The 1,153,433-nt window shown below is 44.0% G+C and overlaps 1 protein-coding gene across 1 annotated transcript; it reads left to right on the forward strand.

The window, feature by feature from the left end:
- Nucleotides 1-70,269: 70,269 nt before the first annotated feature.
- WDR72 (WD repeat domain 72) lies at nt 70,270-657,905 on the forward strand. Its single transcript, XM_073568404.1, has 20 exons — nt 70,270-70,365; nt 194,669-194,833; nt 196,267-196,373; nt 209,456-209,534; nt 218,578-218,749; nt 253,321-253,397; nt 281,743-281,862; nt 284,667-284,812; nt 285,173-285,266; nt 287,016-287,157; nt 293,854-294,099; nt 296,045-296,265; nt 300,672-300,867; nt 410,565-410,770; nt 501,713-502,530; nt 505,059-505,147; nt 509,023-509,105; nt 524,179-524,359; nt 627,647-627,742; nt 657,262-657,905. Exons 2-20 carry the CDS (start codon nt 194,678-194,680, stop codon nt 657,315-657,317), a joined length of 3,285 nt encoding a protein of 1,094 aa, XP_073424505.1. The 5' UTR covers nt 70,270-70,365; nt 194,669-194,677; the 3' UTR covers nt 657,318-657,905.
- The last annotated feature ends 495,528 nt before the right edge of the window (nt 657,906-1,153,433 follow it).

Genomic DNA, 1,153,433 nt, shown 5'->3' on the forward strand with positions numbered 1-1,153,433 from the left:
GCTGCAAGGCTGCTAATATTTTTGTGTTAACGCCTCAACATTTCCGGAGTTGGAAGCCTATCACTGCGATGCGCACTGTGTGCCTCACTGCTGTCTTGGGGAAAACTACTGTCAAGGTTGTCTTCAAGCATGTTTTGATACTGCAGCATGGGCTCATCCCTTTCCAGGGGGGAAAGCAAATCACAAAATTTACTTTTCTATCCTTGATTGAACAGACTGGCAACCCAGTAGTTAGCATCATTTTGAATTCTAATAATATGGGAAACAATCCTCTTTGTCCTTTTCCATTTGTTCCTCCCATGGCAACCGCCTGTGAGACGACAGACAGGAACTTAGCGATATTGGTAACCCTTCTGCATCCTCCTCTGCTTCATCCTCTTTGCCTGGGACCACCACCATCTCCTCCCGCAGTCTATTCAAAGTGTTCTCCATCATGTAGATGACGGAATAGTGATGCTGATGATGGCATCATCAGCGCTAACCATCTTAGTAGCAATTTCAAAAACGTGAAGGAAGGTGCAGAGGTCCTTCATCTGTGTCCACTCCGCAAGTGTGAATTGCACCATGTCCGTACTGCATTGGGTCAGGCTATGCAAAATGTTATACTGCACCAGATCTTGGCACTACTGTCACAGTCACTGAAAATTAAAATAGTTGAATGTCACGGTATTGTCACAACCTGTAGGCCAAAAGATCTCTATACCAACTTAAGTGGAATGATGGAAGTGAGCACACAACACTGGTTTCTGCTTCAGCGCATCCAGGCTGGAACAGTGGCAGAGGAATTGCTGTACATCAAGTTGAGGATGTGAGCCATACAAAGTGAGGTTGCCCGGCGTAGGGCCGCCAACAAGTTTACATAGTTATCATGCACGGCCTTCCCTGGCTCCAGGTTCTGTGGAGACAGCCATTGCCATTTCCAACGCAACCTATTTACTAGTTTAGTTCTCAAGCCCTGTTGTCTACTAGTTGAGTTCTCCATGTTCTGGTGTGTACTTGTTTTGTTCTTTTGTTCTCCAACCCTAGATGCTTAGTAGTTTAGTTCTCTAACCCCTGTTGTGTATTAGTTTAGTTATCCATCTTATGGTGTGTAGTGCTTTAGTTCTCCATCCCCAAGTGCCCTGCAAGCCTTGGAGATTCCAAGACATGTGGAGCAGCCCCTTCCCCAACTGCCCCCACAGCCAACAGAGTCACCCAGTGCCCAGTCAACGAGATATAACACCCCTGTCCATGCTTGCTTGTTCAGATGTCAGTGTTGAAATGTACCCTGACAGACATAAAAATTTTCAGGGAACAGGTGATGTTGTCTGCGACATGCTGGTGTAGCGCATTCACATATTTCTTAGAGAAGTAATGGTGACTGGGGCAACTGGTACTGGGGGACTGTGACGGCCAACAGCTTTCAGAAACCAACTATATCCATAAGGCGGAAAGGCTGTATTTCCTTTGCCAACAGATTGGCTTGGCCATCCAAAAATCACAGAGATCATAGACCGTGAGTCATGCAGAACCACCCGCTGTGATCTTTGGAGTGAAGAGCTCTCAATTGGCTACCTATCGTCCAGACAATTACACGATAGGGCGACAATCAACCGAGGAAACCACTGGCTGTTCACAATAATTAGTTATCTGAAAACTAATAGTGAGCTTATGGCATATCCACCTCCAGATTACAACGCATGGAATATGTGCATATACTGCCGCACAATCACTGCTAACTCTAGGATAACCCCATTCTCCTCGCTGCCACCACCAATCCTGTTTTTAAAAAAATTAAATACAGGCCTCTTACTCTTTCTCACCCATGAAATTAGAAGTATAGCCACAACTTACACTTTTTTTAGGAGCTCCCTAAACGCACATCTGTTCAGGGTGGCCTATAACATTACCTAATCAAAGTCCTTTTTATATATAGCCTATTCTCTACTTTTCTGAACATAATTTGCCATCAAACTCAACTGTACACAAAAGCCCCATGCAGCCTTTATCTACCTCCATTTCCTCAAGATAGTTGGAATGTCATTGTAAACAAGCACCTGTATGTTTTTATCACCCTCACCTCATTGTAGATTGTAAGCTCTTAAGTGCAGGAACATCATTATTTTGGCTTTAATTGTTTGATTATTGTAATCTTAGCAACTTTTGACTGTTTTATATGAACTGCTGACTTATAAATCTCTGCGGAATATGTTTGAGCTATATAAATTAAAGGTTCTTATTATTAGTAGATTGAAGATGGTGACATTCAAGCTCTTAGCTTCGATATGTGTAGGAGGAAACAATCTTTTACATGAGCACAACTGCACAAATGAGGGCTGTCTGCTGTGCTGACAGAGAGTGGAGTGGGGTTAACACGACAAGCTGCAGGACTGTGAGAGAGGCACAAGCAAAGATATTACGGTGGATTGAGAAAGATGGGGTGTGTTTGGCATCTAAGATCAGTCAAAACAGCGGACACATCCACTTCCATATCAGCTCACTCACCCTGTCTGTAGAGAGTAAACAAGTGGAGGTTCTGCGGCCAGAAACTTGTGTGACGACATTTGTCACCGTGAGGGAGTAATAAAAATGCCTTTGACAAATATCTGCATTTTAAATATTAGGAAATCAACATAATAATTCAATAGCAGACACAAATAGATGGACAATAAGGACAATCACAATCTACCAAGGCTGACTGCTGGAACCTTTGCCCGCCATTTCATTAGGTAATTCATGCTTCTTCTCTTGCTACTTTGCTTCATAGGCGTCATATACCTGTCTAACCATGGTGAATGATCACCTGCTATCTGATAATGATCTGTGTATTTAGCTGCCTACTTGGTGGATGAAGCTTGAATAAGACTTTTTTTCGGCGGTGCGCTCTTATTTGCCATACGTTGCTATGCACTATATACACTTTGTGATAATTTAGTAACTATGTATTTATTCCTTGTTATTGCATAGGTTCTGATTGTACAGCAACCCCTTGTTATCCATGCGGTGTGCGGTTTCTGCACTTCATTGTCCACTACCTCCCACTTGTATCTGTATTTGTCTTAATAAAAATTTTTGATTTTACTTTGAACTTATAGTCGCCTTTTTGGAGCTTTGTTCAGTTTGTTCCCTTTACCTTGAGGGAGGAGGAAGAATCCATGAATGCGGTTGATGGGGTGGACGGTTATTGGTGAGGCCCTCTACTCATCGAATGGAAGAGGATGAGGACTGAAGAAGTGATGGGAGCGCAACAGTCAACAGATGAAGAGGATAATGATCCCCTCTCTGTTGTCCATGGCTAGTGGGAGGGGGATGAAGGAATCAAGCTTCATTGTTACCTCGCCACCAACACACCATGGACTTTGACCTCATGGAAGCACCTGACACATGATCGCCATCATGCTGCACTATCTGCATCATGATGTAAGTATTCTTAGGGTTAGAAATAGTGTTGACTACTGGGTTGCCACTCTGTTAGATCCATGGTACAGGAGTAAATTTTGCCAGATTCTTTCCCCCTGCAAAGGGATGCATGCATGCTGGAGTATTGAAATTCTCTTGTAGACAATCTAAAGAGTGGTTTTCCCCAAGGCCGCAGTTGTGAATGACTGGTGAGGATGTTGCCAGAGTATCTCAAGCTAAATAGCAATGCCATCAGGGAAGGTTTGGACCCTTTTGCATTTTGGTCCTCAAAAATGGAAGAGTGGCCTGAGTTCGCCTGTCATGCTTTGGAGGTTTTGTCATGCCTGGCAGCCAGCATTCTGTTATGAATGAGTCACTGAGGAGGATGGCAGGAACAGGCTAAGCCACCAGAAGACCAGAGAGGTTGGTAACTAAGCAGATTGCAGACCCCTGATCCTATCTGCACAACTAGCAGTAGCCGTGGAGCATTCCTACGATGCCCTAGATGCTTCGTCACAGCCGGAGGACTAACTAAGCCTAGAGACAGAAAGATGAAATCTAAACTGCCCTGGAGCAGAACCCCAAAGGAAAAGACAGCCCCCAAACATATTGTCGGTGAGACAAGATGAGACACAAACACAGGCAGAGAACAGACTGAGCTATCTAGACAGGACAGGACAGAAAAAGATACTGGCTTCAATCGCGCACAAAACCCTGAAAAAGTCCAACACTTCTGATATACAAAAATCCTGAGATCACACGATCTCACCCCCACTAGATCAGCACTCTGGTATAAACTGGCAGCAAGCAAAAAGATACTAACATAACAGGGGACTGAACAAGCTGCAACATATGAAGCAGGGCCCGGCACTGGCCCCAGCAGGGAGCATGCCAAACACTAGCAGCAAAACAGAAAGTGAAAAAAGACACAACCAGATAAGATGCAAAGGATTAGCAAAAGAATCACTTAGCTTAACATGCATATCAGGCAGGGACAAAAGAGCTCCAAATGCACACTGAGGAAAAAATCACCAGCAACCTTCAAGAGCAGCCAGCTCCATCATATGCTCCCAGCCAGCAATCCCAGATTCCCAATCATCATCAGGTGGAGGACCTCCATCCACCTGGTCAGCTCCACTACTTTCAATAACCACCAGAGGGAGCAGAGGGAGCTTTGGCTCAGAAATCCGAGCAAGGGAGTTCACAACAACCATCACTGCTTGTGGTGTCCTGACGAATAAGCACATCCGGCTGACCCTTGAAAGTTTAGACCGCCCAACTTTTATCATGATAAACAAGTCATGGATCTCCAATTACTTTTTCACCCAATTTGCAGAATGGGCAGACTAGGCAATGGGGTAGTCATTAGTGTCCTGCATGATCTTGCATTATTGAAGTCTTTGGCACCTTTGTAGTGGCTTCTGTGTTTGCTGTTGCTGCTGATGTTACAATTGTTTTGAAATGTGGAGACTCCAAGTTGTATCTCCATTTGGTGTGTTGCCTGTCATGGAAAGGTTGTCAGAGTACCATTATACTATTTCTACTCTGGGGAAATTGATGCCAATTTAGTGGTGTGTGGCAAGATTTTTTTAGGAAATTGTACAAACTACTACATTCTGTTGGCCAGTTATGTAGAGTATGCGTAGCTGAACTGTATCCCCTTATGATAATCCTCCTATGGTCCTAATAACCATGTATATATTTATGCAGAGTTATCCCCTCTATTACATCTTTTTACAGTTGTGTAACTGTGGGCATATCTATAAATCAGGATGAGCCAAAGTGGTGATACTAGTACTTGGATACAGAAAAGCATTCAATGATCAGTCAAGTCATCCGCGGTTTGAATGTATGCACTGGTAATCACTGCTCAAAAATGCCCAATCTCATAGATTAAGACCTTGCACATCAAACTGTTTATCCCTGGAAGAAGTACAGATTCATAAAGACAAATATATCATCATGAGCACCTTAAAAACAATGGCATTTGACATAAAACCAGTTTGATATGGGTATCATATAATGGACTAGAGATGAGCGAATATGTTTGAAAAACAATTGCCAAACATAAATTCGAAACCAATACAGCACATTCGGATTCGTGATTGGAAACACAAGGAATTTTTATAAAATGGATAAAAATCAATTACATTCGGTGAAAGTTGTGGGAAAATATTTGCTTTGCCACTAAAGTATTTTGAGCACTTTGGCTAGGATAGTGGTGGTGTATGATGAGGTTGGGGCACGTGTTTATGAGGGTAGGGAGTGGGGAGAGCTCAGAGGAGCGGCGTATTTGTAAATTTGTATTTTTTTTCTAACTTTGGCTAGCCGCAATGTGCACACATAATCAGGGCACAGGAAACATCCACAATGTCCAAACACAACGGCCTGTGTAATTGGCTGCTGAAATCACATGTCTCTCTCTCTATAAAGAGTGCACATCTTGTTTTAGCACCATTTTGTCAGTATAACATCGCAGAGAGGCTGCTCGTCATGCTGGGCCTGGGTGCTGATAGATTTTAGCTAGTTAGCTAGGTTGTTGTTTCAAAGTCAAATAGTTTAGATAGGTAGTGTCCTGTGTGGCTGTGAAATCGAATTTCCAGAAGGTTTTATTTTTCTTGTGCCTTTAATGAGGGCACAGACAAAGACAGCAGGGCACATTTCATAGAAGTGTGCTGTGTACTGCTTCTATTGTGCTCCATGCATGAGTAGACCTTTCAAAATTGTATTTTTTCAGTTGCTAAACATGATACAGCACGCTATTTACCAACTTGTCATTTAGTGGAGATAAAGTTGTTCGGAGTGCAGAGGTGTTGCACAGTAAAATAAAAAATGTTTGCAGTTCCTAACTTGATTCAGCACATCATATCCCACCATTTAGTGGCGGTGAAATTCTTTGGGCACAGCTATTGAAAAGCAAAAAAAAAATATTTTTCTAACAAACGTACAGTAGGGGGTGATCTCAGTTTGAAATTGTTTGGAGCATAACTTCCTTGTTATACAGGCCTCATCCACAATGAAACAATTCTTTCTTCTGTTACTAATGTGATACAATAGGGGAGATCTATTTTTTTTTTTAATTGTTTGAAGCATATCTTCTTTGTTATACATGCCTCATCCACACTCAAACAATTCTCTCTTCTGCTATTAATGCAATTCAGCATGCCATATTTCACCTTGTCATTTAGTTCCGCTAAAAATCAGCTGTATGCAGAGCTAGTGCAGAGAAAAAATTCTAATTTTTTGTTGCTAATTGTGTGTTACTACCACAATATCTGAGCAACATGACTGGGAAAAAGTGAGATCGTGCTGGAAGGGGGAATAAGCTTCGTGTTCAAGGTATACGTGGGGTAGTTGGTAATGTTAGTGAAAGCATTAGTGAACCAACAACGTCATGTCCTATGCAAACACAACTGACAACTTCTGTTACTGGACGGGCTACTCCACTACCTTTCTTTGGCAGACAAACAGTGGTAAGTCTTGTTGATGAGGGCCAGGAAGAGCATGTGCTTGAATAAATAGCAAGCGCAGTTTCAGCTCTTCCTCCACCTCAACATCACACACAATACAGATCACAGAGTTAGCACCCCAATTACCCTTGCTTCCCCTTGCATCCCAACTCTCCAACCTTACAACTGACTGTAGGGAAGCACAGATCAGTGAGTCCGCAGTTCACAAATTCTATGCCATAAACATCAAAAGTGTACTCCAAAGATTCACAGAGTCAAGAGGAGAAAATCATCTGCAGGGATGCCCAAAATTTAGGTTTTACACAACCTTAAGAGAGGTTTTCCCCTAGACAGCAGTGAGGCACACAGTATGCACACAGTATGCATCACAGCTGTATACTTCCAACCACTGGCACATCAATTCATCAACGCCAAAACATTAGCCGCAGCAGCAGTAATGGCAGTAGTTGGCAGAAGCAATTTCTATGAGTCTTTTGACACATTTTTTAGACCAGCTAATGGTGTCTGCCACTAATTTTTGAAAATGTATAGTCTCCTGGTAGGTCTCGTTCATGTACGTTGCCAGTAGCAGTAGGCCTCCTAGACTGGCAGGTCTCCACTACCTTTGAGTCAACTACCCGTGTTACTATCCTTAGATTTTCCTGACAATAGTAGTCTACCAAACTAATATTTGTGCCACCTTAGTGTGGCTGAGCATCAAAGCAGGTTGAACTGTTGCATGTGGTATCAGGGCTCCTACTACAGCAGGCCTGCACTGATCCCTCAACCACCCTGTCTTAATTGGAAGTTCAATTCAAAGCTGTAAATGCTGGCCCAGACCCTGATACCTCATGCATGGCTGATTGCTGCTGTGCCATTCTAAAATTTGTACTCTGGGTGAATTGGGCCCACTTTTCTCTTGTCTGACCCCTAATTTGATGTGTTTTGGCCACTTTTGTGCCCGCTTGAAGGTGTTGTACTGTATATGCGTTTGTTTTTGCCTCCCATTGAATCCAATTACTTTCAGCTATGTTCGGCAAATATTCGACTAATAAATCGACAAATATTGCAATCATTGGCAATCTTAATCTGAACCGAACATTGAAATATTTGCTCATCTCTAATAATGACCTCTTTGTAGAAATTGTGCTATATAGTATAAATGTATGCTGTAGACAATAGTGTTTTTGATCATTTACAAGCATGATAGGTCTTTGAGTTATGGAACTTTTTGATTTCCCTCATGAATCAACATATTTTAGGAAACCTAAATTTTAGGAAGATTGCATTATGATGTTACCCCCCTTTCCTTTGTGGACAAAGGTTCATATACAGTGGGGAAAATAAGTATTTTGAATATCTTGTATTTTTTGCAAGATTTTCCACATACAAAGAATGGAGAGGTCTATAGGTACACCTCAACTGTGAGACACAGAATTTAAAAAAATCCAGAAAATCACATTGCATGATTTTTACATAAGTAATTTGCATTTTATTGCATGACATATTATTTTATACAATAGAAAAACAGCTTAACATTTTGTGCAGAAACCTTGGCTAGGCCACTCCAGGTTGTTGAAATGCTTCTTACTGAGCCACTCCTTAGTTGCCGTGGCTCCACCCCCAAAAAAACAATGAGATAAGGCATCCACTTTAACCCCTTAATGACCAGTGGTATTTTTGGTTTTGCATTTTCATTTTTCCCTCTCCTTCTTTCCAGAGCCATAACTTTTTTATTTTTCAGTCAATATGGCCATGTGAGGGCTTGTTTTTTGCGGGACGAGTTGTATTTCTAAATGACACCATTGGTTTTACCATGTTGTGTACTACAAAATGGGAAAAAAATTCCAAGTGCGGAGAAATTGCAAAAAAAGTGCAGTCCCACACTTGTTTTTTGCTTGGATTTTTTGTTAGGTTTACTAAATGTTAAAAGTGACCTGCCATTATGATTCTCCAGGTCATTATGAGTTCATAGACATCAAACATGTCTAGGTTCTTTTTTATCTAAGTGGTGAAAAAAAATTCCCAATTTTGTAAAAAAAAAAAATTGTGCCATCTTCCAAGACCTGCAACGTCTCCATTTTTTATGATCTGGGTTGGGTGAGGGCTTATTTTTTGTCCATCGAGCTTACATTTTTAATTACACCACTTTTGTGCAGATTCGTTCTTTTGATCACCCGTTATTGGATTTTAATTCAATGTCACAGCGACCAAAAAAACTTAATGGCTTTTTGATTTTTTTTCTCCCTAGACCGTTTAGCAATCGGGTTAATCATTTTTTTATTAATAGATCAGGCAATTCTGAATGCCGCAATACCTAATATGTGTATGTGTGATTTTTTTTTAATTGTTTGTTTTATTTTGAATGGGGCAAAAGGGGGTGATTTAAACTTTTATATTTTTTTGTTCATGTCTTTTAAAACATTTTTTTTAATTTTGGCATGCTTCAATAGCCTCCATGGGAGGCTAGAAGCTCCCATGCTTGATTGGCTCTGCTACATATAGGCGATGAGCAGATTGCCTATATGTAGCTGAGTTACTGCATTGCTATGAGCGCCGACCACCGGGTGGCGCTCATAGCAATGTGGCATCAACAACCATAGAGGTCTCCAGGAGACCTATGGTTGTTATGCCAATGCATCGCTGACCCCCGATCATGTCACGGGGTCGGCGATGCGCGTATTTCCGACCCAGCGGCCAGAAGCGCCGATTAAATGCCGCTGTCAGCGTTTGACAGCGGCGTTTAACTAGTTAACAGGCGCAGGTGGTTCGTGATTCCACCTGCGCCTATTTCAGGCAGATTTCAGCTGTTCAAAACAGCTGACATGTCCCAGCTTTGATGCGGGCTCACCGCCGGAGCCCACATCAAAGCGGGGGAGACGACCAATGATGGGCTATGCCTGTCATTGGACGTTAAGGAGTTAATGTTCTTGTTCCCCATCCTACATATAACAATAAAGTTAATCCTGTGAAGAACAATACCCATCTTGACTTTCTAGGCATTTTGCAAACTCCAGATATACGAGATTCTTATGATTACCATAACCAGATGAACTACTCTCTCCAGAAAATCATGCTACTCTTCAAAGGCCCACTTGATTGCTAAGAGTTCCCTGTTACCAATGTCATAATTTCTCTCTGTAGATGACACTTTTCTAAAAAACTTTGCACATGCACGCCATTTAGCAGAAGACGCACTGTTGTGAGTTCATTTTCCCCTCCACCACTGAGGCCCGATGAACTCCCTCTTCTGGTAAAGAAAGGTAGTGAGCCTGATTATCAAGCACCTGAGACTAATGATGATGACTGGCTGAGTGGAGTTACTGACTGGATATAAGGCCGCCGACGCCCTTCTGCCCTGCGGGTGATTTCTCTGAGGGATTCTTGGAGACAAGTCTAAATTCCTGCTCTTCTAAAGCTAAGTTTTCTGCTCAGCTTTTTGCATTTGTGCTTTGTCTTTGTTTTGCTTTGTTTTTCTGGATTTCTGCCATTCCCTGCTGGGGTGAGCTGAATTCCTTTAGCTCTGTCTTCAGAAAATACCTGAGTGCTGATATAGTTTTTGAAGCCTAGCTGCTTCAGGGTCTTTTTCCATATCAGCCTGTTGGCTTATGTCTTTGATAGGGTTTTGGCAGATTGCAGACAGCAACCTTCCTGTCCTGTTTAGTTTGCTTGGGCCCCATCGTTTGCTCAGCCTATCTTTCTATCTGTATGAGTGTTTTTTCATCTTGCTTCACTGTCATTATATGTTGGGGGCTGCCTTTTACTTTGGGGTCTGCTCTGGGGCAGTTTACATTTCCTTTTCTGTCTTTAGGCTATTTAGCTCTCCGGCTGTGATCGAGGGGTCTAGGGCACCGTAGGAACCCCCCACGGCTACTGCTAGTTGTGTTGATAGGTTCAGGGGTCTGCAATCTGATAGTTGCCAACCTCTCTGGTTTTCTGGACGTAGCTTCTATTTTTGTGTCTGCCTCCTACGGTCACTCTATCATAACAGAATCACCCGCCATACCGCAGATCCTAGGGTACTCAATAGCAGGAAAGAATTGTAAAAAAAAAAAAGTGTGTATATTTTTTCCTCTATATCTCTGAGGCCGTAGGGGGAATTTTTTTTTCTCTCAATGGAGATAAAGCAATTGTCTGATCGTGTGGAGCAGCTCGCTGCGGAAGTGCGGGGAATTTCCGCCTACCTTGCTCATTCACATGCTGCTGAACCAAAGATTCCTACACCTGATGTATTTTTTGGGGATCGGTCTAAATTTTTGAATTTCAAAATTAATTGTAAATTATTTTTTGCCTTGAAGCCTAACTCGTCAGGGAGCTCCGCGCAGCAGGTTAAAATTGTCATCTCTTTGCTGCGTGGCGATCCCCAGGATTGGGCGTTTTCTTTGAAACCAGATGATTCTATTCTGACTAATGTGAACGCATTTTTTCAAGCCTTGGGGTTGTTGTATGACGAACCTAATGCTATTGATCAGGCTGAAAAGACCCTGCTGGCATTGAACCAGGGTCGAGATTCTGCAGAATTGTACTGTCAAAAATTCCGAAAGTGGGCGGTACTTACTACCTGGAATGATAACGCCTTGGCTGCTCTCTTTCGGAAGGGTTTGTCAGAAGCCGTAAAAGATACTATGGTGGGATTTCCTGTTCCCTCTGGTCTGGACGATTCTATGTCATTAGCCATTCAGGTTGATCGGCGTTTGCGTGAACGCAGGATTGCACGAGAGGTGTTGCCACCAGTTGAACAGGTGTCTGAACCTATGCAATGTGATAGAGTTTTGTCCAGAGAGCAGCGTCAGGAGTTCAGAAGGCGTAATAAGTAGTGTTGAGCATTCCGATACCCTAAGTATCGGGTATCGGCCGATACTTGCTGTATCGGAATTCCGATACCGACTTCCGATATTTTTTCAATATCGGAAGTCGGCATCGGAATCGGAAGTTCAAAGTTGATTGACAGCCTGACGTCATCATGATGCGCGTTGTGTGCGCATCATGATGCACCGTCATTTCGGGCCTTCTGGGGGTCTCTGCCGGCCTGCCGGGGGGCTGTGTGGACTGCCCGGGGTCTGTACCGGCCTGCCGGGGGGCTGTGCCGGCCTGCCGGGGGGCTGTGTGGACTGCCCGGGGTCTGTACCGGCCTGCCGGTGGTCTGTGCACCCTGTGGGGGTCTGTACCGGCCTGCCGGGGGGCTGTGCCGGCCTGCCGGGGGGCTGTGCTGATGTCCGGGGGTCTGTGCAAGCATCGTCTGATGGGACTATAAGTCCCATCTGGCGATGCCTGCTACCATGGCAGTGATTGACACATTAGCCAATGATGGGACAATAGTAGTCCCATCATCCGGCTAATGTGTTAAATGTTAAAAAAAAAAAAAAAAAAATAATACTACATACATACTACATACATACTACATGCATGCTACATACATACTACATGCTACATACATACTACATATATACTACATGCATGCTACATACATACTACATACATACTACATATATACTACATGCATGCTACATACATACTGCATGCTACATACATACTACATACATACCACATATATACTACATACATACATGCATGCTACATACATACTACATACATAGTACATGCATGCTACATACATAACACATATATACTACATGCATACTACATGCTACATACATACTACATACATACTACATACATACTACATACATACTACATACATACTACATACATACTACATGCATGCTACATACATACTACATACATAGTACATGCATGCTAAATACATAACACATATATACTACATGCATTCTACATACATGCTACATACATACTATATACATACTACATGCATGCTACATACTACATGCATGCTACATACTACATATATACTACATGCATGCTACATACTACATATATACTACATGCATGCTACATACATACTACATGCTACATACATACTACATATATACTACATACATACTACATACATACTACATGCATGCTACATACATACTACATGCTACATACATACTACATATATACTACATGCATGCTACATACATACTACATGCTACATACATACTACATGCTACATACATACTACATATATACATGCATGCTACATACATACTGCATGCTACATACATACTACATACATACCACATATATACTACATACATACTACATACATACTACATACATACTACATACATAACACATATATGCTACATACATAACACATATATACTACATGCATGCTACATACATACCACATACATACTACATACATACTACATACATACTACATACATACTACATACATACTACATACATACTACATACATGCTACATACATGCTACATGCATGCTACATACATAACACATATATACTACATGCATGCTACATACATACCACATACATACTACATACATACCACATACATACTACATACATACCACATACATACTACATACATACTACATGCATGCTACATACATACCACATACATACCACATACATACTACATGCATGCTACATACATACTACATGCTACATACATACTACATATATACTACATGCATGCTGCATGCTACATGCATGCTACATGCATGCTACATACATACTACATACATACTACATACATACTACATACATACTATACATACATAGACATACAGTACATATAACATAGAGTAACATACTTACCAATACTTGTCACATTGTTCCCCGAAGCCATTGTCTTTTACGGAATAAATATTAACATAACAAACCACAAAAATACTCACCCACGATCCGAAGCAGTCCACGTGTGTGTCCCACGACGATCTTGGGTAGAGAACGGCAGCATCAGCTGATGCTGCCGTTCTCTACGGGCTGCAGGAATCCAATGACGGAAGGTAGGTATCCTTCCGCACTGTATTCCTCCGCCACTTAAAAAAAAAAGTCCCTAGTCTCACTTTATGCCATTGCTGCATGGGAAATTCCCACACAGCAATGGCATAAAGTGAGACTAGGGACTTTTTTTTAAGTGGCGGAGGAATACAGTGCGGAAGGATACCTACCTTCCGTCATTGGATTCCTGCAGCCCGTAGAGAACGGCAGCAACAGCTGATGCTGCAGTTCTCTACCCAAGATCGTCGTGGGACACACTCGTGGACTGCTTCGGATCGTGGGTGAGTATTTTTGTGGTTTGTTATGTTAATATTTATTCCGTAAAAGACAATGGCTTCGGGGAACAATGTGACAAGTATTGGTAAGTATGTTACTCTATGTTATATGTACTGTATGTCTATGTATGTATTGTATGAATGTATTGTATGTAGTATGTATGTAGTATATATGTGGTATGTATGTAGCATGTAGTATGTATGTAGTATGTATGTAGCATGCATGTAGCATGCAGTATGTATGTAGCATGCATGTAGTATATATGTAGTATGTATGTAGCATGTAGTATGTATGTAGCATGTATGTAGTATGTATGTAGTATGTATGTGGTATGTATGTAGCATGTAGCATGCATGTAGTATGTATGTAGTATATATGTGGTATGTATGTAGCATGTAGTATGTATGTAGCATGCAGTATGTATGTAGCATGCATGTAGTATATATGTAGTATGTATGTAGCATATATGTAGTATGCATGTAGCATGTAGTATGTATGTAGCATGCAGTATGTATGTAGCATGCATGTAGTATATACGTAGCATATATGTAGTATATATGTAGTATGCATGTTGCATGCATGTAGTATATATGTAGTATGTATGTTGCATGTAGTATATATGTAGTATGAATGTAGCATGCATGTAGTATGTAGCATGTATGTAGCACGTAATTTTTTTTTTTTTTTACATTCAACACATTAGCCGGATGATGGGACTACTACTGTCCCATCATTGGCTAATGTGTCAATCACTGTCATGCCTGCACAGACCCCCGAAGCCTGAACAGACCCCCGGCAGGCCGGCACAGCCCCCCGGCAGGCCGGCACAGCCCACCGGAGCCTGCACAGACCACCGGCAGGCCGGCACAGCCCCCCGGCAGGCCAGCACAGCCCCCCGGAGCCGGCACAGCCCCCCCGGCAGGCCGGCACAGCCCCCCGGCAGGCCGGCACAGACCACCGGAGCCTGCACAGACCCCCTGGCAGGCCGGCACAGCCCCCCGAAAGGCCGTACAGACCCCAGAGAGGCTGTACAAGGCAAAAACAGGGTTTTTCTTATTCCGATACCGGAAGTCCCATAGACTTGAATGGGACTTCCGGTATCGGAATCGGCGATACCGATACTTTTTTTTAAGATCGGCCGATCCATTCCGATCCGATACTTTGAAGTATCGGACGGTATCGCTCAACTCTAGTAATAAGTTGTGTTTTTTCTGTGGAGATGCCTCGCATATTATTTCTGTCTGTCCTAAACGAGAGAAACGCTTTGCACACACGTTTTCTGTTGGTGGTGTTCAACCTAAGCTTCTTCTGGCTATTACTCTGATCTGCTCCCTGTCCACATTTTCCGCCAAGGCTTTTGTGGATTCGGGAGCAGCCCTAAACCTAATGGACTTGGATTTTGCTAAACGATGTGGATTTCCGATGACACCTCTGCAGACGCCTATCCCTTTGAGGGGGATTGATGCTACTCCTTTGGCGAAAAATAAACCTCAGTTTTGGACCCAGGTGGTAATGCGGGTCGCCCCAGACCATCAAGAAAATTGAAGATTTTTGGTGTTGCATAATCTGCATGATACCATTGTTCTGGGGTTTCCCTGGTTACAAATTCATAATCCAGTTTTGGATTGGAAATCTGTGTCTGTGGTGAGTTGGGGTTGTCGGTGTGCCTTTAGTGAGGCTCCGGTGTTTTCCACCTCTCCTCAGTCGCATGATGTTCCTGACTATTTGGCGGACTTTTATGATGTATTTAGTGAGAATGAGTCTGCGTCTCTGCCTCCTCATAGGAGTTATGACTGTGCAATTGAACTGAGCCCGGGGTGTAAATTTCACAAGGGTCGGCTCTTCAATTTATCTGTACCCGAGCACGAGGCTATGCAATCCTATATTAAGGAGGCGTTGGAGAAGGGTCATATTAGACCATCCTCGTCACCCTTAGGTGCCGGTTTTTTTTTTGTAGCCAAAAAGGATGGATCATTAAGACTTTGTATTGATTATCGTGCCCTCAACAAAATTCCTGTTAAATATCAGTATCCGTTACCCCTGATTTCGGATCTATTCTCTAGAGTTAAAGTTGCTTGCTGGTTTACCAAGCTTGACCTCAGGGGGGCCTATAATCTTATTCGCATTAAGCATGGGGATGAATGGAAGATGGCGTTTAATACTCTGGAGGAACATTTTGAGTACCTGGTGATGCCTTTTGGGCTCACTAATGCCCCTTCTGTCTTCCAATGCTTCATGAACGATATTTTCCGAGATTTTGTAAATAAATTTTTGATTATCTATCTGGATGATATTTTGATCTTCTCCAAGGATTGGGATTCTCATGTGGAACATATTCGGACTGTGTTCCGGATCTTGAGGGAGAATTCCCTGTATGTCAAAGGATCTAAATGCCTTTTTGGGGTACAGAGGATTTCTTTGTTGGGATTTATTTTGTCTCCGTCAACTATTGAAATTGACCCAGCCAAGGTACAGGCCATTTACGATTGGGTTCAGCCCACTTCTTTGAAGGCCCTCCAGAAGTTTTTGGGTTTTGCTAATTTTTATCGGAAATTTATAGCAAAATTTTCTAGTATTGCCAAGCCATTGACTGATTTGACTAAGAAGGTGCTGATGTGTTAAATTGGTCTCGGGAGGCTGTTTCTTCCTTTCAGGAGCTGAAGCGAAGATTCACCTCCGCCCCGGTTTTGCGGCAACCTGATGTCTCACTTCCGTTCCAGGTAGAGGTGGATGCTTCTGAGATTGGTGCAGGAGCTGTTTTGTCCCAAAGGGATCCTGTAACATCTAAAATGAATCCCTGTGCTTTCTTTTCCCGAATGTTCTCTCCATCTTAACGTAACTATGATGTGGGGAATCGGGAACTGTTGGCCATGAAATGGGCATTTGAGGAGTGGAGACATTGGTTGGAGGGAGCTAAACATCAAGTCGTGGTCCTCACTGACCACAAGAATTTGATTTACCTAGAGTCGGCTAAGCGCTTGAACCCTAGACAGGCTAGGTGGGCCTTGTTTTTTACACGTTTTGATTTTGTGGTTTCTTTTCTTCCTGGAACTAAGAATGTCAAGGCAGACGCCCTCTCTAGGAGCTTCTTTGCTGATTCTCCTGTGGTGACCAAGCCTGCTACCATCTTAGGTGAAGGGGTAGTTCTTTCTGCCATCTCGCCCGATTTGAGACATGCTCTGGAAGAGTTCCAGGAGGACAAACCTGAGCATTGTCCTAGTGGAAAGTTGTATGTTCCTGACCAGTGGAAGAAGAGAGTGATGTCTGAAGTTCATTGCTCTGCTTTGGCTGGTCATCCAGGTATTTTTGGTACTAGAGATCTGGTGAGTCGGTCTTTTTGGTGGCCCTCCTTGTCTCGTGATGTCAGGAATTTTGTGTAGTTCTGTGGGACTTTCTCCCGGTCTAAATCGTGTTCTCGCTCTAGTGGGTTGTTGATGCCTTTGCCTGTCCCCAAGAGGCCATGGACCCATATTTCAATGGATTTCATCTCTGATATGCCTGTCTCTCAAAGGATGACTGTTATTTGGGTGATTTGTGATAGGTTCTCTAAGATGGTTCATCTTGTACCACTCCCTAAGTTGCCGTCTTCCTCTGAGTTGGTGCCCCTGTTTTTGCAACAGGTGGTTCGCTTGCACGGGATTCCTGAGAACATTGTATCTGACAGAGGAGTTCAGTTTGTGTCTAGATTTTGGAGAACTTTCTGTTCCAAGCTGGGAATTCAGTTGTCCTTCTCCTCTGCTTTTCACCCTCAGACCAATGGGCAGACAGAGAGAACAAACCAGACCTTGGAGTCGTATTTGAGATGTTTTATTTCCGCTGATCAGGATGATTGGGTTTCATTTTTGCCCTTGCCCGAATTTGCTTTAAATAATAGAGCTAGTTCTGCCACTTTGATGTCACCTTTTTTTTGTAACTTTGGGTTTCATCCTCGATTTTCTTCAGGGCAGGTGGAGCCCTCTGCCTGCCCAGGTGTTGACACTGTGGTGGAGAGAATGCACCAGATCTGGGACCAAGTGGTGGATAAGTTATCTCTCTCCCAGGAAAAGGCCCATCGGTTTTCCAACCGACATAGGACTATTGGTCCCCAGTTTAAGGTTGGTGATATGGTGTGGTTATCATCAAAAAATATTGCTCTGAAGGTGGCTTCTCCTAAGTTTAAGCCTAGATTTATTGGACCTTACAAGATTTTGGAGATTATTAATCCGGTCTCTTTTCGTTTGGCTCTTCCTGTCACATTTAAAATCCATAATGTGTTCAATAAGTCTTTGTTGAAGAGGTTTGTTGAACCTGTTGTTCCGGGGGTGGCACCTCCAGACCCTGTATTGGTTGAAGGTAACATGGAATATGAGGTAGAGAAAATACTGGATTCCTGTCTGGCTAGACAGAGACTCCAGTATTTGGTTAAGTGGAAGGGTTATGGTCAGGAGGATAATTCCTGGGTCTCTGCCTCTGATATTCATGCCAAACGATTGGTGCGTGCCTTTCATCGGGCTCACCCTGATCGCCCTGGTGGCATGGTTGAGGGTTCGGTGACCCCTCCTCAAGGGGGAGGTACTGTTGTGAGTTCATTTTCCCCTCCACCACTGAGGCCCGATGAACTCCCTCTTCTGGTAAAGAAAGGTAGTGAGCCTGATTATCAAGCACCTGTGACTAATGATGATGACTGGCTGAGTGGAGTTACTGACTGGATATAAGGCTGCCGACGCCCTTCTGCCCTGCGGGTGTTTTCTCTGAGGGATTCTTGGAGACAAGTCTGAATTCCTGCTCTTCTAAAGCTAAGTTTTCTGCTCAGCTATTTGCATTTGTGCTTTGTCTTTGTTTTGCTTTGTTTTTCTGATTTCTGCCATTCCCTGCTGGGGTGAGCTGAATTCCTTTTGATATAGTTTTTGAAGCCTAGCTGCTTCAGGGTCTTTTTCCATATCAGCCTGTTGGCTTATGTCTTTGATAGGGTTTTGGCAGATTGCAGACAGCAACCTTCCTTTCCTGTCCTGTTTAGTTAGCTTGGGCCCCATCGTTTGCTCAGCCTATCTTTCTATCTGTGTGAGTGTTTTTTCATCTTGCTTCACCATCATTATATGTTGGGGGACTGCCTTTTACTTTGGGGTCTGCTCTGGGGCAGTTTAGATTTCCTTTTCTGTCTTTAGGCTATTTAGCTCTCCGGCTGTGATCGAGGGGTCTAGGGCACCGTAGGAACCCCCCACGGCTACTGCTAGTTGTGTTGACAGGTTCAGGGGTCTACAATCTGATAGTTGCCAACTTCTCTGGTTTACTGGACATAGGTTCTATTTTTGTGTCTGCCTCCTACGGTCACTCTATCATAACAACGCACCCTGCGACAATACAGACCCTGCCTCCTCTTCAGAGGGTTAATGTACTTGTTCCCCATCCTACATTTAACAATAAAGTTAATCCTGTGAAGAACAATGCCCATCTTGACTTTCTAGGCATTTTGCAAACTCCAGATATACGAGATTCTTATGATTACCATAACCGGATGAACTACCCTTTCCAGAAAATCATGCTACTCTTCAAAGGCCCACCTGATTGCTAAGAGTTCCCTGTTACCAATGTCATAATTTCTCTCTGTAGATGACGCTTTTCTAAAACAACTTTGCACATGCACGCCATTTAGCAGAAGACGCACCCTGCGACAATACAGACTCCGCCTCCTCTTCAGACGTGTCAATTTCTACAGTAAAAGGCAGAGTATGAGAATCGGTGGAGATGCAAAACACTCCTTCAAGGTATCGAATCCCTCCCTGGCTGGACTGGACCAGTTTGGAAAAGTCTGTCCCTTGTCTGTTCATATCCATCAGTGGTTTGGCCACTAGCCTTTAAGTTTTTGATGAACTTATGGTAATAGTTAGCAAAACCCCAAAAATCTACAAATCCTTAGGATGTGGTAGTCCAGAAATATGCAAACAGTGAGGCCGGCACGTTTCATGAAAGTCCTGAAATACACAGATGGTGAGTTACAAGGAGAAGGTTTTCCAGTGTACTTCTTTAAGGGCAGAAAAAGTCCCGCTAAAGTTGAGCACCACAACCCGCACAGACTCAGCAGAACTATCATCATGGGAGAGGGAGAAACATAAATATTGGACCAGTTCATAGATAAGAAGTCTGGATGTTTTATTGTCCTCTGATTGGGGTGAAAGGTAACTTCACATCTCAGAGAGAGAGAAGAATCTGGGAGAACATGATGACCTTTGACATGTTCTGTGCAGGAATGAATGTGTCCCATGGATTTATGTCCTTTTACATCAATTAAGAAATTTGCTCCTAAGACCTTATGGAGGCATCACAACACATTATCAGACCCCAATCAGAGGACAATAAAACTTCCACTCCTTATCTATGAACTGGTCCAATATTAATTGCCATAACTGTCTATCCCTCTCCCATAATGATAGTTCTGCTTCACGTCACTTGCCTTATCTATTGCATTTTTTCTGTGCTGTGTTGTGCATAAATATTTCTCTTCAGATTTTGTATTAGTCAATGCCTGATGAAGAGACCTGAGTAGTCTCGAAAGCTTGCAATGTGTTACCATCTTTTCAGTTAGCCATTAAATGGTATCAACCACTGAGGACTCTCAATTCTGAATATTTTGCACCTGCACTACCATCCAGCATGGAGCCAAATCGATAACATCGAATAGCACAGGAGAAAATAATTTTAGGATAAAGCAATATTTAACCTGTGAAACTGCCTTTTTGACCTATGTGGTCACCTATTCGTGCGGCCTACAATTTGACGGCTGCAAAACCCAAACGCTACGTGCTAGAATGAATGGACATCGCCATAATATTAAAGTCAGCTTTGTGCAGCATAGTTTATCTAGACATATGTTAACTAAACATCAAAAAAAGTCTAATTTTACGGTGATTCCTGTAGAACGTGTTCCTGAAAATATATTGAATCGGAACCAAGTGTTAAACAGGAAAGAAACCTTGTTTCCTAATGGTCTGATATTGTTGCTGAATATATTTTTATGGTGATTATTCTGATTATTTATCATTTTTATTCATTATTATTCTTTTTAATAGGATTATTTCTTTTATTTATCATTTATTTTTTGTTTTAGAAAATTTCCTATTCTGGGTGGTGCTGCAGAGCTCCCCCAGTACTCCACCCTATTTGATCCTTTGGGAGTTGAATGTACATAAAGTGAGTGTGGTTGAACTTCTTTTATATTATACATATTTTTAATGACCTGAGGAAGACTGCAAGGTGTTGGATTCGAAACGTTTTGTCCTGGTATTCTTTATTAAACATCCAATAAAATTAATATATCATTTATTGAAATACAGAAAAATCACTAAGAAAAAAAGGGGGTGGGAACAAATACCAAAAGAAGTGCAACACTGGGGATCACATATCACAGCACATAAGATGACTTTATATAATATGATATAAGCACTGAAAAAATGCTTTAGACTAAGCAAAGGATAATTAGTTTACTGGTAAGCATTTACATATAATGTGCAAACATGTATAAAGTGCTTGTGCAAAAAATAGGAAAAAATTCCATTACGTGCAAAGAAGCAATATTTATACAAAGTGGAAAAATTGCAAAAATAAAAGAAAATGGAAACAAAAAGGAAATAGGTTTTTTAAGCAAGGCTGCAAGTGCTAATGTAAACTGTGCTCAGAAAAGTAACACAGAAGTGCAATCATGTGTAACTAATATATGTTATTGCCAGAAAAAAATGCAGTATATGCTGAATAGCAAATAGTATAATAGAAATCCGACATGCCCAGTAAATAGAAATATGTGCACAATGGCGAATAAGACAAAAAAGCATGTCCAGCAATATGCTTAGTTACGCTTTGCAGCAGCACGTGTAGCAAGGGTTCACATAATCATAAACGGACATGTCTAATACTATAGATATTGACTCAATGATAGATATAGCATATATTAGTGTTTCAGACCATAAATAAGCATGTCCAGTAATGTGCTCAATACCTTGTGCCTTGTAAGAGCGGGATCCGCAGGATGCGCCCGACCCCGATGCACGTTTCAGCATCTGTCTTCGTCCATTTCTGATTATGTGAACAGATCAAGCAACTGACAGAATCTATGGAAGGAAGGCTTTTGAGTGTCATCGTAAAGAAAGGTGGCTATATTGGTCACTGATTTTTTTTTTTGGTTTTTGAATGTCAGAAATGTTTATTTCTAAACTTTGTGCTGTCATATTGGTTTACCTGGTGAAAATAAACAAGTGAGATAGGTATATATTTGGTTTTTATTAAGTTGCCTAATAATTCTGCACTGTAATAATTGCCTGCACAAACAGATATCCTCCTAAAATAGCCAAATCTAAAAAAAAACCCACTCAACTTCCAAAAATATTAAGCTTTGATATCTATGAGTCTTTTGGGTTTATTGAGAACATAGTTATTCAATAATAAAAAGAATCCTCTCAAATACAACTTGCCTAATAATTCTGCACGCAGTGTATATATATATATATATATATATATATATATATATATATATATATATATATATATATATATATATATACATATATACACACACACATTTTATGCAGGGGGCATTTATGCACACTCTATCGAAGTACAGTTTATCATAGTACTGGCAGTTATAACATGGATGAAATGTGACACGCATCTCTATTCTCTTCATACAGGAAACCACCTCTTTCAATCTCTGCTCTGAATCAACTCCTCCATTCAATGTCAGCAAGCAGTTAATCCTGAATGCTCTATATGTCTTTTCAACTCTGCAAGTTTATATCTGGTATATAGTTATTTCAACTTACTCTGCTTGTCCCCTTTTGCTCTGAGGTCAAGAAACTTTTCAAAGTGGTTTATGATGCATGTAGGCCTGGACATTGGTTTGTCTGATAACGACCTTTATTGTGCCCTGCTGTCTTAGTTTAGTTTGATTGATTAACGAGAAGAGAGAGAGAAAAAAAAATCTAGGCCTTAGATTCCTATATATTCAGACATAGTTTGGGGAAAGCATTTATGCAGGGGGCATTTATGCACACTTTATCGAAGTACTGGCAGTTATAACATGGCAGTTAGACAGGTAAGACATTTATATACATCTACTCCCTGTACATTTGGAGTACAAAAAATATATACCATATGCATTTGTGTAATTTTTATCCTGGCCGCTGCATTCACGCACATCCACCGCCCTGGCATTGACTCTCTACACTCCATCCATATCGGCCCCTCACTCCTTTCCTCTCCTATGTATAGCACTCACGCTCTTTTCACATTGTTAAATTGCAAAGATCCAGTCAGTCCCCCATTCAACATAAGAGACGCTCTCACAAATCACTTAACCATCTGCTCACTCTTTCTATCCTCCTTCTCCTAGTCGCAGGAGACATTGCTCCCAACCCTGGTCCCCCATGTTATAGAACGTCAAACCCCCCAACTGCTACACTCAGAAACCCCTCTAATCTTATTAATATTCCCTGCATGCCTTCTGTCTTTCTTAATTGTGCCCTTTGGAATTCTCGCTCAGTGTGTAATAAACTCTCCTTCATCCATGACTTCTTCCTTTCTAATTCTCTTAATCTCCTGGCTCTTACTGAAACCTGGATCCAGCAGTCAGACATGACCGCTGCTGCTGCTCTTTCATATGGGGGATTACACTTCTCTCATACCCCAAGATCAGACAAAAGAGCAGGTGGAGGTGTTGGTCTGCTTCTATCACCAAACTGTACCTTTCAGGTTATCCCTCAAGTATCCTCACTAGTCTTCCCTTCTTTTGATGTCCATGCTGTCAGACTCTACGTCAGACTCTACACCCCCTTCTCCATGCGAGTGGCGGTAGTGTATCGTACTCCCGGCCCCCTCATCAGTTCCTGGATCATTTTGCCACTTGGCTTCCACATTTTCTCTTGTGTGACATCCCTACCCCCATCATGGGCGATTTCAACATCCCATTGCTCTTCCCCTCTCCCCATCTGCAACTCACCTTTTATCTCTAACCTCCTTGTTTGGCCTTTCACAGCTTACTAATTCTCCACCGCATGAAGATGGAAACTCCCTCAACTTGGTCTTCTCTCGGCTTTGTGCAGTGGATGATTTCACAAACTCCCCTCTCCCGCTCTCTGGTCACAACCTTCTTTCATTCTCTATCAAGAACTGCCGTCTGATCCGCTATCTCTCTGATAACTCTCTTCTCGACCCTCTCCAATACGGTTTCCGCTCTCTACACTCTACTGAAACTGCCCTTACTAAAGTCTCTAATGATCTACTTACAGCTAAATCTAACGGTCACTACTCCATGCTAATTCTCTTGGATCTCTCTGCAGCATTCAAAACTGTGGATCATCCGCTACTCCTCACTATGCTCCGCTCCATTGGCATCAAGGACACCGTTCTCTCCTGGTTTTCCTCCTATCTCTCTGACCGCTCCTTTACTGTATCTTTTGTCGGCTCCTCCTCCTCTCATCTTCCCCTTACTGTTGGGGTTCCTCAAGGATCGGTTCTAGGCCCCCTCCTCTTCTCCTTGTATACCGCCCCTCTTGGTAAAACAATCAATAGATTTGGTTTCCAGTACCATCTCTATGCTGATGACACCCAATTATACGCTTCTTCTCCTGACATCACGCCAGCCTTTCTAGAAAACACCGGCGATTGTCTAAACGCTGTGTCTAACATCATGTCCTCACTATATCTGAAACTGAGCCTGTCAAAGACTGAACTCCTTGTGTTTCCTGCCTTTACTAATGCACCTATACCCGACACTGCCATTTCCGTGTGTGGTTCCACTATTGCTCCCCAGCAACATGCCCGCTGTCTTGGGGTCAAACTTGACTCCGAGCTTTCATTCGCCCCCCACATCCAATCACTGGCTCGCTCTTGTTATCTGCATCTCAAAAACATTTCTAGAATTCGACCTTTTCTTACTTTTGACTCTGCAAAAACTCTTACTGTTTCTCTTATTCATTCTCATCTGGACTATTGTAACTCTCTTCTAATCGGTCTCCCTCTTACCAAACTTTCCCCCCTCCAATCTGTCTTGAATGCTGCAGCCAGGATCATATTCCTTGCCATTCGTTAGACCGATGCCTCTACCATGTGCCAGTCCTTACACTGGCTACCCATCCACTCCAGAATCCAGTACAAACTTATTGCCCTCACCCACAAAGCACTCCATGGCTCAGCACCACCCTACATCTCCTCCCTTTTTTCAGTCTACCACCCTACCCATGCCCTCTGTTCTGCTGATGACCTGAGGTTAGCATCCTCGATAATCAGAACCTCCCACTCCTGTCTCCAAGACTATACACATGCTGCGCCAATTCTTTGGAATGCACTTCCTAGGTCAATACGAGTAGTCCCCAATCCCTACAATTTTAAGTGTGCCCTGAAAACTCATTTATTCAGACTGGCCTACCGCCTCAACACATTAACCTAACTGTCCCTGTGTGGCACAGTCAAAAGTTTTACCATAACCAGGTTCCCCGTATCATGTTCCCACATGCTTTATGCATCTATTAGCTGTCATGATACCAGTGCTGGGTGACCGGCACTTCTGGGGTTAATGTTCTGATCGCAGTGCAGACTCTCACCTGCACACCTGGGACCTATTATGGTGGCCTCTCATTGGTTCTGGGGAGGCTTCTTATAGCCTCAGGAAGCTCCCATCCCCATCAGTTATACTTTCGCCCTTGGCATTGTGTGGTGACCCCTGAGTGTGTTAGTGCTGTGTTCTGGTTGCTTGATTCTCTGTGTATGACTCGGTCTGTTCTCTGGATATCACTTTGGATTCTGCTTGGTACCTTCTATGTCCGTTTGGTTTTTGATCTCTGCTTGGCCCTGACTGTCCGTTCTGTCTCATCCCTGGTACTGTATTGATATCATGTGCATGACCTTTGGCTTTGTCTGACCTCCCGTCTGTTTATCCCTCCTGTACCTCGCATGCCTGTATTGTGCTTGACCTCTGCTTTGCCCGACTCTGAGTTTTCTTCCTCCTCTGAAAGCAGGATGCTAAGCCCCGTCCCCTTGCAGTCACATGACCGTACACATGGCCGTAGGTCCTGTGCCTGCTTTCTAAACTTCTACATTCAGGTCCCATGCATCTTTATTGTCTGGCTCTTCTTGTCCTCAGGGGTCCCTATGGTGCGGGTGAGTCCCTGCTTAGCGGAGGCTGTACGCCGGCGCTGTCAGGACCCTGACATTAGCCCTCTGTGTCCGTACTGTTACACACTTAACATTATGGCTGTTCCAAACAATCAGGGCAATTGTTACCACCCACCTTTCATGTCTCCCCTTTTTCTCTCATAGACTGTAAGCTTGTGAGCAGGGCCCTCATTCCTCTTGGTATCTGTTATGATCTATGTGATTATTGATATGCTGTAATGTCTATCGTCTATACAAGTCCCCTCTGAAATGTAAAGTGCTGCGGAATATGTCGGCGCTATAGAAATAAAATGTATTATTATTATTTGCTAATATTATATACAAAGCAAGATAAAAATATTAGCAGTGATGATATTTTACCACTAATGGAAAGACTTCTTCTGCTCTTTCGAAATGTATAGAGGCTGAAGCCTGGATGTCGGTATTATCAGATTAGTAGAGTTTAAAGGGGTAACATCTCTCCTTGTGGAGAATGACATACCAGTGTAAGGAGACATATTCCATGAAATTATCCTCTGGGAAATTAAATATGCAAATTACCTCCTCAATGAGATAGAGGACCTGAACTTTTATGCCATGTATTAGAATTAGCAATACTAGAAATTAATATTGACCTTTTAACTGGCATGTCAGGAATCTCACTCTCCACATGGAAAGACATTTCCCCTTAGACCCCAGTCAGATGCTTCTCATACAGCCAAATCAGAGCTCTTGCTTTGCACTGAGGAGGGACAACACCCTGAAATACGTGTCTGCAAATAGAGATTCTGGTTTGGCTTTTATCCTAAGTCAGGTGGCAAGGCTCGTTGAAGAGTTAATATTGATTTTTAGAATATCTTATTCCAGGAGGTGGTGCTACAGTTCAAGTCCCCTTCCTCTCAGAAGAGACAATTTGCATATCAGATAATTGGTGATTGTCAAAAATGCTATCAGGGGTATGTGGTCCTTCAAATATTTTTAAGATCATGCTCTCCCAAGTCCCATAATTTCCAATCACTAATGATCTATAAAACCAACAAGGCAAATTTACAAATAATCTTATTTTTACAACAATTCTATGTATTCTAATTCTGCCACTACTAAAATTATCTTTTATCCAAAAGCTAAGGATTTTAAAGCAAATGTTACAAAATTCGTTGCAGCATTGCATTGTTTTTCTACCACTAAACTTTCATTTTGAACACTTGATCCATTAATTTAGTAATTACTTTAAGAAGACATATTTAAATAAGTTAGCTAATCAGTGTTATGTCCAATTTCTTAATGTTCCTCTACCTATAAATTTTATGGCTTTTTTATGACTTCAGCCTTCCCTGTCCTGAAGCACACCCATATTTCACCCTGACAGCTACGCTTAGTTTAGTGTAATCTCGGGAAGTTATTTACTGGTTGTGCCACTCTAGCGTTTCAAAATGGGCCATAAATAAATAGTTCTTCGGTATTACCTAAATACAAGCACGCAGGACATCCCTCATTCTGTTTGTCCTTAACTAATTTGGTATATGACACCTGCACTAATCAAATTAATGATTTAATCTGCCAAATTTCCCAATATCTGTAAGCCTGTGTGAAGGTGTTACAAGTATGTAGTTTATCTTTAGAAAATAATAGCTTGTCTGACATGAAATGTAGCGTTGTATGCTCAATATTTTACTGAACGATACATAAGATAATACAATAAATTCTCTCTACCTGACACGCCGGGGTTGAGGTAATCTGAGTTAATGTTGCTTCATTTCTCAATGTGCTGACATCTGTCAAGCATGATTTTAGCAACTAATTGTAGTGCGTAAGGTCGACAGCTGCCCATGGTTTCAAAAGAATACATGACAGCACAAAAAAGGGATAGGAGTGTATAACATTGGCCATCGACGTGTTCACTGCAAACATATCTGACTATATTCTGATGTTTCTGTGGAAAATACAAAGAGTTAATTGCTAGGATTTAAGTTATTTACCAAAGTTAATAGTATACTACTATGATTTGCATTATTTACCCGATAATATGTTAAAAAAGCTAAAAAAAAAAAGAACAGAAAGCAAGATCACTGGTTGCTAGAAGCTATAATAATGCCCAGCATGAGACGGAATGTGTTTTGCTCCTGGTTCTCATTTGACATGGGAGTGTCAGTGATCTACTTGATAAACTGGAATTGCCAACTACATAACTTAACCCCTTAACGACTGCCGATACGCCTTGTAACAATGGTAGTTAATGGTGCTTAAGGATGAACTAAGTGTAAAGCGGCCCCCCCAGCAATGTAAATTCTCTGGGGTCCCGAGAGTCTGGAGAACATTATTCGGGATAGTTTTTACCGACCCCAGTGTTGCGATCGCTGTTATTCCCAGAATAATGGCTGTACAGAACCACTCAGCACCCAGAATATGTTGTGCAGTTATATGTATATATAATAGGTTCCATGTGAGATGCATGTCCCTAATGTATCAGCAGTGTCCGCCCTCCCCCCACCTTTGTAATTCCCACAGTAAACATCTGCAGGCTCCGGCCACCTGCGGCTTTTGTAATGCATGTCTGGCCTGACGCCTGTCTATTGGCCGGCCCTCTGTATCTGTGTGATATATTCTGTGTCATGTGAGTAAAGTGTTGTCAGACTGGAAATACATGGAGAAGCAGTGATCTTTTATATGCGCCCATGCACTCAGTGGAATTCCAGCCAGCATCCTTCATTCAGACTCCAGCCAACACAGAGCGGCCCTCCGAAAACACGGGGTGGTACTGAAAGAGGTACCCCAGCTAGGAAGATCCCGTTACACTGGTGGCAGCCAGCGGGATTTAATACCCCTTCTACAGGAGGAAAGGAATGAATGGAAAATAACTACCAGAAGTTAAAGAGGACTACATTAAAAGATCTGGTGGAAGCCCCAGGGTTGATCACCAGCAACAAAACAAAAGCGGATTTGATAGCAGCCATCATGGAACACGACAGAGCAGCGCCCCCCAATGTGAATGTGGAGGAGACCGAATTCCAGAGGGAGATAAAGAGCAGACTGGCGTTCTATGGCCTAAACCCTGCAGTAGAGATCATACGAGAGGTGATGGCGGATGTGCGTACTGATTCGAAGGAAAAGATGGCCGAGCGGACCAGGATAGAGCTAGCCAAGATGGAAATGGCAGAGCGGACCAAAGTGGAGCTGGCCAAGATGGAGATGGCAGAGCGGAGAGAGGAGAGCCAGCGAGCAGGGGGAGCTCTGGCCTTCGACCAGGTACCTTCAACAGTAAGCCACAAAAAGATCCAGTACAATGCCTTCCGACAGTTGGGGGAGGCAGAGGAAGACATTGATGGCTTTCTGCAGGACTTTGAGTGGCAGTGTGCCCTTCATCAAGTAAAGCCAGAGGAACGGATTCAGATTCTGGCCAGCAAGCTGACAGGCCGGGCAGCGGATGCCTATTGCACGGTACCTGATGAGCACTGTATGGACTATGAGCGGATCAAAGAAGTGATCTTGGCCCGGTATGCGTTGACACCAGAGGCCTACCGCCAAAAGTTCCGCGGACTTATAAAACGCGTAACCGATACCCACGCTGAATGGGCCTGTAAATTACGGCGGTCACTGCTACAGTGGGTACAAGGGAGCCAAGCAACCACTAAGGAGGACGTCCTCCAGCTCTTCCTGTTAGAACGATTCTTTAATAGACTAAACCCCGAGACACAGGAATGAATTCGGGACAGGCGGCCAACGACTCTTGAGGAAGCCGCTCATCTCTCCGATGAACATCATGATGCCAGGAGGCTGCAGTTGTCCGGATCAAAGGTGGTCACTAGGGGCCCGCCCATGGACCTGGAGGGCCCCAAACCACCGAAGATTTTAGGGGGACCAGCTAGAAACCCGGCCTACCACAGCCCCCCTGGGGCGCGATGCCACACCTCCTGTCAGCTGGGCCACCTGCAAAGACAATGTCCCAACCGGACTCAGCATACTCAGTGGCCAAAGGCGGGGCGGGAACAGCTACCTTCAGCCGGGCTGCTGTACACTGCTACCAAGGCGAAGCTGACCCGGCATTGGGGGCTACGATTAACCAAGGGGTGGAAGAGATGGAGGAAGTGCTGCATGAAGTAGACCCCGTGCAGGGAGCCCGGGCAGATAATCGACAACAGCATCGACAGGTTGTGTGGGTTAATGGGAAACGTATGCAGGGACTAAGAGATTCCGGGGCAACTTTGACCCTTGTGAAGCCTCATCTCGTCCGGGACCAAGAGAAGACGGACCGGACAGTGGCCGTCCGTGTAGCAGGGGGAGCCATACATCCACTGCCCACTGCCAGGATTCACCTGAACTGGGGAGTCGGGGATGGCCTTGTTGAGGTCGGCTTGATGGAGGATTTGCCTGCAGATGTCTTGCTGGGAAATGACTTGGGGCTCATGTTGTCTGGATTCTCGGTGGCCCCTCTGGCTGAGACCTATCCTGTGACCACCCGGAGACAAGCTCGAGCTGTGGAGGCGGAATCATACTCAGAGGAGGCCCAGGTAAGACATCCCAGCCCTGCATGTATTCCCATAGCCAGACACATGTCTTGGGCCACCCCAGATGAATTTAAGAGGGAGTTACTTGAGGATCCTTCATTAGAGGGATATCGTGGGAAGGCACAGGAGGGGAGAGGAGTACTGGAAGGGAAACAGTTTGTATGGAAGCAGGGACTCCTCTACTGGATCACAGAGCAGCACCACACAGGGACGAGCCCCACTATAAAATGACAGCTGGTAGTTCCCAAGAAGTATAGGCAGGAGTTACTGCGAATCTCTCGTGATATACCCTTGGCCGGGCACTTCGGCGTCAGTTGCACCAGGCATCGTCTGACACAAAACTTCTTTTGGCCGGGGGTAACCTATGATGTTCTTCAGTACTGCCAGACCTGTGACAGTTGTCAGTGCATTGGCAAGAGGGGAGATCGATGCAAGGCCAAATTACACCCCGTCCCCATTGTGGAAGAACCATTTAGCCGAGTAGCGGCCGATCTGATAGGGCCGTTAGCCAAACCCAGTCCGTCCGGGAAAAAGTATATATTGACAGTGGTAGATTATGCCACATAGTATCCAGAGGCGGTTGCGTTACCTAACATACTGGCAGAGACGGTGGCGGCTGCCCTGCTCCAGGTTTTCTCACGGGTTGGATTACCCCGGGAGATTATCTCGGACCAGGGTACCCAGTTTACAGCAGAGGTGACCAACCAACTGTGGAAGCTGTGCGGCGTAAAGTCCATTAGAAGCGCCCCATACCACCTGCAAACCAATGGGTTATGTGAACGCTTTAACGGGACATTAAAACAGCTCATTGGGACTTTTACCAGGACCTACAGGGACTGGGAGAAATTCTTGCCACACCTCCTGTTTGCCTATCGGGAGGTGCCCCAAGAATCCACGGGGTTCTCCCCATTCGAGCTGGTATACGTGAGACGGGTAAGGGGACCCCTAGACTTAGTGCTGGAACACTGGGAAGGCGAGGGCCTCATAGAAGGGGTACCTATTGTACCCTATGTGCTGGAATTCTGGGACCGCCTACAGGAGCTGACCCAGGTTGTATGTGAAAACCTGCAGGCAACCCAGCGGCGCCAGCGCGTACGGTATGATCGGAGGGCCAGAGAGCGCACCTTGGAAATAGGACAGAAGGTCCTGGTGTTAGAGCCCACTAAGCAGAACAAGTTCAAAGCTGCATGGCAGGGGCCCTACCAGGTAGTGGGGAAAATAGCCGACACAACCTGTAATGTCGCCGATTGTGACGACCCCAGGATTATCCGCATGTTCCACGTGAATATGCTGAAGCCCTACCAGGAGCGCCCTGAAGAGGTAGTGGCCATCTGTGCACCTGAGGCAGAGGATTTAGCTGGACTTCCCTTGCCGGATGTCTTAGGGGAAAGGACTCAGTCTAAAACTTGGGACCAGGTACACTTGGGTGAAAACCTAGGCCCCCGGGAGAGACAGCAGGCGGAGGCGTTGTTGAGGCTGTGACAGAGGATGTTTTCAGAGAGACTGGGGTACACTCGCCTGGCACAACACAAGGTTGAGACCCAGGATCAGACCCCCCTGCGACAAACCCCCTTCCGCGTCCCTGAGTCTGTTCGAGAGGGGATGCGTCAAGAGATGTTGCGTTTAGGGGTCATTGAAGAGTCAGATAGTCCCTGGGCATCCCCCGTAGTGTTAGTGCCCAAGAAGGATGGGACTACACGGTTTTGTGTAGACTATCGTAAGTTCAATGAGAAAACAGTGACGGATGCATATCCCATGCCGCGTGTGGATGAGTTGTTAGACCGGCTGGCGGGGGCAAAGTATTTGACCACCATCGATCTATGCAAAGGCTACTGGCAGATTCCCCTTAGTCCTGACGCTATTCCCGAGTCGGCATTTGTCACCCGGTTCGGCTTATTCCAGTTTTGAGTTATGCCATTCGGGATGAAGAATGCCCCGGCGACCTTCCAGAGGCTTGCTTACCGGCTTCTGGATGGTCTCCAGGACTATGCTTGTGCCTACCTGGATGACATCGCCATCTACAGTGCGACATGGGAAGAGCATCTAAATCACCTAGAGACAGTATTGGACAGGATCCACCAGGTCGGAATCACCCTGAACCCAAACAAGTGTCACGTGGGCAAAGCAGAGGTTCAGTATTTAGGGCATTGGGTGGGAAGTGGGAAACAGCGACCAGAACCAGCCAAGATTGAGGCCATAGCCAAATGGCCCATCCCACGCACTAAAACCCTGATCATGGCGTTTCTAGGGACAGCGGGGTATTACAGGAAATTCGTTCCCAATTACAGCAGCGTAGCCAAGCCCCTCACTGATTTGACCCTTAAGAACCAACCCCGCCAGGTAACCTGGACCTCAGAGTGTGAGGAAGCCTTCCGCCAACTAAAGGACGCCCTCACCAATACCCCTGTATTGGCTGCACCCGATCCAACTAAACGTTTCCTGGTTCACACAGACGCTTCTATGTTTGGATTGGGGGCAGTACTGAGCCAAGTCGGGCCGGACGGCCAAGAACACCCGGTAGCTTACCTGAGTCGGAAACTACTGCCCCGTGAAGTAAGCTATGCGGCCATCGAGAAGGAGTGCCTGGCGGTAGTATGGGCACTCAAAAAGTTGCAACCATATTTGTATGGACGACAGTTTTCCCTCCTAACAGACCATAATCCCCTAGTCTGGCTTAATCAGGTCTCCGGAGACAACGCCAGATTGCTGCGGTGGAGTTTAGCTCTACAACCTCTGGACTTCACCATCCACCACAGACCCGGCAAACAAAACGGTAACGCCGATGGACTAAGTCGACAAACGGAACTTGTACCAACCCCATAAACTTCGGTCATCCCCAAACCAATCCATTGAGGATCAGACTGTGTATGCCGATCGCGTCGCTGAAAAGGGGGAGACGTGTTACAGAACCACTCAGCACCCAGAATATGTTGTGCAGTTATATGTATATATAATAGGTTCCATGTGAGATGCATGTCCCTAATGTATCAGCAGTGTCCGCCCTCCCCCCACCTTTGTAATTCCCACAGTAAACATCTGCAGGCTCCGGCCACCTGCGGCTTTTGTAATGCATGTCTGGCCTGACGCCTGTCTATTGGCCGGCCCTCTGTATCTGTGTGATATATTCTGTGTCATGTGAGTAAAGTGTTGTCAGACTGGAAATACATGGAGAAGCAGTGATCTTTTATATGCGCCCATGCACTCAGAGGAATTCCAGCCAGCATCCTTCATTCAGACTCAAGCCAACGCAGAGCGGACCTCCGAAAACACGGGGTGGTACTGAAAGAGGTACCCCAGCTTGGAAGACCCCGTTACAATGGCAACCACAAAAAAAGGCTGATTTCCCATTTAATTTCTCTCTCCTCTGATGTAATCTAGCACATCAGAGGAAATAGAAATGGGTTCCCCCATGCCCATCTGGTACCTTTGGCATCCCTGGACCATCCTGCATCCCCCGGTGTTGTCCCCTGGCCGTCTGCATCTTCTTCCGGGAAGAAAATGGCAGGCACATGTGCAGTGTGCCCGCCGAGATTTGTTTGCCGGCACCTGGCAACAATAAGAAATTTTTCCTCTTGGTTAATTTTTATCACTGTGATAGTCCCTATCACAGTGATCAAAATAAAAAAAAATAGTAAATCAACCCCCCTTTATCACCACCTTAGTTAGGGAAAAATAATAAAATTAAAAAAAATGTATTTATTTCTATTTTCCATTAGGATTAGAGTTGGGGCTATTGTTAGGGTTGGGGTTATAGCTAGTGCTAGGGTTGGGGTTATGGTTAGGGTTGGGGCTATGGTTAGGGTTGGGGATATAGTTGGAGTTATAGCTAGGGTTAGGGTTGGGCTAGGGTTAGGGTTGGGGCTAGGGTTAGACATAGGGTCAGGGTTGGGTTAAGGTTAGGGTTAGTGTTGGGGCTAGAGTTGTGTTGGGGTTAGGGTTCTGCTGTTGTGGTTAGGGTTGTGGCTTTTCTCCTGACACCCTTGTGAAAATAAAAAAGTTTGGTTCCAAAGTAATGTGAGTGTTATGCGTTTTTCATGCGAGCACAATCATATTTTTCACACCTAGCATCTGATTTACATCTGACTGCTATGTGATTTTAACATGAGCTTTCACATTGAGAAATTCTCATTTGCACATCATTTTCAAGGGAAATATTCTTCAAAACACATTATATATATATATATATATATATATATATATATATATATATATATATATATATATATAGAGAGAGATTACTATTACTAACAAGGGCATTGGGGAATGGGAGAGGTCATAAGTATGGTTTAATTGAGATTATTAAAGGAGTCTGTGCCATTCTTTCAATTAAAGGACTTTTTTCTGGGTGTCTGTGTTTTCTTACAATGTGACTATTGGGTTAGTAATGGGGGCGTATTATTGACGCCTCTCCATTACTAACCTTGGGGCTTGATATCACCTGACAAAACAAAGGTGACATCAACCCCTATAACTATTACCCCACTTGCCACTGCTACAGGGCAAGAGCGTGGCTAAGTGCCAGAATTGGCACATCTTAGAGATGTACCTTTTCTGGGGCTGCTGGGAGCTGATATTTTTAGCCTGGGGGTAGCAGTGTCCATTCCTAGGCTATTACTATCAACCCGCAGCAATCTGCATAGCCTTTGCTGGTTATTAATTTTAGAGTGACCCCACGTCATTTTTTCGGCATCCCCCATTTTAGTAGCCAGTAAAGGCTAATTATATAGCTGTAAGCCTGTGAAGCTCCATGGGTTTTACCCCCTTCCCAGGCTATAAACATCTGCCCCCAGCCGTTGGCTTTCCTTCTGCTGGTTAACAAAATTGCACGGGAGCCTGCTCCATTTTTTTTTCAGAAAAATTATCTTTTATTAATTAAATACATATACAGTAAGCTGCACACACTGTGCTAATTGTATTTGTCACCGACATCCACATATCTATCTATTCTATTTATATTTACTCTATGTAATCCATCTCTTCTATCCTGTCGGCTCCTGCAATGATTTCACACTATGCGACTGGTGAATTGCTGGCTTTTCTTAGACAGATAGATCTATGTAATATACAGTATATATATATATATATATATATATATATATATATATTTATATATGTGTCACTGACATCCATACATCTATGTATTCTATGTGTATATACAGTATATTTTCTATTTTAACCTGTCGGTGTGATTCTACTGTATGCGGCACATGAATTACCAGCTTTTCAAATGCGATCGGTGTGTAATAATCGGACAGCATTCGAGTGCTGTGTGTTTTTTTTTTTTTCTCTTGCACCCATTGACTTCTATTGCAGGATGCGATCCGATTTCCAATTACAATCGCATCATGCAGCGAGTTTTTTCCAGTCTGATCGTGTTCTGATCCGAGCTGGAAAAAAACCACATATGAACACACAATCATAGAATACATTGGTCCGAATGTATTCTGCTATTTTATCGGACTGCTTTTGCCCGATTTCATGGCAAGTGCGAATGAGCCCTTGCATTGTAAGTCTATGGAGCAGCAGAATGGAATGGTGCTGTATAGAATTAGGCTTTATTCACAAATCTGTATTTGATCAGTATTAGTATGCCTAAACCAGCATTGTCTCCAAAACACAGAGCAGGAGTCAATCTTTCAATTATTGTTTTTGTCAGTACGTTCCACTCCTGTTTTTGGCATACAAATATTGATGCAAATATACTGAAATGAGTAATGTATTACATTGTAAAAACAACTGATGGTTTTATAAAGACAGCATGGGGTTAAGGCCACATTCACACATTCAGTTCTTGCTCAGTATCTTACTGCAGTATTTATAAGCCAAAATCAGGAGTGAAACAGAGGAAAAATAAAATAGAAACACTCATCACTTCTGCATTTATCACCCACTCCTGGTTTTGGCTTACAAATACTTACAGCAGACATGGATTACAGTGTGAGACAAATCAACAAAGAGGTGAGGGATATTGTTGTTTTTCCATTTTTTATTTTATTACAGGAAATGAGGGAGTTTGCTATTTTTAACCCCTTAGTGACAGAGCCAATTTGTTAGAATCATAGAATCGTAGAGTTGGAAGGGACCTCCTGGGCCATCTGGTCCAACCCCCTGCTCAAAGCAGGATTCGCTAAATCATCCCAGTCAGATGTCTGTCCAGCCTCTGTTTGAAGACTTCCATTGAAGGAGAACTCACCACTTCTCGTGGCAGCCTGTTCCACTCATTGATCACTCTAACTGTCAAAAAGTTTTTTCTAATATCTAATCTGTGTCTCCTCCCATTCAGTTTCATCCCATTGCTTCTAGTCTTTCCTTGTGCAAATGAGAATAAAGTTGATCCTTCTACAATGTGACAGCCCTTTAGATATTTGTAGACAGCTATTAAGTCTCCTCTCAGTCTTCTCTTTTGCAAACTAAACATTCCCAAATCCTGCAACCTTTCCTCATAAGACAGGGTTTGCAGACCGGTCACCATTCTGGTCGCTCTTTTCTGAACTTGCTCCAGTTTGTTGATGTCTTTTTTAAAATGTGGTGCACAAAACTGGACACAATATTCCAGATGAGGTCTGACCAAAGAGGAGTAGAGGGAAATAATGACTTCACGTGATCTAGACTGTATGCTTCTGTTAATACATCCTAGAATTGCATTTGCCTTTTTTGCTGCTGCATCACACTGTTGACTCATATTCAGTCTGTGATCTATTAGTATACCCAAGTCTTTTTCACATGTGCTGCCACTTAGCCCTATTCCTCCCATTCTATTTTTGCTTTTTTCATTTTTATTGCCCAGATGTAGTACTTTGCATTTCTCCCTGTTAAAAACCATTCTGTTAGTTGCTGCCCACTTCTCCAGTTTATTTAAATCTTTTTGAATCCTCTCTCTCTTCTCTAGTATTAGCTATCCCTCCTAGCTTTGTGTCATCAGCAAATTTAATCAGTTTACCCTCAATTCCTTCATCTAAATCGTTGATAAAGATGTTGAACAATACAGGGCCCAGGACAGAGCCCTGTGTTACCCCACTTGAGACATTCTTCCAACTGGATGTGCAGCCATTTACGACCACTCTTTGGGTCCGATCACTAAGCCAGTTATGAATCCACCTAACAGTTGCCTTGTCCATTCCATACTTAGTCATTTTTTCAGTAAGGATTGTATGAGAGACTTTGTCAAATGCTTTGCTGAAGTCAAGATATACTATATCTACAGCATTTCCTTGATCCACCCAATCAGTGATACCGTCATAGAAGGAAATTAAGTTAGTCTGACATGACTTATTAGTTACAAACCCATGCTGACTCTGTTTAATCACTTCATTCTTATCCAGGTATTGACATACATGTTGTTTAACAATTTGTTCAAAGATCTTTCCTGGTATAGAAGTCAGACTCACCGGCCTATAGTTGCCTGGGTTCACCTTCTTCCCCTTTTTGAAGATAGGAACAACATTTGCTCTTCTCCAGTCTCTGGCACTTCTCCTGTTCTCCAAGAATTTTCAAAGATTATAGAGAGGGGTTCAAAAATTTCTTCTGCTATCTCCTTCAGTACTCTGGGGTGTAATTCATCTGGACCTGGAGACTTGAATTCATTTAGGTTAGCTAAGCGTTTCCTCACTGTCTTTCTGTTTATAGATATCCTGGATTCTTCTATTCGCTTAATAGGACAGTGAATAACAGTTGATGTTACATTTCCTTTCTGAGAGAAAACAGATGCAAAATAGGAATTTAAAAGTTCAGCCTTCTCAACATCCTGTCTTACCATTTCATCATTTTCATCCTGTAAAAATCCTATAGCATCTTTGACTTTTCTTTTACTTTTGACATATCCCCAAAATCCTTTATTATTTCTTTTGACATCTCTTGCAAGCCTCAATTCATTTTCAGCTTTAGATAATCTGATTTGTGCCCTGCAGGTTCTGCAGACAGCATTATATTCTTCTTTAGATATGCCTCCCTCTTTCCATTTTATAAACATTTTTTTCTTCCTTTTTAGCATGTGCTTAAGTTCTGTGTTCATCCATCCTGGTTTCCTTAAATGATTCCTGTTCTTCCCTCTTTTCGGAATTGTTAACAACTGTGCTTTGAGAATTTCATTTTTCAAGATTTCCCATCCTTCCTGGACATTTTTGTCTTTAAGGATATCCAGCCATTGGATCCCTCCAATTCTCTTTCTGAATCCCTTAAAATCTGCCTTTCTGAAATCTAACCTTGACGTCTGAGTCTTCACAGGTCTTCCGCCTCTAGTTATCCAAAATTCTAAAATAGCATGGTCGCTACCTCCTAGGGTCCCAGCCACTTTTACCTCCTCAACCATTTCCTCCCTGTTTATAAGGATTAGATCCAAGGTAGCAGTTCCCCTTGTTTTCTCCCTTACCTTTTGGAAGATAAAGTTGTCAGCAAGAGAGGATAAGAATTTCCTTGACCTTTTAGTTTTGCCTGAGAGAGATTCCCAACAAATGTCTGGATAGTTGAAATCTCCCATGACAACTATGTCATATTTTTTGGAGAACTTGGCCATTTGATGCATAAAGAGTTCATCCATATCTTCAGCTTGCACAGGCGGCCTGTAGTAAATGCCTACAATGGTGTCCTTTCCATTGTTCTGTCCTTGTATTCTTACCCAAACAGTTTCCACAGAACTCCCTGTCTCTGAAGCTTCAATCTCTGTGCAGATATACGCGTTTCTAACATACAATGCGACACCCCCTCCTCGTTTATCAAGTCTGTTTCTTGCAAATAAGTTGTATCCTTCTAGCCTTGTATTCCAATCATGTGTATTGTCCCACCAAGTTTCAGTGATTCCAATGACATCATATTTCTTTTCCTGTGTTAGTACTAATTCTCCTTGTTTGTTGCCCATGCTTTGTGCATTAGTATAGAAACATTTTAGTTTGTGATTGGTTTCTCTTTCTCCAATATTTTTATTAATTAGATTCTTTCATCTTTTTTCTTCCTTTCCAATTCTAATAGCAGAGTTCTCAATAGCATTTGTCAGGTGTATGGCTTTTTCTGGTCTTTTGCTTCCCTTCCCATGTTGTTCTAGTTTAAAGCTCTCCTTACAAGTGTAGCAAGGCGACTTCCAAATACATGCTTTCCAGTCTTCGTAAGGTGCACCCCATCTCTAGCAAGTAGTCCATCGTATAAGTAGTTCACTCCGTGATCCAGAAATCCAAATCGTTGCTGACGGCACCATCGACGTAGCCAGTTGTTCACCTGCAGAATCTTATTCCACCTCCTTGTTCCATGGCCATCCACTGGGAGGATGGAAGAGAAGACCACCTGCGCTCCCAGTTCTTTCACTTTCTTGCCTAAGTCTTCAAAGTCTCTGCAGATGGTTTCCAGGTCGTTTCTTGCGGTGTCATTTGTCCCCACATGTAGTAGCAGGAATGGGTAGTCATCTGTAGGTCTGAAGAGTCCTGATATCCTGTCAGACACATCTTTAATTTTTGCACCTGGAAGACAGCACATTTTTCTTGAAGTTATATCCGGTCTGCAGATAGCGGCCTCTGTTCCTCTCAACAGGGAATCCCCCATGACCACCACTCTCCGTTTCTTCTTCACAACATTTTTCTTTCTCCATCCAGGAGGACTCTGAAGGCGTACAAGGTTGCTGTTTGTTGGCAAAGTCTTATCCTGATGTATTTCTTCATCGTTTTCCTGCGTGAGAGCCTGGTACTGGTTTCTGAGCAGTATGGGTGCTGACTGCCTCCTGATCCTCCTGCTTCTCTGGGTCACATGTCTCCATTCCTCTGTTTCTTCAGGTGCACTTCGAATTTCTTCTCTTTCTGTAACATGAAGAGATAATTCTGCTCTGTCCAAGAACTCTTCACCTTCCTTAATGATCTTCAATGTAGCTAACCTCTCTTCGAGATTTTGCAACTTTTCCTCCAACAGGGACACAAGCTTGCATTTGTGGCATGTGAAGTTTGGCTTTTCCACTGGTAAATCTGTGAACATGTAGCAAGAAATGCAGCTCACCAAAAGGCTCCTGGCCTCTTCCATCTTGAGATTTCTTAAAAACGATGAAAGATGAGCCAAAACCCAGTGATCGTTGAGCTCGCGGAGACTCTTCACTTATCCCAGAAGGCACTGGGAATATGCAAATGATCTCCTCAAGACTCTTCCCCTGGTTTTCCAATTTCCTCTTTTCAGCTGCAACGGCCAAAACCCAGTGATCGTTGAGCTCGCGGAGACTCTTCACTTATCCCAGAAGGCACTGGGAATATGCAAATGATCTCCTCAAGACTCTTCCCCTGGTTACTTAATTACCAAGCCAATTTTTACAATTCTGACCACTGTCAGTTTATGAGGTTATAGCTCTGGAACACTTCATCGGATCCTGAGATTATTTTTTCATGACATATTGTACTTCATGATAGTGGCAAAATTTCTTAGATATAACTTGCGTTTATGAAAAAAAATGGAAATTTGGCAAAAAAATTGAAAATTTTACAATTTTCAAACTTTTAATTTTTGAACACTTAAATCAGAGTGATGTCATACAAAATAGTTAATAAATAACATTTCCCAAATTTCTACTTTACATCAGCACAATTTTGGAGACATAATTTTTTTGTTAGGATGTAATAAGGGTTAAAATTTGACCAGCGATTTCTTATTTTTTTCAACAAAATTACAAAACCATTTTTTTTTAGGGACCACCTCACATTTGAAGTGAGTTTGGGGGGGTGAATATAACAGAAAATACCCAAAGTGACACCATTCTAAAAACTGTACCCCTCAAGATGTGCAAAACTGCATTCAAGAAGTTTATTAACCCTTCAGGTGCTTCATGGGAACTAAAGCAATGTGGAAGGTAAAAATGAACATTTTACTTTTTTCACAGAAAATTTACTTTGGAACCAATTTTTTTATTTTCACAAGGGTATCACGAGAAAATGGACTGCAAAATTTGTTGTGCAATTTCTCCTGAGTACGCTGATACCCTATATGCGGGGAAAAGCCACTGTTTTGGTGCATAGCAGGGCTCAGAAGGGAGGGAGCACCATTTGACTTTTTGAACGCAAAATTGGCTGGAATCAATGGTGGCGCCATGTCTAACAGCTGCTTGCGGTGATTTGGACATTCCCATAATGATCGATTTGAAAAAACTTTTTGAGAAAGGAATATGTCTTCAATATCGGGATTAACCACCATGGGATCTTGTTCATATTTATCCAAGATGACCAGAAGATGACCTATTCATTTTGTCTTCGCTTTTGTTTCCAGTTCTTAGGATTTCATATATAATGATTATCTATAAATGTATGTTTTCCACCATCATGTATCATATATCATGTTGATATCATTTTTGTGAAACCCTTATAATTGCTCTATATTTTATTCATATCATTGTTTATCAATGATCAACAATGATTAATAACATGAACTATAAAAACTATGAATTTAATGACTCATAAATTACACTGGTCATTATATATATATATATATATATATATATATATATATATATATATATATAAATTTATTCAGAATAAATATCAATTGAGCTTTTTGTTATATATAATCTGAAAGAGCATTATATGTGGTTTAGTAGATATTTTCTATTTTATTTTCATGGTTTTGTTTTTTCACTCATTCACTCTTGTATAACCCAGCATTATCTGCTGACACACATGTTTCCACTTGCACTTAATTTCCCCTACTAAAGAGGGGGTATATAGTGGAACTGGCAACATTCACTAGTTGTTATGATTAAGGGCGTCTAGCCAGAAACGCGTAAACAACGTTCTATTGTCTGAACAGCACTCAATAAATCACCAGAGCGCTCAGCTGGATCACTTCTTTTTTTATTATTGGCACCATGTCATGTTTGGAGATCCTCTGACAGTGGAACCCCCCAATTCTAACTCCAACCCTAGCCCCAACACACCCCTCACCCTAATCCCAACCCTAACCTTAACCCTAACACACCCCTTACCCTATTTCAAACCCTAACTGTAATCCCAACCATAACCACAACCCTAACCCTAGCAAAACACTAACCCTAACCCAACCCTAACTTTAGCCCAACTGTTATGAATGGGTCACCGAGGAGGAAAACTAAACAAGCTAAGTCACAGAAAACCAGAGAGGTTGGTAACTATGCAGATTGCAGACCCCTGATCCTAACCACACAACTAGCAGCAGCTGTGGAGCGTTCCTACGATGAATCTAGACGCCTCGTCACAGCGGCGGACTAAATAAGCCTAAAGCAAGAAAAGGGGAAAACTAACTGCCCCAGAGCAGACCCCAAAGGAATAGACAGCCCCCACACATGTATTGACGGTGAAACAAGATGAAAACACAAACACAGGCAGGAAAATAGGCTGAGCAAACGATGGGGCCCAAACTAACTAGAAAGGACAGGAAAGGAAAGACACTGTCTGCAATCTGCCCAAAAAACCCTACAAAAATAATGTCCAACACTTCTGATAACAAAATTAACCCTGAAGTCACTAGATTTCTCCCACTATATCAGCACTCTGAAATATTCTGAGACAGAGCAAAAAAGAGGCCAATCTAATAAGGGACAAAAAGCAAATTAGCAAATACAGATAAATAAGAGTGGAAATTCAGCACAGCCCCAGCCGGGGCAGGCTGACCACACAAAAAACTGAATAGACCAACAAAATCAAGTGTGAACATTAGCAGAAAGACTTAGCTTGAGATGACTGGAACAGAGCTGAAAACCAAGACCTGAAAAGCCAGAAGGAATCACCAGCACCAGAATAGGGCGTCGGCTGTCTTACATCCAGTCTGAGATTCCAGAGATCCAATCGTTATCCTCATCATCAGGTGGCAGATCTCTACTAATTAAATCAACCTCACTACCTCCTGTTACCACCAGAGGGAGCCCGGAAGGAGAACTCACAACTGGTAGACCAGAAAATGAGTTCACAACACCCAACCCTAAACTTAACTTTAGCCCAAACCTAACCCTAACTTTAGCCCAACCCTCCAACATTAGCCCAACTCACTTTAGCCCAATTCACTTTAGCCCAACTCTAACCTTTATGGAAAAAAGGAAATAAAAGTTTTTTATTTTATTATTTTTAACTAACTAAGGCAGTGATAAAGGGGGATTTGAGTTACTAATTTTCTTGTTTTGATCACTGTGATAGTCTATCACAGTTATCAAAATGAACCAATAGGAAAAATGTCCTATTGTTGCTGGGTGCCGGCCTGCAGATCTTGGCAGGCGCACTGCGCATGCTCCTGCCATTTTCTCCCGGAAGAAGATGCCGGCAGCCCGGGGGACTACACGGGGGGTTGCAGGGACAGCGGAGGTACCATGGGGGGGATCGGGGACCCTATTTCTCTCTCCTCTGATGTGCGATCACTTCCGAGGAGATGAAAATTATATGGAAAATCTGACTTTTTTTGCGGTTGCCAATATACTGTTAATAACGGCGGTTACAACATCGGGGTCAGTAAAAAATGACTCAAATCATGTTCTCTGGGGTCTCAGCTACACTCAGTAGCTGAGTCCCTGGAGAAATTCCGACTCTGGGGGGCGTTATACCCTTATTCTTCAGTGCCACTAAAAAGCAGTATTATGGTTTAAGTACCCATAACTGCCACCGTTAAAAGGCGTATCGACGATCGTTAAAGGGTTAAATAAAAATGGAAAAGTGTGTTTTGTTTTATTTCAAATAAAGTGCTTTATACTTGCTTTGTCTTCATTTACCATTTAGCTATAGGATTAGTAATGAATAAGTGTCTTATAGATGCCTCTCCATTACTAATCTGTGGGATTGATGTCACTAGGATGCACCTTTTCTGGGCATCTGCGGACTGCTATTTTTAGGCTGGGGAGGACAATATTCATGGCCCCATACCAGCCTGAGAATACCAGCCCCCAGCTGTCAGTTTTAACTTGACTGGTTGTCAAAAATGGGTTGACCCCACACCATTTTTTTAAATTATTTATTTAAATAATGTAAAAAATCGGAGTGGGGACTCTCTATTATTGATAACCAGCCTTGCTAATGCTGATAGTTGATGGTTGACACCACCAGCTATGAAGTTTGCCTGGATGGTTAACAAAAATCTTTAGGAACCCATGTTGGATTATTTATTTATAGTGCAAGCTGATGAATACTCTCATCAGCAGCTCCTTCTCTTTCTTGTAATAGTGGCAGGAGGTGTATGCTCAGCACGGTGGCTCAGTGGTTAGCCACTTAGTGGGGTCCTGGGTTCGAATCCCACCAAGGACAACATCTGCAAGGAGTTTGTATGTTCTCCCCGTGTTTGCGTGGGTTTCCTCCGGGTACTCCGGTTTCCTCCCACACTTCAAAGACATACTGATAGGGAATTTAGATTGTGAGCCCCCATCGGGGACAGTGATGAAAATGTGTGCAAACTGTAAAGCGCTGCGGAATATGTTAGCGCTATATAAAAATAAAAAAAAAATAAAAAAAAATAAAAAAAAATATGCTGATGAGAGTAAAAGTCCCATCAGCCCCCGCCTGCTGTTGTTGTTATAAGTTGAACACAACGCTCATCATTCTCCCCTGCTCTCGCTGATTGCCGGGTGAGCAGGGAAGAATGATGATAGCCATGTTCAGCACCCAGCGCCTGGGAAAAGTGCTAACTGTACAGCTGATTCTCAGATGCTGGTCTGTGTCACACGGATGATATCCCTGTCTATCATCTGTGTGCGGGATGTTTTGCAGCCCATGCTACCAGTAAGAAACGGCATGTCAGCATGTTTTGTCTATGGACACACGGTCCATGGAAACACACTGACATGTGCACAGACCCATTCACATGAATGGCTCTACATGTGTAAGCGTCTCCGATACGTGTGAAAACTGTCACCACACATACTGGACACACTGACTTCTGAAAGAGGCCTTAAGCAGTGCTCCTTCTAAAAAAAAAGCCACACCTCTTTAGGCCACGCCCTCTTGTTTGTCAAATCATGAAGAGTGTCCAAAACACATTAATATGATGCAAGTCATGAAAAACTTTTTTTGCTCAAATTATGTCAGGATTGTGGCACATGTGACTTGATAAATATGTCAAATTATTTTTGTTTTATGAATAAATTATTTTTTTAAATTAAATAACTAAACAGCAAAACAAGTAATGTGATATTTCCACTGGTAATATACAAACCAAAGTTTGACTAATAAATGGTTTTAGAAAATGTGTAGATAATGTAATGCAGTCACTCCCTATAAGAAAGTCACAGACATTAGCTACTGATTAAGAGGACATTATATCTGCTAAAATATACTTTTCCAACAATCAAAAAGGCCTGGAACAGCCACATAATCGTGAAATACAATAGTTATGATTGCCATATGCTGGTGAAAAGGAAACATTATGTGTGATACGCCCACTTTCCAGCAGATAGCAGCGTTTAAAAGAGAACGCATTCAGCCCTTACAAAATCCTGCACCCAGGTCTCAGCAGACATTTTTTGTCATTGTTTAGTTATTTGTAGAGTTGAGCAAAACGGGTCGAACAATTTCAAAAGTCGCCGACTTTTGGCAAAGTCGGGTTTCATGAAACGAAACCCGACCCTAGGATGAGGTCGGCCACGAGGTCGGCGACTTACGTGCCAAAGTCGCGTTTCAAAAGTTTGTTTGGCTGAAAAAGAGCGCTAATCAGGATCCACGGACACTGTGGGCAACGTGATGACATAGGCAGGGGTCGCCACCATCTTTCAGAAGGGCATGCAAGTGATTGGCTTGCTTTGCTGGGCTTCACAGGGGTTATAAAAGGGCGTGCACGCCGACCGCCATCTTACTTCTGCCGATCTTAGCAAAGGGAGAGGTTGCTGATTCTGTAGGGAGAGCGTTAGGCAGGGAAGAAGACAAAAAAACTGCTTCTGCTGCTAGCGATTTTGCCTGTGCAACACACCAGTCACTGTGTGTGGAGTGCAAGGGGAGGCTATATTGTGGTGGATCAGCGGTGTTGGTTGTTAGGCTGCCATCTAAGGCTTCCTGACAGCTGCATTGCTGTTTCCCCACTGCTCTGCAAACTGCTTTTTTAAAAGCAATCCCAATTTTTTTTTTGTCCTGCTAAGGTACTGAGCGTGCATTTATTCACACCATACAGCGGTGTACGCTCCTCACACAGTACTGTGTAACGGCTGTTATCACAGCCACAGTGAAGCTGTGTGTCACTGTGGAAGGATAAGTGGAGGACTTGTTCCGTTCTTACAGACCTACACTCTAGGGAGATTCCTATTCTGCCCAATTCTACAATTCACTTTTTTCACACCTGTGCCATCGAGCCTGTGACATAGCGCTCTGATATTCAGTGGGCCTCACACAATCCAAAAGTGTCCAGTGTCCTCAAGTGTCTGCAGAAATTCAAAATCTCCTTTATCCTGTAGTCACTTTTTTCACACCTGCTGCATCGAGCCTGTGACATAGCGCTGTGATATTCAGTGGGCCTCACACAATCCAAAAGTGTCCAGTGTCTGCAGAAATTCAAAATCTCCCTTATCCTGTAGTCACTGTTTTCACACCTGCTGCATCGAGCCTGTGACATAGCGCTGTGATATTCAGTGGGCCTCACACAATCCAAGTGTCCAGTGTCCACAAGTGTCTGCAGAAATTTAAAATCTCCCTTATCCTGTAGTCACTTTTTTCACACCTGTGCCATCGAGCCTGTGACATAGCACTGTGATATTCAGTGGGCCTCACACAATCCAAGTGTCCAGTGTCCACAAGTGTCTGCAGAAATTCAAAATCTCCCTTATCCTGTAGTCACTTTTTTCATACCTGCTGCATCGAGCCTGTGACATAGCGCTGTGATATTCAGTGGGCCTCACACAATCCAAGTGTCCAGTGTCCACAAGTGTCTGCAGAAAATCTAAATCTCCCTTATCCTGTAGTCACTTTTTTCACACCTGTGCCATCGAGCCTGTGACATAGAGCTGTGATATTCAGTGGGCCTCACACAATCCAAGTGTCCAGTGTCCACAAGTGTCTGCAGAAATTCAAAATCTCCCAGAAATTCAAAATCTCCCTTATCCTGTAGTCACTTTTTTCACACCTGTGCCATCGAGCCTGTGACATAGTGCTGTGATATTCAGTGGGCCTCACACAATCCAAGTGTCCAGTGTCCACAAGTGTCTGCAGAAATTCAAAATCTCCCAGAAATTCAAAATCTCCCTTATCCTGTAGTCACTTTTTTCACACTTGTGCCATCGAGCCTGTGACATAGCGCTGTGATATTCAGTGGGCCTCACACAATCCAAGTGTCCAGTGTCCACAAGTGTCTGCAGAAAATCTAAATCTCCCCTGTCCTATAGACACCTTGTACCTTGTTTTACATTACTATATAGTTTGTAGGATTTTGTCTACATTTCTACCAAAAATGAGGAAGGCTGGTGGAAGAGGCCGTGGAATTGGGCGGGGGTTGGCAGCTGGTAATGATGGTGTTGGTGGTGGATCTGATGGTAGTGGCAAAAGCAAAATAGGACCGAATGCAGGAGGTGTTGAGCCTGCGTCATCGTCTGGCTCCATAAGGCTTCGAAGGCTTAGTTTTCTAGGAGTTGGCAAACCGCTTTTAACGCCAGAGCATCAGGAAAAAGTTTTGTCTTACATTGCTGACTCAGCCTCCAGCTCTATCGCCTCCTCTTCTTCAGTTGTAAAAAGTAAAAGCACTGAGTCGTCATTGGAGGCTCATGTTCATGAACCACACCTTTCCTTGTGTCCTTCACCACAACCAAGGTTGAAGGATGACGCAGGCCATACTACTGATTACTCCATGGAGCTGTTTTCACATACCATGCCTGGATTATCAAGTGAAATGGTGAATTACCCAGGCCAAGATGAATCTGACATGGAGTGCACTGATGCACAGCCGCTGATAGATGATTCTGCTGGTACATTCACTCAGAGCACTACATTGTCCTCGCAGTGTACAGAGCCAGATTCTGACCCTGATGAGACTCAGGTGCCCCTTCCCGCACACTATACCACCATACACGGTGACACAGAGGAAGGTGCACATGACATTGAAGAGGAGGTGATGGATGACCCAGTTGTTGACCCAGATTGGCATCCATTGGGGGAAGAGGGTGCTGCTTCCAATAGCTCAGATGAGGAGCATCCACAGCAGACATCAACATCGCAACAGCTGTTATCTAGCACGCCCGGAGCACTCCAAAGACCGGTTCCAAAAATCAAAATAGTTGCTGGACAGCTTGTCCAGAGGGTTAAAACATCACAGCGTGCTAGGCCGCAAAATGTCTGCCAAAGTAGGAAGAGTGCAGTGTGGCAGTTTTTTGAACAAAATCCTCATGATCAGGCCAAGGTTATCTGTAAGAAGTGCGCAAAGACCTTTAGCCGAGGGAAAAATCTGAAAAATTTGAATACCAGTTGCATGCTTAGACATTTAACCAGCATGCACTTGCAAGCGTGGACACAACACCAAACCTCAAGTGCCACATGTGCAACTGATCACAAAGAAGGTAGTCAGCAATGCTACATTGTTTCCCCCACTGTAAGCCTACCGGTTAGCACAGCAGCAAATGTTGAGGTGTCGTTGCAAGGCCACAGCAGTCAGGGAATCCCACTGTTATATCAACGAAATACTGAATCTAGGCCATCAGAAAGAACACCAACTCCATCACCATCATCAACCCTCTCTCAGTCCGCCCTGTCCACCGCTACTTCCACCATATGCAGCTCTCAAGTCCAGCTCACCCTCCCAGACACTATGAGTAGGTCAAGAAAGTACTCAGTCTCTCATCCGCGTACACTGGGTTTGAACGCCCACATTGCCAAACTAATCTCGTTTGAGATGATGCCCTGTCGGTTGGTGGAAAGCGCAGCTTTCCGCGAACTCAGGGCCTATGCAGTACCACGCTATGACCTACCCAGTCGCCACTTCTCTCGCAAAGCCATCCCAGCCCTCCACCATCATGTGAAAGACCGCATTGTCCATGCACTCAAGCAGTCAGTGAGTGGAAAGGTGCACCTCACAACTGATGCATGGTCCAGTCGGCATGGCCAGGGCCATTACGTGTCCATCACTGCGCACTGGGTTAATGTGGTGGATGCAGGGTCCACAGGGGACAGCGGTGGTGGGACAGTGCTGCCTAGTCCACGGTATAGGAAACAGTTGGCTGTAGGCGTTCCACCCTCCTCCTCCTCCTCCAGAAGCTAAAGCTTGTCCACAGAGCGCAGTCGTACGAGCACTCCATCTGCAGCTGCCACTGTTGCACACGAGGTGTCCCCCTATCGAGCAGCTAGTGGAAAGCATCAGCAGGCTGTGTTGCAGATGATGTGTTTGGGCGACAGACACACTGCCGAGGTGCTGGCCGAGTACTTGAAGCGACAAACTGAGTCATGGCTGGGCAGTGTACATCTTGAGGCAGGCAAGGTAGCTACTGATAACGGCCGTAATTTTGTGGCAGCCATAGCCCTTTCAAAACTCAGCCACATACCTTGCTTGGCTCACACCTTGAACCTGGTGGTGCAGTGCTTCCTCAAAAATTATCCGGAGTTAACAGCCCTGCTCCAGAAGGTGCGAAGACTGTGCGCGCACATCCGCCGGTCGCCTGTACACTCCGTTCGTATGCAGAAGCTGCAGCGATTGCTCCACCTTCCCAACCACCGCCTCATTATCGACATTGCAACAAGGTGGAACTCCACCCTGTACATGGTGGAGCGGCTGTGCGAGCAGAGGCAGGCCATAATGCATTTGTGGGAGGATACACGGCCAGGCACTTTGAGAGCAGACATGGAGTTGACAGGTGTGCAGTGGTCGAAGCTGAAAGACCTCTGTAAAGTCCTTCAGTGTTTTGAGGAATGCACACGGCTGGTAAGTGCAGACGACGCCATCCTAAGCATGAGCATCCCACTTATGCGTCTGCTCATGCAAACTTTGATGCACCTTAAGGAGCAGGCGTCTGCAGCCAATGTTGACGAGGAGGAAGAGGTGGAGGGAATCCTTGAGGACATTCAGCCATTGTCTGCTCAGGGACCTCTCCTGGACGAGTTGGAGGAAGAAGAGGAGGAGGAGGATGATGATGGGGATGATTACTTAGGGGAGGAGGATGCATCTCGTGGGGCAAGTGAAAATGTTGGCGTGGCAAGGTCTGGTACAGGGTTTGTGCGTGACTGGAGGGATGTGGATTTGCCAGAAAGTGCTCCTCCAACCAGCACTCGCAGTGCATCATTGACACCGGGAACATTGGCCCACATGTCAGATTAAGCCTTGCGGATCCTAAAAAGGGACCCCCGCATTGCCAAAATGATGAACGATGATGACTACTGGTTGGCCAGCATCCTGGATCCACGCTATAAAGGCAAATTACAAAACATCATGCCACAGGAGAACCTTGACCTAATATTGGCTAATAAACAAGCAACTCTGGTAAATCGGTTGCTTGAGGCATTCCCAGCACACAGCAGCGGTGATGGTTCTCACACGAGCCGTACCGGCCGGGGGCAGCTTGGCAGAGGTGTTCATGGTGCACACAGCAGAAGTGGCGTTGGAGACAGGGGTTTCATGACAATGTTGTGGACTGATTTTTCAAGTACCGCTCACACAACTGGTAATACAGCATCGATGGAAAGTGACAGGAGACAGCAGTTGTCAACTATGGTTACAAACTACTTTTCCTCCCATATCGATGTTCTCCCACACAGGTCATTCCCCTTTGACTATTGGGCTGCTAAACTGGACACCTGGCCTGAATTGGCACAATATGCCTTACAGGAGCTCGCTTGCCCAGCTGCAAGTGTGCTATCGGAAAGAGTCTTCAGTGCAGCTGGATCAATCCTGACAGAAAAAAGGACCCGTCAGTCAACCCAAAATGTGGATGATCTAACCTTCATTAAAATGAACCATGCATGGGTTTCCAAGGATTTTGTCCCACCTTCCCCTGATGACACATAGGGTGACAGAAAAATGGCTTGCTTTGGTCCACCTCTTCCTGGGACTTGACCTATTTCGCCTTTTGCATCAGCTGAATGTCCAACATCAACATATGACACTTTCTAAAACTCCCTAACTGTGCTGCCTCCCCCCCATGGCCGGGGTCACCACCTAGCGCACGACACCGTGCGAGTGCCGTTGCCCTGGACAGGTGGGTAGGTCGACTCTTGGGCGCGGGCACTGGCACAGGGTCCCTCATAGTGCAATCAAGTGTCTCTGACGGTGGTGATGCACACCCCCGTCAGACACACCGCCGTACTATGAGGGGCCCAGTGCCAGTACCGACGCCCACAAGTGGGCCACCCTTGCTTGGGCAGGGCCCCAGCATTTGCAATCTTTACCTCTCCCTGCTCCTCCGCTGTGTAGTCTGGGCCGTCAAATCCATACTGTGCCTGACACCGTCTGAGCCTGCCTCCTGATGTATAGACATATCTTTTGAATGTGTACGCTATCCATACATGTTATCTGGGGATACTGTACCCTTTCTCACCTTTGTGCCATCACGTGCAAGCCATACTGGGCCTAACACTGTCTGAGCCTGCCTCCTGATGTATAGACATATCTTTTGAATGTGTACGCTATCCATACATGTTATCCGGGGATACGGTACCCTTTCTCACCTTTGTGCAATCACTTGCAAGCCATACTGGGCCTTACACCATCTGAGCCTGCCTCCTGATGTATAGACATATCTTTTGAATGTGTACGCTATCCATACATGTTATCCGGGGATACGGTACCCTTTCTCACCTTTGTGCAATCACGTGCAAGCCATACTGGGCCTAACACCGTCTGAGCCTGCCTCCTGATGTATAGACATATCTTTAGAATGTGTACACTCTCCATACATGTTATCCGGGGATACTGTACCCTTTCTCACCTTTGTGCAATCACTTGCAAGCCATACTGGGCCTTACACCGTCTGAGCCTGCCTCCTGATGTATAGACATATCTTTTGAATGTGTACGCTATCCATACATGTTATCCGGGGATACTGTACCCTTTCTCACCTTTGTGCAATCACTTGCAAGCCATACTGGGCCTTACACCATCTGAGCCTGCCTCCTGATGTATAGACATATCTTTTGAATGTGTACGCTATCCATACATGTTATCCGGGGATACGGTACCCTTTCTCACCTTTGTGCAATCACGTGCAAGCCATACTGGGCCTAACACTTCTGAGCCTGCCTCCTGATGTATAGACATATCTTTTGAATGTGTACGCTATCCATACATGTTATCCGGGGATACGGTACCCTTTCTCACCTTTGTGCAATCACGTGTAACCCATACGGGGCGTGAGAACGGCTGGCGAGCTGTTAAGCAAGCTACAGCACCTGTGGTTTGCACACGTAAGTTTTTCATTTTTTTCAGGAATGACGGTTAGGCCTAATTCCGGAATTGCGGTTGACCTGCACTTACTGGGAAATCATCGTTCGCGAGTAATAATTGTAATCAGTGATCCCCATCACTAACATTGTTCAGCGGGTTATCTGCACCTGTAAGCGACAAACGCTGGCCTTTTCAGTGTAGCGCACATGCAGCCACGGACATGTAAGGGCATGACACACCAGTTATTGGCCAATCTCATGTGCCAGAGCCTCACGTGTCCCTCTAGTAAGCCGGACTCGGACCGCGGGGCATGACGGAGTCTCGTTCGTTAACGGAATTAAGCTTGCAATGTGTGCATCTGTTCTGTAGCTGGCATGGTTGAGGTTGCCCGTGTTGAGTCAAATTACGCCGTAGGCTCCACTCCTGATGGTGCCCTTCTGGACATTCCTTTAAGGTTCAGCTTTGCAACCATACTGCCCACGTAAAACAAACACTTTGCCTTCATGAACGCTGTTTGGAGGGTCATGACTCGTGGGAATAACGCCGCCCAATCAGTTAACCTGCTAGAGAGATCCTTCGTTGCTCCCAAGCATGACATCACACTCCCTAGGAGGAAGGTAATGCCACTGTGGTGACCGTACTCCTGGGGGCGACACAAGTGCACTGATGCCCAGCCACTGCTCAATGAATCTGCTGGTACATTGACCCAGACCACTACATTCCCCTCGCACGCTACCCGGCCTGAATCTGACCCTGATGAAACTCAGGTTACCCTTCCCATATACAGTTCCATCTTACACGGTGACAAAGAGGAAGCTGCAGATGAAAGTGCAGGTTCGGCCCACCCGCCATCAGACACACCACCGTACTATCAGGGGCCCTGTGCCAGTGCTGTCGCCAACGAGTGGGCCCCCACTAATTGCTCAGGATCACAGCACTTGCAAGGTTGAAATACTGTGCAGTGAGATGGAAGATGGGGACGACGAGGAGTCCAGACTAGTACAGGGATTCCCTAGCGAGGAGACTTATTTCATTGTTTTCAATGTTGGGACAGCAATTTTTGGGGAGCACTATACTCTGGAGAATGATAGATGGGGCCCACCATACACTGGAACATTCCAAAGGTGGACATCAGACACTGGAGCAGCATTTACAGGGCCCATTATACACTAGAGCATTAGAAATGGGGCCCATTATGTTTGGAGCATTATTTGGGCCCATAAGACAGTGGAGCTTCATCCATGGGGACCAACATATACTGTAGCATTATGTGGAGCTCATCATATACTGTTTCAAACATTATATGGGACCAATGATTCTGTATGGAGAAATAGATGGGCCTCGTCATGAGATGTAAAAAGTGAAGTATTTTTCATTGTACTATACCACTATTTCTCTGCCGTATCGGAGCATGATGAGTTGTGGTATTATGTGTTAAAGGGGCGCTCTTTCGCTCAGGGCACATGAAAACCTGGAGCCAGCCCTACCCCCCCCACAACTTTAGCCAAATAACCCCCATTTTTCAGTGCGTAACTTGTATTATGAAGTTAATTAAGGTTGACCAGCTTAAGTAAGAAGAATTGATGCTTTTGGCATTCAAATGAACACTGTAGGTGTGTTTCCTGTCCTCCTCTCACTGCCGACTTTTATTCCCCATTGACTTACATTGGGTTTCGTGTTTCGGGACGACCCCGACTTTTCCCTATAATCGGCCGATCTTGCTCGACCCGACTTTTGGAAAAGTCGGGTTTCACGAAACGAAACTCGACCATAAAAAACCAAAAGTCGCTCAACTCTAGTTATTTGCATTAACACCATACAAAACAAAATATAATATATATAATAAAAAATAGTAAGTACTACATATAGACTGGAGAAAGAACTATGAAATTACATGAAACAGACCCATCACACATTGTAATAATTAGACTCCTATTTATGTCAGAATTTGATCTAAATGAACAACCAAAAAACCTGCTCAAGCAACAAAGCATAAACCTATAAGAATAAAGGTGCAGACAAAGACTGCTGTGTGAGAATGGATTGTGTAACATTTGGCCTACAAGCATGGGACAGATTAATAATGTCTGCCCTGTTTACAGCAAATACACTTCTTTCTCACTGTCTGTTTGCAGTGCACGCATACCTCCAGGTTCAAAATCTACAGTGACAAGGATATATATAAACACAGAGGAGAGTGTAAGCCCAAAAGAAATGTATCCAGTGTGTATGGGCCACGAAAAGGTCCCAATGTCCAGAGAGTCATATCAAAGCATTAATGAAATTCCAAAGATTCTGTCAAATTGTGGATAAATTGGAAATGTGCCAATATATACAGCTCTGGCAAAAATTAAGGGGACCACTTTCAAATGTTCAGTTTGTCTGATTTTGTCTTTATAGGTATATTTTTGAGTAAAATGTTAATTGTTCTTTTAGTCTATAAACTTCTGACAACGTCTCTGAATTTCCAAACAATAAAGTTTGCTTTTTTTTTGACAAAGAAAAATAGTCAAAATTAAAAAAAAACAAAACAGTACTATCAGACCTCAAATAATGCAAAGAAAACAAGTTCATAATCATTTAGAAACAACAATACTAATGTTTTAACTCAGGAAGAGTTCAGATATCAATATTTTGTGGAATAGCCATGATTTTTAAAAACAGCTTTCTTGCGTCTTGGCATGCTTTCCACCAGTCTATCACACTGCTTCTGACGCAAAAAGTTAAACAGTTCTTTTTTGTTTGATGGCTTGTGACTATCCATCATCCTCTTGATTACATTCCAGAGGTTTTCAATGGGGTTCAGGTCTGGAGAATGGGCTGCCCATGACAGGGTTGTGATGTGGTGGTCTCATAATTTTTTCCAGAGCTGTATTAGTCTCTTATAGGGGTTGTCCCATTTCAGAAAACCTTGGTCACTGGCTGTAATTTGTTATAAAGCAAACAAACCCCACTTTACTCACTGTTTCTGCCACTGCTCCCGGGGTCTGGTATTACCTGCAATGCTGGCATCACATGAACAGTGCGGCAGTCAATCTCTAAACCCAGTGGCTCTGATTTTTTTATGAAAACCAAGATTTTCTGAAAGGGATAACCCATTTAATGACGCTGCCTAGTTTCAGCCTTCAGGGTGCCCACATTGTTCTCATTCCTGGATTTCAAAAGCCATAACATTTTTTTTCCCCATCTCCTTCAAAAACTTTTTTTTCACAGAATTATGATTAGCTGGGTGTACTTAACACATATTAAAAAGCGTTAGTTAATTTTAGGAGGAGAAATGAGGAAATAATGCCTCTTGTAGGGATTTTCTTTCACAGTTTTTCACGTGTAATATAAACATGTTAACTTCATTCTGCTGATTATCACAATTTTGACCACACCAGATTTGATATTTTTTTACATGTGTTAGTTTATGTGTTCTCACAATCTAAGGCTGGGATCACATTTGTGAGAAACTCGCATGAGTCTTGCACCTCAATATCTGGCACTGCCGCCGGCACTTGGGACCGGAGCGTGCGGCTGCTTAGAAATACATGCAGCCGCGCGCTCCGGTCCCGAGTGCCGGTGGCAGTGCCGGATATTGAGGTGCAAGACTCATGCGAGTTTCTCACAAGTGTAATCTGGGCCTGAAAAGTATAATGCCTTTATTTTTTCTGTCTACATTGCTTTGTCAGAGTCTGTTTTTCATAGATTTCATTGACATAACTTTGGGGAGCAAAGCACTTTTTGCTCTTGTTTTTATGAAGTTGGATAAACCGAAGTATAGCAATTCTGACATCAGAGCAGATTTATTAATACCATCTAAAGGCTCATTCAGACGTCTGTGTGATGGTCTATGTGGCAATTCAGGTATTCGTGATTTTTTTCTGTCCGTGGAGACATGTCTGATATTGATCCAAACCTCAGATAAAAAAATGTTAATGCAAATCTATGGGTCGATGAAACAATCAGACCGCACTCGGATGACATCCGAATGCCATCCGATTTTCACAGACTGTCAAAATGAAGAAGGTGGAGAAACTTTTTTTTTTAACATTTCTATTCTATCCCGTTTTGCTTGATACATTTTTCCCAATGTTTTTTTTTACATTTTTGAACATTGGTCACCATATAGCAGAATAAAAAAAGTGTTCTCTTTCTAATACAGGTTATACAGAAGCCAAGAGACATATTATGTTGAGATGTCAATTAGATTTTAAATAAAAATGGAAAAACTGGGGAGCAAATAATAGCAAGTTAGGGGTCTTATCTGGTGGCAAAAGGGTGTAGGATGTTAAGAAATCTGCTCACCTGATAGGGTTGTGACATTCACCACTCCTGTATAAAGCATGTGAAGGCTGCTGCAGGATCACCAATGGGGTTTGATGAAATAGAATGAGGAATCTGGTGATTAAAAATCCGAGCTGCCAAGTATCCAAAGTACGATCATAGTCAGAGATGTGGTATAATGCGGTTTATTGTATCAACCGGTTTTCAAGGTTCAAAAACCTCTTCATCAGGACAAAAGTCAGGTGGTTTTGTCCAGATGAAGAGGTTTGTAAAGCTTGATATGCGTTGATGCAATAAATCACAATTATACCACATCTCTATCTATGATCGTATTTTGGATACTTGGCAGCTTAGATTTTGAGTCAATTAGCCGTTTACTCATTGATACTGACAGAGTCAAAGCTTTAAACATCGCTGTGTCACTAAATGACAAAGGGCAGTGAAAATTAGTAGGCCATCTGAACAAGCTGCGTCCTCCAATCCATAGAGAGGGTATGATTTTTGCAATGACAGGTGGTAATCTATAAAATGGAGAAACTATAGCTGTTTGTAAAACAGCCAGAAAGGCAGAGAAAGCAGAGGGAATGGGAATTCTCACAGAGCTCCGGTGCGCTACTCTTCTTCAATTAACCTCTTCACAACCTTGCAATTTTCTGTGTTAGGCCGGGGTCACACTAAGGCTGGTTTCACACTTGCGTTTTTTTTCGCGGTATTTTAGCGCTAAATAGCGCATGCGTTTTTTTTTCCTATACTTTGCATGGGATGCGCTTATGTGTGCATACACATGCGTTTGTACGCGTTTTTCCGCGCATGCGTTTTTTTGCGGTATGCGCTCGGGCGCACAAAATGCATCCTGTTGCATTTTTTGGGCGTCCGACTTGCCTCAAAAAAACGCATGCGCGCGCAATGCGTTTTTTTACAGCAAGACACCCATTATAAGTCTATGGGTGCGCATATGTGCGCATTGGCATGCTTATGTATGCGTTTTTTTGCACATGCGTTTTTTTTGTTAACCATGGAATTTAGGGGTTTGGGTTAGAGTTAGGGTTAGTTAAGTGGGTTTAGGGTTAGGGTTAGGGTCAGGGTCAGGGTCAGTTAGGGTTTAGGGTTTGGGTTAGGGTTAAGTATGGTTTGGTTAAGGGTTAGGGTCAGGGTCAGGGTTAGTTAGGGTTTAGGGTTTGGGTTAGGGTTAAGTATGGTTTGGTTAAGGGTTAGGGTCAGGGTTAGGGTCAGGGTCAGGGTTAGTAAAGTCATGGTTTGGGTTAGTGTGAGGGGCCACCTAATGTTTGGAAAAAACGCAAACGCGGTAAAAACGCACTAAAAACGCATACAAACGCATAAAAACGCTGCGTTTTTTTCATGCATGCTCATAAAAATGCTTGAAAAAAACGCAGCAGTTGTATGCTTTTGTATGCGTTTTTTCAATGCGTTTTTTTGCGGGAAAAACGCGCTGCAAAAAAAAGCAAGTGTGAAATTAGCCTAACCGACGCAAAATACGGTCAGTATTTTACATGTGTAATACGGATGAATGGCCCCTAAACAGTGCTCCGTATGTCATCCGTAAGCAAGGTGTGGTCGCGTATTTTGCGCATGTAAGCATCCGTATGTAATCCGTATGGCATCCGCATGGCGAGATTTTCTCGCAGGCTTGCAAAATGGACATATAATGGAGCCCTATGACAGGTTTTATAACACAAACCAAAGAATAGATATAGACACATAGAATGCATATATATATATATACACTCACTGGCCACTTTATTAGGTACACCTGTCCAACTGTGTGTTAAGACTTAATTTCTAATCAGCCAATCACATGGCGGCAACTCAGTGCATTTAGGCATGTAGACATGGTCAAGACAATCTCCTGCAGTTCAAACCGAGCATCAGTATGGGGAAGAAAGGTGATTTGAGTGCCTTTGAACGTGGCATGATTGTTGGTGCCAGAAGGGCTGGTCTGAGTATTTCAGAAACTGCTGATCTACTGGGATTTTCATGCACAACCATCTCTAGGGTTTACAGAGAATGGTCCGAAAAAGAAAAAAAATCCAGTGAGCGGCAGTTCTGTGGCCGGAAATGCCTTGTTGATGCCAGAGGTCAGAGGAGAATGGGCATACTGGTTCGAGCTGATAGAAAGGCAACAGTGACTCAAATTGCCACCCGTTACAACCAAGGTAGGCAGAAGAGCATCTCTGAACGCACAGTGCGTCGAACTTTGAGGCAGATGGGCTACAGCAGCAGAAGACCACACTGGGTACCACTCCTCTCAGCTAAGAACAGGAAACTGAGGCTACAATTTGCACAAGCTCATCGAAATTGGACAGTAGAAGATTGGAAAAACGTTGCCTGGTCTGATGAGTCTCGATTTCTGCTGCGACATTCGGATGGTAGGGTCAGAATTTGGCGTAAACATGAAAGCATGGATCCATCCAGCCTTGTATCAACGGTTCAGGCTGGTGGTGGTGGTGTCATGGTGTGGGGAATTTTTTCTGGGCACTCTTTGGGCCCCTTGGTACCAATTGAGCATCGTTGCAACGCCACAGCCTACCTGAGTATTGTTGCTGACCATGTCCATCCCTTTATGACCACAATGTACCCAACATCTGATGGCTACTTTCAGCAGGATAATGCGCCATGTCATAAAGCTCGAATCATCTCAGATTGTCATGTTCAAGAAACCAATGAGTTTACTGTACTCAAATGGCCTCCTCAGTCACCAGATCTCAATCCAATAGAGCATCTTTGGGATGTGGTGGAACGGGAGATTCGCATCAGGGATGTGCAGCCGACAAATCTGCGCCAACTGTGTGATGCCATCATGTCAATATGGTCCAAAATCTCTGAGGAATGCTTCCAGCACCTTGTTGAATCTCTGCCACGAAGAATTGAGGCAGTTCTGAAGGCAAAAGGGGGTCCAACCCGTTACTAGCATGGTGTACCTAATAAAGTGGCCAGTGAGTGTATATATGTATTCTATGTGTATATATCTATTCTTTCGTTTCTTTATTAAAACTGTCAGGGTGAGTTTATTGTATAGCGCACTGAATTGCCGCCTTTGCTAAAAGACACCGGGTGCGTATTTCTCGCAAGTCAAATGCGTGGTCCGTGTGTAATCCGTATTTTTTGCGCACCCATAGACTTGCATTGGCGTACTACGGGCGTAGTACGCTGACAATCGCAGCATGCTGCGATTGGCACGGAGCGTAGAATACGGATGAGAAATATACGGCTGGTGCGAGGGACCCCATAGAGAATCATTGGTCCGTCTCTAATGCGTGCTTTTAGCGCCTCTCACTCGGCCGTATTCCTCGCCAGTGTGACCCCGGCCTTAAAGTTTTTTCCTCTCCTTATTCCAAAAGCCATGACTTTTTTATTCTTCTGTCCTCATAACAATAAGAGGGTTTTTTTGGTGGAACAAGTTGTACATTTAAATTACATACGGTAAATCATTTTATCATATGATGCACTGGAAAGCGGAAAATAATTCTAAGTGCATTAAAATTGCAAAAAAATTGCAATTCCACAATTTTTTTTTTTTTGTTCATTTTCCTTGTTCACTGTATGGTAAAACTGATCTGGCAATATGGTTTTCTAGGTCAGTATAAGTATGCAAATACCAAACATAAAGGGTTTTTATTTAAGTGGTGAGAGCGAATTGGGAAATTTGAAAGAAAAGAAATTGTCTTGTTTCCCTATTTTCCCCAAGACCCATAACATTTCCATTTTTCGGGATCTGGAGCTGTATGATGGCTTAATTTTTGTGCCATGAGATGATGTTTTTACTGATACTATTTTAGGATAGATACAATGTTTTGATGGCCTATTATTGCATTTTGTTTCAATGTTGAGTTCGTCAAAAAAATTTAGTTCCGGCATTTTGATTTTTTGCTTTTCGTTACGTTGTTTACCAATTTGATTAATTTATAATATATTTTGATAGATCTGACTTTTATGAACACAGTGATATCAATTATGTATATTTTTATTTTGTTTTAATTGTTTTATTTTTATTGGGGAAAAACAGGGATGATTTGAACTTTTGAGCGTTTTTAATTTTTTTCATATTTGTAAAAAAAATTTTTTACTGTTATATTAGGACATTGCTGTCAGTTTTCTACTGTTAGGGCAGAGACTCACTGGCAAATTTTTCGTCCGAGAATCGTATCGTAAAATTTGCCCTGGCCGGCACCTCTCCTGACCTGAGCATGACAGCGTGATGAAATACTATGCAGCTGTCAAGTTCAGGTCAGGAGAGGTGCCGGCCAGGGCAAGATTTACGATTAGTGTTGAGCATTCCGATACCGCAAGTATCGGGTATCGGCCGATACTTGCTGTATCGGAATTCCGATACCGACTTCCGATATTTTTTCAATATCGGAATTCGGCATCGGAATCGGAAGTTCAGTTGATTGACGGCCTGACGTCATCATGATGCGCGGTGTGTGCGCATCATGATGCGCCGTCATTTCGGGCCTTCCGGGGGGCTGTGCCGGCCTGCCGGGGGGCTGTGCCGGCCTGCCCGGGGTCTGTACCCCCTGTGGGGGTCTGTACCGGCCTGCCGGGGGGCTGTGCCGGCCTGCCGGGGGGCTGTGCTGATGTCCGGGGGGCTGTGCAAGCATCGTCCGATGGGACTACAAGTCCCATCGGGCGATGCCTGCTACCATGACAGTGATTGACACATTAGCCAATGATGGGACAGTAGTAGTCCCATCATCCGGCTAATGTGTTAAATGTAAAAAAAAAAAAAAAAATACTACATGCATGCTACATACATACTACATGCATGCTACATACATACTACATATATACTACATACATACTACATACATACTGCATGCTACATACATACTACATACATACTACATACATACTACATACATACTACATACATACATACTACATACATACTACATACATACTACATACATACATACTACATGCTACATGCATGCTACATACATACTACATACATACTACATACATACTACATACATACTACATACATACTACATACATACTACATACATACAATACATTCATACAATACATACATAGACATACAGTACATATAACATAGAGTAACATACTTACCAATACTTGTCACATTGTTCCCCGAAGCCATTGTCTATTCCGGGATAAATATTAACATAACAAACCACAAAAATACTCACCCACGATCCGAAGCAGTCCACGAGTGTGTCCCACGACGATCTTGGGTAGAGAACTGCAGCATCAGATGATGCTGACGTTCTCTACGGGCTGCAGGAATCCAATGACGGAAGGTAGGTATCCTTCCGCACTGTATTCCTCCGCCACTTAAAAAAAAAAAAGTCCCTAGTCTCACTTTATGCCATAGTTGTGTGGGAATTTCCCACACAGCAATGGCATAAAGTGAGACTAGGGACTTTTTTTTTTTAAGTGGCGGAGGAATACAGTGCGGAAGGATACCTACCTTCCGTCATTGGATTCCTGCAGCCCGTAGAGAACGGCAGCAACAGCTGATGCTGCAGTTCTCTACCCAAGATCGTCGTGGGACACACTCGTGGACTGCTTCGGATCGTGGGTGAGTATTTTTGTGGTTTGTTATGTTAATATTTATCCCGGAAAAGACAATGGCTTCGGGGAACAATGTGACAAGTATTGGTAAGTATGTTACTCTATGTTATATGTACTGTATGTCTATGTATGTATTGTATGAATGTATTGTATGTATGTAGTATATATGTGGTATGCATGTAGTATGTATGTAGTATGTATGTAGCATGCATGTAGTATGTATGTAGCATGCATGTAGCATGCATGTAGTATGTATGTAGTATATATGTAGTATGAATGTAGTATATATGTAGTATGTATGTAGCATGTAGTATGTAGCATGCATGTAGTATATATGTAGTATGTATGTAGCATGTAGTATGTATGTAGCATGCATGTAGTATATATGTAGTATGTATGTAGCATGTAGTATGTATGTAGCATGCATGTAGTATATATGTAGTATGTAGCATGTAGTATGTATGTAGCATACATGTAGTATGTAGCATGTATGTAGCATGCATGTAGTATATATGTAGTATGTATGTAGTATGTATGTAGCATGCATGTAGTATATATGTAGTATGTAGCATGTAGTATGTATGTAGCATGCATGTAGTATATATGTGTTATGTATGTAGCATGTAGCATGCATGTAGCATGCATGTAGTATGTATGTAGTATATATGTGGTATGTATGTAGCATGCAGTATGTATGTAGCATGCATGTAGTATATATGTAGTATGTATGTTGCATGTAGTATTTATGTAGTATGAATGTAGCATGTATGTAGTATGTAGTATGAATGTAGCATGTATGTAGTATGCATGTAATTTTTTTTTTTTTTTTTTTTTTTTTACATTTAACACATTAGCCGGATGATGGGACTACTACTGTCCCATCATTGGCTAATGTGTCAATCACTGTCATGGTAGCAGGCATCGCCCGATGGGACTTGTAGTCCCATCGGACGATGCCTGCACAGACCCCCGGAGCCTGCACAGCCCCCCGGCAGGCCGGCACAGCCCCCCGGAGCCTGCACAGCCCCCCGGCAGGCCGGCACAGCCCCCCGGCAGGCCGGCACAGACCACCGGCAGGCCGGCACAGACCACCGGAGCCTGCACAGACCCCCTGGCAGGCCGGCACAGCCCCCCGAAAGGCCCGTACAGACCCCAGAGAGGCTGTACAAGGGCAGGAAAGGGTTTTTCTTATTCCGATACCGGAAGTCCCATAGACTTGAATGGGACTTCCGGTATCGGAATCGGCGATACCGATACTTTTTTTAAAGATCGGCCGATACCATCCGATCCGATACTTTGAAGTATCGGACGGTATCGCTCAACTCTATTTACGATCCGATTCTCGGATGAAAAATTCGCCAGCGTGTCTCTGCCCTTAGGCTGGAGTCACACTGCCGAATTTCTCATGCGATAATCGCATCACATAGCACGGACTGGCCGGCACCTCTCCTGACCTGAGCATGACAGCATGATGGATTACTATGCAGCTGTCAAGCTCAGGTCAGGAGAGGTGCCGGCCAGGACAAGTTTTACGATCCGATTCTCGGACAAAAAATACGCCAGTGTGTCTTTGCCCTTAGAGTCGAAGTAATGGAAGGATGAATCATTGAATGTTGTACGACAAATGAACTGTCCATCATGAACACCTTCTTTCAAAATCACAAGTGGATACTCTACACTCTAAAATTGGGCCTATAAGAATCAAATTGACTATACGGTATATGTGTTGGCGAAAGATGGAGATCATTACTGTAAAAATAAGGTGAGGAGCTTATTGTGGAACTGATCATGAACTTTTGACAGCAAATATTTGAGTGAAGTTGCGCAAACGAACTAGGCAAGAGATCGTTTGCAACTTCCATTTGACCAAATAACTTGAAGATTTTTGGAACAGTCTGCACAACCCATTTATATCACTTGACAAGGATGAAAGAAAGCCTGAAGAAATATCTACACTTATAGAGACTATGCTCCCAACTGTGGACTCTCTGACTTTTTCGCTCATACCTCATGTCAGCAAAATACTACTGAAGATCCTACAAAGACTTCTACAGCCTTACCTTGAAAAAGGTCTTCTAGAGGAACAAGCAGGATTCATAAAAGGCAAAGGAAATAAGAGATGACTTCAAGATACAACTTGCTTACTTTGGACACATCATACGAAAAGAGCAATCACTGGAGTAGTACATCATGGTCAGAAGAATAGAAGTTTTACAAGGTGAAGAAGAAGACCATTAACCCGATGGCTTCATACAATCAAGGTAACTGCAGAAAAAACTCTGGTGGACCTACCTAGACATGGAGAAGATTGATCTTTCTACAGAGCCTTCATCCATCAAGTCACCGTGACTCAAGGTCAAGCTGAAGGCCGTTAAGTAATAATAATAATTGCAGGTTAAAAATGTACTGTTCATCTTAGTACTACAATTTTAGTAGTAGAAAGTACATGCAAGTGTTAAAAAAAGATTAATTTGAAATATGCTTTTTTATGCAGGCTCCGGCTACATGGTTACATGTTGTTCGACAGTAGTTCTCTGAAATGTAAAGCTCGTAGAGCTCTGATTCTGCTGTAAGTAAAACAGCCAAGTTGCAGACAAGTTGCATGTTATGTGCAACTTGCATTGACGTTTATAGCAAGAGAGTCATTTCTGACTTTTGCAAGCAGTGACAGAAAATTTAACACTTTGTGTCAAAGGCGCCATCAGTCGCAGGTCGCAAGGTAACACTACAGGAAATCATTAGATGCAATGTGAGACTGCGATTTTAATGTCGCACGCCACATGTCATTGTGCAGCCCTGGCCTTATTATTGCAGCTAGATATAGTAATAAGAGATGACTTAGCTCTATAATTATGTAATTATTAAAAATCCTCACTTATTTGTTAATGTAACTCTTCCCTTTGTTGCCACTGTATGGATGTTATGGGGATGAAAATCAATATGTATATTATCTCTTCACTTCTATAAAGTGAAATACATTCAAAGCTTTCCAAGAGAATGACAGTCAGGCCATAGTGCCCGCTAACTTTGCCACCGGCTGCCAGTAAACAGGGAGGAAAAATATCAATCTAAAGGCTCCCTTAGGCCTCTTTCACACATCAGGTTTTCGCCGTCAGGTGCGATCCGGCGCTTTTGACAGAAACCGGATCCGGCGAAATGCAATGCCGGATCCGGTTTCCCCCCCATTGACTTGCATTTGCGCCGGATCGCGCCGGATGGCCATGCGTTTCATCCGGTTTTCGCCGGATCCGGCAATGTGTCTCGATCCGGCGTCTGGAAAAAACGGCTACTGTAACGTTTTTTGTCTCCGGCGAAAAAGCCGGACACGCCGGATCCGGCGCGTCCGGCTTTTTCACACAATGAAAGCCTATGAGCGCCGCAATGCGCCTGATCCGGCGAAAGCCGGATCCGGTGGCCGGATCCGTTTTTTTTGGTCTGAGCATGCTCAGTAGCTCTGCCCACAAGACATATATAAAAGCAAGACAGTGGGACCCACAGCCACACCCAACATGCCACCCAAGAAAGCAACCAAGCGCAGCAGGAGAAGGCAGGAGACCACTGCAGCACCATCAGCACCACCACCACCCCAAATGGAGCAGCAAATGGAACATGCTGAGGAGGGGAGGCCAGCAGCAGATGAGAGACGGTAATTATCAAATCCCCCATTCCTCCAAACTAGGGCTATTGAATATCAAGATATTCATTGGCCCTTTGTTTCTCTTTATTCAACAGCCGCCCAATAGATGCAGCAGCAGCAGCAGCAATGGCAGCAGCTGGAACACCACCCACAGGCATGGAGTGTGGCCACCAGGAAGACAGCACATCATCTTCTGGGAGCCCTCCCTCGCATCGTCAACATTTGACGGTAAGTTTTTATTTCCAAAATCCATCATCTCTGTAATATATGTCTATTCATTGCCTTTTATTTCAAAACAGGATTCACAAGATGAAGAGGAGCTCCCAGAAGAAGAAGGAAGGGGTGGACAGACACTTGGAGTGGGCTCACAATTGGTAAGTTTTTTGCATCAAACGCAGAAACACAACATCACACTACACACAACACATAGAAAACAATGTTCTGCAGACCACACACAGCAAACAAATGCCTACATCCAAAGACATAACATTTTTTGTTTTCTTCTCTAGTCTTCCCAATCTGGTGCTCGGCCAAGAGGTCCTCGCAGTGCCTCCCAGGGTCGTCGGCGACAGCAACGCGGCGGTCACCAGCGTGTAAGTATAAATATTTTTGCTTTGTTTTTTTGCACTTTTTATTTCATTTCTTTTGTGGAGGCTAATTATGTTATTTTTGTCTTTTTCTTTAACAGCCTTCACAGCGTGCTGCCAACTCTGACGGTGAGGATGGAGGACTCGATGTGGACCACCTCATCGATCTCGTCAGAGAAAGGGAGCCGCTCTGGAATATGGCTGACCGCCTCTACGCTGACCTTATCGTTACCCGACGACTCTGGGAGGAAATCTGTTCGCTCCTTGTGGGCCGCTGGGAGGACCTCGATGTTCGGGCCCAGATTAAAGAGCGTAAGTATATACAGTACCGGTTGTTTGATGTAAACCAGTGTTTCCCGAACTCCAGTCCTCGTGGTCCCCACGGATCATGTGTTCAGGATTTCTATTTACTATGGAAATCCTGAAAACATGACCCCTGGGGACCATGAGGACTGGAGTTTGTGAAACACTGATGTTGTATACTAACCACTCCTTTCTCGTTTCAGGGAACAGAATTGTGAATCGGTGGCGGTCTGTGAGGGATCGCTTCAAGAAGGAGTTCAATAAAGAGATGCGGGCCCCGAGTGGATCTGGAGGATGCAGGAGCAAGTACAAGTACGCACAAGCCCTGTCGTTCCTCCGGGAAACAATGGTCACTAGAAGGTAAATATTACACACCACATGTGAAAAAAAATGTTAGATGTAACTTTTTTTTCAGCCAGGGCCATACCATGTCAGTATTTTAATTGTTTTTTTTTCTCTTTATTCCACAGCATGGTGAGCAGCACTCGGGAGCCTGCACGATTGGACCCTTCTGAGGCGATCCCTGAGGAGACCGGCACCGAGGGACACTTCGACCGCCCCGGTACATCTGCACCTTCCCAGCCTTCCCACACATTCGACCCATCTGTCCCATCCACCAGCACAGGAGCATCGTGGCCGCCTACATTACATGAAGCTGCTGGTGAGGAGATCGCTTTCCCTTTACCCCACCCTTCTGCCACTGCTACCTCTAGTACACCTGCGGGTACTGGGCGGCAGCGGCAGAGGGGTCAGGAAAAGAGTTATGCGCCAGAGTTCTTGCATCTGAATGCATCTTTCCAGAACTGTCTAAAAGTCTTGTCAGAGCAAATCTCCGCAGGCTTTCAGCAGATCAACTCCAGCATTCTGGAGGTGAAGACACTTCTGCAAACCATGCATTCAGAAGCAAGATCTTCGCCAAACCACACCTTTTTCAGGTCTGTTGTGGAGCGCATGGCAACACTATCTCCTACCCAGCAGATGCATGTAATGCATTCGTGCCACGGTGCTCTACAGCAGGTTACCTCCCAACCTCCACCTCCCACCACTGTAGTTCCTCCACCTGCACCCCCTCCAGCCACTTTCCATCCTCCCCCTCCTATTACATCTGCACCCCCTCCAGCCACTTTCCATCCTCCCCCTCCTATTACATCTGCACCCCCTCCAGCCACTTTCCATCCTCCCCCTCCTATTACATACCAGCAACCTCACCAGTACCAGCAACCTTCCCAGTACCAGCAACCTCCCCAGTACCAGACATCTCCCCACTTCCAGCAACCTGCCCCGTACCAAACTCCTTCCCCGTACCAAACTCCTTCCCCATACAACTTTCCATCAACATCATCTGCTCCTACAGTCCCTGCCCAACCCTCCACTCCACCGCCCACCACCTCTTCTGCCTCCCACATGTCCACCCATTCTGTAGCTTTTTCCACACCATCACCTCTAACTGTTCCTTCCCCACCATGATCCCAGTCCTCTCTCCACACTCCCATTGTCGAAGTGTCCCGCAGCCCCTCCAGCAGTATTTCCACCCCACACTACACCGAGTTATAATGTTTTTTTTGTAATAAAAATGCCCATTTGGTTGGTTTCAAACCTTTATTAAAAAAGTTTTTTTAACTTTAAAAACAGTTTACACAAAAAAAAATATTTTAAATAAAAGTTAAATTATTGTTTACACTGGTTGTCTGTCATTTCTTTCTGCGGCGAAATATGTTTAAAAAAAAAGGTTAAATACAGGGTATTTAAAAGGTAAAAAGGTATTCAAAACCAGGTATATAACTGTGGGTAAATTTTAGCTTTTTGCCACAGTTGTGTTCCTGGTTGTGTTTGAAGCAAATTATTTCACCTGAAAAGTTGTGTTTATTGTTGGTGATTTCCTAACAATGTACACAACTTTTGTTAAAAGGTGAAATACTTTGCATAAAACACAACCAGGTACACACCTGTGGCCTAAAGCTAAAAATAGTAAGACCATGACAAGATAGCCAACTTTGGTTGGCAAAGGTATATACTGTTGGTCCAGAAGGTACACAAGTTTGGTTAGGGCACAAATCTTTCACACTCTGTCATCCTGCCAGTGTACTCTGCCTTGAGGTGACATAAAGTATAGTGCAAAATTGTCCCTCATTACTGAAACCGTCACAGAACTTCTAGTGGTAATATTTCCAATGACAACATCCATCTTCGCCAGTAACTTGCTCTTCTCTCCAACCTGCACTTTCTCCTCTACAACCTGTCAAAGAAGGGCTGTAGGAACATGCTATATATAGTTTTCCAGTAGCCAATCCCGTTCGGAAGGCCACAAGGGTCAATTTTAAAAACCAGATCCGGCGTAATCCGTCGAAAAACGGATAGAAAAACGGATGAACCGGATGAGACGGATCCGGTTTTGTCTGTCAAGAACAAGACGGATCCGGCAGAAAACCGGATCCGGCACATCAGGTTTTACAAAACATTTGCCGGATCCGGCATTCCGGCACGACGCCGGATCGCGCCTGACGCCGAAAACCTGATGTGTGAAAGTAGCCTTATACTGATGTATATTCTCGCATGTGAAAAAATCCGGCTGATTATGCTAATGACACTTGGCTCAAAGTCTGTCAGAGTTTGACACCTGAGTGGCATGTTAGTGTGAGAATAGCATTACAGATGCGGAGAAGGAGAACTTCATTTCTCCATCTTCTCTATCGTCTTTGTCCCAGTACATGGGACTGCAGTCAGATAACATCTAATCATACTGTGACTGTTCTTTCTTGTCGAATCGGCATAAGAAAAAAAATCGCAGATCTGCACTGCCCCACAGTATAACATTGTGACAAGTACTATCTATCAGATTAAACATGGGATAGCACTCGGCCTTGTTAAATGCCACTGTGGGCGAGGGAGGCCTTTGGGTTTCCTAAAGGCATATGTGATTCTAATGCAAATAACTGTTATGAATTCTCTCTTAGGTCAGCGAATATCATAAATGAAGAGTTAATGTTGGATGTCTCTTTGTCTCTGTTGTGTATCTGATGAGGTGTGTGTTTAGCCTGACAACATGACTGCTCTTATTCTAGTGTAGCCCAAAACACTGCAAGCTAGAATATCAGGTTTTACTCTTTGGGGACATCCATACAGCTACAGTAAGCACGGATGATGAGGGCAGAACACTGATACATCTCATAAGGTACGATCAGTACACAAGTTTTGGGTTAGAAGTATATTCTTTTAATTAGATGTATATATAAGTGGTTCTCTTTTGGTTTGAGGTCTATATTAATTTTGTCCTCTGGACTGAAGTCTGAATTTTTGATAGGACTTATCTGGAACCAATTTATAGATTTGTTCTGGGGTCAATGCTAATTCTGGAGTCTAGTCTAGGATGTGATCTGAGTTTTGGTCTAATATCTGAGTGTATAAAGGGATCTGGGGATTTTAGCTTTTTAGGGGTCTGGTCTATGGTTTGAATTTATTTACCGCTGTTTTCTGGTCCTGGGATTTAATTAATATAAGAATCTGGTGTATTTATGTAGGGCAGGGGTGCCCAACCTTTATTTTGGTCCAAGGGCCACATTGTCCTGCTAAACTAATCCGGGGCCCACACTAAAATTAAAGGCATATTACTTTCTGTGACATTTATGGCATATCAAAATTATGCACAATAAATGTCTGATAGGAGCAAATTATACTTATAGTACTATGAACTCCCCAACTCAGCCCTCTCATGGTACATTCAGAGTTTTTTGATGAGAATTGCAAAATAGATTGTGCTGATTAATCCACATCAAAAACCACATCAAATACTCTTTGAATACATCTCCAACTAATTATAATGGGAAAAGCTCCTCTACTGCACATAGTGCAGTGTTTTCATGTTAATTTGAACATTTTCCAGTAAAACCAATAGGATACATATTCAGAGTACTCAGATCAATTTTTAGGTGGATTTTGCAGTAAAATCTGCATCAAAATCCTTGTAAAAAGCTGTCGCAATTTACCCTAAAGAAGAAGAGGTCGTGCATGCACATGACTCTACAGATCGACTGCCCAATGTTTCACAACTCCCATAAACTACAGTGGAGTGAGTCACAGACACGGAAGGCCACTAGCTTAATTCACATACTCCATTGTGATGTGCGAAAAGGGTGATGAGACCCCATTCTCCTGATGCATAGGGCACCATTAGTACTTCCCAGTCCTGCCCCTCAGCTGCTGCCACTACTCTTCAGTTTCAGACTGCTCACATGTAGTTAACCTGTCAGTCAAGCATTTTTCTGTCCATATGATGGGGGGGCCACGCAGAATGACATCATGTGCCCTGCTTATGTAGGATGTGGCCTGGGGTCTTAAATTTATGAATGTTTTTGGTCAGAATCTAAATTTATGTTTAGTCTGTCTGTTGGGTTTTTGTTTTAGCATAGGAGTTTATTTTATTTTGGGGTATGGCCTAAACTCCTGATTATTTTGGAAGATAATTGGGGATCTATTTTGATGTCTGGTGTTTGAATTTAGGATGAAGTCTAGTCTTTGGTCTGAATTCACTTAAACAGTGTAGTAGTGTGGAGTCTGAATTTATTTACCGTAGTCTGGTTTGGGGTCTAGATTTATTTTTGGGTCTTTTTCTGTTGTCCAAATTTATTTAGCAGTTTGGTCTAGGATCTATATTTTATTTAGTGCTACAGTAATTTTATTTCCGATTTGTCTGGTTTCACTGGTTTCATTTAGGAGACGTGTCTGGTGATTTAGGGGCCTGGTTTCAGATCTGAATTTGAGGTGGGTCTAGCAAAATCTTCAGTCATTATAAGTCATCATAGCAGTGTTGGCTGGATGTAGAAGATAAGGTAAGACAATGCAAATCAGGAAAAACATCACCAATTCAAATCTATGTGTCTTCGCACATGTCAGTGTGTTCACACGGAACATGTGTCCGTGTGCAAAACACATAGACACGTCTGTTCTTTTCCGGCAGCAGGGGCCGTAGAACATCCTGCACACGTACACATTGGTGACACACCGATGACATCCTTGTGCCATCTGTGTGACATGTATCATTGGCTTGGAAAAGCAGTACAGTTCCCAGGTGCCGAGTACAGCTCTCATCATCCTTGCTTGGTCTTCCTGAGATCAAAGAGACCAGGTGATGTTGATGACAGTTGTAGTTGGCACCCGGCGCCTGGGAATCGCACTAATTACAACTGTCATCATCCTTGCCTGGTCTCCCTGCAATCAGCGAGACCAGGCAACTCTGATGAAAGTTGTAGTCAACGTATGAAATAAATAATTAAACAAAAGAAATGATGTGGGGTCCCCCCTATATTTTAAAACGAGGCCAGATAAAGCAGGCAACACCAGGCTTCAATTATCAGGCTGGGACGATGCATCGCTAGCCAAAAATAGAAGCCTGCAATTGCCTCAGAATTGGCACATCATATCACATTACCCGGCTCATCCCGAAGCAGTGACAATCAGAGTAAATATATGGGATGACAACTGTAGTATGTCAAAAATCATAGCTGCCATCAAGCCCAGGGGTTAGTTATGGAGAGGTGTCAGTCAGATACCCCCATTACTAACCCCACAGTCAAAAGTAATAAACTAACACACAGAGAAAAGTCCTTTAATTCTAAAAATCATACCCCAACAATTATACTCATTTACCCATTTATTACCATACAAATAAAAGTAATCCAAAGGGGTCTACTGTAAATCCTTCCCATGTCCCATGACTATTCCCGACTCTGCTACATCTGGTTGCTGTGGTGAGCTGTGACGTCAGCAACGTTACCGCTCACCACGGCAGCCAGAACACAATGAAAGTAGCGTGAACTTGAGTAGCCTTTTACTGGTTAGTAAAAAAAAAAGCTGGTTAGTAAAAATAAGGGGGGGGACCCATTTAATTTTTTTAATTAATTTTCTTATTTAATGCGTGCTATTCCTAGACTGCAGTGCTGACTACAGCTGTCATCGGATGAGGATGATGATAGTTCTATTCAGCAGCAACTGGCGGATGGGAAAAGTGGCAACTGTACTGTTTTCTCCAGCCGCCAGAGAATTTTGAGGACATATCACACAGATGTTACACTGATGTCATCCCTGTGTTATCAGTGTGCTAGTGTATGGCAAGGATTTCCATCATAGTGCTCGAAAAAAGGACATGTCTACAAGTTTTTCACATGGACACATGTGGAAAATCTGACATGTGCGCACCACCACTGAATATAATGGATGTGCGTGTGTCTGTGTCCACGGTCCTTAAAAAAAAATAGATCACATGGGGAGATAAAAAAATGGACGTGTGAAGGCCTTAATAGTAGCTCTTCTTGTGACTCATATATCCAGATTAAATCATTAGACAAACCATACATAATATTAGCAATTCTGTGCTTGGGTGATATTTTTGTGCGTTTTCCAAACTACCGTTCTCTACAAATGAAGTCTCATGTTTGTGTATTCCATAGGCATAGTGTTTTCAAGCTTTTTGTCAGGCCATGTGACAGATTTTACACTAGAGATTCCTTTAAAATTCGCTTCACTGATGAAAAACACTTTTCGTTGAGAATCTTGGACCTGATAAATTGATTTTACTGATCACCTTCCTGGGGATATCTAATATTTCCTTTTTTCTGTGTCATTCAGATAACGGGCCTCTTGTATAAAAAATAATGCAGGCAAAAGATGGAAAAATAAGTAGTAGCAATAAATCAGGACTATTTTTGTAGCATTTACTGGAAAATTATAAAACTTTTAACCTGGGTCTACAGGGAAACTTAAATGAGTTTTCCCTTTATCATACTTATTACCTATCTCTACCTAACTCTTTGGATCCATAGGTTTGGTATTCATCTGTTGAAGGCCAAAAGAATATCCTTTTGGCCACCCTAAGTCTTATAAACATGAGTGCACCTTGTTTTCTGCTGTATGGAATAGCACAGTCTGCTGGTTGTTTAAGAGACCAATAATCGGTTCCATCATTGATAAGGAATGATATGTTAATGAAGAAGAACTCGGTTCTATGAGGTGTGCTCTTTCCACTGTGAACATACATTTCGGCTGTCTATGTAGCTTTGTTGAGCATTCAATATACTCGATCCGCATCTGAAGATGGAAGTAACCGACCAAAATGTCATGCACAGTGATACACTGTGTCCAGACCTTACAGCAACACAACGGGGCCACATACAGAAATAAAAGTTACTTATCCTGAAAGGGCTGTCCAAGCCCTATTTCAGGACACTATTAGTATACTACACAAAAATTACCTGACAGATTCCCTTTAATGCACGTTCAGATGCCAGTTTTTCACATACAAATGCTATATGTTTTTTCACAGATATCGTTTGTACCTCTGATATGCTATGGGTCTGTTCCCATGTCCGATTTTTTTCATCTGATTGAGGGGCCCATGCTAAATCATGGAGGCATCTCAAATATTGATCAGAGTGTTGGATCAAAATCGGCAATTAAAGTCTATGGGCCAGTGAAAACATCTGACAGCATTCGGATGGCATCAGTGCTGTCACTGACTTATAGATAGGAGAAGGTGGAGAAACTTTAATTTTCTCATCAGAGTCCACAAGTTGGCTCATCCTGAAGAAGCTAAAACTCTGACCAAACTCTGATAAAAGTCCGATGAAACTTGGTCTGTTTTTCTCTTAGATGTAGGCTCTATTCATACACCATAATCTGGGATGCTGTGGTCTACTATGGATGATATGCTAATGGCACATAAGGACATGAACAGGCTCTTGCAAACCCTTTGTGGTATAATATTTCAATGAATATTTTCTTTTTCAATATAATTGCACCCCTTCCTGCTGTGAGATGGTCGCCTACATTCACCTGCACTCTGTCCTGATCCTGCCTGTTCGCACCTGTGGTATGACTGCTAATGGTCCTAAATCAGAGATCCATTGATTGATGTATGTTCATTTTGGAGCAATGTATGGCGAGAAAGCAACAGTAAATCAACTTCTGCAGAGATGAGTTGATTTATTGTGGGCAGAAAGACCATTGGTGGGATGATTAGGAAATTGCTGGCATTAGTTCTGTGTGCTGGATGAAGTCTGACAAGCTCTTTAGAAGCCAATTAGCCACATGTGCCTGTGAAGAGATCTTGTAGAGTTTGTGCTCGTATGAAGTGATTGTGTGCTCCACTACCCAATTTCCCCCTTTAGATTCAACATAAACCATTTTAATTAATATTGTGTCACCAAAAGGGATTGGAATGGCCAAGTGAATTTTGCCAAGATAGAGTCTTTTGATGAAAACATATCTTTATTGATTGCAGAAGAAGAAAATCATTCTTAAAATGAAATCCCAAGAAAAATCATATCCCTGAGAGAAAATTTCTGAGTGGCAGGCTAAGATTAACATCATAAAATTGAATTTTTGCTGCAAAGCTTTGATGTAATCAGCAGCTGGGAGATGGCATTGCCCTTGCAGTGCTCTCTTTGATTGTGGTGAATTATTGCGTGGAATGAAATAAATGTTTCTTGTGTCATTCTTTTCTTGAAACACAAAGCCGGGGGCTCTAAGACAGTTGTTTTTCTAAAACATGAAATTGGTTGTATTGCGTTTATCATTTGTGATGATTGCTCTTCTCTCTAAACTTGTGTAATGCTTGCAGTTGAATACAACTTACTTTTCACTATCTAATGGGCATGAAGAGAGAATACGCTGGTGTGGAGTTTTGTAGTGGGCAATAAGGGTCATTTACATGATGGGGAAAGGGCAACAGGAGTTGCCAAAAAACCCACCTAGCTAGAACAAGCACACATTACACAGGGTTAAAATTGGAAAGGTATGGTTACTACAGACAAATTGTATTTAGGTTTTTTTTTCTTGAACATGTTAAAACATCATGTGTCAAAAATTTACAGTGAGGTCACCACAGGTATGATATCGGTCGACTCCATGCCTCACTTCCCCGATTCTGTCACTTAGAAAAGTTAAAATTCAATATATCATAAATTATAAAATTCCAATGATAAAAACAACAAATATATTGTGTCTAAGACATACCAGTTAAAGATACCATCAAATATTCCCAATATTCATGATTAAGGGTGCACAGTCACCTGAAACACGTTGATGGCGCTGTGACGGCCGTCTGCGAATCTGGGCTGCAGTGGGGACAGCACCCCGAGTAACCCCGAGACCCTTAACCCCTATACAGGGATCTGGAATTGTAGCAAGGCCCAGGAGGTAGCTGTCTAGATTAGCAGTGGACCAGAGCAGGACGGCCACCAAGGGGTCAAAACTAAAACCCGTAATCAAGGTCAGGATGCAGGAGTCTGAGACCAGGGCGCCGCAGAGGCACAAAATCAGCAGACAGAGGGAGAGTCAAAAGTCCAGGCCAGGGTCAGTAAAACCAGGAGGGCAGCGAGGTACAGAATCAGCAGGCAGAAGGAGAGTCAGGAATCCAAGCAAAGGTCAGCGTCAAAAAGTCGGAAGAGAGGCAGAGGTACAAAAACGGCAGGCAATAGAATGGTCAAGAATCCAGGCTGAGGTCAGAGTATACACTATAGAAATTCACACAGTAACACGCAGGGGAACCAAGAATATATCCGGCGGCTTGCAAGACCAGTCCCCAGGTATTTGAGGGATCAGGTCCTCCCTCACAGGTTCCCGGCCCGATGATGTAACCAGGACCGCCCCCGGACCAGGCCAGATGGACATGCAGTAAGCCCTACATGACTGAGAGGGGCGGAGCCTGCGCCCACCAGATGCCTGTGCAGGAGCCCCCTCTCTGCCACCACCCTCACCCTGGAGCGAACCACGGCGCCTCCCAGTGGCTGAGGCAGGAATAGCCGTCCCCGAGTCCGACGGCGATGTGACGGTCCGGCGCCCCCGAGTGGCCGAGACCGGAACTGCAGGCCCTGAGTCTGGCAGTGACGTCCGGCGCCTCCTAGTGGCAGACGCTGGAACAGCAGGCCCCGAGTCCGACGGCGACGTGACGGTCCGGCGCCCCCGAGTGGCCGAGACCGGAACTGCAGGCCCTGAGTCTGGCAGTGACGTCCGGCGCCTCCTAGTGGCTGACGCCGGAACAGCAGGCCCCGAGTCTGGCTGCGACATGACAGTACCCCCCCTTCTAAGAGGGGCCTCAAGACCCTCAAAACCCGGTTTGTCCGGGTGAAGGAGGTGAAATCTTCTAATTAACCCCTTGGCATGGATGTCACCAGCGGGGACCCAGGACCTCTCCTCTGGGCCGTAGCCCTTCCAATGCACTAAGTATTGCACGGACCCTCTCACTAATCGGGAATCAAGGATACCTTGGACTTCGTACTCCAAGGTACCCTTGACCAAAACTGGAGGAGGAGGGGACTGGACAGGTTGAATTGGGGAGCGGTACGTTTTTAGGAGGGATTTGTGGAAAACGTTGGGTATTTTGAAGGACTGAGGGAGCTTTAAGCGAAAGGCTACCGGGTTAATTACCTCCAAAATCTCATAGGGACCAATAAATCTGGGGCCTAGTTTGGCAGACGGTACCTTAAGTTTAATGTTCTTGGTAGACAGCCAAACTTTGTCCACAACTCCCAGGTGCGGCCCCTTGGACCGCCGTTTATTTGCCGCCGAAGCCTGTCTGACTTGGGAGCCTTTCAAGTTTGAGTTCACCTCTGACCAGATGGTCCTTAAGTGATGTATGGATTTCTCTACCCCCGGGAGGTCCGACATCTTAGCCGAAAATGAACCAAAACGTGGGTGTAAACCAAGATTACAGAAGAACGGGGTGGTTTTGATGGATTCTTGGTATTGGTTATTTAGGGCGAATTCGGCTAACGGGAGATGTTCCACCCAATCAGATTGATGTTCCGAAACATAACAGCGGAGATACTGCTCTAGGCCCTGGTTAGTGCGCTCAGTTTGACCATTGGTCTCAGGGTGGTAAGCGGAGGAGAAGGATAATTCAACGCCAATCCGTTTGCAGAACGCCCTCCAGAATTTAGAAACGAACTGGGTTCCTCGGTCGGACACGATATTCACCAGGGCGCCATGCAGTCGTATTACATGAATAACGAACAATTTACTCAGCGTTTCTGCATTAGGTAGTCCAGACAGGGGAACAAAATGGCACTGCTTACTGAACCTGTCTACCACCACCCAGATGCATGTCTTCCCTTCTGAGGGTGGCAGGTCAGTAATGAAGTCCATGGAGATGTGGGTCCATGGACTCTCTGGGGCAGGCAAGGACTGGAGCCAGCCGGCAGGCCGATTATGGGGGGACTTAGCACGAGCACAAGTTTCGCAAGCCAGTACGTAATCCTTGCAGTCCTTAACCACCGTCGGCCACCAAAAATTCCTGGTCACTAGTCTGGCTGTATTATTAACACCAGGATGGCCTGCCAGGACAGAGTCATGCAACTCTTTCATAACTTGTAGACGCAACGGGGCCGGAACGAACAATTTCTGGGGGGGCGTCGTGTCCGGGACTTGTTCTGAGGATCTACGGATCTCCTCCAGAAGGTCCAGAGACACGGCCGACACGACGATCCCATTGGCCAGTATTGGGACTGGTTCCGAGTCCTCAGCCTGTGAGGGGCAGAAACTTCGAGAGAGGGCGTCAGCCCTTACATTTTTCGTCCCTGGACGAAACGTGATCACAAAGTTAAACCTTGAGAAAAATAAGGCCCACCTGGCCTGCCTAGGATTCAGTCTTTTAGCAGACTCCAAGTAGGTCAGGTTCTTGTGATCTGTGATCACGGTAACCTTGTGTTTAGCACCTTCGAGAAAGTGGCGCCATTCTTCGAAGGCCCACTTTATGGCCAACAATTCCCGATTCCCTATATCATAATTTTTCTCAGTAGGGGAGAATTTTCGGGAAAAGAAGGCACATGGGCGGAGTTGAGTGAGAGAGGCAGTGCCTTGGGAAAGCACTGCACCTACCCCAACCTCAGAGGCATCAACCTCTACCACAAAGGGGCGATCTAGATCAGGCTGAATTAATATTGGGTTGGCAGAAAAACACTCCTTTAAAACAGAAAATGCCTGAAGTGCCTCTGGCTTCCAAATAACCACGTCAGCCCCCTTCCGGGTCAGATCCGTGAGCGGTTTGGCGATCTCAGAGAAGCCTTTGATGAATTTACGGTAGTAATTAGTAAATCCCAAGAATCGCTGCAGCGCTTTTAGAGTTTTAGGTTGTACCCATTCTCTAATGGGTCGGATCTTGGCAGGATCCATGCGAAACCCCTTAGCAGAAATCATGTACCCCAAAAATTGTACCTCCTCAGCCATAAAAACACATTTCTCCAACTTGGCGTATAGAGAATGTTCTCTAAGTCTCTGGAGTACAGCACGGACATGTTGCACGTGTGTAAGAACATCAGCGGAGTAAATCAGGATGTCATCCAAATAAACCACTACATATACCCCACAAATATCCCTGAATATATCATTCACAAAGTGTTGGAACACGGCGGGCGCGTTACTCAATCCAAACGGCATCACAAGGTACTCAAAATGACCAAGAGGTGTGTTAAAGGCTGTTTTCCACTCATCCCCATTTCTTATGCGAACCAGATTGTAAGCCCCCCGCAGATCAAGCTTAGTGAACCAACGGGCTCCTAGTAGCTGATTAAACAGATCAGGGATGAGTGGAAGCGGATACTGATTTTTCACAGTAATCGCGTTCAGCTCACGATAATCAATACACGGTCTGAGTCCACCATCTTTTTTTTTCTACAAAGAAAAACCCAGCCCCTACAGGTGAAGTGGAGGGTCTAATAAAACCTTTTTGCAAGCTGTCCGCTATGTAGTCCTTCATGGCTACACGCTCAGGACCAGAGAGGTTAAATATTCTCCCCTTAGGGAGACGAGCACTTGGAACCAAGTCTATAGGACAGTCATACTCTCTATGAGGCGGTAATTTCTCAGACTCCACTATGGAAAAGACATCCTCATAGTCCCTTAATGCGTAAGGTATAAAGGGTGTTTTAATTTTAATTTGGTTCACTGACAGCGACATACAGTGATTCTGACACTGTGGACTCCAGCGCACGATATCCCCTTGGTGCCAGTCAATAATAGGATTATGCTGGCGCAACCATGGCATACCTAACACAACTGCATGTGATATATTGGAAATAACAAAAAATGACATATGTTCTGTGTGTAATGCCCCCACTGACATAACAATCTCTGTAGTAACAAATTCCACTCCACCCTGGATAATGGATGTACCATTAATCGCCGTGGTTTGAATAGGAGCATTAAGCCTTAAAAGAGGTACACCAAGTTTCCTTGCAAGCAAAAAATCTATGAAGTTGCCTGCGGAACCACAATCCACATAGGCCTTCACACACAAAGATTTCTTTGAAAATAAGAGAGAAACGGGTAACAAAAGTTTAGCCGCATTTGCGGGCAATACCTGAGCCTCTGGGACAGCACGACCAGAGCTGCCCAGAGGCAGACGTCCCAGGAATGTGGATTTCTGACGCTCAGCATTTCCCTTGAAGCCTCCAGGCTGCAGCATGATGGTATAGGAAGATGGGAGTATTCCTTCAGACTGTGCACTGGAGCAGGTGTAGGCCAGGTAATCAGCTCAGGGGGAAAAAAAAAAATCAGGAGACTGCTTTTATATATGATGGAAATATACACAAAAAGCAGTTCTTTTTTGGGCCGGATATAATGTGACGGCCGTCTGCGAATCTGGGCTGCAGTGGGGACAGCACGCCGAGTAACCCCGAGACCCTTAACCCCTATACAGGGATCTGGAATTGTAGCAAGGCCCAGGAGGTAGCTGTCTAGATTAGCAGTGGACCAGAGCAGGACGGCCACCAAGGGGTCAAAACTAAAACCCATAATCAAGGTCAGGATGCAGGAGTCTGAGACCAGGGCGCCGCAGAGGCACAAAATCAGCAGACAGAGGGAGAGTCAAAAGTCCAGGCCAGGGTCAGTAAAACCAGGAGGGCAGCGAGGTACAGAATCAGCAGGCAGAAGGAGAGTCAGGAATCCAAGCAAAGGTCAGCATCAAAAAGTCGGAAGAGAGGCAGAGGTACAAAAACGGCAGGCAATAGAATGGTCAAGAATCCAGGCTGAGGTCAGAGTATACACTATAGAAATTCACACAGTAACACACAGGGGAACCAAGAATATATCCAGCGGCTTGCAAGACCAGTCCCCAGGTATTTGAGGGATCAGGTCCTCCCTCACAGGTTCCCGGCCCGATGATGTAACCAGGACCGCCCCCGGACCAGGCCAGATGGACATGCAGTAAGCCCTACATGACTGACAGAGGGGCGGAGCCTGCGCCCACCAGATGCCTGTGCAGGAGCCCCCTCTCTGCCACCACCCTCACCCTGGAGCGAACCACGGAGCCTCCCAGTGGCTGAGGCAGGAATAGCCGTCCCCGAGTCCGACGGCGATGTGACGGTCCGGCGCCCCCGAGTGGCCGAGACCGGAACTGCAGGCCCTGAGTCTGGCAGTGACGTCCGGCGCCTCCTAGTGGCAGACGCTGGAACAGCAGGCCCCGAGTCCGACGGCGACGTGACGGTCCGGCGCCCCCGAGTGGCCGAGACCGGAACTGCAGGCCCTGAGTCTGGCAGTGACGTCCGGTGCCTCCTAGTGGCCGACGCCGGAACAGCAGGCCCTGAGTCTGGCTGCGACGTGACAGGCGCATGTTCTGTGATCGGTACTGCTGACTGTGAATCCTGTGTTGAGCACTTGATGTGAATAAAGCATATCCACAGGTCGCTGAGCTGGACTCTTCTACTTTGCGACTAGTTCATGCCTTGATGCAGTGTTCCCGAGCTAAGAGCAATTCCAAGATGTCTCGTATGGATTTAACTTTTTCTATGATAGGTCATCAACATCAGATTAGTGGCGGTCCAAACCAGGCACCCCCACCAATCAGCTGTCATAAGCTCTGGTGGTGGCTGTATTTTAAGTAGATTGAATGAAGTTGCAATGTGCAGCTTTATTCAATGTGTTGGGGATGCTGTAAGAACGTATAAAAGCTGATCCTTAGGATATTTTGTGACAACCCCATTAATAAAAAACAAACTAACATTTTTTAAAGCAATAATATAATTGCATAGCAAATGACTAATTGTACAATTCTTCCAGACAAATTGTGAGAACCTTCCCTAACACAAGCAATAACAAATGGGAGGGTGGAGGGGAGGTATAGCTTTGTATAAGGCTAGGGTCACACCAGCATATTTTCTCTCATCTGAGAGAATAGGGCTGATTATGCTAATCACACTCCGATCACAGTGAGATTCAATTTTCTTGGATAAGGTGGAAAAGAAAAATGAATTTCTCCATCTTATCCAATGTGTCAGTCTGTGAAAATAAGACTGCACTTAGATATCGTTCGAGTGCACTCCAATTTTTCCCACGCACTGACTGACTTACATAGCGGAGTGCAATCCGATATCGGATGCAAATGAAGTGCTATATGTAAAAAATGGACATGCGCACGGCCCCATAAAATAACATTGGTCCAAGTGCGATCCGATGTTTTGTTGGATCGCACTCAGACCGAAAATATGATCGTCTGCATGATCCCTAACAATGTGTTTGCAAAGACGTGTTAACTTGCAGATTATTTTGTTTTTAAAGCGTACAAACCCTTTAAATGTTTATATGAATGTAATTGCCTTAATGACTCATCTGCAGAAACAGTCCTAAATCAAACAGACGATTGCAATAACTTTTAAAGTTTATGTTGTAATTCTTAGCAGAAATTTTAATTTTAAATTCAGTTCATCCAATCTGAAAGACATGTGATGTAAGAGTTGACTGTACGGTGTGTGCATGTGACAGCTGAACACATGACAAAGTAAGGCTAGGTTCACATTTGTATGTCTGCAGATGCTTGATATGTGGAAGACATGAATGTAAAAAATATATGCAACACGTGCCTTTAATTACATCTGTCTGAATTTTTTCCATATACATCCATTTACATCTATATACAGGTGCTTATCACTAAATTAGAATATCATCAAAAAGTTAATTTATTTCAGTTATTCAATACAAAAAGTGAAACTCGTATATTATATAGAGTCATTACAAACAAAGGGATCTATTTCACATGTTTATTTCTGTAATATTGATAATAAATAAATAATCTTTATATAGCACTAACATATTCCGCAGTGCTTTACAGTTTGCACACACTGTCCCCGATGGGGCTCACAATCTAAATTCCCTATCAGTATGTCTTTAGATTGTGGGAGGAAACCCACATAAACACAGGGAGAGAACATACAAACTCCTTGCAAATGTTGTGTTTGGTGGGATTCGAACCCAAGACCCCAGCGCTGCAAGGCTCCAGCGCTAACCACTGAGCCACCGTGCCACCCTTGATGATTGATGATTATTATGGCTTACAGCCAATGACAACCCAAAAGTCATTATCTCGGTATGTTAGAATAATTAACAAAAAACAACTACAAAGGCTTCATAAGCGCTTAAGAAGGTCCCTTAGTCTGTTTCAGTAGGCTCCACAATCATGGGGAAGACTGCTGACTTGATGGATGTCCAGATGTTTTGCATATTTCCCATAAGGGATGGGGGCAGTGCTCTAGAATCACTGCGTTGAGAAACACGTGATGGTGTCTCCGCAGTGTTGGATGTTGATCTCCATGAGTTCATTCATCCTCATTTTCACAGTCTTTTACTAGGCATTGCTCCTACCAGCCAGTTTCCTACTCCACACTGATGAGGGGCAATACCCCGAAACAGCTGTCTGTGGACGGATACCATGTTTTGGCATAGGTGGTTTCCTTCATTGGAGACTGCCCTTCCCGTGGTTGTTCCTTCCTGGGGAAAGACCTGTCTGGTCATTGCTTGCGTTGAGAAACATGTGATAGTGTCTCCGCGGCTTCTGTTTTGCATGTTTTGCATATTTCCCATAAGGGATGGGGGCAGTGCTCTAGAATCACTGCGTTGAGAAACACGTGATGGTGTCTCCGCAGTGTTGGATGTTGATCTCCAGGAGTTCACTCATCCTCATTTTCACAGAAGGCAGTCATTGACACACTCCACAAGGAGGGCAAGCCACAAAGGGTCATTGCTAAAGAAGCTGGCTGTTCACAGAGTGCTGTATCCAAGCATATTAATCCAAACTTATTAATCTCTTACACCTATTCGCAAAAAACCAAACCCCTGTCATGGCCGATTAACCACTCATCACATAACATGCTGGAGAGAAGCTTCTGGGTTTCACATCACGGAAGATAGCAATCTTGGTGACACATATCTCCTCTCAGATACGCGTGTGATGCTGTCACACTTTCAATAGTTTCCACTGAGAATAAGGAAGAAAGAAAACATATAAAATGTATTTCATATGTTTTTTGGAACAACTAATGCATGGTCAGCTACATTATGATTTACATCCAAGTAGTTGACATCCAGTGTATTGCATTCTAACAAAATGTACTCAAAAGGACATTTTTTTTTTACTATGCCTTGCTCATTTTGCTGCCATAAATCAGAATACAGGTTTTTAAAATTCAGGCATAAGCATCAAGTGGACTGCACTGTATATATGTGTATCTAACCTATAAAATATTCACAAAAATTACCATTTTTCTGTTATAGTTGCTTTAAACTCGCACTGACAATGTTCCTTTTTTTCTGTCTTTCATGTGTGACTGTGTGAACACGTTTTTAGCCCTGTGTCTCATTCTCTGTCTGTGTGGACTACGTTCTGTTGTTTAGGGGTGTTTTCTGTGTATAATTAAGTGTTCAGTTAAGGACTATAGGGCTCAGCTGACGTTGAGTGGGGGGCGCCGTAGCCTAATTTTAGGGTGCCAATCTGATAGTGACCAATCAGGTTCAAGTTAAGGATTTGTTTAGTCTGTATAACTACCTGTTGTGTGCAGGTAAAACATCTCCCCTGGTTTGTTCATCCCCGTGTGAGTGTTACGTTCCAGTCATAGCACTTAGTAAGCTGTAAAATTACCGATAAATGGTGTTTGGGACTGGTACATAATGTAAGCTGTTTGACCACTAGATGTCAGCACTGCAATATTTTATCACTTATCCTGTACTTTCTAAAAGAAAAATGACAAGGTGAAAAAAAGATCATTGTATGTTTATTGTAAGGTGACTGCCGAACACATAGAGGATGAGAGATATGCATCCTGTATCACAGAGGTGCACGTTCTGTGTACTAAGTGGAGTAAATTGGCTATTTTAGGTAACACTCTAATGCTAAGCAGCTGAAGAGTTAGGGCAGGTAGGCTGTTCACCATATCTCCACCCAGGGTGTGGTTCACAAAATAAAAGGGAGTCTGTTTGTTTGGCACGTGGCATGTGGGTTATGAAGTAAGAATGCCTCCAGTGTGATGTCTCCAGACTGATCCAGTATGCTGGATTCTATCCAGCCTGTGTGTCCTGGACTGTCTCTAAAGTGACTTTGTTGGAACTCTTTACTTTGTTTTGCCTGCACTGAAAGGATCTTTATTTTCCTTTACTTGTGATATGGTCTATGAAGGTTCAATAAAACTGTCTGGACATTTAACTGGAAATTGTTCCCATGTTACCTTACCACGCACGTAAGTGAGCAGGGTTTTGAACTTTTGACTTTCAGTCTCCATATCTCATTATCCACTTCTGCTTTGAAATTGAGACTATCATTTTATAGACAATTATGTTGGATATCTCATACCTAAATTTGACTTGCAAATATTTAGCATATGATTAGTTATGCAGATTCTTGTCATGTCACTGCATTGTTATTGTTTTGATCCTGGTGGTGGAAAATTATTTTTCTCCCTGAATACTACAAAATACAACCTGCTCTTACAATCTCTAGTGGCTCAGTGTATTACTAGGTTGATTCCCAAGTGAAAGGTCATTGATTTGAATCAAGGAGCAGCCATGAAGATAATTTCCCAAGAAAAGAGAACCAGCTCATACACCTCAAAGAGCAGTCTCTTTTGTGCAAGAAAACTGCCAAACTGCATCATGTGAGTGCCATGACAGTGAGAGAATATGAAATGAAGTTTGTCCATCCATTCAGAAGTCAAAAGGTGAACATCCAGGCTAAAATGTCAGAGTCAACAAGTTGGCTCATCCCAAAGTCCATCAGTTTTGGCGCAACAAACATGGAAAAGAAGGTGGCTCGTATGCTTCATAATAGAGATCACAGACATCAATGCAAGCACTTTGCGACACACATTACACAAGTTACACAAGGAATGGAGTCACAAATAAAGGTGAAGAAGTTTCAACTTTAATATTGTCGTAAGAAGAGTTGGTTCGAGTTTGCAAACAAGAATGAAAAGTGGACATTTAAAGATTTGAAATGGTTGATTTGGAGCGATGACTCGAAAGTCAATAGACTAGGCTCTGATACGTGCAAATGGGTCTGAAAGAAATAATCGAAAAAGGGCTAATTGATTGAGAAATTAAAACAAATGTCAAGTTCGGTGGAGCAAGCCTGATGATATGGGGTTGTTTCACAGCCAAAGGCATTGGATACTTGACTAGGATCGATAGTGGTCTCAGTGCTGAGCTATATGTAAGTATCCTACAAGATTAATTATGTTGTACACTCAAGTACTATAGGTATGAAAATGACGACAAAGTGTTCCAACAGGACAACAATACGAAGCATATGTCTGGATTGGTGAAGAAATGGTTCAATGAGAATGAAGTAGTGGAGCTAAAATAGCCCCCATAGACCCCCAGACCTCAAGTCAAACAAACACTTGTGGGTAGAATTAACAAAAAAACTGTATACATACTCAAGTGAGTCGACTAGTATGCACCAACTTTGGGAACATGGAGAAGAGACCTGAGATCAGATTTTGGACGACACATGCTTGAATCTGACTGCCCAGAAGGATTTAGGGAGTGTTCAAAGCCAAAGGTGGATTTACAAAATATTAACAAAATAATAAAAATAAATTTTAGATCTTTAGGAGCAAGACAGTAACATGACAAGAATCTGCATAACTAATCATATGATAAATAGTTGCCGGTCAAATTTAAGTATGAGATATCCAACGTAATTGTCTATAAAATGATAGCAGTCTCAATTTCAAAGCCAAAGTGGATAGTGAGAGATGGAGCCTGAAAATGGCACTTCCCCGGTTCCATGTGCGAAGGTCTCTGGGAATATGGCGGCCGCCGGGGGAGGCGCATGCGCAGATGGTGATCTCGGGACCAAGACACTTTCCTGGAGCTCTCAATGAAACAGATTAACCCCTGCACTGCTAAAAGAAACTTACACCGTTTAATATTAAAGTTAGCTTCTGCCTCCTGTCAGGATCCTGTCAGCGCCGGCGTGCAGCCTCCACTGAGCAGGGACTCACCCGCACTGTAGGGGGGCCCGGGGTCAGGTACAGCCGGAAAGTACAGATACACAGGACCTGTGGACGCTGATGTTTAGCAAGCAGTCACGGGACCTACGGTCATGTGACTGCAAGGGGGGCTTATCATCCTGCTTTCAGAGATGGCAGGACACTATACAGAAATACTCACAGTCAGGCAAAACGGAGGTCATACACAGAGAAATCAGTAAAGTACCAGGGATGAGACAGGACGGATAGTCAGGGTCAAGCAGAAGTCAAAACCAAACAGAAATAGAAGGTACCAAGCAGAATCCAAAGCAGTATCCAGAGAACAGACCGAGTTGTATGCAGAGAATCAAGCAACCAGAACACAGCACAAACACACTCAGGGGTCACCACACAATGCCAAGGGCGAAAGTATAACTGACGGGGGATGGGAGCTTCCTGAGGCTATAAGAAACTTTCCCAGAACCAATGAGAGACCACCATAATAGGTCCCAGGTGTGCAGGTGAGTCTGTACTGAGATCAAAACATTAACCCCTGAAGTGCCGGTCACCCAGCACTGGAATCATGACACCTCTTTTCTGTCATGGCACACCTGTGACAGTACCACCCTTCTATGAGGGACCTCTGGAACCTCAAAATCTGGTTTATCAGGGTATGCCACATGAAAGGACCAGATCAGCCTGGCCGCATGGATGTCAGATACTGGTTCCCACATCCTCTCTTCAGGACCGTATCCCTTCCAGTGTACTAGATACTGCAGCGACCAACGAACTAAGTGAGAATCAACAAATCTTAGCTATCTGAAATTCCAAATTTCCATCCACAGTTACCAGAGATGGCGGTAGCAGTGATGGTACAGAGAACACAAGGTATTTTTTGAGTAGAGATCTGTGAATCACCTTATGGATCCTAACAGTGGGCGGCAAAGCAATGCGGAATGCTACAGGATTGACGACGGTCACAATCTTATAAGGATTGATGAACCTGGGACCCAGTTTCCAAGAGGGAACCTTCACATATAGCCTGGAGGGGTCCCCATATATTAAAACATAACCTTTAATCAATTATTAAAAAGACAACTATCACAAACAAACCAAATAAAGTTGACGGACAAGCAAGGGAAAGGGGAATATATATGGGGAGAGAGACATAAGCGGTATGTAATAATTTCCTAGACTCCCTGTTGTGCCCCAGTATTGCTCCTGTCCTAACAAGGACAGGCCCCAAATGGACCTTGTAGTGCTACCTCCAATGATATGGGGCTGAACACTCCCTACTCATTTCTTCCCCAATGGAGGGGATTCATCAGGGGAGTTTATATAAAGGAAAAAAAGTGGCAAAATGGCACTCACCATCCTTTAATATCCTTTATTGGTTAACACATGCACATGAACATGGAGTGGAATCAATCAGAGATATGATATACCATATTCTCCAGTATAAGCCGACCCGAGTATAAGCCGAGGCACCTAATTTTGCCAAGGAAAACTGGGTAAGCTTATTGACTCAAGTATAAGCTGGGTATGCATTGTCCCCTCATCCCTGTCCTGCAATGTGTGGCTCCACCGTCTTGTCCTGCTATGTGTGGCTCCCCTCGTCCTGTCCTGCTATGTTTGGCTCCCCCTGTTATATGCACGGCTCACACCCCCCTGCATGGCTCACACACCCCCAGCATGGCCCCCAACCCCTCAGCATGGCTCACACCCCCGCATGGCTCACAACCTCCCAGCATGGTTCACAACCCCCTCATAGCTCACAACCCCCTGCATGGCTCACAACCCCCCAGCATGGCTCACAACCCCCCAGCCAGTCACACACCCCATCCTACTCACCCTCCTTGCACTTCCCTGCAATGTCAAGTGGTACTGCTCATTAAGGTAATGAATATGCGCTCCACACCTATGGGAGTGGAGACGTGTGCATATTCATTACCTTAATGAGCGGTACCATGTGACCACTGAACACAGGAAGTAGCTGCCAGCACTGGGACAGAGAAGCAGGGATGGAGATGCATCGACGGAGGGTGAGTATAGATGTCTTCTGGAAGCCCCCTCTCTCGACGGCTTTCTGGACAAAATGTGCTGAAAATCTCGACTTATGCACAAATATATATGGTAGTCTGCTCTTTGGCAGCTTTGGCCCAGGTACAAGATTAAAGGCGCAGTCATAAGGATGATGGGGAGAAAGTTCTTGGCACCCATGCTCCGAAAACACATCCACAAAGTCAAACTGCTATTTAGGAACAGACTGGGTATCCACCCTTGAAAGTTTGGTGCCCAATCAGTGTCCTTGACAATATTGACTTCACTTTATGACCTCCTGAGTTGGCCAATCTACCACAAGGTTATGTAGAGTGAGTCAAGGAAGTCCAAAAACCACAGGAGAGGGCAGACCCTCTAGCACATAACAGTAAATACCTTCTGAGTGCATGGCCCTTACATGTATATGTAACCCTCAGACAATTGAGTAAAATACCCCTGCCGATAATGGATATAGGTCTGGACAGTGTATGTGGTTTGAGGCCCTGGACCTGGACAATCATAGCGTCGATCAAGTTAAACCCCACCCCACTGTCCAGAAAGGAAGAAATAACCACCTTATTTTTGCCCAGATGGATTTCAGCAGGCAAAAAAAATTATGTCCTACCCTCAGAGGAGATATGTTGCTAATTGCCTCGCAACACGGGCTCCTTAACTTTCCGGTGACTGTTTACAATGAGATAGGGAAGGACATCCACCTCCAAAAGGGCCCTTTCTTTTATAGTAAAAACATACTCTCATTTACGCTGAACAAGACTACTTTCCAGAACAAATTGCCCCACCCAACTGCATAGATTCTTCAGATGACTCAGACCAGGTTTCCCTTGGCTCTGGACCTCCTGAACATTGGGGTGTCTCTTCATGTCTCCGGTGAAGATGATGATCCACCGAGATAGCCAGAGTCATGGCTGCCTCAAGGGTAAGAGGAGTACTATTCAGTTTTAAGACATCCTTCACCCTTAGTGATAGCATTTGACAAAACTTGCTATGGAGCATAGGGTCATTCCACTTAGTGTCAGCGGACCACATCCGAAACTTGGAGCAAAACTCCTCTGCCAGCTGGTTTTCCTGCCAAAGTTGATGCAGTCTGGACTCAGCCAGGGAGACGCGGTCGGGGCATCATATATATGACCCAGCACCAGAAAAAATTTCTCTACCATCTGGAGTGGCAGGGAGTCAGACAGGAGAGAGAATGTCCATGCTTGGGGTCTCCCTGAAGGAGATAGATTATTATCCTCACCTGTTGCTCCTTGGTTCCTGAGGAACAAAGACGTAACCTGAAGTATAGCTTACAGGCCTTCCTGAAAATAACAAAATTGTCACGCCCCCCCAGAGAACCTGTCAGGCAAAGAGATCTTGTGCTCCACCAGGAGTTGCCAGTGAGTCATGGTCCCCAAACCTAACGTGTTCGGCAAGCTTTAGCATTTACTGAACAAGCTGCTACAGGAACCTGGATACCTGGATCGCTCCTGCTGATCAGCTGTTCAGCGCTGCAACTGAATTTGTCACGGCTGTGTGACACTCAACACATGCACAAAGAGCCCAACAAAGAGGCTCATCTCTTACTCACCACACAACACAAAAACAATTTTCTCTGATTATTGCATGTTAGCTGTGTTTCTGTCACAAATGTGTCACACCAACCTGGGAGATCTGGGGGTAGAAGATCACACTGCATATTGTGAATCGCAGATTTTCCATTTAGCCTGTGTATTCGGATCCCATATTAAATGAATTTGGTTTCCTTTAGTGCTAAAGATGTTTAACAACCCTTTCTATGCTGGTCAGAAACATGCAGCTCCATGCATGTGCTGTGACTGTCACACAGCCGCGACACAAGCAACTGCGGCACAGGGCACCAGATTATCAGGAGTGATCCAGGTATCCGTGTTTTATTAGCGAGCTGAATAAGGAGGGAGCCGACGATGTTCACTCATGTCTAGTGGTGAACAGTGATAACAGATGCAATTTGATAGGGCCAAACACATACAAGAAGATTTTTCCCAACAATCTACCAGTAAGGCTAGATTCACATATCCATGGTTTCATGTTCTGAGTGTGAACTGCTGTGCACAGACAGATTTCACATCTCTTGACACAAACTTTATAGCTTATATATAAGTCTGTTAAGTTTGAGTTATGAGTCCCATGGCTAGTCAGTGCATAGCGATCCATACTTGCACTGTGAACCACAGATGTATGAATCCAGACTAAATTTGAGACATGCCTAATATGCAGTGCTGTCCTTTTTTATCATCTCTTTGTAGTTTTTTTTTCTAGAAAACACAACAGAAAAATTGTGGAATCCTCTATCAGATGATTAGTAGAAGCTTTCCTCTGGAGAGGATATTTCTATATGTAATGTGTACACCAGCACATGGGAGTAGCAAAGTATATTCTCTATTAGTGATGGGCCAACTTGAACGGTAGAAATTGGGGTCCGTCCCAAACACCAAGTGTCAATGCCCGGACCCCAAACACTGACTTCTCTTGGAAGTCTGAGTTACTGTTCGGATTTGGAAACCTGAACAAAATTTGTTGAAAGGCTGCAGCGCAGCCAATCAACAACTTTTTTCCAATGTGGACACTTCTGGCTTAATCACAGCCATGTCAAGTATTGGCATAGCTGTGATTGTCCAGTGCAGTATGTAAAAATAAATATAACATATATTAAAAAAAAAAAGGACTTGGGGTCTCCCCTATTATTGATAACAAGAGCAGGAAAAGCTGACAGCTGCAGGCTGTAGTCCTCAGCTGTTCAGCTTTATCTTGACTGGTTATTAAAAATAGAGGTGTCCCCATGACATTGTTTTTAATTATTTAATTAAAAAAAAAATGGCATGGGGTCCTCCCCATTTTTGACAACCAGCCAATCTAAAGCAGACAGCTGGGGGCTGCTATTCTCAGGCTTGAAAAGGGCCATGGACATTGACCGTCCCGAGCCTAAAAATAGCAGCCCGCAGCTGGCCCATAACAGACTCATCCTTTAGATGTACTAATTCTTTGTCCAGCTCTTCTCATTTGCCCTGGTGCATTGGCAAGTGGGGTAAAAAATTTGAGGTTGATGTCAGCTGTTTTATGTCTGCTGATTCCAAGCCCAGGGTCTAGTAATGGAGAGGCATCTGTCAGTCACCCTCTTACTAACCCTGTAATTAAAAGTACATAAGATGCACAGAAAAAAAGTGGTTTAGTTGAAAAAAATTCTCCCACAATAACACTCTTTTACCTATTTATTCATGTAAAAATAAATAAAATCCAAAATGTTGACATCACACTATGATCACTAACACTGCTACATCTGGTTGCATTGCTGAGCGATGACAAATGTTACCACTTGGTCTGGAAACCAGCACAACCTGAGCCTGAGAACGCAGCATATGACCAGTGGTAACGTCATTAAGGTTACCGCCAGTCACGCATCTGCATTCTCACACTCAGCTCAGTGTGTCCTGAATGCAGGCAGCTGAGGGCTGGTGTTTTTAGGCTGGGAGGGAGCCAATATCTATGACCCATTCCCAGCTTATTAATATCACATCATTAAATATACGGTGTACTCCGTCATTTTTTTTGCTGAGGTCCCTTCATTTTAATAACCAGTAAAAGCTACGCAGAAAACTGTGAGCTGATATTAATATCTTGGAAAGCTTCATGGATATTGACTCCTTCCAAGAATAATAACAACAGCCCCCAGCTGTATGCTTTCCTTCAGCAAGTTGTTAAAATAACATTTTTTAGTTTATTAACAAGCTCAGTAAAATACACAACCAAGGTAACCTTAGTTCACAGCGTCCAGGTGTTCCAGCAGCTGAAAACTCCAGTAACCTTAAAGTTCCCTTAAAGTCTCCCTTAAGGTTTCCAGGCCTCACAGCAGCTGGGAAACCCAGTGGCTGTGAATTTTGGTAAGTTCACCTGAGTTCAGAGCAACTGGATCTCGTGGTAGCTCTGTGCCGGACTGATGAGTGCCGGACTCACTGTCATTCATCAGTCTAGCACTGGTGCTGCACATCAAGAGAACTAGCTTCTATGAACTCAGGTGACCTTGCAGTAAGCTTATCTTTGAGAGAACCTTTCTAATATCATCTTAGTTCCCAGTAGCCGGGTCTCGTGGAGCGCAGCGTGACACCCAGCAGTTGTTGCTGTTCCAGTGTATGGAGCTGCATTCTTTTAATGGAGCTTCATGCACTGGATATAGCAGAGTTGGGTTTCATTGTCAAACCTCAATATTATTGGATTATCTGTGGACAGGTGAGGATTACTTTTATTTTTTTGTTAATTAATAGTAAAGGGTGGATTTGTTTGAGAGTATTTTGCTCAAGTAAAGGACTTATTTCTCTGTGTGTTTTTCTTACTTTTGACTACAGGGTTATATTGGGGGTGTCTTATAAATGCCTCGTCATTACTTACCCCTGGGCTTGATGTCAGCATATATAAAATAGCCAACATCAACCCCAAAACCATTAGCCCACTTGTCAATGCACCAGGGTAAGTGGGAGGAACCAAGGCTAAGCACTAGTATTGGTGCATCAAATGGATGTGCCATCTCTGGGGTGGCTCAGGACTGATGTTATTAATCTTGGCGGGGGCCAATATCCATTACCCCTTTCCAGCCTATTAATATCATCCCTCGGCTGACTGATTAGCCTTTGCTGGTTAGTAAAAACATGGGGGACCCCACGGCATTTATTATTTAAATAAATAATTTAAAAAATTGTGTGGTGTCCTCCCCATTTTTGATTACCAGACAATCTAAAGCTGATAACTGGGGGCTGGTATACTTAGGCGGGCAAGGCCCATGGATTTTTGGTCCTCCCCTTCCTAAAAATAGCAGCCAGTAGCACCCCAGAAATAGTGCATCCATTAGTTATGTAAATTCTGGTCTTTTCCTGGCTCCTCCCACTTGCCCTGGTGTGATGGCAAGATGGGTAATATTAAAGAAATAAAGACTCATGCAGAAAAAGTCTTTTAACAGAACAAAACACTCCCACACAAAACCCTTTTTGACCCATAAATTAATGTAAAAATAAAAAGTTATGCTCACCTGTCCAGCGATAATTCATAATGCTGATGTCCCACAACCAGTGTACAAAGAAAGTTGTCAATCGGTGGTGTGGGCGGGATTACACAGTGCACAGCATTCAGAGAACTGATAGATTTGCAGCATATAAAACAGAAAATAGGTTAGTAAGTGACACATCACAGGAAACAGGGTCTCTGCCCCTAAATTATGCTACCCTCAGATGTGGCAATTAAGAAATGATGCTCCAGATTGGTTATCTTATGAGAAATTCAAGTGCTTGCTAAAATAGCTTTTAAGATATTATTGTTTATACTGTAGCCCTAGCTACAGGTTCAGGACACTTTCTCACCATTATAGTTTTCTTCTATTCTTTTATAGAGAAATATTTTACATAAAAATATTGGCAAAACATTAATTTCTATAAGGGATGTTTTTTTTTTCATTTTTTTCTTGCAAAGCTACTTGCGTAGGATAGGTTATTCTAGAAAACAAAACAAAAAATCACAAAGCTTGCCAAACACATCCTTGATCGGGTGTTTTTTTTTTTTTACAAACCAATGATTGCTGAAATGTGATCAGTTTTCCTAATAAATATACCGGTTTATACAAATTTAACTGGTTTCCTTCTTAGCTAATTTGCTGCCTCTAATCATAGAAAATATCTAAAATGTTAAATACATAATAGCAATGCTTCTCTTTGGTTTTGCATCTTCCACACTATCCAGTAAGTACAATATATAAATATTTGTATGAATGTATGAGTATTTAAAAGATTTGTATGCAGATATGTGAGTTGATTCTGCTGCAGTGAAATATCAATTATGATATTTCTTAAGCAACAGAAGGAGGGACACAATCCTAACTGTAGAGGCATAAATCTTTTTTTTTTCACTGTCATCCAGTCTGTTGCTTTGGAGTCAGTCGTCCACACTATATAATCTAGAATATACTACAGATGTAGTGGATCCTTATCTGATTTGTATCCATTCTCTCTTCATGCCTTGTTGTAGTGCGTCCACCCTGCGCTCTGCTGGGCTCATGCTGCTTTGTCACATTCTCCACAATGTGGCGCTGCTGCTCTTTCCATATAACACTCCTTGCTTTGTACCAGTGCGTAGTGTCTTTCTATACATCATGTAAGAAATTATTTCTATATCCGTATGAAGAGTTTAGATTTTTTTTTTAATTAATTCTCACCACTATGTACTATGGTTTTACACAGGACAAGATTAATTGAAATGTTCAAGAATATTCTGGATTAATAAGTGCCTCCTGGTTCTCCTTTTTCATAATATACTTTTGCCCATATTCAGTCTTCAGGCTCAAGGGGAATTTTTCTTTACTTATAGAGTAAATGTCCTTAGTATGTAACATGTAGCATATACGCATATGTAAAAGCCAGAGTAAAAATGGCCATCCCCCAACATTATGCTGAAGGATTTTGTCACACTGCATTAGTTTCCCTCTCCATGATCTTCCCATTATTCTATGGACAATTCCTCACAATGAATTTCCCCTGGAGAGGGAAGTTCTGTAAGGCCGGGGTCACACTGGCGAGGAATACGGAAGAGTGCGAGGCGTTAAAAGCACGCATTACACACAGACAAATTATTCTCTATGGGTTTGCTCCCAACAGCCGTATATTCCTCGTCTGTATTCTATGGTCCGTGCCAATCGCAGCATGCTGCGATTGTCAGCGTACTACGCCCATAGTACGCCAATGCAAGTCTATGGGTGCGCTAAAAACAAGTATTACACACGGACCAGATGTGTGACTTGCGAGAAATACGCACCCAGTGTCCTTTAGCAAAGCCGGCAATTCAGTGCGCTATACAGTAAACTCACACTGACAGGTTTAATAACACAAACAAAAGAACAGATATAGACACATAGAATACATATATATATACATGTCATTGAGACACACAGATATATATATATATATATATATATATATATGTAAAAGAAAAAAACAAAGACGGGTCACCGTTGAAACGTTGCCACCTGAGGATCAGTAAAGTATCCACTGTTTTCACATTTAATTTGAGTGCTGCCTATTTTTTTTCCTTTTGTTAATTTGGCTGTTTGGACACTGCTGAATAGGTTTTGCACCTACTATATTATTTTCGTAGTGCTGCCCTTTTTTCTTGATTTATATATATATATTTATATTTCACAGAGTTCTTCATAGCAGAATAGCTGCTAATTCAATTGCCGGCTTTTGTCAAATCATTCCCCAACCCGACATGAAATGACACATGGTTTACATACAGTAAACCATTTCATTTCATGTTTTTTTTTGTATGTCTTTCATTAGTAATTAGATGAGGGTTGTTGTATAAAATTTGGGAGGTGTAGGTGTTAATTTAAGAGGTTAATTCATTGTTAAAAAATGTGTGGGCTCCCGCATTTACAAATTACCGCGGGAGCCCACACATTTTTTTACAACAAATTAACCCCTTAAATTAACACCTACACCTCCCAAATTTTACACATCAACCCTCATCTAATTACTAATGAAAGACATACAAAAAAAAACATGAAATGAAATGGTTTACTGTATGTAAACCATGTGTCATTTCATGTCGGGTTGGGGAATGATTTGACAAAAGCCGGCAATTGAATTAACGGCTATTCTACTATAAAGAACTCTGTGAAATATAAATATATATATATATGTGTCTCAATGACATGTATATATATATATATATATATATATATATATATATATGCATTCTATGTGTCTATATCTATTAATTCGTTTCTGTTATAAACCCTGTCATAGGGCTCCATTATATGTAAATTTTGCAAGCCGTCGAGAAAATCTCAGCATGTGGATGGCATATGGATTACATATGGATGCTTACATGCGCAAAATACGCGACCACACCTTGCTTATGGATGACATACGGATCACTATTTAGGGGTCATTCATCCGTATTACGCCTGTAAACTACGGACCGTATTTTGCGTCGGTTAGTGTGACCCCGGCCTTTCATTCAGTAGCAGGGATAGGCGCCACTGCATGATGGTTCTAGGCTATAGACCACCATGTCATCATGAGAAAAAAAATACTAATCTACAGGTTATTGCAAATCATGCATGAAATATTATTCCTCATACCATTCCTTTTTGAATGTAAGTTATTGCAGATTGTTACGCTTAAGAATGTTAGATCATAACGTAATATCTGGTTGCAGAGTTTTTGAACGTAAAAAAAAATGCTGCAACAAATGCCTCTGAAAATGCTCCAATATAAATATAAATCTTAGATCAAGGAAAAATAAACACAGAAACTGAATATAAGAAAATCGTACCAATACTCTGTGTGAAATGAGCCTAAGGCCGGGATCACACTTGCAAGTGTGATGCCAGAAACTCGCGCGAGTCTCTCGCATCAATACCCGGCACTGTCACCGGCACTCGGACAGGAGTGTGCCCCTGCATAGAAATGCATGCAACTCCGGTCCTGAGTGTAGGGTATTGATGCGAGAGACTCACGTGAGTTTCTCGCATCACACTCACAAGTGTGACCCCGGCCTAAGGGTTCGTTTACACAGACCAACAGATGGCACGATACGACCACTGATTGGTAAACTTTTACCAATCTGCTGTCCTTTGCCTGTGTGCACAGGCAGACCACAGAAAATGATGTGCATTGGGCGATCTATTCTACACTGCATACTACTCGGCACTGCAAGGCTTGTTTACACCAGGATGATGCACTACCCAGAATAATGATCTTTTATAGTGCATAAGAGAGAATTTCACGCAATGCATGGGCGTTTTTCTCCTTTATTAGGTGATCAGCGGCCTGTTTACACTGTAAGATAATCATGAAATGCACAACACTATGTCAAGGTTATCTTGCAGGATAAATGCCCCTTAAGGGTATGTGCACACATTGCAGAGTCTACTGCGGATCCCCAGTGGATTTGTCCCTGCGGATCCACAGCAGATTCTGCTTCGTTGTACAGTACCATTAAAGTAAATGGAAAGTTAAAAACGCTGTGCACATGCTGCGTATTTTTCCGCACAGATTAGCTGCGGATTGAAATCCGCAGCATGTCATTTCTTTGTGAGGAATCCACAGCGGTTTGACACCTGCTCCAATATAGAAATCCGCAGGTGTCAAAATGTGGAGGAAAACCACACAAATTCTGCACTTAAACTGCAGCTAAATCCGCATGTATAACGCAGGTCATTTTACCTGAGGATTTAGCCAAATCCGCGCAGAAAAATCCGCAGGACAATCCACACCGTGTGCACATAGCCTGAGCCTCCATTTTAGGCCTTTATTATGGAAGAAACAAAACGACATTGTATAGGGTTTCATAATCTTCTATTGATACTGCAAACCTCCTACTGCTGTCTTTTTAGCAACTGAAAATTGCAGGGAAAAAGCAAAAAAGTGTGCAAGAGGGTTCATCATGCTAATCACATTGATCAATGTCAGATCAGTGGGTCTGTGACTTCAGGCAACACCAACGGTCAGCTGCTTTCAATACCTGTGAGTAGAGATGAGCGAATTTGTAAGTTTTTTGTGCCGAATCTGATTTTGACATATTTGAGCCATATTCGAACACTATTCGTGCTGAATGTATGTTTAATGATCGGTTCCGAATATATTCGGTAATCTCTGCTCCCATTTACTCTAATGACATTCAGCTGTGTTCCACGAATATTGCAAATACAATATTCGATGACGATCATATTCGGAACCGAATCTGAACAATTCGCTCATCTCTACCTGTGAGAGACCACTACATAGTGAAATGAGCTGTGCTGTTTGGCTTTTTCACTGCTTTCACCCGGCCGCTGATCAGTGTTGCACCCCTACCCATCTGATACTGATGACCTATCCTAATAGGTCATATATATGATAAACCTAGAAAACTCCTTTAAATGTAACTTCACTAAAGCGTAAAAGTGATGTCCAGTCTGCCTGCTCAAAATGAAAAAAAATATACACAAAAAATACTAATCTGGAAAATAATTGGATGAAGACAACATTGTGCAATCATTAGACTCTGATGACATGTATTGACAGACAAAGATGAAGTAAAGCCAATGGGGAATAGCCCAGACTACAGCTGAAGCAGTGGTATAAAGTAATGGTGCCATCAAAGGTTACCATGACTACCCATGTAATTAGGTAGTATCTACCAAAACAGTTATTTTACAAAAAAAAAATTCCATGTATTAGACATAGATGTAAATACTTATGTCCCCCCAAAAATTGAAAAAAGCATTGAAGGTGTGATGCCTTTATTGGCTAACCAGAGAAATTATATTTCTTGGGGTAGAGTTCTGTGGCCATACATTATTTATTATTATCTGTGGCCATACACTGTGCGCTCTATTGGCCGGGCTCTGTGAGCTAAACAGGCACCGGCATTTACGTTCAGCGGTTGTGCGACTCTGTGCATTAATAGAATTCGCACCTGTTCACATTGGGTGACGTAACCCACGTGTAACTGTTTTTACGCCGCTCTATTCTTCCGCCATTACTTAGCAGCAGTGTACCACCTCTGCACGGTGGACCCCGGGCTGCGAACGCACCTACTATTATTTTAAATTTGGTGCGTTCCACCAGCTCTAACATTATCCTAGTGCCAGGGTCTGGCTAGTAATGGCGGACGAACAGCGACTGCTGCAGTACATCTGGCAGCTGCAGGGCAGGTGGGCGGCTCTCGAGCGTCCAGCCTCAGCTGCGGATGTTACTGCGGTCGCTGTTCAGGCAGCCACAGAGACTGTCTCCCGTGTGACCACTGCCATCCCTGCCCCGACTTTGTCCTGCCTCCCACTGCCCGAGAAGTTCTCGGGTGATAGTGCCTCTTATAGGGGTTTCGTGAGCCAGTGCTCGATACAGCTGGAGCTGCTGGCAGCAAGATTCCCCTCCGAGCGGGCCAAAGTGGGATTTATTATTTCCCTCTTGTCGGGCAGGGCTTTGGAGTGGACCACACCGCTGTGGGAGCATGGTGATCATGTGGTGCAGAGTGCCTCTCGGTTCCTGGACACTCTGAAGCATGTCTTCCTGGGACTGCGAGTCACCCATGACACCGCTTTCCGGCTGCTGGCATTGTCACAGGGTTGGTCCGTGGTCAGCCACTTTGCCATCCAGTTCCGGATGCTGGCCTCAGAATTAGAGTGGCCAGATAAGGTCCTCATTCCGGCATTCAGGAGAGGTTTGGCTGGCCATGTGAAGGACGTTCTGGCCACCAGGGAGATTCCTGCTACACTGGAGGAGCTTATCACCGTCTCCACCCGTATAGACCTTCGCTTTGCCGAGCGAAGGTTGGAGCGGACATAGTGTAGGCAGAGGTTTAGGTTGACACCCAGTTTTGCTAAACCTCTGGAATCTCCCGATCGGGCGTCCGAGCGTCAGGGGGCTTCCCGCGAGGGATCCAGGCCCCGGCCCGCTCGAGCCCCTGTGATCTGTCATGGTTGCCGGCAGTCCAGTCACTTTGCCAACCAGTGCCCACAGCGGATGGGAAGTCGCTCGCCCCTAGTGGCCGTAGGAGGTGGCTCACTCGAATCCGCTGCGTTTTCCTCCAAGTTGTCCTTTAAGGGGACACTTGGGTTTGGTTCTTCCACTCTGGTGGTGGAGGTTTGCGTGGATTCCGGAGCGGAGGGCAATTTTATGTCATCTGCCTTCGCTCAATGGCACGCTATACCCCTGGTTATGATGTCTACACCAGTCACCATCAGAGTAGTGAATGGCGCGACTCTGCCCTCACAGATTACCTACCAAACTGCTCCACTGTTACTCTCGGTGTCTCCATCTCATCAGGAGATGATATCCCTTCTCGTCATGCCCGAGGGTATCGACCAGGTCCTTCTAGGGGTCCCCTGGTTGCGGTATCACTCTCCCCATATAGAGTGGACCTCGGGGAGAATTCTTGGTTGGAGTAAGTCATGTGAGGGTAGATGTCTGAGGGAATGCGTCCAGGTTGCCTCCACCGAGGTCCCCGCAGATCTTTCCTCGCTTCCCAAACACTATTGACAGTATGCGGACGTGTTCTCCAAAAAGGCGGCGGAGACACTTCCACCGCATCGCCCCTATGACTGTCCTATTGACCTCTTGCACGGTGCTGAGCCTCCTTGGGATCGAGTCTATCCCCTATCTCTCCTGGAGACAGAGGCCATGTCTCAATACATCAGGGAGAATCTGGCAAGAGGATTCAATAGGAAGTCAGTGTCACCAGCGGGGCGGGATTCTTCTTCGTCCAAAAGAAGAGTGGGGAACTACATCCTTGCATCGATTACACGGGTCTTAACACCATCACCGTTAAGAATAAGCATCCTCTACCCCTGACATCGGAGCTGTTTGATAGGCTACGGGGAGCGAGAGTGTTTACCAAACTTGATCTGCAGGGGGGGCTTACAACCTGATTCGCATCCGTGAAGGAGACGAATGGAAGACGGCATTTAACACCAGAGACGGGCACTATGAATATCTGGTGATGCCCTTCGAGCTCTGTAATGCCCCAGCCGTCTTCCAAGACTTTTTGAACGATATCATCCGGGATATGCTTACCACCTTGGTAGTAGTCTATCTGGATGATATTCTCATCTACTCTCCAGATATTGACTCCCACCGGAGAGATGTTTGCAAAGTTTTCGACCTCCTGTGGGCAAACTCCCTCTGTGCCAAGTTGGAGAAGTGTGTGTTTGAGCAGGAGTCCTTGCCTTTCTTCGGCTATATCATCTCAGCCCAGGGTTTGGCCATGGATCCTGCCAAGCTACAGGCGGTGATGGATTGGCAGGAACCCCATTCTCTCAAAGCGGTGCAGCGCTTTATGGGGTTCATAAATTACTATTGCCAATTCATTCCCCACTTCTCAACTTTGGTAGCGCCCTTGGTAGCCCTCACCAAGAAGGGTGCAAGCCCCAAGTTGTGGTCAGAACCTGTCTCCAGGGCCTTCTCCTCTATTAAATCCCATTTCGCTAGTGCTCCCATTCTACATCACCCCAATGTGGATAAATCCTTCATTCTGGAGGTGGATGCATCTTCTGTAGGTGCTGGAGCCGTCCTGTTCCAGAAGGACTCGCAAGGTCGGAAGTACCCATGCTTCTTCTTCTCAAAGACCTTCACACCGGCGGAGAGGAATTATTCCATCGGGGACCGGGAGTTGCTAGCAATGAAGTTGGCCTTTTCAGATTGGAGACACCTCCTGGAGGGGGCTCGCCACCCTTTCCAGGTGTTCACCGACCTCAAGAATTTGTAAATAGACCAAACAGCCCAGCGGCTGAATTCTCACCAGGCCAGTTGGTCCTTGTTCTTCTCCTTTTTCCATTTCACCCTGCATTTTCTCTCCGGGGAGAAGACCGTCCGGGCCAATGCTCTCTCCCGCTCCGTGGTGTCATCCGAGGAGGAGCCTCGGCTGATAGTCCCATCTGAGAGCCTGATGACCGTGGCTCCGGTCACCCTCGAGTCTGTACCTCAGGGAAAGACTTTTGTCCCTGCCCATCTGCGACCGGAGGTCCTCTCTTGGGCTCATTCGTCCAGGCTGGTTGGACATTTTGGGACCAAACGGACCTCTGAGCTTCTGGCGAGGATGTACTGGTAGCCGCATATGGCCCGTGATGTCTGGGACTATATACGGGTGTGCGTCTCTTGTGCCCAGAATCGGCCCTCTCGGCAGCAGCCCGCTGGGTTACTCTACCCTCTGCCAGTTGCTGACAGGCCCTGGGAAATGGTCGGTATGGACTTTGTGGTGGGTCTGCCCAAGTCCAGTGGCTGCACCGTCATTTGGGTGGTCACCGATCATTTCTGCAAGATGGTGCATCTGGTACCACTCTCTCGGCTACCTTCGGCACGGGGCCTGGCAGCGTTGTTTATTAAACATGTTTTCCGCCTGCACAGCATGTCGGATAAGATTGTCAGCGACCGAGGTCCTCCGTCTGCATCTCGGTTCTGGAGAGAGCTCTGTTCTCTGCTCAGCATAGAGCTAAATCTCTCCTCGGCCTATCATCCTGAGATGAACGGGTTGGTTGAGAGAGCCAATCAGACCCTGGTGACATATCTGCAACATTTTTTCTCGGCCAGGCAGGATGATTGGGCACCCTTGCTGCCGTGGGTGGAGTTTGCTATCCGAGCATCCAAGGAGAGAATGAAGACCTCCGCTGATGCACACTGGCGCCCTGCTCCAACTTTTGCACCTGGCGACTTGGTGTGGCTCTCTGCCTTAAACTTCAGGCTGCAGGTAGAGTCCACTAAGTTCGCACCATGCTACATTGGCCCCTTCAAGGTCCTCGAGCAGATCAGCTCTGTGGTCTACCGTCTGGCCCTTCCACCACACTTGGCTATCTCTGATACATTCCAAGTGTCCCTCCTTAAGCCTGTTCACTGGTCCCGGTTCTCCGAGTCATCTGCCGGGACATCAGACTTGTCTTCGGACGAGTTTGAGGTCAATGCCATCATGGGATGCAAGGTGATGCGGGGCAAAAAGTTTTATTTGGTGGATTGGAAGGGTCATGGTCCAGAGGGTCAGACCTGGGAGCCAGTGGAGAACATCCACGCTCCTCTTCTCATTGCGGAGTTTGAGCGCAGCGAGGCTCAGAGGGGAGGGGGCCAATGATAGGCGTTGGATTTCTGTCGCTGCACAGTGAGAATCCCAAGCCTTACTTCAAGCGGTCTCCCATTTCTCTCCAGCTGCAGAGGAGCTTGCTCAGCAAACTCGTCGGTCCAGGCGCTCTGCCCAGACCAGCTCCGTGGGTTTGCTTGCTGCTGCCACCTTTGGCGCAGCTATGACAATACATGCTGCTCAGCAGCGAGATTCTCCAGGGACTAAGTCCCCATGTTGGGCCACTGAGCATGCCCGTGGAGTGATCTCCCATTGGAGATCGAAGGTCACATGCTCAGGTCCTGCTCATGTTCGGATTGGCCCATCCGAGAAGCCAGGAAGGTCCCGGACGCTCGCAGCTATAAAAGGTTCACATGGCCGCTCAGCCATGCGCTAGGATAAGACTGTATTTACAGACTATGTGGAGTGAGTGATGTATGCACGTATGAATGTCTCTGGTGAATGACTCATTAAGAAACACCTACCCTTGGTACTCATGTGTTGTACAGCCTAGCCTGCTAGCGCCCAGGCTTAGGTGTAGGTAGGACAGAGGTTGAGTCAGGCATCAGTCCTCACCAGGGACTCGGCACGCCTCAGTGCACGTGCTCCACTTCATAGCCAGCATCTATAGCGGCGCTCGTGGTAGGGACGCCGCGCGTTCAGTCGGCCTAGAAGGACTCTAACCCCATGTCCTTGGGGTAGAGTTCTGTGGCCGTACACTGTGCGCTCTATTGGCCGGGCTCTGTGAGCTAAACAGGCTCCGGCATTTACGTTCAGCGGTTGTGCGACTCTGTGCATTAACAGAGTTCGCACCTGTTCACATTGGGTGATGTAACCCACGTGTAACTGTTTTTACGCCGCTCTATTCTTCCGCCATTACTTAGCAGCAGTATACCACCTCTGCACAGTGGACCCTGGGCTGCGAACGCACCTACTATTATTTTATAATTTGGTGCATTCCGCCAGCCCTAACAAATCTCATGTATTCTTTGATTTATACTTAAATCTATTGATCAGTTATTGGATCATATAGAAGTTTGAGCCACCCTTGTAGTGTTTACTATTCTTCATCTGACCACTGTATACAAGAACCATTGATACTGCCTAATAAAACAAAATCTAAATCTATATTATGGTATTTCCAAAATGCTCATATAATTTATTTTTTTCAATCACATAATCAGTTAAGTTTCTTTCTGAAAATATAACATTTTTACATGAATATTCGAATTTTAAACAAATGATAGGTTTTCTATTGTTTAAACTAGGCTTGCTTTTTAAAAGTATCCCCCAAAGACCACTTCTGTAAAATGGTGAGATTAAAAAAAATCTATTCTCAAAATTACAATCCTAGTATGAATGATGGATTAACTGGGCTGTTATTTGCTCTAATTCCACAGTTAGAGACTGGAGGACCACATGCTTAGTATGTACATCACTACTGTGATGTGAAGCTGAGGTTGAAGACATTTATGCTGCAACTGGAGAGGACAGAGAGATGACTTCAAGTACCTTGATTGCTAATCCATAAAACATAACGTTCTGGTCAAATAAAAAGTAAGCCTACTAGAAAATGACACAGCGTGTGCCATGTTTCTTTGCAACCCCCTCCAGCTGGTCTGTGACCCACGGCAAGGTGGAGTCAAAGGGCACATTTTGTCTTTTTTTCTTTGTCTTGGAGTGAACTGTAGAGCAGCTGCTCACAGATACAAGAAGAGGCTTCCTACCTCTCCATACATGGCTTCTCCTCTAATTAGAAAGGAGCAGCAAAATGAGACATTTCTCTCATCTTCGAGCAGAGTCATTTAATCTTTGAAGGCAACTTCCATTTTTCAGTGAGCTATCTGAATACCCAACCTCTCCAAGTGCTGACAAGTGATGTAAACTTTGCTTAATGGTATGGTTATGTGAATTATGAACACATACTTTATTTTGTCACAAGTGGTAACATCTCCTGGAAACTGTTAAAGCTCATAATATTGTGCAGTAAATTCTGATATTTTTGTAGGTGGGTGGATGGGATGTCGAGGTCATCTCTATGGTTGCTCATCAGTTATTTTTTATTGTAGCATTTAGATTCCATCTCTGTAATGTCGGTATATCTCACATACTAATAGATTTATAGTAAAATCTATGGAGCAGCCATCAAGTGGTAAAAGAGTCTGAAGTATATTTCTCTCCAACATGTTGTACACCCCTCTGATTCCACAGGAATAAAGCCTCATACTTTATTACACGCACCACAATGAAGCAGCAGATCCAGGCTGTAAATTAAGATGACAACTCAAGTCTATACAGAAAAACTATGTAAAATCAGACATAACATATCATTTCCAATGTTTGAATTCAAACACAGAACAGGACTTAATTAAATAATACATCACAGAAATCTCAGAAGGACATGCTGCATAAGAATAGTTATCTAAGTGCCCGTCTTACCTGTTTAATCAGTGTACCTTAAAGGATGCGGACAACTTTGACATGGAAAAAATATTGCGTCTTATGTTAGCTAACTTAAGTTAATAAAGCTGCACTGAGTCTCACTTTGCAATGTTTATTCGTATCATGACCCCCAATCTGCAGTTTGCAGCCTCATTCTGCTTTCAGATTCTTCTTTTCTTAGTGGGTGTCATAGGCCGGCGACACACTAATGTGTCACATCTGATGTGAGAGATACAGACACTCGGCTCCTGCTCTGCTGCGATCGTAAGCCAAATGTCGGCGTGCTCTGCTCCAATCCTTTCACATTAGAGGATCGTAGCACAACTGTGGAGGAGATGGAGAAAGTAATTTCTACATTTCCTCTTTTGCTGGCGTCCACAGGAATCACACTGGACTCCGGTGATATCCGAGTGCAGTGCGATGCTTCATATGCACCCATAGACTTGTATGGGTGCATGTGTTTTTTTTTTGTTCGATCCAGTCAGAGCAAAAAAAAAAAAAGTGCCACTGAGAACACAAGCATCTTAGGGGGGAGAAGGAGAAACCCCAGGATTGTGGCCCTTCACGTAACAGGGAAATAACTATCCCCACCCTTTGACTCTCATCACCCGAGGAGCGAGGACGCAGGGACAAAAGTAATTTACAGCTCTCCCTAAACACCCGTAATTTTCTCTTATCCCCAGAAAAGGAATCCGGAGGTTTGACAGAGGGTTCAGGACGGGATAGGGAGACATCAGACACAGTACCTCCACATTGCCAGGTGAAGAAAAGGCACCCCGAACAGTATTAACTGTATCTGACAACTCTCTCTGTACCTGTTGTTGAGAAGCCACTAACACTCTTTGCTCTACCGATAGGTTCTGCATCATTTTGGTTAGGTTAGATACCTGATCTGACAGAGCATGCAGCGGGTCCATAACACACAAAACCCCCTGAAAAAAAAATGAAGAAACAAGGCACGCAGTGCGTAAGGACCTGAGACTAAGCCATAAGCACAGGACCTGGAACTAAGCAGTCACGTGATAACAGGGGGTGGAGTCACCGCACAAGCGGCCAGGGAAGGCAGCTGAGAGCGCGGAGTACAGGGCACAAGACGTAAACATAGTCAAAGGAGAGCCAAGGGTCGAAAGCCAGACAAGAGAGTGGTGCCAAAGGATAAGACAGGGAGTAAACCAAGACGAGCCAAGGGGTCATATAACCAGGAAGGACAGGGCAGTACAACGCAGGATACAGATGCAAAAGTCAAGGGACAAACCGGGTCATACACAGCAAAGCTCAGACACACAGAGGCACAACAATTATGGATGAGTAACCTGGGTCAGCAACCACAAACCAAGTATATGGGAGTATCACCTTCAACAAACCCAGGAACTACAAACATTAAATAGCCACCCCAGAACCAAAGAGAGGTGAACTAGAATTAACCCAGACCTTACCAGGATGGAGGCGGAACCATCCTGTCCAGAGTCATGACACAAATATTCTTAATTATATAATGTCTACAGACACAAAACTATTAGTAGCTTAGAGTTCAGCTAGAATTATATGTGGTTCAGACACTGATTTCTTAGCAAGCAGTCCTAAACTGGCACATACTAGGAAATAATAGAATGATCATTAACCAGGGCTAGAAAATACTGTGCCACATGCCAAACATTTAAATGCCCCATCCCAAACATGGTTTTCTCTGGTCATGCTCCTCATCAATCAGATTCTAGACAGTATCAGGATCTTTTATGTTTGGTTCTGATGTGGCAGAGGGTCCTGTGGACCCCTTGGACTAACAGGCTTGTCACATTTGCGACGACTATGATTTCTATAATTTCATCATTGTTTGATCATCAGACCATTGCAATTGCTAAGTCATAAGTCTTACAAAGCAACTAAAAAAAATCCCTCTCCAGTGACTCGTCATGTGCCCGCCCATTGATTTAATTGTGATATGATTTCCACTTCCTCTGCCATGCTTTCCTGTTAATTGCAGCTGTTGGCCCCATTGATAGGACACTCAGCTATCAACATTATTCTATTTTAAGAAATTGGGTTTAATCAAAGCAGCCCAAACAATAGGTTCGGTTAAACTCTTTGATTCTGACAGGATCTTTTAGTACTTTATGATATCATTCCATCCCAAAATATCACTAGATACATTGTGTATTAAAGTTACTGTGTATTGATTAATAAGGCAGAAAACATGTAATTTGAACCTTCTCTAATTGCAGCACCAACTATCTTTACAGTATAGTTAGATCTACTTTTTTTTGTAACCTGACCTTTTTTTTGCCTATTAAACATTAACTATCATGGAAGAGAAATCTACAAAAATGAAACATTAATGGAACAAATAGCATGCCTTCCAACCATGTTTCGATGTAGTGCTGGGTATTAATTCCTCCTCTCTAATAGCTGTCCATCTAATTGACATGAGGTGCAGTGCAGAAATGTCAGTAGACGCCGTCATGCTGACCTTTATGCATTGTGCTTGTGCTTGATATAAGCAAGGTATGATTGTTTTCCACAAATAAGGAGTGGTAAGAGAAGCCAGCCTGGGGTTAGCCAGAACAATAGAGAATGAGGATCCTGTTGTGTATATAACACTGGGATATTGTGAACCTCATATTTGATCAACACAGCAAAACCAATATTTATGAAAAGAAAAAAGGAACAAAAACAGCGTGGCCCATCGTGTATATAAAATAGAAAACAGACTGAAATGAAAGCCAGTCTTACTGAACAAAAATGAATTTTATTATAACAAGTTTAGTCAAAATGACAGGCATGTATGGTATGACCATCTTCTTATATGGTATGTAAAGAAAGACATGGGGAAAATATGTACGACTGTTTTTTTATATATTTGTCTTTAATGCAAGTCTCCTAATACATTCTGAACATTCTTGGCTGAACTTGTGCTAGAAATTTCAATCTAAGCCTTCAATGAGACAATTTGTGTTGTGTTTATGTTTATTTACTATGCTTTGCTTATGTAGGCCATTAATTCCACAGCGCTTTACAACCATTATTTTCACTGTCCCCATTGGAGCTCACATTGTAAATTCCCTATCAATATGTCTATAGAGTGTGGAAGGAAACCGGAGAACCTGGAGGAAACCCACGCAAACACAGGGAGAACATACAGACTCCTTACACATATTAACTTGGTTTGATTTGAACCTAGGACTCCAGCGCTGCAAAGTTACAGTGCTAACCACTGAGCCACCATGGTGTAAGTGAAGTTAAATCTGTAGGTCTTTGCCCCCCCTGCTAAACACTTTTTTGTGAAAAGTCTCCTCTTAGATGTTGAGTTTTCTCCAATAGTACCTATATACTGTAGGTTGTTAACATCCATGGATGCTTGGAGAAACCTGTTTTAATGAGAAAGATAACTCAATTTGTACACTAGGAATTTATTTAGGATATCATAATAGACAAAGATTACTTAACCATGGTAGGAGATTGGTGACAAGATCTACTAACCATCTTTCTGGTTTGCTTTATAAATCAATGGTAGCTTGTGTCCTCCGCTTGAACCCAATAAAGTCAATATGACGTCCTAATCATGGAAGGCAATATCTAATTTTTCATAAATAGATAAATCAATAGAAAATATTTTACCTTGACCCTGTTTTGAAGGAAAAGGACTATGATATATTTCTGGAACACAATGATCTGGTCACCATAGTTATAGAACACTTTAACACAACAGAGCAGACTTAGAAATGTAATTACATCCGATTTCTGGCTTTTAAATGCCCAACAATATGTCATACAATCCTAACATTTCCTATATATAAATGCCCTTTGTAACTTTTTCTCCCATGTTCTGATGTTTAAACAAAATCGAATGCAATGTATGATTGATTTGACAATAACCCATTTATTCAGATTAGAAATATGGTGCAAAACAATGCCAGTTCTGAAATACAGGCTTTAATATAATTTATTGTATGGGTCGAAATTCTATTGAAACTGGCGTTCTTTTGCCCAGCCATGGTTCTGGAGATATGCTTCTGTATTTTGTATTGACTGTCTCATTTCACTATCTAAGCAGTTGGCTGTGTCTTAATAGCGATAATGATTTATGAGTTTTACAACTGTATTGTACTTACTATGTAATGACTCTGTAATCTAGTGAGGTTATGGACCTCCTCCTTGGCCATGAACTTGATCTGTACTTCTTTTAATAACAAACATGCTGAAGGTGAGACCTCTGTAAACAGAATTGGCCACAAATACTGCAAGAGCCCATTTTATTTCATGTAGGTCAAGATGCTGTGTTTTAAAAGAGTGATTTGAGGCATCAAACAAGCCAGCATTTTACCTACTGTGAGATACATGGTGAATTGTGCCAAGAGACTGTTCTTATTTCTATATTTCTATTGTGTAACCACCAAGCTGTGTGTCTCAAAACTGTGTGTATGTCATGGTGTGACTCGACCCCAATGGGTGGTCGGTCAACGGACGGCGCAACTCACACATATCGGGATGGAAAAGTCAAAAGGAAGGCCCTAGCGATAGGCGTCGGATTTCTGTCGCTGCACAGCGAGAATCCCGAGCCTTACTTACGGCGGTCTCCCATTCCTCCCCAGCCGCAGAGGAGCCTGCTCAGTAAACTCATCGGTCCCAGCGCTCTGCCCAGACCAGCTCCGTGGGTTTGCTGGCTGCTGCCACCTCTGGCACAGCTATGGCAATGCACGCTGCTCAGCAGCAAGATTCTCCAGGGACTATGTCCTCATGTCGGGCCACTGAGCATGCCCGTTGTGTGATCTCCCATTGGAGATCGAAGGTCACGTGCTCAGGTCCTGCTCGTGTTCAGATTGGCCCATCCGAGAAGCCAGGAAGGTCCCAGACGCTCGCGGCTATAAAAGGTTCGCATGGCTGCTAGGATAGCCAGTATTTTTCTGACTATAAGGAGTGAGTGATGGATGCACATATGAATGTCTCTGGTGACTGACTCATTATGAAACCCCTACCCTTGGTACGCATGTGTTGTGCAGCCTAGCCTGCTAGCGCCCAGGCTTAGGCGTAGGTTGGAAAGAGTTGAGTCAGTGACTCGGCATGCCTCAGAGCAAGTGCTCCACACTCCTTAGCCAGCGTCTATAGCGGCGTTCGTGGCAGCGACGCCGCGCGCTCAGTGGCCTAGAAGGACTCCAACTCCGTGCCTTGGGGTGGAGTTCTGTGGCTGTTTGCTGTGCGCTCTGTGGCCAGGCTCTGTGAGCTATACAGGCTCCGGCATTCACTTTCAAGCGGCTGTGCGGTTCTGTGAAGTAACAGATTCCGCTCCTGTTCACACTGGGTGATGTAACCCACGTGTGACTGTTTTCACGCCGCTCTTCCCTTCCGCCATTACCTAGCAGCAGTGTACCACCTCTGAACGGTGGACCCCGGGCTGCGAACGCACTCTCTACTATTTTATAATCTGGTGCATTCCGCCAGCCCTAACAGGGAATGAGGGATGGTCACCACCTGAGCTCAGCCTGAGCCTGTCCCTGTACTCCCCTAACACCCTATGCAGGTCCTCCCCCCTGCCACCATCAGGAACCTAAACACTAGTGTCACCTGTCTCTGCCCTGGCTAATGCACTGGCCGGCAAGGAGCACTAGCCTTTGCCACTGCAGATAGTACACACAGGGGAAAGTGACAAATACCAAAAGTGATTAGGAGAAAAAAAAACACACTTAGCTTCTATGCACCGCTGCAAAAGCTCCACACCACAGATAACAACAGCAACAGGACTCGACACTAAATGTGGCAGGCTGACCAGAGAGCTGCTTCTGCTAGGCTGGTCTCCAGAAAAGCTGATGCATCAGGTGACCTTTTAAAGGATGTAGGGAGTGGTCAACACCCACATACGCTGACCCACCAGCACTGCAGTAACACCAGGTTGCCAGCAGGGAAAAACTGACATTGACCCCTAAAGGCCTGAAAGGAAAAAAGTTTTAATTTAGTGGAGCCAGAACTGCCACAAATCCAAAAATGGATTGTGCCAGTGTAACTGCCAAGATTCTGTCCTTTATTAGAAATTGTAATTGATATTCTAGTTGTCTCTTACTAATTATTAGTGACAAGCGAACGTGCCCAATTAAGGTTTTATCGTAGCATGCTCAGGTGCTAACCGAGTGTCTTCGGCATTCTTGGAAAATATGTTCGAGTCCATGCCGGTTGCATGTTTCACAGCTGTTCAACAGCCGCAACACATGCAGGGAATACTTAACAAACAGGCAATTCTTTCATTTGTTGCTGCTGTTGTACAGCCGTGAGACATGGAGCCGTGGGGACTCGAACATATAGGGTTAGCAAACAAGAACGGATAACATCTTTTATGAGCATACTCGCTTATCACTAGAGATAAGTGAACATCATCGGCTCCCTCCTTATTCGGCAAGCTGTAGCGCATACTGAAGAAGCTGCATCAGGAACCTGGTTGCCTGGAGCACTCTCGATGATCAACTGTTTGGCACCGCAGCTGCATGTGTTGCAGCGGTGTGACAGTCACAACAAACAGGATCTCCATGGTGTGTGTTATGACTAGAGTTGAGCGACTTTTGGTTTTTTAGGGTCGAGTTTCGTTTCGTGAAACCCGACTTTTCCAAAAGCAAGATCGGCCGATTACAGGGAAAAGTCGGGGTCGTCCCGAAACACGAAACCCAATGTAAGTCAATGGGGAATAAAAGTCGGCAGTGAGAGGAGGACAGGAAACACACCTACAGTGCCCATTTGAATGCCAAAAGCATCAATTCTTCTTACTTAAGCTTGTCAACCTTAATTAACTTCATAATGCAAGTAACGCACTGAAAAATGGGGGTTATTTGGCTAAAGTTGTGGGGGGGTAGGGCTGGCTCCAGGTTTTCATGTGCCCTGGGCGAAAGAGCGCCCCTTTAACACATACCACAACTCATCATGCTCCGATACGGCAGAGAAATAGCGGTATAGTACAATGAAAAATACTTCACTTTTTACATCTCATGACGAGGCCCATCTATTTCTCCATACAGAATCATTGGTCCCATATAATGTTTGAAACAGTATATGATGAGCTCCACATAATGCTACAGTATATGTTGGTCCCCATGGATGAAGCTCCACTGTCTTATGGGCCCAAATAATGCTCCAAACATAATGGGCCCCATTTCTAATGCTCTAGTGTATAATGGGCCCTGTAAATGCTGCTCCAGTGTCTGATGTCCACCTTTGGAATGTTCCAGTGTATGGTGGGCCCCATCTATCATTCTCCAGAGTATAGTGCTCCCCAAAGATTGCTGTCCCAACATTGAAAACAATCAAATAAGTCTCCTCGCTAGGGAATCCCTGTACTAGTCTGAACTCCTCGTCGTCCCCATCTTCCATCTCACTGCACAGTATTTCAACCTTGCAAGTGCTGTGATCCTGAGCAAGCAGGGGGGGCCCACTCGTTGGCGACGGCACTGGCACAGGGCCCCTGATAGTACGGTGGTGTGTCTGATGGCGGGTGGGCCGAACCTGCACTTTCATCTGCGGCTTCCTCTTTGTCACCGTGTAAGATGGAACTGTATATGGGAAGGGTAACCTGAGTTTCATCAGGGTCAGATTCAGGCCGTGTAGCGTGCGAGGGGAATGTAGTGGTCTGGGTCAATGTACCAGCAGATTCATCGAGCAGTGGCTGGGCATCAGTGCACTTGTGTCGCCCCCAGGAGTACGGTCGCCACAGTGGCATTACCTTCCTCCTAGGGAGTGTGATGTCATGCTTGGGAGCAACGAAGGATCTCTCTAGCAGGTTAACTGATTGGGCGGCGTTATTCCCACGAGTCATGACCCTCCAAACAGCGTTCATGAAGGCAAAGTGTTTGTTTTACGTGGGCAGTATGGTTGCAAAGCTGAACCTTAAAGGAATGTCCAGAAGGGCACCACCAGGAGTGGAGCCTACGGTTAAATTCGACTCCACCTGGGAAACCTCAACCATGCCAGCTACAGAACAGATGCACACATTGCAAGCTTAATTCCGTTAACGAACGAGACTCCGTCATGCCCCGCGGTCCGAGTCCGGCTTACTAGAGGGACACGTGAGGCTCTGGCACATGAGATTGTCCAATAACTGGTATGTCAAGCCCTTACATGTCCGTGGCTGCATGTGCGCTACACTGAAAAGGCCAGCGTTTGTCGCTTACAGGTGCAGATAACCCGCTGAACAACGTTAGTGATGGGGATCACTGATTACAATTATTACCCGCGAACGATGATTTCCCAGTAAGTGCAGGTCAACCGCAGTTCCGGAATTAGGCCTAACCGTCATTCCTGAAAAAATGAAAAAAACTTACGTGTGCAAACCACAGGTGCTGTAGCTTGCTTAACAGCTCGCCAGCCGTTCTCACGCCCAGTATGGATTACACGTGATTGCACAAAGGTGAGAAAGGGTACTGTATCCCAGGATAACATGTATGGATAGCTTTCACATTCAAAATATATGTCTATACATCAGGAGGCAGGCTCAGACGGTGTCAGGCACAGTATGGCTTGCACGTGATTGGACAAAGGTGAGAAAGGGTACCGTATCCCCGGATAACATGTATGGATAGCGTACACATTCAAAATGTATGTCTATACATCAGGAGGCAGGCTCAGATGGTGTTAGGCCCAGTATGGCTTGCACGTGATTGCACAAAGGTGAGAAAGGGTACCGTATCCCCGGATAACATGTATGGATAGCGTACACATTCAAAATATATGTCTATACATCAGGAGGCAGGCTCAGACGGTGTCAGGCACAGTATGGCTTGCACGTGATTGCACAAAGGTGAGAAAGGGTACCGTATCCCAGGATATCATGTATGGATAGCGTACACATTCAAAATATATGTCTATACATCAGGAGGCAGGCTCAGACGGTGTTAGGCCCAGTATGGCTTGCACGTGATTGCACAAAGGTGAGAAAGGGTACCGTATCCCCGGATAACATGTATGGATAGCGTACACATTCAAAATATATGTCTATACATCAGGAGGCAGGCTCAGACGGTGTTAGGCCCAGTATGGCTTGCACGTGATTGCACAAAGGTGAGAAAGGGTACCGTATCCCCGGATAACATGTATGGATAGTGCACACATTCAAAATATATGTCTATACATCAGGAGGCAGGCTCAGATGGTGTTAGGCCCAGTATGGCTTGCACGTGATTGCACAAAGGTGAGAAAGGGTACCGTATCCCCGGATAACATGTATGGATAGCGTACACATTCAAAATATATGTCTATACATCAGGAGGCAGGCTCAGACGGTGTCAGGCACAGTATGGATTTGACGGCCCAGACTACACAGCGGAGGAGCAGGGAGAGGTAAAGATTACAAATGCTGGGGCCCTGCCCAAGCAAGGGGGGCCCACTCGTGGGCGTCGGTACTGGCACTGGGCCCCTCATAGTACGGCGGTGTGTCTGACGGCGGGTGTGCACCACCACCGTCAGAGACACTTGATTGCACTATGAGGGACCCTGTGCCAGTGCCCGTGCCCAAGAGTCGGCCTACCCACCTGTCCAGAGCAACAGCACTCGCACGGTGTCGTGCGCTAGGTGGTGACCCCGGCCATGGGGGGGAGGCAGCACAGTTAGGGAGTTTTAGAAAGTGGCATATATTGATGTTGGACATTCAGCTGATGCAAAAGGCAAAATAGGTCAAGTCCCAGGAAGAGGTGGACCAAAGCAAGCCATTTTTATGTCACCCTATGTGTCATCAGTGGAAGGTGGGACAAAATCCTTGGAAACCCATGCATGGTTCATTTTAATGAAGGTTATATCATCCACATTTTGGGTTGACAGACGGGTCCTTTTTTCTGTCAGGATTGATCCAGCTGCACTGAAGACTCTTTCCAATAGCACACTTGCAGCTGGGCAAGCGAGCTCCTGTAAGGCATATTGTGCCAATTCAGGCCAGGTGTCCAGTTTAGCGGCCCAATAGTCAAAGGGGAATGACCTGTGTGGGAGAACATCGATATGGGAGGAAAAGTAGTTTGTAACCATAGTTGACAACTGCTGTCTCCTGTCACTTTCCATCGATGCTGTATTACCAGTTGTGTGAGCGGTACTTGAAAAATCAGTCCACAACATTGTCATGAAACCCCTGTCTCCAACGCCACTTCTGCCGTGTGCACCATGAACACCTCTGCCAAGCTGCCCCCGGCCCGTACGGCTCGTGTGAGAACCATCACCGCTGCTGTGTGCTGGGAATGACTCAAGCAACCGATTTACCAGAGTTGCTTGTTTATTAGCCAATATTAGGTCAAGGTTCTCCTGTGGCATGATGTTTTGTAATTTGCCTTTATAGCGTGGATCCAGGAGGCTGGCCAACCAGTAGTTGTCATAGTTCATCATTTTGGTAATGCGGGGTTCCCTTTTTAGGATCTGCAAGGCATAATCTGACATGTGGGCCAATGTTCCCGGTGTCAATGATGCACTGCGAGTGCTGGTTGGAGGAGCACTTTCTGGCAAATCCACATCCCTCCAGTTACCCACAAACCCTGTACCAGACCTTGCCACGCCAACATTTTCACTTGCACCACGAGATGCATCCTCCTTCCCTAAGTAATCATCCCCATCATCATCCTCCTCCTCCTCTTCTTCCTCCACCTCGTCCAGGAGAGGTCCCTGAGCAGACAATGGCTGAATGTCATCAAGGATTCCCTCCTCCTCTTCCTCCTCATCAACATTGGCTGCAGACGCCTGCTCCTTAAGGTGCGTCAAAGTTTGCATGAGCAGACACATAAGTGGGATGCTCATGCTTAGGATGGCGTCGTCTGGGCTTACCAGCCGTGTGCATTCCTCAAAACACTGAAGGACTTTACAGAGGTCTTTCAGCTTCGACCACTGCACACCTGTCAACTCCATGTCTGCTCTCAAAGTGCCTGGCCGTGCATCCTCCCACAAATGCATTATGGCCTGCCTCTGCTCGCACAGCCGCTCCACCATGTGCAGGGTGGAGTTCCACCTTGTTGCAATGTCGATAATGAGGCGGTGGTTGGGAAGGTGGAGCAATCACTGCAGCTTCTGCATACGAACGGAGTGTACAGGCGACCGGCGGATGTGCGCGCACAGTCTTCGCACCTTCTGGAGCAGGGCTGTTAACTCCGGATAATTTTTGAGGAAGCACTGCACCACCAGGTTCAAGGTGTGAGCCAAGCAAGGTATGTGGCTGAGTTTTGAAAGGGCTATGGCTGCCACAAAATTACGGCCATTATCACTAACTACCTTGCCTGCCTCAAGATGTACACTGCCCAGCCATGACTCAGTTTGTCGCTTCAAGTACTCGGCCAGCACCTCGGCGGTGTGTCTGTCGCCCAAACACATCATCTGCAACACAGCCTGCTGACGCTTTCCACAAGCTGCTCAATAGGGGGACACCTCGTGTGCAACAGTGGCAGCTGCAGATGGAGTGCTCGTACGACTGCGCTCTGTGGACGAGCTTTCGCTTCTGGAGGAGGATGAGGAGGGTCGAACGCCTACAGCCAACTGTTTCCTATACCATGGGCTAGGCAGCACTGTCCCACCACCGCTGTCCCCTGTGGACCCTGCATCCACCACATTAACCCAGTGCGCAGTGATGGACATGTAACGGCCCTGGCCATGCCGACTGGACCATGCATCAGTTGTGAGGTGCACCTTTCCACTCACTGACTGCTTGAGTGCATGGACAATGCGGTCTTTTACATGATGGTGGAGGGCTGGGATGGCTTTGCGAGAGAAGAAGTGGCGACTGGGTAGGTCATAGCGTGGTACTGCATAGGCCATGAGTTCGCGGAATGCTGCCCTTTCCACCAACCGATAGGGAATCATCTCAAACGAGATTAGTTTGGCAATGTGGGCGTTCAAACCCAGTGTACGCGGATGAGAGACTGAGTACTTTCTTGACCTACTCATAGTGTCTGGGAGGGTGAGCTGGACTTGAGAGCTGCATATGGTGGAAGTAGCGGTGGACAGGGCGGACTGAGAGAGGGTTGATGATGGCGATGGAGTTGGTGTTCTTTCTGATGGCCTAGAATCAGTCTTTCGTTGATATAACAGTGGGATTCCCTGACTGCTGTGGTCTTGCAACGACACCTCAACATTTGCTGCTGTGCTAACCGGTGGGCTTACAGTGGGGGAAACAATGTAGCGTTGCTGACTACCTTCGTTGTGATCAGTTGCACATGTGGCACTTGAGGTTTGGTGTTGTGAGGATTTTGTTCAAAAAAGTGCCACACTGCACTCTTCCTACTTTGGCAGACATTTTGCGGCCTTGCACGCTGTGATCTTTTGACCGTCTGGACAAGCTGTCCAGCAACTCTTTTGATTTTTGGAACCTGTCTTTGGAGTGCTCCAGGCCTGCCAGATAACAGTTGTTGCGATGTCGATGTCTGCTGTGGATGCTCCTCCTCATCTGAGCTATTGGAAGCAGCACCCTCTTCCCCCAATGGATGCCAATCTGGGTCAACAACTGGGTCATCCATCACCTCCTCTTCAATGTCATGTGCACCTTCCTCTGTGTCACCGTGTATGGTGGTATAGTGTGCGGGAAGGGGCACCTGAGTCTCATCAGGATCAGAATCTGGCTCTGTACACTGCGAGGACAATGTAGTGCTCTGAGTGAATGTACCAGCAGAATCATCTATCAGCGGCTGTGCATCAGTGCACTCCATGTCAGATTCATCTTGGCCTGGGTAATTCACCATTTCACTTGAAAATCCAGGCATGGTATGTGAAAACAGCTCCATGGAGTAATCAGTAGTATGGCCTGCGTCATCCTTCAATCTTGGTTGGGGTGAAGGACACAAGGAAAGGTGTGGTTCATGAACATGAGCCTCCAATGACGACTCAGTGCTTTTATTTTTTACAACTTCAGAAGAGGAGGCGATAGAGCTGGAGGCTGAGTCAGCAATGTAAGACAAAACTTTTTCCTGAAGCTCTGGCTTTAATAGCGGTTTGCCAACTCCTAGAAAACTAAGCCTTCGAGGCCTTGTGGAGCCAGACGATGACGCAGGCTCAACACCTCCTGCATTCGGTCCTATTTTGCTTTTGCCACTACCATCAGATCCACCACCAACACCATCATTACCAGCTGCCAACCCCCGCCCAATTCCACGGCCTCTTCCACCAGCCTTCCTCATTTTTGGTAGAAATGTAGACAAAATCCAACAAACTATATAGTAATGTAAAACAAGGTACAAGGTGTCTATAGGACAGGGGAGATTTTGAATTTCTGCAGACACTTGTGGACACTGGACACTTTTGGATTGTGTGAGGCCCACTGAATATCAGAGCGCTATGTCACAGGCTCAATGGCACAGGTGTGAAAAAAGTGACTACAGGATAAGGGAGATTTTGAATTTCTGCACACACTAGTGGACACTGGACACTTTTGGATTGTGTGAGGCCCACTGAATATCAGAGCGCTATGTCACAGGCTCGATGGCACAGGTGTGAAAAAAGTGACTACAGGATAAGGGAGATTTTGAATTTATGCACACACTAGTGGACACTGGACACTTTTGGATTGTGTGAGGCCCACTGAATATCAGAGCACTATGTCACAGGCTCGATGGCACAGGTGTGAAAAAAGTGACTAGAGGATAAGGGAGATTTTGAATTTCTGCAGACACTAGTGGACACTGGACACTTTTGGATTGTGTGAGGCCCACTGAATATCAGAGCGCTATGTCACAGGCTCGATGGCACAGGTGTGAAAAAAGTGACTACAGGATAAGGGAGATTTTGAATTTCTGCAGACACTAGTGGACACTGGACACTTTTGGATTGTGTGAGGCCCACTGACGCTGTATGGTGTGAAAAAATGCACGCTCAGTACCTCAGCAGGACAAAAAAAAAAATTGGGATTGCTTTTAAAAAAGCAGTTTGCAGAGCAGTGGGTAAACAGCAATGCAGCTGTCAGGAAGCCTTAGAAGGCAGCCTAACAACCAACACCGCTGATCCACCACAATATAGCCTCCCCTTGCACTGCACACACAGTGACTGGTGTGTTGTACAGGCAAAATCGCTAGCAGCAGAAGCAGTTTTTTTTTCTTCTTCCCTGCCTAACGCTCTCCCTACAGAATCAGCAACCTCTCCCTATGCTAAGATCGGCAGAAGTAAGATGGCGGTCGGCGTGCACGCCCTTTTATAACCCCTGTGACTCCCACCAAAGCAAGCCAATCACTTGCATGCCCTTCTGAAAGATGGTGGTGACCCCTGTCTATGTCATCACGTTGCCCACAGTGTCCGTGGATCCCGATTGGCTGAAAAAGAGCGCAAAACAAACTTTTGAAACGCGACTTTGGCGTGTAAGTCGCCGACCTCGTGGCCGACCTCATCCTAGTGTCGAGTTTTGTTTCATGAAACCCGACTATGCCAAAAGTCGGCGGCTTTTGAAATTTTTCGACCCGTTTCGCTCAACTCTAATTATGACTGTCACATAGCCGCGACACATAAAGCTGCGGTACCGAACAGCTGATCTGGGTTACCAATGCAGCTTCTTCGGTAGGTGCTATTGCTCGTCGATTAAAGAAGGAGCCGAGCATGTGCACTCATAGCTACTTATCACTACTGATTAAATATTTATTCCAGTTGAAACTTTCCGCATCCATGTAAGTCACTTTGCCACGATCAAATGCACACTGATTTAACCCTTTAATATAACCACTGAGACCACCACCGATCATGAAAGTGAGGGGGGGTGCAATGGTGGGTAAAGTTTTTCCTGCACTGTGGCAATCTTGGTTCTGGGAAGTGCAGCGAGACCATTTCACCTGCAAAAAAACATTGAAGAAGACTCAACTCTATAACATTGCTGCATCCCTGTTACTCACAGGAATGGTGTCCCAGATTTCAGACACCCACCTATCATGGAATGATGGCATATCCTATGTATATGCAGGAACACCCCTATAGGAATACTTACAGGTGGTTGCTTACGCACATAAGAACATTTTGTTTTTTTTTTGTAATGGAAAACTTAAAGCTGCCATCTCATTTAGATTCTTTACTAATTAACTGCCTGTGAATAAAGTGTCACAATCAGTCAATTAGTTTGAGTAGGAAATTCTTCTCAAGCCAAAAGCTTTCTCATACAAATGTATTCTTCACAATAAGGCACCTTTACTAAAGCAGCGAGCTTGGAAGTAATCCATGGACCATTTATTTTTAGACTGCAGATATAAATGGGTTAAAGCTGGGGAATATTTATGCCTGAGCAGGCAGACCTGGCTCTGTAAAACACGTCATGATTAGCTCCAGTGCATTAGTCACAATTATGCCTCTGGCACTCTTTGACTTTGCAAAGACACATTTTATATATATATTTTTTTTAACAGCAGGGTGATGGAACCAGTTGCTAGAATTTGTGCACTTTATTATTGTGCGGTACGTGTTATTATTACTGCAGGCTTTTGGATGTATTGTAATAAAGTAAATTTACGGAGACAGATATAGACTAAGAGTTCTAGAAGAATCAAGTTTTCAAGAATTGCGGTATTGTTTTACCTATTGCCATGGAAGATATGAACTGGACCTTAAAGAAGTATGTGAGTAATGGTTCTGACATTTTCATTGATTTCATAGTTACTTTTACTTCAAATTATAATTGCTCAATTGCATAAGACGCACGGTGCAGTGTGAATGCTGCTCTGGAGTAACCTGCTCCTCTCTGTCTGATTTCCCTGTTTCACACCACTTCATGCTCATGTATCCCAGGCTCAAAAGTACGTAACAACAGTAAGGCGAACACATTAGGACAAATATATATAACAAAAAATGAACAGACAATACGGGTGCAAGCCTTCCAGGCATATACCAGACCTCAAAAATAGTCCTCAAGATGAAAGCAGCACACCAAAAGAATTCCAGTCAAAGTGCTATTTATTAGCCCATTGGTGTGCTGCTTTCATCTTGAGGACTATATATATATATATATATATATATATATGTGTGTATGTATACACACACACATTCACTGTACTTGCTGTGCTGCATCTATATTACCTTATTACTTTAAGTATTCTCAATGCCTTATACTCTTATATATCGTAGCTTTACTATTATTTTATAATAGCTTGGAACGTGCAAAATTAAATACATTTTAAAAAGACCATATATTCATGATTTTATCAGAACATACCCCCATAAAGGGGACAGCAGCAGAATGGTATAAATTTATTGAGATAATAACACAGAGGTATTACAATTTAAAAATCTTATATGTCCAAAAAATTATATCATTGTACTATGTGCAAATAAAGCGTCAATTATATTTAGAAATCTTATAGGAACAGAGATGTTAAACCGGTGCAATCAATAAAACTTCCAAAATACAAGGCTCAATATTATAATACACCTCAGCACTTATTTAGTAGCCAAAAGATGGCTCAAGAATCAAGAAAAAAATAAAAAATAACTGATCCAAAAAAAAAAAAACAGTGCTTTAGTTTGCAAAATGATCAACCATAAATTAAACTAAGTGTATGATATGAAAATCAAATCCAGGTAATCAAGCCACAATATTCAATACATATAACATGCCCCACACAGGAGCTAATACAAAGTATCAGTGGTATTTACCCAATAAAGTGCTGCTAGTGCATGCATCTCAATATTCAATACATATAGCATGCCCCACATGGGAGCTAACCCAAAATATAAATGATATTTACCCAATAAAGTGCTGATGGTGCTTGCTCCGCTGTTTTCCTCTGCACCCCGGTGCGCGTTTTGTCCTACTGCTTCTTCCGGGGGCGTGGCTATGTGGAGCTAGTGACTGATACTCGTATATGTGAAGCGAACCAACCAATATCCATATATGAAACATGTGACCCAAACGGAATGCCAGCAGTATATCGGCAGAAAGACGACAATCTCCATAGTTACATGGGAATGTTTATTACAAGAGGTGCGACACTCACATTCAGATCAGGCTCTATTGACGCATGCGCCCATCATAAAACTCCAGAGAGGTAAGCGTACTTCCAGACCTGTGCCCAGTGAACCGCATGGTGGAACGCATGCTGTTCAAAAAGATGGCACGCACGGAAATACCCAGAGTATTGACAAACCACGCATGCGTGCCACCCAACAGAATGGATTGAGAGAATATCTAAAGACATCCACTATAATAAAACCCGATGTAGGATAAAATTACCAAATCTAAAGCGTTTTATTCCATATACTGTGCGCGTGTTGCAATGCAATAAGTGACTGCCGGTAACAACTTAGTAAATATATATAAATCATAAAAAATGACCTAAAAAATTATAATGAAAGTGACTAGTGCATGAAAAAGTAATATAATGTAAAATAGTAGAGGATACCAAAAATAGTTTCCTGATAATAAATTACACATAACAAACGGCTTACTGTAGTAAGAGTGACTAGTGCATAAAAAAAGTGACTAGTGCATAAAAAATGTAAAATTAATATTACAGGGACATCAATACCAGTGTCTTAATAATAAATAAATAGCAAACAACATGTTTACATGAATACCATGACTAGTGCACAAATAAAGTGAATATATATACCAAATATAAAAAACATACAAAATATACCAAAATATCACATAAATTAAAAAAAAAAAATAAATAAAATAAAGTAAATAAATATAGTCTTTTATTGTAAACATTCCCATATTCTCTTGTGCTTGTTTCTTCATGCTTCTTCGTCCATACGGCAACATGGGATATAATGGCATTTCAAATAGGGCACATAAAGGACAAGCCAGAAGGTCCAACAAACAGCTATAAGCTGACTAAAATAAAATAGAATAATTTTATTAAATATATTAAAAATTAAAAACAGCCTAAAAAATAAATTGAATCCACCCCAACCCATAAAAATACCTGTCATGACATGCAAAATTAGAGAAATGCTGAAAAAACAAATGTTTCATTAAGACCATTAGGACTCAATGTCCCCAAATGAAAAATCCACCTGCTCTCCATTTGAGCAAGGATTCTGCCCAAATCTCCTCCTCTGGGCCCTTAACAGACCTGATCAATGGCGCTGATTGTTAACACTAGAACTACTGATGGAGTCATTTTGACTCCTTTCGTTTTTTATTTCTCTTCTGTGACTACATTTTTCAGAATTCCGGCTTGAAACTCGGTGACTTTTCCTCAAATATGATGTGAAAAAAGATTTTGTGAGAATAAATAATTTTGGTGAAAAATTTGCGCGTTTTTTTCAAAATTTACCAAGAACTACTGAAGGGAGTCATTTTGACTCCCTACTATATTTTGAGGTCCTTTTGTCACTAAATGTTGCTATAAAGTTTTGTGCATAATTTTTTCACTATGTCTTATTTACCCTGATGTTCATATAGATGTAGTTCAATTTACATGTCAACTTTTCACATTTTCCTTGTGTTTTACCTGCTTGTATTACTGTGTAATACTGAACAAAATAGCTTGTTTACTCTAGGCTCTTATCTTATCAGATTTGATGAGAAATCTACTCGATCGGAGAGACTGCAAGCGGACAAGTTTGCTCTATTTTCTACTGTGTGGGACAGGTTTATTGAAAATTGTATTGCGTGTTACAAACCTGGCCCATACATAACGGTGGATGAGCAACTTTTCCCAAGCAAAACTAGGTGTTCATTCACGCAGTACATGCCTTCCAAACCAGATAAATATGGCCACAAATATTGGCTAGCTGTTGATAAGGAGAGCAAATATCTGGCAAATGGCTTCCCTTATCTAGGCAAAAGATGACACACGCCGTGCTGAGGACCGTTTAGCTGACCATGTGGTAATGAAGTTATTGGACCCGTTTTTGAAAAAAGGTCGCAATGTTACAACCGATAATTATTTTACTTCAGTAAAATTAGCTAAACAGCTAAAAAGCAAAGGAACAACCATCGTGGGAACACTGAACAAGATAAGGTGAGAAGTGCCTAAAGAAATAAAATCCATGAAAGAGGAATTGTACAACACTAAAGTGTTTAGAAATGAAGACAATTTTACACTTACAGTATATCAAGGAAAGCCCAACAAAAATGTTGTCATTTTGAGTTCCGTCCATCCAGATGTTGTTGTTGCGTCTGATTCCGCTAAAAAAACTCCAGAAACGGTAAAGTTTTACAATGAAACAAAATATGGAGTAGATGTAGTGGATCAGATGGCACGAAAATATACCACACGAACATGCACAAGGAGATGGCCTGTTCATGCATTTGAAAATGCCTTAGACTTTGCGGGTATAAATGCATGGATAATATTCAAGGAGATTACCCACCAAAAAATGTCACGCAAGGCATTTTTGCAAACGCTTGTGAGAGAGTTGAGTGGTCCTTATGTCACAGATAGGGAAAAGGGTTCCAAGTCCCAAGTTTCTACATGCTCAGAAGTGATGGTTCAAACAAAATTTTGCCAGATCAAAGAAAAGTGCAAGAAAAATAGATCTGTCGGCAATTGTAAGACTTGTGGTAAGTCTTTGTGTGGGCAATGTACTGCCATAAATCAAAGGCAATGCCTAAAATGCGAAACACCAAATGTTTAGAAGGTGAATTCTGCGCCATATTTTCATTTTTATGCTCCTCCACCTACATTTTCTCTGCTTTTTGTTCTTCAGTTGTTGTTTATATGAGTGCACTTGAATAAAAAAAAATGTTTGAAAAACGTCTATTATAATTATTGTTATTTTCTGTAGAAAAATAAGAAAAGCAGAAAAAAAACAATCAAAAGCATTACTGTTGGATCTCACAATAATAATACATTACAAAAAATATAATTATTAATAAATAACCACAAATGAAACTCTAAAAATAAACGAAAACAAGCAAGGAGTCAAAATGACTCCTTTCAGTAGTTCTAGGCGGGGTCACGAGTCCAGTAGTCCTAGTGTTAAGCCTCTGGCATTACAATTATGAAAAGTTTTAAAATGCCTAGGAAGAGGCTTCAAGGAGGAAACCTCCTCACTGTTCTTGGCCTTTTCAATGTCCCTGACATGTTCACGCATTCTTACCTTTAATTCTCTGGTGGTTAGGCCGATATATATTTTTCCACAATGGCATTTGGCGTGACAAATGACACTTTGGGAATTACAACTAGGGTGCTTCTGTATTTCAAATTGACATGATCCATCAAAATTAGAGAAAGTTTAGACTTGATGTGATTCAGGCAGCCTTTACAGAGACCACAGGGGAAAAAGCCAGGCGTTCCAAGACGAGATCCATTCCTATTAGGTTCAAAATGACTGTGAACCAGGGTGTCCTTCAAATTTGATGATCTCCTAGCCACAAAGGAAGGTTGATTAGGTAAGATTTGGCACAATGTTGAATCAACCAATAAAACATTACAATATTTACGTATGATTGCCTTAAGATCACTTCATATATTGTTGTAGGTGGATATAAATTGTACTTGATCAGTAGGCGCTGTTTTTTTCATAGAAGAGGGACCATATAGAAGTTTATTTCGTAAAACCTTTGAGGCTTTAAGATAACCCCTTTTAATCACCCTCTTACTATAGGCAGCACGGTGGCTCAGTGGATAGCACTGCAGCCTTGCAGCACTGGAGTCCTGGGTTTGAATCCCACCAAGGACAACATCTTCAACGAGTTTGTATGTTCTCCCCGTGTTTGCGTGGGTTTCCTCCGAGTACTCCAGTTTCCTCCCACATTCCAAAGACATACTGATAGGGAATTTAGATTGTGAGCCCCATCGGGGACAGTGATAATGTGTGCAAACTGTAAAGCACTGCGGAATATGTTAGCGTTATATAAAAAAAATATTACTATTAAGATTATTATAGGCCCTTTCCATAAACCTTCTAGAAAGGTCAACAGCTTGTTGCTGAAAGTTTTCATTATTCGAGCAAATTATTTTTGCGCACAAAAACTGTCCTACAGGAATACCACGTATGGTAGAAATGGTATGGGAAGAGACAGCTGACAAAACGGAATTTGTGGCAGTGGCCTTTCCGAACATATTGGTAGTCAAAAGACCATCAGCGTCAATAGCCATTTTGATATCTTGAAAGTCTATCTCTCTACCGTATTTGAATGTGAGTTTAATGTTTCGGTCATTCCTATTAAGGCATTCAATCAAATTGTGTAGACCCTGTATAGGCCCATCCCAGAAGAAAAGGATGTCCCCGATGAACCTCATCCAGTTATGAACATGGTTCATTTCCTGGATGAGGTCACAGTGGAAGACATTCATTATAATTTATTAGGTAATTTTTTATGATTTATATATATTTACTAAGTTGTCACTGGCAGTCACTTATTGCATTGCAACATGCGCACAGTATATGGAATAAAACGCTTTAGATTCGGTAATTTTATCCTGCATCGGGTTTTATTATAGTGGATGTCTTTAGATATTCTCTCAATCCATTCTGTTTGGCGGCACGCATGCATGGCTTGTCAATACCCTGGGTACACAGTCAGAAATCTACAAGCCTTTAACCCTCAGACACTTTCAGACTCCCTACACTCATCACTGTCCCCAATCTCCTCTTTTTCCTGTACTAATCTGGCTGTTCATCACTACAATGACACTCTTAGAAGCACCCTTGACCAAGTAGCTCCCCTCACCCTCAGAACCTTCAAGCACAGAGTAAAACAGCCCTGGCTCACATCGCAAACTCAACTTCTCCAGCGATGCTCTAGGAGTGCTGAACGCCTATGGAGAAAAACCCGCACACCGGAAGACTTCATCCACTTCAAATTTATGTTTAGAACCTATAATGCTGCCCTTCACCTCGCCAAACACACCTACTTCACCACCCTGATCTACTCACTAGCCAACAACCCCAAGAAACTTTTTGACACTTTTCACTCCCTCCTCAGGCCAAAAGCTCTGTCCTGGTTCTCTTCCTATCTCTCTGACCGCTCCTTCAGTGTTTTGTTCTCTGGCTCCACTTCATCTCCTCTTCCTCTTGCTGTCGGGGTACCTCAGGGCTCAGTCCTTGGCCACCTTCTCTTCTCTCTCTACACAGCCCCAATTGGACAAACCATCAGCAGATTTGGCTTTTGGTACCATCTTTATGCTGATGACACACAACTATATACGTCTTCCCCCAACCTTACCCCCTCTGTACTACAGAACGCCAGTGACTGTCTGTCCGAAGTCTCCAATATCATGTCCACTCTCTATCTGAAACTCAACCTCTCCAAAACTGAACTTCTTCTGCTCCCGCCGTCTACTAACCTCCCTAAATCTGACATTTCCCTCTCCGTGGGTGGTACCACAATAACTCCCCGGCAGCAGGCGCGCTGTCTGGGTGTTATGTTTGACACCAATCTCTCCTTCACATCCCATATACAATCTCTTGCCCGCTCTTGCTGCTTACACCTAAAGAACATCTCTAGAATCCACCCTTTTCTCACCATGGAAACAACAAAAACCCTCATTGTAGCATTGATCCACTCCCACCTGGATTACTGCAACGCTCTACTAATTGGCCTCCCCGGCACTCGATTATCCCCTCTCCAGTCCATACATAATGCAGCAGCCAGGGTCGTCCATCTGGCTAAACGGTACTTGGACGTGTCCGCTCTTCGTCAGTCATTACACTAGCTGCCCATTCAATATAGGATCCAATTCAAAGTACTTGCTCTCACCCACAAAGCTCTCCACGGTGCGGCACCCCCCTACATCTCCTCCCTCATTCCTGTCTATCGGCCTAGCCGATCGCTGCGCTCTGCAAATGACTTTCGATTAACCTCTGCACTAATCCGTACCTCCCACTCCCGACTCCAAGACTTCTCCCGTGCTGCTCCTATCCTCTGGAATGCTCTACCCCAAGAAATTAGGACTAACCACAATTTGCATAGTTTTAGGCGCTCCCTCAAAACACATTTGTTCAGAGTGGCTTATCACGTTCACTAATCAAAGTCATTCTATGTGTAAGTGTGCGTGTATAGCCCATTCACTATCTCCATCCATCCTTCACTCCCTCAAGATGGCTGGACCTTCATTGTAAATATACAATTGTAAATATACACCTGTACTTTGTATCTCCCTCACCTCATGGTAGGTTTTAAGCTCTTACGAGCAGGGTCGTCTTATTTTGTCTTATTTTGCTTTAATTATTGTATTATTAACGTTGTTACTTATGGCTTCTGTTTTGAAACTGTAAAGCGCTGTGGAATATGTTGGCGCTATATAAATAAAGATTATTATTATTATTTCCGTCCATCTTTTTGAACAGCATACATTCCACCACGCAGTTCACTGAGCACAGGTCCGGAAGTACGCTTACCTCACCGGAGTTTTATGATGGGCACATGCATCAATAGAGCCCAATCTGAATTTGAGTGTCGCACCTCTTGTAATAAACATTCCCTCGTAACTATGGAGATTGTCGTCTTTCTGCCAATATACTGCTGGCATTCCGTTTGGGTCACATGTTTACTATATGAATATTGGTTGGTACGCTTCACATATAATTATCCGTCACTAGCTCCACATAGCCACGCCCTCAGAAGAAGCAGTAGGGCTAAACGCACGTTGGGGCGCAGAGAAAAACAGCGGAGCATGCACCATCAGCACTTTATTGGGTAAATATCATTTATATTTTGGGTTAGCTCCCGTGTGGGGCATGCTATATGTATTGAATTTTGAAATGCACCCATGAGCAGCTCTTTATTGGGTAAATAACACTGATACTTTGTATTAGCTCCTGTGTGGGGCATGTTATATGTATTGAATATTGTGGCTTGATTACCTGGATTTGATTTTCATATCATACACTTGGTTTGATTTATGGTTGATCATTTTGCAAACTAAAGCACTGGTTTCTTATTTTGGATTAGTCATTTTTTATTTTTTTCTTGATTCTTGAGCCATCTTTTGGCTACTAATTAAGTGCTGAGGTGTATTATAATATTGATCCTTGTTTTTTGGAGATTTTACTGATTGCACTGGTTTAATATCTTTGTTCCTATAAGATTTTTAAATATACCGTATATACTCGTGTATAAGCCGAGATTTTTGGCCCATTTTTTGGGGCTGAAAGTCCCCCTCTCGGCTTATACATGAGTCATATACCAGGAGGTCAGCGGTGGAGTGGGGGCGGGGGTGTCACACATCATACTCACCCGTCCTGGCACTCTTTGCAGCCCCCTCGCTTCTCCACTGTCTCCCTTCGTGCCTTCAACGGTCACGTGGTACTGCTCATTAAACTCATGAATATGCACATTTTCATGAGTGGCAATGAGTGGTATCACGTGACCGCTGAAGGCAGGAAGGGAGACAACAGAGAAGCGAGGCTGCAGAGACGTTCCAGGACAGGTGAGTATAGCGATTTTCATCTGTCCTCGTTCCCATGCTGCTCACTACCGTCTGCTGCTTCCTGTGTCCGTGATTTTTAGCCAGCAGGGGGCGCGGTGGCATGGTTAGTGTGCGCCGTGCCCTCTGCTGGCTGAACAGTCACTGACAGAGGAGGCGCAGACAGTGGTGAGCAGCGATGGACCCCGGACAGTTGAATATCACAGGTGCCGGGTCCTATCTTCAAAAAGGGGAAGAAGGTGGACCCAGGCAACTATAGGCCGGTGAGTCTGACTTCTATACCAGGAAAGATCTTTGAACAAATTATTAAACAACATGTATGTCAGTACCTGGATAAGAATGAAGTGATTAAACAGAGTCAGCATAGGTTTGTAACTAATAAGTCATGTCAGACTAACTTAATTTCCTTCTATGACGGAATCACTGAATGGGTGGATCAAGGAAATGCTGTAGATATAGTATATCTTGACTTCAGCAAAGCATTTGACAAAGTATCTCATACAATCTTTATTGAAAAAATGACTAAGTATGGAATGGACAAGGCAACTGTTAGGTGGATTCATAACTGGCTTAGTGATCGGACCCAAAGAGTGGTCATAAATGGCTGCACATCCAGTTGGAAAAATGTCTCAAGTGGGGTACCACAGGGCTCTGTCCTTGGCCCTGTATTGTTCAACTTCTTTATCAACGATTTAGATGAAGGAATTGAGGGTAAACTGATTAAATTTGCTGATGACACAAAGCTAGGAGGGATAGCTAATACTAGAGAAGAGAGAGAGAGGATTCAAAAAGATATAAATAAACTGGAGAAGTGGGCAGCAACTAACAGAATGGTTTTTAACAGGGAAAAATGCAAAGTACTACATCTGGGCAATAAAAATGAAAAAAGCATATACAGAATGAGAGGAATAGGCCTAAGCAACAGCACATGTGAAAAAGACTTGGGTATACTAATAGATCACAGACTGAATATGAGTCAACAGTGTGATGCAGCAGCAAAAAAAGCAAATGCAATTCTAGGATGTATTAACAGAAGCATACAGTCTAGATCACGTGAAGTCATTATTTCCCTCTACTCCTCTTTGGTCAGACCTCATCTGGAATATTGTGTCCAGTTTTGGGCACCACATTTTAAAAAAGACATCAACAAACTGGAGCAAGTTCAGAAAAGAGCAACCAGAATGGTGACCGGTCTGCAAACCCTGTCTTATGAGGAAAGGTTGCAGGATTTGGGATTGTTTAGTCTGCAAAAGAGAAGACTGAGAGGAGACTTAATAGCTGTCTACAAATATCTTAAGGGCTGTCACATTGTAGAAGGATCATCTTTATTCTCATTTGCACAAGGAAAGACTAGAAGCAATGGGATGAAACTGAATGGGAGGAGACACAGATTAGATATTAGAAAAAACTTTTTGACAGTTAAAGTGATCAATGAGTGGAACAAGTTGCCACGAGAAGTGGTGAGTTCTCCTTCAATGGATGTCTTCAAACAGAGGCTGGACAGACATCTGACTGGGATGATTTAGCGAATCCTGCTTTGAGCAGGGGGTTGGACCAGATGGCCCAGGAGGTCCCTTCCAACATTACGATTCTATGATTCTATGAGCAGGAGAGGTGAGTATGGCATTTTTTTTTGCAGCAGCATATGGGGGCATAATATATCGGGTAGCATATGGGGCATATTCTATGGAGCAGCATATAGGGGCATAATATATGGAGCAGCATATGGGGCATATACTATGGAGCAGCATATGGGGGCATAATCTATGGGGCAGCATATGGGGCATATTCCATGGAGCAGCATATGGGGGCATATTCTATGGGGCAGCATATGGGGGGCATAGTCTATGAGGCAGCATATGGGGGCATAGTCTATGGGGCAGCATATGGGGGCATAGTCTATGGGGCAGCATATGGGGGCATAGTCTATGGGGCAGCATATGGAGGCATACTGTATGTAGCAGCATATGGGGGCATAATCTATGGAGCAGCATATAGGGGAAATATTCTATGGAGCAGTGTATGGGGGCATATTCTATGGAGCAGCATATGGGGGCATAGTCTATGGGGCAGCATATGGGGGCATAGCCTATTGAGCAGCATATGGGGGCATAATCTATGTAGCAGCATATGGGGGCATAATCTATGGAGCAGCATATGGGGGCATATTCTATGGAGCAGCATATGGGGGCATAATCTATGGGGCAGCATATGGGGCATATTCCATGGAACAGCATATGGGGGCATATTCTATGGGGCAGCATATGGGGGCATATTCTATGGGGCAGCATATGGGGACATAGTCTATTGGGCAGTATATGGGGGCATAATCTATGGAGCAGCATATGAGGGCATATTCTATGGAGCAGCATATGGGGGCATTTTATGGGGGCATAATCTATGGACCATCTTATGGGGGCATAATCTATGGAGCATCTTATGGGGCCATTATTAACCTTTGTGCAGCATTATGTGGGGTGTATTTTGTATGGAGCATCTTATGGGGCCATCAAGAACTGTATGGAGCATTATATGGGGCTCCTGATTCAATATGGATATTCACAAATATTTACCCTACTGATGTCTCAATTAATTTTACTTTTATTGGTATCTATTTTTATTTTTGGAATTTACCAGTAGCTGCTGCATTTTCCACCCTAGGCTTATACACGAGTCAATAAGTTTTCCCAGTTTTTTGTGGCAAAATTAGGGGGGTCAGCTTATACACGGGTTGGCTTATACACGAGTATATACGGTAATTGATTCATTATTAACACATAGTACATTGATATAATTTTTTGGACATATGAGATTTTTAAATTTTAATACCTCTGTGTGATTATTATTATTATTATTATTATTATTAATTTATATAGCACCATTGATTCCATGGTGCTGTCCATGAGAAGGGATTACATGCAAATTACAGATATCACTTACAGTAAACAAACTAACAATGACAGACTGATACAGAGTGGAGAGAAGACCCTGCCCTTTCGGGCTTACATGCTACAGGATGGTGGGGAAGGAGACAGTAGGTTGGTGGGTTGCAGCAGTTCCGGTGTTGGTTGAGGTGATATCACCGGTAGTGGTGAGAGAGAAGGAGGTAGCGGGGTCATTGCAGGCTGTAGGCTTTCTTGAAGAGGTGGGTTTTCAGGTTCTGTTTGAAGGATGCAAATGTGGTTGATAGTCGGACTTGTTGGGGCAAAGAATTCCAGAGAATAGGGGCTATTCGGGAGAAGTCTTGGAGGCAGTTGGGTGAGGAGCGAATAAGTGTGGAGGAGAGAATGAGGTCTTGGGAGAACCGGAGATTAAGTGAGGGAAGGTATCGGGAGATTAGTTCAGAGACATATGGGGGAGACAGGTTATAGATGGCCTTGTAGGTCAGTATTAGTAATTTGAACTGGATACGCTGAGGGAATGGGAGCCAGTGAAGAGATTTGCATAGGGGAGAAGTGGAGGAGTAGCGAGGAGAGAGCTGAATTAGTCGGGCGGCAGAGTTAAGGATGGACTGGAGAGGTGTGAGGGTGTTAGCAGGGAGACCACAGAAAAGGATGTTGCAGTAGTCGAGGCGGGAGATGATGAGGGCATGCAGAAGCATTTTAGTAGATTGAGGGTTGAGGAAAGGATGGATTCTGGAAATATTTTTGAGCTGGAGGCGACAGGAGGTAGAAAGAGCTTGGATGTGCGGTTTGAAGGACAGGGCAGAGTCAAAGGTTACTTCGAGGCAGTGGACTTCTGGTACTGGGGAAAGTTTGATGTCATTAATTGTTATAGCTAGGTCGGGTAAAGAAGATCTGTGAGATGGAGGAAAGATGATGAGTTCAGATTTGTCTACATTGAGTTTGAGGAAGCGAGAGGATAAGAAGGAGGATATGGCTGATAGACACTCTGAGATTCTGGACAGCAGAGAGATGACGTCTGGGCAAGAGAGGTAGATCTGAGTGTCATCAGCATAAAGGTGGTAGTGGAATTCGTGGGACTTTATGAGTTGCCCAGACCAAGTGTATAGATTGAGAAGAGTAGGGGTCTTAAAACAAAGCCTTGGGGGACTCCAACAGAGAGAGGGTGGGATGAGGAGGTGGTGTGGGAGTGGGAGACGATGAATGTGCGATTGGAAAGGTATGAGGAGATCCAGGATAGGGCAAGGCCTTTGATGCCAAAGGAGGAGAAGATCTTTAGTAGGAGGCAGTGGTCAACTGTGTCAAATGCAGAGGACAGGTCTAGAAGCAGGAGTATAGAGTATTGTCCATTTGATTAGGCTGTAAGTAGGTCTTTAGTAATTTTGGTCAGGGCTGTCTCAGTGAAGTGATGGGGGCGGAAACCAGATTGTAGATTGTTAAAGAGCAAGTTAGATGATAGGTGGGAGGAAAGTTCAGCGTGGACGTGCTGTTCCAGGAGTTTGGAAGCGAATGGAAGCAATGATATTGGGCGATAGCTGGACATAGAAGTTGGGTCAAGGGTTGGCTTTTTAAGGATAGGCGTGATTGTGGCATGCTTGAAAGCAGAAGGGAAGGTACCGGACATTAGTGATAGGTTGAAGAGGTGGGTTAGGGATGGGATAAGGGGAGGTTGGGGAGGAGGTGGGATGGGATCGGGTCAATTGCACAGGTTGTGAGGTGCGATTTGGAGAAGAGGCGATTAAGCTCCCCTTCAGTGATGTTGGAGAGTGAGGTTATGGGGTTTGGGCATTGGTCTGGTATACAAAGGGGTTGTGGTGGTTGAGTGATGAAGACTTGCCTTGTTTGGTCAATCTTGTTTTTGAAGTGTGTGGCAAAGTCCTCGGCAGAGATGAGGGAGGTTGGAGGAGGCAGTGGTGGGCGGAGGAGGGAGTTAAAAGTTTTCAATAACTGTTTTGGGTTGTAAGATAGGGAAGATACAAGGGTTGTGAAGTAGGCCTGTTTAGCAGAGGTGAGGGCAGATTTGAAATCGAGTGTTGCCTGTTTGAATGTGGTGAAGTCATCTTGCGAATTTGTTTTCTTCCAGCTCAGCTCTGCAATCCTGGACACTTGCCGAAGCTTTTTAGTGGTGCTATTGTGCCAGGGTTGTCTGTTGATACGTCGCAGTTGATACGTCGCTTTCTGCCATAAACGAAAGGGGCAACCGTGTCAATAGCTGATGCGAGAGTGGCATTGTAGAAAGCAGTGGCACTGTCTGTGTCATGGAGTGAGGATAAGGATGCCAGTGGTAGAATAGAGTCAGAGAGCGCGTGGGTGCCTAGGTGTGCAAGGTTTCTGCGGGGGTGTGCGTGTTGCTGGACATGGGTGCCAGGTGAGGAGGACAGGGATGAGAAAGTGAGTAGATGATGGTCAGATAGAGGAAGAGGGGAGTTGGTGAAGTTAGAAAGAGAGCAGAGACGAGTGAAGACCAGGTCTAATGTGTGTCCATCTGTGTGGGTGGCTGAGGAGGACCACTGAGTATGTCCAAAGGATGAAGTAAGGGACAGGAGTTTGGAGGCTGCTGACTGAAGGGTATCAGTGGGGATGTTGAAGTCACCCATGATGATAGTGGGGGTGTCAGTTGAAAGAAAATGAAGAAGCCAGGTAGAGAATTGGTCAATGAAGGCAGTGGTCGGGCCTGGAGGTCGGTATATGACGGACACTTGGAGGTTGGAGGGAGAGTAGATGTGGACAGAGTGGACTTCAAAAGGGGAGAATTAGGGACGGAAGAGGTGTGATTGGGTTGAAGGTGCAGTTGGAAGAAAGGAGAAGACCCACTCCTCCACCGTGTCTGTTGCCAGGGCGAGGAGTGTGGGTAAAGTGGAGGCCGCCGTAACACAGTGCAGCAGGGGAGGCAGTGTCAGAGGGTGTCAGCCATGTTTCTGTGAGGCCGAGGAAGGCAAGTTTGTGTGAGAGAAAGAGGTCAGGAATCACATGGAGCTTATTGCAAATGGAGCGGGCATTCCAAAGTGCACCCGAGAGAGGGAGCTGGGGGTTGGGTGTCAATGGCACAGGTTTTAAGTTGGAAAGATTGTGGTAGTTCTTATTAGACAGGAAGTGGTAGGAAGGGGAAGTAGTGGGGGGTGAGAGCTGTGGGGGTCCAGGATTGGGAGATATGTCGCCAGCAGTGAGTAGAAGCAGAGAAAGGGAGAGCAGATGGGAGAAGGAGAGTGGGCAGCTTGTTTTATGTTTCATTCAGACAGATTTGAGGTTGAGGAGCAGTTCAGCAGAGGAGGCCAGGTGGGGAGGGAAGAGGGAAGGGGAGATGATTATTTGGTTAGAGGGTGCTGGGGTTTGGCGATAGCGAAGGAGAGTGAGGACTAAAGGAGCAAACACTGTGAGGGCATATGCAAACATGGTGAAGAAAAGCTAGGTCTAAGTAATAAGAATGGCTTACTCAGCAGACATACCCAGAAGAGACAGGGAGATTATCTCAATAAATTTATACCATTCTGCTGCTATCCGCTTTATGGGGTATGTTCTGATAAAATTATGAATATGTGGTCTTTTTAATATGTATTTAATTTTCCAAATCAAAAAATCTTTTTAAATGTATGGCTTGGTTCGCTTCTTTGTGGTATGCACAAAAAAATTGTTGCCACCCTATGTGTTTAAGATTTATATTGAAGTGCCATTTAACAGTTTTTGGATGCATTGTTCAATTACCAGGTATTTATATATGTAGATTGGTAATACAATAAATTGATTTGATAAGTAGAGGCCAAAAAATGTCTTCCGGTTGTGGTGCACCTGCAGGTCATTGTGTCTTTCTGCAGGTTTATGAAAAGTAATGTTTAAACTGTATTTAGTGATAAAATCGTGAATGTGTGGTTTGTTTGGCTCTTTTTTACTGAAGGGAGCAAGTTTACCATTCAAATTGTGTATCTTTTGTGTGTGTGGGGCGTAGTAATCATCGAAAAAGCAGTGCATGTTTACAAATGTGTTTGCATATGTGACTCACCTGCAGTGAAGCATGCAATCCTCCGATGTGCCTGAAATAGGCTGGGCAAGCACTTGAACAAGCTGGAAAGACCCCAAGGCAAATGTTTGTATTTGTTTGTGATGTCTGCAAGCAGCTTTGTGGTAGTGTGCTTTGGGGGTAGTGTGCTGCCACCTGCAGGTAATTTCACCTTTCAAATGGCGTATCATTTGTTTGTGTGGGTGGAGTATGAACAGAGCAAGTGTGCAATTCAATAGGCAGGGCATGTTTACAAATGTGTTTGCATATGTGCCTCACCTGCAGTGAAGTGTGCAATCCTCCAATTTGGCTAAAATACACTGGGGAAGCTGGAAATCCCCCAAAGGCAAATATTTGGATTTGTCTGCGATGTCTGTAAGCAGCTTTTTGGTAGTGTGCTTTGGGGTACTGTGGTGCCACCTGCAGGTCATTGTTCCTTACTGCAGGTTTATGGAAATTAATGTTTAAACTGTATTTTGTGATCAAATCGTGGATGTGTGGTTTGTTTGGCTATATTCTTGCTGAAGAGGGCAAGTTTAAATTTCAAATAGTGTATAATTTGTGTGTATGGTTGCAGTATGAACGGAGATACAAAGTAATCACCGAAAAACAGTGTTTAGAAATAATAGAATAGATTATTACCATTGTAATATTAATACAACATAGACACAGACAGCACAATATGGCAGAGCTTCTCATTCCCCCTATTGCACCAGTTTTTTTTTCTAATTTTGAGTTTTTTTCCTTCTACTACTCCCTCCAAAAGTGAGCGTTGCTTAGTAATTTATTAAAGGAACTTGGTCAGGAGGTTTTTTTGCTATGTAATTTGAGGACAGCAGGAGAAAGAGACTGAAACCAGTGACACTAATTTGGCTGTTTCCTTATGTTTACTTAAAACAAAGGTTTTATCGCCAGGACATTATCACCGCCAAGGCTAGTGCTCCAGTGAGCAGTTATTCAAGTCCGCCTCTCCTCTGATAAGCAGTTCACTGTCAATAGACAGTGTACATGGAGACCATGGTGTGGGTGGGGTTAGCTTTCTGAGCTGCACCCAGTAAATTATGTGTTTCATCATTGGAGTCAGGGTCTCTTTTCCAACAATATGCAGCTCTATGCTGCTCTCGGGTGGGGCAGCAAAAATCTGCTGACAGATTCCCTTTAACCCCTTTCCTACATTAGACGTACTATTCCGTCCATGTTACCTAGGACCTAAGTCCCAAGGACGGAATAGTACGTCTAGCGCTATCAGCGGCGCTCATGGGTCTGGCCCCGCGGTCACGAGCCGCCCCCGACACATTAACCCCCGCCACACTGCGATCAAACATGATCTCAGTGTACCGGCGGCATAGGAGAGAAGCGCGCAAGGAGGGGGCTCCCTCCGTGCTTCCCTGAGACCCCCAGAGCAGAGCGACGTGCTGCGCTGCTCCGGGGATCTCCTTCCCTGCAGGTCCACGGAACCAAAATGGCAGCGGGGACCTTCAGAGGCCTGCAGGGAGCCGGCTTCCTCACTGCCTGCAGAGCGCATGCATGAGGAAGCTTGTGTAGCGCCTGTGTCAGATCACTGATCTGTCACAGCGATCTGTGATGTGATAGATCAGCGATGTGTCACATGACAGTTATGTCCCCCCTGGGACAATGTAATAAAGTTAAAAAAAAGTGTAAAAATAATTTATAAAAAATGGCTAAATTAAAAAAAAAATATTCCCTAATATATTCATTTTTTTTAAATAAAGAAAACCAAAACAATAAAAGTGAACATATTTGGTATTGCCGCATCCGTAACGACCCGCCCTATAAAACTGTCCCACTAGTTAACCCCTTTATTGAACCCCTAAAAAAATAGAAATAAAAAACAAAGCAAAAAATAATGCTTTATTATCATACCGCCGAACAAAAAGTGCAATAACGCGCGATCAAAAAGATGGATATAAATAACCATGGTCCTGCTTTAAACGTCATGTTGTCCTGCAAAAAAAGAGCTGCCACACAGCATCATCAGTGAAAAAATAAAAAAGTTATAGCTCACAGATAGAGTTGAGCGATACCGTCCGATACTTCAAAGTATCGGATCGGAATGGATCGGCCGATCTTTAAAAAAAGTATCGGTATCGCCGATTCCGATACCGGAAGTCCCATTCAAGTCTATGGGACTTCCAGTATCGGAATAAGAAAAACCCTGTTTTTGCCTTGTACAGCCTCTCTGGGGTCTGTACGGGCCTTTCGGGGGGCTGTGCCGGCCTGCCAGGGGGTCTGTGCAGGCTCCGGTGGTCTGTGCCGGCCTGCCAGGGGGCTGTGCCGGCCTGCCGGTGGTCTGTGCAGGCTCCGGTGGGCTGTGCCGGCCTGCCGGGGGGCTGTGCCGGCCTGCCGGGGGGCTGTGCAGGCTCCGGGGGGCTGTGCCGGCCTGCCGGTGGTCTGTGCAGGCTCCGGGGGGCTGTGCCGGCCTGCCGGTGGTCTGTGCAGGCTTCGGGGGTCTGTGCAGGCATCGTCCGATGGGACTACAAGTCCCATCGGGCGATGCCTGCTACCATGACAGTGATTGACACATTAGCCAATGATGAGACAGTAGTAGTCCCATCATCCGGCTAATGTGTTGAATGTAAAAAAAAAAAATTAAAAAAAAAAAATTACATGCTACATACATGCTACATATATACTACATACTACATACATGCATTCCCACACAGCAATGGCATAAAGTGAGACTAGGGACTTTTTTTTTTTTAAGTGGCGGAGGAATACAGTGCGGATGGATACCTACCTTCCGTCATTGGATTCCTGCAGCCCGTAGAGAACGGCAGCATCATCTGATGCTGCAGTTCTCTACCCAAGATCGTCGTGGGACACACTCGTGGACTGCTTCAGATCGTGGGTGAGTATTTTTGTGGTTTGTTATGTTAATATTTATTCCGGAAAAGACAATGGCTTCGGGGGACAATGTGACAAGTATTGGTAAGTATGTTACTCTATGTTATATGTACTGTATGTCTATGTATGTATTGTATGAATGTATTGTATGTATGTAGTATATATGTGGTATGTATGTAGCATGTAGTATGTATGTAGTATGTATGTAGCATGCATGTAGCATGCAGTATGTATATAGCATGCATGTAGTATATATGTAGTATGTATGTAGCATGCATGTAGTATATATGTAGTATGTATGTAGCATGTAGCATGTATGTAGTATGTATGTAGTATGTATGTAGCATGTAGCATGTATGTAGTATATATGTGGTATGTATGTAGCATGTAGTATGTATGTAGTATGTATGTAGCATGCATGTAGCATGCAGTATGTATGTAGCATGCATGTAGTATATATGTAGTATGTATGTAGCATGCATGTAGTATATATGTAGTATGTATGTAGCATGTAGCATGTATGTAGTATGTATGTAGTATGTATGTAGCATGTAGCATGTATGTAGTATATATGTGGTATGTATGTAGCATGTAGTATGTATGTAGTATGTATGTAGTATGCATGTAGCATGCAGTATGTATGTAGCATGCATGTAGTATATATGTAGTATGTATGTAGCATGCATGTAGTATATATGTAGTATGTATGTAGCATGTAGCATGTATGTAGTATATATGTAGTATGTAGCATGTAGCATGTATGTAGTATGTATGTAGTATGTATGTAGCATGCATGTAGCATGCATGTAGTATGTATGTAGTATGTATGTAGTATGTATGTAGCATGCAGTATGTAGCATGTATGTAGCATGTATGTAGTATATATGTAGTATGTATGTAGCATGTAGTATGTATGTAGCATGTAGTATGTATGTAGCATGTAGTATGTATGTAGCATGTAGTATGTATGTAGCATGCATGTAGTATATATGTAGTATGTATGTAGCATGAAGTATGTATGTAGCATGCATGTAGTATATATGTAGTATGTATGTAGCATGTAGTATGTATGTAGCATGCATGTAGTATGTATGTAGTATGTATGTAGTATTTTTTTTTTTTTTTTTTTTTTTTAACATTTAACACATTAGCCGGATGATGGGACTACTACTGTCCCATCATTGGCTAATGTGTCAATCACTGTCATGGTAGCAGGCATCGCCAGATGGGACTTGTAGTCCCATCGGACGATGCTTGCACAGACCCCCGGACATCAGCACAGCCCCCCGGCAGGCCGGCACAGCCCCCCGGCAGGCCGGTACAGACCCCCACAGGGTGCACAGACCACCGGCAGGCCGGCACAGCCCCCCGGCAGGCCGGTACAGACCCCCACATGGTGCACAGACCACCGGCAGGCCGGCACAGCCCCCCGGCAGGCCGGTACAGACCCCGGGCAGTCCACACAGCCCCCGGCAGGCCGGCAGAGACCCCCGGAAGGCCAGAAATGATGGCGCATCATGATGCGCACACACCGCGCATCATGATGAAGTCAGGCTGTCAATCAACTTTGAACTTCCGATTCCGATGCCGAATTCCGATATTGAAAAAATATCGGAAGTCGGTATCGGAATTCCGATACAGCAAGTATCGGCCGATACCCGATACTTGCGGTATCGGAATGCTCAACACTACTCACAGAATAAAGCGATGCAAAAATAATTTTTTATATAAAATTTTCATTGCATAAAAGCGCCAAAACATAAAAACATGACATAAATGAGGTATCGCTGTAACCGTACTGACCCGAACAATAAAGCCGCTTTATCAATTTTACCACACGCAGATCAGTGCAAACGCACCCCCCAAAAGAAATTTATGAAACGCTGGTTTTTGTTCATTCTGCCTCCCAAATATTGGAATAAAAAGCGATCAAAAAAAGGCACATGCCCCAAAATGGTACCAATAAAAACGTCAACTCGTCCCGCAAAACTAAGACCTCACATGACTCGGTGGGTCAAAATATGGAAAAATTATAGCTCTCAAAATGTGGTGATGCATAAACTATTTTTACAATAAAAAGCATCTTTTAGCGTGTGACAGCCGTCAAACATAAAAACTCGCTATAAATAGTAAATCAAACCCCCCTTTACAACCCCTTTAGTTAGGGAAAAATAATAAAATAAAAAAATGTATTTATTTCCATTTTCCCATTAGGGTTAGGGCTAAGGTTTGGGTTAGGGCTAGGGTTAGGGGTGTGCTGGGGTTAGGGTTGGAGTTAGAATTGGGGGGTTTCCACTGTTTTGGCACATCAGGGGCTTTCCAAACGTGACATGGCGTCCGATCTCAATTCCAGCCAAAAATGTCAAATGGTGCTGCTTCCCTTCTGAGCTCTGCCATGCGCCCAAATAGTGGTTTACCCCCACAAATGGGGTATCAGCATACTCAGGACAAATCGCACAATAACTTTTGGGGTCCTGTTACCCTTGGGAAAATAAAACTTAGGGGTGAAAAGATCATTTTTTTGGAAAAAAATATGATTTTTAAATTGTACGGCTGTATTCTGCATTGAAAAAGTCAAATGGTGCTCCTTCCATACCAAGCTCTGCCATGTGCCCAAACAGTGTATTAACCCCTTATATGGGGTATCAGCCTACTCAAGACAAATTGGACAGCAACTTTTGGGGTCCATTTTCTCCTGTTACCCTTGGGAAAATACAAAAATCGGGGACTAAAAGATCATGTTTGTGGAAATTATATGATTTTTTTTATTTTCACGCCCGGGCGTTATAAACTTCTGTGAAGCCCTTGGGGGTTAAAAGTGCTCACCATATATCTAGATAAGTTCCTTGGGGGGGTCTAGTTTACAAAATGGGGTCACTTGTGGGGGATTTCCACTGTTTAGGCACATCAGGAGCTCTCCAATCTTGACATGGCATCCGAACTGAATTCCAGCCAATTTTGCACTGAAAAAGTCAAACGGCGCTCCTTCCCTTCCGAGCTCTGCCATGCGCCCAAACAGTGGTTCCCCCCCACATATCGGGTATCAGTGTACTCAGGACAAATTGCACAATAACTTCTCCAGTTCAATTTCTCCTGTTACCCTTGGTAAAATAAAAAAATTGAGTAATTTATTTTGTGAAAAAAAGTTAAATGTTCATTTTCTTAAACATTCAAAAAATTCCTGTGAATCACCTGAAGGGTTAATAAACTTCTTGAATGTGGTTTTGAGCACCTTGAGGGGTGCAGTTTTCAGAATGGTGTCACTTTTGGGTATTTTCTATCATATAGACCCCTCAAAGTGACTTCAGATGTGATGTGGTCTGTAAAAATAAAATGGTGTTGTAAAAATGAGAAATCGCTGGTCAACGTTTAACCCTTATAACTTCCTAACAAAAAAAAATTTTGGCTCCCAAATTGTGCTGATGTAAAGTAATCATGTGGAAAATGTTACTTATTAAGTTTTTTTGTGCCATATCTCTGTGATTTAAAAGCATAAAAATTTGGAAAATTGCAAAATTTTCAAAATTTTCGCCAAATTTCTGTTTTTTTCACAAATAAACGCAAGTTATATGAATAAAATTTTACCACTAGCATGAAGTACAATATGTCTCGAGAAAAGATTGTCAGAATCACCAGGATCCATGGAAGCGTTCCAGATTTATTACCTCATAAAGGGACAGTGGTAAGAATTGAAAAATTGGCCCGGACATTAACATGCAAACCACCCTTTGGAGTAAAGGGTTTAAGCACGTTACCCCACAATCTTTACTAAAAAAGCTTGTAAAACTCTGATCCTACTAAATATCTCTGTAAGTTTTATAAGTTTAATTCTGTAATCTCGAAGTCTTTACTTGACGTTAAAGCACACTATCATCTTTGCCAATTTTGGCTGTAAAGTCATTTTTCCTCTAAAATCATGGGTTATGGACTAGAAACTGAAAAAGTTGTCAGCAACGGATCTTTTATTCCAATTTAGTAATTCTATTTAGATTGTATTCACATGCATTATTTTTGTAAGAATTAATGCAGCATTTTTTTCATATATTTAAAAAAAAGACAAAAAATCTCAATGTTTCTTGAAAGTTAAAGGGGTTGTACATTCTTGAGTTACAAGTCTGTAGTCACTTCATGTGACTGCAAACTTGTGAATTACTCACATCACGCGCACTGCACTCTGTGAGGATACTTGATACTCAGGAGCTGGAGGTCATGTAACACCAAGTATACGACATACATCGAGTGACTGTAGACTTTTAGCTTAAGACCGGACAATACTTTAAGGCTATGTTCACAGACATACAGTGAAGGAAATAATTAATTGATCCCTTGCTGATTTTGTAAGTTTGCCCACTGACAAAGACATGAACAGTCTATAATTTTAAGGGTAGGTTAATTTTAACATTGAGAGATAGAATATCAAAAATACAATCCAGAAAATCACATTGTATAAATTATAAAAATGTATTTGCATTTTGCTGTGAGAAATAAGTATTTAATCCCTATGGCAAACAAGACTTAATACTTGGTGGCAAAACCCTTGTTGGCAAGCACAGCAGTCAGACTTTTTTGTAGTTGATGATGAGGTTTGCGCACATGTGAGGAGGAATTTTGGTCCACTCCTCTTTGCAGATCATCACTAAATCCTTAAGATTGTGAGGCTGTCCTTTGGCATCTCAGAGCTTCAACTCCCTCCATAAGTTTTCTATGGAATTAAGTTCTGGAGACTGGCTAGGCCACTACATAACCTTAATGTGCTTCTTTTTGAGCCACTTCTTTGTTGCCTTGGCTGTATGTTTTGGGTCATTGTCTTGCTGGAAGACCCAGACATAACCCATTTTTAATGTCCCGGCGGAGGGAAGATGGTTGTCACTCAGGATTTTACGGTACAAGGCTGAATCCATTCGACCACTGATGAGGTAAAGTAGTCCTTAGCAGAGAAACACCCCCAAAACATAATGTTGACACCTTCATGCTTGATAGTGGAGATGGTTCTTTTGGTCATAGGCAGCATTTCTCTTCCTCCAAACAGAGCAAGTTGAGTTAATGCCCAGGACCTCAATTTTTGTCTCATCTGACCACGGCACCTTCTCCCAATCACTCACAGAATCATCCAGGTGTTCATTGGCAAACTTAAGATGGGCCTGCACATGTGCCTTCATGAGCAGGGGAACCTTGCAGGCACTGCAGGATTTTAAACCTTTACAGCGTAATGTGTTACCAATGGTTTTCTTGGTGACTTTGGTCCCAGCTGCCTTGAGATCATTAACAAGTTCCCCCCATGTAGTTTTAGGCTGATCTCTCACCTTCCTCATGATCAAGGATACCCAACGAGGTGAGATTTTGCATGACGCCCCAGATCGATGTTGATTGACAGTCAATTTGTATTTCTTCTATTTTCTTACTATTGCACCAATAGTTGTCTCCTTTTCACCCAGCATCATACTTACGGTTTTGTAGCCCATTCCAGCTTTGGGAAGGTCTATGATCTTGTCCCTGATATCCTTGTAAAGCTCTTTGGTCTTGCCCATGTTGTAGAGGTTAGAATCTGACTGATTAATTGAGACTGTGTAAAAATAAAAGAATGAATGACTTGCACTCCGTTGAAAAATCAGGTGATGGCTGAACCTGGACTCAGTCCAGAAATCATGATAAGAGAGAGAAACAGCCGCACTCAAAATAAGTCTCGTTTGGTCTTGCAAATAGTGCTAGAGTTTATTCAAAATTCACCACAGGGTAATACAAATAGAATGATAATGAGGTACGAGGTTAATGAGGTACGAGGTAACGTTTTGACCCTGTTCGGGGTCTTTATGAAACCTCACCTAAATGGTAGGAAAAAGGACCAAGAAGCTGAATATAGAAAGCAGAAGTCCCAGCTGGGGCTTAAGGTTCTGTAGAGATGGCACCTGCTGTGGTGGTTTTAATTGAGTCTGTGGACAGGAGTCTTTTATAAAGGTGACTATGTAAGACAGCTGTCTTTAATGCAGGTAACGAGTTGATTAGGAGCGTCTAACTGTTGGTAGGGGATCAGATACTTATTTCTCACTGCAAAATGCAAATAAGTTTATATAATTTATCCAATATGATTTTTTGGATTTTATTTCTGATATTCTATCTCTCAATGTTAAAATTAACCTATCCTTAAAATTATAGACTGTTCATGTCTTTGTCAGTTGCACACTTACAAAATCAGCAAGGGATCAAATAATTATTTCCTTCACTGTATTAAAGCTATGTTCACACGCAGTGTTTTTTCTGCATTTTTTTCAGCAGCCAAAACCTGCTCCTTTGGCAGTAAATACACTACATTCAAAAGCCTCTTTTTTCAGCATTTTTATGGCGCTGTTTGTCTCATTTTTTTGCATCTTTTTTTAATTGAGATTAGATATGTACTTTGTCTACAGTACATGTTTAACTCCTTCACGCCTTCGCTGTACTAGTACTGCTTTGCGAGAGGTACCTTTTTTGCCCTGAGCAGTATTAGTACGGTGGCACGATTGTGCGGCACTCATTCTGAGTGCCGTGGCGATCACGTGTGGGTGTCAGCTGTATGTGACAGCTGACACCCCACAGCAATGCCCACGAATGGTGCTAACATGGATCGTTGACATTTAACCCCTCTGATGCCGCTGTCAGTAGTGACAGCGGCATAGAGAAGCATCGCACAGGGACAGGGAGTGGGCTCCCTGCGCGCTCCCACCAAGACATCGCAATGTGATCGCGTTGTTCTGGTGGTCTCCATGGAGACTCCCGGCTCGAAGATGGCTGCGGGGTCCTCACATGCCTGCTTCCCTGCCTATCAGATCGCTGATCTGATATTCTGCAGTGCAGTGTCAGATCAGCGATCTGACATTATATAGTGATGTCCCATACTGCGACAATGTAAAAAAGTTGAAAAAAATTATAAAGTGTAAAAATATTTTTTTAAAAATCCCTAAATTAAGAAAAAAATAAATGTTTTTCCAATAAATAAATATATGTAAATAACAAAACAATAAAAGAACACATATTTGGCATTACCACGTCCGTAACAAACTGCTCTATAAAACTGTACCACTAGTAAACCCCTTCAGTGAATACTGTTAAAAAAATTAAAAAAACAAGATAAAAAACAATGCTTTCTCATCATACTGCAGAACAAAAAGTGCAATAAAATGAGATAAAAAATATGGATGTAAATAAAAATGGTACCGCTGAAAACATCATCTTGTCGCGCAAAAAATAAGCCACCACACCCTCAATCAGCAGAAAAAATAAAAAGTTATAGCTCTCAGAATAAAGTGATGCAAAAATATTTTTTTCTATAAAATAGTTTATATTGTGTAAAAGCGCCAAAACATAAAAAAGATATAAATGAGGTATCATTGTAATCGTACTGACCCAAAGAATAAAGCTGCCATACCAATTTTACCACATGTGAAACGGTATAAAAGAAGCAATTCCTGAATTGCTGTTTTTTGTTTTTACTGCTTCCCAAAAATCGGAATAGAAAGCATCAAAAAATGTCATGTGGCCAAAAATGGTGCCAAAAGAAACATCAGCTCATCCCGCAAAAATAAGTCTTCACATGACTGAGTCAGCTGAAATATAAAAATATTATAGCTCTCACAATATGGTGATGCAAAGACTAGTTTTTGCAAAAAAAGTGTCTTTAAACATGCGAGAAACTCGGACGAGTCTCGCACATCAATACCTGGCACTGTCTCCGGCACTCGGATCAGAGCATTCACCTGCATGTACTTCTATGTAGCTGAACGCTCTGATTCGAGTGCCAGTGGCAGTGTCAGATATTAACGTGTGAGACTCGTCCGAGTTTCTCGCATGTGAGTATGAGCCCTTAGTGTGTGACAGTAACCAAAAATAAAAACCCAACATAAATCTGGTATCGCTGCAATCGCACCGACCTGAAGAATAAAGTCGCCTAATCACTTATACCGCACGAGGAATTGCATAGAAAATAAATGAAACCAATTTTTCACATGCTGTTGATTTTTTCTTCTGCCTGCCAAAGATCGCAGTAATTCTCGGCGCACATTTCACATTTATCCTGCACTCTGCTCTGAGCGCTTACACTGGGATTTCCATGTAAATCTCTGAAAATACGTGATTCAGACTGAACCTCTGGCTGAAGATTCCCTATAATGAGGCAAATGGAGGCACTGTGGACACCGTCTGACCTGCGATCCGGCGGCATCCGTCTTTTAAGGATTGCAGAAAAGTGCCGTCGGCCACAGTTTTTTGAACTTCTGAAAAGAAGGACACTGCTAAACAGAGGCCAGACGGAGTCCTCTGCTGCCTCACTATAGTGAATGGCTCCTTCTGGGGTTTCATCAGAATCATGTCACTCAGAAATTTTGCTGGAAACCACAAAGTAAGTGGTCAGCGTAGAGCGCTGGATAACTGTGATCCCAAACATTATGTAAAATGTTCCCAATAAAAGCTTCCACTCAATCCAAAAAAAGCAAGCCCTCACTCAGATGTTTCATTTGTTATCGGAAATATAGGGGGCTTCCACGTTACTGATAGCACAAAGACTCTGGAAAAGCGAAGTGGCTTCTCACCCTCCAAAAGAAATTCAGCAAATTCTCCGCTCCCAAATCCAACATATACCGCACACATGTTTGGCATTTCTGTATGGATGAAAGCCCATCTAATTTAGAGGTGTGTGTCTTCAGAAGCATGAGCTGGGCATAACGTACTGGTCCTTACAGCGTGCTGGTCACTACAACTGCAATTAGCAATTTTCACTCAGCAACATCCACTGCTGTCTGTTTCTGGAAAACACCTATGGAGTCAAAATCATCACTACATTTATAGATAAATTCCCAAAGGGTTATAATTACCAAAATGGGTTCACTTGAGGGGGATTCTGCTTTTCTAGCACTTAGAGGCTCTTTATATGGAATCCACAAACTAGTCTAGGAAAATTTGCACTTCAGGAGGCAAATAGCGCTCCATCCCTCCCAGTCACTCTGTATGGCTAAGGAGTACAGTACAGCCACATATGGGGTATTTCTACATTCAGCAGAAATTGGACAAATTCGGCTGCCATTTTTACCCATTTCCCAGAGTGAAAATGTAAATCTTGTGGCTAACGCACAATCTTGGTGGTATAAATGTAAATTATTTTTTCTTCACTGACCAGTGGTAGTTTGTGACACACTTGTGGTGTCAATATAATCACTGCACCCCTTGATGAAGTCAGTGAGAGGTTTAATTGGTAAAATGGGGTCACTTATGAGGGTTCTGCTGTTCTGGCACCTCAGGGGCTCTGCCAATGTGACATGGCCCCCTCAATCACTGTAATATAGCGCTACTTCCATTCTGAGCTTTGCACTGTGCCTCAAAAGTATTTTTTGACCACATATGGGGTATCGATGAACTCAGGAGAAATTGAACAACAAAATTTAGGGTCTGTTTTCTCCTTTTTCCCTTGTGAAAATACAAAATTCGTAGCTAAAAAAGATTTTGTTTCATAAACTTCTGTGAAAAACCTAGGTTTTCAAGGTGCTCAATACACATCTAGATAGGGTCCCAGAGGGGTCTAGTTTCCAAAATGGTGTCACTTGTGGGGATTTCCACTGTTTAGGCACATCAGGAGCACTTCAAAGCGACATGGCGTCCGCTAATTATTCCATCAAATTTTTCATTCCAAAAGTCAAATGGCGCTCTTTCGCTTCCAAGCACTGCTGTGTGCCCAAACAGTTGTTTTCCTCTACATAATGGCTATCGTTGTACTCAGGAGAAATGGCCAAAAAAGTAAATGGCGCAATATCTCCTTTTACCATTATGCAAATGCAAAATTTGAAGCTAAAAAGATTTATTTGGGAAAAATGTGAATTTTTTTGGTTCCACGGCTCTACATTCTAAACTTCTATGAAGCACCTGTGGATTGAAGGTCCTCCATACACATCTAGATAAGTTCCCTATGGGGGTCTAGTTTCCAGAATAGTGTCACCTGTTGGGGGTTTCCACTGTTTAGGCACATCAGGGGCTCTCCAAATGCAACATGGCAACCGCTAATTTTTCCAGCATATTTTACATTCAAAAAGTCAAATGGCGCTCCTTCCCTTCCAAGCACTGCTTTTTTCACAAACGCAAGTCATATTGAAGACTTTTTACTACTATCATAAAGTACAATATTTAATGAGAAAACATTTTCAAAATCACCAGGATCCACTGAAGCGTTCCAGAGTTATTACCTCATAAAGTGACACTGGTCAGTATTGTAAAGCTTGGCCTGGTCATTAACCCCTTCATGACATTTGACATATTATACCATCCATGTGCCCTAGGCCTTAATGTCCGTGGACGGTATAGTACATCATGTGTGATCAGCCGTGCTCATGGGGGGAGCGCGGCTGACCACAGCCGGGTGTCAGCTGATTCTCACAGCTGACACCTGGCACTGAGCGCCAGGAGCGATCTCGGACTGCTCCCTGCACTTTAACCCCTGGAACACTGCAATCAAACATGATCGCAGTGTTCCAGGGCAGGCAGAGGGGCTGTCAGCTCTGACAGCCCCTCTGCCTTTGGATCGGAGACCCTGCGTCATGACGGGGGGTCCCGATTGCTGCCATGAAGACCAGATGTCCTCATGATGACATCCGGGTCTCCAGAGCTGAGAGACTTCCTGTCATGCACAGTGCAAGTCAGCAAGTCTATCAGGTCAGTGTGCAGAAAGTGCAGCGCTGACAGATTCTATGGCATGCAGATCTGCACGTTGTAGAAGCGATCAGCCTGCCCAAAATGCGTGTCCCACAGTGGGACACTGTAAAAGTAAGAATTAAATTAAAAAATTTTTTAAAATAATTGTAAAAATATTTAAATAATAATAAAAAATAATACAAAAATCAATACAGTATTTATTCCAGCAATAAATATTTTAATAAAAAAATCTAAAGAATAAAAGTACACATATTTAGTATCGCCGCGTCCGTAACGATCCAACCTATAAAACTGTCCCACTAGTTAACCCCTTTAGTGAACACCATTAAAAAAAACAAGGCAAAGAAAATGCTTTATCATAAAAAAAGGGATATAAATAAACGTGGTGCTGCTGAAAACTTCTTGTCTCGCAAAAAAAAAGCTGTCATATAGCTCCATCACCGGAAAAATAAAAAAGTTATAGCTCTTAGAATAAAGGGATGCAAAAATAATTATTTTTTACATGAAATAGTTTTTATTGTATAAAAGCGCCAAAACTTAAAAAAAGATATAAACGAGGTATCGCTGTCATCGTACTAACCCGAAGAATAAAACTGCTTTATCAGTTTTACCACACACGGAACGGTATAAACGCTCCCCCAAAAGAAATTCATGTATTGCTGGTTTTTTTCATTCTGCCTCCCAAAAATCGGAATGAAAAGCGATCGCATAATATCATGTGCCCGAAAATGGTACCAACAAAAACATCAACTCCAACTCGTCTCGCAAAACACAAGACCTAACATGACTCAGTGGGCCAAAATATGGAAAAATTATAGCTCTCAAAATGTGCTGATGCAAAAACTATTTTTTGCAATAAAAAGTGTCTTTTAGTGTGTGACAGCGGACAAACATGAAAACCCACTATAAATAGTAAATCAAACCCTCCTTTATCACCCGCTTAGTTAGAGAAAAATAATAAAATTAAAAAGAGTATCTATTTTCATTTTCCCATTAGGGTTAGGGTTGGGGCTAAATTTAGGGTTAGGGTTGGGACTAAAGTTAGGATTACAGTTACGGTTGGGATTAGGGTTAGGGTTAGAATTAGGATTAGGGTTAGGATTAGGGTTAGGCTCCTTTCCTCTCCTATGTATAGCACTCACACTCTTTTCACATTGTTAAATTGCACAGATCCAGTCAGTACCACCATTCAACATCAGAGACGCTCTTACAAATCACTTAACCATCTGCTCACTCTTTCTATCCTCTTTCTGCTAGTCGCAGGAGACATTGCTCCTAACCCTGGTCCCCCATGTTATAGAAAGTCAAACCCCCCAACTGCAACACTCAGAAACCCCTCTAATATTATTAATATTCCCTGCATGCCATCTATTTCTCTTAATTGTGCACTTTGGAATTTCTCGCTCAGTGTGTAACAAACTCTCCTTCACTCATGACTTTTTCCTTTCTAATTCTCTTAACTTCCTGGCTCTTACTGGACACCTGGATCCAGCAGTCAGATACTACCACTGCTGCTACTCTTTCATCGGGGAACTGCACTTCTCTCATACCCCAAGATCAGACAATAGAGCAGGTGGAGGCGTTGGTCTTTCTCCTTCAATGGAAGTCTTCAAACAGAGGCTGGACAGACATCTAACTGGGATGATTTAGCGAATCCTGCTTTGAGCAGGGGGTTGGACCAGATGGCCCAGGAGGTCCCTTCCAACTCTACGATTCTATGATTCTATGATTCTATGATTCTATCACCAAAATGTACCTTTCAGGTTATCCCTCAAGTACCCTCACTAGTCTTCCCTTCTTTAGAGGTCCATGCCGTCAGACTCTACACCCCCTTCTCCATGCGAGTGGCGGTGGTATATCATCCTCCCGGACCCTCCCATCAGTTCCTGGATCATTTTGCCACTTGGCTTCCACATTTTCTCTCCTGTGACATCCCTACCCTCATCATGGGAGATTTCAGCATCCCCATAGCTCTTCCCCTCTCCCCATCTGCTACTCACCTTTTATCTCTAACCTCCTCATTTGGCCTTTCACAGCTTACTAATTCTCCAACGCATGAAGATGGAACCTCCCTCGACTTGGTCTTCTCTCAGCTTTGTGCAGTGGATGATTTTGCAAACTCCCCTCTCCCGCTCTCTGACCACAATCTTCTTTCATTCTCTATCAAGAACTACCAGGCTGCTCAGGTCACGCCCACTGTCCATACTTATAGAAACATACAGGCCATTAACAGCCAGAAACTTATGAAGAACTTGCAGTCTTCATTGACCCCTATCTCCTCCCTCTCATGTCCTGATTCTGCATTGAAGCATTACAATGAAACACTTCAAAGTACCCTGGATGAATTTGCACCCCCTATAAATAGAACACCACAACACAAACAGCGACAACCCTGGCACATCCTGCAAACACGTTTCCTGTAGCGGTGCTCCAGGTGCACCGAACGTCTGTGGAGAAAATCCAATCTACACGAAGATTTCATCCATTATAAGTTTATGCTTAGAACAAACAACACTGCCCTTCACCATGCCAAACAAACCTATTTCAACACCCTCATCACCTCACTGTCCAATAACCCTAAACGTCTCTTTGACACTTTTCATTCTCTACTCAACCCAAGAGTACAAGCCCCAACCATGGAGCTCCGAGCTGACGATCTGGCCAATTACTTCAAAGAAAAAATTGACCAGATTCAACAAGAAATTATCTACCAATCACCTCATACCATGCACTGTCCTCCCTCCCCCACTGCATCTAGCTCACTCTCTGATTTTGAACCAGTCACAGAAGAAGAAGTATGCAGGCTCCTTGCATCTTCTCGCCCAACCACTTGCACCAGTGACCCATTTCCGTCACATCTCCTCCAGTCCCTTTCCCCTGCTGTCACCCCTCACCGAACTAAAATATTTAACCTCTCTCTCTCTTCTGGTATCTTTCCCTCCTCATTTAAGCATGCCATCATACATCCAGTACTTAAAAAACCATTCTTTGACCAAAATTGTGCCGCTAACTATAGACCTGTCTCTAATCTTCCCTTCATCTCTAAACTCCTGGAATGCCTGGTCCACTCCCATCTTATCCGCTATCTCTTTGATAACTCTCTTCTCGACCCTCTCCAATCCGGTTTCTGCTCTTTACACTCTACTGAAACTGCCCTCACTAGAGTCTCTAATGATCTACTAACAGCTAAATCAAATGGTCATTACTTCATGCTAATTCTCTTGGATCTCTCTGTAGCATTTGGCACTGTGGATCATCAGCTCCTCCTCACTATGCTCCATTCCATTGGCCTGAAGGACACCGTTCTCTCCTGGTTCTCCTCCTATCTCTCTGACCTCTCCTTTACTGTATCTTTTGCCGGTTCCTCCTCCTCTCACCTTCCCCTTACTGTTGGGGTTCCTCAAAGATCGGTTCTTGGCCCCCTCCTCTTCTCCTTGTACACTGCCCCTATTGGTCAAACAATCAGTAGATTTGGTTTCCAGTACCATCTCTTTGCTGATGACACCCAATTATACGCTTCTTCTCCTGACATCACGCCAGCCTTTCTAGAAAACACCGGCGATTGTCTAAATGCTGTGTCTAACATCATGTCCTCACTGTATCTGAAACTGAACCTGTCAAAGACTGAACTACTTGTGTTTCCTCCCTCTACTAATGTACCTATACCCGACATTGCCATTTCTGTGTGTGGTTCCACTATTACTCCCCAGCAACATGCCCGCTGTCTTGGGGTCATACTTGACTCTGAGCTTTCCTTTGCCCCCCACATTCGATCACTGGCTCGATCTTGTCATCTACACCTCAAAAACATTTCTAGAATTCGACCTTTTCTTACTTTTGACTCTGCAAAAACTCTTACTGTTTCTCTTATTCATTCTCATCTCAACTATTGTAACTCTCTTCTAATTGGTCTCCCTCTTACCAAACTCTCCCTTCTCCAATCTGTTTTGAATGCTGCAGCCAGGATCATATTCCTCACCAATTGTTACACCGATGCCTCTACCTTGTGCCAGTCATTACACTGGCTACCCATTCACTGCAGAATTCAGTATAAACTTATTACCCTCACCCATAAATCCCTCCATGGCACAGCACCACCCTACATCTCCTCCCTTGTTTCAGTATACCACACTACCCACGCCCTCAGTTCTGCTGATGACTTGAGGCTAGCATCCTCAATAATCAGAACCTCCCACTCCCGTCTCCAAGACTTAACACGTGCTGCGCCAATTCTTTGGAATGCACTTCCCTGGTCAATACGATTAGTCCCCAATCCCCACAATTTTAAGCGTGCCCTGAAAATGCATTTATTCAGACTGGCCTATCGCCTCAACTCATTAACATAATCTATCCCTGTGTGGCACAGCCAAAAGTTTTACTATAACCAGATTCCCCGCATCATGTTCCCACATGCTTTATGCATCCATTAGCCCTCTGTGTCTGTACTGTTAGACACTTAACATTATTGCTGGTCCATACAATCAGGGCAACTTTTACCACCCACATTTCGTGTCTACCTCTTTCCTCATAGACTGTAAGCTTGCGAGCAGGGCCCTCATTCCTCTTGGTATCTGTTATTATCTATGTGATTATTGTTATGCTGTAATGTCTATTGTCTGTACAAATTCCCTCTGAAATGTAAAGTGCTGCGGAATATGTCGGCGCTATAGAAATAAAATTTATTATTATTATTATTATTATAGGGTTGGGGTGTGTTAGGGTTAGGTTTGTGGTTAGTGTTATGGTTAGGATTGGGCTTAGGGGTGTGTTGAGGTTAGGGTTGGAGTTAGAATTGTGAGGTTTCCACTGTTTAGTCACATTAGGAGCTTTCCATATGCGACATGGCGTCCGATCTCAATTCCAGCCAATTTTGCATTGAAAAGTCAAACGGTGCTCCTTCCCTTCCAAGCTCTGCCATGTGCCCAAACAGTGGTTTATGTGCATATATGGGGTGTCAGCCTACTCAGGACAAATTGTACAAAAACTTTTGGGGTCCAATTTCTCCTGTTACCCTTGCCTCTTATCCTCTGAGGTATCCCCCAAACACTTCTCACTGACCCTGGTCAGTATCACTCACGGTTGTCAGACTGTCCACTCCGGAGGTATCTCGCAGACCTCCTTTCTCTGGCTCAGGCTAGCCAGCACTGCTTCCCAGGCTGTGCAATGTCCAGCAAGCAGGTTTGGTCTGGAGCCACACACGAAGGGAGACATCTTCTTCTCTGCACACAGACCACTCTGTATTGTCCATCCTGGACACATGGAAATCTGTCCACACTGACAGACTCCCAACACTCTCTCCCATGTGCCAAACACACCTCCATTACATAGCTGTAACCACACCAAGATACCTATCACATGGCTAGTCACATGATCGTGACATCACCGCAGGTCCTCAAACACACAACCAGACAGGCTTCTGCAGGGAAAAAGGGTACAGTCAGCACCCTCACCTCGGGGTGAGGCATATGGGTAGCCACCCCTATAGGTGGAAGGCACATGTGTGGCTAGTCATTCCTGCCCAGCTCTCTGACTAACCCTATAAGCCCCCCTGTTATAAATAAGCAAAAACTCCTGGAACTACAAGTCTGAGCATAACAATATTATTTTGGGCTTACAGCGCAGAGGCCCTATACAACACATACCAGCCGTTTACAATCCTGCCGGACACTATACGCCTCCGTGCATATTCTGAGGAGCACATATATCGCCCCCTAGCTGTAACAGGGGTCACTGCCTTACATGCCCCCCCTCTGTTCAAACTTGTGGGGTTGAACATTTGTCACACACCTGGAGTTTCAAAACAGGTCACGCTCGTTACTTAGCCCCACCCATCGAGAGAACGATCTCAGTCGGTTTTGGGCGTCATTCTATGTCATACCCTTGTTAGGTCTCTCCTGCCCCCAGTGGTCAGTATGTCGGTCTTTGGCTTCAGCACTTGAGTCACCATCTGTCTGTGTCACCACACTCTTTTTAGTCACCACACTTTACAAGGGTGCCCCTTCACGGGACCATTCTCTCCATATCCGCCTCCCACGGTTGTTGCGGTCATGACCAGTCAAGCTAACTGGCTGATCTGAGTCTGACCCTTTGTCACTACATCTGCGACTGGGTCTCCTGCCTATGCTACTCAGCCCTGAGTTAACAGAGGAGTCACCAACTCTAACCCTCTTTGCTTCAAACCGTGTACTGCCAGTCTCCAGAGAAGCCCCTCGTTTCTCCACATCTTGGGCTGGAAGCTGTCGCCATCTTTTTTCCAACTCCTGTAGCTGTACCTTAATCAGGTGGAATCCTTACCCTCACCACACCAGATTTATTCACAAGCTCTTGCATCGCTTTTCCAAGTCTCCCAATGACTTTCCCCACCTGATTTCTGGGTACCAGAACAATGTCTTCCACAAAGCCCACCCGATTTTGAGCTTTCCTCGCAAGCTCCAGACGTCGAGCAGCTCCCTTATTCCACAACATGATCATCAGTTTCGTGCAGAGGCATTGTAGATGCATATCCCACAGGACAGCCACCTGCTTCACTGTGACTTCCCTAGTCGACAGTATGACCAGTTGCTGAGTCTCAGGCGCCCACTGCACACTATGGGCTTCGACCGCCTTTTTAAAGGCCTCATGCACATCCTCACTGGTACATGCTTCTCGCACCTCTTCGGGTACCTTTATCATGCACTTGAAGAGCAAAGTCTCATTCTTTCCATGGATGGACAGCTCCCATTTTGCCATGGACCTTTCCATCAAGACCTCTGCCACGACCTGGTGATTGTCTTGCTCTGCTGTTAGCGCACACTCTTCCTCAACTTTACACTCTTCAAGATCCCTGGCTAAGGTGGGCATTAGCAGCTCTGCCTTGCTACCACTCGAGCATGGCCACTGTAAGTCTTCTACCACAAACTTCTCCTCTTGCAGAAGACCTCTTATTGCTTCTCTGAGCACTTCCACATCTTCCCTTAAGGCCTTATTCCTGTTTTGCCATTTTGACAGGTGACCTCTGAGCTCAGAGACTTCCTTCTCCAGCTCATCCAGTCTGTGCTCTGCCACTTGTCTCAGGGCCTTTTCATGTTTGACATGCTCTTTTATTGCCCCTTTAAGCATCTCTTAAGAGTCACTGTTCTTGTTCCTAGACTCCAAAGCCGTGTTTTCCTCAGATTTCTGGTCTCTCAGATGCTTTAATTCGGCTTGTAATTCTGTCACCTTTTGCTTCTCATGAGACAACTCTTTAGGTCCTGGAACTCCTGTGCTTCCTTTTCTCCAAGCTGAGCCTTGATTGCCAAGAGCTCGGACTCCAGGTGACACACCTGATCTACAGTTAGGTCCATATATATTTGGACATAGACAACATTTTTCCAATTTTGGTTCTAGACATTACCACAATGAATTTTAAACAAAACAATTCAGATGCAGTTGAAGTTCAGACTTTCAGCTTTCATTTGAGGGTATCCACATTAAAATTGGATGAAGGGTTTAACCCCTTCATGACCCATGATGCCTACGTAGGCGTCATGAAAAGTCGTGCCCAAACGACCTTTGACTCCTACGTAGGCGTCATGCTATAAATAGCCCCCCTGCAGGTCGGGTGACCGGGGTCACTAAAAGGTCACCCGACCCGCACACAAAGGACCCTTCAGAGTTAACACCTGGGGGTGTGGCTTAGCTCCCACGTGCCTACGATTGCTCTGATTGGCTGTTAAAGTGAAACTGCCAATCAGAGTGATTGTAATATTTCACCAATTTCACCAATGAAAATTGGTGAAATATTACAATCCAGCCATGGCCGATGCTGAAATAGCATCGGACATGGCTGGACACTGAGACCCGACCCCCCCCACACCGACTGACGGCACCGATGGGCTGCCGCCACCATCTGATGGCACCGATCGGCAGCCGCCGTCATAATCTGCCCCCCCGCCTTCCCTCCACCCCCAGCCCTCCGATCACCCCTCCGATCACCCCCTCTCACCCTCCTTTGTGCCTCCGACCTCCCGCTATCCGTCCCGGTGTCCCGCCGTCCAGCGTCATGGGCGCCGCCATCTTGGAAGATGGCGGGCGCATGCGCAGTGCGCCGAATCGAATCTGCAACGCTGCAAATTCATTCATTTATTTTGAACACTATGATAAACTTTCATAGTGATCAAAATAAAAAAAAGTAAATCACCGCCCCCTTATCACCCCCATAGGTAGGGACAAATAATAAAATAAAAAATATATATATTTTTTTATTTTTCCATTAGGGCTAGGGTTAGGGTTAGGGCTAGGGTTAGGGCTAGGGTTAGGGCTAGAGCTAGGGTTAGGGCTAGGGTTAGGGCTAGGGTTAGGGCTAGGGTTAGGGTTAGGGCTAGGGCTAGGGTTAGGGTTAGGGCTAGGGTTGGAATTAGGGTTAGGGTTAGAAATAGGGTTAGGGTTGGACTAGGGGTTAGGGTTGGACTAGGGGTTAGGGTTGGACTTAGGGTTAGGGTTGGAATTAGGGTTAGGGTTGGAATTAGGGTTAGGGTTGGAATTGGGATTAGGGTTGGGTTGGGGTTGGGATTACGGTTAGGCTTGTGGTTAGGGTTAGAGTTGGGATTTCGTTAGGGGTGTGTTGGGATTAGTGTTGTGGTTAGGGTTATGATTAGGGTTGGGATTAGGGTTAGGGGTGTGTTGGGGTTAGGGTTGGAGATAGAATTGAGGGGTTTCCACTGTTTAGGCACATCACGGGGTCTCCAAACGCGACATGGAGCCACCATTTTATTCCAGCCAATTTTGTGTTCAAAAAGTCAAACGGTGCTCCCTCCATTTCGAACACCGACGTGTGCCCATTCCATCAAGTCTTCATTTCAAAGCGTCACTACTTCCCTTCCGAGCCCCAAAGTGTGTCCAAACAGTGGTCCCCCCACTTATGGGGTACCAGCATACTCAGGACACACTGGACAACAACTTTTGGTGTCGAATTTATCCTGTTACCCTTGTGAAAATAAAAAATAGTGGACTAAAAATCATTTTTTGAGGAAAAAAAATTTTTTTTTATTTTCACGGCTCTGTGTTATAAACTTCTGTGAAGCACTTGGGGGTTCAAAGTGCTCACCACACATCTAGATAAGTTCCTTGGGGGGTCTAGTTTCCAAAATGGGGTCATTTGTGGGGGGTTTGCACTGTTTAGGTACATCAGGGGCTCTGCAAACGTAACATGACGCCCACAGACCATTCCATCAAGTCGGCATTTCAAAACATCACTACTTCCCTTCCGAGCCCGAACGTGTGCCCAAACAGTGGTCCCCCCACATATGGGGTACCAGCGTACTCAGGACAAACTGGACAACAACTTTTGGGGTCCAATTTATCCTGTTATCCTTGTGACAATAAAAAATAGCAGGCTAAAAATTTATTTTTTGAGGAAAAAAAAATATTTTTATTTTAACAGCTGTGCGTTATAAACTTCTGTGTAGCATCTGGGGGTTCAAAGTGCTCACTATGCATCTCGATAAGTTCCTTAGGGGATCTAGTCTCCAAAATGGGGTCATTTGTGGGGGAGCTCCAAAGTTTACGCACACAGGGGCTCTGCAAACAGGACATGGTGTCCGCTAACGATTGGAGCTAATTTTCCATTCAAAAAGTCAAATGACGCTCCTTCCCTTCTGAGCCATGCCGTGCACTCAAACAGTGGTTTCCCCCCACATATAGGGTACCAGTGTACTCAGGACAAACTGGACAACAACTTTTGGGGTCCAATTTATCCTGTTACCCTTGGGAAAATAAAAAATAGCAGGCTAAAAAATCATTTTTGAGGAAAAAAAATATTTTTTTATTTTCATGGCTCTGCATTTATAAACTTCTGTGAAGCACTTTGGGATTCAGAGTGCTCACTACACATCTAGATAAGCTCCTTGGGGGTTCTAGTTTCCAAAATGGGGTCACTTGTGGGGGTTTCTACTGTTTAGACACATCAGGGGCTCTGCAAACGCAACATGACGCCGGCAGAACATTCCATCAAAGTCTGCATTCCAAAATGGCACTCCTTCCCTTCTGAGCTCTCCCGTGCTCCCAAACAGTGGTTCCCCCCCACATATGGGGTATCAGTGTACTCAGGACAAATTGCACAACAACTTTTGTGGTTCAATTTCTCCTGTTAGCCTTGTGAAAATCAAAAATAGCGGGCTAAAAAATCATTTTTGAGCAAAAAAAAAAATTATTTTTTATTTTCACTGCTCTGCGCTATAAACTTCTGTGAAGCACTTGGGAGTTCAAAGTGCTCACCACACATCTAGATAAGTTCCTTCGGGGGTCTAGTTTCCAAAATGGGGTCACTTGTGGGGGAGCGCCAATGTTTAGGCACACAGGGGCTCTCCAAATGCGACATGGTGTCCGCTAACGATTGGAGCTAATTTTCCAATCAAAAAGTCACATGGCGCTCCTTCCCTTCCGGGCCCTGCCGTGTGCCCAAACAGTGGTTTATGACCACATATGAGATATTGATGTACTCAGGAGAAATTGCCCAACAAATTTTAGGATCCATTTTATCCTGTTGCCCATGTGAAAATGAAAAAACTAAGGCTAAATAAAATTTTTGTGAAAAAAAAGTACTTTTTTTATGGATCAATTTGTGAAGCACCTGGGGGTTCAAAGTGCTCACTATGCATCTAGATAAGTTCCTTGGAGAGTCTAGTTTCCAAAATGGGGTCACTTGTGGGGGAGCTCCAATGTTTAGGCACACAGGTGCTCTCCAAACGCGACATGGCAACCGCTAAATATTCAAGCATATTTTCCATTCAAAAAGTAAAATGGCGCTCCTTGCCTTCTGAGCCCTGCCGTGCGCCCAAACAGTGGTTTATGACCACATATGAGGTATCGGTGTACTCAGGAGAAATTGCCCAACAAATTTTAGGATACATTTTATCCTGTTACCCATGTCAAAATGAAAAAACTGATGCTAAAAGAAAATTATGGTTGGAAAAATTAAAATGTCCATTTTTTCATTCCATGTTGCTTTAGTTCCTGTGAAGCACCTGAAGGGTTAATAATCTTCTTGAATGTAGTTTTGAGTAGCTTGAGGGGTGCAGTTTTTAGAATGGTGTCACTTTTGGGTATTTTCTGCCATATAGATCCCTCAAAGTGACTTCAAATGTGAAGTGGTCCCTAAAAAAAATGGTTTTGTAAATTTTGTTGTAAAAATGAGAAATTGCTGGTCAACTTTTAACCCTTAGAACTTCCTAATGAAAAAAAATGTTGTTTCCAAAATTGTGCTGATGTAAAGTAGACATGTGGGAAATGTAATTTATTAACTATTTTGTGTCACATAACTCTCTGGTTTAACAGAATAAAAATTCAAAATTTGAAAATTGCAAAATGTTCAAAATTTTCGCCAAATTTCCATTTTTTTCACAAATAAACGCAAAAATTATCGACCTAAATTTACCACTAACATAAAGCCCAATATGTGACGAAAAAACAATCTCGGAATCGCTAGGATGCGTTGAAGCGTTCCTGAGTTATTACCTCATAAAGGGACATTTGTCAGAATTGCAAAAAAATGGCCAGGTCATTAATGTCAAAATAGGCTGGGTCATGAAGGGGTTAAGAGTTTTAGCTCCTTAACATGTACCACCCTGTTTTTAAAGGGACCAAAAGTAATTGGACAGATTAAATAATTGTAAATAAAATGTTCATTTCTAGTACTTGGTTGAAAACCCTTTGTTGGCAATGACTGCCTGAAGTCTTGAACTCATGGACATCACCAGACACTGTGTTTCCTTCTTTTTGATGCTCTGCCAGGCCTTCACTGCAGTGGTTTTCAGTTGCTGTTTGTTTGTGGGCCTTTCTGTCTGAAGTTTAGTCTTTAACAAGTGAAATGCATGCTCAATTAGGTTAAGATGAGGTGACTGACTTGACCATTCAAGAATATTCCACTTCTTTGCTTTAATAAACTCCTGGGTTGCTTTGGCTTTATCTTTTGGGTCATTGTCCATCTGTAGTATGAAACGACGACCAATCAGTTTGGCTGCATTTGGCTGGATCTGAGCACATAGTATGACTCTGAATACCTTAGAATTCATTTGGCTGCTTCTGTCCTGTGTCACATTATCAATAAACACTATTGACCGAGTGCCACTGGCAGCCATGCATGCCCAAGCCATCACACTGCCTCCGCCGTGTTTTACAGATGATGTGGTATGCTTTGGATCATGAGCTGTACCACGCCTTTGCCATACTTTTCTCTTTCAAACATTCTAGTACAGGTTGATCTTGGTTTCATCTGTCCAAAGAATGTTCTTCCAGAACTGTGCTGGCTTTTTTAGATGTTTTTTTAGCAAAGTCCATTCTAGCCTTTTTATTCTTGATGCTTATGAGTGGCTTGCACTGTGCAGTGAACCCTCTGTATTTACTTTCATGCAGTCTTCTCTTTATGGTAGATTTGGATATTGATACGCCTACCCCCTGGAGAGAGTTGTTCACTTGGTTGGCTGTTGTGAAGGGGTTTCTCTTCACCATGGAGACTATTCTGCGATCATCCACCACTGTTGTCTTTCGTGGGTGCCCAGGTCTTTTTGCATTGATGAGTTCACCAGTGCTTTCTTTCTTTCTCAGGATGTACCAAACTGTAGATTTTGCCACTTCTAATGTTGTAGCAATTTCTCGGATGGGTTTTTTCTGTTTTTGCAGCTTAAGGATGGCTTGTTTCACCTGCATGGAGAGCTCCTTTGACCACATGTTTCCTTCACAGCAAAACCTTCCAAATGCAAGCACCACACCTCAAATCAACTCCAGGCCTTTTATCTGCTTAATTGAGAATGACATAACGAAGGGATTGCCCACACCTGTCCAGGAAACAGCCTTGGAGTCAATTGTCCAATTACTTTTGGTCCCTTTAAAATCAGGGTGGCACATGTTAAGGAGCTGAAACTCCTAAACCCTTCATCCAATTTTAATGTGGATACCCTCAAATGAAAGCTGAAAGTCTGAACTTCAACTGCATCTGAATTGTTTTGTTTAAAATTCATTGTGGTAATGTCTAGAACCAAAATTAGAAAAAAGTCTCTGTCCAAATATATATGGACCTAACTGTATATAATAGGGTCCTATAGACTTCTATGGGGGCCCTATAGAGATGATGTTACCTCTCAAAATGTATTTCCTGCAGATTCACTAGATTTGGCTGACAGAATTGATTTAGTTGGAATAAAAGTGACTGAATTGCTGTGAAAAGATGTTTATTAAGCTATGAGTACTCTCCAGAAACCTAATAAATTTAGAAGATGAAAGATGTTAAAAATACTCAAATACACTTTACTCACCTCACCTGTCCTAAACCCACACCTTTCCTTAACCCTCTGCTGCATCCTCCTAGATCTCCATTTTGGCCTTCAATTCTTTTTGCACTGAGGCCAGTGATTGGTCTCACTTGGTCATGTGACAGTGCAAAAATGTAGAACCGGTGTGTATAATGTTCTGTGACTTAATCCAGGCCTGGGCAAACTGCGGGCCCGCAGGCCACATCCGGCCCCCTGAGTGCTCATGTGTGGCCCGCTGACAGTCACAGCCAGAGGTCTGGAGTCCTCACCTTTGAATGTGAGAGTTAACCATTACCTCCCTTTTCACTCCCAGCTTGTACTGTTGTATGTCCTGTGCAGGACAGGTAAGGGTTAAGTTCCCCATAGTGCTCCCCCTGTGATCTGTGGCTTATCACATCCACTCCATAGACTGCAGTAAGGATTCCCACCCTTTCCTGTCAGCTCCTGCCCATATGTGATGTGGATCTCTGCATATGGAGTAGAGGTGGGAGAAAACTTTTTTCCAATGTTCCCAATATATTGCTTGATCAACTTCTATTATGTGTTACAATAAGCTTTATTGCAACAAGTATTGTCAGACTTTGTTCACACAACTGTAATATTTGTCCATGTGCTGTCCTTGAAAAAAAAAATAAACCCGACTTCAGATAGAGCAAAAGGAGCAATGTTATGGAATTGTGCTATTTAGATTACAGTCAGAAAATGTTTGTGTGAGAAATGTCACAGCACCCACCAATCTGTTTTGTATTTCGGATCAGACTCGCCTGTTGAAGTCTATGGGTGTGCAAAAATAAAAAAATTGGATCCCATATGAATCATCCATATAGCATCCGATTTTTACGAATACATTTCCATTACTAACACAGGACACTATTTCTTCTTTAACCCCTTTACCCCCAAGGGTGGTTTGCACGCTAATGCCCAGGCCAATTTTTACAATTCTGACCACTGTCCCTTTATGAGGTAATATCTCTGGAACGCTTCCATGGATCCCAGTGATTCTGACATTGTTGTCTCTTGACATATTGTACTTCATGTTATTGGTAAAATTTCATTGATATGACTTGAGTTTATTTTTGAAAAAAATGGAAATTTGGCAAAAATTTTTAACATTTTGCATATTTCCAACTTTGAATTTTTATGCCCTTAAATCACAGAGATATGGCACACAAAAAACTTAATAAGTAACATTTCCCACATGTTTAATTTGCATCAGCACAATTTTGGAACCAAAATTTGTTTTTCTTAGGAAGTTATAAGGGATAAAATTTGACCAGCGATTTCTCCTTTTTACAACACCATTTTATTTTTAGGGACCACATCACATTTGAAGTCAATTTGAGGCGTCTATATGATAGAAAATACTTGATATATGGGGGAACGACTGTTTCGGCGAATGGCAGAGCTCGGAAGGGAATGAGCGCCGTTTGACTTTTTGCAAAATTGGCTGGAATTGATATCAGGCGCCATGTCACGTTTGGAGAGCCCCTGATGTGCCTAAACAGTTTAAACCCCCCACAAGTTTCCACTGTTTAGGTACATGAGGGTCTCTCCAAACGTGACATGGCGTCCGATCTGAATTCCAGCCAATTTTGCATTGAAAAAGTCAAATGACGCTCCTTCCCTTCTGAGCTCTGCCATGCGCTAAAACAGTGGTCCCCCCCCATATATCAGGTATCAGCGTACTCAGGATATATTGCACAATAACTTTTGGGGTCCAATTTCTCCTGTTACCCTTGGTAAAATAAAAAAAATTGGACCTGAAGTAATTTTTTTGTTAAAAAGGTTAGATGTTCATTTTTTTTTTTAAACATTCAAAATATTCCTGTGAAGCACCTGAAGGGTTAATAAACTTCTTGAATATGGTTTTGAGCACCTTGAGGGGTGCAGTTTTTAGAATGGTGTCACTTTTGGGTATTTTCTATCATATATACCCCTCAAATTGACTTCAAATGTGATGTGGTCCTTAAAAATAAAATGGTGTTGCAAAAAGGAGAAATCGCTGGTCAACTTTTAACCCTTATAACTTCCTAACAAAAAAAATGTTGCTTCCAAAATTGTGCTGATGTAAAGTAGACATATGTGAAATGTAAGTTTTTTGTGCCATATCTCTGTGATTTAAGGGCATAAAAATTCAAAGTTGAAAAATTGCGAAATTATCAAAATTTTTGCCAAATTTCTGTTTTTTTCACAAATAAGCGCAAGTTATTTGAATAAAATTTTACCACTAACATGAAGTATAATATGTCATGAGAAAACTTTGTCAGAATCACCAGGATCCATGGAAGCGTTTCAGAGTTATCACCTCATAAAGGGACAGTGGTCAGAATTGTAAAAATTGGCCCGATCATGAACGTGCAAACCACCCTTGGGGATTAAGTGGTTAATATTATGCAGAATTAAGGGTGATCCGAAACCAAAGGTGACTTTCTTACTAAATTTAATTCATAATCTAATCACTTTTCTAATATATTTCAGTTAAAAATTTTCTAACATTCCCTCTCTACCCTAACTTCCTGTTTGCTTGTGGTTTTTTTTTTACCTGTTTGAGAATCCCAGTGCATTTTGGGATACTCACACAGGACATTATCAGGGGGCAGAGGATGCGGTCACTGCCACAGCGGCTTTCTCCACCATAAAAAGAAGTGTCATCTGTTTCAGAGACTGGACTAGTCCCTGCCGGGCATCTCTTCTCCTTAGAGCCAGCAAGGGAGTGCACTGTCACTGTGCATTCAAAGGAATATAGCACAGACTGACTGAGCAGGACTAGCCGAGCCTCCAAAACAGACATCACTGATGGCGCCCAATTTCAGAGAGGGCGCAGAGTCTGTGGCAGTGACCGCAGCTTCTGCCCCTGATGACAGCTCATTCGAGTATCCCAGCATGCACTGGTGAATCTCAAACAAAATGTCATGGGGCGTTTAAAAAAAAAAGACAGGAAGTCAGAATGTAAAGGGTATGTTAGGAAATTTTTCATTGAAGCATATTAGAAAAAAAGATTAGACCCTTACCTGACCATCAAAAGAAGTATGGTATTCATGTTAGTCAAACCAAAAAATTAACAGATTATCTAGCATCTGAAAGCTTAGGGAACTCTGTAATGACTTGATGCTCTCATCTCTAGTGCCTTAATAATAGTGTTTATCGGACTAGTTGACCCAGCAGCTTGAGGTCCAACACACACCCGTAAACATATGGCTGGCATAAAGGGAATCAGTCAGCACGTTTTTCTATTTAATCTGAGGCCAGCATGAGGTAAGGGTTAAAACACAGAATTTAGCGATGTGTCACTTATTAGGCTGTGCGCTGTTGTTTACTTATAATGAAGGTGTTATAACTAGGACATTATCATTGCCCAGACTAGCTGCCTCATGTCAAATCATCCTACTCCGCCCTCTCCTGTGTTAAGAAGCTTGCTGTTATTAAACTATGTAGATAGAGCCTGGTGTAGGCGGGGTTAGCTTTCTCAGCTCTGCTTCATGTGCTTCATGCTACATCTAAGAACTCTGATAATGTCACCACTGCTACACTAAACTAAGTGCTACATCGCTGGAAAAAGGGGCTCTTTTTCTATTATGTTGCTCTCAGAAGAGGTAGCAAAACCTGCTGACATATTCCCATAAAGGGAACCTGTCACTAGGTTTGGCTGCTATAAGATGCGGCCACTGCCTTTCAGGGCTTATCTACAGCATCCTATAATGCTGTAGATAAGCCCCTGGTCTGACCCCCAAGATAAGAAAAATAACTTTTATTATACTCACCCAGGGGGGTGGTCTGGTCTAATGAGTGTCACAGGTCCAGGTCTTGCACCTCCCATCTTCTTGCGACGCCGCCCTCCTACTTGCTTCACAGGTTCCCCGGTATCACGCTACTGTGCAGGCATAATTCTCTGCCCTGTTGAGGGCAGAGCAAATTCCTGCAGTGCGCAGGCGCTGGGCCTCTCTGACCTTTCTAGGCGCTTTGCGCACTGCAGTACTTTGCTCTGCCCTCAACAGGGCAGAGAAGTGCGACTGCGCAGGTGCGCGATGCCTGGGAGGCATGAAGCTAGCAGGAGAGCGGTGTCCCAAGATGATAGGAGGCACCGGACCTGGACCTGTGACACCCATCAGACCTGGACCTGCGACACCCATCGGACCGGACTGCACCGGACCGCCCCCCCCCCCCCGGGTGAGTATGAAAAAAACGTATTTTTCTTATCTTCCAGGTCTGATCGGGCGCTTATTTACAGCATTATAGAATGCTGTAGATAAGCCCTGAAAAGGCAGCGGCCGCATCTTATAGCGGCCAAAACTGCTGACAGGTTCGCTTTAAGAGCATCAATGGAGCCATTGAACCCTTATTGTCCACACCGATAGCTTTGTAGTATGAAGAGCTGTGATCTCTAAATCCCATCTGAAAATGCTTGAAATATCAAATGTAACCAAAGACAATTTATTTTTAATTAAATGACAGTGCTAACTATCTACAATTCTGTAAACCTTATAGAAAAGCCACCGCTGCCATTTTCCTCATTGTTACGGTCAATACAGTCAGTCACGCAGCTTACGAGTCTGCCCCTTATCATACAGTTTTTCCTTTTTTTATTAGATAAAGCTGTGAATGCAAAGAAATGTAATTGTTTTTGACTGTGTACAACCAGAATAGATAGAGCTCATGGCTGGAATTATGTAGTGATGCTATAAAACTTTATTTTTAAAGGAAGTAAACTACCATTTTATAGTAGGTCAAATATTCTATGGAACAATTGTATGGATTTCTGCATTAGCGCTGATAGGAATATATTTAGGAAATCAAAGGCACCTAGTACCGTGAGTAAGCAATTTGTTATCCTCTTTAAAAGCTGTACACGATAGGGGAGCAGAGAGCCATTAATACAGTAAATTGAATAGCTGTAGAATGGACTCGTTTGTAGGCATAGAGTGTGCTCTGGGAAGATAGAGTGTTCACTCTCATCCCTGGCAATAAATTGTAATGGTACAGTGGCAGATAGCATCCACAGCAAAATTGTGTTTTTGTTTTCTTTAGATTTCAGCATCTTTATATTTTCCCCTGTCATATGGCGCTTTTTGTCATTGTGGCTAAAAGTGACAAGATGGAACACCGGGCTCATCAAGATGCTATTGTGATGTTTTATGTGCTAAATAGTATAATAAAACAAGAAATGTGTTAGCACTGTGTAGGTTGTTTTATTTCTATGGATGTTGACCCTTGCATTGCAGGATCGGTGTCAAAGCTGCCGACAGACTGTAAATACCAGATGTGGAACTTTTACATATGTATATTGAAATGTGCATCATATTTAAAGGGGCAAATATTTAAGCTTGATCGCAGCGTCTTACAGTTCCAGCAAAGTACATGGAATTTAAAGAAATCTCTTGCACACTATGATTTTTTTTTTAAATGCAGTTTAAAGTGACCTGCGGTGCATGTTTTAAATCCTCAGCATGTCAATTTCTTTTATGTGCAGATTTTACTCATAGAATTGCATTAGGTACAAAAAATTTGCAAACAAAAACTCATATGTGTTTTTATTGCATTTCTGCTGTGAAATTCCACAAAAAAACATATTGATACAGGAAAGATATATCTTTGTACCGTGTTATTCAGTCAAAAACCATATGCAATCCACACATCCCTGTATCAATACATTTTTGTTGAAGCAACATACTAGGAAGTATAAAAAAACAAAGCAGCCTAAGTTAAAACATGACATAATAAAAAGAGACTAAATCTGCAGTATCAAAAACGTAATAAAAATGCAAAATTAAAAACATCAGTAATCTAGTTAAGATAAAAGGTGCAGAAATGGTGCAGAAAATCTGCCACATCAAAATACTAAATACTCATTGTGGGAACGTAGAAGCCTTAGGCCGGGATTACACTACAGTGTGTGATTTGAGAAACTTGCACAAGTCTCTCGCATCAACACCCGCCGCTGCCTCCAGCACTCAGGACCAAAGCTGCGGCTGCATAGAAATACATGCAGCTGCAGCTCCGGTCCTGAGTGCCGGCGGCAGCGCCGGGTGTTGATGCGAGAGACTCGTGCGGGTTTCTTGCATCACACACGGTAGTGTGATCCTGGCCGTAAATTTATAGTAAGAAATTGATGACCTAACCGGGACTGGTCATCAATATCAGTTGTAGGGATGTGACTCGCTCAGGTGCAGCGGGAGACAATTATGAGGCAGGTTTTCCCAAAGTCCATGTGGTTTATTAACTTCATAAACCCACAAGGCAGCATAACACTGAAATGTAACCTTCAGCTCAGGCAAAGGAACAGAAATGTCCGTGGCTTCAGACTCGGACTGAGAGTCTCAGCACATGCTGGGAGCTGTAGTCCTCCCCATATATACTCTCTGTAGTGTCCCACCTGGACACATGGAAGTCTGTCCACCCTCAGACAGACTCCCTCCACACTCTCTCACATATGCCAAACACCTCCATTACATAGCCCTGTAACCACACCCACAGGTGATCACATGGCTATGACATCACTAAAGGTTGTATAGACACACACAGGCTTCCCTGACATAGTGTAACAGAAAGATCAGCAGTACCTCTGCTGATCAATACACCCTGGAGCCTGCATCCCAAGGCCACCCACCTTGAGACTCATAATGGTCATTTAGGACCCTGCTTCTGTTACCACACTGAATGTGCCTGTACACCCATCCTGGGACACCCACACAGCGCCCCCTAGCTGACATAGTGGTAACTACACCACACAGTTCAGAGAGGCATACCTACCAATCAGCCGTTGGCAGCTTTGGTGGCAGTCAGATATAAATAGTGTACAGAGGAACAGCGCAGTTCTTTCACTGTTTAGTGGCCATTCTCAGATTTCATTAAATTGTATAGTTAAGGTGCTGTAGTACTCAAGAAAAGACATGGAGTACTCAAGAATTGTAGCTACAATAAAATAAAACTGATTTGTGGGTGTGCCTTGTGCTTGACTCCAATTCTAAGGATATGCAATCAAAATCTAAGTAATGAACAAACCCTTTGATTAAATCATTGTCTATTTGACTAAGTGTTGCTATCCATTCTTGGAATGTGCCACACATACAATAGAGTTTTTATTGCAGTTTTTTCTGCAATTAATGTTTATAGGGGGAATATTCCCATAAACACCACCACACCAAATCCTCCTTTTCAAGAAAAACGCCATCAAGATCAAAAATGCAACCTCTTTCATAAAGGAGCCAAAAAAGCTAATAAAGAGGATATAATGTATATTATTATGTGCAGAAGTGTCCACTGAATGGTGTCCATTTTTACCATCCACAACCACAAAGACATCGTAACAGGACAAAATTAGGACATATTTGTATGTTTATTTGAGGGAAAAGGTTAAATGCTGTTGTTACATAGACAAGCCATGAGACAGGGTATTCAGGAAGTCCAAGGTGAACACTTGCTGAATCACCGTGCGTACAAAAGTCGTCAGCTCTTTGGACTGAGCAGGAATCTGCTGCGTTCAAAGCTCTGCTATAACGGAATATGGAAACATACTCTCACAGAGCAAAGTTACAGCTGACAATGATCTGCTCATAGCCAGCTAAATAGATAGTAAATAATCAAGGATGGGAAGCAACTGGAAGAATGCCTGCAGACTAGGCCAGATTGAGCAGCAGAGTTGTGTTATGATGGTGTAGCACAACACATAATCTCAATCCACCATAACAACTCCACCTGCACCCCACTCACAGTCCAGCAGTTTATCTTGTTCACCCTACTCTCCCTCTCTCAGCACAGAAACCAGCCCTCGTTCCCGCAATTGTGGTCACGTAAAAAAATGTTTCCTCCTCCAAAGTTAAGTGCTTGACCTCCACCATCTCCAATCCTTTGGCCATGGAAATGCTGCCTTTCCACCTGGTGTATACAGATGGTTTCAGAAAGTTGTTGGCTGTTGCAGTCCCCCAGTACCAGTTGCCCAGTCACCATTACTTTTCTCAGAAAGCTGTGCCTGCACTACACCAGCATGTCGCAGACAACATCAAATGTTCCCTTAAAAAATCTATGTCTGCCAGGGTGTATTTCATCACTGACACCTGGATGATCAAACATGGGCAGGGGCATTACATCTCACTGACTGGGCACTGGGTGACTCTGGTGGCTGTGGGGGCAGGTGGCCAAGGGACTGCTCCACAATTCTTTGAATCTCCAAGGCTTGCGGGACAAATCTCTGTATGTAACTGTAAGGATCTGAACTGTGTACCTGTTTTGCCCTTAGTTCTGCTGGATTTTGCCCTTACTTGAGATGGAGTTAATGGCTTCACGGGGGCCATATTGCTTCCTGTTTGCTTGGTCTTACCCTTAGTTCTGCTGGACTTTGCCCTTACCTAAGATGGAGTCAATGGCTTCACGGGGGCCATCTTGCTTCCTGTTTGAGACGCTTTGCTTCCTGTCTGCTGCATATGTAAAGGGTCTCTGCACACCATACAGTGCTTGAGTATCTTGTACATCACCTGCTACCAAGCTAGAAGGACTAGTATCTTGCTTGTCTCTTCTGCTCCTCGGGTTACCCCGCTTGTTTCTGGATTCACGTTCAATCTGAAAGACTCTGCTACTTCGGACCTGCTCTGCACCCACCTCTGCTGCAACTGGCTCTCTGCTTGGAGCTTGGTCCGGGTTCCAGACCTCTGGATCCTGCATTCCCGAACTTGATCTCGCACCATTGGTCTGTACTGACAACCCCTCATATTCCTGACTCTGCCTGATGCTTTAAACCACTGTTGTTTCCATCTGTTACCTGAAGCTTGTTTCTCTATAATATATATATTACATTGAATTCTAAAATATGTCCTTGCCTTCACTCTGACCCAAATCATCGGTCTCCATAGAACAATGTAATAATCGCATGACACTAACACTTCCTCCATTGTCTCTGGCTCTACCTCCAACTGTGCCCTCAACCTCTCCCTTAATCAGACGTGCATTCCAACAGTGCAGATAAAATCTCCCCTACCTTCGTATTGTGCAATGGCTGTTTACACTGAACCTGGAGCCAGGGATGGCCGTGTGTGATAATGGTGCAAACCTGGTGGCTGCCCTATGCTGGGGCATCCTTACACACAGGCATGGCATGACTCACATCCTCAACCAGGTGGTACAGCTATTTCTTTTCCACTATCCTTGACTGAATGCGATGCAGCAGAAAGCACGGTTTCTGTGTGCTCACTTCCGAAGATCGCATCCCACTTGTCATCAACTTGCGTAGCTCCAGAAGTCTTTCTCTTGCGATGTTCCTACATGGCAGAATTCCACTGTGCAAATATTGCAGCGACTTTGGCAACAGCGACGATCACTGGTGCAGTATGTCCTTTTGCATAGCCTGTGCCAATGCAGTACGGATCTGGTGCAAATCACGATTCCAGAGTGGGCACAGATGAAGAACCTCTGCACCCTTCTGCACAGTTCAGTTTTGAAATGACTTCTAAGATGGTTAGTGTGGCGCCCCCAGGAGTATGGTCGCCACAGTGGCATTGCCTTCCTCCAGGGAGGGTGATGTCAGGCTTGGAAGCAATGAAGGGTCTCTCTAGCAGTTAACCATAACATGCAACACAGTTCCCACTCCGGGCCAGCAGAGGGAGCTCTGAACCAGAATTGGGGGAGGAGTGCTCTCTGAGGGCCAGGAAGGGAAGTGAGGAGTTCTGTGAGGAGGGCGAAGTGTGTAGACGTGGAGAGAGAAGCTGGGGGACTGAGCAGAGTTGAGAGCTCGTTCCCAGCTGGAGCGCATGATCTGGAGCCTGGTCTCCAAGGTTGTATGGATACTGACGTTCCTGCAACAGAAACCAGAGGAATAGGAAGCTATAAATGTTCTATTCCCACATAATACTCAGAGGCACAACAGTGACGGGTGAGCCAAAAGAAGAGATAGAAGGCTAAAGCTGTCTGCCATACGAGGTAGATCTAAAAGGAAACAAGAAGGAGGAACTTCAGTGTAACACAGTACTGCATGTCCCTCAAGTAAGCGCTAGGAAGGAGACTACACAACCCATCTGCACAGAGAGATTCCTGAGTTGCTTCCAGGCTAACCAGCTCCTGTACCATCTGTAATCTGGACCCTGGACTGCATTTACCAAGCAAAGTAAAGAAGCTGCACCCTGTTGTGTCCTTGCCTCCTTCCTGCAACATATTCAGCACTGCTACATCCCGGTGCCTAACCCTGCACCCTCTTCCCCAACACCTATCTACACTGCCCTGGGACTACAGCCCTGCCTGTGGTGGGCTACAACATCATTGCTGCAACACACCATCTGTCCCAGAGGATCTGTTTGCAGCGTTGGCTTAACACCTTCCTTGCCGAACACCACAGGTGGCGTCACGAATCTTTCACTCAAAAATTTTATTCCCATCTCTCAGCTCCCTTTTACATGGGCGCCCAGGGCCACGGACCAGGTCACTGCTGCTGTGACACCTCCCTCTGAGAGACCGGCCCGGTACCGAGTACCCCACAGCCCTGGGAGGGCAACCCATTTTGGCATCACAAACAGTATTTACGGAGCCCGGTGTCCCCGGGTCCTGTGTGCCAGAGACTGTGTTGTGTGCTATAGACTGTTTGTGAAAGTGCCGCCATTATCCCGCTGCTTGGCGCGCACGGGAACTCAAAGAGGCGGGCCGTCGTGGGCGGAGCCAGCCGAAGAGCACAAAGGATTGAAGTGCTGCGCGGGAAGAGGCCAGCGCGCGAGAGGTGGGAGGAGCAGTGTCCTGCAGCCCCAATCATCCAGCCTGCAAAGCTGCCGCCGGTAAGCCTGATCAACCCCAGGGCCTGGCTAACGTTAACTAGGGGGAAGAGAATGTCGGAGGCACGCACCGATGCAGCGGCGGACGCCCCCGCCAACCCCTCAGTGCCACCAGATGCAGGGCCCAACACAGCTGCTGCTCCAATAGCACCCACCACAGTGGTCTCCATAATGCCGCTGTCTATGCCTTACATACCGGGAGCAGCATGGCTACCACAGTATTCAGGGGAGTCACATACACTGATTGACTTCAAAGAGAGACTGTGCAGTTTGTTTGAAGTGTATCCTCTGTCTGAAAGCCAGAAGGTGAACATCCTTATTGGGCAGCTAACAGGTGCAGCACAGAGAGAAGTAAAAGCCTGGCAGGACACTGATAAGGAGACTGTTAAAAAGATCCTGGCTAAGCTAAGAAGCACCTTTGACATCTGCACTGCAGCTGAAATCAAGATGAAATTCTTTGGGTGTAAGCAGAAAGCGCAGGACAGTATATGGGACTATGCTCTTAACCTGCAGGAGGCGCTGTGAGCCGCCAAGCAAATTGACCCAGACAGTGTGAAAGATGGAGACGGACTGTTAAAGGAGCAATTCATTGAGGGACTCCTATCCAGTACCCTCAGAGCACAGCTGCGCATCATAGCCCTACAAAACCCTGACCTAGACTTTGCTGATTTCAAAGACAGGGCTATCCGGGTGCTGCGTGAACCAAATGTCAGCCATCCAGCGCCCCCTAGGCGCCCAGCGATTACATACCACCAGGAAGCAGCATCTTTCCCTTCCATCCCTGTGGAGGCTGATGCACAGGCTCTGGACAAAGATCCATCTGCAGAACTGAGTCTTCAGGTCCAGAAGTTGATCCAGGGTATGGCTGCACTTGCTAAAACCGTGCAGTGCCTGCAGGTATCCTCCAAGGAGAAGATCCAGCTCGCCTCCAGTCCAGAGGATGTCCCGTGGCTAAAGAAGAAGAGGATCCCACCCCTCCGAGGAAGGAACAACGATCGCTATGACCCGGACGGACATCCCATCTGTCGTCACTGCCACAAGGCAGGCCATATCGCAAGATTCTGTTATTTAAACGAGCAACCCCTGGGGCAGAGGGTCAACCCCCAGGAGTAGGACCGCAAGGCCCAAAGAATTGGTGAGCCAGGTATGTTGGAGGGAGACCGGTCCTCCCAGTGGTGATTGACAGTATCCCCATGAACGCTTTGCTGGACACTGGCATTCAGGTGACATCTATGCCATATATCCTTTACAAGCGGTTTTGGGCTGACTCTGAACTTACTGGCGGCCCAAGTGATGAACTCACAGTAGATGCCAGTAATGGTCAGTCTTTACCGCAAGTGGGATGTAAAGAAATTACTGTTAAAGTGGGTCGAGTAGAGTTAAAATCTCAAGGTCTGATAGTTGTGGATATTGATCGACGAGAATGTAACCCAATGATGATTCTTGGTACCAATGTGATTGAAAATTGTCTTTCCGAGGTTATTGTCTGGTTGCAACAGGTGGCTGAGACTGCTGGTTCCAGTGAACAATGAGTCCTGCAGAAGGAGATCAGAGCCCTGATTCATAGACAGCAGGTAGAACTCTCTGGCGGAGAAATTGGCAGCATCAGAGTGAGTGATTCTTTCCCAATTGCAATACCCCCCAGATGTGAAATGTTGATTTGGTGTCGGGCAGCCATAGGCCTCAGAGGAAAAGATTACCAGGCAATGGTAGAACCAGTGTACTCTGATAGCAGGCCCACTGTACTGACAGCCAGAGGGGTAGTTGATGTCCGTAAAGGGAGGGTATCTGTACGCCTCTTGAATTGTGGGGAGGAGGAGGCCGCAATACCTCGGTATGCCACAGTTGCTTAGCTGCTTACTGTCAGTAACAATACAATGCAGGCAGCAGAGTCCTTGGTCTCATCCGACCAGGTGCAGGACAATGGCTCTGTAAAGCAGCTGGAGGAATGATGCCAGCAACTGCAGGTGGGAACTGACTCCACCCCTTCATACCAAAAGAATGGGGTTTACCGAGTGGCTCAGGAGTATGAGCGGGTATTCTGTAAACACCCTCTAGATTTTGGGAAGGCAAAAGGGGTTCAACACCATATCCCCACTGGAGATCATCCACCCATAAAAGAAAGGTACCGGCCTATACCCCCAACACAATATCAATGTGCCAAAAGTATGTTGCGGGAAATGAAGGAGGCTGGGGTGATCAGAGACAGTTGTAGCCCGTGGGCAGCCCCAAAAGCCTTTGTGAAAAAGAAGGATGGTATCATGAGAATGTGTGCTGATTACAGAAAAATTAACAGCATTACACGTAAAGATGCCTACCCATTACCCAGAATTGAGCACTTAAAACTGCTAACTATTTTTCCACCTTAGATCTCACTAGTGGGTATTGGCAGGTTCCCGTGGCAGAGGCAGACAAGGAGAAAACAGCATTTACCACCCCAATGGGTCTCTGTGAGTTCAACTACATGCCATTCGGGCTCTGCACCGCTCTAGGGACATTCCAACGGCTAATGGAATGCTGTCTTGGGCACAAGAACTTCGAGACAGTCCTGTTGTACCTTGATGATGTCATTGTTTTCTCCAAGACTTATGAAGACCATCTGAAGCACCTGGCTGGGGTGTTTGAAGCCTTGTCCAACTTTGGCCTGAAGGTGAAGCCTTCCAAATGCCACCTCCTGAAGCCCAAGGTTCAGTACCTCAGTCATGTAGTGAGTGCAGAAGGTGTGGCACCGGATCCTGACAAAGTCAGAGTCATCTGGCACTGGCAGAAGCCCAGCAACCTCCATGAAGTACGTCAATTCCTCGGGCTGGTAGGCTACTACCGAAGGTTCATCAAAGGCTTCACTGAGATAGCCACTCCTATGCAAAATCTTCTGGTGGGTCAGCTAAAGAAGGCCAGAAAGCAGAGTCCTACATTTGAATGGAATGAGGAGCTGGAGAGGTCCTTCACTCGACTGAAGATGGCTCTCATAGGAGAAGAAGTTCTGGCCTACCCAGATTATGACCAACCATTTGTGTTGTATACTGATGCGAGCAACGTGGGACTTGGAGCAGTACTGTCACAGGTACAGAATGGCAAAGAAAGAGTGATCTCCTACGCCAGCAGGAAGCTTCGTCCCACTGAAAGGAACCCTGACAACTACAGTTCCTTCAGGCTGGAGTTCTTTCCATAGTCTGGGCTGTGACTGAATGATTCAAGCATTACCTAGCTTCAGCCAAGTTTACCATCTTCACGGACAACAACCCATTGACTCACTTGGAAACTGCCAAGCTAGGTGCACTGGAGCAGCGATGGATGGCTCGGCTGTCTAACTATGAATTCACCATCAAGTACCGAGCAGGGCACAAGAATGCCAATGCTGATGCACTGTCCAGAAAGCCTAATCTGCCAGATGCAGGTGAAGACTGAGGCACTTGAAGAAATAGAGTTACCTGCCTTCCACCGGCCAATTGTGGCCCAACGTGCTCAAGGAGTGAGAAACGGACGGTCTATCATGAAAGAGGCCACCCTAAATCCATTGCCTCATCATGACTGGGCAGAAACCCAGGATAGCGACCCCGCAGTCCGCCTGGTGAAGGAGCTACTGTCACAAGCTGACTCACGCCCAGAGCCAGATGCTCCTGAAGAAACCCAGCAGTTGTGGAAGAAAAGAGGCCGGCTGTTCATCTATGAAGGAAAGCTGTGTCGGAGGAGTATCAATGCACGCACTCATGAGTTGGTTTGGCAAGTGGTAGTCCCAAAGAGGGAAGCATCAGTGGTCTTGGAAGCATACCACAATGGAGCTGGACACTTCAGATGGAAGTTGGAGGCCTTGCTCCGAGAGAGATTCTACTGGGCTGGTATGAGGAAAGCCATTGAAAATTGGTGCCGGGAGTGTGGACAATGTAACCTGCGCAGAAAGGACCGCAACAGCCAGCGAGCTCCTTTGCAGCCAATAGTAACCAAACAGCCACTCAAGTTGGTCGCCCTGGACCATGTGAAGCTGGTCCCAAGCCGTTCAGGCTACATTTATGCTCTTACCATCATTGACCACTACTCAAGATTCTTGGTAGTTGTGCCTGTCAAGGATCAAACAGCCAGGACAGCAGCCAGAGCTTCCAACAGCACTTTTGTCGACCACACGGACATCCCGAGCGAGTGCTTACAGATCAAGGTCCAGCTTTTGAGGCAGAAGTGTTCCAGGAATTCTGTAACTTGTACGGTTGCAAGAAGATCAGGACAACACCGTACCATCCACAGACCAATGGCATGTGTGAAAAGATGAACCAGGTAGTGATTGACCTACTGAAGACTTTGCCTTTGGAGGAGAGGAATCTGTGGCCAGAAAAGTTCCCAGATCTTGTAGACCTCTACAACCACATTCCTGTGAATTCCACCAACTGCACTCCAGCCTGCCTAATGAGAGCGAGGCCTGTAAGTTGCCTATTGATTTGGATATGGGAGTCCTTACACCTGAGGTAACATCACCAGATGCTGACTGGGACACAGAGCTGCAGCAACAGTATCGAAGAGTAAAAAAGTGTGTAGAAAAGAGTCTAGCTCAGGCAAGACAAAAGCAAAAGAGGCACTACAATCACCATGCACCTGCAGTTCCCTTGTCACCAGGAGAACAAGTCCTAAAAAGGAAGAGGAGGATGCATAAATTAGATGACCAATGGGAAGCTGAACCCTACACCATCTTACCATCAAACTTCGATAACACCAACGTGTGCCTTATCAGTAAGGATGGGGGAGAAACCTCAACAGCAGTATCAAGGGATCATTTGAAATTGTGCCCTGACCAGCTAAAAGAAAGAATGGAAGAGCAAAACAACATCCAACCCATAGAGGAAGAAGAAAAGGTCAGCACTGTACTTGGAGAATTCCCTGCCAATTGGACTCGAGCAAATAATGCCATAGTGGTGCCAGTTTTGACCTTTCCCCAACTGGTAGTACAAGAAGAAGTGACTTAAGAGAACTCTGAAAATCAGGAAGTTCAGGTAGCAGATGCCACACCAGCAGTGGAGCCAGAGAATCCTCGCCTTGCCAGTGGTGAATCTGTCATGCCCATGGTGAGTCTAAGAGTTTGCAGACAGCTACTACCCAGTTTGCCCACAGTGAGTAGAAGTGGTCCTAGGAAGTCTAGTATCCCTGTGCTACGCAGAACCACCAGTATCGTAGCCAGTACAATACACACTACACCAGTAGTTAGCACCAGGAATTCAGTAATGTCCCCAACAACACCAGTGCTACGTAGGTCTGCCCGTAGTACCCAAGGTATTCCACCTCTCAGGTTTCATGTATAAATAAGTAATGTAAGTGTTAAAATGTATATATGTAACTGTTCAAGTTTTGTGCCTACAGAGACTCTGTAAGATCCTTCTTTTTGAATTTTCCAGTTTGTTTTGATGGACAATTGGACCACAGGACTATGTGTGGTCAAAACTCTGTCTTGTACATAGTTTACCATTTGCCCAGGAATGGACCATGGACATTGACGCATGGACTAAACGTCAAAGGACTATTTTTGGAGCTTTTAGTTTTTGTATTTATCATTTTTTTCTCAAAATCTTGCACATTTATAATTATTTATTTGTTTCTATGTTCATATGTTTTTTCATCAGTCCAGGAGTACTGAATTGCACTAGGGGGGAATGTGGCGCCCGCAGGAGTATGGTCGAACAGTGGAATTGCCTTCCTCCAGGGAGGGTGATGTCAGGCTTGGAAGCAATGAAGGGTCTCTCTAGCAGTTAACCATAACATGCAACACAGTTCCCACTCCGGGCCAGCAGAGGGAGCTCTGAACCAGAATTGGGGGAGGAGTGCTCTCTGAGGGCCAGGAAGGGAAGTGAGGAGTTCTGTGAGGAGGGCGAAGTGTGTAGATGTGGAGAGAGAAGCTGGAGGACTGAGCAGAGTTGAGAGCTCGTTCCCAGCTGGAGTGCATGATCTGGAGCCTGGTCTCCAAGGTTGTATGGATACTGACGTTCCTGCAACAGAAACCAGAGGAATAGGAAGCTATAAATGTTCTATTCCCACATAATACTCAGAGGCACAACAGTGATGGGTGAGCCAAAAGAAGAGATAGAAGGCTAAAGCTGTCTGCCATACGAGGTAGATCTAAAAGGAAACAAGAAGGAGGAACTTCAGTGTAACACAGTACTGCATGTCCCTCAAGTAAGCGCTAGGAAGGAGACTACACAACCCATCTGCACAGAGAGATTCCTGAGTTGCTTCCAGGCTAACCAGCTCCTGTACCATCTGTAATCTGGACCCTGGACTGCATTTACCAAGCAAAGTAAAGAAGCTGCACCCTGTTGTGTCCTTGCCTCCTTCCTGCAACATATTCAGCACTGCTACATCCCGGTGCCTAACCCTGCACCCTCTTCCCCAACACCTATCTACACTGCCCTGGGACTACAGCCCGGCCTGTGGAGGGCTACAGCATCATTTTTGCACCACACCATCTGTCCCAGAGGATCTGTTTGCAGCGTCGGCTTAACACCTTCCTTGCCGAACACCACAGATGGCGTCACGAATCATTCACTCATAAACTTTATTCCCATCTCTCAGCTCCCTTCTACATGGGCACCCAGGGCCACGGACAGGGTCACCGCTGCTGTGACACCTCCCTCTGAGAGACCGGCCTGGTACCAAGTTCCCCACAGCCCTGGGAGGGCAACCCAGTTAGCACTGATGATGCTGTTATCAGCTTCACTATTCTGGTCATCTACAGGCTGGAACACACTTTGACTAGTCTGCATGAGGAGGTGGTAGCTAGTTCCAGAGGAAGAGGTGGAAGCAGAGGAGGATACGGAACAAAAACAATATTTAAAATTTCCGGACTGTCGTCTCAAAGGTGGGTGTCATGGAAGGGTGGCTTACAGCAATCGAGGGGGCTCATGGTACCAGACAAACTGTTAGTGAAGGTGCAGGAGCTGAGGAATAAATGGAGGAGGATGACAAGGAAGAGGTGAAGGATGCACAACAGTCAGGAGATGAAGAGGATAATGATTCCCTCTCTTTGTCCAAGGTTGGTGGGGGGATGGAGGAAGCAACCTTGAGTTCTACCCCACCACCAACACACCAAGAACTTGGACCTTATGGAAGCGCCCTACACATGAGTGCCTTCTTGTTGCACTATCTTTAACATAATGCCTGTATTTTTAGGGTTAGAAATGCTGAATGCTGGGTTGCCACTCTGATAGATCAATGGTAAAAGAGTAAATTTAGCCAGATGCTGCTCCCTCCGGAAAAGGACATGTGCACGCTGAAGTATAGAAACATGCTTGTAGACAATCTTAAGGGTGGTTTTCCCAAAGACAGCAGTGAGGCACACAGTGTGCATCACAGTTCTCGACTTCCAACCCTGGTAACGTCAAGGTATCATCGCAAAACCATTAGCAGCAGCAGTATAAGTGGCATAACCAATTTCTGTGAGTCGTTTCACACATTTTTAAACCAGCCTGTGCACCAGCAGAACAGTGCACAAGTCTGACACATTGTGAATGACTGGAGAGAATTGTGCATGAGTATCTGGAGATTATCAATGCCATCATGGGGGGTTGGACCCTTTTGCATTTTGGTCTTCAAAAATCAAAGAATAGCCTGAGCTCGCCTGTCATGCATTGGAGGTTTTGTCATGCCAGCGGTCTCTTAGAACGTGTCTTCAGTGCTGCTGGTGGTGTCCTGATGGATAAGCGCATCCGGTGTCCACTGAAATTGTAGACTGACTAACTTTCATCAAAATGAAATAGTATCTCCAAAGACTTTTGCTCCCCAGTCTCAGACTGGGCAGACTAGGCGATGGTGTGGCTTTTAGTGTCATGCATTGATCTTGCATTATTGCAGTCTGACAGCTTTGTCGTGACTTTTGTGCCTGCTGTGGCTACTGCTGCTGATGTTGCAAACAATTTTTTGATATGTGGAGACTCAAATTTGGGTCTCCATCTGGGGGGTTGCCTGTAGTATAAGGTGTGTCAGAGCTTGGCATGGCTGTGATGGTGCTGGAAGTGCCAAAATCCTTAAAGAATTTCAATAAGCTTTACTAGTATGCTTAACCTGAACAGTAACACAGATGTATTTTTTTTCAAATAGAGATTTTTTGTGTGTGTTTACACTCACTGGCCACTTTATTAGGTACACCATGCTAGTAACGGGTTGGACCCCCTTTTGCCTTCAGAACTGCCTCAATTCTTCGTGGCAGAGATTCAACAAGGTGCTGGAAGCATTCCTCAGAGATTTTGGACCATATTGACATGATGGCATCACACAGTTGGCGCAGATTTGTCGGCTGCACATCCCTGATGCGAATCTCCCGTTCCACCACATCCCAAAGATGCTCTATTGGATTGAGATCTGGTGACTGAGGAGGCCATTTGAGTACAGTGAACTCATTGTCATGTTCAAGAAACCAATCTGAGATGATTCGAGCTTTATGACATGGCGCATTATCCTGCTGAAAGTAGCCATCAGATGCCTGTTCTTAGCTGAGAGGAGTGGTACCCAGTGTGGTCTTCTGCTGCTGTAGCCCATCTGCCTCAAAGTTCGACGCACTGTGCGTTCAGAGATGCTCTTCTGCCTACCTTGGTTGTAACGGGTGGCAATTTGAGTCACTGTTGCCTTTCTATCAGCTCGAACCAGTATGCCCATTCTCCTCTGACCTCTGGCATCAACAAGGCATTTCCGCCCACAGAACTGCCGCTCACTGGATTTTTTTTCTTTTTCGGACCATTCTCTGTAAACCCTAGAGATGGTTGTGCGTGAAAATCCCAGTAGATCAGCAGTTTCTGAAATACTCAGACCAGCCCTTCTGGCACCAACAATCATGCCACGTTCAAAGGCACTCAAATCACCTTTCTTCCCCATACTGATGCTCGGTTTGAACTGCAGGAGATTGTCTTGACCATGTCTACATGCCTAAATGCACTGAGTTGCCGCCATGTGATTGGCTGATTAGAAATTAAGTCTTAACACACAGTTGGACAGGTGTACCTAATAAAGTGGCCAGTGAGTGTATTTCTCTGGACTACTGGGTTAGTAATGGGGATGTCTGACAGATGCTTCTCCATTAACAACCTGTGGCCTCGATGTCAGTGCCAGCTGCTGACATCAATCCCACAATCTTATTTTCCCAATTGCACTGCACCAGGGCAAAAGGGAAAAGCCAAGGCTAAGTGCCAGAATTGGCGCATATAATGGATGCACCATTTCTAGGGTGGCTGAAGACTCGTTTTATTAGGCTGGGAAGAGGCCAATATTCATGGCCTTACTAGCCTATTAATATCATCCCCTAGCTGTCTGCTTTGCCTTAACTGGATATTAAAAATAGGGGGACCTCACATCACGTTTTTAGGTCCCTCTATTTTTAGTAAGGCGAAACAGACAGCTGGAGGCTGATATTAATAAGCTGGAAAGGTCCATGGATATTGGCCCCTTGCCAGCATAATAAGACCAGCTCACAGCTGTCTGATTTCCTTTTGGCTTTGCTGCAGCCTTTCAACAAGCTTTATTAGGCTGTTGAGCCAGAGCAGTGAAACGGACGTACAGTAAGAAGTTTGTGGTCGGGATTCAGCTCCAGACACTAGTTGTTGTAAAAAGTGCATTCTGAGCCCAACCTACACTTGTGCTCAAAAGTTTACATAAATATTTAAAAGTGAAGCAAAAAAAGAAGAAATATGCAGCACTCACCAATGTAGCTGAAAAACTGTGAGTCTTTATTTCACATAATTTCCATCAAATGTGTGGACATGCAGGACGTGGAGGAATGCTAGGGGAGGGAGGTGCCGGACAACGACCGTTTCGTGATTACTCGCTTCTACGGGTCCAGGACCACCTGGAGCCGTAGAAGCGAGTAATCGCGAAACGGCCGTTGTCCGGCACCTCCCTCCCCTAGCATTCCTCCACGTCCTGCATGTCCACACATTTGATGGAAATTATGTGAAATAAAGACTCACAGTTTTTCAGCTACATTGGTGAGTGCTGCGTATTTCTTCTTTTTTTGCTTCACATTGAAATATTCATGTTTTTTCATGCAAGCACCTCCATTTTTTGACTGAATCATATGCCGCAATACTTCAGATAAAGAGCTCCGTCTGGTAATTTGGTGATTTGTGTGCCCTAGTATGCCGTTCATCTGTTTGCTCTTTGCTGGGATGAAAAGTTTACATACCCCGGCAGAATTTTTGCTTTCTTGGCATTTTTCAGAGAATATGAATGATAACGCCTAACCTTTTTCTCCACTCATGGTTAGTGGTTGAGTGAAGCCATTTATTGTCAAACTACTGTGTTTTCTCTTTTTAACTCATAGTGACAACCCAAAACATCCGAATGACCCTGATCAAAAGTTCACATACCCTGGTGATTTTGTTTTGATAACATGCACAGAAGTTGGCACAAATGGGTCTGAATGGCTACTAAAGGTAACATCCTCACCTGTGACCTGTTTGCTTGTAATCAGTGTGTGCTTAAAAGTTGATTGAGTTTCTGGGATCTAGACAGACCTTGCATCCTTCATCCAGCCACTGACATTTCAGGATTGTGAGTCATGGGGAAAGCAAAATAATTGTCAGTGAATGTACGGGAAAAGGTAGCTGAACTGTATAAAATAGGAAAGGGATACAAAAAGAAATCCAAGGAATTGATAATACCAGTCAGCAGTGTACAAACTGTGTTTAACAAATGAAAAATCAGGGGCTCTGTAAAAATAAAAACCACAGTCAGGGAGACCAACAAAAATTTCATCCACAACTGCCAGGAAAATTGTTCGGGATGCAAAGAAAAACCCACAAATAACATCAGCTGAAATACTGGACTCTCTGAAAGCTTGGCAGTGTGGCTGTTCCAAGATGCCCAATAACGAGGCACCTGAAGAAAAATAGGCTAAGGAAAAATAGATATTTCAGCTCACCCAAATCACAGATTCCAAAATATTCTGAGGATCCCGAGCAACGGGTTCAACAAAGAAAAAGGGAAGAAGAATCCAGCTCCGAGGCACAGTAAAAAAATTTTCAAAAGACTTTATTGATATTCAGTAAAAAATATGGCTACAAGATAAAATTCAATACAAAGGAGGGAGAGCACCTGAGTAGCTCTGTTAAGAAAAATAGGCTGCATGGTCGAGTTGCCAGAAAAAAGCCAATACTGTGTAAATGCCACAAAGTATCTTGCCTATAATAAGCAAAACAGCACAGAGACAAGCCTCAAAACTTCTGGAACAAGGTAATTTGGAGTGATGAGATCAAAATTGAACTTTTTGGCCACAACCATAAATGTTGCATTTGGAGAGAGGTCAGCAAGGCCTATGATGAAAGGAATACCATTCCTATTCTAAAGCATGGAGGTGAATCGCTGATGTTTAGGGAATTTGTGAACTACAATGGCACAGGAAACTTGGTCAAAGTTGAAGGAAAGATGAATGCAGCACGTTATCAGTATATAAAGTGCTCTCATTGAGAGAAACAAAATAGGAATCTTGTGGGTATGATACCTTTTAATGGCTAACAAATAATAGTGAATGTTGTTACAAAGCAAGCTTTCGGGACTTCTTACGTCCCGTCATCAGGCTGATATCAGCCTGATGAAGGGACTTAAGCAGTCCCGAAAGCTTGCTGTGTTACAACATTCACTATTATTTTTTAGCCATTAAAAGGTATCATACCCACAAGATTCCTATGTTGTTTCTCTCAATGAGAGCACTTTATATATTTTTTTCTACTGGCTAACACGGTACCAAACCACTTTGCACGTTATCAGCAAACACTGGATGCAAATTTGCAATCTTCAGCCCGGAAATTGCGAATGGGACGTACTTGGACTTTCCAACATGACAACGATCCAAAACACAAGGCCAAGTTGACCTGTCATTGGCTACAGCAGAACAAAGTGAAGGTTCTGGAGTGGCCATCTGTCTCCAGGCCTCAATATCATTGAGCTGTCCCAGTGTGACAAGACTCACCAATCGGTCGGTCACTAAACGCCAAACAAAAACACACCAGGGAAAACTTTAACAATGGTGGGCCCTGCGATAGGGAAGGGGGAAATGGACACCTCCTGCACTCACCTGAGGATGTGCCCTGCTCTTACTATTGTCCCTATATGGGTTTTTTCAACCCGTCGCCGAGCAGGATACCTAAACCCTCACTTGCCCTGCTCCTATCCCTAAGTAGGAAATTGGCACGTGAAAACACTGGTAAGGTAAGACAAACACCACAGGGAATAGGAAACACAAAAACAACACTTAGCTTTCTCAGCTGCAATGCACCACACAGCAAAGTAAGGCACCAGATCACAGCATTCAGCTGAAGCACCACTGCACCAGCAACCTCCTGTCTTCAGCATGGTTGATATCCAAAAGGACCTGTATCACCAACCATCAGCTGATGCATCAAGTGACCTTTTAAAGGATGGTGGGAGTGGTCACCACCTGCATCAGCAAACTTAGCAGCAATGTAATTACACCAGCGGCCACCTGGGGGAAAAACTGAAATTAACCCCCGATGGCCTGAAAGGAAAAAAGTTTTCATATGAAATGCCAAATCTGCCATAGATCCAAAAATGGATCCTGACAGCTACTCTGGGGAGAGCTCAAGAGTGCAGTTCACGCTAAACAGCCCAGGAATTTACAATAACTGGAGGCTTTTTGCCAGGAAGAGTGGGCAGCTTTACCATCTTAGAAAATGAAGAACCTCATCCACAACCACCACAAAAGACTTCAAGCTGTCATTGATGTTAGAGGGGGCAATACACGGTATTAAGAAATGAGGTTTGTGAACTTTTGATCAGGGTCATTTGGATGTTTTGGGTTGTCATTATGATTTAAAAAGCGAAAACACAGTAATTTGACAATAAATGGCTTTACCCAACCACTAGCCATGAGTGGAGAAAAAGTGTTGGTGTAATCATTCATATTTTCTGAAAAAAGGCCAAGAAAGCAAAAATTGTGTGGGGGTATGTAAACTTTTGAGCACAACTGTAAATATGTATATATATAGAAAATTATATACATATAGTTTTACATATATTTAGTTAGCTAAAATGTGTTTATGGAGATTCTGCAGCCATCTTTGAGATTCCTGATGATGATGATATGTTTTGCCACAATGTTGTCATTGGTGACCTAATTTGCCTGATCAAGGAGTTTGTAAGGCAATATAGAAAGCGGATTTTAGCTCTCCCCTTGCATGTAGATAATTACTAGATTATTTCATAGTTCAATTTATGGGTGAGATTCTGTTTTTGGGTACAATATCAAATTAAAAAATTTGGTTTCAATTGAATTGTAAATTAAATTATGCAGTCCTGACGCATACATGTAATAATGAACATTGGCTAATATATAAGGGAATTACAATGTGAGCCTCTGCTATCAGAATCACATCCTTTATGAGTGAGAGTGATTTTGTTAATAGGGGAGAGAAGCCGTGGGGAAATTCAAGTCTTTTCTGTACAATATTGTATAATGTAGTTGTCAGGGGTATTGGTGTGACTTGTTTGTAAGTGAATGACAGACAGCTCGCAGAGCAAAAGCTGGGAGGGATGAGTCAGGTACTGCTGGAGTACTGACCAGGGAGTAAGTCTAAATCTTCTTTTCCTCATCGTAATTGGCATTGGAGCCCTGCCACGAATCAATATTGTGCATAGCAAATCACCGCTTGAGTTTGAATCCATTTGACAGAAAACTGTTCATGTTTAACAAACTACTTTATAACAGAGCAGCTCACGGACTGTGTTAAGCCAGAGGCACAAGTTAAAAAAGGGCCACAGAGCTGTAAAATGCAGATAACTGGTTCATGGGAATACTGCTAGTTTAGATCACCCACAAAGGCCAGTGCTATGGCAATACTTGAATATATTCTCTCCACCCCCAAAGTCAATGAGTTTCTAGGTTGAAAAAATATATATACCAGTTTTTAAAGGCAGGAACCAGACAAACTTAATAACGTTTTGTTTTGCTCAAGGCTCTGTTAATACCTGTCTAGTTTCACTATTCTGTTCTAGGAACAGAGATATTATTGTGGTGTAAGGATCTGTTATCTGTTACATTATGGATGCAGATAGAAATGTGAGGACCCTAAGTGAATATAAAGGGCCTGTCTTATTTTAATAGTATACACCAAAAAACAGATACCATATGATAAATTATAGTTTAAAAGTAATTTTATTAAATAGTTTCACAAGAAGCTGAAGAAAGCAAACACGTATAAATCTGCGAAAATTCTGAGACAAGAAACAGAGGGCCCAGGGATCAGATTTTATGGAACAAAGTACATATAATAAAGAACTGTTAAAGTACTAAATTGTGCTATGAATGAGTCACCGAAGGAGGAAAAAACAAAAATACAAGCTAAGTCCAGAAAACCGGAGAGGTTGGTAGCTATCGGATTGCAGACCCCTGATCCTATTCACACAACTAACATTAGCCGTGGGGGGTTCCCACGATGCCCTAGACCCCTCGATCACAGCCGGAGAACTAAATAGGCCTAAAGAAAGAAAGGGGAAATCTAAACTGCCCCAGAGCAGACCCCAAAGCAATAGACAGCCCCCAACATGTATTGTCGGTGAAAAGCAGATGAAAACACAAACACAGACAGAAAGACAGGTTGAGCAAACGATGGGGCCCAACTAACTAAATAGGAAAGGACAGAAAAGATGCTGGCTGCAATCCGCAAAAATTCTGCCAAAATAATGTCCAACACGTCTGATAGAAAAAAGGCCCTGAAGTCACTAGACTTCAAAATCACTATATCAGCACTCAGGTATATTCTGAAGACTGAGCAAAAGATCAGCTTGACCAGAGACAAAAATGGAGCTCAGCCTGAACCGACAAGGGCAGGCAGAACACAAACACTAAGTAAGCAGACACAATCTCATGGAAAAATAAGAGAGCAAAAACTTAGCTTTCAGAAGACAGGTACTGAACTGATTTGCAAGAGCTCAGAGCAGAAAGGATCACCAGCAACCCTGCAGGGCATCAGCTGCCTTATTTCCACTCAGTGATTCCGGGTGACCAATCACGCTCCGCCTGTTCAGATGACAGGTTTTTCCCATCCCAATCAATTTCACTACCTCTCTTCACCAGCAGAGGGAGTTCATCAGACATCAACGGTGAAGGGGAAAATGAACTCACAACAACATTGGTTGCATATAACACCCAAACATTGACCAAATGCATAGATCATAGAATGTAGAACCAACAAAGTACTAAACAACAAAGTCGCAACTGCATATATCTAACAGGCTGTCTCCATACTGATATACGTTTCGCTTGTGCTTCTTCAGGATGCACCCCAGGAAGACGTGCAAGCAAAGTGTACGCTGCATAGAGTGTGTTGGGATGATGCTTTATAATTACTATTATATGCATGTGTCACTGTGTTGTGTAGTACTTTATTGGTTCTATGATCTATAAATTTGACCAATGTCTGAACTGTTTTATTTGACCCCTGGCTCTCTGTTTTTTTCCTGTGAGTTTTCCCACCTGCAAACATAGGTTTTCTAGCACTCTTCGACAGGCCAATTTCAGTGCACCACTGAGGTGGAACTGTGCATACACAAAAACACAATATATCACACTAAATGACAAATTCAACTTGCAACATCATTTTTTTATGATCACCTCACTTGTCTTAAAAGAGAAAAACAAATCTCTCAAGGAGTAGACAATACCTAAGTACAGTGTATTGAACTTCTATTAAAAGTAGCATCAAGGACTTAAAATGGAATGGTGGCTCAGTGGTTAGCATTGTTGCTTTATAGCGCTTGAATTCCATGTTCAAGGACAACATGGGCAAGGAGTTTGTATGTTCTCCCTGTGTTTGCATGGGTTTCCTACAGTTCCTCCATTTTCCTCCTATACTACAAAAACATACTGATAGTGAATTTAGATTGTGAGCCCCAATGAGTACGTCTGTACTGCACTGCAGAATATGATGCTGCTATGTCCATAAAATAACTCATATAAGGTTAAAAATGTTATATCATAATATGGCCTTGTAGGGTTCGGGCAGATTCTCAGGATGCAGTGACGAGACACAAGACAGGGTATGACTTGTGTAATCAACATTTATAAACTGGCGCCACTTAGGCTATGCTGAACAGGCAAAAGAAGGGATAACACCAATCTGTCCTCGCAGCAACTCAATAAAATAAACAATACTTTTCTAAGTAGCGGGAAGTACCCGGCTAGTCCGGGTGACAAAGACCGAAATATGGCCAAACTATGGTACTTATTGCTATAGAGTCCACTTATCCTTCCTTGCATCACTCGGGATCGCCGATGCGGCCTCTTTGAGATCGTTGATGCGGCTGTCTTGACGACTCGATATTCCGGGAAGACTTGGGCGCAACAGGCTCTGAAGAAGCGGTGCTGGTGGGGCGCAACAGGCCCTGAAGAAGCAATGCCGGTGGGGCGCAACAGGCTCTGAAGAAACAATGCCAGTGAGGCGTAACAGGCCCTGAAGAAACGATGCCGATGTGGCGCAACAGTGTCATGATCTCAGTGCGGGTTTGACTCGCACACGTGGGGTTAATGTCTGGAACCAGTGCTGATGACTGGCATTTCTGAGCTTAAAGGTTGTGATCCCAGTGCAGGCTTACCTCCACCCCTGGGGCTATGATTGTGGCCTCTCCCTGGTTCGGGGAGAGGCTTCTTATAGCCTCAGGACGCTCCCATCCCCGTGAGTTATACTTTCGCCCTTGGCATTGTGTGGTGACCCCTGAGTGTGTTTGTGCTGTGTTCTGGTTGCTTGATTCTCTGTGTACGACTCAGTCTGTTCTCTGGATATTGCTTTGGATTCTGCTTGGTACCTTCTATGTCTGTTTGGTTTTGACTTCTGCTTGACCCTGACTATCCGTCCTGTGTCATCCCTTGTACTTTAATGATTTCTCTGTGTATGACCTCCATTTTGCCTGACTCTGAGTATTTCTGCATAGTGTCCTGCCATCTCTGGATGCTAAGCCCCGCCCCCTTGCAGTCACATGACCGTAGGTCCTGTGACTGCTTGCTAAACTTCAGCGTCCACAGGTCCTGTGTATCTGTACTTTCCGGCTGTACCTGACCTCGGGCCCCCCTACAGTGCGGGTGAGTCCCTGCTCAGCGGAGGCTGCACACCGGCGCTGACAGGATCCTGACAAACAGGCCCTGAAGAAACGATGCCGGTGGGGCGCAACAGACCCTGAAGAAACGATGCCGGTGGGGCGCGGTAATGACGCAGTTCCCCTAAATGTCCAGCGGCCGTCCTCCGCTAAGGGTCCCTCCGTAGCCGGGACAAGGGCCTCTAATGTCGCCTATGGCGAGGTGGCGTCTCCTGAGGCTAGTAATGACAGAGTCGCCGCGGTGGAAGAAGGCCGGGGGGCAGTGTCCAAGCCTCTGTGGCCGTTTTATGCGTAGCCGCAGCCGCGACCTGAGGTAAGGGATCTGTCTCACAAGGGCGGGGGACGGCGGGCGTGGCTCTCTGTGAACGTGGGCGGGAAGTGGCCTTCGGTAAAAGTCTCTCATGTCTCACTTGTCGGTGAGTGCGCAGTATCCTCCTCACAGGCCCCTGTCCGTGTCCCCTCAAATCACCTGGCTTCCTGCCTCCTGTCACACTCTCTCCCAACTGCCACTTGAGCGCTTCCCCTGCTCCTTTTGTCCTCACCCCGCCCCCTGTTGCCCTGACAACTCCAGTCATGTCTCTCCCTTTACTGTTCTCCCTGTATTGTTCCCTCAGGAACCCTGATGGCGGTCCCCTGGGTACCGGCCCAGTCACTGTCTCGGAGTCCTCCTCCCCACAGCCTCTTAATTCTTACTAAACTATTTTGGCCTTTTGTATTTTATATCACTACAGAAATACAGATTTGTATTGTAGTTATATATTCATCAATATTTCTGTCTTTTGCTATTAGTCACATATTCGCTCAGAGAATTATTGCAAAATATCATTTAATATGACTCACACTCGGCAGGAATGCCAGTGCATCTGTCAGTATTTGCCAAAGGTGGTGATTTTTTTTCCTACTGGATCATTCATAAATATAAAATTATGTGTCAGATCACTATACTTTAGAAGCACAAATAAATCTCTCCTGGGGCAGACATCAGTAACTTTAGAATGACAATAGCAATTTAAAACTACAGTATTTCACTGTAGATAATTTTACCAGTTCAGCTTTTGGAGACGTTGTGGTTCAGCTTAATAATGGGCAGAACATGGAAACAGAATGCAAGTATTTACGGTACTCAAAGAAACATGTCTGAACAGCTGGCAGGTCCACTTTAAAAGGGTTTTATGGTTTCATGAAAAAATGGGCAAAGCTAAAAAAATTAGAATTACTTTCCTAATGAAGCCCAGACCAGTGTAGCACAACTTCTGCATTGGTCTTTGCTTTTAACGCTGCAATAGTGGGGTCAGCCGAATACTGGGCTCAATTGGAATGCTGAGGTAGAAGCAAGTGAACACTGAACAAAAGTCTTTTTTGTGTCTACTATGCAGGGAGACTTCTGCTTTTCATGATACAGCATATATTAGCTATTAAGGGCACATTTTGTCTTTGTAGAGGTCCCAACATGGCAAAGGGAGACTTATAGGTTGTGCAATACTCCGCTAGGAATTGAAATATACAAATAGCCTCTTCTGAGAGGAAGAGAACAGGGTATGTAGTTCAACCTATAGGAGGTAGCAAATCTAAAAGTCAATATTCACCCTTTAAAGGGCCTTTCCACAAGACTTAAAGCAGGATGCCAAATCAGAAACCCTATTTGATACGTTTTGGTATTTTGTGTCCTCAACAATGTAGAGCAGGAGAACTGTTTGGTTGAATGAAAGGCCTCTGACAAGTGGTATAAGGGGTTAAGTTTCTCCTTGTGGAGAGCAACATAGGGAGACTTATACAAACAGGACTTTTAGGATTGCTACATCCAATTCCTCTTTGAAGAGCCTATTTTATATTAAATCTAATGGCCTATGAGTCTCCCAAAACTAGGCAATTTTAGTGTTTATGCCACCTGTCAAAGATTTCTCCCCCCTCCAGGTAGTTCTACTTTGTACTGGTGAGGGACAAATGCCTTGAAACATTGAAACATGTGTATGCAACTGGAGCTTCTGGTTTGGATTCCTATTCCAGATCACACAGCATATGTTGAATCTAAAGGGCCTTTTACACATAGCGAGATTGCTAGCAATATGAAGAGTAATTTACATTCTACATACATTTTCACAAATGTTTTGGGCCAAAAACTTTGGTGCATTTGTAAGCTACTTTTAGAATTAACCCTTTTATTGGACACAAAGTATTGAAGTGGAATTAAAAATTATTTAAAATAGTTATAAAATTTGGTGTACATTGTTGACTCCATCTTTTTTCTTTATAACTTTTTACTCTTGGAGGAGAGGTGGACAATTTCAGCAGTAGACGAAAATCGACAGTCCTGAGTTAAATGACTGTATCTCTTAATGGCACCACAATTTCACTCTAGTTTAAATTCTCTTTTGTAATATTACTATTGCTGTAGCATTTGTAGCTGTTTTATAGAAATTTTCTCATTAATTGTAGGTCAAGCTCATGATGAAGAGTACTACCCAGGCGGTGGCATTATGGGGAAATCGGGCTCCTGCTCACAGTGTAACCACCATGATGATAACAGATGATCAGAAAACAATTGTCACTGGAAGCCTCGAGGGACAGATATGTCTTTGGCATTTGTCAATGGAAATGGAGGTTTGTAAATTAAAGTTTTTTAAGTGGTTCATGTCTAAATATAGTATAGTAACAAACCCAAAATGTATAAGATTCTTATCATAGGGAAAATCTTCTGACTACTGGTGATCGACCACTGGGATCCCCAGTGATCTCGAGAATAGGGCTCTAGATCCAAAGAACAATACTTTCCAGAGCCTCCACTCAAATGGAGTGGATGTATACATGCTCAGCCTATACATCATTCTTTGTGAGAAAGAATTGAGGAACACACTCAGCTTTCACCAGCAGTTTCATAGACAATAAATGGAGCAGAGGCTGAGTATACACAATATTCAAGATGGGGCTATGCAGATCCCTGTTTTTGGAGTTCTAGAATCCCACTGTTGGATCGCTAGTGGTCTGAAAGCACAATTATATTGGATTAATAAATGTTTTTATGGAAATGCCATGAAAAATCTAGCCTTTTAGGTTGATGTTAACCTATAGTAAAAATGTAGCCATGCATGACAAATCTATAGTCAACATGTCAGGTGTTCACCATAAACCTGCCACTATTTGTGCATTGTGGGCTGCAGGAAAAGTTATTTGGAGACACTGGATATGTTGACTGTACATTTGCCTTGTATTAGTCACACTTTCAATTTTGACAGTGAGCAGCTTGAACTGCTAAAACTACAGTGCACACATGCGGATGGTACCGTATTAAAAATCAAAACCACTTTGCATTATATCCTCAGCAAAAATGCCCCACTCTTCATCACTCAATGCTTTACTATTCAGTATATTTTGTTAAAACTTACATCAATACATGCATATGGTTAATAATATGCACAAAGACATAAAACCTGATCATAGTATATTACATAATGCTGAGCCTGGTAGGAATATGTACAAGTTGAAACTGAAGCAAAAAGTAATGTACTCTTTTTTATCAATATCCTAAAAACATACAGTTGTTTAAATATCTTACATTGGTAAGTCATAAAGCAGTGACCTATATACTCGTTTGTCATAGAGATATTTGCTGCATAGTTTACTTATTGATTAGTCCGAATACATAGAAATACTAGTTTTTTGATTTGGACACTGTTTGCAATTTTGGAAACCTCATATTAATAAATAATAGTTTCCTATTAGAATTCTGTCTGGCATCAGTGATCTGGAATTCTTTGCTATTAATGCCTTGGTTTGACCAGCAGAATTATAATTATTTGAGAGTACTGACTGACTCCGGCTGATATGAGAGAATCAGCCATTGAGGAGTATAATTTTATGGTTCACATCTCTTAAATCAGGAGTATCTGGCCCAATGGACCTCGAAGGCTGAAAGTTTGTCTTATTGTAGATGAGGGTAACACTGGTAATATTATACAGAGCGACCAACCAATCAGTTCTGCACCCTAAATGTGCACAGTTCTGTCGTGTTGTATAATTTTTCTTAATTTTTTTAGGTTACATCTAAAGCAATTCTGTTTGGCCATACTGCTGCTGTTACATGCTTAGCGAGAGCTCGAGATTTTGAAAAACAACCTTATGTGGTTAGTGGTTCAGAAAATGGGTAAGTACAGGGCTATTTTATGCCCCCCAAAATTATGTTAGTTAAATGTAGAAAAGTAGAGAAATAATATTTTAAGCACTAAAGTGATTTACAGTATAAGTGATTATTCAAGTTTACCAAAAAATATTAAATTGAAAAAACAAGATTTTTTGCTGCATTTTCAAAAATATTTATGGCTTTATATTATGTATTCAAGTAGAGCTTTAGTAAATTCAGGGTGAGTGGCAACTGAGAGGTACCACTTTCATAAAATCTTGGTTCCTGGCTGCAGTTTGTTTTTAAAAATAAACGGTTCTTTTCTCACCGTGTCTGGGTCCAGTACTGAGTCTTTGGTGTTGCTCCCGATTTTGCATACTGGCTGTGGCGCTAACATCATGTCAGTGAGCTCAGTAGCTTTGAGGAACATGTTCTGTTTAGATGGAAAGAGCAGCTGAGCTCATGATTAAGGGTGCTGAGTGCACCAGAAATGTATAAATGTCCCAGTCTATGGACCAATGATGGATGTGGAGATATTTTAATCATTTGTTGAGTTGGACTTCTATCACATTCTGATCATCATTGTTGGTGGCAGTGATGTTCGTTCCATGCGCCAGAGGGACTAGGCAACTGCGGTGAGCTGGCTTTTTTCCTTTATACAGTTAGGCCTGGAGCCAATACCGGATGCTGGGAGCCAGATAACAAACTGAAGCCAGGGACCAAGATTTTCTGAAATGGGGCAAACCTTTTAAATTTTTAAAGACAATGTAGGAAATTCAAAATGTGGCAAAGCGAAGAACATGGTGTGCATTGTACCAAAATTATTAGCTGTACAAACGAATGTAATTTTAAAAGCTCAGGAACCTGAACTGGAAATACAATATATCTCAACTTAACCTTATAGAAACTTACAATAACATTTTAGGCTGTAACTTTAATTGAAATTTCCAGAATATCTATTAACCTGCCAGGAAGGATTAGTAAGGAGCAACATTCTTTACTTTACATATATTTCAAATATACCATGAATCTTAAATGTAGCATATCTATTCTACCAGTGCTATCTGTAGCCTGGCATGCACTCATGACTGAAAGTGATAGCAGCCTTGAAATTATTCCAGAAAATTAACTCTTTTCCATAGAAAATTATTGCAATTACACGTTTTGCTATACACATGCTTATTTCCTTTGTGTGTATTGGAACAACACAAAAGAATGTAAAATTGTACAAAATTTCACACCAAACCTCAAAAATGGTCCAGACAAAATTGTTGTCACCCTCAACTTAACATTTGGTCATAAACCATTGGAATAAATAACTGCAATCAATCGCTTCCTCCAGTCCCTTTCCCCTGCTGTCACAACTCACCTAACAAAAATATTCAAACTCTCTCTCTCTTCTACGGTAGTATCTTTCCCTCCTCATTTATCAGATAACTTTCTTCTCGACCCTCTACAATCTGGTTTCTGCACTTTACATTCTACTGAAACTGCCCTTACTAAAGTCTCTAATGATCTACTATCAGCTAAATCTAATGGTTACTACTCCATGCTAATTCTATTGGTTCTCTCTGCAGCATTCGACACTGTGGATCATCAGCTCCTCCTCTCTATGCTCTACTCCATCGGCCTCAAGGACACCATTTTCTCCGGGTTCTCCTCCTATCTCACTGACCGCTCTTTCACTGTATACTTTGCTGGCTCCTCCTTCTCTCGTCTTCCACTTACTGTTAAGGTTCCTCAAGGATCGGTTCTAGGCCCACTTCTCTTCTCTTTGTATACTGCCCCTATTGGCCAAACAATCAGTAAATTTGGTTTCCGGTACCATCTCTATGCTGATGACACCCAATTATACACTTCTTCTCCTGACATCATGCCTGCCTTGTTAGAAAACACCAGTGATTGTCTTACCGCTGTCTCTAACATCATGTCCTCCCTCTATCTGAAACTGAACCTGTCAAAAACTGAACTCCTTGTGTTTCCTCCCTCTACTAACGTACCTATGCCTGATATTGCCATTTCTGCGTGTAGTTCCACCATTACTCTCCAGCAACATGCCCGCTGTCTTTGGGTCATACTTGATTCCGAGCTTTCATTCACCCCCCACATCCGATCACTGGCCCACTCTTGTTATCTGCACCTCAAAAATATTTCTAGAGTTCGTCCCTTTCTTACTTTCTACTCTGCAAAAACTTACTGCTTCTCTTATTCATTCTTGTCTGGACTATTGTACCTCTCTACTAATCGGTCTCCTTCTTACCAAACTCTTCCCTCTCCAATCTGTCTTGAATGCTGCAGCCAGGATCATATTCCTCACCAATCGTTACACTGATGCCTCTACCTTGTGCCAGTCGTTATACTGGTTACCCATCCACTCCAGAATCCAGTACAAACTTATTACCCTCATCCACAAAGCACTCCATGGCTCAGCACCACTATACATCTCCTCCCTCATCTTAGTCTAGCACTCTACCCATGCCCTCCATTCTGCTGATGACCTGAGGTTAACATCCTCAATAATCAGAACCTCCCACTCCCCTCTCCAAGACTTTTCATGTGCTGCGACAATTCTTTGTAATGCACTACCCAGGTTAATATGATTAATCCCCAGTCCCCACAGTTTTAAGCGTGCCTCAAAAACGCATATGTTGAGTCTGGCCTACCGCCTCAACGCATTAACCTAACTACCCCTGTGTTGCCAATTCAAAATTTTTACCATAACCAGATTCCTCACATCATGTTCTCACATGCTTTATACATTTAATAGCCCTCTGTGTCTGTATTGTTACATACTTAGGCTGATAACCAGTTCATGCAGCATTACGCAAACACCCAATTCTTACAATTTGGCTGGTCCGAAGAATGAAAACAATTGTTACCATCTACCTTTTTTGTCTCCCCTTTTCTGCATAGATTGTAAGCTTGCGAGCAAAGCCCTCATTCCTCTTGGTATCTGTTTTGATCTATGTGTTTATTGTTATGCTGTAATGTCTATTGTCTGTACAAGACCCCTCTAAAATGTAAAGTGCTGCGGAATATCTCGGTGCTATAGAAATAAAATTATTATTATTATAACCATCAACAAGCATCATACACCTCTCAACTGAAATTTTGGGCCACTCTTCTTTGGCAAACTGCTCTAGGGTGCCTTCTCCCAACAGCAATTTTAAAATCTCTCCACAGGTGTTCAATCAGGTTTAGATCTGGACTCATTACTTTCCACCTCTGAGCTGCCCAGAGCTTTATTTCCATCCATTTCTGGGTGCTTCCTGAAGTGTGTTTGGGGTCATTGTCATGCTTTAAGACCCATGACATAGGATGCAAACCCAGCTTTCTGACACTGGGCATGACATTGCGACCCAAAATCCTTTGGTAATCTTCAGACTTCCTGATGCCTTGCACATAGTCAAGGCACGCAGTGCCAGAGGCAGCAAAGCAACCCTAAAACATCTTTGAACCTGTACCATATTTGACTATAAGTACTGTATTCTCATTCCCGTTTTTGGTAAACAGTTAAATGATGTGCTTTACCAAAAAGCAGCAGTGGAGTCCTCCTGGGTCTCCTGCCATAGCATTTCCGTTCATTCAAATGTCAATGTATAGTTTGAGCTGACACTGATGCACCAGAGCCTGGATGGCAGCTTAAATTTCTTTGGAATTTCACTGGGGCTGCTTATCCACTATACAGACTATCATTCGCTGCAACTAGTGATGGGTGAGCCTGCTCACTACTGCTCGATACTCGATCAAGCATTTAGGTGCTCGGTCGAGTATTGTGCAGTGCCAAGTACCTCATTTTAATTTGAGCTGCAGCACTGAAACCTGGAAAATATTCTTTCTCTTTCTATCTATACATCTCTCTCTTTCACTTCATCTCTCTTTCAGGCTAAGTGCACACGTACCGGAACTCTCGCGGAAATTACCGCGAGAATTCCGGAATTCCATTCCGCGGGAAAATCGCATTTTAAATTCCTGCGATTTTCCCGCGGAAAAACTAGCATTTTGCAAGCGTATTTAGTTTGCAAAATGCTAGCGTTTTCCAAGTGATCTGTAGCATCGCTTGGAGAACTGATTGACAGGTTGGTCACACTCGTCAAACATAGTGTTTGACGAGTGTGACCAACTTTTTACTACTGAGGCTGCCTATGCGGCATCAGTAGTAAAAGATAGAATGTAAAAAAAAATAAAAAATAGTGTTATTCTCACCTTCCGGCATCCCACGCATCCGTTCCCAGTAATCCTTTGCGAAAATGCTCACGATGACGTCAGTTCTCGCGGGATCGCAATGTCTCGCGGTGATTCGCGATGACGTGGCGCGAATGACCGCGAGACTTCACGATCCCGCGAGAATGGACGCCATCGCGGGCATTTTCGCAAAGGCTTACTGGGACCGGGAGCGTGGAGAGAGGCGGGAATGCTGGGCGGGACGCCGGAAGGTGAGAATAACAATATTTTTTATTTTAAATTCTATTTTTTACAGGGATATGGTACCCAAAGCCCGGAGGACAGTCTCCTCTCCTCCGGACCGTGGGTACCATCCGCAAATGTTCTGCTTACTTTCCGCATGGTGTGCACAGCCACATGCGGGAAGTAAGCGGAACAATGCATTCCTATGGGTGCGGGATCGCCGCGATTCCGCAAATTAATGAGCATGCTGCGTTTTTTACCGCGAAGCGATTCCGCCGCGGTAAAAACCGCAGCATTAGCACAGCATTGCGGAATCCCATAGGAATGCATGGGATGCTTATTTTTCGCGTTTTCGTGGCAAAATCGCGCTGTTAAAACCGCCGCGGAAACGCGAAAAAAACGCAACGTGTGAACTCAGCCTTACTCTATCGCTTCATCTCTTACTTGCGCGTTGCGCGCTTCATCTCTCTCGCTTCATCTCTTTCTGTCTCTCTCACTTCATCTCTCTCCTGCCCCTTTGAGTACAGTTTTCTCAGAAAAATACTCGACTGCTTTATTGACGTACATTATGCTTTGTACTCAAGTTGAGTACCCATGCAGTCTGAAATACTTGATTCAAGTACAGAGCACAAGAGCAGTTTACTACTCGCTCATCACTAGTTGCAACCTTTAATTTTTCTCTGCCATCCATGTCAAGGGAGATTAGCTTTAGTGCCATGAGTTGTAGAATTCTTGATTATGTTGTGCACCATGGACAAAGGCATATCAAGATCTCTGGAGATGGATTTGTAACCCTGAGATTGTTGATATTTTTCAACAATTTTGGTTCTCAATTCTTCAGGCGGTTCTCTTCTTCTCTTTCTGTTTTCCATGCTTATTGTGGCGCAGACAGGCACAATGCAAAGATGGAGTCAAGTTCTCTCCTTTTTATCTGGTTTCAGATGTAATTTTCATATTGCCACAGGTGAGTTTGAACAAGCATCACATACTTGAAACTAAATTGTTTAATTTTATCCACATTTTTGGAACGGTGCCAACAATTTTGTACAGTCCATTTTTGGGGTTTTGTGTGAAACTGTGTCCAATTTGCTTTTTTCTCCTTTGTTTTTCTGGGTTGTTCCAATACACACAAAGGAAATAAGCATGTGTCTAACAAGACGTGTAATTGCAATAATTTTCTGGGAGAAATACTTTGTTTTCTGGAACAATGTCAAGGGTGTCAACACTTTGGGCCATGACTGTATATCATAGATTCCAAATAAGGCCAGGTTCACACGTTCAGTATTTGGTTAGTATTTTGCATCAGTATTTGTAAGCCAAAACCAGGAGTGGATGAAAACTACAGAAGTGGTGACATGTTCCTCTTATACTTTTCCTCTGATTGTTCCTCTCCTGGTTTTGACTTAGAATTACGGATTTAAAATGCTGACTAAATACTGAACATAAGAACATGGCCTTAAAGTGAAATTTGTCAACGGTTTCATGGTGCCAGAAACCTGAGGAGCATGAATTAGAGACGTCTCCATTATTGAAACCATGCATATTTCACTCTCAAAAATGCTGTGGTGTTTTAGGTAAAACATAATTTAAAATGGTGGTTGAGGATGATGCAGCTACAATAATTAGTCTAAGAAACAGGTCTCTTGACTTACCCGTACATTTTCACATACGGATAAACCTTTGCTTTTTTTGCTTTTCTTTTTATTACCAAAGGTGTCTAAGGGCTCATACAGAAAACCATATTTTTAGTCTGAATGCGATCCAACAAAACATCAGATCGCACTCAGACCAATGTTATTCTATGGGGCTGTGCACATATCAGATTTTTGGCTTGGACCACGCCAGTCGAAGGAAAAAAATGCTGCATGCCCGAGTTGGATCCAATATTTGGTTCACACTTGGCTATACAAGTTAATGAGTTGGTGGAAGCCATCAGACTGCACTCTGATGACAACTCCACGATTTCCACGGACTGATAGCACGGATAAGATGGAGAATTTATTCTTCTCATCTGAGAGAATCGGATCTCACTTTGCTGACACTCTGATCAGAGTGTGATCAGAATGTCATTAGCGTAATCGTCTGGATTCTCTCGGATGAGCGTATACACTGTCGTTTGCATCAGACTTAATGAGTGTATTGTAGAGAAGCTGCCAGGGATCTGCCTCTGGGACTAGTCATCTTAACTACATCAAAGATCAGGAAAGATCTTTGAACAAATTATTAAACAACATGTATGTCAGTACCTGGATAAGAATGAAGTGATTAAACAGAGTCAGCATGGGTTTGTAACTAATAAGTCATGTCAGACTAACTTAATTTCCTTCTATGACGGAATCACTGAATGGGTGGATCAAGGAAATGCTGTAGATATAGTATATCTTGACTTCAGCAAAGCATTTGACAAAGTATCTCATACAATCCTTATTGAAAAAATGACTAAGTATGGAATGGACAAGGCAACTGTAAGGATTCATAGCTGGCTTAGTGATTGGACCCAAAGTGTGGTCGTAAATGGCTGCACATCCAGTTGGAAGAATGTCTCAAGTGGGGTACCACAGGGCTCTGTCCTGGGCCCTGTATTGTTCCACATCTTTATCAACGATTTAGATGAAGGAATTGAGGGTAAACTGATTAAATTTGCTGATGACACAAAGCTAGGAGGGATAGCTAATACTAGAGAAGAGAGAGAGAGGATTCAAAAAGATATAAATAAACTGGAGCAGTGGGCAGCAACTAACAGAATGGTTTTTAACAGGGAAAAATGCAAAGTACTACATCTGGGCAATACAAATGAAAAAAGCATATACAGAATGGGAGGAATAGGGCTAAGCAACAGCACATGTGAAAAAGACTTGGGTATACTAATAGATCACAGACTGAATATGAGTCAACAGTGTGATGCAGCAGCAAAAAAGGCAAATGCAATTCTAGGATGTATTAACAGAAGCATACAGTCTAGATCACGTGAAGTCATTATTGCCCTCTACTCCTCTTTGGTCAGACCTAGTGTTGAGCATTCCGATACCGCAAGTATTGGGTATCGGCCGATACTTGCTGTATCGGAATTCCGATACCGACTTCCGATATTTTTTCAATATCGGAAGTCGGCATCGGAATCAGAAGTTCAAAGTTGATTGACAGCCTGACGTCATCATGATGCGCGGTGTGTGCGCATCATGATGCGCCGTCATTTCGGGCCTTCCGGGGGTCTCTGCCGGCCTGCCGGGGGGCTGTGCCGGCCTGCCGGGGGGCTGTGTGGACTGCCCGGGGTCTGTACCGGCCTGCCGGGGGGCTGTGCCGGCCTGCCGGTGGTCTGTGCACCCTGTGGGGGTCTGTACCGGCCTGCCGGGGGGCTCTGCCGGCCTGCCGGGGGGCTGTGACTACAAGTCCCATCGGGTGATGCCTGCTACCATGACAGTGATTGACACATTAGCCAATGATGGGACAGTAGTAGTCCCATCATCCGGCTAATGTGTTAAATGTTAAAAAAAAAAAAAAAAAAAAAAAATACTACATACATACTACATGCATGCTACATACATACTACATGCTACATACATACTACATACATACTACATGCATGCTACATACATACTACATGCTACATACATACTACATATATACTACATGCATGCAACATACATACTACATGCTACATACTTACTACATACAGTGGGGAAAAAAAGTATTTAGTCATTCAGCAATAGTGCAAGTTCCACCACTTAAAAAGATGAGAGGCGTCTGTAATTTACATCATAGGTAGACCTCAACTATGGGAGACAAACTGAGAAAAAAAAAATCCAGAAAATCACATTGTCTGTTTTTTTTTCATTTTATTTGCATATTATGGTGGAAAATAAGTATTTGGTCAGAAACAAAATTTCATCTCAATACTTTGTGATATATCCTTTGTTGGCAATGACAGAGGTCAAACGTTTTCTGTAAGTCTTCACAAGGTTGCCACACACTGTTGTTGGTATGTTGGCCCATTCCTCCATGCAGATCTCCTCTAGAGCAGTGATGTTTTTGGCTTTTCGCTTGGCAACACGGACTTTCAACTCCCTCCAAAGGTTTTCTATAGGGTTGAGATCTGGAGACTGGCTAGGCCACTCCAGGACCTTGAAATGCTTCTTACGAAGCCACTCCTTCGTTGCCCTGGCGGTGTGCTTTGGATCATTGTCATGTTGAAAGACCCAGCCACGTTTCATCTTCAATGCCCTTGCTGATGGAAGGAGGTTTGCACTCAAAATCTCACGATACGTGGCCCCATTCATTCTTTCATGTACCCGGATCAGTCGTCCTGGCCCCTTTGCAGAGAAACAGCCCCAAAGCATGATGTTTCCACCACCATGCTTTACAGTAGGTATGGTGTTTGATGGATGCAACTCAGTATTCTTTTTCCTCCAAACACGACAAGTTGTGTTTCTACCAAACAGTTCCAGTTTGGTTTCATCAGACCATAGGACATTCTCCCAAAACTCCTCTGGATCATCCAAATGCTCTCTAGCAAACTTCAGACGGGCCCGGACATGTACAGGCTTAAGCAGTGGGACACGTCTGGCACTGCAGGATCTGAGTCCATGGTGGCGTAGTGTGTTACTTATGGTAGGCCTTGTTACATTGGTCCCAGCTCTCTGCAGTTCATTCACTAGGTCCCCCAGCGTGGTTCTGGGATTTTTGCTCACCGTTCTTGTGATCATTCTGACCCCACGGGGTGGGATTTTGCGTGGAGCACCAGATCGAGGGAGATTATCAGTGGTCTTGTATGTCTTCCATTTTCTAATTATTGCTCCCACAGTTGATTTCTTCACTTCAAGCTGGTTGGCTATTGCAGATTCAGTCTTCCCAGCCTGGTGCAGGGCTACAATTTTGTTTCTGGTGTCCTTTGACAGCTCTTTGGTCTTCACCATTGTGGAGTTTGGAGTCAGACTGTTTGAGGGTGTGCACAGGTGTCTCTTTATACTGATAACAAGTTTAAACAGGTGCCATTACTACAGGTAATGAGTGGAGGAAAGAGGAGACTCTTAAAGAAGAAGTTACAGGTCTGTGAGAGCCAGAAATCTTGATTGCTTGTTTCTGACCAAATACTTATTTTCCACCATAATATGCAAATAAATGAAAAAAAAACAGACAATGTGATTTTCTGGATTTTTTTTTCTCAGTTTGTCTCCCATAGTTGAGGTCTACCTATGATGTAAATTACAGACGCCTCTCATCTTTTTAAGTGGTGGAACTTGCACTATTGCTGACTGACTAAATACTTTTTTTCCCCACTGTATATACTACATACATACTACATACATACTACATGCATGCTACATACATACTACATGCTACATACATACTACATATATACTACATGCATGCTACATACATACTACATGCTACATACATACTACATATATACTACATACATACTACATACGTACTACATGCATGCTACATACATACTACATGCTACATACATACTACATATATACTACATGCATGCTACATACATACTACATGCTACATACATACTACATATATACTACATACATACTACATACATACTACATGCATGCTACATACATACTACATGCTACATACATACTACATATATACTACATGCATGCTACATACATGCTACATACATACTACATATATACTACATGCATGCTACATACATACTGCATGCTACATGCATGCTACATACATACTACATACATACTACATGCTACATACATACCACATATATACTACATACATACTACATACAATACATTCATACAATACATACATAGACATACAGTACATATAACATAGAGTAACATACTTACCAATACTTGTCACATTGTTCCCCGAAGCCATTGTCTTTTACGGAATAAATATTAACATAACAAACCACAAAAATACTCACCCACGATCCGAAGCAGTCCACGAGTGTGTCCCACGACGATCTTGGGTAGAGAACTGCAGCATCAGCTGTTGCTGCCGTTCTCTACGGGCTGCAGGAATCCAATGACGGAAGGTAGGTATCCTTCCGCACTGTATTCCTCCGCCACTTAAAAAAAAAAAAAGTCCCTAGTCTCACTTTATGCCATTGCTGTGTGGGAAATTCCCACGCAGCAATGGCATAAAGTGAGACTAGGGACTTTTTTTTTTTTTAAGTGGCGGAGGAATACAGTGCGGAAGGATACCTACCTTCCGTCATTGGATTCCTGCAGCCCGTAGAGAACGGCAGCAACAGCTGATGCTGCAGTTCTCTACCCAAGATCGTCATGGGACACACTCGTGGACTGCTTCGGATCGTGGGTGAGTATTTTTGTGGTTTGTTATGTTAATATTTATTCCGTAAAAGACAATGGCTTCGGGGAACAATGTGACAAGTATTGGTAAGTATGTTACTCTATGTTATATGTACTGTATGTCTATGTATGTATTGTATGAATGTATTGTATGTAGTATGTATGTAGTATATATGTGGTATGTATGTAGCATGTAGTATGTATGTAGCATGCATGTAGCATGCAGTATGTATGTAGCATGCATGTAGTATATATGTAGTATGTATGTAGCATGTAGTATGTATGTAGCATGCATGTAGTATGTATGTAGTATGTATGTAGTATGTATGTAGTATGTATGTAGTATATATGTGTTATGTATGTAGTATGTATGTAGTATATATGTGGTATGTATGTAGTATGTATGTAGTATGTATGTAGTATGTATGTAGCATGTAGTATGTATGTAGCATGCATGTAGTATGTATGTAGTATTTTTTTTTTTTTTTTTTAACATTTAACACATTAGCCGGATGATGGGACTACTACTGTCCCATCATTGGCTAATGTGTCAATCACTGTCATGGTAGCAGGCATCGCCAGATGGGACTTGTAGTCCCATCAGACGATGCTTGCACAGACCCCCGGACATCAGCACAGCCCCCCGGCAGGCCGGCACAGCCCCCCGGCAGGCCGGTACAGACCCCCACAGGGTGCACAGACCACCGGCAGGCCGGCACAGCCCCCCGGCAGGCCGGTACAGACCCCCACAGGGTGCACAGCCCCCCGGCAGGCCGGCACAGCCCCCCGGCAGGCCGGCACAGCCCACTGGAGCCTGCACAGCCCCCCTGGCAGGCCGGCACAGCCCCCCGGCAGGCCGGCACAGACCACCGGAGCCTGCACAGACCCCCTGGCAGGCCGGCACAGCCCCCGAAAGGCCCGTACAGACCCCAGAGAGGCTGTACAAGGGAAAAACAGGATTTTTCTTATTCCGATACCGGAAGTCCCATAGACTTGAATGGGACTTCCGGTATCGGAATCGGCGATACCGATACTTTTTTTTAAGATCGGCCGATCCATTCCGATCCGATACTTTGAAGTATCGGACGGTATCGCTCAACTCTAGTCAGACCTCATCTGGAATATTGTGTCCAGTTTTGGACACCACATTTTAAAAAAGACATCAACAAACTAGAGCAAGTTCAGAAAAGTGCGACCAGAATGGTGACCGGTCTGCAAACCCTGTCTTATGAGGAAAGGTTGCAGGATTTGGGAATGTTTAGTTTGCAAAAGAGAAGACTGAGAGGAGACTTAATAGCTGTCTACAAATATCTAAAGGGCTGTCACATTGTAGAAGGATCATCTTTATTCTCATTTGCACAAGGAAAGACTAGAAGCAATGGGATGAAACTGAATGGGAGGAGACACAGATTAGATATTAGAAAAAACTTTTTGGCAGTTAGAGTGATCAATGAGTGGAACAGGCTGCCACGAGAGGTGATGAGTTCTCCTTCAATAGAAGTCTTCAAACAGAGGCTGGACAGACATCTGACTGGGATGATTTAGCGAATCCTGCTTTGAGCAGGGGGTTGGACCAGATGGCCCAGGTCCCTTCCAACTCTACGATTCTATGATTCCATGATACCCTGCCGATGTTTTAAAGCATATTTAATTTAAACATACATGTAATCAATAATGTAGCTTGTCTATTTATGCCACCCTTGTTTCAGGCAGCATGAATCAGCTAATAGGTTCATAATAATTGTATACATTTTTTTTTATTAGAAATAGTATTAGAAAGCATTTATCCTAAGAAGATCTGGAACATCAGCCTTTGAGTCATTGGTAATTTTCTAATCAAAATCATAATGAAAACATAAATTATTATAAGCATTTTCTAAGGTCAACCACTTTTTTAGCCTTAAAAGCTACAGTTATACGGTAATCTCCAATCTGTAAAGTCCTAAAGCTAACACAAAATAATCCTCATGGTGGCGCTGTTTCATCTTGGGAGTAAATAATAGTCTTGGAAAATAACATAGTCACGGCATAAAACGTGTATTGTGGAGGTTCTGTGAAATAAACCAATTTCGGCAGGATGTAGTTCTGAGGAATGATACTTCTAGTGACACATTGATGAGACATAATGGCAGTATACCTACAATTCATTTTATTCCAGGCATGGCCTTAAAGTTAGTTTGATGCAAGGCAGCAGGGTGTAATTACCTAAACAAAAGGGAATATGTTCTTTATGCCATCTATTCTTAATGACCGCAACATTTTCTTCTCCAGTAATCGGTGACAAAAACGCTACGTAAATGATAAATGTTCTCTTAAATACAGTTTTTAAACTTAAAAATCTGTGTCACAGAATCGTCCCAACCAACTAAGTAGAAATGACAATGGATAACCTGAGGTTATGTCTTACAGGGAAATGTGTGTGTGGAATGTCAACACCGGCCACTGCATGGAGAATGCAAAGCTGCCATATAGGCACACGGCAATCTGCGTAAGTATTATAGATTTGTCACAAAACTGTGCTATGGAAAAAGCTTACTGATGAACTTTAACCCTTATTTCAAAAGCTGCTATTACTATCCTGAACTATTCAGATTAGAAGTCTTCAGTGATGCAGAATCCGAGCTATGTTACATTCTCTACAATATTACGTGTGGATTACTACGTAAATGCTATATACTATCTATTCATAAGCCCGATAAGCGACCTGGAGTCAAAAAAGTCCAGAACACATTCATATAAAAAAAAAGTAACAAAATTTATTACACAGAAAAATTCACAAAAACATAATAGAACAAATGTAGAAAATAGAAGGTAAAACAGAAAAAGGTGATAGCACAGGATGTCCCGAAAGTGCAATCCCACACAAGACAGTGTAGGGCATGGGTGAGTCAAAATAACCTTATAACCCTATGGACAGGACAGGGTATACCAGGAACCTAATGTCCACTATATAAGTAAATAGCCCTAGGAATAATAGATGGCATCACTCAATAGTGAGTGACCTATTAAGATGTCTCATTATTATATTAGGTACACTCTGCACAATATTAAGTGGTCTCCACAAAGTATATAAATGATACAATTTGTATTAACCCAGTGCAAAAAATATATATAAAAAAGCAAGAGAGAAACACATGAAGGAAAATGGTAATTAGGAGATTAGGTCATGGCGCGGTCATCTTACCCGTAGTGAACATAAGGATGAGTGACCTCATGGAGATCAACATCCAACACTGCGGAGACACCATCACATGTTTCTCAACGCAGTGATCTAGAGCAATGCCCCCATCCCTTATGGGAAATATGCAAAAGCATGTAAATCAACAGCCGCGGAGACACCATCACATGTTTCTCAACGCAAGCAATGACTAGCCAGGTCTTTCCCCGGGAAGGAACAACCACGGGAAGGGCAGTCTCCAATGAAGGAAACCACCTATGCCAAAACATGGTATCCATCCACAGACAGCTGTTTCGGGGTATTGCCCCTCATCAGTGTGGAGTAGGAAACTGGCTAGTAGGAGCAATGCCTAGTGAAAGGCTATGAACATAAGGATGAGTGACCTCATGGAGATCAACATCCAACACTGCGGAGACACCATCACATGTTTCTCAACGCAGTGATCTAGAGCAATGCCCCCATCCCTTATGGGAAATATGCAAAAGCATGTAAATCAACAGCCGCGGAGACACCATCACATTGCCCCTCATCAGTGTGGAGTAGGAAACTGGCTGCCCTTCCCGTGGTTGTTCCTTCCCGGGGAAAGACCTGGCTAGTCATTGCTTGCGTTGAGAAACATGTGATGGTGTCTCCGCGGCTGTTGATTTACATGCTTTTGCATATTTCCCATAAGGGATGGGGGCATTGCTCTAGATCACTGCGTTGAGAAACATGTGATGGTGTCTCCGCAGTGTTGGATGTTGATCTCCATGAGGTCACTCATCCTTATGTTCATAGCCTTTCACTAGGCATTGCTCCTACTAGCCAGTTTCCTACTCCACACTGATGAGGGGCAATACCCCGAAACAGCTGTCTGTGGATGGATACCATGTTTTGGCATAGGTGGTTTCCTTCATTGGAGACTGCCCTTCCCGTGGTTGTTCCTTCCCGGGGAAAGACCTGGCTAGTCATTGCTTGCGTTGAGAAACATGTGATGGTGTCTCCGCGGCTGTTGATTTACATGCTTTTGCATATTTCCCATAAGGGATGGGGGCATTGCTCTAGATCACTGCGTTGAGAAACATGTGATGGTGTCTCCGCAGTGTTGGATGTTGATCTCCATGAGGTCACTCATCCTTATGTTCATAGCCTTTCACTAGGCATTGCTCCTACTAGCCAGTTTCCTACTCCACACTGATGAGGGGCAATACCCCGAAACAGCTGTCTGTGGATGGATACCATGTTTTGGCATAGGTGGTTTCCTTCATTGGAGACTGCCCTTCCCGTGGTTGTTCCTTCCCGGGGAAAGACCTGGCTAGTCATTGCTTGCGTTGAGAAACATGTGATGGTGTCTCCGCGGCTGTTGATTTACATGCTTTTGCATATTTCCCATAAGGGATGGGGGCATTGCTCTAGATCACTGCGTTGAGAAACATGTGATGGTGTCTCCGCAGTGTTGGATGTTGATCTCCATGAGGTCACTCATCCTTATGTTCATAGCCTTTCACTAGGCATTGCTCCTACTAGCCAGTTTCCTACTCCACACTGATGAGGGGCAATACCCCGAAACAGCTGTCTGTGGATGGATACCATGTTTTGGCATAGGTGGTTTCCTTCATTGGAGACTGCCCTTCCCGTGGTTGTTCCTTCCCGGGGAAAGACCTGGCTAGTCATTGCTTGCGTTGAGAAACATGTGATGGTGTCTCCGCGGCTGTTGATTTACATGCTTTTGCATATTTCCCATAAGGGATGGGGGCATTGCTCTAGATCACTGCGTTGAGAAACATGTGATGGTGTCTCCGCAGTGTTGGATGTTGATCTCCATGAGGTCACTCATCCTTATGTTCATAGCCTTTCACTAGGCATTGCTCCTACTAGCCAGTTTCCTACTCCACACTGATGAGGGGCAATACCCCGAAACAGCTGTCTGTGGATGGATACCATGTTTTGGCATAGGTGGTTTCCTTCATTGGAGACTGCCCTTCCCGTGGTTGTTCCTTCCCGGGGAAAGACCTGGCTAGTCATTGCTTGCGTTGAGAAACATGTGATGGTGTCTCCGCGGCTGTTGATTTACATGCTTTTGCATATTTCCCATAAGGGATGGGGGCATTGCTCTAGATCACTGCGTTGAGAAACATGTGATGGTGTCTCCGCAGTGTTGGATGTTGATCTCCATGAGGTCACTCATCCTTATGTTCATAGCCTTTCACTAGGCATTGCTCCTACTAGCCAGTTTCCTACTCCACACTGATGAGGGGCAATACCCCGAAACAGCTGTCTGTGGATGGATACCATGTTTTGGCATAGGTGGTTTCCTTCATTGGAGACTGCCCTTCCCGTGGTTGTTCCTTCCCGGGGAAAGACCTGGCTAGTCATTGCTTGCGTTGAGAAACATGTGATGGTGTCTCCGCGGCTGTTGATTTACATGCTTTTGCATATTTCCCATAAGGGATGGGGGCATTGCTCTAGATCACTGCGTTGAGAAACATGTGATGGTGTCTCCGCAGTGTTGGATGTTGATCTCCATGAGGTCACTCATCCTTATGTTCATAGCCTTTCACTAGGCATTGCTCCTACTAGCCAGTTTCCTACTCCACACTGATGAGGGGCAATACCCCGAAACAGCTGTCTGTGGATGGATACCATGTTTTGGCATAGGTGGTTTCCTTCATTGGAGACTGCCCTTCCCGTGGTTGTTCCTTCCCGGGGAAAGACCTGGCTAGTCATTGCTTGCGTTGAGAAACATGTGATGGTGTCTCCGCGGCTGTTGATCTTACCCGTAGTGACCCTTGTGAGAGAGCACAGCAGAAGGGCAGCCCCAACTCGTGCTTCGCGTGGGCTTCCTCGGGAGGGCTATACTATCTATTCATCACTGAATCTGTTTTGAATGATACATAGATAGATAGGGAGATAGATAGGAAGATGTTCACAAAGAAAGCAACACTAAACAAAACAGATTTAGCTAACTGTGCAAGCCTCAGGGTACTGACCCCATACATTCTACATCAATGGTAGACACGGATAAGAGAGCCCCTGTGAAAGAGCAACAAATGGGCCCATTCCAATCCAATATTGTGTCTGTGACAGAAGCTGATTGCTATTTTTCCACTCCTGTGTCTCCATTCAATGTCAGCAAGCAGTTAATCCTGAATGCTATCTATGTGTTTTCAACTATGCAAGCTTATATCTGGTATATAGTTTATTTTTTCAACTTACTCTGCTTGTCCCCTTATGTTGTGAGGTCAAGAAACTTTTCAAAGTGCTTTATGATCCATGTAGTGCTGGACATGTGTTTATTTGACCACAACACTTTATTGGGTCCTGGTGTCTCAATTTAGTGTGATTGATTAACGAGAAGAGAGAGAGCAAAAAAAAAAAAAATGTTAGCCTTAACCTCCTATATATTCAGACCTAGCTAGGGGGAGCATTTATGCATATGTAATCGAAGTACATGTATCAAAGTACTACTGGCAGTTATAACATGGCAGTTAGACAGGGCAGGAGACAGGTAAGACATTTATATACATCTACTCCCTGTACATTAGGAGTACAACAAATGTATGCTATATGCATTTGTCTAATTTTTATTCTGGCCGCTGCATTCACACACATCCACCGCCCTGGCATTAACTCTCTACACTCCATCCATCTCGGCCCCTCGCTCCTTTCCTCTCCTATGTATAGCACTCATGCTCTTTTGACATTGTTAAATTGCACAGATCCAGTCAGTCCCACCATTCAACATCAGAGATGCTCTCACAAATCACTTAACCATCTGCTCACTCTTTCTATCCTCCTTCTCTTAGTCGCAGGAGACATTGCTCCCAACCCTATTCCCCCATGTTATAGAAAGTCAAACCCCCCAACTGCTACACTCAGAAACCCCTCTAATCTTATTAATATTCCCTGCATGCCATCTGTCTCTCTTAGGCTGGTTTCACATTAGCGCTTTTTAAGCGCACGCACGGCCGGGGTAGCTCCGCCCCCGAGCTGGCTCTCTGCCCGGCGTGCCCGCCCCTTGCTTGTAGCACCGCCTCCTAGCGCACAGCGGCACCTGCGATCGGCGCACCCTATCTTTAGCATAGGGTGCGCAGATCGTGCGCAGGCCGTGCGCTAGTTGCACTTTGACCTTCGCTGCGCACTTTTGACGGTGCGCCGTGCGCGCCAAAATCCGAAAAGTTTGATTTTGGCGCGCACGGCACATCTTTGACACATTCTCTACTCAATCCAAGAGTACAGGCCCCAACCACGGAGCTCCAAGCTGACGATCTGGCCAATTACTTCAAAGAAAAAATTGACCAGATTCGACAGGAAATTATCTCCCAATCACCTCATACCATGCACTGTCCTCCCTCCCCCACTGCATCTAGCTCACTCTCTGATTTTGAACCAGTCACAGAAGAAGAAGTAAGCAGGCTCCTTGCATCTTCTCGCCCAACTACTTGCACCAGTGACCCATTTCCGTCACATCTCCTCCAGTCCCTTTCCCCTGCTGTCACCCCTCACCTAACTAAAATATTTAACCTCTCTCTCTCTTCTGGTATTTTTCCCTCCTCATTTAAGCATGCCATCATACATCCACTACTAAAAAAAACATCCCTCAACCAAAACTGTGCCGCTAACTATAGACCTGTCTCTAATCTTCCCTTCATCTCTAAACTCCTGGAACGCCTGGTCCACTCCCGTCTTATCCGCTATCTCTCAGAAAACTCTGTTCTCGACCCTCTCCAATCCGGTTTCCGCTCTTTACACTCCACTGAAACTGCCCTCACTAAAGTCTCTAATGATCTGCTAACAGCTAAATCAAATGGTCATTACTCCATGCTAATTCTCTTGGATCTCTCTGCAGCATTCGACACTGTGGATCATCAGCTCCTCCTCACTATGCTCCGTTCCATTGGCCTCAAGGACACCGTTCTCTCCTGGTTCTCCTCCTATCTCTCTGACCGCTCCTTTACTGTATCTTTTGCCAGTTCCTCCTCCTCTCACCTTCCCCTTACTGTTGGGGTCCCCCCAAGGATCGGTTCTAGGCCCCCCTCCTCTTCTCCTTGTACACTGCCCCTATTGGTCAAACAATCAGTAGATTTGGTTTCCAGTACCATCTCTATGCTGATGACACCCAATTATACGCTTCTTCTCCTGACATCACACCAGCCTTTCTAGAAAACACCAGCAATTGTCTAAACGCTGTGTCTAATATCATGTCCTCACTATATCTGAAACTGAACCTGTCAATGACTGAACTCCTGGTGTTTCCTCCCTCTACTAATGTACCTATACCCGACATTGCTTTTTCTGTGTGTGGTTCCACTATTACTCCCCAGCAACAGGCCCGCTGTCTTGGGGTCATACTTGATTCCGAGCTTTCCTTTGCCCCCCACATTCGATCACTGGCTCGCTCTTGTCATCTGCACCTCAAAAACATTTCTAGAATTCAACCTTTTCTTACTTTTGACTCTGCAAAAACTCTTACTGTTTCTCTTATTCATTCTCGTCTCGACTATTGTAACTCTCTTCTAATCGGTCTCCCTCTTACCAAACTCTCCCCTCTCCAATCTGTCTTGAATGCTGCAGCCAGGATCATATTCCTCACCAATCGTTACACCGATGCCTCTACCTTGTGCCAGTCATTACACTGGCTACCCATCCACTCCAGAATTCAGTATAAACTTATTACCCTCACCCACAAAGCCCTCCATGGCTCAGCACCACCCTACATCTCCTCCCTTGTTTCAGTATACCACCCTACCCGCGCCCTCCGTTCTGCTGATGACCTGAGGTTAGCATCCTCAATAGTCAGAAACTCCCACTCCCGTCTCCAAGACTTTACACGTGCCGCGCCAATTCTTTGGAATGCACTTCCCAGGTCAATACGATTAGTCCCCAATCCTCACAATTTTAAGCGTGCCCTGAAAACACATTTATTCAGACTGGCCTATCGCCTCAACACATTAACCTAATCTATCCCTGTGTGGCACAGCCAAAAGTTTTACCATAACCAGATTTCCTGCATCATGTTCCCACATGCTTTATGCATCCATTAGCCCTCTGTGTCTGTACTGTTACACACTTAACATTATGGCTGGTCCATACAATCAGGGCAACTGTTACCACCCACCTTTCGTGTCTACCTCTTTCCTCATAGACTGTAAGCTTGCGAGCAGGGCCCTCTTTCTTCTTGGTATTTGTTATAATCTACTGTATGTGATTATTGTTATGCTGTAATGTCTATTGTCTGTACAAATCCCCTCTGAAATGTAAAGTGCTGCGGAATATGTCGGCGCTATAAAAATAAAATTTATTATTATTATTACTTTTGAGGTGAAAATAGGCCCCTTACCACTTGGTCCCCCAAAGCGGCTACTCATGGTACACCAATGGTATATCGTGTCCTACCCTGTTCCATATACATACAGCAATAAAAAACAGCACTCCAGATGTGGGATAGTGAAAAAACCTGTCTTTTTCCCATCCTTGTACAATATGTTTAGTTTGGCTCTTTAAACTGTGAGAAAAGCTCATAGCTTGAAGAGCTGAAAAGTTATACACACATAGGTGAATATAAGCCATTGTATCTATACAATCATACATCTGGAGTGCTGCCCCTTTTTGCTGTACAGATATAGGGGTGGACAGGGACACAGACAGAACAGGGCCCCTGTGTAAGAACACTATACTGTATGGGTCCTTAAGGGTAAGTTCATACTGGGTGTTTTTGCTGCTTTTTTATGCTAATTTTCAGCTGCATTTAACAGTACTATGTCTATAAGATTTCTGAACTCTCATGCACACAGCTTGGTTGTTTTGTCATCAGTATTTTGTGCTTTGCATGTTTTTTTGGACATAGCGCATGTCACTTCTTTCAGGGTTTTTTCAGCGTTTTTCAGCCATTGAATTAAATGGAAAAAAAGGATGAAAAACTGCAGCAAAACCGCACCCAAAATGCCGCAAAAACGCAGCAAAACCTGCATTTTTGCAGCAGATTCTTTCCTGCCAAGTGCTCAGGTTTTGTTGCAGGAAAAAAAGGCAAAAAATCCCAGTGTGAACTTAGCCTTACTGTGTCTCTTTGGAAGTGTTTGGGCTACTTTACTTGAAGAGTTGGGCAAAAAAAAAATTTGAAGGACCCTGGAACAGAGCCTTGCAAAACTCCTTCTATATGTCGGCATCCCCAGCATCTCTTTTGATTAGCTGGCTCATCATTATTGTGGTGTGACACATGCATGACATTGAGCCAGGCCAGTAAAAGGAAATTTTCAGGGCTCTGGTCCGGCAACCACGGACTACTAACATGGCTGTTCAATCAGGCTCCTGAAAATCTGTTTGCTCACCATAACTAGGTAGACAGGTATTGTAGGACACAGACAGAAATATTATATATATTGTGGTGTAGTGACCACTGTGTCCACTAGGGGGCGCTGTATGCATGTCCCAGTAGAGTGGATGAATGGCAAGATACTGAATGACCGTTATGTATCTTAAGGTGGGTGGCCTTGAGATGGAGATTTATGTGTGTGTTAATCAGCAGTGATACTGCTGAGGTGCTGGTTCAATGTGTCAGGGACTAGTTACCTACAAACCCACCCAGGGGGTGTGTTTAATAAAGCTATTGTATAGTGTATGCGTGTGTGAAGGACTTGTGATGAGGTCAGAGTCATGTGACCCGGTGGGCGTGGCTATGAACCATATAATGTGGCCAGGGTAGGTCACAGGGGGTGAATGCTTGGACCCGGTTGGTCCAGTGTGGAAGGTCCCGCTGAGATGGGGCTTCCTGCCTGACAGCACGTGTGGACGCTGTGAGTAATGTCTGCAAGTGCCTGAGAGTTCCCTGGAGGGAATGAATGTTTGCAGCATGGAGAAGCAGCCATGAGAGAACCCTGACGGGGTGAGATATAACTGTGAGGCTGAAAAGCCTGTGTATTGGACATTTCTAACAGAGTGAATCTCTGTCATGGACGCTATGCCGTTTATATGATCCTTATGTTGCTGGTCATGGTTTATGATGCCTAATAAACTGCATGGACTGCTATGATTTTATGGAAAATCTGTGCCGGATCAGATTTTGTGGCTGCTGAGCGAGTATCCCCTACTTAAATGACAGTGCTACCTCACAATATCTATATGTATATACATATATATACATATAGTTACATGAGACCACCTTTATAGCTGCAGCTGTAATTTTACCCCAGTTAACAAAGGAAAATCTACACTGAATCATTAAACCCATTCCAACCAATTTACTAGTCACAATAGATAGAAGAGAGTTATCCATCTTTCACTTGATTGTTATTCTAGCAAAGACTATCAGTCTAACTGTATAACTTTAATATTAGTATTGCATTCAATAATATACTTATTTTCTTATATCTGGCAGTACTACCATTGCTCATTCCGAATGACAGGGGAAGGCTGGCTGCTCTGCTGTGGTCACTATCAAGACATCCTCATTATTGATGCAAAGACCTTGCAAGTTCTTCATACTTTTAAGTCTCAGTGTTCAGACTGGATTAGCTGCATGTGCATTGTGCACTCTTCTAGAATTCAAGGTACTGACAAGATACAGTATAAGAATTACCAACATCACCTAAGTCTTAGAGTTTAGGTATTATGTCTTTATGGGGCTGTAGTATCATGGAATAAGCAGATACTGTATATATCAAAGGAATCCAATATATAATGGATGAATATTTTTTCTTGAAAAAAAGTTTTCGCTTGCCATCTCTTACAGTTGACATAAATTAGTACAACAGTTTAAAATTCCAATATTTTCCAAATTTTAGATTTGAAATGAAGGAATATACTGTTAGCCAGATGTGTACTGCAATTAGTGGCAGACTACATGACCATTATTTGGCCCGTAAGTTGGGAGGGCAGTGCCAGCACCAGCAGTGGGACCTGGCATCACACCTTCAGAAACATTTGAAAGCAATGATGGTTCATCTTCTCCCTCCTCCTTAATTTTCCCTGTGCATCTGAGCTCTGATGTCTTAGTGCAGAGGGTGCAATGATGTCACTACATCCCACCCACTGATCACAGCCTGCATAGACCTGAGCAGTGGGGCACTGGGGGTCGTTATGCTGTCTGTAGGGCTATAGGTGGGCTATTATACTGTGCGTGGGACATTACACAGTCTAAAGTTTTGTGTGGGGGCCTCCAAACTGTGTGGAGAGTTGTGAGGACCATTATACTGAATGCAAAGGCATTACACTATTTAGAGAGCTGTGAGGGAGCCATGTAATTGTGTCAAGGGCAGTGGGGGTCATCATACTGGGTTGAGGTTACTGTGTGGGTATCATACTTTGCGGGGGAAGATATTATAGGGTCGTGATGCTGTGTGTGTGGAGGGTACTATGTTAAAATTCACTGTGGAACTATCATATGGTGTTTAGGGGTCACTTTCATTGGCATCATATTTTTTAAGGGCCATGAAAGGGGTATCTTAATGTGGGGAAACACTAAAGGGCTTCAATAGGGGCAAAATTACTCTGTAGAGACTGCAAAGTTGTGAGATATTTTTTTCTGTGACCTCGCCAAATATACATATATATTATTTGAGGGGCGGACTCAATTAGGTCTTCTGCTATGGGGCCTCATGATTTCTATGTATGCCTCTGCTAGGTAAGTAGGTACAAGCACAGAAAGCAAAATGTGGCAGCAAGTCTCAGTATCAGTGTGGAATGTAGAGATGTCAAATTGGACTACTAAAACAGTTGTGCAAAAATAGACATGCACACTTAAAAAAGACATTTGACCAAATTTTTCATTATGAACTAGACACAGGATTTAATATTGGCTGCAGAGCGGAATAAAATGTTTTACTAGCAATCAAAGTCTTTGGCATGTAATAATTTAACTTATTTATGTCCAAGTGAGCATCATCAGACAGTTTTCACGGGGAGGGGTTGTACTTATTCTCCCTTTATAATGCTGACCAGCCATAAGCAGATGCTCAAAGCTAAGAAGATGCCCCAAGTATAGCTCAGAACAGGTTTTTCATTTTGTGAGATGTAAAAATACAGCCCTGATGTCCTCTTCTAACCTCTTACATAAGTCAGCACAGGTTGTAGGGACAGCACATCTGAGTGTTATTATGTCAAATTACAAACCCTTCTATCAGCTCTCCTTGCTTGGTCTCCTTTGTTGTACTTCCCCTCACCTCACATGTCTGCAGCAGTGTCACCTAATCACACTTATGTCTGGGGACACTTATTATTAACCCAACTATTATTGACACTTCGGCATATCAAATTGCACCTATAGAGAAAGGAAGCTTAAGCCATTTCAAATCAATACATCTTCATTATTATTGAAAAGCAATACACAAACATTTAAAAAAAAGGCAGATAATAGGCAGAGAAAGCCATACTCACTAGTTATACAAGTACAACCTTTCCTAGGTGGGGAGGGGTGGAGTGAGCTAAAACAAGGATGCTTGGAATTTCTCATTAATATGCATCAAAATCAAGAAGAACCTTATCATAGACAGTATGGATACCAATTATCAAAATGTCTGTAAAATATTATTGATACCACATGGCCAGAAATGCACCTAAGTAAAAATAGATAAGGCCTGATGTATCCTAAAGCACAATATGAAGGGCTTTATAACGTGTTGTAGTATAAACAGTAAAGCAGTGCGAGAGGGCACTAAATATGTCCATCAAACAAGGTGCAGAAAGAGCCTGAGAGTATAGCAACGGGCCCCAAGCCAAGTTTCGTGTCTAGCTTCTTTTTGGGGAATTAGTGTAATAGATGGATGAATGTACTGTCTATTTATACAAGAAAGATGACAATGGGACAGCAGTTTGAAAGCGGTGCTCCCATTGGTGGACCGGAAATCAAACAGGCACCGATCAGTATCACACATTCTCACCCCCATCCGACATGTCAGGATGGGGGCGTGGAACATGAGGTGCTACAGACACGTCACGGATATCCGATACCTGAAGCCCGGATGAGCGCTCACCGCATAGGATACATCACTAGAGGCATGAACTCTAGGCAAATGCCTCAGCAGTTGTCAATGGGATTCACACTTGCATTACCAATAGAATATCCCAAGAGGAACAGACAGAAATCTACTGTACGTAACAAAGGAATAACAATAGTGCCAACACGAAGTGGACATAGTGTAGCAATAATATGAGCACCAAAGACAATTCAATAAGTGACGTACAAATGTATGTACTGTAATTAGCTTAAAATGTATGAAACTCTATAATAAATATATACAATAAATGTCCTAAAATGAATATATGTGTGTGTGTGTGCGTGAGTGTGTGTGCAGATTAGTGAACACCAATGATATTAGAAACCCAGTGAAACAGAGTGAAAGGAATGTGATAGGTGCATGTGATAGCATTTCAGTTTATCAGAGAAAAAATTGTTTGAATGAATTATAAACTAGTGCTGAATACTAAGAATATAGAAAGTGTAAAGTAAAAAAAACATTTCTTTATGGTTCCAAAGAAACCATTATCAAATGTTTTTATAGAAAATGCTTTGCAGTTAAAAATTTGAAAGCATACTAAAGTTTTTAATGAATGAACAACAAAAGAATACATATACATTATTCTACAAAGCTCATTATTGAAAATTCTTGTAAAGTGCTAATGTAAATGAAGTATTTGGATGAGAAATTGTACATAAATTATTAATGGATGAAAGCTCAAAGGAGATGCATATACACACACACCTACCTGTATATGTCAGTATGTAATACATATATTCACCCACATAAGAATATGAAGAAATATAAAGTGAAAATCATCACAAATATAAAAAATATGTGTATAGAAAAATTCTTATCACACAAAGTTCAAAAATGGGAGTGAGGGGTGAATGGGACACTGAAAAAGGTAAAGTGACCATCATGTGCCAGAAAGTGACAAATGAACATCGCAAGTAAAATATATGTATGTATGTATGTTTAAAAATAAGCCCATAATATTAGTGAATAATGATAATGAATAGTGTTATCACTTATTTCACTTATTGAATTGTGTTTGGTGCTCAAATTATTGGTACACCATGGTTACTTGGTGATGACACTATAGTTATCCATTTGTTACTTAAATTTCTGTCTGTTCCCCTTGTGATAATCTTGGCAATTCAAGTGCGAGTTCCATTAACAACTGCTGAAGCATTTGCCTGGAGTACACACTCCTAGTGTGGTGAGTGCTCCTCATGGCTTCTGGTATAGGGTATCCATGAGGACACATCTGTAGCGCAGCATGTTTCAGGCCCCCATCCTGACACGTCGGAATGGGGGTGGGAACGTGTGGCATGTGACGTTGATCAGCAACTGTCTGAATCCTGGTCCACCAATGGGAGAGCATCTTTCAAACAGCTGCCATTGTCATCCCTCCTGTATAAATAGACCATACCTTCATCCATCCATTACCCCAGGAAGAAGCTAGATGCGAAATGCGCGTTGCGTTGTGGCCTATTGCTATTTCTATTCTCAGGTTGAACTCATTGACACCTTGGTTTTTATGTATATTTTATGGGTGCTTGATTTATCAGTGTGCTAGTGTATTGAATATTGTGTTGCCATTCCACTTTGTACGCTTACTGCACTATGTCATGCACTTTGCTTTGCACAATACTCTCTATCATTGGACTTGAGCTAAATATGTGTCATGGGGCAGTAAGGGGAAAACAGGTGATGTGGAACCAGGGCCCCTGGACTGCCCCTAAGGCTACAGGGGTGTCTTGACTTTCCTTAACTTGGGGGTACACTTAATGGTAGTGAGGTCCAAGTCCCCAACCTGTCCCTATCTCCTGTTTAGCCCTGAGCTAAACCCCCAACCCCCTCCCCAGGAGGTGAGACAGGGAAAAAGTGCACTGCACAAATAACAAAGGAAAGATCCAACAGACAGGGTAAAACAAAACAACACTTAGCTTGCTCTGCTGCAATGCTCTCCAGGACTGCAGAGTTTGCCACTTGAATACAGCATACAACTGAAGAACCACAGAACTCTGCCAGCTTCTGAATTCCAGCTTGGTTGGTCTCCAAAGAGGAATTATATCACCAATAGCTAGCTGGTGCACCTGGTGAGCTTATATAGGAAGGCGAGAGTGGTTTCCACCTGCCTCAACAGATAGACCAGCCATGCAATTACACCAGTGGCCACCGGGGGTAAAAACACGCCAGCAGACTAAGTAAACTTGTAGGAACACCAGCGGCAAAAACTGATATTAACCCCTGATGGCCTGAAAGGAAAAAAGGTTAAATATGAGGATCCAGATCAGACATCGATCCAAAAATGGATTGTGACAATATGACTACCCACTACCCACTGGAGATATTTAGTGCCCTCCAACACTGCTTTACTGTTTAAATTACATTCTACATGCATTTTAGCCATGTGGCATATAAACTACATTTGCATTTTTCAGATATGTGGTATGTGTTATAAAGCCCTCCATATTGCTTTAGGGTATCAAGCTTTATCTATTTTTTTAGTTAGGTGCATTTCTGGCCATGTGGTATAATTTAATATATTACAGTTATTTTGATAATTGGTATCCATACTGTTTATGATAATGTTTTTCTTGATTTTGATGCATATTAATTACAAATTCCAAGGATCCTTTTATTAGCTCAGTTGTCCCCCTATCGGAAAGTTTGTGTTCGTATAACAAGTGAGTATAGCTTTCTCTGCCTGCTATCTGCCCTCTTTTTAATTTTTTTGTGCATTGCTTTTGAATAGAGTTGAGCGAAACGGGTGGAAAAAATTCAAAAGTCGCCGACTTTTGGCAAAGTCGGGTTTCATGAAACGAAACCCGACCCTAGGATGAGGTCGGCCACGAGGTCGGCGACTTACGCGCCAAAGTCGCGTTTCAAAAGTTTGTTTTGCGCTCTTTTTCAGCCAATCAGGATCCACGGACACTGTGGGCAACGTGATGACATAGGCACGGGTCACCACCATCTTTCAGAAGGGCATGCAAGTGATTGGCTTGCTTTGGTGGGCGTCACAGGGGGTATAAAAGGGCGTGCACGCCGACCGCCATCTTACTTCTGCCGATCTTAGTATAGGGAGAGGTTGCTGCTGATTCTGTTGGGAGAGCGTTAGGCAGGGAAGAAGACAAAAAAACTGCTTCTGCTGCTAGCGATTTGGCCTGCACAACACACCAGTCACTGTGTGTGCAGTGCAAGGGGAGGCTATATAGTGGTGTATCAGTGGTGTTGGTTGTTGGGCTGCCTTCTAAGGCTTCCTGACATTCCTGCATTGCTGTTTACCCACTGCTCCACAAACTGCTTTTTTAAAAGCAATCCCAATTTTTTTTTTTTGTCCTGCTGAGAAGAAAAAAAAACTGCTTCTCCTGCTAGCAATTTGGCCTGCACAACACACCAGTCACTGTGTGTGCAGTGCAAGGGGAGGCTATATAGTGGTGTATCAGTGGTGTTGGTTGTTGGGCTGCCTTCTAAGGCTTCCTGACATTCCTGCATTGCTGTTTACCCACTGCTCCGCAAACTGCTTTTTTAAAAGCAATCCAATCTCCCTTATCCTCTAGTCACTTTTGTCACAGCTGTGCCATCGAGCCTGTCACATAGCGCTCAGATATTCATTGGGCCTCACACAATCCAAAAGTGTCCATCCAGTGTCCAAAAGTGTGTGCAGAGATTCAAAATCTCCCTTATCCTCTAGTCACTTTGGTCACAGCTGTGCCATCGAGCCTGTCACATAGCGCTCAGATATCAGTGGGCCTCACACAATCCAAAAGTGTCCATCCAGTGTCCAAAAGTGTGTGCAGAGATTCAAAATCTCCCTTATCCTCTAGTCACTTTGGTCACAGCTGTGCCATCGAGCCTGTCACATAGCGCTCAGATATCAGTGGGCCTCACACAATCCAAAAGTGTCCATCCAGTGTCCAAAAGTGTGTGCAGAGATTCAAAATCTCCCTTATTCTCTAGTCACTTTGGTCACAGCTGTGCCATCGAGCCTGTCACATAGCGCTCAGATATCAGTGGGCCTCACACAATCCAAAAGTGTCCATCCAGTGTCCAAAAGTGTGTGCAGAGATTCAAAATCTCCCTTATCCTCTAGTCACTTTGGTCACAGCTGTGCCATCGAGCCTGTCACATAGCGCTCAGATATCAGTGGGCCTCACACAATCCAAAAGTGTCCATCCAGTGTCCAAAAGTGTGTGCAGAGATTCAAAATCTCCCTTATCCTCTAGTCACTTTGGTCACAGCTGTGCCATCGAGCCTGTCACACAGTGCTCAGATATCAGTGGGCCTCACACAATCCAAAAGTGTCCAGTGTCCAAAAGTGTGTGCAGAGATTCAAAATCTCCCTTATCCTCTAGTCACTTTGGTCACAGCTGTGCCATCGAGCGTGTCACATAGCGCTCAGATATCAGTGGGCCTCACACAATCCAAAAGTGTCCAGTGTCCAAAAGTGTGTGCAGAGATTCCAAATCTCCCTTATCCTCTAGTCACTTTGGTCACAGCTGTGCCATCGAGCCTGTCACATAGCGCTCAGATATCAGTGGGCCTCACACAATCCAAAAGTGTCCAGTGTCCACAAGTGTCTGCAGAAATTCAAAATCTCCCCTGTCCTATAGACACCTTGTACCTTGTTTTACATTACTATATAGTTTGTTGGATTTTGTCTACATTTCTACCAAAAATGAGGAAGGCTGGTGGAAGAGGCCGTGAAATTGGGCGGGGGTTGGCAGCTGGTAATGATGGTGTTGGTGGTGGATCTGATGGTAGTGGCAAGAGCAAAATAGGACCGAATGCAGGAGGTGCTGACCCTGCGTCATCGTCTGGCTACATAAGGCCTCGAACGCTTAGTTTTCTAGGAGTTGGCAAACCGCTTTTAAAGCCAGAGCATCAGGAAAAAGTTTTGTCTTACATTGCTGACACAGCCTCCAGCTCTATCGCCTCCTCTTCTTCAGTTGTAAAAAGTAAAAGCACTGAGTCGTCATTGGAGGCTCATGTTCATGAACCACACCTTTCCTTGTGTCCTTCACCCCAACCAAGATTGAAGGATGACGCAGGCCATACTACTGATTACTCCATGGAGCTGTTTTCACATACCATGCCTGGATTATCAAGTGAAATGGTGAATTACCCAGGCCAAGATGAATCTGACATGGAGTGCACTGATGCACAGCCGCTGATGGATGATTCTGCTGGTACATTCAATCAGAGCACTACATTGTCCTCGCAGTGTACAGAGCCAGATTCTGACCCTGATGAGACTCAGGTGCCCCTTCCCGCACACTATACCACCATACACGGTGACACAGAGGAAGGTGCACATGACATAGAAGATGAGGTGATGGATGACCCAGTTGTTGACCCAGATTGGCATCCATTGGGGGAAGAGGGTGCTGCTTCCAATAGCTCAGATGAGGAGCATCCACAGCAGACATCGACATCGCAACAGCTGTTATCTGGCAGGCCCGGAGCACTCCAAAGACAGGTTCCAAACATCAAAAGAGTTGCTGGACAGCTTGTCCAGAGGGTCAAAAGATCACAGCGTGCTAGGCCGCAAAATGTCTGCCAAAGTAGGAAGAGTGCAGTGTGGCACTTTTTTGAACAAAATCCTCATGATCAGGCCAAGGTTATCTGTAAGAAGTGCGCAAAGACCTTTAGCCGAGGGAAAAATCTGAAAAATTTGAATACCAGTTGCATGCTTAGACATTTAACCAGCATGCACTTGCAAGCGTGGACACAACACCAAACCTCAAGTGCCACATGTGCAACTGATCACAACGAAGGTAGTCAGCAACGCTACATTGTTTCCCCCACTGTAAGCCCACCGGTTAGCACAGCAGCAAATGTTGAGGTGTCGTTGCAAGACCACAGCAGTCAGGGAATCCCACTGTTATATCAACGAAAGACTGATTCTAGGCCATCAGAAAGAACACCAACTCCATCACCATCATCAACCCTCTCTCAGTCTGCCCTGTCCACCGCTACTTCCACCATATGCAGCTCTCAAGTCCAGCTCACCCTCCCAGACACTATGAGTAGGTCAAGAAAGTACTCAGTCTCTCATCCGCGTACACTGGGTTTGAACGCCCACATTGCCAAACTAATCTCGTTTGAGATGATGCCCTTTCGGTTGGTGGAAAGCACAGCTTTCCGCGAACTCATGGCCTATGCAGTACCACGCTATGACCTACCCAGTCGCCACTTCTTCTCTCGCAAAGCCATCCCAGCCCTCCACCATCATGTGAAAGACCGCATTGTCCATGCACTCAAGCAGTCAGTGAGCGGAAAGGTGCACCTCACAACTGATGCATGGTCCAGTCGGCATGGCCAGGGCCGTTACGTGTCCATCACTGCGCACTGGGTTAATGTGGTGGATGCAGGGTCCACAGGGGACAGCGGTGGTGGGACAGTGCTGCCTAGCCCACGGTATAGGAAACAGTTGGCTGTAGGCGTTCGACCCTCCTCCTCTTCCTCCTCCTCCTCCAGAAGTGAAAGCTCGTCCACAGAGCGCAGTCGTACGAGCACTCCATCTGCAGCTGCCACTGTTGCACACGATGTGTCCCCCTATCGAGCAGCTAGTGGAAAGCGTCAGCAGGCTGTGTTGCAGATGATGTGTTTGGGCGACAGACACACCGCCGAGGTGCTGGCCGAGTACTTGAAGCGACAAACTGAGTCATGGCTGGGCAGTGTACATCTTGAGGCAGGCAAGGTAGTTAGTGATAACGGCCATAATTTTGTGGCAGCCATAGCCCTTTCAAAACTCAGCCACATACCTTGCTTGGCTCACACCTTGAACCTGGTGGTGCAGTGCTTCCTCAAAAATTATCCGGAGCTAACAGCCCAGCTCCAGAAGGTGCGAAGACTGTGCGCGCACATCCGCCGGTCGCCTGTACACTCCGTTCGTACGCAGAAGCTGCAGCGATTGCTCCACCTTCCCAACCACCGCCTCATTATCGACATTGCAACAAGGTGGAACTCCACCCTGCACATGGTGGAGCGGCTGTGCGAGCAGAGGCAGGCCATAATGCATTTGTGGGAGGATGCACGGCCAGGCACTTTGAGAGCAGACATGGAGTTGACAGGTGTGCAGTGGTCGAAGCTGAAAGACCTTTGTAAAGTCCTTCAGTGTTTTGAGGAATGCACACGGCTGGTAAGCGCAGACGACGCCATCCTAAGCATGAGCATCCCACTTATGCGTCTGCTCATGCAAACTTTGACGCACCTTAAGGAGCAGGCGTCTGCAGCCAATGTTGATGAGGAGGACAAGGAGGAGGGAATCCTTGATGACATTCAGCCATTGTCTGCTCAGGGACCTCTCCTGGACGAGGTGGAGGAAGAAGAGGAGGAGGAGGATGATGATGGGGATGATTACTTAAGGGAGGAGGATGCATCTCGTGGGGCAAGTGAAAATGTTGGCGTGGCAAGGTCTGGTACAGGGTTTGTGCGTGACTGGAGGGATGTGGATTTGCCAGAAAGTGCTCCTCCACCCAGCACTCGCAGTGCATCATTGACACCGGGAACATTGGCCCACATGTCAGATTATGCCTTGCGGATCCTAAAAAGGGACCCCCGTATTGCCAAAATGATGAACGATGACGACTACTGGTTGGCCAGCATCCTGGATCCACGCTATAAAGGCAAATTACAAAACATCATGCCACAGGAGAACCTTGACCTAATATTGGCTAATAAACAAGCAACTCTGGTAAATCGGTTGCTTGAGGCATTCCCAGCACACAGCAGCGGTGATGGTTCTCACACGAGCCGTACGGGCCGGGGGCAGCTTGGCAGAGGTGTTCGTGGTGCACACAGCAGAAGTGGCGTTGGAGACAGGGGTTTCATGACAATGTTGTGGACTGATTTTTCAAATACCGCTCACACAACTGATAATACTGCATCGATGGAAAGTGACAGGAGACAGCAGTTGTCAACTATGGTTACAAACTACTTTTCCTCCCATATCGATGTTCTCCCACACAGGTCATTCCCCTTTGACTATCGGGCCGCTAAACTGGACACCTGGCCTGAATTGGCCCAATATGCCTTACAGGAGCTCGCTTGCCCAGCTGCAAGTGTGCTATCGGAAAGAGTCTTCAGTGCAGCTGGATCAATCCTGACAGAAAAAAGGACCCGTCTGTCAACCCAAAATGTGGATGATCTAACCTTCATTAAAATGAATCACGCATGGGTTTCCAAGGATTTTGTCCCACCTTCCCCTGATGACACATAGGGTGACAGAAAAATGGCTTGCTTTGGTCCACCTCTTCCTGGTACTTCACCTATTTCGCCTTTTGCATCAGCTGAATGTCCAACATCAACATATGCCACTTTCTAAAACTCCCTAACTGTGCTGCCTCCCCCCCCATGGCCGGGGTCACCACCTAGCGCACGACACCGTGCGAGTGCCGTTGCCCTGGACAGGTGGGTAGGCCGACTCTTGGGCGCGGGCACTGGCACAGGGTCCCTCATAGTACAATCAAGTGTCTCTGATGGTGGTGGTGCACACCCGCCGTCAGACACACCGCTGTACTATGAGGGGCCCAGTGCCAGTACCGACGCCCACGAGTGGGCCCCCCTTGCTTGGGCAGGGCCCCAGCATTTGCAATCTTTACCTCTCCCTGCTCCTCCGCTGTGTAATCTGGGCCATCAAATCCATACTGTGCCTGACACCGTCTGAGCCTGCCTCCTGATGTATAGACATATATTTTGAATGTGTACGCTATCCATACATGTTATCCGGGGAAATGGTACCCTTTCTAACCTTTGTGCAATCACGTGCAATCCATACTGGGCCTAACACCGTCTGAGCCTGCATCCTGAGACATATATTTTGAATGTGTACGCTATCCATACATGTTATCTGGGGATACGGTACCCTTTCTAACCTTTGTGCAATCACGTGCAATCCATACTGGGCCTAACACCATCTGAGCCTGCCTCCTGAGACATATATTTTGAATGTGTACGCTATCCATACATGTTATCCGGGGAAACGGTACCCTTTCTAACCTTTGTGCAATCACGTGCAATCCATACTGGGCCTAACACCGTCTGAGCCTGCCTCCTGATGTATAGACATATATTTTGAATGTGTACGCTATCCATACATGTTATCTGGGGATACGGTACCCTTTCTAACCTTTGTGCAATCACGTGCAATCCATACTGGGCCTAACACCGTCTGAGCCTGCCTCCTGAGACATATATTTTGAATGTGTACGCTATCCATACATGTTATCTGGGGATACGGTACCCTTTCTAACCTTTGTGCAATCACGTGCAATCCATACTGGGCCTAACACCGTCTGAGCCTGCCTCCTGAGACATATATTTTGAATGTGTATGCTATCCATGCATGTTATCCGGGGAAACGGTACCCTTTCTAACCTTTGTGCAATCACGTGCAATCCATACTGGGCCTAACACCGTCTGAGCCTGCCTCCTGAGACATATATTTTGAATGTGTACGCTATCCATACATGTTATCCGGGGAAACGGTACCCTTTCTAACCTTTGTGCAATCACGTGCAATTCATACTGGGCCTAACACCGTCTGAGCCTGCCTCCTGAGACATATATTTTGAATGTGTACGCTATCCATACATGTTTTCTGGGGATACGGTACCCTTTCTAACCTTTGTGCAATCACGTGCAATCCATACTGGGCCTAACACCGTCTGAGCCTGCCTCCTGAGACATATATTTTGAATGTGTACGCTATCCATACATGTTATCTGGGGATACGGTACCCTTTCTAACCTTTGTGCAATCACGTGCAATCCATACTGGGCCTAACACCGTCTGAGCTTGCCTCCTGAGACATACATTTTGAATGTGTACGCTATCCTTACATGTTATCTGGGGATACGGTACCCTTTCTAACCTTTGTGCAATCACGTGCAATCCATACTGGGCCTAACACCGTCTGAGCCTGCCTTCTGATGTATAGACATATATTTTGAATGTGTACGCTTTCCATACATGTTATCTGGGGATACGGTACCCTTTCTAACCTTTGTGCAATCACGTGCAATCCATACTGGGCCTAACACCGTCTGAGCCTGCCTCCTGAGACATATATTTTGAATGTGTACGCTCTCCATACATGTTATCTGGGGATACGGTACCCTTTCTGACCTTTGTGCAATCACGTGCAATCCATACAGGGCCTAACACCGTCTGAGCCTGCCTCCTGAGACATATATTTTGAATGTGTACGCTATCCATACATGTTATCTGGGGATACGGTACCCTTTCAAACCTTTGTGCAATCACGTGCAATCCATACTGGGCCTAACACCGTCTGAGCCTGCCTCCTGAGACATATATTTTGAATGTGTACGCTATCCATACATGTTATCCGGGGAAACGGTACCCTTTCTAACCTTTGTGCAATCACGTGCAATCCATACTGGGCCTAACACCGTCTGAGCCTGCCTCCTGAGACATATATTTTGAATGCGTACGCTATCCATACATGTTATCCGGGGAAACGGTACCCTTTCTAACCTTTGTGCAATCACGTGCAATCCATACTGGGCCTAACACCGTCTGAGCCTGCCTCCTGAGACATATATTTTGAATGTGTACGCTATCCATACATGTTATCTGGGGATACGGTACCCTTTCTAACCTTTGTGCAATCACGTGCAATCCATACTGGGCCTAACACCATCTGAGAATGATAGATGGGGCCCACCATACACTGGAACATTCCAAAGGTGGACATCAGACACTGGAGCAGCATTTACAGGGCCCATTATACACTAGAGCATTAGAAATGGGGCCCATTATGTTTGGAGCATTATTTGGGCCCATAAGACAGTAGAGCTTCATCCATGGGGACCAACATATACTGTAGCATTATGTGGAGCTCATCATATACTGTTTCAAACATTATATGGGACCAATGATTCTGTATGGAGAAATAGATAGGCCTCGTCATGAGATGTAAAAAGTGAGGTATTTTTCATTGTACTATACCGCTATTTCTCTGCCGTATCGGAGCATGATGAGTTGTGGTATGTGTTAAAGGGGTGCTCTTTCGCCCAGGGCACATGAAAACCTGCAGCCAGCCCTCCCTCCCCACAACTTTAGCCAAATAACCCCCATTTTTCAGTGCGTAACTTGTATTATGAAGTTAATTAAGGTTGACAAGCTTAAGTAAGAAGAATTGATGCTTTTGGCATTCAAATGGGCACTGTAGGTGTGTTTCCTGTCCTCCTCTCACTGCCGACTTTTATTCCCCATTGACTTACATTGGGTTTCGTGTTTCGGGACGACCCCGACTTTTCCCTATAATCGGACGATCTTGCTCGACCCGACTTTTGGAAAAGTCGGGTTTCACGAAACGAAACGCGACCCTAAAAAAAACAAAAGTCGCTCAACTCTACTTTTGAATAATAATTATAAAAATGTATTTGATTTGAAGTGGCTTAAGCTTCCTTTCTCTATAGGTTTAATTTCAAACATATGTCTGCTGTGCTCAAGCAACTTGTAATCACTCTTCAGTGATATCAGGCTGTCATTATGGCTCATACAGGAGTTGCCTATTTTTGACTACTCCTGTGTGAGATGTAATGAATCCCTGTGATCTGCTCTCACTGCAGAGCAAATACAAGTTGAGCACAAAAGGTATACTGTAAGTGTAATTACTGATACACCTTTGGACAGACAGTGTGGGGGGAGGAGTATTACAACAGAGCTGACAGTGCTATGAGATGAGGAGTGCTGATACAGTAGGGTTTGTGATGTGACACAGCTAAACTCAGCTATGCTGATTGTCCCCTTACAGGGACCTTATCTGAAAGGTATTAGTCATCTGCACTTTTTAATGATGTGGCGGTAAGGCCAGGAGATCTTACTGTTTGTCATACATCTCATATACTGAGGAACCTGCGCTAACCTATTGTTGGACGTGCTCTTCTATCCTTTGAGTGTTGCTTCCTGCTTATGGTTGGTCAGCATCATGCAGGGCGAAGAAGTTGGACTTAAAAAAAAATCTCATTACGTGCTAAATACTTTGGTAATATATCCACAACTGGCAAAATAAAATAAAAAAAGTTTTATTCTGCTCTGCAGTCTCTATTGCATGGTTTTTCTGCTTCAACATGAAAGAATTGGCGAAAGGTCCTCTATAAATGTCTACATTAATTTTTATTTATTTTTCAAAGTTCAAACCCTTTCCTAAAAATTACAAAAAGCAAACGCTGTATTAGTGTGGCATGTACTGATGTAAAATTTGACTAGCAAAAAGAGATGTACAAAAAATACATTGTTTATATCATGCACACTTTGTAAGGGCTCTTTCACACATCTGTATCTCTGGCACGTGTGGTGACAGTTTTCACATGTACTGGAAACACTGACACACGTAGACACATTGAAATCTACATTGCTGTGCACATCTCCGTGTGTCTCTATGGACCATGTGTCCGTGTGACCCACACGTAGACATGTCCATTTTCTACTGGCAGCACAGGCCGCAAAACATCCTGCACACGTGCACATAGGTGACACACTGGGAAGTCATTCATGTGACACATCCCAGTACCTGAGAAGCAGCGTTACAGTAAGCGCTGTTCTCCAGTGCCGAGTGCTGAAGACGGCTCTAATCATTCTTGTCTGCTTTGAATTTCTCAGCTCCCAGCTGTCAGCTTTAGCAAGGCTGGTTGTCAAAAATTGTGAGGACTTTTATTTAAATAATTAAATAAACAGCGTGAGGACCCCTGTATTCTTGATAACCAAGCTTGCTGAAGCTGACAGCTGAGGGTTGCAGCCCCAGCTGTTAGTTTTGCCTGGCTGGTCATAGAAAATAAAGGTTAACCCACGCCATTTTTTTCATTTATTTATTTTTAGCGCTGGCAGGGGGTGATGAATACTCCCATCAACCGCTCCTTCTGTCACTGCTATTAGTGGCAGTTGTATGCTGATGGGAGTAATAGTCCCATCAGCCGCTGCCTGCTGTCATTGTTCTCACTTGAATACAACTCTCATCATTCTCTTCTGCTCGCAAATATCACCAGCAGAGCAGGAGAGAATGATGAGAGCCATCTTCAGCACCCGGCGCCGAGGAACAGCACTTACCGCACCTTCACTGGTGCCTGTTAATGTGGTACTGATGCAGCACACAGGCGGCACACAGTTGCCATACATATGCTGCAAATATTACACACACGGACACGGTAATCTCCAACACCATTTTTTTCTGTTATCAGAGATATCAGGATGTGTGAAACCAGCCTAAGGCAGACTGTCACATTGGAATGTCTCGGATTGGTGGAATTTTCTTTTGCATGTTCCTTTCACAAATCGGATGCACAAGAAATGTAAAAACTCCGAACAGTGACATGTTACAAATAAGCAAACCTTCTCAGACTGACACTGAGTAAGGTTTTTTTGTCTTCAAAAATTATTGCTGTCTCCAATGCCCTGGCCCTTTTTAACCCATCACTGCTCCTTTTCCTTTTTAAGTTACACCTTGCAGTATCAACAGAAACAGTTAGGAAATGGGTGAGGGATCCCATAATGTTTCCTGTGCCAAAGTAAACCCCCAAAACATTTTGAGAAGTGAACTGAGCAAGGCCGAGCACGTCTAGTTGGAATGAGGCCGGAAGTACGCAAATTGTATACTTGCAATCACATGAAAACATTCTCTGGGCAGAAATACCGTAGTGCGGTGCATGTGCCGTAAGGATTTAGAAGTCTGCAGTCACAAAAAGTGAATAGAAAATCGTTTAAGAACTATCTTCAATAGAGTTGAGCGACTTTTGGTTTTTTAGGGTCGCGTTTCGTTTCGTGAAACCTGACTTTTCCAAAAGTCGGGTCGAGCAAGATCGTCCGATTATAGGGAAAAGTCGGGGTCGTCCCGAAACACGAAACCCAATGTAAGTCAATGGGGAATAAAAGTTGGCAGTGAGAGGAGGACAGGAAACACACCTACAGTGCCCATTTGAATGCCAAAAGCATCAATTCTTCTTACTTAAGCTTGTCAACCTTAATTAACTTCATAATACAAGTTACGCACTGAAAAATGGGGGTTATTTGGCTAAATTTGTGGGGGGGGAGGGCTGGCTGCAGGTTTTCATGTGCCCTGGGCGAAAGAGCGCCCCTTTAACACATACCACAACTCATCATGCTCCGATACGGCAGAGAAATAGCGGTATAGTACAATGAAAAATACCTCACTTTTTACATCTCATGACGAGGCCCATCTATTTCTCCATACAAAATCATTGGTCCCATATAATGTTTGAAACAGTATATGATGAGCTCCACATAATGCTACAGTATATGTTGGTCCCCATGGATGAAGCTCCACTGTCTTATGGGCCCAAATAATGCTCCAAACATAATGGGCCCCATTTCTAATGCTCTAGTGTATAATGGGCCCTGTAAATGCTGCTCCAGAGTCTGATGTCCACCTTTGGAATGTTCCAGTGTATGGTGGGCCCCATCTATCATTCTCCAGAGTATAGTGCTCCCCAAAAATTGCTGTCCCAACATTGAAAACAATCAAATAAGTCTCCTCGCTAGGGAATCCCTGTACTTGTCTGGACAGGTGCTGTAGCTTGCTTAACAGCTCGCCAGCCGTTCTCACGCCCAGTATGGATTGCACGTGATTGCACAAAGGTTAGAAAGGGTACCGTATCCCTGGATAACATGTATGGATAGCGTACACATTCAAAATATATGTCTATAAAACATGAGGCAGGCTCAGACGGTGTTAGGCCCAGTATGGATTGCACGTCATTGCACAAAGGTTAGAAAGGGTACCGTATCCCCGGATAACATGTATGGATAGCGTACACATTCAAAATATATGTCTATACAGCATGAGGCAGGCTCAGACGGTGTTAGGCCCAGTATGGATTGCACGTCATTGCACAAAGGTTAGAAAGGGTACCGTATCCCCGGATAACATGTATGGATAGCGTACACATTCAAAATATATGTCTATACAGCATGAGGCAGGCTCAGACGGTGTTAGGCCCAGTATGGATTGCACGTCATTGCACAAAGGTTAGAAAGGGTACCGTATCCCCGGATAACATGTATGGATAGCGTACACATTCAAAATATATGTCTATACAGCATGAGGCAGGCTCAGACGGTGTTAGGCCCAGTATGGATTGCACGTCATTGCACAAAGGTTAGAAGGGGTACCGTATCCCCGGATAACATGTATGGATAGCGTACACATTCAAAATATATGTCTATACAGCATGAGGCAGGCTCAGACGGTGTTAGGCCCAGTATGGATTGCACGTCATTGCACAAAGGTTAGAAAGGGTACCGTATCCCCGGATAACATGTATGGATAGCGTAAACATTCAAAATATATGTCTATACAGCATGAGGCAGGCTCAGACGGTGTTAGGCCCAGTATGGATTGCACGTCATTGCACAAAGGTTAGAAAGGGTACCGTATCCCCGGATAACATGTATGGATAGCCTACACATTCAAAATATATGTCTATACAGCATGAGGCAGGCTCAGACGGTGTTAGGCCCAGTATGGATTGCACGTCATTGCACAAAGGTTAGAAAGGGTACCGTATCCCCGGATAACATGTATGGATAGCGTACATATTCAAAATATATGTCTATACAGCATGAGGCAGGCTCAGACGGTGTTAGGCCCAGTATGGATTGCACGTCATTGCACAAAGGTTAGAAAGGGTACCGTATCCCCGGATAACATGTATGGATAGCGTACACATTCAAAATATATGTCTATACAGCATGAGGCAGGCTCAGACGGTGTTAGGCCCAGTATGGATTGCACGTCATTGCACAAAGGTTAGAAAGGGTACCGTATCCCCGGATAACATGTATGGATAGCGTAAACATTCAAAATATATGTCTATACAGCATGAGGCAGGCTCAGACGGTGTTAGGCCCAGTATGGATTGCACGTCATTGCACAAAGGTTAGAAGGGGTACCGTATCCCCGGATAACATGTATGGATAGCGTACACATTCAAAATATATGTCTATACAGCATGAGGCAGGCTCAGACGGTGTTAGGCCCAGTATGGATTGCACGTCATTGCACAAAGGTTAGAAAGGGTACCGTATCCCCGGATAACATGTATGGATAGCGTACACATTCAAAATATATGTCTATACAGCATTAGGCAGGCTCAGACGGTGTTAGGCCCAGTATGGATTGCACGTCATTGCACAAAGGTTAGAAGGGGTACCGTATCCCCGGATAACATGTATGGATAGCGTACACATTCAAAATATATGTCTATACAGCATGAGGCAGGCTCAGACGGTGTTAGGCCCAGTATGGATTGCACGTCATTGCACAAAGGTTAGAAAGGGTACCGTATCCCCGGATAACATGTATGGATAGCGTAAACATTCAAAATATATGTCTATACAGCATGAGGCAGGCTCAGACGGTGTTAGGCCCAGTATGGATTGCACGTCATTGCACAAAGGTTAGAAGGGGTACCGTATCCCCGGATAACATGTATAGATAGCGTACACATTCAAAATATATGTCTATACAGCATGAGGCAGGCTCAGACGGTGTTAGGCCCAGTATGGATTGCACGTCATTGCACAAAAGTTAGAAAGGGTACCGTATCCCCGGATAACATGTATGGATAGCGTACACATTCAAAATATATGTCTATACAGCATGAGGCAGGCTCAGACAGTGTTAGGCCCAGTATGGATTGCACGTCATTGCACAAAGGTTAGAAGGGGTACCGTATCCCCGGATAACATGTATGGATAGCGTACACATTCAAAATATATGTCTATACAGCATGAGGCAGGCTCAGACGGTGTTAGGCCCAGTATGGATTGCACGTCATTGCACAAAGGTTAGAAGGGGTACCGTATCCCCGGATAACATGTATGGATAGCGTACACATTCAAAATATATGTCTATACAGCATGAGGCAGGCTCAGACGGTGTTAGGCCCAGTATGGATTGCACGTCATTGCACAAAGGTTAGAAAGGGTACCGTATCCCTGGATAATATGTATGGATAGCGTACACATTCAAAATATATGTCTATACAGCATGAGGCAGACTCAGACGGTGTTAGGCCCAGTATGGATTGCACGTCATTGCACAAAGGTTAGAAAGGGTACCGTATCCCCGGATAACATGTATGGATAGCGTAAACATTCAAAATATATGTCTATACAGCATGAGGCAGGCTCAGACGGTGTTAGGCCCAGTATGGATTGCACGTCATTGCACAAAGGTTAGAAGGGGTTCCGTATCCCCGGATAACATGTATGGATAGTGTACACATTCAAAATATATGTCTATACAGCATGAGGCAGGCTCAGACGGTGTTAGGCCCAGTATGGATTGCACGTCATTGCACAAAGGTTAGAAAGGGTACCGTATCCCCGGATAACATGTATGGATAGCGTACACATTCAAAATATATGTCTATACAGCATGAGGCAGGCTCAGACCATGTTAGGCCCAGTATGGATTGCACGTCATTGCACAAAGGTTAGAAGGGGTACCGTATCCCCGGATAACATGTATGGATAGCGTACACATTCAAAATATATGTCTATACAGCATGAGGCAGGCTCAGACGGTGTTAGGCCCAGTATGGATTGCACGTCATTGCACAAAGGTTAGAAAGGGTACCGTATCCCCGGATAACATGTATGGATAGCGTACACATTCAAAATATATGTCTATACAGCATGAGGCAGGCTCAGACGGTGTTAGGCCCAGTATGGATTGCACGTCATTGCACAAAGGTTAGAAGGGGTACCGTATCCCCGGATAACATGTATGGATAGCGTACACATTCAAAATATATGTCTATACAGCATGAGGCAGGCTCAGACGGTGTTAGGCCCAGTATGGATTGCACGTCATTGCACAAAGGTTAGAAAGGGTACCGTATCCCCGGATAACATGTATGGATAGCGTACACATTCAAAATATATGTCTATACAGCATGAGGCAGGCTCAGACGGTGTTAGGCCCAGTATGGATTGCACGTCATTGCACAAAGGTTAGAAGGGGTACCGTATCCCCGGATAACATGTATGGATAGCGTACACATTCAAAATATATGTCTATACAGCATGAGGCAGGCTCAGACGGTGTTAGGCCCAGTATGGATTGCACGTCATTGCACAAAGGTTAGAAAGGGTACCGTATCCCCGGATAACATGTATGGATAGCGTACACATTCAAAATATATGTCTATACAGCATGAGGCAGGCTCAGACGGTGTTAGGCCCAGTATGGATTGCACGTCATTGCACAAAGGTTAGAAAGGGTACCGTATCCCCGGATAACATGTATGGATAGCGTACACATTCAAAATATATGTCTATACAGCATGAGGCAGGCTCAGACGGTGTTAGGCCCAGTATGGATTGCACGTCATTGCACAAAGGTTAGAAAGGGTACCGTATCCACGGATAACATGTATGGATAGCGTACACATTCAAAATATATGTCTATACAGCATGAGGCAGGCTCAGACGGTGTTAGGCCCAGTATGGATTGCACGTCATTGCACAAAGGTTAGAAAGGGTACCGTATCCCTGGATAACATGTATGGATAGCGTACACATTCAAAATATATGTCTATACAGCATGAGGCAGGCTCAGACGGTGTTAGGCCCAGTATGGATTGCACGTCATTGCACAAAGGTTAGAAAGGGTACCGTATCCCCGGATAACATGTATGGATAGCGTAAACATTGAAAATATATGTCTATACAGCATGAGGCAGGCTCAGACGGTGTTAGGCCCAGTATGGATTGCACGTCATTGCACAAAGGTTAGAAGGGGTACCGTATCCCTGGATAACATGTATGGATAGCGTACACATTCAAAATATATGTCTATACAGCATGAGGCAGGCTCAGACGGTGTTAGGCCCAGTATGGATTGCACGTCATTGCACAAAGGTTAGAAAGGGTACCGTATCCCCGGATAACATGTATGGATAGCGTACACATTCAAAATTTATGTCTATACAGCATGAGGCAGGCTCAGACGGTGTTAGGCCCAGTATGGATTGCACGTCATTGCACAAAGGTTAGAAAGGGTAACGTATCCCCGGATAACATGTATGGATAGCGTACACATTCAAAATATGTGTCTATACAGCATGAGGCAGGCTCAGACGGTGTTAGGCCCAGTATGGATTGCATGTCATTGCACAAAGGTTAGAAAGGGTACCGTATCCCCGGATAACATGTATGGATAGCGTACACATTCAAAATATATGTCTATACAGCATGAGGCAGGCTCAGACGGTGTTAGGCCCAGTATGGATTGCACGTCATTGCACAAAGGTTAGAAGGGGTACCGTATCCCCGGATAACATGTATGGATAGCGTACACATTCAAAATATATGTCTATACAGCATGAGGCAGGCTCAGACGGTGTTAGGCCCAGTATGGATTGCACGTCATTGCACAAAGGTTAGAAGGGGTACCGTATCCCCGGATAACATGTATGGATAGCGTACACATTCAAAATATATGTCTATACAGCATGAGGCAGGTTCAGACGGTGTTAGGCCCAGTATGGATTGCACGTCATTGCACAATGGTTAGAAAGGGTACCGTATCCCCGGATAACATGTATGGATAGCGTACACATTCAAAATATATGTCTATACAGCATGAGGCAGGCTCAGATGGTGTTAGGCCCAGTATGGATTGCACGTCATTGCACAAAGGTTAGAAAGGTTACCGTATCCCCGGATAACATGTATGGATAGCGTACACATTCAAAATATATGTCTATACAGCATGAGGCAGGCTCAGACGGTGTTAGGCCCAGTATGGATTGCACGTCATTGCACAAAGGTTAGAAGGGGTACCGTATCCCCGGATAACATGTATGGATAGCGTACACATTCAAAATATATGTCTATACAGCATGAGGCAGGCTCAGACGGTGTTAGGCCCAGTATGGATTGCACGTCATTGCACAAAGGTTAGAAAGGGTACCGTATCCCCGGATAACATGTATGGATAGCGTACACATTCAAAATATATGTCTATACAGCATGAGGCAGGCTCAGACGGTGTTAGGCCCAGTATGGATTGCACGTCATTGCACAAAGGTTAGAAGGGGTACCGTATCCCCGGATAACATGTATGGATAGCGTACACATTCAAAATATATGTCTATACAGCATGAGGCAGGCTCAGACGGTGTTAGGCCCAGTATGGATTGCACGTCATTGCACAAAGGTTAGAAAGGGTACCGTATCCCCGGATAACATGTATGGATAGCGTACACATTCAAAATATATGTCTATACAGCATGAGGCAGGCTCAGACGGTGTTAGGCCCAGTATGGATTGCACGTCATTGCACAAAGGTTAGAAAGGGTACCGTATCCCCGGATAACATGTATGGATAGCGTACACATTCAAAATATATGTCTATACAGCATGAGGCAGGCTCAGACGGTGTTAGGCCCAGTATGGATTGCACGTCATTGCACAAAGGTTAGAAAGGGTACCGTATCCACGGATAACATGTATGGATAGCGTACACATTCAAAATATATGTCTATACAGCATGAGGCAGGCTCAGACGGTGTTAGGCCCAGTATGGATTGCACGTCATTGCACAAAGGTTAGAAAGGGTACCCTATCCCTGGATAACATGTATGGATAGCGTACACATTCAAAATATATGTCTATACAGCATGAGGCAGGCTCAGACGGTGTTAGGCCCAGTATGGATTGCACGTCATTGCACAAAGGTTAGAAAGGGTACCGTATCCCCGGATAACATGTATGGATAGCGTAAACATTGAAAATATATGTCTATACAGCATGAGGCAGGCTCAGACGGTGTTAGGCCCAGTATGGATTGCACGTCATTGCACAAAGGTTAGAAGGGGTACCGTATCCCCGGATAACATGTATGGATAGCGTACACATTCAAAATATGTGTCTATACAGCATGAGGCAGGCTCAGACGGTGTTAGGCCCAGTATGGATTGCATGTCATTGCACAAAGGTTAGAAAGGGTACCGTATCCCCGGATAACATGTATGGATAGCGTACACATTCAAAATATATGTCTATACAGCATGAGGCAGGCTCAGACGGTGTTAGGCCCAGTATGGATTGCACGTCATTGCACAAAGGTTAGAAGGGGTACCGTATCCCCGGATAACATGTATGGATAGCGTACACATTCAAAATATATGTCTATACAGCATGAGGCAGGCTCAGACGGTGTTAGGCCCAGTATGGATTGCACGTCATTGCACAAAGGTTAGAAGGGGTACCGTATCCCCGGATAACATGTATGGATAGCGTACACATTCAAAATATATGTCTATACAGCATGAGGCAGGTTCAGACGGTGTTAGGCCCAGTATGGATTGCACGTCATTGCACAATGGTTAGAAAGGGTACCGTATCCCCGGATAACATGTATGGATAGCGTACACATTCAAAATATATGTCTATACAGCATGAGGCAGGCTCAGATGGTGTTAGGCCCAGTATGGATTGCACGTCATTGCACAAAGGTTAGAAAGGGTACCGTATCCCCGGATAACATGTATGGATAGCGTACACATTCAAAATATATGTCTATACAGCATGAGGCAGGCTCAGACGGTGTTAGGCCCAGTATGGATTGCACGTCATTGCACAAAGGTTAGAAGGGGTACCGTATCCCCGGATAACATGTATGGATAGCGTACACATTCAAAATATATGTCTATACAGCATGAGGCAGGCTCAGACGGTGTTAGGCCCAGTATGGATTGCACGTCATTGCACAAAGGTTAGAAAGGGTACCGTATCCCCGGATAACATGTATGGATAGCGTACACATTCAAAATATATGTCTATACAGCATGAGGCAGGCTCAGACGGTGTTAGGCCCAGTATGGATTGCACGTCATTGCACAAAGGTTAGAAGGGGTACCGTATCCCCGGATAACATGTATGGATAGCGTACACATTCAAAATATATGTCTATACAGCATGAGGCAGGCTCAGACGGTGTTAGGCCCAGTATGGATTGCACGTCATTGCACAAAGGTTAGAAAGGGTACCGTATCCCCGGATAACATGTATGGATAGCGTACACATTCAAAATATATGTCTATACAGCATGAGGCAGGCTCAGACGGTGTTAGGCCCAGTATGGATTGCACGTCATTGCACAAAGGTTAGAAAGGGTACCGTATCCCCGGATAACATGTATGGATAGCGTACACATTCAAAATATATGTCTATACAGCATGAGGCAGGCTCAGACGGTGTTAGGCCCAGTATGGATTGCACGTCATTGCACAAAGGTTAGAAAGGGTACCGTATCCACGGATAACATGTATGGATAGCGTACACATTCAAAATATATGTCTATACAGCATGAGGCAGGCTCAGACGGTGTTAGGCCCAGTATGGATTGCACGTCATTGCACAAAGGTTAGAAAGGGTACCCTATCCCTGGATAACATGTATGGATAGCGTACACATTCAAAATATATGTCTATACAGCATGAGGCAGGCTCAGACGGTGTTAGGCCCAGTATGGATTGCACGTCATTGCACAAAGGTTAGAAAGGGTACCGTATCCCCGGATAACATGTATGGATAGCGTAAACATTGAAAATATATGTCTATACAGCATGAGGCAGGCTCAGACGGTGTTAGGCCCAGTATGGATTGCACGTCATTGCACAAAGGTTAGAAGGGGTACCGTATCCCCGGATAACATGTATGGATAGCGTACACATTCAAAATATGTGTCTATACAGCATGAGGCAGGCTCAGACGGTGTTAGGCCCAGTATGGATTGCATGTCATTGCACAAAGGTTAGAAAGGGTACCGTATCCCCGGATAACATGTATGGATAGCGTACACATTCAAAATATATGTCTATACAGCATGAGGCAGGCTCAGACGGTGTTATGCCCAGTATGGATTGCACGTCATTGCACAAAGGTTAGAAGGGGTACCGTATCCCTGGATAACATGTATGGATAGCGTACACATTCAAAATATATGTCTATACAGCATGAGGCAGGCTCAGACGGTGTTAGGCCCAGTATGGATTGCACGTCATTGCACAAAGGTTAGAAAGGGTACCGTATCCCCGGATAACATGTATGGATAGCGTACTCATTCAAAATTTATGTCTATACAGCATGAGGCAGGCTCAGACGGTGTTAGGCCCAGTATGGATTGCACGTCATTGCACAAAGGTTAGAAAGGGTAACGTATCCCCGGATAACATGTATGGATAGCGTACACATTCAAAATATGTGTCTATACAGCATGAGGCAGGCTCAGACGGTGTTAGGCCCAGTATGGATTGCATGTCATTGCACAAAGGTTAGAAAGGGTACCGTATCCCCGGATAACATGTATGGATAGCGTACACATTCAAAATATATGTCTATACAGCATGAGGCAGGCTCAGACGGTGTTAGGCCCAGTATGGATTGCACGTCATTGCACAAAGGTTAGAAGGGGTACCGTATCCCCGGATAACATGTATGGATAGCGTACACATTCAAAATATATGTCTATACAGCATGAGGCAGGCTCAGACGGTGTTAGGCCCAGTATGGATTGCACGTCATTGCACAAAGGTTAGAAGGGGTACCGTATCCCCGGATAACATGTATGGATAGCGTACACATTCAAAATATATGTCTATACAGCATGAGGCAGGTTCAGACGGTGTTAGGCCCAGTATGGATTGCACGTCATTGCACAATGGTTAGAAAGGGTACCGTATCCCCGGATAACATGTATGGATAGCGTACACATTCAAAATATATGTCTATACAGCATGAGGCAGGCTCAGATGGTGTTAGGCCCAGTATGGATTGCACGTCATTGCACAAAGGTTAGAAAGGGTACCGTATCCCCGGATAACATGTATGGATAGCGTACACATTCAAAATATATGTCTATACAGCATGAGGCAGGCTCAGACGGTGTTAGGCCCAGTATGGATTGCACGTCATTGCACAAAGGTTAGAAAGGGTACCGTATCCCCGGATAACATGTATGGATAGCGTACACATTCAAAATATATGGCTATACAGCATGAGGCAGGCTCAGACGGTGTTAGGCCCAGTATGGATTGCACGTCATTGCACAAAGGTTAGAAAGGGTACCGTATCCCCGGATAACATGTATGGATAGCGTACACATTCAAAATATATGTCTATACAGCATGAGGCAGGCTCAGACGGTGTTAGGCCCAGTATGGATTGCACGTCATTGCACAAAGGTTAGAAAGGGTACCGTATCCCCGGATAACATGCATGGATAGCGTACACATTCAAAATATATGTCTATACAGCATGAGGCAGGCTCAGACGGTGTTAGGCCCAGTATGGATTGCACGTCATTGCACAAAGGTTAGAAAGGGTACCGTATCCCCGGATAACATGTATGGATAGCGTACACATTCAAAATATATGTCTATACAGCATGAGGCTGGCTCAGACGGTGTTAGGCCCAGTATGGATTGCACGTCATTGCACAAAGGTTAGAAAGGGTACCGTATCCCCGGATAACATGTATGGATAGCGTACACATTCAAAATATATGTCTATACAGCATGAGGCAGGCTCAGACGGTGTTAGGCCCAGTATGGTTTGCACGTCATTGCACAAAGGTTAGAAGGGGTACCGTATCCCCGGATAACATGTATGGATAGCGTACACATTCAAAATATATGTCTATACAGCATGAGGCAGGCTCAGACGGTGTTAGGCCCAGTATGGATTGCACGTCATTGCACAAAGGTTAGAAAGGGTACCGTATCCCCGGATAACATGTATGGATAGCGTACACATTCAAAATATATGTCTATACAGCATGAGGCAGGCTCAGATGGTGTTAGGCCCAGTATGGATTGCACGTCATTGCACAAAGGTTAGAAAGGGTACCGTATCCCCGGATAACATGTATGGATAGCGTACACATTCAAAATATGTGTCTATACAGCATGAGGCAGGCTCAGACGGTGTTAGGCCCAGTATGGATTGCACGTCATTGCACAAAGGTTAGAAAGGGTACCGTATCCCCGGATAACATGTATGGATAGCGTACACATTCAAAATATATGTCTATACAGCATGAGGCAGGCTCAGACGGTGTTAGGCCCAGTATGGATTGCACGTCATTGCACAAAGGTTAGAAGGGGTACCGTATCCCCGGATAACATGTAAGGATAGCGTACACATTCAAAATATATGTCTCAGGAGGCAGGCTCAGACGGTGTCAGGCACAGTATGGATTTGACGGCCCAGATTACACAGCGGAGGAGCAGGGAGAGGTAAAGATTGCAAATGCTGGGGCCCTGGCCAAGCAAGGGGGGCCCACTCGGGGGCGTCGGTACTGGCACTGGGCCCCTCATAATACAGCCGTGTGTCTGACGGCGGGTGTGCACCACCACCGTCAGAGACACTTGATTGCACTATGAGGGACCCTGTGCCAGTGCCCGCGCCCAAGAGTCGGCCTACCCACCTGTCCAGGGCAACGGCACTCGCACGGTGTCGTGCGCTAGGTGGTGACCCCGGCCATGGGGGGGGAGGCAGCACAGTTAGGGAGTTTTAGAAAGTGGCATATGTTGATGTTGGACATTCAGCTGATGCAAAAGGCGAAATAGGTGAAGTACCAGGAAGAGGTGGACCAAAGCAAGCCATTTTTCTGTCACCCTATGTGTCATCAGGGGAAGGTGGGACAAAATCCTTGGAAACCCATGCGTGGTTCATTTTAATGAAGGTTAGATCATCCACATTTTGGGTTGACAGACGGGTCCTTTTTTCTGTCAGGATTGATCCAGCTGCACTGAAGACTCTTTCCGATAGCACACTTGCAGCTGGGCAAGCGAGCTCCTGTAAGGCATATTGGGCCAATTCAGGCCAGGTGTCCAGTTTAGCGGCCCAATAGTCAAAGGGGAATGACCTGTGTGGGAGAACATCGATATGGGAGGAAAAGTAGTTTGTAACCATAGTTGACAACTGCTGTCTCCTGTCACTTTCCATCGATGCAGTATTACCAGTTGTGTGAGCGGTATTTGAAAAATCAGTCCACAACATTGTCATGAAACCCCTGTCTCCAACGCCACTTCTGCTGTGTGCACCACGAACACCTCTGCCAAGCTGCCCCCGGCCCGTACGGCTCTTGTGAGAACCATCACCGCTGCTGTGTGCTGGGAATGCCTCAAGCAACCGATTTACCAGAGTTGCTTGTTTATTAGCCAATATTAGGTCAAGGTTCTCCTGTGGCATGATGTTTTGTAATTTGCCTTTATAGCGTGGATCCAGGATGCTGGCCAACCAGTAGTCGTCATCGTTCATCATTTTGGCAATGCGGGGGTCCCTTTTTAGGATCCGCAAGGCATAATCTGACATGTGGGCCAATGTTCCCGGTGTCAATGATGCACTGCGAGTGATGGGTGGAGGAGCACTTTCTGGCAAATCCACATCCCTCCAGTCACGCACAAACCCTGTACCAGACCTTGCCACGCCAACATTTTCACTTGCCCCACGAGATGCATCCTCCTCCCCTAAGTAATCATCACCATCATCCTCCTCCTCCTCCTCCTCTTCTTCCTCCACCTCGTCCAGGAGAGGTCCCTGAGCAGACAATGGCTGAATGTCATCAAGGATTCCTTTCTCCTCTTCCTCCTCATCAACATTGGCTGCAGACGCCTGCTCCTTAAGGTGCGTCAAAGTTTGCATGAGCAGACGCATAAGTGGGATGCTCATGCTTAGGATGGCGTCGTCTGCGCTTACCAGCCGTGTGCATTCCTCAAAACACTGAAGGACTTTACAAAGGTCTTTCAGCTTCGACCACTGCACGCCTGTCAACTCCATGTCTGCTCTCAAAGTGCCTGGCCGTGTATCCTCCCACAAATGCATTATGGCCTGCCTCTGCTCGCACAGCCGCTCCACCATGTGCAGGGTGGAGTTCCACCTTGTTGCAATGTCGATAATGAGGCGGTGGTTGAGAAGGTGGAGCAATCGCTGCAGCTTCTGCATACGAACGGAGTGTACAGGCGACCGGCGGATGTGCGCGCACAGTCTTCGCACCTTCTGGAGCAGGGCTGTTAACTCCGGATAATTTTTGAGGAAGCACTGCACCACCAGGTTCAAGGTGTGAGACAAGCAAGGTATGTGGCTGAGTTTTGAAAGGGCTATGGCTGCCACAAAATTACGCCCGTTATCACTAACTACCTTGCCTGCCTCAAGATGTACACTGCCCAGCCATGACTCAGTTTGTCGCTTCAAGTACTCGGCCAGCACCTCGGCGGTGTGTCTGTCGCCCAAACAGATCATCTGCAACACAGCCTGCTGACGCTTTCCACTAGCTGCTCGATAGGGGGACACATCGTGTGCAACAGTGGCAGCTGCAGATGGAGTGCTCGTACGACTGCGCTCTGTGGACGAGCTTTCGCTTCTGGAGGAGGAGGAGGAGGAGGGTCGAACGCCTACAGCCAACTGTTTCCTATACCGTGGGCTAGGCAGCACTGTCCCACCACCGATGTCCCCTGTGGACCCTGCATCCACGACATTAACCCAGTGCGCAGTGATGGACACGTAACGGCCCTGGCCATGCCGACTGGACCATGCATCAGTTGTGAGGTGCACCTTTCCGCTCACTGACTGCTTGAGTGCATGGACAATGCGGTCTTTCACATGATGGTGGAGGGCTGGGATGGCTTTGCGAGAGAAGAAGTGGCGACTGGGTAGGTCATAGCGTGGTACTGCATAGACCATGAGTTCGCGGAAAGCTGTGCGTTCCACCAACCGAAAGGGCATCATCTCAAACGAGATTAGTTTGGCAATGTGGGCGTTCAAACCCAGTGTACGCGGATGAGAGACTGAGTACTTTCTTGACCTACTCATAGTGTCTGGGAGGGTGAGCTGGACTTGAGAGCTGCATATGGTGGAAGTAGCGGTGGACAGGGCGGACTGAGAGAGGGTTGATGATGGCGATGGAGTTGGTGTTCTTTCTGATGGCCTAGAATCAGTCTTTCGTTGATATAACAGTGGGATTCCCTGACTGCTGTGGCCTTGCAACGACACCTCAACATTTGCTGCTGTGCTAACCGGTGGGCTTACAGTGGGGGAAACAATGTAGCGTTGCTGACTACCTTCGTTGTGATCAGTTGCACATGTGGCACTTGAGGTTTGGTGTTGTGTCCACGCTTGCAAGTGCATGCTGGTTAAATGTCTAAGCATGCAACTGGTATTCAAATTTTTCAGATTTTTCCCTCGGCTAAAGGTCTTTGCGCACTTCTTACAGATAACCTTGGCCTGATCATGAGGATTTTGTTCAAAAAAGTGCCACACTGCACTCTTCCTACTTTGGCAGACATTTTGCGGCCTAGCACGCTGTGATCTTTTGACCCTCTGGACAAGCTGTCCAGCAACTCTTTTGATGTTTGGAACCTGTCTTTGGAGTGCTCCGGGCCTGCCAGATAACAGCTGTTGCGATGTCGATGTCTGCTGTGGATGCTCCTCATCTGAGCTATTGGAAGCAGCACCCTCTTCCCCCAATGGATGCCAATCTGGGTCAACAACTGGGTCATCCATCACCTCCTCTTCTATGTCATGTGCACCTTCCTCTGTGTCACCGTGTATGGTGGTATAGTGTGCGGGAAGGGGCACCTGAGTCTCATCAGGGTCAGAATCTGGCTCTGTACACTGCGAGGACAATGTAGTGCTCTGAGTGAATGTACCAGCAGAATCATCCATCAGCGGCTGTGCATCAGTGCACTCCATGTCAGATTCATCTTGGCCTGGGTAATTCACCATTTCACTTGATAATCCAGGCATGGTATGTGAAAACAGCTCCATGGAGTAATCAGTAGTATGGCCTGCGTCATCCTTCAATCTTGGTTGGGGTGAAGGACACAAGGAAAGGTGTGGTTCATGAACATGAGCCTCCAATGACGACTCAGTGCTTTTACTTTTTACAACTGAAGAAGAGGAGGCGATAGAGCTGGAGGCTGAGTCAGCAATGTAAGACAAAACTTTTTCCTGATGCTCTGCCTTTAAAAGCGGTTTGCCAACTCCTAGAAAACTAAGCGTTCAAAGCCTTATGTAGCCAGACGATGACGCAGGGTCAGCACCTCCTGCATTCGGTCCTATTTTGCTCTTGCCACTACCATCAGATCCACCACCAACACCATCATTACCAGCTGCCAACCCCCGCCCAATTCCACGGCCTCTTCCACCAGCCTTCCTCATTTTTGGTAGAAATGTAGACAAAATCCAACAAACTATATAGTAATGTAAAACAAGGTACAAGGTGTCTATAGGACAGGGGAGTTTTAGAATTTCTGCACACACTTGTGGACAGTGGACACTTGTTGATTGTGTGAGGCCCACTGATATCTGAGCGCTATGTGACACGCTCGATGGCACAGCTGCCTGTGACCAAAGTGACGAGAGGATAATGGAGATTTTGAATCTCTGCGTACACTTTTGGACACTGGACACTTGTGGATTGTGTGAGGCCCACTGATATCTGAGCGCTATGTGACACACTCGATGGCACAGCTGCCTGTGACCAAAGTGACGAAAGGATAATGGAGATTTTGAATCTCTGCGTACACTTTTGGACACTGGACACTTGTGGATGGTGTGAGGCCCACTGATATCTGAGCGCTATGTGACACGCTCGATGGCACAGCTGCCTGTGACCAAAGTGACGAGAGGATAATGGAGATTTTGAATCTCTGCGTACACTTTTGGACACTGGACACTTGTGGATAGTGTGAGGCCCACTGATATCTGAGCGCTATGTGACACGCTCGATGGCACAGCTGCCTGTGACCAAAGTGACGAGAGGATAATGGAGATTTTGAATCTCTGCGTACACTTTTGGACACTGGACACTTGTGGATGGTGTGAGGCCCACTGATATCTGAGCGCTATGTGACACGCTCGATGGCACAGCTGCCTGTGACCAAAGTGACGAGAGGATAATGGAGGAGATTTTGAATCTCTGCGTACACTTTTGGACACTGGACACTTGTGGATGGTGTGAGGCCCACTGATATCTGAGCGCTATGTGACACGCTCGATGGCACAGCTGCCTGTGACCAAAGTGACGAGAGGATAATGGAGATTTTGAATCTCTGCGTACACTTTTGGACACTGGACACTTGTGGATGGTGTGAGGCCCACTGATATCTGAGCGCTATGTGACACGCTCGATGGCACAGCTGCCTGTGACCAAAGTGACGAGAGGATAATGGAGATTTTGAATCTCTGCGTACACTTTTGGACACTGGACACTTGTGGATGGTGTGAGGCCCACTGATATCTGAGCGCTATGTGACACGCTCGATGGCACAGCTGCCTGTGACTAAAGTGACGAGAGGATAATGGAGATTTTGAATCTCTGCGTACACTTTTGGACACTGGACACTTGTGGATGGTGTGAGGCCCACTGATATCTGAGCGCTATGTGACACGCTCGATGGCACAGCTGCCTGTGACCAAAGTGACGAGAGGATAATGGAGATTTTGAATCTCTGCGTACACTTTTGGACACTGGACACTTGTAGATTGTGTGAGGCCCACTGATATCTGAGCGCTATGTGACACGCTCGATGGCACAGCTGCCTGTGACCAAAGTGACGAGAGGATAATGGAGATTTTGAATCTCTGCGTTCACTTTTGGACACTGTACACTTGTGGATGGTGTGAGGCCCACTGATATCTGAGCGCTATGTTACACGCTCGATGGCACAGCTGCCTGTGACCAAAGTGACGAGAGGATAATGGAGATTTTGAATCTCTGCGTACACTTTTGGACACTGGACACTTGTGGATGGTGTGAGGCCCACTGATATCTGAGCGCTATGTGACACGCTCGATGGCACAGCTGCCTGTGACCAAAGTGACGAGAGGATAATGGAGGAGATTTTGAATCTCTGCGTACACTTTTGGACACTGGACACTTGTGGATGGTGTGAGGCCCACTGATATCTGAGCGCTATGTGACACGCTCGATGGCACAGCTGCCTGTGACCAAAGTGACGAGAGGATAATGGAGATTTTGAATCTCTGCGTACACTTTTGGACACTGGACACTTGTGGATGGTGTGAGGCCCACTGATATCTGAGCGCTATGTGACACGCTCGATGGCACAGCTGCCTGTGACCAAAGTGACGAGAGGATAAGGGAGATTGGATTGCTTTTAAAAAAGCAGTTTGCGGAGCAGTGGGTAAACAGCAATGCCAGCGTGTCAGGAAGCCTTAAAAGGCAGCCCAACAACCAACACCACTGATACACCACAATATAGCCTCCCCTTGCACTGCACACACAGTGACTTGTGTGTTGTGCAGGCCAAATCGCTAACAGCAGAAGCAGTTTTTTTGTCTTCTTCCCTGCCTAACGCTCTCCCTACAGAATCAGCTGCAACCTCTCCCTATACTAAGATCGGCAGAAGTAAGATGGCGGTCGGCGTGCACGCCCTTTTATACCCCCTGTGACGCCCACCAAAGCAAGCCAATCACTTGCATGCCCTTCTGAAAGATGGTGGTGACCCGTGCCTATGTCATCACGTTGCCCACAGTGTCCGTGGATCCTGATTGGCTGAAAAAGAGCGCAAAACAAACTTTTGAAACGCGACTTTGGCGCGTAAGTCGCCGACCTCGTGGCCGACCTCATCCTAGGGTCGGGTTTCGTTTCATGAAACCCGACTTTGCCAAAAGTCGGCGACTTTTGAATTTTTTCGACCCGTTTCGCTCATCTCTAATCTTCAACATAAAAAACAAGAGTCCTAAAATTAGTGGTATTTTGCCACAGAGCCTTGATCTCAACATCAAGTCTGTGTAGGATTGCATAAAGAGATGAGGATTTGCACAAGCTCGCATCCGTAGAGAATCTGTGGTTAGTTCTCCAAGATGTTTTGAACAACCTCTCTGCCTTTAAATACTGTGTACTGTACATGTGAACCTAGAAGCATTAAAGCTGCTTTGCATTTTTTTATTTGATAGAAATAAACTATTAAATCCTCTAAAGCATTCTTACTTTTGCACAGTACTGTAGCTTGTTTTACACCTTTAATGATAACATACATTTACTGTGTCCAAACCTTGTCATTTAGTTTGAGGTACTGTTTTTACATATTCTCATACATCTGTAAATAAAATATTCCTTTTTGCAGAAGATTCATTGGTTGCAATATCTACTGCCGGAGACCTAAAAGTGTGGGACCTCTCATCATCTGTGAATAGCATACAGGTCAGTAGTATTGTCAACTGCACATTCATGAATATGAATACATCAACAGATTTGATATCTCCGGAGATTGGGGCCGGTGCGCACAGCCGTCAATTCACTCATCCAAGAAAGTCGGGCCAATTATGAAAATGACACTCTGATTAAACTCTTATCAGAGTGTTAGCATACTGCAATGTGATACAATTTCTCCATCTTCATAAAAGAAGTCTGAGGGCACCTCAGAATAATACTAGGGATCACCAGCCCCACACTCAAAACAAGACCATGTAAATACTCAAGAAAAAAGAAGTGTGTACAAAAAATGGCCAGGATCACCATGAATAAATTTCAAATATTAGAATCAATACATTTTATTAAAGCATGATTACACAGGATCACATAAGCAAGGTACAGACCACATGTTAAAAACAATTAAAAAACCATTGAAGGTATAAACCATAACACCTGAAGGACCGGTTAGGTACCTTGCAGCTATCTCCACTGTGTGCACCAGACGTATCAAAAATAACGCAACATTGAACAAATGACAATCAGCCAATAGTCTAAATGAAGTAAATTACATCAAAAACAGACAAAATATTCAAGTCCAGTGGATAAAGCTGCACTGAGAGAACCCCAATAAAGCAAATGCAAAAAACCCTAAACAATGGGGTCAGTTGAGCTATAGGTTTAAATATAAGGACCATAGCATATGGTAAAAGCCATTTAGGGGTAAAAGAAGAAGGCAGCAAAAAAGCCTCTAGGTGGATGCGGAGATAGAAATATGTGGTCACAGCATGGCGTGTGGAAAGAGGAATGCCACGCGTATCGTCACTAAGCTTGGCTTCCTCAGGAAGAGAGGAAATACATTCTCTTGCCTAGTGTGTTTTTTAGTAGTCTGTGAAATAAACAATTGGCATAAGCTGACTCATTGCCATTTCTAGGCCATACCAATTTTACTGTACTGATATGTCTATACATGTAGTGTGTGTATAAGATTAGTGCACTCTGCAGCAGTTTTGGAGTGTGTCTAAAAATCTGTGTACTCTGCCTCATGTTTTTTGCGAGTAGTGTGCAGTCTCATTCTTTACCATTTGTGAGCCTATAAAATAATTTTGATCTATCCCTGTGTCTATACAATCAGTGTTTCAAAAAAGATACTCTACTCTGCAGTCATCTTTTTGTATGTAGTGTGTCTAAATAAAAATTTTACTCTACCGCTGTTTCTGTACGAGTGGTAGCTGTGCCTAAAAAAAAAAAACACTTTGCCTCTGGGAGTACTGTGCCGGAAAGTCTCTGTGCGTGCTGTGGCAAAAAACCTCTGGGAGTACTGTGCCAAAAAGCCTATCTGTGTTCTCTGCAACTGTGTGTGTGACTGTAGTTTGCCTAAAAATAATTATCCTCTGCATCCGGGTCTGTGGGAATAGTGTACATAAAAACAAAGATTTCTACTATGCAACCACATCTGTGGGAATACTGTGCCAGAAAAACCTGTGTGTATGCTCTGCATGCAACTCTGTGTGGGTGTACTCTGCAAAACACCCTCTTTTTTATTTGGCAAGGCCTCAAAACATTGTGACTGAATAGAATAGAACAAACTGTGGTGCACTCTAACAATGACTGTGTGCAGCTGGTACAGACGAGTCCTGTGGGATCCACATCTGGTTAATTTTAAAGTGGGCTTTAACTTTACACTTAACATAGGGCTGGCCAGCACCTACAATGCATAAAGGGCAAGCTCAGGCTATGTGGCCAATTTGGAGTCCCAAAAGTTAAATGTGACAGACTCCTCAATCAGTATGTGGACATTCATGGACACATACACTTTCACCAAGTTGTTGAAACTGCCATGCTCTTGGATTTGTAATAGGATAAACCACAGTCACAACTGAGTGCACAGAACACAGATTAAAGGTGGTAAATTAAACCCTGGTTTATTTCTTGACCCAAGAAATAAACCAGGATTGAATTTACCACCTTTAATCTGTGTCCTTGTATGGTCGGGCTGAGGGAGGCGATTAGGTGGTGCTGATCCAACAGGACTGGGGGGGTGACCCACTTCTTGGTGCCAACAGACTGGAGACTGAGACAGAAATTGAGTTCAACAGGTCCGTGTTTATTCACCGCCTTTTTGATGACTTCCACACTTTACTACAGGAATTTCGCTTTTCCTTTTTTACACAGACCCGGGTACCTTCACTTCTTATTCTGTACGTCGTGGCGTCCTTTGTGACACTTTCCACTATGGCTGCCCTAGGCACATCCACCACAGTGCTTCACCATTCAAAGTACACCGTACTTGATGCTCTCAGACCATCTCCATCTGCCGTTACTGTGCTTTGGGTCACCCCCCGTAACTGTATTGACTGTCAGTTACTCACTGAGGATCTTCTACCGTCTTCTTTGCTACGGCAGTCTCTCCTATCTAGTGAGCTCCCCTGGCTGACTGGAACTTCTAGAACCTTCCCTCAGCCTTTATACTACCAGCCCTGGTAGCTCCGCCCACTATCACCTGACAGTTATTCTTAACCAATGGCAGTGACCTTGACCCCTGGCAGTTACATAACCACTCTCTCCTATGCTCCCCACTGCCATCTAATGGTCACACTACAGCACGGCACCTTTTCTTTTCATCTCAGCACTTTCATTCCTACACTGAGCCATCCCTCTGCCCCTCACTACGGGCAAATCCATCCATCAGGTCAACCTCCCCACATCCTGCGCTCTCCGTTGTGACTGTGGTTTGTCATATTACAGCTTTTTTTCCTCCATTGGAGGCACCCGGCTGGAGCTGCAGTGGACTCTCTCCACATCTATTTCCCATGGCAGCAACCTCAGCGCTTCCTTGTGACCGTTTATTCTGAGCCTTTCAATGCTCTTGTATTTAATCCCTTGAGATTGTGTTTTATGGTCAACTTCTATTTCTTCCAAGCCTGTTCTGAGTGTTTGGGTTGTGTTTTCAGCCTTCAGTCTGTCTAGCTTAACAGGTGTTTTCCTTTGTCCACCTATCACCTTTTGGATGCTGCTTTATATTCTGTCCCTCAGCTGGTGTTTCCTGCTAGTGATAGGTTCATTTAGATGTTCTGACATTGTATTGATGTTTGGTGCCAGTCTTTGAGCTAAGGATTTTCACCTTGCTATACTTTGCACCTCTCTTCTGTTTAACTTTAGTAAGTAGGCTGTATAGTTGTTAAGAGTAATTGTTTTATTATTTTCTTGGTATTTCATTATTTATCTTACTCACTGCAACATATTTCCTTTGTTCAGCACGCTTCTCTTCTTGTAATTAGGTCACATTCTACTGTGCTCTTGGTTCCTTAGGAGGAACTTGAAGATACTCAACGGCTTTTTAGGGAGTTTAGGTCTGAGTTGCCATCTAATAGTTCTTTGGTTAGGGCTATCTCTGTACCCACAGGCACCAGTAGGGACTGCATGTGTCAGGATATCTAGTCTGTACAGGAACCGGCAGGCTCAGTTGTTTTTTTTAGTGTCTAACCTATTAATCCCAAGTGAGTTGCTACACAGGCATAACCTAAATGCTGCCTCCTGCTAATACAGACCATATCAAATGGTGGTGCTGGCTGTTGTGACGTGCTGAGTAAGGTTTTCCACATGTTAACTTTTTGCTATGCTAACTCTCCCTTGCCAGCTGTGTTGGCGACTTCCTCCTCCTCTGTTAATCCCTTGATTGTCTCCCAGTTCAACAGCATATCTGTTATGGGTAGCAAGATTGATGGTACTGGGATCCCTGGGGCGTCCTGGCCAGGTGGTGCCGACCCCTATACAAGGACCGTTAGGAGCAGGCTCGAAGGAGTCGAATATCGTGACATCTGGTACCAAGAGGGGCGGCTCAAGAACAGAAGAGACAGGCAAGGCAGAGGGTCAGGAGTGACTGGAGTCAGGAGTGACCGGAGTCAGAGGTGACCGGAGTCAGGACTGACATGAGTCAGGAGTGACTGGAGTCAGATGTGACCGGAGTCAGGAGCGACTGGAGACAGGTGTGACCAGACGGGGCCAGAGTACCGTAATGAAAGGCACACGATAATCAGGCGCCTCCATGAGGGAGGAGCCACCTGATATACCCTGTGCAGGAGCTAGATTGGTGCTTGCTGCACAGGGGTGGTACAGAAGGGGTTAAGAGGAGGGAAGGGCGCGCGACCCGTGGCCTAAGGCGCATACCTGAAGCAGGAGCAGGACAGGAAGAGGACCCCACGTGCTGAATCCCCCAGGCTTCAGGACGGGAGGCTGAAGGTGGAGCGCGGCGGCCAGAGCGGTTAGCAGGGATCTGAGGGGGGACCCAGGGAGCAGCAGCGGGACCCGGTGAGACAGGCGGCGCCGGTAATGGCGGCGCCGGCACCGGTAATGGTGGTGACAGTACCCTCCCTTTACGTCCCCTCCTTCTGAGATTGGCCAACAATCGATCCATGATGTGAGGAGCATCAACATTCTCTCGTGGTTCCCAAGACCTCTCCTCAGGCCCGAACCCTCTCCAATCGATAAGGAAAAAGGTCTTTCCCCTAACCATTTTCATGGCCAAAATATCCCTCACCTCAAAGACGTCATCGGCCCCTACTGGCTGGGGAACAACGGGAGGCGCAGGACAGAACTGATTGAGGATGACCGGTTTCAGGAGCGAGACATGGAAGTCGTTATGGACCCGGAGCGAAGCAGGCAGGCTCAATCTATAGGCTGTATTGTTGATGCGTCCCAGAATCTCGAAGGGGCCGATGTACCGGGGACCCAGCTTATAAGAAGGGATTTTCAAGTGGATGTGCTTGGTTGACAGCCAGATTTTGTCACATGGATGGTATGGTGGGGGATCCCTCCATCTCTTGTCGGCATGTCTCTTCATCTGGGCCACGGCTTTTACAAGAGCCTCTTCGGTCTTCCTCCAGACCTGGGAAAACTCTTGGGAGAGGGCATCGGCAGCGGGTACGCTGGAGGATGAAGATACTGGAAGAGGCACACCTGGATTCTGACCGGAAACCACAAAAAACGGAGACTTGGTGGTGGATTCATTGGAGTGATTGTTATGGGTGAACTCTGCCCATGAAAGAAGATCGACCCAGTTGTCATGGTGGGCGTTAGAGAAGTGTCGCAGGTAGGAGGTCAAGACTTGATTGACCCGTTCGACTTGCCTGTTGGTCTGCAGATGATAAGCAGAAGAGAAATCCAGAGATATGCCCAAGAGTTTACAGGGTGCTCTCCAGAAGCGGGAGGTAAACTGTACCCCACGGTCAGACACGATTCGCTGAGGAAGCCCGTGTAGTCTGAAAACCTGTTGAATGAAGGCTTTAGCCAATTCAGAGGCCGTGAGCAAGCCGGGTAACGGGACAAAATGTGCCATTTTGGAAAACCGATCGACTACCACTAGGATCGTCGTGCATCCGGAAGAGCGGGGTAAGTCGGTAACAAAATCCATGGCGATGTGTTGCCAAGGAGCTTCGGGAACAGGCAACGGCTGAAGGAGACTGGGGGACAAGCTTCTAAGTACCTTGTTCCTGGCGCAAATTGAGCAGGAAGCCACGAAGTCTGACACATCTTGGCGTAGAGAAGGCCACCAGTAATAAAGGGAAACCAACGCAAGGGTCCTCTTGATGCCAACATGTCCAGCAATCAAGGAAGAGTGGCCCCAGCCTAGTACTTCTGCCCTTTTGTCTTGCTGGACGAGGGTCTTACCTGGTGGCACGGAAAGAAGATTCACGGGAGCTACCGTGATAACTCGGACGGGATCGATAACATGCGACGGAGCCTCTTCCACTTCGGGTGACTGCAGGGACCGGGAGAAAGCATCTGCCTTGGTATTTTTGTCACCGGGTCAGAAGTGGAGCTCAAAGTCGAAGCAAGAGAAAAACAATGACCACCTGGCTTGTCTGGAGTTGAGTCTTTGAGCCGACTGGAGGTAGGCCAAGTTTTTGTGGTCGGCGAATATGGTGAAGGGATGGACTGCCCCTTCCAGGAGATAACGCCACTCCACTAGCGCCATCTTTATGGCCAGCAACTCTCAATCCCCAATCGTGTAGTTACATTCTGCGGGTGAAAATGACTTGGAGAAGAACCTGCACGGAGCCAAGCGCCCAGTGGACGTCTTTTGGGAAAGAATCGCCCCAGCACCAGTAGAAGATACGTCTACCTCCAAGACGAAGGGCTTGCCCACCTCTGGCCGATGCAAAACCGGAGCTGTGGCAAAGGCCTGCTTCAAGGCGAGGAATGCGTCTTCAGCTTCCGAGGACCAGATGTTTGGCCTTGCTCCCTTCTGGGTAAGGGCAACAATAGGCTTGGTTAAAGCAGAGAAGTGCGGGACGAATTGCCTATAGTAATTCGTGAAGCCCAAGAATCGTTGCATGGCCTTCACTCCAACAGGTCGAGGCCATTTGAGCACCACGGACAATTTGTCTTGGTCCATTCGCAACCCCGAGTCCATGATGATATACCCCATGAACGGTAGGGAGGTCTGCTCGAACAAGCATTTTTCCAACTTGGCATAAAGTTGATTCTCTTGCAGATGTTGCAAGACCAGGCGAACACTTCTCCTGTGAGAGGAAAGGTCTGGTGAAAAGATCAGGATTTCATCTAAGTACACCACGAGGCACGAGTAGATAAGGTCCCAGAAGACGTCGTTAACAAATTCTTGGAAGACCGCTGGTGCATTACAAAGACCAAAGGGCATGACCAAATATTCATAATGGCCATCTCGCGTTTTAAAGGCGGTCTTCCACTCATCTCCGGCATGTGTTCGGACCAAATTGTAGACCCCCGGTAGATCCAGTTTGGTAAAGATCTGGGCACCACGCAGGCGGTCAAACAGTTCGGGGATAAGTGGTAAAAGATACCTATTCTTGACCGTGATGTTATTTAAGCCTCGGTAGTCAATGCAAGGTCGAAGGGACCCATCCTTCTTACAAACAAAGAAAAACCCGGCTCCTGCTGGAGAAGACGACTTCCGGATAAAGACCCTAGCCAAATTTTCCTGGATGTACTCCGTCATGGCTGAGGTCTCTGCAGGCGACAACGGGTATATTCTTCCCCTGGGAGGAGTAGCTCTAGGAACTAGCTCGATTGGGCAATCGTAGGCCCGATGCGGAGGAAGGGTCTCAGCTTCCTTCTTGTTGAAGATATCTGCAAATGAATGGTAGGCCACTGGAAGCCCCAGAAGATCTGCGTGCACTTGGTGCAGACTGGAATGGGTAACAGGCAGCAGACAACGTTCTTGGCAAGAATGACCCCAGCGAAGGAGTTCCCCAGAGCACCAAGCAAGGACTGGCTCGTGCGACCTGAGCCAGGGCAGGCCAAGGAGCAGAGCGTGAGACAAATTAGTCAAGACATAAAAAGCAATTCTCTCCCGGTGGAGAGCTCCGATCTGCATTTCCAGCTCGAGAGTGACCGTGGTGGCGGGAACAGGTAACGGCTTGCCATCCACCGAGGGGATCACACGCGGTTCTTCAAGGGTGACGGCAAGAATTCGAAACTTGTCCACCTCTTCCATCTGAATGAAGTTGCCTGCCGCACCCGAATCCACATACGCCTCCACAGATATACGCTCCTGACCTACGAGAATTAAAGTTGAGATAGTAAGGGGTAGAGAGGGCACAGAGTCACCTAGGAAGGCTTCTCTTACTTGGCCTAGGCGGAGGAGTTTCCTGGCCTCTCAGGACAGAAACGCAGGAAGTGGTTGGTTCCACCACAATAGAGGCATAACCCTTGCTCTAACCTCTCCCTGCGCCGCAGCTCCGATAACTTAACGCGATCCACCTGCATGGTCTCCAGGGCAGAACTACTGGCCGGTTTGAACGAGCGAGGGCTGGGGGCAGGGTTGAACCTAGACAGGCCTCTCTCCCTGACAGTCTCGAGGGAACGTTCCTGGAACCGCAAGTCAATACGAGTAGCCAGGGATATAAGGTCCTCTAGAGAGGTGGGGGTGTCCCGACCAGCAAGCTCGTCCTTGATCTTCCCCGAAAGCCCCCTCCAAAAGGCCCCTACCAACGCCTCATTATTCCACCCCAGCTCTGAGGCCAGGGTCCGGAAGTGGATAGCGTACTGTCCCACGGTAAGAGTTCCCTGTCGGAGGTTGAAAAGGGACTCTGTGGTGAAGGCCAAACGCCCAGGCTTGTCAAAGACCCGGCAGAAAGTGTCCAAGAAGTCGTATAGGCGAGATACCACTGGCTCATCCTGCTCCCACAGGGGATTCACCCATGCCAAGGCCTCCCCTTCGAGATGGGACACGATAAATGCCACCTTAACCCTATTAGACAGGTATTGCTGGGGCAGCAGCTCAAAATATAGGCGGCACTGATTAAGAAACCCCCGGCATAATTTCGGATCCCCGCCATACCAAGGAGGCTTCCCCAAGCGTGGCAGTGGGTGAGGTGCAGGGTCGTGGGATGGGGCAGAAGCGGATAACTGCAGGGACTGCAAGCGGTCATCAACAGATGTCATGTAATTAAGGCTATGGGACTGAGTATCACGCTGCTGCGCGAGCTCCTGCTGGAGTCCCGCCAGCAGAGGGGCGCTCCCTGGATCGGAGGTGTGAATGGCGGATAACCGAGTGTCCATGGACTTCATAAAAGTCATAATCCGGGTCTGGTTCTCCCGCAAAAAGAGTAGTTCCTTTTGGGTGACCGCTGAGGCACCAGCGGGGTCCATGGCCTGATTATACTGTTATGGGACCCTCTTGGTCACGGTACCGGGATCCCTGGGGCGAGCTGGCCAGGTGGTGCCGACCCCTATACAGGGACCGTTAGGAGCAGGCCCGAAGGAGTCAAATACCGTGACAGCTGGTACCAAGAGGGGCGGCTCAAGAACAGAAGAGACAGGCAAGGCAGAGGGTCAAGAGTGACCGGAGTCAGGAGTGACCGGAGTCAGAGGTGACCGGAGTCAGGAGCGACTGAAGTCAGGGGGTGACCGGAGTCAGGAGCAACAGGATTCAGGAGCGACTGGAGACAGGTGTGACCAGACGGGGCCAGAGTACCATAATGAAAGGCACACGATAATCAGGCGCCTCCATGAGGGAGGAGCCACATGATATATCATGTGCAGGAGCTAGATTGGTGCTCGCTTCACAGGGGTGGTACAGAAGGGGTTAAGAGGAGGGAAGGGCACTCGCCCGCGGCCTAAGACGCATACCTGAAGCAGGAGCAGGACAAGAAGAGGACCCCACGTGCTGAATTCCCCGGGCTGCAGGACGGGAGGCTGAAGGTGGAGCGCGGCGGCCAGAGTGGTAAGCAGGGATCTGAGGGGGGGACCCAGGGAGCACCAACGGGACCTGGTGAGACACGCGCCGCTGGTAATGGCGGCGCCGATAATGGTGGCGCCGGCGTGACAATATCCACTTCAAGCTACTAACACTGATCTACAAAGCCGTCCATAATCTGTCTCCTACACATAACTCTGAACTACTTGCATGATATCTCCCACCACGTAAACTCTGTTCCTTCCAAGACCTTCTTCTCTCCTCCACAATCATACATTCCTCATCCAATGCATACAATATCTGAGTATCCCCCATCCTGTAGAATTCTGTGGCCCAATACATCCAATTATCTCCTACATTCTAACATTTCAAGCGGATCTGGAAAACCCATGTCTTCAGAACATCTTACTGCTTGTAATGACCACACTGCCATCTCACCAACCTCACAGCTGCTGCAGCCCCCAAAACCTACTGTTGCCTTCCCGATTATCCTGTAGAAAATAAAGCCACATGGGTAGGGTCCTCTCCCCTCTACACCTGTCTGTCACTATTAGTTTGTTCATTGTAATTTTTATTTGTGTTTTATAAGGTAACTTCTCCTCATGTACAGCACCATAGAACCAATGATGCTCCAAAAAAATACTACTAATAATAATACTGAGCATAATGTTCCACCCAATTCTCACCCCTGCCCTTCTTGCCAGACTACAAACAGCAGAAAGCTGCAGCAGTTAGCACCTGCATTTCATCAGAGATGTACTGCGGTAGTCAACTGACCATTTGCATTACCTCTCCTCAGTGGCGGATTATAATGAGGTCAATATGGGCGATAGCCCAGGGCCCAGTGGTGTGGGGGGGCTCACCAGCCCAAGGAAAATTGCCCCATTATAATCTGCCACTATAGCGCCACGCCCCCCATGTACCGACCCCTTCCTCCCCCTCCCAGACCCACCGGCCACCGCAGCGCCAGCCCCTCACTGATAAATCCCTGCTCTGTATGCACAGGACCTGTGATGTGGTCACAGAAGGGGAGGAGTCAGGGGTTACATGATCAGGGGCTTCAGTCGGAGGCCCACAGTCGGAAATTCCCACACAGCTTTTACCATAAAGTGAGACTAGGGATTTTTTTTTTTAAGTGGCGGAGGAATACAGTGCGGAAGGATACCTACCTTCCGTCATTGGATTCCTGCAGCCTGTAGAGAGCGGCAGCATCAGCTGATGCTGCAGTTCTCTACCCAAGATCGTCGTGGGACACGCTCGTGGACTGCTTCGGATCATGGGTGAGTATTTTTGTGGTTTGTTATGTTAATATTTATTCCGTAGACGACAATGGCTTCGGGGAATGTGACAAGTATTGGTAAGTATGTTACTCTATGTTATATGTACTGTATGTCTATTTATGTATTGTATGAATGTATTGTATGTAGCATGCATGTAGTATGTATGTAGCATGTATGTAGTATGTATGTAGTATATATGTGGTATGTATGTAGCATGTAGTATGTATGTAGCATGCATGTAGTATGTATGTAGTATGTTTGTATGTAGCATGTATGTAGTATGTATGTAGTATATATGTGGTATGTATGTAGCATGTAGTATGTAGCATGCATGTAGTATATATTTAGTATGTATGTAGCATGTAGTATGTATGTAGCATGCATGTAGTATGTATGTAGTATATATGTGGTATGTATGTAGCATGCATGTAGTATGTATGTAGCATGCATGTAGCATGTAGTATGTATGTATGTAGTATGTATGTAGCATGTAGTATGTATGTAGCATGCATGTAGTATATATGTAGTATGTATGTAGCATGCATGTAGTATGTATGTAGTATGTATGTAGCATGTAGTATGTATGTAGCATGCATGTAGTATATATGTAGTATGTATGTAGCATGTAGTATGTATGTAGCATGCATGTAGTATATATGTGGTATGTATGTAGCATGCATGTAGTATGTATGTAGTATTTTTTTTTTTAACATTTAACACATTAGCCGGATGATGGGACTACTACTGTCCCATCATTGGCTAATGTGTCAATCACTGTCATGGTAGCAGGCATCGCCAGATGGGATTTGTAGTCCCATCGGACGATGCCTGCACAGACCCCCGGACATCAGCACAGACCCCCGTCAGGCCGGTACAGACCCCCACAGGGTGCACAGACCACCGGCAGGCCGGCACACCCCCCGGCAGGCCGGTACAGACCCCCACAGGGTGCACAGACCACCGGCAGGCCGGCACAGCCCCCCGGCAGGCCGGTACAGACCCCGGGCAGTCCACACAGCCCCCCGGGCAGTCCACACAACCCCCCGGCAGGCCGGCACAGCCCCCCGGCAGGCCGGCAGAGACCCCCGGAAGGCCCGAAATGACGGCGCATCATGATGCGCACACACCGCGCATCATGATGACGTTATTTCGGCTGTCAATCAACTTTGAACTTCCGATTCCGATGCCCGATATTGAAAAAATATCGGCTGTCGGTATCGGAATTCCGATACAGCAAGTATCAGCCGATACCTGATACTTGCGGTATCGGAATGCTCAACACTAATTATGACGGAACCATGGAGGCACTTCAGGGAATGCTTCAGATCATCACCATGTCCTATGTCCCCCTCCGACAGAGCAGACAGCGGGATTGCCTTGGACTCGGGGATGTCGGCCATGTGAGTGGATCATGATATGTCCTGCACCAGGAGGCTCAGGTGGACACTACAATATGAGCCTGTCTGGTATAGTATCTTTATAGAATCTTTCTTTCTTTCCCCTCTTTCCTTGTCTTTCTTTCTTTCTTTCTTTCTTTCTCTTTCTGTTCTTTCTTTCACCTTCTGTTCTTTATTTCCCCTATTTCTTTCTCTTTCCCCTTTCTTTCTCTTTTTTTCTCTGTTTGTTCTTTCTTTCACCTCTTTCTTTCTTTCTTTCTTTCTTTCTTTCTTTCTCTCTTTGTTCCTTCTTTCCCCTCTTTCTTTCTCTCTCTTTCTTTCTTTCACCTTTCTTTCTTTCTTTTTTCTCTCTCTGTTCTTTCTTTCCCCTCTTTCTTTCTTTCTTTCTCTCTGTTCTTTCTTTCTCTCTGTTCTTTCTTTCTCTCTCCCTCTCTGCTCTTTCATTCCCCTCTTCTTTTTTTTCTCTCTTTTTTTCTGTCTCCTCTTTCTTTCTCTCTGTTCTTTCTTCCTTTCTCTTTTTTCTCTCTCTCTCTCTGTTCTTTCTTTCTTTTCCTCACTACCAGTCAGTGTGCCCACAGTACCAGCCACTGTGCCCTAAGTACCAGTCAGTGTGATCAGCAGTGCTAAATGGGTGTGGTTGGGGCATGGACATTGGGTGTGACTAGTTGTGAAATGGGTGTGGTTGCGCGTCCAGTAGCCAATCATCATAGTGGTGTCATGGTTTGAACAGGGTTCTTGCCCTGCACTCACAGGGTTAAGTGTCTGTGGCCTCTTTCTGGATCTGGGTGGGGTATTTATACTCACTCTTTACCAGGGTTCTCTGTCAGCTATACTGTTGTTCTGGTGTGTCTGACCCCTGGTGTGCGTGTATTCTTCGTTGCTTGTTTGCTTCCTATGTATGACCCAGTCTGTTCCCTCACTCTGTACTCCGTCTCTCATTTTGGTACTATTGTCTTTTCTGGTTCTGACCTCCTGGCTTGGCTATCGTTACTCCATTACAGTTTGTCCCTATTGTACCATTGCCCATTCTGGTTTTCTGATCTATTGCTACGCCCTGACTATCCATTCTGTCTAACCCTTTGGTACTGTATTGCTATCTTGTGCATTGACCCTGGCTTCATCTGGCTTCTGTCTCTGTCTATGCCCCTTGGTAACATTGTCCTGTGATTACCTTTCTAGGAGTTTCCCTGCAGCTCCTAGCTCTGTGAAGCTTAGGCCACGCCCCCAGCAGTCATGTGCTTCAGGTGCTGATACTCTGAAGCACGCATCATCACCGCTGCTGCCCTGCTCCACAGGTATCTTTGAGCACTGTTTTTGTACTCAATACACACGCACTGGCTCAGTGAGCAAGTGCAGTGCGGGGTTCCTGACAAGTGGAAGTCATCTCTTTCCATCAACTTTGTTATATGTGGGCAGTGGGCACCTCTAGTAAGGTGGGCACGAGATGGCGGGTCTTGTCACCTCTGCCTCACACATAAGTTACTATGAGGTGTACTTTATTCCTGCCACATTTCTTTCTTGGCCTACTGAGAGAAATGCTTTGACCAGTTGAAAGTTATACAACCGGAGGATTGTGCATGTGTGGGCTGCCCGCATATATATATATATATATTTACTTACTCCAACCCCTATATAAACCCTGCCCCTCCGACAGCTGTCCACTTTCCCATGCTCCTGTTCCAATCCTGGGGTCTTTTTTCGTCCCCCCTTGGTCCTCCACAACATCTGGGACATGACTAACATTGCGCAATGTACGCTTGTTCGTTGCCAGATGCAGCGTCGTGTTCAGTGTGTGAGGAGATGGCGACTTGTCTGTGGCGTTAACCCCTCTGCTTACATGTTGGGCACAGCCTGTGACGAGGAGCGTCTCTTCCTGTGTATCCGGCCACAGGCTGCACATCGGAGGCTGCTTCTTCTATCTGGGGAAGTTCATGTAGCAGAAGCCTCTGTGTGACTCATGTGAAGTAACTTGTCTGACAGGTCATGGGTCCAGGTCAGCAGGTGATTGCAGACTTTTAGCTGGTTTTGATGTTAGGTACAGGTGACTCAGGACTAGATGTTGAGTGGAAGCCTTCCAGCATTTGTAAGGCACACACTGAGTATTTGGTGAGTTTTTAACTCAGTATTTATAAGGCCGCATGCACATGCTGAATATTTGGTGAGTTTTTCACTCAGTATTTGTAAGGCCTCATGGAGACGCTGAGAATTTGGTGTTTTTTTACCTCAGTATTTGTGAGGCCTTGTGCACACGTTGCGTATTTGCAGAGTTTTTTTACCTCAGTATTTAACCCCTTCCCTCCCCTTGATGCACAGTATGCGTCATGAAAACTAGTGACTTCCCGACCCCGTCACATGACCGGGAGGCCCACAGAGTCTGAACAGCCCGGGGCCCTGGGTACCCTTAATCCACCCCTGCCTCTCCCATATACTCATACTCCAACAGAACAAGTGGTTAGTAGAGTTGAGCGATACCGTCCGATACTTCAAAGTATCGTATCGGATGGTATCGGCCGATCTTTAAAAAAAGTATCGGTATCGCCGATTCCGATACCGGAAGTCCCATTCAAGTCTATGGGACTTCCGGTATCGGAATAAGAAAAACCCTTTCCTGCCCTTGTACAGCCTCTCTGGGGTCTGTACGGGCCTTTCGGGGGGCTGTGCCGGCCTGCCAGGGGGTCTGTGCAGGCTCCGGTGGTCTGTGCCGGCCTGCCGGTGGTCTGTGCAGGCTCCGGGGGGCTGTGCCGGCCTGCCGGGGGGCTGTGCCGGCCTGCCGGGGGGCTGTGCCGGCCTGCCGGGGGGCTGTGCAGGCTCCGGGGGGCTGTGCCGGCCTGCCGGGGGGCTGTGCCGGCCTGCCGGGGGGCTGTGCCGGCCTGCCGGTGGTCTGTGCAGGCTCCGGGGGTCTGTGCAGGCATCGTCCGATGGGACTACAAGTCCCATCGGGCGATGCCTGCTACCATGACAGTGATTGACACATTAGCCAATGATGGGACAGTAGTAGTCCCATCATCCGGCTAATGTGTTAAATGTAAAAAAAAAAAAAAAAAAATTACATGCTACATACATACAACATGCATACTACATACATGCTACATTCATACTACATACTACATACATGCTACATTCATACTACATAAATACTACATGCAACATACATACTACATATATACTACATGCATGCTACATACATACTGCATGCTACATACATACCACATATATACTACATACATACTACATGCATGCTACATGCATGCTACATGCTACATACATAACACATATATACTACATGCATGCTACATACATACTACATGCTACATACTACATATATACTACATGCATGCTACATACTACATGCTACATACATACTACATATATACTACATGCATGCTACATACATACTGCATGCTACATGCATGCTACATACATACTACATACATACTACATGCTACATACATACTACATATATACTACATACATACTACATACATACTACATGCATGCTACATGCATGCTACATACATACCACATACATAACACATATATACTACATGCATGCTACATACATACTACATGCTACATACATACCATATACATACTACATGCATGCTACATACATACTACATGCATGCTACATACATACTACATGCTACATACATACTACATATACACTCACTGGCCACTTTATTAGGTACACCATGCTAGTAAGGGGTTGGACCCCCTTTTGCCTTCAGAACTGCCTCAATTCTTCGTGGCAGAGATTCAACAAGGTGCTGGAAGCATTCCTCAGAGATTTTGGACCATATTGACATGATGGCATCACACAGTTGGCGCAGATTTGTCGGCTGCACATCCCTGATGCGAATCTCCCGTTCCACCACATCCCAAAGATGCTCTATTGGATTGAGATCTGGTGACTGAGGAGGCCATTTGAGTACAGTAAACTCATTGTCATGTTCAAGAAACCAATCTGAGATGATTCGAGCTTTATGACATGGCGCATTATCCTGCTGAAAGTAGCCATCATATGTTGGGTACATTGTGGTCATAAAGGGATGGACATGGTCAGCAACAATACTCAGGTAGGCTGTGGCGTTGCAACGATGCTCAATTGGTACCAAGGGGCCCAAAGAGTGCCCAGAAAAAATTCCCCACACCATGACACCACCACCACCAGCCTGAACCGTTGATACAAGGCTGGATGGATCCATGCTTTCATGTTGTTTACGCCAAATTCTGACCCTACCATCCGAATGTCGCAGCAGAAATCGAGACTCATCAGACCAGGCAACGTTTTTCCAATCTTCTACTGTCCAATTTCGATGAGCTTGTGCAAATTGTAGCCTCAGTTTCCTGTTCTTAGCTGAGAGGAGTGGTACCCAGTGTGGTCTTCTGCTGCTGTAGCCCATCTGCCTCAAAGTTCGACGCACTGTGCGTTCAGAGATGCTCTTCTGCCTACCTTGGTTGTAACGGGTGGCAATTTGAGTCACTGTTGCCTTTCTATCAGCTCGAACCAGTCTGCCCATTCTCCTCTGACCTCTGGCATCAACATGGCATTTCCGGCCACAGAACTGCCGCTCACTGGATTTTTTTTCTTTTTCGGACCATTCTCTGTAAACCCTAGAGATGGTTGTGCGTGAAAATCCCAGTAGATCAGCAGTTTCTGAAATTCTCAGACCAGCCCTTCTGGCACCAACAATCATGCCACGTTCAAAGGCACTCAAATCACCTTTCTTCCCCATACTGATGCTCGGTTTGAACTGCAGGAGATTGTCTTGACCATGTCTACATGCCTAAATGCACTGAGTTGCCGCCATGTGATTGGCTGATTAGAAATTAAGTCTTAACACACAGTTGGACAGGTGTACCTAATAAAGTGGCCAGTGAGTGTATACTACATGCATGCTACATACATACTACATGCATGCTACATACATACTACATGCTACATACATACCACATACATACTACATATATACTACATGCATGCTACATACATACTGCATGCTACATGCATGCTACATACATACTACATACATACTACATGCTACATACATACCACATATATACTACATACATACAATACATTCATACAATACATACATAGACATACAGTACATATAACATAGAGTAACATACTTACCAATACTTGTCACATTGTTCCCCGAAGCCATTGTCTTTTCCGGAATAAATATTAACATAACAAACCACAAAAATACTCACCCACGATCCGAAGCAGTCCACGAGTGTGTCCCATGACGATCTTGGGTAGAGAACTGCAGCATCAGATGATGCTGCCGTTCTCTACGGGCTGCAGGAATCCAATGACGGAAGGTAGGTATCCTTCCGCACTGTATTCCTCCGCCACTTAAAAAAAAAAAAAAGTCCCTAGTCTCACTTTATGCCATTGCTGTGTGGGAAATTTCCACGCAGCAATGGCATAAAGTGAGACTAGGGACTTTTTTTTTTTTAAGTGGCGGAGGAATACAGTGCGGAAGGATACCTACCTTCCGTCATTGGATTCCTGCAGCCCGTAGAGAACGGCAGCATCATCTGATGCTGCAGTTCTCTACCCAAGATCGTCGTGGGACACACTCGTGGACTGCTTCGGATCGTGGGTGAGTATTTTTGTGGTTTGTTATGTTAATATTTATTCCGTAAAAGACAATGGCTTCGGGGAACAATGTGACAAGTATTGGTAAGTATGTTACTCTATGTTATATGTACTGTATGTCTATGTATGTATTGTATGAATGTATTGTATGTATGTAGTATATATGTGGTATGTATGTAGCATGTAGTATGTATGTAGTATGTATGTAGCATGCATGTAGCATGTAGTATGTATGTAGCATGCATGTAGTATATATGTAGTATGTATGTAGCATGCATGTAGTATATATGTAGCATGTATGTAGTATGTATGTGGTATGTATGTAGCATGTAGTATGTATGTAGCATGCATGTAGTATATATGTAGTATGTATGTAGCATGTAGTATGTATGGAGTATGTATGTAGTATGTATGTGGTATGTATGTAGCATGTAGTATGTATGTAGCATGCATGTAGTATATATGTAGTATGTATGTAGCATGTAGTATGTAGTATGTATGTAGTATGTATGTGGTATGTATGTAGCATGTAGTATGTATGTAGCATGCATGTAGTATATATGTAGTATGTAGTATGTATGTAGTATATATGTGGTATGTATGTAGCATGTAGTATGTATGTAGCATGCATGTAGCATGCATGTAGTATGTATGTAGCATGCATGTAGTATGTATGTAGCATGCATGTAGTATGCATGTAGTATGTATGTAGTATTTATGTAGCATGCAGTATGTATGTAGCATGTATGTAGTATGTATGTAGTATATATGTAGTATGTATGTAGCATGTAGTATGTATGTAGCATGCATGTAGTATATATGTAGTATGTATGTAGCATGCATGTAGTATGTATGTAGTATGTATGTAGTATGTATGTAGCATGCAGTATGTATGTAGCATGTATGTAGTATATATGTAGTATGTATGTAGCATGCATGTAGTATGTATGTAGCATGTAGTATGTATGTAGCATGCATGTAGTATGTATGTAGCATGTATGTAGTATGTATGTAGTATATATGTAGTATGTATGTAGCATGTAGTATGTATGTAGCATGCATGTAGTATGTATGTAGTATTTTTTTTTTTTTAACATTTAACACATTAGCCGGATGATGGTACTACTACTGTCCCATCATTGGCTAATGTGTCAATCACTGTCATGGTAGCAGGCATCGCCCGATGGGACTTGTAGTCCCATCGGACGATGCTTGCACAGACCCCCGGACATCAGCACAGCCCCCCGGCAGGCCGGCACAGCCCCCCGGCAGGCCGGTACAGACCCCCACAGGGTGCACAGACCACCGGCAGGCCGGCACAGCCCCCCGGCAGGCCGGTACAGACCCCGGGCAGTCCACACAGCCCCCCGGCAGGCCGGCACAGCCTCCCGGCAGGCCGGCAGAGACCCCCGGAAGGCCCGAAATGACGGCGCATCATGATGCGCACACACCGCGCATCATGATGACGTCAGGCCGTCAATCAACTGAACTTCCGATTCCGATGCCGAATTCCGATATTGAAAAAATATCGGAAGTCGGTATCGGAATTCCGATACAGCAAGTATCGGCCGATACCCGATACTTGCGGTATCGGAATGCTCAACACTAGTGGTTAGGCATCAGTGCACTAAATTTCTTCCAATTATTGGCCAGATTCAGATGGATGGGCCACAGACAACAGAGTCATCAAAAAGCAGAAGTGACTGCTGCATGACTTGGGGCTCAGACTGCTTGCCTGATTTGCAAGGGGAGTTAGGTGGAAGATAGATGCCCATTGGCTGCAGGTGCAAAATCTGTGCTTTCAGCAGAGTACTGGGTGGAAGACCAAGCAAAGGAACGGAAGGCATTCTCAGCCAACCAATATAAAACTACCGCTACTTGTTCTGGTCTTACTTTTTGTCTAGCGGTACTTGTGCCTACGAAATTATGCACACTTCTGCGTACAACAGAAGAAGGTGTTTAATTTGGGCACATAACAGGCAGGACTGTGGAGCTGGTAAGACAAACCTACAGCTTCTAATTTCCCTGATTGCCACCTACATAACTCCAACTCCACAGCACTGCCTCACTACTGATCATGTACTTAAAGTGCAGCACAGATTCATCTCAACTAAAAGACTACATCTTTACATCAGGAATAGAACAGACATTTGTAGTACATTTCAGAACTTTCCCAAAATTTTATTAAAATAATTAACAGCACATACTGCATTGAACTACTGTTCCCAATTTGTTAGATATATTAGGAGTCGGACTGAGCCCATTTTAAACTGACTCCAACTCCACCAAAAGGGACACTGACTGACTCCAGAGCCATGATAGCAGGCACAGATCAACCACATCCTCTCTCTCCATGCAGCAGCTACACAACCACCAGCAATACAGTCATGTCCTCTATTTGATGCTCTCCTTATTGTTTTCAACCCAAAAAAGTGCAGAGTACTACACTGCCTGTAAGCACACAGACAGTGGACAGCAGATTATTACACTGCCTGTTTTTAGACTACCTGCCTAAAAAAATAAACAAACAAAACCAGTATTAGAAATCTCCTTCTCCTACACCACGTCCACCCACATCTCAACCTCCTCCTCCACTTGGACCTCCGCCTCCTGGTTCAAGATTATTATTTTTTCCATTTTTTATTCTGTGCTATTTTAAATCATTTCCCTATCCACATTTGTTTGCAGGGCAAATGTCCTGCTATTTCCCCAGTATACAGATGCTTCTCACAAAATTAGAATATCATCAAAAAGTTAATTTATTTCAGTTCTTCAATACAAAAGTGAAACTCATATATTATCCCTAGAACGCATACCAGGGGCCTCACAGGCCCGCCCTGTTAATTGTTTTCTATTTTCTGCAAGATTACTTTAGTTAGAATTTTGAAACTCTAGGTATTCCTCAGATATATAGTTGTTTGTCATTTCCAGTTGTTCATTTATTTTTATGTTACAGGCATTTCAGTATAACAACTCTTTTTTTGTGAATACCCCATATTCACATACCTGGGGCCTTTTAGGCCCGTACTAGGTTTACATGTGATCCTAAGTCTTTTGTCTTCACTGTTGCTGGGGAAGACTTTGACTCAGTCTTTTTTGACTCTGCTGTTGCTATGAAGAGTGTGAATTCTGCCTGACTACATGGTCATGTGATCTTGGGAAGGAGGCTCCCTCACAACGTCATGCGTCTCTGACATCATCATAGGTCCTGAACACTGTTCATTGTGTGCTACTTGCTGAAGAGACTTTGGAGGAAGGAATCAGCTTTCTTGTTTCTTGAAAAAGAAACTTTCTGAGTTCCAAAAATCCAAAAGCTTCTACTGCACCTAAAAGAAAGTGGTGACCTGCTGAAGGTGAGAGGAGGGGTCTGCACTTTACCCTTAGCACACACACTAACAAAGAGTGTACAACCCTGATTGTAATCTTTTTTTTTTTCATTTTAGTTTACTGACTTCTAAGGTTACAATGGCACAGTCTACATCCAGGGGTTTGACTGACCAAGAAATCGAAGCAATCATTTTTGATAGTGATGAAGACAGTGAACTTTCTTTGTCTGATGAAGAGTACATGCCACCAGCTAATGTCTCTACTTCATCGTCCAGTGATTCTTCAAATGATGAAGAAGTAATGGATCCAGCAGATCATACAAATAGAACATCCAAAACTAATGTTTTTTGGAACAGTACTGCTGAGGTTCTTGGATGAACCCCATCACGTAATATTGCAAGAGTTGCTCAAGGAACTGTAGGAATTCCACAATTCTTGTCCAAAAGAGATATGTTCTGTAAATTTTTTTCAGATGTTATTGTAGATGAGGTAGTTTTGTGTACTAACTTAGAAGGAAAACGTATCGCTTCAGGAAGAAAAAAAACATGGAAAAATATAACAAAAGAGGAACTGTATACTTATATTGGCCTTACTCTTCTGGCAGGAAGTACAAAATCATACAATGTTCCTATCAGAGAACTGTTTATGAACCCTTTTTCAGATCCACATTACAAAGCTACAATGTCAGTCAATAGTTTTGAGAATATTCGGAGAAGCCTTCGTTTTGATGACAAGAGAACTCATCCTGTCAGGTTGGAAACAGATAAATTAGCCCCCATTAGCTACATCTGGAATCTTTTTATGAAGAACTGTACTAAGCAATACCATTCTAGTGACAATGTGAGAGTGGATGAGCAACTTCTTGCATTTAGGGGACGTTGCAATTTCATTCAGTATATGCCCAGCAAACCTGCTAAATATGGTATTAAAATTTTCTGGATGTCTGATTCTACAAGCTATTATGGAATGAATGGTCTGATTTACTGTGGCAAAGATGTTGACGCTCCAGTCCAGAAAGACCTATGTTCTGACGTAGTAAAAACACTTTTGAAACCAATTTTCTATTCTGGAGAAAATATAACAATGGACAACTACTTCAACAATCTTGAACTGGGCAATTTTTTGCTTCAGAAACAACTTACACTTGTTGGTACAATGAAGCAAAACCGCAGAGAAATTCCTCCTATCATGAAGCACAATCAACGTTGACAACTTTATGATAGTGTATTTGGTTTCTGCAATCAAGCGACAATGGTGTCTTATAAAGCTAAGAAAGAAAAATCTGTGATATTACTGAGTACAATGCACCGTGATGGAAGTATAGACACCAATAACAGGAAACAGAAACCTGAAATCATCTTACATTATAATAAAACCAAAGGAGGAGTGGACAAGATGGACGAAATGATTGGAGAGTATACGTGCAAAAGGCAGACAAAACGTTGGCCTGTAATTCTTTTTTATAATATGCTAGATGTGTCAGCCCTCAATACCTATATTGTTTATAGTGAGACTCATCCAGAATTCCATGCCAACAGAAAGGACAAGAGACGTCTATGCTTGACAGAACTTTGCTATGAACTTTTAATGCCTAACATGATGGAGAGAAGCAGAACAAAATACTTACAAAGGCAAACAACAGAAGCTATGATCCGATGTGGTATACGTTTTCAGGAACATCCAGAGCCAAGAGATAAAAAAAAGAAAGCGATGTTATATTTGTCCAGCAAAGAAGGACAGGAAATCCGATCGTGTCTGTACTACTTGTGGACAAAATGTCTGCAAGGAGCATTCTTCCGAACAGATAACGTGTGAAAGTTGTTGCAGTCATTAGTAAAGTAGAAAAGGAACCTTTGAAAAGAGATATTCCTGCAGCATGTTTACTGCAACTTTTATATAAAAAACTTTTAGACAAAAAAACATTATTATAAAGAGTTATATCGAATGCGTATATTGGGCGTTTTAAGCCCGTTCAGTTACTCTTTTATTTTTTTTTGCACATAGTAATGTTTTGAATTATTCACATCTTAGGCTGTGTTCCCACTGGCGCTGGGGTCTGCCAGGAGGTGATCCATAATGGATCTGATCTCTTGGTAACTCCAGTTAAGGCTGCTGGAATGCCGGGATTCTGCCAGTCTTAGCTGGGGTCACCAGGAGGTCAGATCCATTACAGATCTCCTCCTGGCAGACACCAGCGCTAGTGGGAATGCATCCTTACTTTGCAATTTTCAAATAAACTTTGAAAATTATTGTTGTTTGAGTTATTCCATGTTATTTGCACACGGGCCTAAAAGGCCCCAGGTATGTGAAAGTGTAGATTTTTATGGTCATGCGTTCTAGTTATACATATATGGGTATTGTCAAGAGGAAAATGAGAGACACCAAACCCAACAATGCAGACAAGCTGGCGGCTGCTATCAAAGCAACCTGGGCTTCCATAACAACTCAGCAGTGCCACAGGCTGATCGCCACTGTGCAACGCTGTATTGATGCAGTAATTGATGCGAAAGGAGCCCCGACCAAGTATTGAGTGCATTTACTGAATATTCATTTCAGTAGGCCAACATTTCGGATTTTAAAATCATTTTTCAAACTGGTGTTATAAAGTATTTTAATTTACTGAGATAAAGACTTGTGGGTCTTCATTGGCTGTAAGCCATAATCATCAACATTAACAGAAATAAACACTTGAAATAGATCACTCTGTTATGACTCTATATAACTTTTTGAATTCAAGAATTGAAATAAATTAACTTTTTGATGATGATCTAATTTTATGTGAACCACCTGTAGCTACCTTTTGGAGCCCTCTAGCACTAACTATGACCATTTTCAAGCAATTTTAAATCATTGAAGTACTGTTCCCCATTGACTTTTATTGGCTTTGGGTCCATGGTCAAGTTTAACTTTTTCACTGTGTGTTCGTCGAACTCGGCGAACCCGGACATCCACGGGGTCGCTCATCTCTAGTGATGTGCTTAGTGAAAGGAAGTCCACCTGTATCACATGGTCTGACAGTATATGCACAACTTTCTTGAAAGGCCACAGAGGTGTCAGGAACACCGCACTGCACTTGCTCACTGAGCCAGTGCGCGTGTTCTGAGTAAAGCGAACTGTGCTCAAAGATACCTGTGGAGCGGGCAGCAGCCGAGTAGGTGCGTAATTCAAAACAGCAGGACCTGAAGCACGTGACTGCTGGGGGGCGTGGCCTAAACTCCAGAGAGCTAGGAGCTGCACAAGAACTCCTAGCAGGGTAACTGCGAGACAAAGTTACCAAGGGGCATAGACAGGGAGGATAGTCAGGACGTAGCCAATGAGTCACACACAGAGATAGCTGCGAGGTACAAAAGGGGCGAGCAGAGAGTAGTCAGATCACAGGCAATGAGTCATACACAGGGAGGGTAGCGAAGTACAGAATCAACAGGCAAACTCACAACGGGGAACAGAACAGGGTCAGAACCATATAAACAAGCTATAACAACGAACAGGCACACAGAGGTCACCACACTCGGCCAAAGGCAAAAGTATAACTGACAGGGATTGGAGCTTCCCAGGGGTTTAAGAAGCTCTCCCAGAACCAACGAGAGGCCACTATCATGAACCCCAGGTGTGCAGGTCAAAGCCTGCACTGAGCTCCAGACATTAACCCCTGATGTGCAGCTCAAAAACCTGCACTGGGATCATGACAAGAGGCTGCTGCACCATTAAGCAAGAGGCACCGCTTACAAAACAATACCATAAAGATGAAGGATATCTCCAAAAAAGTCAGGGACAAAGTTGCTAAACAGTACAAGTCAGGGTTAGATTTAAAAAAAATATCCCAATCAAATGGAAAGAACATGGTACCACAGCAAAAAAGAGGGCTGCCTACCAAAATTCTCAGCTTCTCAGTCTTTCAGCCCTGGTAAAGAGGGCATTAAATCAGAGAGGCAGCCAATGATCAAAGGTAACCCTGAAGAAGACTGCAGCATTCCCAAGCAGAGACTGGAGCATCATCTGTCTATACGACCACAATAAGCCGTGTACTCCATAGAGGTGACCATTATGGAAGAGTGGGTAGAAAAGGGCCTTTACTTCCGCACAAAAATTGTAAAGATCATTTTGCGTTTGCCAAAAAGACTTGTCTGCAACTGCCACCAAATTAAACTCTACGTCTGGCACTAAACTAACCCAGCTCATTACCCCAAGAACACAAGAACACCATCTCCACAGTGAAACATGTTGGTGACAGCATCATGATGTGCAGATACTTTTCAGCAGCAGGGACAGGGAAAATGGTCCAATTCGAAGGGAAGATGGATGACGCAAAATTCTGGTATATTCTTGAGCAAAATCTCTTAGTTATTTGAGACTGGAATGGAGGTTCACCTTCCATGAAGACAATGACCCAAAGCAAAAGCTAAAGCAACACTCAAGTTGCTTAAGGAGAAACGTGTAAATGGTTTGGAGTGGCTTAGTCAGAGCCCAGACCTAATCCAATTCAGAATCCGTTGTAAGACTTGAAGATTGCTGTTCACAAGAGAAAACCATCTAAGGCCCCCTTTACACATTCTGATGATTCCTGTACCGGAAAAACTAGTAGCAGTGTGATCTGTGGTCCATGTTCCATCTGTGGGGCCATGTGCTGCATCCATTTTTTCTTTTGTCCATGTGACATCCATATGTCTGTGTGCAATGTCCATGTGCTGTCAATGTCCATATGTCAGTGTTCTGTTAGTGAGGAATGAAATGCAGCATAGAAATTAAAGAATATTATGTATTAGAGATGTTCAAAGATAGAGATAGTAATGAGGAACATGATGGATAAATAGGTAGATATAAATATTTAAGCTTGCTTTGTGTTTTTTTTTTTTTTTATTTTTAAGTACCACAAATTAATTAAAAAAAATATGGTGTTGGCTTCCGTGCAATTTTCATAACTGGATAGATGCAAAAGGTAGCACACATCAGAACGAATGTCATATGGGAATAAATGAAAGGTCCAAAAGTATATAGAAGTATTATCCCATAAATAAATTTATTAACCGTGGACTGTAAAGAGACCAGTTGTCAAAATTAACATAGAAAGGGAGGGAAGAAAGATACTTACAAGACAACAATAAAGGTCATGATATAAAATTGCTTTATTAGATACAGGGCAAGGAACAATAAAACATGCTAAAATGCTGGTAACTTGTCACATAGACATAAGGACACTCAGTGTATTCTATATATCGATCCATGTAGTTGGTCAGTAACATGGTACTTCAGCTACTGTGTCTGTTTTGAGGCATTTCTAAGCAGAAACTATGGTTCATGGTGTCCTTATGTCTATGTGACAAGTTACCAGCATTTTAGCATGTTTTATTGTTCCTTGCCCTGTATCTAATAAAGCAATTTTATATCATGACCTTTATTGTTGTCTTGGAAGCATCTTTCTTCCCTCCCTTCAATTTTCATAACTGGCAAAGGGGAAGCTGACTGCTTAGGGCTGACATTAAAAATCTGAGAAAGGGACCGTTAGCCCTAAATGTTCCCAGACTATTAAGAGCTCACAGCTGTTTGCCTATCCTTTACTGGCTAGTTTACAGGGGGACCCAAGAAAAAAAAATGAAGCAGGTTCCTCCTATAAATTCTAATCAGCAAAGGCACACACAAACACACGATGCAAATGATACTAGCACACCTGCGTGTGCCTCTGAAAACCTTTTATATGTTAGGCTCATGTCCAGACAAACAGGACCTTGCCTGTGGACCAATCTGAAGCTGCAACATCACCCGAGCAGCTGACGTCCGAACACCAATGAGAAGGTGCCACATCACGGACATGTTGGGAAGGGTGAAATCTGGACTTAGGCTCCAGAGTACAATGCTGCACAGGTAAACCAATAGTCACCATAGGCTTAGCTGGAGAGCCAGCAGCAACTACACATGCAGCACAAGCCTGGGCAAGGTGCTGGAGCCGGAGTCTGTGCTGAGCAGTCATCCCAGCACCCTGAATGGGAGACCACAGCACCAGACAAGGCCTGGGATCCATCCTGTGCAGTGGGAGAATCCCGGCGCTGAGCACCTTATATTTGCGATAATGGCGCCCCCGCTCCTCAGTGGCTGTCCCTTCTTGCCCTAATGTGCCCTATTAAATAAAGTGCATTACACAAAAGCAATGGAACCCATGTCACATTGTACAATGAATCCATTAAAGCCTACAATAACATATTGATCAACATAATTCAATAAAGATTAACTCTATGAATCAGGCTTATACAGTATATTGGAGCAATAAGAAGCAGCCAATTCATTGTAGGATTGGACATTGGTTCCGTTGCTGTTGTGTAATGCACTTTATTTTATAGGGTACATCAGGGCAAGAAGGGATAGCCGCCGAGGAGCGGGGATGCCATTATCCTATATATAGGGTGCCAACCTCTGCTGGCAGGCAAGAACACAGGTGAGAAATTTTACTGGGTTGGTCTAGGATGATCCCTAACTAGATTGTATTGTTTGACTTACTTGTTGTTAGTACTTTTGATATGTTTTAATCATATTCATTAAAAGATATATTCTATATAAGGTTTTTGGGGTCTTTCCATGTGAGTCATCAACAGCGCCACACAGAATGAAGACCCCACAGATCCCCACAAAAATGAGGTCCCCCACAGCCCCCCACTCATTATGGGAGTCCCTACATTCCCTGAATCAGCATGAGGGCCCCACAGCTCCTCACAGTGTAATGGCCCCCACAGTCCATCACACAGTATAATGGCCTGGAAGCCCATCACTCAGCATAAGATCCCCTACCAAACCCCCACTCTGTATAATAGCCTCCACCAGGCCCCCACTCAGCATAAGAGCCAGCACAAAACTCAGTATAATGGGCTCCACCAGCCGTCCACTTATTGTGATGCCATGACCATTTAAAAAAAAAAAAAAAAAAAAGCAACACACTATTCACTTTACACCATTCCCCTGGTGCACGGCTTGAATCTTTTTAGTGTGAGTGAGGAGGCTTCACACTACAGGCACGATGTAGTGACGTCATTGTGCCTGCACTAAATAGAGTCTCAGATTCACTGGCATATGCTGAATGGTGAATCATGGAGCTTGTGGTTTCCATGTATCATTCGCTTCAATGGTATCTGCATCTTGGGGCTGTGGATACCACTGTGATTGTGATGATGGGGTAAGAGAAGACCCGGAGCCAAGCTGTATCGGGTCCGCTCAACTCACAAACTCCCTAGCGCTCGCGAGGGCTGGTGTATGCATGGTTCCCTTGAAGGAAAGATATCATTATCTGGACATCTAAACAAATCCATTGGGAAATATTTTTCTTGCTTTAAAGATGTATTGCATGTTGCATTCCTACATTTCATATGAATTTGGCAGACACTATAACAGCTTTTACAAAAGGGCTGGACGATTTCCTTGATACACATAACATTGCGGGTTATAGCTAAATTAGTGACGAAATGTACAATTGGTGGAGAAAGGTTGAACTTGATGGACCTAGGTATTTTTTCAACTTACCTAACTATGTAAGAACAAACTATCATTTTTGAGGTGTATATCAATATTTTCTTCAACACAGGAAAAGCTAAATGTCTATGAAACCGAATCAAAACGTTTGGAGATGGCGAATTACTGCGCAGTGCGATTCTGCATGTACACGGAGAGGTTACTGCTGGTGATTTGCTCCAGTTCCTGGAAGGTGCTGATCTTATTATATTGTATGTTTGTCTCACTGTATCAGCATGAGCAGCTTCTAAAATAACTGCTTGAGTTGATATCCATCTTTTTCTCACTGTATGATGATGTTAAATGTATAAAGTGTCACTTCTGATCTTCATGAAATTATATGGTGAGATAAAATGTTTTATTCTCTCTAAAGGTTGTTAACAAAGGGTATTCCTCTGTTTTGCACATTGGCTGGAAAGTAATTTTTTCCTTTGTACCTAAAAGTAGTGCTGATAGATGCTATTAAAATGCAGATATGGGGTTAATTTGCACGCGAATAGTGCTATGACTCTGTGCTGACGCAGCACTGGACTCCCTTGTGCCAGGAGGAAATTGACCTTGTTTCTCTTGGCAGCCTTGGGCTTTCAGTCATAGAGGTGTGGCGAGCATGGCTTCAGTACATTGTGAGCACTGGTTGTAACCACATTCCCAGCACTAACTGACAGCCAGCTCAGCTGTGCATTAGTACAGAGGTATTTGTCAATCAGTGCTGGGGTGTGGTTACAGCCATTTCACACCTATAGCACCTGTCAGCTGAATCTTAGATGATGACGATAATTCTGTGTTGAATAAATTAAATCCTGGGAACCAGACAGAAGCTGAGGTCATCAGAAGAGGAGGCAGCTTGCTTTGGCAATATCCATTGCTGGCGACATGTATCAAAAACATCTTGTAGGGTCTAATCAGCTTTTTTTTGTGGCCAGCTCTGAAGCTGGTAATGACACATGTGCTGTTGGTAGAGGACCAATCTATTGCTTTTGCTGGTTGCGCTGCTGGAAAATAAACCTGGTACATTCTGGCACACATCACAAGTTGTCATTCTGTATGCCCAAGAAACATGTATTCAATTATCCAAGTACATGGAAATTGTACTCCTATATGTTCAAGTTGGCCACAACTGATGCCAGACCACCGAAATTCTGTTGTCGATTGCAAAATAATTGCATATGCTCAGACTCAATTGAATATAGCCATCAATATTTTTTGCACCAAAAAGGCATTCCTGCATGGTTTGTACACAAAATACCACATTTTTCAACCATAATTTATTGTATTAAGTGCATTAATTTTTCGATACGACAAACTCTCCTTTCTAATTATGGGTAAAATTAAATATTATAGTTACTGCGTCTGGGCTGATTTTTTTCAGCATCACCTTGATCAGGACTGTGAGAATTGTTGAAAATTATCCAACCAACCTTTTTAAATCACATAAATGAACGTTAAAAAAAATTATACATTTTTTCCAAAATTGTTCAGAAATTTTTGGAGTGGTGGAATAAGCATATTAGCAGGAAAATCTGTGTTCCCTTATCAGTGTAACTTTTGCAGAGGGGATGGTTGCCAACTGCATGCAAGAATCAGGTGACCACTATGTGCTTCGTGCAGAGTAAACTCTTCTCCGTGTGTGTGCATCCTGCGCACAGAAGGTCTGAGTGAGAAAATTTTGTTTTTAAAATTATTAAACCAAAATTCTTTGAGTTACTTAAATGAAATTTTCTGGAGAGATCATTGTGTCCTCAAATTTAGATTTTTTATTAGTCTGGGAATTTAAGCAGGAAAATAGGAGTCCCGAAATTGGTTAAGCTTTTGCATAGTGGACACTTGCCACTTGCTGACCACAGGTGACCACTATATGCTTCTTGCAAGGTCAACACTTCCTCGATAATTTGTCACCAGCACAAAATGGGTCAGAAAGGGAAAAATGTCAAACTGTTTAGAATGTTCAAAACCACATTTTTTTACTTAAAGGGAACCTGTCACCAGGTTTGGCCACTATAAGATATGGCCACCATCTTTCAGGGCATTCTATAATACTGTAGGTAAGCCCCCTATCGGACCTGAAGGATAAGAAAAATAAGTTTTATTATACTCACCCTTGGGGCAGTCCGGTCCGATGGGTGTCGCAGGTCCGGGTTCAGCTCCTCCCATCTTCTTATGATCGCCGCCCTCCTGCTTGCTTCATGGCTCTCCGGCATCGCACTCCTGTGCAGGGGTACATATCTGCTCTGTTCACGTCAGAGAAAAGTACTGCAGTGCGCAGGCGCTGGGCCTTGCTGACCTTTCCACATATCGGCCAAACCTGGTGACAGGTTCGCTTTAAATAAGAACAATTTTGTTTCACAAATTAACAATTTTAGAAACACATCTGTGTTGTCTCCCTAGTAAAAGAATAATTTTTGGACAGCTTATAAAATAGCTATCACTTCTTCATCTAGCAAAGAGGAAAGCTGTTTATACACTCAACACAGGAATAATTGCTGCACTCAATTATGTGAAAATACCACTGTTTTCTACCATGTACACTATCTGTCAATAAACAACAGCAATGGATGCATTTGTTCCCCCAATAGAGAAAATTTTTAGGCCGTTTCTACAATATTAGTAGCTTAAAAAGTTTGCCACTGCAGTGTGTTGTTAAATAAGCTTTTGGTTACCATCTGTTTCCCGTAACCTGATGCAAGTTATTTAGACATTAAAAAGTCTGTGTTTGTATTGCGGAGCTCAAAACATATTCAACTTCCTCCACGGGGAATGGACAGTGGTCTTCACATATCTTTCAGAAAATTAGAGGTTTTTTTAATAATGTAATTCATGTGAATTTATTTGTTGCGAATCTAATTTTTTGGGGGAAATTTGTTGAAGTCGGCAAATTCGAATTTCAAAAGATCTGCTCATCTTTAGTATTAATGCATACTGTAACTTAAAGCTTTCTGCTATATCTTATGTTGTCCCTAACTTAATAACCCTCGGAATTACCATTTCCTTTGTTTCCAGGTTTATGATTACTGTGATTTTTCACTCTTCTGCACTGATGTTTGTAAAAATGGTCAGGTTTTTGCTGGGGGTGAGTTCCTAGCTGCTAATCGACTTATCATCTGGACACAGGATGGGCACAGCTATATCTACCAGCTGCTGAACAGGTGGGCTCACACAAAAATGGAGTATGATAAGTCCAGGTACAAAGTAAGCAGTCTGCAAGTGCATTGTACAAAATCCCTTCTTGTCACACTTGATCAAAACCCATAACAAAACCCCTTTGACAGTAGAACATTTGGCTTGAGTTTGGCACTCATCACTCTTTATGTGAAGCAGCAGGAGATGAAGAAATAAGATTACCCATGTAGAACTTGATTGGGCAGATGGTGCAATGATTTCCAAGAACACAAAAGTAATTAGTTACAATCTTTGCAACTTTTCTTTTGGTGCTAAGAATTTTAACCCTGTCGGTCACCTTTATGATTGATGTCATTTTAAAGCCTTATGTTGCTTTCTTTCTGCAGTGGCCTTTCTAAGAGTGTATATCCGGTGGATGGAGGATTACTAAAAGAAACAATCACCCCTCACTTGCTGTGCTCCACAAGGGTGATAGAGGAGGTATTCTATTTTCTCTTCAAAAAGTCCTCTAAATATTTTACTTCCATTAGGCTAATCTTTGTATACTAGAGTTAAGATCCTAGGTATTATGCTGATTTTGTAGAATGATTGTTTAAAGGTGGATATAACAGAAGGCTGGCTTTCATAACACATAGCAGATGACCTATAGCAACATGCAGTAGAACCCCCCCACCATAGGATGTAAAGAAGAAAACTAGTGGATTATACACAAAGAAAACTGAATGGGTAGAAAATGCGATCACTGTGACAAAGTAATCACAAGCTCTCATTATGTAACTGTTCGGGGAGATCACAAGTAGGAAGAAGATTGGGGGTTTCATATCTGAATGGCATGAACATTTTTAGTGATAAAGTGCAGCCTTTATACCTGTTGTGCTGTATATGTGGTGCACCCTTTATAACTAAGCCAGACATGAAGGCCCTCATATAGCACCATCCTACTTTATAATGGTCAACTTTAATGCCAGCCAACATATATCTATAAAAGAAGGTAGATCAATAAATCTCTTAAAACCAATTGGTAGGGTATAGTAATGGTGTTTCCACATGTGGTTTTGCTCACATCTGTGTTCATAGATCAGTTCTTAGCCTCTTTCAGCAGTTCTATGACTTATGGCAGCAAAAATAGGAGTATAGAACCGCTATGAACCCCAATGTAAGTTTCCACAGAATCAACACAATTCTAAGTCTATGGGTATAAACTGAGACCAAACTTGGTATAGCCATTGAAAGAGGTGTTAGTTTGACCATTGTGTACTGTATAAGGAGCAATATGGCTGTGACATCACTGATATACTGTATTACTGTAGCACTGTGACACCAGACATTAGTGAATCGGTTCTGTGCATGTGTAGTGGTGTTGGGTAGAGAAACATCGCACTCAGGTCACCTCATCCCAGATTACTCAGGGACCCCAGATGAAGATTGTAGACAAGGAAGAAAACAGTTCATTTTACAACAGTTGGAGCTGGTATAACACAAAGAGTAGATAGCAGGTTTGAAAGCTTATTGTTAACATCTTCTGCATACTCTTGATGGTTGCAGAAAATGGCTTGAATTTAACAAATTACATTACCATAATATGGCCTACGATTCTTGATCTTTCTATCTTTCACTCTTCCTACGCCCTTGTTCTTTTCACTGCCCACTTCCTATGGTAGCACACATTGCCACTTCAGCCCTCTCTTCTCTAGCTGTCCGAGGTCCATAAACAGCTCTGTAATCTAGCCCTTGGCTATACGCCCCTTAAATGAATGGATTCCCTCTTATCCATCTTGCCCCTCAAGCAGCCAAGTTGTCCTGGCCGTATTCGGATGTCTCTATGTGATTTTTTTTCTTTTTATTGGACTTGCTATCCCTCTCTCTCTTCCTTGCTGAACACACTCCTGTATAGGCAACCTTTTCATTCTAGTGCAACTAACTACAGACTGTCCATAACTAACTCTACCCATGTACTTAATTCCTCCTGGTTTTCACACAACACCTCCCACCATTGGAACTGGTCAATTCTTAACACTTTTTTCCCACCTGCCTTAGCTCCATAGCCCAGAACAGTGTTATAGTACTAAACCATATATCAGGATTGCGCAAACACCAACACATCAAAGGTAAATTAATCCCTATGAAACTGCACAATATAAATGAAGAATAAAATAATGTCTGCTGAAGGTACAGGTTTTGCACTGTAAAAGGATTATTGCTTGTTAACTTGCTGCTGTATTTGAACAGAGCTCTTCATGTACTATGGGTTTTGTGAATGAAAGAAAGGAGCCATTTTTAAAAATATTGTATTCTGGTGATTCGACTGGGCAGCTCCGCTTCTGGCATATCCCTGATGTTCCAGTAACACAGTTTGATGGCTCTCCATTAGGTAAGATATATATTTTGCTACTTCAAAATGAAACATATGTATTGAAAATTTTTATTGCAATACTTGTAATTTTTTTTATTTTAGCAAAATTGCTTCCACCATGCCAGTATCAGTATCATGCCTCGTATCATGTTTTAAATGTGTCGGAGCAATGATACTACTGATCAAAGTACTGTTGCTCAATATTCACCCATAGATTATCTGGTTGTTTTATTTTATTTATTTTTAGTACAAACAGGATGTGCTTTACTTATATCTTATTTTTATTGAGCATATAGCATTTCTTTGAATAAATTAATGACTAATTATCACCATTTAAAGTAGCACTCGCAATTACACAACATTAAATATACATTTACACAGGTTTTGGGAATAAACAGTTTCATGGGAAGACGTCTTCATCCCCAAATTGCACACTTTGAACTGAAGGCAGCAAATCAGTTTTAAAGTTTATGCACAGTATAAACTGTGAGCAAAACTGTGATTTTTATTTGCTTCCTTGTGGGGAAAATAAATGAAAATTTTAACTGCATAGTATCATTTATATACTGTAACTAAACAGATCTTGTTACTAACTACAGAACCAAAAACTTTTAAAACGGATACTTGCAAAGTGTTCAATAAAGTGTCTGGTTATACATGCTTCCCAATGTGTGGACAGCATGTATCAGCCACTGGCTCTATGATCACAGCCATGTATGTGCTGCACCCCGCAGGGCCATGAAGTACTCAGTACAAGGCCGGTTCTGTTACTTCAGGGGATATTACGGCAGCAGCGATCTGGTCCGTGGCCCTGGGCGAGCAATAACATGATGAAGGGAATAGTTATTATTGGGGAATAATTTGTGACCTCACCCGTGGTACTCGGCAATGAGAAGATGGCCGATGCTGCTGTACAGGTCCACTAGGGAAGTTGGTGATGCAGCATAGATGTTACAGCTCTCCACGGGTAGAGCTAGGACCCAGGACAATTGTATGTTTTATTTAAACATGGTGGTCATGGTTGTAATGCAGAGTAGATGAGGTAGTAATAAAGCTGAGGACACAGCAGGGTTGCAATTTCCTTTTAACTTTACTTGTTAGTCTGGGGTGCAGACCAGGGGATCAGAGATGGTGAGGGAGATCCGGTTAGCCTGGAAGCAGTTCAGGATCCACTGAGCCAGATGGATATGGAAGCCTCCCTACTGCGCTATCCGCTGAGGTCCTTGCTGCCTAATACTGTGCTTGGGCCTCTATTCCTGCTTTTCTTTAAGCACTTGCCTGTATCGCAGGCAGCTTGAGCCTTTTTTACAGATGTCGCTCCTTCGTGGTGGCTCCAGGCTCTCTTATTCTACTGTGTTTCCAAGTGTTTTATGGGGCCAGGAGGTCTGCAGTCCCCTGCCCTCCAGATTTAGCTGTTGGGCTCTCTTTACCAGCACAGCCACGGACTCCGGCGTCCTCTTTCCAGCGCTCAGCTTTGGGTGAGCTTTCTCTCAGCTCCACTCCCCAGATTCCCCAAATTTCTCCTTTCCTCCCCAACTCTCCTCAGACTCTGTCAGCCCTCACTTCTTCTCTCACTCTCCTCTGACTGACTGACTGACTACTTCCAGAACAATCTCCTTAATTCAGCACTAACTCCTCCCACCAACTGTCACTCCCTTAAGCTCTGCCCCTTTTCATCTGGAGTTAGAACAAGTGTTGGATGCTGGTTCTACCTGGTCAGGGGACCTCTCATTGCTTCCAGGCATGACATTACCCCCTGTGAGGGAGGCAATGCCACTGTGGCAACTGGACTCCTGGGGTGCCACATGTGCTTGCTTCTGAAATGCTTTCAGAAAAAAACAAACATTCTTTTAGTTGTCACCGGGGACAGAGCAGCATGGGTGACTAGTCACACAGATGGGTCCCCGGTGGTTTCTCACGTCCGCTGACAGTGACTGTCAAGCCTTTACCTACAGTATATGCGCACAGAGGCAGAAGCTTGTCAGTCACTACCAGCAAGCAGGGGTAAGCCTTTACGACTAGTCACCCATGCAGCTTGGCCCCCGGCAATAATTAGTAGTGCTGTAGTATTTCAGAGACAAACATTCATCGCTGTTATCATACAGCCAGTGGCCGATATGTGCTGGCCACAGTTTGGTCAGCATGTACAGTATAACCTGACAAGTCAAATTTTATGGGAAATTCAAGTATTTACTAAAAATACATGTAAAAAAGGTGACAAATAGTCTATAAAGGGCTCCTCTCCGCTGGTCTTTTATGTTTTATTTACTTTTTATATTGAATATCATGGCTTGCTTATAAAAAGAATGAATTTTCTTTGGAGAAAGCAATCAAGATGTTAGCATCTTGGTCTCATTCAGGCAGCTAGCCAGTTTGCTGGCAGAAATATTCAGAGAAGTTGCTACCTGTGATTGAGCGTAACTAATAAGGGGAAGCCACTGCTTGCCCAGAAGAAAGCAATATGCTCAAGGCATATTGATTACTTTCTTGGAACCTTCTTTTTTGCCTGGTATACAGGATATAATTAATCCATACCAAAAATGTTATAGGGCCAGATGTCATGACCTCTTTTATAGCAGTAGTTAAAACTGAAAAACATTTTCACATGTTACTAAACAATAGATTAGTAGAGACTAGAAATAATCAAACTGATTCTATGTAAATCGACTTCAAGTCGAAATTCATGAAATTTGCAGATCTTAGTGATTTAAAATAATATGTAATTTAATTCAAAAACAATATCAGTGTTATCTCGAAAATTGCCAAAGACAGAGGGGGCTCACATGAAGTCATGCTTAGCTGTGCTGGCCTCTCCACAAGGCATTATAGCTTTCACTTCATATGGTCTAGTGCAGCCAATCAGGGGGACTATAACAGACATTATAAATGTGGACAGGGAAAGCGTCAGAAGGAAGACGTGGTTGGGGTACAAAAAGCCAGACAGAGAACATAGCAGCAGAGATGAATACCACGATACGGAGTCATACACGTGGATAAAAGTCAAAGGCAGGAGGAGCACCAAGGTACAAGGGTCAGAGGCTCTGAACTGGAAGCTAGAGCTATCACTAACACTGGTCAGCAGGCTTTGACGGACTGAAATAGCCCAGCTACCTCCAGAACGAGGCCAAGGAAATTAACCCCCACATGACCAGTCCAGACAGAGGACAGCAGAAAATAATCCCTGGACAGGACCATGACACTACTTTTACTGCACAGCCACTACTGCCACTCATCTCCTAGCTATACACTGTGTTTTATAATGCTATACTGTATTGATGCTGCTGGGACTTCAGTAGCTGGTCCTTAACTGCCAGACATCTTTATACCTTACCCGTCATATTTTTATGCTCTCTGGCTATTATTACTGATGCTAAACATCCCCACACAGCTCCTGCTCTTGTTCAGTGTTTACATAGTTACACTGCACTGATGCTGGGAAGCTTATACTCTTCAGGATTCACAAACATGAAAAAGATAACAAAATAAGGATAATTTTTTTACTTTGAAAACATTTATCTTGTTACTGCATTCTAAAAAGAGATCATTTTTAAGCAGCTTAGTAAAAAGAATATGCAATTGTTTAATCAACTGATAATCGCAAACATGTTGTCAATCCCTAAAAAAGGGATAAGTTTTGGACCGTTTTTACAATTTAAGTAGCCTAAAAAGTTTGTAGCTTAGTTTGTTGTTAAAGGACACCTTTTGTCACCATTGGTTACGATCTATTTTCCCTTAGATAGATAGATTGAGGTGACTTTGACATTTCTAAAGCTGTATTTGCGTTAAGGTGCTAGTAAAGTGTTAGAAGACCACAAAGTGTTACATATCTTTTCTGGGGAATTAGGCTGTGTGCACACTAGGGTGACCGCAAAAAATCGATGTCGGAATTTTGTCCGTCTGGACCCCACAAAACGATTCCCCTTTCCAGATATTGAGATAGCCAAAATTTGAGCTCGATCAAACGACGTTAACCCGTGCCGCTCGTCGCTCAAAGTTTGAAAAAATCCAAATTGAGGTATTTTAAGATTTAGGTATTTTGCATAGTCTGTTAGACTATAAAGAATGTGACAACAACATTGCAGAAATAGCCCTGACCAAATTTTCGAACCATTTGTGGTATTTGAATGCAGAGTTGGTGGGATTATCGTTTTTTGATCCCACCATTACAGACAATGAAAAGTTGTTAATGGCTAATAAATTGCTCAGTAGCACAGGTGAACCATCAGAGCACGCTAGGGTTGTAAATCCAAAAGTTAGGAAAGAAAAATTAAAAGAGGTAGGAAGTAACCGACTTTAACGACCTTCTGACAAAAGATGAAGAACAAAAGCAATATGTCCTGCAAGTTGTAAGCAAATGCCGAGCATTATATTCTGACGTTTCAAAAACTACTTTAACAAAAGCTCTAGAATAGATTAGATAACTATGTAAAATTATCAACTCATGTAGGTTAGCGTGCTCTGATGGTTCATCTGTGCTACTGAGCAATTTATTAGCCATTAACAACTTTTCATTGTCTGTAATGGTGGGATCAAAAAACGATAATCCCACCAACTCTGCATTCAAATACCACAAATGGTTCGAAAATTTGGTCAGGGCTATTTCTGCAATGTTGTTGTCACATTCTTTATAGTCTAACAGACTATGCAAAATACCTAAATCTTAAAATACCTCAATTTGGATTTTTTTCAAACTTTGAGCGACGAGCGGCACGAGTTAACGTCGTTTGATCGAGCTCAAATTTTGGCTCTCTCAATATCTGGAAAGGGGAATTGTTTTGTGGGGTCCAGATGAACAAGATTCTGACATTTTTTCCCCCCCATATGAGATCCGGTCACCCTAGTGCACACGCTGCGGATTTGGTGCGGATTTTGTAAAATCCGCAGGTGAAACCGCAGGTCAAAATACCTGCAGTTTTACCTGCGGATTGCTCTGCGGTTTTGCCCTGCGGTTTTTCATCTCCTCAATGGAGGAGATGGCAAACAGCAGCAGAATCCGCAGAAAGAATTGACATGTCAATTCTTTCTGCGGATTGAAAACCGCAGATAATCCGCGCGGAAAATTCCTCACCGTCTGCATTGCGGTTTTTGATTCCCATAGGGAATCATGGTACTGTACACCGCAGCAAAAACTACTGCGGGTCTGCAGCGGCCAAAGCCGCTGCGGAACCGCACCAAAATCCGCAGCGTGTGCACACAGCCTTATAGGATTAGCAGCACTTGAGAAATTTTGGGGAAAAAAATAATCAAAGCTGGTGATTTGGAATTTCAAAAGATTTAAAAATATTCAGGATTGAGAGTCCTCAGTAGTTGATACCTTTTAATGGCTAACTGAAAAGATGGTAATACATTGCAAGCTTTCGAGACTACTCAGGTCTCTTCATCAGGCTAGACTAATACAAAATCTGAAGTCACATATTTATGCACAATACAGCCTAGAAAAAATGCAATAGATAAGACAAGTGACGTGAAGCAGAACTATCAATATGGGAGAGGGAGAAACATAAATATAAACATTGGACCAGTTCATAGATAAGGAGTCTGGATGTTTTATGGTCCTCTGATTGGGGTCTAGTTCTGTGTTGCCCCGCAAGGTTTTAAAAGGAAATTCCTTAATTGATGTAAAAAGACATAAATCCATGCGACACATTCATTCCAGCACTGAGAGTGTCAAAGTTCGTCATAAATTTGTACTCCCAAACTCGTCTCTCTCTCTGAGATGTGAAGTTACCTTTCAATACCTGTAATTTCATATCCATGCTGCTGTGATCAGGGATACAGAAATGTTTTGCCACAGGTAGATCCATTCTTTTTTCTCTTATTGTGTGACGATGAGCATTCATCCTTGTTCTAAGCTTTTGCCCTGTCTCCCCCACATACAGACCCCCAGTTGGACATTTAGTACAAATAATTAAGTACACCACATTAGATGTAATGCAGGTGAAAGTACCTGGGATCTTGTAGTCCTGATGTGAGTTGGGGATCTTTATCTTGTCCGTGGTCATTATAAATGGACAGGTTTTACATTTTTTCTGGTTGCAAGGAAAGGTTCCTGCAGCTGTTGGAGAGGACAGGGAGCTTCTGACAATGATACTTCTTAAATTTGGGGGCTGCCTAAAACACAGCAGTGGGGGGTCTGGAAAAATGGATTTTAATCGGGCATCTTTTTGTAGTAAAGGTTGTAATTTCCGTGCAGCTCCCCTTAGCAAAAGATTTAATGATCTCTAGTTAGAGACTGTGCCCTCTTCTTGACTCTGCAGTAAATCAGAGCGAACATAAACTAGTTTTGTAAGCCTAGCAGTTCTAGTTAGTCTTTTGAGAAGCCTTGAAAAATATCTGCTCATTCCTTTCTTTTACGGAAATTTTGATGGTGCCATTATTTGTCATTGATAATGGTGGCAGTCAGATGTTATCACAAGTTTATCTGGAATGGTCTGGGGTTTTGGCAGTACACGTTAGATGACTTTATGTGACCGAATAACAATAGAGTCTTGTCTAAGAACTTCTTGTGTAACTAATAACATATTGCATTGATAGTTCTGTTTGAGAAAGTGACTGAGTTTGGCAAATATTGGCCTGACATCTCTTCTGTAGATAAGAAGTTTCATAGATAAGAACTACAATTCGTTATTTTGTTCTAGATAGAATGATTTAATGTCTTTACAATAGCTACACTTTCATTTTTGTGATATTATTGATATGCTCTGTCTTTTTTAGAGATACCACTGAAGGTAAACTTGACACTTCAGAAAATGTTTGACAAACATAAATCAATGTCTGAAGGAATCATAGATCACTTATGTAGTCCCAACAATGGTGTGGCATTTGCCATGGTAACAGCATCCCTCTACATTCCCAGCCTTGATAAACTGGTGTGTGGCTGTGAAGATGGTAACATTGTCATTACATTTGCACTGCATGCTGCCAGAGCAAGGCTTCTCCAAGACCATCCACTATTGAGAGGTAATAATGATGAAACCATGCACATGTAAAATACCAGTTATACAGTATCTCTGCATAGGATCATGATAAACACTTTAAAGGAAACCTGTCTAAGACCCCTTTCACACATCAGTTTTTTGCCATCAGTCACAATCCATTGGCTAGTGGATCCGGCGAAAAAATGGACCCGTGGCATCATTTTTTCTATCTGTTTCTTCCGCTTTTCGACGGATCCGTTTTTTAAAAGCTGGCAATTCAGTGCGCTGTACAGTAAAATCACACTGACATGTTAGAAAATGAAAGAATAGATATATACACATAGAATACATATATATATATATATATATATACATACATACATGTCATTGCATTGAGACACACATATGTGTATATATTTATAGTTCATAGAGTTCCACATAGCATAATAGCAGCTAAATCAATTGCTGGCTTCTGTAAAATAATTCCCGAAACCGACATATGACACATGGTTTACATATAGTCAACCATGTCATATCAAAATGATTTATATATGTCAGTGTTTAATCAATTTAGTAGTTTGTGTTAGGAAAAATTTGGAACTTTAGGGGTTAAATTTAAGGATATAATCGCAGAAAAACATTGTGTGGGCTCTTGCGCAATTTTCTCTGCCAGAGAGGGAAAGCCAATGAGTGAGGGCAGATTTTAATAGCCTAGAGAGGGACCATTGTTTTTGGCCCCCATGGCTTAAAAAAATCTGCCCCCAGCCACCCCAGAAAAGGCGCATTTATAAGATGTGCCTTTTCTGGCACTTAGCCTCTCTATTCCCATGGCCTTTAGCAGTGGCTCATGGGTTAATAATAATGGGTTAATGTCACCTTGCTATTGAAAGGTAACATTAAGCCTGATTAATAATGGAGAGGTGTCAATAAGACACCTCTCCATTATTAACCCTAGAATAGGAAAGGGTTAAAAAAGACACACACATATTAATTAAAAATTATTTTGATGAAATAAATACACAAAGTTTTTGACCAAATTTATTATTCTGCCAATGCAAAAAAAGCCCTTGTTCTGTAAAAAATAAAATAAAAAACAACAATATACATACCTCTCCGACGTTCAGTCAGCTCCCCCACTGCAATCCATCACGAGGGGTTAACTAGTTTACAACAGGGACCAGTGCTAATGTCTTTTTGACACCTCTCCATTATTAACCTGGCTTAATGTCACTTTTCAATAGCAAGGTGACAATAACCCATTATTATTAACCCATGAGCCACCGCTAAAGGCCATGGGAATAGAGATGCGCCTTTTCTGGGGTGGCTGAGGGCAGATTTTTTTTAGCCAGGGGGGCCAAAAACAATCGACACTCTCTTGGTTATTAATATCTGCCCTCACTCACTGGCTTACCTCCTTCTGTAATATGCTTTATAACTGATCCTGATGCGTCCTTTTGACAGTTGCATTTGGCGCAGGTTGCCGCACTGTCAAAAGGACGCATGCGGTGGCAAAAGCATACCTGTGCATGGCCTGCGTACCCAATGCTAACGATAGGATACCCAGGCCACATGCAGCGTCATGTGCCCATACGCAGAGCTGACCGGAGGAGGCACGGCAGGGGGCGGAGCTTCACAGCGAATGTCCTCTGCGCCTCCAAACGCAAATGTGAAACCAGCCTTATTTCACTCAGTTTACCATATCCCAACCTTCAATTAAGCTTAAAGAGGTTGTCCACTACTTAGACAACCACTTTTTTAATGCCCTAGTAAAATAAGGAAAACTTAATCTCTCTGGTGCCGTTCCAGCAATGTCTGCACAGGTGAATGAGTTGAGTATAAGTTTTTCTAATTGTACTTGATATTTAAGAAGGGGCTGTCCAAGTAGTGGAGAACCCCTTTAACATGTATTTGTACACTGTTTTCTCTGTACTTTAACAAACTGAGTATTTTTTAATAATAATTTGCTTCACATTTTTCATTGTATATAGGTTCCCTGCCACATAAGATATTTGAAGGCCATGACAGCAGTGTGACAAGTCTACTTTACCCTCATGGGCGATCAGAAAAATATGATCCAAGTTGGCTTATTTCTGGGGATAAGAATTCATCTATAATTTGGAGAGATGTGTTCACGGGAGAAATATTTCACAAGTTTGTGCTGCAGTCTGGTGCAATCCTGAAGTTACTAGTCTCACCAAATGATTGCAAAGTAAGGAGAAGGTTTTAGTTTAAGCTTCTATGCTATATATGTGGTAAAATTTGCCATTATAGAGATTGTCTTATAAAGAACATTTATCACCTTTCCACAGAAAAGGTGATAACATTATAGTCTACCCAACAGGATTCCCACCGTTCACAAGAATAGGGATCCAAAATGCGCCTGTGAGAATCAAATGCACCTAGCTTGTGTCCACTGATCCATTCAGTTATAATGGAATATTGACCACACATGTACACTGTTGTTTCAGTATACTCAAAGTGGTGAATAAAGTGTGGTGTATATACAATGACTAAATATTGCTTATGGGACAATCCTTCAATTAAAGGGACTGTCCAGGACTACAATATTGAAGACGTATATTTTGGAAAGGTCATCAATATCTGATCTTTTAGAATTTGACGCTTGGCACCAGTGTCAGACAGGAGTGGCTAGGGCCTACCAGTAGCATTGACTCTAGGGACCACTGTTCTGCTATAAGTGGGGGTAATTCTGCATAGGAACCCACTGGGGGATTCCCTTGTTCCCCCGTGGGCCAGTCCAAGTCTGCTTGGTACCCCTGAATGTGCACTGGAAGTAAATGAGAGCTGAGCTGGGTGTTAGATACCAATGATCTGATATTGATGACCTGTTCTACAAATAACTTATCCATAAAGTATTTCTCGGCACCCTTTTAAGACAATCTATTATGATTTTGTGATAACTCATCAGTAATTTTAAACCTATCCACAAGATTGTATAATTTCTGGAGATCACAAGGATCGTCATTGACAAGAATGTGGATCCTGTCTTCTCCATTTAAGAGTGCTAATCAAACTAACTTTATGGTTTATGCGACTAACGGAGATAGTTAAGTGTGGTAATAAGCTATCTGTGTCACCCCAGAGTTAGACACTTAAGGCCCATTTAAACTGGCTAATAATTCTTCAGATTAATGAATCTTCGCTCATGATAATTTTGTAAATTGAATGAATAGAGCGACTGAAAAATGTGTCCAAAAATGTGTTTGAAATCGATTAGGTGAGTGAAAACATTCAAATTAATCTTTTAAAAATTGTGCTATGTAAATGGAGATTTTTAACTTGTTCAACAATTAGATGTGCAAAAAAGAGAAGTGGAAATTCAAGTTGTAAATAGGTGCGGCTTTCAATGACTGGTTGATTGTATTACTGGGTAATTGATCTATAGCTGTTAGATCATTAAAACGAGCACCTAATTGTGTCATATAGTTCATCACTGTTATTGCAAATGCTACTGTTGATCTAAAACCGTGAAATTGATTTTCGAATATTTTATCGGTAATTCAATTAATTTTGTTTTGTACAGTATTGATGGAAATGTTTTTACATGAAAAGTATCACTTATGGGATTTGAACGTTGCACACACCTACATTTCAGATTATGTCTGTGTGATCACAGCGCACGACGTTTGATGGTACAATGTAACAATCACTTATCAATTATTTCATTCATGATTCTCCTCTTATGTAAAAACTTGTCTGACATTGGTCATTAGTCGTGAGTTATGATTGCATCATTCATCATTTAAAGGGCACCTATCAGCTTCCCCTGGCCCACAAAACTGCCACTATGATGTTTCGTGATTCCTTTATATACTTTCTAATAAGCCCATTTTTATTCCTTATAGACTTTTAAATATACCTGAGGAAGACATTTTATACTGTCGAAACGCATTGCATTTGCTTTTTCTTGAGAAATATTAAAAACCTTTTTTGGATAATAAGACGCCTTGGATCCTACACCTATGGGAGCGCAAATAGCCTGGTATAAAATTTATTGGATAAAATCAGATTTTTAACTGTCGTTACAATATGCTAAATAGTGGGTGACGAGTTGCAGGGGCATTGTTTCCCCAGAACTAATCTGCTCACTAATCATGTTACATACAGGGTTCAATAAACACATTTTAGGGGTTTTGGAAAGACTGGGAAAGCTGACAGATTGCCTTTCAAAGATTATCTCTTCTTATAAATGAATCATATTGTGTGGATAGATGTTACATTATGTTTCTGGTTACACCCCCTAAGTCCGTTTACACAGGCAGATGATAGGGTAGGCTATCATTGCTGACCATTGGTTTGTGTACACATGTTGGCCGATCATAGAACAAATGACCAAGTGCTCATTTTTTATTGCATCTTTTATACAGACACTTTTGTGTTTAAAAGGTGAATGCAATACTTTGACCACGGTGGCTCAGTGGATAGCACTGCAGCCTTGCAGCGCTGAAGTCCCACATCTGCAAGGAGTTTGCATGTTCTCCCCGTGTTTGCGTGGGTTTCCTCCGGGTACTCCGGTTTCCTCCCACATTCCAAAAACATACTGATAGGGAGTAGATCGTGAGCTCCATTGGGGACAGTGATGATAATGTGTGCAAACTGCAAAGCGCTGCGGAATATGTTAGCGCTATATAAAAATAAAGATTATTATTAGACCAAAAGCATGGCCAGTATTTAAAGGGAAGTATTCATCAGAAAATGTGGTGATGTGTCTGTATTAACAGTCCTGCAGACTTTGTACTGTACTTACAGGGTATTCCTTATGGATGCCAAAGAACTACCTAATCATTAACTATGATGAAAAAAAGGTTAGAATAATTTTTTAACATTTCCTTCAATTCTCATTTAACTGAGAGCACTACTACATCATATAAATAAAACCCCAAAGAGTTAAACTGGAAATTAAGCTCTGCTTCATCTGTTTCTATATTTCAGACACGTGTCAGCTTCAGTAAAGCGATATTCTGTTTTAATTATTGATTGATGCACTTTTGTTTTGGTGCAGTTAAAAATAATTTAAAAAGACAGCTTTAGGTCAGCTAAACTTGACATTTAAAAAAATGCCTGACCTTTTGAATAAAATACATAGAACTTTGACAGACAGTCAGCACACAACACAAAAGTCTCCATCCAGCAGTGGGAAAAAAAAAATCTACAATACGCACCTTTATGTCAGAGGAAACTGTGCTGGTGCCTTCAACCCAATCAACTAAATACATACCGTAATTGTGATATTAATACATGTGCGCAATGTAATAAAATTGGCATACGACATTGTGCATGTGTAGACAAATGGGTGTTGTAGTTTGGAAATAAATTTTAGTTTTAATGTGTAATAAGTAAAAACATCAACTCACAGACATGACGTTAGTCTAGGAAGAGATTTTTATTAGTATTGTTATGGTATATACCAAAATGACAAGGTAGATGAGGATTTTCCAGTTCTTACATTTCAATGATCCTGGTGTCATATTGCCCATAGTTAACACATAACCAATGTTCTAATGCTAATTTAATAAAGAATTTTATATTTGGAAACTTTGTTATAAATCATAAGAATTGCGGTTAATAAGCCCTTCCATGAAGGTTTTTTTTTTAACTAAACTTGTGTATATGTATGTAATGTATTGTCAGTGTATTACTATACTTACGAACAGCTGCTTTCTCTGGTATCCAGCGTCCCTCTGGTCCTCTTCTCGGGGACATCACCACTCTTCAGACTACTTGGGTCTCTCTATGCTTTATTCGTGAGCCCGGAGTCTTTTTTACAATGAAAGCCTATATAGCCTTGTTCTGACATTCCATAGATTTACAATGTAAAAGCCGTTTCTGAGTCACACAGAGCACAGCATGGCCCGGAGAATCTGAAGATAGGTGACATCACTTGGAAAAGAAGAAGAATGACATTGGATACCGGAAAAGGTAGTTGAGTATCTACACATACACCGACTACAATTCACACATATACGCAGGTTTAGTAGAAAAAAAACAGATTAGATATTAGATAAAGTCAGAGAAGCCTGTATACAATAGAACAGAGGGTGTACATTGGTGCTTGAAGCTTTGTAAATGCTTCAGAATTTTCCGTATTTCTGCATAAATTTGTAGTAAAACTATTTCAGATTTTCAAATATGTCCTAAAAGTAGATAAAGTGAACCAAATCAAACAAATGAGTTGAAAATATTCTACTTTGTCATTTTTAAATGAGTAAAATGATCCAGTATCACATGTCTGTGAGTGGCAAAAGTATGTGAACCTTTGCTTTCAGTACCTGGTGTATACATCTAATGTTTCTTGTAATTGCTTATTAGTCCTGCACATTGGTTCAGAAGACGTTTCGCTCAACCATCCCTTGTCCCGGACTGCTTTTCAAGCTACATTTTCTCTGAAATACAGCAAGGTTCTGATTCATGCTGTCCGTGGATTGAGCAGCACGAATCTAATGACAGGTTCCTTTAAAGCCCAATAAGTCAACATTTTATCTAAGTAATTCAGTTAATTACTCTGAAAAGCTCGCACCAACTGAAATGAAGTCTTCTAGATAACTAATGGTGAGATGCTTACACTCTTTCATTTTTTCTCTTTTCCGTTGACAGGTAAAATTGTTCCAGAGCATATACTGTATATGTAGTGATAACTCAGTGGCACTTCTAAACCTTCAGGACAGAGCTTGCTTTTTCCATGCTAGGAAACATCTATTTCCAGTAAAGTCTCTGAAATGGCATTCGGTGGAAGAAGTCTTAGTGGTTGGCTGTGAAGATGACTCCATATATGTATGGGAGATTGAATCAGGTAGTGTTCTACTTTAATGGTATACCCTAAGGGTAATAGAATAAACAAAAATGTTGCACTCAGAGCACAGATTTTGAACGCAAACTCCATTATTACCATGTTGTCTAGTTAGTTCTACAGCAGTTTAGGATCACTTTTTCAGTGTAGAATAAATTATTATTTAGTGGTATCCTGTTAGCCAGAAATATACATGGAAATACTTGAATGACGAAAGTATTGTAGGAGTGATACCGTTAATAAGCCAGAAAATTATATAGAACCTTTATGATGAAAGTTTACAAATGAATGTTCGACAAGAGAACAACATTTTCTGAGACATACAAGGCATTTGTACATGGATGGATGGTACGATGCATCCTAAAGATGATCCAAAAGTAGATTACATTATTTTATTTTTTGTCTTACATTATTTGTTTTATTATTTTGTCTTTACTTTCGGATGCATCATCCCATCCATGTGTTGGACGATTGTCTTGTTATGATATCTTTTAAAATGTTCTGCTCTCGTCTGAGTCATTCATTTCTAAACTTGTCTGAGGAAAGGACCTCTGAGCTTGTAAATACAAATTTTCTGGTTAGCTGAAAAAGGTATCACTCCTGAAACAATTCTTTTTTGGCATAAAAATATTAACATATGTTAGAAATAAAGCTTTTTCTCAGACAAAGTAAGCTAAAAAAGGCATAAAAGAGCACATATAACATTTTATTGCTTTTATAACTTAGCTAGAAGTACTGCATGTGCAAATATTTTAACTGCCGTAATGCTGAGGCTGTCTCCTACAATATGTATGTCGTCCCAATAATACCATGCGATACAAAGTACCTAAAATTTGTATTTTATTTTTCTGTTTAAATTATTCTGCCTCTGCTGCTGCGTTCTCTAAGTATTGGCTGCATCAGTGACACCACAGCACAAACAGATAACACAGCAAGAGCTGCTGAGCTCAGTGATTGGCTGCAGTGATGATGTGCACTGTGGTTATGACATCACGGCTACAGCCAGTACATAGTTGACTGCAGCGGCATCAGAGAGGAAACCCTGGATCTGGAAAAAGTGGGGGACAGGTTTTGTGATAGTGGAAAACCTATTTATGATAGAAGCATATTGATGTTGAGCAAATGATTCCCTTGTGAACAATTATTTTGTTGATGCAGCCATAGACATTTTAGTACATATTAGTAGTTCAAACTCACCATGCATGTTTACAGTGATATGTAAAAGTTTGTGCACCCAAGGTCAAAATTATTGTTAAGCCGGGGTCCCACTAGCAAATCACATCCAATGCGATAGGATCAGATGCAATACGCTAATGACACTCGGCTCCTCCCCTGCTGCAAGCGGGAGCTGAGTGTTAGTGCTCAGTGCTCTGATCCTCTCACATGAGAAGATTGCAGCACAGCTGCAGAGGAGATGGAGAAATCAAATTTTTTTTTAATTTTCTCCTCTAAAACCTAGGTGCGTCTTATGGTCTGGTGCATCTTATAGTCTGAAAAATATGGTAAATACAATTGTACTTTGTAGGTGAGAAGAATAATTTTAAGAAGAGTTCTAAGGTGACTAGGTAACAAGTGCAGTGACTGGCACAGCATACAATCATTAGTGTAATGGCTGCACATACTTGTGACTCTGGAAGATGCATTCAGGGTGGACTAGAATGGAGAGTGTATGTTGAAAGGAGACCGATTAGTTGGAATAATCCAGACAAGAATGAATAAGAGAAACAATTTTGGCTGTTTTCACAGTAAGAAAAGGGCGGATTCTGCAAATGATTTTGAGGTGCTGGGGACTGGAGTGTGCAATGGAAATGAGCAAAATATCAGAATAATAAGCAACTCATACATTATGTATATTTACCCATTTTGTCAAAAATAAAAACACCAAAAAGAATGAACATATGCACTGCATTGTAAAAAACTACTTGCTGTGCATATCTTTTTGAACTTCTTTTAACCGCTTCAGGCTTTCAAAGCCAGAAAACAATTAAAAGACGTGAGCTGATCATTCTTAAGTCAACTTAATATTAACACATACATTTTAAAAACTAATATAAGGATGGCAAAATACATGAGAAAAAATGCGAAAAAGAAGTATCAGGCACACATGCACATAGCCTAGACTGATAATCTGAGTTCTGATCTGGAAAATCCGGTTGCTAGGACAATTTTACTTCACAATGAATTCTGATTGTCCAAGTCAATATGATTACGGTACTAGCAAACATGCATACTTAGTTTTTTTCTTACCATTTTAATAAAAAAAAAACAAGAAACAAACTGAAATTTAATATATATATATATTGTGGTGTGACAGGTGATCGCGTGGTTAATGGGAGATATGTCACATGGAGGGATGCTCCCTGCGATGCAACCCGGAGTATTTTGCCTATAGTGTACATGAGCACTAAAGATGTCATTTAGTGCACTGGGTGCGGAATGTACTCCGTTTTGCCTGAAGATATGTGTATGTTCAGGACCTGTGGTGAAGTCCTGACCATGTGACCAGCTCATGTGATCCATACCTCACCTATGGGTGTGGTTACAGGGCTATGTAATTAAGGTGTTTGGCACATGTGAGGGAGACTGTGAGGAAGTCTGGCAGAGTGTGGACAGACTTCCATGTGTCCAGGTGGGACCCTACAGAAAGTCGTCTGTGTTCCAAGGAAGGAGAAGCCTTCCTGTGTCTGCGGCTGCAGATAGAGCGCTGCTCTGGACATTGCCCTGGCCTGTGTGCACAGGATCTGAGGGAACACAGCCCAGCTAAGGACTGTTTATGTTCTGTCTCTGGTTTATGGAGTAATAAACCCTGTGAAATTTTAAAGGAACGTGCCTCATGTTTGTCTCCCGCTGCACCTAAGCGAGTCGAATCCTTACAATTGGTGACAGACTGCGGGCAGCGATTCCCAGGAGCACAGACGGTATGGAAAATCGTGAGTAATACTGACCGAGGTCAGAGGAAATGACTGTATGGAGATTTGTGGGATGCCTATGAGGAGAAAAGGTACCCGAGAACCTGTGTGGCTGACACCAGCAGGTAACGGACAGGAATCCGTGTTGCACTGACCAGAGTCAGTGAGAGACTGTGCTTGTGTTTTTTTTTCCCTTTTCCTCGCTTCTCTGCAAAAAAAAAAAAAAATCCTGAAAGTGCTTGCTGTGGCTCAGTACGCTCACGAAGGTCTCGCAGCGCGGGGACCTGATGTTTTTTCTTTTTGGGATCTCCTATTTGAGCATTGGTAGCAGACGCTGTCTGTCTACGCCATCCTGCTGCAGCTTTATTGCATATGACTAAGCGGACACAGTAGTTGTGGCTTTACACAACTATTAAGGGTGAGTACCCTGTATTATGTCCTTATACCCATTATACCTGCACTGGTAAGGCCCTTTGGGCGCGCTTTTGTGTTTTTTTTTTTTTTCTTTTGAGGGCGACAAGTGGCTTCCGGTTGATCGGCGGGTCCATGAAGACGACGCAGCAGGAGCTGCAGAGACACCAGCAGCTGCTTGTGAGCGACGGCAGGAGCTGAGGCAGTGCCAGAAAGAAGTGGTGTCGTGCTTAAAGGGCCAGTACCAGCCTGAAGAAAAAAAAAAAAAAACTGTACTGTGTGAACTGTGGCCTAAGAGGTTCTGCAGGACAGACATGGGGAGATCCCGAAAAGGGGTGGAGTCCCAAAAGGGGGCGGTGGCCCAAATCGGGGAGGTAGCCCGTAAAGGGGTGGAGTCCCAAAAGGGGGCGATGACCCAAATCGGGGTGGTAGCCCGTAAAGGGGTGGAGTCCCCAAAGGGGGCGGTGGCCCAAATTGGGGTGGTAACCCAAAATGGGGTGGAGTCCCGGGAGGGGGCAGCAACCCAAAGCGGGGTGGTGGTCCAGAAAGGGGCCAAGTTTGAAGAAGTGACAGCCCTGGGTGACTCAGTAGGTACGTCTGGAGTACCGCAGTGTATGTGCAGGTCTTTTTCAGAATGTGGAATATCCTTTCCAGGTAGTAATGACGGGCCACAGATGTGTACAGTGATGCTGCACCGGGAAGGAGCCTTTGGTCGGCTGGAATCAGAGAATCAGGTGACTCTGACAGGAACTCCTCTCACTTTCTCTCTGTCCGAGAAAAACGTCAGGGTTCGCTGTAAACACGGGGTCACGGTGAACTATGCAGTAGACAGAGTAGTGTTTGAGGGGACCAAAGGTGGTGAGTGCCAAGGGGGAGGGATACCACGGGACTTAGTCTATGCCTGGGAGAGGGGCCGGGACTTTGTTCTGTTTGATGACGTTTTGTCGGACGATGGAGATGCTTCGACTGTGGGGCCAGCCGACACTGAGATAGTGATGGCTCCTGACATGGACAGGTCAGAGGTAGAACTGACCAGAAGAAAAAGTACAACTGCCCAACTTAAGGACCTGACGTCTCGTGATATGACGGATGGTGGGCTGGGAGATGAGACGATTGTGAGTAGCTCGGTCAGTGAACCGACACTACAGTGCCCCTTCTGGCTGGATGGAGAACGGGTGATGGGATTGTTAGACCCTGGGAGTCAGGTATCTGTGCTAAAAACCACTCCTGGACGTTCTGTGTCGCCTGGGACGGTGACGAGAGTGAATGGCTTTGGTGGGGACGATAAAGAACTTTTGACAGCATACCTCTACATTGCCATGACTGAGAGTTCCACGTACCATGTAGTGACAGTAGACCCAGACTTACAGTATACTATGGTAATAGGGCGGGACTTAGAAGCCCTGTGGGACTGGTGGACAAAAGGAGAAGTGTCTGTTGATATAATGTGTATGGGAGGTAATGGTGTGAAAAGTCCGCCTCCTAAAGTTGACAGGCCTAAGTTAAACATGACCAGAGAGAACAGTGCGTCGGCCCCACTTACGGACATGATGTCACCTGACGGGTACCAGAGAGAGACTGATAGTGGTGTGGTAATTAAAAAGAGTGGACCTGACACCCGAACAGAGAGCAACATGAACATTTCCCATGCGGTGGGGTGTGACACAGGTACCAGGCGTGACTGTAATATGTTATTGCCAGTAGCAACCACTAGGGCTGAAGACAGTGTTTGTCAGACAGAAGCACGAATCCAGTGTAATGACAGTTTGCATCAGGTAGAAGCGCACCTACGAGACTTGGAGCAAGGGCACGAAGAGATGTGTCAGCAGCTGGCGAGGGAGTGTCTGAAGGTGGCGAGTCTGGAAGTCGCCAACTCCGCGCAGGTGGAGCGGTTGCACCACCTAGAGTCCGAGCTCTTGGCAGGCAAAGCACTGAGACAAGTGACTGAGCACAGAGTGGATGAGCTGGAGAAGGAAGTCTCTGAGCTCAGAGGTCACCTGTCAGCGTGTAAAACCATGAACAAGACCCTGTTGGAAGATATGGAGGTGCTCAGAGAGGCCCAAGAGAAGTATCAACAGGAGATTCTCAGGAGAGAGGATGAGCGTCGCTACCTGGCAGAGGAGCGAGATAAAGTTCTGCAAGAACTCAGTGGAGTAGGAAAAGATCTTCTACGGGAGAAGTGGATGGGTGAAGACGTACAGCAGCCGTGCCCGCCTGATAGCAAGGCAGAACTGCCAAAGCCCATCTTGGAAAAGGGTCCTGAAGACTGTAAATCTCAGGAAGATGGTGAGCCAAGGGCTGCACAAGACAGTCATCCAATCGTGACAGATATCTTGAGGGAAGTGTCCGTAGGGAACCCAGAGCCATCTGTTCAGGATGAGAGCAAGTCCACGACCTTCAAGGTTGTAATTGATGTACCAGAAGACATGCAGGAAGCCTGTGCTGAGGAAGGTGTGCATGAGGCCTTTAGGAAGGCTATAGAAGCATGTAGTGTGATCTGGGCACCAGAGACGAAGCAGCTGGTCATACTGTCATCTAAGGAAGTCTCAAGGAAGCGGGTTACTATCCTGAGGGATATGCATCTACAATGCCTCTGCACAAGGCAGATGATCCTGTTGGGAAAAAAAGAAGCCGCTCGATGTCTAGAGTGTGCGAGGAAAGTTCAAAGTCAGCAGGGCATTGCAGAAGACATCATTCAAGTGCCCGGAGGTCTGGTGAGGAAAGTCATCGGAAGGTTTGGGAAAGTGATGCAGGACATGGTGAACAGGTCTGGCGTGATGAGAGTGAGGATTCCGGCTAATGACGAAACCCAGGACAAGGGTGAAGATGGGATGGTTCCATTCCTCGTTGTCTGGTCCATGGAGAGCCTTGGGAATATCCGGATGCTCCTGGAGTATCGCGTGTCATACCTGAAAGAAGTAGAGCAGCTAAGACTTGAGAGGAAGCAGATCAGTAGAGAGCTGGAGGAAATGGAAAGAAGATGGCCGCCTCCTTCAACTCGCGGTATAGAAAGGCAAAGAGGTTCACTTAAGACTGGAAGTCCTAAAGATGGAGATAAGAGAGTACATAGAGATAAATGGAAGGGCTGCTCTCGGGACCTTATAGACCTTAGGAGAAATGGCCAGCAGAGAGAGGACAGTAGGTGGCCTGATGGAAGAGGAAGTAGTGATGCCTCAGTTAGCTCAGAGCTGAGTGACCTAGGCAGGAGACCCTGTAGAAGACGTGGTGACAAAGAGTCAGTCCAGACAAGAGGTATGGGGGCAAGGGAGTCGCAACACCATACTGACCGCCAGGGATGCGGGTGGTCTGACGTGGGCCCATCTTTATCAAAGAACAAGACAGAGTCGGATAAGGGACGCCTACTGAAGAGTTCACTAGCAGGGCCTGACTTTGATAGACGATTTGACTGGCAGAGACGACCGAGAAGGATCTCTGGTCGAGTAATAGAAAGTGCCAAGCCCCACGGCTTTAGGCAGAGGAGGGGGATATGTGGTGTGACAGGTGATCGCGTGGTTAATGGGAGATATGTCACATGGAGGGATGCTCCCTGAGATGCAACCCGGAGTATTTTGCCTATAGTGTACATGAGCACTAAAGATGTCATATAGTGCACTGGGTGCGGAATGTACTCCGTTTTGCCTGAAGATATGTGTATGTTCAGGACCTGTGGTGAAGTCCTGACCATGTGACCAGCTCATGTGATCCATACCTCACCTATGGGTGTGGTTACAGGGCTATGTAATTAAGGTGTTTGGCACATGTGAGGGAGATTGTGAGGAAGTCTGGCAGAGTGTGGACAGACTTCCATGTGTCCAGGTGGGACCCTACAGAAAGTCGTCTGTGTTCCAAGGAAGGAGAAGCCTTCCTGTGTCTGCGGCTGCAGATAGAGCGCTGCTCTGGACATTGCCCTGGCCTGTGTGCACAGGATCTGAGGGAACACAGCCCAGCTAAGGACTGTTTATGTTCTGTCTCTGGTTTATGGAGTAATAAACCCTGTGAAATTTTAAAGGAACGTGCCTCATGTTTGTCTCCCGCTGCACCTAAGCGAGTCGAATCCTTACAATATATATATATATATATATATATATATATATATATATATATTATTTATTTATTTTTTTTTTTTATTTTTTTTTTTTTCTTGTGTTGCTATTTTCCAAGACCCATTTTGTTTTAAAATTTCAGTGGATGGAGCTGTAGAAGAGCTTATTTTTTCACAACTAAGCTGACATTTTTATTGATCCTATTTCATGGTAGGTAGGATGCTTGACCACTGCTTATTGGATTTTTTACAGTGCAGTTTTATAATTTTCTTTTGTTTTCTCATTACAGTGATTACAGATTAGGTGAATTAATTTTAGATTTTGATAGGTTGGACTTTTATAGACATACTACATATATTTCCTTGAAAAATTATTCATAGCCTGTGAACTTTTCCATATTTTTAACGTTACACAAACAAATGGAACTTCTTATGACTTGCTTTCAGAAATGGCTTTCTTCTTGCCACTTCTCCAGGATTCCGAGATTTGTGGAGTATATGACTAAGTGCTCATACTCACTTGCGAGAGACTCGCACGGTTCTTGTGCAAGTCTCTCACATGAAAACCTGGCACTGCCGCCGGCACTTGGACCAGAGCGTGCGGATACATGCATTTCTATGTAGCCTCATGCTCCGGTCGCAGTGCCGGCAGCAGCACTGGGATTTCATGCGAGAGACTTGCAAGTGAGTATGAGCCCTAATAGTTGTCCTGTGCACCTTTTCAGCATCTCCAGAGTGACCATGGACTCCTTGGCTGTTTCTCTAATTAGTGCTCTCCTAAGCCCATGTCTTAGTAGGTTTGCAGTTGTACCATACTCCTTCCATTTTTCGATGATGAAATGAACAGTGCTCCATGAGAAATTCAGAGCTTGGGTTATTTTTTTATAACCTGACTCTTCTATACTCTTCTCCACAACTTTATCGCTGACCTGTCTCGTGTGTTTTTTAGAAGTAATGATGCTATTTGAATACCTAATGTTTTTAAACAAACCTCTGAGACCTTCACAGAACAGCTATATTTATACTGAGAATAAATTACACACACGTAGACTCAATTTACTAATTACGTGAGTTCTAGAGTCAATTGTTCGCTTAGAAAATTATTTTAGTTACAGACTATAAAGGGCTAAATACAATCTGACCTATCACAGCATGATCGCGCAGGAGATGCTAAAATATCAGCACTTCCTGCCCAATCAGTGCAGCAGCTCAGCTCTGCCAGTGGCTAAGCATCTGCCAAGAACAGTGTCTGTGCCACCCCTGGCTCTTAGCCCCCTAGCTGCGATTGAGTGCCATCACATTGCTCAGGAGGGAGGCAGAGGGACGGGAGCTCCCTTTGCATTCAGATCGGTGTCCCCACGATGTCATCACAGGGCCCAATCATTGTCATGACGAACCCAGGGTCATCAAGCTACGGAAAGCCTTTGAGACCATGCTCACTGCATGGTGTCAGAAGCTTTAAGTATAGGTATAATGCACCTCAATGCTAGTGCATTGCAATGCAGTATACCTGCAATCCCGTCCATGTGCTCTGGCCTGTATGCCCATGGATGGGATAGTGCGTCATAGTGATCAGCTTCACTCACAGGGGGAGCACAGCTGATCGCGGCCGGCTGTCAGCTGATTATCACAGCTGACACCCGGCACTATGTGCCAGGAGCGGTCATGGACCGCTCCCAGGGCATTAACCCCTGGCACACTGCGCTCAAACATGAAGCATTTCACAGGGCGGGGGCTCCCTGTGTGCTTCACTGAGCCCCTCGGAACAAAGTGATGTGCTTGCGTTGTTCCGAGGGCCTCCTTCCTGCAGGTCCCCGGATACAAGATGGCCGCAGGGCCTTCCGGGTCCTGCAGGGAGGTGGCTTTCTTGATGCTTGCTGACAGCAGGTCCTGAGAGAGCCTCCTGCACTGCCTGTCAGATCGCTGATCTGACACAGTGCTATGCAAAATGTCAGATCAGGGATGTGACACAATATAGTAATTCCCCCCCCGAGACAAAGTAATAAATTTAAAAAAATAAATAAAAATTCCTAAATAAATAAAATAAATTCCCTAATTATTTTTTTGTAAATAAAAAACAATAAAAGTACACATATTTAGTATTGCCGCATCCCTATCGACCCTCCCTATAAAACTGTCCCACTAGTTAACCCCTTTAGTGAACTCCTTCAAAAAAAGGCAAAAAACAAAGCTTTATCATCCTACCTTCCATTAAAAAAGTGCAATAACGCGCGATCAAAAAGACCGATATAAATAAACATGGTACCGCTGAAAACGTCATCTTGTCCCGCAAAAAACAAGCTGCCACACAGCGTCATCAGCAAAAAAATAAAAAAGTGTTAGCTCTCAGAATAAAGTGATGCAAAAATAATTATTTTTTATATAAAATTGTTTAAATTGTATAAAAGCGCCAAAACATAAAAAAATTACATAAATGAGGTATCGCTGTGATCGTATTGACCCGAAAAATAAAACTGCTTTATCAATTGTACCACACATGGAACGGTGTAAATGCCCCCCAAAATAATTCATTAAATGCTGGTTTTTGTTCATTATGCATCCCAAAAATCAGAATAAAAAGCGATCAAAAAAGTCACATGCCCAAAAATGATACCAATAAAAACGTCAACTCGTCCCGCAAAAAATAAGACTTCACATGACACTGTGGGTCAAAATATGGAAAAATTATAGCTCTCAAAATGTGGTGATGCAAAAACTATTTTTTGCAATAAATAGCGTCTTTTAGCGTGTGACAGCTGCCAAACATAAAAACCCACTATGAATAGTAAATCAAACCCCCCTTTATCACACCCTTAGTTAGGGAAAAATAATAAAATTAAAAAAAAGTATTTTTTTCCATTTTCCCATTAGGGTTAGGGTTAGGACTAGAGTTAGCGCTAGGGTTAGGGTTGAGATTACGGTTAGGGGTGTGTTGGGGTTAGGGTTGGAGTTAGAATTGGGGGGTTTCCACTGTTCAGGCACATCAGGGGCTCTACAAATGCATCTGATCTCAATTCCAGCCAATTCTGCGTTGAAAAAGTCAGACAGTGCTCCTTCCCTTCCAAGCTTTACCATGCGCCCAAACAGTGGTTTACCTCGTATTTTGTGTGACATAATGTTCTAATTTAGGGGCATAAAAATTAAAAGTTTGAAAATTGTTAAAATTTCAAATTTTTTGTCAAATTTAATTTTTTCACAAGCAAACACAAGAAATTATGAAGAAATTTTACCACTATCATAAAGTACAATATGTCACGAAAAAACATTCTCAACATCAGTGAGAGCCGTTGAAGTGTTTCTAAGTTATAACCGCATAAAGTGACAGTGGTCAGATTTCAAAATTAAGGCCTGGTCATTAACCTACAAAGTGGCTTCATCCTTAAGGGGTTAACAGCAGCTGGCAGAGCTACGTTCCACTCACAGTTGTAGAAGGATCACAGCCTTCATCTGCCAGCAAACATGTAGGCTCAGCTCTTGAGACCTCTTTAAAGAAAGAGGCCTGACATATGACGTACCATTATGTCATATGGCGGTAAGGGGCTGAATGACCACCTGCTCAAATAGGTAAATATTTACCAATCAGCAGTTGATTTAAACCTGTTTACAGACACAGATTGGACTTCAGATGCAAGCTAAACAAACAACAGTTATGCACCCATTGATCTCAGCAGCACATATCCTGTTTACACAGAAAAATGTGTTGCTGAAAACAATAATCTTGTGGGCAAAACAAAAGATCATTTAACTCATAAATGACTGCCGATATGCCTTTTAACGGTGGCAGTTAAGGGGCTTTATTGCTCAGCACCGCTTTTTTAATTTCGCAGAGAAATAAGGGTATAGTGCCCCCCAGAATCAGAAAATCTCCAGGGTCTTGGCTACCGGGGGTAGCAGAGACCCCAGAGATCATGATTCGCATTGGTTTTTACCGTTCCCAGTCTTATTATCGCCGTTATTCACCGAACAACGGCAATAGCAAAAAAAGTCAGATTTCCCATTAATTTCTCTCTCCTCTTATATGATCTAGCATACCAGAGGAGAGAGAAATGGGGTCCTTTGAGCCCCCCAGTACCTCTGGCATCCCCGGATGCTCCTGCTCCATCCCCCAGCCCTCCGCATCTTCTTCCTGGAAGAATATGGAGGGAGCATGTGCAATGCACCTGCCAAGATTTGTCAGTATTATTTTGATTACTGTGATCAAAATAAAAAAATAGTAAATCAAACCCCCCCCTTGTCACACCCTTAGTTAGGTAAAAATAATGAAATAAAAATATATATTTTTTCGATTCTTAGCAGTTAGGGTTGGGGCTAGGGATAGGGTTGGGGTTAGAGCTAGGGTTAGGGTTGGGTTATAGTTGGGACTAATGTTAGGGTTGGGGTTGGGCTAGGGTTGGGGTTAGAGTTGGGGTTAGGGTTGGGGGATACAGTTGTGGTGTTGGGGTTTGGGTTGTGGTTAGGGTTATGATTGTTGTCAGGGTTGGGATTATGGTTAGGGTTGAGATTAGTGTTAGGGGTGTGTTGGAGTTAGGGCTGTGTTAAGGTTGGAGTTAGAATTGGGGGGTTAGTTTAGTTACATCAGGGGGTCTCCAAACACGACATGGCACCCACCATTGATTCCAGCCAAGTTTGCATCCAAAAAGGCAAATGGTGCTCCCTCCATTCTGAGCCTTGCCATGTGCCCAAACAGTGGCTTTCCCCCACATATGGTGTATCGGCATACTCAGGAGAAATTGCAAAAAAATTTTATTGCCCATTTTATCCTGATACCCTTATGAAAATAAAAAAAGTTTGGGTCTAAAGTATTTTTTATGAAAAAAGGAAAATGTTCAGTTTTTCCTTCCACATTGCTATAGTTCTTGTAAAGCACCTGAATCATAAAATCATAGAATTGTAGAGTTGGAAGGGACCTTCTGGGCCATCTGGTCTAACCCCTGCTCAAAAGCAGGATTCGCTAAATCATCCCAGACAGATGTCTGTCCAGCCTCTGTTTGAAGACTTCTATTGAAGGACAACTCACCACCTCTCGTGGCAGCCTGTTCCAATCATTGATCATTCTAACTGTCAAAAAGTTTTTTCTAATATCTAATCTGTGTTTCCTCCCATTCAGTTTCATCCCATTGCTTCAAGTCTTTCCTTGTGAAAATGACAATAAAGATGATCCTGAAGGGCTAATAAACTTCTAGAATGTGGTTTTGAGCACCTTGAGGAGTGCAGTTTTTAGAATGGTGTTACTTTTGGATATTTTCTGTCATATTGACCCCTCCCCCAAACTCACTTCAAATGTGAGGTGGACCCTAAAAAAATGGTTTTGTAAATTTTGTTGGGAAAATGAGAAAATTGCTGGTCAACTTTTAACCCTTATAACGTCCTAACAAAAAAATTATGTTTCCAAAATTGTGCTGATGTACAGTTGACATGTGGGAAATGTTAACTATTTTGTGTGATACGACTCTGATTTAAGGACACAAAAATTAAATATTGCTAAATTTTTGCCAAATTTCCATTTTTTTCATAAATAAACGCTAGTCATTCTGAAGAACTTTTACCGCTAACATGAAGTACAATATGTCAATCTTAGAATCAGTGGAATCCATTTAAGCGTTCCAGAGCTATAACCTCATAAAGTGTCAATGGTCAGAATTGTTAAAATTGGCTTGGTCAAAATTGCCTCCGTCACTAAGGCCTCTTTCACACTTCAGTTTTTTGTGTCAGTTAAAATCTGCCAAAAAGGCGGAAAAGCGGAACCGTTCCTAACTGATGTGAATGGATGCCACAGGAACCGTTTTTTTTACGGATCCGCAGAACGAAGAATTTTAAAGGAACCGCTGGCCGGGAAGAGGAGAGAGAGAGAGAATATTTTTTTCGTCCGCCAGAAAGGACTTCAGGGTTAATTTTCTCCCTGACTTCCTTTCTCTGGGCATGCGCACTGGAAAATGCGGATCCAACAACAAAAAAAACGTTGCAAGGTCCGTCCAGGCATGCCGGCGGGCGCAAAAAATTTGGCGGATCCTCACAAAAACAGATCCAACGGATGGCCATCCGTCAAGATCCGCCAGTAATGCAACTCAATGGGGAAAAAAAAAAGGATCCGCAAAAAAAAATGGCGGATCCGTTTTTTTCAAAACCTGGCGGATTTTGACTGATGGTCAAAAATGGAAGTGTGAAAGAGGCCTAAGGGGTTAAGCCTACGAATGAACAATTTTCAGCCTGTTTAGACTGCATGATTTCAGGAAACAAGCAATCTGGGAATGCACATTCAAGACAGTTTTAGGTATATTTACAACGCACAATTAAGTGTTCCACAATTTTAGAGATGAAAATGAAGTTAACCCCTTAATGACAGCCAATACGTCTTTTTAGTGACCTGAGATATAAGAGAATAGCATCCTCATACAGGTGACAATCCAGCAGCTGTCAACTTTACACTAGAGCTGACAACTTGCTGTATCACAAACGATCAGTGTTGTCACCATCCAGATCTGTTTAACCCATTATTTGCTGCTGTCAAAAGTGACTACATCAAATAAATGGTTAATAGATTGTGGGGGCTTCTGCTTTAATCTAATTGACACACTGAGACTATGATTGTGTGGCCCTGATGTTTGCCATAGCAGTTCATGGCCAAATAGCGGCCTTAGAGTCTCCCTGCTACAGCGGTCAGTTCAGAAGTTAGTGACATTTAGGTGGCAAACAAACACTTTTTCATTCCTGCCTTACCACTTTGCATTAATTCCTGAAAATCACCTGAAGGGTTAATAAGCTATCTGACAGAAGTTTTCAATATGTCAGGGGATGCTTTGTTTAAAATGGTATCACATTTTGGGTTTTCCAATATATAGGACCCCCAAAGTCACTTCAATCCTGGATAGATCTCTCAAGAAAATACATTTTGTAAATTTCCTTGAAAAAATGAAAAATTACTGCTACATTTTTAAACATCCTAATTGGCTAACAAAATAAATTAGCATTTTACAAATGGTGCTGATGTAAAGCAGACATGTGGGAAATGTTATTTATTAATATTTTTGTGTGGAATGACTATCTGGATTAAAGGAATAATCATTCAAAGTATGAAAATTGAAACTTTTGTACATTTTTGTCAAGTTTCTGATATTTTTTATAAATAAACACAAAACATATCTACATAAATTTACCATTATCTTAAATTATAATATGCTACGAAAAAACAATCTCAAAATCAATGGGATTTGTTGAAGAGTTCCAGAGTTATCACCACATAAAGTAACATTGGTCAGAATTTAAAAAATTGGCCCAGTCACTAAGGGGTTAAAGTCAGCAATTTACAGCTGAGGAAGTAAGCCAGTGTATCCCACAGTTAAACATGTCCTCTAAGTAATGTAGTAAATAGAAATGCTACTAGCCAGTTTACATAGTGGAAACCAATGGCAGTAAGGGCAATGACCACACGCAGATAGCACCCATGATTTATAATGGATGTTTGAAGATGAAGGTAATTTACTATGATTTGTATGCATGTGGAATAGACATGGATCTGACAGAACCTTGGTTTTATATCTTCTCGATGTATCTCAAAACTAATTAATTTTAATCCCTACTGTGTAATGAAATAGAAGCTGATCTTATCTCATTCTTGAAAATACAGTACTCATCCTAACTGACTCCATCTGCCACTCATTGTCACTGAACAAACAAACAATTACGCTAAGAGTAGGTACAGTAGAGAGCATGAGAACGAAAGACAGACACAATCACTAACTACAAAGGTCATACAGAGGAACTGACAGATACTGTTTATGACAAGCGGTAAAACTACAAGCCCGTGTGCTCCAAGATCCAAAGAAAATGTACAAATTATTAAAATATTTTTTATGCATTTTCATATAATCCTATCACAGATACTTTTAATTCATTGATGATTTCAGGACTCATTAGCTGTGAAAATGAAAGTTCAACTAAAGTGCAATTAATCTATCAATTTGAATACACAATACAGATCAATATTTAACTAGCTGAAGAAGTACCATGTTCTCTTTGTGTCCTGAGACACCATTCATTAGGATATCTATAATATTACGTGCTGTAATATGAAAACAGATTTTGCTACGTGCCATCCCCTGCATCATTATGTCAGTTTGTTCTTGAAATGCTAACGGTTTATAAAAAGAAGCACTAGAAGACACTACAAACAAGAAAATATAGATTTGTCTAAAAGATGATGAGTGTCTAATATGCATTACATACTCAATAGTAAGTGCAGAGAAGTCACTTAGAATGTAGACATTTTCTAATCAATACATATAATAAGTCCAACATATGAAATCAATCTCTATATGTCAATCTGTCTTTTCAACTATTATATATCAATGTTATTTCATTCATGGTTATAACAATAATTACAGTTACATATGTAGTTATTATATTATAAGACACATAGGTTAGAGACCGTATTCTTCCTCTGATTGACATAATGGGAACAGAGCCACAAACTGCAGTTCTGACTCCAGTTTATTATTTATGTAGATATAAGAAAGGAAAATAAAGATACATAATTAGCCATGGCCAAAAGTCTTGGCACCCTTGAAATTGTTCCAGAAAATTAATCATTTTTCTCAGAAAATTATTGCAATTACACGTTTTGTTAAACATGTTTACTTCTTTTATGTGTATTGGAACAACACAAAAAAACTGAGAAAAAAAGACAAACTGGACAACTTAATTTCACACAAAACCCCAAAACTGAGCCGGACAAAATTATTAGCACCTTTCCAAAATTGTGGGTAAAAGTCTTTGTTTCAAGCATGTGATGCTCATTCAAACCCTCCTATGGCAAGTAACAGGTGTGGGGAATGTGCAAATCACACCAAAAACCAGATAAAAAGGTGAAAAAATTACTCAATCTTTACATTGTGGGTCTGTGTCTGCCACACTAAGCATGGAGAACAGAAAGAGGAGAAAAGAACTGCCTGAGGACTTGAGAACAAAAATTGTAACAAAATTACAATAATCTCAAGGCTATAAGTCCATCTCCAAAGATTTTGATGCTCCTTTGTCCATGGTGTGCAACATAATCAAGAAGTTTACAACCCATGGTACTGTAGCTAATCTCCCTGGATGTTAACGGCAGAGAAAAATTGATGAAAGGTTGCAATGCAGGATAGTCCAGATGGTGTATAAGCAGACCTAATTGAGTTCCAAAGACATTCAAGCTGTTTTGCAGGTTCAGGGTGTATCAGTGTCAGTGCAAAATATCCATCGACATTTGAATGAAATTAAACACCATAGCTGAAGATTCAGGAGGACCTCACTGTTGACACAGAGACATAAAAAGAGCTAGACTGCCGTTTGCCAAAATGTATGTGAGTAAGCAAAAATCCTTCTGGGAAAGTGTCTTATTGACAGATGAGGCCAATATAGATCTTTTTGGTAAAGCACATAATTCTACTGTTTACAGAAAATGGAAAGAGGCCTGCAAAGGAAAGAACACAGTACCTTCCATCAGATATGGTGGAGGTTAAACATTTTTTGGCTGCCTTACTGCCTCTGGCACTGAGTGCCTTGTCTCTGTGCAAGGCATTATGAAATCTGAAAATTACCAAAGGAATTTGGGTCTCATTGTAGTGCCCAGTGTCAGATAGCTGGGTTTGCATTCTAGGTCATGGGTATTCCATCAGAACAATGACCCCAAACATACTTCAAGAAGCACGCAGAAATGGATGGAAACAATGCGCTGGAAATCAATGAGTCTGGATCAAAATCCCATTGAACACCCAAGGAAAGATCTTAAAATTCCTGTTGGGAGAAGGTACTCTTCAAATATGAGAGCTGGAACAGTTTGCCAAAGAAGAGTATTCCAAAATTCCAGGTGAGAGGTGTAATAATCTTATTGATGGTTATTGGAAGTCATTGCAGTAATATATTTCAAAGTATATGCAACCAAATATTAAGCCTGGGATGTCAACAATACTGTCCAGCTCATTTTTGGACTTTTGTGTGAAATTGTGTGTCCAATTTCCCTTTTTTTCTTGTTTTGCAGGTGCCAGATTCCCAGCCCAGCAGTGTGAATACATCATAACACACTGCGAGGCTGGAAATCTGGCGCCTGCAAAACATGCAGGCACGATAGCCTGATGTCAGTTCCCGGGCAGTGCGCACTATGCATGCCTGAGAACTGTTGGCTGTCATGATCCAGGCTGGATTATGACAGATTTTGCACTAGTAACCTTTTTTTTCCTTAAGCTGTGTGCTTAAAGATAGTTTTGCCCCCGGTGGCCATTAGGGTCATTGCACTGTGGTGGTTTCAGTTCTAGTTTTGCCCCCGGTGGCCGCTAGGGTCATTGCACTTTGGTTACTATAGTTTAGTGCATGTGATTATAAAGCAGGTGTGATTGCTCTGACTCTGCTATAAAAGAGTGTCAGGTGTTGCAATCACTGTTGGTGATATTGCTCTTTTCCAACCAAGTCTGGTGGAGGAAGGAACTACAGAGGGAGTTCCTTGCAGCTCAGGCAGAGCTCTGGTGTGGTAGCTTCAGGTGGAAGCTGAATTCTGGTGGTGGACTCTGTTGCTGGGAGCAAGAGCAACAGAGCAAAGCTAAGTGGTGTTACCCCTGTTTTGTAACTTTCCTTTTGTGTGCTTCAGTGCAGTGGTGGGATTAGTTTCTGCACCGTCCATTTCACTAGAAGGGGCTAGGTGCAGGGCGAGCTAGGGTTTTTAGGTTCCTGATCGGCGCCCGGTGCAGAACTGGCCTAGGGATCACTAGGAGTGTAGAGACACTGACTCAGGGAAGTGCAGGAGGTCTCCACGTCCCCGTTCCCTATCGCAGGGCCCTCCATTGTATCAGTTTCCCTGGTGTTTCCCTTTATCATTTAAATTCGCCCTGCTGGAGGTGGTGTATCCAGTTATATGTGTAATTCTGAAATTCGCCTGCTGGAGGCGGTGTATCCGGCTGCATGTTACATTATTTAAATTCGCCCTGCTGGAGGTGGTGTATCCAGGGTCACGTGTGCCATAGAAATTCGCCCTGCTGGAGGCAGTGTGTCCAGTCATATGTTGACCATCACATTGGCACAGCGCAGGCGCCTGCCGGCATGTAACGCCAACAGCAACACAGGAGGAGGCGGTGCAGGGATGCAACAGGGGGATGATGGACGGCTGGGAGGCGGAGCACAGACACAACAGGGGCATGATGGACGGCTGGGAGGCGGCTGATACAGGGGGACACAATATACCTATGGGACTCAATACAGGTATGGGGACCTATTTATAAAAGTCTATATTTCGGCGTTGGTGGGGATCAGAAACAGAAGAGCCATCATCACAGAATGCAGCCTTAGTGCTGCTGTAGGTGGCTCTTTTAGTTAAAAATGCCCTGAGGGGGTGACAGGTTCCCTTTAACAATATATTTATTTGGAGTAGGAGTGAGTAAATCAGGTCAACTTTTGTTAGAAACTATATTGAATGCTCTACTCATTGCCAGTCTGGATATTTGTGCTTTTTCAACTTCTGTGAAGAATGAGCCAAGTCAGATTGCAAACTATTATCATCACTACAGTTGAATTTAATTCTAATAAATTCACCCACGGGTATAGACCTGATGGTGTGCTTGGGATGACTACTCGCCACGTGAAGTATACTATTGACTGCAAAAGGTTTGGAAAATGTTTTAGTAAAAATTATTTCGCCATGAACAACTTGGAGATAAAGATCAAGAAACAAAATACACACGTGGTCAAAATTGTTGGTATACCTCGTTTAATGACAGAAAAACCCACAATGGTCACAGAAATAACTTGAATCTCACAAAAGTAAAAATAAATAAAAAATCTATGAAACTGAACAAATGAAAATCAAACATTACTTTTCAACCATGCTTCCACAGAATTAAAAAAAATAAAAATCATGAAATAGCCCTGGACAGAAATGATGGTATCCTTGAAAATTATGTGACAAAATGGGACATGTTAAATCAAGGTGTGTCCACTAATTAGCACCACAGGTGTCTACAATCTTGGAATCAGTGAGTGGGCCTTTATAGAGGGCTACAGATACTCACTGTGGTGTTTGGTGACATGGTGTGTATCACACTCAACATGGACCAGAGGAAGTGAAGGAAAGAGTTGTCTCAGGAGATTAGAAAGAAAATTCTAGACAAACATGTTAAAGGTAAAAGTTATAAGACCATCTCCAAGCAGCTTGATGTTCCTGTGACTACAGTTGCACATATTATTCAGAAATTTAAGCTCCATGGGACTGTAGCCAACCTCCCTGGACGTGGCTGCAGGAGGAAAATTGATGACAAATCAAAGAGATGGATAATACGAATGGTAGCAAAAGAGCCCATAAAAACTTCTAAGCTGATTAAAGGTGAACTTCAAGCTCAAGGAACATCAGTGTCAGATCGCACCATCCGTCGTTGTATGAGCCAATGTGGACTTCATGGGAGACGACCAAGGAGGACACCATTGTTGAAAAAAAATTCTAAAAAAGTCAGACTGGAATTTGCGAAACTAAATGCTGACAAGCCACAAAGCTTTTTTGGAGAATGTCCTATGGACAGATGAGACAAAAATGGAACTTTTTGGCAAGGCACATCAGCTCTATGTTCACAGATGGAAAAATGAAGCATATCAAGAAAAGAACACTGTCCCTGCTGTGAAACATGGAGGAGACTCTGTTATGTTCTAGGGCTGCTTTGTTGCATCTGGCACAGGGTGTCTAGAATCTTTGCAGGGTACAATGAAATCTCAAGACTATCAAGGGATTCTAGAGAGAAATGTGCTGCCCAGTGTCAGAAAGCTTGGTCTCAGTAACAGGTCATGGGTCTTGCAACAGGATAATGACCCAAAACGCACAGCTACAAACACTCAAGAATGGCTAATAGGAAAACATTGGACTATTCTGAAGTGACCTTCTATGAGCCCTGACCTAAATCCTAATTAGCATCTTTGGAAAGAGCTGAAACATGCCATCTGGAAAAGGCAACCTCCAAACATGAGACAACTGGAGCAGTTTGCTCTTGAGAAGTGGGCCAAAATACCTGTCGAGAGGTGCAGAAGTCTCATTGACAGTTACAGGAATCGTTTGATTGCAGTGATTGCCTCAAAAGGTTGTGCAACATAATATTAAGTTAAGGGTACCATCATTTCTGTCCAAGCCTAATTCATGAGTTTTATTTTAAAAAAAAAAATGTTTGGAAGCATGGCGGAAAAGCAAAGTCTGACTTTCATTTGTTCATTTTCATAGATTTTTTATTTAGTATTACTTTTGTCAGAGTCAAGTTATTTCTGTCACAATTGTGGGTTTTTCTGTCATTAAACAAGGGGTACCAACAATTTTGACCACATGTTTTCATGTAGGATCACTGTTATATGTAAATTTTAAAAAGTAATTGTTGATACTAATTTATCGCACAAAGTCAGGCATAAGTCACAGTGAACCCACACCTGTTTATAAAGATCTTACATGCTCAATAAAACTTTTAAACATAGGATGAATCTTTTTCTAATATAATAAAAACCACAGCAGAGAGAAAACTTGGCACTCCCAAAAATTTTTTTTTGCAGTTACTAACATTCAGGTGACAATTATGTTAAATGTTTTCGGTCCCAGATTGGACTTTCATCAGAACTGGTTCAGAGGACGGTTCTATATTCCGCCTTGTGTAATGACACCTCAAGGAGACAAGATGCATGAATGTTGTCCTGGGATTTGTGTGCAGCATATGTGGAGTGCGACCTCTGCCGCTGTGGATGAACGCTATATTAATAAAAACCACAGTCAAAATGACCTCAATGGCAAAATAATTGGTTTTCCAAGTCATTAATTATGTAACAGTAATTGGTGAGCCTCCCAATTTGAGATATTCCCCACAAATCAACTACTTACAAAATCTACATTTGCCACATTTATGATTCCCTTTCCAAATGGAAAAGCTCTAACTTTTTCATAGTACTGAGGATGTTCTGTTTTTATTCAGTCGTGCTAATAAAAGGTTTTTGAATTTTTTTTCTAAAAAAAAGGCTGGATATCCCTACCTTTTCCTATTTCTACTACTGAGTAGCAGTGGATTTCATTCATCCGAGCCAAGGACTCACTGGCTACTTCAATGTGAGTGAGCTGAATCATACTGTCTTATTTATTGAATGAATAAGGGTAATGTAAATCAAAACAATATTTCAGGTGACCTGACCACCTTTGTACCTTCAAATCAACAATTTTTCTATGTGCACTTGAAGAAAACAAGAGAATTTGTAGGATTATATTCAAATACATAAGTAACCAATCAAACCAATCAAGTGATAATCATCATTAGAGAGGAGAAGATCTGTGGAAGGTAGCTTTGGAGTCACATTTCCTGAAATTTGCAGTTCCAATGGAATTTGAACAGTTTGAGATTACATCCATGAGGATCACAAAAAAACTGTCACCATTTCCCACATTGTTGAAGTATTAGAGAATGGAAAGTTGCACATTCAGATTCATGCTCGGATTCCAGAGCATTTTCCTTAAAATCGGCAAAATTCGGCCAAAGTTCAATAAATAATCAAGCAATACTAATGCTTTTGTTAGTAGTTTTGCTAGTGTAGTGGTGCTGTATGATGAGTGGGGGGATGTGTTTAATGAGGGGAGGGGGTAGGTAGAGGTCAGAGGAGCAGCGGACTGTTAAGGTAGTCACATTAAGCGATATCGCTATCAATATCGCTATAACTTGTGATGTTATAGCGATATTGCTAGTGACATCGCTGTGTCTGATACTTACCTACGACCCGCTCCCACGCTGGTTATCGCTGATTGCGCGAGAACGTTCAGGACTGTTTCTCGTTGTCAGCTTCCTGCTGGGCTTTCTGTGGAGAGACGAGCGATGAGCGTGGAGCCGGGCGGGAGGACGCAGGATCGCCTAGTGTGACAGGTAAGTAGCGACCCCCATCCCCAGCGATGTCGCTGGTGAGATCTGCCTGTGTGGCAGCTCACTAGCGACCACTTAGCGATGTACCAGCGATCCTGACCGTGCCATATCGCTGGTCGGGATCGCTGGTACATCGCTAAGTGTGACAGTACCTTTATTCTTTTTTTTTAATTAGCTTAATGTGTGGAGATTCTGGCAGTCAATCAGAGAGCAGAAACCATCCACAATGTCCAGACACAAGGATTTCTGCCATTGGCTGCCAAAGTCACATGTTGCTTTCCATATAAAAAGTGGACATGTTGTTTTTGTGCCATTTTATCAGTGTAACAGCGCAGAGAGAATGCTCCTCCTGCTGAAAGTAGTCAGATAGTTAGCTAAGCGGTTTATTGTCAGCTATTCCAGCTAGATAAGATCCTGTGTCAAATCGACTTTCCAGCATCTAAATCATTAGTGTTAAGGCTAAGTTCACTCGTAGCAGAAAATTTCTGCTCAAAAACCTGACTCCCTTCCCAGAAACCGCGCCTTTTTTGTCTTTGCGTTTTCCGCGCATTTTCGTTGCGTTTTTTGCACGGTTTTGATGCGTTTTTTCCTCGCGTTTTCAAAACGCATTGAACAAGCCAGAAACGTGGAAAAATCCGCGAAATTAATGAGCATGCTGCGTTTTTTACCGCGATGCTTTTTTTTCCGCGGTAAAAAACTCATCAATGTGCACAAAAAGTGCAAAATGCCTAGAAATTAATGGGAAGCTTCTTTTTCACGTTTTTCCCGTGGATTTTTTGGCAAATCCACGGGAAAAAACGCGGAAAAAAACGCTGTGTGTCAACACAGCCTAATAGTGTGGTGCAGCAAGGTGTCCACATTTCAGAATCTAAATAGTTTGTGGTAGTCGTGTGGTCCAACCAAGAGTCCACATTTCAGAATGTAAATAGTTTGTGCTAATAGTGTGGTTCAGACACCAGGCCACATTTCTGAATCTAAATATTTTCTGCTAATAGTGTGGTCCAGCTAGGAGTCCACATTTCAGAAACTAAACCCTTTCTGCAAATTGTTGGTCCAGCCAGCAGTATACATTCCAGCATCTAAATCCTTTGTGCTAATTGTGTGGTCCAGACATCTGTCCACATTTCAACATCTAAATCTCTTGTGCTAATTCTGTGCTTCAGCCACACTATCTCGGCATATAAATACAGATTGTTATTTTACTGACAGGTCTGGGCCTTTGATTGTGAAACAGTTGGTTAAAAGAGGGAAAGGGCATATCCAACATGAGTGGGGAAAAAGCAAGATCGTGGTGGAATCATAGAATCATACAATCATAGAATGTAAAAGTTGAAAGGGGCCTCAAGGGTTATTGTGTCTTTCCAGCCTCTGTTTAAAGACTTCTATGGGAAATATTCATTTCTCTTAAGTATCGGCACATGTGACCACCGGTTGCAGCAGGAACCGCCGGTTGCAGCATCCCTGCCATGTGCTGCTTACAAGCATAAAGCAGTTGCTGGCACCGGAGCAGGACACTGCAAGAGAATGCCAGGTAGGTAGGTGTAATGGTTTGTTTTTTTACTGCTTTCTGATGGGGCCATGCATACCAGGATGGGGGTGGGGGTGGGGGCCAATAATAACGATGGGGACAGGCATACCAGGACCGGGGTTGGGGGCCAATCTTACCAAGATACTATTAAAGAGAAATGAATATTCATTGCCCTCCACACCCATGGGCGTGGAATGCAGTGAATATTCATTTCTCTTCAGCAGCGGGAACAGGAGTTTGCCGAAGCCGCGGGCTCCAACCTCCTGTGACCTGCTGCTCCGCCGATGCCGCTCTCCCACTGTCCCACCACAGTCAGAGCTGGTTCATCTGGACTATACGACACTCCCCCCATTTTCTTCCACATTTTTTGGGGAAAAAAGTGCGTCTTATAGTCCAAAAAATACGGTAAATGATATGCAGCAAATATCACATTTTGTGAACTGAGCATTTCAGATTAAATACTCACATTTCAGATTAAATACTCTCCACCATAGTGAGATCCATTTATCTAAAATTGAACAACCTTTAAAAAAAATACAAAAATTGATATTACTCCTAAAATGGATCCTGTCACAATTAGCCATTTCACATTAGACCAGCCTCTACTGAAATGCAGCCAGTTATTAGAGCTTCATACTAGTAATGAACCTACTTACCTTAGGCATGGCATACCCTACACTAATTAATCAGTATATGTATCACGCCAAGCATTAGTATATGAGAAACCTGATCTTGTTGCCAGTAATAAACAATAAGAATTTAGCTTATCTGGATTACATTAGCTAAGAAAGAATGGTATCCACTTGGAGAAATATTTTTCTGTAATGTGCTTATCATACTGGAAAAAAAGAATAAATGTAGAAGTTTACTTTAGGTACTGTGTACTGTATGTGAGATAATATCTACATTCTATATAACACCAGCAATAGTTAAACATGCAGGTGTGCAAAAAATTCTTTTTTTTAAGTTGATCACAGAAGTTGAAGTTTAGTCTCAGTTATAATCTCTAAACATCACAGGTCCTTTATTAGTAAGTTGTAACTTTTCATATACCAATAGTGATCACGTTGACCAGGCTTTTGTGTGAAGGCTATGTCTGGCTATCCCTTTGTTTTCATCAGCCTTTGTCTTTCAGACAGCAATAGTCATCAGTCAGAATTATATCTGAGTGGGGATGTAGCCCTCAACTGATATATTCTGCAGGGGTTTTTCAGCTGCTGGAGGCTGGGACATTGCTGGGGTCGGGGTCACTGTGGTCAGTAGTATGTATTTGAAATACACTGTGTTTACCCTTAAGGCTCATATGTGCGCAAAGCTTTCTTACCAGCTTGTGAATGTGGCCTGTAACTTTAACCCTTGCTATTCGGCTAAATTTACTGCACCATCCTTTGTTGAATGCGTAATTGAATTTTGCGCTTAGTACATCTGTGCTGGAATAGCAGAAGGAAATATATTTGCTTTGATATGCTGTTGTCAATAGTGACACAAATAATACAATACAATAAATTAGCTACAATTCATTAATTTAATGATTCTTTAATTAAAATGCATTGATTTATTTTGTAGCATTTTCTTTTTAAATGTCTTGTTATGGAATGATCAAATTGTACATAATAAGTCCTCCAAGGTTTTTCAAATATATCCTTTGAATGGTACAAAAATAATCAGTTCATAGATGTAAATAGAATGAGGAGCAAAGCTCCCGAATAAAGCGCTGATAATTAGGCCAATTAATGTATAACCGTTATCAAAGAATCTCATTGTAAATTAAATCAATTTTATAAAAAAAAAAATCAGCAGATTCTTTGTCCTGCTCAGCCTAACAAACTTATCTTCGTTGTTTTGGCTCTGTATGGATCTAGCTTTTTTTATTTAAAATGAAGCAACTGAGATGCAATTGAAGGGTAGACATTCAGGTGTAATTAAGGGGGTTCAACAAAAATGTCATGTTATTAATTTAAGAGATGCAAACAGCCACTTGATTTCAAGGACTCAAAAGCAATTGGACAAATTAATTTTATCACAAATAAAATGTTAATGTTTATTACTTTGTAGAGAATTCTTTGTAGGCAATGACTGCCCTGAAGTCTGTAAGCCATGAACGTCACCAAACGCTGGGTTTCCTCCTTTGTAATGTTTTTCCAGGCCTTTACTGCAGCAGACATCAGTTGTTGCTTGTTTGTGGGTTTTTCTGCCTTAAAGGGGGTATTCTCATCTCCAAGATCCTGTCCCAATATATAGTAGGTGTAATAATAATATTAGCAAATACCTCCAATTAGAAGTGTAGTTTTTCTGATTCACTATGTCTCTTTCCACATGTGCAGGGCATTGCAGGACCTAAGGTATCCATGGTTACCACCACTGATATAGTGACAGTTAGTTAGCTAGTTTCTAGTGGTCGTAACCATGGATACCTGAGGTTCTGCAATTTGCAATGCCTGCACATGAGGAAAGAGACATAGCGAATCAGAATAATTATACTACATCTCTAATTGGAGGTATTTGGTATTATTATTATTATTATTATTATTATTATTATTAATAAAAAAAACTCCTGGATTGCTATCACAGTATGTTTTGGCCATTGTGCATCTGTGGTGTGAAGTGCTGCATTTGTTTGAATCTGTGCAAAAAGTATGGCCCTGTACACTTCAGAATTTATCCAGCTGTTTCTGTCTTCAGTCACATCGTAAATAAACACTAGTGACCCAGTGCCATTGGAAACCTTACATGCCCAAGCCATCACCCTGCCTCCAGCATGTTTTACACTTTCTTTTTCCTATCATTCTGGTACGGATTGATCATAGTTTCATCTGTCCAAAGAATGCTTTTCCATAATTAGGCTGTTTTCTTTAGATTTTTCTTAGCAAAGTCTAATCTAGACTTTCTATTTTTTAAGGTTAAATAATGGTTTGCAACTTGTGATGAAATAGAGGATTGCATTTTCTCTCATGAAGTGTTCTCTTTATGGTAGACTTTTCTACTGAAATACCCACTTCCTGGAGAGTGTACTTCACTTGGGTGGATATTGTGAAGGGGCTTCACCACAGAAAGGATTCTGCAATAATCCACTATTGTTGTCTTCCCAAGCTTACCAGTGCTTTACTACTTTTCAGAATTTACCAAACTTTTGAATTGGTCACGCCTACCACTTCTGTTATGTCCCTTATGGAGTTTTGAGAGATCCTGTGACCGTATGTTGTAGGTTCACAGCAATCGTTTCCAAATGCAAATGCCACATCTGGAATCAGCTCCAGACCTTTTACATGCTTAAAGAGATAGTCCCACCCTAAAATCCATTTTTTAATCTAATCTGTGCTGTATTGTAATATACAACAGCCTTATAAATTTAGTTTTTTTGTGCCTTTTGTTCCTCCTGAATGTCACTTCACACCCTGCACCCACTTTGTTTACCTGCGGCTCTATCAACTTGACAGCTCCCTGTGCTTCATTATCTAACCTCACAGCCAGAGCTCACAGTGCCTGACTTCAGTGTCCAGCTCTCTACTCTCTGCATACTTATTGGCTATCAATAATCTACCCCTGTGATGTCCCAACATCACATCCGCAGTGATGATGGAGCTTCACATGTGCCCACATCACATCCATAGTGTTGACAGAGCTTCATGTCTCCACATCACATCCACCGTGGTGATAGAATGTCACATGTCTCCACATCACATCGACAGTGATGATAGAGCTTCATATGTCTCCACACCACATCCACAGTTGTGCTAGAGCTTCATATCATATGTCTCCACATCACATCTACAGTGGGGATTCAGTGTCACATGTCCTCACATCACATCTACAGTGGTGATAGAGCTTCATATGTCCCACACCACATCCACAGTGGTGATAGAGCATAAGTCTCCACATCATATCCACAGTGGTGATAGCGCTTCATATGTCTCCACATCACATCCAGAGTGGTGATAATGCTTCATATGTTCCCACATCACATCCATAGTGGTGATAGAGCTTCACATGTCCCCACACCACATCCATAGTGTTGATAGAGCTTCATGTCTCCACATCACATCCACAGTGGTGATAGAGCTTCATATGTCTCCACACCACATCCACAGTGGTGCTAAAGCTTAACATGTCTCCACATCACATCCACAGTTGTGATAGAGCTTCATATGTCTCCACATCACATCTACAGTGGGGATTCAGTGTCACATGTCCTCACATCACATCTACAGTGGTGATAGAGCTTCATATGTCTCCACACCACATCCACAATGGTGATAGAGCTTCATATGTCTCCACATCACATCCATAGTAGTGAGAAAGCTTCATATGTCTCCACATCACATCCACAGTGGTGATAAGGCTTCACATGTCCCCACATCACATCCATAGTGTTGATAGAGTTTAATGTCTCCACATCACATCCACAGTGGTGATTGAGCTTCATATGTCTCCACATCACATCCATAGTGGTGATAAAGCTTCATATGTTCCCATATCACATCCACTGTTGTGATAGAGCTTCACATGTCTCCACATCACATCCATAGTGTTGATAGAGCTTCATGTCTCCACATCACATCCACAGTTATGATAGAGCTTCATATGTCTCCACACCACATCCACAGTGGTGCTAGAGCTTAACATGTCTCCACATCACATCCACAGTTACGATAGAGCTTCATATCATATGTCTCCACATCACATCTACAGTGGGGATTCAGTGTCACATGTCCTCATAACACATCTACAATGGTGATAGAGCTTCATATGTCTCCACACCACATCCACAGTGGTGTTAGAGCATCATATGTCTCCACATCAAATCCACAATGGTGATAGAGTTTCATATGTCTCCACATCAAGTGTTGATAGAGCTTCATGTCTCCACATCACATCTACAGTGGTGATAGAGCTTCATATGTCTCCACACCACATCCACAATGGTGATAGAGCTTCATATGTCTCCACATCACATCCATAGTAGTGATAAAGCTTCATATGTCTCCACATCACATCCACAGTGGTGATAGAACTTCACATGTCCCCACATCACATCCATAGTGTTGATAGAGTTTAATGTCTCCACATCACATCCACAGTGGTGATTGAGCTTCATATGTCTCCACATCACATCCATAGTGGTGATAAAGCTTCATATGTTCCCACATCACATCCACTGTTGTGATAGAGCTTCACATGTCTCCACATCACATCCATAGTGTTGATAGAGCTTCATGTCTCCACATCACATCCACAGTGATGATAGAGCTTCATATGTCTCCACACCACATCCACAGTGGTGCTAGAGCTTAACATGTCTCCACATCACATCCACAGTTTCGATAGAGCTTCATATCATATGTCTCCACATCACATCTACAGTGGGGATTCAGTGTCACATGTCCTCATAACACATCTACAATGGTGATAGAGCTTCATATGTCTCCACACCACATCCACAGTGGTGTTAGAGCATCATATGTCTCCACATCAAATCCACAATGGTGATAGAGTTTCATATGTCTCCACATCACATCCATAGTGTTGATAGAGCTTCATGTCTCCACATCACATCTACAGTGGTGATAGAGCTTCATATGTCTCCACATCACATCCATAGTGTTGATAGAGCTTCATGTCTCCACATCACATCTACTGTGGTGATAGAGCTTCATATGTCTCCACACCACATCCAGTGGTGATAGAGCTTCACGTATCCCCACGTTACATCCACAGTGGTGAAAGAGCTTCACATATCCCTACATTTACCCCTGTCACATGAGTACTGTAAAGAGTCTATAGTGATGTGTGTGGGTACATCTACATATATACCACATAATACACTGCAGCTGCTGCAGAACCTCAGTCTATATTGATGTATATCAACATATATACCTCATAATAAACCTTAGCAGCTGCATAAATATAGTCTACAGTGATGTGTGGATGGATGTGTGTGTGGATGGATGAGGGATGGATTAGGGAGGGAGAGGTGGATGCACACTACATATTATACTCACCTATGTAAAAGCCTTTTCCTCCCTGGTTCGCCCAATCAGCTGAGTAATTTCCCTGCTGCCTCCAACTGTGTGCTGCACCTGCACAGGAGGCTGGAGCAGGAGGCAGGAGGGGAGTGTCTGGCAGAAACTGGGGCGGTTATGAACAGTCTCTGACTGACTGGAAAACTGTAGTTTGGGAGTGAGCAGCTCCTCCAGAATCATGAGACAGTTGCTCACCAGACTAAGTGTGATACCTAGGAAACCATGCAGAATGCTAACAGGGAGTATATTAAATACTGTCAGCATTCTGTGTCTTAGGTACATACACAAATTATACAGAAAACCCAGACAACCCTTTTTAATTGATGATGGATTACTGAGGGAACAGCCCATGCTTTTGGTCCCCTTATAAAGAGGCAACTACATATTAACAAGATGTAATAACTCCATTCCATTTTATTCTAAAGAGATCTACATAATTTTACAAACCTAGCTGATTTTTCTAGGAGCAGTGAGAAATTTATCAGTGGCCCGCTCACAGGTTTTGCAATTCACAGGTAAGATGTGTCAGTGCTCTGAAACAGGGACACGAACAGATACTGTAAATCCTTCTTTAAAAAGCATGTTTGAAATTAATAATAAATTTTATTTCTATAGCGCCGACATATTCCGCAGCACTTTAGATTTCAGAGGGGATATGTACAGACAATAGACATTATAGCATAACAATAATCACATAGATCATAACAGATACCAAGAGGAATGGGGACCCTGCTCGCAAGCTTACAATCTATGAGGAAAAAGGGGAGACACGAAAGGTGGGTGGTAACAGTTGCCTTCATTGTTTGGACCAGCCATAATGTTAAGTGTGTAACAGTACAGACACAAAGGGCTAATGGATGCATAAAGCATGTGGGAACATGATGCGGGGAACCTGGTTATGGTAAAACCTTTGGCTGTGCCACACAGGGATGTATTAGGTTAATGTGCTGAGGCGGTAGGCCAGTCTGAATAAATGCGTTTTAAGGGCACGCTTAAAATTGTGGGGATTGGGGACTAATCGTATTGACCTGTGAAGTGCATTCTAAAGAATTGGCTCAGCACGTGTATAGTCTTGGAGACGGGAGTGGGAGGTTCGGATTATTGAGGATTCTAACCTCAGGTCATCAGCAGAATGGAGGGCGCGGGTAGGATGGTATACTGAAACAAGGGAGGAGATGTAGGGTGATGCTGAGCCATGAAGAGCTTTGTGGGTGAGGGTAATAAGTTTGTACTGGATTCTGGAGTGGATGGGTAGCCAGTGTAATTACTGGCACAAGGTAGAGGCATCGGTGTAGCGACTGGCGAGGAATATGATCCTGGCTGCAGCATTCAAGACAGATTGGAGGGGGAGAGTTTGGTAAGAGGGAGTCCGATTAGAAGAGAGTTACAATAGTCGAGCCGAGAATGAATAAGAGAAACAGTAAGAGTTTTAACATATTTAACATATTAATGACCAATCCTCAGAATAGGTTATCAATATGAGATGGGTGGATGTCCAACACCCAGCACCCCAACTGACCAGGTAATATCAGCACAGCAGAACACTGCAATTATGTCCAGAATCTGTTCCTGAGTACTGTAGTTAATCTCCCATTCACTTAAAATTAGAAATAAACCTAATAAGAAATAAGGAATCAAAATAAGAAAAAAACATGTTGATTTTAACATTTATGATGAAAGCAATGACAAGAAAAGAACTTTAAAAAGCAAATGTGTTTCTGACATTATAAAAACAGTATGCCTAATGGCAGTAGCTTAGATATGTACATTGATGTGAATTGTGATATTGATCTAATATGTCCTGTGGCAATCCCCTGACTAGCTGGGACCTTGCATTGGAAGATTTGCTTTTTGATCCAGTAGAGGTTTGCGTCGTGAGTGTGGTAATATGGGTCATGTGTAAAGATGTGCTCTATAGTGATGAGCGAGCATGCTCGCCACTACTAGGTACTTGCCCAAGTATCGCTGTACTCGTGGTACTCACTGAGCACCAAGCATTTCCGGGATTATTCGGCAGGAGCTCTGGTCTCCACCCTGCAAGCTTGGCGCTCTTTAGAGTGCCAATCAACATGCAGGGATTGTCTGCCACACGCTTTAATGCCACAGCCATATTTGTTGTGGTATTAAAGTGATTGGCTGGCCGCACAGCGTCATCAGGTCTATATCAGACCTGGCACCGCCCTGCTCTGACAGTTGCCTCCATAATCAGACAATGTAGGTAGAGCTGCTGCTGAGATAGGGAGAGATTTGTGCTTTTATTAGTTAGTGTGTGTATACCATCATTGAATCCATATATCCAGCTAAACCAACAGTAATTCTAAGGACTAATTATAGGGCATATAGATTGCAGTACTAGGAAGGCAGGGGAGTTGTTTGTGGCTATGTACACATCAGTGCAAGGCATGCAGGCACTGTATATGGGTATATAGATATCATTGCATACACCAAGAGGGTCCATTGGTCCATTCCATTACTGTCTGCTTCTGCTGCCTATTGCATATATTGACCATATATATATATATATATATATATACACTCACTGGCCACTTTATTAGGTACACCATGCTAGTAAGGGGTTGGACCCCCTTTTGCCTTCAGAACTGCCTCAATTCTTCGTGGCAGAGATTCAACAAGGTGCTGGAAGCATTCCTCAGAGATTTTGGACCATATTGACATGATGGCATCACACAGTTGGCGCAGATTTGTCGGCTGCACATCCCTGATGCGAATCTCCCGTTCCACCACATCCCAAAGATGCTCTATTGGATTGAGATCTGGTGACTGAGGAGGCCATTTGAGTACAGTAAACTCATTGTCATGTTCAAGAAACCAATCTGAGATGATTCGAGCTTTATGACATGGCGCATTATCCTGCTGAAAGTAGCCATCAGATGTTGGGTACATTGTGGTCATAAAGGGATGGACATGGTCAGCAACAATACTCAGGTAGGCTGTGGCGTTGCAACGATGCTCAATTGGTACCAAGGGGCCCAAAGAGTGCCCAGAAAAAATTCCCCACACCATGACACCACCACCACCAGCCTGAACCGTTGATACAAGGCAGGATGGATCCATGCTTTCATGTTGTTTACGCCAAATTCTGACCCTACCATCCGAATGTCGCAGCAGAAATCGAGACTCATCAGACCAGGCAACGTTTTTCCAATCTTCTACTGTCCAATTTCGATGAGCTTGTGCAAATTTTAGCCTCAGTTTCCTGTTCTTAGCTGAGAGGAGTGGTACCCAGTGTGGTCTTCTGCTGCTGTAGCCCATCTGCCTCAAAGTTCGACGCACTGTGCGTTCAGAGATGCTCTTCTGCCTACCTTGGTTGTAACGGGTGGCAATTTGAGTCACTGTTGCCTTTCTATCAGCTCGAACCAGTCTGCCCATTCTCCTCTGACCTCTGGCATCAACATGGCATTTCCGGCCACAGAACTGCCGCTCACTGGATTTTTTTTCTTTTTCGGACCATTCTCTGTAAACCCTAGAGATGGTTGTGCGTGAAAATCCCAGTAGATCAGCAGTTTCTGAAATTCTCAGACCAGCCCTTCTGGCACCAACAATCATGCCACGTTCAAAGGCACTCAAATCACCTTTCTTCCCCATACTGATGCTCGGTTTGAACTGCAGGAGATTGTCTTGACCATGTCTACATGCCTAAATGCACTGAGTTGCCGCCATGTGATTGGCTGATTAGAAATTAAGTCTTAACACACAGTTGGACAGGTGTACCTAATAAAGTGGCCAGTGAGTGTATATATATATATATACTAGTTGAAATTTTCGCACATTGGTCGTCGGGGGCGCAAGCAATTTCAGAAAAAGCAAGCTGGTCAAATTTAAATGTATTTCATGAGATGATGAACACAGACAGGTATTTATATATGTAGATTGGTAATACAATAAATTGGTTTGATAAATAGAGGCCAAAAAATGTCTTCCGGTTGAGGTGCCACCTGCAGTTCATTGTTTCTTTCTGCAGGTTTATGAAAATGAATGTTTAAACTGTGTTTGTTTGGCTCTTTTCTTGCTGAAGGGGACAAGTTTACTTTTCAAATGGTGTATCATTTGTGTGTGTGGTGTGTGGCGAAGTAATCAGCGATAAAGCAGTGCATGCTTACAAATGTGTTTGCATATGTGACTCCCCATTTGTGTTTGTGGGGTGAAGTAATCACCGAAAAAGCTGTGCATGTTTACAAATGTGTTTGCATACAGTATGTGACTTACCTGCAGTGAAGTGTGCAATCCTCCAATGTGCCTGAAATAGGCTGGGCAAGCACTTGTGCAAGCTGGATAGACCCCAAGGCAAATGTTTGAATTTGTTTGTGATGTCTGTAAGCAGCTTTGTGGTAGTATGCTTTGGGGTAGTGTGCTGCCACCTGCAGGTCATTTGACCTTTCAAATGGTGTATCATTTGTTTGTGTGGGTGGAGTATGAACGGAGCAAGTGTGCCATTCAATAGGCAGTGCATGTTTACATATGTGTTTGCATATGTGACTCACCTGCAGTGAAGTGTGCAATCCTCCAATGTGGCTGAAATAGGCTGGGCAAGCAGTTCGGCAAGCTGGAAAGCCCCCAAGGCAAATGTTTGGATTTGTTTGTGATGTCTGTAAGCAGCTTTGTGGTAGAGAGCTTTGAGGTAGTGTGGTGCCACCTGCAGGTCATTTTTCCTTACTGCAGATTTTTGAAAATTAATGTTTAAACTGTATTTTGTGATCAAATTGTGGATGTGTGGTTTGTTTGGCTATTTTCTTACTGAAGGGGGCAAGTTTACCTTTCAAATGTTGTATCTTTTGTGTGTGTTGATGCAGTATGAACGGAGATACAAGGTAATCACTGAAAAACAGTGTTTAGAAATAATAGAATAGATAGCCCCAGGTATCAGTGTGCAGATATAATTTTTTGGGCATTTTAATCCTGATTATTTTATTCCAAGGAAATCCAGAGCTCCTTTTTTTTTCTCCATTTGCTTGCTGACACAGCATAATACAGTCAGAGCCTGTTCATAGTACAGCGTGAAAATCCGCCTACCGTATTTTTCAGATGATAACACGCACCGGACCATAAGACACACCCCAAATTTTCAGAAGGAAAATAGGGAAAAAAAAAATGTGTCAAATGGGGGTCTCTCTTACAGTCCGAATTCAGCTTACCAGTGAAGGGATCGGCACAGGTGGTTGGTTGGTTGTGTCTTACTGTAATTCTATATAGTATTTTTCTGTAAAAAAGCAAACATACAGGCCACATATTGAACAGTGTGGCATTACACAAGCACGTGTCCTTCAACATTACCTGTGCCCTGAATAATGCTGTTACTGGGAAAGTCCACCTAACCATGAACACGTGGACAAGTGCTTGTGGACAGGGACACTACATCTCACTGACAGCACACTGGGTTAACATAGTGGAAGCCGGGACCCAGACAGACCTTGGAATGGAACACGTCCTCCCAATGCTGAGGACTGCAGTCCCTATGTCAATCAGGGTTGCCCTGACAGTCTACAGCTCCTGCACCTCATTCTCCTCCTCTTCAGCCTCCATCTCCGAAATGGTCATATCAGTCACAAGCTGGAAGCTCAGCAGCACTGCGTCAGCCAAGTGTTAACAGACTGTACTGAAGCTAATATGCTTAGGTGACAAATTGCACAATGTTGAAGAGTTGTGGACAGCTCTGAAAGAGCAGGCAGATGTGTGGCTGACACCAATGAACCAACAGCCAGGAATGGTCAAGTGTGACAATGGCCGGAACCTGGTGGCGGCTCTGAGACAAGGCAAGATCACACACGTACCCTCTCTGGCCCATGTGCTTAACCTAGTCAACAGTTTCTCAAAAGCTACCCAGAGCTGCCGGATCTGCTTATCAAAGTACGCCGCCTGTGTGCTCATTTTAGAAAATCAGCTCCAGCTTGGCAACTTCTGGCTCACAGACTGGTGTGTGATGTCCCAATATGTTGGAACTCAACACCGCACATGTTGGAGAGTATTTGTGAGCAGATCAGGGTAGTTGTTGACTATCAGGATCAACAAGGCCGTCGGTATTCAGTTCAAAATCCACACCTAAGACCTCAGGAGTGGATATGGATGTCAGACCTATGTACCATCCTACAAAACATTGAGGAGTCCACCAAGATGGTGAGCTGCGATGACACCATAACTAGCATCACCATCCAATTTCTCTGTCTTCTGAAACACTCTCTGCTCACAAGCAAAGAGGTGGCAATGCAGGCTGAGCATGATGAGATGGAGCAAGGAAGCATACAGATGGATTACACACAGCCCAGCCTCATGTCATCCAAATGTGGATTGGTTGACAATGAGGAAGAGGAGGAGGAAGGAGAGGAGCTACTTTCATGCACTATAGACAGTACTACAAGCACAACTGTCATACCTTCTGTTCAGGGTGGATGGCCTAAGGATAGGGAGGAGGAGAAGGAGGAGAGCATGGTCAGTCATCCTCTTGGTGAGGACACAGAAGTCTTGCCTTTTAGCAGTTTGCCAGGCATGGCTGCCTTTATGTTGTGTTGCCTTTCCCGTGACCCTCGTATTGTCAAAATTTTGGGTGTCAGACATTACTGGTTGGTGAAACTTCTAGATCCAAGCTACAAGGAGAGCTTTTCAATCTCTTCTTCCAGAGGCAGACAAGGGTACTAAAGTAATGCAGTTCCAGAAGGCTCTTGTTGTGGAGTTATTAAAAAAATTACCATCTGAAAACGCTGTTGGCACAGGTCACAGTTCGTTGGACAACTAAGAAGTACAGGTGAGAGACACACAACTCCAATCCAACAGAGGCAGGGGAAGGGTAACACTGGCAACATTCTGGGAGACTTTTCTCAGACCCCCCATCGCAATGGCCATGATGCGTGGCATACTCTCACAAGGAGTGCAAAGCTTTGGAAGATAGTGAGGGAGTACCTTACTGACCGTACGAACGTCCTCCAAGATTCCTCTGTGCCTTTTCATTATTGGGTCTCAAAGCTGTATACGTGGCATGAACTGGCTCAGACGTTTTTAGACTTTAGAAGGACCCCCGGGGGATCGCAGTAAAAATACTCGGTTTTCCCATAGACTTACATTGGGCTCATTGCTCAGGTCGAGTACCTAAATATTCTAATGTGCTCGACCCGAGCATCGAGCATGTGAGCATTTTAGTGCTCGTTCATCACTAGTGCTCTACAACAGCTCCAGTGCCCCACCAACTCAAATTACTTTTCTTTAACACTTTGCCATGCTCAAGTCATGAAAATCAACTAGATAAGGCTCCTGGATTCCAGACATATATTAGGTTACCTGGAGGTTTCTTTGATAGATATTTGACCCATGTTACCATGTATAAGCAATGTAATGGCAGGCAACAGCTAACTGGGGTTAATTTATTTCTTTTTCCCCTATCTGAAATGATGCTCTAAAGATGGACTTTTTATAGCTAGCCAAGCATACATTGAAATTAAAATAGATGATTTAAAACTTTTGTCAAGATTATGGAACACATTCATATTCTGTTTTATTGTGTGTGCATCTTTCAATGCTGCTAACCTATACACGGCTACATTGTCAAATGAACTCTACATTTGATGTAACGCAGGCATAAACTATTCCATTGCCTCTGCTTTCCCCTTCCCTACAAACATTAAAATATTTTCAATAGTGAAAAGATCTATATAAAAAAATATGATTTTCACACTGGCACTAGACCTAGTTTTAAGGCCCAGTTACACACAAGGATATTGTGAACAATATTGTTGCAATGTCACCAGTTTGGTGATGTTGCAGCGATGTCGAAATGACATTGTTGCGTGTGACATGTAGCAACGATCAACGGTTAGTTGGCTGATCGTTAATCGTTGCCTAATGGTCTGGGCCATAAATCTATCGTTGGTCTCCCGCTGGGCAGCACACATCACTGCGTGTGACAGCGAGAGACCAACGATCAGCGATCTCCCAGCGCCATACAGCAGATGCTGGGAGCTGCTATTCAGGGTAAACAGCGGGTAACTAAGTGCCGCACGGCACTTAGATACCCGCTGTTTACCCTGGATACCAGCGTGCTCACTGGTCCTGATCCGGTATCCAGGGTAAACAGCGGGTTACTAAGCGCCATGCGGTGCTTAGATACCCACTGTTTACCCTGGATACCAGCGTTCTCGCTGGTCCTGATCGCTGGTGAGTCTGCCTATGTGACAGCTCACCAGTGATCAGCTAACTATGTCCCAGCGATCCCATCCACGTCGGATCGTTGGTGGGATCGCTGGGACATTGAAATGTGTATCGGGGCCCTTAGACTCCTACTTCCTGAGGCCACATGGACATTATCAGTAATAGACTGACTAAGACCCTGCTGAATTGAAGTATTAAAACACCATGTTCTCATAAGAACAAATGTCATTGTGAAGGTAGGGGAAAGAGTTGAGCTGTTATATCACCTATTGTGAATGGTGCAACCTGTGTTACCTACTTAATCTATAAAATCTTACAATCTTCATTGTAATCCTGTCATTGATGAAACTGTTTAAAACTCATCTGAATAGGACAGGAAGTACGAGTTTAGCATTAGACTTAGTGCCTAGCATAAAAATGCAAGTTTTCAGATATTTTTAATATTACTGGACTACCATAGACTTTAAAAATCACGGTGGTCTGTGTTCTACTCTGAAATGATGATCTGAAACATTATTCATAGTAGTGCATCTGTAAGTGATCATACATTTTTCGTGGGATAAGGGAGACTGCTGTAAGACACAGCTGAACTCCCCATGGCGAAGGAACAAAGGGGTTATTACTATCTGTGCCTTTTCTATTGCTATATACAGGTGCTTCTCACTAAATTAGAATATCATCAAAAAGTCAATTTATTTCAGCTCTTCAATCCAAAAAGTGAAACTCATATATTATATAGAGTCATTACAACCAGAGTGATCTATTTCAAGTGTTATTTCTGTTAATGTTGATGATTATGGCTTACAGCCAATGACCAGACCAAGTACTGAGTGCATTTGCTGAACATACATTTCTGTAGGCCAACAATTCTGAATTTAAAATCATTTTACAAGCTGGTGTTATGAAGTATTCTAATTTACAGAGATAATGACTATTGGGTTTTCATTGGCTGTAAGTAGAGTTGAGCGATACCAGCCGATACTTGAAAATATCGGATCGGAATGGATCGGCCGATCTTAAAAAAAAGTATCGGTATCGCCGATTCCGATACCGGGAACCAATGCAAGTCAATGGGGCCAAAATATCGGAATTAAAAAAAACCCTTTCTTTCCTTGTAGGTTAATTCTACATGAAGAAAAACAACTAAGAATAATGTAGAATGTATTGTGGGAGGTGGAGGAGACATTAAAGCCATAGAGGTTTAGCCCAATCAAATGGAATAGCAGGAATTAAACTTTTTTTTTTAAAGATGTTAGGAGTTACAAAGATATTGACTATGTTAGCCTCATTTATATTTTGCCAGACATGTATGTCTTCTTCTTCTACTTCCTTTTTTTACATTCTTCTTCTTCTTCTTCTACTTCCTTTTTTTACATTCTTCTTCTTCTTCTACTACTTCCTTTTTTTACATTCTTCTTCTTATTCCTTTTTTTACATTCTTCTTCTTCTTCTTCTACTTCCTTTTTTTACATTCTTCTTCTTCTTCTTCTTCTTCTTCTTCTTCTTCTTCCTTTTCTTACATTCTTCATATTCTTCTTATTCAACAATTATTATTCTACATATTCAGCTTCTTCATCTTCTTCCTATTCTTCTTCATCATATTCTTGTTTGTGTCAGGCATTCCTGTAGTTGTTATCTAGAAAAGTTAGAAGTTTACACCTTCCGTTCTGCCTGTCACAAAAGATTTACAACAGGATTTGTCCGCGTTCAGTTTGGCCTGCAGAAGCAGGCCTTTTCCAGGGGCACCACGAGGAGGAACGGACTCACCCCCATACACTGCTTAGTCTTCTTCTGCTTATAAATAAGATAATATCATTTGCTCAGAGTATTAGTCTTATGCTTAATGTTCTTCTGCTTTGTTTTTTTTATGCTTCTTTGTCTTCTCTCTCTTGTTGTTCTGCATCTTGGTGGTTGTCTTCCTGTTCTTTGTCCTCTTGAACCAGCTGACGGTACTGGCACCCGGAGGGGCAGCAGAAGGAACAAGAGCCAATGGCACTACCGAGGACCAGCTGACGGTGCTGGAACCCGGTTACTAAGCAGGAGGTACCTGTGCTACAAAGCACTACCAAGGACCAGCAGACGTTGCCGGAACTCGGATACCGAGATGGAGGCACCTAGGCCAAAGGCTCTGACGAGAACCAGCTGACGGTGCTGGAACCCGGAGGGGTAGCATAAGCTGCAAGAGCAAATGGAAATAGCGAGGACCAGCTGACAGTGCTGGCACCCGGAGGGGCAGCAGAAGGAATAAGAGCCAATGGCACAACCGAGGACCAGCTGACGGTGCTGGAACCCGGTTACTAAGCAGGAGGTACCTGTGCTACAAAGCACTACTAAGGACCAGCAGACGTTGCCGGAACTCGGATACCGAGATGGAGGCACCTAGGCCAAAGGCTCTGACGAGAACCAGCTGACGGTGCTGGAACCCGGAGGGGTAGCATAAGCTGCAAGAGCAAATGGAAATAGCGAGGACCAGCTGACAGTGCTGGCACCCGGAGGGGCAGCAGAAGGAATAAGAGCCAATGGCACAACCGAGGACCAGCTGACGGTGCTGGAACCCGGTTACTAAGCAGGAGGTACCTGTGCTACAAAGCACTACCAAGGACCAGCAGATGTTGCCGGAACTCGGATACCGAGATGGAGGCACCTAGGCCAAAGGCTCTGACGAGAACCAGCTGACGGTGCTGGAACCCGGAGGGGTAGCATAAGCTGCAAGAGCAAATGGAAATAGCGAGGACCAGCTGACAGTGCTGGCACCCGGAGGGGCAGCAGAAGGAATAAGAGCCAATGGCACAACCGAGGACCAGCTGACGGTGCTGGAACCCGGTTACTAAGCAGGAGGTACCTGTGCTACAAAGCACTACCAAGGACCAGCAGACGTTGCCGGAACTCGGATACCGAGATGGAGGCACCTAGGCCAAAGGCTCTGACGAGAACCAGCTGACGGTGCTGGAACCCGGAGGGGTAGCATAAGCTGCAAGAGCAAATGGAAATAGCGAGGACCAGCTGACAGTGCTGGCACCCGGAGGGGCAGCAGAAGGAATAAGAGCCAATGGCACAACCGAGGACCAGCTGACGGTGCTGGAACCCGGTTACTAAGCAGGAGGTACCTGTGCTACAAAGCACTACCAAGGACCAGCAGACGTTGCCGGAACTCGGATACCGAGATGGAGGCACCTAGGCCAAAGGCTCTGACGAGAACCAGCTGACGGTGCTGGAACCTGGAGGGGCAGCTGAAGTTACCCCTGAAAAGCAAAGTTGGCATGCCGCAAGCTGGCCGCAGTTACCGAATCACACAGTCCTACAGGGGGTGCTTGTCCTACTGGCACTATGGAACAAACCTTTCTTACCAGAACCCGCAGTCCACATAGGAAGCACCTAAACTGCTGGCACCCTAGCCTCGGCTAACCCAACCGCAACACGACATGGCAACTTGGGGTGGCAAACTGACATTGACACTTCCCGGAAACAGCAGGCAGGGCTGGAACCAAGCTGGGCAGGAGGGAGTACCCGTGCCAAAGTCAGTTATGAGCAGCAACTGGCGATGTTGGAGCCCAGGACAAGCACTTAGCAGGCTGAGGCCTGATGTGCTGTCAATTGGGAGGCAGCAGGACAGATTGCCATCAAAACAGCAGGGGAACAGCTGACGTTACTGAACCCCACAAACACAGGAGCTAGTGTTTTACTCTGTGAAGACGGCACTTCCGAGCAACAACTGGCTGTGTTGAAGCCCAGGGACAAGCACGGAGCAGGCTTAGGCTGCATTGAAGAAATTTTAAGATCGGTTGTAGACTACTAATTTGAACCAAGCTCCACTTAGGCCTGTGGATTCACTGATTTTCGTATTTCCCCTGTCCTCCAACCCCGCCAGTTACAGCTCCGAAGTGGCGTCTGCACAATCCACACTTGTTCCTGTGTTACAGGTGTTCAGTCCGGTCAGTTAATCCCCTGATGTGTGTCCGGCAATGTCGCCTGCTCTGTCCACATTCCGATAATGGGAATGTGGACAGAGCAGGCGACATTGCCGGACACACATCAGGGGATTAACTGATCGGACTGAACACCTGTAACACAGGAACAAGTGTGGATTGTGCAGACGCCACTTCGGAGCTGTAACTGGCAGGGTTGGAGGACAGGGGAAATACGAGAGACAGTGGAGCCACAGGCCTAATTGGAGCACGGTTAAAAATCAGTAGTGGTACGACTGTGTAGGCAGCAGGAGACTTTGCCATCCACACAGCAGGGGATCAGCTGACATTACTGAACCCCACTGAGACACGGGAGCAAGTATCTCTTTCCGTGTGGACGGCACTTCCGAACTACAACTGGCTGTGTTGAAGCCCAGGAAATAGGAGGGTGTAGGCAGAGGCCTACTGAATTTTGAATGAGGTGACAGCAGGAGAGACTGCCATCCACACAGCAGGGGATCAGCTGACGTTACTGAACCCCACTGAGACACGGGAGCAAGTATCTCTTTCCGTGTGGACGGCACTTCCGAACTACAACTGGCTGTGTTGAAGCCCAGGAAATAGGAGGGTGTAGGCAGAGGCCTACTGTATTTTGAATGAGTTTACAGCAGGAGAGACTGCCATCCACACAGCAGGGGATCAGCTGACGTTACTGAACCCCACTGAGACACGGGAGCAAGTGTCTCTTTCCGTGTGGACGGCACTTCCGAACTACAACTGGCTGTGTTGAAGCCCAGGAAATAGGAGGGTGTAGGCAGAGGCCTACTGTATTTTGAATGAGTTTACAGCAGGAGAGACTGCCATCCACACAGCAGGGGATCAGCTGACGTTACTGAACCCCACTGAGACACGGGAGCAAGTGTCTCTTTCCGTGTGGACGGCACTTCCGAACTACAACTGGCTGTGTTGAAGCCCAGGAAATAGGAGGGTGTAGGCAGAGGCCTACTGTATTTTGAATGAGTTTACAGCAGGAGAGACTGCCATCCACACAGCAGGGGATCAGCTGACGTTACTGAACCCCACTGAGACACGGGAGCAAGTATCTCTTTCCGTGTGGACGGCACTTCCGAACTACAACTGGCTGTGTTGAAGCCCAGGAAATAGGAGGGTGTAGGCAGAGGCCTACTGAATTTTGAATGAGGTGACAGCAGGAGAGACTGCCATCCACACAGCAGGGGATCAGCTGACGTTACTGAACCCCACTGAGACACGGGAGCAAGTATCTCTTTCCGTGTGGACGGCACTTCCGAACTACAACTGGCTGTGTTGAAGCCCAGGAAATAGGAGGGTGTAGGCAGAGGCCTACTGTATTTTGAATGAGTTTACAGCAGGAGAGACTGCCATCCACACAGCAGGGGATCAGCTGACGTTACTGAACCCCACTGAGACACGGGAGCAAGTATCTCTTTCCGTGTGGACGGCACTTCCGAACTACAACTGGCTGTGTTGAAGCCCAGGAAATAGGAGGGTGTAGGCAGAGGCCTACTGTATTTTGAATGAGTTTACAGCAGGAGAGACTGCCATCCACACAGCAGGGGATCAGCTGACGTTACTGAACCCCACTGAGACACGGGAGCAAGTATCTCTTTCCGTGTGGACGGCACTTCCGAACTACAACTGGCTGTGTTGAAGCCCAGGAAATAGGAGGGTGTAGGCAGAGGCCTACTGTATTTTGAATGAGTTTACAGCAGGAGAGACTGCCATCCACACAGCAGGGGATCAGCTGACGTTACTGAACCCCACTGAGACACGGGAGCAAGTGTCTCTTTCCGTGTGGACGGCACTTCCGAACTACAACTGGCTGTGTTGAAGCCCAGGAAATAGGAGGGTGTAGGCAGAGGCCTACTGTATTTTGAATGAGTTTACAGCAGGAGAGACTGCCATCCACACAGCAGGGGATCAGCTGACGTTACTGAACCCCACTGAGACACGGGAGCAAGTATCTCTTTCCGTGTGGACGGCACTTCCGAACTACAACTGGCTGTGTTGAAGCCCAGGAAATAGGAGGGTGTAGGCAGAGGCCTACTGTATTTTGAATGAGTTTACAGCAGGAGAGACTGCCATCCACACAGCAGGGGATCAGCTGACGTTACTGAACCCCACTGAGACACGGGAGCAAGTATCTCTTTCCGTGTGGACGGCACTTCCGAACTACAACTGGCTGTGTTGAAGCCCAGGAAATAGGAGGGTGTAGGCAGAGGCCTACTGTATTTTGAATGAGTTTACAGCAGGAGAGACTGCCATCCACACAGCAGGGGATCAGCTGACGTTACTGAACCCCACTGAGACACGGGAGCAAGTGTCTCTTTCCGTGTGGACGGCACTTCCGAACTACAACTGGCTGTGTTGAAGCCCAGGAAATAGGAGGGTGTAGGCAGAGGCCTACTGTATTTTGAATGAGTTTACAGCAGGAGAGACTGCCATCCACACAGCAGGGGATCAGCTGACGTTACTGAACCCCACTGAGACACGGGAGCAAGTGTCTCTTTCCGTGTGGACGGCACTTCCGAACTACAACTGGCTGTGTTGAAGCCCAGGAAATAGGAGGGTGTAGGCAGAGGCCTACTGTATTTTGAATGAGTTTACAGCAGGAGAGACTGCCATCCACACAGCAGGGGATCAGCTGACGTTACTGAACCCCACTGAGACACGGGAGCAAGTGTCTCTTTCCGTGTGGACGGCACTTCCGAACTACAACTGGCTGTGTTGAAGCCCAGGAAATAGGAGGGTGTAGGCAGAGGCCTACTGTATTTTGAATGAGTTTACAGCAGGAGAGACTGCCATCCACACAGCAGGGGATCAGCTGACGTTACTGAACCCCACTGAGACACGGGAGCAAGTATCTCTTTCCGTGTGGACGGCACTTCCGAACTACAACTGGCTGTGTTGAAGCCCAGGAAATAGGAGGGTGTAGGCAGAGGCCTACTGTCTTTGTAATGCGGAGACAGCAGGAGAGACTGCCATCTCCACAGCAGGGGAACAGCTGGCAGTGCTGAACCCCACTAACACTTGAACGAATGTGTTTGGCTCTGTGGAGACGACACTTCTGAACACCAACGACGCTGTTGGAGCCCAGGATTAGGCGAGGAGCAGGCTGGGGCCTACTGGATTTTGGCAGGTGAATGCAGCAGGAGACTTGCCATCTCCACAGCAGGGGAACAGCTGGCAGTGCTGAACCCCACTAACACTTGAACGAATGTGTTTGGTTCTGTGGAGACGACACTTCTGAACACCAACTGACGCTGTTGGAGCCCAGGATTAGGCGAGGAGCAGGCTGGGGCCTACTGGATTTTGGCAGGTGAATGCAGCAGGAGACTTGCCATCTCCACAGCAGGGGAACAGCTGGCAGTGCTGAACCCCACTAACACTTGAACGAATGTGTTTGGCTCTGTGGAGACGACACTTCTGAACACCAACTGACGCTGTTGGAGCCCAGGATTAGGCGAGGAGCAGGCTGGGGCCTACTGGATTTTGGCAGGTGAAGGCAGCAGGAGACTTGCCATCTCCACAGCAGGGGAACAGCTGGCAGTGCTGAACCCCACTAACACTTGAACGAATGTGTTTGGCTCTGTGGAGACGACACTTCTGAACACCAACTGACGCTGTTGGAGCCCAGGATTAGGCGAGGAGCAGGCTGGGGCCTACTGGATTTTGGCAGGTGAATGCAGCAGGAGACTTGCCATCTCCACAGCAGGGGAACAGCTGGCAGTGCTGAACCCCACTAACACTTGAACGAATGTGTTTGGCTCTGTGGAGACGACACTTCTGAACACCAACTGACGCTGTTGGAGCCCAGGATTAGGCGAGGAGCAGGCTGGGGCCTACTGGATTTTGGCAGGTGAATGCAGCAGGAGACTTGCCATCTCCACAGCAGGGGAACAGCTGGCAGTGCTGAACCCCACTAACACTTGAACGAATGTGTTTGGCTCTGTGGAGACGACACTTCTGAACACCAACTGACGCTGTTGGAGCCCAGGATTAGGCGAGGAGCAGGCTGGGGCCTACTGGATTTTGGCAGGTGAAGGCAGCAGGAGACTTGCCATCTCCACAGCAGGGGAACAGCTGGCAGTGCTGAACCCCACTAACACTTGAACGAATGTGTTTGGCTCTGTGGAGACGACACTTCTGAACACCAACTGACGCTGTTGGAGCCCAGGATTAGGCGAGGAGCAGGCTGGGGCCTACTGGATTTTGGCAGGTGAATGCAGCAGGAGACTTGCCATCTCCACAGCAGGGGAACAGCTGGCAGTGCTGAACCCCACTAACACTTGAACGAATGTGTTTGGCTCTGTGGAGACGACACTTCTGAACACCAACTGACGCTGTTGGAGCCCAGGATTAGGCGAGGAGCAGGCTGGGGCCTACTGGATTTTGGCAGGTGAATGCAGCAGGAGACTTGCCATCTCCACAGCAGGGGAACAGCTGGCAGTGCTGAACCCCACTAACACTTGAACGAATGTGTTTGGCTCTGTGGAGACGACACTTCTGAACACCAACTGACGCTGTTGGAGCCCAGGATTAGGCGAGGAGCAGGCTGGGGCCTACTGGATTTTGGCAGGTGAAGGCAGCAGGAGACTTGCCATCTCCACAGCAGGGGAACAGCTGGCAGTGCTGAACCCCACTAACACTTGAACGAATGTGTTTGGCTCTGTGGAGACGACACTTCTGAACACCAACTGACGCTGTTGGTGCCCAGGATTACGCATGCCGCATGCAGAGGCCAATGGGCAGCGGTTTTTATGGAGGTTGTGGACTACTACTGATTCTAACCATGCTCCACTTAGGCCTCTGGCTCCACTGTCTCTACTATTTACCCTGGCCTCCAACCCCGCCAGCTACATCTCTGAAGTGGCGTCAGCACAATCTACACTTGTTCCTGTGTTACTGGTGCTCAGTCCCATCAGTTGATCCCCTGATGTTTGTCCGGCAAGTTCGCCAGCTCTGTCCTCATTCCCACTACTGGTTATGGGAATGTGGACAGAGCAGGAGACCTTGCCGGACACACATCAGGGGATAAACTGATGGGACTGAGCCACAGGAACACAGGAACAAGTGTAGATTGTGCTGACGCCACTTCAGAGATGTAGATGGCGGGGTTGGAGGTCAGGGGAAATAGTAGAGACAGTGGAGCCAGAGACCTAAGTTGGGCACGGTTAAAAATCAGTAGTGGTTTGAATGTTGATGGAGCTGGTGACTCTGCCGTCCACACAGCAGGGGATCAGCTGGCATTACTGAACCCCAGTAACACAGGAGCTAGTGTGTTTCTCTGTGCAGATGACACATCTGAGCGACAACTGGCTGTGTTGAAGCACAGGGATTATAGTTCAGGTGGTAGAAAAATGAACACACCAGCAGACCTGGATACAGTTGCCAACCACTAATTTAGTCTGTAAGAGGAATGGCAAAGTCTTTGGAGATCCAGGCCTTGTTCATTTTCAGAAAAGTCAGCCGGTCAACATTATCGGAAGATAGTCGCGTGCGACGGTCTGTTAGTACACCACCTGCGGCACTAAAGACACGTTCCGATAATACACTGGCAGCAGGGCAAGCCAGCACCTCCAATGCATACTGGCTAAGCTCTGGCCATGTATCCAGCTTAGAGACCCAAAACTTGAAGGGGGAAGAGCCATCTGGGAGTACAGCGACAGGGCAAGACATGTAGTCTGACACCATCTGACGGAAGCGTTGCCTCCTGCTGACTCGAGGCGTCGCTGATGGTGTAGACAATTGTGGTGGACACACAAAACTTTGCCACATTTGGGCCATAGTGGTCTTGCCTTGTGCTGCGGCACTGCCTCTGCTCCCTCTTTGTGCAGAGTTTCCTCCACTGCCTCGACGCACAGAGCTGCTTTGTAAAGCACTTGCAACAATGCTGTCGGGTGGAATGGAAAACATTATGGACTGCACCAGTGACTCTTCGTACTCCCGCATTTTACGCTCCCGGTTCAACGTTGGTATGAGCCTTTGTACGCTGTCCCGGTAGCGAGGATCTAGGAGGGTGTACACCCAATAATCAGCCGAGACGAGAATGTGGGCGATGCGGCGGTCGTTTCTCAGGCACTGCAGCATGAAATCAACCATGTGCTGCAGACTCCCAACTGCCAAAGAACCGCTGTCCCCTGTTTGAGGCGTGACCTCGACCTGCTCTGCATCACCCCACCCTCGCTGTACATACTGAGTAGAGGTTTGTGTACCTCCCTCCTCTGGAGAGATGTCTTCCTCCTCCATCGACTCCTCCTCATCCTCCTCACAAAGTGTCCCCTGCCTAGGCCTTTGTGAGGAAACACGTAGCGCAGACTGTCCAGAAGCAGATGGCATTTGGGACTCCTCATCCTCCACCTCTTCTGAAACCTCATCCCTTAGTGCTTGCAGTGTTTGTTGAAGCAGGCAGATAAGGGGGACAGTCATGCTGACTAGTGCATCATCTGCACTCGCCATCCGCGTGGATTCATCGAAGGCACGCAAAACGAGGCAGATGTCCTTCATAGAGGCCCACTCAATGGTGCTGAAGTGTGAACGGCGCACAGTGCGACTTGTTTGCGCCTGATGCAGCTGGTACTCCATGACTGCTGCCTGCTGCTCACACAACCGCTCCAACATATGTAACGTTGAATTCCACTGGGTGGGTAGGTCACATATGATGCGATGTTCTGGAAGGCCAAATCGTCGCTGCAGAGCAGCGAGGCGCGATCTTGCCGTGCTGGAACGTCGCAAGTGAGCGCACTCTATGCGGACCTTGTGCAACAGTGCATCAAGATCCGGATAGTCCCTCAGAAAGCTCTGCACGACCAAGTTAAGAACATGTGCCAGACATGGGATGTGTGTGAGGTTGCCTAGGCCAAGAGCTGCCACCAGATTTCGGCCATTGTCACACACTACCAAGCCCGGCTGGAGATTCGCTGGCCCAAACCACACATCGCTCTCCAGCTTGATAGCATTCCAGAGCTCCTGCGCTGTGTGGCTTCGATTCCCCAAAGAAATTAATTTGAGTACAGCCTGTTGACGTTTGGCCACGGCTGTGCTCATATCGGTCGTAACAGGCTCCTGCTCTGCTGTTTCTGAGGAACTTGAGTAGGAGGAGGAGTCTATGTGTACAGACTGGAGTCCTGCAATCCGTGGCGTTGGAAGAACACGTACAGCGCCACTCTCCAGATCCGTACCCGGCTCCACAACATTGACCCAGTGGGCAGTGAGGGAAAGGTATCGTCCCTGTCCATGGTTACTGGTCCACGCATCGGTGGTCAGGTGGACCTTGCTACTAACGGCGTTTAGTAGCGCATGTTTTATTTTGCCCTCAACATGTTTCTGCAGGGCAGGGACGGCTCGCCTGCTGAAATAAAAGCGGCTGGGCACGTTGTATTGGGGGACTGCCAATGCCATTAAGTCCCGGAAGGTGTCAGTGTCCACCAGCCTGAATGACAGCATTTCAACTGCCAGAAGTTTGGCAATGCCAGCATTCAGAGACTGTGCTCGGGGATGGTTTGCCGAGTAAGGGCGCCTTTTATCCCATGCCTGTGCTACCGATGGCTGTGATGGATGGGAACGTGCTGTTATGGGTGGAATCTGACAGGGTCTCCGGACAACAGTGGCAGAGGTTCTTCCTTGGCGATCCTGTGAGGAAGCCGAACCAGCAGTGTGTGAGCTGGAGGAAGAGGGCCCAACACGAACTGAAGAGGTGGTAGGTGGTGCTGTACGTTGGCCTACGTCTTGAGGGTGTCTCTGCAACTCCAACTCGTGCTTGGTGCGCACATGTTTCCACATATTTGTGGTATTGAGGTTGCTGACATTTCTCCCTCTTTTGACTCTCTGATGACACAGCTTGCATTTGACAAAGCAAATGTCATCTGCAACTGTGTCAAAAAAGGACCACGCACTGCAACTCTTGTGAGCGCCCGGTTTGCCTTTGGAAGGAGGAATGCTCCTAACGGGTGCCGAAGTGGAGGGTACAGGCAACCAAGTCTTCCCCCTCCCTCTGCCTCCTGTTTTGGCCGGTAGGGGAATCTCTTCCTCCGAGCTGCTCCCACCACCTTCCTGTTGCTCACGCCATGATGGGTCAAGGACCTCATCATCTTCCCTCCCCTCTTCAAACAGCTGCTTCTCCGGGGTTGTCTCGCCAGCACCGTACGCACCAGAAAGTGGCAACTGAGTCTCGTCATCATCTGATGCGTACTGAGGTGTGCTGACCATAGGCACTGGCCCACTCGCCTCTTCAGATTCAGAGGGACAAAGAAGTTGCGCATCACTGCATACTCCCTCTTCTTCACATTCAGGAATGCTGCTTGGCTGGCCCCCTCTTTCCAAGCCAACAGATTCCGAGAACAGAAGTAGAGATTGTGATGGCTCCTGTCCATGTCTCTCTGACTGCCTGGGCACTTTGGCAGGTGGTGAAGAGACAGATGGTTGCTCTTCGGTGCTCTGACCCTGAGAGGATGCGGAAGTAATTGAAGTCGATGCGTTAGCTGCCATCCATCCGACAACGGCTTCAATTTGTTCCTCCCGCAGCAGTGGGGTACGTTGAGGTCCTACAAAGCTGCGCATAAAGGACTGTTGCCTGCTAAAACTGGGGGATGCTGATCCACTGGTGCCCGCAGCAGGCCCAGAATCCCCACGTCCTCTACCTGTAGAATCCCCACGTCCTCTCCCTGCAGAATCCCCACGTCCTCTCCCTGCTGAAACTCCACGCCCACGCCCACGCCCCCGCGCCTTACTCCCTGCCTTCTTCATCTTGCAAGACTGCTTAAGATAGGCAAAAAAGGACAAAGGGGGGCCTTAGTGTGCTTATTCCTGAACAGCTGGTTACAGGTACAAGAAACACTAATTTTATGAAGTGTGTGTGTGTGGACTAGACTTTAATAGGAGCTGATGTGGCCTACACAAGTTCAAAATGTAGTGTTTGGTGAACTTTTTATGTGGTTTCTTTGTTTGAAACAAACTCAAAGTATGAGAACAAAGAATTGAAACTGATAGTATCACCAACTTTTTGGAGCTATTACAATGCAGGCAGGTAACCTACAATGCAAAAGATGAGGCTCCAAAAAAATTGGGAAATACTAATCTGGCTGCGCCGGCAGGGCACAAGCCAGAAAAAAAGGCTCCTCTATCTACTCCTATATAGTGTTTGCAACCAACCAATGTTGATGGATACGGATGGATGCACACTAATAGGAGAAGAAAAAATGAGCTGCACTCAGAGACAAATATGTGTGAGGCAGTGACGCACGTTGAGCGTCCTACAACCAGACGTAGCTGCAGGACACTCTACTCAGCGTGAGCTGCACTCACACACAGTCAGAGACCTCTCAGACAGCCGTCAACAGTGCAGCTAAGTGGGCACTGGCACTGACAGGCTGCAGAAAGGCTCCGCTGTGTACTCCTATATAGTGTTTGCAACCACCGTAGATGGAGACGGATGGATGCACACTAATAGAAGAAAAAATGAGCTGCACTCAAATAAAAATATGTGTGAGGCAGTGACGCACGCTGAGCGTCCTACAGCCAGACGTAGCTGCAGGACACACTACTCAGCGTGAGCTGCACTCACACACAGTCAGAGACCTCTCAGACAGCCGTGAACAGTGCAGCAAAGTGGACACTAGCACTGAAAGGCTGCAGAAAGGCTCCGCTGTCTACTACTAGTGTTTGCAACCAACGTATATGGATACGGATGGAAGCACACTAGATTGAAATTATTTAAAAAATGCAGCTCAAAAAATAAAAGATGTATGAGGCAGCAGTGATCACACTGGGTGGCCTACAGCCTGACGTGGCTGCAGGACCCACTCCACAGCGTGAGCTGCACTCACACAGCCCTTGCAGACAGCTGTGAAAACAGCGCTGCTAGGGAAAAGCAAGCTACAGTGGTGGTTTATGTAGCCTGGATAAAGCACAATATTGTTTTTAGAATCGCTATTTCTAACTGTCCCTCACAGTCTTCTACAGCAGCCTGTCCCTAACTGAATTCACAGCAGAGTGACCAGAAATGGCGGCTGCGGTGGCTTTTATAGTGCATCATGACATCATTTCGGCAGCCAATCACAGCCATGCCAATAGTTAACATGCCTACATGCCTAACAGGATGTGCCCACACTTCGGAGGATTCCCATTGGCTTAATCAAAGCAAGCAGGCTCATAGCATGATGGGAACTTCCTATTCCGATTCCGATCCCGGAATCCGATATGAAAAAAGTATCGGAATTAAGTATCGGAATTCCGATACCGCTAATATCGGCCGATACCCGATACTTGCGGTATCGGAATGCTCAACACTAGCTGTAAGCCATAATCATCAACATTAACAGAAATAAACACTTGAAATAAATCACTCTGTTTGTAATGACTCTATCTAATATATGAGTTTCACTTTTTGTATTGAAGAACTGACAAATTAACTTTTCGATGATATTATAATTTTGTGAGAAGCCCCTGTGCACAGCGCTCTTGAAGTGCTATGTACATATTAATAGGAAGCGCTAATGCCACTTCACCTTCTAGATCCAGCGGCCATGTGATTGTGGGGAGTAGGGGGAGCAGGAGCTGCTTAGAAGACCCAGTTGGCTCTGTTATGCACCTAGGAGGTAGCATTTCCACTGTAACTGGGGTTAATATCCAAAGGACAATAACAGAGGAACTAAGATTAAAAAAGACTTTTTTGACTTTATTGGGGGTACAATATGTGAAATAAATGAAAAATAAATGAATGAATAAAAAGCAGGTAAAAATAAATAATTAAAAAGCCACTGTCAATCCAAGTCATTGCTACTAACCCTGTCTCTGTAAATAAAATGTCTAATTTATAAAAATAATTAACGAAAGAAAGTGAACAAATTTTAAAATTTGTTTTAGTCGTCTTAGTGGTCATAAAAAAAATGAGAAAGACTCACATATTAATTTTTTATTCCCATGAATATCTCACAATATCAACAAAAATATAAAAAAGGAAATATGAAATAACATAAAAAATAAGATTGGAGGTAAATGGCACAATCTTCAACTGGTTAAAAAAATACATTTAGCATAGAAGCCTGATTTAATAAATAGACTTTTTTAATGAATTATGACACATTCCTTTTAAAACAACCTGCAAAGGGGTTTGCATTTTTATGAAAGTCTAGCTGTAGACTTTTAAATGTATTTTTGCCTTTAACACGTCAGTTTTAGATAATTTTATATACTGTATTCACTCCATTCCTTGTTATACATTTTCTCAAATATGTGTCTGACAGTTAACACAGCAAAAAGCCTCTGCCCATTCATGTATTCCTGCTCTCAAATGCAGTTAGTGTGAAATAGCTTTGCTAGAAAGGGGCACGAGGTTGATCTTTATGCCGTTCATGTGAGCGAGGCAATGAACTTCATCTGTAAGTGATGAGAAATGATACATCTTCAATTGCTCAAAGTTCCATGATAGATACTGCATGATTCAGCTGTCACTCACTGGCTTCTTGAACTCTGACAGAAGGCTTAAAATAATAAGCAACCCTGTCAATGAAACACATTTTATTGTTTGACAAAAAGAAACCTTAGTTTGTCAAAGCAAAACACAAGGCTTTCCACTAATGAAGTAATATCACTATCGATCGTGTTCTTCTACAGAAAAGAACATTTTACAGGAATGTCATGTATGCATGCAGAACATATATATATATATATATATATATATATATACATACATATGTATATAGTGTATATATGTACTTTATTAGGAATATTGTCAATTGTGAAATCAGTGAAATATCTGATTTAGTACAAGCGTCAACGACTTTTGTGACGTAGCAGCGATAATGCTAGCGATATCGCTATATGTGACACTTTCCTCCGATCGGCTCCCCCGCTGTCTATCGCTGATCATGCAAGAACGTCCTGGGCCGTTTCTCATCGGTGGCTTCCTGCTGGGCTTCCTGCTGGCGCCGACAAGCGACGCATGGATGCGGGCGGGAGGACGTCTTCATCACCGCGTCTGACAGGTAAGTAACGACCGCCGCTACATCGCTGGTGAGATCTGCCTGTTTGGCAGCTCTCTAGCGACCATTTAGCGATGCACCAGTGATCCTGACCGGGTCATATCGTGGTCGGGATCGCTGGTGCATCGCTAAATGTGACTGGACCCTAACACAACAAAAGCTATTGAATTTGTATAGTTAGGTGTCAAGTTACATTTTTCTACATCTTTATATCTTTGTACGTAAGGATATAGTTATCATTTTAAGAAAGGGTACATCTGTAGTTATCCAAAAGTCCAAAATGATTACGATTGTCCTTATGATAGCAAAGTAAAGCACTGATTTATTACTTTCCAATCACAAAGGTGCCCTAATTAACCACATGGAGGAGCAATCACGTGATCCTAGAAGTTTAGCAGTTTTTCGGAAAGCTGTGATGTCACAGGAAGCAGATCCCTCCTCCCGATAGTGTTAGCACGTCATTGGTTCTTAGCTAGATTTACACTGGTTAATTATCGTGAACACATGTATTTAAGAATAATCATTCCTGGTAATTGGTCAGGCATAAACAGGCAGCTAATCACCTGTGAACAAGAAAGGACTTATTTGTTGAGTGAAATGATTTTTAAGCAAGCTTAAAAATCTTTAATCACTGCAGCATACCATCCTATGTAAACACGATATATGGCCATGTGCGTAGATCAATCTACTTCTGATTGTTCTACGCTCATAATTAATGCTGTCTGGCTATTAAACAACCTCCAACCAGCAAACAGATCTTTTAACATCACAAGTAGGATTTACTCTGGTCTATTAATTTTGAACAAGTGTTCCTAGGAATGCTCATCTACCAACAATTGGTCACTGTAAATATACTGCCAATCACCCATAACACAAGCAAATTGATAAAATTATTAAATTAAATATTATTAGAAATGTTCACTCTCAACAGCACAAACAGCACAGCGCAATGGCAGTCTATTGTAGGACATTATTTGCACATAGAAAACAGGCTTTTAAACTACCACTAATCAAAACTATGACCAGTAGCATGTCTTCACAAACATCCCTTATTCACACTTAAAGGGAACCTGACAGCTGATACAAGCTGCACAACCCACAGGCAACATGTATCAGACTGAATGGTTTCAGTCATCTATGCTTAAAGGAGGTACCGAGAGGGCTCGGGCAACCCTATTTTGTTCTTCTCTGATAAGCTAGATCTTATCAGAGGAGAGAGAAATTAAAGGCCCCATCACACACAGCGATCTCGCTAGCGAGATCGCTGATTTTGTGACGCCACAGCGATCTCACGAGCGAGATCGCTGTGTGTGACGGGGATCAGCGACCGGCCCCCCCGCCGGGTATCGCTGATTGTGCACTATCGTCCTGGGCCATTTTTTGATCGCTGGTCTCCCGCTGGCCAGTGCGCATTGCTGCGTGTGGCAGCGAAAGACCAGCAATGCTGGTTTCCAATGTAAACATCGGGTATCTAAGACCCGCGCGGCTCTTAGTTACCAGTTGTTTACCTTAGATACCAGCATACACGCTGGTTTCCAAGGTAAACAGCGGGTATCCAAGAGCCACGTGGCTCTTAGATACCTGATGTTTACATTGGAAACCAGCTTGCTCGCAGGTCCTGATCGCTGGAGGGGCTGGCTATGTGACAGCTCACCAGCGATCAGCCTAACGATTTCCCAGCGATTCCATCCATGTCGGATCGTTGGTGGGACATCGTTATGTGTAACGGGGCCTTAACTCTGAAGTTCATTTGTAATAACATCCCAGGCCTAATTACAGCTGGAAGTGTTGGTCTAGCGTGAATAGGGGATTTAGCACTCGCTCTCGTGATAAGAAGATGCGACACAGACCAATTGGGTGATGGTGAGCAGCAGCGTCCAACTTACTGAATCCATGCAGAAGCTAATTATGGAAAACAGCATTTGGATAAATGCAATATTTTGCAATATTGAAGTAGAATTCAATTCCACTTGAATATATTTGCTCATCTCTACGGATAGCATGGTGGCTCAATTATTAGCATTGTAGCGCTAGTTCAAATCCCACAAAGGACAACATATGCAAGGAGTTTGGATGTTCTCCCTACATTTATGTAGGCTTCCTGCAAGTACTCTGGTTTCCTTCCATTCTCCAAAAACATTCTGATAGGGAAATTAGATTGTGAATCCTAATGGAGACTGTGATCATGATGTCTGTAAAGCACCATGATAATTAATGGGGCTATGTAAGCAAGTAAAATAATCAGTCTCTTGCAAACAAATTTATTTGGCTTCCTGTTGGTCAAAAAATGTATGTTTAATTTGGGAAGTGAAACAATGGTGATATTTTGAAAGTGAAGAAACAAAAAGTTCTCTACTATCAGTGAGAAACATATTCCTTTTTTGGCATCCTCAACAAGTTTGTTATTCTCAAAATGACTGAACAATTATTCTGACTTTCTATCAAGTAGTCCAAAAATTATCCCTTTATTAATGGAACAGGAATAAGTTATCTCTTTTCAAGAAGATGCAACAATATCTTGTCAACAAGCTGTAAAAACATTATTCCTCTTTTTATTTCATTTCATTTCATTTTCATGTTTGACCATCCTACAGGATTGACTTAACAAATGCAGTATAGTATTCTTATTAAAGACACTGAACAAATACTGGAAATTTTTGTGCGCACCAATATGATATGATGGGGTAGGCAAAGAGATATCTGTCAGAGTAGAGCCAACAACATCAAGCTGGCAGCAGCAATATCGCATAGCACTATAAACCATAGTGTGCATCTATAAGGTGTGGGCTGGCATGGCTCTGCAGTGGCAGTAGCAGCCTCTGAAGTTGCACAGTATAAAAATGTGATGTAGGCAAGGAGATGTTTGGCAATGTAAGACCAGCAAAGGAAGCCCTGGAGGAAATATTATAGTACATATGACATAATGGACATGGAGTAGATGCCTGGCTGGATGAGGGTCATCCAAACTTGCAGCACAGTGTAAAAAAACTATAAATAGATAGGCAAGCTGATGGTATGGCTGATCAAATCATTGGCCACAGTCATAGGTTAAAGTGGGCACTGATTTATGCCTGATTCAGTATGACAAATCTAACATTTTCCATGCTTGCTGAGGATAACTCATCCGCTCTGAAAGATCACTGGAGGCTAGACAGGACAGTACGCCTATAGCACACTTTGTCTTTTCTCACCGCTGATCCAGTCTGCTGAGCCAAAAGTCAATGAGAGTGAGTCTTAAGGCCCTTTTACATTTAGCGATGCACCAGCAATCCGACCAGCGATACGACCCGGTCAGGATCGCTGGTGCATCGCTAAATGATCGCTAGTGAGCTTTCACACAGGAAGATCTCACAGCGACGCAGCAGCGACGCAGCGCACGATACTCACCTTTCACACACAGCGATCCTGACGTCCTCCCGCCCGCCTCCACGCGTCGCTCGTCGGCGCCAGCAGGAAGCCCAGCAGGAAGCTGATGACGAGAAATGGAGCCGCCCAATCTCGCGCGATCAGTGATGGACAGCGGGGGAGCCGGTCGGAGATAAGTATCACACATAGCGATATCGCTAGCGATATTGCTATAACATCACAAAATCAGTGACGTTTTAGCGATATTGCTAGTGATATCGCTTAGTGTAAAACCCCCTTTAGGTTATCTGCTAAAAAAGGACATAGTACACTGTTCAGCCAGTGCATCTTTATTGCTCAAGGGCATCAGATTTGTGCAGTAGCAGATAAAAGATCTGGTTCTTTATGTTAAATATACTGTTTCTGCAGCCTTCAACATTGGCACAGACAGAGAAATGTAATGTTGGCTCTGCAGGGAGTTGAGAAGGGTCTTCTAGTCATCAAAATCTTTGCTATCAGTGAATACAGTTAAGGCTGGGAATATGAAACTTTGAACTACTTTTTGAAGGCTGTAAAAAATTATGTACAAGTTGCTCTTCTTTATTCCTCATCGTATTTTTGTGAGTGTTTTTTTCCAGGATAAATATGAAGGGAATTGACCTTGTTGATGCAACAGTTTCAAGGGGCTTAAAAGAAGTACATCCATCAAAATGGAAATATATTACAATCATCGTATTATATAGCAATGTATACTAACAATTGCACATTTTGTCCTTCTACCCAGCTAATTATTTTGTTTTCCATTAGGTCTATGACATCACATGATTAAAAACTGACTAGATGAATTCTTCTAATCTCTATGTAGAAACAGGAAGTCTGTTTTCCCTGCATGAGTCACAAGACTGCAAAAGTCCCTGGCAGTGGGAGAAGTGGAGCACCTGGGTCAGGACAAGAGACTTCCTGTTTTTACATAGAGCAGAGAAAGAGAAGAATTAGCTGGGTAGAAAAGCAAAATAAGCAATTGCAAGTACACAATTATATATCATATGATGATTGCAATAAATTAGGAAGATAAAAAGTTTAATAGGAGTTTTTCTTTAAGTTAGCAACACCCAACCCTCAACAGAATACAGGTAACCACCTGGTAGTTGAAATAGACATAAGTTTGTAGTCTCAGAGACTTCAGCAAAACATTGACATAGTAAGATGTGAAACTCATATTGGCTGTTCAAATTAATTAGTAAAAGTTAAGCAAAACGTTTAACTTTTTTGCATGTATTTTTTTAAATTCTTCCTTCAATAACAAAAATTCTGAAATCTTAGAAACCCAAGTTGCAAGGTAGTTCTACACCAAAAAGGGAACATGCAGCAACAGTCAGCAGCATTGTTATGACGTGTATGATTGTTAAATCTGGCTAGTAAATTGGTTCTGCAAAACAATAAACTTTTTTAATAAATATACAGTCATATGTAAAAGTTTGGGCACCCCTATTAATGTTAACCTTTTTTCTTTATAACAATTTTGGTTTTTGCAACAGCTATTTCAGTTTCATATATCTAATAACTGATGGACTCAGTTATATTTCTGGATTCAAATGAGGTTTATTGTACTAACAGAAAATGTGCAATCTGCATTTAAGCAAAATTTGACTGGTGCAAAAGTATGGGCACCCTTATCATTTTCTTGATTTGAACACTCCTAACTACTTTTTACTGACTTCCTGAAGCACTAAATTGGTTTTGTAACCTCATTGAGCTTTGAACTTCATAGCCAGGTGTATCAAATCATGAGAAAAGGTATTTAAGGTGGCCACTTGCAAGTAGTTCTCCTATTTGATTCTCCTATGAAGAGTGGCATCATGGGCTCCTCAAAACAACTCTCAAATGATCTGAAAACAAAGATTATTCAACATAACTTTTCAGGAGAAGGACAAAAAAAAATTGTCTCAGAGATTTAACCTGTCAGTTTACATTGTGAGGAACATAGTAAGGAAATGGAAGAACACAGGTACAGTTCTTGTTAAGCCCAGAAGTGGCAGGCCAAGAAAAATATCAGAAAGGCAAAGAAGAAGAATGGTGAGAACAGTCAAGGACAATCCACAGACCACCTCCAAAGACCTGCAGCATCATCTTACTGCAGATGGTGTCACTGTGCATCGGTCAACAATACAGCGCACTTTGCACAAGGAGAAGCTGTATGGGAGAGAGATGCGAAAGAAGCCGTTTCTGCAAGCACGCCACAAACAGAGTCGCCTGAGGTATGCAAAAGCACATTTGGGCAAGCCAGTTACATTTTATAAGACGGTCCCGTGGACTGATGAAACAAAGATTGAGTTGTTTGGTCATACAAAAAGGCGTTTTGCATGTTTTGCTAAAAAACACAGCATTCCAAGAAAAACACTTGCTACCCACAGTAAAATTTGGTGGAGGTTCCATCATGCTTTGGGGCTGTGTGGCCAATGCCGGCTTCGGGAATCTTGTTAAAGTTGAGGGTCGCATGGATGCAACTCAGTATCAGCAGATTCTTGACAATAATGTGCAAGAATCAGTGACGAAGTTGAAGTTACGCAGGGGATGGATATTTCAGCAAGACAATGATCCAAAACACCGCTCCAAATCTACTCAGACATTCATGCAGAGGAACAATTACAATGTTCTGGAATGGCCATCCCAGTCCCCAGACCTGAATATCATTGAATATCTGTAGGATGATTTGAAGCGGGCTGTCCATGCTCGGAGACCATCAAACTTAACTGAACTGGAATTGTTTTGTAAACAGGAATGGTCACAAATACCTTCATCCAGGATCCAGGAACTCATTAATAGCTACAGGAAGCGACTAGAGGCTGTTATTTTTGCAAATGGAGGATCTACGAAATATTAATGTCACTTTTATGTTGAGGTGCCCATACTTTTGCACCGGTCAAATTTTGTTTAAATGCAGATTGCACATTTTCTGTTACTACAATAAACCTCATTTGAATCCAGAAATATAACTGAGGCCATCAGTTATTAGATATATGAAACTGAAATAGCTGTTGCAGAAACCAAAATTGTTATAAAGAAAAAAGGTTAACATTAATAGGGGTGCCCAAACTTTAACATATGGCTATATATATATATATATATATATATATATATATATATATATATATATATAAGGAAAAAAGGGAGAAAAAAAAAGGAAAAAAAAATAGGCAGCACTCAAATTAAATGTAAAAAAAGTGGAAACTTTACTGATCCTCAAATGGCAACGTTTCAACAGTGACCCGTCTTTGTCAAGCTTGACAAAGACGGGTCACCGTTGAAACGTTGCCATCTGAGGATCAGTAAAGTATCCACTTTTTTACATTTAATTTGAGTGCTGCCTATTTTTTTTTTCCTTTTGTCATTTTGGCTGTTTGGACACTGCTGAATAGGTTTTGCACCTGCTGTATTATCTTGGTAGTGCTGCCCTTTTTTCTTGATTTATATATTTATATATATATATATATATATATATACTGCTCAAAGAAATAAAGTGAACAAAAACAGCCTGTTGCAAATGGAATAGTGTTCCTTCCATTTTTTTTGAGCAGTGTGTATATATATATATATATATATATATATATATATATATAATATATTTTTTTGCTTTAAATAACCTCATTTTACAAAAATATGTTGTAGCCAAAAATTCTACATTGTTAGGTAGGTACATGTAGGTTTGTGCTCGGAAAGGAATATACAGCAACTGCATGCATTACTGTCGTGAGATGTACTTTTGATAATTTTGCAAGGTATGCAAAAGTTTAAATGTGTCTTTTTTAATAAAGACAATTATATTTGGTTGTGCAAATAGAGGTATAAAAATATTTTAAAGCAAGCTTATTTTGTGAGTTAGACAGTTGCATTTAAATTTTGTCAATGTTGAAATTTTTCTTGCTTAAAAAAAATCTTTTACCAATAAATGCAAAAGATAGAGCTTATGGTTTGTTTGTCTCACAAGCCAAGAAGCAAACTTTATCAATATTTTTTTCTGTGAGAAAATTAAGACTGAGGGGACTTAACCTGCCCTCCTTGTGTGTTAAGCATAAAAAAAATCATGTTAAAGTGCTGTACTGAAGTTTGTCAGGGATCAGTCAATTTATAGTCAAACAAAATCTGTCCTGCACCTCTTATCACTTCAAGCTGGGTGTTATTATTCACATGCTGAGACAACCAATCCCATATTTTATGTTCTTCAGCGTTGCACTCTGATTTAGGCCTTTCCTTCCCTATGATGAGCTGTAGGCCCTATACTCCTATCCCTAGGCTGTAAAATCCTAAAATTTCCATTGCTTTTCCAGCATAATTTTTAATAGTGGCTGTGATAATTCAACCTGATTGGCTGAGCTAAATTATATGATGTGATTACTGCAAGGCATTGAGGAGAAGTTTGCTTGCTCTATGTGTAAGGGGATGAAGTACAGGAAGAGCCGAGGGAGAGTTGCCTCCTCTGCTCCGTGCCCGGAACCATTGAGCAGGGCAGCAGGTTCCCCGGGGAAGTCAAAAGTAACCTGTTCAGCAGTCAGGAACAGGAAGGGAGGTGAGCAGAGAGCGGGAAAACAGCGCACGCTTTCCTCAGAGCTGTGCAGACAGCAGAGAGGGGAGGATGCTGACACAGACCAGGACAGACAGAGATCTCCGGTGCAACAGCCAGAGTCAGAGGGACCTTGTGCAAAGACTGCGGACCGTGAGTACATGAAGCCGGGTACTGCAGTGACAGGAAGGTTGAGCACTCATCTCAGTGACAAGACGCTCCCCTGCAAAGAGACTGTGTGCAGTGATAAGACATTTCCCTGCAAAGAGACTGTGTACTGCGCTAAGACTTTTCCCTGCAAAGAGACTGCGCCCAGTGACAGGGCTGTGACCAGCTTAGAGAGACTATACCACGTACAAAGTTCCTGTGACCCTTGTGTTAATGCAGAGCCCCTGATTCCAATGGGAAAGCACCGCTGTGGAGTTGGAAAGAAGGACTTGGAGCATAGGGGATATCGTTTTTCTCATGCCCCTTTGGCTCCCGCAGTAATCCCACATATTTCTGCTGGACATTGTTAAAGGCACAGAATACAGAGTACTTCAGACTACAAGCGTTGCTGGTGATTCGGCACCAACGTTGGAGAAGAGTGACCCCTTCAATCAAGACTCTTGCAGACTGGTAAGTTCCCCATAGGAAAATTACCTTTATTGCTGTCCAATACTGTTCATGCTTTTTGGCTGCTTGCCTAACTTGTTTTCATATTATATTCATATCTACACTGTTAATTCTGCCAGTGTTATTCTCTGTAAATAAACCTCCCTTTAACTGTTGGTCTGTCTGTTCCGTGGTGACATACTCTTCTCCTGCACTTTATTACATATGGATAATAAAATCTTTGGCAATGTCTGAAATGGCATTGGGCAGAGATGGATCTAATCTATTAGAGTGGGCTTGTATTCCTCTATTGTGCTCATCTTCTTTGGCTTGCTTTACTTTATGTCATGGCTTCTGTCCTGACTAGGCCTCTAACATTTCTGCATCCCATGCGTCTGATGACGCATGTTACAACATCATGATATGTGTCACAACAGCATGTCTTGCAGGGAATTATGAGTCTTATTTGGCTAGAAGCCACAACATAAAGTGAATCAGGCCAAAGAAAATGTAAATGCAGAGAGAAGGTGGCAGAAAGAGGCGCAGGCAAACAGACAATGGGCTTTGGAGGCAGCAGGATAGTCGAGCGAAGAGGTGAGTATTAATTCATTTTTGTTCATATCCTACGTTTGTTTTTCTTTAGGATCTGGAGAGACTGCATAGCATTATAAAGAACATTCAATTCACATTGAATAACTTCAATTTGAATTAAATTTCCCTGAAATTCACATGATTTGCTGAATTTGAATTTCTACAAATTCGAAAATTTCTAGCTTCGGGCAATTTTTGTTTTGCGATTTTCGCAAATTAATTTGGAGATTGTTGGAATTGGCTAAGACCTCTGAATTTCATGTTATTCGACTCAAAGTTGATTTGCAGCGGATCAATTATCTCTAGGACTGATCATTTTATGTGTGTGGTAGCAGCAATTCGCATTTTTGAATTCTTTATGCTTTACTACATACTGTACCCTCAAGTATAATTATTGTTAGTGTTGGAGGAATGTTAAATTTGCTTTAAAATATCAATGTATCCCACACTATCCTACTGTATATTGACAGTTGAATATAACGAAAAAAAAATTTCACTGGTGTCTCATGAATAGATTATTTCCTACTGTTTGCTGCCAAAAAATTACATAGGCTGAAATTCTCTAATATGGATCTATTTTTACTCCTCCATTGTTTTTTAAGAGTCAAACACTGCTCAATTTTAGGAAATGTGCCTTTTGGATAAATGGAGCTAACACAAATTTTCCAAGTTTCTATTAGCTATCTACAGTTTGTACATATGCAGACTTACATATATCAGTGGCACAATATTTTTTTTTTTGCTCAATGCTGTTTGAGTGTGAAGAGCTCAGAAGTAAAAAGACTTGTGAAGTAGGATTGATGGTCTATAAGGGATTAAGAAGAATGTCCCATTGGGGAACAGATCATTGTGCAATGAAGGCCTGACTAACGATAGTGGGGGATTTTTCCTTTAAATTATAAATGCTAATCCTTAGATGTAAGGTCCAGAACAAGCTGGAGATCTATCAATTCTGCTTCACCTACACAAAAAAACAAATATTGTTATAAGAATAACAACAGAAGCTGGTTCATTGAAATCAAAGAACCCCGTTCTTGTGAATTTGATATGTTTAGGTCAGCAAAAAAGATTTTTTAATAAATGGATGAGCTTATAGAATGCTAACTGTGAGATCAAGAAATGAAAGGAGGTAGCATTTGAAATCAATGAGTGAAGAATATCTATTTGTATTATTTGATAATGTTTGTAAAAAAACAACTTTATATTGACGAGAGATGAACTTGGCGATACCTAGCAGGAGCAAATAGCATGGATAAACTCTAATAAATATTGTATAGCTGAACTTTCAAGAACACAAAGGTCCCTTCTGCAGGGTTAACAGGGAGGTTTTTCTTTTCAAGAGCCTGTTTTATCTACCATAGTTGGAAACATATTAGAAAAATACACCAATTTTGTGATGTTTTTAAGAACACTTAACTATCTTTTTTATCTAGCTGCTGATTTAATTCATTGACTTTAAATATTATATTTTTGGCCATTTTGTTTCTATTTGGCCAAAACATTTTAAATATTGTATAGGCTGTATTGTACCATTGATCTTTTTGCAGTGTCTAACTGTAATATTTGAAGGGTACCTTTATGTTAAAAGATCAAAGCAATTGATCAGTCTAGCCTGAGAACAAATTCTCCTCCACAGGGGTGATCAGTAGCAGGGGATTGAGTATGATTCAAGCAAAGGGTTCTCCTTATTTCTAAAACCACAACTGGATTGATAAATATCAACATTAATTTCAGAAAAGAGAAGAAGAATAAATAATGCAGGATGTTTGGGAGATAGTGATAATATAACAGCGGGCAATTGTGCTGTTTGTGTGTAGATAATCTGTAGGTGTAAGGTTTACATGTCATAATAAACTATACAAAATTATCTTTGGTGAAAATTTGTTCTGGACACCGGGGCCTTCATGACCCTTTTGAGAACTGCATGTGGCCTCCAGGCTGCTTGATGCCCATTACTTTTTTTTTTTAAGAAAGGCCAAAATCAATAATCTGTCCTCCCTCCTTCTTATGCCAGCTGGGACATGAGACAGAAAAGCTGTTTTAAACCTGTGGAAAAAAAGCTAACAGAAGTCGCATGATTCTTCTAACCCTTAGATACATTAAAAGAACTCTTATAGAAATATTTTCTAGTTGTGTTCCAGAGCCATCATGGAGGAAAACCTCAATTTTAAATCAACATTTTGCCAAATGACAAATTTATTTCTGATATTTTCTCAAAATTCTCATTCAGACATCGGTGGTTTTTGAAAAAAAACGGTCCTAGCTTTGTCAGTGTTTACATCCGATTTTCAGTATTTGGTCAATGTTTTGCATCAGTATTTGGTCAGTGTTTTGCATCAGTATCTGTAAGCCAAAACCAGGAGTGGTTGAGAAATGCAGAAGTGGTGCACATATTTCTATTATACTTTTCCTCTAATTGTTCCACTCATATAAATTGAAACACTTCTGTCTACTGAATTGTTAATCACTGACTGCACATGCATTGCACATGGATGCCATCTGTGTGTTGTCCACGATTTTCACAGATCCATAGATTTTTATGGTTAATTTTGGTCCATGATTCCAATCAATAACAGACACTCCTCAGTAATTTTTTTTTCAGACATCATAGACTTTCAGGGGTTAGTGATTCTAAATGTGGACATTACGGATACAACATGCCAGTTCTATCCAATTACAGTACATTTGTTCAGTTTTTGACTATTCACGGTTTTCTTCTCAATGAAGAAGTATTGTAGATAAATAGATTTAGTAAAAAATGCTGAAAATGCAACTTGTTTCAAGTTGGATATTGAAATACAACAAAATATTTTCACTATCCAAACATCAACACTTAATTGGGTTTGTCTAATTGATATTAGTCCCATTTTTAAAGAAGTTGTTGAAAAATAATATTTATAAAATGCATCTTCAAATTCATTACATAGAATGGCCTTCTGAACTCTGTCCTGAACTCTAGAGGTGAGCACTGAGCAGATTAATCTATGAAGGACAGGGTTCAAGTCGAGTATCCTGAAATACACGGTTTCATGTGATTTTGAACAATTTGCAATTTGATTTCATACGCAACTAAAAAAAACAAACAAATGTACAGACACCATTTTGTTGAACCATTTCAGAGTGGCACAAGGTAAAGAAAATAACATTCATCTCATCACTCACCTCTCTGTCTACCACGCAACTCTCTGCCCAGTTTTTTCCTTTTCTTTTCACAATTGTGCACTGTATCTCCGCTCTTCTCTATGGGCAAAGATTTCTGGCCGCAATCAGATCTAGCTGGTCACAATATATTATAAGTTTGTCGTGAGGTCATGACATGCGCCATGACCTTAAAACGCGCACACTGGCCGGTTCAGAAATCCTGGCCTATACTGAAGAGAATGGAGATGGGGCATGCGATGGCCGAAAGATGACCAGTTGGCTAAAAGCAAGCAGCAAGGCAGCTGGAGAGGTGAGCATGGGAATTTTAGTTGTTTTTTATTTTTACATCTTACATTTATTTTGCTTTCGGTTCTGAAAACATTCCAAAGCGTTATAAAGAACACTGAATTCACAGTGAATTTATATTTACATTGTAATCAAAATTTTGGAAAAAATTTGGCCATGTTGACAAATTTGAATCTTAAACCATCCGCTCATCAGCATAATATCAAATTACATGTTGTATGCAAGTTAAATATGCCTTTTAGACTGATTGGCTTTGAGGCTGCAGTGATCACAAGTATAGTTGGTACTGAAGAGCCATGGGGTCATCTCTACAATGCCGAAATCTAAAATAAGAAAATTCAGAGCAAAGAACTCCAAAATGTACAATGTGAGTTTCAAATAAAATTTTAAAAGGTGATGTATTCACCTGGAGGAATTGTGCAGTGCATACAGCACTTGATATCATTGGCCTATGCAACCGTATCACCTGCTCACCCGAACTGGAAGACTTCTAAATCTGTTAAACTGATAGCAGAGGGAAACAAAAATGCAAGTCAAATAGGTGCTTGTGTAGAATATTCATGAGCCAAAACTATCAATTCAAATCCGCTATTGCACGCAAAGCCTTTCAGCCTTACCAGCCACCAGTTAGGTGCTGAAACTGGTTGTGAACAATAGAGGATCATTTTTGATAGCGCTATATCTCCATCAGGGACCATTTGACCTGCACATTTGTTTCATCATACTACAGTCTGGTCAAGACGAATTTTATTTGAATACACCCGTCCTTTGAATTGTAGTATGCAAAAGCACTGGCAGGTGTTAACTATTTTTTTCCTTTGTGATTATTACATTTTAGACAATTAATAGCCACTACTAGATTTTACTTTAGCTCTTTAGCGTTCTTTCCTTATATGAAATAATAGGAGTTGAAATTTGTGAAATAAGCATTTAAGTGGCCGCATGTATTGTATCTACATTCTCTTACACAGAGCAAAGAGGTTAAACAGCTCAATAGTTATAGTGGTCATGCTTTAAAACAGTGTTTCTCAACTCCTGTTCTCAAGACCCACCAACAGGTCAAGTTTTCAGGATATCCTTAGTATTGCAGTATTCATCACCTGCTCAAGCATTAATTCCATCACCTATGCCATACTAAGGAAATGCTGAAAGCATGACCTGTTGGTGGGTCTTGAGGATTGGAGTTGAGAAACACTGCTTTAAAGATACATACCCTTAATTTAGTTTTCGAATGTACTGCTCTGTCCATCTGTGGGAGGGGGAATCTGACATTAACGCATGACATTATTCACATTATGCATTTTTGACATTATTGATATCTTCAGGGGTAGGAACACAGCAGGAAAGTCCACCACTCTTACACATGTATTGCCCATAGAGTATGAGCTCAAATTAACTTCTATTAGCCTATACACAGCATGTGCATACTCATGCAGGAGCAAAGCACTCCTACCTCCCAAACAGTGCACATAGGATAAGTGTTTTTAGCGACTAGTGGGGGCCTCAAGACCTTGATGTCCAATGATCTACAGGGCATTTAACATAATAAATATACAAAAAAAAGTCTAGGTACCCTCTAAATTCTTCAGATCTCCTTAAAAAATATGTAATTTCAAGTCTGATTAAAATCCTAAGCATACACTGTCATAGAGCATAACTACAGTAGAAGGAAGAGGTGATCAAATATTTTGATATTCAAACTTGCCTGGTTTGACAAAAGTATTCACAGATTCAAAATATTTGTATAATACTTAATGTGTCCTAGGACTCTATCCAATCCCTTTCAAACTCTTTAATGCACAGTCTTAGTAATGGCAAACTAATGTCAAAATAGAATTGAATGGTATCTCTGCAGTAAGCAGCACATTTAAGAACACAATCCACTGACAGACTTTTTTTTAATTAAAAAACATTTCAACATTTGTGCTCTGGGATGTCCTTTGTTGCCCCTCCTCTTAGAAACTCATGAAGGAACCACTGGCATGTTTCATTAGATTGTCCTCATATGTAATGGGTTTCTGGTATGGCTCACTAGACAAACATGTCTCACTTTATGCTGATGATCAGCTGCTTTATATACAGTGGGGAAAAAAAGTATTTAGTCAGTCAGCAATAGTGCAAGTTCCACCACTTAAAAAGATGAGAGGCGTCTGTAATTTACATCATAGGTAGACCTCAACTATGGGAGACAAACTGAGAAAAAAAATTCCAGAAAATCACATTGTCTGTTTTTTTTTTCATTTTATTTGCATATTATGGTGGAAAATAAGTATTTGGTCAGAAACAAAATTTCATCTCAATACTTTGTGATATATCCTTTGTTGGCAATGACAGAGGTCAAACGTTTTCTGTAAGTCTTCACAAGGTTGCCACACACTGTTGTTGGTATGTTGGCCCATTCCTCCATGCAGATCTCCTCTAGAGCAGTAATGTTTTTGGCTTTTCGCTTGGCAACACGGACTTTCAACTCCCTCCAAAGGTTTTCTATAGGGTTGAGATCTGGAGACTGGCTAGGCCACTCCAGGACCTTGAAATGCTTCTTACGAAGCCACTCCTTCGTTGCCCTGGCGGTGTGCTTTGGATCATTGTCATGTTGAAAGACCCAGCCACGTTTCATCTTCAATGCCCTTGCTGATGGAAGGAGGTTTGCACTCAAAATCTCACGATACATGGCCCCATTCATTCTTTCATGTACCCGGATCAGTTGTCCTGGCCCCTTTGCAGAGAAACAGCCCCAAAGCATGATGTTTCCACCACCATGCTTTACAGTAGGTATGGTGTTTGATGGATGCAACTCAGTATTCTTTTTCCTCCAAACACGATAAGTTGTGTTTCTACCAAACAGTTCCAGTTTGGTTTCATCAGCCAATAGGACATTCTCCCAAAACTCCTCTGGATCATCCAAATGCTCTCTAGCAAACTTCAGACGGGCCCGGACATGTGCAGGCTTAAGCAGTGGGACACGTCTGGCACTGCAGGATCTGAGTCCATGGTGGCGTAGTGTGTTACTTATGGTAGGCCTTGTTACATTGGTCCCAGCTCTCTGCAGTTCATTCACTAGGTCCCGCCGCGTGGTTCTGGGATTTTTGCTCACCGTTCTTGTGATCATTCTGACCCCACGGGGTGGGATTTTGCGTGGAGCACCAGATCGAGGGAGATTATCAGTGGTCTTGTATGTCTTCCATTTTCTAATTATTGCTCCCACAGTTGATTTCTTCACTCCAAGCTGGTTGGCTATTGCAGATTCAGTCTTCCCAGCCTGGTGCAGGGCTACAATTTTGTTTCTGGTGTCCTTTGACAGCTCTTTGGTCTTCACCATAGTGGAGTTTGGAGTCAGCCTGTTTGAGGGTGTGCACAGGTGTCTTTTTATACTGATAACAAGTTTAAACAGGTGCCATTACTACAGGTAATGAGTAGAGGAAAGAGGAGACTCTTAAAGAAGAAGTTACAGGTCTGTGAGAGCCAGAAATCTTGATTGCTTGTTTCTTACCAAATACTTGTTTTCCACCATAATATGCAAATAAAATGAAAAAAAAACAGACAATGTGATTTTCTGGATTTTTTTTTCTCAGTTTGTCTCCCATAGTTGAGGTCTACCTATGATGTAAATTACAGACGCCTCTCATCTTTTTAAGTGGTGGAACTTGCACTATTGCTGACTAACTAAATACTTTTTTTCCCCACTGTAGGGGATCTGGTAATGTCTCTAAATACCAGTAATGTTTGCTAGAATTTAGTCTAGCTTCTGGTTGGGTCTACTTATATACTGGTACAAGAGTGTTCTTTTACCATTTGATCCATTATCTCCATCTAAGTTTCATATTGTTATAACTGAAATATTAAGGCATTATATCTGGTACTAAACCTCAGGACTAAATATCTTTGAATGTGGGTCCACTGGTGTAGCCAGGTTTAGGACAAAAATAGATACATGGTGCCGCCTCAATGCATCTGTTGTTCTCAGGTAGAATCTTATAAATTTGATCCTCATATTGCAACTTTACTTTTATATGTATTACACAGTACCCTAATTTGGATTATGTCCTCCTTTTTCTATATGATGCAAGCTGAGTTGCCAACCATCCAAAAATTCAAGTTCGCACTACTTTGCCGTGTCCGTAAAAAAAAAAATTAGGCATCCGGGATTTTTTTGAGCTGAAAAACTTATTTTGACTGTAATTATCATCATTTGCAGTGAATGCAGCTGATGTCTGCATATCAGAATTATGGACTGTAGACTTGCATCACTAATAATCATAAATTTATTATAGTTTTCCAATGTGTCTGTAAAAAATATTTTCTGTCTGTGATTTTTTTAGTGAGCTTTCAAGAAAAAGTCCAGTCCAGTGTGCAGACCTGATTGTAAGGATCATTCCAACACCTGATTTGGTGCAGGAAACAAGCCCGAAACAATGGAAACTTTATAGAGAGACAAACATTCCGGCAGGCTTGCCATGTCTAACCCATAGGTGTAATACCTAGCTTGCACAGTTACACCATTTTCATGGTTGGATGCAAATGGAGCAAGTAAGAATAACTGGGCATCTAATTATGAAAGGTGCTCAGTGGCATTTCCCAATGTACGTGATAAAGGCAGGTTGGTGCCCATGAACAAAGCCTCACTGAAAACACTTGCTATGATCTATAAAGTATGGGATAGGAGAATGGGGTTAATAGGAATCAATGGTTGTACCAAATTTACACCAACTTGGCACAATCGCATTTTACCATAAACTCTCAGTCTTCAATAGTTGGGAAGGGCACAATTTTTTCATAACAATATGTTTAACCCCTTTCCTACATTAGACGTACTATTCCGACCATGCGACCTGGGACCTACAGTAAGTCCCAAGGATGGAATAGTACGTTTAGCGCGATCAGCTGCGCTCACGGGGGGAGCGCAGCTGATCGCAGCCGGGTGTCAGCTGATTATCACAGCTGACACCCGACACTATGTGTCAGGGGCGGTCACGGACCACGCCCGACACATTAACCCCTGGCACACTGCGATCAAACACGATCGCAGTGTACCGGGGGTTTAGGGAAGCATCGGGAGGGAGGGGGCTCCCTCCTTGCTTCCCTGAGACCCCCACAGCAGCGCGATGTGCAGCGCTGCTGCGGGGGTCTCCTTCCCTGCAGATCCCCGAATCCAAAATGGTGGCGGGGATATTCGGGGGCCTGCAGGGAGGCAGCTTCCTCATGCCTGCAAAGCGTTGGCATGAGGAAGCCTGCAGCGCTGCCTGTGACAGATCGCTGATCTGTCACAGCGATCTGTGATGTGACAGATCAGCAATCTGTCACATGACCGTTATGTTCCCCCTGGGACATTGTAATAAAGTAAAAAAAAAGTGTAAAAATAATTTATAAAAAAATCGCTAAATAAATAAAAAAAAATCCCTAGTACATAAAATAAAAAAAACAATAAAAGTACACATATTTGGTATCGCTGCATCCATAATGACCCGCCCTATAAAACTGTCCCACTAGTTAACCCCTTTATTGGACCCCTTAAAAAATAAAAAACAAAGCAAAAAATAAAGCTTTATGATCATACCGCCGAACAAAAAGTGCAATAACGCACGATCAAAAAGACAGATATAAATAACCATGGTACTGCTGAAAACGTCATCTTGTCCCGCAAAAAACGAGCTGCCACACAGTGTCATCAGCAAAAAAATAAAAAAGTTATAGGTCGCAGAATAAAGCAATGCAAAAATATTTTTTTTTATATAAATTTGTTTTCATTGCATAAAAGCGCCAAAACATAAAAAAGACATAAATGAGGTATCGCTGTAGCCATACTGACCCGAAGAATAAAACTGCTTTATCATTTTTACCACACCTGGAACGGTGTAAACGCACCCCCCAAAAGAAATTCATGAAACGCTGGTTTTTGTTCATTCTTAGTCCCAAAAATCGGAATAAAAAGCGATCAAAAAATGTCACGTGCCTGAAAATGGTACCAATAAAAACGTCAGCTCGTCCTGCAAACAATAAGACCTCACATGACTCGGTGGGTCAAAATATGGAAAAATTATAGCTCTCAAAATATGGTGATGCATAAACTATTTTTACAATAAAAAGTGTCTTTTAGCGTGCGACAGCTGCCAAAAATAAAATCCCATCATCAATAGTAAGTCAAACCCCCCCGTTATCACCCCCTTAGTTAGGGAAAAATAATAAAATAAAAAAAAATGCATTTATTTCCATTTTCCCATTAGGGCTAGGGTTAGGGCTAAGGGTGTGTTGGGGTTAGGGTTGGAGTTAGAATTGGGGGGTTTCCACTGTTTTGGCACATCAGGGGCTTTCCAAATGCGACGTCGTCCGATCTCAATTCCAGCCAAAAAAGTCAAATGGCGCTGCTTCCCTTCCGAGCTCTGCCATGTGCCCAAATAGTGGTTTACCCCAACATATGGGGTAACAGCGTTCTCAGGACAAATTGCACAATAGCTTTTCCAGTCCAATTTCTCCTATTACCCTTGGTAAAGTAAAAAAAATTGAACCTGAAGTAATTTTTTTTGTGAAAAAAAGTTAAATGTTCATTTTTTTTTTAAACATTCAAAAAATTCCTGTGAAGCACCTGAAGGGTTAATAAACTTCTTGAATCTGGTTTTGAGCACCTTGAGGGGTGCAGTTTTTAGAATGGTATCACTTTTGGGTATTTTCTATCATGTAGACCCCTCAAGTGACTTCAAATATGATGTGGTCCGTAAAAATAAAATGGTGTTGCAAAAATGAGAAATCGCTGGTCAACTTTTAACCCTTATAACTTCCTAACAAAAAAAAATTTTGATTCCAAAATTGTGCTGATGTAAAGTAAACATGTGGGAAATGTTACTTATTAAGTTTTTTGAGTGCCATATCTCTGTGATTTAAGAGCAGAAAAATTCAAAGCTGAAAAATTACGAAATTTTAAAAATTTTCGCCAAATTTCCATTTTTTTTGCAAATAAACGCAAGTTATATGATTGAAATTTTACCACTGACATGAAGTACAATATGTCATGAGAAAACAATGTCAGAATAGCCTAGATCCCCTGAAGCGTTCCTGAGTTATGACCTCATAAAGGGACAGTGGTCAGAATTGTAAAAATTGGCCCGGGAGTTAACTAGCAAACCACCCTTGGTAGTAAAGGGGTTAAAAGTTTTGAACAACTCTAGATGGAGTTTAATTTGCCACCTAAGACATTCTATTAATATGTACAGCTTAGACATGCTTGCTCTGAACAAATAAAACAGACTAGAAACTAGATGATCATTTTATGGTGGAAATAATATCTGATAAATTTGTGAAACGACTAATATCCTAGTAATACTAGTATTTACAACAAACTATCATTGAATAAGCATTTATTCGGATAGAAGTGAAATCCGAATGGGAGGCAGATATAGGGGCTATATTTGATGAAGAATGGAATTACATTCTTAAATTAAAGGGGCAGACAGACAGCTGTATTTCTAGTGTGAGGATCACATTGCAATCCTAGGACGGACTGTCGGCTCTCCTAACCTGAGCGTGAAAGCTGCATAGAAATACATAATGCGAGTCCCTGCACTGTGATGCGATTCTCACACTCAAAATATGGCTATCTGTCTGCACCCTAACTCCAAGACTCTTACTCTGTAAGTCTCAATGGCTTTCTCATTTATATCTGCTTCGCAGGGTGTATACAACACCTAGCTGGATTCATAAATGAGTCCGCACAAGCTTTGCTTTTCCTAGGTGCTAAAGCTCAGATGCATATCTTCGGCATATGTTGTGGGAATGTACTGTTGGTACATTATTCACAGATTCTATGCTATTAAGTTATGAGCTTTTTCAAGGCCATATATCTTAAATGTCCCTGGGGAAGCTGAATTCCCTGCTTCAATCTGTATTTCTTGTATCCTATTTTAGGCTTGTAAACTACTGGTATCTCACTTGTTGGATCCACGGCCTACATTTACTGAATTTCTAAACAAATTGAAAAATGTAATTAGTTTGCAAAAGGAGTGCATCAAGAGCAGAATGCAGTACAAAAGTGTATTGAATCTGGGAACTGAGGCTTCCCTACTTAAGAATTCCAATGTCAATGGTATATAATGGCCCTGGCATTCCTGGCCCTAACTGTTTTGTAATTTACCTGGCAATCTCCAGGTTAGTGTGTCAATGTAATATTTGATTAATGGCTGTCTTTACAACCACTATTTCTTCATTTGACTGTGGTGGAACTGAGACTCAAAAAGGTGCTCCCTGTTCTGTAGTACAATTTATTTTCTCATTCTCCACTTCATATGCATTTATTATATGATTAAGTCTTTTTGTTTTTTTGGCGGTTATTTTTGTTTAGTTTTTCTTGTACTGTAAATCTGAATTAAAAATGTATCTGATTAACAAAAAAAGTTAGAAAATGTTCCCTCTTAATCATTTGTGATCACTCACTCAAATTGATAGTGTTGCTACTAGACGTAACATGACCTTGCTATGACTGAGTTCAGTGATTGATGTGCCATATATTCTATTGCACCCTCCACTTCCTTCCTACTAATACGCTTGCCAGAGGCAAAGGAAGCTAATTGTGGATTGCATTTGCTTCATTTACATGTACAGAAAGCAAAATGTAGCAGCAGGCCGCAGTATTAGTGTGACTTTTATGGTTGTCAAATTTGACAAGAAAAATACAGTACATAGTAAAAGTCACACACACACACCTACAGTGCCTTAAAAAGCTCTTCATTTTCACATTACACTCACAAACTTAAATGTATTTTTATTAGGGTTTAACACTATATACCAACACAAAAGAGCAAGTATTTGTGAAGTGTAAAGCTAATGATACATGTTTTTTAAATATTTTAAAACTATGAATCTGAAGATGATTTGGGCCAACTCCTCCTCAGTAGCTAAACAAGATACACTGGGGGTATTACCAAGAGTACCCTCCAACTTCCCCTTCCCACAGACATCAGACTGATGAGGGAGCTCACATTCAACATCAGCAAGTTCCAAAACTGCCACCTCTGGGCTGGGAGACTCCGTTTGGGGCAGGGCCTGCTCATGTGCATCTGTTGTGAATTCGCTTTCTTGCCTACCTCTGGTTACTAGTGAAGGTAGTGGAGCTGGTTATATTGATAGAGGAGTCTTGAGTTCTCTTTCCGGGCTCCCTCAGTTGGTTACTGGAGGTAATGGAGCTGATCTAATTAACAGAGGCCTGCCACCTGATAATGAGGAGGATGACTGGAGATCTGGAGTTTCTGACTGGATTTAAAACAGCCGACTCCCTCTATCCCTGCTGGTGATTTTTTCCTGCCTCCTGTCTAGTCTAGTGACTTCAGTATTTTTCTATCAGACATGTTGGGCATTTTTTGCAGGGTTTTTTGCGTGATTGCAGACAGAGTCTTTCCTTTCCTGTCCTGTCTAGTTAGTGTGGGCCCCATCGTTTGCTCAGTCTATTTTCCTACCTGCATTTGTGTTTTCATCTTGTCTCACCGACAATATATGTTTGGGGGCTATCTATTCCTTTGGGGTCTGCTCTGGGGCAGTTTAGATTTCCCCTTTCTTGCTTTAGGCTTATTTAGTTCTCCGGCTGTGTTGAGGTGTCTAGGATCATCGTAGGTATGCTCCACGGCTACTGCTAGTTGTGTGGCTAGGATCAGGGGTCTGCAATCTGCTTAGATACCAACCTCTATGGTTTTCTGTGGCTTACCTTGGTCTTGCTTTCTTCCTCGGTGACCCAATCACAACATGCATCCATGATTTCAGGTTCCTCAATAAGATCCGGGTCTGAAACCGGTGGAATGTCAACAACAGCAGCAGGGGGCGCAGCTGCCCCACCTGAGACCTCAGTGTAAAGGTACTGTCACACTTAGCAATGCACCAGCGATCCCGACCAGCGATATGACGCGGTCAGGATCACTGGTGCATCGCTAAGTGGTCGCTAGTGAGCTGCAACACAGGAAGATCTCACCAGCGACATCGCTGGGGCCGGGAGTCGCTACTTACCTGTCAGACAAGGCGATCCTGACATCCTCCGCCCGTGTCCACGCGTCGCTCGTCGGCGCTGCAGGAAGCCCAGCAGGAAGCTTACGACGAGAAACGGCCCAGGACGTTCTTGCGCGATCAGCGATAACCAGCGGGGGAGCGGTCGGAGGTAAGTATCAGACATAGCAATATCGCTAGCAATTTCGCTGTTACGTCACAAAACCAGTGACGTTACAGCGATATTGCTAGCGATATCGCTTAGTGTGACAGGGCCTTAAGACCTAGGACTGATCCTGGCCTTACAGTCCTGATACTTATTGCCCTCCTCACCACAAGCATTACACATAACAGGATTTATGCATGCTTTTGCCATATGGCCAGAAGCATTGCAATTCCTGCAAGTTGGCATCTCCTTTCAACTATCCTGGGCATGCCCGAAATTTTTACACCTTCTGCAATACATCGGGGCATCTGGAAAGAACAAAAACCCAGTATTTTTCCCAATTGAAAAATTAAGAGGGGGTAATGGATGCCTCCCGGACCTTGGGGATCCATCCCAAATCTCACAAAAAATTTGTACTTCCCAGTCCAGAGCTCTTCTTCATTCAGGACCCTGTGGGAGTACTGAGCATAAATGCAATGTCTTTTCAAAAATAAAGTAATGTCCTCCAGGGAAACAAAAGGGTTGTGCATGAAAACTACAAGAGGGACATCTACCTAAGAGTACAACACAGTAAAGGTAAGACCTTCCAGCAAAGGATTTGCAACTCTATTTTTCGGGGCAGTAAACAAATTCTGGCAAGCCGCCATAGAAGATAGCACCAGTACATACCTGCCTTCCCCCCTAAACTCCTGCAGGCTTATTATATCAGACTTCCGAATATTCAGGATATCATAAAACACCATGTTGACCAAATATCCCAGAGAAAAATGCAACTTCAGCAATGTCAATCCTGAATCCATTTTTGACCCGGCTATCACCGGTCCCAGAGAATTGAAGTCGGACTCCCATCGTCCATAGCTCCAAGGATCTCCTCCCCGAATCCTCCTGGCTATCTCCCAAAAACAATGACTGGCTTAAGCCACCGAAGTGACGATGCCGGAAGGCCAAGAGACAGCACTCAAGGTATTCAGGAAACTTTGCCCCTCATCAGTGCAAAGTGTGAGATCTGGTTTGGCTGTGAGAGAGGCGTCTGACCGATATCCAAGAAGTATCATTTATCCTTGTGGAGAATGACATGCTAAGCATGTTGAGATGAGGAGACTTAAAGCCGCAATGCTCCTCTGGGAAATATGCTAATTATGCAAATTGTCTCTTCAGGGAGGAAGAGGACTAGAACTCTAGTGCCACCTATTGGAAGTAGCAATCCTAAAAGTCTCCTCATCTCGACATGCTTAGCATGTCATTCTCTACAAGGAGAAATGATACTTCTTGGCTATCGGTCAGACGCTTCTCTCACAGCCAAACCAGTTCTCACACTTTGCACTGATGAGGGGCAGTACCCCGAAACACAGTGTCTGCAAATTGAGATTCTGGCTTGGCTTTTATCCTTAGTCAAGTAACAAGGCTGGTTAAAGGGTTGACATTGACTTTTAGGATTGCTACTTCCAATAGGTGGCACTAGAGTTCTAGTCCTCTTCCTCTCAGAACAGACAATTTGCAATATTAGCATATTTTCCAGAGGAGCTTGCGGCTTTAAGTTTCCTCATCTCGACATGCTTAGCATGTCATTCTCCGCAAGGAGAAATGATACTTCTTGGATGGAGGCTAAAAGGCACTGCATATCACACCAAAAACATAGTTACATAGGTTGAAAAAAGACCCAGGTCCATCAAGTTCAACTTTTCTCCACCAACGTTTTTTTTGCCACTAAATTACCTATAACCCGCAATTGTTATGTGTATTGAGGTAATCGTCCAGCCCTTTTTTAAAAGCTAATATAGTGTCTGCTATTGCTACCTCTTGTGGTAGGGTATTCCATATTCTGACTGTTCTAACTGTAAGGTTGGAGTCACACATAGCGACTCACCAGCGATCCTGACAACGATATCAATGTGTCAGGATCGCTGGTGAATCGCTATGTGATCGCTGGTGAGCTGTCAAACAGACAGCATCACCAGCGATCAGCACAGCGACACCCAATGTCCGGCATTGCTGTGCATGTTAGTAACCAGCGCGCTGATGCAGGGAGCTGGTAACTAACGTACACATCGGGTATCTAAGGGACGCCCGTCCCTTGGATACCCGATGTGTACATTAGTTACCAGCAGATCGCTGGTCTCCCGCCTGTCACACGCAGCGATGCGTGCTGGCCAGCGGGAGACCAGCGACCAAAAAAAGTCCTGGTCTTCCCTGCAGCGATCAGCGATATCGGCAGGGGGGCAGGTTGCTGATCGCTGTCACACACAGTGATCTCGCTGGTGAGATCGCTGTTGTGTCACAAAAATTGTGACTCAGCAGCGATCTCGCTAGCGAGATCACTATGTGTGACGGAGCCTTAAAGAACCCTTTCCTATTTAGCTGTCAGAATTGCCTTTCTTCCACCCATAAGACGTGTCCCCTGGTCCGTAGTATGGTTGTTGGAAGGAATAAGTCATGCACCAGTCCTGACTATATCAACAGTGAAGTTTGGACGTAGGAACATCATGGTGTGGGGCTGTTTTTCAGCAAACAACAAAGGCAAATGACACGTAATTGAAGGAAGTTAATGGACAATTGTACCAAGACATTCTTGATAAATTTTTTCTGCCATCTACCAGGATGATAAAGCTGAAATGAGGGTGCACATTTCAGCAAGACAATGATCCCAAACACACTGCCAAGAAAACTCTCAATTGGTCTCAGAGAAGGAAAGTAAAGCTGCTAGAATGGCCCAGCCAATCACCTGAACTGGACCCAATAGAAAATTTAGGAAAGGATACAAAGCTCAGAGTTCATAGAAGGAGCCAACAGAAGACTCAGGATTTGGAGAGTGTTTGTGTGGAAAAATGGGCCAAAATCACACCTGAGCAATTAATGTGACTAGTTTCTCCTTACAGGAGGTTGTTGTGAGTTCATTTTTCCCTTCACCGTTGAGGTCTGATGAACTCCCTCCTCTGGTGAAGGAAGGTAGTGAGGCTGATTACCAAACACCTGGGCAGCTAGATGACTGGGTGGCTGGAATTGAGGACTGGATATAAGGCAGCCGACGCCCTTCTGCCTTGCTGGTGATCCTGCTGGATTCTTGGAGACCAGTCTGATTCCTGCGTCTCAAAGCTACGTTTTTCTGCTCTGCTTTGTACACTTCAGTTTTGTTTTTGTTTTGCCTTGTTTTTTGGGAGTTCTGCCATCCCCGGCCGGGGGTGAGCTGAATTCCATTTTTGTCTCTGATCTGTTGATCTTTTTCTCTGTCTTCAGAATATACCTGTGTGCTGATTTAGTCTTTTGAAGCCTAGCGACTTCAGGGCCTGTTTTTCCTATCAGTCAGTTGGCACATTCTGGATAGGGTTTTTGCGGATGGCAGACAGCAGCTTTCCTATCCTGTCCTATTTTAGTTAGCTTGGGCCCCATCATTTGCTCAACCTATCTTTCTATCTGTGTTAGTGTTTTCATCTTGCTTCACCGTCATTATATGTTGGGGGCTGCCTATTGCTTTGGGGTCTGCTCTGGGGCAGTTTAGTTTTTCCCATTTCTGTCTTTAGGCTATGTAGTTCTCCGGCTGTGATCGAGGGGTCTAGGGCACCGTAGGAACCCCCCACTGTTGTGAGTTCATTTTCCCCTTCACTACTGAGGCCCGAGGAACTCCCTCTTCTGGTGAAGAAAGGTAGTGAGCCTGATTGTCAAACACCTGGGGTCGATGATGATGACTGGCTGAGTGGAGTTAATGACTGGATATAAGGCTGCCGACGCCCTTCTGGCCTGCGGGTGATTTCTCTGTGGACTTCTAGGAAACCAGTCTGATTCCTGCTCATCTAAAGCTAAGATTTCTGCTTTGCCTTTTTGCATTAGTGTTTTGTTTTCCTTGCTTTTCTGGATTCTGCCATTCCCTGCTGGGGTTAGCTGAATCTCCTTTTGCCTGTTGCTCTGTCTTCAGAATATTCCTGAGAACTGACATAGCATTTTTGAAACCTAGCGTCTTCAGGGCCTTTTTTACTGTCAGTTTGTTGGCTCTTATTTTCATAGGGTTTTTCACGGATTGCAGACAGCAGCCTTCCTGTCCTTTCCTATCTAAGCTAGCATGGGCCCCATCTTTGCTCAGTCTATCTTTCTGTCTGTGTTTTGTTCTTTCTTCTTGCTTCACCGTCATTATATGTGGGGGGCTGCCTTTTACTTTGGGGTCTGCTCTGGGGCAGTTTAGATTTCCCTTTCTGTCTTTAGGCTATGTAGTCCTCCGGCTGTGATCGAGGGGCCTAGGGCATCGTAGGAGCCCCCCACGGCTACTGCTAGTTGTGTTGATAGGTTCAGGGGTCTGCAATCCGATAGCTGCCAACTTCTCTGGTTTTCTGGACTTAGCTAGCATTTCTATTTTTGCCTCCTACGGTGACTCAATCATAACAGAATCACCCGCCATACCGCAGATTCTAGGGTACTCAATAGCAGGAAAGAATTGTATAAAAAAAAAAAAAAAAAAGTGTATATTTTTTCCTCTATATCTCTGAGGCCGTAGGGGGAATTTTTTTTTCTCTCAATGGAGATAAAGCAATTGTCTGATCGTGTGGAGCAGCTCGCTGCGGAAATGCGTGGAATTTCTGCCTACCTTGCTCATTCACATGCTGCTGAACCAAAGATTCCTACACCTGATGTATTTTTTGGGGATCGGTCTAAATTTTTGAATTTCAAAAGTAATTGTAAATTATTTTTTGCCTTGAAGCCTAACTCGTCAGGGAGCTCCGCGCAGCAGGTTAAAATTGTCATCTCTTTGCTGCATGGCGATCCCCAGGATTGGGCGTTTTCTTTGAAACCAGATGATCCTATTCTGACTAATGTGAATGCATTTTTTCAGGCCTTGGGGTTGTTGTATGACGAACCTAATGCCATTGATCAGGCTGAAAAGACCCTGCTGGCATTGAACCAGGGTCGTGATTCTGCAGAATTGTACTGTCAAAAATTCCGAAAGTGGGCAGTACTTACTACCTGGAATGATAATGCCTTGGCTGCTCTCTTTCGGAAGGGGTTGTCAGAAGCCGTAAAAGATACTATGGTGGGATTTCCTGTTCCCTCTGGTCTTGGCGATTCTATGTCTTTAGCCATTCAGGTTGATCGGCGTTTACGCGAACGCAGAGCTGCACGAGAGGTGTTGCCACCTGTTGAACAGATGTCTGAACCTGTGCAATGTGATAGAGTTTTTTCCAGAGAGCAGCGTCAGGAGTTCAGAAGGCGTAATAAGTTGTGTTTTTTCTGTGGAGATGCCTCGCATATTATTTCTGTCTGTCCTAAACGTGAGAAACGCTTTGCACACACGTTTTCTGTTGGTGGTGTTCAACCTAAGTTTCTTCTGGCTATTACTCTGATCTGCTCCCTGTCCACATTTTCCGCCAAGGCTTTTGTGGATTCAGGAGCAGCTCTAAACCTAATGGACTTGGATTTTGCTAAACGTTGTGGATTTCCGATGACACCTCTGCAGACGCCTATCCCTTTGAGGGGGATTGATGCTACTCCTTTGGCTAAAAATAAACCTCAGTTTTGGACCCAGGTGGTAATGCGGGTCGCCCCAGACCATCAAGAAAATTGCAGGTTTTTGGTGTTACATAATCTGCATGATACTATTGTTCTGGGGTTTCCCTGGTTACAAATTCATAATCCAGTTTTGGATTGGAAATCTGTGTCTGTGGTGAGTTGGGGTTGTCGGTGTGCCTTTAGTGAGGCTCCGGTGTTTTCCACCTCTCCTCAGTCGCATGATGTTCCTGATTATTTGGCGGACTTTTATGATGTATTTAGTGAGAATGAGTCTGCGTCTCTGCCTCCTCATAGGAGTTATGACTGTGCTATTGAACTGAGCCCGGGGTGTTTTCCCAAGGGTCGGCTCTTCAATTTATCTGTACCCGAGCACGAGTCTATGCGATCCTATATTAAGGAGGCGTTGGAGAAGGGTTATATTAGACCATCCTCGTCACCCTTAGGTGCCGGGGTTTTTTTTGTAGCCAAAAAGGATGGATCATTAAGACCTTGTATTGATTATCGTGCTCTCAACAAAATTACTGTTAAATATCAGTATCCGTTACCCCTGATTTCTGATCTATTCTCCAGAGTTAAAGGTGCTTGCTGGTTTACCAAGCTTGACCTCAGGGGGGCGTATAATCTTATTCGCATTAAGCATGGGGATGAATGGAAGACGGCGTTTAATACTCTGGAGGGACATTTTGAGTACCTGGTGATGCCTTTTGGGCTCACTAATGCCCCTTCTTTCTTCCAGTGCTTCATGAACGATATTTTCCGAGATTTTGTCTATAAATTTTTGATTATCTATCTGGATGATATTTTGATCTTCTCCAAGGATTGGGATTCTCATGTGGAACATATTCAGACTGTGTTCCGGATCTTGAGGGAGAATTCCCTGTATGTCAAAGGATCTAAATGCCTTTTTGGAGTACAGAGGATTTCTTTTTTGGGATTTATTTTGTCCCCGTCAACTATTGAAATGGACCCGGCCAAGGTACAGGCCATTTACGATTGGGTTCAGCCCACTTCTTTGAAGGCCCTCCAGAAGTTTTTGGGTTTTGCTAATTTTTATCAGAAATTTATAGCAAAATTTTCTAGTATTGCCAAGCCATTGACTGATTTGACTAAGAAGGGTGCTGATGTGTTAAATTGGTCTCCGGAGGCTGTTTCTTCCTTTCAGGAGCTGAAGTGAAGATTCACCTCCGCCCAGGTTTTGCGGCAACCTGATGCCTCACTTCCGTTCCAGGTAGAGGTGGATGCTTCTGAGATTGGTGCAGGAGCTGTTTTGTCCCAAAAGGATCCTGTAACATCTAAAATGAATCCCTGTGCTTTCTTTTCCCGAAAGTTCTCTCCATCTGAACGTAACTATGATGTGGGGAATCGGGAACTGTTAGCCATGAAATCGGCATTTGAGGAGTGGAGACATTGGTTGGAGGGAGCTAAGCATCAAGTCGTGGTCCTCACTGACCACAAGAATTTGATTTACCTAGCTTGAACCCTAGACAGGCTAGGTGGGCATTGTTTTTTACACGTTTTGATTTTGTGCTTTCTTTTCTTCCTGGAACTAAGAATGTCAAGGCTGACGCCCTCTCTAGGAGCTTCTTTGCTGATTCTCCTGTGGTGACCAAGCCTGCTACCATCTTAGGTGAGGGGGTAGTTCTTTCTGCCATCTCGCCCGATTTGAGACGTGCTCTGGAAGAGTTCCAGGAGGACAAACCTGAGCGTTGTCCCAGTGGAAAGTTGTATGTTCCTGACCAGTGGAAGAAGAGAGTGATGTCTGAAGTTCATTGCTCTGCTTTGGCTGGTCATCCAGGTATTTTTGGTACTAGAGATCTGGTGAGTCGGTCTTTTTGGTGGCCCTCCTTGTCTCGTGATGTCAGGAATTTTGTGCAGTCCTGTGGGACGTGCTCCCGGTCTAAATCGTGTTCTCGCTCTATTGGGTAGTTGATGCCTTTGCCTGTCCCCAAGAGGCCATGGACCCATATTTCAATGGATTTCATCTCTGATATGCCTGTCTCTCAAAGGATGACTGTTATTTGGGTGATTTGTGATAGGTTCTCTAAGATGGTTCATCTTGTACCACTCCCTAAGTTGCCGTCTTCCTCTGAATTGGTGCCCCTGTTTTTACAACAGGTGGTTCGCTTGCACGGGATTCCTAAGAACATTGTATCTGACAGAGGAGTCCAGTATGTGTCTAGATTTTGGAGAACTTTCTGTTCCAAGCTGGGAATTCAGTTGTCCTTCTCTTCTGCTTTTCACCCTCAGACCAATGGGCAGACAGAGAGAACAAACCAGACCTTGGAGTCATATTTGAGATGTTTTATTTCTGCTGATCAGGATGATTGGGTTTCATTTTTGCCCTTGGCCGAATTTGCTTTAAATAATAGAGCTAGTTCTGCCACTTTGATGTCTCCTTTTTTTTGTAACTTTGGGTTTCATCCTCGATTTTCTTCAGGGCAGGTGGAGCCTTCTGCCTGCCCAGGGGTTGACACTGTGGTGGAGAGAATGCACCAGATCTGGGACCAAGTGGTGGATAAGTTATCTCTTTCCCAGGAAAAGGCTCAGCGGTTTTCCAACCGACATAGGACCATTGGTCCCCAATTTAAGGTTGGTGATATGGTGTGGTTATCATCAAAAAATATTGCTATGAAGGTGGCTTCTCCTAAGTTTAAGCCTAGATTTATTGGACCTTACAAGATTTTGGAGATTATTAATCCGGTCTCTTTTCGTTTGGCTCTTCCTGTCACATTTAAAATCCATAATGTGTTCCATAAATCTTTGTTGAAGAGGTTTGTTGAACCTGTTGTTCCGGGGGTTGCACCTCCAGACCCTGTATTGGTTGAAGGTAACATGGAATATGAGGTAGCGAAAGTACTGGATTCCCGTCTGGCTAGACGGAGACTCCAGTATTTGGTTAAGTGGAAGGGTTATGGTCAGGAGGATAATTCCTGGGTCTCTGCCTCTGATATTCATGCCAAAAGATTGGTGCGTGCCTTTCATCGAGCTCACCCTGATCGCCCTGGTGGCGTGGTTGAGGGTTCGGTGACCCCTCCTCAAGGGGGAGGTACTGTTGTGAGTTCATTTTCCCCTTCACTACTGAGGCCCAAGGAACTCCCTCTTCTGGTGAAGAAAGGTAGTGAGCCTGATTGTCAAACACCTGGGGTCGATGATGATGACTGGCTGAGTGGAGTTAATGACTGGATATAAGGCTGCCGACGCCCTTCTGGCCTGCGGGTGATTTCTCTGTGGACTTCTAGGAAACCAGTCTGATTCCTGCTCATCTAAAGCTAAGATTTCTGCTTTGCCTTTTTGCATTAGTGTTTTGTTTTCCTTGCTTTTCTGGATTCTGCCATTCCCTGCTGGGGTTAGCTGAATCTCCTTTTGCCTGTTGCTCTGTCTTCAGAATATTCCTGAGTACTGACATAGCTTTTTTGAAGCCTAGCGTCTTCAGGGCCTTTTTTACTGTCAGTTTGTTGGCTCTTATTTTCATAGGGTTTTTCACAGATTGCAGACAGCAGCCTTCCTGTCCTTTCCTATCTAAGCTAGCGTGGGCCCCATCCTTGCTCAGTCTATCTTTCTGTCTGTGTTTTGTTCTTTCTTCTTGCTTCACTGTCATATGTGGGGGGCTGCCTTTTACTTTGGGGTCTGCTCTGGGGCAGTTTAGATTTCCCTCTCTGTCTTTAGGCTATGTAGTCCTCCGGCTGTGATCGAGGGGCCTAGGGCATCGTAGGAGCCCCCCACGGCTACTGCTAGTTGTGTTGATAGGTTCAGGGGTCTGCAATCCGATAGCTGCCAACTTCTCTGGTTTTCTGGACTTAGCTAGCATTTCTATTTTTGCCTCCTACGGTGACTCAATCATAACACCCCACGGCTACTGCTAGTTGTTGTTGATAGGTTCAGGGGTCTGCAATCCGATAGCTGTCAACCTTTCTGGTTTTTCTGGACTTAGCTAGTATTTTGTTTTTTCCTCCTTCGGTGACTCATCATAACAGGAGGTGTCTTGAAGCTATCATCACCAACAAAGGCTTTTTTGTATGAAGTATTAAATAAATTTCAGTAAGCGTGTTCAATACTTTTTCCTTGTGTCATTTTCATGTCAAGAACACCTCTAGAAATAGATTTGCTTAAAAAATTGGTGATGTGTTTAATACTTATTTCACCCTCTGTGTATTTTTCCATTTTCTTTTTCTTTTTTTTTTGGAGGTGGTGTTTTAGATCGTTCCCATTTATGGCTTGGTAAATAAAATATGCAAACCTCCTATATGAAAATATATTTTTCTTATAAATGTGCTAGGTATTTTGACTTTTGAGTCTGGGTTAGAAACTTATTCTGTTTTTACAGCATGTTGATGTGTGGAAAAACACAATATCCTTAATTAGACCACAGGGGGATTGTTGCCTTTGAGAGTGGAGACTAGAGTCAGACTTCAAATAATTTTCAACTATTTAGGTGAGCTTGTGAAACATGGTGGCTGCTTTGCTATACTCTCCTGACATTTTTGACAGAGTGGTCAAGAATATCTATAGTTCAAGCCAGGGGGTTACCATTTATTTTCAATCTAAATTAACCAAAATGTACTACTTGGTTCTTATTATTATCACTGATTTCTGTAGCTACAATTTTGGCTTAAGCTTGACACGAACAGTGTGGGGTTAAAATATAGATATATGTATAGTAGCTTTATCCTGCAGTAGCAGCTGTCTCAGGCTTACAATATCACACTAGCTACTCTCCACTACTAAAACTCAAATGTTTGGAAAAAATATAATTTTTCTCCAAAAATACTACAAATATTGTAAGTCATTCAATGTTTTAGAACCAGCATGGAAATTACTGGTTCAGTTGTATTTGACCACTTTATCTCTGCATAGAGATAGGTATCCTGCTGGGAGAATGAGTGCTATCTACAGTGGAGACTGTAAATGCTTTCGAGCAGTACATATTGCCCTATAAAAATGTCTCTATTCATTGCAAGCTTTTTGTTATTTATCTTTTTGAACACAGGAGGGCAGTGCTTATGCTCCATAATGGATATTTTGACAAGAGCAAGACGTGTCTTCTGCTGTGAAAATGACATTTAGACATTTACACTTAAATATATCTAGGTTAATTCAGTGTGCATATACTTGAAATTGATAATGTGCATTAGGGCATATGTTTTCTTCTTTAAAATGCAAGGTACAGTTGGTTCAGCAATGCGTCTGAATGTGCAAAAGCTGTAGCTAAAGTTGATTCCAAGGTTTTACTTTTCAGGATGATGGGAACAGTATGTTCTCTTTTAGTGCAAATGAATACTAGTACATATTTTATATATTTTTATTTCCTTTAAAATGTATTGGTCCAGGTGATAACAATAGGTTAAAATCCTATTGAGATGGATTTAAATATTGTGCAAAAATATCAATAACTACACAAACTTCAATATGGTATTATTTAGAAATAAAAGGCTATTTAGAAATAGGAGAATCAAACATAGACAGAATAGGACTCAAGATTAAAAACAAATAAACAATAGGGTCAGGTTTGTTACAAATAACTACACTACATATCCTGCAGTCCATAAGAGATATGAACATCAGATTGCACTCGGACAAATGTTAAGGCCCCGTTACACATACAGATGCACCAGCGATCCCAACAACGATATGACCTTGTCAGGATCGCTGGTGCATCGCTACATGATCGCTGGTGAGCTGCTAAACAGGCAGCTTCACCAGTGATCAGCACCAGCGAGGACGCTGGTCTCTAAGGTAAATATCGGGTTACTAAGCGGCGCGCGTCACTTAGTTACCCGATGTGTACCTTAGAAACCTGCGTGCTTGCACAGGGAGCTGCCAGCACGCAGGTTTCTAAGGTACACATCGGGAAACTAAAGTGATGCGCGCCACTTAGTAACCCGATATTTACCTTAGAGACCAGCTCCCAGCACCTGCTTAGAGCGCTGGGAGCCTCACTGATTGTTGGCTCCCGCTGCCACACGCAGCGATGTGCACTGGCCAGCAGGAGACCAGAGATCAAAAAATGGCCCAGGCCGATCGAGCACGATCAGCGATACCCGGCAGGGGGGCCGGTCGCTGATCCCCGTCACACACAGTGATCTCGCTGGCGAGATCGCTGTGGCGTCACAAAATCAGCGATCTCACTAGCGAAATCGCTGTGTGTGACGGGGCCTTTAGTCTACAGGCCTATGCACGTGTCCAATTGTTTTCTTGGACATTGTCTGTCCAAGGAAAAAAAAATTGCTGCATACTTAAGTTTGATTCGATATTTGGATCGCACTCGGCCTTGCAAATAAATGAGTCTGTGGGAAACATCAGACTGGTGACATCTGAGTGCAGTCTGATTTCCAAGGCCTCACAATATGGAGAGGATGGACTGGATGAATTTTTCTCCATATTCTCCTTATCCAAGAGAATCAGATCAAAATATGTTCACACTGATCAAAATCTGATCAGAGTCAGATCAGAGTATGACTAGCATAATTAATCTGATTTTGCTGGTATGACAATAAAATATGTTCGTCTGCACCTAACCTCATGGTGAATTCACATGTACCAAATCAATCCATTCATTTTAATTGGACAGCAGCAAACCATACAGAGGTATGTGACAGCCGTAGGAAAGTTTGGCAAACTTGATGATGACAACCAGTGGGTCACGTTTCCATATCTGGATATATACTCGTATACTCGTTGAATATTCCTATTACACCATATGTGCTAATACCCATTATTATGATGATTAATTACTCTGATAAAACTACTATACCATCACTCTGGAACATATGCTTTAAAAATACCCCTAAATGACTGTCAATTTGATCCTTATGAATTTTGTGAAACCATAGGGGCAACCTGCTACTCAAAGAAAGCAAAGAAAAGGTAACAAGCATTTAACCTCTTCAAGACCGCCCACAGTAGATAAACGTTGGCGCTTGCTGGGCTTTGTGCAGCGCCGACGTTTATCTACTGTCGGCGGTTTTGTGCCCCCCGGGACCCCCACATACCTTACAATGCGGGGATCCCGGTGCGCAATGCATGCTGGGACCCCCGACGTCATCGAGACCTGATTGGTTCAGGTCCCGATGACGTCAGAGTCACAGCAGCCAATGGGAGCGATCGCTGGGAAAGCTGCTTGTTTCCCGGCGATCTCCCTCATTGTAACGCGGCTTCTCCCTCTGATCTAACACTGACAGCTGATCAGAGGTGAAGCAGCGTTATTGTGTGACTAGATCGCTGCCTGGCACAGCTGATCGCTGCCTGGCACAGCTGTGCCAGGCAGCGATCTTGTCACACAGTAACGCTGCTTCACCTCTGATCATCTGTCATTGTGAGATCAGAGGAGAAGTCGCGTTATTATGTGCCAGGCAGCGATCTTGTCACATAGTAACGCTACTTCTCCTCTGATCTCACACTGACAGATGATCAGAGGTGAAGTGGCGTTACTATGAGTCAGATCGCAGGGCAGCGATCTTGTGACAAAAATAAAAAAAAAAGTAAAAAAAAAAATGCTAGGGCTAGGGCTAGGGTTAGGGTTAGGGTTAGGGCTAGGGTTAGGGCTAGGGCTAGGGCTAGGGCTAGGGTTAGGGTTAGGGTTAGGGTTAGGGCTAGGGTTAGGGTTAGGGCTAGGGCTGGGATTAAGGTTATGGGTGTGTTGGTGTTAGGTTTGTGGTTAGGGTTATGGTTAGGGCTGAGATTAGGGTTAGGGGTGTGTTGGGGTTAGGGTTGGAATTAGAATTGGGGGTTTCCACTGTTTAGGTACATCAGGGGCTCTGTAAATGCAATATGACGCCCGCAGACCATTCCATCAAAGTCTGCATTTCAGAACGTCACTACTTCCCTTCCGAGCCCCACCGTGTGCCCAAACAGTAGTTTTCTCCCACATATGGGGTACCAGCGTACTCAGGACTCAGGACAAATTGGACAACAACTCTTAGAGTCCAATTTCTCCCGTTACCCTTGTGAAAATAAAAATTGGGGGCTAAAAGATCATTTTTGTGGAAAAAAAAAATGATTTTTTTATTTTCACGCCTCTGCATTATAAACTTTACTGAAACACTTGGGGGTTCAAAGTGCTCACCACACATCTATATAAGTTCCTTGGGGGGTCTAGTTTCCAAAATGGGGTCACTTGTGTGGGGTTTCCACTGTTTAGGTACATCAGGGGCTCTGCAAACGCGACATGACACCCACAGACCATTCCATCAAAGTCTGCATTTCAGAACATCACTACTTCCCTTCCGAGCCCCACCGTGTGCCCAAACAGTAGTTTTCTCCAACATATGGCGTACCAGCATACTCAGGACATATTGGACAACAACTCTTAGGGTCCAATTTCTCCTGTTACCCTTGTGAAAATAAAAATTGGGGGCTAAAAGATCATTTTTGTGGAAAAAAAATGATTTTTTTATTTTCACGCCTCTACATTATAAACTTTACTGAAACACTTGGGGGTTCAAAGTGCTCACCACACATCTATATAAGTTCCTTGGGGGGTCTAGTTTCCAAAATGGGGTCACTTGTGGGGGGTTGCCACTGTTTAGGTACATCAGGGGCTCTGCAAACGCGACATGACACCCGCAGACCATTCCATCAAAGTCTGCATTTCAGAACGTCACTACTTCCCTTCCGAGCCCCACCGTGTGCCCAAACAGTAGTTTTCTCCAACATATGGCGTACCAGCGTACTCAGGACAAATTCGACAACAACTCTTAGGGTCCAATTTCTCCTGTTACCCTTGTGAAAATAAAAATTGGGGGCTAAAAGATCATTTTTGTGGAAAAAAAATGATTTTTTTTTATTTTCACAGCTCTACATTATAAACTTTAGTGAAACACTTGGGGGTTCAAAGTGCTCACCACACATCCCTTGGGGGGGTCTAATTTCCAAAATGGGGTCACTTGTGGGGGGTTTCCACTGTTTATGTACATCAGGGGCTCTCCAAATGCGACATGGCATCCGATCTCAATTCCAGCCAATTCTGCATTGAAAAAGTCAAACGGCACTCCTTCCGTTCTGAGCTCTGCCGTGTGCTCAAACAGTGGTTTAGCCCCACATACGGGGTATTGGCGTATTCGGGAGAAATTGCACAAAAAATTTAGTGGTTCATTTTCTCTTTTTACACTTGTGAAAATAAATAAAAATGGTTTTGAAGTAAAATGTTTGTGAAAAAAAGTTAAATGTTTATTTTTTCCTTCCATATTCCATTCATTCATGTGAAGCACCTGAAGGGTTAATAAACTTCTTGAATGTGGTTTTGAGTACATTGAGAGGTGCAGTTTTTAGAATGGTGTCAATTTTGGGTATTTTCTGTCATATTGACCCCCCAAACTCACTTCAAATGTGAGGTGGTCCCTAAAAAAAATGGTGTTGCAAATTTTGTTGTAAAAATGAGAAATCGCTGGTCAACTTTTAACCCTTATAACTTCCTAAAAAAAAAAAATTATGTTTCCAAAATTGTGCAGATGTAAAGTAGACATGTGGGAAATGTTATTTATTAACTATTTTGTGCGATATCACTCTCTGATTTAAGGGCATAAAAATTAAAAGTTTGAAAATTGCAAAATTTTCTAAATTTTTTCCAAATTTTGATTTTTTTTAACAAATAAGTGCAGATCATATCTAAAAATTTTTACCACCATCATGAAGTACAATATGTCATGAGAAAACAATGTCAGAATCAGTAGGATCCGTTGAAGCGTTCTAGAGTTATGACCTCATAAAGTGACACTGGTCAGAATTGAAAAAATTGGCCCGGTCACGAAGGCAAAAACAGGCTCGGGTGCGAAGGGGTTAAAAGAAAGTGCTACATAATATATCTGTAGTGTTTAGGCATTTGGCTACCTACAGGAACAACTTTAACCCCTTAGGCCTCTTTCACACATCCGTTTATTTCCGGTGCTGGAAAAACCGATACTGGAGATATCAGTGTGCATGTATCCGTGTGTCCATGTGTGTACTACATGTGGCACACGTGTGGCAACAGTGTGCCACATCAGTACCACATGGACAGCCGCCAGGGAAGAAGCGCTACAGTAAGCGCTGTTCCCCGTCGGCATGTGCTGAAGTCGGCTGTCATCATTCTCCCCTACTCTGCCAGCGAGCAGAGAAGAGTGATAAGCGTTATATTAAAGTCCGAACGACAGCAGGTGGAGGCTGTAGAATACCCCGATAATCCGCACCAACTGTCAGTTATTAGCGGCATCAGGTGTAGGACGACGGGGATAAGAGTCCCAAAAGCCCCCACTTGCTGTCATTTGGACTTTAAGATAACGCTCATCATTCTCCTCTGCTCGCTGGAAGAGCATGGGAGAATGATGACAGCCAGCTTCAGCACCTGCCACCTCAGAACAGCGCTTACTGTAGCGCTTCTTCCCCTGTGTCGATGCGTGTCACATGGAGGACATCAATGGACATGTCAGCGTGTTTTGCTCACGGTCACATGGTCCATGGAAGCACACACTGACATGTGCACAGACCCATTCATTTGAATGGGTCTACATGAGTACTTGTCTCCGGTACGTGTGAAAACTGTCACCACACATACCGGAGACACAAACGTGTGAAAGAGGCCTTAGTGACAGAGCCAATTTACTACTTAATGACCAAGCTAAGTTTTACAATTCTGACCACTGTCACTTTATGAGGTTATAACTCTGGAACGATTTAATGGATCCCACTGATTCTGAGATTATTTTTTCATGACGTATTGTACTTCAAGTTAATGGTAAAATTGATATGACTTGCGTTTATTTATGAAAAAAACGTAAATATGGCAAAAATGTTTAAATTTAGCAATTTTCAAACTTTTGATCTCTGTGCTCTTAAATCAAAGAGATCTGTCAAACAAAATACTTAATAAGTAACATTTCCCACATTTTGGAAACAAACTATTTTTTTTTGTTAGGAAGTTATAAGGGTTAAAAGCTGACCAGCAATTTCTCATTTTTACAACATTTTAGGGACCACCTCATATTTGAAGTCACTTTGAGGGGTGTACATGCCTGAGCATGCCGATACCGCATATGTGGGGGAAAACCACTGTTTGGGTGCACGGAAGAGCTGGGAAGGGAAGGAGCACGGTTTGACTTTTTCAGCGCAGAATTGGCTGGAATTGAGATCAGATGCCATGTCACATTTGAAGAACCCCTGATGTGCCTAAACAGTGGAAACCCAATTCTAACTCCAACCCTAACCCCAGCACACCCCTAAACCTAATCCCAACCCTAACTCCAACCCTATCCCCAACACACCCCTAACCCAGTCCCAACCCTAACCATACCCTTAACCACAAACTTAACCCTAATACACCCCTAACCCTAATCCCAACACTGACTATAATACCAACCTTAACCATAGCCCCAACCCTATCCCTAACCCTAACATTAATGCCAACCCTAATCCTAACTTTAGCCCCAACCCTAACCCTAACTTTAGCACAACTCACGTTAGCCCAACTCTAACCGTAATGGAAAAATGGAAATAAATTTATTTTTATATTTTATTATTTTTCCCTATCTAAGGGGGTGATAAAGGGGGGTTGATTTTATTTTTTTAATTTTGATCACTGTGATAGGGTCTATGACAGTGACCAAAATGAACTATCTCCTGTTGTTGCCAGGTGGCGGCCGGTAGATCTCTGCAGGCTAACTGTGCATGCACCCACCATTTTCTTCCCGAAAGAAGACTCCGGTGGCTGTGGGTGGAAGCAGGAGGGCCCAGGGACACAGAGGCACTGGGAGGTACTGAGGGGGATTGAGGATTATACCGTTAATAACGGTGATTGCAACACAAGAGTGGGTAAAAAACAACCCAAATCATATCCTCTGGGGTCTTGGCTACCAGAGAAATTCTGACTCTGGGGGATGCTATTCCCTTATTCCTCAGCGCCGTTAACGGCACTGTGGTGTAAGTATCCTTATCTGCCGCCATTAAAAGGCATATTGGCGGCTGTTAAGGGGTTAAACCTCTGAGGTTTACCAATTATGTTCAACCTGGAGTTGATCCATTTCATTACAAGACAACAAATGCTAAACTGAACCACAAGAAAAGGATTTTTTGAACATAATGATTTAAATATATTTTTTGACCATCTATAATACTGTTTGAGAAAGCTACCTTCATTCAGCTCTTGTAATTATTGTACAGTGAACTCATAAGATAGGGGCAAAAGTCTACAGATTAAATTGAGACATAAATTGAGAGCTTATGACTGTTACCTCTGACTTCTGGTCAGTCAGGAGTTGTGGTCACAAGATGGTGAAATGGGAGCAAAGCGGTGCCAGGAAAAGCTGAAAATCATGAGTGGTGAGCATAATACCAGGCAGTGCTGGGACAAGGTATTTTGGTGTCTTAGGGAGATGAAGCCGATGCCTCCCCACCACTCCCTTCTCGATAAACCCTCAGCCTCCAAGGAAAGGAATGTTTCGGAGACTAAAGCAAAAAGAACCTTAACACGCACCCCTTCCCCTCCAATGGATTAAAAAGCTCTGACAACTTCTACTAGTATTGTTACATTTTTCACCAAATAATACCATCAAGAGTTAAAAAACGAGTGTACTTTAGGGATGAGGCACAGAGAGTGCATTTTTAAAGGTAGATATAGAATGATTCATTGTTTGGGAATTATTTACACAATACCATGGACAAATAGTGATATTTATCTCTGAGATCCTATATTTTATGCATCAGACAAAAGGACAGTAAACTAATATAACGTAACTATAATAGTGGCTAATGGGTTTCAGATAATGTGTCCATCATTTGGTGGACACTCAAATGGAAACTACACAGACCCTATGAGACATAAAGGGATACTTATAATGGTTTTTAAGTCTGTCATGCAACAAATACATTTTGTAACAGAAATGATGGTTCTGGTGCCCTCTTCCTGTACTGATAATGGTTCTGGGGCTTATTCATATACTGATGGTGGTTCTTGTGTTGTATTCCTGTTCTAATGGTGATTCTGGTGATGTACTTGTGTAGTCATGGTTGTTTTGGTGCTGTATTCACATACTACTGATGGCTCTAATGATGTAAAATGTTATCCACAGCCACATACGATATGATGTCCCCCACAGCCCCTCTTGTAACGTCCCCACAGCCAGCCTCTTTTGTAATGACCCAACAGGAAGCTCCTTTCATCTCCTCACAGCCAGTCCCTCATATGTCCCCACAGCAAGTCCCTTATATGGCTTCACAGTCAGCCCCTCTTGTAATTTCCCCACAGCCATCCCTACATATGTCCACAACAGCCAGCCCCACATAAATGGTCCCACAGCCAGCTCCTCATATGTCCCCCACAGCCAGCCCCAGTTATATAGCCACACAGCCAGCCCCATTTTCATGACCCAACACCCAGCCATAAATAAAAAAAGATTAAAAAAAGCTTAAACTCACCTATTCAAGGATCCCTATCAAGTGCAGCTCTGTCTCCCCTTCTATTCTGTAGAGCAGTGGGTGCTGGATGGTGCAATGCACCGATGTCTGTTGTGAGTTAATTTTCCCCTTCACTACTGAGGCCCGAGGAACTCCCTCTTCTGGTGAAGAAAGGTAGTGAGCCTGATTGTCAAACACCTGGGGCTGATGATGATGACTGGCTGAGTGGAGTTAATGACTGGATATAAGGCTGCCGACGCCCTTCTGGCCTGCGGGTGATTTCTCTTGGACTTCTAGGAAACCAGTCTGATTCCTGCTCATCTAAAGCTAAGATTTCTGCTTTGCCTTTTTGCATTAGTGTTTTGTTTTCCTTGCTTTTCTGGATTCTGCCATTCCCTGCTGGGGTGAGCTGAATCTCCTTTTGCCTGTTGCTCTGTCTTCAGAATATTCCTGAGTACTGACATAGCTTTTTGAAGCCTAGCGTCTTCAGGGCCTTTTTTACTGTCAGTTTGTTGGCTCTTATTTTCATAGGGTTTTTCACGGATCGCAGACAGCAGCCTTCCTGTCCTTTCCTATCTAAGCTAGCATGGGCCCCATCTTTGCTCAGTCTATCTTTCTGTCTGTGTTTTGTTCTTTCTTCTTGCTTCACCGTCATTATATGTTGGGGGCTGCCTTTTGCTTTGGGGTCTGCTCTGGGGCTGTTTAGATTTCCCTTTCTGTCTTTAGGCTATGTAGTCCTCCGGCTGTGATCGAGGGGCCTAGGGCATCGTAGGAGCCCCCCACGGCTACTGCTAGTTGTGTTGATAGGTTCAGGGGTCTGCAATCCGATAGCTGCCAACTTCTCTGGTTTTCTGGACTTAGCTAGCATTTCTATTTTTGCCTCCTACGGTGACTCAATCATAACAGATGTCCCTTGCTTGTAAGGCCATCATCAAGCATAGTACCAAGGGGAATGCCTAACACAGAGTCAGAGGAGTGCCAAAAGGTCAGTACCTGTCCGTAGCTGAAGTATCAGAAGGAAGAGACAGAATCAGGTCACAGCCAAAGCAGAGTTGAGAACCGGGTAATCCAAACACACATGGACACACAGAGTCAGGATGGGTAGGAGAGGAGCGCAGAGACTTAGGTAAAGTTAGCTAAATGCAGCAGGACAAATCAGGGTTTCCCCAGAGCCAGCTACATGCGCCGTAGGCAGGAAATATAACTGGTACTGCCTGCAGGATGCAGCGCAGAGAAATAGCAGACCCGACACCACAACAAGGCAGAGAAAGTTCACCCCTGACATGACATGGTCTGGATCATGACACCTTGCTGTCGTGCAGATTTATTGAATATTGCCCAATTTGTGCACATTGTGCACGGGGAAAATGGTCTGGTGCGTGCTTGGTAGCAGGCAGTAGGAATTGTTTGCACTACTGCTTTGCATAGGGCACTTAACACCTTTTAAGTGGGCTATTGTGGACAACAGAAGCAAGACTCTGACCCCAAAAACAGTGGGGAAAATGGCGTGGTGCGTGATTGGTAGTAGATAGTAGGAAATGTTTGGACCAGTGCTTTGCATAGGGGACTTACTGCTTTTTTAATTGCACTATTGTGGACAGCAGAAACTAGGCTCTAACCCCAAAAACAGCTGGGAAAATGGCCTGGTGCATACTTGGTAGCAGGCAGTAGGAATTGTTTGGACTACTGCTTTGCATAGGGCACTTAATACCTTTTTAAGTGGACTAAGGTGGACAGTAGGAAAAAGGCTCTGACCCCAAAAACAGCGGGGAAAATGGCCTGGTACATGCATGGTAGCAGGCAGTAGGAAATGTTTGGACTACTGCTTTGCATAGGGCACTTAACGACTTTTTAAGTGGACTAATGAGGACAGCAGAAGCCGGGCTCTGAGCCCAAAAACAGCAGGGAAAATGGACAGGTGCTTTAAAAAAAAAAAGCAGCACTAAATGCTAGTACTCTGTGTGCTGTAAAAATATTGCTTTGCCTCTAACAAAAGCTGTTTTAAGATGGACACTGGAAGAACACTTTCACCTCTCCCTACCTATTACACAATCTCTCCCTCCTTGTACTTTGAATTTGTTGTGTGTCTTCAGCTCTGAAAAAAGCTATTTTTGGTGGTGTTATGGAGCTAGTGACCAGCTCCTTTAAACTGTCCCTGCTCAAGTATCTCTCTCTCCCTACTCTACACTGATCTATTATACACTGTAGGTAGCCCTGAAAATGGCTTTTGTGTTATCAACAGGCCTAAAGACACTCCCTAGCAGCTGAGCGATCTCTCCCTATGCTGGCTCTGGATGTAATGTGCTCAAAATGGTGGCGGCAGGGCTTAAATAGACCCTACGACGCTGGGCGGCCAGCCCATCACAGTAATGCCACAACCATGATGTCTGCGGCATTACTGTGATTGGTAAAGAAGCCCAGCATATTTACTGGCTGCAAAAGAGGCACTAAAACTGCACAGTGGGACATCCAAATATAGCGGGGCGAGTACACAAATACTTGCAATGTAGCGAGAAACCCGAATACCCACTATCCATGCAAATAGTGAATAGCAACGAATACACTCGCTCATGAATAATTATCTCAGCATGGATTTTGGTTCCATAAGGGGTGGAGTAGACTGCTCTCCAGACACTTGTCAACCCATATTGTCAATGATGTACCCAAAGAAATGGAATGATTGGATGCCATATGTCTATGGAAGAAGAAATGATTGAATCCCTTGAAATTTAAATTTGCCAGGATCGACAATTTTGTTTATTTGCATTTGCACTTTGTTGCATCCAAAATTAATTCCTTTGTCACAAATTGCAATACAGCAAAGCCTCCAATTACCCTAAAAATGTGTGTGACACTCTGAGGTCTTCAAGCTCTTTAACCCCTTCACCTCCGAGACTGTTTTCACCTTCATGACCAGGGCAAATTTTACAAATCTGACCAGTGTCACTCTATGTAGTAACAACTCTGGAATGCTGCAACAGATCCCACTAATTCTGAGAACTTTTTTTCATGACATATTGTACTTCATAACAGTAGTAAAATTTGCTTGACATGATTTACTTTTATTTGTGAAAAAATTGGAAATATGGAGAATATTTAGAAAATTTCGCAGCTTTCAAACTTTTCATTTGTATGCCCTTAAATCACAGAGATGTCACAAAAAATAGTTAATGAATAACAATTCCCATTTATCAACTTTAAATCAGCACAAAGTTTAAAACATATTTTTTCTTTTGTTAGGAAGTTAGAATGGTTAAAAGTTTACCGGTGAGTTCTTATCTCTACAAAAAAATTTAGAAAACATTTTTTTTAGAGACTACATGACATTTTAACTGACTTTGAAAAGTCTATATGACAAAAGATACCCAAAGTGACACCATTCTAAAAACTGTACCCCTTAAGGTGCTGAAAACCACAAGAAGACATTTATTATCCGTTCATGTGCATAACAGGAATTAAAAGAAAGTGGAAGGAAAAAAATCAACATTTAACTTTTTTTTCACTAAAATTTTACTTTAGACCCAATTTTTTTTATTTTTACAAGAGTAACAAGAGAAAATGGACCTCAAAATTAGTTGTGCAATTTCTCCTGAGCATGGTGATACCCCGTTTGTGGGGAAAAACTACTGTTTAGGCGCACGGCAGGGAAGGAGTTCCATTTGACTTTTTGAATGCAAAATTTGCTGGAATAATTAGCGGACATCATGTCTTGTTTGGAGAGCCTCTGATGTGGCTAAACAGTGTAAATCCCCCACAAGTTACCCCATTTTGGAAACTAGACCTCTCAAGGAATGTACAAAAATCTGTGGTGTGCACCTTGAACACCTAAATACTTCAAAGAAGTTTATAATGTAGATGCAAAAAAAAAAAAATTCCCACAAAAATGTTTTTAGCTCCATTTGTTTATTTTAACAAGAGTAAAAGGATAAAATTGACACCAATATCTGAAATGCAATTTCTACTGAGTATGCAGATTCCCCATATGTGGAGGAAAACTACTGTTTGGGTGCACGGCAGGGCTCAGAATGGAAGGAGTAACGTGTTGGAACCCGGACTTGGAATGGTCTGCAGGTGTAATGTTGAATTTGGAGAGCTCTTGATGTGCCTAAACAGTGGAAACCCCCAAAAGTGACCCCATTTGGAAACTAGACTACTTAAGGAATTTATCTAGATGTGTGGTGAGCACCTTTAACCCACATGTGCTTCACAGAATTTGACATCGTTGATCTGAGAAAATGAGAAAAAAATATTTTACCTACAAAAATGTTGTTTCAGCCCCAATTCTTTTTAACCCCTTCACGACCCATGACGCCTACGTAGGCGTCATGAAAAGCAGTGCCCAAACGACCTATGACGCCTACGTAGGCGTCATGCTATAAATAGCCCCCCTGCGGGTCGGGTGACCGGGGTCACTGAAAGGTCACCCGACCTGCACACAAAGGACCCTTCAGAGTTAACACCTGGGGGTGTGGCTTAGCCCCCACGTGCCTACGATCGCTCTGATTGGCTGTTAAAAGTGAAACTGCCAATCAGAGCGATTGTAATATTTCACCAATGAAAATTGGTGAAATATTACAATCCAGCCATGGCCGATGCTGAAATAGCATCGGACATGGCTGGACACCGAGACCCGACCCCCCCCACACCGACTGACGGCACCGATCGGCTGCCGCCACCGTCTGACGGCACCGATCGGCAGCCGCCGTCATGATCTGCCCCTCCGTCTTCCCTCCGCCCCCCCAGCCCTCCGATCGCCCCTCCGATCACCCACTCTCACCCTCCTTTGTGCCTCCGACCTCCCGCTATCCGTCCCGGTGTCCTGCCGTCCAGCATCATGGGCACCGCCATCTTGCAAGATGGCGGGCGCATGCGCAGTGCGCCGAATCGAATCTGCAATGCTGCAGATTCATTCATTTATTTTGATCACTATGATAAACTTTCATAGTGATCAAAATAAATAAAAAGTAAATCACCGCCCCCTTATCACCCCCATAGGTAGGGACAAATAATAAAATATATATATTTTTTTTTCCATTAGGGTTAGGTCCAGGGCTAGGGTTAGGGTTAGGGTTAGGGCCAGGGTTAGGGTTAGGGTTGGACTAAGGGTTAGGGTTGGACTAAGGGTTAGGGTTGGACTAAGGGTTAGGGTTGAACTTACGGTTAGGGTTGAACTTAGGGTTAGGGTTGGAATTGGGGTTAGGGTTGGGTTGGGGTTGGGATTACGGTTAGGCTTGTGGTTAGGGTTAGAGTTGTGATTTCGTTAGGGGTGTGTTGGGATTAGGGTTGTGGTTAGGGTTATGATTAGGGTTAGGGGTGTGTTGGGGTTAGGGTTGGAGATAGAATTGAGGGGTTTCCACTGTTTAGGCACATCAGGGGCTCTCCAAACGCGACATGGAGCCACCATTTATTCCAGCCAATTTTGCGTTCAAAAAGTCAAACGGTGCTCCCTCCATTTCGAGCCCCGACGTGTGCCCAAACAGTGGTGTACCCCCACTTATGGGGTATCAGGGTACTCAGGAAAAATTGCACAACAACTTTGGGGGTCTAATTTCTCCTGTTACCCTTGGGAAAATAAAAAAATGGGGGCTAAAATAATTATTTTGTGGAAAAAAAAGATTTTTTATTTTCACGGTTCTGCGTTATAAACTTCTGTGAAGCACTTGGGGGTTCAATGTGCTCACCACACATCTAGATAAGTTCCTTGGGGGGGTCTAGTTTCCAAAATTGGGTCACTTGTGGGGGGTTTCCACTGTTTAGGTACATCAGGGGCTCTGCAAACGTAACATGACGCCCACAGACCATTCCATCAAGTCAGCATTTCAAAACGTCACTACTTCCCTTCTGAGCCCCAACGTGTCCCTGAACAGTGGTCCCCCCCATATATGGGGTATCAACGTACTCAGGACAAACTGGACAACAACTTTTGGGGTCCAATTTATCCTGTTACCCTTGTGAAAATAAAAAATAGTGGGCTAAAAATCACTTTTTGAGGAAAAAAAAATATTTTTTTATTTTCACAGCTCTGCGTTATAAACTTCTGTGAAGCACTTGGGGGTTCAAAGTGCTGACCTCACATCTAGATTAGTTCCTTAGGTGATATAGTTTCCAAAATGGGGTCACTTGTGGGGGGTTTCCACTGTTTAGGTACATCAGGGGCTCTGCAAATGTAGCATGACGCCCACAGACCATTCCATCAAGTCTTCATTTCAAAGCGTCACTACTTCCCTTCCGAGCCCCAACGTGTGCCCAAACAGTGGTCCCCCCCCCTTATGGGGTACCAGCGTACTCAGGACACACTGGACAACAACTTTTGGGGTCCAATTTATCCTGTTACCCTTGTGAAAATAAAAAATAGTGGACTAAAAATAATTTTTTGAGGAAAAAAAATATTTTTTTATTTTCACGGCTCTGCGTTATAAACTTCTGTGAAGCACTTGGGGGTTCAAAGTGCTCACCACACATCTATATTAGTTTCTTGGGTGATCTAGTTTCCAAAATGGGGTCATTTGTGGGGGGGTTTCCACTGTTTAGGTACATCAGGGGCTCTGCAAACATAACATGACGCCCACAGACCATTCCATCAAGTCGGCATTTCAAAATGTCACTACTTCCCTTCTGAGCCCCAACGTGTGCCCAAACAGTGGTCCCCCCACATATGTGGTACCAGCATACTCAGGACAAGCTGGACAACAACATTTGGGGTCCAATTTATCCTGTTTCCTTTGTGAAAATAAAAAATAGCAGGCTAAAAATTTATTTTTTGAGGAAAAAAAATATTTTTATTTTAACGGCTCTGCGTTATAAACTTCTGCGTAGCACCTGGGGGTTCAAAGTGCTCACTATGCATCTAGATAAGTTCCTTAGGGGGTCTAGTTTCCAAAATGGGGTCATTTGTGGGGGAGCTCCAAAGTTTACGCACACAGGGGCTCTGCAAACACAACATAGTGTCCGCTAACGATTGGAGCTAATTTTCCATTCAAAAAGTCAAATGACGCTCCTTCCCTTCTGAGCCATGCCGTGCGCTCAAACAGTGGTTTTCCCCCACATATGGGGTACCAGTGTACTCAGGACAAACTGGACAACAACTTTTGGGGTCCAATTTATCCTGTTACCCTTGGGAAAATAAAAAATAGCGGGCTAAATAATCATTTTTGAGGAAAAAAAATTATTTTTTTATTTTCACTGCTCTGCGTTATAAACTTCTGTGAAGCACTTGGGGGTTCAAAGTGCTCACCACACATCTAGATAAGTTCCTTCGGGGGGTCTAGTTTCCAAAATGGGGTCACTTGTGGGGGAGCTCCAATGTTTAGGCACACAGGGGCTCTCCAAATGCGACATGGTGTCCGCTAACGATTGGAGCTAATTTTCCAATCAAAAAGTCACAAGGCGCTCCTTCCCTTCCGGGCCTTGCGGTGCGCCCAAACAGTGGTTTATGACCACATATGAGATATTGATGTACTCAGGAGAAATTGCCCAACAAATTTTAGGATCCATTTTATCCTGTTGCCCATGTGAAAATGAAAAAACTGAGGCCAAATAAAATTTTTGTGAAAAAAAAAGTACTTTTTTTTTTACAGATCAATTTGTGAAGCACCTGGGGGTTCAAAGTGCATACTATGCATCTAGATAAGTTCCTTGGAGGGTCTAGTTTCCAAAATGGGCTCACTTGTGGGGGAGCTCCAATGTTTAGGCACACAGGTACTCTTAAAACAAGACATGGCAACCGCTAAACATTCAAGCATATTTTACATTCAAAAAGTAAAATGGCGCTCCTTGCCTTCTGAGCCCTGCCGTGCGCCCAAACAGTGGTTTATGACCACATATGAGGTATCAGTGTACTCAGGAGAAATTGCCCAACAAATTTTAGGATACATTTTATCCTGTTACCCATGTGAAAATGAAAAAACTGATGCTAAAATAAAATTTTGGTTGGAAAAATTAAAATGTCCATTTTTTCATTCCATGTTGCTTTAGTTCCAGTGAAGCACCTGAAGGGTTAATAATCTTCTTGAATGTAGTTTTGAGTAGCTTGAGGGGTGCAGTTTTTAGAATGGTGACACTTTTGGGTATTTTCTGCCATTTAGACCCCTCAAAGTGACTTCAAATGTAAGGTGGTCCCTAAAAAAAATGGTTTTGTAAATTTTGTTGTAAAAATGAGAAATTGCTGGTCAACTTTTAACCCTTATAACTTCCTAGCGAAAAAAAATATTCCTTCCAAAATTGTGCTGATGTAAAGTAGACATGTGGGAAATGTTATTTATTAACTATTTTGTGTCACATAACTCTCTGGTTTAACAGAATAAAAATTCAAAATTTGAAAATTGCAAAATTTTCAAAATTTTCGCCAAATTTCCATTTTTTTCACAAATAAACGCAAAAATTATCGACCTAAATTTACCACTATCATGAAGCCCAATATGTCACGAAAAAACAATCTCGGAATCGCTAGGATACGTTGAAGCGTTCCTGAGTTATTACCTCATAAAGGGACACTGGTCAGAATTGCAAAAAATGGCCAGGTCATTAAGGTCAAAATAGGCTGGGTCATGAAGGGGTTAATTTACACAAGGATAGCATGAGACAGGAGAAAAAGGACCCCAAAGTTTGTTGGGAAATTTCTCCCAATTACCCCAACATCCAATATGTGGTCAAAAACTACTTTTGAGGCTCAGTGCAAAGCTCAGAAGGGAATATGCTCCATATTGAAGTTCACATTTTGCTGGGCTGGTTTGAGGGTGCCATGTCACATTGGCAGAGCCCTGAGGTACCAGAATAGCAGAACCACCCCCATAAGTGACCCCATATTACAAACTACACATCTCATGGAACTCCTCTAGGGGTGATCTGATCATATTCACAAGACAGGTGTGTCACAAAAATTTAGTGAGCGAAGCATATCAGATATAATATTAGTTGACCACCCGGCTACGATTGCAGGCACAGCTTCTGTGCATGCAAAGCTGACAGGATGTACTCAGTGCATACAAGGTCGGGAAGCACTTCCCACCCATGGCGTACTGGGTACATCCAAGTTCGTAAAGGGATTCAAGGAGTTGTCTGGTCTAAATTGATGTCTGCAATCAATTTGCACTGTGCACTGCAAGGATTTGCTAGTTTCTGAGCTGGGAACTACAGTGATGCATGCGTTATGTATACTCCCAGCCAAAGCCCATCTAGTGGGCTCAGACTTACTCCATACACTTGTATACAACCCTACTGTCAAGATCTAGGCTGAGTTTTATATCCTGTTTCTCTTTCCTGGTCTGATCATGTCAAGGGTTAACTTTTCTCTGCCTCATTCTGGAGCCAGGCAGGCTATTTCTCTCCACTGAATCCTGCAGGTGGTGTCAGTTATAGTTTTCTTCCTAGAGCGTGAGTAGCTGCCTCCATTTATACCCTGATTTATCCTCCTGCTGTTGCTGACTTTGCCCTTGTCTGTTTGTTCCCTACTCCCCGTCCCGACTCAGTGTTTCCCTTTTCATGTTTAGGACACTCTGGTTTCTGACTCGGCTTGGACCCTAACCTGCTGTTAGTCTCTTGTCTTGGCATATCTGGTCCTGACCGGTACTGACCCATTTGTCTTGCTTCTAACTCTGTGTTTGTTTATTTCTTTGGTAGTGTGCTACAGACTAACATTGAACCATCTTATTTGACTACTCTGCTGCCACCTGGTGGTAGCCTCGCTGCTGCGCTGCAAGTCTGCTCTTGCTGTGTGCAGTCCTCCCTCCACTCTATTGCCATCTAGTGGAGATTGCATCCACCTGCATCTGGCCACGAGTATCAATACTGCACACGTACCCACCAGTCCTGATTCAGAAATTGTTGAATGCTCGCAGTGCCAAGTGTGTGCACCTGGTGATTCATAAGTCTGCTGTCACACAGAGTAACTGCAGACATCAATTTAGACAAGACAACCCCTTTAATACAAACACAGACTTGTCATAAAATTAGATATTAATCCGGTAGTAACCACCAGTCCAATTTAAAACACAGCACACTGACAGACTTTTTTTGATTTTTAAAAAAGATCCCCAAATTATCTGACAGTTATCTATTAGCTATTTGTGATCAAGCAGACTGTTCTTTGCAGAACACTGACTCAGGCTGAAGGTGTTGCTGTTTCAGAGGTAACATCATTCTGCTGTGACTGAGACCAGTGATGTGTAATATATTCCATAATGCACTCTGCTTTCTCCCCACCAATAAACTTGCTGGAAGCAAAGAAGTAGGCCAATTGACTCTTGCATTTGTTATTACTAATGCCCTGTCTGCTGCAGCTAGTAGTGGTGGTAGTGGTGATGCTTCTTATTAGAGATGAAGAAATTTGATTGAGTCAAGACTTATTCAGCAAGCTTTAGTGCTTGCTGAATAAGCTGCAGAGGGATCCCGGATTTCTGGATCTCTCCAGCTGATCAGCTGTTCGGCTCCGCAGCTGCACGTGTTGCCGCTGTGTGTGCATTTGTTGTGACTGTCATGACTCGCCCCCAGAGGCCGTGGGGTACTCGGTGCCGGGCCCGTTGATTCCAATGGGAGATCTCACAGTGGCAGTGACCCGGTCCGTGGCCTCAGGTGGTCAATGTAAAAGGGGTAGAGTGATGGGTTAAAGTTGTTGAGATGATTTGTGACGCCACCTGTGGTTTCTGGTCAGTTTTACCAGCGCTGTAGGGTTGCTTCTCTGGGACAGATGGTGTGGTGCAGCAATGATGTTGAAGCTCCCCACAGGTGGAGCTGTAGTCTCAGGGCAGTGTAGATGAGGTTGGTAAATGGGGAGATGGTGCAAAGAAGTAGATGTAGAAGAGCCGGGTGTAAGGCGCTGGAATAAGTGGAGGACACAAAGGCATGTAGTTTCAAGGCTTTACTCACAGTCTGGTGCACACAGATGCCCGCTTCGGTGCCGTGTCCTCCAGGTCATGGGCTCAGCCAACTCCCAGGCAAGGTAAAGTACACCTTTCCAGCACTCCTCCAACATGTGCCTTCTCTGAATGTCTCCACACTAGCGCCTAATCTGAAGTACTTGTAGTTGCGTATTAAACTCAAGTTCCTCCTTCTTGATGTTACTTAGAACTCTACTTGTACGGCAGACAGCTGTAGCCTGCTTTGGGGACTCCTTGCTATCAAGTCCCGGCTCACTCACATTGCTGTTGTGCCCCCAAGTCTTAGGTGGGAATAAAGTGGTGACAACTTCTATTCCTCCGGTGTCTTCTGCAGGAACATCAGTACATCCTCGGGGACCAGACCCCGGCCATGCGCTTCAAACTTGAGGAAGGGCTCTGCTCTGACCCTAGCCCTTTGTTCTCTTCTTCTCCTTACATTCCGTACTAAACTATCTTCCTTCTGAAGAATCAGGCTTTCTATGGCTCTTTCCTGTGCCAGCAGCTCCAGGTCACAGGAGTATGCTGTAGCACTTCCTTCATGCCATCCCTCTCTCGGGATCTTCTCTCACAGACAGACCTTTTCCTAATATTCTCCCGCTCTCTTGTGCAGTCTAAGCTCCACCCACCTCCCAGCACTCTTCGTGTTCCAAGCAGGGAGCCATGAAGGTCGCTCTGCTACACTGTGTTTCTGTGGGATGTTAGTGTTGGAGTGTGGTCAGGCGTCTCCACCTTACCTGGATAGTGGGGTACCACACCTCAGGAGGAGGTGTAGTACCTCTGTGGTGACTGAACCCTCAGGGGCAACACAGTCACACAGCCTCGACACATGCAGCTCCTGAGCTGAACACTTGATCTGCTGGAGTGATACAAAAAGCCAGGTTCCCTCTGCAGCTTATTCGGCAAGCGCTACAGCTTGCCGAATAAGCCCTGACCCAATCAAATTCGCTCAATTCTACTTCAGATGTTGCTAGTGGTTCCCATATTCCTAGCTGTGGTATGACTTTTTTTTTCTTTTACCCTGTTCCATCCATTTCCAGTATCACTTTTTCTTTGATTATCCATATTGTACAGCACTAAAATGAACTTTTGACAATTAACTCCTATTTATCAACTATTGTCAAAAAAGGAAGTAGTAAGAAATGCTAGGTAGAATCATAGAATCATAGAATGGTAGTGTTGGAAGGGACCTCCTGGGCCATCTGGTCCAACCCCTTGCTCAAAGCAGGATTCACTAAATTATCCCAGACAGATTGTCCACCCTCTGTTTGAAGACTTCTATTGAAGGAGAACTCACCACCTTGGTATGTAAATGCAAGTGGTACAGAAAGCCTTATAACACAAATGTGCAAAACCAGATATGTATATTTAAATGGCAATTCTTTTTAACACTTTTTTCCAAAATTCAGTCTTTTTCCAAAAAATTTCTTGTTCAGAAATGCTAGAAATGCACATCCAAAAAGACAGCAGATATAACAAGGTGCTGTATTAGTTTGTGGTGAATATACATAATATTTGACTAGTAAAACAGATGAGCAGAAAAAAGAAAACTTTGTTTGAGTCAGCATGTGATGACAATCACAGTTAAACACTGTAGAATTTTGGGAAATTTTATCGTGTGTATATACAAATTAAATATACAGTGATTCCTCCCTTTACAAAAGTGCTGCACAAGAAATGCAAAAACTCACTACAGCCACTTGTGACAAGCAGGCACAACATCTATAACACTGTTACAAGATTATTTTTTTTATGTAGAAATATTGTGCTGCTTTCTAGTGCATTATGAATGAAGAAAAATTTGTGTAATTGCAAATTCAATGCAGCAGGACAGATGCCAGCTCCAACATGTTACTGATTAATAACACTCTTTCACTACTGCTGGCACCTCTCCTACCTCTCTCACCCTATCAATTGAATGACTGTATTATTCACATATTGCTACTGTTAGGGTTGGCAGATCGCACTAAATAAAAATAACTAATAAAGTGCGATCGCAACCCAAGGTCCATCGTGCAGAGATGATTACCTACTGCTAGTGACCAATGACGGAACCGGAACAGCGAGCGTTTGCTTGAACACACTGTGTTAGCACCACACAGTGTGAACTGAACACTGAGAACCCCGCTCCGTTACTTCACGGAGTAATACTTAATAAAAGAACACTAAGTGCAGTACCCTGTTAACCGTCACAGGAATAAAGCAAATGTGACGCTAAGTGTGGGACCCTGTCACTCTTCCATGGAAATCTAGGCTGGTGGTTGAGCTTGCTCTGTAACTCAGCTGTGCTAACCGCACACATGACTGGAGACAGATGCTAAGCCAAGCGGGAGTTTCCCATCCTACACTGCCTGCCTTGACACATAGTCATCGTTATAAGAGCAGCACACACGTGCAAACAGAGTGGTAGTGTATCCACACACACACACAATCTCAAATGATACTAACACACCGGCATGAGCCTCTGAGAGCCCTTTGTACACTAGGCTCATGTCCAGTCAGACAGGACCTTGCCCGTGGACCAATCCGGAGCTGCCACATAACCAGAGCGGCTGACATCCGACCACCAATGAGAAGGCGTTACCTCACGGACATTCTCAGTATGGAGATCGCCAGACTTAGACCCCAGAATGCAATGTGGAACGTGCAATACACTGGTTACCATAGACTTGACTGGAGATCCAGCAGTAATCAATCGGGTGGCACGAGCCTGAGCAAGATGCTGGGAGAGACGTCCATGCTGAGCAGCAGTCCCAGCGGCCGAGACTGAATGGGAGACCACAGCACCTGACAAGGCCTGGGATCTATCCCGCACACCGGGAAAACCCTGGCGCCTAACAGCTACACTGAAATTTCTCACTGCTGCAGTCATACAACACATTACATGTCTGCAGTATTGTTTAATGTTTTAGGACTTTCACTTCCAATCTCTATTGTTGAGCTGTGAGTTCTGATGTCCTCTCACTATCTTAAATCACTCTAAGGCTGGGGCCACACGTGCGAGAAACTTGCACGAGTCTCGCATCTTAATACCCGGCACTCGGGACCTGACGCGACTGCATGTACTTCTATGCAGCTGAGTGCTACGGTCCCGAGTTCCGGGTATTAAGATGCGAGACTCGTGCGAGTTTCTCGCATGTATGACCCCGGCCTAAAATGGTCACTGCATTTTCTGCTAAGACTTTTATACAGGCTGTGGTATTCCTTCCTGTCTGGTTGTGCTATACTTTGCAACAAGATAACTGTAAGAAATTCTTTAGAAGCTTGTGTAGCGGTAATCCTTCTGTGGCTAATGCATTTTTCTGCAATATTTAAAAAGGTGTCAGGCATATTTTATGCAAATTTTATGAAACTTGACTTGAATTAGATTTGCATTGAATCAATATTCTCATCTCTAATAGGCATTGGTATGAATTATTGGTTTTATTTTTTTTTACAGGCACTTTAGAACGTCATGAAACAGGTGAGATGGCAAAAGCAATCCTTACTGCTTGTGATGATCTTTCCATTGATATGAATGACTCCATGGTAACCAATTCTCAAGAGACACGGCGTCACAATAGAACAACCTTCAAATCATCAAGCTCTCACAAACTTGGAGCCCTGACCCATAATCTAATGCATCATGAGAAGTCATCAAACAAAGTAAGAAAACTGTAAATTGTGCGCTATTAATGAAATTATAAGCCTAGAAGGAATTACAGTTAAATGGAAATTCCAACCTTTGAAAAATTAAATCCAAGATAAACTTGCATCTTTTTTTGCCTCTGTACATGGTTTCATAGTTCTTCGACAGTCTTTGTGTACTTGCACATATAGGTAACCATAGCAACTAATCTTGACCGCATTCATGATGTCAGTATGGATAGTATGTTTTAAATTCAACCTGTCATCACTAAGGCCAAATGAACAAAAATAATGGGGGGGACATAGAATCAATGAGGTAGAAGTAACAGAAAAATTGAAAAGTAAATACACAGAGATTATAATGAAGTTGTTAAGGTTAACTAGTAACTTAAGCACCAGTAAGATGGTCAAGAATGGCTAATATATATATATATATATATATATACCGGGTGAGTCATAAAGGACGGATGTATTTGAAGTGGCTATAACTCACCACCAGGTGGAGGTAGAGATGTGCGGGAGGCGGGGTTATGTTTGTGAGGTGAAAGCATTGTTTTTATTTTAGTTTCAGTTTAAGCTATGGTGCCGTGGACGATAGAACATCGCGTTTTTGCGTACGACAGTTTTGTCAAGAATAATGAGTGTATCACAGCCGTTCAGCGTGAGTTTCGGCGTCATTTCAATATTCACAGAAATCAAGCTGTTCCCGCTCGTAACACTATCCTACGTTGGGTTGAAGCACTCCGTACACGAGGTACACTAATGAACAAACGACCACCGGGGGCTCCACGAACGGCACGTACCCCTGAAAATATGGAACGCGTCAGGCAAGCCATGCTGCGTAGTCCGAGTCGATCTGCTCGGAAACATTCTTTAGAACTTGCCCTCAGTAATCGTACAGTAAGGCGTATTTTGCATTTAGACCTGCATTTCCACCCCTATAAATTGGCCATTGTGCAACAGTTGGAGCGCGGGGATTACGCAGCGCGACTGAAGTTCGCACATGAGATGGAAGCAATTATTGAGCAAAACGACAACCTTATTTTATTCATGAGTGATGAAGCTCATTTCCATGTCAATGGCATGGTTAATCAGCAGAACTGCCGTTATTGGGCCTATGAAAATCCGAAAGAATTACATGAACGACCGCTGCACAGCCCTAAGGTAACGGTGTGGTGCGCTATGGGCAAATATGGCGTGATCGGTCCGTACTTTTTCGAAGGCGATAATGGCAATACTGTTACCGTGAACTCACAACGTTATATCGCCATGATAAATAACTTCTTTGTTCCTGAGTTACGACGGCAACATATCCCCATCTCTAGTGTGTGGTTTCAACAAGATGGGGCAACGACCCACACAGCCGGAGCAACAATGAACGTTCTTCGCCCTCTCTTCCCTGGTCACATCATTTCCAGGTTTGGCGATATTAATTGGCCTCCTAGGTCCCCAGACCTGTCCATGTGCGATTATTACTTATGGGGTCACCTCAAATCACGTGTATACAAGCTTAAGCCTCGATCATTACAAGAACTGAAGGAAGCTATTCGAGTGGAAGTTGCCCAAATCGACAGAGTTGTGTTGGAACGTGTTGATGCCAACTTCCAAGAACGCCTTTGGAAATGCATCACTGATAATGGCCACCACATGGCAGATGTTGTTTTCCACACTTGAATTTGTCAAATATTTGTCAGTATACGTAACCAAATCTGTGAATACATTTATATTTAATAAATATTTAACGATTTTATGATTAGTTTAAAAACGTCCGTCCTTTATGACTCACCCGGTATATATATATATATATATATATATATATATATATAATTTTTTTTTTTTTTTTTCTTTTTTTTGTAGAGATTTGTTCTCACTCAGCTGCAGTTGAGGTAGGCACAGAAATGTCCAGGCAAGTTTATTTAAAACTTCATAAATCTCTCAGGATAGAAAAACAAAAGAGCAGCCTTTTCCAGCAAAAAGTGAAAACATAAAGTAAAAAGTCCGTACAATATAGCGGGTCTGCCCACTCAGGATAGTGTCCAGTTCTTTAGGCCTTAGCACAGAACAACATACAGGAGATACACAGATCTCCAGCTCCAGACACTGAATGAGATACTCGGTCTCCATTTTATCTGCCAAACCACGCTCTTGGTGTTGGGATATGTGAGCAGTCATTCCCGCCTATCTCTTATGACCGCTCGTAAAACCAGGCCTTGGAATGGCCTAATAGCTCTCTCAGCAGAATATGTGCTGGAGCATGCTCCGAGCTCACATCACCGCAGCTAATAACCACGATGACACATATCTCCCCTCAAGGATCATATATATTAAATACAGTATAAGGAGGTGTGCTCCATTACCTTATCCTGGATTCATACAATGTTTTTAATGGTCCCAGGATGGTCCAAAAATAAAAACACTACTCACCCAATGAATTGGCACCTCTCCTGAGTTATACTTCCACCATCACTCATTGGGATCATTGGTTTCCTTATGGTAGCTAGAAGAAGTATTTCTTCCAGCTTGGATGGAATGTTAAGGCTGCGTCCATCACATAATGTCCCGCCAGAGCTAAGAGAGGAAATAGGCAGCGCTGCAGGATTGGCTGGCAGCACATCGGATGAGGATCACCACTGATCTGGTAGATGAGTTTTTACTTATTTTTAATTACTTATTATGAAAAGCTTTTGCTTTTTTTAGTTTTTTTTTTAAAGAATGAAGATAAAAGTGATCATATATAGCTGTGTAGTGTTATATTATGGTACTGAATGCGTGTATTGTCTGCTATCCTGGGGAAATACTTATATTCCACAGGTAATCACATTTCAGGAGGATCTGTTTTAGAGCCTTATGCTATGCTATTCTTCTTTAATTCCTACTAGAAAATACTGAATAAATTGACATTTGACTGTTACCATTACGGGATTCAGTGTTCCTACAAACTTTGATACTGTCCATTCAGTGATGCCAGTGTAAGAATGTGTAAAGACAAGCCCATTTGCTGGAAGAATGTTAGCACCGGCTTGTCAATTTATTCATAAATATTTAGAAATAGCAATAGAACAGAAAAATACTTTGTTCTGTGGAAAATAACTTTCAGACTTCTCATATTATATGAGTAATATAATAATATACTAAAAGAGAGATATCTATAACCCAATATAAACAAAAATGATAATATTTGAATTAGTCTGGAGTTCAATTTTAGGCAACAATCTCCTTTTATTTTTACAGTTTCAATGAATAGATATTTTATGAACCTGTTCAGAAGGTGATCCAGATTGCACAGTACATACTCCAACCTTGAGCCCTTAGCACTCTAGACATTTTCAATTACATCAACTTTACAACTTAGGGACTGGATTCTGGAAATGATTGTTGAGCTCAGCAAACCTGTGTCCTTTTGTTTACGTCCAGGATACAGAATTCTCTAGTGGAAAAAAGTATAGACATAGTAGATTATATTAGTATCTTGCCAAAATCTGTGTCACTATGTGTCTTAATACTGCGATTTGTCACGCCACAAATGAGTAACAACTGATATTGAAGTGACTCTAATTATCTCTAATTATTATCAAGGGCAAAATAAATGGCCATCTGTGCCAACTGATATCACCAGACTTGTGAGTTGTAACAGATGATAGCATGGCATTAGTTAGAATAGTTTTACTTCACCCAGTAGCACAAGAGAGTCAACGTCAGCCCAGTAAATGATTGTTCTATCAGTACACATTTTAACCCCGTAGCGACAGAGCCAGTTTGCAGCTTAATGACCAGGCCAATTTTTACAATTCTGACCACTGTCTCTTTATGAGGTTATAACTCTGGAACGCTTTAATGGATCCCGCTGATTCTGAGATTGTTTTTTCGTGACATATTGTACTTCATGTTAGTGGTAACATTTCTTCGATAAGTCTTGTGTTTATTTATGAAAAAAACAGAAATATGGTGAAAATTTTAAAAATTTAGCAATTTTAAAACTTTAAATTTTTATCAGAGACATGTGTCACAAAAATTTCTTAATAAATAACATTTCACACAAGTCTACTTTACATCACCAAAATTTTGGAAGCAAAATTTTTTTTTGTTAGGAAGTTATAAGGGTTAAAAGTTGACCAGCGATTTCTCATTTTTACAACAAAATTTACAAAACCATTTTTTTAGGGACCACATCATATTTAAAGTCATTTTGAGGGGTGTACATGACAGAAAATACCCAAAAGTGGCACCATTCTAAAAACTAGACCCATCAAGGTGCTCAAAACCACATTCAAGAAGTTTAATAACCCTGTGTGCTTCACAGGAACTAAAGCAATGTGGAAGGAAAAAATTAACATTTAACTTTTTTTTGCAAAAAATTTACTTCAGAACCTTTTTTTTTATTTTCACAAGTGTTAAAAGAGAAAATCAACAAATTTGTTGTACAATTTTGCCTGAATACGCCGATACCCCATATGTGGGGGTAAACCACTTTTTCAGCACACGGCAGAGCTCGCAAGGGATGAAGCGATGTTTGACTTTTTCAACGCCGAATTGGCTGGAATGGAGATCGGATGCCATGTTGCGTTCTGAGAGCCCCTTAATGTGCCTAAACAGTGGAAACCTCCAACAAGTGACCCCATTTTGGAAACTAGACCCCCCCAAGGAACTTATCTAGATGTGTGGTGAGCACTTTGAACCTTCAAGTGCTTCACAGAAGTTTATAACTTAGAGCCGAGAAAATAATAAATCAATTTTTTTCCACAAAAATGATTTTTTCGCCCCCAAATTTTTATTTTTACAAGGGTAACAGGAGAAATCATACCCCCACAGTTATTGTACAATTTGTCCTGAGTACGCTGATACCCCTTATGTGGGGGGGAACCACTGTTTGGGCATATGGGAGAGCTTGGAAGGGAAGGAGTGCCATTTTGGAATGCAGACTTTGATGGAATGGTCTGTGGGCGTCATGTTGCGCTTGCAGAGCCCCTGATGGGTGTAAACAGTGGAAACCCCCAACAAGTGACCCCATTTTGGAAATTAGACCCCCTAAGAAACTTATCTAGATGTGTGGTGAGCACTTTGAACCCCCAAGCGCTTCACAGAAGTTTATAAACGCAGAGTCGTGAAAATAAAAAGTCTTTTTTATTTCCACAAAAGTGATTTTTTAGACCAAATTTTTAGACCCCCAAAGTTGGTAAACAGTGGAAACCCCTCAATTCTTGCTCCAATCCTAACCCCAGCACAACCCTAACCCTAATCCCAACCCTAACCTTAATCCCAACCCTAAATCCTAATCCTAATTCTAACCCTAATCCTAGTTCGCCCTAACCCTAATTCTAACCCTAGCTCTAACCCGAGCCCTTACCCTAACCCTAACCCTAGCCCAACCCTAACCCTAACCCTAGCCCAACCCTAACCCTAACCTTAGCCCAACTTTAACCCTAACCCTAGCCCAACCCTAACCTTAGCCCAACCCTAACCCTAGCCTAACTCTAACCCTAGCCCAACCCTAACCCAACCCTAACCCTAGCCCTAACCCTAACCCTAATAGAAAACTGAAAAAAAATATTTTCTTTATTTTGATATGTTGGCCTAACTAAGGGGGTGATAAACAGGGGGGTTATGTACTATTTTGTTTATTTTGATCACGATGATAGTTTATCATCGTGATCAAGATGAATGAATGGAATCTGCCGGCTGCAGCCGGCAGATTCCCAGCGGGCGCACTGCGCATGCGCCCGCCATTTTCCCCAGATCCAAGATGGCGGCGCCCACCGGAGGACGTCGGCGGGATGCAGGACCACCGGGAGGGGACAGAGGACCAACAGGAGGTACAGAGGGGGATCGGGGACCCTCTTTCTCTCTCCTCTGATGTGCGATCACATCAGAGGAAAGAGAAATTAAATGTAAAATTGCAGCTTTTTTTTTGCGGTCGCCGTTATAGGGTTAATAACGGCGATCGCAAAAGCGGGGTCGGTAAAAACTGACCGATTCATGTTCTCTGGGGTCTCGGCTACCCCCGGCAGCCGAGACCCCGGAGAAAATCCGACACTGGGGGGCGCTATTCACTTTCTCCACAGCGCCGTGAATTAGCGGCGCTGTGGTTTTAATACAGATAAATACCGCTGTTAAAAGGCGTATCGGTGGTCGCTAAGGGGTTAATTTTCAATAATCTTCTTGTTTAGGCTTCATCCAAAACCATGTTGGATATTCAAATTACAAATGCCAACAGTACTTCCCTAATAATATTTTTAACTTAGCAGCCTGACCAGTGTTGGAGCTTTAAAATTAGATGCAAAGACAGGATTAGATCCTGACATTGTCACAAAATATACAACTCGTTGGTGAAGCTATAATATAGCCTTGTGCAATTGGGCCCAAGATACCGTGCCCAATATGGAAACTGCTTTGCGCATAATATTTTAGGGTGACACGTCCCATATACTGAATCTATATTTACTGACCAGTGTTCAAGAAGGTATGCTGCTTTTTATTTAAATGTGAAGTGATAAAAAATACATAAATAATTTGCATCCTACCATATGTTTTATGTAGTGGTATGCATGATTCCTCTAAAATGCTGTTAGGCGCTGGATTCCTGCAGCTATACAACAGGAATCCAGAGCCTCACATGCTGCTCTGCAGCAAGTCATTCCTGAGGCGAAGTTCCTCTGCCGCTCCACTGAGCATGCTCACGAGACGATCTCCCATTGAAGGTGGGGAGTCACGTTCTCAGGTCCTTTTCCAGATCTGATTGGTCCATTTCATAGATCTGGAAGGTCCCGCCAGTGCACGGCTATAAAAGGCCCGCATGGCCGCTCAGCCATGCGCTAGTATAGACTCTTCTTGCTAGATGTGTGAATGGTGATGGATGTGTGATTCTGGTGACTGACTTATTGAGATTCCCCTCCCTCTGATATAACGCATGCGGATAGGGAACTATAGAAAGAGTGAGCACCAGTCAGTGGCAAGCCATTGGCCACTGTGCACACCGCACCTCTACACTAGTGTCCGGTGGTGTCTCGTCTCTCACAGCACTATCGCATAGCGGCTGTGTCTGCCGCCGCGCTGCATTCAGCAGCACTTACCGGCGTCCACAGTAGTGACACCGAACGCATGGTAGGTCTAGACGGACACCGTCCCCTGTCTTGGACCCGTGTCCTGTGACCTGATGCTGTGCGTGCAATTTTGCTGAGACCTGTGAGTCTAACAGGCTCGGTGTTTATGTTTATGTTACAGCGCCTCTGTGAGTTAACAGAGTCCGCTGTGTGCACATCGGGTGACGTTGAACCTGTGCGCATTAAACCGCCATATAGCGCATCTGCCATTAATTAGCAGCAGTGTTAACACCTTCTGCACGGTGGACCCCGAGCGGAAAACGCACTTTATTATTTATTTATTTAGTGCGTTCTGCCATTCCTAACAAACGCATGACCTCCATATTCAGACTCTCCGTAATGCAGGTCCAATGTATGGTTATGTACATGAGGTCTTAGAGAAGATTTTAGGTCACTTGAAAAAAAGTCTAAATTATAAAGTGTGAGCACAATATATGCACAGTATAAAGGCAAAACTCTGTTATTATTGATATCAATTTAATTTATGCTATGACTGCCAAGCACATTCACACGGGTAACATAGAAACCAGGAAGACAAATACCTGAACCTGACATATCCCTGTTCAGTCTAGGAAAAGCACTTCTCTGTCTCTGCCTGAATGGGGAGTTTGGCACCCTAAGGTAGCACAATGATGCCCCCACTCTATGGCGACTTACCTCGAATGTCCTTAGCAGATTCTAGTATCCCTATAGCTCATTAAGGAAAAAAGGAATTACACTCAAATCAACTGCAACCAACACAAGCTATAGCGCAGTGAATGAATCCAGCAAAGTCTATCACCAGCAGGAAACACCAGTAGGGCAAGGTATTTAAAGCTGCACCTAAAAGTTGATAGTGCAGACAAAAAAAGTAAATGAAAAACACCTATTATCCAAAATCGACAGAAACAAAGATAACAGAACTAAATCACCCAAAGGAAAGATGCTGTCTCAGTGGAAAGAGACGCTGACCACAGAACCAAAGGTTCAAATCCAGAAGCATGACAATTTAGGGTCCTAGATTACTTGAACATGATTTTGTGTATTCTTTTACCATTGTACAATCAATACATCTTTTTATATTAGTTATCAGACTCCATTGACTTCAGTGAAGAAAATCATTAAAGAAAGCATTTGTTTTTTATAGATACATTTTTTGTCCTTGTTTTTTTTTTCATCAAGGTCAATGGAGTACAGTATGGACAAATGATGAAAATAAATCAATTGTACCATCCCATTTTCATACTTATCATTAGAATGTCAATACATGCTTACAAAATCGTTTACCCTCTTGGAAGATGTACCTGCAAAATAATAATAATTAAAAAAAAGCCATAGTGGGACTATTGGCTCCTGAAAATAGCAATGTATACATTTATAGCATACAGAACATAGTTAGGTCACTACGTAGAAGCCTCACATATATATTGCATGGATGTTTAGTCCTAATACAATGCTATATCATTTTCCAGATGGTAGCAATGACCGTTTACCATTTTTATTGTGCACGCTCGTGTAAGTTCTACGATGCCGCATGGCGTTAAATGCACTGCTGCAGAGGACAATGCGGGGGAAATGTGCTTCCTCTGGTTATATCTCACTTACTGCTGTTGTCATGCTCTCGAAGAGACCTGCAGGTTAATCTATTCAGATTTGCGTCTCAATGCCGGAAGAGGCTTGTTCAGCACAGCTACACTTCAAAGACTTTGCTGTGTCACAGTATTTTTGCTCATGTAAATCTGGGTTACAAAAGAAGAATGCCTCAATTTCATGGCCCCCTGTCCTTTCTTTTTTTTGTCATTGTAGTGCACGTGCCAAGTGAACTCCCCGTAACAGAAGGCCACTGCTTGGCCTTGTGTGACAAATGCAGTTGACACAAGATCCATATTAATGTTGTCAAGCATCTTTGATGTATCTAAGCAGATTTTAATTAATTTTAACAGCACAATCTCTACTGTAATCGCCCTTTTAAAGAACAATTTTAACCCATTCACCGCCTGACTAGGCTGCCTACAACACAAGCAGGGGCTTTAGACTCTTTTCTATGTAAAGCATTTTCATAAGAAAAATAGAAATAAAACTTTGCTATTTGCTTCCTCTTCTCCATTTTTTTTCCCCGACAAAGGGCATTCATCAAGTCAGCGATTTGTGTGGCAAAGTGCCATTTGAATAGTGTATTGTTAGAATACTTATGGTCCGCTTGACAAGGACTCTTGCTGTAAATAGTGCAATTTGACTCCAGCTGTTAAAGAGTGTCTCTGACAGGAGCCAAATAGAATGGAGATGCTTTACTGCACCGCAGAAAAATCAATATTGGGTTCTTGTCCACAGTAACCTGCTCTTTTCTGCAGATTTATACAATCATATACGGACCTTACAAAAGGAGATGGGAAAAAAGAAATCCTGACTATAAATAATGGTATTGCAATTTTGCATAAAGAACCAAAAATTAATCATTATTGTAAATAATTACTACTATTTTTATATTATTTTTATTCTGTTTCTCTAGAGGTAGGTTTTATTTTTGGACTAAATAGTAAAAATCACTGGAAAGCATCCATAAAATGTTAAATGTGTTTTTTGTTATATAGCGCACGCGGAGCTGGCTTCCTAACAGCTATTTTATGGCGCATACAGCGATACCTATTAGAAAGGCAGAACTAATGGTAAGTTAGTTACATCTGAAGCGACAAGTCACGGGAAACTATCAATACAATGAAAAAAATTAATTCAATGAAGAATAAAACTCGTGCAAAATTCAATCTTTATTGGATTTTGATATTTTAGATTGGTACACAATTCCACGTTTATAAATTTTGGCATTAACCTACAATACAGAACAGCTAAAGATCGTTATTTCCGTGCTAGCTTAAAATCTCACAGATAAGAAATTGTAATACAGATGAGATCTTTTTTTTCATTTTTAATATGCTTTTTTTTTAATCTAAAGATAATAACATTTGTGGTGATAATAATTATTGATAACGTAGGGCACGGAAAAATGAAACAGATTACAATTAAAAATATGACACCTGAAGCAAAAAATGAGATAAAGAACAACGCGTCGTCTAATATAATTATCAATGTCACCGTTTATTCAGCTTTGCGTTTCGGTTGAATTGGTGAAGAAGAAGTTTAAGTTATTATGAGAAAAAATTATGACAGTAAGTTTTAAAAGTAGGAATAAGGTAAAGCGAAATATTAACATTATGGGGAAACCAATAATGATCTACTTTCAATAACTATATATACATGTATAAATTCCACTTCTCTCATACCCCAAGATCAGACAAAAGAGCAGGTGGAGGTGTTGGTCTGCTTCTATCACCAAAATGTACCTTTCAGGTTATCCCTCAAGTATCCTCACTAGTCTTCCCTTCTTTAGAGGTCCATGCTGTCAGACTCTACACCCCCTTCTCCATGCGAGTGGCGGTAGTGTATCGTCCCCCCAGCCCCTCCCATCAGTTGCTGGATAATTTTGCCACTTGGCTTCCACATTTTCTCTCCTGTGACATCCCTACCCTCATCATGGGCGATTTCAACATCCCCATTGCTCTTCCCCCTCCCCATCTGCTACTCACCTTTTATCTCTAACCTCCTCATTAGGCCTTTCACAGCTTACTAATTCTCCAACGCATACAGTGGATGATTTCACAAACTCCCCTCTCCCGCTCTCTGATCACAACCTTCTTTCATTCTCTATCAAGAACTGCCAGGCCGCTCAGGTCACCCCCACTGTCCATACTTATAGAAACATACAGGCCATTAACACCCCGATACTTAGGATGAATTTGCAGTCTTCATTGGCCCCTATCTCCTCCCTCTCATGTCCTGATTCTGCACTGAAGCATTACAATGAAACACTTCAAACTGCCCTGGATGATTTTGCACCTCCTATACATAGAACAACACGACAAAGACAGCAACAACCCAGGCACACCCTGCAATCACGTTTCCTGCAGCGGTGCTCCAGGTGTGCTGAATGTCTATGGAGAAAATCCAATCTACACGAAGATTTCATCCATTATAAGTTCATGCTTAGAACATACAACACTGCCCTTCACCTCTCCAAACAAACCTATTTCAACACCCTCATCACCTCACTGTCCAATAACCTGAAATGTCTCTGATACTTTTCATTCCCTGCACAACCCAAGAGTGCAGGCGCCAACCACAGAGCTTCGAGCTGACGATCTGGCCAATTACTTCAAAGAAAAAATTGATCATATCCGACAGGAAATTATCTCCCAATCATCTCATGCCATGCACTGTCCTCCCTCCCCCACTTCATCTAGCTCACTCTCTGAGTTTGAACCAGTCACAGAAGAAGAAGTAAGCAGGCTCCTTGCATCTTCTCGCCCAACCACTTGCACCAGTGACCCATTTCCGTAACATCTGCTCCAGTCCCTTTCCCCTGCTGTCACCCCTCACCTAACTAAAATATTTAACCTCTCTCTCTCTTCTGGTATCTTTCCCTCATTATTTAAGCATGTCATCATACATCCACTACTTAAAAAACCATCCCTTTACCAAAACTGTGCCACCAACTATAGACCTGTCTCTAATCTTCCCTTCATCTCTAAACTCCTGGAACGCCTGGTCCACTCCCGTCTGATCCGCTATCTCTCTGATAACTCTCTTCTCGACCCTCTCCAATCTGGTTTCCGCTCTCTACACTCTACTGAAACTGCCCTCACTAAAGTCTCTAATGATCTACTAACAGCTAAATCTAATGGTCACTACTACATGCTAATTCTCTTGGATCTCTCTGCAGCATTCGACACGGTGGATATCAGCTCCTCCTCACTATGCTCCGCTCCATCGGCATCAAGGACACCGTTCTCTCCTGGTTTTCCTCCTATCTCTCTGACTGCTCCTTTACTGTATCTTTTGCTGGCTCCTCCTCCTCTCATCTTCCCCTTACTGTTTGGGTTCCTCAAGGATCGGTTCTAGGCCCCCTCCTCTTCTCCTTGTACACTGCCCCTATTGGTAAAACAATCAGTAGATTTGGTTTCCAGTACCATCTCTATGCTGATGACACCCAATTATACGCTTCTTCTCCTGACATCACGCCAGCCTTTCTAGAAAACACCGGCGATTGTCTAAACGCTGTGTCTAACATCATGTCCTCACTATATTTGAAACTGAACCTGTCAAAGACTGAACTCCTTGTGTTTTCTCCCTCAACTAATGCACCTATACCCGACACTGCCATTTCCGTATGTGGTTCCACTATTACTCCCCAGCAACATGCCCGCTGTCTTGGGGTCATACTTGACTCCGAGCTTTCATTTACCCCCCACATCCAATCACTGGCTCGCTCTTGTTATCTGCATCTCAAAAACATTTCTAGAATTCAACCTTTTCTTACCTTTGACTCTGCAAAAATTCTTACTGTTTCTCTTATTCATTCTCGTCTGGACTACTGTAACTCTTCTAATCAGTCTCCCTCTTACCAAACTTTCCCCCCTCCAATCTGTCTTGAATGCTGCAGCCAGGATCATATTCCTCGCCAATCGTTACACCGATGCCTCTACCTTGTGCCAGTCCTTACACTGGCCACCCATCCACGCCAGAATCCAGTACAAACTTATTGCCCTCACCCACAAAGCACTCCATGGCTCAGCACCACCCTACATCTCCTCCCTTGTTTCAGTCTACCACCCTACCCGTGCCCTCCGTTCTGCTGATGACCTGAGGTTAGCATCCTCGATAATCAGAACCTCCTACTCCCATCTCCAAGACAATACACGTGCTGCACCAATTCTTTGGAATGCACTTCCCAGGTCAACACGAGTAGTCCCCAATCCCTACAATTTTAAGCGTGCCCTGAAAACTCATTTATTCAGACTGGCCTACCACCTCAACACATTAACCTAACTATCCCTGTGTGGCACAGTCAAAAGTTTTACCATAACCAGGTTCCCCGTATCATGTTCCCACATGCTTTATTCATCTATTAGCCCTCTGTGTCCGTACTGTTACACACTTAACATTATGGCTGGTTCAAACGATCAGGGCAATTGTTACCACCCACCTTTCGTGTCTCCCCTTTTTCCCTCATAGATTGTAAGCTTGCGAGCAGGGCCCACATTCCTCTTGGTATCTGTTATGATCTATGTGATTATTGTTATGCTGTAATGTCTATCGTCTGTACAAGTCCCCTCTGAAATTTAAAGTGCTGCTGAATATGTCAGCGCTATAGAAATAAAATTTATTATTATTATTATTATCTATCCACTATGAATGAGATCTGATAGATGCAGAGTTAATAGTTACTCAGATGTCATAAAAATATACAGTATGAAAAGAGTAGAGGACTGATTGATTCACCCTTCTCCGAGTCTTGCAAAATTCCTCTTTGTATTGCAGTTTTGTGCCTGAAACCAGATTTTTTTTTAGGTTGCCAATTGCCAATTTTACTCGATATGGTCACCATCTGAGCTGCAAGAAAACTCAATACTTAGAGGATTTGTGTCCCTTTTTTTCAATTTCATCTTCTTTGAAACTTTAGTTCAATATTGAAACATTGATATTTTCCATTTTTTAGATACAATATGAATACATTACCCTTATCACATCAACTGCTAAATGCACAAAAGAAAACATAATGATTCTGATTTTTAATTCTACTGACGCCCAAATTACATCCATTTACACTTGCATCAGGAATCTGACATTCTGAAATAGGATAAGTAAATTACATTGACCAGAAATTCAATGTTTTCTGAAAGTATATTGATGATTATTTATGTTAATGTATAAATTATGTATGCTTTATTACACTTTATAACTATATCTAAACAGATTAGAAAATAAGCTTTAGCAGAGAATAATTTCTTGTAAATGTATAAATAATGTGTTAAAGGGAACCTGACATCAGATACACCCTGCCCAAACCACACGCCCTGGCAGTTTGATTTCAGCCATGTGTATCTCTCCCTTTACAAGCATGCAGAGAGAGACCTGTCACTCAAGGTGAGTGGGTGGATAGAACCCACTGAGGACCTGCTTTTCTGGCTAGTCACCCATTTGGCTTTGTCCCCCTCACCTTTTATAGTAAATTTTTCTATGAAACAATGCAGCATTTCAGATTCAAACAAACTTGGCCGAAATCATGCAGCCAGTACCTGATAAAAAAAGAAACGCGTCAATATCATCACTTGTCTGCCACTGTGATGAAGACTTTTATCCTCTATGTATGAAGTTTTGATGAATAAAATTCACTTTTGACTAAATTGGTTGAGCTGGACGCTTTTTCTTGGATGGTTTACACCCTGACACAGCGGGTCCGTGCTCCCGAGGTTACCAAGATGCACTGACAGGTGAGCTGGAATCTTTCTCTCTAGTCAGTACCTGATACATTCTGCCTGATCATTTGTCAGATGTCAGGATCCGTTCAACATACATGTGAATTAAAGGTGCACTCAAAAATTAGCCTATTATAACTGTTAAAGCAAGGGAGATCTGACATCTGAGATTTCTGACTATGAGATTTGTTTGAATTTGTTGGACTTTCGGAAAGGCACTATACTGATGACAAATGGGTCTCTTTTTATGAAGGCCACATGGATCCTCTTGCTCTATTTGAGATGTAGAAGGGCTAACTGTTTCTCAGGAGTTTTAAATCTTTTATAATTGAGTGGGTCAAATGAGATAATACCCATGAGATCTATATGTGAAAGAGAAAAAATAGCTTGAAAGGGTGACAAAAAAGCTACATATAAGAAGGAGAGGAAAAAGGTTAGGAAGTATGCAAAGACATAACAAAATGTGTCAGATTGCTAGTCAAACCACAGATAGGCAAAAACTTTACATAGAGCTCTTTAAAGCAAAGGAGATATACATCCTTGAGTGGTAACCGGTTGGTAACCTGTCATTTCAGTAATAGACATCCAATATTATAAGGGTATTAAAAAAGAAGTTCAATATAATGTGATAATTAACGGCGGCACGGTGGTTCAGTGATTAGCACTGCAGCCTCGCAGGGCAGGGGTCCTGGGTTCAAATCTCACCAAGGACAAAAACTGCAAGGAGTTTGTATGTTCTCCCAGTGACTGCGTGGATTTCCTCCGGGTACTCCGGTTTCCTCCCACACTCCAAAAACAAACTGATAGGGAATTTAGATTGTGAGCCCCATCAGGGACTGTGCCAATAATGTTTGTAAAGCCCTGTGGAATTAATGGTGCTATATATGAGTAAGTTAAGGGTACTTATTCCTCAGCAACGCTTTTTATCGGCACTGAGAAATAAAGGTATAGCACCCCCCAAATTCGTAAAATGGTTTTTACGGTCCCCTGTCACATGATCGCCATTATTCACCGAATAACAGAGATCACAAGAAAAAAAAGCCTGATTTACAATTAAGCTAGATCTTATCAGAGGAGAGAGAAATTATCAGAGATGAACAAAATGGGGTTGCCAGAGCCCTCCCGGTACTTCTGCCTTCCCTAGACCCTCTTGCTCCATCCTCTGGCCGTCCGCGTCATCTTTTTGTAAGAAAGTGGTAGGCACATGCGTAGTGTGCCTGCCGAAATCTGCAGGTCGGTACCAAGCAACAATAGTACATTTTTCCTATTGGTCCCTTTTGATCACTGTAGTGGACCATATCACAGTGATGAAAATAAAAAAATAGTAAATCAGATTCCTCTTTGTCACCTCCTTGGATAGATAAAAAAATTATTATTTTTTTTAATTTTTCCACTTTTTGCAGCTCGAGTTGGGGTTAGGGTTGGGATTACGGATGTGGTTAGGGTTAAGTTTGGGGTTAGGGTTGTATTAAGGTTAGGGTTGTTTTAGCATAAGTGTTAGGGTTGGAGTTAGAATTGGGTGTTTTTCAAAAGTAAAAAAAAAGATGACTATGACGACTACTGTTAAGCGCAAATGTTCACTACTAGAGTTTGCATCAGGTGTTCTGGTACACACTGAGTATCACAGATCCCCTCATGTTTTATTTGTGGTGTCTAACAGCCAAGAAACATTCGGGGCAGAGACTCGAGCATGTCACTCAAGCACCCACGATATCTGGTGCATACTCGAAAGCCCAATGCAAACTAGAGTAGCAAGCACTTGCGCTCAACACTAATGACAACATATTCAATATGACGACCTAATGTTATCAAATTATGTGTCATACCTGTGGGTTCAAAATGCTCACTACACCACTGGATAAAATCCTTGAGGGGTGTGGTTTTCAAAATGGGGTCACTTTGGTAGGGGTTTCCACTGTTTAGACACATCAGGGGGTCGCCAAACGTGACATGGTGCCCGGCATTGATTCCAGACAATTTTATGTTCGAAAAGTCAAATAGTGCTCCTCCCTTCTAAGCCCTGCTGTGCACACAAACAGTGGATTTCACTCGCATATAGGGTATCGGTGTACTCAAGAGAAATTGCACAACAAATTTTGTGGTCCATTTTCTCTTGTTACCCTTTTGAAAATAAAAAAGTTTGCATCTAAAGTAATTTTTTGTGGAAAAAAAGGATAAATGTTAATTTTTTCCTTCAACATGGCTTCAGTTCTCATGAAGCACCTAAAGCTTAATAAACTCCTTGAATGTGGCTTTGAGCACCTTGAGGGGTGCAGTTTTTAGAATGGTGTCATTTATGGGCACTTTCTGTAATATTGACCCCTCAAACTCACTTCAAATGTGAGGTGGTCCCTAAAAAATGGTTTTGTAAATTTTGCTGGAAAAATGAGAAATTGCTGGTCAAATTTTAACCCTTATAACTTTGTAACAACAAAAAAAGTTTTAAAAATTGTGCTGCTGTAAAGTAGACATGTGGGAAATGTTATTTCTGCACTATTTTGTGTCTCATAACTCTTTGATTTAAGGACCCAAAAATTAAAAGCATGAAAATTGCAAAATTTTCAAATTTTTTGCCAAATTTCTGTTTTTTTTTAAATTTTTATAAATAAATGCACGTCATATAGAAGAAATGTTACCATTATCATGAAGTACAATATGTCAAGAAAAAAAAATTCTCAGAATCACTGGGTTCCATTGAAGCATTCCAGAGTTATTACCTCATAAATAGTGTTGAGCATTCCGATACTGCAAATATCGGGTATTGGCCGATATTCGCGGTATCGGAATTCCGATACTGAGTTCCGATACTTTTTGCATATCGAATACCGGAATCGGAAGTTCCCATAATGCTATGAGCCAGTTTGATTTGATTCAGCCAATGAGGAATCCTTAGAAGTGTGGGCACATCCTGTTAGGCATGTAGGCATGTTAATTAATGGCATGGCTGTGATTAGTTGCGAGCAGACCACCCAGCTGCTCCTCCCCCAGACACATGCTGAACAGTGATCTATGGAAAGTGTAACTAGTGAGGGAGGAGGAAACTACCAGTTCTCATTTCAATGCCAGAACACACCCCCTCTGGACGTTTATCTTAGAAGCAAGAGATGATATCTTGGAAACCGTGCAGACTAGCCACATAAGGTAAATTACTTATTGTCAGCATTCTGCAGCCTAGATATGCACTGAGATTATGTGAAAAGCCCGGACAACCTGTTCTTTAATGTATTTCCGCCAATTTGGATCGCCCGCCAGGACTGGTGGGGTACTCGGTACCAGGCCCGTTGGTTTCAATGGGAGATGTCACGGTAGCTGTGACCGGGTCCGTGGCCCTGGGCGTCCATTGTAAAAGGGAAATGTTGAACGTGTGGATGATGATTAAAGTTTATGAGTGAATGAATCGTAACGCCACCTGTGGTGTTCGGCATTGAAGATGTTAAGCCGACGCTGCAGACAGATCCTCTGGGACAGATGGTGTGGTGCAGCTTTGATGTTGTGGCCCTCCACAGGTAGGGCTGTAGTCCCAGGGCATTGTAGATGGAGAGGTAGTGAAGAGACGTAGATGGTGCAGTGCCAGGCACAGAGATGTAGCAGTGCTGAGTGTGTTGGCACAGGAATAACTGGATGACACCAGGGCATGTAGTTCCAAAGCTTTACTCAGTCTGTTGTGCATACAGGTGCCTGCATCCGTGCTGTGTCCTCCGGGTCAGGGGCTCAGTCAACCTCCAAGCTAGATGAAGCACTCCGTTCCAACACTCCGCTAACATGTGCCTTTTCTAAATGTCTCCCTCTATTGCTACACAACCCCTTTAACATAGTCAATATCTTTGTAACTCCGAACGTCTTAAAAAAAAATTAATTCCATTTGATTGGGCTAAACCTCTATGCCTTTAATGTCTCCTCCACCTCCCCCAATACATTCTACATTATTCTTAGTTTTCCTTCATGTAGAATTAACCTACAAGGAAAGAAAGGGTTTATTTTAATTCCGATATTTCTGTCCCATTAACTTGCATTGGTTTCCGGTATCGGAATCGGCGATACCCGATACTTTTTGGGTATCGGTCCGATCCGATATTTCCCGATATCGGAATGTATCGCTCAACACTACTCATAAAGTGACAGTGGTCAGAATTGTAAAAATTGACCTGTTCATTAATGTCACAATTGGCTCCATCACTAAGGGTTTTTATCAAGCAGTTAAGCCATTGTGATGCATTTGGTGCATCTAGGCTAATTCTAATCTTTCAAAATTTTTGACACTAAGTAAAACTGCCCTAATGTGTTTTAATTTCCTGTCATATGGTGAAATGTGATGGCAATGAGGCATTTAATTAGAAGGCAATGCACTTACTTTTATAAATTATGGTAATTTGTATTGTTTTCATTTGCTACAGATTTTTTTTTTTACATTTTAGATAGCCAATTAAATAACAAACCATGAAATAGTTAATATGAAAAATTTTAATTGCAATTTCCAGCAATATATTGTTCTACCTACCAACACATTTGCGCATATACCATAAAAATTGCTTTGACACTAAAACAAACAGAGGTCCATACATGTATGTGTGCTCTTACCAACGTAAGAATGTTTGCACATTGATATTTTGCAATATAAGGGTCTCATATCTGTATTTATCTACTAAAACATATATGTGCTACCATTTATGCGAGTCTCTGCATTTGTGCTCTTTTGTTATTTTAATTGTTTCAATAAATTCAATTTTATGGGTTAATATACTCCCTGGGTTATTCTTGCCCTCTCCTTGTGATTTCTACTATTTGAGTTTTACCAGCTTATTTATACCTATGGGTGTTTTGCTATAGATTTGGCTGGCTATAGTCTCTTCTAGTGTGGAACTTTCATTCTGGATGATCGCCTTGTTTTCTTAAGACAGCCATACACCTTAGATAACATTCTGCCAAATCATTTCTCATTCAATGGCATACTCAACTTGGCCTAAAGTGGAAGTGTTGTAAATGAGAAATAAGTAAATTGCTGCTAGACTCGTCTGTCCGTGATATATCCTGGGATAAAAAAAATGTATTTGACTTTGAAATTCAAAATACCCAATTCTTCCCCCCTGTTATCTTCTGTCAAGTTGAGAGGCCCCCATACATATTAGATGGCTGTCTGCTCCTGTGAATGTGTATGGTATGGGGACTAGAGAGGAGTGAACCTTTTAAGGTTCAGTTCAGCTCGGCTTGGCAAACTTCCCGATTTTCACCAAACAGTTTGCCAAACCCAACTGAATTCAGGGAAAACACATAGACAACACCTTCAAGGGACCCAAAAGCTGCCAAAACAGCTCAATTAGCTGCTGACACCAGAAAAAGTGGCATCCATTGACCCAGAGTACAGATAGTATAATTCCGCAGCATGGCTGCATGGGACAGGGCCTGGGAAAGGGCTTGGACCAGCATTTCTAGCTTAACCCCTTCCTGACATGAGACATACTATCCCGTCCACGGTACCCGGGCCCGTATGACCGGGGACGGGATAGTACGTCTACCGCGATCAGCGGCGCCCACGTAGTGAGCGCCGCTGATCGCGGCCGGGTGTCAGCTGATTATCACAGCTGACACCCGGCACAATGTGTCAGGGGCGGTCACGGACCGCCCCCGACACGTTAACCCCTTGCACACCGCGATCAAACATGATTGCGGTGTACCGGGGGTTAAAGGGAAGCATCAGCAGGGAGGGGGCTCCCTCCGTGCTTCCCTGAGCCCCCCACGGCAGCGCAATGTGCAGCGCTGCTGCGGGGGGGCTCCTTTCCTCCAGGCCCCCGAATCCAAGATGGCGACGGAGGCCTTCGGGGGCCTGGGGAAGCTGGCTTCCTCAGTGCCTGCAAAGCGCAGGCATGAGGAAGCCTTGTGCACTGCCTGTGACAGATTGCTGATCTGTCACAGTGATCTGTGATGTGACAGATCAGCGATCTGTCACAGGACAGTGATGTCCCACCTGGGACTATGTAATAAAGTAAAAAAAAAATTAAAAAAAAGTGTAAAAATAAATTAAAAAAAATCGCCAAATAAATTAGTAAAAAAAAAAAAAATATTCCCCAATAAATTCATTTTTTGAAAATAATAAAAAAAAAAAAACAATAAAAGTGCACATATTAGGTATCGCCGCGTCCGTAACGACCTGCCCTATAAAACTATCCCAATAGTTAACCCCTTTAGCGAACCCCTTAAAAAACAAAAATAAAAAACGAAGCAAAAAATAATGATTTATTATCATACCGCCAAACAAAAAGTGCAATAACGCGCGATCAAAAAGACGCATATAAATATCCATGGTACCGCTGAAAACGTCATCTTGTCCCGCAAAAAACAAGCCACCATACAGCATCATCAGTGAAAAAATAAAAAAGTTATAACTCGCAGAATAAAGCGATGCAAAAATAATTATTTTTTATATAAAATAGTTTTCATTGCATAAAACCGACAAAAACATAAAAAAACGACCTAAATGAGGTATCGCTGTAACCGTACTGACCCGAAGAATAAAACCGCTTTATCAATTTTACCGCACGCGGAACGGTGTAAACGCACCCCCCCCAAAAGAAATTCATGAAACGCTGGTTTTTGTTCATTCTGCGTCACAAAAATCGGAATAAAAAGCGATCAAAAAATTTCACGTGCCCGAAAATGGTACCAATAAAAACGACAACTCGTCCCGCAAAAAATAAGACCTCACATGACTCGGTGGGTCAAAATACGGAAAAATTATAGCTCTCAATATGTGGTGATGCAAAAACTATTTTTACAATAAAAAGCGTCTTTTAGCGTGCGACAGCCGCCAAACATAAAAACCGCCATAAATAGTAAATCAAACCCCCCGTTATCACCCCCTTAGTTAGGGAAAAATAATAAAATAAAAAAAATGTATTTATTTCCATTTTTCCATTAGGGTTAGGGCTAGGGTTAGGGCTAGGGGTGTGTTGGGGTAGGGTTAGGGTAGGGTTAGGGTTAGGGCTAGGGCTAGGGTTAGGGCTAGGGTTAGGGCTAGGGTTAGGGCTAGGGCTAGGGTTAGGGCTAGGGTTAGGGGCGTGTTGGGGTTCGGGTTGGAGTTAGAATTGGAGGTTTCCACTGTTTGGGCACATCAGGGGCTCTCCAAATGCAACATGGCGTCTGATCTCAATTCCAGCCAATTCTGAGTTGAAAAAGTCAAATGGTGCTCCTTCCCTTCCAAGCTCTGCTATGCGCCCAAACAGTGTTTTACCCCCACATGTAGGGTATCAGCCTACTCAGGACAAATTGCAAAACAATTTTTGGGGTCCAATTTCTCCTGTTACCCTTAGGAAAATAAAAAATTGGGGGCAAAAATATCATTTTTGTGGAAAAAAATGATTTTTTTATTTTCACGTCCGAGCGTTATAAACTTCTGTGAAGCACTTGGGGGTTCAAAGTGCTCACCACACATCTAGAAAAGTTCCGTGGGGGGTCTAGTGTCCAAAATGGGGTCACTTGTGGGGAGTTTCAATAGTTTAGGTACATCAGGGGCTCTCCAAACGCACATGACACCCGCAGACCATTCCATCAAAGTTTGCATTCCAAAATGTCACTGCTTCCCTTCCGAGCCCCGACGTGTGTCCATACAGTAGTTTTCTCCCACATATGGGAAATCAGCGTACTCAGGACAAATTGGACAACAACTTTTGGGGTCCAATTTCTCCTGGTACCCTTGGGAAAATAAAAAAAATGGTGACTAAAAGATCATGTTTGTGGAAAAAATACGAATTTTTTATTTTCACGCCCGGGCGTTGTAAACTTCTGTGAAGCACTGGGGGGGTCAAAGTGCTCACCACACATCTAGATAAGTTCCTTGGGGGGTCTAGTTTACAAAATGGTGTCATTTGTGGGGGGTTTCCACTGTTTAGGTACATTAGGGGCTCTCCAAAGGCAACATGACACCCGCAGACCATTCCATCAAAGTCTGCATTCCAAAACGTCACTACTTCCCTTCCGAGCCCCGACGTGTGCCCATACAGTAGTTTTCTCCCACATATGGGGTATCAGCATACTCAGGACAAATTGGACAACAACTTTTGGGGTCCAATTTCTCCTGGTACCCTTGGGAAAATAAAAAAATGGTGACTAAAAGATCATGTTTGTGGAAAAAATACGAATTTTTTATTTTCACGCCCGGGCGTTGTAAACTTCTGTGAAGCACTGGGGGGGTCAAAGTGCTCACCACACATCTAGATAAGTTCCTTGGGGGGTCTAGTTTACAAAATGGTGTCATTTGTGGGGGGGTTTCCACTGTTTAGGTACATTAGGGGCTCTCCAAAGGCAACATGACACCCGCAGACCATTCCATCAAAGTCTGCATTCCAAAACGTCACTACTTCCCTTCCGAGCCCCGACGTGTGCCCATACAGTAGTTTTCTCCCACATATGGGGTATTGATACTCAGGACAAATTGGACAACAACTTTTGGGGTCCAATTTCTCCTGGTACCCTTGGGAAAATAAAAAAATGGTGACTAAAAGATCATGTTTGTGGAAAAAATACGAATTTTTTATTTTCACGCCCGGGCGTTGTAAACTTCTGTGAAGCACTGGGGGGGTCAAAGTGCTCACCACACATCTAGATAAGTTCCTTGGGGGGTCTAGTTTCCAAAATGGTGTCATTTGTGGGGGGTTTCCACTGTTTTGGTACATCAGGGGTTTTCCAAACGCGACATGGTGTCCAATCTCAATTCCAGCCAAAAATGTCAAGTGGCGCTGCTTCCCTTCCGAGCTCTGCCATGCGCCCAAATAGTGGTTTACCCCCACATGTGGGGTATCAGCGTACTCAGGACAAATTGCACAATAACTTTTAGGGTCCTGTTACCCTTGGGAAAATAAAAATTGGGGTGAAAAGATCATTTTTGTGGAAAAAATATGATTTTTTAATTGTACCACTGTACGTTATAAACTTCTGTAAAGCCCTTGTGGGTTCAAAGTTCTCACCACATATCTAGATAAGTTCCTTGGGGGGTCTAGTTTCCAAAATGGGGTCACTTGTAGGGGGTTTCCACTGTTTAGGTACATCAGGGACTCTCCAAACGTGACATGGCGTCCAATCTGAATTCCAGCCAATTTTGCATTGAAAAAGTCAAACTGCGCTCCTTCCATTCTGAGCTCTGCCATGCGCCGAAACAGTCGTTCCCCCCCACATATCAGGTATCTGCGTACTCAGGACAAATTGCACAATAACTTTTGCAGTTCAATTTCTCCTGTTACCCTTGGTAAAATAAAAAAAATTGAACCTGAAGTATTTTTTTATGAAAAAAAGTTAGATGTTCATTTTTTTTTTAAATATTCAAAAAATTTCATGTGACGCACCTAAAGGGTTAATAAACTTATTGAATGTGGTTTTGAGCACCTTAAGGGGTGCAGTTTTTAGAATGGTGTCACTTTTGGGTATTTTCTATCATATAGACCCCTCAAAGTGGCTTCAAATGTGATGTGGTCCTAAAAATAAAATGGTGTTGTAAAAATGAGAAATCGCTGGTCAACTTTTAACCCTTATAACTTCCTAACAAAAAAAAATTTTGGTTCCAAAATTGTGCTGATGTAAAGTAATCATGTGGGAAATGTTAGTTATCAAGTTTTTTGTGTGCCGTATCTCTGTGATTTAAGGGCATAAAAATTCAAAGTTGGAAAATTGCGAAATTTTCAAAATTTTCGCCAAATTTCCATTTTTCTCACAAATAAACGCAAGTTATTTGAATGAAATTTTACCACTAACATGAAGTACAATATGTCACGAGAAAACAATGTCAGAATCACCGGGATCCATGGAAGCGTTCGAGAGTTATGACCTCATAAAGGTACAGTGGTCAGAATTGTAAAAATTGGCCCGGTCATGAACGTGCAAACCACACTTGGGGGTGAAGGGGTTAAACATTGATCAGTAACAGGTGGATGAATGACAGGTGTAGGCCTGGTGTTCTGAGATCCCTAAGAAAAAGGAAATTCCAGCTCACCCGTGATTGCATTGCGATGTCTTCCGGAGCACGGAGCCGCTGTGTCCAAGCGCAGACAATCCAAAAAAAAAGAAATGTCCAGCTCTACTGATTCCGTGAGGATCAAGTTTTATTCACACAAATTATTACATAGAGGATAAAATCTTCAGTACAAAGGGTGACAGAAGTTGCTGCCGGAATCTCCACACATTAAATTAATAAAAGAATAAATAAATAACAGTCTGCCGCTCCTCTGACCTCTTTTCACCTCATCCTCTCAAACATGTTGCCCCCTCTCATCATACAGCACCACTATCCTAGCCAAAGTCCTAACGAAAGCATCAGTGGAAGGTCCATCATTTACCGAACTTTGGCCAAATTTTGCTGACTTCGAGGAAAATGCTTGGGAATCCGAATATACAATGTTCTTGGTTCATGACAAATTTGAGATTAGTGAATGTTTTCTGAACAAGTTTGTTCATCTCTAATGGGGACCTAAGTATTTTGAAAACAGATTACAATTAGATTCAGTGGCTTATGTGTTTACTTCTAAGGCCAGCGTCACAATAGAGAGGAATACGGACGAGTGAGAGGCGTTAAAAAAACGCATTGCACACGGACCAATAATTCTCTGTGGGGCAGCTCCCATCAGCCGTATTTTTCTCGCGTATATTTAATGGTCCGTGCCATGTCATAGAGACACATATATATGTATATATATATATATATATATATGATAGCTGAAGAGCCCGGGGTTGCCTGGGCATAGTAACCAACTGTAGTTAGTTATAACAAATTATAATGATTATATTGCACATAAAAACTTATCACATCATATATTCAACACTACAGATTTGCAACACAAATTAACTAGACGATTACCCAAGTATTGACAGTATTTTATTTTCAACTAATTCAAGAGCCTTTTGATGAACAACATGTGTATCTGTGTATCTAACCCTATCCTGTGTGATAATGTCTGCTGAGCTGTGTACCTAATCCTCTCCTGTGTGATACTTTCTGCTGAGCTGTGTATCTAATCCTATCATGTGTGTTACTGACTGCTCAGCCATGTATCTAATCCTATCCTGTGTGATACTGACTGCTGAGCAGTGTATCTAATCTTATCCTGTGTGATACTGTCTGCTGAGCCGTGTATCTAACCCTATCCTGTGTGATACTGACTGCTGAGTCGTGTACCTAATCCTATCATGTGTGTTACTGACTGCTCATCCGTGTATCTAATCCTATCCTGTGTGAAACTGTCTGCTGAGCCGTGTATCTATTCCTATCCTGTGTGATACTGACTGCTGAGCTGTGTATCTAATCCTATCCTGTGTGATACTGACTGCTGAGCTGTGTATCTAATCCTAACCTGTGTGATACTGACTGCTGAGCCGTGTGTCTAATCCTCTCCTGTGTGATACTGACTGCTAAGCTGTGTTTCTAATCCTATTCTGTGTGATACTGACTCCTGAGCTGTGTATCTAATCCTATCCTGTGTGATACTGACTGCTGAGCAGTGTATCTAATCCTATCCTGGGTGATACCATCTGCTGAGCCGTGTATCTAACCCTATCATGTGTGATACTGACTGCTTAGCCGTGTATCTAATCCTATCCTGTGTGATACTGACTGCTAAGCCGTGTATCTAATCCTATCCTGTGTGATACTGACTGCTGAGCCGTGTATCTAATCCTATCCTGTGTGATACTCACTGCTGAGCCGTGTATCTAATCCTATTCTGTGTGATACTGACTGCTGAGCTGTGTATCTAACCCTATCCTGTGTGATACTGACTGCTGAGCCGTGTACCTAATCCTATCATGTGTGTTACTGACTGCTCATCCGTGTATCTAATCCTATCCTGTGTGATACTGTCTGCTGAGCCATGTATCTTTTCCTATCCTGTGTGATACTGACTGCTGAGCTGTGTATCTAATCCTATCCTGTGTGATACTGACTGCTGAGCTGTGTATCTAATCCTATCCTGTGTGATACTGACTGCTGAGCCGTGTGTCTAATCCTCTCCTGTGTGATACTGACTGCTAAGCTGTGTATCTAATCCTATTCTGTGTGATACTGACTCCAGAGCTGTGTATCTAATCCTATCCTGTGTGATACTGACTGCTGAGCAGTGTATCTAATCCTATTCTGGGTGATACCGTCTGCTGAGCCGTGTATCTAACCCTATCATGTGTGATACTGACTGCTTAGCCTTGTATCTAATCCTATTGTAGTGAAACCTCCACCAGGGGGAGCTGGTGAGGGAAGAGAGGTTATACACTAAGAGCAGCAACCCTGAGCAACAGCACAGGTGCCACAGGTAACAAGAGAGAATAGTCAGACGAACCGAGTCAGAAACTAACAGGAGCAGACGTACCAGAAGGAGCAGCAATACACGTAGTCAAAATACCAAAGCCGAGAGTCAGAAAGCCAGAATATGAGCACGGGGTCCAAAACGTGAGACGAAATATGTGGTCGGGGTACAAGCCAGGGAGTCAGATGCCAGAGAGGGAACGTAACAGCAGAGACAAATACCAAGAGACGGGGTCAGAAATCAGTCCGGGTCATACACGTGAATATCAGTCAAAGGCAGGAGGATCACCAGGGTACAAGGGTCAGCGGCTCTAAACTGCAAGCTTGAGCTATCACTAACACTGGTCATCAGGCTGTGAGGGATTTAAATAGCCCAGCTAGCTCCAGAACGAGGCTGAGGAGATTAACCCCTGCATGACCAGTCCGGAGTGAAGACAGCAGAAGATAAACTCCGGACTGGACCATGACAATACCCCCCTCTCAATGGGGGGCCACTGGACCCCCAGGCTTCCCTGGATGACGAGCGTGAAAGGCCCGGACCAACCGATCCGCATGGACCGAACGCGCCGGCACCCATGACCGATCCTCAGGACCGTATCCTTTCCAATGGACCAAGTACTGAAGTGAACGACGGAGCATACGAAAATCCACCACCTGTTCCACCTCGTACTCGGTCTGCCCATCTACCATAACAGGCGGCGGGTGCGAGGGAGACTCGTCAGAGGAAGGCACCGAGGGCTTCAGAAGCGCTTTGTGGAGCACATTAGGAATCCGTAATGACGGAGGCAACCGCAGGCGAAAGACCACAGGATTAATCACCCCTAAAATCTCATACGGACCAATAAACTTGGGACCCAACTTAGCAGAGGGAATTCTCAGCCTTATGTTTTTGGTGGATAACCATACCTTATCCCCCACCTGATAAGCCGGCCCCACCGAGCGTCGTTTATCTGCAAAAAACTTATATTTGCCCTGAGCCTCCCCAATGTTTCTCTGAACTTCCCTCCAAATCTCCTCCAACCGCAAAAAGGCTGAATCAGCCCCTGGACACTCCGAATCTAGTCTGGAGAATTCACCAAAATGAGGGTGAAACCCGTAGTTGCAGAAGAAAGGAGAAGTACCAGTAGACTGATTGACACGATTATTGAAGGCGAATTCCGCCATAGGTATCATAGAGCACCAATCATCCTGTCTGGATGTGACAAGACACCGCAGGATCTGCTCTAAAGACTGATTGGTCCTTTCAGTCTGACCATTGGTCTCAGGATGGTAGGCCGATGAAAAGGTCAGACTGATGCCCAGCCTTTTACAAAAAGCTCTCCAGAATTTTGACACGAATTGCACCCCTCTATCAGACACCACACTGACAGGCACACCATGCAACCGAATCACATGCTCAATGAACAGCCCAGATAGAGTCTCAGCATTAGGAAGGCCCGTTAAGGGTACAAAATGTGCTTGTTTGCTGAACCTATCCACAACTACCCAGATCATGGTTTTGCCATTAGAGGGTGGGAGAGCGGTGATAAAATCCATGGACAAGTGAGTCCACGGTCTATCCGGAATTGGCAGTGGCACCAATTCCCCGGCCGGCCGGTTGTGGGAGGCTTTAGCGCGGGCACAAGTTTCACAGGAGGATACAAAACCAGTGACATCAGAAGTCAACGAGGGCCACCAGAACAGCCTAGTGATGGCTTTACGAGTGGCCAAGATTCCTGGATGCCCACTCAGAGCTGAGTCGTGGAACTCCCGAAGCACTCTTAACCGATACTGGACAGGCACAAAGAGCTTATTTTCAGGTATGGACGGGGGAGCAAGAGATTGGGCCTCACGAATCTCCTGCTCCAATCTCTGGGACACCAAAGCCACCACCACCCCGCGCTGAAGAATGGAGGAAGGAGGCTCCGGAGGCGATACCGGATCTAGGCTGCGAGACAAGGCATCCGCCTTCACATTCTTGGAACCTGGTCTGAAAGTGATGGAAAACTGAAATCGGGAAAAAAAAAGTGACCACCTTGCCTGTCTCGGAGTCAGACGTTTGACGGATTCGATGTAAGACAGATTCTTGTGATATGTAATGACAGTGATACGATGGACAGCCCCCTCCAAAAAATGCCTCCATTCTTCAAAAGCCAATTTAATGGCCAACAACTCTCGGTTACCCACATCATAATTCCTTTCAGCAGAGGAAAATTTTTTTAGAAAAGAAGGCACAGGGTCTTAAGTTAGTTAATGTGGTGGGCCCCTGGGACAACACAGCCCCCACTCCCACCTCAGAGGCATCCACTTCTACGATGAATGGTTTGGACAAGTCAGGTTGCACCAGTACCGGAGCAGTCATGAAACGTTCTTTTAACAAAGAAAACGCCGCCACAGCTGGAGCTGACCAGTTTTTAAGATCCGCTCCCTTTTGGGTGAGATCAGTGAGGGGTTTGACCACTTGAGAGAAACCCTTGATGAATTTTCTATAATAATTGGCGAAACCCAGAAATCGCTGAAGACCCTTGAGATCTCTGGGTTGCACCCAATCCACAATGGCCTGTACCTTCCTAGGGTCCATACGAAACCCCTCAGCAGACAGGATGACCCCTAGAAAGGACAGTTCTTGAGTAAAAAATGAACACTTCTCCAATTTGGCAAAGAGTCAGTTCTCCCTGAGCCTCTGGAGAACCGCATGAAGATGACCCATATGACTTTGTCTATCAGAAGAATATATAAGTATATAGTCAAGATAAACAACTACAAAACGTCCAATAAAATCAGAAAAAACATGGTTAATGAAATTCTGGAATACCGCTGGTGCGGTAGTCAAACCGAAGGGCATAACCAAATTTTCAAACAGACCCTCAGAGGTGAGAAACGCAGTTTTCCATTCATCCCCCTCCCACATACGGATGAGATTGTATGCTCCCCTGAGGTCCAACTTAGAGAACCACCTGGCCCCCGACAATTGATTGTACAAATCAGGTATCAGTGGGAGAGGGTAGGCGTTTCTTATGGTTATTTTATTCAGTTCTCGAAAATCGAGGCATGGGCGTAAACCACCATCCTTCTTTTTTACAAAAATGAACCCCACTGCCACGGGAGAGACAGATGGCCGTATATGCCCTTTACGGAGGCTTTCAGAGATATACTCCTTCATAGCAGCCCGCTCAGGGCCTGAGAGATTGTACAGCCGGGCTTTGGCCAATTTGGCACCGGGAACAAGATCCACGGCACAATCGAATGGGCGGTGTGGTGGTAGAACCTCAGTCTCCTTTTCGGAGAACACATCCTTAAAACCCTTTAGGTACTCCGGAATACCCTCCAGGTTGACGGATGACATAGACACAGTAGCTAGACAATTTTCAGAACACCCAGGTCCCCATTTAACAATATCCAGGGACCCCCAGTCAATAACTGGGTTATGCCGTTGCAACCAGGGAAACCCTAACACCAGGCCAGCAGGGAGGTTATCCAAAACAAAGCATGACATGCGCTCCTGGTGTAGGGCCCCCACCCTGAGGGTAAATTCTTTAGAACTGAAATGGAGACCATCCTTAGTGAATGGTGTAGAATCAATAGCCACAATTTTTAAGGGAGTCCCCAACCTAACTGTCCCTAATCTACAGCGAGCCACCAGCTTAGAGTCAATCAGGTTCAGGGATGACCCACAGTCTACAAAAGCCGAAGTATGGAAAAAGCCGTTCTCAACACCAAGTTCCACCTTTAACAGTACTCTTGAAAAGGAAGAAAAAGGTACCTGAGAGTCTGGGTGACCTCCACGATTATCACCCAGACTCAGCCGCTTGTTAGTCGGAGGACAGGAGGGGCAGTCTTTTTTCCAATGTCCAGGATCTCCTCAGTAAAAACACAATTTTCCATCACGTCGCCGTCTCCTCTCTTTCTCCTGGGGGTTGGTGGCTCCCACCTCCATAGGTTCAGATGGAAGCAAAACATCAGGGTTAGCAGGGAAAAACGGAACCCCTCGCTGAGTAACACCTCTCTCCCGCAGTCTCCGATCCATACGGATAGCCTGAGTCATAGCCTCCTCCAATGAGCTGGGAGGTGGATGGAGAGCCAGAGCGTCCTTCAAGCAATCCGACAGTCCCTTCCTGAACAGACATCTCAGTGCAGAGTCGTCCCAGGACACCTCAGTGGACCATCGACGAAATTCGGAGCTGTACCATTCGGCTGAGTGCTTCCCTTGCCCCAGACCCAAAATAGTGTCCTCTGCCACCCTAACACGGTCCGGTTCGTCATAGATAAGTCCTAGGGCCTCAAAGAACCTATCTACCGACATCCGTTCAGGGGCAGTAGGGGGCAACGAAAAAGCCCAGGATTGAGGACCCTCCCTAAGTAAGGAGATAACAATCCCCACCCGCTGAGTCTCATCCCCAGACGATCGGGGTCTAAGAGAAAACCATAATTTACAACTCTCCTTGAATATATGAAATTTATCTTTTTCGCCAGAAAATGTGTCAGGAAGTTTAACTGAGGGTTCAGGAGAGTGCAAAATAACATCTACAGAGTCACCTGGTGGACAAACAATATGAGAGGTGTTTCCCTGCATGGTCTTAATAGTCTCAGTCAGTTCTTTCTGTAAGAGGGTCTGAGACATGACAAGGGACTGATGATTCACAGAAAAGTCCTGCGCCATCTGCGTCAAACTGGACACTTGATCTGCCAAGTTATGCAGCAGATCCATGGCCAAAGGAAAAAAAAAGGCAAAATCCCGTTTAAATGTGAGGTTAGTGATAATGTAGTGAAACCTCCACCAGGGGGAGCTGGTGAGGGAAGAGAGGTTATACACTAAGAGCAGCAACCCTGAGCAACAGCACAGGTGCCACAGGTAACAAGAGAGAATAGTCAGACGAACCGAGTCAGAAACTAACAGGAGCAGACGTACCAGAAGGAGCAGCAATACACGTAGTCAAAATACCAAAGCCGAGAGTCAGAAAGCCAGAATATGAGCACGGGGTCCAAAACGTGAGACGAAATACGTGGTCGCGGTACAAGCCAGGGAGTCAGATGCCAGAGAGGGAACGTAACAGCAGAGACGAATACCAAGAGACGGGGTCAGAAATCAGTCCAGGTCATACACGTGAATATCAGTCAAAGGCAGGAGGATCACCAGGGTACAAGGGTCAGCGGCTCTAAACTGCAAGCTTGAGCTATCACTAACACTGGTCAGCAGGCTGTGAGGGATTTAAATAGCCCAGCTAGCTCCAGAACGAGGCTGAGGAGATTAACCCCCCGCATGACCAGTCCGGAGTGAAGACAGCAGAAGATAAACTCTGGACTGGACCATGACACCTATCCTGTGTGATACTGACTGCTGAGCCGTGTATCTAATCCTATCCTGTGTGATACTGACTGATGAGCCGTGTATCTAATCCTATCCTGTGTGATACTCACTGCTGAGCCGTGTATCTAATCCTATTCTGTGTGATACTGTGTGCTGAGCAGTGTATCTAACCCTATCCTGTGTGATACTGTCTGCTGAGCCGTGTATCTAATCCTATCCTGTGTGATACTGGGCTCCCCCTGCAGTCTGTGTCAGAGGATGGTCTGTGTTGGCATGGTAATAAATTGTGTTATTTCCAGCTTTACAGAAGGACGATAACACCATAGAAATGATAAGAATAATAGACAAAATTGTTTGGTGAACTGGAATGCACGGGGTTAAAATTTCACCTCACAACATAGCCTATGACGCTCTCGGAATTCAGACGTGTGACTGTGCAAAATTTTGTGGCTTTAGCTGCGACGGTGCAATTGCCAATCCTGGACATACACACATACATACATACATACATACATACACTTTTTCCCCATTATGTACATAGGGGCAAAATTGTTTGGTGAAGTGGAACGCGCGGGGTTAAAATTTCTCCTCACAGCATAGCCTATGACGCTCTCGGGGTCCAGACGTGTGACTGTGCAAAATTTTGTGGCTGTAGCTACGACGGTGCAGATGCCAATCCCGGACATACACACATACATACATACATACATACATACAAACATACACACACACATTGAGCTTTATATATTAGACTAGCTGAAGAGCCTGGCGTTGCCTGGGCATAGTAACCAACTGTGGTTAGTTATAACAAATTATAATGATTATATTGCACATAAAAACATTTCACATCATATATTCAACACTACAGATTTGCAACACAAATTAACTAAATGATTACCCAAGTATTGATAGTATTTTATTTTCAACTCATTCAAGAGCCTTTTGAGAAACATGTGTATCTGTGTCTCTAACCCTATCATGTGTGATAATGTCTGCTGAGCTGTGTACCTAATCCTCTCCTGTGTGATACTTTCTGCTGAGCTGTGTATCTAATCATATCGTGTGTTACTAACTGCTCAGCCGTGTATCTAATCCTATCCTGTGTGATACTGACTGCTGAGCAGTGTATCTAATCCTATCCTGTGTGATACTGACTGCTGAGCCGTGTATCTAATCCTATCCTGTGTGATACTGGGTCCCCCTGCAGTCTGTGTCAGAGGATGGTCTGTGTTGGCATGGTAATAAATTGTGTTATTTCCAGCTTTACAGAAGGACGATAACACCATAGAAATGATAAGAATAATAGACAAAATTGTTTGGTGAACTGGAACGCACGGGGTTAAAATTTCACCTCACAACATAGCCTATGACGCTCTCGGGATCCAGACGTGTGACTGTGCAAAATTTTGTGGCTTTAGCTGCGACGGTGCAATTGCCAATCCTGGACATACACACATACATACATACATACATACATACACTTTTTCCCCATTATGTACATAGGGGCAAAATTGTTTGGTGAAGTGGAACGCGCGGGGTTAAAATTTCTCCTCACAGCATAGCCTATGATGCTCTCGGGGTCCAGACGTGTGACTGTGCAAAATTTTGTGGCTGTAGCTACGACGGTGCAGATGCCAATCCCGGACATACACACATACATACATACATACAAACATACACACACACATTGAGCTTTATATATTAGACTAGCTGAAGAGCCTGGCGTTGCCTGGGCATAGTAACCAACTGTGGTTAGTTATAACAAATTATAATTATATTGCACATAAAAACATTTCACATCATATATTCAACACTACAGATTTGCAACACAAATTAACTAAACGATTACCCAAGTATTGATAGTATTTTATTTTCAACTCATTCAAGAACCTTTTGAGAAACATGTGTATCTGTGTCTCTAACTCTATCATGTGTGATAATGTCTGCTGAGCTGTGTACCTAATCCTCTCCTGTGTGATACTTTCTGCTGAGCTGTGTATCTAATCATATCGTGTGTTACTAACTGCTCAGCCGTGTATCTAATCTTATCCTGTGTGATACTGACTGCTGAGCAGTGTATCTTATCCTATCCTGTGTGATACTGACTGCTGAGCCATGTATCTAACCCTATCCTGTGGGATACTGACTGCTGAGCTGTGTACCTAATCCTATCATGTGTGTTTCTGACTGCTCAGCCGTTTATCTAATCCTATCATGTGTGATACTGCCTGCTGAGCCGTGTATCTAATCCTATCCTGTGTGATACTGACTGCAGAGCCGTGTATCTAATCCTATTCTGTGTGATACTGTCTGCTGAGCCCTGTATCTAATACTATTCTGTGTGATACTGTGTGCTGAGCTGTGTATCTAATCCTATCCTGTGTGATGCTGTCTGCTGAGCCGTGTATCTATTCCTATCCTGTGTGATACTGACTGCTGAGCTGTGTATCTAATCCTATCCTTTGTGATACTGACTGCTGAGCTGTGTATCTAATCCTATCCTGTGTGATACTGACTGCTGAGTAGTGTATCTAATCCTATCCTGTGTGATACTGGGCTCCCCTGCAGTCTGTGTCAGAGGGTGGTCTGTGTTGACACGGTAATTAATTGTGTTATTTCCAGCTTTACAGAAGGATGATAACACCATAGAAATGACAAGAATAATAGGCAAAATTGTTTGGTGAATTGGAGCACACGGGGTTAAAATTTCGCCTCACAACATAGCCTATGATGCTCTCGGGGTCCAGACGTGTGACTACGCCAAATTTTGCGGCTGTAGCTGCGACGGTGCGGATGACAATCCCGGACATACACACATACACACACACATTGAGCTTTATATACAGGGCAATGGGACTAGAGAGGATAAGTGCCAGAATAGGCACATCTTATAGATGTGCCTTTTCTGGAGTGTCTGGGGGAAGATTTTTGTAGCCGGGGGGGCCAAAAAAATGGTGCCTCTCAAGGCTATTTAAATCTGCCCTCACTCACCTGCTTTACCTCTCTGGTTGTCAAATTACCGTGGGAGCCCACGCAATTTTTTACAACGAATTAACGCCTTAAATTAACACCTACACCTCCCAAATTTTACACACAAACCCTCATCTAATTACTAGTGAAAGACATTTAAAAAAAACATGAAATGAAATGGTTTACTGTATGTAAAGCATGTGTCATTTCATGTCGGGTTTGGGATTGATTTTACAAAAGCCGGCAATTGATTTTGCGGCTATTCTGCTATGTAGAACACTAGGAAATATAAATATAGATATATATATATATATATGTGTCTCAATGACATGTGTGTATATATATATATATATATAAAAATAATATACATGCATTCTATGTGTCTATAACTATTCTTTCGTTTGGATTTGAAAACCTGTCATTGGGCTCCATTATATGTACGTTTTGCAAGCCTGCGAGAAAAAACGGTATACGGGTGCCATACAGATTACATACGGATGCTTACATGAGAAAAATACGCGGCCACACCCTGACAACGGATGACATACGGAGCACTATTTAGGGACCATTTATGCGTATTACGGCCGTACAATACGGTCCGTATTTTTCTACGTTGTGTGTGACTTCAGCCTCATTGCTTTATCAGACCCAATGTTGAATATTTCCATGTAGAGATAAAAGTATTAACTTATTAGGCATGTCAGGAGATCAGACAGATCTTCTTTAATCACTTAATTACAGCAGTGAGTTATCAGCCACACAATTATTCAACAGCGTCAAACCCAAAGATGAATGCATATAAGAGGGACATGTGCATGCTGGAGGTGTCAAGCTCAGTCTTAAGACTTCTGCCGGTAATTATGAATATATGATATTATTTGATATTGTAAAGAGTCTTTCAAATGAGTTTTCAAGGAAGGAAAAGCTCTCAGAATAACACACTGAGCTGCACCGAAAATCATTTTTATTTATTTTTATCCTCTTTATTGTCTTTAATGCTTTCAAGCGCCTTCAAAAGGGTCATTGGTGTTTGTTATATATTTCATCTTTTTTTTTCTGTGTGACTGTATTCATTTTCTAGGTTTATGCCAGTGACAGGCATTCATTAATGTAGGTTCTTGTGCTCTGTATGGAGCATGATCTATGATGGTTTCTTCCTATCTGCCAGGCTGATAAAGAGGTCTGTCATACACCAAGAGCTGATAAAGCTGTGCAGCCCAAAAAAGGCTCATGAGGAAAGACAAACATTTGCATTGTACAGCTGAGACATCTGCAGCACATCTCGCACTAGAATACTGGAGAGACCTTTCTGGTGCCGAAAATTCTAGCCAGAAAGCCAGAAATGGAGAGCAGATCATTTGTATCCCTATACAGCAGTTGTTGGTTAGTGCTCATGTAAACAGAAAATCCTACACAATAAAATGCAATGAACAAGTAACAATGAATTACAGTATATATAGCAGTAATGAAATAAAAAAGCAACGTATTTGACTCTGCAAAACATCTTTGGTCATAGAATCATAGAAACATAGTATTTGTGACCAGTAACTTTTATACTTCTGGATATATAGATAAAGTAAAATTTGGTTTGTCATTTATGACTGATATTGTATACTTTCTGCATTGAGACAGCAATCGAAAATACCACAAAAGTGTTTGTTGCTTTATGTAAAGCTACAATAATTCTATTACATTAGATTTGTAGTTATGATGGAACACCAGGGCCGATTCTAGCTTCCCACTTGCCTGGGGCAAGAAATTGAGCAGCACAATTCTACCCTCCCCCTTTCACCATCCCAAACCTCAGCACAAGAAGAAAATTTTTTTTAAAAACATGAAAACAAAAATGAAATCTAAAACATCTTTCTCCATATTGAATTAAACATTCCTTTAAACATCCCTTTGGACTGTACTGTCTCATGATTCATGATCCAACTTAATTTATTATCAAGGTACCTATGATTTTGAGAAATCGGCCATTATATTCTACTAGATTATGGCCCGATGCTATCGCATCGGGAGGATGCGATAGCATCACACCTCTTGCCATCTTAACCCTCAACACACACACTCCTCAACACACACTCCTCTCACCTTTCACCATCTCCACTCACTCTTTCACTCCACATACGACCCCTTCTCTCACTCCGTCTCTCATACTCATGCCGTCATCGCCGCTGCTCCACGATCCCCGACATCTTCTTCCGCCGGCGCCATCCTGGATCCAGACGTTGTCCACGCCGGCGACATGTTCTTGCGGCGACGCCATCTTGAGTATCGTGAAATCTCGCGAGATTTCGCCGACGCCATCTTTTTGGATCCCGATGTCGTCCACGCCAGCGACATGTTGTTGCGGCGACGCCATCTTAAATATCGCGTGAGAGGAGTGTGTGTTGAGGTGGTGTGGTGTGTTGAGGGTTAACGTGCGTGTGTGTTTGTGGTGACGTCATCGGTTACAACTGGACGGAAGTTGTTACAACCGGAAGCTGGTTAGGGCATTTATTATTATAGATTGTCTTTCCCAAACCATTACCCAATATATTATGATAGCTATCATCCATGTTGTGCCATTCCCATTCCAACACCTTATAAATTATAATAGTAAAGGCTTGTGCAGACAATCATAGGACCACTGTTATTTAATGAGGAAGTACACTTGTCCAATTTTGCAAAAGGTGCAGCATGCAGGATTTTCTTCTGATCGGTTGGCACTTGCCCATTCGTGTCTATAGGTCCATGAAGAGCATCAGGCTGCATGCGATAATATCCATGTGGTCTGATTTTCATGGCCAGACTCAATGCAGAAGATGGAGAAACTTTTTTTCTTTATTTTCCACATCCAAGAAAAACCGATCATCTTTTGGTCTGTCTCATCAAATTCTGATCAGAGAGTGATTAGCATAATCAGACCATTTTTCTCAGATGCAGGAGCTATGGTCGTCTGCACCTGCCCTAACCATGATTTCCTGGAATCATTAACTACTCAGCTCCCCACTCAACTCTAATTATGACAGCCTTCATGATTCCTGGACTAAAATTATCTATCATTTTCAATATCCCTTTTATGTATAGTAATGGATAACTTAGCTCTGCTTATCGCATATAATTTGCAGACATTAGTACCACATAACTAAGTTGGCAATGGTGTCAACATATCCACAGACTCCTTTCCAGAATGCAGTGATGAGCATACATAGTTTGTGTCACGCCGCTGCCTGTCACGCCGCTGCACGCACCGCCATCCCCCATGTCCCATCATACTCACCGGTCCTCGGCATCCCCGTCCTCTCTCCAGCTCCAGCAGCAGCATCTGCTCCCTGTCGGGTGCGCGCACACAGCAGGCCTTACCGCGCATGCGCACACCACTTTCTGTGAGACCGGCCGCTCCTCCCGACTCACTCTATGCTCTGGAGGACCCTGACCCGGAAGTACCACTGCATATTCCTTTATCAGGCCGCCTCTTCCTCCTGGCGGTGCCTGATTGTCACTTGTGTTATACTAGTGATCCTGGCCCCATGCCTGCCTGTGACTTCCGCCCTCCCTGCCACCATCTCCTGCTCCCTATTTCCTCCGTCCTGATTGTCGTTCTCCATTTGTCTCTCCTAGTGCTCGCCTGCCCGTGCCTCCCTCTAATCTGAGTTCCCGTGTCTCTCCATGTCTTCCAGCCTGTGTCTCCATCCGGCCCATGTTCCCGTGTTCCAGCCATGCCAGCCTTTATCTCCATCCTCTCCGTATTCCGTGGTCCTTGTCTTGCCTGTCCCTCCACCTGCCTTTCCAGTCTCCTGCTGTGTCTCCTGTGTTTGCCAGCTGCCACGGTAATAGTTTCCCCTGGGCCTGCTCCTAAAGCTCCCTGTATATGGGGTGGTCCACCTGGTCCACTCGTCCGGGGGAGGTTTGTTGCAGCGGTCCAGTGAGTTCACTCTAGGGGATCCTAACAGCACCCTTAGGGATCCTAACAGCACGATCAGGCCATGGTCCCCGCTGGTACCTCAGCCGCCACCCAAAAGGAACTAGCATTCCTACAAGAAAATCAGACCCAGATCATGGCCTTTCTAAAGACCATGGTGTCCTGGCTCTCAGCATTACAGCCCTCTGATCCTGGGAATGCGTCCCAGCTGGCCAGTCTCCAGCAGGAGCTCGCCCAGCAACACGATACTCAGGCCCATATCTTAAATTATATGGCCTCGGTGGATAACCGACTCCTCTCTCTCCAGTCTGCCGCTGCTGCCCCAGTTCAGACCTCCATTCCAAATCCACTGCCCCATTTAGCTAAACCTCTGCGGTATGGCGGAGACCCCAAATTGTGGCAGGGGGTTCCTAAACCAGTGCCAGTTGCATTTTGAATTGCTGCCTCAACAATACCCCAGCAACCAAGCTAAAGTGGCCTTTGTGGTATCTCACTTGGAGGGCGAAGCATTGGCCTGGGTGAACCCTCTCTGGGAGCGAGACGATCCTTTGGTCTCCCAGCTCTCCACTTTTCTAGAGAATTTTCGCAAGGTTTTCGACTAACCTGGCCTCCTGGCCTCTACTACCGAGACCCTTTTAAATCTCTGCCAGGGTACTCTTTCAGTGGGCCAGTATGCTATTCAGTTCAGCACCTTGTCCTCCAAGCTGGGATGGAACAATGAGGCCCTTGTGGGAGCATTTTGGTGGGGTTTGTCTGCAGCATTAAGGATAAGCTGGTGGGCCGTGACACACCGACATCCCTGGAGGATCTCATTTCCCTGGCGATTCGCATTGACTTGTGCTTCCAGGAGTGCTCCCACGATTCCGCCAGGGAGAGAAGGATTCCCCACATATCTCCAGCAACATGCAGTCCCCCCGCTCGCAATTCACCTCTACCTCTGTGGCTTCGGCATCAGAACCTATGCAGGTGGATTGTCTCAAAATAGCAGAGCAGCGCGTGAAGAGAGGCTCGCTCAGGGTCTTTATCTCTACTGTGGCAGCTCCTCCTATCTTCTGCGATCTTGTCCGGTGAGGCCGGGAAACACCTCCACCTAGGACAGGTAAGAGAGGCCTCCCTAGGTGTTAGCGATACCTCTCTACCCTTGACCCTCTCTGTCTTATTGAATCTAGGTTCCAGTCACTCCTCTGAGGTGGCCTATATAGATTCTGGAGCAGCCAGGAACTTCATCCAGCTCGAGGCGGTCAAAAAGCTGCGAATACCTGTCAGGTCCTTGGAGACTCCTCAGCGGCTAGCTTCGGTCGACGGCGCTCCCCTGTGGGAGACCATTACCTTGGTCACCGAAGAGTTGGAGTTACAGATCGGAGCCCTGCATCGGGAGAAGATAGCCTTCTCCATACTGCCCTCGTTATCCCATGTGCTTCTCTTAGGTCTTCCTTGGTTAAGGACTCACGAACCCGTCCTCGATTGGCGATTTGGTGACATCTTATGAAGGGGCCAATCCTGCCAGTCTAAGTGCCTGCTTCCCATTCAGCCAGTCAAATCTTCTCGGTGCCTGTGGACTTGCCTTCGGCCTACTGGTCCTTCGCGGACGTTTTCAACAAGAAGGAGGCAGAGAGCCTTCCTGCTCATCACCCCTATGATTGCCCAATCAATCTCGTTCTGGGCTCTACTCCACCCCGGGGTCGAATTTATCCTCTGAATCCTCTTGAGTCCCAAGCCATGACCGAGTACATCCAGGAAAATTTGGCCAGAGGCTTTATTCAGAAGTCTTCTTCACCCACAGGCGCCGGCTTCTTCTTCGTGAAGAAGAAGGACGGATCTCTTCGTCCCTGCATCGACTACCAGGGTCTCAATTATATCAAAATCAAGAGCAAGTATCCGCTCTCTCTCATTCCAGAGTTGTTCGATCGGCTGCGGAGGGCATGAATCTTCACCAAACTAGATCTCCGTGGGGCCTACAATCTCATCCGTATTCACTCTGGAGATGAGTGGAAGACCGCTTTTAACAACAGGGACGGTCACTATGAATATTTGGTCATGCCACTTGGTTTGTGCAATGCCCCCGCAGTATTCCAGGAATTCATGAAGGATATTTTCCGAGACCTTCTGTACTTCTGTGTGGTGGTGTATCTGGACGATATTCTTGTCTTTTCCACAGATTTGTCTACCCATAGAAAGAACGTCTGTCAAGTTTTGTTGCATCTGAGGTAGAATCGCCTGCATGCTAAGCTTGAGAAGTGCGCCTTTGAACAGATGTCTCTTCCGTTCCAGGGGTATATCTTCTCTGATTCTGGCTTATGCATGGACCCGGAGAAGGTGTCCGCCATGCTCAACTGGCCGCAACCTCATGGAGTTAAGGCAATTCAGCGATTTCTTGGCTTTGCAAATTATTACCGGCAGTTCATCCCTCACTTTTCTTCTTTGACTGCTCCAATCTCCTCTCTGATTCATAAGGGGGCCAACCCTCACGTCTGGTCCTCAGAGGCTGAAAAACCCTTCCTTACCCTGAAACAAGCCTTTGCCCCAGCCCCTGTCCTCCATCGCCCAGAGACTAACAAACCTTTTATTTTGGAAGTGGATGCCTCTGCCTTCGGGGCCGGAGCCGTACTCTCGCAGAGATCCCCCTCTGGGGGGCTTATCACTTGCGGCTTCTTCTCAAAGACATTCTCCACCTCGGAATGGAATTATGCCATTGGTGACAGGGAGCTGTTGGCCATCAAACTGGCGTTAGAGGAATGGCGGTACTTATTGGAGGGAGCTGTACATCCTTTTACACGGACATCTACACGGATATCTACTGTACATCTACATGGACACTAAAAATTTGTCATACTGCAATTTCTGCACCAGCATAGAAGATGGTTCTTCATGGTAAGAGCAGTGAGACTCTGGAATTCTCTTCCTGAGGAAGTGGTGATGGCCAACTCACTGAATGAATTTAAGAAAGGAATGGATGCTTTTCTTCTGAGTAACTGTATAGAAGGTTACGAATAACATAATATTATAGGTAGATGGTTGACCCAGCTTAGGGGAAGGAACTTTTTTCCCTATGGAGAAAATTGGTTGCTACTCTGTGGGTTTTTTGCCTTCCCCAGGATCAACAATGCAGAACAGCTGCACTAAAAATAGGCTGAACAAGATGGACATGAGGTCTTCCTTCAGCCTTCAAAACTATGTAACTATGTAACATCCGATCTGTACAGTGGCTTAACCCCTGGCAAGCTAGATGGTCCCTATTTTTCTCCCATTTCAATTTTGAACTTCACTTCCATCCGGGTAGTAGGAACCTCAAGGCTGATACGTTGTCCAGATCCTTTTTTGCTGTCGATAGAGAGGAAGAGCCCACACACATCATGAACCCTTCCAAGATCATCACGGTGGCACTCCTCAGTCTGTCTACTCTACCTCCGGGTAAGACCTTCGTCCCTGAGAACAACAGTAGGCAAGTCTGGCGCTGGGGACATGCCTCCAAAATTGCAGGTCATGTTGGGTTCAAAAAGACTCTCCTTCTCGTGTACTGCTACTACTGGTGGCCTACTCTTCCTCAAGATGTTCCAAGTTTTTTAGCTTCTTGTCCATCCTGTGCCAAGAACAAGGTTCCTAGGCAGTTACTTTATGGCCTCTTGCATCCGCTCTCAGTCCCTTCGGCTCTCTGGCAGCACATTGCTATGGACTTTATTATTGATCTGCCTCACTCTTCTGGCTGCACCGTCATCTTCGTTGTTGTGGATAGATTCTCCAAGATGACTCATTTCATCTCTCTTGCCGGTTTACCCTCGGCACCTGAATTGGCAAAGGTTTTCATCCATCATATTTTTCATCTCCATGGTCTCCCTCAACATATCGTCTCGGACAGGGGAGTCCAGTTCACGTCCCGGTTCTGGAGAGCGCTCTGCAGATCTATGAACATCACACTGGATCTCTCCTCCACCTATCACCCACAGACCAACGGCCAAGCAGAGCATACTAACCAAATTTTGGTGAATTATCTCAGTCACTTCTCCAACGCTCACCAGAGCGACTCGTCAGACTTACTCCCATGGGCTGAATTCGCATATAACAATCACACCAGCGAATCTTCTTCCAAGTCTCCCTTCTTTATTGTCTATGGGCAACATCCAGGCGTACCTCTACCGGTCCCTCCTGTTTCGAGTGTGCCGGCTGCCGATCTTCTGTCTGGGGAGTTCTCCAGGATCTGGCAGGAGACCAAGACCGCTCTCGAACAAGCACGTGTAAGGATGAAAAAGCACGCAGAGGAGATGCGCTTGGACCCACCTCTCTATCATCCTTGCGATAGAGTGTGGTTATCTTCCAAATTCATCCGCCTGAAGATCCCTTCACACAAATTGGGTCCCCGGTATATTGGACCCTTCGAGGTCTTGACTCGCATCAACGACGTCTCTTACAAGTTGAAGCTCCCCGCCTCACTCCGTATCCCCAATTCATCCCATGTTTCTCTTCTGAAACCAGTGGTTCTCAACCAATTCCATGCCTCTACTACTCATTCTCCACAGCCTATTTCTGCCGATGATGTCTTTGAGGTTAAAGACATTCTCACCATGAAAAGGCTGAGGGAAGACCGTTTTTCTGGTGGATTGAAAGGGTTTTGGTCTAGAGGAGAGATCTTGGGAGCCTCGGGAGAACATCCAAGCTCCTCGGGTTTGGCAAGATTTCTTTCCAGTCTTGGGAAGGGGAAGCATAAGGAGGGGGGTACTGTCACGACGCCGCCTGTCACGACGCTGTGCGTGCCGCTGCCCCCCATGTCCTATCATACTCACCATCCTCGGGGTCCCGGCGCGTCCCCATCCTCTTTCCAGCTCCAGCAGTGTCTGCTCCCTGTTGGGTGCGCGCACACAGCAGGCTTTACCGCGCACACCGCTCTCTGTGAGACCGGCCGCTCCTCCCGGCTCACTCTATGCTCTGGAGGACCCTGACCCAGAAGTACCACTGCACATTCCCTTATCAGGTCTCCTCTTCCTCCTGGCGGTGCCTGATTGTCACTAGTGCTATACTAGTGATCCTGGCCCCACGCCTGCCTGTGATCTCCGTCCTCCCTGCCGCCATCTCCTGCTCCCTATTTCCTCCGTCCTGATTGTCGTTCTCCATTTGTGTCTCCTAGTGCTCGCCTGCCCGTGCCTCCCTCCATTCTGAGTTCCCATGTCTCTCCATGTCTTCCAGCCTGTGTCTCCATCCGGCCCATGTTCCCATGTTCCAGCCATGCCAGCCTTTATCTCCGTCCTCTCCGTATTCCATGGTCCTTGTCTTGCCTGTCCCCCCACCTGACTTTCCAGTCTCCTGCTGTGTCTCCTGTGTTCGCCCCGGGTACCAGCTGCCACGGTAATAGTTTCCTCTGGGCCTGCCCCTAACGCTCCCTGTATAGGGGGTGGTCCACCTGGTCCACTCGTCCGGAGGAGGTTCGTTGCCGTGGTCCAGTGGGTTCACACTTGGGAATTCTAACAGCACCTTAGAGATCTTAACAGTTTGGCAGTTAGGGCATGTCGTGTACAATGTTACATGGGCACCTGCATCCATCAGACTGCCAGCACAAGCGGAGCCAACAGCTTTGCAAAGGCAGGGACACTGTCAAAGTTAGCTTTCGTGACTCAGACAGTTTCCGCCCACACAGAACAACAGAATAAAGTGATGCCGCAGCTGCCAAACACAATGATTATTGCAATGTCATTACATACTGAAAGGCCTGAGTGGTATATATTTAAGGCAATATAATCCTCGTGCTGCAGTAGGATTGTGCGACCATGTCTGTGGGTCTGTGGTTAGCTGGCTAGAGTCAAGAGCAGGAACATTGTGCCCCCCATGAAAGATATCTCAGATCAACACCTGATGTGGGATGCTTAACTTACTTCATGGCAGATGTGGCCATGTGGTCCACAGAAAATGCCAAAATAAAGGGATATCTCCAAAGTAGTAAATTTTTCTCTATCCACAGGATACTGGATAATTTACTAATTGCTGATCCTTGTCTTTCACATGCTCAAACTATGCTTCATAAATTCTCTATTGGATTGCCAGAGAAAGCTGGCCTACTCTGAACTATGGATAAGAAATAACTTACTGAATTCCAGATTAACCCAGTATATGAGAAGGTCTCATATACTACTATATATCTAAATGAGTAAATATAACTACATATGGCTGAACTAGAGAGGTTGCCAAGAAGAGCAACCAGGGTAATTAATGGAATTTGTTGACTTTAGTAAAAAGACATGAAATCAAACTTGGGGCTATTTAATTTGGAAAATCGAAGACTTAAAGACTTAAAGATGATCTTATTACAACATACAAATATATGAAGAGACATTAAAGAGAGCTGCATAATGCTCTTTTCACTCTGAGACCAGAAAAAAATGACAATGTGCCATCCTTTACTATTAGATGAAGTGTTAATCATAATCACAGATGTCGATCCTTTACTGTAAGAGCAGTGAGATTATGGATCTCTCTCCCACATGACACTGTCATGGTTGTTTCACTAAAAGAAAGTTCAAGGGGGGCCTGGATACATGTCTTGCAAAATATATACTTTTATTTAGATTGCTGGAATATACCATTTAGGTTAGGGTAGGACCTCAGCCAAATAAAATTGGTGGGGACTCAGGCACATTCACTACTTAACTTTTTTTTCAGAGTGAAGAGGAAAGTTAAGGTATATAATGGAACTGTTGCATACTACAGCAAAGAGAGATTGTTCTCCTTATTTCCCACTCTAGCACCAATAGTCTTTGATTTCATATACACATGCATATACACACATACAGTCCATCAGCTAAGCAACCACTTTCTGGACCCTGCCTCTTACAAGATCTCTAAGTAGGCTACCCCTCACACTTTTCCTACCACACAGCCTAATATTTTATATGATTTCATCTCCTGGCCAAATATTTTAAAATCACAAGAAGCCTCATCTCATGTGGTTTAATTTGTAGCCCATGACATGAAAGTAATCCGAGATCTAGGGAGTATGGTGAGCATACTGCCAACTAGATAGACATTCCTAATAAAGCCGGATATACTAGAGTAGTTGCTAGCTCCCAATGCTTATATGTGTACTAGAAGGAGGCCCGATGCTATCGCATCGGGAGGGCGGTAATGTCATGATGGGGGCAGGCTTTGCAGCATTGAGATTCTCTCCCCCCCATGTGCTCACCCACCTATCCACTCTCTCTTTCCCCATGTGCTGACTTCTCCCATCTGTTCTCTCTCTTTTGACCTGTCTACCCCATGTGCTATCCCCCTTGTCTGCTGTCTCTCTCCTTCCTGTGCTGTGTGCCGGGATCAGCCGAATGATTCACTGAGCCTGCGTGGAATTCGCACAGGCACACTAAATCAGACCGCTGCCATCTTTGTGCAGACAGCGTGTTACGCTGGTGGTACCATGCAAGAGGCTGGTACGACCAACAGTTTCCATATTGAGACACCCATCACTTGGGTGTCCCAATATGGCGGTCGGTGAACTTCTGCCGCTTGGAATTCTGGGATCTGGACACATCTGGACAGAACAAGATGTGAAGACATTACAAGGTACAGTAAGTATATATTAGATACGAGCAGATTAGGAGATGCTAGCATATAAACTACACCACAATGTCTTAGGTTAGACTATTGATATCCTGGTCAAGCACATTAAATCTCCCTCTTATCTACCTATCTATCTATCTATCGTTGAATTTTTGCACTTAAAGTATCTTAGTTTTATAATTATAATCTACATTTAAGTTTATTCTACATAGAAAGTTTAAATTTGATATACTTTTCCCACCTTTATAGTCACCTACTGTATAATCTGTACAAAAAAGGTGAAATCATCTTGAGGGGGGAAATATTCATAATAAAACTAAAATAATGTAGTTGCATAAGTGTGAGCACTCTCATATAATTGGGGATGTGGTTGTGTTCAGAATTAGCATATCACATTTAATCTTATGTTAAATAGTAGTCCGTGCACAGCTGCCATCATTTACTGTGATTCTGACTAACACCGTATAAGGCTTAGCTTTTCTACTTGGATCTTCCTGACATTTTCTTATTTCCATTTTACAACTAAATGGTCTGTAAATAGCTTTCAACACAGCAAAGGGATCTCATTTTTGAACGTTATCAGTCAGGAAATGGGTGCAATACCATTTATAAGTTATTAAATATACCACTGAACACTGTGAAGACAATCTTCAAGAAGTGGCTTAAATCTGACACAACAATGACATTATATAAACCAATAAAAATGACTACCACAAACAAAAAGTAATACCAGTAATTAATATTTATTGTAGTATTAGTTACATGACAAAATCCAATTAAAAATGCGTAGGATTTACATGTTAGCAAAAATCAAAGAGGGAATATGCATAATTATTGTCCATACATGGTAATAAAGCTCTTATATCAAAGGCTCCTCTGGTGATAAATATGCTGTATAAATTAATATAGTCAAGATGGAAGCCTTTTTTTAGAAAGCATAACATCCAACTCCAGCTATATTTTGCCAAAACCATTTAGGAAAATATGTTATGGTCTGTTGAGACCATGGTTGAACTTTTTGGTCATAATTTCAAAAGGTATGTTTAGCGCAAAGCCAACACTGCACACGATTAGAAGAACACAATACCCGCAATGAAACATGGTGGAGGCAGCATTATGCACTGGGGCTGTTTTTTTGCCAGCTGAAACTAGGGATTTAGTCAAGGGAGAGGAAATTATGAACAGTTCCAAATATCAGTCAATTTTGCAACAAAACATTCATGTCTCTGCCAAAAAAACTGAAGATGAAGTGGAATTTCATCTTTCAGCATGACAACAACCCTAAGCATATCTCCAAATAAAAAAAGAATGGCTTCACCAAAAGATCAAAGTTTTGGAATGGCCCATCCTGAGCGCAGACATAAGTCCCAACTGAAAATCTGTGAGTTGACTTGAATTAAGTTGCTAATAGGAAATGCCCTTGCAATCTGACTTGGAGTGCTACTACAAGGAAGAGTGGGCAAAATTGGCAATTCTTGATCTGTCAGTAGACCAATGGGTCAATTCTAGAAGTACCATGCTGATAGACTCCTACCCAAAAAAAAGAAGGGGGAAAAAGTGCATAAAAAACACATGCAAGAATAAACAAGTAAAAAAACTAGCATTTTTTCCTTCTAACGGACTCTTTTTTGGTGCAGAAATTTCTGCTGCAAATACTTAGCTTGTGCACATACCCTTTACAGGTTCAAACCTGAATGTTACACATTCAGAAACTATTGTTCTTGGTATGATATTTCACATGACAAAAACTTTGCACCAGTTCACATTTGCCTTAATAATCAAATTTTCATAGCAAAGTACAAATATTTTAACTTAACTGTTCAATTCATTTTATTTTTCCATAGTACTAAAGTGCTATCAATTATGTTATATGCCTGTTGGGCCACTTTAACCTACTACCTGTTATTAAAATTCCATAGGATGAAAGTGGAATTTTCCTTGTGCATGTAACCTTACTAAAGAATTCAGATTGTCCTTGTACAGTGTTGTAAATTGTGCTTTACTAGAATCTTTTTCACCTTATCCATCATATTCTTGCTTAATAATAATAATCTTTATTTTTATATAGCGCTAACATATTCCGCAGCGCTTTACAATTTGCCCACATTATCATCCCTGTCCCTGATGGGGCTCACAATCTAAATTCCCTATCAGTATGTCTTTTGAATGTGGAAGGAAACCAGAGTACCCGGAGGAAACCCACGCAAACATGGGGAGAACATACAAACTTCTTGCAGATGTTGTCCTTGGTTGGATTCGAACCCAGGACTCCAGCGCTGCAATGCTATCCACTGAGCCACCATGCTGCCCTTTATCTTCAAAACAAGTGAAAAATTGAAGCCTTTGAAACTAGCATTTCAATCACCAAAAAGGAAGATTCAATCATGAGATGACGTCCTGTACTTTTGCACTTGTTTGTATTATATATAAAGTCATATTTATATATTTGATGTCTTTTTGTGAGTATTATATAACATATATCCATCAATGACCAAGACCCTACTACTGTTATAAATCTCAGTTTATATTTATAATTTACACTACATTTCACAGGAATGGCACCCTCATTCATCAAAGTTTGTAATGTGAAATCCTACGCCTTCCTGTGTGATTTTAAATTAATCTTCCGATACTGTAATTTTTTTTCCTTAGAAAATTATTGTTCTGTTCAATCAATGATAGTTTAATATTTTAAAACTACTATCATGTTACTGTTATTTAGAAATATTTACTGAGTACCATGTCTGATATTCTAAAATAAAAGAGTTAATGCTGTGATGTAATTTCATCTTTTTTCACTAGATATTATATGTGTTTGCAATCAGATTTAAGAAAACATAGAATACAGAGTAAAGGTACTGTCACACTTAGCGATCAACAAGTGATCCCGACCAGCGATATGACACGGTCAGGATCTCTGGTGCATCGCTAAGTGATTGCTAGTGAGCAGCCACACAGGCAGATCTCACCAGCGACATAGCAGTGGGCGGGGGTCGTTACTTACCTGTCAGACGAGGCGATCCTGACGTCGTCCCGCCCGCGTCCACGTGTCGCTCGTCAGCGCCACAGGAAGCCCAGCAGGAAGCTGACGACGAGAAACGGTCCAGGATGTTCTCGCGCGATCAGCGGGGGAGCCGGTCGGAGGTAAGTATCAGACATAGCGATATTGCTAGCCATATCGCTGCTACGTCACAAAAACCAGTGATGTTATGGCGATATTGCTAGCGATATCGCTTAGTGTGACAGGCCCTTACAGCAATAAGCATGTTGCCACAAAAAAAACAAAACACAGAACCCACCTACTGGACTTCTGCTGCTCCTTCTCACTGCTGCATGGCTTCTCTAGTGGTCTCCTAACTTTTTCTTCCTATGGATGGCATCAGGTGGCTTCCGAATTTAAAGAAAGACCAAGAAGATTGTTTACTCCAACTTAGGTAGAAAGTGATCACTGCAGCCAATCAGTGGTCTCTGACTGGCTGAAACGGTCACACGGCATCTGTTCCCGGAGGAGAAACAAGCAGTACAGAAGAGCTGCATATTTTATGGGGCAATAATGTGGTCTAGACCAGGGTTCCCCAACTCCAGTCCTCAAGGCCCACCAACAGATCATGTTTTCAGGATTTCCTTTGTATTGCTCAGGTGATAATTGCTTCACCTGTGCAATACTAAGGAAATCCTGAAAACATGACCTGTTGGTGGGCCTTGAGGACTGGAGTTGGGGAACCCTGGTCTAGACTACTGCCTTTTAGTTTATTTGTTGAATCCATGAATATTTGTAAACTCTTACTATTATTATATGGCTTTCCTCTAAATGTTGGGGATAGCTCATTTCTTATACTAAAACAACCTGCAGTGCAACCTTAACACCTTTACTGCCAAGGGAGGTTTGCATGCTAATGCCCGGGCCAATTTTTACAATTCTGACCACTGTCCACTTATGAGGTAATAACTCTGGAACGCTTCCATGGATCCCGGTGATTCTGACACTGTTTTCTCATGACATACTGTACTTCATGCTAGTGGTAAAATTTAATTCATACAACTTGCGTTTATTTGTGAAAAAAGCGGAAATTTGGCGAAAATTTTGAAAATTTCGCAATTTTCCAAATTTGAATTTTCATGCTCTTAAATCACAGAGATATGGCACTCAAAAAACTTAATAAGTAACATTTCCCACATGTTTACTTTACAGCAGCACAATTTGGGAACCAAAATTTCTTTTGTTAGGAAGTTATAAGGGTTAAAAGTTGACCAGCGGTTACTCATTTTTACAACACCATTTTATTTTTAGGGACCACATCACATTTGAAGTCACTTTGAGGGGTCTATAGGATAGAAAATACCCAAAAGTGACACCATTTTAAAAACTGCACTGCTCAAGGTACTCAAAACCAGATTCAAGAAGTTTATTAACCCTTCAGGTGCTTCACAGGAATTTTTTGAATGTTTAAAAAAAAATGAACATTTAACTTTTTTCACAAAAAAAAATACTTCAGGTTCAATTTTTTTATTTTACCAAGGGTATCAGGAGAAAGTAGACTGGAAAAGTTATTGTGCAATTTGTCCTGAGAACGACGATACCCGATATGTGGGGGGGAACCACTGTTTGGGCGCATGGCAGAGCCAGGAAGGGAAGGAGCGCCATTTGACTTTTTCACTGCAAAATTGACTGGAATTCAAATCGGATGCCATGTCACGTTTGGAGCGCTCCTGATGTGCCTAAACAGTGGAAACTCCCCACAAGTGACTCCATTTTGGAAACTAGACCCCCCAAGGAACTTATCTAGATATGTGGTGAGCACTTTGAACCCCCAAGGGCTTCACAGAAGTTTATAACGCACAGCCATACAATTAATAAATCAAATTTTTTTCCACAAAAATGATCTTTTCACCCCCAATTTCTATTTTCCCAAGGGTAACAGGACCCCAAAAGTTATTGTGCAATTTGTCCTGAGTACGCTGATACCCCACATTGTGGGTGTAAATCACTATTTGGGTGCATGGCAGAGCTCAGAAGGGAAGCAGTGCCATTTGACTTTTTTGGCTGGAATTGAGATCGGACGCCATGTCGCGTTTGGAAAGCCCCTGATGTGCCAAAACAGTGGAAACCCCCCCAATTCTAACTCCAACCTTAGCCCTAACCCTAACCCTAATGGGAAAATGGAAATAAATACATTATTTTTACTCTTCGCCACGACAGCACCCACTGGAGGTATCGGATCCGCCCATTTGGAACAGGAAACCCTACAGGAAAGATAAAAGGGGCGGTCCGCCTTTCCTCCTCAGTTTTGGTTTCCTGTTCCAAATGGAGCAGGATCCTGCAGGATCTTACCCGGGCCATGCATCCGCCTGTGCGGTCTCCTCGGGAACAGCAGGGGCTGCGGTCCGGAAGCAGCGTCGGGGGAGATTCCGTTTGACGGCTCCCCCCTCGTCTGGTGGCATAGTGGTAATGACCGGGTCCGGGGAGGGCCGCCCGGTCTTACCAGGGAGCGGGCCGGGCCGGCATCCGGGGGATCCCCCCCCCAATCGGTGGGGATATAGCGTGGAGGTGAGGCCATGAGCGCGCGAGCCGCGCGTGTGAGTAGCGGTGGCACGGAAGCCGGCCGGCACCCGACGCTCCTGTACCCCGGAAGTAATGGTTGAACTTCCGGGGTAGGATGGCGATGACGCGGCGCATGCGCCCTGTGACAGGGCGACTTCCGGGGGCACGACAAGAAGAAAGATAAAACAGCGCTGCATCGTTGGAACCATGTCGTCCCCCGCAGAGTCGCAAACCCCAGCAGAGGATTCAGCTGGGGGCAACTCCACCAGGGACCGCAGCGCCAGGACAGAGACTGCCCGCAGGAGCGAGGCAGCAGAAACCCGATCCAGACCGTCTCAGCCATCCGACCCGGTATTAAGCTTCACTGGGTGAGTGTGCAAAGTATATACTCTACCTATTAAGCTAATCTCCTTCCTCCCCCCCCTCTCTCTTTACCTTTGACCTCTCACTTCAGTCAAAGAAAAAAGAAAAAACTAAACATAAAGAATGCGCATTATGTTCAGATCCTCTCCCTGACTCCTACCCCAAAAAACTCTGCAAACAATGCATGAAAGAGACCAGGCAGGGGTCGACGATATCTTCCAAAGATATCCGAGCCATAATTAGGGAGGAAATACAAGCCATCAACCGCGCCAGCACTCCCGCAGAGTCCAGTCATAAGAAACAGGTCATTGTTAGTTCAGAGTCAGAGGAAGAACAGGAGTTAAACTCAGGCTCCGCATCCACGTCCTCATCGTCATCCTCGGAGATGGAAGGACGCGCATGTTTTCCACTGGACAGCGTAGATAACCTTGTAAAAGCGGTTAGAAATACTATGGGATGTGAAGAAGAAAGGGGAGCCCAAACCGCGCAGGACATTATGTTTGCGGGATTGGCAGAGAAAAAGAGGAGATCATTTCCGGTGATACCGGCAATTAAGGACCTCATCAAAAGAGAGTGGGAGAAACACGACCAGAGGGGTTTTCTCCCATCAGCTTCAAAACGGAAATACCCGTTCACTGATGAAGATCTATTAAAATGGACTAAAGTACCAAAGGTGGATGCCGTCATATCCTCCACTTCCAAACAGACCTCGATCCCGGTCGAGGACGCAGGATTGTTAGCAGACCCATTAGACCGAAAGGCTGAATCTTCGCTCAAAAGGTCCTGGGAATCCATCACCGGGGTATTCAAACCCGCAATAGCCAGCACATGTACTGCTAGATCAATGCTGGTATGGCTAGATCAATTAGACCAGCAGATTGAGCAAAGAGTGTCAAGGGAGAAACTGCGTGCAGCCATCCCGTTGATAAGAGGTGCAGCTGCCTTTATGGCAGACGCTTCAGCGGACACCCTAAGACTGGCAGCGAGGTCTGCAGCCCTGGTGAATAACGCCAGACGCGCGCTGTGGATAAAGAGCTGGAAAGGGGATGCACAATCAAAATCCAAAATTAGTGCAACCCCATGCGAGGGTGAGTTCCTCTTTGGAAAAGCCTTAGACGAAATTCTCGCCAAGGCAAAAGAAAGGAAAAAGGCCTTCAGTGATTCTCCCATTCCGTTTTATAGGAAAACCTTTAAAAGACGGCCATTCGGGAGAAGGCAATCGGACAGAACGAACAGATGGGCCACGAAAGACGAAAAGCAGAAGGGTACCATCTTCAGAGGGCCAACATATAGGAGAGATAAAAATTAAGAGTTTAGACCCACCAGTTGGGGGTAGATTAAAATTTTTTTTTACCAAGTGGGAACAAATTACGTTAAACCCATGGATTTTGAACATAATCAAGGAAGGAATAAAGATTGAATTCCTTTGGATCCCCTATGAGTTCTTTGTTATAACTCGCCTTAATTCCTCACTTCAGCAAAAGGCTCTCGAAGACGAGATTCGAGTCCTACTAGCTAAAAAAGTTTTAGTTGATGTCCCTGAGGAACAACAGGGTAGAGGCTTTTACTCTCCCCTGTTTTTGGTGCCTAAACCAGACGGTACGTTTAGAACCATTATTAATTTAAAGAAGCTAAATTCATTTATAAAAAATTATAATTTCAAAATGGAATCAATTAGATCCACTATAAAGCTTCTTTTCCCAAATTGCGTAATGGCAGGGATTGATTTAAAAGATGCTTATTATCATCTCCCTATACACAACAGATTCCAGAAATACCTAAGAGTCGCAGTGGAAGTCGAGGGAAGGATTCGTCATTTCCAATACGCGGCAATGCCCTTCGGGCTTTCCACGGCACCAAGAATATTTACCAAGGTGATGGCAGAAGTGATGGCCTACCTTCGCCAAAAAGACACACTAATTGTGCCATATCTAGACGACTTCCTAATAATTGGGAATTCAGTCAAACAATGTAATGAACGCGTAACTGACGCAATCTCCTCTTTTCAGAGCCTTGGCTGGATCATCAATATCCAAAAGTCCAGACTCGATCCGCAATCTCTCCAGACATTTCTAGGATTTCAACTAGATTCCTTGACCCAGAGATGTCTACTACCTCAGGTAAAAATCACCCTCACAAAACAAAAAATACAAGCAGCTATAGATAAACCACGTGTATCCTTGAGAGAAGCAATGTCACTATTAGGATCACTAAATTCTTGCACCCCGGCAGTCCGGTGGGCCCAGTACCATGTCCGTACGCTACAACACCAGATCCTCCAAGAGGATAAGCGACATAGTGGTCATTTGCAGAGCAAAATAACCCTGTCACAAGAAGTCTTGACTTCCCTAGAGTGGTGGTTAGACGATAACCATTTATGTTCAGGAGTTCCATGGGTTATAGTTCCATCCTGTATCGTAACCACCGATGCCAGTCCCCAGGGCTGGGGAGCCCACATGGAGAATGGGTTTCGCCAAGGAAGGTGGAGTAAAGAGGAATGCGATTACTCATCTAATTTAAAAGAACTGACTGCAGTGTTCTATGCTCTATACAACTTCCTTCCGCAGCTCCAACAGAAGCATGTAAGGATCCTGTCGGACAACACCACCACAGTGGCATATATAAACAGACAAGGAGGAACTCGATCAGAGACTCTGATGTCTTCAGCGGCAAGAATTTTAAACTTAGCAGAAAACTATTTTTTGTCCCTCTCGGCCCTTCATATCAGAGGCGAGAGCAATCAAAAGGCAGACTTCCTAAGCCGACACACTCTACGACAAGGAGAGTGGTGCCTCAATCGGAAGGTCTTCAGGGACATAGTAGCCTCATGGGGACAACCCGAGGTGGACCTTTTCGCCACAAAGGAGAACAGGCAGATAAAAACATTTGCCTCCCTGTCTCCGTCAGATCACCCAGACATACTGGACGCCTTTCTAGCTCCATGGAATTTCAACCTGGCGTATGCGTTCCCTCCATTGATCCTCCTACCTCAAGTAATTCGGAAGATCAGAGACGACAAAGCAAGAATAATCTTAATAGCACCGTTCTGGCCAAAAAGACTGTGGTTTTCGTGGCTGCAGATTATGTCAATAACAGATCCTTGGATCCTTCCGACTGCCAATCTACTCTCCCAAGGCCCCTTTTTCCACCCTCAAGTGCTCAGCTTGCACTTGACGGCGTGGAATTTGAGAGGCAGTTATTGAGGACAAGAGGATTCTCGGAGTCCTTAATTACTACACTACTACAAAGTAGAAAACAGTCCACAACCCAAATTTACACTAGAAAAAATTTCTTCAATTCCATACAGTACCTCATACAGCAGAAGTTCCGATAATCCCAATCTTGGAATTTCTGCAGAAGGGGAAAGACTTAGGCTTAGCAGTAAATACACTGAGAGTACAAATATCGGCATTAGGAGCACTATATGGCCATAATATAGCAGGCAACAAGTGGATAACTCGTTTCATTACAGCATGTGAACGAATAGCTCCAATCCACATACCCTCCGTCCCTACATGGGATCTAAATCTGGTCTTAGACGCCCTAACGGTAGACCCCTTTGAGCCGATCGACACAATACCCTTCAAATACTTAGCACTTAAAATGGCCCTCTTAGTATCACTGACCTCAGCTAGAAGAGTGGGTGATATCCAGGCCTTGTCAATAGATCCACCTTTTTTCCAAGAATACCAAGACAGATTGGTATTAAAACCAGACCCTGCCTACCTGCCAAAAGTGGCAACAAAATACCATAGATCTCACGAGATACTCCTCCCAACCTTCTATAAAAATCCCTCTACTCTGGAAGAGCAGAAGTTCCATACTCTGGACGTCAAAAGAAATGTCCTAAAATGTATTGAGAGGTCCAACAGTTGGAGGCAGAGTAGGGCCCTATTTGTTTCATTTCAGGGCTGTAAGAAGGGGTATGGAGTCACGAAGAGCACCATTTCCCGGTGGATCAGAGAGGCCATTCGTTTAGCCTACTCCGCAAAAAACGAAGATCCTCCAGGGAACATCAGGGCGCATTCCACCAGGGCAATGGCAACCTCTTGGGCGGAAAAGGGAGATGTTCCGATTGAAACTATATGTAAGGCGGCAGTTTGGTCATCCCCTTCTACCTTCTATAACCACTACAGACTTGATCTTTCATCAACCTCTGACTTAAGCTTTGGCAGGACTATCCTTAGCACGGTGGTCCCACCCAGGTGATGGTCTCTGGAATCTCTCCAGTGGGTGCTGTCGTGGCGAAGAGTAAAAAACCGGATTACTTACCGGTAATGCTCTTTTAATGAGTCCACGACAGCACCCGTTCACTTCCCCCCCTAAGGATATCAATAGTTAAAGTATATTAACCAAATAATGGATAAGAAAGATGTTAAAATAAAAGAACATTGCCTAATCCTTGGCGGTCCTTCTGGTACTCTGAAACGAAAAACTGAGGAGGAAAGGCGGACCGCCCCTTTTATCTTTCCTGTAGGGTTTCCTGTTCCAAATGGGCGGATCCGATACCTCCAGTGGGTGCTGTCGTGGACTCATTAAAAGAGCATTACCGGTAAGTAATCCGGCTTTTTTATTTTATTATTTTTCCCTAAGAGGGTGATAAAGGGGGGTTTGATTTACTATTTATGGTGGGTTTTTATATTTGGCAGCTGTCGCACGCTAAAAGATGCTTTTTATTGTAAAAATAGTTTTTGTATCACCACATTTTGAGAGCTATAATTTTTTCATATTTTGACCCACCGAGTCTTGTGAGGTCTTATTTTTTGCGGGACGAGTTGACGTTTCTATTGGTACCATTTTCGGGCATGTGATTTTTTTAATCGCTTTTTATTCCGATTTTTGGGACGCAGAATGAACAAAAACCAGCATTTCATGAATTTCTTTTGGGGGGTGCGTTTACATCGTTCTGTGTGTGGTAAAATTGATAGGGCGGTTTTATTCATCGGGTCAGTATGGTTAGAGTGATACCTCATTTAAATTTTTTTATGCTTTGGCGCTTTTATGCAATGAAAACAATTTTATATAAAAAATAATTATTTTTGCATCGCTTTATTCTGCAAGCTATTACTTTTTTATTTTTTCGCTGATGACACTGTGTGGCAGCTTGTTTTTTGCAGGATAAGATGACGTTTTCAGTGGTACCATGGTTATTTATATGTCTTTTTGATCGTGCGTTACTGCATTTTGATGATAAAGCATTATTTTTTGCTTCGTTTTTTATTTTTTAAGGGGTTTGCTAAAGGGGTTAACAAATGGAACAGTTTTATTGGGCGGGTCGTTACAGACGTGGCAATACCAAATATGTATATTTTTATTGTTTTTTTTATTTTCAAAAAATGAATTTATTAGGGAATATATATTTTTTTAATTTATTTAGCGATTTTTTTATAAACTATTTTTACACTTATTTTTTTAAACTTTATTACACTGTCCCAGTGGGGACATCACTGTCATGTGACAGATCGCTGATCTGACACAACACAGATCGCTGTGACAAATCAGCGATCTGACACAGGCGCTGCACAGGCTTCCTCATGCCTGCGCTCTACAGGCAGTGAGGAAGCCGGCTCCCTGCTGGCCCTCGAAGGTCCCCGCCACCATATTGGATCCAGGGACCTGCAGAGAAGGGGGCCCCCACAGCAGCGCTGCACATCGCGCTGCTCCAGCGGTCTCAGGGAAGCACGGAGGGAGCTCCCTCCCTGCCGATGCTTCCCTAAACCCTGTTCACTGCGATCATGTTTGATCGCAGTGTGCCAGGGGTTAATGTGCCAGGGGCAGTCCGTGACCACCCCTGAAACATAGTGCCGGGTGTCAGCTGTGATAAGAAGCTGACACCCGGCCGCGATCAGCGGCGCTCCCCAAGGGGGGTGCCACTGATCGCTATGACGTACTATTAAGTCGTTGGGACTTAGGTCCCAGGTCACATGGATGGAATAGTACGTCTAATATAGGAAAGGGGTTAATCAAGCCTGCAAAACATAAGCAGGCACAAAGAACAGTCTGCACAGTACCTCTACAACAGCTTCAGTCATAATGCTAATGTAATGTCACCAGTCTTCATGCCCTTATAAAACTCTCAGACAATAATCCTGTCTAAACAGAGTAAGTCACAGTACACCATTAATAGAATCAAGAATAGTATAAAATGCAATTGTCTGCAGCTGCATATCAATTGTTACCACCATCCATGGACCAGGGTGGGGGCTTTTGCATGACGAGCTATGGATTTTATTAATACAATTTTGCTACAGTTTTTGATCGCGTCTTATTACATTTTTTGTGTTACTGCAGTGACAAAAACTTCTATTCTGGCATTTTGATTATTTTTCTCTTACACCTTTTACTGATTGGGTTCATCAGTTTTATATTTTAATACAATTAAGTTTACTGGACTTATTTTTTATAATTCTTTATTGCTAACTGGGGAAAAGGGGGATATTTAGACTTTTTATATTTTTAAAAAGTTTTTTTTCTACCTTTTCTACTTGTATATTTTTTAGTGCCATTAGGCTACTTTCCCACTACGAGCATTTGGTCAGTTTTTAATGTTGCAGATTATCTGCACCATTTTCTGCACCCATTAAAGGGTACCTGTCAGCAGGATTGTGCACAGTAACCTACAGACTGCTTTCAGATCAGCGCTGTTATACTGATTACAATGATACCTTGGTTGATGAAATCCGTCTTGTGGTTGTTGTTCAATCTTTATTTTCAGTTTTGAGTTAATGAGATTCTCGTGCTCAGGGGCAGCCTGTGGGAGGTCTTCATGTGGTGCTCTGATTAGGTATTCATATATCTGTTGAAAAAAAAATCCCTAAGTAAAATAATTTAATGCATATTATAGATGTAATCATGCTGCAGCACAGGCAACGCCACCTGCCTGCTGAATATGATTTTTTTCAATACATATTATATTCAGTATATTAAATAGAAGGCTGGTCAGTGAGCGATCAGTGACCTGTCAGAAGCCAGACTGATGAAAACCTAAGCAGAGCACCACATGAAGACCTCCCACAGGCCACCTCAGAGCACGAGCATATCATTAACTCAAAACTGAAAATAAAGATTAAAAAACAACCACAATACGGATTTCATCAAAGTATCATTTTAATCAGTATATCGGAGCCAACCTGACACTGTCTGTAGGTTACTGTGCACAAACCTGCTGATAGGCTCACTTTAGTTTTTTTGAAAGTACTCAGAGTAAAAATCTAACCAAAAACCCATTGTGGAAACATAGCCATTGAGGACTTGAACTTGCGGTCATCTGACCATAGAATTGCTGTATATTGTAAAAATGGCAGTCTCATATGATGCTCAACCACATGCTGGACATCACAGAAAAGATTATTCCCATAGTCCTAATTTGAGAAGGCAAATGACACTTCAATGGTGTATGATAAACATAATCTATGATTGATGGTGGAAATGATAGAAATAACTTCAATTTTTTATATTGTTATTCAATAAAGTACCTGTTTTATTTATACTTTCGCTTCTTCACTTCTTAACTATGTGGCACACACTGTTAGAGTTTGTAGATCACACCAAATGTAGATTATGAGAAGGTTCGATCGCAACCCGGGGTCCTCCATGTCGTGATGGAGAAACCACAGCTAGAGAACTATGGTAGAGCATAGCACGCGAGTAAGCAAAATAAACACACCGAGATAAACATCACTTGGTGTGAAGAGAGTGCAAAGCGCCTGATTCTGTTACTTTACAGAGCAGTACCAAAACTGAGAGCAGTCTAAGCTATGCCCGACGGGTGCACCAAAGATCCTTTTATAGACTGTGCCAATCAGACAGGTCCACGAGCAAGGTCCTATCCTGAGCCAGCACAGGACCTGAGCAGCTAACGACCGACCACCAATGAGAGGTCACCACCTCACGAGCATGCTCAGTAGAGTGAATCCTGGACTTAGCCTCAGGAATGACTGCTCGTCGCTTTCTACGTATTGCAAGTTACCATAACTGGACCTGGAGAGGCAGCAGTAGCAAAGCGCATAGCCCGAGTAGGCGCAAGACACTGAGCCCGCCGTCTTTGCTAAGCAGCATCTACTGCAGTCGAGACTGAATGGGAGATCGCAGGAAAAGAGAAGTCTTGGGAACAATCCTTTGCAGATGGAGAATCCTGGCGCCTAACACCCACCATCATCTATATAAATAAATGCCTTATCATGTCTGTCTGTAACCGAAATCCCACTGTGCTGAATGGTCGCGGCCGCCAGGCCCCCGCCAGTCCGCAACCAACAGGCGCAGTCCGCAATTAGCAGGACGCATGCTACCGCTACCATGCCGTCGGGAGATCAGCCACTGATCTCCCGATGGTTGCCGCGGGTGATCTCCGGGCGCACGGGCATCAGTGGCGACGCAGCCGGAGATGCCCGGCGCTAGCCAGTACCCAGGGTCCAGAGGAGAAGAGACTCCTTCGTACCATAAACATGTAAAAAATAGAATTAAAATAGTGATCTACTCACCTTCCGACGGCCCCCGGAATCCGTTCGTCCTCTCCACGCTGCCGGCATCTTCCGTTCCCAGTACTGCTTTGCGCGAAATACCGCTGATGACGTCGTGCTCTCTCTCGAGAGGACGTCAGCAGTGGTCATTGGCGCAAAGCAGTACTGGGAACGGAGGATGCCGGCAGCGTGGAGAGGAGGGACAGATTCCGGGGGCCGTCGGATGGTAAGTATATCACATTTTTTATTTTAATTTGCCGCTGGCCATATTCTAGAGGACCCGATGCTTTAGAGTCAGGCCAGCAGCTAGTAGATTATGTTTATCACAGAAAAGATGACATAACAGCCATGGGGGCATCCAGTTAACACAAGCTGCCATAGCAATCCATATGCTCCCGTAATTGCATCACTGTTCGGCCAATGGGCATTCCAACTCACACTTAAATTCTGGTGTCAGTGATTGAAATGGGTATTTAAGAGGTTAAAAGTAGCATTTGAAATGCTCACCTAATTGATGCATCTTCATCACTAACCTTGGGGCTTGATGTCACAAAGGTGACATCAACACCCCAACTATTACCCCATTTGCCACCAATACAGGGCAGTGGGATGAGCAAGACTATGTGCCAGAACTGGCGCATCTTACAGGTGCGCTTTCCTGGGGTGGCTGAGAGCTGGTGTTTGTAGCCGGGGGGGCCACTATCCATGGCCCCTTCCTAGGCTATAAATCTCAGCTGTCTGCATAGCTATTGCTGACTGTAAATTAAAGGGGGACCCCACTCCATTTTTTCCATGAAATAATAATTTATTAATTAAATACATGTCCATAATTTTGCACAAACACTATACTAATTGTATTTGTCACTGATGTGTATATATATATATATATATACAGTATATACACATTAGATAGCTCTATACTATATATATATATATATATATATACACTCACTGGCCACTTTATTAGGTACACCATGCTAGTAACGGGTTGGACCCCCTTTTGCCTTCAGAACTGCCTCAATTCTTCGTGGCAGAGATTCAACAAGGTGCTGGAAGCATTCCTCAGAGATTTTGGACCATATTGACATGATGGCATCACACAGTTGGCGCAGATTTGTCGGCTGCACATCCCTGATGCGAATCTCCCGTTCCACCACATCCCAAAGATGCTCTATTGGATTGAGATCTGGTGACTGAGGAGGCCATTTGAGTACAGTGAACTCATTGTCATGTTCAAGAAACCAATCTGAGATGATTCGAGCTTTATGACATGGCGCATTATCCTGCTGAAAGTAGCCATCAGATGTTGGGTACATTGTGGTCATAAAGGGATGGACATGGTCAGCAACAATACTCAGGTAGGCTGTGGCGTTGCAACGATGCTCAATTGGTACTAAGGGGCCCAAAGAGTGCCAAGAAAAAATTCCCCACACCATGACACCACCACCACCAGCCTGAACCGTTGATACAAGGCAGGATGGATCCATGCTTTCATGTTGTTTACGCCAAATTCTGACCCTACCATCCGAATGTCGCAGCAGAAATCGAGACTCATCAGACCAGGCAACGTTTTTCCAATCTTCTACTGTCCAATTTCGATGAGCTTGTGCAAATTGTAGCCTCAGTTTCCTGTTCTTAGCTGAGAGGAGTGGTACCCGGTGTGGTCTTCTGCTGCTGTAGCCCATCTGCCTCAAAGTTCGACGCACTGTGCGTTCAGAGATGCTCTTCTGCCTACCTTGGTTGTAACGGGTGGCAATTTGAGTCACTGTTGCCTTTCTATCAGCTCGAACCAGTCTGCCCATTCTCCTCTGACCTCTGGCATCAACAAGGCATTTCCGGCCACAGAACTGCCGCTCACTGGATTTTTTTTCTTTTTCGGACCATTCTCTGTAAACCCTAGAGATGGTTGTGCGTGAAAATCCCAGTAGATCAGCAGTTTCTGAAATACTCAGACCAGCCCTTCTGGCACCAACAATCATGCCACGTTCAAAGGCACTCAAATCACCTTTCTTCCCCATACTGATGCTCGGTTTGAACTGCAGGAGATTGTCTTGACCATGTCTACATGCCTAAATGCACTGAGTTGCCGCCATGTGATTGGCAGATTAGAAATTAAGTCTTAACACACAGTTGGACAGGTGTACCTAATAAAGTGGCCAGTGAGTGTATATATATATACTATATATATAAATATATACCATATGTATATTATATATATATATTACATGTGTATACATTAGATATTATATGCAGTGCCTTGCGAAAGTATTCGGCCCCCTTGAACTTTTCAACCTTTTCCCACATATCACGCTTCAAACATAAAGATACCAAATGTAATTTTTTGGTGAAGAATCAACAACAAGTGGAACACAATTGTGAAGTTGAACAAAATTTATTGGTTATTTTAAATTTTTGTGGAAAGTCAAAAACTGAAAAGTGGGGCGTTTACATTTACATTTGGTATCTTTATGTTGGTATCTTTATGTTTAAAGCATGATATTTGGGAAAAGGCTGAAAGGTTCTAGGGGGCCGAATACTTTCTCAAGGCACTGTATATAGTATGTATATATACTATATGTATATATATATATATATATATATATATATATATATATTCTATATATACACTGCTCAAAAAAATAAAGGGAACACTAAGATACCACATTGTAGATATCACTGAATGAAATATCTCAGCTGCAAATCTTTATTCATTACATAGTGGCATGCGTTGAGAACAAGAAAATGTAAAAATGATCAATGTAAATCAAAATTAATATCCCATGGAGGTCTGGATTTGGAAGGATACTCAAAATCAAAGTGGAAAATCAAATTACAGGCTGATCCAACTTCAGTGAAAATGCCTCAAGACAAGGAAATGATGCTCAGTAATATGTGTGGCCTCCTCGTGCCTTTATAACCTCCCTACAATGCCTGGGCATGCTCCTGATGATGCGGCGGATGGTCTCCTGAGGGATCTCCTCCCAGACCTGGGCTAAATCATCCGCCAACTCCTGGACAGTCTGTGGTGCAACATGACATTAGTAGATGGAGTGAGACATGATGTCCCAGATGTGCTCAATTGGATTCAGGTCTGGGGAACGGGTGGGCCAGTCCATAGCTTCAATGCCTTCATCTTGCAGGAACTGCTGACACACTCCAGCCACATGAGGCCTGGCATTGTCCTGCACTAGGAGGAACCCAGGGCCAACCGCACCAGCATATGGTCTCACAAGGGGTCTGAGGATCTCATCTCAGTACCTAATGGCAGTCAGGTTACCTCTGGTGAGCACATGGAGAGCTGTGCGGCCCTCCAAAGAAATGCCACCCGACACCATTACTGACCCACTGCCAAATCGATCATGCTGAAGGATGTTGCAGGTAGCAGACTGCTCTCCATGACGTCTCCAGACTCTGTCACACATCTGTCACATGTGCTCAGTGTGAGCCTCCTTTCATCTGTGAAGAGCACAGGGCACCAGTGGCAAATTTGCCAATCCTGGTGTTCTGTGGCAAATGCCAAGCATCCTGCACGGTATTGGGCTGTGGACGTCGGGCACTCAGACCATCCTCATGAAGTCAGTTTCTAACCATTTGTGCAGACACATTCACATTTGTGGCCTGCTGGAAGTCATTTTGCAGGGCTCTGACAGTTCTCCTCCTGTTCCTCCTTGCACAAAGATTGAGGTAGCAGTCCTGCTGCTAGGTTGTTGCCCTCCTACGGCCCCCTCCATGTCTCCTGGTTTTCTGGCCTGTCTCCTGGTCGTGCCTCCAGCCTCTGGACACTACACTGACAGACACAGCAACCTTCTTGCCCCAGTTCACATTGATGTGCCATCCTGGCTGAGCTCCACTACCTGAGCCACTTGTGTGGATTGTAGAGTCCGTATCATGCTACCACAAGTGTGAAAGCACAACCAACATTCAAAAGTGACCAAAACATCAGCCAGAAAGCATTGGTACTGAGATGTGGTCTGTGGTCCCCACCTGCAGAACCACTCCTTTATTGAGTGTGTCTTGATAATTGCCAATAATTTTCATCTGTTGTCTATTCCATTTGCACAACAGCATGTGAAATTGATTGTCAATCAGTGTTGCTTCCTAAGGGGACAGTTTGATTTCACAGAAGTTTGAATTACTTGGAGTTATATTCTGTTGTTTAAGTGTTCCCTTTATTTTTTTGAGCAGTGTACTATATATCACATATATATACTATATGTATATCTATCTATCTATCTATATATGCGTGTGTCACTGACATCTATATATAGAGGGTGGGCCATTTGTATGGATACACCTAAATAAAATGGGAATGATGACAGTTTTCTTATGTAGGGTGTCTTGCATTGAAATCTGCTACAATGACCCGAGTACTGCGTTCACCAGGCATCAACACAATTTCTATCCACTCCTCACGTGTTAACCCTAGTGACATGTCAATGGCTGTAAACAAAGAGAAACTTGAAATAACTAATGAAAGAATAAAGTTACGTTAAAACCAAGCACACCATTGTTTTTCTTGTGAAATTCTCAATAAGTTTGATGTGTCACATGACCCTTTTCCCATTACAAAAAATAAAGTTGGATCCAAAATGGCTGACTTCAAAATGGCCACCATGGTCACCATCTATCTTGAAAAGTTTTCCCCCAGGTGTATCCATATAAATGTCCCACCCTGTATATATATATATGCATGTGTGTATTCTATTTGTATATACAGTATCTATTTGTTTTGGGAGCTGTCAGTGTGATTTTACAGTAGCCGGACATGAATTGGCGGCTTTTCTAAGGACACCGGTGCACAAAAATCAGACAGCACTCGCACGGTCGGAGTGCTGTGCAATTTTTTTCTCGCATCCATTGACTTGTATTGGTGAGTCTCGTCCGAGATACACAGCAATATGTAGCATGCTGCGATTTTTTCTCAGTCCAATTTCAGCTGAGAAAAAAATTGCAGATGAGATGTCACCTATTGAATAACAATGGTCCGAGTGCAATCCATGAAGATAATCCACCCTATAATCCATCTCTGTGACATCCTGGATTTCAAACTGAACCATGGCATGATGCCGCTGTTCAGGCTAAATGTGATGTCACGGGTGACTGGACACTCCGCCTCCCGCAGGGCGAATTTCTATGACACCCGTGACCCTGGATACACCGCCTCCAGCAGGACGAATTTAAACAAAGAAACGTGCAGCCGGATCCACCGCCTCCAGCGGGCAAATTCAATAGTTACACGTGTATCTGGATACACCGCCTCCAGCAGGGCGAATTTACAGCGATAAGGGAAACACCAGGGAAACCGATACAATGGAGGGCACTGCAATAGGGAACGAGTCAGTGTCTCTACACTCCTGACGGTCCCTAGGCAGGTTTTGCACCTGGCGACGAGCAGGATACCTAAAAACCCTAGCTCGCCCTGCACCTATCCCTTTCTAATGAATTAGACGGTGCAGAAACTAATACCACCACTACATTAAAACACACATAAGGAAAGTTGCAAACAGGGAAAAACCACTTAGCTTTGCTCTGTTGCTATTGCTCCCAGCAACAGAGTCCAGCACCTGAGTGCAGCTTTCCTCCTGAACAGCTGCTACTTCACGAAAGCTTTGTCAGAGCTGCAAGGAACTCCTCACTGTAGCTCCTTCCACACCAGGACTCTGAGCTGCAAGGAACTCTTCTCTAGCTCCTTCCTCCACCAAGGATGGTTGGAAATGACCAATATCACCCACAGTGAGTGAGACCACCTGACTCTCATTTATAGGCAAGAGCCAGAGCAATCACACCTGCTAGTGATTCCTGCGTAATAATACTAGCCACCACTGGGGGCAAAACTAGAACTAAAGACACCACTGTTTAATGACCCTAATGGCCATCGGGGGCAAAACTGTCATGATCCAGGATGGGGTTTGTCTTTGGCCCGTCCTGGTCAGACAGGGGTTAATTGTTTCTGCCTCTCTCTGGCAGTGGGCGGCTATTTAATGTTCACTTGACCTAGGTCCGGTGTCAGTTATACTCCTGCCCTCGGCTGAGTTAGTTGACCTTGTGCGTACGTGTGCCTTGTGCCTGATAACTTGCTTGCTTATTTGGCTTTTGATCCAGTTCTGTCCCTGTTACGAGTTCTGTCTGTCCCTCTTGTACTGCGCTACCTCTCTGTGTATGACCCTCTGCCTGTGACTTGACTATTCCCTGCTCGTCCCTCTGGTACCGCACAGTCCTCTCCGTGTACGAACCCTTGCTTGTCTGACCTGCGTTTTCCTCTCCTCTACTACAGTTTCCCTGCAGTAGGTACATTACATCATCTGCAGCAGTAGGACGCTAAGCCCCGCCCCCTGCAGTCACATGATTGTAGGTCCTCGGACTCCTTACTATTTTCAGTGCTGCAGGTCCTGTCTGCTTGAACCATCACTACAGTATTGGACCCTGCACTCTCCCATAGTGTAGGTAAGTCACCCTGCTCTGCGTGGCAGTTTACCGATGCTGACAGGTCCTGACATTAGAATCCTGACAAAAACTAACTTTAAGCAAACAGCTTAAAGGAAAAAAAAGGTTACATGTGCTTTTATCTGTCACAATCCAGCATGGATCGTGACACTAAAATCCCAGAGATACTGAGCTCCTGAAATGCAGCTTCAGTGATGACGTCATAGAGGTTACCGCCTTTCACTGAAACTACGATTTCCACGGGCAGTTTACTGTGAGTGGCCCTATGGACTGTGGTGACCTCAATTAGATCTCCACTAGCACTGGGAGAATTTTCAGAAGTGAACGTCACACTGGAAAATAAATATAATTGCATAACATAGTGTATTTTATTTGTTACATAAGTCACAGGAAAACTGAACCTAGTCTTTAAAACCTGGCATTAACACGTCGTTGATTTTCTTCAATTCCATAATTGCACTCCAGTAGTCAGGCAGTCAGAACACATTTGTTTGGGAATTTGTGTGCATCCATAACCCATCCTGTGATTTATTATGTACAAACTCAAGTAATTTCTGTTTATTTTACCTAAATGTATACCAATAGAATATATTCACAGTGGTCTTATTTCTAAGAGGAAACATTATTTTACATACTGCCTGGTCAGAGCTAGGGGTCAGTACAGGATTATGACCTGGTAATTCTTGCCAAGTCAAGTGAAGCAGAAGAATTGCCTGTCTGCTAGGTGGTCCCCACTTTAATTGGTAATGATAGCAGGTATTCTCAGTAAAGTCATTGCTGAAAGAAAACAAAAAGTATCCAATATAGTAATTTATTACCAGTCAGTAGGTTTTGCACACTGGGTTGTTTTACCCCTGCAGTGGCCAAAGAAAGCGAAAAGGTACTCTAACACTTAGCCGAAAATGGAAGCCCTGCTGCTAGCAAAGATGCATGGTGGTCAAATGATTGTCTATGCCATTAGCTTGGTAATGTTTTCTCTATTGTAAACTCAGATCCCTGAGCTCCTCGTGTGCATCAGCTGCAGATTGAAGGCTTTCTCGTTTGTGTTCTGTTTGTACTGCCAATCATTGCTGTGCTATCCACCAAGTGAATTTTAAGAAGCCAACTTTTTTTAGCCTAATTGACAGCCATCTGTTGAACAAGCTGTGTGCGCTGACACTCAGAAGAGACAGAGAGACAGAGAACTATGTTTTCACTCAGGACTTCAAGATGTCTTTTTTAAATCAATGTGGCTATAGCTCAATATTTTAACATTTTGCACTTTTACTGTACAGTATTATTTTTTTTTCTTTTTGTTATAATCTAAAACAAAACAGAATAGGCAGTAAAAATTACATTTCTTCTTTATGTGCATGCTACAACAACACATGGAAGTTGGGTTTAGAAATGCCATTTTTGAAATGCTCTATTAACCCCATAGTGACAGAGCCAATTTTGTCCTTAATGACTAAGCCAATTTTTACAATTCTGACCACTGTCACTTTATGAAGTTATAGCTCTGGAACGCTTCAACATATCCCACTAATTCTGAGAATGTTTTTTCGTGACATATTGTACTTTATGATAGTGTTAAAATTTCTTCGATATGACTTGCGTTTATTTATGGAAATTAAGCAAAAATTATGAAAATTTTGCAATTTTCAAACTTTTAAGTTTTGTGTCCTTAAATCAGAGAGTCGTGTCACACAAAATTGTTAATAAATAACATTTCCCACATGTCAACTTTACATCAGCACAATTTTGGAAGCATATTTTTTTTGTAAAAATGTTAGAAGGGTTAAAAGTTGACCAGGGATTTCTCATTCTTCCAGCAAAATTTCCAAATCTTTCTTTTTAGAGACCACCTCACATTTGAATTCAATTTTGGGGTCAATATAACAGAAAATACCCAAAAGTGACACCATTCTAAAAACTGCACCTCTCAAGGTGCACATAACAACTACATTCAAAAAGTTTATTAACCCTACAGGTACCTCACGAGAACTAAAAGCAATGTGGCAGGAAAAAAATAAACATTTTAATTTTTAAAAAAAAAATTTACTTTGGAGACAAGCTTTTGTATCTTCACAAGGGTATCACGAGAAAATGGACCACAAAATTTATTGCGCAATTTCTCCTGAGTACACTGATACCCCGAATGTGGGAGAAAGCCACTGTTTGGGTGCATGGCAGGGCTTAGAAGGGAGGGAGCACTGTTTGACTTTTTGAATGCAAAATTGGGTGGGATGAATGGCGGACGCCATGTCGCATTTGGACACCCCCTGATGTACCTAGACAATGGAAACCCCCAATTCTAACTCCAACCCTAACACAGCCCTAACCCCAACCCTAACCCCAACATATCCCTAACCATAATTCGAACTCTAACCACAACCATAACCCCAACACAACCCTAACCCTAGCCCAACTCTAACCTCAGCTTTAACCCCAACCCTAAACCTAGCCCCAACCCTAACCCTAGCTCTAACTTCAACCCTAGCCCCAACCTTAACCTTAGCCCTTGATAGGGTTGGCGGATTGCACTAAATAAAAATTAATAATAAAGTGCACCCACAACCCGAGGTCCACTGTGAAGAGATGTATAACTGCTGATAGTAAGTAATGACGGAACATACAGTGAGCGATTGCTAGTACACACAGAGAAAACGCCACTCAGTGTGAACAGGGTGCTGAGTGCCAAGCTCTGTTACTACACAGAGTGAAACTGAAGAAAGAAAGTAAGATACAAACGTCATAGGGAAAGTAGCATATACAACCCCTGGCAAAAATTATGGAATCACCAGCCTTGGAGGATATTCATTCAGTTATTTAATTTTGTAGGAAAAAAGCAGATCACAGACATGGCACAAAACTAGAGTCAATTCAAATGACAACTTTCTGACTTTAAGAAACACTAAAAGAAATCAAGAACAAAAAATGTGGTAGTCAGGAATGGTTACTTTTTTAAACCAAGCATAGGGGAAAAATTATGGAATCACTCAATTCTGAGGAAAAAATTATGGAATCATGAAAAACAAACCAAAAAAACACTCCAACACATCACTACTATTTTGTTGCACCACCTCTGGCTTTTATAGTCTTTGCAGTCTCTGAGGCACGGACTCAATGAGTGACAATCAGTACTCTTCATCAATCTGGCTCCAACTTTATTGGATTGCTGTTGCCAGATCAGCTTTGCAGGTTGGAGCCTTGTCATGGACCATTTTCTTCAACTTCCACCAAAGATTTTCAATTGGATTGAGATCCGGACTATTTGCAGGCCAGGACATTGACCTTATGTGTCTTTTTTCAAGGAATGTTTTCACAGTTTTTGCTCTATGGCAGGATGCATTTTCATCTTGAAAAATGATTTCATCATCCCCAAACATCCTTTCAATTGATGGGATAAGAAAAGTGTCCAAAATATCAACATAAACTTGTGCATTTATTGAAGATGGCCCAGTGCCTTTACCTGACATGTAGCCCCATGTCATCAATGACTGTGGAAATTTGCATGTTCTCTTCAGGCAGTCATCCTTATAAATCTCATTGGAACGGCATCAAACAAAAGTTCCAGCATCATCACCTTGCCCAATTCAGATTTGCGATTCATCACTGAATATGACTTTCATCCAGTCATCCACAGTCCAAGAATGCTTTTCCTCAGCCCATTGTAACCTTGTTTTTTTCTGTTTAGGTGTTAATGATGGCTTTTGTTTAGCTTTTCTGCATGTAAATCCCATTTCCTTTAGGCGGTTTCTTACAGTTCGGTCATGGACATACATCTTGCTGACGTCACACTGAGTTAACATAGTGGAACTGGGACCCAGTTAGAACTTGGGAAGGAACACATCTTCCCGATGCCAAGGATTGCGGGCCCTATGTCAATCAGGGTTGCCCCCACTGTGTGCAGTCCCTGCACATCCTCCTCCTCTTTCTTGATGAGCACATCATTCACAAGCTGGAAGCACTGCAGCACTGCCAAAGCAAAGCGGCAACAGGCTGTGCTGCTTAGGTGACATACCGCACAATCCTGAAGAGCTGTTGACAGCTTTGAAAGAGCAGGCAGATGTGTGGCTGACACCGCTGAATCTCCAGCCAGGCATGGTTGTGTGCGACAATAGCAGGAACCTAGTGGCGGCTTTGAGGCAAGGTTAACTGACACACATACCATGCCTGGCCCATGCGCTGAACCTCATTGTTCAACATTTTCTAAAAAGCTATCCGGAGCTGCTGGATCTGCTGGTTAAAATACGCCGCCTGTGTGCCCATTTTAGAATGTCAGCTACAGCTTCAGCCGCCCTTGCCGTGCTTCAGCAGTGATTGCAGATTCCGGCTCACCAACTGGTATGTGATGTCTCCACGTGTTGGAACTCTGCACTGCATATGTTAGGATTTGTGAGCAGAAACAGGCAGTTGTTGAATACCAGCATCAACAAGGCCATCGATTTTCAGGTTTGACTCCACACATAAGACCTCAGTAGTGGACATGGATGTCAGAGATATGTAGCATCCTCCAAAACTTTGAGGAGTCCACCAAGATGGTGAGCGGCAATGACGCCATAATTAGCATCACCATCCCGCTCATCTGCATTCTGAAAAGCTCTCTGCTCACAATGAAAGAGGAGGCATTGCCTGCAGAGCACGAGAACATGGATCAAGGAACCATACAGGGTGATTACACACAGCCCAGCCTCGTGTCATCCCAACATGGATTGGTTGACAATGAGGAAGAGGAGGAGGAAGAACAGGAGCTACTTTCATGCGCTATAGATGGGACTACAACCACAACTGTCATACCGTCTGTTCAGCGTGGATGGCCTGAAGACAGGGAAGAAGAGGAGGAGGAGGACACCTTGGTCAGTTATCCTGTTGGTGAGGACACGGTAGGCTTGCCTGTTACCAGTCTGGCATGCATGGCTGACTTTATGTTGAGCTGCCTTTTCTGTGACCCTCGTATTGTCAAAATATTTGATACCAGTCATTACTGGCTAGTGACACTTTTAGACCCATGGTACAAGGATAACTTTTAATCTCTTGTTCCAGAGGCAGACAGGTGTACCAAAATTGTGCAGTACCATAGGGACATTGTTGCAGAATTATTGAAAAAGTTCCCATCTCAAAATGCTGGAGGCAGAGATAACAGTTCATTGGCCAACCAAGCAGGACAGGCGATACAGACACAAGTCTACTCCAGCAGAGGCAGGAGAACACCGGCAAAGTTCTGGGACAGTTTTCTAAGACCCTCCCATCGCCCATGTATTGAGGCATGGGGTGTTAGGCGTCAGGTTCCTGCAGCTGCACAGCGGGAATCCAGAGCTTTGCATCCAGCAGTCCCCCATTCTCCACTGACCGCTCAGGAGTCTGCACAGCAATCTCAGCATCCCTGACCCTCTGCTCAGACCAGCTCGATAGGACTAGTTGTTGCTGCCACCTCTGGGTCAACAATAGCAGCGCAGGCTGTCCTGCAGCAATCCACTCCAGAGGCTAAGTCCTCTCATCGCGCTACTGGGCATGCTCATGAGACGATCTCCCATTGGAGATCGGGAGTCACGTGCTCAGGTCCTTCTGATTTGATTGGTCCAACTCAGAGATCTGGAAGGTCCCGGAAGTGCATGGCTATAAAAGGCCCGCATGGCCGCTTGGCCATGCGCTAGTATTGTCTCTAGTTGCTACTGTGTGAATGTGATGGATGTATGGACTGCAAATGACTCATTAAGATTCCCCTCCCTCTGATATTACGAGTGTGTATAGGGATCTAGTAATAGAGTCAGCGCCAGTCAGTGGCAAGTTACTGGCCACACGGCACATCCTCCACAGTGTTAGCGTCTGACAGTGCGCCCCTTTTGGGCACTGTCACATTGCAGCTGGGTCAGTCGCTGCGCTACTGTAGCAGCACTAGTTGGTGTCCGTGGTAGCGACGCCACATGCACGATAGGTCTAGACGGACATCGCCCTAAGACTTGGGCCTAGTCCTGTTACCACATACCGTATGTGCACTCCGCTGAGTCTTGTGACGTCAACAGGCTCGGCATTTATGTTCATGCCTTAGGCGACTCTGTGAATCAACAGAGTATGCCCAGCACACATCGGGTGATGATATAACCCGCGTGTGCTGTACCGCCATATAGTGCGTCTGCCATTGTCTAGCAGCGGTTTTAACACCTACAGCACGGTGGACCCCGGACGGCAAACGCACTTTCTATTATTTAATATTTAGTGCTTTCCGCCATCCCTAACACGGTGTAATCTCACAAGGATTGCAATCTTTTCTAAGATGCAGAGGGAGTACCTTGCTGACCGTACTAACATCCTCCGTGATTCCTCTGTGCCTTTAAATTATTAGGTATCCAAGCTGGACACGTGGTATGAGCTGTCTCTCTACGCCTTGGAGGTCCTGGCCTGCCCTGCTGCTAGTGTTTTTTCCGAGGGGGGTTTTTAATGTCGCTAGTGGAATTATCACAGATAAGCGCATTTACCTTTCAATGGAAAATGCAGGCTGACTCTTATAAAAATGAATGGATGTGCCAGACTTCTCGACACCACCAAATGATGACAGCGAAGCATAAACTCCAATGTAGTGTTTTTAGGAGGTGTATTCCCATGCACCTCTTCACAACCAAACATGGATATATGCTTCCTGATTTTGGCTATTTGGTGTCCTCCTCCTCTTTCTACTCATCCTCAACGCCCACCACCACTTGAACATCAGGGTGAACATATTCAGTCATGCTGCGGCCACTCTGTATGTATGTACACCCCCAAGGGGAAATGTTTGACAGCCCGTACACTAAGTGTATGGACATTCCAAGTCTATGAGATCCACTCCTAGAAATTGGGCCTATTCTTTACTCAGGCCTTCCTCCACGTCTGATCATCCACCGCCACTAGATCAAAAAGGTTTACGTGTTCCGTGCAGCTACAGGCAGTGTCAAGGGTGCGTGGTTAGGCTGTGCGTAAAATACATGTTCTGAAAAACAGTGAGGTGTACCCTACATGAGAAATGTTTGCCAGCCCATACACTAAGTGTATGGGCATTCCAAGTCTATGAGACCCACTCCTAGAAATTGGACCTATTTTTTTTAATCAGGCCTTCTTCCTAGTCTCATCATCCACCGCCACTAGATCTTAAGGTTTTACATGTTCCGTGCAGCTACAGTCAGTGTCGAATTATTAACAAGGGTGGGTGGTTATGCTGTGCGTAAAATACTTGTTCTAAAAAAGGTTGAGGTGTACCCCACAGAGGAAATGTTTGCCAGCCCATACACTAAGTCTAGGAGACCGGCTCCTTTAAATTGGGCATAGTTTTTAATCAGGTTTTCCTCCACGTCTCATCATCCTCTGCCACTATAGATCATCAGCGTTTACATGTTCCGTGCTGCTACAGCCAGTGTCAAAATCCTAACAAGGGTGGGGGTTTTTGCTGGGCGTTAAATACTTGTTATGGAAAAGGTTGAGATGTATCCCACAGGGGAAACTGTTTGTCAGCCCAATACACTTAGTGTATGGCCATTACAAGTATAGGAGACCCACTCCATTTTAATGGGACATTTTTTGTTAAGATGCTCTCCATGTTTCTTCCAAGGGGGGATTTGGGTTATTGGGGTGCATATGACTTGGGAACAGGGCAGGCCTTGCTATCAATGCATATGAAAACAGAATGGGAGAACAAAATGAATAAAGTGAAATGGATTTCCCTGTGCCCATCCAGTATTTGGGTTCAAAGGCTTATTGGAGTGCATATGACTTGGTAGCAGAGCAGGCCTTGCAGTCAATGCATAAGAAAACAGAATGGGAGTAAAAAAAATGAATAATGTGAAGTGGATTTTCCTGTGCCCATCCAGTATGTAGGTTCAAAGGCTTATAGGGGTGCATATGACTTGGTAGCAGGGCAGGCCTTACAGTCAATGCATAAGAAAACAAAATGAATAATGTGAAGTGGATTTTCTGGTGGCCATCCAGTACGTGGCTTGAAATGCTTATTGGGGTGCTTGTAACTTTGGGGTAAGCCAGGCTTTGCATTCAGTGAAACATTTTTTCTGGAAGACCTCCTGTACCTCTTGTGAAAGGGGTTTTGTGGTGCGTCGTAATTCTTGGCAGCCCATCCACTCACTGCATAGGCAATAACAGTGTCACGATCCATTTTTGGATCTTTGTCAGTTTGGGCTGCTCACATATAAACTTTTTTCCTTTCAGGCCATCGGGGGTTAATATTAGATTTTCCCCTGGTGGCAGCTGGTGTTACTACGTGTTTAGTTAGTCTGCATGTGCTGGTGGTGACCGCTTCCACCTTCCTATGTAAGGTCACCTGGTGCATCAGCTGACGGTTGGTTATGACAGGTTCTTTTTGGATACAAACCGTGGTGAAGACTGGAGCTACCTCAGCTTATCGGGAGCAGTGGTGATTCTGCTGAAAGCTGATTTCAGGTGCCTTACTCTGCTGCACGGTGCATTGGCAGCAGAGAAAGCTAAGTGTTGTTTTGTTTTACCCTGTCTGTTGCATCTCCCCTTGGTGTTTTATTAGTGCAGCGGTGGGACCAGTGTCCGCACTTAGCAATTCCCTAGTGAGGGATAGGTGCAGGGTAAGTGTGGTACAAGGTATCCTGCTCAGCGACGGTTTGAAAGAAGCCATATCGGGACGTCAGGTTAGTCTAGGACTCAGCCGCAGCAGAGTACAGGAGGTGTCCCTTTCCCCGTTCCCTATAGCAGGGACCACCATTGTAATTGTGTCCCCGGAGTCCCCTTGTTTCTCCAGTTGTTTTGGTGACCGACCGATCGTTGGGTCGCGTCACGCAGGGCCAGTCACATATCGTGACAAACAGTTTAGGAGACCCACTCTTTAATAATGTTAAGCAGATTAATGCTGCCTGATGGCCCTGTAAAAATAGGCTCTGTGACTTTAAGAGTCCCTCCTTCATAAATGAAACAAGGTGTGTCTGCTTATGTGTCACACACCACATGGCCAGCTATGGTTGTTAAATGTTACAATGATATTTTCAAGTAAATGCATTTGTATTGGTTGAAAGCAATGTTAAAGTTGAAAAACGTTTAAAAAACGCTGCGTCTGAACATAGCCACAGTGGGGGAGGAACATTTTCGTCTAGGGTTAATTATTTTGCCTTATATATAAGTCATTAACCTGGAAAGGATGTACCTTTACACATTTCTCATCAAAATCCATTTTGGTTTCGTTTTGGTATTTTTTTACTCTGACAACATTGTTTAAAGCTGTGAACTAGCAGTCAGAAATGCTTCCAGGGGTGATCCCCATGATGTTCCCAGGTAATTTGAGCAGTGTTTCACTCATTTTCAGATGTTTTTAGACCTTAAACGGACCCCGGGGGCGATCGCGGTAAAACTGCTCGGGTCTCCCATAGACTTACATTGGGCTCGTTGCTCTGTCCGAGCACCCGAGTATTCCAATTTGCTCAACCCAAGCAATGAGCACCAGAGCATTTTAGTGCTCGCCCATCACTAGTCACCACAAATCTGACCTTGGATGGCTCAGATGGAAATGGTGAGGCCTGTAGCTCCAGCTGGATTGAGCACTGGTTCACAAAACCCTTGCAAGCCTTGCTGTTCTCTGAGAACTTTTTGGGTAGTGAGAAAATGATGGAACAGAAGTCATAGCAGCAGCCATTGTGATGGCTTGGCTGGCTGCTTGCATTGCCACCACTGTAAAATCTGCATCAGAAGTTGCCCTCTCAAGAGTGGACAACCTGTCCTCCAGCTGCTGAATGTACCGCTGGAGCCGATGCCTGTCCCCATCACTAGCCAGACCCTGGCGCAAGTATATTGTTAGGGTTGGTGGATTGCACTTAATAAAAATGAATATTAAAGTGTAATCGCAACCCAGGGTCCATCATGCAGAGATGTATAACTGCTGCTAGTAAACAATGACGGATCAAACAGTGAGCGATTGCTAGTACACTCAGAGTTAAAGCCAATCAGAGTGGAAAGAAAGCAAGATACTAAACCCTTTTAAACATCACAGGGAAAGTAGCAAATATGATGCTAGGTGTGTAACCCTATCGCTCTCCCAGGGAAGTCTAGGCTAAGGGTTGGTCTTGCTCTGTAACTTAGCTGTGCGAACCGCACACAAGACAGAAACAGATGCTAAGCCAAGCAGGGGCTTCCCATCCTACACTACCTGCCTAGACAGTTTCTGGAAAAGAGCGGAACACACACATGCAAATAGAGTGGTAGCGTATCCACACTCAGACCATAACACATATGATACTAGCGCACCAGCATGCGCCTCTGAGAGTCTTTTATACACTTGGCTCATGTCCAGTAGGACATGACCTTGTCTGTGCACCAATCCATAGCTGCCACATCACCAGAGCAGCTGATGACGGACCACCAATGAGAAGACGCCACCTCACGGACATGCTCAGTACGGTGATCTCTGGACTTAGACTCCAGAATGCCAGACTGCACCTGAATATCATTGGTTACTAAGGGCTTGGCTGGAGAGCTACAGTAGCTGTAACCAGGTGTACAGCACCAGCCTGAGCAAGACACCGGGACCGACGTCTATGCTGAGCGGGACTTGCAGCGGCAGAGCCCGAATGAGGGACCTCTGAGACAGACAAGGCTTGAGATCTATCCTGCACAGCGGGAGATTCCCGATGCCTATCAGCCCCAACCCTAATCGTAGATCTAACCCTAACTGCAAAGAATGGAAAAAGATGCATTTTTTATTTTATTACTTTTACCTAACTAAGAAGGTGACAAAGGGGGTTTGATTTACTATATTTTTTATTTTGATCACTTTGATAGTGTCTATCACAGTGATCAAAATAAACCAATAGGAAAAATCTTTTGTTGCCGCGTGCCGGCTGGCAGATCTCGGCAGGCGCACTACGCATGTGCCTGCCATTTTCTTCCAGGAAAATAACACGGTAGCAGGGCCTGTTTTAGACAAATTGGAGCCCTGGGCCAAAATCAAAGTGGGCCCCCCAATCCTGAAATACTACACCAACAGCACAAACACCACAGATATATACACAATCATATAAACATATATATAAAGCATATACACACAGAAACATTGTTTATATACAGTATGCTCATATACATATACAGTTTAGTATATATTATCACAATGTATTGCACACATGCAGTATACATATATAATAAATATACATACTCAGACAAAAATATACTGATGGTAAACCTGCCCACAAAAATCCTGTTGGGGTATGTAAACTTTTGAACTGTATATATACACACACACGCACCACAGATTTACACAATCATACTATATACACATATACAGACACACACACTGTATAATGCATATGTACACACACAGATACATATATGTATGTGCAGTATACTTACCAGATCCTGCTGATTCACTTGTGCAGATCCCAGGCAGTGTCTTAGGAGCAGCCAATATGAGGAGGGAACGCAGACACAGATAGGCCTGCAGGCATCTTCCTGCCCCAGTGTCGGACCTCTGCTGTGCTGTGAAACGGCACTCTCAAGTTGTGACCCGACACTGCCAGGAAAGACGCTCCGGAACTACAGAGGATGCACAGCATTATTCTCTGTAAGTAATGCTGTACACCCTCTGTGCACTTCATAAAGGGGCTGCAGATGCATCTGCCTTGTTCGCCTGCCCCAACCGCCGGCCCTGCACGTAGGGCCAGGGAATGGAGCCAGAGGTATGCCAGGGATGCTGGAGGTAATAGGGAGCCTCGGGGGACCCCATTTTTCTCTACTCTCTGGCATGCCGAGACCCTGGAGATTTTCTGACTCTGGGGGTGCTATACCCTTACCTTTCAGTGCCGATAATAAGCGGCGCTGAGGAATAAGTACCCTTAATGTTATAAGGCATATCAGCGGTCATTCAGGGATTATGAAATTCTGTTTTAAAAACAAGAGATTTTTTAATCCACATGTACTTGACAGAATTGAAAGCCGAGAGTGTCCGATTCCTTTACAGATTAGAGCCCTTCCCTGTTGTCTGGGTACCAATAAGGCTATGTGTACACGCTGCGGATTGGTAAAATGACCTGCGGTTTTACCTGCGGATTGGCCTGCGGTTTTCCCTGCGGTTTATCATCTCTACAATGGAGGAGATGGTAAACCGCAGCAGAATCCGCAGAAAAGAATTGACATGTCATTTCTTTCTGCGAATTCAAAACCGCAGCTTTTCCACAGTTAAAAATCCGCAGCATGTGCACAGCAGAATGTAAATCCCATAGGATAACATGCTATTGTACACTGACTGCAGAACTGCTGCAGTTCTGCTGCTGCCAAAACCGCAGCGGAACCGCAGCAAAAACAGCAGCGTGTGCACATAGCCTTTAAGTCATTTAACTTTTTTTCTGTGCTTTTCTGACCACTCCACTGCCATAGATGAGGGAATGTACCACTGAAAACTGTTGGGGAAAGAGAAAAAAAAGTCACCAAATTTTCCAACACTACTAATGCACTACAAGGCTTAGCAGGCCTGTGTGATAAAGGCAGAGGCAAAACAGATACAAAATACTGATTAAACAAGTACTCACTGGCTATGTGCACATGGAGTATTTTGGAGCAGAATTTGAGCTGAAATTGACAGGAAACTTTCAGAGCCTATGTGCACACAGAGTCTTTTTGTTGAGTTTTTGGAGCGGAAACTGAATGGAAACACCAAGTTTTTGAGTAATTTTGACATTTTCAAGAGAATTTGTAGCATTTACTCTCGCTTTCTACACCAAAAACTCTGAAAAATGCCAGGAGCATATAATCAGAAAGCTCCTTAAAATCAAAAAACTCCTCAATAACTTGGAGTTTCCACTTAGCTTCTGTTCCAAAAATTTCTCGAAAAACTCCGTGTACACATAGCCACTAATGTTAATTTTTCCTTGTTTCACTTTCAGTAAGTCAGTGGTCCTGTATTGTAACTCTATTTACCTGCAGATTAACCCAATATCTGCAGATAAAGAGCATTTCCCAGGTGAAAGAATTGCTTTCATTTGTATAGTCCTCATATTCCGCATCCAATCCATAGAGACTGTAAATACCAAGTGAAATGATAGCTTAAGGTCATGTGCACACGGTGAATTTTAAGGAGTTTTTGGAGAAAAAAATGAGTAGAACCTCTCCAAAATCATCTCCAAGTCTCAAAACTCAGTAAAAACTGAATTTCTGCTCAACTTCAGCTCTGAAAATTTAACAAGAAGACTCTGCACATATGCTACCTTAGCTTTGATAAAAACTTTATCGATAAAGTCATGTGCAGATTGAATGCATTTTCATTGTGTTTTCGCTGTGGAAATGCACTTAAAACACATGTGCATTTTTTTATGTGTAGACTTTCCTCATCATTTAAGTCTTTGGGGGAAATCTACAAATAAAAAGCATATTTGCACCAAAATTGCCAAGTTGTGGATTTAAAAAGTGCATCGCAGGTCAGTTTACGCATCATAGAAAAAGAACAGTGGGCATGAGTTTCTATAAATTTCATCAACTTTGCTATAAATTACATCCATTATGGAAGAATGAAAATATACAGCATTAAAAAATGTAATAAATGCATAGCCTTGGAGTTTCCACTCAGTTTCCTCTACAAAATGTCAGCTAAAAGACACTGTACTCCTTTTGGAAGTGCATTGAGCAGCAGGGTGGTTTGCTGGTTAAAGGGGAAAAAAAAATCTCTTTTAATCTTCTGCCTGAGCGAGTGTGAATGAGCTGAGTGGGACCTGAGTGTAAGTGCGAACAGTGGTAAGTGTGTGACTTGTGATTCAGTGACTTTGGATTCAGGGAGTTTCCAAGGGAGGTATTACTGAATTACTGTTATATTTTATTAATACTTTTTATTTATTTTTGCTTATCATTTCTGTCTGGTGCAATCTCCATTCGGATGGGCTCCACTATTGCAATTCCATCCAGTGTACGTCTTGCCGCATGTATGAAATCCTTGAACAGCCGGTCGAGGGTGCATACTGCTGTGCGAGATGTGAGCTCATTGTGCATTTGGAAGCCCAGATACTGGATCTAAATGTGCATCTGGCAACACTGAGATCCATAGACAATATGGAAAGGCGTCTTCTGCTCACTGAGCAGATGCTCAATGGGATAGATGAGGGTGAGGGGGGGATGCTAGGTTGGAGCTGCAGGACAGTGAAGCAGCCAGCTGGGTGACAGTTAGAAGGTGGGGTAGAGGGAAGAGTGCCAGGGAGGCTAGTTCTGATCTGGCACACCCCAATAAGTTTGATAAGTTGGCAGATGAGGGGAGTGTCAGTGCAGGAGTAGCACTGCTGCAGCAAGTCATGTCCTCTGAAAGCCAGACGAGTGTCTGCTCCAGTAAGGCCGGAGTCACACTAGCGATTAAAAAGACCTGGGTGTATGGGTGGATGACAAACTCACATTTAGTGGCCAGTGTCAGGTAGCTGCTGCAAAGGCAAATAAAATAATGGGATGCATTAAAAGAGGCATAGATGCTCATGAAGAGAACATAATTTTACCTCTATATAAGTCACTAGTGCGACCACACTTAGAATACTGCATACAGTTCTGGTCTCCGGTGTATAAGAAAGACATAGCTGAACTGGAGTGGGTGCAGAGAAGAGAGACCAAGGTTATTAGGGAACTGGGGGGTCTGCAATATCAAGACAGGTTATTACACTTGGGGTTATTTAATCTGGAAAATCGAAGGCTTAGGGGTGATCTTATTACAATGTATAAATATATGCGGGGACAGTACAAAGACCTTTCTAATGATCTTTTTACTCTTAGACCTGTGACGGGGACAAGGGGGCATCCTCTACGAATGGAGGAAAGAAGGTTTAAGCATAATTACAGACGCAGATTCTTTACTGTAAGAGCAGTGAGACTTTGGAACTCTCTGCCATATGATGTTGTAATGAGTGATTCCCTACTTAAATTTAAGAAGGGACTGGATGCCTTTCTTGAAAAGTATAATATTACAGGGTATATACACTAGTTTCCATAATATTGCGTTGATCCAGGGAGATAGTCTGATTGCCATATGTGGAGTCGGGAAGGAATTTTTTTCCCCAATGTGAAGCATACTGTTTGCCACATGGGTTTTTTTGCCTTCCTCTGGATCAATATGTTAGGGCAGGTTAGGATAGGATATAGCTTGAACTAGATGGACTTAAAGTCTTCCTTCAACCTTAATAACTATGTTACTATGTACACCTATATCCTTAGGCTATGTACAAATGGAGCTTTTTGAGGTTCTCAAAAATGATTAAGTGGAAACTCCTTCAGGTAACATTCCCTCTTTTAGTTTTCGAATACTTGAAGCACTTTCTGAAGCGAAAAAGAGGTTTTTAAGGATTTTGGAAAAGTTTTTCAAATAGCATTGTTTACATAATTTTGATTTAACAGTATCATATCTAAAGAAGAATAGAATGCTGTCTGCAGGGAATGCAGGGCAAACGTTAGAAGAGCTAAAGCCAGTAATGAAGTGAGGCTTGCAAGGGAGACCAAAAGCAGTAAATAAAGGATTTTGGGGTATGTCAAATGCAAAAGAAAGTCAAAGATGTTATAGGATTTTTACCAGATGAAAAGGGTTACATGGTTAACAATAATGTTGAGAAGGCGAACTTCTAAATTCCAATTTTGCATCTGCATTGCAAGAAAGCAATTGTTACATCAACTGATCTTCATGGTGCCATTGAAGAACTAAAAGAATCCACACTAGCTATAAACATAGAGATCATGAGGGAACACTTGGCTAACTTAAATTAATTTAAATCTCCTGGTCCCGATGAATTGCATCTTAGGGTACTGAAAGAGAGAGCAGAAGAAATTGAAGAACCACTAGCCAGAATCTTTGAAAATTCCTGGAGAAAAGGAGAAGTCCCAGAAGATTGGAGAAGTGCAAATGTCCCTATCTTCAAAAAAGGAAAGATGATGGAGCCAGAAAATTATAAGCCAGTGAGCCTTACTTCTTTACCAGGAAAGATCTTTCAACAAATTATTAAACATCATGTATGTAAATACTTGGATAAGAGTGCCGTAATCAACCAGAGCTAACATGGGTTTGTAGCATACAAGCCATGCCAGACTAATCTAATTTTCTTCTATGATGGAATCACTGACTGGGTGCATCTGGGAAATGCAGTAGATATAGCATATCTCAACTTCAGCAAAGCATTTGATAAAGTTTCTCATACTATCCTTATTGAAAAAATGACCAAGTATGAGATTGACAAGGCTACGGTTAGATGGATTCATAACTGGCTCAGTGATCGTACTCAAAGAGTACATGGTTGCACATCATTCCCCCCCCGTGCGCCGTCACGTGCCTAAGCCCTTGCTGACTCTGGGTCTTAGCCCTAGATAGTGAGCTGGGTAGCAAGACACTAGTCTTACTACTATAATAAGACAACAAAGAGAAAGACAGAGTAAACAACCACGTGACAAAAACGCAGTGTGCATACAACCTTAGAGATCTTGTGTAAATTATGACTTGATGGCTCAGAGTTCTATTGATGGCAATATATAAATAATACATACATGTGCCCAGCTCCATTTTCTCAGTTATGAGTAGTATGCATTTTTCTTTTTTTATAATGCAGCAAAGTAAGTAAATTTACTAAAACTGTAATTATTGTTTTGCCATAAGTATGGCTTGACAGTATTTTTGATGATCAGAACTATAAAAAATATAAGAATTTAATCTTAAATTAAATGTGCAAACAGTAGAAGTCAATTAAAGCTTCATGAGAACATAAATATAAAGTCACAGCACGCAGCCTTGCCTCAGTCATGAAAGCGGAAATTCTCCAAGGTCCTCTTGAAGCAAAAAAGTTTACATCCAATATATCAACAACAGAGTTGAGTAAAATGTGTTCAGTTTTAAAGAAGAAATAAGGAGGGTATTTGTCTTCCTGAGTGATTGCTCTCTGTGCATTCAATAATAATCTTGAAAGAAATTTCTTTGAGAACGGTTATGTTTCAAGTCTATAAAGAATAGTTCACAATAGGAGGAGTCCTGTGACTATAGCTGCAGGGGGAACTGGTGACATCCAGGAAAACTGTCAACTCTGCTGGCAATGGCAAGTAACTTGTGTTCATGCAGGCATCTGTAAGTCACTACTACTGTGAGTCAAGATAGCCGAATATAACTCCTATGGTTAAAACTGCTAGAGCTGAAAATACGAAATGCAGCTGATGTGTTAGAGGTAACATATTATAGTCAGGACCCAATAGTTGGCAAAGCTTGGTTTTGGAGAGTCTATAAAACTTACATTCTGTAAGTTTGGAAGTTTTTGCTTCAGTGTTATATTTTATTTGAGTGGTGCCTGGCCTTACACTTATGAATAATGTAGAATATTATGGCGGAGTTGCAAGTGGCAAACAATAAAATTAATTTATTAAGTAACTGCTAAACTGGCGATAACATTAGAAATAGAACAGAACAGTTGATTTTGCATACACGGTAATATATACTCAGTAAATGATGAGGGATAATAGTCCGCTCAAGTAATTTTATATTAGGATTTAATGTATTATTTTAACTCTTATTTGTAAGTTGCTGTAATTTACTGAGAATGTTGACCATTTTAGAGAGCAAATATTTACAGCAGAGGCCCCCAACTTGTGACTCAGGAGCCATGTATGTTTTGTGGACACAGAACAGGCTGACTTGTAACCCATATTGACAGCATTGTACATGAATTCTAATCTCAAACAGTGTGAATTGTGACTAATTTTCTTAGTATATTATTTATTTTCTACAGGATGCAGATCAGTTTAAGCTCTGTTCACATTATATTTTGGTCCTCATTTGATTTATCAGCCAGGAAAGTTGAATATTTATCCATAGAGCCTTGTTTATTTGTTTCTATATTATTTGTCACTATTCAGTACAAAAACATGTCTTGCATTTTATACATTTTTACAATAGGAGGCACTTAGCAGCATTTCCCACAGTAAAGGGATATGCTTTTCCAGTAGGACATTACATTTTCCATCAGAGGTATATGTCCAATATAGAGCACCGGTCTGGTATCACTTTTCATCAGTAGACATAATCTGTAAATGAAGAAATATTGTCAGAAAGCCTGATGCTCCGTGATCACCCTCTTTTCATATAGGCTGGGTTTGATCATCCCTTAGTTACTGTATTTTTTTTGTTTGGCTCATTCTTGATTTGTTGACTTCTGCTAATATTTGTTTCCAGATTCAGTGGCTGCTTTCCATGATTTAGACCTTCTGACTATAATACTTTCTCAAACTCTGGTTCCGTACCTCATCTCCTGTTCGTGAATGAGTGATGATGATGATGACAGATTAAGTAGACTGGGTTTTAGAAATCTCTTGTTTACAACCCTTCTATAATATAGGGAAAGAAAAGTTCCTACTTTATTGCTAGTTTATGCTATGCACAAATATATTTGTGCGAAACTTAAAAAAAAAATAACCTCATAGTTATTGTACTTCCAATGAGCCTTATTTTCTAAGTCGCTAAGAGACTTTGTTCAATGGTACTGTATATGATGACTTTGGAGACCATGGATAGTTAAGGCCCCGTCACACACAGCGATATCGCTAGCGAGATCGCTGATTTTGTGACGCCACAGTGATCTCGCCAGCGAGATCACTGTGTGTGACGGGGATCAGCGACCGGCCCCCCTGCCGGGTATCGCTGATTGTGCTCGATCGGCCTGGGTAATTTTTTGATCACTGGTCTCCCGCTGGCCAGCGCGCATCGCTGCGTGTGGCAGCGAGAGACCAGCGTTCAGCGACGCTGGTTTCTAATGTAAACATCGGGCATCCAGGAGCCGCGGCTCCTGGATACCCGATGTTTACATTAGTAACCAGCTTGCTCACTGGTCCTGATCGCTGGATGGGCTGTCTATGTGACAGCTTACCAGTGATCAGCCTAACAATGTCCCAGCGATCCCATCCATGTCGGATCGCTGGTGGGATCGCTGGGACATCGTTATGTGTAACGGGGCCTTTACAGTGGCTGCTTTGTTTTCTAATAGCTGGGTTCCTCCTCTAGGCCATGATCAGAGATAACATTGATTCTGTCTGTTTAGCCCCTGACATGCTGTGTTCAATGACAATAAAGCCCTCGTCTCACATAGCGAGATCGCTAGCGAGATCGCTGAAGCGTCACCAATTTTGTGACGCAACAGCGATCACGCTACATGTGACATGCAGCGGCGACCACCCCCCCCCCCGCTGAATATCGCTGATCATGCTCGAATGTCCTGGGCCATTTTTTCATCGTCGATGTCCCGCTGGCCAGCACGCATCGCTGTGTTTGACCTGACGAGCAACCTCGTTGGCGACGCAGAACTCAGGGACACAGGCTGGAATCGATCAGAAAAGCTGCTGTATGAAAAGGTAACAACGACCGCCGAGGATCGCTGGATTGTTGCTGCGTCGCTGAAGAGATCTGCCTGTTTGGCAGCTTACTAGCGACCATTAAGAGAACCTGTCAGCAGTGTGCTGCTATATAAATACAGGGCCACGTTGATACTTTAATACTGATTAAAATGATACCTGAGGTAAATAAATCCATTTTGTGGTTCTTGTGTAATGAGTGTTTAATATTTTGCTGTAAGCATGTCTTCATGCATTGGAGTGGGTTATGGGGCGGCAGTATGGGCAGTCTCTTTTCTTGTTGATCTGGCCCCTCTCTCTGCCTTTTGTTTGAATGACAGGTCATTGATCCATCAGTGACCTGTCTTCTATTTTAAATACTTGTGCATACGCAGTACTTTATTTTATGCCCCCCAAAAATTGAGTCTCACAAAATGAGGCTGATGGTGCATGCTTGGTTGCATCTGAAAGTTTATACTAATTCTCAATCTGCATATGCGCCGCCCACCATACCCAGAGGACAAGCGCAATGTTTATGATCTCCTCTTCTGTGTGCTCTTGCACTGGTCCTCTGCGCACGTTGGGTGGCGCATGAGCAGATTGAGAATTAGTATAGACTTTTAGTGAGGGCTGCCTACTGCCCCTCCAAAACTGTTGAGTGAGGGTCAACTGCTGGCTGTCTAACTATAGTAAGGGTTGTATGATGACCCTCTACAAATAATGGGGGCTGATTGATGACCCTGAAAAAAAAACTTTGAGACTTTCAGAGTCCCTCCTTCATAAATTAAACAGGATGTGTCTCACACAACACTTGGCCAGATAAGGTAGTAAAATGTTAAAATTACAAAATTACATTTCCTAGTGCATGTATTTGTCACCGTTGAAAGCAATGCAAACTTGCAAAAATGCAGCAAAAACACTACGTGTGAATATAACCCAAGGTATGGAAGTTTTATCCATCATTACACAGCATCTCCTCCTGTACCTCTTGGAGCATGCAGGGTGAGAGGCCACAATAAAAAAAAATGGTGTTGTAAACAGCTCCTCAGAGTATCCTAGTGTGGTATCACTGATTTTCTGGAACTCAACATGGAGGGAGGAAAGATGATCAGGGTGTGGATTAAGCGATCCAGACTGTTGGGTGGTGATACTGGACCATGTAGAAGACTGGGGGTGCTGGCAAGCATACAACTGGCCACCTGTTTGAACTGGTGTGGCTTCAGAAGTGGTGTCCTGTGCCTCCCTGCAAAGTGGGACAGAAAGCTATGTGTTGTGGATGGGCGTGTTTCTTGTGCTCCAGCAACAGATGTAGTCGCACCTACCCCATGTCCCTGGAGTGTGCATGAACAATTATTAGCACTTCCACTTTCCTGTCCCTTACTGCACGCCTTGTGCTTTTTCCAATTGCTAGCTCTCTGGTAAACAAGTTTATTTTTAATTAAAAATGGTCACCTGCAGCAGGCAAAGTGTTTTTTTTGGAGTTTAATACCACCGTAATTTAACACAAAGCACAAGTGTTTTTTTGAGTTTAATACCACTGTAATTTAACACAAAGCACGTTAAACTCTATGGATGGCTAATTCAATACAGAGTTTTATATACTACCGGAATGTAACTTCAAGCATGTTAAACACCTTTTTTGACTAATTCAATACAGAAAATTTTTTGAACATTTTGGGAGATTTTTTTTATATTACCATAATGTAACACTAAGCAGTGTGTTAAAGTCTATGCATGACTAATTGAAATCAGAAACATTTTTTGAATTTTTTTGGAGTTTTATATACCACCGTAATGTAACACTAACACCATTAAACTCTTTGTATTACTAATTCAGCCCAGAAAGACAATTTTTTACTATTTTTTGGAGTTTTAGATATCATTGTAATGTATCACATTAAACTGTATGGATAACTAATTCAATCCAGAAAAAAAAATTCTCAATTTTTTTAGTTTTATATACCACCGTAATGTAAGACTAACCATGTTACACTGTTTGGATAACTACCTGAATCCAGAAAAAAATGTTTCAATGGCTTTTGGTAGTTTTATATACCACTGTAATGTAACACTAACCACGTTAATCTCTATGGAGGACAATATAAACAATTTTTTGTCACATGCAGCAGCTATATATTTAGCAACGGTCTGTAAAGCCCTAAGCCCTGCCTAGAGGCTATATTCTGCCACTCTCCCTGCTCTTGCAACTATTCCTAGGCTAAATGCAGAATGTTTCTGATACAAACAGCATAGCAAAGGATTAGCCCTTAGAAAGACTGTTAGTGTGATGGTTGATAATCAGCACCAGTATCAACACTATAGGACTGATTAGTTGAACTGTGTGCATTCAGGTCTGGATAGCTGCTCTCTACCTCCAATCGCAACTGTCCCTGAGCTGTGAATTGGTGTCAGTGAGCCATGCATGGCGGCGCCTGCCCTTTTTAACCTTTGATGAGGTAATGCCTCCAGTAAATCACAGTAATGCCACTAACAATATGGTTAAGGCATTAACGTAATTGGCAGGCAATACCAGCATGTTTATTGGCTGTGTAACAGGTACCAAACATGCGAGACAGGGATTCGAGCTTCAAATCCAAGCACCAACAAATGTTCAACCAGTGACTAGCATATCTAAGCACCCAGATACTCAAGTGATATCCGAGTATCACCGAGCACATTCGCTCATCCCTATGGATGACTTATTTTTTTATATTTTCTGAAATTTAGAGTAATTATAGTAATGTAATTAAATATAAAGTAAAATTGCTTTGATGAAAATCTAAAATGCATTCTGAACTCTGTAAATGAAAGCTAAGAACAATATGAAAAAAATACTGCGGAATTAAAGACTCAAATAAATGGATTTTAGGGGGTAATTCAGCAGGCCATCTTGTTTACAACTTTGATTTTACAGAATTAACTTGAAATCTTACTCTTATTGAATGCCAATATTATAATTGTCTTCATTTAAGGGTGGTTTCACACGTCCAGAAATTTCCGTACCGGAAAACACGGTATCGGAGATATCCATGTCTGTGTGTCCATGTGTGTTCTACGTGTGGAACACATGTGCAGCCCGTGTGCCACATCAGTACCACAAGGACGGTCGCAGGGGAAGTAGCCCTACAGTAAGTGCTGTTCCCCTGCATTTGGTGCTGAATGCGACTGTCATTCTCCCTGCTCTTCCGGCAACAGCGCGAGCAGGGAAGAATGAATGAAAAAAAATGACATGGGGTCCCCCTTATATTTTGAACCAACCCGGCAAAACTAATAGGTGAGGGCTGCTATTCTCAGGCTGGTAAGGGCCCCCAGCCTAAAAACAGCAGCTGTAGCTGCCCAGAAAAGGTGCATCTCTTAGATGCACCTATTCTGGAGCTTTGTTGAGTTCTTCCCACTTGCCCTGTAGGGGTGGCAAGTGGGGTAATAAGGGGTAAATGTCACCTTACTATTGTAAGGTGACATTAAGCCCAGCTTAGTAATGGAGAGGTGTCAATAAGACACTGATCCATTACTAATCCTACAGTAATAAAAGGGTTAAATAAACACACACACAGTAAGAATAAAATCTTTTAATGAAACAATATACCACACATTTTTTCCACCTTTATTACACTGTTAATCCCATCTCAAATCCTTCGATCTCCTAATAGATGAGCCTTTTCTTGGCAGCTGTGGGCTGCTATTTTTAGGTTGGGGGGCCATGATATGGCCCCTTACCAGCCTGAAAATAGCAGCCCGCACCTGCTAGTTTTGCAGGTTGGTTCAAAATATAAGGAGGACCCCACGTCATTTTTTTTCACTCATTCGTCCCTGCTCGCGCTGTTGCCGGCAAAGCAGGGAGAATGACAGCCGCGTTCAGCACCACATGAAGGGAACAGCGCTTACGGTAGCCACTTCTTTCCAACATGGACACAAGGTCCATGAGAACATGCTGACATCTGCATAGACCCATTCACTTGAATGGGTCTACGTGTATCAGTGTCTCTGGTATGTTGGAAAACTGACACGTACCGGAGCCATTAACATGTGAAACAGGACTTGGTCATTGAAAATCATTAAAAAGATCCATACAGCTGTAAATTCACAAATTCTGTGCTACTATTATATGTCACCGAAGTTTCAACAATTCTCATTTGAAAAAGCAAAGCATATGTTTCCAAGATTTTACTATGGACAGTCTATCCTAAGGAGGGAATGATAATTATGGATTTTGGAAAAGAATGTGGCATTTCGGCAGGTACAACTTTCCCTTTTTAGTTTATCATGTATCGCTCTTTACATTTTATAGGGGTTTGGTCAGGTATTCCTTTAATGGAATTTAGCTGCAAAAAACTGCAGTACCATTCACAAAAACTATAAAGCAGTGCCTGGAAATAGAGAATAGGAAGTGTTAGTAATGAGGAGAGGTAATTAATATCAAAGTCCAGGAACATTTCTTTAATATTTTTTTTACATGTGAAGATTTACATAAATGTAATATGAACTAATTACAATTATTTGCATCCTAGGCTGTGAATTCCAACTACTCTTCCAGCCCTTTCACTGTATTACCAGTACGATCTACTTACAACATCAGTCTACATTTACTTCTATTTGACCTGGAGAAAGTCTTAGAACTTTTACAGTCCTCTCAAGCCAATGGACTAAAGTCAGCAAACTCTTTCCATAGCTATGATGCACTGAAAACAGCCAAGAGTTCCTCTGAAAAGAGACCATTGACACTAAAACGAAATAAAACTGCCGGATCATTGTATCAGATGGATGGACCTGATGGACCAGTCTCTGAATCTACCACTAAAGAAACTATCAGCAGACTAGTTGAAGAAAGTAGTAGTGGCATCAAAAGACACAAGAAGTTCAAAAGCACGAAGAAAAACAAGAGACAGTCTTCAGGCAAAATAGATGTTAACATGGTAACTGATGCAGCAAAACTCATACTCTCCTGTCTCTTACCTTGGGGTATAGACAAAGAACTGGACAATTTTTGCATTCGGCATTTAGACATCCTAAAGCTTCAAGGATCTGTCACTTTTGGAGTGATATCAGGCATAGATCACTTGTGTTTGATGTTACCAGGGTGGAATCAAATAAACCATGACATGACTGGAGAACATTCACATAATCTGTTGTCAAAGAAAGTGATTGAACTGTCTGCAAAATATTCTCTCGCAGCACAGAAACATCATAGCAAAAAGGAGCGAGTGGAGAGTTCCATCACAAATGCAATAAGCCTTCAAACTCTTCTATACTTCCTAAAAAAGTTATTTTATGTCAGTAAATCGCTGAGGTTGGATTTGATTTCAAAATGTAGCAGTGAGTCTGGCAGGTAAAATATTTTTTAAAAAATATTATCTTTCTTTTCTTTTTGGAGAACTATCATGAACTAACACTTCTGGCCTTGAAATTCCTGTCATTTAATATATATATTTTTTAGGATAATACAGATATTGTTCAGAATGGTTAGCAGATATACAGTAACTAGTTATGGTATTGCTGTAGTAATTAGAATTAAGTTATTATATCATATTATGTTAAAATGTTACTAAAGACTTTCTTCCTGATGGTCCTTTACACTGACAAATGGGTGTTTATTCATTTATTTTTAATCAGATGTTCAAATAACAACCAGAAAAGAGATAGCTGTTGTCTTTTTGAAGCAGATTTGGCTTAGGGCTGTACCAAGGAGAAAAATATAAGGGAGAACCTTTTAATGGGATATTTTTATTAAGCTACTTTATTTAGGTAACAACGTGAAAATAGGCAAGTTTACAATTGATTTGCACTTTTTATCTGCCAGTCTTGATATGAGAGAATTTATCTTGCATAATAATGTACATAATGCTATGGAGCTCAACAATCAGCGCTAGGTCAAGTGTGCACAGTAGTAATATTCCAGGCTGAGGAGTTAACTCTTAAGATCCCAGCCACCTCTCTCCCGTCCATTGGTTTCTAAGACAGCTGTTCACCACCCACTGCTTCCAGAGGAGTTCTCATAATCAGAGCTCTCACCTTCCTGTGGTAGTTCAAATACACTGTTTATCTACATATAAATATAGTCACTGTAGTTTAGACTTCAGAACAAATCAAAAAGCTGAAACTGTTACAGGTGAACTATAAAGCTCAGTGGAAGTTCTGCTGAGGCTGCAGTTCTACTACTGACCAAAACTGTAGCTGAAGGTGTAGTGTCCCTAGAAACCAAGAAAGAAGGAGACTGAATAGATGTGAGCTGCTTAATGCAGAAATAGACAATTGCCATTTAACAGAGGTATGGCCTTTACTGGATTGAATACCTGAGTTGTTTTTCCCTAGTAGTTTGCAATAGCGAAAGCCAACATACCAGTAGACCTTAAGAGCTAAACAGATTTGTAGTTGTATGAAATACAGAGTCAAAGGATAAAACAACCAGGAGGCATGACAAGTTAAAACCAAGTAACCTTTACAGATCATAAAACATATTGCTCAGTTAAGGAAATAAGGTGAAGGTCACGTTTAAAGGGAATCTATCAGCAGATTTATCCTATGGACTCTGAAAGCCGCATAACACAGGACACAAGAGCCTGATTCCAGCAATGTGTCACTTATTGGCTGCCTGGTGTAGTTTTAATCCCTGTATTCTAAGATGTAGCTGTAGTAGTAGTCAGAATGTTAATTCCTGTGTAACCCTGTCCTCACCCCTGATTGTCAGCTACCTGTGTACACTGTACATAGTCAGCCATCTGCCAACGAGTGGTGGGGGGTTACACAAATTAGCCTGACTGGACTGCATGTAATATTTAGCCTGGCAGTGATAATTTATCAGGATCCTGTCAGCGCCGGCGGACTGCTGCGGCTGAACAGGATAACTCACCCAGACTACTGGGGGACCCGGGGTCCGATACTGCAGGGAAAATTGTGACACCAGGACCTGCGACACTGAAAGTAGTTTAGCAGCACCAGGACCTACGATCATGTGACCACAGGGGCGTGGCTTAGCGTCCTGCTGCTGGAGATGGCAATAGAGTTCTATAACAGGAATTCTGGAGTACAGGCTAGGGAAACTCAGATCAGACAAACGGAGGGTCATTCACAGAGAGGGCGGTGCGGTACCAGGGGGACAAGCAGAGAATAGTCAAAACGTAAGCAATGAATCATGCACAGAGATAGCAACACAGTACAAGGGGGCAGTCAGAGAATAGTCGGGTCCAAAGCAAAAGAGTCATACACGGGAATATCAGAGCAGTACAAAAGGAACAGGCAGAACTCGTAACAGAGACAGAACCGGATCAAAACCAAGCAAGCACAAAGTATCACAGTCACAAAACACACTAGGGTCACACACTCGGCCAAGGGTCTGAGCATAAGAGACAAGAAGTGAGCCCACAATGAGGCTATAAAAAGCCTCCCAGAGTCTCAGAGTGAGGCTGTCCAGATTAACCTCTGAACTACCTGATCACACAAGTACAGCAGATCATGACATAATTTGATGCTGATAAAACACTAAATATAATGAAACTACAGCACACAGTGTAATATTCACATCCCTGGAATCAGGCTCTCTAGCTCCATGTTGTGCTGCTCTCTGATTAAATAGCAAACACCTGCTGACAGATTCCCTTTAGATATGAGAGCATCATTTTGAATATGGGAACAGAGTGGTAACGGCAGTAAGCAGAATGGGCTGTTGCCTGTTGTAACTAGGTAAACAGCTGTATTATATTATAATCTAGAATATCTGAAAGTCTCAGATGTACTAGGTTACAATGATGCTGGATTAAAGGTATTTTACTATTCATATACATTGGACTGGTACTTTATACTAATATAATATTTTATATTCTGTTTCTATAATCCTAAATTATGATTTTTTTTTTGCAGTCAGGAGAAAATTGAGTTTACTCGTGGAAAATGGAAGAGCACAGAACATTTTAGCTCCTCGTTTCCTGCCTTTGCAGACATTTTGCAGGGTAGGTATCCCATTCATCATTTTTAAACCTACAATAGAAGGACATCAAAAAAGGGATACAAATTATCCAAAAGACACCACTTCACAAAGAGCTAATTAATAAAAAAAATCAATCTTTATTAGAGCTATAAACATACAAATATAAAGATTGCATGAACCATGTGTACCATGAGGTATAGAAAAAAATAGGCAATCAAGTCCATATATATAGTGGAACAGACCAAAATTCAGGCTACAACACATTTAAATGATCATAGTAAAGCTCCACCAGGTCAGAGAAAATAAATGGAACAGTAATTCATCAATTGATCTTACCCATGTTGCTGTAGGCCTCTGTCTGTGATACCACTAAACGCCCTGACGCACGTTTTGCGGATGTGCTCTCTCAAGGCGAGTGTGTCTGCCCATCCCTAATGGCACCCATATATACCACTCAGAGTTTGTGAAAGGCGAATCAGATTGCAGCACATGTCAACACCGCCTCTCCATCTCAGCTGCATTGTGCTAGGGCACTCAATTCCGGCCAGTGTATGGAGGAAAACCATCCATGAAGTCATAAACATTTGCCGGAACTTGTAAGAGGCCATCATACTATGCGCCGACAGGAAGAGCAAGTGTGCATGCGCAGCAGAATCAGCATTTTTTTTTAGAAATTCCATGTATGGAGCCATTTTGGGTAAGACTAATTGATGAATCAATCCCGTTTGCCACCCCACTATATCGTTCCTTGATGAAGCTCGTGTAAAATGCGCGTTGGAGTGAGGGGCAGCAGTCACATCTCCAGCATGAACCCAAGTGTGTAACCCTTCCTTTGCCTACTTAGGCATCATACATCAGTCTTTGATGTGTTATTTGCCAATGTTGGCTTAACCTACAATAATACTTTTACCCAATTAGTTTCATACTGTGGCATTTTCATCACCAATTACTATAATTTCAGCAGCCACTTTTTGTGAACTTGCACTTTATATATTTATTTATCTCTCACCCAGTTCTGTATACTCTTGTCCATACTGCTGATGTTTCTCTGCCTTCTATTTTTATGCACTTTGTCATTTTTAATCTTGTCTTGTACATTTAAGTTTTTTATCTTGTTGGTCATGTGGTGTCTCTAAAAAATGATGGATTTGTTCTACCTTGATATCTTTATCTTATATTACCCTCAGTACTTTATTTTTGGTTCTAGGTAGCCATTCATGTAGTGATTAGAGGAAACTATAGAAATGATTCAAAAAGTTGTAGATTAAAGGGGTTGATCTCCTGTTGATCTTAGGGAACAACTGTGGACTTGTGAATCCTCACATCACACGCTCTGTGCACTGTCAGGATTCTCTGATACTGGTGCCAGGAGTGGCAGGTACGTGACCACAAGTAGGTGATTTGTATACACGTCATGTGCCGACTAGATGTGCGTGGCTTCCCTCAATGCAAGCACGCAGTGAGCGAGATGTGAGTATTCACAAGTCTGCAGTCACATAGAGGGTTAGTATGGAGAGCGTCTTATTGATGCCTGTCCATTACTAACCTTGGGGCTTGATGTAACCAGACAATACAAAAGTGACATCAACCCCCCAATTATTACCCCACTTGCCATCGCTACAGGACAAGTGGGAAGAGTGAGGCTAAGTGCCAGAATTGGCGCATCTTAGAGATGCTTTTTTTATGGGGAGACTGAGAGCTGATGTTTTTAACCTGGGAGGCAGTATCCATGGCCCTTTCTTTGGCTATTAATATCATCCCGCAGCTGTCTGAATAGCCTTTGCTGGTTATTAATTATACGGGGACTCTAAGTAATTTTTTTAGGGTTCCCCATTTTAATAGCCAGTAAAGGCTAAGTATACAGTTGTGAGCTGATAATAATTGCCTGGGAAGCTCCATGGGTATTACTCTCTTCCCAGGCTATAAACATCTGCCCCCAGTCATCGGCTTTCCCTATGCTTGTTACGAAAATTGCACGGGAGCCCACACCATTTTTTTCCAAAAAATAGTCTTTTATTAATTAATACATGTACAGTAATTTGCACACACACTGTTCTAATTGTATTTGTCACTGACATCTATATATCTACATATTCTATTTGTATTTACTGTATGTAATCCATCTCTTCTATCCTATCGGCTCCTGCTGTGATTTTACACTACCGCGGCTGATGAATTAACTGCTTTTCTTCTATCTTTGTAATATACAGTAAATACATATATACAGTTAGGTCCAGGGTGGCACATGTTAAGGAGCTGAAACTCCTAAACCCTTCATCCAATTTTAATGTGGATACCCTCAAATGAAAGCTGAAAGTCTGAACTTCAACTGCATCTGAATTGTTTTGTTTAAAATTCATTGTGGTAATGTCTAGAACCAAAATTAGAAAAATGTTGTCTCTGTCCAGATATATATGGACCTAACTGTATGTGTGTGTGTGTCACTGACACACACACATATATATATATATATATATATATATATATATATATACGCATTCTATTTGTATATATGTATTGTATCTATTCTATTCTAACCTGTAAGTGTGATTTTACTGTACCTGCATATGAATTGCGACTTTTCACATGCAATTGGTGTGTAAAAATCGGACAGCACTTGCATGGTCCGAGTGCTGCGTGTTTTTTTTTCTCGCACCCTTTGACTTTTATTGTGGGATGCAATCCAATTTCAGATTACCATCACAGCATGCTGCGACTTATTTGCAGTCTGATCGTGATCCGATCCAAGCTGGAGAAAAACGCAAATGAACACACAATCATAGAATAACATTGGTCCGAATTTAAACCGGTTGTTCATCGAAAGTGGGAATGAGCCCTTAGGCTACGGCCACACTATCAGTATTTAGTCAGTATTCAAATCACTATTTGTAAGCCAAACCTGGAGTGTGTCAAAGATGCAGAATTCAAGTAGGGATGAGGACGGCCAAAAAGGAGCGCCAGCCGCGCGTGGTTAGGGCAGCGTAATGCAGCTCCTGCTGGTTGCCTCAGATGAAGATAATAGGTGATGCAAAGGTGCCACATGAGGAAGACAGAATCATCTGCTGAAACGCGTTGTGGAATACTTGCAATAAAAGAAGAATTTCCAATATTTATCTCCTGTCTTTGCGCTCCTGCTGACCGGACCTACCCAACTCTGAAACATGCAGAATTGGTGCACTTGTTTCTACTATACCTTGTCATCTGATTGTTCCTTGCCTGGTTTTGTCTTACAAATGCTGAGAAAAAATACTGAATAAATACTGATAGTGTGGCTGTAGCCTAAGGCTGAACAAGCCCTTTAACAATCATTATATACATTTAAACTACATGGGTGGTGGTTTCAATGTTTCAGTTGAATTAAATGGCCCAAAATATTTATCGTTCCTTCACTATTTGTGATTAAATTAAACACCAGCATGCACAATAGATAAAAATTGGCTGAATCCACTGATTTCGACAGGATGGGCCAAAAATCTAATGAGTATAGGGATGTCCCAGCTGATCCCTGGCAAATAATGTTGGCGAGAGAGGTATTCGGCTGTTGGAATTTCAGCTGCCAATACTTTCCCTCAGCAGGGAAATAAGCTACTACCAGATGTTTCTGGCTGAGGCCCTCTTGGGGAGAATGGTGGAGCACTCGGACAAGCCGAGCACTGCTACTGTATGTATAGGGAAGGTAGGAAAGATACTAACCAGATTAGTAATTAACATGCTCTCTTCAAGAGTTAACATGCATGATATTTGTTTTATTACAGTCAGTTGTTTAGTTCATAAAAACAATTAGTAATACATGATAATACTAATATATATATATATATATATATATATATATATATAATTTATTTAACTTTCCTGATCCTAATTATTTATATGATGTTCACTTGTTCATCCACATAGATAAAAATGCTTCCAGTTTTCCTGATCGAGAAAATGTTTTCATAATGAAAATAGTTTCTACTTGGAAAGATCAATCAGTACAGGTAAGTCTCTTGTATTGCACAGACAGGTACAGTAATTGTTTCTGTCAGGTTCATAAAAACAAGAACCAAAAGCAATAAATATAATCAGGCCCCTGTCAGCTGAAGATTGCAAATTCAGAATTACCTTCTAACATAGTCACACGCAGTATATAGACACATAAATATTACCTACAAAAATACAGATTCTCACTTATATACAGACAAAACATTTTAAGTTAAAATTCAGTGGGGTCTGTTATACTGTCTTTGCATCACATTTATTTTTTACATGCTTGACAATGGGTAATGCCTGACCTAAAGGGTATGTGCACACATCAAGAATGGCTCAGTATTTGCTCAGGATTTGACGCAGGTGAAATCTGCACCAAATCTGCATCTGAGGTCACTGGCAGGTCAGCTGTATTTTTTATGCATTTTTTACATGCGTTTTTGAATTATTTTTTCCGCATGCATTTTTTATGTGTTTTTCATTGCATGCGTTTTTTGTCACTTTAAATAAAGCTAATTGAAAGCTAGCTTCTGGGAAGGAAAAAAAAGGGATTACCTGTTTGCAGATATATTGGGGTATGTTCCCACGGTCAGTAAACGCTGCGGGTTGGATGCTCCGTACATCCGCAGCGTCAAACCTGCAGCGTCCAGCTGTAACAGATCTGAAGAAATCCCAAGCTCACTATATGTGCACCAATACCCGTGGCTCATCTGCAGAGACGGACATGTGTTTCCAGACCGCAGCATGTCAGTTTATGTAGTGGAGACACTCCATCTCTGCTGCATAAATTACCCATTCACTATCATTAGATGCGGTAAAACTGCATTATCTTCTTAGGCTAGTTTCACACTAGCATATGGAGGAGCTGCAGACGGCTGTGGGCTTCCTCCACGATGCTCCGCCCCTGGCGGCACCTCCTCCGGTCAGTTCCGTCTCTGTCGGCATGTGGCCTGCGTACTCTATCTTTAGCATTAGGTACACAGGCCATGCCGATGAATGCAGATGCCTCCGCATGCATCTTTCTGACAGTGCGGCGAGCGCACCAAAACATGCTGCGTTTGGCGCAGGTCGCCGCACCGTCAAAAAGATGCATGCAGAGGCATCTGCATTCATCGACATGGCCTGCATACCTAATGCTTAAGATAGGGTATGCAAGCCGCATGCTGACAGAGGCGGAGCTGACTGGAGGAGGTAAGGCCGGGGGCGGAGCTTCACGGAGGAAGCCCACAGCCGTCTGCAGCTCCTCCATAAGCTAGTGTGAAACTAGCCTTAGTCACATGCATATTAAGTGTGGGAATGCAGCTAACTATGCCATGTGTACTAATTTACATAATGGTGAATCTTGTGACACAGTCAGAAGTTCATGACATAGAAAGTGGAGGAAAGCACAGAGTCAGGTCCCCTCCTTTTTAATAAATAAATAATTATTAAAAAAGTGGCATGGGGTCCCCCCATATTTGTTAACCAGCCAGAGTAAAGCAGACTACTGGGACTGCTATTTCAGGCTGGTAAGGACCCAATATCCATGAACCTTACCAGCCTGATAATACCAGGCTGCAGCAGTTTGCTTACCTTGGATGGCTAGCAAAAATAGTGGGATCCACTCCAAAAAAAAATAGCGTATTCTCAGGCTGGCAAGCCCCATTGAATTTAGCCCTCACCAGCCTAAAAATAGCAGCCTGCAGCCGCCCCACAATTGGCACATTCAAAGATGCACTAATTGTGGCAGTTTACCCGGCTCTTCCCACTTGCCGTGTAGTGGTGGCAAGTAGGGTAATATTTGTTGGGTTGATGTCACCTTTGTATTGTCAAGTGACATCAAGCCCACGGATTAGTAATGGAGAAGCGACTATAAGACACCTATTCATTACTAATCCTATAGTTGTATGGTAAATAAAGACACAGCCAGATTAAAGTCCTTTAACCCCTTCCTGACATGAGACGTACTATCCCGTCCATGGGACCCGGGCCCCTATGCCCATGGATGGGATAGTACGTCTACCGCGATCAGCGGCGCCCACGTGGTGAGCGCCGCTGATCGCGGCCGGGTGTCAGCTGATTATCACAGCTGACACCCGGCACAATGTGTCAGGGGCGGTCACGGACCGCCCCCGACACGTTAACCCCTTGCACACCGCGATCAAACACAATCGCGGTGTACCGGGAGTTAAAGGGAAGCATCAGCAGGGAGGGGGCTCCCTCCGTGCTTCCCTGAGCCCCCCACGGCAGCGCAATGTGCAGCGCTGCTGCGGGGGGCTCCTTTCCTCCAGGCCCCCGAATCCAAGATGGCGACGGGGGCCTTCGGGGGCTTGCAGGAAGCTGGCTTCCTCAGTGCCTGCAAAGCGCAGGCAAGAGGAAGTCTTCTTCAATGCCTGTGACAGATTGCTGATCTGTCACAGTGATCTGTGATGTGACAGATCAGCGATCTGTCACAGGACAGTGATGTCCCACCTGGGACTATGTAATAAAGTAAAAAAAAATAAAAAAAAAGTGTAAAAATAATTTTAAAAAAATCGCCAAATAAATTATTAAAAAAAAAAAAAAATATTCCCCAATAAATTCATTTTTTGAAAATAAAAAAAAAACCAAAACAATAAAAGTACACATATTAGGTATCGCCGCAACCGTAACGACCCGCCCTATAAAACTGTCCCATTAGTTAACCCCTTTAGTGAACCCCTTAAAAAATACAAATAAAAAACGAAGCAAAAAATAATGATTTATTATCATACCGCCAAACAAAAAGTGTAATAATGCGCGATCAAAAAGACGCATATAAATATCCATGGTACCGCTGAAAACGTCATCTTGTCCCGCAAAAAACGAGCCACCAAACAGCATCATCAGCGAAAAAATAAAAAAGTTATAGCTCGCAGAATAAAGCGATGCAAAAATAATTATTTTTTATATAAAATAGTTTTCATTGCATAAAACCGACAAAACATAAAAAAATGACCTAAATGAGGTATCACTGTAACCGTACTGACCCGAAGAATAAAACCACTTTATCAATTTTACCGCACGCGGAACGGTGTAAACGCACCCCCCCCCAAAAGAAATTCATGAAACGCTGGTTTTTGTTCATTCTGCGTCCCAAAAATCGGAATAAAAAGCAATCAAAAAATGTCACGTGCCCAAAAATGGTACCAATAAAAACGTCAACTCATCCCGCAAAAAATAAGATCTCACATGACTCGGTGGGTCAAAATACGGAAAAATTATAGCTCTCAATATGTGGTGATGCAAAAACTATTTTTACAATAAAAAGCGTCTTTCAGCGTGCGACAGCTGCCAAAAATAAAAACCGCCATAAATAGTAAATCAAACCCCGCGTTATCACCCCTTTAGTTAGGGAAAAATAATAAAATTAAAAAAATGTATTTATTTCCATTTTTCCATTAGGGTTAGGGCTAGGGTTAGGGTTAGGGCTAGGGTTAGGGTTAGAGTTAGGGCTAGGGTTAGGGTTAGGGCTAGGGTTAGGGCTAGGGTTAGGGCTGAGATTAGGGTTAGGGGTGTGTTGGGGTTCGGGTTGGAGTTAGAATTGGGGGTTTCCACTGTTTGGACACATCAGGGGCTCTCCAAATGCAACATTGCATTTCATTGCAATGATCTCAATTCCAGCCAATTCTGAGTTGAAAAAGTCATATGGTGCTCCTTCCCTTCCAAGCTCTGCCATGCGCCCAAACAGTGTTTTACCCCCACATGTAGGGTATCAGTCTACTCAGGACAAATTGCAAAACAATTTTTGGGGTCCAATTTCTCCTGTTACCCTTAGGAAAATAAAAAATTGGGGGCAAAAATATCATTTTTGTGGAAAAAAATGATTTTTTTATTTTCACGCCCGGGCGTTATAAACTTCTGTGAAGCACTGGGGGGTTCAAAGTGCTCACCACACATCTAGATAAGTTCCTTGGGGGGTCTAGTTTACAAAATGGTGTCATTTGTGGGGGGTTTCCACTGTTTTGGTACATCAGGGGTTTTCCAATCGCGACATGGTGTCCGATCTCAATTGCAGCCAAAAACATCAAATGGCGCTGCTTCCCTTCCGAGCTCTGCCATGCGCCCAAATAGTGGTTTACCCCCACATGTGGGGTATCAGCGTACTCAGGACAAATTGCACAATAACTTTTAGGGTGCTGTTACCCTTGGAAAAATAGGAATTGAGGGTGAAAAGATCATTTTTGTGGAAAAAATATGATTTTTTAATTGTACGACTTTATGTTATAAACTTCTGTGAAGCCCTTGAGGGTTCAAAGTTCTCACCACACATCTAGATAAGTTCCTTAGGGGGTCTAGTTTCCAAAATGGTGTCATTTGTGGGGGGTTTCCACTGTTTTGGTACATCAGGGGTTTTCCAGTCGCGACATGATGTCCAATCTCAATTCCAGCCAAAAACATCAAATGGCGCTGCTTCCCTTCCGAGCTCTGCCATGCGCCCAAATAGTGGTTTACCCCCACATGTGGGGTATCAGCATACTCAGGACCAATTGCACAATAACTTTTAGGGTCCTGTTACCCTTGGGAAAATAAAAATTGGGGTGAAAAGATCATTTTTGTGGAAAAAATATGATTTTTTAATTGTACCGCTGAACGTTAAAAGCTTCTGTAAAGCCCTTGTGGGTTCAAAGTTCTCACCACATATCTAGATAAGTTCCTTGGGGGGTCTAGTTTCCAAAATGGGGTCACTTGTAGGGGGTTTCCACTGTTTAGGTATATCAGGGACTCTCCAAAAGTGACATGGCATCCGATCTGAATTCCAGCCAATTTTGCATTGAAAAAGTCAAACGGCGCTCCTTCCATTCTGAGCTCTGCCATGCGCCGAAACAGTCGTTCCCCCCCACAAATCAGGTATCAGCGTACTCAGGACAAATTGCACAATAACTTTTGCAGTCCAATTTCTCCTGTTACCCTTGGTAAAATAAAAAAAATTGAACCTGAATTATTTTTTTTGTGAAAAAAAGTTAGATGTTGATTTTTTTTTAAATATTCAAAAAAATTCCTGTGACGCACCTGAAGGGTTAATAAACTTCTTGAATGTGGTTTTGAGCACCTTAAGGGGTGCAGTTTTTAGAATGGTGTCACTTTTGGGTATTTTCTATCCTATAGACCCCTCAAAGTGGCTTCAAATGTGATGTGGTCCTAAAAATAAAATGGTGTTGTAAAAATGAGAAATCGCTGGTCAACTTTTAACCCTTATAACTTCCTAACAAAAAAAAATTTTGGTTACAAAATTGTGCTGATGTAAAGTAAACATGTGGGAAATGTTAGTTATCAAGTTTTTTGTGTGCCGTATCTCTATGATTTAAGGGCATAAAAATTCAAAGTTGGAAAATTGCGAAATTTTCAAAATTTTTGCCAAATTTCCATATTTTTCACAAATAAACGCAAGTTATTTGAATGAAATTTTACCACTAACATGAAGTACAATATGTCACGAGAAAACAGTGTCAGAATCATCAGGATCCATGGAAGCGTTCCAGAGTTATGACCTCATAAAGGTACAGTGGTCAGAATTGTAAAAATTGGCCCGGTCATGAACATATAAACCACCCTTGAGGGTGAAGGGGTTAATTGAAATATTATCACAGACTCCTTTAATAATCTTAATTAAACCATACTTACTGCATCGCCTATTTCACCGACGCCCTTGTTTGCCTGTAAAAGAAATAAAATAAAAAGGCAACAGTATACCATACCTATCCGTTGAAAAGATATACATACTGTCCCATGACGAGTCCAGCTCTGCTACATCTGGGTGCCTTTGGCTGGGCGGTGACATTATACCACCATCAAGCCTGACATCCAGACACAGCGGAGCTTGTAGATGACCACCGGAGAAAACTCGGTGCATCTGCACTGCAAGTCTCGTGGTCAGCTGAACGTGAGAACTTGGCAAGTGACTGGAAATAACCCCGTCCCCGGCGGTCATGTGTATGACAGTTCTCTCAATCAGCTCAGCTCATCATGAGAACTCCAGTGGATGCAAATTTTTGGCTGTGGCACAAGGTACACCTTTGTTTAAATTAGTACACATGCGTAGTAAGCTGCATTCCCACACTTAATACGCATATGACTATCAAGGTAATGCGGTTTTACCACATCTAATTAAATTCTATTGGAAATTTATGCTATGGAAACTGAGCGTCTCCGCAACATATATAGACATGCTTCGGTATGGAAAGATGTTCCACATGTCCTTTACGCAGTGATGCCGCGGACATCTCTGAACGCGTAGTGGGCATGGGATTTCTTGAAATCCCATCCACTATGCTGTTACATCTGACCACTGCAGGTCTGACACTGTGGATGTATGCAGTGTCAAACCCACAGTGTTTATTGACCATGGGAACATGCCCAAATTGTGATCACATGCACCAAAATTCCAGCAAAACTTAATATAACTTAGTTGACCAAATTAAGCCAAGAAACACAGGTCAGCAGGGGACTCCCCGCAGCCTCAGTGACATCAGCGGGAGTCCCCGGCTGACCTGAGGATGAACTAATCAGCGTGGGAAAAAGTCAGAAACTTTCCCACGGTAATTAGTTCATCTCCAGGCAGCCATTGACACTGCACAGAGCTGAATTAATTCATTCTGAAGTAGTTTATAGTGGGGCTGGTCGCATTGTAAACTATTTAACCCCTTCTGATGGATTGCAGCATGGGACATGACTGGACGGCAGAAAGGTAAGGATATTATTGATTTTTTATATTTTTTTGCAGGTCATGGTTTTTTTTGGGATTACCAGAGTAATAAAAATTTGTCAAAAACTTGGTGTCTTAATTTCATTAAAAGACTTTTTAATTAATGTCTGTGTGTGGTTTTTAACCCTTTGATAGTATAGGGTTAATAATGGATCGGTGTCTTATTGACACCCCTCCAATCAGCTTAATGTCACCTTGCAATCGAATGGTGACATTAACCCTTTGTTACATTAACCCATTAGCCACCACTACAGGGCAATGGGAAAAGAGATGATAAGTGCCAGAAATGGCACATCTTATAGATGCGCCTTTTTAGGGGTGTCTGGGGGAATATTTTTGTAGCCGGGGGGAGGCAAAAACAATGGTCCCTCTCATGGCTATTAAAATCTGCCCTCACTCACCTGCTTTACCTCTCTGGTTGACAAATTACCGCTGGAGCCCACACAATTTTTTACAACGAATTAACCCCTTAAATTAACACCTACACCCCCCAAATTTTACACACAAACCCTCATCTAATTACTAGTGAAAGACATAAAAAAAACATGACATGAAATGGTTTACTGTATGTAAACCATGTGTCATTTCATGGTGGGTGGGGAATGATTTTATAGAAGCCGGCAATTGAATTAACGGCTATTCTGCTATGAAAAACTCTATGAAATATATATATATATATATATACACTCACTGGCCACTTTATTAGGTACACCTGTCCAACTGTGTGTTAAGACTTAATTTCTAATCAGCCAATCACATGGCGGCAACTCAGTGCATTTAGGCATGTAGACATGGTCAAGACAATCTCCTGCAGTTCAAACCGAGCATCAGTATGGGGAAGAAAGGTGATTTGAGTGCCTTTGAACGTGGCATGATTGTTGGTGCCAGAAGGGCTGGTCTGAGTATTTCAGAAACTGCTGATCTACTGGGATTTTCACGCACAACCATCTCTAGGGTTTACAGAGAATGGTCCGAAAAAGAAAAAAAATCCAGTGAGCGGCAGTTCTGTGGCCGGAAATGCCTTGTTGATGCCAGAGGTCAGAGGAGAATGGGCAGACTGGTTCGAGCTGATAGAAAGGCAACAGTGACTCAAATTGCCACCCGTTACAACCAAGGTAGGCAGAAGAGCATCTCTGAACGCACAGTGCGTCGAACTTTGAGGCAGATGGGCTACAGCAGCAGAAGACCACACCGGGTACCACTCCTCTCAGCTAAGAACAGGAAACTGAGGCTACAATTTGCACAAGCTCATCGAAATTGGACAGTAGAAGATTGGAAAAACGTTGCCTGGTCTGATGAGTCTCGATTTCTGCTGCGACATTCAGATGGTAGGGTCAGAATTTGGCGTAAACAACATGAAAGCATGGATCCATCCTGCCTTGTATCAACGGTTCAGGCTGGTGGTGGTGGTGTCATGGTGTGGGGAATTTTTTCTTGGCACTCTTTGGGCCCCTTGGTACCAATTGAGCATCGTTGCAACGCCACAGCCTACCTGAGTATTGTTGCTGACCATGTCCATCCCTTTATGACCACAATGTACCCAACATCTGATGGCTACTTTCAGCAGGATAATGCGCCATGTCATAAAGCTCGAATCATCTCAGATTGGTTTCTTGAACATGACAATGAGTTCACTGTACTCAAATGGCCTCCTCAGTCACCAGATCTCAATCCAATAGAGCATCTTTGGGATGTGGTGGAACGGGAGATTCGCATCAGGGATGTGCAGCCGACAAATCTGCGCCAACTGTGTGATGCCATCATGTCAATATGGTCCAAAATCTCTGAGGAATGCTTCCAGCACCTTGTTGAATCTCTGCCACGAAGAATTGAGGCAGTTCTGAAGGCAAAAGGGGGTCCAACCCCTTACTAGCATGGTGTACCTAATAAAGTGGCCAGTGAGTGTATATATATATATATATATATATATATATATATATATATATATATATATATATATACACAATATATATATGTCTCAATGACATGTATGTACAGTGGGGCAAAAAAGTATTTAGTCAGTCAGCAATAGTGCAAGTTCCACCACTTAAAAAGATGAGAGGCGTCTGAAATTTATATCATAGGTAGACCTCAACTATGGGAGACAAACTGAGAAAAAAAAATCCAGAAAATCACATTGTCTGTTTTTTTTTCATTTTATTTGCATATTATGGTGGAAAATAAGTATTTGGTCAGAAACAAGCAATCAAGATTTCTGGCTCTCACAGACCTGTAACTTCTTCTTTAAGAGTCTCCTCTTTCCTCCACTCATTACCTGTAGTAATGGCACCTGTTTAAACTTGTTATCAGTATAAAAAGACACCTGTGCACACCCTCAAACAGTCTGACTCCAAACTCCACTATGGTGAAGACCAAAGAGCTGTCAAAGGACACCAGAAACAAAATTGTAGCCCTGCACCAGGCTGGGAAGACTGAATCTGCAATAGCCAACCAGCTTGGAGTGAAGAAATCAACTGTGGGAGCAATACTTAGAAAATGGAAGACATACAAGACCACTGATAATCTCCCTCGATCTGGTGCTCCACGCAAAACCCCACCCCGTGGGGTCAGAATGATCACAAGAACGGTGAGCAAAAATCCCAGAACCACGCGGGGGGACCTAGTGAATGAACTGCAGAGAGCTGGGACCAATGTAACAAGGCCTACCATAAGTAACACACTACGCCACCATGGACTCAGATCCTGCAGTGCCAGACGTGTCCCACTGCTTAAGCCTGTACATGTCCGGGCCCATCTGAAGTTTGCTAGAGAGCATTTGGATGATCCAGAGGAGTTTTGGGAGAATGTCCTATGGTCTGATGAAACCAAACTGGAACTGTTTGGTAGAAACACAACTTGTCGTGTTTGGAGGAAAAAGAATACTGAGTTGCATCCATCAAACACCATACCTACTGTAAAGCATGGTGGTGGAAACATCATGCTTTGGGGCTGTTTCTCTGCAAAGGGGCCAGGACGACTGATCCGAGTACATGAAAGAATGAATGGGGCCATGTATCGTGAGATTTTGAGTGCAAACCTCCTTCCATCAGCAAGGGCATTGAAGATGAAACGTGGCTGGGTCTTTCAACATGACAATGATCCAAAGCACACCGCCAGGGCAACGAAGGAGTGGCTTCGTAAGAAGCATTTCAAGGTCCTGGAGTGGCCTAGCCAGTCTCCAGATCTCAACCCTATAGAAAACCTTTGGAGGGAGTTGAAAGTCCTTGTTGCCAAGCGAAAAGCCAAAAACATCACTGCTCTAGAGGAGATCTGCATGGAGGAATGGGCCAACATACCAACAACAGTGTGTGGCAACCTTGTGAAGACTTACAGAAAACGTTTGACCTCTGTCATTGCCAACAAAGGATATATCACAAAGTATTGAGATGAAATTTTGTTTGTGACCAAATACTTATTTTCCACCATAATATGCAAATAAAATGAAAAAAAACAGACAATGTGATTTTCTGGATTTTTTTTTCTCAGTTTGTCTCCCATAGTTGAGGTCTACCTATGATGTAAATTACAGACGCCTCTCATCTTTTTAAGTGGTGGAACTTGCACTATTGCTGACTGACTAAATACTTTTTTGCCCCACTGTATCTATAATATAACCGGCTAAGTGTCACGCGTCACTCTGTCTGAAGCCTTTATAGACTGCGCAAGCGCGACGCTCCTGTGCAGTCTGGCTCCAGACAGAATGAGGCAGCCAGCGGTGAGGAGTGTGTATGGCGTCGGAGATGGCGGTGCGCATACACACTGCATACCGCTATGTCCGATGCCATACTTACATACTTACCTGACCGGGAGGAGAGTTGCCGCGGCGCTTCTCTTCAGCCGGAGACCGGGGCAGGAGTGCGGCTGGAATCGCGCATAGCGCGATGCGGTACCATTTTACTGAAGACACATTTGCAGTGTGTCTTCAGCAATATGGCGCCGGACAGTGCTATGGGCATGCGCATACTTTGGTGCCAGACTCCTCCCCTGGCCTCCAGCAGAACGTGACAGACAGCGCTGGAGCAGAGTGAAGAAGGGTGAGTATAAATGTTTTTTTTTGTGTGCAGTTTTATAGGGGTCAGGGGAACCATACATATCAGTAAAGGGGGAGAGGGGACCATGCATACCAGAAAAGGGGAGTGAGGGGACCATGCATACCATGAAAGGGGAGTGAGGGGACCACACATACCACGAAAGGGGAGTGAGGGGATCATGTCATACCACGAAAAAGGAGTGAGGGGACCATGCATACCACAAAAGGGAGGTGAGGGGACCACGCATACCAAAAAAGGGAGTGAGGGGACCACGCATACCATGAAAGGGAGTGAGGGGACCATGCATACCACAAAAGAGGAGTAAGGGGACCACGCATACCATGAAAAGGGGAGTGAGGGGACCATGCATACCACAAAAAAGGGGTGAGGGGACCATGCATACCACAAAAGGGGAGTGAGGGGACCACGTATACCACGAAAGGGGGGTCAGGGGACCACACATGCCACAAAAAGGGGGGTGAGGAGACCACGCATACCAGGAAAGGGGGGTGAGGGGACCATGCATACCATGAAAAAGGGGTGAGGGGGACCACGCATACCACAAAAGGGGGGTGATGGGACCACACTTACCACGAAAGGGGGGTGAGGGGACCACGCATACCAGGAAAGGGGGTGAGGGGATCATGCATACCACGAAAGGAGGGTGAGGGGACCACTCATGCCACTAAAGAGGAGTGAGGGGACCACGCATACCACGAAAGGGGAGTGAGGGGACCACGCATACCACAAAAGAGGAGTGAGGGAACCACGTATACCATGGAAGAGGAGTTAGGGGACCACACATACCACGAAAGAGGAGTGAGGGGACCACACATACCACAAAGGGGAGTTAGGGGACCACGCATACCACGAAAGAGGAGTAAGAGGACCACGCATACAATGAAAGGGGAGTGAGGGGACCACGTATACCACAAAAGGGGGTGAGGGGACCACGTATACCACGAAAGGGGGGTCAGGGGACCACACATGTCAGGAAAGGGGGTCAAGGGACCATGCATATCACAAAAGGAGGGTGAGGGGACCACGCATACCATGAAAGGGGGGTGAGGGGACCATGCATGCCATGAAAAAGGAGTGAGGGGACCACGCATACCACAAAAGGGGGGTGAGGGGACCACGCATTCCAGGAAAGGGGGTGAGGGGACCACGCATACCACGAATGGGAGGTGAGGGGACCACGCATACCACAAAAGAGGGGCTGAGGGGACCACGCATACCACGAAACGGGGGTGAGGGGACCACACATACCAAGAAAGGGGGTGAGGCGACCATGCATACCACAAAAGGGGGGTGAGGGGACCATGTATACCTCGAAAGGGGGGTGAGGGGACCACACTTACCATGAAAGGAGGGTGAGGGGAACACGCATACCCCAAAAGGGGGTTGAAGGGACCATGCATACCACAAAAGGGGAGTGAGGGGACCACGCATACCATAAAAGGGGAGTGAACCACGCATACCTCGAAAGGGGAGTGAGGGGACCACACATACCAAAAAAGGAGAGTGAGGGGACCACGCATACCACGAAAGGATGGTGGGGGACCACGCATACCGCAAAAGGGGAGTGAGGGGACCACGCATACCACGAAATGGAAGTGAGGGGACCATGCATACCACAAAAGGGGGGTGAGGGGACTATGCATACCATGAAAGGAGGGCGAGGGGACCATGCAAACCATGAAAGGAGGGTGAGGGGACCATGCATACCATGAAAGGGGGTCAGGCAACCACACATACCAGGAAAGGAGAGTGAGGGGACCACGCATACCACGAAAGGATGGTGAGGGGACCAGGCATACCAAAAAAGGGGAATGAGGGGACCACGCATACCATGAAAGGGAAGTGAGGGGACCACGCATACCACAAAAAGGGGTGAGGGGACCATGCATACCACGAAAGGAGGGTGAGGGGACCATGCATTCCACGAAAGGAGGGTGAGGGGACCATGCATACCATGAAAGGGGAGTGAGGGGACCATGCATACCATGAAAGGGGAGTGAGGGGACCGTGCATACCATGAAAGGGGAGTGAGGGGACCATGCATACCATGAAAGGGGAGTGAGGGGACCATACATACCATGAAAGGAGGTTGAGGGGACCATGCATACCACAAAATGGGAGTGAGGGGACCATGCATACCATGAAAGGGGAGTGAGGGGACCATGCATACCACAAAAGTAGATTGAGGGGACCATGCATACCACGAAAGGGGGGTGAGGGGACCATGCATACCATGAAAAGGGGGGTGAGGGGACCATGTATACCAGGATTGGGGGGCGAGAGGACCATGCATACCAGGATAGGGGGGGTGAGTGGACCATGCATACCGGGATAGGGGGGTGAGAGGACCATGCACACCAGGATAGGGGGGTGAGAGGACCATGCATACCAGGAAAGGGGGGTCAAGAGGACAATGCATACCAGGATAGGGGGGTGAGAGGACCATGCATACCAGGATAGGGGGGTGAGAGGACCATGCATACCACGAAAAAGGGGATGAGGGGACCATGTATACCAGGATTGGGGGGCAAGAGGACCATGCATACCAGGATTGGGGGATGAGAGGACCATGCATACCAGGATAGGGGGGGTGAGACGACCATGCATACCAGGATAGGGGGGTGAGAGGACCATGCATACCACGAAAAAGGGGATGAGGGGACCATGTATACCAGGATTGGGGGGCAAGAGGACCATGCATACCAGGATTGGGGGATGAGAGGACCATGCATACCAGGATAGGGGGGGTGAGATGACCATGCATACCAGGATAGGGGGGTGAGAGGACCATGCATGCCAGGATGGGGGGTGACAGGACCATGCATACCCAGGATGGGGGGGTGAGAGGACCATGCACACCAGGATAGGGGGGGTGAGAGGACCATGCATACCAGGATAGGGGGGTCAAGAGGACAATGCATACCAGGATAGGGGGGGTGAGAGGACCATGCATACCAGGATAGGGGGGTGAGAGGACCATGCATATCAGGATAGGGGGGTGTCGCTATGTCTGACACTTACCTCCGACCACTCCCCCGCTGGTTATCGCTAATCGCGCGAGAACGTCCTGGACCGTTTCTTGTCATCAGCTTCCTGCTGTGGAGACGAGCGACACGTGGACGCGGGCGAGAGGACGTCAGGATCGCCTCGTCTGACAGGTAAGTAGCGACCCCTGACCCCTGCGATGTCGCTGGTGAGATCTGCCTGTGTGGCAGCTCACTAGCCACCACTTAGCGATGCACCAGCGATCCTGACCCCGTCATATCACTGGCCGGGATCGCTGGTGCATCGCTAAGTGTGACAGTACCTTAAGTTTTCACTGTCTAAAAGTGTTCCACCTTTAGTAAATCTGCCCCCAAATCTGTGCTAATTAAGAGAACATATGGTATGGTTAAAATAAATGACACTAATATTTAATTCTTGTCTCACTGTTTTCCTCAATTACATTATTAATCAGAATTTTGTACAATTGAAACCAACTAAAAAAATTCATCTGGCACTCCACAATTAATTAGCTTAATATTTTGGGGTGTCTACATGGGCTTCCTAACTATCTCTCACACATCAGGTGATGGTTGAAGGAAGGATTTGGCTTGGTGGATCGGACAGGCTTGATTTCTTGCTTATTTCAGTGGCTTATTTCAAAGACTGTGCATTTATGGTTGTCTCAGGAAGCTATTGCTTATGTGTGTAATTGCTTAATTGTGAGTAACTACATGTGATTGATCAACAAGCCAAAAACATACAGAATTAGTTAAGCAATGCAAAATGCCTCTTAACTTAGGTAAATAGTTTTTTAGTAATCACCTTTGCAATAGAGCCACTCCCAAGAATTTTTTTATTTGTCAATCCTGTCAAAATATGTGTGTAGTATAGTGTAAGTGCAATAAAATACTTAGTGATCAGTGACTTTGTTGGTTTTCATCTCCGATCCAGTGCTCTTTTCACTCACGTGACTGAGATTCCGACTTGCAGGATCACACAGGTGTTTATGTGTGAACCAGAAGTCGTCTTTGCAATGTTAGTCTATGAAGCCTCAGTATGTCACTTTATTGTATTGCACCACTCTACTACACAAATTTTGAAACAGGCATTCCATATTGAAGCAAGCATTACAATTAGACCACATTCATGCGTTCAGTACTATACATCAGTATTTGTAACGCAAAACCAGGAGTAGGTAAAAAATTCAGAAACGTTGCCATTTTTCTATTATACTTTTCCTCTAATTGTTCCACTCCTGGATTTGGCTTACAAAAGTCTCATACTTTGCGACTGGTGGTATAATATTCAGGTTATAAATTGTACTTTATGCCATATTTACTCTAGGTAACAGAGGCAATGCAAGCAGTTTTACTAGCAGAAGTTAGAAAATGGATGGACGCTCTAAAACTAACTGTAATTACAACTCAACCAGTTTCTGTGGTGGATGCCAGCTCTCCACAACATATTATGAGCTTGGAGCAATCCTATAATTTTGAACAATTGTTTGAAGAAACATCGCTTCAAGGTAAGTCAGAAAGATGGACAGCTATACATTTCATCATAGATACAATTGTGTTCATATCTCTCTTGTTCTCATATATTGGAGATTGATGAGGAAAGAGGGAGACACAAGCGCAATATAGGGTCTTATCCCACAAATACAGTAAGCGGTTTGACAGAAAACTGCTCACCTGGTAGTAGGTATTCAAAGCATGTATAGATAAGGGCTGCTGCAGATCCACAAGTCGGTCACTGACTATCTGAAACAGAGCTCTGCAAAGGAATACGTGGATTTTGTCCGCGCGGACAAAATCCACGTATTCCTTTGCAGAGTTCTACATTGGAGACTGACAAATTTCATAGTTACATAGTTAGTGAGTTGAAAAATTCCATCAATTTTATCCAGTTTAACTTTTCATATTTAATACACCCTTTAAATTCCAGAGACACAATATGCCAGTGGAAAAGTGGAACAAAAATCTTTCTTGACAGATCCCTGCATCAACATTTTAGTGTACATAAACCAATTCTTGCCAGGGATACTTTGGCGCTTAATGAGGTGTTCTCAAGTTCTTAAATTACTTTAATTAGTTAGAAAGAATAAGTCAGAAGTTTGCAATTGACTTGCTTTTTCTATCTGCTGTCATTCTCCCTCAATGAGATATTTTATTTTTTATAATGTACAGCTGGCTCCCATGGAGTTTGTTCTCCAGACCCCAGCCGAGAGTGCACAGTAGTAACATTAAAGGAGTTAACTCCTAAAATACCAGCCACTTCTCTGCAGCCCATTGATTTCAATACCGCACCTAGCTGCTCACCTCCCTCCATCCATTTCATCTTCTGAAGATATGCAGTTATAAATCACTGGCCTCACAGCTTTCAGAGCAGGTCTGCTAATCTCTACTGTCTGCTCTCACTGTCCTGGACTGTATGTTCAAATGCCCTGTTATCTCTGTGTCAATACAGTTATAATGGGCCTGTCACAATAAGCGATATCGCTAGCAATATCGCTATAACGTCACTGATTTTTGTGACGTTATAGCGATATCGCTAGCGATATTGCTGTGTCTGATACTTACCTCCGACCGCTCCCCCACTGGTTATCGCTGATCGCGCGAGAACGTCCTTGACCGGTTCTCGTCGTCAGCTTCCTGCTGGGCTTCCTGCTGTGACGACGAGCGACGCGTGGACGCGGGCGGGAGGACATCAGGATCGCCTAGTGTGACAGGTAAGTAGCGACCCCCGACCCCAGCGATGTCGCTGGTGAGATCTGCCTGTGTGGCAGCTCACTAGCGACCACTTAGCGATGTACCAGCGATCCTGACCGCATCATATCGCTGGTCGGGATCGCTGGTACATCGCTAAGTGTGACAGTACCTTAACTCCACAACAAACCACTGATGGCTGAGTGTATTACAGCAAAACTTGTGCTGAGCTTTATAGCTTTACTAATACTACAGTTCTATTATTCTCTCTATGATGAAAATCTGCCCTACTAGAAAACAGAACGTAAAGAAAGTAAGGACAATGTACAGTTGAAGCTAGAAATTTACAAACACTACATAAAGTGACACATATACATGTTTTTCTCAATATCTAACATGAAATCAGAGTAAGGCTACGTGCGCACGTTGCAGATCTGTTGCAGATCCGCAGCGGATTTTCTGCGCGGAATTGCACCAAATGCACAAATGATTGCTCAAGCAAGGTTAATCAATGGGAATACAGAATTGGTGTGCCATGCTGCAGAAAATTCCATCCTGATTCGCAGCGTTTTCTTTTTTGCAGCACGTCAATTCTTTGTGAGGATCTGCAGCATTTTTCACCCATTGACTTTCATTGAAGCACTCAAATCATCAATCTGCAGATGTAGAAATGTTTGCAGATGTCATGCGGATTTCACACAGATTTGGTGGAAAAAGTGCAGTGGATTTTTAAAATTCAAATATATCAGAAGGAGGAAGAGTGTGTTGGCAGAGAATCAAAAATAGAGCCAATCTTGATTGAAACACATCAAAAATGGAGAGAGGACTTGAAATAGACAATTTTTAATTTTTTTTACTTTTACATCTTTATTGAGCTAACATATCCGCAGGCAAAGCCACATTCAAATCCGCATGTAAATCCGTATCAAATCTGCATTAAATGCGCACAAAATATGCGTGGAATTTCACTGCATCTTCTGCCAAGAGATGCAGAATCGGCATGGAAAATTCCACATGCAAATCTGAAACGTGCGCACATAGCCGAAGAGTTTTCCGTTTTAGATCAATTAGAATTACCATAATCATTAATATTTACCAAATGCCAGAATAATGAGAGAGAGAATGTTTTAAGTCATTTTTATTACTTACTGCAAAATCAAAAGTTTACACACATTTCATTAGTATTTGGTACCAATGCCCTTAAACTGAATGACTTGGGTCAAACATTTGGGATATTCTTCTACAAGCTTCTCACAATAGTTGGTCGGAACTTGGGCCCATTTCTCCTGACAAAACTGGTGTATCTGATCCAGGTTTGAACGTCGCCTTGCTCGCACCTGCCTTTTTAGCTTTGCCCATACATTTTCAATAGGACTGAGATCAGGGCTTTGTGATGGCCACTCCAAAACATTGACTTTGTTATCCTTAAGCCACTTTGTTACCATTTTGGCAGTATGCTTCGGGTCATTGTTAATTTGGAAGACCCATTTCCGTCCAAGCTTTAACTTCCTGGCTGATGTCTTGAGATGGTGCTTCAGTATTGCCACACAATCTTCTTTTCTCATGATGTCATCTGTTTTGTGAAGTGCACCAGTCTCTCTTTCTGAAAAACAATCCCACAACATGATGCTGCCACCTCCGTCTTTTACAGTTGGGAAGGTGTTGTTAGGCTTCCAAGCTTCTCCCTTTTTCCTCCTAAGGTAACAATGGTCATTGTGCCCTAAAAGCTCAATTTTTGTTTCATCAGACCATAGGACATGTCTCCAAAAATTTAGGTCTTTGTTCCTGTGTGCATTTTCAAACATTAATCTGGTGTTTTATGCTTCTTTTTGAGTAATGACTTCTTCCTGGCAGAGTGGCCTTTCAGCCCATGTTGATACAGTACTCGTGTCACTGTGGATATTGACACAATCTTACCAGCTTCCGCCATCATCTTCACAAGGTCTTTTGTTTTTATCCTTGGGTTCATATGCACATGTCGGACTAAAGCACTTTCATCTTTGGGACACAGATCCCGTTTCCCTCCTGAGCAGTATGATGGCTGGACATTCCCCTCTTGTTCATTTTTGCATATAATTGTTTGCACAGATGGACGAGGCACCTTCAGGTATCTTGAAATTGTACTCAAGGATGAGCCAGACTTGTGCAAATCCACAATTCTCCTCCTGATATCTTTGCTGATTTCCTGAGACTTTCCCATGATGCTACACAAAGAACCAGTGTGATTCAGGTGTGCATTAATATATATCCACATGTGTGACTCTAATTAACTCAGATGTTGCCAAGAAACCTATCAAAAGCTTCCAAATACATGACATCATTATATGGACAGTCCAGAATTGTTTAAAGGCATAGTGATCTTAGTATATGTAATCTTTTGACTTTGCAGTAAGTAATAAAAATGCCTTAAAACATTCTCTCTCATTATTCTGGCATTTGGCAAATATTAATAATTATGGTAATCCTAATTGACCTAAAAACATGAAAGGTTTATTCTGATTTCATGTCAGATATTGAGAAAAACATGCATACGTGTCTTTTTACAGTATATAGTGTATGTAAACTTTTAGTTTCAACTGTATTTGTCTGAGCTGCTCAAGGAACAACTTGGAAATACACCTTTAAGAAACAGATAAAATGTATCTTTGCAGAAAGCATTTATTTAATTTTTTTGTTGATTGGACTACTAATGTTACCAGCATCCTGAAAATCCTGTGACCCAAGTCTGCACAGTGATTTTGATTGAGAACATAGAAGATTATCCTTTATCAAAGGTCTCTGGTAGACATTTGCTTGCTTGATCGCTCAGGAAAAACAGCAAAGTACATAGAGATAGCAATATAGCAATTGATAATGTGATATGTGATAACTTACTAACCAATATATAGCTAAATACTGTAATGCAACAAACACTAAAGAGTAATCATCATTTCAATTTTTATTTCAGAAATCAATAGTACTGTACACATGAAAATAAGAAATGTTGCAATCTCTTATTAGAGCAATCTGCTCCTTTCTCTGCAAGGAATGATCATTCATTATCATAATTCTCAATTCACGGAAAAAGTCTGTATTCAGCGAAGACAGATTGCTACATTACTGAAATAGGAAAATACAGTTACTACTGATAAGATTCTCTAGTTCCTCCAAAACACTCTCCTTCTATAGAATCTTATAAGTCGCAACCGTGATCTCCTGTCTCAGAAATGTAAAATTATGTATTATTATTATTTATTGCTATTATAGCGTCATGGCGCTTTACACGTGAAAAGGGGTGTATATAATAAAAAACAAGTACAATAATCTTGAACTCAACACAGATTTTAATCATGAATTGAGCATTTTGACAGTGAATGATCACTCCTGGTGGAGAAAGAAGCAGATTTCTCTGATAAAATATATTACAAAGTTTCTCCTTTTTATATGTACTATTGATTTATAAAATTAAAATAGTGGTTGATCTTTAACTTTCATAACCCATTAAAAATATTTTTTACTGCATCATGATATCATAGGACGTTAAGAGTAAACTTTTTATGACCTTATGTCTGTGATGTCACTTGCGGGGCGGCGCTTCATCTTACAGTGCACACTGACAGTGCACTCTGTTGCTGACTTGTTACTACTGATCTGAGTCAATGAGAGAGTGAAATGTCTTGTTCATATTGCACTGTGACAGAACAGGGTCTAGCCGAGATCCTGAAACAGAGGCTATGATCACTGTTTAGATTACAGCTATAACCCCTTTCCAACATCTGGCATAATAGTATGCTGATGTCTGACACCCTCTCTTTGATGAGGTCTCGGGCGCTGAGTGCACATCTTTTCCAGCACGTTAGCTGTTTGGAACAGCTGACATGTGCCTCTAACAGCCGCGGTAGGAATCAGGATCCTTCTGCAGCTGTTTACCCATTAACACTAGAAGTCCCAGAGAGGGTTCATTTAACATTTCTACCTTTGGAACCCAGAGACAGGTCGAATGACCTGAAGGATTTTATCTAACATCCTATAATCACCATCTTTTGTTATGTAATTAAGGCCACTACTGTAGCACCACAGGAGGTTGTTTTCCATTGAATTTACCCATTTAGTTTCTAGTTAGTTTTGTTCAGTTTATTGTATTTGATAATATAAAGACTATACATATTGTATTTAGTTTAGTTTTATTTGAGAAAAAAAGCACTGAAACAATGAATCATTTTTTATATATATACAGAGCTATGAGGGGCCTGTACTGCCATATAGTGCACAGTCACAGAGCTAAGAGGGGCCTGTACCACCATATAGTGCACAGTCACACTGCTATGAGGGGCCTGTAGCACTATATAGTGCACAGTCACAGAGCTATGAAGGGCCTGTACCGCCATATAGTGCACAGTCACAGAGCTATGAGGGGCCTGTACCACCAGATAGTGCACAGTCACAGAGCTATGAGGGGCCTGTACCGCCATATAGTGCAGAGTAACACAGCTGTAAGGTGTCTGTACCACCATATAGTGCACAGTAACACTGCTATGGGTGGCCTGTACCGCCATATAGTGCACAGTCACACTGCTATGAGGGGCCTGTAGCACCATATAGTGCACAGTCACACTGCTGTGAGGGGCCTTTAGCACCATATAGTGCACAGTCACAGAGCTATGAGGGGCCTGTACCACCATATAGTGCACAGTCACACTGCTATGAGGGGCCTGTAGCACCATATAGTGCACAGTCACAGAGCTATAAGGGGCCTGTACCGCCATATAGTGCACAGTCACAGAGCTAAGAGGGACCTGTACCACCATATAGTGCACAGTTACACTGCTATGAGGGGCCTGTAGCACTATATAGTGCACAGTCACAGAGCTATGAAGGGCCTGTACCGCCATATAGTGCACAGTCACAGAGCTATGAGGGGCCTGTACCACCATATAGTGCACAGTCACAGAGCTATGAGGGGCCTGTACCGCCATATAGTGCAGAGTCACACAGCTGTAAGGTGTCTGTACCGCCATATAGTGCACAGTAACACTGCTATGGGTGGCCTGTACCACCATATAGTGCACAGTCACACTGCTATGAGGGGCCTGTAGCACCATATAGTGCACAGTCACACAGCTATGTATATATATTGTATTTAGTTTAGTTTTAGTTTAATGAATCATTTTTTATATATTTTAAATAGAGAATTAGAAATTTTAGAGCAAGGCACAGCTGTGAGTAATGACCAGAAGCATTTGTGTCTAAGTCAGGAGGACTGAAATTTCAGTGCGAAAAATATACAAAAGAACAACTGTTATTTGTCTCCATGCTTTTTATTTTTGATATAAAAATAATAAAAAAAATACAAGGAATAAAACAATTCCACACATATTTACAATAGGCTACAGTGGCGGGGCTGCATGTGTGTGTGTGTGTGTGTGAGTGGCATGTCCTTCTTGTGTGACTAGCATTTCAGCACTCACCAAGCAGTCTGTCTGCACTGTTGGAACATACCTTGCACTGCCTGGGTATGTCTCTGGTACATTTGCCACACGTGTATTTGCAGCAGTCAACACATCTCTCAGTTGCACAATTGTTCGTGCATCGATGGTTGACCTGACACTTCGCCCTTTTGCCAGGGCTGGGTGTGGAAGGTTGCTGCCGAAGGAGTTTCTCCTTGCGTGCCTACTTTTCACTCACATGAGAGCCACCTATCTCTTTTGCAAGCTCAACCAGGAAGTCCACCCGTCTCTCCTGCACTTCAGTGCATGCCTGATAAAGAACATGCGCATTCAGTGCTGCCATGTCAATCATGTTGTAGAACACGGCGACTGGCCATCTCAATGTTCCTGCACGCACGCTGTACTCCCGCACCATTTAGTCCATTACATCCACACCGCACTTTGTGTGGTTGTATTGTGTGACCGTGTTTGGCTTCCTTTTGTTGGTATCCTCAGTCTCAACCACGCTGTGCATGCTGCTGAGAATGTAGACGGCCTTCTTTCGTTTGGATGCACACACTGTCAGTGTGGCATCAGTGGTTGAAAACACCTGAGTGGTGAATTCAGTTCGGTCCATCTGTCTAGCAGATTGAGGAATTTCCCGGCGACTCTTGTTGACTGTGCCGAGGATAGTGGTTTTCCGGCTAAGCAGTCATTGTGCAAGTGACAATGATGTAAAGAAATTGTCCGTGGTTACAGTTCTGCCCTTGTCCATGAATGGTTCCATCAGACTTATCACTACAGTTTTGGACAGTCTCTCCCGCTGGGACGACTGGGGTCCTTGCCAAGATATGGGAGGACATTACAGATGTACTTTGATTTCAAGTCGCAAGCCACCCAAAACTTGAGGCCAAACTTGTCTGGTTTTGTTGCAGTGTATTGCAGAAAACAGCAGCGAGTCTTTGACGGGAAAAGCTGTTCATCAATAGTGATGTGTCGACCAGGGTTGTAGGATGCGATGCAGTTGGTGACAAACGATCTCCACACATTGGAGATTGCAGCAAACTTATCGGTCTCCGCTCGCTCACTGCGTGTGAACATGTCATCAAAGCGTAGGTGTTGCATGATGTCTTGGAAGCTGTTTCGGGCCATAGTTGCAATGATCCTTGGGTTTGCCAGGTTTGCTGACCAGCTGTCACGTAGTGATGGAACCTTGGTCACCCCCCGCAAGATAATGACTGAAATAAATGCCATTAGTTACGGGAGACCCATGAACGAATCCACCTGCTCCGTGTGACGTGCATGTTGAGTAGTCCATTCTTGAATGCTACGAAGCATGTCAAGAGTGATTAAACAGAGGAAGCTCTGAAGGCGACTCCGGACACTTTGTCTGGCCTTAGCACTGGGCTCTCCATCTGTAGGGTATGGTTCTATAGGGGTGAAATGGAGACGTTTCCCCACTTGTACTTCACGCCACACTGTGCCATCTTTTGCGGTCTCTGTCGGCTCACTCGCCAACCGAGCTCTCTTTTTTGGTAGAGGAGGAGTCTCATCATCTGCAAGATAAATAATTTCAAATTAACATTTTGCTTTGGTTCTACTGAGACAGCCCTGACTAAAATCACTAATGATCTACTTGCAGCCAAAGCAAACGGACAATATTCTATACTCCTGCTTCTAGACCTGTCCTCTGCTTTCGACACAGTTGACCACTGCCTCCTACTACAGATCCTCCCGTCCTTTGGCATCAAAGACCTAGCCCTATCCTGGATCTCCTCATACCTTTCAAACCACACATTCAGCGTCTCCCACTCCCACACTACCTCCTCATCCCACCCTCTCTCTGTTGGAGTCCCTCAAGGCTCTGCTCCTCACCCAACCGCCTCCAAGACTTCTCCCAAATAGCCCCCATCCTCTGGAATTCCCTGCCCCAACACGTCCGGCTATCAACCACACTCGGATCCTTCAGATGGAACCTGAAAACCCACCTCTTCAGGAAAGCCTATAGCCTGCAGTGATCCCCGCTGCCTCCTCACCACTACTAGAGCTACCACCTCACCATCACTGGAACTGCTGTAACCCCCCAACCTACTGTCTCCTTCCCTACCATCCTGTAGCATGTAAGCCCGAAAGGGCAGGGTCATCTCTCCCCTCTGTATCAGTCTGTGATTGTTTGTTTGTTGTAATTGATATCTGTAATCTGTATGTAACCCCTTCTCATGAACAGCACCATGGAACCAATGGTGCTATATAAATAAATAATAATAATAAATAGAAAACATAGGAAATAAAAATTGGTAATTTGAAAAATCTAACCTGAAGACTGCTCAGAGTCCGAATCCGGTTGAAGGGTTGGTGTTGCTCAGGATCAGTTCCAATGCCTGTTGAATGGTGTGCCTTCTCTGCATTTTGTTTCTTGTGAACAAAAAGGTGAAGCAGTCACCTATCTATCCCCCACAGCACAAAAGGGGGGTGCAGCTGGGGGGTGGGCAGACACACTCAGGAGGAGCTTACATTCTTTTGTTTACACTCTCTTACAAGACCTTTGTTGAGGTGGATCAACATAATTGCCCCCTGCAGATTCCTCAGGCAATGGCCACATTTACAAATGAAAGGATGCTAATTGGAGCCATCAGAGTTGTCAGTTAGGACTAAAGGCCGTTTTACATTTAGCGATGCACCAGCGATCCGACTGGCGATCCGACCCGGTCAGGATCGCTGGTGCATCGCAAAATGTTCGCTAGTGAGCTTTCACACAGAAAGATCTCACAGCGATTTAGCAGCGACGCAGCGCACGATACTCACCTTTCACACACAGCGATCCAGACGTCCTCCCGCCCGTGTCCAGCGTCGCTCGTCTCACACAGCAGGAAGCCCAGCAGGAAGCAGACGATGAGAAATGGAGCTGCCCGATCTCGAGCGATCAGCGACAGACAGCGGGGGAGCCGGTCGGAGGTAAGTATCACACATAGCGATATCGCTAGCAATATTGCTATAACGTCACAAAATCAGTGACGTTTTAGCGATATTGCTAGTGATATCACTATGTGTAAAACCCCCTTTAGGGTCATTTGACCCTCTTTCAGGACTTCAGGGGGGAGCTCGAAATTTCTGGGACTTCTAGTGTTAAATGCTGCTTTCAATCTCTGACAGTGGCATTGAACACCCGCTTCCGGCAAGCATGCCAGAAATCCACCCATTGGTGACCCGTCACATGATTGTGAGTCACCGATAGGTTGGCATGACAACCAGAGGTCTCATCGAGACCTCTATGATTGTCACTGCCAGATTGCTATTAGCACCACCCAGTGGTCGGCCCTCATAGCAGGTGAGTAATTCTGCTACACACAGGTGATCTGATCATCGCCTGTATGTAGCAGAGGAGATCGGGATATGGCAGCTTCTAGTTTCCCATGGAGACTATTGAAGCATGCAAAAAGTAAAAAAAAGATTTTCAAAAATATAAAAAAATTAAAAAAAATAACAGTTCAAATCATCCCCCTTTCGCACCATTCAAAATAAGACAATAAAGAAAAACAAACACACATATTTGGTATCGCTACTTTCAGAATCGCCTGATCTATCAAAAATAAAAGGATTAACCTGATCGTTAAACAGTGTAGCGAAAAAAAAAGTCAAAACCCCAGAATTACATTTTTTTGGTCGCCTCGACATTACATTAAAATGCAATAACGGGCGAATAAAAGATCATATCTGCACCAAAATGGTATTTAAAATGTCAGCTCGGCGTGCAAAAAATAAGCCCTCACCCAACCAGAGATCACAAAAAATGGAGATGCTACAGGTATCGGAAAATGACAAAAAAATTTTTTAACAAACTTTGGAATCTTTTTTCACCACTTAGATAAAAAAGAACTTAGACATGTTTGGTGTCTATGAACTCGAAATTACCTGGAAAATCATAATGGCAGGTCAGTTTTAGGATTTAGTGAACATAGCATATAAGCAAAACAAAAAACAACTGATTGATTTCACTTTTTTTGCAATTTCACTGCACTTTGAATTTTTTTCCTGTTTTCCAGTACACAATATGTTAAAACTAATGGTGTCTTTCAAAAGTACAACTCCTCCCACAAAAAACAAGGCCACACATGGCCATATTGACTAAAAAATAAAAAAGTTATGGCTGTGGTAAGAAAGGGAGCAAAAAACGAAAACGCAAAAACGAAAATACTGTATCTTTGATCATGAAGGGGTTAAATAGAAAGGTATTTAGGATGAAAATGAATTTTTATTTTGGACCACCCCTTTAACCTGGAGCAAAAAAAGCGTAATCTGCAAAAAAAGCAAATTAGGCTAGTTTCACACTAGCGTTTATTCGACGCAGCGCACAGCGCCGCTAAGCCCCGCCCCTGCCTGCTCCCTGTCTGCCCCATCCGGTCATCGCCGCCTACTATCGCTTGCGATCTGCACACCCTATCTTTAGCATAGGGTGCGCAGATCGTGTGCTGGACGTGCACTAGTAGGAAAATAAGTATTTGGTCAGAAACAAAATTTCATCTCAATACTTTGTGATATATCCTTTGTTGGCAATGACAGAGGTCAAACGTTTTCTGTAAGTCTTCACAAGGTTGCCACACACTGTTGTTGGTATGTTGGCCCATTCCTCCATGCAGATCTCCTCTAGAGCAGTGATGTTTTTGGCTTTTCGCTTGGCAACACGGACTTTCAACTCCCTCCAAAGGTTTTCTATAGGGTTGAGATCTGGAGACTGGCTAGGCCACTCCAGGACCTTGAAATGCTTCTTACGAAGCCACTCCTTCGTTGCCCTGGTGGTGTGCTTTGGATCATTGTCATGTTGAAAGACCCAGCCACGTTTCATATTCAATGCCCTTGCTGATGGAAGAAGGTTTGCACTCAAAATCTCACGATACATGGCCCCATTCATTCTTTCATGTACCCGGAGCAGTCGTCCTGGTCCCTTTGCAGAGAAACAGCCCCAAAGCATGATGTTTCCACCACCATGCTTTACAGTAGGTATGGTGTTTGATGGATGCAACTCAGTATTCTTTTTCCTCCAAACACGACAAGTTGTGTTTCTACCAAACAGTTCCAGTTTGGTTTCATCAGACCATAGGACATTCTCCCAAAACTCCTCTGGATCATCCAAATGCTCTCTAGCAAACTTCAGACGGGCCCGGACATGTACAGGCTTAAGCAGTGGGACACGTCTGGCACTGCAGGATCTGAGTCCATGGTGGCGTAGTGTGTTACTTATGGTAGGCCTTGTTACATTGGTCCCAGCTCTCTGCAGTTCATTCACTAGGTCCCCCGCGTGGTTCTGAGATTTTTGCTCACCGTTCTTGTGATCATTCTGACCCCACGGGGTGGGATTTTGCGTGGAGCACCAGATCGAGGGAGATTATCAGTGGTCTTGTATGTCTTCCATTTTCTAATTATTGCTCCCACAGTTGATTTCTTCACTCCAAGCTGGTTGGCTATTGCAGATTCAGTCTTCCCAGCCTGGTGCAGGGCTACAATTTTGTTTCTGGTGTCCTTTGACAGCTCTTTGGTCTTCACCATAGTGGAGTTTGGAGTCAGACTGTTTGAGGGTGTGCACAGGTGTCTTTTTATACTGATAACAAGTTTAAACAGGTGCCATTACTACAGGTAATGAGTGGAGGAAAGAGGAGACTCTTAAAGAAGAAGTTACAGGTCTGTGAGAGCCAGAAATCTTGTTTGCTTGTTTCTGACCAAATACTTATTTTCCACCATAATATGCAAATAAAATGAAAAAAAACAGACAATGTGATTTTCTGGATTTTTTTTTCTCAGTTTGTCTCCCATAGTTGAGGTCTACCTATGATGTAAATTACAGACGCCTCTCACCTTTTTAAGTGGTGGAACTTGCACTATTGCTGACTGACTAAATACTTTTTTGCCCCACTGTGTATATATATATATATATATATATATATATATATATATATATATATATATACACTAGCTGAAGAGCCCGGTGCTGCCCGGGCATAGTAACTAACTGTGGTTAGTTATAATAAATTATAATTATCCTCCATCCCATAGTCCCGTGCCCATATACCCATCAAACATATCCACGATTCCGTAGTCCTGTGCCCATATACCCATCATACATATCCTCCATCCCATAGTTGAGTGCCCATATACCCATCACACATCCTCTATCCCATAGTCCCATGCCCATATACCCATCACACATGTAAGATGAGAAAGCTTGGGCTAGGGGAAAATGTGTGTAGATGGGTAGGTAGCTGGTTTAGTGATAAAAAACAAAGAGTGGTTATTAATGGTGCATACTCAGCTTGGGCCAGGGTTACTAGTGGGGAACCACAGGGTTCTGTATTAGACCCCCTACTATTTAATATATTTATTAATGATCTAGTGGATGGCTTACACAGTAAAATATCAGTATTTGCAGGTGATACAAAACTATGTAAGGTAGTTAACACAAAGGAGGACGGTTTGCAACTACAGACAGATTTGAGTAAATTGGAGAATTGGGCTGAAAAATGACAAATGAGGTTTAACACAGATAAGTGTAAGGTTATGCACATGGGAAGGATAAACAGATGCTATAATTACTTACTAAATGGGAAGCTGCTGGGGAAATCAGAGATGGAAAAAGACTTAGGCATCTTAGTCAATGAGAAGCTAAATTGGAGTGCCCAGTGTCAGGCAGCTGCCACCAAAGCAAATAGGGTCATGGGATGCATTACAAGAGGTCTGGGGACACGAGATGAAAACATAATTCTCCCTCTGTACAAATCACTTGTCAGACTACACTTGGAGTATTGTGTGCAATTTTGGACGCCGGTGCTCAAGAAAGACATTACTGAACTTGAAAGGGTTCAAAGGCGGGATACTAAAATGATAAATGGAGTTGGTTCACTACAATACCCAGAAAGGTTATCAAAATTAGGTCTATTTACTCTAGAAAAGAGAAGACTTAGGGGAGACTTAATATATATGTACAAGTATATCAGAGGACAATACAGAGATCTCTCCAATGAACTGTTTGTACCAAGGACTGTGACAAGAACAAGGGGGCATTCTCTTCTTTTGGAGGAAAGACAATTTCTGCACCAGCATAGAAGAGGGTTCTTCACGGTAAGAGCAGTGAGGCGCTGGAATTCTCTTCCTGAGGAAGTGGTGATGGCCAACTCACTGAATGAATTTAAGAAAGGAATGGATGCTTTTCTTGTGAGTAACAGTATGGAAGGTTACGAATAACAGAATATTATAGGTAGATGGTTGACCCAGCTTAGGGGAAGGAATTTTTTTCCCTATGGAGAAAATTGGCTTCTACTCTGTGGGTTTTTTGCCTTCCCCAGGATCAACAATGCAGAACAGCTGCACTAAAAATAGGCTGAACTAGATGGACATAAGGTCTTCTTTCAGCCTTCAAAACTATGTTACTATGTTATGTTACATATTCTCCATCCCATAGTCCCATTCCCACATACCCATCATACATATTCGCCATCCCATAGTCAAGTGCCCATATACCCATCACACATCCTTCATCTCATAGTCCCATGCCCATATACCCATCATATATATCCTCCATCCCATAGTCCCATGCCCATATACCCATCATACATATCCGCCATCCCATAGCCCCATGCCCATATACCCGTCATACATATCCTCCATCCCATAGCCCAGTGCCCATATACCCATCACACATCCTCCATCCCATAGTCAACCATTATGACATCATAATGAGCGGCGGGGTTTGCAACCTATGGTGACATCAGCGTCGCCATGACAACCATTATAACATCATAATGAGGGGCGGGGCTTGATACACACATACTTTTTCCCCATTATGTAGATAGGGATAAAATTGTTTGGTGAATTGGAATGCGCGGGGTTAAAATTTCACCTCACAGCATAGCTTTGGACACTCTTGGGGTCCAGACGTGTGACTGTGCCAAATTTTGTGGCTGTAGCTGCGACGGTGCGGATGCCAATCCCGGACATACACACACACATACACACATACATACATACACACTTGAGCTTTATATATTATATATATATATATATATATATAAAGTATATATGTATACTTTATGTCAGTGACACATACACATATATATTTATATACATATATTTATATATATATACACAGCTCTGACAAAAATTAAGAGACCACTTTCAAATGCTCAGTTTGTCTGATTCTTCTCTTTATAAGTATATTTGAGTAAAATGTAAATTGTTCATTTATTCTATAATCTTCTGACAAAATGTCTCTGAATTTCGAAGCAATACATTTTGTATTTTTTTCAGACAAAGAAAAATGGTGAAAATAAAAAAACAGTGCTTTCAGACCTCAAATAATGCAAAGAAAGCAAGTTCATAATCATTTAGAAACTACAATACTAATGTTTTAACTCAGAAAGAGTTCTGAAATCAATATTTTGTGGAATAGCCATGATTTTTAAAAACCGCTTTCATGCGCCTTGGCATGCTTGCCACCAGTCTTTGACACTGCTTCTGGCGCAAAAATTTAAGCAGTTCTTCTTTGTTTGATGGCTTGTGACTATCCATCATCCTCTTGATTACATTCCAGAGGTTTTCAATGGGGTTCAGGTCTAGAGAATGGGCTGCCCATGACAGGGTTTTGATGTGGTGGTCTCTTACTTTCTGCCAGAGCTGTATACAGTGGGTCAAAAAAGTATTTAGTCAGTCAGCAATAGTGCAAGTTCCACCACTTAAAAAGATGAGAGGCGTCTGTAATTTACATCATAGGTAGACCTCAACTATGGGAGACAAACTGAGAAAAAAAAATCCAGAAAATCACATTGTCTGTTTTTTTTCATTTTATTTGCATATTATGGTGGAAAATAAGTACTTGGTCAGAAACAAGCAATCAAGATTTCTGGCTCTCACAAACCTGTAACTTCTTCTTTAAGAGTCTCCTCTTTCCTCCACTCATTACCTGTAGTAATGGCACCTGTTTAAACTTGTTATCAGTATAAAAAGACACCTGTGCACACCCTCAAACAGTCTGACTCCAAACTCCACTATGGTAAAGACCAAAGAGCTGTCAAAGGACACCAGAAACAAAATTGTAGCCCTGCACCAGGCTGGGAAGACTGAATCTGCAATAGCCAACCAGCTTGGAGTGAAGAAATCAACTGAGGGAGCAATAATTAGAAAATGGAAGACATACAAGACCACTGATAATCTCCCTCGATCTGGTGCTCCACGCAAAATCCCACCCCGTGGGGTAAGAATGATCACAAGAACGGTGAGCAAAAATCCCAGAACCACGCGGGGGACCTAGTGAATGAACTGCAGAGAGCTGGGACCAATGTAACAAGGCCTACCATAAGTAACACACTACGCCACCATGGACTCAGATCCTGCAGTGCCAGACGTGTCCCACTGCTTAAGCCTGTACATGTCCGGGCCCGTCTGAAGTTTGCTAGAGAGCATTTGGGTGATCCAGAGGAGTTTTGGGAGAATGTCCTATGGTCTGATGAAACCAAACTGGAACTGTTTGGTAGAAACACAACTTGTCGTGTTTGGAGGAAAAAGAATACTGAGTTGCATCGATCAAACACCATACCTACTGTAAAGCATGGTGGTGGAAACATCATGCTTTGGGGCTGTTTCTCTGCAAAGGGGCCAGGACGACTGAGCCGGGTACATGAAAGAATGAATGGGGCCATGTATCGTGAGATTTTGAGTGCAAACCTCCTTCCATCAGCAAGGGCATTGAATATGAAACGTGGCTGGGTCTTTCAACATGACAATGATCCAAAGCACACCACCAGGGCAACGAAGGAGTGGCTTCGTAAGAAGCATTTCAAGGTCCTGGAGTGGCCTAGCCAGTCTCCAGATCTCAACCCTATAGAAAACCTTTGGAGGGAGTTGAAAGTCCGTGTTGCCAAGCGAAAAGCCAAAAACATCACTGCTCTAGAGGAGATCTGCATGGAGGAATGGGCCAACATACCAACAACAGTGTGTGGCAACCTTGTGAAGACTTACAGAAAACGTTTGACCTCTGTCATTGCCAACAAAGGATATATCACAAAGTATTGAGATTAAATTTTGTTTCTGACCAAATACTTATTTTCCACCATAATATGCAAATAAAATGAAAAAAAAACAGACAATGTGATTTTCTGGATTTTTTTTTCTCAGTTTGTCTCCCATAGTTGAGGTCTACCTATGATGTAAATTACAGACCCCTCTCATCTTAAGTGGTGGAACTTGCACTATTGCTGACTGACTAAATACTTTTTTGCCCCACTGTATGTATTTATATTGCATATAGAGATAGAAGAAAAGCTGGTTAAACATCTGCTGTAATATTACAGCAGGAGCTAACAAGATGGAAGAGATGGTTTGCATACAGTAAAGACAAATGGAATAAGGAGATATATAGATGTTAGTGACAAATACAATTAGTCCAGTGTGTGTGCACATTACTGAACATGTATTTAATTAATATAAGATTATTTTTCCGAAAAAATATTGTGGGCTCCCACAAAATTTTTGTAAATAGCAGAGGGTAAGATGACGGCTGAGGGTCAATGTTTCTAGCCTGGGAAGGGAGTAATACCCATGGAGCTTCCTAGGCTATTAATATTAGCTCACAGCTGTATACTTAGCCTTTCATGGCTATTAAAATGGGGAATCCCCCCAAAAATGATGTGGGGTCCCCCTATAATTAATAGCCAGCAAAGGCTATGTAGACCGCTGCGGGCTGATATTAATAGCCTAAGAAGGGGCCATGGATACTGGCCCCCCTGGCTAAAAACATCAGCTCTCAGCCACTCAAGAAAAGGTGCATCTCTAAGATGCACCAATTCTGGCACTTAGCCTCCACTCTTCCCACTTGCCCTGTAGAGGTGGCAAGTGGGGTAATAGTTATGGGGGTTGATGTCACCTTTGTGACATCAAGCCCTGAGGTTAGTAATGGAGAGGCATCAATAGGACTCCCCTATAACTAAGCCCATAAAAATTCTCACAGTGATCAGCTGTGAATAAACTGAGCATGAACTGCGGTACCCTATATATATATACACTCACTGGCCACTTTATTAGGTGCACCATGCTAGTAAGGGGTTGGACCCCCTTTTGCCTTCAGAACTGCCTCAATTCTTCGTGGCAGAGATTCAACAAGGTGCTGGAAGCATTCCTCAGAGATTTTGGACCATATTGACATGATGGCATCACACAGTTGGCGCAGATTTGTCGGCTGCACATCCCTGATGCGAATCTCCCGTTCCACCACATCCCAAAGATGCTCTATTGGATTGAGATCTGGTGACTGAGGAGGCCATTTGAGTACAGTAAACTCATTGTCATGTTCAAGAAACCAATCTGAGATGATTCGAGCTTTATGACATGGCGCATTATCCTGCTGAAAGTAGCCATCAGATGTTGGGTACATTGTGGTCATAAAGGGATGGACATGGTCAGCAACAATACTCAGGTAGGCTGTGGCATTGCAACGATGCTCAATTGGTACCAAGGGGCCCAAAGAGTGCCCAGAAAAAATTCCCCACACCATGACACCACCACCACCAGCCTGAACCGTTGATACAAGGCAGGATGGATCCATGCTTTCATGTTGTTTACGCCAAATTCTGACCCTACCATCCGAATGTCGCAGCAGAAATCGAGACTCATCAGACCAGGCAACGTTTTTCCAATCTTCTACTGTCCAATTTCGATGAGCTTGTGCAAATTGTAGCCTCAGTTTCCTGTTCTTAGCTGAGAGGAGTGGTACCCAGTGTGGTCTTCTGCTGCTGTAGCCCATCTGCCTCAAAGTTCGACGCACTGTGCGTTCAGAGATGCTCTTCTGCCTACCTTGGTTGTAACGGGTGGCAATTTGAGTCACTGTTGCCTTTCTATCAGCTCGAACCAGTCTGCCCATTCTCCTCTGACCTCTGGCATCAACATGGCATTTCCGGCCACAGAACTGCCGCTCACTGGATTTTTTTTCTTTTTCGGACCATTCTCTGTAAACCCTAGAGATGGTTGTGCGTGAAAATCCCAGTAGATCAGCAGTTTCTGAAATTCTCAGACCAGCCCTTCTGGCACCAACAATCATGCCACGTTCAAAGGCACTCAAATCACCTTTCTTCCCCATACTGATGCTCGGTTTGAACTGCAGGAGATTGTCTTGACCATGTCTACATGCCTAAATGCACTGAGTTGCCGCCATGTGATTGGCTGATACACACAGTTGGACAGGTGTACCTAATAAAGTGGCCAGTGAGTGTATATACAGCTCTGGCAAAAATTAAAGGGAATCTGTCATCGGAAGTTGCAGGCCTATGTAAATGGCCTGGGTCCGGTCCGATGGGCGGTGTTTGTTCTTCTTTCTCTTTCTTCTTTCTCCACCCCATCTGTGGCCCCAGTCCGCAATCTTATCCGATATTAGAGTAGTTCTCGGTAGTTCGCGCGTGCGCAAAGCAATCTTGCTTCGCACATGCGCAGTATGCTTTGCCCAACTGCGGGCAAAGCTGATAATCATAACTGCGCATGCGCCGGTACACTATATCCCGGAAGTATTTTGCTGTGTTCCGGGACATAGTATACCGGTGCATGCGCAGTAATGATTATCGGCTTTGCCCGCAGTTGGGGAAAGCATACTGCTCGTGCGCGAAGCAAGATTGCTTTGCGCATGCATGAACTATGGAGAAGAACTTCTCTAATACCGAAGAAGATCACGGACGGGGGCCATGGATGGGGTGGAGAAAGAACACCTCCCATCGGACCGGACCCAGGTCATTTACATAGGCCTGCAACTTCCAGTGAAAGATTCCCTTTAAGAGACCACTTTCAGTTGTTCATTTTGTCTGAATTTTCTCTTTATAAGTATATTTTGAGTAAAATGTAAATTGTTCTTTTAGTCTATAAACTTGTGAGAACATGTCTCTGAATTTCCAAGCAATAAATTTTGTATTTTTTTCAAAGAAAAATGGTGACTTTTTTTTAAAAAAAACCCAGTGCTCTCAGACCTCAAATAATGCAAATAAAACAAGTTCATAATCATTTAGAAACAACAATACTAATGTTTTAACTCAGGAAGACTTCTGAAATCAATATTTTGTGGAATAGCCATGATTTTTAAAAACAGCTTTCATGCGTCTTGGCATGCTTTCCACCAGTCTTTCACACTGCTTCTGGAGCAAAAATTTAAGCAGTTCTTCTTTGTTTGATGGCTTGTGACTATCCATCATCCTCTTGATTACATTCCAGAGGTTTTAAATGGGGTTCAGGTCTGGAGAACAGTACAGACCAAAAGTTTGGACACATCTCTTTCAAAGAGACCATTTCCGGTGACTACCTCTTGAAGCTCATCAAGAGTGTGCAAAGCAGTAATCAAAACAAAAGGTGGCTACTTTGAAGAACCTAGAATATAAGACATATTTTCAGCTGTTTCATACTTTTTTGTCAATTATACAATTCCACATGTGTTAATTCATAGTTTTGATGCCTTCAGAGTGAATCTACAATTTTCATAGTCATGAAAATAAAGAAAACTCTTTGAATGAGAAGTAGTGTCCAAACTTTTTGTCTGTACTGTGTATATATATATATATATATATATATATATATATATATATATATATAACGTAGCCACGCCATTGGGCAATAAAGTTCACTTTTTTTTTACTTTATGTGCTGTTTCCCTGTTTTTTGCTACTTATCCTACTATGCCAATTGAACACTGGTTGGGGAAACATGCACTTCAATAAGGTATTGCTTTGGTGCTGTTCCTGTTTTTTTCTTGTTATACACTCACTGGCCACTTTATTAGGTACACCATGCTAGTAAGGGGTTGGACCCCCTTTTGCCTTCAGAACTGCCTCAATTCTTCGTGGCAGAGATTCAACAAGGTGCTGGAAGCATTCCTCAGAGATTTTGGACCATATTGACATGATGGCATCACACAGTTGGCGCAGATTTGTCGGCTGCACATCCCTGATGCGAATCTCCCGTTCCACCACATCCCAAAGATGCTCTATTGGATTGAGATCTGGTGACTGAGGAGGCCATTTGAGTACAGTAAACTCATTGTCATGTTCAAGAAACCAATCTGAGATGATTCGAGCTTTATGACATGGCGCATTATCCTGCTGAAAGTAGCCATCAGATGTTGGGTACATTGTGGTCATAAAGGGATGGACATGGTCAGCAACAATACTCAGGTAGGCTGTGGCGTTGCAACGATGCTCAATTGGTACCAAGGGGCCCAAAGAGTGCCCAGAAAAAATTCCCCACACCATGACACCACCACCACCAGCCTGAACCGTTGATACAAGGCAGGATGGATCCATGCTTTCATGTTGTTTACGCCAAATTCTGACCCTACCATCCGAATGTCGCAGCAGAAATCGAGACTCATCAGACCAGGCAACGTTTTTCCAATCTTCTACTGTCCAATTTCGATGAGCTTGTGCAAATTGTAGCCTCAGTTTCCTGTTCTTAGCTGAGAGGAGTGGTACCCAGTGTGGTCTTCTGCTGCTGTAGCCCATCTGCCTCAAAGTTCGACGCACTGTGCGTTCAGAGATGCTCTTCTGCCTACCTTGGTTGTAACGGGTGGCAATTTGAGTCACTGTTGCCTTTCTATCAGCTCGAACCAGTCTGCCCATTCTCCTCTGACCTCTGGCATCAACATGGCATTTCCGGCCACAGAACTGCCGCTCACTGGATTTTTTTTCTTTTTCGGACCATTCTCTGTAAACCCTAGAGATGGTTGTGCGTGAAAATCCCAGTAGATCAGCAGTTTCTGAAATTCTCAGACCAGCCCTTCTGGCACCAACAATCATGCCACGTTCAAAGGCACTCAAATCACCTTTCTTCCCCATACTGATGCTCGGTTTGAACTGCAGGAGATTGTCTTGACCATGTCTACATGCCTAAATGCACTGAGTTGCCGCCATGTGATTGGCTGATTAGAAATTAAGTCTTAACACACAGTTGGACAGGTGTACCTAATAAAGTGGCCAGTGAGTGTATATAGGGTATTCTACTGTAACCTGTCAGTGTGATTTTACTGTACACCGCATATGAATTACCGACTTTTCATCTATCTGTCTGTCTGTCTGTCTGTCTATCTGTCTGTCTGTCTGTCTAGAGATCCAAAAAAATAGGAGCAGCACACCGTATTGAGTGAAGTGGAGCTATTTTATTTTAGCCCATAATGGCGACGTTTCGCTCCTGAGTGCAGACCTCTCTCAAGCCTGCACTCAGGACGGAAATGACGCCATTAACGGCTAAAATAAAATAGCTCCACTTCACTCAATACGGTGTGCTGCTCCTATTTTTTTGATCTCTGGATACAAGGTTTGGTACTTGCCTAGGGGGGCTTCTTTTTGCACCCGGGCTTGTCTTTTTATAGCGCTGCTCTGCACTTTTTTGAATATCTATCTCTCTATGTAATATAAATACATATAAATAGCATGTGTGTCACTGACATGTGTATACAGTATATATATATATATATATATATATATATATATATATATATATATTCTATGGGTATATACCTAGTCTATCTTTTCTATTCTAAACTGTCAGTGTGATTTTACTGTACACCGGTCATGAATCGCCGGCTTTTCAAAATACACCGCTGCGTAAAAATCGGATAGCAATCGCATAGTGTGTGTGCTATGCAATTTTTTTTCTCGCATCCATTGACTTGCATTGGCGAGTCCGAGATACTCAGCAAATCGCAGCATGCTGAGATTTTTTTTTCTGAGTCCGATTTCAGCTGGGAAAAAAAATCTCAGATGCGATGCAGCAGATTGAATAACATTGGTCAGAGTGCAATCCGATTTTTTTATCGGATTTCACTAGACAGTTTTTCTCGCAAATGAGTATGAGCCCGTACATGAAGTACAATATAGCACAAGAAAACATTCTCAGAATCAGTGGGATACATTGAAGATAATGATAGGAATCAAAGAAGATACATATTCGTGCAGTGACTGCCTGCCATACAGGTTAAACTCCAATACCGAAATCGCTATTGCGACTCTAGAATGCAGGAATTTAAATGTACATGTGAAAAAGCAAATAATTGACTGCAAAATCTGAAATACGTCAGGTTTTATTCTAGGCTTCATCAAGCATCATGATTTAGTTGTAATTGGAGATGTCAGTGCACAGTAAATGATCATCCCTACTATCATTACTGTAAAGCCAAATGTATTATATTAGGGTAATATTTATTTACATCAACCATACGTTATAAGCTACCAAATTGTGCAGCAATGGAATTTCCTGATTTAATGTTCCCTAGATGATTTTCAGTTTATTTTTAATTCTATTTTCCTCTTCAAAGTGACTGGCATAATATTTAGGGTTTTAAATTGCACTTATTTCTCGTAAGAGAACACATATCCAATTATATTCTGCCTTCATGTCTTTGACTTCAACTTAATATTAAATCATCTACATTTCACTCAAATGAAATGTTTGTTTTTTTGCCTTCCCATTGCCGAGTGTTTGGACTGAAGAATAGGAAGGCTGTTGAGTACTCTAAAACTAAAGTATACGAGTATTTCCTCTCTCCTTTGTGGATTTTACTGGAGAACAACTTAATGTAGTAGAAATCAGATTTGGTGTGTATTTTTACACAAAATCAAATTGCAAAGGCGCCACCCCAGCACTTCATTCTCCTTCCAAACACTAAGGAGGATAAGATTCCACCATCAGTTCTCACCGCAGTTAAACATACTCACAGGAAAGTCCTTCCTGTAAAGTGGAGATTATGCTATTCAACTTAGAAATAATAGGCTGTAAATGCTTGTCAACTTCCTCAACTGGATATTATGCAGAATAAAATTGGGAAAAGATTGGACCTACTCAGGTTTTTAGTGGGAAATTGGGAAGTAGTGATATTATTATTACTATACATCATTACATATTATATTTTTATATCACCGTTTGCAGTTGTGCTCAAAAGTTTACATACCCCAGCAGAATTTTTGCTTTCTTTCAGAGAAACTCATGGTTAGTGGTTGGGTGAAGCCATTGTGACATACTGTGTTTTCTCTTTTTAAATCATAATGACAACCCCAAACATCCAAATGACCCTGATCAAAAGTTTACATACTCTGATGATATTGGCCTGATAAAATGCACAGAAGTTGACACAAATGGGCTTGACTGGCTACTAAAGGTAACATCCTCACCTGGGATCTGTTTGCTTGTAATCAGTGTATGTGAATAAAAGCTGAGTGAGTTTCTGGGATCCAGACAGACGCTTGCACCTTTCATCCAGCCACTGACTTTTCTGGATTGTGAGACATGGGGAAAGCAAAGAAATTGTCAATTGCTCTAAGGGAAAAGGTAGTTTAACTGTATAAAACAGGAAAGGGATACAAAAAGATATCCAATGAATTGATTATGCCATTCAGCATCATTCAAACTGTGATTGACAAATGGAAAATCAGAGGCTATTTAAAAACAAAACCACGGTCAGGTAAACCAACAAAAATTTTGTTCATTACTGCCAGGAAAATTGTTAGGGATGCAAAGAAAAACCCACAAATAGCATCAGCTGAAATACTGGACTCTCTGAAAACTAGCAGTGTGGCCGTTTGAAGATGCACAATAAGGAGGCACTTGAAGAAAAATGGGTTGCATGGTTGAGTCGCCAGAAGAAAGCCATTACTGTGCAAATGCCACAAAGTATCTTGCTTACAATACGCAAAACAGCACAGAGACAAGCCCAAAAACGTCTGAAACAAGGTAATTTGTGGTGATGAGACGAAAATTGAACTTTTTGGCCACAACCACAAATGTTACATTTGGAGAGAGTTCTACAAGGCCTATGATTAAAGGAACACCATTCCTACTGTAAAGCACAGAGGTGGATCGCTGATGTATTGAGGATGTGTGAGCTACAAAGGCACAGGAAACTTGGTCAAAGTTGAGGGAAAGATGAATGCAGCACGTTATCAGCAAATACTGCTGTGCATGGGACTTACTTGGACGTTCCAACATGACAACGATCCAAAACACAAGGCCAAGTTGACCTGTCATTGGCTACAGCAAAACAGAGTGAAGGTTCTGGAGTGGCCATCTCAGTTTCCTGACCTCAATATCATTAAGCCACTCTGGGGAGATCTCAAGTGCACAGTTCATGCTAGACAGCCCAGGAATTTACAGGAACTGGAGGCTTTTTGCCAAGAAGAGTAGGCAGGTTTACCATCTGAAAAAATAAAGAACCTCATCCACAACTACCACAAAAGACTTCAAGCTGTCATTGATGTTAGAGGGGGCAATACACAGTATTAATAAATAGGGTATGTGAACTTTTGATCAGGATCATTTGGATGTTTTGGGTTGTCATTATGATTTAAAAAGAGAAAACACAGCAGGTTTGACAATAAATGGCTTCACCCAACCACTAACCATGAGTGGAGAAAAAGTTTTGGTGTTATCATTCATATTCTTTGAAAAAGGCCAAGAAAGCAAATATTCTGCTGGGATATGTAAACTTTTGAGCATAACTGTATATTGTGCCATTTACGTCCATGTTCCTTTATATATTGTTGTGTGACAAATAATAACAGTTAAAAAAAGACATGTGGTAATGAGGAATTAGAACATGCACAAAAATGTTTGTGGTCCAATTTCTCCTGTTAGCCTTGTGAAAATAAAAATTAGCGGGCGAAAAAATCATTTTTGTGGAAAAAAATATGATTTTTTTTATTTTCACAGCTCTACGTTATAAACTTCGGTGAAGCACTTGGAGGTTCAAAGTGCTCACCACACATCTAGATGTTCCTTAAGGAGTCTAGTTTCCAAAATGGTGTTACTTGTTGGGGGTTTCCACTGTTTAGGTACATCAGGGGCTCTCCAAATGCAATATGGCATCCAATCTCCATTCCAGCCAATTCTGCATTGAAAAAGTCAAACGGCGCTCCTTCCGTTCCAAGCCCTGCCGTGTGCCCAAACAGTGGTTTACCCCCACATATGGGGTATTGGAGTATTCAGGAGAAATTGCACAACAAATTTTCTGGTTCATTTTCTCATTTTACAGTTGTGAAAATAAAAAAAAATGGTTCTGAAGTAAAATGTTTGTAAAAAAAAGGTTAAATGTTAATTTTTTCCTTCCACATTGCTTCAGTTCCTGTGAAGCACATAAACATAGTAACATAGTAACATAGTTATTAAGGTTGAAGGGAGACTTTAAGTCCATCTAGTTCAACCCATATCCTATCCTAACTTGCCCTAACATGTTGATCCAGAGGAAGGCAAAAAAAACCCATGTGGCAACAGTAAGCTTCACATTGGGGAAAAAAATTCCTTCCCGACTCCACATACGGCAATCAGACTAGCTCCCTGGATCAACGTAATATTAAGGTAACTAGTGTATATACCCTGTAATATTATACTTTCCAAGAAAGGCATCCAGTCCCTTCTTAAATTTTAGTAGGGAATCACTCATTACAACTTCATATGGCAGAGTTCCATAGTCTCACTGCTCTTACAGTAAAGAATCCGCGTCTGTGAGTATGCTTAAACCTTCTTTCCTCCAGACATAGAGGATGCCCCCTTGTCCCTGTCACAGGTCTAAGAGTAAAAAGATCATTAGAAAGGTCTTGGTATTGTCCCCGCATATATTTATACATTGTAATAAGATCACCCCTAAGCCTTCGATTCTCCAAACTAAATAACCCCAAGTGTAATAACCTGTCTTGGTATTGCAGACCCCCTAGTTCCCTAATAACCTTGGTCGCTCTTCTCTGCACCCGCTCCACTTCAGCTATGTCTTTCTTATACACCGGAGACCAGAACTGTACACAATATTCTAAGTGTGGTCGCACTAGTGACCTATATAGAGGTAAAATTATGTTCTCCTCATGAGCATCTATGCCTCTTTTAATGCATCCCATTATTTTATTTGCCTTTGCAGCAGCTGCCTGACACTGGCCGCTAAATGTGAGTTTGTCGTTCACCCATACACCCAGGTCTTTTTCAGTGACAGTTTTGCCCAGTGTTTTACAATTAAGCACATAATTATACATCTTGTTCGTTCTACCCAAGTGCATGACCTTACATTTATCCCCATTAAAGCTCATTTGCCATTTATCAGCCCAAGCTTCTAGTTTACATAAATCCTCCTGTAATATAAAATTGTCCTCCTCTGTATTGATTACCCTGCAGAGTTTAGTGTCATCTGCAAATATTGAAACTCTACTCTCTATGCCCCCTACAAGGTCATTAACAAATATGTTAAAAAGAAGCGGGCCCAAAACTGACCCCTGTGGTACCCCACTGCTAACTGTGACCCAGTCCGAGTGTGCTCCATTAATAACCACCCTTTGTTTCCTATCCCTGAGCCAGCTCTTAACCCACCTACACATATTTTCCCCTATCCCCATTGTTCTCATTTTATGTATCAACCTTTTGTGTGGCACCGTATCAAAAGTTTTTGAAAAGTCCATGTACACCACGTCCACTGCATTCCCTTGGTCCAGTCCAGAACTTATCCCTTCATAAAAGCTTATCAGATTAGTCTGACAGGAACGGTCCCTTGTAAACCCATGTTGATATTGGGTCATAAGGTTATTCTTCTCCAGATACTCCAGTATAGTATCTCTTAGAAAACCCTCCAGGATTTTACCCACAGTTGAGGTTAAACTTACTGGCCTATAATTTCCAAGTTCAGTTTTTGTCCCCTTTTTAAATATTGGCACCACATTTGCTATACGCCAGTCCTGTGGTACAGACCCTGTTATTATGGAATCTTTAAAGATTAAAAATAATGGTCTATCTATGACTGTGCTTAATTCCTGCAGTACTCCGGGGTGTATCCCATCCGGTCCCGGGGATTTGTCAATTTTAGTGATTTTTAGATGCCGCCGTACTTCCTGCTGGGTTAAGCAGGTGACATTTAACGGAGAATTTTTATCCCTGATCACGTTATCCATCATGGGATTTTCTTGTGTAAATACTGTTGAAAAAAAGTCATTTAGCATATTGGCTTTTTCCTCATCCTCATCCACCATTTCACCCAGACTATTTTTAAGGGGACCAACACTATCATTTTTTAGATTCTTAATATTTATGTAGTTAAAGAATATTTTGGGATTATTTTTACTTTCTCTGGCAATGAGTCTCTCTGTCTCAATCTTTGCCATCTTGATTTGCTTTTTACAGAATTTATTTAATTTTCTGTATTTATTTAATGCCTCATCACTACCTACTTGCTTTAATTCTCTAAATGCTTTATTTTTATCTCTTATTGCGCCCCTTACAGCTCTATTTAGCCATAGTGGTTTCCACCTATTTCTAGCATGTTTATTCCCATACGGTATATACTGTGCACAGGTCCTATTCAGAATGCTAATAAACGTCTCCCATTTTCTTTGTGTATTTTTATGTCTCAGGATATCGTCCCAGTTAATTCCACCAAGATCATCTCTCATCCGTTGGAAATTTGCTTTCCTGAAGTTTAGTGTCCTTGTAACCCCTCTACTACACAGTTTTTTAAAGGATACATGAAAACTTATTAATTTGTGATCACTATTACCCAAGTGACCCTCAACCCTTACATTTGATATGCGGTCTGGCCTGTTGGTTAATATTAGGTCTAGCAGTGCCCCCCCTCTTGTTGGGTCCTGAACCAGTTGTGAAAGGTAATTGTCTCTCATAGTAGTCAAGAACCTATTACCTTTGCTGGAACTGCAGGTTTCGGTTCCCCAATGTATTTCAGGGTAGTTGAAGTCCCCCATAATAATGACTTCTCCTTGAGTCGCAGCTTCATCTATTTTCTTTATGAGGATATTCTCTGTTGCTTCCATTATTTTTGGAGACTTATAACAAACCCCTATCAGTAATTTATTATTTTTCCCCCCTCCCCTTATCTCCACCCACAGGGACTCTACATTTTCATTAGACTCATATATATTATCACGAAGGATGGGTTTTAAGGATGATTTTACATATAAACACACACCTCCCCCTCGCTTATTTGTTCGGTCATTTCTGAACAGGCTATAGCCCTGTAAATTAACCACCCAGTCATGGCTCTCGTCCAGCCATGTCTCAGATATCCCCACCATGTCATAATTATGTTCCAACAACATTAACTCCAATTCCTCCATTTTGTTGGCATGGCTTCTGGCATTAGTATACATGCACTTTATGTATCTCTCTGTACCTCTATTCTTTCTTAAATTATTAACTGTTCTAACCCCACCCCCATGCCACCCCCACCCCCAATGTCATTATTTGTGCCCAGGTCTCTATCTGCACTGTCTTCCCCTCCTATAAAAGGAATACCCTCCCCCCGTCCCTAGTTTAAACACCCCTCCAACCTTCTAGCCATTTTCTCCCCCAGCACAGCTGCACCCTCCCCATTGAGGTGCAGCCCGTCTCTAGCGTAGAACCGGTAGCCAACTGAGAAGTCGGCCCAGTTCTGCAGGAACCCAAACCCCTCCTTCCTACACCAATTCCTGAGCCACTTATTAACCTCCCTAATCTCCCATTGCCTCTCTGGTGTGGCACGTGGTACAGGAAGTATTTCCGAAAATACCACCTTGGAGGTCCTTGCTTTAAGCTTACAGCCTAATTCCCTGAAATCATCTTTAAGGACCTTCCACCTACCTCTAACTTTGTCATTTGTGCCAATGTGCACCATGACCGCTGGATCCTCACCAGCCCCTCCCAGTAATCTGTCAACCCGATCAGCGATGTGTCGGACTCGAGCGCCAGGTAGGCAGCACACCGTTCGACGATCCCTGTCTTTGTGACAGATTGCCCTATCTGTTCCCCTAATAATTGAGTCTCCCACTACCAGAACCTGTCTGGCCTGCCCTGCTCTCCTATTTCCCCCCTTACTGGAGCAGACACTCCTCCGGCTTTCAGAGGACATGCCTTGCTGCAGCAGTGCTACTCCTGCACTAACACTCCCCTCATCTGCCAACTTAGCAAACTTATTGGGGTGTGCCAGATCAGGACTAGCCTCCCTGGTGCTCTTCCCTCTACCCCGCCTTCTAACTGTCACCCAGCTAGCTGCTTCATTGTCCTGCAGCTCCAACCTAGCATCCCCCCCTCATCTATCCCATTGAGCGTCTGCTCAGTGAGCAGAAGACTCCTTTCCATATTGTCTATGGATCTCAGTGTTGCCAGCTGCACATTTAGATCCACTATCTGGGCTTCCAAATGCACAACGTGCTCACATCTTGCACAGCAGTATGCACCCTCGACCGGCTGTTCAAGGATTTCCTACATGCGGCAAGACGTGCACTGGATGGCATTGGCAATAGTGGAGCACATCTTAATGGGGATTGCACCAGACAATAAGATAAGCAAAAATAAATAAAAAGTATTGATAAAATATAACAGCAATTCAGTAAGACCTCCCTTGGAAACTCCCTGAATCCAAAGTCACTGAATTTCAAGTCACACACTTACCACAGTTCGCACTTACACTCAGGTCACACTCAGCTCGTTCACACTCGCTCAGGCAGAAGATTTAAAAGAGTTTTTTTTTTTCCCCTTTTACCAGCACACCACCTTGCTGCTCAATGCACTTCCAAAAGGAGTTGAGCCCCAACCAGCTGCCCCTTATAAACCCTTAATTACTGTATGAACTCCCACCCTTAATTAACCCCTTGTGAATATAGTTACACCTCAAGATTTAAATGCAATATAGTTAACCCTTAAAAACACAGATAGTAAAATAAGAGATTAACCCTGTAGAAAGAAAAAATAGGTTAAACAAGCCCCCAAGCCCCCCAAAAATTGAACAGGTAGAAAGCACTCAGCAACCTACAATCCAGCAACTCACACAGGTATTTGTTATAGGTTTCCCAAATACCTCTTCACTGAATTTCAAGTCACACACTTACCACAGTTCGCACTTATGCTCAGGTCACACTCAGCTCGTTCACACTCGCTCAGATTTAAGATTTAAAAGAGTTTTGGTTTTTTTGGTTTTTTTCCCCCTTTTACCAGCACACCACTTTGCTGCTCAATGCACTTCCAAAAAGGGTTAATAAACTTCTTGAATGTGCTTTTGAGCACCTTGAGGGATGCAGTTTTTAGAATGGTGTCACTTTTGGGTATTTTTTGCCATATAGACCTCTCAAAGTTACTTCAAATGTGAGGTGGTCCCTAAAAAAATGGTTTTGTAAATTTTGTTGTAAAAATGAGAAATTGCTGGTCAACTTTTAACCCTTATAACTTCCTAACAAAAAGAAATTTTGGTTTCAAAATTATGCTGATGTAAAGCAGACATGTGGAAAATGTTATTTATTAAGTATGCAGTTTTTAGAATGGTGTCACTTTTGGGTATTTTTTGCCATATAGACCTCTCAAAGTTACTTCAAATGTGAGGTGGTCCCTAAAAAAATGGTTTTGTAAATTTTGTTGTAAAAATGAGAAATTGCTGGTCAACTTTTAACCCTTATAACTTCCTAACAAAAAGAAATTTTGGTTTCAAAATTATGCTGATGTAAAGCAGACATGTGGAAAATGTTATTTATTAAGTATTTTTTGTGACATATGTCTCTGATTTAAGGGCATAAAAATTAAAAGTTTGAAAATAGTAAAATTTAAATTTTTTTTGCCATATTTCCATTTTTTTTTCATAAATAAATGCAAGTTATATTGAAGAAATTTTACCACTAACATGAAGTAAAATATGTCATGAAAAAACATTCTCAGAATCAGAGGGATCCGTTTAAGCGTTCCAGAGTTATAACCTCATAAAGTGACAGTGGTCAGAATTGTAAAAATTGGCCTGGTCATTAAGCTGCAAATTGGCTCTGTCACTAAGGGTTTAATAAGCATTGTGACAAAGTACACCAGAATAAAAAGGTTCTATGGTGGTGATCAAGCTGTGGCTCGGTGAGAGTATGTGCACACATTGAGGATTCGTGTGCGGATTTGTCCGCGCGGAATCTGCAGAATCCGCAGGTCAAAATGCCCGCTTTTTACCTGGGGATTTACTGCGGATTTCCTGTGGATTTAGTGCGGATTTCGCCTGCGTTTTTACACATGCGGATTCCTAGAATGGAATAGGTGTAAAAATGCTGTGGAATCCGCACAAAGAATTGACATGCTGTGGAAAATAAACCGCTGCGTTTCCGCGCTGAATTTTCCGCAGCATGTGCACAGCGGATTTTGTTTTCCATAAAATAACATGGTACTGTACATCCCTTGGAAAACTACTGCGGATCTGCAGGGCCAAATCTGCTGCGGATCCGCAGATGAATCTGCAACGTGTGCACATACCCTAAATGTACAGATCTTTTAGACACATTTTAGCTATGTGAAACAGAATTTAATGCTCATGTTCAGTTTCATAAACCTTTGAATCAGTAGCTTGACATGAAGCCCATGGGCCCCAGTGCAAAATCTCCAACAAGGCTCCAGACTATTGTGGGTCTGTAATAATATTGGTCTCTTAAGATGGGCAAAAAAACGTATTTTGTGCCCTTAGTCACCAGGGCACAGGTGTGCCTGTAACCCCTACGCCTCTGTATTTAACATCAAGACAAGTTATGAAGGCAAGTCAAAGGCCAGAATCACTCTACAGCAAGATACGGCCGAGTCCCGCAGGTTAAAACCAAGCTCTGGCACCGGCACTCCAGAGCGGAGCGTGCAGCTCCATGTATTGCTGTGCAGCTGCACGCTCTGCTCCAGAGTGCCGGCGCCAGAGCTTGGTTTTAACCTGCGAGACTCGGCCGTATCTCGCTGTGTGTGATTCCGGGCAAAAGTCTTTAATTAGTGAGGGTTTAATTAAGTAAACCTTGGACAAAGTGGCCCACAATCTTGCATGTATAATGACTCATAATCATTAGGTTGGAGACTTCCACATTTCTAAAGACTTATGAGTTATCTGTTCACATTCATGAATGGTAATATATACTGTGTTAAGGTTAACAACCAGAGGTTTCCTTTTCATAATTGTGAAAAAAATGTATTTTTTGCTCTGTCCAAATGAACAAGTTGAGCAAGAAATAATATTTATGTTAAAATAGTTGTTAAAATCTACCCTATTCTATTCACTGTAGAGATCTCCAAGATATTACTCCACTTTACTTTAGTCTACGTACATTGAAAACATGATTATTTTATTTGCCACTTTAAAGTCCAAATAACTAGACCAGGTACCACTGTGCCGGATACCTTTGTGAGTCAAAGGAAAATGTTTTTAACACAGCACACATCTGGCTAAGTGCCTACCACATTTTTTTTCTTTTTTCAAGAATAGGAGTTTATAATGTCATTTTTTATATTCAGACATTCAATGATGTTAGCAGGCAAGATCTAGTAAGTTCTATACTGGGAAAGCATTTAGTTTTCCTTTGTAATTTTTTTTCCTTTTCAATCTCCTGTTGTTTTCTAGCACGCTAAAAGGTCAAGTGAAACACTTTTGTTAGGAACAGTCAAGTACAAACAGTGAGAATGGCCAGTGTGCGTAAAGGTTCCTTAACCCTTCGAGAGATGTTGGTTAAAGAGCATCTGTCAAGAAAATGTTTTTCTTTTTGGATTTATATGGACAAATCAATATAGAATGATATATATGATATTTTTTGTGCTAGATGGGGGTTAGTCAATTAAAATACAATTCGATTCTATAAATTTATTTGTGTTGCTTCATCTAAATGGATGCTGATAAAATGTTGGATTTTATTTAACGGATGAAGCATACAATCTCCAGTTCATGGATGCATTTAGAGATATTGAAACCAAAGACTCATCTGTAATATAGACAATGAAACAAAGGGGAAAAATCTCATAATCTTCTAAAATACTTTGAATGTACAGCAAATATGTATTGTGGCACTTTGCTTGGTTAATATATCGTGAAACGTTTCCTGGCTGACTAGGAAAAATATATTTACTAAAATACTCTTGAAATAAACTTACAGTTTTTTTCAAACAACAGATAAGGGTGCTTTTTTAATCCTTTTTTGAAATTGCATCATTACTTATTAACCCTTTCACAACGTTGCAATTTTCCATTTTTGAGTTTTTGATTTTTGCTCTTCTTCTCCCGACAGCCTTAACTTTTTTATTTTTCCACCAATACGGCCATATGAGGGCTTGTTTTGGGGGACCAGTTATAGTTTTGAATAATATCAATGATTTTGCCATATAGTATACTGAAAACAGGGAAAAAAATCCAAGTGGGGTGAAATTGCAAAAAATGTACAATTCTACAATTTTTTTATTTTTATTGTACACGTTCACTATAGGCTAAAGCAAACCTGTCATTATGTTTCTCTCATTATGAGTTCGTAGATGCAAAACTTTAAAGTGTTTGTGAGAAAAGGCGCCTTATTCTGAGACCCGTAGCTCCTCTATTTTTGGGATCTGGGCCTGGGTGAGGGCTCATTTTTTATGCGCTGAGCTGATGTTTTTATTGATAACATTTTAAGGTCGAATTAATGTTTTTATCAACTGTTATTTCATTTTAATGCAATATTGTGGCGACCAAAAATACATAATTCTGATGTTTTGATTTTTTTTTCTTGTTACGCCATCTACAGATTGGATTTATTATTTTTATATTTTGATTGATCTGAAATTTCTGAAAGTAGCTATGTAAAATATGTGTATTTTTTATTTTTATTGTTTAATTTTTATTGGGGCAAAAGGGGGGTGATTTTTATATTTTTTAAATTTTTTAAAATATTTTTTAAAACATTTTTGTGTACTTTTTACTTGCTCTAATAGTCTCCTTAGGAAACTTGAAGCTGCAATCATCCATCCGATCATAATATCCTATAAATGCCGGCCACAGGCAATGATAGGCACAGGGGTTTTCTGCAGACCCACGGCTGTAATGCCAACCCATCTGCGCTCGCGATTATGTGACAAGGGCATTGATGGGCGGATCTTATGACACGCTTCTGGCACGTGCAAGTTAAATGTTGTTGTCGATGGGGCACATGAAAACTGGTCAAATCTGCTGTCACTTGCCGGAAAAGATGCGGGTTCAGTTCCAGAGCCCGCAACAAAGGGAGAGATATGACCTATGATGTATTTCAATGACATAAAGTCGTGAAGGGTTTAAAACCAGTTAGAAGTCATTTGAATAATATTCCAAAATCCTCCTTCACTTATCAATGTAATTGCATAAAAGGGTCATGGTCTCCATGTTTCTAACACATAAAAAATGTAGCATAGGTATAAACTGTAGATATTTTTCAACTATCAGGCAGTCCAAATTGCACTAGAGAGTTGTGCAACTCAGATGATTTTCAGTATTAAACATTCTTGTATAAGATCAGCATGAAAAAAATCTACCCATTTGTTTTTCAAATCAGAATTTATATATTTATTTTTGGTGCATAAAAAGAGAAATTATTTCTATAGGCCCTGGAATCCCTCCATAACATACTGTACATAGGGTGCTGCTTTTACTTTTATTTGCAAGAATCCCCACAGTCAGATCGCTATGGGTCAGAAATGAAATCTTTCCCAGAATACTGTATAAAAAAGATCTAATATTTACAGCCAAGGAATCCCATACAATAACTTTTACTGTAGTGACAATGATGAACATCTACTTGCACTCAGGAGTGCCATCATAACGTAAAACTACACCCCTAAACAAGAGATGGCCAGTCTAGGAGCAAACCTGGTTTATTCTTACCGAGTAAAAGCAAACTAAAACAGTCACCACCTTCCACTTTTTAAATATATTTAATTTCCGAGGCCCAATAGAAAATTATGTATCACCTCTGGATTGATGGTAAATGGATATAGCGGGTAAATGTCTTTAAGGTGCAAAATTGTTCAGGGATTATAAAACAAATATGGCAACATAAAAAGTAAGAGAAGCAATATTGCTATACAAGTATTTCTGAAACCTTTGAGCCCTGAATGAGAACATTAACTTTTTGTAAAGATAGTCACTATGATTTGTTAGAAGTACGTAAAATTTGTGTGGGAAATTCACAAAGTTTACATCATGTGATGGTTGCAGAGCATTATGGGGAAGCCCACCGTATTCAATAGTGTGTGAAATTGTATATTTTTTTCTGCATTTTTTGTCAGTTTCTTCAAATGTCATATTTTCTTGTTTATATATATTGAATATATTTCAATTCATTTCTGAATTAAATGTGGCTCAAAATTTGAAAACTACTGGTTCTCTTTAATATTAATTTTGATTGTTATCTCTAAGAAATAAACACCAGCATTAGGGTGTGTGCACATGCTGCAGATTCTGCTGCGGATCCGCAGTGGTTTTGGCCCTGCGGATCCGCAGCAGTTTCTGCAGCGGTGTACAGTACCATTTAAAATCAATGGAAAATAAAAACCGCAGTGCAGACAGTGTGGATTTTTACGCGTGGATTTGCTGCGGTTTCAAAACCGCAGCATGTCAATTCTTTGTGCGGATTCCGCTGCTGTTTGGCACCTGCTCCATGGCAGGTGTCAAACCGCAGAAAAACTGCCGATAAACCGCAGGTCATTTGACCTGCGGATTGACCTGTGGTTTTTGACAAATCCGCAAAGAAAAATCCGCAGGACAATCCGCAGCGTGTGCACACACCCTAAGTGTATGTTGCCATGATCAGTTTTTGATGTTGCGTATTTTCAAAAAATGAAAAAAATGCAAGTAACCTATTTTACTTAATGCATGCAGAAATGGTACAGAAAATCTGCAACATCAAAGACTCATCAAATGTTGAGAATGTAGCTTTATGTGTCTTTTTGATTAATAGATAGAGAAAATGTCATGATCCATTCAGGGTTTTGAGTCCTGTCTTTCCATGTTCCCAGTCTGGCCATTTCAGGGGTTAACTTTTCTCAGCCTCAGTCTGGTTTTAGGTTGATATTTTGCTCCGCTGCATCCTGCAGGTAGTGTCAGCTATAAGTTGTTGAGCTTGTTGTATGACTGGATGGTGTGCGTTTGAGTGTGGTTTCTGATAGAGGGGTACAATTTGTGTCCAAATTTTGGAGGGCACTTTGTAAAAGATTGGGTATTTACTTGACCTTCTCCTCTGCCTATGATCCCGAGACCAACGGTCAGACTGAGAGGAACAATCAGTCACTTGAACAGATTTTGTGGTGTCTTACTACATCTCAGCAGTATGGTTGGTGTTCTTTGCCCGTGGCTGAGTTTGCATTTAACAATTGGATTAACCAGTCCACTAGCACTTCTCCATTCTTTTGTAACTACGGTTTTCACCCCCATTTTGGCAAATTTTACAGGCTGGATTCAGGATGTCCTGAGGTTGATACAGCAGTTCAACAGTTGGGGGAGGTGTGGAAGGAGGTGCAGAATAGCATTGGGGAGGTTCAGGGCAAATATAAACATCTTGCTGATAAGTGAATGTCTGTAGGACCTATGTTCCTGGTGGGGGATAAAGTGTGACTGTCTACCAAGATCATTCGTCTGAAAGTTCCTTCTGCTAAGCTAGGTCCCAGATTAATTGGTCCTTACGAGATCATTGAGGTTGTCAATCCAGTTGCCTTTAGCTTACGCCTTCCTCTGTCGCTTCAGATCCCCAATGTTTTCCATAAGTCCCTTCTTAAGTCATTTGTACCATCCTCTGCAGGGTCCCCATCCCCTCCACCTCCTGTCTCTGTGGATGGTCAGACTGAGTATGAAGTGGAACAAATTGTGGATTCTCACATGGTCCACAGTTCACTTCAGTATTTGGTCCATTAGAGGGGTTACAGTGTTGAGGATCGATCTTGGGTCCCGGCATGATCTGTCCATGCTGATCGATTGGTTCGGACATTTCATACACATTATCCTGGGAAGACTGGGAGTCCAGTGTCCACCCTTGAGAGGAAGGTACTGTCTTAATTCATGATTCATTTCAGGGGTTAACTTTTCTCAGCCTCAGTCTGGATTCAGGTTGCTATTTAGCTCCGCTGCATTTGCAGGTGGTGTCAGCTATAGTTCTACCTTTGGCGTGTGTATCTGGTATATCCGGATTTGTTCTGCTGTGATCCCTGATTAGCCCTGTGTCTGTTTAATCCCACTGTATGTCCTAACTAGGGGCTTCCCTACAAGTTTGTTGACTCCCTGGTTTTGTCTTGGCTTGTATTCGGACCTGCTTCTGTTATGATTGAGTCACCGTAGGAGGCAGACACAAAAATAGAAGCTACGTCCAGAAAACCAGAGAAGTTGGCAACTATCAGACTGCAGACCCCTGAACCTATCAACACAACTAGCAGTAGCCGTGGGGGGTTCCTACGGTGCCCTAGACCCCTCGATCACAGCCGGAGAGCTAAATAGCCTAAAGACAGAAAAGGAAATCTAAACTGCCCCAGAGCAGACCCCAAAGTAAAAGGCAGCCCCCAACATATAATGACGGTGAAGCAAGATGAAAAAACACTCACACAGATAGAAAGATAGGCTGAGCAGACGATGGGGCCCAAGCTAACTAAACAGAACAGGAAAGGAAGGTTGCTGTCTGCAGTCTGCCAAAACCCTATCAAAGACATAAGCCAACAAGCTGATATGGAAAAAGACCCCGAAGCAGCTAGGCTTCAAAAACTAAATCAGCACTCAGGTATTTTCAGAAGACCGAGCTAAAGGAATTCAGCTCACCCCAGCAGGGAATTGCAGAAATCCAGAAAAACAAAGCAAAACAAAGTCAAAGCACAAATGCAAAAAGCCAAGCAGAAAACTTAGCTTTAGAAGAGCAGGAATTCAGACTGGTCTCCAAGGATCCCACAGAGAAATCACCCGCAGGGCAGAAGGGCGTCGGCAGCCTTATATCCAGTCAGTAACTCCACTCAGCCAGTCATCATCATCAGGCTCAGGTGTTTGATAATCAGGCTCACTACCTTTCTTCACCAGAAGAGGGAGTTCCTCGGGCCTCAGTAGTGAAGGGGAAAATGAACTCACAACATGCTTCTGTCTTTTGTCTTTGTCTTATCTTCTGACTGTTGCTGATCCTCTGGCTTGTTTCTGACCACGTGTACTGCTGTGACCTCTGGTACTTCATTCCCTCTCTGTTCCTGACTCAGTTAGTCTTACTATTCTGCTGTCATCTGGTGGTAGCCGTCACTGCTGCTTCACAGGTATTTCCTTGGAGTGTGCAGTCCTTCCTCCACTCTATTGCCATCTAGTGGAGTCTGCACATATCTGCATCACAGCAGCCTGACAGCAAAGCATATTAAATATTAAACTGCCCTTTTTGGTATTGATAAAATAATTTCTGTAAAAATTAGTAAAATTTGTATTATGCCGCCATATCTGGATACATTATACAGATAAATTTGGGACACCTAGGTAATATGCAGTTGGTCCAATCTCAGCAACTATCACAGCATCCACTCTTCTGGAATGCTTACTCCAAAATATTGAAGTATGTCAGTGTTAATTTTTACAAATTCATTCAGAAAAACATTTGTGACGTCAGACACTGATGCTGTATACAAAATAGTCCTGCTTATGATCTCCATTTATTTAATCCCAAAAGTTTTAGAAGGAGATGAGCTCAGGGCGCTGTGCAGGCCAGTCAATTTCTTCCATACCAGATAAATCCCATCGTGTCTTTTGGGGCCTTACTTTGTGCACTAATGCAAAAATGTGCTGAAACAAAAACTGGCCTTCCTCAAACTGGTCCCACAAAAATTGTAAGTGTACGATTGCTCAAAATTTAGATTCAGTCCATTGAGGATTGAGTTCCAGCCGAATTTCCTGAACTTTACGGTTTCACAAATATTTTTTTCTGTGGCCGTGTAGTCTTCCCTCTAATGCCCTGGCAACTATGACAGCTTACGGCTTATTAAACCTTGAACACTGGTGGTCAGTACCTGGGCCATCACAGATTAGTGGTTCCCAGTGGAGGACAGGTTGTACTAAAGTTGTTTTCCATTTTCAGATGTAGTGTGTAAATTCTTATGGTCAGCAGGGTCTTCTGTCTAATTTGTAAAGTGTAAGTACTCTTAAGGTCAGCAGGGTCCTCTATCTCTCTTTCCTGTAGAGGGTAAGCTCTTATAATCAGTGTGATATGTGGAATCCTCTCTGTCTCTTTTGTAGTGTGTCATCTTTTATGGTAAGTGGGGTTTTCTGTCTTCTTCCCCAAGTGCATTTTCTGAGAAATTACAAGCTTTACAGCACTGAGATTTGCGTGAATTTATTCACTGCAAATCATATTTTTGAGGAAAATTTAGCAAAGCCAGCAAATTTGAATTTCAAATGATCCACTCAATTGTATAAAATTGCCTTGGTATGGGGAAACATTAAGATTTCATCTCACTGAAACTATGGACCTGAGGCCAACCACTGAAAAACAATCCCATAGCATTATCCCTCCTCCAGCAAGCTTTTACAATTGACACAATGCAGTCAGATAGGTAACTATATCCTGTTATTCAAAAACTAGACTCATCCAACAGACTGCAAGATGAAAAAGTATGATTCTTTACTACACAGATTATATAGCAAAGATTCACAAACTCACAGCTCAGAAGTTCACTGAAGGCATGCTTGGTGATCTAAGACTTTCAAGTAGATTTTCAGCCATGGGAAATTTTTGTGCTAATGTCAATGCTAAAGGATTTTTTTCAGAACTCTACAGTTATTGAGAGCTTTGGTGACTTTTATGCACAACGAGCTTCAGCATTTTGCAACCCTGCTCTAACTTCATGGCTGAGTTGCAGTGTTTCCTAAATAATTTCACTTTACAATATTACTCACAGTCATTCATGGAAGGTGGCATCCTTTTACACTATCAAGCCTGAATTTAGAATGACTCATTCTTTCACTTTTTTTTATTGCAGGCTGTATGGCCAGGGCTTTATTTTATATACCTGTAGTAATGGGACTAAATTAAAAAACCTGAATTTAATGATTAAAGTGGCCTGCCACAAGGTTTTCCCACGTGAAGTAAAACCACCACCATTAGGGCCTTTTTCAGCATTCTGGAATACTCTAAAAAAGTCCCCAATCCAGTCTGCAGATCCCAAAAAATAGCATTTATTATACTCACCTAGGACACATTCTGGTTTGATGGGAGTCCCTAGTCTTGATTCAGTGTCTTCTCTCTTCTTGCAATCACCGTCATCTTTTCCTACATCATGTGGCTGATGCGTCTTACATCATCCACACTGTGTCCTCCATCGTGCTCATGCACATGTGCCAGGAAAGGCCAAAGAATGCCGATGCAGCACATTCACACTACAGTGCTTTCCTCTACTCTCACAGGATTGAGAGTGAAATATGCCAGCACACGAGAATGATGGACGATACTTTGTGGGGGATGTAGGATGCGCCATCCACACAAGGAAGGAAAGTAAGACAGCAATTGCAAGAAGAGTGGAGGCACCAAATTAAGACCACAGATGCCCATCGGACTGGGCCGCACCATCTGTGAGTATAATAAGAGATCTTTTTTTGGATCTGCAGAGAGAATTGGGGATTTTTTTTTTTTTACACCATTCCAGACTTCTGTAAAAAAGGCCCTAATGGTGGAGGCCGGTCTTTATATGGGAAAAAGCCTGGTGACAGGTTCTTTTAAAAGTTTTGTCTCATCAATGTATGTAATCATCTAGCAAATGAAACAATATAGAGATTTAGAAATTCTATTGCATTCTATTGTAAATTTAATGAATTTATATCATGAATTTTACTGCTGTATATGCAGGGAAAACTGACATCGTTACAAAGCTTGCTGGATAGAATCAGGTGCTCAGATTCGATCAATGCGTTATACAGCTTAAACATGTGAATAAACTTAAATACGATTAAATTACCTTCCCTAGCTAAATTTCCTTTAATCTTCCTAATCTTTCTTCCTTGCTGAAAAGGGGAAGAATCATCTATGCCTTTTAAAGAACTACGCTTTTTGGATCTATTGATTCATCCTCACAACTGCTCCATTTCTATCTCTGAAAACAGAAGTGCTGGCTGGGGTTTACATTGTACCAGGATAGAGAAGCAAATATTAACAATGACGATCAATAAATCTTTATGCTCACTAAAAACCAAATCTATTTTTGTACAGTTACATAACTTAAGTGGATTCTGCTTTTATCTATGTTTTCAAAGGAGCAATATAGTTAAACATAAAATAGAGTGATCCCAGATATAAATGTTCTACAAAGTAGGAAGGTACTCCATGAGATAGAAGCTTCAGCTGCAGTCCTAATTACATTTAGCAACAATGTACTATTATCTGAACTCTGCTGGAACAAACTTTAGGATAAGAGTGAAGTGTTTTTGTGAAGGCACACAAAATCTAATGCTTCCAATATTGTGACTGAGCGCAATAAACTGCACATCTGTGGAAGATTAGAAAGTTTTTAGTATATTGCAAGTTAAGAACTAATTCCATTTTAAGCCAAGATAACATTACTAAAATTTTGGGAAATATAAATCTTTATTTACAGTGTAAAATAGGTTGTTTTTTTGTGTGACATTTAGCTTTTAAAAAATATTGCCATTTTTTCCATATGACAAAAGTAATAATAAATAAAAAATCAGAAGTCTCATTGACAGTTACAGGAATCATTTGATTGCAGTGATTGCCTCAAAAGAGTGTGCAAATATTAAGGTAAGAGTACCATCATTTCTGTCCAGGCCTATTTCATGAGTTTTAGTTTTTTTTAAAAATTCTGTGGAAACATAGTTGAAAAGCAATGTCTGACTTTCATTTGTTCATTTTCATAGATTTTTTTTATTTATTATTACTTTTGCCAGATTCAAATTATTTCTGTGACCATTGTTGGTTTTTCTGTCATTAACACCTTCCCGACCAATAACGCCACATAGGCGTCATGAAAACCTGTGCCAATCCGACCAGTGACGCCTATGTGGCATCATGACTTTAAAGCCCCCCTGCGGGTCGGGTGACCGGGGTCACTAAAAGGTCACCTGACCCGCAGATACAGGGGGCTTTGTTCTTCACCAGAGGGGGCATGGCTTCACCCCCACATGGCTACGATCGCACTGATTGGCTGTTAAAAGTGAAACAGCCAATCAGAGCGATAGTAATATTTCATCAATGAAAATTGATGAAATATTACAATCCGGCCATGGCCAATGCTGCAGTAGCATTGGACATGCCTGGAGACCCAGATCCAACTCCCCCATGACTCACAGGGCCAATCAGCCCCCGATACCGACTGACGGCGGCAATGTGCCGCCGCCGTCATCATCTGCTCCCCTCCCCCTTCTCTCCGCTCCCCCACCTTCTGACCCCCCCTCACCCCCCGGTACCTCCGATGTCCCTCTCCGGCTCCCGGCATCCCACCGTCCTGCTTCATGGGTGCCGCCATCTTGGAAAATGGCGGGTGCATGCGCAGTGCGCCCGCCGGCTGCAGATTCATTCATTCATTCATTTTGATCACTGTGATAAACTCTCACAGTGATCAAAATAGAATGAAAAGTAAATACCCCCCTTTATCACCCCCATAGGCAGGAACAAATAATAAAATGAAATTATTTTTATTTTTACTTTTCCATTTGGGTTAGGGTTGGAAATAGGGTTAGGGCTAGGGTTTGGGCTAGGGTTGGTATTAGGGTTAGGGTGGAATTAGGGTTAGAGTGGAATTAGGGTTAGGGTTGGAATTAGGGTTAGGATTAGAACTAGGTTTAGGGTTGGAATTAGGGTTCGGGTTGGAATTAGGGTTAAGGATAGGGTTAGAGGTGTGTTGGGGTTAGGGTTATGGTTAGGGTTGGGATTAGGGTTAGGGATGTGTTGGGGTTAGGGCTGTGGTTAGGAGTGTGTTGGGGTTAGGGTTGGAGTTAGAATTGAGGGGTTTCCACTGTTTAGTCACATCAGGGGGTCTCCAAATGCGACATGGTGCAACCATTGATTCCAGCCAATTTTGCATTCAAAAAGTCAAACGGTGCTCCCTCCCTCCCAAGCCCCAACGTGTGCCCAAACAGTGGTTTACCCCAACATATGGGGTATCCGCAAACTCAGGAAAAATTGCACAACAACTTTGGTGGTCTAATTTCAACTGTTACCCTAGGGAAAATAAAAAATTGAGGGCTAAAAAATTATTTTTGTGGAAAAAAAATGATTTTTTTTATTTTCACGTCTCTGCGTGAAGCACTTGGGGGTTCAAAGTGCTCACCAGACATCTAGATAAGTTCCTTGGAAGGTCTAGTTTCCAAAATGGGGTCACTTGTGGGGGTTTCTACTGTTTAGGCACATCAGGGGCTCTGCAAACGTAACGACGACGGTAGACCTTTCCATCAAAGTCTGCATTTCAAAGCGTCGCTACTTCCGTTCTGAGCCCTTACGTGTGCCCAAACAATGGTTCCCCCCATATACGGGGTACCAGCGTACTCAGGAAAAACTGGACAACAACTTTTAGGGTCAAATTTATTCTGTTACCCTTGTGGAAAATAAAAATTTGCGAGATAAAAAATCATTTTTTGAGGAAAAAAATGATTTTTTATTTTCACAGCTTTGCGTTATAAACTTCTGTGAAGCACTTGGGGGTTCAAAGTGCTTACCACACATCTAGATAAGTTCCTTGGGGGGTCTAGTTTCCAAAATAGGGTCACTTGTGGGGGGTTCCACAGTTTAGGCACACCAGGGGCTCTGCAAATGTAACATGATGCCTGCAGACCATTCCATCAAAGTCAGCATTTCATAATATCACTACTTCCCTTCCGAGCCCCGACGTGTGCCCAAACAGTGTTCCCCACCCACATATGGGGTACCAGCGTACTCAGGACAAACTGGACAACAACTTTTAGGGTCAAATTTATTCTGTTACCCTTGTGGAAAAAAAATAGCGCACTAAAAAATAATTTTTTGAGGAAAAGAAATATTTTTTATTTTCACGGCACTGCGTTATAAACTTTTGTGAAGCACTTGGGTGTTCAGAGTGCTCACTATGCATCTAGATAAGTTCCTTAGGGGGTCTAGTTTCCAAAATGGGGTCATTTGTGGGGGAGCTCTAATGTTTAGACACACAGGGGCTCTCCAACAACGACATGGTGTCCGCTAACGATTAGAGGCAATTTTCATTTCAAAAAGTCAAATAGTTCTCCTTCCCTTCTGAGCCCTGCCGTGTGCCCAAACAGTGGTTCCCCCCAAATATGGGGTATCGGTGTACTCAGGACAAACTGGACAACAGCTTTTGTGGTCCAATTTGTTCTGTTACCCTTGTGAAAATAAAAAATAGCGTGCTAAAAAATCATTTTTGAGGAATAAAAATGATTTTTTATTTTCACTGCTCTGCGTTATAAACTTTTGTGAAGCACTTGGGGGTTCAAAGTGCTCACTACACATTTAGATAAGTTCCATAAGGGGTCTAGTTTCCAAAATGGTGTCACTTGTGGGGGTTTTTCACTGTTTAGGCACACAGGGGCTCTCCAAATGGGACATGGTGTCCGATAACAATTGGAGCTAATTTTCCATTCAAAAGGTCAAATAGCGCTCCTTCCATTCCAGACCCTGCCATGCGCCCAAACAGTGGTTTATGACCACATATGAGTTATCAGTGCACTCAGGAGAAATTGCCCAACAAATTTTAGCATCCATATTATCCTGTTGCCCATGAGAAAATGAAAAAAACTGAGGCTAAAAGAAAATTTTTGTGAAAAAAAAGTACTTTTTTTTTACCGATCAATTTGTGAAGCACCTGGGGGTTCAAAGTGATCACTATGCATGTAGATAAGTTCCTTGGGGGGTCTAGTTTGCAAAATGGGGTCACTTGTAGGGGAGCTCCAATGTTTAGGCGCACAGGGGCTCTCCAAACGTGACATGGCAACCGCTAAATATTCTTTTTTTTGACTTTCCATTCAAAAAGTCAAATGGCGCTCCTTTCCTTCTGAGCCCTGCCATGCAGCCAAACAGTGGTTTATGACCACATATATGAGGTATCGGTGTACTCAGGAGAAATTGCCCAACAAATTTTAGGATCCATTTTATCCTGTTGCCCATGTGAAAATGAAAAAACTGATGCTAAAAGAAAATTTTTGTTGGAAAAATTAAAATGTACATTTTTTCTTTCCACGTTGTTTAAGTTCCTGTGAAACACCTGAAGGGTTAATAATCTTCTTGAATGTAGTTTTGAGTAGCTTGAGGGGTGCAGTTTTTAGAATGGTGTCACTTTTGGGTATTTTCTTCCATATAGACCCCTCAAAGTGACTTCAAATGTGAGGTGGTCCGTAAAAAAAATGGTTTTGTAAATTTTGTTGTAAAAATTAGAAATCACTGGTCAACTTTTAACCCTTATAACTTCCAAAAAAAAAAAAATTGTTTCCAAAATCGTGCTGATGTAAAGTAGACATGTGGGAAATCTTATTTAGCAACCACTTTGTGTCACATAACTATCTGGTTTAACCCCTTTCTGCCATGTGACGTACTATCCCATCCATGTGCCCTGGGACTTAATTCCCAGGGACGAGATAGTACGTCACAGCGATCAGCGGTGCCGCTGATCGCGGCCGGGTGTTAGCTAATTATCACAGCTGACACCCGGCACAATGTGTCAGGGGCGGTCAAGGACCGCCCCTGACATGTTAACCCCTTGCACACCACGATCAAACACGATCGCGGTGTACCGGGGGTTAAAGGGAAGCATCGGCAGGGAGGGGGCTCCCTCTGTGCTTCCCTGAGCCCCCCACAGCAGTGCAATGTGCAGCGCTGCTGTGGGGGGCTCCTTCCCTGCAGGTCCCCGGATCCAAGATGGCAACGGGGACCTTCAGGGGCCTGCAGGGAGCTGGCTTCCTCAGTGCCTGCAAAGCGCAGGCTCGAGGAAGCCTTGTCCAGTGCCTGTGACAGATTGCTGGGACAATGTAATAAAGTTAAAGAAAAAGTTTAAAAATAATTTTAAAAAAATCGCTAAATAAATTTAAAAAAAAAAAAATATATATATATATATATATATATATATATATTCCCTAATAAATTCATTTTTTGGAAATAAAAATAAAAAAAACAACAAAAGTACACATATTTGGTATCGCCGCATCCGTAACGACCCGCCTTATAAAACTTTCCCATTAGTTAACCCCTTTAGTGAACCCCTTAAAAAATAAAAATAAAAAATGAAGCAAAAAATAATGATTTATTATCATACTGCCGAACAAAAAGTGTAATAACACGCGATCAAAAATACGCATGTAACTATCCATGGCACTACTGAAAACGTCATCTTGTCCCGCAAAAAATGAGCCACCACACAGCATCATAAGCAAAAAAATAAAAAAGTTAGAGCTCGCAGAATAAAGTGAAGCAAAAATAACTATTTTTTATATAAAATTGTTTTCATTGCATAAAAGCGCCAAAACATAAAATAGACATAAATGAGGTATTGCTGTAACCGTACTGACCCGAATAATAAAAATGCCTTATCAATTTTACCGCACGCGGAACGGTGTAAACGCACCCACCAAAAGAAATTCATGAAATGCTGGTTTTTGTTCATTCTGCATCCCAAAAATCGGAATAAAAAGCGATAAAAAGATGTCACGTGCCCGAAAATGATACCAATAAAAATGTCAACTCGTCCCGCAAAAAATAAGACCTCACATGACTCAGTGGGTATGGAAAAATTATAGTTATCAAAATGTGGTGATGTAAAAACTATTTTTACAATAAAAGAGTGTCTTTTAGCATGTGACAGCTGCCAAACATAAAAATTGCCACAAATAGTAAATCAAACCCCCCGTTATTACCCCCTTAGTTAGGGAAAAATAATAAAATAAAAAAAAAGTATTTGTTTCCATTTTCCCATTAGGGTTAGGGCTAGGGATAGGGCTAGCATTAGGGCTGAGATTAAGGTTAGGGGGTGTGTTGGGGTTAGGCTTGGAGTTAGAATTGGAGGTTTCCACTGTTTGGGCACATCAGGTGCTCTCCAAAAGCAACATGGTGTCTGATCTCAATTCCAGCCAATTCTGCGTTGAAAAAGTCAAATGGTGCTTCTTCCCTTCTAAGCTCTGCCATGCGCCCAAACAGTGTTTTACCCCCACAAATTGCAAAACAACTTTTGGGGTCCAATTTCTCCTGTTACCCTTAGGAAAATAAAAAATTTGGGGCAAAAACATCATTTTTGTGGAAAAAAATGATTTTTTTATTTTCACGCTTTGGCGTTATAAACTTCTGTGAAGCATTTGAGGGTTCAAAGTGCTCACCACACATCTAGATAAGTTCCGTGGGGGGTCTAGTTTCCAAAATGGAGTCACTTGTGGGGAGTTTCAATAGTTTAGGCACATCAGAGGCTCTCCAAACGCACATGACACCCGCAGACCATTCCATTAACCCCTTCACGACCAATGACGCCACATAGGCGTCATGAAACCTGGTTCAAATATGACCAGTGACGCCTATGTGGCGTCATGACTTCAAAGCCCCACTGCGGGTCGGGTGACCGGGGTCACTGAAAGGTCACCCGACCCGCAGATACAGGGAGCTTTGTAATTCACCTCAGGGGGCGTGGCTTCGCCCCCATGTGGCTACGATCGCTCTGATTGACTGTTAAAAGTGAAACAGCCAATCAGAGCGATAGTAATATTTCATCAATGAAAATTGATGAAATATTACAATCCAGCCACGTGCTGTAGCATCGGACATGGCTGGAGACACCGATTCCACCCCCCCACCGGCGATCGCCCCCCCGCAACTGAATGACAGCGGCGATCTGCTGCCGCTGTCATCATCTGCCCCCCTCCCATTCCCTCTGCTCCCCGCCAGCCTCCTATCCCCCCCTCACCCCCGGTACCTCCTGAGTCCCCCCGACCCTCCCGGTGTCCCTCGGGTCCGGATGATGGGCGCCGCCATCTTTGAAAATGGCGGGCGCATGCGCAGTGCGCCCACCCGAATCTGCCGGCTGCAGATTCCATTCTTTCATTTTGATCACTCTCACAGTGATCAAAATGAAAGAAAAAGTAAATAAACCCCCCGATTATCACCCCCATAGGTAGGCAGAACTAATAAAATAAAGAAAATATTTTTATTTTTCCATTAGGGTTAGGGTTAGGGTTGAAAAGAGGGTTAGGGTTGAAAAGAGGGTTAGGGTTAGGGTTAAAAAGAGGGTTAGGGTTAGGGTTGGAAAGAGGGTTAGGGTTGGAAAGAGGGTTAGGGTTAGGATTGGAAAGAGGGTTAGGGTTGGAAAGAGGGTTAGGGTTGGAAAGAGGGTTAGGGTTGGAAAGAGGGTTAGGGTTGGAAAGGGTTAGGGTTGGAAAGAGGGTTAGGGTTGGAATTAGGGTTAGGGTTGGAATTAGGGTTGGAATTAGGGTTAGGCTTGTGGTTAGGGTTATGGTTAGGGTTGGGATTAGGGTTCGGGGTCTGTTGGGGTGAGGGTTATGGTTAGGGTTGGAATTAGGGTTAGGGGTGTGTTGGGGTTAGGGCTGGAGTTAGAATTGAGGGGTTTCCACTGTTTAGGCACATCAGGGGGTCACCAAACGCGACATGGTGCAACCATTGATTCCAGCCAATTTTGCGTTCAAAAAGTTAAACGGTGCTTCCTCCCTTCCAAGCCCCGACGTGTGCCCAAACAGTGGTTTACCCCAACATATGGGGTATCAGCGTACTCAGGAAAAATTGCACAACAACTTTGGTGGTCTAATTTCTCCTGGTACCCTTGGGAAAATAAATAATTGGGGGATAACAAAATATTTTTGTGGAAAAAAATTTTTTTTTTAATTTTCACGTCTCTGCGTTATAAACTTCTGTGAAGCACTTGGGGGTCCAAAGTGCTCACCAGGCATCTAGATAAGTTACTTGGGAGGTCTAGTTTCCAAAATGGGGTCACTTGTGGGGGGTTTCTATTGTTTAGGCACATCAGGGGCTCTGCAAACGTAATGACGACCGCAGACCATTCCATCAAAGTCTGCATTTCAAAACGCCACTACTTCCATTCCGAGCCCTTACGTGTGCCCAAACAATAGTTCCCCCTCATATATGGGGCACCAGCGTACTCAGGACAAACTGTACAACAACTTTTGGGGTCCAATTTATCCTGCTACCCTTGTGAAAAAAAAAATTGCTGGCTAAAAATCATTTTTTTTGAGGAAAAAAAATATTTTTTATTTTCACGGCTCTGCGTTATAAACTTCTGTGAAGCACTTGGGGGTTCAAGGTGCTCACCACACATCTAGATAAGTTCCTTAGGGGGTCTAGTTTCCAAAATGGGGTCACTTGTCGGGGGGTTCCACAGTTTAGGCACATCAGGGGTTCTGCAAATGTAACATGATGCCCGCAGACCATTCCATCAAAGTCAGCATTTCATAATGTCACTACTTCCCTTCCGAACCCCGACGTGTACCCAAACAGTGGTCATCCCCCACATATAGGGTATCAGCGTACTCAGAACAAACTGGACAACAACTTTTGGGGTCCAATTTATCCTGCTACCCTTGTGAAAAAAAAAATTGCTAGCTAAAAATCATTTTTTTTGAGGAAAAAAAATATTTTTTATTTTCACGGCTCTGCGTTATAAACTTCTGTGAAGCACTTGGGGGTTCAAGGTGCTCACCACACATCTAGATAAGTTCCTTAGGGGGTCTAGTTTCCAAAATGGGGTCACTTGTGGGGGGGTTCCACAGTTTAGGTACATCAGGGGTTCTGCAAATGTAACATGATGCCCGCAGACCATTCCATCAAAGTCAGCATTTCATAATGTCACTACTTCCCTTCCGAGCCCCGACGTGTACCCAAACAGTGGTCATCCCCCACATATGGGGTATCAGCGTACTCAGGACAAACTGGACAACAACTTTGGGGTCCAATTTATCCTGCTACCCTTGTGAAAAAAAAAATTGCTAGCTAAAAATCATTTTTTTTGAGAAAAAAAAATATTTTTTATTTTCACGGCTCTGCGTTATAAACTTCTGTGAAGCACTTGGGGGTTCAAGGTGCTCACCACACATCTAGATAAGTTCCTTGGGGGGTCTAGTTTCCAAAATGGGGTCACTTGTGGGGGGGTTCCACAGTTTAGGTACATCAGGGGTTCTGCAAATGTAACATGATGCCCGCAGACCATTCCATCAAAGTCAGCATTTCATAATGTCACTACTTCCCTTCCGAGCCCCGACGTGTACCCAAACAGTGGTCCCCCCACATATGGGGTACCAGCATACTCAGGACAAACTGGACAACAACTTTTGGGGCCAATTTATCCTGCTACCCCTGTGAAAAAAAAATTGCTGGCTAAAAATCATTTTTTTTTTGTGGAAAAAAAATATTTTTATTTTCACGGCTCTGCGTTATAAACTTCTGTGAAGCGCTTGGGGGTTCAAGGTGCTCACCACACATCTAGATAAGTTCCTTGGGGGGTCTAGTCTCCAAAATGGGGTCACTTGTGGGGGGGTTCCACAGTTTAGGTACATCAGGGGCTCTGCAAATGTAACATGACACCCGCAGACCATTCCATCAAAGTCAGCATTTCAAAATGTCACTACTTCCCTTCCGAGCCCCGACGTGTGCCCAAACAGTGGTTCCCCCCCACATGTGGGGTACCAGCGTACTTAGGACAAACTGGACAACAAATTTTGGGGTCTAATTTATCCTGGTACCCTTGTGAAAATAAAAAATTGCGCACTAAAAAATAATTTTTTGAGGGAAAAAAATTTTTTTTTATTTTCATGGCTCTGCGTCATAAACTTTTGTGAAGCACTTGAGGGTTCAAGGTGCTCACTACACATCTAGATAAGTTCCTTAGGGGGTCTAGTTTCCAAAATGGGGTCATTTGTGGGGGAGCTCCAATGTTTAGGCACACAGGGGCTCTCCAAACACGACATGGTGTCCGCTAACGATTGGAAGTAATTTGCATTTCAAAAAGTCAAATGGCGCTCCTTCCCTTCTGAGCCCTGCCGTGTGCCCAAACAGTGGTTCCCCCCCACATATGGGGTACCAGCGTACTCAGGACAAACTGGACAACAAGATTTGTGGCCCAATTTCTCCTGTTAGCCTTGTGAAAATTAAAAATAGTGTGCTAAAAATCATTTTTGAGGAAAAAAAAATATTTTTTATTTTCACTGCTCTGTGTTATAAACTTTTGTGAAGCACTTGGGGGTTCAAAGTGCTCCCTACACATCTAGATAAGTTCCTTAGGGGGTCTAGTTTCCAAAATGGGGTCACTTGTGGGGGAGCTCCAATGTTTAGGTGCACAGGGGCTCTCCAAATGCGACATGGTGTCCGATAACGATTGGAGCTAATTTTCCATTCAAAAAGTCAAATGGTGCTCCTTGCCTTCCGGGCCCTGCCGTGCGCCCAAACAGTGGTTTATGACCACATATGAGGTATCTGTGCACTCAGGAGAAATTGCTCAACAAATTTTAGGATCCATTTTATCCTGTTGCCCATGTGAAAATGAAAAAACTAAGGCTAAAAGAAAATTTTTGTGAAAAAAAAGTATTTTTTTTTTACAGATCAATTTGTGAAGTACCTGGGGGTTCAAAGTGATCACTATGCATCTAGATAAGTTCCTTGGGGGGTCTAGTTTCCAAAATGGGGTCACTTGTGGAGGAGCTCCAATGTTTATGCACACAGGGGCTCTCCAAACACGACATGGCAACCGCTAAATATTCCAGCATATTTTCCATTCAAAAAGTCAAATGGCGCTCCTTCCCTTCTGAGCTGTGCCGTGCGCCCAAACAGTGGTTTATGACCACATATGAGGTATCGTTGTACTCAGGAGAAATTGCCCAACAAATTTTAGGATCCATTTTATCCTGTTTCCCATGTGAAAATGAAAAAATTGATGCTAAAAGAAAATTTTTGTTGGAAAAATTAAAATGTCCATTTTTTCTTTCCACATTGCTTTAGTTCCTGTGAAACACCTGAAGGGTTAATAATCTTATTGAATGTAGTTTTGAGTAGCTTGAGGGGTGCAGTTTTTAGAATGGTGTAACTTTTGGGTATTTTCTGCCATATAGACCCCTCAAAGTGACTTCAAATGTGAGGTGGTCCCTAAAAAAAATGGTTTTGTAAATTTTATTGTAAAAATGAGAAATCGCTGGTCAACTTTTAACCCTTATAACTTCCTAACAAAAAAATATTTTATTTCCAAAATTGTGCTGATGTAAAGTAGACATATGGGAAATGTTATTTATTAACTATTTTGTGTCACATAACTCTCTGGTTTAACAGAATAAAAATTCAAAATTTGAAAATTGCAAAATTTTCTAAATTTTCACCAAATTTCTGATTTTTTGACAAATAAACGCAAAAATTATCAACCTAAATTTACCACTAACATGAAGCCCAATATGTCACGAAAAAACAGTCTCAGAATCGCTAGGATCCGTTGAAGCGTTCCTGAGTTATTACCTCATAAAGGGACACTAGTCAGAATTGCAAAAAATGGCCTGGTCATTAAGGTCAAAATAGGCTTGGTCATGAAGGGGTTAAAGTCTGCATTCCAAAACGTCACTACTTCCCTTCCGAGCCCCGACGTGTGCCCATACAGTAGTTTTCTCCCACATATGAGGTATCAGCCTACTCAGGACAAATTGGACAACAAATTTTGGCATCCAATTTCTCCTGGTACCCTTGGGAAAATAAAAAAATTGGGATTAAATGATCATGTTTGTGGAAAAAATACGATTTTTTTATTTTCACGCCCGGGCATTATAAACTTCTGTGAAGCCCTTGGGGGTTCAAAGTGCTCATCACATATCTAGATGAGTTCCTTAGGGGGTCTAGTTTCCAAAATGGGGTCACTTGTGGGGGGTTTCCACTGTTTAGGTACATCAGGGGCTCTCCAAAAGCAACATGACACCCGCAGACCATTCCATCAAAATCTGCATTCCAAAACGGCACTACTTCCCTTCCAAGCCCCGACGTGTGCCCATACAGTAGTTTTCTCACCACACATCTAGATAAGTTCCGTGGGGGGGTCTAGTTTCCAAAATGGTGTCATTTGTGAGGGGTTTCCACTGTTTTGGTACATCAGGGCTTTCCAAACGCGACATGGTGTCCGATCTCAATTCCAGCCAAAAATGTCAAATGGCGCTGCTTCCCTTCCGAGCTCTGCCATGTGCCCAAACAGTCATCTATACCCACATTTGGGATATCAGTATACTCAGGACAAATTGCACAATAAGTTTTAGGGTCCTGTTACCCTTGGAAAAATAAGAATTAAGGGTGAAAAGATCATTTTTGTGGAAAAAAATATGATTTTTTAAATGTACTGCTGTGCGTTATAAACTTCTGTGAAGCCCTTGGGGGTTCAAAGTTCTCACCTCACATCTAGATAAGTTCCTTGGGGGGTCTAGTTTCCGAAATGGTGTCATTTGTGGGGGATTTCCACTGTTTTAGTACATCATGGGCTTTCCAAACGCGACATGGTGTCCGATTTCAATTCCAGCCAAAAAAGTCAAATGGTGCTGCTTCCCTTCTGAGCTCTGCCATGCGCCCAAATAGTCGTTTACACCCACATATGGGGTATCAACGTACTCAGGACAAATTGCACAATAACTTTTATGGTCCTGTTACCCTTGGAAAAATAAAAACTGGGGGTGAAAAGATCATTTTTTTGGAAGTCCTTGTGGGTTAAAAGTTCTCACCACATATCTAGCTAAGTTAATTGGGGGGACTAGTTTCCAAAATGGGGTCACTTGTGGGGTGTTTCCACTGTTTAGGTACATCAGGGGCTCTCCAAACGTGACATGGCGTCCGATCTGAATTCCAGCCAATTTTGCATTGAAAAAGTCAAAAGGTGCTCCTTCCCTTCTAAGTTCTGCCATGCGCCGAAACAGTGGTTCACCCTCACATATCAGGTATCAGTGTATTCAGGTCAAATTGCACAATAACTTTTGCTGTCCAATTTCTCCTTTTAACCTTGGTAAAATAAAAAAAATTGAACCTGAATTATTTTTTTGTGAAAAAAAGTTAAATGTTCATTTTTTTTAAATATTCAAAAAATTCCTGTGAAGCACCTGAAGGGTTAATAAACTTTTTGAATGTGGTTTTGAGCACCTTAAGGGGTGCAGTTTTTAGAATGGTGTCACTTTTGGGTATTTTCTATGATATAGACCCCTCAAAGTGGCTTCAAATGTGATGTGGTCCGTAAAAACAAAATGGTGTTGCAAAAATGAGAAATTGCTGGTCAAATTTTAACCCTTATAACTTCCTAACAAAAAAAAATTTTGGTTCCAAAATTGTGCTGATGTAAAGTAAACATGTGGGAAATGTTACTTATTAATTTTTTTGTGTGCCGTATCTCTGTGATTTAAGGGCATAAAAATTCAAATTTGGAATATTGCAAAATATTCAAAATTTTCACCAAATTTCCATTTTTTTCACAAATAAACGCAAGTTATTTGAATGAAATTTTACCACTAACATGAAGTACAATACGTCATGAGAAAATAATGTCAGAATCACCAGGATCCATGGAAGCGTTTCAGAATAAAAATTCAAAATTTGAAAATTGCGAAATTTTCTAAATTTTTTCCAAATTTCTGATTTTTTCACAAATAAACACAAAAATTATCGACCTAAATTTACCACTAACATGAAGCCCAATATGTCACGAAAAAACAATCTCAGAATCGCTAGGATCCGTTGAAGAGTTCCTGAGTTATTACCTCATAAATGGACACTTGTCAGAATTGCAAAAAATGGCCTGGTCATTAAGGTCAAAATAGGCTTGGTCATGAAGGGGTTAAAAGAGGAGTACCAACAATTTTGACCACGTGTTTATATACAGCACTGCCATATATATACAGTGTGATGATCACGCGGGCTCATGCTGAACGCCACCATAATCAAATGTGGGTGTCAGCACTATATGAGCGCTGACATCCTGTACCAATCACGGGCATTTAACCCCTCTGATGCCGCTGTTAATAGTAACAGCGACATCAGGGCATCACATACGGAGGGAGCTCCCTCTCTGCTCCTATCGGCACAGCGTGATTGCAATCGTGTTGTGCCAATAGTCTCCATGGTGACCATAGGCCAAAAGTTGTCCACGGGGTCATCCATGGATGGTGGCCTGTAAGCTCCTGTTCAGAGCAGGAGCTACCGCACCTCCTCTCTGCCTGTGAGATGCTGATCTGATGCCCTGAAATGCAAAAGCATTGCAGAGTAGTAGATCAGCGATCAGGGAAGGGAAAGTTGATGTCCCATGCTGGAGCAAAATAAAAAGGTAAAAATAAGTTGTTAAAAATTGTAACAATATAGAAAAATCACAAAATAAAAAACAAAAAAATGAAAAAATATTAACCCCTTAAACCCCAGAGGTATTTTTGTTTTTGCATTTTAATTTTTTCTCCCCTTATTCCCTGAACCACAACTTTTTTATATTGTGGTCAAAATGGCCATGTGAGAGCTTGTTTTTTGCGGACGAGTTGTACTTTTGAACGATACCATTAGTTTTAACATATTGTGCACTGAAAAATGGGAAAAAAAATCCAAGTGCCATGAAATTGCAAAAAAAGTGCAACCCCACAGTTTCTTTATCTTTTCACCATGTTCACGAACTGCAAAACTGACCTGTCATTATGATTCTCCACGTCTTTTCGAGTTCAAAGACAAAATAATAATTGCAAATTTTTCGAATATATTTTGCATGCCGAGCTAACATTTTTAATGATACAATTTTGGTGCAGATACAACCTTTTGATCGCCCGTTATTGCATTTTAATGCAATACTGCGGTGACCCAAAAAACGTTATTCTGGCGTTTTGACTTATTTTCTCGTTACGCCATTTAACAATCGGGTTAATTCTTTTTTTTGTATTGATAGATGGTGTGATTCTGAATGCGGCGATACCAAATATGTGTATGTTTTTTTTTATTGTTTTATTTTGAATGGGGCGAAACAGCGGTGATTTGAACTTTCATATTTTATTTTTTTAACATTTTTAAAAATATTTTTTTTTACATTTGACATGCTTCAATAGTTTCCATGGGCGACTAGAAGCTGCCATAATGCGATCGGCTCTGTTACATACAGGCAATGATCAAATCACCTGTATGTAGCAGAATTTTGCAATTGCTATGAGCGCCAACCATCAGTGACAACCATAGAGATCTGTTGGAGACCTCGGGTTGTCATGTCAACCCATCGGTGACCTGCGATCACATGACAGGGTAACTGATGTGCGGGATTTCAGGCACGCTTGCTGGAAGCGCAAATTAAATGCCGCTGTCAGAAATTGACTGGTTAACAGTCACGGGTGGATCGCGATTCCACCAATGGCTGTTACAAGCACATGTCAGCTGTATAGATCAGCTGACATGTTATGTCACTTATGCTAATTTGATTTTTTGTGACTGTGACTGTCACACAGCAGTGACACATGCAGCTGTGAAGCTGAACAGCTGCTTATTGGAGCGCTCCATGTATCCGGGTTCCATATGCACCTTTTTCGGTATTCGCTATAGCTTGCAGAATAAGGAGGGAGCCAACAATGTTCGCTCATCTCTAGTTGTGACATGGGAAAAACCATTGTCAAAAATAAAAAAATACATTTAATACACAAGACAAGCATCATTTAAGCAGTATGATTTTTTTTAATGATAGTTTCCTTTTAACCCCTTCCCAACATTGAACATACCAGTACGTTCCATGTCGGGTCCTCATCCTGAATGCAAGCATTCATTCATTCCCAGCAGATAATGGTAGTATCCCAGGACTATACCCAATGCCTTTCAGGCTTCTTATTGCAAACACAGCCTAAGTAATGTTAAAGCGATCCCCACATACTGTAAATGGTTATGGTTAAATGGATGGTAACTACTTTTTACAACTGTTTTTTCACACAATATGTGCACAATATATTCAGATTTTTTGTCTTTTGTTTTACCTATTTCTATTGCTAAGCTGTGAACTCACCCCAAATGGTTGGGCTTCTGCTGTGCATTTTCTGCCTTGGCTTTTATACAGGCTATGATAAGCTATGTGATGTGATAGCTGCATGACATTATTATGAAGTCTGCCAGTCGCACCTGAGCCTTCTATCTTGTTGCCCCCTAAGATCATGTCGTTCTTCTCTGGCTATTGCAATCTCTTGCAATGTGTAAAATATCAGCAGGCATTTTAGGCAATTCATGCCAATTGAATCACAAGTTTGAACTAATTAGGTCAAGTGAATTTTCTAAAATTGTACAGGAATTTAATTTGCAGAAAATTGATTCGCTCATCTCTACTTACTTAGCATTTCTGGATATTTCTGTTTCTGGACTCTAGTCTTCTCATTGACTACTGGTGCAGTCGCAGATTTTCTCCCTTTGAAATACATAAGGTGTATTCCATGGCAACTACCATAGGTGGATATGCCTTTGGTGCAACCTGTGGCACGAGAGATAAGGGGACCACTTCTACCTCCACATCAGGTTGATTTGTGCATTATGATGAGCTATTGGACTGAAAGGAACCCATTTACTTTTCTTGCTCAGGGGCCATCTTCTGTCTGTGTCTGCCCCTGGTAGCTATGCTTCGAAATCCACAATAAATTCAAGTGTGACACACGCAGATTTTGTTTTGAATATTGATGCAGGTTTGTGGCAAAATTCAGTGGATTATTGAAAAATGTGTGTGCAAAAATATATGTTTCTGTTTGCTATCATCAATTCATTGAGCATGTATTTCATAGCCTCACTTGCATTCCATGCAGTGCATTTCTATAGCTAATAGTGCCGGCAGCAGTACGGCCCTTTGATGATATATTGGAGCACACATGGTTCCAAAATTGTCTCTCCATGTCTGGACTTGATTTCTCATAATTAAAAGAATGTTTATCCCTATGGAAAATAATACTTCCTATGAAGTTTTCTGAGAAATCACTCTTTGCCTCCACCAGCAAACTACATTGAAGTCGTATGTACTATTTGAATTGTACTTCTCAGTAGGTGTTCATCCTTATTTCCTTACACATTTCCTGTGCCACATTGGGGAAAAGTAAATTCTTCAGATAAAAAGCTATCTGAATTAGATTATTTGATGTTGAAACTAATTCATAGAACCTCAAAGAAAATGATTGATTTACTGGCTCACAACTTTTCTATAATAAAATAAAGGTTACTTTTAATTTGAATGCTATAGCTTTACTCAATCTAACTGCATACTGGACGTTTCTTACAGTGAATCAAAAATGGACCTATTGTTTAATTCACTTTTTTTTAAGTCAAATGCAATTTTTTACAGTGTTTTTATTTTTTAAATTTTCTATATTAAAATCTAAAAAAAAATAAATCTTACAATTTTCATACTGACCACTAACGCTAATATGAGACTTATGCTTCCTGTTCTCTTCAGTAGTCTCACTAGCATAACAGAGTGGAATACAGAAAAAGGTAACACCTCTATACGCAGTGGATAAAATAGAATCTACCATTCACAATAGATGATGGCCACAAGTCAACACCTCCCCGTCCCTCCACGATGACAATTGCCCAGATCAAAGCAAGTAGAACCAGAACCTCTCAACCAGATATGGGTGTAAAAGTTACTTAAAACTACATCAACAACATATAAAAAAAACACTATGGAGTCTCGGATTTTTAATTTGGTGCTATGATAGCCAATCTAGTAGGACAAGTCAATATTATAATTGTGAAGCCTTTGAATAATAAAAATACTTTCAATTCTTACAAAATATTCATCTACCAGGACAGTCATCTTAGTAACCTAATGATTAGCAGGCAATTATAAAGATGATTTCTTCTAGTAGCTTTTATGTTCATTTAGGTCAGTCTTAGATTGCTGATGCACCATATGTTTTGAGCCAGGAATGATGGATGATATTCTCTAATACCTAGCCCTTTGTGATTACAAAGACTTAAGGCTCACACAGCTCACATAGAGAAAACCTCCGGTCATTACAAAATTGTCCATTGATTGAACCCCTATAGAAAAGCATTGATGGTAGAGTATGAAATTGTAGAATGCTAAAGTACCTACAATTGTAGGTCCTACAATTTTAAAATTAAACTGTAAGTTAAAAAATTGGAAACTGCAAAAGTTTTTTGTTTTAACTCGTTCAGATACAGAAAAAGTAAAATGTTAAGACTTCATTAAATTATTGGTAAGAAATAAAATATTTAAATTGAATTTGTCTGCAATATTTCACTCACCAAACTGTATGTGCATGTATCTCTTTAAAGTACTAGTCCAGCAATGCGTTTACTTGGCCAGTCCATTCCTCCATAACTGAGAATAAATATTTGAATTGGTATACAAATGAGGCTGAAGAGCTATTGCAGATCTGAAGTCTCTGTATGTAACGCTCTATTCCCTGACCAGCCTCCTCTGCTTGCTTCATGAAACAATCACTGACCTCAGGGAGACCAGTCAAAGAAGACACTGCTGCAGCCGGCAAAGGCGCTCAATCACAGTGAAATCCTAGGTGCATTGCTCCCTGGGAAATACGAATATGCAAATAAAGTCCGTGGAGCCTCATTTAACCCCTTCCTTACTGTTGACGGACTAGTATGTCATCGGTAAGTTCCCCCGCTTTGAGGTGGGCTCCGGCGGTGAGCCCACCTCAAAGCCACAACATGTCAGCTGTTATGAACAGCTGACATGTGCCCGCAATAGGCATGAGCGGAATCGCCATCCGCCCGTGCCTATTAACTAGTTAAATCCCACTGTCAAAGCTGACAGCGGGCATTTAAATAGCGTTTCCGGCCGCCGGGCCGGAAATGACCTCATCGCCGAGGTGATCGGGGGTCGGCGTCATGTTGCTTGGACAACCAGAGGTCTCTATGAGACCTCTATGGTTGTTCCAGGCAAATGGCTTTCAGCGCCACCCGGTGGTCGGCGCTGAAAGCACAGTAGTAATTTTGCTACATATGGGCGATCTGCTCATCGCCCATATGTAGCAGAGCTGATCGGGTTGCGCATGCTTCTATAGCCTCCTGTGAAGGCTATTGAAGTATGCAAAAAGTAAAAAAAAATGTTTAAAAATAAAAATATAAAAAAAACCTAAAAGTTCAAATCACCCCCCTTTCACCCCAATCAAAATAAAACAGCAAAAAAATCCCACATACACATATTAGGTATCGCCGCGTTCAGAATCGCCCGATCTATCAATAAAAAAAGCATTAACCCGATCGCTAAATGGTGTAGTGAGAGAAAAATTAAAAACGCCAGTATTATTTTTTGTCGCCACGACATTGCATTAAAATGCAATAACGGGCGATCAAAAGAACGTATCTGCACAAATGTGGCATCATTAAAAATGTCAGCCCAGCATGGAAAAAATAAGCTGTCACCCGACCGCAGATCACGAAAAATGGTGACGCTATGGGTCTCGGAAAATTGCGTAATTTTTTTTTTGTAGCAAACTTTGGAATTTTTTTTCACCACTCAGATAACAGAGGACATAGACATGTTTGGTGTCTATGAACTCGTAATGACCTGGAGAATCATAATTGGAGGTAAGATTTAGCATCTAGTGAACCTAGCAAAAAAGCCAAGCAAAAAACAAGTGTGGGATTGCACTTTTTTTGCAATTTCACCGCACTTGGAATTTTTTTCCCGTTTTCGAGTACATGACATAGTAAAACCAATAGTGTAATTTAAAAGTACAGCTCGTCCTGCAAAAAATAAGCCCTCATATGGCCATATAGACAGAAAAATAAAAAAAGTTATGGCTCTGGAAAGAAGAGGAGTGAAAAATGAAAATGAAAAATTGAAAAAAGCTCCGGTAGTGAAGGGGTTAAGAGTCTCAAACATGGGACTAGCCAGATCTTCCTCCAGGGAAGGACCCAGCCAAGGGGTGGCTCCTTTTGGAAACCACCATATTAAGTGGCCCTTTAAGTCAATATCCAGCTCTTTACGAGTTTACAGATATGACAAGGGAAATGCAAAGGCCAGGTATCCATCCACAGACAGCTGTTTCGGGGTGTTGCCCCTCATCAGTGTGGAGTAGGATTCTGGCTAGGTGGGAGCAATGCCTAGTAGACCAACATCATGAAGCAATCACTGACCTCAGGGAGACCAGTCAAAGAAGACACTGCGGCAGCCGGCAAAGGCGCTCAATCACAGTGAAATCCTAGGTGCATTGCTCCCTGGGAAATACGAATATGAAAATAAAGTCCATGGAGCCTCATTTAAGAGTCTCAAACACGGGACTAGCCAGATCTTCCTCCAGGGAAGGACCCAACCAAAGGGTGGCTCCTTTCAGAAGGGCCACTTAATATGGTGGTAATGGTGGCATTCTCTGCATGTTTGACTGATGGCTCCTTTGCTTTAATACTGTCAGTCCAGCAGGATGAGGCAGCCCTGAACAGGAAATAGAGCTGGAGTGACAGAGACTTCAGATCTGCTGTAGCTCTCATTTGGGGATCAATTCAAATGCCTATTTCTCAAAAATGGTAAAAGAATGACCATGTAAAGGTTTTATTGCACGTGTTTTTGAAAGAGCTAGATGCACATAAAAATTGTATAGAGGGATGAAACCTTGCTGAAAGTTTACCTGTTTGATCAGGTGTTGGACACCGTCTGACCAGACATTGATGACTTATCCTAAGGAGAGGTCATCAATGAAAAAGTAGTGGACAACCTCTTTAATGTGTACACATACTGCTAAGGGACTTGTATGAAGTTAGAAAAAATGTTTTGTTCTACAGAGAAAATGCCAATCTGGTCTGTAGAATAGGTTTATTATTGGACAATTAACTTTTAATGATAAATGATTTCAACTATAATAATAATAAAAATTGCCTTTGCTTGTTTTGAGATACTTTGTTATCTGTCTCTATGGGTTGGTTACTATTTATGACATTAGCATGTACATTCAAAAATCTGATGTTTAGAGTCTGTTGTTGAGAGAACATTTTTTCTCAATGCTATTGACAAGTGTGAAAAATTTTCAGTTAGCAATAGGCAATCATAGGTACAAAATATGGCGCAGTTGCTCCCCAGAGCTCATGATCAAATTATAGACCAATATTTGTGGAAGTTAATGGGCTGCAAACTTGCACAACTGCTTGTACTCATATACTTATTGATGGGATACATATACTTGAAATGGATTTGGCTAGAAAATACTTCATCTCTAAAGTTAATGTAACGTTTATGCATCAAAGAATTATAAACAGAAAATCCCTTTTGGGAATCCTTTTCTTGTAAGCTGGAATATCTTTATCAGACAAAGGGACATCACTACATAGATTCCCTAAATTTTACCAAAGATGGAATCATTTCTCCATCAGCAGCATTGTGTCATTCTATGATGGTCTTCGGTAAGGAACAGGGGCCTCAAACTGTCCCTGGAACTAGGACTGTAGCTATCCCTGTCCCGGGGTACTCATGAAGTAGAAAAGCCTGGGTCTCCAACCTTACTATGCTCATATTAAAGCCTGATTTGTCCCCTCCCCCACCCCCATGAGGCATGGGACAGAAATTTAATGTAACAGAAAACCTTGATCATACAAAAACACTCATCAACAATAGCGAGGAAGAATAAACTAAATTGGAATAGAGACCAGGAGATAAACTCACACGTAATATAATAAACAACAGATCACTACCAAAACTCCACTCCAACTACTCAGCTTAAGGACTCAGCACAGGAAGGCAAGTCTTTCACCATCAAGGACTAAATTCTCAAAGCCATTATACATAGAAGAAGTAAATGATAAGCAGTTGCAGCTGAGAACAACCAGGCTGTATGGTAACAGCCAGCATGGAAAGAGTCATTAACAATCGCTGCACTGAGGGAATGGAAAGCCTTTTAAAATAGGACACAAATCACACCACCTCTAAAGAAGACCGGCAATTAATTACCTGACTTGAACATTAACTCCAGGTCTTCCAGGGGGATGAGACACCCTCGTAACACATTGTATTATCCAAGTAATCAATGATAACTATTGTTTGCCCACCTTGGCTACATATGTGTGAAATTAAAAATTAATTCTATGCAAGATTAAAGGGGTTGAACATTAAACGGACAACTCCTTCTCAATCCCCATGTTTCCTCTCAGAAAAAAAAAAAACACCTTCATTCACTTCCAGTGCCAGTGCCATTCCAGCAGTGTATTGACTGCCTCTTATGGGACTTACATGACATTAGTACATCACTCAATCCATGCACCAACCAGCACTGGCTTTATTCTTCCTTCCTTTAGACAAATAAGACATTCAGAAAAAGTTAGAGTTGTGGTTGCCTTCCCATTTCCTCCAGATGTCTTGTTTGTTTTAAGTAGGAGAGAGTGACGCCAGTGCCATCCGCAGAGATGGTGTGTTAGAACAATGTCACACGAGCCCTGGGAGAGCCAGTCACAACACTAATGGAATGGCATTGGAGGTGAGTGTAGATGTTTCTATTTTACTGGGAGAAAACAGAAATTGAGAAGGGGTTGTCTGAGTAATGGACAACCCCTTTAATGGTTTGGAGAGAACTCAAAATACACTGTACCTGTGTCTTAGAAATAAAGTTAAAGATGTATATCATAGATGCTACATACATCAGTGATGTTTATTTCCCATTTAAAGCGGACGTGTCATCACTCTTGACATGTCTTTTTTAGTCAATATTTGAAATTCCCTTGAAATAACAATTCTACAGCATCTATTCATATAATGGTGTGCTGCTGAGCTTCTCTCTTCATTATTTATGAATAAATTGACAACTGTGTGGCATGGTTTCTGAAACAAATGGGGTGTGACCTTGTTCATTCTGCTATTGGCACCATGGTTGTACAATATCACAGTGTGTAGGATAACACTCACACTGATAACACCCAGCTGTAATTTTATTAACACATTTCTAGATGGAAAACAAAGAAAAGGTAGAATTTTAAGAAAAGAGGCTGTACAATTGCTTCATGAACAATATAACACATGCCATGAGAATTGACAGGTCCTCTTTAAATACTGCAAGTTTCAGTTTCAAGCAATCTGTAATAATGCCTATAAATAGAGGACATTGTGGTTATAGTTTGTGCTTATGTTTTAGAATGACATCACTGGGTTATAGTTACAGTCAGGGCACATAATACTGAGCATTGGAAAGTGGCATAATAAAGAATATGGTGCATCCTGAATCTTTGCTGTAATAAAGTATCTGTTCATCTGTGGTCAGAGATCACCATAAAAGTCCTTGAGTTCCTTCACTTTATTTCACAGAAAGGTCATCAGACAGCTTTGCATCATCTTACTCTATCAATCAAGGACCTCAACCACTGCTTTCTGCTGAAAGCCTTCCTGTTTGGCTCTGCTTTTCATAGACAGCTCAATATCTTGTCTGTGAAGCTGTGATAAATGTGGCATGTTCTCCTAAACTGCTCCTTTAACACTGGGCATCATTTCAATGCGCTCCTTCTTGTATGATGCAGTTTGTGTTTGAAGCATGTATATTTTTCTCAAAATTGTCATTTATCTTATCTTCTTGCTCATATTTTCTCTTTTTTTCTCTCTGTAAAGTTTTAATGTTTTGAAATTTTCTATGGCAGAGCATCAATTAGGTGTGCTTTAGCTTGGAGGTGTTTAGAAGGAAGTCTATTGAGCCTTTGTAAAATAGTTTACAATTGGGAGGCTAATGTGGGCCATCTTATCCAAGTGCCTGCTATTAATGTTCTCTACAAATGGTACACATCAGGAAACATTGTAAACGACAACTTTCTTTCTTTCCTCCAGCCATCTTCACTTTGATCAAAGCTAAAATGGGTTCAATGTTGTTCTATCCGAACAGTTGTCAATATCTCAAAACCATCCCATTTTCGCTCAATTGTCTATCTTAGGAAGAAGGAATGAAATAGAGCTATTATAGCAAATGAATAACTTCTCACTCTGAAAGAGGATGGCTCTTTCAAATCAGGTTGGAGGTCAATGGCAGGGCAGGGCATAAGTGCTCACATTGCAGCTGCCTGCAAATGAGCTGCACCTAAACATACGGCAGGGTATGCAGTATGAAATACAGTGGGCAGCATCATGCCTTTTTAGGTCATTTAAATGCAAATAACAGAACATAGTGCAACAGATGATCTATACATTCTTAAGGTAGCACAGTGATACATATGAAGTAGCAGAAAAAGACTGTGCTCACAGCTAAGACTGGCATTTGCTCATTGCGTGCCTTACACTGATCAATTTAGCATTCCCAAAAAAAAATACCGTACTTTTACTCTTAATGCACATTAGATCGCAAATACCCAATGGATGATCTCAAGACAAATCCTCTGGCTGCCATCGCTAAACCATCCTTGATTTGTAATCCTTGTTTGTTCTTTGTTTTTTTTTTCAATTGAGTTTTTCTTTTTTTCCTGAATACTCTCATAACTAAAATCTAATCAAATTAATCTACATAAAATCAGTTGAGCCTTCAAGAAAGGAGAAAAGGTTTTAAGACTAATACAATTCGGAGTTGGTTGTCAGGATTCAGACTGAATAGAATTGAGCTGCTTCCAGTGTATTATAATAATGCATGCAAGCTGCAGAAGAAAAGGGGTAAACCTTTTCAAAGAAAACAAATTTCAGAGATGTTTTATTTTAAGTAATGATTCATAAAACAGATATACAGTGAAGGAAATAGTTATTTGATACCTTGGTGATTTTGCAAGTTTGCCTACTGACAAAGACATATTTTGCAGTGAGAAATAAGTATTTGATCCCTCTGGAAAACAAGACTTAATACTTGGTGGCAAAACCCTCATTGGCAAGCACGACAGTCAGATTTTTTTGTAGTTGATGAGGTTTGTGCACATGTCGGGAGGAATTTTGGTCCACTCCTCTGTGCAGATCATCTCTAAATCACTAAGATTTTGAGGCTGTTGCTTGGCAACTCGGGGCTTCAACTCCCTCCATGACCTTAATGTGCTCCTTTTTGAGCCACTCCTTTCTTGCCTAGACTGAATGGTTTTGGTAATTGCCTTGGAAGACCCAGCCATGACCCATTTTTAATGTCTTGGCTGAGGGAAGGAGTTTGTCACTCAGGATTTTATGTTTCATGGCTCCATCCATTCTCCTATTGATGCAGTGAAGTAGTCCTGTACCGTTAGCAGAAAAACACCCACAAAACAATGTTTCCACTTCTATGCTTGACAGTGGGAACGGTGTTCTTTGGGTCATAGGCAGCATTTCTCTTTCTCCAAACAGAGCAAGTTGAGTTAATGCCAAATTGCTCAATTTTTCTCTCATCTGACCACAGCACCTTCTCCCAATCACTCACAGAATCATCCAGGTGTTCATTGGCAAACTTCAGATGGTCCTGCACATGTGCCTTCTTGAACAGGGGGACCTTGTTGACACTGCAGGATTTTAAACCTTTATGGCATAATGTGTTACCAATGGTTTTCTTAGTGACTGTGGTCCCAGCTGCCTTGAGATCATTAACAAGTTCCCCTGTGTAGTTTTAGGCTGTTCTCTCACCTTCCTCATGATCAAGGATACCCCATGAGGTGAGATTTTGCATGGTGCCCAAGATTGATGTCTATTGACAGTCATTTTGTATTTCTTCCATTTTCTTACTATTGCAACAACAGATGTCTCCTTCTCACCCAGTATCTTACTTATGGTTTTGTAGCCCAATCCAGCTTTGTGCAGGTGTATGATCTTGTCCCTGACATCCTTATAAAGCTCTTTGGTCTTGCCCATGTTGTAGAGGTTAGAGTCAGACCAATTAACTAAGTCTTTGGACAGGAGTCTTTTATAAAGGAGACTATGTAAGAGAGCTGTCTTTAGTGCAGGTAACGAGTTGATTAGGAGCATCTAACTGGTCTGTAGGAGCCAAAACTCTTAATGGTTGGTAGGGGAGCAAATACTTAGTTCTCACTGCAAAATGCAAATAAATTTATATAATTTATACAATGTGGTTTTCTGCATTTTATTTTTGATATTCTATCTCTCAATGTTAAAATTAACCTACCCTTAAAATTATAGACTGTTCATGTCTTTGTCAGTGAGTAAACTGACAAAATCAGCAAGGGATGAACTAATTATTTCCTTCTCTGTATATGAACTAAAATAGAATTTAGAGATTGCTCTACTAAAGTAAAATCAAATGAAATAGAATATAATGAAGTGAATTCTTTTGTGGACACTTGAACACTTGATGATTTAGCGAATCCTGCTTTGAGCAGGGGGTTGGACCAGATGGCCCAGGAGGTCCCTTCCAACTCTACGATTCTATGATTCTATGATTCTATGATTCTATGATTTCATGAAATTACAGTACTTGAGCAGCTTGTCTTCTTTTGCCATTCCTATATTATTTTTTGTGGAAATTTCTAAAGAAATTAAAGGGTTTAATGCCGTTAAATTAATGTAGATATTGTTACAGTATGTGGGGTTTTGTCTTCTTGACTCCAGTTTTCTTAGAAGTGGTCTAAATGTATAAATCCTTTTTGCTCCTTCCATATATACAGTGTAAAAGTCTGGCCACCCCTGGTCAAAATCACAGTTATTGTGAACAGTTAAGCAAGTTGAAGATGAAATTGTCTCTAAAAGGGCTGAAATTAAAGATGACACATTTCCCTTTGCATTTTAGTAAAAAAAAAAAATTTATATATATATATATATATATATATATATATATTACCAAAATTACAAAAAGGAAGATGGGCCTATGCAAAAGTTTGGGCACCTTTGGAGATTTGTGTGCTCAGTTAATTTTGAAAGAACTTTAATACCTTAGATAGCCTGTTAGGGTTATGGCTTATTCATTATAATTGTTAGGAAAGGCAAGGTGATGAAAATTTCCCAGCTTTATAAAAACACAGCCTCCTCTAAACTTGTGACAAAAAACAGCAGGTATGGGCTCTTCTAATCAACTGCCTAGCATTCTGAAAATGAAAATAATGAAGGACCACAAAGCACCAGAAGGCTATAAGAAGGTAGCAACGTGTTTTCAAGTTGCCCTTTCCTCAGTTTGAAATTTAATTAAGAAATTCAAGTTAACATGAACAGTGAAGGTCAAATGGAATACCAAGCAAAATTTTAATGAGAGCTGCTTGTAGGATTTCAACAGGTTCAAATCAGAACCCCCACTAGACTGGAAAAGACTTTCAGAAAAATTTAGCAGACTATGGAGCTGTGGTGCATTTTTCTACTGTTCATAGACACCAGCACAAATATTGCCTTCATGAGAGAGTCATCCAAAGAAAACCTCTTCTGCATCCTCACCATAAAATTCAACATCAGAAGTATACAAAAAAAATCTAACCAAGCCTGATGCATTTTGGAAACAAGTCCTGTGGACCGATGAGGTTAAAATAGAATTCTTTGGTAACAATGATCAAAGGTATGTGTGTAGAAAAAAGGGCGCAGAATTAAGGAAAGGAACATCTTGCCAACCATTAAGCATGGGGATGGATCAATCATGCTTTGGGCTTGTGTTGCAGCCAATGGCACAGGGAAAATTTCATGCATAGAGAGAATAGATTCAATGAAATTTCAACAAATTCCTGATGCAATCACAACATCATTTGTAAAATGCTGAAGCTGAAAAGAGGATGACTTCTACATATGGATTATGATCCTAAACAGACGCCAAAATTTCAGTAGACTACCTCAAAAAGTGTCATGCTGAAGATTTTACAATGACCCTCACAGTCCCCTGATCTGAACATCATTGAAAATATGTGGCTAGTCCTCAACATAGCAGTGCATGCAAGATGACCCAGGAAGATTACAGAACTTGAAGAATTTTCCAATGAAGAATGGATGGAAATTCCTCAAACAAGAATTGAAAAACTCTTGGTTGGCTACAAAAAGTGTTTACAAGCTGTGATACTTGCAAAAGGGGATGATACATGGAACTAATTATACAGAGTGCCTAAACTATTGAATCAGCCTATTTTCCTTTTTGTAATTTTTAAAATGTAAAAATACATCTATATTTTTTTTCTTGTTTTTTTGCCTAAAATAAAAAGGAAATGTGTCATGTTTTGCTTTAGGCATTTTAGAGATAATTTCATCTTCAACTTGCTTAACTGTTCTCAATAGCAGTAATAAAACCACTTTATCAATTTTACCACACGCGGAATGGTATAAATGCCCCCCCAAAAGAAATTCATGAATTGCTAATTTTTGTTCATTCTGCCTCCCAAAAATTGTAATAAAAAGCGATCAAAAAATGTCATGTGCCCAAAAATGGTACCAATAGAAAGGTCAACTCGTCCCTCAAAAAATAAGATGTCACATGACTCTGTGGGCCAAAATATGGAAAAATTATAGCTCTCAAAATTTGTTGATACAAAAACAATTTTTTGCAATAAAAAGCGTCTTTTAGTGTGTGACAGCTGCAAAACATAAAAACCCACTATAAATAGTAAATGAAACCCCTCTTTATCACCCCCTTAGTTAGGGAGAAATAATAAAATAAAAAAAATGTATTTCCATTTTTCCATTAGGGCTAGGGCTAGGGTTGGGGCGAAAGTTGGGGTTAGGGTTTGGGCTAAACTTAGCGATGGGGATAAAGTTAGGGTTAGGGTTGGGACTAGGGATAGGGTTGGGGCTAAAGTTAGGGTTGTGGTTAAAGCTAGGGTTAGGGTTGGGGCTAAAGTTAGGGTTAGGGCTAAAGTTAGGATTAGGGTTAGGATTGGGATTAGAGTTAGGGGTGTGTTAGGATTAGCTTTGTGGCTAGAGTTATGGCTAGGGTTGGTATTAGAGTTAGGGGTGTGTTGGGGTTAGGGTTGGTGTTAGAATTGGAAGGTTACCATGATTAAGGCTTAATTGCTGAAATGCGTTGGTCATATTTCTGCCTCTTGTGTTACCCACATTGTTTTTAATACATCAGTGGATTGTTTCATCACTGGAGCACATCTCTTGTTTTTTTCTGCTGATTGCTGACGCCCTGGACTGGGGCGGCTCCGTGCAAAGGACTTCTACTTCTACAGACCAGCATGCTGTGGTGAGCTGACTTTCCTTTTCCCCTACCCTATCTTTTGATGTGTTGGGGTTAGGGTTGGAGTTAGAATTGGAAGGTTTACACTGTTTAGGCACATCAGGGGCTCTCCTAACATGACATGGCATCTGATCTCAATTTCAGCCAATTCTGCATTAAAAAAGTCAAACGGTGCTCCTTTTCTTCAGAGCACTGCCATGTGCCAAAACAGTGGTTTACCCCCACATATGGGGTGTCAGAGTACTCAGGACAAATTGCACAATAACTCTTGGTGACCAATTTCTTCTGTTACCTTTTGGAAAAAAAAATTGGGGAAATAATATCATATTTGTGGAAAAAAATATGATTTTTTATTTTTATGACTCTACGTTATAAACTTCTGTTAAGCACTTGAGAGTTCAAAGTTCTCACCACATGTCTAGATAAGTTCCTTGGGGGGTCTAATAACCTTATCAAAGCTCTTCATCAATAGTACTGCTCAAATCTTTTTTCCTTGCTAAAGCTTCTCATTTTAATGCTAATTACCCAACTGCCTGCTACTCAAAATGAGAATACAGTTTAGTTTGTCAGTGCTAGGCAGTGTAAGGTTTTATTCACACTATGTAGCAGATTTATTAAACTAAATGCACCAGAGTTCAGATTTAAAGTTGTTGTCCAGCCTAAATTGATAAGTCTGCAGTCATGCTGTGAGACAGCAGACACATGAATTATCCCAGCGCACGCACTGTGTGCTGCGGGGATTCCCCAATTTCTGAACGGGGACTGGTAGGTATGAATGCATTATGCATACTCCTGGTTAGAACATGACTACTGGGTGTAGCCTTGCTCCATATACTTGTATACTTCTCTGGGCAACACGGATTTTAAAATCCCTTCAAAGGTTTTCTATGGGGTTGAGATCTGGAGACTGGCTAGGCCACTCCAGGAACTTCATATGCTTCTTATGAAGCCACTCCTTCATTGCCCTGGCGGTGTGCTTGGGATCATTATCATGCTGAAAGACCCATCCACATTTCATCTTCAATTCCCTTGCTGATGGAAGGAGGTTTGCACTCAAAATCTCATGATACATGGCCCCATTCATTCTTTCATGTACGCGGATCAGTCGTCCTGGTCCCTTTGCAGAAAAACAGCTCCAAAGCATGATGTTGCCACCCCATGCTTCACAGTAGGTATAGTGTTCTTTGGATGCAACTCAGCATTCTGTCTCCTCCAAAAACAACAAGTTTTGTTTCTAGCAAACAGTTCTACTTTGGTTTCATCAGACCATATGACATTCTCCCAATAATCTTCTGGATAATCCAAATACTCTCTAGCAAACTTTAGACGGGCCCGGACATGTACTGGCTTAAGCAGGGGGACACGTCTAGCACTGCAGGATCTGAGTCCCTGGTGGCCTAGTGTGCTACTGATGGTAACAATTATTACGGTGGTCCCAGCTCTATGCAGGTCATTAACTAGGTCCCCCCGTGTGGTTTTGGGATTTTTGCTCACCGTTATTGTGATCATTTTGACGCCATGGGGTGAGATCTTGCGTGGAGTCTCAGATCGAGGGACGAGCACCCGAGTATTTTAGTGCTCGCTCATCACTAGTCATATGACCACTGCAGCCTTTATATGATCATCAGATTGAGCTGTTCTGTCTGACGGCACTGTGACTACTGCAGCTAATCTGACTTCAGCAGTCTAGCTGCAGTGTAATATGTATAGGGTCCAGTGTCCTCCTAACCTTCCCCTGACAGATGACTGAGAAGAGAAGGATCTGCCTTGTCCAATTTCCAAATAGCAAACTTTCTGTTTTACCTCTGCTGGAGAAGTCCATCAGCGCCGAGTCAAGTACTCATGTTTATGGGGGATGTGAGGGGACAGTTGTCAGCTAATCAATCATTTTGCTGCTATCTTTTGTGTATGGTCTTAAGAGTCCTGCTATGGACAAATTGCAGTGGCAAGTATGTGTCACGTGCCCCGTCCTGAGTGACATGGCCAGCAGGCCGGTAACTGATACAACAGGATGCGGCACGTGTAATTGTCCTATGTGACGCGGCCCGCAGGTCGGTAACTAATACAATAAGACAAAGGGAATAGGGAAAACCAGGGTATCAATAACAATGGTGGCCCTGCGATAGGGAATGGGGACGTGGAGACCTCCTGTAATCCCCTGAGTCAGTGTCTCTACACTCCTAACGTTCCCTAGGCTGGTTCCGTACCGGGCGACGATCAGGAACCTGAAAACCCTGACTCACCCTGCACCTAAACCCTCACTAGGGAATTGGTCGGTCCAGAAAGTAATCCCACCACTGCACTAAACACACATAAGGAAAAGTGACAAAACAGGGGAACACCACTTAGCTTTGCTCTGCTGCTTATGCTCCCAGCAACAGAGCCCACCACCTGCATGCAACTTTTCCTCCACCGTGTCCGACATCTGGGTGCGCTGTCCAGAAACGGACCTTCTCAGAACCATAGTGCAGCCTTGGAGCAACAGAGTCCACACCTGCGTGCAGCTGTCCAGAACCAGAGTCCTGCAAATGAGTCCAGCTTTTCTGCCAAAATGTCCAGCATGCTTGAGTCCAGCTCTCAGCAACCAAGTCCCGCATTTTGAGTGCACTCTACACCGCTGCTGCCACTCCACAAATCCATGCACAAACTCCTTGCTGACACCATAACTGCGACTCCACCACGCCATGCCAGCACTCCTTGCAGACACCATAGCTGACACACCAGGAATCTCACTGAGCTGCCCGTGACTCTCCTTTAGCTCCATCCTTCACCCAGGCTTGCTTGCAAATGAATACTTTATCACCAACCGTGATTAACACACCTGATACTCTCTTATAGAGCTATCACACCTGTTACCTAATTACGTGCACAAACTAAGGTAACCAAAGTGCAATGACCCTAATGGCCACTGGGGGGAAAACTACAACTGAAATCACCACAGTGCAATAACCCTAATGGCCACCCGGGGCAAAACCACCTTTGGCACACAGCCAAGGGAAAAAAAAGGTTACTTTGTGCATTTACTCTGTCAGATCCAACCTGGATCGTGACAGTATAGAAATCATCAGAATATAGCTTTAGTAGTTGACAATATTCTATAAAACTATGAGGGACTCTTCTGGTTTGACACTAGGTGTTGTAACTGATCATTTTTTACTTACTCCTAACTGGACCACCAGGGTCAGCAAAGGTTTATGTACAGGAAGAGAGTAGTCACTATGTCTACACCACCTTCTTTATTTGCTATTGCACTGTATGAAATGCACCCATGAGCCCGCTTGTCAAAGCAATAGAGGGAAGGAGCCATAAATCAATCAGTGTCTCAGCACTAGAATACAGAAGCAACCATAATCATCACTGTGTAGCAATGGGGGAAGGTCCAATGAGGGAAGGGCCAATGGGGAGTAGATGTCTGCTGTGTTCGACTACTTCATGTCATTGCTAGTAATAGGCAGTGAGACTGCTTTTCACATAATAAAACATGCTGCTTTTCCCCCAAAACTGTTCCATTTCAGTTAAGCCATGCTCCTTGTCAAACAAGGCATAAGAAGTGTATAAAACACATAATTTGTGCCAAAAATTGTAATTCCCTGACAAGTACTATATCTATTAAAGGGGTGGTAGATGTCCGGGCCCGTCTGAAGTTTGCTAGAGAGTATTTGGATTATCCAGAAGATTATTGGGAGAATGTTATATGGTCTGATGAAACCAATGTAGAACTGTTTGGTAGAAGCAAATCTTGTTGTGTTTGGAGGAGACAGAATGCTGAGTTGCATCCAAAGAACACCATACCTACTGTGAAGCATGGGGTGGCAACATCATGCTTTGGAGCTGTTTTTCTGCAAAGGGACCAGGACGACTGATCCGTGAACATGAAAGAATGAATGGGGCCATGTATCATGAGATTTTGAGTGCAAACTTCCTTCCATCAGCAAGGGAATTGAAGATGAAATGTGGATGGGTCTTTCAGCATGATAATGAGCCCAAGCACACCATCAGGGCAATGAAGGAGTGGCTTCATAAGAAGCATATGAAGTTCCTGGAGTGCCCTGGCCTAGCCAGTCTCCAGATCTCAACCCCATAGAAAACCTTTGGAGGGATTTAAAAATCCGTGTTGCCCAGAGACAGGGCCAAAACATCACTGCTCTAGAGGAGATCTGCATGGAGGAATGGGCCAACATACCACCAACAGTGTGTGCCAACCTTGTGAAGAATTACAAAAAACATTTGACTTCTGTCATTGCCAACAAGGGATATATAACAAAATATTCAGATGAGCTTTTTGTTAATGACCAAATACTTATTTTCCACCGTAATTTGAAAAATAAATATTGCGAAATCAGACAAGGTGATTTTCTGGATTTGTTTTTTGTTTTTGACTCTCATAGATGTGGTCTACCTATGATGTCAATTACAGGCCTCTCTCATCTTTTTAAGTGGGAGAATTAGCACAATTGATGGCTGACTAAATACTTTTTTCCCCAATGTATCTATATACCAACATACAGTGCCTGCATGCCTTTTACTGATATGTATATACCCACATACATTCCCTGCCTACCTAGCGCTGCAATCTATATACCCCATAATTAGTCCTTAGAAGGACTGTTGATTTAGCTGGATTTGTGTATTCAATTATGGTATATTATTATTATTATTATTTATTTATATAGCACCATTAATTCCATGGTGCTGTACATGAAACGGGGTTATATCAAAATACAAACATCACTTACAGTAAACAAAACTAACAATGACAGACTGGTACAGAGGGAAGAGGATCCTGCCCTTGCGGACTTACATTCTACAGGATTATGGGGAAGAAGACAGTAGATTGGGGGTTGCAATAGCTCCAATGATGCTGAGGTGGCCGTTTGGTTATTACAGGTTGTAAGCTTTTTTGAAGAGATGGGTTTTCAGGTTCCGTTTGAAGGATCCAAATGTGGTTTATAAGCGGACATGTTGGGGCCCAGAATTTCAAAGGATGGGAGATATTCGGGAGAAGTCTTGGAGGCAATCGTGTGAGGAGCAAATAAGCGTGGAGGAGAGAAGGAGGTCTTGGAAGGACCGGAGATTACGTGAGAGAAGATATTGAGAGATTAGTGTGGAAATATACAGAGGAGAAAGGTCATGGATGGTTGACCCACAGTAACTGATACCCCACCTATTCTGTTCCTACTGTACGTCTGCAGCAACTCTCCTTACACTGGTGATTCCGGAGCTGACTGGGACAAGCAAGGCGGCGCTAGATCTGCTATAGACCTGAAGATGCTGTGCGGCCAGCCAATCACTGTAATGCCACAACCAATATGGCTGTGGCATTATAGTGCATGGCAGACAATCCCTGCATGTTTATTGGCACTCTAAAGAGTGCCAAAGATGCAGGGCAGGGACCCAAACTCCCGTTGAACAATCCCGGAAATGTTCAGCGCTCGTTGAGCACTGCGAGTGCAGCGATGCTCGGGCAAGCACCAAGCATTACCGAGTATGCTCTCTTATCACTACATATGACACAATAGTGACATATGACTGCCTGGAATCACAACGGTAATCAGAAAGGTAAGGATATGTATTTTTTTATTTTTTGTGGGGCACAAAAAATTTTAAGAAGTGGTTGTTCAATAATGACCAACCCCTTAAAGAGCATAACCTTAATATCACTGAAGATTTCATATTATTTATTCCAGATGCAACACTTGGCCAATCCTTGGTTGTACTCAAGTAAACTTGAAGCATAATGAATGTTTGTCAATGAAAACAAATATAGAAAGTCATATTTATCTCTGTAGGAAAAATAATAGTTCAATACGGCAGATGCAACAAAAGATGCATTTTACTGTTTTGAAAATGCCTTTCAGTATATTTTGTGTGATGACGTGGCCACCCCACATCTTGCATAGCTTCATTTCAGTTTGTCCTTGTATAAATGTGTGTTTTTGCTGTTGCTATTATAGCCCACATTCAGGTTAATTAAAATGCATTAATTCATTTTAGGTAATTTTCAAGTCTTTACTTTTAAATGGCTGGCCCTGCAGTCCATGCAAAGTAAGAGATTAGAGAATTGTGTAACAATCAATTAATTTGTTGTTTTTTTTCATTAAAATCATTAAAATAGATGATGGGTTCCTCCCTTGTGTTTGCTTCTACTTAATTGGATTGGAAACAGCTTAAGCATTGAAATCTTAAAAGTCAAATGATCCCAGCTGTTTTTAAAGCTTAAGAAAAGCAGACCATATGATCATGTCAAGACTCGTAGAAAGGACTTTAATCTTCATTTTCCACCGTGTGACACCCTAGAAGTGTTTAAAACCTTGTAAGCACCGTTTGTGTCTCAGATTGTCCTCAGTTACCATTTTGATCTAGTTAAAACATTGCTGAATATTTGCCAGAGAAATTCTACTACTTTCTATTTTACATGTCACGGTCATGTGTCTCTGGACGCAGCGGGTACCGCAAGGCGAACCCATACGACAACGTGACCCTGGATATACCGCCTCCAGTGGGGCAAATTTAAATAATAAAACATGCAGATGGATATGCCGCCTCCACCTGGCGAATTTAGGAACTACACGTTATACATACATTGTGGAAACCCCGCCTCCAGTAAGACGAATTTAAATAATAAGGGGGACCTGGGTAACATTAACATTGGTGGGCCCTGCAATAGGGAATAGGGAAGTGGAGACCTCCTGAGCTCCCCTGAGCCAGTGTCCCTGCACTCCTAACGTTCCCTATGCCGGCTCCGCACCGGGCGCCGCACGCGTACCTTAAAACCCTTGCTCGCCCTGACCCTAAACTCTCACTAGGGAATTGGTCGGTGCGGAGACTAATCCCACCAATGCACTAGAGACACAAAAGGAAAGAAGACAATACAGCGGAAACACCACTTAGCTTTATGCTCTGTGCTTATGCTCCTGCAACAGAGCCCCACCACCTGCGTGCGTCTTCTCCTCCACCCGGATCCATCACCATCCTGGATCCTACACCATAGTGCAGCCTTGGAGCAGAGTCCATCACCAGTTGCAGTAGTCCAGTAACAGAGTCCCAAGGATGAGTCAGCCTCTGCCAAGAATCTAAGCATGCTTGAGTCCAGCTCTCAGCAACCAAGTTCAGCATGCCGAGTGCAACTCTCTCCATAGTCGCCACTCCACCAAGCCAGGCACGCACTTCCCGCCAACACCATAAACTGCGACTCCTCCACGCCATGCCAGCAATTCCTGCAGACACCATTAGCTGCCACTCATCCCCTCTGGCTGACTGCGCAGGACTCATGTTCACCCAGGCTTCCTTGTCAAATGAACACAATCAATGAATGAATATCACCAGCAGTGATTGCACACCCTGAGACTCATTTATAGAGCCCCACACCTGAATCATAATTAAGTGCACATTAAACCTAAAGTGCGATACCACTCACCACCACCGGGGCAACTGAATGAAAAACCATGTGTGATAATTCTAATGGCCACCGGGGGCAGTCACGTCACTTTGGCACCCAGCCAAAGGGAAAAAAGTTCAACTTATCCATTTAAACTGTCAGATACAAAACTGGATCATGACATTACATACTTGTGTGTTTTGCTTCTTAAAATGCCCAGTCTGCTCTAATGTCTACCAATGTATTTATTAAAGCATGTGACAGTTTGAGGTTCGGTCACAAGTGTACATTATTGTGACTGCACCTTGTGACTTAGTAAAAGGGTTGTTACATAGTTACAAAGGTTGAATAAAGACCTAGGTCCATCAAGTTCAACCTTTCTCCACTTAATTATCTATAATAAAACATGAAAAGTTGTTGCAAAAGTAAGAAACTTTGCAATGTAATTGTTATTAAAAATCCTCTCTGGCCTCAAGAAGAGAGGGATTTTTTTTATTTTTTTTTGTTTATTGCTTATTTCTATGTGACAAAGTCACTGGTAAAGTAATTGAGGGAAGAAATGTGTCACTACGCTTAATGGCTCTAGTGATATAAAGCCAGAGTACTTTCCTCAGCACACTAAAGTGAGGCTTAAACTAAAAGTTACATAAATGGGCTGGTTTTATGAGGACATTCATAGAGTGGGTGGGAGAATGTCCACCTTATCTCCACCTGCAGAGCCTGACAGGACCTGTGTGATGTCACAATCATGCGATCTGTCACATGATGGCAGAGTCACTTGGTTTAGGGTTTAAGTAGCTGGCTTTCAAGGGAAGCAGTTGTGTTGTGTGTCTGTAGAGAGGATTCTCCAGTAGTTTGTGTCCTGACGAGGAAGGACTGTACCTTGAGCTACCATTTTGTTTTACTTTGCTGTTTTTGCCCAAAGGGTCATGTTTATTTTGTGCTAACCCTTGGTGTATGCCATACTAATTAAATCAAGTGCCTCTTTCCTGCTGCAGTGTTCAAGTGTCTACGTCCGAGTGCAGCCGAGTGAGCCGATCTACCAAAACCTAGCACATTGCCACTGCAATCTATCAGCAATGGCCAGTATCCTATGCTTGGAGTGCTGAGCTTAGAAGCTGTTTCCAATAGATTTTGTAAGCTCTGCTCTGAAACTGGTGTCATCTTTGGATCCACCCAGTCTCAGTACCCGTTATCCTCTGATGTTGCATAGGCAAAGCTGCTTCTGTTTCCAGCATGAGAAAGTGCACTGTTTAGGTCAGCAGCACAATGATGTCAAATCATGAGTAAAGATGAGTGGATTATTTGAAATTCAAATTTGTGGGCTTTACCAAAAATATGATTTGCGTTGAATAAATTTGCTGCAAATTGTTCCACTGGAGACTCTCTAACTGCTCTGAAAATCAATGTATAACTCTCCAAGTTTTTGTAATGAGAGAGAGAAGAGACATTTCATTTCAATATGATCTCTATTCCACTTATTGATTCTGGAGAATCCAGCTTTGCCAAAAATGCTGCTTGCTATGCAACTAGATGGCGCAGTCTCCAGCATCAGTGATGGTTTGGGGAGCCAAGTCACCTGCTGGTGTAGGTACATTGTGTTTTATCAAGTCCAAAGTCAGCGCAGCTGTCTACCAGGAAATTTTAGAGCACTTCATGCTTCCCTCTGCCGACAAGCACTTTTTGTAGATGGAAATTTCATTCACCAGCAGGACTTGGCACCTGTCCACACTGCCAAAAGTAGCAATACCTAGTTTCAAAACAGTATCACTGTGCTTGATTGGCCAGCAAACTCGCCTGACCTTAACCCCATAGAGAATTTACAGGGTATTGTCAAGCGGAATATGAGAGACATCAGAACAAGCAACGAATACGAGCTGAAGGCTGTTATCAAAGCAACCTGGGCTTCCATAACACCTCAGCAGTACCACAGGCAGATCGTCTCCATGCCACGCCGCATTGATGCAAAAAGAGCTAAACATACATTTTCAGTATACCAACATTTCGGATTTTGAAATAATTTTTAAAGCTGGTGTTATAAAGTATTCTAATTTACTGAGATAATGACTTTTGGGTTTTCACTGGCTGTAAGCCATAATCATCAACAATAACAGAAATAAACACTTGAAATAGATCACTTTGTTTGTAATGACTCTATATAAAATATGAGTTTCACTTTTTGTATTGAAGAACTGAAGTAAATTAACTTTTTGATGATATTCTAATTTTGTGAGATGCACCTGTATAATATACTCATGAATTTAAACCTTGTAAATAAGTATTTTTGTACTGTACATACCTTATGCTGCCATATTTGCTTGTAAGCTGTGGTATTGCTGCTCGCTCAGTGCCTATCACGTGACCCCCGGCTGCAGCCGCCGCTGACATCCGCTGATGCCACGTCAACTTCCAAACTCCCTTGCATCACAATCACACACACTCACCCTGATTGACTGGGTTGTGGGTCGTATTTCACCGCACATCACAGCCCAGTATCCATTGCGATGATTATCCAAGGTCTGGGACAGTTTCATTAGACCCTTTCAGTCCTCATGCTCTGATGTGAGGGGAACTCTGACAAGAAGGGAAAAGTTTTGGAAGATGGTGAAGGAGTACCTAGCCGAACCTACCAGCATCCTCTGTGATTTCTCTGTTCCGTACAACTATTGGATTTCCAAGCTGGTGTAGAGGGAGTTGCTGGAAAAGGGCTTGTTTTGCATTAGAGTCCTTGCTGCTGCAACCTAAAACCAAAAGGAAGAAGAGAACAAGAAAAGGAAGGAACCATGAACCATATACCCTTTTTTGTGTGGGAAGGGGCACATGGTAATATGCCAATAAAAAAAGAAACATTTGGTTTAGCTTATGTTTCTACTGTCATCTGGTGGGGTTGAGAAGTCTGGGCCAATCCAGGCCATGTTAATTTTGATTTGAGTCAGCCTGTCATCATGTTCAATTGACAGTCGAATGCGCCTATCAGTTATTATGCCCCCAGCGGCATTAAAAACCTGCTCTAACAAAATATTAGCTGCAGGGAAGGGCAGCACCACCAAGTTTCCAAGTTGTACAGGGACTGTTCATGCCTCATGTCGAACTTGAATACCCAATAGTTTACAGGACAGAGGAATCACGGAGGATGCTGGCGATCAGCTTGGTTGTAACAACCCTGCTGGCATCACGGCATGGCCTCCCATCCCCCGCACACCAACTTACTCACTGCTCTGGGTCATGCTGTGAATTCTGTTTGCTGCCAGTTCTATGCTCTGTGCCTCTGTTCTCCTGCATGCTTCCTGGCTATGTGTGTATAGGGGGGCGGCGCCAGAACTCTCTGGTTCTTATGCAGTCAGGGAGCACCTGTCTAATCTGTCCCTGACCAAAGACCTAGAGCCCTGGACTACTTAGGTCGGCCACACCCACTGGAACATTGCCTGTGCAATGTCTAAACTCAGTTAGTGTTTTGCTGCTGAGGAAGCCAGGCCCTGTTCTGTGTATCTCCTTCTCTGGAGGTATACGCCTAACCTTGCTTTGTATTCTTTGTCTGCCCTCCAGGAGGCTGCATATCCTGGTCTCTGTGTCTCGGTCCTAGCCTTGTGTTTACTTGACCTTCTGCCCTCCAGGAGGCTGTATATCCTGTACTGTCTCCTTGTCTGTGGCTTCCTTCCCTGCTGTGTCCTTCCTTGTGTCCTCCCTGTCTGTGCTCTGCACCTTTGCAAGCTGTCTGTGCTCTGCTCCTTTGCATGTTCTGTCTGTGCTCTGCACCTTTGTAAGCTCTGTCTGTGCTCTGCACCTTTGTAAGCTCTGTCTGTGCTCTGCACCTTTGCAAGCTCTGTTGGTGCTCTGCACCTTTGCAAGCTCTGTTGGTGCAAGCTCTGTCTGTGCCTTTGCACCCTTGCAGCTCTGTCTGTACCTCTGCACCCTTGCAGCTCTGTCTGTGCCTCTGCACCCTTGCAGATCTGTCTGTGCCTCTGCACCCTTGCAGATCTGTCTGTGCCTCTGCACCCTTGCAGCTCTGCCTGTGCCTCTGCACCCTTGCAGCTCTGCCTGTGCCTCTGCACCCTTGCAGCTCTGTCTGTGCCTCTGCACCCTTGCAGCTCTGTCTGTGCCTCTGCAGCCTTGCAGCTCTGTCTGTGCCTCTGCAGCCTTGCAGCTCTGTCTGTGCCTCTGCAGCCTTGCAGCTCTGTCTTCTTTGCTGCTGCAGAACTTTTTGCTGCAGCTTCTCTCCACAGACCTTGTGGTTCAGCTTTGCTCCACTCCTGCTGCCGCTGCAGAACCTCTTTCTGTAGCTTCTCTCCACACTCTTGCGGCTCCGCCTACTCCACACTCCTGTGGCTCCACCTACTCCGCACTCCTGCCTGTATCCATACCTGCACCTCCTGTGTGAACAGGTCCAAAACCTGTTCCTTCATATTCCACTCCTTCCTGCCTATATCCGTACCTGTACCCACTGTGTGAACAGGGCCAAACCTGTTCCTTCATATTCCACTCCTTCCTGCCAGTATCAGTACCTGTTCCTGCTGTGTGAACAGGTCCCTACCTGTTTCTTCATACACCACACCTGCCTGCCCTGTGTCTCAAGCCGTGCCTGCTTGCCCTGTGTCTAAAGCCATGCCCGCTTGCCCTGTGTCTCAAGCCGTGCCCACCTGCCCTGTGTCTCAAGCCGTGCCTGTCTGCCCTGCCTTCTGTCTCAAGCCATGCCAGCCTGCTCTGGGTCTCATCTGTACCAGCCTGCCCTGTGTCTCCAAGCCGTGCCTGCCTGCTTGCCCTGTGTCTCAGCCATGCCTGCTTGCCCTGTGTCTCAGCCATACCTTCTTGCCCTGTGTCTCAGCCTGCCTGTCAGTCACACCTGTCCAAGTGACTTTTCCCCGAGTGGGATCAGCAGCCACAACCAGACACCACCCTGGAGTGGCACCCGGCAGCTACCTGCCGCACAAGCCTGACCTCACCATCAGAGGCTCCAGCGAAGACCAAGGTAGCTGTCGTAGGCACGCCCCTTCCAGGGTGGTCTGGTTTGTGACACAGTGGGGCCACAACCCCCCGGCTCGCGCCAATCAGCCAAGGAGCGAGCGTGACATTGGTGCTTCTTCACCATTTTTCAAAACTTTTCCCTCCTTGTCAGGGTAATCCCACGCCTCAGGGCATGGGTGTTGGGAGGGTCTATTGAAACTGTCTCAGAGCTTTGATAGTGTTTCCCTGTCTCTATTGTACCTGATGTGTGTCTCCCTCATCTCTCCTCCTTGGTTGTCCAAATAACTATGACCTCTGCTACCAGCATAGTAAAATGGGAATATTTTTACTAATTTTTCTACTAGTGCCTTCTGGTATTGCACCATTTTACTAGCCCTCTCCTCTGCAGGAAGGAAATATGGAAAGTTCTCCTTGTAGCATGGGCCGAGAAGGGTGAACAAGCAATAATCAGTTTTGACCAAAAATGCGTATAACACGAGGGTCATGGGAAAGACAGTGGAACATAAACTCAGCCATACAGTATATGTACAGAGAAGATGAATCTGGTGTGGGTAACTGTCTCCTGTTCCTCCTCCTCCATTTCCTCAGCCTCCCCCTATGAACTTTTTTCTTCCATTTCCATATGGTCCACATGCAAAGTTTCCTCTTTAATTGTGTGCCTACTGGTGGCTACTGATGGTTTAAATGAACACTCTGTAAAAGACTACACATTTTTTCAACCTTTAATTACAAAAGCTCTAAAAACAAATATCCTTTGTTTGCAAACATTTTGCATTTTATGTATTAAAAAGGATCACATTTTTACAAAAAAACCTATAAAAGGTATAAGTGTAAATAGTAGGGATAAGCGAACGTGCTCAGTGACACTCGGTTATCACACGAGTATCACAATGCTTGGATGTACGCGTTACTTGGCAAGCAATGAAGGCGGTGCTTGAGCTGAAACTCAAATCCCTACCCTGCATCTTTGGCGTCTGTTACGCAGCCAATAAGCATGTGGGGATTGTCTGTGAGTCACTGTTATGTAATAGTCATCTTGGTTCTAGCATTACTGTGATTGGCTGTCTGTCTGACATAATCAGGGATTATAAAAGGACAGGCAGCACTAGGCTCGGCATACTGACGCTATTGCACAGCTCTGTGACACTTCATATTGGACGAAGAGAGGGTTTGTCTAGGGCTATGAGCACAGACAGAATCCAGTCTGTAGATAGAGATTAGGCCTGTGCACTCTATTGGCAAATATATATCTGCAGCTTTTTTTGTGGGGGGACTGAAAAAATGTAATATATTTTGATACATCAAGCTTTGTAGTCCTATTTTTGTCATATAACACACCCAGAAATCACTGAAACATTTGAAGGCTTCCATTTCTTATCCATATAGGGTTACATGGTCTGTGAACATTTTTGTGATCTCTAAAACTGAGAAAAAGCTTTTAAAAAGTTGTAGGCTTCCATTTCTCAGACATATAGTGTTACTTGGTCTGTGAATATTTCTGCTAACTCTAAGAGTGAACAAAATCTTTTAAAAATTGCTTAGGCTTCCATTTCTCCCTGTGTTGTGTGGTTTGTGAACATTTCTGTGATCTATAAAAGTGAACAAAAGCTTTTAAAAATTTTGCAGGCTTCCATCTATCAGACGCACAGTCTTACATGGTTTGTGAACATTTCTGTGATCTCTTAAAGTGAATGAAAGCTTTTAAAATTTTGTTGGCTTCCTTTCTCAGCTATAAAATGTTATGCTGTCTGTGAACATGTCTGTGATCTCTAAAAGGGAACAAAAGCTTTTAATAATTTTGTAGGCTTCCATTTCTCAGCCATACAGTGTTAGGTGGTCTGTAAACAATTCTGTGATCTGTAAAACTGCTCAAAAACTTTTAGCAATTTTGCATGATTACGTTTCTCAGACATAGAGTGTTACTTGGTCTGTGAATATTTCTGTGATCTCTAAAAGCGAACAAAATAACCTATCAGACCTGCAGACACAAGTTAGATACTGTAGATCATGCACTGGGCATTATCTAACTAACTTGCTAGTGCTCGGTGAACCGGATGTCTTCATGTGCAGAAGGGCTTTCTTCCCCTTTCCTGCTCTGCTAAAAGCTGCGATCTCAGCTATCACAGCATTTAGGGGGCTAAAGTGCTGGGAGCAATGCAGGCACTGCTCCTGGCACTGAGAGCCAGGTGTCAGCTGTCAGAATCAGCGGACACCCGGCGGTGATTGCTCTCACATGCCATGATGTATATATACTGCATTGGTCGGGAAGGCCTTCCCGATCATGACGTATATATACTGAAAATGTCAGGAAGGGGTTAACTTTTTATCCTGTAAAATGCAATTTCTCGTTTTCTTGAAATGCTTTGTCACTCCTTAAAGTGGAGTAAAAGTGTGACTTCATTGTTCTCAGCAGCAATGTGGGAGTCAAAGATGCTTCCAGGGGTCTTTCCCATGCTGTTCTCCTTCCATTCAGCACTTTTCCTATCCATTTGAACATTTTCACTGCCCACACCAGAGACTTTATAAGGTCTGCCAGAAAAAAGCTCGGCTTTCCCATTGACTCCCATAATGTTCATTTCTCAAAATTAGCATGTGAGTATTACAAATTGCCCCGCAAATCAAACCTTCAACCAACAAAAAGAAGTCTAGGATTCGAGGACACTGAGTGTACAACTGGCACAACAAGGACAAGGAGCTTCTGGATTCAGTCACCAGAGATGCATGCATTTGGGCCTTTCATCCATTAAATAAGTGTGGTTTAATTTAGATTGTCCACGGAGTTGATCAAATCTGAGGCTCGCAGGCCACTGCCTGCGCTCCCTCTCTCCTTAAGTTGATTTCATGGGCAACTTGGGCTCAGATGAGGGCAAGATGTCTGACTCACAGATACCCACTCATTGTTTTCGACCATACAACAGTTGTCTTCTTTAATGTAGCTCGTGATTTCCCCACATCAACCAAATCTTCCAACAGCATGGCTTAATCCTGTCAACTTTGCCACAGTGATCATGCGGTCCTCAATCCAAATTTTTAGAGAATCATCATGTGACACTTGCTCCAAATCTTTAGAGGGTCATGAAGCGGTCCACGCTCCAGAGTGTTAGAGGGTCGTCAGGTGGCCCTAGCTTTTCATTTTTCCAGGGTGTGTATGATGCCCTCCTTCATAATTTTTACAGAATGTGTATGAGGCCTGCCTTTACAATTCTGTTGCATTTATATACAAGTGCTTCTCATTAAATTAGAATATCATCAAAATGTTAATTTATTTCAGTTCTCCAATACAAAAAGGGAAACTCATATATTATATAAAGTCATTACAAACAGAGTGATCTTTTTCAAGTGTTTATTTTTGTTTATGTTGATGATTATGGCTTACAGGTAAAGACTGTCCTGAGGAAGTGATGTGATCACCATGAAACGTGTAGAAATAAAGTCTATTTTCTATTACATCCACTTGTACTCCTCTGGTACATCATCCTGACAGGTGAGCAGCGCAGTCTGATGCCCCATTATCTTCACCTAGCAAAGGATCATCACATTGGGGCTTGTAGCAGCCGCCAATGCTAAGTGCAGTGGTTGTGTCTCACACAACCATAGTAGGTGAGTGAATTTGATTATCCCTCGCCAATATTCCTTTTACCTCAGATAAGACCCTATGTGCGCTCTATATTCCTTCTAGGTACAGGTTGGTTTGATAGCAGCCTTCAGCTTGTCTGCATTGTTGGGTCTGGTGTCTCTCATCTTCCTCTTGACAATACCCCACAGATTCTCTATGGAGTTAAGGTCAGGCGAGTTTGTTGGCCAATCAAGCACGTTGATGCTGTTGTTTTTAAGCCAGGTATTGGTACTTTTGGCAGTGTGGACAGGTGCCAAGTCCTGCTGGAGAATGACTTTTCCATTAACAAAAGCTTGTCGGCAAGGGAAACATGAAGTGCTCTAAAATTTCCTGGTAGACGGCTGCGCTGACTTTGGTCTTGATAGAACACAGTGGACCTACACCAGCAGGTGACATGGCTCCCCAAACCATCACTCATTGTGAAAACTTCAATCTAGACCTCAATCAGCTTGGATTGCGTGCCTCTCCACTGGACTACGGGATGGAGGATTTGTATGATGGGTATATGGGCACGGGACTATGGGATGGAGGATGTGTGATGGGTATATGGGCACTTGACTATGGGATGGAGTATATGGATGTTGGATATACAGTTGTGGCCAAAAGTATTGACACCCCTGCAATTCTGTCAGATAATACTCAGTTTCTTCCTGAAAATGATTGCAAACACAAATTCTTTGGTATTATTGTCTTCATTTAATTTGTCTTAAATTAAAAAACATAAAAAGAATTGTCCTAAAGCCAAATTGGATATAATTCCACACCAATCATAAAAAAGAGGGTCCACAAAAGTATTGGCACTGTTCAAAAAATCATGTGATGCTACTCTAATTTGTGTAATTAACAGCACCTGTAACTTACCTGTGGCACCTAACAGGTGTTGGCAATGACTAAATCACACTTGCAGCCAGTTGACATGGATTAAAGTTGACTCAACCTCTGTCCTGTGTCCTTGTTTGTACCACATTGAGCATGGAGAAAAGAAAGAAGACCAAAGAACTGTCTGAAGACTTGAGAAACCAAATTGTGAGGAAGCATGAGCAATCTCAAGGCTACAAGTCCATCTCCAAAGACCAGAATGTTCCTATGTCTACCGTGTGCAGTGTCATCAAGAAGTTTAAAGCCCATGGCACTGTGGCTAACCTCCCTAGATGTGGACGGAAAAGAAAAATTGACAAGAGATTTCAACGCAAGATTGTGCGGATGTTGGATAAAGAACCTCGACTAACTTCCAAACAAGTTCAAGCTGCCCTGCAGTCCGAGGGTACAACAGTGTCAACCCGTACTATCCGTCGGTGTCTGAATAAAAAGGGACTGTATGGTAGGAGACCCAGGAAGACCCCACTTCTTACCCCGAGACATAAAAAAGCCAGGCTGGAGTTTGCCAAAACTTACCTGAAAAAGCCTAAAATGTTTTGGAAGAATGTTCTCTAGTCAGATGAGTCTAAAGTAGAGCTTTTTGGGCAAAGGCATCAACATAGAGTTTACAGGAGAAAAAAGAGGCATTCAAAGAAAAGAACACGGTCCCTACAGTCAAACATGGCGGAGGTTCCCTGATGTTTTGGGGTTGCTTTGCTGCCTCTGGCACTGGACTGCTTGACCGTGTGCATGACATTATGAAGTCAGAAGACTACCCACAAATTTTGCAGCATAATGTAGGGCCCAGTGTGAGAAAGCTGGGTCTCCCTCAGAGGTCATGGGTCTTCCAGCAGGACAATCACCCAAAACACACTTCAAAAAGCACTAGAAAATGGTTTGAGAGAAAGCACTGGAGACTTCTATGGTGGCCAGCAATGAGTCCAGACCTGAATCCCATAGAAGACCTGTGGAGAGATCTAAAAATTGCAGTTTGGAGAAGGCTCCCTTCAAATATCAGGGACCTGTATCAGTTTGCCAAAGAAGAATGGTCTAAAATTCCAGCAGAGCATTGTAAGAAACTCATTGATGGTTACCGGAAGCGGTTGGTCGCAGTTATTTTGGCTTAAGGTTGTGCAACCAAGTATTAGGCTGAGGGTGCCAATACTTTTGTCTGGCCCATTTTTGGAGTTTTGTGTGAAATGATCAATGTTTTGCTTTTTGCTTCATTCTCTTTTGTGTTTTTTCATTTAAGACAAATTAAATGAAGATAATAATACCAAAGAATTTGTGTTTGCAATCATTTTCAGGAAGAAACTGAGTATTATCTGACAGAATTGCAGGGGTGTCCATACTTTTGGCCACATCTGTATGGGCACAGGACTATGGGATGAAGGATATGTATGATGGGTATATAGGCACTGGACTATGGGACGGAGGATAATCATTATAATTTGTTATAACTAACCACAGTTAGTTACTTTGTCCGGGTAACGTCAAGCTCGTCAGCTAGTCATCAGCATAAACAGAAATAAACACTTGAAATAAATTACTCTGTCTGTAATGACTCTATATAATATATGAGTTTCATTTTTTGTGTTGAAGTATTGAAATAAATTAACTTTTTGATGATGTTCCAATTTAGTGAGAAACACTTGTATGCATACCTCTCAGGGATAATTGTTTTTCAGTTCTTTCATTAAGTGCATAATCTTTATCAGTCTTGGAGTCTCACTTCATAAAAATAGGAAAAAAAATGTTTTCTGAGGCCCTCCTCTATGTCTCTTCCAGAGGATATTGAAGTCCCTCCTTCTAATTTTTAGCATCCCTAGCACGTTTGTGCATTGACTTTATGAGTCTAGGAGTTCCACTACCTAACAATTTTAACAGAATGTGTGTGTGGCCCTTCTTTATGTCTAATACAGGGTGCATTGGAGTCCCTCTTCCTTCTAATTTTGGCAGTTCATAATAGGAAAAATATAATAGGTAACTCTGAAAAGGGGTTTTGTTTTTAGGTTGCAACAGTACTTTACCAGTATTTTACAAATGATAAAAAATGTCATAAATCTCATGCACACATTTCCTTTTTATTTCCTGAATGCGCTTTTTCACCATTGAAAGCAATGAGAGTGCAAAAATGCTACATGTGAACATAGCCTAAGGAGTGAAGGAGGCCGCTTTATTTTCTTTTTTTTAATTTTGCTTCATATACAAGTCATTTCCTGTAAAATCCATGTTATCTTTGGTTTGGCATTTTTTATAGTCAGTCCATAAAAGTGGTGTAATAATCTGACAACTTTGTTTACCAGCAGCGACCTGGGAGTCAGAGATGTGTCCAGGCATCTTGCCCATGCTGTTGAGATTTCATTTGAGGCCTATTTCCATCCAGTTCTGCAAATTTCTGCCTTCTCAGCCAACCTGTTAGGGTCTACTAGAAAAATGCTTGAGTTTCCCATTGACTTACATTATGCTCGTTACTCGAATTGAGCCTGTCTGAACGTCTGACCAGCTCAATTTGAGTACTGAGGACTCAAGCATTTTAGTGTTCGCTCATCATTAATTATTAACTAAAAATAATTTAACTCTTTCCCATTCCCGATATCGGCCTTATATATACAGCACATGTCGAATGCAGCACATCTGCCTGTGACTGGAGTGACTTTCACCATTTAAAATACTTAAAAAAAATTAGATCATCCTCCTTTTCTACATTAAATAAAGAGTTTAAGGAAATAAAAAGGGAAACATATTGAGCTTTTTTGCATCCATAAAAGTCAAATCTATTAAATTATAAAATGATCTAACCGTTACAATAAACACCGCAACAGAAAAAAAACAACCAAAAAACCCCACATCTTTGCAAAAATGCAATAAAAAGTGATCAAACATTACTTGTACAACAAAATGGTATCAATAAAAATGTAAGCTTTCCCTGCAAATAAACAAGTGCTAAAGCTGTGAAGATCCATGTAAAAAATTTCCAGATCAGTTAAAAGCAGAACCATCAGTAGACCACAACAAAAACTGCATTTAATTCCATACTTTTCATTGTAGTTTTGCTGCAGCTTTTTTTCTTGGTGGGAACATTTATTTTTTTCTGCTGAAATGTTATCATTGCCTGTGAATGAACACTAATATACTTGTCAAAAAAGCACTATTGCTAATAGTTCAATTCAAATGACTAATATTCCTTTTGCTGCATTGTTTTTTATCATAATTAGTAAACCTTTTAAACTCCAATTGTTCAGCTTGTCAACATTTTTTTTAAAAATTCAATTTGTAGCTATTCAATTGACTGCAAATCGCAATACAGTAATGCCTCAATTGTCTGGAAAAATTGTGTATACCACGCTAAGATTTCCTAGGACTGTATTGAAACCCTTTCAAGCTATCTAACACAATCATAGCTTTAGTAATGTCAAAGTCACTTCTTATGGCTAATGGTAAGCGGATGATAACCGGTAGTAGTTAACAGCATGCTTAACCCCTTAATGCTAAATCACATACTTCTACGTGGTTGCAGGGGTGATTGCTCGATGCTCAATGATGCCATCACTTGATGCAGTGGGTTAATATGCTTTTTAAAAAGGTTAAAATGGTCCAAAAATTATCTATTTTTTGAGTTAGATGCCTGGATTGCTCGTGTTTATACAATTGCAGAGTACACAGAAAAAATTATGGCTTTTTTGCAAGTGTTTCAAAAATTATTGCTTCTTGAAATTATCTGCAGGTTTGTTGTTTGCTAAATACACAAGCTGTAGATTTTTACTACTCCTTCCAAAAATGATCCTTTATTTATGAGTAGCAACAGGATTGCTGTTTGGACAATGAAAAAGCAATGGCGTCTTAACCTGTCACCCAAAAATGGTATCTTTTCTGCAAAAGCTTCATGAAGCAGGGAAAACAGCTTATTCTGATAATGCACCAATTTCTACTCCCTTTCAGATTTCAGAAGAAATTCTGAAAAAGGTTGCTTGCTGTTAGCGATACGCCCTTCATCGTACAAGTCATTAACCAAACTGCTAGACATGCTCGCCAGCATGACAAAACCCCATTGATTCACTTTCCAAACCCTGCTATGATGGTTGGTCATCATGGCCAATGTCATCATCATCACCAATATTTCACTGAGAGTCGTCTCATCCTCTTCCTTTGTCTAGGATAACTCAATGTTCCCCTCCACATCGACCTACTGCGCCTCTGCTTCACATACTGCTGCATTTAACATTAATTTTGATAATCCCCAAAAGTGTGAATATGGTCTTAAAAGAACAGAAAGACTTTGAAATGGGAGTGCTTACAAAGCTGTGCCCTGTTACTATTGGGAATGAGGTAATAATCATTGAGGAAAATGTGTAGGAGGAAGTTGATAATTCAACCAGGTGGTGGAATAAAACCTAGTGCCCAAAAGTGAAGACTTGGCCACCTATCCAGATTGTGGTGGTAGTCACAGCCACTTAAAACATTCACCCAGTGGTTATGAAAGACATGTACTGTCCTTGATTAGTTACTGCTTCACATGTTTATGATGCAGTGCAGTTTTGAGTGCAATGCCAAGTCGAAAGTTCATCCCGAGTTCTGTACGTAATATCACTGAGAAAATAATGGCAGCTGGGTATGTTCCAGTGAAGTTGATTGAATGTCATAATTTCTTGAAAAGCAAGAAGTCATATGGCAACAAATTTTCCACCAGGAACTTGACCAGTTAAGAGAGCACACAATCAGAAAAGCATATTTGGTGCTGCAAAAAAGAAGGAGGAATCGTCAAAGTACGTAAAAGCGCAAGGAGAGTCCTATGGGCTCCATTGCAAAATTTGGACCTATCTCTTAACCAGTATGTTGGTTAGATCAATGAGTCCACATAGCATTTTAAACTTTATAAAGAGTGTTCGCTCACTCCCATTAAGAAAAAAGAATGCTCATAAAATAAATAAACAGAAAACATTTACAAAAAGGTGTACAAAAAACTACACATTCACAGATAAATCTCTTGAATTTTTTTTTAGTATTTTTTTCAACAAAATTCCTTCCCAAAAGGGTCATAACAATATATTCTAGGTGGGTACACATGTAACATTTCAGCACCTGAAACATGGCACTGTACTTCTGTGTTGAATATTGATTCATACATTGTGAAGTAGACATCCTCCGTTAAATGTCTGAATTTTGGGGAAAACAATTAACTCCCACTTCACAAAAAAGAATTGCACAAGAACTGCAAAAACTCAGACAATCACTCTAGACACGCAAGCACAGCTCCTATGACTGACAATGATTTAAGATTTTTTTACTGCTGTTTATCTCTAGCTCTCTAGTATATGAAAAAAAGGGAAATGCGTATTTAAATGCAGCTGGACAAATGCTGCAGCGCTGCAGTTTTGGCAGCATTTTACTGTCTGGACTATATGTCAAAAGTTTTAAGGCTTTCTCTTCCTATCTCTTTTGCTGATTAACTTTAGCTCTGATGTCCTTTCTTTATCCTTAATCACTCTAGTATGGCTACTGTGTTCCCTGCCTTGACTTTTTAAATTGATTCGCTCATTTCTAGTGATGGGGGAACCCAAACAATAAAGTTTGGGCTCTGTACCGAACACCTACTGTTAGGGCACGGGTCCCAAACACAGACTTATCCAGTCTATGTTTCTGTTCTGGTTTGGCCCCCCCAAACATCTGGTGTTTCCCATGCTGTGATCTGCATGACAGTACAAGAAACACTGGCTGCACTGATGGGCAGTAATATTATTAACGCCGATCAGAGCGTTAGTAGCTGAGACCGGCAGTCAAAGAGGTGTCGGTTGATGTGAATATTATTCCCATCAGCCTAAGCTTGCTGATGCTATAAACAGTTAGAGCAGGCATGGCTGATAGGAGAATTCATCATCCGGCACCTTCACTATAATTAAATAAAAAATGACACGGAGTCTTTCAATTTTTGATAACCAGCTTAGCAAAACTGACAGCTGTGAGCTACAACCCTCAGCTGTCAGCTTTATCATGGCTGGTTATCAAAAATTGAGTGGTCCCCACACTGTTTTTTTTTAAATTATGAAATAAATGATTAAAAAATAAGTAAACACATAAAATTATAATAATAATAAATAATTAAAATAAATACTTAAAATAATTAATAACTAATTAAAATAATAAAAAAACTGCTTGTGGCCCCCCATTTTTGAGAACCAGTCACGCTAAAGTAGACAGCTGGAGGCTGGTATTCTAAAGCTGGTAAGGGGCCATGGATATTGGCCTCCCCAACCTAAGAATAGCAGCTGCCCCAGAAAAGGCACGTCTGTTAATGCACCAATTCTGGTGCTTTGCATGGATCTTAGCACTTGCCCAGTGACAAGTGGAGTTAATATTTCTAATGTAATTGTCACCTTTGTATTTTCTGATGACAACAAGCCCAGAAGTTAGAAATGGAGAGGTGTCCATAAGACTTTTTTCCATTACAAATCCAATAGTTATAATGTCAGTAAAAACCTAGTTAAAAATAAATAATTAAAATAAGAAATAATTAAAAATACATTTCTGATGGTGAACTTTGGTGAACTAACTGAGCTCAGTGCTGCACCGTGAGACTTTTTCTCACGATGCTAGCGGTGATCTAACTGAAGTTACCGCAGTTCATCTCACACTGAAGTGAGCTTGGAACACCTCCTCAGTGACCTGTGGTGACCTCGATTATGTCACCGCTAGTCAACGACGCAGTACTTGCAGCAGCTCATTTTCCCGTGGCTTTCAGCCTTCATGGTTGCATCTTGGCACCTTCCAGGTTGAACACTAATTATCACAGACATGGATTACAGCATGGGACTCTATGTTGGACAGGTGAAGGGATATTGTTGTTTTTTTATTTTATTTTTTTTTTTTCAGAGGATGAGGGCTTTAGTCGAATGGGCATAAGGTGAGTATAGCTGTGTTTGTTATTTTTAAATAAATTTGTAAAATGGTGTTTATTTTTATTTCTAATAAAGGACTTTATATATATTCTGGGTGTTTCCAATGACAATATGACTATGGGGTTAGTAATTGATAGGCGTCTTAGAGACGCCTCTCCATTACTAATCCATGGTCTTGATGTCACCTGAAAATACAAAGGTGACATCAACCCCACCACTGGGAAAAGTGGGAAGAGCCAGGCAAAGCAACAAAATTGGCACATCTAATAGGTGCGCCTTTTCCTGGGTCAGCTGCAGACTGCTATTTTGGGGGGCCAATATCCATGTTCCCTTACCAGCCTGAGAATACCAGCCTCCAGCTGTCTGATATAGCTTGGCTAGTTGTCAAAAATGGGGAAGACCCCACACCATTTTTCTAAATGATTTATTTAAATAGTTAAAAAATGACTTGGGGACCTCTCTTTTCTTGATAACCAGCCATGATAAAGCTGACAGCTGATGGTTGTAGCCCACAGCTATCAATTTTGCCATGCTGGTTATCAAAAATATAAAGACCCCACATCATTTTTATTTATTTACTTATAGGGCGAGCGCCAGCTGATGAATACTTCTGTCAGCTGCACCTGCGGAAGCTGTTGTTAATGGTAGCAGGCTAAAGCTAATGGGAGTAGTACTCTCTCATCAGCCGACACCTCTGTGACCTTAGATAAACTTTTTACATCTAGACTCAGCTGCTAGCTCATGATGTCATAACAGCATGGAAACCACAGCTCTCTGACAGGCGGTAATAATTTTACCGCCAATTAGAGGCAATGTTTGCCACTCTGTCATGCACATGACAGCGTGGCAAACAATGAAGTTTGAGCCCCCGATTCTTCTTAATGGGGTCTGGGTTGGGGTACTGTTCTGCAACCCAAACCAAACTTTTCTTTAACTGTTCTGTCGATTCCACCAGAGCCAAACATCCAGGGATTCACTCATCACTACTCATTTCTAATCACAATTACAGTACATGCAATTGTATCACAAAAATGTGCAAACTCTAGAAACTTGTTATATCGCATGGGATGGCACCTACTGTTTCTTTATTCACTCTGCCCCTCAGTGTTGCCCATTCATGGGTAACACCAGGTTGTTACTTTAATCTGCCCTGGTGACACAGGGCTGCTAGCATCAAATTAAGTGCACTTAATGCTCAGCTGCTCTATGGAGTCAGACTAGATGCAAGTCCCAGCTGTTCAGCTTGATGTTTCCTGATTGCACCCTGTGCTCAATCTGCGAACTCTTTTCTGGACTGTAGATTTTTCAAGCTCTAGGGTTTTAAAAACTCATGCAGGCAAGCATTCTTAGATATGCCATTATAAGCTGCTGCCAGGGGATCTTCCTGGAGATAAATGGAATCTGTGTGAAGTAAATTAGGGGGAACCAGTCAATCTGTATGTCAGTCATAAATGTAGGGTAACTAGTCTGCCAACACAAAGGGCCTTGGCTTAATGTATAGGTGACTAGCTTGGCGTTACATTGATTTGGATTTCTGTCAATTTAATTTACATCTTTACAAAAGCATACTGTAACTAAATTAATCCTTTACCAGAGAATCCACCCAATGAACTAAGACGACTACTATAATAAGGAGAAAAAGTAATAGGAGCTTTCTCTCACAGTACGTTATTGAATGTATGATCTTGGAATTCCATAGAAAAGTCAGTCTTTGGGCAAAACTTATAATGCATAATGCAAGGAAGTGGAATCCTTTGTTACTTTAATTCAAGTTATTTTGAGGATGTCAATTTCATTGGTAGCTATGGGAAACTTTTTCACTTTATATTTCTAAGTGTTACAGCAGACTGAGTTCTGGCATAAAGAAAAATCTATGGCTGGATTAATTTACAGTGTTATGTTTCCCAGCAAATCTACCTTCCGGCTTTCACTACTAATCATTGTCGAAAAAGTTGAAATATCCACATGTGTAATGGGTTTTGTTGCGTCATATTTGGAGAATCTTATAGATGTGCCATTTCTGGGGTGGCTGAGGGCTGCTGTTGGTTGCGTGGAGGGGGAAATATCTCTGACCCCTTCCTAGGTTATTGATATCAACACACAGCTGTCTGTTTAGCTTTCCTGGTTTGAGTTTATAGAGGGACCCAGCATCATTTTTTTTCAGGGGTCCTCGATAAATTCACTATGAAAGGCTAAGCAAACAGCTGTCAACTGTTGTTAATAGTCTGGGAACCTGATGGGGTATTGTCCCTTGTCCCAGGTTATTAACATCAGATACGAGCCGTGGACTTTCCCTGCTGGTTATGAAAACTGTGTGGGAGCCCCCGCCATTTTTGTATTTATTTATTTTACACAAGAGGTACACAGCTGCTGCTGAGTACAACTCCCATCATTGCCTACTGGTTGTGCTGATCTCAGCGCCAGCAGCAGACAATGATGAGAGCTTTCAGAAGCCAGCCAGCGCCAGGGAGCAGCGCGAACTATACTGCTTCTTTCCCGGTGACAGTACTTGTCATGCTAATGACAACTCCTATCATTGTGTCCAGGTCACACTGATTACAGCACGAGCAGAAGACAGTGATAACAGCTGACTTCAGCAGCCAGCTGGCGCCAGGGAATATGGCGAACTGTACTGCTTCTTCCCTGGTGCCGGTACACATGGACAGTAAACACGGACAGCACATGAACTGCACATGGATGTCACATACGCACACACACAGACACAGACCATGGATCTCAACAGCACTGGTTCTTCCTGTACAGGAACCAACAGGATGTGTGAATGAGGCCTAATGATAAAATGGTATCAATCAGTGTTGGGGGTGTGATATACAGAGAGCAGTGACTGAACCCGCACTAGTGTAGCCCATGTGACTGAAATCCGAATGCTGCCATGGGGGGATAAAGTTGATTCCTCTGGGCAGCGGGGCTCTAAGTGCGAGCACTGGGCAGGTTCTGATTATCACCAAATCTGCAGGTTAATAGCATTTTTCATGTGTTAATAAATAAATAATAAATGTTTATTTTTATATAGTGCTAACATATTCCGCAGCGCTTTACAGTTTGCACACATAATCATCATTGTACCCGATGGGACTCACAATCTAAATTCCCTATCAGTAAGTCTTTGGTGTGTGGAAGGAAACCCACGCAAACACGGGGAGAACATACAAACTCCTTGCAGATGTTGTCCTTGGTGGGATTTAAACCCAGAACTCCAGCGCTGCAATGCTATCCACTGAGCCACCATGCTGCCCTTTAAGGATCCCTTTAAGAGAAGTGTGTTACCCGCTCCTATCAAGTGTCCTTGTTCCTAATATATATTAAAGCAGCAAATATGACAGTAAAGAGCTGCGAAAATAATTAACACAACCTTTATTTTCTCATTGTTGTTTACCTACTGTTGTGATAGAAAATTTCACTTTACTCTACAAGGTTATGCTTGGCTTGTGTTTATACACAGCAGACATGTCCGATAAAGTAGATCTGCACAATCAGATTGATGACTCCAGTATAATGGCTCGCTCACATCAGAGTATTAAAAATTGCTCCTTAGTTCATTTCAAAAAGTTTGATGGTCAAAAGTTTTCATGCGAGTGTGCATTTTTTTTCTCGCCTGGCATCCGTATGACATTCATAGGACATGCGTATGCAATGCTCTTTTAAAGTTATCTTTTACATACTATAATACTCTATGTAAACTTAAAGCAAGTTGGCAAAAATAATAAAGCTATCTTGCATAAAGATATAGGTAAATAGATGATAGAATGATACTAGATATATCCTAGAGTAGATACTATAGATTACAAATAGATATAATAGACAGATTGATGGATAGAATAGATAGACACACAGACCCAGACAGATAGTTCTCTGGATCTGAAACTTTGCTTTTTTGCTCACATGACAAATTAAAAGTTTGTATACTTTTTTTGATATTCCCACAGTGTGCTGCCAACTTTTTTGCACTGAGGTTACTGGGCTGTAATCTGCAGGCTGGCACCTATCATCTGCTTTTTGCTTTAGCTGCTGTTTAGTCTTTTGGTTTTTTTTAGATAGAATGAATGGATAGATTAGATAGAATACAAAAGGTAAAGCAGACAGCTGTGCGCTGATATTATTAGGATGGGAAGGTCCACGGTAATTGGGCCTTTCCCAGCCTTAAGGCCCCTTTACATTTAGCGATGCTCCAGCGATCCGACCAGTGATCCGACCCGGTCAGGATCGCTGGTGCATCGCTAAATGATCGCTAGTGAGCTGTCACACAGGCAGATCTCACAGCGATGCAGCAGCGACGCAGCGCACGATACTCACCTTTCACACACAGCGATCCTGACGTCCTCCCGCCCGCCTCCACGCGTCGCTCGTCGTCACAGCAGGAAGCCCAGCAGGAAGCGGCCGACGAGAAATGGAGCCGGATATTCTCGCGCGATCAGCGATGGACAGAGGGGGAGTCGGTCGGAGGTAAGTATCACACATAGCGATATCGCTAGCGATATCGCTATAACGTCACAAAATTGGTGACGTGCTAGCGATATCGCTATGTGTAAAACCCCCTTTAGGCTATGTGCACACGGTGCAGATTCTGCTGCTGATCTGCAGCGTTTCAGGCTCTTCGGGTCCGCAGCAAATTTAGCTACGTTGTACAGTACCATTGTTTTCAATGGTCAACTGAAAAACGCTGTGCACATGCTGCGGATTGCGGATTTTTCCGCAGGTTCAAATCCACAGCATGTCAATTCTTTGTGCGGATTCCGCTGTGGTTTCACATCTCCTCCATAGTAGAGGTGTGAAACCGCAGGGCTAAACCGCAGGCTAATCCGCAGGTAAACCGCAGGTCTTTTGACGTGAGATTTTACCTGCAGATTTTTCCAAATCCGTGCGGAAAAATCCGCAGGAGCAAAATCTACATCTGCACATAGCCTAAAAATGCAAGCCTGCAGCCACTCCAGAAGTGGGGCATCAGATAAGAGGCACCAATTCTGGCCTTTTTCCTTACTCTTCCTGATTGCCCTGGTGTGTTGGCAATAGGGGTAATGGGGCTTGCAGTAGATGGTAGCTGTGATTTGTCAGAAATCACAGCTGGCTTCAAGCCCTGAAGTTAGTAATGAAGAGATGTCTATCATCCTAACCCATTACTTGCCCAGTAATAAAAAACACACAAAAAAAATACTTTATTTGAATAAATACTCCCCGTGACTTTCCCTGGTTCACCAATTTATAAAAGAAAAAGAAAAAAAAGCAAACAAGTCCAACATAGTCCATTGAATCTGATGTAGTACACAAACGGATACCTGAAAAAGATGAATAGAGAGAAATTAAAACAAGACACTGTCCCTCAATCACCAATTTATTAGAAAATAAGGCTCCCATGCAGATCTGACATAGTCCAGCGCTTCCATCGACGCTCCCTGATTCCGATGATAAAAGCTTATGGAGTCTCGCTCTGAGTCTTCATAGGCTTTTTGCAACAGCCACTCCCAGCTCACGCCATGCTCCGCGAGATTCAGCGGCTCTGAAGAGCAGTGACGTCAGTAATGTTACCGCTCATTAGAGTAGCTGGGTCTTGGAGGGAATTTTGACTAGGTGACTCTAATGAGGGATGATTTAAAGTCCAATCATAAGTGTTTAATGTGGGAACTCAAGGTTTTATGACAGTTCAGGACAGCAGCATTGTTGTGCTGCTGGCCTGAACTATGTGGCTGTGTGCACACGCTGCGGATTCTGCTGCGGATCCACAGCAGATTTGGCCCTGCGGATCGGCAGCAGTTTCTGCTGCGGTGTACAGTACCATTATTCCCTATGGGAAATGGAAACTGCAGTGCAGATGCTGCGGAATTTTCCGCACGGTTTTTGCTGCGGTTTCTAATCCGCAGAAAGAATTGCATGTCAATTTTTTCTGCGGATTCGGCAGCGGTTTACCATCTCCTCCATTTTGGAGATGAAAAACCGCAGGGCAAAACCGCAGAGCAATCCACAGATAAACCGCAGGTCTTTTGACTTGCGGATTTACCTGCGGATTTTGCAAAATTCACGCGGATCAATCCGCAGCAGATTCCGCAGCATGTGCACACAGCCTATGTGTTCTAAGGCTGCCATGTGATGGAGTCTTGCATCTTCAGCATCAGAAGTGCAGTAGTATTGAAGCTAGTTAGGATCAGGAGCTAATAGTGCATTGCGGTAAGTTTTTCTGCCTCATGGCACTCCCTTAAGGTTCTGCTGGGAAGATTTTGTAAGCACTGCACATGTCCACCAAGGTGCGTATGCAATATAGCTGCTTCATACATGTCACAGCACCTGTCCGCTATAATAGTAGACATTTATTGCATATTGCTTGAGCATTGTTAGTAGCTGCAGGATTCTGCATAAACTGCTTGGTTTTATCAATTTGCATTCAATTTACAATGGGCTTCTAATAATACAGCTGAAAGCTGCTGTGACTTCTATGAAGCAACCTGATTTATGGGACTCCAGCTATGTAACTTTGCATCAATTGCCAAGCTAATGGTAAAAGGATTTTCCGTGACTTTTGTATTGGTGGCCTATCCTTTGGACGAGGGATCTGGGCAGTGGGGATGCGATACCTGTCAGCCCTGTTGATCAGCTGCTCCTGGCGCCAGCAGCAGTTAAATGTACTTAATTGTGGAGCTGCACAGCACAGTTCCATCAGCTGCTTAGAACCCATGACCGGGTATGGCACGTCTTCCCCCTATTGATTTGAGTAGGGGCGTATGTGTAGTACCCAACCATCGCCAAGATTCAGTTGATGGAGCTGTGCAGCAACTGAGCACATCCGTCCTCCAACAGCAATGGGAACAACTGATCTTCAAGATGTCGCATCCCCACAGATCATCTACTCCTCCTTATTCTAAGGATAAGTCATTGTTATGCAAACCCTGGACAATCCCGTGGTGTTAATTGAGTGCAGAAATGTGTAATCAGAAATGTATGTCAAACATTAGAATTGGAAAGTGAAATCTGGCATATTCCTTATGGAAGAAAAAATATTTGTGCATCCTGAAATCTTATTCGGTACAACAAACACTGTACATGCCATATTGGAGTAACTCCCTTTGGGTAATGGAAGGGGCTTCCGCGTCACTTTACAATACATTTTCAGGCTGAATAATTTTTTATGGTTTTTGGTTTAAATGAAACTTCAACTTAATTATTCAGCTATACATTTAAATGTCAGATCAGGTTGGAAATAACATGATTGTTTGGCCCCCTTTGGGCAATGAATCTTGACTATGATGAAAACTGTAATCCCATTATTTAAGGAGAATTCTTTTTTTTTTAGCTTTGTGTTTAAAAATCTCCAAGGAATGTTATGTTTAATAAGTAATGCATTATTCTATTTCTTCAGAGCATGTGTACTTTGGTAATATCTAGATACAAACAGATAGATATATAACTTTCAGCTCTAACAAATCAAAGCATACAATCGGTAAGACTTTTGAATGTGTCATGTGGTACATGGCACCAAGATGGTAGCAGTAGATTATTTAAGGGGGTATTTACATTTCAAGAACTGATATGTCCTCCTTTAATGGTTGGTGAAGGATCAACCTTTGTAACCCCACAATATTATTTGTATAGTGCCAACAAAATCCATCGCACGTTACAGAATTCTGGCATAACAGCTTTCAAACATTGCAAAATTGAGGCACAACTCAAAGCTGCACCTAAACTTTGCAACTTCTGCCGTCTTCATTCCAGATTCTCCCAGCTCCACCAAAATGGACGAAGCTGGGGCATGGCGGCCACTGCTCATAAAATTCACGATGAGTGTCAATTTTCACTAAGCCACAAATTTTTGAATTTGTGGCATGGCATGCACAGTAGTGTATGCCACTAATTCGACCCTCTGGATGCATGAAGAGGCATACGCCTCTTCATGCATCAATAGCGCCTGACTTCATCAAATCTCTTCATCTAGACTGGCATGATGAAGCAGTTCTGTGGACCTTATACCAACAATATGCCATTAGTTAATTAGACTAAAACAAATACCTTCAAAAGGTAAAAAAAATTAAAAAATTCTTATATACACTTTACCACTCACCTCTATGCTCCCTTTGCGCCTCACTCTCACTCATTTGGTCCTTGCTGTGTCTTCTGATTACTGCTGTGAGGGCTGAAATCCTTGTGCCTCTCACACTGAGCCTGAACTTCTGGCTGTGATGAAGCCTAAGAGGATTCTGTGCATGCACACAAGGTCAAGGCGCATGCTGTGATGAGCCACACACTTTGTGTAAAAGCCTCCCAAACCTTATCAGAACCGGAAGTCCTAGCTTAATGTGAGCAATCAGGGGATTTCAGCACTCGGAGCGGGAATCAGAAGATGGGATCAGGGCGGAATGGGTGATGGTGGGGACCAGAAGTGAGGGAGAGGTGAGCAATAAGATGAGTATAAGAATGTTTTTATGTTTTACACATTACATTTATTATAATAAGGGACATTAAATTTGTTTAGAATAATTTCTCTGAGAATTTAATTTCCCAGAACAATACATGCAAACAGGAAAATTTATTTTTGTCTGATCCGCCATTCTGTAGTCAGAAGCATTCTATGTCAGATTGGGCATGTGTGTGTGGTCTTGTGGCAAATATTAAAATGGGACCCTTGGTGCTTGTAGAAGAGAAGAACTAGGGGACATTTTGGCTGAGGCTGAGGACTACCTTTATGGGTTGCAAAACCACTAAGTAAAGATGTATATAAAATAAAGGAAAATCCTATTTGTCCAGATATGTGTGTATGCTCTCATAATAGAAATTTGGAAAGAGCCTAAAGCCCACCATACACATTAGATTAATTTCGGCTGAATGCTCTGATATCGAAGGGTTCAACTGACACTCTAATGGGTCAAATCATTAATGGAGGCCTCAGAAAACTGATTTTCGGGGTAGTAAAACTTGTGGCTTGTTCGATTTTGGACTGTCGATTCTTTCAATTTCCCAGAGATATGTCTGGTGGTGGCTCTCTCATAGTAACTACAAGACCACTCAACTAAATGTACGCGCCTGTCAATTGGAGAGCCAGCTGACAGCAACATAATTCGAATGGCGGGCGTTAGTCTTGTTATGTTTACCGGTTCACACTCCACATTAAGAGTTGGAACTAGCTAACTTTAGCTACTTTTCCCCAGTTCTATAGCCATTTATGTATGATTGACAAATATGCAAGGGTGCACAGTGTTTTATATGAAGGAAGCTGAATTGTTTAAATGAAGGCTCAATGTAGGCATAAAATATTTGACGCTTTTATGCATCATTTAGCCACTTGTGATTATATTGCCTTTTTATTGAATGTATATTGTTTTCAGACATAACATCGGCTCCTTTTTTTTTCTAGTCCCTGATGCTTCAGCAAAAAATGAAAAGGTAGTAAACTTCCAAGAGCCAGAATCCATCATGGACAAGAGTGGACTGGAGGACACAGATAGTCCAGGTAAGTACAAATTGGACAAAATATGCTATCAATTATCCATCCTCATAAAATGCATCAGTCTAATACCTTTTTAGCAGCTACTGCAGCAAATTAGTAATCACCTCTAATGGTCAAGCAGCGCAGAGATTATTCGTTTTGCTCTTTCATCAAGAATTCACGTCTCAGATTGGCCAAAGGCTTTATGACTTTAAGAGAAAGCTGACACTACCACTTCATTATAATTAGTTTTAGACCGACGTCTTTTTTAAATATATGTGCAGGGTCCAACCTCTACTAGCTGAGCGTGTCTGAATAAAGAGCTGATTTTAGAGAGGCTGACATAAGCATACTGGCCATACAGAGCTTTAATTAATATGAAGTCTGACTTATACACATTGCTTTTCACATTTTACCATTTTTATCTTTTTGGTGCACAAAAAATATGTCTTCCTAAATAGTATAGTTTTTGGATGGTTTTGTATTGTTGTGTAGCGGCAAGTATTTCATTATTTTGTGCCCTGTCATAGCAATTTATTTTGACCATGTTTAATTTCACCTAATATCTTGCATCTGTGTGATCTCAAATCCGTGATTCATCCCCTCTGCTGTCTGTCAGCTTAGTTAAGAAATTTCCAAGTCTTGTAGCGGTGTCGACAGGGGGGACAGCTGACAGTAGTCACCTGACCGGTCCCCAAGGAAAAAGCCTGAGATTTCATCTTTTGTGAAAGAGTGCTTGTATACAGTCATGTTTCCGCACATTTATGATGCAGTTTGCTCATCCAGACGTGTAACATACATGACATAGATAGTGTAGGTCACTTAGTAACAGTGTGGCTTAACATGCACTCTGCATCCAACGGTGCCACAATCAACATGTCGCGTTATTTTTTAAGCATTTTAAAGTACCCAAGCATCAAGTTATATGGTTATTAGATGTGCGCGTTCTCCAGTGATGTAGTGCCGGGGGCATTGCTTGTGCATCTCAAAATGATCAAACAAACAATTGGGACTGCACTATGAGAACCTATTGGACCGAACGCAACCACTGACATCAGTCATATCTTTGATGTATGTGTGTATATATATATATATATACCATATACATAATAGATATGTTATAGGTTTTCTAAAAATCAATAATGAGTGATCTCTGAAATCGGCATGAAAGGAGCACAAACAACCAAACCTGTGAGTGCTTCAATCCAAGTGGTAATTAACAAATTAGTTCCCTATGATATGCAGAATAATTAAATTACTAAATATATATGGCAATACATCTAGTAATTTGATTATTCTGCATGTCATAGGGAATTAATTTGTTAATTACCATTTGGGTTCAATTACTCATAGGTTTGGCTGTTTATGCTCCTATCATGCCGATTTCAGAGATCACTCCTTATTATTGAGTTTTAGAAAACCTGTAGCATATTTATTACTTTGGATTATTATTATATCACATATAAAGTTACATATTTGATGAATTTAGCTTTTTTTTTTTATATGTCCATGTAATGTCTATACATGTCAGTGACTCTGATGATATAGAGTGTAGACAAGACTAAAGCCCAATTAAATTAAGGGCTCATGCAGATGACCGTAATTTCAGTCTGAGTTTGATTCATCAAAATTTCGGATCACACTCGAGCCAATGCTAATCTATGGTGTCGATTTTTTTTTTTCCTTGGATGAAGTCTGTCCAAGGAAGAAATTGCGGCATTCTTGATTTGCATCCATAAATCAGGTCACACTCGGCCATGCAAGTTTATGGGTCTGTCAAAAATCTGACTGCGCTCCAATGACATTCGAGTGCAGTCTGATTTTTACGGACTTACAGAACAGAGAAAATGAAGATTCAAGAAAATCAGGTCACATTGTGTTCACACGCTGATCAAATTCTGATCAGAGTCTGATCAGAGTGTAATTGGCATAATGGGATTTTTTTCAAATGAGAAAAAAAAAATGGTGGCGTGCCCCAGTCTACTTGATTTGCGGCATAAACGACCTTCAATCTGAAAATATTTACAGATCAGTGATTGTTTATTAACCTGTTTAGACAGGCAGAACATTCACAATGGTGTGTAATACAGTAGATCTTTCAGTGCGCTCAGGCTGCCATTGCCCTCGGCAGCACGGGTCATTTTTATACAGGATGATGTGCTGCCGAGAACAATGATTTTTTTGTGCAGTACAAAACCCGATGAATGAGCATTTTGCGCGTTCATTAGGTGATCAGCATCCGGTTTTCGCTCCAAGGCTATTGTGAAGCGACCTGTCCTGGAAACGCTTGTTCGCTATAATCTTTCTGTATGAATTCACCTTTACTTTACAATAGATGTACAAAGACTATGCACCAGCACTCTGCAATCCATGAATACACGAACTCCACTAAAGCTACAAACATAAAAAATGTTAGTTAATAGTTTTAATCAAAATTGTATGAACCCACTAATCAGCGACTCTTAAACAGGATCAACTAGGAATTATACAAGTCAGTTTTTGTAGATGGCACTTGATCAACTAAATGCAGAGAGCAAAAATTCTCCAAGATCGCTAGTAGTAGATAAACATATTTTACTCCTTTTTTTCTTAATATTATATTCTGTCGGACACATCGCGTATTCTCTTACAAGAGATATATGAGGCAGACTTGTGCTTTGAATAGAATTGATGATAGGGATCCAGGCTGAGAATAGGATTCTTCAAATATGGTATCATTACATTGGCAGTAAACAATGAATTGCTCAGTCTTCCCTGCGTGTCCATCCCTGAATTTTAAAACACTGTTCCTTATAACTCTGAAAACCTCTGGAGAATTCCGAACTGGTCTCATTGCCTTCCACTGAGAATTTGTGGCTTGGTTGCCATAGAGACATCGTATTTCTTCAAGAATTGTTCATATTGATCCGTGGACAGGCGTAAATGGCCAGACTAGTGAGGAGAATAAAAGAGGTGGGCAGTACAGCAAATGACCAGAGGTTATGGGTTGGAAATAGGCTTACTGCAGACGAGCACACTTTGAGACGACCATAAAGAACGTGCAGCATTTTTGAGTTGGATTTTGATTCTTTTTTTGTACTTTGTGCCATTGTTTTCACTCACTATAGAGAGAAAGAAACTTGTTAGTCACTTGTCATGTCAGATCTTTGGTGCTTGTCCTGACGCAGCTGTCAGCCTCCGAGCTCTGTGTGCAGTTCAGGGACGCGCAACAAAGAGCTAGTAACATGAATTATTTATCTGCTCCCGTGTGGGGGAAATTCTCTGATAAGAAATGAAGACACCTCCAATCGGAGAGAAGGTAAAACAGGAAACGTCACGTAATTGTGCCCTCAAGTCGTGACAAAATGAAGATGAGTATAAAAATATTCCGCAGTATAAAAAAATGTGTCTCTGGCTACCTGGTATTTACATATGGCTATACATGACCCTCATAGAAAACAACTCCGGAATGAATTGTTAAAAAGGAGCACATAAAATAATATATGAGCTAAGAAATAGAGAATATTAGGCACAAACACACAAATCGATAAATGTGGATATAAAAAAATAGAACGACACTCAATAGTGTACACAATAATACAGGACTATCTATCATCTATCTATCTATCTATCTACAGTATCTATCTATCTATACCATATCTATCTATCTGTCTGTCTATCATCTATCAGTCTATTTATCTATCTATCTATCTATCTATCTATCAGTCTGTCTATCATCTATCAATCTATTATCTATCTATCTATCTATCTATCAGTCTGACTATCTATCTATCAATCTATTATCTATCTATCTATCTATCTATCAATCTGTCTTTTATTGTTATTATACCGTATATACTCGTGTACAAGCTGAGATTTTCAGCCCTTTTTTTGGGGCTGAAAGTCCCCCTCTCGGCTTATACGCGAGTCATATACCGGGGGTGGGCGGGGGAGGGGGAGTGGGGGTGTCAGATCTTACTCACCTCTCCTGGCACTTCTCTGCAGCCCCTGCTTCTTCCTCTGCCGTCTGCTTCCTGCATTCAGCGGTCACGTGGTACCGCTCATTAAATTCATGAATATGCGCCTATTTATGAGATTAATGTGCGCTACCACATGACCATCTGAATGCAGGAAGCAGATGGCAGAGGAGAAGCAGGGACTGCAGAGAAGTGCCAGGAGAGGTGAGTATGACGGGGGCAGAGTAATATTCACCTGTCCCCGTTCCAAGCTGTCCACCGCTGTGTCTCCGGGTCCTCCTGCTGTGACGGCAGAGGGCGCAATGATGTAGTCAGTGTGCGCCCTCTGCTGTCACTGCAGAGAGCCGGGAGACAGAGTGGTGGATGGTAATGGAACAGGGACAGGAGAATATCGCCAGTGCCGAGGGCTCAGGACACCGGCACCTGGCCCCCAGCGATGGAGAGGTGAGTATGTCATTTTTTTATTGCAGCAGCAGCGGCAGCAGCAAATAAGGGGTATATGTGGAGCATCTTATGGGGCAGCATTAACCCTTGTGCAGCAGCATATGAGGGGTATTTATGGGGCAGCATTAACCCTTGTGCAGCAGCATATGAGGGGTATTTATGGGGCAGCATTAACCCTTGTGCAGCAGCATATGGGGGGTATTTATGGGGCAGGATATGGGGGGTATTTATGGGGCAGCATTAAAACTTGTGCAGCAGCAAATGGGGGTATTTATGGAGCATCTTATGGGGCAAAATTAACCCTTGTGCAGCAGCATATTATGGGGGTATTTATGGAGCATCTTATGGGGCAGCATTAACCCTTGTGCAGCAGCATATGGGGAGTATTTATGGAGCATCTTATGGGGCAGCATTAACCTTGTGCAGCAGCATATTATGGGGGGTGTTGTGATTGGGTCACCGAGGAGGAGAGCAAGCCCAAGCTAAGCCACAGAAAACCAGAGAGGTTGGTAACTAAGCAGATTGCAGACCCCTGATCCTATCCACACAACTAGCAGTAGCCATGGAGCGTGCCTACGATGATCCTAGATGCCTCGGCACAGCCGGAGAACTAACTAAGCCTAAAGCAAGAAAGGGGTAATCTAAACTGCCCCAGAGTAAACCCCAAAGGAATAGATAGCCCCCAAATAGAGTTGAGCGAAACGGGTTGGTCAAATTCAAAAGTCGTCGACTTTAGCTAAAGTCGGGTTTCGCTGATCAAAACCCGACCTTAGCGTGAGGTCGGCCATGAGGTCGCCGACCCAAGCGCCAAAGTTGCGTTTCAAATAATGCTTCCAACACCTTTTCTCAGCCAGTGATGGAGGACACACACTGTGGGCAATGCGATTACATGGGCAGCGGCCACCACCATCTTAGGGAAGGGCATTGAAGTGATTGGCTGGCTTTGTGTGGCGTCACAGTGGCTATAAAAGGCTGTGACCGCCGACCGCCATCTTACTTCTGCCGATAATAGGGAGAGGTGCTGCTGCTGATTCTGAATGGGCAGAGCGTTAGGCAGGGAAGAAGAAAAAAAAAATTGCTTCTGCTGATAGCGCTTTTCACTGTACAGTTAGTGTGCAGTGAAAGGGGAGGATTTTTGTTGTGTGCAGCAGCGCTGGTGGTGATTAGGCTGCCTTTTAAGTCTACCTGATAGCTGCATTGCTGTGTGCACACTAGGGTGACCGCAAAAAATCGATGTTGGAATCTTGTCCGTCTGGACCCCACAAAACGATTCCCCTTTCCAGATATTGAGATAGCCAAAATTTGAGCTCGATCAAAGGAAGTTAACCCGTGCCGCTCGTCGCTCAAAGTTTGAAAAAATCCAAATTGAGGTTTTTTAAGATTTAGGTATTTTGCATAGTCTGTTAGACTATAAAGAATGTGACAACAACATTGCAGAAATAGCCCTGACCAAATTTTCGAACCATTTTTGGTATTTGAATGCAGAGTTGGTAGGATTATCGTTTTTTGATCCCACCATTATAGACAATGAAAAGTTGTTAATGGCTAATAAATTGCTCAGTAGCACAGATGAACCATCAGAGCATGCTAGGGTTGTAAAGCCAAAAGTTAGGAAAGAAAAATTAAAAGAGGTAGGAAGTAACCGACTTTAACGACCTTCTGACAAAAGATGAAGAACAAAAGCAATATGTCCTGCAAGTTGTAAGCAAATGCCGAGCATTATATTCTGACCTTTCAAAAACTACTTTAACAAAAGCTCTAGAATAGATTAGATAACTATGTAAAATTATCAACTCATGTAGGTTAGTGTGCTCTGATGGTTCATCTGTGCTACTGAGCAATTTATTAGCCATTAACAACTTTTCATTGTCTGTAATGGTGGGATCAAAAAACGATAATCCCACCAACTCTGCATTCAAATACCAAAAATGGTTCGAAAATTTGGTCAGGGCTATTTCTGCAATGTTGTTGTCACATTCTTTATAGTCTAACAGACTATGCAAAATACCTAAATCTTAAAATACCTCAATTTGGATTTTTTCAAACTTTGAGCGACGAGCGGCACGGGTTAACGTCGTTTGATCGAGCTCAAATTTTGGCTATCTCAATATCTGGAAAGGGGAATCGTTTTGTGGGGTCCAGAAGGACAAGATTCCAACATTTCCCCCCCCCATATGAGATCCGGTCACCCTAGTGCACACTGCTGTTCAAACTGCTTTTTTCAAAGCACTCCAACTCTTATTATTTTGTTCTGGTCAGTTACCAAGCGTTCATTTTTTCACACACCGTATAGCGGTGTACGCTCCTCACACACTACCGTGTACCAGCTGGTATCATGGACAAATACAAGCTGTGTGCTCCTCCACCCAGCAGTGGCAGTGCATTATTGACACCTGGTACATTGGCCCACATGTGCGATTATGCCTTGCGGATCCTAAAAATGGACCCCCACATTGCCAAAATGATGAAGGATGACGACTACTGGCTGGCCAGCATCCTCAATCCAGGCTACAAAGGCAAATTACACAACATCATGCCACAGGAGAACCTAGAGATAACATTGGCTAACAAACAAGCCTCTGTTTGAGACTTTCCCAGCACACAGCAGCGGTGCTGGTTCCCCCACGAGCCATAGTGGGCACAATGGAAGAGGTGTTTGTGGTGCACACCGCTGAAGTGGCGTTGGAGACAGGGGTTTCATGACCATGTTGTGGACTGATTTCTCACGTACCGCTCACGCGACTGGTAATACTGCATCGATTAAAATTGACAGGAGACAGCAGTTGTCAACTATGGTTACAAAGAACTTCATCTCCCATATCGATGTTCTCCCTCACAGGTCATTCCCCTTTGACTTTTGGGCCTCTAAACTGGACACCTGGCCTGAATGGCACAATATGCCTTACAGGAGCGCGCTTGCCCTGCTACTAGTGTGTTATCTGAAAGAGTCTTCAGTGCTGCTGGATTAATCCTGACAGAAAAAAGGACCCGTCTGTCGACCCAAAATGTTGATGATCTAACCTTCATTAAAATGAACCATGCATTGGTTTCAAAGGATTTTGTCCCACCTTCCCCTGAAGACACATAGGTTGCCAGAAAACTGCCTTGCTTTTGTCCTCCTCTTCCTCGGACTTGCCCAATTCCACCATTTGCAGCTGCTGAATGTCCAGCCTACACATCAACATATGCCATTTTTTAAACCTCCCTAACTGGGCTGCCCCCCCCAAAGGCTGGGGTCAACACCTGGCGCACCCGGACAAGTGCTGTTGCTCTGAACAGGTGGATGGGCCCACAGATGGCCAACGGCACTGGCACAGGGCCCCTCATAGTACAATACAGTGTCTCAGACGGTGGGGGGCCCACTCGCCATCAGACACACCAGCATACTATGAGGGGTCCTGTGCCAGTACCGTCGCCCACAAGTGTGCCCCCCCGCTTGGTCATGGCCACAGCACTTGCAAGTTGCAATACTTACCTCTCCCTGCTCCACCGCTGTGTAGTCTGGGCAGTTAAATCCTTCACAGGGACCGCCACTAGAAATTTGGTGTATTGATCGATGATGGTTAAGATTTTGCTATGGCCTGTCCTGCAGGCTTCTATCTTCAGATGATCAATGGCTACCATTTGTAATGGACGTCAACTTACAAGCGGATGCAGTGGTGCTTTATGATCACCTTTCATAGTTGTGATAGTCACAGACGTGTGACATTCCTGCCACCATTTTTCAATGTCTCCTCTCATGCCAATCCAATAGAATCGCCTACGGCCTGTGGCCTCTGTATTTTGCACTCAAAAATAACCAGACACATCATGATAGGCAGTGAGGACCATGTCTACATTTCACCCTTTGATCACAATTTGATGGAGACGAGTAACGGTGATGTGATCCACGCTACAGTGATAAAGCAATCCTTTCTTCACAAAGAACCGTTTTTGCTGTCTCCACAGACACAGTAATTGAGGGTCTGCATCGTCTCTGCAACATCTATATGGAGGTTTTCCCGCGATGAGTAATTCCCAAATTTCTGCAAACACTCGACTTTCCATCTGTACTTGTATCCATGTAGTTTCCATTAGCGGAGAGTCTGGACTGGCTTACTGAGATTGAAATATATCCGAAGATTTAAAAGTACCACAACACTGTATACTGATGTACGCTTCCAATACTTTCCACTTTTTCTACTTTTTAAATTCTGGTGTAATACATACTGAGCCTGTGAGTATCTGTGTCTGACTCCGGAAGTATAGATGGAAATTTACAATTACCCCTAGACTGGATACACCTGGTATGTGCTGATACAGTACCTTTGATCAAAATATTTTATTACGGTTTCATCCATAGTGAGTGAGCATGTGTGGCTTACGCCTTCTATATATATGGTGAATCAGAGATACCAATTTTCACCCTATACTCGATACAGCTTGTATGTTGTTAAACAGTACCTTTGTTCGACATTTAGTATTACAGTCAAATCCATACTGAGTAAGCATCTGAGAGTGACTATGGGACTATGTATAAGGAGATTTCAATTGTACCCTATAATATATATACTTGCTATCTTGTTATCCAGTACCTTTTTTACAACATTTTTTATTATGGTCCCAGACTGAGTGAGCGTCTGAGGGTGACTCGGGAAATATATACCGAGATTTCAAATTTGGCCAACACTGTATACAGCTGTACGCTTCTGATACAGCAACCTTTTTTGCCATTTAGATTCTGGTGTAATCCATAAGGAGCCTGTGAACGGCTGTCTGCTATTCCGGAAATATATTTGGAGATTTAAGATTACCCCAACACTGTATACAGCTGTACACTTGTGTTACATTACCCATTTACAGCTTTTCATATTCTTGCGTAATCCTACTGGGCATGAGAGCATTTGTGTCTGCCTCCTGAAATATATACGGAGATTCAGAATGTTTACACTATACTATATATACCTTGTATCTAGTGATACTGTACCCTTTTTCAACTTTTTATTTTATTATGTAATCCATACTGAGCCTGTGAGTGTCTGTGTATGACTCATGAAATATATACGGATAATTACTGTTATCCGTAAACTGTATAGAGCTGTACACTTCTCATACAGTACCATATATCTGCTGGTATTTTGGGTCCATTTTCCAAAACATGAGGAAGTATGGTGGAAGAGAACGTGGATGTGGGCATGGGGGGCCACCTGGTACTGATGGTGGTGGTGGTGCATCTGCTGGTAGTGCCAAAAACACAATAGCAGCTAAGGCAGGAGGTGTTGAGCCTGCGTCATGGTGTAGCTCCATAAGGCCTGTAAGGCTCCTGTTTCTGGGAGTAGGTAGACTGCTTTTAAAGCCGGAGCATCAGGAACTGTTTTTGGCTTACATTGCTGAAACAGCCTCCAGCTCTATCGCCTCCTCTTCTGAAGTTTATAAAAATGCAAGCACTGAGTCGTCAGTGCAGACTTCTGGTCAGGAGCAACCCCTTTCCTTGTGTCCTTCACCCACACCAAAAGTGAAGGATGCAGCAGCACATACTTCAGATTACTCCATGGCGCTCTTTTCACATACCATGCCTGGGTTCATTAAAAATGGGGCCAATCATATACTTGAGCATTCCAAATGGGGGACGTCAGACACTGGAGCAGCATTTACGGGGCCCAGTATACACTGGAGCATTAGAAATGGAGCCCATTATATATGGAGCATTATTTGGGCCCATAAGAAACTGGAGCATCATCCATGGGGCCCATCATATACTGGAGCATTGTAAATGGGGCAGATCAGACACTGGAGCAGCATCTATGGGGCACATTATACACTGGAGCATTAGAAATGGAGCCCATTATATATGGAGCATTATTAGGGCCCATCATACACTGGAGCATCATCCATGAGGCCCATCATATACTGGAGCATTCCAAATGGGGGACATCAGACACTGGAGCAGCATTTACGGGGCCCAGTATACACTGGAGCATTAGAAATGGAGCCCATTATATATGGAGCATTATTTGGGCCCATAAGACACTGGAGCATCATCCATGGGGCCCATCTTATACTGGAGCATTCTAAATGGGGCAGATCAGACACTGGAGCAGCATCTATGGGGCCCATAACACACTGGAGCATCGTCCATGGGGACCATCATATACTGTAGCATTATGTGGAGCTCATCATATACTGTATGGAACATTATATGTGACCAATTATTCTGTATGGGGAAATATATGTGGCTCATTTTTCTGTATGGCGCACAATGTGGTGGCCATAATACTGTATGTATGAGCTATTGTTCAATTTAAAATACTGTAGATCAGTCATGTCATGTAAGCAGTGAAGTATTTGTCATTGTACTATACCTATATTTCTGTGCCGTATTGGAGCATCATGAGTTGTGGTATGTGTTAAAGGGGTGCACTGACACTCTTTGGCCCAGGGCATACGAAAACCTGGAGCCAGCCCTATCCTCCCACAACTTTAGCCAAATAACCCCCAGTTTTCAACTATAACTATTATTATGAAGTAAATTAAAGCTGACAAGCTTCAGTAGTAAGAATTGATGTTTTTGACTTTGAAATGGGCACTGTAGGTGTGTTCACTGTCCTCCACTCCCTGCCGACTTTTCTTCCCCATTGACTTGCATCGGGTTTCATGTTTCAGTCGGCCTCTGACTTTTCCCTATAGTCGGCCAATTTCATTCGACCCGACTTTTGCGAAAGTCGGGTTTCATGAAACCCGACTCGACCCTAAAAAAGGCAAAGTCGCTCATCTCTACCCCCAAACATATATTGTCGGTGAGACAAGATGAAAACACAAACGCAGGTAAGAAAATAGACTGAGCAAACGATGGGGCCCACACTGACTAGACAGGACAGGAAAGGAAAGACACTGTCTGCAATCACGCAAGAAACCCTGCAAAAAGGTCCAACACGTCTGATGCAAAAATACTGAAGTCGCACGACTTCGCCCACTATATCAGCACTCTGGTATATTCTGAAAGCAGAGCAAAAAGAGGCTAATCTAATAAGGTACAAAAACAAACTGGCACAAGCAGTAACATATGGATGGTCATTCAGCACAGCCCCAGCTGGAGCTGGCTGACCCAAACAAAACTGAACTAAGTAAAACCAGATCAAATGTGAACAGAATAGCAAAAGAACACTTTGCTGAGCATGCAGGGACTGAGCTGGAAACTAAGACCTCAGGAGGCAGGAAAAAATCACCAGCAGAGATAGAGGGAGTCGGCTGTCTTAAATCCAGTCTGAAACCCCAGATCTCCAATCGTCATCATCATTATCAGGTGGCAAGCCTCAGTTAATCAGATCAGCTCCATTACCTCCAGTAACCACCAGAGGGAGCCCAGAAAGAGAACTTGCAACCCCTCCATCAACCTGACCAGGTTCACCACCTTCAGCAGTAACCAGAGGTAGGCCAGAAAGCAAATTCACAACAGGGGGGTATTTATGGAGCATCTTATGGGGCAGCATTAACCCTTGTGCAGCAGCATATGGGGGGGGTTTATCTATGGAGCAACTTCTTGGACCACCATTTAACCCTAGGCTTATAGGCGAGTCAATAAGTTTTCCCAGTTTTTTGTGGCAAAATTAGGGGTGGTCGACTTATACACGGGTAGGCTTATACACGAGTATATAAGGTATATATTTTTAAATATTTTTGCAATTTTTTTTACTTAGTCCCTCTATGGGATTTTAACTTTTTTTCTTTACTCGCTGGTATAATGCATTGGAATGCACTAGCATTGCAATGCTTTATACCTATCAGCGCCGAAAGACAGAACCATCTTAGACCATGTTCTGAGCATGGTCTAACAGACTTGCTGTAGCTAGCTGACACAGTGGTTGTCATGACGACCTCAGGTTGCCATGGCAATGATTGGGCCCTCGCAATGACGTCGCGGGGCACCGATCGGAAAGAAGAGGGAGCCCCTTCCCTCTCCCAGCCCTTTAAATATTGCGATGGATATTGATCTTGGAATTTAGGGGTTTTGGCCCATGACAGTGCTAGCACCACTCCTACCAGTGACAGCTAAGTCTCAGCTTTAACTTAACCCCTTCGCACCCGAGCCTGTTTTTGCCTTCGTGACCGGGCAAATTTTTTCAATTCTGACCAGTGTCACTTTATGAGGTCATAACTCTAGAACTCTTCAACGGATCCTGCTGATTCTGACACTGTTTTCTCGTGATATATTGTACTTCATGACAGTGGTACAATTTCTTTGCTATGACTTGCGTTTATTTGTTAAAAATATGCAAATTTGGTGAAAATTTTGAAAATTTTGCAATTTTCAAATTTTTAATTTTTATGCCCTTAGATCAGAGAGTTATATCTCACAAAATAGTTAATACATAATATTTCCCACATGTCTACTTTACATCTGCACAATTTTGGAATCAAAATTTTTTTTTGTTAGGAAGTTATAAGAGTTAAAAGTTGACCAGCGATTTCTCATTTTTACAACAAAATTTGCAAAACCATTTTTTTTAGGGACCACCTCACACTTGAAGTGAGTTTGGGGGGTCAATATGACAGAAAATACCCAAAAGTGACACCATTCTAAAAACTGCACCCCTCAAGGTACTCAAAACCACATTCAAGAAGTTTATTAACCCTTCAGGTGCTTCACAGGAATGAATGGAATGTGGAGGGAAAAATAAACATTTCCTTTTCTTTCACAAAAATTTTCCTTTAGACTTTTTTTTCTTTACTTTTGCAAGGGTAACAGAAGAAAATGGTCTATACATTTTGCTTTTCAATTTCTCCTGAGCATGCCGATACCCCATATGTGAGAGAATAATACTGTTTGGGCGCACAGCAGAGATTAAAAGGGAAGGAGCACCACTTGACTTTTGGAATGCAAAATTGGCTGGAATCGATAGCGGACACCATGTTGCATTTGGCGAGCCCCTGACATGCCTAAACAGTGGAAACCCCCAATAAGTGACCCCATTTTGGAAACTAGACCCCTTTGGGAACTTATCTAGATGTGTATTGAGCACCTTGAACCCACAGGTGCTTCACAGAAGTTTATAACATAGAGCCATGGAAATAAAAAAAAGCAACATTTTTCACAAATAAATTGTTTTAGCTTCATATTTTGCATTTTCATAAGGGTAACAGGAGAAATTGCTCCATACAATTTGTTTAGCAATTTCTCCTGAGCACGCCGATACCCCATATGTGGGAGAATAATACTGTTTGGGCGCATGGCAGGGCTTGAAAGGGAAGGAGCACCACTTGACTTTTGGAATGCAAAATTACCTGGAATCGATAGCGGACACCATGTTGCGTTTGGAGAGCCCCTGACATGCCTAAATAGTGGAAACCCCCAACAAGTGACCCCATTTTGGAAACTAGACCCCTTAGGGAACTTATCTTATGTATTGAGCACCTTGAACCCACAGGTGCTTCACAGAAGTTTATAACATAGAGCCGTGGAAATAAAAAAAAGCAACATTTTTCACAAATAAATTGTTTTAGCTTCATATTTTGCATTTTCATAAGGGTAACATGAGAAATTGCTCCATACAATTTGTTGAGCAATTTCTCCTGAGCATACCCCATATGTGGGAGAATACTACTGTTTGGGCGCACGGCAGAGCTTGGAAGGGGAGGAGTGCCATATTGGAGAGCAGATTTTGCTGGAATTGTTTGTGGGTGACCTGTCACATTGTCAGAGCCCTTGACGTGCCTAAACAGTGGAAACCCCCAATAAGTGACCCCATTTTGGAACCAAGACCCCCCCATGGAACTTATCTAGATGCGTAGTGGGCACTTTGAACGCCCAAGTGCTACACAGAAGTTAATAACAAAGAGCCGTGAAAATAAAAAAAATCATATTTTTTCCACAAAAAATTACCTTTTCGCCCTCAATTTTTTTTCCAAAGGGTAACCAGAGAAATTAGACCCCAACAGTTGTTGTGCAATTTGTCATGAGTATGATGACACCCCATATGTGGGGATAAACCACTGTTTGGGCGCATGTCAGAGCTTGGAAGGGAAGGAGCGCCATATTGGAGTTCAGATTTTGCTGGAATGTTTTGAGGATGTCATGTCACATTGTCAGAGCCCCTGAGGTGCCAGAACAGCATAAGCCCCCAAAAGTGACTGCATTGAATGTCAAAAAAGTTTAAAAACGTGGTTCTGTATGGAAGATTTTAAAGCAGTCATGGAGGCATAAGGCTGGCAATGATGGGCATTGTGGGCAATAATAGCGGGTATCATGCCTCATTCCTCTCTTGGAACATACACGACATCTTCTCTGGGGGTTCTTTCTTGTTTCAGTTGCTGGAATGAGTGCAATAAAATGTCGCTCAGTGAGTCTTCTAATATCTTCAGATTCTAAAGGATTGGCGGGGACAAAATTTTCAAAAACAAGATGTTCAATGACCTTTTCCTGATAATCAAGGAAAGTATCTGTATTTCCGGCTTTTCTGTACAACACAAAGGAATTATATGTGGCCACCTGAAACAAATAAATGACTAACTTCTTATACCAGGTATATGATTTTCTTGATACCTGGTATGTGTCATGATCCAGTGTTGGATCTGGCGGTATTAAATGCATTAAGTGAACTTTTTTTCCTTTGGTTCCAAAGTGTGTCGTGATTGCCCCCGGTGGCCATTAGAATCATCACGTGGTGTCGTTCATTCTAAGTTGCCCGGTGGTGGGGAATGGTATCGCACTTTAGGTTAATGTTCACTTAATTATGGATCAGGTGTGACACCCTATAAAGGTTTGCTCAGGGTGTTCACTCACTGCCTGTGATATTGTGAGTTTGTGTTCACTCTGTTTTTGGAGAGCCTGGAGGAAGGATGGAGCTGGTGAGGAGTCCTGCGCAGCTTAGCCAGGGGGGACGTGTTGCAGCTATGGTGTCTGGATAGTGGCTGCGGTCTGGCAAAAGCCCCTAGAGTCGCTGCTGGGGAGCGGGACTTGCTCTCGCACGGGGAGGTACCCAGGCAGGTGGGAGGAATGGTGCCCCACGGAGCTGCCTGGTATTCCCCGAGGTGAAGGGGTACATCCCTGTGGTGAGCAGACTAGGTGTGTAGTCGCTGCTGGGGAGCGGGACTTGCTCTTACAGGGGACGCACCCAGGCAGGTGGGAGGAATGGTGCCCCACGGAGCTGCCTGGTATTCCCCGAGGTGAAGGGGTACGTCCCTGTAGTGAGCAGATTGGTGAATAGTCCGCGGGGCTCATGCCAAATCTTCGATGCCGCCCCTCCTGGTCGTGTGGAGGCGACCAGGGAGTGTATATATTTTCCTCCATATTCCTGCGGCTATGGTACTAAAACCCCCTAGAGTCGCTGCTGGGGAGTGGGACTGGTTCATGCATGCAGGCGCACCCAGGCAGGTGGGAGGAATGGTGCCCCACGGAGCTGCCTGGTATTCCCCGAGGTGAAGGGGTACGCCCCTGTGGTGAGCTGACTGGTGTGATAGTCCGCGGGGTTTTACGCCAAATCTTCATACCATCGAAGAAGCCGCCCTCCTGGTCGTGTGGAGGCGACCAGCGAGTGTATATTTCCTCCACTTCCCGGTCCCCTTCTCCTCCTGGTGTGTGCAGCAGGTGTGCTGTGGGGGAGTAGGGACAAATCTCTACCCTCGCCATTAACCAACCCTAGGAGGCGCAGTCCTCATGGTGAAAGGGTTGGAGGGTGGTGTCCCTTGGTGAATAGTGGGGGTGTGAGTGTGGTGACACAGGGGGACGCCTCTGTTGTCAAGTCCAGAGTGAGTTCACCAAAAAATGACAAACGAATGTGTGTAATAAACGTTCAGGTCCGGACCTGTGTGTGAACGAGCGTGTATGTGTGCCACCAAAAAACATCTTGGAAATGTGTTGTGGAGTCTGATCAGCTCTTAGCATACATACACATACATAATCTCGTTCCCCAGGTCGGCGCTGTGGAGATGAGTGGTGCCTCCAAAATGAACATGTATTGCCAATACCAGCGGTGTTTGTCATAAACCTGAAGTGTCAGGTAATGGTGGGGTGAACTCAGGGTCTGGGCGTCCCCGCTGTAGGTGTTTCCCTAATGAGGGGTGGTCTTGAGGGTCCAGAGGCCCCTCATTAAGGAGGGGGTACTGTCATGATCCAGTGTTGGATCTGGCGGTATTAAATGCATTAAGTGAACTTTTTTTTCCTTTGGTTCCAAAGTGTGTCGTGATTGCCCCCGGTGGCCATTAGAATCATCACGTGGTGTCGTTCATTCTAAGTTGCCCGGTGGTGGGGAATGGTATCGCACTTTAGGTTAATGTTCACTTAATTATGGATCAGGTGTGACACCCTATAATGGTTTGCTCAGGGTGTTCACTCACTTCCTGTGATATTGTGAGTTTGTGTTCACTCTGTTTTTGGAGAGCCTGGAGGAAGGATGGAGCTGGTGAGGAGTCCTGCGCAGCTTAGCCAGGGGGGACGTGTTGCAGCTATGGTGTCTGGACGAAGGGCTGGCATGGCGTGGTGGGGTCGCAGTGATGGAGTCAGCGGGAAGTGTCTGCATGGTCTGGTGGAGTGGCTACTATGGAGAGTGGCACTCACCATGTGGGACTTGGCCGCTGAGCTGGACTCAAGCATGCTTGACTTCGTGGCAGAAGCTGAACACTTCCTTGGGACTCTGGTACTAAGCAGCTGCAACTAGTGTTGGACTCTGCTCCAAGGCTGCACTAAGGTGAAGGATCCTGTTATGGTGATGGATCCAGGTGGAGGAGAAGACGCACTCAGGTGGAGGGCTCTGTTGCTGGGAGCGCACGCAACAGAGCAAAGCTAAGTGGTGTTTCCCCTGTATTGTCTCTTTCCTCATGTGTGTTATTAGTGCAGTGGTGGGATTAGTTTCCGCACCGACCTATTCCCTAGTGAGGGTTTAGGGTCAGGGCGAGCTAGGGTGTTGAGGTACGCGTGCGGCGCCCGGTGCGAAACCGGCATAGGGAACGTTAGGAGTGCAGGGACACTGGCTCAGGGGAGCTTAGGAGGTCTCCAATTCCCTTTTCCCTATCGCAGGGCCCACCATTGTTAAAGTTTCCCAGGTTCCCCCTTTATTATTTGATTACTGTATGTATAACGTGTAATACCTAAATTCGCCAGGTGGAGGCGGCGTATCCACCTGCACGTGTTATTATTTAAATTCGCCCCACTGGAGGTGGTGTGACCATGACAGTATGGCTGTAGAACCTGATCTGCAAGGTCCACACCCCCCATATATTTGTTGTAGTCAATGACAGACACAGGTTTTGGAGTAGTGGATCCCTGATGGTCTGCAATGGCCTTTGTGGCATCTGTGTGGATCGAGCTCAGGATAAAAATATCTTTTTTATCCTTATACTTAAGGGCAAGCAGCTCTCCATTGCGTAAAGCCCCTGACTGCCCCTTTCGGAACTTTTCGTTGACCAACGATTGTGGAAACCCCTGACGGTTTTTGCGAATGGTCCCACAAGCCCCTATGTTATGGTCAACCAGACTTTTAAATAGGGGTATGCTGGTGTAGTAGTTGTCAACATACAGATTATAGCCTTTTTGTAAAAATGGAGTTGTCAGCTCCCAAACAATTTTTCCAGATGTCCCCAGATAAGTAGGGCATCCTGGTGGGTTTAGTTGGCTATCTTTCCCCTCATAAATGCGAAAAGCAGCTGTGTATCCGGTTGAACTCTCGCACATTTTATAGAGCTTTATTCCGAACCTTGCTCTCTTAGAAGGAATAAATTGCTTGAGGTGCAGTCTTCCTTTGAATTTTACAAGGGACTCATCAATGGAAATGTTTTCTGTTGGGGTGTAGAGCCTCAAGAACTTTTCTGTTAAGTCTTTGATGATGGGTCTGATTTTGAATAGTCTGTCATGTTCTGAGGCATCTCTGGGCAGGGATTGACTATTGTCGTTAAAATGCCAAAACCTCATGAGCATTTCATAACGGGTCCTAGGAAGAACTGCAGAAAACATAGGGGTGGCTTGAACAGGGCGGTTGGACCAATAGGACCGAATGCTCGTTTTTTTTACAAGCCCCATAGCGAATGTAAGTCCTAAAAATTTTTTCATTTCTAAGACATTAGTTGGTGTCCATAAATTTGACCTAGCATAATAGGATCGTGGATTCTGGCTGATGAATTGGGACGCATATAAATTTGTTTGTAGGACAATATGCTCTAGCAAGCTATCTGTCATAAACAAATTAAAAAAATTAATTGGTCCAAAATTTTCCACCTCCACATTTATACCAGGAATGGCATTAAAATTAGGGATGAATGGAGTAGCCGAATCCGAAGCCTCCCATCTGGGAAATGCTACATCAAGAGGCAAAGCCCCTTGGACACTGACGTGCGCCAATTCACGAGCACTAGGGACAGCACTAGTACTGGGCATTGTTCCCTGAGTTGGAGACGTTTCTCCAGAAGCGCTATTTGTCCTTCTTGTTGTACTGGTCCTTGTGTGTGAAGATGGACCAGAATCACTGCTCATTTCTGAGCTATCACTGTCGCTGCTACTAAAGCCCTCGAAATCCACATCGCCATCTGACACTGCGCTTTCTTCACTGTCAGAACATAACAGTGCATACGCTTCCTCTGTACTATAATACGGACGGGCCATTTTATTAGTTTTTATTTTTTTTCCAGAAATAGAAAACTCTGAGGTGACGTGACTGACTGATGTGACGTGACTGACTGACGTGACGTGACTGACGTGACGGACTGACGTGACTGACGTGACGTGACGTGACTGACGTGACGTGACTGACGTGACGTGACTGACTGACGTGTCGTGACTGACGTGACGTGACTGACTGACGTGACGTGACTGAAGTGTCGTGACTGACGTGACGTGACTGACGGACGTGACTGACTGACGTGACGTGATGTGACTGACGTGACTGACGTGACGTGACTGACTGACGTGACGTGACTGACTGACGTGACGTGACTGACTGACGTCACGTGACTGACTGACGTAACCTTAACTTTAACCTAACAGTAACCCTAACTGTTACTAGCCCTAACCTGCCTTATCTGGGTTTTTTATTGTTTTTTTCACTTTATAGCACAATTGCTGCCTGGCACAGCTGTTGCCAGCAGCACTTGTAACGCTGTTTCTCCTCAAATCTCTCACTGACAGGAGCTCTGAGGAGAAACAGCATTTTTATAAGGCAGATCGCTGGGAAAGTTTGTTGCTACAACAAACTTTTCCCAGCGAGCTCTCTCATTGGCTGCTGTGATCTGACGTCATCAGTGTGACGAACAGCCCACCGCCGTTCGTCCACTTATGGGCGACACTAACGGGGGTCCCGCTGCCACCAAAACGTGACAGACAGCGGACCCTGTGTCACCACAATGTCACAATCCCACCACTGACACCGGAGTATCAGTGGACGGAGGGGCGTGACACAATGCCGGCACACGGCTATCACAGGCGCAGTGGGGCTTATCTTAGTTATCCCAACACTGGCACCATATGACAAAAATATCCAGCAAGCTAATCTCGCTCTACAATTTGCCGCAGGGGGAGTTTAATTTGGATGCCCCGCCACTGCTATCAATCTTCCAAGTACTGCGGGGATTTATGTATATCCCACTTTCTCTGTTCCACTTTGGAACTCGCAGCTCTCCGGCGCCCCCCTTACCCTCAGGTCAGTCAGGGAACTGCACCTAGGATAATTGGTCGCCGGACGGGCTGCCTGTTGTGAACCGGCAATTAGGCTTCTGCAGTAAGGGAATTATGAATGCTGGTGCCGCAGACCCTTATTCAGCTATATAAGACCCTTCTAGACTGCCAGCAAGCCGCGATAGCCGTGCACAACGCGCTGCCACCAGTCACGGTTACTTAATTCACAGTGTTAAATTAAGAGGGTCCGTGGCAAACCCCTTGAATTAGTAGCGATTATCTATCAAAGGCGTATAGTTCGAGTCTTAGAGCATAGAGACAGATCTAAATAATTATTGCATTTATTTTCCGAAAGAGGACAGTGATTACAGATAAAAGTTGCTATAAAATTGAGACATAAAATATGTACAGTACAGGTATAAAATAAAAGTGGAGAAAACAAAGAGAGTACACTCACAGTTCCATATTGTTCCTTAGGCAGACCATGCGGCTAAGGTGGGTGGAGGCGGAGCTGCACTTCTCCACTCATCTGGGTCTTTCTAGCACGACGACTTGAGCTGTTCTGCTCTGGTTTTGTCCAGGAAATGCTTTATAGACTTGCTATGTGACATCATGGAGAGATGTATGCTGGGTTAATCCCACCTCTCTCTTTTGGATGTAGAATTACACTAGAAAACTTATACTAATCATAACTCTGTGGGGGCAGCCCGCACAGACACATATAGGGCATCATTGGTTGTGATTTGTTGAGTACAATAATTCAAGACCAGATATGCAGTAGTTCTGATACACCGTTTAGCTGGAACACATATCTCAGGTTCTGAAAGGATTACGCTTCGCCAGAACCACAGCAGCGACGCTGTGACCGCCCGGATTACAAAAATGTGATTTTCATATCTCTAGGGTATTTGGTTCTTATGGTATAGTCTCTCATAGTTTTATTCGTTTCAAACAAAGAAGTTTTTCCCGCTCTGAAGAGGAGAGAAGGAAACAAATGGTTGTAACAGCAGGGGGTCTCCTATTACTAGTGCGAACACAGGCTGTAGAGGAGGGGGGGTGGCACTGCTCTGTGTGTGTGTGAAGGGAGGAGGGATGAAGCTGCAGAGCTAGCAGCCTGGATTGTCATATCTGCCGGATCTTTCTGGAAAGTTACAACAGAAAACATCATATTTTGTGGACAAAACCCCATACCTCACAGACATTGTACATCACAATCAGGACCTGAACCAATCAGGTCTCGATGAGGTCAGGGGTCCCAGCATGCATTGTGCGCCGGGATCCCTGCATTATAAGGTACGTGGGGGTCCCGGGGGGCACAAAACCGCCGACAGTAGATAAACGTCGGCGCTGCACAAAGCCCAGCAAGCGCCAACGTTTATCTACTGTGGGCGGTCGGGAAGAGGTTAAGCCAATCTCCTGATGGTGATCGCACGGGCACAGCTCCTGTGCCTGGCATGATCGCCATGACATACCTATATGTCTAAGGTCGGGAAGGTGGTGAGGGGGGTACTGACTGGAGAGATTAAATTGGTAAAAGATAAATCATGGAAAAGAGGTGTTGAATAGAAAATTAAGATTTGAGAGACTAAAACATTGTTTACCCAGGATAATAACCCTGAGAATAGATGGATTTGGAAAGAGGCCTAAAAACAAATTAAATTTCAAATAGTGCAAGCTGACAACCAAAAAATTTTTTCAAAATAGCAGATTTAAGAGAGAGAAACTACTCAACGCTTTCTATCCAAAATAGCCCAAGCTGTGAGAGAAAATACTTTTATACACCAGTTAAAAGCTAGATAGCAGAAGATTAACACCCAAACTCCTGAAATGTGACAGACTCTACACATGTTTTATACTAAAAAATTTATATTGATCTGTGATGAGGTACTCGAGAGAAAAACTAGCAGACTACCTAACCAGGAGTTTTAGAATTGCCAAATTCCCTGGAAGAGATTCAAAGAGCAGTAGGGGAAATGTCAAACAATAAAACTCCTGGGTCAGACGGCCCCCCAGTAGAGATTTTTTTTTAATATTTGAGGATTAGCTTTTACCACACTATTTGGAAATGATCAATGATGCACTTTCCAAGGGTACACTGTCAAGATCATGATATAAAGCTATAATAGTTGTCATACCAAAGGAAAGAAAAAATAAACATTCATCAGACTCACACAGGACCATTTCTCTACTAGCGACTGACATCAAGATTCTGGCAAAAATCCTGGCAAAAAGGTTGAGCACTGTGCTAATGTTGGTTATATATCCAGATTAAGCTGGCTTCATGCCATCTAAGTCGACTGGCATTAACCGGTGAATGTTATTCTTACATTTGCAAGCCGTTCAGCCTGATCTCAAGAATAAAACCATTCTCTCCTTAGAAGCCACAAAGGCTTTGGTAGTGTGGAATTATTATTATTATTATTTATGGAATTATTATTATTTTAATTTATTATTATAGCGCCATTTATTCTATGGTGTTTTACATGTGAAAAGGGGTATACATAATAAAAACAAGTATAATAATCTTAAACAATACAAGTCATGACTGGTACAGGAGGAGAGAAGACCCTGCCCGCCAGGGCTCACAATCTACAGGGCTTGAGTGAAGATACAGTAGGTGAGGGTAGAGCTGGTCGTGTGGCAGTTTGGTGGTTACTGCAGGTTGTAGGCTTGTCGGAAGAGGTAAGTCTTCAGGTTCCATTTGAAGGTTTCCACGGTAGGTGAGAGTCTGATATTTTGAGGTAGAGAGTTCCAGAGTAAGGGGGGATGTGCGAGAGAAATCTTGTATGCGATTGTGGGAAGAGGAGATAAGAGGGGAGTAGAGAAGGAGATCTTGCGAGGATTGAACGTTGGGTGCTGATAAGTACATGAAGATGAAGTCACAGATGTATGGAGGAGACAGGTTGTGGATGGCTTTGTATGCCATGGTTAGGGTTTTGAACTGGAGTGTCTGGGTAATGGAGAGCCAGTGAAGGGATTGACAGAGGGGAGAGGGTGAGGAATAGCAGGGTTATAAGTGGCAGCATAGTTTAGCAAAGATTGGAGGGGTGTGAGAGTGTTAGTGGGGATGCCACAGAGCAGGTGATTGCAGTAGTCAAGGCGGGAGATGATGACGGCATGCACTAGAGTTTTTGCAGATTCTTGGTTGAGGAATGTGCGGATTCGGTAAATATGTTTAAGTGGAAGTAGGCAGGAAGTGGAAAGGCCTTGGATATGTGGTTTCAAGGAGAGATCAGAGTCAAGGATTACCCCAAGGCAGTGAGCTTATGCGACTGGGGAGAGTGATCAGCCATTTACTTTAATGCATAGGTCTGTTGGGGTGTCAAATGAGATGGGGAAAGATGATGAATTCTATTTTGTCCATGTTAAGTTTTAGAAATCTAGCAGAGAAGAAGGATGAAATAGCAGACAGACAATGTGGGATTCTGATTAGTAGTGATGTGATATCTTGTCCAGAGGGGTAGATCTGTGTGTCATCAGCATAAAGGTGATACTGCAAGCCATGAGATTCTATGAGCTGTCCCTGGTGTAAATGGGGAAGAGCAGGGGCACTAGGACTGAACATTGCGGAACTCTGACAGATAAGGGGCAAGGTGAGGAGGTGGTGTGCGAGTGGGAGATGCTGAATGTCTGGTCTGTTAGGTATGACAAGATCCAAGATAGGGCCAATTCTGTGATGCCAAGAGATGAGAGGGTCTGTACTCCACTCGCAGTAGTTCATTCTTCAGTGGTTCTCAGCCTGGATGGTCGCATCTTGGCACCGTCCAGGTTAAAAAGGGTTAATCGTCCAGACATAGATTACGGCATGTGGGACAGAATGCCAGACAGGTATGGTATATTGTTGTTTTTTTATTTTAGTTTTATTACAGGAGAACGAGGGCTTCGGTGGAATTAGGCATTAGGTAAGTATAACTGTGTTTATTTTTAAATAAAATAAAAAATGTGTTTTGTTTTATTTCTAATAAAATACTTTATTCTAGTTGTGTCTTTATTCACCATGTAACTATAGGATTAGTAACGGATAGATGTCTTATAGACACTTCTCCATTACTAATCCATGGGCTTAATATCACCTGACAATACAAAGTTGACATCAACCCCACAAATATGAACCATATTTGCCACTGCTACAGGGCCAGTGGGAAGAGCCAGGAAAAGCACCAGAATTGGCGCATCTAATAGATGTGCCTTTTCTGGGCAGTTAAGTGCTGCTATTTTTAGGTTGGAGGACAATATCCATGGCCCCTTACCAGCCTGAGAATACCAGCCCACAAGTGTCTGCTTTAGCAAGGCTGGAGGGACCCTACGCCATTATTTAAAATTTGATATTTAAATCATCAATAATACGGCTTGGAGACCCCTCTATTCTTGATAACCAGCCTTACTGAAGCTGACAGCTGAGGGTTGCAGTCCCCAGCTCTGAGTTTTGCCTAGCTGGTTATCAAAAATACAGGGGAACCCACGCAGGGTTTTCTATTGATTTATTTACAGAGCAGGAGTGGCTGATGAATACTTCCATCCGCCGCTCCTGCTTTCACTGTTATTAGCGGCAGCAGGTGTCAGCTGATGGGAGCTGAAGTCCCATCAGCTGACACCAATAATTGGAGATAAACTTTTTACTTCCGATCACAGCTGAGCGCTCACGCTGTCTTCTGACAGCATGGGAACCACGGTTCTCTGACCGGCAGTGATGATTTCACCGCTGATCAGAAGCACTACGCCGGTGTTTCCCATGCTGTCACACAGCTTTGGAAACACTGGTTTTTGTGCTGTGTATGTTTGGCTATATTCGGTGATTTAATCGACGATCAAATCAGCGAACATTGCACATTCGGTGATTGTGAACCGAATCGAACATTGAAATATTTGCTCATCTCTAATGGTGACCAGCTGGTGCCATTTTGCTGAACCATTTTACTGATCCATTGAAGGCTGGAAAATAGTTTTAAAAAAAGACTGATGAACAATTCACTGCTCACCTCTCCAGCCACTTCTGCTGCTTACTCTTCCCTGTATGGTCCTCTTTTTGCCTCCACTGCACATTGAATCCAAGGGCATCTTCTAACTAAGCCAGATCTTCTGGCTACGAGTAAAGGTACTGTCACACTAAGCGATATCGCTAGCAATATCGCTATAACTTGTGACGTTATAGCGATATTGCTAGCGATATCGCTGTGTGTGATACTTACCTACGACCCGCTCCCCCGCTGGCTATCGCTGATCGCGCGAGAACGTTCAGGACCACTTCTTGTCGTCAGCTTCCTGCGGCGCTTCCTGTGGAGAGACGAGCGACGAGCGTGGAGCCGGGCGGGAGGACGCAGGATCGCCTAGTGTGACAGGTAAGTAGCGACCCCCGTCCCCAGCGATGTCGCTGGTGAGATCTGCCTGTGTGGCAGCTCACTAGCGACCACTTAGCGATGTACCAGCGATCCTGACCGCATTATATCGCTGGTCGAGATCGCTGGTACATCGCTAAGTGTGACAGTACCTTAAGCCGGCGACGTCTCTGCACATGTAACATCATGAAGTCATGCCGTGCATCGCAATTAAATGACACGTACTGAACTCTAGGCTGGGACTACTGGCCACGACAAGGTCAGAGACTCTTCTCTACCTAACATGAAGATTTGGTGGCAGTAAGATGAGTCACCAGTTTATTGTTTCAATAATCTCTTGTACAGTTGGAGCCTTCTTATCTATTCAATGTGCTAACAACTTCCTTACCATATAAAGCATTCTTGTCACTGTAGTTTTGCCTTGCTCATTAGTCTCAATTCTTCCACATACTCCAGAATACACTACAATGGCATGAGAGTAACATTTACAGAATATACATTATTAATTATGTCTGTTACTCCCTACCAAAACATTTTTAGATCTAGTCTGGTCCAAAACATGTTGAGCAAATTAACAGATTATGATTTACACCTAGAACATAGGGAGTCACCCATCAACCTTATATCATAAAGCAAATGAGGTGTTCTACATACCCAATGAAGTGACTGCAGATATGAAATTCTATGTCCAACCAAATATTTAATGCTGAGATGATACAGGTGAGGTTAAAAACAAACAAACAAAAAAAAAACAAATTACTAAGTGAACATTATTTCTTATGTAAATCTTGGTAAAAGTATCCAAACCTCGATGATGATGAAGTTACATTAATTTTTTTAAGAAGAAGAACATTAAAAAGATCTATGTATTTTATAGATTATAAACTACAAAAAAGTTTTTTACTCATGTACTGACTATGCAGCTCTATATTGTTTAAACTCCTTTCCTGATCGGCGCCCGGTGCAGAACCAGCATAGGGAATGTTAGGAGCGTTAGGGACACTGACTAAGGGGAGTGCAGGAGGTCTCCATGTCCCCTTTCCCTATCGCAGGGCCCACCGCTGTAACTGTTTTCTGTCAGGAACACCGCACTGTACTTGCTCACTGAGCCAGTGCGCGTGTCCTGGGTGTCAGGATCCTGTCAACGCCGGCGTGCAGCCTCCGCTGAGCAGGGACTCACCCACACTTTAGGGGTACCGGGGTCAGGTACAGCCAGAAAGTACCAATGCACAGGACCTGTGGATGCTGAAGTTTAGCTAGCAGACATGGGACCTACGGTCATGTGACTGCAAGGGGGCGGGGCTTAGCATCCTGCTCAGTGAGATGGAAAGACACTATACAGAATTACTCAGTCAGGCAAAACGGGGTTCATACACAGAGATAGCCGTAACGTACCAAGGATGAGACAGAGCGGATAGTCAGGGCCAAGCAAAAGTCAAAACCAAACAGACATAGAAGGTACTAAACAGAATCCAAAGCAATATCCAGAGAACAGACCGAGTCATACACAGATTATCAAGCAACCAGAACACAGCAAAAACACACTCAGGGGTCACCACACTATGCCAAAGGCAAGAGTATAACTGACAGGGATGGGAGCGTCCTGAGGCTATAAGAAGCCTCTCCCAGAACCAGGGAGACGCCACAATCAAGCCCCAGGTTTGCAGGTAAGCCTGCACCGAGATCACAAACTTTAACCCCAGAAATGCCAGTCATCAGCACTGGTTCCAGACATTAACCCCACGTGTGCGAGTCAAACCCGCACTGAGATCATGACATTTTCCCTTCCCCTTTTCTTGTTGTCTTAGTTACCGGCCTGCGAGCTGTGTCACACAGGACAGGTTCACGTGCCGCGTCTTGTTGTTTTAGTTACCGGCCTGCTGGTCGGGTCACACAGGACGGGTCCACATGACACACGCCTTCGCTATACTTTTCTCTTTCCATCATTCTGGTAGAGGTTGATCTTCGTCTCATCTGTCCAAAGAATGTGTCATGATCTGCTGTGTTTGTGTGATCAGGTAGTTCAGAGGTTAATCTGTCCAGATTAACCTCTGAACTACCTGATCACACAAACATAGCAGATCATGGCAGAATGTTCTTCCAGAACTGTGCTGGCTTTTTTAAATGTTTTTTTAGCAAAGTCCAGTCTAGCCTTTGTATTCTTGATGCTTATGAGTGGCTTGCACCGTGAAGTGAACCTTCTGTATTTACTTTCATACAGTCTTCTCTTTATGGTAGATTTGGATATTGATACGCCTACCTCCTGGAGAGTGTTGTTCACTTGGTTGGCTGTTGTGAAGGGGTTTCTCTTCAGCATGGAGATTATTCTGCAATCATACACCACTGTTATCTTCCGTGGGCGCCCAGGTCTTTTTGCATTGATGAGTTCACCAGTGCTTTCTTTCTTTCTCAGGAGGTACCAAACTGTAGATTTTGCCACTCCTAATGTTGTAGCAATTTCTCGGATGGGTTTTTTCTGTTTTTGCAGCTTAAGGATGGCTTGTTTCACCTGCATGGAGAGCTCCTTTGACGGCATGTTTCCTTCACAGCAAAACCTTCCAAATGCAAGCACCACACCTCAAATCAACTCCAGGCCTTTTATCTGCTTAATTGAGAATGACATAACAAAGGGATTGCCCACACCTGTCCATGAAATAGCCTTGGAGTCAATTGTCCAATTACTTTTGGTCCCTTTAAAAACAGGGTGGCACATGTTAAGGAGCTGAAACTCCTAAACCGTTCTTCCAATTTTAATGTGGATACCCTCAAATGAAAGCTGAAAGTCTGAACTTCAACTGCATCTAATTGTTTTGTTTAAAATTCATTGTGGTAATGTCTAGAACCAAAATTAGAAAAATGTTGTCTCTGTCCAAATATATATGGACCTAACTTTACATCTCAACCCGTTTCTGGCAAAAGCCCAGAAATGCATTGCGATGTATCCCCAACCTGTATGATCTTTTAAATTATTGATAATCCGCAAGTCACAACTATTAGCTGGAGACCCACTACTTTGCAAGACGGACTGAATCATAATCTAGGACTCTGTGAGGCTATTGTCAGAGACACCGCACTACACTTGCTCATAGAGCCAGTGTGCATGTCCTGAGTACAGAAGCAGTGCTAAGAGTTACCTGGGGAGCAGGGCAGCAGAGGTGACCAGGCGTGCTTCAACTATTAGTGTCAGGGTCCAGTCAGCGCTGGAAAGTAAAGAGGCACGGGACCTGCGGACACTGAAAATGAACAAGCTTGCACAGGACCTATGGTCATGTGACTGCAAGGGGGCGTGGCTTAGCGTCCTCCTTTCAGATATGACAGGACACCATACAACAACTCAGAGTCAGGCAAAATGGAGGTCACAACAGTACGGGCAAACGAGGCACAGGAGGGATAAACAGACGGGAGGTCAGACAAAGCCAAAGGTCATACACAGGATCACAGTACAGTACCAGGGATGCGACAGAGTGGATAATCAGGGCCAAGCAGAGATCTAAACCAAACAGACATATGAGGTACCAGGCAGAATCCAGAGCGATATCCAGAGAACAGACCGAGTCATACACAGAGAATCAAGTAACCAGAACACAGCACAAACACACTCAGGGGTCACCACACAATGCCAAGGGCGAAAGTATAACTGACAGGGATTCGAGCGTCCTGAGGCTATAAGAAGCCTCCCCCAGAACCAGGGAGAGGCCACAATCATAGCCCCAGGTGTGCAGGTAAGCCTGCATCGGGATCACAACCTTTAACCCCAGAAATGCCAGTCATCAGCGCTGGTTCCAGACATTAACCCCATGTGTGCGAGTCAAACCCGCACTGAGATCATGACAGCTATCTTTTTGTTTATTTTACCTTGTAAAAAATATAATTACCGTTAAAAAAAAGTCTGCATAAGTTTCTTCTGCTTCCAAAAAAATCACGGAAGCCTTATTTATTTTTTAAGGACAGGGCAAAAAAGTACCCAAATTTTAAGGAGTGTCCTGGAATTTTAGGATGATTGGTAACCGTAGGTATCAGCAGTACAAATGATCTGATCAGCAAGGATTTTGAAGGTTCTAAAAATACTGTCATTGAGCATTGTAGATGATACATAATTTTATTTAGCCAGATGTAAATAAATGTGTAGATTGATTTAAAAAATATTCACAGAAATGTCATGCATCCCGGATTTTTTTTAATTCTCTTAAAAAATAGACTTTTCTAATGTTTGATATGTTTCTTTTTCAGATGAAACCAAGCAGAATCCTTGGATGTCCAAAGTATGTTACTGCAAAGTGTGTTAAAAGTACTCATATAATAGAAACATAGCATTCTGTTAAGTATGTATATGACAAATCAACGATATATTAAAATAAAGCAGAAAAATAAAATGGATTCATGTCATAAGTGTGGCAAAATACAAATAAATTATTAAAAAATGTTACATGATATAGCGGTGTCAGACACATTTAAAAATGAGTGAAGTTTAAAAAAACAACCCTAATAATGACCATTTGTTAATACTCAGTGCCCACAAAGTTATGCATAAGAAAGTGGTACATACTGGAACTAGGTTCAGGTGGCTGTAATATGGCTGAATTTTTACATTTGTAATCTACCCTTGTTCCACCTCCCCACTGTATTACAGAACAGAATTTTGATCACCATAGAACTCTTTGATGATCTAAGTTCTGTTCCGTAGACCTGCAGGGGATCTGTAGCATATGAATTCTACAATGCGGCTGCAATGTGGCCGCCTGAATCTGACCTTAATCTGAAAATGAGAAGTGCGGCTGACCCATACTGTATACAGATTTTGAAGACTAAATCTTTATTACTATTACTATTTATGTATTATATATAACATTACAATAAAGGATCTTTAAAACAAATCTGTTCTATGGTTTGTTCTTTATTGTTACACTAGTTTTCTGAAGTTTTGTTAAATATTGTATGAGTTTTGATTAAAAAAAACCCATGAAGTTTATGTTTTCCAGCATTTTACATTTTAGTAACTTCATAACTAGTGTTGAGCTTTCCAATACCGCAAGTATCGGGTATCGGCCGATATTTGTCGTACGGAATTCCGATACCGAGTACCGATACTTTTTTCGTATCGGATACCGGAATCGGAAGTCCAAAATGCAATGAGCCACTTTTGTGGCTCTGATTGGCTGCCGAAATGACGTCATCATGATGCGCTGTCTGTGCGCATCATGATGCGCCGTCAGTTCGGGCCTTCGGGGGGGCTGTGCCGACTGTCCGGGGGGCTGTGCCGGCCTGCCGGTGGTCTGTGCAGGCTCCGCGGGTCTGTGCCGGCCTGCCGGGGGGCTGTGCCGGCCTGCCGGTGGTCTGTGCAGGCTCCGGGGGTCTGTGCAGGCATCGTCCGATGGGACTACAAGTCCCATCAGGCGATGCCTGCTACCATGACAGTGATTGACACATTAGCCAATGATGGGACAGTAGAAGACCCATCATCCGGCTAATGTGTTGAATGTAAAAAAAAAAAAAAGTTTACATGCTACATACATGCTACATACATACAACATGCATACTACATATATACTACATGTAACATACATACTACATACATGCTGCATACATACTACATACATAATACATATATACTACATGCATGCAACATACATACAACATATATACTACATGCATGCAACATGCATACTACATATATACTATATATACTACATGTAACATACATACTACATATATACTACATGCTACATACATGCAACATACACACTACATGCTACATACATGCAACATACATGCAACATACATACTACATACATGCTACATACTACATACATGCTACATACATACTACATATATACCACATGCATGCAACATGCATACTACATATATACTGCATATATACTACATGCATGCAACATACATATATACTACATACAATACATACATATAGACATACAGTACATATAACATAGAGTACATACTCACCGTCACTTGTCACTTTGATCCCCGAAGCCATTGTCACCTGAGGAATAAATATCAAAATAAAAAAACACCAATATACTTACCCCGATCCACAGAAGTCCACGAGGGTCCAACGTCCATCTTGTGTGGAGAACAGCAGCATCAGCTGATGCTACCGTTCTCTACCAGCTCCAGGAATACAATGACGGAAGGTAGGTATCCTTCCGCACTGTATTCCTCCACCACTGTAAAAAAAAAGTCCCTAGTCTCACTTTATGCCATTGCTGCGTGGGAATTTGGAGGAATACAGTGCGGAAGGATACCTACCTTCCTCAGGCGACAATGGCTTCGTGGATCAAAGTGAAAAGTGACGGTGAGTATGTACTCTATGTTATATGTACTGTATGTCTATGTGTATGTATTGTATGTAGTATATATGTATGTTGCATGCATGTAGTATATATGCAGTATATATGTAGTATGCATGTTGCATGCATGTGGTATATATGTAGTATGTATGTTGCATGCATGTAGTGTATGTATGTAGTATGTATGTAGTATGTATGTAGCATGTATGTAGTATGCATGTAGTATATATGTAGTATGTATGTTGCATGCATGTAGTATATATGTTGTATGTATGTTACATGCATGTAGTATATATGTATTATGTATGTAGTATGTATGCAGCATGTATGTAGTATGTAGCATGCATGTAGTATGTAGCATGCATATAGTATGTAGCATGTATGTTACATGTAGTATATATGTAGTATGCATGTTGTATGTATGTAGTATGTATGTTGCATGTAGTATATATGTAGTATGCATGTTGTATGTATGTAGCATGAATGTAGCATGTATGTAGCATGTAAATTTTTTTTTTTTTTTTTACATTCAACACATTAGCCGGATGATGGGACTACTACTGTCCCATCATTGGCTAATGTGTCAATCACTGTCATGGTAGCAGGCATCGCCCGATGGGACTTGTAGTGTCCACAAGTGTCTGCAGAAATTCAAAATCTCCCTTATCCTCTCGTCACTTTTGTCACAGCTGTGCCATCGAGCCTGTGACATAGCGCTCAGATATCAGTGGGCCTCACACAATCCAAAAGTGTCCAGTGTCCACAAGTGTCTGCAGAAATTCAAAATCTCCCTTATCTTCTAGTCACTTTTGTCACAGCTGTGCCATCGAGCCTGTGACATAGCGCTCAGATATCAGTGGGCCTCACACAATCCAAAAGTGTCCAGTGTCCACAAGTGTCTGCAGAAATTCAAAATCTCCCTTATCTTCTAGTCACTTTTGTCACAGCTGTGCCATCGAGCCTGTGACATAGTGCTCAGATATCAGTGGGCCTCACACAATCCAAAAGTGTCCAGTGTCCACAAGTGTCTGCAGAAATTCAAAATCTCCCTTATCTTCTAGTCACTTTGGTCACAGCTGTGCCATCGAGCCTGTGACATAGCGCTCAGATATCAGTGGGCCTCACACAATCCAAAAGAGTCCAGTGTCCACAAGTGTCTGCTGAAATTCAAAATCTCACTTATCCTCTAGTCACTTTGGTCACAGCTGTGCCATCGAGCCTGTCACATAGCGCTCAGATATTCATTGGGCCTCACACAATCCAAAAGTGTCCAGTGTCCAGTGTCCACAAGTGTCTGCAGAAATTCAAAATCTCCCTTATCCTCTAGTCACTTTTGTCACAGCTGTGCCATCGAGCTTGTGACATAGCGCTCAGATATCAGTAGGCCTCACACAATCCAAAAGTGTCCAGTGTCCACAAGTGTCTGCAGAAATTCAAAATCTCCCTTATCCTCTCGTCACTTTTGTCACAGCTGTGCCATCGAGCCTGTGACATAGCGCTCAGATATCAGTGGGCCTCACACAATCCAAAAGTGTCCAGTGTCCACAAGTGTCTGCAGAAATTCAAAATCTCCCTTATACTCTAGTCACTTTGGTCACAGCTGTGCCATCGAGCCTGTGACATAGCGCTCAGATATTCAGTGGGCCTCACACAAACCCAAAGTGTCCAGTGTTCACAAGTGTCTGCAGAAATTCAAACTCTCCCTTATCCTCTCGTCACTTTTGTCACAGCTGTGCCATCGAGCCTGTGACATAGCGCTCAGATATCAGTGGGCCTCACACAATCCAAAAGTGTCCAGTGTCCACAAGTGTCTGCAGAAATTCAAAATCTCCCTTATCCTCTCGTCACTTTTGTCACAGCTGTGCCATCGAGCCTGTGACATAGCGCTCAGATATCAGTGGGCCTCACACAATCCAAAAGTGTCCAGTGTCCACAAGTGTCTGCTGAAATTCAAAATCTCACTTATCCTCTAGTCACTTTGGTCACAGCTGTGCCATCGAGCCTGTGACATAACGCTCAGATATCAGTGGGCCTCACACAATCCAAAAGTGTCCAGTGTCCACAAGTGTCTGCTGAAATTCAAAATCTCACTTATCCTCTAGTCACTTTGGTCACAGCTGTGCCATCGAGCCTGTCACATAGCGCTCAGATATTCATTGGGCCTCACACAATCCAAAAGTGTCCAGTGTCCACAAGTGTCTGCTGAAATTCAAAATCTCACTTATCCTCTAGTCACTTTGGTCACAGCTGAGGCATCGAGCCTGTCACATAGCGCTCAGATATTCATTGGGCCTCACACAATCCAAAAGTGTCCAGTGTCCACTAGTGTGAGCAGAAATTCAAAATCTCCCCTGTCCTATAGACACCTTGTACCTTGTTTTACATTACTATATAGTTTGTTGGATTTTGTCTACATTTTTACCAAAAATGAGGAAGGCTGGTGGAAGAGGCCGTGGAATTGGGCGGGGGTTGGCAGCTGGTAATGTTGGTGTTGGTGGTGGATCTGATGGTAGTGGCAAGAGCAAAATAGGACCGAATGCAGGAGGTGTTGAGCCTGCGTCATCGTCTGGCTCCATAAGGCTTCGAAGGCTTAGTTTTCTAGGAGTTGGCAAACCGCTTTTAAAGCCAGAGCATCAGGAAAAAGTTTTGTCTTACATTGCTGACTCAGCCTCCAGCTCTATCGCCTCCTCTTCTTCAGTTGTAAAAAGTAAAAGCACTGCGTCGTCATTGGAGGCTCATGTTCATGAACCACACCTTTCCTTGTGTCCTTCACCCCAACCAAGATTGAAGGATGACGCAGGCCATACTACTGATTACTCCATGGAGCTGTTTTCACATACCATGCCTGGATTATCAAGTGAAATGGTGAATTACCCAGGCCAAGATGAATCTGACATGGAGTGCACTGATGCACAGCCGCTGATGGATGATTCTGCTGGTACATTCACTCAGAGCACTACATTGTCCTCGCAGTGTACAGAGCCAGATTCTGACCCTGATGAGACTCAGGTGCCCCTTCCCGCACACTATACCACCATACACGGTGACACAGAGGAAGGTGCACATGACATTGAAGAGGAGGTGATGGATGACCAAGGTGTTGACCCAGATTGGCATCCATTGGGGGAAGAGGGTGCCGCTGCCAATAGCTCAGAAGAGGAGGAGGAGCATCTGCTGCAGGCATCGACATCGCAACAGCTGTTATCTGGCAGGCACGGAGCAGTCCAAAAACGGGTTACAAAAAGCCGAAAAGTTGCTGGACTGCTTGGCCAGACGGTCAAAATAGCACAGTGTACAAGGATGCAAAATGTCTTCCATAGTAGAAAGAGTGCAGTGTGGCACTTTTTTGAATAAAATCCTAATGATCAGGCCAAGGTTATCTGTAAGAAGTGCGCAAAGACCTTTAGCTGAGGGAAAAATCTGAAAAATTTGAATACCAGTTGCATGCTTAGACATTTAACCACCATGCACTTGCAAGCGTGGACACAACACCAAACCTCATGTGCAACTGATCACAACAAAGGTAGTCAGCAATTCTACATTGTTTCCCCCACTGTAAGCCCACCGGTTAGCACAGCAGCAAATGTTGAGGTGTCGTTGCAAGGCCACAGCAGTCAGGGAATCCCACTGTTATATCAACGAAAGACTGATTCTAGGCCATCAGAAAGAACACCAACTCCATCACCATCATCAACCCTCTCTCAATCCACCCTGTCCACCGCTACTTATACCATATGCAGCTCTCAAGTCCAGCTCACCCTCCCAGACACTATGAGTAGGTCAAGAAAGTACTCAGTCTCTCATCCGCGTACACTGGGTTTGAACGCCCACATTGCCAAACTAATCTCGTTTGAGATGATGCCCTTTCGGTTGGTGGAAAGCGCAGCTTTCCGCGAACTCATGGCCTATGCAGTACCACGCTATGACCTACCCAGTCGCCACTTCTTCTCTAGCAAAGCCATCCCAGCCATCCACCATCATGTGAAAGACCGCATTGTCCATGCACTCAAGCAGTCAGTGAGCGGAAAGGTGCACCTCACAACTGATGCATGGTCCAGTCGGCATGGCCAGGGCCGTTACGTGTCCATCACTGCGCACTGGGTTAATGTGGTGGATGCAGGGTCCACAGGGGACAGCAGTGGTGGGACAGTGCTGCCTAGCCCACGGTATAGGACACAGTTGGCTGTAGGCGTTCGACCCTCCTCCTCCTCCTCCAGAAGCGAAAGCTCGTCCACAGAGCGCAGTCGTACGAGCACTCCATCTGCAGCTGCCACTGTTGCACATGAGGTGTCCCCCTATTGAGCAGCTAGTGGAAAGCGTCAGCAGGCTGTGTTGCAGATGATGTGTTTGGGCGACAGACACACCGCCGAGGTGCTGGCCGAGTACTTTCAGTGACAAACTGAGTCATGGCTGGGCAGTGTACATCTTGAGGCAGGCAAGGTAGTTAGTGATAACGGGCGTAATTTTTTGGCAGCCATAGCCCTTTCAAAACTCAGCCACATACCTTGCTTGGCTCACACCTTGAACCTGGTGGTGCAGTGCTTCTTCAAAAATTATCCGGAGTTAACAGCCCTGCTCCACAAGGTGCGAAGACTGTGCGCGCACATCCGCCGGTCGCCTGTACACTCCGTTCGTATGCAGAAGGTGCAGCGATTGCTCCACCTTTCCAACCACCGCCTCATTATCGACATTGCAACAAGGTGGAACTCCACCCTGCACATGGTGGAGCGGCAGTGCGAGCAGAGGCAGGCCATAATGCATTTGTGGGAGGATACACGGCCAGGCACTTTGAGAGCAGACATGGAGTTGACCGGTGTGCAGTGGTCGAAGCTGAAAGACCTCTGTAAAGTCCTTCAGTGTTTTGAGGAATGCACACAGCTGGTAAGTGCAGACGACGCCCTCCTAAGCATGAGCATCCCACTTATGCGTCTGCTCATGTAAACTTTGACGCACCTTAAGGAGCAGGCTTCTGCAGCCAATGTTGATGAGGAGGAAGAGGAGGAGGGAATCCTTGATGACATTCAGCCATTGTCTGCTCAGGGACCTGAGGATGCATCTCGTGGGGCAAGTGAAAATGTTGGCGTGGCAAGGTCTGGTACAGGGTTTGTGCATGACTGGAGGGATGTGGATTTGCCAGAAAGTGTTCCTCCAACCAGCACTCGCAGTGCATCATTGACACCGGGAACATTGGCCCACATGTCAGATTATGCCTTGCAGATCCTAAAAAGGGACCCCCGCATGGCCAAAATGATGAATGATGACGACTACTGGTTGGCCAGCATCCTGGATCCACGCTATAAAGGCAAATTACAAAACATCATGCCACAGGAGAACCTTGACCTAATATTGGCTAATAAACAAGCAACTCTGGTAAATCGGTTGCTTGAGGCATTCCCAGCACACAGCAGCGGTGATGGTTCTCACACGAGCCGTACGGGCCGGGGTCAGCTTGGCAGAGGTGTTCATGGTGCACACAGCAGAAGTGGCGTTGGAGACAGGGGTTTCATGACAATGTTGTGGACTGATTTTTCAAGTACCGCTCACACAACTGGTAATACTGCATCGATGGAAAGTGACAGGAGACAGCAGTTGTCAACTATAGTTACAAACTACTTTTCCTCCCATATCGATGTTCTCCCACACAGGTCATTCCCCTTTGACTATTGGGCCGCTAAACTGGACACCTGGCCTGAATTGGCACAATATGCCTTACAGGAGCTCGCTTGCCCAGCTGCAAGTGTGCTATCGGAAAGAGTCTTCAGTGCAGCTGGATCAATCCTGACAGAAAAAAGGACCCGTCTGTCAACCCAAAATGTGGATGATCTAACCTTCATTAAAATGAACCACGCATGGGTTTCCAAGGATTTTGTCCCACCTTCCCCTGATGACACATAGGGTGACAGAAAAATGGCTTGCTTTGGTCCACCTCTTCCTGGGACTTGACCTATTTCACCTTTTGCATCAGCTGAATGTCCAACATCAACATATGCCACTTTCTAAAACTCCTTAACTGTGCTGCCTCCCCCCCCATGGCCGGGGTTACCACCTAGCGCACAACACCGTGCGAGTGCCGTTGCCCTGGACAGGTGGGTAGGCCGACTCTTGGGCGCGGGCACTGGCACAGGGTCCCTCATAGTGCAATCAAGTGTCTCTGACGGTGGTGGTGGACACCCGCTGTCAGACACACCGCCGTACTATGAGGGGCCCAGTGCCAGTACCGACGCCATTAGTGGGCCCCCCTTGCTTGGGCAGGGCCCCAGCATTTGCAATCTTTACCTCTCCCTGCTCCTCCGCTGTGAAGTCTGGGCCGTCAAATCCATACTGGGCCTAACACCGTCTGAGCCTGCCTCCTGATGTATAGACATATATTTTGAATGTGTACGCTATCCATACATGTTATCTGGGGATACGGTACCCTTTCTCACCTTTGTGCAATCACGTGCAATCCATACTGGGCCTAACACCATCTGAGCCTGCCTCCTGATGTATAGACATACATTTTGAATGTGTACGCTATCCATACATGTTATCTGGGGATACGGTACCCTTTCTCACCTTTGTGCAATCACGTGCAATCCATACTGGGCCTGACACCGTCTGAGCCTGCCTCCTGATGTATAGACATATATTTTGAATGTGTACGCTATCCATACATGTTATCTGGGGATACGGAACCTTTTCTCACCTTTGTGCAATCACGTGTAATCCATACTGGGCCTGACACCGTCTGAGCCTGCCTCCTGATGTATAGACATATTTTTTGAATGTGTACGCTATCCATACATGTTATCTGGGGATACGGAACCCTTTCTCACCTTTGTGCAATCACGTGCAATCCTTCCTGTCCCTGACACCATCTGAGCCTGCCTCCTGATGTTATGACATATATTTTGAATGTGTACGCTATCCATACATGTTATCTGGGGATACGGAACCCTTTCTCACCTTTGTGCAATCACGTGCAATCCATACTGGGCCTGACACCATCTGAGCCTGCCTCCTGATGTATAGACATATATTTTGAATGTGTACGCTATCCATACATGTTATCTGGGGATACGGAACCCATTCTCACCTTTGTGCAATCAAGTGCAATCCATACTGGGCCTGACACCGTCTGAGCCTGCCTCCTGATATATAGACATATATTTTGAATGTGTACGCTATCCATACATGTTATCTGGGGATACGGAACCCTTTCTCACCTTTTTGCAATCACGTGCAATCCATACTGGGCCTGACACCGTCTGAGCCTGCCTCCTGATATATAGACATATATTTTGAATGTGTACGCTATCCATACATGTTATCTGGGGATACGGAACCCTTTCTCACCTTTGTGCAATCACGTGCAATCCATACTGGGCCTGACACCGTCTGAGCCTGCCTCTTGATGTATAGACATATATTTTGAATGTGTACGCTATCCATACATGTTATCTGGTGATACGGAACCCTTTCTCACCTTTGTGCAATCACGTGCAATCCATAATGGGTCTGACACCGTCTGAGCCTGCCTCCTGATGTATAGACATATATTTTGAATGTGTACGCTATCCATACATGTTATCTGGGGATACGGAACCCTTTCTCACCTTTGTGCAATCACGTGCAATCCATACTGGGCCTGACACCGTCTGAGCCTGCCTCCTGATGTATAGACATATATTTTGAATGTGTACGCTATCCATACATGTTATCTGGGGATACGGAACCCTTTCTCACCTTTGTGCAATCACGTGCAATCCATACTGGGCCTGACACCGTCTGAGCATGCCTCCTGATGTATAGACATATATTTTGAATGTGTACGCTATCCATACATGTTATCTGGGGATACGGAACCCTTTCTCACCTTTGTGCAATCACGTGCAATCCATACTGGGCCTGACACTGTCTGAGCCTGCCTCCTGATGTATAGACATATATTTTGAATGTGTACGCTATCCATACATGTTATCTGGGGATACGGAACCCTTTCTCACCTTTGTGCAATCACGTGCAATCCTTCCTGTCCCTGACACCATCTGAGCCTGCCTCCTGATGTTATGACATATATTTTGAATGTGTACGCTATCCATACATGTTATCTGGGGATACGGAACCCTTTCTCACCTTTGTGCAATCACGTGCAATCCATACTGGGCCTGACACCGTCTGAGCCTGCCTCCTGATGTATAGACATATATTTTGAATGTGTACACTATCCATACATGTTATCTGGGGATACGGAACCCATTCTCACCTTTGTGCAATCACGTGCAATCCATACTGGGCCTGACACCGTCTGAGCCTGCCTCCTGATATATAGACATATATTTTGAATGTGTACGCTATCCATACATGTTATCTGGGGATACGGAACCCTTTCTCACCTTTGTGCAATCACGTGCAATCCATACTGGGCCTGTCACCGTCTGAGCCTGCCTCCTGATGTATAGACATATATTTTGAATGTGTACGCTATCCATACATGTTATCTGGGGATACGGAACCCTTTCTCACCTTTGTGCAATCACGTGCAATCCATACTGGGCCTGACACCGTCTGAGCCTGCCTCTTGATGTATAGACATATATTTTGAATGTGTACGCTATCCATACATGTTATCTGGTGATACGGAACCCTTTCTCACCTTTGTGCAATCACGTGCAATCCATAATGGGCCTGACACCGTCTGAGCCTGCCTCCTGATGTATAGACATATATTTTGAATGTGTACGCTATCCATATATGTTATCTGGGGATACGGAACCCTTTCTCACCTTTGTGCAATCACGTGCAATCCATACTGGGCCTGACACCGTCTGAGCCTGCCTCCTGATGTATAGACATATATTTTGAATGTGTACGCAATCCATACATGTTATCTGGGGATACGGAACCCTTTCTCACCTTTGTGCAATCACGAGCAATCCATACTGGGCCTGACACCGTCTGAGCATGCCTCCTGATGTATAGACATATATTTTGAATGTGTACGCTATCCATACATGTTATCTGGGGATACGGAACCCTTTCTCACCTTTGTGCAATCACGTGCAATCCATACTGGGCCTGACACCGTCTGAGCCTGCCTCCTGATGTATAGACATATATTTTGAATGTGTACGCTATCCATACATGTTATCTGGGGATACGGAACCCTTTCTCACCTTTGTGCAATCACGGGCAATCCATACTGGGCCTGACACCATCTGAGCCTGCCTCCTGATGTATATACATATATTTTGAATGTGTACGCTATCCATACATGTTATCTGGGGATACGGAACCCTTTCTCACCTTTGTGCAATCACGTGCAATCCATACTGGGCCTGACACCGTCTGAGCCTGCCTCCTGATGTGTAGACATATATTTTGAATGTGTACGCTATCCATACATGTTATCTGGGGATACGGAACCCTTTCTCACCTTTGTGCAATCACGTGCAATCCATACTGGGCCTGACACCGTCTGAGCCTGCCTCCTGATATGTAGACATATATTTTGAATGTGTACACTATCCATACATGTTATCTGGGGATACGGAACCCTTTCTCACCTTTGTGCAATCAAATTCAATCCATACTGGGCCTGACACCGTCTGAGCCTGCCTCCTGATGTATAGACATATATTTTGAATGTGTACGCTATCCATACATGTTATCTGGGGATACGGAACCCTTTCTCACCTTTGTGCAATCACGTGCAATCCATACTGGGCCTAACACCGTCTGAGCCTGCCTCCTGATGTATAGACATATATTTTGAATGTGTACTCTATCCATACATGTTATCTGGTGATACGGAACCCTTTCTCACCTTTGTGCAATCACGTGCAATCCATACTGGGCCTAACACCGTCTGAGCCTGCCTCCTGATGTATAGACATATATTTTGAATGTGTACTCTATCCATACATGTTATCCGGGGATACAGTACCCTTTCTCACCTTTGTGCAATCACGTGTAATCCATACTGGGCCTGAGAACGGCTGGCGAGCTGTTAAGCAAGCTACAGCACCTGTGGTTTGTACACGTAAGTTTTTCATTTTTTCAGGAATGACGGTTAGGCCTAATTCCGGAACTGCGGTTGACCAGCACTTACTGGGAAATCATCGTTCGCGGGTAATAATTGTAATCACAGATCCCCATCACTAACGTTGTTCAGCGGGTTATCTGCACCTGTAAGCGACAAACGCTGGCCTTTTCAGTGTAGCGCACATGCAGCCACGGACATGTAAGGGCATGACACACCAGTTATTGGCCAATCTCATGTGCCAGAGCCTCACGTGTCCCTCTAGTAAGCCGGACTCGGACCGCGGGGCATGACGGAGTCTCGTTCGTTAATGGAATTAAGCTTGCAATGTGTGCATCAGTTCTGTAGCTTGCATGGTTGAGGTTTCCCAGGTGGAGTCGAATTAAACCGTAGGCTCCACTCCTGGTGGTGCCCTTCTGGACATTCCTTTAAGGTTCAGCTTTGCAACCATACTGCCCACGTAAAACAAACACTTTGCCTTCATGAACGCTGTTTGGAGGGTCATGACTCGTGGGAATAACGCCGCCCAATCAGTTAACCTGCTAGAGAGATCCTTCGTTGCTCCCAAGTATGACATCATACTCCCTAGGAGGAAGGTAATGCCACTGTGGCGACCGTACTCCTGGGGGCGACACAAGTGCACTGATGCCCAGCCACTGCTCGATGAATCTGCTGGTACATTGACCCAGACCACTACATTCCCCTCGCACGCTACACGGCCTGAATCTGACCCTGATGAAACTCAGGTTACCCTTCCCATATACAGTTCCATCTTACACGGTGACAAAGAGGAAGCTGCAGATGAAAGTGCAGGTTCGGCCCACCCGCCATCAGACACACCACCGTACTATCAGGGGCCTTGTGCCAGTGCTGTCGCCAACGAGTGGGCCCCCCCTGCTTGCTCAGGATCACAGCACTTGCAAGGTTGAAATACTGTGCAGTGAGATGGAAGATGGGAACGACGAGGAGTCCAGACTAGTACAGGGATTCCCTAGCGAGGAGACTTATTTCATTGTTTTCAATGTTGGGACAGCAATTTTTGGGGAGCACTATACTCTGGAGAATGATAGATGGGGCCCACCATACACTGGAACATTCCAAAGGTGAACATCAGTCACTGGAGGAGCATTTACAGTGCCCATTATACACTAGAGCATTAGAAATGGGGCCCATTATGTTTGGAGCATTATTTGGGCCCATAAGACAGTGGAGCTTCATCCATGGGGACCAACATATACTGTAGCATTATGTGGAGCTCATCATATACTGTTTCAAACATTATATGGGACCAATGATTCTGTATGGAGAAATAGATGGGCCTTGTCATGAGCTGTAAAAAGTGAAGTATTTTTCATTGTACTATACCACTATTTCTCTGCCGTATCGGAGCATGATGAGTTGTGGTATGTGTTAAAGGGGCGCTCTTTCGCCCAGGGCACATGAAAACCTGGAGCCAGCCCTCCCCCCCACAACTGTAGCCAAATAACCCCCATTTTTCAGTGCGTTACTTGTATTATGAAGTTAATTAAGGTTGACAAGCTTAAGTAAGAAAAATTGATTCTTTTGGCATTCAAATGGGCACTGTTGGTGTGTTTCCTGTCCTCCTCTCACTGCCGACTTTTATTCCCCATTGACTTACATTGGGTTTCGTGTTTCGGGACGACCCCGACTTTTCCCTATAATCGGACGATCTTGCTCGACCCGACTTTTGGAAAAGTCGGGTTTCACGAAACGAAACGCGACCCTAAAAAACCAAAAGTCGCTCAACTCTATTCATAACACGTTCTTTTCTCTTAATACTCAGAAGCAGAAATAAATTAGGATATCTCCAAGGCTTCTCTGGCAGCCTATTAAAAGAATAGGCTGCTTCTACTGCTATATACAGTATTCATTAGGTACAGTCATATGTTAAAGTTTGGGCACCCCTATTAATGTTAACCTTTTTTCTTTATAACAATTTTGGTTTTTGCAACAGCTATTTCAGTTTCATATATCTAATAACTGATGGACTCAGTTATATTTCTGGATTCAAATGAGGTTTATTGTACTAACAGAAAATGGGCAATCTGCATTTAAACAAAATTTGACGGGTGCAAAAGTATGGGCACCTCAACATAAAAGTGACATTAATATTTCGTAGATCCTCCTTTTGCAAAAATAGCAACCTCTAGTCGCTTCCTGTAGCTATTAATGAGTTCCTGGATCCTGGATGAAGGTATTTGTGACCATTCCTGTTTACAAAACAATTCCAGTTCAGTTAAGTTTGATGGTCGCCGAGCATGGACAGCCCGCTTCAAATCATCCCACAGATGTTCAATGATATTCAGGTCTGGGGACTGGGATGGCCATTCCAGAACATTGTAATTGTTCCTCTGCATGAATGCCTGAGTAGATTTGGAGTGGTGTTTTGGATCATTGTCTTGCTGAAATATCCATCCCCTGCGTAACTTTAACTTCGTCACTGATTCTTGCAAATTATTGTGAAGAATCTGCTGATACTGAGTTGAATCCATGCGACCCTCAACTTTAACAAGATTCCCGGCATTGGCCACACAGCCCCAAAGCATGATGGAACCTCCACCAAATTTTACTGTGGGTAGCAAGTGTTTTTCTTGGAATGCTGTGTTTTTTAGCCTCCATGCATAACGCCTTTTTGTATGACCAAAACAACTCAATCTTTGTTCCATCAGTCCACATGATCTTCTTCCAAAATGTAACTGGCTTGTCCAAATGTGCTTTTGCATACCTCAGGCCACTCTGTTTGTGGCGTGCTTGCAGAAACGGCTTCTTTCTCATCACTCTCCCATACAGCTTCTCCTTGTGCAAAGTGCGCTGTATTGTTGACCGAGGCACAGTGACACCATCTGCAGCAAGATGATCCTGCAGGTCTTTGGAGGTGGTCTGTGGATTGTCCTTGACTGTTCTCACCATTCTTCTTCTCTGCCTTTCTGATATTTTTCTTGGCCTGCCACTTCTGGGCTTAACAAGAACTGTACCTGTGTTCTTCCATTTCCTTACTATGTTCCTCACAGTGGAAACTGACAGGTTAAATCTCTGAGACAACTTTTTGTATCCTTCCCCTGAAAAGCTATGTTGAATAATCTTTGTTTTCAGATCATTTGAGAGTTGTTTTGATGAGCCCATGATGCCACTCTTCATAGGAGAATCAAATAGGAGAACTACTTGCAAGTGGCCACCTTAAATACCTTTTCTCATGATTTGATACACCTGGCTATGAAGTTCAAAGCTCGATGAGGTTACAAAACCAATTTAATGCTTAAGGAAGTCAGTAAAAAGTAGTTAGGAGTGTTCAAATCAAGAAAATGATAAGGGTGCCAATACTTTTGCACGGGTCAAATTTTGTTTAAATGCAGATTGCACATTTTCTGTTAGTACAATAAACCTCATTTGAATCAAGAAATATAACTGAGTCCATCAGTTATTAGATATATGAAACTGAAATAGCTGTTGCAAAAACCAAAATTGTTATAAAGAAAAAAGGTTAACATTAATAGGGGTGCCCAAACTTTAACATATGACTGTTTTTAGGAATTTGTTAAACCTGGCAAATTTGAAAAATTTTGTGTAAATTTCCATAAAATGCCCACTGATGTTTTATATGTTGTAGAAAATTGCATAATTCAAACAAGGATCACATGACTCTGTGCGTTACAGCAATCTTATCACACAGTCAATTTGGAGGGATTGTCATAGCTTGTATTAAAACAGAAGTAAGAATGCAGAAGCCATTTTATTGTGAATCTGAATAGCGAGAAGACATCACAGCTTAGCCCAGTGTTCCCCAACTCCAGGCCTCAAGAGCCATCAACAGGTCATGTTTTCAGGATTTTCCTTAGTATGGCCCAGGTGATGGAATTATTACCTGTGCAGGTACTGCAATTATCACCTGGGCCAAGGAATTCCTGAAAACATCAACCGTTTGTGGCTCTTGAGGACCGGAGTTGGCGAACACTGGCTTAGCCTTAAGGATATGCAGAAGGAAAAGCCATTAAACACTGAAGAAACTTTACAGATAGTGAGCGCAACAGGACATCAATAAAGAAGATTAATTACATTTTTCAAAGCAATTCGAGAATTTGAAGAATTTTAGATTTATGGGAAATCGATTAGCCTCAAATTGAATTTACTGGGAAAATTAGGCAAACAAATTTAATTTTCAAAAGATTCATTCATCTCTAATGTCACACTGCAAGCTTCTATAAATGGCAATTTTTGTACTATTCAAAGGAAACTCTTCATTAGTTAGGTCCCCTTTCAAGTAATATTAGGAAAACCTTTGTACTGAAAAGTTGGTTGTCGTAGTAATTATTTGCTAAAGATATAGCCACTGAAATATGTTTGCTTCTTTTTCTTAATGAAGGACTAAATATTTAACTAGTTAACTATAAAATGGAAGAAACATTTTTGAGTGTTGAAAAATATGCATTGTCAAAAATGTTTCAATTGAGACACAACTGATTATTTCATGGGCATCTCATGGTCATCAAGACTATTGCAGAGCATCATCATATTTATCTTGATACCTAACTAAATATACTAATACCTATCTAGGTATACTATAGCATACTTATGAACATATTAATTCTACTGATTGACATATATTTTTTGCCTAGGGATTTTATCCTTTTTTATATCCTCCTTTTTAACCTCCTACTGTCAAATGAATACGCAGGTGCACGTATGCTGTGGTTGCCAAACACAATGCAATAGCATATTGAGTACATAAACTCTATTTCTGCACAAAAAAAATGAGGTGTCTTAGAGGTTCAAATATTATGAGTGCAACTAAATCAGGCGTAGAATGAACATATTTATTGTGTTGTATCTTGCTTAGTAGTTACAACTGTTAATCATATAGAGGGAAGTTACAAAAAATGAGTTCAGCATTATGGATATTTATGCGTATACTTTAGAAAGATAGCATAAACAGTGTGCTTATGATTATCTAAGATATATAGGAACATTAAATATGTGAAATTTGGACTGCATTACTGCTATGTAGGTCATGCCTGAGAGTAAAAAATCAAGGTACTTAGAGCACAAATTTGCTAATTTGTGTGTGCACATCAGCCATTTCAAGGAGAAATTTTTCCTGGATTGACCATAATCTATCAAATATGTCTCTATTGGGCCAAAAGTCTAGAAATATACAAGGCATGTACAAGCATTAAATATGCAAAAAATAAACTGCATAACTGCTATTTAGATTACACTTATAAAATGAAGTGCAAAAATTGGCCAATTCGAAGTTGCCCACCAGCCACAGCAAGATATACCATTCTCTGGAGTGACCAGAGTATCAGATATGCCTCTACTGGCCCAAAGCCTACAAATTTAAAGGGAAGGAAGGATCCAGATCTAATTTAAAACAGCCTTAGGCTGATAGGAGTAGGAGATTATTCCCTGTGAGTTTAATGACCCCTTATTTATGCTCTGGGATCTCTCCAAACCCAGGAGCATAATAAATGTAACATGTAAAAATAAAAAAAAATGCTGATCTCACCGCTGTTGTGTTTCTTCTCTAGCCAACTGTTCCCTCTAGGCTAGAGCTTCTGGCTATGATCAGACCTTTTAGATCATTGCGGATGAGCCGTAATTTCTGGGTCTTGAAGCCTGGCTTTTACTCTAAGCCGGGACTTCAGTGAACTTCAGCTGGCTCCCCGGTCTAGAATGAACACCGTAACGAAGTTGTGGTATGACAAAGGCACAGTAGACAGGACAGAAGTCAGAGAACTGTGGGGATGACTAGAGAGATAAGCAGTCTGCAAAAAGTTAAAAAGATAAAAAAAAGCATACTTGCCTCACTGCTCACCTCTCTAGCCTTCCCTTCTGCTCCCAAACTTGAAGAACTTGACACTGAAGTACGAGGGGAGCCTGAAAACTTCGAGGCCCACCCATGAAATCTTTTTTGCATGGTCTTGTTTTGCAATGCAATATGTTATTTAGTTAGTTGAATAGTCTCATGAGTAGTGTTGAGCGATACCGTTCGATACCCAAAAATATCGTATCGGATGGTATCGCCCGATATGAAAAAAATATCGGGTATCGCCGATATCGGGTATACCCAGATGGGTAGCAGAAGGAACAAGAGCCAATGGCACTACCGAGGACCAACTGACGGTGCTGGACCACGGTTACTAGGCAGGAGGTACCTGTGCTAGAAAGCACTACCAAGGACCAGCTGACGGTGCTGGACCTCGGATACCGAGATGGAGGCACCTAGGCCAAAGGCTCTGGCGAGAACCAGCAGACAGTGCTGGAACCCGGGTGGGTAGCAGAAGGTACCCATTGAAAGCAAAGTAGCCAGGCCGCAAGCCAGCCGCAGTTACCGAAACCCACAGTCCTACAGGGGGTCCATGTCCCATTGGCACTACGGATCCAGCCTTCAGTGCCAGTTCCCGCAGCCCACATAGGAGTCACCTAAACTGCAGGCACCGTAGAGTCGGCTAACCCGGCCGCAAGACGACAGGACAACGGATTGGTGGCATAGTGACCTTGACACTACCCGGAAACAGCAGGCGTGCTGGAACCAGGCTGGGCAACAGGGAGTCCCCGTGCCAAAGACACTGCCGAGAACCAGCTGACGGTGCTGGAACCCAAATGGGTAGCAAAAGCTACAAGAGCCAATGGCACTACCGAGGAACAGCTGACGGTGCTGGACCACGGTTACTAGGCAGGAGGTACCTGTGCTAGAAAGCACTACCAAGGACCAGCTGACGGTGCTGGACCTCGGATACCGAGATGGAGGCACCTAGGCCAAAGGCTCTGGCGAGAACCAGCAGACAGTGCTGGAACCCGGGTTGGTTACAGAAGGTACCCATTCAAAGCAAAGTAGCCAGGCCGCAAGCCGGCCGCAGTTACCAAAACCCACAGTCCTACAGGGGGTCCATGTCCCATTGGCACTACGGATCCAGCCTTCAGTGCCAGTTCCCGCAGCCCACATAGGAGTCACCTAAACTGCAGGCACCGTAGAGTCAGCTAACCTGGCCGCAAGACGACAGGACAACGGATTGGTGGCATAGTGACCTTGACACTACCCGGAAACAGCAGGCGTGCTGGAACCAGGCTGGGCAACAGGGAGTCCCCATGCCAAAGACACTGCCAAGCACCAACTGGCGTTGTTGGAGCCCAGGGACAATCATGGTGTAGGCCGAGGCCTACTTGGTGGTAGTTTTAGATTGTTTGTAGGCTACAACAGACTGTCAACGTGCTCCAATTAGGCATCTGTCTCCACTCTGTTTCCAGGATTTCACGTGACTACCAACACCGCCAGTTTATGCGTACAGTAGCTGTCTGCCCAATCCACAAGTGTTCCTGTGTTACTGGTGTTCTGTAATGTCAGCAGATCCCCTGATGTTTGTCTGCCAATGTCTCCTGCTCTGTCCACATTCCCACCACTTGCAGTGGGAAGGTGGACAGCGCGGGAGACAGTGCCGGACACACATTGGGGGATCAGCTCACGTTACAGAACACCAGGAACACAGGAACAAGTGTGGAATGCGTGGACGGCAACTGTGAGCAGGAACTGGTGGTGTTGGAGGTCAGGGGAAATACTAGAGACAGAGTGGAGACAGAGGCCAAATCAGAGAATGTTTAAATCTGAAGTAGTTACAATTTGGAGGCAGCAGCAGGTTGCCCTCCACACAGCAGGGGATCAGCTGACGTTACCGAACCCCACTTTCACATGAACGAGTGTGTTTTTCTGTGTGGACAGCACTTCCGAGCACCAACTGGCGTTGTCGGAGACCAGGGAAAATGAGGTAGTAGGCCGAGGCCTACTTGGAGCCAGGTGTAAATCTGAGGTTGTTTCACTGTGGAGGGAGCAGGACACTTTGCCATACACACAGCAGGGGATCAGCTGACGTTACCGAACCCCACTTACACATGAGCGAGTGTTTTGTCTGTGCGGACAGCACTTCCGAGCACCAACTGGCGTTGTCGGAGCCCAGGGAAAATGAGGTAGTAGGCCGAGGCCTACTTGGAGCCAGGTGTAAATCTGAGGTTGTTTGACTGTGGAGGGAGCAGGACACTTTGCTGTACACACAGCAGGGGATCAGCTGACGTTACCGAACCCCACTTACACATGAGTGAGTGTTTTGTCTGTGCGGACAGCACTTCCGAGCACCAACTGGCGTTGTCGGAGCCCAGGGAAAATGAGGTAGTAGGCCGAGGCCTACTTGGAGCCAGGTGTAAATCTGAGGTTGTTTGACTGTGGAGGGAGCAGGACACTTTGCCATACACACAGCAGGGGATCAGCTGACGTTACCGAACCCCACTTACACATGAGCGAGTGTTTTGTCTGTGCGGACAACACTTCTGAGCACCAACTGGCGGTGTCGGAGCCCAGGGAAAATCAGGTAGTAGGCCGAGGCATACTTGGTGGCAGTTTGCGATTGTTTCTAGACTACTACTAACTGTCAACGTACTCCAATTAGGCCTCTGTCTTCACTCTGTTTCGAGTATTTCCGCTGGCTTCCAACCACGCCAGTTGCTGCTCTGAAATGCCGTCTGCACAACCCACACTTGTTCCTGTGTTACTGGGGTTCTGTAACAGCAGCTTCTCCCTAGAGGTGAGTCAGGCAATGTCTCCTGCACTGTCCACATTTCCACTACAAGTAGTGGGAATGTAGACAAAGCAGGAGACATTGCCGTGCTCAACTCTGGAGATGAGCAGATGTTACAGGACCCAGGTACCACAGGAACAAGTGTGGATTGTGCAGACGGCACTTGAGAGCAGAAACAGGCGGTGTTGTAGGCCGGAGGAAATACTCAAAACAGAGTGGAGACAGAGGGCAAATCAGAGAACATATTAAATCAGAGGTAGTCAGAAGTTGTAGGCAGCAGGAGAGTTTGCCGTACACACAGCAGGGGATCAGCTGACGTTACCGAACCCCACTTAAACATGAGCGAGTGTTTTGTCTGTGCGGACAGCACTTCCGAGCACCAACTGGCGTTGTCGGAGCCCAGGGTAAATGAGGTAGTAGGCCGAGGCCTATTGGAGCCAGGTGTAAATCTGAGGTTGTTTGACTGTGGAGGGAGCAGGACACTTTGCCGTACACACAGCAGGGGATCAGCTGACGTTACCAAACCCCACTTACACATGAGCGAGTGTTTTGTCTGTGCGGACAGCACTTCTGAGCACCAACTGGCGGTGTCAGAGCCCAGGGAAAATCAGGTAGTAGGCCGAGGCCTACTTGGTGGCAGTTTGCGATTGTTTCTAGACTACTACTAACTGTCAACGTACTCCAATTAGGCCTCTGTCTTCACTCTGTTTCGAGTATTTCCGCTGGCTTCCAACCACGCCAATTGCTGCTCTGAAATGCCGTCTGCACAGCCCACACTTGTTCCTGTGTTACTGGGGTTCTGTAACAGCAGCTTCTCCCTAGAGGTGAGTCAGGCAATGTCTCCTGCTCTGTCCACATTTCCACTACAAGTAGTGGGAATGTAGACAAAGCAGGAGACATTGCCGTGCTCAACTCTGGAGATGAGCAGATGTTACAGGACCCAGGTGCCACAGGAACAAGTGTGGATTGTGCAGACGGCACTTGAAAGCAGAAACAGGCGGTGTTGTAGGCCGGAGGAAATACTCAAAACAGAGTGGAGACAGAGGGCAAATCAGAGAACATATTAAATCAGAGGTAGTCAGAAGTTGTAGGCAGCAGGAGAGTTTGCCGTACACACAGCAGGGGATCAGCTGACGTTACCGAACCCCACTTACACATGAGTGAGTGTTTTGTCTGTGCGGACAGCACTTCCAAGCACCAACTGGCGTTGTCGGAGCCCAGGGAAAACGAGGTAGTAGGCCGAGGCCTACTTGGAGCCAGGTGTAAATCTGAGTTTGTTTGACTGTGGAGGGAGCAGGACACTTTGCCATACACACAGCAGGGGATCAGCTGACGTTACCGAACCCCACTTACACATGAGCGAGTGTTTTGTCTGTGCGGACAGCACTTCTGAGCACCAACTGGCGGTGTCGGAGCCCAGGGAAAATCAGGTAGTAGGCCGAGGCCTACTTGGTGGCAGTTTGCGATTGTTTCTAGACTACTACTAACTGTCAACGTACTCCAATTAGGCTTCTGTCTTCACTCTGTTTCGAGTATTTCCTCTGGCTTCCAACCACGCCAGTTGCTGCTCTGAAATGCCGTCTGCACAACCCACACTTGTTCCTGTGTTACTGGGGTTCTGTAACAGCAGCTTCTCCCTAGAGGTGAGTCAGGCAATGTCTCCTGCTCTGTCCACATTTCCACTACAAGTAGTGGGAATGTAGACAAAGCAGGAGACATTGCCGTGCTCAACTCTGGAGATGAGCAGATGTTACAGGACCCAGGTACCACAGGAACAAGTGTGGATTGTGCAGACGGCACTTGAGAGCAGAAACAGGCGGTGTTGTAGGCCGGAGGAAATACTCAAAACAGAGTGGAGACAGAGGGCAAATCAGAGAACATATTAAATCAGAGGTAGTCAGAAGTTGTAGGCAGCAGGAGAGTTTGCCGTACACACAGCAGGGGATCAGCTGACGTTACCGAACCCCACTTACACATGAGCGAGTGTTTTGTCTGTGCGGACAGCACTTCCGAGCACCAACTGGCGTTGTCGGAGCCCAGGGAAAATGAGGTAGTAGGCCGAGGCCTACTTGGAGCCAGGTGTAAATCTGAGGTTGTTTGACTGTGGAGGGAGCAGGACACTTTGCCGTACACACAGCAGGGGATCAGCTGACGTTACCGAACCCCACTTACACATGAGCGAGTGTTTTGTCTGTGCGGACAGCACTTCCGAGCACCAACTGGCGTTGTCGGAGCCCAGGGAAAATGAGGTAGTAGGCCGAGGCCTACTTGGAGCCAGGTGTAAATCTGAGGTTGTTTGACTGTGGAGGGAGCAAGACACTTTGCCATACACACAGCAGGGGATCAGCTGACGTTACCGAACCCCACTTACACATGAGCGAGTGTTTTGTCTGTGCGGACAGCACTTCTGAGCACTAACTGGCGGTGTCGGAGCCCAGGGAAAATCAGGTAGTAGGCCGAGGCCTACTTGGTGGCAGTTTGCGATTGTTTCTAGACTACTACTAACTGTCAACGTACTCCAATTAGGCCTCTGTCTTCACTCTGTTTCGAGTATTTCCGCTGGCTTCCAACCACGCCAGTTGCTGCTCTGAAATGCCGTCTGCACAGCCCACACTTGTTCCTGTGTTACTGGGGTTCTGTAACAGCAGCTTCTCCCTAGAGGTGAGTCAGGCAATGTCTCCTGCTCTGTCCACATTTCCACTACAAGTAGTGGGAATGTAGACAAAGCAGGAGACATTGCCGTGCTCAACTCTGGAGATGAGCAGATGTTACAGGACCCAGGTACCACAGGAACAAGTGTGGATTGTGCAGACGGCACTTGAAAGCAGAAACAGGCGGTGTTGTAGGCTGGAGGAAATACTCAAAACAGAGTGGAGACAGAGGGCAAATCAGAGAACATATTAAATCAGAGGTAGTCAGAAGTTGTACGCAGCAGGAGAGTTTGCCGTACACACAGCAGGGGATCAGCTGACGTTACCGAACCCCACTTACACATGAGCGAGTGTTTTGTCTGTGCGGACAGCACTTCTGAGCAACAACGGGCGTTGCTGTAGCCCAGGAAATAAACTTCAGGTCATAGAAACATGAACACAACAGGAGACCTGGATCCTGTTGCCAGCCAATTATTTATTCTGGAAGAGGACTGGCAAATTCAGGTGAGATCCAGGCCTTGTTCATTTTCACAAAAGTAAGCCGGTCAACATTATCGGCGGATAGTCGCGTGCGACGGTCTGTTACCACACCACCTGCAGCACTAAAGACACGTTCCGATAATACACTGGCAGCAGGGCAAGCCAGCACCTCCAATGCATACTGGCTAAGCTCTGGCCATGTATCCAGCTTAGAGACCCAATACTTGAACGGGGAAGAGCCATCTGGGAGAACACTAACAGGGCACGACAAGTAGTCTGTCACGTTGCCTCCTGCTGACTGGAGCCGTCTGTGATGGTGTAGCCATTTGTGGCGGTCCCACAAAACTTTTCCACATTTGGGCCATACTGGCCTTGCCTTGTCCTGCGGCACTGCCTCTGCTACCTCTTTGTGCAGAGCTTCCTCCACTGCCTCTACCCACATGGCTGCTTTGAAAAGCACTACCAGCAACACTTGTGGGAGGAATGGAGAACATGATGGCCTGCACAAGTGTTTCTTGGTACTCCCGCATTTTTCGCTCCCGGTTCAACTGTGGTATGAGGCTTTGTAAGTTGTCCCGGTAGCGAGGATCTAGGAGGGTGTACACCCAATAAACAGCCGTGTGGAGAATGTTGGCGATGCGGCGGTCATTTAACAAGCACTGCAGCATGAAATCAACCATGTGCTGCAGACTGCCAACTGGACCGGAAACGCTGTCCCCAGCTTGGGGCAGCATCTCTGCCTGCTCAGCATCACCCCACCCTCGCTGTACACACTGACACTAGAGCCTTGTGTACCTCCCTCCTCTGGAGAGATGTGTTCCTCCTCCTCCATTGACTCCTCGTCATCCTCCTCACTAAGTGTCCCCTGCCTGGGCCTTTGTGTGGAAGCACGTTGCGCAGACTTGCCAGAAGCAGATGGCATTTCTGACTGCTCATCCTCGACCTCTTCAAAAACCTCCTCACTTAGTGCTTGTAAGGTTTTTTGAAGCAGACAGATGAGGGGGACAGTCATGCTGATTAGTGCATCATCAGCACTGGCCATCCGCGTGGAGTCATCGAAGGCACGCAAAACTTGGCAGATGTCCCTCATAGTGGCCCACTCAGTGGTGGTGAAGTGTGTCCGGCGCACAGTGCGACTTTTTTGCGCCTGATGCAGCTGGTACTCCATTACTGCTGCCTGCTGCTCACACAACCGCTCCAAAATATGTAACGTTGAATTCCACCTGGTGGGGAGGTCACATATGACGCGATGTTCTGGCAGGTGGAATCGGCATTGCAGAGATGCAATGCGCGATCTTGCCATGCTGGAACGCCGCAAGTGAGCACACTCTAGGCGAACCTTGTGCAGCAGTGCATCAAGATCCGGATAGTCCCTCAGAAAGCTCTGCACGACCAAATTGAGCACATGAGCCAGACATGGTATGTGAGTGAGGTCGCCTAGGCCCAGAGCTGCCACTAGATTTCGGCCATTGTCACTCACTACCAAACCTGGCTGGAGATTCGCTGGCACAAACCACACATCGCTCTCCTGCTTGATGGCATTCCAGAGCTCCTGTGCTGTGTGGCTCCGATTCCCCAAAGAAATTAATTTAAGGACGGCCTGTTGACGTTTGGCCACACCTGTGCTCATATCTGGCCTAACAGGCTCACGCAGTGCTGATTCCGAGGAACTAGAGTAGGAGGAGGACTCAATATGTACAGACTGCATTCCTGCAATCCTTGGAGTTGGCAGAATACGTACAGAGCCACTCTCCAGATCTGTACCCAGCTCCACAACATTGACCCAATGGGCAGTGAGGGAAAGGTATCGTCCCTGTCCATGGCTACTGGTCCACGCATCGGTGGTCAGGTGGACCTTGCTACTGAAGGCATTTAGTAGCGCATTTTTAATTTTTCCCTCCACATGCTTTTGCAGGGCAGGGACAGCTTGCCTGCTGAAATAAAAGCGGCTGGGCACATTGTATTGTGGAACTGCCAATGACATAAAGTTCCGGAAGGTGTCAGTCTCCACCAGCCTGAATGACAGCATCTCAAGGGCCAGTAGTTTGGCAATGCCGGCATTCAGAGCCAGTGCTCGGGGATGGTTTGCCGAGTATGGCCGCTTTTTCTCCCATGCCTGTGCTACCGGTTGCTGGTGAGTGGCCTGGGAGGGTGCTGATGACTGCGAACGTGGTTCAGTGGGTGGAATTTCACTGGGTCTCTGGACAACAGTGGCAGTGGTTCTTCCATGGCGTTCCAGTGAGGAAGCCGAACCAGCTGTGTGTGAGCTGGAGGAAGAGGCCCCAACACGAGCTGAAGAGGTGGTAGGTGCTGCTGAAGGTTGGCCTACATCTTCAGTGTGTCTGTGTAACTCCACCTCGTGCTTGGTACGCACATGTTTCCACATATTTGTGGTATTGAGGTTGGTCACATTTTTCCCTCGTTTCACTTTCTGATGACACAGCTTGCATTTGACAAAGCAAATGTCATCTGCAACTGTGTCAAAAAAAGACCACGCACTGCAAGTCCTGGGAGCGCCCGTTTTGTGTTTTGGAAGAGGATTGCTCCTCACGGGTGCCAAAGTGGAGGCTACAGGCAACCAAGTCTGCCCCCGCCCTCTCCCTCCTCTTTTGGCCGTTCGGGGAATCTCTTCCTCAGAGCTGCTCCCACCACCTTCCTGTGGCTGACGCCATGATGGGTCAAGGACCTCATCATCTCCACTCCCCTCTTCAAGCACCGGCTGATCCTGGGTTGTCTCGCCAGCACCGTACGCACCAGAAATTGGCAACTGAGTCTCATCATTATCTGATGCATACTGAGGTGTGCTGACCATAGGCACTGGCCCACCCGCCTCTTCAGATTCAGAGGAACAAAGCAGTTGCGCATCACTGCATACTCCCTCTTCTTCACGCTCTAGAATGCTGCTTGGCTGGCCACCTCTTTCCAAGCCAACAGATTCTGAGAACAGAAGTAAAGATTGAGATGGCTCCTGTCCAGGGCTCTCAGACTGCCTGGGCAATTTGGCAGGTGGTGAAGAGACAGATGGTTGCTCTTCAGTGCTCTGGCCTTGGGAGGATGCGGAAGTCATTGAAGTGGATGCGTTAGCTGCCATCCATCCGACAACGGCTTCAATTTGTTCGTCACACAGCAGTGGGGTACGGCGAGGTCCTACAAAGCTGCGCATGAAGGACTGTTGCCTGGTAAAAGTGGGGGATGCCGGGTCACTGGTGGCCGCAGCAGATACCGAATCCCCACGTCCTCTCCCTGCTGAATCCCCCCGTCCTCTCCCTGCTGAAACTCCACGGCCACGACCACGTGCCTTACTCCCTGCCTTCTTCATCTTGGTAGACTGATAAAGATAGGCAGAAAAGTAAAAAAGGGGTGGCTTAGTGTTCTTATTCCTGAACACCTGCTAACCAGTATAAGAAACACTAACTTGGCTAAGAGTGTGTGTACTACACTTTAATATGATCTAATGTGGCCTAGACAACTGTAAAGTGGAGTGTTTGGTGAAATTTATTTCCTTTTTTTTGGGTGGGGGGAAAGGAAAGGATGTGACCAAAGTTTGAAAGTTATAGTATCACAAACTTTTTGGAGCGATTACAATGCAGGAAGCTAACCTACAATGCAATTGATGAGGCTCCAAAAAATAGGGTGATACTAGCCTGGCTGGCCCTGAAGGGCACAAGCCAGCAAAAAGGCTCCTCTATCTAATCCTATATAGTGTTTGCAACCAACCAATGACAATGGATGCGGTTGGTAGCACACTAATATAGGAGCAAAAATCTGGCTAAATTAGCTGCAAAAAAAGGACTATGTATGAGGCAGTGACGCACGCTGAGCGGACTACAGCTAGCAGTGGCTGTAGAACACACTGTAACGTGAGCTGCACTCACACACAGAGAGACCTATCAGACAGTTAAAAACAGTGCAGAGAAATGGGCTATAGCACTGAAAGGCTGCTGAAAGGCTCCGCTGTCCACTCCTTTAGTGTTTGCAACCAACGTATATGGATACGTATGGAAGCACACTATACAGGAGAAAAAAAAGCAGCAATAAAAGAAAAATGTGTATGAGGCAGAGACACACGCTGGCCGGCCTACAAGCAGACGTGCCTGCAGGACACACTACACAGCGTGGGTCTGCACTCACACAGCCCTTGCAGACAGCTGTGAAAACAGCGCTGCTAGGGAAAAGCAAGCTACAGTGGTGGTTTATGTAGCCTGGGTTAAGCACTATATGTTTTGTGGAATCGCTATTTCTAACTGTCCCTCACAGTCTTCAACAGCAGCCTGTCCCTAACTGAATTCACAGCAGAGTGACCAGAAATGGCGGCTGCAGCGCTTTTTATAGTGCATCATGACATCATTTCAGCAGCCAATCACAGCCATGTCAGTAGTTAACATGCCTACATGCCTAACAGGATATGCCCACACTTCTGAGGATCCCCATTGGCTGAATCAAATCGAGCGGGCTCCTAGCATTATGGGAACTTCCGATTCCGGTATTCGATATGAAAAAAGTATCGGAACTAAGTATCAGAATTCCGATACAGCTAATATCGACCGATACCCGATACTTGCGGTATCGGAATGCTCAACACTACTCATGAGCATTCTGGATTTATTTTGATTTTTTTTGTTTCCGTTACAGCACTTTAAAGTTGGGTCGCAAGGCTGAAATATAGAAATGGAGAAGTTGTCAAAGTTCACACATCGGCTGCTGCAATTCACTCCTGTGGTTTCCAACTGCTTCAGCACCCACCCTATTCCCCTAATTTTGCTCCCTCGGACTATCACCTATTCCCACAGATGAAAAAGCCCCTTGGTGGAAGGTGGAATATCAGCCATTGCAGCCATTGCAACAGCCGATGTGTGAACTTTGCCAACTTCTCCATTTCTATATTTCAGCATTGCGACCCAACTTTAAAATGCTGTAACGGAAAGAAAAAAAATCAAAATAAATCCAGATTGCTCATGAGACCATTCAACTAGCTAAATAACATATTGCATTGCAAAACAAGACCATGCAAAAAAGATTTCATGGGTGGGCCTTTAAGTTTTCAGGTGTCCCTCGTATAATGAGCGAAAATAATTTTAATTGCAATCTTCAGTAAAATATATGACATTTCAGTCTATTATAGACCTTCTTCAGACAAACGGTATAAGAAGTAACAAAGCACATAATCAAAAAGTGATGTGTACAAGAAAAATATAAATAACACCTTAATCGTAATAAAGATTCAGAGTACGACAATGTAGTTACAATATTTATATATATTTACATAAAGCCAAATATTGTGAACATCAGTAGTGAAAAATAATCCTCTGTAGATTAAATCTGTTCTAGATTATTAAAAGAAGAGAAATTCATATAATATATAATGTATAATACTTCTAACACTAGGTGAAATTAGCTATAGGAATTAGATGCAGAATTTGTCAGAGATAGAGTTGAGCGAATATTTCAATGATTGGATTATGATCATCGAATTTGCAATATTCACTAATTTATTAGTCGAATATTCACCGAACATAGTTACACACCATTTAAGTTAATCGGAGGCAAAAACAAACGTATGCACAATACCTTCTAATGGCCACAAAAGCTGCCAAACACATTAAAAGAGGGACAGACACTAGGAAAGTGGCCTCAATTCACCCCAGTACTAACTGCAGCAATCAGTCATGCATGAGGTATCGTGGTCAGCATTTACTGCTTTCAACTGAAAGTCAAAGTAAGATGAGGTGGGTGAGGGATCCTGTTATGAATGGGTCACTGAGGAGAAAAAATCAAAACAAGCTAAGTCACAGAAAACCAGAGAGGTTGGTAACTATGCAGATTGCAGATCCCTGATCCTACCACACAACTAGCAGCAGCTGTGGAGCGTACCTTCGATGTTCCTAGATGCTCCGTCACAGCTGGAGGACTAAATAAGCCTGAAGCATGAAAAGGGGAAAACTAACTGCCCCAGAGCAGACCCCAAAGGAATAGATAGCCCCCACACATGTATTGACGGTGAAACAAGATGAAGGCACAAACACAGGCAGGAAAATAGGCTGAGCAAACGATGGGGCCCAAACTAACTAGAAAGGAAAGGAAAGGAAAGACACTGTCTGCAACCTGCAACAAACCCTACAAAAATAATGTCCAACACTTCTGATAGCAAAATTAACCCTGAAGTCACTAGACTTCTCCCACTATATCAGCACTCTGAAATATTCTGAGACAGAGCAAAAAGAGACCAAACTAGTAAGGGACAAAAAGCAAATTGGCAAAATACTGATAAATAAGAGTGGAAATTCAGCACAGCCCCCAGCCGGGGCTGGCTGACCACACAAAAAACTGAATAGACCAACAAAATCAAGTGTGAACATTAGCAGAAAAACTTAGCTTTACATGACTGGAACAGAGCTGAAAACCAAGAGCTGACAAGCCAGAAGGAATCACCAGCAACTGAATAAGGCGTCGGCTGTCTTAAATCCAATCTGAGACTCCTGAGGTCCAAACGTCATCCTCATTCTCAGGTGGCAGATCTCCACCGATCAAATCAGCCTCACTACCTCCTGTTACCACCAGAGGGAGTCTGGAAGGAGAACTCACAACTGGTGAACCAGAGAATGAACTCACAACAGGATACGTGTAGGCCTGCTGTGCTGGGAGCCCTGTGGGTATGGAAAGTATTCTGACCTCTTTAAATTTATCACTCTTTGTTTCACTTCAGCCATTTGGTAAATTCAAAAAGTTCATTTTTTTCTCATTAATCAACACTCTGCACCCCATCTTGACTGAAAAAACCCCAGAAATGTATAATTTTTTGCTAAAATATCAAAGGAGTGGCTTCATAACAACTATATAACCATTCTGGACTGGCCCAGACAGAGCCCTGACCTAAACCCAATTGAGCATCTCTGGAGAGACCTGAAAATAGCTGTCCACCAACGTTCACCATCCAACCTGACGGAACTGGAGAGGATCTGCAAGGAAGAATGGCAGAGGATTCCCAAATCCAGGTGTGAATAACTTGTTGCATCATTCCCAAGAAGACTCATGGCTATATTAGTTCAAAAGGGTGCTTCTACTCAATACTGAGCAGTATGCGAATTCTTATGACCATGTGATATTTCAGTTTTTCTTTTTTAATAAATTTGCAAAAATGTCTACATTTCTTTTTTTTTCTGTCAAGAAGGGGTGCAGCATGTATATTAATGAGAAAAAAATGAACTTTTTATAATTTACCTAATGGCTGCAATGAAGCAAAGAGTGAAAAATTTCAAGGGGTCTGAATACTTTCCGTACCCACTGTACAACAGCTCAACCTGCTTTCATGCTAGGCCACACTCAGGTGGCACAAAAATCAGTTTCGTAGACTACCATTGTCAGAAAAATCTAAGGATAATACTAACACGGGTAGTTGACTCCAATGAAGTGGAGGTCTGACTGTACTGGAAGCCTACTGCTACAGGCAACATGCATGAAGGACACCCAATCAGGAGTCTAGACATTTACCAAAATTAGTGGCACACGCCAACAAAGTGGCATCAATTGCAATAGAGTAGAACTAGTATAGCAGGGACTGATACCTCTTCCACTACAGCCAACCCAGCAGATATAAACTGTAAGGGGCAACGTGGTCAAACCACTGTGCCGTATCCCTCAGAAAGCCTGGAGGGGTGTAACTAGGTGTCCTTACAAATCGCAACTCGAATAACTGGCAGCAGGCTAAAATTGCGACCCAAGGAGGGACAAGGAGATGACTCCAGGTGCTACTCCATGGCTGACCTACAGCAGGTGGCAGCTGATCCCCTACAGTTGGTAGGTTGCTACGGCCCGAAGGAGGAATGAAGAATGCAGGCAGGCACTGTAGGGACAATGGAACCAGGGGTGCAGATGGGACCGGCTGAGGAACTGAAAAGCACTTTCAGGTATGGGCTTGACTGGGTGTTAGATGCAGGCGTGGGATTCAGCCGGTTCTCCCCGGTTCGGTGGAACCGGTTGTTAAAAAAGCAGTCGGTTCCCCAAACCGGGGAGATTCACAGCTGCGATCCGGAACGGTGTACGGCCGTGCCCTCTGTTCTGTGACGCGGCCGGTAGCAAATACAGCCACCCACATCACAGTGTGTCGGGCAGGGAGCTGTTCACGGCCATCTCCTTGACAGCTGTGCAGCTCCTGCTCCCTCTACTTCTGGGTCAGGTGTCGGGCCTGCGCGATGACGTCATCGCGCAGATGCCGACATGTACCTGGACGCTGGCTGCAGAGAGGCACTGCTGGGGAGGGGCTGTGAGGTAAGTATGGGAAACTTTTTTTCTTTTTTTTTTAAATGAATTCAGTGGGTGAGGGGGCAGCACATGATGGAGGGGGGTGAATATGGCTGCACATGAAGGGGGGATGAATGGGGCTGCATATGATGGAGGGGGGTGCAGGGGCTGTACATGATGGAGGGGGGTGAATGGGGCTGCACATGATGGAGGTGGGTGCTGGGGCTGTACATGATGGAGGGGGGTGAATGGGGCTGCACATGATGGAGGGGGGGTGCGGGGGCTGTACATGATGGAGGGGGGTGAATGGGGCTGCACAAGATGGAGGGGTGTGCGGGGGCTGTACATGATGGAGGAGGGTGAATGGAGCTGCAAATTATGGAGGGGGGTGAATGGGGCAGCTGTACATGATGGAGGGGGTGAACAGGGCTGCATATGATGAAGGGGGGTGCAGGGGCTGTACATGATGGAGGGGGATGAATGGGGCTGCACATGATGGAGAGGAGTGAATGGGGCTGCATATGATGGAGGGGGTGAATGGGGCTGCACATGATGGAGGGGCTGCGGGGGCTGTACATGATGGAGGAGGGCGAATGGAGCTGTACATGATGGAGGAGGGTGAATTGGGATGCACATGATGGAGGGCGGTGCAGGGGCTGTATATGATGGAGTGGGGTGAATGGGGCTGCACATGATGGAGGGGGGTGTATGAGAATGTTGGAAGTGCATTGAGCAGCAGGGTGGTGTGCTTGTAAAAGGGGAAAAAAAACCTCTTTTTAAATCTTCTGCCTGAGCGAGTGTGAACGAGCTGAGTGTGACCTGAGCATAAGTGCGAACTGTGGTAAGTGTGTGACTTGTGAGTCAGTGAAGAGGTATTTGGAAAACTCTTTACAATTACCTGTGTGAGTTGCTGAATTGTGGGTTGCTGAGTGCTTTCTACTTGTTCAATTTTTGGGGGGCTTGGGGGCTTGTTTAACCTATTTTTTCTCTCTACAGGGTTAATCTCTTATTTTACTATCTGTGTTTTTAAGGCTTAACCATATTGCATTTAAATCTTTGAAGTGTAACTATATTCACAAGGGGTTAATTAAGGGTGGGAGTTCATAATTAAGGGTTTATAAGGGGCAGCTGGTTGGGGCTCAACTCCTTTTGGAAGAGCATTGAGCAGCAGGGTGGTGTGCTGGTAAAAGGGAAAAAAAATTCTTAAATCTTCTGCCTGAGCGAGTGTGAATGAGCTGAGTGTGACCCGAGTGTAAGTGTGAACTGTGGTAAGTGTGTGACTTGTGATTCAGTGACTTTGGATTCAGGGAGTTTCCAAGGGTGGTATTACTGAATTACTGTTATATTTTATTAATACTTTTTATTTTATTTTTGCTTATCTTTTCTGTCTGGTGCAATCCCCATTAGGATGTGCTCCACTATTGCCAATGCCATCCAGTGCATGTCTTGCCGCATGTATGAAATCCTTGAACAGCCGGTCGAGGGTGCATACTGCTGTGTGAGATGTGAGCACGTTGTGCATTTGGAAGCCCAGATACTGCATCTAAATGTGCAGCTGGCAACACTGAGATCCATAGACAATATGGAAAGGAGTCTTCTGCTCACTGAGCAGATGCTCAATGGGATAGATGAGGGGGGATGCTAGGTTGGAGCTGCAGGACAATGAAGCAGCTAGCTGGGTGTCAGTTAGAAGGTGGGGTAGAAGGAAGAGCACCAGGGAGTCTAGTCCTGATCTGGCACACCCCAATAAGATTGCTAGCTTGGCAGATGAGGGGAGTGTTAGTGCAGGAGTTGCACTGCTGCAGCAAGGCATGTCCTCTGAAAGCCGGAGGAGTGTCTGCTCCAGTAAGGGGGAAATAGGAGAGCAGGGCAGGCCAGACAGGTTCTGGTAGTGGGAGACTCAATTATAGGGCAATCTGTCACAAAGACAGGGATCGTCGATGTCACGCCTGCCATGCCTGTCATGCTGCTTTGCCCCCAGTGCCGGGTCACTGTGGGCACCCTGGAGGTCTCTCATGTCTTATGCTGCAAGATCCCTGGAGCAGTGTGCATGCGCACCTCACCTCGTGGCTGAATGCCGTGACCAGCTGTCTCAGCTCTGCCTGCGGCAATCCTCTGTGTTCCTGAAGACCCTGATCATGTGACCTTTCCAGCACTGTCTGATGCAGCAGTCCTCTCTGTGTTTCTGGAGCCCCTGATCACGTGACCTTCTCTATGGTCCAGCCCAGTCTGATCTAGCAATCTGAAAGAACTGAACCAGAAGTCACCTCCTGGTTCTGACCCGGAAGTGCAGGTGCTAATGCCTTATATCAGACCACCCCTTCCTGATTACCATGTTGCTTCCCTGCATGGCTGCTTGGTCTGCTCAGTCGCTCCCTGTATTCTGTGCCCCTGCACTCTGCCCTGTCGTGCGTCTCTGCCTCTTGTCCTGTGCCATGTCTTGTGTTGTCCTTTGTGCCATGTTTTGTCTCTGTCATGCTTTCACTTGTAGTCCTTCCTGTGTTCTCTGCCTTGCCTGTTTTGCCATGTCTTTCTTTTGCTATGCTTTGACTTGTAGTCCTTCCTGTGTTCTCTGCCTTTACCTGATTTGCCATGTCTTGCCTTTGCTCTGCTTGGTGCTCTGTTGTGCCTCCTGGCACACGCACCATTCCTGCTCTGACCTATGGTGCTTCTCAAGCACATTTCCAGGCTAGTCTCAAGGTTCTTCCTTGACCCGGCTCTGAGCTTCGGGCTACTTTCCGCTGCTAGCCCTGTTCTCTGCCTGGTGCTCTGTTATGCCTCCTGGCACACGCACCATTCCTGCTCTGACCTATGGTGCTTCTCAAGCACATTTCCAGGCTAGTCTCTAGGTTCTTCCTTGACCCGGCTCTGGGCTTCGGCCTATGCTCTGCTGCTAGCCCTGTTCTCTGCCGGGTGTTCTGTTGTGCCTCCTGGCACACTCTCCTTTCCTGTATTGTGTGTACCCGGCTATGTGCTTCTGCCTAGATTTCCGCTCCTTGCTTTGTCCTTGCCTTTCCTTGTTACCCCACTGATTTCCTAGCTCGCTTCCTGTGCCTTAGTCGTGCCGCTTGCTTATGTCTGAGCCGTGTGCACTGGCCAGTGAGGCATGCCTTGAACCCTGGAGTGGCTCCTAGCACGCACCCTGCCTCGAACCCTGGCGTGGATCCTAGCACGCACCCTGCCTTGAACCCTGGCGTGGCTCCTAGCACGCACCCTGCCTTGAACCCTGGCGTGGCTCCTAGCATGCACCCTGCCTCGAACCCTGGCATGGCTCATAGCATGCACCCTGCCTCGAACCCTGGCGTGGCTCCAAGCACGCCCCCTGCCTTGAACCCTGGCTTGCCTGCTGGATTCCCGAAACCTGCCGACCACTGCCAGAGGCTCGGAACCAGATGACTGCGACCTGATGTCCAGAGCTGATTTCCGCAGCCTGATGCCTAGATCCTGTCAGTCGTTGCCAGTAGTCCGGAGTCCGATGCCATGGCACCCTGCCTTGGACTCTAGCGTGTCTCCTAGCACTCATCCTCTCTTGAACTCTGGTGTGTCTCATGGCAAACCTCCTGCCTTGAAACCCTGATGTGTCTCCTAGCACATACCCTGCCTTGGACCTTGGTGTGTTTTCTAGCACATGTTATGCCTTGAACATTTGGCGTGCTGTTGTGAACTCATTTTCTGGTCTACCAGTTGTGAGTTCTCCTTCCGGGCTGCCTCTGGTGGTAACAGGAGGTAGTGAGGTTGATTTAATTAGTAGAGATCTGCCACCTGATGATGAGGATAACGATTGGATCTCTTGAATCTCAGACTGGATTTAAGACAGCCGACGCCCTATCTGGTGCTGGTGATTCCTTCTGGCTTTTCAGGTCTTGGTTTTCAGCTCTGTTCCAGTCATCTCAAGTTAAGTGTTTCTGCTAATGTTCACACTTGATTTTGTTGGTCTATTCAGTTTTTTGTGTGGTCAGCCAGCCCCGGCCGGGGCTGTGCTGAATTTCCACTCTTATTTATCTGTATTTGCCAATTTGCTTTTTGTCCCTTATTAGATTGGCCTCTTTTTTGCTCTGTCTCAGAATATTTCAGAGTGCTGATATAGTGGGAGAAGTCTAGTGACTTCAGGGTTAATTTTGTTATCAGAAGTGTTGGACATTATTTTTGTAGGGTTTTTTGGGCAGATTGCACAGTGTCTTTCCTTTCCTGTCCTTTCTAGTTAGTTTGGACCCCATCGTTTGCCCAGCCTATTTTCCTGCCTGTGTTTGTGTTTTCATCTTGCTTCACCGTCAATACATGTGTGGGGGCTGTCTATTCCTTTGGGGTCCGCTCTGGGGCAGTTAGTTTTCCCCTTTTCTTACTTTAGGCTTATTTAGCCCTCCGGCTGTGGCGAGGCGTTTAGATTCATCCTAGGAACGCTCCACAGCTGCTGCTAGTTGTGTGGTTAGGATCAGGGGTCTGCAATCTGCATAGTTACCAGCCTCTCTGGTTTTCTGTGACTTAGCTGGTTTAGTTTTCCTCCTCGGTGACACATTCATAACAGTGTGCCCCTGCACACACTTTGCTGTGTTTCACTGTTTATGCCTTGCACCTGATTAAAGCTTGAAACCACGTTTATTGAAGAAACCCAGTGACCTCGCTTTATGTTTTGCATCCTGCTTGTTCCTGTTGTTAGACACTCACTATTGTCCCCCTGAGCCGGCCATCTGGTCCCAGCAGTCGTGGTGGCTCACCCCCTTGGTCCTGCCCCTGACAGTCCCTGTATAGGGGGTGGTTCCTCACAAGGTCAGCTTGCCCTCGGTGGGTGGGTGCCACGACCCAGAGGGTCCACTCAAAAAATCAGCTCAGCAGAAGCTGAGTCCATCACAGTTGAACGGTGTACTGCCTACCTGGCGCTCGAGTCCGACACATCGCTGATCGGGTTGACAGATTACTGGGAGGAGCTGGTGAGGATCCAGCGGTCATGGTGCACATTGGCACAAATGACAAAGTTAGAGGTAGGTGGAAGGTCCTTAAAGATGATTTCAGGGAATTAGGCTAGAACCTTAAAGCAAGGACCTCCAAGGTGGAATTTTTGGAAATACTTCCTGTACCATGTGCCACACGAGGCAATGGGAGATTAGGGAGGTTAACAAGTGGCTCAGGAATTGGTGTAGGAAGGAGGGGTTTGGGTTCCTGCAGAACTGGGCCGACTTCTCAGTGGGCTACAGGTTCTACGCTAGGGACGGGCTGCACCTCAATGGGGAGGGTGCAGCTGTGCTGGGGGAGAAAATGGCTAGAAGATTGGAGGAGTGTTTAAACTAGGGACGGAGGGGAGGGTATTCCTTTTATAGGAGGGGAAGACAGTGCAGATAGAGACCTGGGCACAAATAATGAAATTGGAGGTGGGGGTGGCACGGGGGGTGGGGTTAGAAGAGTTAATAATTTAAGAAAGAATAGAGGTACAGAGAGATACATAAAGTGCATGTATACTAATGCCAGAAGCCTCGCCAACAAAATGGAGAAATTGGAGTTAATGTTGTTGGAACATAATTATGACATGGTGGGGATATCTGAGACATGGCTGGACGAAAGCCATGACTGGGCGGTTAATTTACAGGGCTATAATCTGTTCAGAAATGACCGTACAAATAAGCGAGGGGGAGGAGTGTGTTTATATGTAAAATCATCCTTAAAACCCATCCTGCGTGATAATATATATGAATCTAATGAAAATGTAGAGTCCCTGTGGGTAGAAATAAGGGGAGGGGGAAAAATAATAAATTACTGATAGGGGTTTGTTATAAGTCTCCAAAAATAATGGAAGCAACAGAGAATATCCTCATAAAGCAAATAGATGAAGCAGCGACTCAAGGAGAAGTCATTATTATGGGGGACTTCAACTACCCTGAATGCATTGGGGAACCGAAACCTGCAGTTCCAGCAAAGGTAATAGGTTTTTGACAACTATGAGAGACAATTACCTTTCACAACTGGTTCAGGACCCAACAAGAGGGGGGGCACTGCTAGACCTAATATTAACCAACAGGCCAGATCGCATATCAAATATAAGGGTTGAGGGTCACTTGGGTAATAGTAATCACAAAATAATAAGTTTTCATGTATCTTTTAATAAGATGTGTAATAGAGGGGTTACAAGGACACTAAACTTCAGGAAGTCAAATTTTCAACGGATGAGAGATGATCTTGGTGCAATTAACTGGGACGATATCCTGAGGCATAAAAATACAAAATGGGAGACGTTAATTAGCATCCTGAATAGGACCTGTGCACAATATATACCATATGGGAATAAACATGTTAGAAATAGGAGGAGACCACTATGGTTAAATAGAGCTGTAAGGGTAGCAATAAGTGACAAAAATAAAGCATTTATAGAATTAACGCAAGTAGGTAGTAGTGAGGCATTAAATAAATACAGAAAATTAAGTAAATTCTGTAAAAAGCAAATCAAAATAGCAAAGACTGAGACAGAGAGACTCATTGCCAGAGAAAGTAAAAATAATCACAAAATATTCTTCAACTATATAAATAGTAAGAAGCTTAAAATTGATAGTGTTGGTCCCCTTAAAAATAGTCTGGGTGAAATGGTGGATGAGGATGAGGAAAAAGCCAATATGCTAAATGACTTTTTTTTCAACAGTATTTACAAAAGAAAATCCCATGACGGATAACGTGATCAGAGATAAAAATTCTCCATTAAATGTCACCTGCTTAACCCAGCAGGAAGTATGGCGGCGTCTAAAAATCACTAAAATTGACAAATCCCCAGGCCCGGATGGGATACACCCCCGAGTACTGCAGGAGTTAAGCACAGTCATAGATAGACCATTATTTTTAATCTTTAAAGATTCCGTAATAAGAGGGTCTGTACCACAGGACTGGCGTATAGCAAATGTGGTGCCAATATTCAAAAAGGGGACAAAAACTAAACTTGGAAATTTTAGGCCAGTAAGTTTAACCTCAACTGTGGGTAAAATACTGGAGGGCTTTCTAAGAGATACTATACTGGAGTATCTGGAGAAGAATAACCTCATGACCCAATATCAACATGGGTTTACGAGGAACCGTTCCTGTCAGACTAATCTGATAAGCTTTTATGAAGAGGTAAGTTCTGGACTGGACCAAGGGAATGCAGTGGACGTGGTGTACATGGACTTTTCAAAAGCTTTTGATACGGTGCCACACAAAAGGTTGATACATAAAATGAGAACAATGGGGATAGGGGAAAATATGTGTAAGTGGGTTAAGAGCTGGCTCAGGGATAGGAAGCAAAGGGTGGTTATTAATGGAGCACACTCGGACTGGGTCACGGTTAGCAGTGGGGTACCACAGGGGTCAGTTTTGGGCCTGCTTCTTTTTAACATATTTATTAATAACCTTGTAGGGAGCATAGAGAGTAGAATTTCAATATTTGCAGATGACACTAAACTCTGCAGGGTAATCAATAAGAGGAGGACAATTTTATATTACAAGAGGATTTATGTAAACTAGAAGCTTGAGCTGTTAAATGGCAAATGAGCTTTAATGGGGATAAATGTAAGGTCATGCACTTGGGTAGAACGAACAAGATGTATAATTATGTGCTTAATTGTAAAGCACTGGGCAAAACTGTCACTGAAAAAGACCTGGGTGCAAGGGTGGAAGACAAACTCACATTTTGTGGCCAGTGTCAGGCAGCTGCTGCAAAGGCAAATAAAATAATGGGATGCATTAAAAGAGGCATAGATGCTCATGAGGAGAACATAATTTTACCTCTATATAAGTCACTAGTGCGACTACACTTAGAATACTGCGTACAGTTCTAGTCTCCGGTGTATAAGAAAGACATAGCTGAACTGGAGCGGGTGCAGAGAAGAGCGACCAAGGTTATTAGGGAACTGGGGGGTCTGCAATACCAAGACAGGTTATTACACTTGGGGTTATTTAGTTTGGAAAACCGAAGGCTTAGGGGTGATCTTATTACAATCTACAAATATATGCGGGGACAATACAAAGACCTTTCTAATGATCTTTTTACTCTTAGACCTGTGACGGGGACAAGGGGGCATCCTCTATGTCTGGAGGAAAGAAGGTTTAAGCATACTCACAGACGCGGATTCTTTACTGTAAGAGCAGTGAGACTATAGAACTCTCTGCCATATGATGTTGTTATGAGTGATTCCCTACTAAAATTTAAGAAGGGACTGGATGCCTTTCTTGAAAAGTATAATATTAAAGGGTATATACACTAGTTTCCTTAATATTGCATTGATCCAGGGAGCTAGTCTGATTGCCGTATGTGGAGTCAGGAAGGAATTTTTTTCCCCAATGTGAAGCTTAATTGCCACATGGTTTTTTTTTGCCTTCCTCTTGATCAACATGTTAGGGCAAGTTAGGATATGATATGGGTTGAACTCGGTGGACGTAAAGTCTTCCTTCAACCTTAATAACTATGTTACTATGTTATTATGAATGGGTCTGCACATGATGGAGGGGGGTGAATGGGGGTGCACATGATGGAGGGGGTGAACGGGACTGCATATGATGGAGGGGTGTGAATGGGGCTGTACATGATGGAGGGGTGTGGATATAGCTGCACATGATGGAGGGGGGATGAATTGGGCTGCATATAATGGAGGGGGGTGAATGGAGCTGCACATGATGGACCGGGGGTGAATGAGGCTGTACATGATGGAGGGGGGTGAATATGACTGCACATGATGGAAGGGGGGGTGAATGGGGATGTACTTGATGGAGGGGGGTGCGGGGGCTGTTCATGATGGAGAGTGGTGAGTGGGGCTGCACATGATGGAGTGGGGGGAAGTGAGGCTGTACATGATGGAGTGGGGCTGTACATGATGGAGTGGGGGGAGTGGGAATGCACATGATGAAGGGGGAGTGGGGCTGTACATGATGGAGTGGAGTGAGTGGGGCTGCACATGTTGAAGGGGGAGTGGGACTGTACATGATGGAGTGGGGCTGTACATGATGGAGTTGGGTTAGTGGGGCTGTACATGATGGAGTGGGGGGAGTGGGGCTGTACATGATGGAGTGGGGGGAGTGAGGCTGTACATGATGGAGTGGGGCTGTACATGATGGAGTGGGGGGAGTGGGGCTGCACATGATGGAGTTGGGTTAGTAGGGCTGTACATGATGGAGTGGGGGGAGTGGGGCTGTACATGATGGAGTGGGGGGAGTGAGGCTGTACATGATGGAGTGGGGGGAGTGGGGCTGCACATGATGGAGTGGGGGGAGTGGGGCTGCACATGATGAAGGGGGAGTGGGGCTGTACATGATGGAGTGGAGTGAGTGGGGCTGCACATGATGAAGGGGGAGTGGGACTGTACATGATGGAGTGGGGCTGTACATGATAGAGTGGGGGAGTGGGGCTGCACATGATGAAGGGGGAGTGGGGCTGTACATGAGAAAGTGGGGCTGTACATGATGGAGTGGGGGGAGTGGGGCTGCACATGATGGAGTTGGGTTAGTGGGGCTGTACATGATGGAGTGGGGGGAGTGGGGCTGTACATGATGGAGTGGGGGGAGTGGGGCTGTACATGATGGAGTTGGGTTAGTGGGGCTGCACATGATGAAGGGGAGTGGGGCTGTACATGATGGAGTGGAGCTGTACATGATGGAGTGCGGCTGCACTTGATGGGGGGTAGGGGGATTGCACATGATGAAGTGGGGGTAAGGGTGAATGCACAGGATTAAGTGAGGGGTAAGGAGGACTGCACAGGATGAATTGGGGGGTAAGGGGGACTGCACATGAATTGGGTAAAGGGGACTGCACATGATGTGGGGGTATGAGTGACTGGACATGATGGGGGAGTGGGGCTGAACATGATGAAGTGGAGGTTAAGGGAGACGGCACATGATAAACTTGGGGTAAGGGGGACTGCACATGATGAAATGGAAGGGGGATGGGGGCTGCAAATGATGACGAGGCACTGCAGATGAAGTGAGGGGTGATAGGGGACTGCAACGGATGAAGTAAGGGGACTTCAAATTAAAGTGGGGGGACTGCAAATGATGATGTGGTGAGAGGACGGGGGACTGCAAATGATGAATTCAGTGTGAGTGACGGGGGCACAGCAATTTAATTGAAGGTGTGGGGGTGAGGAGAGCAAATGATGAATTGAAGGTGGGGGGTGAGGAGAGCAAATGATCTATCTGGAGAACAAATAAAGAATTTTGAGTGTGGGGGAGTAAGTGATGTATTGAATGTGGGGTAGAGCAGTTAATAATGAATAGAGGGTGGGAGAGAAAGACATGACAATGAATTGAGGCGGGAGGGGAATGTAAATATAATGAATCGGGGTTAGGGATAGAGCGGGAGGTACAAAGGTGGGGGCGTTGAGGTTGAAGTGCCTGGTAATGTATTGGGGGAATGAGTACAGGTGCTAATTTATATATTAAATGGGGAAAGTGGCATTTACAGTGGGGAAAAAAAGTATTTAGTCAGTCAGCAATAGTGCAAGTTCCACCACTTAAAAAGATGAGAGACGTCTGTAATTTACATCATAGGTAGACCTCAACTATGGGAGACAAACTGAGAAAAAAAAATCCAGAAAATCACATTGTCTGTTTTTTTTTCATTTTATTTGCATATTATGGTGGAAAATAAGTATTTGGTCAGAAACAAAATTTCATCTCAATACTTTGTGATATATCCTTTGTTGGCAATGACAGAGGTCAAACGTTTTCTGTAAGTCTTCACAAGGTTGCCACACACTGTTGTTGGTATGTTGGCCCATTCCTCCATGCAGATCTCCTCTAGAGCAGTGATGTTTTTGGCTTTTCGCTTGGCAACACCGACTTTCAACTCCCTCCAAAGGTTTTCTATAGGGTTGAGATCTGGAGACTGGCTAGGCCACTCCAGGACCTTGAAATGCTTCTTACGAAGCCACTCCTTCGTTGCCCTGGCGGTGTGCTTTGGATCATTGTCATGTTGAAAGACCCAGCCATGTTTCATCTTCAATGCCCTTGCTGATGGAAGGAGGTTTGCACTCAAAATCTCACGATACATGGCCCCATTCATTCTTTCATGTACCCGGATCAGTCGTCCTGGCCCCTTTGCAGAGAAACAGCCCCAAAGCATGATGTTTCCACCACCATGCTTTACAGTAGGTATGGTGTTTGATGGATGCAACTCAGTATTCTTTTTCCTCCAAACACGACAAGTTGTGTTTCTACCAAACAGTTCCAGTTTGGTTTCATCAGACCATAGGACATTCTCCCAAAACTCCTCTGGATCATCCAAATGCTCTCTAGCAAACTTCAGACGGGCCCGGACATGTACAGGCTTAAGCAGTGGGACACGTCTGGCACTGCAGGATCTGAGTCCATGGTGGCGTAGTGTGTTACTTATGGTAGGCCTTGTTACATTGGTCCCAGCTCTCTGCAGTTCATTCACTAGGTCCCCCCGCGTGGTTCTGGGATTTTTGCTCACCGTTCTTGTGATCATTCTGACCCCACGGGGTGGGATTTTGCGTGGAGCACCAGGTCGAGGGAGATTATCAGTGGTCTTGTATGTCTTCCATTTTCTAATTATTGCTCCCACAGTTGATTTCTTCACTCCAAGCTGGTTGGCTATTGCAGATTCAGTCTTCCCAGCCTGGTGCAGGGCTACAATTTTGTTTCTGGTGTCCTTTGACAGCTCTTTGGTCTTCACCATAGTGGAGTTTGGAGTCAGACTGTTTGAGGGTGTGCACAGGTGTCTTTTTATACTGATAACAAGTTTAAACAGGTGCCATTACTACAGGTAATGAGTGGAGGAAAGAGGAGACTCTTAAAGAAGAAGTTACAGGTCTGTGAGAGCCAGAAATCTTGATTGCTTGTTTCTGACCAAATACTTATTTTCCACCATAATATGCAAATAAAATGAAAAAAAAACAGACAATGTGATTTTCTGGATTTTTTTTTCTCAGTTTGTCTCCCATAGTTGAGGTCTACCTATGATGTAAATTACAGACGCCTCTCATCTTTTTAAGTGGTGGAACTTGCACTATTGCTGACTGACTAAATACTTTTTTTCCCCACTGTATAGTTAGTGGGTGCACAGTGGTGGATTATAATTTATATTTGGAATGGTGGGTTGCATAATAACCAATTATGTATTAATGGTGGGTGCACATCTCGTATTCAGATGTGTAATGTAGAAGAAAGGGAAAAAGTGGGGAATGTGCTTTGGAAGCCGTGCTCTAGGTAACTGTGTTATTTCATGCAGAGACGAGTCCTGGCTGGAAGAAGTGATGGCGGTCTGTGCTGGATGAAAAAGAAAAGCAAAGATGAAGGACTTCAGCTAGAGATGTCACTGGTGACTCAGTGTGTTACCTGTACACTGACAGTAAATACAGAGTTCCTGTATACAATTGCACTTAGTATTGTGTTTTTAATTAATGATCACTATGTGGTTGTAATATGCGGTCTGGCCATGGTGCGGCGATATTTATTCCTTGTATGTGGTATTATTCGATGACTATGTGGTGGTAATATGTGGTCTGGTCATGGTGCAGCATTATTTGTCCTTGTATGTGGTATTATTCGGTGACTATGTGGTGGTAATATGTGGCCTGGTCATGGTGTGACGATATTTGTCACTTGTATGTGGTATTAATGGTTGTTTAAAAAAAATGTAAATGTATGTGACTCATTCCCTTAAAGAAAAATACATAAATATATATTTATTTTTAATAGTTTAAAGTAGAGTAGGGCCCGGCCGAATGAGTCTCCCATGTCGTGGTATCAGTTTAAAAATTATTTTGGCCAGAACAAAAGCTGCTGGTTATATGTGTGATCTGGTGTTTGATGGGAACTGTTAATATAAGAATGTAATGCACAGCCTGGCCAGCCGGTCAGTCAAGTGAGACAGCTGCATAGAAATATATGCAGCTGTCACACTCGGGTCAGGAGAGCCGCTGCCCAGAATGTGCACTATTCTGATCTTATTCCAATTTATTTTTTTTCAACTGTTTGACTGAGCCCCTACTTGTATATGTTTGGAGAAAAGGTGTGTGTAAATGGGTGTGGCTTAAAAAGTGGGTGAGGCTTAAAAATGGGTGTGGTTTTCCTACACATAAACACAGAACCTGTTGTTAAAAATTTGAATCCCACCCCTGGTTAGATGGGCACTGGCAGGTGCGATCTGGACTGGCTGATGGACATAAGAGCACACACAGGTACGAACAGATGGGCACAGACAGGTACGAGCAGACAGTACAGGGTAGACAAGCAGATGGGTGGTCCTGGGAAGCCTGACAACATGGAAGCATGCAAGGTAAACTAACAACGTACCTCAGGCACCTCCATATTGGAGGAGAAGCATTAAATAGAAGGTGCTGCCCAGCTACTGGCTGGGAATACCTTAGGTTGGTGCGGGCGGTCCCTTTAAGAGGGAGGGAGCCCCCGCGCACCCTAAGCATTGTGCTCGGTCTTACAACAGAACCTTGGGAGGCAGCGACACATAGGGGGCGAGATGAGGAGGTGGTATGTGAGAGGGAGACACTGAATGTCCTGTCTGTTAGTTGTGAGGCGATCCAACAAAGTGCCCAGTCTGTAATGTCAACAGATCAGAAAGCCTGTAGTAAAAGGGAGTGGTCTACTGTATCAAAGGCAGCCAGATCCAGGAGAAGGAGGAGGACAAACTCACATTGCTTTCATTTGGTGGTCAGTAGGTCATTTTTTACTTTAGTTAGGGCAGTTTCAGTGGAATGGTACTGTCGTGAAGTCAGATTGTCAAAGAGGAAGCAACAGGAAAGGTGGGAGGACAGTTCAAATGGACATGTTGTTCAATTAGTTTGGAGGCATAGGAGAGAAATAATATGGAGCGATAGCTAGTCATAGAGGATGGGTCTAGAGTGGGCTTTTTGAGGATGGGTGTGATTGAGGTATGTTTCAATCAGGATGGAAGACACCAATTGTTAGTGACAGGTTGAAGAGGTGTGTTAGGCTTGGGATGAAGACTGTGGTAAGGTTTGCAAAGAGGAGGGACATTATTGTGTCAAGCTCACAGGTGGTGAGGAAAAGTCTTCAGCTGAGATGAGAGGAGCGAGAGGGGGAGCTGGTGGACGGAGGAGAGAATTGAAAGTACTGAACAGCTGTTTAGGGATGTAAGATAGGTATGATATGAGGGGTGAGAAGTCGGTTTGTTTTGCTACAGTGAGCAATTGCGCAGCATTTTTGCAAGTTCTGTTACTGGACAGGCTACTCCACTCCCTTTTTTTGGCAGCTGTACAGCGGTACTCTTTGCAGATGAGGGTGAAAAAGAACATCTACTCCAGTAGATGGCAAGCGCTGAATCAAGTGGCCTCTGCTCCTCTTCCTCCACCTTAATATCACACACAGTACAGTGCTTAGTGGTGGCACCCCAATTACCCTTGTTTTCACCCACGTCACAACTCTCCATCCACCCAACTGACTGTTGGGAATCATAGATGGCTGAGTCTGCAGATCCGTTCATACATTGTATGCCATGGGCATCAGACATGTACTCCAAAGATTCCCAGAGTCAAAAGACGGAAATCATCTGCACCGATGACCAAAATGTTTCTCAGTTTGATCCAAGGACAGGCGAAGTTGGATCCGAGCAGAATCCAAACCCTCATCAACAGATGTTAACCAGACTGTTCTGTGCTGTCAGGGCAAGAAGAGGAAAAGGGTGATTTTCAGGGCGAGAACAGGGAGAACAGAAAGGATGACAGTGAGGTAGTGGATCACAAATGGTGTAAACCCAGAGGCATGCAGCTGAGTAGCCTAGCAGAGGAGTAGGAAGATGAGGAAGTTACGTAGACACAGACTTATGCAACCACGACAGCCAATGCACCCTGAGCCCCAAGTCTGGAAATGGACAGCAGAATTCACGGTTCTGTAGTTGGTTTTTTTCAGACCAGCAAAAATCTAAAAAATCACATTATCTGTCAACTTTTTTTTAAAATGACAGTAGAGTTAAAAAAATGAAATAATTTGAGAACTACATGCATGGAATGGCACAGTCTGCTAAAATGCAGACTAATGGGCCTCGCCAACCACCGTCCTCCCCATTAACTGCATCTTCTGATTCTTCCCCCTCCATCACCTTGGCAAGTGTTGTCACATAGGTCTCCAGCAGCAGATCATCCACGTATTTGCCCCCTACAGTTGGGGGTGACTGAGATCCTGTCATCTGATATGAAAGTGGACATGCCTGCTGTTTTTGACTGATTTTACATACCAAGCACACCCCATCTTTTTCAATCCACCATAACATCTCCACCTACACCTCTATCACAGTCCAGCAGTTTGTCTTGTTCACCATACTCCACCCTGTGTCAGCACAGCAGTGAGCCCTCGTTTGTGCACTTGTCCTCGCTTAAAAGATTCTTTCCTCCTACACATTTCAAAGCTAAGAGGTTGAACCTCAACATCTTCAATCTACTAACAATAATAACCTTTATTTATGTATCACAAACATATTCCACATTGCTTTACAAGTCAGCAGTTCATATAAAAGAGTTGTCAGAGACACCGCACTGAACTTACTCACTGAGCCAGTGCACGTGTCCTGAGTAAAGCGAACTGTGCTCAAAGATACCTGTGGAGCGGGCAGCAGCCGAATAGATGCGTACTTCAGAGCTGCAGGGCCTGAAGCACGTGACTGCTAGAGGCGTGGCCTAAACTCCACAGAGCTAGGAGCTGCAAGACAATTCCTAGCAGAGTAAGGCTGGTTTCACATTTGCGCTTTTGTGCGCAGCGCATCGTGCGCACCCGTGCGCATGCGCACTGCGCACCTATGTTTAACATGACGTGCGCATGGTCTTGCGCACACTTGCGTTTTCGTGCGCATGCGTTTCTTTGTCTTTCGCGCCAGGCGCGCCAAATGCAACATGTTGCATTTTTTGGTGCGCCCAGTCTCGGCAAAAAAACGCATGCGCACGCTTGCGCACGGAATGCGCAAAAACAACACATTGAAGTCTATGGGAACGCATGCGTGCGCATGGTCTTGCGCACGGTTGCGTTTTTTTACGCATGCGTTTTTGAGTTAAACAAGTCTAGAATGTTCTCTAGACAATGGAAAAATGACACACCTAAAAACGCATGTGCTTAAAAAAACGCAAACGCATGCAAAAACGCATGTAAAACGCAAGCAACGCTGCATTTTTTGACGCATCAGCGTGCGCATGACGTTAAAAAAACGCGCATTTGTTTTGCGTTTTTCTTTGCGTTTTTTATGCGCCCGATGCGCTGCGCAAAAAAACGCTAATGTGAAACTAGCCTAACTGCGAGACAAAGTTACCAAGGGGCATAGACAGGGACAATAGTCAGGACGTAGCCAATGAGTCACACACAAAGATAGCTGTAGGGTACCAAAGGGGGCGAGCAGAGAGTAGTAAGGTCACATGCAATGAGTCATACACAGATAGTTGCAAGGTACAAGAGGGGCGAGCAGAGAGTTGTCAGGTCACATGCAATGAGTCATACACAGATAATAACGCAGTACAAAATCAACAGGCAAACTCACAACGGGAAACAGAATCGGGTCAGAACCATATAAACAAGCTATAGCAACAAACAGGCACACGGGGGTCAGCACACTAGGCCAATGGCAAAAGTATAACTGGCAGGGATTGAAGCTACCCAGGGGTTTATGAAGCTCTCCCAGAACCAGAAAGAGGCCACAATCATTAACCCCAAGTGTGCAGGTCAAAACCTGCACAGAGCTCCAGACATTAACCCCCAGTGTGCAGCTCAAAAACCCGCACTGGGATCATGACAATAGTCAAAAGTTACCAAGTTTAAGATAATCAAACAATTAAAGCAAAAATAATGATGACCCTGCTTTTCAGAGCTTACAATCCACAATGAAATGAGGGTGACACAAATTACAGGTGGCTATTTACAGTGATGTTACAACCATCTTGAGGAAATGTGGGGTAGATAAAGGCTGCACAAGCCTTTTTGGCATGGTTGAGTTTGATGGCAAATTGGTAAATTATGCACAGAGAGGCAGAGAATAGGATATATATATATATACATATACAGTATATATACACTCACTGGCCACTTTATTAGGTACACCTGTCCAACTGTGTGTTAAGACTTAATTTCTAATCAGCCAATCACATGGCGGCAACTCAGTGCATTTAGGCATGTAGACATGGTCAAGACAATCTCCTGCAGTTCAAACCGAGCATCAGTATGGGGAAGAAAGGTGATTTGAGTGCCTTTGAACGTGGCATGATTGTTGGTGCCAGAAGGGCTGGTCTGAGAATTTCAGAAACTGCTGATCTACTGGGATTTTCACGCACAACCATCTCTAGGGTTTACAGAGAATGGTCCGAAAAAGAAAAAAAATCCAGTGAGCGGCAGTTCTGTGGCCGGAAATGCCATGTTGATGCCAGAGGTCAGAGGAGAATGGGCAGACTGGTTCGAGCTGATAGAAAGGCAACAGTGACTCAAATTGCCACCCGTTACAACCAAGGTGGCCAGAAGAGCATCTCTGAACGCACAGTGCGTCGAACTTTGAGGCAGATGGGCTACAGCAGCAGAAGACCACACTGGGTACCACTCCTCTCAGCTAAGAACAGGAAACTGAGGCTACAATTTGCACAAGCTCATCGAAATTGGACAGTAGAAGATTGGAAAAACGTTGCCTGGTCTGATGAGTCTCGATTTCTGCTGCGACATTCGGATGGTAGGGTCAGAATTTGGCGTAAACAACATGAAAGCATGGATCCATCCTGCCTTGTATCAACGGTTCAGGCTGGTGGTGGTGGTGTCATGGTGTGGGGAATTTTTTCTGGGCACTCTTTGGGCCCCTTGGTACCAATTGAGCATCGTTGCAACGCCACAGCCTACCTGAGTATTGTTGCTGACCATGTCCATCCCTTTATGACCACAATGTACCCAACATCTGATGGCTACTTTCAGCAGGATAATGCGCCATGTCCTAAAGCTCGAATCATCTCAGATTGGTTTCTTGAACATGACAATGAGTTTACTGTACTCAAATGGCCTCCTCAGTCACCAGATCTCAATCCAATAGAGCATCTTTGGGATGTGGTGGAACGGGAGATTCGCATCAGGGATGTGCAGCCGACAAATCTGTGCCAACTGTGTGATGCCATCATGTCAATATGGTCCAAAATCTCTGAGGAATGCTTCCAGCACCTTGTTGAATCTCTGCCACGAAGAATTGAGGCAGTTCTGAAGGCAAAAGGGGGTCCAACCCCTTACTAGCATGGTGTACCTAATAAAGTGGCCAGTGAGTGTATATATATATATATATATATATATATATATATAAAACTGAATGTGTGTGTGTATCACAAACCAATCATGAAGCATCTTTCATTTCAACAGAGCTGTTCAAGAGAAGCTGAGCTATGATTGGTTGCTATGAGCAACAGTTTTCCTTGCAAACAATCACTAAGCATCTCTCATTTCACCAGAGCTGGTTAAAAGAAGCTGAGCTGTGATTGGTTGCAATGAGCAAGTTTTCCAACTTGACAACACCTCAGCAGACACTGACATGGTGGGAGAAATCTAGCATCCCTGGGAACATAGGCTCCCAGCCATTGTCTGCCCCTAAAAAAGAGCACAGAGCACATGACAGAAATGAATCCCCCCTCCCTGCCCATTTTCCCATCACACATCCTCCATCATATAGGCACATCTTCCCTCTTAAAGGGATCATTGGTATGGAAGTCAGAGCAAATCCATCCAGCGCTTTGGTTTTGACCCCAGGCCTCTCTTAAAGGGATCTCTGGTGTGGAAGTTAGGACCGTTTCACTCAGCTCTGTGGTTCTGACCCCAGTTTCTCTTAAAGGGATCATTGGTATGGAAGTTAGGGAAAATCCACTCTGCACTTTGGTACTGACCCAAGGCCTTTCTTAACCCTTTATGGAAGGGTATGGAAGTCAGGGCAATTGCCTTCAAATGCTCTGGTACTGACCCCAGGCTCTCTTAAAGGGGTCTCCTGTATGGAAGTTAGGGTAAATCCCTCAGTGCTCTGATTCTCACCCCAGGCTTCTATTAAAGGGATCATTGGTATGGAAGTTAGGGCAAATCCACTCAGCACTCCGGTTCTGATCCCAGGCTCTCTTAACCCCTTCCTGACATGAGACGCACTATCCCGTCCATGGGACCCGGGCCCCTATGCCCATGGACGGGATAGTACGTCTAGCGCGATCAGCGGCGCCCACGTGGTGAGCACCGCTGATCGCGGCCGGGTGTCAGCTGATTATCACAGCTGACACCCGGCACAATGTGTCAGGGGCGGTCACGGACTGCCCCCGACACGTTAACCCCTTGCACACCGCGATCAAACATGATCGCGGTGTACCGGGGGTTAAAGGGAAGCATCGGCAGGGAGGGGGCTCCCTCCGTGCTTCCCTGAGCCCCCCACGGCAGCGCAATGTGCAGCGCTGCTGCGGAGGGCTCCTTTCCTCCAGGCCCCCGAATCCAAGATGGCGACGGGGGCCTTCGGGGGCCTGAGGAAGCTGGCTTCCTCAGTGCCTGCAAAGCGCAGGCATGAGGAAGTCTGCAGCAGTGCCTGTGTCAGATCGCTGATCTGTCACAGTGATCTGTGATGTGACAGATCAGCAATCTGTCACAGGACAGTGATGTCCCACCTGGGACTATTTAATAAAGTAAAAAAAAAAATTAAAAAAAGTGTTAAAATAATTAAAAAAAAATCGCCAAATAAATTAGAAAAAAAAAAAATATATTCCCCCAATAAATCCTTTTTTTGGAAATAATAATAAAAAAAACAATAAAAGTACACATATTAGGTATCGCCGCGTCCGTAATGACCCGCCCTATAAAACTGTCCCATTAGTTAACCCCTTTAGCGAACCCCTTAAAAAATAAAAATAAAAAACGAAGCAAAAAATAATGATTTATTATCATACCGCCAAACAAAAAGTGTAATAACGCGCGATCAAAAAGACGCATATAAATATCCATGGTACCGCTGAAAACGTCATCTTGTCCCGCAAAAAACGAGCCACCACACAGCATCATCAGCGAAAAAATAAAAAAGTTATAGCTCGCAGAATAAAGCGATGCAAAAAAAATTATTTTTTATATAAATAGTTTTCATTGCATAAAACCAACAAAAACATAAAAAAATGACATAAATGAGGTATCGCTGTAACCGTACTGACCCGAAGAATAAAACCGCTTTATCAATTTTACCGCACACGGAACGGTGTAAACGCACCCCCCCAAAAGAAATTCATGAAACGCTGGTTTTTGTTCATTCTGTGTCCCAAAAATAGGAATAAAAAGCGATCAAAAAATGTCACGTGCCCGAAAATGGTACCAATAAAAACATCAACTCGCCCCGCAAAAAATAAGACCTCACATGACTCGGTGGGTCAAAATACGGAAAAATTATAGCTCTCAATATGTGGTGATGCAAAAACTATTTTTACAATAAAAAGCGTCTTTTAGCGTGCGACAGCTGCCAAATATAAAAACCGCCATAAATAGTAAATCAAACCCCCCGTTATCACCCCCTTAGTTAGGGAAAAATAATAAAATTTAAAAAAAGTATTTATCTCCATTTTCCCGTTAGGGCTAGGGTTAGGGCTAGGGTTAGGGCTAGGGTTACGGTTAGGGCTAGGGTTAGGGCTAGGGTTAGGGCTAGGGTTAGGGCTCAGATTAGGGTTAGGGGTGTGTTGGGGTTAGGGTTGGAGTTATAATTGGGGGGTTTCCACTGTTTGGGCACATCAGGGGCTCTCCAAATGCAACATGGCGTCTGATCTCAATTCCAGCCAATTCTGAGTTGAAAAAGTCAAATGTTGCTCCTTCCCTTCCAAGCTCTGCCATGCGCCCAAACAGTGTTTTACCCCATATGTAGGGTATCAACCTACTCAGGACAAATTGCAAAACAATTTTTGGGGTCGAATTTCTCCTGTTACCCTTAGGAAAATAAAAAATTGGGGGCAAAAATATCATTTTTGTGGAAAAAAATGATTTTTTTATTTTCACGTCCGAGTGTTATAAACTTCTGTGAAGCACTTGGGGGTTCAAAGTGCTCACCACACATCTAGATAAGTTCCGTGGGGGTCTAGTGTCCAAAATGGGGTCACTTGTGGGGAGTTTCAATAGTTTAGGTACATCAGGGGCTCTCCAAACACACATGACACCCGCAGACCATTCCATCAAAGTCTGCATTCCAAAACGTCACTGCTTCCCTTCCGAGCCCCGACGTGTGTCCATACAGTAGTTTTCTCCCACATATGGGGTGTCAGCGTACTCAGGCCAAATTGGACAACAACTTTTGGGGGTCCAATTTCTCCTGGTACCCTTGGGAAAATGAAAAAATTGGGGACTAATTGATCATGTTTGTGGAAAAAATACGAATTTTTTATTTTCGCGCCCGGGCATTATAAACTTCTGTGAAGCACTGGGGGGGTCAAAGTGCTCACCACACATCTAGATAAGTTCCTTAGGGGGTCTAGTTTCCAAAATGGTGTCATTTGTGGGGGGTTTCCACTGTTTTGGTACATCAGGAGTTTTCCAAACGCGACATGGTGTCCGATCTCAATTCCAGCCAAAAACGTCAAATGGCGCTGCTTCCCTTCCGAGCTCTGCCATGCGCCCAAATAGTGGTTTACCCCCACATGTGGGGTATCAGCGTACTCAGGACAAATTGCACAATAACTTTTACGGTCCTGTTACCCTTGGAAAAATAAGAATTGAGGGTGAAAAGATCATTTTTGTGGAAAAAATATGATTTTTAATTGTATGGCTTTATGTTATAAACTTCTGTGAAGCCCATGGGGGTTCAAAGTTCTCACCACACATCTAGATAAGTTCCTTAGGGGGTCTAGTTTCCAAAATGGTGTCATTTGTGGGGGGTTTCCACTGTTTTGGTACATCAGGGGTTTTCCAAACGCGACATGGTGTCTGATCTCAATTCCAGCCAAAAACGTCAAATGGCGCTGCTTCCCTTCCGAGCTCTGCCATGCGCCCAAATAGTGGTTTACCCCCACATGTGGGGTATCAGCGTACTCAGGACAAATTGCACAATAACTTTTAGGGTCCTGTTACCCTTGGAAAAATAAGAATTGAGGGTGAAAAGATCATTTTTGTGGAAAAAATATGATTTTTTAATTGTATGGCTTTATGTTATAAACTTCTGTGAAGCCCATGGGGGTTCAAAGTTCTCACCACACATCTAGATAAGTTCCTTAGGGGGTCTAGTTTCCAAAATGGTGTCATTTGTGGGGGGTTTCCACTGTTTTGGTACATCAGGGGTTTTCCAAACGCGACATGGTGTCCGATCTCAATTCCAGCCAAAAACGTCAAATGGCGCTGCTTCCCTTCCGAGCTCTGCCATGCGCCCAAATAGTGGTTTACCCCCACATGTGGGGTATCAGCGTACTCAGGACAAATTGCACAATAACTTTTAGGGTCCTGTTACCCTTGGGAAAATAAAAATTGGGGTGAAAAGATCATTTTTGTGGAAAAAATATGATTTTTTAATTGTACCGCTGTACGTTATAAACTTCTGTAAAGCCCTTGTGGGTTCAAAGTTCTCACCACATATCTAGATAAGTTCCTTGGGGGGTCTAGTTTCCAAAATGGGGTCACTTGTAGGGGGTTTCCACTGTTTAGGTACATCAGGGACTCTCCAAACGTGACATGGCGTCCAATCTGAATTCCAGCCAATTTTGCATTGAAAAAGTCAAACGGCGCTCCTTCCATTCTGAGCTCTGCCATGCACCGAAACAGTGGTTCCCCCCCACATATCAGGTATCTGCGTACTCAGAACAAATTGCACAATAACTTTTGCAGTCCAATTTCTCCTGTTACCCTTGGTAAAATAAAAAAAATTGAACCTGAAGTATTTTTTTTATGAAAAAAAGTTAGATGTTCATTTTTTTTTAAATATTCAAAAAAATTCCTGTGATGCACCTAAAGGGTTAATAAACTTCTTGAATGTGGTTTTGAGCACTTTAAGGGGTGCAGTTTTTAGAATGGTGTCACTTTTGGGTATTTTCTATCATATAGACCCCTCAAAGTGGCTTCAAATGTGATGTGGTCCTAAAAATAAAATGGTGTTGTAAAAATGAGAATTCGCTGGTCAACTTTTAACCCTTATAACTTCCTAACAAAAAAAAATTTTGGTTCCAAAATTGTGCTGATGTAAAGTAAACATGTGGGAAATGTTAGTTATCAAGTTTTTTGTGTGCCGTATCTCTGTGATTTAAGGGCATAAAAATTCAAAGTTGGAAAATTGCGAAATTTTCAAAATTTTCGCCAAATTTCCGTTTTTCTCACAAATAATCGCAAGTTATTTGAATGAAATTTTACCACTAACATGAAGTACAATATGTCACGAGAAAACAGTGTCAGAATCACCGGGATCCATGGAAGCGTTCCAGAGTTATGACCTCATAAAGGTACAGTGGTCAGAATTGTAAAAATTGGCCCGGTCATGAACGTGCAAACCACCCTTGGGGGTGAAGGGGTTAAAAGGATCCCCGGTATGGAAGTTAGGGCAAATCCACTCAGCACTCTGGTTCTGACCGAAGACCCCTCTTAAAGGGATCCCCGGTATGGAAGTGAGGGCAAATCCACTCTGTGCTTTGGTACTGACCCCAGGCCTCTCTTAAAGGGATCTCCGGTATGGAAGTTAGGGTAAATCCCTCAGCGCTCTGATTCTCACCCCAGGCTTCTATTAAAGGGATCATTGGTATGGAAGTTAGGGCAAATCCACTCAGCACTTTGGTTCTGACCCAAGACCCCTCTTAAAGGGATCCCCGGTATGGAAGTGAGGGCAAATCCATTCAGCGCTCTGGTTCTGACACCAAGCCTCACTTAAAGGGATCTCCAGTATGGAAGTTAGGACCGTTCCACTTAGCACTCTGGTTCTGACCCCAGGCTGACGGGATGATGTGGGATATTAGGGGTAGTAGTCCGGTGGCTCTGGCTGACGGGATGATGTGGGATATTAGGAGTAGCAGTCCAGTGGCTCTGGCTGATGGGACGATGTGGGATATTAGAGGAAGTAGTCTGGTGGCTCTGGCTGACGGGATGATGTGTGATATTAGTGGTAGTTGTCTGGTGGCTATGGCTGACGGGATGATGTTGGGTATTAGGGGTAGTAGTTCGGTGGCTCTGGCTGACGGGATGATGTGGGATATTAGGGGTAGTATATATATAGGACTTTGATTAGGGAATGTGATAGACTGCACTAAACAGATGTGTTTTTAGGGAGCGCCTAAAAATATCTAAGTTGTGGTTATACTCTTAATTTCATGGGGGACAAAGGGTAAAAGGTGAGTCACCTAGGAAGGAGATTGAACTAAGCTGGACAAAGTCCAGATCAGGGGTGTTACCGTATTTGTGTGTATCAGAAGCTGAAAGTTGAGAGAGGCCACAAGAAGAAGCTAGAGATAGAAGCTGGAATGCAGTTGGGGAGGTGGGGCTGTTGAAGTCTCCCAAGATAAGGGTTGTCAATTCTGAGGACATGAAGTGTGGCAACAATGCATAAAAGTGGTCAAGGAAGTGGGTGGGTAAGCCTGGGAGCCGGTATATGACTGCTAATCTGAGTAAGATGAACTAATGAGCGTGGGACATCAGTGAGGCTGTGTGGAGTCCCTGGCTGACCTGAGGTGAACTGATGAGCGTGGGAAAAAATTCTGAAACTTTCCCATGCTCATTAGTTCATCTCCGGTCAGCGGGGGAGGCTGCGCAGAGATGAAATAATTCATTCTGGCAGTGGTTTACAGCGGGCTGGTTGCATTAGCACCAGTCCTGTTGTAAACCACTTAACCCCTTCTGATGGATTGCAGCATGGGACCTGACTGACCAGCGGAGAGGTAAGTATATTGTTGCTTTATTGTTTTATTTTTTTTACAGGTCCATGGTTTATTTATGGACTAGCAGAGGAATAAATTTGGTCAAAAAATCTTATAGATGCGCCTTTTCTGGGGTGTCTGGGGGCAGATTTTTGTAGCCTAGGGGGGCCATAAACAATGGTCCCTATCATGGCTATTAATATCTGCCCTCATTCATTGACTTTCCCTCTCTGGCTGCAAATTTACTGCGGGAGCCCACACAATTTTTTTCAACAAATTAACCCCTTTATTTAACACCTACATGTCCCAAAATTTACACATAAACCCTAATATAATTGTTAGTCAAAGACATATAAAAAAAATAAATGAAATGAAATAGTTTACTGTATGTAAACCATGTGTCCTTTCATGTTGGGTTTTAGAATGATTTTACAGAAGCTGGCAATTGATTTAGCGGCTATTCTGCTATGTAGAACTACAGTTGTGGCCTAAAGTATTGACACCCCTGCAATTCTGTCAGATAATACTCAGTTTCTTCCTGAAATTGATTGCAAACACAAATTCTTTGGTATTATTATCTTCATTTAATTTTTCTTAAATGAAAAAACACAAAAGAGAATGAAGCAAAAAGCAAAATATTGATCATTTCACACAAAACTCCAAAAATGGGCCAGACAAAAGTATTGGCACCCTCAGCCTAATACTTGGTTGCACAACCTTTAGCCAAAATAACTGCGACCAACCGCTTCCGGTAACCATCAATGAGTTTGTTACAATGCTCTGCTGGAATTTTAGACCATTCTTCTTTGGCAAACTGATACAGGTCCCTGATATTTGAAGGGAGCCTTCTCCAAACTGCAATTTTTAGATCTCTTCACAGGTGTTCTATGGGATTCAGGTCTGGACTCATTGCTGGACACCTTAGAGGTTTCCAGTGCTTTCTCTCAAACCATTTTCTAGTGCTTTTTGAAGTGTGTTTTGGGTCATTGTCCTGCTGGAAGACCCATGACCTCTGAGGGAGACCCAGCTTTCTTACATGCGGCAAAATTTGTTGGTAGCCTTCAGACTTCATAATGCCATGCACACGGTCAAGCAGTCCAGTGCCAGAGGCAGCAAAGCAACCCCAAAACATCTGAGAACCTCCGCCATGTTTGACTGTAGGGACCTTGTTCTTTTCTTTGAATGCCTCTTTTTTCTCCTGTAAACTCTATGTTGATGCCTTTGCCCAAAAAGCTCTACTTTTGTCTCATCTGACCAGAGAACATTCTTCCAAAATGTTTTAGGCTTTTTCAGGTAAGTTTTGGCAAACTCCAGCCTGGCTTTTTTATGTCTCGGGGTAAGAAGTGGGGTCTTCCTGGGTCTCCTACCATACAGTCCCTTTTCATTCAGACGCCGATGGATAGTACGGGTTGACACTGTTGTACCCTCGGAATGCAGGGCAGCTTAAACTTGTTTGGATGTTAGTCGAGGTTCTTTATCCAACATCCGCACAATCTTGCATTGAAATCTCTTGTCAATTTTTCTTTTCTGTCCACATCTAGGGAGATTAGCCACAGTGCCATTGGCTTTAAAATTCTTGATGACACTGCGCACAGTAGACACAGGAACATTCAGGTCTTTGGAGATGGACTTGTAGCCTTGAGATTGCTCATGCTTCCTCATAATTTGGTTTCTCAATTTTCTCCATGCTCAATGTGGTACACACAAGGACACAGGACAGAGGTTGAGTCAACTTTAATCCATGTCAACTGGCTGCAAGTGTGATTTAGTTTTTGCCAACACCTGTTAGGTGCCACAGGTAAGCTACAGGTGCTGTTAATTACATAAATTAGAGAAGCATCACATGATTTTTCGAACAGTGCCAATACTTTTGTCCACCCTCTTTTTTATATTTGGTGTGGAATTATATCCAGTTTGGCTTTTGGACAATTCTTTTTGTGTTTTTTCATTTAAGACAAATTAAATGAAGATAACAATACCAAAGAATTTGTGTTTGCAATAATTTTTAGGAAGAAACTGAGTATTATCTGATAGAATTGCAGGGGTGTCAATACTTTTGGCCACAACTGTATATGAAATATAAATATACATATATATATGTGTGTCTCAATGACATGTGTATATATATATATATATATATTCTATGTGTATATATCTGTTCTTTCATTTCTTTATTAAACATGTCAGTGTGATTTTACTGCATAGCAAAATGAATTGCCAGCTTTTATTAAAGGACACTGGTGCGTATTTCTTGCAAGTCACCTGTCACGTGGACCCATCCTATGTGACGCGACCCGCAGGCCGGTAACTGAAACAACAAGACGCAGCACGTGAAGCTGTCCTGTGTGACACGGCCCGCAGACCAGTAACTGTAAAAGACAAGACAAGGGGGAGGGAACACAGTTACAATGGTGGGCCCTGCGATAGGGAAAGGGGATGTGGAGACCTCCTGCACTCCCCTGAGTCAGTGTCCCTAACGCTCCTAACTGTCATGATCTCAGTGCGGGTTTGACTCACACACGTGGGGTTAATGTTTGGAACCAGTGCTGATGACTGGCATTTCTGGGGTTAAAGGTTGTGATCCCGATGCAGGCTTACCTGCACACCTGGGGCTATGATTGTGGCCTCTCCCTGGTTCTGGGGGAGGCTTCTTATAGCCTCAGGACGCTCCCATCCCTGTCAGTTATACTCATGCCCTTGGCATTGTGTGGTGACCCCTGAGTGTGTTAGTGCTGTGTTCTGGTTACTTGATTCTCTGTGTATGACTCGGTCTGTTCCCTGGATATCGCTTTGGATTCTGCCTGGTACCTCCTATGTCTGTTTGGTCTTGATCTCTGCTTGTCCCTGATTATCCGCTCTGTCTCATCCCTGGTACTGTACTGTGATCCTGTGTATGACCTTTGGCTTTGTCTGACCTCCTGTCTGTTTGTCCCTCCTGTACTTCGTTTGCCCGTACTGTTGTGACCTCCGTTTTGCCTGACTCTGAGTTGTTGTATGGTGTACTGTCATATCTGAAAGCAGGACGCTAAGCCACGCCCCCTTGCAGTCACATGACCATAGGTCCCGTGCAAGCTTGTTCATTTTCAGTGTCCGCAGGTCCCATGCCTCTTTACTTTCCAGCGCTGACTGGACCCTGACACTAATAGTTGAAGCACGCCTGGTCACCTCTGCTGCCCTGCTCCCCAGGTAACTCTTAGCACTGCTTCTGTACTCAGGACACGCCCACTGGCTCTATGAGCAAGTGTAGTGCGGTGTCTCTGACATTATAACTGAACCTTTCAGTTTTTTTTTGGTTTTTTTTCTGAAGAAGAAAAAAACAAAAAAAAAACAAAGTGTGTGTTATCCTCATGGATCCCATACAAGCCTTGGCTGATCAGGTCAAGCACCTGACCCAAATGTTCCATAAGCTCAATGTGGAACAACGCCCGATGGCCCAGACCCAGCAACAGTGCAGGGGGCTGTCGATGCAGGGGCTTCTGGTTCTGGGGGTAGGGATGTGTCATTAGCGTCCCTCGAATCTCCGGTCAAATTACCAGACCTTTTCCCAGGGGATAAAAAGGAGTTCAGGTCTTTCAGAGAAGGATGCAAGCTTTTTTTTTCTCTAAGGCCCCGCTCCTCCGGGGATGAGTTCCAGAGGGTGGGGGTCATTATTTCCCTACTTCGGGGGGCTCCGCAAGCATGGGCTTTCTCACTGTCTTCCTCTGCTCCTGAACGTATGTCAGTGAACGCATTCTTTGAGGCCCTCGGGCACATTTATGATGAACCTGACCGAGTGCGATTGGCAGAGGACATGGTGATGAGTGTCTGTCAGGGGAAACACTCAGCTGAGTGGTTTTGTTCTGAGTTCCGCCGCTGGGCGGCAGAGGTCTCTTGGAGCGACGCCGCACTCCGAGGACTCTTTCGCAGAGGCTTGTCCGAGCGGCTGCAGGATGCCTTGGCGTTACATCCCCCACCTAACTCTCTCGAGGACGCCATGACCCAGGCCATCCGGATGGACCGCAGGCTGCGGGCCAGAGGGGTGATGCAGGTGGATACTCCATTATTCCCCAGTGGAAAAGAGACTGCCCCTGAGCCCATGGATGTAGGCGCCCTCTCCCTGAAGGATACGGAGAGGAAACGCCGGAAGGACAAGCAGTTATGCTTTTACTGCAGTAAAACGGGACATTGGAAAAGGGAGTGCCCGAATTGCCCGTCTTCAAACCCGGTCGGCGGGAAATGACTAGGTCTGGGTAGTCAACGGGGAGGCTGCTCAGACCCTCAGGTACCATTTTCCTCATTTTCTAAAGTAGTACTGCCTGTGGAACTGTTTGTGGATGGTAGTTCTTTTTCCTCTACAGCCTTCGTGGACTGCGGATCATCTATTAATCTTATTGACTCCCAATTGGTCACACACTGCAAGATAGGGACAGTTAGGCTCAAGGTTCTGATCAAGGTGATGGCCATTGACTCATCTCCCCTCACTAAGGAGGGAATTCACTTTATGTCTGATGTGTTTTCGCTCAGAGTGGGCGCTACTCATGTGGAAAACATAAGTTGTTTTGTGCTGGACAATCTACCTGCAGGGTTGGTGTTGGGCATGCCCTGGTTACAACACCATAACCCAGTTATTAACTGGAAAACGGGGGAGATTGTACAATGGGAGTTTAATGATTTTGAGTTATATGATAAATCCGCACTGCTGGTTGAACCTGTTAAATCTGTGTCTGTATCATCTGTCAAGCTGGAAGGTATTCCGGAATGCCTGAAGGACTTCGAAGATGTATTCTCCGAAAGCGAGGCCGAGACGTTACCGCCACATAGACCCTTTGACTGCGCTATTGAGCTGGTCCCGGGGGCTAAATTACCCAAAGCCCATCTGTTTAATTTGTCCGGTCCTGAGCGCTTGGCTATGAAGGAGTACATTACTGAAAGTCTGCGCAAAGGACACATACGTCCTTCAGTCTCACCTGTGGCGGCAGGTTTCTTTTTTGTAAAGAAAAAAGATGGCGGGTTACGTCCCTGTCTCGACTTCCGGGAGCTTAATCAAATTACTGTACGGAATACGTACCCCCTTCCGTTGATTCCCGATTTATGTAACCAACTATCAGGGGCAAAGTGGTTTTCTAAACTGGACCTTCGGGGGGCATATAATTTGATAAGTGTCCGAGAGGGGGATGAATGGAAAACCGCGTTCTTCACGACCGAGGGACTATTGAAAATGTAGTCATGCCGTTTGGTCTTACCAATGCCCCTGCCATATTTCAGAATTTCATCAATGTGGTATTCTCAGATCTCATTGGTCGTTTTGTCGCTATCTACTTAGATGATATTTTGATATATTCCCCCGACAAGTATTCTCATTTGGAACATGTGCGAACTGTGCTCCAAAGGGTGAGAGAAAATCGTTTGTATGCCAAATTGGAAAAATGTGTATTCTGTGTACAAGAGTTGTCCTTTTTGGGGTTAATTGTATCCAGTGAGGGTTTTCGCATGGACCCCAAGAAGGTGCAGGCCATTGCGGATTGGGTGCAACCCCGAGATCTTAAGGGTCTTCAGCGCTTCTTGGGGTTCGCCAATTATTACCGCAAATTTATCCGGGGGTTTTCGCAAGTGGTCAAACCTCTCACGGATCTAACATGCAAAGGTGCGGATGTGAGAAATTGGTCCTCGCTCACAAAAGAGGCCTTTGCGACGCTGAAAAAATGTTTTATGTCTGCTCCTGTGTTAGTGCAGCCAGATCCGTCCAGACCATTCGTCGTGGAAGTGGACGCCTCTGAGGTGGGGGTGGGGGCGGTGTTGTCCCAAGGGCCTGCCACTCTAACCAACCTCAGGCCATGTGCTTTCTTTTCCAAGAAGTTCTCTGCTGCGGAAAGAAATTACGACATAGGCAATAGAGAGCTTCTTGCGGTCAAATTGGCGTTTGAAGAATGGAGGCACTTTTTGGAGGGGGCCAGTCACCCAGTTACGGTGATCACGGATCACAAAAATTTGTCGTACATTGAGTCTGCTAAAAGACTAACGCCCAGACAAACCCGTTGGTCACTTTTTTTTCCCGTTTTCAGTTTACTATTACATTTCGTCCAGGGTCTAAGAATGTCAAGGCTGACGCCTTATCACGCAGTTTTCAGCCGGTGTTGCCCCCTGAGCCACCATCCTCCATTCTTCACCCTGGGGTTGTGATAGCAGAGGTCTCATCTGAATTGGAACGGGCGATTCAGGGGGCCCAGTCGCAGGCCTCGGCGGCCAAGCCGGAGGGGAAGTTGTTTGTCCCAGAGCAACTTCGCCTGAAACTCTTGCAGGAGTTCCATGAATCCAAGCTGAGTGCTCACCCTGGTATTTCAGCCACACGTCTGGCGGTGGCTAGGATCTTTTGGTGGCCTACCCTTGGTTCGGACATAAAAAAATTCATTGCTGGTTGTTGGGTCTGCGCTCATTCTAAAAGCTCTCATAGCCGGCCGGCAGGGGAGCTGATACCCTTGGCAGTGCCCGAAAGGCCATGGACTCACTTATCCATGGATTTTGTTACCAAACTCCCTCCATCTAAGGGTAATACAGTGGTATGGGTAGTGGTGGACAGGTTTTCTAAGCAGGCTCATTTCGTACCCTTGTCCGCACTACCGTCAGCTGAGACGTTGTCCAGGTTGTTTGTGCAGCATGTGATCCGGTTGCATGGGGTACCCCTGAATGTGGTGTCTGATCGTGGTGTGCAGTTTGTGGCTAAGTTTTGGCGTGCTTTCTGCAAAAAATTAGGTATGTCTCTGTCCTTTTCGTCTGCATACCATCCTGAGAGCAATGGGCAGACGGAGCGCACTAACCAGTCCCTGGAACAGATCCTCAGGTGTCTAACCTCTGCTAGACAGAGTGACTGGTGCGATGCACTGCCGTTGGCTGAATTTGCCTTCAATAGTCGGGTGAGTCAATCCACTGGTAGGTCCCCTTTCTTGATTAACTATGGGTTCAGTCCTCATTTTGGTGAGTTTTCTCGTCTGGATTCGGGGTGCCCCGGGGCTGAGGACTCTGTTCAGCGGTTAAAAGATACATGGGCAGAAGTCCAGCGGCGTATATCCAGGTCTCAAGGCAGGTATAAGTTTTTCGCGGACAGGAAACGAACACCTGGTCCCATGTTTCGGGTGGGAGAGAAAGTTTGGCTCTCCACGCGAAACATTAAGTTAAAGATTCCGTCAGCCAAGTTAGGACCCAAATTCATTGGCCCGTACAAGATTGTGGAAAAAATCAATCCAGTGGCATATAGGCTGTGCCTTCCACCCTCTTTCAAGATCCCTAACGTCTTCCACAAATCTCTACTGAAACCTTTTGAAGCAGTCCGGGGAGACTCCGAGACGGGGCGGGAATGGGGGGAAGGGCCATCGCCATCTTAGTGAGGTCAAAAATGTCTGAATGAATGTACTGAGCATGTGCAGGGCGGGGATAGAGAATGAGCATGTTTTGACTTGACAGGAAGTGATGGTGGCAGTCGCCATCTTGGTGAGGTCAAAAAATGTCAGAATGAATGTACTGAGCATGTGCAAGGCGGGGATAGAGAATGAACATGTTTTGACTTGACAGGAAGTGATGTTGGCGATGGCCCTTCCCCCCATTCCCGCCCCTTCCCCACCCAATCAGGAAGTGCTTGACAGTATTTAACATCACTGCACTAAGCCACATGCACTTCCGGCCTCCTCCACACCTGACTAGATTTAGGACACAAGGTAATGGTGCCCTATAGTCTTCATAGACTGGGTTTCCTTTCTCCATCTCAGCTTATTGACCTGCTTTTTTGTCCTTAGGACACGTGCTGACCCTACACATCGGTATGTGACCCCTAAAACTGTCTTTTATATCTTTTCTTTCTATATACCTTGCTATTCCTTAACCTATACCCTTTCTCAGTGGTTACTATAGGTACCGTTCCAGCAGCTGGATTACAAAGGCAAACCTACACCACTTATACACACACCTCAAAACCAAGGATCTAGGTATTTATACCTTATGCCTTAACATTTCCAAGAGCACCCCTTACACACTGCCTCCTTAGATGACCTCACTTTTATTCCCACTCCACTTCACTGTCCCCTAATGCCCTTTCTCAACACTACCTACACATTCATGCTTTTCAACTCCTTACACCTTCACTCTATTCCTCTGTTCAACCTCTCACATGTTCACAGTATCACACCACAATACATACTCACTGGTCTCACATCATTATAGATCCATACACACCTTCACAAAGGATGTATGACACTGTCCCCACCTTATGTATCACCTATCACTAGATTTTTGGTTTTATAATACTTTATAAAGTTTATTTATTGATTTTTGTTCTTTTATTGTATATATTGTAGTCATATCCCTGATGAAAGCTCGAGAAGTAGAGCTGAAATGTTGGATTGTAACACCACCCTTTTTTGGATTGTAACACCACCCTTTTTTTCACAATCAATAAAATCACAACAATTAAAGACTGTCGTTGAGAAGACTTTACTTTCATGTTATATCTGAAAGCAGGACGCTAAGCCACGCCCCCTTGCAGTCACATGACCATAGGTCCCGTGCAAGCTTGTTCATTTTCAGTGTCCGCAGGTCCCGTGCCTCTTTACTTTCCAGCGCTGACTGGACCCTGACACTAATAGTTGAAGCACGCCTGGTCACCTCTGCTGCCCTGCTCCCCAGGTAACTCTTAGCACTGCTTCTGTACTCAGGACACACGCACTGGCTCTATGAACAAATGTAGCGCGGTGTCTCTGACACTAACGTTCCCTATGCCGGTTCCGTACCGGGCGCCGCTCAGGATACCTGTCGCCCTAGCACACCCTACCCCTTTCCCTTGCTAGGGAGCTGGTTGGTGCAGGCACTGGCCCCACCGCTGTACTAATACACACGAAGGGAAAAACACAAACAGGGGAACACCACTTAGCTTTACTCCGTTGCACTTGCTCCTGGCAACGGAGTCCACCACCAGAATGCAGGTCTCCTCCTGAAACGCTGCCACCAAGCTCTGTCAGAGCTACAAGGAAATCCCCTATGACTCCTTCCACATCAGGGCTAAGACAGTGCTGCAACGAGCATTCCCAGCTCCTTCCTCCACCACGGACGGTTGAAATGAATGCTATCACCAACGCTGATTGCAACACCTGTGACTCTTTTATAGCAGAACCAGCAATCACACCTGCAACATAATCATGTGCACTAAACTAAAGAAACAGAGTGCAATGATGCTCACCACCACCAGGGGCAAATTTAGAACAAAAGACATCATAGTGCAATAATCCTAATGGCCACCAGGGGCAAAAACCAATCCTAAGTAGAGTTGAGCGACTTTTGGTTTTTTAGGGTCGCGTTTCGCTTCGTGAAACCCGACTTTTCCAAAAGTCGGGTCGAGCAAGATCGGCCGATTATAGGGAAAAGTCGGGGTCGTCCCGAAACACGAAACCCAATGTAAGTCAATGGGGAATAAAAGTCGGCAGTGAGAGGAGGACAGGAAACACACCTACAGTGCCCATTTGAATGCCAAAAGTATCAATTCTTCTTTCTTAAGCTTGTCAACCTTAATTAACTTCATAATACAAGTTACGCACTGAAAAATGGGGGTTATTTGGCTACAAACTGTGGGGGGGGAGGGCTGGCTCCAGGTTTTCATGTGCCCTGGGCGAAAGAGCGCCCCTTTAACACATACCACAACTCATCATGCTCCGATACGGCAGAGAAATAGCGGTATAGTCCAATGAAAAATACCTCACTTTTTACATCTCATGACGGGGCCCATCTATTTCTCCATACAGAATCATTGGTCCCATATAATGTTTGAAACAGTATATGATGAGCTCCACATAATGCTACAGTATATGTTGGTCCCCATGGATGAAGCTCCACTGTCTTATGGGCCCAAATAATGCTCCAAACATAATGGGCCCCATTTCTAATGCTCTAGTGTAGAATGGGCCCTGTAAATGCTGCTCCAGTGTCTGATGTCCACCTTTGGAATGTTCCAGTGTATGGTGGGCCCCATCTATCATTCTCCAGAGTATAGTGCTCCCCAAAAATTGCTGTCCCAACATTGAAAACAATCAAATAAGTCTCCTCGCTAGGGAATCCCTGTACTTGTCTGGACAGGTGCTGTAGCTTGCTTAACAGCTCGCCAGCCGTTCTCACGCCCAGTATGGATTACACGTGATTGCACAAAGGTGAGAAAGGGTACCGTATCCCCAGATAACATGTATGGATAGCATACACATTCAAAATATATGTCTCAGGAGGCAGGCTCAGACGGTGTTAGGCCCAGTATGGATTGCACGTGATTGCACAAAGGTTAGAAAGGGTACCGTATCCCTGGATAACATGTATGGATAGCGTACACATTCAAAATATATGTCTATACAGCATGAGGCAGGCTCAGACGGTGTTAGGCCCAGTATGGATTGCACGTGATTGCACAAAGGTTAGAAAGGGTACCGTATCCCCGGATAACATGTATGGATAGCGTACACATTCAAAATATACACTCACTGGCCACTTTATTAGGTACACCTGTCCAACTGTGTGTTAAGACTTAATTTCTAATCAGCCAATCACATGGCGGCAACTCAGTGCATTTAGGCATGTAGACATGGTCAAGACAATCTCCTGCAGTTCAAACCGAGCATCAGTATGGGGAAGAAAGGTGATTTGAGTGCCTTTGAACGTGGCATGATTGTTGGTGCCAGAAGGGCTGGTCTGAGTATTTCAGAAACTGCTGATCTACTGGGATTTTCACGCACAACCATCTCTAGGGTTTACAGAGAATGGTCCGAAAAAGAAAAAAAATCCAGTGAGCGGCAGTTCTGTGGCCGGAAATGCCTTGTTGATGCCAGAGGTCAGAGGAGAATGGGCAGACTGGTTCGAGCTGATAGAAAGGCAACAGTGACTCAAATTGCCACCCGTTACAACCAAGGTAGGCAGAAGAGCATCTCTGAACGCACAGTGCGTCGAACTTTGAGGCAGATGGGCTACAGCAGCAGAAGACCACACCGGGTACCACTCCTCTCAGCTAAGAACAGGAAACTGAGGCTACAATTTGCACAAGCTCATCGAAATTGGACAGTAGAAGATTGGAAAAACGTTGCCTGGTCTGATGAGTCTCGATTTCTGCTGCGACATTCGGATGGTAGGGTCAGAATTTGGCGTAAACAACATGAAAGCATGGATCCATCCTGCCTTGTATCAACGGTTCAGGCTGGTGGTGGTGGTGTCATGGTGTGGGGAATTTTTTCTTGGCACTCTTTGGGCCCCTTGGTACCAATTGAGCATCGTTGCAACACCACAGCCTACCTGAGTATTGTTGCTGACCATGTCCATCCCTTTATGACCACAATGTACCCAACATCTGATGGCTACTTTCAGCAGGATAATGCGCCATGTCATAAAGCTCGAATCATCTCAGATTGGTTTCTTGAACATGACAATGAGTTCACTGTACTCAAATGGCCTCCTCAGTCACCAGATCTCAATCCAATAGAGCATCTTTGGGATGTGGTGGAACGGGAGATTCACATCAGGGATGTGCAGCCGACAAATCTGCGCCAACTGTGTGATGCCATCATGTCAATATGGTCCAAAATCTCTGAGGAATGCTTCCAGCACCTTGTTGAATCTCTGCCACGAAGAATTGAGGCAGTTCTGAAGGCAAAAGGGGGTCCAACCCGTTACTAGCATGGTGTACCTAATAAAGTGGCCAGTGAGTGTATGTCTATACAGCATGAGGCAGGCTCAGACGGTGTTAGGCCCAGTATGGATTGCACGTGATTGCACAAAGGTTAGAAAGGGTACCGTATCACCGGATAACAGGTATGGATAGCGTACACATTCAAAATATATGTCTATACAGCATGAGGCAGGCTCAGACGGTGTTAGGCCCAGTATGGATTGCACGTGATTGCACAAAGGTTAGAAAGGGTACCGTATCCCCGGATAACATGTATGGATAGCGTACACATTCAAAATATATGTCTATACAGCATGAGGCAGGCTCAGACGGTGTTAGGCCCAGTATGGATTGCACGTGATTGCACAAAGGTTAGAAAGGGTACCGTATCCCTGGATAACATGTATGGATAGCGTACACATTCAAAATATATGTCTATACAGCATGAGGCAGGCTCAGACGGTGTTAGGCCCAGTATGGATTGCACGTGATTGCACAAAGGTTAGAAAGGGTACCGTATCACCGGATAACATGTACGGATAGCGTACACATTCAAATTATATGTCTATACAGCATGAGGCAGGCTCAGACGGTGTTAGGCCCAGTATGGATTGCACGTGATTGCACAAAGGTTAGAAAGGGTACCGTATCCCCGGATAACATGTATGGATAGCGTACACATTCAAAATATATGTCTCAGGAGGCAGGCTCAGACGGTGTTAGGCCCAGTATGGATTGCACGTGATTGCACAAAGGTTAGAAAGGGTACCGTATCCCCGGATAACATGTATGGATAGCGTACACATTCAAAATATATGTTTATACGGCATGAGGCAGGATCAGACGGTGTTAGGCCCAGTATGGATTGCACGTGATTGCACAAAGGTTAGAAAGGGTACCGTATCCCTGGATAACATGTATGGATAGCGTACACATTCAAGATGTATGTCTATACAGCATGAGGCAGGCTCAGACGGTGTTAGGCCCAGTATGGATTGCACGTGATTGCACAAAGGTTAGAAAGGGTACCGTATCACCGGATAACATGTATGGATAGCGTACACATTCAAAATATATGTCTATACAGCATGAGGCAGGCTCAGACGGCGTTAGGCCCAGTATGGATTGCACGTGATTGCACAAAGGTTAGAAAGGGTACCGTATCCCTGGATAACATGTATGGATAGCGTACACATTCAAAATATATGTCTCAGGAGGCAGGCTCAGACGGTGTCAGGCACAGTATGGATTTGACGGCCCAGATTACACAGCGGAGGAGCAGGGAGAGGTAAAGATTGCAAATGCTGGGGCCCTGCCCAAGCAAGGGGGGCCCACTCGTGGGCATCGGTACTGGCACTGGGCCCCTCATAGTACAGCGGTGTGTCTGATGGCGGGTGTGCACCACCACCGTCAGAGACACTTGATTGCACTATGAGGGACCCTGTGCCAGTGCCCGCGCCCAAGATTCAGCCTACCCACCTGTCCAGGGCAACGGCACTCGCACGGTGTCGTGCGCTAGGTGGTGACCCCGGCCATGGGGGGGAGGCAGCACAGTTAGGGAGTTTTAGAAAGTGGCATATGTTGATGTTGGACATTCAGCTGATGCAAAAGGCGAAATAGGTGAAGTACCAGGAAGAGGTGGACCAAAGCAAGCCATTTTTCTGTCACCCTATGTGTCATCAGGGGAAGGTGGGACAAAATCCTTGGAAACCCATGCGTGGTTCATTTTAATGAAGGTTAGATCATCCACATTTTGGGTTGACAGACGGGTCCTTTTTTCTGTCAGGATTGATCCAGCTGCACTGAAGACTCTTTCCGATAGCACACTTGCAGCTGGGCAAGCGAGCTCCTGTAAGGCATATTGTGCTAATTCAGGCCAGGTGTCCAGTTTAGCGGCCCAATAGTCAAAGGGGAATGACCTGTGTGGGAGAACATCGATATGGAAGGAAAAGTAGTTTGTAACCATAGTTGACAACTGCTGTCTCCTGTCACTTTCCATCGATGCAGTATTACCAGTTGTGTGAGCGGTATTTGAAAAATCAGTCCACAACATTGTCATGAAACCCCTGTCTCCAACGCCACTTCTGCTGTGTGCACCACGAACACCTCTGCCAAGCTGCCCCCGGCCCGTACGGCTCGTGTGAGAACCATCACCGCTGCTGTGTGCTGGGAATGCCTCAAGCAACCGATTTACCAGAGTTGCTTGTTTATTAGCCAATATTAGGTCAAGGTTCTCCTGTGGCATGATGTTTTGTAATTTGCCTTTATAGCGTGGATCCAGGATGCTGGCCAACCAGTAGTCGTCATCGTTCATCATTTTGGCAATGCGGGGGTCCCTTTTTAGGATCCGCAAGGCATAATCTGACATGTGGGCCAATGTTCCCGGTGTCAATGATGCACTGCGAGTGCTGGGTGGAGGAGCACTTTCTGGCAAATCCACATCCCTCCAGTCACGCACAAACCCTGTACCAGACCTTGCCACGCCAACATTTTCACTTGCCCCACGAGATGCATCCTCCTCCCCTAAGTAATCATCCCCAGCATCATCCTCCTCCTCCTCTTCTTCCTCCACCTCGTCCAGGAGAGGTCCCTGAGCAGACAATGGCTGAATGTCATCAAGGATTCCCTCCTCCTCTTCCTCCTCATCAACATTGGCTGCAGACGCCTGCTCCTTAAGGTGCGTCAAAGTTTGCATGAGCAGACGCATAAGTGGGATGCTCATGCTTAGGATGGCGTCGTCTGCGCTTACCAGCCGTGTACATTCCTCAAAACACTGAAGGACTTTACAAAGGTCTTTCAGCTTCGACCACTGCACACCTGTCAACTCCATGTCTGCTCTCAAAGTGCCTGGCCGTGTATCCTCCCACAAATGCATTATGGCCTGCCTCTGCTCGCACAGCCGCTCCACCATGTGCAGGGTGGAGTTCCACCTTTTTGCAATGTCGATAATGAGGCGGTGATTGGGAAGGTGGAGCAATCGCTGCAGCTTCTGCATACGAACGGAGTGTACAGGCGACCGGCGGATGTGCGCGCACAGTCTTCGCACCTTCTGGAGCAGGGCTGTTAACTCCGGATAATTTTTGAGGAAGCACTGCACCACCAGGTTCAAGGTGTGAGCCAAGCAAGGTATGTGGCTGAGTTTTGAAAGGGCTATGGCTGCCACAAAATTACGGCCGTTATCACTAACTACCTTGCCTGCCTCAAGATGTACACTGCCCAGCCATGACTCAGATTGTCGCTTCAAGTCCTCGGCCAGCACCTCGGCGGTGTGTCTGTCGCCCAAACACATCATCTGCAACACAGCCTGCTGACGCTTTCCACTAGCTGCTCGATAGGGGGACACATTGTGTGCAACAGTGGCAGCTGCAGATGGAGTGCTCGTACAACTGTGCTCTGTGGACGAGCTTTCGCTTCTGGAGGAGGAGGAGGAGGAGGGTCGAACGCCTACAGCCAACTGTTTCCTATACCGTGGGCTAGGCAGCACTGTCCCACCACCGCTGTCCCCTGTGGACCCTGCATCCACCACATTAACCCAGTGCGCAGTGATGGACACGTAACGGCCCTGGCCATGCCGACTGGACCATGCATCAGTTGTGAGGTGCACCTTTCCGCTCACTGACTGCTTGAGTGCATGGACAATGCGGTCTTTCACATGATGGTGGAGGGCTGGGATGGCTTTGCGAGAGAAGAAGTGGTGACTGGGTAGGTCATAGCGTGGTACTGCATAGGCCATGAGTTCACGGAAAGCTGTGCTTTCCACCAACCGAAAGGCCATCATCTCAAACGAGATTAGTTTGGCAATGTGGGCGTTCAAACCCAGTGTATGCGGATGAGAGACTGAGTACTTTCTTGACCTACTCATAGTGTCTGGGAGGGTGAGCTGGACTTGAGAGCTGCATATGGTGGAAGTAGCGGTGGACAGGGTGGACTGAGAGAGGGTTGATGATGGTGATGGAGTTGGTGTTCTTTCTGATGGCCTAGAATCAGTCTTTCGTTGATATAACAGTGGGATTCCCTGACTGCTGTGGTCTTGCAACGACACCTCAACATTCGCTGCTGTGCTAACCGGTGGGCTTACAGTGGGGGAAACAATGTAGCGTTGCTGACTACCTTCGTTGTGATCAGTTGCACATGTGGCACTTGAGGTTTGGTGTTGTGTCCACGCTTGCAAGTGCATGCTGGTTAAATGTCTAAGCATGCAACTGGTATTCAAATTTTTCAGATTTTTCCCTCGGCTAAAGGTCTTCGCGCACTTCTTACAGATAACCTTGGCCTGATCATGAGAATTTTGTTCAAAAAAGTGCCGCACTGCACTCTTCCTACTTTGGCAGACATTTTGCGGCCTAGCACGCTGTGATCTTTTGACCCTCTGGACAAGCTGTCCAGCAACTCTTTTGATGTTTGGAACCTGTCTTTGGAGTGCTCCGGGCCTGCCAGATAACAGCTGTTGCGATGTCGATGTCTGCTGTGGATGCTCCTCATCTGAGCTATTGGAAGCAGCACCCTCTTCCCCCAATGGATGCCAATCTGGGTCAACAACTGGGTCATCCATCACCTCCTCTTCTATGTCATGTGCACCTTCCTCTGTGTCACCGTGTATGGTGGTATAGTGTGCGGGAAGGGGCACCTGAGTCTCATCAGGGTCAGAATCTGGCTCTGTACACTGCGAGGACAATGTAGTTCTCTGAGTGAATGTACCAGCAGAATCATCCATCAGCGGCTGTGCATCAGTGCACTCCATGTCAGATTCATCTTGGCCTGGGTAATTCACCATTTGACTTGATAATCCAGGCATGGTATGTGAAAACAGCTCCATGGAGTAATCAGCAGTATGGCCTGCGTCATCCTTCAATCTTGGTTGGGGTGAAGGACACAAGGAAAGGTGTGGTTCATGAACATGAGCCTCCAATGACGACTCAGTGCTTTTACTTTTTACAACTTCAGAAGAGGAGGCGATAGAGCTGGAGGCTGAGTCAGCAATGTAAGACAAAACTTTTTCCTGATGCTCTGGCTTTAAAAGCGGTTTGCCAACTCCTAGAAAACTAAGCGTTCGAGGCCTTATGTAGCCAGACGATGACGCAGGGTCAGCACCTCCTGCATTCGGTCCTATTTTGCTCTTGCCACTACCATCTGATCCACCACCAACACCATCATTACCAGCTGCCAACCCCCGCCCAATTCCACGGCCTCTTCCACCAGCCTTCCTCATTTTTGGTAGAAATGTAGACAAAATCCAACAAACTATATAGTAATGTAAAACAAGGTACAAGGTGTCTATAGGACAGGGGAGATTTTGAATTTCTGCACACACTTTTGGACACTGGACACTTTTGGATTGTGTGAGGCCCACTGATATCTGAGCGCTATGTGACAGGCTCGATGGCACTGCTGTGACCAAAGTGACGAGAGGATAATGGAGATTTTGAATCTCTGCACACACTTTTGGACACTGGACACTTTTGGATTGTGTGAGGCCCACTGATATATGAGCGCTATGTGACAGGCTCGATGGCACTGCTGTGACAAAAGTGACTAGAGGATAAGGGAGATTTTGAATATCTGCACACACTTTTGGACACTGGACACTTTTGGATTGTGTGAGGCCCACTGATATCTGAGCGCTATGTGACAGGCTCGATGGCACTGCTGTGACAAAAGTGACTAGAGGATAAGGGAGATTTTGAATTTCTGCACACACTTGTGGACAGTGGACACTTTTGGATTGTGTGAGGCCCACTGATATCTGAGCGCTATGTGACAGGCTCGATGGCACAGCTGTGACAAAAGTGACTAGAGGATAAGGGAGATTTTGAATATCTGTACACACTTTTGGACACTGGACACTTTTGGATTGTGTGAGGCCCACTGATATCTGAGCGCTATGTGACAGGCTCGATGGCACTGCTGTGACAAAAGTGACTAGAGGATAAGGGAGATTTTGAATATCTGCACACACTTTTGGACACTGGACACTTTTGGATTGTGTGAGGCCCACTGATATCTGAGCGCTATGTGACAGGCTCGATGGCACAGCTGTGACAAAAGTGACTAGAGGATAAGGGAGATTTTGAATATCTGCACACACTTTTGGACACTGGACACTTTTGGATGGTGTGAGGCCCACTGATATCTGAGCGCTATGTGACAGGCTCGATGGCACTGCTGTGACAAAAGTGACTAGAGGATAAGGGAGATTTTGAATTTCTGCACACACTTGTGGACAGTGGGCACTTTTGGATTGTGTGAGGCCCACTGATATCTGAGCGCTATGTGACAGGCTCGATGGCACTGCTGTGACAAAAGTGACTAGAGGATAAGGGAGATTTTGAATTTCTGCACACACTTGTGGACAGTGGACACTTTTGGATTGTGTGAGGCCCACTGATATCTGAGCGCTATGTGACAGGCTCGATGGCACAGCTGTGACAAAAGTGACTAGAGGATAAGGGAGATTTTGAATCTCTGCACACACTTTTGGACACTGGACACTTTTGGATTGTGTGAGGCCCAATGAATATCTGAGCGCTATGTGACAGGCTCGATGGCACAGCTGTGACAAAAGTGACTAGAGGATAAGGGAGATTGGATTGCTTTTAAAAAAGCAGTTTGTGGAGCAGTGGGTAAACAGCAATGCCAGCCTGTCAGGAAGCCTTAGAAGGCAGCCCAACAACCAACACCACTGATACACCACTATATAGCCTCCCCTTGCACTGCACACACAGTGACTGGTGTGTTGTGCAGGCCAAATTGCTAGCAGCAGAAGCAGTTTTTTTTTCTTCTCAGCAGGACAAAAAAAAAAAATTGGGATTGCTTTTAAAAAAGCAGTTTGCAGAGCAGTGGTTAAACAGCAATGCCAGCCTGTCAGGAAGCCTTAAAAGGCAGCCCAACAACCAACACCACTGATACACCACTATATAGCCTCCCCTTGCACTGCACACACAGTGACTGGTGTGTTGTGCAGGCCAAATCGCTAGCAGCAGATGCAGTTTTTTTGTCTTCTTCCCTGCCTAACGCTCTCCCTACAGAATCAGCAGCAACCTCTCCCTATACTAAGATCGGCAGAAGTAAGATGGCGGTCGGCGTGCACACCCTTTTATACCCCCTGTGACGCCCACCAAAGCAAGCCAATCACTTGCATGCCCTTCTGAAAGATGGTGGTGACTCGTGCCTATGTCATCACGTGGCCCACAGTGTACGTGGATCCTGATTGGCTGAAAAAGAGCGCAAAACAAACTTTTGAAACGCGACTTTGGCGCGTAAGTCGCCGACCTCGTGGCCGACCTCATCCTAGGGTCGGGTTTCGTTTCAAAAGTCGGCGACTTTTGAATTTTTTCGACCCGTTTCGCTCAACTCTAATCCTAAGCACAGAAAAAAAAGGTTACCTGTGCTATATCTCAGTACTGATCCAGCATGGATCGAGACAGTACCCTCCCCTTAATGAGGGGCCTCTGGACCCTCAAGACCGCTCCCCATCAGGGAATCACCTACAGCAGGGATGCCCAGACCCAGAGTTCACCCCAGCAACTACCTGCACATCAGATTGATGACAAACAAGCCCGCTGGTATTGGCAACGTATGTTCTGGAGGCACCACACATCTCCGATGTGGAACGAGTTGTATATGTGTATGTTTGGTATGAGCTGGTAACACTCCACAACACACTTCCACTGAATGATTTTTGGTGGCCACCCATACACGCTCGTTCACACACAGGTCCGGACCTGAACGTTTATTGCCACTCGTTCGTTTGTCACCATTTGGAGAACTCTTTCTGGGATTGACAACAGAGGCATCCCCCTGTGTCACCACACTCACACCCCCGCACTTCAACAAGGGTACACCACCCTCCCACCCCTTCCACCACGAGGTCTGTGCCTCTCAGTGTTGGCCAATGGCGAGGGTTGAGACTTGCCCCTACTCTCCTGCAGCACATCTGCTGCTCTCACTGGAGAGGAAGGGGTCCGTTGAAGAGAGATGGCAGATACAGTAGTTCCTAGGCAGCAGCCCTCACATGAGTGCCCCCAGCTGACCACTTTCCTCGCCCGCCAATCTATTACCGGGTTGTGTCTTTTCAGCGAAGGGAGGCCTAAAACAATAGGTACTGGCATTCCCTCCAAGACGTAGCACGATAAGGACTCCTCATGATGTCCTATATGCAGATGGATACTCTCTACGACTTGGGTCAAGCTCCCCTGGCTCAGTGGAACAGAGTTTATGGCCTGGACGCTTATAGGCTGGGCTAGCGTCCTACACCTCAGACCATGTGTCTGGACAAAGCGAGCATCCACCAGACTGACTCCTGCTCCGCTGTCCACAAGCACCGGTATCACCTCCGGTACCCCGCCAGCCAAGACCTCTGTTGACATGGTACCTTGGGAGGGCAAAACGGAGGAAATGTATACTCCCTGGTCACCTCCCTCCAAGCGACCAGGGGTATGCGGCTTCTCAGATAGCACAGATAATTTGATGCGCAATGGGCAAGCCTTCAGGACATGACCAGTCTGCCCACAGTAAAAACATGCTGACACCACTCCCCGAACCGTAGGCAGCTCCGTACACAAACTAGCTCCTCCTACTTGCATAGGTTCATCTGGGGACTTGGCATGAACTGGGCAGGCTCTCATAAAATGGACAGGCTTCCCACAGGAAAAGCATACCGCCCACCACGACGAGCCGCAGACACCCCCTTTTTTTGAATCAACAACACCAGGCTGTCTGGGTTCTTCCGACCTATCACCAACGCTGATTGCAACACCTGTGACTCTTTTATAGCAGAACGAGCAATCACACCTGCAACATAATCATGTGCACTAAACTAAAGAAACAGATTGCAATGACGCTCACCACCACCGGGGGGCAAATTTAGAACAAAAGACACCACAGTGCAATAATACTAATGGCCACCGGGGGGCAAAAAACAAACCTAAGCACAGAAAAAAAAGGTTACCTGTGCTTTATCTCAGTCCTGATCCAGCATGGATCATGACATCACCCATGTGGTCCGTGTGCAATCTGTATTTTTCTCGCCCTCATAGACTTGCATTGGGGTATTTTGGCCATAATACGCTCACAATCGCAGCATGCTGTGATTGTCTCGGTCCGTAAACTACGGCCAAGAAATATACGGATGATGGGAGCTGACCCATAGAGAAACATTTGTCCGTGTGCAATGCATGGTTTTAGCACCTCTCACTCGTTCGTATTTCTCTCTAGTGTGACCCCAGCCTTAAAATGAGAAATCGCTGTTCAACTTTTATCCCTTATAACTTCCTAACAAAAAAATTATGTTTCCAAAATTGTGCTTATGTAAAGTAGACATGTGGGAAATGTTATTTATTAACTATTTTGTGTGATATGACTCTGATTTAATGGCTTAAAAATTAAAAGTTTGAAAATTGCAAAATTTTCAAAATTTTCGACAAATTTCCATTTTTTCACAAATAAATACAAGTCATATTGAGAAATTTTACCACTATCATAAAGTACAATATGTCATGAGAAAACAGTCTCTGAATTACCAGGATCCGTTGCGTTCCAGAGTTATGACCTCATAATTGTCAGAATTGTAAAAATTGTCCTGGTCAGGAAGATGAAAACAGGCTTTGGGGTGAAGGGGTTAATGTGCATGATCAATGCACACTGTGGAATTTCACTGTTACTACATAACAAGGTAAGATGGCATGGTGAATCACAGTAGCAACTGCCCCCAAAAGCATCAAAAAGGAGGAAACACAGCGTCTGGTGATGTCCATGAGTTCAAGACTTCAGCCAGTCATTGCCAACAAAGGGTTTTCAGCCAAGTACTAGAACATTTTATTTACAATTATTTAATCTGTACAATTACTTTTAGTCCCTTTAAAAACAGGGTGGCACATGTTAAGGAGCTGAAACTCCTAAACCCTTCATCCAATTTTAATGTGGATACCCTCAAATGAAAGCTGAAAGTCTGAACTTCAACTGCATCTGAATTGTTTTGTTTAAAATTCATTGTGGTAATGTGTAGAACCAAAATTAGAAAAATGTTGTCTCTCTCCAAATATATATGGACCTAACTGTATTTCTTTATGTGCATACATAAAGTAAAAAAAAATTACTGTTTATAAGGACGCCACACCTCTGAGCTCTGCAAACCCCCTACCCTCATCAAACACGTGCCCCACGCTCATAATACACCACTACTATCATAGTAAAAGTGCTGAAAAAACTTCTGTGGCAACGCACATATTTTCCCACACTTTTTACTGAATATTACCGTTTTTTCACAATTTTATAAAATTTTGCTCATGTTTTCACGAATCCCAATGTGCCATATTTGTGCCGAATTTATGTTTGGCGATCATTTTCCAAACAAATTTGCTCATCACTAGTCAGAAGCTGCATCAGTTTGGTTAATTTCTAGGAGGCTAGAATAGTGTAAAGGGAAACAGTGGAATCAATGATCCCTATAGAAGAACATATATACATAATATAGACAGGAATTCATGATATATATCAGATTGCCCAAAGAGTAGGTGACATATAAAGATGCTGAGAACTTGTATGAAGTGCAAGTGCGAGGTGATAGTGGAATCCCACTTCAGGTATAGCACCAATGCAAGTCAGCAATTTCTGAATGAAAGCAGGGGGATTAAATGTGTATTTCCTCAGCAGCAATAAAGGAACAGCATGTGAGGTCACCAAGGGAGGGGGGCAGGAACTGATGTACTACAATGAGAAAATCCAAGATTCAGAGGCACCAGAGAAAATGGGAATAAAACATAACCTTTATTCCATTATTCCAGCTTTAAAAATTTCATGGTGAAATACTATTGAGGGAGACAAGTGAAGTAATGTTTCTGCCCAAAAGGGCCTTTTTCAAGCCAGACGTACAATAAAAATGAAATACTCTTGTACTAAGTGCTCCAATGAGATGCCACGTAGCAACAATGATAGTGAGTGCACCTCAAGAAGGCATGTTGCATCTGCGGATTGGTGTACAGTCTGATGACAGCAGTGACGGTGGGTGGACTCTCGGAGTGCATAGTCTGATGATAGCATTGGGGGTGGGCAGACCTTGGAGGTCAGATTACATCTGCTGGTACATACATAGTCCCAGTGATGGGCCAATGGTTGGGGTAGTGACATAGCAACTAGGGACGGAGTAGTGACAAAACGCCTTCCAATTGGTGCATGGGCATAATAACACAGGCAGTGATGGCATATTGAAATATTGTAACTACAGTATATTGTCGTACTTTGAATCTTTATTATCATTATGATGTTATTTATATTTTTCTTATTTTTCTTGTACACATTGCTGCTGACGTCACTGAGGCTATGTGGAGTCCCTGACTGACCTGAGGTGAACTGATGAGCATGGAAAAAGTTCAGAAACTTTCCCACGCTTATTAGTCAACCAGGGAGGCTGCGCAGAGATGAATTCATTCATTCTGCAGTGGTGTACAGCGGGGCCAGTCGCATTAGCATCGGTCCCTGTTGTAAACTAGTTAACCTCTTGTGATGGATTGCAGCAGGGGACCTGACTGAACAGCGGAAAGGTATGTATATTGTTTATTTTTTTACAGTACAAGGACTTTTTTTTGGATTAACAGATTAATAAATGTGGTCAAAAACTTTGTGTGATTATTTCATTATTTCAGGCGTTGGTCTGCTCCTATCACCAAAATGTACCTTTCAGGTTATCCCTCAAGTACCCTCACTTGTCTTCCCTTCTTTTGAGGTCCATGCCGTCAGACTCTACACCCCCTTCTCCATGCGAGTGGCGGTGGTGTATCGTCCTCCCGGCCCCTCCCATCAGTTCCTGGATCATTTTGCCACTTGGCTTCCACATTTTCTCTCCTGTGACATCCCTACCCTCATCATGGGAGATTTCAACATCCCCATTGCTCTTCCCCTCTCCCCATCTGCTACTCACCTTTTATCTCTAACCTCCTCATTTGGCCTTTCGCAGCTTACTAATTCTCCAACGCATGAAGACGGAAACTCCCTCGACTTGGTCTTCTCTCGGCTTTGTGCAGTGGATGATTTTGCAAACTCCCCTCTCCCGCTCTCTGACCACAATCTTCTTTCATTCTCTATAAAGAACTGCCAGGCTGCTCAGGTCACCCCCACTGTCCAGACTTATAGAAACATACAGGCCATTAACACCCAGAAACTTCTGAAGAACTTGCAGTCTTCATTGGCCCCTATCTCCTCCCTCTCATGTCCTGATTCTGCATTGAAGCATTACAATGAAACACTTCAAAGTGCCCTGGATGAATTTGCACCCCCTATAAATAGAACACCACAACACAGACGGCGACAACCCTGGCACACGGTGCAAACACGTTTCCTGCAGCGGTGCTCCAGGTGCGCCGAACGTCTGTGGAGAAAATCCAATCTACACGAAGATTTCATCCATTTTAAGTTTATGCTTAGAACATACAACACTGCCCTTCACCTCTCCAAACAAACCTATTTCAACACCCTCATCACCTCACTGTCCAATAACCCGAAACGTCTCTTTGACACTTTTCATTCTCTACTCAATCCAAGAGTACAGGCCCCAACCACCGAGCTCCGAGCTGACGATCTGGCCAATTACTTCAAAGAAAAAATTGACCAGATCCGACAGGAAATTATCTCCAAATCCCCTCATACCATGCACTGTCCTCCCTCCCCCACTGCATCTAACTCACTCTCTGATTTTGAACCAGTCACAGAAGAAGAAGTAAGCAGGCTCCTTGCATCTTCTCGCCCAACTACTTGCACCAGTGACCCATTTCCGTCACATCTCCTCCAGTCCCTTTCCCCTGCTGTCACCCCTCACCTAACTAAAATATTTAACCTCTCTCTCTCTTCTGGTATTTTTCCCTCCTCATTTAAGCATGCCATCATACATCCACTACTTAAAAAACCATCCCTCGACCAAAACTGTGCCGCTAACTATAGACCTGTCTCTAATCTTCCCTTCATCTCTAAACTCCTGGAACGCCTGGTCCACTCCCGTCTTATCCGCTATCTCTCAGAAAACTCTGTTCTCGACCCTCTCCAATCCGGTTTCCGCTCTTTACACTCCACTGAAACTGCCCTCACTAAAGTCTCTAATGATCTGCTAACAGCTAAATCAAATGGTCATTACTCCATGCTAATTCTCTTGGATCTCTCTGCAGCATTCGACACTGTGGATCATCAGCTCCTCCTCACTATGCTCCATTCCATTGGCCTCAAGGACACCGTTCTCTCCTGGTTCTCCTCCTATCTCTCCGACCGCTCCTTTACTGTTTCTTTTGCCGGTTCCTCCTCCTCTCACCTTCCCCTTACTGTTGGGGTTCCTCAAGGATCGGTTCTAGGCCCCCTCCTCTTCTCCTTGTACACTGCCCCTATTGGTCAAACAATCAGTAGATTTGGTTTCCAGTACCATCTCTATGCTGATGACACCCAATTATACGCTTCTTCTCCTGACATCACGCCAGCCTTTCTAGAAAACATTGGCGATTGTCTAAACGCTGTGTCTAATATCATGTCCTCACTATATCTGAAACTGAACCTGTCAAAGACTGAACTCCTGGTGTTTCCTCCCGCTACTAATGTACCTACACCCGACATTGCCATTTCCGTGTGTGGTTCCACTATTACTCCCCAGCAACATGCCCGCTGTCTTGGGGTCATACTTGATTCCGAGCTTTCCTTTGCCCCCCACATTCGATCACTGGCTCGCTCTTGTCATCTGCACCTCAAAAACATTTCTAGAATTCGACCTTTTCTTACTTTTGACTCTGCAAAAACTCTTACTGTTTCTCTTATTCATTCTCGTCTCGACTATTGTAACTCTCTTCTAATCGGTCTCCCTCTTACCAAACTCTCCCCTCTCCAATCTGTCTTGAATGCTGCAGCCAGGATCATATTCCTCACCAATCGTTACACCGATGCCTCTACCTTGTGCCAGTCATTACACTGGCTACCCATCCACTCCAGAATTCAGTATAAACTTATTACCCTCACCCACAAAGCCCTCCATGGCTCAGCACCACCCTACATCTCCTCCCTTGTTTCAGTATACCACCCTACCCGCGCCCTCCGTTCTGCTGATGACCTGAGGTTAGTATCCTCAATAGTCAGAACCTCCCACTCCCGTCTCCAAGACTTTACACGTGCCACGCCAATTCTTTGGAATGCACTTCCCAGGTCAATACGATTAGTCCCCAATCCCCACAATTTTAAGCGTGTCCTGAAAACGCATTTATTCAGACTCGCCTATCGCCTCAACACATTAACCTAACCTATCCCTGTGTGGCAGCACCAAAAGTTTTACCATAACCAGGTTCCCAGCATCATGTTCCCACATGCTTTATGCATCCATTAGCCCTCTGTGTCTGTACTGTTACACACTTAACATTATGGCTGGTCCATACAATCAGAGCAACTGTTACCACCCACCTTTCGTGTCTCCCTCTTTCCTCATAGACTGTAAGCTTGCGAGCAGGGCCCTCACTCCTCTTGGTATTTGTTATAATCTACTGTATGTGATTATTGTTATGCTGTAATGTCTATTGTCTGTACAAATCCCCTCTGAAATGTAAAGTGCTGCGGAATATGTCGGCGCTATAAAAATAAAATTTATTATTACTATTATATTATTCATTAAAACAATTTTTAATTAATGTGTGTGTGTCTTTTTTTAACCCTTTACTATTTTAGGGTTAATAATGGAAAGGTGTCTTATTGACACCTCTCCATTATTAACTACATTATTAACTCGGTTTAATGTCACCTTTCAATAGCAAGGTGACATTAACCCATTATTATTAACCCATTAGCCACCACTAAAGGCAAAGGCAATAGAGAGGCTAAGTGCCAGAAAAGGCGCATCTTATAGATGCGCCTTTTCTGGGGTCCCTGGGAGCAGATTTTTTTTGCCGAGGAGGGGCAAAAACAATGGTCCCTCTCTAGGCTATTAATATCTGCCCTTACTCACTGGCTTTCCCTCTCTGGCAGAGAAATTACTGCAGGAGCCCACGCAATTTTTTCAAATGAATTAACCCCTTAATTTAACATCTACATGTCCCAAATTTTACACACATACCCTAATCTAATTATTAGTCAAAGACATATAAAAAACTAAATGAAATGAAATGGTTTACTGTATGTAAACCATGTGTCATTTCATATCGGGTTTTGTAATGATTAGAGTTGAGCGACTTTTGGTTTTTTAGGGTCGAGTTTCGTTTCGTGAAACCCGACTTTTCCAAAAGTCGGGTCGAGCAAGATCGGCCGATTATAGGGAAAAGTCGGGGTCGTCCCGAAACACGAAACCCAATGTAAGTCAATGGGGAATAAAAGTCGGCAGTGAGAGGAGGACAGGAAACACACCTACAGTGCCCATTTGAATGCCAAAAGCATCAATTTTTTTTACTTAGCTTGTCAACCTTAATTAACTTCATAATACAAGTTACGCACTGAAAAATGGGGGTTATTTGGCTAAAGTTGTGGGGGGGTAGGGCTGGCTCCAGGTTTTCATGTGCCCTGGGCGAAAGAGCGCCCCTTTAACACATACCACAACTCATCATGCTCCGATACGGCAGAGAAATAGCGGTATAGTACAATGAAAAATACTTCACTTTTTACATCTCATGACGAGGCCCATCTATTTCTCCATACAGAATCATTGGTCCCATATAATGTTTGAAACAGTATATGATGAGCTCCACATAATGCTACAGTATATGTTGGTCCCCATGGATGAAGCTCCACTGTCTTATGGGCCCAAATAATGCTCCAAACATAATGGGCCCCATTTCTAATGCTCTAGTGTATAATGGGCCCTGTAAATGCTGCTCCAGTGTCTGATGTCCACCTTTGGAATGTTCCAGTGTATCGTGGGCCCCATCTATCATTCTCCAGAGTATAGTGCTCCCCAAAAATTGCTGTCCCAACATTGAAAACAATCAAATAAGTCTCCTCGCTAGGGAATCCCTGTACTAGTCTGGACTCCTCGTGGTCCCCATCTTCCATCTCACTGCACAGTATTTCAACCTTGCAAGTGCTGTGATCCTGAGCAAGCGGGGGGGCCCACTAGTTGGCGACGGCACTGGCACAGGGCCCCCGATAGTACTGTGGTGTGTCTGATGGCGGGTGGGCCGAACCTGCACCTGCACTTTCATCTGCAGCTTCCTCTTTGTCACCGTGTAAGATGGAACTGTATATGGGAAGGGTAACCTGAGTTTCATCAGGGTCAGATTCAGGCCGTGTAGCGTGCGAGGGGAATGTAGTGGTCTGGGTCAATGTACCAGCAGATTCATTGAGCAGTGGCTGGGCATCAGTGCACTTGTGTCGCCCCCAGGAGTACGGTCGCCACAGTGGCATTACCTTCCTCCTAGGGAGTGTGATGTCATGCTTGGGAGCAGCGAAGGATCTCTCTAGCAGGTTAACTGATTGGGCGGCGTTATTCCCACAAGTCATGACCCTCCAAACAGTGTTCATGAAGGCAAAGTGTTTGTTTTACGTGGGCAGTATGGTTGCAAGGCTGAACCTTAAAGGAATGTCCAGAAGGGCACCACCAGGAGTGGAGCCTACGGTTAAATTCGACTCCACCTGGGAAACCTCAACCATGCCAGCTACAGATTGCAAGCTTAATTCCAGTAACGAACGAGACTCCGTCATGCCCCGCGGTCCGAGTCTGGCTTACTAGAGGGACACGTGAGGCTCTGGCACATGAGATTGGCCAATAACTGGTGTGTCATGCCCTTACATGTCCGTGGCTGCATGTGCGCTACACTGAAAAGGCCAGCGTTTGTCGCTTACAGGTGCAGATAACCCGCTGAACAACGTTAGTGATGGGGATCACTGATTACAATTATTACCCGCGAACGATGATTTCCCAGTAAGTGCAGGTCAACCGCAGTTCCGGAATTAGGCCTAACCGTCATTCCTGAAAAAATGAAAAACTTACGTGTGCAAACCACAGGTGCTGTAGCTTGCTTAACAGCTCGCCAGCCGTTCTCACGCCCAGTATGGATTACACGTGATTGCACAAAGGTGAGAAAGGGTACCGTATCCCCAGATAACATGTATGGATAGAGTACACATTCAAAATATATGTCTATACATCAGGAGGCAGGCTCAGACGGTGTCAGGCCCAGTATGGATTGCACGTGATTGCACAAAGGTGAGAAAGGGTACCATATCCCAGGATAACATGTATGGATAGCGTACACATTCAAAATATATGTCTATACATCAGGAGGCAGGCTCAGACGGTGTTAGGCCCAGTATGGCTTGCACGTGATTGCACAAAGGTGAAAAAGGGTACCGTATCCCCGGATAACATGTATAGATAGCGTACACATTCAAAATATATGTCTATACATCAGGAGGCAGGCTCAGATGGTGTTAGGCCCAGTATGGCTTGCACGTGATTGCACAAAGGTGAGAAAGGGTACCGTATCCCCGGATAACATGTATGGATAGCGTACACATTCAAAATATATGTCTATACATCAGGAGGCAGGCTCAGACGGTGTCAGGCCCAGTATGGATTGCACGTGATTGTACAAAGGTGAGAAAGGGTACCGTATCCCAGGTAACATGTATGGATAGCATACACATTCAAAATATATGTCTATACATCAGGAGGCAGGCTCAGACGGTGTTAGGCCCAGTATGGCTTGCACGTGATTGCACAAAGGTGAGAAAGGGTACCGTATCCCCGGATAACATGTATGGATAGCGTACACATTCAAAAGATATGTCTATACATCAGGAGGCAGGCTCAGACGGTGTTAGGCCCAGTATGGCTTGCACGTGATTGCACAAAGGTGAGAAAGGGTACCGTATCCCCGGATAACATGTATGGATAGCGTACACATTCAAAATATATGTCTGTACATCAGGAGGCAGGCTCAGACGGTGTCAGGCCCAGTATGGATTGCACGTGATTGCACAAAGGTGAGAAAGGGTACCGTATCCCCGGATAACATGTATGGATAGCGTACACATTCAAAATATATGTCTATACATCAGGAGGCAGGCTCAGACGGTGTCAGGCACAGTATGGATTTGACGGCCAAGACTACACAGCAGAGGAGCAGGGAGAGGTAAAGATTGCAAATGCTGGGGCCCTGCCCAAGCAAGGGGGGCCCACTTGTGGGCGTCGGTACTGGCACTGGGCCCCTCATAGTATGGCAGTGTGTCTGATGGCAGGTGTGCACCACCACCGTCAGAGACACTTGATTGCACTATGAGGGACCCTGTGCCAGTGCCCGCGCCCAAGAGTCGGCCTACCCACCTGTCCAGGGCAACGGCACTCGCACGGTGTCGTGCGATAGGTGGTGACCCCGGCCATGGGGGGGGAGGCAGCACAGTTAGGGAGTTTTAGAAAGTGGCATATGTTGATGTTGGACATTCAGCTGATGCAAAAGGCGAAATAGGTCAAGTCCCAGGAAGAGGTGGACCAAAGCAAGCCATTTTTCTGTCACCCTATGTGTCATCAGGGGAAGGTGGGACAAAATCCTTGGAAACCCATGCATGGTTCATTTTAATGAAGGTTAGATCATCCACATTTTGGGTTGACAGACGGGTCCTTTTTTCTGTCAGGATTGATCCAGCTGCACTGAAGACTCTTTCCGATAGCACACTTGCAGCTGGGCAAGCGAGCTCCTGTAAGGCATATTGTGCTAATTCAGGCCAGGTGTCCAGTTAGCGGCCCAATAGTCAAAGGGGAATGACCTGTGTGGGAGAACATCGATATGGGAGGAAAAGTAGTTTGTAACCATAGTTGACAACTGCTGTCTCCTGTCACTTTCCATCAATGCTGTATTACCAGTTGTGTGAGCGGTACTTGAAAAATCAGTCCACAACATTGTCATGAAACCCCTGTCTCCAACGCCACTTCTGCTGTGTGCACCATGAACACCTCTGCCAAGCTGCCCCCGGCCCGTACGGCTCGTGTGAGAACCATCACCGCTGCTGTGTGCTGGGAATGCCTCAAGCAACCGATTTACCAGAGTTGCTTGTTTATTAGCCAATATTAGGTCAAGGTTCTCCTGCGGCATGATGTTTTGTAATTTGCCTTTATAGCGTGGATCCAGGATGCTGGCCAACCAGTAGTCGTCATCATTCATCATTTTGGCAATGCGGGGGTCCCTTTTTAGGATCCGCAAGGCATAATCTGACATGTGGGCCAATGTTCCCGGTGTCAATGGTGCACTGTGAGTGCTGGTTGGAGGAGCACTTTCTGGCAAATTCACATCCCTCCAGTCATGCACAAACCCTGTACCAGACCTTGCCACGCCAACATTTTCACTTGCCCCACGAGATGCATCCTCCTCCCCTAAGTAATCATCCCCATCATCATCCTCCTCCTCCTCTTCTTCCTTCAACTCGTCCAGGAGAGGTCCCTGAGCAGACAATGGCTGAATGTCATCAAGGATTCCCTCCACCTCTTCCTCCTCGTCAACATTGGCTGCAGACGCCTGCTCCGTAAGGTGCGTCAAAGTTTGCATGAGCAGACGCATAAGTGGGATGCTCATGCTTAGGATGGCGTTGTCTGCGCTTACCAGCCGTGTGCATTCCTCAAAACACTGAAGGACTTTACAGAGGTCTTTCAGCTTCGACCACTGCACACCTGTCAACTACATGTCTGCTCTCAAAGTGCCTGGCCGTGTATCCTCCCACAAATGCATTATGGCCTGCCTCTGCTCGCACAGCCGCTCCACCATGTGCAGGGTGGAGTTCCACCTTGTTGCAATGTCGATAGTGAGGCGGTGGTTGGGAAGGTGGAGCAATCGCTGCAGCTTCTGCATACGAACGGAGTGTACAGGCGATCGGCGGATGTGCGCGCACAGTCTTCGCACCTTCTGGAGCAGGGCTGTTAACTCCGGATAATTTTTGAGGAAGCACTGCACCACCAGGTTCAAGGTGTGAGCCAAGCAAGGTATGTGGCTGAGTTTTGAAAGGGCTATGGCTGCCACAAAATTACGGCCGTTATCACTAACTACCTTGCCTGCCTCAAGATGTACACTGCCCAGCCATGACTCAGTTTGTCGCTTCAAGTACTCGGCCAGCACCTCGGCGGTGTGTCTGTCGCCCAAACACATCATCTGCAACACAGTCTGCTGACGCTTTCCACTAGCTGCTCGATAGGGGGACACCTCGTGTGCAACAGTGGCAGCTGCAGATGGAGTGCTCGTACGACTGCGCTCTGTGGATGAGCTTTCGCTTCTGGAGGAGGAGGAGGAGGAGGGTCGAACGCCTACAGCCAACTGTTTCCTATACCGTGGGCTAGGCAGCACTGTCCCACCACCGCTGTCCCCTGTGGACCCTGCATCCACCACATTAACCCAGTGAGCAGTGATGGACACGTAACGGCCCTGGCCATGCCAACTGGACCATGCATCAGTTGTGAGGTGCACCTTTCCACTCACTGACTGCTTGAGTGCATGGACAATGCGGTCTTTTACATGATGGTGGAGGGCTGGGATGGCTTTGCGAGAGAAGAAGTGGCGACTGGGTAGGTCATAGCGTGGTACTGCATAGGCCATGAGTTCGCGGAAAGCTGCGCTTTCCACCAACCAATAGGGCATCATCTCAAACGAGATTAGTTTGGCAATGTGGGCGTTCAAACCCAGTGTACGCGGATGAGAGACTGAGTACTTTCTTGACCTACTCATAGTGTCTGGGAGGGTGAGCTGGACTTGAGAGCTGCATATGGTGGAAGTAGCTGTGGATAGGGCGGACTGAGAGAGGGTTGATGATGGTGATGGAGTTGGTGTTCTTTCTGATGGCCTAGATTCAGTATTTCGTTGATATAACAGTGGGATTCCCTGACTGCTGTGGTCTTGCAACGACACCTCAACATTTGCTGCTGTGCTAACCGGTGGGCTTACAGTGGGGGAAACAATGTACGTTGCTGACTACCTTCTTTGTGATCAGTTGCACATGTGGCACTTGAGGTTTGGTGTTGTGTCCACGCTTGCAAGTGCATGGTGGTTAAATGTCTAAGCATGCAACTGGTATTCAAATTTTTCAGATTTTTCCCTCGGCTAAAGGTCTTTGCGCACTTCTTACAGATAACCTTGGCCTGATCATGAGGATTTTGTTCAAAAAAGTGCCACACTGCACTCTTCCTACTTTGGCAGACATTTTGCGGCCTAGCACGCTGTGATGTTTTGACCCTCTGGACAAGCTGTCCAGCAACTCTTTTGATTTTTGGAACCTGTCTTTGGAGTGCTCTGGGCCTGCCAGATAACAGCTGTTGCGATGTCGATGTCTGCTGTGGATGCTCCTCATCTGAGCTATTGGAAGCAGCACCCTCTTCCCCCAATAGATGCCAATCTGGGTCAACAACTGGGTGATCCATCACCTCCTCTTCAATGTCATGTGCACCTTCCTCTGTGTCACCGTGTATGGTGGTATAGTGTGCGGGAAGGGGCACCTGAGTCTCATCAGGGTCAGAATCTGGCTCTGTACACTGCGAGGACAATGTAGTGCTCTGAGTGAATGTACCAGCAGAATCATCTATCAGCGGCTGTGCATCAGTGCACTCCATGTCAGATTCATCTTGGCCTGGGTAATTCACCATTTCACTTGATAATCCAGGCATGGTATGTGAAAACAGCTCCATGGAGTAATCAGTAGTATGGTCTGCATCATCCTTCAATCTTGGTTGGGGTGAAGGACACAAGGAAAGGTGTGGTTCATGAACATGAGCCTCCAATGACGACTCAGTGCTTTTACTTTTTACAACTTCAGAAGAGGAGGCGATAGGGCTGGAGGCTGAGTCAGCAATGTAAGACAAAACTTTTTCCTGATGCTCTGGCTTTAAAAGCGGTTTGCCAACTCCTAGAAAACTAAGCCTTCGAAGCCTTATGGAGCCAGATGATGACGCAGGCTCAACACCTCCTGCAATCGGTCCTATTTTGCTTTTGCCACTACCATCAGATCCACCACCAACACCATAATTACCAGCTGCCAACCCCCGCCCAATTCCACGGCCTCTTCCACCAGCCTTCCTCATTTTTGGTAGAAATGTAGACAAAATCCAACAAATGATATAGTAATGTAAAACAAGGTACAAGCTGTCTATAGGACAGGGGAGATTTAGATTTTCTGCACACACTAGTGGACACTGGACACTTTTGGATTGTGTGAGGCCCACTGAATATCAGAGCGCTATGTCACAGGCTCGATGGCACAGGTGTGAAAAAAGTGACTACAGGATAATGGAGATTTTGAATTTCTGCAGACACTTGTGGACACTGGACACTTTTGGATTGTGTGAGGCCCACTGAATATCAGAGCGCTATGTCACAGGCTCGATGGCACAGGTGTGAAGAAAGTGACTACAGGATAAGGGAGATTTTGAATTTCTGCAGACACTTGTGGACACTGGACACTTTTGGATTGTGTGAGGCCCACTGAATATCAGAGCGCTATGTCACAGGCTCGATGGCACAGGTGTGAAAAAAGTGACTACAGGATAAGGGAGATTTTGAATTTCTGCTGACACTTGTGGACACTGGACACTTTTGGATTGTGTGAGGCCCACTGAATATCAGAGCGCTATGTCACAGGCTCGATGGCACAGGTGTGAAAAAAGTGACTACTGGATAAGGGAGATTTTGAATTTCTGCAGACACTTGTGGACACTGGACACTTTTGGATTGTGTGAGGCCCACTGAATATCAGAGCGCTATGTCACAGGCTCGATGGCACAGGTGTGAAAAAAGTGACTACAGGATAAGGGAGATTTTGAATTTCTGCAGACACTTGTGGACACTGGACACTTTTGGATTGTGTGAGGCCCACTGAATATCAGAGCGCTATGTCACAGGCTCGATGGCACAGGTGTGAAAAAAGTGACTACAGGATAAGGGAGATTTTGAATTTCTGCAGAAACTTGTTGACACTGGACACTTGGATTGTGTGAGGCCCACTGAATATCAGAGCGCTATGTCACAGGCTCGATGGCACAGGTGTGAAAAAAGTGACTACAGGATAAGGGAGATTTTGAATTTCTGCAGACACTTATGGACACTGGACACTTTTGGATTGTGTGAGGCCCACTGAATATCAGAGCGCTATGTTACAGGCTCGATGGCACAGGTGTGAAAAAAGTGACTACAGGATAAGGGAGATTTTGAATTTCTGCAGACACTTGTGGACACTGGACACTTTTGGATTGTGTGAGGCCCACTGAATATCAGAGCGCTATGTCACAGGCTCGATGGCACAGGTGTGAAAAAAGTGACTACAGGATAAGGGAGATTTTGAATTTCTGCAGACACTTGTGGACACTGGACACTTTTGGATTGTGTGAGGCCCACTGAATATCAGAGCACTATGTCACAGGCTCGATGGCACAGGTGTGAAAAAAGTGACTACAGGATAAGGGAGATTTTGAATTTCTGCAGACACTTGTTGACACTGGACACTTGGATTGTTGGAGGCCCACTGAATATCAGAGCGCTATGTCACAGGCTCGATGGCACAGGTGTGAAAAAAGTGACTACAGGATAAGGGAGATTTTGAATTTCTGCAGACACTTGTGGACACTGGACACTTTTGGATTGTGTGAGGCCCACTGAATATCAGAGCGCTATGTCACAGGCTCGATGCCACAGGTGTGAAAAAAGTGACTACAGGATAAGGGAGATTTTGAATTTCTGCAGACACTTGTGGACACTGGACACTTTTGGATTGTGTGAGGCCCACTGAATATCAGAGCACTATGTCACAGGCTCGATGGCACAGGTGTGAAAAAAGTGACTATAGGATAAGGGAGATTTTGAATTTCTGCAGACACTTGTGGACACTGGACACTTTTGGATTGTGTGAGGCCCACTGAATATCAGAGCGCTATGTCACAGGCTCGATGGCACAGGTGTGAAAAAAGTGACTACAGGATAAGGGAGATTTTGAATTTCTGCAGACACTTGTGGACACTGGACACTTTTGGATTGTGTGAGGCCCACTGAATATCAGAGCGCTATGTCACAGGCTCGATGGCACAGGTGTGAAAAAAGTGACTACAGGATAAGGGAGATTTTAAATTTCTGCAGACACTTGTGGACACTGGACACTTTTGGATTGTGTGAGGCCCACTGAATATTAGAGCGCTATGTCACAGGCTCGATGGCACAGGTGTGAAAAAAGTGACTACAAGATAAGGGAGATTTTGAATTTCTGCAGACACTTGTGGACACTGGATACTTTTGGATTGTGTGAGGCCCACTGAATATCAGAGCGCTATGTCACAGGCTCGATGGCACAGGTGTGAAAAAAGTGACTACAGGATAAGGGAGATTTTGAATTTCTGCTGACACTTGTGGACACTGGACACTTTTGGATTGTGTGAGGCCCACTGAATATCAGAGCGCTATGTCACAGGCTCGATGGCACAGGTGTGAAAAAAGTGACTACAGGATAAGGGAGATTTTGAATTTCTGCAGACACTTGTGGACACTGGACACTTTTGGATTGTGTGAGGCCCACTGAATATCAGAGCGCTATGTCACAGGCTCGATGGCACAGGTGTGAAAAAAGTGACTACAGGATAAGGGAGATTTTGAATTTCTGCAGACACTTGTGGACACTGGACACTTTTGGATTGTGTGAGGCCCACTGAATATCAGAGCGCTATGTCACAGGCTCGATGGCACAGGTGTGAAAAAAGTGACTACAGGATAAGGGAGATTTTGAATTTCTGCAGACACTTGTTGACACTGGACACTTGGATTGTGTGAGGCCCACTGAATATCAGAGCGCTATGTCACAGGCTCGATGGCACAGGTGTGAAAAAAGTGACTACAGGATAAGGGAGATTTTGAATTTCTGCAGACACTTATGGACACTGGACACTTTTGGATTGTGTGAGGCCCACTGAATATCAGAGCGCTATGTTACAGGCTCGATGGCACAGGTGTGAAAAAAGTGACTACAGGATAAGGGAGATTTTGAATTTCTGCAGACACTTGTGGACACTGGACACTTTTGGATTGTGTGAGGCCCACTGAATATCAGAGCGCTATGTCACAGGCTCGATGGCACAGTTGTGAAAAAAGTGACTACAGGATAAGGGAGATTTTGAATTTCTGCAGACACTTGTGGACACTGGACACTTTTGGATTGTGTGAGGCCCACTGAATATCAGAGCACTATGTCACAGGCTCGATGGCACAGGTGTGAAAAAAGTGACTACAGGATAAGGGAGATTTTGAATTTCTGCAGACACTTGTTGACACTGGACACTTGGATTGTGTGAGGCCCACTGAATATCAGAGCGCTATGTCACAGGCTCGATGCCACAGGTGTGAAAAAAGTGACTACAGGATAAGGGAGATTTTGAATTTCTGCAGACACTTGTGGACACTGGACACTTTTGGATTGTGTGAGGCCCACTGAATATCAGAGCGCTATGTCACAGGCTCGATGGCACAGGTGTGAAAAAAGTGACTACAGGATAAGGGAGATTTTGAATTTCTGCAGACACTTGTGGACACTGGACACTTTTGGATTGTGTGAGGCCCACTGAATATCAGAGCGCTATGTCACAGGCTCGATGGCACAGGTGTGAAAAAAGTGACTACAGGATAAGGGAGATTTTGAATTTCTGCAGACACTTGTGGACACTGGACACTTTTGGATTGTGTGAGGCCCACTGAATATCAGAGCGCTATGTCACAGGCTCGATGGCACAGGTGTGAAAAAAGTGACTACAGGATAAGGGAGATTTTTAATTTCTGCAGACACTTGTGGACACTGGACACTTTTGGATTGTGTGAGGCCCACTGAATATTAGAGCGCTATGTCACAGGCTCGATGGCACAGGTGTGAAAAAAGTGACTACAAGATAAGGGAGATTTTGAATTTCTGCAGACACTTGTGGACACTGGATACTTTTGGATTGTGTGAGGCCCACTGAATATCAGAGCGCTATGTCACAGGCTCGATGGCACAGGTGTGAAAAAAGTGACTACAGGATAAGGGAGATTTTGAATTTCTGCAGACACTTGTGGACACTGGACACTTTTGGATTGTGTGAGGCCCACTGAATATCAGAGCGCTATGTCACAGGCTCGATGGCACAGGTGTGAAAAAAGTGACTACAGGATAAGGGAGATTTTGAATTTCTGCAGACACTTGTGGACACTGGACACTTTTGGATTGTGTGAGGCCCACTGAATATCAGAGCGCTATGTCACAGGCTCGATGGCACGGGTGTGAAAAAAGTGACTACAGGATAAGGGAGATTTTGAATTTCTGCAGACACTTGTGGACACTGGACACTTTTGGATTGTGTGAGGCCCACTGAATATCAGAGCGCTATGTCACAGGCAGAAATTGGCTAGTGTATCACAAACTACAAGGTGTATGTAGAATTGGGCAGAATAGGAATCTCCCTAGAGTGTAGGTCTGTAAGAATGGAACAAGTCCTCCACTTATCCTTCCACAGTGACACACAGATAGCTTCACTGTGGCTGTGATAACAGCCATTACACGGTACTGTGTGAGGAGCGTACACCGCTGTATGGTGTGAAAAAATGCACGCTCAGTACCTCAGCAGGACAAAAAAAAAATTGGGATTGCTTTTAAAAAAGCAGTTTGCAGAGCAGTGGAGAAACAGCAATGCAGCTGTCAGGAAGCCTTAGAAGCTAGCCTAACAACCAACACCGCTGATCCACCACAATATAGCCTCCCCTTGCACTGCACACACAGTGACTGGTGTGTTGTACAGGCAAAATCGCTAGCAGCAGAAGCAGTTTTTTTTTCTTCTTCCCTGCCTAACGCTCTCCCTACAGAATCAGCAACCTCTCCCTATGCTAAGATCGGCAGAAGTAAGATGGCGGTCGGCGTGCACGCCCTTTTATAACCCCTGTGACGCCCACCAAAGCAAGCCAATCACTTGCATGCCCTTCTGAAAGATGGTGGCGACCCCTGCCTATGTCATCACGTTGCCCACAGTGTCCGTGGATCCTGATTGGCTGAAAAAGAGCGCTAAACAAACTTTTGAAACACGACTTTGGCGCGTAAGTCGCCGACCTCGTGGCCGACCTCATCCTAGGGTCGGGTTTCGTCTCATGAAACCCGACTTTGCTAAAAGTCGGCGACTTTTGAAATTTTTAGACCCGTTTCGCTCAACTCTAGTAATGATTTTACAGAAACCAACAATTGATTTAGCAGCTATCAGGCTATGTAGAACTCTATGATATATATAAATATATATATGTGTGCCTCAATGACATGTATGTATATATATATATATATATATGTATTCTATGTGTATATATCTATTCTTTCTATTCTTTATTAAACATGTCAGTGTGATTTTACTGTATCGCAAAATGAATTGCCGGCTTTTGTTGCGTGTTTCTCGCAAGTCACACTTGTGTTGCATGTGTAATCTGTAGTTTTCTCGCCCGCATAGACTTGCATTGACGTATTTTTGGAGGAATACGCTGACAATTGCAGCATGCTATGATTTTCTCAGCCCGTAAAATACGGCCAAGAAAAAAATGGCTGATGGAAGCTGCCCCATAGAGAAACATTGGTCCGAGTGCAATGCATTGTTTTTTGCCTCTCACTCATCCATATTTCTCTCTAGTGTGACTCTGGCCTAAGGGCTCGCTCACATGAGCGCATAACACGGCCGTGTGCTTTCTGATGTTTTATCGGATAGCATTCGGACCAATGTTATATTATGGGGCATAGGTGATCTGCTATTGCTTTATCATGGTGGTTTGCCATTAGAAAAAATTATAGCATGATGTGAGTGGCATTGGAATTAGGCTAACACGCACCCATACAAGTCTATAGGCACATGTGAACATCGGACTGCACTCGGATATCATTCAAGTGCGATCCGACAACTGTGGACGCAGACAATGGAGAAATTAAGTTCTTTGTCTTCTCTCCACCTGTGCTGTAATTCTTTTATGTGAGAGAATGTGACCAGAGTTTGATGTGACTGTCGTTATCATAATCGAGCCAAATCTCTCGAAGGTGCGGAGAACAGGACAGGAGGCTGGGAGCAGCGGGGATAAATAGAAAAGTGAGCAGCGTGGAAGGTTTTTTTTCTTTTTATCTTTTTAACTCTTTGCCAGCTCTCTACTGTTTAGCAAGATGGCGGCCATAGCTGGCCACCATTTTACTGAGTTTGCACAGAGTGAATGCCAAAAGTTTGCAATCTCCAAAATGCAGAATTTTTTTTACAATTCGAGTAGAATTTAATTCCACTAGACTAAATTCTCACTTTTCTAGTGTTATTAATTTCGATACTTTAAACTATAAAGCTATCTCCTGCTCTTATTCTGCTCGTCCATATTTCTGCCTGAAGCAGTTAGTTCTTTCAGCCGCCCGGAAACCATGCACATTATTTAAACAAGAACGTCATAAAGGTAGCAGGGAGGTGAAAAATGCTTTCGCTATGTACACACTTCAACAAGCTCTGTAGAAAATTAGGCCCATGTGGGCTTTTCTGAACATCAGCCATTTTCAAAAGAATTGAGTAAAACAGTTTCTGACCCCAATAAATACTGCTGTATAATTTGTCCTTAGAAAGCTGAACATTTGTATCATCCGCCTGCACAGAGACATTTGGATGCTTTTTTATAATGACTATCTTCACAAGCTTTTGAGCATGACAAGTAAAAAAAACCCTTTTGCAATACAGAATGTTTTATTCACTTGTCTGATTTGAGTGGGAAAGCCACTTGATGCTATGGAATGTAAAACTTTTTACATTGCACATGATTCCTAGAATTAAATAAATTGTTTTAAATAGTGGAGTTTTGTCAGTTACATAAATATGGTCTGTTAAAGGGACCCTAAGGGCTTATTCACACGGTGCGGATTTTGCTGCGGACCCGCAGCGGATTTGCCTTTGCTGATCCGCTGCAGATCTGCAGGCATTGTACAGTACAATGCAAATCAATGGGATTTAAAAAACACACTGCACATGCTGCGGATTTCTCCGCAGTTTTAAATCCGCAGCATGTCAATTCTTTCTGAGAATTCCGCAGCGGTTTGACACCTGTTCCACTGTCCAGGTGTCAAACCGCAGGCAAATCCGCAGCTAAACCGCAGGTCACTTTACCTGCGGTTTTACCTGCAAATCCGTGCGGAAAAATCCGCAGGTGATTCCGCACTGTGTGCACTCACCCTAACAAATATAAAACATTAGGCATCAGTATTATTAGAAAGTCGTACATTGATGGCCATTGTGGGTCCATTGTGAGCCTTTTTCAAGCATTGTTTTAGTTTGATCCCAGAGACAAAACTGAAGACAGAATTGAGCAGTTTTTTAGAGTAGGGAAATGGTGACTGAAAAGTAGGGAAAGAAGCATTTTTTTCTAGCAAGATATATTATCTACACTTGTAAGGTAGCAGGTTACCCAGCACATGTGAGAAGACAAAATAAATGATTATTGTTAAAAACATCTTCATCTGTGAACATTCCATAAAAAACTAAGCAAAAGATCTTTAAGACATGGAAGCAATTATGTGTTTTCAACCTTTGAATTCCTTGTTTCTTACACAAATGCATGATGACGCCCATGTTTAGAAGATTTTTTTGCCTGATCTTTTGGTGAAATTTACATAGATGAAGATGGTTTTAACAATTTTGGACTAAACATTAATTTTATGTACTCACTTATGCTGGATCCCCCACTACCTTTGGAACCTTTTTTGTTTGATTGACTAAGTGCTCCTGTGCACCGTGTTTCCAGTGATTGCTGGCTCATACTAGAGTGAGCTGAATAATTCTTCTCTTCCTCTTTATGATTTGGATATCACAATTCTTCACTTTACTTTTTATTTATGTAAAAAATAAATTGCAACTTGCAGTTACTCTTAAATATTTTTGAATTTATTGTAGTGAGGCAAAATGATTGTCACATTCTTTTTCAATTTTAACATTGTTAGTAGGGATGAGCGAACCTGTGGATATTCGAGTTCGCGGTATTCAGCAGAACTAGAGTTGAAAGTTCATTTTAATATCCAAACTTGAACTCGAACTTGACCCTAAACCCGAACCCAATAGAAGTCAATGGGTACCCGAACTTCAGTGCTTTAAAATAGTTATATGTAAGATGGTCATGTGGCTAGGTTGCTGAAAAAGAAAGCTAAATGGGGGCAAGAGCAGGACATTTGCTCTGCAAACAAATGTGGGGATGGAAATGACTTAAAATAACACAGACTAAAAAAAAGAAAAAATAATAATCTTGAACCAGGAGGTGGAGGTCCAAGTGGAGAACAATCAGTTGCTATCAGTGTGTCAAGAGTGGGAGAAGAGGGTTGCATTGACAATCCAACACAATGGGCAGCACTTTGAACACATTTTATAAATGGTCATACACTTGTAAATAACTCATGAAAGGTAGTGAAAGTTACTTTAAAACCAAGCACTCCATTGTTTTTCTTGTGAAATTCTCAATATGTTTGATGTGTCACATAACCCTCTTTCCATTGAAAAAAATAAAGTTGGATCCAAAATGGCCGACTTCAAAATGGTGGACATGATCACCACCCATTTTGAAAAGTTTCCCCCCTCCCATATACTAATGTGCCACAAGTAGGAAGTTGATATCACCAACCATTCCCATTTTATTTAGGTGTAGCCATATAAATGGCTCAACCTGTAGTTTAGTTTATTGATTTATAAAAATAAAATAGATATTTAATAGGATAATCGAAGAGACTTGAATAGTCACCTCATATTTTGTCTCTATATAATTTTCATGTTATTTTTTAATTATTTTCTTTCACTATTATGTAGTCTGTACAGAACCTTTACGTTTTAATCTGTGGGTTTTTTAACTGACTTGTATATCTACTGCACATTTGTATAACAAACAGAAATATTAAGGCCCCAATGCAATTCTATGTCTAAATGCCAACACTGTAACCTCAAACCACCTTTATTTAAAGATTTATTTTAATGAATAATTTTAACCATTTAAGGCTACTTTCACACATCAGGTTTTCGGCGTCAGGCGCGATCCGGCGTCGTGCCGGAACGCCGGATCCGGCAAATGTTTCGTAAAACCGGATGTGACGGATCCGGTTTTCTGCCGGATCCGTCTTTTTCTTGACAGACAAAACCGGATCCGTCTCATCCGGTTCATCCGTTTTTCTATCCGTTTTTCGATGGATTACGCCGGATCCGGTTTTTAAAATTGACCCTTGTGGCCTTCCGAACGGGATTGGCTACTGGAAAACTATATATAGCATGTTCCTACAGCCCTTCTTTGACAGGTTGTAGAGGAGAAAGTGCAGGTTGGAGAGAAGAGCAAGTACTGGCGAAGATGGATGTTGTCATTGGAAATATTTTGAAGAATTTGGTGGATTTTATAGCGGAGGCGAATCGTTTGAGGGTGATTGTTCTGGAGAAGGAGAGAGCGAGACAGCAGCGCATCAGGCATCGTAGATGACGTTTGTGGATCCACCCCATCACAGCCAAGAGAATGACGCGTGGGGTCTATTCTACACTCTGCATGGACCTTCGACGAAACCCGGATAAATTTTTTGGATATGTTAGGATGAAAATGGAGAATTTTGATTACTTGGTGGAGCGCATTGCACACCTCATAAGAAAAGCGGACACCTATTGCCGCTTCTCTGTTTCACCCGCAGAGCGTCTGATGGTGACTTTAAGGTAAGCCACATTTATTGGATGTGATCGCATCAGAGCACACTTTCACTGCAATCTTGTTGGTGGTAGTTTGTATCTCCAAGTGTTATAGGTCAGTTTTGGTATGTAATGCTGTGATTTAAAACTAATTTATTGTTTTTTAATTCCCCACAGATTTCTTGCAACTGGAGAATCCCTTTCGTCACTGCATTTCCAGTACAGACTCGGGATTTCCACCATATCTGGAATTGTGAAGTGCACTGTGGGACTCCTTAGCTGAAGAGTTTTTACCAGAGCCCACAACAGAGAGGTGGATTGAAATTGCTGACAAGTTTCAACAGATATGTCAGTTTCCAAACTGCTTGGGCGCTGTGGACGGGAAATATATCCGCATTGTAAAGCCAGCTGGATCGGGATCGGAATATTTCAATTACAAGAAATATTTTTCAATTGTCCTCATGGCCATCGCTGACGCGGAATACAAATTTATTGCGGTTGATATTGGGGCCTATGGCCGCTCCAATGACTCTCAAGTTTTCAAACTGTCTGCCATGGGGCGTAAACTGTATGGAAACACCTTCCAGTTCCCACCACCTAGACCGCTGCCGCAAACATCTGGTCCACCTATGCCATTTGTCTGTGTAGGGGATGAAGCCTTCCAGCTGTCAGAACACCTTTTGAAACCGTACTCTAGCAGAGGATTGACAAGACCAAAATGCATTTTTAATTACCGCCTCACAAGAGCAAGAAGAATGGTTGAATGTACCTTTGGTATTCTGACAGCCAAATGGCGGGTCCTATTGACTGCGATCAACCTCAAGACAGAAACTGTGGACGAGGTGATCAAAGCGTGCGTGGTACTCCACAATTTTGTTATCTGCAAGGAACCCATTTCCATTGAGGACACCTCTGAAGAAACCACCTTGCAAGATTACCATGACATTACCACTAGAAGTTCTGTGACGGTTTCAGTAATGAGGGACAATTTTGCACTATACTTTATGTCACCTCAAGGCAGAGTACACTGGCAGGATGACAGAGTGTGAAAGATTTGTGCCCTAACCAAACTTGTGTACCTTCTGGACCAACAGTATATACCTTTGCCAACCAAAGTTGGCTATCTTCTCATGGTCTTACTATTTTTAGCTTTAGGCCACAGGTGTGCAACTGGTTGTGTTTTATGCTAAGTATTTCACCTTTTAACAAAAGTTGTGTACATTGTTAGGAAATCACCAACAATAAACACAACTTTTTAGGTGAAATACTTTGCTTCAAACACAACCAGGAACACAACTGTGGCAAAAAGCTAAAATTTACCCACAGTTATATACCTAGTTTTGAATACCATTTCACCTTTTAAATACCCTGTATTTAACCTTTTTCGCCGCAGAAAGAAATGACAGACAACCAGTGTAAAATAATTTAACTTTTATTGAAAAATGTTTTTTTTAGTAAACTTTTTTAAAATTTTAATAAACTTGTTTAATAAAGCTTTGAAACCATAAAACTGGTCATTTTTATTTAAATACACACATTATAAATCTGTGTAGTGTGTGGTGGAAATACTGCTGGAGGGGCTGCTGGACACTTCGTCACTGGGAGTGTGGAGAATTACTGGGATCGTGGTGGGGAAGGAACAGTTAGAGGTGAAGGTGTGGAAAAAACTACAGAATGGGTGGACATGTGGGAAGCAGAAGAGGTGGTGGGTGGTGGAGTGGAGGGTTGGGCAGGGACTGTAGGAGCAGATGATGTTGATGGCAAGTTGTATGGGGAAGGAGTTTGGTACGGGGCAGGTTGCTGGAAGTGGGGAGATGTCTGGTACGGGGCAGGTTGCTGGAAGTGGGGAGATGTCTGGTACGGGGCAGGTTGCTGGAAGTGGGGAGATGTCTGGTACTGGGGAGGTTGCTGGTACTGGGGAGTTTGCAGGTACTGGGGAGGTTGCTGGTACTGGGGAGGTTGCTGGTACTGGGGAGGTTGCTGGTACTGGGGAGGTTGCTGGTGCTGGGGAGGTTGCTGGTGCTGGGGAGGTTGCTGGTGCTGGGGAGGTTGCTGGTGCTGGGGAGGTGGATGGTGCTGGGGAGGTGGATGGTATGTAATAGGAGGGGGAGGATGGAAAGTGGCTGGAGGGGGTGTAGATGTAATAGGAGGGGGAGGATGGAAAGTGGCTGGAGGGGGTGTAGATGTAATAGGAGGGGGAGGATGGAAAGTGGCTGGAGGGGGTGCAGGTGGAGGAACTACTGTGGTGGGAGGAGGAGGTTGGGAGGTAACTTGCTGGAGAGCAGCGTGGCATGAATGCATTACATGCATTTGCTGGGCAGGAGAGAGCGTTTCCATGCGCTCCACAACAGACCTGAAAAAGGTGTGGTTTGGTGAAGATCTTGCTTCTGAATGCATGGTTTGCAGAAGTGTCTCACCTCCAGAATGCTGGAGTTGATCTGCTGATAGCCTGCGGAGATTTGCTCTGACAAGACTTTTAGACAGTTCTGGAAAGATGCATTCAGATGCAAGAACTCTGGCGCATAAGTCTTTTCCTGACCCCTCTGCCGCTGCCGCCCAGTACCCGCAGGTGTACTAGAGGTGGCAGGGGCAGAAGGGTGGGGTAAAGGGAAAGCGATCTCCTCACCAGCAGCTTCATGTAATGTAGGAGGCCACGATGCTCATGTGCAGGTGGATGGGACAGATGGGTCGAATGTGTGGGAAGGCTGGGAAGGTGCAGATGTACCGGGGCGGTCGAAGTGTCCCTCGGTGCCGGTCTCCTCAGGGATCGCCTCAGAAGGGTCCAATCGTGCAGGCTCCCGAGTGCTGCTCACCGTGCTGTGGAATAAAGAGAAAAAAAAACAATTAAAATACTGACATGGTATGGCCCTGGCTGAAAAAAAAAATTTACATCTAACATTTTTTTTCACATGTGGTGTGTAATATTTACCTTCTAGTGACCATTGTTTCCCGGAGGAACGACAGGGCTTCTGCGTACTTGTACTTGCTCCTGCGTCCTCCAGATCCACTCGGGGCCCGCATCTCTTTATTGAACTCCTTCTTGAAACGATCCCTCACAGACCGCCACCGATTCACAATTCTGTTCCCTGAAACGAGAAAGGACAAAGTGGTTAGTATACAACATCAGTGTTTCCCAAACTCCAGTCCTCATGGTCCCCAGGGGTCATGTTTTCAGGATTTCCATAGTAAATAGAAATCCTGAACACATGATCCGTGGGGACCACGAGGACTGGAGTTCGTGAAACACTGGTTTACATCAAGCAACCGGTACTGTATATACTTACGCTCTTTAATCTGGGCCCGAACATCGAGGTCCTCCCAGCGGCCCACAAGGAGCGAACAGATTTCCTCCCAGAGTCGTCGGGTAACGATAAGGTCAGCGTGGCGGCGGTCAGCCATATTCCAGAGCGGCTCCCTTTCTCTGACGAGATCGATGAGGTGGTCCACATCGAGTCCTCCATCCTCACCGTCAGAGTCAGGAGCACGCTGTGAAGGCTGTTAAAGAAAAAGACAAAAATAACATAATTAGCCTCCACAAAAGAAATGAAATAAAAAGTGCAAAAAACAAAGCAAAAATATTTATACTTACACGCTGGTGACCGCCGCGTTGCTGTCGCCGACGACCCTGGGAGGCACTGCGAGGACCTCTTGGCCGAGCACCAGATTGGGAAGACTAGAGAAGAAAACAAAAAATGTTATGTCTTTGGATGTAGGCATTTGTTTGCTGTGTGTGGTCTGCAGAACATTGTTTTCTATGTGTTGTGTGTAGTGTGATGTTGTGTTTCTGTGTTTGATGCAAAAAACTTACCAATTGTGAGCCCACTCCAGGTGTCTGTCCACCCCTTCCTTCTTCTTCTGGGAGCTCCTCTTCATCTTGTGAATCCTGTTTTGAAATAAAAGGCAATGAATAGACATAGTATATTACAGAGATGATGGATTTTGGAAATAAAAACTTACCGTCAAATGCTGACGATGCGAGGGAGGGCTCCCAGAAGATGATGTGCTGTCTTCCTGGTGGCCACACTCCATGCCTGTGGGTGGTGTTCCAGCTGCTGCCATTGCTGCTGCTGCTGCTGCATCTATTTGGCGGCTGTTGAATAAAGAGAAACAAAGGGCCAATGAATATCTTGATATTCAATAGCCCTAGTTTGGAGGAATGGGGGATTTGATAATTACCGTCTCTCATCTGCTGCTGGCCTCCCCTCCTCAGCATGTTCCATTTGCTGCTCCATTTGGGGTGGTGGTGGTGCTGATGGTGCTGCAGTGGTCTCCTGCCTTCTCCTGCTGCGCTTGGTTGCTTTCTTGGGTGGCATGTTGGGTGTGGCTGTGGGTCCCACTGTCTTGTTTTTATATATGTCTTGTGGGCAGAGCTACTGAGCATGCTCAGACCAAAAAAACTGGATCAGGCGCATTGCGGCGCTCATAGGCTTTCATTGTGTGAAAAAGCCGGACTCGCCGGATCCGGCGTGTCCGGCTTTTTCGCCGGAGACAAAAAACGTTACAGTAGCCGTTTTTTCCAGACGCCGGATCGCGACACATTGCCGGATCCGGCGAAAACCGGATGAAACGCATGGCCATCCGGCGCGATCCGGCGCAAATGCAAGTCAATGGGGGGGAAACCGGATCCGGCATTGCATTTCGCCGGATCCGGTTTCTGTCAAAAGCGCCGGATCGCGCCTGACGGCGAAAACCTGATGTGTGAAAGAGGCCTAACATAGAAACAGAAAGATATAATGTTGTCTATACAAACATCATAGTGGACAACATTTTGTAAGGTAGCAAATCAGGATCCTGGCTTATTACTGTTCCAGATCTACTCAAGCCTTCAGTCTCTTTTTCATTATAAAGCCCTCATAAATATCAAATGAAAATGGGCAAATGAACAATCTTTTTTTGGTCAGACACATACAGATACAGACACAGAACATTATTCGAACGATCAAAATATATCATAGACAGCATCGGTTAACATTGGACTTTTCAGTCGTTGATGAACACGACTGGTGCCAACAAGCTCAACTACTTGTTTTGAACAAAGACGAATATTCATCGATTGATTTGAATGATTTTCCACTTTGTCAAACACCCAAGAATCACTCATTATGACTGAAATCTGCCATTTTGTACAACTTTTGTCTAATATGTATGGACTAGTGATGAGCGAATAGCATTGTTGCTCGGGTTTCCTCGAGCATGCTTGGGTGTCCTCCGAGTATTTTGGCGTGCTCGGAGATTTAGTTTTCATCGCCTCAGCTGCATGATTTGCGACTGCTGGACAGCTTGAACACATATGAGGAATGCCTGTTTGTTAGGGAATTTCCACATGTATTCAGCCTGTCTAGCAGCCACAAATCATGCAACTGAGGGAACGAAAACTAAATCTCCGAGCACGCCAAAATGCTCGGATGACACCCAAGCCTGCTCGGGGAAACCCGAGCAATGAGTATACTCGCTTATCACTAGTATGGACACCTTAAATCTTGAGCTCCAGTAACAAATTAAAAAACCTTGAGCTGTAACCCATCAAACTATGACCTATAACAAAAACGTTCAATGCCTTGAGTTTAATGTTATGGAGTATTTATCGGTGTAGTAAGAAACACCGCATATTTATGTGGCCACATCAGCATTAGCACTGGTCAATATCTCCACAGGCAAATTATAAGCTTTTAGACATCTTGTCACTGCTCTAAAACATTATATTCTCCAAGATGAGCGTCTAGATGAAGCATACAACCCAAAAGTTATGTAGATCTATTGTTTTTCATTAATAAAGTATCATTTTCTAGCTTTATTCATTTTCAGCATTCAATTCAAATGTACATCATCAAAATGAGTTTTCTCAATGGTATCAATAAAATAACTCAGAAAAAGTAGACTTTCTGGAGTAATACAATCTGCATGCAGTGATTTTTTTTTCTTTTTTTGACAGCAGTGAATGAATTTTCATACAGATGCACAGAAGAAATACAATTGTTCTCTGCTGAATTGCTTGACTTTATTATGGGATGTTAGAAGTCATGATAAACCACCTGCCAGCAGCTTAATAGAAACAGCTCCCCGGAGTTCTCTTAGAAAATTCCTTCTTTCTCCTCAACTATCACAAAATGCAAGTTATTATAAGTAACATATTCCAGCAATTGTAGTGCTGAAACCATTATCTTCTATCATTATTTTGGTCCTGTATTAATGTATATTTTATTTCAGCACTGCCAGATATCTCTGTCCTAGCTACAATAAATGTACCGAGTGGCACTCTATCCTTTGTAATAATATTACTATGATGGTACAGTAAAGAGAACATATAAACTCAAAACGTATTTAATGCATTAGCAACATATGTGTTTTAATGTGACCTTTCTAATTTGCAACTTCTGACTTACTCTTAAAGCACCACTCCAGCGCATTTTTTTATTGCACCACTGGAGTGGTGCATTAAATGTAAGTCCTCTGCCCCATCTCATACTCACCTGCGATGCCTTCATCCATTTTCCAGTGACGCTCCGGTCGGTCTCCAGCGAAAAGTGACCTGTTTGCAACTCCATTGTTTCATGTAGCTGCGCTGAGGTCACTTTTCAATGCAAATCTACGAGAGCCTCATTCTGACCCTCATAGACTTGTATTGAGAGCGTGTGATGTACCTTCTGACTTCCAGGAAGTCAGAAGCTACTGTCACAAGATGGCGTGGACCCTAGCGACACCAAAGAATGGGTGAGTATATGACCGGGGGCAGGGGGCTTCGATTTAAATCACCAATCCAGCACTGAAAAAACAAAACAAAATGCTGGATTGGTGCTTTAAAGGAAAGATTTAAGGTTATCACTAGAGATCAGTCAATCAGGCAAAATTCAAATTCTCCTGTCCGTGTGGATTTTCCTTTGAAATGTATTCTTTGCAATTTAAGGCCCTTGAGACACCAGAGCATAATAAACGTAATATGTAATCAGTAAAAAATAATGTCAGGACTTCATGACGTCACAACATGTGCCATCACATTGTAATCACAGAATAATCCACGACTTCATAACAGCTGGTTGCCCCAGCTCAGGGTGAAAGGCCAGTGGATTTCATTGTGACTGGTGAAGATCAAAAGATGAGAGGAGCTAGTTGTCATGATCGTTGCTGGATCATGTGAGTTAAAAGCACTGATAACCTTTTTTTTCTCTGTGCTTGGAGATAGTTTTTGCCCCCCTGTGGCCAGTATGGTCACTGCACTGGTGTTTCTGATAGTTTTTGCCCCCGGTGGCCAGTATGATCATTGCACTGGTGTTTTTGATAGTTTTTGCCTCCGTGGCCAGTATGGTCATTGCACTGGTGTTTTTGATAGTTTTTGCCCCCCCCGGTGGCACCCAGGTGTTGAACACGGTCAGAGGGGATTTCCTTGTCTCTCTGACAGAGGGGTAGCAGCTATTCAGGAGGAAAGCTGCATTCTGATGGTGGACTCTGTTGCCAGGAGCAAGTGCAACAGAGTAAAGCTAAGTTGTGTTCCCTGTTTGTGTTTTTACTTGGTATGTATTAGTGCAGCGGTGGGGCCAGTGCCTGCACCACCCAGCTCCCTAGCAAGGGATAGGTGTAGGGTGTGCTAGGGTCACAGGTTCCTGATCGTCACCCGGTGCGGAACCGGCATAGGGAACGCTAGGAGCATTAGGGACACTGACTCAGGGGAGTGCAGGAGATCTCCAAGTCCCCGTTCCCTATCGCAGGGCCCACCGTTGTATCTGTTTCCCCTTTTCCCCTATGTCATGTTGTATCAGTTACCGGCCTGCGAGTCGTGTCACACAGGACATTTACACGTGCCGCGTCCTGTTGTATTAGTTACCGGCCTGCTGCCAGCGTCACTCAGGACTGGGCACGCGACACTAGTAAAGTGAACAGTAAGCTGAACTTAAGTATTTTTTTGCTTTTTGATGACCGTTTATGGCTCTAAAAGTGTTAGATGCTGAGTCTATACAGAAGCATATTACAAAAAATCTGCCTTTAGCAACATAGATTTTTGCAAAATTTATGTAGAACTAAATTCCACTCAAATTTATTTGCTCTTCTATTGTCATCACCAAATATTACTGGGTGGGGTAGTAAAATACAAGGTCAACCATACATTCCTAGACTCAAATACGTCTTCAGTGTTGAGAAAATAAACTTTGAAGCATTATGCAGATGATGCTATAAGTGCACATTAGGTGGTCCAATTCAAACCAAGTGCAAAGATCTGCCACATTATTCCCCAGATTGTACAACCACCTATTGCTTTGTTGACATCTCTTCTGCACTGTTCTGTCCTTGTCACATTCATGCCTAGCCATGCTGCTTCTACCCCTGCCTTGCTTGTTAGGCAGAACCACACCGATACTGTGGATGCCGCTAGGCAACAGCAGTGTTCGGGGCGTGGATTCGCTCACTAAAAGTGCATTGAGGGATGCAGCACCCACTCAACGGGTTCTGGGCGGGAATAGGCATATCACATACTTGACTACCATTCTATATGCAGACACCAGTGAATCATCGCAGTGCACAGTGCATGTGCTGTGTAGATTTACAAGTCTGCAGCCACACAGAGTGACTGCAGACTTATCATTCTAGAAGGGACAATTATGATAAAATTAATTTGTCCAATTACTTTTCACAGGATATTTTTGTTCAACATGTAAACCTGAAATCTACACTTTAATTGCATATCAGTTGCTAAATTTTAAATAAAATAGTGGCATGTCAAGCCCAAATCACAAAGATTCGGTTATTGTCCAAATATTTTTGGACCTAACTGTACTTCTACTTGTAGTTGTTTGCTGGTTACCTGTATTTTATATCATGAACCCAGTTTGCATTTCATTACTTACGGTAAATAATAATACCTTATTATGTCTTTTATGTCTTACACTCACGAGCAAAAGGGTAGCAACTAGAGATAAGCGACTTTGCCTTTTTAAGGGTCGAGGCGGGTTTCATGAAACCCGACTTTCTCAAAAGTCGAGTTGAATGAAATCAGCCGACTATCGTGAAAAGTCGAAGGTCCGACTGAAACACGAAACCCAATGCAAGTCAATGGGAAGCAAAGTCGGCAGGGAGTGGAGGACAGTAAACACACCTACATGCCAGACCGCTTTTTTAAAGTGCGCGAAAACTCTCTCCCTCCCCGGACGCTGCACATGTCATCTCGTTGCCCACAGTGTACGTCCTTGCATTCTGGGAAATCCAACTGTGGCACTCAGGTCGGCGACCGCATGGCCGACCTCACGCTATGGTCGGGTTTCACTCGGCGAAAACCGACTTTAGCGAAAGTCGGCGACTTTTGAATTTGACCAACTCGTTTTGCTCAACTCTAGTAGCAACGTTTTGAACTTTTGACTTTCAGGCTCCATGTCTCACCATCCACTACTGCTTCGAATGTGAGATCACTATCATTTTATAGACAATCATCTTGGATTTCTCATACGTAAATTTAACTTGCAATTATTTAGCATATGATTTGTTATGCAGATTCTTGTCGTGTCATTGCATTGTTAGTGTTTTGATCCTAAAAATCTAAATTTCAATTTTTATTATTTTGTCAGTATTTTTTAAATCCTTCCAACACTGCCTGAATCTTTCTGGGTATGCTCTTGTTAAGTCTTTTCAATCTTCTACTGTCCACTTTTCGCACTTTGTTGCAAAACCGAGCCAACACTTGTTGGATATTGGTGTTGATGTTTTTTCACCTTTTTTCGAGTCACCATTCCAGACTTGTGTAACTTGCGTTGCAGAGTGCTTTCATGGACGTCTGTGATCTCAATATTACAAAGCTACCTCCGCTGTGTTTCTTGTGCCAGAACTGATTAACCTTGCAATGAGCCAACTTATTGTCTCTGATATTTTTCTTGGACGTCCACCTCTTGGATTTTGAAAGAATGGATGAACTTAATTTTGTATTCTTCCAACTTCCATGGCACTCACATGATGCAGCAACAGAAAAAAAGATCCCTAAAACTTCACTTTTAATCAATATATATAAAAAACTGGACCATCCCAGTTCGTATGGACTAGGGTAATAAACAACAACAGACACAGAATAATTATCACGGGCCACTAAACTCGCCCTAATAGGCCCTGGCAGTCCCTGCCTGGCCACAGAGGTTGGCACCCTAATTGTAGACGATAGTGGCGCCCCCGCTCAACGTCGGTGACCCTAATACACCCTAAAAATTGTGTGGTTGTGTTTTTCTGTGTATCCTCGCCGTGGACTAGGGTTTTTTAGGGTGTATTAGGGTCACCGACGTTGAGCGGGGGCGCCACTATCGTCTACAATTAGGGTGCCAACCTCCGCGGCCAGGCAGGGACTGCCAGGGCCTATTAGGGCGAGTTTAGTGGCCCGTAATAATTATTCTGTGTCTTGTGTTGTTTATTACCCTAGTCCATACGAACTGGGATTGTCCAGTTTTTTATATATATTGATTAAAAGTGAAGTTTTAGGGATCTTTTTTTCTGTTGCTACCTTGGTGTTCGCTTTGTCTTTTGATCTCAAAAATTTTTTGGAGGTTTTTTTTCACTCACATGATGCAGTTTGGCAATTTTCTTAGTTGAGAGACCTCTGTCGATGAGCTGGATGATGCTGTTTCTCTTGTCCTGGGAAATCATCTTCATGGCTGCTCTTCGATTCGAACCAGTGACCTTTCACTTGGGAATCAGTCTAAAAATACACTGAGTTATTAGGGAATGTGAGAATAGGTTGTATTTTGCATTATACAGAAAGAAATAGATATTTCCAACATCACGAGCAAAACAGTAACAATACAGTTACATGACAAGAATATGCATAACTAATCATATGCTAAATAGTTGTAACTCAGATTTAAGTATGAATAGCCAAGATGATTGTCTATAAAATGATGGTAGTGTCACGTTCAAAGCAGCAATGAATGGTGAGATATGGTGCCTGAAAGTCAAAAGTTCAAAACATTATTTCTTACCCTTTTGCTCGTCAGTGTATATCTTATTATGGTAACAATAATACTTATTTTTGTTTAAATGCTTAATTTATATTGCATCAACATAAATTATTAACACATAAATGTTATGACATACAAATAGTATTTTTGTTTACATTTTCCCCAAAAATGTATTTTTGCTTTTTAGCACTTTAAATTGCAAGTTTGGGAAGATATAGATATTGAAGAGCATTACAGTCAGTTACTTTAATATTATTTGAAAGGTGCAAATGTAGAACAAGTCCTTTAATGGACAAGAAGAATGAAATACTCTTTGTACCTACTTAATAAGAGCTTGGGTGAAGTAGAACATCTCTCTCTGCTAAATGGATACAGAAAAGATGTATATCTTTGTACCGTGTTAGCCAGTAGATAGAAAAAAAATTTCTATTCTGCTAAATGGAGTAACTTCTGTGGCTTCCTGCTCCTTCAGTGCATGTGGAAACAGGAAACATAAGGCATTTGGAATGAAAAGATGATAATCGTTTGCTTTTATGTATTGATCCACCACTGACTTCTCACAATTGATTTCTTTGTTTCAAAGATTACAAGGCAACTCACAAATTTAATCTGCATCACGAAACCAAGATTTTTATTGTTATTTCCTACTAGACAGGATGTTGGTGCTCTAGCTGTTCAATAAATTATTTGCAAATATCACAAATTCCCCCATATCTCACAGGTAGAACATTGAAGAATTTGGTAGGAGTTACTATTTTATAATCACATATAGCTTGCATTCATCGATATTTGAATGCTCCATTTGTAACACACTCTCTTGGTAATGAGCAGCATGGGAATGGTGGTAGTAAATCAAGCAGATGTTCAGCATCAGGTTCTCAGAAATGTTTAGTGCTAAAAAGCCTAGGAGTATTTTGAAAAGAGCTTTTTCTTTACCCCCTTTTGACCAGATGATTTTCCATTTATGTGCTTTCATTTTATCCTCCCTTTTTTCCATACATCATAACTTTTTTATGTAGACGTGGTGACATTGTGGGGGAAAAAAAACTAATTCTGAAATAGTTTTTTTGGATTTTGTTTATACAATATTAATTGTAAGGTAAAAAATTTCCAGGTCATTACAACTATTCCAAAACCAAACTTTTTTTTTTTAAGTAGTGAGAAAAATATAATACAAAAAAAAGTTTGTTCTGACACTTTGCGAGACCTTTAATTTTTTAAATTTTTACACTGATAAAGCTGTGTGAGAGATTTTTTTTGCATAATGAGCTAAAAGTTTTATTGATACCATTTTGGAATAGAACCAATATTGCTGCATCGTTTTTCAGAGTTGCCAAGACTAAAAAATCCCGATTCTGGAGTTTTACTTCTTTTTACAGCTTTTGTTGATTGGTTTAATTATATATTTTGATATATTAGACTTTTATTGACATGATAATACCAAATATGTTTGCTTTTTAAGTTTTTATCAAATATCACAGTCTCCAGTGAAGGACATGGGCAGCATTTGTCAGAGACTAGGTACACGATTTCAGCCATATATACATTTAACTCTTAACCGCTGTGGTATTTCAGAGAAAAACATAATTTTATAGGGACTGAGCCTCACAAGGGAATAGTCTGACAAGTGGGGTCCCGGCAAATTGAGCATTTGTAGGCATGTATAGGACAGTGGATTGGGAGAAGCCTTCAGAGACCCGCCTGTCTGATTAGTAATCTCTGCAACTCAGTCCCTGCCGACTACTTAATTGTGTCTCTCTCTGAAACACTTCAGAGTTAAACATGTATGACTGAAATTGTACAGCCATGCTCTGATACATGCTGGTCTGCTCTTCTTCAACTTGATTGTAATGTATCAGTTGTGATTATTTGGTATTTTGAATTATTATCATAGTCAAAAGTGTTGGCACCCTTGAAATTGTTCCAGAAAATGAATTATTTCTCACAGAAATTTATTGCAGTAACACGTTTTGTTATACACATGTTTATTTTATTGGAACAACACAAAAAAAAAAGAAAAAAGTCAAATTGGACATAATTTCACACAAAACTCCCAAAATGAGCTGGGCAAAATTGTTGCCACCTTTCCAAGAATGTGAGTAAACAACTTTTGCTTCAAGCATGTGAGGCTGATTCAAACTCACCTGTGGCAAGTAACAGGTGTGGGCAATATGAAAATCACACCTGAAACCACATAAAAAGGGGAGAAGTTGACTCAATCTTTACATTGTGTCTGTGTGTGCCACACTAAGCATGGAGAACAGTAATAGGAGAAGAGTACTGTCTGAGGACTTGAGAACCAAACTTGGGCCATTTTGGAGATGGTCTGATCCAGTCGCATTTTTCCTATTGTCAGAGCTACTCAGATACATGCAACTGACAATTTTCCCTTCTTCCAACAAATCAACTTTACTATCTGCTTAATAGCTGCTGTATGTTTGCTTACTGCAAAGGGAGACAGAGAGGACCTCCGTAATCATAAGAGCTTACTCTTTATAGGGAAGATAGAGAACCGTGTAAAGCTTGTAATTGTTCTGGAAATACACGTAGGTGAGAGGAAAGAGAAAACTCCACTAACTATAAGAGCTTACACTCTACAAGAGAGAGATATAAAAAAAAAACTGATCATAAAAGCTTATACTCTGCAGAAGAGAGAACCCTGCTCTTAACCAGTGACCCTGGAGATACAAAATAACTCTGCTGTACGAAAAAAAGCTGCATTGGAAACCACTGACCTTTGATGACTTAGGTACTGACCACCATTGCACAAGGTATTATTATCTGAAAAATGTGGGACATTATATGGAGGCAATGAAAAATAAAGTTAGTCCATTCTCTGACGCTATAACCATATGGTAAATGGTGCCGGTAAATCGAATCTCAAAATGTTCGAATTCTTATGAAATCGTTAATTTCAGGAAATTTGACTCCAGATTAATGCTCCACTGATCAATGCACTCATCTCTATTCGAAATATGACAATATCTACTTTATTTTGGAAAATATAAAATATAATCACTAATTTAAGGCCATCATGATATATAATATACAAAATTATTGTGTGAAACAAAAAGCATATTATTGTTCCATAAATCACATAAAACTGTGGCAGTTGTCCAGAGTCAAGTACTGATACATTTAGCCAATGCTTAGTCATGCAGCTTGGGCCAATAGTTCACTTACTAATCCAGACATCCAGAGCCAATTAGCATCTGAAATCGTCACCCATCCTGCACCAAAACACCCACCATAAACTCAATAGGTGCACTTTCACCATGCAAACATCTTTTGGTAAAAGGTAAAATTGTTTTTTGAGTAGGTCCCAATGCAGAAGATGTTTTTTGCTTCTACTATGATATGTGGATATTTGAGACAAAAATGATTGTCAAAGATTTTCCACTACAGTCAATAAGTTGCCAAAATTATATTCAGGTCTTGGGACCTATAAATGAAGTGGTTGACACAGGATCATAAATTGCAAAGTACTTGTAAAAACAAATAACATTACAATTTACCTCATGCAGTTCCAGCTAAGCTGGTTATTTAGTTACGGTTCGGCATGAAAAGGCTCTATGCTTTACAATTTTGTTTGCAATGCTTTGTAGCCAGCTTCAGACTCTCTGCACTTCTCCCATGCTGTCGTGGCATGGCTGCCTCCACTAGCAGCCTTGGAGAGAGTACAGTTTCAACCATTGCTGGAACCATACAACTGGTCTGAACTGTCAATATTCAGCAGCATACAACTAGAGAAAATACCTTTTAAAAACTTTTTAGCCTTTAGTCGGCCTCTGAATTTTGTTAACGGCAGGAGTGGAACGGTGGCTCAGTGGTTAGCATTGCAGCGCTGGTGTTTTGGGTTCAAATCCCACCAACGACAACATCTGTAGGGAGTTTGTTATGAATGGGTCACCGAGGAGAAAAAGGCAAAACAAGCTAAGCCACAGAAAACCAGAGTGGTTGGTAACTATGCAGTTTGCAGATCCCTGATCTTACCACACAACTAGCAGTAGACGTGGAGCGTGCCTATGATAAACCTAGACGCCTCGTCACGGCCGGAGGACTACATAAGCCTAAAGCAAGAAAAGGGAAAATTATCTGCCCCAGAGCAGACCCCAAAGGAATAGATAGCCCCCACACATGTATTGACGGTGAAACAAGATGAAGGCACAAACACAGGCAGGAAAATAGGCTGAGCAAATGATGGGGCCCAAACTAAATAGACAGGAAAGGAAAGGGGAAGACACTGTCTGCAACCTGCAAAATACCCTACAAAAAATAATGTCCAACACTTCTGATAGCCAAATTAACCCTGAAGTCACTAGACTTCTCCCACCATATCAGCACTCTGAAATATTCTGAGACAGAGCAAAAAGAGACCGAACTAGTAAGGGACAAAAAGCCAATTGGCAAAATACTGATAAATAAGAGTGGAAATTCAGCTCAGCCCCCAGCCGGGGCTGGCAGGCCACACAAAAAAACTGAATAGACCAACAAAATCAAGTGTGAACATTAGCAGAAAAACTTAGCTTTAGATGAGTGGAACAGAGCTGAAAACCAAGAGCTCACAAGCCAGAAAGAATCACCAGCAACTGAATAGGGCGTCAGCTGTCTTAAATCCAATCTGAGAATCCTGAGATCCAATCGTCCTCCTCAGGTGGCAGATCTCCACCGATCAAACCAGCCGCACCACCTCCCGTCACCACCAGAGGAAGTCCAGAAGGGGAACCAGAGAATGAACTCACAACAGGAGTTTGTATGTTTGCGTGAGTGTTTGCGTGGGTTTCCTCCATGTTCTCTGTTTTCCTCCCACACTCCAAAGACATACTGATAGAGAATGTAGATTGTGAGCCCCATCAGGCACAGTGATGATAATGATAGTGCTATGTAAGCAAAAAATCATAATATTTAAGCAAAAAGCATAATTAAGTTAAAAAATGAAAAGGGCTGTGAGGACGTTAATGCTCTTTTAACCCCTTACCTACAATTGACGTAATATTCCGTCCATGTGACCATGGACCTAATTACCATGGACGGAATATTACATCACCATGATCAGCGGCGCCCACGTGGTGAGCGCCGCTGATCGCGGCCGGGTGTCAGCTAATTATCATAGCTGACACCCGGCACAATGTGTCAGGGGCGGTCACGGACCGCCCCCGACACGTTAACCCCTTGCACACCGCGATCAAACGCGATCGCGGTGTACCGGGGGTTAAAGGGAAGCATCGGCAGGGAGGGGGCTCCCTCCGTGCTTCCCTGAGCCCCCCACAGCAGCGCAATGTGCAGCGCTGCTGCGGGGGGGCTCCTTTCCTCCAGGCCCCCGAATCCAAGATGGCGACGGGGGCCTGAGGAAGCTGGCTTCCTCAGTGCCTGCAAAGCGCAGGCATGAGGAAGTCTGCAGCAATGCCTGTGACAGATCGCTGATCTGTCACAGTGATCTGTGATGTGACAGATCAGCGATCTGTCACAGGACAGTGATGTCCCACCTGGGACAAGGTAATAAAGTAAAAAAAAAAAAAAAGTGTTAAAAATAATTAAAAAAAAATCGCTAAATAAATTAGTAAAAAAAAAAAAAATATTCCCCAATAAATCCATTTTTTCAAAATAAAAAAAAAACAAAAACAATAAAAGTACACATATTTGGTATCGCCGCGTCCGTAATGACCTGCCCTATAAAACTGTCCCATTAGTTAACCCCTTTAGCGAACCCCTTAAAAAATAAAAATAAAAAACGAAGCAAAAAATAATGATTTATTATCATACCACCGAACAAAAAGTGCAATAACGCGCGATCAAAAAGACACATATAAATATCCATGGTACCGCTGAAAACGTCATCTTGTCCCGCAAAAAAGAGCCGCCATACAGCATCATCCGCAAAAAAATAAAAAAGTTATAGCTCGCAGAATAAAGCGATACAAAAATAATTATTTTTTATATAAAATTGTTTTCATTGCAAAAAACCGACAAAACATAAAAAAACGACCTAAATGAGGTATCGCTGTAACCGTACTGACCCAAAGAATAAAAACGCTTTATTAATTTTACCGCACGCGGAACGGTGTAAACGCACCCCCCCAAAAGAAATTCATGAAATGCTGGTTTTTGTTCATTCTGCGTCCCAAAAATCGGAATAAAAAGCGATCAAAAAATGTCACGTGCCCGAAAATGGTACCAATAAAAACGTCAACTCGTCCCGCAAAAAATAAGACCTCACATGACTCGGTGGGTCAAAATACGGAAAAATTATAGCTCTCAATATGTGGTGAAGCAAAAACTACTTTTACAATAAAAAGCGTCTTTTAGCGTGTGACAGCCGCCAAACATAAAAACCGCCATAAATAGTAAATCAAACCCCCCGTTATCACCCCCTTAGTTAGGGAAAAATAATAAAACTAAAAGAAAATGTATTTATTTCCATTTTCCCGCTAGGGTTAGGGTTAGGGTAGGGTTAGGGTTAGGGCTAGGGTTAGGGTTAGGGTTAGGGCTAGGGTTAGGGCTAGGGTTAGGGCTAGGGCTCAGATTAGGGTTAGGGGTGTGTTGAGGTTAGGGTTGGAGTTATAATTGGGGGGTTTCCACTGTTTGGGCACATCAGGTGCTCTCCAAAGGCAACATGGCGTCTGATCTCAATTCCAGCCAATTCTGCGTTGAAAAAGTCAAATGGTGCTCCTTCCCTTCCAAGCTCTGCCATGCGCCCAAACAGTGTTTTACCCCCACATGTAGGGTATCAGCCTACTCAGGACAAATTACAAAACAACTTTTGGGGTCCAATTTCTCCTGTTACCCTTAGGAAAATAAAAAATTGGGGGCAAAAATATAATTTTGCGGAAAAAAATGTTTTTTTTATTTTCACGCCCAGGCGTTATAAACTTCTGTGAAGCACTTGGGGGTTCAAAGTGCTCTCCACACATCTAGATAAGCTCCGTGGGGGGTCTAGTTTCCAAAATGGGGTCACTTGTGGGGAGTTTCAATAGTTTAGGTACATCAGGGGCTCTCCAAACGCACATGACACCCGCAGACCAATCCATCAAAGTCTGCATTCCAAAACGTCACTACTTCCCTTCCGAGCCCCGACGTGTGCCCATACAGTAGTTTTCTCCCACATATGAGGTATCAGCGTACTCAGGCCAAATTGGACAACAACTTTTGGGGTCCAATTTCTCCTGTTACCCTTGGGAAAATAAAAAAATTGGGGACTAAAAGATGATGTTTGTTGAAAAAATACGATATTTTTATTTTCACGCCCGAGCGTTATAAACTTCTGTGAAGCACTGGGGGGTTCAAAGTGCTCACCACACATCTAGATAAGTTCATTAGGGGGTCTAGTTTCCAAAATGGGGTCACTTGTGGGGAGTTTCCACTGTTTAGGTACATCAGGGGCTCTCCAAATGCAACATGACACCCGCAGACCATGCCATCAAAGTCTGCATTCCAAAACGTCACTACTTCCCTTCCGAGCCCTGATGTGTGCCCATACAGTAGTTTTCTCCCACATATGAGGTATCAGCGTACTCAGGACAAATTGGACAACAACTTTTGGGGTCCAATTTCTCCTGTTACCCTTGGGAAAATAAAAAAATTGGGGACTAATTGATCATGTTTGTGGAAAAAATACGATTTTTTTATTTTCATGCCTGGGCATTATAAACTTCTGTGAAGCCCTTGGGGGTTCAAAGTGCTCACCACACATCTAGATAAGTTCCTCAGGGGGTCTAGTTTCCAAAATGGGATCATTTGTGGGGGGTTTTTACTGTTTAGGTACATTAGGGGCTCTCCAAAGGCAACATGACACCCACAGACCATTCCATCAAAGTCTGCATTCCAAAACGTCACTACTTCCCTTCCGAGCCCTGACGTGTGTCCATACAGTAGTTTTCTCCCACATATGGGGTGTCAGCGTACTCAGGACAAATTGGACAACAACTTTTGGGGTCCAATTTTTCCTGTTACCCTTGGGAAAATAAAAAAATGAGGACTAAAAGATGATGTTTGTGGAAAAAATACGATTTTTTTATTTTCACGCCCGGACGTTATAAACTTCAGTGAAGCACTGGGGGGTTCAAAGTGCTCACCACACATCTAGATAAGTTCCTTGGGGGGTCTAGTTTCCAAAATGGTGTCATTTGTGGGGGGTTTCTACTGTTTTGGTACATCAGGGGCTTTCCTAACGCGACATGGTGTCCGATCTCAATTCCAGCCAAAAACGTCAAATGGCGCTGCTTCCCTTCCGAGCTCTGCCATGCGCCCAAATAGTGGTTTACACCCACATGTGGGGTATCAGCGTACTCAGGATAAATTGCACAATATCTTTTAGGGTCCTGTTAATTTTGGAAAAATAAGAATTGAGGGTGAAAAGATCATTTTTGTGGAAAAAATATGATTTTTTAATTGTACTGCTGTACGTTATAAACTTCAGTGAAACACTGGGGGGTTCAAAGTGCTCACCACACATCTAGTTAAGTTCCTTGGGGGGTCTAGTTTCCAAAATGGTGTCATTTGTGGGGGGTTTCTAGTGTTTTGGTACATCAGGGGTTTTCCAATCGCGACATGGTGTCCGATCTCAATTCTAGCCAAAAACGTCAAATGGCGCTGCTTCCCTTCCGAGCTCTGCTATGCGCCCAAATAGTCATTTACACCCACATATGGGGTATTAGTGTACTCAGGACAAATTGCACAATAACTTTTAGGGTCCTGTTACCCTTGGAAAAATAAAAATTGGGGGTGAAAAGATCATTTTTGTGGAAAAAATATGATTTTTTAATTGTACCGCTGTACGTTATAAACTTCTGTGAAGCCCTTGTGGGTTCAAAGTTCTCACCACATATCTAGATAAGTTCCTTGGGGGGTCTAGTTTCTAAAATGGGGTCACTTGGGGGGTTTCCACTGTTTAGGTACATCAGGGGCTCTCCAAACCCGGCATGGCGTCCGATCTATTTTGCTTTGAAAAAGTCAAACGGCGCTCCTTCCCTACTGAGGTCTGCCATGCGCCGAAACAGTGGTTCCCCCCCACATATCAGGTATCAGCGTACTCAGGACAAATTGCACAATAACTTTTGCAGTCCAATTTCTCCTGTTACCCTTGGTAAAATAAAGAAAATTGAACCTGAAGTATTTTTTTTGTGAAAAAAAGTTAAATGTTCATTTTTTTTAATATTCAAAAAATTCCTGTGACGCACCTAAAGGGTTAATAAACTTCTTGAATGTGGTTTTAAGCACCTTAAGGGGTGCATTTTTTAGAATGGTGTCACTTTTGGGTATTTTCTATCATATAGACCCCTCAAAGTGGCTTCAAATGTGAAGTGGTCCCTAAAAATAAAATGGTGTTGCAAAAATGAGAAATTGCTGGTCAATTTTTAACCCTTATAACTTCCTAACAAAAAAAAATTTTGGTTCCAAAATTGTGCTCATGTAAAGTAAACATGTGGGAAATGTTATGTATTAAGTTTTTTGTGTGCCGTATCGCTGTGATTTAAGGGCATAAAAATTCAAAGTTGGAAAATTGCGAAATTTTCAAAATTTTCGCCAAATTTCCGTTTTTTTCACAAATAAACGCAAGTTATTTGAATGCAATTTTACCACTAACATGAAGTACAATATGTCACGAGAAAACAATGTCAGAATCACCGGGATCCATGGAAGCGTTCCAGAGTTATGACCTCATAAAGGGACAGTGGTCAGAATTGTAAAAATTGGCCCGGTAGTTAACGTGCAAACCACCCTTGGTAGTGAAGGGGTTAAATACTCCTTTAACAACCCCTTAACGACCAGGGGTATTTTTGGTTTTACATTTTCATTTTTCCCTCCCCTTCTTTCCAGAGCCATAACTTTTTTAATTTTCTGTTTATATGGCCATGTGAGGGCTTATTTTTTGCGGGACGAGTTGTACTTTTAAATGACATCATTGGTTTTACCATATCGTGTACTCGAAAACAGGAAAAAAATTCCAAGTGCGGTGAAATTGCAAAAAAAGTGCAATCCCACACTTGTTTTTTGCTTGGCTTTTTTGTTAGGTTGACTAGATGCTAAATCTGACCTACCATTATGATTCTCCAGGTCATTACAAGTTCATAGACACCAAACATGTCTATGTCCTCTTTTATCTAAGTGGTGAAAAAAAATTCCAAAGTTTGCTAAAAAAAAAATAATTTGCGCAATTTTCCGAGACCCGTAGCATCTCCATTTTTCATGATCTGGGGTCGGGTGAGGGCTTATTTTTTCCGTGCCGGACTGACGTTTTTAATGACACCACTTTTGTGCAGATACATTCTTTTGATCGCCCGTTATTGCATTTTAATGCAATGTCTTGGTGACCAAAAAAACGTAATTCTGGCGTTTTGAATTTTTTTCTCGCTACGCCGTTTAGCGATCGGGTTAGTGCTTTTTTATTATTGATAGATCGGGCGATTCTGAATGCGGCGATACCTAATATGTGTATGTGGGATTTTTTTTTTACTGTTTTATTTTGATTGGGGCGAAAGGGGGGTGATTTGAACTTTTAGGTTTTTTTAATTTTTTTTTTATTTTTAAACATTTTTTTTTTTACTTTTGGCATGCTTCAATAGCCTCCATAGGAGGCTAGAAGCATGCGCAACCCGATTGGCTCTGCTACATATGGGCGATGAGCAGATCGCCCATATGTAGCAGATTTACTGCTGTGCTTTCAGCGCCGACCACCGGGTGGCGCTGAAAGCCTTATGCCTGGAACAACCATAGAGGTCTCATAGAGACCTCTGGTTGTCCAGGCAACGTGACGCCGACCCCCGATCACATGACGGAAATTCTATTTAAATGCCCGCTGTCAGCTTTGACAGCGGCATTTAACTAGTTAATAGGCGCGGGCGGACGGCGATTCCACTCGCGCCTATTGCGGGCACATGTCAGCTGTTCATAACAGCTGACATGTCCCGGCTTTGATGCGGGCTCAGCGCCGGAGCCCTCATCAAAGCAGGGGAAATGTCTGATGACGGACTGTGTCCGTCATTGGACATTAAGGGGTTAATAACATATTTATTAAATCAAACTCAGTCATAAAATGTAAACAAATCCAGTTCACAGACCAAGAAAAGGAATAAATTGACTTACTAAATGAAATATTATTTTACTGAAGGTTTTAGGGAGTATTTTTTGCTATTTATGACACACAAAATGAGTTCTGGATCACATTCTAGTAAGTCGTTTTGTAATTGTATCACAGAGGCAAACCAGAGTGTATTGCATTTCATTTAGGTGAGCAATTGCTGCGCTGACTCACTGTGGAGATGTCAATATCATAAAGCACTGACTGATCTCCTCTGAACAAAACCTAGCAAAGCACTTGTACCTATTGTTGTGTCTGAAGTGAGCAGACCAATGCGGAGGCTCATCTGTTCGCAACAAAGGTGGATTGAGAAAGTATAGGAGGCAGCTGTATATGATGCCTGGGCTGCTTTCAGCTAAGTGTAGGATTAGTGCAGTGCAGTAAATAATGGTCCTCCTGATAGCAGACACTCATTTCCTCTAAAAGAGCCCCAAATAATAGCAAGAGCTTAAATTTATTTTGGCTTTTTAGCCAAGTGTCACAGTGAAAGATATATTTGAGGCAAAGGTAACATATTTGAGCAAATATTCTGGAATTCATCATACATTTACTGAACTTATGATCATATGATTAATTTACTATAATGGTCCAACAATTAAACAAGGCATATGTATGTGTGGCTGGAATTTTAACCCCTTTCCTACATTGGACATACTATTCCATCCATGTGACCTGGGACCTAAGTCCCAAGGACGGAATAGTACGTCTAATGTGATCAGCGGCGCTCACGTGGTGATTATCACAGCTGACACCCGGCACAATGTGTCAGGGGTGGTCACGGACCGCCCCCGACAAGTTAACCCCTGGCACACCACGATCAAACATGATCGCGGTGTACCGGGGATTAAAGGAAGCATTGGCAGGGAGGGGGGTCCCTCCGTGCTTCCCTGCGACCCCCACAGCAGCGTGATGTGCAGCGCCGCTGCGGGGGTCTCTTTCCCTGCAGGTCCCCGGATACAATATGGCGACGGGGACCTTCGGGGCCTGCAGGGAGCTGGCTTCCTCACTGCCCACAGAGCGCAGGCATGAGGAAGCCTGCAGCAGTGCCTGTGACAGATCAGCAATCTGTGATGTGACAGATCAGCGATCTGTCACAGGAAAGTGATGTCCCCCATGGGACATTATAATAAAGTAAAAAAAAAAAATAAAAAGAAAGTGTAAAAATAATTAAGAAAAAAAATATTCCCTAATAAATTCATTTTTTGAAAATAAAAAAACAAAAAAACATTAAAAGTACACATATTTGGTATCACCGCGTCCGTAATGACCCACCCTATAAAACTGTCCCATTAGTTAACCCCTTTAGCAAACCCCTTAAAAAATAAAATAAAAAACAAAGCAAAAACTAATGATTTATTATCATACCATCGAACAAAAAGTGCAATAACGCATGATCAAAAAGACGCATATAAATATCCATGGTACCACTGAAAACACCATCTTGTCCCGCAAAAAACGAGCCAAAACACAGCATCATCAACAAAAAAATAAAAATGTTATAGCTCGCAGAATAAAGCGATGCAAAAATAATTATTTTTTATATAGAAATTGTTTTCATTGCATAAAAGCGCCACAACATAAAAAAATGACATAAATGAGGCATCGCTGTAACCGTACTGACTTGAAGAATAAAACTGCTTTATCAATTTTACCGCACGCGGAACGGTGTAAACGCACCCCCAAAAAGGAATTCATGAAGCGCTGGTTTTAGTTCATTCTGCGTCCCAAAAATTGGAATAAAAAGCGATCAAAAAATGTCACATGCCCGAAAATGGTACCAATAAAAACGTCAACTCGTCCCGCAAAAAATAAGACCTCACATGACTCGGTGGGTCAAAATATGGAAAAATTATAGCTCTCAAAATGTTCCTTGGGGGGTCTAGTTTCCAAAATGGGGTCACTTGTGGGGGGTTTCCACTGTTTAGGCACATCAGGGGCTCTCCAAACGTAGCATGGCGTCCAATCTGAATTCCAGCCAATTTTGCAGTGAAAAAGTCAAACCGCGCTCGTTCCCTTTCCGAGCTCTGCCATGCCCCCAAACAGTGGTTCCCCCCACATATCAGGTATCAGCATACTCAGGACAAATTGCACAATAACTTTTGCAGTCCAATTTCTCCTGTTACCCTTGGTAAAATAAAAAAATTGAACCTGAAGTAATTTTTTTTGTGAAATAAAGTTAAATGTTCATTTTTTTTAAACATTCAAAAAATTCCTGTGAAGCACCTGAAGGGTTAATAAACTTCTTGAATGTGGTTTTGAGCACCTTAAGGGGTGCAGTTTTTAGAATGGTGTCACTTCTGGGTATTTTCTATCATATAGACCCCTCAAAGTGGCTTCAAATGTGATGTGGTCCCTAAAAATAAAATGGTGTTGTAAAAATGAGAAATCGCCGGTCAACTTTTAACCCTTATAACTTCCTAACAAAAAAAAAATTTGGTTCCCAAATTGTGCTGATGTAAATTAAACAGGTGGGAAATGTTATCTATTAAGTTTTTTGAGTGCCATATCTCTGTGATTTAAGAGCATAAAAATTCAAAGTTGGAAAATTGCAAAATTTTCAAAATTTTTGCCAAATTTCCATTTTTTTCACAAATAAACGCAAGTTATATGAATGACATTTTACCACTAACATGAAGTACAATATGTTGCGAGAAAATAGTGTCAGAATCACTGGGATCCATGGAAGCGTTCCAGAGTTATTACCTCATAAAGGGACAGTGGTCAGAATTGTAAAAATTGGCCCGGGAGTTAACGTGCAAACCACCCTTGGTAGTGAAGGGGTTAAAAAAATCTGTTTTTTGAGCCAAAAACAAGAGTACATCCAAATATAAGGAAACATTTATAAAGAAGAGAAATGCTCTCTCCTTTGTATTTGCATTAGTGTTTGGTGTTAGAATCTGTTTAGTTTGTGACTATCCGCCATTTTCTTGTAGTTTTCTGGCTGCTGGTCTTTTTTTCTCTGGTGCTGGGTTTGTTTTGGGTCAGGTGATTGTATCACCCTTTATTAACCTGCACCTGTCTCCCAGTCCTTGCTGGAGAACAGTGTTAATCTGCTTGAAGTCTGGCTTGGAGCCTTAAGCCCCAATTACACACCGCGATATCGCTAGCAATATCGCTGTAAAGTCACCGATTTTGTGATGTTGCAGCGATATTGCTAGCGATATCGCTGCATGTGATACTTACCTCCGACCGGCTCCCCCGCTGGTTATCGCTGATCGCGCGAGAAGCTCCTGGACCATTCCTCGTCGGCCACTTCCTGTTGGGCTTCCTGTGGCGCCGACGAGCGACGCGTGGAGCCGGGCGGGAGGACGCAGGATCGCCGCGTCTGACAGGTAAGTAGCAACCCCCGACCCCTGCGATGTCGCTGGTGAGATCTGCCTGTGTGGCAGCTCACTAGCGACCACCTAGTGATGCACCAGCGATCCTGACCGCGTCATATTGCTGGTCGGGATCGTTGGTGCATCGCTAGGTGTAACGGTACCCTTACTTTGCCTTCCGTGTGTTTAATTAGTGCAGTTCTGGGACCTCTGGTTCTGCTAGTCTTAGTTTCTTTTTCAGTTTGTTTCTGAAGCCTTCTCTTTGTTTTCTATTAGGAGGTTACCCATTTTTGTATCCAGTCCTTAGATCTTTTGTATGGTCCCCTTACAATTCAATAGCTTATTATAATGCAGCATTCCACATGCTCTGGAGGTAAAAGTAGGCCCCATTACCCTTTGGTCTTTGGGTGACTCAATGGTATGTCCGACCCTGGTTTCTCTCTCTACTATTAAAGGAACCATTGGCAGTGACTATGTTGATATATACCAAAGACTTGACCACCAAATAAGGTGTTGAAAAGCATTTAGACACAAAGGACTTGGGCATCATGCTAGTGGATATTAGGAAGAAGAGAAAGAATAATGATCGACCTGCTGAATTGTCTGCTTTTTTTCTCCTTCTAATGTGACCAAAGTTAGAGAAAATTCTCCACGCAGCCAGTCAACAAAGTTTGTCTCAAACCCATTCTGAGATGTCCATACTCATTAGATTCCTTTCTATAAGCAAAAGAAGTTTCAAAGGAACCTGTAAGGTGCCAGACTGCCCTCAACCACAAGAACCAGTGGTAATAATGCTGATTTCTTTACTATGATAAGGAGCCTGATGTGGATTACTGACACTGCAATATTTGATAGAATGGTTTTTGCCCTGCAGTGTTGCATAATGAGGCAGGACTTGGTGCATCTTTTCCCTCCAAAAGTAACTTCCTCAGATCTTCGAATCAAATCTCCCTGTGAGTAACTGACAATGTGCAGTCTAATTATGGTAGGATTGTTATGCCCAAAGAAGAGTAATCAGAAGATCCAAAGCAGGAACAGTCCAGAGGAAGAGACACTCCTCTGGACTAGTCCTGTCTCTTGATCATATTGCTATAGTACAAAGCAAGTGAGAACAAGTGCAAGCTGCCAATACTGCATAATATACAAACAAAGAATACAGTAGCACTCTGTAAGCACTGCTTGCAAACATTTAATATATGAAATTTAGACTGCATTACTGCTATATAAGATATACTTATAAAAATCAACATACTTAGCACATACATTAGCCAATTTAAGAGAGGTTCCCAACCGCAACAAGGCATGCACTTCTTTGATGGGACCCTAACCCAATATCAAGCTTCTCCAGGCTTACAATTGCTCATTTTGCCTTTCTACCCAGCTAAGTCTTCTGTTTTTTCATAAGGTCTATGACATCAAATTTTTTAAAACAGACTAGCTGAATCCTTCTAAACTTAACATAGAAACAGGAAGTTTCCTTCTTCCTGCACTTTTCATTCCCTTCTTCAACTTCTAACTCAGTTGCTCTGCTCTTCCTTCAGCCAGGGACTTTTGCAGTGACTTATGACTCATGCTGGGAAAATTGACCTCCTGTTTCTACATAGAGCTTAGAAGAATTCAGCTAGTCACTTTTTAATCACGTGATGTCATAGTTCTAATGGAAAAGACAATAATTATTTGGGTAGAAAGGCAAAATGAGCAATTGTAAGCAAACAGTGCAAACAATATGAGGAATGCAATATGTTAAGAGTATAAAAACTTTGATGGGAGTGCTTCATTAAAGGACTGGTATGATCCAGCACTAATTGAAAACAGCTTTGGACTGATGGGAGGAGTACTCAGTCATAAAAGGAGAAGCAGATGGAGACAGTGAGGGAACCTCATAAGTTCCCTTTAAAATGGTGATTTGAGTCATAATTAAAAGACAAAGAAAACAGGTTTTTAGCCTTTTAATGCCTAGGTGCTCTTTTGACTACAATGAATTAAGTCAGACTAATCAATGAAGGTAGACTCTAGTGATGAGCGAATGTACTCGGTTAACGTGCTATTGGAGCGTGCTCAAGTGTTATTCGAGTATCTTGGGTATGCTCGAATATTGTGTTCCAGTCCCCTGTGGTTGCATGTTTTGCGGCTGTTAGGCTACTTTCAGACTTGCGCTATGAGGCGCAGTGCAGGGCCGCCGCTAAGCTGTGCCCCCGGCCGTGCCTCCTCCGGTCAGCTCCTCCTATGGGTGCAAGACACTGCATGCGATTGGCATACCCTATATTTAGTGTTGGGTATGCTTGCTGTGCGCTGGTTTGCTTTAGCAAACGCATGCGCCCTTTTGGCGTTGCACCGAGCGCACAAAAATGCAGCACATTGCATTTGGCACACATCGGCACAGTGCCAAAAATGCGCATGTGTGGTGCCCCTGAGGGTTCAGTCGCCACAGAGGAACTGCACCTCCTCCTGAGGTGTGGTGCCCCACCATCCAGGTAAGGTGGTGACACCTGACCACACTCCAACACCTGCATCCCACACAACATAGTAGTGTAGCAAAGCACCTTTGGTGGCTCCCTGCTTGGAACATGAAGAGTGCTGGGAGGTGGGTGGAGCTTAGTCTGCACAAGAGAGCGGGAGATTACTAGGACTAGGTCCTGCTCGTGACCTGTACCCGGGAGATTATGTCACCTTCACCCGGTATGAGGGGCTTCGCGGCTGGTATACCCTGAATGTGCGCCGCATACCAGAGGACTTCATTGCGGCCTACAAGAGGGAAAATGCCTATGTTCCCCCAGCAGGAATACCTCCTACAGTGGTAATTGTACCTGCCAAGGCTAAGCAAGCCACCTCCACTCCAGTGCAACATCCATTGGTACATGTCACCACCCCTGCTGTACCTCAGGCAGCAGTTCCACCAGCTACCACCTCATCCAATGTGCAACAACCATCAACAGGAAGAGGAAAATCTGAAGTTCTCCCCTGGAAGCAGCTAAAGAAATCAGCTTCCACCAACCCAGGAGGGTATTGGCACCGTTGTGCCCCATTGTTTATTCTGTTTCTTTGATTCAAGTTTTTGCCTAGTTGCGTTGGCAGCATTTTTACTGAACTGCAGAGATCATGGACAATGAGTGATCCACAAACTGTATTTGTAAATAGTTGCACCTCTTGAGGTGCCCTCTCTTGGTTTTACATAGGTCTTCTATAAATAAGAACTACCTCATCATGGAGCATTGCTCCAACCCAAGGACACTGCAAGAAATCCCGACACTGAGCGGTGTCCAGCACTTACAAGAATTATTGACGTCTTAATAAGAAGTATTGTATAATGTGCCTTATAAAAATGTTGATAATAATAGGACAGATTTTATATAGAGTTTACCTGACAGTAGTAGCTAGGTATTTGATTAGGAATGAATATTTTGTATAATTTAGAACTTTAATAAAGATGTGTAAAATTTGAATAAAGGTTTGAATCAGGTGACGAACCAGGCATCAGCGGTTGTCACCCATAGTCTAGCAAAGACAGTAAAATGTGGAAAATGTGAAAGACAAAAAAAGAAAAATGTGTTGATGATGATACTTGAACTGGTAGTGAGTTTACTTCCATAGCACTTTAAATTAGATAATATAACTTTAAATGAAGTAATATATTAAGTATAGATAGTCTGTTAAATTGTTTGTAACGTACAAGAGTCAGTGCCTCCCAAATTGGGAAGTTTAGTTTAAGAACTGTTTATCAAGCATTTCAAATATTTGTATGTTCCTTATTTTGTTTTATCTTTGTTTCACTTGCAGCCCGCAGACGTGCTGTGTTTAATGGGGGGTATGTGGTGCCCCTGAGGGTTCAGTCGCCACAGAGGAACTGCACCTCCTCCTGAGGTGTGGTGCCCCACCATCCAGGTAAGGTGGAGACACCTGACCACACTCCAACACCTGCATCCCACACAACATAGTAGTGTAGCAAAGCACCTTTGGTGGCTCCCTGCTTGGAACACGAAGAGTGCTGGGAGGTGGGTGGAGCTTAGTCTGCACAAGAGAGCGGGAGATTATAAGGACTAGGTCAGTCTGACTAGGTCAGTCTGTGAGAGGAGATCCCCTGAGTGGGATGGATTGAAGGAAGTGCTGCAGCAGACCTCAGTGACCTGGGTCTGCTGGCACAGGAAAGAGATATTCAGAAAGCCTAATTCTCCATAAGAAAGATTGATTTGTACGGAACGTGAGGAGAAGAAGAGAACTAAGGACTAGGGTCAGAGCAGGGCCATTCCTCAAGTTCTAAGCGCATGGCCGGGGTCCGGTCCCCGAGGTTGTATGGATACTAATGATCCTGCAGCAGACACCGGAGGAATAGAAGTTGTCACCACTTTATTCCCACACAAGACTTGGGGGCACAACAGCAACGGAAGTGAGCCGGGACTTGATAGCATGGAGTCCCCGAAGCAGGCTACAGCTGTCTGCCGTACAAGTAGAGTTCAAAGGAACATCTTAAAGGAGGAACTTGGGTTTAACACACAACCACAAGTACTTCATTACAAGCGCTAGAAAGGAGACGTTCAGAAAAGGCACATATGTTGGCGGAGTGTTGGAACGGAGTACTTCATCTTGCCTGGAGGTTGGCTGAGCCCCTGACCTGGAGGACACGGCATGGATCCGGGTCACCGCTACCGTGACACTTCCCTCTGAGATTCCGGCCCGGTACCGAGTACCCTGCTGCCCTGGGAGGGCGACCCACATGCTCTGGCAAAAGCAGACCAAGACACGGCGAGCGTACCCAACGCTAAACATAGGGTACACTGGTCGCTTGCAGCGTCATGCGCCCATAGGAGGAGGTGACCGGAGGAGGCACGGCCAGGGACACAGCTTAGCGGCAGCCCTGGCTGTGCCTCATAACGCAAGTCTGAATGTAGCCTTAGACAGACACAACAAATGCAGGGATTACATGTTTGATGGAGAATCCCCACATGTTTAGACTGTCAAACCGATGCAAATCAATCAGCCACAGGGACTCCAACATAATATATGAGCACATCTAGATGCTCGGATAGCACCTGAGCTTGCTCTGATAAGACATTATTAGAGCACAATTGCTCATCACTAGTAGACTATAAAGCCCCCGTCACACACAGCGATCTCGCTAGCGAGATCGCTGCTGAGTCACAAGTTTTGTGACGCAACAGCAATCTCACCAGTGAGATTGCTGTGTGTGACACCTATCAGCGACCGGCCCCCCTGCCGGATATCGCTGATCATGCTCGAATGCCCTGGACTTTTTTTGATCGTTGGTCTCCCACTGGCCAGCATGCATCGCTGTGTGTGACAGGTGGGAGAGCAGCGATCAGCGAGCTCCCAGCTCGTATCCAAGGTAAACAGCGGCACTTGAAAACCCTCTGTGTACCTTAGTTACCAGCGCGCTGGTGCAGGGAGCTGGTAACTAAGGTAAACAGCGGGTTTCTAAGTGCTGCGCGGCGCTTAGAAACCTGATGTTTACCTTGGTTACCAGCTCTCTGCACCAGCGCGCTGGTATCTAAGGTACACAGCGAAGCAAGCGCTCGTCGTCGCTGGTGCTGATTGCTGGTGAAGCTGCCTGTTTGGCAGCTCACCAGCGATCATGTAGCGACACACCAGCGATCCTGACAAGTTCATATCATTTTCGGGATCGCTGGTGAGTCGCTATGTGTGACGGGGCCCTTAGAATGAATGTTTAACTTTTCTAGGATATGACTCATAAGAAGAATCTAAGTCGTTATCTACAGCAAGCTTTTGCTAAATCTTAAAATTATGTTTTGAGACTTCACTGTATATTTTTTAAGTGATTGATACAGTATATACTTGATGTGTCAGGTTTTCCTCGAGCCATCGTTTTTAACTTTTTTCATTCTATTTCAACTTGCATTTTGGTTCCTGGTTCCTATGAGATTAGAAGTAATATCTGTTTGGGCCTTTATTGATTATTTCTGTAGTTGTGATGGCTCTGCTTCTATGTGGCATATCTGGCAGATGTGTACCGTGGTTGACTGACTTTGGGACAGGTAGTTAAGATGATAGGAGTTTTTCAACAGAACCTTAGGATTCCAAATTGCTTCTGCCACTTGTCACAAGAACGTAAAGGGAGAAATTTGTACAGAGATCCAGTAGTGATCTAATTAAATCTGTAACTATGATCCAAAATCTGTTTATTGCAAGTAGATGAATGTATAATAATAATCTTTATTTCTATATAGCGCCAACATATTCCGCAGCGCTTTACAGTTTTGCATACATTATCATCGCTGTCCCCGATGGGGCTCACAATCTAAATTCCCTATCAGTATTTCCTTAGAATGTGGGAGGAAACTGGAGTACTCAGAGGAAATCCACGCAAACATGGGGAGAACATACAAACTCCTTGCAGATGTTGTCCTTGGTGGGATTGAACCCAGGACTCCAGCGCTGCAGTGCTGCCCTAATTACTACTATACCATAATGACAGCAAACATTTTCAAATTAAAGTGCTATAATTTCTGCATTGTATGTTAATTACCAGCCTTAGCTGTGAACTCACATGATTGTAAAATCTTGCAGAATAAACTTTTAAAACCTCACAAGTAAATTTATTTACCTACTGCAATATACTCTATCATGTACAGATGAGTGGATTGATTTGCAGAGGATCGAGTTCAAGTCAAATTTTCTGAAATTTGTGTTTTATTGAGAACATTTTGAGATTTGATTAATGGTTTTCAAAAGAAAAAAAACATTTTTGCATTGGCGGGTCTCTCCATTATATCCTGCAACTATGACATCTTACATATTATCATACCTTTTACAGTGGTGGTCAGTACCTTGGCCTTAAAAAACAAAAAATCTGACCAGCACCTCCATATAGTATAAACAGGGGCAAGCTGCAATGACTGCATAACATGCAAAAAAAACACAGCTGCACTCTGTATGGGCCAAGATATATGCAATCACTGAAAATATGAGTACCCATCAGAAGGAGTTCACCATGCCGTGGTTGATGGGCAAACATCAATTGGCCAATTTATGCGCTAAGAACCCTCATATTTTGTAAGTGCATTTTATTTAGCAGCAATACAGTTTAGAACTCATGTTTTCAGTGATTACATTTATATTGGCCCTTTCAGAGTGCTGCTGTGTTCTTTTTTGTCAGTACCTGGGCCATAAGAAAGCAGCAGTCCCCACTGAAGCACACTTTGCATGGGAATATTATTTTCCATCTTTAGAAGGTAAGCTTCTCTCTTTTGTACAGTGTAAACTCTCATGGCCAGTAAGGTCCTTTCTCTCACCTGTAGTGTGTAAGCTTCTATGATTTAGGGGTCCTCTCCTTCCTGTAGAGTGCAAGCTCTTCTGATCATCAGGGTACTCTTTCTCGCCTATAAATTGTAAGCTCTTATGGTCAGCAAGGTCATCTCTCTCTCATCTTTATCACCTATAACTTGTAAGCTCCCATGATCAGTATTATACTCTCTTTTTCTCGACAGTTAAATATAATCTCTTATGGTCAATGAGGTTTGCTCTCTCCTCTCCCCCAGGTGTATTTTATTACAAGCTTACCAGTTTTAAAATCTGTGCAAATTTATTCACTTGCAAATCAAATTTTTGGGGAAAATTTGGTGAAGTTGGTGAATTTGGATTTCAAAAGAGTTGCCCATCTCTTCTACTGTATTGGGATTATATGTCCACGTAAACTTTTGTTTGCATGTTTTTTTTTGTTCTATTGCATGATCATTTTAAATGTACTCCTCCAATCTTGTGTATAATTATCTTTTTTGTTTAATTTAGCAATTTTTTTTTTTACTTTTCATCGTTTCCTAATTTTGTTTGACACTTTGCTGAATCCAAGCAACACAGAAGGCATTGTTATAGAAAGCCAAGGCCAAGGTAGACAGATTTCTCTAATCACCTACATTATTGTGTTGACTGGATCATAGTTGTGGCGAATCAATACAAGCCTATTTAATGTTAGAACCTGAATCTGATATTCTTCATGTTTAACTCAGCAAACAAATCAATGAACATCATTGATCGACATTGATATTTGACAGTTTTTAAATACAATTAAACTACTTTTGTACCACTAAAAGCACTTGAAATAAACAATTGAGATCTATTTATACTTTAAAGAGCTACTCGAAAATACAATAGATCAAGTGTTTGTGTTGACAGTGTCAATGTCAAGGGAAGCATTGAGATCTATAACCTTAGGTATAAATAGAAAACTGAGATGTGATGCATCCTCTAGCACTCAAGGCTTTGTATAAAACACAATTATGCTGTTTAATGCTGACACTGTGGTATAGTTATTAGTTAATTATTTATTAGCATTTGCTACAAATATGAAGCTTTGATCCAACACAACTTACAAAACCACTAATTGCACCAGCAATGTCAAGTTGCCAGTTTGTGTGAGTTAGGTATGACCTTCCAAGGAATTTATTCTGTAGTGATCAATTTTCAAGTCATTTTTATGGAAATATAGAGTAATCTTGTCTGTAATCATTTTAGTAGGAAGTTAGATGTCAGTGTGGTCCGTTTTTTGCTCATTACTGCATCTGTTATTGGTGTAATTTTTACTGCCCTATGTGAACATTCGTGTTCTCATTGCTGTTTATACTGCGCTATATATACCACCCATCAATACCACCTACCTGAGGTTGGTATCAGTATTATTCGCTCACTATTAGGTATGTGACTCATTTTGTTTTATTAGAAATAGAGTGGCTAAGCTTACACATCGATGTCGAGATCCACATTGTCAGCACAGATCTGGAGTTTCTGTCCCAAATACTAAGTAATTGGCATTATACGAGTGCTTCTAGCTACATATTTCTGAGTCATCTAGGGACGTCTTTTATCTCACTATTAAAGAAGACTTTTTTTCTATTTTTCTGCTAAGTCCAATGTGAATCAAGGCAGGACCTCACTAAAGCAACCAAAAAAATCATAGTACAGAAAGAATACTACTACAATACACTACAATAATGCAATAAGGGTGTTCAAAGTGCCTACTGTCATTTGATGGCTAAAAAAAAGACCTCCAAGTAATTCAGGAAGAAGGTGGGAAGAAGTTACCACTTTCTTTTTGTGAAAAAAATAATGGCAAAGAGACAGTTTCTAGCCCTTGCAGGACAAACATTATGAAGTTAAAGGGTACCTGTCACACTGAACATGCAGTCTGATCTGTCAGCAAAATCTTATAGCAGAGGAGAGCCTAAACAAAATTATATATAGGTTTGTATGAAAAAAACAGTATAACTTGTATTTTTTTCTTTGGAATTCCTGTTCATTCTGGGTTTAGTACAGTAAAAATTATCCAAAGTACCAGATACATTCCTCAGTCAGTTACTTTATAGGTTAAAGCAAAAAAAATGCCCTCAAGCGGCTTGGATTGTGGGCCTCTCCACTTTTCCCCCAGACTCTGGGACCTTGATTTCCAGGTCTAGTGTGAAGTTTCCACAATCAATGATGGTTTGGGGAGCCCTGTCATCTGCTGGTGTAGGTCCACTGTGTTTTATCAAGATCAAAGTCAGCGCAGCCGTCTACCAGGAAGTTTTAGAGCACTTCATGCTTCCCTCTGCAGACAAGCTTTTTGGAGATGGAAATTTCACTCTCCAGCAGGACTTGGCACCTGTCCACACTGCCAAAAGTACCAATCCCTGGTTTAAAAACAACAGTATCACTGTCTTTGATTGGCCAGCAAACTAACCTGACCTTAACCCCATAGAGAATCTATGGGGTATTGTCAAGAGGAAGATAAGAGACACCAGATACAACAATGCAGATGAGCTGAAGGCTGCTATCAAAGCAACCTGGCCTTCCATAACACCTCAGCAGTGTCACAGGCTCATCGCCTCCATGCCACGCCTCATTGATGCAGTAATTGATGCAAAAAAAGCCCTGATCAAGTATTGAGTGCATTTACTGAATATACGTTTCAATAGGCCAACATTTTGGATTTTAAAATAATTTTTCAAGCTGGTGTTATAAAGTATTCTAATTTACTAAGATAATCACTTTTTGTTTTCATTGGCTGTAAGCCATAATCATCAACATTAACAGAAACAAACACTTGAAAAAGATCACTCTGTTTATATTGACTCTATATAATATAAGAGTTTCACTTTCTGGATTGAGGAACTGACATAAATTAACTTTTTGATGATATTCTAATTTTGCGAGATGCACCTGTATGTCCTTTATCAAGGTCTGCCGGCTATAGAGGACTGTTCAGAAGTTAGGTTAGGTTCCCACTGCGTTAGGGTGTGTGCACACGTTGTGGATTCTGCTGCTGATTTTTCCGTGCAGATTTGGCTTAATCCACAGGTAAATTCGCAGGTAAAAAGATCTGCATTTTACCTGTGGATTTAGTGCAGAATAGCCTGCGGATTACCCCTGCGTTTTGACACCTGCGGATTTCTAGAATGGAGCAGGTGTCAAAACGCTGCGGATTCCACCAAAAGAATTGACATGCTGCGGATTTAAATCTGCAGCTAATCCGTGCAGAAAAATCCACAGCATGTGCACTGCATTTTCCATTTCCCATAGATTAAAATGGTACTGTACAATGCAGCAAAATCTGCTGCAGATCCGTGGGGCCAAATCTGCTGCATACCCGCAGCAGAATCCACAACCTGTGCACACACTCTTAGTGGTATCAATTTAACGCAACCATTAAAGGGATGCACTAACGCTGATGGGCAAAATTGAATATTTTCAGCAATCACGCTAACGTATGCGCTAACGCAAGGTAACCTTGTGTCAGCAGTAGTGTGGAGCGATACCTTCCGATATCGGGAAATATCGGATCGGATTGGATCGGACCGATACCCCCAAAATATCGGGTATCTCCGATTCCGATACCGGAAACCCATGCAAGTCAATGGGGCACAAATATCGGAATGAAAATAAACCCTTTGTTTACTTGCACATCCAGTTCGGGAGGGGGGAAGAGTGTGGGCGGTGCATGGGCGGAGACTGTGCATGTCTGTGTGTGTGGGCGGGGTCTGTACGGGCCTCTCGGGGGTCTGTGCAGGACTGCCGGGGGTCTGTGCGGGCCTGCCGGGGGTCTGTGCGGGCCTGCTGGGGGTCTGTGCGGGCTGCCGGGGGTCTGTGCTGGCCTGCCGGGGGTCTGTGTGGCCTGCCGGGGTCTGTGCGGGCCTGCCGTGGGTTGTGTGTGTATGCAGGCATCGTCTGATGGGACTACAAGTCCCATTGGGCTATGCCTGCTACAATGACAGTGATTGACACATTAGCCAATGATGGGACAGTAGTAGTCCCATCATCCGGCTAATGTGTTGAATGTAAAAAAAACAAAAACATACATACAACATACATAATACATACATACTACATATATACAACATTCATACAACATACATACTACATATATACTACATTCATACAACATACATACAAACATACTACATACATACTACTTATATACTACATTCATACAACATACAGTACATATATACATACTACATACATACTACATATATACTACATTCATACAACATGCATACATACTACATACTACATACATACTTCATATATACTACATACATACTACATACATACTACATATAAACTACATTCATGCAAAATACATACATACATACATACTACATACATAATACCTATATACTACATTCATACAACATGCATACATACTACATACTGTAGGGATGCGACTCGCTCAGGTGCAGCGGGAGACAATCATGAGACAGGTTCTTCCCAAAATTCATGAGGTTTATTTGCTCCATAAACCATAAATCAGCGTATCACCAAAATAGCCTCTAGCTTAGGCACAAAAGAACATAAACGTCCGTGGCTTCAGACTCGGACCGAGAGTCTCAGCACATGCTGGGAGGTGTAGTCCTCCCCATATACAACCTCTGTAGTGTCCCGCCTGGACACATGGAAGTCTGTCCACACTCAGACAGACTCCCTCCAGTCTCTCACATGTGCCAAACACCTCAATTACATAGCCCTGTAACCACACCCACAGGTGATCACATGGCTATGACATCACTAAAGGTTGTATAGACACACACAGGCTTCCCTGACACAGTGTAACAGAAAGATCAGCAGTACCTCTGCTGATCAATACACCCTGGAGCCTGCATCCCAAGGCCACCCACCTTGAGACCCATAATGGTCATTTAGGACCCTGCTCCTGTTACCACACTGAATGTGCCTGTACACCCGTCCTGGGACACCCACACAGCGCCTCCTAGCTGACATAGTGGTAACTACACCACATACCTCCCCCCTCTGTTCAAACTTGTGGGGTTGAACACATGACATCACCCAGGGATCTTGAGACCTGGCACCCATGTCACCTTGCCCTACCAGTCGGGAGGACCATCTCCGTCTGTTTCGGTAGTCATACTGCATATTTACGTTACGCCTACCCTGCCCCCAGCGGTCAGTATCTCGGCCTTGGGCTTTGGCCTTCCCGTCAACGTCCGTCAGTGTGACCAGACACTCTTTAGTCTCCACCTGTCTGCAGTGTGCTTCATCACGCGACCTTTCTCTCACTGGCTGGCTCTCCCAGTTCGCACGGTCATGAGTCCCACGTCCAGCTGGGCCAACTGGCTGGTCTGAGTCTGACCCTCTGTCGCTATGTCCACCACCGAGTCTCGTGCCTATGTTACTAAGATTAGAACGGCCACTTGCGGACTCTCGACGTTCTTGCCTTCGACTACCTGTCCTTTCATTCCTTGGAGGATCCCTTCGGGTCCTTACACCTTGGGTTGGAGGTGGACGCCACCTGACGTTCTCTATCTGCTCATTCATCTGCAGTCGATCCTGTCTTAGCTGCTCAATCTCCTTCAGGTACGCTACCCGATATTCCAGGAGCATGCGAAGCTTCCCAATGCTTTCCACCCAACCAATCACAATGACAGGAACCATGTCATCTTCAATAACGACTTGGATTTCACCAGCAGGTGGGATCCTCACTCTCTTCACACAGGATCGATTCACCATCTCCTGCATCACCTTTCCAAGTCTGCCAACGACTTTCCCCACCAGATTTCTGGGTACCGGAATTATGTCTTCCACAAAGCCCAGCCGACTTTGTGCTTCCCTTGCAAGCTCCAGACGTCGAGCGGCTTTCCTATTACGCTCCACGAGCATCTGTTTCGTGCGGAGACATTGTAGGTGCATCTCCTTCAGGACAGCCACCCTTCTCTCTGTGTCTTCCGTTTCTGCCAGTATCACCAACTGGTCTGTTTCTGGTGCCCAGCTCACACTATAGGCCTTTACTGCCTTTTTAAAGGTCTCATGCACACCTTCGCTGGCACACGCTTCTCGCACGTCTTCGGGTACCTCCATCACGCACTTGAAGGTCATGGACTTGCTCTCATCCTGGACAGATGGCTCTGGGTTCCCCACGGACACTTCCCTCAAGGTATCTGCCAAGACCGGGTGACTGTCTTGTGCAGCTCTTGGCTCACCATCTTCCTGAGATTTACAGTCTTCAGGACCCTTTTCCAAGATGGGCTTTGGCAGTTCTGCCTTGCTATCAGTCGGGCACGGCCGCTATACGTCTTCACCCATCCACTTCTTCTGCAGAAGACCTTTTACTACTCCACTGAGTTCTTGCAGAACTTTATCTCGCTCCTCTGCCAGGTAGCGACGCTGATCCTCTCTCCTGAGAATCTCCTGTTGATGCTTCTCTTGGGCCTCTCTGAGCACCTCCATATCTTCCAACAGGGTCTTGTTCGTGGTTTTACATGCTGACAGGTGACCTCTGAGCTCAGAGACTTCCTTCTCCAGCTCATCCACTCTGTGTTCAGCTGCTTGCCTTAGGACTCTTTCCCGTTCGACATGTTCTGTTACAGTCTCCTTTATCAGCTGTATCTCATGATCTTGTTCTCTTTTGGCCAGCACGTGTCTCACCACTACCTCTTTAATTATATCATCAAAGGGTACCACTGGATCAGTCACACCAGTCGAGTGAACCCTCCAGTTACCGTCCAGCACCAATGTGTCTAGTCCAGTAGTCTCATCTCCCAGCCCACCATCTGTCTTATCACGAGACGTCAGGTCCGTCAGTTGGGCAGATGTACTTCTTCCTCTGGTCAGTTCTACCTCTGACCTGTCCATGTCAGGAGCCGTCACTGTCTCAGTGTCTGCTTGCCCCACAGTCGAAGCATCTCCATCGTCAGACCAAACGCCATCAAACAAAAGAAAGTCCCGGCCCCTCTCCCAGGCATAGACTAAGTCCCGTGGTATTCCTCTACCTTGGCACTCACCACCTTTGGTGCCCTCAAACACTACTGTGTCTACTGCGTAGTTCACCGTGACCCCGTGTTTACAGCGAACCCTGACGTTTTTCTCGGTCAGAGAGAAAACGAGAGGCGTTCCTGTCAGAGTCACCGGACTCTCTGAGTCCAGCCGACCAAAGGCTCCTTCCCGGTGCAGCATCACTGTACACATCTGTGGCCCATCATTACTACCCAGAAAGGATATTCCACATTCTGAAAAAGACCTGCACATACACTGCGGTACTCCAGACATACCTACTGAGTCACCCAGTGCTGTCACTTCTTCACACTTGGCCACTTTCTGGACCACCACCCCACTTTGGGTTGCCACTCCAATTTGGGTCACCGCCCCCTTTTGTGACTCCACCCCTTTTTGGGTTACCACTCCAATTTGTGTCACCGCCCCCTTTTGGGACTCCACCCCTTTTTTGATTACCACTCCCTTTTGGGTCACCGCCCCCTTTTGGGATTTCCCCATGTCCGTTCTGCAGAACTTCTTATGCCACAATTCACACAGTACAGTTTGTCTTTTAACGATACCACACAAGTCTTTGTTGGCACCACCACAGCTCCTGCTGTCACTGATCACCGGCACCTCCGGCTGCTGTTCACACACACACAGCGGCTGGTGTCACTGCAGCTCCTGCTGCGCAGTCTTCGTGGACCCGCCGATCCACCGGAAGCCGTTTGTCACCTTCGTAACCCTGCCGGGTTACTGGAAGCCGCTTGTCACCCTCAAAGATAAAAAAGCCACAAAAGTGCGCCCATAGGGCCTTACCAGTGCAGGTATAATGGGTTATGAAGCAATGATACAGGGTACTCACCCTCAATAGTTGTGTAAAGCCACAACTACTGTATCCGCTTAGTCACATGCAATAAAGCTGCAGCAGGATGGTGTAGACAGACAGCGTCTGCTACCAATGCTCCCAGGGCAGATCCCAAAAAAGGAAAAACACCAGGTCCCTGTGCTGCGAGACCTTCGTGACCCCACTGAGCCACAGCAAGCACCTTCAGGTTTTGCAGAGGAAAAGAAAAAAAAAACAAAAACACATGCACAGTCTCTCATGTCCTGTCAGTGTGCTGTTCAGGACGTACCGTCTCTGCCTGAGACCGTCCAACACACAGGCGCACACCGGGTGCTATTCGGGGAGCAGCCCTCCTCCCAGGGTTTCCCAACACACCGGTCTCACCAGGTCCAGGGGCTCAGCGAGTGCTCTTCAGGACATCCGTCTCCACCTGAGACTGCCCAACACACGCCTCACCAGGTCCAAGGTCATAGCACGTGCTTCAGGGCTCCTCCCAACACTGACCCTCCAGGACCTTGCTCACTGACCCCTCCAGGGACACAGTCTCTCACTGACCCTGGTCAGTGCACCACAGACTCCTGTCTGTTATCTGTGTCGGCCACACAGTTCTCGGACGCCTCTTCTCCTCAGAGGTATCCCACAAATATTAACACAGTCACTTTCTCTGACCTCGGTCAGTATTACTCACGGTTGTCAGACCGTCTGCTCTCCTGGCTCAGAATCGCCAGCACTGCCACACGTGCTTCTGGGAGTCGCTGCCCGCGTTCTCCGCCAATTGTAGGGATGCGACTCGCTCAGGTGCAGCGGGAGACAATCATGAGACAGGTTCTTCCCAAAATTCATGAGGTTTATTTGCTCCATAAACCATAAATCAGCGTATCACCAAAATAGCCTCTAGCTTAGGCACAAAAGAACATAAACGTCCGTGGCTTCAGACTCGGACCGAGAGTCTCAGCACATGCTGGGAGGTGTAGTCCTCCCCATATACAACCTCTGTAGTGTCCCGCCTGGACACATGGAAGTCTGTCCACACTCAGACAGACTCCCTCCAGTCTCTCACATGTGCCAAACACCTCAATTACATAGCCCTGTAACCACACCCACAGGTGATCACATGGCTATGACATCACTAAAGGTTGTATAGACACACACAGGCTTCCCTGACACAGTGTAACAGAAAGATCAGCAGTACCTCTGCTGATCAATACACCCTGGAGCCTGCATCCCAAGGCCACCCACCTTGAGACCCATAATGGTCATTTAGGACCCTGCTCCTGTTACCACACTGAATGTGCCTGTACACCCGTCCTGGGACACCCACACAGCGCCCCCTAGCTGACATAGTGGTAACTACACCACAATACATACTACATATAAACTACATTCATGCAAAATACATACATACATACATACATACTACATACATAATACATATATACTACATTCATACAACATACATACATACATACATACTACATACTAAATACATACTACATATATACTAAATTCATACAACATACATACTACATACATACTCCATATATACTACATTCATACTACATACATACATACATACTACATACATACTACATATATACTACATTCATACAACATACATACATACATACATACATGCATAATACATACTACATACATACAACATACATAAAACATGCTACAGACATACAACATACATACTACATACAATACATTCATACATTCGTACAATACACACATATAGACATACAGTACATATAACATAGAGTACATACTCACCATCACTTGTCACTTTGATCCCCGAAGCCAGTCGGGAAGGAATTTTTCCCTAATATGGGTCAATTAGCATCTGCTTCGTGAGGTTTTTGCCTTCCTCTGTAGCAATATGTTGGACTACAGGTTGAACTTGATAGATGTATGTCTACCTTCAACCTTAAAAATTATGACACTAAAACATTTTTTTGCTATTGAGACAAATTTTTTAATTGACTAGAAGAATATGCATGGTCTTGCATGAGTCACACTTTATCTCAAAATTGATAAACTGAGATTCTAAAAGCAATGCAAATTTTAGCACAATCAGTAAATGATTGCTTATAGAGTTGAGCGAAATGGGTCGGTCAAAATCATAAGTCGCAGACTTTCGCTAAAGTAGGGTTTCATGAAACGAAACCTGACCATAGTGTGAGGTCGGCCATGAGGTCTGCGACCAGAGCGCCAAAGTCGTGTTTCAAATTATGCTTCCAGCGCCCTTTTTCAGCCAATGATGGAGGGCACACACTGTGGGCAACGCGTTGACATGGGCAGCGGTCACCACCATCTTTGAGAAGGGCATGAAATTGATTGGCTTGCTTTGTGTGGTGTCACAGGGGCTATAAAAGGGCGTGCACGCTGACCGCCATCTTACTTCTGCCAATCTTAGCATAGGGATGTCAGGAACACCGCACTGCACTTGCTCACTGAGCCAGTGCGCTTGTCCTGAGTACAAAAACAGTGCTCAAAGATACCTGTGGAGCAGGCAGCAGCGGTGATGATACATGCTCCAGGACCTGAAGCATGTGATTGCTGAGAGCGTGGCCTAAGCTCCACAGAGCTAGGAGCTGCAGGGAAACTCCTAAAAAGGTAACTACAGGACAATGTTACCAAGGGGCATAGACAGAGACAGAAACCAGATCAAGCCGAGTCAAAGCACGAGATAGCAGGACAGTACCAAAGGGTTAGACAGAGCGAATAGTCAGGACGTAGTAATAGATCAGAAAACCAGAGCGGGCATTGGACGGTACAATAGGGACAAACTGCAACGGAGTAATAATAGCCAAGCCAGGAGGTCAGAACCAGAGAAGACAATAGTACCAAAACGAGAGACGGAGTACAGAGTGAGGGAACAGGCTGGGTCATACACGGGAATCAAACAAGCAATGCAGAATACACGCACACAAGGGGGTCGGTCAGACACACAGCCAAAATAACAGTATAGCTGACAGAGAATGCTAGTCTGGAGTGAGTATAAATACCCCTCCCAGATACAAAGAGAGGCTGGCAAAAGTTAACCCTGTGAGAACAGGACATTAACCATGTCCTAACCATGACAAGGGAGAGGTTGCTGCTGCTGATTCTGAATAAGGGAGAGCGTTAGGCAGGGAAGAAGAAATAAAAACTGCGTCTGCTGGTAGCGATTTTCACTGTACAACACAACAGTTTGTGTGCAGTGACAGGGGAGGATATATTTGTGTGCATCAGCTCTGTTGGTTATTAGGCTGCCTTATAAGGCTCCCTGATAGCTGCATTGCTGTTTGCACACTGCTATGCAAACTGCTTTTTTAAAAGCAAAAATACTTTTCTTCCTCTTTTCTGCACAGTTACCAAGCGTTCATTTTTCCACACTTTTGTGTGCAGCAGTCCTGCTTATTAGGCTGCCTGCTACCATACTTGGACTGAGAGCATCATTGTCAACCTCCTAAAATCTCTAGGGAGATTCAAATTCTCCCCAATACTATATACACCTTGTACCTTGTCATACACCAGCCTATTTCAGCCTGTTAAATTGAGGTGTAATCTATAGTGGGCCTGAGATAATTGTTCAGCCTCCTAAAATCTCTAGGGAGATTCAAATTCTCCCTAATACTATATACACCTTGTACTTTGTCATACACCAGCCAATTTAAGCCTGTTAAATTGAGGTGTAATCTATAGTGGGCCTGAGATAATTGTTCAGCCTCCTAAAATCTCTAGGGAGATTCAAATTCTCCCCAATACTATATACACCTTGTACTTTGTCATACACCAGCCAATTTCAGCCTGTTAAATTGAGGTGTAATCTCTATTGGGCCTGAGATAATAGTTCAGCCTCCTAAAATCTCTAGGGAGCTTCTAATTTTCCCCAATACTATATACACACCTTGTGCCTGGTCATACACCTGCCTATTTCAGCCTGTTAAATTGAGGTGTAATCTATAGTGGGCCTGAGATAATATTGCAGCCTTCTAAAATCTCTAGGGAGATTCAAATTCTCCCCAATACTATATCCAGCTAATAAGCCCTCCTCTTCTGAAGTTTCAAAAAATGCAAGCACTGAGTCATCAAGTGTTGGCTCCTGGTCAGGAAGAACCCCCTTCCTTGTGTCCTTCACCCTCACCAAAAGTGAATGATGCAGCAGGCCACACTGTTATGATTGGGAAACCAAGGAGGAAAAAAAAAGACAACAAGCTAAGTCTCAGAAAACCAGAGAAGTTGGTAACTACGCAGATTGCAGATCCCTGATCTTAACCGCACAACTAGCAGCAGTCGTGGAGCGCTCCTACCTTGGTCCTAGACACCTCGTCATAACCGGAGAACTACATAAGCCTAAAGCAGGAAAAGAGGAAAACTAACTGCCCCAGAGCAGACCCCAAAGGAAAGACAGCCCCCCACATGTATTGACGGTGAAACAAGATGAAAATACAAACAAAGGCAGGAAAACAGACTGAGCAAACGATGGGGCCCGGCTTACTAGAAAGGACAGAAAAGGAAAGACACTGTCTGCAATCTGCCAAAAAAAACCTACAAAAATATTGTCCAACACTTCTGATAGCAAAATTAACCCTGAAGTCACTGGACTTCTAAACCTATATCAGCACTCTGAAATATTCTGAGACAAAGCAAAAAAGAGGCCAATCCAATAAGGGACAAAAATCAGATTGGCAAATACTGATCAATGGGAGTGGAATTTCAGCATAGCCCCAGCAGGGGCAGGCTGATTACACAAAAAACTGAATTGACCAACTGTCATGATCCAGTGTTGGATCTGGCGGTATTAAATGCATTAAGTGAACTTTTTTTCCTTTGGTTCCAAAGTGTGTCGTTATAGCCCACGGTGGCCATTAGAATTATCTCACGTGGTGTTGTTTATTCTATGTTGCCCGGTGGTGGGGAATGGTATCGCACCTTAGGTTTAGGTTAATGTTCACTTAATTATGGATCAGGTGTGACAGCCTATAAAGGTGTGCTAGGGGTGTGCAATCACTGCCTGTGATATTGTGAGTTTGTTTCACTCTGAGTTGGAGAGCCTGGAGGAAGGATGGAGCTGGTGAGGAGTCCTGCGCAGCTTAGCCAGGGGGGAAGAGTGTCAGCTATGGTGTCTGGACGAAGGGCTGGCATGGCATGGTGGAGTCGCAGTGATGGTGTCAGTGGGAAGTGTCTGCATGGTCTGGTGGAGTGGCGACTATGGAGAGTGGCACTCACCATGTGGGACTTGGCCGCTGAGCTGGACTCAAGCATGCTCGACTTCGTGTCAGCAGCTGAACTCATCCTTGGGACTCTGGTTCTAAGCAGCTGCAACTGGTGTTGGACTCTGCTCCAAGGTTGCACTAAGGTGAAGGATCCTGTTATGGTGATGGATCCGGGTGGAGGAGAAGATGCACTCAGGTGGAGGGCTCTGTTGCTAGGAGCGCACGCAACAGAGCAAAGCTAAGTGGTGTTTCCCCTGTATTGTCTCTTTCCTCATGTGTGTTATTAGTGCAGTGGTGGGATTAGTCTCCGCACCGACCCATTCCCTAGTGAGGGTTTAGGGTCAGGGTGAGCAAGGGCGTTAAGGTACGCGTGCGGCGCCCGGTGCGAAACCGGCATAGGGAATGTTAGGAGTGCAGGGACACTGGCTCAGGGGAGCTCAGGAGGTCTCCAATTCCCTTTTCCCTATAGCAGGGCCCACCATTGTTAATGTTTCCCAGGTCCCCCTTATTATTTAAATTCGCCATACTGGAGGCGGGGTTTCCAGAATGTTTATTAATGTGTAATACCTAAATTCGCCAGGTGGAGGCGGTGTATCCATCTGCACGTATTATTATTTAAATTCGCCCCACTGGAGGCGCTGTATCCAGGGTCACGTGTGTTATGGGTTCGCCTTGCGTTAACACCTGCGCCCTGACACACGTGATCATGACACCAACAAGCGCAAGTGTGAACATTAGCAAAAAACAAACTTAACTTGAGAAGACTGGAAGAGAGCTGAAGTCCAGGACCTGAGAAGCAGACTGAATATCCAGCACCCGGATAGGGCATCGGCTGTCTTATAGCCAGTCTGATACTCCAGAGATCCAATCGTTATCTTCCTCATCAGGTGGCAGATCACTACCACTTAAACCAACCGCACTACCTCCTGTCACCATCAGAGGGAGAACGGAAGGGGAACTCTCAACTGGTGGAGCAAAAATGAGTTCAAGACACCACACTTCACATTAGTCCATGTAGCTCTTTCTCACATACCATGCCTGGGTTATCAAGTCAAATTGTGAATTCCCCAGTCCAAGATGAATCTGACATGGAGTGGGGCAGCCAGGGCAGTGGGGTTAATCGGTACCAGGCCCGTGTCTCAGAGGGATGTGTCACGGTGGTGGTGACCCAGTCCGTGGCCCTGGATGTCCATGCAAAGGGGTGCATAATGTTTATAGGTTAATGATACGTGATGCCTCCTGTGGTTTCTGATCAGATTGACCAGCGCTGCAGTGTTGCTTCTCTGGGACAGATGTTGTGGTACAGCTAAGATGTAGAAGCCCTGCACAGGTAGGGCCATAGTCGCAGGGCAGATGAAAGAGTTGGTAGATGGTGTGCAGTGCAGGATGTAGAAGAGCTGTGTGCCAGGCGCAGGAGAAAGATGACAGACACAGTCATGCAGTTCCTTTACCTGTACTTGGTAAGTGCCATCCAGGACCCAGAGTACAGATGGAGAAGGAGTTGGTCAGCCTAGAAGCAAATTAGGAATTCTCTCTCTGCAGATAGGTAGTGTGGCCTCCGTTCTTATCTGAGGTACTCGCAGTACTGAGTTCACTGAAGTTCCCCCTGTTGACTCTCTTTTGGAACTTTCTCGCATGGCAGGCAGCCATAGCCTTTTCCTTCTGGCTCACACACGTCGCTGCTGGGACCTCCGAGCCTTAGTTGGGAACAGAGCATTTACAGCTGCTACTTCCTCCGGTTTCTGCTACAGGACCGTCAGTGTCCCTACAAACTCGGAGACCGGAATCTGGAAAATGCGCTCCAGCTAGGAGTGAGCCTTAACTCTGCTCATCCTCCAGCTCCCCTTCTTACATCCACACACTTCCCCTTCCCTTCACAGACTGCCATAATTTCCCTCCTCCCGACCACAGAGAGCAGCTCCTCAGCAGTCAGGTTCAGAGCTCTCCCTGCTGGCCTGGAGTGGGAACTGTGTTGTGTGTTGGTTTAACTGCTAGAGAGATCCTTCGGTGCTCCCAAGCATGACATCACACTCCCTAGGAGGAAGGTAATGACACTGTGGCGACCGTACTCCTGGGGGAGCCACAAGTGCACTGATGCCCAGCCACTGCTAGATGATTCTGTTGGTACATTGACCCAGACCACTACATACACCTTGCACTCTACACAGCCAAAATCTGACCCTGATGAATCTCAGGTTCCCCTTCCCGCATACTATACCACCTTACACGGCGACAAAGAGGAAGGTGCAGATGAAAGTGCAGGTTCCTTGAGCAGGTGGGGGGGCATAATCATTGGCGACGGCACTGGCACAGGGCCCCTCATAGTACGCAAAATTGTCTCTGCCGGTGGGAGGGCCCACCCAGGCCAGGCCCACCCGGGCCCACCCACATCAGACACACTGCCGTACTATGAGGGGCCCTGTGCCAGTGCCATCGCCAACGAGTGGGCCCCCCCTGCTTGCTCAGGATCACAGCACTTGCAAAGTTGAAATACTTACCTCTCCCTGCTCCACCGCCGTGACGTCTTCCGCGTTTCCTGACAGTGACATTCTGGTCAGAGAGCGAGATGACATCATGTCTGTACGCCCTCTGCCTAAACAGTCCAAGTGCAGAGAGATGGAAGATGGAGATGACGGGGAGTCCAGACTAGTACAAGGACTGCCTAGCGAGGAGAATTATTTAATTGTTTAAAGGTTGGGAGCAATTTTTGGGGAGCACTATAGTCTGGAGAATGAAATATGGGGCCCACCATACACTGGAGCATTGCAAAGGTGGACACCAGACACTGGAGCAGCATTTACAGGGCCCATTATACACTGGAGCATTGGAAATGGGGCCCATTATATATGGAGCATTATTTGGACCCATAAGACACTGGAGCATCATCCATGGGGCTCATCATATACTGGAGCTTTGTAAATGGGGAAGATTATATATGGAGCATTATTTGGACCAATCGTACACTAGAGCATCATCCGTGAGGCCATCATATGCTGGAGCTTTCCAAATGGGGGACATCAGACACTGGAGCAGCATTTACAGGGCCTGTTATACACTGGAGCATTAGAAATGGGGACCATTATATATGGAGTATTATTTGGGCCCATAAGACAGGGGAGCTTCATCCATGGGGACCAACATATACTGTAGCATTATGTGGAGCTCATCATATACTGTATCGAACATTATATGGGACCAATGATTCTGTATGGAGAAATATATGGGGCTCATTATCCTGTATGGTGCACTATGCGGTGGCCATAATACTGTATGGAGTAATATACTGTCCGTTTTTGAGCTATTGGAGAATTTAAAATGAATATCAGTCATGTGATGCAAGAAGTGAAGTATTTTCATTGTACTATACCGCTATTTCTCTGCCGTATCAGAGGATCATGAATTGTGGCATGTGTTAAAGGAGCCCAGTGACACTCTTTGGCCCTGAGCCCACGAAAACCTGGAGCCAGCCCTACCCCCCCACAACTTTAGCCAAATAACCCCCAGTTTTCAATGCCTAACTATTAATATAAAGTAAATTAAGGTTGACAAGCTTAAGTAATAAGAATTGATGTTTTTGGCATTAAAATGGGCACTGTAGGTGTGTTTCCTGTCCTCCACTCACTGCCGACTTTTCTTCCCCATTTACTTGCATTGGGTTTCGTGTTTCAGTCGGCCTTCGACTTTTCACGATAATCGGCCGATTGCGTTCGACTCGACTTTTGTGAAAGTCGGGTGGTCCGAACCCGAATCGACCCGAAAAAAGGGAAAGTCGCTCATCTCTATTTGCTTAATAAAGGTTAAAATAACCATAAAGGTATTTTTCATCACAAAATGAATATACAAACTAAACTCTAACGCCAACTTGTTTTCTAACTCCCTCCTTTGACTCCTGTAAAGCCAAAGCTTTTAATCAAGGAAGATGGAATATATGGAAGACTTTTAGGTGGGAAGGTGCACTCAAATCTTTAGCATTATCCAGGATATGGTTGGTTTAAACTTTCAATTTGCAGTGACAAACATAGTCATATTGTTACATGCTAATTATAAGTAATTTTGATCAGGACATCAGCTAAAAAGCATCTATGTTTTTATTTGATTTATAACTGGTTTTTATATAAATTTATTCAAATACAGTAAAAGAGGCCCAATAATAGTTTAAAAAAAAACTATTGCAAACTTTATCGATCAACTCTCCTGCCACCTCCGTATAGATCACAATTCTTTTTCCCAATACCACGGACTGAAATACCAAGCATCTTTACTCTAGATTAGGACTTCTGGCCTTGACAAGTCCTAGAGAGTGCCTATGGACGTCCTAGGCATAGGGAAGTACTGGAAGTTCCAGTTCGACTCGGTATCTGTGCATTGTAACAGTGTGGTGATGTTGTGAAGCCACAACATGCGCTTTGATGTTATGACGCACGCACCAGGCTGGGACTCCTCGCCATGACTATGTCCAAGATGTTCCTCGACAAATGAAGGGACATCCTAAGTATGGAGATGTGCAGGGTTTCAATGCATGGTGGTAGTAAGAAGAGGTGCCAAGGACCATATAATGGATAGTGAGCAGTGGAGTTGAGTGGTTATGTAACTATTAGATGTTTTTAGTTCTGTTTTTGTACCTCTTATGATTGTTATGCTCTGGGTTCTAGAGAGACCTTAGAGAATAACATGGGTCATTCAATTTTTGGAGAATAAATTTGCTGCAAATCGAATTTCTGAGTAATATCTTCAGGATTTGGCAAATTTTAATTTCACCAGATCCTCTCATTTCTAATATTTACAATTATTAATGCGTATATGTATTAATCTGCATTCACTGGAATAAAAGTAATAAAGTGACTTTGACTTATATATTTAACTTATGCTATATTTATTGAACCATATCATACAAAGAGTGGTTTTTCCATTTATTTTCAAAAAGATACATAGCTATGCCTTTTCCACATAACAATTGAATTTTCTAAGCCACAAATGGAAATAAGTTAGCAGGTTTGCTGTCGTACTTTATGATGACTTATATCCTACAGAATATAATATTTCTTTCTTCCACTTTCAGCAGACTAGATTATTTATGTTATAGGATGCAGGGAAAGTCTTCCATTTTCCAGAACTGACATCCTATTAAACAGAGAGGAAAGTAAACATCTCAGAATTAGGGCCTTACAGTTTCTATCAGCAACTTTTTTTTTTTGCTCCTGTCATGTCTTGGCAGTGACTGCAAAATGTGATGCTTAAGCACACTTTATCATTGTCCTGCTCGAAACCCACAGTGCCATACAGAGGAGGCTGAATAATGCTGATTACCTGTTTTGCCTGGATCTAAGTTATATCCAGTCATTTTAATACTTTGATTGTTTTCCAGGTGTTGTTAAAATGTCACTTTGATCTACAAAAAAGATTCATGAGCTATGGGAAGAGGTTTTAAAACTAAATATTCTGTTCTTCCAATTTTCATTTTTTTTGTCTTTATATATAGCTAAATATATTATTGTCTATTTCATAGGGAAATATCTGCAAATCTAAAAAATAATGTAAAGTTAATGCTTTTTACCTTCCTAGTTTCTGATGTTTCAGAAATCCATTAGGGTCTTTAGTAAGGCATTTTTACACGAAGTGGAGCCTTTACTTGAATAATGTAATTTACAATAATTTCTGGATAAGAGCAAGAAGATAACCTTAAAGTAATGCTAAGTGTTTAAAGAATAAACATTAGAGATGAGCAAATCTACCAAAAATCAAATTAGTCAGATTTGCTCGAGTTTGGCTTGAAAATTTTGATTCACATCATGTAATTCAGAGTGAAGTGAATGGGCCCAAAAGGGATTGAAAAACTCTGATACTCATCTCTCCTGTGCCCTGCCCAAACCTCTCTCATCCCATTGTCTCCTCAGTTTTGTCACTTATATCTTCTTGTCGTCCCCCATCTCTGGCGCTGCAATTGCAAAGCCCACACTGTCATCTGAGGAGCAGCTTATGTTATTGACATAAATGACATGCATCCTGTCCCATGAGACCAATTGTAGCACAACAATCATCACTGCAGAATTAAAAGTTCAAAAAGAGAAGACGATAAAAGGTAGAAGGCATTATGAGCAGGGAAGAGGATGGTTGAATATAAGATTTTTTTTCAATCCCTTAGGGCCACTTGAGTGAGCTAACTTAATTAACTTTTTGATAACCATAAGTTTTTTGGAAATTCAGAACCAATATGATTTGTATTAAGTCTATTTGCTTATGCATGGGCGTAATTATTGTTGTCGCACCCTCTGTGCCCATGTTAGAGGGGGGCCTGCCAACATGGGCCCCTATTTCAGCTGGTTGTGTATCTGTGGATGCTCATCCAGCTGAAATGCGCAAGGACCCTCCATCTCCCTGTGCTGCAATACACACCATCTGAAAATCAGAGGCCAGAAGCTGACGTCAGCACACAAGTCATCCCCTGCGCATGGCAGTGACATCATGAGCTGCTCATCACTTTCACACTGAAGTCAGCGGCTGGCTTCTGCTCTGGCTACAAATGAAGATGTAGTGCAGGTTGGGAAAGGAGGGAATATGAGTAGAATCAATTTTTTTCTTGTTGAGTTAAAGAACAACGGTAGAACTGTGGACATTAGAGTTGAGCGACTTTGGTCGGATCGGGTTTCATGAAGCAAAATTTGTTTCAGATGAAACTGGTCCGACTAGGGCAAAAAAAGTCGGAGTTTTGTCCGAAACTCGACCCCAATGCAAGTCAATGGGAAATAAAAGTCGGCATTGAGCGGATGAATGTCATCCTCTCAATGCCGACTTTTATTCCCCATTGACTTGCATTGGGGTCGGATTTCGGACCAAACTCCAACTTTTTTTGCCCTAGTCGGACCAGTTTCATCTGAAACAAATTTTGTTTCATGAAACCCGATCTGACCAAAGTCGCTCAACTCTAGTGGACATATATACCAGGATGAGCCCAGGATGAGGGACATATTCCAGGTTGGGAGACTTATATAAAAGGTTGGGAGACATATATACCAGGATGGGCCTAATATATACCAGGAAGGAGCCCAGGATGAGAGACATATATACTAGGATAGTGGACATATTTACCAGGATGGGGACATATATATCAGGATGGGAGAAATACACACATGGTCAAAATTGTTGGTACCCCTCGTTTAATGACAGAAAAACCCACAATGGTCACAGAAATAACTCGAGTCTGACAAAGGTAATAATAAATAAAAAATCTATGAAAAATGAACAAATGAAAGTCAGACATTGCTTTCAACCATGCTTCCACAGAACTTTTTTAAAAAACAAAACTCATGAAAAAGGCCTGGACAGAAATGATGGTACCCCTGAAAATAATGTGACAAAAGGGACATGTTAAATTAAGGTGTGTTCACTAATTAGCATCACAGGTGTCTACAATCTTGGAATCAGTGAGTGGGCCTGAATATAAGGCTACAGATACGCACTGTGCTGTTTGGTGACATGGTGTGTATCACGCTCAACATGGACTAGAGGAAGCCAAGGAAAGAGTTGTCTCAAGAGATTAGAAAGGCAATTAGAGACGAACATGTTAATGTTAAAAGTTATAAGACCATCTCCAAGCAGCTTGCTGTTCCTGTGAGTACAGAAATTTAAGATCCATGGGACTGTAGCCACCCTCCCTAGATGTGGCCGCAGGAAGAAAATTGATGACAAATCAAAGAGACGGATAATACAAATGGTAACAAAAGAGCCTAGAAAAACTTCTAAATAGATTAAAGGTGAACTTCAAGCTCAAGGATCATCAGTGTCAGATTGCACCATCCATCATTGTATGAGTAAAAGTGGACTTCATGGGAGACGACCAAGGAGGACACCATTGTTAAAAAAAATCATAAAAAAGCGAGACTGGAATTTGCTAAACTACGTGTTGACAAGCCACAAAGCTTCTGGGAGAATATCCTATGGACGGATGAGACAAAAATTGGAACTTTTTGGCAAGGCACATCAGTTCTATATTCACAGACAAAAAATGAAGAATATCATTGAAAGAATGAAAAGAACACTGTCCCTACTTTGAAACATGGAGGAGGCTCTGTTATGTTCTGGGGCTGCTTTGCTGCATCTGGCACAGGGTGTCTAGAATCTGTGCAGGGTACAATGAAATCTCAAGACTATCAAGGGATTCTAGAGAGAAATGTGCTGCCCAGTGTCAGAAAGCTTGGTCTCAGACGTAGGTAATGGGTCTTGCAACAGGATAATGACCCAAAACACACAGCTAAAAACACCCAAGAATGGCTAAGAGGAAAACATTGAACTATTCTGAAGTCGCCTTCTATGAGCCCTGATCTAAATCCTATTGAGCATCTTTGGAAAGAGCTGGAACATGCCATCTGGAAAAGGCAACCTTCAAACACGAGACAACTAGAGCAGTTTGCTCTTGAGAAGTGGGTCAAAATGCCTGGTGAGAGATGCAGAAGTCTCATTGACAGTTACAGGAATCGTTTGATTTGCAGTGATTGCCTTAAAAGGTTGTGCAACAAAATATTAAGTTAAGGGTACCATCATTTCTGTCGAGGCCTATTCCATGAGTTTTATTTTTTTTTTTTAATTCTGTGGAAGCATGGTTGAAAACCAATGTTTGGCTTTCATTTGTTAATTTTCATAGATTTTTTTATTTATTATTACTTTTGTCAGATTCAAGTTATTTCTGTGACCATTGTGGGCTTTTCTGTCATTAAAGGAGGGGTACCAACAATTTTGACCACGTGTGTATATACTAGGATGGGGCCCAGAATAGGGGACACCTATACCCGGATAAGCTCAGGGTGGGAGATATGTGCCAGATTGGAGGACATATATACTAGTATGGGGGATATACAGTCATGATCGAAAGTCTTGGCACCCTTGAAATTGTTCAAGAAAATGAAATATTTCTCCTAGGAAATGATTGCAATTACCCATGTTTTGCTATACACACTTTTATTTCCTTTGTGTGTATTGGAACAAAAAGAGACAAATTGGACATAATTTCACACAAAACAGCCAAAACGGGCAGAATAAAATTGTTGGCACCCTCAATGTAACCCCTTTTTGATGTGCCTTCCATTTATTTGTGATTAAGTTGGAAATTTGTTGAAAATTTATCAATTTTGAAACTTAATTGTTATGACCTTAAACCATATCATAAAAAATAGTTAATAAACCATAATTTACTGCATGTCTACTTTACATCTGAATAATTTTTGAAACATAGTTAAAAAAAGGAAGTTAGAAGGGTTAAAGTTAATCAGCAATTTCTAATTTTTGTAACAAAATTTACAAAACCAGTTTTTTATGCGACCACATCATATTTGAAGTGACTTTGATGAGTATAAAGGACAGAAAATACAAAAAAAGTGACATTGAAAGCTATACCCCTTAAATTGCTCAAAACAACATCCAAGAAGTTTATTAACCTTTCAGATGCTTCACAGGAATTAATGCAATGTAGAAGGAAAAAATTATCATGTTGAGCAATTTCAACTGAGTACGCCGATACCACATGTATTGGGGAAAGCTACTGTTTGGGCGCATGGCATGGCTCAGAAGGGAATGAGCACCGTTTGACTTTTTGAATTAAAAAAGGGCTAGAATCAAGAGAAGACATCTTGGATAGCCATGATGTGCTTAAACAATGGAAACCCCCCCCCCCCACATCTGACCCCATTTTGTAAACTAGGCCTCTCAAGGAATGTATCTAGATGTGTGATGAGCACATGGCGGCAAAACCAAAAGCAGGGTGCACCACTGAATACCTTAGAATATCAAACATGGTGAAAGACTGGGTGCTTCAAAATGCACGGGAAGAGGGAGTTGCAAGAAAAGGGAAAACAAGGCCAATGGATATGAATTGTGCACACCAAAAATGGAAAATACACATGAACTACTTTATTGTCATAGAAGCACAAACATAGTTAAAAACATTTAAAGATAGACAATAACAGACAATGAAATAGACAATAATGGGAAGGAGCACCGTTTACTTTTTGAATAAAAAAATGGTTGGAATCAAGAGCAAACATCTTGGAGAACCATGATGTGCTTGAACATTGGAAACCCCCCACAACTGACCCCATTTTGGAAACTAGGCCCCTCAAGGAATGTATCTAGATGTGTGATGAGCACATTGATCACTGGTGCTTCACAGAATTTTACAATGTTGAACTGTGAAAATGAAAAAATATATATTTTTCCGACACAAATGTAATTTTAGCCCCAAATATTTTCATTTTCACAAGGATAACATGAGAAAATGGATTCCAAAATTTTCTGTGTAATATTTCGCACACTGAAACCTCATATGTGGTCTAAAACTACTTTTGAGACACAGTGCAAAGCCCAGAAGGGAAGCACCACATTAGTGTTCAGATTTTGCTGGATGGTTTGAGGGTGCAATGCCACACTGGCAGAGATCCTGAGGTGCCAGAACAGCTGAACACTCCATAATTAACCCCATTTTACAAACTACACCTCTCAATTTATTCATCTAGGAGTGTAGTGATCCCATTGATTCCACAGGTGTGTAACAGAATTTTAAACTATTGAGCAGTAAAGAATAGAGTTGAGCAAAATGGGTCGGTCATATTCAAAAGTCGCCGACTTTCGCTGAAGTCGGGTTTCATGAAACGAAACCCGACCATAGCTTGAGGTCGGCTACGAGGTCGGCGACCAGAATGCCAAAGTCACGTTTCAAAAGATGCTTCCAGCGCCCTTTTTCTGCCAATGATGGAGGATGCACACTGTGGGCAACGCGATGACATAGGCATCGGTCACCACCATCTTTGAGAAGGGTATGCAAGTGATTTGCTGGCTTTGTGTGGCGTCACAGGGGCTATAAAAGAGCGTGAACACCGACCGCAATCTTACTTATACCGATCTTAGCATAGGGAGAGCTGCTGCTGCTGCTGATTCTGTAGGGAGAGCGTTAGGCAGGGAAGAAGAACCAAAAAACTGCTTCTGCTGTTAGCGATTTCCACTTACAACACAACACTTTATGTGCAGTGACAGGGGAGGCTCTATTTTTGTGCATCAGCTCTGTTGGTTATTAGGCTGCCTTATAAGGCTCCCTGATAGCTGCATTGCTCTTTGCACACTGCTGTGCAAACTGCTTTTTTAAAAGCAAAAATACTTTTCTTCCTCTTTTCTGCATAGTTACCAAGAGTTCATTTTTCCACCCTTTTGGGTGTGCACTGTGCAGCATTCCTGCTTATTAGGCTGCCTACGTCCATACTTGGACTGAGAGCATCATTGTCAGCATCCTCAAATCTCTAGTGAGATCCAAAATCTCACCAATCCTATAGACACCCTTCACCTTGTCATACACCATCCAATTTCAGCCTGTTACATTGAGGTGTAATCTCTCCTGGGCCAGAGACAATAGTTCTGCGTCCTCAAATCTTTAGTGAAATTCAAAATCTCACCAATCCTATAGACACCCTCCACCTTGTCATTCACCATCCAATCTCAGCCTGTTACATTGAGGTGTAATCTCTACTGGGTCTGAGACATTAGTTCAGCGTCCTCAAATCTATAGTGAGATTGAAAATCTCACCAATACTATAGACACCCTACACTTTGTCATACACCATCCAATTTCACAAAGGAAAAAGTTTTTTGTCAGCTCACCAAACCGTAGTAAATGCGAAGTCTGGAGGAATGCAATCAATCCTGGGCGGTGCAGGGAACTTGGATTCCGGAAAATCTTGTAGGCACAATACTTGGGAGATGTTCCAGCAACTTCGACCAAAGGATGGTTAAAATCAAAACACTTTATTCCAAAAAAATGATTAAAAACAGAATAGATGCATAAAAAACATATGGTTCACCAATGTGACAGACGCTTACGCGTTTCGGACTAGAGGGTCCTTACTCATAGCTTAACATCTTACAAATAAGCATATACCTATATACACTTGCTGGCTGAAGTAAAGTGGGAGGGAAACAAAATGGGCGGAGGTCCACAATAGCAGGAAGGGAGGATTTTCTCCACAAAAAAAAAAAAAAAGGCATAGTATCTGAACATGGAGGAAATCACCACATCATCTTAATCATATATATATAAAAGATCAGATTTTAAATTCATGCCTGCGGGATATCGTGTTTTTAACTTAAAAATCCACATTGCTTCTTTGCGCTGCAGTTCCTTTTTTCTATCACCTCCCCTCTTGGGGTTTGGGACAGTTTCTATTATATTAACCCTACAAGTACTGACATCTCCTCCATGTACAGAAATAAAATGCTGAGAGGCTCCCGAGGGACTCCTTGTAGTTTTATTACATGAATCATAAAGATGTTCAGAAATCCTTTTGCGAAGAGGACGTGTGGTGTTGCCCACATATTGAATGCAGCATGTTTCACATGTTATTAAATAAATAACATATGTGGAACTACAGTTGGCAAACATATTTATGACATATTCATTTTTTGTAACTGTGGATTTAAATGTAGACGTATTATACATGTATTTACATAAACCGCATGATCTTATTCCACAACGATAGCTACCAGAGACAGATAACCAGCTTGAATTATTTTCTGATGAAAAACGCAAAGTGTGATCACTGGGGGACAAAATATTCGCAATTGTAGTTCCTTTTTTAGGAATAAAATTGCAGCCTTTATCCAATATAGTTCTCAAAGTTGGATCCACCCGTAAAATAGGTAGATTTGATTTAATAATTTCCGTTATTTGATTAAATTGATCACTATATTTAGTAATAAAAACTGGTTTCTCCTCAAAATTACTAAATTTTGATTTTATTTCCAAATAATCATCTCTTGTTTTTCTTTCTGCTACAATTTTACCCCTATTAATTTGATGCTTGCGATAACCTCTAGTCTTTCATCGTTCATCAATTACTTCACATTCCTGTCTGTAAAATGAATCAGTTGTGCAGCACCTCTTGGCACGCACAAATTCACCTACTGGGAGATTATTAATGACATGTTTGGGATGGTTGCTGCTAGCATGCAGCAAAGAATTACCTGATTGCGGTTTTCTATATAAACATACTTCAACCCTAAAATCTGCTTCATTTCCAATCAACATCATGTCAAGAAAAGCAATTCGTTCTTTATTCATATGATATGTAAATTTTAGATTATGATTATTAGTATTAAGGAATTTTATGAATTCTTTTATATTATCTGGATCACCCTTCCATATTATTATCAGATCATCAATGAATCTTCCAAAAAATTCTATATGATCCATAAAAATATTTTCCTGACCATAAACTTTTTCTTCCTCCCACCAAGTAACAAATATATTTGCAAGCGAAGGGGAAAATTTCGCCCCCATCGCACATCCTTGTAATTGAAGGAACAAATTGCTTTTCCTTTTAAACATAAAGTAGTTGTTTTTTAACAAAAATTCAGTTACAGATAAAATAAATTGCTGCAATTCCACACTGTATTTAGTATATTTAAGCAACTGATCCTGAAGTGCACGAATAGCTAGATGATGAGGTATAGATGAATACAGTGTAGCAATATCTGCAGTAACCCATGTATAATTACTATTCCACTTAATGTTCTTCATTACACGTAACACATGTTTGCTGTCCTTGATATAGCTAGGTGATCTCAATACTAGAGGTTGAAGTCGTGCATCCAACCAATCCCCCAAATTCTCCAATAATGGCCCTATTCCAGATACAATAGGCCGCATAGGTGGGGGAAATACCACCTTATGAACCTTGGGCAAGGCATGAAAAAGGAATTTTGGGGAAAGGTGGATTCATAAATTCCAATTGCTGACTAGTAAGAAAACCCATCAAATGTCCTTCTTCCAAAATTTTCATTAAAAGAACTCTTATCTCCTCTGTAGGATCCTTCAATAACGGCTTGTACACAACACTGTCTTGAAGCAACTTATGCACTTCTTGTTCATAAAGACCAGTGTCCAGTATAGTAGTAGATCCACCTTTAGTAAGTCATGCCTTGCCCAAGGTTCATAAGGGGGTATTTCCCCCACCTATGTGGCCTATTGTATCTGGAATAGGGTCATTATTGGAGAATTGGGGGGATTGGTTGGATGCACGACTTCAACCTCTAGTATTGAGATCACCTAGCTATATCAAGGACAGCAAACATGTGTTACGTGTAATGAAGAACATTAAGTGGAATAGTAATTATACATGGGTTACTGCAGATATTGCTACACTGTATTCATCTATACCTCATCATCTAGCTATTCGTGCACTTCAGGATCAGTTGCTTAAATAAACTAAATACAGTGTGGAATTGCAGCAATTTATTTTATCTGTAACTGAATTTTTGTTAAAAAACAACTACTTTATGTTTAAAAGGAAAAGCAATTTGTTCCTTCAATTACAAGGATGTGCGATGGGGGCGAAATTTTCCCCATCGCTTGCAAATATATTTGTTACTTGGTGGGAGGAAGAAAAAATTTATGGTCAGGAAAATATTTTTATGGATCATATAGAATTTTTTGGAAGATTCATTGATGATCTGATAATAATATGGAAGGGTGATCCAGATAATATAAAAGAATTCATAAAATTCCTTAATACTAATAATCATAATCTAAAATTTACATATCATATGAATAAAGAACGAATTGCTTTTCTTGACATGATGTTGATTGGAAATGAAGCAGATTTTAGGGTTGAAGTATGTTTATATAGAAAACCGCAATCAGGTAATTCTTTGCTGCATGCTAGCAGCAACCATCCCAAACATGTCATTAATAATCTCCCAGTAGGTGAATTTGTGCGTGCCAAGAGGTGCTGCACAACTGATTCATTTTACAGACAGGAATGTGAAGTAATTGATGAACGATGAAAGACTAGAGGTTATCGCAAGCATCAAATTAATAGGGGTAAAATTGTAGCAGAAAGAAAAACAAGAGATGATTATTTGGAAATAAAATCAAAATTTAGTAATTTTGAGGAGAAACCAGTTTTTATTACTAAATATAGTGATCAATTTAATCAAATAACGGAAATTATTAAATCAAATCTACCTATTTTACGGGTGGATCCAACTTTGAGAACTATATTGGATAAAGGCTGCAATTTTATTCCTAAAAAAGGAACTACAATTGCGAATATTTTGTCCCCCAGTGATCACACTTTGCGTTTTTCATCAGAAAATAATTCAAGCTGGTTATCTGTCTCTGGTAGCTATCGTTGTGGAATAAGATCATGCGGTTTATGTAAATACATGTATAATACGTCTACATTTAAATCCACAGTTACAAAAAATGAATATGTCATAAATATGTTTGCCAACTGTAGTTCCACATATGTTATTTATTTAATAACATGTGAAACATGCTGCATTCAATATGTGGGCAACACCACACGTCCTCTTCGCAAAAGGATTTCTGAACATCTTTATGATTCATGTAATAAAACTACAAGGAGTCCCTCGGGAGCCTCTCAGCATTTTATTTCTGTACATGGAGGAGATGTCAGTACTTGTAGGGTTAATATAATAGAAACTGTCCCAAACCCCAAGAGGGGAGGTGATAGAAAAAAGGAATTGCAGCGCAAAGAAGCAATGTGGATTTTTAAGTTAAAAACACGATATCCCGCAGGCATGAATTTAAAATCTGATCTTTTATATATATATGATTAAGATGATGTGGTGATTTCCTCCATGTTCAGATACTATGCCTTTTTTTTTTTTTTGTGGAGAAAATCCTCCCTTCCTGCTATTGTGGACCTCCGCCCATTTTGTTTCCCTCCCACTTTACTTCAGCCAGCAAGTGTATATAGGTATATGCTTATTTGTAAGATGTTAAGCTATGAGTAAGGACCCTCTAGTCCGAAACGCGTAAGCGTCTGTCACATTGGTGAACCATATGTTTTTTATGCATCTATTCTGTTTTTAATCATTTTTTTGGAATAAAGTCTTTTGATTTTAACCATCCTTTGGTCGAAGTTGCTGGAACATCTCCCAAGTATTGTACCATCCAATTTCAGTCTGCTACATTGAGGTGTAATCTCTACTGGGCCAGAGACAATAGTTCTGCATCCTCAAATCTATAGTGAGAATCAAATTCTCACCAATCCTATAGACACCCTCCACCTTGTCATTCTCCATCCAATTTCAGCCTGATACATTAAGGTGTAATCTCTACTGGGCCACGGACAATAGTTCTGCATCCTCAAATCTATAGTGAGATTCAAAATCTCACCAATCCTATAGACACCCTCCACCTTTTCATTCACCATCCAAGTTCAGCCTGTTACATTGAGGTGTAATCTCTACTGGGCCAGAGACAATAGTTCTGCATCCTCAAATCTATAGTGAGATTCAAAATCTCACCAATCCTATAGACACCCTCCACCTTGTCATACACCATCCAATTTCAGCCTGTTATATTGAGTTGTAATCTCTACTGGGCCACAGACAATAGTTCAGCGTCCTCAAATCTATAGTGAGATTCAAATTCTCACCAATCCTATAGACACCCTACACCTTGTCATACACCATCCAATTTCAGTCTGTTACATTGAGGTGTAATCTCTACTGGGCCAGAGACAATAGTTCTGCGTCCTCAAATCTCAAATCTATAGTGAGATTCAAAATCTCACCAATCCTTTTGACACCCTCCTCCTTGTCATTCACCATCCAATTTTAGCCTGTTACATTGAGTTGTAATCTCAACTGGGCCTGAGACAATAGTTCTGCATCCTCAAATCTATAGTGAGATTCAAAATCTCACCAATCCTATAGACACTCTCCACCTTGTCATACACCATCCAATTTCAGCCTGTTACATTGAGGTGTAATCTCTACTGGGCCTGAGACAATAGTTCAGCGTCCTCAAATATCTAGTGAGATTCAAATTCTCACCAGTAGTAGATACACCTTCTACCTTGTTTTACAGTACCATATAGCTGGTGGTATTTTGGGTACATTTTCACAAAAATGAGCAAGCATGGTGGAAGACGCCATGGAAGTGGGCGGGGGTTGCCAGCTGATCCCGATGGTGGTGGTGGTGTTGCATCTGTTGGTAGTGGCAAAAGCACAATAGCACCTAAAGCAGGAGGTGCTGAGCCTACATCATCGTCTGGCTCCACAATGCCTCAAAGGCTCTCTTTTCTGGGAGTAGGTAAGCCACTTTTAAAGCCGGAGCTTCAGGAACAAGTTTTGGCTTACATTGCTGACACAGCCTCCAGCTCTCTCGCCTCCTCTTCTGAAGTTTCAAAAAATAAAAAAACTGAGTCGCCAATGGAGGCTCCTGGTCAGGAACAACACCTTTCCTTGTGTCCTTCACCCCTACCAAAAGTGAAGGATGTGGCAGGCCACACTACCGATTACTCCATGGAGCTCTTTTCACACACCATGCCTGAGTTAGCAAGTCAAATCGTGAATTCCACAGTCCAAGATGAATCTGACATGGAGTGCACTGATGCACAGCCACTGCTAGATTTTTTTGCTGGTACATTCACTCAGAGCACTACATTGTCCTCGCAGTGTACTGAGGCAGAATCAGACCCTGATGAAACTCAAGTGCCCCTTCCCGCATACTATACCACCTTACACGGTGACACAGAGGAAGGTGCACATGAAATTGAAGAGGAGGTGATGGATGACCCAGTTGTTGACCCAGATTGGCATCCATTGGGGGAAGAGGGTGCCGCTGCTAATAGCTCAGAAGAGGAGTAGGAGGATCCGCCGCAGGCAACGACATCGCAAAAGCTGTTATCTGGCATGACCGTAGCAGTCCAAAAACGTGTTATAAAAACCAAAAGAGTTGCAGGACAGCTTGGCCAGATGGTCAAATTAGCACAGCGTGCAAGGTCTCAAAATGTCTTCCATAGTAGGAAGAGTGCAGTGTGCAATCCTAATGATTAGGCAAAAGTTATCTGTAAGAAGTGCGCAAAGACCTTTAGCCGAGGGAAAAATCTGAGAAATTTGAATACCAGTTGCATGCTTAGACATTTAACCACCATACACTTGCAAGCGTGGACGGACTACCAAACCTCACGTACCACATGTACACCTGCTCCGAATGAAGGTAGTCAGCAATGCTACATCGCTTCCCCCACTGTAAGCCCACCGGTTAGCACACCACCAGCAGCAAATGTCGAGGTGTCGTCGCAAGACCAAATCAGTCATGGAATCACAATGTTTTTGCTATGAAAGACTGAATCTAGGCCATCAGCAACACCACCAACACCATCACTAACCCTCTCTCAGTCCACCATGTCCATCGCTAGTTCCACCATATGCAGCTCTCAAGTCCAGCTCATCATACCACAGACTCTGAGTAGGACAAGAAAGTACTCATCCTCTCATCCATGTACACTGGCTTTGAATGCCCACATTGCCAAATTAATCTCATTAGAGATGATGCCCTACCGGTTGGTTGAAAGCAAAGCTTTCCGCGAGCTCATGGCCTACACAGTACCACGCTATGACCTACCCAGTCGGCACTTCTTTTCATGTAAAGCCATCCCAGCCCTCCACGTGCATGTGAAAGACCGCATTGTCCATGTACTCAAGCAATCAGTGAGTGGAAAGGTGCACCTCACAACTGATGCATGGTCCAGTAGGCATGGCCAGGCCTGTTACGTGTCCATCACTGCGCACTGGGTTAATGTGGTGGATGCAGGGTCCACAGGGGACAGCGGCGGTGGGACAGTGGTGCCTAGCCCATGGTTTAGGAAACAGTTGGCTGTAGGCGTTTGACCCTCCTCCTCCAGAAGCAAAAGCTTGTCCACAGAGCGCAGTCGCACGAGCACTCCATCCGCAGCTGCCAGTGTTGCACACGAGGAGTCTCACTATCGAACAGCTAGTGGTAAGTGTCAGCAGGTTGCATTGAAGATGATGTGCTTGGGCGACAACAGACACACCGCGGAGGTACTGGCCAACTACTTGCAGCGACAAAGTGAGTCATGGCTGGGCAGTCTACATCTTGAGGCAGGCAAGGTAGTTAGTGATAATGGCCAGAATTTTCTGGCAGCCATAGCCCTTTAAAAAATCAGACACATACCTTGCCTGGCTCACACCTTGAACCTGGTGGTGCAGTGCTTCCTCAATAATTATCCGGAGTTAACACCCCTGCTCCATAAGGTGCGAAGACTGTGCTCGCACATCCGCTGGTCACCAGTACACTCCAGTCGTATGCAGAAGCTGCAGCGATTGCTCCACCTTCCCAAGCACTGCCTAATTATCGACGTTGCAACAAGGTGGAACTCCACCCTGCACATGGTTCAGAGGCGGTGCGAACAGAGGCAGGCTGTAATTCATCTGTGGGAGGACACACGGGCAGGCAGTTTGCAGGCAGACATGGAGTTGTCTGGTGAGCAGTGGTCGAAGCTGAAAGACCTCTGTAAAGTCCTTCAGTGCTTTGAGGAATGCACACGGCTGGTAAGTGCAGACGACGCCATCCTAAGCATGAGCATCCCACTTATGCGTCTGCTCATGCAAACATTGACGCACATTAAGGAGCAGGCGTCTGCAGCCGAGGAGGAAGAGGAGGAGGGAAGCCTTGATGACAGTCAGCCATTGTCTGGTCAGGGAAGTCTCATGGACGAGGTGGAGGAAGAAGAGGAAGTGGAAGAGGAGGATGATGGGGATGATTATTTTGGGGAGGAGGATGCTTCTCAGGGGGCAAGAAAAAATGTTGGCATGGCAGAGTCAGGTACAGGGTTTGTGCGTGACTGAAGGGATGTGGATTTGCCAGAAAGTGCTCCTCCACCCAGCACTCGCAGTGCATCATTGACATCCGGAACATTGGCCTACATGTCTGATTATGCCTTGCAGATCCTAAAAAGGGACCCCCGCATTGCCAAAATGATAAACTATGACGACTACTGGTTGGCCAGCATTCTGGATCCACGCTATAAAGGCAAATTCCAAAACATCATGCTACAGGGGAACCTAGAGCTAATATTGGCTAACAAACAAGCAACTCTGGTAAACTGTTTGTTTGAGGCATTCCCAGCACACAGCGGCGGTGATGTTTTTCCAACGAGCCGTAGGGGGCAACATGGAAGAGGTGTTCATGGTGCACACAGCCGAAGTGGCGTTGGACACAGGGGTTTCATGACCATGTTGTGGACAGTTTTTTTAAGTACCGCTCACACGACTGGTAATACTGCATCGATCGAAAGTGACAGGAGACAGAAGTTGTCAACTATGGTAACAAACTACTTCTCCTCCCATATCGATGTTCTCCCTCACCAGTCATTCCCCTTTGACTATTGGGCCTGTAAACTGGACACCTGGCCTGATTTGGCACAATATGCCTTACAGGAGCTCACTTGCCCTGCTGCTAGTGTGCTAACTGAACGAGTCTTCAGTGCTGCTGGATCAATCCTGACAGAAAAAAGGACCCGTCTGTCGACCCAAAATGTTGATGATCTAGCCTTCATTAAAATGAACCATGCATGGGTTTCAAAGGATTTTGTCCCACCCTCCCCTGCTGAAACATAGGTTGCCAGAAAAATGGCTTGCTTTTGTCCTTCTCTTCCGCGGACTTCTCCAATACTCCATTTTCAGGTGCTGAATGTCCAACATCAACATATGCCATTTTTCTACCTCCTTAACTGGGCTGCCTCCCCCCACAGGGCCGGGGTCACCACCTGGCGCACGCACCCGTGTGAGTGCCATTGCCCTGGACTGGTGGGTAGGCACACTCTTTGGCAACGGCACTGGCACAAGGTCCCTCATAGTAGAATCAAGTGTCTCTGACGGTGCGAGTGCACACCCACCATCAGACACACTGGCGTACTATGAGGGGCCCTGTGCCAGTACCGCCACCCACGAGTGGGCCTCCCCTGCTTGCTCAAGGCACCAGCACTTGCAATGCTTACCTCTCCCTGCTCCACCACTCTGTAGTCTGGCCTGTTAAATACTTCACTGGGACTGCCAATACAAATTTGGTGAAATGATAGATGATGGTTAAGACGTAGCTATGCCCTGTCCTGCTGGGCTCTATCTTCAGATGATCAATGGCTTCCATTTGTTATGGATGTCGACTCACAATGAGATGCAGTGGTGGTTTATCATCAGTTTTCACGGTTTTCCGACACACATACGTGTGACATTCCTACCCACATTTTTAAATGTGAAAAATGAGGATGAATGAACTCATGGAGATCAACAGCCAACACCACAGAGACACAATCACATGTTTCTCAATGCAGTGATTCTAGAGCAAAGCCCCCATCCCTTATGGGAAATATGTAAAATATGCAAAACACAAGCCGCGGAGACACCATCACATGTTTTTCACAGTCTTCTACTAGGCATTGCTCCTACTGGCCAGTTTCCTACTCCACACTGATGAGGGGCAGTACCCCAAAACAGCGGTCTGTGGATGGATACCATGCTTTGGCATAGGTGGTTTCCTTCATTGGAGACTGCCCTTCCTGTGGTTGTTCCTTCCCGGGGAAAGACCTGGCTAGTCATTGCTTGCGTTGAGAAACATGTGATGGTGTCTCTGCGGCTTTCCTCTTGCGGAGAGTCTGGACTGTTTTACTGAGACTGAAATATATATGAAGATTGAAAAATACCCCAACAGTGTATACTGGTGTACGCTTCGAATACATAACCCTTTTTCTACTTTTTAGATTCTTGTCTAATCCATGCTGAGGCTGTGAGTGTCGGACTCCAGAAATATACACGCAGATTTTTAATGTTTAAATTATGCTATATATACCTGCTATCCGGTGATACTGTACCCTTTCTCAACTTTGTACAACCACGTCAAATCCGTACTGGGCCAGAGACCCTCTGAGTCTGCCTCCTGATATATAGACATAGGTTTTTCATGTGTAAACTATGCTACATACCTTGTACAGTTACGTCCATATATATTTGGACAGAGACAACATTTTTCTAATTTTGGTTCTAGACATTACCACAATGAATTTTAAACAAACCAGTTCAGTTGCAGTTGAAGTTCAGACTTTTAGCTTTCATTTGAGGGTATCCACATTAAAATTGGATGAAGGGATTAGGAGTTTCAGCTCCTTAACATGTGCCACCCTGTTTTTAAAGGGACCAAAAGTAATTGGACAATTCACTCCAAGGCTATTTCATGGACAGGTGTGGGCAATCCCTTCGTTATGTCATTCTCAATTAAGCAGATAAAAGGCCTGGAGTTGATTTGAGGTGTGGTGCTTGCATTTGGAAGGTTTTGCTCACCATGCAGGTGAAACAAGCCATCCTTAAGCTGCAAAAACAGAAAAAAAAACATCCGAGAAATTGCTACAACATTAGGAGTGGCAAAATCTACAGTTTGGTACATCCTGAGAAAGAAAGAAAGCACTGGTGAACTCATCAATGCAAAAAGACCTGGGCGCCCATGGAAGACAACAGAATCACAGAATAATCTCCATGGTGAAGAGAAACCCCTTCACAACAGCCAACCAAGTGAATAACACCCTCCAGGAGGTAGGCGTGTCAATATCCAAATCTACCATAAACAGAAGACTGCATGAAAGTAAATACAGAGGGTTCACTGCACGGTGCAAGCCACTCATAAGCATCAAGAATAAAAAAGGCTAGACTGGACTTTGCTAAAAAACATCTAAAAAAACCAGCACAGTTCTGGAAGAACATATTGTACTTCATGTTAGTGGTAAAATTTCATTCAAATAACTTGCATTTATTTGTGAGAAAAACGGAAATTTGGCGAAAATTTTGAAAATTTCGCAATTTTCCAACTTTGAATTTTTATGCCCTTAAATCACAGAGATATAGCACACAAAAAACTTGATAACTAACATTTCCCACATGTTTACTTTACATCAGCACAATTTTGGAACCAAAATTTTTTTTTGTTAGGAAGTTATAAGGGTTAAAAGTTGACCAGCGATTTCTCATTTTTACAACACCATTTTATTTTTAGGACCACATCACATTTGAGGTCACTTTGAGGGGTCTATATGATAGAAAATACCCAAAAGTGACACCATTCTAAAAACTGCACCCCTTAAGGTGCTCAAAACCACATTCAAGAAGTTTATTAACCCTTTAGGTGCGTCACAGGAATTTTTTTGAATATTTAAAAAAAAATGAACATCTAACTTTTTTTCACAAAAAAAATACTTCAGATTCAATTTTTTTTTATTTTACCAAGGGTAACAGGAGAAATTGGACTGCAAAAGTTATTGTGCAATTTGTCCTGAGTACGCTGATACCTGATATGTGGGGGGGAACGACTGTTTCGGCACATGGCAGAGCTCAGAATGGAAGGAGCGTCGTTTGACTTTTTCAATGCAAAATTGGCTGGAATTCAGATCGGACGCCATGTCACGTTTGGAGAGTCCCTGATGTACCTAAACAGTGGAAACCCCCTACAAGTGACCCCATTTTGGAAACTAGACCCCCCAAGGAACTTATCTAGATATGTGGTGAGAACTTTGAACCCACAAGGGCTTTACAGAAGTTTATAACGTACAGCAGTACAATTAAAAAATCATATTTTTTCCACAAAAATGATCTTTTCACCCCAATTTTTATTTTCCCAAGGGTAACAGGACCCTAAAAGTTATTGTGCAATTTGTCCTGAGTACGATGATACCCCACATGTGGGGGTAAACCACTATTTGGGCACATGGCAGAGCTCGGAAGGGAAGCAGCGCCATTTGACGTTTTTGGCTGGAATTGAGATCGGACACCATGTCGCGATTGGAAAACCCCTGATGTACCTAAACAGTGAAAACCCCCCACAAATGACACCATTTTGTAAACTAGACCCCCCAAGGAACTTATCTAGATGTGTGGTGAGCACTTTGAACCCCCCAGTGCTTCACAGAAGTTTATAACGCCCGGGCGTGAAAATAAAAAATTCGTATTTTTTCCACAAACATGATATTTTAGTCACCATTTTTTTATTTTCCCAAGGGTACCAGGAGAAATTGGACCCCAAAAATTGTTGTCCAATTTGTCCTGAGTATGCTGATACCCCATATGTGGGAGAAAACTACTGTATGGGCACACGTCGGGGCTCGGAAGGGAAGTAGTGACGTTTTGGAATGCAGACTTTGATGGAATGGTCTGCGGGTGTCATGTTGCCTTTGGAGAGCCCCTAATGTACCTAAACAGTAGAAACCCCCCACAAATGACCCCATTTTGAAAACTAGACCCCCTAAGGAACTTATCTAGATGTGAGGTGAGCACTTTGAACCCCCAAAGGCTTCACAGAAGTTTATAATGCCAGGTCATGAAAATAAAAAAAATCGTATTTTTTCCACAAACATGATCAATTAGTCCCCAATTTTTTTATTTTCCCAAGGGTAACAGGAGAAATTGAACCCCAAAAGTTGTTGTCCAATTTGTCCTGAGTACGCTGACACCCCATCTGTGGGAGAAAACTACTGTATGGACACACGTCAGGGCTCGGAAGGGAAGTAGTGACGTTTTGGAATGCAGACTTTGATGGAATGGTCTGCGGGTGTCATGTTGCCTTTGGAGAGACCCTAATGTACCTAAACAGTGGAAACCCCCCACAAATGACCCCTTTTTGAAAACTAGACCCCCTTAGGAACTTATCTAGATGTGAGGTGAGCACTTTGAACCCCCAAAGGCTTCACAGAAGTTTATAATGCCAGGGCATGAAAATAAAAAAATCGTATTTTTTCCACAAACATGATCAATTAGTCCCCAATTTTTTTATTTTCCCAAGGGTAACAGGAGAAATTGAACCCCAAAAGTTGTTGTCCAATTTGTCCTGAGTTCGCTGACACCCCATATGTGGGAGAAAACTACTGTATAGACACACGTCAGGGCTCGGAAGGGAAGTAGTGACGTTTTGGAATGCAGACTTTGATGGAATGGTCTGCGGGTGTCATATTGCCTTTGGAGAGCCCCTAATGTACCTAAACAGTGGAAACCCCCACAAATGACCCCATTTTGGAAACGAGACCCCCTAGGGAACTTATCTAGATGTGTGGTGAGCACTTTGAACCCCCAAGGGCTTCACAGAAGTTTATAATGCCCGGGCATGAAAATAAAAAAATCGTATTTTTTCCACAAACATGATCAATTAGTCCCCAATTTTTTTATTTTCCTAAGGGTAACAGGAGAAATTGGTCCCCAAAAGTTGTTGTCCAATTTGTCATGAGTACGCTGACACCCCATATGTGGGAGAAAACTACTGTATGGACACACGTCGGGGCTCGGAAGGGAAGCAGTGACATTTTGGAATGCAGACTTTGATGGAATGGTCTGCGGGTGTCATGTGCGTTTGGAGAGCCCCTGATGTACCTAAACTATTGAAACTCCCCACAAGTGACCCCATTTTCGACACTAGGCCCCCCACGGAACTTATCTAGATGTGTGGTGAGCACTTTGAACCCCCAAGTGCTTCACAGAAGTTTATAACGCTCGGGCGTGAAAATAAAAAAATCATTTTTTTCCACAAAAATGATATTTTTGCCCCCAATTTTTTATTTTCCTAAGGGTAACAGGAGAAATTGGACCCCAAAAATTGTTTTGCAATTTGACCTGAGTAAGCTGATACCCTACATGTGGGGGTAAAACACTGTTTGGGCGCATGGCAGAGCTTGGAAGGGAAGGAGCACCATTTGACTTTTTCAACTCAGAATTGGCTGGAATTGAGATCAGACGCCATGTTGCATTTGGAAAGCCCCTGATGTGCCCAAACAGTGGAAACCCCCAATTCTAACTCCAACCCGAACCCCAACACACCCCTAACCCTAATCTCAGCCCTAACCCTGGCCCTAACCCTAGCCCTAACCCTAGCCCTAACTCTAACCCTAGCCCTAACCCTAACCCTAACCCTAGCCCTAACCCTACCCTAACCCTAACCCTAATGGAAAAATGGAAATAAATACATTTTTTTTATTTTATTATTTTTCCCTAACTAAGGGGATGATAACGGGGGGTTTGATTTACTATTTATGGCGGTTTTTATGTTTGGCAGCTGTCACACGCTAAAAGAAGCTTTTTATTGTAAAAATAGTTTTTGCATCACCACATATTGAGAGCTCTAATTTTTCCGTATTTTGACCCACCGAGTCATGTGAGGTCTTATTTTTTGCGGGACGAGTTGACGTTTTTATTGGTACCATTTTCGGGCACGTGACATTTTTTGATCGCTTTTTATTCCGATTTTTGGGACGCAGAATGAACAAAAACCAGCGCTTCATGAATTTCTTTTGGGGGGGTGCGTTTACACCGTTCCGCGTGCGATAAAATCGATAAAGCGTTTTTATTCTTCGGGTCAGTACGGTTACAGCGATACCTCATTTAGGTCTTTTTTTATGTTTTGTCGGTTTTATGCAATGAAAACTATTTTATATAAAAAATAATTATTTTTGCATCGCTTTATTCTGCGAGCTATAACTTTTTTATTTTTTGCGGATGATGCTGTGTGGCAGCTCGTTTTTTGCGGGACAAGATGACGTTTTCAGCGGTACCATGGACATTTATATGCGTCTTTTTGATCGCGCGTTATTACACTTTTTGTTTGGCGGTATGATAATAAATCATTATTTTTTGCTTCGTTTTTTATTTTTATTTTTTAAGGGGTTCACTAAAGGGGTTAACTAATGGGACAGTTTTATAGGGCGGGTCGTTACGGACGCGGCGATACCTAATATGTGTACTTCTATTGTTTTTTTTTTATTTCTAAAAAATGGATTTATTTGGGGGAATATTTTTTTTTTTTCTAATTTATTTGGCGATTTTTTTAAATTTATTTTAACACTTTTTTTTTTTTTTTACCTTATTAAATAGTCCCAGGTGGGAAATCACTGTCCTGTGACAGATTGCTGATCTGTCACATCACAGATCACTGTGACAGATCAGCAATCTGTCACAGGCACTGCAGAAGGCTTCCTCATGCCTGCGCTTTGCAGACACTGAGGAAGCCAGCTTCCTGCAGGCCCCCGAAGGCCCCCGTCACCATCTTGGATTCGGGGGCCTGCAGGAAAGGAGCCCCCGGCAGCAGCGCTGCACATTGCGCTGCCGTGGGGGGCTCAGGGAAGCACAGAGGGAGCCCCTCCCTGCCGATGCTTCCCTTTAACTCCCGGTACACCGCGATCATGTTTGATCGCGGTGTGCAAGGGGTTAACGTGTCGGGGGCGGTCCGTGACCACCCCTGACACATTGTGCCGGGTGTCAGCTGTGATAATCAGCTGACACCTGGCCACGATCAGCGGCGGTCACCACGTGGGCGCCACTGATCGCGGTAGACGTACTATCCCGTCCATGGGCATAGGGGCCCGGGTCCCATGGACGGGATAGTACATCGGATGTCAGGAAGGGGCTAAAGCAAAGAAGGGGAATATTCTTGAATGGCCAAGTCAGTCACCTGATCTCAACCCAATTAAGCATGCATTTCACTTGTTAAAGACTAAACTTCAGACAGAAAGGCCCACAAACAAACAGCAACTGAAAACCACTGCAGAGAAGGCCTGGCAGAGCATCAAAAAGGAGGAAACACAGCGTTTGGTGATGTCCATGAGTTCAAGACTTCAGGCAGTCATTGCCAACAAAGGGGTTTTCAACCAAGTACTAGAAATTAACATTTTATTTACAATTATTTAACCTGTCCAATTACTTTTGGTCCCTTTAAAAACAGGGTGGCACATGTTAAGGAGCTGAAACTCCTAAACCCTTCATCCAATTTTAATGTGGATAACCTCAAATGAAAGCTGAAAGTCTGAACTTCAACTGCATCTGAATTGTTTTGTTTAAAATTCATTGTGGTAATGTCTAGAACCAAAATTAGAAAAATGTTGTCTCTGTCCAAATATGTATGGACCTAACTGTATATACCTGTTATCGGGTGATCCTGTACCCTTTCTCAACTTCCTACAATCTTGTTGAATCCATACTGGGCCTGAGAACGTCTGAGTCTGCCTCCAGATTAGAGATGAGCAGGTTTCGAGTCGACCTGTTCGCCAAGTTAAAATTCCAGCTGTTTTGGGTGGTGTTTGAGCTGTTCGTCAAACTCGAACACTTCATTTTCACATTAATAATGGTTTTCAATGTTAATAGACTGTTTCATGGCATAGTAGCGGTATGTGGTAGCAAGCCATGTAGTACACCTCTCAAGGAGCTACACCGTGTGTGTTTCTAATTATTTTTTACCGCATCTTGTCCAGAAAATCCTTTTGGGCCTTGTAGCACTGTCTGCTACTCAGCAGAGGAGCCCACCAGTGAACCAAGCTATACCGCCTGTTTATGTAAGAACTGCGTGCTACTCAGCATAGGAGCCCAGCTGTTAAACAAGCTACAGCACCTGTGGTTTGGACACTTAATTTTTTCATTTTTTCTGGAATGCCGGTTAGGCCTAATTCCGGAATTCCGGTTGACCTGCACTTACTGGGAAATCCTCGTTCGCGGAGAAGAATTGTAATCCCAGATCCCCATCACTAACGGAGTTCAGCTGGTTATCTGCACCTGTAAGGGACACACGCTGGACCTTTCAGTGTAGCACGCATGCAGCCCCGGACATGTAAGGGCATGACAGACCTTTCTATAATACTATGCCTGGGTTATCAAGTCAAATCGTGAATTCCCCAGTCCAAGATGAATCTGACATGGAGTGTGGGTGGCCAGCCAGGGCAGTGGGGTTAATCGGTACTGGGCCGGTGTCTCAGAGGGATGTGTCACGTTAGTGGTGATGACCCGTTCCGTGGCCCTGGGCGTCCAAGCAAAGGGGTGAAAAACGATTATAGGTGAATGATACGTGATGTTTCTGATCAGATTGACCCGCGCTGCAGTGTAGCTTGTCTGGGACAGATGTTGTCGTGCAGCTAAGATGTAGAAGCCCTGCACAGGTAGGGCCTTAGTCGCAGGGCAGATGAAAGAGTTGGTAGATGGTGTGCAGTGCAGGATGTAGCAGAGCCGTGCGCCAGGCGCAGGAGAAAGATGACAGACACAGTCGTGCAGTTCCTTTACCTGTACTTGGTAAATGCCGTCCAGGACCCAGAGTACAGATGGAGAAGGAGTTGGTCAGCCAGGAAGCAAATTTGGAATTCTCTCTCTGCAGATAGGTAGTGTGGCCTTCGTTCTAGCGCTTATCTGAGGTATTCGCAGTGCTGAGTTCAATGAAGTTCCCCTGTTGACTCTCTTTTGGAACTTTCTCGTATGGCAGGCAGCCATAGCCTTTTCCTTCTGGCTCACACACATCGCTGCTGGGGCCTCCGAGCCTTAGTTGGGAACAGAGCATTTACAGCTGCTACTTCCTCCGGTTTCTGCTGCAGGACTGACGGTGTCCCTACAAACTCGGAGACCGGAATCCCAACCATGCTTTCCAGCTAGGAGTGAGCATTAACTCTGCTCATCCTCCAGCTCCCCTTCTCACGTCCACACACTTCCCCTTCCCTTCACAGACTTCCCTAACTTCCCTCCTCCCGACCACAGAGAGCAGCTCCTCAGCAGTCAGGTTCAGAGGTCTCCCTGCTGGCCTGGAGTGGGAACTGTGATGTGTGTTGGTTTAACTGCTAGAGAGATCCTTCATTGCTCCCAAGCATGACACCACACTCCCTAGGAGAAAGGTAATGCCACTGTGGCGACCGTACTCCTGGGGGCGCCACAAGTGCACTGATGCCCAGCCACTGCTAGATGATTCTGCTGGTAGATTGACCCAGACCACTACATTCCCCTCGCACTCTACACAGCCAGAATCTGACCCTGATGAAACTCAGGTTCCCCTTCCTGCATACTATACCACCTTAAACGGTGACAAAGAGGAAGGTGCAGATGAAAGTGCAGGTTCCTTGAGCAGGTGGGGGGCCTATTCATGGGCGACGGCACTGGCACAGGGCCCCTCATTATAAGTGTCTCTGGCGGTGGGAGGGCCCACCTGCCGTCAGACACACCGCTGTACTATGAGGGCCCCTGTGCCAGTGCCGTCGCCAATCAGTGGGCCCCCCGTGCTTGCTCAGGATCACAGAACTTGCAAATTTGAAATACTTATCTCTCCCTGCTCCACCGCCGTGACGTCTTCCGCGTTTCCTGACAGTGACATTCTGGTCAGAGAGCGCGATGACATCACGTCTGTACGCCCTCTGCCTAAACAGTCCAAGTGCAGTGAGATGGAAGATGGGGACGACGAGGAGTCCAGACTAGTACAGGGATTCACTAGCGAGGAGACTTATTTAATTGTTATCAATGTTGGGACAGCTATTTTTGGGGAGCATTATACTCTGGAGAATGATATATGAGGCCCACCATACACTGGAGCATTCCAAAGGTGGACATCAGACACTGGAGCAGCATTTACAGGGCCCATTATGCACTGGAGCATTAGAAATGGGGCCCATTATATATGGAGCATTATTTGCGCCCATAACACAGTGGAGCTTCATCCATGGGGACCAACATATACTGAAGCATTATGTGGAGCTCATCATATACTGTTTCAAACATTATATGGGACCAATGATTCTGTATGGAGAGATATATGGGCCTCATTACTCTGTATAGCGCACTATGCGGTGGCCATAATACTGTATGGAGTAATATACTGTCCGTTTTTGGAGCTATTGGAGAATTTAAAATGGAAATCAGTCATGAGATGTAAGAAGTGAAGTATTTTTCATTGCACTATACCGCTATTTCTCTGCCATATCAGAGGATCATGAATTGTGGCATGTGTTAAAAGAGCCCAGTGACACTCTTTGGCCCAGGGCCCACAAAAATCTGGTGCCAGCCCTACTCCCCCACAACTTTAGCCAAATCACCCCCTGTTTTCAATGCCTAACTATTATTATAAAGTAAATTAAGGTTGACAAGCTTAAGTAATGAGAATTGTTGTTTTTGGCATTAAAATGGGCACTGTTGGTGTGTTTCCTGTCCTCAACTCCCTGCCGACCTTGGTTCCCCATTGACTTGCATTGGGTTTCGTGTTTCAGTCGGCCTTCGACTTTTCACGATAATTGGCCGATTTCGTTCGACCTGACTTTTGAGAGAGTCAGGTTTCATGAAACCCTACTCGACCTGAAAAAAGGCAAAGTCGCTCATCTCCAATCTCAGTATTTAGGGGTGCTGGGAGTGGTGCAGGTACGGCTCCTGGTAGTGAGAGCTGGGTATCAGCTGTGATTGTGCGTGTGGGCGCTGATGATCTCCATGATGTATATATACCTCTTCAGGTAAGGAAGTTCTTCACTTCTATGACATATATACTTCAAATGTCATGAAGGGATAATATTTGGTTGCACACTTGTGTGTGTGTAGATGGGTATGTAGCTGGCTTAGTGATAGAAAACAAAGAGTGGTTATTAATGGTGCTTACTCAGATTGGGCCAGGGTTACTAGTGGGGTACCACAGGGTTCTGTATTGGGCCCCCTACTATTTAATATATTTATTAATGATCTAGTGGATGGCTTACACAGTAAAATATCATTTTTTGCAGATGATACAAAACTATGTAAGGTAGTTAACACAAAGGAGGACAGTTTGCAACTACAGACAGATTTGAGTAAATTGGAGAATTGGGCTGAAAAATGGCAAATGAGGTTTAACACAGATAAGTGTAAGGTTATGCACATGGGAAGGAGAAACAGATGCTATAATTACTTACTAAATGGGAAACTGCTGGGGAAATCAGACATGGAAAAAGACTTAAGCATCTTAGTCAATAAGAAGCTAAATTGGAGTGCCCAGTGTAAGGCAGCTGCCACCAAAGCAAATAGTGTCATGGGATGCATTAGAAGACACGACATGAAAACATAATTCTCCCTCTGTACAAATCACTCGTCAGACCACAATTGGACTATTGTGTGCAATTTTGGACGCCGGTGCTCAAGAAAGACATTACTGAACTTGAAAGGGTTCAAAGGCCGGCTACTGAAATGATAATTGGAGTTGGTTCACTACAATACCCAGAAAGGTTATCAAAATTAGAGAAGAGAAGACTTAGGGGAGACCTAATATATATGTACAAGTATATCAGAGGGCAATACAGAGATCTCTCCAATGAACTGTTTGTACCAAGGACTGTGACAAGAACAGGGGCATTCTCTTCGTTTGGAGGAAAGACAATTTTTGCACCAGCATAGAAGAGGGTTCTTTATGGTAAGAGCAGTGAGGCTCTGGAATTCTCTTCCTGAGGAAGTGGTGATGGCCAACTCACTGAATGAATTTAAGAAAGGAATGGATGCTTTTCTTGTGAGTAACAGTATAGAAGGTTACGAATAACATAATATTATAGGTAGATGGTAGACCCAGCTTAGGGGAAGGAATTTTTTTCCCTATGGAGAAAATTGGCTTCTACTCTGTGGGTTTTTTGCCTTCCCCAGGATCAACAATGCAGAGCAGCTGCACTAAAAATAGGCTGAACTAGATGGACATAAGGTCTTCTTCCAGACTTCAAAGCTATGTTACTATGTTACCTTTTAGACTAAATAACTGCAGTCAATTGCTTCCTCTAATCATCAGCAAGCTTCTTTCACTTCCCATCTGGAAGAAGTTTATTCTTTCCTGCAGCGTCATGCTTGTTATAGGGGTGGGGCCGGTGCCACATTAGACACCGCTCGATACATAGTTAGTGGCCGTTCTAACCATGATGCCGGTACTGATTGACAGCAAGCTCTAATTTTGAGCTGGCTGGCAGTCAGTGCTCGGGCATGGCTACAGCCACTGCTCACTATGCACTGATCTGTAACTGAAGCTGCACTTGCTCATCCCTAAAACTGAAAACCCGAGACTGCTGGGATGAATAAAGTTTATTTCCTCCCAGCAGTAGTTATCACAGTTTGGATGCCAGGCAGCTTCAGAAGACAATTTGCAAATTAATTCCATTTCTACTGGTTAATAGCACATCTTTTACTTGACAGGCTCCCTTTAATTTCAAAATGACCTCGCCATAGAAACAAATGGCAACGCGGTTGTAACGAGTAGCCCATTTAAAAGCAATCTGTCACCATGTTTTTGCACCTAATCTGAGAACAGCATAAAACAGAGCCAGAGACCGTGATTCCTTGTATGTCTCTCCTACTCTATTTCTGAAGTGTAAACTTTGACATCCTCTCACCATATCACTCTAAGGGCACGTTCCCAAGGTCAGTAAATGCTGCCCCCAACCCGCAGCATCCACATGTTACAGCACAGTGGATGGGATTTCAAGAAATCCCATGCCCAGTATGCGTCCAGAGATGCCACGGCTCACCTGCAGAGACAGACATGTGGCACGTCTTTCCAGACTGCAGCATGTCTATTTATCTTGCGGAGACGCTACTCTCCGCAAGATAAATGTCACCCGTACAATGTATTGGATGCGGTGATTCCACACAGGTCAGTGAACAGATGCGGAATCACCTGCGTTCAAAAATTGGCAGTCCAAAGCGCTGCTGATTCCTGACAGTGGGCACATACCCTATAATGCTTTTTCCATTCCTTGCTTAGACGCAAGCTTTGATAGTCCCTCCTGATAGGTTGCGCTATACCATGTGATGTGATATCAGCAAGGCATAATGAAGAAGACCTTGTGTGGCTGAACCCCAGATCACATTGACTCTCTCAGATTGAGGCACACATCTGCATGATGTATAAAGGTGTATGCTTTTTTTCGGCAATTCATAGGAATCAAATTGCAAGTTGTTCAATTTCAACAGGACCTGCAAATATTTTAACATTTGACTTGAATTTGATTGAAATCTATTTACTGTTCTCAAAATAAAATAAGAACAAGTATTGTGAGGAAAAAATTGTAGGTAGTGTATATTTCACCCAGATTTCTAAGCCTGGTGAGATTAACTTTTTCCTTAGTAGGCAAATTTTCTGGGCCTGGGATTTTAAGGAATCGTAGGAAAGTTAGAGACATGGCCTTTCATTCCATATCCCTCCAGAACAGGTTTTTTCTAGTGCCAGTCCACTCAGATTGTGCTGCTGAGCTCATTACCAAGGCAAATAAGGTCTGTAATTAGAGCCAACAGGGTCAGAGGAAGAAAAGCTAAATCTGAGAATTCTGACCCAAGAATTCTGTCATTATTACGGTGTGTACATGTGGGGAGGTTGACCTGACAGAGGAACTGAGAAGAGAAAAGGGTGCCGTACTGAGAGTGACCATTAGAGGGCAGTGGGGAGCACGGAAGAGAGTGTTACATAACTGCCACAGGTCAAGGTCACTCTCATTGGTCAGAGGTGACTGTCAGGTGACAGTGGGCGGAGCTACCTAGGCTGGGAGTATAAAGGTTGAGGGAAGCTTCCAGAAGAGTCAGTCAGCCAGGGGAGCTCACTAGTAAGGAGGGTCTGCTGCGCAGTGGAGAGCCCTCAGAGAGCACAAGACAGTAGAGACGGTCACGGGGGGTGACCCAGGAACACAGAAGCATCAGACGGAGACAGTCTGGGCGAATTAAGGGACAGTGTACTCTGATCGTGGAAACGCTGTGGTGGAAGTGCCTAAGGCAGCCACAGTGAGGAGAACCGCAGAGGGCACCACGACGGTGACACAGACAGAAAAAGAAGGTACCCGGGTCTGTGTGAAAAGGGATTGCCAAAAGTCCTGTCATGGTTTGTGGAAGTCGTCAAGGAAGTTGATGAATAAAACACGGACCTGTTGAAGGCACTTTACTGTCTCAGTCTCCAGTCTGTTTGCGGCAAGAAGTGGGTCACCCCCCAGCCCTGTTCGATCAGCACTCCTCCCCCACCTATCAGCATCAGCAGCACAACCTAATTACCCATCCTCGCCACCAGCCCCCCTACATTTGGCGTAGTCGGCAGGATCAATTGTCGTCAATACAACATCTTCAGTGGCAGGCCTGCCACCAAGTAGCAAAGGCCCCAAGTTGTGTGGGGTGAAGAATTGTTTGGTTGCTGTACCCAGTGGATTAAAAAAAAAAATGGACTGTGAATTGCTGGCTGCCAATAAAATGGCTGTGATGATTTGGTACCCAAAAAAAGAGAAACAGAAATTGCTGATTGTACTACTGAATGATTCGGGGCTTTGTCAAATCCGCCCCTGGGGGGAGTGGTGTTTGCCTGAAGAGAACTATTCCTTTATGTTTGACCCTGGAAGATGGATGGAGAAGCCCACTGCTGCACCCCCGAAGAACGGGAGTGGCACGGGTGGAGTGACCTGTTGTGGCTGTTTGGCGCCATTCAGCTTCTGGACCTCGGACGGCATGAGACGCTGTAACTGTCGGGATGTCGGACGCCAGGAATGGCGGTGGCGCCAAGAATTGGAGAGATGTCGGGAGACCTGCTCAGGGAGCCTCCCCGCGGAGCTGTTAGGTCTGGAGGCCGGGCCTGTCGGACGGCGGGGTGAAGCTCCACGGCCAATGAAGGAGCAGTGGGAGAATCTGCTGGGAGCCGTGGTGGATGGGAAGGTCAGTGTGTCCCCGGCCCCGCCGGCGACTCCCCTGGCATACCCCATCCCCACGTGCCATGCAGTGGACAGACCACGGGGCCTTGACACCGGTCCTCGGCCTCCCCGCCCACCTCTATATGCTGTGGTGCCTCCCGCTCTGAGCGACGGCGTAGCCCCCGCAAAGCTGACCTCCAGCGCATCGGTCTCACTCCTGGCCACTACTGAAATCGGGCCATCAACTGCAGTGTCTGACTTACCAGAAAGTGCTGCCACTGCTTCATCTGTGGCCCTACCTGAGATTGCTTCGCCGTAGCCCGTGGAAGCCTTGGTACCAGCTGCGGCCTCCCCTGCGGCCGCGCCAATGTCGCTGTCAAAACCGGCTGTGGCCTATTTACCATCAGAGTCTGCGGCCGCTTCTGTTCCGCCCTTAACCTCGACCACGACCTGCCCACCGGACTCAGCGGCCTATACCGGACCCTCCGCCTGGGTTGCGGAGGTCATTGAAGGAAAAAAGGCCAGAGAGCAGGAGATCTGGGGGCTGCTCCATGAAAAAGGACAGGCGGGCATGGTGGCTCCACGGTCTATCGGGAGGCTGGTGCATGCAAACCGGGAAAAAGGGTATGGCTTTATCCGGGATCGCGCCACTGGAGAGAAAGTTTTCCTAAATGTGGCATCCATCTGGCACGGCCAGGCTTTACAAGAAGGAGACTGGGTCTCTTACTACAAGGAGTATTGCCCCCACGGCTATTACGCGGTAGCCATCAACGCCTGCCCTGAGGGGTACAAGCCTCCATAAAAGGACGAGGACTCCTGGGTCTCGAGCATCAGGGACACTCGAGGCCCAGAGGTAATTTTGGCATCCCAGAGACTCCACAGCTGTGGAGTTCCCCTGTTATGACGAGCCATCGGCTGCCAGGAGGTGGCCCGGAGCACCAACTACATTGAACTGCCAGTACTGTAGTGCACCATTGCACAATGAGGGGACTGTTCCACGTCCCCGTAGGAAACATATCCTCCTGGTGCATCAGGGATGCCTAATGAGAGTGTTTTATTTAAAGGAAGGGGGCACCCCTGTCCTCATCTGGTTGACATGTTTTTTTGTGTGTGTGTAGTTGTGAAAAGGAAAGAAAAAAAAAGAGAGCTCTGTTTTGATGAAATGTGGATAACTGTGTAGTGAGTTTGAAATGTTAAAGTGTTATTTATTTTAAACAATAAAATGTGTATTCAGCAGGTCCCGGGTACGGAGAGCATGACAACCACGACTTGTCCAAGATGACAGGACGACAGGACAAGAAGGAGACAGACAGACCAGGTACATGAGTAAGGGGTCTGTGTGACCAAGGGTCTGTGTGACCGAGAGTCTGTGTGACAAAGGGGTCAGTGTGACCAAGGGTCTGTGTGACCGAGAGTCTGTGTGACAGAGGGGTCTGTGTGACCAAGGGTCTGTGTGACCCAGACGGTGACCATGGCAGTGCCAGGTCTCTGAAGACACTTTCACCCCAGGACGAGATTGTCAAGGATGACAATGGTTAAAGGAAGGGAGAATGTGGGGAGGTTGACCTGACAGAGGCACTGAGAAGAAGAGAAAAGGGTGCCATACTGAGAGTGACCATTAGAGGGCAGTGGGGAGCACGGAAGAGATTGTTACATAACTGCCACAGTTCAAGGTCACTCTCATTGGTCAGAGGTGACTGCCAGGTGACAGTGGGCGGAGCTACCTAGGCTGGGAGTATAAAGGTTGAGGGAAGCTTCCAGAAGAGTCAGTCAGCCAGGGGAGCTCACTAGTAAGGAGGGTCTGCTGCGCAGTGGAGAGCCCTCAGAGAGCACCAGACAGTAGAGACGGTCACGGGGGTGACCCAGGAACACAGAAGCATCAGACGGAGACAGTCTGGGCGAATTAAGGGACAGTGTACTCTGATCGTGGAAACGCTGTGGTGGAAGTGCCTAAGGCAGCCACAGTGAGGAGAACCGCAGAGGGCACCACGATGGTGACACAGACAGAAAAAGAAGGTACCCGGGTCTGTGTGAAAAGGGATTGCCAAAAGTCCTGTCATGGTTTGTGGAAGTCGTCAAGGAAGTTGATGAATAAAACACGGACCTGTTGAAGGCACTTTCCTGTCTCAGTCTTCAGTCTGTTTGCGGCAAGAAGTGTGTCATCCCCCAGCCCTGTTCGATCAGCACTCCTTCCCCGCCTATCAGCATCAGCAGCACCACTTAATTCCCCATCCTCGCCACCAGCCCCCCTACATTTGGCGTAGTCGGCAGGATCAATTGTCGTCAATAGAGTTGAGCGATACCAGCCGATACTTGAAAATATCGGATCGGAATGGATCGGCCGATCTTTAAAAAAAGTATCGGTATCGCCGATTCCGATACCGGGAACCAATGCAAGTCAATGGGGCCAAAATATCGGAATTAAAAAAAACCCTTTCTTTCCTTGTAGGTTAATTCTACATGAAGAAAAACAACTAAGAATAATGTAGAATGTATTGTGGGAGGTGGAGGAGACATTAAAGCCATAGAGGTTTAGCCCAATCAAATGGAATAGCAGGAATTAAACTTTTTTTTTTAAAGATGTTAGGAGTTACAAAGATATTGACTATGTTAGCCTCATTTATATTTTGCCAGACATGTATGTCTTCTTCTTCTACTTCCTTTTTTTACATTCTTCTTCTTCTTCTTCTTCTACTTCCTTTTTTTACATTCTTCTTCTTCTTCTTCTACTTCCTTTTTTTACATTCTTCTTCTTCTTCTTCTACTTCCTTTTTTTACATTCTTCTTCTTATTCCTTTTTTTACATTCTTCTTCTTCTTCTTCTACTTCCTTTTTTTACATTCTTCTTCTTCTTCTTCTACTTCCTTTTTTTACATTCTTCTTCTTCTTCTTCTACTTCCTTTTTTTACATTCTTCTTCTTCTTCTTCTACTTCCTTTTTTTACATTCTTCTTCTTCTTCTACTTCCTTTTTTTACATTCTTCTTCTTCTTCTTCTTCTTCCTTTTCTTACATTCTTCATATTCTTCTTATTCAACAATTATTATTCTACATATTCAGCTTCTTCATCTTCTTCCTATTCTTCTTCATCATATTCTTGTTTGTGTCAGGCATTCCTGTAGTTGTTATCTAGAAAAGTTAGAAGTTTACACCTTCCGTTCTGCCTGTCACAAAAGATTTACAACAGGATTTGTCCGCGTTCAGTTTGGCCTGCAGAAGCAGGCCTTTTCCAGGGGCACCACGAGGAGGAACGGACTCACCCCCATACACTGCTTAGTCTTCTTCTGCTTATAAATAAGATAATATCATTTGCTCAGAGTATTAGTCTTATGCTTAATGTTCTTCTGCTTTGTTTTTTTTATGCTTCTTTGTCTTCTCTCTCTTGTTGTTCTGCATCTTGGTGGTTGTCTTCCTGTTCTTTGTCCTCTTGAACCAGCTGACGGTACTGGCACCCGGAGGGGCAGCAGAAGGAACAAGAGCCAATGGCACTACCGAGGACCAGCTGACGGTGCTGGAACCCGGTTACTAAGCAGGAGGTACCTGTGCTACAAAGCACTACCAAGGACCAGCAGACGTTGCCGGAACTCGGATACCGAGATGGAGGCACCTAGGCCAAAGGCTCTGACGAGAACCAGCTGACGGTGCTGGAACCCGGAGGGGTAGCATAAGCTGCAAGAGCAAATGGAAATAGCGAGGACCAGCTGACAGTGCTGGCACCCGGAGGGGCAGCAGAAGGAATAAGAGCCAATGGCACAACCGAGGACCAGCTGACGGTGCTGGAACCCGGTTACTAAGCAGGAGGTACCTGTGCTACAAAGCACTACCAAGGACCAGCAGACGTTGCCGGAACTCGGATACCGAGATGGAGGCACCTAGGCCAAAGGCTCTGACGAGAACCAGCTGACGGTGCTGGAACCCGGAGGGGTAGCATAAGCTGCAAGAGCAAATGGAAATAGCGAGGACCAGCTGACAGTGCTGGCACCCGGAGGGGCAGCAGAAGGAATAAGAGCCAATGGCACAACCGAGGACCAGCTGACGGTGCTGGAACCCGGTTACTAAGCAGGAGGTACCTGTGCTACAAAGCACTACCAAGGACCAGCAGATGTTGCCGGAACTCGGATACCGAGATGGAGGCACCTAGGCCAAAGGCTCTGACGAGAACCAGCTGACGGTGCTGGAACCCGGAGGGGTAGCATAAGCTGCAAGAGCAAATGGAAATAGCGAGGACCAGCTGACAGTGCTGGCACCCGGAGGGGCAGCAGAAGGAATAAGAGCCAATGGCACAACCGAGGACCAGCTGACGGTGCTGGAACCCGGTTACTAAGCAGGAGGTACCTGTGCTACAAAGCACTACCAAGGACCAGCAGACATTGCCGGAACTCGGATACCGAGATGGAGGCACCTAGGCCAAAGGCTCTGACGAGAACCAGCTGACGGTGCTGGAACCCGGAGGGGTAGCATAAGCTGCAAGAGCAAATGGAAATAGCGAGGACCAGCTGACAGTGCTGGCACCCGGAGGGGCAGCAGAAGGAATAAGAGCCAATGGCACAACCGAGGACCAGCTGACGGTGCTGGAACCCGGTTACTAAGCAGGAGGTACCTGTGCTACAAAGCACTACCAAGGACCAGCAGACGTTGCCGGAACTCGGATACCGAGATGGAGGCACCTAGGCCAAAGGCTCTGATGAGAACCAGCTGACGGTGCTGGAACCCGGAGGGGTATCAGAAGTTACCCCTGAAAAGCAAAGTTGGCATGCCGCAAGCTGGCCGCAGTTACCGAATCACACAGTCCTACAGGGGGTGCTTGTCCTACTGGCACTATGGAACAAACCTTTCTTACCAGAACCCGCAGTCCACATAGGAAGCACCTAAACTGCTGGCACCCTAGCCTCGGCTAACCCAACCGCAACACGACATGGCAACTTGGGGTGGCAAACTGACATTGACACTTCCCGGAAACAGCAGGCAGGGCTGGAACCAAGCTGGGCAGGAGGGAGTACCCGTGCCAAAGTCAGTTATGAGCAGCAACTGGCGATGTTGGAGCCCAGGACAAGCACTTAGCAGGCTGAGGCCTGATGTGCTGTCAATTGGGAGGCAGCAGGACAGATTGCCATCAAAACAGCAGGGGAACAGCTGACGTTACTGAACCCCACAAACACAGGAGCTAGTGTTTTACTCTGTGAAGACGGCACTTCCGAGCAACAACTGGCTGTGTTGAAGCCCAGGGACAAGCACGGAGCAGGCTTAGGCTGCATTGAAGAAATTTTAAGATCGGTTGTAGACTACTAATTTGAACCAAGCTCCACTTAGGCCTGTGGCTTCACTGATTTTCGTATTTCCCCTGTCCTCCAACCCCGCCAGTTACAGCTCCGAAGTGGCGTCTGCACAATCCACACTTGTTCCTGTGTTACAGGTGTTCAGTCCGGTCAGTTAATCCCCTGATGTGTGTCCGGCAATGTCGCCTGCTCTGTCCACATTCCGATAATGGGAATGTGGACAGAGCAGGCGACATTGCCGGACACACATCAGGGGATTAACTGACCGGACTGAACACCTGTAACACAGGAACAAGTGTGGATTGTGCAGACGCCACTTCGGAGCTGTAACTGGCGGGGTTGGAGGACAGGGGAAATACGAGAGACAGTGTAGCCACAGGCCTAATTGGAGCACGGTTAAAAATCAGTAGTGGTACGACTGTGTAGGCAGCAGGAGACTTTGCCATCCACACAGCAGGGGATCAGCTGACATTACTGAACCCCACTGAGACACGGGAGCAAGTGTCTCTTTCCGTGTGGACGGCACTTCCGAACTACAACTGGCTGTGTTGAAGCCCAGGAAATAGGAGGGTGTAGGCAGAGGCCTACTGTATTTTGAATGAGTTTACAGCAGGAGAGACTGCCATCCACACAGCAGGGGATCAGCTGACGTTACTGAACCCCACTGAGACACGGGAGCAAGTGTCTCTTTCCGTGTGGACGGCACTTCCGAACTACAACTGGCTGTGTTGAAGCCCAGGAAATAGGAGGGTGTAGGCAGAGGCCTACTGTATTTTGAATGAGTTTACAGCAGGAGAGACTGCCATCCACACAGCAGGGGATCAGCTGACGTTACTGAACCCCACTGAGACACGGGAGCAAGTATCTCTTTCCGTGTGGACGGCACTTCCGAACTACAACTGGCTGTGTTGAAGCCCAGGAAATAGGAGGGTGTAGGCAGAGGCCTACTGTATTTTGAATGAGTTTACAGCAGGAGAGACTGCCATCCACACAGCAGGGGATCAGCTGACGTTACTGAACCCCACTGAGACACGGGAGCAAGTGTCTCTTTCCGTGTGGACGGCACTTCCGAACTACAACTGGCTGTGTTGAAGCCCAGGAAATAGGAGGGTGTAGGCAGAGGCCTACTGTATTTTGAATGAGGTGACAGCAGGAGAGACTGCCATCCACACAGCAGGGGATCAGCTGACGTTACTGAACCCCACTGAGACACGGGAGCAAGTATCTCTTTCCGTGTGGACGGCACTTCCGAACTACAACTGGCTGTGTTGAAGCCCAGGAAATAGGAGGGTGTAGGCAGAGGCCTACTGAATTTTGAATGAGGTGACAGCAGGAGAGACTGCCATCCACACAGCAGGGGATCAGCTGACGTTACTGAACCCCACTGAGACACGGGAGCAAGTATCTCTTTCCGTGTGGACGGCACTTCCGAACTACAACTGGCTGTGTTGAAGCCCAGGAAATAGGAGGGTGTAGGCAGAGGCCTACTGAATTTTGAATGAGGTGACAGCAGGAGAGACTGCCATCCACACAGCAGGGGATCAGCTGACGTTACTGAACCCCACTGAGACACGGGAGCAAGTATCTCTTTCCGTGTGGACGGCACTTCCGAACTACAACTGGCTGTGTTGAAGCCCAGGAAATAGGAGGGTGTAGGCAGAGGCCTACTGTATTTTGAATGAGTTTACAGCAGGAGAGACTGCCATCCACACAGCAGGGGATCAGCTGACGTTACTGAACCCCACTGAGACACGGGAGCAAGTATCTCTTTCCGTGTGGACGGCACTTCCGAACTACAACTGGCTGTGTTGAAGCCCAGGAAATAGGAGGGTGTAGGCAGAGGCCTACTGTATTTTGAATGAGTTTACAGCAGGAGAGACTGCCATCCACACAGCAGGGGATCAGCTGACGTTACTGAACCCCACTGAGACACGGGAGCAAGTGTCTCTTTCCGTGTGGACGGCACTTCCGAACTACAACTGGCTGTGTTGAAGCCCAGGAAATAGGAGGGTGTAGGCAGAGGCCTACTGTATTTTGAATGAGGTGACAGCAGGAGAGACTGCCATCCACACAGCAGGGGATCAGCTGACGTTACTGAACCCCACTGAGACACGGGAGCAAGTGTCTCTTTCTGTGTGGACGGCACTTCCGAACTACAACTGGCTGTGTTGAAGCCCAGGAAATAGGAGGGTGTAGGCAGAGGCCTACTGTATTTTGAATGAGTTTACAGCAGGAGAGACTGCCATCCACACAGCAGGGGATCAGCTGACGTTACTGAACCCCATTGAGACACGGGAGCAAGTATCTCTTTCCGTGTGGACGGCACTTCCGAACTACAACTGGCTGTGTTGAAGCCCAGGAAATAGGAGGGTGTAGGCAGAGGCCTACTGAATTTTGAATGAGGTGACAGCAGGAGAGACTGCCATCCACACAGCAGGGGATCAGCTGACGTTACTGAACCCCACTGAGACACGGGAGCAAGTATCTCTTTCCGTGTGGACGGCACTTCCGAACTACAACTGGCTGTGTTGAAGCCCAGGAAATAGGAGGGTGTAGGCAGAGGCCTACTGTATTTTGAATGAGTTTACAGCAGGAGAGACTGCCATCCACACAGCAGGGGATCAGCTGACGTTACTGAACCCCACTGAGACACGGGAGCAAGTATCTCTTTCCGTGTGGACGGCACTTCCGAACTACAACTGGCTGTGTTGAAGCCCAGGAAATAGGAGGGTGTAGGCAGAGGCCTACTGTATTTTGAATGAGTTTACAGCAGGAGAGACTGCCATCCACACAGCAGGGGATCAGCTGACGTTACTGAACCCCACTGAGACACGGGAGCAAGTGTCTCTTTCCGTGTGGACGGCACTTCCGAACTACAACTGGCTGTGTTGAAGCCCAGGAAATAGGAGGGTGTAGGCAGAGGCCTACTGTATTTTGAATGAGTTTACAGCAGGAGAGACTGCCATCCACACAGCAGGGGATCAGCTGACGTTACTGAACCCCACTGAGACACGGGAGCAAGTATCTCTTTCCGTGTGGACGGCACTTCCGAACTACAACTGGCTGTGTTGAAGCCCAGGAAATAGGAGGGTGTAGGCAGAGGCCTACTGTCTTTGTAATGCGGAGACAGCAGGAGAGACTGCCATCTCCACAGCAGGGGAACAGCTGGCAGTGCTGAACCCCACTAACACTTGAACGAATGTGTTTGGCTCTGTGGAGACGACACTTCTGAACACCAACTGACGTTGTTGGATCCCAGGATTAGGCGAGGAGCAGGCTGGGGCCTACTGGATTTTGGCAGGTGAATGCAGCAGGAGACTTGCCATCTCCACAGCAGGGGAACAGCTGGCAGTGCTGAACCCCACTAACACTTGAACGAATGTGTTTGGCTCTGTGGAGACGACACTTCTGAACACCAACTGACGCTGTTGGAGCCCAGGATTAGGCGAGGAGCAGGCTGGGGCCTACTGGATTTTGGCAGGTGAATGCAGCAGGAGACTTGCCATCTCCACAGCAGGGGAACAGCTGGCAGTGCTGAACCCCACTAACACTTGAACGAATGTGTTTGGCTCTGTGGAGACGACACTTCTGAACACCAACTGACGCTGTTGGAGCCCAGGATTAGGCGAGGAGCAGGCTGGGGCCTACTGGATTTTGGCAGGTGAATGCAGCAGGAGACTTGCCATCTCCACAGCAGGGGAACAGCTGGCAGTGCTGAACCCCACTAACACTTGAACGAATGTGTTTGGCTCTGTGGAGACGACACTTCTGAACACCAACTGACGCTGTTGGAGCCCAGGATTAGGCGAGGAGCAGGCTGGGGCCTACTGGATTTTGGCAGGTGAATGCAGCAGGAGACTTGCCATCTCCACAGCAGGGGAACAGCTGGCAGTGCTGAACCCCACTAACACTTGAACGAATGTGTTTGGCTCTGTGGAGACGACACTTCTGAACACCAACTGACGCTGTTGGAGCCCAGGATTAGGCGAGGAGCAGGCTGGGGCCTACTGGATTTTGGCAGGTGAATGCAGCAGGAGACTTGCCATCTCCACAGCAGGGGAACAGCTGGCAGTGCTGAACCCCACTAACACTTGAACGAATGTGTTTGGCTCTGTGGAGACGACACTTCTGAACACCAACTGACGCTGTTGGAGCCCAGGATTAGGCGAGGAGCAGGCTGGGGCCTACTGGATTTTGGCAGGTGAATGCAGCAGGAGACTTGCCATCTCCACAGCAGGGGAACAGCTGGCAGTGCTGAACCCCACTAACACTTGAACGAATGTGTTTGGCTCTGTGGAGACGACACTTCTGAACACCAACTGACGCTGTTGGAGCCCAGGATTAGGCGAGGAGCAGGCTGGGGCCTACTGGATTTTGGCAGGTGAATGCAGCAGGAGACTTGCCATCTCCACAGCAGGGGAACAGCTGGCAGTGCTGAACCCCACTAACACTTGAACGAATGTGTTTGGCTCTGTGGAGACGACACTTCTGAACACCAACTGACGCTGTTGGAGCCCAGGATTAGGCGAGGAGCAGGCTGGGGCCTACTGGATTTTGGCAGGTGAATGCAGCAGGAGACTTGCCATCTCCACAGCAGGGGAACAGCTGGCAGTGCTGAACCCCACTAACACTTGAACGAATGTGTTTGGCTCTGTGGAGACGACACTTCTGAACACCAACTGACGCTGTTGGAGCCCAGGATTAGGCGAGGAGCAGGCTGGGGCCTACTGGATTTTGGCAGGTGAATGCAGCAGGAGACTTGCCATCTCCACAGCAGGGGAACAGCTGGCAGTGCTGAACCCCACTAACACTTGAACGAATGTGTTTGGCTCTGTGGAGACGACACTTCTGAACACCAACTGACGCTGTTGGAGCCCAGGATTACGCATGCCGCATGCAGAGGCCAATGGGCATCGGTTTTTATGGAGGTTGTGGACTACTACTGATTCTAACCATGCTCCACTTAGGCCTCTGGCTCCACTGTCTCTACTATTTACCCTGGCCTCCAACCCCGCCAGCTACATCTCTGAAGTGGCGTCAGCACAATCTACACTTGTTCCTGTGTTACTGGTGCTCAGTCCCATCAATTGATCCCCTGATGTTTGTCCGGCAAGTTCGCCAGCTCTGTCCTCATTCCCACTACTGGTTATGGGAATGTGGACAGAGCAGGAGACCTTGCCGGACACACATCAGGGGATAAACTGATGGGACTGAGCCACAGGAACACAGGAACAAGTGTAGATTGTGCTGACGCCACTTCAGAGATGTAGATGGCGGGGTTGGAGGTCAGGGGAAATAGTAGAGACAGTGGAGCCAGAGACCTAAGTTGGGCACGTTTAAAAATCAGTAGTGGTTTGAATGTTGATGGAGCTGGTGACTCTGCCGTCCACACAGCAGGGGATCAGCTGGCATTACTGAACCCCAGTAACACAGGAGCTAGTGTGTTTCTCTGTGCAGACGACACATCTGAGCGACAACTGGCTGTGTTGAAGCACAGGGATTATAGTTCAGGTGGTAGAAAAATGAACACACCAGCAGACCTGGATACAGTTGCCAACCACTAATTTAGTCTGTAAGAGGAATGGCAAAGTCTTTGGAGATCCAGGCCTTGTTCATTTTCAGAAAAGTCAGCCGGTCAACATTATCGGAAGATAGTCGCGTGCGACGGTCTGTTAGTACACCACCTGCGGCACTAAAGACACGTTCCGATAATACACTGGCAGCAGGGCAAGCCAGCACCTCCAATGCATACTGGCTAAGCTCTGGCCATGTATCCAGCTTAGAGACCCAAAACTTGAAGGGGGAAGAGCCATCTGGGAGTACAGCGACAGGGCAAGACATGTAGTCTGACACCATCTGACGGAAGCGTTGCCTCCTGCTGACTCGAGGCGTCGCTGATGGTGTAGACAATTGTGGTTGACACACAAAACTTTGCCACATTTGGGCCATAGTGGTCTTGCCTTGTGCTGCGGCACTGCCTCTGCTCCCTCTTTGTGCAGAGTTTCCTCCACTGCCTCGACGCACAGAGCTGCTTTGTAAAGCACTAGCAACAATGCTGTCGGGTGGAATGGAAAACATTATGGACTGCACCAGTGACTCTTCGTACTCCCGCATTTTACGCTCCCGGTTCAACGTTGGTATGAGCCTTTGTACGCTGTCCCGGTAGCGAGGATCTAGGAGGGTGTACACCCAATAATCAGCCGAGACGAGAATGTGGGCGATGCGGCGGTCGTTTCTCAGGCACTGCAGCATGAAATCAACCATGTGCTGCAGACTCCCAACTGCCAAAGAACCGCTGTCCCCTGTTTGAGGCGTGACCTCGACCTGCTCTGCATCACCCCACCCTCGCTGTACATACTGAGTAGAGGTTTGTGTACCTCCCTCCTCTGGAGAGATGTCTTCCTCCTCCATCGACTCCTCCTCATCCTCCTCACAAAGTGTCCCCTGCCTAGGCCTTTGTGAGGAAACACGTAGCGCAGACTGTCCAGAAGCAGATGGCATTTGGGACTCCTCATCCTCCACCTCTTCTGAAACCTCATCCCTTAGTGCTTGCAGTGTTTGTTGAAGCAGGCAGATAAGGGGGACAGTCATGCTGACTAGTGCATCGTCTGCACTCGCCATCCGCGTGGATTCATCGAAGGCACGCAAAACGAGGCAGATGTCCTTCATAGAGGCCCACTCAATGGTGCTGAAGTGTGAACGGCGCACAGTGCGACTTGTTTGCGCCTGATGCAGCTGGTACTCCATGACTGCTGCCTGCTGCTCACACAACCGCTCCAACATATGTAACGTTGAATTCCACCGGGTGGGTAGGTCACATATGATGCGATGTTCCGGAAGGCCAAATCGTCGCTGCAGAGCAGCGAGGCGCGATCTTGCCGTGCTGGAACGTCGCAAGTGAGCGCACTCTATGCGGACCTTGTGCAACAGTGCAGCAAGATCCGGATAGTCCCTCAGAAAGCTCTGCACGACCAAGTTAAGAACATGTGCCAGACATGGGATGTGTGTGAGGTTGCCTAGGCCAAGAGCTGCCACCAGATTTCGGCCATTGTCACACACTACCAAGCCCGGCTGGAGATTCGCTGGCCCAAACCACACATCGCTCTCCAGCTTGATAGCATTCCAGAGCTCCTGCGCTGTGTGGCTTCGATTCCCCAAAGAAATTAATTTGAGTACAGCCTGTTGATGTTTGGCCACGGCTGTGCTCATATCGGTCGTAACAGGCTCCTGCTCTGCTGTTTCTGAGGAACTTGAGTAGGAGGAGGAGTCTATGTGTACAGACTGGAGTCCTGCAATCCGTGGCGTTGGAAGAACACGTACAGCGCCACTCTCCAGATCCGTACCCGGCTCCACAACATTGACCCAGTGGGCAGTGAGGGAAAGGTATCGTCCCTGTCCATGGTTACTGGTCCACGCATCGGTGGTCAGGTGGACCTTGCTACTAACGGCGTTTAGTAGCGCATGTTTTATTTTGCCCTCAACATGTTTCTGCAGGGCAGGGACGGCTCGCCTGCTGAAATAAAAGCGGCTGGGCACGTTGTATTGGGGGACTGCCAATGCCATTAAGTCCCGGAAGGTGTCAGTGTCCAGCAGCCTGAATGACAGCATTTCAACTGCCAGAAGTTTGGCAATGCCAGCATTCAGAGACTGTGCTCGGGGATGGTTTGCCGAGTAAGGGCGCCTTTTATCCCATGCCTGTGCTACCGATGGCTGTGATGGATGGGAACGTGCTGTTATGGGTGGAATCTGACAGGGTCTCCGGACAACAGTGGCAGAGGTTCTTCCTTGGCGATCCTGTGAGGAAGCCGAACCAGCAGTGTGTGAGCTGGAGGAAGAGGGCCCAACACGAACTGAAGAGGTGGTAGGTGGTGCTGTACGTTGGCCTACGTCTTCAGGGTGTCTCTGCAACTCCAACTCGTGCTTGGTGCGCACATGTTTCCACATATTTGTGGTATTGAGGTTGCTGACATTTCTCCCTCTTTTGACTCTCTGATGACACAGCTTGCATTTGACAAAGCAAATGTCATCTGCAACTGTGTCAAAAAAGGACCACGCACTGCAACTCTTGTGAGCGCCCGGTTTGCCTTTGGAAGGAGGAATGCTCCTAACGGGTGCCGAAGTGGAGGGTACAGGCAACCAAGTCTTCCCCCTCCCTCTGCCTCCTGTTTTGGCCGGTAGGGGAATCTCTTCCTCCGAGCTGCTCCCACCACCTTCCTGTTGCTCACGCCATGATGGGTCAAGGACCTCATCATCTTCCCTCCCCTCTTCAAACAGCTGCTTCTCCGGGGTTGTCTCGCCAGCACCGTACGCACCAGAAAGTGGCAACTGAGTCTCGTCATCATCTGATGCGTACTGAGGTGTGCTGACCATAGGCACTGGCCCACTCGCCTCTTCAGATTCAGAGGGACAAAGAAGTTGCGCATCACTGCATACTCCCTCTTCTTCACATTCAGGAATGCTGCTTGGCTGGCCCCCTCTTTCCAAGCTAACAGATTCCGAGAACAGAAGTAGAGACTGTGATGGCTCCTGTCCATGTCTCTCTGACTGCCTGGGCACTTTGGCAGGTGGTGAAGAGACAGATGGTTGCTCTTCGGTGCTCTGACCCTGAGAGGATGCGGAAGTAATTGAAGTCGATGCGTTAGCTGCCATCCATCCGACAACGGCTTCAATTTGTTCCTCCCGCAGCAGTGGGGTACGTTGAGGTCCTACAAAGCTGCGCATAAAGGACTGTTGCCTGCTAAAACTGGGGGATGCTGATCCACTGGTGCCCGCAGCAGGCCCAGAATCCCCACGTCCTCTACCTGTAGAATCCCCACGTCCTCTCCCTGCAGAATCCCCACGTCCTCTCCCTGCTGAAACTCCACGCCCACGCCCACGCCCACGCGCCTTACTCCCTGCCTTCTTCATCTTGCAAGACTGCTTAAGATAGGCAAAAAAGTACAAAGGGGGGCCTTAGTGTGCTTATTCCTGAACAGCTGGTTACAGGTACAAGAAACACTAATTTTATGAAGTGTGTGTGTGTGGACTAGACTTTAATAGGAGCTGATGTGGCCTACACAAGTTCAAAATGTAGTGTTTGGTGAACTTTTTATGTGGTTTCTTTGTTTGAAACAAACTCAAAGTATGAGAACAAAGAATTGAAACTGATAGTATCACCAACTTTTTGGAGCTATTACAATGCAGGCAGGTAAACTACAATGCAAAAGATGAGGCTCCAAAAAAATTGGGTAATACTAATCTGGCTGCGCCGGCAGGGCACAAGCCAGAAAAAAAGGCTCCTCTATCTACTCCTATATAGTGTTTGCAACCAACCAATGTTGATGGATACGGATGGATGCACACTAATAGGAGAAGAAAAAATGAGCTGCACTCAGAGACAAATATGTGTGAGGCAGTGACGCACGTTGAGCGTCCTACAACCAGACGTAGCTGCAGGACACTCTACTCAGCGTGAGCTGCACTCACACACAGTCAGAGACCTCTCAGACAGCCGTCAACAGTGCAGCTAAGTGGGCACTGGCACTGACAGGCTGCAGAAAGGCTCCGCTGTGTACTCCTATATAGTGTTTGCAACCACCGTAGATGGAGACGGATGGATGCACACTAATAGAAGAAAAAATGAGCTGCACTCAAATAAAAATATGTGTGAGGCAGTGACGCACGCTGAGCGTCCTACAGCCAGACGTAGCTGCAGGACACACTACTCAGCGTGAGCTGCACTCACACACAGTCAGAGACCTCTCAGACAGCCGTGAACAGTGCAGCAAAGTGGACACTAGCACTGAAAGGCTGCAGAAAGGCTCCGCTGTCTACTACTAGTGTTTGCAACCAACGTATATGGATACGGATGGAAGCACACTAGATTGAAATTATTTAAAAAATGCAGCTCAAAAAATAAAAGATGTATGAGGCAGCAGTGATCACACTGGGTGGCCTACAGCCTGACGTGGCTGCAGGACCCACTCCACAGCGTGAGCTGCACTCACACAGCCCTTGCAGACAGCTGTGAACACTGCTGCTAGGGCAAAGAAGGCTACAGTGGTGGTTTATGTAGCCTGGGTAAAGCACTAGATGTTTGGTGGAATCGCTATTTCTAACTGTCCCTCACAGTCTTCTACAGCAGCCTGTCCCTAACTGAATTCACAGCAGAGTGACCAGAAATGGCGGCTGCGGTGGCTTTTATAGTGCATCATGACATCATTTCGGCAGCCAATCACAGCCATGCCAATAGTTAACATGCCTACATGCCTAACAGGATGTGCCCACACTTCGGAGGATTCCCATTGGCTTAATCAAAGCAAGCAGGCTCATAGCATGATGGGAACTTCCTATTCCGATTCCGATCCCGGAATCCGATATGAAAAAAGTATCGGAATTAAGTATCGGAATTCCGATACCGCTAATATCGGCCGATACCCGATACTTGCGGTATCGGAATGCTCAACACTAGTCGTCAATACAACATCTTCAGTGGCAGGCCTGCCACCAAGTAGCAAAGGCCCCAAGTTGTGTGGGGTGAAGAATTGTTTGGTTGCTGTACCCAGTGGATTAAAAAAAAAATGGACTGTGGATTGCTGGCTGCCAATAAAATGGCTGTGATGATTTGGCACCCAAAAAAAGAGAAACAGAAATTGCTGATTGTACTACTGAATGATTCGGGGCTTTGTCAAATCCGCCCCTGGGGGGAGTGGTGTTTGCCTGAAGAGAACTATTCCCTTATGTTTGACCCTTGAAGATGGGTGGAGAAGCCCACTGCCGCACCCCCGAAGAACGGGAGTGGCACGGGTGGAGTGACCTGTTGTGGCTGTTTGGTGCCATTCAGCTTCTGGACCTCGGACGGCATGAGATGCTGTAACTGTCGGGATGTCGGATGCCAGGAATGGCGGTGGCGCCAAGAATTGGAGACATGTCGGGAGACCTGCTCAGGGAGCCTCCCCGCGGAGCTGTTAGGCCTGAAGGCTGGGCCTGTCGGACGGCGGGGTGAAGCTCAACGGCCAATGAAGGAGCAGTGGGAGAATCTGCTGGGAGCCGTGGTGGATGGGAAGGTCAGTGTGTCCCCGGCCCCGCCGGCGACTCCCCTGGCATACCCCATCCCCACGTGCCATGCAGTGGACAGACCACGGGGCCTTGACACCGGTCCTCGGCCTCCCCGCCCACCTCTATATGCTGTGGTGCCTCCCGCTCTGAGCGACGGCATAGCCCCCGCAAAGCTGACCTCCAACGCATCGGTCTCACTCCCGGCCACTACTGAAATCGGGCCATCAACTGCAGTGTCTGACTTACTGGAAAGTGCTGCCACTGCTTCATCTGTGGCCCTACCTGAGATTGCTTCGCCATAGCCCGTGGAAGCCTTGATACCAGCTGCGGCCTCCCCTGTGGCATAGAATCATAGAATCATAGAATCGTAGAGTTGGAAGGGACCTCCTGGGCCATCTGGTCCAACCCCCTGCTCAAAGCAGGATTCGCTAAATCATTCCAGTCAGATGTCTGTCCAGCCTCTGTTTGAAGACTTCCATTGAAGGAGAACTCACCACTTCTCGTGGCAGCCTGTTCCACTCATTGATCACTCTAACTGTCAAAAAGTTTTTTCTAATATCTAATCTGTGTCTCCTCCCATTCAGTTTCATCCCATTGCTTCTAGTCTTTCCTTGTGCAAAGGAGAATAAAGTTGATCCTTCTACAATGTGACAGCCCTTTAGATATTTGTTAGGCCTGTTAGGCCCTTTAGATATTTGTTAGGCCTGTTAGGCCCTTTAGATATTTGTTAGGCGCCAATGTCGCTGTCAAAGCCGGCTGTGGCCTATTCACCATCAGAGTCTGCGGCCGCTTCTGTTCCGCCCTTAACCTCGACCGCGACCTGCCCACCGGACTCAGTGGCCTATACCGAACCCTCTGCCTGGGTTGCGGAGGTCATTGAAGGAAAAAAGGACAGAGAGCAGGAGATCTGGGTGCTGCTCCATGAAAAAGGACAGGCGGGCATGGTGGCTCCACGGTCTATCGGGAGGCTGGTGCATGCAAACCGGGAAAAAGTGTATGGCTTTATCCGGGATCGCGCCACTGGAGAGAAAGTTTTCCTAAATGTGGCATCCATCTGGCACAGCCAGGCTTTACAAGAAGGAGACTGGGTCTCTTACTACAAGGAGTATTGCCCCCACGGCTATTACGCGGTAGCCATCATCGCCTGCCCTGAGGGGTTCAAGCCTCCATAAAAGGACGAGGACTCCTGGGTCTCAAGCATCAGGGACACTCGAGGCCCAGAGGTAATTTTGGCATCCCAGAGACTCCACAGCTGTGGAGTTCCCCTGTTATGACGAGCCATCGGCTGCCAGGAGGTGGTCCGGAGCACCAACTACATTGAACTGCCAGTACTGTAGTGCACCATTGCACAATGAGGGGACTGTTCCACGTCCCCGTAGGAAACATATCCTCCTGGTGCATCAGGGATGCCTAATGAGAGTGTTTTATTTAAAGGAAGGGGGCACCCCTGTCCTCATCTGGTTGACATGTTTTTTTGTGTGTGTGTAGTTGTGAAAAGGAAAGAAAAAAAAAGAGAGCTCTGTTTTGATGAAATGTGGATAACTGTGTAGTGAGTTTGAAATGTTAAAGTGTTATTTATTTTAAACAATAAAATGTGTATTCAGCAGGTCCCGGGTACGGAGAGCATGACAACCACGACTTGTCCAAGATGACAGGACGACAGGACAAGAAGGAGACAGACAGACCAGGTACATGAGTAAGGGGTCTGTGTGACCAAGGGTCTGTGTGACCGAGAGTCTGTGTGACAAAGGGGTCAGTGTGACCAAGGGTCTGTGTGACTGAGAGTCTGTGTGACAGAGGGGTCTGTGTGACCAAGGGTCTGTGTGACCCAGACGGTGACCATGGCAGTGCCGGGTCTCTGACACCACTTTCACCCCAGGACGAGATTATCAAGGACGACAATGGTTAAAGGAAGGGAGAATGTGGGGAGGTTGACCTGACAGAGGCACTGAGAAGAAGAGAAAAGGGTGCCGTACTGAGAGTGACCATTAGAGGGCAGTGGGGAGCACGGAAGAGATTGTTACATAACTGCCACAGTTCAAGGTCACTCTCATTGGTCAGAGGTGACTGCCAGGTGACAGTGGGTGGAGCTACCTAGGCTGGGAGTATAAAGGCTGGGAGAAGCTTCCAGAAAGTCCAGTCAGCCAGGGGAGCTCACTAGTAAGGAGGGTCTGCTGCACAGTGGAGAGCCCTAAGAGAGCACCAGACAGTAGAGACGGTCACGGGGGGTGACCCAGGAACACAGAAGCATCAGACAGAAACAGTCTGGGCAAATTAAGGGACAGTGTACTCTGATCGGGGATATGCTGGGGTGGAAGTGCCTAGGGCAGCCACAGTGAGGAAAACCGCAGAGGACACCACAATGGTGACACAGACAGAAAAAAAGGTACCCGGGTCTGTGTGAAAAGGGATTGCCAAAAGTCCTGTCATGGTTTGTGGAAGTGGTCAAGGAAATTGATGAATTAAACACAGACCTGTTGAATGCACTTTCCTGTCTCAGTCTCAAGTCTGTTTGCGTCAAGAAGTGGGTCACCCTCCAGCCCTGTTGGATCAGCACACCTCCCCTGCCTATCAGCATCAGCAGCACCACCAAATTACCCATCATCCCCACCACCCCCTACATGCACATGCTGCGGATTCTGCTGCGGATCTGCAGCGGTTTTGGTCCTGCGAATCCGCAGCAGTTTCTGCTGCGGTGTACAGTACCATAATATCCTATGGGAAATGGAAACCACAGTGCAGATGGTGCGGATTTTTCCGCGCGGATTTGCTGCGGTTTCTAATCCGCAGAAAGAATTGACATGTCAATTCTTTCTGCGGATTCCGCTGCGGTTTACCATCTCTTCCATTGTAGAGGTGATAAACCGCAGGGCAAAACCGCAGGCTAATCCGCAGGCTAATCCGCAGATAAACCGCAGGTCTTTTGACCTGCGGATTTACCTGCGGATTTTGCTAAATCTGCGCGGATCAATCCGCAGCAGAATCCACAGCGTGTGCACACACCCTTAATGATGAAACCTGATGATAAAATTAGGTTGTTCCCAGATGAGAAAATATTTATTTTTTTTCTATTTGAAAAATAAACCAAACTATCTGCCTAAGGGTTCATTTGAGCATTTGCAACCTAGTCCATTTTGGGTCCTGAAAAAATGAACTTTTTGACATTTGTGTTGTCTTCCATATACCAGTCTTAGTGACGGTGCTGCTGCAGTGGGATGCTCCTAATTGATTAATAATGGTGTGCACGTTACAACGGATATGCGACTCCACTATAAAACACTACTTCAGTCACAAACTTTAGTACATTTCATGAGTAAATTATGCCACTAAAGTGGTGTAAAGTTTGATGACTTTTCCAGGTAGGCTTCACCATGCCCTGTCTTACCCCAGCTTCAAATACTTTGGAAAGGCAGTAAGAGACTGGTATAAAAATGCCAAAAGTCCAGTGGCGGATTAAGTGGACTATGGGCCCGGGGCTGTTCATAAAACCTGGGCCCCTGTACCCCCCTTCCCACCTGAGCGCTGCGGTCCCCGTGCGGGAATTGACAGCCGTACGGACCGCAGCACTTGGTTTGCTGCGGGTCCATACGGAAAACCCGCCACCATTCCACCACGTGTACCCCCCCCAAGTACATATGCGACTTGCACAGTTAGTCATGTACCCACGAGCTGCTCTCCCTAATGCTCTCAATGTTCAGTAAAAAACTGAAAGCAGGAAGAGAAGCTCGTTGTCACAGGACCATAACTATGAAAATCGCATATGAGTGAGGTGTCCATGTGATGAGTACTGGAACCTGCAGAGCTGAATCCTGACATTGCAGCTTCTGAATTCTCACAACGAATGCACTGCACACATTTAGGATTCTCCCTTGCCGATATACAGTCATGTCAACACAAGTATGTGATTTGTATACTTCTGGCCACATTCCAACTAGACGTGCCCGGCCTCGCTCCATTCACTTTCATTGAGTGAGGCCACACATGTCTAGTCAGCATGTGACCGCATGTATGTAAATTACCAGCACGAGAGAATCCTGACAGCATTCAGTGAGCACTGTGAGAATTCAGAAGTCTGCAGTCACATAGAATGTCTGCAGACTCAGCACAGACCTGGACAACCCCTGTAATGCTCCTGACATAAATAAAAAACATGAGAATTAGTCAATATCACAAATAATATTTACATCCAGGTACCTTATAGATGACGTCATCTCTGGAGTCATTCTCCTTTTCTTCTTCTTGTCCAGACCCCATGATGAGTTTGCTCATCCACATCTCGTCTCTGCAGACTTCCATCTTCTCCGGTCTTCTGCAGCAAATCTCCACACGATCCCCTTAAAGATAGAAGTGTCATTATAATGCCCCTAAATACAAATATCTGCAATATACTGTCTCCTCACACTATTCCCCTCCCTCCTCATACTGTCTCCTCATATATTTACCCCCTCACTCTCTATACTGTCTGCTCACACATATCCCCGACTCCCCATACTGTGTCCACATGCATTCACCCGTTCGCACCCCTTACTGTCTGCACCCATCCCCCATACTGTTTCCTCATACATGCCCTCATACATACTCTTCATTTTGTGTCCTCAAATCTCCCCACATACATTAAATACCATCCCCACTCCAAATCCCCCCATCCCCAATCCCCCACACACATTAAGTACCCCCCATCCCCACTCAATAACCCCTCGTCCCTACTCCCAAATCCCCCCACACATTATGTACCCCCACTCCAAATCCCCCCACACATTATGTACCCCCACTCCAAATCCCCCCACACATTATGTACCCCCACTCCAAATCCCCCCACACATTAACCCCCATCCCCACTCATTAACCCCTCCACACATTAACCCCCATCTCCACTCATTAATCCCCCATCTCCACTCATTAACCCCCATCTCCACTCATTAACCCCCATCTCCACTCATTAACCCCCATCTCCACTCATTAACCCCCACCCCCACATTAACCCCCCTCTCCACTCATTAACCCCCATCTCCACTCATTAACCCCATCTCCACTCATTAACCCCCACCCCCACATTAACCCCCCTCTCCACTCATTAACCCCCATCTCCGCTCATTAACCCCCATCCCCATCTTCGGTGGTTCTTCAGCTCCACAGAGGAGCACACTTACCACCAGCGTTCGCTCTGGGCGCCGGGAGTGACGTCAGCAGCGTGATCACATGACCTGATCACGCTGCTGACGTCGCTCTGACCCGGCGGTCAGAGCTTCAATTGTACTGGCGTCTATAGACGCCAAGTACAATTGCTGCCTGGGAGTCGGCGCGGCCTCCTTCTCTACGTCGGCTGTCAGCTTGACAGCCGACACAGAGAACCGCCGACTCCCAGGACTGGTAGCGGCAGAACACAGCCGCCGGGGGGGGAGGGAGGGAGATACTGGCATACTGCGGACTGCTGCATTAGGCGGCCGGGCGGCTCGACTGCGCCCCCCTGGATACGCCACTGCCCTGGGCCCCCAAAAAACCTTGGGCCCGGGGCGACCGCCCCATCCGCCCCTATTAAGATCCGCCATTGCAAAAGTCGATACATTTTCCAATATGTTAGGCTTTTTTACATAATAATTCTTGTATAAACACCTTAATGAACCATGATGAGTATGTTTACTATATATTGTCACATAATTTTAGAGCTGGAAAAAGGCTTTGTAAATAGTTGGCCATTTCACATTCTTCCTGTATCTCTCACATTGTTGTGTAAAAAGGTGCACTTTCAACATATGTACTGCTAAGAGATCACATTCTCCCTTTTACTAAAGTTTTCATGTGAATCAGTCAATAGATATAATGCATCCTTTGATGTTTCTATTACTATTCAGTATGTGGTCCATGTTTACTCCTCTTGTCACCAACATACTTTTTGGAGTCTTTATACCTATTGCCTAATGGATGTTAAGAGGCTAACAGTGTATTGGCGATAACTTGCTTCTGCTTTTAAACACAGCTCTCTATTCACAAACATTTTAGCTTTCAACTATAAAGCCTTTGAATGTCCATTTCAGAGGAAAAGGGACCATGTCATACCTACATTTCTGTCTGTAAGTAACCAAGAGCTGCTCAGGAAGTCTTTAGTTTGTTATTAATAACTTACATTGGTCTATATTTTGTATCTGATGCATCTGAAAATCATATCTGTTTATGGAATTATATCTACTCAAAGTTGTATCAGAATATTTTACATCTGTATCATCTTCTAGTACTACTGAAAATGCAATTTTGCATTATTGCTCTACAGACATTATATCTGTATTTGAGTTTGGACGGGCAAACTTGAAACAAAAAATATTAAAATGTCATAAAGAAAAGAGACATATGCAGTAAACATTTTCTATGTCTTAAGGCCCCATTACACACAACGATATTGTGAATGATATCGTTGCAACGTCACCAGTTTGGTGACGTTGCAGCGATGTCAAAACGACATTGTTGCGTGTGACACGTGGCAACGATCAACGATCAGTTGGCTGATCGTTAATCGTTGCCTAATGGTCTGGGCCATAAATCTATCATTGGTCTCCCACTGAGCTGCACACATCGCTGCATGTGACAGTGAGAGACCAACGATCAGCGAGCTCCCAGCGCCATACAGCAGACACTGGGAGCTTGTATCTAGGGTAAACAGCGGGTAACTAAGCACCACGCAGCACTTAGTTACCCGCTGTTTACCCTGGATACCAGCGTGCTCACTGGTCTTTATTGGGTATCCAGGGTAAACAGCGGGTAACTAAGCGCCACGAGGCTGGACCTGATCGCTGGTGAGTCTGCCTATGTGACAGCTCACCACTGATCAGCTAACTATGTCCCAGCGATCCCATCCACGTCGGATCATTGGTGGGATCGCTGGGACATTGAAGCGCATAACGGGGCCTTTAGTCTTGTACTCTTCCTCCCCTTTGTTTAGCTGGCTGTACCATATCTGACTGTCGCAGCTGCATCTCTCTTTGTCTTCACTAGATAAGAACTAGGATATTCTTAAAAGGTTTGTCCACTACTCAGACAACCCTTGCTCAATTACTATAATCCTCACAACTTATTTATTAACACCCATACTGTTTGGCATCGGGATTCTCCCACTGCACGGGATAGCATTGTCTGGTGCTGTGGTCTTCCATTCTGGCCTGGCTGCTGCTAGTGCTGCTCAGCACAGACGTCAGTCCCAGCATCTTGTTCAGGATCGTGGTGTTCATTTGGTTACTGCTGGCTCTCCAGCCAAGTCTATGGCAACCAGTGATATGTAGGTGCAGCCTGATGCTGGGGAGCCTAAGTCCAGAGTTCACCCTACTGAGCATGTCCGTGAGGTGGCATCAGCTCATTGGTGGTCGGTGTTTGCTGCTCTGGTAAGGTGGCAGCTCCGGATTGGCCAGCGGGCGATGACTCGGCTGACTGGGTGTGAGCGTTTGGGGTGGAGCCTAGTGTATAAAAGGCTTCCAGCGGTGCACCCTGGCACGCTGGTATCACTTATGTGTGGTGTATGTGAGTGGATATGCTACCACCCTGTTTGCACACAAAAAAAAGATTCTGAACTGAGAAAAGTAAGTTAATGTGTATGCACAATGTAAGTGCATATTGACACATGACCATTAACTAGAGAAAAACAAAAAAACACAAATATCCTGAACTAAAAAGTTTGCACGTGTCACGCCATACACTGTGAGTACTGTCCTAGGCAGGTAGGGTTAGGACTGGTTAATTTCCCCTTGGCTTAGCATCTGTTCCTTCTTGTGTGCAGATAGTACAGCTGAGTTACAGAGTAAGTTCAACCCTCAGACTATTTTTCTCTGGGAAAGCGACAGGGTCTTGCACCTAGCGTCACATGAGTTCTTTTCTTTGGCTTAACATCTATTTCCTTCTTGTGTGCGGTTAGCACAGTTGACTCACAGAGCAAGTCCAACCCATGTGCTTCTTCCCCTGTGAAGTTTAACAGGATATAGTGCATTGCTTTCTTTTAGCAGCACCACTCTGTGCAGTAACTGAGCTAGGTACTCTGAGTTGTGCTCACACTGTGACATTCAACACAGTGCATTTAAGATGATCACTCACTGCTGTTCTGCCATTGGTCACTAGCAGCAGTTATTCATCTCTGCACGGTGGACCCTGAGTTGCGATTGCACTTTATTATTTATTTTAATTCAGTGCAATTCGCTAACCCTAACACATACTCACCTCCATTGCAGTGATGTTGGCACTGGCTATCCCAGCGCTTGGGTGTCATTGTTATGTCACTCAATCACTGCAGCCAATCAACAGCCACTTCACTCTCCCCTCCATTGGACAAATCTGACATCCGGAGGAAGTGAGATCTACAACTGTGTCATGCCGGTAACTCACTTGCTTCCTTAGCGCTGCTCAACTCATTGTGGTGACCACACAGGTTCTCTTTGCATCAGGCCAGCTTGCTGAGTTTTGCCTCTTTCAACACTCCTCTTCACTGCTGCATTTAAATGTGTTTCCATTTGGCTTTAGAAGTTAATGGCCGGTCTCTGCAGGAATTAAACACTGTTGTGTCCTGTAAAGATTAGATTCCACGGCCTACCTGTGCCCGCAGACTTTTTATCAGGCATCTCCTTTAACCACTCCTGGCCATAATGTTGGTTCCTAATCAGTTTGTCTGCCACCTATCCTGTTTATTTGTCTGTGTTTTTGTTTATCCTGTTATTAACCCAGCTCATATACCCATCCTGTCTGACCTCTCCACTCCTGACCTCTGCTACACATTCTGATCTTGTGCTGCCTGCCCCAACCACGGACCATTTCTCCACATCTTTGTCTTCACATTCCTGTAACTCGTACCTGTATCTTTAACCCTCAAGTCAGATGCTGCAGTCCAAGGAACTGCCCTGGAGTGGTGCCTGGTGTCTACCAGATGTGCAGCCTATCCTCACCACCAGAGAGTCTAGTGAAGACCCAGTAGATGCCTAGTTATACCCATCTAGAGTAAGCCCAGCCCGTGACACAGTAGGTTCACACCCACCAGTGTTACAATCTTCTCTTTTACATCCTCCAGATGTCAAAGATGTCCGAAGAAGGGGAGAGTGAAGCGGCCTCTGGTTGGCTGATTGAGAAGGGGTTTTTGCCACCTAATCTGAGAGCAGCATGATATGGGCAAAGAGACCTGGAATCCAACAGTTTGTCAATTAGGTTAGTGGGTGCATCAGTTGTGATACAATCAGAGTTTTTAGATGTAGCAATGCTGCAGAGCTCAGAAAGCCACCCCTGCCCTCACAATGTCCTGTATGAACATAGTCAATAGACAGTGAGCTGTTTATCAGAGGGGGGTGGAGTCGGCTTTGCATGCACTCCAGCTAGTCAGAGCACTGATATTTACCAGGTGATAAACCTTCAGTGTAAATAAACAACAGTACACAACCTAACATGACACATGGTTGAATCCTGTGTTTTAACCCCTACCTCATATTCTCACATTACATAGCAAAAACCTGCTAATAGATTCCGTTTAAACCCATCCCGACATGCATCATATGTATATGATGCTATAGGAGCTGTGTTCCTGCAAATCACAGTATATATACAACATAATAATAGAGTGGGCTCATGCTGAGCGTTGCCACAATCAAATGTGGATGTAGGCTCTATATGAGAGCTAACACCTTGCAGTAGCTACCATGATCGGTTCTAGCACTGATCAATGGCATTTAACCTCCCTCTGAGCATGTAGCACCCTCCCTCTGCAGGACATCACAGAAGAAGGGAGCTTCTTCTGTGCTTCCATTGGCACAATGTGATTGCAATCACATTGCGCCGATTTTCCCCATGATGACTCCGGGCAGAAAGATGGCACGGCGTCACCCAGAGATGGTGGCCTGTCAGCTCATGCTCAGAGCATGAGCTGACATGCCACCACCCTTTGTGAGAGATGCCTATCTAATGCCCTACAATGCAAAAGCATTGTAGAGTATTAGGTTAGCAATCTGTGAGTGTAAAGTTGATGTCTCATTCTGGGACAATGTAAAAAAAAAGTAAAAAAAAAAATGATAAAAATTGCAAAATATTATAAAAATGTAAAGTAAAAAACAAAAAAAGAAATAAATATGAATCCAATAAACGCATTCATTTATGTAAAAGTAAAAATAAACAATAAACAAAAAATCATACATCTGGTATAGCCACGTTAGTAACAACGTGCCCTATAAAGCTGTCCTACTAGTTAACTTAACTCCTTCAGTGAACACTGTTAAAAAGAAAATAAAAATAAGGGAAAAAATTATGCTTTATCTTCATACTGCCGAACAAAAAGTGGAATAAAATGCAATAATGTAAATAAAAATCATATCTCTGAAAACATCATCTTGTTCCACCAAAAACAAGTTATCATACAGCTCTGTTAGTGAAAAAGTTATAGCTCTCGGAATAAAGCAATGCAAAAATAATTATTTTTTCTATAAAATAGTTTTTTCACCAAAAACACAAAAAACTATACAAATACAGTATGGTATCTCTGTAATTGCACTGACCCGAAGAATAAAGTTGCCTCATCAATTTTACCATGTGCCGAATGTTATAACAATATAACAATAGTTTTTCCCCACATATGCGGTATCAGATGAAAATGCAAAACAAATAATAGGGTCCATTTTCCCCTGCTACCCTTGTGAAAATTAAAAAATTGAAGCTAAAAGAACATGTTTGTGGGGAAAATGTGACTTTTTATTTTTACGTCTTAACATTATAAACTTCTGTGAAGCACCTGGTGATTCCAGGTGCTCAATACACATCTAGATAAGTTCCCTGATGGATCTATTTTCCAAAATAAGGTCACTTGTGAGGGGTTTGCACTCCTTAGGTACATCAGGGGCTCTCTAAATGCAACATGGTATCCACTGATTATGCCAGCAAATTTTATATTAAAAAAATCACATGGCACTCCTTCCTCTTCCTCTTCCAAGTGCCTAAACAGTGGTTTCTCACCATATATCAGGTATCTGCATGCTCAAGAGAAATTGCACAACAATTTTTTGGTCCAATTTTTCATTTCACCTTTGCAAAAATAAAACAATTTGGGTCTAAAGTAAAATTTTTGTGAAAAAAAGTTAAACGTTTATATTTTTCCTTCCACATTACATTAATTCCTATGAAGCACCTGAAGGGATAATAAACTTCTTGAATGTGTGTTTTGAATAGCAGTTTTAGAATGGCATCACTTTTTGAGTGCTTTTTGTCATATATGCCCCTCAAAGTCATTTCAAATGTCATGTGGTCGCTAAAAAAAATTGTTTTATAAATTTTGCTGGTAAAATTAGAAATCCTTATAACTTCCTAACAAAATAAAATATGCTTAAAAAATTGTGCTGAAGCAAAGTTGACATGTTTGAAATGTTACTTATTAACTATTTTGTGTGACATAACAGTCTGACTTAAGGGTATTAAAATCAAAAGTTTGAAAAATGCAAAATTGTCTAAATTTTAGCCAAATTTCTGATATTTTCACAAATAAATGCAAGTCATATTGAACAAATTTGACCACTTTCATGAAGTATAATATGTCATGGGAAAACAGTACAGGTGGGACCTGTGGATGCATTCTAGAGTTATTACCACATAAATTGACACTGTTCATAATTGTAAAATTTGGCCCGATCAGGAAGGTGAAAACATGCTCGGGGTAAAGGGGTTAAACTCTTTGCTTAACTTAAAAGCACAAGATGAAATTGTAACATATGATCAGGCGATTAACCCATTTGCTCTCTGCAGGATTTCTACAAAAGTGCTTCAAGAATATGAAAAATATCCTGCAAACTGATCAACAATGTGGACAAAATAATTGCCTATTTCCTTGCATCCGTCATTTCTAGGTTTCGTGTGGCTGGCAGCTGTAGACAAACAGGTAAAAGACATGCAGGTAATATAGTTTTTATAGTTTGCCATGATACTTAGAAAATGCAAACATAAATGGAAATATTAATGGAAAATATTTGTTAGTCAAACTGTTTTATTACTAATCTATAATTCAATTTTTTTTCCCAAAGCTATGTTTTTTTTATCAGGAATTAATTTAAATATGCTACATATCAATACTTTCTAGATAAAGCTTGTATCCAAACAGGAATTATTAGGTCTAATCATGGCTCAGGAAGCACATCGCTAGTCTTTATCAGACGTTATGTTTGCTCTTATTTTCCCTTAATCAACTGTAAATATTTGAAATGTGCAACACTTTCTTCCCGATATCATTATGAAAATGTAAGGAAGTGCTCTGTCTGATAACCTTTCTGTAGACTAAACAGTTACATTTACTCGGAGAATCTATTGATTGACCCAGAGCAAATGACTTACCTCAGGAAAAATGTTCCAGTGACAACACTCTACCTTTCTTTCTTTCTTTCTTTCTTTCTTTTTTATCTCTCCTTCTTCAAGGACATAGATAAGATGGTATTTTCAGATTTATTTGGAAATCGGTTTGTTATGACCCATAGGCCTGCGACAGAGGCATTCAAATGTTTGATAAAACTGTATTATCAAACCCTTTACAGATAGATGTTCATTTAAAGTGTTTAAACAATGCAAATCATTTTAAAGTCACCTATACAGTGAGCAGTAGTGCGGCTTTCTGGAGTGTGAATTATATTTTCTGGATTTAGAAAAAAAAAAACTATGTTAATGCACTGAGGCAGAACAGGCACCTAAGTCTGTAGGAAAAACTTGTTAAAGTGCTTATTGTAAACTCCATCTCTTTTTCATACAGAATTGGAGAAAAAGGTTTGTGCACACAATGTTACATGAGTATCTGGAAATAACCAGGTGTCTAAGTTATCACCTGCATTAATATATTGGTAAACAGCAGAAGAAAACTATTGTTATTACTCTTGTTGTTATTATTATTTAATCATAATAATACTACTTGAAACTGTAGTCAGCAATAAATAAATATGATAAATGAGGTATAATGATATATGCTGACTTCAAAATGTTTGTTCTATATTTTACTTGGATCATGTAAGGCCTCATTCAGACATACGTGAATCACATATTACTATTATTATTATTATTATTATTATTATTATTTATATAGCACCATTGATTCCATGGTGCTGTACATGAGAAGGGGTTACATACAAATTACAGATATCACTTACAGTAGACAAACTAGCAATGACAGACTGATAGAGAGGGGAGAGAGGACCCTGCCCTTTCGAACTTACATTCTACAGGATGGTGGGGAAGGAGACAGTAGGTTGGTGGGTTGCAGCAGGTGTTGGTGAGGCGGTAGCTACAGTAGTGGTGAGGGGGCAGCAGGGATCATTGCAGGCTGTAGGCTTTCCTGAAGAGGTGGGTTTTCAGGTTCTGTCTGAAGGATCCGAGTGTGGTTGATAGCTGGACATGTTGGGGCAAAGAATTCCAGAGGATGGGGATATTCGGGAGAAGTATTGGAGGTGGTTGGGTGAGGAGCGAATAAGTGTGGAGGAGAGAAGGAGGTCTTGAGAGGAGCGGAGATTACATGAGGGAAGATATTGGGAGATTAGTTCAGAGATATATGGAGGAGACAGGTTGTAGATGGCCTAGTAGGTCAGTATTAGTAATTTGAATTGGATGCGCTGAGGGAGTGGGAGCCAGTGAAGAGAAGAGATTTGCATATGTAGTCTATCAGTGATTATCATGGACTGAACACATACCCATTAAAGACTATGGCGCTGTTCACATGTCCATGTTTTTTGTGACCTGTCTGTTTTTGATGAGAGCCACGGGAGTTCTGTGGAAACTGTTTGGGTAAGAATACAAGGACAGAACAATGGAAAGGACACCATTGTAGGCATTTACTACAGGCCGCCTGTGCAAGCTGAAGATATGGATGAACTCTTTATGCATCAAATGGCCAAGTTCTCCAAAAAATATGACATAGTTGTCATGGGAGATTTCAACTATCCAGACATTTGTTGGGAATCTCTCTCATCCAAAACTAACAGGTCAAGGAAATTCTTATCCTCTCTTGCTGACAACTTTATCTTCCAAAAGGTAGGGGAGAAAACAAGGGGAAATGCTACCTTGGATCTAATCCTTATAAACAGGGAGAAAATGGTTGAGGAGTAGAGTTGAGCGATACCAGCCGATACTTGAAAATATCGGATCGGAATGGATCGGCCGATCTTAAAAAAAAGTATCGGTATCGCCGATTCCGATACCGGGAACCAATGCAAGTCAATGGGGCCAAAATATCGGAATTAAAAAAAAACCTTTCTTTCCTTGTAGGTTAATTCTACATGAAGAAAAACAACTAAGAATAATGTAGAATGTATTGTGGGAGGTGGAGGAGACATTAAAGCCATAGAGGTTTAGCCCAATCAAATGGAATAGCAGGAATTAAACTTTTTTTTAAAGATGTTAGGAGTTACAAAGATATTGACTATGTTAGCCTCATTTATATTTTGCCAGACATGTATGTCTTCTTCTTCTTTCTTCTTTCTTCTTCTTCTTCTTCTACTTCCTTTTTTTACATTCTTCTTCTTCTTCTTCTACTTCCTTTTTTTACATTCTTCTTCTTCTTCTTCTACTTCCTTTTTTTACATTCTTCTTCTTCTTCTTCTACTTCCTTTTTTTACATTCTTCTTCTTCTTCTACTTCCTTTTTTTACATTCTTCTTCTTCTTCTTCTACTTCCTTTTTTTACATTCTTCTTCTTATTCCTTTTACTTCCTTTTTTTACATTCTTCTTCTTATTCCTTTTTTTACATTCTTCTTCTTCTTCTTCTACTTCCTTTTTTTACATTCTTCTGTTTCTTCTTCTTCTTCTTCTGTTTCTTCTTCTTCTTCTTCTTCTTCTTCTTCTTCGTCTTCTTCTTCTTCTTCTTCTTCTTCTTCTTCTTCTTCTTCTTCTTCTTCTTCTTCTTCTTCTTCCTTTTCTTACATTCTTCATATTCTTCTTATTCAACAATTATTATTCTACATATTCAGCTTCTTCATCTTCTTCCTATTCTTCTTCAACATATTCTTGTTTGTGTCAGGCATTCCTGTAGTTGTTATCTAGAAAAGTTAGAAGTTTACACCTTCCGTTCTGCCTGTCACAAAAGATTTACAACAGGATTTGTCCGCGTTCAGTTTGGCCTGCAGCAGCAGGCCTTTTCCAGGGGCACCACGAGGAGGAACGGACTCACCCCCATACACTGCTTAGTCTTCTTCTGCTTATAAATAAGATAATATCATTTGCTCAGAGTATTAGTCTTATGCTTAATGTTCTTCTGCTTTGTTTTTTTTATGCTTCTTTGTCTTCTCTCTCTTGTTGTTCTGCATCTTGGTGGTTGTCTTCCTGTTCTTTGTCCTCTTGAACCAGCTGACGGTACTGGCACCCGGAGGGGCAGCAGAAGGAACAAGAGCCAATGGCACTACCGAGGACCAGCTGACGGTGCTGGAACCCGGTTACTAAGCAGGAGGTACCTGTGCTACAAAGCACTACCAAGGACCAGCAGACGTTGCCGGAACTCGGATACCGAGATGGAGGCACCTAGGCCAAAGGCTCTGACGAGAACCAGCTGACGGTGCTGGAACCCGGAGGGGTAGCATAAGCTGCAAGAGCAAATGGAAATAGCGAGGACCAGCTGACAGTGCTGGCACCCGGAGGGGCAGCAGAAGGAATAAGAGCCAATGGCACAACCGAGGACCAGCTGACGGTGCTGGAACCCGGTTACTAAGCAGGAGGTACCTGTGCTACAAAGCACTACCAAGGACCAGCAGACGTTGCCGGAACTCGGATACCGAGATGGAGGCACCTAGGCCAAAGGCTCTGACGAGAACCAGCTGACGGTGCTGGAACCCGGAGGGGTAGCATAAGCTGCAAGAGCAAATGGAAATAGCGAGGACCAGCTGACAGTGCTGGCACCCGGAGGGGCAGCAGAAGGAATAAGAGCCAATGGCACAACCGAGGACCAGCTGACGGTGCTGGAACCCGGTTACTAAGCAGGGGGTACCTGTGCTACAAAGCACTACCAAGGACCAGCAGACGTTGCCGGAACTCGGATACCGAGATGGAGGCACCTAGGCCAAAGGCTCTGATGAGAACCAGCTGACGGTGCTGGAACCCGGAGGGGTATCAGAAGTTACCCCTGAAAAGCAAAGTTGGCATGCCGCAAGCTGGCCGCAGTTACCGAATCACACAGTCCTACAGGGGGTGCTTGTCCTACTGGCACTATGGAACAAACCTTTCTTACCAGAACCCGCAGTCCACATAGGAAGCACCTAAACTGCTGGCACCCTAGCCTCGGCTAACCCAACCGCAACACGACATGGCAACTTGGGGTGGCAAACTGACATTGACACTTCCCGGAAACAGCAGGCAGGGCTGGAACCAAGCTGGGCAGGAGGGAGTACCCGTGCCAAAGTCAGTTATGAGCAGCAACTGGCGATGTTGGAGCCCAGGACAAGCACTTAGCAGGCTGAGGCCTGATGTGCTGTCAATTGGGAGGCAGCAGGACAGATTGCCATCAAAACAGCAGGGGAACAGCTGACGTTACTGAACCCCACAAACACAGGAGCTAGTGTTTTACTCTGTGAAGACGGCACTTCCGAGCAACAACTGGCTGTGTTGAAGCCCAGGGACAAGCACGGAGCAGGCTTAGGCTGCATTGAAGAAATTTTAAGATCGGTTGTAGACTACTAATTTGAACCAAGCTCCACTTAGACCTGTGGCTTCACTGATTTTCGTATTTCCCCTGTCCTACAACCCCGCCAGTTACAGCTCCGAAGTGGCGTCTGCACAATCCACACTTGTTCCTGTGTTACAGGTGTTCAGTCCGGTCAGTTAATCCCCTGATGTGTGTCCGGCAATGTCGCCTGCTCTGTCCACATTCCCATAATGGGAATGTGGACAGAGCAGGCGACATTGCCGGACACACATCAGGGGATTAACTGACCGGACTGAACACCTGTAACACAGGAACAAGTGTGGATTGTGCAGACGCCACTTCGGAGCTGTAACTGGCGGGGTTGGAGGACAGGGGAAATACGAGAGACAGTGGAGCCACAGGCCTAATTGGAGCACGGTTAAAAATCAGTAGTGGTACGACTGTGTAGGCAGCAGGAGACTTTGCCATCCACACAGCAGGGGATCAGCTGACATTACTGAACCCCACTGAGACACGGGAGCAAGTATCTCTTTCCGTGTGGACGGCACTTCCGAACTACAACTGGCTGTGTTGAAGCCCAGGAAATAGGAGGGTGTAGGCAGAGGCCTACTGTATTTTGAATGAGGTGACAGCAGGAGAGACTGCCATCCACACAGCAGGGGATCAGCTGACGTTACTGAACCCCACTGAGACACGGGAGCAAGTATCTCTTTCCGTGTGGACGGCACTTCCGAACTACAACTGGCTGTGTTGAAGCCCAGGAAATAGGAGGGTGTAGGCAGAGGCCTACTGTATTTTGAATGAGGTGACAGCAGGAGAGACTGCCATCCACACAGCAGGGGATCAGCTGACGTTACTGAACCCCACTGAGACACGGGAGCAAGTATCTCTTTCCGTGTGGACGGCACTTCCGAACTACAACTGGCTGTGTTGAAGCCCAGGAAATAGGAGGGTGTAGGCAGAGGCCTACTGTATTTTGAATGAGGTGACAGCAGGAGAGACTGCCATCCACACAGCAGGGGATCAGCTGACGTTACTGAACCCCACTGAGACACGGGAGCAAGTATCTCTTTCCGTGTGGACGGCACTTCCGAACTACAACTGGCTGTGTTGAAGCCCAGGAAATAGGAGGGTGTAGGCAGAGGCCTACTGTATTTTGAATGAGGTGACAGCAGGAGAGACTGCCATCCACACAGCAGGGGATCAGCTGACATTACTGAACCCCACTGAGACACGGGAGCAAGTATCTCTTTCCGTGTGGACGGCACTTCCGAACTACAACTGGCTGTGTTGAAGCCCAGGAAATAGGAGGGTGTAGGCAGAGGCCTACTGTATTTTGAATGAGGTGACAGCAGGAGAGACTGCCATCCACACAGCAGGGGATCAGCTGACATTACTGAACCCCACTGAGACACGGGAGCAAGTATCTCTTTCCGTGTGGACGGCACTTCCGAACTACAACTGGCTGTGTTGAAGCCCAGGAAATAGGAGGGTGTAGGCAGAGGCCTACTGTATTTTGAATGAGTTTACAGCAGGAGAGACTGCCATCCACACAGCAGGGGATCAGCTGACGTTACTGAACCCCACTGAGACACGGGAGCAAGTATCTCTTTCCGTGTGGACGGCACTTCCGAACTACAACTGGCTGTGTTGAAGCCCAGGAAATAGGAGGGTGTAGGCAGAGGCCTACTGTATTTTGAATGAGGTGACAGCAGGAGAGACTGCCATCCACACAGCAGGGGATCAGCTGACATTACTGAACCCCACTGAGACACGGGAGCAAGTATCTCTTTCCGTGTGGACGGCACTTCCGAACTACAACTGGCTGTGTTGAAGCCCAGGAAATAGGAGGGTGTAGGCAGAGGCCTACTGTCTTTGTAATGCGGAGACAGCAGGAGAGACTGCCATCTCCACAGCAGGGGATCAGCTGGCAATGATGAACCCCACTAACACTTGAACGAATGTGTTTGGCTCTGTGGAGACGACACTTCTGAACACCAACTGACGCTGTTGGAGCCCAGGATTAGGCGAGGAGCAGGCTGGGGCCTACTGGATTTTGGCAGGTGAAGGCAGCAGGAGACTTGCCATCTCCACAGCAGGGGAACAGCTGGCAGTGCTGAACCCCACTAACACTCTAACGAAGGTGTTTGGCTCTGTGGAGACGACACTTCTGAACACCAACTGACGCTGTTGGAGCCCAGGATTAGGCGAGGAGCAGGCTGGGGCCTACTGGATTTTGGCAGGTGAAGGCAGCAGGAGACTTGCCATCTCCACAGCAGGGGAACAGCTGGCAGTGCTGAACCCCACTAACACTCTAACGAATGTGTTTGGCTCTGTGGAGACGACACTTCTGAACACCAACTGAAGCTGTTAGAGCCCAGGATTACGCATGCCGCATGCAGAGGCCAATGGGCAGCGGTTTTTATGGAGGTTGTGGACTACTACTGATTCTAACCATGCTCCACTTAGGCCTCTGGCTCCACTGTCTCTACTATTTACCCTGGCCTCCAACCCCGCCAGCTACATCTCTGAAGTGGCGTCAGCACAATCTACACTTGTTCCTGTGCTACTGGTGCTCAGTCCCGTCAGTTGATCCCCTGATGTTTGTCCGGCAAGTTCGCCAGCTCTGTCCTCATTCCCACTACTGGTTATGGGAATGTGGACAGAGCAGGAGACCTTGCCGGACACACATCAGGGGATAAACTGATGGGACTGAGCCACAGGAACACAGGAACAAGTGTAGATTGTGCTGACGCCACTTCAGAGATGTAGATGGCGGGGTTGGAGGTCAGGGGAAATAGTAGAGACAGTGGAGCCAGAGACCTAAGTTGGGCACGGTTAAAAATCAGTAGTGGTTTGAATGTTGATGGAGCTGGTGACTTTGCCGTCCACACAGCAGGGGATCAGCTGACATTACTGAACCCCACTGAGACACGGGAGCAAGTATCTCTTTCCGTGTGGACGGCACTTCCGAACTACAACTGGCTGTGTTGAAGCCCAGGAAATAGGAGGGTGTAGGCAGAGGCCTACTGTATTTTGAATGAGGTGACAGCAGGAGAGACTGCCATCCACACAGCAGGGGATCAGCTGACATTACTGAACCCCACTGAGACACGGGAGCAAGTATCTCTTTCCGTGTGGACGGCACTTCCGAACTACAACTGGCTGTGTTGAAGCCCAGGAAATAGGAGGGTGTAGGCAGAGGCCTACTGTATTTTGAATGAGTTTACAGCAGGAGAGACTGCCATCCACACAGCAGGGGATCAGCTGACGTTACTGAACCCCACTGAGACACGGGAGCAAGTATCTCTTTCCGTGTGGACGGCACTTCCGAACTACAACTGGCTGTGTTGAAGCCCAGGAAATAGGAGGGTGTAGGCAGAGGCCTACTGTATTTTGAATGAGGTGACAGCAGGAGAGACTGCCATCCACACAGCAGGGGATCAGCTGACATTACTGAACCCCACTGAGACACGGGAGCAAGTATCTCTTTCCGTGTGGACGGCACTTCCGAACTACAACTGGCTGTGTTGAAGCCCAGGAAATAGGAGGGTGTAGGCAGAGGCCTACTGTCTTTGTAATGCGGAGACAGCAGGAGAGACTGCCATCTCCACAGCAGGGGATCAGCTGGCAATGATGAACCCCACTAACACTTGAACGAATGTGTTTGGCTCTGTGGAGACGACACTTCTGAACACCAACTGACGCTGTTGGAGCCCAGGATTAGGCGAGGAGCAGGCTGGGGCCTACTGGATTTTGGCAGGTGAAGGCAGCAGGAGACTTGCCATCTCCACAGCAGGGGAACAGCTGGCAGTGCTGAACCCCACTAACACTCTAACGAAGGTGTTTGGCTCTGTGGAGACGACACTTCTGAACACCAACTGACGCTGTTGGAGCCCAGGATTAGGCGAGGAGCAGGCTGGGGCCTACTGGATTTTGGCAGGTGAAGGCAGCAGGAGACTTGCCATCTCCACAGCAGGGGAACAGCTGGCAGTGCTGAACCCCACTAACACTCTAACGAATGTGTTTGGCTCTGTGGAGACGACACTTCTGAACACCAACTGAAGCTGTTAGAGCCCAGGATTACGCATGCCGCATGCAGAGGCCAATGGGCAGCGGTTTTTATGGAGGTTGTGGACTACTACTGATTCTAACCATGCTCCACTTAGGCCTCTGGCTCCACTGTCTCTACTATTTACCCTGGCCTCCAACCCCGCCAGCTACATCTCTGAAGTGGCGTCAGCACAATCTACACTTGTTCCTGTGCTACTGGTGCTCAGTCCCGTCAGTTGATCCCCTGATGTTTGTCCGGCAAGTTCGCCAGCTCTGTCCTCATTCCCACTACTGGTTATGGGAATGTGGACAGAGCAGGAGACCTTGCCGGACACACATCAGGGGATAAACTGATGGGACTGAGCCACAGGAACACAGGAACAAGTGTAGATTGTGCTGACGCCACTTCAGAGATGTAGATGGCGGGGTTGGAGGTCAGGGGAAATAGTAGAGACAGTGGAGCCAGAGACCTAAGTTGGGCACGGTTAAAAATCAGTAGTGGTTTGAATGTTGATGGAGCTGGTGACTTTGCCGTCCACACAGCAGGGGATCAGCTGACATTACTGAACCCCACTGAGACACGGGAGCAAGTATCTCTTTCCGTGTGGACGGCACTTCCGAACTACAACTGGCTGTGTTGAAGCCCAGGAAATAGGAGGGTGTAGGCAGAGGCCTACTGTATTTTGAATGAGGTGACAGCAGGAGAGACTGCCATCCACACAGCAGGGGATCAGCTGACATTACTGAACCCCACTGAGACACGGGAGCAAGTATCTCTTTCCGTGTGGACGGCACTTCCGAACTACAACTGGCTGTGTTGAAGCCCAGGAAATAGGAGGGTGTAGGCAGAGGCCTACTGTATTTTGAATGAGTTTACAGCAGGAGAGACTGCCATCCACACAGCAGGGGATCAGCTGACGTTACTGAACCCCACTGAGACACGGGAGCAAGTATCTCTTTCCGTGTGGACGGCACTTCCGAACTACAACTGGCTGTGTTGAAGCCCAGGAAATAGGAGGGTGTAGGCAGAGGCCTACTGTATTTTGAATGAGGTGACAGCAGGAGAGACTGCCATCCACACAGCAGGGGATCAGCTGACATTACTGAACCCCACTGAGACACGGGAGCAAGTATCTCTTTCCGTGTGGACGGCACTTCCGAACTACAACTGGCTGTGTTGAAGCCCAGGAAATAGGAGGGTGTAGGCAGAGGCCTACTGTCTTTGTAATGCGGAGACAGCAGGAGAGACTGCCATCTCCACAGCAGGGGATCAGCTGGCAATGATGAACCCCACTAACACTTGAACGAATGTGTTTGGCTCTGTGGAGACGACACTTCTGAACACCAACTGACGCTGTTGGAGCCCAGGATTAGGCGAGGAGCAGGCTGGGGCCTACTGGATTTTGGCAGGTGAAGGCAGCAGGAGACTTGCCATCTCCACAGCAGGGGAACAGCTGGCAGTGCTGAACCCCACTAACACTCTAACGAAGGTGTTTGGCTCTGTGGAGACGACACTTCTGAACACCAACTGACGCTGTTGGAGCCCAGGATTAGGCGAGGAGCAGGCTGGGGCCTACTGGATTTTGGCAGGTGAAGGCAGCAGGAGACTTGCCATCTCCACAGCAGGGGAACAGCTGGCAGTGCTGAACCCCACTAACACTCTAACGAATGTGTTTGGCTCTGTGGAGACGACACTTCTGAACACCAACTGAAGCTGTTAGAGCCCAGGATTACGCATGCCGCATGCAGAGGCCAATGGGCAGCGGTTTTTATGGAGGTTGTGGACTACTACTGATTCTAACCATGCTCCACTTAGGCCTCTGGCTCCACTGTCTCTACTATTTACCCTGGCCTCCAACCCCGCCAGCTACATCTCTGAAGTGGCGTCAGCACAATCTACACTTGTTCCTGTGCTACTGGTGCTCAGTCCCGTCAGTTGATCCCCTGATGTTTGTCCGGCAAGTTCGCCAGCTCTGTCCTCATTCCCACTACTGGTTATGGGAATGTGGACAGAGCAGGAGACCTTGCCGGACACACATCAGGGGATAAACTGATGGGACTGAGCCACAGGAACACAGGAACAAGTGTAGATTGTGCTGACGCCACTTCAGAGATGTAGATGGCGGGGTTGGAGGTCAGGGGAAATAGTAGAGACAGTGGAGCCAGAGACCTAAGTTGGGCACGGTTAAAAATCAGTAGTGGTTTGAATGTTGATGGAGCTGGTGACTTTGCCGTCCACACAGCAGGGGATCAGCTGGCATTACTGAACCCCACTAACACAGGAGCTAGTGTGTTTCTCTGTGCAGACGACACATCTGAGCGACAACTGGCTGTGTTGAAGCAAAGGGATTATAGTTCAGGTGGTAGAAAAATGAACACACCAGCAGACCTGGATACAGTTGCCAACCACTAATTTAGTCTGTAAGAGGAATGGCAAAGTCTTTGGAGATCCAGGCCTTGTTCATTTTCAGAAAAGTCAGCCGGTCAATATTATCGGAAGATAGTCGCGTGCGACGGTCTGTTAGTACACCACCTGCGGCACTAAAGACACGTTCCGATAATACACTGGCAGCAGGGCAAGCCAGCACCTCCAATGCATACTGGCTAAGCTCTGGCCATGTATCCAGCTTAGAGACCCAAAACTTGAAGGGGGAAGAGCCATCTGGGAGTACAGCGACAGGGCAAGACATGTAGTCTGACACCATCTGACGGAAGAGTTGCCTCCTGCTGACTCGAGGCGTCGCTGATGGTGTAGACAATTGTGGTGGACACACAAAACTTTGCCACATTTGGGCCATAGTGGTCTTGCCTTGTGCTGCGGCGCTGCCTCTGCTCCCTCTTTGTGCAGAGTTTCCTCCACTGCCTCGACGCACAGAGCTGCTTTGTAAAGCACTAGCAACAATGCTGTCGGGTGGAATGGAAAACATTATGGACTGCACCAGTGACTCTTTGTACTCCCGCATTTTACGCTCCCGGTTCAACGTTGGTATGAGTCTTTGTACGCTGTCCCGGTAGCGAGGATCTAGGAGGGTGTACACCCAATAATCAGCCGAGACGAGAATGTGGGCGATGCGCCGGTCGTTTCTCAGGCACTGCAGCATGAAATGAACCATGTGCTGCAGACTCCCAACTGCCAAAGAACCGCTGTCCCCTGTTTGAGGCGTGACCTCGGCCTGCTCTGCATCACCCCACCCTCGCTGTACATACAGAGTAGAGGTTTGTGTACCTCCCTCCTCTGGAGAGATGTCTTCCTCCTCCATCGACTCCTCCTCATCCTCCTCACAAAGTGTCCCCTGCCTAGGCCTTTGTGAGGAAACACGTAGCGCAGACTGTCCAGAAGCAGATGGCATTTGGGACTCCTCATCCTCCACCTCTTCTGAAACCTCATCCCTTAGTGCTTGCAGTGTTTGTTGAAGCAGGCAGATAAGGGGGACAGTCATGCTGACTAGTGCATCATCTGCACTCGCCATCCGCGTGGATTCATCGAAGGCACGCAAAACGAGGCAGATGTCCTTCATAGAGGCCCACTCAATGGTGCTGAAGTGTGAACGGCGCACAGTGCGACTTGTTTGCGCCTGATGCAGCTGGTACTCCATGACTGCTGCCTGCTGCTCACACAACCGCTCCAACATATGTAACGTTGAATTCCACCGGGTGGGTAGGTCACATATGATGCGATGTTCCGGAAGGCCAAATCGTCGCTGCAGAGCAGCGAGGCGCGATCTTGCCGTGCTGGAACGTCGCAAGTGAGCGCACTCTATGCGGACCTTGTGCAACAGTGCAGCAAGATCCGGATAGTCCCTCAGAAAGCTCTGCACGACCAAGTTAAGAACATGTGCCAGACATGGGATGTGTGTGAGGTTGCCTAGGCCAAGAGCTGCCACCAGATTTCGGCCATTGTCACACACTACCAAGCCCGGCTGGAGATTCGCTGGCCCAAACCACACATCGCTCTCCAGCTTGATAGCATTCCAGAGCTCCTGCGCTGTGTGGCTTCGATTCCCCAAAGAAATTAATTTGAGTACAGCCTGTTGACGTTTGGCCACGGCTGTGCTCATATCGGTCTTAACAGGCTCCTGCTCTGCTGTTTCTGAGGAACTTGAGTAGGAGGAGGAGTCTATGTGTACAGACTGGAGTCCTGCAATCCGTGGCGTTGGAAGAACACGTACAGCTCCACTCTCCAGATCCGTACCCGGCTCCACAACATTGACCCAGTGGGCAGTGAGGGAAAGGTATCGTCCCTGTCCATGGTTACTGGTCCACGCATCGGTGGTCAGGTGGACCTTGCTACTAACGGCGTTTAGTAGCGCATGTTTTATTTTGCCCTCAACATGTTTCTGCAGGGCAGGGACGGCTCGCCTGCTGAAATAAAAGCGGCTGGGCACGTTGTATTGGGGGACTGCCAATGCCATTAAGTCCCGGAAGGTGTCAGTGTCCACCAGCCTGAATGACAGCATTTCAACTGCCAGAAGTTTGGCAATGCCAGCATTCAGAGACTGTGCTCGGGGATGGTTTGCCGAGTAAGGGCGCCTTTTATCCCATGCCTGTGCTACCGATGGCTGTGATGGATGGGAACCTGCTGCTATGGGTGTAATCTGACAGGGTCTCCGGACAACAGTGGCAGAGGTTCTTCCTTGGCGATCCTGTGAGGAAGCCGAACCAGCAGTGTGTGAGCTGGAGGAAGAGGGCCCAACACGAACTGAAGAGGTGGTAGGTGGTGCTGTACGTTGGCCTACGTCTTCAGGGTGTCTCTGCAACTCCAACTCGTGCTTGGTGCGCACATGTTTCCACATATTTGTGGTATTGAGGTTGCTGACATTTCTCCCTCTTTTGACTCTCTGATGACACAGCTTGCATTTGACAAAGCAAATGTCATCTGCAACTGTGTCAAAAAAGGACCACGCACTGCAACTCTTGTGAGCGCCCGGTTTGCCTTTGGAAGGAGGAATGCTCCTAACGGGTGCCGAAGTGGAGGGTACAGGCAACCAAGTCTTCCCCCTCCCTCTGCCTCCTGTTTTGGCCGGTAGGGGAATCTCTTCCTCCGAGCTGCTCCCACCACCTTCCTGTTGCTCACGCCATGATGGGTCAAGGACCTCATCATCTTCCCTCCCCTCTTCAAACAGCTGCTTCTCCGGGGTTGTCTCGCCAGCACCGTACGCACCAGAAAGTGGCAACTGAGTCTCGTCATCATCTGATGCGTACTGAGGTGTGCTGACCATAGGCACTGGCCCACTCGCCTCTTCAGATTCAGAGGGACAAAGAAGTTGCGCATCACTGCATACTCCCTCTTCTTCACATTCAGGAATGCTGCTTGGCTGGCCCCCTCTTTCCAAGCCAACAGATTCCGAGAACAGAAGTAGAGACTGTGATGGCTCCTGTCCATGTCTCTCTGACTGCCTGGGCACTTTGGCAGGTGGTGAAGAGACAGATGGTTGCTCTTCGGTGCTCTGACCCTGAGAGGATGCGGAAGTAATTGAAGTCGATGCGTTAGCTGCCATCCATCCGACAACGGCTTCAATTTGTTCCTCCCGCAGCAGTGGGGTACGTTGAGGTCCTACAAAGCTGCGCATAAAGGACTGTTGCCTGCTAAAACTGGGGGATGCTGATCCACTGGTGCCCGCAGCAGGCCCAGAATCCCCACGTCCTCTACCTGTAGAATCCCCACGTCCTCTCCCTGCAGAATCCCCACGTCCTCTCCCTGCTGAAACTCCACGCCCACGCCCACGCCCACGCGCCTTACTCCCTGCCTTCTTCATCTTGCAAGACTGCTTAAGATAGGCAAAAAAGTACAAAGGGGGGCCTTAGTGTGCTTATTCCTGAACAGCTGGTTACAGGTACAAGAAACACTAATTTTATGAAGTGTGTGTGTGTGTGGACTAGACTTTAATAGGAGCTGATGTGGCCTACACAAGTTCAAAATGTAGTGTTTGGTGAACTTTTTTTGTGGTTTCTTTGTTGGAAACAAACTCAAAGTATGTGAACAAAGAATTGAAACTGATAGTATCACCAACTTTTTGGAGCTATTACAATGCAGGCAGGTAACCTACAATGCAAAAGATGAGGCTCCAAAAAAATTGGGTAATACTAATCTGGCTGCGCCGGCAGGGCACAAGCCAGAAAAAAAGGCTCCTCTATCTACTCCTATATAGTGTTTGCAACCAACCAATGTTGATGGATACGGATGGATGCACACTAATAGGAGAAGAAAAAACGAGCTGCACTCAAAGACAAATATGTGTGAGGCAGTGACGCACGTTGAGCGTCCTACAACCAGACGTAGCTGCAGGACACTCTACTCAGCGTGAGCTGCACTCACACACAGTCAGAGGCCTCTCAGACAGCCGTCAACAGTGCAACTAAGTGGGCACTGGCACTGACAGGCTGCAGAAAGGCTCCGCTGTGTACTCCTTTATAGTGTTTGCAACCACCGTAGATGGAGACGGATGGATGCACACTAATAGAAGAAAAAATGAGCTGCACTCAAATAAAAATATGTGTGAGGCACTGACGCACGCTGAGCGTCCTACAGCCAGACGTAGCTGCAGGACACACTACTCAGCGTGAGCTGCACTCACACACAGTCAGAGACCTCTCAGACAGCCGTGAACAGTGCAGCAAAGTGGACACTAGCACTGAAAGGCTGCAGAAAGGCTCCGCTGTCTACTACTAGTGTTTGCAACCAACGTATATGGATACGGATGGAAGCACACTAGATTGAAATTATGTAAAAAATGCAGCTCAAAAAATAAAAGATGTATGAGGCAGCAGTGATCACACTGGGTGGCCTACAGCCTGACGTGGCTGCAGGACCCACTCCACAGCGTGAGCTGCACTCACACAGCCCTTGCAGACAGCTGTGAACACTGCTGCTAGGGCAAAGAAGGCTACAGTGGTGGTTTATGTAGCCTGGGTAAAGCACTAGATGTTTGGTGGAATCGCTATTTCTAACTGTCCCTCACAGTCTTCTACAGCAGCCTGTCCCTAACTGAATTCACAGCAGAGTGACCAGAAATGGCGGCTGCGGTGGCTTTTATAGTGCATCATGACATCATTTCGGCAGCCAATCACAGCCATGCCAATAGTTAACATGCCTACATGCCTAACAGGATGTGCCCACACTTTGGAGGATTCCCATTGGCTTAATCAAAGCAAGCAGGCTCATAGCATGATGGGAACTTCCTATTCCGATTCCGGAATCCGATATGACAAAAGTATCGGAATTAAGTATCGGAATTCCGATACCGCTAATATCGGCCGATACCCGATACTTGCGGTATCGGAATGCTCAACACTATTGAGGAGGTAAAAGTGGCTGGGACCCTAGGAGGTAGCGACCATGCTATTTTAGAATTTTGGATAACTAGAGGCGGAAGACCTGTGAAGACTCAGACGTCAAGGTTAGATTTCAGAAAGGCAGATTTTAAGGGATTCAGAAAGAGAATTGGAGGGATCCAATGGCTGGATATCCTTAAAGACAAAAATGTCCAGGAAGGATGGGAAATCTTGAAAAATGAAATTCTCAAAGCACAGTTGTTAACAATTCCGAAAAGAGGGAAGAATAGGAAGCATTTAAGGAAACCAGGATGGATGAACACAGAACTTAAGCACATGCTAAAAAGGAAGAAAAAAATGTTTATAAAATGGAAAGAGGGAGGCATATCTAAAGAAGAATATAATGCTGTCTGCAGAACCTGCAGGGCACAAATCAGATTATCTAAAGCTGAAAATGAATTGAGGCTTGCAAGAGATGTCAAAAGCAATAATAAAGGATTTTGGGGATATGTCAAAAGTAAAAGAAAAGTCAAAGATGCTATAGGATTTTTACAGGATGAAAATGATGAAATGGTAAGACAGGATGTTGAGAAGGCTGAACTTTTAAATTCCTATTTTGCATCTGTTTTCTCTCAGAAAGGAAACGTAACATCAACTGTTATTCACTGTCCTATTAAGGGAATAGAAGAATCCAGGATATCTATAAACAGAAAGATAGTGAGGAAACACTTAGCTAACCTAAATGAATTCAAGTCTCCAGGTCCAGATGAATTACACCCCAGAGTACTGAAGGAGATAGCAGAAGAAATTTTTGAACCCCTCTCCATAATCTTTGAAAATTCTTGGAGAACAGGAGAAGTGCCAGAAGACTGGAGAAGAGCAAATGTTGTTCCTATCTTCAAAAAGGGGAAGAAGGTGGACCCAGGCAACTATAGGCCGGTGAGTCTGACTTCTATACCAGGAAAGATCTTTGAACAAATTATTAAACAACATGTATGTCAATACCTGGATAAGAATGAAGTGATTAAACAGAGTCAGCATGGGTTTGTAACTAATAAGTCATGTCAGACTAACTTAATTTCCTTCTATGACGGTATCACTGATTGGGTGGATCAAGGAAATGCTGTAGATATAGTATATCTTGACTTCAGCAAAGCATTTGACAAAGTCTCTCATACAATCCTTATTGAAAAAATGACTAAGTATGGAATGGACAAGGCAACTGTTAGGTGGATTCATAACTGGCTTAGTGATCGGACCCAAAGAGTGGTCGTAAATGGCTGCACATCCAGTTGGAAGAATGTCTCAAGTGGGGTACCACAGGGCTCTGTCCTGGGCCCTGTATTGTACAACATCTTTATCAACGATTTAGATGAAGGAATTGAGGGTAAACTGATTAAATTTGCTGATGACACAAAGCTAGGAGGGATAGCTAATACTAGAGAAGAGAGAGAGAGGATTCAAAAAGATTTAAATAAACTGGAGAAGTGGGCAGCAACTAACAGAATGGTTTTTAACAGGGAGAAATGCAAAGTACTACATCTGGGCAATAAAAATGAAAAAAGCATATATAGAATGGGAGGAATAGGGCTAAGTGACAGCACATGTGAAAAAGACTTGGGTATACTAATAGATCACAGACTGAATATGAGTCAACAGTGTGATGCAGCAGCAAAAAAGGCAAATGCAATTCTAGGATGTATTAACAGAAGCATACAGTCTAGATCACGTGAAGTCATTATTTCACTCTACTCCTCTTTGGTCAGACCTCATCTGGAATATTGTGTCCAGTTTTGGGCACCACATTTTAAAAAAGACATCAACAAACTGGAGCAAGTTCAGAAAAGAGCGACCAGAATGGTGACTGGTCTGCAAACCCTGTCTTATGAGGAAAGGTTGCAGGATTTGGGAATGTTTAGTTTGCAAAAGAGAAGACTGAGAGGAGACTTAATAGCTGTCTACAAATATCTAAAGGGCTGTCACATTGTAGAAGGATCAACTTTATTCTCTTTTGCACAAGGAAAGACTAGAAGCAATGGGATGAAACTGAATGGGAGGAGACACAGATTAGATATTAGAAAAAACTTTTTGACAGTTAGAGTGATCAATGAGTGGAATAGGCTGCCACGAGAAGTTGTGAGTTCTCCTTCAATGGAAGTCTTCAAACAGAGACTGGACAGACATCTGACTGGGATGATTTAGCGAATCCTGATTTGAGCAGGGGGTTGGACCAGATGGCCCAGGAGGTCCCTTCCAACTCTACGATTCTATGATTCTATGATTCTATGATTGGATCAAAATAACCCTCACGAGTTTATGGGTCCAGATGGCATCAGTGTGCAGTCCTTCTAATGTGCGTGATTAATATTGCAATGAAAAGGGGAAGCTTTACAATTTATTTTTTTAAATGAGGAAAAATCACTGATGGTAAATACTGAAACACTGACCAAACACTGATGACAATCATATCCAAAATGCTGATGAAACTCAGAATGTGTTTAGCGTATGTGACAAATTACAAATTTCTGATTGAGGCCTAATTTGGTCTGCAAAAGAAGACAGTTTATTCATAGAATAGATGTACACCCAAAGGCTAGAGCTAGAAAGTGATACACTGTTACATAATGTTGCATTGTAAGTTATGCTTGGTCATATGTGGGACTTTTAATTGACAGTCAAGTGACCAACATGTCACTCACACATGTGCCACAAGTTTTTTTCTTTTAATTTTGTGTTTCAGCTATTTATTCTCTACCCTTCCTTGTTTTACTTTTTTCGGGATCCGTCACCCAATTTTGCCTACTTTCTGGGCACTATACATAGGCACATATTTTAAATGGAAGCCTATGGCATGCGCTTACCATGGAAAGAAGGTCCTTTGTCATTAGGAAGTACTGAACTTCACTTATACATGTCTGACGTATTGTAAAAGTAAATGTGTGTAATTGTAGCTTCATGAATCCTTGGAGGTTGACTTTTACCATCTTAAGAAGCTCACGCATATCACATCAGGAGTATTACAGCACAGCTGCTAACAAAGAGAATCTCTTGTACTGGTGGATCCTTCTGGTTCATTTATCACTTTGTTGGCAGTTCCTTTGGGTAGTCAAAAATGTTATTCACAGGACAGCAGGTCCATCAAAACAAGCCATTCTTATTATTAGATGCTTTACATGTTGGTAACCTAATGATAAACCGATGAAACATAGAATTCAACCAGAATTTGCCCAGAACATTGAGGGCTGTATAAGAGACTGCACAATTTCTTGATCGCTAACCTTCTTGGATATTTTTCTATGCAGTAGCACTACATGGATGTGAGTAGAGATGAGCGACTTTGCCTTTTTTCGGGTCGAGTCAGGTTTCGTGAAACCCGACTTTCGCAAAAGTCGGGTCGAACGAAATCAGCCGATTATCGTGAAAAGTCGAAGGCCGAATGAAACACAAAACCCAATGCATGTCAATGGGGAAGCAAAGTCGGCAGGGAGTGGAGGACAGGAAACACACCTACAGTGCCCTTTTGAATGCCAAAAACATCAATTCTTATTACTTATGCTTGTCAACCTTAATTTACTTTATAATAATAGTTAGTAGAGTTGAGTGACTTTTGTTTTTTTAGGGTCGAGTTTCGTTTCATGAAACCCGACTTTTCCAAAAGTCGGGTCGAGCAAAATCGGCCGACTATAGGGAAAAGTCGGAGGTCCGACCGAAACACGAAACCCAATGTAAGTCAATGGGGAATTAAAGTCGGCAGTGAGAGGAGGACAGGAAACACACCTACAGTGCCCATTTGAATGCCAAAAGCACCAATTCTTATTACTTAAGCTTGGCAAACTTAATTTACTTCATAATACTCATTACGCACTGAAAAATGGGGGTTATTTGGCTACAGTTGTGGGGGGGTAGGGCTGGCTCCAGGTTTTCGTGGGCCCAGGGCCAAAGAGCGCCCCTTTAACACATACCACAACTCATGATGCTCCGATACGGCAGAGAAATAGCAGTATAGTACAATGAAAAATACTTCACTTCTTACATCTCATGACTGATATCCATTTTAAATTCTCCAATACCTCCAAAAAAGGACAGTATATAACTCCATACAGTATTATGGCCAGCGCTTAGTGCGCTATACAAAGTAATGAGGCCCATATATTTCTCCATATGGAATCATTGATCTCATATAATGTTTCAAACCGTATATGATGAGCTCCACATAATGCTATAGTATATGTTGGCCCAATGGATGAAGCTCCACTGTCTTTTGGGCCCAAATAATGCTCCATATATAATGGGCCCCATTTCTACTGCTCTAGTGTATAATGGGCCCTGTAAATGATGCTCCAGTGTCTGATGTCCACCTTTGGAATGCTCCAGTGTATGGTAGACCCCATATATCATTCACCAGAGTATAGTGCTCCCCAAAAATTGCTGTCCCAACATTGAAAACAATTACATAAGTCTCCTTGCTAGGGAATCCCTGCACTACTCTGAACTCCTTGTCGTCCCCATCTTCCATCACACTGCACTTGGCTGTTTAGGCCCTCCCACCGGCAGAGACACTTTTGCATACTATGCGGTGCCCTGTGCTAGTGCCATCGCCCATGAGTATGCCCCCCCACCTGCTCAAGGAACCTGCACTTTCATCTGCACCTTCCTCTTTGTCACCGTGTAAGGTGGTATAGTATGTGGGAAGGGGAACCTGAGTTTCCTCTGGGTCAGATTCTGGCAGTGTAGAGTGTGAGGGGAATGTAGTGGTCTGGGTCAATGTACCAGCAGCATCATCCAGCAGTGGCTGGGCCTCAGTGCACTTGTGGCATCCCCAAGAGTACGGTCGCCACTGTGGCATTACCTTCCTCCTAGGGAGTGTGTTGCCAAGCTTGGGAGCAACGAAGGATCTCTCTAGCAGTGAAACCAACACACAACACATTTCCCACTCCAGGCTAGCAGGGAGACCTCTAAACCTGACTGCTGAGAAGCTGCTCTCTGTGGTCGGGAGGAGGGAAGTTAGGGCACTCTGTGCAGGGAAGGGGAAGTGTGTGGACGTGAGAAGGGGAGCTGGAGGATGAGCAGAGTTAAGGCTCACTCCTAGCTGGAGCGCATGGTACCGATTCCGGTCTCCGAGTTTGTAGGGACACTGACGTTCCTGCAGCAGAAACCAGGGGAAGTAGAAGCTCTAAATGCTCTGTACCCAACTAAGGCTCGGAGGCCCCAGCATCGACGTGTGGGAGCCAGAAGGAAAAGGTTACAGCTGTCTGCCATACAAGTAAAGTCTGAGGAACATGTTAGACAGGAGGCGCTTCAGTGAACCACGGTCCTGTGAGTGCTTCCCCCACAAGCGCTAGAAAGGAGACGTTCAGGAAGGTACATGTTGGCGGAGTGTTGGAAGGGAGCTTTCCATTTTGGTCCCGGAGGTTGGCTGAGCTCCTGACCCGGAGGACACAGCACGGAGGCAGGCATCTGTGTGACCTGCAGACTGTGAGTAAAGCTTTGGAACTGCACGCTCTGGTGTCCTACAGTTATTCCAGCACCGCTACATCTGGGTACCAGCACCTACACCACCTGTGCCTTTCCCCCATCACTACATCTACACTTCCCTGGGACTCCAGCTCCACCTGTGGGGAGCTTCACCATCTTTGCTGCACAACACCATCAGTCCCAGAGGATCTGCATGCAGCGTCGGCCTAACATCTATGTTGCCGAACACTACAGGTGGCATCAAACTATCTATATAAACTCTTTACCATTATACCACGCCATTTACATGAGCACCCAGGGCCACCGTCTGGGTTACCGCTGCTGTGACACATCCCACTGTCACCGGCCCGGTACCGAGTACCCCACAGTAGGGCGACCCATATGATGACTGCTGATCGGGCGGCGTTATTCCCACGAACCTCCAAACAGCGTCCATGAAGGCAAAGTTTTTGGTTTCTGGGGGCAGTATGATTGCAAAGCTGAACCTTAAAGGAATGTCCAAAAGGGCACCATCAGGAGTGGAGCCTGTTGCTTAATTGGACTCCACCTGGCAAACCACAACCATGCCACCTAAAAAAAAGATGCACACTTTGAAAGCTTTGTCGATTCTGTGTGTGGTGTGGTATGTGTGTTTGTAGTTGTGCTAGCGATTTCTCAGCTTTATTCCGTTAACAACCGAGACTCCGGCATGCCCCCGCAGTACGCGTCAAGCTTACTAGAGGGATAAGCGAGGCTCTGGCACGTGAGATCGAGCAATAACAGGTCTAGCATTCCTGTACATGTCCAGGGCTGCATGCACGCTACACTGAAAGGACCAGCTTTTGTCGCTTACAGGTGCAGATAACCTGCTGAACTCCGTTAGTGATGGGGATCTGGGATTCAGATTATTCCCCACAAACGATGATTTCCCAGTAAGTTCAGGTCAACCGCAATTCCGGAGTTAGGCCTAACCGTCATTCCTGAAAAAATTATGTGTCCAAACCACAGGTGCTGTAGCTTGCTTAACAGCTCGGCAGCCGTTCTCAGGCCCAGTATGGATTCAGCAACATTGTAGAAAGTTGATAAAGGGTACAGTTTCACCGGATAACACGTATATATGTAGCCTAGTTTACACATTATAAATATATGTCTATAGATCAGGAGGCAGACTCAGATGTTCTCAGGCCCAGTATGGATTTGACCAGATTGTACAAAGTTGAGAAAGGGTACTTTATCATTGGATAGCAGGTATATATAGCATAGTTTAAACATGTAAAATCTCTGTGTTCTCAGTATGGATTACACAGCAATCTAAAAAGTGGAAAAAAGGAAATGCATTTGAGGCGTACACAACTATATACTTTTGGTGTTATTTTTAAATCTTCATATATATTTCTGTCTCAGTAATACAGTCCAGCCTCTCCGCAATAGGAAATGAGATGCATACAATTACTGACATAAAGGCTAGTGATTGCAGAAATATAGGAATTACTATTCACGGGAAAAACTTCCGTCACAATTCTCATAGGCGATGCTGATCCTCAATTAATTTGTGTGTTGAGACAGTGAAAACATTCTTTTGTGAATAAAGTCTTGCTGTATCGCACTTCCGTTGATTCCATCACTGTTACTCATCTCAATCAAATTTTTATCACAGGGAGCGATGTAAACATGGTGCTCACTGGCTATCATGATCTGTCACGTAACTTTGGAGTGCAAAAGACAGAAGCCACAGGCCGTAGGCGATTCTATTTGATTGGCATGAGAGGGCACATTTTAAAATGTGCGCCGAAATGTCACACGTTTGTGAGTAGGAAAACTGTGAAAGCTGATGATAAACCACCACTGCACGTCATTGTGAGTCGACGTCCATAAGAAATGGAAGCCATTGATCATCTGGAGGTAGAGCCCGGCCAGCAGGACAGGGCATAGCTACATCTTAACCATCATCTTTCAGTTCAATCAATTTGTAGTGGCACTCCCAGTGCAGGATTTGACAGCCCAGACTACACAGCGGAGGAGCAGGGAGAGGTAAACATTGCAAATGCTGGGGCCCTGCCCAAGCAAGGGGGGCACACTCGTGGGTGTCGTTACTGGCACTGGGCCCCTCATAGTACGGCGGTGTGTCTGATGGCGGGTGTGCACCACCACCGTCAGAGACACTTGATTGCACTATGAGGGACCCTGTGCCAGTGCCCGCTCCCAAGAGTTGGCCTACCCACCTGTCCAGGGCAACGGCACTCGCACGGTTTCGTGCGCTAGGTGGTGACCCCGGCCATGGGGGGGGCAGCCCAGTTAGGGCGGTTTACAAAGTGGCATATGTTGATGTGGGACATTCAGCTGCTGCAAAAGGCGAAATAGGTCAAGTTCGCGGAATAGGAGGAGGACCAAAGCAAGCCATTTTTCTGGCAACCTATGTGTCATCAAGGGAAGGTGGGACAAAATCCTTGGAAACCCATGCATGGTTCATTTTAATGAAGGTTAGATCATCCACATTTTGGGTTGACAGACGGGTCCTTTTTTCTGTCAGGATTGATCCAGCTGCACTGAAGACTCTTTCCGATAGCACACTTGCAGCTGGGCAAGCGAGCTCCTGTAGGGCATATTGTGCCAATTCAGGCCAGGTGTCCAGTTTAGCGGCGCAATAGTCAAAGGGGAATGACCTGTGCGGCAGAACATCGATATGGGAGGAAAAGTAGTTTGTAACCATAGTTGACAACTGCTGTCTCCTGTCACTATCCATCGATGCAGTATTACCAGTTGTGTGAGCGGTACTTGAAAAATCAGTCCACAATATTGTCAAGAAACCCCTGTCTCCAACGCCACTTCTGCTGTGTGCACCACGAACACCTCTGCCAAGCTGCCCCCGGCCCGTACGGCTCGTGTGAGAACCATCACCGCTGCTGTGTGCTGGGAATGCCTCAACCAACCGGTTTACCAGAGTTGCTTGTTTATTAGCCAATATTAGGTCAAGGTTCTCCTGTGGCATGATGTTTTGGAATTTGCCATTATAGCGTGGATCCAGGATGCTGGCCAACCAGTAGTCGTCATCGTTTATCATTTTGGCAATGCGGGGGACCCTTTTTAGGATTTGCAAGGCACAATCTGACATGTGGGACAATGTTCCCGGTGTCAATGATTCACTGCGAGTGCTGGGTGGAGGAGCACTTTCTGGCAAATCCACATCCCTCTAGTCACGCACAAACTCTGTACCAGACCTTGTCATGCCAACATTTTCTCTTGCCCCATGAGAAGCATCCTCCTCTCCTAAATAATCATCCCCATCATCATCCTCCTCCTCCTCTTCCTCTTCTTCCTCCACCTAGTCCAGGAGAGTTCCCGGAGCAGACAATGGCTGACTATCATCAAGGCTTCCCTCCTCCTCTTCCTCATCATCCTCGGCTGCAGATGCCTGCTCCTTAATGTGTGTCAAAGTTTGCATGAGCAGACGCATAAGTGGGATGCTCATACTTAGGATGGCGTCGTCTGTGCTTACCAGCCGTGTGCATTCCTCAAAACACTGAAGGACTTTACAGAGGTCTTTCAGCTTCGACCACTGCACACCTGTCAACTCCATGTCTGCCCTCAAAGTGCCTGCCCGTGTATCCTCCCACAAATGCATTACGGCCTGCCTCTGTTCGCACAGCCGCTCAACCATGTGCAGGGTGGAGTTCCACCTTGTTGCAATGTCGATAATTAGGCAGTGCTTGGGAAGGTGGAGCAATCGCTGCAGCTTCTGCATACGACTGGAGTGTACCGGCCGATGTGCGCGCACAGTCTTCGGACTTTCTGGAGCAGGCCTGTTAACTCCGGATAATTATTGAGGAAGCACTGCACCACCAGGTTCAAGGTGTGAGCCAAGCAAGGTATGTGTCTGAGTTTTGAAAGGGCTATGGCTGCCACAAAATTCCAGCCGTTATCACTAACTACCTTGCCTGCCTCAAGATGTAGACTGCCCAGCCATGACTCAGTTTGTCGTTGAAAGTAGTCGGCCAGTACCTCCGAGGTGTGTCAGTCGCCCAAACACATCATCTTCACCATAGCCTGCTGACGCTTTCCACTAGCTGATCGATAGGGGGACTCCTCGTGTGCAGCACTGGCAGCTGCGGATGGAGTGCTCGTGCGACTGCATTCTGTGGACGAGCTTTCGCTTCTGGAGGAGGAGGAGGGTCGAATGCCTACAGCCAACTGTTTCCTATACGGTGGGCTAGGCAGCACTGTCCCATCACCGCTGTCCCCTGTGGACCCTGCATCCACCACATTAACCCAGTGCGCAGTGATGGACACGTAATGGCCCTGGCCATGCCTACTGGACCATGCATCAGTTGTGAGGTGCACCTTTCTACTCACTGATTGCTTGAGTGCATGTACAATGCGGTCTTTCACATGATGGTGGAGGGCTGGGATGGCTTTGCGAGAGAAGAAGTGGTGACTGGGTAGGTCATAGCGTGGTACTGCATAGGCCATCAGTTCGCAGAAAGCTGCGCTTTCCACCAACCGATAGGGCATCATCTCTAAAGAGATTAGTTTGGCAATGTGGGCATTCAAACCCAGTGTACGCAGATGAGAGGATGAGTACTTTTTTGTCCTACTCATAGTCTCTGGTAGGGTGAGCTGGACTTGAGAGCTGCATATGGTCGAACTAACCGTGGACATGGAGGACTGAGAGAGGGTTGATGATGGTGATGGAGTTGGTGTTCTTTCTGAAGGCCTAGATTCAGTCTTTCGTTGCAATAACAGTGTGATTCCCTGACTGATTTGCCCTTGCGACGACAACACATTTGCTGCTGGTGGTGTGCTAACCAGTGGGCTTACAATGGGGGAAACAATGTAGTGTTGCTGACTACCTTCTTTGGGAGCAGTTGCACATGTGGTACGTGGGTTTTGGTACTCCGTCCACGCTTGCAAGTGCATGGTGGTTAAATGTCTTAGCAAGCAACTGGTATTCAAATTTCTCAGATTTTTCCCTCGGCTAAAGGTCATTGCACACTTCTTACACATAACCTTTGCCTGAACATTAGGATTTTGTTCAAAAAAGTGCCACACTGCACTCTTCCTACTATGGAAGACATTTTGAGGCCTTGCACGCTGTGCTATTTTGACCGTTTGGCCAAGCTGTCCTGCAACTCTTTTTGTTATTGTAACCTGTTTTTGGACTGCTCCGGGCCTGCCACATAACAGCTGTTGTGATGTCGATGCCCGCTGCGGATGCTCCTCCTCCTCTTCTGAGCTATTGGCAGTGGCACCCTCTTCCCCCAATGGATGCCAATCTGGGTCAACAACTGGGTCACCCATCACTTCCTCTTCAATGTCATGTGCACCTTCCTCTGTGTCACCGTGTATGGTGGTATACTATGCGGGAAGGGGCACCTGAGTTTCACCAGGGTCAGATTCAGCCTCAGTACACTGCGAGGACAATGTAGTGCTCTGAGTGAATGTACTAGCAGATAAATCTAGCAGTGGCTGTGCATCAGTGCACTCCATGTCAGATTCATCTTGGCCTGGGTAATTCACGATTTGACTTGATAACCCTGGCATGGTATGTGAAAATAGCTCCATGGAGTAATCTGTAGTGTGGCCTGCCGCATTCTTCAATTTTGGTTGGGGTGAAGGACACAAGGAAAGGTGTGGTTCATGACCATGAGCCTCCAATGACGACTCAGTGCTTTTGTTTTTTAAAACTTCAGAAGAGGAGGTGATAGAGCTAGAGGCTGAGTCAGCAATGTAAGTCAAAACTTGTTCTTGAAGCTCCGGCTTTAAAAGCGGTTTACCTACTCCCAGAAAAGGGAGCCTTTGAGGCCTTGTGGAGCCAGATGATGACGCAGGCTCAACACCTCCTGCATTAGGTGCTATTTTGCTTTTGCCACTACCAGCAGATCCACCACCAACACCATCATTACCAGCTGCCAACCCCCGCCCACTTCCACGGACTCTTCCACCACACTTCCTCATTTTTGGGGAAAATGTGCCCAAAAAACCACCAACTATATGGTACTGTAAAACAAGGTACAAGGTGTGTATAGGAGTGGGGAGAATTTGAATCTCTCTAGACTTCAGGACACAGTTGGATTCTGTCAGACCCTTTTTATTTTACACCGCAATGTGACAGGCAGATTATGGATGGTGTAAGAAAGGTGGATAGAGGACTGTGGAGAATTGGAATCTCTCTAGACTTCAGGACACAGTTGGATTCTGTCAGGCCCTGTTTATTTTACACCGCAATGTGACAGGCAGAATCTGGATGGTGTAAGAAAGGTGTATAGAGGACTATGGAGAATTGGAATCTCTTTAGACTTCAGGACAAAGTTGGATTCTGTCAGGCCCTGTTTATTTTACAATGCAATGTGACAGGCAGATTATGGATGGTGTAATAAAGGTGGATAGAGGACTGTGGACAATTGGAATCTCTGTAGACTTCAGGACACAGTTGGATTCTGTCAGGCCCTGTTTATTTTACACCGCAATGTGACAGGCAGATTGTGGATGTTGTAAGAAAGGTGGATAGTGGACTGTGGAGAATTGGAATCTCTCTACACTTCAGGACACAGTTGGATTCTGTCAGGCCCTGTGTCTATAACACCGCAATGTGACCGTCAGAAATTGCCTAGTGTATGACAACTACAAGGTGTATATAGAATTGGGCAGAATTGGAATCCCCCTAGAGTGTAGGTCTGTAAGAACGGACAAACTCCTCGACTTTTCCTTACAGAGTCACACACGTAGATAGCTTCAATTTGTCCGTGATAACAGCCGTTACACGGTACTGAGAGAGGAGCGTGCACATACACCGCTGTACGGTGTATGTAAAATTGTCATGCTCCGTGTTTTTGTATAAGGACTGACACACGCTGTCTCTCTCTAGTTTTGAATGTAATAAAACAGCAAATATACTAAACTGTTTGAAAAACAGACAAAACTATAAGGTGTAGGTCTGTAAGAACGGACAAACTCCTCGACTTTTCCTTACAGAGTCACACACGTAGATAGCTTCAATTTGGCCGTGATAACAGCGGTTACACAGTACTGTGTGAGGAGCGTACACCGCTGTACGGTGTGTGACAAAATGAATGCTCACTACCTCACCAGGACAAAACAATACAATTTGGATTGCTTTTAAAAAAGCAGTTTGAACACCATTGTGCACACAGCAATGCAGCTAGCCTTAAAAGGCAGGCTAATCACCACCAGCGCTGCTGCACAAAAGCAAAAATCTTCACCTTTCACTGCACAGTAACTAAAGTGAAAAGCGCTAGCTGTAGAAGCAGTTTTTTTTTTCTTTCTGCCTTCCTAACGCTCTCCCTACATAATCAGCAGCTGCAGCAGCTCTCCCTATTCTGAGATCAGCATGAGTAACATGGCGGTCGGCGTCCCCGCCCTTTTATACCCCCTGTGACGCCACACAAAGCAAGCCAATCACTTGCATGCCCTTCTCCAAGATGGTGGTGATCGCTGCCTTTGTCATCACGTTGCCCACAGTGTCCGTTCTTCCTGATTGGCTGAAAAAGGGTGCTAAAGCATCTTTTGAAACGCGACTTTGGCGCTAAAGTAACCGACCGCGTGGCGAAAGTCGGCGACTTTTGAATTTTTTCGACCCGTTTCGCTCAACTCTAGATGTGAGATGGTGTTAGTTTGTATGCATGCCATAATAAATATAAAGCCTTAAGCACACAAGAAAACTGTACTCAGCTTAACCAAAACTTTATTCCATATTTATAATTTCTCTCAGATGAGCCATCTCTCAGAGAAACCATATGCCCACAAAGTCTTCCATTATAAACCACTGTCTCCAGTTTGCCAGTCTCATCACCTGGTATTTGCTTTAGCTGTCAAGACATGGAGACAGGGTTGTCCAGGCTTCATTTCTTTTCAGACATTCATGCAATCAATAAATTCCACATGAAATATATGACAATGCAACACTTATATCCAACATATATACATGAAAATATATCATAAATTAAAATGACAGATAATGTTTGTATTAGTGTATTTGAGATGGCTATTTAATCACTTTTAATGTTGATTCCCTGTCCACTGCAGAGTTGTATAACTGCATAATTCTACTAATGTACATTTCTGCCGGGAAGCTTACAGAGGTGGAGCATGGAGGATGCTAAGTGTCAGGGATGATGGCTTGAAAGCTATTAACACTCCAGTGGCAAGGTCATATCTGATGCTTCCTTTTGTTTGCAGGATCCAGATTAAGCAGCCACTTCTGTATTTTTCTTGTTACCTCACTGTCCTAAATAGACTCCTGGGTCATCACGGAATGGATCATGTCTTACTGTTAGATGACCATTAACAAGCTGTTTGAAAAAAAAAAAAAACAACAATGAGGTTTGAGGTTTTAGTCTCAAAGTGCATAGATTTTTCTGAGAGCGATGCATGTTTCATCAGCTTGATCAACATGTTCAGATATTACTGTGAAACCTCAAATGTTAGAGAAAGACAAAAGTCATTCTTTATTTTCTTTTTTTTTCTTTATTTCAGTTTTTTTTTAAAAATAACCTGAAGCCGTTTTGCTGCAGCTTTCCCCCCTTTCCCAAGACCAATATTATCACCAGACATTTTACTAGTACTTTACTGTTATTATCTGGGTGATGGTTGTGACATGTTGATCATACGTGGCAGTGAGAAAATTGATTTCCCTCAACAGAAACGCATCCAATTTTCCAAGGCCCATAATTTTATGTCCACAACAAAATAAAAAGGGTCATTTTCCTGAAGATGAGCAGAATTGAAATCTTTCAAACAAAGCAACTATCAGTGTCTCATTTTTTGGCACCGGAGACTTTTTTTATGTGAAATGTTTGGAAATAGTAGAAAAGAAAAAGTGCCGATTAGAAAATGTTAAATGTTAATAGTGGCAAAGGCTAGATCTTACATGGTTAATAGTTATATTTTACTCTTAGGCTGTGTATCAAAATTGAGAACCTATGGATGATAAATGGCAAGCTACTGGAATGTTAGTGGACAAATGCAGTGATAATGGGTTAATATTTTAATTAACCTGATATTTTGGGGTTCAAAAATGTTTCAAAGGAATGGAAATACTGAGAAATGCAACACTAAGGAATACTGTGGCGCCCCTGAGAGTCCAGTTGCCACAGAGGTACTGCATCTCAGCCAGAGGTGTAGTATCCCACTCACGGATAAGGTGGGGGCACTACCCGATACCCACACACTAGCATCCAACACCACACCAATCCAGGCCAGGGAATCTGGGCGGACCCTATTTAGGGAGGGCCCCATCTCAGGCTAAGGGGAACTTGGTAGAGGGTGTGGGTGGAAGTAGATAAGGTTAGGAGACCTGGAGGTAGAATGACAGTTGGAGAGAAAGTTGACAGTTGGTAGTGGAGAGTTGTCATGGAAACGGAGTCAGGTGGAGCAAGTGTCAAGAGAGGAGAGAGGAGTGACGGAGGGGTCGAAGAGGGGCTCCAGGGAGAGAAAAGGGGTCCTAGGGGCCAGGGAAGTGAAGAATCCACCCGTGGCGCCCGAATCCATGCTGACCATAGTTGGGTGGAGGGAGCATGTCGCAGTGGGGACTAGTGGAGAGACTGTAGGACTCAGCTAGCGAACAGGAGGCTGTAGTATATGTATGTGCAACAGCCAAATCGACACACAATTGCTAAAAAGTCAGCCACATAGGGTCAAGGGGACAAAGAGGTTGTCGCCCAACAGGACCTGAGGCTGCTGGCTTGGGACACTGTGTGTGAGGCGCAGGGCAGGAGTGCATGAGACAATGCAGAGAGATGACCTGGGAAGGTACACAAGAAGAGGGGCCCGGAAAAGTGCACACAAACTACCCGAGAGCTGGCTGGACCACCGACCCAGAGGACACAGCACCCGGCTAGTGATTGTAACCTAAAGACTGTGAGTAAAGTGTGAATACTGCACCCTGCTGTGTCCTCAGATTGATTTACTGCATCACCTTGCCCTGTACTACAACAGTTACCATCATTAAATTAACCCTATAACTGCCCTAGGGTCCGCTCTACCCGTGGAGAGCTGTAACATCTCTGCTGCATCACCAACCACCCCCGGGGGCCCGTAATCGCAGCATCGGCCATCTATTGCCAAATACCATGGGTGGTGACACAAATTAATCCGCTATAAACTATCCCCTTCCATTTTATTGGATGCCCAAGGCCACGGACCGGGTCACTGCTGCTGTGATATCCCCTGAAGTGCTGCCCAGCCAGACCGAGTACCCACGGCTCTAGCGGGTGTCACAATACATATCAACTAGACATGGGCAATATTGTCTAAAGGAAGATATAATATCCAACAGTAGGAGGAACATGATTTGTATCTTTACTAAACCTACTTTCTAGATAGCATGAAAACAGGTGAAAGAGATAAACTAAAAGAATAACCAAATAAAGTAACCCATCCAAATTTTATGTATTTCTGTATAAAATTAAACTAAAACTACATCAGATTTTCACACACGAGTCCTAAAAGTAGATGAACAGAACTAAATCAAATAAGCCATAAACATTTGATTTTGTCATTATGTTTATTTAGAAAAATTATCCAATTAAACATGATTGTGAGTTTCAAAAGCAAGTGAACCTTTACTTTCAGTATCTGGTTTGACCCAATTGTGAAGCAGTAATTGCATTCAAACGTTTCCAATAATGGTTGATTAGTGCTGCACATCGGCTTGGAAGAATTTTAGCTCATCCCTCTCTATAAAGCAACTTTAACTGTGATAGGGCATGGCTTTATTTGACGGGTACTCATGACTGGCCATCAAGGTGTTAAGGGTTAATTTTCTGACTACCTTCTTCTTCTCCGGAGGGCGCAAAGGAATGGGTTAAAATTAACTGGGATCTTACTGGTGTGGTGAGGTGTCATTAGAGGAGAGCTGGGTTACCTTGGTGATGGATCCTCCCCTCGATAGGGGTATTTATTGGTGAGCGCTGGTGATCCCGCCCTCTTTGACTCGGTGTCAAGAGCAGAGCCAGCATGTGGAAGATGGAGGAGATGGAAGCAGCGATAAGTGAAAGGATTAACAGGGAAGGGGCGGGCTGGTTGAATGCTCTGTTACAGGGTCCGCCCGCTTTGCGGGGGAGAGCGGCAGGTTTGGAGGGAGCGGAGGTAGTGGGGGGTGGACGGCGGTCTGGCCACAGCCCTTGCCTTCCTGAGCGCTGGAGTCCTGTGGCTATGAAGAGGGGCTGGGCACGAGGTGTGTCTCGCATGTGCAGGGCAGCCGTGTCTGTGAAGGGAGGGGGGAGTGAGATCATTGAGGCAGCTGGAGCAGTAGTAGCTGCAGCTCCCCTCAGACGTATAATTGCAGAAAAGGGCGGGAAGGAGCACAGGAGGGGAGGGGCTGCGTCTAGGCTCTCCTTGCTGAGGAGAATTCAGATTACAGATAGGAATAGAGCTGCGGCTGTGCAGAAAAAAAAGAAGGTGTAGCAGCAGCGCAAGCCACAATACAGGAGGCGATATTAGAAGCAACTGAGATGGGGGCTGGACATAGTGCCATTTCCTCAGTGAGTGAGGAGAGTGGAAATAGAAGGGCAGAGAAGGAGCAGCAGGGTGAGGAGCAGCATCAAGGGGGAAGACAAGCGTTAAGGGATGAGGCTGAAAAAAGTAATCAGGCAGTAAGTAGCCAGCAATTGGTTACTATGCCTCAGTTAATGGATACAATGATATCACAGCCTGGAGTTTGGCAACTGCCTATTAATAGGTAGTTGAATTTAATTCCCCATATGTCTATTGCGTCACAGGCATTTAATGTACCATATGCAATAGGGTCAACGCCGGTGCTAGCGGGCCCTAACATTACTTCACAGGCAGTTGCGGTGGGGGTGCCCCCGTCCCAAAATCAGTTGGTGTTTCCAATAATGGATGTTGCGGTTAACTCATCTTCTGTTGGTAATTTGTGGCCGCAATCTCAGCAGTTATGAGTTCCAGCCCCATCAGGTGCAGACCGAAAAAGTCCGTCAGAGTCGCTTAGGCGTAGTAGCGTAAGAGACGTATTAGGGAGTTGTCTTCGTCATCTGATTCGAGTGGTAGATCAAGCAGACGACATAGTCGTCACGGACATTGAAGAAGTAGGAGATCTGTGTCCAGAGGTAGTTGCCACGCTAAGTCTGAGCGTTATCAGTCATCATCATCATCTGGATCACGAGGCAGTAGCAGAACATCGTCTAAAAAATCAGCTCATAGGCAGAGGGAGCAGCAGAGAGTGAGCGGTGCGGAAGCGGTGGAGTTCACGGCAGAAAATGCAGCAGCCGAAGCATCAAGTGGTGAGTTTAATTATGCGGGAGCTTGGGGGAGTGTAGATAATAGATTAGTGACCAAGGATAACTTGAGGAGGATTTTGGGTGGAGAAAAATTGCTAGTCAATCCAAAATTGCTGGCTACGGCCAAAGGGTCCAAGGTTCCTCCACCGGTGAGAGCTGAGGTGCATAGGGATGTTTTTTACTGTGGGATTGCACCCTTAGGTTCTCATTTGGAATCAGAGGCTATGGAAAAAATTTGGGAGAATGATTATGTGGACATTTGGTCACTGGTGTCGGTACATCAGAGCACAATCGATAGGGAGAGGCGTCAGAACGACAGGCCTTTTGAACATCGTTCTAAAGTGGCAAAAATGATTAATAATTGGCTTCAAGCCTTTTTTGTTTTAGGCTGTGTTATGGGTAAAAAGCATCCTGAGTGTTGCTCAGAATTGTTTCTATACATGGATACCATTTATAATTCATATAAGACTCATGGGGGGGCGGCATGGTGGAGATATGATGAGGATTTTCAACAGCGTTTACCCATTAATCCTGGTTTGGGTTGGGGGGTAAAAGCCACAGATTCTTGGTTACGTCTTATGATGTCGCAAAGGAGTAACCCCCCCTTTCATTCGGGGGCCCCGGGTCAACAACCTGCTTGGGGCCAATTACAGTACAGAGGCCAGAAACTTGCTGATTATTCAATGAAGGTCACTGCAGGTTCTATGGGCTATGCAAGTATGTTCATCATGCGGGGGTTCGCACTCAACCACAAAGTGTGTGCGCAATAGCGCAAAAGGAGGTGGCTCTAGATCTACAGTGCAGCAAGAAAATAAGGATGCCAGTGAAAGTCACCGCGATGGAACCGTGGTTAAGCAGGTATCCTAAAAGAATGGCGGCAGCGCAGTTGAGAAGTGGTTTTAAGGATGGTTTCTTTATACCTTTTAAGTTTTCAAAAAGTTTGTTGTTTTCGGAGAACTTGGAATCGGCTAAGGAGCTCCCTTTAGTTTTGCGAAGTAAAATAGAGAAAGAAGTTTCTTTAGGGCGTATGTTAGGCCCTTTTGTTTCACTCCCTTTTTCTAATCTCAGGGTTTATCACTTAGGTATTGTCCCAAAAAAGGAAGCGGGAGAATTTAGGCTTATTCATCACTTATCGCACCCAAAAGGGTCGTCGGTTAATGACGGAATCAGTGCTGAGGAGTCTTTGCTGTTATACAGTATGCTTTTGATCAGGCGGTTATTCTGGTTCGGCAGATAGGGCGTGGTGCGCTTTTGGTCAAGTCAGATATTGCTTCTGCTTTCCGACTTCTTCCAGTTCATACGGATTGTCATCATTTATTGGGATGTTATATTGGGGGTGCATATTATTATGATACGTGCCTTCCAATGGGATGTTCCATTTCTTGAAGGTTTTTTGAGTTATTCAGCAGTTTTCTGGAATGGGTGGTCAAAATTGAAACTGGCTCACAATTGGTTACACATTATTTGGACGATTTTTTGGTTGTAGGTTCAGCTGAAACAGACAGCTGTGGCATAAGTTTCGGGAGCTGATGTCGGAATATGGAGTCCCGTTGAATGAGGAAAAAACTGTTGACCCGGTCACTTGTCTTTCTTTCTTAGGTATTGAAATTGATACAGTCAGCTTGGTTTTTCGTTTACCGCTTGAGACGATATCAAAGCTGGTAGGGTTAAATGACGGTTTCATTTCGGTAAAAAAAGTCACTTTGTTGCAAATGCAATCATTGCTGCGTTTACTGGCTTTTCAATGTCGAGTAATGCCGATGGGTAGGATTTTTCCAGGCGTCTGGCTATGTCTACAAGAGGAGTGAAGCAGGCACATCACAGGATTCGTTTGGGACTTCCCTTACTGGAGGATTTAGGTGTATGGAGGAGTTTATTGGGTAAGTATAATGGAATTACCTTTTTTCAGGATTCGGAGAAGTCTTGTCAAGAGTTGTCGCTGTTCTCAGATGCGTCTGGATCAGTTAGATTTGGGGTTATATTTCATAACCAGTGGTGTGCAGAACAATGGCCTGCAAAATGGGTGGAATATGGATGGACAAAAAATTTGACTCTTTTGGAGTTGTTTCCATTGGTGGTGGCCGTGGAATTATGGGGAGAGCAATTACAGAATTCTTGCATTTGTTTTTGGACAGATAACGAAAGTGGGGTTCACGTAGTGAATTATTTGTCCTCATCTTCCGTTCCTGTTATAAAGTTGATTCGCTTTTTGGTATTGGAATGCTTGAAGCAGAATATTTGGCTCTGTGCCAAACATGTGCCAGGTAAAAAAAATGTCCTAGCTGATTCCTTGTCAGGTTTTGAATTTCAGAAATTTCGAGAGCTTGCTCCGGACGCCAACTCGGAAAAAATGAGGTGTCCAGGATATATTTGGAGAATCCTGGAAATCCACTAATGCCGTTGGTTCGGGCGTCAGTAACTTTGGCAACATGGAACGCATATGGTAAGGCATGGAAGGAATGGTGGGGATTTGTGGGAGGATTACCGGTGGATTCTTGTAAGTATACGAGGTTGGAGGTTACTTTTTCTTATATTCGGTATTTACACGATAACAGTTTTTCTTCATCACTGGCCAGGAACAGATTAGCAGGACTGGCATTTCAATTTAAATTACGGGATTGGGAAGATGTCACAAAACATTTTATTCTTAGACAAGCGTTAAAAGATTGGGGAAAAGCCAGGGCCGCGAAGGATACTAGACATCCTATTTCTTTTTCCCTTCTAGAAAAAATTATAGAAGGCACAAATTCAGTATGCAGCTCACCTTTTGAGGGAAAATTGTTTCAGCAGCTTTCAGTATTGCGCTTTTTGGGGCAATGCGCATTTGAGAGATAGTTCCACCTTCGGCGCGGGGTAGTAGGGGCTTGCAGCATAACGATGTAGTTAATTGTAAGGGATGTTTTTGCGTACGTATTCGGAGGTCAAAAACCAATCCCACGGGCAGTGGACTATGGTTTTCATTAGTTGCCATACATAGCCCTGTTTGTCCCATTTCGCTGTTGGCTCAGTATTCTGAGATCAGACCTAATAGCTCTTACTTTTTTGCGCATGCTGATGGGTCTTCATTAATGAGATTTCAATTCCTTTCTGTGCTGCGCAGATTTATTTTTAATTTGGGTCTTCCTCCTGAGGAATTTGGCACTCATTCAGGATTGGCAAAGCGACGGAGGCAGCTCGTGTGGGTCTTAGCAACAAGGATATAATGAGGATAGGCAGGTGGCGTTCTGATTGTTTTTTCCGCTACATTAGGCCTGAGTTATTAACTATATAATAGATACGAGTGTTTTTCTTTCTTTCTCTTTTATGTCGTTCCAGACCCAGTGTCTGGATTCTAGGCCATTCATATGTTTTTTGGGCTGAGCAGAAGGCTGAGATGTGCCCTGGTGGGAGGTCACTGGCCACTTTATAATGTGGAAGTAAACTGGAGAAGTATTCGTGGTTTGAGGTGGGCACAGGTGTTACTTGAAGTGGTACAGATTTCCAGAACATCATCATCTCCAGTTATACTGGTAGTACATGCTTGGGGAATCGACTTAGGGTCGATTCAACTTTCGGAGCTTATCACTTTAATGTGTGCAGATTTGGATAAGTTTCCTGGTTTGGTCGGAAATAATTCCCAGGTTGGTTTGGCGCGGTGTGCGAGATGGGGCAGGGATATAAAGGGCACATAGAGTTATAAATCAACACATTTCGTGTTTTATACACTTAAGAGGAGGCATCATAGTGAGGCACAGAAAACTGGAGGTTAGTGTTGGGAGGATTTTGCATCCGGATGGGGTGCATTTGAAGGAGTTGGGTTTGGACATTTTCTTGGCAGGTCTTCAGGAGGGTATTGAAGAGGTAATTTTTTTCTTTGGGTGGGGGTCATAGCTCTTAGGGGTCGCTACTTCGTGGCGGAAGAAAACAAGTCTGTGTAACATGTGCCGGGAGTCCGGTGACATATCCCCACAAGGATTTACTGGATGCTTAACATGATAAGCTGTGAACATAAACCGCCAAATGTTGGGTGCTAAAGAGTTGGTGATTTTGTCATTCATTACCCAATAATAAAGTTGTGCTTTTGGAAAATTGGTTTGGTGTTGTTTGCTTTGCGTTGGGGGAAGAGGAAGGTGGGAAGGTTTAGTAAGGTATGGACAGTTTTATGTTGGTGGGTTTTATCCAATTTACTGTTCATGTTAGGTCCTTTTACAACATTTCTTTCGGATAAAAGTCATAACTATATAAAGTCCTTTTAACTTTATTATTCTGTAACCATTCTACTCTAGAACTACTTGTGTGCTTTGGGTCATAGTATTGCTCTATTAGCCACATTCTCAAGAGATTCAGCTTGTAGATAGATGTTCTGACATTTTCTTTCAGAATTAATTCAGAATTCATTGTTTCATCAATGTTTGCAATTTGTCCTCGCCTAGATGCAGCAAAAAAGGCTAAAACCGTGATACTAAAACTACTGTGTTTCATAGATGGTAAGAAGTTTTTATGGTCTAATTCAATTCTTTTCTTTCTGTAAACTTAACACCTCTCACTGTGGTCGTATTCATCCACATAACATTGTTCCAATAGCCTTCTGGCTTGTCCAGGTGATCTTTAGAAAATTGCAGAGAAGCAGCAATGTAATTTTTGGAGAGCAGTGGCTTTCACCTTGTATTTCTGCCATGCACACTCTTATTATCCTGTGTCCATGTTATGTTGGACTCATGATATTCTGAAGATCCGACTTTCATACAAGATCCCTCATAGATCCCTGTTATATGAAAAAAAGCACAGGTCATCCCATTGAATTAAAACACCAGACTCACCTTCAAATTTTCTGCTAAACTTAAAGGTTCACATACTTTTGTCACTCATAGATACATAATATTAGAGCTTTTTCATCAATAAAAAATGACAAAAACCTACAGTCCTGCTCATCGTTATTGGCCCCCATGAAGTTTAGTTATATAATATGGAATATCTCCTGAAAAAACTTATTCAAGTGAAAGCTTTTTTGTATAGAGCACTTGCGTTAAATGCAAAAGAGCAAATTATAAATAATAATTTAAAACAAAAAATAATGGGAGGGAAAAATTGAAAAACCTAAAGCTTACTGTGACACTGGTATTTGCACCCTTTACATTCAATGTATGGAAACACATTTTGACTCACCTGTAGTAAATAACAAATGAGAATCACTTGTGATTAATTGTCAGTGCCCATGTGACATGAATTAGCCAATGAATGATGTCTTCAGTGTTTTAAAAAGCCACATAGTAGGTCATGTTCCTTTATCTGAGGACATCAGAACTGCTATTATTACCAAACACAAGACTTCCAAAGAGTATGAGGTTATCTCCAAAGCCCTTGGTATCCCGGTTTCAAACGTGTACATTGCTATTAAGAAGTTTGCCAAGCCTGGAACCGTCAAGAATCACCCTGGACGTGTGGGAAAGAGGAAAATTAACAAGAGATGTCTTCAAAAATTGGTGCGAATGGTGTAAAAAATATCTTGTCAAACATCCAAAGACCTGAAGGCCAATCTGGAACAGTCTGGGGTCATGGTTTCAACACGTGCCATATGCCGTACACTAAACCAAGTAGTGCTTTATTGAGCGAAGGCCATGTCATGATCTATTTTTGGATCCGTGGCAGAGCCTGGATTCTTACAGAAACCTTTTTCCTTTTGCCCCCGGTGGCTGCTGGTGTTACTACAACTGTAGTTGCTTGGCTGCTGGTTTTCCCCCGGTGGCCGTTGGTGTTACTACATGTTTAATTAGCCAGCAGGTGGTTACCGACTCCCTCCTTTCTATAAAAGGTTGTCAGGTGCTTAGCTCCTTCTTGGTAATACTGGTTATTTGGAAACCAACCATTCATAGGAGAGAAGCTACCTTGAGCAGTGGTGTTTGCAGCTTATCTGGAGAAGTGCTTTTCCTGCTGGAAGCTGTCTTCGGGTGCCTTTCTTTGCAGACTGGTGCATGACTGCAGAGCAAGCTAAGTTTGTTGATTTTTCCCTGTCTCTTATTTTCCCTGGTGTTTATTAGTACAGCAGTGAGGACAGTGTCCGCACTTGCCAGTTCCCTAGTAAGGGATAGGTACAGGGCAAGTGAGGGACTGAGGTATCCTGGTTGGCGACAGGTTGAAAGAACCTGTATAGGGAACGTGAGGAGAGTCAGGGCTCTTCCTTAGGAGAGTGCAGGAGGTGTCCACTTCCCCGTTCCCTATCATAGGGCCCACCGTTGTAATTGTGTCCCCTTGTTTGTCTTTGTTAGTCTTGTGACTGACCGATCGGCAGGTCATCACGCAGGGTCAGTCACACCATGACAGGCCAAGGAAGAAGCCATTGCTGAAGAAAAGACATAAAAAGGAACAAATGATCTATGCCAAAGAGTACCTTGACAAACTACAATCTGTCTGGGAAAGTGTTCTGTGGACAGATGAAACAAAATAAAGCTTTTTGGCAATGTAATACAAGAGTTTGTCTGAAGACAATGAAGTTTATTAGGAAAAGAACACTCTGCCAACAGTTAAGCATGGCGAAGGATCCATAATGCTGTGGGGTGGCTTTGTTACGTCTGGTAATGGAGGCCTTGACCGAATCACAGGAATCATGAAATCATAGAATTATCAAGAGATTTAGAGCGAAATGTCCTACCCAGTGTAAGAAAACTTAGTTTGAGTCGAAGACCATGGGTCCTCCGGCATAACAATGACCCAAAGCATGCATCCAAAGGTACACAGGAATGGTTGAAATAACAAAAAATGGACTGTTTTAAAATGACCAGCAATGAGTCCTGACCTCAATCCCATTGAAAATCTTGGGGTGAGCTGAAATCTGTCATTGGGAAAAAGAACCCTGCAAATATTCAAGCGCTTGAACAAACTTCAAAGGAAGAGTGACAGAAAATACCAGCTGATAAGTGCAAGATGCTTATAGATGGCTACAAGACACGTTTGGAGGCTGTCATCAATGTCTAAGGGTGTGCAACCAAGTAATAATTAGGGGTACCTTTATTGCTGCACATGTTTTTTATTCTATTTCCTCTTTTAAATTGCAATATGTTATTTGAGAAACAATGTTTTATTGTTGAATTAGTTTGGACCACTAATTAAAAAATCCTGTGGATATAACTTTGGTACATTTCTATTTATTTCTGAAGATATTGTACAGTCTATGAAAAAAATTAAAGGGTGCCAATAACGATGAGCCGGACTGTAATATTTTGACTCATTTGGTTCTCTTAATCTGCTTTTATGACTACTTGTATGAAAATCTAATATAGTTATAGGTCTGAAGATTTCACAAACATTAAAGTAGCATTTTACATATAAAATAACCACAATTCATATAGTTTGTGCATCTATACAGAATGCTATGTGGAATTTTTATTTCAAATGGTTATGTACATGAGGCTTTATTGTGCAGATGTACTAAAGCATGTCACTCTCCTCAAGCAGAGACATTACCCCTTAGGACGGGGTCAGACTTGCGAGAAACTCGCATGAGTCTCGCATCTCAATACCCGGCAGTAGATATGAGCGACTTTGCCTTTTTCCGGGTCGAGTCGGGTTTCATGAAACCCGACTTTCACAAAAGTCGGGTCGAACGCAATCGGCCGATTATCGTGAAAAGTCGAAGGCCGACTGAAACACAAAACCCAATGCAAGTCAATGGGGAAGAAAAGTCGGCAGTGAGTGGAGGACAGGAAACACACCTACAGTGCCCATTTTAATGCCAAAAACATCAATTCTTATTACTTAAGCTTGTCAACCTTAATTTACTTTATAATAATAGTTAGGCATTGAAAACTGGGGGGTTATTTGGATAAAGTTGTGGGGGGGTAGGGCTGGCTCTAGATTTTCGTGGGCCCAGGGCCAAAGAGTGTCACTGGGCTCCTTTAACACATGCCACAATTCATGATCCTCTGATACGGCAGAGAAATAGCGGTATAGTACAATGAAAAATACTTCACCTCCTACATCACATGACTAATATCCATTTTAAATTCTCCAATAGCTCCAAAAACGGACAGTATATTACTACATACAGTATTATGGCCACCGCATAGTGCACCATGCAGAGTAATGAGGCCCATATATTTCTCCATACAGTATCATTGGTCCCATATAATGTTCGATACAGAATATGATGAGCTCCACATAATGCTACAGTATCTGTTGGTCCCCATGGATGAAGATCCACTGTCTTATGGGCCCAAATAATGCTCCATATATAATTGGCCCCATTTCTAATGCTCCAGTGTATAATGGGCCCTGCAAATGCTTCTCCAGTGTCTGATGTCCACCTTTGGAATGCTCCAGTGTATGGTGGGCCCCATATATCATTCTCCAGAGAATAGTGCTCCCCAAAAATTGCTCCCAACCTTTAAAACAATTAAATAAGTCTCCTCGCTAGGGAATCCCTGTACTCTGGACTCCTCGTCGTCCCCATTTCCATCTCTCTGCACTTGGACTGTTTAGGCAGAAGGCATACAGACGTGATGTGATCGCGCTCTCTGACCAGAATGTCACTGTCAAGAGAAGCGGAAGACATCACGGTGTTGGAGCAGGGAGAGGTAAGTATTTCAACTTTGCAAGTGATGTGATCCTGAGCAAGCAGGGGGGGGCCCACTCATTGGCGACGGCACTGGCACAGGGCCTCTCATAGAGTGGTGGTGTGTCTGATGGCAGGTGGGCCCTCCCACTGGCAGAGACAATTTTGCGTACTATGAGGTTCCCTGTGCCAGTGCCGTCACCCATGAGTATGCCCCCCCACCTGCTCAAGGAACCTGCACTTTCATCTGCACCTTCCTCTTTGTCACCTAATAAGGTGGTATAGTATGCGGGAAGGGGAACCTGAGTTTCATCAGGCTCAGATTCTGGCTGTGTAGAGTGCGAGGGGAATGTAGTGGTCTGGGTCAATGTACCAGCAGAATCATCTAGCAGTGGCTGGGCATCAGTTCACTTGTGGCGCCCCCAGGAGTACGGTCGCCACAGTGGCATTACCTTCCTCCTAGGGAGTGTGATGTCGTGCTTGGGAGCAATGAAGGATCTCTCTAGCAGTTAAACAAACACACAACACAGTTCCCACTCCAGGCCAGCAGGCAGAGCTCGGAACCTGACTGCTGAGGAGCTGCTCTCTGTGGTCGGGAGGAGGGAAGTTAGGGCAGTCTGTGAAGGGAAGGGGAAGTGTGTGGACTTGAGAAGGGGAGCCGGAGGATGAGCAGAGTTAAGGCTCACTCCTAGCTTGGAGCGCATGGTCCGTATTCTGGTCTTCAAGTTTGTAAGGACACTGACGGTCCTGCAGCAGAAACCGGAGGAAGTAGCAGCTGTAAATGCTCTGTTCCCAACTAAGACTCGGAGGCACAAGCAGCGACGTGTGTGAGCCAGAAGGAAAAGGCTACGGCTGCCTGCCATTCGAGAATGTTCCAAAGGAGAGTCAACAGGGGGATCTTCAGTGAACTCAGTACTGCAAGTACCGCAGATAAGCGCTAGAACGGAGGCCACACTACCTATCTGCAGAGAGAGAATTCCTAATTTGCTTCCAGGCTGACCAACTCCTTCTCCATCTGTACTCTGGGTCCTGGACGACACTTACCAAGTACAGGTAAAGGAACTGCACGACTGTGTCTGTCATATTTCTCCTGCGCATGGCTCTGCTACATCCTGCACTGCACACCATCTACCAACTCTTTCATTTGCCCTGCGACTACGGCCCTACCTGTGCAGAGCTTCTACATCTTAGCTGCACCACAACATCTGTCCCAGAGAAGCGACACTGCAGCGCTGGTCAATCTGATCAGAAACCACAGGTGGCGTCACGTATCATTCACCTATAAACATTATTCACCCCTTTGCATGGGCGCCCAGGGCCACGGACCGGGTCACCACCACCGTGACACATCCCTCTGAGACACCAGCCCGGTACCGATTAACCCCACTGCCCTGGCTGGCGACCCACACTCCATGTCAGATTCATCTTGGACTGGGGAATTCACGATTTGACTTAATAACCCAGGCATGGTATGCAAGAAAGAGCTACATGTACTAATGTGAAGTGTGGACTGCTGCATCATTCACTTTTGGTGGGGGTGAAGGACACAAGGAAAGGGGTTCTTCCTGACCAGGAGCCAGCACTTGACAACTCAGTGCTTTCATTTTTTGAAACTTCAGAAGAGGAGGGCATATTAGCTGGAGTCTGTTTCGGCAATGTAAGCCAAAACCAGTTCCTGATGCTCAGACTTTAAAAGCGGTTAACCTACTCCCAGAAAAGGTAGCCTTCCAGGCTTTCCAGAGCCAGACCATGAAGCAGGCTCAACACCTCCTGCCTTAGCTGCTATTGTGCTTTTGCCACTACCAGCAGATGCACCACCACCATCAGTACCAGCTGGCACCCCCACACCCACGTCCGCGGCCTCTTCCACCATACTTCCAAATTTTGGAGAAAATGAACCCAAAATTCCACCAGCTGTATGGTACTGTAAAACAAGGTACAAGGTGTATATAGTATTGGGGAGAATTTGAATCTCCCTAGAGATTTCAGGAGGCTGAACTATTATCTCAGGCCCACTATAGATTACACCTCAATTTAACAGGCTGAAATTGGCTGGTGTATGACAAAGTACAAAGTGTATGTAGTATTGGGGAGAATTTGAATCTCCCTAGAGATTTTAGGAGGCTGAACTATTATCTCAGGCCCACTATAGATTACACCTCAATTTAACAGGCTGAAATTGGCTGGTGTATTTGAGTCGTCCTCCCAGGGCCGTGGGGTACTCGGTACCGGGCCGGTGTCAGCGGGATGTGTCACAGCAGCAGTGACCCGGTCCATGGCCCTGGGCGCCCAAGTATTGGGGGAGTAGAAATGGTGGATTATAGTTAATGGAATAGTTTGTGACGCCATCTGTGGTGCTCGGCAAGGGAGTTGTTAAGCCAAAGCTGCATGCAGATCCGCTGGGACTGGTGGTATGGCGCAGCAAAGATGTAAAAGCTCCCCACAGGTGAAGCTGTAGTCCCAGGGCAGTGTAGATGCGGTTGGCATGGGCATGTAGTGGTGCCGGAAAGGTAGGAAGCAGACAAAACACAGCGGGTTGCAATTTCTGTACCTTTACTTGATAACTGCAGTCCAGAGTCCTGATTACAAATGGTATTGGAGCAGGCTAGCCTGGAAGCAATTCAGGGATTCTCTGTCAGCAGATGGGTTGTGCAGTCTCCTTACTAGTGCTTATTCGAATGAAGTACTCCCAGTACTGAGTTACACTGGAGTTCCTCCGGACAGATGTTCTCAAGAACCTCACTTGCACGGCAGACAGCTGTAGCCTATCTTGGGGACTCCTCTCTCCTGAGTCCCGGCTTACTATCCAAGCTGCTGTTGTGCCCTCAAGTCTTAGATGGGAGTAGGGCATTTACAGCCTCCTACTCCTCTGGTGTCTGTTGCAGGACCGTTAGTATCCGTACAACCGTGGAGACCAGGCTCTAGTTCATGCGCTCTCTCCAGAGATGAGCTCGTCCTCTCAGCTCTATCTCAGCTCTCCTTCCACACGTTTGCACACTTCACCCTCCGCAGACTAACTTCCTAGCCACCCCTTCCTCTTGGCCCTCAGAGAGCACTCCTCCCCTTAATCCCGGTTCAGAGTTGCCCCTGCTGGTCTGGAGTGGAATTGTGTTGCATGCATAGACTGACTGCGAGAGAGACCCATCATTGCCTCCAAGCCTGGCATTACCCTCCCCTGGAGGAAGGCAAAGCCACTGTGGCGACCTTCCTCCTGGGGGCGCCACATATGACAAAGTACAAGGTTTATATAGTATTGGGGAGAATTTGAATCTCCCTAGAGATTTTAGGAGGCTGAACTATTATCTCAGGCCCACTACAGATTACACCTCAATTTAACAGGCTGAAGTTGGCTGGTGTATGGCAAAGTACAAGGTGTATATAGTATTGGGGAGAATTTGAATCTCCCTAGAGATTTTAGGAGGCTGACAATGATGCTCTCAGTCCAAGTATGGCAGCAGGCAGCCTAATAAGCAGGACTGCTGCACACAAAAGTGTGGAAAAATGAACGCTTGGTAACTGTGCAGAAAAGAGGAAGAAAAGTATTTTTGCTTTTAAAAAAGCAGTTTGCACAGCAGTGTGCAAACAGCAATGCAGCTATCAGGGAGCCTTATAAGGCAGCCTAATATCCAACAGAGCTGATGCACAAAAATATAGCCTCCCCTGTCACTGCACACAAACTGTTGTGTTGTACAATGAAAATCGCTACCAGCAGAAGCAGTTTTTTTGTTCTTCCCTGCCTAACGCTCTCCCTTATTCAGAATCAGCAGCAGCAACCTCTCCCTATGCTAAGATCGGCAGAAGTAAGATGGCAGTCATCGTGCATGCCCTTTTATAGCCCCTGTGATGCCACACAAAGCAAGCCAATCACTTGCATGCCCTTCTCAAAGATGGTGGTGACCACTGCCCATATCATCGCGTTGCCCACAGTGTGCGTCCTCCATCATTGGCTGAAAAAGGGGGCTGGAAGCATCATTTGAAATGCGACTTTGGCGCTCTGGTCGCCGACCTCATGGCCAAGCTCACGCTATGGTCGGGTTTCGTTTCATGAAACCCGACTTTAGCGAAAGTCGGTGACTTATGAATTTGACCAACCCGTTTTGCTCAACTCTACCCGGTAGTGCTGGGTATTGAGATGCGAGACTCGTGCGAGTTTCTCGCAAGTCTGACCCCGACCTTAGATATATTTTGCAGCAGACATTTCTGTACCAAAAATGTGTCTCTTGGCAATTGCACCAATATGAAACACTAGCCTAAAGTAGCATCATTGCTAAGAGCAAACTACCGTAAATTTTGTCTGTAAAATTACTTCATATGAACAAAGACAAATATTTCAGCTGTGACTTTGATGGATGACTCAAAACCTTCCCCATGGGGAAATTATTCAAGATAGGTGGTTTTTATGCCAGTCTTTATCCAAAGTAATCTGGTGTAAGATGTAATGCTATCATTTAGAGGCAGGTGCCTCTTAAAGAATTTGGCGCCTGATTTTCGTGCACTAACATCAGTAACTACACTCAACTCATAGACGGTAGTACATTTCTGTTATAATTACACTACTTTTCAAAAAATTGATAGAACTGGTCTAAAAACAATAAAAAGTTCAACATTTTTGCACAACTGCAAAACAGACTGTAATTGCTCTGAAAAAAATGTGTGTGACACTGAGGTCTACTATGACTTTACGCAACCCTCTTCAAGATCATTAATTGAAGCACAATCTTAGTAATGTCAATGTGACCTCAGCCTACACTGCAATGGTAAATCAGATGGTAATCATTTTTTATTGCTGTGGCGTCACAACCTATTTGTACAGTTTGTTTATTGTTTTATGGCTTTCTCTCCCTATCTCTATGACTAAGCTTTTTCTGTGATGCCCTCTTACTATCCAGATTCACCCCAAAATGGCTGCTGCATTGCCTGCTTTTGCTTTTATAAAGGAGCAGCAAGCAAAAGGAGCTGAAATAATGTGACTCTTTAAATTGTAACATAAATAGCAGATTGTGAGAAGTATCAACTAAAACAAAACTTTTTTTGATAAAATACAAGCCTTAATCAGGCTAGAGTGATGTGGTCCACCTATTAATCCAAAATCATGTGTACATGTCAAAAGAACAGTACTGTCTGACTGTCCAGGTTAATGTTAACTGATATGAGACTACTAATACCAAAGATGTAATGTAAAAAAAAATGAGTTGATAATTAACTCATATGGTGGCACTGACAGTAGTCAGAGCCAACTAGATCACAGTATACAATGAAAGATACTTCCCAAAACAACAATGTTCCTATCCTAATTAGCATTTATAACAAATTATCTCAAAGATGCAAAGAATTGGAACATTGTCACTCATCACATGGATCAAAAGGTCGCAGGATTTCCAGTGGTACTTCCATCCTTTATCCTTATATTTAAGCAGCACAAATATGTATGCCCTTTTAATCTCCTTAAGGACTGTTCCAGACATAGGGTCCCCAATGACTCCTGCCCCTACAAGAGTAGTCCACATCTTTCCCTTTAAATAAATAGCCATACAATATGCCTTCATGCCTCCCAACACATTTCCACCTGTAGGATTCATCAGGAGAATCTACTGCATTTTTTAATTCATAGGGTAACTTGGGTTAGATGCCTGCATATCTTCCATGGGATAGATACCTAGAGACATGGCAAAATTTTAGCTTTGTTATAGGCTATAATAGTCCATCCAGTTTGGCTTTGTTGTACCATGTGATGTAATAGCTGCAAGGTTTTGTGAGGAAGCTCCTGTAGTTGTGTCTGAGCCCATATGAGCCTTTTCTGGCTAATGCAATGTTTTGCAAAATGGACATTTCTGGTGGTCATTTCAGGGTTATTTGAGCAAATCACATTGCAAATTATTCAAATTTGTCAGGTGCAGTGAATTCCAAAAATGCGACACATTCTTTTTGCATCAAAATGATTTTCTCATCTATATTGCACAGCAATTATACCACAGAACCATAATCTATAGTTCTTAATCCAAACAAAACTACAGACTAAAATGTAATGTAATAAGGTCAGACACCTTCCTCTCTGATAAATATCATTAATTAAACTCAGGCCATTGCTAGTGGCTACATTAGATGCCAGAAGATATTTTTCAGCATGTTAGGAGATTGTTACATATTTCTTATTTTTCACATACTGTAATGTCTTGCAGTCTACTCCTTAATACAAACCCATCCATTCACGCTCTGTAACCTCTAACCTACTTTACCTTCATAGTGACACCTGACAGCCAGTGCTGATGTATGGTTTGGATACTGGGCTTATTAATGTATACAAAGCTGTGACTGACACATTGACCCCATCCAGATCTTATTTTTGTGTACTTGTTTCACACCTTTTACACTGAAAGTACAGAAAGAGTGTCGTGTATAGTACAATGTGAATTTACTTTTACAGGGAACCTGTCACCAGGTTTTTCCCCATAAAACCAAAGGCCACCATGTTTTAGCCCCATGTGGCAGCATTTTAAAAAGCTGTATGTATGACTTCAATTCGCCCTGCAAAGCAAATAAAAGACCTTCAATCCCTTTCCCCCAAGGGTGGTTTGCATTTTAATGACCTGGCCAATTTTTACAATTCTGACCACTGTCCCTTTAAGAGGTAATAACTCTGGAACGTTTCCATGGATCGCAGTGATTCTGACATTGTTTTCTCATGACATATTGTACTTCATGTTTGTGGTAAAATTTCATTGATATAACATGCGTTTATTTGTGAAAAAAATGGAAATTTTGGCAAAAATTTTGAAAATTTCACAATTTTCCAAATTTGAATTTTCATGCCCTTAAATCACATATGGCACACAAAATACTTAATAAGTAACATTTCCCACATGTTTACTTTACATCAGCACAAGTTTGGAACAAAATTTTTTTTGTTAGGAAGTCATAAGGGTTAAAATTTGACCAGTGATTTCTCATTTTTACAACACCATTTTTTTTAAGGGACCACATCACATTTGAAGTCACTTTGAGGGGTCTATATGATAGAAAATACCCAAAAGTGAAACCATTCTAAAAACTGCACCCCTCAAGATGCTCAAAACCACATTCAAGAAGTTTATTAACCCTTCAGGTGCTTCACATTAATTTTTTGAATGTTTAAAAAAAATGAACATTTAACTTTTTTCACAACAAAATTACTTCATGTCCAATTTTTTTTTACCAAGGGTAACAGGAGAAATTGGACCGCAAAAGCTATTGTGCAATTTGTCCAGAGTACGCTGAAACCTGATATGTGGGGGGAACCACTGTTTCGGTGCATGGCAGAGCTCGGAATAGAAGGAGCGCCGTTTGACTTTTTCAACACAAAATTGGCTGGAATTGAGATTGGATGCCGTGTCGCATTTGGAGAGCCCCTGATGTGCCTAAACAGTGGAAACACCCCACAAGTGACCCACTGTGGAAACTATACCCCCCAAGGAACTTATGTAGATGTGTAGTGAGAACTTTGAACCCACAAGGGCCTCACAGAAGTTTATAATGTACAGCCATAAAATTAAGTAATCATATTTTTTCCTCAAAAATGGTCTTTTCACCCCCAATTTTTATTTTGCCAAGGGAAATAGGACCCCAAAAGTTATTGTGCAATTTATCCTGAATATGCTGATACCCCATATGTGGGGGTAAACCACTGTTTGGGCGCATGGCAGAGCTCGGAAAGGAATGAGCGCCGTTTGACTTTTTCAACGCAGAATTGTCTGGACGCCATGTCACGTTTGGAGAGCCCCTGATGTTCCTAAACAGTGGAAAGCCCCCACAAATGACATCATATTGGAAACTAGACCCCCCCAATGAACTTATCTAGGTGTGTGGTGAGAACTTTGAACACCCAAGGGCTTTACAGAAGTTTATAACGTACAGCCATAAAATTAAAAAAATCACATTTTCTCCACAAAAATGATGCTTTCACCCCCAATTATTTTTATTTTCCCAAGGGAAACAGGACCCCAAAAGTTATTGTGCAATTTGTCTTGAGTACACTGATACCCCATATGTGGGGGTAAACCGCTGTTTGGGTGCATGGCAGAGCTCGGAAGGGAAGGAGCGCCTTTTGACTTATTCAACGCAAAATTGGCTGGAATTGAAATTGGACGCCATGTCGCATTTGGAGAGCCCCTTTCGGGCCTCATTAGGGAAGTATTGAAATTTTGGAATGCAGACTTTGCTGGAATGGTCTGCGGGTGTCATGTCGCATTTGGAGAGGCCCTGATGTGCCTAAACAGTGGAAACCCCCCACAAGTGACCCCATTTTGGAAACTAGACCCCCCAAGGAACTTACCTAGATGTGTGGTGAGCACTTTGAACATCCAAGTGCTTCACAGAAGTTTATAACGTAGAGCCATAAAAATAAAGAAATCATATTTTTTCCACAAAAAAAATATCTTTTTGCCCCCAATTTTTTATTTTGTGAAGAGTAACAGGAGAAATTAGACCCCAAAAGTTGTTGTGCAATTTATCCTGAGTAGGCTGATAACCCCATATGTGGGGGTAAACCACTGTTTGGGCGCATGGCAGAGCTTGGAAGGGAAGGAGCACCATTTGACTTTTTCAACGCAGAATTGGCTGGAATTGAGATCAGATGCCATGTCGCATTTGGAGAACCCCTGATATGCCTGAACAGTGGAAACCCCCAATTCTAACTCCAACCCTAACCCCAATACACCCCTATCCCTAATCCCAACCCTAGCCCTAACCCTAGCCATAACTCTAGCCCTAACCCTAGCCCTAACACTAACCCTAATGGGGAAATGAAAATAAATACTTTTTTATTTTATTACTTTTCCCTAACTGAGGGGGTGATAAAGGGGGGTTTGATTTACTATTTATAGCTGTTTTTTATGTTTGGCAACTGTCACATGCTAAAAGACGCTTTTTATTGCAAAAAATAGTTTTTGCATCACCACATTTTGAGAGCTTTAATTTTTCCATATTTTGAACCACAGAGTCATGTGAGGTCTTAATTTTTGCGGGATGATTTGACGTTTTTATTGGTACCATTTTTGGGCACATGACTTTTTTGGTCGCTTTTATTCCAATTTTTGGGACGCAGAATGAACAAAATCCAACAATTTAGTCAGGCGCAATATAGATTCTCCTCAGTTCATGCGCAATGTGCCTGACAAGCACAGGTCAGAAAACCACCTATAGTAGCTACATATTTCAATTTCAGGACTATAGAAGTAGTCAGTGACCTTCATAGGAATGTATTAAAAGAGATTACACCAAATCAGATGCAAAAAAAAACATTTATTAACCATAAACTTATTAAAACTAAAAGTACCACTTTTCGGTAGTACCGCCAAATAGGCTCCAGTTATCTTTACTTAACTATTGCTTAAATATAAAATTATGGAAAAAAACTTAAAGGATATTGCACTTAGATGTTACTTAATTATTTTCTACTCATCTTCAGTGGTTTCAATTGCAGCAGAAGCAGCACAGGTACACTTAGAAAAGCAAGGCTGGCAGACGAAAGTTGCATGGGAAAGGCAGATTGATTCTTTACATATTTTGCAGTCATATTTAGAAAGCCTTCTGAAACCAGATACAAATGAGCAGGTAGTACAACTGCGTCTTTTAGAAGGTGGTAGAGTCGGTGTTTGTTCTGGAACGTCCTTGGGACGTCCTTTGTATTTTTATCTTTGCCCAAATAATAAGCTAGATCTGTGTCTGTTTCCTCTGTATCAGTGTCCTCACCATCCTGCTCTGTTCCAGAATCAGTGTTACATTCTGCTACCTCATCTTCAGATGAAATGTCACTAGATTCCTCTAAATCCTCAGTTACTGCTGGTTCTTCCTCATCATCTTCTAACAAAAAAATCTTCATTTCTTCTAAATGAAGGGGTTTAGATGAATCATACTGTTTTCTGGCCATTGCAGCAGAAAATCTGAAGCAAGAGAGAAAGAGTATGTGTTAGGGCGCAATGTGCCTTAGAAGCCACCCTCCTTTTGTCTAAGAAAACAGTACTTATGTACACTAACTTAGCATTAATCCTTCATAAAACAAGCTAAATACACAATCGTGATGAATAAAAAAAAAAATACTAACCTTTCAATTTGTGTTGAAATCAGGCGCAATGTGCCTGAGAAGCCAAAGTGTTGATATCTGCTCACTAGAAGGTCTGCTGAGTCACTGTGATATCAGGTTTCACAGAGCCTGTAGAGTCAGGAGATAACTAGGAGGGGTGGGGTTTTCTGATAAGTGGGCAAGGAGAGAGAAGTGAAACTAATTACTGTGTGCCTGTCAGATCTACTGCGCCTGACGGAGGTTTCTTTGGGGGGGTGTTTACACCGTTCCGCGTGTGGTAAAGTTGATAAAGCAGTTTTATTCTTCGGGTTAGTATGATGACAGAGATATCTCATTTATATCTTTTTTTATGTTTCAGTGCTTTTATACAATAAAACCAATTTTATATAAAAAATAATTATTTTTGCATTGCTTTATTCTGCGAGCTATAACTTTTTTACATTTTTGCTGATGACACTGTATGGTGGCTCATTTTTTGTGGGACAAGATGATGTTTTTAGCAGTACCATGTTTATTTATATCAGTCTTTTTGTTCAGCGGTATGATGATAAAGCATTGTTTTTTGCCTTGTTTTTTTGAAGGGGTTCACCAAAAGGGTTAAGTAGTGCGACAGTATTATAGGGCAGGCCATTACGGATGCAGTGATACTAAATATGTGTACTTTTATTGTTTTTTATTTACAAAAAAAATAATTTATTAGGGAATATTTTTTTATTTAGGAATTTTTAAAAAAATATTTTTACACATTTTTTTACTTTAATACATTGTCCCAAGGTGGGACATTACTATATAGTGTCAGATCGCTGATCTGACACTTTGGACTGCACTGTGTCAGATCAGCGATCTGACAGGCAGGGCAGATGGCTTCTCAGCGCCTGCTCTCAGCAGGCACTGAGAAGCCACCTCCCTGCAGTACCCGGAAGGCTCCCGTGGCCATCTTGGATCTGGTGGGCTGCAGGGAGGAGGCCCTTGGAACAACGCGAGCACATTGCGTTGTTCCGTGGGTCTCAGGGAGGCATGCATGGAGCTCCCTCCCTGTGCTAAGCTTCTCTATGCCCCTGGAACTCTGCGTTCATGTTTGATCGCAGTGTGTCAGGGGTTAATGTGCCGGGAGCAGTCTGTGACCACTCCTGGCACATAGTGCCGGGTGTCAGCTGTGATAATCAGCTGACACCCGGCCACGATCAGCTGCACCCCCCCCGTGAGCACAGCTGATCGTGGTGACTTACTATCCCATTCACGGTCATATGGGCCCTGGTCACCGGGACGTACATCATATGTCAGGAAGGGGTTAATTATGCTCGCCTACCAGGCGATCCAATCCGATGGGTGTCATTGGTCTTTTTTTTGGCGCCTTCTCTCTTCTCATGACGCAAACCTCTTTCTCTGCTTCATGTAGATGACGTATCCAACGTCATCCACAAAGTGTCCCCCTTCGCACCGATGGGTGGAGAGAATGAAGTGCACTTATTCCAATGCATGGTAAATGCCTCTGTCAGAGATTGACAGTGGCATTTAACAGGGTAACAATCACAGGCAGAGCACCGTGATTGTTAGTGGCAGGTCCTGGCTGTAATACACAGCCATCACCGGCCAGATATGGGGTGGACTCACTCTTTGAGCCCATTGAATACACCCTTTTCCGACTTCCGTTGTACATGTACGGCAGATGAAGTTAAGGGGTCAAGTATTAAATACCCTGCTTCACTATTTTAGTGCACAGCTATATTTGGATTTGAGGACACAGTTTTTAATTATTTTTATTATAACTGTATTACAACTAAATAATGTTAGCACCAATCACAGACATTTAACCCTTCTGATGCCGTTGTCAATAGGGACAACATCAAAGAGCATCATAGAGGGAGTGAGCTCCCTCTCTGCTTCCATCGGCACAACGTGGTGCGATTGTATTGTGCCGATGGTCTTCATGGTGACCCCGAGCCACAAGATGGCCAAGGAGTCCTTCAGGGTACTGTAGGGAAGGTAGCATGTGAGTGCCTGCTAATAGCAGGAGCTGACACGCCTCCTCCCTGCCTATCAAACCCTGCTCTGATGCCCTGCAGTGCAGAAGCATTGCAGAGTATCAGATCAGTGATCTGTCAGTGTAAGGATGATATTCCATCCTGGGACAATTTTAAAAAAAGTTATTAAAGTGTAAAAATAATTTTAAAAAATCCCCAAATATACAACAAAAAATGAAAAAAATATTAATCTTAGAAATACATTTTTATGTAAAACAAAAATAAACAAAAAAGTACTCATATTTGGTATTACTGCTACCAGAACGATTAAACCTTTTAAACTGTGCCACTAGTTAAACCCTTCAGTCAACACCGTAAAACGAATAAATAAAAAAATAGGCAAAAAACTATGCTTTATCATCATACTGCTGAACAAAAAAGTGTAATAAAACGAGATAAAATAGATGAATATAAATAAAAATAGTATTGCTGAAAACTAGAGTTGAGCGAAACGGGTCGGTCAAATTCATAAGTCGACGACTTTCGCTGAAGTCGGGTTTCATGAAATAAAACCCGACCATAGCGTGAGGTTGGCCACGAGGTCGGCGACCAGAGCACCAAAGTCGCGTTTCAAATGATGCTTGCAGCGCCCTTTTTCAGCCAATGATGGAGGACGCACACTGTGGGCAACGCGATGACATGGGCATCGGTCACCACCATCTTTGAGAACGGCATGCAAGTGATTGGTTTGCTTTGTGTGGCATCACAGGGGCTATAAAAGGGCGAGCACGCCGACCGCCATCTTACTTCTGCCGATCTTAGCATAGGGAGAGCTGCTGCTGCTAATTCTGTAGGGAGAGCGTTAGGCAGGGAAGAAGAACAAAAAAACTGCTTCTACTGTTAGCGATTTTCACTGTACAACACAACAGTTTGTGTGCAGTGACAGAGGAGGCTATATTTTTGTGCATCATCTCTGTTGGTTATTAGGCTGCCTTATAAGGCTCCCTGATAGCTGCATTGCTGTTTGCACACTGCTGTGCAAACTGCTTTTTTAAAAGCAAAAATACTTTTCTTCCTCTTTTCTGCACAGTTACCAAATGTTCATTTTTCCACACTTTTGTGTGCAGCAGTCCTGCTTATTAGGCTGCCTGCTGCCATACTTGGACTGAGTGTATTATTGTCAGCCTCCTAAAATCTCTAGGGAGCTTCCAATTCTCCCCAATACTATTACACCGTGTACTTTGTCATACACCAGGCAATTTCAGCCTGTTAAATTGAGGTGTAATCTATATTGGGCCTGAGATAGTAGTTCAGCCTCCTAAAATCTCTAGGGAGATTCAAATTCTCCCCAATACTATATACACCTTGTACTTTGTCATACACCAGCCAATTTCAGCCTGTTAAATTGAGGTGTAATCTATATTGGGCCTGAGATAATAGTTCAGCCTTCTAAAATCTCTAGGGAGCTTCTAATTCTCCAGAATACTATACACCTTGTACCTTGCTTTACAGTACCATACAGCTGGTGGTATTTTGGGTATATTTTTCCAAAAATGATGAAGTATGGTGGAAGAGGCTGTGGAAGTGGGCAGGGGTTGCCAGCTGGTACTGATGGTGGTGGGGGTGGTGGTGCATCTGCTGATAGTGGCAGAAGCACAATAGCACCTAAGGCAGGAGGTGTTGAGCCTGCGTCATTGTCTGGATCCGCAAGGCCTCGAACGCTCCCTTTTCTGGGAGTAGGTAAACCACTTTTAAAGCCGGAGCTTCAGGAACAAGTTTTGGCTTACATTGCTGACACAGCCTCCAGCTCTATCGCCTCCTCTTCTGAAGTTTCAAAAAATAAAAGCACTGAGTCGTCAGTGGAGGCTTCTGGTCAGGAACACCACCTTTCCTTGTGTCCTTCACCCCTACCAAAGATTACTCAATGGAGCTCTTTTCACATACCATGCCTGGATTATCAAGTCAAATCGTGAATTTCCCAGTCCAAGATGAATCTGACATGGAGTGTGGGTGGCCAGCCAGGGCAGTGGGGTTAATCGATACCGGGCCGGGGTCTCAGAGGGATGTGTCATGGTGGTGGTGACCCGGTCCGTGGGCCTGGGCGTCCATGCAAAGGGGTGAATAACGTTTATAGGTGAATGATATGTGGCGCCACCTGTGGTTTCTGATAAGATTGACCAGTGCTGCAGTGTCGCTTGTCTGGGACAGATGTTGTGGTGAAGGTAAGATGTAGAAGCCCAGCACAGGTAGGGCCGTAGTCGCAGAGCAGATGAAAGAGTTGGCTGATGGTGTGCAGTGCAGGATGTAGCAGAGCCGTGCGCCAGGCGCAGGAGAAATATGACAGACACAGTCGTGCAGTTCCTTTACCTGTACTTGGTAAGTGCCGTACAGGACCCAGAGTACATATGGAGAAGGAGTTGGTCAGCCTGGAAGCAAATTAGGAATTCTCTCTCTGCAGATAGGTAGTGTGGCCTCCGTTCTAGCACTTATCAGAGGTACTCGCAGTACTGAGTTCACTGAAGTTCCCCCTGTTGACTCTCTTTTGGAACTTTCTCGTATGGCAGGCAGCCGTAGCCTTTTCCTTCTGGCTCATACAAGTCGCTGCTGGTGCCTCCGAGCCTTAGTTGGGAACAGAGCATTTACAGCTGCAACTTCCTCCGGTTTCTGCTGCAGGACCGTCAGTGTCTCTACAAACTCGGAGACCGGAATCTGGACCATGCTCTCCAGCTAGGAGTGAACCTTAACTCTGCTCATCCTCCAGCTCCCCTTCTCACATCCACACACTTCCCATTCCCTTCACAGGCTGCCCTAACTTCCCTCCTCCCGACCACAGAGAGCAGCTCCTCAGCAGTCAGGTTCCGAGCTCTCCCTGCTGGCCTGGAGTGGGAACTGTGTTGTGTGTTTGTTTAACTGCTAGAGAGATCCTTCATTGCTCCCAAGCACGACATCACACTCCCTAGGAGGAAGGTAATGCCACTGTGGCGACCGTACACCTGGGGGCGCCACAAGTGCACTGATGCCCAGCCACTGCTAGATGATTCTGCTGGTACATTGTCCCAGACCACTACATTCCCCTCACACTCTACACAGCCAGAATCTGACCCTGATGAAACTCAGGTTCCCCTTTCCGCATACTATACCACCTTACATGGTGACAAAGAGGAAGATGCAGATGAAAGTGCAGGTTCCTTGAGCAGGTGGGGGGGCATACTCATGGGCGACGGCACTGGCACATTGCCCCTCATAGTACACAAAAGTGTCTCTGCCGGTGGGATGGCCCACTCGCCATAAGAGAGCCCACCCACCCTCCCACCCGCCATAAGAGAGCCCACCCACCGTAAGACACACCGTCATACTATGAGGGGCCCTGTGCCTGTGCCGTCGCCAACGAGTGGGCCCCCCCTGCTTGCTCAGGATCACAGCACTTGCAAAGCTGAAATACTTACCTCTCCCTGCTCCACCGCCGTGACGTCTTCCGCGTTTCCTGCCAGTGACATTCTGGTCAGAGAGCGTGATGACATCACATCTGTATGCCCTCCGCCTAAACAGTCCAAGTGCAGAGAGATGGAAGATGGGTACGATGAGGAGTCCAGACTAGTACAGGGATTCCCTAGAGAGGAGACTTATTTAATTGTTTTAAAGGTTGGGAGCAATTTTTGGGGAGCACTATTCTCTGGAGAATGATATATGGGGCCCACCATACACTGGAGCATTCCAAAGGTGGACATCAGACACTGGAGCAGCATTTACAGGGCCCATTATACACTGGAGCATTAGAAATGGGACTCATTATATATGGAGCATTATTTGGGCCCATTAGAGAGTGGAGCTTCATCCATGGGGACCAATATATACTGTAGCATTATGTGGAGCTCATCATATCCTGTATGGAACATTATATGGGACCAATGATTCTGTATGGAGAAATATATGGGCCTCAATACTCTGTATAGCGCACTATGCGGTGGCCATTATACTGTATGGAGTAATATACTGTCCGTTTTTGGAGCTATTGGAGAATGTAAAATGGATATCAGTCATGTGATGTATGAAGTGAAGTATTTTTCATTGTACAGTCATGGCCAAAAGTTTAGAGAATGACACAAATATTATATTTTCACATGATCTGCTGGCCTCTGGTTTTTATGTGTGTTTGTCAGATGTTTTTATCACATACAGAAATATAATTGCAATCATATTATGAGTAGCAAATGGTTATATTGACAGTTAGAATGAGTTAATGCAGCAAGTCAATATTTGCAGTGTTGACCCTTCTTCTTCAGGACCTCAGCAATTCTCCCTGGCATGCTCTCAATCAACTTCTGGATCAAATCCTGACTGATAGCAGTCCATTCTTGCAAAATCAATGCTTTTATTTTGTCAGAATTTGAAGGTTTTTGTTTGCCCACCCGTCTCTTGATGATTGACCACAAGTTCTCAATGGGATTAAGATCTGGGGAGTTTCCAGGCCATGGTCACAAAATCTCTATGTTTTGTTCCCTGAGCCATTTAGTTATCACCTTTGCTTTATGGCAAGGTGCTCCATCATGTTGAAAAAGGCATTGTTGATCGCCAAACTGCTCTTGGACAGTTGGGAGAAGTTGCTCTTGGAGGACATTCTGGTACCATTCTTTATTCATGGCTGCGTTTTTAGGCAAGACTGAGAGAGAGCCCATTCCCTTGGCTGAGAAGCAAACCCACACATGAATGGTTTCAGGATGCTTGACAGTTGGCATGAGACAAGACTGGTGGTAGCGCTCACCTGGTCTTCTCCGAATAAGCCGTTTTCCAGATGTCACAAACAATCGAAAAGGGGATTCATCAGAGAAAATGACTTTACCCCAGTCCTCAGCAGTCCTCTCACTGTACCTCTTGCAGAATATCAGTCTGTCCATGATGTTTTTTCTGGAGAGAAGTGGCTTCTTTGCTGCCCTCCTTGAGACCAGGCCTTGCTCCAAGAGTCTCCACCTCACAGTGCGTGCAGATGCACTCACACCTTCCTGCTGCCATTCCTGAGCAAGCTCTGCACTGCTGGTAGCCTGATCCCACAGCTGAAACACTTTTAAGAGACGGTCCTGGCGCTTGCTGGTCTTTCTTGGGCGCCCTGGAGCCTTTTTGGCAACAAGGGAACCTCTCTCCTTGAAGTTCTTGATGATGCGATAGATTGTTGACTGAGGTGCAATGTAACGTCCGTCTGCGGTTCTGGGCTGCAGCCAGGCAACACCCCGAGAAACACTGATACCCTTTACCCCTATACAGGGATCTGGATTTACAACAGAGCCCAGGAGGTACTGTCTGAATAGGAGCAACGACCAGAGCAGGACGGTCGTCAGAGTGAAGTACAAAAACGGCAGGCAATAACAGAGTCAATTTCAGGCCAAGGTCAGAGTCAAAAACCAGGAGGGCGGCAGAGGTACAGAATCGTTAGGAAGTAGCAGAGTCAGAATATCCAGGCCAAGGTCACAAACCAGGAGAGTAGCAGAAGTACAGAATCATCAGGCAAAAGAGGGGTCAGAAATCCAGGCTGAGGAAAGAGTCAAACAGAAATCAATCACTAAGTAACACACAGGGGAACCAAGAATATATCCGGCGGCTTGCAAGACCAGTCCCAAGGTATTTGAGGGATCAGGTCATCCCTCACAGGTTCCAGGACTGGTGATGTCATTAGGGCCGCCCCCAGGACCAGGCCAGATGGTGTTGCAGTAACCCCCTGATGACTGACAGAGGGGCGGAGCCTGCGCCCACCAGATGCCTGCGCAGGAGCCACTTCTCTGTCACCACCATAACTCATGGGCGGACCACGGCGCCTCCCAGTGGCCGAGGCAGGAACAGCCGTCCCCGAGTCTGACAGTGGAGTGGCGGTCTGGCGCCTCCTAGTGGCCGTGACCGGAACAGCAGGCCTCGAATCCAACGGTGACGTGACAGACCGGCACCTCCTAGTGGCTAAAGCTGGGACCATAGGCCCTGAGTCTGATGGCGACGTAATAGAACCACGGCGCCTCCCAGTGGCCGAGGCAGGAACAGCCGTCCCCGAGTCTGACGGCGAAGTGGCAACCCGGCGCCTCCTAGTGGCTGCGACCGGAACAGCAGGCCCCAAATCTGACGGAGACGTGACAGTACCCCCCCTTCCAAGAGGGCCTCCGGACCCTCAAAACCTGGTTTGTCAGGGTGAAGGAGGTGAAACCTTCTAATTAGTGCTTTTGCATGGATGTCCCGCGCAGGGACCCAGGACCTCTCCTCCGGGCCGTAGCCCCTCCAGTGTACCAGATACTGTACGGACCCTCTTACCATGCGGGAGTCAAGGACACCCTGGACTTCATACTCCAAGGACCCACCGACCGAAACGGGAGGAGGAGGGGACGGGACAGGGTGAATTGGGGAGCGATACAACTTGAGGAGAGACTTGTGGAAGACATTGGGTAATTTGAAAGACTGAGGGAGTTTTAAACGGAAGGCCACCGGGTTAATCACCTCTATAATCTCGTATGGACCAATAAATCTGGGACCCAGTTTGGCAGACGGTACTTTAAGCTTGATGTTTTTGGTGGAGAGCCAAACCTTGTCTCCAACTCCCAGGTGCGGTCCTTTGGATCGCCGTTTGTTCGCTGCCGAGGTCTGTCTAACCCGGGCCCCTTTTAAGTTAGAGTTTACCTCAGACCAAATGGTTTTTAAACGATGTATATTTTTCTCTACCCCAGGAAGCTCCGACATTCTGGCCGAGAATGAGCCAAAGCGCGGATGCAGCCCGTGGTTGCAGAAAAAGGGGGTAGACTTAATGGAGTCCTGATACTGATTGTTTAGGGCAAACTCGGCTAGTGGCAGATGTTCTGCCCAATCGGACTGGTGTTCTGAGATGTAGCAACGAAGGTATTGCTCCAGAGCCTGGTTGACACGTTCGGTTTGCCCATTGGTTTCAGGGTGGTAAGCCGAGGAAAAAGATAGCTCAATACCAATGCGTTTACAGAACGCCCTCCAGAACTTTGACACGAATTGGGTACCCCTGTCAGACACAATATTGACCGGGGCACTGTGTAAACGTACCACATGTACAATAAACAGTTTACTCAACGTTTCCGAGTTAGGTAACCCCGACAGGGGGACAAAATGACATTGTTTACTGAACCTGTCCACCACCACAAAGATACACGTCTTTCCATCTGAGGACGGTAGGTCCGTAATGAAGTCCATGGAGATGTGGGTCCATGGACTCTCGGGGGTGGGCAAGGACTGGAGCCAGCCGGCAGGGCGAGTATGGGAGGACTTGGCGCGGGCACAGACTTCACATGCTAAGACATATTCTTTGCAGTCCTTAACCACCGTCGGCCACCAAAAATTCCTAGTTATCAATCTGGCAGTATTATTGAGACCAGGATGGCCTGCCAAGACAGAGTCATGTGATTCTCTAAGCACTTGTAGGCGAAACGCAGGCGGAACGAACAATTTGTTGGGTGGCGTAGTGTCAGGGGCTTGTTCTGGGGATTTACGGATCTCCTCCAGGAGGTCCAATGACACTGCGGACACAATGATCCCAGTGGCCAATATCGGAACTGGTTCACAGTCCTCAGCTTGTGAGGGGCAGAAACTGCGAGAGAGGGCATCGGCCCTCACATTTTTTGTACCAGGGCGGAAGGTGATTATAAAATTAAACCTAGAGAAAAACAATGCCCACCTTGCTTGTCTAGGATTTAACCTTTTTGCTGATTCTAGGTATGTCAGGTTCTTATGATCGGTAATTACCGTGATCTTGTGTTTGGCGCCCTCGAGGAAGTGACGCCATTCCTCGAAGGCCCATTTAATTGCCAATAGTTCCCGATTCCCAATATCATAGTTTTTCTCTGTGGGAGAGAATTTGCGGGAAAAAAACGCACATGGACGAAGCTGAGTGAGGGATGTAGTGCCTTGTGATAGCACTGCTCCCACTCCGACTTCAGAGGCATCCACCTCCACAATAAATGGACGGTCCAGATCCGGCTGAACCAAAACTGGGTTGGCCACAAAACTCTCTTTTAACGTAGAAAACGCCTGAATTGCCTCAGGATTCCAGTTGGCCACGTCCGCCCCTTTCCGGGTCAGATCCGTGAGTGGCTTGGCAATCTCTGAGAAACCTCTAATAAACTTGAGGTAATAATTAGCGAACCCCAAAAATCGCTGCAGCGCTTTCAGCGATTTTGGTTGCACCCAAGCCTTAATAGGCTGGACCTTGGCAGGATCCATGCGGAAGCCTTTACCTGAAACCATGTATCCTAAAAACTGTACCTCCTCAGCAAAAAAGACACATTTCTCCAGTTTAGCAAACAAGGAGTGTTCACGTAGTCTTTGTAGCACAGAACAGACGTGTTGAGAGTGTGTCACAGGGTCAGCAGAGTAAATCAGAATGTCATCTAAATACACCACGACATACACCCCACAAATGTCTCTAAAAATATCATTAACAAAGTGCTGAAATACGGCAGGTGCGTTGCTGAGTCCGAACGGCATAACCAGGTACTCAAAATGGCCAAGGGGTGTATTGAAGGCCGCTTTCCACTCATCTCCCTTTCTTATGCGGACCAGATTATATGCCCCCCGGAGGTCAAGTTTAGTAAACCAACGGGCTCCTGTTAGCTGATTAAAAAGATCAGGGATGAGTGGAAGCGGATACTGTTTTTTTATAGTGATTGCATTCAACTCCCGATAATCAATGCAGGGTCTGAGACCACCATCTTTCTTCTCCACAAAGAAGAACCCGGCCCCAACTGGAGAAATGGACGGTCTGATAAACCCTTTTCTTAGACTATCTGCAATATAGTCATTCATGGCCTGACGCTCTGGGCCAGAGAGATTAAATATTCTTCCCTTAGGGAGACGGGCATCCGGAATCAGATCAATAGGGCAATCATACTTTCTGTGAGGGGGTAGCTTTTCAGATTCTACAATAGAAAAGACATCCTCAAAATCTCTGAAAGCAAACGGTATGTGGGGGGTTTTAACCTTAACTTGGTTTACTGCCAAGGATATGCAATTTTTCTGACACTGTGGGCTCCAGCGTACAACGTCACCCAAGTGCCAGTCGATGACAGGATTGTGCTGGCGTAGCCATGGCATACCCAGAATAACTGCAGAGGTTAAATTGTCCATCACAAAAACTGACACCAGCTCAGTGTGTAAGGCTCCCACAGACATAGCAACCTTGGCAGTAACAAACTTAACCCCCTCCTGAATAATGGACGTGCCATTAATAGCCTTGGTTTTAATAGGGGCATTAAGTTTTAGTAGAGTTACACCCAGATTCCTAGCAGTCAAGGAATCCATAAAATTTCCTTCAGAGCCACTATCCACATACGCGTTTAAACACAGCGATTTCTGACCACATGAAACTGAAATGGGTAATAAAACTTTAGCCACATCTGCGGGCAATACCTGAGCCCCTGGGCAACCATAGCCAGAGTAGTTGCCCAGAGGTCGACGTGCCAGGAGCATGGATCTCTGAGGTGCAGCTCTCTCCCTGAAGACTCCAGACTGCCACATAGTTGTCCAAAAAAAATGAGAGAGATCTTCCAGGCTGTGCACTGCAACAGGTGTTCAGGCTAAAAATCAGCTCAGTCAGAAGAAAAAAAAAAAAAAAAAAAGTTCAGGGAGACTGCTTTTGTATATGTTGGGTATATACACAAGAAGCAGTTAATTTTATGGCCGGATATAATGTAACGTCCGTCTGCGGTTCTGGGCTGCAGCCAGGCAACACCCCGAGAAACACTGATACCCTTTACCCCTATACAGGGATCTGGATTTACAACAGAGCCCAGGAGGTACTGTCTGAATAGGAGCAACGACCAGAGCAGGACGGTCGCCAGAGTGAAGTACAAAAACGGCAGGCAATAACAGAGTCAATTTCAGGCCAAGGTCAGAGTCAAAAACCAGGAGGGCGGCAGAGGTACAGAATCGTTAGGAAGTAGCAGAGTCAGAATATCCAGGCCAAGGTCACAAACCAGGAGAGTAGCAGAAGTACAGAATCATCAGGCAAAAGAGGGGTCAGAAATCCAGGCTGAGGACAGAGTCAAACAGAAATCAATCACTAAGTAACACACAGGGGAACCAAGAATATATCCGGCGGCTTGCAAGACCAGTCCCAAGGTATTTGAGGGATCAGGTCATCCCTCACAGGTTCCTGGACTGGTGATGTCATTAGGGCCGCCCCCAGGACCAGGCCAGATGGTGTTGCAGTAACCCCCTGATGACTGACAGAGGGGCGGAGCCTGCGCCCACCAGATGCCTGCGCAGGAGCCACTTCTCTGTCACCGCCATAACTCATGGGTGGACCACGGCGCCTCCCAGTGGCCGAGGCAGGAACAGCCGTCCCCGAGTCTGACAGTGAAGTGGCGGTCTGGCGCCTCCTAGTGGCCGTGACCGGAACAGCAGGCCTCGAATCCAACGGTGACGTGACAGACCGGCACCTCCTAGTGGCTAAAGCTGGGACCATAGGCCCTGAGTCTGACGGCGACGTAATAGAACCACGGCGCCTCCCAGTGGCCGAGGCAGGAACAGCCGTCCCCGAGTCTGACGGCGAAGTGGCGGCCCGGCGCCTCCTAGTGGCTGCGACCGGAACAGCAGGCCCCAAATCTGACGGAGACGTGACATGCAATCTTTCTAGCTGCGATACTCTTCCCTGTTAGGCCATTTTTGTGCAGTGCAATGATGACTGCACGTGTTTCTTTCGAGATAACCATGGTTAACAGAAGAGAAACAATGATGCCAAGCACCAGCCTCCTTTTAAAGTGTCCAGTGGTGTCATTCTTACTTAATCATGACATATTGATCTCCAGCCCTGTCCTCATCAACACCCACACCTGTGTTAATGGAGCAATCACTGAAACGATGTTAGCTGGTCCTTTTAAGAAAGGGCTGCAATGATGTTGAAATGTGTTTTGGGGGATAAAGTTCATTTTCTAGGCAAATATTGAATTTGCAAGTAATTGCTGTTAAGCTGATCACTCTTTATAACATTCTGGAGTATATGCAAATTGCCATTAGAAAAAATGAAGCAGTAGACTTTGTAAAAATTAATATTTGTGTCATTCTCTAAACTTTTGGCCATGACTGTACTATACCGCTATTTCTCTGCCGTATCAGAGGATCATGAATTGTGGCATGTGTTAAAGGAGCCCAGTGACACTCTTTGGCCCTGGGCCCACGAAAATCTGGAGCCAGCCCTACCCCCCCACAACTTTAGCCAAATAACCCACAGTTTTCAATGCCTTACTATTATTATAAAGTAAATTAAAGTTGGCAAGCTTTACTAATAAGAATTGATGTTTTTGGCATTAAAATGGGCACTGTAGGTGTGTTTCCTGTCCTCCACTCACTGCTGACCTTGCTTCCCCATTGACTTGCATTGGGTTTCGTGTTTCAGTCGGCCTTCAACTTTTCACGATAATCGGCCGATTTCGTTCGACCCGACTTTTGCGAAAGTCGGGTTTCATGAAACCCGACTCGACCCGAAAAAAGGTAAAGTCGCTCATCTCTACTGAAAAAGTAATCTTGTCCCACAAAAAGCAATCTGTGCTAAAATTGTGTAAGAGGAAAAACAGAAAAGATATAGCTCTCATAATAAAGTGATGCAAAAATAATTCTTTTTTTTCTATAAAATAGTTTTTATTGAGTAAAAGCATAAAATCAGATATAAATGTGGTATTGCTGTAATCACACTGACCCAGAGAATAAAGCTGCCTTATCAATTTTACCACCTGTGGAACGGTATTTACAAAAAAAAAAAAACACAATTCCTGAATTGTTAGTTTTCATTCATTCTGCCCCCTAAAAATTTGGAATAGAAGGCGATCAAAAAATGACATGTGCCTGAAATAAAAATAGAAAGCATCTTTTAGTGTGTGACAACAGCCAAACAGGAAAAAAAACTATATAAAACTGGTATCGCTGTAATAGCACTGACCTGGAAAATAATGTTGTCTATTTACTTATACATCCAGAGGAGCGACGTAAAAAATAAATATGAACAATTCTTCCAAAGATCACAGTAAGGCTTGGCTGACATTTATCCTGCTCTCTGCTCTGAAGTCTTACTCTGAGGTTTCCTTGTAAATCTCTGAAATACGTGATTCAGAGGGAACTTCGGGTGGAATATTCCCTATAATGAGGCAGATGGAGGCACTGTGGACGCCTTTTGACCTGTAATCCGGTGGTGGCCGGTTTTTTAGGTGTGCATAAAAGTGTGGTCCGCCACAGTTTTGTGCACTTCTGAGAGAATGACACTACTCAACAAAGGCCAAACAAAATGCAGAGTAACTCTGCTGCCTCATTACAGTGAATGGCTCTTGCGGGTTTCATCTGAATTACATCATTCAGAAATTTAGATGTAAACCCCGATGTAAGTGCTCAGCATAGAGCACCGGGTGAATGTAATCCCAAATGATATGTAAAATGCTTCCAATAAAAGCTTCAACCTAATCCACAAAAGACTCAGGAGAAATTGAACAACAAATTGTATGGTGTAATTTTTACTGTTACCCTTATGAAAATGCAAAATTTGGGGCTAAAAAAATTTTTTTGTGGAAAAATTTTTATTTTTTTTATTTTTACGGTTCAACGTTGTAAAGGTTATGCTGACTTCTCCCGTCTGTGCTCTCTTCTTTGACCTGTCTACCCCATGTGCTATCCCTCTTGTCTGTTGTATATCTCCTTCCTGTGCTGTGTTCTCCCTTCATGTGCTGTCCCATTTAAGCTGTCTCCCCCCTGTGCTCTGTCTTTCTCACCCCTGTGCTCTTTCTCTCTCCCCATCTGCTGTCTTCTCCTCTCATGTCATCTCTTGTTTCACCTGTGTACCCCATCACTAAATAGTCAGTGCACAGCATGTCAGGAGGGATTTCTATTTAAAGGGCTTTTCCCAACAAATTAAAGTTCATTTTAAAAATTGTCTGTGTCTGACTGTGTACAGAACATACCACATCTCCTGGTCAGGGGAGGAAGCAAAAGACAATACTGACATTACAGCAGGAGATCGTAGAGGATACATTTTGTGAGGTAAAATATTGTTTAAAAACAGTCAGTGAAATATTTTACCTCACAAAATGAATCCTTTGTGATCCCCTGCTGTATTGTCAGCATTGTCTTTTGCTCCCTCCCCTGCCCAGGAGCTGTGGTATTCTCCGTACATGGTCAGACACAGACAATTTTTAAAATGAACTTTCACTCATGGGAAAACCCCTTTAATGTGACCAGCTTTCTCTGCCTGTAGACACGTCGTGCATCTGACACCAGGATCAGCTGAATGATTCACTGCACCTGTGCAGAGGCTGCTTTAGTATGTGAGTGCGAGTGTATGTGTGTTACTGTGTGAGTGTAAGGCTGGGATCACATACAGCGAGATACGGCCGAGTCTCGCAGGTTAAAACCAAGCTCTGGTGCCGGCACTCTGGAGCGGAGCGTGCAGCCGCACAGCAATACATGGAACTGCACACTGCGCTCCGGAGTGCCGGTGCCAGAGCTTGGTTTTAACCATCGAGACTCGGTCGTATCTCGCTGTGTGTGATCCCGGCCTAAGTGAGAGTGTGTGAGTGTGAGAGTGTGAGTGGGTGAGTGTGTGAGTGTGACTGTGAGTGTGAGAGTGTGAATGTGTGAGTGAGTGTGTGAATGTGAGTGTGTGTGAGTGTGACTGTGAGTGTGTGAGTGTATGAGTGTATGTGTGTGAGTGTGACTGAGAGTGTGAGTGTGTGTGAGTGTGTATGTGAGAGCATGTGTGAGTGTGTGAGTTTATGAATGTGACTGTTAGTGTGAGACTGTGATTGAGTGTGTGTGTGAATGAGTGTGTGAGTGTGTGAGTGTGGCTGTGAGTGTGTGTGAGTGTGTATGTGATTGTGAGAGTGTGAGTGTGTGAATGTGAGTGTGTGAGTGTGTGAGAGTGTGAGTATGACTGTGAGTGAGAGAGTGTGTGTGTGAGTGTGATTGTGAGTGTATGAGTGTGAGTGGTGCGTGTGACATGAGTGTGTGAGTATGACTGAGTGGGAGAGTGTGAATGTGAGTGGAGTGTGATTATGAGTGTGTGTGCGTGTGGTGCGACGGTTTTCCGCTGGCGGTACCACGCAATAGGTTGGTATCAGCAGCAGTTTCCATTTTGAGACACCTATCACTTGGGTGGCCAAAATGGTGGTGACTGTGAGTGTGACTGTGAGTGTGAGAGTGTGTGTGAGTGTGAGGGTGTGTGAGTGTGACTGTGAGTGTGTGAGTGTATGTGTGTGTGAGTGTGACTGTGAGTGTGACTGAGTGTGTGAGTGTGTGTGTGAGTGTGTGAGTGTGTGAGTGCATGTGTGAGTGTGTATGCGTGAGTTTATGAATGTGACTGTGAGTGTGAGACTGTGAATGAGTGTGTGAGTGTGAATGAGTGTGAGTGTGTGTGAGTCTGACTGAGAGTGTGAGAGTGTGTGTGTAAGTGTGTGAGAATAAATGTGTGTGAGTGGTGAGTGTGACATGAGTGTGACTGAGTAGGAGAGTGTGAGTGTGTGTGGTGCGACGGTGTTCCGCTGGTGGTACCACGCAATAGGTGTGACTGTGAGTGTGACTGTGAATGTGAGAGTGTGTGTGAGTGTGTGAGTGTGGGTGTGTGAGTGTGACTGTGAGTGTATGAGTGTATGTGTGTGAGTGTGACTGTGAGTGTGACTGAGTGTGTGTGTGAGTGTGTGAGTGCATGTGTGAGTGTGTGTGCGTGAGTTTATGAATGTGACTGTGAGTGTGAGACTGTGAATGAGTGTGTGAGTGTATGAGTGTGAGAGTGTGAGTGTGAATGAGTGTGAGTGTGTGAGTCTGACTGTGAGTGTGAGAGTGTGTGTGTAAGTGTGTGAGAATAAGTGTGTGTGAGTGTGAGTGTGTGAATGTGAGTGTATGAGAGTGTGAGTGTGTGAGTATGACTGTGAGTGTGAGAGTGTGTGTGTGAGTGTGATTGTGAGTGTGTGAGTGTGTGTGTGAGTGTGACATGAGTGTGTGAGTGTGACTGAGTAGGAGAGTGTGAATCTGAGTGGAGTGTGAGTGTGTGAGTATGAGTGTGTGAGTGTGTGTGGTGCGACGGTGTTCCGCTGGTGGTACCACGCAATAGGTGTGACTGTGAGTGTGAATGTGAGTGTGTGAGAGTTTGAGTGTGTGAGTGTGACTGTGAGTGTGAGAGTGTGTGTGAGTCTGTGAGTCTGTGAGTGTATGAGTGTGAGTGTGTGAGTGTGACCGTGAGTGTGTGACTGTGAGTGTGAGAGTGTTAATGTGAGTGGAGTGTGAGTGTGAGTGTGTGAGTCTGTGAGTGTATGAGTGTGAGTGTGTGACTATGAGAGTGTTAATGTGAGTGGGGTGTGTGTGAGTGTGAGAGTCTGTGTGTGAATGTGAGTGTGAGTGTGTGAGTGTGACTATGAGTGTGAGAGTGTGAATGTGAGTGGAGTATGTGTGTGACTATGAGAGGAGTATGAGTGTGTGTGAGTTTGAGTGTGTGTGAGTGTGAGTAAGAGTGTGTGTGTGTGTGTGTGTGGAAAGTGAGTATGAATATGAGTGTGTGAGTGTGAATGTGAGTGTGACTGAGAGTGTGAATGTGAGCGGAGTGTGAGTGTGTGTGAGTGTTTGAATGTGAGTGTATGAGTGTGTGAGTATGAGTGTGTGTGAGAGTGTGAGTATGTGTGTGGTACATAAGGTGTATAGAGTGTGTGTGGTGAGACGGTGTTCCGCTGGTGGTACTGTGCAATAGGTTGGTGTCAGTAGCAGTTTCCATATTGAGACACCCATCACTTGGGTGTCCAAATATAGCGGTCGGTGAACTTCCTCCGCTTGGAATTCTGGTATACGATGACATCGGGTCAGAACAGGAAATGAAAACATTACAAGGCAATTATATAAATAGAAAAGTGGCAAAAAATATAATATGTTCAAGTGCATATATCAGAAGGAGGTGCCCATAAATAGAGAGATAATACTCATCAAAGTGCCATAGTGCAAAAAGACATATAGGCAAATAGTCTAAACCATAAGGTGCAAAGTGCAAAAAAGTGCAAAAATTAATACCAGGTGGATATACCTTAAAGGGTCTGTCAACGTGTCGGCGCAGCGCAGTCCCCAAAGGAGTCTGGCAGATACTTCTCTGCCGTTATTATAACCCCCTTTGTCTGGAGTCACCTTCCTGGAGCTCCTGCTCCACACACTGACCTCCTGTTAGTCCTTGTTCCCAGGGAAGCTGCCGAACTGGGATCACCGTCCCGGACAATGCCTTGCTCACAAGGCCACCTGACAGTTCCAGACCCTCAGATGGATGGTAGCTTCTACAAAGCAGTGCCGTCACAGACTCAGCCTGTCCATGGTCTCACCCTGTGCTCTTCAGGAAGTCCGTTCCCTCCTGGGATCTTCCAACACATAGACTTTTCAGGACCTAAGAACAATGAACCATTCAGGTCCATACAGTCTGAACATGTGACCCAAACCCTGGTCACATTATGTAGCTATAACCACCCCATAGGTGGGCAGTGTGTGTGGCTAGTCAGTCCGCCTAGCTCTCCAAATAACCCTGTAAGCCCTCCTTATAAACTACACAAGCACTTGCGGAACTACAAGTCACAGAGCTACAAAATTTCGGGCTTACAGCGCAGACTTCCTCTGCGACACATACCGGCCATTTACGATAATGCCGGTCACTGTCTCACCATCACCGTTATCCCTCCGTGCGTATCCTGAGGAGCACATATAGCACCCCCTAGGTGTAAAAGGGGTCACTGCCTCACACCATGGTTAGCATTGAAAAAATTGGCATGGTCAGGGAGGTGAAAACAGGCTTTGGGGTGAAGGGGTTAAACTTAAGTCGAGTCAGCAGACTTGAATTTCAATAAGCTTGATCTTTTCTAAAATATACTGCAATAGTTTTATATTCCCATGTTATTTCTGTCAGTGTAAGGCTACATTCACACATCTCTGTGTATGTTATCATGCGAGAGAAACAGACCAGTTGATTTTCTCATGTGTCATCCTAGTTACATCCTTGATGCTTACTATCTGCATCAGTTTTCTGCTGATCAGATTTTTTTCACTGAAGCTTGTGAAGTGTCTGAACAGGCCACACACAAACATGTCACAAGCTTGTGTGAATATAAGTAGTCTTATGAAGACATGTACACTATTAGATTACCTTAATCAGTAGTTAAAATGGCAGACATGGGGACCATTGCTAGGCTTTTTGCTGCCATAACATTGCTTTGGCCCCCCACAATCAGGATTTGTGGTATCCCTGACTGCTTTATGACATTATTAGGGTGACCCAGGGATACTTAGGGACAATTGTCGGTGAGCCAGGGGCACCATTATATCATTAACTATAGGGTGCTAACCTCCGCAGTTAGGCAGATATTAGTATAGGTATGTTCGGCATCGAGTTTCCCCCACTGCACAGGGAGAATCTCAAGCCTTGTCCGCTGTGGTCTCCCATTCCTCTGCAGCGATTCCTTCTCAGCAGAGACGTCAGTCCAGGCGTCTGGCCTAGGATAATGCTGGGCGTCTGGTTGCTCCTTCAGGCTCTGCTGCAACACCATTTTTGAGTCAGCAGCAAGCAGACGCTCCAGAGACTAAGTCATGTATTTTGCCTACTGAGCATGCTGGTGGGACGACCTCTCATTAGAGGTTGGAGGTCACATGCGCTGGTCCCGTTCCTGCCATGATTGGTCCACTGGGAAGGTCCTGGAAGGATGCCGGTATAAAAGAGTCGCATGGCAGCTCTGCCATGCGCTAGTATAGACTCTTGTGTAGAGTTGAGCGATACCGTCCGATACTTCAAAGTATCGTATCGGATGGTATCGGCCGATCTTTAAAAAAAGTATCGGTATCGCCGATTCCGATACCGGAAGTCCCATTCAAGTCTATGGGACTTCCGGTATCGGAATAAGAAAAACCCTTTCCTGCCCTTGTACAGCCTCTCTGGGGTCTGTACGGGCCTTTCGGGGGGCTGTGCCGGCCTGCCAGGGGGGCTGTGCAGGCTCCGGTGGTCTGTGCCGGCCTGCCGGGGGGCTGTGCCGGCCTGCCGGGGGGCTGTGCCGGCCTGCCGGTGGTCTGTGCAGGCTCCGGGGGGCTGTGCCGGCCTGCCGGGGGGCTGTGCAGGCTCCGGGGGGCTGTGCCGGCCTGCCGGGGGGCTGTGCCGGCCTGCCGGTGGTCTGTGCAGGCATCGTCCGATGGGACTACAAGTCCCATCGGGCGATGCCTGCTACCATGACAGTGATTGACACATTAGCCAATGATGGGACAGTAGTAGTCCCATCATCCGGCTAATGTGTTAAATGTAAAAAAAAAAAAAAAAAAAAAAAAAAAATTACATGCTACATACATACAACATGCATACTACATACTACATACATGCTACATTCATACTACATAAATACTACATGCAACATACATACTACATATATACTACATGCATGCTACATACATACTGCATGCTACATACATACCACATATATACTACATACATACTACATGCATGCTACATGCTACATACATAACACATATATACTACATGCATGCTACATACATACTACATGCTACATACTACATATATACTACATGCATGCTACATACATACTACATGCTACATACTACATATATACTACATGCATGCTACATACATACTACATGCTACATACTACATATATACTACATGCATGCTACATACATACTACATGCTACATACATACTACATATATACTACATGCATGCTACATACATACTACATGCTACATACATACTACATATATACTACATACATACTACATACATGCTACATGCATGCTACATACATACCACATATATACTACATGCATGCTACATACATACTACATGCTACATACATACCATATACATACTACATGCATGCTACATACATACTACATGCATGCTACATACATACTACATGCATGCTACATACATACTACATGCTACATACATACTACATACATACTACATGCATGCTACATACATGCTACATACATACTACATGCTACATACATACTACATATATACTACATGCATGCTACATACTACATGCTACATACATACTACATATATACTACATGCATGCTACATACATACTACATGCATGCTACATACATACTACATGCTACATACATACCACATACATACTACATATATACTACATGCATGCTACATACATACTGCATGCTACATGCATGCTACATACATACTACATACATACTACATGCTACATACATACCAAATATATACTACATACATACAATACATTCATACAATACATACATAGACATACAGTACATATAACATAGAGTAACATACTTACCAATACTTGTCACATTGTTCCCCGAAGCCATTGTCTTTTCCGGAATAAATATTAACATAACAAACCACAAAAATACTCACCCACGATCCGAAGCAGTCCACGAGTGTGTCCCACGACGATCTTGGGTAGAGAACTGCAGCATCAGCTGTTGCTGCCGTTCTCTACGGGCTGCAGGAATCCAATGACGGAAGGTAGGTATCCTTCCGCACTGTATTCCTCCGCCACTTAAAAAAAAAAAAAGTCCCTAGTCTCACTTTATGCCATTGCTGTGTGGGAATTTCCCACGCAGCAATGGCATAAAGTGAGACTAGGGACTTTTTTTTTTTTAAGTGGCGGAGGAATACAGTGCGGAAGGATACCTACCTTCCGTCATTGGATTCCTGCAGCCAGTAGAGAACGGCAGCATCATCTGATGCTGCAGTTCTCTACCCAAGATCGTCGTGGGACACACTCGTGGACTGCTTCGGATCGTGGGTGAGTATTTTTGTGGTTTGTTATGTTAATATTTATTCCGTAGACGACAATGGCTTCGGGGAACAATGTGACAAGTATTGGTAAGTATGTTACTCTATGTTATATGTACTGTATGTCTATGTATGTATTGTATGAATGTATTGTATGTAGTATGTATGTAGTATATATGTGGTATGTATGTAGCATGTAGTATGTATGTAGTATGTATGCAGCATGTAGTATGTATGTAGCATGCATGTAGTATATATGTAGCATGTATGTAGTATGTATGTGGTATGTATGTAGCATGTAGTATGTATGTAGCATGCATGTAGTATATATGTAGTATGTATGTAGCATGTAGTATGTATGTAGTATGTATGTAGTATGTATGTGGTATGTATGTGGCATGTAGTATGTATGTAGCATGCATGTAGTATGTATGTAGCATGCATGTAGTATGTATGTAGTATGTATGTAGTATGTAGCATGTATGTAGTATGTATGTGGTATGTATGTAGCATGTAGTATGTATGTAGTATGTATGTAGTATGTATGTGGTATGTATGTAGCATGTAGCATGCATGTAGCATGTATGTAGCATGCATGTAGCATGCATGTAGCATGTATGTAGCATGCATGTAGCATGCATGTAGCATGTATGTAGCATGTATGTAGCATGTATGTAGTATGTATGTAGTATATATGTAGTATGTATGTAGTATGTAGTATGTATGTAGCATGCATGTAGTATGTATGTAGCATGTATGTATGTAGCATGCATGTAGTATGTATGTAGCATGTATGTAGTATGTATGTAGCATGTATGTAGTATGTATGTAGTATGTATGTAGCATGCATCTAGTATGTATGTAGCATGTAGTATGTATGTAGTATATATGTAGTATGTATGTAGTATGTAGTATGTATGTAGCATGCATGTAGTATGTATGTAGTATTTTTTTTTTAACATTTAACACATTAGCCGGATGATGGGACTACTACTGTCCCATCATTGGCTAATGTGTCAATCACTGTCATGGTAGCAGGCATCGCCCGATGGGACTTGTAGTCCCATCGGACGATGCTTGCACAGACCCCCGGACATCAGCACAGCCCCCCGGCAGGCCGGCACAGCCCCCCGGCAGGCCGGTACAGACCCCCACAGGGTGCACAGACCACCGGCAGGCCGGCACAGCCCCCCGGCAGGCCGGTACAGACCCCCACAGGGTGCACAGACCACCGGCAGGCCGGCACAGCCCCCCGGCAGGCCGGTACAGACCCCGGGCAGTCCACACAGCCCCCCGGCAGGCCGGCACAGCCCCCCGGCAGGCCGGCACAGCCCCCCGGCAGGCCGGCAGAGACCCCCGGAAGGCCCGAAATGACGGCGCATCATGATGCGCACACACCGCGCATCATGATGACGTCAGTCTGTCAATCAACTTTGAATTCCGATTCCGATGCCGAATTCCGATATTGAAAAAATATCGGAAGTCGGTATCGGAATTCCGATACAGCAAGTATCGGCCGATACCCGATACTTGCGGTATCGGAATGCTCAACACTACTCTTGTGGCTTATGGTGTGTATGATGACAGATATTTGTTACTGCAAATGACTCATTATGAAACCCCTACCCTTGGTTGTGTCTGTTGTTAGGGCTTAGAGGTTAGAGTCAGCGCCTGTCAGTGGCTAGGCTATACGCCACAATGCATCCCAGTCCTCTGCACTTTCTAGTGTCTGATTGTGTCTCCCTGCTCAGTGCACTGTCGTACAGCGCCAGGTAGCAGTAACCGCCAGTGCGACACTGTGAGCAACTCTAGCGCTTTCCTCACCACCCTGGGTGATTAGTGGCGTCCGCCGAAGTGGTATCGTGCGTACTTGGCATGATTGCATATATTCCATCCTTTTGTTGGGACCGCAGCCGCGGCGCCGAGCGCTGATGGTCTAGAGGAAATCTAGTCCTGTGCCTCTCATACAGAGTTCTGTGCACTCACCCAGCCAAGCTCTGTGAGTTCAACAGGCTCCTGCGTTTTTTTTAGCGGCTCTGTGGAGCAACAGAGTTCGCTTCTATTCACACTGGGTGAAGTTAACCCATGTGTGAGCAAGCGTTCATCCACCATCTTGTTCCGCCATTACTCAGCAGCAGGTTCCATCTCTGCATGGTGGACCCCGGGCTGCGAACGCACCTCATATGTCCTTTTATATTATTTGCATGTGTTCCACAGGCCCTAACAAGGTGTACCTAGGGATATCTAGCCCCTTGAGAATTGAATGTTGGGGATTGACCTTTGGTATAGGGCATGTCGAAATATTCACTGTGCCTCTTGATTTGGTTTTTGGGGGAATTTTTAATCCATATCTATTAAATATATATGTGTTAAAGCAATTTTTATGTCAAACCATTTATAGATAGTGACTCAGAAAATACAAAAATTAATACCAAAAACCCCTGCATGGATTTTCTGAGTCCAAAGTGTGGTACCAAACAAGTTCTTTTCTAGGTGGATCCTAAGTTATAAATGAGGAAACTATGGTGCTGTGTATTCTGATGTGGTATTTGAGCTTTGAGTTAAATTTGTGACTGAATACAGGTAGCCAAAAGGATCACTGGCTGATGAGTTAGTGCAACAAGAAGCCAAGATGCCTACTTAGGACCTCTCCAAAAATGAGCATACCAAAGAACATAGCTGGAGTACATAAGTAGACTCTGAAATAGCATGTAGTTACTAAGGGTATGTTTCTAAGGTCAGTAAATGCTGCAGATTGGATGCTGCTTACAGCCACAGGGTCCAATCCACAGCTGCCAGATGTTACAGCATAGTGGATGGAATTTTATGAAACAAAATAGCCGACTTCAAAATGGCCACCATGGTCACCACCCATCTTGAAAAGTTCCCCCCTCCCATATACTAATGTGCCACAAACAGGAATTTGATATCAGCAACCATTCCCATTTTATATAGGTGTATCCATATAAATGGCCCACCCTGTACAATGTTCTAAACACTTGATTTCACAGGAGTATCACAATGACAGGCACGGGGGTCTTCAACAGACCCTCGGCTGTCATACCAACCCATTGACTACCTGAAATGACGAAGCACACATGGAATGATGCGCTCCCCTACCATCAAATGTTAAATGCCACTGTCAGAGATTGACAATTAACAGCTCCACTCCACCCGTGATTTTTAAAGGGAACCTGTCAGCAGGATTGTGCACAGTAACATACACACAGTGACAGGTTGGTGATGTTATACTGATTAAAACGATACCTTGGTTGATGAAATCCATCATGTGGTTGTTGCTTAATCTTTATTTTAAGTTTAGAATTAATGATATGCTTGTGCTTCGGGGCGGCCTGTGGGGGGTCTCCATGTGGTGCTCTGATTAGGTATTCATCAGTCTGGCTTCTCACAGTTCACTGATCCATCAGTGTCCGGCCCCCTATTTTACATAATGAATATTATATATATATATCTTGGAAAAATAATCCCTTTCTGCAGGCAAGTGTTGGCGTTGGCGCCTGCGCTGCAGCATGATAGCATATGTAATGTGTATATAATTCATTTGTTTGAGGTTATCCTGAAATTCATAAAAGAAAATAATTTGAAAATGGCGCCAGCTGCGCCAGCCCATTAGCAGCTATCGGTGATCCGATAGCTGTTTCTTCGCAGGTCCTGGCTGCGCAATCTTTGCAGAGAAAAAAAATGTCCACCTCCAAGATGGCTCTGTTGGTGGCTGCTCAGCAGCAGCTTTCGGTGATCGCCGATAGCTGCTACTGAACAGGTTCCGGCAGCGCCAACTTGGAGGAGGATTTTTTTTTTCCATATAAAGATGGAGCCACCAGGCCCCTGTGCAGTAGCAGCTGTCGGATCACTGATAGCAGCTACTGCGCAGGTGCGGCCAGAGCCATTTTCAAGCAGATTTTTTTAATGACTTTCAGGATAACCCCAAACAAATGAATTATCGTATATGCACATTACTGCGATCATCTGATCAACACATCAGACTTTCACATCAGACTACAACGGAAACCTTCAAAAGGAACTTGAAGACCCACCTATTCCGACAAGCCTACAACATGCAGTAATCCTCAGTCTACTGAAACGCCGCATAACCAACTCTACCCTCTCCTTGTGTATCCTCACCCATCCCCTGTAGAGCCCTCATGGGCAGGGTCCTCTCTCCTTCTGTACTTGTGTGTGCCTTGTATTGCTCATGTTTATTGTATTTGTCTATGTATGCCCCTTTTTCACATGTAAAGCGCCATGGAATAAATGGCACAATAAAAATGAACAATAACAATAATAATAATTTGTTGATGTGTGTGAGAGTGTGAGTATGTGTGTGTGGTACATAAGGTGTATAGAGTGTGTGTGGTGAGACGGTGTTCCGCTGGTGGTACTGTGCAATAGGTTGATGTCAGTAGCAGTTTCCATATTGAGACACCCATCACTTGGGTGTCCAAATATAGCGGTCGGTGAACTTCCTCCGCTTGGAATTCTGGTATACGGTGACATCGGGTCAGAACAGGAAATGAAAACATTAGAAGGCAATTATATAAATAGAAAAGTGGCAAAAAATATAATATGTTCAAGTGCATATATCAGAAGGAGGTACCCATAAATAGAGAGATAATACTCATCAAAGTGCCACAGTGCAAAAAGACATATAGGCAAATAGCCTAAACCACAAGGTGCAAAGTGCAAAAAAGTGCAAAAATTAATACCAGGTGGATACACCTTAAAGGGTCCGTCAACGTGTCGGCACAGCGCAGTCCCCAAAGGAGTCTGGCAGATACTTCTCTGCCGTTATTATAACCCCCTTTGTCTGGAATCACCTTCCTGGAGCTCCTGCTCCACACACTGACCTCCTGTTAGTCCTTGTTCCCAGGGAAGCTGCCGAACTGGGATCACCGCCCCGGACAATGCCTTGCTCACAAGGCCCACAGTTCCAGACCCTCAGATGGACGGTAGCTTCCACAAAGCAGTGCCGTCACAGACTCAGCCTGTCCAGGGTCTCACCCTGTGCTCTTCAGGAAGTCCGTTCCCTCCTGGGCCCTTCCAACACATATACTTTTCAGGACCTAAGAACAATGAACCATTCAGGTCCATACAGTCTGAACATGTGACCCAAACCCTGGTCACATTATGTAGCTATAACCACCCTATAGGTGGGCAGTGTGTGTGATTAGTCAGTCCGCCTAGCTCTCCAAATAACCCTGTAAGCCCTCCTTATAAACTACACAAGCACTTGCGGAACTACAAGTCAAAGAGCTACAAAATGTCGGGCTTACAGCGCAGACTTCCTCTGCGACACATACCGGCCATTTATGATAATGCCGGTCACTGTCTCACCATCACCGTTGATCAACACATCAGACTACAACGGAAACCTTCAAAAGGAACTTGAAGACCCACCTATTCCAACAAGCCTACAACCTGCAGTAATCCTCAGTCTACTGAACCGCCGCACAACAAACTCTACCCTCTCCTTGTGTATCCTCACCCATCCCCTGTAGAGCCCTCATGGGCAGGGTCCTCTCTCCTTCTGTACTTGTGTGTGCCTTGTATTGCTCATGTTTATTGTATTTGTCTATGTTTGCCTCTTTTTCACATGTAAAGCGCCATGGAATAAATGGCGTAATAAAAATGAACAATAACAATAATAATAATTTGTTGATGTGTGAAGTAATTTCTCTTAGTACTATGTGACGTCTCATTGGTCTGTTTGTATCAGTTTCTTAATGTAATCCTCCATGTTGATGATGATGCAGATAATGATTGCTCTAGTAAACAGATCATTCTCCCACAATCTCTGAAACTGAAAGCTGATGATTTTGCTTAAAGCTAAAATTCTGCAACAGCTTGGGTCAATATTAATATCTCTTTGAAGAGAAATTTATTGACACTGACGAATAGGGGAATATATCTTTGGTGAAGGGTGCAGATGTACTGATTTCCATTATGGTCATGCAGCAAACTTTGCATAAATCAATATCCAAGAAATATGTTTCTTTCTCCACTTGAGCCAATTCTAACCTCCCACCTTTTGAACTCAAACTGCTAAAATCTGTCTTAGTCAAGGCACTTCAGACTTCAAGCTTGCTGAAGTAGGATGCAGCTCTAAGTAGAGAGGACAGAAAGGAGCAGTGCAGAGTACTGCCTGTCATTACGATACTCCTTTTAAAACCAGTGTTTAGAAGATTATGGTTTAAGCTATATATTTTACAAATACAGTAAAAGTGAAAAGCCACATAAATTTTGCAGCAGCTTCTTGTGAGTAATGTATCTGATGTTAGAGCTAGATTCACAGCTACACTGCTCAGTACTACTATTTAATGTCTACCAAGCTGCTATTTCTTCTGTCTGTATGCTATGCAAAGAACAAAGAGCAGGATTTTAACTCTCGGTATGCAGTATGTGGGAGAGATCATGGCAGCTAATCTCCATAATTTGTTCAGAGACAACTAGAGATTAAGTCTACAGAGGAGAAAAATGATGAAAAATGTAGTCTGGAGGGCATATAAAGGCTAAAAGCAGAGTTAATCTGAAAAGACACCTAAAATGACAGCAGCATTTTGAAATGTAAAAGTTAGGCTAGATTCACACTATCGTATGGCCGAGCTGCGGAGGGATGTGGGCTTCCTCCGTGAAGCTCCGCCCACGGCCGCACCTCCTCTGGTCAGTGCCACCTCCATCGGCATGTAGCCTGCTTACCCTATCTTTAGCATTGGGTACGCAGGTCATGCCGATGTATGCAGATGCCTCCGCATGCGTTGTTTTGAATGTGCGGAGACTGCACCAAAATGCTACACGTTACGTTCGGCGCAGGTCGCCGCATCGTCAAAACAACGCATGCGGAGGCATCCGCATACATCGGCACGGCCTGCATACCCAATGCTAAAGATAGCGTATGCAGATGGAGGCGGAGCTGACCAGAGGAAGTGCGGCCATGGGCGGAGCTTCACGGAGGAAGCCCGCATCCCTCCGCAGCTCGACTATACGCTAGTGTGAAACTAGCCTTAACCAGGCAAAACCAAATATGTCTACTGTCTTATTTAAATTTGAATGGTGCTTCCATTCTTTATAAAGGGCAATTTATTTCTCTCTTTTTGTGAGGTCTAAGAATTTGCCCCATGGATTGCACATTCATAGCCTACATTAGAAATAGGACTTAAATGGATGTTCCTTGTAAAACTAAAGAATAGCCACTTAGATTAAAAAATACATGACAGTCTAGTTTGTTTTCAGAGCAGTGCTTTTTAATTTATGAAATAACATTTGGGAGGACTTAAAATGCTTCACATTTACTAGAATAAATTTGGGAAATGAAATAAAATTCAATTACAAATTGAAGGCAAATAATAGTAGTAACAAAATTCTTATCCAAATCAAGTATATATATATATATATATATATATATATATATATATATATACAGTGGGGCAAAAAAGTATTTAGTCAGTCAGCAATAGTGCAAGTTCCACCACTTAAAAAGATGAGAGGCGTCTGTAATTTACATCATAGGTAGACCTCAACTATGGGAGACAAACTGAGAAAAAAAAATCCAGAAAATCACATTGTCTGTTTTTTTTTTCATTTTATTTGCATATTATGGTGGAAAATAAGTATTTGGTCAGAAACAAAATTTCATCTCAATACTTTGTGATATATCCTTTGTTGGCAATGACAGAGGTCAAACGTTTTCTGTAAGTCTTCACAAGGCTGCCACACACTGTTGTTGGTATGTAGGCCCATTCCTCCATGCAGATCTCCTCTAGAGCAGTGATGTTTTTGGCTTTTCGCTTGGCAACACGGACTTTCAACTCCCTCCAAAGGTTTTCTATAGGGTTGAGATCTGGAGACTGGCTAGGCCACTCCAGGACCTTGAAATGCTTCTTACGAAGCCACTCCTTCGTTGCCCTGGCGGTGTGCTTTGGATCATTGTCATGTTGAAAGACCCAGCCACGTTTCATCTTCAATGCCCTTGCTGATGGAAGGAGGTTTGCACTCAAAATCTCACGATACATGGCCCCATTCATTCTTTCATGTACCCGGATCAGTCGTCCTGGCCCCTTTGCAGAGAAACAGCCCCAAAGCATGATGTTTCCACCACCATGCTTTACAGTAGGTATGGTGTTTGATGGATGCAACTCAGTATTCTTTTTCCTCCAAACACGGCAAGTTGTGTTTCTACCAAACAGTTCCAGTTTGGTTTCATCAGACCATAGGACATTCTCCCAAAACTCCTCTGGATCATCCAAATGCTCTCTAGCAAACTTCAGACGGGCCCGGACATGTACAGGCTTAAGCAGTGGGACACGTCTGGCACTGCAGGATCTGAGTCCATGGTGGCGTAGTGTGTTACTTATGGTAGGCTTTGTTACATTGGTCCCAGCTCTCTGCAGTTCATTCACTAGGTCCCCCCCCGCGTGGTTCTGGGATTTTTGCTCACCGTTCTTGTGATCATTCTGACCCCACGGGGTGGGATTTTGCGTGGAGCACCAGATCGAGGGAGATTATCAGTGGTCTTGTATGTCTTCCATTTTCTAATTATTGCTCCCACAGTTGATTTCTTCTCTCCAAGCTGGTTGGCTATTGCAGATTCAGTCTTCCCAGCCTGGTGCAGGGCTACAATTTTGTTTCTGGTGTCCTTTGACAGCTCTTTCGTCTTCACCATAGTGGAGTTTGGAGTCAGACTGTTTGAGGGTGTGCACAGGTGTCTTTTTATACTGATAACAAGTTTAAACAGGTGCCATTACTACAGGTAATGAGTGGAGGAAAGAGGAGACTCTTAAAGAAGAAGTTACAGGTCTGTGAGAGCCAGAAATCTTGATTGCTTGTTTCTGACCAAATACTTATTTTCCACCATAATATGCAAATAAAATGAAAAAAAAACAGACAATGTGATTTTCTGGATTTTTTTTCCTCAGTTTGTCTCCCATAGTTGAGGTCTACCTATGATGTAAATTACAGACGCCTCTCATCTTTTTAAGTGGTGGAACTTGCACTATTGCTGACTGACTAAATACTTTTTTGCCCCACTGTATATATATACTGTATGTACAGTATATGTATATATATATATATATATATATATACAGTATATAGCTCTGGCAAAAATTAAGAGACCACTGCACAGTTTTATTTATAAAAATCAGCTTCTCTACATGTTTGACAGCCATTCCATTCCAGTGTCAGATGAATTCCAACCAGAGTACTCTTCAGTCTACTTAATGTGCTTCTGATTAGGTGATCACATGAACCAAATCTAATTTAATGAAGGAAAGTATAAAAAAAACCCTGTTGTGGTGTTTACAATCCTCTTGCAATAGGACAAGCTGGATGGCAAAACAAGTGCTAGTAATATCCCAAAAGTAATAGGAATGAAAAAATAACTTTTAACTATGCCAAAGGAGTTGAAAAGAAAACTCTTGAGTGAGGAAAAGAAGGGCTCAATTCTGACAATACTAGCAGAGAGATACAGTGAGCGTCATGTTACCTCCATCCTTAAAATTTCTAAGACAGCAGTCCATTGCAACAAGGTCAAGCAGCAGACATTGGGAGCAACAAAGCTACAGATCGACAGAGGGCGAAAACGACTCTCCACTGAACTGGATGACAGTCATCTTATTCGAATGTCACTCAGCAACCGCAGGATGATATCAAGTGACCTACAAAAGGAAAGGCAAATGGCAGCTGGGGTGAAGTGCACGCCAAGAATAGTTTGCAACAGGCTCCTAGAGGCAGGGTTCAAGTCATGTAAAGCTAGAAAAAAGCCTTTAAACAGTGATAAGCAAAGGAGAGCCAGGCTGAATTTTGCCTAAGACTGGAGTAAGGTAATCTTCTCTGATGAGTCTAATTTTCAGCTTTGCCAACACCTGTCATCTAATAGTTAGATGGAGACCTGGAGAGGCGTACAAGCCACAGTATCTTGCACCCACTGTGAAATTTGGTGGAGAATTGGTGATGATCTGGGGATGCTTCAGAAAGGCTGGAATTGGGCAGGTTAATCTTTGCGAAGGATGTATGAATCAAGCCACATACAAGGTTATCCTGGAAAAACAGTTGATTCCTTCTGCTCAGGCAATGTTCCCCAACTCTGAGCACTGGCTTTTCCAGCACGACAATGCACCATGCCACACAGCTAGGTAAATCAATGTGTGGATGAAGGAGCACCACATCAAAACCCTGTCTGTAACAATTATATGTGTACTACGGAATCTGATTGCGTGGGATAATACGAAACTGAGACCAAAGTTGATCCAAATTAGTATATTAACAAGAGAAACAAAACTAACCGAGCACTTCCTGCAAAAGTAACGAAAACACAGCACAATATAGAATAATGCAAATGAAACAAAACTAACAGAGCACTTCTTGCAATAGTAATGAAAACACAGCACAATATAGAATAATGCAAATGAAACAAAACTAACAGAGCACTTCTCGCAATAGTAATGAAAACACAGCACAATATAGAATGATGCAAGTAAAGCAAAACTAACAGAGCACTTCCCGCAACAGTAATGAATGCACAGCTCAATATGGAAATGTCCAGTTTAACTGAAGAGCGGGGCGTGACCACTAATATGAACCAATCTGTCACGTCGCTGTCAGACTCAGGGCCTGCTGTTCCGGCTTCAGCCACTAGGAGGTGCCAGACCGTCACTTTGCCGTCAGACTCAGGGACGGCTGTTCCTGCCTCGGCCACTGGGAGGTGCCGTGGTTCGCCCGTGGGTGATGGTGGTGACAGAGAAGGGGCTCCTGCGCAGACATCTGGTGGGTGCAGGCTCCGCCCCTCTGTCAGTCATCAGGGGATTACTGCATCACCATCTTGCCTAGTCCTGGGGGCAGTCTTAATGACATCATCAGTCCGGGAACCTGTGTGTGAGGCTCTGAGCCATGTTTCTGTTCTGTTTGACTTTGCCCTTACTTTTGCCCTTATCAAAGATGGAGTAAGTAGCTTCACAAGGGGCCATCTTGTTCCTGTTTGACTCTTCCTGTTTCCTGCCTGCTGTGTACAAAAGGGACTCAGCACATTATACCTGTGCTTGTGTATCTGGATCTTCACCTGCTGACAAGCTTGGAGAACTCGCATTGTGCCTGCTTCTTCTATACCTCGGGATTCCCCGTTTGTTACTTACCTGCCGTCCTGCCTGACCGCCTCTCCTGTCCGGATCGGCTCTGCTTCATTCATCTCTGCGGCCTGCTCTCCGCTTGAAGCCTGGTCCAGGCTCAGGACTTTAGGACTCCCGGACCTCAGACTCTCGCCAGTTGGTTCGTACAGACTCTACCTGTTGCCAGAACTTATATCTGCTTACCGTGTAATACTGAAGCCTGCTTCCTGCAATACCCCTGAACTATCTTTGCATAGTACTGTGACCTGTTGCTACAATACAATACTGAACCTTTGAACATATACTGTGTCTGTCTTCTCTGACCCATGCTACTGAGTTCCATAGAACCTATAGTACCAATTTGACACTGTGAGGGATGACCTGATCCCCCAAATACCTTGGGACTGGTCTTGCAAGCCGCCGGATATATTCTTGGTTCCCCTGCGTGCTACTGTGTGATTTGCTATAGTTAACTCTGACCTCAGTCTGGATTTCTGACCATTCTATTGCCTACCGTTTTTTGTACCTCTGCCTCTCGCCCGATTTTTTTGATACTGACCTTGGCTTGGATTCCTGACCTTTCTTCTGCCTGCTGATTTTGTACCTTTGCTGCCCTCCTGGTTTTTTACTGACCTTGGACCAGACTTCAGACCCTTCTTCTGCCTGTTGATTTTATACTTCTGCTGCCCGCCGGCCACCGTCTCCTGTCTCTGGACCACGATTACGGGTTTTAGTTTTAACCCCTTGACGACCGTTCTGCTCTGGTCCACTGCTCCCCTAGACAGCTACCCCCTGGGCCTTGATACAATTCCAGAATCCCCGGATTGGGGGTAAAGGGTCTCGGGGTTACTCGGGGCGCTGTCCTACTGCTGCCCAGATTCGCAGACGGTCGTCACATTATATCCAGCCCAAAAAAGACTGCTTTTGTGTGTATGTCCATCATATATAAAAGCAGTTTCCTGAACATTATTTTTCCTTCTTCTGCCTGAGCTGATTCCTTGGCTTAACACCTGCTTCAGTGCACAGCCTGGAGGAACACTCCCATCTTCCTATACCAGCATGCTGCAGCCTGGAGACTTCAAGGGAAATGCTGGGCATCAGAAATCCACATTCCTGGGACATCGACCCCTGGGCAGCTCTGGTCATACCTGCCCGGGGGCTCAGGTATTGCCCGCAAATGTGGCTAAAGTTTTGTTACCAGTCTCTCTCTCGTTTTCTAAGAAATCTCTGTGTGTGAAGGCTTATGTGGATTGTGGTTCTGAAGGCAATTTTATGGATTTTTTGCTTGCAAGGCGTCTTGGTGTACCTCTGCTAAGGCTTAATGCCCCTGTTCAAATCACTGCGATTAATGGTACATCTATTATCCAGGGTGGAGTGGAATTTGTCACTACAGAAATTGCTATGTCTGTGAGGACATTACACACAGAACAGATGTCGTTTTTTGTTATTCACAATTTATCACATGCAGTTGTTTTAGGTATGCCATGGTTGCACCAGCATAATCCTGTTATTGACTGGCACCTAGGTGCGCTGGAGTCCACAGTGTCAGAATAACTGTATGTTGCTGTCAGTGAACCAAATTAAAATGAAAACACCCTTTATACCATATGCATTCAGGGACTATGAGAATGTCTTTTCCATAGTGGAGTCTGAGAAATTACCTCCTCATAGAGAGTATGACTGTCCTATAGACTTGGTCCCAGGTTCCTGTCTCCCTAAGGGGAGAATATTTAATCTCTCTGGTCCAGAGAGTGTAGCCATGAATGACTACATAGCAGACAGCCTACGAAAAGGCTTTATTAGACCATCCACCTCACCTGTAGGGGCTGAGATTTTCTTTGTAGAAAAAAAAGATGGTGGACTCAGACCTTGCATTGATTATCGTGAGCTGAACGCTATTACTGTAAAGAATCAGTATCCGCTTCCACTCATCCCTGATCTTTTTAATCAGGTACTGGGAGCCCGTTGGTTTACTAAGCTTGATCTCCGGGGAGCTTACAATCTTGTCCGCATAAGAGAAGGAGATGAGTGGAAAACAGCGTTTAACACACCCCTTGGTCATTTTGAGTATCTTGTTATGCCGTTCGGGCTAAGTAGCGCACCTGCCGTGTTCCAAAACTTTGTGATTGATATTTTCAGGGATATCTGTGGGGTATATGTAGTGGTTTATTTAGATGACATCTACTCCGCTGATGTTTTTACACACGCGCAACATGTCTTTACTGTGCTCCAGAGACTTCGGGAACATTCTCTATTTGCCAAGCTGGAAAAGTGTGTTTTTATGGCTGAGGAGGTACAATTTTTGGGGTACATGATTTCTGCTAAGGGGTTCCGCATGGATCCTGCCAAGATCTGACCCATTAGAGAATGGGTGCAACCCAAAACTCTAAAAGCGCTGCAGCGATTCTTGGGGTTTACAAATTACTACCGTAAATTTATCAAAGGCTTCTCAGAGATCACCAAACCGCTCACGGATTTGACCCAGAAGGGGGCAGATGTGGTTAATTGGAAGCCTGAGGCACTTCAAGCATTTTCTGTTTTAAAGGATTGTTTTTCTGCCAACCCAATATTAATCCAGCCTGATCTAGACCGCCCCTTTGTGGTAGAGGTCGATGCCTCTGAGGTTGGAGTAGGGGCAGTGCTTTCCCAAGGCACTGCCTCCCTCACTCAACTCTGCCCATGCGCCTTCTTTTCCCGAAAATTCTCTTCTACTGAAAAAAATTATGATATAGGGAATCGGGAATTGTTGGCCATAAAATGGGCCTTCGAGGAATGGCGCCACTTCCTCGAAGGTGCTAAACACAAGATTACAGTGATCACAGATCACAGGAACCTTACCTACTTGGAGTCAGCTAAATTACTGAATCCTAGGCAGGCTAGGTGGGCTTTATTCTTCTCAAGGTTTAACTTTGTGATCATGTTTCGTCCAGGGACTAAAAATGTAAGGGCTGATGCCCTCTCTCGAAGTTTCTGCCCCTCACAGGCCGAGGACTCGAAACCAGTTCCAATACTGGCCAATGGGATCGTTGTGTCCGCAGTGTCTCTGGACCTTCTGGTGGAGATCCGTAGGCCCTCAGAACCAGCCCTTGACACGCCGACCCCCAGAAATTGTTCGTTCCAGCCCCGTTTCGTCTACAAGTTCTGAAGGAGTCGCATGACTCTGTCCTGGCAGGCCATCCTGGTGTCAATAATACCGCCAGACTAGTGACTAGGAATTTTTGGTGGCCGATGGTAGTTAAGGACTGTAAAGATTGCGTACTAGCTTGCGAAATCTGTGCTTGCGCCAAGTCCCCCCATAATCAGCCGGCTGGCTCCAGTCCTTGCCCGCCTCAGAGAGTCCATGGACCCACATCTCCATGGACTTCATTACTGACCTGCCGCCCTCAGAAGGGAAGACGTGTATCTGGGTGGTGGTGGACAGGTTCAGTAAGAAATGCCATTTTGTTCCCCTGTCTGGACTACCTAATTCAGAAACTTTGAGTAAGTTGTTCATTATTCATGTAATACGACTGCATGGCGCTCCAGTGAATATTGTGTCCGACCGAGCTACCCAGTTCGTTTCTAAATTCTGGAAGGCATTCTGCAAACGCATTGGCATTGAATTATCCTTCTCCTCCGCTTACCACCCTCGGACCAATGGTCAAACTGAGCGCACCAACCAGGCTCTAGAGCAGTATCTCCGCTGCTATGTCTCGGAACATCAGTCTGATTGAGAGGAACATCTCCCGTTAGGCGAATTCACCCTAAATAACCAATACAGAAATCCATCAAAACCATCCCGTTCTTCTGCAATCATGGCTTGCACCCACGTTTTGGTTCATTTTCGGCCAAGATGTCGGAGCTGTCGGGGGTAGAGAATTCCATACGTCACTTAAGGACAATCTGGTTGGAAGTGAACACAAACTTGAAAGGGTCCCAGGTCAGGCAGGCTTCAGCCGCAAATAGTCGGCGGTCCACGGGGCCACACCTAGGAGTTGGGGACAAAGTTTGGCTGTCTACCAAGAACATTAGGCTTAAGGTGCCATCTGCCAAACTGGGTCCCAGGTTTATTGGTCCCTATGAGATATTAGAGGTAATTAACCCGGTAGCCTTTAATTTAAAGCTCCCTCAGTCCTTTAAAATACCCAATGTTTTCCACAAATCCCTCCTCAAGATGTACCACTCCCCAATTAATCCAGTCTGTTGAGGTAGCTATTTTGGGAGGGCTAAATTAACCCTTCACGGTTGAGCCAGTGATTTCCAAATTATTCCAGTGTTGCTAGCAACTCAAATGACCACACGGAGACGGGGGTCTCTGTACGGGAGGATCGAGGCAGATCACTAAGCCCCTTTATTTTAGTCACATCTTTTATAATCTTTTGCTTAATTATGCAAGGTTCTCAAGTACCAATAGCATCATTTCACTTTATAAGCCAATAATATTGCAAGGAAACCGGAAACTACATATATGTCCGTACCTAAATAGCATAGAAAGTAGTATAATGGCATATTCAGAACAATACACTCCCGCCTCCCTTATCTTGTACAGATGAGAACAGTCTGGTTTCATGACAGCCCATGCCAATTATAAAAATTTATCTTACAGCAACAAAAATGAAGAAACTAAACCTTCAGAGAATAGATAAAAGGAAACTTCAGCTTTGACTTTAGTATTAACCCTTCACACGTCCAGTCCCCTCCACCTCCAGTTTTGGTCAAGGGTGCCTTGGAATACGAAGTCCAGGGTATCCTTGATTACCGTTTGGTGAGAATGTCCATGCAATATTTGATGCATTGGAAGGGCTACGGTCCAGAGGAGAGGTTCTGGGTCCCCGCTAGTGACATCCATGCCAAGGGGTTAATTAGAAGGTTTCACCTCCTTCACCCTGACAAACCGGGTTTTGAGGGTCCGGAGGCCCCTCTTGGAGGGGGGTACTGTCACGTCGCTGTCAGACTCAGTGCCTGCTGTTCCGGCTTCAGCCACTAGGAGACTTCGGACTGACACGTCGCCGCCAGACTCGGGGCCTGCTTTTCCGGTCTCGGCCACTAGGAGGCGCCAGACTGTCACTTCGCCGTCAGACTCAGGGATGGCTGTTCCTGCCTCGACCACTGGGAGGCACCGTGGTTCGCCCGTGGGTGATGGTGGTGACAGAGAAGGGGCTCCTGCGCAGACATCTGGTGGGCGCAGGCTCCGCCCCTCTGTCAGTGATCAGGGGATTACTGCATCACCATCTGGCCTAGTCCTGGGGCGGTCCTAATTACATCATCAGTCCGGGAACCTGTGAGGGATGACCTGATCCCTCAAATACTTTGGGACTGGTCTTGCAAGCCGCCTGATATATTCTTTGTTCCCCTGCGTGATACTGTGTGATTTGCTACAGTTAACTCTGACCTCATCCTGGATTTCTGACCATTCTATTGCCTGCCGTTTTTTGTACCTCTGCCTCTCGCCCGATTTTTTTGACGCTGACCTTGGCTTGGATTCCTGACCTTTCTTCTGCCTGCTGATTTTGTACCTTTGCTGCCCTCCTGTTTTTTTACTGACCTTGGACCGGACTTCAGACCCTTCTTCTGCCTGTTGATTTTGTACCTCTGCTGCCCGCCGGCCTCCGTCTCCTGTCTCCGGACCACGATTGCGGGTTTTAGTTTTAACCCCTTGACGACCGTTCTGCTCTGGTCCACTGCTCCTCCAGACAGCTACCCCCTGGGCCTTGCTACAATTCCAGATTCCTGTATAGGGGTTAAGGGTTTCGTGGTTACTCGGGGCGCTGTCCTACTGCAGCCCAGGTTCGCAGACTGTCGTCACACAATCCAACAGTAATATGATGCAGGTGTGCACGAGGAACTAAACGTGGGAGATCTGCAGTAAGTATGAGAGTAAGCACACCACGTTTAATTAGGAAGTCCAGCTATATTATGAATGAGCACGCACACAAGCACTAGAAGTCCAGCAATCATATGGGTGGAAATGCACAAGGCACTTAAACGTAGAAGACCAGCATTATACTGGAGTTGGAATTAACAGGAGAAGGTCACTTTATGTACTTTTTTGGACTTAAAGTCCCGCACAAGTCCAGCACCGCAGCCCAACAAACACTGGCCTAGAGGAGATGGTTATGTCAGGATTCTTTACAGGCCACAGCAGATCCAGAGGCTAATAGTTCCAACTAGAAGTCCAGACAGTAGTTAAGCACAGACAGCATTAGTGAGATGCACAGAGGACTGTAGACACAATAATGTGGAGAGGAAGAGCACCGAGTAACAAGCAGGGAATCCACCAGTAGACAGGCAGGAGCTCAGGAGCCAACAGCAACAAAATACTCAGGCAAAGAGAAAGACATGGCCCGGACTTAAATAATCAGAACAGACAGGAAGTTCCATGACAAGGGGAGATACAAGACTCCATCTTGGATAAGGGCAAACAGGCACAAAGGAAAGTCCATTAAGGCCAGCCCAATCTCCAGACCTGAACCCCATTGAAAACCTCTGGAATGTAATCAAGAGGAAGATGGATAGTCACAAGCCATCAAACAAAGAACAGCTTAAATTTTTGTACCAGGAGTGGCAAAAGGTCACCCAAAAGCAGTGAGAAAGGCTGGTGGAAAGCATGCCAAGATGCATGAAAGCTGTGATTAAAAAAACAGAACTTAATATTCGGTACACAATTCTTTGTTTGCAATTACAGAGGTCAGACATTTCCTGTAGCTCTTGTCCAAGTTTGCACACACTGCAGCAGTGATTTTAGCCCACTCCTCTATACAGATCTTCCCCAGATCTTTCAGATTTCAGGGCTGTGGCTGGGTAACATTGAGTTTCAGCTCCCTCCAAAAATTTTCTATTGGGTTCAGGTTAGGCCACTCCAGGACTTCTTCTTACAGAGCCACTGCTTAGTTACCCTGGCTGTGTATTTTGCGTTGTTGTCATGCTGGACGACCTAGCCATGAACCATCTTCAATGCTCTTAGTGAGAGGAGGTAGATGGCCAAAATCTCACGGTACATGACCCCATCCATCCTCCCTTCAATATGGTGCAATCATTCTGTCTCCTTTGCAGAAAAGCACCCCCAAAATATGATGTTTCCCCTACTATGCTTCATGGTTGGGATGGTTTTCTTGGGGTTGTAGTCATCCTTCTACTTCCTCCAAACACGGCAAGTGGAGTTGATGCCAAAAACTTCTATTTTTGACTCATCTAACCACATAACCTTCTCCCATGCCTCCTCTGGATCATCCAGCTGGTCATTGATGAACTTCAAATGAGCTTGGACATGTGCTGGCATTAGCAGGGGACCCGATGTGCCCCGCAGATTTTTAATCCATGTAGTGTGTTGTTAACACTAATATTTGAGACTGTGGTCCTAGTTCTCTTCAGGTCATTGACCAGGTCCTCCTGTATTGTTCTGGTCTGATTCCTGACCGCTCTTAGAATCATTCTTATTGCACTATGCTAGATCTTGCATGGAGGCCCAGTCTAAGGAAGATTGACAGTCATCTTGTGTTTCTTCCATTTTCTAATAATTGCAGCAACTGTTGTTGCTTTCTCGCTAAGCTGCTTTTGTCCCTTGTGTCCTTAGACAGCTCTTTGGTCTTGGCCATGGTGGTGATGTTTGAGAGTGATTGATTGAGTGGACAGGTGTCTTTTATGCAGATATCAAATTCAACCAGGTGCAATTAATACAGGTAATGAGTGCAGATTAGGAGGACTTGTTAAAGAAAAACTAACACGTCTGTGAGAGCCAGAATTCTTGCTGGTTAGTAGGTGACCAAATACTTATTTTATGCAATGAAGCACAAATTCATTATTTAAAAATCATACAATGTGATTTTCTGTTTTTAATTTTTAGATTCTGTATGTCACAGTTGAAATGTGCCTAAGATAAAAACAACTAATGTCTCCATTCTTTGTTGGTGGGAGAACTTGCAAAATCAGCAGTGTATCAAATAATTATTTTTCCCACTGTATATACAGTTGGGCTCAAAAGTTTACATACCCCAACAGAATTTTTCCAGAGAATATGAATGATAAGACCAAAACTTTTTCTCCACTCATTGTTAGTGTTTGGGTGAAGCCATTTATTGTCAAACTACTGTGTTTTCTTTTTTAAATCATAATGACAACCAAAAACATTCAAATGACCCTCATCAAAAGTTAACATACCCGGGCGATTTTGGCCTGATAACATGCACAGATGTTGACACAAATGGGTTTGAATGGCTACTAAAGGTAACATCCTCACCTGTGACCTGTTTGCTTGTAATCAGTGTGAGTGCAAAAAAACTGAGTGAGTTTCTGAGATCCAGACTGACTCTTGCGTCTTTCTTCAAGCCATTGATGTTTCTGGATTGCGAGTCATGGGGAAAGCAAAAGAATTATCAATGGATCTATGGGAAAAGGTAGCTGAACTGTATAAAACAGGAAAGGGGCTCTGTATAAACAAAACCACGGTCAGGTAGACCAACAAGGGTTTTGTCCACAACTGCCAGGAAAATTGTTCGGGATGCAAAGAAAAACCCACAAATAACATCAGCTGAAATACTGGACTCTCTGAAAACTTGCAGTGTGGCTGTTTCTAGATGCACAATAAGGAGGCACTTGAAGAAAAATGGGCTGCATGGCGGAGTCGCCAGAAGAAAGACATTACATTATTAGCATTATTAGAATGCCACAAAGTATATCTCCTACAATACGGAAAACAGCACAGAGACAAGCCTCAAAACTTCTGGAACAATGTAATTTGGAGTGATGAGAAAAAATGTAAGGATATATAGTCACAGACCCATCATATGAAAGACAATAAGTCATACTCTCTATTGAGACCTTTTGGTGCTAAAGTTTGTAATTCATGTATCCAAAAGGCCTCTCTTTTCAAGAGTTGGATACGATTACCACCCCTCCGAGGAGAGGGAACATGTTCAATAACACAATAACTTTTACTTTACACTTGTATCTGATTTGCAGCATACTGATGGAGGCTTGTTTGTATAAGCCGAAACGTCTAAATTTGAGACTGCAAATAAAATCTTCACTTTGCAACAAGTTGAGTGCCAAAATTTTTTTTCATTATCTATACTGGTGTGGGAACCTTCTTTTGTGCACCAACGCAGTAGTGCCATGATATATTTGTTGACTTATTCACCCTTACGTGTGCACGCTGGGTACTATGTCCTCCTTAACCTTCTCATATAACCAAGAAGAAACTAATGCGATTTTGTCCAAGCTTAGTTTTTCTAGTGATTTCCTCAAAGTCCCACCCAAGGAGACGAGAGGGAAAGACCTGGAGCATTAATTAAGACATCAGACGAATCTTGAGCTACATTGTGCAACATTATCGGAATACCTCCGAGTCCAACGCATTCCAAGAGGACTACGGGTCCCGCTACGACCAACACTCTTTAGTGACTCCACAGACTTCTGCCACAGATTTGAGCAGATATTAAATAAATGCTCTTTTGATTTGATGACTCTTACTGTCGAGCACCTGCAGACATCTATTAATAAGAGCCGTGATAATATAAAAAATATTGAGTCACAATTGGCTTCTTCTAGTACATCTGAAGATCTCACCACCCTAAAGGATAAACTTAAAGGGGTTATTGACCAGCATAAATGGGACACTGAACAGAGAAAGAGGATTAAGTTCCAAAGGGACACAGAGGATTATAACAACAATAGGGTGTATCATTGGCGCTATAACACTATCTCTCGTTCCAACTCCTCTAGGTTTGAGCAGCAATCCTCGAACGACCCATCCACATCGGGTTCTGAAACCGATAGAAGAGAATTTCGTTCCTTGTATTTTTTAGACCAGCGAAGAAGACGTCCACGCAGAAGAGGATTCGCCGCAGCCAACGGAGGAAGAGATCCAGATACGAACAGGATAACGAGATCTCAGGTATGGAATCCCTAGTGGTCAACATTTCCTCTAGGTCCCTTAGTATAGCAGAGAACAATCCTCTTCAGAAGGGCTTGTCATATTGCCCTTCTTTCAAATTCAATATGTTTCAAATGGACATGGATCTGTAGCGATTTTACCGCCGCATCAGACTATTGGTTCATTTTGCGAAAAAGGACATGGAGATACCCGGACCTCAATCCATTACTCCATGCCCTATTTCGATTGATCGCTTGGGACTCCATAACAAGAGCACCTATCGGCCACCATCGGGCTCGCATGCGGTCGAATCATTCATCGAATTTATTGATAAGGCATTTCTTAAATTACGCCAAGATATTGAGAGAGGTGATCTGCATGTCTCCCCCAATCTTCACACAGTAGACTTCCAGGCTTTGGAAGCACTTCGTCAAGATCCCAATATGATCATTAAACCTGCCGATAAGGGTGGAGCAATTGTTGTAATGGATAAACAGGATTACATGCGTGAAGTGTTGCGCCAATTAAATGATAGCTCCGTTTATACAGTCCTATCACACGATCCAATGAGGAGTGCTAGAGACTGTATAAACTCTGTGGTCACAGACTATACTACACGAGGCATAATCGATATCAAAACACGTGACTTTTTGATCAAAACAGGTCCCTTCACTCCGGTATTCTATATTCTTCCTAAGATCCATAAGAGATTGGAGTGTCCCCCTGGCCGACCTATAGTGGCGTCAACGGATTCTATTTTATCACCATTATCCATACTTTTGGAAAAAATTCTAACCCCCCTCACAAGACAAGCATCTTCTTTTCTATTAGATACAGGGGATTTCCTCAAAATCCTACGTAACTTGGGTCCAGTCCCTGGAGATTCTTTTCTAGTGTCCTTTGATGTAAAAGACTTGTACGCATCAATTCCACATGAACTGGGAATTGATTGCGTAAAAAGACGCCTATTAAGATCTGAGATGGATAGCAGTATGATTGATTTTTGCATTGAACTATTGACCCTTTTACTCACTAAAAACTATTTCCTTTTTGGGGATACATTCTATCTACAGACCAAAGGGACCGTGATGGGGTCCAACGTCGCGCCCCCTTATGCAAACACATTTATGGCAACATTTGAAGACGACATTGTCTATCCTGACCCCCTTTTTAAAACTCACCGTAAACTGTGGAAAAGATTTATCGATGATATTTTTTTGCATTTGGACAGGGCCGGCTGATACATTAGACACATTCCACAATAAATTGAATATGGCCTGGCCAGGTCTATCTTTTACCATGACCAGAGATAGACATGTAGTGAGTTTTTTGGATACTAAGGTCATCAAGAGTATGGAGGGACAATTGAGTACTGATTTATATGTTAAAACTACAGATCGAAACAGTCTGTTACACTACAAGAGCTTACAACCCCCTCCACAAAGAGATCCATACCTGTGTCACAGTTTAAGAGGGTCGAACGGATTGTCTCGGATCCGATAGTCAGTAATATCAGATTGAACGAGATGCATAAGAAGTATCGCACAAGAGGCTACCCTTCAGATCTATTAGACCAAGCACGACAACCTCCGGCCCTGAATCGCAGTGGGGTATCAGGACGTATACCCTTTGTTCACACATATCATCCGTATGTACAGCTTTTACATCGCTCCATACGGAGACATTGGGGCATCCTAAGGGAGGCTCATCCAGAGGTCACGGAATTCCAGCAGAATTTTCTACCATGCTATAAACGCCCCAAAAACATTAGGGACACCCTGATCAAAGCAGACATAGGCCCAGGAGTGAGATTAACGACACAAAGATTTCTTTCCACACCCAAAACAGGTACCTACCCGTGCTTACATTGCAATCAATGTAGTAATGTATTAAAGGGTGACTATTTTCATCACCCACATTCTGGGAAATGTTACAAAATCAAGGACTTCACCACTTGCGATACATCGCATGTGGTATACCTGATCAAATGCCCTTGCAGTCTTTTATACATTGGGGAAACCACCCAGTCTATCAAAGACCGCATAAGCAAGCATAAATCTACATTTAGGTGTGGAACTACATTATTACCCTTACCGCATCATTTTATTACGGCCGGTCATACCATCCCTCAATTAAGATTTTGTGTTATTGAACATGTTCCCTCTCCTCGGAGGGGTGGTAATCGTATCCAAACCTTGAAAAGAAGAGAGGCCTTTTGGATACATGAATTACAAACTTTAGCACCAAAAGGTCTCAATAGAGAGTATGACTTATTGTCTTTCATATGATGGGTCTGTGACTATATATCCTTACATTTTTGTGATTGTTATGAAGATTTAGATGGAAATTAGTTTTGTCAATAAGTCATGTTATCATTGCAGGATCACTAACGTATTGTCTTAATTTTGCAGAGTCATCAATTCTGAACTACACGCAATTGTCACCGCTTGTTCTTGTTCCTCCCTCGGACTTCCCCTCCTGCCTCCTTCAAGCTCATTTTTATATATACATATCACAATATTTAATCTATTTTTCTATTTTTGGCATTCAATTGTGTCTCCCTTTATCTAGAATGTTAATTGGTATATTCCACCTCACTTTATTGCAGGAAGTTACAATGCAATCCCCTTCAATACTAGACTAATTACTGAATGACATATTGGTAAAATTTCACACCGTTCTTAATGATTACTTTACCACAATCATACACCTAGTCCATTTCTTTTATACATAGCCCTTACTCAATCTAAGCGCTATATAATCATCCCCTCATTTTCTGGTTAATACTCCTTTTACAAGTTCCCTCCCTGTGCAACAATCTGGATAGCACGGGCGATACTTTGAACATGGTGAGATGACGTGCACTCCAGCGCCACCTCCCATAACACGCCCCTGCATTTCTCTATTACTGACCGCTCATTTATATGGACGGCAACATGACTTCCGGTGATGCGGTCCAGTCAATCCAGGGGAGTCCCGCCCACCGCCAATTTAGAAACCACGTCACAAGCCATGGACACCCGGGTTACAAGCGATGGATACCGTGTTCTCCAGGGCACAATACGCCGCCACCCACCAACGGTAAGCTCACCTCACTTCAGTACATCCAGACATGGGAGTACCTTATAGCGATTTTAACCCTTCATGCACCATATATCTTTTGAAACAGCTATATTACACAGCGTGGCAAACTTGATCCAACGCATTATTCAGTCTTAAATGATTCCAGGCCTGACACCAAGTGAGTAGATTCATTGGGGGCATGATGACTATCCATTTCTGAGTATATAAAGTGAAATTTCCTCATCTTTTTCATGACTTACAGACTTTTCATATAGAATTTCTTACGGAATTATAACCTGTCAGTCCAGCTACAAATCATAACCGGTTGGTATTCACAATACTTCATCTGAACTCATTACATTATCAGGGTGCATTCATATTGAAGTTTTCTATTGTGGTCATACCCTTCTTTTATTTTTATCTTTATTTTATTATTTTTTTTTTTAAGATAAATGCAAGGTTAATCGTTAACACGGATCATGCTACCTACACCATTATCTCAGTGGTGGCTTGATATTGAGTGAGTAGTGACAGACCAATGATTAATTTAAGTTATTTCATCCATACAATTGGGCACAATCATCACATGTATATATTTTTTTCACTTTAGATATATTGCAAACCTTTCCAACAGAGCAGTCTGGGTAGGTTACAACCCTTTTTCTTTATCCCTTTTTTTTCCTTTTTTCCCTTATACCTCAACCCGTCCCTCCCATCACTATTGCACTTGTGTAAGTTTGTTTTGGTATCCACTGGATGTTTTATCGAGATTGACTGTACAATATGTAGCATCTGACTTGTACTTTACACTTGTATCTGATTTGCAGCATACTGATGAAGGCTTGTTTGTATAAGCCGAAACGTCTAAATTTGAGACTGCAAATAAAATCTTCACTTTGCAACAAGTTGAGTGCCAAAATTTTTTTTCATTATCTATACTGGTGTGGGAACCTTCTTTTGTGCACCAACGCAGTAGTGCCACGATATATTTGTTGTCATGAAGTCTGATGTCTCCTGCTCTGTCCCTGCATGCTCAGCTAAGTGGTTCATTTGCTACTCTGTTTGCATTTGATCTGGTTTTGTCTATCTCTGCTTTGTGCGGGTCAGTCAGCTCTGGCTAGGGCTGTGCTGAATCACCGCGCATATGTTATTGCTTGTGCCAGTTTGTTTTGTCCCCTGTTACATTGGTCTCTTTTTGCTTTGCTTTCAGAATATACCAGAGTGCTGATATAGTGGGGGCGAAGTCGTGCGACTTCAGTGTTTTTTGTGCATCAGATGTGTTGGACTTTTGCAGGGTTTTTTGCGTGATTGCAGACAGTGTCTTTCCTTTCCTGTCCTGTCTAGTCAGTGTGGGCCCCATCGTTTGCTCAGTCTATTTTTCTTCCTGCATTTGTGTTTTCATCTTGTCTCACCGACAATATGTTTGGCTGCTATCTATTCCTTTGGGGTCTGCTCCGGGGCAGTTTAGATTTCCCCTTTCTTGCTTTAGACTTAGTTAGCTCTCTGGCTGTGCTGAGGCATCTAGGATCATCATAGGCATGCTCCACGGCTACTGCTAGTTGTGTGGACAGGATCAGGGGTCTTCAATCTGCTTAGTTACCAACCTCTCTGGATTTCTGTGGCTTAGCCTGGGCCTGCTATTCTCCTCGGTGACCCATTCATAACAGATAACAGTCTGGTGCAGGCACCAGACCTAATTTCATCATCCAAATAGTTTGGGATAGTAGTCTAATGCAGACACCAGACCTCATTTCATAATCAAAATCATTTGTGATAATAGCCTGATGCAGGCACCAGATCTCATTTCATAATCCAAATAATTTCTGATAACAGTCTGGTACTGGAACCAGACCTCATTTCATAATCCAAATTGTTTGGAATAATAGTCTGTTGCAGGCACCAGGCCTCATTTCACAATCCAAATTGTTTGGGATAATAGTCTGGTACAGGCACCAGACCTAATTTCATAATCAAAGTCTTTTGTGCTAATTCTATGGTTCTGCCACCAGCCCACATTTCATAATATAAATCCTTTGTGCTAATAATGTGTTGCAGGTATCAGGCCTGTTTGGATTTGATAATCCAAATCATTTGGGATAATAGTCTGGTGCAGACACCAGGCCCCATTTCATAATCAAAATTGTTTGGGATAATAGAGAGAGAGAAAAAGGAGAAACTGAGTCCAAAGCTACATAGAGAAATAACAACTTGACAACACAGAGAGCAGGCCGAGGAAAAGGCGCTAATAAAATTAGATGAAGGGAAACAAAATCTTATATCACCGGATACAAAAAAGAACCTGTGCAGTGTAGTCAATGGCACATAAGGGTAAGTTGCATATAAGTCCCTCAATAGGGGCTGGCAAGAAATGGTGTGTTATATAATAACAAAAAATTCCCTAGACCCCAGTTAATAAAGTCATATGAAGATATAATACTCCAAAGTAACCAAAGCAGAGTGATAGAGAAAAAAAGGTATTGGTTCACCTATTGCACATAGCTCATGGACGTAGTTAAAACATACCCATCATGTCAGCCACCGACAGCATCGCTAACCAGGAGGACCCCAACGCACATTTCGCGGTACACCCGCTTCTTTGGGGGGCGTGGCTTAAGACATGACTAGTGCCCTGTTAAATACCCAGTTTCAACGGTCACATGAGATCAGTTATCCAATCATGAGGGGCATAGATCGCGCCTGCACGGTGAAGGAAAGCCGACACTTCCGCCCTCACTGCCCCAACAGGAAATGACGCTGAAGAAGGGGCGGCTGGCGCCTAGCCATCACCTAGTAATGGAGCACACCTGAGAAGGCAGAGAAGGGGAGGGAGGAGGAGCTCCATTCCACGGCGCTTAGCTGAGATAAAGGTAGAAAATATGCACCCTGATCAAACAGCAATGCTTTGTTTACAATATAAGCCACCATCTATATTATATATATATATAGCAGGTCCAGAGACAAAGTTCATAAAATACAGGTTCAAATACAGACAATAGGACAATTCCTAAGGAGTGTGCATACAGATTGTAAATAAAAAATATATATGATACACAAATACATGATTACATAATAATGCTCAGAAAATCTGTACTATATACAGTATGTGTATACACATGTACACACTATTGTGTGCACATGTACAGACGCACACACCCCTCAAAGCCAAGAACATGAAAGGAATAAGCATATATATATACATTTAAATGTATGAATACCATTCATATCCAAGTCCATAAAGCGTTAAATTAATGAAAAGAGGACAAATAAGAAAATCTTCTCTCTCTTTCCAAGATACTGCCTTATGATGTTCCCACTTCAACAAAGGGAAAAGTTCAAAAGTCACCAGATTTTCCCACTTATATATGAGAAAACGATCCAAACAATCGCTGGATCCAGGTAAAGGATATTAAGTAACACGAGACATGGCAGAAAAAGAACGGGTAGATAACTGCGGGCACAAGAAAAATAAATTAAAAACATATACAAACAATGTTAAAAACAAAGTATATACAGAATATACTTTAGGGGAAGGTAGAGACACAGAGAGGCAGAGAAACCCTAAAATTCTCACAGGAATGACGCAAAACCCAGGGACTCGTTGAGTCCATGGGGGGTCATAGTACCAAGGATGGTGATCCACCTACATTCAGTCTGAGCCAGTAGGCATTTGATATCACCACCCCTGATCCCACTTCTTATATGCTGGATGCCCCTCACCATGAAGGATTTTGGATTATAGTCATGATGGATCTTTAATGTCGGGGTATAGTTTTCAATTGAGAAACATCTGAGACATCTGCCGCTGCCATAATGTCCCAGACGGGCTCTCTAGTTCGCACCTTAAGCTGACGGGACATTAGGCCAATATATATTTTGGAGCACCCACAGGTGGCATAATAGACCGCCTGGGTGGTGCTACATGTAATGTGTTGGCGGATGGAAAAAGTGCGTACTCTGTCAGCTGATAGAAAGGTAGACGTCCGCAAAATATTTTTGCAGGCCACACAATGACCACAGGGAAAACATCCCTGCGGAGGGCCACGGGAATCGAAAATGTTTTTCCGATAAGGGATATAATGGGAATGCACCAAGAGGTCTCCCAAATTGGGACTCCTGCGGTAGGTCATGAGAGGACGTCTCGGCAGAAATCTATTTAAACTGGGCTCAGTTTGCAAAATGTCCCAGTGTCTATCGAGGCATTCTCTCATTGTGTCCCATTCCCCATTAAAGATGGAAATAAATCTCACCGTATCCCTTGAATCCCTCCTCTTTGGTGGAGGATGCAGAAGAGCAGAACATTTATACTTTTTGGCGCGATTATAACCTCTTTTTATACTACGGTGGCTGTAACCCCTCATGAGGAACTGCTCTTTTAAGTCCTCTGCCTGCTGCTGAAATTTCTGATCAGAGGAACAGATGCGCCGCATGCGCAAAAATTGTCGAACTGGGATGGCCCTTATCGTTGCATATGGATGGCAGGAGTGCGCATGGATGAGAGAGTTGACAGAGGTAGGCTTCCTGTAGACATCCATTTGCAAATGTAGTTGTTGATCAACTATAATTTTGATGTCCAGGAAGTCCACCTCTGTTTGACTGTGACTGTATGTCAATTTGATAAATCTGTTAGAATTAAGTTCCTCCATGAAACATTGAAGTTGATGTTGCGACCCCTGCCAGATGATGAAAACATCATCTATATAATGTAGCCAGCACTGAACATGGTATACGGCCCGCACGCCCTCCCCCAAAAAACCTCCCTCTCCCAGAAACCCAGGAAAAGGCCAGCAAAAGAGGGCGCTCAGGCCGCGCCCATGGCAGTGCCGCATTGCTGTAAATAAAAAAATCTTTAAAAATAAAAACATTCTGGGTTAAGATATACTCGAGTAGCTCCAAAACCAAATCACAAATAGGGCCATCCCCGTTGCTGCCCCTCAGAAAAAACCTGCAGGTTTCAATACCGTCTTGGTGACGGATGCAAGTATACAAAGATTCTATGTCAGCCATGACTAGTATCATGTCAGATTCAAGGAACATCCCATCAATCCTTGCCAGGACGTCCATTGTGTCACGGGCAAAAGAGGGCAGTGCTTCGACCAATGGTTTGAGATAGTGGTCAATAAATTTGCAAACCGGTTCGCACAAGCCCCCAATGCCCTACACAATTGGACATCCTGGTGGATCCAAAGGATCCTTATGAATTTTGGGCAAAAAGTGTATGGTGGGAATTTTGGGGAATTTAGTCAATAACCCATCATAGATCTTCTTAGGGATAATCCCCATATCCAATGCTGCAGAAAGAATTTCCTCCAAGTCATCGGTAAAGGCCCTTACAAGATTTTGGTCCAATCTAAGGTGTGTCCTCCCGTCCCTCAGCTGTCTGAAGGCTTCCTTATCATACATATTTTGAGGCCATATCACTATAGTCCCCCCCTTGTCGGCTGGTTTTATCACTATATCTGGATAAGACCGCAATTCATTTAAAGCAGAACGCTGCTTGGCGGTCAAGTTGTCGGATCTACGCTTCGTGGTAATTTTCCAGAAATCTTCGATGACTAATCTGGTGAATATTTCCACAGCAGGACATAAGGACAAGGGGGGGAATCTAGTTGACCGAGGTAAAACTGACGAAGGGAACATACCTGAAAGACCAATGTCCTGCTCCCTCAGTAATTCCTCCAATGCTGACAAAGCCTCATCCTCCATTTGACTATCGGTAAGGGCATCCTGCTGTTCACCGCCATACAACTTTTTGCACACCAACTATGGTGAAAACGTCCCGGACGTGAAAATGTCCTGGTTGAAAACTTTATGGCTATAAAAAGATCAAATTGGTTAGTGGGAGAAAATGTTAAACCCTTCGACAGTACTTCAATCTGAGTTGGCGTGAGGGTATAGGTAGAAAGATTAATTACCTGTGGAATCTGATTTTTAGCCTTATCTGTTTTTTTTTATTATTATAAGCAGTCCCTTTGGATTTATTAATTTGAGAGTTACGATTAGCACCAGAACACGACTCAACAGACTTTGAGTTGGATTTAATAGATCCCTCAATAGAGGCAAAAGAAGTAATTGACGTGGATCTCGTCCGAGAAAAATTCTTAGATTTTTTTGATTTGCGATTCCATCGGTACACAGAGTTAGTTTGATGATCACCCACATCTCTTTGAAATTTTTTTGTGTTTAATTCACAGATTTCCTTTTCCCATTTTAAAAATTCAGTATCCAATTCACGATTGAGGGCTGCCAATTCTTCCCCTGACATATCCGTTTTCAATGTATTTTACAATTCCTCAATTTCCATGTCTAGGTCTGTAATAGTACTCCTATTCAACTAAATAAGTAGTTCCATAAAACCTTTTAAGCATCCACTAGCCAGGTTCTCCCATTTCTGCTGTACATCTGCATCCTCAACCAAAAATGAGGGAGAAACTTGGATCCGCAAGCCACGTGGCATCAAGCCCTTCTCAAAGTATTTGTTCAGAAAGACGCAATTCCACCAAACCTTGGTGCGTCTATTCAATAAAGACTTGAGCTTCCTGCCTGCCTCTCTGAGATCTCTACCACCACCTGCCACATTTGTTCCGGATGTATTATTAAAATCTTCATCGATGTGAGACAGCCAAGCCTGCTCCCGTGCCATGGGGCTTGGAACGGGTAATTGTGAGAAACACAGAGACAATTAGAACAAAACAAAAACCCTCAAAATACATTGTAATTCATACTGTGCAAGTGCACACATGCCCCAAGTAAAGTAAAGGAGGTAGGAATGACTCACAAAAACTGAGAAAAATGTCCCGAATGTGCTCTCTAGTTCGCACCTTAAGCTGAGGCTAATATATATTTTGGAGCACCCATAGGTGGCATAATAGACCACCTGGGTGGTGCTACATGTAATGTGCTGGCGGATAGAAAAAGTACGTACTCCGTCAGCTGATAGAAAGGTAGATGTCCGCAAAATATTTTTGCAGGCCGCACAATGACCACAGGGAAAACATGATGGGTATGTTGTAACTCCGTCCATGATTATTTTACTGTGCTATGTGCAATAGGTGAACCAATACCTTTTTTTCTCTATCACTCCGCTTTGGTTACTTAGGAGTATTATATCTCCATATGACTTTATTAACTGGGGTCTAGGGAATTTTTTGTTTTTATATAACACACCATTTCTTGCCAGCCCCTATTGAGGGACTTATATGCAACTTACCCTTATGTGCCATTGACTACACTGCACAGGTTCTTTTTCGTATCCGGTGATATATGACTTTGTTTCCCTTCATCAGATTTTATTAGCGCCTTTACTCGTCCTGCTCTCAGTATTGTCTTAAAAATAAAGTTGTTATTTCTCTATGTAGCTTTGGACTCAGTTTCTCCTTTTTCTCAGTTTTTGTGAGTCGTTCCTACCTCCTTTACTTTACTTGAGGCATTTGTGCACTTGCACAGTATGAATTACAATGTATTTTGAGGGTTTTTGTTTTGTTCATTTTGTTTGGGATAATAGTCTGGTGCAGGCTAATCTAAATGTTTTGTGCTAATTCTGTGGTCAAGCCACATTAGATCAGCCAATAAATACCAATTATTAATTTAGTCACAGGTGACTGACAGGTCTGGGCCCAGAGCTGTGAAACAGCTGGTTAAAATAAGGGAAGTGTATATACAAGATGAGTGGGGAAAAGCGAGGTCATGGTGGAAGGGGGAATAGGGAATAAGCTCAAGTGAACAACCACCTTCTCGACCTATCCAAATACTACTGACATCTGTTGCTGGAGGGGCTACTCGACTCCCTTTCTTTGACAGCTGCACAGTGGTCCGCCTTGTACATGAGGCTTAGAAAGAGCATGTGCTTCAGTGGCATCAAGTGGCTTCTCCTCCTTTTCCTCCACACAGGGGCGTAACTAGAACTGATTTGGCCCCATAGCAAACTTTTAAACGGGGCCCACTCAAAGACACACCCCCTCAAAGACACACCCCCTTCAAGACACACCCCCTTCAAGACACACCCCCTTCAAGACGCACCCTCTTACCGATAATGCATACTTGAGTCACATTAAGTAACAGTGCCATGTGTCCATAGGAGAACAATAGTGTATACAGGGAGGAGCGGGCGTCTGCCAGCACCTACTGTGTGATGTGAATGGGGGGGGAGAGCTGCAAACATAATACATGGCTAAAGTGTGGGGACAGCCTGCAAACGTGCCACTGCTGCGGGCACTCACAGGTAGCTGTGGCTCCTAATGGAGGGGTGACACGAAGCGGCGAGGATGGACAGATATATATACATATGATCATGTCACTCACGGACTGCCATTTACTCCGTACAATGAGGTTTCCTGCCTGCAATGAGATCTAGGATCGCCTATAGGATTACCCAATCATTCCATACATATTTCCTGGGAATTACATATGACGGCAGCTGATCCTACTGGTGACACAGACGTGATCGCTCCTTTACCATCACCCAGGAGACAGTGGCGGTGTGTATGCCCAGTGGCGGGCACAGCAATGTATGCGCTATACCGGCAATGGGCACGATTATTGCACAGTGCCACCGTAGCCAACAGGCAGTGCAATACCTGTCACACGGAGGGGGCGATACGATGCAGACTGGCATAGTGGTCCTGTGGAGGGGGCACGAGAAACGTCAGCCTTTTCTGTAGTATCCACCTATCTGTATATAATGGGAGCCAATAATGAAAGTCAGTAATGTGGAGTATAAGAGGAGCCGGGTTCCATCGTGCTGGCAATGAAAGACATCAACGCTGAACTGTCAAAAGAGCAAAACAACATCCACTCTCACATGCAACCATCCATCACAATGCCGGGACTGGCCAGCAGCATGTCCGGGCACAATGGGTACTCACCAGGCAGCTGCAGACCTGGCGGAACATTGCTGTCTCCCTCTTTGTCACCAGGGCATGGGCAGCACGGAGGGCATTCCCTTGGCATCAGACACCAGCTGCAGGAGACTACAAGCCACCGGGATAGGGTCTGTCCAGGGCTGTGCACGTGCAGGCAGAGCCCCCATTACTGCATGCTGTGCCCCCCGTCTGTAGTCTTCCCCCTGCTGAGGAATGAATGATGAGGAGAGTAGTGGGGACCGCAGCATGTACACAGCTCCCGCCTCCTCACTACCACCATGGCTTCCTCCCTGCCCACACTGCTGGGATAAGGAAGTGGCTATTGTGTGTGTGGAGCCCTGCTGCCACCATGCTGCAGGGAGCCGGCCACACAGGAAGACATCCGGCGCCTCAGCTGTGCCGGCCTCTGACACAGCGTTGCACTCTTCTCCGAGGATGCTGGGACTTGTAGTAGGAGCGGCGTGCACAATCAGGAAGTCACCAAACACATTGACTACGCTGCTTAATTGCACTACTGGGTTGCGCCGATCGGAGCCGGGGCCCCGGGCCCCTATATGGGCCGGGCCCCAAAGCAACCGCTTCGGCTGCTACCCCGGTAGTTACGCCAGTGCCTCCACCCTAACATCATGCACAGTAATTTCCTCAGAGGTGGCACCTCAATCGCACTTGTTTTCCCCAAGGCAAGAAGGTTATGTTGTGGCTTCCCACACAGGCACGAACTAATGCAAACATGACAAGCACTGCATCCTCAGCCACCACTCTGGCTGTATCTAGCATTAATTGTGAGTGCAGTTATCAGGCAATTAGAAGAAAGTGAAAGGAACATGTTAGTGTGCATTTAGCAGGAGCGGAAAGAGGTGCCTAGACTGGGTCTTTTTTGAGAACTCAAAAGATAACCCAACTTAGGTTATCTGAGAAATTTGCAAAAATACTTAAGAGTGGCAAAAATTGCAATAATTTGACAACTACATGCATGAACTGCCACATGCGCGATCAACATAAATTAGTCTGGGAATCTCAATGCCCTGATATGCCGATTAGCAGGCCTCAGCAACCACCGGCCATCCTATCAACCACATTTGCTGCTTCTCCCTCCTCCACCACTGTGTCAAGTGTTTTGCACACAGGTTTCCAGCCAAAGAAACTCCACTTGTTTATACCCCTGAAGTTGGAGTGAGTGAGTGCCCATCAGCTAATACAGAAGTGGATATGACTGCTTTTTTTGTGTCGCCTAGCACATGACATATATCTCAATCCACCACAATATCTCCAACTTCACCTCACTCACAGTCTAGCAGTTTGTCATGTTCTCCATTCTTCGTCCTCTCTCAGCACAGTAGCCAGTCCTCAGTCCCACAATTGTGGTCATGTAAAAGAATGTGTCCTCCTACACATGCCAAAGCTAAGAGCATGAACTCCACCAAATGTTGCCTTTCCACATGGTGGATGCAGACTGCTTCATAAAGTTGATGGCCATTGTAGTCCCCTAGAACCAGTTGTCCAGTTGCCATTACTTCTCTATGAAAGCCATGTCTGCGCTACACCAGCATATAGCCGACACCATCACCTATTCATTGAAGAAATCTATGTCTGCCAGGGTGCATTTCATCACTTGCACCTGGACTTGCAAATATGGGCAGGGGCATTACATCCACACTGGTGGATGTGGGGGCAGGCAGTCAAAGGGCTGCCCCACAAGTCTTTGAATCCCCAAGGCTAGTTGTGGGACAAACCTCTGTAGATAACAGTTCCTTCACTGCTTCTGGCTCCTCCACCTCCTCTAAGGCCTCCACCTGTGCCCTTAACTTCTCCCTTAATCAGCCACATGTTCCAACAGTGCAAATAGAATCTGCCCCACCTCCATACTGTGCAATGGCTGTCTCCACTGAACCTGGAGCCATGGAAGGCCATGTGCGATAAATGTGAAAACCTGGTGGCGGCCCTTTGGTGGGCATCCACACACATGTGCCTTCAATGGCTCACATCCTCAACCTGGTGGTATAACAATTTCTCCACCAATATCCCAGCCTGAATGAGTTGTTGCAGAAAGCATGGTCACTGTGTGCTCATTCCACTGATTGCACCTGCAGGTCATTGACATGCATCATAACAGAGGTCTTTTGGACTACTGGCTAACTGGTTGATTTTCGATGTTCTGAAACGGTGGAATTCCACTCTGCACATGTTGCAGCGACAATGACAGCAGCAACGAACCCTGGTCCAATATGTCCTTTTGCATACCCTAGACCAACGCAGTACAGATGTGCTGAAAGTCACACTTGCAGAGTGGGCACAGATGAAGGACCTCTGCACCTTTCTGTACAGTTTGAAAATTGCTACTAAGATGGTTAGCGCTGACAATGCTGTCATCAACATCACTATTCCAGTCACCTAGATGCTGAAGCACACTTTGAATAGTCTGCATGAAGAGGTGGTGGTCCCCAAGGAAGAGGTGGAAGCAGAGGAGGATGCAGAAGAGATAGCAAATAACAATGTCTCAAATTTCCAGACTGTCAATGCGGAGGTATTTGCCATGGGAGGGTGGCTTACAGCGATTGAGGAATCATGGTATCAGACAAACTGTTAGTGATGGTGAAAGAGCCGAGGAACAAATGGTGGAGGACAGGGTGATGGATGTGCAGCAGTCAGGATATGAAAAAGATATTTATCCCCTCTTTGTTGTCCGTGGTTGGTGGGAGGGGAGGGAGGAAGGAACCTTGAGTGTTACCCGGCCAACGCACCATGGACTTAGAGCTCATAGAAGCGCCCAACACATGAGAGCCTTTTTGCTGAACTATCTACAACATGATGCCCATATTCTAAGTGTTAGAAATAGTGATGACTAGAGTTGAGCGAAACGGGTCGAACAATTTCAAAAGTCGCCGACTTTTGGCAAAGTTGGGTTTCATGAAACAAAACCCGACCCTAGGATGAGGTCGGCCACGAGGTCGGTGACTTACGCGCCAAAGTTGCGTTTCAAAAGTTTGTTTAGCGCTCTTTTTCAGCCAATCAGGATCCATGGACACTGTGGGCAACGTGATGACATAGGCAGGGGTCGCCACCATCTTTCAGAAGGGCATGCAAGTGATTGGCTTGCTTTGGTGGGCGTCACAGGGGTTATAAAAGGGCGTGCACGCCGACCGCCATCTTACTTCTGCCGATCTTAGCATAGGGAGAGGTTGCTGATTCTGTAGGGAGAGCGTTAGGCAGGGAAGAAGACAAAAAAACTGCTTCTGCTGCTAGCGATTTTGCCTGTGCAACACACCAGTCACTGTGTGTGCAGTGCAAGGGGAGGCTATATTGTGGTGGATCAGTGGTGTTGGTTGTTAGGCTGCCTTCTATGGCTTCCTGACAGCTGCATTGCTGTTTCCCCACTGCTCTGCAAACTGCTTTTTTAAAAGCAACCCCAATTTTTTTTTGTTCTGCTAAGGTACTGAGCGTGCATTTATTCACACCATACAGCGGTGTACGCTCCTCACACAGTACCGTGTAACGGCTGTTATCACAGCCACAGTGAAGCTATCTGTGTGTCACTGTGGAGGACTTGTTCCGTTCTTACAGACCTACACTCTAGGGAGATTCCTATTCTGCCCAATTCTACAATTCACTTTTTTCACACCTGTGCCATCGAGCCTGTGACATAGCGCTCTGATATTGAGAGGGCCTCACACAATCCAAAAGTGTCCAGTGTCCACAAGTGTCTGCAGAAATTCAAAATCTCCCTTATCCTGTAGTCACTTTTTTCACACCTACTGCATCGAGCCTGTGACATAGCGCTGTGATATTCATTGGGCCTCACACAATCCAAGTGTCCAGTGTCTGCAGAAATTCAAAATCTCCCTTATCCTGTAGTCACTTTTTTCACACCTGCTGCATCGAGCCTGTGACATAGCGCTCTGATATTCATTGGGCCTCACACAATCCAAAAGTGTCCAGTGTCTGCAGAAATTCAAAATCTCCCTTATCCTGTAGTCACTATTTTCACACCTGTGCCATCGAGCCTGTGACATAGCACTGTGATATTCGGTGGGCCTCACACAATCCAAGTGTCCAGTGTCCACAAGTGTCTGCAGAAATTCAAAATCTCCCTTATCCTGTAGTCACTTTTTTCACACCTGCTGCATCGAGCCTGTGACATAGCGCTGTGATATTCAGTGGGCCTCACACAATCCAAGTGTCCAGTGTCCACAAGTGTCTGCAGAAATTCAAAATCTCCCTTATCCTGTAGTCACTTTTTTCACACCTGCTGCATCGAGCCTGTGACATAGCGCTGTGATATTCAGTGGGCCTCACACAATCCAAGTGTCCAGTGTCCACAAGTGTCTGCAGAAATTCAAAATCTCACAGAAATTCAAAATCTCCCTTATCCTGTAGTCACTTTTTTCACACCTGTGCCATCAAGCCTGTGACATAGCACTGTGATATTCAGTGGGCCTCACACAATCCAAGTGTCCAGTGTCCACAGGTGTCTGCAGAAATTCAAAATCTCCCATATCCTGTAGTCACTTTTTTCACACCTGCTGCATCGAGCCTGTGACATAGCGCTCTGATATTCAGTGGGCCTCACACAATCCAAGTGTCCAGTGTCCACAAGTGTCTGCAGAAAATCTAAATCTCCCTTATCCTGTAGTCACTTTTTTCACACCTGCTGCATCGAGCCTGTGACATAGCGCTGTGATATTCAGTGGGCCTCACACAATCCAAGTGTCCAGTGTCCACAAGTGTCTGCAGAAATTCAAAATCTCCCTTATCCTGTAGTCACTTTTTTCACACCTGCTGCATCGAGCCTGTGACATAGCGCTGTGATATTCAGTGGGCCTCACACAATCCAAGTGTCCAGTGTCCACAAGTGTCTGCAGAAATTCAAAATCTCACAGAAATTCAAAATCTCCCTTATCCTGTAGTCACTTTTTTCACACCTGTGCCATCGAGCCCGTGACATAGCACTGCGATATTCAGTGGGCCTCACACAATCCAAGTGTCCAGTGTCCACAAGTGTCTGCAGAAATTCAAAATCTCCCTTATCCTGTAGTCACTTTTTTCACACCTGCTGCATCGAGCCTGTGACATAGCGCTGTGATATTCAGTGGGCCTCACACAATCCAAGTGTCCAGTGTCCACAAGTGTCTGCAGAAATTCAAAATCTCACAGAAATTCAAAATCTCCCTTATCCTGTAGTCACTTTTTTCACACCTGTGCCATCGAGCCTGTGACATAGCACTGTGATATTCAGTGGGCCTCACACAATCCAAGTGTCCAGTGTCCACAAGTGTCTGCAGAAATTCAAAATCTCCCTTATCCTGTAGTCACTTTTTTCACACCTGCTGCATCGAGCCTGTGACATAGCGCTGTGATATTCAGTGGGCCTCACACAATCCAAGTGTCCAGTGTCCACAAGTGTCTGCAGAAATTCAAAATCTCCCTTATCCTGTAGTCACTTTTTTCACACCTGCTGCATCAAGCCTGTGACATAGCGCTGTGATATTCAGTGGGCCTCACACAATCCAAGTGTCCAGTGTCCACAAGTGTCTGCAGAAATTCAAAATCTCCGAGAAATTCAAAATCTCCCTTATCCTGTAGTCACTTTTTTCACACCTGTGCCATCGAGCCTGTGACATAGCGCTCTGATATTCAGTGGGCCTCACACAATCCAAAAGTGTCCAGTGTCCACTAGTGTGTGCAGAAAATCTAAATCTCCCCTGTCCTATAGACACCTTGTACCTTGTTTTACATTACTATATAGTTTGTTGGATTTTGTCTACATTTCTACCAAAAATGAGGAAGGCTGGTGGAACTGGGCGGGGGTTGGCAGCTGGTAATGATGGTGTTGTTGGTGGATCTGATGTTAGTGGCAAAAGCAAAATAGGACCGAATGCAGGATGTATTGAGCCTGCGTCATCGTCTGGCTCCATAAGGCTTCGAAGGCTTAGTTTTCTAGGAGTTGGCAAACCGCTTTTAACGCCAGAGCATCAGGAAAAAGTTTTGTCTTACATTGCTGACTCAGTCTCCAGCTCTATCGCCTCCTCTTCTGAAGTTGTAAAAAGTAAAAGCACTGAGTCATCATTGGAGGCTCATGTTCATGAACCACACCTTTCCTTGTGTCCTTCACCACAACCAAGATTGAAGGATGACGCAGGCCATACTACTGATTACTCCATGGAGCTGTTTTCACATACCATGCCTGGATTATCAAGTGAAATGGTGAATTACCCAGGCCAAGATGAATGTGACATGGAGTGCACTGATGCACAGCCGCTGATAGATGATTCTGCTGGTACATTCACTCAGAGCACTACATTGTCCTCGCAGTGTACAGAGCCAGATTCTGACCCTGATGAGACTCAGGTGCCCCTTCCCGCACACTATACCACCATACACGGTGACACAGAGGAAGGTGCACATGACATTGAAGAGGAGGTGATGGATGACCCAGTTGTTGACCCAGATTGGCATCCATTGGGGGAAGAGGGTGCTGCTTCCAATAGCTCAGATGAGGAGCATCCACAGCAGACATCAACATCGGAACAGCTGTTATCTGGCAGGCCTGGAGCACTCCAAAGACAGGTTCCAAAAATCAAAAGAGTTGCTGGACAGCTTGTCCAGAGGGTCAAAACATCACAGCGTGCTAGGCCGCAAAATGTCTGCCAAAGTAGGAAGAGTGCAGTGTGGCACTTTTTTGAACAAAATCCTCATGATCAGGCCAAGGTTATCTGTAAGAAGTGCGCAAAGACCTTTAGCCGAGGGAAAAATCTGAAAAATTTGAATACCAGTTGCATGCTTAGACATTTAACCAGCATGCACTTGCAAGCGTGGACACAACACCAAACCTCAAGTGTCACATGTGCAACTGATCACAAAGAAGGTAGTCAGCAACGCTACATTGTTTCCCCCACTGTAAGCCAACCGGTTAGCACAGCAGCAAATGTTGAGGTGTCGTTGCAAGGCCACAGCAGTCAGGGAATCCCACTGTTATATGAACGAAATACTGAATCTAGGCCATCAGAAAGAACACCAACTCCATCACCATCATCAACCCTCTCTCAGTCCGCCCTGTCCACCGCTACTTCCACCATATGCAGCTCTCAAATCCAGCTCACCCTCCCAGACACTATGAGTAGGTCAAGAAAGTACTCAGTCTCTCATCCGCGTACACTGGGTTTGAACGCCCACATTGCCAAACTAATCTCGTTTGAGATGATGCCCTATCGGTTGGTGGAAAGCGCAGCTTTCCGCAAACTCATGGCCTATGCAGTACCACGCTATGACCTACCCAGTCGCCACTTCTCTCGCAAAGCCATCCCAGCCCTCCACCATCATGTGAAAGACCGCATTGTCCATGCACTCAAGCAGTCAGTGAGTGGAAAGGTGCACCTCACAACTGATGCATGGTCCAGTCGGCATGGCCAGGGCCGTTACGTGTCCATCACTGCACACTGGGTTAATGTGGTGGATGCAGGGTCCACAGGGGACAGCGGTGGTGGGACAGTGCTGCCTATCCCACGGTATAGGAAACAGTTGGCTGTAGGCGTTCCACCCTCCTCCTCCAGAAGCGAAAGCTCGTCCACAGAGCGCAGTCGTACGAGCACTCCGTCTGCAGCTGCCACTGTTGCACACGAGGTGTCCCCCTATCGAGCAGCTAGTGGAAAGCATCAGCAGGCTGTGTTGCAGATGATGTGTTTGGGCGACAGACAGACCGCCGAGGTGCTGGCCGAGTACTTGAAGCGACAAACTGAGTCATGGCTGGGCAGTGTACATCTTGAGGCTGGCAAGGTAGTTAGAGATAACGGCCGTAATTTTGTGGCAGCCATAGCCCTTTCAAAACTCAGCCACATACCTTGCTTGGCTCACACCTTGAACCTGGTGGTGCAGTGCTTCCTCAAAAATTATCCGGAGTTAACAGCCCTGCTCCATAAGGTGCGAAGACTGTGCGCGCACATCCGCCGGTCGCCTGTACACTCCATTCGTATGCAGAAGCTGCAGCGATTGCTCCACCTTCCCAACCACCGCCTCATTATCAACATTGCAACAAGGTGGAACTCCACCCTGCACATGGTGGAGCGGCTGTGCGAGCAGAGGCAGGCCATAATGCATTTGTGGGAGGATACACGGCCAGGCACTTTGAGAGCAGACATGGAGTTGACAGGTGTGCAGTGGTCGAAGCTGAAAGACCTCTGTAAAGTCCTTCATTGTTTTGAGGAATGCACACGGCTGGTAAGCGCAGATGACGCCATCCTAAGCATGAGCATCCCACTTATGCGTCTGCTCATGCAAACTTTGACGCACCTTAAGGAGCAGGCGTCTGCAGCCAATGTTGACGAGGAGGAAGAGGTGGAGGGAATCCTTGATGACATTCAGCCATTGTCTGCTCAGGGAAATCTCCTGGACGAGTTGGAGGAAGAAGAGGAGGAGGAGGATGATGATGGGGATGATTACTTAGGGGAGGAGGATGCATCTCGTGGGGCAAGTGAAAATGTTGGCGTGGCAAGGTCTGGTACAGGGTTTGTGCGTGACTGGAGGGATGTGGATTTGCCAGAAAGTGCTCCTCCAACCAGCACTTGCAGTGCATCATTGACACCGGGAACATTGGCCCACATGTCAGATTATGCCTTGCGGATCCTAAAAAGGGACCCCCGCATTGCCAAAATGATGAACGATGACGACTACTGGTTGGCCAGCATCCTGGATCCACGCTATAAAGGCAAATTACAAAACATCATGCCACAGGAGAACCTTGACCTAATATTGGCTAATAAACAAGCAACTCTGGTAAATCGGTTGCTTGAGGCATTCCCAGCACACAGCAGCGGTGAAGGTTCTCACACGAGCTGTACGGGCCGGGGGCAGCTTGGCAGAGGTGTTCATGGTGCACACAGCAGAAGTGGCGTTGGAGACAGGGGATTCATGACAATGTTGTGGACTGATTTTTCAAGTACCGCTCACACAACTGGTAATACTGCATCGATGGATAGTGACAGGAGACAGCAGTTGTCAACTATGGTTACAAACTACTTTTCCTCCCATATCGATGTTCTCCCACACAGGTCATTCCCCTTTGACTATTGGGCTGCTAAACTGGACACCTGGCCTGAATTGGCACAATATGCCTTACAGGAGCTCGCTTGCCCAGCTGCAAGTGTGCTATCAGAAAGAGTCTTCAGTGCAGCTGGATCAATCCTGACAGAAAAAAGGACCCGTCTGTCAACCCAAAATGTGGATGATCTAACCTTCATTAAAATGAACCATGCATGGGTTTCCAAGGATTTTGTCCCACCTTCCCCTGATGACACATAGGGTGACAGAAAAATGGCTTGCTTTGGTCCACCTCTTCCTGGGACTTGACCTATTTCGCCTTTTGCATCAGCTGAATGTCCAACATCAGCATATGCCACTTTCTAAAACTCCCTAACTGTGCTGCCTCCCCCCCCATGGCTGGGGTCACCACCTAGCGCACGACACCGTGCGAGTGCCGTTGCCCTGGACAGGTGGGTAGGCCGACTCTTGGGCGCGGGCACTGGCACAGGGTCCCTCATAGTGCAATCAAGTGTCTCTGACGGAGGTGGTGCACACCCGCCGTCAGACACACCGCCGTACTATGAGGGGCCCAGTGCCAGTACCGACGCCCATGAGTGGGCCCCCCTTGCTTGGGCAGGGCCCCAGCATTTGCAATCTTTACCTCTCCCTGCTCCTCCGCTGTGTAGTCTGGGACGTCAAATCCATACTGTGCCTGACACCGTCTGAGCCTACCTCCTGGTGTATTGACATATATTTTGAATGTGTACGCTATCCATACATGTTATCCGGGGATACGGTACCCTTTCTCACCTTTGTGCAATCACGTGCAAGCCATACTGGGCCTAACACCGTCTGAGCCTGCCTCCTGATGTATAGACATATCTTTTGAATGTGTACGCTATCCATACATGTTATCCGGGAATACGGTACCCTTTCTCACCTTTGTGCAATCACTTGCAAGCCATACTGGGCCTAACACCGTCTGAGCCTGCCTCCTGATGTATAGACATATCTTTTGAATGTGTATGCTATCCATACATGCTATCCGGGGATACGGTACCCTTTCTCACCTTTGTGCAATCACTTGCAAGCCATACTGGGCCTTACACCGTCTGAGCCTGCCTCCTGATGTATAGACATATCTTTTGAATGTGTACGCTATCCATACATGTTATCCAGGGATACGGTACCCTTTCTCACCTTTGTGCAATCACTTGCAAGCCATACTGGGCCTAACACCGTCTGAGCCTGCCTCCTGATGTATAGACATATCTTTTGAATGTGTACGCTATCCATACATGCTATCCGGGGATACGGTACCCTTTCTCACCTTTGTGCAATCACTTGCAAGCCATACTGGGCCTTACACCGTCTGAGCCTGCCTCCTGATGTATAGACATATCTTTTGAATGTGTACGCTATCCATACATGTTATCCGGGGATACGGTACCCTTTCTCACCTTTGTGCAATCACGTGCAAGCCATACTGGGCCTAACACCGTCTGAGCCTGCCTCCTGATGTATAGACATATCTTTTGAATGTGTACACTATCCATACATGTTATCCGGGAATACGGTACCCTTTCTCACCTTTGTGCAATCACTTGCAAGCCATACTGGGCCTAACACCGTCTGAGCCTGCCTCCTGATGTATAGACATATCTTTTGAATGAGTACGCTATCCATACATGCTATCCGGGGATACGGTACCCTTTCTCACCTTTGTGCAATCACGTGCAAGCCATACTGGGCCTTACACCATCTGAGCCTGCCTCCTGATGTATAGACATATCTTTTGAATGTGTACGCTATCCATACATGTTATCCGGGGATACGGTACCCTTTCTCACCTTTGTGCAATCACTTGCAAGCCATACTGGGCCTTACACCGTCTGAGCCTGCCTCCTGATGTATAGACATATATTTTGAATGTGTACGCTATCCATACATGTTATCCGGGGATACGGTACCCTTTCTCACCTTTGTGCAATCACTTGCAAGCCATACTGTGCCTGACACCATCTGAGCCTGCCTCCTGATGTATAGACATATCTTTTGAATGTGTACGCTATCCATACATGTTATCCGGGGATACGGTACCCTTTCTCACCTTTGTGCAATCACTTGCAAGCCATACTGGGCCTTACACCGTCTGAGCCTGCCTCCTGATGTATAGACATATCTTTTGAATGTGTACGCTATCCATACATGTTATCCGGGGATACGGTACCCTTTCTCACCTTTGTGCAATCACTTGCAAGCCATACTGGGCCTAACACCGTCTGAGCCTGCCTCCTGATGTATAGACATATCTTTTGAATGTGTACGCTCTCCATACATGCTATCCGGGGATACAGTACCCTTTCTCACCTTTGTGCAATCATTTGCAAGCCATACTGGGCCTTACACCGTCTGAGCCTGCCTCCTGATGTATAGACATATCTTTTGAATGTGTACGCTATCCATACATGTTATCCGGGGATACGGTACCCTTTCTCACCTTTGTGCAATCACTTGCAAGCCATACTGGGCCTAACACCGTCTGAGCCTGCCTCCTGATGTATAGACATATCTTTTGAATGTGTACGCTATCCATACATGCTATCCGGGGATACGGTACCCTTTCTCACCTTTGTGCAATCACTTGCAAGCCATACTGGGCCTTACACCGTCTGAGCCTGCCTCCTGATGTATAGACATATCTTTTGAATGTGTACGCTATCCATACATGTTATCCGGGGATACGGTACCCTTTCTCACCTTTGTGCAATCACGTGCAAGCCATACTGGGCCTAACACCATCTGAGCCTGCCTCCTGATGTATAGACATATCTTTTGAATGTGTACACTATCCATACATGTTATCCGGGAATACGGTACCCTTTCTCACCTTTGTGCAATCACTTGCAAGCCATACTGGGCCTAACACCGTCTGAGCCTGCCTCCTGATGTATAGACATATCTTTTGAATGTGTATGCTATCCATACATGCTATCCGGGGATACGGTACCCTTTCTCACCTTTGTGCAATCACTTGCAAGCCATACTGGGCCTTACACCGTCTGAGCCTGCCTCCTGATGTATAGACATATATTTTGAATGTGTATGCTATCCATACATGTTATCCGGGGATACGGTACCCTTTCTCTCCTTTGTGCAATCACTTGCAAGCCATACTGTGCCTTACACCATCTGAGCCTGCCTCCTGATGTATAGACATATCTTTTGAATGTGTACGCTATCCATACATGTTATCCGGGGATACGGTACCCTTTCTCACCTTTGTGCAATCACTTGCAAGCCATACTGGGCCTTACACCGTCTGAGCCTGCCTCCTGATGTATAGACATATCTTTTGAATGTGTACGCTATCCATACATGTTATCCGGGGATACGGTACCCTTTCTCACCTTTGTGCAATCACTTGCAAGCCATACTGGGCCTTACACCATCTGAGCCTGCCTCCTGATGTATAGACATATCTTTTGAATGTGTACGCTATCCATACATGTTATCCGGGGATACGGTACCCTTTCTCACCTTTGTGCAATCACGTGCAAGCCATACTGGGCCTAACACCGTCTGAGCCTGCCTCCTGATGTATAGACATATCTTTTGAATGTGTACACTATCCATACATGTTATCCGGGAATACGGTACCCTTTCTCACCTTTGTGCAATCACTTGCAAGCCATACTGGGCCTAACACCGTCTGAGCCTGCCTTCTGATGTATAGACATATCTTTTGAATGTGTACGCTATCCATACATGCTATCCGGGGATACGGTACCCTTTCTCACCTTTGTGCAATCACTTGCAAGCCATACTGGGCCTTACACCGTCTGAGCCTGCCTCCTGATGTATAGACATATCTTTTGAATGTGTACGCTATCCATACATGTTATCCGGGGATACGGTACCCTTTCTCACCTTTGTGCAATCACTTGCAAGCCATACTGGGCCTTACACCATCTGAGCCTGCCTCCTGATGTATAGACATATCTTTTGAATGTGTACGCTATCCATACATGTTATCCGGGGATACGGTACCCTTTCTCACCTTTGTGCAATCACTTGCAAGCCATACTGGGCCTTACACCGTCTGAGCCTGCCTCCTGATGTATAGACATATCTTTTGAATGTGTACGCTATCCATACATGTTATCCGGGGATACGGTACCCTTTCTCACCTTTGTGCAATCACGTGCAAGCCATACTGGGCCTAACACCGTCTGAGCCTGCCTCCTGATGTATAGACATATCTTTTGAATGTGAACGCTATCCATACATGTTATCCGGGGATACGGTACCCTTTCTCACCTTTGTGCAATCACTTGCAAGCCATACTGGGCCTAACACCATCTGAGCCTGCCTCCTGATGTATAGACATATATTTTGAATGTGTACGCTATCCATACATGTTATCCGGGGATACGGTACCCTTTCTCACCTTTGTGCTATCACGTGTAACCCATACTGGGCGTGAGAACGGCTGGCGAGCTGTTAAGCAAGCTACAGCACCTGTGGTTTGCACACGTAAGTTTTTCATTTTTTTCAGGAATGACGGTTAGGCCTAATTCCGGAACTGCGGTTGACCTGCACTTACTGGGAAATCATCGTTCGCGAGTAATAATTGTAATCAATGATCCCCATCACTAACGTTGTTCAGCGGGTTATCTGCACCTGTAAGCGACAAACGCTGGCCTTTTCAGTGTAGCGCACATGCAGAAACTGACATGTAAGGGCATGACACACCAGTTATTGGCCAATCTCATGTGCCAGAGCCTCATGTGTCCCTCTAGTAAGCCAGACTCGGACCGCGGGGCATGACGGAGTCTCGTTCGTTAACGGAATTAAGCTTGCAATGTGTGCATCTGTTCTGTAGCTGGCATGGTTGAGGTTGCCCGTGTGGAGTCAAATTACGCCGTAGGCTCCACTCCTGGTGGTGCCCTTCTAGACATTCCTTTAAGGTTCAACTTTGCAACCATACTGCCCACGTAAAACAAACACTTTGCCTTCATGAACGCTGTTTGGAGGGTCATGACTCGTGGGAATAACGCCGCCCAATCAGTTAACCTGCTAGAGAGATCCTTCGTTGCTCCCAAGCATGACATCACACTCCCTAAGAGGAAGGTAATGCCACTGTGGCGACCGTACTCCTGGGGGCGACACAAGTGCACTGATGCCCAGCCACTGCTCGATGAATCTGCTGGTACATTGACCCAGACCACTACATTCCCCTCGCACGCTACCCGGCCTGAATCTGACCCTGATGAAACTCAAGTTACCCTTCCCATATACAGTTCCATCTTACACGGTGACAAAGAGGAAGCTGCAGATGAAAGTGCAGGTTCGGCCCACCCGCCATCAGACACACCACCGTACTATCAGGGGCCCTGTGCCAGTGCCGTCGCCAACGAGTGGGCCCCCCCTGCTTGCTCAGGATCACAGCACTTGCAAGGTTGAAATACTGTGCAGTGAGATGGAAGATTGGGACGACGAGGAGTCCAGACTAGTACAGGGATTCCCTAGCGAGGAGACTTATTTGATTGTTTTCAATGTTGGGACAGCAATTTTTGGGGAGCACTATACTCTGGAGAATGATAGATGGGGCCCACCATACACTGGAACATTCCAAAGGTGGACATCAGACACTGGAGCAGCATTTACAGGGCCCATTATACACTAGAGCATTAGAAATGGGGCCCATTATGTTTGGAGCATTATTTGGGCCCATAAGACAGTGGAGCTTCATCCATGGGGACCAACATATACTGTAGTATTATGTGGAGCTCATCATATACTGTTTCAAACATTATATGGGACCAATGATTCTGTATGGAGAAATAGATGGGCCTCGTCATGAGATGTAAAAAGTGAAGTATTTTTCATTGTACTATACCGCTATTTCTCTGCCGTATCGGAGCATGATGAGTTGTGGTATTATGTGTTAAAGGGGCGCTCTTTCGCCCAGGGCACATGAAAACCTGGAGCCAGCCCTACCCCCCCACAACTTTAGCCAAAAAAAACCCATTTTTCAGTGCGTAACTTGTATTATGAAGTTAATTAAGGTTGACCAGCTTAAGTAAGAAGAATTGATGCTTTTGGCATTCAAATGAGCACTGTAGGTGTGTTTCCTGTCCTCCTCTCACTGCCGACTTTTATTCCCCATTGACTTACATTGGGTTTCGTGTTTCGGGACGACCCCGACTTTTCCCTATAATCGGCTGATCTTGCTCGACCCGACTTTTGGAAAAGTCGGGTTTCACGAAACGAAACTCGACCATAAAAAACCAAAAGTCGCTCAACTCTAGTGATGACTACTGAGTAAATTTAGCCAGATGCTTCCCCCTCCTGGAAAGGGATGCGTGCATGCTGGAGGTTCGAAACACGCCTACAGACAATCTTAATAGTGAGTTTCCCCAAGACAGCAATGTGCATCCCAGTTCTAGATGTCTAAGCCCATGAACATAAAGCTCTTATCGCAAAAACATTAGCAGCAGCAGTTTCTGCTAGTCGTTTCACACATTTTTTACACCAGCCCATGCAGGGCCGCCTCCAGGTTTTTGAGGGCCTCGGGCAAAAGAGTCTCAGTGGGCCCCTTCCTTTAACACATACCACGATTCATGCCGTATGGCATCCGTGGTGCCGGCTAAAAATGGACTTGTCTCCTTGTGGATCACATGGGCACGCATGTGATCCACATGGACACACACTCTGTGGCAAAGCACATTCATGTGAAGGAGGCTATTGATTAGTAGTGTACGTATGAAAGATGAGAAAGAAAGAGCAGAGAGAGAAAGAAAGAACAGAGAGAGAGAACAGAAAGAGAGAAAGAAAGAAAAGAGAGAACGAAAGAAGGGAAAGAAAGAAGAGAGAGAAAGTAAGAACAGAGAGAGAGAAAGAAAGATTAGTGAGAGAAAGAAAGAGGGGAAAGAAAGAGAAAGAACAGAGAGAGAAAGAAAGAGGGGAAAGAAAAAACAGAGAGGGGGGAAGAAAGAACAGAGAGAAAGAAAGAGTGAACAGAAAAAAAGAACAGTGAGAGAAAAAGAAAGAGGGAAAAAAGAACAGAGAGAGAGAGAAAGAAAGAGGGGAAAGAAAGAAAGAACAGAAAGAGAAACAAAGAAGGAAAGAGGGGAAAGAAAGAACAGAAAGAGAAGGGAAAGAAGGAAAGAAAGAAAGAAAGCAAGAAAGAAAGAACACAGCGAAAGAAAAAGAACAGAGAGAAAGAAAGAGGGGAAAGAAATATAGAAAGAACAGAGAAAGAAAGAACAGAGAGAGAAAGAAAGAGTGGACAGAAAAAATAACAGAGAGAGAAAAAAGAAAGAGGAGAAAGAAAGAACAGAGTGGTAGAGATAAAGAAAGAGGGGGAGGAACAGAGAGAGAAAGAATGAGGGGAAAGAAAGAAAGAACAGAGAAAGAAAGAAAGAGAAAGAAAGGGGAAAGAACGAAAGAACAGAGAGAGAAAGAAAGATGGGAAAGAAAGATGGGAAAGAAAGAAAGAACAGAGAGAGCGAAAAAGAAAGAGAAAGAAAGAACTGAGAGAGAAAGAAAGAACAGAGAGAGAAAAAGAGGAAAGAAAGAACAGAGAGAGATAGAAAGAACAGAGAGAAAGAAAGAGAACAGAGAGAGAAAGAACAGAGAGAAAGAAAGAACAGAGAAAGAAAAAAGATTAGAAAGAACAGAGAGAGAAAGAAAGAAAGAACAGAGAGAGAGAAAGAAACAGAGAGAAAAAGAAATATTCTATAAAGATACCATAGCAAGCCCGGCTCCCAATGTAGTGCCCACCTGAGCCTCCCGATGCAGGACATATTATGATCCGCTCACATGGCCGGCATCCCCGATTCCAAGTCGATCCTGCTGTTCATGCTGTCAGAGGAGGACACGGTGATGAATCTGAAGCATTCCCTGAAGTGCCTCCATGGTTCTGTCACAATCTCATCTCGAAATGACCTAATTTCTGGTCAGCTTCCAGTACGTCACTTCTGGTAGAACATAACGTGCGAGTTTTAAAGTGCTCCTTGGGGCTCTGCCATGTATTCCTGTGTCCGTGGAAAAAGTAAGCTCCTGGCTGGGGCAGTCTCTCTCTCAAAATCGGGACTGTCCCGCTGGATCCGAGATGGTTGGGAGGTATGAATGCTCCCCACCATACATCTCGTACACAAACGGCTCCACTCCATACACCTCGTACACACATGGCTCCGCTCCGCACACCTTGTACACGCGCAGCTCCGCTCTGCACACTTTGTACATATGCAGCTCCGCTCCCCACACCTCGTACACATCCGGCTCCGCTTCGTACACCTCTTACCCATCCGTCTCCACTCCGTACACCTCATACACATATGGCTCCTCTACGCACACCTCGTACACACGCAGTTCTGCTCCGCACACCTCGTACACATGTAGCTCCACTCCCCACACCTCATACACATCCGGATCCTCTCCGTACACCTCGCACACTTCCGTCTCCTCTCCGTACACCTCATACACATCCACCTCTGCTTCGTACACCACGTACACATTCAGCTCCGCTCTGTACACCTCATACACACACGGCTCCAGTCCATACACCTCGTGCACATGCAGTTCCGCTCCGCACATCTCGTACACACGCAGCTCCGCTCCCCACACCTTGTACACATCCAGCTCCACTCCGTACACCTCGTACACTTCCGTCTAAGCTCCCCACACATCGTACACATCCGGGTCCGCTTCGTACACGTCGTACACTTCCGTCTCCTCTCCCCACACATCGTACACATACGGCTCTGCTCCGTACACCTTGCACACACGTGGCTCTGCTCAGCACACCTCGTACACATGCAGCTCCGCTCCCCAAACCTCATACACATTCGGCTCTGATCCATACACCTCGTACACTTCCGTCTCCGCTCCGCACACCTCATACACACGCAGCTCCGCACTATACACCTCGTACACACACGACTCTGGGCTCCGCACCATACACCTGGTACACTCGCGGCTCTGCTCCCGCTCCATACACCTCGTACACATGCGGCTCCGCTCCGTACACCTCGTACCCACATGGCTCTGCTCCGTACACCTCATACACAAGCGGCTCTGTTCCATACACCTTGTACACACACAGCTCTGCTCCGTACACCTCGTACACACACGGCTCCATTCCATACACCTCCTACACACACGCTATGCTCCGGTACACCTCGTACACACACGGCTCCGCTCCGTACACCTCATACACACACAGCATCGCTACGCACACCTCGTCCACACATCTTCACTCCGTACACCTCGTACACACACGGATCTGCTACTTCCCCCCTTTAAACCCCTCCTGACCCCACACATAAACTTCCCTCATCGAGCACCATGATGACCACCAGCACAGCAGAGTCCTGCAGTCATCAAGGCTTCTGATCATGTGACCCCTGACTCTTCCCCTCCTGTGACCTCATCACAGGTCCTGTGCCAGAAGATAACAGCCCAGCGATGACTCATTGCTGGCTGCAGTGGGTCTGAATCTGGGAGGGTTACTGGCGAGGATGGGGTCGGTGCATGGGGGCATGGTATCCCAGACAGCGTGAGTGGGGCCCCTGTTATGAATGGGTCACCGAGGAGGAAAAAGCAACACACGCTAAGTCTCAGAAAACCAGAGAGGTTGGTAATTATGCAGACTGCAGAGCCCTGATCTTAACACACAACTAGAAGCAGTCATGGAGCGTGCCTACGGTGGTCCTGGACGCCTCGTCACATCCGGACAGCTAAATAAGCCTAAAGTAAGAAAAGAGGAAAACTAACTCCCCAGAGCAGACCCCAAAGGAAAGACACCCCCACATGTATTGACAGTGAAGCAAGATGAAAACACAAACAAAGGCAGAAAAATAGGCTGAGCAAACGATGGGGCCAAACTAACTTGAAAGGACAGGAAAGGAAAGATACTGTCTGCAATCTGCCAAAAAACCCTACCAAAAATAATGTCCAACGCTTCTGATAACAAAATTAACCCTGAAGTCACTAGACTTCTCCCACTATAGCAGGACTCTGGAATATTCTGAGACAGAGCAAAAAGAGGCCAATCTAATAAAGGACAAAAAGGCAAATTGGCAAAAACAGATAAATAAGAGTGGAAATTCAGCACAGCCCAGCCGGGCTGGCTGACCACACAAAAACTGAGTTGACCAACAAGAGCAAGTGTGAACATTAGAAAAAAAACAAACTTAACTTGAGATGACTGGAGCAGAGCTTAAGTCCAAGACCTGAGAAACAGACAGAATCACCAGCAACAGGATAGGGCATTGGCTGTCTTATATCCAGTCTGATACTCCAGAGATCCAATCACTATCCTCCTCGTCAGGTGGCAGACCATTACCAATTAAACTAACCTCACTACCTCCTGTCACTACCAGAGGGAGAACGGAAGGAGAACTCCCAGCTGGTGGAGCAGAAAATGAGCTCATAACAGTACTCCCCCTTGAGGAGGGGTCACCGAACCCTCATCCACTCCACCAGGCCGATCAGGATGAGCCCGGTGAAAAGCACGAACCAATCTATGGGCATGAATATCCGAGGCAGAGACCCAATAATTATCCTCCTGGCCATAACCCTTACATTTGACCAAATACTGGAATCCCCGTCTGACCAAGCGAGAATCCAATATTTACTCTACCTCATATTCCACATTGCCTTTAACCAAAACAGGGTCAGGAGGAACCGCCACAGCAACTACTGGCTCAACAAATCTCTTCAACAGTGATTTGTGAAATACGTTATGGATTTTGAACGTAACTGGAAGAGCCAACCGAAAAGAAACAGGATTAAGAATCTCCAAAATCTTATAAGGTCCAATAAATCTTGGCTTAAATTTTGGAGATGCAACTTTCATAGGAATATTCTTAGACGACAACCAAACCATATCACCCACTTTAAACCAGGGACCAATGGTCCTATGCCGGTTGGAAAAACGCTGGGCCTTTTCCTGAGAGAGTGACAACTTATCCACCACTTGGTCCCATATCTGCTGCATTCTCACAACCACAGTGTCCACACCTGGGCAGGACGAAGATTCCACTTGTCCTGAAGAGAATCGAGGATGAAACCCAAAATTACAGAAAAAGGGTGACATCAAAGTGGCAGAACTAGCTCTATTGTTCAGCGCAAATTCGTCCAAGGGCAAAAATGAGACCCAATCATCTTGATCACCAGATATAAAACATCTTAAATAAGACTCCAAGGTCTGGTTTGTTCTCTCAGTCTGCCCATTGGTCTGGGGATGAAACACGGAGGAGAAGGATAACTGAATTCCCAGATTGGAACAAAAGGTTTTCCAAAATCTGGAAACAAACTGGACCCCTCTATCGGACACAATGTTCTCTGGAATCCCGTGTAACCGAACCACCTATTGTAAAAACAAGGGTACCAACAAGATGGCAACTTTGGGAGTGGTACAAGATGGACCATCTTCAAAAATCTATCACAAATCACCCAGATAACAGTCATTCCCTGAGAGACAGGAAGATCAGAAATAAAATCCATTGAAATATGGGTCCATGGCCTCCTGGGCACCGGGAGGGGCATCAGCAACCCACTAGAATGAGAACAGGGTTTAGACCGAGAACAAGTCCCACAGGACTGTACAAAATTCCTGACATCACGAGACAAGGCAGGCCACCAAAATGACCGACTCACCAAATCTCTGGTACCAAAAATACCTGGATAACCAGCCAATGCGGAGCAATGGACTTCAGACATCACTCTCTTTCTCCACTGGTCAGGAATATACAATCTTCCCATAGGGCAACGCTCAGGTTTATCCTCCTGAAATTCCTCCAGGGCGCGTCTCAAATCGGGCGAAATGGCAGAAAGAACTACCCCTTCACCTAGGATAGTAGTAGGCTCAGTCACATTAAGAGAATCAGCAAAGAAACTCTTAGAAAGGGCATCTGCCTTAACATTCTTAGTGCCCAGAAGAAAAGAGACCACAAAATTAAAACGCGTGAAAAACAAGGCCCATCTAGCCTGTCTAGGATTCAAGCGTTTAGCTGACTCCAGATAAATCAGATTCTTGTGAGGACCACAAATTGATGTCTAGCTCCCTCCAACCAATGTCTCCACTCCTCAAATGCCCATTTCATGGCCAACAATTCCCGATTCCCCACGTCATAGTTGCATTCAGATGGGGAGAACTTTCGAGAAAAGAAGGCACAGGGATTCATCTTAGAAGTCACAGGATCTTTTGGGGACAAAACAGCTCCTGCACCAATCTCAGAAGCGTCTACCTCCACTTGAAATGGAAGTGAGACATCAGGTTGCCGTAGAACTGGAGCTGAAGTATATCTCCGCTTAAGCTCCTGAAATGCTGAGACAGCTTCAGGAGACCAATTCAGCACATCAGCTCCCTTCTTGGTCAGATCAGTCAGTGGTTTGACAATACGAGAAAAATTACCTATATATTTACGATAGAAATTAGCAAAACACAAAAACTTCTGGAGAGCCTTCAAAGAAGTAGGCTGAACTCAATCCTAAATGGCCTGTACCTTGGCCGGATCCATTTCAATAGTCGATGGAGACAATATAAATCCCAAAAATGAAATCCTCTGTACACCAAAGTGGCATTTCGATCCCTTAACAAACGGAATTCTCCCTCAAAATCCGGAACACAGTCCGGACATGTTCCACATGGGAATCCCAATCACTAGAAAAGATCAAAATATCATCCAGATAGATGATCAAAAACTTATCTACAAAGTCTCGAAAAATATCATTCATAAAGGACTGGAAGACAGAAGGGGCATTGGAGAGCCCAAAAGGCATCACCAGGTACTCAAAATGTTCCTCCAGAGTATTAAACACCGTCTTCCATTCATCCCTGTGCTTGATGCGAATAAGATTATACGCCCCCCTGAGGTCAAGCTTAGTAAACCAGCAGGCACTCTTAACTCTGGAGAATAAATCAGACATCAGAGGTAACGGGTACTGATATTTAACCGTCATTTTGTTAAGGGAACGATAATCAATACACGGTCTTAATGAACCATCTTTCTTGGCCACAAAAAAAAACAGCGCCTAAAGGTGACGAGGATGGTCTAATATGACCCTTCTCCAATGACTCCTTAATATAGGATCACATAGCATCATGTTTGGGTACAGATAAGTTGAAAAGCCGACCCTTGGGAAATTTACACCCAGGCATCAACTCAATTGCACAGTCATAACTTCTATGAGGAGGCAAAGACGCAGACTTACTCTCACTAAATACATTAGAGAAATCAGCCAAATAATCAGGAATATCATGAGACTGAGGAGAGGTGGAGAAAACAGGAGCGTCCCTAAGAACACACTGACAACCCCAACTCACCACAGACACAGATTTCCAATCCAAAACTGGGTTATGAGTTTGCATCCAGGGGAAACCCAGAACAATAGTATCATGTAAATTATGCAGAACCAAAAATGTACAATTTTCTTGGTGGTCTGGGGCAACTCACAATATCACCTGGGTCCAAAACTGAGGTTTATTCTCTGCCAAAGGAGTGGCATCAATACCCCTAAAAGGAATAGGCATCTGCAGAGGCATCATGGACAAGCCACAATGTTTAGCAAAGTCCAAATCCATCAGATTCAGAGCTGCTCCTGAATCCACAAAAGCCTTTGTGGAAAATGTGGACAAGGAGCAGATCAAAGTAATTGCCAAAAGGAACTTAGGTTGTACACTGCCCACAGCAAATGTGTGTGAAAAATGTTTCTCTCGTTTAGGGCAGACAGAAATAGTATGAGAGGCATCTCCACAGAAAAAACACAGCTGATTACGCCTTCTAAACTCCTGACGTTGCGCCCTAGACAACACCCCATCACATTGCATAGGTTCAGACATTTGTTCAGAAAGTGGCAGCTCCTCCAGTGTAGTCTTACGTTCACGTAAACGCCGAACAACTTGAATTGTTAATGACATAGAGCCATCCAGACCAGAGGGAACAGGAAATCCCACCATAACATCTTTTTTGGTCTCTGATAAACCTTTCCGAAAGAGAGCTGCCAGTGCACTATCATTCCATGTAGTAAGGACCACCCACTTTCGGAATCTTTGGCAGTATAACTCTACAGGATCCTGACCCTGGCTTAATGCCAACAGGGTTCTCTCAGCTTGAACAGCGGCATTAGGTTCATCATACAACAACCCCAAAGCCTGAAAAAATGCATCCACATTAGTCAGAATAGGATTTTCAGGAGTCAGAGAAAACGCCCAATCCTGTAGCAAGGAGCAAGGAGATGACAATTTTAACCTGCTGCACAGAGCTCCCCGATGAGTTAGGCTTCAAGGCAAGAAATAATTTACAATTATTCTTAAAATTCAGAAATTTACACCGATCCCCAGAAAACACATCAGGAGTAGGAATCATGGGTTCAGCAACATGTGACTGAATGAGGTAGGTAGAAATTCCCTGTACTTCAGTAGCAAGTTGCTCCACACGATCAGACAGTTGTTTAATCTCCATTAGGAAAAAAAATCCTCCTACGGCCCCAGAGAAAAAAGAGGAAAAAATATATATATAAAAAAAAAAAAAAAATTCTGACACTCTTTTTATTTTCCCTTTTTTTTTCTTAAACAATTCCCTCCTGCTTTTGAGTACCCTAGTATCTGCGGAATGGCTGGTGATTCTGTTATGAATGGGTCACCGAGGAGGAAAAAGCAACACACGCTAAGTCTCAGAAAACCAGAGAGGTTGGTAACTATGCAGACTGCAGAGCCCTGATCTTAACACACAACTAGAAGCAGTCGTGGAGCGTGCCTACGGTGGTCCTGGACGCCTCGTCACAACTGGAGAGCTAAACAAGCCTAAAGTAAGAAAAGAGGAAAACTAACTCCCCAGAGCAGACCCCAAAGGAAGGACAGCCCCCCACATGTATTGACGGTGAAGCAAGATGAAAACACAAACAAAGGCAGAAAAATAGGCTGAGCAAACGATGGGGCCAAACTAACTTGAAAGGACAGGAAAGGAAAGATACTGTCTGCAATCTGCCAAAAAACCCTACCAAAAATAATGTCCAACGCTTCCGATAACAAAATTAACCCTGAAGTCACTAGACTTCTCCCACTATATCAGCACTCTGGAATATTCTGAGACAGAGCAAAAAGAGGCCAATCTAATAAAGGACAAAAAGGCAAATTGGCAAATACAGATAAATAAGAGTGGAAATTCAGCACAGCCCAGCCGGGCTGGCTGACCACACAAAAACTGAGTTGACCGACAAGAGCAAGTGTGAACATTAGCAAAAAAACAAACTTAACTTGAGATGACTGGAGCAGAGCTGAAATCCAAGACCTGAGAAACAGACTGAATCACCAGCAACAGGATAGGGCGTTGGCTGTCTTATATCCAGTCTGATACTCCAGAGATCCAATCACTATCCTCCTCGTCAGGTGGCAGACCATTACCAATTAAACTAACCTCACTAACTCCTGTCACTACCAGAGGGAGAACGGAAGGAGTTCTCCCAGCTGGTGGAGCAGAAAATGAGCTCATAACAGCCCCCAGTCTCGCCAGGGCACTTGCCCGGATGCTGACGCCAGTCTTGAGCCCATGTACCAGCAGAACAGAGTACAAGTCTGAGGTGTTGTGAATGACTGGAGAGGATGGTGCAGGAGTATATGGACCTCAATATCCATGCCATCAGGGGGGTTTGAAGCCTTTTTCATTTTGATTTTCAATAATGGAAAACTTACCTGAGCTTGCCTGACATGCCTTGGAGGTTTTGTCGTGCTTGGCAGCCAGTGTTCTCTCAGAACGTGTCTTAAGCGATGCTGGGGGTCTCCTGATGGATAAACGCATCCAGCTGTCCCCTGAAAATGTAGACCCCCTAACTTTTATCAAAATGAACAATTCATAGATCTCCAATGACTTTTTCACTCCAGTCGCAGATTAGACAGACTAGGTAATGGTGTAGTTCTTAGTATCATGCATTGATCTTGCGTTATTGTAGTCTGTGCCATTTTTGTGGTTTCTTTTGTGCTTGCTGTTGCTACTGCTGCGGATGTTACAAACTATTTTTTGAAATGTGAAGGCTCCAAGTTGGGTCTCCATCTGGTGGGTTGCCTGTGGTAGAAGGTGTGTCAGAAGCATATTATAATACTTCTAGTTTGTGGAAATTCATGTCACTTTAGTGGTATGTGACAATTCATTTTTCAAATGTGGAGACTCCTTGTTGGGTCTTCATCTGGTGGATTGCCAGTAATAGAAGGCGGGTCAGCAGCCTATTATACTGCTTCTACTCTGTGGAAATTGATGCCACTTTGGTTTTGTGAGACAATTATATTTTGAAATGTGGAGATTCCAAGTTGGGAATCCATCTGGTGGATTGCTTGTGTAAGTAGAACTCCAAGACCTTTCAGTCAACTGCCAGTATTACAGCAATATTAGTAGAAATATGTAAGGAAAGTATGAAAATGATGTTTGTGCCATCTGAGTGTGGTTGGAATAAAAAAAGGAGGTGTTGCATGAGGTGTGAGGTCTCTCAGTTAAAAAAGGCTTACGCTCCTCCTTTAACCACCAGGACTAGAGTTGAGCGAAACGGGTCGGTCAAATTCAAAGATAGCCGTCTTTCGCTAAAGTCGGGTTTCGCCGATTGAAACCTGAGCATAGCGTGAGGTCAGCCATGAGGTCACCGATCAGAGCACCAAATTCAAATTTCAACTAATGCTTCCAGTGCCTTTTCTCAGCCAATGATGGAGGACGCACACTGTGGGCAACGTGATGATATGGGCAGTAGCCACCACCGTCTTAGAGAAGGGCATTGAAGTGATAGGCTGGCTTTGTGTGGCGTCACAGTGGGTATAAATGGCTGTGTCCGCCGACCACCGTCTTACTTCTGCCGATCATAGCATAGGGAGAGGTAGTTGCTGCTGATTCTGAATAAGGGAGAGCGTTAGGCAGGGAAGAAGAAAAAAAACTGCTTCTGCTGATAGCGCTTTTCACTGTACAGTTAGTGTGCAGTGAAAGGGGAGGATTTTTGCTTTTGTGCAGCAGCGCTGGTGGTGAGTAGGCTGCCTTTTAAGGCTACCTGCTAGCTGCATTGCTGTGTGCACACTGCTGTTCAAACTGCTTTTTTCAAAGCACTCCAACTTTTATTATTTTGTCCTGGTGAGTTACTGAGCGTTCATTTTTTCACACACCGTATAGCGGTGTACAAATAGATGGAGATTGACAATTTTCCATACAGACACCGCATAGCGTTGTGCGCTCCTCACACACTACCGTGTACCACCTTGTATCACGGACAAATAGAAGCTATCTGGGTGTGACTGGAAGAAAAAGCCAAAGAGTTTTTCCATTTTTCCAGACCTACACCTTAGAGTGAGTGCTGTCCACTTTTCAAACAGTTTCATATATCTGCCATTTGATTCCTGTCAAAACTAGACAGAGACAGCGTGTTTCAGTCCCTATACAAATAGATGGAGATTGACAATTTTCCATACAGACACCGTATAGCGGTGTACGCTCCTCACACACTACCGTGTACCGGCTGGTATCACAGACAAATAGAAGCTATCTGTGTGTGACTCTGGAAAAAAAAGCTGAGGAGTTTTTCTGTTTTTCCAGACCTACACCTTAGAGTTAGTGCTGTCTGCTTTTCAAACAGTTTCGTATATCTGCTGTTTGATACCAGTCAAAACTAGACAGAGACGGCGTGTGTCAGTCCCTATACAAATAGATGGAGATTGACAATTTTCCATACAGACACTGCATAGCGGTGTACGCTCCTCACACACTACCGTGTACCGGCTGGTATCACGAACAAATAGAAGCTATCTGTGTGTGACTCTGGAAAAAAAAGCCGTGGAGTTTTTCCGTTTTTCCAGATGCACACCTTAGAGTGAGTGCTGTCCTCTTTTCAGTTTCGTATATCTGCTGTTTGATACCGGTCAAAACTAGACAGAGACAGCGTATGTCAGTCCCTATACAAATAGACGAAGATTGACAATTTTCCATACAGACACTGTATAGCGGTGTACGCTCCTCACACACTACCATGTACCACCTTGTACCACGGACAAATAGAAGCTATCTGTGTGTGACTCTGGAAAAAAAAGTCGAGGAGTTTTTCCATTTTTTCAGACCTACACCTTAGAGTGATTGCTGTTCACTTTTCAAACAGTTTCGTACAAATAGACAGAGATTGACAATTTTCAATACACACACCATATAGAGCTGTCTGATTCTCAAACAGTATTGCATATCTGCCATTCGCATTACAGTCACATCTATACATAGTCAGCATGTGTGTGTGACACTCCATAAATACATATACGGAGATTGTTAGTTACACAAAAAACGTCTACAGCTGTACACTTCTGATACAGTTCCGTATATCTGCTTGTTGGATTACGGTCCAATACTTACTGTGAGAGCGTCTGTGACTAACAAAATATATACATAAACTAGATTTAATTTTTTAATACACCTTACACAGCTGGACGCTCCTCATACAGTACCATCTCTCTACTGGTATTTTTGGTACATTTTCCCAAACATGAGGAAGTATGGTGGAAGAGTCCGTGGACGTGGGCAGGGGGGCACAGCTGGTACTGATGGTGGTGGTGCATCAGCTGGTTCTGGCAAAAGCACAATAGCAGCTAAGGCAGGAGGTGTTGAGCCTGCGTCATCCTCTGTCCCATGAAGGCCTGTAAGGTTGCCTTTTCTTGGAGTAGGAAAACCGCTTTTAAAGCCGGAGCATCAGGAATAGGTTTAGGCGTACATTGCCAAAGCAGCCATCAGCTCTATTGCCTCCTCTCCTGAACGTTCGAAACCTGCAAGCATGCAGTCGTCAGTGCAAGGTTCTTTTCAGGAAAAGCACCTTTCCTTGTGTCCTTCACCCCCACCAAAAGTTAAGGAAGCGGCAGCCCACACTTCAGATTACTATATGGAGCTCTTTTCACATACCATGCCTGGGTTATCCAGTCAAATACAGAATTCCCCAGTCCAAGATGAATCTGACAAGGAGTGCACTGATGCACAGCCACTGCTAGATGATTCTGCTGGAACATCGACCCAGAGCACTACATTGCCCTCGCAGTCTATTGAGCCAGAATCTGACCCTGATGAAACTCAGGTGCCCCTTCCAGCATACTATACCACCTAACATGGTGATAGAGAGGAAGGTACAGAGGATGGTAAAGAGGAAGGTGCAGATGACTTTGAAGAGGAGATGATGGATGACCCAGTTCTTGACCCGGATTGGCATCCATTGGGGGAGGAGGGTGGCGCTGGCAATAGTTCTGATAAGGAGAAGGATCCGCAGCAGGCATTGACATCACAGCAGCGGTTATCTGGCAGGCCCGTAGCTGTCCAAAAACGTGGACCAAAAACTAAAAGAGTTGCAGGACAGCTTGGCCAGATGCAAAAAATGAAGAAGAGCAGCATCCAATTCGGGTGAAAAAACATATGAAATTTATTGCGCCATGAGAACATACAACGTTTCGACAATCACATGGTCTTTTTCAAGCATACTACATAGCAAATATGGCGGTCTTAAATAGGTCAAAAATGGCCAACCAGCATCAAGTATCCGCCCATTCATGAATAAATAGTCGTTAAATATATAAAAAAACATACACAAATCATAATAAATACATAACAATACAATACAGACATAAAATATACAATGTAATTCAGAGATAGTACAATTTCAGCAGCACATGGTAAAAATAAACAAAAAAACAACCAATCACAAGTATGAAATCACTAATGATATATTAGTATCACCCATGTATCCTAGCAACCCTCCACCAATCAGATGTAGTCATATATAAGGGTATCCACAAAATAACCAGTCAGCCAATGAATGTAAACACAAAAAATAGCGCCAAACCCAGTAACCAATTGGATTTACCTACATATCCCGTGGTATCATGGAATCGCCGTCCAATGCTCAGTAACCCCCCATTAGAGTCATCACAGGGCGCCCGTCCGATGAAAGACCCAAATCTCGCGTTGTCACAACGCAGATATCGCGCATGTGTAATAGCGATCAGCGCAAGCTCCATTAATCTAGCCACACAAATTCATAATGATCAAAGAGAGGTGAACAAGATATCTCACGGTAACCTGTCATACAAGTCGCGCAGGCGCACTAGCGCCCAGCACAGGCCACAACATCGCAGCAAAACAAACCTATGCTAGTCTAGGGGCGGTCATGTGACAAATCACATGATCGCAATTCAACCAATCCCCTGTCAGTGAGCGCAGTCACATGACTAAGTCGCATGATCGCAATCCCACAACCTAGCAACGCTAATAAACCACTCAAAACCAACTCCATGGTAATTTAGAATTAGTGAATACTAATAATATAAATGAGTACACCTAGCAAGGAAAGATTTTTTAATAGCTACCGCAACTGATATATAATATACACTGATCACATGACATAGTCACATGACCATTCAAAATGAAAAAACTGTAACACACTCCTAATGGTGAAAAAACGCCTACTGTAAATAATTCAGTTAGCTCAATGATCCATGTTTTAATAATCCATAACAGCTTCCAAAAAATTGATACAACAATTAAATAGTATATATTATTGGCACCAAAAATAGCTTTATTATGACATCCAAAGACAAGAGGGCATAGGGATTGAAAACATATAAAGCACATGCAACAGTCACATCACGAAGAAGTAACATATAACTTCAGGGCAGTTCAGTCCCCATGTCCTCCGATCAACACTGTGCACCACTCCTGAAAGAGAACCACGAAAACAAAATGATTAAAAAGAACTAATGCTATTCAAAAACTAGAAGAATGATACTATCGAGATCCTTGTGGATTACTTAGTACAAATCTGTAAATTATAATCAATGTTCAAGCCTCTCGGCTGAAGTGTACCTAATGTCGAAATCCACTTCAACGGTGGTTGCGACGGTTTGCAATAACAGCACGTTCATATATCATGGATGCTAATGATTTTTTGGATAAGATCAAGGATATTAAGGTTGATTCCAACACAGTGTTGGCGTCTTTTGATGTGACTTCATTTTATACTTCTATACAACATGATAAGGGCTTGGAGGCAGTCGATGTGGTGCTATCACACTCGGACGTGGCCCCAGAATGTGCACAGCTAATCCTCTCCCTGTTAGGATTCATCCTCAGGAAGAATTATTTTCTTTTTGGGGATGATTTTTACCTGCAGGTACGGGGTACCGCCATGGGGTCCAATGTGGCCCCCACTTATGCAAACATCTATATGGCGGTATTCGAGGATCGGTATGTGTACAATTCCATCTACTGGGGTCACGTGCGGGCCTGGTGGCACTACATCGATGATATCTTCTGTGTATGGGATGGTAGTGTTGAGGAGTTGTATAACTTCCAAATTGAGTTAAATGGCATCTATCCAGAGCTAAAATTTACTTTAACGCAATCCATGACTCAGGTCCAATTTTTGGACACATTGGTTTATAAGGAAGGGAGTGGGTTGTGTACTGATCTCAATGTCAAAGAAACTGACAGGAAGTCTGTTGTTATACTATAGTAATCACCCTAGGAAAATGGTGGAATCTCTCCCCTGGAGTCAGATGCTACGGGTAAGGAGAATAGTTAAGGATGAAAATAAGCTTAGGCAAGAAAGTGAAAGAACTGGGAGCGCAGGTGGTCTTCTCTTCCATCCTCCCAGTGGATGGCCATGGAACAAGGAGGTGGAATAAGATTCTACAGGTGAACAACTGGCTACGTCGATGGTGCCGTCAGCAACGATTTGGATTTCTTGATCACGGAGTGAACTACTTATACGATGGACTACTTGCTAGAGATGGGGTGCACCTTACGAAGACTGGAAAGCATGTATTTGGAAGTCGCCTTGCTACACTTGTAAGGAGAGCTTTAAACTAGAACAACATGGGAAGGGAAGCAAAAGACCAGAAAAAGCCATACACCTGACAAATGCTATTGAGAACACTGCTAATAGAAGTGGAAAGGAAGAACAAAGACGAAAGAATCTAATTAATAAAAATATTGGAGAAAGAGAAACCAATCACAAACTAAAATGTTTCTATACTAATGCACAAAGCATGGGCAACAAACAAGGAGAATTGGAACTACTAACACAGGAAAAGAAATATGATGTCATTGGAATCACTGAAACTTGGTGGGACGATACACATGATTGGAATACAAGACTAGAAGGATACAACTTATTTGCAAGAAACAGACTTGATAAACGAGGAGGGGGTGTTGCATTGTATGTTAGAAACGCGTATATCTGCACAGAGATTGAAGCTTCAGAGACTGGGAGTTCTGTGGAAACTGTTTGGGTAAGAATACAAGGACAGAACAATGGAAAGGACACCATTGTAGGCATTTACTACAGGCCGCCTGTGCAAGCTGAAGATATGGATGAACTCTTTATGCATCAAATGGCCAAGTTCTCCAAAAAATATGACATAGTTGTCATGGGAGATTTCAACTATCCAGACATTTGTTGGGAATCTCTCTCAGGCAAAACTAACAGGTCAAGGAAATTCTTATCCTCTCTTGCTGACAACTTTATCTTCCAAAAGGTAGGGGAGAAAACAAGGGGAACTGCTACCTTGGATCTAATCCTTATAAACAGGGAGGAAATGGTTGAGGAGGTAAAAGTGGCTGGAACCCTAGGAGGTAGCGACCATGCTATTTTAGAATTTTGGATAACTAGAGGCGGAAGACCTGTGAAGACTCAGACGTCAAGGTTAGATTTCAGAAAGGCAGATTTTAAGGGATTCAGAAAGATAATTGGAGGGATCCAATGGCTGGATCTCCTTAAAGACAAAAATGTCCAGGAAGGATGGGAAATCTTGAAAAATGAAATTCTCAAAGCACAGTTGTTAACAATTCCGAAAAGAGGGAAGAATAGGAAGCATTTAAGGAAACCAGGATGGGTGAACACAGAACTTAAGCACATGCTAAAAAGGAAGAAAAAAATGTTTATAAAATGGAAAGAGGGAGGCATATCTAAAGAAGAATATAATGCTGTCTGCAGAATCTGCAGGGCACAAATCAGATTAGCTAAAGCTGAAAATGAATTGAGGCTTGCAAGAGATGTCAAAAGCAATAATAAAGGATTTTGGGGATATGTCAAAAGTAAAAGAAAAGTCAAAGATGCTATAGGATTTTTACAGGATGAAAATGATGAAATGGTAAGACAGGATGTTGAGAAGGCTGAACTTTTAAATTCCTATTTTGCATCTGTTTTCTCTCAGAAAGGAAATGTAACACCAACTGTTATTCACTGTCCTATTAAGGGAATAGAAGAATCCAGGATATCTATAAACAGAAAGATAGTGAGGAAACACTTAGCTAACCTAAATGAATTCAAGTCTCCAGGTCCAGATGAATTACACCCCAGAGTACTGAAGGAGATAGCAGAAGAAATTTCTGAACCACTCTCCATAATCTTTGAAAATTCTTGGAGAACAGGAGAAGTGCCAGAAGACTGGAGAAGAGCAAATGTTGTTCCTATCTTCAAAAAGGGGAAGAAGGTGGACCCAGGCAACTATAGGCCGGTGAGTCTGACTTCTATACCAGGAAAGATCTTTGAACAAATTATTAAACAACATTTAAGTCAATACCTGGATAAGAATGAAGTGATCAAACAGAGTCAGCATGGGTTTGTAACTAATAAGTCATGTCAGACTAACTTAATTTCCTTCTATGATGGTATCACTGATTGGGTGGATCAAGGAAATGCTGTAGATATAGTATATCTTGACTTCAGCAAAGCATTTGACAAAGTCTCTCATACAATCCTTATTGAAAAAATGACTAAGTATGGAATGGACAAGGCAACTGTTAGGTGGATTCATAGCTGGCTTAGTGATCGGACCCAAAGAGTGGTCGTAAATGGCTGCACATCCAGTTGGAAGAATGTCTCAAGTGGGGTACCACAGGGCTCTGTCCTGGGCCCTGTATTGTTCAACATCTTTATCAACGATTTAGATGAAGGAATTGAGGGTAAACTGATTAAATTTGCTGATGACACAAAGCTAGGAGGGATAGCTAATACTAGAGAAGAGAGAGAGAGGATTCAAAAAGATTTAAATAAACTGGAGAAGTGGGCAGTAACTAACAGAATGGTTTTTAACAGGGAGAAATGCAAAGTACTACATCTGGGCAATAAAAATGAAAAAAGCATATATAGAATGGGAGGAATAGGGCTAAGTGACAGCACATGTGAAAAAGACTTGGGTATACTAATAGATCACAGACTGAATATGAGTCAACAGTGTGATGCAGCAGCAAAAAAGGCAAATGCAGTTCTAGGATGTATTAACAGAAGCATACAGTCTAGATCACGTGAAGTCATTATTTCCCTCTACTCCTCTTTGGTCAGACCTCATCTGGAATATTGTGTCCAGTTTTGGGCACCACATTTTAAAAAAGACATCAACAAACTGGAGCAAGTTCAGAAAAGAGCGACCAGAATGGTGACCGGTCTGCAAACCCTGTCTTATGAGGAAAGGTTGCAGGATTTGGGAATGTTTAGTTTGCAAAAGAGAAGACTGAGAGGAGACTTAATTGCAGTCTACAAATATCTAAAGGGCTGTCACATTGTAGAAGGATCAACTTTATTCTCATTTGCACAAGGAAAGACTAGAAGCAATGGGATGAAACTGAATGGGAGGAGACACAGATTAGATATTAGAAAAAACTTTTTGACAGTTAGAGTGATCAATGAGTGGAACAGGCTGCCACGAGAAGTGGTGAGTTCTCCTTCAATGGAAGTCTTCAAACAGAGGCTGGACAGACATCTGACTGGGATGATTTAGCGAATCCTGCTTTGAGCAGGGGGTTGGACCAGATGGCCCAGAAGGTCCCTTCCAACTCTACGATTCTATGATTCTATGATTCTAAGCTTGATATGCGATTGGATGAGATGTGTCATAAATTTGTTAATAGGGGTCATCCCTTGGGACATGTAAAACGATTTAAGGAGAAAGCGACTAATTTGACTTCTAGTCAACTTTGCCTTAAACGTAATAAAATGACCACTAGACGAGTACCTTTTGTTTCAACCTTTTGCCCTATTAGTGGTAGAATCAATGGAATTTTGAATAAACATTGGGGTTTACTAAGTAAAGGGTTGCCTGATGTCCCTGAATATTCTACTAGACCAATCTCATCCTATAGGCGTGGATACAATTTGAAAGATAAATTGGTGAGAGCAGATGTGGGACTGAGTAGGATTCCGCGGCAATTGACATTGGGTCCTTTGAGTTTTGGCAATTTTCCGTGCCTTGGATGTGCGTGTTGTGGGAATTTGATTAAAGGGGACAGCTTTAATCACCCACACACTGGAAAGAAATTTTTGATTAAGGAAAGGTTTACATGTACCTCCAGCTTTGTTATTTATGTGATCACCTGCCCTTGCGGGCTGATGTATGTAGGTGAGACCACTATGGAGATGAGGGCACGAATCAGTAAACACAAGAATACAATCAGGACACAACTCCTGGAATTACCAATACCGAAGCATTTTGTTGAATATAGACATTCTGTAAATCAGTTGCGATTCAGGGTGATTGATGGGGTCCCTTTATTGAGACGTGGTGGTGATAGGACTCTTATGTTAAAAAGGAAGGAGTTGAAGTGGATTTCGACATCAGGTACACTTCAGCCGAGAGGCTTGAACATTGATTTTAATCTACAGATTTGTACTAAATAATCCACACGGATCTCAATAGTATCATTCTTCTGGTTTTTGAATAGCATTAGTTGTTTTTAGTCATTTTGTTTTTGTGGTTCTCTTTCAGGAGTGGTGCATAGTGATGATAGGAGGACATGGGGACTGAACTGTCCTGAAGTTATGTTACTTCTTCGTGATGTGACTGTTGCATGTGCTTTATATGTTTTCAATCCCCATGCCCTCTTGTCTTTGGATGTCATAATAAAGCTATTTTTGGTGCCAATAATATATACTATGTAATTATTGTATCATTTTTTGGAAGTCGTTATGGATTATTAAAACTTGGATCATTGAGCTAACTGAGTTATTTATAGTAGGCGTTTTTTCACCATTAAGATAAGATAAGATAAGATAATCCTTTAATCGTCCCACCATGGGGAAATTCAGAGCATTACAGCAGCAAGGCAGGAACAAGTACAAATACAGATGCATAAAGGCATTACATTGACAGTAGGTAGGTACATATACGAAAAAAAAAAGATATAACTGGACTATCACAACTTTGGATCTATCAGTTCACTGTTTGGGTCGATCTCCGTTTTGGACAGTGCTTGTTATACAGCCTAACTGCAGCAGGAAGGAAGGACTTTCGATAGCGCTCCCTCTCACATTTAGGATGAAGTAGCCGGTCACTGACAGTACTGCACATCTTTGTCACGGCCTCATGCATGGGATGGGAATCATTCTGCACCATGTAGCTCACATTGGCCAGTATCCTCCTGTCGCCTACTTCCTGAACTGGATCAAAGGGGCATCACAGGACAGAGCTGGCCCTTCTAATCAGTTTGTCCAGCCTATTCCTGTCCCTGGTTGATATGCCACTACCCCAGCACACCACACCAAAGAAAATGAAAATTAGGAGTGTGTTACAGTTTTTTCATTTTGAATGGTCATGTGACTATGTCATGTGATCAATGTATATTATATATTCGTTGCAGTAGCTATTAAAAAATCTTTCCTTGCTAGGTGTACTCATTTATATTATTAGTATTCACTAATTCTAAATTACCATGGAGTTGGTTTTGAGTGGTTTATTAGCGTTGCTAGGTTGTGGGATTGCGATCATGCGACTTAGTCATGTGACCACGCTCACTGACAGGGGATTGGTTGAATTGCGATCATGTGATTTGTCACATGACCGCCCCTAGACTAGCATAGGTTTGTTTTGCTGCGATGTTGTGGCCTGCGCTGATCGCTAGTGCGCCTGCGCGACTTGTATGACAGGTTACCGCGAGATATCTTGTTCACCTCTCTTTGATCATTATGAATTTGTGTGGCTAGATTGATGGAGCTTGCGCTGATTGCTATTACACATGCGCGATATCTGCATTGTAAGAACGCGAGATTTGGGTCTTTCATCGGACGGGCGCCCTGTGATGACTCTAATGGGGGGTTACTGAGCATTGGATGGCGATTCCATGATACCACGGGATATGTAGGTAAATACAATTGGTTACTGGGTTTGGCGCTATTTTTTGTGTTTACATTCATTGGCTGACTGGTTATGTTGTGGACACCCTTATATATGACTACATCTGATTGGTGGAGGGTTGCTAGGACACATGGGTGATACTAATATATCATTAGTGATTTCATACTTGTGATTGGTTGTTTTTTTGTTTATTTTTACCATCTGCTGCTGAAATTGTACTATCTCTGAATTACATTGTATATTTTATGTCTGTATTGTATTGTTATGTATTTATTATGATTTGTGTATGTTTTTTGATATATTTAACGACTATTTATTCATGAATGGGCGGATACTTGATGCTGGTTGGCCATTTTTGGCCTATTTAAGACCGCCATATTTGCTGTGTAGTATGCTTGAAAAAGACCATGTGATTGTCGAAACGTTGTATGTTCTCATGGCGCAATAAATTTCATATGTTTTTTCACCCGGATTGGATGCTGCTCTTCTTCATTTTTTGTGACTGTTGATGTCCAACTGGGTCCCTGGACTTAGAGAGTGCATCCTTTGATCCTGGAAGTGCTGTCAGCCAATTTCTGCTTGCTTGACAGCTTGGCCAGATGGTCATCTTAGCACAGCGTGAAAGGCCAGTAAATGTATACCATAGTAGGAATAGTGCAGTGTGGCACTTCTTTGTCCAAAATCCTACTGATGAGGAAAAGTTGTGATGGATGAGCTTTGATATTAGCCTGCTTTTGGTTTGCTGTTAATGAGGCAAAGGTTACCTGTAAGAAATGCGGAAGGACCTTTAGCCGAGGTAAACAACTTAGAAATTTGAATACTAGCTACATGCTTACACATTTAATCAACATGCATTTGCAAGTGTGGACGGACTACAAAACCTCAGGTAGCATGTGTACACCTGCTCCGACTGAAGGTAGCCAGCAATGCTCCATCGCTTCCCCCACTGTAAAACCACCTCCACCGTTAAGCACACCACCAGCACTAAATGTGGAGCTGTTGTCGCAAAGCCAAAGAACTCAGGGAATCACATTGGTTTTGCAACACAACACTGAATCTAGGCCATCACCACCAATACCATCACCAACCCCCTCTCACTCCGTCCGGTCCACCGCTACTTCCCCCATATGCATCTATCCAGTCCAGCTCACCCTACCAGACACTCTGAGTAGGACAAAAAAGTACTCATCCTCTCATCCACGTACACTTTGTTTGAATGCCTACAATGCTAAACTAATCTCATTAGAGATGAAGCCCTACCGTTTGTTTGAAAGCGAAGCTTTCTGCGACCTCATGGCTTACGCTGTCCCACGCTATGACCTACCCAGTCAGCACTTCTTTTCTCGAAAAGCCATCCCTGCCCTCCACTGGCATGTGAAAGACCGCATTGTCCATGCACTAAAACAGTCAGTGAGTGGAAAGGTACAGCTCACAACAGATGCATGGACCAGTAGGCATGGCCAGGGCTGTTACGTGTCCATCACTGGGCACTGGGTTAATGTGGTGGATGCAGGCTCTACTGGGGACAGTGGCGGTGGAACAGAGCTGCCTAGCCCACGGTATAGGAAACAGTTGGCTGTAGGCTTTCGATCCTCCTCCTCTATCAGCGAAAGCTTGTCCACAGAGCACAGTTGCACGAGCACTCCATCCGCAGCTGGCAGTGTTGCACATGAGGTGTCCCACTATGGAACAGCTAATGGTAAGCGTCAGCAGGCTGTGTTAAAGATGATGTCTTTGGGCGACAACAGACACACCGCGGAGGTACTGGCCGACTATTTGCAGCGACAAACAGAGTCATGGCTGGGCAGTCTACATCTTGAGGCAGGCAAGGTAGTCAGTGATAACGGCCTTAACTCACACACATACCTTGCCTGGCTCACACTTTGAACCTGGTGGTGCAGTGCTTCCATAATAATTATCCGGAGTTAGCATCCCTGCTCCATAAGGTGCGAAGACTGTGCTCGCACATCCGTCGCTCGGCCGTACACTCCAGTCGTATGCAGAAGCTGCAGCGATTGCTCCACTTCCCCAAGCACCGCCTAATCATAGACGTTGCAACAAGGTGGAACTCCACCCTGCACATGGTTGAGAGGCTGTGCTAACAGAGACAGGCTCTAATGCATTTGTGGGAGGATACACGGGCAGGCAGTTTGAGGGAAGACATGAAATTGTCGGGTGTGCAGTGGTCTAAGCTGAAAGACCTCTGTAAAGTCCTTCAGTGTTTTGAGGAATGCACACAACTGGTTAGCGCAGACAACGCCATCATAAGCATGAGCATCCCACTTATGCATCTGCTCATGCCCAGTTTGACGCACATTAAGGATCAGGTGCCTGCAGTGGAGGAGGAGGAGGAAAGCCTTGATGACAGTCAGCCATTGTCTGGTCAGGGAACTGTCCTGGACGAGGTGGGGGAAGAAGAGAAAGAGGAGGAGGATGAGGGGGATGATTATTTTGGGCAGGAGGATGCTTCTCAGGGGGCAAGAGAAAATGTTGGCGTTCCAAGGTCAGGTACAGTGTTTGTGCGTGGCTGTAGGGATGTGGATTTGCCAGAAAGGCTCCTCCACCAACCACTGGCAGTGCATCAGTGACACCTGGAACATTGGCCCACATGTGCGATTATGCCTTGCAGATCCTAAAAAGGGACCCCGCATTGCCAAAATGATGAGAGATGACGACTACTGGGTGGCCAGCATCCTCGATCCACACTAGAAAGGCAAATTACACAACATCATGCCACAGGAGAACCTAGAGATAATATTGGCTAATAAACAAGCAACTCTGGTAAACAGGTTGTTTGAGGCTTTCCAGCACACAGCAGCGGTGCTGTTTCTCCCACGAGCCGTAGTGGGCACAATGGAAGAGGTGTTCGTGGTGCACACAGCTGAAGTGGCATTGGAGACAGGGGTTTAATGACCATGTTGTGGAATGATTTCTCAAGTACCGCTCACACTATTGCAAATACTGCATCGATTAAAAGTGACAGGAGACAGCAGTTGTCAACTTTGGTTACAAACTGCTTCTCCTCCCATAAAGATGTTCTCCCTCTCAAGTCATTCCACTTTGACTATTGGGCCTCTAAACTGGATGCCTGGCCTGAATTGGCACAGTATGCCTTACAGGAGCTCGCTTGCCCTGCTGCTATTGTGTTATCTGAGTCTTCAGTGCTGCTGGATCAATCCTGACAGAAAAAAAGACCCATCTGTCTACCCAAAATGTTGATGATCTAACCTTCATAAAAATGAACCATGCATGGGTTGCAACGGATTTTGTCCCACCTTCCCCTGATGACACATATGTTCCCAGAAAACTGCCTCGCTTTTGTCCTCCTCTTCCTCGGACTTGCCCAATTCTGCTCTTTGCAGCAGCTGAATGTCCAGCCAACACATCAACATATGCCATTTTTTAAAACCTCCCTAAGTGGGCTGCCCACCCCCCAATGGCTGGGGTCATCACCTGGCACACCCGGGCAAGTGCTGTTGCTGTGAACAGGTGGATGGTCTCAGAGATGGCCGACGGCCCTGGCACAGGGCCCCTCATAGTGCAATACAGTGTCTCTGACGGTGGGGGGTCCATTCGCCGTCAGACACACCAGCGTACTATGAGGGGCCCTGTGCCAGTACCGTCGACCACAAGTGTGCCCCCCTGCTTGGCATTGGCCACAGGACTTGCAAGTTGCAATACTTACCTCTCCCTGCTCCACCGCTGTGTAGTCTGGTCAGTTAAATCCTTCACAGGGACGGCCACTAGAAATTTGGTGTATTGATCGATGATGGTTAAGATGTAGCTATGCCCTGTCCTGCTGGCCTCTACCTTCAGATGATCAATGGCTACCATTTGTAATGGACGTCAACTTACAAGCAGATGCAGTGGTGCTTTATGATCACCTTTAACAGTTGTGATAGTCAGAGACGTGTGACATTCCTGCCACCATTTTTCAATGTTTCCTCTCATGCCAATCTAATATAATTGCCTATGGCCTGTGGCTTCTGTCTTTGGCACTCCAAAATGACCAGAAACATAATGATAGGCAGTGAGGACCATGTCTACCTCTCTCCCTGTGATCACAGTTTGATGGAGATGAGTAACGGTGATGTGATCCACGCTACTGCGATAAAGCAATCCTTTCTTCACAAAGAACTGTTTTTGCTGTCTCCACAGACACAGTAATTGCGGGTCTGCATCGCCTCTGCAACATCTACCAGGAGGTTTTCCTGCGATGAGTAATTCCCAAATTTCTGCTAACACTCGACTTTCCGTCTGTACTTGTATCCATGTAGTTTCCAGTAGCGGAGAGTCTGGATTGGCTTACTGAGATTGAAATATATATGAAGATTTAAAAGTACCACAACACTGTATACTGTTGTACGCTTTGACTACCTTTCCCTTTTTCTACTTGTTAAATTCTGGTGTAATACATACTGAGCCTGTGAGTGTCTGTCTCTGGAAGTACGGACGGAAATTTACAATTACCCCTAGACTGGATACACCTGGTATGTGCCAATACAGTACCTTTGTTCCAAATTTTGTGTTACGGTATCATCCATAGTGAGTGAGCGTGTGTGGTTTACGCCTTCTATATATATGGTGAACTGGAGATACCAACTTTGACCCTATACTCGACACAGCTTGTATATTGCTATACAGTACCTTTGTTCGACATTTAGTATTACGGTCAAATCCATACTGAGTAAGCATCTGAGACTGACTGCAGGACTATGTATACGGAGATTTCAATTGTACCCTATAATATATATACTTGCTATCTTGTTATCCAGTACCTTTTTTGCATCATTTTTTTTATGGTCAAACCCAGACTGAGTGAGCGTCCTGAAATATATACCGAGATTTCAAATTTGGCCAACACTGTATACAGCTGTACGCTTGTGTTACATTACCAATTTACAGCTTTTCATATTCTTGTGTAATCCATACTGGGCCTGAGAGCATTTGTGACTGCCTCCTGAAATGTATACGGAGATTCAGAATGTTTACATTATACTATATATACCTTGTATCTGGTGATACTGTACCCTTTTTCACCTTTTTATTTTATTGGGTAATCCATACTGAGCCTGTGAGCGTCTTTGTATGACTCATGAAATATATACAGAGATTTACTGTTATCCCTAGACTGTATAGAGTTGTACGCTTCTGATGCAGTATCATATATCTGCTGGTATTTTGGGTCAATTTTCTAAAACATGAGGAAGTATGGTGGAAGAGGACGTAGACTTGGGCCTGGGGGGCCACCTGGTACTGATGGTGGTGGTGTTGCATCTGCTGGTAGTGCCAAAAACACAATAGCAGCTAAGGCAGGAGGTGTTGAGCCTGCATCATGGTGTAATTCTGGAAGGCCTGTAAGGCTCCGTTTTATGGGAGTAGATAGACTGCATCAGGAACTGTTTTTGGCTTACATTGCTGAAACAGCCTCCAGCTCTATCGCCTCCTCTTCTGAAGTTTAAAAAAATGCAAGCACTGAGTTGTAAGTGCAGACTTCTGGTCAGGAGCAACCACTTTCCTTGTGTCCTTCACCCACACCAAAAGTGAAGGATGCGGCAGCACACACTTCAGATTACTCCATGGAGCTCTTTTCACATACCATGCCTGGGTTAATTAAAAATGGGGCCCATCATATACTGGAGCATTAAAAATGGGGGACATCTAACACTGGAGCATCATCCATGAGGCCCATCATATACTGGAGCATTCCAAATGGGGGACATCAGACACTGGAGCAGCATTTACGGGGCTCTTTCTACACTGGAGCATTACAAATGGAGCCCATTATATATTGAGCATTATTAGGGCCGATCATACACTGGAGCATCATCCATGAGGCCCATCATATACTGGAGCATTCCAAATGGGGCAGATCAGCCCCCGGAGCAGCATCTATGCGGCACATGATACACTGGAGCATTAGAAATGGGGCCCATTATATATCGAGCATTATTAGGGCCCATCAGACACTGCAGCATCATCCATGAGGCCCATTATATACTGGAGCATTCCAAATGGGGGACATCAGACACTGGAGCAGCATTTACGGGGCCCTTTCTACACTGGAGCATTACAAATGGAGCCTATTATATATTGAGCATTATTAGGGCCATCATTCACAGGGGCATCATCCTTGAGGCCCATCATATACTGGAGCATTCCAAATGGGGGACATCAGACACTGGAGCAGCATTTATGGAGCCCTTTATACACTGGAGCATTACAAATGGAGCCCATTATATATTGAGTATTATTAGGGCCCATCATACACTGGAGTATCATCCATGAGGCCCATCATATACTGGAGCATTCCAGATAGGGGATATCAGACACTGGAGCAGCATTTACGGGGCCCATTATACACTGGAGAATTAAAAATGGAGCCCATTATATGTGTAGCATTATTTGGGCCCATAACACACTGGAGCATCGTCCATGGGGACCATCATATACTGTAGCATTATGTGGAGCTCATCATATACTGTATGGAACATTATATGCGGCTAATTATTCTGTATGGAGAAATATATGGGGCTCATTATTCTGTATGGTGCACAATGTGGTGGCCATAATACTGTATGGAGTAATATACTGTCCTTTTTTTGAGCTATTGTACAATTTAAAATAGATCAGTCATGTCATGTAAGCAGTGAAGTATTTGTCATTGTACTATGCCTATATTTCTGTGCCGTATCGGAGCATCATGAGTTGTGGTATGTGTTAAAGGGGCGCACTGGCACTCTTTGGCCCAGGGCACACGAAAACCTGGAGCCAGCCCTACCCCCCCACAATTTTAGCCTAATAACCCCCTGTTGTCAATGCGTAACTATTATTATGAAGTAAATTAAGGTTGACAAGCTTCAGTAATAAGAATTGATGTTTTTGGCATTGAAATGGGCACTGTAGGTGTGTTTACTGTCCTAAACTCCCTGCCGACTTTGCTTCCCCATTGACTTGCTTTGGGTTTCGTGTTTCAGTCGGCCTCCGACTTTTCCCTATAGTCGGCCGATTTCGTTCGACTCGACTCTTGAGAAAGCCGGGTTTCATGAAACCCGACTCAACCCGAAAAAAGAAAAAGTCGCTCATCTCTAACCAGGACCTCATTGAAACTTCAATTTCAAGCTGTAAATGCTGGCCAACACCTTGTCAGACAACTACCTGTATTACAGTAATATTAGTAGAAATATGTAAGGAAAGTATGTAACTGATGTTTGTGCCATCTGAGTGTGGTTGGAATAGAAAACAAATTTGTAGGTGTTGCATGAGGTGTGAGGTCTCTCAGCTAAAAAGGCTTACACCACTCCCTTAACCACCAGTACCTCATTGAAACTTACATTTCAGGCTGGCTGAGACTCTGTCTAATGCATGGCCCATGTCTGACTGCTGCAACATTATAATATTTCTACTGGAGGTCAATTGATGCCACTTTTCATGATGTCTGCCCCTAATTTTTGGGCAGCTTGTTGCCACCCCCTGAAGGTATTGTCTGTGTTAGATTTTGCAGCCCATTGAATTTGATGAGGTGCGGATACGTTCAACAAACCATTCGACGAACTGCTTGGCGAACATCAGTTGGTTCGTCAAATCTGAACCTAACCTTGAAAGGTTCGCTTATCTTTTATTTTAAACTGTAAATTTTTAGTAAAGTTTTATCAATTTTTGACAAATGAACATTTATCAGGACCAACTTTTGCATTACAAAAAAAAAGAAATAAGAAGAATTACTTTGGTTCACCAACCAAAAAATAGCAAAAGCTTAAACAAGTTATCTGAAATGTATTCTTAAATATACAAACATATAGTCAGGACACACACCACAAGGAAGGGAAGGGAAGGAGGAAGAGTAAGCTCCAAAAAGAGGAGTATCAAGAGTTCGAGGAATAGCTTATTCAGTTCTCTGAGCCCAAAAGTAATCCCAAGGAGCCCAAACAGACTCAAAAAGCTCCACACTCCACTTAGAATCGCCATCATGTAATCCATTCTTCAGATGTTGTAAACGCTATATAGTAGCTGAATGTGTGAAGGTGCTTCCAATTGAGGGAGATCAGACACCTAGCCGCTGTGAGAATGTGTAGTGGCAATTTAGCTGACTTTTTCCCCATCCCTTTAGAGTAAGATTTAACAAGTATATGGTTGTATCCAGCCCCACTTCAGCATAAAGAACCTTAGAGATCAACAATCTCACCTCCTTCCAAAAACTCTCAATCCCCAGACAGGACCGCAACATGTGGTACAGCATGCCCACATCAACCAACACATGTTTGGTATTGAGGGGTTCAGTATGTGAAGGAGGTCAGGAGTGTGATACCAGAACATTAGTATCTTATACTGGTTTTCCTTGTAAAGAGTACAAATAGAAGACCTGGCCGCCTTTACCCAGATGATATGCGAGCTTTGGGGTGAGAGTTCCTTTCCCAGAATAGACTCTAATTTGCACATGTAAGAATGTTTTACTTGTCGGCCCTCTTGTGGAGAACACAGAATTTTATATATTTCTGATATCAAACCTTTTGTCGACGACCCTCTCCTGCAAATCCTCTCAAAGTCAGTCGGTAGGGAGACACCCGAAGAACCAAAAAGTGAAAATGCAAAATGTTTACTCTGTAAGTACTGATAGAATTCTTTATTAGTAATAGAGAGCTTAGACTTGACATAATCAAATATAAGATGCTCCAGCGTGTCCCCGTCTACCTAATCTGTAAATCTAAACAAACCCACGGAGGACCAAGGGTGTGCCATTTCATGTTCCACACTGCTTGGCAGCAAGGGTTGAAATATGAAAGAAGTCATAGGCGAGTTAGGGGAGGCGAAAACAAACTTCCGCAGACAGGAAAACCATACCTCCCTCGTGAACTGAATGGGGCCCAATAAAGGCTCACTGGATACAATGGTCCTATTTAACCATAGTAGGGAATTTTGATGAATTGGCGCCAACCACAATTTCTCATTTTCTGTCCACTTTCTATAGGCCCAAAATGAAGTCCATGAAAGGATTCTACGAAGCTGAGGGGCCCAATAGTATTTAATAATATCAAAGACCGATAGACCCCTTGTGATTTAGGAGAGACGAGGATACACTTAAGCCCCCGTTACATACTGCGATATCGCTAGCAATATCGCTGTAAAGTCACCGATTTTGTGACGTTGCAGCGATATTGCTAGCGATATCGCTGCATGTGATACTTACCTCCGATCCGCTCCCCCGCTGGTTATCGCTGATCGTAAGAGAAGCTCCTGGACCATTCCTCGTCGGCCACTTCCTGCTGGGGCTTCCTGTGGCGGCGACGAGCGACGCTTGGAGCCGGGCGGGAGGACGTCAGGATCGCTGCGTCTGACAGGTAAGTAGCGACCCCCGACCGCTGCGATGTCGGTTAGGTCTATCGTCCTTCTAGTGTTGTCTCCCCCCTGCTGGTTAAGGACGAAACCCACCTGATCCTTGGTGATAACTTAGGGAAGCCAGCAGTTCAATCTATTAGCCAATAGATAGGTAAATATTGTTAAATCAGAATTTAACGACGCTATTGGATGATACTTTGAGCAATCCAAAGGATCCTTTCCCTGTTTTGGGATAAGAACCAAATAAGAATGTGTTAGTTTATCCAGCCTGGGGGAGCCATCAAGAAAAGATTTAAAGAGTTTGACCATATGAGGAGAGAGTTCTTCTGCAAAGGTTTTATAGTACAGGTACGTCAGCCCATCTGGGCCCGGACATTTACCCAATCGGAGGTCCTTCAAGGTGTCCAGAACCTCCTCCTGTGTCACACTCTGATTGAGAGACGATAAGGCCTCAGTGGGGAGAATAGGAAGGTTTAATTTTGATAAAAATTGATGCAATGCCTTAATTCTATCACACAAGTATCTTGTAAGTTATATATACTGCTCAAAAAAATAATGAGAATACAAACAGCCTGTTGCAAATGGAATAGTGTTCCCTTTATTTTTTTGAGCTGTATAGTTTACTATAAAAATTATAGAATAATTCTGAGATTACAGTTGGGTTATAATGAATCGTGCCATCCGTACCTCTCAAGGCCTGAGGGTGAGAGTTCAGGGTTCTATTCTTCAATAGTCAGGCCAAAAGTGTGTGAGCTTTGTTACCCTTTTCATATTTTTTTTTAGTATGCAGAAGTTTTTCAACTTTACGCAATGGTAGGTCCTTTAATTTGCTTCTAAGCGTCACAAACGTATTTAAGGTCCTCACTGAGGGCGAGGCTGACAACTTACTCTCTTTTCTCAATAATTGAGAAGTTAATTTATCAGATTCAGCTTTAGCATTTCTTTTTAATCTAGAACCTTCCTTAATACAGTACCCCCTCATAACAGCCTTATGAGCCTCCCATAAGACCGAAGGGGAAGAAACCGAGCCCCCATTCAAATGGAAGAAATCAGTGAGATGGTTCAATAAAGTCACATACAGCTGAACCCCCACCCCGATCACTGCGGTTCTCAGAGCGAGGCCGCGGTGATCGTGCCGTCGTACTAGTACTGCTACTGGCAGAAATGCAGTTCCCGCAGATAAGTACTAGTACTGCAAAGGTCAGGAAGGGGTTTATGATATTACACTTACATTTGGGATTGTATAGTGTACTCACATGTGTATGATCACCAGAAGTCAACACCGTTCCCACCTCCCTTGAGATACAGTACTGGACCCTCTCCTCCAGGATATTCTGCAAGAGGAGATCCAGAGGTTGCAGACAAGTGATTGGAAGGGGAGGAAACAATAGGATGGGGGAGAAGACAAGGCCAACAAAGAACACAAAAAGAAAAAACATAACAATAGGAAATTAAGCACCATATTTCCCAGGAATAAGAGTCTGGCCCATGGCTGACCTTGTGGAAAATATCAAACCCACAAGGTTATTATGTTATTATCAAAAGAAGAACAGCAGCAACAGAAAAAAATTCTCAGGGAGACGCAGCCTGACATCTAAACCATGAAAAGGGAAAACAGCAATAAAAAAAAATCTCCTGTCAAAGGGCCAACCAGGGCTCCCCCAGGCCCACATCATTATTAATTTGCGGATTACCCGCTTAAAGAGAGTAAAAAGAAGTACGGCCATTACACTTTTATGAAATACTATAGAGATGAGCCTGCACTGGCTAATACTTTTAAAGGAACATAAAGTTTTCGAAGCCAAGTTTTGCTCTCTTTAAAAGAGAAAATGTGGAAAACAATATAAAAAGTTCTGTCCAAGAAATCAGCAAAGGCCTGTTGTTCCCCTCTTCCCTCCCCTGCTACTCATATGATCCTACTTTCTTTTCTGGGTTCAAACCGGAGGTGGGGGTGGACCCGCAGGAACAGGGATATCCCAATCTGAAATCTTGGGGACCTGGAGCTCTAATTTCTCGCAAAAGGATGGCAGATCTTCCAAGGAGTGTAGAGTTGCCAAAACACCATCTCTCTGGGCCTTTAACTCAAAGGGAAACCCCCACCCATAGGGAATTTTGAGATCCTTCAAGATGGACAGCAAAGGCCGGAGGAGTCTCCTCTTTTGCAAAGTTATAAGAGATAGGTCTGGGAATAACTGATTGGCAGTGTCCTGGTACATAATCTCCTTCAGGGACCTGGCCTTCATCATATTCCTCTCCTTAATGTCTATGTCATGTATACAGAAAATAATGTCTTTTGGGAAAGGTGAAGATCCTTTGAGCTGTAAGGTCCAGTGTGCCCGATCCAGTTTAAGGGTGTGGAGACTGGATCGCCCAAGATGGAGGTGAAGATTTCTTGCAGAATTAGCTTAATGTTTTCCTGGCCATTCAATTCTGGGACCCCTGTCACTTTGATATTACATCTTCTACCCCTGTTGTCCAAGTCCTCTAAATGAACCTGCAGATGTCTGATCACTTTCTGCTGCATAATAGATGTCTCGTGCAAATCAGCCACATGGGATCGGGTTTCATCATGGTCTCCTTCCAAAGAATCAATTCTGCCTGCCAAAAGCTGCAGGTCATGTCTCACACAGGCGATTTCTGACCTGCATGCTTTGACCTCCGTTATTAATGCTTTGAAATCCTCCTTTGATGGGAAACGAGAGAAAAACTTCAGCCACTGTAGGAGGAGATGGTCATCCAGAAGGTCACCCTCTTCATCAGAGGTCCCCTCTAAATACTCACTCCCATCTTCTGTACAGGTGTTACTATGGGATAATTTAGGAGGATCTTTATGAGGGACAGAGACCCCTTTTTCCCCTGGATACAACTCCTCCATAGGGATCACTGTGGGAATTATCTGCAGCAAGGACTCTTTAGCTTGAACCTGATCAGGTAAGGGGGGAAAATGGCTTCTCCTTATATTTTGCTGCAAACTGTCAAAATCAGGAGCTTGTTGGCCAGAAGAAACCGACTCTTGGGATAATCCAGCAGGAGAGCGCAACTCTGGGGCATCAGTTACATGTGGTGCTTCCCCTATATCCACTGAGGGCCCAGTGTCTGCACGGCCTGAAGGCCTATCACCGATCCACCGCTCCTGAGCCGCCTCCCCATAAGGCAAGATGACACTCGCACTCCAGCAGCACCCTGTTCTCAGAGGAGAAATATGTCCATGGACATCGTGGGACCAGCAAACACCGCTGCAGGTAGCGCCGGGTTCCTGTTTCTCCTAGGACCCATCTGGGGGTGAATTGAAGCGCCGTTGCAGAGTGCTTTTGCCGTGACTCGAGTGTACCTGGCGGGAGCTCTGCAGCCGCACAACCGCTCCAGGTTTGCTTATCTTTAATAGGGAGTGCTGTATGAAATATGCTGGATAACAATCCCATATGCTACCTTGCACAGGGAGCTCCAGCAGTCTGTGTGCAGCTCTAAAAGATATTAAGTTCAAGCTCAGCAACTCATTAGTGATAATAAAAGTTGTATATTATTTTAATATTTGGATAACTAATGTTTTAGATTCCTACTCACAATCTCCTAACACATTGTCTAGACTAGAATTATATTTTATATGAAATGAGAGGAAGCCTTTTCCATTAGGATTCAGGACTCTTTTATTGACTTCCACGTCTCCTGCAATTTAATGTTTTCATTATACGGCATTTATACCTGATGCATGTACGCACTCTTCACATCAGAAGAACTTTTGCATTTAGACGTCATCAGCATGAATTTCAATTAGCGTCTAGAAAGTAAAGATGGATATCTGCTGATGTTTGATTTATGTATTGTGGTAGCTTGTGACCATCATTTTCATGACAAATTTTTTTTCAAAGTATAGGGTTATGCATGTATTTTACAAGTTGAGAAAAATTTTGCTAAAAATATATCAAATTTGTCAGAATGATGTGTATGACATGATCAATGAGTTTAATCTCATCTGCAATGTTCCCCATCAATGACAGCAGGTTTTGCACTCTTGCATGTTATTTGTTTTTACTCTCAATCCCATTGTGATGACTTTACGGCCGTTTCTTCACTTGATTATTTCTTATATAGGTCGTCTACAGAAGAGGCAAGTCTTGCATAGATTATGTCTCCCTCTCCTCAATAGATTTGCTATATCTAGATAAACCCGTACACCATAACCTTGAAAGGGTTTTACAAATGTTATATCTGTTTTTTTTTTTTGTTTGTTTAAAAAAATAAAAAAATAAAATCCCATTCCATATTGGCAAGGGAAGACGTATCATATGTTCAGGAGCCCAGTAGGGAAAGTGGTCCACAAGGCTACAATGTTGAAAATGGCTGATGAGCTATTCTAGAGTAAAAAGCACATTAATTGTTCTATCGCTGGGCCCTCTGCTGTCTGTGCAGTAGTTTCCTAGCTAGGCATGAGTTTTAAACTTACATCTGGAATTTCTAGATTACATACACTAACAAAGAAAATAGTTATTGAGTGGAATAATGTAATCTATGTGCAATTATTGGAATTATGCAACAAATTACATATCTATTTAGTATCTTTTGGGCCTTTAGTAAGTCATAATCTGTTTTCAGCTCACTTGGTATGTCTCTATGATTTTTTTTTTACATAGCATTATCATACCATTTTTGTCTGATAGCGACATATTGTCCTGACATGCCAATGTCACCTCCACAGATTTTCTTAAAATGTTCTTGTCTTTGTCTTTTACATGAGCATCAGATCATTGTCTCAATGGATTTGTACCTAGACATAATTTTGCCATTATCTTGACATCAAACTCTGGCATCAATGATATTACGTTGACATTACATGCTGTCTTGAATTTCTCTCTGAGGACATTTTTAACACTCTTTTTGACATTTTGTTTCCTGACAGAATTATCACTCAAAATTGTCATAGTGGCTTTTTCAATATAAAAAAAAGTCATATGTTAAACCTACTTGTAATTACTTTTTGGTAATCAGAAACACCATACAGAAGTAAAGACATTTGCTTTTGCTATTTACAGTACCCAAAAGACAACATGGCAACAGCTTTGATATATACAATGTTAGATGTATACAGTACATGTTGCCGCACTCATCGGCTGGCAAATTATCCAAATGTTCTCCAATATTTGCTAATTGTTTTGGGTAGAATGGCTCTTTTTTAATTGGTTATAAAATGGTTTTAATGACCCTTCTTTTCCCAATCCAAATATGATTCCCATTAAAATTAGTCTGAGCTTTTTAAGGGTAGAACCCGAGGCCAAAGTAAGAATCCAAGTCAGAGGTCATGACCTTGAGTATTGATCGGGTCTCTCTAATTTTCACAGCTTGCTGAGGTTTGTTCTTCCAACCTGCTGGTGCACATTAGAGCAGAAATCCATAACACAGCCATGTTCATCCAAGCACAGGAAGAAACTAAATTAAATGTTAAAAAACAATCTGAGGATGGAGTTGGGGACAATTCATCATGATCCAAGATGTCAGGTAGGTAGGATGACCAGCAGTTGCTCAGTCAGTATAACCCACATATAATATGGAAGGGCCACAATGTCTCATTTGTCAGGTACTGAGTGTTATGTCCTGAAACCATTAAACAATGATTCAACTATGCTGAGCTATATGCCAAAGGCCCATCAAAACTGCATTGGTCAATTTTATACACACATACTCACTTGCACTCAAACAGAAAATCTAAAGCTATCTATCTATCTATCTATCTATCTATCTTCTTATATCAGTTTCACTCGTATAAACATTGGTGAAGTGCTGCAATAAAGAATATTTTTAGTTATACCTAATTTTAAATAATAACAGTACGTAAATATTGTCCAAAATGACCAGCCTAAATATGAACATATTACAGAGATTTAAATACATTTTCACAAGCAAAATTGTGTCAGATTGTAAAAGCAGAAAGAGAATAAAATAAAAAATGACCTGTTAGAACAGCATTATGATGTATTTTATAACAAAGGGCTTGTCAATTTCAGAAGATTACAACTGCAAATAGATAACCAAAAATGTAAAAAAAAAAATGGAAATCCAAATATTTCACTGCGGGAGGTAGACATGTCCTAGTGGTATGTTGTTGAGGTGGCAAAATGGAAAATGTTGTTTACAAAATTGAGTAGCCAGCATCAGTATGTCTTTGTCATCCATATCTAATCTCTTCCAGCTTCATGACATACTGTTATGTCATACGGGGAAAGTTTTAAACAAAATGGGGCCCTAAGCAACAGTTTAAAGTGAGAACCAAATACTAGCATTCAGTATTGCACCATCACTCACTAACATTTAGGTTACATTTATATGCGCTGAGTTTAGGCCATAAAACAAGCCTGATCAACAATATTCAAGTTGTTTGGCCCTTGTTTACCAACCTTTTTACAGAGGTTTATGAAGAATGATGGGCACAGAACAATCACTAATAGTTCAATCTGTACCCACACAGTATCATTCTATTAGCAGCACATCTGCACTTTACGCAGGGCAATTTACGATCCGTTCTCTTCACCAGGTATCAGGGGTTGAATGAAGGGGATTGATCATCCCAGAAAAGTGTTGTTTTCAACTGAATAAATCTGACTTCTTTACCACCCTGCTAATCTTCCCTGCTGCAGCGCCCACCATCATCAACATCTTTACTCTTATCTGGACACTAAGCATGGAGAACACAAAGGGAAAAGAACTGTCTGAAGACTTGAGAAACAAAGTTGTTGAAAAATATCAACAATCTCAAGGTTACAATTTTATTTCCAGAGAGCTTGATGTTCCTTTGTCCATGGTGCACAAACAAGAAGTTTACAACCAATTGTACTATAGCTAGTATAGTCCACAAGGTGAAAAAGCAGCCCTCATCAAGTTACAAAGAAATTCAAGCTGTCCTGCAGGCTCAGGGTGCATTAGTGTCAATGCAGACTATCCATTGACATTTGAATGCGCTGTGGCTGGAGACCCAGGAGGAACCCACTACTGACACATAAACATAAAAAAGCTAGACGGTAGTTTGCCAAAATGTATGTGAGTAAGCTTAGTTCCTTCTGGGAAAGTGTTTTGTGGACAATTAAGACAAAGATATTGCTTTTTGGTAAAGCAACATGTTGCATTTCTGTGCATTCGGCGAGCACGTCAAAACGCCACATGCGGATGCATCTGCATACAACGCATGTCCCTGCATACCCAATGTTAAAGAGAGGTACACAGGATGCATGTGGAAGTAGGCGGAGCGTAGGCGGTGCTTATGGGAGGATGTACACATCCATACGCAGACCAGCCAAACGCAAGTGTAAACCCGGCCTAATACAATGATATTTAACAGGCAGAAATGCAAGATTCTTCATATGGGCAAGAAGAACAATAACTACACGTAAAGAATTTGAGATAAGAACTAAGCAGCGTGTGAAAAATGCATGGATATATTAACATATCACAGACTGCACATGAGTCAAAAGTTTGATGCAGCAGCAAAAAAGGCAAACACAGTTTTAGGATGTGTTAAGATAAGAATAGAGTATAGATCACATTAATTAATTAGCCCCCTCTACTCCTCCTTGGTGAGGCAACATCTGGATATTGTTTCCAGTTCTGGACACCACATTTTAAAAAAGACATTGAAAAACTGGAGAAAGTTCAGAGAAGAGCTTCCAGGATGGTGAGTGGACTGCAAAGTATGCCTAAGAGGAACGGTTAAAGGATCTGGGTATGTTTAGCTTGCAAAGAAGAGGATAATTAATAGCGGTCTAAAAATATTTGAAGGGATATCACAATGCAGAGGGATCATCCTTATTTTAATTTGCATATGGAAACACGAGAAGCAATGGAATGAAACTGAAAGGGAGAAGATATAGAATCAAAGAATGGCAAAGTTGGAAGGGACCTTCCGGATCATCTGGTCCAACCCCCTGCGCAAAGCAGGATTCACTAAATCATCCCAGACAGATGTCTGTCCAGCCTCTGTTTGAAGACCTCCATTGAAGGAGAAATCACCACCTCTTGTGGCAGCTTGTTCCACTCATTGATTATCCTCACTGTCAAAAAGTTTTTTCTAACATCTAATCTGTGTCTCCTCCTATTTAGTTTCATCCCATTGCTTCTAGCCTTTCCTTGTGCAAATGAGAATAAAGATGATATTTCTACAATGTGACAGCCCTTGAGATATTTGTAGACCGCCATTAAGTCTCCTCTCATTCTTCTATTTTGCAAGCTAAACATTCCCAAATCCTGTAACTGTCCCTCATAGGACATGGTTTGCAGACCGGTCACCATTCAGGTCGCTCTTCTCTGAAGTTGCTCCAGTTTGTTGATGTTTTTTTTTTAAAATGTGGCTCCCAAAACTCGACACAGTATTCCAAATGAGGTCTGACCAAAGAGGAGTAGATGGGGATAATGACTTCTCGTGATCTAGACTGTATGCTTCGATTAATACATCCCAGAATTGTATTTGCCTTATCACACTATATCTATAAGATGCGCCTTTTCTGGCACCTATCCTCTCTATTCCCATTGCCCTGTAGCGGTGGCTAATGGGTTAATATGAATAGGTTAATGTCACCTTGCAATTGGAAGGTGACATTAAGCCGATTAATAATGGAGAGGTGTCTATAAGACACTTATCCATTATTAACCCTAGACTATTAAATGGTTAAAAACACACACAGGCATTAATGAAAAATTATTTTAATGAAATATAGATGCCAAGTTTTTGACAAAATTTATTCCTCTGCTAATCCAAATAAAAGCCATCGACCTGTAACAAACATAAAACAAAAAAGCAAACATATCCTTACCTCTCCGCTGCTCAGTCAGGTCCCCCACTGCAATCCATCAGAAAGGGTTAAGTGGTTTACACAGGGACCGGTGCTAATGCGACCAGCCCCATGTAAACCACTGCCAGAATGAATTATTTCATCTCTGCGCAGCCTCCCTGGCTGCCCGGAGATGAACTAATTAGCGTGGGAAAGTTTCTGCATTTTTTCCCATGCTCATTAGTTCACCTCAGGTCAGCCAGTGATGTCAGTGAGGCTGCGCGGAGTCCCTGGTTGACCGGAGGTGAACTGACAGCGTGTAAAAAAATGCAGAAACTTTCCCACGCTCACTAGTAGACGTCCCAAATTATTAGTCAGGGACATATAAAAAAATACATGAAATGAAATGGTTTACTGTAAACCATGTGTCATTTCATGTCTGATTTTAGAATGATTTTACAGAAACCTGGCAATCGACTTTGCGGCTACTCTGCTTTGTAGAACTCTATGAAATATAAATATATATATTTATATATGTGTCTCAATGATATATATATATATATGTATTCTATGTGTATATATCTATTCTTTTGTTTGGGATTAAACCTGTCTTTGGGCTCCATTATATGTCCATTTGCAAGCCTGAGAGAAAATCTTTGTGAGTGGCTACAGAAGACCATTGAGTGAGGCCGAAGGAGGAAGTGAGAGATAGAAGTTTAGTGGCAGCTAAGAGGGAAGTGTCAATGGGGATGTTGAAGTCGCCCAAGATGATAGTGGGGATATCAGTGGAAAGGAAATGAAGTAGCCAGGTGGTGAAGTGGTCAAAGAAGGTGGTAGCTGACCCTGGAGGGCGGCATATGACAGCTTGTTGCAGGTTGGAGGGGGAGTAGATGCGCACAGAGTGCACCTCGAAGGAAGTCAGGGTAACAGAGGGCGGCAGTGGGATTGGGGTGAAGGAGCAGTTATCTGACAGGAGAAAACCAACTTCACTATGCTTGCAGCTGGGGCGGTGGGGTGTGGGAAAGGTGGAATCCATCATATGAGAGTGCAGCAGGAGAGGTTGTGTCAGAGGAGGTGAGCCAGGTTTTGGTGATGGCGAGGAAGGAAAGTTTGTTAGTAATAAAAAGATCATGGATGAATGAAAGTTTGTTGAAGACACAGCGAGTGTTCCACAGAGCTCCTGTTAGTGCGACTGGGGAAGCTGGGGCTGGGCGAATGTGTATAAGGTTGGAGTGGTTACGGAAAGGTGTGATTTGGTGTGGATGGGAGGTAGAAATGACTGTGGTGAGGAGGACCAGGATTTGGAGAGATATCGTCGGCAGTGAGGAAGAGCAGAGAGAGTGTTAGCAGGTGGGAGCAGGAGAGGGCATGAGGGGGCTGTCTGTTTGGAGACAGAGGATTGTATGTTGAGGAACAGATCTGAGGAAGAGGCGAGATGGATTGGAAGGATTGAAGAACAGATGAACAGTTCCTTACTAGGTGTAGGGATTAGTGGGGTTATCAGAAAGTGAAGGATTATAGGGGTTAGAGTAGAAACAAACGGAAACATTGTTTACAGTGACTCTTTCCAGTTTCCTTCTGTTCCCTTCTGGTTCAATTCTGGATTAATTCTTATTTTCATATCATCTCACACTTTTAAGATACACACTTCTAGGATACACACTGCAGACTAAAGTCTTGGCAGACTTGTGCCATGCAATATATGTGCTACAAACTGCATTCAGGTGTGAAGCTGAGAGGAGTGGTCTGTGCTCCTCTGGGTCAGATAATTAAGAGTGGACCAGATGCATATGATCAAGCCAAAGTAAACAAGGTCATAAATAATATTGGGGTAAAGCAGGGGGTTAGTTGAGAGACATACCAAGTGAATGCTATGTGCAGAGGTAAGAAGTCTTTGTGGAAAGCGGAGTGACGTACACTTTTAAGATACAAGATATTAGCGGTATATAGCTAGCCCCAGGTGCAATTGGAATAGAGGCCACAAATTTTTTGGTGTAGTATCTCTTGGCCAGCTCATATCTGTGTGTGCTCAAACTTTGGCCAGTTTACGGCTGTTTTTTTTGGGCTGGCTGTCACTTTCATTTAAATACAGCAGTATTTAGCCCACAAAAAAAAGGCCACACATTGTCACGATACTAGTGGATACAACTGGACACCAGTGGCTAGGTCAAAGAGACTGCAGACACAATGGGTTGTGCAAGCAATATTGTATTAATGATCTGAATGCAATATAGCATATAAGTCCAGATAAATGTTCAGTCAATCTGATAAACGGTAATAGCAGAGTTGATACTCTGCGACACAGCATGCAAAGTCACTGAGCAATGAGGGCACAAGACACAGACTCTTGCAGGGCGGAGGAACACACTAGCTGGCTGGAGTTCTTACTTCACCGCAGGTGTAGTCAGGCAGAGGATCCTGAAGTCAAGTGTTCAGCAATCACTCGGTCAGCAGGCAGGGATCCAGACGTGCAGGTTGGCAGAGGACTCCGCCATTAAGAGAGGACCAACAGGGATAGTAAGTCCAGGCTTGGGACTGCAGAGGCACAAAGTCCAATACATAATACACAAGCAATGAATCAGAGCAGGTGCTGGATTTATATACAGCTTTGGCAGGAAGCAAGATGGCCGACGTGGAAACATCAAGATCCATGTTAACTAAGGGCAAGTCTAAGGGCAAGAGAAACAGATTCCAGGACTAGATACTGACACACATTTATTGTAGTGGTATCTCCGTTGCCGCTCATATCTGTGCGTGCTCACACTTTGGCCAGTTTACGGCAGTTTTATTTTTTTGGGCTGGCTGTCACTTTTGTTTAAATACAGCAGTATTTAGTCCCCCCCAAAAAATACAGGCCACACATTGTTTGGTGTGGTCTGTCGTGCCAGCTCATATCTGTGTGTGCAGCAATTTAGGCCAGTTTACGGCTTATTTTTCTGTTTTTCCTGGCTCTCATTTTTGTCAAAATACAGTATTATTTAGGCAAAAGAAAAATATACAGGCCACACATTGTTTGGTGTGGTCTGTCCGTGACAGCTCATATCTGTGCATGTAGAAATTTCGGCAAGTTTACTGCTGCTTTTTTTGCCTTTTTTTCCTGGCTGTCATTTTTTTTTTTAAATACAGCAGTATTTAGTCCCCAAAAAAATACAGGCCACGCATTATTTGGTGTTTTCTGTCGTGCCAGCTCATATTTGTGTGTGCAGCAATTTAGGCCAGTTTATGACTTATTTTTCTGTTTTGCCTGGCTCTCATTTTTGTCAAAATACAGTATTGGTGTGTTCTGTCCGTGCTATCTCTTATCTGTGTGTGCTCAAAGTTTTGCAAGTTTATGGCTTATTTCTTTTTGACCTGACTGTCACTCTAGTTATATCCAGCAGTCTTTTGTATCCAAAAAATAAAAAAAATTAAGGAATACAGTCTGTTATCTCAGGCTGAGGTCTGGTGTATCTGTGTTGGAAAAATCTTCACTTTGCAGGCCTACTTACCACATCCAATTTTCTCCAAAGACATCCATTTGTAGGCAGCTTTTCACATATTTCATTAGTCCATTTAAAATGGGCAGGGCAAGGGATGGGGAAGTGGGCATGATGCTAATGGTGCATGCAAAGGATGAGGCCGTGGGCAATCTGACAGTGGGCCACAGCAAAGATCCACATTTTTGCGCTCGAAATTCCTGTCCCAGTTTCTAAGAGACCACACAACTATTGAAGCCAGAGCAGTGTGAAACGGTTGTTGGTTGGATAGCGGATAATGCTTCAAGTCACTTAGCCACCACCACCATGTCTTCAACACGTTCAAGCCTGAGTAGCCGTGAGTGTGGACCGGATATTACTAACCCTGATCCTCCTTCCTCCCACCATGCTGAGGGCCCTGAGACAACAGATCCCACACTCGGACACTCTGAAGAGCTGTTCAGTTTCCCATATGCATATTCGGGCCTCTTGCCCTCATCACTTGAAGCGGGGCAAGATGATATTCTATGTAGCGATGCACAAATCTTTGAGCAGCCACGGTCACCTGAGGTGGACGATGATGAGACACAATTGCCAGAAAGTCAGGGGGAGGAGCAGGGTGCCGATGTGGAAGACGAGGTGGTGGATGACATAGTGACTGACCCAACCTGGCAGCAGGACATACAGAGCGAGGACAGCAGCACTTAATTCGCACATTTCTCGTCTGCTTGCACTCAAAATGTTGCCTATTAGGCTCGTTGAGACGGAAGCTTTCCACAACTTGATGGCGGCGGCCATCCCAAGGCACTCGGTCCCCAGTTGCCACTATTTCTCCCGTTGTGCCATATCGGCATTACACCAGCATGTGTCCCACAACATTACCCGTGCCCTCAACAATGCTGTTACTGGTAAAGTCCACCTAACCACAAACACATGGACAAGTGCCGGTGGGCAGGGACGTACATCTCAGTGATGGCACACTGGGTTAATATAGTGGAAGCCGGCACCCTGTCGGACCTTGGGATGGAACACATCCTCCCCACGCAGAGGATTGCGGGCCCTACATCAGTCAGGGTTGCCCCCACAGTCTACAGCTCCTGAACCTCCTCCCCCCCCTCTTCTTCAGCCTCCATGTCTGAAATGAACACATCAGTCAGAAGCTGAAAGCACTGCAGCACTGCCTCAGCCAAGCGGCAACAAGCTGTGCTGAAGCTAATCTGCATAGGTGACAAACCGCACAATGCAGAAGAGTTGTGGACAGCGCTGAAGGAGCAGTCAGATATTTGAATAACACCGCTAAACCTACAGCCAGGCATGGTCGTGTGTGACAATGGCCAGAACCTGGTGGTGGCTCTAAGGCAAGGTCAGCTCACATACGTACCTTGCCTGGACCATGTGCTTAACCTTGTGGTTCAGCGTTTTCTCAAAAGCTACCGGAGCTGCCAGATCTGCTGTTGAAAGTAGGCTGTATGTCTGCCCATTTTCGAAAGTCAGCGACATCTTCAGCCGCCCTTGCTGGGCTTCAGCAGCGTTTGCAGCTTCCGGTTCACTGACTGGTGTGTGATGTCCCCACGCATTAGAACTCTACAGTGCATATGTTGCAAAGGATTTGTGATCAGAAAAGGGCAGTTGTTGAGTACCAGCTTCAACAAGGCCTTTGATATTCAGGTCAGACTCCACATATAAGACCTCAGGAGTGGACATGATGTCAGACATATGTACCATCCTCCAGAACTTTGAGGACTGCACCAAGATGGTGAGCGGCGATGATGCCATAATTAGAGTCACCATCCCGCTTCTCAGCATTCTGAAAACCTCTCTGCTCACACTAAAAGAGGATGCATTTCAGTAAGAACATGAGGACATTAAGCCAGAAATCATACAAGGATGATTACACTCAGCCCAGTCTCATGTCGTCGCAGCGTGGATTGGTAGACAATGAAGTGGAGGAGGGGGAAGAACAGGAGCTACTTTCATGCGCTGTAGATGGTACTACAAGCACAGCTGTAATACCATCTGTTCACTGGGGATGGCCTGAGGACAGGGAGGAGGAGTATGAGGATGAGGAGGAGGAGGACACCATGGTCAGTCGTCCTGTTGATGAGGACATGGAAGACATGCCTGTTAGTAGTCTAGCACGCATGGCTGACTTTATGTTGCGCTGCGTTTCCCGTGACCCTCGCATTATATCAATTTTCGGTAACACTCATTACTGGTTGGTGACACTTTTAGACCCACGCTACAAGGAAAATTTTCAATCTCTTATTCCAGAGTCAGACTGGGTCTAAAAATGGTGCATTACCATAGTAATACCGATACTAATACCTTGTATCGGAATTAGTGAAAAAATTCCCATGTGAGAACACAGGCAGCAGATGTCAGAGTTTGTTGTACAGCCAAGGAGTCCAGGCTAGAGAGACAGAAGTACAATCCAGGTCAGGCAGGGGAACAATGGCAAAGTCCTGAGAAAAATTTCTCAGACCCTCCCATCGTGCTGCCACAGAGGCAAGGGGTGCTGTCACAAGAAGTTCAATGTCTGGGAAGATGGTGAAGGAGTACCTTGCAGATCGTACAAACATCCTCTGGGATTCCTCTGTGCCTTTTAATTATTGGGTATCCAAGCTGGACATGTGGCATTAACTGGCTCTCTACACCATGGAGGTCCTGGTCTGCCCTGCTGCTAGCGTTCTGTCAGAGCGGGTTTTTAGTGCCGCTGGGGGAATTATAACAGATAAGCACATCCACCTGTCAGCTGAATGCTGACAGGCTGACTCTTATCAAAATGAACACGGGCTGGGTTGGGCAAGAGTCAGACTTCTGCACACCTCCAAATGAAAACACCGAAATATAACCTTAAATGCATTGTCTTTTTTGGGAGGTGTATTCTCAGGCACTTCTTTACAACCACACATGGGTATCCGCTTCCTGAGTTGGTCTGTTGGCTGTTAGCCTCCTTCTTATCCTCATCATCCACAACCAGTAGAACACCAGGGCGAAGGTAACTCAATTTTTGGCAATGTTATTATATAATATTTCTATTTATATCACTGTCTCTGAGCTTTTGTGAGGGACAAACATATCTCGTCGAACACATTCTGGCTTCATATCTATGAATCTGTGTTCGCCCCTCCCTTTTGCTATTTTCTTTCATACATGGCTTCACATTTGTAATTTAATTGTTTATTTTCAGTATGATTTCTCATTATGTCTCCTCATTGTACACGGCTACATGACCAGGGTTAACATGTTCTGTGCTGCTAAAGGCAGTACAATTTTTGGTAAGGGTGTCCATGATGCCCAGAGTATATTTTTTAAAAAAGGTACCCCCATTGGGGAATTGTTTGTCAGGTCATGCACTGCATTACAAGTCTGAGAGACCCACACCCCTACATTGGGCCCACTTCTTTAGTTGGTTTCCTGCAATGTCTCTTCCTTACCTGTCACCAGATGACCAGGGTGAACACATTCTGTACTGTTATAGGCCGGTGAATTTTTGGCAAGGGGGGCTGTGATAGCAATAGTTTATTTATTAAAAAAGGTACCCCCCATTGGTGAAATGCTTGTCAGCCTATGCACTACATTCTTAACTCGGTTTCCTGCAATGTCTCTTCCTTATCTCCGACTACATGATCTACTGTTATAGGCCTTATCTCCGACTACATGATCTACTGTTATAGGCCTGTGAATTTTGGGCAAGGGGGGCTGTGATGGCAATAGTTTATATATTAAAAAAGGTACCCCCCCCCATTGGTGAAATGCTTGTCAGCCTATGCACTCCATTACAAGTCTCAGAGACCCACACCCCTACATTGGGCATACTTCTTAACTCGGTTTCCTGCATTGTCTCTTCCTTACCTGCCACTAGATGACCAGGGTGAACGTGTTCTGCACTGTTATAGGCCGGTGAATTTTGGCCCAGGGGGGCTGTGATGGTAATAGTTTATTTATTAAAAGGTACCCACCATTGGTGAAACCACATCCTTGTTGGCAAAGACTTCATAATATTTGTGTACCTTAAAGAGCTCACTTGAAAAGCTCCTTTTTGTGTTGCCTGGTTGCTCATATTGGACACAATACACGTCATATAAATTTGATAAAGCAATGCTGTTAGTTTGGCTCAGTAGCTCATTACAAATATTTCTTTGTCCACTATATTTGTTTCTCTCCTTGAGAGCCATAACTTTGGCTGCATCAAATAGTAAGAGTTCAATACTAAAAAGTGATGGCTGAATACTTGTAGATGCAGAGGACTTAATCAATTTTTGAAGCGATAACTTCTATGAGTGAGACTGCATGTTCCTTCTTTACTGGATTATAAACAGGAAGATAAAAAAATGATCTTATTATCTCTAAATTACTTTGTTGAAAGGCTCTGTGATCATCTATGGTGTCTCCAATATTTACTCCACAGCTGAAAGGAACAGTTAGAGAAAATTTAACATGGTCACAGTTCTGTTTTCGAACATCTTCACATTATTGCACTTCTCTCTTGTATTTCAGGAATACAAAGGCTGAATAAACATATGATTGCTGTTGATCATCATATTCTCCTGAGAATAATTCTTCATAGAGGGTCCCATCATACCATACAAAATTACAAAATGTTTGTCATCCAACAATATATTGCATCCTGCTCTCAACATATTGTCAGGGTTCCATAACCATTTGCAATTACAGGAAGGCTTTGACAGCATGAGGTTTCAGGGTACACTTTAAAAATGTTTTTAGGTTGTTTTAAACTAACTGTCTCCTGTCCACAATCACTTTATTTAGACTGCATTGTTGCTTCTTCTCAAGAGCTTTAATGAAAGCATCCATCATTTTCTTGCACAATAGTTTAGAGATTTGCTACAATTTTAAGGAATCTGTATCACTAGTTGTTTTTGCCCAATTAAGGCTGGTTTCACATTAGCGCATTTTCAGCGCGCGCACGGCCGGGGGTAGCTCCGCCCCCGATCCGGCTCTCTGCCCGGCGTGCCCGCCCCTTCCTTGTAGCGCCGCCTCCTAGCGGACAGCGGCGCCTGCGATCGGCGCACCCTATCTTTAGCATAGGGTGCGCCGATCGTGCGCAGGCCGTGCGCTAGTTGCGCTTTGACCTGCGCTGCGCACTTTTGACGGTGCGCCGTGCGCGCCAAAATCAAACTTTTCGGATTTTGGCGCGCACGGCGCACCGTCAAAAGTGCGCAGCGCAGGTCAAAGCGCAACTAGCGCACGGCCTGCGCACGATCGGCGCACCCTATGCTAAAGATAGGGTGCGCCGATCGCAGGCGCCGCTGTCCGCTAGGAGGCGGCGCTACAAGGAAGGGGCGGGCACGCCGGGCAGAGAGCCGGATCGGGGGCGGAGCTACCCCCGGCCGTGCGCGCGCTGAAAATGCGCTAATGTGAAACCAGCCTTAGGTGTTTTATTTTGCAACAGTTCTGAAGTGTTGTCAAATTTTGGTGGAACAGATGCAGATTCTTTGTTTCTTTTTCCTTACGGGCAGTCCAATTTTTGACAAGGGTGTCTATGATGACCAGAGTATAGTATTTAAAAACGTGTACCCCCCAATGGGAACTGGTTGATAGCCCATGTATAGAGACCCGGTCCTTTACCTTGAGCCTACTGAGCCCATTTCAATGTCTACCTTTTATCTGCGACTACATGACCAGGGTAAACGTGTTCTGTGCCGTTTATCGAAGTAATATTTGGGGCAATGGTGTCTATGATTGTAATTTTTTTTTTTTTTTTTTTTTAAAGTTCCCCACCATGGTGAAATGTTTGTCAGCCCATGCACTGCGTGTATGGGCATTACTAGTCTAGGAGACCCGGTCCTTTACATTTGGCCCCCTTGTTACTGAGGCCTTCATCACTGTCTCCTCCTTAACAGCCAATAGATGACCAGGGTGAACGTGTTCTGTGCTGTTATAGGCAGTACAATTTTGGGCAAGTGTGTCTGTGATGACAAGAGTATATTTTTAACAAAGGTACCCCCCATGTGTAAACCACTTCCTGGTTTGCAAAGACTTCAGAACATTTGCATGCTTTAAAGACCTCATTTGCAAAGCTCCATTTTTTGTTATCTCGTTGATCACATTGGACCCAATATACTGCATATAACTTTGGTAAAGCATTGCTGTTAATTAGGCTCAGTAGCTCAATACAAATATATCTTTTGCCACTATATGATTTCTCTTTTTGAAACCATTACTTTGGCTGCATCAAATGGTAAGTGTTCAATAGCAAAAAGTGACAGCTGAATGCTTGTAGATGCAGAGTACGTAATGTAATCAATTTTGGCTGAGATAACTTCAATGAGGGAGACTGCATATTCCTTCTTTCATGGATAATAAACAGGATTAATAATAAAGGCTCTTTTTTCTGTAGAGTATTTTTTGGAAATTATGTCAGATCATCTATTGTGTCCCCAATATTTACTACACAGCAGAACGGAACAGTTATGGAAAATTGAGCATTGTCACAGTTATGTTTTAGAATATCTTCACATTCTTGCAGTTTTCTTTTATTTCCAGAATACATAGTAGCAGCTAGTTTTAACATTACTTACCTATAGATACTGGTCAAGAAGATTGTCATGATTATCCAGAGTACTCAATGGGTTAAGCTTAAGTTTTTCTAGAAAGGCTGAATAAAGATATGATTGCTGTTAATAGTGTGGTGCGAATATACAAATAGCTATTTTGAGTCCATATTGCAATATACAGAATGCATTCAGACAATTACATAGCTGCATTTCTGGTCAAACATTTACAGATGTGACAGACAATGCTCACTGTGACACAATCTTTAGAACTGTTTGTTTATTCACTTTACAAACAGTTCTAAGCTTCTATATGTTTGTTGTTTGTCATTGTAAACTATTAACATTTACTTAAGCTCTGCCTGTGGTGGTTTTATCTAAATCCTTGTGGCTTTTATATTCTAAGGTTTTATGGCCCCTCTTTTGCTGACTCCATGATATCTCAGTTTCATCAGACCTTGGAAGCTGGCCACTTGAAGGGCTGGGTGAAACTAGAGTTACTACATAGTGTAAATCACTATATAAAACCAGAGAAACATGACTAAGACAGAAGCCAAAACTGGGGTACCTGTACATGTTCAGTGTGTTCATACCTGCATAATTGGGGACACCCATGCAGTGTAGTGAATCTCCTAGGGGTTCTCTGTCTTGGTGTTGCTTCTCTAATATTCCAGATAGATGACATTTAAAAGCCTCTTGGTGATGATTTAAGTTTACTGTATGTAGTTAATCTTTATACATACTTAATCATTATATGTATTTAATCCTTATATGTACTTAACCTTTGTATGTTAAAATATACAAAAGTGTACGCACTCATACTATTCAATCATACTATTCCATCCTACTATTCCTTGAACTTTGTACTTTGTACTTTGAAATAAAATTTTGTTATATTGCAAGTATTAGCCTTCTTTAAAGCCGTAGCTGAACCTTAGTGTTAAAAACTTGGCAAATCAAATAGCCAAATTCTCCAGTAAATAATCCTGCAAAGAGGGAACCATTATACCATTAAAAAATACAAAAAGTTGATTGTCCTTCAATGTAGTGCATCCTGCTCTCAACATATTGTTGGGATTCCATTACCATTTGAAAACCATGAAAGTGTTTGTTAGGCCTCGGGTTCCTGCCTCTGCACGGGAGGAAGCCCAAGCCTTGCCTTCTGCGGTCTCCCATTCTGTTCCGGACGCAGAGGAGGATGCTCAAAAAAGACGTAGAAACCGGCCGTCTTGCTCAGGCGAGTGCTGTCAGGTTGGTTGCTACTGGCTGGTTGTCCTTTTTGCAGCCTACTGAGCATGCCCGTGGGACGATCTCTCGTTAAAGGTCGGAGGTCACATGCTCAGGTCCTCAAGCAGCTTGGATTGGACCATCAGGAAGGTCCCAGAAGGACGCTGCTATAAAAGGTTTGCATGGCCGCTTGGCCATGCCCTAGTATAGACTCTTACTGCTACAGTGCCTTGCGAAAGTATTCGGCCCCCTGGAACTTTTCAACCTTTTCCCACATATCATGCTTCAAAAGTAAAGATACCAAATGTAAATTTTTGTGAAGAATCAAGAACAAGTGGGACACAATTGTGAAGTTGAATGAAATTTATTGGTTATTTTAAATTTTTGTGGAAATTCAAAAACTGAAAAGTAGGGCGTGCAATATTATTCGGCCCCTTTACTTTCAGTGCAGCAAACTCACTCCAGAAGATCATTGTGGATCTCTGAATGATCCAATGTTATCCTAAATGACTAATGATAATAAATTTAATCCACCTGTGTGTAATCAAGTCTCCGTATAAATGCACCTGCTCTGTGATAGACTCAGGGTTCTGTTTGATGCACAGAGAGCATCATGAAGACAAAGGAACATAACAGGCAGATCTGTGATACTGTTGTGGAGAATTTTAAAGCCAGATTTGGATACAAAATGATTTCCAAAACTTTAAACATCCCAAGGAGCACTGTGCAAGCGATCATATTGAAATGGAAGGAGTATCATACCACTGCAAATCTACCAAGACCCAGCCGTCCCTCGAAACTTTCATCTCAAATAAGGAGAAGATTGATCAGAGATGCAGCCAAGAGGCCCATGATCAATCTGGATGAACTGCAGAGCTCTACAGCTGAGGTGGGACAGTCTGTCCATAGGACAACAATCAGTCGTACACTGCACAAATCTGGCCTTTATGGAAGAGTAGCAAGAAGAAAGACATTTCTCAAAGATATCCATTAAAAATGTTGTTTAAAGTTTGCAACAAGCCACTTGGGAGACACACCAAACATGTGGAAAAAGGTGCTCTGGTCAGATGAAACCAAAATCAAACTTTTTGGCGACAATGACAAACGATATGTTTGGCGTAAAGGCAACACAGCCAATCACCCTGAACACACTATCCCAACTGTCAAACATGGTGGTAGCAGCATCATGGTTTGGGCCTGCTTTTCTTCAGCAGGGACAGGGAAGATGGTTAAAATTGATGGGAAGTTGGATGGAGCCAAATACAGGACCATTCTTGAAGAAAACCTGTTGGAGTCTGCAAAAGACCTGAGACTGGGACAGAGATTTGTCTTCCAACAAGACAATGATCCCAAACATAAAGCAAAATCTACAATGGAATGGTTCACAAATAAACGTATCCAGGTGTTAGAATGGCCAAGTCAAAGTCCAGACCTGAATCCAATTGTGAATCTGTGGAAAGAGCTGAAAACTGCTGTTCACAAACGATCTCCATCAAACCTCACTGAGCTCGAGCTGTTTGCCAAGGAAGAATGGGCAAGAATTTCAGTCTCTCGATGTACAAAACTGATAGAGACATACCCCAAGCGCCTTGCAGCTGTAATCGCAGCAAAAGGTGGCGCAACAAAGTATTAAGTTAAAGGGGCCGAATAATATTGCACGCCCCACTTTTCAGTTTTTGAATTTCAACAAAAATTTAAAATAACCAAAAAATTTCGTTCAACTTCACAATTGTGTCCCACTTGTTGTTGATTCTTCACCAAAAATTTACATTTATAATTGAAGCATGACATGTGGGAAAATGTTAAAAAGTTCCAGGGGGCCGAAGACTTTCTCAAGGCACTGTATGTGTGTGAGTGATGATGTATGGATGAAAGTGGTGACTGACTCATTATAACTCCCCTCCCTTTGATAAGTATGTTTGTAGGGTTTAGGGTTAGAGTCAGCCTACTAGTGGCTTCTTCTTGCGCCACTGTGCTACCATCTCACAGCACCTCACTCAGCGCCATACGGTGCCAACCTGCTCTGGGCACCTCAGTACTGCATTTAGCGGCTGCATCCACCAGTGCGGCACCGTGCGCAAGTCTAGCACTTTCCTCCCTAGTCCGGGTGGTTAGTGGCATCCGCCAGAGCAGTGCGGTGTGCCCGTAGTGCACTTTAGCTATTTATTCATCTCTTCCTGACACCACAGTTGCGTTGTCGAGCACTAGTGTGTCTAGAGGGACTCTAACCCAATGTCTCAGGGGCAGAGTCCTGTGACTATACACTGCCGAGCTCTGTGAGCATAAACAGGCTACGGCATTTATATTTGGCGGTCGTGCGGCTCTGTGAGGTAACAGAATCTGCCTCTGTACACACTGGGTGAAGTTAACCCTATGTGTTCCTCTATTATACCGCCATATAATGTCTGCCATTACCAAGCAGCAGTTAAAATCTCTGCATGGTGGACCCCGGGCTGCGAACGCACCTAAATACCATCTTTATTATTGGGTGCGTTCCGCTAGCCCCTAACAGTGTTTGACAGCTTTAAGTTTCATGGCACACAATTTTTTTTTTTTTTTTAACTAACAGTCTCCTGTCTCCAGTCACGTCATTCAGACTGCATTGTCAGTTATTCTCAAAAGCTTTACTGGAAATAGACATCATTTTGTGTCACATTAGTAAACATTACAGTCTTGCAAGGATTTTAAGTAATCTGTTTCACTCGCTTTTGGACTAATTGGTGAGATTTTTATCAGCACACCTCTGAAGTGTTAGCAACTTTTGGTGGAAGAGATGCAGATTCTTTCCTTTTTTCCTTGCAGTCAGTTCTCCCTAACTCTGTGTGATTTTCAATGTCATTTTTTATTTGAACATTGCTTAATGTCCCCACAATGCACTTTCCTGGTCATCCCCCCAGTTCCATCACTCTCATTCCCTTCTTTTGAGGTCCACACCATCAGGCTCTTCCATCCCCTCCCCCTCAGCGTAGCGGTCATATACCGGCCCCCAGGCTCACCCACCCACTTCCTTGACCACTTCTCAGCCTGGCTGCCAAACTTCATGTCCTCAGAACTACCAACCCTTATCCTGGGAGACTTCAACATCCCCATTAACAGCCCCACTTCCACAGTTGCATCCCAACTTCTATCACTAACCACTTCTCTTGGCCTCTCACAGCTCTCAACCTCTGAGACACACAAAGACGGTAACACCCTTGACCTGGTCTTTGTCCAGCTCTACTCAATCTCCTACCTAAATAACTCATCGCTTCCCCTCTCTGACCACAACATTCTCTCCTTCACGCTCACAAATCCTCACCCATCCCAGCACACTCCTACCTATCACACACTCAGAAATCTACAAGCCATTAGCCCTCAGACACTCTCAGACTCCCTACAATTTTCCCTGTCCCCAATCTCCTCTTTTTCCTGTCCTGATTTGGCTGTTCATCACTACAACGACACTCTTAGAAGCACCCTTGACCAGGTAGCGCCCCTCACCTTCAGAACCTCCAAACACAGTGAAAAAGCCCTGGCTCACATCGCAAACTCGACTTCTTCAGTGATGCTCTAGGAGTGCTGAACGCCGATGGAGAAAAACCTGCACACCAGCAGACTTCCTCCACTTCAAATTTATGTTAAGAACCTATAACTCTGCCCTTCACCTCACCAAACAGAACTACTTCACCACCCTGATCTCCTCACTAGCCAAAAACCCCAAGAGACTTTTTGACACCTTTCACTCCCTCCTCAGGCCAAAAGCACAAACCACTATCACAGACATTTGTGCGGATGACCTGGCCTCCCACTTTATAGATAAAATAGATAATATCCATCAGGAAATCTGCTCCCAGCCACCAAGAACTGTGACTCCCATCCCTCCCTACATTTCCCCTGGCTCACTTTACACATTTGATCCCATCACAGAAGAAGAAGTCTTCAGACTCCTCTCTCCTTCTCATCCGACTAAATGCACTACTGACCCCATTCCCTCACATCTCCTCCAGTCGTCACAACTCACCTAACTACAATCTTTAATCTCTCTCTCCTCGGGCATTTTCTCATCCTCCTTCAAATACTCCATAGTTACTCCATTACTAAAGAAACCTGCTCTCGACCCATTCTGCACAAACAACTACAGACCAGTCTCCAATCTCCCCTTCATCTCTAAACTTTTGGAACGCCTAGTCTATTCCCGCCTTACCCGTTACCTCTCCACTCACTCCCTCCTACACCCTTCACAGTCCAGCTTCCGCCGCCTACATTCGACTGAAACTGCACTCATCAAAGTTACAAATGACCTTCTGACAGCAAAATGTAACGGTGAACACTCTCTGCATATTCTTCTCGACCTTTCTGCAGCTTTCGACACTGTTGACCACTCTCTAGGCTCCAGTCACTAGGCATTAAGGACACTGCTCTCTCCTGGTTCTCTTCCTATCTTTCTGACTGCTCCTTCAGTGTTTTGTTCGCTGGCTCCACGTCATCTCCTTTTCCTCTCTCTGTCGGGGTACCTCAAGGCTCAGTCCTTGGCCCCCTTCTCTTCTCTCTCTACACGGCTCCAGTTGAACAGACCATCAGCAGATTTGGCTTTCAATACCATCTTTATGCTGATGACACACAACTATACACGTCATCCCCGATCTTACCCCCCGCGGTACTACAGAACGCCAGTGACTGTCTGTCCGCCGTCTCCAACATCATGTCTGCTCTCTATCTGAAACTTAACCTCTCAAAAACTGAACTTCTTCTGCTCCCGCCGTCTACTAACCTTCCTAAATCTGACATTTCCCTCTCCGTGGGTGGCACCATAATAACACCCCGGCAGCAGGCACGCTGTCTGGGTGTTATGTTTGACACCAACCTCTCTTTCACATCCATATACAATCTCTTGCCCACTTACACCTAAAGAACATCTCCAGAATCTGCCCTTTTCTCACCATGGAAACAACAAAAACCCTCACTGTCGCATTGATCCACTCCCGCCTGGACTACTGCAATGCTCTATTAATTTGTCTCCCCGTTACTCGACTTTCCCCTCTACAGTCCATCCTTAATGCAGCAGCCAGGGTCATCCACCTGGCTAATTGGTACTCACCAATCATTACACTGGCTGCCCATTCATTATAGGATCAAATTCAAAGTACTTGTTTTCACCCATAAAGCTCTCCACAGTGCAGCACCCCCTACATCTCCGCCCTCATTTCTGTCTATCGGCCTAACCGAACGCTGCGCTCTGCGGATGACTTTCAACAAACCTCTGCACTAATCCACACCTCCCACTCCCGATTCCAAGACTTCTCCCACGCTGCGCCAATCCTTTGGAATGCTCTACCCCAAGAAATTAGGACTATCCACAATTTGCACAGTTTTAGGCGCTCCCTCAAAACGCATCTGTTCAGAGCGGCCTATGACATTCACTAATCAAAGTCATTTTATGTGTAAGTGTGCATGTGTAGCCCATTCACCAGCTCCATCTATCCCTCACTCCCTCAAGATGGCTGGACCACCATGGTAAATACATCCTTGTAAATACACACCTGTACTTTGTATCTCCCCCACCTCATTGTAGATTGTAAGCTCTCACGAGCAGGGTCATCTTATTTTGCTTTAATTACTGTATTGTTAGTGTTGTTACTTATGACTTGTGTTTTGAAACTGTTACACTGTAAAGCGCTGTGGAATTTGCTGGTGATATATAAATAAAGATTATTATTATTATCATTATTATTAATGGATTTGGTAGGGGAAGAACGCACTTTTCTGACATTTGAAAATAATCTTTTGGAACCATGCCTTGTTTAACGTCCACCATCTTGCAATGTACGATCTTTGCCTACAGTTTCACAGTTCACTGAATGCTTTTCTTTGCCATCAGAATACGATTTCAGGGAATAAACATTATTTTCTTTATCTGATACAATAACAGTCGAAAAAAAATATAATGATCTTCAAGGGTTTCTGTGGAGAAAACGCACACTTTGCATGGAGGTGTAAGTAATTTTTTTTGCGTGGAAATGCCATTTACTTTGATATGTTGGAAATCTTGCACTGAAGCCCCATTAATCATCACTTGGTTAGATTAACTTAGACCTTTTATGTCTATCATTGGTGACTTCTGGATGTGCAAAATGAATATTGTGAAGTGGATTTTCATGGGCCCATCCAGTATGTGGGTTCCAAGGCGTAATGGGGTGCATATGACTATGCAGCAGGGCAGACATTGCTGTCACTGTGCAAACAAAATAGTACAGGAGTACAAAATGAATATTGTGAAGTGGATTTTCATGGGCCCATCCAGTATGTGAGTTCAAAGGCGTATTGGGGTGCATATGACTTGGTAGCAGGGCAGGCCTTGCTGTGAATGCTTAAAAAAGAGTACGGGAGTACAAAATGAATATGGTGAAGTGGATTTTACAGGGTCCATCCAGTATGTGGGTACCAAGGTGTAATGGGGTGCATATGACTATGAAGCAGGGCAGACATTGCTGTCAATGTGTAAAACAAAAGAGTATGGGAGCACAAAATTAATATTGTGAAGTGGATTTTCATGGGCCCATCCAGAATGTGGTTTCAAAGGTGTAATGGGGTGCATATGACTATGCAGCAGGGCTGGCATTGCTGTGAATGCGTAACAAAAAGAGTGCGGGAGTACAAAATGATTATTGTAAAGTGGATTTTACGGGGCCCATCCAGAATGTGAGTTCTAAGGCGTAATGGGGTGCATATGACTATGCAGCAGGGCTAGCGCTGCTGTGAATGCGTAAAACAAAGAGTACGGGAGTACAAAATGCATAATGTGAGGTGGATTTTCCTGGGCCCATCCAGTATGTGGTTTCAATGACTTATTGGAGTGCATATGACTTGGCAGCTGGGCAGGCCTGTCAATGCATAAAGAAAGAGTACGGGAGTACAAAATGCATAATGTGAGGTGGATTTTCCTGGGCCCATCCAGTATGTGGTTTCAAAGGTGTATTGGAGTGCATGTTACTTGACAGCAGGGCAGGCATTGCTTTCAATGCATAAAGAAGAGTACAGGAGTACAAAATGCATAATGTGAGGTGGATTTTTCTGGGCCCATCCAGTATGTGGGTTCCACGACGTAAGGCTAGGTTCACATTGCGTTTAACCAGCCCGTCTCAACGCATAGCGTTGACGGGCTTGTTAACAGTATAGCATAATGCGATCGCATTATGCTATACCCGCTAGCTCAGATGATTCATCTGTGCTAGCTGTGACGGAGCCTCAGATGCTGCAGCCCGCGTCCAAGGTCCGTCACTGAATGACGGCATATTGAGAACGCATGACGCTTTATGGCATGCGTCGTGATGAACCCGATAATGGGGGTCAATGGCAGCGTTAACTGACTGCGTTACACCATGTTATGCCGCAGTGTAATGCAGTCCGTCTAACGGGACTGCCAAAACGCAATGTGACCCAGGCCTTATGGGGTGCATACGACTATGCAGTAGGGTTGGCCTTGCTGCCAATGTGTAAACAGAGTATGGGAGTTTAAAAAGAATATGGTGAAGTGGATTTTCCTGTGCCCATACTGTATGTGGGTTCAAAGGTGTAATGAGGTGCATATGACTATGCAGCAGGGCTGGCCTTGCTGTGAATGCGCAACAAAAAGAGTACGGGAGTACGAAATGCATATTGTGAACTTGATTTTCCTGGGCCCATGCAGTATGTGGGTTCAAAGGCATATTGGGGTGCATATTACTTGGTAGCCGGGCAGGCCTTGCTGTCAATGAGTAAAAAAAAAGAGTACGGGAGTACAAAATGAATATGGTGAAGTGGATTTTATGGGGCCCATCCAGTATGTGAGTTCAAAGGCGTAATGGGGTGCATATGACTATGCAGAAGGGCTGGCCTTGCTGCCAATGTGTTAAAATAAAGAGTACTGGAGTACAAAATGAATATTGTGAAGTGGATTTTCCTGGGCCCATCCACTATGTGGGTTGAAAGGCTTATTGAAGTGGATATGAATTGGTAGCAGGGCAGGCCTTGCATTCAATGCAACATTTTTTATGGAGGCCCTCCTGGACATCTTATGAAAGGGGTATTGGGGTCCGTCGTAATTCTTGGCAGCCCATCCACTCACAGCATAGGCTACAACAGTTTAGGGGACCCACTGTTTAATAATGACCCTTTAAGAAGATTAATGCTGCCTGACGCACCAGTAAAAATAGGCTCTGTGACTTTAAGAGTCCCTGCTTCATAAATGAAACAAGATGGGTCTGCTTATGTGTCACACACCACATGGCCAGCTAGGGTTGTTAAATATCACAATGACATTTCCCAGTGAATGCATTTGCAGTGGTTGAAAGCAATGCTAAAGTTCAAAAACACTTAAAAAATGCTGCATCAGAACTAAGCTCAAGTGGAGGAGGAACATTTCGGTCTGGGGTTAATTATTTTGCCTTACAGGCAAGTCATTAACCTGCAATGGATGTACCTTAACATATTTCCCAGCAAAATCCATTTTGGTTTCGTTTTGGTGTGTTTTTTGTTGCACCGGGAAAAATGGCATGAATCTCAGAAAAAATTGTTTAAAGCTGTGAACTAGGAGTCAGGAATGCTTCCAGGGGTGATCCCCATGATGTCCCCATGTCATTTTAGCAGTTTCCATCATTTTCAGATGTGTTATGAGTTCATTTTCCCCTTCACCATTGAGGTCTGATGAACTCCCTCTTCTGGTGAAGGAAGGTAGTGAGGCTGATTACCAAGCACCTGGGCAGGATGATGATGACTTTGTTACGGGAATTACTGACTGGATATAAGGCAGCCGACGACCTTCTGCCTTGCTGGTGATCTCTCTGAGGGATTCTAGGAGACCAGTCTGATTCCTGCTCCTCAAAAGCTAAGTTTTCTGCTCTACTTTTTGCATTTGTGTTTTGGTTTTGTTTTGCATTGTTTTCCTTGATTTCTGCCATTCCCTGCTGGGGTGAGCTGAATTCCTTTTTGCTCTGTCTTCAGAAAATACCTGAGTACTGATATAGTCTTTTTGAAGCCTAGCGTCTTCAGGGCTTTTTTCCCTATCAGCTGTTGGCTCTTGTTTTTATAGGGTTTCGGCGGATTACAGACAGCAGCTTTTCTATCCTGTCCTATCTAGTTAGCTTGGGCCCCATCATTTGCTCAGCCTATCTTTCTATCTGTGTGAGTGTTTTTTCATCTTGCTTCACCGTCATTATATGTTGGGGGCTGCCTATTGCTTTGGGGTCTGCTCTGGGGCAGTTTAGATTTCCCTTTCTGTCTTTAGGCTATGTAGTCCTCCGGCTGTGATCAAGGGGTCTAGGGCACCGTAGCAACCCCCCCACGGCTACTGCTAGTTGTTGTGATAGGTTCAGGGGTCTGCAATCCGATAGCTGCCAACTTCTCTGGTTTTCTGGACTCAGCTAGCATTTCTGTTTTTGTCTCCTTCGGTGACTCATTTCATAACAGAATCACCAGCCATACCGCAGATCCTAGGGTACTCAATAGCAGGAAAGAATTGTAAAAAAAAACAAAAAAAAAAACGGTGTGTATATTTTTTCCTCTATATCTCTGAGGCCGTAGGGGGAATTTTTTTTTCTCTCAATGGAGATAAAGCAATTGTCAGATCGTGTGGAGCAGCTCATTGCGGAAGTGCGGGGAATTTCCTCCTACCTTGCTCATTCACATGCTGCTGAACCAAAGATCCCTACTTCTGATGTGTTTTTTGGGGATTGGTCTAAATGTTTGAATTTCAAAAATAATTGTAAATTATTTTTTGCCTTGAAGCCTAACTTGTCAGGGAGTTCTGCGCAGCAGGTTAAAATTGTCATCTCTTTGCTGCGTGGCGATCCCCAGGATTGGGTGTTTTCTTTGAAACCAGATGATCCTATTCTGACTAATGTGAACACATTTTTTCAAGCCTTGGGGTTGTTGTATGATGAACCTAATGCTATTGATCAGGCTGAAAAGACCCTGTTGGCATTGAGCCAGGGTCGAGATTCTGCAGAATTGTACTGTCAAAAATTCCAAAAGTGGGTGGTCCTTAAACCTGGAATGATAATGCCTTGGGAGCTCTCTTTCGGAAGGGTTTGTCAGAAGCCGTAAAAGATACTATGGTGGGATTTCCTGTTCCCTCTGGTCTTGACGATTCTATGTCATTAGCCATTCAGGTTGATCGGCGTTTACGTGAACGCAGGACTGCTCGAGAGGTGTTGCCACCTGTTGAACAAATGTCTGAACCTATGCAATGTGATAGAGTTTTGTCCAGGGAGCAACGTCAGGAGTTTAGAAGGTGTAATAAGCTGTGTTTTTTTTGTGGAGATGCCTCGCATATTATTTCTGTCTGTCCTAAACGAGAGAAAGGTTTTGCACACACGTTTTCTGTGGGTGGTGTTCAACCTAAGTTTCTTCTGGCAATTACTCTGATCTGCTCCCTGTCCACATTTTCCGTCAAGGCTTTTGTGGATTCGGGAGCAGCCCTGAACCTAATGGACTTGGATTTTGCTAAACGTTGTGGATTTCCTATGACACCTCTGCGGACACCGATCCCTTTGAGGGGGATTGATGCTACTCCTTTGGCGAAAAATAAACCTCAGTTTTGGACCCAGGTGGTAATGCGGGTCGCCCCAGACCATCAAGAAAATTGCAGATTTTTGGTGTTGCATAATTTGCATGATACCATTGTTCTGGGGTTTCCCTGGTTGCAAATTCATAATCCAGTTTTGGATTGGAGTTCTGTGTCTGTGGTGAGTTGGGGTTGTCGGTGTGCCCTTAGTGAGGCTCTGGTTTTATCCACCTCTCCTCAGTCGCATGATGTTCCTGAATATTTGGCGGATTTTTATGATGTATTTAGTGAGAATGAGTCTGCGTCTTTGCCTCCTCATAGGACTTATGACTGTGCAATTGAACTGAGCCCGGGGTGTAAATTTCCCAAGGGTCGGCTCTTCAATTTATCTGTACCCGAGCATGAGGCTATGTGATCCTATGTTAAGGAGGCGTTGGAGAAGGGTCATATTAGACCATCCTCTTCACCCTTAGGTGCTGGGTTTTTTTTTTTCGTGGCCAAAAAGGATGGTTCATTAAGGCCTTGTATTGATTATCGTGCCCTCAACAAAATTACCATTAAATATCAGTATCCGTTACCCCTGATTTCGGATCTATTCTCCAGAGTTAAAGGTGCTTGCTTGTTTACCAAGCTTGACCTCAGGGGCGTATAATCTTATCTGCATTAAGCATGGGGATGAATGGAAGACGGCGTTTAATACTCCGGAGGGACATTTTGAGTACCTGGTGATGCCTTTTGGGCTCACTAATGCCCCTTCTGTCTTCCAGTGCTTCATGAACGATATTTTCCGAGACTTTGTGGATAAATTTTTGATTATCTATCTGGATGATATTTTGATCTTCTCCAAGGATTGGGATTCTCATGTGGAAAATGTTCGGACTGTGTTCCGGATCTTGAGAGAGAATTCCCTGTATGTCAAAGGATCAAAATGCCTTTTTGGGGTACAGAGGATTTCTTTTTTGGGATTTATTTTGTCTCCGCCAACTATTGAAATGGAGCCGGCCAAGGTACAGGCCATTTATGATTGGGTTCAGCCCACTTCTTTGAAGGCCCTCCAGAAGTTTTTGGGTTTTGCTAATTTTTATCGGAAATTTATAGCAAAATTTTCTAGTATTGCCAAGCCATTGACTGATCTGACTAAGAAGGGTGCTGATGTGTTGAATTGGTCTCCGGAGGCTGTTTCTTCCTTTCAGGAGCTGAAGCGAAGATTCACTTCTGCCCCAGTTTTGCGGCAACCTGATGTCTCACTCCCGTTCCAGGTAGAGGTGGACGCTTCTGAGATTGGTGCAGGAGCTGTTTTGTCCCAAAAAGATCCTGTAACATCTAAAATGAATCCCTGTGCATTCTTTTCCCGAAAGTTCTCTCCATCTGAACGTAACTATGATGTGGGGAATCGGGAACTGTTAGCCATGAAATGGGCATTTGAGGAGTGGAGACATTGGCTGGGGGGAGCTAAACATCAAGTCGTGGTCCTCACTGACCACAAGAATTTGATTTACCTGGAGTTGGCCAAACGCTGGAACCCTAGACAGGGTAGGTGGGCCTTGTTTTTTACACGTTTTGATTTTGTGGTCTCTTTTCTTCCTGGCACTAAGAATGTCAAGGCTGACGCTCTCTCTAGGAGCTTCTTTGCTGATTCTCCTGTGGTGACCAAGCCTGCTACCATCTTAGGCGAAGGGGTAGTTCTTTCTGCCATCTCGCCCGATTTGAGACATGCTCTGGAAGAGTTCCAGGAGGACAAACCTGAGCGTTGTCCCAGTGGAAAGTTGTATGTTCCTGACCAGTGGAAGAAGAGAGTGATGTCTGAAGTTCATTGCTCTGCATTGGCTGGTCATCCAGGTATTTTTGGTACTAGAGATCTGGTGAGTCGGTCTTTTTGGTGGCCCGCCTTGTCTCATGATGTCAGGAATTTTGTGCAGTCCTGTGGGACTTGCTTCCGGTCTAAACCTTGTTCTCGCTCTAGTGGGTTGTTGATGCCTTTGCCGGTTCCCAGGAGGCCATGGACCCATATTTCAATGGATTTCATCTCTGATATGCCTGTCTCTCAGAGAATGACTGTTATTTGGGTGATTTGTGATAGGTTCTCTAAGATGGTTCATCTTGTACCTCTGCCTAAGTTGCCATCTTCCTCTGAGTTGGTGCCCCTGTTTTTGCAACAGGTGGTTCGCTTGCATGGGATTCCTGAGAACATTGTATCTGACAGAGGAGTTCAGTTTGTGTCTAGATTTTGGAGGACTTTCTGTTCCAAGCTGGGAATTCAGTTGTCCTTCTCCTCTGCTTTTCACCCTCAGACCAATGGGCAGACGGAGAGAACAAACCAGACCTTGGAGTCGTACGTATTTGAAATGTTTTATTTCCGCTGATCAGGATGATTGGGTTTCATTTTTGCCCTTGGCCGAATTTGCTTTAAATAATAGAGCTAGTTCTGCCACTTTGATGTCACCTTTTTTTTGTAACTTTGGGTTTCATCCTCGATTTTCTTCAGGGCAGGTGGAGCCTTCTGCCTGCCCAGGTGTTGACACTGTGGTGGAGAGAATGCACCAGATCTGGGACCAAGTGGTGGATAAGTTATCTCTCTCCCAGGAAAAGGCCCAGCGGTTTTCCAACCGACATAGGACCATTGGTCCCCAGTTTAAGGTTGGTGATATGGTTTGGTTATCATCAAAAAATATTGCTATGAAGGTGGCTTCTCCTAAGTTTAAGCCTAGATTTATTGGACCTTACAAGATTTTGGAGATTATTAATCCGGTCTCTTTTCGTTTGGCTCTTCCTGTTACATTTAAAATCCATAATGTGTTTCATAAGTCCTTGTTGAAGAGGTTTGTTGAACCAATAGTTCCTGGGGTGGCACCTCCGGACCCTGTATTAGTTGAAGGTAACATGGAATATGAGGTAGAGAAGATACTGGATTCCCGTCTGGCTAGACGGAGACTCCAGTATTTGGTTAAGTGGAAGGGTTACGGTCAGGAGGATAATTCCTGGGTCTCTGCCTCTGATATTCATGCCAAAAGATTGGTGCGTGACTTTCATCGGGCTCACCCTGATTGCCCTGGTGGCGTGGATGAGGGTTCGGTGACCCCTCCTCAAGGGGGAGGTACTGTTGTGAGTTCATTTTCCCCTTCACCATTGAGGTCTGATGAACTCCCTCTTCTGGTGAAGGAAGGTAGTGAGGCTGATTACCATGCACCTGGGCAGGATGATGATGACTGGGTGACGGGAATTACTGACTGGATATAAGGCAGCCGACGCCCTTCTGCCTTGCTGGTAATCTCTCTGAGGGATTCTAGGAGACCAGTCTGATTCTTGCTCCTCAAAAGCTAAGTTTTCTGCTCTACTTTTTGCATTTGTGTTTTGGTTTTGTTTTGCATTGTTTTCCTTGATTTCTGCCATTCCCTGCTGGGGTGAGCTGAATTCCTTTTTGCTCTGTCTTCAGAAAATACCTGAGTACTGATATAGTCTTTTTGAAGCTTAGCGTCTTCAGGGCTTTTTTCCCTATCAGCTGTTGGCTCTTGTTTTGATAGGGTTTTGGCGGATTACAGACAGCAGCTTTTCTATCCTGTCCTATCTAGTTAGCTTGGGCCCCATCATTTGCTCAGCCTATCTTTCTATCTGTGTGGGTGTTTTTTCATCTTGCTTCACCGTCATTATATGTTGGGGGCTGCCTATTGCTTTGGGGTCTGCTCTGGGGCAGTTTAGATTTCCCTTTCTGTCTTTAGGCTATGTAGTTCTCCGGCTGTGATCGAGGGGTCTAGGGCACCGTAGGAACCCCCCACGGCTACTGCTAGTTGTTGTTGATAGGTTCAGGGGTCTGCAATCCGATAGCTGCCAACTTCTCTGGTTTTCTGGATTCAACTAGTATTTCTGTTTTTGCCTCCTACGGTGACTCATTTCATAACACAGATGTTTTTAGACCTTTAAAGGACCCCTGGGCGGCATCGCAGCAAAAATGCTCGGGTTTCCCATAGACCTACATTGGGCTCGTTGTTCTGTCCGAGTACCCGAGTATTCTAGTTTGCTCGACCCTAGCAACGAGCACCCAAGCATTTTAGTGCTCACTTATCGCTACTGCCCACTGCTCCAGTTTATTTATATCTTTTTGAGTCCTCTCTCTCTCTTCTCTAGTATTATCTATCCCTCATCAGCAAATTTAATCAGTGTACCCTCAATTCTTTCATCTAAATCATTGATAAAGATGTTGAACAATACAGGGCCCAAAACAGAGCTCTGTGGTACCACACTTGAGAAATTCTTCCAACTGGATATGCAGCCATTGACGACTACTCTTTGGGTCAAATCACTAAGCCAGATATGAACACCAAATAGTTGCCTTGTCTATTCCATACCAAGTAATTTTTTCAATAAGGATAGTGTGAGATACTTTGTCAAATGCTTTGCTGAAGTCAATATATACTATATCTACAGCATTTCCCTGATCCACCCAGTTAATGATTATATCATAGAAGGAAATTAAGTTAGTCTGACATGACTTATTCGCTACAAATCCATGCTGACTCTGGTTAATCACTTCATTCTTATCCAGGTACGTACATACATGTTGTTTAATAATTTGTTCAAAGATCTTTCCTGGTATAGAAGTCAGACTCACCGGCCTATAGTTCTCTGGGTCCACCTTCTTCCCCTTTTTGAATATAGGAACAGCATTTGCTCTTCCCCAATCTTCAGGGACTTCTCCTGATCTCCAAGAATTTTCAAAGATTATGGAGAGTGGTTCAAACATTTCTTCTGCTATCTCCTTCAGTACTCTAGGGTGTAATTCATCTGGACCTGGAGACTTGAATTCATTGTGTTAGCTAAGTATTCCCTCACTATCTTTCTGATAGCCTGGATTCTTCTATTCCCTTAATAAGACAGTGAAGATCAGTTGATATTACATTTCCTTTCGGAGAGAAAATATGCAAAATAGGAATTTAAAAATTCTGCCTTCTCAACATTGTTTCTTACCATTTCATCATTTTCATCTTCTAAAAATCCTATAACATCTTTGACTTTTCTTTTACTTTTGACATATCCTCAAAATCCTTTCTAATTGCTTTTGACATTTCTTGCAAGCCTTAATTCATTGTCAGCTTTAGTAATCTGATGCATCCCCTGCAGGTCCTGCAGACAGAATCATAGAATCATAGAGTTGGAAGGGACCTCCTGGGCCATCTGGTCCAACCCCCTGCTCAAAGCAGGATTCGCTAAATCATCCCAGTCAGATGTCTGTACAGCCTCTGTTTGAAGACTTCTATTGAAGGAGAACTCACCACTGCTCGTTGCAGCTTGTTCCACACATTGATCACTCTAACTGTCAAAAAGTTTTTTCTAATATCTAATCTGTGTCTCCTCCCATTCAGTTTCATCCCATTGCTTCTAGTCTTTCCTTGTGCAAATGAGAATAAACTTGATCCTTCTACAATGTGACAGCCCTTTAGATATTTGTAGACAGCTATTAAGTCTCCTCTCAGTCTTCTCTTTTGCAAACTAAACATTCCCAAATCCTGCAACCTTTCCTCATAAGACAGGGTTTGCAGACCAGTCACCATTCTGGTCGCTCTTTTCTGAACTTGCTCCAGTTTGTTGATGTCTTTTTTAAAATGTGGTGCCCAAAACTGGACACAATGTTCCAGATGAGGTCTGACCAAAGAGGAGTAGAGGGAAATAATGACTTCACGTGATCTAGACTGTATGCTTCTGTTAATACATCCTAAAATTGCATTTGCCTTTTTTGCTGCTGCATCACACTGTTGACTCATATTCAGTCTGTGATCTATCAGTATACCCAAGTCTTTTTCACATGTGCTGTTGCTTAGCCCTATTCCTCCCATTCTGTATATGCTTTTTTTCATTTTTATTGCCCAGATGTAGTACTTTGCATTTTTCCCTGTTAAAAACCATTCTGTTAGTTGCTGCCCACTTCTCCAGTTTATTTATATCTTTTTGAATCCTCTCTCTCTCTCTTCTCTAGTATTTGCTATCCCTCCTAGCTTTGTGTCATCAGCAAATATAATCAGTTTACCCTCAATTCCTTCATCTAAATCGTTGATAAAGATGTTGAACAATACAGGGCCCAGGAGAGAGCCCTGTGGTACCCCACTTGAGACATTCTTCCAACTGGATGTGCAGCCATTTACGACCACTCTTTGGGTCCGATCACTAAGCCAGTTATGAATCCACCTAACAGTTGCCTTGTCCATTCCATACTTAGTTATTTTTTCAATAAGGATTGTATGAGATACTTTGTCAAATGCTTCGCTGAAGTCAAGATATACTATATCTACAGCATTTCCTTGATCCACCCAATCAGTGATTCCATCATAGAAGGAAATTAAGTTAGTCTGACATGACTTATTAGTTACAAACCCATGCTGACTCTCTTTAATCACTTCGTTCTTATCCAGGTACTGACATACATGTTGTTTAATTATTTGTTCAAAGATCTTTCCTGGTATAGAAGTCAGACTCACCGGCCTATAGTAGCCTGGGTCCACCTTCTTCCCCTTTTTGAAGATAGGAACAACATTTGCTCTTCTCCAGTCTTCTGTGACTTCTCCTGTTCTCCAAGAATTTTCAAAGATTATGGAGAGGGGTTCAACAATTTCTTCTGCTATCTCCTTCAGTACTCTGAGGTGTAATTCATCTGGACCTGGAGACTTGAATTCATTTATGTTAGCTAAGTGTTTCCTCACTATCTTTCTGCTTATAGATATCCTGGATTCTTCTATTCCTTTAATAGGACAATGAAGAACAGTTGATGTTACATTTCCTTTCTGAGAGAAAACAGTTGCAAAATAGGAATTTAAAAGTTCGGCCTTCTAAACATCCTGTCTTACCATTTCATCATTTTCATCCTGTAAAAATCCTATAGCATCTTTGACTTTTTTTTACTTTTGACATATCCCCAAAGTCCTTTATTATTGCTTTTGACATCTCTTGCAAGCCTCAATTCATTGTCAGCTTTAGATTATCTGATTTGTGCCCTGCAGGTTCTGCAGACAGCATTATATTCTTCTTTAGATATGCCTCCCTCTTTCCATTTTATAAACATTTTTTTCTTCCTTTTTAGCATGTGCTTAAGATCTGTGTTCATCCATCCTGGCTTCCTTAAATGCTTCCTATTCTTCCCTCTTTTCGGAATTGTTAACAATTGTGCTTTGAGAATTTCATTTTTCAAGATTTCCCATCCTTCCTGGACATTTTTGTCTTTAAGGATATCCAGCCATTGGATCCCTCCAATTCTCTTTCTGAATCCCTTAAAATCTGCCTTTCTGAAATCTAACCTTGACGTCTGAGTCTTCACAGATCTTCTTCCTCTAGTTATCCAAAATTCTAAAATAGCATGGTCGCTACCTCCTAGGGTCCCGGCCGCTTTTACCTCCTCAACCATTTCCTCCATGTTTATAAGGATTAGATCCAAGGTAGCAGTTCCCCTTGTTTTCTCCCCTACCTTTTGGAAGATAAAGTTGTCAGCAAGAGAGGATAAGAATTTCCTTGACCTGTTAGTTTTGCCTGAGAGAGATTCCCAAGAAATGTCTGGATAGTTGAAATCTCCCATCCATGACAACTATGTCATATTTTTTGGAGAACTTGACCATTTGATGCATAAAGAGTTCATCCATATCTTCAGCTTGGACAGGCGGCCTGTAGTAAATGCCTACAATGGTGTCCTTTCCATTGTTCTGTCCTTGTATTCTTACCCAAACAGTTTCCACAGAACTCCCAGTCTCTGAAGCTTCAATCTCTGTGCAGATATACGCGTTTCTAACATACAATGCGACACCTCCTCATTTATCAAGTCTGTTTCTTGCAAATAAGTTGTATCCTTCTAGTCTTGTATTCCAATCATGTGTATTGTCCCACCAAGTATCAGTGATCCCAATGACATCATATTTCTTTTCCTGTGTTAGTAGTTCCAATTCTCCTTGTTTGTTGCCCATGCTTTGTGCATTAGTATATAAACATTTTAGTTTGTGATTGGTTTCTCTTTCTCCAATATTTTTATTAATTTGATTCTTTTGTCTTTGTTCTTCCTTTCCACTTCTAATAGCAGAGTTCTCAATAGCATTTATCAGGTGTGTGACTTTTTCTGGTCTTTTGCTTCCCTTCCCATGTTGTTCTAGTTTAAAGCTCTCCTTACAAGTGACAGCATTATTTTCTTCTTTCGGTATGCCTCCCTCTTTCCATTTGATAAACATTTCTTTCTTCCTTTTTAGCACGTGTTTAAGTTCTGTGTTCATCCATTCTAGTTTCCTTAGATGCTTTCTATTCTTCCCTCTTTTCGGAATTGTTAACAATTGTGATTTGAGAATCTTATTTTTCAAAATTTCCCATCCTTCCTGGACATTTTTGTCCTTAAGGATATTCAGCCATTTGATCCCTCCGATTCTCTTTCTGAGTCCCTTAAAATCTGCTTTTCTGAAATCTAACCTTGAAGTTTGAGTCTTCACAGTTCTTCCTCCTCTAGTTATCCAAAATTCTAAAATAGCATGGTTGCTACCTCCTAGGGTCCCAGGCACTCTTACCTCCTCAACCATTTCCTCCATGTTTATAATGTTTAGATCCAATGTAGCAGATACCCTTGTTTTCTCCCCTACCTTTTGGAAGATAAAGTTGTCAGCAAGAGAGGATAAGAATTTGCTTGACCTGTTAGTTTTGCCTGAGAGAGAATCCCAACAAATACCTGGATAGTTGAAATCTCCCATGACCACTATGTCATATTTTTTGGAGAACTTGGCCATTTGATGCATAAAGAGTTCATCCATATCTTCAGCTTGCACTGGCAGCCTGTAGTAAATGCCTACAATGGTGTTCTTTCCATTGTTCCCTCCTTGTATTCTTACCCAAACAGTTTCCACAGAACTCCCAGTTTCTGAACTTGGATCTCTGTGCAGATATACGCTTTTCTAACATACAATGTGACACCTCCTCCTCGATTATCATGTCTGTTTCTCGCAAATAAGTTGTATCCTTCTTGCCTTGTATTCCAATCATGTTTCAGTGATGCCAATGACATCATATTTCTTTTCCAGCTTTAGTAGCTCCAGTTCTCCTTGTTTGTTGCCTATGATTTGTGCATTTGCATAGAAACATATTAGTTTGTGATTGGTTTCTCTTTTTCCAATATTTTTATTATTTAGTATTGTTGTATTTGTTCTTCCTTTCCACTTCTAATGCAGAGTTCTCAATAGTATTTGTCAGGTGTATGGCTTTTTCTGGCCTTTTGCTTTCCTTCCCACATTGTTCTAGTTTAAAGCTCTCCTGATGAGTGTAGCAAGGCGACTTCCAAATACATGTTTTCCAGTCTTCGTGAGGTGTACCCCATCTCTAGCAAGTAGTCCATCATATAGGTTATTCGCTCCGTGCTCCAGAAATCCAAATCCTTGCTGATGGCACCATTGACATAGCCAGATGTTCTCCTGCAGTATCTTATTCCACCTCCTTGTTCCATGGCCATCTACCGGGAGGATGGATGAGAAGACCACCTGCACTCCCAGTTCTTTCACTTTGCTTTGTTACCTAAGTTTTCAAAGTCACTGCAGATTTTTTCCAGGTCCTTTCTTGCGGTGTCATTTGTCCCCACATGTAGTAGCAGGAATGGGTAGTCATCTGTAGGTCTGAAGAGTCCTGATATCCTGTCAAACACATCATTAATTTTTTCACCTGGAAGACACAACATTTCTCTTGAGGTTATGTACAGTCTGCAGAGAGTGGCCTCTGGTCCTCTCAACAGTGAATCCCCCATGACCACAACTCTCCGTTTCTTCTTCATGACATTTTTGTTTCTCCATCCAGGAGGACTCTGAGGGAGTACAAGGCTGTCCTTTGTGGGCAAAGTCTTTGCTTGATGTATTTCTTCATCATTCTCCTGTGTGAGAGCCTGGTACTGATTCCTGAGCAATATGGGTGCTGAATGCCTCCCGATCCTCCTACTTCTCTGGGTCACATGCTTCCATTCATCTGTTTCTTCAGATGCACTTTGAATTTCTCCTCTTTCTGTAACATGAAAAGATAATTCTGCTCTGTCTAAGAACTCTTCACCTTCCTTAATGATCTTCATTGTAGCTAACCTCTCTTCCAGATTTTGCAACTTTTCCTCCAATAGGGACACAAGCTTGCATTTCTGGCATATGAAGTTCGACTTTTCAACTGGTAAGTCTGTGAACATGTAGCAAGAAATGCAGCTCTAGGCCTCTTCCATTTTCTTTTTGATAATGATATATGAAATCATGGTTTACCAATGTCCTTCTTTCGGCTGCAACGGCCAAAATCAAGTGTTTTTTATGATCACAGAGACTCTTCACTTATCCTAGAATGCACTGGGAATATGCAAATTATCTCTTCGGCACTCCGCCCTGCAAAATGACCTCCAGCAGGCCACAAATGTGCATGTGTCTGCACAAATGGGTAGAAATCGACTCCACGAGGATGGTCTGAGTGCCCGGCATCCACAGATGGGGGTTGTGTTCACAGCCCAACATCATGCAGGACGCTTGGCATTTGCCACAGAACACCAGGATTGGCAAATTCGCCACTGGTGCCCTGTGCTCTTCACAGATGAAAAAACAAAAAACACAAATATCCTGAACTAAAAAGTAAAAAATATACTGCAAATAATGCATAAAGGTAATAATAATAATAATAATAATAATAATAAGGGTATTTAGTAAACATAATTTTGATCAAAATAATGTACAAGCCATCCCGCCACGTCACAGCAACCCTTGTGGGACAGTCCCTACTCTAGTATTTAAAACCTTTTCACTTGCCAAGTGGCGTGAATGTGAATAAGGGTCGAGCGGCTGAACCACTAGTAACAGCTTAGGCCAGACTGGATGGCGTTCCAAGCTCAGAAAGAGGGCGGTCACACCCATATATGCACTGAATGCACAATGAAATGAATAAAAAAGGGTTGCCGTGACGTGGCGGGATGGCTTGTACATTATTTTGATCAAAATTATGTTTACTAAATACCATTATTATTATTATTATTATTATTATTATTATTATTATTATTACCTTTATGCATTATTTGCAGTATATTTTTTACTTTTTAGTTCAGGATATTTGTATTTTTTGTTTTCTCTGGTTAATGGTCATGTGTTAATATACACTTACATTGTGCATACACATTAACTTACTTTTCTCAGTTCAGATTTGTTTTTTATTCATTTCATTGTGCATTCAGTGCATATATGGGTGTGACCGCCCTCTTTCTGAGCTTGGAAAGCCATCCAGTCTGGCCTAAGCTGTTACTAGTGGTTCAGCCGCTCGACCCTTATTCACATTCACGCCACTTGGCAAGTGAAAAGGTTTTAAATACTAGAGTAGGGACTGTCCCACAAGGGTTGCCGTGACGTGGCGGGATGGCTTGTACATTATTTTGATCAAAATTATGTTTACTAAATACCCTTATTATTATTATTATTACCTTTATGCATTATTTGCAGTATATTTTTTACTTTTTAGTTCAGGATATTTTTGCTTTTTGTTTTCTCTGGTTAATGGTCATGTGTTAATATGCACTTACATTGTGCATACACATTAACTTACTTTTCTCAGTTCAGATTTGTTTTTTATTCATTTCATTGTGCATTCAGTGCATATATGGGTGTGACCGCCCTCTTTCTGAGCTTGGAAAGCCATCCAGTCTGGCCTAATCTGTTACTAGTGGTTCAGCCGCTCGACCCTTATTCACATTCACGACACTTGGCAAGTGAAAAGGTTTTAAATACTAAAGTAGGGACTGTCCCACAAGGGTTGCCGTGACGTGGCGGGATGGCTTGTACATTATTTTGATCAAAATTATGTTTACTAAATACCCTTATTATTATTATTACCTTTTGTCATGATCCTGTGTTGGATCTGGCGGTATTAAATGCATTAAGTGAACTTTTTTTCCTTTGGTTCCAAAGTGTGTCGTGATTGCCCCCGGTGGCCATTAGAATCATCACGTGGTGTCGTTCATTCTAAGTTGCCCGGTGGTGGGGAATGGTATCGCACCTTAGGTTTAGGTTAATGTTCACTTAATTATGGATCAGGTGTGACACCCTATAAAGGTGTGCTCAGGGTGTTCACTCACTGCCTGTGATATTGTGAGATTGTTCACTTTGAGTTGGAGAGCCTGGAGGAAGGATGGAGCTGGTGAGGAGTCCTGCGCAGCTTAGCCAGGGGGGAAGAGTGTCAGCTATGGTGTCTGGACGAAGGGCTGGCATGGCGTGGTGGAGTCGCAGTGATGGTGTCAGCGGGAAGTGTCTGCATGGGCTGGTGGAGTGGCGACTATGGAGAGTGGCACTCACCATGTGGGACTTGGCCGCTGAGCTGGACTCAAGCATGCTTGACTTCGTGGCAGAAGCTGAACAATTCCTTGGGACTCTGGTACTAAGCAGCTGCAACTGGTGTTGGACTCTGCTCCAAGGCTGCACTAAGGTGAAGGATCCTGTTATGGTGATGGATCCAGGTGGAGGAGAAGATGCACTCAGGTGGAGGGCTCTGTTGCTAGGAGTGCACGCAACAGAGCCAAGCTAAGTGGTGATTCCCCTGTATTGTGTCTTTCCTCATGTGTGTTATTAGTGCAGTGGTGGGATTAGTCTCCGCACCGACCCATTCCCTAGTGAGGGTTTAGGGTCAGGGTGAGCAAGGGCATTAAGGTACGCGTGTGGCGACAGGTGCGGAGCCTGTTTAGGGAATGTAAGGAGTGCAGGGACACTGGCTCAGGGGAGCTTAGGAGGTCTCCAAGTCCCCATTCCCTATCGCAGGGCCCACCATTGTTAAAGTTTCCCAGGTTCCCCCTTTATTATCTGATTATTATGTATAACGTGTAATACCCAAATTCGCCAGGTGGAGGCGGCGTATCCACCTGCACGTTTTATTATTTAAATTCGCCCCACTGGAGGCGGTGTATCCAGGGTCATGTGTGTCACATGGGTTCGCCTTGCGGAAACATCTGCGTCCTGACACACGTGACCATGACATTATCACAGGCCCTACAGTTTTTTTTTCTGGTGAGCTTTGGCCATGTGGAGACCGCTGAGTAATTGCTGCCGGGCCTCACTGATGTGAGTGGGGAGCGGCATGGTGTGTTAGAGCCGCTGCAGCAGCAGTTATCACGGTCTGGGGCCTCTGCTCAGGTAACCAGGAAATTAAAATGGCGGCTTTGGCAAATTGCGGGTCTGGCAAAAGCCCCTGGAGTCGCTGCTGGGGAACGGGACTTGCTCATGCACGTGGGCGTACCCAGGCAGGTGGGAGGAATGGTGCCCCACGGAGCTGCTTGGTGTTCCCCGAGGTGAAGGGGTGCGTTCCAGTGATGAGCAGACTGATGTAGAGTCTGCGGGGTTTACGCCAAAATCTTCAAATACCACCGTAGAAGCCGCCCCTCCTGGCCGTGTGGAGGCGGCCAGTGAGTGTATATTTCCTCCATATGCGTTCCCTCTCCTCCTGGTGTGAGCAGCAGGTGTGCTGCGGGGGAGTAGGGACAAATCTCAACCCTCGCCATTAAACCAACCCTGGGAGGCGCAGACCTCATGGTGAAGAGGGTTGGAGGGTGGTGATCCCTTGGTGAATAGCGGGGGTGTGAGTGTGGTGACACAGGGGGACGCCTCTGTGATCAGGTCCTGAATGAGTTCACCAATTTTTTGACAAGCGAATGTGTGTAATAAACGTTCAGGTCCGGACCTGTGTGTGAACGAGCGTGTAGGTGTGCCACCAAAAAACATCTTGTGGAAGTGTGTTGTGGAGCCTGATCAGCTCATAACAAACAAACATACACATACATAAACTCGTTCCCCAGGTCGGCGCTGTGGAGATGAGTGGTGCCTCCAAAATGAACTTTATTGCCAATACCAGCGGTGCGTTTGTCATAAACCTGAAGTGTCAGGTAATGGTGGGGTGAACTCAGGGTCTGGGTGTCCCCACTGTGGGTGTTTCCCTAATGAGGGGTGGTCTTGAGGGTCCAGAGGCCCCTCATTAAGGAGGGGGTACTGTCATGATCCTGTGTTGGATCTGGCGGTATTAAATGCATTAAGTGAACTTTTTTTCCTTTGGTTCCAAAGTGTGTCGTGATTGCCCCCGGTGGCCATTAGAATCATCACGTGGTGTCGTTCATTCTAAGTTGCCCGGTGGTGGGGAATGGTATCGCACCTTAGGTTTAGGTTAATGTTCACTTAATTATGGATCAGGTGTGACACACTATAAAGGTGTGCTCAGGGTGTTCACTCACTGCCTGTGATATTGTGAGATTGTTCACTTTGAGTTGGAGAGCCTGGAGGAAGGATGGAGCTGGTGAGGAGTCCTGCGCAGCTTAGCCAGGGGGGAAGAGTGTCAGCTATGGTGTCTGGACGAAGGGCTGGCATGGCGTGGTGGAGTCGCAGTGATGGTGTCAGCGGGAAGTGTCTGTATGGGCTGGTGGAGTGGCGACTATGTAGAGTGGCACTCACCATGTGGGACTTGGCCGCTGAGCTGGACTCAAGCATGCTTGACTTCGTGGCAGAAGCTGAACACTTCCTTGGGACTCTGGTACTAAGCAGCTGCAACTGGTGTTGGACTCTGCTCCAAGGCTGCACTAAGGTGAAGGATCCTGTTATGGTGATGGATCCAGGTGGAGGAGAAGATGCACTCAGGTGGAGGGCTCTGTTGCTAGGAGCGCACGCAACAGAGCAAAGCTAAGTGGTGTTTCCCCTGTATTGTCTCTTTCCTCATGTGTGTTATTAGTGCAGTGGTGGGATTAGTCTCCGCACCGACCCATTCCCTAGTGAGGGTTTAGGGTCAGGGTGAGCAAGGGCGTTAAGGTACGCATGCGGCGACAGGTGCGGAGCCTGTTTTGGGAATGTAAGGAGTGCAGGGACACTGGCTCAGGGGAGCTTAGGAGGTCTCCATGTCCCCATTCCCTATCGCAGGGCCCACCATTGTTAAAGTTTCCCAGGTTCCCCCTTTATTATCTGATTATTATGTATAACGTGTAATACCCAAATTCGCCAGGTGGAGGCGGCGTATCCACCTGCACGTTTTATTATTTAAATTCGCCCCACTGGAGGCGGTGTATCCAGGGTCACGTGTGTCACATGGGTTCGCCTTGCGGAAACATCTGCGTCCTGACACACGTGACCATGACACCTTTATGCATTATTTGCAGTATATTTTTTACTTTTTAGTTCAGGATATTTGTGTTTTTTGTTTTCTCTGGTTAATGGTCATGTGTTAATATGCACTTACATTGTGCATACACATTAACTTACTTTTCTCAGTTCAGATATGTTTTTTATTTTTTTTTCTTCACAGATGAAAGCAGGTTCAAACTGAGCACAGGTGACAGACGTGAGAATCTGGAGATGCCGTGGAGAGTGATCTGCTGCCTGCAACATCCTTCAGAATGAGCGGTTTGGCAGTGGGTCAGTAATGGTGTGGGGTGGCATTTCTTTGGAGGGCCGCACGGTGTTGGGCTGTGAGCACAACCCTCATCTGTGGACGTCAGACACTCAGACCATCCTCATGGAGTCGGTTTATAGCCATTTGTGCAGACTCATGCACATTTCTGGCCTTCTGGAGGTCATTTTACAGGGCTCTGGCAGTGCTCCTCCTGTTTCTCCTTGCACAAAGGCTGAGGTAGCGGTCCTGCTGCTGGGTTGTTGCCCTTCTATGGCCCCCTCCGTGTCTCCTGGTGTACTGGTCTGTCTCTTGGTAGCGCCTACAGCCTCTGGACACTATGCTGACAGACACTGCAAAACTTCTTGCCACAGCTCGCATTGATGTGCCATCCTGGATGAGCTGCACTACCTGGGCCACTTGTGTGGGTTGTAGAGTCAGTCTCATGCTACCACGAGCGTGGAAGAACAACCAACATTCAAAAGTGACCAAAACATCAGCCAGAAAGCATTGGTACTGAGATGTGGTCTGTGGTCCTCACCTGCAGAACCACTCCTTTATTGAGGGTGTCTTGATAATGGCCAATAATTTCCATCTGTTGTCTATTCATTACACTGGCTGCCCATTCATTATAGGATTGAATTCAAAGTACATGTTCTCACCCACAAAGCTCTCCACGATGCGGCACCCCCTACATCTCCTACCTCATTTCTGTCTATCGGCCTAGCCGATCGCTGCGCTCTGCAAATGACTTTCGACTAACCTCTGCACTAATCTGTACCTCCCACTCCCGACTCCAAGACTTCTCCCATGCTGCTCCTATCCTCTGGAATGCTCTACCCCAAGAAATTAGGACTAACCACAATTTGCACAGTTTTAGGCGCTCCCTCAAAACACATTTGTTCAGAGCGGCTTATCACGTTCACTAATCAAAGTCATTCTATCTGTAAGGGTGCGTGTGTAGCCCATTCACTATCTCCATCCATCTTTCACTCCCTCAAGATGGTTGGACCATCATTGTAAATACACCATTGTAAATACACCTCTCGTACTTTGTATCTCCCCCACCTCATTGTAGCTCTCACGAGCAGGGTCATCTTATTTCATCTTATTTTGCTTTAATTATTGTATTGTTATTGTTACTTATGACTTGTGTTTTGAAACTGTTAAACTGTAAAGTGCTGCGGAATATGTTGGCGCTATATAAATAAAGATTACTATTATTATTATTATTATTATTATTATTCCATTTGCACAACAGCATGTGAAATTGATTGTCAAACAGTGTTACTTCCTAAGTGGACAGTTTGATTTCACAGAAGTTTGATTTACTTGGAGTCATATTCTGTTGTTTAAGTGTTCCCTTTATTTTTTTGAGCAGTGTATATGGGTTTCAATAGAGAGACATGGAAGGTGTCGATGATGTTCAGATGTGGTGGAAGGCATTATACCACAGGATTCACCTGAAAGGACCTAGGTAGCGGGGAGCAAATTTAATGGACTCAACATGCAGCCTGATGTTACGAGCATAGAGCCACACGAAATCACCAGGAGCGAAAACTGGAGCGGGACGATGATGCGCGTCGGTGGAGACCCTCATTCTCTCCTTAGAAGACTTAATGGCATCCTGCATGTGATCCTAGGTGTCACAAGCCTCCACTTAGAGCTAGGGTTAGTGAACAGCTGAAGAGTGAGTAGGATGCTGTTCTCCATATCTCCACCCCATGGTGGAGTCCAGAAGGTAGATACACAGCCTTATGGCTCATTCAGTGGGGGGGTGTGCCTGAAGATGTGCTCTCCAAAGCTGTGTTTGATGATGAGGACATTTTAACACTTTTTTTATGTTTGTTTCCTGAACAGACGGATCCCAGCAGCGACATGGACTGTGCCATTTGATTTGTTTTATTATTCTGTTAGGCCATAAATGCCATGTTTATTTTTCTATTACTGCACTGTTTTACAAAGTACATCAATAAATTGATGTATTCTGACATAGCCTCAGTCTCCGAGAGAGATAAAGGGTGGACATGCCCATGAGGAGGCTCTGCCCCTGGAATGAGGTCTATAGGACAATCATAAGGGTGATGGGGAGGAAGTGTCTCCGCAGCTTTTTTTAGAAAACACGTCCGCATATTGCCAATAGTGCTTAGGAAGAGCGATTAGATCTGTAATGACCACAGATGACCGGACCAGATCATTGTGCCTAAGACACTGTCCCTCACATGACCTGCTGCAACTCAGTATGCTCCCAGTAGCCCAGTCAATGTGAGGTGAATGGCGGCGCAACCAAGGTATGCCTAACAGTACCTAGTCAATACCCACTGGAATGACCAACAAAGAAATTATCTCCTGATGTCTTGGAGAAATTTCGAGAGTAAGTGGGATGGTCTGAAGAGTGATTTGAGAGGATAGCGTGGACCGATTGAGACATGGCTTGTGATATCTACCCCATGCAGCAGGAGAATCCCCGCACCTAACATATGGACTATGCAACTTGTTACCTGGAGTTGGGACCACTGAGAAACTCCAAATTTTAAATCCTCTTTCCCCAAGCCTCATTTCTTTACATTTATGGTAAACACCTTCTTCCTCATTGCATCCAGTATGGCCTGGACCTTCGGCAAATGATTTCCCCAATCTTGGCTGGATATCACAATATTGTTGAGTTAAGCTGCAGCATACTTTTTGTGAGGAGCTAGGACCTGGTCCACGGCCCTCTGGAGGGTAGCTGGGGCTCATCGCATCCCAAATGGCATTCTGTTATACTGGAAGCAACCGTCAGGTGTTGTGTAGGCCATCTTTGCCTTGGCACTTTGAGAGAGGAGGAGTCTCCAGTACCCTTTTACTAGTATCAGGGTGGTGATATATCTGGCTGACCGTAGCCTCTCAATAAGTTCATCAACATGGGGCATCGGATATACATCAAATTTGGCCATCTCATTGAGTTTCCTGTATTGGTTACAGAAATGCCACTTTCCATTAGGCTTCATCACAAGGACAATAGGACTGGACCAGCCACTCTTTGACTCCTCAATGATGTCCAGGCTCAACACTCTCCTCACCTCCTTCGAAATCACCTCGCACTGGGTTTCAGGTATTTTATATGACTTTTGGTTCACCTGCACATGTGGTTTCATCAGGATTTCATGCTCAACAACCGGCGTTCTTCCTGGTAACTCCGAAAACAGGTCCCGGTTCCACCAAAACTGTTCTCGGCACTGTTGCTTCTGTGCCAGTGACAGTGTCTCTGCCACTGTGAAATCCTCGACCTTGGCTTTCGGATTGGCCCCCAGGTGCATAGCTTCTACTGGTACGGGAGTAGGCCATCCCAGTCTCAGCCATTCTTTTCCACTACTTTTTTAAGCATGGACTTCAATGTGTTATTGAACCTATCCATGCTGTCTGTCTGTGGATGGTACACCGACGTGCTGAGTTGTGTAATCTGGAGAACCATACATAACTCTCTCATTACTTTGGAGTTCTCATTTAGTTCAATGTGCATTCATTGTTCACATTTACGTCACTTGACAAGTGGAAAGGTTTTAAATACAAGAGTTAGGACTGTCTTACAAGGGTTGCCATGACGTGGCGGGATGGCTTGTACATTATTTTGATCAAAATTATGTTTACTAAATACCCTCATTATTATTACTATCTTCATGCAATTTTTGCAATTTATTTTTAACTTTTTTATTTCAAGATATTTATTTTTTGTTTTTGTTTTTCTCTGTGTAAAGGTCATGTGTTTATATGCATTTACATTTTGCATACACATTAATTTACTTTTTCAGCTCAGACCCAGCATCTCATTTGGTTAGTAGGCACCCCCTTTTGCAAATGTTATAGCTTGTAAATGCTTTTTGCAGTCAGCAAAGAGTCTTTCAATTTTTGTTTGAGGGATTTTCATCCATGCTTCCGTGGAAAATGTTTTCAGTTATGTGAGATTCCTGAGTCGTCTTGCATGCACTTCTATTTTGAGGTCTAGCCACAGATTTTTAGTTCAGGGACTGTGAAGGCCATTGCCATTGTAAAACCTTCACCTTTTGAGATAGTTTATTGTGGATTTTGACGTGTGTTTAGGATCATTATCCATTTGTAGAAGCCATCCTTTTTTCAACTTTTTTACAGATGGTTTTATGTTTGCATCAAGAATTTGTTAAAATTTCATTGAATCTAGTCTTCCCTCTACCTGTGAAATGTCCAGCACATGCCATTGCCTGCAACATAACCCTTAAGCATGATTGATCTTGATTGTTTTGAGTAGAATATTAATTTGTATAACAGACCTGTACTTCCCTATAAAAGGCAGAGGAGACTAAAATATGGATTCATAGACTTATATTTAATCCCCTTCACGACATATGACGTATATATATATATATATATATAGTATGTCGAGCATCCCTCTTTAATGCAGGCTTCAGTGCTGAGCCCACATGTTTTCCAGCACATTGATCAGCTGTCATGTGCCCCTAACAGCAGTAGGTGGAACTGTGATCCACCCGCAGCTGTTAACATGTTAAATGTCGCAGTCAATCTCTGACAGTAGACTTCAACATGATCACACTGGAAGCGGGTCACTAACTTCTATAGAGAGAAAATGTATTTTGTTCTTCACTGGTTGTTCTTTTGTTGTAAATCAGGTACAAAGCTTACATTTGATGCATCATGTACAATCATTTCAGAATATTATCAAATAGTTATTAAATACTATCAAGTACCATAAATATCATACCAGACTGCACCATAAATAGCGTAACATACTTTATTGTACCATACCAAAAAGTACCGTAATGTACTATTCCTTCTATACAATAATGTATAATACATATCACAGAAATACATAAAAATGAAAAAAAACTAATGGTAGAAAGTACAATTTGAAAGTACAAGGAGGAGGGGGTGATATTGAGAGATTACAATGAAAGCTTGTTGCTCATTTCCTATGGGAGCTATGCTTTTTAAATTAATGCTATTTCTTTCATTGTGAAAACCATGTTAGGTTGCCAGTCAGCTTAGCACTGTTTTTAATGACTAGGATGGCCATTTTTACAGTGGAAGTGTCAAATTACTCCCTAGAGGAAAGAACCTTCATGGATATGATTCCTCCGGGTGCAGCCCACTTAGGATAGGATGTTGTGCTGTAGGCAAATGTACCAAAGAGAGTCAAGGAGATGAATTGGTACTCGGCAATTTTAAAACATACTTTATATAGATAATCAGGAGACGCTTCAAAGAGGCAATGGTCGATAAGATAGGACCAATGGACTGCATGAATTTATGCTGTCCCTTATGAAAACTTCTGCCAATCATCCAACAGTGATCTGAATTTAGTATCTTAATTAAGTCAGCTATATTCTATCTTACGTGCTCACCCAGATTTGCTTAAATCAGAAGTAAACTCTGGCCCCAATCACTATTTATTGAAAAAAATTCCCTACAAAATACTGTAGTTGTTTTCGGTTTTTACTAAATTTAGGATGGATGGTATTTTATGCCTCATGTATAAATCATAAAATGAATGCTCTTGCTCCATTACAATACATTCGCCCACTAATAATATCAATGATAAATATGGAAAAAAAAACATAACAAAGTTAGCACAATAGGGGAACATTTATTATCACTTGCTTAAAGTAGGGTGCAACATTTTTTAGAGAAGCTACCGCATTTTTCGTATTATAAGATGCACTAGTCTCCATATTTTTTTAGGTGACAATAGGGATGCATCTTATAATTTGAATGTAGCTGCTGTAGGACACTGGCGGCAGGATTGGGGCGATGCTGCTGGCCTCAACCTGCGAGGAGTTAGGTGAGGCTGCGCAGGCTCCAGACTTTCAGAAAATGCAGGGAGTCCCCACACTTCCTATCCTTTCCACTGGACTTCAGGAAAATGGCCACCTGAGGCAGGGAATGTGCAGATTGAGGTCTCGGCTCCTGAGATCTCAATCTGCGCATGCGCCGCCTCTAGCAGCCATTTTCCCAAAGCCCACTAACGTGAAAAGGATGAAAATTGCAGAGACTCCCAACATTTTCAAGAAAGTTCGGAGTCTGCACAGCCTCGTCCCACTCGTGCAGCCACTGTCACCTTCCTGCATCAGTGCCCCTGCCTACTGGGCCCCAGTTCCACCACAACTGCCTTGGTAAGCTACCATAAAAACGGACTATAAGATGCACCTCCATTTTATGCAAAAATTTTTCTATTTTCCTCCCCAAAATTTGGGGTGTATCAGCAAAATACGGTAATTTTCTACCTGTGGCAAAGTGTGAGAAATTATAAAAAAGTCACTAATGACATGGCTTTAAAAGCCATCCACTTTTTTAAAAAAAAATATATCTCAAGTGCTTGTAACTAACATGATTTTTAAAATGTATTTATATAATATTTGGATTAAACAGAAATTGTCACTTTGAGGCTGCCCATGATCAGGAACTGCTGCAGGTTTGACACTGCGTATTTAAGGCCTCTTTCACACATCAGTTTTTTGCCTTCAGGTGCGATCCGGCTTTTTTTGTAAAACCGGATCCGGCAAAATGCAATGCCGGATCCGGTTTTTCCCCATTGACTTGCATTAGCGCCGGATCGTGCTGGATGGCATTGCGTTTCATCCGTTTTTTGCCGGATCCGGCAACTTGTCTCATTCCGGCGTCTGGAAAAAACGGCTACTGTAACGTTTTTTGTCTCCGGCGAAAAGCCGGAAGCGCCGGATCCGGCGCTTCCAGCTTTTTGCTACAATGAAAGTCTATGGGCGCCGGAATGCGCCGGATCCAGAAAAAGACGGATCCAGCAACCGGATCCGGTTTTTTTAAGTCTGCGTATGCTCAGATCCAATTGGCCAGCCTCCAGGAACAGAGACGGATCCAGCAAAAAAACGGATCCGTTTCTACAGTTCTCCAAAATTTATGCCGGATCCGTTTTTTCTAAAAAAAAGCCGGATCCTGCCTGACGGCAAAAAACTGATGTGTGAAAGTAGCCTATGCAACATCAAACAGCGGACAGCTGTTACAGCATTTTGGATGGGATTTCAAGAAGTCCTATGTCGACTGTGCGTCCACAGAGACCCGCGGCTCACCCGCAAAGATTGACATACGGTGCATCTTTCTAGACCGCAGTATGTCAACTTTTCTTGTGGAGACTCCTGTCTCTGCCACAGAAATCACATCAATAGAAATCAATTGAATGCGGTAAATCCACATTTTTCAGTGAACACACGCAGATTTACATGCGTTCAATGGAAGGCAACTTTTTGGGCACAGTGAATATATGCTGTGTCCAAAAATGCTGCTAGTTCTGGATCATGGGCACCCGGCCTAAGGCCTCCATCACATATCCATGTTTAAACACGTACAGTACGTGAACAACTGGTAGCAATGTAATCAACATTTTGCATTAGTGTGTCAGCCGTGTGTCCGAGTTTGCCATCAGTGTGTCATCAGTGTTTTCTCGGCATGGATAAAGAAAGAATTGCATTACAAAGCTTCTCCTATACTTCGCAATGTTAATGATGGCGAGCACACTGATAGAACATGGATAGCACACAGAATCCGTGTGCTGTACATGTTTTACACCAGGTTCCTTAACTCCAGTCATCAAGCCCCACCTACAGATCATGTTTTCAGGATTTCCTTTGTATTGCTCTGGTGATAATTGCTTCACCTGTGCAATGCAAAGGAAATCCTGAAAACATGACCTGTTGGTGGGCCTTGAGGACTGGAGTTGGGGAACCCTGTTTTACACTGACCAATAGACTTGTATTGTCCTTGTGCTGCTGGAAAAAAACAGACATGTCTCTGTGTGGCTTGCCTGGACACATGGTCTGTGTAAAAACATGGACCTGTGCTTAACACCATAGGTTATAATGGGTATGTGTTGTATCCATGAAAAAACATGAGCCACACGTATAGGAGACACGGACATGTGAAGGTGACCTAAGAAATACTATTTACCTGGAAATATATTGTGTTTACTGTTTAATCAAGGACACTGACTGAGGGAATGATAGGGTCATGTAGGACTACAGTCATGGCCAAAATATTGACACCCCTGCAATTCTGTCAGATAATACTCAGTTTCTTCCTGAAAATGATTGCAAACACAAATTCTTCGGTATTATTATCTTCATTTAATTTGTCTTAAATGAAAAAACACAAAAAGAATTGTCCTAAAGCAAAATTGAATATAATTCCACACCAAACATAAAAAAGAAGGTGGACAAAAGTATTGACACTGTGCGAAAAATCATGTGATGCTTCTCTAATTTGTGTAATTAACAGCACCTGTAAGTTACCTGTGGCACCTAACAGGTGTTGGCAATAACTAAATCACACTTGCAGCCAGCTGACATGGATTAAAGTTGACTCAACCTCTGTCCTGTGTCCTTGTGTGTACCACATTGAGCATGGAGAAAAGAAAGAAGACCAAAGAACTGTCTGAGGACTTGAGAAACCAAATTGTGAGGAAGCATGAGCAATCTCAAGGCTACAAGTCCATCTCCAAAGACCTGAATGTTCCTGTGTCTACCGTGCGCAGTGTCATCAAGAAGTTTAAAGCCCATGGCACTGTGGCTAACCTCCCTAGATGTGGACGGAAAAGAAAAATTGACAAGAGATTTCAATGCAAGATTGTGCAGATGTTGGATAAAGAACCTCCACTAACATCCAAACAAGTTCAAGCTGCCCTGCAGTCCGAGGGTACAACGGTGTCAACCCGTAATATCCGTTGGCATCTGAAAGAAAAGGGACTGTATGGTAGGAGACCCAGGAAGACTCCACTTCTTACCCCGAGACATAAAAAAGCCAGGCTGGAGTTTGCCAAAACTTACCTGAAAAAGCCTAAAACATTTTGGAAGAATGTTCTTTGGTCAGATGAGACAAAAGTAGAGCTTTTAGGGCAAAAGCATCAACATAGAGTTTACAGGAGAAAAAAGAGGCATTCAAAGAAAAGTACATGGTCCCTACAGTCAAACACGGCGGAGGTTCCCTGATGTTTTTGGGTTGCTTTGCTGCCTCTGGCACTGGACTGCTTGACCGTGTGCATGGCATTATGAAGTCAGAAGACTACCAACAAATTTTGCAGCATAATTTAGGGCCCAGTGTGAGAAAGCTGGGTCTACCTCAGAGGTCATGGGTCTTCCAGCAGGACAATAACCCAAAACACACTTCAAAAAGCACTAGAAAATGGTTTTAGAGAAAGCACTGGAGACTTCTAAGGTGGCCAGCAATGAGTCCAGACCTGAATCCCATAGAACACCTGTGGAGAGATCGAAAAATGGCAGTTTGGAGAAGGCACCCTTCAAATATCAGGGACCTGGAGAAGTTTGCCAAAGAAGAATGGTCTAAAATTCCAGCAGAGCATTGTAAGAAACTCATTGATGGTTACCGGAAGTGGTTGGTCGCAGTTATTTTGGCTAAAGGTTGTGCAACCAAGTATTAGGCTGAGGGTGCCAATACTTTTGTCCGGCCCATTTTTGGAGTTTTGTGTGAAATGATCAATGTTTTGCTTTTTGCTTCATTCTCTTTTGTGTTTTTTCATTTAAGACAAATTAAATGAAGATAATAATACCAAAGAATTTGTGTTTGCAATCATTTTCAGGAAGAAACTGAATATTATCTGACAGAATTTCAGGGGTGTCAATACTTTTGGCCATGACTGTATATGCGTTATGCATTTAGTTTATAATTAAAAGGACTTTGTCACCACAGAATTACTGTGCAAACCAAGTACAGGCGCTCAATGCATCACAGTGTGGCCAGACAATTAAATGCAACTTCCTACCTGCTTGTTTTTCCTTATTCTCCTGCCCCCTCATCCTAGATTGACAGCTCTGACTTCATAGAGACAGAAAAGGGCAGAGATGGATGAAAAACAAACAGGTGAGAAGGTGTATTTAAACGATTGGCCACCACATCATGATGCCCCGCAAGCCTGAACTTGGTTTGAACAGTTCTGTGCCATTGTGTTCTGAGTCGCTTTAGGTATCTTTCTCTTTACTTGTCTCAACCCTTTGGTTTATTACATTAATGTTGTATTATTCTTTTGGGCTTTGGTATATTTAATAATGATACATCTGATGTTTTAAGAGGAGATTATTTGAATATGTGAGTCGATTTGTAACTAAATTTTTTGATCAAAATATTTACTATATAGAAGATTTACTTGTAAGAACTCTTAAAGGGGTTGTCCAGTCCAAGTCAATAAATCTGCAGTCACTCTCTGTGACTGCAGACTTGTGAATCTCCCCAATGCAAGCACTGTAGGTCGTGAATATTTGCCAGTTTCTGAGCTGGGAGTGGATCGTATGTATCCGTCATGCATCCTCCCGGCCAGAGCCCGTCCAGTGGGCATGGCCTCTGCACATGGCAAAAGGGAATATAATATTACTGACAACATCATGTGTAATACGACATACGTAATGTATTATGCCACATGCACATATGACCTAATATGCATCAAACTTACCTCACGTGAGTTACGTGTACGTACCCATGAACACATGACGGATATCACAGCGGATCGGGAGGTGGAAGATGTGGCTCAATTAAAGACAATTCCCAGACACCTTAGAATCCATCACAAACGTAACCCTAAGGAACTTAAAATTCATGGGATAGATAGAGTACGTGGTGGAATTAGTGGCTGTGATACACTGGCACAGTTAGAATGTTGGTGAATAAACATTTTGGCACTATTTCTCCAGAGGGTCTCTATGAGCATTTGAGTTTCTCTTCCTTCTTACAAATTAATTTCTCTCAATTTGGATGTTATTTATTTATGTGTGTTCTTTATATATTTTTATTCACTTTCTTTTATTCATTGTTATTTTAAGGTATGTCTCCTACATATGATCTTTACCATATCTCCATATCCCAAACGCGATTATTTTACCATGTGGGATCTTGATGCTCTATCCTTGGATGTTGCAAGATGGTGACTGTCAGAATGTGTGAAGATTCACTGATTCCTCTTTGGTGAACCAAAAAATATGAAGATAAAAAGTCCAACATTAGCCTACAGTATATATGATTGTTTTCTACAATTTTGCACAATGTTTTTCATGAGTTCATTTTTCGGCTATCAACATACCTCACATAGTTTATTAATCTTAGGAATATTATAGTACACTCTTTTGTCATTTATATTATGTATATTGTGTGTTTGTTTCCCTTTTAGGGACCGTATTTGTATTAATATTATTAGATAATTTATGATTTATCATGCACACAACACTTTATTTAGTGACATTTCTTCTGATATACACTGCTCAAAAAAATAAAGGGAACACTTAATATAACTTCAAGTAAATCAAACTTCTGTGAAATCAAACTGTCCACTTAGGAAGCAACACTGATTGACAATCAATTTCACATGCTGTTGTGCAAATGGAATAGAAAACAGATGGAAATTATTGGCAATTATCAAGACACCCTCAATAAAGGAGTGGTTCTGCAGGTGGGGACCACAGACCACATCTCAGTACCAATGCTTTCTGGCTGATGTTTAGGTCACTTTTGAATGTTGGTTGTGCTTTCAAACTCGTGGTAGCATGAGATGAACTCAACAACCCACACAAGTGGCTCAGGTAGTGCAGCTCTTCCAGGACGGCACATCAATGCGAGCTGTGGCAAGAAGGTTTGCTGTGTCTGTCAGCATAGTGTCCAGAGGCTGGAGGCGCTACCAGGAGTCAGGCCGGTACACCAGGAGACGTGGAGGGGGCCGTAGGAGGGTAACAATCCAGTAGCAGGACCACTACCTCTGCCTTTGTGCAAGGGAGAACAGGAGGAGCCTTGCCAGAGACCTGCAAAATGACATCCAGCAGGCCACAGATGTGCATGTATCTGCACAAACGGTTAGAAGCTGACTCCATGAGGATGGTCTGAGTGCCCGACGTCCATAGATGGGGGTTGTGCTCTCAGCCCAACACTGTGCAGGATGCTTGGCATTTGCCACAGAATTCCAGGCTTGGCAAATTCGTAACTGGCGCCCTGTGCTCTTCACAGATGAAAGCAGGTTCACACTGAGCACATGTGACAGACATGACAGAGTCTGGAGACGCCGTGGAGAGCAATCTGCTGCCTGCAACATCCTTCAGCATGACCAGTTTGGCAGTGGGTCAGTAATAGTGTGGGGTGGCATTTCTTTAGAGGGCCGCACAGCCCTCCTTGTGCTCGCCAGAGGTAGCCTGACTGCCATTAGGTACCGAGATGAGATCCTCAGACCCCTTGTGAGACCATATGCTGGTGAGGTTGGCCCTGGGTTCCTCCTAATGCAGGACAATGCCAGACCTCATGTGGCTGGAGTGTGTCAGCAGTTCCTGCAAGATGAAGGCATTGAAGCTATGGACTGTCCCGCCCATTCCCGAGACCTGAATCCAATTGAGCACATCTGGGACATCATGTCTCGCTCCATCCACCAACTTCACATTGCACCACAGACTGTTCAGGAGTTGGCGGATGCTTTAGCTCAGGTCTGGGAAGAGATCCCTCAGGAGACCATCTGCCGCCTCATCAGGAGCATGCCCAGGTGTTGTAGGGAGGTCATACAGGCACATGGAGGCCACACACTGCTGAGCATCTTTTCCTTGTCATGAGGCATTTCCACTGAAGTTGGATCAGCCTGTAATTTGATTTTCCATTTTGATTTTGAGTATCATTCCAAATCCAGACCTCCATGGGATATTCATTTTGATTTACATTGATAATTGTTATGTTTTATTGTTCTGAACACATTCCACTATGCAATGAATAAAAATTTGCACCTCTGAATATTTTATTCAGAGATATCTAGGATGTGGTATTTTAGTGTTCCCTTTATTTTTTTGAGCAGTGTATATTATCGCACTAGTCACTTTGCACAGTAATAGAGGGTCGGCCATTTATATGGATACACCTAAATAAAATGGGAATGGTTGGTGATATCAACTTCCTGTTTGTGGCATGTTAGTATATGGGAGGGGGGAAATTTTTCAAGATGGGTTGTGACCATGGCGGCCATTTTGAAATTGGCCATTTTGGATCCAACTTTATTTTTTTCAATGGGAGAAGGGTCATTTGACACATAAAACTTATTGAGAATCTCACAAGAAAAACAATGGCTTACTTGGTTTTAATGTAACTATATTCTTTCATGAGTTATTTACAAGTTTATGACCACTTTTAAAATAATTATAAATAATCTTTATTTTTATATAGCGCTAACATTTTCCGCAGTGTTTTACAGTTTGAACACATTATCATCATTGTCCCCGATGGGGCTCACAATCTAAATTTCCTATCAGTATGTTTTTGGAAAGTGAGACAAAACCAGAGTACCCAGAGGAAACCCACGCAGAACATACAAACTCCTTGCAGAAGTTGTCCTTGGTGGGATTCAAACCAAGGACTCCAGAGTTGCAAGGCTGCAGTGCTAGCCACTAAGCCGCCATGCTGCCCATAGTGTTGGATTGTCAATGCAATCCTCTTCTCCCACTCATTTAGATTACTGGGGGTAGCCATTCTGACACAATCAGAGCTTTTAGATTTAGCAATGACGCACAGCTGAGATAGCTAGCCCTGCCCTTACCAGGCTCTGTATGTACAATGTCCATAGACAGTGAGCTGCTTGTCACAGGAGGGGGAGTTGCCAGACCAGGAAGCTTGCACTGCTTAGTCCAAGCAATGATAAGCTCCTGGTTCTAAAACAATCCTTGCAGGCAAACAAAACCATCGTGCTTGATAAAAGCGGCATTTCTGAAATCTGTGTTTAAACCCCTACAGCAAGCTGACTTCAACTTACATAGCAAAAACATGCTGATAAATTCAATTTAACATCCTCATGCCAGGCTAGTTTCACACTAGCGTTCGGCAGAGCTGCGGAGGGCTGCGTAGTTCCTCTATTAAGCCCCCCCACTGCTGCACCTCTTCCTTCAGCTCCGCCTATGTCAACATGCGTCCTGTGTACCCTATCTTTAACATTGCGTATGCAGGTCATGCGAATGTATGCAGATGCCTGTGCATGCATCATTTTGATGCTGCGCAGAGCTGTGCCGAATGCAACATGTTGCATTTTGTTGCAGTCGGCGCAGCGTCAAAGCGTTGCATGCACAGGCATCCGCATACATTCACATGGCCTGTGTACCCAATGTTAAAGATATAGTACACAAGACACATGCCGACATAGGCGGAGCTGAAGGAAGAGGTGTATCAGTGGGCAGGGCTTAACGGAGGAACTACACAGCCCTCCACAGCTCTGCCGAATGCTAATGTGAATCTTGCCTAACTACAAAAACCAAGATAAAAAGTGAATTTAGATACAAATAAACTGCAATAATATACATTAACAAGCATTCTGTAATAGCATATTTGTTTGACAAAAGCTCACTTGCTCTTGAGCTGAAAACATTGCCACCTGTTCACATGATCCAATAAAGACACCATTTTTTTGCATGAAATTTGCTATTGAGTGCTTTTTTATGTGTCATAGGTTGGGGGTTGCAACCTTCGGGCTGAAACCTATATCTGCATTTTTGCTTGTGCTGCCCCATTTTATTCTAGATAGGTAGATAGGTAGATATATAGATACGGGATAGATACATGTTCTGTTAATATAAGCAGTGCCTACAACTGTAGTATCTGTACAGACTTGTTTTCAGTAATAAATATCTTGTGCTGTCATATCGCTTCAGGCTTTCGATTCAGTATATTGAGTTATAGGATCGTGAAACAATGAAGTATTTTTCAGGCTTGTAAATACTTGACAAATGACAGTAGAAGGAGTACTATTAATTTTAATCACACTGTCCCAATGTTTCATAGTCATTGTACCATGCTGGTTTTACAAATGACTTGTATGGAAAAACTACACGATATGTGCCACACTTGTGCTTAGATTAATCATTGTCTATTGTGTGGTCTTTGTTCATACTAGGGATATAACAATAATCATTTCAGATTAATAAATTATTGCTTTAAAGTTTATTATTATTAAAAAATAATGCACAAAAGCTAGTTTATACATAAAAGCATAAAATAGATAAGGCCAAACCCCTGGAAATGAAATCAGATTTGTTAAACTCTGAAAGTGAGGTCAACCCTTAGGCTGGGTTCACATTGCGCTAGGGCAGTCCATCTAACGGATACGTCTTTAAGTGCCCAAAACGCAATGTAACGGATATTGTAACGCATCCATAGACCTCCATTAGTATAACGCATCGTAACGCATGTCAAAATTGGCATGCATTAGCAACATTCCGTTTTTTTGTGACGCACCTTCGAACGTTGCCTGCAGCGTTTTTGGCTCCGGTCAAGCTAACGCAAGCATAATGGAAGTGTTAATTCTGCCATTAAAGTCTATTGCTAACGCAAGCAGACGGAAATCAAGAAAAATGAACAAATGAAACCATGCATTGGATGACGTTAATGAGGCTTTTCCATGTGGTTATGTGACAGGAAATATGATTTCAGCCATTTTGGAGAATACACTCTGCACAATCTGTAGTCTGAAAATGCCAGGAACACTGTGTTCACTGACCGAGCTGAGGCAATGTAAGTGCAATTCTATAGATATTCAATATACATCCTTTGAGTGTGCAACTGTGAGTGTGCAGCAGTGCGTGTGCAGCCAGTGGTGCGTGTGCAGCCAGTGGTGCGTGTGCAGCAGTGCGTGTGCAGCCAGTGGTGAGTGTGCAGCCAGCGGTGAGTGTGCAGCGGTGTGTGTGTAGCCAGTGGTGCGTGTGCAGCCACTGGTGTGTGCAGCGGTGCGTGTGTAGCCAGTGGTGCATGTGCAGCCAGTGGTGTGTGCAGCGGTGCGTGTGTAGCCAGTGGTGAGTGTGCAGCGGTGCGTGTGCAGCCAGTGGTGTGTGCGGCGTTGGGTGTGCATTGACCATCTGATATTTATGTTAACTAAAGTTATGGCTTGGTTTGTACACAGATGTCGGACAGTGATGGAGCAAGCAGCAGCAGCGTGTCTGCCATGTTCTCGTCCCAGTCGGTAGGCTTGCGTTTTTAAAATATATAATAAAAATGTTGTGTGTCCCTAGTATTTTGAGGTGAATAATGTGTAATGTTCTTCTTGTAAATAGGATTCATCTGATCCAGAACCTGCCAGGTCACCCCCCAAAAAAGTTTCCAAACTGGCTAAAAAGGTACATGGCACAGCTTCTGTTTTTTTAATCAATAAATTTATACCGGAATTGTAATTTTTTTTTTTGTCCTCCATTTTAGGTTGATGAAAAGGCCAAAAAAACAGCCTCGCCGTCTGTCATCGCCCCATCTTGAAGTGGTAAATATCATGCAGAATATAAATTTTAAACAAAAATAAAATATTTTTTTTTTTATAACACAATCATTAAAAATACAAAAACAGCATAACTCAAGAAAAAGCACAACAATTGAAACCCTTTTTTAACAAACAACATACATGTCATAACCTACCAAACAAACATTTTAAAGGACACACAACAACAGTAAAACAACAAAACAATGAATTCTAAAATTGTTAAATTCTGACATTGTTAAAAAGATGAAAAGTTATTTACATTAGATATTGATTAATGCAAAAAAAATGTTTATTTTTTTTTCCACAGCCCAAGCATAGAGAACGAGACACTTATCACACTAGTGGAGCAAATCCATCAATATGGGACCAGAGCGACAGCTCCCACAATGACATTATTAAAAACAGAAAGTTATGGGAGAAGATTATCTGCCAGTTGGACCCTCGTTATATGGAGAAGTCCGCATCCTTAAAAAAAAAAATGGTAATTAAAGCTCAATGTAACTTTCTGAAATGTAAATATCGTAAAATACATATTAACTTTTTTTTTTTGTTTTTTTCCTGTAGCCGATGCAGTTCATACCTGGTGAAGATCCATCAGGGATTGATTTGTGAGAGACTTCCGCAAAAGCCAAAACACCCCAAGTGGATCTGGTGGGAAAAGAGTCACCCCTTATGTCCATTATGAGCAATTGATGTTTCTAACAAAAACATTGTCCCAACTCTCGTAAGTAATATTTTATAGATGTTAAAAAAGTAATAGTGCACCAAGTCTTTATTTAAACAACTAACATTATCTTTTTTGGATAGAATGATATGCAGTACCACTGCGCCTCGAGAGGAAGAGTCATTGGAGCCATCTCAGAAGGAACCAAGTCAACAGACGGGCACTGAAGACGTGTCAGTCCTGAGTGAGCCCAGATCCCTGGATAGCGTTACTGTGGCTCCTGTTGTAAGTGCCCGTCTACAAGCACAGCGCGGACGCAAGAAATCAGGCAAAAACTACGTTGATGCCATAATTGTGGATGGACTCCAACGCCTTGAGGATCTCTGTCGCAATGAACAAAGAGAGCTTTACAAGAACGTGAATCAGTAAATGCGGCCAATGAGTGGAAGCTGCTGTTTTTGGCATATGTGCCAGTAGCTCCAAAGATTCCACCACACCAAAATTTTATGTTTAGGCAAAGATTGCATGAGCTCTTCAGGGAATTTTTGGCCTCTCAGGAACCGACACCACTAAACATTATAAATTTTCACACATGCATGTCTTGCCATGGAACAACACCTTCATGGATGAAATAGTTTGCAAATTGATCCTGAATCCTCATGATCTCAACGGTCGAACGAACTGAAGTGGCATCAGTGCTCATAAGGTTCGACTCACAGTCATCGGGGTCCACCAGTAGGGGTTCATGTCTGCACACAAAATTGTGCAAGCAAATGCATGCCTTCACAACACGGTCAACATTTTCAGGCTGTAGTTGCATGCAAGTTAGTAATATACGACATTTGGTGGTCAAAATACCAAACGTACATTCCACATAACGTCTTGCATGGCTCAAGTGATAATTAAAGATGCGTCTTGTGGAGTTAAGACTACGGCTTGAGTATGGCTTTAGGAGATTTCGCCCGAGTTGGAAAGGCTCATCTCCAACTTAAACATAAGGCAAACTTGGACCTTCTGTGCCCGGTAATGGCCGTGCAGAAGGTATGTTAAAGCTGTTGCTATACAAACATTTCCCTATGTTGGACTCTTTGAAGACTCTGGAATCATTCGTCCGTCCATATGCACCGATATCCACAGCTGCAAAATGGTATCTAGCATTTGCAATAGCCATTAAAAGAATGGAAAAGTATTTCTTTTAATTATAGTACAAGGATCCACTATGCACAGGTTTCTGAATGCGAATGTGCTTCCTGTCCACGGCACCAATGCAATTCGGGAAATTAGCCACATCCTCAAATTGTTTGGAAATTGCAAGCCACATTATCTGTTGTCGGGGTTTGGTAGCACTTGTGGTTGTAAGTTGTTCCAAATGCCATCACACATTTCCCGAACTAGTTGGCAAATGGTTGATTTCCCCAGATGAAATTGAAAATGCAGTGACATAAAAGTTTCACCAGTAGCCAGATATCTATGACGATAAAGAAAAAAAAATTAGCACTTTGAACATTTTGGGCTGCCAGATCAAAAAAAAAAGCAAGTTACAAGGGACTCAAAAAATTGGCATCGTGTAGAAAATTACAAGACATTCACCACGATAAATTACATCCAGTGTTTGTCAACAATGTTAATAAAAGTATATTTACCTCAAAGTGATGACTAATCGTTGCTCCGCAGAAATACTTTCACGGAAAGTGGTGCGCTGATGATGTATCTCATCCTTCACATGCGACAGCAGAATATCCAAACTTTCGATGGACATCCGCAGATACCTTTGAAATTTAAATGGATGATCCCGAAGCTGAACATACAGGGTGTGAAAGGCACCATATGTATTCTGTAAAAAATTAACTTCATGGATCCAATATCTCCTTTGGGAAATACGCCTTTTCTGCCGACGTCGCAGCTGCGTCAAACGGAATCTTACCAGCTCTGAAACAAACATGTTGCTTGCAGCTAGAAGGTCACACAATGCTCACTCGATGCTAAACAAAATGGAGAATGTGTGTCCACCCACACCTGACGCTGAACAACTTTATTGACAGTGCCTGTAGGCTGACAAACGGATGCTTCTCGAATGGACATCAAAGCGACAAAACGCAGTCACTTGCATTAGAGCAAGCGTTAACGCGAAGAAAATTTTTCACAAATTTTGCCTCATTTTTGCACTTCCGTTTAATGGATCCGTGAAACGGATTGTACTAAACGCAATGTGAACGTAGCCTTGCAGTATATGCTTAAAAACAGGTTGAATGTGCTTTCTTCTTTTGTTTAGAGGGCTATTGAAAGTGTTTTAAATTGGTCTCGTAATGTATATCCATTTCTCTGAAGGTGTGCCAATATAAGCAATTTACAATTCTTACAAATCTTTGCTCAGTATTTAACTCCTAGTTATGAGATTTACAATATGTACTGCAATTATGTTGTACAGCAGTACATAAAATGAGCAAACAAATTATTCCAGTTTCTAATCCCGAAGGAGACTAAAGAATAAAGTAAAAAGTAAAAAATACTTATCAAAAATATTATCTTTGGGTCCTTGTGTCAAACACAGGTTACAGCCTGAAATAACTAATACAAACAGGTTTGTGATTACCATTATGCGTATGTAAAGCAGATGAATTTGAAGATGGGTTCCAACTCAGAAGCACACAGGAGAGGAGAGGGAGGGGCAATGCAACACTAAAGATAAGCAGGGTGCTTCTGGGAAGTGTTGTTTTAGCAGATACCGAGGGGACCGCCCTTTCAGCTATGTGTAGATGGATGCAAAAAAGGGCAAATAAAAAGGATGAAAAAAGACAAAAAGGTAGAAGAAAAAATAATGTTGGGTTTGATTTGCATGGTGACAATAGTTATTTTGTGCTTTGTGAAAAAAAATTTGTGGGAACAACCATTTTATACAATTCTATATTTCGTTGTCCTTAAAAGTAAACCATTGCTAACCCCCATAATCATACCTCTGGAGAATGCATTACCAGTCCAGTAACATTTTCTATACTAACCCAGTCAATGGTAGGCTCACTGTTTGAAAAAAAAACAGTCAAAATTGTAAAACTAAACTTCTTTTACTAATAATACATCAGTTCTCAGCCACATGGGAAGAAAAAAAACAAGAGAGCAATAACAAAACGCTTCAACAAGTAATATGCTTAAACATTTAAATGTTTATCCACAACAAACGTTGGGCAATATTGTCCGCAATCCAATATAGCAAATTTTATTTAAATATGTACAGAAAAAATAGGCATATAAATAAAAATACATAATACCAAAAAGGTGACAGTATGTCACAGGTATGAAGAACATACTGTCCACAAGATAGTATTTAGTGGGTGGGAAGACAAATGGATAACCAGAAATTACATAAAGTGCCAGTGCTCATATAATCAATAGCATCTTTCTTCTTGTAGCCACTTAAATAAACATCAAATGCCTATATATACAATTTTTTATAGTTTCAAAATAAAGGAGAATATCATGTTAAAGACAAAAGTGCTCAGTTACAACTAAGGGTGCGTATACCACTTTAAGGATACATAAAAGTAAAGTTAATTTGGCTCCATTTAATCTTACCCATAGACCCCACGTAGAACAGTACATCACCAGCCCCATTGCCCGTTTTGCATGGGTGTCCTCTAGAAGCCGTAACTCACCGTGCGCTGCAATCATCTTTTATAAGGGACTCCCAACAGGTGTACAGTATCGTTGCTATTTGGCTGGCGCATGCGTAATTCCTCACGCCACGGAGTTGTCATCATTTCCGGTCTTAGACTCAATTCGACAAAGCAGGGGAATTCTCCCGTGATGTCACTTCTCCACTCTCATCAGGGAAAGAAGAGGCTGTCGATGTTCCCCCACAACGCATCACGTCACAGGCATGCGCACTAGCAGAAACCCACTTTACATAAGGTCTATATGGACAAGTGACATTTTAAATGTGGGCAAAATGTAAATAACTCCTAATACCTGTAGAATAGAGCTATTTGAAATCAGAGCAACATCCTCATGCATACTGTATGTGTATTGCTTATAAAGTGACACAAGTATAATGAGGCAAGAAATTGTATTTATGAAGTGACAGTGCTAATGTAACAGTACCTTCATCCTAATTAAAGTGACAGTGCAAAAACAGTGAATTAACCCTAAGCACAAGAAAAAATAATAAAGTGCCAGCATAAAAATGCATTAATAATAATAGGGGCAACATGAATCACTGCCAAGTATCAAAGCAGGGACCCATGCTGATCCCACGCATAGGGGGTGTAAAACACGTGAATATTACAAAGAGAATAGATGACACTTATCACTGTCACCAATTCTTTCTATTAAGAATAAAATGACAAAAAATGACAACTAAAAATAAACTTTAATCTGCCACACTAATCATGATAATTTGAAGGAGTGACCAAAAAATACAATTGAACCTGCATATGATACAGGACAAATATATTAAATTAAATTAAATCAAACATTCAAATGTTTTAGCAACCAAAATAAATAGTCATATTGCCAGCTGCAATGGCGGTTCCTCGGTATCTCACTGCCTCACACTGACTTCTATATTTTCTGAATTAGGGGTGTTTGAAGTATAAGTGCTCCAAAATAAAGAAAATTAGTCTGCACTCAGTAATGGGAGGTGCTGAAGAAGTGGGCTGTTAACCCAAAGAATCCAGGAAAAAGAATTCTCTGTAGGTAAGTGTTTTTTTTATCTTTATAGTGCAATCAGGTGGAAGTATGAAAATTGGTTAAAGATGGAAGAGAGACACAATAAATAGATGCTTCGACCTGTCCTAGGTCTTTATTATTAGGCCGCTATAAAGCAAAAATAAAGGGAGATTCAAAAAGGGTATGCAGCATTTGGGTGCAGTGGGGGGTTAGAGGGGTGTTTATTTCAGTTCCTCAAGGCAATGTCAACCAGCTGTCCTGACTGGACGCCCTAAGCTCCAGTCCCAGCTCATTGACATGAGCGCAGCACTTAATTTCTCAAGAAACCGGTATGTCTCATTCTAAAAACATATGCCAGAAATGGGAACTTAAAGTCACAGTACTAGTATTACTGCAAATAATAACAAAATATGATATGCTATAATGGAACACTATAACATGGGATATGTTCGGTTCCGTTAAAAGGAACATAGAATTACAACACAAATAGCTATGATTCCACATTAATAGAAGGGATATTTCTAGACCTCTTAAATAGCCTACCACTACCACAGATTCTCCCACTTAGCAATAACAGTGCCAATTGACAGGGCAATTCTAGGAGGACATAATTGTGGCAGATGGACTTTCCACAGCTTTTCAATATGATTAATTCTGCTGCTAATGTTGAAGAGTTGTTTGCATGTCTTTAGGGGGCATTGAATATGTCCTAGTATGGGTGATATATTTTACCTTTCTTGTGGTTTAGGATTTGTATTGCCAGACTGATAATAGCTCTGTATGACCAATTTACTTATAGAGAAATGTTGTGTAAATAGAATGACAGCCAAATTATTGTTGTCTTTGTGACAGAAGAGCAGACTATCGGTCATTACATGTCTCATACTGGTAATGCCCCCGTTCATTAAAAATAATCTCATTATTTTGAAAATAAGCCTATATTAAGAAAAACATGGATTTCTCTGGAAAAAGACAACGGATCACAGATACCAAGGTAACATTTTATTCAACTTTCTCTGACCTGCATGGACATAGAGATGGCTCAGGAGGATTGATTCTACTAACACATTCCCTTTAAAAGATTTAAAGCACTACTCTAACAACACTGGAGTGATTAATTAAGTCACAGCTAGGGATGAGCGAGTATATTCGTTAGGATTCGGTACTCGGCGAGTAATGCGGTACTCGCGGTACTCGAATCCTGGCAAGTATTTCACTACTCGCCTCGCAATATTCAGCACAGCCCGCACAGTCCCCACACAGCCCAGCACAGTCCTCGCACAGTACCTGCACAGCCCAGCACAGTCCCACACAGGCCAGCACAGTCCCACACAGCCCAGCATAGTCCCCACACAGAACCTGCAAATCCCAGCACAGTCCCGCACAGTACCTGCACAGCCCAGCACAGTCCCACACAGCCCGGCATAGTCCCCGCACAGTACCTGCACAGCCCAGCACAGTCCCGCACAGTACCTGCACAGTCCCACACAGCCCGGCACAGACCCCGCACAGTACCTGCACAGCCCAGCGCAGTCCCACACAGTCCGGCACAGTTTTTGCACAGGTCAGCACAGTCCCGCACAGCCCAGTACAGTCTTTGCACAGGCCAGCACAGGCCCGCACAGCCCGGCACAGTCTTTGCACAGGCCAGCACAGTTCCGCACAGCCCGGCACAGTCTTCGCACAGTCCCCGCACAGCCCAGCACACACACAGCCCGTTACTCGCATTTCCCATAGACTTACATTGGACTCGCTACTCGTTACGAGTACCTGAGTATTAGGAGGTACTCGTAATGAGTACAGCGAGTCCAAATACTTCACTACTCTCTCATCCCTAGTCACAATCTGCAGAAGATGAACAGAGTGGCATCCATACCAGATGAAGATGATAGTTGGTAAGTATAAGACTAGGGGCAGAAAACTTACATTAATGGCACCACTCCAGCAGTAAAAAAAAGCATTGAATTGGTTCTTTAAGAAAAAATGAAAACACAAAACGGAGGCTGTACATATTAAATGCATATAATGCTGAATGCTGCTAAACCTACATCACCGGCTAATTATGCCTTATCTAACAATCTAAATCTAATTATGTCAGATATCAGCTTTGTGAGTACAGACCATTATGTAAGCTCCATATATCATTGATTGTTCCTCTAACCAAGTCATAAGTCACCTACTGACCTTCCTTAACTGCATGGAACCAAAAGAATTGGAGATGCCAATGAAGAGCAGTATTCCGTTATATTAGGGTTCAATTGCTTGAGTTTATTTTACAGTTCTAGAACACCCAATTATAATCATTCATTCTGCAAAGAACATAGCGTTGCCCACACGAGTCAGGTCACATTTATAAGCTCCCATGAGATGCAATTGCGGCTGAAATCTATTTTTTTGATGCTTCACTTGGTTCATCAATAGGTTCCATTCAGCTTGAGAACGGAATACTGTCTGTAAGCTATTTTTAAGCAGAACTGTCCAGAGGCAAAGAAGGCTGTATCTAAGACCTCACAGCAGGAGTACCTTTATGTTGGAGATAAATTAAATTTATTGTCTTTATCAAAGTTTCATGTAACTTACAGATGCATAATTTGTGTATTTTGGTACAATGTTTACATTAACGTTGTAAGAATTTTTGGGAAATAAAAATACCGTAATCAAGATTCAATATTATTGTTAAATCTTTGCACGTTTTTAGGCTTTCTTAATTTTTATTCCTTTACCAAATTTGCATTGTAATATATAAAGTGTCTAAACTCAATGTATGACAGAGAAACTATTGGCACAGTGTAAGCTTTTTTAATGTCGTTCAGCAATATTTACATTGTACATTACCATACAGACCTCAGATAAACTGCCAAGGAGAAAACATTAGTGATTCAACTCTGGCCATCTCCTGCCCACCTTCTCAGTGGTCACTTACAGTACACATAACACTATAGCCATTTAAAGAGGCAATTAAAAAAATTATCCTTCCCATCCTACACACATCTACATGATCTTTGTTAAAAATTCAGGACAGGAGCATGAAGTTGAACAAGATGTTTAAAATTGCCACTTAAATCACCCCAAACCACTGTGGATATTACATTCCCTTAAACACCTAACTCTTAAATAAAGAGAATTATTTTACAAAAAAACATACAAAAGCAAAAAACATAATACTGGTGTTAACAACTTTTTTTCACTCTTTGTTCCATTGCAGCCATTTGGTAAGTTCAAAAAAGTTCATTTTTTTTCTCATAAATGTACACTCTGCAAACCTATCTTGATTGAAAAAAAAACAGAAATAGATTTTTTTCAAATTTATTAAAAAAGAAAAACTGAAATATCACATGGTCATAAGTACAGAAGTCTTCCTAGACTTGGGCATCCAGGCAAACTGAGCAATCGTGGGAGAAGTGCCTTGGTGAGAGAGGTAACGAAGAACTCCAAGATCACTGTGGCTGAGCTCCAGAGATGCAGTAGGGAGATGGGAGAAAGTTCTACAAAGTCAACTATCACTGCAGCCCTCCACCAGTCAGGGCTTTATGGCAGAATGGCCCGACGAAAGCCTCTCCTCAGTGCGAGACATATGAAAGCCTGCATAGAGTTTGCTAAAAAACACATGAAGGACTCCCAGACTATGAAAAATAAGATTCTCTGGTCTGATAAGATGAAGATAGAACTTTTTGGTGATAATTCTAAGTGGTATCTGTGGAGAAAACCAGGCACTGCTCATCACCTGCCCAATACAATCCCAACAGTGAAACATGGTGGTGGCAGCATCATGCTATGGGGGTGTTTTTCAGCTGCAGGGACAGGATGACTGGTTGCAATTGAAGGAAACATGAATGCGGTCAAGTACAGAGATATCCTGGATGAAAACCTCTTCCAGAGTGCTCTGGACCTCAGACTGCAGGCACTGTATGTGTGTATATAGATCATTGCATACATCAAGAAGGTCCATTCCCTTCCTGTTTTCTGGTGCTGCTGCTACCTGTAGGACATATTGGCCATGTATACCTAGCCCCAGGTGTAATTGGCTTTGAAAATTTTTTTGGGCCAGGGCTAATAGAGCTTTTTTTATTGCAAAGCAATCCAGAGCATTTTTTTCCTCCATCTGCTTTTTGACAGTGCACAATACTGCCAGATCCTATTCCTAGCAAAGCATGAAAATCCAGCATTTTACAGGGTTCCCAAACATCCCTTTTGAGTGCGCAGAGAAATATTTAATTTTTGTGTGGTGCGGCTGAGCAGTTTTTTTTGAGTGTCTTACACAATTTCTTGACGCTATTTTGCCGAACCCCCCCAAAAAAACATACAGGCCACATTTTTTACTGTGTGGTATATCTGTGACTCACCTCATCCATCCGTCTGCTAAAAATTTTGGTCTTTTTAGCCCTAAATTCAATTTTTTTTGCTGTCTATCACAGTACTTAAATACAGCACTATTTAGCCCCAAAAAATAAAAAACAGTCCACACATTTGTCGTAGTGGTATCTCCGTGCCAGTTGATATCTGTGCGCGTCCAAAGTTTGGCCAGTTTAGGCCAGTTTTTCTTTTTTGTCCTGGGTGTCACAGTACTTATACACAGCACTACTTATCCAAAAAATAAAAAAAAAGGTCACATATTGGTCATAGTGGTGTCGCCGTGCAGCTGATATCTGTGTGTGCTCAAAGTTTGGCCAGTTTAGGCAGGTTTTCCTTTTTTTTTCTTGGTGTCAACAGTACTTATAAACAGCACTAGTTAGCCAAAAAATAAAAAAAATACAGGTCACACATTTTTAGTTGTGGTATCTCCCGCATTTATCACTGCCAAAAATTTGGCCATTTTAGGCCTACGGTTAACAGCGAGTGATCTACTAGCTAGAAGACTATATCTACACCAGCAAGCTAGAAAAATACCAGAAATAAAACTAATCTACTTTATTCAAAATTAGATTTAAAAAGGACTTAGTCCATTCATAAAAAATGTACATGTACAAAAAGACAAACACTTACAAGAAAAAACCGCTCAGTCAGATGCGGTAAGACCAAACTTTCAAACACCTTACCGGTATACCCTTAGTGTCGTTATCCAACTATACATAGACACCCCCTCAGAGTATCCGCTTAGTGTAAATTTCTTTTGAGAAATCACACTCTCATGGTGCTAGAAAAATGTCTTTTACAGATCCATTGTTCTTTATGTGCCACTTCTGTGTAACATACATAATCATCACTAACAATGATCCTGGACAAATTTCGTAGTAACAGCCTTATTTCAATAATCACCTAAAAATAAAGAATGGCATAATATACAGTCTGTAATTATGAAACCAGGGTGTGAACCTAGACATTCCTCTTTAGATCATGCAGTTCACCACCTTTACAGATTTTTTATGTCATCTAGTATATCATGGAAAGATCTCACCCAAATCTTTACATTCATGGGTTCCTCCATGTGACGCTCCCTTCTCCCTACGCGTTTCACCAACCAGATCATCAGGGGAGTACTGAGTACAGCGTTATGCCTACATGAGAAAAATGCCATCCATTGGCATTTTTCTCATGTAGGCATAACGCTGTACTCAGTACTCCCCTGATGATCTGGTTGGTGAAACGCGTAGGGAGAAGGGAGCGTCACATGGAGGAACCCATGAATGTAAAGATTTGGGTGAGATCTTTCCATGATATACTAGATGACATAAAAAATCTGTAAAGGTGGTGAACTGCATGATCTAAAGAGGAATGTCTAGGTTCACACCCTGGTTTCATAATTACAGACTGTATATTATGCCATTCTTTATTTTTAGGTGATTATTGAAATAAGGCTGTTACTACGAAATTTGTCCAGGATCATTATTAGTGATGATTATGTATGTTACACAGAAGTGGCACATAAAGAACAATGGATCTGTAAAAGACATTTTTCTAGCACCATGAGAGTGTGATTTCTCAAAAGAAATTTACACTAAGCGGATACTCTGAGGGGGTGTCTATGTATAGTTGGATAACGACACTAAGGGTATACCGGTAAGGTGTTTGAAAGTTTGGTCTTACCGCATCTGACTGAGCGGTTTTTTCTTGTAAGTGTTTGTCTTTTTGTACATGTACATTTTTTATGAATGGACTAAGTCCTTTTTAAATCTAATTTTGAATAAAGTAGATTAGTTTTATTTCTGGTATTTTTCTAGCTTGCTGGTGTAGATATAGCCATTTTAGGCCTACACATTTTTTTTTTTTTGCAGTGTGTTAATGTACTTATTAAATCTGATAAGGCAAAACACATTTTTACCTAAAGTCCAGACAGATGAAAGTGTGGTTTTCCAGCACACGTATCACATACAAGTTGCCTCCCAAATCAACCTTTTGTAGTGAACACATATAATATTCTAGTTCATTTACAATGGGTACGGCCTGTTTCACACTTGCTTTTTTTGCCGCGCATTGAAAAACGCATACAAAAGCATACAACTGCTGCGTTTTTTTCAAGCATTTTTATGAGCATGCATGAAAAAAACGCAGCGTTTTTATGCGTTTGTATGCGTTTTTAGTGCGTTTTTACCGCGTTTGCGTTTTTTTCCAACATTAGGTGGCCCCTCACACTAACCCAAACCATGACTTTACTAACCCTAACCCTGACCCTAACCCTAACCCTAACCCTGACCCTAACCCTAACCCTTAACCAAACCATACTTAACCCTAACCCTGACCCTAACCCTAACCCTAACCCTAACCCTGACCCTAACCCTTAACCAAACTATACTTAACCCTAACCCTGACCCTAACCCTAACCCTAACCCTAACCCTGACCCTAACCCTAACCCTAAACCCCCTTAACTAACCCTAACTCTAACCCAAACCCCTAAATTCCATGGTTAACAAAAAAAAATGCATGTGCAAAAAAACGCATACATAAGCATGCCAATGCGCACATATGCGCACCAATAGACTTATATTGGGTGTCTTGCTGTAAAAAAACGCATTGCGCGCGCATGCGTTTTTTTGAGGCAAATCGGACGCACAAAAAATGCAACAAGTTGCATTTTGTGCGCCCGAGCGCATACCGCAAAAAAACGCATGCGCGGTAAAACGCGTACAAACGCATGTGTATGCGCACATAAGCGCATCCCATGCAAAGTATAGGAAAAAAAACGCATGCGCTATTTAGCGCTAAATTACCGCGAAAAAAAACGCAAATGTGAAACCAGCCTTAGGCGTGTGGCAAGGGATGGGGAAGTGGACGTGATGGTGATGGTGCAGGACGAGCCCGTGGGCAAGCTGAAATTGGCTCACCAAAAACACCCTTATCTTCTCAGTGGACCTTAGTGTCCGAAGTCCTAGGGGACTGTGGCAAGACAGCACTTTTGAAGCCCGAGCAGTGTGAAGAGGTTGTTGGTTGGACAGTAGTGTTGAGCATTCCGATACCGCAAGTATCGGGTATCGGACGATATTAGCGGTATCGGAATTCCGATACTTAATTCCGATACTTTTTTCATATCGGATTCCGGGATCGGAATCGGAATAGGAAGTTCCCATCATGCTATGAGCCTGCTTGCTTTGATTAAGCCAATGGGAATCCTCCGAAGTGTGGGCACATCCTGTTAGGCATGTAGGCATGTTAACTATTGGCATGGCTGTGATTGGCTGCCGAAATGATGTCATGATGCACTATAAAAGCCACCGCAGCCGCCATTTCTGGTCACTCTGCTGTGAATTCAGTTAGGGACAGGCTGCTGTAGAAGACTGTGAGGGACAGTTAGAAATAGCGATTCCACCAAACATCTAGTGCTTTACCCAGGCTACATAAACCACCACTGTAGCCTTCTTTGCCCTAGCAGCAGTGTTCACAGCTGTCTGCAAGGGCTGTGTGAGTGCAGCTCACGCTGTGGAGTGGGTCCTGCAGCCACGTCAGGCTGTAGGCCACCCAGTGTGATCACTGCTGCCTCATACATCTTTTATTTTTTGAGCTGCATTTTTTAAATAATTTCAATCTAGTGTGCTTCCATCCGTATCCATATACGTTGGTTGCAAACACTAGTAGTAGACAGCGGAGCCTTTCTGCAGCCTTTCAGTGCTAGTGTCCACTTTGCTGCACTGTTCACGGCTGTCTGAGAGGTCTCTGACTGTGTGTGAGTGCAGCTCACGCTGAGTAGTGTGTCCTGCAGCTACGTCTGGCTGTAGGACGCTCAGCGTGCGTCACTGCCTCACACATATTTTTATTTGAGTGCAGCTCATTTTTTCTTCTATTAGTGTGCATCCATCCGTCTCCATCTACGGTGGTTGCAAACACTATATAGGAGTACACAGCGGAGCCTTTCTGCAGCCTGTCAGTGCCAGTGCCCACTTAGCTGCACTGTTGACGGCTGTCTGAGAGGTCTCTGACTGTGTGTGAGTGCAGCTCACGCTGAGTAGAGTGTCCTGCAGCTACGTCTGGTTGTAGGACGCTCAACGTGCGTCACTGCCTCACACATATTTGTCTCTGAGTGCAGCTCATTTTTTCTTCTCCTATTAGTGTGCATCCATCCGTATCCATCAACATTGGTTGGTTGCAAACACTATATAGGAGTAGATAGAGGAGCCTTTTTTTCTGGCTTGTGCCCTGCCGGCGCAGCCAGATTAGTATTACCCAATTTTTTTGGAGCCTCATCTTTTGCATTGTAGGTTACCTGCCTGCATTGTAATAGCTCCAAAAAGTTGGTGATACTATCAGTTTCAATTCTTTGTTCTCATACTTTGAGTTTGTTTCAAACAAAGAAACCACATAAAAAGTTCACCAAACACTACATTTTGAACTTGTGTAGGCCACATCAGCTCCTATTAAAGTCTAGTCCACACACACACACTTCATAAAATTAGTGTTTCTTGTACCTGTAACCAGCTGTTCAGGAATAAGCACACTAAGGCCCCCCTTTGTACTTTTTTGCCTATCTTAAGCAGTCTTGCAAGATGAAGAAGGCAGGGAGTAAGGCGCGGGGGCGTGGGCGTGGGCGTGGAGTTTCAGCAGGGAGAGGACGTGGGGATTCTGCAGGGAGAGGACGTGGGGATTCTACAGGTAGAGGACGTGGGGATTCTGGGCCTGCTGCGGGCACCAGTGGATCAGCATCCCCCAGTTTTAGCAGGCAACAGTCCTTTATGCGCAGCTTTGTAGGACCTCAACGTACCCCACTGCTGCGGGAGGAACAAATTGAAGCCGTTGTCGGATGGATGGCAGCTAACGCATCGACTTCAATTACTTCCGCATCCTCTCAGGGTCAGAGCACCAAAGAGCAACCATCTGTCTCTTCACCACCTGCCAAAGTGCCCAGGCAGTCAGAGAGACATGGACAGGAGCCATCACAGTCTCTACTTCTGTTCTCGGAATCTGTTGGCTTGGAAAGAGGGGGCCAGCCAAGCAGCATTCCTGAATGTGAAGAAGAGGGAGTATGCAGTGATGCGCAACTTCTTTGTCCCTCTGAATCTGAAGAGGCGAGTGGGCCAGTGCCTATGGTCAGCACACCTCAGTACGCATCAGATGATGACGAGACTCAGTTGCCACTTTCTGGTGCGTACGTTGCTGGCGAGACAACCCCGGAGAAGCAGCTGTTTGAAGAGGGGAGGGAAGATGATGAGGTCCTTGACCCATCATGGCGTGAGCAACAGGAAGGTGGTGGGAGCAGCTCGGAGGAAGAGATTCCCCTACCGGCCAAAACAGGAGGCAGAGGGAGGGGGAAGACTTGGTTGCCTGTACCCTCCACTTCGGCACCCGTTAGGAGCATTCCTCCTTCCAAAGGCAAACCGGGCGCTCACAAGAGTTGCAGTGCGTGGTCCTTTTTTGACACAGTTGCAGATGACATTTGCTTTGTCAAATGCAAGCTGTGTCATCAGAGAGTCAAAAGAGGGAGAAATGTCAGCAACCTCAATACCACAAATATGTGGAAACATGTGCGCACCAAGCACGAGTTGGAGTTGCAGAGACACCCTGAAGACGTAGGCCAACGTACAGCACCACCTACCACCTCTTCAGTTCGTGTTGGGCCCTCTTCCTCCAGCTCACACACTGCTGGTTCGGCTTCCTCACAGGATCGCCAAGGAAGAACCTCTGCCACTGTTGTCCGGAGACCCTGTCAGATTCCACCCATAACAGCACGTTCCCATCCATCACAGCCATCGGTAGCACAGGCATGGGATAAAAGGCGCCCTTACTCGGCAAACCATCCCCGAGCACAGTCTCTGAATGCTGGCATTGCCAAACTTCTGGCAGTTGAAATGCTGTCATTCAGGCTGGTGGACACTGACACCTTCCGGGACTTAATGGCATTGGCAGTCCCCCAATACAACGTGCCCAGCCGCTTTTATTTCAGCAGGCGAGCCGTCCCTGCCCTGCAGAAACATGTTGAGGGCAAAATAAAACATGCGCTACTAAACGCCGTTAGTAGCAAGGTCCACCTGACCACCGATGCGTGGACCAGTAACCATGGACAGGGACGATACCTTTCCCTCACTGCCCACTGGGTCAATGTTGTGGAGCCGGGTACGGATCTGGAGAGTGGCGCTGTACGTGTTCTTCCAACGCCACGGATTGCAGGACTCCAGTCTGTACACATAGACTCCTCCTCCTACTCAAGTTCCTCAGAAACAGCAGAGCAGGAGCCTGTTACGACCGATATGAGCACAGCCGTGGCCAAACGTCAACAGGCTGTACTCAAATTAATTTCTTTGGGGAATCGAAGCCACACAGCGCAGGAGCTCTGGAATGCTATCAAGCTGGAGAGCGATGTGTGGTTTGGGCCAGCGAATCTCCAGCCGGGCTTGGTAGTGTGTGACAATGGCCGAAATCTGGTGGCAGCTCTTGGCCTAGGCAACCTCACACACATCCCATGTCTGGCACATGTTCTTAACTTGGTCGTGCAGAGCTTTCTGAGGGACTATCCGGATCTTGATGCACTGTTGCACAAGGTCCGCATAGAGTGCGCTCACTTGCGACGTTCCAGCACGGCAAGATCGCGCCTCGCTGCTCTGCAGCGACGATTTGGCCTTCCGGAACATCGCATCATATGTGACCTACCCACCCGGTGGAATTCAACGTTACATATGTTGGAGCGGTTGTGTGAGCAGCAGGCAGCAGTCATGGAGTACCAGCTGCATCAGGCGCAAACAAGTCGCACTGTGCGCCGTTCACACTTCAGCACCATTGAGTGGGCCTCTATGAAGGACATCTGCCTCGTTTTGCGTGCCTTCGATGAATCCACGCGGATGGCGAGTGCAGACGATGCACTAGTCAGCATGACTGTCCCCCTTATCTCCCTGCTTCAACAAACACTGCAAGCACTAAGGGATGAGGTTTCAGAAGAGGTGGAGGATGAGGAGTCCCAAATGCCATCTGCTTCTGGACAGTCTGCGCTACGTGTTTCCTCACAAAGGCCTAGGCAGGGGACACTTTGTGAGGAGGATGAGGAGGAGTCGATGGAGGAGGAAGACATCTCTCCAGAGGAGGGAGGTACACAAACCTCTACTCAGTATGTACAGCGAGGGTGGGGTGATGCAGAGCAGGCCGAGGTCACGCCTCAAACAGGGGACAGCGGTTCTTTGGCAGTTGGGAGTCTGCAGCACATGGTTGATTTCATGCTGCAGTGCCTGAGAAACGACCGCCGCATCGCCCACATTCTCGTCTCGGCTGATTATTGGGTGTACACCCTCCTAGATCCTCGCTACCGGGACAGCGTACAAAGGCTCATACCAACGTTGAACCGGGAGCGTAAAATGCGGGAGTACGAAGAGTCACTGGTGCAGTCCATAATGTTTTCCATTCCACCCGACAGCATTGTTGCTAGTGCTTTACAAAGCAGCTCTGTGCGTCGAGGCAGTGGAGGAAACTCTGCACAAAGAGGGAGCAGAGGCAGTGCCGCAGCACAAGGCAAGACCACTATGGCCCAAATGTGGCAAAGTTTTGTGTGTCCACCACAATTGTCTACACCATCAGCGACGCCTCGAGTCAGCAGGAGGCAACGCTTCCGTCAGATGGTGTCAGACTACATGTCTTGCCCTGTCGCTGTACTCCCAGATGGCTCTTCCCCCTTCAAGTTTTGGGTCTCTAAGCTGGATACATGGCCAGAGCTTAGCCAGTATGCATTGGAGGTGCTGGCTTGCCCTGCTGCCAGTGTATTATCGGAACGTGTCTTTAGTGCCGCAGGTGGTGTACTAACAGACCGTCGCACGCGACTATCTTCCGATAATGTTGACCGGCTGACTTTTCTGAAAATGAACAAGGCCTGGATCTCCAAAGACTTTGCCATTCCTCTTACAGACTAAATTAGTGGTTGGCAACTGTATCCAGGTCTGCTGGTGTGTTCATTTTTCTACCACCTGAACTATAATCCCTGTGCTTCAACACAGCCAGTTGTCGCTCAGATGTGTCGTCTGCACAGAGAAACACACTAGCTCCTGTGTTACTGGGGTTCAGTAATGCCAGCTGATCCCCTGCTGTGTGGACGGCAGAGTCACCAGCTCCATCAACATTCAAACCACTACTGATTTTTAACCGTGCCCAACTAAGGTCTCTGGCTCCACTGTCTCTACTATTTCCCCTGACCTCCAACCCCGCCATCTACATCTCTGAAGTGGCGTCAGCACAATCTACACTTGTTCCTGTGTTCCTGTGGCTCAGTCCCATCAGTTTATCCCCTGATGTGTGTCCGGCAAGGTCTCCTGCTCTGTCCACATTCCCATAACCAGTAGTGGGAATGAGGACAGAGCTGGCGAACTTGCCGGACAAACATCAGGGGATCAACTGATGGGACTGAGCACCAGTAACACAGGAACAAGTGTAGATTGTGCTGACGCCACTTCAGAGATGTAGCTGGCGGGGTTGGAGGCCAGGGTAAATAGTAGAGACAGTGGAGCCAGAGGCCTAAGTGGAGCATGGTTAGAATCAGTAGTAGTCCACAACCTCCATAAAAACCGATGCCCATTGGCCTCTGCATGCGGCATGCGTAATCCTGGGCTCCAACAGCGTCAGTTGGTGTTCAGAAGTGTCGTCTCCACAGAGCCAAACACATTCGTTCAAGTGTTAGTGGGGTTCAGCACTGTCAGCTGTTCCCCTGCTGTGGAGATGGCAAGTCTCCTGCTGCATTCACCTGCCAAAATCCAGTAGGCCCCAGCCTGCTCCTCGCCTAATCCTGAGCTCCAACAATGTCAGTTGGTGTTCAGAAGTGTCGTCTCCACAGAGCCAAACACATTCGTTCAAGTGTTAGTGGGGTTCAGCACTGCCAGCTGTTCCCCTGCTGTGGAGATGGCAAGTCTCCTGCTGCATTCACCTGCCAAAATCCAGTAGGCCCCAGCCTGCTCCTCGCCTAATCCTGGGCTCCAACAACGTCAGTTGGTGTTCAGAAGTGTCGTCTCCACAGAGCCAAACACATTCGTTCAAGTGTTAGTGGGGTTCAGCACTGCCAGCTGTTCCCCTGCTGTGGAGATGGCAAGTCTCCTGCTGCATTCACCTGCCAAAATCCAGTAGGCCCCAGCCTGCTCCTCGCCTAATCCTGGGCTCCAACAACGTCAGTTGGTGTTCAGAAGTGTCGTCTCCACAGAGCCAAACACATTCGTTCAAGTGTTAGTGGGGTTCAGCACTGCCAGCTGTTCCCCTGCTGTGGAGATGGCAAGTCTCCTGCTGCATTCACCTGCCAAAATCCAGTAGGCCCCAGCCTGCTCCTCGCCTAATCCTGAGCTCCAACAACGTCAGTTGGTGTTCAGAAGTGTCGTCTCCACAGAGCCAAACACATTCGTTCAAGTGTTAGTGGGGTTCAGCACTGCCAGCTGTTCCCCTGCTGTGGAGATGGCAAGTCTCCTGCTGCATTCACCTGCCAAAATCCAGTAGGCCCCAGCCTGCTCCTCGCCTAATCCTGGGCTCCAACAACGTCAGTTGGTGTTCAGAAGTGTCGTCTCCACAGAGCCAAACACATTCGTTCAAGTGTTAGTGGGGTTCAGCACTGCCAGCTGTTCCCCTGCTGTGGAGATGGCAAGTCTCCTGCTGCATTCACCTGCCAAAATCGAGTAGGCCCCAGCCTGCTCCTCGCCTAATCCTGGGCTCCAACAACGTCAGTTGGTGTTCAGAAGTGTCGTCTCCACAGAGCCAAACACATTCGTTCAAGTGTTAGTGGGGTTCAGCACTGTCAGCTGTTCCCCTGCTGTGGAGATGGCAAGTCTCCTGCTGCATTCACCTGCCAAAATCCAGTAGGCCCCAGCCTGCTCCTCGCCTAATCCTGGGCTCCAACAACGTCAGTTGGTGTTCAGAAGTGTCGTCTCCACAGAGCCAAACACATTCGTTCAAGTGTTAGTGGGGTTCAGCACTGTCAGCTGTTCCCCTGCTGTGGAGATGGCAAGTCTCCTGCTGCATTCACCTGCCAAAATCCAGTAGGCCCCAGCCTGCTCCTCGCCTAATCCTGAGCTCCAACAACGTCAGTTGGTGTTCAGAAGTGTCGTCTCCACAGAGCCAAACACATTCGTTCAAGTGTTAGTGGGGTTCAGCACTGCCAGCTGTTCCCCTGCTGTGGAGATGGCAAGTCTCCTGCTGCATTCACCTGCCAAAATCCAGTAGGCCCCAGCCTGCTCCTCGCCTAATCCTGGGCTCCAACAACGTCAGTTGGTGTTCAGAAGTGTCGTCTCCACAGAGCCAAACACATTCGTTCAAGTGTTAGTGGGGTTCAGCACTGCCAGCTGTTCCCCTGCTGTGGAGATGGCAAGTCTCCTGCTGCATTCACCTGCCAAAATCCAGTAGGCCCCAGCCTGCTCCTCGCCTAATCCTGGGCTCCAACAACGTCAGTTGGTGTTCAGAAGTGTCGTCTCCACAGAGCCAAACACATTCGTTCAAGTGTTAGTGGGGTTCAGCACTGCCAGCTGTTCCCCTGCTGTGGAGATGGCAAGTCTCCTGCTGCATTCACCTGCCAAAATCCAGTAGGCCCCAGCCTGCTCCTCGCCTAATCCTGGGCTCCAACAACGTCAGTTGGTGTTCAGAAGTGTCGTCTCCACAGAGCCAAACACATTCGTTCAAGTGTTAGTGGGGTTCAGCACTGTCAGCTGTTCCCCTGCTGTGGAGATGGCAAGTCTCCTGCTGCATTCACCTGCCAAAATCCAGTAGGCCCCAGCCTGCTCCTCGCCTAATCCTGGGCTCCAACAACGTCAGTTGGTGTTCAGAAGTGTCGTCTCCACAGAGCCAAACACATTCGTTCAAGTGTTAGTGGGGTTCAGCACTGCCAGCTGTTCCCCTGCTGTGGAGATGGCAGTCTCTCCTGCTGTCTCTGCATTACAAAGACAGTAGGCCTCTGCCTACACCCTCCTATTTCCTGGGCTTCAACACAGCCAGTTGTAGTTCGGAAGTGCCGTCCACACGGAAAGAGATACTTGCTCCCGTGTCTCAGTGGGGTTCAGTAACGTCAGCTGATCCCCTGCTGTGTGGATGGCAGTCTCTCCTGCTGTCACCTCATTCAAAATACAGTAGGCCTCTGCCTACACCCTCCTATTTCCTGGGCTTCAACACAGCCAGTTGTAGTTCGGAAGTGCCGTCCACACGGAAAGAGATACTTGCTCCCGTGTCTCAGTGGGGTTCAGTAACGTCAGCTGATCCCCTGCTGTGTGGATGGCAGTCTCTCCTGCTGTCACCTCATTCAAAATACAGTAGGCCTCTGCCTACACCCTCCTATTTCCTGGGCTTCAACACAGCCAGTTGTAGTTCGGAAGTGCCGTCCACACGGAAAGAGATACTTGCTCCCGTGTCTCAGTGGGGTTCAGTAACGTCAGCTGATCCCCTGCTGTGTGGATGGCAGTCTCTCCTGCTGTCACCTCATTCAAAATACAGTAGGCCTCTGCCTACACCCTCCTATTTCCTGGGCTTCAACACAGCCAGTTGTAGTTCGGAAGTGCCGTCCACACGGAAAGAGATACTTGCTCCCGTGTCTCAGTGGGGTTCAGTAACGTCAGCTGATCCCCTGCTGTGTGGATGGCAGTCTCTCCTGCTGTAAACTCATTCAAAATACAGTAGGCCTCTGCCTTACACCCTCCTATTTCCTGGGCTTCAACACAGCCAGTTGTAGTTCGGAAGTGCCGTCCACACGGAAAGAGATACTTGCTCCCGTGTCTCAGTGGGGTTCAGTAACGTCAGCTGATCCCCTGCTGTGTGGATGGCAGTCTCTCCTGCTGTCACCTCATTCAAAATACAGTAGGCCTCTGCCTACACCCTCCTATTTCCTGGGCTTCAACACAGCCAGTTGTAGTTCGGAAGTGCCGTCCACACGGAAAGAGACACTTGCTCCCGTGTCTCAGTGGGGTTCAGTAACGTCAGCTGATCCCCTGCTTTGTGGATGGCAGTCTCTCCTGCTGTCACCTCTTTCAAAATACAGTAGGCCTCTGCCTACACCCTCCTATTTCCTGGGCTTCAACACAGCCAGTTGTAGTTCGGAAGTGCCGTCCACACGGAAAGAGATACTTGCTCCCGTGTCTCAGTGGGGTTCAGTAACGTCAGCTGATCCCCTGCTGTGTGGATGGCAGTCTCTCCTGCTGTAAACTCATTCAAAATACAGTAGGCCTCTGCCTACACCCTCCTATTTCCTGGGCTTCAACACAGCCAGTTGTAGTTCGGAAGTGCCGTCCACACGGAAAGAGACACTTGCTCCCGTGTCTCAGTGGGGTTCAGTAACGTCAGCTGATCCCCTGCTGTGTGGATGGCAGTCTCTCCTGCTGTAAACTCATTCAAAATACAGTAGGCCTCTGCCTACACCCTCCTATTTCCTGGGCTTCAACACAGCCAGTTGTAGTTCGGAAGTGCCGTCCACACGGAAAGAGATACTTGCTCCCGTGTCTCAGTGGGGTTCAGTAATGTCAGCTGATCCCCTGCTGTGTGGATGGCAGTCTCTCCTGCTGTCACCTCATTCAAAATTCAGTAGGCCTCTGCCTACACCCTTCTATTTCCTGGGCTTCAACACAGCCAGTTGTAGTTCGGAAGTGCCGTCCACACGGAAAGAGATACTTGCTCCCGTGTCTCAGTGGGGTTCAGTAACGTCAGCTGATCCCCTGCTGTGTGGATGGCAGTCTCTCCTGCTGTCACCTCATTCAAAATACAGTAGGCCTCTGCCTACACCCTCCTATTTCCTGGGCTTCAACACAGCCAGTTGTAGTTCGGAAGTGCCGTCCACACGGAAAGAGATACTTGCTCCCGTGTCTCAGTGGGGTTCAGTAACGTCAGCTGATCCCCTGCTGTGTGGATGGCAGTCTCTCCTGCTGTCACCTCATTCAAAATACAGTAGGCCTCTGCCTACACCCTCCTATTTCCTGGGCTTCAACACAGCCAGTTGTAGTTCGGAAGTGCCGTCCACACGGAAAGAGATACTTGCTCCCGTGTCTCAGTGGGGTTCAGTAACGTCAGCTGATCCCCTGCTGTGTGGATGGCAGTCTCTCCTGCTGTCACCTCATTCAAAATACAGTAGGCCTCTGCCTACACCCTCCTATTTCCTGGGCTTCAACACAGCCAGTTGTAGTTCGGAAGTGCCGTCCACACGGAAAGAGATACTTGCTCCCGTGTCTCAGTGGGGTTCAGTAACGTCAGCTGATCCCCTGCTGTGTGGATGGCAGTCTCTCCTGCTGTCACCTCATTCAAAATACAGTAGGCCTCTGCCTACACCCTCCTATTTCCTGGGCTTCAACACAGCCAGTTGTAGTTCGGAAGTGCCGTCCACACGGAAAGAGATACTTGCTCCCGTGTCTCAGTGGGGTTCAGTAACGTCAGCTGATCCCCTGCTGTGTGGATGGCAGTCTCTCCTGCTGTCACCTCATTCAAAATACAGTAGGCCTCTGCCTACACCCTCCTATTTCCTGGGCTTCAACACAGCCAGTTGTAGTTCGGAAGTGCCGTCCACACGGAAAGAGACACTTGCTCCCGTGTCTCAGTGGGGTTCAGTAACGTCAGCTGATCCCCTGCTTTGTGGATGGCAGTCTCTCCTGCTGTCACCTCTTTCAAAATACAGTAGGCCTCTGCCTACACCCTCCTATTTCCTGGGCTTCAACACAGCCAGTTGTAGTTCGGAAGTGCCGTCCACACGGAAAGAGACACTTGCTCCCGTGTCTCAGTGGGGTTCAGTAACGTCAGCTGATCCCCTGCTTTGTGGATGGCAGTCTCTCCTGCTGTCACCTCTTTCAAAATACAGTAGGCCTCTGCCTACACCCTCCTATTTCCTGGGCTTCAACACAGCCAGTTGTAGTTCGGAAGTGCCGTCCACACGGAAAGAGACACTTGCTCCCGTGTCTCAGTGGGGTTCAGTAATGTCAGCTGATCCCCTGCTGTGTGGATGGCAAAGTCTCCTGCTGCCTACACAGTCGTACCACTACTGATTTTTAACCGTGCTCCAATTAGGCCTGTGGCTCCACTGTCTCTCGTATTTCCCCTGTCCTCCAACCCCGCCAGTTACAGCTCCGAAGTGGCGTCTGCACAATCCACACTTGTTCCTGTGTTACAGGTGTTCAGTCCGGTCAGTTAATCCCCTGATGTGTGTCCGGCAATGTCGCCTGCTCTGTCCACATTCCCATTATCGGAATGTGGACAGAGCAGGCGACATTGCCGGACACACATCAGGGGATTAACTGACCGGACTGAACACCTGTAACACAGGAACAAGTGTGGATTGTGCAGACGCCACTTCGGAGCTGTAACTGGCGGGGTTGGAGGACAGGGGAAATACGAAAATCAGTGAAGCCACAGGCCTAAGTGGAGCTTGGTTCAAATTAGTAGTCTACAACCGATCTTAAAATTTCTTCAATGCAGCCTAAGCCTGCTCCGTGCTTGTCCCTGGGCTTCAACACAGCCAGTTGTTGCTCGGAAGTGCCGTCTTCACAGAGTAAAACACTAGCTCCTGTGTTTGTGGGGTTCAGTAACGTCAGCTGTTCCCCTGCTGTTTTGATGGCAATCTGTCCTGCTGCCTCCCAATTGACAGCACATCAGGCCTCAGCCTGCTAAGTGCTTGTCCTGGGCTCCAACATCGCCAGTTGCTGCTCATAACTGACTTTGGCACGGGTACTCCCTCCTGCCCAGCTTGGTTCCAGCCCTGCCTGCTGTTTCCGGGAAGTGTCAATGTCAGTTTGCCACCCCAAGTTGCCATGTCGTGTTGCGGTTGGGTTAGCCGAGGCTAGGGTGCCAGCAGTTTAGGTGCTTCCTATGTGGACTGCGGGTTCTGGTAAGAAAGGTTTGTTCCATAGTGCCAGTAGGACAAGCACCCCCTGTAGGACTGTGTGATTCGGTAACTGCGGCCAGCTTGCGGCATGCCAACTTTGCTTTTCAGGGGTAACTTCTGATACCCCTCCGGGTTCCAGCACCGTCAGCTGGTTCTCATCAGAGCCTTTGGCCTAGGTGCCTCCATCTCGGTATCCGAGTTCCGGCAACGTCTGCTGGTCCTTGGTAGTGCTTTGTAGCACAGGTACCTCCTGCTTAGTAACCGGGTTCCAGCACCGTCAGCTGGTCCTCGGTTGTGCCATTGGCACTTATTCCTTCTGCTGCCCCTCCGGGTGCCAGCACTGTCAGCTGGTCCTCGCTATTTCCATTTGCTCTTGCAGCTTATGCTACCCCTCCGGGTTCCAGCACCGTCAGCTGGTTCTCGTCAGAGCCTTTGGCCTAGGTGCCTCCATCTCGGTATCCGAGTTCCGGCAACGTCTGCTGGTCCTTGGTAGTGCTTTGTAGCACAGGTACCTCCTGCTTAGTAACCGGGTTCCAGCACCGTCAGCTGGTCCTCGGTTGTGCCATTGGCTCTTATTCCTTCTGCTGCCCCTCCGGGTGCCAGCACTGTCAGCTGGTCCTCGCTATTTCCATTTGCTCTTGCAGCTTATGCTACCCCTCCGGGTTCCAGCACCGTCAGCTGGTTCTCGTCAGAGCCTTTGGCCTAGGTGCCTCCATCTCGGTATCCGAGTTCCGGCAACGTCTGCTGGTCCTTGGTAGTGCTTTGTAGCACAGGTACCTCCTGCTTAGTAACCGGGTTCCAGCACCGTCAGCTGGTCCTCGGTAGTGCCATTGGCTCTTGTTCCTTCTGCTGCCCCTCCGGGTGCCAGTACCGTCAGCTGGTTCAAGAGGACAAAGAACAGGAAGACAACCACCAAGATGCAGAACAACAAGAGAGAGAAGACAAAGAAGCATAAAAAAAACAAAGCAGAAGAACATTAAGCATAAGACTAATACTCTGAGCAAATGATATTATCTTATTTATAAGCAGAAGAAGACTAAGCAGTGTATGGGGGTGAGTCCGTTCCTCCTCGTGGTGCCCCTGGAAAAGGCCTGCTTCTGCAGGCCAAACTGAACGCGGACAAATCCTGTTGTAAATCTTTTGTGACAGGCAGAACGGAAGGTGTAAACTTCTAACTTTTCTAGATAACAACTACAGGAATGCCTGACACAAACAAGAATATGATGAAGAAGAATAGGAAGAAGATGAAGAAGCTGAATATGTAGAATAATAATTGTTGAATAAGAAGAATATGAAGAATGTAAGAAAAGGAAGAAGAAGAAGAAGAAGAAGAAGAAGAAGAAGAAGAATGTAAAAAAAGGAAGTAGAAGAAGAAGAAGAAGAATGTAAAAAAAGGAATAAGAAGAAGAATGTAAAAAAAGGAAGTAGAAGAAGAAGAAGAAGAATGTAAAAAAAGGAAGTAGAAGAAGAAGAAGAAGAATGTAAAAAAAGGAAGTAGAAGAACAAGAAGAAGAATGTAAAAAAAGGAAGTAGAAGAAGAAGAAGAAGAATGTAAAAAAAGGAAGTAGAAGAAGAAGAAGAAGAATGTAAAAAAAGGAATAAGAAGAAGAATGTAAAAAAAGGAAGTAGAAGAAGAAGAAGAAGAATGTAAAAAAAGGAAGTAGAAGAAGAAGAAGAAGAATGTAAAAAAAGGAAGTAGAAGAAGAAGAAGAAGAATGTAAAAAAGGAAGTAGAAGAAGAAGACATACATGTCTGGCAAAATATAAATGAGGCTAACATAGTCAATATCTTTGTAACTCCTAACATCTTTAAAAAAAAAAGTTTAATTCCTGCTATTCCATTTGATTGGGCTAAACCTCTATGGCTTTAATGTCTCCTCCACCTCCCACAATACATTCTACATTATTCTTAGTTGTTTTTCTTCATGTAGAATTAACCTACAAGGAAAGAAAGGGTTTTTTTTAATTCCGATATTTTGGCCCCATTGACTTGCATTGGTTCCCGGTATCGGAATCGGCGATACCGATACTTTTTTTAAAGATCGGCCGATCCATTCCGATCCGATATTTTCAAGTATCGGCTGGTATCGCTCAACTCTATTGGACAGCGGATAATACTTTCAGTTACTTATCCACCAGCACCCTGTCTTCAACACGGTCAAGTCACAGTAGCCGTGAATCTGTACTGCATTTTACTTACCCTCATCCTCCTTCCTCCCACCATGCTGAGTGCCCTGAGACAACTGATCCCACACTTGGACACTCCGAAAAGCTGTTCAGTTTTCCATTTGGAGATTCGTGTCTCTCGCCCAGTGCACTTGAAGTAGGGCAAGATATCCATGTAGCGATGCACAAATCTTTGAGCAGCCAAGGTCACAAGAGGTAGACGATGATGAGACACAATTGCCTGAAAATCAGGAGGAGGCCCAGGGTGGGGAAGTGGAAGATGAGGTGGTGGATGATGTAGTAACAGACAACAACCTGGCGGAAGGACATGCAGAGCGAGGACGGCAGCACACATTGGGAGGTAGGCGTCGCATCACTTCAGGCAGGAAGAAGCAGTGTGGTGGCTGCAAACAGAAGGCGTGCAACCGATCCCCGTAACACCAACCTGACGGAAGTTGCCAGTCCAACTGTTAGGTCTTCCCAAGTTTGGTTATTTTTTTAAAAGACTGCTGATAAACCCAAACAAGCCATTTGCATCACCTTTCATGCCAGCATCAGCAGGGGTAGCAAAAACTATCAGGCTTACCACCACCAGCATGATCAGGCACATGGCAGCAAAGCACCAGACTTTGTGGGTCCAACCGCATGCTGCAGGAACAGTGTCTGCGGGTGGCACCACATCTTCTTCCAATGTTATGCGTGCATGCCAGTCCCCTGTCCACAATGCATGCGAAGATGCCTCCTGCCCTGTACTTGCCGTTGCCCACAGTCAAAGAGCACCATCATCAAGCATGTCCACGTCCTTCTCCCAGTGCAGCCTTTAGTTGTCCAGACCCCAGTCATTGGAATGTAAGCATAAATACGCAGCCAGCACCCCACAGGCCACAGTACTCAGTTATATTTCTCATCTGCTTGCAGTCGAAATGTTGGCTTTTAGGCTCATGGTGATGGAACTTTCCACAACCTAATGGCGGTGGCCATCCCAAGGTACTCGGTCCCCAGCCGCCACTATTTCTCTCGCTGTGCCGTCCCGGCATTACACAAGCACATGTCCCACAACATTACCTGTGCCCTCAACAATGTAGTTACTGGGAAAGTACACCTAACCAGGGACAGTACATCTCGCTGATGGCACATTGGGTTAATATAGTGAAAGCCAGGACCCAGTCAGACCTTGGGATGGAACATGTCCTCCCGACGCCAAGGATTGCGGGCCCTACATCAATCAGGGTTGCCCCCACTGTGTACAGCTCCTGCACCTCCCCCTCCTGCTCTTCAGCCTCCATGTCCAAAATGAGCACATCAGTCACAAGCTGGAAGCACTTAGGCACTGCCAAAGCAAAGCGGCAACAGGCTGTGCTGAAGCTAATTGCTTAGGTGACAAACCACACAATGCTGAAGAGTTGTTGACAGCTCTGAAAGAGCAGGCAGATGTGTGGCTGACAACGCTGTATCTCCAGCCATGCATGGTTGTGTGTGACAATGGCAGGGACCTTGTGGCACCTCTGAGGCTAGAGGAACTGACACACGTACCATGCCTGGCCCATGTCCTGAATCTCGTTGTTCAACATTTTCTAAAAAGCTATCCGAAGCTGCTTGATCTTCTTGGTAAAGTACGCCGCCTGTGTGCACATTTTAGAAAGTCAGCTACAGCTCCAGCCACCCTTGCCGTGCTTCAGCAGCGATTGCAGATTCTGGCTCACCGACTAGTGTGTGATGTCCCCACGCGTTGGAACTCTACACTGCATATGTAAGAAAGGATTTGTGAGCAGAAGCGGGCAGTTGTTCAATACCAGCATCAACAAGGCCGTCATTTTTCAGGTTTGACTCCACACATAAGACCTCACAAGTGGACATGGATGTCAGACATATGTAGTATCCTCCAAAACTTTGAGGAATCCACTAAGATGGTGAGGGGTGATGACGCCTCATTTAGCATCACCATCCCGCTCATCTGCATTCTGAAAAGCTCTCTGGTCACAAAGAAAGAAAATGCATTGCAGGCGGAACACGAGGACATGGATCAAGGAACCATACAGGGTGATTACACTCAGCCCAGCCTCATGTCATCCCAATGTGGATTGGTTGACAATGAGGAAGAGGAGGAGGAGGAAGAACAGGAGCTACTTTCATGCGCTATAGACGGGACTACAACCACAACTGTCTTACTGTCTGTTCAGCGTGGATGGCCTGAGGACAGGGAAGAAGAAGAGGAGGAGGACACCTTGGTCAGTTGTCCTGTTGGTGAGGACATAGAAGAGGTAGTGAAACCTGGTATAAGTAACATGTGGGAAAATCTATTAAGGTAAAACAATAAACAGCATATCATCCACATGTAAACCTAAGGACTATAATGACCAGTTGTAATATAATGCATAACAAGAGGGGATGGACGAGTCCAAAACACAAATGAAGGTCATAATAAAATTACTTTATTAAAGTGGTATGGTAGGCACAAATACAACATGCTACAGAACCGTTAAAATCATAAACAGCAAATGAGGACACATGGGCCCATGTTGCCAATACTGCACTTAGAAATATTACATGATTAATTTATATAACAGTATACTTCATAGAATATAGCAAAAAGCCTAGCAACTCATAATATCAAATATAATGCCCATAGTAAGCCGGAGAATAGCCAAGCTGAAAAATCATGAATCCAGGCAACGATCTAGAGTACATATCCATATGAACAATATATCAAATATAATATACCTGGATAAATTCCACAACGGTTTGGCAGGGATAATTTGTAAGGAGATGAAAGGTCGAGGTTACATCAATTGAAAAACCTTCAGGATGTTGTGCTGAAACCGGCGGACAAGGGGGGCAATGTGGTTATATGGCCTAAGGCTATGTACGAAAAAGAGGCCTTTCGCCAACTCCATAACACAGTTTGTTATAAAAAGCTGACATATAACCCCTTGTCCGCCTTCAGCCTGCAACTTGATAACATCCTGAATTCATCTGTGGATGAAAATATTATCGCCAAAAATCTGGTGGCCGCACTTAAGGTACTGTCACACTAAACGATCGCACCAGCGATCACGACAACGACACGACCTGGGAGAGATCGTTAGAACATCGCTATATGATCGTTAGTTAGCTTCCAAACAGGAAGATCTCATAAACGACACATCAACGATCAGCGATCTGTATAACGACCTCGGGGGTTGTTGGGACCTGTCACACAGCATGTATTGTTAAAGACCCCGACCTAGATAGGCGTGATTGAGCGCATCATTTTCCACTCCCCTCAGCCCAGATTGGTCATCACTATATGGCACGGTATGGCATGACTGTTGATGTCACAGCTCTCGCTTTGTGATTGGACGACTGAGTAATAAAGGACGACGCAATAGCGCTCCCTTTCATTGTTCTCGAGCGCTGTGGTTACTTTATTGCGTCCTGCCAGCCTTCTGAGATTCATGACCTGAGATCCATTGTGTGGCGCTGCTGCGTTTGCCCTTGATTCATTGATTCCATCAGGATCTCCATACAGTCTTGTAAGGTAGGCACTTATTTTTATTATTTTATTATTTTAACATTTTTTCGTGTCATTAAAATTTTTGAATTACATGTTATGTTTAATATTTATATTTATATCTGTTTAATAAACAGCAGCCTTGGTAGTTTTCCTTCCACCGCCCTTCGCTATCACATATCTATCTCGGACCTTTTTTTTTCTGCCGCGCCCACCATTACTGTGTTGTTGGGCCATGTTAATGGCAGGCAGCCATTTTAGTTTCAGCCGTGCCCACCTCCGCCATTTTATGATCCTAGCTGTGTTATAAGTTGTTGGTAATGTACGCATTTTAATTTATCATAATTTTTAATAAAACAAATGTTTCTAGTAGTATTGTGCCATTATAACATTATCCTTTCATTATTACAGTTGGCTGATAAGCACGAATTCCTGCGGGACTTCATAGAGATGTACCGCACGATGCCATGCTTAAGGAGAATAAAGTCGGCTGATTATAGTAACCGACTTAAAAAGAAGGAGGCCTACCAAAAACTCGTCGACCTTTCAAAACAACATTACCCCAATGAGCCAGCGGATGAAGCATCGGTTAAAAAAAGGATTCAGGCCATACGCACAGTGTACCGAAAAGAAGTGAACAAAGTCGAGAATTCAAGCAAGTCAGGAGCGGGGTCGGAGGATGTTTATGTGCTGAAACTTTGGTACTTCGAACTTCTCTGTTTCAAAAGGGACCAAGAAGTACAGAGAAAAATGGCATCTATCTTGGCACCAGACCCAGTGATCCAGCATGACTCCCCTGTCGGTGATGAAAGTACCTTAATTGTACAACTCATAGTAATGTACTTGGCCATTAGGAATAGAATTTGTGAATAATTAAGGAAACATTGACACAATAGCAGACATTATCCCTTAACCTATTGATAATTGATCTAGCTTTATGTTAGATGCCTACCTATTTGACATACCGTTGAAGGACATATAATAACCATTGATACAACCCCCTTTATCAAACTTGTAGCTGTATTTGGCTGTTACACTGTGAAGGTATATTTCTTTTGCTTGTGATGTAACATGTATTTTCTGTTCCCATAGGACACAGAAGAGGCTGGCATTTCTACACCCATAATCACGCCAGAGCAACACAGCTTTGCAACTACGGTGCAAGAGGAGGAAACAGAGACACCATCCCCATCTGCACCATCCGCCTCTGTGCCGAGGCAACTGACATTTTCCGGGCGCAAAAGGAAGGCCCCCACCTCGGAGACACCACAATTTATTGAACTGGCAAAAAAAGTTTTAACTACACCTCAGAACCTGACCGGCTTTGCGTTCTATGCAAATGAAAAACTACCAACACTAGACCCAGTTCAGCGTCTCCATGCAGAAAGGCTTATGCTACAAGTTTTGAGTGAAGCCGCAATGGGGAAACTTACAGACACAACAGCTTTCATGGACAGACGTCAGTACCCCCAAAACGCTTGGCCGCAGAATCCTGAGACTCCAGAGCCTACAATGTGGAGGGAGCATCCGCCGAACCGAGGCCATGTTCCTGCACCTTTTTATTTAACTCCGCCTAGGCACCGTGTAAATGAAAAAGATCCATATTTTTTACAATTGTAGTTGTGCAAATTTTTTTTATAAAAATTTTGTTTTGTATATATTTTTATATATTTTTAATTTTTCAAATTGTTAAAGTTTTTTTTCAATAAAAATGTTATATTTTACATGAATTGTGGTGTCGTTTTCTTGCCTTTGTTTGTTATTAGAACATTGTGGTTAACCACACTTAAAAGATGGCTGTGCACATGAACATCTTTTACTAAAAATAATATCCAGCCACGTATATCATCAGAAAATATAAAAATTTTAATTTCTGATATATTTTGAAAATATGTTTTTTTACATCTTTAACAACATTAGAAACAAGGGGGTTTAACAAAAAAACATAAATAAACCTAAAAACAAAAAAAAGTTTACTGGCTACTGCCACCCTCTTGTACACCCACCAAGAACCTCTCCAGCATCACTCCGTGTACGTCCATGGCTGCCAGAGTGACAGCCATAGCTGCTCTCATCCGCCGGTGAGATGCCAGCAGTGCCTGTGCTGTGGGTATTTCTGTGCATGAAAAGGCAAATGTAAACCTGGCAACTATAGAGACAGTAGAAACAAAAGGTACATGGCTTTTGTTTTTATCCTTACGGTATTGGGTCGGAACAGTTCTTTCTGGGGAGGGGCTAATAGCCCACCCCGAAGCACTGGCACCAACGGCTATGAGAAAAAAAAAAGGAAAATTTTTCACGGCAACCCTTCATCCTTTCCAAAGACAAAAGTTTAAGAACCCCTTTCTTTTGTTATTTTATTTTTAAAAATAAATGTCTTTACTTACCGGATGGAGAGGCCACATCAATATCCTGGAGTGATGCTGGAGATGGGCTTGAAGTGGGCAAAGGGGTAGGTGGTGACCCTTCTTGATCCACCGTAGATGCTGGGGCTGCTTGATCATACTGCGATGGCGGGCTTGATGGTAATGGTGGTTCTACAGATAGGGAAAACAATCCATAGATATCTGCATGTTAAATGCTGTCTTTAATTGAAACAAAAAAAAAAAGAATATTGTTCTGCGAGATGTTACATCGTCACCGGTATTTGAATAAGAACACTTCAATAATAACAATAATTTATGTTATTCTCCACAGTGCAAGCTCATGTTTATTTTGAAGTAACAACAACAAAAAACAAGGAAAATAATATTCAAACTTCATTTAACTTTCACTTTCACTTCAACACATTGCTATGTCCCAGCATAACCACATGGCATTTTGCAAACTGTTAACAATTGAACAGTTACCAAATGCTGAACGTGCAATCTGAGATATGAAGCGGTAATGCACATGTTAATAGACAACATACAACTTAAAAGAAATTTTTCTCATATCCTATCAAAAACACTCACCCTCTTCAATTTGGTTCTCGGACCGAATGTTTGCTATGTGCTGGCTGGACCGGTAGCGCAGATCTGCAAGTTTTTTCCGTATCTGCGTCGTACTGCGCTCGACACCAAACCTGCGCATGAGGCCTCTTTTAATTTTTTTCAACACCCTCTTCTTATGAAGCATGGGCCGGACGTGTGTGGTACAATCATAGTCCCTCGCGTCGACTTCCTGTATCAAGAATCGAACCTCAGGCTCTCCCCAGGGTACAGAACGCCTGGAAGCCATATTGTTTTGAATATTTTTCTCTAGGCCGCATTAACGCCGCCCACACATGCGTCATGACGTCACGGCGCACGGGTACGCAGATGCGTCATTGTTGTCCCGCAGCCTCTTTGAGAACGCACCAGAGATGCATATGTGTGGGCTTAACCTCATTTTTCCTTCTGCCCATTGCTCACACCGCTACAATCACACCACTTCTTTTGCCCTCCCCCCATAACTCCCCCCTCACCATCACACTCCTCATTTGGAGTTATCCCCAGTACTGCCCCTCCCCATCTCAACCCTCTTGTTTTTTGCCTTCTCGATATTAATACCCCCTCCCCATCACACCTACGAATAAACACAACACAAAATTGGAAAGTTTTTTTTTTTTATTAACACAAACTTTTAAGCAGGATAACCAAGCAATCTTTACATAACTATATCCGATGCTGCCAACTCACAGCACCAGGCCCGTTGAAGTATTGGCAGTACTTATCTCGGCTGGCCTTTGCATCGTCCTTGGGCCTGCCTTGATTGACAGGTCGAAGTCCTGCAATAGCGGGATCATTCTCACGCCATTCTCCGAGCACCATGTCACCATTGCTGTCTGAGTCCATGAAGCCTGGCGGACTGTATGCTGCAGCATCGCGTTGTCGTAAAAAATTGTGCATCATGCAACAGGCCAACACTACGGAGTCTATGGATTCCAGCTTCATGTTTATTGGAGTGTGGAAAACCCTGAAGCGGTTGGCCATGATGCCGAACGCATTCTCAACAACGCGGCGTGCCCTTGACAGTCTGTAATTAAAAATACGCCTTTCCTCCGTCAAAGTCTTTTGTGGGTACGGCTTCACAAGATGTGCATGAAGGGGGAATGCTTCATCGCCCACAAACACAAAGTTAAGATTGGCGGTGGTGTCCATGTTGGTTGGCAAGTGCAGTTCAGAGTTATTCAAGCGTTCACCAAAAATTGTGTGCTCCAAAACGCCTCTGTCCGAAACCCTGACGTTCATGCCAACATCAACGTTTATAAATTCATAATTGGCATTCACAAGGGCCATGAGGATCATGCTGAAGTAGCCCTTGTAGTTATAGAAATAACTTCCGCTGTTGGCTGGTTGCGTGATGCGCACATGTTTGCCATCCAAGGCACCACCACAGTTAGGGAACTGCCAAATACGTTCAAAATCACATGCAATTTTTTTCCATTCCGCCGCGGATTTAGGAAAAGGCATGTAGCTCCGTATACTCTGGACGATGGCGTTGCATGTCTCTGGGATTAACACGCTGAGGAGTGATCGGGAAACAGCTGCTGAAAATTGCAAGTCTTTCATTGAACGTCCGGTTGCCAGGAATCGCAGCGTGACAGCCAAACGTTCCTCTGCCGAAACAGCTGCACGCATCCGTGTATCCTGCCGTTCAATGAGTGGCCTCACACATTCCAGTAGGAGCTTAAATGAATCCTCCGACATCCGTAGATAATTGCAGAAATCCTGCGGATTCTTCTCCTGTAACTCCCTCACTAGTTGCATGTGGGTGAATTTGGACCGCTGCTCAAGCCATTCTCTGGTCCACATGCGATGCTTTCGTTTGGAGCGCCTCTGTTCTGCCCGCGCCTCTTCTTGTCGATCTCCCTCCATCAGTAAAGCTGCTGCCACAATCACACGCTCCGCGGTGGACATGTACATTATGTGCAACCTGCCCGGTAAAAGGAATAGAAAAGTTATTTAGAAAGTTTTAAAAAAAAATGTTATAGAGGATCAAATATTACAAAAAGATTTACTCACAAAGCAGCAAAAATCAAAAAATAGATGCGGTGTGCACTGCTAAAAGAAAAAACAGTAGATATAACAAAGTGTAATAAGATTAAAATAGTGTAAAAAAGGGAAAAAAACAAATAAAAAATATGTACCTTGCTAAGGAAATCCACAAATCCAGATGGTAGAAATGCCAAAGATGAATCGCAGTTGTGACTCTGACAGAATCCAAAACCAGCCTCACACGATACTATCCTCAACACGCACAAAGGACCAGAATGTAGGTGTAATCCAAGCGCGCTGGAACAATAGATGAGGACGCACTGTGACGTTTTCATTTATTGCTAGGGTGATGTTGCGGCCACCAATCGGTGCTGACATATGAGTCGCCAACGAGATCGCTCGTCGTTCATAAAAGGGGTCAAACACTACGATTCAGGCTCACCAGCGGGACGCCAATGATCAAAATACGGTCCTGAACGTTCGTGCGCGATCAGCGACATCGCAGCGGGGGCCACGTCGCCACTACATGTCACATGCAGCGACATCGTCAGCGATGTCGCTGCTGCGTCATAAAATCGGTGTCACTTTAGCGATATCGCGAGTGAACTCGCATAGTGTGACATACCCTTTAGAGTCCATGAGCCAGTGATCTCGACCTTTTATCTCCTTCCAAAGATCCACAAAGATGCCAAGGTACCACCAGGTAGACCTATTTTTTAATCAGGCCTTCCATCATGCCTCATGATCAAACCCCGCTAGATCAACAGGGTTAACATGTTCCATGCTGCTACAGCCAGGGTCAAATTCCTAACAAGGGTGGGTGGTTATGCTGTGCGTAAAATACTTGTTCTGAAAAAGGTTGAGGTGTACCCCACACGGGAAATGTTTGACAGCCCATACACTAAGTGTATGGGCATTCCAAGTCTATGAGACCCGCTCCTAGAAATTGGGCCTAGTTTTTAATCAGGCCTTCCTCCAAGTCACATCATCCACCACCACTAGATCAAAAGGGTTTACAGTTGTGGCCAAAAGTATTGACACCCCTGCAATTCTGTCAGATAATACTCAGTTTCTTCCTGAAAATGATTGCAAACACAAATTCTTTGTTATTATTTTCTTCATTTAATTTGTCTTAAATGAAAAAACACAAAAAGAATTGTCCTAAAGCCAAATTGGATATAATTCCACACCAAACATAAAAAAGAGGGTGGACAAAAGTATTGGCACTGTTCGAAAAATCATGTGATGCTTCTCTAATTTGTGTAATTAACAGCACCTGTAACTTACCTGTGGCACCTAACAGGTGTTGGCAATAACTAAATCACACTTGCAGCCAGTTGACATGGATTAAAGTTGTTAAACCTTTGTCCTGTGTCCTTGTGTGTACCACATTGAGCATGGGAAAAGAAAGAACACCAAAGAACTGTCTGAGGACTTGAGAAACCAAATTGTGAGGAAGCATGAGCAATCTCAAGGCTACAAGTCCATCTCCAAAGACCTGAATGTTCCTGTGTCTACCGTGCGCAGTGTCATCAAGAAGTTTAAAGTCCATGGCACTGTGGCTAACCTCCCTAGATGTGGACGGAAAAGAAAAATTGACAAGAGATTTCAACACAAGATTGTGCGGATGTTGGATAAAGAACCTCGACTAACATCCAAACAAGTTCAAGCTGCCCTGCAGTCCGAGGGTACAACAGTGTCAACCTGTACTATCCGTCGGCGTCTGAATGAAAAGGGACTGTATGGTAGGAGACCCAGGAAGACCCCACTTCTTAACCCGAGACATAAAAAAGCCAGGCTGGAGTTTGCCAAAACTTACCTGAAAAAGCCTAAAACGTTTTGGAAGAATGTTTTCTGGTCAGATGAGACAAAGTAGAGCTTTTTGGGCAAAGGCATCAACATAGAGTTTACAGGAGAAAAAAAGAGGCATTCAAAGAAAAGATCACGGTCCCTACAGTCAAACATGGCGGAGGTTCCCTGATGTTTTGGGGTTGCTTGCTGCCTCTGGCACTGAACTGCTTGACCGTGTGCATGGCATTATGAAGTCAGAAGACTACCAACAAATTTTGCAGCATAATGTAGGGCCCAGTGTGAGAAAGCTGGGTCTCCCTCAGAGGTCATGGGTCTTCCAGCAGGACAATGACCCAAAACACACTTCAAAAAGCACTAGAAAATGGTTTGAGAGAAAGCACTGGAGACTTCTAAGGTGGCCAGCAATAAGTCCAGACCTGAATCCCATAGAACACCTGTGGAGAGATCTAAAAATGGCAGTTTGGAGAAGGCACCCTTCAAATATCAGGGACCTGGAGCAGTTTGCCAAAGAAGAATGGTCTAAAATTCCAGCAGAGCATTGTAAGATACTCATTGATGGTTACCGGAAGCGGTTGGTCGCAGTTATTTTGGCTAAAGGTTGTGCAACCAAATATTAGGCTGAGGGTGTCAATACTTTTGTCTGGCCCATTTTTGGAGTTTTGTGTGAAATTATCAATGTTTTGCTTTTTGCTTCATTTTCTTTTGTGTTTTTTCATTTAAGACAAATTAAATGAATATAATAATACCAAAGAATTTGTGTTTGCAATCATTTTCAGGAAGAAACTGAGTTTTATCTGACAGAATTGCAGGGGTGTCAATACTTTTGGCCACAACTGTACGTGTTCTGTGCAGCTACAGCCAGTGTCGAATTATTAACAAGGGTGGGTGGTTATGCTGTGCGTAAAATACTTGTTCTGGAAAAGGTTGAGGTGAACCCCACAGGGAAAAATGTTTCACAACCAACACACTTACTGTATGGGCCCTCCAAGTCTAGGAGAACCGTTGCTTTTTAATGGGACATTTTTTGTTAAGAGGCCCTCCTCCATGTTTCTTCCAAGGGGTGATTGGGGTTATTGAGGTGCATATAACTTGGTAGCAGGGCAGGCCTTGCAGTCAATGCATAAGAAAACAGAATGGAAGTACAAAATTAATCATTTGAAGTGGATTTTCCTGGGCCCATCCAGTATGTGGGTTCAAAGGCTTATTGGGGTGCATATGACTTGGTAGCAGGGCAGGCCTTGCAGTCAATGCATAAGAAAAGAGTTTGGGATTACGAAATGAATAATGTGAAGTGAATTTTCCGGTGGCCATCCAGTACTTGGCTTGAAAAGCTTATTGGGATGCATGTAACTTTGGGGTAAGCCAGGCCTTGCATTCAATGCAACATATTTTATGGAAGCCCTCCTGGACATCTCGTGAAAGGGGTATTGGGGTGCATCGTAATTCTTGGCAACCCATCTACTCACTGCATAGGCAATAACAGTTCAGAAGACCCACTGTTTAATAATGGCCCTTTAAGAATATTAATGCTGCCTAATGCCCCTGTAAAAATAGGCTCTGTGACTTTAATAGTCCCTCCTTCATAAATGAAACAAGATGTGTCTGCTTATGTGTCACACACCACATGACCAGCTAGGGTTGTTAAATGTTACAATTGCACTTCCCAGTGAATGCATTTGTATTGGTTGAAAGCAATGTTAAAGTTGAAAAACGCTTCAAAAACGCTGCGTCTGAACATAGCCCAAGTGGTGGAGGAACATTTTGGTAAGGGGTTAGTTATTTTGCCTTATATACAAGTCATTAACCTGGAAAGGGTGTATCTTAATATATTTCCCAGCAAAATCTGTTTTGGTTTCGTTTTGGTATGTTTTTTGGGTGCACCGGTAAAAATGGCATGAAACTCTGACAACATTGTTTACAGCTGTGAACTAGGAGTCGGGAATGCTTTCGGGGGCGAACCCCATGATGTCCCCCTGTCATTTGATCAGTGTTTCCATCATTTTCAGATGTTTTTACACCTTCAAAGGACCCCCGGGGGGATCGCGGTAAAAATACTTGGGTCTCCCATAGACTTACATTGGGCTTGTAGTTCTGTCCGAGTACCCGAGTGTTCCAATTTGCTCGACCCGAGCAATGAGCACCCGAGCATTTTAATGCTCGCTCATCACTAATCTTAAGCTTAGGGGACTACAGTTTTATGTCACTGATCTATCTCTACTACCCTTAGAACAAGTGTATGTGATAAGACTTTGCCCTCTTTGCAAAGTCAGAGGCATCATGGGAAATGTATAACTAAGGAAGAAAAATCTCTATCTCAATAAAATACAAAGAATGGACTATGGACAAAGTAATCTGGATAGTATAAACCATAAATAACAATAGAGATAATCAAACACAAGGGGTAAGCTAGCAAAAATATTCAATTTTTATTTAAACATAAATATTACACAATGAGAATGACATGGGGTAAGAAGAAAGAAGCAGTTAGAACCAATGTTGGAACAGCTGAAAAATGTGCACCACAGTAGAGGAGAGACAAAATGTCCCAGTCATCTTGCTCTCCCAACACATACAATGCCAGAGATCTCTGCCAAGATGGTATAAAAATGATAGTATTAATGATATACACCAACCTTAAAAACCATAAACAATGTTATCCAAGAGCAATGTAAATAAGTAGTGGAAAGAGAAATTCACAGGATTAGTATGATAGATTGCAGCTAAAGGGGAATGTTGACATGAGTGGTCACTATCACTATAATCACTATGGGTATGATAGATCTATCTCAGGGTAATAGTTGTAGCATCATGAAAGTCATGTCATATAGATGGATAAATTTACCTTGAGATATGGTATTTAAAGAGTGCAGGAGTGCAAAGGGGGCACAGCCGGAGCCTCGACGCACATTTCACCCCCTTTTGAACAGCATGAGACATCTTTGTCAAGCTGTAATTGATGCTGAAGGCTACATGACAAGTTATTGAGACATAGACATTTTTTGTTGAGGTATAGCCACCAGTGTTCATAGAATCGTAGAGTTGGAAGGGACCTCCTGTGCCATCTGGTCCAGCCCCCTGCTCAAAGCAGGATTCTCTAAATCATCCTAGACAGATATCTGTCCAGCCTCTGTTTGAAGACTTCTATTGAAGGAGAACTCACCACCTCTCGTGGCAGCCTGTTCCACTCATTGATCACTCTAACTGTCAAAAAAAAAATTTCTGATATCTAATCTGTGTCTCCTCCCATTCAGTTTCATCCCATTGCTTCTAGTCTTTCCTTGTGCAAATGAGAATAAAGACGATCCTTCTGCAATGTGACAGCCCTTAAGATATTTGTAGACAGTTATTAAGTCTCCTCTCAGTCTTCTCTTTTGCAAGCTAAACATTCCCAAATCCTGCAACCTTTCCTCATAACACAGGGTTTGCAGACAGGTGTTGTTGGCTTTTGTTTCAATAAATTGTTTGAGATGAGGACATCACCATTGCATGCTTTTATTTAAATTGCCTACTTTCATTACTCTCATAATAAAATACTACTGTATCGTGAACTTTTTACATTTTCCATAAATTTCACCCAAAAGCCAAATATCCCTAACTTTTTGTGAATAGTGTACAAGAGGGGAAGAAGAAATGAACATGGCCAATTGTAGACAGCCTAGAAATGGAATATAATCTAAACAGCTACGCACAAGACATCCACAAGGGTTCTGAGCTGTGTAAGAGAAATAAAAATTTTAGAGTGCTTCTTAAACTACAACATTATTGGAAGTGTCTGCAAAAGTAAACTGTTTAATAGAGGTTTTCAATCACACAGATAGATAGATAGATAGATAGATAATATAAAAAAAGATTGAGGCAGCACACCATTTAACAGTTGAAAAAAGTGCTCTTTAATGGCCCATATGACGACATTTCGATCCTAAGTGTGGACCTTTCTCAAGCAGAAATGTCCACACCTAGGACCGAAACGTCAACATATGGACCATTGAAGGGCACTTTTATTCAACTGTAACATGGTGTGCTGCTGTAAGGTTCAACCAGGACCGTATTTGTGGCCAAGGACTCTGGCCTCCCCTCACATAGACATGACAGTTTTCTGTCAGCATACCTGTCGCTTTCTCCAGCTCCGCCTCAGGGCTTTCTGTTATGCACTGCACATTCTCCTCAGATGATGTGGAACAAACAGAGTCACAGTCCTGTTCAATACTTGAACAATCAGCTTTACTATTTCCTTTACACAGCGCATACATATTCACTACAGCATCAGCATCAGGGTTGGCAATGGACATTTTCTCCTCTGTCCCTGTCTTTCCCTCTCTCCAGCTAAGCTCGCTTCCAGGATGGACCGTGCTCTCCGGTCTTTCAGCATCAACTCTGCTCAGTCTTACTCCAGTAGGGGACCATCTTAACTATTTAGCCTCGGTCTCAAAAATATCCACAGAAGATAGATAGATAGATAGATAGATAGATAGATGGATAGATAACTTCTTCAGTCTTTGCAGTCCTACTTCATATATTGCCGAACCATAATTTTCAGAGTTCTGCTGCCAGGCTTAGCTGCATGCTGGAGACTCTAAACTTTCAGTTCTCATAATGTATTGCTAACATTATGTAAAATTATTGTTTCTCTGCTTTTATTTATTTATAATTCACTTATTATTTTTTCTATTTTCTCCAATGGTAAGGTGTTCCTGTACCACTGTCCAATATTTTCTGCTTGCCTGTTATCTTTATTATCTATGGCAACATAAAAATCTTTCTGTTAAATTGAATATGTGCATCAGGTTAATATCCAAAGATTCTGGCAATAATTCATTAACACTGAGTAATGTCAGCCTTTTAACTAATGAAATGAATCTATAATAGAGCAATATTTTAGAAGGCAAGTAATGAGAAAAAGGCCAATGTGAAATGTAATAAGGGTTCTGGCTAGTTCATCAGAACTGATATTTTCATTTTAATGACTTAAATACTTGCATTGCCTGCTGGCAGGTACAATTTGTCGGAGACTTCATGTGTAAAGCACGAGTTTACAACCTAAATTTCCCTAATAGTCTCTAGTACAAACGCTAATGCCTTATAAAGTCAAAGGAGCAATATCTGGAAAAAAAGAGAGCAAAATGATAATTTTAGAAAGTTTATTTTGATTTTTTTTTCAAAGCAAAGCCATTTTTAATCTGTTCTAAACATTGAATAATCATAATTTTTACTTTGTGTCATCTTGAACTAATTAATTCATTTCTTTAATTATTTTTTTTCAAATTAAAAAAAAAACTCTATTCTATTCTCCCTAAACATGCAGATGTTGTAAGCATGGCCCATCTGATCATATTACACTACATCTTTCACACAACTTAGAACAAGGACACATGTAGTTACACATAACGAACAAAATCTGCAATAGGTGAAACATCAAAGGGGTTTTCTGAAGTAATAGATTGATTCAAGTATGCTAAAATATGGCATCACTGTTTTTTTTTTTGTTAAACACTGCATCCACACATATTCATTCCATCAGGCTTAGCAATTGATGGACAAGTGGGAATAATCTTGCTACAATTGGATCAATTATTCCATTCAGTGTTCTTGCTAAACTCCAGATAGAAATGACACTGAGCCAGACATATGTGGACCCAGTTATAACAATGCGTCCTTTGCACTTGCTGAAGAGAATTATTACTTTGTAATTCATAAGCTGACGACATAAGTTCTCTTTCTAGGCATGCCACATACAGTGGGGGAAATAAGCATTTGATCCCTTGCTGATTTTGTAAGTTTGCCCACTGACAAAGACATGAACAGTCAAAAATTTTAAGGGTAGGTTAATTTTACCTTTGAGAGATAGAATATCAAAAATAAAATGCAGAAAATCACATTGTATAAATTATATAAATTTATTTGCATTTTGCGGTGAGAAATAACTATTTGATCTCTCTGGACAACAGCACTTAATACTTGGTGGCAAAACCCTTGTTGGCAAGCAGTGCAGTCACATGTTTTTTGTAGTTGATGATGAGGTTTGCGCACATGTCAGGAGGAATTTTGGCCCACTCCTCTTTGCAGATCATCTCTAAATCATTAAGATTTTGAGACTGTTGCTTGGCAACTCGGAGTTTCAACTCCCTCTATAAATATAGTATGGGATTATGGTCTGGAGACTGACTAGGCCACTCCATGACCTTAACGTTCTTCTTTTAGAGCTGCTACTTTGTTGCCTTGGCTGTTTGTTTTGGGTCATTGTCTTGCTGGAAGACCCAGCCACAACCCATTATTAATGTCCTGAGGGAAGGAAGTTGACACTGAGAATTTTATGGTACATGGCTCTATCCAGTCTCCCATTGATGCAGTGAAGTAGTCCTGTGCCATTAGCAGAGAAACACCCCCAAAACACAATGTTTTCACCTCCATGCTTGACAGTGGGGATGGAGTTCTTTGGGTCATAGGCAGCATTTCTCTTCCTCCAAACACGGCGAGTTGAGTTAATACCAAAGAGCTCAATTTTTGTCTCATCTGACTACAGCACCTTCTCCCAATAACTCACAGAATCATCCAGGTGTTCATTGGCAATCTTCAGATGGGCCTGCACATGTGCCTTCTTGAGCAGAGGGACCTTGCAGACACTGAAGGATTTTAAACCATTATGGTGTAATGTGTTACCAATGGTTTTCTTGATGACTGTGGTCCCAGCGGCCTTGAGATCATTAACAAGTTTTAGGCTGATCTCTCACTTTCCTCATGATCAAAGATACCTCACAAGGTGATATTTTGCATGGTGCCCTAGATCAATGTCAATTGACAGTCATTTTGTATTTCTTCCATTTTCTTACTATTGCACCAACAGTTGTCTCTTTATCACCCAGCATCTTACTTATGGTTTTATAGCCCATTCCAGCTTTGTGTAGCTCTATGATCTTGTCCCTGACATCCTTATAAAGCTCTTTGGTCTTGCCCATGTTGTAGAGGTTAGAATCTGACTGATTAATTGAGTCTGTGGACAGGAGTCTTTTATAAAGGTGACTATGTGAGACAGCTGTTTTAAAGCAGGTAATGAGTTGATTAGGAGCGTCTAACTGGTCTGTAGGAGCAAGAATTCTTAATTGTTGGTAGGGGTTGAAATACTTATTTCTCACTGTAACATGCAAATACATTTTTATAATTTATACAATGTGATTTTCTGGATTTAATTTTTGATATTCTATCTCTCAATGTTAAAATTATCCTACCCTTAAAACGATAGACTGATCATGTCTTTGTCAGTGGACAAACTTACAAAATCAGCAAGGGATCAAATACTTATTCCCCCACTGTACATTGTAATAAAGTGACTTTGTATAATGATGATAAAAATAATAGGACATTCTAACAGAGTATTCATTGTAATAGCCAATTGAATCTTAATTTTCAACCTAGTCTTGAAAGATGTTATCCTATGAACAGGGTACATTGTAATCAATAGATTTTGGAATATTGATATGTTTCACAAATGGTTGTATTGTAAAAAATGTTCCTTTACTGTGTTAACTGCTGTGTTCAACCAAGTAGAGCTGCTGCAGTTCAGTGTTGCGCATGCATAGTCAGCACCAGGGGAAAAAGTGTAAGTTTATAAATTTTATATACTAGTAGGTGACAATGCAGCAACTGTCAGCTGCTTGTTTTTGTGAGGGAACATTTCCCAGCTTGTTTGCTTTAACTGAGCAGCAAGTGTTTCTGCCAGCCTGTGTTTCACCAGTCACCAGTCCTGTGAGCGAGTCAGTGACATAAGAGCTAATGCAGTCATGAGAGTTGGTATGCCACTTACTTGATTTACGATTTGCGATGAGCTCATAGGGATAATGGCATATCAGAAAAACTCACTGCTGTGATAAAACAAACAGTCAAGGAAATGTGTTCCCCCACACAAACCAGCAGCTGAGAGTTCTTGTATTGTCACCTGTATATTTACTTATACTTTCTCCCCTGGCAAATACTATTTATGCCCAACTGTGAGCTGCATTATTTAGGGTTTTTCATTTGAAGGAAAGTTTATTCCCCCTATCACCGCTTGCCTTTTGTCGCACAGTACAAAACTAGTGGATATCAATTGTTTGCATTGTGCTATCTACCACATTCCATCCACCCTTTTTTTCCTTCCTTATTTCTTTTTGGGTTATGGTTGTTTTTACTTTTTATAAAATGAGTATTAACCCCTTTACTCCCGAGGGTGGTTTGCATGTTAATGACCTGGCCAATTTTTACAATTCTGACCATTGTCCATTTATGAGGTAATAACTCTGGAATGTTACTATGAATCCTGGTGATTCTGAAAATGTTTTCGCGTGACATATTGTACGTCATGACAGTCATAAAATTTCTTTGATATGACTTGCGTTTATTTGTGAAAAAAATTTAAATTTGGCGAATTTTTTTCATCATGATGACACTGGGTCATCAAGGCAACGATCGTGTCCCTGCGTCACGCCGCGGAGTCTCCAATTCAAAGGCAGAGGGGCAGTCAGCCTTCTGCCAGCATCCGGAATGCTGTGATCTTGTTCGATTGCAGTATTTTGGGAGTTAAATTGCCAGGATTGGTCACAATCACGATTATGTAATGATCCGTCCATGATCAACTTGGCCCTGGTCTCATGAACGGATCATTACGTCCGATGTCAGAAAGGTGTTACTAAAGAGTATTTTTATTGTTTGTTTTATTTTGTTATGTGAGTTGTTTTTTAATCCTTCAGCTTTATGTATTTTTACTTGCTTGCCTAATCTTCCTTTTTGCATCTGTATACATAGAGCTGATATGCCGTGCCAAAAAGCTCCAGTTTTGTGTCATCTGTCCAAAGAGCATTCTCCCAGAAACATTTTTGTGGCTTGTCAATACGCATTTTGGTAAGTTCAAGTATCGCTATTTTATGATTTGCTTTCAACAGTGGTTTTCTCCTTGGTCGTCTTCCATGAAGACTTTAGAGACCCAATCACGGTGAAGGGATTCTCTGCCAGGCCATGAAACGCCACAGCCATCTTTGTTGTGGTCGTGCAGTGATTGGCTGGCCGTACAGCATCATCAGGGGTCTAAGGGAGCGGACGCTGCCCTGCTCGGCGCATTCAGCTCCAGATTGAGAGAGTGTAGGGCAGAGGTCTCAAACTGTATTCCTCAAAGGCCGCAAACAGGTCATGTTTTCAAGATTTCCTTTTATTGCACAGGTGATAATTTAATCACCTGCACAAATAATGATTCCAGCACCTTGTGCAATGCTAAGGAAATCTTGAAAACACGCATGGTTGGAGGCTCTCGAGGAATACAGTTTGAGACCTCTGGTGTAGGGAGAGTGGCTGCCTTGATAGGGTCAGATTTCGGCATATCTTAGTGAGTGTGGGGTTTACCATCCTAAGTACTCACATCCAGCTAAACCAACAGTCCTTCTAAGGATTAATTCCGAACTATATAGGCTCCAGTGTTAGGAAGGCAGAGGAGTGTACATCACTGTATACACATCAGTGCAAGGCCTGCAGGCACGGTATGTGTGTATATAGAGCATTGCATATATCATACTGTATCTGTACGTGCTGAAATTTTGGCCAGTTCACGGCTTTTTTCTCTTTTTTGCCTGGCTGTCAGTTTCGGTTAAATAAAGCAGTATTTAGGCTAAAAAAAACATACAGGCCACACAATTTTTGCTGTGGTATCTCCGTGAGCTCATATCTATGTGTGCTCAAAGATTGGCCAGTTTACGTTGGTTTCCTTTTTTTGGCCTGATTATCACAGTGGTTATATCCAGCAGTCTTTTGTATCCACAAAATAAAAAAAAAAATTAATACAGTCTGATATCTCAGGCTGAAGCCTGGTATATCTGTGGCGGAAAATTCTTTGCTTTGCAGGCATACCTATCACATCTAATTTTTCTCTCAAAAAATCCATTTGTATTGAACTTTTAAAATATTTCAGTAGTGCATTTAAAATGGGCAAGGCAAGGGGGCAAGGGACGGGGAAGTGGACATGATGCTGATGATGCATGCAGAAGACAGAGCCGTGGTCAAGCTGAAAGTGGACCACAGCAAAGACCCACATCTTCTCGCTCAACCTTCCTGTCCCAGTTTCTAGGGGACCGCACCAAACCTCTATTGAATCCAGAGCAGTGTGAAACGGTTTTTGGTTGGAGAGCGGATAATGCTTCCAGTAGTTAGCCACCACCACCATGTCTTCCACACAGTCAAGTCTGAGTAGCATGAGTGTGGACCGGATATTACTCACCCTGACCGCCCTTCCTCCCACCATGACGAGTTCCTTGAGACAACTGATACCACACTCGGAGACTCCGAAGAGCTGTTCGGTTATCCATTTGGAGATTTGTGCCTCTCGCCCGCTCCACTAGAAGCGAGGCAAGATGATATTCCATGTAGCGATGCACAAATCTTTGAGCAGCCACAGTCACCTGAGGTGGACGATGATGAGACACAATTGCCGGAAAGTCAGGAGGAGAATCAGGGTGCCGATGTGGAAGACGAGGTGGTGGATGACATAGTGACTGACCCAACCTGGCAGGAGGACAACACTGCTTCTTCCACTGTTTTGCATCCAAGCCAATCCCCAGTTCACCATACCTGAGAAGATGCCTTGGGCCCTGCACCTGTTGTTGCCCACAGTAAACCAGCACCATCATCAAGCCCGTCCACATCCTTGTCCCAGCCCAGCCTTCAGTTGTCTATACCCCAGTCATTGGAACGCAAGTGGAAATATGCATCCAATTCCCCAAAGGCCACAGTACTTAATTCGCACATTTCTCTTCTGTTTGTGCTCGAAATGTTGCCTTTTAGGCTGGTTGAGACAGAAGCTTTCCGAAACCTGCTAGCTGCGGCCGTCCTAAGGTACTTGGTCCCCAGTCGCCACTCTTTCTCCCATTGTGCCGTACCGTACTGGCATTACACCAGCATGTGTCCCACAACATTACCCGTGCCCTCAACAATGGTGTTACAGGGAAAGTCCACCTAACCATGGTCACGTGGACAAGTGCTTGTGGGCAGGGATGGCACATCTCACTGATGGCACACTGGGTTAACATAGTGGATGCTGGGACTCAGTTGGACCTTGGGATGGAACACATCCTCCCCACACCGAGGATTGCGGTCCCTACGTCAATCAGGGTTGCTCCCACAGTCTACAGATCCTGCACCTCATCCTCCTACTCCTCCTCCTCTTCAGCCTCCATCTCCAAAATGACCACATCAGTCACAAGCTGGAAGCAATGCAGCACTGCCTCAGCCAAGCGTCAACAGGCTGTACTGAAGCTATTATGCTTAGATGACAAACCGCACAATGCTAAAGAGTTGTAGACAGCTCTGAAAGAGCAGTCAGATGTGTGGCTGACACTACTGAACCTACAGCCAGGCATGGTTGTGTGTGACAATGGCCAGAACCTGGTGGTGGCTTTGAGGCGAGACAAGCTCACACATGTACCATGCCAGGCCCATGTGTTTAACCTCATTTTTCAATGGTTTCTCAAAACCTGCCCAGAGCGGTCAGATCTGCTTGTCAAAGTACCGCACCAGTGTACACGTTTTAGAAAGTCAACTCCAGCCTCTGCCGCCCTTGCCGTGCTTCAGCAACGTATGCAGTTTCCGTCTCACCGACTGGTGTGTGATGCCCCCATGCATTGTAACTCTATACTGCACATGTTGGAAAGGAATTGTGAACAGAAGAGGGCAGTTGTTGACTACAAGCATCAACAAGGCCATCGGTATTCAGTTCAGACTCCACACATAAGACCTCAGGCGTGGACATGGATGTCAGACATATGTACCATCCTACAAAACTTTGAGGAGTCCAACAAGATGGTGACCAGTGATGATGCCATAACTAGCATCATTATCTGAAATGCTCTCTGCTCACAATCAAAGAGGTGGCATTGCTGTCTGAGCATGATGAGATGGAGCAATGAAGCATACAGGGTGATTACACACAGCCCAGCCTCATGTCATCCCAATGTGGATTGGCTGACAATGAGGAAGAGGAGGAGGAGGAAGAACAGGAGCTACTTTCATTCGCTATAGGCGGTACCACAAGCACAACTGTCATACCATCTGTTTGGCATGGATGGCCTGGGGACATGGAGGAGTAGGAGACCATGGTCAATTGTCCTCTTGATGAGGTCACGGAAGTCTTGTCTGTTAGCAGTCTGCCATGCATGGCTGACTTTATGCTGTGCTGCCTTTCCTGTGACCATCATATTGTCAAAATTTTGGCTGACAGTCATTACTGGTTGGTGACACTTCTAGACCAACGCTACAAGGAGAGTTTTCAATGTTGTCTTCCAGACGTAGACAGGTGTACTAAAATGTTGCAGTACCAGAAGGCCCTTGTCGCAGAATTATTACAAAAATGCCCATCTGAAAATGCTGGTCTCAGAGGTCACAGTTTGTTGGACCAAAAAAAAGGAAATACCGGCACTCACATGTATTGATTAAATTTGCTTTATTCCACATCCCAGCAAAATGTTTCAGCTCATCTAGAGCCTTTGTCAATTGTCAAAGGCTTTGGATGAGCTGAAACGTTTGGCTGGGATGTGGAATAAAGCAAACTATATCAACACATGTGAGTGCCGGGATTTCCTTTTTTATTGGATGAATCATTCGTTCCACGTGCACCACGATAATGACTGGAGTGCCAACTATTTTTCATTATCACAGTTTGTTGGACAACCAAGGAGTACAGCGAGAGAGACACAACTCCAATCAAGCAGAGGAAGGGGAAGACTGGCAAAGTTCTGGGAGTTTTCTCAGACCTTCCCATTGCACAGGCCCTGAGGCGTGGGATACTCTCACAAGGAGTGTAAAGTTTTGGAAGATGCTGAGGGAGTATCTTGCTGACTGTACCAATGTCCTCCAAGACTCCTCTTTGCCTTTTAACTATTGGGTCTCAAAGATGGATACATGGCATGAACTGGCTCTCTACGCCTTAGAGGTCCTGTTTTGTTCTGCCACTAGTGTTTTGTCAGAGCCCGTCTTTAGTGCCGCTGGTGAAATTAAAACTGATAAGCACATCCTGTGAAATTATAACTGATAAGCACATCTGCCTTTCAACTGAAAGTGCTGACAGGCTGACCTTAATAAAAATGAACAAGGGCTGGATTGGGCCTGACTTCTGTACTCCACCGCATAACAGTGAAACCTAACCTCAAATCCAGTGTCTTTCTTTGGGAGGTATATTAACTTGCAGCTCTTTACACCCACACATGGGTATACGCTTCCTGATATTGGCTATTTGCTGTTATCCTCCTCTTTCTCCTCATCTCATCATCCATCACCACTAGATCACCATGGTGACCGTGGTCCGTGATGCAACAGCCACTAGAAACTTTTGCAAGAGTGTTTATTATGCGTGTTCCAAAACTGTTTACACTCTATGTTGAGGTTTTCCCCTCCAGGGGAAAATGTTTTTCAGCCTATACACTTAGTGTATGGGCATTACAAGTATAGGAGACCCGCTCCTTTAAACTGGGAAAACATTTTTCGGAGGCCATCCTCCATGTCTCTTCTGATACCACCACTAGAACACGAGGGTGAATGTGTTCAGTGATGTAACAGCCACTATACTTTTTTGAAAGGGTGTTTATGATGGCCGTAAAAAAAATATTTACACAGTAGGTTGATGTGTGGCGGGAAATGTTTGTCAGCCCATACACTTAGTGTATGGGTATCAAAAGTATAGGAGACCCACTCCTGTAAACTGTGAAAACATTTTTCGGAGACCATCCTCCACATTTCTTCCTTGGGAGATTGGAGTGTGTGCAAATTTTGGCAATCATTGTATTCACTTAATATGAAAACTTAAGGTGACTTTAAAAAATCAGAATAATCAGAACTTTGGTTTCATGTGGCCATCCAGTACGTGGTTTCAAAGGCTTATTGGGGTGCGTGTAATTTTAATGCAGGGCAGGCCTTGCATTCAATGCATAAGCAAACAGTATGGGAATACCAAATGACTACTATGATGTGGGTTTTCCTGTGGCCATCCAGTACACGGGTTCAAAGGCTTATTGGGGTGCATTTAACTTTGGTGCAAGGCTGGGCTTGCATTCAATGCATAAGCAAACAGTATGGGAGTACCAAATGAATACTGTGAACTATGGTCGTATGTGGTCATCCATGATGTCTGTTCAATGGTTTGTTGGTGTGCATCCAAATTTTGGGCAGTCCTGCCACTCACTGCATATGCAATAATAGTATAAGAGGCCCAATGTTTAATAACGGGAGCAACAAAGCATAGCTGGCTGATTTCTCTCTAGGAATTGCGAGGGCTGACGGCTGGCCTTTTAAAAATAGACTTTGTAATTTTCAGAGTCCCTCCTTCATAAATGAAACAGGATGTGTCTGATGATGTGTCACACACCACATGGCCAAAGAAGGCTGTAAACTGTTAAAATGACATTTCCCAGTGAATGCATTTGTCTTGGTTGAAAGCAATGCTAAAGCTGAAAATGCATCAAAAACCCTACGTGTGAACATAGCCCAAGTGGTGGAGGATCATTTTTGTTTTGGGTTAATAATTTTGCATTATATAAAAGTCATTACCCTGGAAAGGACGTGCCTTAACATATTTCCCAGGAAAATCCATTTTGGTTTCATTTTTGTATGTTTTTTGGTGCGCCTGTAAAAATGGCATAAGATTCCGACAACATTGTTAACAGCTGTGACCTGGGAGTCAGAAATGCTTCCAGGGGCATTCCCCATGATGTTCCAATGTCATTTGAGCACTGTTTCCATCATTTTCAGACATTTTTAGACCCTAAAAGGACCCCCAGGGGGGTCACGGTAGAAATACTCGATTTTCCCATAGACTTACATTGGGCTCGTTGCTTGGGTCGAGCACCCGAGTATTCCAATTTGCTCGACCCGAGCAATGAGCACCCAAGCATTTTAGTGCTCGCTCATCACTATTTGTAACGTAGAGCCATGAAAATTAAAACAGTGCAAAGCTCAAAAAGGAAAGAGTGCTATATTATACTGCAGATTTTATTATTATGGTTTGAGGTGCCATGACCCACTGTGAGAGCCCCTGAGGTGCAAGAACAGTAGAACGCCCCATAAGTGACCCCATTTTACAAACTACACCTTTTATTGAATTAATCTAGGTGTGTAATGATCATATTGATATCAAGGGTGTATCACAGAATATTATACCATTGAGCAGTGAAGAAAAAATAATTACAATTTTACCACAAAAATTTTGTTTGAGACCCAGATTTAACATTTTCCCACAAGAATTGGATCAAATTGGCACCAGAATTTGTCCCACAATTTTAGCTGACTATAGAAATACACCATATGTGACTGTACAGTACTGCTTAGCCACACGGAGAGTCTCGGTAGGGATGGAGCGCTATTTTCCTCTTTTAGCGCATTTTCCTAGAATAGTTTGCATACTCCATATACAGAGCCCCCCCAAGTGCTAGAGAGCCAAATACCCCCACCCACCCCCAAGTAACCCCATTTTGGAAATTATACCCCTGCCAAATGTGAACTCTAAAGGTCCATTTAGATTTTGGAACACAGAATTCGCTGAATTTGTTTTCAGGAGCAATAAGCCATTTTGCATTTGTCCTATTGAGTTCACAGTGCCTCCTACTGCCTCATTATATAGAATCTTCTGCCGGCAGTTCTATCTGAGATTTGCATGGAAAACTCACCATAAGCGCTCAGTGTAGAGCGCAGGATAAATGTGCGCTGAGCCTTACTGCGATCTTTGGGTGGCACAATGAACAAAGCCACAGCAGGTGAAGAATTGGTTTTATTTTTTAAGCCATTCCTCGTGCAGAATAACTGATTAGGAGATTAAAGTGATTTATTCTTCGAGTCAATGCAATTACAGGGATACCAGATTTATATTTTTTTATGATTGGCTTCTATCAAACACTAAAAGATGCTTTTTTTAGAAGAAGTTTTTGCATCGTCATATGTAAGGGCTTGTTTTTTGCGGAACAAGGTGACTTTTTTATTGGTACCATTTTCGGATACATGACTTTTTTTATTGCTTTCTCTTTCAATTTTTGTGGAGGCAGAATGAACAAAAAACAGAAATTCAGGAATTGTTTTTTCTTTTGTTTTTTTCCTCTGTTCAGCATGTGGTAAAATTGATATGTCAGTTTTATTCTTCAGGTCAGTACGAGCACAGCGATGCCATGTTTATTTTTTTATGTTTTGGCACTTTTAAACAAAAAAAACTTTTATAGAAAAATCGTTATTTTTGCATTGCTTTATTCTGAGAGCTATAACTTTTTTTTCTGCTGATGGAGCTGTATGGTGGCTTGTTTTTTGTGGGACAAGATGGGGTTTTCAGTGATACTATTTTTATATACATTAGTTCTTTTTGATCGCGTTTTATTCCACTTTTTCCAAGCATTATGATGAAAAGCATAGTTTGTACTTTTTTTGTGTTTTTTTAGGCGTTCACTAAAGGGGTTAACTAGCATAACATTTTTATAGATCAGACTTTTACAAATGCGGTGATACCAAACATGTACTTTTAATTGTTTATTTAATTTTTTTGCATAAAAGTGTGTATTTATTAGTGGATTTTTATTATTATTACCATTTTGTAATATATATATATACTAGATGGTGGCCCGATTTTAACGCATCGGGTATTCTAGAATATGTATGTAGTTTATTTATGAAGATTTAAGAATAATGCAATGAATACACAGGATTTTCCAGGTAAAGTGTATACATGAGTGAGGGTTAAATTCCACGCCAATATAGATGAGTGAACTACGTCATGCTGTGAGTGAGGGTTAAATTCCGCGCCAATATCGCGCCGGGTGCGACCAATCAGGAAAGCGTGGTTCAAATCCCGTGGCAATTCCCCGGTGGACTGCACCTGTCGCTAGCGCCAGTCATCTCCCGACTGCATCGCCACTGACCTCCGTGTGGCAGGAGATGACCCGCGGCAACCGTCGGGAGATCAGCGACTAGCGCAGCAGATCTCCCGACGGTAGGGGTGGAGTGCGTTGCTTGAATTCTGCACCAATTTGCGGCCGGACTGCGCCTGTCGCTGATTGGTCACGGCCGCTGAAACCAATCAGCAACGTGGGATTTCCGTTAGAAACAGAGAGACAGACAGACAGACTTTCACTTTTTACCTTTGATTGTAGGTATAATACATTGCAATGCACTAGCATTTCAGTGCATTATACCTATACTAAAAGCTTCTGACACCCTGCTGTGAGCAGAGCATGGTCTCAGAGGCTTTCTGTAGCTTGATGACCTCGGGTCACCATGGCAACAATTGGGTCCCATGATGATGCCATGGGGACGCTGATCTGAAGGCAGAGGGAGCTCCTGTTCCTCTACCTACCCCTCCTGAATGTTGGGATCACACTCTGTATCAACATTTAGTGGGTTAAAAGCCAGGGGCGGCGCTGACACTGCTCCTGGCTGTTAGAGAAGATGCTCAGCCACTGGCAGAGCTGAGCTGCTGCACTGGTCGGGCAGGAAGTGCTGACATTTCAGTATCTCCTGCGTGATCATGCTGTGATCGGTCAGCCATATAGACTGACCGATCACAGCGATATGGATGTGGGGACCAACGGCATGGGTCCCCGCAACTCTTACCGTGCTTCTCAGCTGTCACAAATAGCCGTCAGCACTAGTGTTGAGCGATACCATCCGATATTGAGAAATATCGGATTGGATTGGATCGGCCGATACCCAAAAAGTATCGGGTATTGCCGATTCCTATACCGGAAGTCCCATTCAAGTCAATGGGACAGAAATATCGGAAATAAAAAACCCCTTTCTTTACTTGTACATCCAGTTCAGGAGGGGGGAAGAGTGTGGGCGGTGCGTGGGCGGACACTGTGCGTGTCTGTGTGTGCAGACGGGGTCTGTATGGGCCTCTCAGGGGTCTGTGCGGGCCTGCCGGGGGTCTGTGCGGGCTGCCGGGGGTCTGTGCGGGCTGTCGGGGGTCTGTGCGGGCATGCCGGGGGGCTGTACGGGCCTGCCGGGGGTCTGTACAGGCTGCCAGGGGTCTGTGCGGGCTGTCGGGGGTCTGTGCGGGCCTGCGGGGGGTCTGTGCGGGCTGCCAGGGGTCTGTGCGGGCCTGCCAGGGGTTGTGTGTGTGTGCAGGCATCGTCCGATGGGACTACAAGTCCCATCGGGCTATGCCTACTGCAATGACAGTGATTGACACATTAGCCAATGATGGGACAGTAGTAGTCCCATCATCCGGCTAATGTGTTGAATGTAAAAAAAAAAAAAAAAAAAAAAACATACATACTACATACATACTACATGCATACTACATATATACAACATTCATACAACATACATACATACTACATACATACTACATATATACTACATTCATACAACATACATACATACTACATACAGACTACATATATACTACATTCATACAACATACATACATGCTACATACATACTACATATATACTACATTCATACAACATGCATACATACATACTACATACATACTTCATATATACTAGATTCATACAACATACATACTACTTACATACTTCATTTATACTACATTCATACAACATACATACATACTACATACATACTACATATATACTACATTCATACAACATACATACTACATACATGCTACATATATACTACATTCATACAACATACATACAACATACATACTACATATATACTACATTCATACAACATACATACATAGTACATACTACATACATATTACATACATACAACATACATAAAACATGCTACAGACATACAACATACATACTACATACATACTACATACAATACATTCATACAATACATACATATAGACATACAGTACATATAACATAGAGTACATACTCACCATGACTTGTCACTTTGATCCCCGAAGCCACTGTCATCTTTAAAAAATATTAAAACAACAACCAAGCGATATACTCCCTGATCCACAGAAATCCACGAGTGTCTCACGATGATCTCCCGTGGAGAACAGCAGCATCAGCTGATGCCACCACTCTCTAGGGGCCCCAGGAATACAATGATGGGAGGTAGGTATCCTTCCGCACTTTATTCCTCCGCCACTGTAAAAAAATAGTCCCTAGTCTCACTTTTGGCATTGCTGTGTGAGAAAGTTCCCATGCAGCTTTTGCCATAAAGTGAGACCAGTGAACTATAGTAACCTCTCAGTGATGCAGTGCAGGAGATCGTCATGGGACACTCGTGGATTTCTGCGGATCAGGGAGTATATCGCTTGTTTGTTATTTTATTAATTTTTAAAGATGACACTGGCTTTGAGGAACAAAGTGACAAGTGATGGTGAGTATGTACTCTATGTTATATGTACTGTATGTCTATATGTATATATTGTATGAATGTATTGTATGTAGTATGTATGTAGTATGTATGCTGTATGAATGTAGTATATATGTAATATGTATGTATGTTGTATGAATGTAGTATATAAGTAGTATGTATGTATGTATGTTGCATGAATGTAGTATATATGCAGTATGTATGTATGTATGTTGTATGAATGTAGTATATATGTAGTATGTATGTATGTTGTATGAATGTAGTATATATGTATGTATGTTGTATGAATGTATTATATATGTAGTATGTATGTATGTTGTATGAATGTAGTATATATGTAGTATGTATGTATGTATGTTGTATGAATGTAGTATATATGTAGTATGTATGTATGAATGTATTATATATGTATTATGTATGTATGAATGTAGTATATATGTAGTATGTAGTATGTATGTTGTATGAATGTAGTATATATATAGTATGTATGTATGTTGTATGAATGTAGTATATATGTAGTATGTATGTATGTATGTTGTATGAATGTAGTATATATGTAGTATGTATGTATGAATGTATTATATATGTATTATGTATGTATGAATGTAGTATATATGTAGTATGTAGTATGTATGTTGTATGAATGTAGTATATATATAGTATGTATGTATGTTGTATGAATGTAGTATATATGTAGTATGTATGTATGTATATTGTATTAATGTAGTATGTATGTATGTTGTATGAATGTAGTATATATGTAGTATGTATGTATGTTGTATGAATGTAGTATATATGTAGTATGTATGTATGTAGTATGTATGTATGTTGTATGAATGTAGTATATATGTAGTATGTATGTAGTATGTATGTTTTTTTATTACATTCAACACATTAGCCGGATGATGGGACTACTACTGTCCCATCATTGACTAATGTGTCAATCGCTGTCATTGTAGCAGGCATCGTCCGATGGGACTTGTAGTCCCATCGGACGATGCCTGCACACACACACAACCCCCGGCAGGCCCGCACAGACCCCCGGCAGCCCGCACAGACCCCCAGCAGGCCCGCACAGACCCCCAGCAGGCCCGCACAGACCCCCGGCAGCCCGCATAGACCCCCAGCAGGCCCGCACAGACTCCCGGCAGGCCCATACAGACCCCCGGCAGGCCCGTGCAGACCCCCGGCAGGCCCGCACAGACCCCTGGCAGCCCGCACAGACCCCCAGCAGCCCGCACAGACCCCCGGCAGGCCCGCACAGACCCCCGGCAGGCCCGCACAGACCGCGCATCATGATGCACACAGACCGCGCATCATGATGACATCATTTCAGCAGCCAATCACAGCCACAACACTGGCTCATTGCATTATGGGAACTTCCGATTCCGGTATCCGATATTGTAAAAATATCGGTACTCTGTATCGGAATTCCGATACAGCGAATATCGGCCGATACCCGATATTTGCAGTATCGGAATGCTCAACACTAGTCAGCACTGAACTATCACTGCTTGTTTACACCCAGTGATAGTTTTAATGCAAGACGGACACAGTCCGTCCTGGTGCCTGAACTGACACCTGGCCATGACGGACTGTGTCCGTCATTGGATGTTAAGGGGTTAAAGTGGAGTGAAAGTGTGACACCATTGTTCTCAGCAGGGATTCTGAGAGTGGGTGTTCTTCATGCTGTTCTTATTCTATTCAGCACTTTTCCCATCCATTTGAACATTTTCACTACCCCTAGACCTGTTTGTAGGGTCTACTGGAAAAATGTTTGGATTTCACTTTGACTCCCATTATACTCGCTACTAGTGATGAGCGAGTATACTCGTTGCTCGGGTTTTTCCAAGCATGTTCGGGTGTCCTCCGAGTATTTTGGCGTGCTGGGAGATTTAGGTTGCGTCGTCTCATCTGCATGATTTGCTCCTGCTAGACAGCTTGAATACATGTGTGGAATGCCTGTTTGTTAGGGAATTCCCACATGTATTCAGCCTGTCTACAAGTCGCAAATCATGTAGATGAGACGAAGAAAGGTAAATTTTCTAGCACGCCAAAACCCGAGCAACTAGTATACTTGCTCATCACTACTCGCTACTGAAAATGAGCATGCGAGTATTAGGAACTGCTCAGTTTGAGCAATGATCACCCAAGAATTTTAGTGCTCGCCCTTGTCTAGTAATCACACGATCCAGATCTACCTCCAAATTGCTGCTGCAATCCCTGCCTGTGCTTTTATAAGGCTCTGATATCTCCTTCTGATTGGTTGCACTATACCATGAGATGTGATAGCTGCAAGGTATTATGGCTATGCCCACCTAGCCTTGATTGGAGTCATGTGTGTCGTGTCTGGCTGACAAAATCTTCTGAAATGCGCAAAATGGTGACAGCCATTTTTGGAGATTTGCTTGAATGACATTGCAAATTGTTAAAATTTTCAGGGTTCAGTGAATTCCTAAATCTTCAACACAAATTTGATTTCCATCAATTTCATTCACTTATTTCTAGTTAGTACAATGTAAAGTCTGACTTTAGAACATACAGTGAGTTATTTTACAAATGACTGAAATGTATAAATTGCAGTTTGTGTGTCAGAATTATTCTTGTACTGAACAGTGCTTCCAAAAGTTCATGGGCTAAAGATTTACCTCTCTTTTTCTAACTGCACTAGTTACTTATGAGACATAAATAGTGAGATGAAGTATAGAAAACAACAGTGACCATCCTTTATGAACAATTTGTCTTATCTCATATTTTGACCAAATTTGTGCATAATTTGTACAATAAGGAAAACATGTTTTCATCTATTGCAGAAAAAAACTTTAAGTTGTATTTGTTTTTTTGGGGGGAAGGGGTATTCACTAATGATAGATATAGTGCAATTCATTAACCTTAGCAAACACAACGCAATATTGGATACCTCTAAGAAGAATTTCCATGATGCCCCTAGCTGATTTCTCCTGTTTATCAGTAAGTGTGCATTTGAGTGCGTCAAAGTGCGATTATTATTAATGACTAGAGACATATTGACAAACTGCAAAGCAGCTTAATCAATATATGAAACAATGGCAAAAGTCAAAATCCTTCTTCTACTGCACGATTGTTAAACTTCCATAATTGATGTCAAGGGATTTCATCTTTCATGGACTTGTTTAGATGTTTCTGCAAAGGTTCCTCCCTCTCTCTTGGTGTCCCTGGTGTAGTAACCCTGTAACTTTTTGGAATTAGCATTTTCATTTTGTGCAAAATATGTCAACACCATCCTATTGACATATCTTTTGGGAACATATGTTTAGAAAGTACAAGACAGCACTTAACGACTTTGTAAGGATGAGAGATATCATTGTACCAGATGTGCTTGAATCCCTGAAGTCTGTTATACTGTTTGTATGTATGAGAAATGTATAGTTTGGAGATGTGAGCATACCTGTTACATGCAGTTGTGTTTATACATACCAAAAAAAAAAAAGAAAACATAGAACTACAGAACGCACACCTAAATTATGCCTACCTGACTTTTTACCATACAGCACAAAATTCTAAGCTACAAGAAATTACCTAGTTAAGCTTTATAAGGTAATGTTTTTGGAGCCTGTGCTAATGGCGTTTGATCCCAAAGGAAGGATAACTGGAAGAAACTTTAGGCTGATGTTATTTTTATTATTACTTCTGTTCAATAAAATTGGATTCTAGTTGTAATGTGATAAAAACAGTCATGTAGACTAGAAACTGTAGTATCTTATACTGTATAGCCTTCTTATGTCTCCAGTGTATTTAAAAGCAAAATGGTAATAAAGTTGCAAAAGTTCAACATATGTAAAAATATTTTTACTTCTTATACATAATATTTCTGAGCAATTTTGTATTTAGATTTAATTTTTATTTGTAGCAAGATACGTCAACTTTATCACACAGTTTGCACCACTGATATGAATTTTTGTCTGCTTTCTCTAGTTTTATGTTGTCTAAATTTAGGACATTGTGAATATTTTGTTAATGATGTTCCAACCACTAAAAACATTTTGAGATGGGGTTAATATTAGTCAAAGTAGTTTGTTTCACATAGGGTTTAAAAAGACCTAGTTTAGTTTGGATATTTCTTGATTTCTTGAGGTATGCAGACAAATGTACTTATACAATAGTTTGACATCACTACAGTAAACTAAAAATAATTAAGCACTGCATTTTTAAGGAAAAGTAAAACAACTTTAAAAGTTTAGGGCAGAAACAGAACTTGTGCAAGTTTCCACATTGTGGCACATAGGACTAACTGCACCTCCACAGTACAAGAAGTCACAATATATTTTTCTATTGTACTCTGAAAGAAACTATGTCATGCTGTGCCACTATGCTTGGCATATACGCTGGTAAATGCACCCAATGAATAGTATATACTGTATGAACTAGTAACTAATTTTTTAGAGAAGAGTGAATGTGCTCAGTGAAATTCAGCTATCACTCGAGTATCACGGTGCTCGGATATGCTCGCTACTTGGAGAGAAATAGGCAGTATGCAATGTAAAACGCAAATCCTTGCCCTGCATCTTTGGTGCATGTTACGTAGCCAATAATCATGCAATGATTGCTTGTGAGTCACTGTAATGCCATAGTCATCTTGGTTGTGGCATTACTGTGACTGGGTGGCCATCTGATATAAAGGATTATGAAAGAACAGTCACTGCCCGACTCGGCACACTGATGCTATTGCACAGCTCTTTGACACTTCGTATTAGATGGATAGAGTGCTTGTCTAGGCTTGTGTGTACAGTATGAATCAGAGGCTTGTAGTGTTAATACTGGTGTTGAAACTGAGCCATTATACTAACAGCCCTTCTAAGGTCTAATCATTTGATTTGATGTTTGTATCACATAAAATCTGCATTTAGCCTAGGGAGGGAGAGAGAGAGAACATTTCTGTGATCTGTAAAGCTGCAAAAAGCTTTAGCATGCTTCTATTTCTCAGCCATACAGTATTACTTGGTCTGTGAATATTCATGTGATCTGTAAAAGTGAAAAAAGCTTTTAAAAATATTGTAGCATTCCATTTGTCAGCCATAGAGTGTTACATGGTCTATGAACATTTCTGTGATCTCTAAAACTGAAAAAAAAACTGTTAAAAATGTGTAGGTTTCCATTCCTCAGCCATGCAGTGTTAGGTGGTCTGTGAATATTTCTTTGATTTCTAAAACTGATAAAAAGCTTTTAAATATTTTGTAGACTTCCATTTCTCACCATATAGTGTTACATGGTCTGTGATTTCTGTGATCTCTATAACTGGTAAAAAGCATTGAAACATTTTTCAAGTTTCTCCAGTCTAGAGAAGACTGGAGAAGATCAAATATTGTTCCTATCTTCAAAAAAGGGCAAGAAGGTGGACCCAGGGAACTATTGGTCGGTGAGTCTGACTTCTATACCAGTAAAGATCTTTGAACAAATTATTAAACAACAAGTATGTAAGTACCTGGATAAGAATGAAGTGATTAAACAGAGTCAGCATCGGTTTGTAGCTAATAAGTCATGTCAGACTAACTTAATTTTCTTCTATGACAGAATCACTGACTGGGGGATCAGGGAAATGCTATAGATATAGTATATCTTGAATTCAGCAAAGCATTTTACAAAGTACCTGACACAATCCTTATTAAAAAAAATGATTATGGAATGAACAAGGCAATTGTTAGGTAGATTCATAATTGGCTTAGTGATAAGTGGTCGTAAATGGATTCACATCCAGTTGGACGGATGTCTCAAGTGGGGTAGCACAGGGCTCTGTCCTGGGCTCTCTATTGCTCAACATCTTTATCAATGATTTAGATGAAGGAATTGAGGGTAAACTGATTCAATTTGCTGAAAGCACAAAGCTAGGAGGGATAGCTAATGCTAGAGAAGAGAGAGAGGATTCAAAAAGATATAAATAAACTGTAGCAGGGGGCAGCAACTAACAGAATGGTTTAACAGGGAAAAATGTCCAGTACTACATCTGGGCAATAAAAATGAAAAAAGCATATACAGAATGGGAGGAATAGGGCTAAGCAACATCATATGTGAAAAAGACTTGGGTATACTAATAGATCACAGACTGAACATGAGTCAACAGTGTGCTGCAGCAGCAAAAAAGGAAAAAGTAATTTGAGGATGTATTAACAGAAGCATACAGTCTAGATCACATGAAGTCATTATTGCCCTCTACTCCTCTTTGGTCCGACCTCATCTGGAATACTGTGTCCAGTTTTGGGCACCACATTTTAAAAAAGACATCAACAAATTGGAGCAAGTTCAGAGAAGAGCGACCAGAATGGTGACCAGTCTGCAAACCATGTCCTATGAGGAACGGTTGCAGGATTTGGGAATGTTTAGCTTGCAAAAGAGAAGTGTCAGGGCTCCTGGGTATAACTGCTGTGGGGAGGGCTGCGAGCCACAGCAAGGGAGTAGAGTGCGGATAACTCACCGGGTAGCAAGCAAAATCTGAACCACATGAGTGGGAGGTGGACCAGGGTGGTGCCAAGGTGCAGAGGAGACGATAGACACTGGAGAGTAGTCAAACATGCCACGTTCAAAACCAAGAGATAACGAGGTACCGGATGGGTGAGGCAGAGGGATAGTCAAAAGGAAGTGAGAGGTCAGAAAGCCGAGAGAGTAAACGGACTGAGTCAAGCACGGAGAGCAAAACAAACAGATGTAACAGAGAACACACACCAGGGGGTCAAGCACACAGACTAAACAAAAGTATAGCTGACAGGGAATCCTAGTCCAGAGTTTGCATAAATATCCCTCCCAGATCCAAAGGGAGGCCACCACAATTAACCTTGAGAGGACAGGACATGGACCCTGTCCAATACCATTACAAGAAGATTGAGAGGAGGCTTAATAGCTGTTTACAAATATCTGAAGGGCTGTCACATTGTAGAATGATAATCTTTATTCTCATTTGCACAAGGAAAGACTAGAAGCAATGGGATGAAACTGAATGGGAGGAGACACAGATTAGATATCAGAAAAAAACTTTTTGACTGGGTGATCAATGAGTGGAACAGGCTGCCACGAGAGGTTGTGAGTTCTCGTTCAATAGAAGTCTTCAAACAGAGGCTGGACAGACATCTGTCTGGGATAATTTAGTGAATCCTGCTTTGAGCAGGGGGTTGGACAAGATGGTGCCCGAGGTCCCTTCCAACCTTACCATTCTATGATTCTATGGAATGAATTTGATTGTCATCCATACACTTTTGCACTCTGTTACATTACGATGGAGTAACTTCCCCAAAATTGCTTTAATTGCTGCAGATGACCATTTTTCTTCAAGAGATCTAGCAATTTTAAAATGCATAAGCATGCATTAAGGGATAAGGAAGTGTAAGTGCTGATGATGGTGCACTAAGATGCTGAGGATGTGGGGCAGGTACAACTATACCTGTTGCTGGAACACAAGAAATGCACCCACCCATGACACAGGTTCCTGGCCCACTGTGCAAGGAGGCATGGTACACTACCTCTGAAGCCATAGCAGTGCAAACAAGTCATCGGTTGGATAGCAGATAATGCTTCCAACATGCTTGCCAACACCACCCAGTCTTTCACATGGTCCAGTCTCACCAGCCTAAAGTCTGGATCACTTAATCCTCACCCTAATTCTCCTTCCTCCCAACATTTTGAATTGCAGGAAACTAGAAATCCAACACTAGGACACTCTGAGGAGTTCTTTATCATAACATTTCTTGATTGTAACCTCTCAACCTGCATGCTCCAAGAAGGACAAGAGGACATGCTGTTTAGTGAGGCATAAAACTTTGAGCAGCCACAGCCACAAGAATATGACAATGGGGAGCTGTAAATTTGAATAATGAGGAAGATGATAAAGAGACACAGTTGTCGCTAAGTCTTGTTGTAGTTAAGTCACAAAGTTAGGAGGAACAGGATGCGGAGGTGGAAGTTAAGGTGGTAGATGATGAAGTCATTGAGCCAAACTGGGCAGCTGGCATGCAGAGCAAGGCCAACAGCACTGGGGGGAGATCAGGAGCACTGAAAAATACAGGAAGAGGCAGTGGGGTGAGCATAGGGACAAGTGGGAAACTATTATGCAGAGCACCAACACTCCTGAATTTTTCCAAAGAATTAGGTGTTACCCAGTCTGGGACATTGAGACAAACAAAATGACCAATTGCTACGTGCGGCATGCAAAAATCAGTAACGGGCTGACCACTAAATACCTAACCACCTGCAGCATGATCAGGTACATGTCATCTAAGCATTCGGCTCAGTGGGCCGAATACCTGGGTCCACGATTGGTGCAATCCAGTGACACCATTGCCATTTCCCCTGAGCTATGTGCTTCCCAATTCCATGTCCAAAACACTGTTGCAGATGCCTGCTTCCCTGCAAATATCCTTGCACATTCCGACTTACCATCATCAGGCACTCCCAAATTTTTGTCCCAGCAAAGCATTCAGCTGACCCTACCCCAGGCCTTGAAACAAAAAAGAAAGTTCCCAGTCACACACCCACAAGTCCAAATGTTAAATGGCACATTTCCAGGCTGTTTGCCATGGAAATGTTGCCTTTGAGGCTGGTAGACATGTAGGTCTTCCACCGAGTCACGGCGTCAGCCGTCCCTCATGACTCAGTTACCAGCTACCACTTTTTCTTCGGAGCGTAGTCCCCACCTTGTACCAGCACGTGTCCAGAAAAATCACCCGTGCCCTTGCTAGCACACTTACTGACATTGTCCACTTAACGACCGACACATGGACTAGCGCTTGTGGCCAGGGACACTACATTTCCCTGATGGCAGACTGGTGAACATTGTGGAGGCTGGGGCTGAGTCACACCCGTCACAGCGCTGATGCTCCTGACGCTGAGGTCCTAGTTCAATCAGAATTTCCTCCACCTCCTGAAGCAGTACCTTCACACCCTCCTGCACCTCCTTATCCTCCATCTTCAATGTGGTAAGTCAGAGCACATTATTCACATCATCCAGAAGCTCTGCAGCATTTACTCAGTAAAGCGGTAACAGTCTTTGAAGCTGGTTTGTCTAAGAGACAAACCACGCATTGTGGAAGAGGTACTTTTTTGTGGTTTTTGCTGCTGATCCTTCAACCAGGCATAGTTTTGTGTGTTAATGGGCGCAACTAGGTGAAGGTTGTGAAGCTTGGCAAGCTCACACACATAACATGCTTGGCACATGTGCTCAACTTGGTAGTTCAGCGGTTTCTAAAAACATGCAATCAAGGTATGCTGCGTTAGCGCCCATTTCCGCTAGTCAGCTACAGCTGCCGTGGCTCTGGCAGTGTTGCAGCAGCGCATGCAAATGCCAGCTCACTGACTGGTGTGCGGCATCACCACGACTTGTTACTCCATACTTCACATGTTGGCAAGACTTTGTGAGCAGAAGAGGCCAGTGGTTGAGTATTAACTCCAACATACCCGTCGATAATCTAGTCAGCCACATAACAGCTGAAAAGTGTTCATGAAAGTTTGACATTTTGTGTGGTTCTTCAAGACTTTGAGATCTCCACAAAGATGATGAGTGGCGATGAAGCCATAGTCAGTGCAACCATCCCGCTTCTGTGCTTACTTAAACAGTGGCTGCTCACAAACATGAAGCTTTGCATGCAGACCAGGTGAGGATGGAGGAAGATATAACACAGAGAAATTGTAGCCAGCCAGCCTTATCTCATCTGTTCAGCACAGATTGGAATTAGGTGAACACATAGGAAGGAAGAGGAAGAACAGGAGCTGGTGTCTAGTGCAAAAGAGGCTAGTAGCCACACAACCTTCCTCCCATCTCTCCTATGTGAATGGGCTGAGGATGAGGAGGAAGAGAGGGAGGAGGAAGAGATGAAGAATAGTAATAATGATGGAGACAGGGAAGAATTGGCTGTATGGAGGTTGGCACATATGACTGACTTTATGTACCACGGCCTTTCCAGTGACCCTTGCTTTACATTAATCTTGGCCAAAAAAGAGCACTGGTTGTTCACCCTGCCAGATCCATGCTACAAGGAGAACTTTGCATGTCTTCTTCATGAGGTGGAGAGGTCTTCTAAAATGGAGCTATATAAGAAGGCTATTGTGCAAAAAAATATGTTTAAAAAATTCCCATCAGACAACGCTAGCCTCAGGTAGCAAGCTTCCTTGCCCAACCAAGGAGGAGAGGCTAGAGAGACACACAGAAGTGGCAGGGATACACTGTCAAAGGCAGGGGCTAATTTCATGACACCAGCACAGCACCCAGGGCCTGATGATCTGGTATTTTTGACAAGGAGGGAAACATTTTTATAGATGGTCAAACAATACCTGGTGGACTAAACCAGCATACTCCCTAATAGAGATAAGCGAACCTTTCAAGGTCCCGATGTTCGTCAAACATTTTCAACGAATATATCCGTACCTCATTGAATCCAATGGGAGGCAAAACCAAACACATAGACAACAACTTCAGGAGGGCCAAAAAGCTGTTCACCATGGTGAACTCTGAGCTGAACTGCAGTAAAGTCACTGAGCTTTTACTGTAGGAGCCACAACACGAAGCAAGGAAAATGATGACCTTGCATGAAGATGGGAGGCGCCGGACCCGGACCTGCGACGCCCATCGGACCTGACCTCCCTCGGGTGAGTATAATAAAATTTGTTTTTCTTATCTTTCAGGTTAGATTGGGGGCTTATCAGCAGCATTCTAGAATGCTGTAGATAAGCCCCGAAGGGCAGTGGCCGCAGCTTATAGCTGAAAAAACGAGGTTACAGGTACCTTTTAATGGTCCACAGTATCTGTTATAACATAGACTGTGCCAGTGATGGTGCTATCTGGTCAGAAATATGTGTGTACAGGGCAGAACTGGCCCGCCTGGCAAAGTAATGGCGACTCGAAACAATGTACTGGGTGACAGCCACCGACATCAGTTTTTTTAAAACTGTCGGTCTCCGCCAACCAGAATGGCAACATTTAAAAAAACAGTAATTTAGTTAGGTTGAAATTTCCTCTTTCTCTTGAGGGTTAGGGGGATGGAGAGCTGAAAACTTCCATGGGATCGTGTAGACATGGTTGGTGACACTGCTGGTGGTGATGGTGTTACTGTCTCTTCCTCTCTACGGGAAAGCAGGTGAGCCAGCTGAACATGACAGAGAGGAAGACGCTGAGAGCACAGGAAAAGAAGGAAGATTTTTCATGCTTTTTAAGATGTGTACTCCACTGCACCACATGCTGGAATTTGAGATGCCTGATCTTGCAGTTGGTGCTCAGGTTTAGAATATTTACACCTCGCATGACTCTCTGATGGCACAGTGTGCAAACGAGCTGCTGCTTATCTTCACTACATTGGGTGAAAAAGTCCCATGCCAGGGAACTCCTTTGAGCTGACTTTTGGGGATTCATTCCCTTGGCATGGGGGACAGTAGCAGATGATGTACTGGCTATGTGTCAGCCACTGTGCATTTCTACCCTGTTCCCTCTTTTTCTGTGCTGATTGGGAAGCGTGACCACCTCCTCTTCCTCCGAACTCACTATGAGGCCCTTCGATCCTTCGAGGGCATCATCATCCCCCTCATCATATTCAACCCAGTCCTGACCCCTGCCCTCCTTCACAGTCAGCACACTGCAGAAAGCTGCAGCAGTTGGTAACTGTGTTTCCTCATCCCCAGAGTTGTGCTGCGGTGGTACAATGAATGGTTGGGCATCAGTGCACTCAGTCTCTTCCATTTCTGGGGCAGGGCCAGATGGAAGGGCCATGGAACCCCAGCTAGTGGACTCATCAAACAGCACAAGAGACTGCTGCAAGACTTAGGACTCAGACTGTTGTGATGAGTTACAAGGGGGTGAGGTGGAAGAATGATTACTAAGATCCTCAGGTGAAAATAAAATGTGAAAGAACTGGAGGCACTCTCAGCCATCCAATCTAACACGGCCTCCACATGTTTTGGCCTCACCATTCATTCTGTGGTACTGGGGCCTACTAAATAACGCCAAACACCTTTTCGCTTGTGTGCAACAGAGGAAGGTGTTGCACTTGGACACATAACAGGCACAGATGGATCACGACCACTCCCTGCATCAGCTACACTATCACCAACAGGCAGCACCACGTCCACATTCCATATTTGCGCTTCTCATGTTTTTCCCTCTTACAAATATCGCAAAGGCAAAACTGTGGATTGCGACACTCTAGTCATGGCTATTATGCTACACAGCGAAAAGGGTTTTTTGGCACCGAGTACACATTTTCTTTCCAGAGAGTACAAGTTTTTTATGCAACAGAGCAATATGATTTTTTTTGCCACAGAGAACAAGATTAATATAGCATAGAGCAATTTTTAATTTTTGCCATAGAGTGCAAGCTTTATATGGCAATAGGATTTTTGCCTCAGAGAACAAGGTTTAAATGGCACATAGAAATAGGATTTTTTGCCAAACAGTACAAGTTTATTATATGGAACAGAGCAATAGGATATTTCTCCACAGTGAACAAGTTTTATATGGTACAGAGCAAAAGGATTTTTTTCCACAGAGTACAAGTTTTATATGGCACACAGCAATAGGATTGTTTGCCACAGAGAACAAGGTTCATATGGCACAGAGCAATAGGATTTTTTTTTCCAGATAACATGGTTTATAAGGCACAGCACAATGATTTCAACAGGCTTTTATGGTATAGAGCAATTGGCTTTTATGGCACAGACTAATAGGCTGTTAGGGCAGTCCACACAACTCTGGTATGGCACACAGGAACAGGCTTTTAATGCACAGAGCAACAGGATGTTAGGGCAGTCTGCACAACACTGGTGTGAGGCTAGTCACAACCCACGGCTAGGACGTGAATAAGCGCAGTCAGAAGTTCCGGGGTCAATGCAAAAAGATCACGTAGTAAACCAAGGGAAAATGCAAAGTCGCAAGTCAGGTCACATGCAAGGGTCAGAATGCCAGAGAAAAAGCAGATAAACAAAGGGGCAATAACAAATGGATGGTCTGAACATGGTCCAAAGGTCAGCAACGGAATATCAGATGCAAAGGGGCAATGGCAAACGGGTAGTCTGAACAAGGCCCAAAGGTCAGCAGCAGAATATCAGATGCAAAGGGACAATGACAAATAGGTAGCCTGAACATGGTCCAAAGGTCAGCAGCAGAAGAAGATCAGAACTTACATCACAGGGTACAGGCGAACACACTAGAGAGCACTTGCTTAAAGCAAGCTTTTGACTGGCAATGATCTGGGCCAGACAGCTGACCTAAATAAGGCTAGTTTCACACTAGCGCATTTTACAGGCAGCGCATGGCGCCGCTAAGCCCTGCACCCTGCCCGCCCCGTCCGGTCATTTGCTCCTACTATCGCACACGCGTGCATGCGATCTGAGCACCCTATCTTTAGCATAGGGTGCACAGACCGTGCGCTGGCCGTGCGCTAGTAGGATTTTTGCATGTGCTGCGCACATTTGAAGGTGCAACGAGCGCACCCAAATGCAACATGGTGCATTTGGCGCACACCGGCGCACCTTCAAAAGTGCGCAGTGCATGCAAAAATCCTACTGGCGCATGGCCAGCACACGGTCTGCGCACCCTATGCTAAAGATAGGGTGGTCAGATCGCATGCAGCCGTGTGCGATAGTAAGAGGAAATGACCGGATGGGGCGGGCAGGGGGCGGGGCATAGCGGCACCGTGCGCTGCATGTAAAATGCGCTAGTCTGAAACCAGCCTAACAGGGCAATTACCAAGACTATGGAGCACCTATGGAAGTCTCTGCACCTTCCAGTCAGATACAAAAAAACTCCAGATTTTCAAAGCCAGCTTACCCATACACTCTGGTGTGTGAGATCCAATATCAATCCAGGAGAAAGTCTGCACGGAGACCAGAGCAGGAGCCAGCCACGAAAGATTCAAATGAAAAAATGTAACTTTAAACTCCAGCGGACAAAATCCAGGATGCAAAATTTTAAAAAGTTTTTTCTTGCATTAGCAAAGATTTTTATTATTAAAGTCCATCATAAAATAAATCCACACTTCTGGACAGTAGATAAATAGATTAGGGGAAGGGGGGGTTAGCCTCTCAGACTACGCGTTTCGGCGAATTAAAGCCTTCTACATACTACTCATAAAGATGCTCTAAAATATGCAACGTTAAATTGCTGTTCTGCAAGACCATTCGGCTTTTGAAAATACTGGAGGATGTGCTTTGCCAAGTAAAACAGATAAAATGAACATTCCTGGCCATAACCACAGCCTTCCTCAACATGATATATTTCTTAAAGAAATATTACATTATTTAATTCAGTTTTTGGGCCAGGCAGGGAACATTTATTTTGCATAAGGCATCCAGAATGTTAATAAAATTGTCACTTTTGACAATTCCCATCTGCATTTGATTGGGAGCAATCTAGCATTAATTTGCAGCTTGATGTACAGCATTTACGAATACTACAGCAAGGATAGCTGATGCCAGCAGTGTCAGTGGTGGCGCTACTTTTTTTAGTAGCTCCCACATTTTTTTACTGTGGTATTGTTATTTTTTTCTCTCACACCTCCTCATCTGTCGCCAGTGCCACTTTTTTGAATATCATACATCTTTGACATGAGTAAATGTTCAAAAAAAACTTTGGACCATACTTAAATATGGATTCAAGACGAAATGCTAGGTAGTCTAGAGGTGATGATCAGAAAGGCTAATCCGATGAAAACCTGCCCATAATATTCGTGTGGCGAGTGCGTGTCTCCAATATAACATCTAAAACAGGTGTGTCGAAACACACCTGCACAGTTAAATGTCTCAAATTAATGTAAGAATTTCTTTTAAGATTTTGAGGTTTAGCAGCTTAATTCCCCCTGCCCAAAACAGACCATATAATTACAAATGCAAGGAGGTAGGTACACCTCTTCCAAATGGAGCAACAGTTCATAGTATAGTTGTGAGATGTACAGCTGCCAAATCGAACTATTAAAACAGCTAGACAAAACTGTAACTCTACTTTTTAAATTTTTTCAGTCCTCAATAGAAACCTACATAACCCTAAAAATGTATATAGTTAGATAGTTTCATGCCAAGAAAGGGACATGTGGCAACACGCAGCAGAATTGTTGTAGCAGAGAAAGTTGTTAATTTGAAATAAGTAAAACAGTTATGCAAAACTTTATTATTTGCTTAAATTGTCCCTCTCCTTTTACAAATATTCTGTAACTCTAAAAGGCTATGTTGTTATGTAGATACACGACAAGAAAGGAAGATGTGGCAACATTATTGTGTTCCATACGGTTTTTAAATTTTTAATAAAACAGTTAAGCAAAGTGTTAAACATTTCATATCTTTTTATTTTCTTGCTTTACAATATTCCTTCACAACCTAAATTCTGAGGTAACCCAAAAATGCTATATTGTAAGGAGGTGCACGTAGGTTCACATCTGGAAAGGAAGATGCGTCAGGTGTATGGTCGGTAAATTTATCTAGAAAAAAGAAAACAGATATACAAAAATTTAAATGTTTCCTTTATTATTAAAGAGCTAGGTAGGTTCACATCTAGTTTTTATTTTAGAAAAAAAATACTTTGCAAAAAACCCAAAAAATGTCATCAGTGTTTTTCACGGATGTATAAATAAATAAATGACAAAGATTCTCATATCCTTTGCAATGTTAAATACACACAGCACACTGATGCCATTCATGTGCTGTATACAGTATGTTTTCTTGGACCCATAGACTTGTGTTCACTCCTGTCATCTGTGATATCGGAGAAAAACAGACATTTTTCTTACCAGTTTTGCTTGGTTACACGGTTGGTGAAAAAACACAGAAATATGAATAGAATAATTGATTATAATGGTTATTTGTTGTATCTGTGAAAAACAGGGAGAGAACACATACACATGTGGTCACAATTGTTGGTACAACTCATTTAATGACAGAAAAACCCAGAATGGTCACAGAAATAAAAAGTAATAATAAATCAAAAATCTATGAAAATTAACAAATGAAAGTCAGACATTGCTTTTCAGTCATGCTTCCACAGCATTTTTATAAAAATTAACCTCATGAAATAGACCTGGACAGAAATGATGGTACCCCTGAAAATAATATAACAAAAGGGACATGTTAAATCAAGGTGTGACCACTAATTAGCATCACAGGTGTCTACAATCTTGGAATCAGTGACTGGGCCTGTATAGAGGGCTACAGACACTTACTGTGCTGTTTAGTGACATGGTGTGTATCACACTCAACATGAACCAGAGGATGCGAAGGAAAGAATTGTCATAGGAGATTTGAAAGAAAATTATAGACAAACATGTTAAAGGTAAAAGTTATAAGACCATCTCCAAGCAACTTGATGCTCCCGTGACTACAGTTGCAGATATTATTCAGAAATTTAAGCTCCATGGGACTGTAGCCAATCTCCCTGTTCGAGGCTGCAGGAGGAAAATT

The sequence above is a fragment of the Dendrobates tinctorius genome, unplaced genomic scaffold (genome assembly GCF_039654945.1).
Source record: "Dendrobates tinctorius isolate UK_male_01 unplaced genomic scaffold, ASM3965494v1 ptg000022l, whole genome shotgun sequence".
NCBI classification, from domain to species: domain Eukaryota; kingdom Metazoa; phylum Chordata; class Amphibia; order Anura; family Dendrobatidae; genus Dendrobates; species Dendrobates tinctorius.

Bases quoted from the DNA above. Each gene is read 5' to 3' on its own strand.
- WDR72 (XM_073568404.1), top strand. From the start codon at position 194,678: ATGATGAAGAGTACTACCCAGGCGGTGGCATTATGGGGAAATCGGGCT. The intron at 194,834-196,266 runs GTTTGTAAATTA...TAATTTTTTTAG, and splicing joins ATTTGTCAATGGAAATGGAG to GTTACATCTAAAGCAATTCT. The intron at 296,266-300,671 runs GTAAGGAGAAGG...TTCCGTTGACAG, and splicing joins TCTCACCAAATGATTGCAAA to GTAAAATTGTTCCAGAGCAT.